Source organism: Canis lupus, chromosome 19, assembly GCF_048164855.1.
Source record: "Canis lupus baileyi chromosome 19, mCanLup2.hap1, whole genome shotgun sequence".
Classification (NCBI taxonomy): Eukaryota; Metazoa; Chordata; class Mammalia; order Carnivora; family Canidae; genus Canis; species Canis lupus.
Genome location: NC_132856.1, coordinates 26,814,596 through 27,729,375, shown reverse-complemented (window position 1 = coordinate 27,729,375; position 914,780 = coordinate 26,814,596). Strand labels below are relative to the sequence as shown.

At 40.8% G+C, this 914,780-nt stretch overlaps 2 protein-coding genes, 1 long non-coding RNA gene and 1 pseudogene across 20 annotated transcripts; all 4 read right to left on the bottom strand.

The window, feature by feature from the left end:
• Positions 1-188,301: 188,301 nt before the first annotated feature.
• On the bottom strand, positions 188,302-830,204 carry MAGI1 (membrane associated guanylate kinase, WW and PDZ domain containing 1). 18 transcript variants are annotated; one of them, XM_072785502.1, is made up of 25 exons: positions 829,195-830,202; positions 440,935-441,051; positions 317,868-317,987; positions 303,414-303,620; positions 294,990-295,191; positions 288,052-288,134; positions 283,074-283,112; positions 277,297-277,354; positions 274,635-274,762; positions 271,985-272,077; positions 266,892-267,074; positions 265,724-266,344; positions 233,904-233,935; positions 223,294-223,510; positions 219,365-219,448; positions 216,401-216,492; positions 214,650-214,842; positions 211,470-211,763; positions 208,266-208,469; positions 200,468-200,561; positions 200,268-200,328; positions 199,178-199,321; positions 196,051-196,189; positions 193,926-194,014; positions 191,791-191,995 (listed from the first exon to the last, which is right to left on the bottom strand). In XM_072785502.1, the coding sequence occupies exons 1-25, from the start codon at positions 829,502-829,504 to the stop codon at positions 191,933-191,935; spliced, it is 3,867 nt and encodes a 1,288-aa protein (XP_072641603.1). In that variant the 5' UTR covers positions 829,505-830,202; the 3' UTR covers positions 191,791-191,932. The 18 variants fall into 18 exon arrangements, with proteins under 18 accessions (XP_072641591.1, XP_072641594.1, XP_072641595.1 ...); XM_072785503.1 differs by having other exon boundaries at positions 283,074-283,109; XM_072785504.1 differs by having other exon boundaries at positions 208,266-208,466; positions 283,074-283,109.
• On the bottom strand, positions 488,090-488,345 carry LOC140610032 (NADH dehydrogenase [ubiquinone] 1 beta subcomplex subunit 1 pseudogene; annotated as a pseudogene).
• Positions 582,997-584,463, bottom strand: LOC140610031 (dnaJ homolog subfamily A member 1). The gene has a single exon (XM_072785510.1). The coding sequence runs from the start codon at positions 584,345-584,347 to the stop codon at positions 583,154-583,156; it is 1,194 nt and encodes a 397-aa protein (XP_072641611.1). The 5' UTR covers positions 584,348-584,463; the 3' UTR covers positions 582,997-583,153.
• LOC140610033 (uncharacterized) lies at positions 674,284-675,777 on the bottom strand. The gene is made up of 2 exons (XR_012011812.1): positions 675,340-675,777; positions 674,284-674,564 (listed from the first exon to the last, which is right to left on the bottom strand). It is a non-coding gene; the product is annotated as an uncharacterized lncRNA (long non-coding RNA).
• Positions 830,205-914,780: the final 84,576 nt, after the last annotated feature.

The following is a 914,780-nucleotide window of genomic DNA, read 5'->3' as shown; positions in this document are numbered from 1 at the left end:
CAAGAATTTTGACTAGAGAATCCAACAGGAACGCCCCGATACCAAAGTGGGGCAAAATGAAAACACTCTAATCACTGTATATCTTTGAAGTCCATAAACAAGGGATAAGAACACTTTCTCCCCTTCTTCTAAGAAGAATCAATTCCAAAGGCTGCAGCAAGGATAATTTCTGTACATGCTGTTAAAATCCTAATTAGAAATTTCAACTTGCAGATTCCAATAGTTCTTTGCTCTCGTTTTATCTGAACTAACATTTTAGACAGTTGGTTTGTGATCTTCCAGAAAACCTTGTTTCAAGATAAGCCCTTTCATCTTTTAAATGGCTTTGGGGCATCCTTCTCAGTGCCAGGAACACAGCCATCCATTTCACAAATGAGGCCAAATGATGACATTACTTGGCCTTCTTTCACAAACATCCTTCCTATCCACAGCAAAGCAGTGAATGTTGCAATGGCATCCGGAGCCTACAAATTGTCTCTGTAAATCTCTACACACAAGGAAACCAATAGATGTTTTTAGAAACTCAGAGTTCCCCTATATACTAATAAGCAGAACACACTGGGGAACAGAATGTGCTGGAGGACTCCACTTCTGTGAAGAGTCTTATTATGATCCCTTGGGCTTTTTTTTAGTTCAAAGACTGAATCCTGAGAAAAGACAATTTTCCTCTGAAACAGGCAAGGTAATCCTTGGCCAATATGACCTTGAACAAATCACCGAAGCCTTATTTGCTTCCATTCTTTATATACAAATAGAATAATAATAGTACCCAGCCCAAAGGATTGCTGAGGCATAGGTTTATTTAAAGCGCCCTACCCCTGTGCTGGCTCCTAATCAACACCCAATAATTGGTAGCTCTGATGATGACAAGAATTGATGACTGGTAAGGAAGAGGACACTGACCACTAGCTGATATTGAAACTTAGCTCAGAAAGTGCCTCTTCTGTTGCTCATCTCCTTTCACTCTCCCTTGCAATGTTTCCTTCCTCAGCACTCAAAGAGTTCACATCTCCCAGAAAGAAAGAGAATCAACAATTTAATAAGTCTAAATGTCAGCAATTGAAAGAAGACTAGAAGAAATAATGAACAAATTACTCAATAGAGAGAATCCAGGTGCTGGAACATCTATGTGGAGCCACTTTTTGTGGGTAGCCAGAGAAGGAAGGAAGGAAAGAGAGCAAGTAAAAAGCAGAAGAAACAGCCCAATGGGAAGCCTACCTGGATAGCTGGTCTTTGTAAAGTCGATTCATAGGCATCACTACAATGTGCACCTTTGTCAGAAGACTGAGCCATAGAACCTTCCCTAGTGTTGTGTAATTACACTATGACACAAAGCAACATAATGCAGTTCTCCCTTCCAAGCCCCCAGCACTCCTCCTCTTAATTTTGCAGACTGATTACTCAGTTTTCGATTAACTAAAAAATTTCTTCCCTGTGCAGAGGTTCATCTATTTATTAATGATAATACAACTCCTCTGAAAAATAAAGAGAAGCATTTAATTCTAATTCATAAGAGAAAGTACATTTATAGCTATTGTAAAGAAAAGTAAGATCTAAGTTTCTAACACTTAAATTCCAAGGTTTTCTTGACAGAGTGGGAAAGAGTTTTTGTTTCTGTTTAATTTCAAAGATGTTGATGTTAACGATTAAAACTATTTTTTCTGGTTAACGTAAGGAAGAGAAGTAACAAACAGGAGTAATCATATAGAAGTGGAAGCCCAAAGACTTGGATTCAAATTCTACCTCTGCTTGAATGAGCTGTGCTAGGGTAAGGAAGTCATTCAACTTCTCCATGCTCAGTTCCAGAAAATGAGAGCGCTTAATAACGTATTTTATTTTGTCCACATGTATTTTAAAATCTTTATACCTGCTTATCATTAAAAAACACAGGTGTATGTTGAGGTAACACCAAAAGCCCCTGCCAACTCATTACTGACAAATCTCACTACTCAGAGGTAACTGCAAAGAACAGTTCCTATGGACTCATATATATAAGATAAAGACATATATTTCACCAGAAAAAAAATGATTCTACTATATGGACTAATATGCAATTGCTTTTTTATTCCTAACAATATTAAATAAGTTCCATTTCAATGAGTCCAGGTAAATGAACGTTATACTTTTTAAATCATATATAACATTACATTGTGCATGGTTTATTTAACTTTTCAATGATTTGGAAATTTAGGTTGTTTCTTTTTTTTTAGCAGATACAAATATGGCAGCAATGAACATTCTTGGACAAATATTTGTGTGCACTAGGCTCTTATGCCTGTTGACAATGGGTATTTTAGAATGCTTCTCCAAGAATAATTCTTTTCTTCATTCCTGAACATATTTTTTTCTTTTGGTCTAAAAACATGTTGTAGAGAGCATTATCAAGTGATTCTGAATGACCTCTCTCTCTCTCTTAAAGAAATAAAGATGCAAATATAATGACATTTTACTGAAAATCTGACAGAAACCCTAAAGACAAATTTTCGGACTGTGTTGTTTAATATAATCAATAATGGGATACAGTTTAACCTGTCAAGCCCCTCAGAATTTTAAAGAAATATTTGGGACTTGATGAATGAGAATAATAACAAAGTAATGGCATATGGGGGGTGGATATTAATTACCTAAAGAAAACCATACAGAGCTCAGCTGAGAAGACAAATCTCTTTTCTGACTGACAAAGAGTGAAGAGAATAATTTAACTTCAAAGCCAGAAAAAAAAATTCACTACTCACCATAATTTAGGAGTAAAGATTGACAGTTTGCCACAATAGTTAATCTCCTGACTCACATTCAAGGCATTGACTAAATAGAATACCATCACTTATAGCATGGCCTAAAACTAAAGAAATTTGCTATTGGAGATTTTACAACTTCCTGTGTTTAAGAAAAAAGATCCCTAAAAAAAATGAGATGTCATTTTAGTTGTTCAAGTCCCTTTCAAGTTAAATACTGCATATTACACCAAGTCAACAAAATATGGTGATTAAAACCAGTAAAATTTACTACAAAGGAAATAGAAGATATGATGGATGGCATGTTTACCCATTTCTGAAGGTGAAGCATCAAGTGGAAGAAGGGTAAGTCAAATAAGAATGGCATGCCCACCATCTTGTTTTCTTCCAACACTGCATTTATCCAACATCTTTTTATCTTTCACGTGCTTTATTTTTGTTGGGAATATCCATATTAGAATGAGAAGCATTTTTCTACATGTGAGGGAAGATTTTCAAATTAATAAGTTACCAATGCATCAAAATTTTCGGAAAGGAATAAGAAGAGTACAACAAGAAAATTATCAAACCCAAATCTTTGAATAGACACAATATATATTTTTCGGTTTTTATGGAACCTTCTTGAAAGGTGGTGAAGTGAGTCCAAGAATCATTCTTGTTGAGCCAATTAGTCACCCCAGCTAGTGTTTTTTTCTCTGTAGCTGCATCACTAAGAAATTTCCAAATGTGGTCTATTCAAAGAGCCTAAGGCTGATAGTTTCACAAAAATTACAGTCTTTATGGCTCTGAAATTATTTATATTAATGCACTCTGAAGAAAATATTGAGTCTATTATAAGGCCATATAACAAATAACTGAATTGGAAGTCTTTATGATTTCATAATATTCAACCCATGCTTTCTCAGTATTATGTATACTTGTGAAACAAAAGTATTCTACAAGTTTCTAATATTTTAAGTGTTTCAGAACTATTCCTATTAGTGTGAAATTTCCAGCACAGATAAAGAGATAGGTTTCTATAAATCTCACAGAAATGCTTATCTTAGACACTAATGTTCCACTTAGAAATATGTCAAAAAAAAAAAAAGAAAGAAAGAAAGAAAGAAAGAAAGAAAGAAAGAAAGAAAGAAAGAAAGAAAGAAAGAAAGAAACATGTCTTTGAGGCATCTGGGTGGATTAGTCAGTTAGACGTCCAGTTCTTGGTTTCAGCTCAGGTCATGATCTCAGGGTCATGAGATTGAGCCCAAGTAGTGTTCTGTGCTCAGCGCACAGTCTGTGTGAGATTCTCTCTCTCTCCCTCTGCCCCGCCTATTGCTCACTCTCTCTCTCCATCCCTACCTTTAAAAGGAATAAATAGGGGCCAATTAAGTATCAGACTCTTGTTTTCAGCTCAGTTCGTGAGCTCAGGGTCATGGGATAGACCCTGTTTTCCCAGGGTCCCAGTTAGCTATCCCTCTCCTTCTCCCTCTGCCCTCTTCCCCATTGGTACTTGCATACTCTCTCTCTAAAATAAATTAAATCTTTAAAATAAAGATATATATATATATATATCTTTATAGAAGCTTGGATTTTATACAGTGCCCGCTTTCAAGACAACTCTCTTCTGATGTTTTCTGTTATTACCTGCCTGACTTCCATTCACTCATCTTTTGCATCCTCATTTTCCCTGTACCATGCTTTCCATCATCTCAGCAGGGTGATGTCCATCATCTCCATAGCTCCAGGAGAGGACAAATGATTCAAGTGTGACCAATCATGGCATCATATCCCTGGGAATATAGTGATTCGTTCAAGGGTGAACAAAGTTCAATCCAGGCTGCTTAGAGCCAGTGAGCTTCAATGTCAGGATTCCATTTTGGAAGAGAGACTTTTTGTGTTCCATGGGGGTTGCTTTTAATTGATGCCTACCTTCTCAAGCAAGCCTTTCCTTATTGAGCTTTTGGCTACCTTCTCAATTTGCTAGGAGCTCTTGGAAAATTAAATCATCTTTAATCTATTCTGCTCTTTTTAATTGCTTTGATTATTTCCACTCCCTTCAGGTTCTTTTCTTTTCTTTTTTTTTTTTTTTTTTTTTTTTCAAATTTTACTCTGGCCAGCTGTCTCCATGTCTTAGTCTTTAGAACTACAGTCCAAGAATCAACAGAGAACAGAAATTTTTTTTTTTTTTTTTGCTTCACAAGGATCAGGATCTAGGCACCACGTGGCATTTAGTTGGAGAATATTTACATGTTCTTTTTTTTTAAGATTATTTATTTATGATAGAGAGAGAGAGAGAGAGAGAGAGAGAGAGGCAGAGACACAGGAGGAGGGAGAAGCAGGCTCCATGCCGGGAGCCTGACGTGGGACTCGATCCCGGGACTCCAGGATTGCGCCCTGGGCCAAAGGCAGGCGCTAAACCGCCGAGCCACCCAGGGGTCCCCGTATTTGCATGTTCTTTACAAAAACAACAAAACAAAAAATAAATGAAACAACTATAATCAAAAAGCAGCCAATCCAGCACTTCTTTTCTTTTTTCTTGAAGCTTAGCTTCACATTCTGCAAAACAAAGCAATTTAATGGCAAAGTGAAGCTCCTGTGTCAGTTACAACTCTTTCTCTTGCATGGGGATAAAAACTCAACTTGAACTGACTAAAATTTTTTTAAAAAGAGAAGTTACTGACCTCTTTTTCAGAAATGCCCAGGATAGAGGTTGGCTTTGGGCATAACTAGATTCCAGGCAAAAGATATTATTAAGACAAATTGTCATTTCCATCCTGTTGGCTATATGGTCAGAATACTCATGGTGACACTAAAAAATTAGAGTTCAAGTACCCCTTGTGGAGAGAAGAAAAGAAAGCACAGGCAATCCATTCATTCATTTATCTATCCCTCTTTCTCTCCACACGGTTGTTTCCTGGTTATAAATACATGTCAGATCCTGGTGCCCCAGTCATGGAGGCTTCAGATCACAAGTCTATGTGACTTTCCAATTCATCTCTCCAAAGTTAACTAATCCAATCATTATGCCTGATTGCAAAAACCCTTAAGAGAGGCTCTCAGGGGGACCATCTGTGTCTACCTGTTATTTGGTCAGAGGAGCCATGAAAACGACTTCTTCTGGGCTGTAAGGCAGAGAGTCTCAGAAAGCTGAAGGGCAAAAGAGAAAACCATAGACCTCTCAAGCATAACACAGTCCCCACCACAATACCTAAACACACTTCAAAGTCACTGAGGGTCTTGCTATTATGCCAACCCATTCTCCCATGTAGTTAGGGATGGAAATGAAGTTGGACAACTTTCTCCTTTCAGGCTAGTCAGAATTCTGACTTCCAGCCTCTCCTACATATTCCTAACGTGCAAACTTGCTCACAGCCCACTGAAGCAGGGACAGGAAATCTCTCAGAACACTCTAAACACAGATGAGTCCAGTACAATCCCTGGCCAATTCCAGCTGATATTCTAACAAGTACCAGATATGCCAGATACAATGAGTTCAAATGCGGACTCCGTCATTACTGGCTAGGTTGTCCTGGGCAAGTCACTCAACTTCTCCTTGTCACATTTTCTTTGCCTAAAATGTAACTTTCATGGGGATGCCTGGGTGGCTCAATGGTTGAGTGTCTGCCTTCAGCTCAGGGTGTGATCTGGGGTCTGGGGATTGAGTCCTGCATCAGGCTCCCTGCGAGTATCCTCCTTCTCCCTCTGCCTATGTCTCTGCCTCTCTATGTGTGTCTCTCACAAATAGAATTTAAAAAAAAAAAAAAATGTAACCTTCATGGTCTTTGTGGTCTCTCCTCTATAATATTCTGCAGTGATTTCCACAGTGGGCCCACTGTGCTCTAAATTTTATGCTGTTAATGCTCTAAATTTTCTACTACCAAGGATAACCCAAATTATTATGTGTACCAAAAAAAGAGCATCAGTGTGGAAATACAAATCTGAGTTCTCAACCCAGCCTCAACCCCAGTCATTGTGTCACCTTAAGAAGACACTAAACTTTAGCCCCCAGTCGTCACATTTAAAATGAGGGAATTAGAGTAATTGTCTCCATGTTTCCTTCCAGCATTATTCTAAGAATACTCCTTAAGTGAAACAACTATTTTAAGACTGGATATGAGGCAATTTAAATGTTATCGTCATGGAAAGATTAAGATGTCTTTGTTAAATAAAGGAAGTACCAGGATGCTGTCAAATATGGAATTCTCTTGTATACATGTGGCTAGAGAAAAAATTTAAGACAGCAACTTCTTAGCAACACTTCCGATCAGCTCTCTGAGGTACTATCCTGAGAGAATATAGTTCCTCATTAAGATTTCCAGGCCCAGTACAGAAGAGAATATGCAGAACATTTTCCCTTGGCATATGTTGGTGTGGTGTCTTTTGTGGGTCGGTATTTTTACCCTCTTGATTCCACTTACTGGTTAACTACTAATTGGTTCTTTGGCCTAGTAGTAAGCCCCATTTGTGATTTAGAAGGCCGATTCCAAAGCAATCTTTGTTTTGTTGGAGGCAGAGAAATTGGCTTCCTGAATCATTTGGCCTTTTGGGTTCTGGAGGAGGCTTAACCTGAGCAGAATATTATATGTCTGAGTAAGGAACCGAGCAGTCCCTGGGCTGCCACAACCATATATCTATGGTATACCAGGAAATATGCTTTTGCTCAAGAATCATTTTCAAGTCACTGCCCAGGCCTTTCCACAGAAGCAAGTGCCACTCTGTCATTATTTTCTCCCTGCCCTGTACTCCAGCACAAATACATTTCCCTACAGCATCAAACACTCTTCTGCAGAGACTCCATCCTGACACCATCCCATCAAAATAACGAACAGAGGACATCTAACTTCAAAGCAAGGACTAATTTTGAGTGTGTGCCCTATTTTGTGAGCCTAATCACATCTTCTGTGTAAAAGGCAAGAAACCAATTAGAAATGCAAAATGCATAGATGGGTATGAATGAGGATGACACATGACACTATAGAGAAATCTGGAGCGCAGGAAAACCATTTGTTAAGCACAGACTACTGGATGAGCTTTAAATGCATCATCAAATTAAATCTGAATAAGAATTTTGGCTAAGAGGTCGCCCAGAATTTCCTCTTTCCTTTTTTTTTTTTCCTTTTTTCCAGGGTTTCAAAGCAACTTGCCCAAGGCTGATTAGAAAGTAAGTAGCTGAGCTCTGATCCGAACCCAGGTCCATCTCACTTCAAAGCCTATCTATGCTTTTTGCCTTAGCCTCAAAATGCCCCAATGCCATTTGATATAATTGGGAGAGCATGGGCCTCGTTTCCTAATTCAGATTCACACTAATGCATATTGCAGAACGTTTCCTATATAAGGACCAGTGCTTCTTTCTACAGCATTTCCAGAATGCCCCCGGAAAGTGAAATGAAATTGTCCTGCAAAAAGAAACTCTGAGGGGCCATTTCCATTTTCATACCTTGCTTGCTTGCTTGCTTGAAAAGGCAGATTACACTGTGCATTCAAAACAAAATAGCTCCCCCTACAGTTTTCGCTGCACCCAAGGTCCGAGGCTTTGGCAAAGAAGGAGGGAACCCACGGGTCAGATACTAGGCTGAGCTGCGCGTTCGCTCCTTATCACCAGTCCGTCCGCTTAGAGAGGACCAGCAGGAGACGATGTCCCTTTCGCATTTTTCTGTTTCAGCAGAATAAATCCCTGCCTGCTCAGAGCCTTGCGCTGGTTCTGAGTGGCTCCGGGCTGCAGTGAGCGTGCTTCCTAGAGGCCGACCTCCCCCTGACTTGCAGTGCGTCGCTGGCAAAGGCGTCTGTCCGCCTTCCAAAGCCTGAGATTCCTCCGTGACATCACGAGGCCCAGCTTTGCCCCGCGCCCGCGGCCTCCCTCCCCGGCCCTATTTGGACCAGGGCTCAGCCGTGCGTCAGCATCACCCCGGGACGCGGCCCGCGCGTTCCCACGGGGCTGCAGCGCCCGGGAGCACCGCGGGTCATGCCACCCGACGGGAGCTCCCCTGGAGCGTCCTGGGGGGCTGGGGGGGGGGCTGGGAATGTCACGAATGTGAAGTAGCCTGATGCCATTTGCTCTCATCATCATGCCTTCTGACGACAGCTGTCTCCCCCGTCTGATTCCCTCGCCTGGAGCATTTCCTAGGGAAAATGGGTGGGAATGGTGGGGACAGGGGGACCCTTCAGATGTGCCCATGTGGAACCCACCTAAGTGGATAAATGAAGTAGGTGGGTAATAGTCGGGGCCTCCCGTCCTCCCTCCATTGATGATGTTAAGGATAATCAAATGAGAAAATGCAGCTAAAGGGGGCCCTGTAAAAATTTTAAAACATAGAAATAGTAATAGCTGCTACATCATGAGTTCTTCCCACAGGCTAACAACTTTACATGTAACATGTAACAACTTTACATGTAACATTTCATTTAATTCTCAAAACAGGGGATCCCTGGGTGGCGCAGCGGTTTAGCACCTGCCTTCCGCCCAGGTGTGATCCTGGAGACCCAGGATCGAATCCCACATCAGGCTCCCTGCATGGAGCCTGCTTCTCCCTCTTCTCTCTCTCTCTCTCTCTCTCTCTCTCTCTCTCTCTCTCTCTCGGTGTTTCTCATGAATAAATAAATAAAATCTTTTAAAAAAAAATCTCAAAACAGGCTTATGAGGTCAGTTCTACTAGACCCATTTTGCAGAGGAGGAAACTAAGATTCAAAGAAGTCAAGTAATTTCACCAAGGTTTTACAGGTATCTAAGAGCAGAGTATAAAATTGAACCTATATCTGTCTGACTCCAAAATCTATGCTCCTAGCGCTCTGCAGTACTGCTTCCCCAAAACAGAAATGCCAGTTAAGTAACAACTTACATTAGAAAGCACAATCGGATAAAAATCTTTAAAAAAAAAAAAAAAAAAGGAAGAAAGAAAGAAAAGAAAGCACAATCAGACTCCAGAAATGACCATCAAATACTCAGATACTTAAGACAATTGCAATTTTGAAATGAGCTTGCTTTCCTCATAAGGGTTCCTGTGCATCAAAAATTGTTCTCTCACTTTGTTGAAGGGACGTGACAGTTAATGTATACAGAATGATCTGTGACCTTTTGAGCATTTCCATGCATGCCATTGGATTAGCTTACCTCCAGGAATCTGTGAGAAACAGAGGGCTGGCATTATTATTATTCCCACTATCTAGACGAAGCAACCGGCTTAAGGCAATTAAGTGACATGGCCAACGTCCCAGAGTTTAAAAACAATGCCTCCCGATTCAGTTCACAGCTTTTTCTAGTCCCCAGAGATGCCTGACTTGGGAACAGAGGGTCACTCCAATCCTTCTACCTTGAGCTCAGCCAAACCAGTGCTCTCCCAGACCCACTCTCCTCCATCTCAGTTAAAGACATAACTGTCTTTTCACCCAGACACCTCCATCTGGGGCCAAGATTAAGTCACTTATTTGTGCTAGTCCTCCCTGCCTACCCACATCTGACAAGTGGCTTCTTCAGAAAATTCCCCAAGTGTTCAGACCAGCTGAAAGTGATGAGCAATGGAGAAAATCACAAGGCAGGAGGGATGGATGGGAGTGTGGCAGACTAAACATCTGGGGATGATACTGCCTAAATTGGTGAACTTATTTTAAACAAGGAGCTTAGTTCAAGCCATGATTACCTCTCCCATGTCAATGGTATCAATGCAATGACCTCCTCAGATTTCCTGTGGCACCCAGTCTGGCCACTCAGGTCCATTTTTACAGTGAAGCGGTGTAATCTTGCAAAAATGCAAGTCCCTTTCCAGCTTTCAGCTTTCTGAATGCTTCCTCCAGCTTTTAGGCTTGAGACACCAAATCTTTAGAATAGTATCTGACCCCAGATATTGGTCCAAATTCTTACATCGCTCCCCCAATGTGGTGCCTTTCCACTCTGGTATTCATCTTACTCTCTTTACCCAGTATACGAAAATTCTCTTTACAACTTCCCTGACAATAACCCCCAACCTAGGCTTGGGCATCTCCACGAACAGCCTGGGAAGACAATCATCCCCTTGATAAGTACACCAAATCATCATTCATGAGCTGAATCCCAGTCAGCTCCTGGAGTCATAGAAATCTGGGTCCAAATACCATTCTATGGCACACTTGGCTGTGTGAGCTCTGTCTCAGAGGCTCGGTTTCCTCATCTGAGAGGTGAGCAACCTCATAAAGCAACTGTAGCAAGTAAAAGAGAACATGTGTAGAGTGATTCTAAGTGCCTTCTTATACACAGTAAGTGTTCAATAAATATTAGTCATCATTGTCATCATCAGCATCATCTCTTTCCCCATGTTCCTTCCAATCACTTGGCTACACACTCCAAGTGTCTTTAACCAACATCCTCCTGCCAAGTTTGTGAGAATCTTACTGACCAGGACCACAGGTCATGCCCAACTTCCTTCCACTAACCCATGCCCACACCTCATACCCATGCACACAGACCAAAGAGTAAGTTAATTTCCCGGTTCAGTTGCTTTTAGAAATGGATTTCTAACTCAACCTAAGTTTCTACTACATCAACCCTATAGGTGTATAGGGAATTAAAGAGAAGGTAGATGACAAGCTAAGGCCAAGGACAGCTACATAAGAACTTTCTTTTTAACAGAAGTTTGGAGAAATAAATAACAAAAAACCTGATGCGGTACTCTCATTTGTGTTTCAGATTCACAGCAAAAAAAAAAAAAAAATCAATATGGTCTCTGTCTTTTCTTTCAAGATCCCAAATGCTTCCTACTTCAAAGCATATCATCTGCTTAGTTACTGCCTTTCACAAAGACACAAAGCGAGACATTAATTTGTGTGGCATGAACTGAATTTCCAAAAGGAATATATGGGGAGTGTATATGAGGAGAGTCTGTGGATACCGATGCAGTAAAGCACACCACCTTGCCTGGATGATGTGAGTAATCTTGCTCAGCGGATGTAGGTAGATTCTAGCACTATTTCATCACACTCAAGTCGACAGCACAAACACCATACCAGATGCATCATGAAGGAGCACCATATTTGCTTTGTACCCACAGCTGCTTCTAACCATAAAGAAGTGGTTAAAACAAACTGATAAAACTGTGGGCCTGTCTATATTGTTTTACCCAAAAACAGCATAGCAACCACAGTGATGAAACAGACAAGAGAGGGAAAAGAAATCAATCTTTAGGGCATACATTTAGGTAGTTCAAAATCACCGTCCAAAGAACCCAGTTCGTTTTGCCTTATCACCTCAGGAATACAGCCAACTCAGGGCAAAGAGAAGAAATTAATTTCTCAGCTCCTACTCACATTACCATTGCCTCTCTCTCCTCATCCCATCAGGCTCCCCATCAGGTTTTGCTCTACGCAAATGAAGCTCACCAGAAAGTTTACTGGAACACCCTTTATCTCCATCTTCATGGCCTCTCATCCTAACCATTTACACCTTTATGTCCTCAAGGCACTAAGCACATTGCTAGATAAATGGCTGGTACTCTGTTGATTACAAATGACAGAAAGTAAACTTAAATTGGTTACATTACACTGGAACATTTGGGTCCAGTAATGGGGAAGTCCAGGGTTAAACTGGCCTCAGAGGGAGCTCAGTAACATAGACAACGTGATTACATCTTACCATCCCCTTACATCTCCCAACTCTGAGTCTATCCTCCTTTACTATAGATTGGCTGCTTCTTAGTAGCCAGGCTCAGTGATTGGAATGATAAAGAATGTGGAAAACCTCCAGGTTTCTATCCTCTCAGCTTAGTCACTCCAGAGCATCTCTCTATATAAAATTTCAGGAAAGGACTCTGATTGGCCCGAACTAGGTCATGCATTCATTTCTGCAGCGATGGAAACAGCTAACTAGGATTGGCCAGGCCTACTTGTGGGCTCATACCTGCAGCCACAGGGCTAGGTCTTGTGATTGGCAACTCCTCACAACCAGAACAGTTCCCACAAAAAAGAGGTGTGTTTGGTGTTCCCAAAAGGTGGGTGGGAAGACAAAAATAGCATCTCTTCACCAGCTTATCTCATTAAGGCTTTGTTTCCGGGATAGTCACAAACTCTGACCCTCTTGCACTTTAATTGATGACTTTTGTTTCCCATTAAATATTCCCTGTTATAACCCTTATAAAGACAGACTTTTTGGACCACATCTTAAAGCCTCACTTTACCTCATTTTCATATTTAAAGAAATTCATCCTAGCAACCACAAGTAAATAAAAACAAATTAAATGTTCACTACATTTTGATATGGAAAAATACCAATTCAAGAATCACTCTTGTAACTCCCAGAAAAATATTCTTTCTGAACATTCCCTCTTTCTCAAATTCCAAGATACATGAAGGTGGATCTCAAGGTCAGGCACCTGCCCTGCTCTAACACCAACAATTGCTCTCCTAATCTGCCCCACTTTTCATTTTCCCCTTAATATATCTATTATTTTCCTCCTACTATCTGTTCTTTGTCCTTTCTAGAATCTCCAGATCTCCAGGTCTCACCATTGGAAGTGAAGTATAATAAAATCAAGAAGCCAGGGATCATGACAGAAATCTACTTGGTACAATAGGAGAAGTACTGGAACCAAGCTGGCAAAGTCAGGTTTTTCTTCAGCAGGTGATGGAGGGATAGGTCTGTGAATGTTTGCATGTTGATCGATTCTACACTCTTCACTTCAAGTCCAGCCACTCATTTCAGCAACTCACTCAGAACCTGGAAGTTATACAAAGCATGTAACATAGACTATATTCTCATGAAATGTTACACAATAATAAAAGGCTTTATAGCTAAATAAATTTGGAAAATGTTTAATATTATATCCCTTTACTTGAGATGTATGCTGCATCTTAAAGACTGTGACAAGTTCTACAATAATAGAAGATGTTTAACTTATTTTGCTTGGCATTTCAAAAACTAATTTATTGATAAAATTCTTCAAGGTAACACCTATTAACAGTCTTTAGGTTGTACTTTAAGCATTGTAATGCTAAGAGATTTGTGGATAATAATGCCATCTCGGGAGAGCTTCCGTGTTTTTGGAAGGCTCACTCAAGAAGCAAAGCTCTAATGGTGAAGATGTTAGGCACATAGCTGGCCAGCATTCCATACTTGGAAACAGGATCCTCTGATAACTAGTGATCATCACCCCTATTTGTCTTAAAATGAAACAATATCTCCATATGAAATTGTGGAGATATTGGGCACCATGGGTAGGAGGGAAATAACTGTGAGCCCACTGCAAGGCCTCCTTCCCATCAAACTAGTTTAGGCTTTCACAGCTCCTATTGCACCTTGGGCTTGTTAACAGTTTCCTACAAAAATGACCAAGTTTTGTTTATTGGTATTTCAGGAAACTTCTCCCAGCTCCTCCCTTTTTTTTAGTCCTCTTAAAAATGCATGTCCTCTATCTTGCCATGTCTGGTTGAGAACGCGTGGCTTTGGACTGGGTTTCTATGTCTCTGCCTAGCCCATAAAATGTAATGTTCTGTTTCAGAGGTCTAGCTCCAACGCCAGATCTAGCCTCACACCCTGAAACTATACGTCAACTTCACCCTCTTAAACTCAGATTCCAGAACCCCAGCTCAAGGATGAACTTCTAACCTACCACTGGTCTGCAAAGGAAATATACAAATTCTTCTTTAAAACACCTTATACATTTTACCTGGTTCTTTTGTCAGACTCAATGCTTTCTACTTGCACTACAGTTATACATAATATACATGACCTAAATCTCTATGCCACTTCCTCTGAGATCTCAAGCTTCTTGAGGACAAACATGTCTTTTATTTTTTTCACATCTTTCATAATGCCAAGATAAAGCCGATTGCATACAGTAAGTATTCAATGAATGTTTATGGAATCCACAAATAGGAGAATGAATGATCTTTTATAAAACATATGGAATGTTGCTTTTGAGGACCAAGAGAAAAGATAACAGATTTATAAAAGCTATAGATAAAAAGTAAGATAACACATCTTGTTAATTTAGGATTCCCTAATTCAAAAGCTGTGTTAATTCCCATAGGGTGGTGATTTTGCCTGCCTCTCTGCACCCCCAGATCCATCTGGTAATGTCTAGAAATATACCTCATTGCCACATCAGGGGTGAGGGGAACAGAACTTTGGCATCTAGTAAGTAGAAGCCCAGAATGCCACTAAATATCTTACAATGCACAGGACAGCCCCCCACAACAAAGAATCCTGACCCCAAATATCAAGTACCAGTACTAAGAAATCCTGCCTTACAGATCAGGCAAAAAAAAAAAAAAAAAAAAAAGCCCTTCTTTTCATCGCCCAACAGCAAAAGCTTTTTAAAGTAATTAATAGCCTAAAAAGATCGCAAATAGAATTTAAGCTTTTTCAAGTGCAGAAAGTCACCTGATTTACTTTCCTCAAAGAGTGGTCTTCATTATTATTATGACTATTCCACTCTGTAATCACCCAGAATGCTTTGCTCATGCTATGTGTTTGACCAATTGCTAAATTGGATTGCTTAAATGCTTTTTCTTCTTAGTGTTGCTTTTGTCTATGTTACAGGGTAGGAACCAAATTTAATTCCCCAGTCATAGGACAAATATTTACCACAAACAATAGCATTCCAACGGTTTGAATCTCTAACTGCCAGAATGGCTTCTAGAAAAGAAATTGTAAGCACAAATGCTCAGTTAGTATTTAAAGATCCAATTGCTCATAAGCCAGACAGTACATGCACAAATTACTGCTTTCTTCACTTGACAACTGCTGTTTTTATCTTGACACATCCACTTAAAAATTATTTCTGACAAGAATCTTAACAGCTTTAAATAAGTCTAATTAAAAGTAATACATTTTTGCTAGAAAAGTGTTTGAAATTATACAGTATTGCACAGTTGACTTTTCAAATCAAGTTACTGAGTGCACTAGTAAAATGCCAAAAACACCTCCACTGACATATGGCCTCCTATCAAAGGAAAACATTTCTAATATGTGTATGGAAGTTGCTAACTGCAAAGTTATAGGTGGTAAAAAATGCTTAGAACTTTCCTGTGGTGTATCATCACCATGTCCTCAAACATTACTTTATTTAAATGTGGTAGGCAGCTTCTGATAACGATCACTGGGGTTTCCTATGAGCCCCACCTCCTGGTGCCCACATCTGTGTGTAACCCCTTTGTGTCAGTGTATATCAGACCTTGTGACTTACTCCTAGCAAAATACATATATATATGTATTTAGCACAGGTGATGGGATGTCATTTCCATGATGGAGTTACAAGAGAGTCTAACTTCCATCTTACTGGCTTTCTCTCTGCTGCTGGTATTTTCTCTCACCTTTTGTGTCCTTACTACCATGTTGTCAGTTGCCCTATGGAGAAGCCCACATGGCAAGGAACCGAGGGTGGTCCACTGCACAGAAGAAGCTAAAACTCAGTCCAAAGACCCAAAAGGAACTGAACCCTCTCAAAAGAAAGTGAATGAGCTTAGAAGTGAATCCCTCCTAGATAAGCCTTGAGATGACTGCAGCCCCATGATAGACCCAAAGTCAGAGGGCCTTGCTAAGTTCTCCTGGACTCGTGTCCCACAGAAGCTGTGAAATAAATATATTGTTATTTTCAGCTGCTAAGTTTGTGGCAATTTGTCGTAGAGCCATAGGTAACTAATACACAATATAATATGACCTCTAAATCTTTCTCATTCTTTTAAAATCTTTTCATACATGAAAGGTCCACATCTCCTGTTCCTTGATGGATATTTTTTATGGTTCCATCATAAAAAAAAAAAAAAAAAACTCTTTATGCTCTTAAACTAAACTGTTCTCATCCTTACCTCCACACCAGTATTTTGTCCTGATGTCTATATTTTTCAAAAGCTTGCTTCTTTACACTCTTTTCTCCTCTACTCCAAAGCCCAAATGAATGGAACAACACATGCAATCTTGGCCGTCTGTGTTGAGAGCATTGGTGTCATCATTAACTTTTCCATTTTCTTCATTGACAATCCTACACACAGCTGTGATGCCCTCAAACTGTGCCTCTTTTCTCCACAAAGGCTCTCACATCCCTCCTTCCTTTATTATTTCCTTATGTTAGAACTGTTATAATTGTCCAAAATAGACTTCTTCTCCAATTCACTTTGTACATACAAAACCAGATTACACCCCCTAAAAATACCACTTTTTTCATTTTACCTGAAGCTTTTGCTGAAAAATCATGAGAAGACATGTTCATGTTTGGAGAAGTACCTTTGACCATGACATTCAATCTCAAAGTGCCCCTGGCATGCCCATTTCTATCCCTTTTGTGATCAAGGCCTCATGAAAACTGGACTTTCAAGGCTCAGTTTTGTCTATGTCTTAGGGTCAAATAAAACAGCACAGCCATTTTGATATAACATATCCATCAAAGCTGCTGTTACAAGTCAGGGTCCCAGGAAGTGGACTGCAAGGTGGAGATAATTACTAGGAGAGAAGATTATTAGGGAGTCCCTCAAGATTGATGGTGGTGGGGAACAGGACTGTGCAGAAGGAGACACTGGGTGACCATGTAATCACTACAAAAGCCTCAGCCTTATTCAGATTAGCTTCTTTAATCACAGAAGCCTAAAGCCTGGGAACAATCCAAAATTGTCCATCAACAAAATCAATTATGGTATATTCAGATGAAGAATACTATGCAGCTAAAAAACAAAAAGGACAACAAAAAAACTACTGTTTATTCAACAATGTGGATCACTTTTTACAGACATGGCATTAATCAAAAGAAATCAGACACCAACGGGTAATTACTGTATGATTCCAATTCTATGAAGTTCAAATTCAACAAGTTATGAAACTAACCTACTGTGATAGAGATCGAAACAGTGGTTTCATTTTAAGGGAGAGGGAGTTACAGACTGAGAAGGTTTAGGACCAAATCTTGGAGCTGTGGGGGTGCTCAGAACGTTCTGTCTCAATCTTGGTAGTTGTTAAATAAACATAGATAGATGATGGATAGATAGATAGATAGATAGATAGATAGATAGATAGATAAGAATTCGTCAAAGTATGCACTGAGTATTTGCATACTATAATGTGTTCATGGGTTTTTTATTTTTTATTTATTTACTTGAGAGAAAGAGCACGAGCCAGGGGGAGAGGCAGAGAGACAAGCAGACTCCCCACTGAGCAGGAAGCCTGCCGCAGAGCTTGATCCCAGGACCCTGAGATTGTGACATGAGCCAAAGGCAGACACTTAACTGACTGAGTAACCCAGGTGCCCTGTAGGCACATTTTAAAGGAGAAAAATCAGTATCAGCCAAAACAAAATAACAATTATCTCAGGTGAATATGTCTATCTTCCTCAGCTGCTGCAGTCAACTTTTAAAATAAATTTTCAGAACTATAGGGCTATATGTATACCTCTACACATAAAGTATAGGATACCTGTGCCAATACTAAGGAAAGACACTTGTATAATGACAATAGTCATCTCTGGCCACCTCAATTGCATGTAATCTTCATTTCCTCATTTTACCTCTTCTACTGAAAAAAAACGAATATCAATTGTTTTTTATGTTAAGGGAATGAGTGATGATTCTTTTAAAATGCATTATAATTTACTGACTGATGAGCTAAACAAGAAAGGCAAAGCTGAAAGTGAGGTTATAAACACCGTAATCACTTAGAGTGTGTGTTAAACAGCAAAGGTGAAAGAGATTATCTTTTTCAGGACATGAGACTAGAGATCAGTATCGAATGCCAATGGTGAAAAGGTGCCATGTTAAAAACCAGCTGAAAATACCCAAGCTGAAATGATCACATCACAGCCTAAGGGCTGACAAGCAGTTAGGGATTTCTGGCAAGCAGCAGGCAGAGACAGAGGGGCTGTCCCCACACACAACAGGGCTCTGAGCTCCCAGAAGCCCAAGAGAGAACCCAGTCCTCTGACAGTGACAGGCTCTTGCCCTGCTGGCAGCCTCAGATGCTGCACAGAGGACAGGCAAGACAGATGCAAAGCAAGAAAGCCTGTTAGTCATTTTCAGATGTAAGAGTAACAGGGACGTCAGCCCTGTTTTCTGGGAATACCCCAAGTAAGCCACAGTGACAGGTAAATAAAAAGGGGTGTGAATTTGTCAGATTCCAAAGGCTTCCAGTCACTCTGACTCAGTGCCTACTGAAATCATTTCACAAAGATCAGACTATTCCCAGATCCCTTTACGTGGAAGCAACACGTTTTCTGCCAGCACAACTCAGGATCCCGAATCCCCAGGGACGGCCAAAGGAACACAAACATTTCAGCGCAGAGTTCTTATAATAAATAGGAGGGAAAGGGTTCTTTCTCTCACAAAGAACATTGAAAGCTCACAAAAAGAAAAAAGCTTAAAGTTCTTCACCTTTATTTCTAGTAGAACTAAAATACTAATAAAAATAATAACTTGTGGTTTTAGATTAGGGAAGGGACGGGATCCCTGGGTGGCTCAGCGGTTTAGCGCCTGCCTTCAGCCCAGGCAGTGATCCTTGAGTCCCCCACTGGGCTCCCTGCAGGGAGCCTGCTTCTTCTCCCTCTACCTGTGTCTCTGCCTCTGTGTGTGTGCGTGTGTCATGAATAAATAAATAAAATCCTAAAAATAAAAAATTTTTAAAAAATGATTAGGGAAGGAGAGAGAGTGGTGACTACAAAAGAAGCCATTTGCCTTTGTGGAAGCAAAAAATAACCTCGTGGTTAAAAGGACTAGCACTGGCTGTAGGGCCTTGGCCAATTTAGCTCATGAATCAGCTTCTTCCTACATAAAGTAGGGAGAATGATAGCATCCATCTCATAGATTATTGTGAAGAATGAAGGAAATAATGTATGTCGTGTACACTGAGTACAATGCCTAGCACTTAGCAAGCACTTGTTAACAACATATATTAGATGGTATGTGCTACTGCCATGGGTATAGACCGTTCTCACTCTGGCTTCTTTCGACATTTCACTCTAGCTTTATTCCTAGTGTAAACTTTTCTTCCATGCCTCTTATTTTATCGTGTCTTCCTAAAATAGACTCTAGCCTTATGAAAAGAACACATGGCAAGAGCTAGCCCAAACCAACTGGCACAAGGTGATGGTAAATACAAGTTCCGTAGCCATTGCCAACCCTAAGAGATAGAAGCCTAGTGAAGACAATTATAAAAAGTCAGCTTACCTGGTTTTTCCCATTGGAGAGTCATTGGAATCCTGACTCATAAGATCTTGTACGATCCATTTGCCCAAGTATCTACATATTCACGAATACACATCTGTTTTTTAGTCACAAATCAGAGAGGCTCATAGACAATGATGGACTCCGTATTCTATAAGGAAACCTACATTCTATAAAATTGGCAATAAAAGACGGTCTCTGACCACCCCTCACTAAGGAATTGATGACTCTAAAAATAGAGTTGAGGAAACAGTTCCCATTCTATGTCTGGTAACAGAAACTTTCTACTTCCGTTTAGGTATTTGCATAGTATCATAGTTAAAAGGGTGGACTTGGCATCGCACTGCCTACGATCCTAAACCCAGTGCTTGTACTTGTTAGAGGTGTGACTTGGGAGTGTTATTAACATCTTTGTGCCTCAGTTTTGTCAATAGCAAATGAAGTTAAGAATAGCACCTGTCTCAGTAGATAATTATAAAGCAGTAAATAAACTTATCTACAAAAAGAGAAAGTGATTAGTGCCTGGCACGCAGCAGGTAATCTTCAGCTATTTTTTTATTAATTAATTTGTTTAAATGATTCTTCCTACTACTTTTTAAATTTATATTCAGCTTAGAAATTTCAAGGTAAATTAAAAGGGAGAATATTAAAAATCATCTGCTATCCAACCTCCCAAGATAACCAGTTACCATTTTGAAATTTTTTTCTTCCAATTTGCTTTTTTAAACAGACAATTTTAACTAAAGCTAAAGTGTACAGGGTATCTTGTAACCTAATTTGCTTCCACTTAAGTACCGATTTTTGAAATGTCATATTTTTCACTTAATTGTACTTTGTAGAAAAAAATTCTTGTCATTAAATATTCCCCTACAACATTATTGTGCCTAATGCAAGATATTACCTTGCCTCAGATTATTTATTTAATCGTGCTGCTATTACTGGATATTTAGGTTTCCAAATTTTTACTGTTTAAAAAAAAAAAATCATTGAACACCCTTGGAGCTAAGTGCTTATGCAGATCTCTGATGTTTTCCTTAAGGTAAATTCCTAGGAATGGAATTTTCAACGTCCAAGGGGAATAAATGTTATTAAAGCTTTTGGTATATTCAATAGATATCTATTATAATGCATTGTTTTTTTCCAAAATTCTCTTTAAAATTCTGGCTGGAAATCATGCTGCTACAGTTCTTTGTTTCTCTAAGCAACAGGATCCTTTTTCAGTTCTATTGTAAGATCTACATTCTCTTCTGTGTGGCAATAGAAAGAGCTTTTTTTTAAGGCCATCTTGGTTTACGTTTTTAATAGGAAAGGCTTTTAAAGCTCTAATAGAAAAAAGAATCCTTTCCTGTTGCCCTTAAGCTGGAAATGAATTATGCAAAAATATGATACCCTCAATACTTATTGTGCAACCTCTGGCAAGAACATCCCTAGACCTTCTCTTTTTACTACTTGAAGCTCAGGATTTTGTACAATTCTCTGTTCACCAGTTCGATGCTCAGCAACAGTGAAGAGCTTCAAACTCCTCTTGATGATCTCTCCACTTTCCTTTTTCATTTTCTAAATGAGAATGTTACTTTTTTGTAGGCCAAAAAAATTTTTTCACATGAAATGCCCAAAATTCAATACATTTACAAACCCATGCACATGCCTAATTTCCTCTAGTGGTTTCTCATTGGAATTAGAATAAATCTCAACCCCTCACACTGACATGCAAAACCCACAAAAGACAGCTCCTGGCTATTTCTCCAACTGCTCTGTTGCCTCTCTTTCTCTCACACCTACCAAACTTGAGTCACATCAAACCTTTTTTTCAAGTCCTTTGACACTCCAAGAACCTTTGGGGCACCTGGGTGGCTCAGTCAGTTGAGCAGCTGCCATGGACTCAGGTTATGATCCCTGGGACCTGGGATTGAGCCCCATGTTGGGCTCCTTGCTCAGTGAAGAGTCTGCTTCTCCCTCTGCCCCTCCCCCTGCTCATGCGCTGGCTTGCGCGCGCTCTCTCTCTCTCTCTCTCTCCCTTAAATAAATAAATGAAATCTTAAAATCACAACAATAATAACATTCCAATCACCTTCTTAAAGACACTAGGCCCTATGCAGGAGCTGTTCCTTCTGGTTGGAATGCTTTTTTGCTTCTTCTTCTCATTAGATCATAGCTCAAATGACATCTCCCCACAGACCTTCCCTGGCCATTTAACCTCAAGATGCCTCTCATTCACTCTTACATTATCTAGTTTAAATCTCTGCAGTATGCTTGTCATTTTCTGATCTTAAATAATATCAAGGACTTTAACTATTTTGATTTCTGTTCTATCCTTAGGAATTAGTGCCTGGCACACAGTAGCTACTCAACAAATATCTGTTGGGAAGTGTTGTTGAATTGATTTTGAAAAAATTTGCTTGTCCTATCCTTTTTTGAAACTTCCAGCAAAAGTTGAAGGGAATGTTGTAATAAGAATAAGGTGAATCTCTATAAGAGGACCATCTATTCTTAAAAAAAAAAATATATATATATATATATAATTATATATATATATATAATTTATTTATTCATGACAAACAAGGAGAGAGAGGCAGAAACATAGGCACAGGGAGAAGCAGACTCTCTGCGGTGAGTCTGATGCAGGACTCAATCCCAGGACCCCAGGATCACACCCTGAGCCAAAGGAAGATGCTCAACCACTGAGCCACTCAGGCATCTTGAGGAGTATCTATTCTACAAGTAGCCTTAGGAAACCACTTGCAAGTAGATCTGTAGCATAGAAAAGTTTAGAGGCTTTAAAAGGCACAGAAACCTCCTATTTGTCAAAAAGGGATGGAAGGGGGATCCCTGGGTGGCGCAGTGGTTTAGCGCCTGCCTTTGGCCCAGGGCGTGATCCTGGAGACCTGGGATCGAGTCCCACGTCGGGCTCCCGGTGCATGGAGCCTGCTTCTCCCTCTGCCTATGTCTCTGCCTCTGTGTGTGTGTGTGTGTGTGTGTGTGTGACTATCATAAATAAATAAAAATTTAAAAAAAAAGGATGGAAGGAGAGAGGGAATAGGGGCTGGAGTAGAAGAGAGGAAGGAAAGGAAGAGGAGAGATGGGAAAAGAGAAAGGAGGAAGGAGGGAAAGAAAGTCAATTCAAAGTGGATCTTCGAAATAAACATGTGGCACATATCTTTTTGAATTAGTGTTTTTGAATTCTTTGGATAAATACCCAGGAGTGGAATTACTGTAGCATGTGGTAATTCTATTTTTAATTTTTTGAGGAACCTCCATACTGTTTTCCACAGTGGTTATAAACAGTTTGCATTCCCACCAACAGTTCCTTTTTCTCCACATTCTCACCAATACTTGTTGACTGTCTCTTTTTTTTTTTTTTTTTAATTTTAGCCATTCTGACAGGTGAAAGGTATCTCATTGTGGTTTTGGTTTTCATTTCCCTGATGATTAGTGATGTTGAACATCTCTCCATGTGTCTATTGGCCATCTGTAGGTCTTCTTTAGAAAATGTCTATGGAATTTACTCAGCCATAAAAAGAATTTCACATATTGCCATTTGTGAAACATGGATGGACCTAGAGGATATAACACTAAATGAAATAAATCGGTCAGATAAAGACAAATGCCATATGACCTCACTCATATGTGGAATTTAAGAAACAAGCAAATGAGTAAACAAAAGGGGGGAAAAGAGAGAAAAAACTCAAAAACCCAGACTCTTAAATACAGAGAACAAGCTGGTGGTTGCCTTAGGGGAGGTTGGTAGGAAGATGGGTGAAATAAAGAGAATTAAGAGAATACTTATTGGGATCCCTGGGTGGCGCAGCGGTTTAGCGCCTGCCTTTGGCCCAGGGCGCGATCCTGGAGACCCGGGATCGAATCCCACGTCGGGCTCCCGGTGCATGGAGCCTGCTTCTCCCTCCGCCTACGTCTCTGCCTCTCTCTCTCTCTCTCTCTGTGTGACTATCACAAATAAATAAAAATTAAAAAAAAAAGAGCATACTTATCATGATGAGCACTGAAAAATACATAGAATTGTTGAATAACTGCACTGTACACCTGAAACTAATATAACACTACATGTTAATTATACTTAAAAAAAAGAAAAAAACAAAACAAAATAAGTGGGTCTTTGAAATGCTCTGTGGTTGAGTTCTTACTGAGGCACAGGCCATATGTAATAGCCCAGAGAAAACAAGAATGGTATAGGGCCAGGCTACTAAGGAGAGTTTCAAGGAGGAATTTGAACTGAGCTTATAGAATTAGGAAAGTTTTTTTTCTAATAGAGATGAAAAAGGAGAAGAAAATCACAGCAGACTGAACAAAAGCAAGTAAAATTAAAAGTGCATGACTGGGGGGATCCCTGGGTGGATCAGTGGTTTAGAGCCTGCCTTCGGCCCAGGACGTGATCCTGGAGTCCTGGGATCAAGTCCCACATCCAGCTCCCTGCAAGGACCCTGCTTCCCCCCGCCTGTGTCTCTGCCTCTGTGTGTGTGTGTGTGTGTGTGTGTCTTGTGAATAAATAAATAAAATCTTTTTTAAAAAAGTACATGACTGGTTCTAAGAAATAGAGGTCATTTTGTGGAGCTGGTATGTGAGGTGCAGAGTGAACCCCAACTGCTAGCTTGTATGTCGTAAGCACCTTCATTCCCCATGAGCAGTTGCAAGGCCTGGCCAATTCTGACACGTAGCAAGAAGAGAGGCCAGTTCATGTAGTTCACGTTCTTACTGGTTTCCTCTCTTATTTTTGTTCTTTTTCTTGACATCTTTATTGAAATGAAATACACATGCCACCTAATTCACCCATTTAAGTGCACAAGTCAGTGGCTTTTAGTATGTTCACTGACTTGTGCAACCATCATCACTGTCTAGCTCCAGAACAACTTCATCAACCCAGCAATAAACCTCATAGTCATCAGAAGCCAATTCTCACCCTACCCTCCATCCTGGGACAAACATGAATCCCTTTCCATCTCTGTGGACTTGCCTATGCTGAACATTTCATATAAAAGGAATCTTATGATATACAGTCTGTTCTGACTGGCTCATTTTACTTAACATAATGTTTTCAAGATTCATCCTTACTATATTAGTACTTCATTCTTTTAAATGGCTGAATAATATTGCATTGGGCAGATATACCACATTTTATATACCCATTCATCAGCTGATGGTCATTTGGACTATTTCTACTTTTTGGCTATCGTGGGTAATGCTGCTATTAATATTTATGTACAAATATTTCTGTGGACACATATTTTCATTTGTCTTAAGTATATTGGTTGTAACAGAATTGTTGGGTCACATGGTCAACTCTACATTTAGCATTCTGAAGATTTGCCTGTTTTCCAAAGAGGCCACACTGCTTTACGTTCCCACCAGCAATATATGAAGTACTAATGCTCTACCTCCTTGCCAACATTATATCCTTCATTTTTTTTAATATATCCTTCATTTTGATTACAGTCTTCCCAGTGAATGAGAAATGCTCTCTCATACTTTTTATTTGCATTTCCCTAATGACTAATGATATTAAGGAACTCTTATTGTGTTTATTGGCTATTTTATTCTCCTCAATCTATTCCCTACACAGTAGGGAAAATGATCATCGTTCACCTATACAAGGTCTCAATATCTCTTTGACTAGAACATTAAAAAGCTACCCCATTATCCTTAAACTAAAATTCAAATCCTTCCCACAATATACTAGGTCCTGCATGATGTTACAACTTGCAAATATTGTATTAATGCCCATGTTTCATTTTTGGGTGTGTGTCAGTCTTCCCAATTCGGAAGAGCAGAAATCATGTCTGCCTGTCCTCCATGAATCCCCATGCCTAGAACAATCACTAGCACATGGTAAAACAAACGCTCACCAAATGTATGAATAACTGGGAAACTAAAAGAATAAATGACTCCCCCCAAAATAAAGCTAGATAATGCACAGTACTCTGTGGATGAAAAGTGATATAAATGTGTGTCCTTCATTTGCTCAGATGGAATAATAATGGTATATTAATGTCTTTCATAAAAAAATATGTACTAGCCCTTCTAGAAGTAGAGAATGTAATGAAAGTAGACATACTTTTTATAGTCAATCCAATTCAATCACGGTCCCTACAGACTGTTGTCTGCTGTTGTGATATTTTCAAACAGCATAACTCATATGCACGTGCTGTACATTTGTCACTCAGCAATATAAAAAAAGAGAGAGAATAAATTAGTCAGGCAACAAGCCTATTACCATTATGCAGATTTATAATGCAGGCTTTATTGCACAGACCGGTACTGATGTATTTATTCTGAATCAGTTAACAATGAATGTGTAACAGCCAAATGAAAGTGTCAGCCGTTCCATTGTGAGTCTGTGTCTTAACACATTCCATGGGTATTGTGATTCTCCCAAAAGTCAGCCTTTGTTCAATAAAACATAAAAGTCATTTTGAACTATGCTACAAGGTTCAAGTTTCTTTGGGATTTTGAGGTTGCTATTGCCACACCCTGAGAAATTAGTTTAAGGTAATTGGAAGTTAATAGACAAAGAAATTATTCATGCCATAAAATTATTCATTTTATGTTACATAAAATGAAAAACCATCAGTTTGATGGCTTGTGATCTTTGATGTGGAAAGCAACTTTTTTCCTTTGCCTGTCTAAATACATGATTTTGAGAATTAAAAAGAAAACAAAAAAGTAGTTCTCACCTAAGCCTCACTGACCTATTCCTTCTTGGAGCTTACCTTTCTATAATTTGTTCCCAAGAACTCATCCTGTACTCTAGTTTTATCTCCTCCATAAAGATTCTGATCAGTCCACTGCATCTCCTAAACCATCCACTTCTTGCTACTTTCTCAGTCACCACCCGGGTTTAAGCTACTCTTACTTCTTTACTTGTCTCCTCTGTCTCCTTCACTCATGACCCCTCCAGCCACCCTCCACCTACCCAGGCAGGCCATGTCACTCTCCACCATTATTGAATGAATGAACCAATAGATGAAAGACTAGCCCATAGGGGGAGAAGTGACAATTCTATAATAATCTCCTCATGTTCATAAAATATTTGTTCATATCCTCAAATCAGCACGTTGATGAGGATGGGTAGGAATATGATCCTAATTTCCATTTCACAACTGAGACCGCGCACCTAGAGTTATACACCTGGTTTGGGGGCAGAGAGAGCCAAGACTTTAACTTGAAATTCTGAATTCTCTGTTCTATATTCTTTCCACAGCCCTGTGTTTTATATGCTTTCCTGGACACCCTACCACACACACGCACACACACACACACACACACACACACACACCATTTCAGGTGAAATCTAGGGTGCCTAATCTGTTTTAAAATAAATCTAAAAGCTATTTATGTTTTTCTGCCTTCAGACCAAGAAAAGTTATTGCTGGAACATCTGTGATGGCAGAAATATACAAGTGGGAGATTATTTCATTTCCCAGATAGAGCCAATCATGCTGTCCCCAGAACTGCCCAAGAAGAAACTCCCAATAACAGAACATGCACGCAACTGAAATTATCACAAAAGCCATTGAGATAAGAAAGCCATCATCTCCTTTCTAAAGAGATACCTCAAATTAATGTTCAGCTGAGTGTATCTAGAAAATGGGAAAGATTAAAATGCTCCTTGATACTTTTCTTCCTTTCAAGCAAGTTATTAAATGAGACAGAACTCTTTATGAGGCCTATTTTTCTTGTAGTTCACAGAAGCAACTTATAAGATGAGGAAAGGGTACTGATTATGTAGGGCAAAGGACACTGAAGCCAAGAAAGGAGAATGGGAAAATTTTAACAAAAAATAGGAAGGGGAGAATGTGTGATTCTCTCCTACCAAAATACATGTTAGAACAGAAGGCAGGCAGGGTACACAATACCACAAAGACTGTCATCGCGGTATCTTATTTTTTTATGAACCTCTTAACCTTCTTTCTCATCAAGGGCAAGAATGACACCTACATCTTCTGGATAATGTGGTGAGGTAAGCACAAGGGAGAAAACACTTGCATGGGGGACTTGAAGGAGTTGGTTACCATCTGGCACGTCTTCTATAACCCTGGTCCTAAAGTAACCTCAAGAACTAATGGGAACTAAAGGAAGATAAAGTAAAATTATCCCAGACCAAGGAGCCGAGTGTGAAAAACAAAAGGGATGAATCAGAGCTTGAGTCAGGATACAGATGAAGTTCAAATCTCTTCCTCTAGACCACTCTCCTTGCTTCCACCAGTGTGTAGTTACAATTTCTGCCTCATGGGCACCACACCCCTCCCATCCAGTTCCTCATTTTACCCTTGGGTTCTAAGAATGGGAAGTTGTTTTAAAAAAAAAACAAAAACAAAAAAACATTTAAGAGGCCTAGGTAAATGGCTTCAGTGAAGCCCTGATGGCCAGGAACCATGTCTCCACCCATTTCTGTCACACTATACCCCTCTGTTTTCACCAGATGGAAGGACATCCCTTTCTCTCGTTTCTTCAAAAAAAATGTTTATTTCCTCCTCCTGGAATGTTTTTTTTTTGTTTTGTTTTGTGTTGTTTTGTTTTTAGTTCTTATCCCTCCTTGGGTGCCTGCCTTGACCCTGTCCCCACTCCTCCTCCCCACCAGACCTTGTTAGTTCGTTCACTTCATCTTATGTTTATGATATTTATCACAGACACAAAAATAATTAATGAGGTAATTCTAATTATTTGTTGTTTGTCTTCCCTGTGAGACTAGGCATTCTAAAAGGGCAGGAACATGATCTAATTTTCCTTACTACAAAAACCCAGTGCTTAACTCATTGCTTGGCATATTGTTAAGTCCCTTGGTAAGAAAATGTGTTGTTTCTTTTGCTACCTGTCACCTTTCAAAGTCTCCCCACCACACCATCTTTCTCAAGTTGTAGCCAGTATATACCGACTTGGAGATGAAACACAGAAGACCAGAAAAAGGTTGTTAAACACTAATGACCAAGAGGCAGTAGGGTGGTCCCTCTTCCAAAATAATCTATCTTGTTAATATTTACCATCACCCTCTGGGGCATAGCCGGAAATCTAGGAATCATTCCTGATGCCTGTCTCTCCCTCACCCTCACATCTAACCCATCACCTAGGACTGTCATTTTTATCTTCTCTACTGCTCTGCCAACCACTCTCCAAGTCCCCTACAGGGCCCGAGTCCAAGCCACCATTCTTTCCCAAGAGCAACTTTCTCTTAGCTGGTCTCACTGCTTCCCTGCTGCTCCTCTGCCTCCACTTAGCAGCCAAAGTGTCTCAGTGTCATATGAAATATCTACCCCACTACAGCCCTACTTCAGTGACATCCACTGTTCTTAGGACAAAGAACAAAAGCCTTAATTGGTCTACGGTGCCCTGGTATAGCCACTGTGCACCTGACCCACTTTATTTAGAGCCACTTCCCAATGTGCTCGGCCAGCTCCAGATCATCTTCCCGTCCTGTGGCCACACCAAGCCCTTGGTGTCACACGACCTTGTACAAATGCCCCCTCAAGCCACAGTACTCTCTCACCCCCTACTGTCCCATTAACTCCTGCTCATTCCTCAGATTCCAGCTCAACTGCTCCACTGGGGACAGCCTTCACTGACCACATCCCCTTCCTGTGTCCAGAGGCAGTTTCTTTCCTTTTCAGGGTTCAGATACGTTTCTAAATGTTTCTAATTATGTACTCATATTTGAGTGCATATTGAGTAATGCCTGTCTTTTGTACAGACTCGAGTTCTTGGACAGCAGAGACTTGATATTTCATGTTCACCATTACATCCTCAACATGTACACAGGGCCTAGCAAACAGAAGGTACTAAGTAAAGTTTTGTGATGGATGGATGGATGGTTGGATGGATGGATGGATAAATGAATAAACGATGGGAGGTGCCATTTGTCTATTGTCTAGGCCGAGCATCACAAAACCCCTGCAGAAGCCAAGCAGATAACATAAATATGTGAATTAAGCTGGGGGTTAGTAAAATGGAGTGTTGGAGGATGCATCGAAATTTAAAATTTTCTTGAAACCCTAGGTTGACCAAATATTTTTTGGCAACTTTTAATGTGGGCCATTTAGGAGACTGTTCCAGGAAGCTCCTCCTTCAAGTCCCACCTATTTACCCTCACAGAGGAAAAAGGGCTTTGTTGCTGACAGGTTACACTCACAGTCTCCGCCCCCATGACCCCTGCTTTCAGAAAGCAAGCTATTAAGGCTATCCATAAGCCCAACTCAGAGAAGAAGGCTCTCCCATGCGCTAAAAGCCAGACACTGGGGTTCCCACATCCACTTTTTCTGATTCATTTCATGAAGTTTACATGACTAAAAGAGGCTTCAAATTTAAACATGTGGTATAAGCCCAGCAATTCATTTTAAAAAGAAAAAAGTTAAACTTTGTAACAATAGCATGAATGCAAAAACATTTCCTGGGAGCAAAAAAATGTGGCTTTGAAATTCTGCCTTTTATCTTCATGGGAAAAGCAAGTGCTTACAAACTGGAAAAAGTAAGTTTCTTCTTGGTGAACTCATAGGACCTTGGCTCTTGCTTCTTCACAACCTCAACTGTTTTACCAATCTATGTCTTGACCACATAGAAATGTTGGACTGAAAAATCAAGGCCATTTCCCCTTATCTTTCTTATTTTTTTTTTCTGTGAAGAAGATCCAATATATTCTAGGTTTACATATGATTTTGGAAAAATTTTGCCATTACAAGTCTGTTTTCCTTTAACTGCAAACCACCCGATTCTGATTTTCCCTTGCCATAAATCTGAATTTTACTACATTTTATCTGAGATTCACAACAGATGGGCTATGAACCAAGAAAAATACAATGGGGAGGGGGGAGAAAAAAATGCAGTGTTGGGTCAAAAGCCACACAGAAGACAGAACAACTAACTCTCAGGTAAGAGATTATGGGGATGGAAGAGGTAGTCCCAAGAAAACAAAAAATGATCTGACAAGTAACTCTAAATGATGAAGAATATTTTCTTAATAAATCTATAGGAACATCTGCATTACCTTTAGTGTTATTGTAACCCAGAAAGAGAGAAGAGAAAGAGATACTTTGGCATTATTTCAACCATATTTTATGTCCTGCCATCAAGGATTTCTGTTCTCTGTATACTTTTTTGGTCATAAAAGAAGGCAATGATTTTCAGTGATGTTAAATCCACCAACTCCCTGCATTGGACTCAACCCTGCATTTTCCCTGAAATGTAAATCACTTGACAAATTTTTAACCAGCCTTGCAAAAAAAAATGTCATGGAAACCAATGTCCACTCAAACTCAAATCTACCCATCTAAGCCATCTAGGACAAGTGAGAGCAGAGTGAAGTGACCAAAGGAGTATTATAAGGTTATGCTAAAATTCATGATTAAATGCAGGAGAGCAATTTATACTATGATACAAAATATCTAAAGAAGTAAAGTTGAATTCATCATATATATATATATATACTATGCCTGCATGATGCCAAAAATTGTACTTGAAAGTCAGACATTAAAACAGCTGTCTTCACATTAGCAACTTGCAATCTCTGTAGGGTCCTCAGCCTATGAAACTTCTCCGATGTACACTACTACCTTATTTTTTTAATCCCTGAGTAGAAATTCAAGAATTGCTTTTATCTGATGAAAGGATCCCACCTTTCATGAGAAAAACTACTAATAAAACTTGACTTTCGGTCAAAACCAAAACTTCATTTCCAAAAATCTCTAGAACACAGTCTCCTGCAAACTTAGCAAAACATTCAGCTAATGCTTTTGTTGTTGTTGATAGTGTTGTCCTCAATTTCTAGAAAGATGTATCCCTTCTGTGTTAAAAGCTCGTTTTGGTCACAAGTAGCAATAATTCCTTGAATGTTGCTGTGAGTTGAGTTGAACAAAAATATATTGTGGAACTCAAGTGCAGGAAATAGTTAAGGGAGGATGGGACACAAGAACTAAACAGCCATTTGCTGGATCTCTTCCTCTCACTGCATGATGTTCTGTATTTCTGTATAGTCGACTTCATTCTGTCTCTGTAAAGCAGCTTTCTCTGTCACTCTAGGCATGTGATAGAAACTGGCCACTCCCACAACTCACAAGTTTGCAGGTTCCAATCCAAGTGATGAGAAAGACTACCTTTCCTGACTCACTTTTCAAATGGAATCTAACTACCAATCAGCTTTCAGCGAGGGGCAAATTTTCATTGTAGAGCAATCTGAAAGTACTCAGATAAATTACATATATGCATTTCTTGTGACCTAGAAATTCTACTCCAAGGAAAATTTCACCCAGGTTCATAAGAAGACATTAATAAGGATGTTTTTTGTACACTGTTTATAGAGGCAAGGCATTGGATGTCCACTACTGGGAGAGGAGATTAAGTAAAATTTAATGGATCCAAATCACAGAGTACTATGCAGCAGTTACAAGCAAAGGACCACACACGGGCAGACAGGAGATCTTTGTTGAGTGCAGGTGCTCTCACATACACTGTAGGCCTCATAGGGACACAGTAGAAGTCCCAGAGGGAAGAGCTGCAGAAAGGTGTTAGACACAGTTTCCCTTTATCACAGTATCTCATGTTGAAATGTTCCTGGGCCAGAGCACAGCCAGATGTATCACAGGTTATGCTCCAGGAGGGAGATCTCTCCCTTTTTACAGGGCTTTGAAAGCTGCTTTGCATGCAGGCAAAAGAAGGCAAAGCAACCCATGTATAGGCGCTGGTTTAGCATGGGAGTTGCATGCCCATGCTAATGGTATCTGGTGAACCTTTTGTGAAAATGAGGGTGGCTGCAACCTATCCCACTAAGGGACAGGAGAGGAGCACCCAGCCCCAGCCAGCTCTTTTTCAGTTAACAGGAAGAAAACACTGGATCCTGAAGTTGACATCAAATCTTAAATGCACAATGCTTCGTGATAAAGGTAGAAAATAGATTATTCCTAAAATCACAAAAAGTACCATTTGCATAAAAGGGAGTGAGCATGTATAAATGAAATGGAGTGAGTGATGAACAAATAAAACAGAAGATCTTTCACAGAACAATGATGATAATGTGGCACCAACTGCTGAGTACAATTAACTGAAGCCTTTCTGCTGGAGGCCCAAAATAACAAACAATTTTTTTAAATAAATAAGTAAAAGACTTACACAGCTGCAGTTTTAGAAGGGCCAGGGGTCCTGGGCTGAGAAGAAAGACCTGTCACTAATCATTTGTACAGACATTAAATACTGATTCTGAACCAGAAATGAAGGTTGTTTTACAGAAAAACTGGAATGACCTTTTAATAACAGCCTATCTTTGTCACTGGGATATTTTTCACTTACCAGTAGAATGCTAGGAAATAAGATTAACTCTCCTTTTCTTTGAAGGTGGTAGTGATGGTGAAATCAAATATCCTCTTGACCTCAAAAATCATATAAATAACAGCTCAGCAATGTAATGCTTCATTGTTGTCAAGGAAAATCTTGTCCATGAGCAGTTAAGCATTTGTCGAGAAAGAGGAACAAGAAAATATCTGGCAAATGTTTTAATCAATCACTACAGCTTGGAAATGTGTCTGAAGGCACATGGCATAAATTGATTTTTAGATTTCTGATCTTAAACTCTTGAGTATGCTCAATATCTGCAAGAACATATCTATTTCAATGCTCATCATTTTTTTTTTTAAATCAAGTTGAAAAAAAAAATCAAGTTGAAATGAGTCAAAGGTAGCCTAATGTCAAAGAGTATACTTGACTAACATGGGACAAGTCAAATTTCCCATGTGGGAAGACAATGACACACTGGATTTTCAGGTATGAATTTTGAATTATACACCAACTTGTATTTCCGACTTTTGCCTTATAGCAACAGACCAGGATTGACAAAGAAAAGGTTTCAGAGTGGGGGGCATGCTGAGTAGAGCCAAGCTGGGGTTGGAAGAGCACTTGAAAACAGGACTGCTTTTTTCCTGGAACCTCTTAGGCTCACAGAGAACAGCTGATTGGATCTGTAGGAGAGAGTCCCCTGGCCACTAGGAGGCAGGCAGAAGGTCACTAGTTTAAAGACATACACAATGTCATGGTGACCCCTCCCTTGGGTCTCAGGCTCTACAATTTATAGTTTGGTTGTTTTGTGACCCAGAGGAGTTTATTGAAAACCATTAGTTCTCATTAAAAGACTTTTTTTTAGCTCCAAGTTTTTTATGGTTCATCTCTAGAATTTTTATAAAGGGCACTATGTTTATAAGACATCTCAACACCCAGGAACGTGGCTGAACCAAGGCAACTTTGGGAAGTAGGTAACATCTGTTTTTCTATACCAAATCTATCATTCCAGTGCTGCTCTATTATTAAACCCTTCCCTCCCCAACTAGATAGCCCATTCCCACACCCTGTATTCTTCGTCCTCAAATACTTTTTACTGCCTCCTCCCCTCTTTGGTTTTTGCTAAGAGACCACTGATAATAGAATGAATTCAGTGTAAAAGAGTCAGTAGATGCCAGTCTCCCCATATCCAGGTTCTCAAAGTTAGGGGTATCCCAATGAGTGGACCTGGTATTAAATAGCATCTGCTCTGACAGTTTAGTGTCCATGCCATATTGGTTGTTGAATACTTTACCACCTCGCTGCGTGTGGAGCTTCTGCAAGCTCCACGTGCCATTCCTTCTCTTCTCTCCAGTCTCTCTGCTTAGGTACCCCTACCCAAGATTCTATCTCAGTAACCAATGCCAAAGTGAATCACTGTGACCAATGAAAAAATGTGTGGCAACCTGCAGGTGTTTTGATTCAGAAGAAAATATCCAAGAACCAGAGCCTAAATTGGTATTGCAATGGTTCTCAAGCCTGGTTGCAGATTAAAAAATTGTGTGAAAAACTTTTTTTTTTTTTTTTTTTTTTTACAAATACTGATGCCCAGTTCTACCCTATGGCAATTAAATTATATTTCTCATGGATATTGAATGGCATAAATATAAAGGCTCTCCAGGTAATTCTAATATGCAGCCAAGGTTGATAACTACTGGGTTGCTGTTTTCAAGTGGAATACCATATCAGTGCTTCAGGGTCTACAATGCTTGAACCCAAAAGAAAATTTTACAAAGGAATTCAGGTACTCTAGCTTAGTGGAAGAAATATTTTGGATGAGTTTGGATATCACATGATGTAATCAGTTTCTTCTATCTAGGCATGAGATGCCAGCATTTTATCTTAAATTCTCATTGTATTTAACCAACAGGGAAATCAGACTGGCTGAAGACACCGGTGAGAGGTAGTCTAGTACTTGCTGGGGTGTGTCTGATGAAAGCCTTCTCCAGACAGGCAGTTATGTTCATGCAAGGAAAAGCAAACTCTATGGTACTGTGCTGTTGAGCATTGAAATTAAAAAAAAAAAAAAAAAAAAAAGCAAAATCTATACCCTTAAGACAATCTACTTCTTCATGCTTGATTTACTCTACTTAAGTTTAGTTCATGCTGGCATTTCTATATTAAATTGTTTTTCCTGCTGTCTTATATTTTAAAGCCCTTTGAAAAGTCCGACATTAAATTGGCCACACAATAGTAAAATTGGGAGAGGCAGACTCCCTCCCACCCTCTTTTGTTAGCATGATTGTTTTTGATTAAGTCAAGTCCAAAATGAAAACCACAGGGGCCTTCCATCACAGACATCTATCATAAGCCATATTGAAGGCATTCTCAAAATCCTATTAGAAGCCCTACCCATGTGGATGCAGAGAAATCTGCTTGGAAATTCTGATATCTCAGAAAAATTTCTAGGGAGTAAGGTTGGGGATGGGGGTACAGGCCAGGATCATTAAATTAAATGGTTCAAGATAAAAGAAATGCTTCCTTAAAATAGCACTTCTTTTTCAATTAAAGTTTTTCCAAAATATCACCACAGAATCCAAGTGATTGTTTAATTTTTTATGGGTGCAGTGTTTCTTCTTTCAGTTGCTTTTGTTTATAATTGTATTTCTATCTTGATTTCAATGCCTCCATGCCAAAGATCATATACCATACATAAAGCAAAGTTTTTCCCCAGAGGGCATAGCGGTCAAGGGATCTTTATGTGACACAGAAACTGCCATATATTTTCCTAATCACCAACAATAAAAATAAGAAATGCAGCAATCACTCGGTCTGCTTAGCACAGATGCTTACTGGCAGCGCCTTGTTACCAGGTTTGGCTTATGGAGTCTAGCTCAAGCTTCTTTATAAAACAACCACTCATCGAGTCTTACTAGGTACTAGGCATGGTTCTCTGTGTATTCTATCCATTTTCTTGTTTAATTCTCACCGCAGATATTATTCCCTTCATTTTACAAATGAAGAAACTGAGTTCCCAGTAGTCAAGCATACTTGCTCAAGGCCAATATAGATAGTATGCAGCAGACTCAGAGAGGAGAACCCAATTTTCTCCACTAAAAAAAAAAGCCTATTCATTCTCAGGATCAACTCAGTATTCCCTGCGGGACAGAGATTATTAAACAGAATCTTAAAGCAAAAGCAAGTGCATGGATATCTTCTGTCCTGAATCCTCCCAGGGCCACCTTAGAAGATACTGCGGTGAAGGAGACTGGTTTGGGGGGTGGGGATTAAATCATCCATGTCAAGCAGGGTTTCTCTACCTCTTACTATAGAAGTTTTGGGCTGGAAAATTCTTTGTTGTGGGGACTGTCCTATGCTTCATAGGATGTTTAGCATCCCTGTCCTCTGCACACTAGATATCAGGAGCACTCCCCTCCCAGTTGTGATCATCTAAAAAGACTCTAGACATTGTAAAATGTCTTCTGGGACAAAATCAACCCTGGCCAAGAATGACTGTCATAGACTAAACTGAGAATGGTGGGCTTTGGAGTTGGACCAGGAGAGCAGCCCGGCTCCATCCTATCCATTAACAAGAGGCTTTAAATGAGAAGTGGAACCCAAATAGACAGGAGTCAAATCAAAGGTGAATGGGATGCTACTGGGAACAGAAGGGTTTGATTCTCGTCTAAAGCATTCGTGTGCCCAGCAGATTGACTGGATTGGAGTCTGCACTTTCCCCCAAGTCAGTGAGTCATCACTTTACAGATAGCCTCTGTTCACATTCTTCTAGGAGCTGTCCAGTCGATGTCACCTTGCTATGTCTGGTTTATGTTGCATCCTGATAGATTGATTATCTGCTCTGTACTGTGGTATATGTTTCCCATATCTCAAAAGGAGAACAGAGGGGCACCTGGGTGGCTCAGGGGTTGAGCATCTGCTTTGGGCTCAGGGCCTGATCCTGGGTTCTGGGATCAAATTCCACATCAGGCTCCATGCAGGGAGCCTGCTTCTCTTTCTGCCTATGTCTCTGCCTCTCTATCTCATGAATGAATAAATAAAATTTTTAAAAACTTTTTTAAAAATGGAGAACAGAAAGATGAATGGATAAAGAAGATGTGGTATATGTATACAATAGAATATTATTCAGCCATTAGAAACGACAAATACCCACCATTTGCTTCGACGTGGTTGGAACTGGAGGGTGTTATGCTGAGTAAAGTAAGTAAATCGGAGAAGGACAAACATTATATGTCTCATTCATTTGGGGAATATAAAAAATAGTGAAAGGGAATGGAGGGGAAAGGAGAAAAAATGAGTGGGAAATATCAGAAAGGGAGACAGAACATGAGAGACTCCTAACTCTGGGAAACAAACTAGGAGTGGTAGAAAGGGAGGTGGGCGGGGGGGTGGGGGTGACTGAGTGACAGGCACTGAGGGGGGGCACTTGATGGGATGAGCACTGGGTGTTATTCTATATGTTGGCAAATTGAACACCAATAAAAAATAAATTAAAAAAATAAAAAAAATGGAGAACAGAAAAGAAAGAAGTAATAGACTCAGCAGAGGTAAAGTGTATAAAATCTTGTTCCTAGTCTGGTTTCCTTCACGGCACAGATTATTCTTATTCTATAAAACATCTGCATATCTGGATTCCTAGGACTTTAACCTAGCATTATGCAAAGTACTGAGCTCCCCACCTAAGGAAAAATAGGCAAAATAAGTCACAAAAGTCAGTTCTTTACATCTTGGGATGTTAAGCCTTCAGTTAGAATGAAGACCCTGACAAGCTCCACATAAGGAATTTTAACCTGAGCACCGGGCCGTGTTTAACTGAGCACCGAGTTAACATGACATGTATTTAATTTATTTGTTGGTCTTGGTGCCCTGATTGTCTTTATCTCCCCAAATGTTGGTTCTGGTGGAACTGCAGATACTTTTCAACTCCAGTTCAACACGATACCCGGGATGAATGCAAGCCATTGCATTAACAGCTGATAACAAGCAAAGGAGGGGGCATAGGAATGTTCTTAGATTCCAACGGCATTTTTTCCAGAGCGGCTCTTTCACAAATCCATCTGCAATTTGTTTTCTGTTTCTAATAGGCTCAAGACATCAGGCTCTGCAATATTACACACAACATTGGAAAGCTTTACAGCTTGGTCTTTCCAGGGTCCTTTTGCCTCCTGCCATCCCTGGATGTCACAGGAGGTGTGTTCGCTTCATTGTCATGCAACAGGATGCTACTAAGTTGGCTACCAGCCACTGGAGCCTGGAAATGATATTCACACCACACGAATACTTCTCCCTTGGCACTCTGAGGCCCAAATTGAACCAATGAAATTGTGTGCCTGCTAGAAATAATTCCAGAGGTTTCCCTCAAGTGAACTGAAGCCTGGACCCAAGTGTGGCCTCAAAAAATCTTCCTGCCATTGAACTGAGCCAACAGAATGAGTTATTTCAGGCAGAAGAACCTCCTTTGAGCTCAGGACCTCTCTGCCATTGCCAGATGACTCAGAGGATGAATCTGATTTTTCCTCCTTTCTGCTAATCTTCTTTCTGATGTTCAGGCCATATGCGTGTCTCGCAAACATTTTTATAAGTTGGATGGCAGGGAAAGAAACAAAGCAGCCCATTCTCCCATTCCACCCCTTTAGATATCTTCTGTGAAATAAGCCTCAACTAAGAAATCATTGGCTGAAATAGCCACATTGTGACTTTTCCCTATTCAGGATCATGCCATCCTTTAGTTTTATCAATAACTGTGGGTTACCAAGTTCTTACATCCCACCCACACACCCAACCTGGTGCTCGGCATAGAGGCAGATACATTGGGAGTGCTTGAGGCACATGTAAACCAGAAAAATCCTGCAGTTTGCTATGGCCAGCCAGACTTTACAGAATGGCAGTCAAAGAAGTACGGCCCAGAAATCAAAAGGGAATTCAAGTACATGAATCCTTTACTTAGTCACCCAAAGAAATGTCAACTAGGAGCCCCCTAACTGGTCTCTCTGTTTCCTCCCTTACTGTCCTGCAGTCCAATTTCCATAAATCATCAAATGGAAATTGGGCCATGTTACCCTTCAGTGTAGAATCATAAAATCCAAAGTTTTATCATGGCCACCTCACACTTCTCATCTCCTCCCTTCACATTCTCAGTGACTCTGACCCAGACCTCTGGTTGTCTTTCTTTTCTTTAAATGTACAGAGCAAGTTCCTCTCCTTACCTGGTTCAGATATCCACTGATCAGGGAGGCCTTTGCTGACTGGCCAGCCAATAAGGTCCTCTTCTAGCCTCTCATCCAGATTTTTCTGTCTCCTTTATCCTTACTTTTTTTTCTTGTTATATTAAATATTAAATGTCCATCGGTTTATTTGCCATCCTCCATAAAAGGTCAATTCTGAGAAAGCAGAGACTTTGTAGGGTGACCAAGGAAAGCTTCTCTGAGGAGGTGACATTTGAGCTGAGACTTTAATGACCCTCAAATGACACAAGGGATCAAGCTAGCAGAAAAGAGCTCCCATCAGGACATAAACAAAAGATTCTGAGATAGGACTGGGTTTGGCAATTCTGAGAAACAACAGGGAAAAAATATTTAACAATTTTATAATAATTTATTATTGCTGGCTTCTTTTCTTTCTGGAAACAAAAAATGCACTTCTCTTTCTAATGATGTTCATTGTATTTTATAAAACTAGACAAAAGCTTTGTGTTCTTATGGATTTACAAATTCTCTCTTATGAGCATAAACATTCTCTGTAGTAAGAAATGTGGAGCCAATTGGTATTTTATGAAAGACAGTATGTCTGAGGAAAAGAAAGCCTCAACTGCTAATCCATCCCTCTTCTAGCCCCCAGGAAGATTTTTACCTGGACCTTTTAAATGCTTTCTCCCAGTCTAAGTTTGTCTCTAACCCTTTGAGAAAATAGGAATTAAGCAAATGAAGTGTCATCTTGACCAATATCGAAAAGCCTGCCTTACAGGAGCAAAGAAGTGAAGGCCTAATTCTCTAGAAGAATTAAAAAAGACAGCCTAGAGGCTTTTCCTCAGAGAGACTAAATGCTAATTCATGGTTACTCTAAGTCTCAGCATTACTGGATTCATTTCCTTTTATTAGAGAGAGATAGTATTAAAGAATCTTTAAAAATGTGCATGAGGGGCAGCCCGGGTGGCTCAGCGGTTTAGCGCCGTCTTCAGCCCAGGGCCTGATCCTCGAGACCCAGGATCGAGTCCCGCATCGGGCTCCCTGCATGGAGTCTGCTTCTCCCTCTGCCTGTGTCTCTGCCTCTCTTTCTCTCTCTCTTTCTCTGTCTCTCATGAATAAAAAAAAAATCTTTTAAAAAATGTGCATGAGTTACACATATCAAAGCTTAGTTTAGAGTAAGGAATTCCCTGTCAGGCAATACCTTTTGTATAGATGAGAGAATTCAGGCCACATGTTTGTCATTTGATTATGCCAAAAGATCTGGGTTGGTCATGTTTTTAAGGTGATTTGACCTCTTTATGTTCCTCTGAATAAGGAGCCATAGGGGAAACCATGCCCATCTATCACCCAACATACAGAAAGGACCATATAAAATCTTTCACCTCAAGTTGATGGCAACTTATCTGCTGTCTCTCCCACACGTTTGCATTACAATTTCATTTTGCTAAAAATATTATTAAGCATCTGCTATGAACAAGGCTTACTAGTCACCGATTAAAATTGACTTGTTTCAGTGACTCTTAATAGGATGAAGCTATTAGAAGTAGGCTGGATGGGGGCGTGTCATAAGTAGTTTGAAAAAAGAATATGGGTAATAACCCTATTACTTTCATGGTATAAACTAAAGAAATTAAAGCTCAACCAAAATCTTCTTGCTTAGAGGCCTTGTGCCTGTTGACCCTAAACCCTGAAGCTCAGTAATTCTACCTCTTTTCCTTGTCCTTCCCCGCTAGAGGATATTCAAGCTTCCTATAGCAGCTGTCTGGTTGTCAACTCCTATGGGCTTCTCAGCCTCTCTTGCATCACCCATATAACCAATTCTCTGCCTTAGATCCCCTTGATTTTAAATATTACCTAGAGTGTCCTGTTTTTCTGGTTGGATCCTAAGTGATACATAGACCATATGTAACATGTCCATGGTCATAGTCAAAAGAGGTAAGACTGGGACTGAAATTCAAGTCTGTGTACCTCCAATAACCACATTCTTTCTACCACTTCTTGCTGCTTGGATAAACTAATTCATTCACCAATATTTAAAAAATAAATAAATAAATAAATAAATAAATAAATAAATAAATAAATAAATAAATTCACCAATATTTATTGAGCACTCACTCTCTGATGGGCACTGTACTAGGAAGTAGATAAATAAGATTCTGAAAAAAAAAAAGAGAAAAAAAAATAAGATTCTGAAAGCAAGGCTTATGGCTGACAAAGATCTCAGAGGTGGCCCTAGTTTGGACTCTCTGTTTATAGACAAAAGGCATTAAGAGGATTCCCTTTCTAAGGGTCAGCCTGGTTCATCGTTCTCCCTGCATTTATGGCCACATACTCCATAGGAGAACTTCAGTCCTGAGGGGATGCTTCACAGACTTCAATGTCTAAGAACAAATCACAAGAATATCCTAACTTTAGGAAATGACAATATTTATTTACTTCAACTTCAGAAGAGGCGCGTATACTCAGAGGCAGTCAGAAAGTATCTGAACCTAATTCTCACCATCCCCCGATTCACAGATACATCCTGCCTGAGCCCACAGGTGTGTTCTCCTGTTTGATTGGGTCCTCACCCTACCTCCCCAATGGAGATACACCAGTAAAAGTCTAGCCTCAGCACTACGAGGTTATGTAATTCAAATTTTGACTGCTCCCATAGAAGGTAACCCCCAGATGATATCATGAAACCTTGCTTTTCTTCCTCTTCCTATATCCTACCAGTAGAGGAATGGGATAATCATAAAGTCCATCTTACATGCCCCATCTCTTCCTATATCTTATCAGCAGAGGGAGAGTGGAAACATATGGCAGTGACACAGAGGTAGTGGGGAATTACTGAGAAGCCGAGCACATCCATTTTCATGTTTATGGGGCTTAGGCACATCTAGAAGGACTTTGGTAAGATGCATATATAGGAGGGCTTTTGTTTTGTATGTGTGAAGCTGAGTGCCTGGTTTTAAGGCTTATGGGTTTTAGATATGAGTTCCTGAATGTATTATACTCCATGCCCAATGTAGCCAAACAAAGAAGATAAAGCAAAGATGACATAACTTGTGTAAAGTCACAATCTAAACTCTTGCAAAAAGAGTTGATAAGGCCAGCCATTAAAGTTTTTCTCAGACAGTAAAGGATATCTGCTTCATTTGGTTTTGCTAATAAAACATTTTAAACCATTTATTTACACATACAGACACATACACACACAATTGTATATTTAGAAAGTCTCTGGAGATATGCTATAAATAATGGCATGAAAGAAGATTAGGCAAACTTAGAAAGCAAAAAATTCAGTTCAACAATTCAGAATATCTTTTCTCAATAAAAATGCTGATTTACCCAAGAAAACAAGCCCCTAAAGATATTTAAGAGCTTCTGTATGCACAGGAAACACAATGGTCTCTAAATGACCAAGCACACTGCCCTCCCTTCAGTGTGAGGATCACTGAAGTCAATAAATTTTTTAAAAGCACACACACATACTTGGATGTGCATGAATTTTCATTAATTTTTTTAAAGCACACACACATGGATGTGTATGAATTTTCATTACTTTTTTTAAGATTTTATTTATTTATTCATGAGAGGCACAGAGAGAGAGAGAGGCAGAGACACAGGCAGAGGGAGAAACAGGCTCCATGCAGGGAGCCTGAGTGGGACTCGATTCCGGGTCTCCAGGATCACACCCTAGGCCAAAGGCAGGCACTAAACTGCTGAGCCACCCAGGGATTCCCCCTGAATTTTCATTATTAAATCATATGTTTCTTTGGGATTTGCAGTACTGATTAAGAAAATAAATGTAATTTTTTCTACTCTAGAAATTAAAAACCTCAGTCCTTGGATTGATTGAGTGACTTTATCACCTTCCTCTGTCAAACACACTTAGGTCTCAGCCAACTCTTGACCTCACCTGGGAATAACTCATAATAAGTATTGACTCAGACAAATAAAAACTATGTTTTAAAATTTGCATGTGATGGCATAAAAATGTGTCCACAAATTATTTGATGCTCCTCTCATTAAGAATATAATCTCTTTTTTTAAAATTAATTATTTATTTATTCATAGAGACACAGGCAGTGGGAGAAGCAGGCTCCATGCAGGGAGCCCGACGTGGGACTCTCCAGGATCACACCCAGGGCCATAGGCGGCACTAAACTGCTGCGCCACCGGAGCTGCCCAAGAATATAATCTCATTCCACTCCCCTTTGAACATGACTCCCTTCTAAGGAAGAGAAGACACTGGACTTCTGTGTGACCTCTGGAGCTGGATCCATAAAATGCACCTGGCTCTCTCTCTCTCCTCTTGGAGAGACATAGACTCCTCTTTCCTCTCTTCTTAGACATAGACTTCTAGAACCCCAAACCATCATGCAAGAGTCTGGTTACCTTATAACCGCCATACTGGAGACACTATATATATATACATATATATATATATATATATATATATATATATATATATATAGAGAGAGAGAGAGAGAGAGAGAGAGAGAGAGAGAGGGAGAGAGAGAGATGAGCAAGAAATTCCAGCTGTTTGAGTCTTCCAAGCCCAGACACCAAATATATGAGTGATGATGCCTTTAAATGACCCCAGGTTAGCCACCATCTGTTGTAACTGCTTTAATGACCCCAAGTGGGAAATATCTAGTTCATCCCTATCATCCCACAGGACTGTGAAAGACATAATATAAATGATTATTAATGTTCTATGCCATCAAATTGGGATGATTTATTTTATAGCAATAAATATCCATAACATTCTGAGAAATAAATTGTTATCTTTCTACATGGTGGCTCTCTGGTATTTTTTAGCTGCCTGGTATTTTTTTCCCTTTTAGGAACTCTTCCCATCCCCAATTCCATGTGATTTTTCTGGAATTGTCTACCAGGTGACTTGGAGTTCTCAGCCCCAGGGACAGATAGTAGCCCGATCTGGCCAATCAGAGTAGCCCACCTTGCAGATAGTGATCAGTCCAAGCCAGGAGATGTGTGACCCTGCAGAGCCAATCAGAGACCCATGGGGGAATCAATGAAGACTCTAGAAGAAAGAGATGTTGCCTTTTCTCTGGATTCTCTGTGGGATGACATTTTTGCAGACAGGAAGAAGAGAGCTGTCCTAGAAATAAAGATAGGACAAGAGAATACAGAGTACAGAGATAGAGGTGTGGAATGTAGAGAGTTTGAGGCAAGGAAACAGAGAGAGCAACTGAGTCATGAGGCCTGAAAAACCTTGCGTCTAGTCATAATGAAGCCAGGTTCTAGTTGCTTAGACTTTTCACACATGGGAATTAATAAACCCTAATTTATGATTAAGCTAGCTTAAGTTTGGTTTCTGACACTTGCAAAAAAAAAACCACTGTTTAATTAAGTATGCTTTTAGAAAGAAGGGGTCAGGAAAGAACTAAAGAGACAGATACAATTTTAGCAGACATTAATTACAATTATAATTATTCATACAAATGTTACATGCCAATGTTGAAAAACAAAATATGCAATTCATTTTTAATAGACATTAACATACTAAATCCAAGTGAAAATAAAGGAATAAAACTACAAAACTGAAGAGTCAGGATAAAGATTGGAATTTGACTTAATAATTATTTTACTTTAGGATACAAATGTTACTTTAAGATCCAAAACTTAGTAGTTGAAAACATTTATTACCTCACAGTTTCTATGAGTCAGTTATCCAGGAGCAGCTCAGCTGGGTCTTTTGTCTCAGTATTTCTTAGTCTACAATCAAAGTGTCATCCAGAGCTGAGGTCTCATCTGAAGGCTCAAGTGGGGAAGGATCCACTTCCAACCTCACCTATATAAGTTCTAGTACGATTTATATCCTCATGGGCTATGGGCTGAGAGTCTCAGTTCCTTACTGGATATTGGCAATAGGACACTCTCAGTTCTTTGCCACATGAATGTATCTGAAGGGCAGCTCACAACATGGTAGCTGGCTATTATCAGGATAACCAAATTAGAAAGAAGAGAGTAAGGGCAAGACAGGAGTTATAGTCTTTTAAAAGCTAATCCCATAAATGACTCATAAGCAGTCAGCCTTATTCTACTCTAAAAAGTATGTCACTAGGTTCAGGCCAGTCTTACATGAGGACATGAATACCAGGAGGCAGGGAGCATTGAGAGCATTTTAGGAGCTAAATATACCTACAGGGAAACTCTCACTCCAAACTGAGAGGCCAAACTTAAAGCCACACATGTCTTATGATAGAGTTGGTACAGAAATTGATGGTGGTCAAAAAATCCTTTTAGGAAATTGAAGGGAAGGATTTTCTAAAAACTAGACCAATTCAGAATTTCCATATATTATAGGATTCTGGTCAACAGTAGTGTCAGAAAGTGAAAATTAGGTTGGTCTCCTTTCCTTGTAGTTTATTGGTAAATGGTTGAAGAGTAGGAATGGTGGGTGGTGTTTATGATGGTACTAGATCTTCCCCAAGCCTCAGGTATGCCAACATCAAAAAGTTCTTGGTCTGAAGGAAGATTGGCTTTGGACCATTACTTTCTCATCTGTGCCAGAAGAGTTTCTATTATCTGGTCCCACTACTTAAGAATACAGGTATGATTTGGGTCTGCAGGAATGGTAGCTATAGTGCAGAGTAGATGAATCTGATGGAATTAAAAGCTATCTGCTTTTAATCATAAGCTATCTGCTTATCAGAAACACTTGAGTCCCGCCCATTTCAAAAAATATTTCTTCCTTCTTCTTTCTAGCCACTAATTACTCCATAAAATCCTGTTTAGCTATTGTAAATATGTTCCTCCAGCTAAATGAATCTGTAAAACCAAAATGACACCAGTAGAACAGCTTTTGCTAAGCTTTTAAAAGGGACTATCATTACACATATTTTACACAAGGAAAACAATGTAATAATTTGATAAAAATCATTAAATATATAATTTTAAAAGAAGCTTTAGACTCTAGGGTGCTTTAGTCTAAAAATAGTTATACTTTTTTTTAGAGAAGCATCTATAAATGGAATTATTCATCATTTAGTTACTTTTTCCTCCACAGAGAGAGGGATATTCTAGATTTTGCATGTTTGCTACTTATTCTTGAATAAGTGCCTCCAATTTTCTAACCTATATAAAGACAATATTAGATTGCCTCTGAAGAACAATGGGCACTAGCTGGTAGCCTGCAGATCTCTCTTGCAAGCATATTTTCTGTGTGGGAAGGCCAAAGTTGAGGTAAAGAGTAAAGCAACAACAGAGAATTTTCTCAGCTTGGTTCAAGTTGTGTACATGTCAAATTCATTCAAGAACACAAAAAATAACCTGCCATCTACCTATTAAACCAAGATATGTGATCTACAGAGAAATACCATATGTCAGCAGAAAGCTTTGCTATGAAAGTGCTTCCATCATCAAAATACCAATATAATAATTGATACTTTACAGTTGGTTCTGACCTTCAAAATTATAATCAACCCTCCTGATGTTCCTTTCCAAGGTGGGTTTGAACAATTTAAGCACAAAGACTAAGACTTGGAGTTTTCTGTGAGAAGTAGTTTGGACGTTCCTCTCTTTTCCTACGACCTTTAGCTCAAAGAATGCAAGGAAGGTCAGAAAGTGGAGACAGTCTCCACTCTGTGGTCTCACTCAGTGTGTCCATAAAAGGCACCTCACGTGGGCAGGAGGCTACACTGGTTAGAAAAGCTGTCTGGGCTTGTAGCTAGATAAGTAACACCATAGGCACCCAACTCCAGGAACTCCAAAGTGGAAATGGTCCTTGAAGCCATTTTGAAGTGGCCTGTTTGAATATACAATTCCACTGGATGCAACTGTGACCAGGAACATGATAACCAAATGCTTGGCTTATTGGTCTTCATTCTTAGATCCTCCAATTTGGATGGAAGAGTCCTATCCTTTCCACCTACCTTTGGGAACACCATGCTTGTCATTTCTATATTCTAGCTCTCCACCTTGTAGGAGGTTCTTAGTTATGAACTACTAAGAACTTCCTATCCAGTTTTAAATTATTTTTAGCAATTTTATCTAAAGCCCCATATTACACATTATGGTTATCTCCAAATATTCATTTCATTTCTCCCCCACTGGGAAGCAGACATACAGTTTGCAAAAATGTACCACATTCCCAAAACCTCTTTCAGGTTAGTTGTGCTGACATCTTTCACTTCCCACAGGAGAGAGGCTGATGGTAAAAATACAGGCTATGGTGTCAGAAAACCTGAGTTCTCAACTAGTTCTGCGTCTTACTATCTCTGGTCTTAATTTTCTTCATCTTATCACGTTGAGGATAATCATGGTATCCACATTGCAAGCATGTTGCAATGATTAGATGAGATCATCTCAAAATGATCAAAATATAGCATAATACTAGAATATAGTAGGGCTTGATATAAGGCAGTAGGTACCAACATTATATTGGCTATACCAAGGTCATGGGAAGTGAGTCTCTACTTTCAGAAACAAAAAAACCTCAGAAGGGGGATCCCTGGGTGGCCCAGCGGTTTGGCCCAGGGCACGATCCTGGAGTCCTGGGATCGAATACCACTTCAGGCTCCCTGTATGGAGCCTGCTTCTCCCTCCTCCTGTGTCTCTGCCTCTCTCTCTCTCTCTCTCTCTCTCTCTCTCTATGTCTATCATAAATAAATAGATAAATAAATAAATAAATAAATAAATAAATAAATAAATCTTAAAAAAAAAAAAGGCCCAGAATGCAATACTCTGGGGATACCATTAAAAAATAATAATAGTAATAATTAAAACCTCCGAAGGTAACAAAGCATTAGATTTCAAATTAGACTATACAAGTTGAGTGAGAAAGAGCTTGAATGGGCCTGTAGCTGGGCAATTGCCTTGTGGGTCCTGTGGTGAGAGTAATGGATGAACAAAGAAAACACCAGCTCCTGTGCCTTTGGAGCTATTCTTCCCCCAACCTCTAGGAGTCAATAAGAAAAAAGTCCTATTCCTAAGGCCAAAGAACCTTTGGAGTATTAAATACAATCCCCTAAGTTTACAGATGATGAAATGGAAGTCCAGCAAGGCAAAATAACTTGTCCACAGTCATGCAACTGGTTTGTGATAGATGTAGTGATGCAATAAGATCTCCTGACAGCCAGGCCAATATTTTTTACCCACCAGCCAGGAATCTAATTAGCTTTTTTTAATTTTTTAAAAAAGATCTTATTTATTTATTTGAGACAAAGAGAAAAATCAAGAGAGAATGAGGAAGAAAGAGCATGAGCACGGTGAGGGACAGAGGGAGAAGCAGGCTCTCTGCTGAGCTGGAATCCCAATGTGGGGCTCAATCCTGGGACCCTGGGATCATGACTTGAGCCAAAGGCAGTTATCAACCAACAGTCACCCAGGTGCCCTAATTACCTTTGGTTGCAATGGTCTCATGAAAGTGTTCAAGATGTCACAAACTGCAAATCAACTTGATGTATCAACAAACCACAAGAAGTAAAAAGAGAAATGTGGACCACAAGTTTATTCCCATAAGTGAGGACAGAAAATAAATACACTAAAATTTCCAAACAATTGAATCATTAAATAGAATGTGTACTTAAACTAGGGCATCAGTCTATATATAAGACAGACTAAACCACAGAACACAAACTGGATATTGGCAGAATGGGGAAAGGTGGGATGTTAACAAAAATGGTCCAAGTTGGGGCGCTTGGATGGTGCCATCAGTTAAGCATCCAACTCTTGATTTTGGCTCAGGTTATGATCTCAAGGTTATGAGATCGAGCCCCATATCAGGTTCCATGCTGGACATGAAGCCTGCTTAGGATTCTCTCTCTCCCTCTCCCTCTACCCTCACCCCCCATTCTCATGCATGCTCTCTCCCTCACTCTCTCTCTCTCTAAAAGTAAGGAAAGAAGGAAGGGAAGGGAAGGGAAGGGAAGGGAAGGGAAGGGAAGGGAAGGGAAGGGAAGGGAAGGGAAGGGAAGGGAAGGGAAGGGAAGGGAGGAAGGAAGGAAGGAAGGAAGGAAGGAAGGAAGGAAGGAAGGAAGGAAAAAAAGAAAAAAAGGAAAGAAAAGAAAAGAAAGAAAAGAAAAGAAAAGAAAAGAAAAGAAAAGAAAAGAAAAGAAAAGAAAAGAAAAGAAAGAAGGAAAATGATCCAAGTTAAAGCAGAATTAAAAGGTACTCTCATCTACCCCAAATTTACCACTTTGACCCTTAAAATTGCCACAAGATTTGGGACACAAAGACCTGAATTTCAACTTTCTTCTACTTACTAGCTATGTAACTGGAGCTAGTTACTTAAACTCTCAGAGCTCCAGATTCTGCTTCTATAAACAGGAGATAATAACATCTGACTCACAAGGTTGTTTTCATTAAGCATTAGAGAAAAATTGTTGATGATGTCTAGCATGGTGCCTAGCCTATGGTGTTTGGCACTGCTTCTTTCAAACCAGGTATATCCAAAGATATTCATTTTCTGGAAAAGCAGTAATTATCTGTTATGGAGCAGGTCTTTCCTAATTGGGATCTTGTTTTGTTTTGTTTTAATGATTTTTCCAAATTAAATAGAGAGCAAGGAACTTGTTTAGATTACAAGGTCACCACAAAATAGCTGTGACTGTAGATATGACCTATTTTCAAGCTGCCACAACATAATTGAGAATATTTTCTTTGTCTTGGAAAGAAACCAAAGCTAGAAGCCTCCTCTACTCTGTTTTGTGGGTCATACCAACCAAAGTAGCCACTTTTGACCACTATGAGGCTGTAGCCCATGCCTCATGCCTGGGATCCCCCTCTAGAAATCTTGCTTATTGACCAGCATTACTGAAGCTTCCTCTAGTTATAATTAAAGCTCCAATAAATGTGATCATAAATGCATTTGTGATGCTATTGATGCAAACTAATGCCATCTGTTGGTGATAGGTAGAGTTGTTACACTTCTGGTCCAGTACATGGCTTTGTTGAATTGTACAACAATTTGTGGTAGATTGTCTCCAAAACTGGTCACTAACTCATCTTATCAGAAATACTAAAGGAGGTCCATTAGGCTGAAAGAAAGTATTCCCAGATAATAATTAGAATCCATACACAAGGGATGCCTAGGTGGCTCAGTGGTTGAATGTCTGCCTTCAGCCCGGGGCATGATCCTGGAGTCCCAGGATCGAGTCCCACATTGGGCTCCCTGAATGCAGTCTGTTTCTCTCTCTGCCTATGTCTCTGCCTCTCTCTCTCTCTGTCTCTCATGAATAAATAAATAAAATCTTTATTAAAAAAATGAATCCATACACAAAAGAGCAAAAGATATCCCAGCAAAGATAATAATGTAGTTATAAAAGATTGCATGAATAATTATTTCTTTTACTTTCTTCTCTTAGCTAATTTAAAAATCAGCTACACAAAAAATGTGCATATGCTTTATAGTTAGGCCTGTAACACATAGAAGTGTAAGTGTAGAAGATTAGACATATCACAAAGGTGGTGGGTCGGAGTCAAGCTGTACTGGAATAAGCAAATCATACCAGATGATAATTTGAATTCACAGAAATGAAAAGAACTACAAAATGGTAATAGAAAGGTTAATCTAACAAACTCTATAAATATTTTTTCATCTCCTTTCCCTCTCAAGTTTGTTTACAGACGTAAAATTACATAAAGTAATGATTATGACAATGTATAGCTGGGTTTATAAAATGTATAGATGTTATATGTATAATGATAATAGCACAAGTGGGAAGAGGGAACAGAGCTACATAAGAATAATGTCTGTATCTCACTGAAATTACATTTATAACAAATATAGAATAGGCATCTAGGCGGCTCAGTGGGTTAAGCATCCACCTTCAGCTCAGGTCATCATCCTGGGGTCCTTGGATCGAGCCCTATATCAGGCTCCCTGCTCAGTGGAGATCCTGCTTCTCCCCCTCCTCTTGTTCATGCTTGCTGTCTCTTGTGTGCTCTGTCTGTCTGTCGGTCTCTCTCTTTGAGAGAGTCTCAAGTAAATAAATAAATAAAATCTTTAAAAATATAGAGAAATAAATTCTGATAAATTCAGATGTATGTAGTAAGCCCTAAAGCAACACCAAGAAAACAACCCAAAATACAACCCAAAAATAGTGAAAAGATTATTAAAGGAATTAAAATATTTCACTAGAAAATATTCACTTAAAGCAAAAGAAAGAATAGAGGGACCAGGAAAACATGCATTATGTAGAAAATAGAAAGTAAAGTGACACCCATAAATCCCACTATGTGGTAATAACATTAAATGTGAATGGATTAAGCAACCCAATTAAAAGGTAGAGATTGTCAGACTCATACAAGAACAAGACCCAATTGCCTATAGGAGACACACTTTAAATTCAAAGGAGATACAACAGTTATAAACATCTATGCACCTAACAACAGAGCCCTAAAATACAAGAAGCGAAACTGACAGAATTGTAGGAGAAATAGACAATTCAACAACAATAGCTGGCGGTTTCAGTGGTTTACCTTCAATAATGGACATAATATGATATCAACAAGAAAAGAGAAGACTTTAATAACAGGATAAATGAAGTAGACCAACAAAAAACAGAGAAGGTACATTCTTCTCAAGAACACAAAAAAATTCTCCAGAATAGATCATATGGTAGGCTACAAAACAAGCCTCAATAAATTCAAAAGAATTGAAATAATACATGGCTTGTTGTCTGACTACAATTGAATGAAATTATAAATCAGTCAATGAAAGAAATTTTGGAAATTCACAAATATGTAGAATTTAAATAACCCTCTCCAAAATAACCGATGGATTAAAGAAGAAATCACAAGTGAAAGGAAATACTTTGTGTTGAATGAAAGTGAAGACATAACACACCCAAACTCATGGTACACAGCTAAGCAGTGTTTAAAGAGAAACTTATAGCTGCAAATGACTATATTTAAAATAAAAAAGAGGGATCCCTGGGTGGCGGAGCGGTTTGGCGCCTGCCTTTGGCCCAGTGCACGATCCTGGAGACCGAGGATCGAATCCCACATCAGGCTCCCGGTGCATGGAGCCTGCTTCTCCCTCTGCCTGTGTCTCTGCCTCTCTCTCTCTCTCTGTGACTATCATAAATAAATAAAAATTTTAAAAAAATAAATAAATAAAATAAAAAAGATCTGAAACTAACAGCATAGCTTTCTACCTTAAGACATGGGCAGGGGGAGTAAACTAACCCCAAAACAAGTAGAAAGTAGGTAGTAATAAGGATTAGAGTAGAAATTAATGAAATAGAGAATAGAAAATTAGTAAAGAAAATCAGTGAAACTAAAAACAAGCCAATAATTTCTCCATCCCTGCATGTACACATAACTCCTCCCATCAACAGGTGGAAGTCTACTTATCCTCCATTTAAACCTGGACTTTCAGGACACCTGGGTAGCTCAGCAGGTAAGCGTCTGCCTTTGGCTCAGGGCATGATCCTGGGTCCAGGATCAAGTCCTGCATTAGGTGCCCCGCAGGAAGTCTGCTTCTCCCTCTGCCTATGACTCTGCCTCTCTCTCTGTGTGTCTCTCATGAATAAATAAATAAAATCTTTTTAAAGAAATAAATAAATAAACTTGGACTTTCATTGCAACTTATACTGACCATATATGACATAAATGACAGTTAAAGAGGCCACCATGCTACATAAGTCTAGGCTAGCCTGCTGTGAGAAAGATCTCATGTAGAGGCCATGGAGGATAAGAAAACACAAGGTAAAGAATCAAGACTCCCTAACCCTCTGCCAGCACCAAGACCACACACATGAGACAGGGCTTCTGGAGACTTACATCCCAGGCTAGTCATTAGTTGAGTGAAACTTCATGAGATATCTGAGCCAATACCATGTGGAGCAAAATATCACTTGGCCAACCAACCAAAAAAAATAAATATAAATATAAATATAAATATAAATATAAATATAAATAAAAAATAAGAAATAACACATTGTTGTATTAAGCCACTAAGCAATATAGACTGAATATAGTTTTTAGGTTGAAAGCTTATACGTAGAACTTCTAGTACAGTAAATGTTGACTAAATCTCAATCCCATTCCTTTATACTATTGAAGACAAAAGATACATGGTCTTCTGTTTCAGTGGTCTTCACACTTCCACAGATCAAACTAGTTGAAAGGTAAATTTCTCTGGTTGAAGTAAAGATGGCAGTGGAAAGCCACTTAGAAACCACCCATTTGCCCTCTCTAATTACCCCTCAGAGTTTCTCACCACTAGAATCTTGGAATAAGCAAATCTTATAACATCATATGAAGACTCATGATTTCGACTGATAGTATCATTTTATAGATGAGGCGCAGGAGGATAAAGGGAGCTACTCAAGTCATATACAAAGCTACTGGCTGGGGATCCCTAGGTGGCTCAGCAGTTTAGCACCTGCCTTTGGCCCAGAGCGAGATCCTGGAGTCCCGAGATCGAGTCCCACGTCGGGCTCCCTGCATGGAGCCTGCTTCTCCCTCTGCCTGTGCCTCTGCCTCTGTGTGTGTGTGTGTGTGTCTCTCATGAATAAATAAATAAAATCTTTTTTTTAAAAAAAAAGGTTACTGGCTGACTTGCAATCAAAGTCTGGTCTCGTAAGTTTAATTCAGCACTTCATCCTCGACAGCAGGGTTTTCCTGAAAACTATATTATTTTGTGCTCACTTTGGGGCCATTTCTCATTGCCACAGGCCAGATAGAGTGTAGTAATTTAAGACAAAGACTTTGGAGCTTTATTCCCTTATTAGCTGTGTGACCTTAACCTCTCCTAACCTTTCCCAGCAGTAGAGACCAAAACTGAGAAGTCCACTTCTCTGGGTGATCTGCCAGTTACCTAGTGGCAGGTTGATTACATTGGACTGCCTCTATCATAGAAGGGGCAACATTTTGTTTTTAGTGGCATAGACATTTATTCTAGATGTGGATTTGTCTTCCTTGCATTCAATGCTTCTGCCAAAACTATCATCTGTGGACTTAAAAAATGCCTTAACCACATGTATACTATCCCACACAGCAGTTCTTCTGATCATGGAACTCACTTCACATCAAATGAAGTGTAAATGGGCCCACACTTACGGAATTTAGTGGGCTTCCCATGCTCCTCACTCTTCTGAATTGGCAAGCTTGTCAGACTGGTGGAATGACCTTTCAAAAATTCAACTACAGTGCCAACTTGCAGAGCTGAGACAAGGTTCACCAGAAGACTATGCTCTGAATTAGCATCTAATATATGGTGCTCTTTCTTCCATAGCCAAGATTTATTGGTCCAGAAATCAAGGGGTAATCCAATAGCAAATATCCGTAGTGATTCCTAGGAAATTTGGGGCTTCCTGTCCCTGAAATCTTATCCTCTGTGGAGCTAGAGGCCTTAGTTTCAGCGGGAGGAATGCTTTCACCAGAAAACACAATAATTCCATTAATTGGAAGTTAAGACTGCTACCCAGCCACTTTGGGCTCCTCATGCCTCCAAATTAACAAGGAAGAAGGGAGTTAGAATGGTGGCTAGGGTGACTGATTCTGATAACCAAAGGAAAACTGGACCTCAACTCTACATGGAGGTAAGGAAGGGTATGTCTGAATATAGGAGATCCTTTAGAGTGTCCCATAGTACTACCTTGCTCTGTGGCTTAAGTCAATGGAAAACTATAACAAAGTCAAGCAGGACTGCTAATGGCCTAGTCCCTACAAGAATAAAGGTTTGGGTCATCACACTAAGTGAAGAACCGGAACCAGCTGAATGCTTGATGAGGACAAAGGGAATATGGAATGGATAGTGGTGGAAGATGGTTAAAAATACCAGTTATGACCATAAGACCAGTCAAATAAATAGAAACCATAATTGTCATTAGAAACAATAAAATTGTCATTTTATTACAAATGCAAGCCTACATTGTAAACAAATATCTTTTTCTTCCGCTTCTCATTCCCTTATCATATATTCTAAGATATTTTAACTTCACAATATAGTACTTAAGTATTATTAACTCTAAATCATAGTATTTAAGTCACATATCAAGAAGAAGAGGGAACATCACCCTAAGGCTCATGCTTTTTGGATACAAGAAACATAGGTATATTACATTAGACAAGTGTATATCCTTATTATTGCCTTTATTTGGAAGTTAAATTTAGTTTAAGGAAATGTGTCTAGGTGCCAAGTTGACAAGGGGTGGATTGTAATGGTTAATTTTATGTGTCAACTTGGCTATACCATGGTGCCCAGTTTTTGGTCAAACACTAGATGTTGTTGTGAAGGTATTTTTTTACATGTGATTAGCAACTAAATCAGTAGACTGAGTAAAGCAGATTACTGTCCCTAATGTGGGCCTCATCCAATCAGTTGAAGACCTTAGGAGAATAAGACTGGAGTCTCCAAAGGAAGAAGAAATTCTGCTACTAGACAGACTTGAGTTGCAAACACCAACTTTTCCCTGAGTCTCTAGCCTGCCAGCCTGCTCTGCAGACTTGGGGCTTGCCAGCCTCCAAAATCTTGCCAGCTGTTTCCTTAAATCCATCTCTCTCTTTCTTTCTCTTTCTCTCTCTCACTCTCTCTCTTACTTTCCCTCCCTCCCTCCTTCCTTCTCCCTTCTAATAGAAGATGATAGATAGATAGATAGATAGATAGATAGATAGATAGATAGATAGATAGAAAGACAAATAGACATTCTCCTATTGTTTCTGTTTCTCTGAAGAAACCTAATATAAACACTACATAAGCATGTGTTATTATATTATTACAATATACTTGATTATTTTACGTATCTTTGTATGGCATCTCAAATTTCCTTTAGACTATAATATCAATTTTTGTCCATGGAATTCTTCAAATCACAGTATAGGTATCAATTTCTCTTTACTAAAGTTTAACACCTTGGGAACAAAAACTTTGGTATTCATCTTTATATTCCTGTAGCAAACAGTAGATGATCAATAAATACTTTTGAATAAATACATGAAAGAATGGATGGAGAAATTCTTCCTTATAACAGACACAGAAGTCCACTTACTCTTAGCTCGTGTCACACAGGTTCGATCGATTCTGTCAATGTAACTGATGGCTACATGTTGGTTATGCTAAAGGACAAAAAGATTGAAAGCAGCTATTTCAGTGATGAATCACTTACCATAGAATCCATAACTGCCTTGACATTCTTTAGCTAACATCTATTAGCTAAAATTTCCCAAAAGATCTTAATCATAACACAAAAGAAATCTATTCAGGGTTCCAAAGTCAGTTACTACAGTATAAGCTGTCTTCAGGTTGAGGGTGCTTAAGAACTATGAGGGCATGCTTTGAAGAAATGTGAGCAGCTCTCAAGACTTCATGACTTCTCAAAACCAAAGAACCAGAGCCCAATAATCCTTGTGCATCATCCTTCTTTAACTTAATGTGGTGGAATCAACATGGCACGTGCTTAACTTACTGCAGCCAGGCTACCTTTCTTTTTTTTTTTTTTTTTAATTTATTTATGATAGTCACAGAGAGAGAGAGAGAGAGAGAGGCAGAGACACAGGCAGAGGGAGAAGCAGGCTCCATGCACCGGGAGCCCGATGTGGGATTCGATCCCGGGTCTCCAGGATCGTGCCCTGGGCCAAAGGCAGGTGCCAAACCGCTGCGCCACCCAGGGATCCCCAGGCTACCTTTCATAGTAGCTTGCTCTATCTTTTAATTTTAGCATTTGCTACATTGGTGCAAAACAGAAGACAAGAAGGATATCCAGAACAATGAGCATGTACTTCCATGAGTTAATGGAAGTCAATTGCTGGAATCTGAATAGAAACAGTCTTGTAATTATCATTGTAAAAATTGGTAATAATAATGATAAATGATTTTCTAACCAGCAAGGGTGAAATCACTCAACATTCAAAACTGACACATCTTCTCAGCCAGGATTAGAGGCTCAACTTTTTAGCTGTTTTGGAATCTGACAATTCTCCTGCCATTTTAAATAAATGAGCTTGAGGATTGAAGAAATTTAGCTCATGATGAGTTGTAGAATCCCAGACTCTCAGAAGGTCAAAGCTATAAAAATAATCTACATTCAATCTCTGTAGAGAGTTTGATATGGATCGACATAGAGATATGTTCAAGATAAATTGTCAAGTTGAAAACAATTAGTTGTAAGACAATACATATAGTATCCATTTTTCATAAACAACTGCAAAAATAAAAACAAATAGAAAATACATTTTCTGGAAAATACGTATTCTCCAAAATAAAATAAATAGAAGATATGTGTTCTGAGTAAATCTAGAAGAAAGAACCTCAAGATATTAACAGTGATTATTTCTGAGAGACTACAGGTATATATAGTGATTATAAAAACAGCATCTATTATTCCCCATTCCTGTTTGTATGCTGCTTGTAATGTGATTTTACAACTCCTCCCATCAAAATGTGGTATCAGTTTTTCCTCCCCTTGAATCTTGCCTGGCCATGTGACTTGCTTTAGCCAACAGAAGCAACAGGAGTAACGTTGTGACAGTTACAAACCTTGACCTCAAAAGGCTTCCATTTGTCCTTTTAAGGTCCTGCTCAACCACTATGAGAACAAGCCCCAGACCAGCCTGTTGTGTGATAAAAGAGATAGAACCCAAACATCCCATTGCTCTACCTGAAAGCCAGCCCCCCAGATTTGCAAATAGGTCTATCCCAGACCAGTCAGCCCCAGCTGGTATAAACCATAGACACATAGACAGGTGAGCAACCTCCAGTGTGATCTCCTAAGCTTGGACCAGATCAGCAAAACTAACTAAACATTTGGAGTCATGAGCAATAAAAACACTTATTATTTCAAGTCACTGGATTTCAGTACAATTAGTTATGTAACAACAGTTAACTAATAAATTTGGACACAACCTAATAATATTCTTATAATGTAAGAATTTTACAATGAGCATCTATTACTTTTTTTCACGTATTTTTTTAATCAAATGGTGAAATAAAGTTTTTGTTTTCTTTTAAAAGTCTAGCCCTTTATTTTTCTTTAAAGGTTTTATTTATTTATGAGACACACACACACAGAGGCAGAGACACAGGCAGAGGGAGAAGCAGGTTCCATGCAGGGAGCCCAACCTGGGACTTGATCCCCGATCTCCAGGATCACACCCTGGGCTGAAGGCAGCGCTAAACCGCTGAGGCACCTGGGCTGCCCATGTCTAGCCCTTTACGGAGAAGAAAGCTGAAGTCCTGTAGGGGAATAGCCCAGTACGGTAGGAACTCTGGATGCAAGGTATAAAAACATAATTCAGAGCTTAAACAAATCAACTAACATACTGACCCTGAGGCCCTGAGTGGGATATTTCTGGTTTCAGTAATGTTTGAGTCTAGGTAATCAAATCCTATTTATCTAGGATATGTTTTTCTCTTCTTGTACACCTTTTCTCTTTTGGTTTGGCTTCATTCTGAGGCAAGTGATCCACAGAGTGAGAAGACAGCCATTCATAGATTTAGTACCTTCCCATGTAAAAGAGAATTCTTCTTCCCTAAAACCTTCTTCCCTAAAGTCTCAAGGATTCACTCTAATCAGCCAAGTTTGGGTCACAGGCCATCTCTCACTCAATTCCTGTTGTTCTTATTACTCAAGGGTATTCATATCCCACCTCTCAATCAGGGATGCACACTGACAGGAGAAGGGGCAGTTACTCATAAAAATGGGAGTGCTATTATGCTAAGAAGGGGAAAGTGTGTGTTTGGTAGGGGAAAAAAAAACAAAGGCTCACAACACCCAAGGACACACAACTACTAAGCCAAGTTCCAACTACCAACCCCCAGGTCTTCCAAATCCCAGCACCGCACTGGAAAAATCCACTCTCCATCCTGGCATTATACGGTATATATGCATCTGTACGCTCACACGCTCCCTCCATCTGGCAAGCAGTCTAAAAACACTACGAAATGTTCTGCTGTTTGAGACCTTGTGACAAAATCCTGTGCTTTTACAAATTAAAGTGAAGTAACTAAAGCCCACTATTGGGAAGCAACACAACTTGTTCATACCTTCAATAACCATCCTGTCACCACCACTATCTGCCTGTGTCTCTTATCAGCATATAAATGAAAAGCAATACAGACACCCTAAAGGAGGGTTAAATTTAATTATCATCCCACAACCTATTTGGCAACCTTCCCAAGCAGAGTGGAAAAGATGCCTTATCACAGCAGACCCAAGGTGGGGGGGGGGGGGCGGTATTATTTGAAATGTGGGATGAACTGAGTTCCTGAAAATAAAAGCTCTAAAAGGGTTTTTACTCAGTAACTGTCATGCCTTTCTCCTATTGTTTCAAAATATTTACATACCGTCACATTTGCCACAACCTCTTGTAGCAAAGCCTCCTGACTCACTTTCAAGTAAAAGAAAATTAAGACCCAGAGAGAGAAACCAACATGCTCAGGGTCACTGTTTAAGTAGACATGTGTCAGCTCTGACCATCCAGGAGTGGAAAGAAATCTGACCTACAAAGTAGGAGGTAAAGACATTTTTCTTCCACATATTTTGACATCACATAGACAAAGTTGGTAAATATTGGAAAATATGTGATGTTCTCGCCATCCCAAAATAAAATGCCCTCCTCCTCTGATTCATTTGATAATTAATCACGGACTGCCTTCTGGCATTTCTTCTTTGGTTATTTTGAACTGAGAATTAATCTTTATACTTTACTTTTCTCGTGTTTGCCATGTCTCCCAATTAGATTCAGTGCCTTAGGGGCGAGGACTTTATATTAAGCCAGCAAAGATGAGTAGATTGCTCCCTGTGTGCCATCTCCAATCAACTGCTCGTAGCTAGTGGGATGTTGGGACGTTTGGTGCCAGGGATCTGTGGCAAAGACAGCTGAGGTTGTTGGTAATGCCTGCAATGGGTTTCATACAGTGGGGTGGGGGGTGACTCCAAGTCACCCAGATACTTGTTACCTTGCAATCCCAGGCCTCAGCTCCTTTCTCATTGTACCTCAAAGCTCCGTATCTTTCATAAAACATTGATCTGTATTCTTTATCTAAGATTTAACCTTTGTGTAGGTATGGAGAAATAAATGTTAGGTAAGTATCCAATGTATACACAGATAGTTTTAAAAAAAATCTGTTTCTGATCAGAAAGTTATTATGGACTTTGCACAGTAAATTTAGAAAATAAAGGGGAAATTACAATAAATATAACAAGATTAAAACTACTATCATGCTATCCAGAGATAACCACTTATAATATTTTGGAGTGCTCTTTACCAGCTAATTTATGTTTCAACTTGGATTCTTCCCTGTGATATTGTGATTTATAATAAAGAAATACAGGGATGCCTGGGTGGCTCAGTGATTGGGTGCCTGCCTTTGGCTCAGGTCGTGATCCCAGGATCTGGGATGGAGTCCCGTGTCGGGCTCCCTGTGAGGAGCCTCCTTCTCCCTCTGCCTGTGTCTCTGCCTCTCTCTCTGTGTCTCTCATAAATAAATAAATAAATAAATAAATAAATAAATAAATAAATCTTTAAATATATATATAGTCCCCCTTATGTGCAGGGAATATATTATAAGACCCCCAGTGGATGTCTGAAACCACAGATGGCCCAAACTCTACATATACTATGTATATACACACTTACCTATGCATAAAGTTTAATTTATGAATTAGGCACAGTAAGAGACTCACAATAAGGACTAAAGGAAACAATTATAACAATACACTGTCGCAAAAAATCATGTGGTCTTTCTTGAAACATCTAATTGCACTATACTCACCCTCCTCCTGACCAAATGAGAAGATAAAATGCCCACATGAGGAGATAAAGGGAAGTGAATGATGTAGACATGGCAACAGATGTAAGTAACAGTAGGCTTCCATTGACCTTCTGATGGTTCCTCAGAAGGAGGATCACATTAGGCTTCTATTGACCTTCTGACCAGATTCATCAGAAAGAGAACTGTCTGCTTCCAGATTGCTGTTCACCTCAGGTAACTAAAACTGTGGAAAGCAAAACCACGGATAAGGTAGGGGAGACTATACATATATATTTGGTCTCTGTCCTATTTCTGGCACCACTTCCGAAGTCCTTGAAATTTCCTGTGATAAGAGCCATAGCTGTGTTTTTGTTATGTTAATAAAGTGACTTTTGGAAAGGTAACTCACAGGCCTGGGCTGGCTGCCTGGGAATCAACCTTATGAGTAGAGGGTTGAAACTTTCCCATCTCATCCCCTGACTTTTGGGAAGCGGAGAGTAACTGGAGATTTGATCAATAACCAATAGCCAATGATCCGATCATGCCTATGTAATGAAGCCTCCATAAAAAAGCCAAAAGGATGGGGTTTAAAGAGCTTCCAAGTGACCAAACACAGAGAGGCGGTGGAAGAGTGGTATGTCCAAAAAGGGCATGGAAGCTCCCCATTTTTCCTGGGCCTTGTCCTATCCATCTCTTCCATCTGGCTGTTCCTGAATTATATCTTTGTGTAAGAAACTGGTGATCTAGTAAATAAAATTTTTCTTTGAGTTCTGTGAGCCATTCTAGAAGACTAATCAAACCTGAGGAGAAGGTCATGGGAACCTCCCATCTGTAGCAGCTCTGTCAGAAGCAGAGGTGACAACCTAGGCTTGTGATTGGCATCTGAAGGGAGAGGAGGAGGTCTGTAGGACTGAACTCTTACACTGTGGGATCTGATGTTATCTCTCTAGGTAGACACTGTCAGAATTGAATTGAACTGTAGGACACCCAGTTGATGTCAATAGCATTGCATGTTGTCGGTTTGAGGAAGGCCCCTTGCCCCTCCACACACACACACACACACACACACACACACACACTGGAATTGGATTTAGGAACCAAAAAGATTCCCAAATGTGGTTCAGGCCAGTATATATTTTTAAATTGATTTCATCACTTAGCATTGAATCTTGGACATTTTAAATGTAATCATTCTTCCAAAAATTTTTGTTTACTCCAAATATTCCTTTACATGGATTTCCATGTGTTGATCTCTAATTTATTTTTTTTGATCTCCAATTTATTTAAGGTTCTATTTGTATTAAAGTATATTGGTTTTGATGATTTAAATAACTATTTATAACTTTCCCCATAACAATAGGACTTCTCCCTGCATTATTACATTAAAGGAAACATTTTCAGGAGTTCATCTTCTGAACCGGAAAACATCCTGAATTCAAACCCAGCAAAGATAAGAGTATGGCTTGCATATACTGTTGGAAAAAACAAATGATTTTATAAGAAGAGGAGAATAATAGGTTAATGTGTGTCTATTTACATATAGCCTAGAAGCAAATTATGCTTTTTCTTTAACTGAATTAAGAATGTGCATTAAAGCCATCTAGCTATCTTTCCTCACCACCCCCCTTATCTGTCTTCAGAATCCTCACATCCTTTTTTAGAATGTTTTTAATTGAAATAGAGTTGGCATATTAGTTTCAAATGAATAACAAACTGATATAACATTTATATACATTATGAAATGCTCACCACAATCAATGTAGTGACAATCTCTCAACACACAAAGTTATTGCAATATTATTGACTATATTCCCTATACTGTACTTTTCATCCCTATGACCTATTTATTATTGATCATAAAAATTGGAAGCTTTTACCTCTTAACCCCCTTCACCTATTTCCTCTATTCCCTCCATCCCCTCTCTCCTGGCAGCCACTAGTTTGTTCTCTGTATTTATGAAAATGTTTCTTTTTTCTTATTATTGTTTGTTCATTGGTTTTGTTTTCTCAGATTCCATATATAAGTGAAATCATAAGCTATTTGTCTTTCTCTGTCTCATATTTCACTTAGCACAATGCCCTGTAGGTTCACCCATGTTGTCATGAATGGCAAGATTTTTATTTTTGTGGCTGAGTATATATATATTCCATTCTGTGTATATGTGTGTGTATGTATCACATCTTCTTTACCCATTCGTTTATCGATAGGCACTTAAGTCATTTCCATATCTTAGCTATTATAAATAACTTTACAATAAATATAGGAGACTGATTATATCTTTCTGAATTAATGTTTGGGTTTTTTTTTTTTTTTTCAGGTAAACACCCAGAAGTGGAATTACTGGATCGCATGGTATTTCTACTTTTAGCTTTTTGAGGAACTTCATACTGTTTTCCAGAGTAGCTACACCCTTTCACATTCCTATTGAGAGTGCACAAAGATTCCCTTTTCTCCACATCTTCTCTAACCCTTGTTGTTTCTTGTCATTTTGATACTAACCATTCTTTAGAGTCTCCACATCCTTGAAGCCAGAGGGAAAAGAGTCATACCGTTAGCAGAGAACTTCATTAATCTCATGGCAGGTAACACAGTCTTCACATTTCATTTAGAGACTGTTCCACAGAAGTTGTCTTTGAGGATAAGATTAAGGAGAAAGAAGAGCCAGCAAGGACTGGAAGATTCTAGCAATTATCCAAGGTAGGTCACTTGTAGGCTTCTTTACTTTTTCATTGACCTAAAAATAAGCTTTAGACCTAACAACTATTTTTTAAGTTACCTAATTTTGATCTACATTAGCAGTTCCTAAATTTAACTGTGCATAATAATTACCTGGGGGCTCATTAAAATTCACATTCCCAGGCCTTACCCCAGACCTTCTATATCAGAATTTGGGGGTGAAGAAAAGGTGAAGAATCTGTAATATAAAAGTTCCCCTAGGTGGTTCTGATGCAACCTATGGGAAACCACTGTTTCAAAACAAACAAGTGGAATTGAAAATCTCAGCCAATAACTTGCTATTCAGTCTACTTGATTTGATGTCAAACAAAGTGAATAACTTATCTTGATGAAATAGGCTTCCCCAACCCTCAAGCCAAATAATATATATTAAACATTAACATTGTGTTCATCTATGTCCTTGGCCAAAGGTTTGCAATTCTTTCACTATCACACTATTGGGCTCTGATCATTGGTCCTCCACACACATCCAGAAATTTCTATAACATCCTCAGAAGCCAATGGGCACTTCTAAGAAACAAGAAATAACTAAGATTATCAATCTGTTTATATAGATCCAGTCAAGGACAAAGAACACTGATATTTTAGTGACCCTAACTGCTTCTAGGAAGGGAAAAATATACCATGTCTGGTTGACATTTTGAAATACTAAAAATAGGTCAAGGATCTTCATCCACTACTTTCTACTTATGAATCCCTAGCTGGGTTTTTGTTTTGAGGAGATATTTTTTAATGGGAAAGAAACATATAAGGCATATCCTTACTTAAGAAAATTACAATGTGATGAGGAAAAGTGAATTGATTCCAAATAATATGAAAGGAAGAGTATAAGACATCACATAATCAAGGGCTAAAGCTCCAGTACCAGAGGACTTTGGTGAAGAGAAAAACTATGTGAGATTTGGTCTATATAATTACATTAGCCTTGCAGATGGCACCTTGCCTGCAATTGTAGTTTCCTACGATGTCTATTTTTAAATGTCTCATTATAATACCATCTCTGGAGCCTGGATGTGTTAACCATTTGTGTCTGCAGATATATTTGGAGAACTTTTTTGAAAGCCTAATTTCAACCATAAATCAATTAGTTAGAACTCTCAACATAAAATCCATTTAAAGAAGCAATTATAATTCCCCCTCTCCTTCTAGCTATACTAAGATAATTTTTCACCCCAGCAATCCAATTCTGAATTGTCCAAAAGACAGCATTTTCAGAAGAGCTGGGCACAAATAATAGAGAGCGGACTTTGATCAGTTGCAGTCAATTCACTGTCATTTCAGAAGAAAACTTCTGTTTTAATGTAATAGAAATGTGAGCATTTAGAAAACAAACACTACTGAGTAGTGCTATATATAGATACAAATATATTTTAATACTAAATATAACTGCAGAATATTTTTATTACAGAAAAGGGATTTTATGCCTATAGTTTCACCCACCAGAAAGAAGCACTGTTAACACCTTGATACATAACTTTCCAAATTTTTTCCTGGTATATATCACATACACACACACACACACACACACAGATATGTATATTACAAATATGATAAAATTAAAATATTATAAAATTACATATATTTTTGTAAATAAGAGATCATCTTATACATATTGTAATTTGCTTTTCTTACTCTACACACGAACCTACTTTTCCTACATAAAAAATCTTCATCTATAATATTTTTAGGGATAAGTTGAATTCTATTATATGGATCTGTGATCATTTCAACCAATTCTTCATTATAACACATTTAGACATTTTTCATAAATTGTTTGCTATTACACAAAACATAATAATGAACATCACAAAGGAAATATTTTCGGGCACCTGGATGGCTCAGCAGTTGAGCATCTGCCTTTGGCTCAGGTCGTGATCCTGGGGTCCTGGGATGGAGTCCTACATGGGGCCCCCCCGCAGGGAGCCTGCTTCTCCCTCTGCCTATGTCTCTGCCTCTCTCTTTGTGTCTCTCATGAATAAATAAAACCTTTAAAAATAAAAAAGAAAATATTTTCACTAGTATTGGTTATATTCTCAGGACAAATTTCTTACGTGGAATTTGAGGGCCAAATGTGTGCTTGTGATACATATAATACCAAGTATTCCCTAGCCCCAGTCCAGACCTATTTGCCTGAGTTCTGTGCATGAGAAGGGAGTAATTATACCACAAGCCAATCTTTTCTAAATAATATAGATCTCCTCTTCTAACATACATTACAGTGTTAACAGCTGAAAGAACTCTTTCCTATCACAAGTGAGGTTGAGAAGGTCAGTGGGGTGAAAAGGGGGAGAATCCCCACCAGACACATTCCATTCATTCATTCCAAAAGCACATATTAATCATCTACTTTGTGCCAGGCACAGTGTATGGTAGTGGGAATTCAAAGTTTACTGACCAATATTTTGAACAGAGATAATCACAGATTCTCACAGATAACCCTGGAATGATGTGATATATGCTATATGAGAGTATGCAGGATGCCCAGAAAACACAAAGGTCAAGGTGACAGGCTCTACCTGAGAGGTCAGAGTCACAGGTTATAAAGAAGTTTCTTATTCTGATCCTAAGGGAATAAGAGTTTTCCAGGGGAAAGAATAGGGGAGGAACATTGCAGTCAGAGGGAACAGACTCACAAAGACTCAGAGGCCTGTGTGAGAACGGCACATTCTGGGAAATGACCAAAAATGGTGGCTATGGTAAGGGAACACAGATCCTAGCTATAGATAGGACATGAGGATGGAAATGTGGCCTGGGTCAGACCCGAAAGTTTCCTAAATGTCATGCTAGGGACCAAGGACATCAAAAGTCTTTTGAGAAGTCTTTTATTCTGAGAAAAAAAGTCTTTGAGAAAAAGAATTTTTATCTTTACAGACATGATCTCCTTTGATCAGACAATGAATAGTTCAACATAAGGTTTTGGAGTCATACTTAGCTGGAGATAGTATCTACCTCACAGGATTGTAGAGATGATTAAATAAGTTGAAATTTGTAAAAATCTCAGCACAATGCCTAAGCTATACCCTGCACTCAATAGATAGTAGATGCTGTAATAATGAGCATAATACATTGTTATCAACCCCCCACCCGGCAACCATTTGAAGGATGCATGAGGGGGAAAGAGAGCTCAAAAGGACTAAGTGACTTGCCTAAATTCCAATAGGTGGAGAAGCTTGAGTTCCACATCAAATTATCTGACTCGAAAACCAGTGCTCCCTTTTTAATATCACAGTGGATAGCCTCCAGAACCGACCAGTACAGTTTTCCCTGACATTCGGCCCAGATGGAGGGAGGAAAGAAAAATAAAACAGCACATCTCCCTCTCCAACCTCTCCAGGAAAGCCAAACTAAAAGAAAAGCCAAAGTTGGGCTATTAGTCTCGTTTAAAATCATGTCAATAATAAGATTAACACAGCAGTAATAGCAGCAGCATTACCAACCACTACCTTTCACTGAGAATTCATTAGGTGCCAGGACCCACATTTTACATACATTATGCCATGTAACAACCCCCCCCCCCAATTAAGTACTATTCTGCAGATGAACAAACTGTAGACCAGAGAGGTTTAATTTGCCCAAAGCTACAAAAATAGTAAGCAGAAGAGTCAAACATGAGCTACATCATTCCTAAGTTAGTATTTTTATCCCCTGTAAATCTTTTGTTCAAACAAGGCAGAAAGCTCACCCTTTTAACAAAAAGGAATATTCCACATTTTGACAGGAGCCATAACCAGCTTTGAGACAGGCTTTTTTTTTTTTTTTCCCCAGAGCTGATACTTACATATTGGGCTCAGGATTCACTAAGCTCTTAGGCCACAGATTGACCATGGCATGCTGCATGACCCTTGGAGAAGGATGACCTCCCTTTGGAAGGGCCACTTCAGGGAAAGGCTCTTCGCTACTGTAACAGGCTGATAGGAACATCTGCAACTGAGTTTCACTGCCTGGCAGTGTGTCTAAGGCTGGTGATGAATGGAGGGCAAGAGTGACATTTACTAAATCAGGTTGTATCCTCCATACAGAGGAGTGAAAAACTCCGGTAAGCAGGAGTGATTCACTGAACCTGCTTTGGCAATCTGTGAAGACTTTATTCCAGACTCACAGCAGGGAAAAACATACTTAAATCTTGCCCACGGAGCTCTCCCAGAATGAAATCTATCATATCTCTGTAGGGAAAAAGAGAGGAAATCAGCCCTGCAATTGTGGGCTGTATCCAGCGATCAGTCACTGCTGTCAGTATTCAAAGATCCCCCCTAGATGTGTGATGAGGTGCTACCCACCATGTCTGTGCACGCAACACAAAACTGGCTTTTGGGCAGGAAGGCTCCACTGGGCAGTGACCTGCTTTGATGCAGTGGAAACAGTCTCAGTGCCCAGAGGATGAGAGAAGAACTTGGTTTAAAGGCTATAAACTGTCAGGACAAATAAAAGCTGGATTCTAAAAGAGAGAACACACTGCATCCATTTCACCTCGTGGTCTGCCATTGTCTCCTGAAGCTGAGCATGTGCTTGCTGGGAGATCCAGGCTCCTGTGCAGTGGAAGCAGGTCAAATACGTGGTGGTACTCATGGGTAGGGAGAGGCAGGAGAGCTTAAACAACTCCTTATCACCCCATCCCCTTCTCTAACCTTATTCTTATATGATAATATGAGTCCTAGTAGTTGCTGAGCCCTCACTATGTACCAGAAATCATGCAAGTTCTTCAATTCTAATTCTATTTCTAATTCAATTCTAATTAACTTTGTGAAACAACCCTATAAAATGGGACTATTATTATCCCCACCCTACAGAGGAGGTCATGAGTGCCTTTGCCAGGGTTTATACAAAGCTTTATAACCTGACCATGAGGCTTTATCACTTCAAGTGCCTACACTTGGTTCTCCTTTCAAAGATCATTTCTAAATTATTATTTGTCCGGAAGGAGTGATTCTGTACCACTATAGATTTCCCAACTCATTTCCTTCAGAATATTTATTGTCCTGTCGACATATCTTATTTCTTCTTTGTATACTTATTATTATCCTGTTATCTCCAATAAGCTGTAAGCTCCAAGAAAGCAGGGATTGTGTCATGTTCGACAACCACTCACCAGCATTTAAAACCATGCCTTACAGGTACAGGGCTTTCACGACATATTTGTTGAGGGAAGGGTGTGCCATCAATACTCTTGGTTTAAGTAGGTACATGTGTCATGAGCTTCTCAGAGGTAGGGTCCTGAGATGCCATTCATCTTTGTGCTTTACAGTCTATCTCAGGGCCCGTAATGAGCATATAATTAATGCTCACTGCCATATGGTATAGTCTTAAAAGCAGGGATTTGGTTTTTTTGAGCAGAGAGACCTGAGCTCAATTAATCATAAATTGTGTGACTTTGAGAAAATTAAACAGTCTTCTACCACCATCACAACATGTATAAAATGACAGGATTATGCAGAGACTTATATGATTAAAATCCTGGCATCTAGTCACATCTGAACATTAGTAGTTTAGTTCTTTGTCTTCTGTGTCTGGGGTAATGTCAAGCATATAGCAGACACTTAAAAATGGAGAATGACTGAAGCCCCATTCTAGAAATTAAAAATCAGTGATTGAGAGATGGGGCTCCTGAGAGCTCCAGTTCATGTGGCCAAGAACACCCAACGCAGGGCTGTGGTTAGTTTAGCCCACTGTAGTTGGCTGAATGATGGGTCTCCTCTCTCCCAAATTCATGTCCACCCAAAACTTTAGACTATGACCTATCTGAAAATAGGATCTTTGCAGATGTAATTAAGACTATCAAGATAAAAACCTGGGTTTATGGTGGCCCTTCTTCCTTTTAAGAAAAGGAAAGAACACAGAGTAACAGAGAGCAGAACACAAGTCCAAGAAGAGGCAGGGATTACAGTTTTACTGCCAAAGCCATGGAGTATCAAGAGCCATCAGAAACTGGAAGAGGGAAAGACTTTTTCCTCTAGAGCCATTGTAGGAAGTGTAGCTCTGCTGACACCTTGATCTAGACTGCTGGTCTCCCAGAACTATGGTAGAACACATTTTAACCTATGTAGTTTATAATGATTTGTTATGGCAGCCCTAGAAAACTCATACAGTGGTGAATGTAGATACTATTTGAGAACATAGCTTCACTTAAAATGAATAAATAGGAAGACAGATAAATAAAAATAGAAGCCATTCAGGTACTCTCTTCTGGGAGCAAGCTTAATGAATGAAAGTCTTAATACATAGACAAGATAAATTAGAGAGTAAGGACCTCCTCGAATTGATTCATCACAGGGTCTCCTTAAAAAACAAGATTCAATTTAGCAAAATGTGTTTACCCACAAATTTTCATCTCACATTTAGTGAGCAAATAAGATATAATTATAAAATCCATTGCCCTTGAATCAATTACAATCCTTTTCCTCACCTAGTAAAAAAAAGATGACCTGTGTATTTATCAGGCATCTCTCTTTGTGACATTTTTTATGTAAGCAAATTATTTCTATAAAGCATAACATACATACAGGAAAGTACCCCACATATATGTGTATAGCTCCATGAATTTTTCAAAATTATTTACCTTCATGTAATTGGGCAAGAAAAAGGATGTAACCAACATTCTAGAAGCTTCCCTCCTGCCCTCTCCCAGTTACTACTGCTTCCCCATGAGAAGTAGCCACTATCTTGACCTCTAATGCTTTTGATCAGTTTGGGCAATTTTGACTATATATAATGCATATATATTATGCAGTATTTGCTCTATGTCTGCTTGTTCATCCCACATTATATCTCTGGGACTCATCCATGTTGTATGCCTAGTGGTTTGGGTTTTTTGGATTTCCGTGTAAATGTAATGCAATGTTTTAATCCATTCTAGTGTTGAACAAATTTGGCTTCATTCTAATTTTGCAGCTATTAAACATAGTGCTTCTATGAACATTCTTATATCTGCCTTTACATGTACAATGTACATGTAAATACATTTCTTTGGGATATTCAACACATTTAGGGTAAAATTACTGAGTCATCATACATACATACATATATGCATTCAGTTTTCCGACATGCAGTCACTTTTAGCCATTTTGGTGGATTTGTAGTGGTATTTCCCTGTAATTTTAATTTGCATTTCTATGGTAATGAATGATGCTGGGCACTTTTCAAATACTTTCAAAGAGTGACCCTCCATTTGGTCATCCTCTTTTGTGAAGTGCCTTACACATCTAGCCATCTAACAAAAAAAATTAGGTTGCCATCTCTAACACATTTTTTTAAAGATTTTGTATTTACTTATTCATAAGAGACACACAGAGAGGCAGAGATATGGGTAGAGGTAGAAGCAGGCTCACTGTAGGGAGCCTGATGCAGGACTCAATCCCAGGACCCGAGGATCACAACCTGAGCCAAAGGCAGATGCTCAACCACTGAGCCACCCAGGTGCCCCTCTAACACATTTTTAGTTTCAGGTTTTCCACATAAGTATTTTGCAAAGATCACATGATAAAAGTCTTAGCTGGCCTACTGTAAACAAGAGGCCGACAACAGGAATTCTATTTTGCTATGTGATTAGACCACCTCTCTTTGTTGCTGGACAGATCAGAACCTTAAACAAACACAAATCAGCTGAGTGTTGAGGCTAGAGGTCCATTTTGGCCACAAAACTGGAGACTACTACTACAAACATGTTATGGAATTCCCCCAATAACCATTGGAGAAGATTTTAAACCCTTAATTTCCAAGTCAGCAGCAATGTCGCTCTCCTTTCTCATAAGTAATTTAAATGCAGCACAAATGATCTGAGGTCCTTATAACCAAATTGATTGAGGACCTCCACAATGCTCATCTTTTTCTCAGCTTGTGGGAAACTCATTCATCAGTGATCACGTTATCTTGATAGAGGTGAGGTTTTTCCAATGGTAAGCCTCACAATGTTCCTCCATGTCCTTTCTTTTCTGAATAAAGAGAATTGATTGTCTTTATAATTTTCACTTTGCTTTTAAAGAAAATAGTTTGTTATAAGTGTGATTAGTTGGCTTAGATCTGGCTTCTGTCCTTACCGATGCTCTATTAATCACTAGAATGACCAATTTGAACTAGTTTGTCTTTGTTGATGGTAAAATGATACAATCTTCCAAAATTTGGACTGTGCAAATGTATCTAAAATAGTAGTTTGAGTTCTCTTGAAGGGTGAAGAAACTTTTGTACTCAATAGAGAGATCACAGTTCCTATTGGCATTTCAGACCTTGAACCCAAAGGCAGCTATGCAGAAAACCCTGGGGGAAAAATCTGCAGAATTGAAAATGCAGTCCTTGGGCATTTTTATTAGGTGAGTTTCCCAAATACCATTTTGAAATGTTACCTGTGAGACACCTCAGAGCAGACTGAGTCTCAGGGAAAACTAGCTATAAATCAGGAAGGGCACATTCTCACCACTTAGCAAGTCATTTCCTGCAATGACAGCAGTAAGTTTCTACCTGGGGTTTCTACCCTGAATCTAGTGCTAGAGGTAACCAAAGAGGGTGATAAATGGCTTTGTTGGTTCTGCTTGCAAAATATATCCTAGTAAAATAACAAAAGATATGCACAAAGATTTGCAGGTGAGGATAGTCATATGAATATTATTTATCATAGTAACATATTGCCAACTACCCAAATACTGAACAATAAAATATTGGAGTTATAGGTTTTCCTTACTTTTGCTTATACATACTTCTATTTTTCCATAATAGCATATATTTCTTATTTAATTAAAATATGTTTAAAAATCAGTGATATTAAAAATTAAGTGAGATAAAGAAAAGAATATAGGAGAGCAATTGCAAAGAGGTATTTCATAATCTTTAATATAAAGCTTTAGGTTGGTGCTGGATGGACCTGAGTTTCCAATTTAAAGTGATTTGCTTTAGAAAAGGAGGATAATGGGTGGGGGGCACTTGGGTGGCTCAGTTGGTTGGGCATCCAACTCTTGATTTTGGCTCAGGTCATGATTTCAGGTGGTAAGACTGAGCCAGCGCAAGGCTCCCAGCTCAGTAGAGAGTCTGCCTGTCTCCCTCTGTTCCTCCCCCTGTCCTCACTCATGCACTGTCTCTCCCTCTCTCTCTCTCTCTTTCTCTCTCTCAAATAAATAAATAAAAACTTTTAAAAAAATGAATGAGATCATGAGATAACAGCTAAGGCAGCTGGTTTCTACAGGGGCTCTTATTTGATAGAAAATAATAATAATGGACTTGTCCTCAGGTCTAGTGATGGTGACCATTTAAGTGATGTCAGTCCATGTGCCACACCTGATAGTTATTTGTATCACTCAGGCAAAGATGTAAAGCAAGCATGTTCTGTGATCAACACCTCCATCTTTCCTGCAACTCCATCCTTCCTACCTACACTATTTCCCCCCACTCCCAGCCTTCTGAGTTGGGGGTTGAATGCCACCATGCTGCCCTCCTATTCACAAGAATTATTACTTCATCTCTGCTAGTCAGCTGGAGCATTATGGACCTTCTTTCCTGCTTCCCAGTCATGTTATATACAGCAAAGTCATCCTTCCTTCCTTCTACCCCTCCTTCCCTCCTTCCCTTCCATCCCTTCCTCCTTCCCTCCATCCATCCATCCTTCCCTTCCTCTTTCACAGCAGCTTACTTGCCTTACTGGAGTCAAGTTCCAACCCAGGCAGGCCAACTCCAAAGTCATGCTCTTCACTTAATCTGCTTTATTATCTTTGGCACACACAAAAGCTTTGATCTATACAGACACGGGTTCAAATCTTTGGGCTGCCAACTTCTAGCTGGATGAGGCCTTGGGCAAATCACTGACCTCCCTATACCATGCTGCCATTATATGTAAACATGAGTTTACTGATAGCAACTGTTTCATAGGCTTAATGTGGGGGCTCAATTAGGACAGTAAAATCTCTTGCATAAAACCTAGCATTCATACAATTCAGTTGGATTGATTATAATCAAACTAAAATATTAGCCCATCAAATCGGGTTTCTGAAAGAAAAATTTATTAAGTGTTAATTGCAGCATTTGGAAAGTGTCTGAAAACAAACCACATAAAGGGAGTCATTTGGTATGTATATAAACAGAGTTTCTGTTGAGGTCAATTTGTCCCCAGTCATCCCAAATTATTATTTTATAAAGACCTAATTGAGGGCCTTCTGTTCTGGAAAGTAAGCAATTCCTCTAGCAAATTTTTCTCTGAACTTCCTCTCTCTCTGGAGTATAATCTTCTGTCTCCTTGATTCCTCCCAGTAAGATTTAAAACGGGATATTATAACATCATACTAAAAAACTTGGCACAGTATTTGATAGAAGGACCCTCTGAGATCATCCCTCCTGGTGCTTCTCAATCTTTAATGTACACACCAATCACCTGGGGTTGTTGTTAAAAATGAATCTTTTCATTCAGCAGATTTGGTCTGGGCCTGAGATGCTGCATTTCTAAGAATGCATAGATGCTATGCTGCTGGTCTAAGGCTCATACCTTGAGTAGCACAGCAACAGAGTTCTCACATGTCCCCACAGAGCTGAGATATCATGGAGCTCTTAAAAAACTGATACCTGGTTTTTACCCCCAAAAATTCTGATTGCCCTAATAATGCCTGAAGCCTGGGCAGTGGGTGCTTTTACTGTTAGTGCCCCTACCTACAAGATTCTTAGGTGGAATGGCAGCACATTTATATTGAAGCATTCACAGAAGTGCACAGAATGTACTATGATCTCCAGAAACAATGGAGTAGATGTTTACTCATATGACACAGACTGCTTTCTGCCAGGTGAAATCCCCACTCCAGGGCAGCCCAGGTGGCTCAGCGGTTTAGCGCCGCCTTCAGCCCAGGGCATGGTCCTGGAGACCTGGGATCAAGTCCCACGTGGAGCTCCCTGCATGGAGCCTGCTTCTCCCTCTGCCTGTGTCTCTGCCTCTCTCTCTCTCTCTCTCTCTGTGTCTCTCATGAATAAATAAATAAAATCTTTAAAAAAAAAATCCCCACTCCAGGATAACTGCCCCTTCCTCAGTATTTACTACACTACCAACTACTTTGGTAGAAGGCACATCTATTTCATTTTACTGTAAGCCAGCCTTCTGGGGCAGATATATCCATTTCACATATGGCTTTCAAAAAATTAAGCAATTTCCCAGGCTAATGTTAATAGTGAGAGGCAAAGCTGAGATTAAAAACTAAGTCTGTCTGATTGAAAGTTTTGGCACTCTGCGTTTTTTTATATTTTTAACAGCTTTATTGAACAATAACGGACGTATAATAAACTGCATACTTAAAGGATATGATTCAATGAGTTTTGAAGTGTGTCTACATCTGTGAAATCATGGCCACAATCAAGAAAATGATTTTGTCCTTAAAACCTTTCCCATACTTTTTGTCATTCCTCTCTCCCTGAACCCACCCCACCCTGGGGAAACCACCGATCTTTCTGTCCCTACACTCTAGAGTTTTATGTAAATGCAATCATAAACTGTGTATCCTTTTTGGCTGCTTTCTTTTACTCAGCAAATTGATGTTGAGATTCATCCTTGTCATTGGGTTTATCAATGGTTCACTTCTTTTTATTGCTGAGTAATCATCCATGGTATGGTTATACCACTATTTGTTTATCAGTTCATCTGTGGATGAACATATGGATTATTTCCAGTTTGAGATTATTACAAGTAGCACTGCTATGAGCATTCCTGCAGTATCTTTGTGTGAAAATATGCTTTTATTTCTCTGGGATAAGTACCTGAGAGTGGAGTGGCTGGGTCATATATTAACTGTATTTAACTTTTTTTTTTTTTTGCATTTTTATTATTTATTTATTTATTTCATTGGAGTTCAATTTGCCAACATATAGCATAACACTCAGTGCTCATCCCGCCAAGTGCCCATCACCCAGTCACCCCAACCCCCTGCCCACTTCCCCTTTCACTACCCCTTGATCATTTCCCAGAGTTAGGTGTCTCTCATGTTCTATCACCCTCATTGATATTTTCACTCATTTTCTCTCCTTTCCCTTTATTCCCTTTCACTAATTTTTATATTTCCCAAATGAATGAGATCATATAATGTTTGTCCTTCTCTGATTGACTTATTTCACTCAGCACAATACCCTCCAGTTCCATCCATGTTGAAGCAAATGGTGGGTATTTGTTGTTTCTAATGGCTGAGTAATATTCCATTGTGTACATAGACCACATCTTCTTTATCCATTCATCTTTCGATGGACACCGAGGCTCCTTCCACAGTTTGGCTATTGTGGACATTGCTGCTAGAAACATCGGGGTGCAGGTGTCCCGGCGTTTCACTGCATCTGTACCTTTGGGGTAAATCCCCAGCAGTGCAATTGCTGGGTCGTAGGGCAGATCTATTTTTAACTCTTTGAGGAACCTCCACACAGTTTTCCAGAGTGGCTGTACCAGGTCACATTCTCACCCACAGTGCAAGAGGGTTCCCCTTTCTCCACATCCTCTCCAATATTGTTGTTTTCTGTCTTGTTAATTTTCCCCATTCTCACTGGTGTGAGGTGGTATCTCACTGTGGCTTTGATTTGTATTTCCCTGATGGCCAGTGATGGGGAGCATTTTCTCATGTGCATGTTGGCCATGTCTATGTCTTCGTCTGTGAGATTTCTGTTCATGTCTTTTGCCCATTTCATGATGTATTTAACTTTTTGAGGAACTGCCAGATTGCTTTCCAGAGTGGCTGCTCCATTCTCCCTTCTCACCAGTAGGGCATGAGAGGCCTAGTTGCTCCGCATTCTCACCAACACTTGGTATAGGTTAGGCCTTTTAATTGTAACAGCCCTGATGGACATGAGGTGATACCATGTTGTAGTTTTAATCTGTATCTCCCCAATAATTAATGATATTAAGCATCTTTCCATATGCAAGCTTTTACATTCAACAGCACTGTTTCTCAAACAAATACAAAATGGGTCATTTTAAATGTAAAGATAAAGTCAGACCCATCTCCAAACTTTAGTTAAATAACGTTTATAGTAATAATTATTTTTATTATAATATTAACAAAATACCAGGACAAAACCAGGCAAACATTTCTTTTACTTATAAATTTCCTATGATGATAAAAAATTTAAATCCAAACAAAACTGGGGATCCCTGGGTGGCTCGGCAGTTCAGCACCTGCCTTTGGCCCAGGACATGATCCTGGAGTCCTGGGATCGAGTCCTGCGTCGGGCTCCCGGCATGGAGCCTGCTTCTCCCTCTGCCTGTGTCTCTGCCTCTCTCTCTCTGTGTGTCTATCATGAATAAATAAATAAAATCTTTAAAAGTTAAAAAAAATCCAAACAAAACTAAAAATTTACACTAATATAAACAATAATATGAGAGGTGAAGACTCTGCTGACCCAAAATCCCCACTTGTAAATTCACTTAGTTGTCCATACAGTACTCCATGATATTATGTAGCCTTTTCTGGGCAGGAATTTATAATTTATGGGTAAAGTCTGCCTTTGCTTTTTAGCCTGGGACAATCAAAGTAGTTCTTCTTGGGCTCTGACACAGTCATAAACACCAATGCAAATGTGGGCACTGGCACTACATGGCAATACTTGTTTATAAGGAGAACCAGATGACTTAGAACACACTTATATTGTTTTGTTAGATTTTCATCAAAAGGAAAACCACAATATTGAAATACCCTCATAGGAAACAAGTCATCCCCTAACGATAGGGCTATGAATTGCAGGCTTTGGTACACACCCCAGCTAGAAAAGCCCCACACAGTGATATGGTCCCTTGTGCTGTCTTGACTTCACCACACACTCCCTTGTACCCTTGTGCACAAGGAATATTGGGAGTACAATACACTGGGAGAACATTGGGAGTATACTGTCCCACAGTGCTACTGACTCTTCCAACAAAGTATATTCCATTGGGTCACTTTCATTTCTGCTCTCCCACCACTGAAACCCTGCAAGGAAGGCAGAGCATCACCCCAGACTGTCCATGAGGAAAATGAGGCCAACAACTCTAGGTGAGTCTTCCCATATCCACAAAGCAGAACCTGGTGGGGTCATGACTAAAGCCCGTTCTTCCAAGTCTAAATTATATACTTTTTCCTACATCCCATGACTTCGCTGGCATTATTACTAGGAAGAAACATTCTGGAGAACATACAAACCTGGGACTTTTTAAATAGCTCTTCTTATGATCAAACAACCAAATGTTTTCCACCCATTTCATCTCCACTAATCCACAACAGACTCAGTCCTCTTTTCCCTATAATTCATGTCTATTTTTCTTCAATTGTCTCTTTGTCCTCTTCAATAGAAAACACAAAGTCTCAGGCACACAACTGGGTATGACACAATCCAGCTGCCACCCACCATGCAGCTACTGCCCATCATGTAAAAACAGGGATCCCTTCCTCCCTCATTCCTACAAGCAAGACCCTGGTGTCTTGTTTATAATCATGCCAGCTTTCATTACCATCAGGACATTCACAAATGTCATTAAGGATGCCACATTTCGTTTCCAGGTGCAACTTTTCAAATAAAACTCTCAAAACAATTGCAACAAAACCATGACAACTGCCACCCATTGTTTCATGTCAAGCGTTATGCTAAAAGCTCACACGTGCCTCATCTCCACACCCTGCTCCTAGGAGGCAGATACTATCTTACTCCCATTTTGGAGACAGTGAAATGAGTTTAAAGAGTGCCAAGGGTGCACAGCTAATAACTACTGGAGCCAAAATCAAATCCTACTTTTTAAGTGCCAGTAACACATGCATTGCATCATTATGCTAATAGTATATTCGAAAACTCATTCCCAATTTCTCCTAGCTGTAGGGAATAGTTCCTTCAGCTGGACATTCATAGGCTTTCAACTGCCTCTCTTACCCTACTTAGCACTTCTAGCCTCGCACTGTCTTGATTTGTGAGTTGGCCTCACTGTCATTGGGAGTCTCAGACATGGCTCAGCACATTACTATAGCTACAATACACTTTAAGTAAATATCTGCTCATTTGTTTGGCTAGCTGGCTGCACGGGTAGGTTGGTGGATGGAGAGGACCTAGTTGATTTCATCTGCTTACCATCCTTACTTCTGGAACTGACACCCACTGCCATCACCACATATTCCACCTGTGGTCAACCATGTTGCCCACTCCCTCCCTGTTCACAAGAACAAAATTACTCCAGAATTTCTCTGCAACAGCAATGGACCCAAAAGGGGCAGGTGATCCAAGCAGATGTCTTCCCTGTGCTCATCTATGGACACAAGGGGGGAGAAGTCCCTCTTCCTTCTGGGATGACTTAACTGAGACAGTATAACTTTGACATGGTCAAAGCTCAATTTTTCCTTACCTTGAGGGGAGAGCCTGCACATAGGATGAGGGAAACATCATTTGAACCCCTGGATTCAACTAGCCATTGCTCTAACATGACCGTCCACCATGCTTACAGTTAAGTGAGCCATGTTTGGCTTGTACTCATTTTAAGTACTGGCCAATTTCAAGTATCCTAAAAGATATAAAAAATCAAATGCCTAGATAAAGATAGTTTTATTTATACAAATTATAACTCTTTGTATTATCACAAAATTGGTGGTGGTAGATGAGAAAGATAGACATGATACACAAGTATTATTTAGTCTGTCATCATCCACAAGTCAAATATCATTTAACATACCTTAGGAATCACGGTACTCACAGGAGTTTTCTCCTCTAGTCTCTTACCTATATTTTTATACATTTTTTAAAAAGCAATTTATTTTCTCACCTACTTGAAAAGTCCAGAGGTAAAGCTGATCTTGGAGTAGACTCAAAAACTACCATCAAGGACCTGGTGCCTTCCTATATCTTTGGTTTGGTTCCTCCCTTTATGCTCAGGCTTTACCCTCAGGCTTCACATGTTAGGCCTTGGTGGTTCCCAGCTGTCCCTTCATGGATGCAAAATGGCTGCAGCAGTTCCAGCATCACCTCCTCATTCTATATGATCCAGAGAAGGAAGAAGAGACTATTCCTAAAGCCCTTACAAGGGAGTTTGGAAGAAGTCAAGCTATCAATCTCCTACAATCATGTAATCCCATGATTAAAAAATGGAAAATTGATTTTTCCCAAAGCAAAACTCATGTATTTTATCATGATGAGAGGGCAAGACATACAGACACACATACATATGCAGAGAGCCCTAGACTAACAGACAAAGACACAAAGAGAAAAACATAAGTATGCCAACAATTAACCATTGTTAAATCTAGAAATGAAAGGTATTTGGACCACTCCAGGATATAATTTGTCAATAACTATATGTGTCTGTAATTTCCACGATAAAAAGTTGATGGGGAAAAAAGAAGGTATTAAGGCCATTAGTTCTGTCCACCAAGTATTTTTAGCTTTCTGCCTTCAAGTTACATGGTGACTTTATGCTTCCTGGTTCCTTTGAATTTAGATATGGACAAGTGACTTGCTTCGGCCTATGAAAAGTGAGTGAGCATCACCTGAAGAAGCTTTGTAGAGCTATACCGGATTCTCTTTGTTTCATTCCCACAGCTGCAGTAACTAAGGAAGCATATATTGAGATGAAATCTCCCCTAACCAGGGTCTCTGAGAGAATGTCTGAGAACAACCTTTCCAGACAAACCACAGTAGACATGCATCTAAGCAAGAAATAAACCTTTCTTGTTATGCATTACTAAGATATTGGGTTCTGTGCTATAAAAGCAACATCTAGATCATCCTGAGGGATAAAAAATAGATGCTGTGCAGGAAAAAAAATACTCTATCCTTTAAATAGCAGAGAGCTTTAAACATAAAGTTTTAACTCCTAGGCCATTCTTAAATAGGAACTCTCAAGCACACAATCAGAGCCAACTAAAAATACTGATTTTGTTGTTTCAAATGATCAATTAAATTGGTGGCCCAACACCAAACACAGTGTGCTCACTCTTTTAAGATATCTGTGTTGTCAAAGAATATTGGGAAAATGATTCCAATTGCCATATTCCCTTCTTTCCTATCCACCAAGCAGTATCCCAGTGTCAAAACAGCTGGCAAGAACCTTTGTAAAAGGCTAAAATCCATCCTATTAGCAGATTGTTTGTGACTCAGCAGGCGGGATGCAAGCAGCCAGCACATTATAAGGCAGATCACTGCCCATTAATCTAACTGAGACAAAGGAAGGGAACAAATGTACCTGGCTTTCAGGAAGTTTCCAAGGAGAAGTTCTAATAGGCAAGTAGATTCAGCAATACGAACCAGGGAAGTAAATGACTTCTCTTTCCTACTTAGGGGAAATCTTTCTTAACTACTCAAAACCCTTTGCACCAATTCCACAAGCATTACCTGTTGTGGCAAGTGGCACTTGGTAAGTCATATTGGATTTTTTTTTTTAAGGAGCTCAAGTGACTACTCCAAAGAGAAACCACCTAAAAGTGGAGAAGTCACCTAGAATCCAAACTATTTGGAAAAAAAGACTCTCTGAGAACAGAGGAAGAATAAGTAAATGGGTTGATGGATAGGTCTGTATTTTTTAGAAGGAAATGATCATAGAATTTTTGGTTAATGACAGTGCCATGTTAGCTGCAACACGGAAGTGGCCCTCACCCACCTTTAAGAGCCCATACCTTGTGCTACCTCTCGGCAACTCCTTTAGCAGCAGCATCTGAAGCCTTCACATTTGTCTATGTTACTTTAGCAGCCATATGATTTGGAGCAAGTTGTTCAAAATTTCTGAGCCTTAATTTCTCATCTATAAAACAGGAATAAGACTGTTGAAAGATTAAATGAAATCACAAGGTAAAGTGTTTAGCAAGGCCTGGTGCATAGTAAGAGTTCAATAAATGTTTAGTGGCTATAATTACAATGTTTATGTCTTCCTTGGAAGGAACTTGTGTGTCCTTTCTGTGTGTTGGCTAGCCTTTTACTTTCTAACTCTTCAAGGACTTACATCATTATTTTCTTCCCTCTTTAATTCAAGGACATTGAACTATGTGCCAGGCTCTGTCCTCATAAGTTAGTGACAATGATGAATGAGACAGATTTCCTTGTCCTCAATAGACAATACACAGAAAGTAATGTGACCAGAATCTAATGCAAAATGTGGCACCATGGAGGTGGGGCACTGAGTTGGCCTGAGTTCCCATAGTCCCAGCCTGAATAGGTGATGTGTGAATGGTATCCTCTCTGTAGGTCCAGCTCCATTCCCAACAGGACCTGCAAACGCCATTCTACAGATGCTAGGAAACAAGTAAAATGCCCCATCCAGCTTTCAGGGCTATGAAAATTGGCCTGAAGAAAAGAGGTTCAGGAGGCATGGACCCTAGACTCTAAGAGGCATTGGGACAAGATACTTGAGGCAGGCATGGTTTTCTTGCTTGTATTGAAGATATTCATACTAAAAACCATAAGGATAGATCTTCTATTCCAATGACATTGGGGAAAGAATTCCAATTGCTGTGTTTCCTTCTCTCTGCAATTTCTGCACTAGACATTTCTCACTGCATGTTCGTGTTATAAAGCTTCATTGGACAGTCTCCCTACATTTCAAATCTGAATTTATTGCTTCAGCAAAACCTGTACATTATATTAACATGACCATACATCTTGATTTGGCTAGGATAGTTCTACGTTATGCCTGTTATTCCAGTGTAATTATTAAAGAATTACCTTTTCCTTTCATAGGCATCCCAGCTTGAATGATAAATTAGCAATTACACAATCAACCTAATTTTAGTAAATCTCTCTAAATTTTTTAAAAATTGTGTATTTTCATGTTGAAAATACCTTAAAATTGCAAAAGAAGTTGAGCTCATTTTTTAACATCATGTATATCACAGATTGAAAGAATCATAGCAATAATAAAATTACTTACCATTTATTAAAAAGCAAATGTGCTAGTCATTATGCTAAGGACTTCCCTCATTTTATTTCATATGTAAGACTTATAGTTTCATTATGACCAGTTTCTACAGGTGTAGAAATGAAGCACACAACAAGGAAAATAGTTTTTGAGGAATCATCAAGGGGTAGGTGGAAATACCCTGCCAAGGGAAAACAAAGTCATGGTAACCAGAGGGAAGGGGGAAGATGCTAGAAGATGAGGCAAGCCAATAGAGACAAAGTCCAAACACTGAAAACAGTTTGATTCAAGGCCAATCATGCTCCTTGACTAGCACCTTGCAGAACTTGAAACACTGACATGCCTCAGCTTTAGAGCTGAATCAGACATTCAGCTGGTCAGATGCCTAAGGAAAGCCCTGAAGTCCACTGACACTGAGATACAAACCTTTGCAATAATTAAGTTTCTTCTCAATTATCTCCCAGACCCCATCTCCAGCTTTTTCTTGGCCTTGCACAATCTCTCTAGAGCCCTCTAGAACATTATCAAATTCCAAATATAAGTATGACTTTTAAAATACAAAGGCCATTAAGAACAGATTCAAGGTGTCATGGCCTGCAATATACCTGATACAGCTTGGTGCTGAGGACTAATTTCTCATCTCTTCCCAGCTTTGTCTTTTGGCTAAATGAAGTATGGTCCATGGATCTGAGCCCTGGAAGATGGGTTCTGATCTTGTCTTTTGCATTATTCACATTCTTACAGCCACTAGCTCAGGATTCTCATTTCCAGCATCATGATTAATCTAATCCCTTCAGGTTTCCACAAGGAATCACATCTTCATGAAGTTTAATTTAATGTAATTTAACGTAACACTGCCCCCTTGTGCCTCACCACATGAGGGGCCTTTTTGGGGGGAAATTATTTTTAATTAAAAATAAAACATATAATTTCAGCACTTTATTAACCATTATGCTGAGGAGGGAAGGGTGTATTTCTTGTTTACCTCCATTCATCATTTAGCCAAGGCTCTTGTTACATTGGTTTCCATCATTGTTAACTGCTGGCCAAGGAAATCAGCTCTAAGGGGCAGACTTCAACATAAATCCACATGTGATTATTTTAAAGTAGCATATGGACGGAAATAGCAAACAATAATCCAGGCTGCCCAGGAATGAGGAGTGCAGGAGAAACTGAGTAAGAAATCAGGAAATGAAAAGAAAGTTATTAAATAGACTTGCCACAGCTGGCTTAGTGATTTCAATAGACTTGGTTAATGGGAAAAACAATCAGAGAGAGCTCTTTAATTGCTTTTCTGCTGAGTTCCTTTCCACATCTCCATGTTTGCAGAGATTAATTAGGAGTTCCAATCACAGCCTAAAACTAAACTCAATAAGACAGATCAGAAAATTAAAAAAAAAATGGTGGCATGCTCTGGAGATTTCTGAGCAGTGTGTCTCATAAAATTGATGGTCAGTGCTTCTGGTTTGCAAAAGATTACTTGTAAAGAATAAGTAATGTAAGGGCAGAACCTAATACCAAATAACATACAAATCACCACTTTGTGAGTCTTACTCCTAGCTCAAAAATCGAGATTTGGTATTTTTCTCTTGATTAGCCACAACTCAGCTCTCTGGGCAAGATATGGATAGGAAAGTGATCCGGAAAACTTTGGATGTTCTATAAATCATCGAAGCAGAGAGGAGGCAGCCAAGCCAACCTCTGAGATAAGGTGATACAGATAGAGACTGCATAAAGTAGCCTCTGAAAGTATAATCGTCACTCTTCCAGGGACACAGCTTCTGAGAACTGTTCCATTTCCATTTGGTTTTCAAACTCCAGCACCATCTCTGTGATTATCTCAGAAGATGGACACATTGGCCTGTGATAGATGTCTGAGGACTGAGTACATAGAAGGGATTCCTAAAAAACTAGTCCATATGCATTACCCACCCTTAACTCATCCCCTCCTAGGCCAGACTATGCTTTCTGATGAGCTCTTTTTACCAAGTTCAGAAGCTCAGAAGCTTTGGCTTTGCGGAGGGCTGTGGACATTCCCCATGTCTGGAACTCCCAGAAGCCCCATTTCCATTTATCTTTTATTCCTGAGTTTTGTTTTTGTTTTTAATACTTTGTTTTAAGTGTGCCCCCTGCTGGTCCATGGTTTCACACAGAACCCCATCAGGGTTCTATGACCAACAAACAAAAGTGTTTGGACAGGTTATGATCAGCTCATCTTACTTAGTTTAGCAGGTAGGGACCCGTTTCCCTGAAGAGCTCTCACTCTCCCTGAGGAATCAGACCTTGATGGTGGTAGGGGAGGAGACCAGGGGAAGGAGAGGAGAATCATTTCCAGTGGGAGGCACAGCAAAGGTGAAAATCAGAATAGAAGAAGGAGTTCAATGTGTTGGGTAGATTTTAAAACATAGTTAAAATCAAATAAGCCGGGAGGAGACTGTCACTAGATGAGACTGGGAAGATCCATCTTGTGACTTTTTCAGGAGAGACTAAGAACTTTTCTCACCTATGTATTAGCAGGCTCCCCGTTCTTGATCCTTGGCATCTCCTTTCCCAAGGCACACAAAGTTCTGCACCCAGCAGCTCCCTCCACCCATCAAGTAACATCTCTACCATGCAGCTGATCAAAACGTGTCACACGGAGAAGTGACTACAAAAGCTGATGAGCCACGTAGTTTCTGAAGTCTTTGTAGACTACCGAGCCCATAAACTCTATAGATGGTCTTGAGTTCAAATTCAGAGTCTCACCCTGATTTGTAAAGCTTTCCTCACCAGGCTTTTATGAGAATTTAACAACACCGTGAAAGTTCCCAGAATGCCTAGAGTGTCATAGCAAGATAGCTTTCTCTATCTAGCATTTGCATTTTGATCATGACATAAAGCTTTAGGGTGAAGGAACAAATCCTGGTAGCATTTTAAGTAAAAGGGATTATGCATTTTGTTCACCTCGGAATCACATGCAGATCTCCAGCTTGGCACACCAAAAAGCCAAGTTTACTATCTCATGAAGTAAACTGAGACACACTTCATAAATCAAGTAGCCTGCCTTGGACAGAAATGACAGTATTTATCTTGGAGGGGGCACTGAATGTGTGGGGTTCCTTTGTCTTTTCTAAGTGGCTTATATTTATTTTTGTTAATGAACATGAAAGGCTTTTGCAATTTAAAAAAACATTTTTTTAAATTTAAACTTAAAAATTCATTGAAGGATTCTTCAGTGAATTTTTTAGGACTTGGATATTTGCGATTTTTCTTTACTTGCAAATTTTGAATGTTAAAATTATTTCACTCCCTTTATCATATACTATGCACATTTTTCCTTTGCAGCAGCATTTATTACTATTATATGTAGAGTAATGATCACATTTGCCAAAGAAATCATTAGCTATTACGTATATATAGCACTGAAAGAGACCATATACATGTGGTGGAGTAGGAGAAACAATAGGAAAGGGGCACAGACTGATAAGATCCAGAGTTTTAAATCCAGAAGGAGAGAAGAGTCATATTCTTAGATAACAACTGCACAAGGGGAGAAAGAAGAAGTACCATCCAAGAGATAGAGACCAGTGGCTCTTAGCCATCAACGTGCCTCAGAATCACTTGGAGAGTTTCTAAAAATATGCAGATGCCTCTGTTCACCTCTAGAGATCCTGATTCCATGTGTCAGAGACAAATCCCTATATTTGTGATTTTGTAAAGGACCCACAAATGATTCTGATGTGTATCCAAGGTTGAGAACTACTACAATAGCTAGACAGGTATGGAGGTTCAGAAAAGTATGAGGTTATTCGTTCTTGTAGAGAGTGAGAGTGTGGATTCATGGAAGAGATGACATTTTACATGTACATGGTTTTAAATGAATGTGGGCATAACATATGTGATGTCATCCATATAGCCAGCTCCAGATAAGCATATAAGTATTGGTCATCCTTAACTGAAGAAACCAGGTAAACATGGTAATTACCCCACATAGGATATTAGAGATATTCAAAGACAACAACCAAACACAAATGTGCAAGAAGGCACCAGATAGTCTACCAAGCAAGAGTAAAGCACTGTTTGATGGACGACGGAAAGGGCTGAAAATACTGTTGCAAGCTTAGAACTCATACAATCCTGTAGTTCTAGAACTATAAAATGACAAAATGGAAAAGCATATCCCATTGTTATTGGAAATGCTACTTTCAGCTGAAAAGAGGGCAGATGAATGATGTGAACATGACGCAACACTGACTACACCATTGTCTTCCTTGACTATCCCAAACTGAAAGAGGATGGGTGCTCTGTCTCCCTAGCCTTCTGCCTTTTTGGGAACATGAGGCAATGCTCCGAACTCTACCATTAAACACTCTATGTTTCTATTTCTTTCCATTTAGCTTCCATCACATTTCTGCTTTTATTTGAAGTACTGGAATAACAATGAGCATCTTTGGAATAGTACTAAATTTGGAGATATGTCTAATTTTGTTTTAGTGAATTGTATTTATGTGGTTCAAAGTCATTTCCATGTAGTAATGTGAAGGTACTGAGCCAGAGGTCATATGTCAATATAAACTTTTCCTATAGTAAACTACACCACAAATATGTGAAAAAGAAAAAAAATTAAAATATTTAGAACCAGAAGCTTATATGTAGAAGATTCTTTCTATAGTTATAGCTTATATACAAAAGTAATACAGATAGAAGTTTGCCCGAATTTGACAATAATTTTTAAAACAATTTTTTTTTAAATTTTTATTTATTTATGATAGTCACAGAGAGAGAGAGAGAGGCAGAGACAAGGCAGAGGGAGAAGCAGGCTCCATGCACCGGGAGCCTGACGTGGGACTCGATCCCGGGTCTCCAGGATCACGCCCTGGGCCAAAGGCAGGCGCCAAACCGCTGCGCCACCCAGGGATCCCCTAAAACAATTTTTAAATGTATGCTATTGCCACATGTGAAGCTGAAACTAACTTTTATAAACCACAAATAATAAAAATTAAATTTTGGTCAAATATGCCAGAAAAAAATGAATTATCCTTGTATCCTCTCCTTAAAAATAATATGATAAAAGTATCATATGAAAAGTACCAACACCCTTTTTGAACTTGGCCACAGCAATTTCTTGCAAGATATATCCATGAAGGCAAGAGAAACAAAAGCAAAAATGAATTATTGGGACTTCATCAAGATAAAAAGCTTCTCCACAACAAAAGAAACAGTCAACAAAACTAACAGACAACCTACGGAATGGGAGAAGGTATTTGCAAATGACCTATCAGATAAAGGGCTAGTATCCAAGATCTATAAAGAACTTATTAAACTAAACAGCAAAGAAACAAACAATCCAATCATGAAATGGGCAAAAGACATGAACAGAAATCTCACAGACGAAGACATAGACATGGCCAACATGCACATGAGAAAATGCTCTGCATCACTGGCCATCAGGGAAATACAAATCAAAACCACAATGAGATACCACCTCACACCAGTGAGAATGGTGAACATTAACAAGACAGGAAACAACAAATGTTGGAGAGGATGTGGAGAAAGGGGAACCCTCTTGCACTGTGGGTGGGAATGTGAACTGGTGCAGCCACTCTGGAAAACTGTATGGAGGTTCCTCAAAGAGTTAAAAATAGACCTGCCCTACGACCCAGCAATTGCACTGCTGGGGATTTACCCCAAAGATACAGATGCAGTGAAATGCCGGCACATCTGCACCCCGATGTTTCTAGCAGCAATGGCCACGATAGCCAAACTGTGGAAGGAGCCTCGGTGTCCATCGAAAGATAAATAGATAAAGAAGATGTGGTTTATGTATACAATGGAATATTACTCAGCCATCAGAAACAACAAATACCCACCATTTGCTTCAACGTGGATGGAACTGGAGGGTATTGTGCTGAGTGAAATAAGTCAATCAGAGAAGGACAAACATTATATGATCTCATTCATTTGGGAAATATAAAAATTAGTGAAAGGGAATAAAGGGAAAGGAGAGAAAATGAGTGAAAATATCAGTGAGGGTGACAAAACATGAGAGACACCTAACTCTAGGAAATGAACAAAGGGTAGTGGAAGGGGAGGTGGGCAAGGGGTTGGGGTGACTGGGTGATTGGCACTGAGGGGGGCACTTGGGATGAGCACTTGGTATTATGCTATATGTTGGCAAATTGAACTCCAATAAATAAAATTTTTTAAATAAAAGTACCAGGGTTTAATATGCAAAAATAGAAAAGTACCTTAACTATAGAGATGCATCAGGCAGTTAACCAATAAAAGTACATTGCTTTTTCTGGATTCCGTGTGATATTTGGGGTATTTATCAGCTTTTTGAAATGTATAATGTGTTGTGATTTTTTTCTCATTAAAAAAATCTGTGTTCACATCACTATGAGTTTTGCCTCTCCTGTAATTCACAACCAAAGAAGCATCAAGCCTTCTAAATGTTGCATCTAGTCCCTAATCAGAGGATGGAAAGAAATACTATGTTTTTTATTTATCAAATCAAATTGTCTAATTCCCAGTGGTCAGCTTGTCATGAGATCAGGAAATTCTCAATCACTATTGGGGCTTCTGGCTACCAGAAACACCAAAGTCCCAGGGTCTTATCCAGCCCCAAGCAAGGAGAGTGATGTGACGCTCTGTTCATCTGCTATGCCATCTATGGCACACAACTCCAAGTAGAGATTCTATTACTGCCCTGTTTTGCTGTGTGTATAGCAATCTTAGACTAGTTTTAGAGCCTTGGAGCTTATGGTCCTTTTCCTAGGTTCCCTGTGTAGACATCACTCTTTCCCAACCCAGGAACATAGCATTAGATGGATCTGCCAATCTCAGTCCCCAGTGAGCTTTATCATGTTTAGGAAGTCCAAATTCCTAGAAATACTCCCTTATTCTCTATCCTTGACCTCAGTCTTCCTCTGCCCTACAAACTCGGACCCTTAGTCTCATCTCTTCTACAAACTTTTTGAAAATGCAAGAAGAGTATTGTCTTCAGGCAGCATTGGCTCTCAATCTAGGAGCTAAAAAAAACAAAGTCAAAGGAAATATCAAAGACCTGGTGACTTTTTGGAACAGAGAAAAATGGAAAATATAGGGAGAACACTGAGAAAAAAAATATATTTATATATTCAATTGGTATCTTAAATTGAAAAAATAAATCTGACCACACCACTCCCTAAACTGTATCTTTTCAGTGGCTTGCCATCCCTTATTAAATAAAGCATCTATCTATTGCTGACAAGACCACTTATATTTTGCCCTGCCCAATAAACTCCATAGAAGTGCTTTACAAATTATGGCATGCATCTAATTACCTGAGGGTCTTGATAAATTGTAGATTCTAATTCAGAGGGTCTAGAGTGGGATCTGTGATTCTGCAGTTCTAACAAGTCCAAGTGATGCCCAGGCTCTGACCTCAAGGACCACACTTCAAGTAGCAAGACATCACTGCTTTTTCTTCTGAGCATCCTACGTGTAATACTCTCCCACCACATCACACAACATCATTGTTTCCTAGTGGATATACAATTACCTGCCTTAGAATACCTGGGGCCTTTTCTCAAAGGGCTGGCTTCCTAGATCTCACCCCAGATTTACTGGTTCAGAATCTCTATGATGGGTTCTATCAAGGGCTTTTAACAAGCCCCTTGTTACCCTTCATAGTGTTTAGCAGTCATTGCTCTGACTTCACTCATGATTAACTGCTCAAAGTATTGCTAAGGTACCTTTCACATTCCTGACCCCAGGCCTTCGCAGACACCGTAGCCTTCAGTGTCCTTATCCAGTATCACTTTTCACCTGCAGTCTGTACATTTTACCTGCATTATTTCCACTAAGCCTTCAGAAGTCTTCTTGGTCCCCAGCCAATCTAGAGTGAGTACACTCCTGTGCTGCTTTCAAGCCTTCTGTGAAGACTTTGATACCAGTATTATGGCTACTTCCTCATCTCTCTCACAGCCTGTGAGCTACTTGAGGGCAGGATGTTATATATATATATATATATATATATATATATATATATATTCTAGACCTGGCCTCTAAACTGTCCTGCTTGATCCTCCACATTCTTTCTCTTTCTCTATCTGCAGGCTAGGTCATGCTAGGGTGCTTCCAAAGCCATGTTCAAGATGGCAGAGCTACAGCATAGATGAAGCCAAGGTCCTTGGATGTGATAGAAGTATCCATTTTCATAGAATCTTTACATGAATGAACAGTAATATTGCACTGTGTTAAGCCACCAAGATCTCAAGACTACTTTGGTATAGCATGTTATAGACTGACTTCCCCAAATTTGTATGTTGAAATCTAGTACTCAAAGTGGTGGTACTTGGAGGTGGTACCTTGTGGAAGTGATTAGGTCATGATGGTGGAGCCCTCATGAATGGGATTAATGTCCTAGTAGAAGAGATCAGAGAGCTAGCCCTCTCTCTTGCCACCATGTAAGGATACAAGTTCAGTAGTCTGCAACCCAGAAGAGGGTCCTCAACAAAATTTGACCACACAAGTACCCTAATCTTGCACTTCCAATCTCTATAAGGGTAAAAAGTAAATTTCTGTGGTTTTCAAGCCCCGGATCTATGGTATTTTGTTATAGCAGTGCATGTAGATTAAGAGATAACACATGGCATCACTTAAACTGATAAAACAACTAAATTCCTTGAGTGCTGAATCAACCAACCCTGAAGTCCATCTATCTGTAGACTTCCTTTTTTAAGCAAACTTTTTAAATCTTTAAGTCCATTTGAAGTAAGAACTTTTGTTACTTTCATTGTAAAAAAGAAATTCATATCTCTACAGCTCCTACTTTTGTATTTGTATAAACAAACCCATCAAGATGTTCACAGAACCAAGGCTAGGACCCACTCTGTTAAATAAGTATAGAAGTATAGAAGGATTTTTTTTTTTTTCACTCCCCAGGGATGGTCTACTTTCAAAACCTCACTTGTGATTTTTCTGCCCCCTATTGGCAAAACCTACATCTGTGGATATTTTTGTTTGATGGGTTCAGTGAATTCTCCTAACCAGCATCCTTTCCCAATCAACCAAGGAGCTAAAGCAATGTGGGATTTAACAGTAGGCATTCTGAAATACTTCTCCAGATAAATCGATTGATCAGAGCTCCTTGAGAAGTCCCCTCAGATCTAAAAAAAACTAGATTTTCTCTTGAGTCTTATCTTCTGTGTTCTTGGTTTAGTGGTCTCCTTTAGGAGGAAAGCCTTTGTGACACTACTCTTCATTCCTTTGTGACACACTTTTATCTGGCCCTAGACAAAGGGCCACAAGCTTGGCCTGTCTCCCACTGCAAGTAATTCCATTATTCTCAGCCTTATGGCTCCCGTGTCCCACCTAGGATTGATGCATTAGAGGATCCACCCACACTCCAAAGGCTACCAGACTACCTCAGTTAATTTTCCTGCAGACACAGCACATGTAGAGAGAAAATGTATAGGGTTTACAAGGCTATCGATATGTATAGCATTCATCTACATATCCTCCCTTCTCATGGTATTTTCCTTTATGAAATTAAATATTTTTTCTGAGCTTCAATGCATTTCCTAAAACATGTCCTCCTTACTGCCTTCCCACATTAAAGTTCACTACTAACTCTTTTATGAATTCTATTATGGTATCTACTGTCCTTTGACATTGTTCATCAATGCAGCAGGGTCTAGGGGGTCCAAGGGGACCTTGGAGCCAGACTGCCTTGGCTTATTTCTTGGTTCTATCACTTACTAGCTTTGTAACCTTGGACAAAGTAACCTTTCAGGGACTTGATCTCCTCTTCTGTAGAAGGGGATAATAAAATTGACTTCATCAGGTAGTAGTGAACATTAATTGAGGAAGTTCACTTAAAAGAATGCCCAGAACAGAGGCACAGGGGTGGCTCCCTTGGTTAAGCATCCAACTCTTGGTTTCAGTTCAGGTCATGATCCCAGGGTTGTGAGATCAAGCCCTGTGTCTAGCTCTGTGCTGGGTATGGAGTCTGCTTATGGTTCTCTCCCTTTGCCTCTCCCCATTCCTCACCCACACTACGCTCTCCTCTCTTTCCCTCTCTAAAATAAGAGTGCCCAGAACAGTCTAACAGTGTAAGTGCTCAATAAATACCCATGTAGCTATTTGTAAATCTCTCTCAGCTCTTTTTAGGGATAATAAGCCCTTGAGGTGTAGAACAAAATCTTAGCCATCTTGTAATCAGTGGGAGGCCCTACATAATGTTCTGTATGTGTTGATTGATTGAATGAATGAATGGGAAGTAAGTAATTGAAGGAGTTTCTGGGTATGTCTATGGCTAATAAGCAATTATTTAAAGATTCTTCCCACTGAAAATCTTAGCTTTATAGCCAGGGAATTCCAGTCTTTGTGTCATCTGCTATAACCCAAGACAGGTTGGTTTAGTTTTCTCCATACCAGTGAGTTTTCTGATGCCTTTCCTGCTCCTACCTCCATCCCTAACACCTGCACCCTGCTGCCTGGTAGGGGTGAAAACATTCCACCTGTCCAACCCAAAGAAATGGTTAAGTCAGTCGAATCATACTATGAGGTCACTAAAAAGATGGGTTAGATACCTTATCCTTCTATAGAAAGATGTTTGTAATTAACTATTAAATGATAAAATCATGTTATAAAACTGTATTATAGAGCACTCATTTTGGTAAAAATATATTTTATATATTATATGGCCAGACCTGTGATTTTCACCTACATATCAGACCTTTAAAAATGATCCTTGCCCAAGCCCACTCTAGACCACTTGACCACCTCTCCAGGTGAGGTACAGCCATTAGTATTCCTTAAAAGCTCCCCAAGTGATTCTAACGATATAAACTGATATCTTATCAGTGGCTGTCTCTGCCTGGCAGGGCTTTTGGTGTTTTTATTTTCTTCCCTTTGCTTATCTTTTTTTTTTCCTCCTATAAACATGTATTGCTTCTGTGATAAGAAAAAAAAAAACATACACAATCAAAGTGAAGGGGAGGAGGGTAGAAGAACAGAGGCAACTTTTAATATAGGCTAGCCCCTTACTGAAAGGGAGGGAGCTGTAACACTTGCATACTGTACTGTTTAAACTGCCATTCCACAGGAACTCATAGGAGGGGCTGGGGGGCAAAAACACACCACCGTACTACAGATCAATGCCAAGCAGTGGAGAGATAATTAAATGATAAGCTGGCAGCTCTAAAACACTGGACTCATTTTTGAAGTTTATTAACCTTCTTGTTGGGTAAAGCCCAGCTTTAACTGTCAATTGTCATCAGAACTTGACTGAAACTTGAAAGAAGGAATGCACAGGAGTCCCCTGACAGTCCTCAAGACTGTCTGACAATAAAGCAGATGCCAATGGCTACTATATGAACAGATAAATCCAATCCTTTCTGAGGCCCGGAATTTGAAATTAATCTCTGAGTTTCTCTGTTACTGTTAAATAAAAGGAGAATGAAGAGACACGGCAACCAAATGTAACATGTAGTCCTGTTCATGACTAGTTCATTCCACTAGAAAAAAGCATTATCTTCTTTTGACTCCTCTTTTTAAACTACTCATGTTCCTGAAGGGGATTAACACATTCTATTATCTATGATTCATTCATTCATTTATTTGACAAAAATTTTACCCATATATTTAAGAAATATTTTAGCACCTATTATACCTCAGGGACTCTGCTAAACAATAGGGATATGTTGGCAAAAAAAAAATTTTTTTGTCTTGCTCCTAGCCCTTCTAGGCTTTTGATCTAGTAAAAAAAAAAAAAAAAAAAAAAACACAAATAAATCCAAAAGCAAATAACTATAAAATTCAAATTGTAATAAGTATTGCAAAGAAGAGTTGCTTAGGGGCTTAAGTGTCTCATGTTGGCTCAGGTCATGATCTCTGGGTCCTGGAATTGAACCCCACGTTAGGTCCCTGCTCAGTGGGGAGTCTGCTTCTCCCTCCCCTTCCCCCCATTCATACTGGTTCACCCCCTCTCTCTCTTACATAGATAGGTAGGTAGGTAGGTAGGTAGGTAGGTAGATAGATAGATAGATAGATAGATAGATAGATAGATAGATAATATCACAAAGAAATAGATAATGTCACAAAAAATATATAATAGAGGAACTGACTTTGGGGCCAGTGCAGATAAAAGGATAAATAGATAGACTTACTCAGAATGTAAGAAAGGAAAGACATACAAAATAACTTTATTATGGTGTGTTAAGTCCAATAAGAGAAATGTGAAAAAAAATACATTGGGAGATCAAAGGAGGATTTGATCTTAATATAAAAATCAGGATATAAAATAATTGCCACCTGATCAAAATTTTTAAAAATGAGTAGGCAAGGAAGTGTATCCATATCCAAGAGATTCATACAAGTAAAGGCAGTGGTGGTATTAGGATTAGCGGGACAAAGTCTTGTTAGGAAAGAGGTAAATGAGAGGAGGAGGGGCAAGATCATGGAAGAGTAGGGTCCCCAAATCACCTGTCCCCACCAAATTACCAAGATAACCTTCAAATCATCCTGAAAATCTATGAATTCGGCCTGAGATTTAAAGAGAGACTAGCTGGAACGCTACAGTGAGAAGAGTTCGCGCTTCTATCAAGGTAGGAAGACGGGGAAAAAGAAATAAAGAAACCAAAGGCCTCCAAGGGGGAGGGGCCCCGCGAGGAGCCGGGCTGAGGCCGGGGCAAGTGTCCCCAGGACAGGAGAGCCCCGTCCCGGAGACGCAGGAGCTGCACCGACCTTCCCGGGGGAAAGGGGCTCCCAGGGAGTTGGAGCAGGACCCCAGGAGGGCGGGGATGCCCTCGGGCTTCCGGGGACACTAACAGACACCTGCGCCCCAGGGAGAGCCCCACACCCCGCGGCCGAGCTCCCTAAGGGCTGCAGCGCGCACGGCGGGACCCGGAGCAGCTCGGAGGGGCTCGGGCGTCGGCTCCGCAGAGGGGGCTGCGGGCGGGAGCAGCTTGGAGGGGTTCGGGCGGCGGCTCTGCAGAGGGGCTGCGGGGCCGGGAGCAAGAATCCAACAGCGCAGACTGGGAGCACAGGGCGCCGGGACACAGCCCAGAATCCGGCCTCCCCCGGGACAGGCAGAGGCCGGGAGGGCCCAGGACAGCGAGGACGCTCCTGCCCCAGCTGAGCAGATCAGCGGCCCCGCCCCGGACCATCCAGGCCCTGCAGACGGAGAGCTCCGGAGTTACTGCGGGGGCTGACTCCAGGGCTCCAGAGCTGGCCGCAGCCACTGCGGTTGTTCCCCCTGGGGCCTCACGGGGTAAACACCCCCCACTGAGCCCTGCACCAGGCAGGGGGCAGAGCAGCTCCCCCAAGTGCTAACACCTGAAAATCAGCACAAGAGGCCCCTCCCCCAGAAGACCAGCTAGACGGACAAGTTCCAGGGAACTCAGGGGACTTGAAGTATACAGAATCAGAAGATACTCCCCCGTGGTTTTTTTGTTTTTGTTTTTGTTTTTGTTTTGCTTTTTGATTTGTTCGCTTCCCCCACCCCTTTTTTCCATTCTTTCTTTTTCTTCTTCTTTTTTCTTTTTTCTTCCCTTTTTCTTTTTTCTTTTTCTCTTTTCTTTCCTTCTTCCTCTCCTCTCTTTTTCTCCTTTTCCCAATACAACTTGTTTTTGGCCACTCTGCACTGAGCAAAATGACTAGAAGGAAAACCTCACCTCAAAAGAAACAATCAGAAACAGTCCTCTCTCCCATAGAGTTACAAAATCTGGATTACAATTCAATGTCAGAAAGCCAATTCAGAAGCACTATTATACAGCTACTGGTGGCTCTAGAAAAAAGCATAAAGGACTCAAGAGACGTCATGACTGCAGAATTTAGATCCAATCAGGCAGAAATTAAAAATCAATTGAATGAGATGCAATCCAAAATAGAAATCCTAACGATGAGGGTTAACGAGGTGGAAGAACGAGTGAGTGACATAGAAGACAAGTTGATGGCAAAGAGGGAAACTGAGGAAAAAAGAGACAGACAATTAAAAGACCATGAAGACAGATTAAGGGAAATAAACGACAGCCTGAGGAAGAAAAATCTATCTTTAATTGGGGTTCCCGAGGGTGCCGAAGGGCCAGAGGGCCAGAATATGTATTTGAACAAATCATAGCTGAAAACTTTCCTAATCTGGGAAGGGAAACAGGCATTCAGATCCAGGAAATAGAGAGATCTCCCCCTAAAATCAATAAAAACCGTTCAACACTTCGACATTTAATAGTGAAGCTTGCAAATTCCAAAGATAAAGAGAATATATTTAAAGCAGCAAGAGACAAGAAATCCCTGACTTTATGAGGAGGAATATTAGGGTGACAGCAGACCTCTCCACAGAGACCTGGCAAGCCAGAAAGGGCTGGCAGGAAATATTCAGGGTCCTAAATGAGAAGAACATGCAACCAAGAATACTTTATCCAGCAAGGCTCTCATTCAAAATGGAAGGAGAGATAAAGAGCTTCCAAGACAGGCAGGAACTGAAAGAATATGTGACCTCCAAACCAGCTCTGCAAGAAATTTTAAGGGGGACTCTTAAAATTCCCCTTTAAGAAGAAGTTCAGTGGAACATTCCACAAAAACAAGGACTGAATAGATATCATGATGACACTAAACTCATATCTCTCAATAGTAACTCTGAATGTGAACGGGCTTAATGACCCCATCAAAAGGCGCAGGGTTTCAGACTGGATAAAAAAGCAGGACCCATCTATTTGCTGTCTACAAGAGACTCATTTTAGACAGAAGGACACCTACAGCCTGAAAATAAAAGGTGAACCATTTACCATTCGAATGGTCCTCAAAAGAAAGCAGGGGTAGCCATCCTTATATCAGATAAACTAAAATTTACTCCGAAGACTGTAGTGAGAGATGAAGAGGGACACTATATCATACTTAAAGGATCTATCCAACAAGAGGACCTAACAATCCTCAATATATATGCCCCCAATGTGGGAGCTGCCAAATATATCCATCAATTAATAACCAAAGTTAAGACATACTTAGATAATAATACACTTATACTTGGTGACTTCAATCTAGCACTTTCTACACTCAATAGGTCTCCTAAACACAACATCTCCAAAGAAACGAGAGCTTTAAATGATACACTGGACCAGATGGATTTCACAGATATCTACAGAACTTTACATCCAAACTCAACTGAATACACATTCTTCTCAAGTGCACATGGAACTTTCTCCAGAATAGATCACATACTGGGTCACAAATCGGGTCTGAACTGATACCAAAAGATTGGGATCGTCCCCTGCATATTCTCAGACCATAATGCCTTGAAATTAGAACTAAATCACAACAAGAAGTTTGGAAGCACCTCAAACATGTGCAGGTTAAGGACCATCCTGCTAAAAGATGAAAGGGTCAACCAGGAAATTAAGGAAGAATTAAAAAGATTCATGGAAACTAATGAGAATGAAGATACGACCGTTCAAAATCTTTGGGATGCAGCAAAAGCAGTCCTAAGGGGGAAATACATCGCAATACAAGCATCCATCCAAAAACTGGAAAGAACTCAAATACAAAAGCTAACCTTACACATAAAGGAGCTAGAGAAAAAACAGCAAATAGATCCTACACCCAGCAGAAGAAGAGTTAATAAAGATTCGAGCAGAACTCAACGAAATCGAGACCAGAAGAACTGTGGAACAGATCAACAAAACCAGGAGTTGGTTTTTTGAAAGAATTAATAAGATAGATAAACCATTACACAGCCTTATTTAAAAGAAGAGAGAGAAGACTCAAATTAATAAAATCATGAATGAGAAAGGAGAGATCACTACCAACACCAAGGAAATACAAACGATTTTAAAAACATATTATGAACAGCTATACGCCAATAACTTAGGCAATCTAGAAGAAATGGATGCATTCCTGGAAAGCCACAAACTATCAAAACTGGAACAGGAAGAAATAGAAAACGTGAACAGGCCAATAACCAGGGAGGAAATTGAAGCAGTCATCAAAAACCTCCCAAGACACAAAAGTCCAGGGCCAGATGGCTTCCCAGGGGAATTCTATCAAACGTTTAAAGAAGAAACCATACCTATTCTACTAAAGCTGTTTGGAAAGATAGAAAGAGATGGAGTACTTCCAAAATCATTCTATGAGGCCAGCATCACCTTAATTCCAAAACCAGACAAAGACCCCACCAAAAAGGAGAATTACAGACCAATATCCCTGATGAACATGGATGCAAAAATTCTCAACAAGATACTGGCCAATAGGATCCAACAATACATTAAGAAAATTACTCACCATGACCAAGTAGGATTTATCCCCGGGACACCAGGCTGGTTCAACACTTGTGAAACAATCAATGGGATTCATCATATCAGCAAGAGAAAAACCAAGAACCATATAATCCTCTCATTAGATGCAGAGAAAGCATTTGACAAAATACAGCATCCATTCCTGATCAAAACTCTTCAGAGTGTAGGGATAGAGGGAACATTCCTCAACATCTTAAAAGCCATCTACGAAAAGCCCACAGCAAATATCATTCTCAAATGGGGAAGCTCTGGGAGCCTTTCCCCTAAGATCAGGAACAAGACAGGGATGTCCACTCTCACCACTGCTATTCAACATAGTACTGGAAGTCCTAGCCTCAGCAATCAGACAACAAAAAGACATTAAAGGCATTCAAATTGGCAAAGAAGAAGTCAAACTCTCCCTCTTCGCTGATGACATGATACTCTACATAGAAAACCCAAAAGCCTCCACCCCAAGATTGCTAGAACTCATACAGCAATTCGGTAGCGTGGCAGGATACAAAATCAATGCCCAGAAATCAGTGGCATTTCTATACACTAACAATGAGACTGAAGAAAGAGAAATTAAGGAGTCAATCCCATTTACAATTGCACCCAAAAGCATAAGATACCTAGGAATAAACCAAACCAAAGAGGTAAAGAATCTATACCCAAAAACTATAGAACACTTCTGAAAGAAATTGAGGAAGACACAAAGAGATGGAAAAATATTCCATGCTCATGGATTGGCAGAATTAATATTGTGAAAATGTCAATGTTACCCAGGGCAATATACACGTTTAATGCAATCCCTATCAAAATACCATGGACTTTCTTCAGAGAGTTAGAACAAATTATTTTAAGATTTGTGTGGAATCAGAAAAGACCCCGAATAGCCAGGGGAATTTTAAAAAAGAAAACCATATCTTGGGGCATCACAACGCCAGATTTCAGGTTGTACTACAAAGCTGTGGTCATCAAGACAGTGTGGTACTGGCACAAAAACAGACACATAGATCAATGGAACAGAATATAGAACCCAGAAGTGGACCCTGAACTTTATGGTCAACTAATATTCGATAAAGGAGGAAAGACTATCCATTGGAAGAAAGACAGTCTCTTCAATAAATGGTGCTGGGAAAATTGGACATCCACATGCAGAAGAATGAAACTAGACCACTCTCTTTCACCATACACAAAGATAAACTCAAAATGGATGGAAGATCTAAATGTGAGACAAGATTCCATCAAAATCCTAGAGGAGAACACAGGCAACACCCTTTTTGAACTCGGCCACAGTAACTTCTTGCAAGATACATCCATGAAGGCAAAAGAAACAAAAGCAAAAATGAACTATTGGGACTTCTTCAAGAAAAGAAGATTTGCACAGCAAAGGATACAGTCAACAAAACTAAAAGACAACCTACAGAATGGGAGAGGATATTTGCAAATGACGTATCAGATAAAGGGCTAGTTTCCAAGATCTATAAAGAACCTCTTAAACTCAACACCAAAGAAACAAACAATCCAATCATGAATGGGCAAAAGACATGAACAGAAATCTCACAGAGGAAGACATAGACATGGCCAACATGCATATGAGAAAATGCTCTGCATCACTTGCCATCAGGGAAATACAAATCAAAACCACAATGAGATACCACCTCACACCAGTGAGAATGGGGAAAATTAACAAGGCAGGAAACCACAAATATTGGAGAGGATGCAGAGAAAAGGGAACCGTCTTACACTGGGAATGTGGGAATGTGAACTGCTGCAGCCACTCTGGAAAACTGTGTGGAGGTTCCTCAAAGAGTTAAAAATAGATCTGCCCTACGACCCAGCAATTGCACTGCTGGGGATTTACCCCAAAGATACAGATGCAGTGAAACGCCGGGACACCTGCACCCCGATGTTTCTAGCAGCAATGTCCACAATAGCCAAAATGTGGAAGGAGCCTCGGTGTCCATCGAAAGATGAATGGATAAAGAAGATGTGGTTTATGTATACAATGGAATATTACTCAGCTATTAGAAACGACAAATACCCACCATTTGCTTCAACGTGGATGGAACTGGAGGGTATTATGCTGAGTGAAGTAAGTCAATTGAAGAAGGACAAACATTATATGTTCTCATTCATTTGGGGAATATAAATAATAGTGAAAGGGAATATAAGGGAAGGGAGAAGAAATGTGCAGGAAATATCAGAAAGGGAGACAGAACATAAAGACTCCTAACTCTGGGAAATGAACTAGGGGTGGTGGAAGGGGAGGAGGGCGGGGGGTGGGGGTGAATGGGTGACGGGCACTGAGGGGGGCACTTGACGGGATGAGCACTGGGTGTTATTCTGTATGTTGGTAAATTGAACACCAATAAAAAATAAATTTATTAAAAAAATAAAAAGTAAATAAAATAAAATAAAATAAAATAAAAAAATGTTAACAAAAAAAAAAAAGAAGAAAGAGGTAAATGAGGGCACCTGGGTGGCATCTGCCTTTGGCTCAGGGTGTGATCCCAGGGTCCTGAGATCGAGTCCCACATGAGGCTCCCCATGGAAGCCTACTTCTCCCTCTGCCTGCATCTCAATCTCTGTGTGTCTCTCATGAATAAATAAATAAAAGCTTAAAAAAAAAAAGATGTAAATGATGTGATGTGATGAGCCCTGGATGTTATTATATGCAACTGATGAATTACTGAACTCTACAGCTGAAACTAATGATGTACTATATGTTTGTTAATTTAATTCAAATCTTTGTAAAAGAAAGAGGAAAATGTCACAATATGCATGCTATACAGGCTCCTGAGAAACGATAGTAGGAGTTATGGCTTCAGGGACGGATTAGAAGTGGATTGAAAAGGACCAAAAATGTGGAGCTATTAAAAGCTTGTGAACAGTAGAGTTGAATAGCTACTTCTTTGTCTGAAAGGTAATCACAGTCATCTAGAGAACTGAGATTCCAAAATGCAGAAGGAATAAATGAATAAATAATCAAGTCCTACCCCTACAAGGGTAACTGTTAAAGACTCCCAAGAAAAGTCCAAGACAGAATCGAATGTTTATTGCTGAGGTGGCCACCATAGTTTTAAATGACACAAACTCATTGACCCAATAGCCACCCCACTCTCAGAAAGGGCTGAACTGTCCAGACTCCCACCCACAAGGAGCTCCAATTTATGTCTAAAGTGAGCCTCTTGGCATCCCTCTCACAGACCTTTTACCACATGAAATGTGGATTGCTGAGGCACCTGGGTAGATCAGTTGGTTAGGCGTCTACCTTTGAATCAGGTCATGATCCCCAGTTTCTGAGATTGAATTCCATATCTGGCTCCATGCTAAGCGGGGAGCCTGCTCCTCCCTCTCCCTCTCCCTCTGTCTCTCTCCCTCTCTCTTTCTCTCTCTCTCTGTTAAATTAATTAATTAATTAATAGCTTTACAAAAAATAAGAAATGTGAATTGCTGTGAAATGCTGCAATCTCTATGGTCATTTTATAGAGATACTTTCTAACTATAAATACAGGAGGAGGCACCTCAAAATATATTAATTCACATGCTTATGAGTCAGAACACTATACTGCAAATGACAGAAATTCAACCATAACTAGTCTAAGCAAAAGGGAATTTATAGGATAATATAACCAGGGAATCCAAAGGTTCAGACTCTGGCATTGTTTGAACCAGAGGTTCAAGCAAAATCAAAGAAATCTGTATCACCTTCCATTTCTCAGATCTTCCTGAATCTGTTTGGCTTAGCTGCATTTTCAGATACATCATCTCTTTATGGCAAACCATCATTCGTGGCTTCACATTCATGTCCTGCGTGTTTAGAATTTCCAGTAGTGGAAACAAGCTTTTTTTCACAGCCTAGCAGAGGAGACTTGGAGAAGACTCTTACAGAACTGAAATGGATCGAGTATGCATCTAAAACCAATCATAGTGCCTAGAGAGGTGGGTTCATCTAATTGGCCAATTTGGATCAGTGTCTACCATTGAGTAAATTGTTCCACACAGAAAAAAATTAAAAGAAGTTGTGTTTCCATTAGAAACAGGATGATACAGTACCAAGCAAACAGAAACAACAAACATGATTGATTTTGCAAATTGGCTCATGGTTTTCTGCTCCAACCCCCTTGTAGCCTGCCCTACTGGATGCTAGAGGCGGGAAAGCTAAAACACCCATCCCAGACTCCCTTACAGCTCAGATGTGCACAGGGCAGCTTCTGCCAGCAGACATACTCATGCAAAATTTAGCAGCTTATGTTGTTTATTCTGGCAAGTGAATTCATGGAGGCATTTTGGTGAAATAATTATAGATGGTCCCCAGCTTCATAGGTAGCAAGAGAAAGAATTCAGGGCAAATAATTTGCTAGAAGAGGTCACAATCGAGACAATTCTTTCTCGGAGTCCACAGCAGTGGTACAACTGTCTAATCATTGCAGAGGTTGTAGCTCCCTTGGAAAAGCACTTCTGTAATGTAGTTTTGGAGAACTTCCATGAAAGCTGAGCCCCACAGCCTATCCCTTCAGCCCTTCTGAGGATTTTGTAAGCCCCTACATCTTTGTATATTCAATCCCTTTCTTTTTTTTAATATATTTATTTGACAGAGATTTTGACATAAGCAGAGTGAGCAACAGAAGGAGAGGGAGAAGCAGATTCCCCATGCAGAGGGAGCCTGATGTGGGGACTCAATCTCAGGACTCTGGGATCATGCCCTGAGCTGAAGGCTTAACCAACTGAGTCACCCAAGTACCCCTCAAACTCTTTCTATTTAAATCAGTTATATTTTATTATCTACAGCTGGACCCTGGCTAATGAATGCAGTAATCCACCATAATTTCTGAATAGTGTTCTATAAGAACTCTTGTTCTGTATTCTTAACATAAATGATGAAATCATGGAATCAAGTTCAGTTATCCAGTTATTATATACCTCTCATGAGCTCATTCCACTACTGATGGGCCTCAGTGGTTTGAGATATACATTTTTATTCTGACATCTTACCACTTACTAATGCTCTCTTCATCCACACCTAACTAGTTAAACTCATCTCTTAAGATGTTAATTTTAATTACTATGGTTTTCAATTCCTGTGTTTGTATTTGATTCTTTTCTTTTTAAAATCTATTGTGTCATTTTCCCAGTCTCCTGACAAGATTTTTAACATTTCAAGCATAGCTAGTTTAAAATGTGTTTGAAGGATGCCTTGTGGTACAGTTGTTGAGCATCTGCCTTTGGTTCATGGCGTGATACCATGGTCCTGGGATTGAGTCCCACGTTGGGCTCCCCGCAGGGAGCCTGCTTCTCCCTCTGCCTATGTCTCTGCCTCTCTCTGTGTCTCTAATGAGAAAATAAATAATTTTTTAAATTTAAATAAATAAATAAATAAAATGTGTTTGATCTTTCCAACATCCAGGCAGGACCTATCTTTATTGTGTCTACTGCTCTGTTTGTATTTAGTCGTGGGTAGGGTAGTCTCTTATATGTGTGATTATCTGTGGCTTTAAATACAATTGCCTATAAATATCAAAGGTGTCCTCAGAAATAGTTTGAGAACTCAAATCTTGTTACTTTCTTCTAAAGAGGATCTTTATTTTACTCTTGTCAGTCAACTAGAGGCAGTAGAAATCTAGGATCACCTCTCAGGAACCACCCAGATCATGCAAAGATGAGCCGTGGACTCATCAAGAGGCCAGGTTTCCTGGTTCACATTTTTCTTCTTCTTCTTCTTTTTTTTTTTTTTATTAAGATTTTACTTATTTATTTGAGAGTGAGTGAGTGAGTAGGTAAGAGAGAGAGAGAGAGAGAAGGAGCAGGGGGAGGGGCAGAAGAAGAAGCAGACTCCTGGCTGAGCAGGGAGCCTAATGTGGGGGCTGGATCCCGGGACACTGGGATCATGACCTAAGCCAAAGGCAGATCCTTGACCGACTAAGCCACCAAGGCACCTCAAGATCATTTTTAATGGAATGTCCACATTTTATAAAACAAATGTAGTAAGGTGCCTCAGAATGTTTTGGTTCACATTTTTCTAATTGCAGAATAGCTCTTTACGTTTCCAACACAAACCATAGTGTTTTTACTCTTCCCCTACCCTTGGAGGGTCCTGAACTCTAGCTTTGGTCTTTCTGGCCCCATGAGACTGCCAGTACACAAGCCCCCAGGTACACCGTTTAGAGCCAGCAAGGGCATCCAGGTAAAAGCAGTCAAAAATGCTGGTCTCACTCTCTAGAGTGCTTCTATCTCCTATATCTTGGCCCCAAAATTTCTCATAACCTAGTTAACTCTCCTAAGTCCTCAAACATATTATTCTATATATATAATATTTTCTCCAGATTTCTGGCTGTCGTCAGCAAAAGGATTGTTCCAAACTACTATATCTGCCATAATCCAGGGACATATTACTTTTCTGGAATCTAGAGGTAGCTTTTCAAACTCAGTCTAATTCAGGCTATATGGAAACTCAACAGAAAATGAGAAACTTATATAGAACATTCCAACTCTTTCACCCTAAGTGGTAGAAAATCAGCCAGGTCCACTTAAGGAATGAACCAACCATTTTGAGGAAGTTAATGGCTAAGAACTTTTGTCTTTCCTCAGACAAACTCTCCTATCAAGGAGTGTTCTTTTTATGGGAAGACAGGCAGTTTTCACACGTGAGGCAGCTGCTAGAAATGACTTCGTTACAACAACTGCTCTGCTTTCTCCTCACTCTTAACAACCTGAGAGGTTCTGGAATGGTTCTCCCAGGAAGCCTGTGTTTTTTTTTTTTTTCACCTGTCATATTTCATTTTTAGTCGTCAGGGCAGAAAAGATGTGTTTTGGGTGAAAACAATTTTCTCTCAATGAGTAACAAAAAAAATAAGAAGGGGGTTCAACTCAAACATGTCTTACAGAGAAATTAAATTTTAAAGGAAAAAGAAACTTAGTCATGTTTTATCTGTCTTGTTTTGGGATTTTGCAAACAAACATACAAACAAACAAGCAGAAAACACTCCTCCAGAGGAGCTTATGCCTACTTTTAATACAAAAATCTGACCTGGTCTAAGCCCAGGTCTCTTCATAGTCACTTGAGAAATTATTTGCTTCTGTCATGACACTGAAGGATGATGATCACAGAGCTTAAAGCCATTTGAGCAGTGAAAAATCATGAAATAGCACTGAGGGAAGCCCCAGATTTTCTGGTTTAGTGTTATGGGGAAATTTTTTTTTCATTCTATTCTATAAGAAATAGTGTCCCCCCAGCCTGTTCCTTTGGCGGACAGATTCATCATTGCTGAGGGGTCAGAGAGAGGCTCCCATGGAAGAGTAGGGGCTGTAGTGTTGATTGTATTTATTAAGCAACCAAGGATAAAATATTGGTTGCAATGTCGCAGAGACCACACAAAATGATCCGTGAAAGGCTGTAACTTTTAACATGTTGGGGGGAGGGCGAGAGACACTGGTCATCAGAATTGCCCAGAAGAAAGAGTTATTATTTGTTGTTAATGAGAGGCCCTATAAATTACTGACATAAAAGTGATATATAGAGCAATGAAACAGTCCAAGGATTAAGAAATTAAAAGTCAAATAAAATGAAAGTTAGGTAACATAAATATCTAGACCTTTGAAAGTCAGTTTTTCCATATGAGTGTATGTAATAAAAAAAAATTTTTTTTCCCCAACAAAAGTAGAGTAAAAGTGAGCTCAATGCCCAGCTTTGTCACTCACTAGTGGTATGAGTTTGGACACATTTCACAGTCTTTCTGCACCTCAGTTTGCTCATCTCTAAAATGGAGTTAATGGTGGTTGCATGGAGTAAGCCACCGATATCACTATTGTTGATACTACCACATTATTATTAAGTTAGCTTGCCATGAAATCCAAAATACAAATGACAAAAGGAAGTGGCCCCTGTCAAACTGATATTAGCCAAGGAGGAAGAAAGGAGAAAGTACAGTGTTTCAAAGCATTCTGATAAAACATTTTAAAATCAAAATCCACTACTTCAGATCCAGTAGTGTTAAGGACAGTGTCTAACATTTCATTTTGAACTGCCGGTTTCAAAAAGAAATATTTTAAACAAATAAAATAGTAGAAAGCAGATTATATAGACTGAATATGACTAACTTCCAGAGAAACAGAAGTCTGTGTGCCTAGTCAGTTATGCAAAGGTGACTTTGTTCTCAGATTCTTAAGAGAATAAAGAACATGTTGCCTTGGCAGAGAGCTCTTTACACAAGCAACTGTGTATGTTCTCCACCCATTTCTCTTGACATTTCCATCCTCACATTCTTGGCAAAGTCAACATCCACATGCCTCTTGATCTGCATTGTTTGCAAGAATTCTGGTAGCTTAGTCTGCTGGATGAGATGCAGTATTGGTTCTCTTCACATGAACATGGCAAGACCTCTTCTTGATTGGAATGAAACTGGAAAGGGGTATTATTGTCTGTGTAATTCAAAAAGCCAAGATGTCTATGGGCATCAGCACCGTGGAATTCAGATGCTCAGATGACATCCATTAGGAATTAGTTTTTGTCATGTCTGAACTCTGTTTTCCAAGGTGGTGGCTGGCTCTACTCACATTAGCAAGTTGACCACCAGATGCTGATCTACTAGGTAAGAGAAGCAGAAAGAGAGAAAGTTCCTTTTTTTAATATGTCCATCATATATCTTAAGGCTAATTTTTACTGGATTGACTGAGGTCCAAGACCATGACTGAACCAGTCACTGTACCAAAGGGGAAAAAATATTTAGCCACACCTCAATTACATGCTCATCCCAGATAACAGGGAGTGGGTGTAAATTGTATTCAGACTACCAGTCTAACTGTGGGTACAGCAACCCAAAAGAAAGAGATGTATGCTAGCAGAAGGGATACTGTACATACAGAATAACAATTATTGCATGTACCAGGTTTCCCTGGCTTGGACCCACTCTCTTCTCACACTCCTCTGGACACTCCCTTCCAGTGAAGCCCAGGAGCTATCCTTTCTCACCTCCATCACTCATAAAGGTAATCTTCACTCATCCTGTAAGACTGCTCAATGATTACTTCCATTAAGAAGTCTTCCCTGACTATTCATATCACCATAGTTCCAGGCTGGATTAGGAGATCCCAATGATCATATAATTCCCTTTGCTTCTATCACAGTACTTACACACTTACATGCCTCTACTCCTTGACCTCTTGAGCACAGAGACTATCTAACTCACTGTCATATCACCTGAAGCATTTCAAATATAGTAGGCACTCAGTCCATGCTGAGTGAATAAATCAATGAAAGAAATTTTAACATAAGGTCAGATGCCGAATAATTTTACACATACAAACACAAATGCAAAATACACAGATGGTCTTCAAAATAGCTAACAACCCATAAATTCACAAACCAATCATAAAGGATGCTGGCTCCAGGATTGGGGCAGTGGAAGGGATGCACCTTCCATGACCCAAGTGTTACCACTTCAGCTGCTGGATCATGGTGGAATCAAAGGTTCCAGGGGTGGCAAGCGGAGCACTCAAAGGCATCAGCTATTTACCAAGTGCTATGCAAATATTTGAATATTTCATCAGCCAGTAGAATTGTGCCTATTGGTAATTACCAGCCATCTATGTATATAAGTGTATTTATACGTACAATAGCTAATACATGTGTGTAGGTATGAAATATAAATTTGCATTTTATACATTCTCAGAGCCTAAAATTTCCAGGGGTATTACGGCAGTTATCCAGACTCTGAGAGATGTACCTTCGCCTGTAAAGACACTATAACTCTCCTTTCCATTATACTTCCCACCAAAGAAGCACCTGCTCTGACTTCAGCTCCCAAAGCAACAGGCCCCCAATGATCACTTAGAGATGGCTCAGGCATGATCCCAGTCTCAGTGACACCTGCTCATCTCATAATCAATCCAGTCATTCTTACAGCCTTCCCTCAAACTTACATTCATTTCCTAAAAGAGTTTAAAACCTTCCCCTAAAAAGATGGAACAAACATTAGGAGCCTTAAGTGATCCAAAGGTGACCAGGTCTGGGAAAACCTTCAGGAAAGCTCATTTTGCATTCACAACGGAGGCAGCAGTGGTCAGGTTCTGCTGGTGGGTGAATTTACAACATATAATTCTTTCAGAATGAGATATGCAAATTAAATCAATTAAATCCTGGCTGTGCTTGGCCATTCTAATGCACACACTCATCGCCACATTAATTGAAATGGCGCTGAAGGAGCCTTAAATTCAGGGTAATAAGTTGTGTCTGAGATAATCAACAGGCGATGCATTCATATTAGGGCTGAATAGGAAAAGCTGATTCTAAATCATTCAGGAATCCAGCACTGCATGTGAGAGAGGCTAGTCATGTGGCACTGATAACCAAAAAGGAGCTCCATTTTTCAATTCTACTGGCAAGAGACACAATTTGTTCAGGAGAGGCACTATTTTCCCCCACTCTGGACTCTGAGCAGTCATGAGGGTGAGAAAGAGCAGTGAATGAGACTTTGCTACATAAGAACTCGAGGGAATGAAATTTCAGAATAAAACCAGACCAATAGCTAGAAGTCAAGCAAGAAAATGACTCTATACATGCAATACCACTTGTAGCTCAAGACAGAAAGCTGAGTGTGACTCTGGATTTCTCCCATTCTAACTACCCCTTCCCATGAGCTAATCCATTAGTAGACCCCCTTTTTACTGTCTTCTCATTATAGCCCTAGACCATCAGCCTCTCCTGACCTCCACTGGCACCACCACCACAGACCATGCATTACAGTGCTTCCCCTAAACTTTTGTAATTGGTCTCTCATTGGTTTGCTTGACTTCAATCTCTTCTTCTATAGAATCCATATGGGCTTTTATAAGTAAAAATCTGATTCTGTTACCCCTTGCTTTAAAACCCTTCAATGGTTTCCTGTTGTACTTTGAATGAGATCCAAATTTTGCATCATGGTCCAGTTGGCCAAGCATAATAGGCCCCTTCCTGCTTTTCTGACTCTGTCTGGATGCCCAATCTTCCCACTGCCCCCTCCCACAGTCATCCCCCACTCGTGCATTTTCACCATACTAGCCACCTTTCAGTTGCTTAAACATACTAAATTCTTTCTTCTCAATGCCATTTTCTCTGCCTGAGACATTGTTTCCTACTCCTCCCAGCCTCATCCTGACTTCTTTGTATGGCTGGATCTTGCTGGTCTCACCTTAAAGATGACTTCCTCCGTGAGCCTTTCTCTGACTACCTTATCCCAAGAACATTCCTGTTCTGCTTCAAGCCCAGTGCCATGCAATATCATCTCCCCAAAAAGACACTTTGACACCTTCTTCTAGGGATTGTATGTTATCTCCTTTAGCTTGTCTCAAGAAACTGAGAAACAGAAACCCCAATTTTTTACCCTGGCTGTCTCAAGGCTGTAGATGCTGCTACAGTAGCAGTGAGAGATTAAATACTTGGAGATATGCTCCTGCTGGGATCCATTTCCTCTATCAACAGGCCCACTCCAAAAGGAATAGCATTTGGATGGCGGGGGACCCACTTGAGCTGATTTGCCTTCAATCCAGTCAACAAGGCAAGGCAATTTAGTCTCACATTTAGTACCACTTACTTTGCTAAGTACATTCTAACAGTTTTAATGACCTAACCTAGGGAGCACTCTGTCTACATACAAGTTGATTGGTTGAGAACTTTGATTTTCCCACTGGAGACTTCACTATTAATCCATGATTTATTAAGCCATTAGTCAAAGATTTCAACACCCCAAACATGCTGTCATTAATACTTAAGCTACCCTCCTATGTCTTGCCCTTCTGTACCACATCTTGGAATGACTTCTGGGAGTTGCTGCCTCTAGATATCTGCCCCTAGAAACAGTGGCATCCCCATCTCACCTCATATTCTGCACACAGCTTCAGTCTCGAACTGTGAATTATCTGTCCTCAGAGCCCTTGGCAGAATTGCCACCATAGACTTAACCAACCTCTAGACTTTTTCATCTGATGCTACCCATCTTGGCCCTGTAAGAGCTTTTAATATGCCCTGTGGCAGCTTCCCATTTTTCTCAACTAATTATGAGACTTGATCAGATTCATCTTCTACAAACTCACTCATTTTTGCAAATATGCTTGAGGATATGATGCAAAAGAGGTGACTATATGATGGGTGCCACTTCTCTGCCAAATATGATCCATCAAATTTTTCATTTCTATAGTTGCTTTTAAGTGTATTTTTAAGACAGAATTTTACCTCTTTTTTTATCATCTTCCTCAGGTTAAAAAAGTGAAGTCTGGGGGAAAAATTAAAATCAATTCATTATTACCACTGCCATATCCTGTTAAAAAGATATTTCATCATACTAATACGAGTAGAGGTAATAAGCATTACTCTAGAACCCAGTTTTCCTACTTCCCTCTTTCTCTTTTTGCCATTTATACCCTATATCAATCAGAATTCCTAGTGCCAGAAACCAAAACCAACTCCCGACGTCTAGAAGTAAAATGGAATTTATTGGATGGAAATTGGAAACTCGCAGAATCAACCAGAGATCCAAAGAAAAAGGATTGGAAAATGTTAAGGACCATGAAACACTGGGAAGCTGGGTTTGGGGAATATTTGGGCAGTTACTACTGCCACAAAACTTAAAAGATAGCTACTTTTACTGCTGCTGCTGCCACCTAAGTGAATGCTAATGGACCTTTATTCTTTCCATCCTCAGCTCAAGATGTAAAATCTTTGGTGCAAGAATATGACAGGCTGAGCTAGCTCACGTGCACATGCCCTGGAAGTCAGGCAATATGGAGAGAGGAAAACTACCCCCAAGAATGAATGCTATGGTGCATTACGAGCTCCTCTCTTCACAACCCAGGCCTTCATCCCCCAGCAGCTGGGGATGTTGTGCAGATGGCTCTCAGATGAATCCTTCCTAAGTAATCACCCTCCACTGGGAGGAGCTACCTCACCCAAAGTATATTCTCGACAGGGGACATCCTGTATTCAATGGCTGGTGGATATAGGAACACAAAGTCCTGGTCCCTGTGCCTCAGTTTGTGACATTTCTGAAGGGCCATCCCAGACTCAGAGCTCTGCACAGAGTTGGCTAACGTGTCAATGCAAACTATATCATTGTTCAACTACATCCTCTCCTGGTCTGTTTTCATCACCCCATTAAAGGTGTGGTTCCTAATAATGCTCCTACAAGCAAATAACTATTTCAGGGTCTGTCTTCAACTTATGACAGCCTCCCTCAGCTTCCCAAAAAGAACTACACTTAATAGGAAAGTCTGTCATAAATAAGACAGGGCATGGATATTAGGTAACCAAAGCAAATGACATATGTTCATGTCATGCCCAAGTATTTTTCATGTCCAGATCAGACACTGCCATTAGTAAGTAGTTTACCTTTATAGTTCTGTTTTTTAAATCCTAGAAAACTCCTATGAAATCCAGCAAGTTTCCTCACCCTCACTCATCCTTTCCCTTCCCCATGCTCCCTTGTACATGTCACTCCTTCCGGTATCTATAGCTATATATTTTTACATTTCTTTCAGGGAGAAAGGTAAAGGGAGAGAGAAGAAAGGGGATGGGGGTGGGGGAGAAGGAAGGAGAGATATAAGATATGATCTTACTTCTGTTTATCCTCATGCTCTTCTCCCTTCGTATCTCTACCAGTATAAAATCTACCTATTCTGATTTATAAAGCCAATCCCCCACATATGAAAACCACTTGAATGGTTCAAAGTGCTTTAACCGATCTGATCTACAAAACTACCACAAAGCAAGCAGTACACCTATTGTTACTCCCATATTACCAATGGTGAGACTTGTCTTGGATATGAGAGTTCATCCAGATTCATCCCTCCATCATTTCCTTTGAGAATCTTCCAACCCACATTGACCTTTCTCTAAACTATTGCAGTGACTGGTTTGTACACCAAACTCCATTCACAGTGTCAGGTATCATTCTCCTGGTATTCCTTGCATGGACATGTTTGGTTCCTGCCTGGCATTCTCATTCTCCAATCTACCCTACTCTGCCCCAGGCTAGAGATAAGTTTCCAGAGGGTCAGGGTCCCATCTTGAGGCCTACCAGCACTGGTAAAAGGCTAGAGACCCAGGACCCAGTCCTGGCTTTGGCACTTCCTTGACAGTTGACCTTGAACAAGTTGTTTAACTCTTATGAGCCTTAGATTCCTCATCTATGAAAGGATGGGCACCTACTTTTTTAAATTATTGTGAGATTAAATGTACCATTTGAGAAAACTATCATCAGTCACACAATAGCCACTTAATAAGGGATCGTTTTTCTTTCATTTTCACTTGCACAGTACTAGGCACACCATGGGCATTTCATGAATATTTATTAATATACTATTAAAAAACATGATGAGGGGCATCTGGCTGGCTCAGTCAGGAGAGCATGCAACTCTTGATCTCAGGGTTGTGAGTTCAAGCCCCATATGCGACATAGAGCTTACTTTAAAAAAAATACAACAAAAGAAATGATGGACATAAAGTATGTAAGGAAATAGACAGTGGTCTTGAAAACATTTAAAATTGCGTTTAGGGCAGCCCGGGTGGCTCAGCAGTTTAGCGTCACCTTCAGTCCAGGGCGTGATCCTGGAGACCCGGGATCGAGTCCCACTCAGGCTCCCTGTATGGAGCCTGCTTCTCCCTCTGCCTGTGTCTCTGCCTCTCTTTCTCTCTCTCTCTCTTTCTCTCTCTCTTTCTGTGTGTGTGTGTGTGTCTCATGAATAAATAATAAAATCTTTAAAAAATAAAATAAAATTGTGTTTAGTGTTTACTGCATGCCATACCTAATATATATTTCAGTCTCATCATCTATTACGTAGCACCAAGTAATCCCTCTGCTTTTCCATCAACCATGCAGCCAAAAAAAATGGCAGTCTGTATGTCTGTTATTGTACAAACCATCACAGCCTGTTAATACATACTGCAATGTACATTTTATTCAAACACAGTATTTTATAAACCAGGAACATGTCTCATCATGAGGATGTGTTAACTTCAGCCCAGAGAATAAGTGATTGTTCAAAGTCACACAGTCAAAAAATAGCAGAATAGGAGCTAAAATCCAGATTTGGTGAGTCCAGAACCAATATTTTTTCCTCCAGTTCACAAATGGACAGTGTTATTTCATAATCAGCTCACCTTTCTCTCAAATCCATGGGGGAAACTCTGGGTTATGCACCAATACCATAGGAGATTAATGTTAATTTTACTTGAGAGAACATTTAGAGTCATTCGGTTGCCAGAAATGGAAACCCACTCAGACTATCTTAAATAAAAGGAGTTGGGTTTTTTTTTGTGTTGTGTTTTGTTTGTTTGTTCAAGACCTTACAAAATCTCAAGGCTGCTAAGAAACCAAGAACCAAAAAAACTAGCCCAAATCGAGGAAGCCATGTTATCTGTTTGCTTTTCTCCACTCTTCACCACCACATTATCTCCTGGTGTCTCAACTCCCTAGTGTGCACGTTCTTCTCAAAGCCATTATTCTCTGCTTCTTTGTAACTGAAGACTGAAACATGACTACCTGAACTTCTTTCTTGCTTCCCACTTCCAACAGCACAAACCAGCTCACTATCATCCTTGTGTCCCAATTCCAAATTCCCAGGTGAGAACATCTGATTGGCTGAGCCCAACCAAGGGGAGGACTCTCTTTACTTGGGTGACTATCCTCATCCAATCTGCTTGGAGTCATGAAGGAGTTTAATTATGTAACATAATGAACTGCAATGAGTTGTGTCTTTGTGTGTGGAGAGGAACACATTACCAGGGAAGGAATAGCCCAGAAGTAGCACTGGAATAACTTTGGATGTTTATATTAATCATCTGGCTTCTCCCAAACATCTCAATGATGGATATCTCCAAGTATGCACTATGACCATCAACCACAGAGAGATGTGGACTCAAACAATGCTGCAGTCATAGGGCTGCACCACTCAAATCTCCTTTCAAGAGAGGCACTGGCATCTCAAAGAGATTTCCACTCTTGTGTTCATCACATTTTTCACAATAGTCACCAGGTGTAATCAACCTAAATATCCATCAAGAGACAAATGAATGAAAAATGTGCTATATACATACAGTGAAATATTAGCCTGAAAAAAACCATGAAATTCTTACACATGCTACAACCTGGATGAACCTTCAGGACATTATGCTAAGTAAATTAAGTCAGTCATAAAAAAGATAAATATTGCATGATTCCACTTATATGATATATCTACAGTAGTCAAACTCTTAGAAACAAAAAATTGAATGGCGATTGCCAGAGGGTATGGAGGGGTGGGATTTGTTCAATGGATATCAAGTTTCTATTTTGCAAGATAAAAAAGTTTTAGAGATCCACCGTAAAACAGTGTGCACATAGTTAACATTACTGTAGACTTAAAAATGGTGAAGATGCTGGGGCACCTGGGTGGCTCAGTCAGTTAAGCATCTGACTCTTGATTTCAGCTCAGGCCCTGATCTCAGGGTTGTGAGATCGAGCCCTGGGTGGAGCCTGCCCAGGATTCTCTCCCTCTCCCTCTGCCTCTGCCCCTCCCCCCTCACTCATGCATGCTCAATCTCTCAAAAAAAAAAAAAAAAAAGATGAAGATGGTAATTTTATGTTCCATGTTTTTTTTGCCACAATAGAGAAAGAGAGAGAGGCACATGGAGTGCAGTTAACTGTGAGTCTCCTATGAGTGTCTTCAGAATTGGCTTCAGTTTTCAGCTCCTCAGACATACCCCAGTCAATGACAAGGCACAAGAATGTCACAGGACTCACCAACACTGGATGCCTCTACAGGTAAGCCTTGTACCGATGCTCTGTTTGGGCTAGCCAAGATTCTCAGAGCTGTCCTACATTCTCACGCTCCCCTACTTTCCTTCCCCCTCACCTTTCATAGATGTCAGCTCTCCTTCATGGTCTGAATGCTTTTCCTGACTATTCTTCCTTCCTTTCACTTGTCTTTCATTGATATTATACCCAATAAATCACTTACATTTCTACCTCTACCTTAGCATCTACTTCCCAAAGAAGCTGCCTGTCATAGATGACTAAAATGTCATACCAAGCTCTTTCACACTCCCATGAGAGAAAAGGGAGTGCACATACGTGCATATCCACTATTAAGGAAGCCCCTCTGAAAGCTAACCTGACACCCCAGACAGTTTTAGCTCTTCTCTGTTTCCACTGCATCTTTCATATCTCCATCACATATTACACTCATAGTTGTGTACAGGTCCAGGACCCCACTACAATCTGCTCTTTGAAGGCTACAGGCACACACATCGATTTATTTCAGTATCCCCAGCACCTGTCAGGGTACCTGGCAGATAGGACATGTTCAGGAAATATTTGAGGAAGGAAAGAAGAAAAGGCAGGATGGGACAGTACCAGAAGGGTTAAAGGACAGGAACCATTCTTGGTGTATCTCAGCACACAGCTGATGCTCAAAAATGCTCATCCATGAGCTGTACACAGTTGTCTGCCCCTTCCTGTCATCCAACAACAGTTAATAAATATGTATTGAGTGCTTACTGTGTGCCAGATGGAGAGCGAATGTCTCCACACGCCTTTGGCATGTGGTCTCTGTCCTGAGCTTTGAAACACAGGGATATTCGATTCTCCTGTTGTCAGCTGGTATCCATGCTTTCCCCAACTCTGTTTGGCCAACCAAACATCCTGGACACACTGGATTCTGGCAGAAGTGAGGATGGGTAGAGTCACTGCTCAAGAATATGGACATTGATGTCACTGAAAGTTCTCCCAGGTGATAAAGAGGAACATTCTATTTAATGACCCATTGGTTATTTTCACATACAGCCTGAGCTTTCTCGTCACTAGTTATGTTGACCTTTCTTGAAGCAAAGATTTACACTGTGAGTATATTACCTGTTTCAAATAATCTGTTTATAAATGAAACAGTGCCTTGGTGCGTAGAGAGGTTTGCAGACATGGTGACCTGAACCTTCCTTCTATTTGAAGATTTTACCACATTTATGTCATGTAAAGCTTTTAGAACAATTATCCCAAACATTACAAAATCTTGGGACTTTCTTCAAGAACAAATACTACTAAATATAGCCTGATTTCAGCTCGATCTTTAAAAATTTGTTTTGCTGACTCATCCTTGCTCTGGGTGAATTTCTGAGCCCCAGAGTGGAGTGACCAGTAAGTGATGGAGATTACTTCAGTTCAGTGTCCCTTAGCAACCATAATTTCACTTTCCTGTTGCCATAACAACCATAGCATGAATATCAAGGTCATCAAGCCCACTGAGCCTCTCTCAGGAAGCTGACTCCTTCACACTCTCCAGGCTTCTCTTCTCTGTTTGTTCTCACAGGAGATGTTTTATGGGAAATGACATTTGCTTGTCCCTTCCTCCATTCCACATTACTTTAGAAAGCAATCTATTTAAGTAAACAAGATACTTCATAATAAAGGAGATGTAAAGACTTTGCCTCAAAGATGGATAGAGCCACTGTAATCTGATATGCAAACTGTGCTATATCTTCAAATGGTTCTGTTAGTTTTTGGTTTTTATTAATGGAGAGACAATATAGCAGGGGCGGGGAAGGTTTTGAAATTCTGAAAGTCTTGGGTTCTAGCATGACATTTGTCACAATCTCTATATTCAGGTAGGTTCTCTAGCTTGTAGTTTTTTGGGGGAAAAAGGAGGTAGGCTGATTGATGATTTCCAAGGTCCCTTTCAGTTCTTGAATTTGTGAATTCACATCTCAGTGCATCCCATTTTGAAAAAGTTTGCTTTTAAGTGGTAAACTGAAGCTAGTCAAGTGGATTGCTCCCATAAAACAATCAGCTTTGTGAAACAAAGGCAAAAGGACCCTCTCAGTATGAGTTTTCGTGCTCATTCCTACATGCGCGTGGTAGAGTTGGCACTCCAGAAATGTTGAATCACCACGAATAATTATGCGGCAATGAAACTTTCCCTTTTTTGTGTTCTCTTAAGAATTATAAATAGTTGACATTAAAAATGGCTCTTCGCCTCAGCTCTCACCCCAAAATCAGAGAAATTAGCTGGATATTAGCACTTGGAGATAGTATAATTTCATAGTTCTATTACAGCGCACAAATAAATCTCCCAGCAAAACTGATTTTACTTTTGGGAAAAGAAGGGTCTACTTGGGCCCTTATAAGAACAAGTGATTCTTAGCACATTCCAGATAAACTCTACTTGCCACGCTTTCCTAGTCATTATTGTTAATTGCAACCATCTTCTGAAATTCTGTACTGCTCGTCACGCGATGTTTCAGTGTTCATCAAATAAACTTGATTTCAGGACATATGCACTATACTGAACCAAAGATCTCACCTTTTCCCCTTATTTTTTGTTGATAGTTGGAAAAAACATTCCATTAGTTGTGGATAGTTCTTATTCTAGTGTGGCTTTTTCTATCTGCCAAAGTGTTTATGGTATCATTATATGCTTTTCCTTCTCTTTTTTCCCCCCAAAAGCAGTGCTAGCTGGGGCTGATGTTTGAAATGATCATCTGACCCTTTGCTGGTTCTGCCAATCCTTACCCACATCAAAGTCTTAAAGCTTGCTAATCATGGCCTTGGCCCACCACCCCTGCAGCCGGTGTGGACAACTTGAGAAGCTGCTGGGGATAATATGGCACCAAGAAAACCACTCATGTACTTGAAATTTTCTCTCCAGGGAAAAGAAAGGGCACTGCAAGATAGAAGGGCTGCTTCCTTTTGCCCTTGTTTCATCAGTTCTTTCTCTCGGGAGGAGAAAAAAAAATGATTCTTGGCAAAGGAGGCAAGACACCTGGAAACTAGTCAATGATTTCCTCCTGGAGGCACAGAGATCTGAATAGTGTGTTCAGTAGAATTGGAAGAGGATGACAGACACAACACAAATAATAAATTCCTTATAAAAAATGCTAATTAGAAACCTGTCCCTGGCACATAGTGGGCACTTAATAAATATCTCCAGGTTGCATACGTGAATCCCAATGTCAGTAATGAGCATGTGCTAAGTGCAGGCAGAAAAAAAGTTGCAACACTGAAGAATTAAATCAAAGTCATACACTCATGGATAAGTCATATAATTATATCACACGTTTATCATTAAATGGCAGTTTTGCCATTTCACACACTCTCACTGGCACTCAGAATATCCCTACGAGCAGAGGACTTGTCTATTCCCATTTTATAGGAAAAGAAACTGAGATGGAAATTAGGCAACTTGGTGAAAATCACATAGCTCGATGCCTATGGAATTGGTGCTTAAATTTAGTTGTCCTGACTCTCGTGGCTTTACCTGAGGGTAGAAGCTTTTCTACCAAGTGGATGAATTTGGAATTAGAATTCTTTACCTATAAAATACAGTTAAAGCAAAAAAAAATTTTTTTTAAACAAAGGCATCAGTTAGGATTCCTGCCTACAGGCAAGATAAACCAACTGTGACTACCTTCAATGCAGAAGGATGTAAATGGCTCAGGATCAATGGGTGACTGGAAAGGGTCATTTGGGAATGCCAAAGGTTCTGAGAACTGATTTGCTGGAAGCAAGAAGTACAACAACTCTCTTCAGAAAGAGTCTGGTCAGATCACTGTGGGTGACAGCACTTGTAGTGATTCCACTGCCACCAATGGCCATGAAAATCCTTTCAAACACTTTCTTTATGCTTATATCACTACTTCAAAAATAAAGTCCCAGGAGACAATGTCTGATTGGCTAAGCTCAAGCCACACATCCAACTCCTGGCTCTCCCAGAAAGCAGGTAGAAGGGGGGATATGCTTTCCTTCCCAACACCCTCCCCAATTTTTGTAGCAGGACAGTGGTACATGGGAAGCCCACATCCAACAGAGGAGGAGTAATTCTCCAGGAAAAAAAAAAAAGCTGATAGTATTAGGAATATGAACGAACTCTGTGCCAAAATGAAAGTCAAGTGCTTGCAATTCCCTGTTATAAATGCCAACCAAAGAATTTTACTGGGACGCCTGGGTGGCTCAGTCAGTTAAAAGTGTCTGCCTTTGGCTCAGGTCATGATCCCAGGGTCCTGGACTCAAGCCCTGCATCAGGCTCCCTGCTGAGCAGGGAGCTTGCTTCCCCCTTTCCTCCCCACTTGTGCTATCTCCGTTGCTATCTCTGTCTCTCTCTCAAATAAAAAAAATAAAATCGTTTAAAAAAGAGGGGAGGTGATGCCTGGGTGGCTTAGCAGTTTTCCTCCTGCCTTCGGCTCAGGACATGATCCTAGAGTCTTGGGATCAAGCTCTACATCAGGATCCCTGCATGGAGCCTGTTTCTCCCTCTGCCTATGTCTCTGCCTCTGTGTGTGTGTGTGTGTGTGTGTGTGTGTGTGTGTGTGTGTCTCATGAATAAAGAAATAAAATCTTTAATAAATAAACAAATAATTTTTTTAAGAAGAAGAATTTTACTAGGAAGTTAAATCATAAACATATAAGACTGGGCCACTTCCCATCACTTGGACACTTCTTGGGGTCCCAGGATAACATAGCAAAAACACAGCTAGTAGGATACATAGAATCCTACTGTGTGAGATGTGCTGGCATCAGGGAAGGACTCAGATTAACTCATGCTTAAGGAAGCAAGATGCCACAAAGCCTTGCACTGGGTAAGCCCTACTCTGAGCTGTACTGCCTTTCCTAATGCCTTCCTAGCTCCAGGTGCTCTCCTTCACTATTATAAATCTCAGCTCTTAACTATTAGACTTAGAGGTCTGTTGGCAACACACTGAAAAAAATGTGACTTTTGCTTGTCCAGCACCCTTTCATCTTCTTTCCAGAAGTAGCATCTGGGTTCTGGTAGGAGACACAATATCTCCTCCACACTCAGATCGCATCATGCTGGTGGGGCTGCCCACATTCTGCTGATCCTGGGATGGGCATGACCAAAGCCTGGACAACTCAAACAATCCTCCCTCCTGGCAGCAGTGATTGGTTCAGGACATGGGCATGTTAACCAAATTGGGCTGATAATTCTCAAGTCTGGGACTTCTGATGGAAAAATTGAGAAAAAGTAGCTTTTCTATACAGATGACTCAGTGGTGAAGATACCATCCACAATTGGTGGCAGTCTGTTCCCCATAATGTTAATAGATAGCCTATACATGAAGAGAACAGAAACCAAGCTGAGAGAGGGAAAAAACAGATTCTGATCCACACTGTTTGAAATTTGGAGGCAATCAGTCTTGTATCCATTCCCGAAGCTACACCTGGATTTGCAATATTGTGAGTCACTAATTCCCTATTCGTGACTTAGTCCATTGGAGTTGTATTTCTCTCCATGCTTGTCCTCCACAAATACAAGAACAATAAATCCATCCATTCATTCAGCAAATATTTATTGAGTGCCAGGCACTCTGCTAGGTACTGAGGATACTGTAATGTGCAAAACAGACACGGACTCTACAGTCTGGGGGACACATTAGTCAAGTAAATACACAGATATAAATATGTTTTGAAAAACTGATGAGTGCTAAAAAGGAAAATATAGAGCACTTTGAGACAGTAAAGAAGGCCAATCTGGCTACTTCCTGGACATGAAAGGGATTAGAAATGTTGACCTGTAAAAAAAGGGGGGGGTGGATATCAACCTGTAAAAGAGGATGCTGCTGTCAGATAGCAATAGAGGGTCCTCTTCTGGAGACACTAAGGGAAGTGAGAAGATCAAATGAGCGAGGTAAAACAGTTTGTACCCAATTGTATTTGAGCATCCCTCCTTTTTTTTAATTGTTAAGAACACATAACATGAGCTCTACTGTCTTAAATTTTTAAGTGCACAATGCCATATGATTAACCACAGGCACAATGTTGTACAACAGATCTCTAGAACTTGCTCATCTTGCTTGACTGAATGCTTGTACCTACCGAAGAGCAAGTCTCCATTTCCCCTTCCCTCAGCCCCAGCAACTATCATTCTACTCTCTGCTTCTATGCATTTGACTCGTTTAGATTCCTCACACAGAGCAATGGTGCAGTGTTTGTCCTTCTGTAACTAACTTATTTCACTTAGTGAAATGTCCTCTAATTCATCTGTCATGTATGGTTGGATTTCCCTTTTTTAAGAGCTGAATAACTTTCCATTGTATGTATATAACACAGTTTCTTTATCCATTCATCCATGAGGAGCAGTCAGGCTGTTTCCACTTTGGACAATTGTGAATAATATTGCAATAAATGCAGGAGTGCAGATATCTCTTTAAGATCTTGATTTCAACTCTTTTGGGACCTTTTAAGGCTTCCCAACATAGGCCATGGACATAGAGCTAAGAATAAGAAAATGTAAGTGTTCCAGAGCAGGGAATACAATCTAAACTCCAAAAGAAGAAATTTGAGAGAGAAAATTATAAATGAACCCAAAATTGGTCAGTTTGTTTCCAACAAAAGACTGTGGGCATTTGTCCAGAATATCTTATTTTACCAGTTTTGGGCTAGACCTTGAGGGAGGCCAAAGGAGAACCATAAAACGCCCTCATTGTCCTTAAAATGCTCAGTGTGTTTGTACAGAAGAAAGAATAAGAGTACTCAGTTTATCCAAGGGCACAGTGGTGTGAAACCATGTTCAAGGACAGTGATTTTCAGCAGAGAGGAAGGAGATGCTTGATATTTGAAAAAGCATTCAACATCGCACAGACATAAAGCTTATTAAAATGTTTATGGCTGGTGCAGATCCACAGAAGATAGTGAAAAGTACTGGGGGAATATGTGTTTTTTAAAAGTTCTAGAAATTCTTCTTCTAAAGGAGAGATTCAGGGCAGGTCAGGAAAAGATGGATGGTAGCACTTGTTAGTTATGAGAGCTTGTAGGTCAGATGATCCAGGGTTCAAGTCACAGCACTGCCTCTCATCAGCTATAACAAATGAGACTCTGGCCATAGGACTTCACTTTTTTGGGTACCAGACACCTCTTTTAAACAAAAGAGATAGCAGTACTGCCACTCTAGGGAGTAGTTGTGATGAGATGGGATAGTTACTGGAAAGGAATTTTGTGTTTTTTGGTACACAGTAAATATTCGATAACTTTTAGCTATTATCATTACTATCATTGTTCTGGGCATGGATGGATGGGGAAGGTGTTGAAAGATTTGGCTCTTAAAGACTAGCATTGTCCTAATTGCTAATAATAATAACTAACTCATACAGAGTATTGATTACATGCCAGACAATTATGTTGAGCTCTTGCCATGTTAATCCTCACTCACCACACAATGGAGAGGACGACATCTAATGGACAACAGCACTGAAGTACAAGAGAAGTTACTGATCTAGGCTCACACAGCTAAGAAGTAGCAAAGCAGAGTTTAATCGTCTTAGGCTGACTCAAAATCCCCTGGCTTTACAACTATGCAGTCATGCTCAAGGTAGGTTCTTGAGGCTATCTAATCCTCAAATCCTGCATGGATTTTTCCAAAGATTTTATCTCAGAAGCCTCAACCAAGTCTCCTATTCAACAACTTGTGGTGGGCCTATGAATCAGTATATTTAAAGTTCTCCCATGGGGGTTCTGAAGCTCGAAGGAATTTAGAAACCCTAGCTTTAGAGGACCATGATCCTGATGACCCTACCTGGCAGTGGCAGCTATGCCCCAACCACCACCAAAGTCTTCAGAATAGACAGTGCTGCGTCTTCCACCAATTTCAGAGACTTTTTTTTCCTGAAGTACTAACTCATTTGGGACCACATATAACTCAGCAAGCAGGGATCATTCCAGGTGCCAGTTCCCTGCATCAAAGTCAAGACCTTCCTTTGCCCAGACTTAAGGGCCACTTAAATATTAATTTCAGTTCCTTATAAATCACAAGCTGTAGCTCATGCCCACAGTCCTTTAAAATATTTTGAGTTTCCTCAACTGATCAAGTCTGTGACCCCAACTCTCCCTCAATTTAACCCACTCCCTCCTAAAATGTTATACTATCCATTAATGACCACCCTGATCCCCCAGATCATGGTTGAGCACCAGCCTCTCAATTATTGTCAAGGAGATAGTGAACACTCTTTATGTGATTCGGAGCCAAAAATCCCCACCATGATTCTCTGGGCAGGCTCAGAGCAGAGGAGTTAACTGCTTAAGTGGTCTTGTTATGTGCTTGGTACAGACTCACTCCAACAAGTAAAAGCTCTACTTGATTTTCTGGAAACATTGAGAGTGAACTTTGTCCCCAGTGGGCCATCTATCCCAAACTGGAAGTTGTTACCCATATTCCGTAAAAAGCACCAGAGCTCAGGGCTGTATATATGTGCCTGCCAGCTCAGTCCAAAGCTATCACTTTCAGTATGTGACCTCAACAAGTCATCAAAGCGTGTGGAACCTATACCCACAGATTAATAACTCAGGCAAATATACTCAACAGCACTCAACGTCAATGCAAACCCAGTAAATGTTTAATCCAGGCCAGGCATTTATATGCAGTGGAACCATTCAGCTGCTAAACTCTTTCCCCTGTGCTGCTATGATATCCCAGCAGTCATTGCTGCCGCCCGCAGCAGCAATAAACCTTGTTTAGACAAGTGTTTGAAGCACATTGTTCGCACAACAATGGAAAGAGAGACACTGAGCAAAAGCTCCAAGCTTTGACTGATGTGTGATACAGCCTAAGGTGACATATTATAAAATATTTAGTTGAAACAATGCACATAGCTGGAGCTCTTATGCAAATATAAACATAGCATCTTCCTAGCAATTTCCTCATTTTCTGCTGGTGGTTTTTCTGCAATATTGCCTTGACTCCATCCTTCTTGATGGTGTACTTTTGGGGACTTCCTCCACTGTCATTGATGTATTTTCAGTACAGATTTTTAATTCTATTAAAGACAGACCTTAAACTCTAAATCTAGAAGTGATGTCCTTTGAAATACAAGAACACCTTATTTTCTGCCCAAGGGAAGGCACAAGGGTAAGCAATGCTATTTTGTGGCAATTGACTTCACTCTGTGAAAGGGGTCTCTTCAGGATGTATATGGACAAGTGGAAAAGTGAGCGCCCTTCCAGCCCCCCACACTTGCACCGCCTGCCCTGGAATATGTATTTATTTTTATTTTGTTAAGATTTTATTTTTAAAATAATCTCCACACCCAACATGGGGCTCAAACTCACAACCCTGAGTTCAAGAGTTGCAAGTCCTACTGACTGAGCCAGCCAGGTATCCCTGGAATATGTATTTAAAACAAATTCTCAGCCTATTAAACGCCTCATCCTTGAATTACATACGAAAGGGCAAACAAGGAAATTGAATAGAAGTGGGTAAAACATGGAGAATGTCTAAGATTTTTCTATCCTTATTTGTGATTTCTCTCCGTAAATGTGTACGGAGAGAAAAATATAACTGTGCTGTTATTTATGTGTCCTGAAACTTAGACTTTTGTGCCATCACGGAAAATTATTCTCTTCTGATAAGACTTGTTTCCACATTTTTACAATCTATTCCTTGCCCCTATTTTTATTATGTTTTTTGTTTTTGTCTTGTTGTTGTTAATGGCACCTTCAGGATTCACCATGTACAGCTGATTTAATTCTCAATATCATAGTGATTAAACACATTTACTGACAAACATGAGTTGAGCATATCCTCTGTGATGAGGACACAGTCTTTACTCACAAAAAAAATTAAGTAAAAATAAAAAGGCATTCAGCTCCACCTGCCCTCATCCATCCACAGGAGCAGCATGCCCTTCATGGCAGTCACCAAATCATCACCTGTGGATCACTACTTTCTAAGATGTCATAGCAACCTCCTAGTTTCTGTTGTTTATCTCTTTGGGCTACCTAAAGCCAACAACAATCCTTGAGTTGAAAGCACAGTGGGCCATGGGATCTAAAACCAGAATAAGCAAGATAGAAAAAGGAAAATAAAGCTTAACTAACAGTGGGTGGAAGCTTGCCCTACTTCCTCTTTCGTTTCTCAACAGCCTTCCATGTGCATTTGGAGACCCACATGGTACTGGGAAGCTAAGTGCACCCCACATTCTAGCAGGGAGCTTGTGACCTCAGCTAAGCCAACCTACACATTCCATCCTCCAAATCAGTGATTGGTTCAGGAAGAAGGAGATGTTTAAAAAAGGACGTGACTATGAATGGGACAGAGATCCACAATTAACAGTGGCTTACATAAGATCAAGGCTTATTTCTCTCTCACATAAAATTCAAGCTGGCGTAAATACTCTGCTCTGTGCATGCATCAGGGGCACAAGTTCCTTCTATCTCGTAGCTCTTCTATTTCGAGACTTCTGCTCTTGTCTGCATGGGCCCGAGACTGCTTGCAACAAGGAAAGCACCCATGTTTTCTATACGTTAGGACAAAATGCCAAAACTGCACACAATGCTTTCGCTTACATTTCATTGGCTAGAACTCAGTAACGAGGCCACACTAGCAGCAAAGGGAGGTGGAAAATATGGTTTTCTTCAGGCATAGATGTGCCTAGCTAATATTCTATTACGAGGAAAGAAGGGGAGGATGGAAAGTAGAAGTCAACCAGTAGCCTCTACCTGGCATGTGACCTGAACTATTCCAGATCCTCATGTTTTGGCTTGGAATTCAGGAAAACAGGTGCATATTCTCCCTCTGGACACATGAATGACAGAAGTAATTTTTACAATGGTAAGAAAACCAATATCAGAATGAAGCTGATGCACAGAAGAGTGCAGAATCAAACAAATCCCAGGGGAAAATATCTAGGTATCTGGTGACATCAGAAAATTCTGGATCAAACCACATCTGAAGCTCTATCTCCAGATTTTCACTTACATCAGCCAGTAAATTCTTCATATTTTCTGAAAAAGCTTGAATTGAGATGTTCTTGTTTGTAATCCAAACATCCTAAGGCTCAGAGAAGGGGACACAGAAGGAGATGAGGATAAAGACTGTGAGGTAAATGGTGAAAGAAGCCAGATGGCCACAAACACAACACCTGGACAAAGGACTTTCAGAAATATGACAAGTACAACTATTTAAAACAGAAGAACTGAATATTAGCAAAAGCAGGGAATGACACAAATGTTATGAAAACTTGTTAGAATGAAGGATAGATGACAAAGCATAGCTCATATTGAGAAGTCAAGAAGTATATTTTAAATAATTCTTTCCCAAACTGCTCTTGTGGATGTGACTGCACCATCACATCACACTCTAATCCGCTCTCTTGCACAGAAAAGCCTGTTGGGTGAGATCATGTCTTGAATATAAAAACCTCACTAGGGAGGCACCTGGGTGGCTCAGTGGTTGAAAATCTGCCTTTGGCTCAGGCCATGATCCTGTGGTCCTGGGATGAGTCCTGGATCAGGATCCCCGCAGGGAGCCTGCTTCTCCCTCTGCCTATGTCTCCGCCTCTCTCTGTGTGTCTCTGATGAATAAACAAATAAACTCTTTTAAAAAACAACAACAAAAACACCTCACTGGGTTAGCAGTTATTATTCCAGGTCAAAGCCTTGGGTAGATGCCCCTGGCCTTGAATCTTCCACAGATTCTATTGTGGTGGTCAATGTGAGGCCTTGAAAATGAATTCTGTAAATCTTCCAAGTACCTACTTTCAGGCTCCTTTAATTCATGGCCCTGGCGATAAGAGCAAGCAATTATGAGCCTTTTGGCCTCTATCTTCCCCTAAGATCATCATCAAGTTATTAAGCAAAACTTAACAACATAAATGACGATGAAATAGACACAATTTTTAGAAAACTATGCAAGGAGTTTGTTTTTCCTAGCAGAGAACTCCAAGTGGAATAAGACATGTTTTGAATAAAAAGGGAATTTAAATGTTGAGAAAAAATAAGAAGGAAGTTATTGTGTTCTTCACAGTCAGAAGTAAATTAGAGGCAGAGTTGGAATTGCAATTCAGATCTACTCACTGGAATAGACATTCCACCCAAAATGCCTTCCATTTTATTGATTTCTAGACTGAGAAGACATATATACTAGGGGTAAGCACTGACAGACATATGCCCTAAAATTGGTATTCTCCTCCTGCAAAAGGTCATTCAGATTCAAAAACAAAGCCAGACACTCCAGTAAATATTTTCATATATAATTTTGCATATGAGACAAGTAGGAGATGAAGCAAGGCTGTTAAGAGTGGAGATTATGGAGGACACTCATCCAGTCATTCCACAAATATTAATTTCTCCTACTGTGTGCCACAAACTACCCTGGGTGCTCAGGATATAGCAGTCAATAAAACAGATAACAGAATCCTGTCCTGAAAGCCCTTAGGTGGGGCTTATAGCTAAAAAGAAAACCATATAAGGGAGCTGAGAAGATCTATGATAGCAGGGGAGGAGGGTTCCTTTTAAGCAGAGTCATCAGGGGAAGACTTTCCAGAAGATGACTGTGTTGGTTGTCTCTTGCTCTATCAAAAATTGCCCCCCACACTTTACATCTTAAAATTACAAACTTAGTTTCTATGGATTAGGCATCTGAGAGCAGCTTAGGTGGGTGGTTTTGACTCAGGGTCTGTCATGAGGAGGCTATTAACTGGGGCCACAGGCATGTGAGCCTTGCCTGAACTGGAGAACCTGCTTCCATCCTTGTTGGAGGCCTCAATTCGCTACACTAACTTCTCTGTGTGCTTCTGAAAGCCTTTCACAACATGGCAGTTGGCTTCCCCCAGAGCAAAGGATGAGAGACAGAGAGACAGAGAGAGAGAACCCAAAAAGAAAGCCCAAGTCTTTATAACCAGATCCCAGGAGTGACATGCCAGTCCTTCTCCTGCATCTTCCTGGTCTCAGGGATTCAACCTGAAGCATTGTGGGAGGTCACTCACAAAGGAGTGAGGAACAGGAGGCCAGCTCACAGGGGACCTTTCTGGAGGCTGGCAAACCCTGACACGGAGTAAATATCTGAAAGAGGTGAGTTGAAATTCACAGAACTTACAGAATAACCCCCAGTGCCCGTCATTAGTAAATTGAACACCAATAAAAAATAAATTAAAAAAAAAAAAAGAAAACAAATGGTGGCATGGAAATTAAAAGTAATGGAAGAGGAAAAAAAAAAAAGAAAGAAATTCACAGAACTTCAGACAAGTCACTTAACTTTTACAAATTTAGCTTTCTCATCTACATACTAGAAATTTTCAAAATATCTGTATTGTAGTCATGTTGAGAAGTCTAAGATGAAGCAAGTAAATTTCTTTAACTCGGTGCCTGGCATTCCATAAATGGGCAATACCCGTTAGCTATGATTATCTTTATCATTACTATTAATGATTGTCATGATCATCTTCATCTTAGAAATAAAGAACTGAGGCTTTAAGATTTAAATACTCACTGATGCTCATGCCCCTGAAACAGATGATAATCACATTCAAGCTTTCCCAAATCCAGTAGCTTCTTTTCTTCACTGAGATGCCTCACCAATACCCAGAAGGAAGCATATGAGTTTTGAAGACTAATCTGAAGCAAGAATTAGAAAATTGGAATTACGTGAGGAAAGAAAGACAAAAGAAGCCTCAAAATGTACCCCACTGACAAGAACCAAAGGGGACCATCAGGAGTGCTTTTAGCTTAAGTGGAAAACCCAGTTCTCTGTGTCTTAAACAAAAAGTATGACAGTAGATAATTGCTAGCTTTGATTATGGCAGTTACCTCTTGGCTTTTTGTCTTTGTGCTTGTTGCCCCGTAGTTACAAGATGAGTGTTGTGGCTTCTGGCATCACGACCACAGTTCAGGAAAGGAGAAGGAGGTAGCACCAGCTCTGTTTCCCAAGATGCCTCAGCTGACTTGCACTTTCACCTAATTGTCTAGAGCTGCGTCAACAGCTATTAATGCAAGGTTAGGCGGCAAAGGCATAGCGTGAACCAATCACAATTCACTCCCAGACCTAGACACATTACTACCCAAATAAACAAATAAAATCTGGGCTCTGTTTTAAGGAAGAAGAAATGTCTTTCTTAGGCAACTGAGATTTTCTGCCAGTCAAGTGGATTCCCTCGTGAAGAAGCAACCATCACACATGGGTTGTTTGCTCTGCACTTACCAGGTTAAATCCATCCAGAGTAAAATACGTCGATGATAACTGAGAAGTGTTTCCATAATTTGCTTGCGTCTACATCAGAGATATGAAAATTGCAGATGAGCCCCTGGGCAAACACCCACCTGAATACTGGAAGCACTCAACCTTGTTTATGTGGTCTCTCTCACAGGCAGAGAAGAGAAACCTTAGTGAAAGCTCTTAAAGGGCACCAAGCAATAAAACCACCTTGCAACTCAACCAACTATACCCTGACTGCCCTGCCTACTTCTGACCTAACTCCTCCCACCCCCTATGATCATGCTGCCCACTATGTCCCTCCTTGCTAATTCAGGGTACTACTTATCACCCTCAGTAGGTGGCAACAAATGTTCTCACAATTCTAAACCACAGATATCATACACATCCTCATCTAGCATAGAATAAATCGTTCCTTAAATTATTTTTAAAGTTTGATGTTTTTTGTAACTGTTTTCCATTTTCTGGGGGCCAGAGGGACCCCAGACACATTCTACAGTGTACAAGTTCTCAAAAACTAACAAACATAACAGACTTGATGAAAAGTAGGACCTTCTCAGATGAGGAAATGAAAGCACAACACAGAAGAATTTTTAAATTAATTCGGAGAAAGCAGAGGATTTTTTTAAAAAATCTCCTTACACTTGAAGTCATGAGGTGATGTGGCAATGTTAGGAAGAACAAAGAAAATCAGAATTTCTGAATTATAAGCCATGTTTGTCTAGCAAAAAGCTCTGAGGCATGAAGAAATGCATCTATGCTAAGGCTGAGATATTTTCGGCCAACACCCTAAGTTTGGGTGATGGGCATGGGATTGACCAAAAAATATGGTGTTTTGTGTGGAAGCACTTTCTAGGTAGCTACGTTGTATTGTGTGGTAAGTCTGTGGAAGATGCTACATTGTGCTCTTCACCTCATTTGAGTGCAATCTACCTAGTAGATAATGATGCCGCGATTTTACAGTTGGGGAACTTGGGGATAAGAAGAGAGAAAGTGAAAAAAAAAAAAAAAAGAAGAAGAGCTAAAGTGTCTTTGTGTTGTGTGTTGATTATATAAATAAAAAATAATTGAACTAAGATTCAGGTTTGGGTCTGTATGGCTCTTTCCACCATGAGATTATTGTTTCCAGTTCAGAATCACACAAACACGTGCACTTAATTGCAGTGTCTATATTTATATTCTCTAGCTTGCCTGCTTTTCAAAATATCTCATTGTCTGTCAAATCTGCCCAAAATAATATTTTAGAATCTTTATTTTTCTTAAGATTTTTAAAAAGATTTTATTTATTTATTCATGAGAGACACAGAGAGAGAGAGAGAGGCAGAGACACAGGCAGAGGGAGAAGCAGGCTCCACACAGGGAGCCTGATGTGGGACTCAATCCCGGGACTCCAGGATCACACCCCAGGGCAAAGGCAGGTGCTAAACCACTTAGCCACCCAGGGATCCCCAAGAGTTTATTTTTTTAAGTCATCTCTACACCCAACGTGGAGCTTGACTAACAACCCCAAGATCAAGAGTCACATGCTCTACCCACTGATCCAGCCAGGTTCCTCAATATTTTAGACTCTTTAAACAAAACTCAACAACCTACTCCAGTATCTCTATCTTCCTCCGACAAATTCATTATTTTAGAAAGACACACCTGCTCACACACACGTATATACAGGAATGCAGACCATTTGGGATCTTATTGTTTGGAGTGAATAAAGTGGCTGAAACAGAATACATTGAAAAAAATGAAAAGAGCAAAACTGCTGAAGCTACAAAACTTTTAGAAGCCAATAATCTTGGGACAGAGAAGCTTACTGACGTTTTGGATAGATATGGAAAATCAAAGAGGTTGGAATTATGATGAGAAAATGATTCTGCCTTTTCAAAATGAGAAGAAGGAGAGAAAAGAGCAGCATAAGCCAGGGAAGTAATTATACTAAGATACATTTAGTCGCAGGAAAAGTTCTTTGATAACCAGAAAATACCACATTATAAAGTGAGAGATTTAATACCCCTAAGTCTATTTCAGATAGAATCTTTCCCATGCTGGTAATAATTGAAAAACAGAGTCATGCCATTGACCACTTTATGGCTTCTTTGATTTCTCCAGGCTGTTTGAAGAGTTGAATTCTGGAAAGGATTTGAAAACTGTGCATACCAACCCTGACCAGCTAATTGCCAATGAAGAAGAATGAATGACTCTGCAATTATATTAAAGGTGAAAGAGGTCCCAGGGAACAATTCTAACCAAAAAAAAAAAAAAATCGACTGACAGAGGATAAAAGCTTGATTGGTGACAGCCATGACTATTAAGATGTTGAGCCTGAGTTCAAAGTGAGGACAAGAGCAACTTTATGTTTGACAATCTGTAGACAAGGTCATCACCCTCTACCAAGTACATACTGACTTACTCAGATATGATATTCCATTTCATATATCCTTTCTTCAACCCCCAAAGTTTTATAAATGCTATCAGATCTGTTTACCATGATATGTACCTGAATTTGGCCTTAAGGTTTTGCATTCAAGCCATTAGTTTGGCCATTGTCAAGGTACAGATAGATTTATGACAGAGGAGCACAGATAGACTTACTCTTCTGAAGTTGTAGGTGGTTAGTCACCTTATGGAACTCATTAATCCCCAAAGCTGATAGAGCTCGAAAATAGAGATAGATTGCAAGCAGGTTTTGATAATTCTTGGATGACAGATCATAATGGGTTATTTAAAAAAAAAAAAGTCAAACAATTATCTACTGAGCCTCTATGAAAGTTGCCACATAAAATACAGAACACTCAAATGGGAGTTTCAGATAAAGAATGAGCAATATTGTCATATAAGTATGTCCTATGAAGTATTTGAGACATAGAGTAAAAAAGGTATATATGTAAAATTTAAATGTGACTGATTATCCTAATTTGTTTGTTTGTTGCTTGTTTGTTTGCTTGTTGTCACTAAATCTGGTAACTCTAATCTCTATTGGTGTCAAGTCCCAATCTCATGTGGGATTGGTTTCTTAATTGTTAAGGGGCAAAAAAAAATGCCTGTCCTAAGAATCATTATGGAAAATCTCTTAAGTCACTCAAAGTAAAAAATACTGGATTTTATATCATGGTACTATTGCTCGGTGATACCAAAACAGACCATTTTCCCTCAGTGTTGTAAAGTTCTCTAAGTACAAGTTGTTAATATTTCCCAAATGCTTCAACATCCCTGCCACATTCCAATGAATAATATTTTCCATTTACTCAAATGCATCAGTTCCATTTTTTTCTCCCTCAAACCCCTTTCTCCTAGAGCTTTCCACCCACTCCACTCCATTCTGGACCTCCTGGTATTCAGCTGACATCCTGGGTCTTTTCCTTTGCAATTCTCCTATTTTGGTACTCCTGAATTCCATATTTGCTTTTGTTGTTGTTGTTCACCCAATTGTTTATAAGAACACGCCCTCCAGAATCTTCCTGGGGAAAGCTGCCCTAAAAGTAAATATGTTGAGTCCTTGCAAATATGACAATGCCATCTGTCCATTTTTCTTTGAAGAACTGAATAGAATCCTAGCTCAAAAATCATTTTCATGGGCGCCTGGGTGGCACAGTTGGTTAAGCATCCAGCTCTTGGTTTCAAGAGAATCTTGAAATCTTGGGGTCGTGTGATCAAGCCCCACATCGGGCTCTGCTCTGTGTGGAGTCTGCTTGAGATTTTTCTCTCCCTCTCCCAGCCTTTCCCACTTGTGTGCTCTCTCTCTCTCTCTCTCTCTCTCTCTAATAAATAAATAAATAAATCTGGGATGCCTGGGTGGCTCAACAATTGAGCATCTGCCTTTGGCTCAGGGCGTAATCCTTAATCCGGGGATCAAGACCCACATTGGGCTTCCCAAAGGGAGCCTGCTTCTCCCTCTGCCTATGTCTCTGCCTCTCTCTGTGTGTCTCTCATGAATAAATAAATAAATAAATAAATAAATAAATAAATAAATAATCTTTTAAAAATAAAATATATATTTAAAACAAAAGAAAATCATTTTCACTCAGAATTTGGTTGCTCCATTGCCTCAGGTTTTCAGTGTTACTAATGATGAGAAATCTTATGCCATCCTGACTCCTACTACTCTACACATGACTTATTTTTTCCCTCTTGAAGCTTTTGGTACTCACTATTCAATCTTTGGGTTCTGAAACCTAGAAATGGTATACTTTTATATGGGTCAGATCTCAGCCCGAGGGCTGGGGACTTCTATGAGTTTCCCAGGGCTGCCGTGACAAAATACTGTGAGCTGGTGGCTTAAAGCAACAGAAATTTCACCTCTGACAGTTCTGGAGGTTAAAAGTTTGAAATAAAAGTGTCAGCAAACTTGGTTTTTCTGGAGGCTCTGAAGGAGAATCTGCTCCATTCCTTTCTTCCAACTTCTAGTGGCTTCTGGAAATCTTTGCTCTTCCTTGGCTTATAACTTAATCACCTCAATTTATGTCTCTGTAGTCACATGGCCTTCTTCTCTGTGTATCTCCTCTATCTCTCCATGTGGCCTTCTTATAAGAACACCGCAGTCATTGGATTTAGGACACACTGTAAACCAGTATGCCCACATCTTAGCTTAACTAATCACATCCTTTTTTTTTTTTTTTTTAAGATTCATTTATTTATTTGAGAGAAAGCGGAGGCACAGAGGAAGAGGACGGAGAGAATCTCGAGCGGACTCCCTACTGAGCACAGAGCCTGCCATGGGGCTCAATCTCACAATGCTGAGATCCTGACATGAGCCGAAATCAAGAGTTGGACTCTCACCTGGCTGTGCCACCCAGGTGCTCCTTAATTAATTATATCTTTAATGACTGCTTTTCCAAATGAGGGCACATCCTAGGGTTCCAGATGAACATAAACTTGGGGTGTATGCTATTTAACACAAATAGGGTTCATGGGTCCCTTTTATTCTAGAACTCTCCTTCACTTCCAGATGTTTTTCTTAATTAATTGATGTCTTCCCTCTCTTTTCTCTGGTTTTGCTCTCTGAAATTTTTGTGACTTGTATCTTGGGCCTAGCACAATCATCCTCTACTTTTCTCATCTTTGCTGGCCCTTTTCTTTATTTTTTGTTATATCCTCCTATGCACTTTTAATTTCAGCTCTGTTTCCATTTCATTTCAGCATTGAATCTCCAAACATTCTTTCTCTTCCGGAGATTTTCCCCCTTTTTAATAGCCTCTCATTCTCATCCCGTGGATGCAATATCTTCTAAAAATCCCTGAGGATATTAACTAGTGGCTGCTGTTGCTGCTGTTAATGTTATGGTTTTTAAACTTTCCTTGGTTCTTGCTTTGTTTCTTTTTTTCCCAGGAAGATGAAAACATCTCTTCAGCAAGCCGAAGGCTTTCCACAAAGATGTAGCATTTCTCTGTTGCCCCTACTAAAAAGTGAGATGCTGTAAAAGGAAATTGAGGTCCCTATGTGTAGGGATGGGTTGGTTTGGGAGGAGCTGCAGTGCAGGGTGATGACAAAATAAACCACTTCTCACATTCAATTTCTACAGAAAATACATGCTCGGCCTCTTGTCAGGGGTCGTCGCCAACAGAGCAGGGAATCTGACCTCTTGTAGCACCATATAATTTTTTTTCAACCAATTTCCCCTTTTATTCACCCCTGCCCTTGATAATAGCTTGTTGGATGAATTTAGAATTAAAAAAAAAAGTAGTTACTATTTTTTAGGGCTTAGTGTGTATCTGGCATGTTAGCCAACTTAACTTCCATTTCTATTTGAGACCACCACCAACCAAATGTTCCCCTCAAATACTGTTTTTGGAATGATGATAAGAATGACTCAAAGTGTCCTGTCTCATACGATATGAAAAGGAAGAGACAGCATTGGCTGATCGTCTGTCAAAGCTACCTTGGAGAATTCTAGAACACATATGGGGCGGAAATACAGTAATAATGGGAGTTGAGAAACCCGTAAATGTCCAGGAATGGAATGCGGGCTGGGAAATAATACTGGTGCTGGACTCCAAGTAGCAGGTTGCACAGGATGGGGAGATCTGAATTTGAGGCCTAGCTCGTGTGTCTTCCCATCAGTTCTGGCTCCATTTCTGTCTCATGTGGTTGCTCTGAATCTCTCCCTTACTTGTGATTTTCTGGAGAATGTCACATCACATTAGATACAACCCCAGTGCCTTCACATCACAAAGTGCCTCAGACCAAAGATAATATGTGAGCTCCTCTCCAGATGGTTTAGAAAAGAGTGAGGGGGGAGTGGTGGGCAAGTGGGTTCTCCCAGCATCTTTAGAAATTGACTAGATTGGACTTGGGCCATCACAGCTTTGGGGGTTGTTTGTTTGTTTCTTTCTTTTAAACCCTCTGCCCCTGCCACTGGCCGCATAAGTAATTTGCTGGCTAGCTTTCTCTCTTCCAGAGCCCCCTCTGCCTCTTTTTCCATGGTGGCTCCTGAAGGCTCTCAGATTCATACTGTGTTATGAGCAGAATTTACTTCTCTTTGTCTAATTTCTTACCTTAAGGACCTGTACAGGGACCACCATTTTACTGATAAATAACCTATTTATATATTTTGCTAAGCAAAAGGTCAGCCGATCTGGGGCACTTGGGTGGCTCAGTCAGTTGAATGGCCAACTCTTAATTTCAGCTCAGGTCATGATCTCAGTGTCCTGGGATCCAACCCGCATTGGGCTCCATGCCTAGCATGGATTCTCTCCCTCTGCCCCTCTCTATTCTCTCTCTCTTAAAAAAGAGAGAGAAGAAAGAAAGAAAGAAAGAAAGAAAGAAAGAAAGAAAGAAAGAAAGAAGAAAGAAAGAAAGAAAGAAAGAAAGAAAGAAAGAAAGAAAGAAAGAAAGAAAGAAAGGAGAAAGAGAAGAAAGAAAGAAAGAAAGAAAGAAAGAAAGAAAGAAAGAAAGAAAGAAACTTTAACTGATCTTCAACAAAGAAATGTTACCACTCCTTAAAGAGACAGATATTACTGTCCATGTTTGACCTGTAAAAACAAGTTTCATCTTTCTCATATCTCTATAGCGTGGTTTGTGGAGATGGATGTGTGTGCACATACACATGCAAACACTTTGCATGTATATGCATATGTGTGTTAGAAATATATATTATACGCACAAACTTGCATGCATATACATAGAGAGGAGGAGAAATTTGGAATGGTATTTACCAAAACTCTTAATGAAGGAGAATAGAAGCTCTCTCTGAAAGGTGTCATTAAAGAAGAGCTTTGGTTTTCCACATTTTTATAGGGATGTATTACCCAAATAATGAGAAAATAAAAGCAAAAACATCTCCATTTAGAAAACAAGTAAAATGTGTATGTGCCAGATGAGTAATAAACATAAAAAATCTAAATGGGGCCACAGAGAATTTTTTTTAAAAGAACAAACAGATATTTATAATGGAGAGAAAGTCATAGGCTTAAAAAATGTATTAAACAGAGAATAATACATCTAAGGTAACATTCCAAAAATAACAAAACAGAGTTCCTAAGTGCATTTCCTGAAGCATGAAAAAATAGAGCTAAAGGTTAACGAAAAGCCAAGGTGAAGGAAGTTAGCTGTTAAAACCTGCAAAATCCATGTAATCTGGAATTGCATTCATTTTAAGGAAGTGGGCGGTTCATACTTCCCCTCCTAATTTACTTCTTCATGGTATCTCTGGTTTCTCCACTGGATTACTCCAGCGCAGATCAGTTTCTTTCTGGAAACATGTTAAATAAATTAAGTAAATTAGGCAATTTGGTCGATTTTATGGAGACACGGTGATTATGTATGCAATCCCACATCTAGTATAGACAAAAGTAAAAGTCCAAATTTCACTGCAGTAGTTGCCATATGCTCACTTCATTTCCCCTTAGCACTCTCAAGTTGGTGATACCATTAGAAAAAAAATATGACCCTCAAGAAGTCAGAAATGATCTCGAATGTTTTAAAAAGAAAGAAAAATAATAGGGCATAAGTCAAATAAATGAGAGATAAGTTCCTGAATGTCTCATGGTGGGTTTTTTTTTTTTTTTCTGACTATAAGAGAAAAAAGTAATTAAAGATGATTCTTTAAAACAGTGATGAGGTCACAATGACAGCCAGGTTATCTGGACAAGTTCTCCCACTGAAAATGGCTGAAATGGCAGCATTAAACATTTGAAATTATTTTATTTTTTAAATTTTTTAAAGATTTCTTTATTTACTTATTCATGGGAGACAGAGAGAGAGAGGCAGAGAAACAGGCTCCACGCTGGGAGCCTGACGCGAGACCTAATCCCAAGACCGGAATCATACCCTGAGCCAAAGGCAGACGCTCAACCACTGAGCCACCCAGGCGTCCCAAACATTTGAAATTATTTTAACAGCATCTAGGAGCTAACAGAATAGAAAGGGAACACCAAATAAGCACTAATGTAAGAAAGGTGAATGGAAAAGTTCAGAGCTGCGTTCGCTCTGAAGCCATTTGCCAATGTGTGCTTTGGATGGCCTTGTGGGATGGAGGTACAAGAGCTAAATTATGGGGCCTGCTCCACACTGTGTGTCTGGTGAACCACCTCACATGCACATTAAGCTGAGATCTCAAAGAGCCAGGCTTCAGGGAAAGATAACCAGTCTATCCACCTACCTCCTTGCACCCTGGCAGTTTTCAGGGAGAGTATGGCACTTTGGCACTGAGCAGAGCCTGAGAAAAGAAAGGGAGGAGAAAACAGAAATAATTGTCCGTGAAAGTGTGTCAACCATGGATAGGCTTTCTCAAAGATTTATAGCCCTGATTTTGCAGCACCTGACATCCAAAAATATATAAACAATGATTTCAACTTAAAATAGTTTTTCAGGGGTGCCAGTGAAATGTCGAACTCTTGATTTCAGCTCAGCTCATGATCTCTGGGTTGTGAGACAGAGCCCCGAGTCAGGCTCCACGTTCAGTCCAGAGTCTGCTTGAATTTCTCTTTCTCTTCTCCCTCTGCCTCTGCCCCCACTCACAATCTCTCTCTCGCTCTCTCTCTTCCTCCCTCTCTCTCTCTCTCTCTAAAATCTGGCCAATGAGGTATTAGCTCTGCTGCCACATGAAGTTCCCCACAAGCTCCTTCAGCCTTTGCACTTCCATCTCCTTCCTGCCTGGAATGCAGATATAACTCCTGAATGTGTGGCAGCCTCCTTCTGAGCGCGAAAAGAAAGCCACACCAAAAGGCAAAAAAGGAGCATAGAGGAAGCCTGAGTCTTTGTTCACTGGACTGCCATGTTAACTTAGTACTACCTACTCTCGGAACAGAGTAGGTACTCCTGTGAGACAAATAGACCTCTCACTAATTTAAGTTTTATAGATTTTTTTCATTATAAACTATATTAGTCAGGGTTCTCTAGAGAAAAAGAACCAACAGGATGTACAGAGAGAGAGAGAGATGTGTTATAATGGATTGGCTTGCATGGTTATGGAGGCTGAGAAAATACAAGTTCAGCAGTTGGCCAGCTGGAAACTGAGGAGGGTTAATTCCAGTCCAACGCCAAATGCCTAAGAACCAGCAGAGCTGATCGTGTAAACTCCAGTCCAAAAGCTGGCAGTCTTGAGACTTAAGAAGAGCCAGTATTTTAATTCAAGTCTAAAGTAGGAAAAGATCTGTCCCAGCTCAACCAGTCAGGCAGAAGGAGTTCCCCTTTCATCACAGGAAGGTCAACCTTTTTGTTCCATTCATATCTTCAGTTGATTGGATTAGGGTCACCCACATTAGGGAGGGCAATCTGCTTTACTTAGTTTACTGATTCAAATAATCATCCTATCCAAAACACACTCAAAGACACACTCAGCATAATGTCTGATCAAATATCTGAGCACCCTGTGGCCCAATCTGGTTGACACATAAAATTAACCATCACACAACCAGTCAGAGGCAATCCTTAAACCCTGGTCTGGACCATCTCATAGATACCTATAAATAAAACCCACGGTCTCATTTAAGATTATACTTTTTTATGAGGTGTCCCTACATCTTATAATTTTACATTTAGAATAGTGAATAGTGAAGAAAATTGGCTACTGTGGCTTAAAATGTTGGCTAATCCTCAAAGGATAGCTATAGCAAAACTCTTGGAATAGGTAGAGAAAACACTGCCAGTCCCTTCCCAAGCAATCCTTCATAATTGCTCCCCAAAGAACTCTGAAATCTCCAGCATTCAACCTGGAAAATGAGACATGAGCCACAGATCCCAGCACTGGCCCCAAGAGAGAGAGCAGAACCATGTACCTCATCAGCACTACAAAAGCTTTTATGATGTGAAATTACGTTCTTTTTTGATCATTTTCCCTGATAACTTTTGATTTTGTGTGTAATGAGTATGTAAAGCACAAGCTTACTTGTATATTAGAAATGGTTTCATGTGCCCAAAAGAAAGATCCTAATTTACATGGGACACTTATTTATTTACTTGTTGGATAAATTACTGAGTGCATTCTAAGTGTTAGGCTTTGAGGACACAAAGCCAGGAACCTTGTAAAACATTTAAAGGGTCAGCTCTGTCCTCTAAGAGTTAATAATCCAATATTAACCCTGATATATATGTAAATACCTCATGGCACAGGATAAAATAATTAATCCAGAACACTCTCAGACAGAGAAGTATTTATGTCACATACAAATTAGCTTAGCATTGAAGTTAACATTTGCAAATAAGAGTAATTGAAAATGTAATGAAATGAATTTCTACATAACCTTCCAATTCCAGTACAGCTAAGTGACCCTCAGCAAGTTCCAGAGCCTCTGTGAGCCTTTCTCCCCAAGAAAAACAAAGATAATATCTAACATTGCAGATTCTTTAATGATTAAATAACAGCTTTTAAAATATGTAGCACAGTGCCCAGCACAGATTAAGCAGAAAATGTTCACAGCTGCTTCTACAATTATGACAATTGCCTGAACAATACAAATCTCATTAGAAAAGTCAAGGTTTTGCATACTGCATGTATATTTAAATTTCAGAGACTTACCTTTCTCCCAACAGAGTCAGGGTCCCTAAATTGTCCCTAATGACTCAGTTCTCATCAAGGCAAAATGTTTTATTTAAGCAAATAGTATGGAGGCTGAAAGTATAGAAAAAAAATTAAGTGATTCTTCAAATCCTTTTTCCAGTCACTAATTAGTTATATATCTGCTTTGTGTTTTCAACTGCCAGTCTTATAAAACCCAATATTCACTTCATCTTCTCTTTAAAATAAGTAATTCTAAAGAAAAAGTTACTGAGAAAATCATAAGGAAGAAAGAATACATTTACAGTACTGTATGGTATTTATCAAAAAAAATCCACAGATAAGTGGACCTACATATGCCCAAGAGTCCATTGTGTAATTCTTCAAATATGATTACATGCAATACCCCACTCTCTAATCTTTTCTGTTCCAAAAGCTAACAGTAAGCTTCTGAAATGAGATTGTCACTTACCTATTCAAAATTCTTCAAAAACTTAATAAAATAAAATTCTTCAGCACAACCGAAAATGCCCTTAAAATAGTCTTAATGCTCTAAAGTAAGTAAAATAAAATAAAATAAAATAAAATAAAATAAAATAAAATAAAATAAAATAAAATAAACAATCATGGTCAATATAGTTGATGGCATTGTAATAGCATTGTATGGTGACAGATGGTAGCCACACTTGCGGAGAGCATAGCAAGATGTTTAGACTTGGTCAATTACTACATAGCATTGTATGTCAACTATACCTGAACTTAAAAAAAAAAAAAAACGTAAAAAATACTTCTATAGTACTCAGCATTATTTTCTAGGTTCTTCTTTAAACACTTTCATATTTCCATTTAACATAACACTGCTTTTATTAATTTATCCACTCATTCAAAAAATACATGGTGTTAGCACCTACTATGAGCCAGGCAGTGGTCTGAATTAAACATGTTTAATAATATCACCAAAAAGGGCACCTGGGTGGCTCAGTGGTTGAGCATCTGCCTTTGACTCATGTCATGATCCTGGTCCTGGGATCGAGTTCTGCATCTGGCTCCCCACAGGAAGTCTGCTTCTCCCTCTGTCTAGGTCTCTGCCTCTCTCTGTGTGTCTCTCATACATACATACATACATACATACATACATACATACATAAAATCACCAACATACACATAGTTTCTAAGCCCATGACCCTAGGTCAAGGCTGTTACTCCACCCACGGCCCACGATGTCTTCCAGACCTTCTCATGTCATGCACTTTCCTAGCCAATGCTAAAGCCCCATTCCTTAAAGACAGCCCATAACATGAGTATCCACTAAACTCCCATCTTTAGTGATAGATTATGGTTCATCAAGATTTTTTTTTTTACTTCTGCTTCCATTCTTTAATCCACAATCTCTCGGGATCCCTGGGTGACGCAGCGGTTTGGCGCCTGCCTTTGGCCCAGGGCATGATCCTAGAGACCCGGGATCGAATCCCACGTCGGGCTCCCGGAGCATGGAGCCTGCTTCTCCCTCTGCCTGTGTCTTTGCCTCTCTCTCTCTCTTTCTCTGTGTGACTATCATAATAATAATAATAATAATAATAATAATAATAATAATCCACAGTGTCTCAAGTTAGTGGGTCTCAGGACAGACAGAAGTATTGATGCTTAATTTTGGTGGCTAGAAAACTCTCCATGTCAAAGTGTGATTGAACGATAAGTCATTCCTCTGATACAAATGAGGTCTGGGGGCAATGTGCTGATGACACATGAAAAGGGGGCTTTCCAGTAAATTCTTTAGAATTTTCATCAACTCAGCAGGTAGGAAAGCTTGAAGATCTGCTCAAAGCCCATGTTTATCAGGGACATATGCGCTAGGATGTGAGCTATCATTTTTCCAAGCAAGATTTTAAATTCCAAGTACTTTCATGTTACAGGACATGAAAGGCTCTGAGCATTCACTGCATGAATTACAGCCGGCCTCTGCATGGGGAACCGGTGGGTAATTCTCTGTACATCAAAGATGTTGCCACCAAGTTCTCCATCTCTTTCTCGACGTTAATGCTGGCCCTGGCTGATCCCCCAGGAGAGACTAGCATAATGTGTTTTTAAACGACCTTTTTTTGCCTTATGTAACATTCACGGATCAGGTATTCAGAAAAACCTTAGCAAATTTCTGGGAAGAGTTGAAAGCATGTATTGTTTCAGATGTTCATCCTCTCTTTCTCGGAGAGAGGAAATAAACACATTTCCAAAACTTTTTCAGAAGTTCCACAAAACTCTCAGAAAGCTGAGAAATATTGATTCTTCCCAGGCCAGCAGCAGCGTCCCACACGACTGTTTAATGAATAGTGGCACAGGGTCTATATTGATGTCCTTTCCAGGTCGTCTAATTCATACCCAGGAAGGAACTCGCCCAGTGGGGACTTGCCTCTCTGTTTAATCAACCTCCAGCGTCCTCACAACCCAGGTGTGATGATAAAGCACATTGCTGGTGTCCCGGGATGGTCAGCAGGTAGGGGTGCCCTGGGTACTCCCAGACTTGGGGATTCTCTGCCTCTCGCTCTACCTGTCTCATTCTCATCTGTCCTTCTCCAAAACAATCTGCCTGATTGAGTGTCTCAGTGTCTCTCTCTCACTCTTCCTTCCTTCTAACTTAATTTCTTTATCACTCTGTGTCTCTGTTTCTGCCTCTTCCTTTTTTAAAAAAAGATTTTATTTATTTATTCATGAGAGACACAGAGAAGCAGAGACATAAGCAGAGGAAGAAGCAGGCTCCCCGCATAGAACCTGATGCAGGACTCGATCCCAGGACCTAGAATCATGCCCTGAGCTAAAGGCAGATGCTCAACCACTGAGCCATCCAGGCATCTCTTTCTCTGCCTCTTCCTGTTCACAGGTCTCTCTCACTCTCTTGATGTTCTTCTCTCCATGGAGCTTTCCATCCCTCTGTCTTTCTCTGTCCCTCTCTATTTCTCCGTCTGTCTCTTTCTCTCTCATCCATGGGCATGCATACACAGACAGCCAATGGCATTATCATCCTGTCTTTGTTTTTAACCCCAATAGATAGAGTGTTACATGTCCCCCAGACAATTACAATGAAAAACAAGTTTCTATACAGAGAAATGCCATACATTAGAAAACAAAATTCCAATATAAACAAAAGGGCAGTTCTTCATTATCCTCTGCATCCAAGATTTGACATAAGGACCCAAAGATGTAATGAAGTCTCCTTCTTGTCACTTAATAATTCAAAATATCCCTAGAGAAACCCTCATATCCATAGGTACATCTATCGTTGGGTGTAGATTGAATAGGTTATATAATTTATGTTTGAATTTACTATTTTTTTCAAATCTGTATAATTCAAATATATGTCATGAACCCCTGAAACTGTAAGCAATTTTCTGCCTATTAGCATTTTTCCAGAAAAAAGTCCATCGCTTTCAACAAGATTTTCAAAGGAGTTCTCATGACAAAAAGAAGGAAAAAGAAATTTAATCACCAATGTGGTTGTCATTTTCAAAAATTATAATTTTGTTAAAGATTTTATTTATTTATTCATGGGACACACACAGAGAGAGGCAGAGACATAAGCAGAGGGAGAAGCAGGCTCCCTGCAGGAGCCTGATGCGGGACTGGACCTCAGGACTCCAAATCACGAACTGAGCCGAAGGCAGACAGACACTCAACCACTGAGCCACCCAGGCATCCCCCAAAATTATAATTTTTTGTAAAGATTTTACTTCTTGTCAATATATACCTTATTAACCAAGAGATGCTAGTAGGCATACACCCACCATCTTATGGAAGTTCACAAAACATTTTAGCAATTAAAACAGTGCAAATAACTGTTTTAGAGGCTCATAAATTCCGCCTACAGGGAACTTTTTCACTTGGAACTGCTGTGATTTTTCAATCTTTTCTGTAACACTCAAGAACTATTTATGACAGAGTCCAAATGAGCTCCATCTCCATAAATTTTTACCTTCCTATTTCCACAAGACTCTTTTCTAGCATAGCTCCTTAACGAGACACTCAGAAGAGAGGTTAAAGACATGATGCATTTAGCAAGTGGTACATTCTATTCTCTACAATTAGTCCCACAGAGGAGGTGTATTAGAGAAAAGGTTGGGAGGTTATCTATTGTCTTGCCTCTCAACGCAGGATGAGTTTGTGTGTTTGGTTTCAAGTCCCAAAATAATGAAACTATAGAAAATGGGCAAGGTGAATTCAATGTAGATACTTCACTTTACATGCAATTGTCATTTCATTTCTAAAACACTCCTAAAAAGAAACAATTGCTCGGGAAATGAGTATCTGAGCAGAGAATTGAAAACAAAAATGGGATTCTAAGCAAGGAAGCCAGGAAGTAACAGGAGACCACAGAAGACAATATTCTTTACAATGTAAAAGAAGTTTTACAATGCCAAAAGGGCAAACCTCTCACCGTGGACTTCAAGGCTCCCCAGAATGTGGCACTAATATCTCCAATATTTTTCAGCAGCCAGTTTAATCTCTTCCTCTCTCTTGAACCCATGGGAGATTTAAGAACTCTCCATGTCTTTGCTACTGTGGCAAATAGGCTACAAGGTGGTCCTCATGATCTCAGTGTGACTGGTATTCACATCTTTGCATCATTCTATCCCTTTCAGTGTGTGCTTCAAACCAACAAAATAGGACAAAGGGATGAGATGTTACTGTCATGATTTGTTATGGTATGTAGGACTCCATATTGCCAGCAGATTCATTCTGAAACACTTCTTTCTCTGTCTGTCTGTCTCTGTCTGTCTGTCTCTCTCTCTGTCTGTCTCCATTGTTGACTCAAAAGAAGCAACTTGCCATGAATCCTACAGCCTCAAGGAAGTGAAATCTGCCAACCTCTTAATAAAACCCAGAAGTGGACTGTTTCCCAGTTGATCCTCTGGTGAGAACCCAGCTCTGGTCAAACCTTGACTGCAGCCTTATGAGATCCTGAGCAGAGAACTGGGCAATCTATGCTCAAATTCCTGACCCACAGAAACTGTGAGATAGTAATCGTGTGTTGTTTTAAGCTGATAAGTTTGTTACACAGCAGAGAAAACTAGTGCAGAAAGTACTGTGCTCTCTTTCTAGAATGTTCTCCCTCCTTCTTTGAATCCTGTCCGTTTGTCAAGAATCAGATCTAAAATGTCTTATTCTTTCATTCCTCACCTAAAAGCTGACAATTTATCCCAGGGTATCCTTAGTTTGATTTGTAGCCTCTTCTTAATATCCCTTTCCTACACGGTCTCATTGTCTTGCAGGGACTTCTCTATATGCTTCCATGTAGATCACCATGACTTCACACAAGCATCTATATAACCCACTCCCTATGTCTGAGGAGTTCGTTATGGTTTTTGTAGTCCCACTTCCCTGGGCCCATCGCTCCTCCTACCACTCAATTCTCTTCCTCTTCCCACAAGAAAAGCAATTTCTAGCATCTCTCTGAACTTCAATGACACCCCAGCTTTAGACTTGTGGTTTGGTTTCTTCTCAGCTCTGAACCCAAGCTGATTTCCCCAGATAACCAAACACTCTCTCACAAGCTCCGGAGTGTCCAGGCTTGATTATGGATCTTCCCATCAGCCGGCACAACTCTGTAATCAATTCAACAAGGCTTTTCCCATTGGCAAACTGGAGCAAACAGCTCTCAGACCAGAGTCTCATCAGGCACCTGGCCATCTTTTTAAACACTCAATACTTGAATGCAGGAAAAGATGAGCCAGGTTTGAGTCTGCATCTAGGTCACAACAGATCTACCTCACTTTATTCCACCTGTACCCACTAAACGTCAGGTGAGTGTACAGTTGGCCTCTAGTGCCCACAGGATATTATCCAGTGCACATTAGGATAGATGGGAGTATAAATTGGGAAAGCCTTTTTTTCAGGGAAAATTGGATTATCTATCAAAATATAAGAGTTTATACCCTTTGACCAAGCAATTCCACTCTAAATAATGTCGTAGAAAAATACCCTCACAGGTACATATATATATATATACATATATATTTGTACCTGTGAGGGTACAAATGGCCATATATATATACATACATATATATGGCCATTCAATAGAGCATGGTGTTTAGAGTAAAAATTTGGAAAACTGTTGAAGATGGACGAAAGCATTTTTTCCCATACATTCACACTGTGGGGATAAAAGGAGTCCTGAGAATTCCCTATTCATCCTGTTAGTACAACCAAGAATCCTAGACATTATATATAAAACAAACATAAGGAAATGCTCAAAGGAAGGAAAAGGACAGACCAAGACCAACTAGAAATCTAAAATCAAAGGACATGGTGGTCATTGCCCTGGGCTTGCCTTTTACCTTGTACATCCCCAAATTGGAGCTGAAGAAGTCAACACCCAACTTGAATATGAATGTTTACAACATTCCTAGTAGCCAAAAACTGGGAACAACCAAGATGCCCTTCAATGGGTGAGAAAGTTAAACTATGGTACATCCATATGTGAAATATTACTCAGTGATGAAAAGGAACTATCACTACACACAACTGAATGAACATCCAGAGACTTCCACTGAGGGAAATGAGTCAACCCAGAAAGGTTACATGCTATACTATCCCATTTCTGTAACATTCTTAAAGTCATAAAACTACAGAAATAGAGAGCAGATAAGTAGTTGCAAGGTTTAAGGAGGGGGCAGGGGCAGGAAGGAAGCAGGAGCAGCTATAACAGGGCAACATGAGGGGTCCTCAGGGCAGTGGGAATGCCTGGACCTTGACTGCATCCATGACACCTTTTTGGTTTTTATGACACTTCAGTGTTACAAGACATTACCATCAGATGACACTGATAAAGGGTACACAAGATCTCTACGTGTGATTTTTTTCTGCATGTGAATCTATACTATCTTGAAATTAAAAGTTTAACTTTTTAAAAAAGGGAATAGTGTCTCTAAGCTCTCCAACATGTATTGCTCAAAATTGTAAGTGTAGAACATTACCTGCAATATAACCTCATTTATATTAACAATATATATTTACAAAGATTTTATTTATTTACTCATGAGAGACACAGGCAGAGACACAGGCAGAGGAGAAGCAGGCTCTCCGTGGGGAGCCCGAATCAGGACTTGATCCCAGGACCCTGGGATCATGACCTGAGCCAAAGGTAGATGCTCAACCACTGAGCCACCCGGTGCCCCTGTATTGGCAATATTAACTAACTTTTATAGAGAGAACCTGGCTGACAGGCACTGTTCCAAGCCCTTCACTAGCATTTATTTGCTCACACTTCAGTATAAGCTTATGAGGTAGGCATTGCTGTTACCTACATTCTACAGAGAAGGAAGCCAAGCCTCAGAGAAGTTAAAGAGTCCATCCAAGGTCATTTAACATAGGATAAAGCCAAGATTGGAACTCCAGCCACCTAACTGTAGGGTTCATCCCCTATACCACTTACTGCATGTTTCTAGTTATCAGCCTGAAATGGATTTCTAAATGAAAATGAATAGAAATACATATGACCTGTTGTGTCCTCCTAAGCAAGCTTTATGGGGCGGGTGGGGGATGCTGGCTCTAATGTGTAGCCTTTGCCAGCTTCCATGGTGCAAATAAATAAAGCTTCCATTTAAAGCTACTAATGTGATGTCTCTGAAGACAAAGTTTTTAGGGGCCAGCTTGAGCATATATCACTGTCGTGCCCTGTGTGTCATACAGCAAATCAAAATTATGGGGCCCTCAGGAGAAGGGGAATGAAGGGTAAAAAAAATAGAGTGATTTATACTTTGTATTAATTAACTGTTTACAATGAGATTACACACACTGCTCATGCATTTTAAAAAATACAAAATAAGAACAATTTAAGGGTGTATCCTGTTGTCTTAGAATATAAAATCCTTTACGGCCAAAACTACTTCCAACATATTCCATTGTTCAGAGTATATCAGGACACCTTTACCCCAAGGAAACTCTCTATGTCCCCTTCTCAGGACATAATGTCTTTTTAGGAGTTTGGCCTTGGCCTGGTTCCTGCTGCAACACCAGTCTCTCATCCCACAAACACTTCAGCCTCAAACTGCTTGCTGTGCATGGTCACATCACTCCATCTTTGTTCATGCTGCTTTGCATTCTGGGGGTGCCTTTTGCATATCACTTCCATACTGATGCTCCAGAGTGGACATGAAAACTCCCACTAGACTGTACTCTTTGTGATAGGAAGGGTCGTTTCTTACCCATCTTTTTCTCATTTAGTTCTCAGAGCAACACTACATGAGAGGTTCATTTATCATCTACATTTTACAAGTAAGAAAACTCTGATTTAAGAACTCATTTGATGGCTAAAACCAACAACACAAGAAACAACAGGTGTTGGCAGGAATACAGAGAAAGGGGAACCCTCTTACACTATTGGTAGGAATGCAAACTGGTGCAGCTACTCTGGAGAATGTATGGAGGCTCTTTAAAAAATTAAAAATAGAGGGGAGCCCCAGTGGCTCAGCAGTCTGGCGTCGCCTTTGGTCCAGGGCATGATCCTAGAGACCCGGGATTGGGTCCCGCATTGGGCTCCTGGCTTGGAGCCTGCTTCTCCTTCTGCCTGTGTCTCTGCCTCTCTCTCTCTCTCTCTTCTGTGTCTCTCATGAATAAATAAATAAAATCTTTTTAAAAAGTAAAAATAGAGCTACCCTATAGTCCAGCAATTGCATTAAGAGATATTTACCCAAAGGATACAAAAATACAGATTTGAAGGGGGACATGCACTCCAATGTTTATAGCAGCATTATCAACAATAGCCAAACTATGGAACAATCCCAAGTGTCCATCAACTGATGAATGGATAAAGAATGGAATATTCTTTATCCACACACAATAGAATATTACTCAGACATTAAAAAATAATGAAATCTTGCCATTTGCAGCAATGTGGATAGAGCTAGAGTGTATATACTAAGCAAAATAAGTTAATCAGAGAAAGACAATTATCATATGATCTCACTCATACATGGAATTTAGGAAAGAACACTGATGAACATATGGGAAGGGTTTAAAACAAAAAAGGAGAGAGGGAAATGAGCCATAAGTGACTCTTAGCAATAGAGAACAAACTGAGGGCTGATGGAAGGAGGTGGGTAGGGGATGAGCTAGATGCATGATGGGTGCTAAGGAGGTCACTTGTTGTGATGAGCACTGGGTATTGTATGTAAGTGATGAATCATTGAATTCTACTCCAGAAACCAACATCACAAGAACTAATAAAACTTAAGCAAATAAAGAATTCATTTGAGATGTATTAGTTCTCTATTGCTACATTAAATTAAAAAAAAAAAACTACCTCAAAAGTTAGTAGCTTAAAACAATATTTACTGTTCATGGTTTCCGTGGGTCAGAAAGCTGAGCACCACTGGATCTCTGGCTCACTTCTTTCGAGGCTATAATAAAGAGTCACTAGGGCTGCAGTCCCATCTCAAAGTTGCGCTGGGAAAGGGGCCACTTCCAAGCTCACTCGTGCTGTTGGCAGAACAAGGTTCCTGCAGGCTGTGGGACTGAGGCTCACCCCTTCCTTGCTGACTGTCTCACCTGCTCCTTTGCCACATGGGCCTCCCTATCGGGCCGCTCACAACCTGGCAGCTTGTTGCACCAGAGGGAGCAGGTGAGAGGAAGCAAGGAGAAAAAGTACAAGCAAAAGAAGAAGCCCATCTTTCAAAATCTAATGTTGAAAGTGCTATGCCATCACTTTTGCCACATTTTATTCATGAAAGCAAGTCACTAGGCCCAACCTTCACTCAAGGGAAAGAATTACATGAGAGCATTGAAACCAGGAGGTGGGGATGGTGGGGAGCCATTTAGAAGCTGCCTATATCCAAGGGTGCACAGCTGCAAAGGGACAGACACAGATACGCATAACATTTCCAGTATTTCTACACGAATACACAGCATATGGTAGCCGCCTATGTACATGGCTGCTGTCCTCAGTCTTGCCATATGCATCCTTTTGATAAATACGTATTGGAAGCCTATGATGTGGTAGACAGTGTCCCGGAAGCTGCGGAACCAGCAGCTAGCAAACAGACAAAATGAAAAGTGTAAATGATATCAGATGACAAGGTAAGAGTACAGAGAGACGGTGAGAGAGGGAATGGTCGAAGAAGACCTCTCTGAGAGCGGCCATGAGGAAGTGAGGCAGGAATCCATGTGGGAAAGAGAGTTCCAAGCAGAGGGAACAGCAAGTGCAAAGGCCCTGAGGAGGACAAAGCCTGATGCTCAAGGAAGAAAAAGGAGGACAGTTCAGCATGAGGGAAGTGAATAAAACGGAGAGGAAATCAGAGAGGTTGGCAAGGTCTTGCAGACCATCATAAGAAACTTCGGTGTGTCAGGAAGCCATTGGAGGGCTAAAGGATTTCTTTTTAAGACTCAGTCATGTAGGAAGAGACCAAAGTTTTTTTGAGCCCCTTTCTGACCCTCACCATTGTCCTGACTTTGACAGATTTTTTTCATCTGTTTCAAAGGAAGGAGAATTTATAAATCATCAGCATGTGACACACTCACACGGCAGGGTTCACCACCACGAACCTAGTCTCCTTGCGTTGAAGCCTCTGCTCATTTTCTCCTCTTGGCTTCATTTGGGAGTTCAGCAGACGTTGCCAACAAAGGGATATTTTTTCCTCATTCTTTTTCTAAGCAGACGTCCTCATTTTTCCGTGAACAAACGCCACCCAGTTTGACTAAGAACACACAAACACTAGCCAGAATGAAGTCCAAAGCCCTGTCAGATGAAAACAAAGATGAGCCATCTGAGCACCTGTGTAAGCAAACATTCCCCCCACCATCCAGTACACACACAGGGAGTCCTTACAGTTTCAGGAGGCTTTGTGCCATATATGTCTTTCTAAAGCTATGCTTCTTGCTTCATCCTCTTCTTTGGATTTGAAGTAAGTAGAGCCACAGGTCTGTTGTTCTACAGTGTAAGTAGAAAGCTGGGTTTCTCAGCTGTGGCAGTCAATACTTTGGCCTATACAACTCTTTGCTGTGGGGACTGTCCTGTGACTGGATGTTTAATAGCATCCCTGGCCTCTGCTCACCAGCTGCCAGTAGCACCTCCCCAGTGTGACAGTCAAAAGTGTCTCCAGACATTGCTAAATGTACCCTGGAAGGCAAAATTGTCCCAGTTGAGGACACTTTCTACAAAGGCTCAGGTATATGCCCTGGGGAAGCTACTGATACTCTTTGGCCTTCAGTTGTTTACCTGGAGAGTGGGATGCTATTTGCATGCCTTAGGAGAGGAAATCAGATGATATGATTCTCTGAGATCTCTGCCCAAGATTCATGCTTATGTGCATCTGTGATGCTTAATGAAGCCATTAGATTAGATTGAGAACATCTCTATGAAACCCTGAGCACTTGAGGAACAGAATGGAATCTTACACAACTCTTTGTACCCATGTCTAGCCTAGCATGTGACATGGAATAGGTCCCCAAGAAATACTAGGTTAATGATAATTACATATTACCCACACTGTTCTTCTCATATTTGACACCACTAGACTTCTCATATTCAGCACACAGTAGGTATGTGTATGGCCATACCATAACATAATGGTGTTATGTAATATGGTGAGTTTAAAATTAGGTTCTTTGTTAATTCGAAGACGTTTAAGTTTACCAACTTTATTGGTCACTTACAGTGATCCAAGCACTAGACAGATGGATACGCATGGGACACGGGTTATAGTTGCTTATATTTTATAGAAATTAAGTCATTTCTTGCTTAGAGCTCTTCATGAGATGGGTTATACATTTTCCCACCTTCCTGACTGAATCATATGAATAAGTGAATCCAGTGATGGTTTCATCTTGATTGCCAACTTGGACACATACTGGCTTCCAGGAGAACTAAGCTAGGAATGATTCCAAGGCCACATTCAAGCTCATGCTTAATGTCTTCCATAGACCCAGTCTGAAGAAATGGCAGCTGACCATGTCTGATTCAATGTCTTCTTCTAAGTCAAGATTACACTGTAAATATGACCCACCATCTCAGTATACAATAGCTCCATCATTGCCTTTGCTTGGGCCAAATCCTTGGAAGCATACTGGACTTGTCTTTTGCTCTCACAGGTCACATCCCAATGGTCAGCAAATGCTAATGGCCCTACTAGCAACATACAGCCACTTTCATGGCTTCTATCCTCATGTAAGTCATCATCATCTGTTTCCATCTCTTGGAATGGATGCTCACCCAACTCCTGTTCCTCAAACCTGCCAGAAACCCTCCCAACTCAGAACTTTGAGCCTAGTGCCCCTTATTAGCATGCTTTTCTACCAAGTAAACTCAGCTTTACCCCTCACCTCCTTCGCCTTCTCAATGAGGCCTCCCTCTGCCTTCCTATTTACAATTGCAGCTGTCACATCTTTTCCTTCTTCTGATCCCTTTTCCTTGACTTACACATGTAATTCATCATCAGTTGACATCCTATATATTTGTATTTCTTATTTATTTAATGGCTACATCCCTCCACTGAACATCCTGCATGAAGACAAAGATTTCTCTCCATTCTGTTCACTGTTATACCCCCAGCACTGAAAACAGTGCAAGCACTTAGTAACTGCTTATAAATATTCATCAGATGAAGAGTAGATAAACAAATAGATGATCAGGGCTATAATTCAATGATATCCAGTGATTGTTGGTATTTGAAGAGCTACTTTATCTCTACACTAAATGACCCTATACTATAACGCTTTGGTTTACTTCACTGTAGTCAATTAGTCTGTTCAGAGCTGTACTAATATCAGCCACATGTAACTTTTTACATTTAAATCTACACTAATGAAAAATAAATGAAAAATTTAGTTCCTCAGTCACATTAGCCATGTTTCAAGATTCAATAGCCCCATGTGGCTGGCAGCTGCCATATTGAATAACACAGGTGCAGAACATTCTCATCATTACAGAAAGTTCTATTGACCAGCACTAGTCTAGAACACCCACTCTGGCTCCCCAAAAGTAAATACTGTAATTAATCTACTGATCTGAGAGGCCAAGAAAATCAGCATACTAAAACTATATACAACAAGAGCAAACTATATGTCAGTCAAGGTCTGAAGAATTCTCCCAGGAGACTGAGAGTCTGGACTTCCTGACCCCCAAGGATCTTTTCTTCCTTCATCTTGGCTTTTTGTTGTTGTTTCAAAGCAATGAGTTTGCCAGGTAAATGGCCTACAGATAAGTGAGTTCCTACAGTATCACCTCTACCATATAAAAATTGCCTCCTTAACTCAGAATTCCATTTTGCCAGTCTTTGAAGATAAAGGACACAAGATGCAACTATCAGAAATGAAGCTAGCGTTGGGATAGAGTCTCTTTGTGGCTGGGATTGGAGGAGGGTAAGTGGATGGAAAGAAAGGAAATAGAAATAGACCAATGAGGAAGGTAGGGGGACAGAACGTTACAACATCAGTAGTAGATGACATCCAAAGTGTGGGATAAACAACTAAGAGAAACCTGGTGCAGACTTATTATTTACAGTTTGAGATTCCTGGCAACTCAGCGAGAAGAGGCATGTGAATGTGAATGGCTGCCATCAGCTTTTATCTCAGTGGGTCATGAAACCCATGAACTGCTTCATCACTGATACCTCTTGTGCTCTTTAAATAATCCAGCAAGCCACCTGCAGGCATCAGGGTAGGCCAACCTCCCTGGAAAGGAAGTTCCCCTGCCTACCTTCACTGTGTCTTTCCAGAGGACAAACAGATCTGTCCCTGCTGAGGGAAGTCTGCACTTCAACACTTGTAATGTCCCCTTTACGAACAACCTCAGTCTCTCTCCCTCTTTTTGCTTAATTATAAACTGCTTTCAGATCCTCTAAGGAACTGAGCCTATCCCTAATTGACAATGAGCCTTGAGATCCCTCAGGGCGAAGATCTGAGGTTGAGTTCAAACGAACTACCAGTTCAACCTGACCTAATTTTAACCTTGCTAAATAATGATAGGGGAAAAATTAAGCAAACTTTTTAAAAAAATGCTCAAGATGTCTTTTAATTTGCAATTAAAAGTTATATATTTTGAAAAAAGTTATATGTTTTGAAAAACAGACCATGTTTATTCCTCTTCTTTTTCTAGTCTGGAGAATAGCTTTGGTATTTCACAGTCAAACTGTCCCTATTGTTTTCTGAAGACCAAATGTTTAACATGGTGACTTTTTACTGCTTAACGTGTGTTTCATGAATAATACAACCATGTCCTAATCTCATTCATGATTAATTGGTTCTTCCCTTACCTGTGCCTCCGTTCCATATCTCAGGAAGCTGGCCAGTGGATCTTTGAGGATTCTGCATAAGTCTCGTTCACCTTTTGTGTTCCATGCAGTGCCTCATAAAGAATCTGATTGTGAACAAGCATGCAATTCTTCAATGAATGAATGAATGAATGGGAATGAATGAATGATGACAGAGTAACTAGGTGAAGGGTCATCACAGGTGTCTGTGGAATGGCCAGGCTTCGCCTGTGTGTCTTCATTTCAAGAATGCCCTCAGGTTCTGCAGCTGGAAACACACTTACCAATGGGACTTGCTTAGTGTATAGGATAACATGACTTGCCCCCAGCTCAGGGGTAATTAGGAACGGACGAAAGAAAGGTACTATGAGAACACCGCAGGGTGGTGTGCAATATAGCTTTCAGACAATGATAAGGACCCAGACAAATGCCATGTCCTTGAAAGGGAAAAAAAAAAAAATACTAACATTAAAAAGTGTGGACTTTGGGACTTTACCCACTTTTTTTCAGGCAAAAAGCATTTGGATTAATCAAACATACCAGGAAACAAAGACAAGGAGGGAATGCTCCCTTTTAAACCACACGTTAGCACTCAGATAAACTTGACTCAAATGGTTCTCATTACTCTTGTGATTTCTAGGTAGCACAGTGAAATGCAGTCTGGCCTCTAACTTAACAGGCCACCAAGCAAATGTAAATGCCAAAATGGCTAATATTGGAGACTCTGCAAAGGTAGAGCAGTGGCAGGGAACCAGTATGATTTTTAAAGTCATACTCCTCGCTCTGCCACGTATTGGACCAGACATGGCCGTGAAACCCAGCCAAGTCACCCAACACATTCTGTGCTTCAGTTTTCTCATATGCAAATGGGGATAATAATAGTATCTATCTTGTGCCGTTGCTATTCAGATGGAACAAATTGACCAATGGAAAGCACTGAGAAGAGTGCCAGTCATGTAGTGAGTCATTAAAAAGTGATTGGAGAGTGTGATGAGAATGACAATGATGGTGATGTTGGAGAAAGTGTACTCTAGTTATAGATTCCAACCTGGGACATAGCTGGTAATATGGATGGATCTGGATTGTGTTTTTATGTCTTATTACACACTACAGATCAAGGTGTTCCACTGTATTTCCACATAGGCATCCACATGTGAGATGATTCCACAGGACAGATGTTTGGTCCATCACCACAAAAGTGGGAGGCAGCAAAATATAGCGTCTTTGAGTCAGATTGGCATGAGCTCTATCAGTTATTATTCATGCAGTGTGGACAAATTAGTCACCTTCATACCGTTTCCTCTTCCACAAAACAGAAATAAAAGCAGTGCTTATTTCTTAGTACTGAGGAGAAGATAAAACAAAATAACACATGTCCACATTTTAGTCTTCGGTGCAGAAAAAGTGTTCAGTAGAAGCTAGCTAGATAATTCACCCTTCTGGTTAAGACGCTGATGGGGAACATCAACCTGCTTCTGTGACTCTATCAAAGGACTTTGATTCAAAGAATCATCAACTCTCTGAGCTGGAAGAGGCCTCCAGGATCATTTACCCATGCTCCTTTCTCTACAGAAGAGAAAATCTGAGGCCCAGAGAGAACAAGTCACTTGTCCAAGTTTACCCATTTAGTAAAGGCCAAACTGGGATTAGAAAGTAGTTCTCCAGGGGCACCTGGTGGCTCAGTCAGTTAAGCATCTACCTTCAGCTCAGGTCATGATCTCAGGGTCCTGGGAGCACCCTCCACCCATCCACTGAGTTCCCTGCTCAGTGAGGAGTCTGCCTCTCCCTCTCTGTATACCCCTCCGCACTCATGCTCTTTCTCATGTAAATAAAATCTTTTAAAATAAATGGAAGGAAGGAAGGAAGGAAGGAAGGAAGGAAGGAAGGAAGGAAGGAAAGAAAGAAGGAAGGAAGAGGATAGTTCTCCATATTTCCTGGTCTAGGGTTCTTCTAACAACATCTGAACTCACCCGCCATGAACACAGCCCTCCTCATCCTCAGACACCGTTGCTTGGCTGCATCTCACTGTAGCAGATGCTCTCACTGCCCCTGCATCCCTCAGCATTGTTGCTCAGCCACGGCTTCACTTCTGGTGGGACATCTCTGGGGTAGGCTGTACAGTGTGCCCCAGGGATTCCCCCGAGACTGAGGCCCAGCAGCCCCCACAGGTAGCCTCCTCACTGATGTACTTCATGTCAGCCTTCTTCTTTTCCTTGTCTCACTTCCTCATCACCTTCCCGGTGCTTCCTGGGGTTACCCTACCAATAAACTACTTGCCCTGCATGGTGGGCTTCTGGAGGAATGCAGCCTGAAACACTCACAAATATGATGACTATTTTAGGAGAGGGGAAATGGAGGGGTGTCTCGGTGGCTTAGTTGGTTAAGTGTCTGCCTTCCACTCAGGCCTCAGGTCATGATCTCAGGGTCCCAGGATGGAGCCCAGGATGGAGCCAGACTTCCTGCTCATCAGGGAGTCTGCTTCTCCCTCTGTCCCTCCCCCCACTCGTGTGCTCTCTTGCGCTCTCTCTCATGTGTTCAGTGGCTCTCAAACAAATAAAATCTTAAAAAAAAAGCAAAAAGACAGGGCAAATGGAGAACTAAAACAACGTTTAAAAAGTACAAAATAAACACATTGTTTGGAGAGTACACACATACAATCCAGGCATCGCAAAGACTAGAATTGGAAAGTACAAACTGGTCATGGGAGCTCCACAGACTAGAGAAACTCAAGTTTAAGGGCTCTGACACGTCTCTGGGCTGCTGCTTCAGTCAATGTCAAAGCGCTGCACCACAGCACAACACAGAACCTCTCTCCATCAACAAGTACCTCTAGCTCTGCCAACTCAAAATATCCTGCCTGTTTTCCTTTTGCCCTATAGGTTTCCCCTCCTCCCTCTGTGTATTCTTCAAACATAAATTCCCAACCTCAGGAAACTCAATCCCCCATTTGGCTTCCCAACACACACATGGTGAGGAAAGTCCTTCCGAGTGTTTCTGCGCTGAAGTTGCAGAGCCGGGAAAGCTGCTTCAACTTCAGGTTTCCATACCCCGATGAAACAGGACAAGCTACTTCACCACTAGGACCTTAGGTTTTCTCACCCATAAAATGGGAGATTAATACTTGCCTCAAAGAAAGTCATGATGATCAAACAATACAATGTCTGTAAAGCGCACAGAATTGCTCAACAAGCAGCAGCAGTCATGAAGCTATGCTGTTGTTGCTGTTGTTGTTATTATGGGAGGAGGTGGCAGTGCTGGGGGTGCTGGGGGTGTGTTGTAACTGGTGTTGGTGGGGTGGTGGGGGAGTTGGTGTTCTTGGTATGGGTGGGGTTGGTGTTCTTGTTCCTGCTGCTGTTGTTATGTAATGAACTCACTCATTCCCTCTAAAGACTCCTTCCTACCTGAGAGGCAGACTCTCTTCAGTGAAGGATTTCAGAAGCAAGACTTCCTCCCCTTTCATCATGAAAGACTCATTTAGGGTCTTTCTTGGAACAACTGAGGGAGGAGGGAAACAGAAGTTCCTCTAAAAATAGAAACAGCATGCTAACAAACCTGAAGGGAAGAGGCCTTCGAAACAAAACCAAGGACCATGGAAAATTAAAAAAAAAAAAAAAAAAAAAGCTATTGTGACAAAATTTAAAGCTTCCTGCAAAAATGACGCATGGTTCTCTGTTTCTAATTTAAGTTTCAGTGAAGCTTGCTGGAGATCTTGAAGAAATGACGTCATTTCTCCTTAGTCGTCTTTGTAGTCAGGACAAGTCAAACTCACACAGGAAAATTCAACAGGGAGCTGAACAGCATGATACCTGTTTCAAAATATGACTACTGTGGAGTCAGAATTCCTCTGTTGTGCACTGAGAGAAGGAAGTATTATTTGTAACCCTACAAAAGCCCATCTAATAGAATGAACATGGTGGAGCAAAAGAAACTAACAAATAACTTCTGTTTGGGGGTAAGTTAAGGCTGTCACAAATAGACCTAAAATGTGGAGTAGCACAACACAATAGAGGCTTAATTTGTGCTGTGTAACAGTTCTGGGTAGGGAAACCAAGTGGCAGGAGGTCCTTCCTATTCAGTCATTTAGGGACCCAGGCTTGTAGAGACTCTACCATCTTCAGTAAGGAATTTCCATGGATGCCTGGGAATTGTCTCCAATTGATCCAGCTGACAGGGAAAAGAGCCTGGAGAAATGTGTGCAGGAGCCTTTTGGGCCAGGGCTGAAGGGACAGCATAGCTTCTACCAACAGCCCATTGGCTAGAACTTGATTTCATGATCTCGTGGTACTTGAAAAGAAGGTAAGAATTTTGGTGCTTAGTCAACAGTTTTCTCCATGGAACTGATCTTGATCCAGATTTTGATTCAAAATCCATGACTTCAGGGGCAGCCCCGGTGGCGCAGCGGTTTGGCGCCGCCTGCAGCCCAGGGCATGATCCTGGAGACCCTGGATCGAGTCCCACATCAGGCTCTCTGTATGATGCCTGCTTCTCCCTCTGCCTGTGTCTCTGCCTCTCTATCTCTCTCTCTCATGAATGAATAAATAAAAAAATCTTTAAAAAAAAAAAAAAAAAAAAAAAAAAAGAAAAAAAAAAAGAACTGTTTTAAAAAAAAAAAAAAAAAAAAAAAAAACAAAATCCATGACTTCAAACCCTAGTGGCTAGCTGTGACAAAGTAACTCAAAGCCTCTGAGTCAAAATGAGAGACTTGGGATGTTTCTATAACACAGTTGGAGAGTTTGTGAGAGTCTCCTGAGTGACTTCTCAAGCCACACAGTGAGATTCCAGGATGGCTTCTCTGGCCTTTCCCACCAAGTAAGATTCCAACATGGCTGCACAGGAGTGAGTCATTGGTTGAGAATCACTGGATTTGGGCTCTTGGCATGGACGGCAGTGTGTGACATCTCAAGTTGCTTGAGGTGGACACAATCTGGCAATAGCAGACCCTTAGGATTGTTTCAGTTCTTCCAACAATTAATAGTCATGCATACAAAAACAATGGGGCAGTTGTTTTCACTAACAAGAATCGGTTGCTGTAGAGGAGAATAGAAACTATAGTCTCTGCTTATCCAGCTCGTCCTTCTCTCACTCTTCTGGTCACAGAACACAAATCTCTGAAACCAACACTGAATGCAAACAGAACCTAAGGAGAGAGGGGATAGATGTCTGATGACATACTTGAAATCTTCAAATATTCCTGAAGGCAGCAAATATCTAGATTTCCCAGGACCATAAGCCACTAAGGTTGTTTTTTTGTTTAACTTGTACAATCTGGAATTGGATTTCTGTCATCAGCAACCAAGAGCACCAACGAATACAAATTCTTCAATTATAAATAAACTAGGACAAACAAAAGCTTAGCTTGAACATAAAATACATTTTTTGGAAGGATCTTAGGGTAAAACACAAAAGCAAAGGAAGAACAGAACAACTGGAGAAGCTTAAAGACAGCAATGCCAGGTACACATTCACCTTTTTTTCTGGGATATTGCCAAAAATATACTTGGGTCCAGAGGCCTTCCGACTGCAAGAACCACCATTTGAGTCTTCAAATGCCTCAGAGAAAAAATTCTCATTGGCCTTACTTGGGTAAGAAATCATCCTTAAACAAGCATTTCTCAACCTTGGAAGTCCTAATATTTGGTCTGGATAATTCCTTGCTACAGGGATCTGTCTTGTGCATTGTAGGGTATTTATCAGCATCTCAGACTCTACCTACTAAATACCAGTAGCTCCTGCTCCAGACATTGCCCAATGTCCCCTGTATAGCAAAATCATCTCTGCCTGAGAATTACTGCCTTAGAACAATTAGCTAGGACCAGGGGCAGGTAACCAACAAGGCCATTAGGAAATTTGAGGTGAACTGTGCAGCCATCCTAGTTTGTATCTACTAACAAGATTTCTCCCTTGCACTTCAAATTCTTTCTCTCAGGGGCATCTGGCAGGCTTAGTTGGTAGAGCATGTGACTTGATTTGGGGGTTGTGAGTTCAAGCCCCATGCTGGGCATAGAGCTTACTTAAAAATAAAAACAAAGTCTTACTCTCAGATACCTTCTGGACATCCCCAACTAGATATCATAAAACCCAAACCAAATGTGGTATTTCCTTTTGAGCCTCCTTCCCCTCTTGTTTTTGCTATCTTGATGAACAGTAAAACCATCTGCCCACTCTCCCCAAGCCAGAGGATGCGTATCACCTCAGCTTCTTCATCTCTCCCACCTGACTTCTGTATCAACAAACTCTATTCAGCGTGTCTCAACATTTTCTTCTGTTTGCATGCTAGTTTCCGTAGTTGTAGATCTGGCCCATATCATTGCTGGACTTTGATAATCACCTGCTCACTGGGCTCTCTGCCCGCGCTCCTCTTTACAGTCTTCCAGACAACAGAATGATCTCCCAAAATTGAGAGCCAAAATTGGGTCTCATCCTGGCACTTCCCTGCTCAAAACATTTTGTACTTCTATGTCTTTAAGTGGTCAATCTAACTTTCTAAATTGGTCTACAATCTGTCTTCCCTCCAATTCTTTTTCTCCATTTGATTTTCCTTTCTTCTTTCTTCCCTATTCTTTGTGTTTAAACCACACCAAAAAAAAAAAAAAAAAAAAAAAGGTATTTAAAAAGATATGCTATGCTTTTCGCTCCCTATCTCTCTCTCTCTCAAAAAAAAAAAAAAAAAAAAAAAAAAAACAAGGTATGCTACACTTTTGCCATGCCTTTATAGCTACTATTGTTCTTCCTTGGAACATACTTTGCTTCTCCTCCAAATAAATTTCTCTTCTTCAAATGTTTCTGGAACAGTCCCTGATACTCTCAGAGTTACTTGTTCCCTTCTCTGCATTCTTGCATGCTTTGTGATCCATCTACTGTAATACCTCATTTACAGAGTTGGGCTGAACTTGATTGTCTGTTTTCCAGATAAATTCATAGCTTCTCCAGGCAGTGGTGACAACCGCCCAACACGTAATAGAGTACTGGGCACCTAGCACACACATAGGAAAGTTTTGCTGGATAGATTTGTCCACTGAAAGTTTAGGTCTCCATTGAAAGGGTAGCATAAAATCAGTAATCATATAGGCCCTGAAATAAAAAAGAGCCAAGTTCCAATCTGGGTCTTCCACACACCTGCCATGTGCTACTGGATAAGTCCCCTTCCTGCCTATGTCAGTTTCTTCATTTGTCACATAGGGATAGACACACCAAGTTCTGTACAGGGCTGTTAGAAAGTTCATTAGATGAGGATTCAATCGGTCACCTCTGTTAAGCACTTACCCCAGTGCCTTTGCAAACCCTGAATAAATATTAGGTGCTATTATTCTCACCATTGTCACCATTATTATCCATTCATACTCTGCCAAAAGGCATTAAGGCCCTCAGTTGAAAAACCATTACTAACTGTAAGTTGGAAGAGAGCCAGGAAAAACGACACAGATTTGAAGGGATGTGTCTTGCTGACATTATCCAATATAAGCCGTGCAGGCAGTGCTTTAATGAGGCCGAGAGTCAGCAGAATGTCAGACCACTCAGAGGTTCAGGACAACAGACCCCTCATACTGTAGTGGGGCAGCCCATGGGGGATGAGAAATCTGGCTTTAATCCTCTACCCAGCCACCCTTGAGTAAACTGATTCCAGGCCTGTTTCCTCGTGTATAAAATGGGCTCAAAATGATCATATATAGCTCTCAAGGCTATGGGGAATTATAAATGAGACATTTTATTTTCACATTACTTTGCAAATGCAAAGGTGGGGACTATTGTCTTTCAAAGTCAGTTGTAATTGCTCTTCATTGGGTTTCCAGCAGAACAGGCTGGCCTGAGGCAATGCAGTGCATGTGCAGGACCAGAGTGCTCAGAATCAGGCTAGACACTTGGTCTACCACTCAAATAATTGAGTGCACACAAGGCCACAAGACCGACAGGATCTAAATTAGTGCACACACCGAAAGGGCACCTGAGATTCCTCAAAGAGTGGCATCTCAGAACCCAGGGAGGGGACACTTAGGATTCAAGGTCACAAGGTAGGTATTAGAAGAAAGCTGATAGAACCCAATCACATGGGATGTCTAGGTGGCTCAGCATTTGGGTGTCTGCCTTTGGCTTAGGGCAGGATCCTGGGTCCAGGGATGGAGTCCCACATTCGGCTCCCCTGAAGGAGCCTGCTTCTCCCCCTATGTCTCTGTGTCTCTCATGAATAAATAAAATCTTAAAAAAATAAAAAAAAAGAACCAATCATGTTGTCTCTACATGCAAACATAGATACTGGGGCTTTCACAGAAAACAAATACCCCATAGTTGAGATTTTAAGTAAAACTAAAAAGTTCCTACTATGTGTGACTTTATTAGGCACTATACATACTTTATTCTTCATCTTTTCCCAAACTCCAAAATGGTAGGTAGTATAAATCCCATTCTCTGAGGGAAATTAAAGCCCAGAGAGGTTCAGTGATTTAGCCTGAGTCCCCAGCTCAAACACAGCAGAATAAAATTTGAACCAATGCCTTCCTCTGGAGTTCGAATTCTTTCCACTCTATGACAGCCTGCCTCATGTTCAATATATACTACCTCCTTGAAACATTAATTGCCTTAGTCACTTTCTCCTGGGCTTGGCTAATTTAAATTTTGCAGCCAACACAACAGCTGCTCGAATGTGATTCAAAGAGCTTCAGGGCTTCTCTCAAGTTGAAGACCTCAGAAGGATTATGGAGAGGGAACAAATGCAGCTTGTCTCCTAAGAAAGAGGTAATTCAGACTAAGGGAGGCAGGAATCAGATGAGTCTGCTAGCTATTTCCCCAACCAGAGCCACAAGAGGTCAAGGTTGACAGGAAATCCCAAAAGAGAAACTGAAGTGCTCAGCTACACACTAAGAGGGTTGCCAAGAAATTAATTCATTAAGGACCAGGCTTCAGTGCCATGAGAAGCACAGGGCTCTTGATAAGGGCGGAACATCTGGGATCCTCCATCCTAGAAGGAAGTGGCATCCTCCATTTCCCAACCTCAGTAGTGTCCAGCTGGGGGCTCCCATTCACATCCAGCATCCTCAGGTCTCGATCCTTTCCATGGTAACAGCGGCTATTTTACTCAGCATCAGAAATGAGTAGTCAGTGAGTGTGCGCGCGCGTGAGTGGGCACGTTTGCCTGCAGGTGGACTCAGGTGCTGAGCTGAAATCAGGGAAAATCCAGAGAAATGGGCAAAGGCCAAGAGAAAATGTCCAATATTAAAAAACAGAAATGCTAAGTTCTTTGAAAAATACAAATTTGAAGTTATTTTAAGGTACAGAAAAATCCAGAAGGGAAACAAATGACTTTTTTCCAAAAAAAAAGCTCATGCTTTTGTGAAAACAAAGGACACCATTTTGTGTTCATAAAAAAGAGCCAGGAATCCATGCTGTCTTTAAATTAGGATAATCATTTCAAGTCTTCCTCTATTATTGCCAAGTTGATGCCAAAGGAGACTGGTAATTTTGTCTGGGAGGGAAAAGCTACAGAGGACTGGGGGTTAAGCAAGCAATTAATCCAATACTGACAATGGGGTTTGCTGATAGATGGACTGGTCATGTGTGAGCTGGCTCCCAACTGCCTCACACTTCCACCTAACTTGTATTAGCCATTTTCAGATTAAGAAGAGAAATCAGGAACGTACAAGAAATAAGCATTTGTAAGGGGTCAGAGGATCTGGGTTTTAATGGATCTAGAATTTCTACATATGAGAGGATTACAGTAGAGCATGGGGAGAGTGTGGAAATTGGAAAAGGAAAGCTGAGAAAATTGTTTTAAAGCTCCATTTGCCTAAAAAGCACAAAGCTGTCCTTGGATTGTATGCATCTGTGTAGTAGCTTAAAGGGGCTAATAGACACATGGGCACATTTGCTCCTTGCTCGCCATTTATGACATTGGAGAAGTTAGCTAACCTCTCCAAACCTCAGAGATCTATCATTTATCGGAGACCTACTATATGCCAGGAATTATCCTAGATAATGAAGAACCAGTGGTAAACCAGACAAAGCTCCTGCCCTAGGGAGCTTACATATAAGTGGGGATGATATACAAGAAACAAGAAACATAAATATATGTTTTCTTTTTGATGAACTGAGGGGCATCTAAGGGCTCAGTTGGCTAAACATTTGACCCTTGATCTCAGCTCAGGTCATGATCTCAGGGTCCTGGAATCTAGCCCCATGTCCAGCTCTGCACTGAAATTGGAGTCTGCTTAAGATTCTCTCCCTCCCTCCCCCTCTGCCTCTCAACCCCTGCTCACATACTCTTTCTTTCCCTAAATTTTTTTTTAAGTTTTCTCTAAGGAGGAAACAAATGAGCAAAGATTTGAGTGGGCTGGGTTTCTCTAGCACTGCTAACATTGGGGGTCAGATAACTACATGTCATAGGGATGACCTATGTATGTAGGATGTTCAGCACCATCCCTGGCTTCTACCCATTGGATGCCAGTAGCAACCTCCTCCACTGTGACAGACAAATACGTCTCTGGACATTTGCCAAATGTCCTCTGTGGGGCAAAACTGCCCTCAGGTCAGAACTCCTGGAGCAGGGTAAGGGAGAGAACAGTGAGGTTGTCCAGGGCCAGATCTTCCAGGCCAAAGGAAGAGCAAGTGCAAAGGCACTGAAGAGGTGGGATAAGCCAGTGGTGTGGAAGAAAAGGAAGAAGTCCAGAGGGCTAGCCAGTTGAAGGCTGAAGGCCAAGTCAGAGAAATGACAAGGGGAGATGTCATGTGTGTTCTTAGAGATGACACTGAGAGGTTTGGAATTTGAGGAGCAAGAGAAGCCACTGGTTTGAGCTGGGAAAGGATTTGACCTGATTTAAATCTTGAAAAGATCTCTCTGGCTGCTGTGGGGAGCACTGATCCTAGAGGGTAGAATGGAAGCAACAGATGCTCATCACATATAGATGCTCAGGCAATGAGGGGAGATTGCTGGTGCCAGAGACTGTGTTGATGGTGATGGCGCTAGGGATATGCAGAAGTTGTCAGATATTGGTTATATTTCGATGGAAAGAATTCCAGAATTCAATGATGGATTGGATGGAGAAATAAGGGGAAGAGAAACCAAAGAAGTGCTTAGTTAGGGGTGCACTTAGTGGGGCTGCTGCCATTATACTGTGCTGGGGAGGACTGGGTACAACAGGTTTGGGTGGAGCAGTCGACAGTGTCACCTTGCACCTGTTGATCTCGACATGCTTCTCCAGCATCCAATGTGGGAGGGGGCTTGCACAATGCGTGACATATAGCAGGAGTTCAGCCCATGGGCAAGAAGGAGAGGGGGAAAGCAGACGCACCTGGGCGATCACAGTATAGAATTATCTACCTTACAGAGGCTTAGGAACTGTTCCTTTATTTTTTATTTTTTTTTTTTTTTTATTATTTTTTTTTTTATTATTTTTTTTTATTGGTGTTCAATTTACTAACATACAGAATAACACCCAGTGCCCGTCACCCATTCACTCCCACCCCCCACCCTCCTCCCCTTCTACCACCCCTAGTTCGTTTCCCAGAGTTAGCAGTCTTTACGTTCTGTCTCCCTTTCTGATATTTCCCACCCATTTCTTCTCCCTTCCCTTATTTTCCCTTTCACTATTATTTATATTCCCCAAATGAATGAGAACATATAATGTTTGTCCTTCTCCGACTGACTTACTTCACTCAGCATAATACCCTCCAGTTCCATCCACGTTGAAGCAAATGGTGGGTATTTGTCATTTCTAATAGCTGAGTAATATTCCATTGTATACATAGACCACATCTTCTTTATCCATTCATCTTTCGTTGGACACCGAGGCTCCTTCCACAGTTTGGCTATAGTGGCCATTGCTGCTATAAACATCGGGGTGCAGGTGTCCCGGCGTTTCATTGCATTTGTATCTTTGGGGTAAATCCCCAACAGTGCAATTGCTGGGTCATAGGGCAGGTATATTTTTAACTGTTTGAGGAACCTCCACACAGTTTTCCAGAGTGGCTGCACCAGTTCACATTCCCACCAACAGTGTAAGAGGGTTCCCTTTTCTCCGCATCCTCTCCAACATTTGTTGTTTCCTGCCTTGTTAATTTTCCCCATTCTCACTGGTGTGAGGTGGTATCTCATTGTGGTTTTGATTTGTATTTCCCTGATGGCAAGTGATGCAGAGCATTTTCTCATGTGCATGTTGGCCATGTCTATGTCTTCCTCTGTGAGATTTCTGTTCATGTCTTTTGCCCATTTCATGATTGGATTGTTTGTTTCTTTGGTGTTGAGTTTAATAAGTTCTTTATAGATCTTGGAAACTAGCCCTTTATCTGATATGTCATTTGCAAATATCTTCTCCCATTCTGTAGGTTGTCTTTGAGTTTTGTTGACTGTATCCTTTGCTGTGCAAAAGCTTCTTATCTTGATGAAGTCCCAATAGTTCATTTTTGCTTTTGTTTCTTTTGCCTTCGTGGATGTATCTTGCAAGAAGTTACTATGGCCGAGTTCAAAAAGGGTGTTGCCTGTGTTCTTCTCTAGGATTTTGATGGAATCTTGTCTCACATTTAGATCTTTCATCCATTTTGAGTTTATCTTTGTGTATGGTGAAAGAGAGTGGTCTAGTTTCATTCTTCTGCATGTGGATGTCCAATTTTCCCAGCACCATTTATTGAAGAGACTGTCTTTCTTCCAATGGATAGTCTTTCCTCCTTTATCGAATATTAGTTGCCCATAAAGTTCAGGGTCCACTTCTGGATTCTCTATTCTGTTCCACTGATCTATGTGTCTGTTTTTGTGCCAGTACCACACTGTCTTGATGACCACAGCTTTGTAGTACAACCTGAAATCTGGCATTGTGATGCCCCCAGATATGGTTTTCTTTTTTAAAATTCCCCTGGCTATTCGGGGTCTTTTCTGATTCCACACAAATCTTAAAATAACTTGTTCTAACTCTCTGAAGAAAGTCCATGGTATTTTGATAGGGATTGCATTAAACGTGTATATTGCTCTGGGTAACATTGACATTTTCACAATATTAATTCTGCCAATCCATGAGCATGGAATATTTTTCCATCTCTTTGTGTCTTCCTCAATTTCTTTCAGAAGTGTTCTATAGTTTTGAGGGTATAGATCCTTTACATCTTTGGTGAGGTTTATTCCTAGGTATCTTATGCTTTTGGGTGCAATTGTAAATGGGATTGACTCCTTAATTTCTCTTTCTTCAGTCTCATTGTTTGTGTATAGAAATGCCACTGACTTCTGGGCATTGATTTTGTATCCTGCCACGCTACCGAATTGCTGTATGAGTTCTAGCAATCTTGGGGTGGAGACTTTTGGGTTTTCTATGTAGAGTATCATGTCATCGGCGAAGAGGGAGAGTTTGACTTCTTCTTTGCCAATTTGAATGCCTTTAATGTCTTTTTGTTGTCTGATTGCTGAGGCTAGGACTTCCAGTACTATGTTGAATAGCAGTGGTGAGAGTGGACATCCCTGTCTTGTTCCTGATCTTAGGGGAAAGGCTCCCAGTGCTTCCCCATTGAGAATGATATTTGCTGTGGGCTTTTCATAGATGGCTTTTAAGATGTCGAGGAATGTTCCCTCTATCCCTACACTCTGAAGAGTTTTGATCAGGAATGGATGCTGTATTTTGTCAAATGCTTTCTCTGCATCCAATGAGAGGATCATATGGTTCTTGGTTTTTCTCTTGCTGATATGATGAATCACATTGATTGTTTTACGGGTGTTGAACCAGCCTTGTGTCCCAGGGATAAATCCTACTTGGTCATGGTGAATAATTTTCTTAATGTACTGTTGGATCCTATTGGCCAGTATCTTGTTGAGAATTTTTGCATCCATGTTCATCAGGGATATTGGTCTGTAATTCTCCTTTTTGGTGGGGTCTTTGTCTGGCTTTGGAATTAAGGTGATGCTGGCTTCATAGAACGAATTTGGAAGTACTCCATCTCTTTCTATCTTTCCAAACAGCTTTAGGAGAATAGGTATGATTTCTTCTTTAAACGTTTGATAAAATTCCCCTGGGAAGCCATCTGGCCCTGGACTCTTGTGTCTTGGGAGGTTTTTGATGACTGCTTCAATTTCCTCCCTGGTTATTGGCCTGTTCAGGTTTTCTATTTCTTCCTGTTCCAGTTTTGGTAGTTTGTGGCTTTCCAGGAATGCGTCCATTTCTTCTAGATTGCCTAATTTATTGGCGTATAGCTGTTCATAATATGTTTTTAAAATCGTTTGTATTTCCTTGGTGTTGGTAGTGATCTCTCCTTTCTCATTCATGATTTTATTAATTTGAGTCTTCTCTCTCTTCTTTTTAATAAGGCTGGCTAATGGTTTATCTATCTTATTAATTCTTTCAAAGAACCAACTCCTGGTTCTGTTGATCTGTTCCACAGTTCTTCTGGTCTCGATTTCGTTGAGTTCTGCTCGAATCTTTATTAACTCCCTTCTTCTCTTGGGTGTAGGATCTATTTGCTGTTTTTTCTCTAGCTCCTTTATGTGTAAGGTTAGCTTTTGTATGTGAGTTCTTTCCAGTTTTTGAATGGATGCTTGTATTGCGATGTATTTCCCCCTTAGGACTGCTTTTGCTGCATCCCAAAGATTTTGAACGGTTGTATCTTCATTCTCATTAGTTTCCATGAATCTTTTTAATTCTTCCTTAATTTCCTGGTTGACCCTTTTATCTTTTAGCAGGATGGTCCTTAACCTCCATGTGTTTGAGGTCCTTCCAAACTTCTTGTTGTGATTTAGTTCTAATTTCAAGGCATTATGGTCCGAGAAGATGCAGGGGACAATCCCAATCTTTTGGTATCGGTTCAGACCCGATTTGTGACCCAATATGTGGTCTATTCTGGAGAAAGTTCCATGTGCGCTTGAGAAGAATGTGTATTCAGTTGAGTTTGGATGTAAAGTTCTGTAGATATCTGTGAAATCCATCTGGTCCAGTGTATCATTTAAAGCTCTCGTTTCTTTGGAGATGTTGTGCTTAGAAGACCTATCGAGTATAGAAAGAGCTACATTGAAGTCACCAAGTATAAGTGTATTATTATCTAAGTATTTCTTCACTTTGGTTAATAATTGATTTATATATTTGGCAGCTCCCACATTCGGAGCATATATATTGAGGATTGTTAAGTCCTCTTGTTGAATAGATCCTTTAAGTATGATATAGTGTCCCTCTTCATCTCTCACTACAGTCTTTGGGGTAAATTTTAGTTTATCTGATATAAGGATGGCTACCCCTGCTTTCTTTTGAGGACCATTCGAATGGTAAATGGTTCTCCAACCTTTTATTTTCAGGCCGTAGGTGTCCTTCTGTCTAAAATGAGTCTCTTGTAGACAGCAAATAGATGGGTCCTGCTTTTTTATCCAGTCTGAAACCCTGCGCCTTTTGATGGGGTCATTAAGCCCGTTCACATTCAGAGTTACTATTGAGAGATATGAGTTTAGTGTCATCATGATATCTATTCAGTCTTTGTTTTTGTGGACTGTTCCACTGAACTTCTTCTTAAAGGGGAATTTTAAGAGTCCCCCTTAAAATTTCTTGCAGAGCTGGTTTGGAGGTCACATATTCTTTCAGTTGCTGCCTGTCTTGGAAGCTCTTTATCTCTCCTTCCATTTTGAATGAGAGCCTTGCTGGATAAAGTATTCTTGGTTGCATGTTCTTCTCATTTAGGACCCTGAATATATCCTGCCAGCCCTTTCTGGCCTGCCAGGTCTCTGTGGAGAGGTCTGCTGTTACCCTAATACTCCTCCCCATAAAAGTCAGGGATTTCTTGTCTCTTGCTGCTTTAAGGATCTTCTCTTTATCTTTGGAATTTGCAAGCTTCACAATTAAATGTCGAGGTGTTGAACGGTTTTTATTGATTTTAGGGGGGGATCTCTCTATTTCCTGGATCTGAATGCCTGTTTCCCTTCCCAGATTAGGAAAGTTTTCAGCTAGAATTTGTTCAAATACATATTCTGGCCCTCTGTCCCTTTCGGCGCCCTCGGGAACCCCAATTAAACGTAGGTTTTTCTTCCTCAGGCTGTCGTTTATTTCCCTTAATCTATCTTCATGGTCTTTTAATTGTTTGTCTCTTTTTTCCTCAGTTTCCCTCTTTGCTATCAACTTGTCTTCTAGGTCACTCACTCGTTCTTCCACCTCGTTAACCCTCGTCGTTAGGACTTCTAGTTTGGATTGCATCTCATTCAATTGATTTTTAATTTCTGCCTGATTAGCTCTAAATTCTGCAGTCATGAAGTCTCTTGAGTCCTTTATACTTTTTTCTAGAGCCACCAGTAGCTGTATAATAGTGCTTCTGAATTGGCTTTCTGACATTGAATTGTAATCCAGATTTTGTAACTCTGTGGGAGAGAGGACTGTTTCTGATTCTTTCTTTTGAGGTGATGTTTTCCTTCTAGTCATTTTGCTCAGTGCAGAGTGGCCAAAAGCAAGTTGTATTGGGAAAAAGAGAAAAAGAGAGGAGAGAAAGAAGGAAAGAAAAGAGAAAGAGAAAAAAAGGGGAAGAAAAAGAAAAAAAAAACGAAAAAAAAAAAAGAAGAAAAAGAGAAAGAAAAAGAAAGGAGAAAAAAAGGGGGTGGGGGAAGGAAACAAATCAAAAAGCAAAACAAAACAAAAACAAAAACAAAAACAAACAAAAAAAAGAACCACCGGGGAGTATCTTCTGATTCTGTGTACTTTAAGTCCCTTGGCTTCTCCTGGAAGTTGTCCGTCCAGCTGGTCTTCTGGGGGAGGGGCCTGTTGTGCTGATTTTCAGGTGTTAGCAGTTGGGGGAGCTGCTGTGCCCCTGCCTGGTGCAGGGCTCAGTGGGGGTTGTTTACCCCGTGAGGCCGCAGGAGGAACAGCCCCAGTGGCGGGGCAGCTCTGGAAACCCGGATTCAGCTCTGGCAGGAACCACGGAGCTCTCCGTCTGCAGGGCCCGGAGGCTCCGGGGCGGGGCCGCTGATCTGCTCAGCTGGGGCAGGAGCGTCCTTGCTGTCCTGGGCCCTCCCGGCCTCTGCCTGTCCCGGGGGAGGCCGGATCCTGGGCTGTGTCCCGGCGCCCTGTGCTCCGGAGCCTGCGCTGTTGGATTCGCGCTCCCGGGCCGCGCAGCCCCCTCCGCGGAGCCGCCGCCCGAGCCCCCCGAGCTGCTCCTGGAACCGCGCAGCCCCCTCCGCACGGAGCCTCTTCCTCTGCCCGAGCCCCTCCGAGCTGTTCCCAGGGCCGCGCAGCCCCCTCCGCGGAGCCGCCGCCCGAGCCCCTTCAGCTGCTCCGGGTCCCGCCGGGTCCCGCCGTGCGCGCTGCAGCCCTTAGGGAGCTCGGCGCACTCTCCGGGGCGCGCAGTTGCTCTGTTACTGTCCCCGGGAGCCCGAGGGCATCCCCGCCCTCCTGGGTCCTGCTCCACCTCCCTGTGAGCCCCTTTCCTCCCGGGAAGGTCGGTGCAGCTCCTGCTCCTCCGGGACGGGGCTCTCCTGTCCTGGGGACACTCGCCCCGGCCTCAGCCCGGCTCCTCGCGGGGCCCCTCCCCCTTGGAGGCCTTTGTTCCTTTATTTCTTTTTCCCCGTCTTCCTACCTTGATAGATGCGCGAACTCTTCTCACTGTAGCATTCCAGCTGGTCTCTCTTTAAATCTCAGGCCGAATTCATAGATTTTCAGGATAATTTGAAGGTTTTCTAGGTAGTTTGGTGGAGACAGGTGATTTGGAGACCCTACTCTTCCGCCATCTTGCTCCTCCCTATCGGAACTGTTCCTTTAGATTATGTATTTCCCTCATACATTCCAATTAGGAAAAACTTAAAGAGAACATTTTATCCATGTCATTTACCCATACCTTTTCATCCTCAACATTTTCATGATAAAATGGGTTAAGAGAAGGAATTACTTGAGTATCTGGGATCCATCACCTGTGAGAAGCCAGGTTAAATCCTCATAACTGTCCCTCTATTTATTCGTTAGACAGTAAATCAGTAGTAGAGTTAGTTGGAATCAATCTCTTGACAATCTTTTTCTCTATCGTTTCTTATATTCCAAAAAAACATTGCACTCCGGAGAGCAGGATCACAGACTCTGAGATGTTGACTACAGAGAAAAGTGGTTTTCAAGGAGCTTAAGGATGATGCTTATATTTAGAACAAGCTGGGCTCCCTGTTGTTGAGAAGAGAAATTGCTATTGGTCATTAATTAAATAAACCCCTGCTGCTTCCCTCCATGGCGCAGGCTGCATGCATGTGTGCATGTGCAAAGCACCTCCACCCAAGTGGGTGGCTGCTATTTGGAGCATATACCTCTGCAACTGCAGAGTTTTGCCTCTTATTTGAAAACTTTTTTTCTCTGCCCTTGCAGTCTTAGTCCATATGGCACATCTCTTCCCATTATTAGCCACATGGAACCTTAGTTTTAGATTCTTTGGAGCAGGGTTGGCAAACTTTTTCTATAAAGGGCCACATGGTATATATTTTAGACTTCGCAGGCCCTACAGTCTCTGTTGAAATGTTACAACCCCACCACTGTGGCACAAAAGCAACCATAAATAACATGCAAACAAATGAGTGTGATATGTCCCCCCCCCCCAAAATTTTATTTACAAAAACTGACCAGAGCTATCAAGCTCTGCTCTGCAGAATTAATCTTTTTCAGATGACACCAAGTCATCTGTAGAGTGACTTTCATGTATACCCTATAGCCCATACTGAGGCATTCATTTAGAATATATCCTCCAAATCTGTTGATAATTTATAGTAACAGGTAGATGGAACTGTAGTATCTTCTCAAGTTTTATATTATAGACTTAAGGATTTGTAATTCCAGTAGAAGAAACATTTGGTAGCATACCAGCTAGATCTATTACTACAATGAGACTACATAACAAATCTCCCCAAAACTTAGTAGCTTAACACAACAACAGCAGTGTATCATTTCTTCAGAGTCACCTGGATGGCTCTGCTAATTGGGCCTGGTTTGCTGATCTTGCCAGGGCTGCTCATGTGTCTGCAGTCAGCTGGGGGTTGGCTGGGGCTGTCCGGTCTCCCATAGCCTCGATGAGGAAAAGTTGGTTCTGCCCCACGTGGTCTCTCATCTTTCAAAGCACTAGCCAGGGCTGGTTCTCTTGGCACGGCTGGAGTCCAAAAGTAAGCAAGACCAATTATGCAAGAAAACAAGTGATATATGCAAAGCCTCTTGAAACTGAGGCTCTGAACTGTTGTGCCATCATGTCCACTACATTCATTTGGCTGAGACAAGTCACCGAGCTGACCCAGAATCATACTGAAATGGAACTATAAGGTTTCAGAGCAAAAGAGATGAATCAGAGAGACCAATGCAGCCTCTCTACCACTGTGGACCCTCCAATACCATGTTACTAGTGGCATACTTTCTCAGGACTGGAACACCTCATGGTATCACTTAAGCAGGGGAAGAAGAGTAGGAGAAATCAACTGATTGATTCAAATTCTTTGAAAACTTATGTTCCAATATATCAATTTTTTATGATTTATTTTTTAAAGATTAAAAAAAAATGTTTAAGTAATTTCTACACCCAACATGAAGCTCAACCTCACAACTCCAAGATCAAGAGTCATGTACTCTACCAACTGAGCCAGCCAGGCATCCCCCATTGTATCAAATTTCTGGAATAGCCAAAAGATGGCATTGCTTCTTTCCTCTGTTTAACCATGCTTGTGAGAAGTAATTTCTAATTTCAAGGGTGATCACCATAGGACACACTTTTTCTTAAATTTAGGATTTACCAGAGACAAGAAGTCATAAGAAGTTAAATGCTAAAAATAAAAAAAATAAATAAAAATAAATTAAATGCTGTCAAAATACTCTATCTGGGTAGGCAAATAAAAGAGGAAAAAATTCGAAAAATGAAAAGGCTATCATCCGGAAACAGAAACACAAAGCATTGTGCTCCTCACCATCATCCAGATGGCCCTCCTAGGGGCATTGGATGCTTAATTTAGCCACATGAGTGATCTGGACAAAAATCTTCCACCTGGAAACTAAATCAAAGACATTTACCTTCCTTGGTAGCAAGCTCCATGGAAACTGTTTTCATTCTACCCCTTTGGTGGCAAATACCAGAAATCAACTTGAGCTGTGTAAGGCTTTAAAAACAACACAGCACTATAAGGATGCAGGGTGCTAATCAAAACCCAGGGACAGAGATGCAGCCAGGCTTCAGGAGGAGGCTATAGAAGAGCCCAGAACCAAGATAGTCTTCTGTCTCTTTCACCTCTGCCTCCTTGATAGTCTCTCTCTTCAGACTCGCATCTCCTGTCACCTAGCTCATGTGTTTAAGAGATACGGGCTGGAAAATGGCTGTCCTGTTATTGCTGTGTTTTCTCTTTCTTAATTCAGACTGAACTAGAATGATGAAGCCCTAAGTCCACATTCCTGAGAGTGGATTTTATTGGTCCAATTGGAGTCAGAGGGCCCTCAGATCCAATTGTCTGTGACTAGGGTGAGAGACTATAAACACAGAGCCCAGGGGGTACTCATGCTGCGGCTAAAAGGAGCACTTAAGCTTGCAGGGAGTTACAGACATATCCCCCAAATGCTTATGATAGAAATCCTCCCCAGTGGCACCTGGCTGGCTCAGTCGGTGAAGCATGCAACTCTTGATATCTAGGTAGTAAGTCAGAACCCCACATTCGGCATAGAGATTACTTTAAAAAAAAAAAAAAAAAGGAAAGAAAAAAGAAATTCTCCCCAGCTTTCAGTGAGTTCCACTGAGGAGGAGGAAATAGGTTGACCTTGAGATATTATAAAAAGACAGTGATTCAAACTCTCTTGATTCTGTGCAGTCCTTCAATTTTTATGTTCTCTTACTCCTCATGCACTAATAGCTATTAATGACCTAAGCCACCGAGAAAAGATTACTAAGAGTTCACTACTGTCTTAATTTGGCAATCCCCAGCAATAGACCCCGAATCAAGGATTCCAGGGCAAATAGCTTACTTGGGAGGTGATCCCAGATGAAGAAAATAGAGGAGTGAGAAAATGAGACAGAGACCCGAAAGAACCAATGATCTGTTCTGTAGTAGTCACCATATGGTCATTTGCTTAAGTTCCTATTTAATCCTGCTGGGAACTCTAAGAAACAGTGTAGGTTATATACCAAAGGCTTATAACGCATTGGTTGGAGGTCTCTAGGGTTGGGACCTTTAATTCCCTGGTATTTGCCAGACTGTTGCTCACAGTAAGAACAGGCCCCTCCTGGCCAAATAAAGCTCACAGGCACCAAAGGAAGTCCAGCTGCTGTGTGCTGCAGTCACCTGCCATACCCAGTGATGGGTGCAGTGGGTGCAATGAAGTAGGGAGAGACCACTAGGCGGGTCAGTAGGTCTGACCTACTTCTAGAAAGGCCCACACTAGAAGGAGAGCAAGTGTAGGAGCAGGGAGACCAATTAGAAATCTACTACATTAGTCCGGGCTCAAGACATTGGTATGTGGAAAGAGCAGCAGTGGTAAGGATGAAGCGAAGTGGTCAACATGGGTTAGGATTATTCATGGGTTAGAAAGTGACAAGGATGGCGCTAAGATGCCTTTGTTCTGTTTGTTTTTGTTGTTAGGAAGGGGAAGGTATTGTAGGTCAAGCAGCAGCCAAGGCACGCATAGGCACGTGCAAGGACATGATGTCTTTTGGACTGGGTGCTTCGGAGCTCTGGGGGATGGGGGGTGGGGTTGCAGCTGCTGGAAAGTGAGGTGGGGGTCTGGTCCTGAGGGGTGCACCCCACCCTGTCTTTGACATTGAGTGGCCATTGGAAGCTTTCACAGGGAAGAGTGACAAGAGCACAACTGTGTTGTATAAGGTCATTTTGGAAATCACGGAAAGATGATCAGAGGAAGAGTATAGAGGCAAGGGGTCAGGGTACAAAGCAAACATAATAACCCCGAAGGCAAGCGAGGACAGGAGCATTGACAGAGAAGTGAGAAGGAAAGATCTGAGAAGCATTTCAGGCTGGCAGAGCAAGAGTCAAAAGAGCCGTGACTGGATGTGGTGCCGAAAGAGAAAGAACTGGTCAACGAAGGCTCTGGGGACGCAGCCAGAGAGGCAAGTCAAAGACAGGTCATTTTCTCTTCCATTGAATTTCCAGATAAAATGCAGCAGGCCCAGTTATGGTTGAATTTCAGGTAAATAACAAATAATTGAAGGGGACAAGTATGTCCCATGCAATACTTAGAACCTGTTTCTACCAAAAAGTTATTCATTGTTTATCTGAAATACGAATGTAATGGAGCCTTCCACATTTTTACTTGCAACATTTGAGGACCCTATTCTTTGAACTGGAGGTGTCCGTGGACATACATCTCAGCTGGAGGGGAGAGGTGGCGGTTAGAAGCGCGTGCCAGAGAATCACATAGAGAGAATGATTCACACCTCTGGTTCTCACACTTGGCTGCAATTTGAAATTACCCAGAGAGCTTTAAAAAAACACAAAACACTGATGATTAGAGATTCTGATCTAATGAGTCTATGGTGCCATCTGGGCACTGGGATGTTTTAAGCTCCCCCAGGTGATTTTGATATGCAGCAAAGTTTAGGAACCGTCGATTTAAGCCATGGAAATAGATGAAATCACCAAAGTAGAAAAGAACGTGCAAGATGGTCTCCTGGGGAGACCTTGGTGTCTGAAAGGTGTACAGGGACAGGAGACAACAAAGACAGGTGGTGCTCAAGTCGGAGAGGAGGAAGGAAACATCAAAGGCAAAGGTAGAGAGCCCAGGAGGGAGCGGTCAGCTGTGTGAATTCAGGGCCTCAAAAAGGGAAGAGATGAAAAGCAGGATAGGGCACTAGACTCATCTGTTAGGACAGGTGGCCTTTTTGGGCTCAAGGTCACAAGGGGTCAATGTGAAAACCCAGTGGTAGGAGCTGAGGACGGAGCGTATGAGAGACAGGAAAGCGGATTCACCAATAGACTTGGTGTTCCTAGGCAAACTCGTTCTCTCTTGTCTCTTTATCCGAAGAGCAGAGGCAATGCCACCTTTCCTGCTAGACTCCCAGGAGGACAAAAGCCGATGAAAAAAAAAGAGTACAAGGAAATTTCCTTAAGCTTGAGGTTCTGGGAAGAATACAACATTGACTTTGAAGCAATCAGTCCTAACATTGTTGCTTCCCAGTTCTGTGTCCACGGTGAGGAGAGCAGCCTCTGTGGGCCTCAGTTACTGCATCTGTAAATTGGGGCTAATCATACCTATCTCGATGGCCGTTGCGAGGATTAGATGGGGCGTGAAGCCCCCAGGACAGTGCCTGTCCTATCTTGGCTTCAATTTTTTTTTTCCAGACTACAGAGGTTATGCAAATATAAGATGAAGGTGACAATGACAGCTGTTACAAGGGAAGAACGAAGCCAACTCCAAAAGGGTTAAAAGAGTCTATACAGAACGTGAGCATTTCATAACCCAGGCTGTGGTTTGCTTGGGAGATTTTTAGCAGAGCCTGAGAAGGATGCTTTCCTCCTGCCAAGGGGTGGGGGGACGTGTCATAGCAGGGAGAGGGGAACACTCAGAATGGATGAATATGAATGAGGAAACACACCATCTCCCTTATTGGTGTTTCAGAGGTAATACTTTCAAGTCTTCCAACACTACTAAGGAATTTTAATTTCCCTTGGGGATGTTTCTCTCCTCCTCTTACCACTAAAAGAGAATCTGAAAATAGCCATCACAAATGAGCTTTGCATCTTTGCACTGTGGACCACCACTGCTTATTCCAATATAAGGGCTCTGGCGAGTGAGAAGGCAGGCAGGATCAAAGCCACCAGTAATGGCTAAACTGTGCCTAATTTGCCTACTTGTGATAGTTAGAGCTCAAAGCGGATATATATATATTTTTTATCTCTAGAGCACCTTACAAAAGTTAACTAATTAGTCCTCATAATGCCTTTCGAAGCAAGTATTATCACTTAACTCAAGGTGAAGCTTCAGTGGGGGGCTGAAATTTAAATCAAGACCACTTGGGATCCCTGGGTGGCGCAGCGGTTTGGCGCCTGCCTTTGGCCCGGGGCGCGATCCTGGAGACCCGGGATCGAATCCCACGTCGGGCTCCCGGTGCATGGAGCCTGCTTCTCCCTCTGCCTATGTCCCTGCCTCTCTCTCTCTCTGTAACTGTCATAAATAAATAAAAATGTTCAAAAAAAAAAATAAAATAAATCAAGACCACTTGATAATGAGAAGTAATCCCACTGAATATGTAACTGAACCCAGGTTGGCTGTGGAAGGCATGAACCATTCCCCAAGAATCCTGGACGCCTAAAAAATGGAACAGACCACTTCAGCTGTCACCTGAAAACCATGAAAGGAAACAGTTTACTGACATACTCACCATTTCAAAGAAACATTCAAATTAGCAATTTTGGAGGAGTGCACGCTTACCTAAGAACTACATCTTGGGCCAAACAAAGATGTCGATATTCTTTGAAGTTATCTCTCCAGCTGCAGGACCCCAGCAAATCTTATCCTTTGGCTTAGAGCAGCTTTTCTCAAACCTGACACTACTGATGCTTCGGGCTAGATACGTTTTTAATGTGTTTCTTTCTTTTAATGAATTAATTTCGTCGAAAAGTAAACTGCCAACCCAACACACTGCTTGAACTCCCAAACCCAAGATCAAGAGTCAAATGCTCTACCCAATGAGCCAGCCAGGAAGCCCTGGGCTAGTGTTTCTTTGTCGAGGGCTCTGTGTTGTGCATAGCAGAATGTTCAGCAGCAGCCCTGGCACCCACTAGATGCCAGTAGCACTCCACACCCCTCCCCCAGCTGTGACCCTCAAAATGTCTCCAGACATCGCTTACTGTGCCCTGGGGGGGGGCAGGCCAGCTGCTGGGTGAGAACCAGTGGCTTAGAAAAGAGGTCAGAGTATTTCTTTCCAGTACGGCACACATCCAGAGGGCCCTTGTAGATTTAACCAGGAAGGATAACTTGACCTAAATGGACAAAGAAGTCCATAGCATAAGGGGACTTGGGTGTACGTGCACACACAGGGTTCCTAAATGGTGTGCTGAATGGGGAGTGTTGCTTCTTGGCAACTGGAGGCAAAGCCCCCAGGAGAGCTTTGTGGGGGGTGGGGTGGCTGGAACCTGAGCTGGGGGTGTCTCTGCCTGCGGCCTGGAGCATTTTTAGTTTCCCAGGCATCTCCCTGGCAATGCTAATTTTCAGGGAAGTCTTGCAGCCCACACAGGACATTTCTGGCCTTGCTTGCCTCCTCCAACTCTGCACCCTCAAATGCCAGCTTCTCCCACTTTCTTAGCAGGGAGAGAAGCAGCTGAAAACTCCGTGGGCTTGTGAGAATGAGTAATTGGATATCAGCCGTTTAGAAATCAATCTCTCACTTCCCTATCCTCCCCCCTCTCCATGAACCTCTCCCAGCCTTCCCACAGGCCCCAGAGGCAAAGAAAAATTTTGGTATGGTTTAAACCGAGGGGACAAAATCATGCACTTGAGAGAAGATGTAAAGGAATATATCCTATGGCAGATCAAGTGAAAGCGATTAAATAACGGGTAGTCAGTGCATCCCCGTTATGTTACGGAGTCAACTGTGTACCCCCACTGTTCATGTGTTAAAGCCCGAACCCCGGTGTGGCTGTAATTTAGAGCTAGGGCCATTAGAAAGGTAAAGGTGAGTGAGGTCATAAAATCAGATAAGACTGCTGTCCTCATATAAGAAGAGGAAGAGCCCCCAGGAGTGTGTATGTGCAAGGGGAAGACATGTGAGGACACCCCGAGAAGGCGGCCGACTGCAAGCCGGGAACAGAGCTCTCACCAGACGCCCATCCTGGCACCTTGAGGCCAGCCTTCTAGCCTCCACAACAACGAGAACATAAGTTGCTGGTGTTTAAGCCACCAGGTCTGTGGTGTTCTGTTATGACGACCTGAGCAGATTCAGATACTATAGAATCGTTTTCAGTGGTTTAAGAAAAAAAAGAAAGAAAAAAAAGTTATGAGAATTCTCACTGACCTGGTAATAGCTACAAGATGTATTATGTATTAAGTGGGAGAAAACAACACTGCCAAACAATATGTACATTATCAGGCACTTGTTATTCTAGATAAAAACTATGGATACAGGCTTTCAGGCATTGGCACACGTTCTGTGATGTGTCTGGGAGAAGAGCCCCTAACCGGCAGCTAGCTCTGAGAGGAGACGAGATTGGAGATCTCGAGAAGAGATCTGGATCTAGGAGAAGAGGATTGGAGATGGGTGTGGTGAACAGGGGCTTTTCTCTTATACTATCAGGATCTTTTCAACAAAGCTAGTGTAGTGTGTATCACTTGTGTCGTAAAACAAATAAAAAATTAAGGATTTTTGTCTCATCTACTTTTCTGGTCTTTTCAAAGTCTGAGTCATGTTCTCAGTGATGCCCACTGCTAACCCCTCCTAAAAGGGGCCTAAGATGGTAGAGAATATGGAATTATTTCTGGTCTGACTTCTATAAATGGACCAGACCACTTCCTAACATTTGAGTATAACCTTCCACAGTGTTGTGGAGGAGGCACACAGGGGAACACCACCTTCCTCAAAATCCAAATCAAAGTTCATTAATAGGAAGGACAGTAAAGACATTTTCATTCTCTAGGCATGCGCGTTTGGGATTTCTCATTCAATTCACTTCATTGGAATTCGGGAAGAGAGAGAAAACAAATGCTTAATAAAAATGAAGAGGGGAACACAAACAATCCAGATGAAATATACCAGAGAAATAAAAATAAACCCCCATGAAAGAGATTGTTAAAATAAAACTGAAAAGGGTTGAGGGGAAAAGACGTTAGAAGCCAGACTGGTGATTTCATGGGGTTCATGACTGCTCAATAATTTTGTTCATCTATCTGCAGGAAATGTTTTCCTGTGTTACAAGTTTCCAATAACACCTGTCCGTTAGCACAAAGTGACTGGCAGCGGAAGTCTTCCCAGCCCAAGCATGCTTTCTAAACCCCAAGTGCTGGCTTTTGAAGGAAGAATAAGGAAAATGCCTGCTCCTTTGTGAAAAGGAGACCAATATGTGACTTTTTTTCCCCCTTCACATATTTGTATGTTATTCTAGTGGGTTTTAGGATTGTAGAAATGTTGAATGTGGGCCATTTTCACTGTTTTTCGTAGTGGGAAATAATTTAGCAATGGGGGAGACGTAACTTGGTCTTCTATAAAGTGCTCCTCTGTCTCTCTTTTCTCTCCCATTGGGAAAAGGCAGTGGGTCTCTGTCTCTAAGGCTCACAGACCCCTGCCAGGTTTTGCTTCTAGCTCTTCCTTACTTTCCTAGATCGCTAGTCCTGTGGGTCTCGACCCCACTCCTGGAATAAAGCTCCACTCCCTTTGCGAGGAGGCCTTTGCTCAGTCTGGGAGAGCCTTTCAGCCCCTTGCCTTCTTTGCACCATTCAGACCAAGTCCCCTTCTTTAAAGACCCTCATGGGCACCACATACACCTCCACAAGCTTTTATGACAATTTAACGCAATTATTTAATGTCTGTCTGGCTCCATTCTACACTTCAGGAAGTTTGAGGTTTTGTTATATTTGCTTGACTGCCGAGTGCCCAGCACCATGCCTGGAAAATAGTCCTCAGCACATTATCTGCTAACAGACTGCTTTGAACTAAACTGTATTTTCAGGAGGTAATGGAAGGAGTTAAGATCTGACCGAGATATAATCTCCAAGGATAAGTTGAGCATCTGCCTCATAAAATTCCTTCTAGAAGAAGTGGTTATAGGGAAGATTGTCAAATTGATGGGTTGGAGAGACATGACATTTTTACTGGTCTTGCCACATTCCACAGCCAATGAAGAAGGATATTACCTAGTTCTAGATTTCATGACTATTTCAAATACATTTTTAAGTTTCCCCCTGGTCCTGAGTGAGGGTTAGGCATATCAGTGGGGCTGGATCAGTGTTAGATTCTCTTATTGAAGCACTAATACCAGAGCTTCTAGGTGGATTGCAGTAAGTCCTAGCAGTATTTTCCCCAAGTTGTTGTTCCCCTTAAATTTTGAGGCATGTATGTTGTTTTGGTCATAGGAATGTCCCAGTCCACTTGTTCAGTCATCACACAATTACTCTTCAGCTCCAAAGTTGTCTGCCAAAAGTAGTTGTGTGTGTGTTGGGGGTGGGAGGAACATCATAAATACTTTGGAAGAATTTCTGAGAAAACAATCTTTTGTCCTTACGAATGCTAATCCTTAATTATTCAATATTTTCTCTCTTTCTCATTAGATTTTCACATTGAATGTCCAATTTAATAAGAGCATTAAAATAATTCTCAGATGAATTTAAGTGAAAGTACTCTGGCCACATCTTGGTTTGCAGGACGATGCTCTGATCTCATTGAGAATGTAGAAGTCTCTCAATTATCCTTACTAATGAACAAGTTTAGTGGCAACAGCAATATTGAATAGAACTCACAATCAGTACATATATGTCTATTATTCATATGTCTGGCTAATAATTTCCCAAAATAATGTCCATTATTCATATGTCTGGCTAATAATTTCCCAAAAATAATGTCCATTATTCATATGTCTGGCTAATAATTTCCCAAAAGCTTCTTAGTTTACTTTGGGAAGAGATTCCCTAGCCATCCTTCCTTAAAGCTGCTGTTATATTATTGCAAACTAAAGAAGGCTACCAGTGGAAGCTATGAAGGAGAGAGAAGCAAAGCAGACCCGTTCCATCCCACACATCTGTTAATGCAGATGAAGAATGTTCTGGCTTCCTGTCAGGAATACCCAAGGATTTTTAAAAAGCCAGGCCACATCCCTGACTAGTTACCTGACAACCCTGAGGGTGGGTCCAGGTTTCAGCATCTCAAAAGCTCCCAGGTGATTCCAGCGTGTGGTCAAAGCTATCCACAGTTGGCTTGGTGGTTACGCTGTGCGTAGTAACTCTCATGGGACGAGAAAGAGGTCTGGAGCCTGCAAGCACTTTGCTAAAAACAGCTGTTTCCAATGAAAGCATGCAAAGTTTCAATAATATCAATGTCACCAGAAATAAAAAAGAACCACCACTATGTATTCCTTCCAAGAGTATTTAAACTGAACCACCCAAGGGTACCAAGTTTTACAAATAAGGTGGCTCACTGCCTCACTGCTGCATGTATTTTTTTTTTTTAATTCATAGGGACTATGAGATTAAATGGAGGTCAACTTCAGAATGTGAAACTACTAAGAGAGAGCAGAATACTTCTACTTCCTGAGCACCTACTATGTGCACCTACTACAGATATGATCCCGTTCCAGGACCTGGGAATTCATCAGAGTTCAGGACAAACACCCTCATCTCATGAAGCTTACGTTCAAGACAAGGCCAGCTATGTAATTTGCAAGACCCAGTACAAATGGAAAATGTGGCTCTCCCTGTGCAGAAATTACTGAAAATTTAAGATGGTGATGGTGGAACATTACACCAAGCACAGGGCCCTCCTAAGTGCAGGGCCCTGTGGAACCAAAGCACAGGTTCCACGTCCACAAAACCAGCCCAGATTCTAGAGGCAGGAAACAGGTGATAAACCAGAAAGATAATAAGTAAGTACTTAAATTATACAAGCTGTTAGATGTAGAAGTGCTTTGGAGGAGGTAAAAAGGAGAGGGGAAATCCAGGGGCAGTTTACATAGAGAAGCCAGCCATGAATATTTGGGCAAGAGCTTTCCAGGCACATGCTACGGGGATTCGCTAGAGCAAAGGTCCTAGGAAGTGTGGAGTGTGGCTGGAGGGGAACGGTGAGGAAGGGTCACCCAGAAAGGAGATGCTGGACCTCATAGGCTTCGAATGTAGCCTGTTGTCAGGACTTGGACCTTTCGCTTGATGTTTTAAAGGAATCACTCTAGCTGCTGGGTGGAAGAGTCTTAGGTATGCAAGGATAAAGGGAGTGAGAAAAGTAAGAATGTTGCAGTATTCCACGAGAAGGGAAAGGGGACTGACTGACAGGAATAGAATAAATGAGGTCTTTGAGATTTTTTATATATTCATATTCTATATTCTGCATGTATATACACACTCATATATATTCTAACATGGAAAACTGTCCACAATATAGAAGATAAAGGTACAGTGCCTAAAATTGTATGTACCTACTGGTCCATTTTTTTTTGTACAAAAATAAAAGCCCAAACTATAAAAACATATACATATTTATATATAAATAGAAAAAGATCATAAATGTCATGAATCAAGCCGTTCGTAATAGTTACTTCTTTGGACTGGGATTGACACATGGGAAGGAAGGAAGTTGCATTTTATTTTGGCTATTATAGGAATGGTTCCTTTCTCAACACTCAAATGCAGGGAATGTCTGGCAAAAACTGTATAATACTTAATTGGGCTCTGTGGCTTGAGAAAAATGTGGTGATTTTTTAAAAATTGTATTTATTTATTCATGAGCGACAGAGAGAGAGAGAGAGAGAGAGGCAGAGACACAGGCAGAGGGAGAAGCAGGTTCCATGTAGCGAGCCCGATGTGGGACTCGATCCCGGGACTCCAACATCAGGCCCTGGGAGGAAGGCAGGTGCTCAACCGCTGAGCTACCCAGGGATCCCAAATGTGGTGATTCTAAAAAAAAAAAAAAAAAAAGGAAAGAAAGGAAAGAAAGAAAGAAAGAAAGAAAGAAAGAAAGAAAGAAAGAAAGAAAGCAGCAAAAACGAGATGACAAGGTTTCAAGGCAGGGTCTGAAGAAAAAAGACGTAGAGAGGTGGGAATCTGTAAACTCAGAAAACCAGGTGGGACGTGAATGATCGCCTTTACGAGAAGAATCGGTTACAGAGTGTTCTGCAGGTATTTACAAAGGTTTAGAGAAAAGGGGGTAGAAGGATTTAGGTTGGAAAGAAAATGAATTCTTGTAATAGGATGATAAACACGGGCCCGGGGGCTTTTCGGCTCTGAGAAATCCTGCCTTATCTGGAATGGTTTTGCAGGATAGGAGCTGCTGCCCGGACCGTGCTAGAGCCTCCGGGCGTCACTGCCACCCTTCCTAGACCACTGTCCCTGCTGCTAAGATCCCTCCTGCAGCTCAAGCCTAAGCTGGTCGCTCCCACCCCAGTTCCGCAGCACAGGCCGCTCACCAGGAGCTCTGTTGTTCTTCAAAGGCCCCTTGTTGCTCTTAAGTCTAAAATTCGGATCAAACCTGCCCAGCCCCTCAAGGTGCAGCTCCTTCCCTTTTGAACCACACTTCCCTCCCCTGCCTCAGACTATACTCTCTCCCTCTTCCGCCAGTTAACTCCTTCTCCTCCTTCCCTAATTACACATAACCTTCCTGGATTTGGCTACATCCCCTATCAATTACTCTCATAGGTCCTGCACTTCTGCTTGCTGTGTGGTTTATTTGCATTTCTTTGCCTTTCCCACTCAGCTATCAACTCTGGGGACCAGGATGCAGGTAGTTCTAGCTTCACCGAGCACCGGGCCCAGAGCTGGTCCTCCGGACGTGTCGGAGGAATAAATGAGTGATAAGCCTTGCTTATTATACAGGTGAGAATTAGCAGCCTGTCTGAGCTATTTTCTCTTCAGCCCTATGATCCTTGGAGATCAGACTTTATTCCCTGAGGGATGAATATATTTAAAAGGACAGTGCTTCTTGGTGTGCAGAGTGCCAGGCCGTGCAGATCAAGTTGTTTCCTCAAGGGATGTGACAGTGAAGACTTTCCAGTTAGGCAGAGCAGTGATATAGTGGAGGGTAGCAGTCACGTGGGACACCTATTTACTATTGATGCCACCTTGCTTCAAGGCATGTGCTTTCAGGGCACCTGGGTGGCTCAGTGGTTGAGCGTCTCCCTTCGGCTCAGGGCGTGATCCCAGGGCCCTGGGATCAAGACCCACATCGGGTTCCCTGCAGGGAGCCTGCTTCTTTCTCTGCCTGTGTCTCTGCCTCTCTCTGTGTCTCTCATTAATAAATAAATATATATATTTTTAAAAGGCATGTTTTCAAAAAGATCTTTGTATTTTTGATCCAGCATTCCTCTAATACTTGTACTAGAGAAGAAAAACCATACTATCAGCTCCAGATGAGGAGCACAAGGTATAAACACATCAATGGGTGGAACTAGTCAAAATTTCCCGCAGGAGGACTGCTCCTGTAAAAAACACCCCAAATAATTGTGTTGGAAAGAGTCCAGTTTTGTCATTTGCTTTCTTCGGAGCTTGTAATGATGCATATTTCAAAAGCCCTAGAATCTGATGGTGCTGAACACCCACAATGCTGATGATGTTGCCTGATTATAAGAAAAATCCCCTTGAGGAACTTGAAAGGGCTCTTCCTTTCAGGATTCATGCAGACCATCAAAAGTGCTCTTGTGTTGCCTGTTGGCAGGAAGAGTCCAGCTATATTGTCCAGCTCTAATTGAGTCACGGCACATGCTTTTTAGTGTGACTATGGCAGGCAAAGAACTTGTGGGACATACAGACTTTACAAATAGCTTCCATTATCAGGTAAGCCAGGGACCTGTTTTAGGTGCCATCTTGAACAATAGAGATCCTGGGGGAAGTGAACAGTGTCTGTAATTACCATGCTGGTGACAAAATAAAACAAAATACAGCAAAAGGGATGTACTGTAGTAGGCAGGGCTATTATTAAACACAATACCTTTGGATGCCCAGAAACTTAGGTTGTATAGGAAAACCCTAACTACTCAGTCATACTACAGCCACAATCCAAAAACTGGGTGAAGGAAGTTGGAAAGTCATCGGAAATGACATGATCAACCAGGACATGTGGTAAACCACTCCCTAACTGGTTAATCTTTTCATCAGATAGGACTAGTTAAGCACGTCTAACTCCACGTACATCTCTGTAAATTATGCTTTGAGACTATTTTCATCTTAACTGTCACAACACAGCATCTAGGTTTTATATTTCAAAACACCTGCAATTAGGCTAGTGCAGTAGCATGAGCCACACCGTTTGTCAACTTTATAATTAAAACAGGTGGCCTTTTCCCCCCATTTTTATAGAGAATATATTTCTTCATTTCCACTGGAAAACAAACTGGAACAATGAAAGAGAACATCCATTGCCAGGCAAAAACATCTTCCTCCTCAAAAAAAAAAAAAAAAAAAAAAATAATTTTTTTTTTATTTATTTTTTTATTTTTTTAGTGTCATCTACTGAGGATTGTTGATTGCCAGAGGTGTGCTAAGCACTTTGCACTTTATTCTTACCAAATCTGAGATGTGTTTAAGGAGGAGGAAAGTGAGGCCTATAAAGAGGTTAAGGAACTTGCTCAAGATCACACAGGAAGTGATGAAGCATGTAGCTTAGCAGGTCTTGCTTTTTACCAGGGTTCCTTGACACACTATACTGTGCTGTTCAAACTTCAGGCGCATTTGAATTAGCTGGAGATCTTATTAAATGCACATTCTGATGTAGTAGGTCTAGGCTGCGCCTGGGATTCTGCATTTCTAATACCCTTGCTGGTGATGATGAGGCGGGTGGTCCACGGACCACACTTCGAGCAGCAAGGCACTGTACTACTGCTGCAAAGGCATAGTTCCTTATCTTTTGACAGACTGGCATGATGTTGCATTGAGTTGGAGCCAGACACCCTCACTTGATTACTTGACCCGGATACATTTGAGAAAACGCAGAGACAAGAAAGATATAAATCCGGAAGCAATAGTGGTTATGGAATGCATACATTTCCATGTATTTTTACAGTAAAAATGCATTAAAAAATCTTTCACAAAAGAAACTTAAAAAATACAAGTAGGGTGTTGAGTTCTCCCCCCAACATTCGCTCAGGCATCAACTGTGTAATGGGTGGGAGGGGATTTCTTCAATGGTTTGATTTAATCATACAAAATACTCATCCATCATCTCTCATCAAGACATTTACATGAAGTGGGGGATTAGGGAAAGTAGGCTCACAAGAATCAGTCTCCAATTTAAGGTTACAGTAGTTCAGAGAAAACTATCTTTCTGCTTAATGCATAGTCCCTGTACAGTACAATATTTCCAAAGCAAATGTGATGCGTGGAACTCCGAGTAAACCGCCACATCAAGTCTTCACAGACTGATGGTGGGTAGCACAGAGATTTTAAAATGTCAAATACCACCTCTGACAACAAGAAAGACATTAAGATGTTAACTTCACGATGTACTCCAAGAATCCACCTTGATTTCACTTATTTAAAACTCTGGACCACAAGTGAGAGCATCGATCATTTAACATCACAGATTTTGCTAGAAATAGCGAGAAAACTCCTAGCAGTGGAGCCTGGGGAATAAAATCCCCAAATTGGCTCCTAGGAAACTGATGAAAACGAACGTCATTATTCAGTTGTGTTCTCCCTCAGCCTTACTACCACAGCTTAATGTGTGTGTGGAAAACTCTGGCAATAAAAGTAGCAGTCACAGACCCTCTTCCTCCTTTTCAGCTACCGAATGAACATTGTCTCTCTGTTCCAGGAAAGGAACTGGTTTTGTGCAGGTCCACACAACTACAGGAACTCAGTCTATGTTATGTATCAACCCAGAAGTCAAATAAAGCTATGAACAATGTAATATTTATATATGCATAGTGTTTTATAAAAAGATTGGCCCACATACTGCTTTTCATCAATACAGAAAGAGCATTAAGTCCATAGCACACTGCAAGAAATGAGTGAGGAACAGAGAATGCGAACAAGTGCTTACTAATTCACAAGCAGGCTCACCATGGAGGAAGTGATGATATTCAAACCCAACTAAAGCTTTAGAGAATTACTTATATAGTCTCCCATTTTAAAACAGCTTTACATACCTGATTTAGTTTACATTAAAATATATCCCAATGAATCAATTTGTTCCATATTCAGAAATATAAACACATATCACATTCCTCACAGCTAAATTTTTTTTGTCATAAATTCTCTTTTATACAAGAAAAAAGGCAACAGTTGTTTTTTTTTTAATTTTTAAAACAGGCTCTATTAATTACAATTTTTAACTCTGTACAGACAATGATTGGCTGGTTTTCTCCATTTTTTTTCCTTTTTCCTTTTTTTTTTTTTTTTTAAACAGTACCATGAGAATAACAGTGATTGACTTGCAAAGTTTTGTGTCTGTTAATGGAAAATGCAAAACAGTACTACAGAAATACACAATGCATCGTAAGCAGCGGTTTGCTGTAGTGGTCCAACAGGTACAAGCAAACGTTTGGCTCAGCTAGGCAGTAATCCATTTCGACCACATCCCGGGGCTACAAGCCGACCCAACCACACACCTCCTGAGGGACTGCAAAAGAATGGGTCGTTTGAAAAAGAAAAATTGTTATGCTTTGTTCTGCTGTCCAAAGACTCAAAGGACACGATCATGAGGGCAAAGGTTTGCCAACTCGATCTAGAACCACTGGGACTGTGACTTTCCCTTTCAACCATCCTGGAGACCTTTATTATGGTTTCGAAGGGAAATGGCACTTCTAGGAATAAGCACCCCCAACCCTCACTTCTTTAAGTATCAACAGAGAGGTAACTTCCACCAAGGCTCACTCCCTAGTCCCCAGTTCAGCGAAGGGCAACCTTGGGCTTATGCTACAAAAGGAGGAACACACTTTCTGTACTGGGGATTCTCCTGGCTCTCTTGCACGGGGCACATCGTTCCCCATTCCGTCCACTATTCAGCCTCACATCAGACAAGACAACACAGAAGGTGGTCGCTGTCCGTTCCCTCCAGTAGTTGAGCAAAGCTGTGACGGCGCTGCCTTAATGAGATCTTATTAGACGGTGGCGATGCTAATGAACCTGACCCATCTGCGCTTGGGCTACAGTTTGGGTAAACGGCGGCCCACCTCTCCTCTCCGCGCCTTTCTATAGCCAGGGAGAGTCCAAACTGTTTTCTGAACCAACTATGACTCCAGAAGGGCACATTTCCTTGTGCTGTGTAGTTTAGCTATAAATATCCTTCATTTGCAATAGTAGTCTCTTCATACAGTTTCATCTTAGGATCAAGGGCAATCCTAATCCATCCCAAAGAGTCCTCAGCTTTTACACATATAACTTTTTGCCTTTTGCTCTTTTTTTTTTTTCCTTTTTTAAAGAAAGATTCCTGACTACAGCACTACATCACTACGTAACAATCTACATCAAATCAACTGAATCAAGAATTTCCCTTAGAGAAAATGATCGACAGCCCTATTTAAACCAGGAGAGAGAAAGATTGCCCTGCCCTCCCCCCACCAAAAAAAAAAAAAGGGAGGGGGGGAACAATTCCGGACAACTCTACAGTTTAACGTAGAAACAAAACTTGTATCCCTCCGGGGCAGCATTTGGCAAATAAATTTCCAAAAAAAAAAAAAAAAAAAAAGTATGCATTTAAAAATACTTTCTTTTAATATTATACATCAGGCACAACACTTTTCATATATATATATGTATATATATACTTTTTTTTTCTTCTTCTTATAAGATTTCAAATGCATAAAATGTTTGTTGCTATATTCGTCGGATCGTCGGGTGTGAGCCGCGTCCCCAGGTGCGTAAACGAGGATGCTCTCAGGTTCGCGACCTCGCTCCCTGGGACACACACGGTCCATCCGGGCTGGCGGGGCGGCGCGCGGCGGCTCAGATGCTGAGGTCGGTGCTGCATTCCTTGTAGGGCCGCCTCCTCGGCTCGGGGGCGGCGGCGGGGGCGGGCTTGGGCCCCGGCTCGGCCCGCCCCCGGGCGCCCCCTCGCTGCAGCTCCTCGCGGTCCCGGTCCCGGTCCCGGTCCCGGTCCCGGTCCCGCTTCTCCAGGGAGCGCTCGCGCCTGCGCTCGGGGGAGCGCGCGCGCCTGCGCTCGGTGGACTTGGCCCTGCGCTCGGGCGAGCTCCCCATCCCCCTCCTGCGCTCGGCGGGGCGCGTCTGCTCCAGGAGCCTCTCCAGGGACCTCCTCCGCGGCCCGGGCGAGCCGTCCCTCCTGCGGCCGGGCGAGCGCTCGCGCCTCCGCTCGGGCTTCTCCCTCCGCTCCAGGGTGGTGTCCGCGCTGCGGGTGCCTTCCCGGCGCTGCTTCTCCGGGGACCTCCTCTTGGGGCCGTTGGGCACCAGCCGCTCCGGGGGCGCCTCTCTCCGCCCCTCGGGTGCCCGGTCCTTGGGTCGGCAAGCCCCGCCGTCGGGTCTCCTAGAAGTGCCGTTCCAGGTGTGATGCTCGTTGGGTTGCCTGCTGGACTCTCTGCTGCTGCCTTTTGGGTCTCTCCCGTGTGCCCGCTTTTCCCCATGCTGCGATGATTGGTGAAGGTCGGGTGGGTAACTGGACTCCAATGACGGATGCGGTCGGCGGTCCGGGGGCGCGGCCCTCACTTCCGGAACACCTTGGGGCCCGGCGGCGGCGGCGGGGCCGTGCCGGTCGCTGCTGGGGTCTGCCAAGGCAAAGGAACGAGAGCCACGGTTTGGTATCGGGGGCCTCGGGCTGCTGTCCCCGCGCCCGCGCCTGGGGTCTCATTAGACTCACAAACAAACAACCGTCAAAGCGCTCAGAACCCAAGCCCACTGGGCCTCGGACTAGTGAAGGCCCAAGCAAAGGTGGCATCTGGCTGCTGCCCGCGGCTGCCCTCGAGACCTAGGTCACTGAGGAGCCACAGCCGGGGCCACGATTCTAGTCTTTAAACGCACAAGGCAGACAGCGTATCTAGAAACAGCACAAAGTCCCCACCTTAACTACCTCTTGCTGTTCCCTCCTCACCCACCCCCATCCATCCTCCCCTGCCCACCCTTCTTCCCCGCCCAGCCCCCACCAAAGAAAACATTCTTTTAAGAATACTTATTTTAATTCGCTTAAAAATTATTAAGGTTATTGACCTAGAGGGGGGGATGAGGGAACTTTCTGGGGGAATGGATAGAGTCTGTATTTTGATCTGGGTAATTAAAGTGGGTGTTTATACGGAGATTAAAAAAAAAAAAAAAAAAAAGCCTGAGCTGCACACTCAGGCTTTAAGCATTTAATGCAAAGTATACTTCTATTTTAAAACACTTTTCTTTAAAAAATAAAAATAAAAAAGATTCCAGGGTGGTGGGCAAAGGGCTGTTTAGAGAGGCCACATGGCCAGATGTTGATGACTGGCAGATGGGACGTGCGTGTGAGGGTCCATTGAACAGCCTCTCTACCTTTGTCAATTTTTTTTAACACTTTGCTCTAAGTTTGCATAGGTTTAAGAAACTGCTCCCAAAATGTGGAGTTGCCTGACAAAAGGGAGTGGAAGAAAGGTTATCAGGTGCACGTTTGACGTTAGATGGGGTTTAGAGAAAACCTTTCAGAGGCAGTTTTCCTTATGCTACGCCAGGTATCCCTAACTGCATCCAGGAGCTGAGGACTCACTGCGATGCTTCTTACGACATTAAGATATCTATAGATTTAAAAGCAGAGAAGCCCATGGGCGCTCCTATTTATTATTAAACTATTTGAAATGACACGGCCAATGTTTTAGGTAGCATCCCGATATTATGAGAGCTCTTTTGAAAGCAGGGATGCTCTGCTGCAACCCAACTCAAGAAGTCATACACTATTTCTGGCAAGACACCTGAAATGATGTGCTGCCGAGTGGAGGGCAAATGAGGGTGACAGTCCCAGAGACGAAGGAATCACAGGAACTCTTTAAGGATCTTTCATGAGGCATCAAGGTCAACATTGAACAATCTGTTCCATGAATGATCTCCCAAAACCTAGGGTGGGTTTTAACAAAAAATAGGCATATAGCCTAGAGCAGCATTTGTGAATTTTCAGAGAGTAAATATTTTTGGTTGGCTTTGCCAGCTGCAAAGTTTGTGATAACTACTTAACTGCGACTATAGTGTAAAAGCAGCCCTAGACAATTTATTAAAGAAATGGGCGTGGCTATGTGCCAATAAAACTTTACTTAGAAAAACAGCTTGTCAACAAGCTTTGGCCTGTGGGCTGCAGTTTCCCAAGGGATAGCTGGCTGAGCAGGAAATGTCACTTTTCTGTCCAACAAAGCCTTACCGACCTAGGGCAGGGCTCTGTGATATGAGGTTTGGCTCTTTCTGAATGCTGGGGCCTAGAATTAACACAAAGAGGGGCCTACAGAGTCATTTTAAGCTTTGGGTAAGGATAGGTGCTTAGATCACGCACATGAATCTAACCTTGGGGCTTGTCACACCTACTTTTAAGATAAGGGAGAGTAAGACTTCAGTAGGGTCCGTGGTGTACTTACAATTCAAAGAACGCAGGGTGCTCAGAATGAATTGCCAAACATATCAAAATAGAGCTAAGCAGAAGCAATGAGGAAATTAGGCCACAGCACAGAAACACCTAGTATTGATTGAGCTACAAACCGTAGTTTGATTATGGCCCATAAGGTAGAAGCAAGCCTCCCCGAGCTTTTCATTTCTCATACATGCAGCGATATTAGGAGGTATCATCGCTGTAGAAGGGAGGGCCCAGCACCAAGAACAGTCAGAGAGAAAGAGAAAGAGAGAAAGAGAAAAAGTTGAACATTTAGATTCCCTATAACAAAGAAGAAAGAAAAAAAATCTGCATTTGTTAACATAGGGCAAAGAGAGTTTATTTGTCCAGTCAGACAGTCTAAGGCAACACTCAAATAAGGCTGCAGAGACCGCAATCAGAACAGTGACATTTTTTAGACAGCCATATAAGGTGACTCAAGAACCCAGACAATGGATGCATCCTTTTTTCTTTTTTTTTTTTCAAACAACTGGAACAATGACAAGCTGGCATAGGAGAGCATTAACAATAAACAACAAAAGAACAAAGTTCCCTCCCTCCCCCACCCAAAGACCGCGGCAGTTAAATTAAGTACAAAAAACTCATTACAAAAATAGCCTCACAGAGAAGCAGGTTCCAATCAAGTCAGAAAAATATTGGAACTTAACATATTATAACCCATTTGTGACTCTAATTGATAGAATTAGAGAGATTTAGTCCAAATGACACATGGAGACATTACAGCAGCACAACTCTGGCATGTTCAACCCTTCTTGGAAAAATGAGTATTTAAAGGATCTTTATTTTTAGCCCAAAGAACATTTGTTAGTGTTGGATTTTCATCCTCAGTGCAACAGACATAGGTTTTGAGAAGGTACACAGGTTACTGACGATGATTCTCAAATGAAATATCACATCCAACAGAAGCATAGGGGAGACAGAAAAGGGAGACAATGTTACACAGTTTCAGTGGCATTGATACACCTACGGTCAGAGGTTTAGTATAGTGCACAGCTGTGGCATCCTAACATCAAAATACCTCCCCTGTGGTTGGCCATGTCTAAAGGGGCCTCATCTGATTTGTCCCATCCCCCCAACTTGGGCCCTTGGTTTTACACCTGTATGTGTGTCCAACACCTGGGAAGGCTGTCCTTCAAATGAGTTATCCTTCTCTTTGAGCTGCATCTTAATTAAGGAGATCTCATCAAGTCCAAAATGCAACTGGGAATTGTGCAGAATGACTTTCAGAAAGGAGGGTGATACAGATTAATCCCTAATAAAGGGGACCAACGTATATGGGGACCATTCAATCACAGTTTCTATAGAAACTTCTGTAGACCTTTGGTTGGGAAGAAAAGCCCTACATCTAGGGCATAGCTTTTTTTTTTTTTTTTTTTTTTTTTTAATTTTAAACAAGACTCTCAAATAAATAGGACATAATCATTATAATATACAATATTTTGCCATCAGAACACTAAGCTATGTAAAGATCATTGCTGTTTACTCAAATCATGTCTACACATATGACAAAGGAACTCTACGTATAACCTGGCTTTCCCCATAGGAAAGGTATTAGTAACATGTTTCCCTCATGATGAGCACTGGGAATTGTATTTCATCCTTTTTCATCTAAAAACATATGGCTAATATATCAACAGTTTTGTTTGTTTTATAGTAGTGGGCTCAGGTGGTCTGACTGGGGGTAGGGACCAACAAGTGGGATGAGGAAGTGTCATATACAGAGCATAGGGGGTGAGCAAGGCCCCCAAGTCATCTCTAAAATTTCACGCCTCTTAAGTAAAAACATCAAGTAATCAAAAAAGAAAAGATAAAGGAGAATTGTGCCTCAACATATCACTCAGGAAACCTGCTTTCCTGCTTCTGAAAAGGAGTATAGTCATTTTGTGCTAACAATTGGATCTGAGAAACAGTTTGGCACAGTTCAAGCAAACATTCCTTCGCTCTTGGTTGGACTAGACAAAATGTTCTCTCTGATTATCAGAAAGAGGGCTATAAAGATCTTGTCTTAGGCCAAGCCCCAGTCCACATAAGCAAGCAAAAGGATGAAATGTGTAGAGATTTCAGAACAAGCGAGGCAAATAATCACATGGTGCGAAAGGCTGGTAAGACACTGGTGAATAGGGGAAAACAAAAAGACTTTCCTGCTGCAGTTCTGGAGACAAATTCATGGAGTCATGCCAGGGAAGGAAGGAATGTTTTCATAGTTTGACCCACCATATTCTGGTACCGAGCCGTCTCCCCGCTTCAGAAACAGACGCACCCTGCGGCCACCATTCTTAATTAGTTCTATAGCCCGGGAATGCTTCATGTTTTTGGTGGTCTCACCATTGATCTCTAAAATTTCATCACCAATCTGCCAAAGCAAGAGATAGACAAAGTGAGAATATCACCGAGGGTTTGACCAGCTACCAAGGTGCCTTATGATTTCAAATTCTTTCATTTATTGATTTGCTAAATATTCGTTGAGTATATTCCCAGAAAATAAGTTGCTTAGGATCCAGCAGTGAAAGAAACAAAATCCCTGCCCTCATGGAGACGACATTCTAATGGAAGGCAATTAATAAGAAAATTAAAGAAATGCACGTATGTTAGAAAGTGTTATGTGCTAAGGGATAAAAAAAAAAATAAAGCAGTAAGGGTAATATTAATTGTTGAGGAAAAGAAGATGTGGTAGGCAGTTTCTAGGATGGCACCCCACCCCCCATCTTCTCCTCCTGTATTCATATCCTGTGTAATCTCCTTCCCTTCATGTGTGCGCTGGAATCAGTGACCTGCTTCTAATAAACAGAGTATGGCAAATGTGATGCAATGTCAATCCAAAGATAAGGTTACAGCTGAGTGAAGTAAGTCAGTCGGAGAAGGACAAACATTATATGTTCTCACTCATTTGGGGAATATAAATAATAGTGAAAGGGAATATAAGGGAAGAGAGAAGAAATGTGTGGGAAATATCAGAAAGGGAGACAGAACGTAAAGACTGCTAACTCTGGGAAACGAACTAGGGGTGGTAGAAGGGGAGGAGGGCGGGGGGTGGGAGTGAATGGGTGACGGGCACTGGGGGTTATTCTGTATGTTAGTAAATTGAACACCAATAAAAAATAAATTTAAAAAACAAAACAAAACAAAACAAAAAAAACAAAGATAAGGTTACAAAGTAATTTTGGCTTCTATGTGCCCCTCTTTTGTTGTCTCACTTGTTGCACACAGTGAATTGCCCTACAGAGTCCATGATGAGGAAATGAAGGAGAGCTAGGCTTCCCCAGGTGAGCTTTCTGATGAGACCACAACCCTGGCTGATACACTGATGTGGCATTTACTTTGTCAGCTACTATTCTAGGCACTAGAGATAAAGGAGTGAACAAGACAGGTAAGATCCTTGCTCTAATGGAGCTCATTTTCCAGAAGGCAGAAGAGGAAAAGCACTGGCTTTGGAGATTAAAGTTTTGAATTTGAGTCCTATCACTTATTAGCTAACTGAACTTGCTCAAACCCTTTAACTTCACGGAACTTACTTTCTCATCTGTAGAAGGAAATGTTAACAACCCATCCCTACCAAAGTAGGAGGACCAAATTGGATAATACATGTAAATATGTCTTGTGAACTATACAGCATAATACAAAATACCATGCTAATGACAGTTCATTCAATCAGAAACATTTTTCAGTATGCAAAGACATGGGAAAGCATACGCCATGTGTTTGAAATTTAAACAAAAGGAATACACAGTGTCTCGATTCCTTTGTGCACAAATTGTGCTTAAATGCATAAGATTCAAGAAAGTGGTAATACAGCTTGATTTTGGAAACTGTATGCTAATATGTACCACTTTCCACTACCTTTTTATAACCATATTCATGGTCTATTTTCTCCATTAAAAAAGAAAACACTCATTAAAAATTCAGTCTGGGGATGCCTGGGTGGCTCAATCGATTAAGCATTTGACTCTTGATTTCAGCTCAGATCAGAGTTGATCCCAGGGTTAGGAGATCGAGCTCTGGGTCCAGCTCTGTGCTCAGCAGGGAGTCTGCTTGAGATGCTCTCCCTCTCCCTCTGCCCTTCCCTAGTTCTTTCTTAATCAATCAATCTTCTGAAAAATTTAATCTGAAGAAACTTAAAAAATCAACATTATGCCTTAAGTACAAATATGAAGTCCCCTACTCTAGGTCACTGTTTTTTCCTTTTAGCTCTGGACTGAATTCATGCACTTTTTTTTTTCCTTTCTTGACCTGGCTGTCTTGATTTCTTTTCATTTGTTGCAAATTGCTCCCCACGTATACACCTCAGTCTAAGTGACTGATCTATAATGACAAGATGATTTTTTTTTTAAACCACCTAATCTCTGCCGGAAAGTGACATATGCATACACAGTAATAGATATTAGATATCTATCTAATATAGAACAGAGTGATCTTTTGGAACTTGCTTTTTTTTTTTTTTTTTTTTTTTGAAGATTTTATTTATTTATGAGAAACAGAGAGAGAGAGAGAGAGGCAGAGACACAGGCAGAGGGAGAAGCAGGCTCCATGTAGGGAGCCCAATGTGGAACTCAATCCCAGCACTCCAGGATCATGCCCTGGGCTGAAGGCGGCACTAAACCGCTGAGCCACCCAGGCTGCCCAATGTTTTGGCATTTGTATATTTGAAATTTGCAGCTTTGACTCCTATAGACCAACCATGAATATCCATGCCAAAGAGATGCTGGTCCTTTACTGAAGCAGTGTTGACCTGCTCCTGAGGCTAGGTGACAGCTGGAGAGTGAATGGAGCTCACCACCCAGAACCTACATGACTACATGCCTTTCCTACTCCGTAAGCATTCTGGTATACCCAGGATTTCCTGTGATATGCCTGCCTTATGAGATTAAGTATAAGAACTATGGGAATGGGGGGCACCTGGGTGGCTCAGTGGTTGACTGTCTTCCTTTGGCTCAGGTCGGGATCCAGGGGTCCTAGGATCTAGTTTCACATCAGGCTCCCCACAGGGAGCCTGCTTCTCCCTCTGCCTATGTTTCTGCCTCTCTCTGTGTCTCTCTCATGAACAAAAAAGAAAAAAAAAAAAAAGAACTATGGGAATAAGATTGAGAAAGTATTTACTTCAATAAATTTATAAGTAATTTCAATCTTTCATTCAACACTGAAGAGTTAGAAAAGCTCACCTAACTTGAACAGTTACCACCAACCATGCTTGAGGGAGACATTTACATTAGGGTGGGAATCATGCATTTAGAGTGTCCTGAAAACAGGAGAAAATGCAGTTCTCGAGAATAAGAAGGTTCTAGCCACATAATGTCAAAAAGTCACTGCAGATGACTTATTTGCCCAGACTCCTCTTCCTACTTACCCTCATCTTTCCACATCTTTCTGCTGGACCATCCTCTGCTAAGCGCAGAACATAGAGGTCCATGTTATATTCTCGGCCTCCTCGAAGACTAAAGCCAAATCCCTTGGCTCCTCTTTCCAGTTCCACAGTATAAAAATCTTGCTCCTGTTTAAAAAAACAAAATGCTATCATTCAGGGAGAGCATATACGCACACGTATTTCTTCCCACCTCTTCCCAAATATTCTGTCATGGTGATTTGACAAAAAGGCATAGTCTTTACCCTTCTCTTGGTGATTCTCAATTGTTTATATATTCATTCATCTTAGAAGTTTGCAGATGCAGAATTTGAAAACATTCATGAGTGTGCCTGTAGACTGCACACTAACATGCATATATTAAAATTTAATCAGTGAGGCCACAAATTGTATTTATAGCAGGAAGTCATTACACGATACCATTCTGCACAGTGCGGGATGTTCAGCCTCCCTGCCCCAAGCCTGAAAAATGGCAGCAGTGTCCATCACCAGGACACCAACAACGACCTCCTCATACCTGGGGAGTGGCTCCCACCCTGGCTGAAGAGAAGCGTGAATGGATTGCTGAGAGCTCTGAGAAGGCCCAGTCAAAATGAACTGGTTTAACCATCCCCCGTCTTTCCCAAATTTGCTTCACCTGAATGTTTGTGCATCCCCCTACTACAACCTTGTGGGACAGGTGACCAGTCACCTGTCTGGCTCTACAGGTCTCACCTGAAATTCACAAGTCACCGTAGCAAAAAAAGACATTTTCTTAGCATAAACACAGTTATGAATACCATGAGTAGATATTAGTGACTTTGCTCTTTCTCTGATTGTCAGTTGTTGAGACAATTATGGTTTTTTGTTTTTTCCCACCTAGAAAAGGGTATCTAGGAATATTTTTCAAAGGTAGTAAAATAAAATGTCATTTCCTAGATAACTAAATGTGAGTACAAACTTAGTATATCCTCTCACAAAGAGGTTATTTATTTTAATTGAGGGTATCTTATAAAAGACATCTCATAAAAATAGCTTTGGAAAATTGGGAGGAAATGTGCAAAGCAAACAGAGAATAAAGAAGAATGCCCCTCACCTGTGCTGCCTGGGGTGCTTTGAACTCAAACTGAGATTCCGGCTTTGGTTTGGTGGTATTCCTGCCAAAATGAGAGAAATAAATGTAAAAAAACCATGGAGAAACTGAAAAAAAAAATTAAGGACAAGTAATCATCAGGCCAGGAGTTAGTTTTTTGCCCTTAAACCTAACAAAATCAACTAAAGAAAGCTATGTCTAACCTGGTCTCCTGGGTCCCTTGCTGAGAAGGGGTGTGTGTGGTGGTGATGGTGGCAATCTTCTCTGCATTGGTCAGCAGAGTGGCATTTGAAGACTCTGTAGGGAGAGACAGAGCATAACAGAATGAGGGCCCCAGAGAAGAGATCATCAAACCATGCAAGATGTAGAAGTCCCATATCTGAATGACAAGTCTGGTTTCTCTGTCACTGTTTGAAGCAGTTCTGACTTGAATTTCTAAAAAATTAGGACTTTAAAGAATCATTCTAAGCTCTTCTGTAATATGAGGCATGTATGTCCTTATTATCTTCCTCTCAACTGATATCCCCACAAATGAATAAAGAGTTTGCCCCAGAAAATGCTACTCTAAAATTGTAGCCAAGGTAGGTGTCTTTCCCTGCCTTCCTGATACTTAAAAATGGCAGTCCCATCAAGACACTGCACCACACCAATAGTGCTTCTCCCCAGAATTTTACAGGCTGATAGTAAATGTCTCTACTAATGTTTCCTACAATTTATCAGCAATATTTAGTGAGTCTGCTTGGTTTCCTCATGTGAATATTAAAATCTGAAGTATGCTAACATCTTGTTAACTATACATACATACACAATCTCTACCTTCTTCCCCTTTGCTTTTAATGAAGCACAACTGAAAATATAGAGTTCTTCACAGATCTCATCTAGTATCACTGATGAAAAATTAATTTCCAAACTTGGCATTAGTTAGAGCCAGAGTTTGTAAATATAAGTTGTATAAATCATGAAGCCACCCTAAGTAATGAATATGATTACATTCTTATGTAAATTGACTTTCTTCTCCACTAACCACATTCATAAGCAACTTCATTAATCTCTAGAAGTTTGGAGATCCAGAACTTGAAAATGCTCATGAGAATGCCCTATAGACTGCATACCAACATGCATATATTAAAATTTAATCACTTATATAGTAATGGCTATATATTCTTTTACTAATTATTTCTCCATTAAGATCAAGACAGTTAGCAAGCAACTATATATATGTGCAAGGTGCACTTTTAATATTTATTTTTAGGTTGACTACTTGGAACTTGGCATAATTTTTCTCATCAAATAAGTACTAAATGTGGTCGTTAGGTTCTAAGATTAGCCCATGAATGCCAATTTAATTCATAGTATGCAATGGAGTCTACAAATTTCTAGGAGCCCTGAGGTTCGTAGTAGGCATTCTAATGCTTACAGAATACATATATCCACCTATAATGTGTAAGAAAGCTTCAATTGGGAAAATGTTTCCATGGGAACTTAAACTCTCTGCAAAATGAAAAGGCTGAATTATGATTTTAACAGTTTATATTCCACCTATAAAGCCCATGAGGCTGATAGCTAAGGCACAAGTTTAATAAGAAAATCAAATACACTAGATCAAGTACACCATAAAGTGAATCCAATTCATGTTACAGGACAAGTTTTCCATGGTCTGTTTTAACCACTGTTTCTACAGATTCTGAGGGAAAGGAACCTGTGGCCAACTGAAGATGAAAAACAATAGGTGAAACAGAGGGCATATTTTGTTTTTCTTTTTTTTTTTTTTTTTTTTAATTTTTATTTCTTTATGATAGTCACAGAGAGAGAGAGAGGCAGAGACACAGGCAGAGGGAGAAGCAGGCTCCATGCACCGGTAGCCCGACGTGGGATTCGATCCCGGGTCTCCAGGATCGCGCCCTGGGCCAAAGGCAGGCGCCAAACCGCTGCGCCACCCAGGGATCCCCTATTTTGTTTTTCCTCTGAGCATCCTCAGAGCCTTTACTATGCCAATATACCCTGAACTGGGGAGGTGGTGTTTCTCAGGTTTCTTTAGCATAATGGTTAAAAGGTCAGATTCCAGACTCAGATTGTCTGGCTGTGTGTACCCCTAGCTCTGTAATTTACTGGTTGGGACTTATGGAAAATCACTTAAACTTTCTAAAACTGAAAGCCCCGGTTTTCTCTTGTACATATAGGATAACACAAATATCTAAGAAAACTTATGTAAAGATTATCTGAAAAGCACAGTGTATGGGATAGTGCCTGGCACATAAAAACCATACAAAAGATGATTAGCACATTTTTTTTAAATTGGGAGCATGTATTTACTACTGTTATCACAATATTAAAGCCATATTATTGGTACATTTTTATGATTGCAGTTACCTAGCACAACCAAGGTGGTAAATCTATGTGATTTCTCATAAAGTATACCCACTGTGTCAGAACAATGGACTAAGAGATTGGACTGCCTATCAATATAATTCACTAGAAGTTTCATCAACCCATGTATTGGTCCTTTAAAAAAATTCACATTGCTTATCATAATTAATTTTATGGAGACTCTCTGGGAAATCACAAGATTGTTCGGGCCATGGGGAAATCATAATCAGGATACGAAAAAGAACGTTTCCTTGTAATTAAAGTGATTATAATTACTGAACTGTGCAGGAGTTCCCCTTTTGAGTTCTTGTGTGTTTTTGGTAGCCAGGGCTTCTCTAGGCAGATCAGATCCCATTCTGAAACAGTTTCTTTATTTCTGCGCCTTCATGATTTGATATGACAGATAATCACTCAATACACATATAAATAGAATTCTTTTATTAATCTTCCGCCTATCCTCCATTTCTATTTTCTGCATATTTATATGCAAATCTGTTTTGGATTGAAGATTAACTTTAAGCATTTAACAAATTAACATTTATATGCAAATGATTATTTGAGCTCACTGAATTTTCCTCCTATTGCTATGTTTCTTAATCTATGAAAAACTACCATTTCTTGGGACTCCTGGGTGTTGCAGTAGTTGAGAATCTGCCTTTGGCTCAGGTAGCGATCCTGGGGTCCTGGGATAGAGTGCTACAAAGGGCTCCCTGTGGGGAGCCTGCCTCTCTCTCTGTGTCTCTCATGAATAAATAAAATCTTTAAAAAAACCAACCATTTCTTGATCATTTACAACGTGCCAAGCTTTGTGCTAAGTGCATTTCCACATGCACTATTTCATTTAATTCTTAAAACTCAATGAAACTGGTGCAATCATTACCCCACTTTACAGATGGAGACACTTAGGCTTAGAAAAGGTAGGTAACATGTCCAAAGTCATCCAGAGTCTTATTTCCATTTACAAGGGAATTCTGTGTTGGTATCAAGGAAATCGTATCTAATTGGTGTGTTCCTTTCAAATAACCAGTGTGTCTTTATTGTACTGCATAAATACCACCAACTATCACAGGAGAATTAAAAAACAAAATACCCTGCTTTGATTCTAGATTTCATGAGCCATCTTCCAAGTACTTAAAATAATTTTTAGCATACCCTGATTTCCAGGATGCTTTTAAAATATCAATAAAGTTATACCTATTTTATTAAACTTTTAGGTCTTCATTTAGAATTAAACTGAGGCTTTAGGTGTTGAAATTCTTTCTAGCTTTTTAAAACACAGAGATGAAGCCCATTCTCACAAATCTATAGCTCCATCCCAAAGTAAAACTTGCCCTTGATTAAAAAAAAAAAAAGAAAAAAAAAAAAAGTCTACTCCAGCACCGTGTATGAATGGATGCCAATGTATTTGACTTTTAAAGCTCAAAAGACAGATGGACTATTTGGCTATTATGATAAATTCCAGTAAGTATCCTATTCCTTTATTAATCAGTGTTTACACCTACTTTAGCCCTTTAGAGGAATAAAAATGGATATTACTACACTTTCCAGTGGAAATCATGTCTCAAGCAAAGCATATCTTAGCTCTCAAGGCACTGTCACGGTATTGTGCTAAATCAGGGCACTAAACTTCTGACAGGAGCTTCTATCTTGGGTTTCAATATATCTCCATGGCAAGTGATTACAATTCCAACCTAGCCCCCATGTTAATACCTTTAGCCTCCCTTATGGAATCCATACTACAAAGCCAAATAAATCAACAAAGGATACAATCATTTCTTTCATAAATATTTTAGTGCATAAATACACTTATAATAAATATCTAAAGGAAGTATTTCAAAGTTTTAATTCTATAAATATTTGAAGTTTTGGGAGACTCAAAAAAACGTGTTATGGTTGGAACCCTGTTCCTTTCACCCTATCCCTTGGCTAGCTATCATATCCACAGAGCCTTCTATTAAGATATTTATACTATCCTATGCCTTGGCCCAGGAAATAGCAATGTCTGGGTTGCCATGCCCTTGCCTACTCTGTAACAAATACTTGGAATCAGGATGATCTGAAGTACAAATTTAAGACCTAATATAAGTAACTGATTTTTAAGCTTATAAATACTTTCATTATCTAGAACTCGATTCATACTGATGGTTCTCTGTCAGTCTGAATAAACCAAGGGTCGGCCCTGTCTGATTATAGTCTCATTCCCACCCAGATTTCACAGAGTTTTCTACAGAAGGCAAGTGGTAAGGAAACGTGTGTGGTTTGACTTGTCAATTTCAAGTTCAGATTCAGTATGGTCAGCTCTTCCCTGGGCCTTTCTGTGCTACCCTTTCATATTTATTAGGCCTGGCCCACATCTCATAGGAGAAAATGTTCTGCCCCTACTTGCACCTCCCACTCTGGTCCCAAAGACAGTAAAAGCAGAGATGGGGAGGACCCCCGATCTAGGCCTGTCCATGGTCTGTGAAGATGGGCCTTCTAGGAGATAACAAGCCAAATAAAGGAAAGTCATGTTTCTGAGTCATCATTGAAGAGGGCTGGTGGGGGGCTAGGGAGGACCCAGAGAAATGGGAGAAGCAAGTGAGAGAAAGTACAGACAGACATAAGTAAGTTGGAGAAAGTACCAGGTAAACAATGACACGATGAAAGAATCAGGCAGCAGGAGCTAGGGAAAGAAGTGGATCCCGAGTGGGTTCTAAGCACCGCCAAAAGGAGAGCACACTTTCCCACGCTCTCAAAGTGCCTCCTGGGGTGTCTGACAACAGTATTCTGGATAACGTGGGTTTCTAAGAACTTCAGTCTCTTCGCAAGGACCACAACACAAACTGTCTTTGGGCTACTTGATGAATTAAACATTAGTGCGAAAGGTATGAAGGAGAGCAGAGGTCCCTGACACACACTCCCCCTTTTATTCTACAGTCTTCCACGTCTAACACACCCTCCCGAGCGAGAGGAAGTGATCTGCCATGTGTTTCTCTTCATCAGACCTTCATTAATGGAAGCTCTGTCTTCTAGGTGTTTGCAAACTTCTCCTGGATTGTTCCAGCATCTCTCCAGAAATCGGACTCCCCTGCCTCAATTTTAATTTCCGAGATGGCCATTTTTGGCTCCATTAAAAGATGAGCATCACAAATCCACCCTCTGTCAGACCCGATTTCCTTTCCCTGGCTTCTGAAATTTACAAAGTAAATGATGGAAGAGTTTTTTGTTTTGTTTTGTTTTTGTTTTTTTAAATCATGGCAAGGACTTGCTGCAGTATCTTGGGATGAAATCACATCCTGGGCAGCACATTGGTCCTCAACTACATTGTATCAGCATTAATGTTTACTTTCTTCTAGCCAAGAAAGTATGTGATGTGCCTACCTGAATTTTATATTTTTTAAGTACTGAAGTTTAAAAAAATGTCTTTATTGACAACTGCTTCTGGATAATTCACCTTGCCCTGTATTTTTTGGTGTTCCAAAACTTTTCCACTGCACTTCATTAATACCTAGTATGTGCACAGTAGTATACTTTGCTTCTGCATATTTATAGCTTTCCTGATTTCAAGCTCTTTTTCTAAGCCCTTCCCTCAAGGAGTACATTCTTTCCTTCCTTCCTTTTTTGGACATTATCCTTCCCACATTAAGACTGACCAATATAGACACAGCAAGTCAATGCCTGTGTTGAGTTCTTCTGGATTAGTGTTTTGAAATCTCTGTAGGGCATGCAGATAGATGTGCCTAAATTTATATACTACATTTGGCTCTCTCAACCACTTCTCAATTTTTCTGGCTTCCTTCATCTTTTCCATTAGGAACCTATGTCCTATCATCCTGTGATCACATTCCTAAATTTTAATTGCCTTCCAGAGTGGTGAACTGGTGGAACGGACTTCAGACCACATGGTAAATTACTAACCATGCATCTGAGGCAGGGTGAAGTAGATCAGCAATCAAGGAGCTATTTTTTCCTCCACATTTGGTATGGGGTATTTTTGGCTCCGAGAAAATTCTGTTCTTAGAACCAACAATTTTCAAATATTTATTGTTTGGTTTACAATTTATTTTGTTCTGAAAGGCACCGTTTACAACCCCTTGAATTTTAAACTAATAGGGATCACTTTCTAACAATTATAAAAATATTCATTTGGTCAATTACTTTCAGATATATCTCTGATTTTCTTATCTTACAGATCAAGGGCACAGAACTGTTAATCACATTATCTCCTTAAACCACATTTTCTTCTTGAAAAATACTGACTTTCAGAATATATGTTTTAGAACATGTATAGTAATAAAAACAACAAAAAGACACTGAAACATTTGAGACAAGTATCACTTTCCACCCAAAGGCAAAGTCTGCTTAGAATGAAGTCAGTATTCAGGACTTAATTCTCTAAAGATTCTATACTTAGTGACATTAGAGCATCAACTTCATTTTTATTAAATATGAATGAGTGGGGTGCCTGGGTGGTTCAGTCAGTTAAGCACCAGCTCTTGATTTTGGCTCAGGTTATGATCTCAGGATCCTGAGACTGAACCCTGTGTGTCAGCTCTGTGCTCAGAGCAATTCATTTGAGATTCTCTCTCCCTCTCCCCTCTGCCCACCGTTCCCCCTCCCCCGACTGGTGGACTCTTGTACTCTCTCCCTCTAAAATACATAAATCAATCTTTAAAAAGATATGAATAATGTGTATTGGTATTTTCTGCTGTATAATTTTATATTGTGGGGGGCTATCCTATATACTGCAAGATGTTTAGAAGCATCCCTGGCCTTTACCCACTAAATGTCATTAGCACCACTCCAGACAATGCCAAATGTCTCCTAGGGAAAGAAATACCAGTGGTGTAAAAGAAACAAGATTTGAATTTAACCAATAAAAGAATCAAGCAAACAAACAAGAATAGGCCTAGTTTAATGCAAGTATAACGTATCAAAGGGAGGTTTTATTCTTTCTTCATCCACGTGTAAAAATTAGAGACAAACCCATTAAGCACAAACCCCCGAGAATCTCTCATTCAACAAAAACCTTTCATATATTCACTTATTCTGGAAAAAAAAAGTACTGGCTCTAAATTGTCATTATGTAGGTTTTGTGATGTCACTGTATCATACAGTTAAATTTTACTTTAAAAAAAAATTAATTAATTAAATTTAATTTTAAGTAGGCTCCACACCCAAAGTGGGGCTTGAACTCATGACCCTGAGATCAAGATACACATGCTTTACTGCCTGAGCCAGCCAGGTGCCCCTCATACAGTTAAAGTTTAGGGGTTTTTTCTTTTTTCTAAATCTTTAATCATTTCCAGATAGAACATCAGAGGATCTTTACTGCCTGTTTTCAAACTATTCTATCATTTTAAGGACATGGGGACCAAAACCAAAATAAAATGGAGAAAGTTAAGATTTTCTGCAATGTCTGCATGTGCAGTAAGACAGGGTCACAGGGCAAGATGATTAAGTAAAGGGAGGGGGGAGGGGAGGTTAATGATGGCTTACACTTATATGATGGGTATGCTCAGTTAGGGACGGGTAATGCTGCCTCTAAATCAACACTACTCAATTACATGGATCCTAATGAGAGAGACAGACAGAAGAGAAAGAGAGGTACAGAAAGCTCGAGAGAGAACGAGAGACACAAGAGGTATACTTTACCATCCCCAGGAATGATGCGGAGGGTAACTGTGTTTCCCGCTTCCTTGATTAGGTTGACAATGTCTGAATGGGACTTGTTGGTGATGGAACATCCATTCACTGCCAGGATCCGATCTCCCACTTTCAGCTTGCCACATCGGTCAGCAGGACTCCCCTCAATAATCCGACCTATTTTGTGAGGCATAGCCACACATGCATTGCCTGCTTTGATATTGAGTTTTTATTTTTTTTTTAAGTTACGTGGGAATATAGCAAAGGGAGGAGAAAAAGGGTTGAAAAGGGAAAGAGAAGGTTAAGTGTTAATTAATTAAAGCATTAAGCAAATGTTATTAAAGGAGAGCTCTGTGCCGATGGTCAAAACATTGGCAATACTCAGCGCCTGTGTAGGAGGAGCTGCCACCGTGCGGTGACTGCTCCTAGCTGCGCTCCCTGCCCCAGCCCAAATGTGGGGGAAACCCCAGCTTCCCTTCTTCGATCAATGACAAAATCTGTGATATTTAGCAGCTTCAGAGATTCTCAAGAGCCCCAAAATAACTCGCTGTTGGCTTATTTTGGGTCTGCAAATGTGAAACCCAGAGCTGGGATGGATGCTTTTACACATTCTGTGTTCGTGTCACTTCATTTTTGCCAGCTGCTGTTTCAGCTTCTGCCAATGTTTTGTTCTTTCTCCATTTAGAAAAAATAATCACTAGGCGTCTGGTGAGGCATGAGAGTCTGCTACCACCAAAACTCCCTCTGCAAACACCTAATGGACAAACACTTAGTCTTTCTGCCTTCCCTCCAGAATGATGAAAGCTTTAGGAAAAAGGCATAATTACAAGACATGAGCCAATAAAGCACCCTACCCTGACACCTATTTTCCCTTCTGTGACCTCTGTTCCAGGTAGGGCCCAAATGGCTCATTAGATCTGATATCCAACTCTTTTTCTCCCAAAAATCCCCTTAAAGGACTCTGAAAACCTGGTATCTGCTCAGGCTAAGGACAGTGATCCAAAGCCAGGTTCAAATCCTTCCTCAACCCTTTCCTTTGATCATTTCCTTTCTCATGATCACTTATTGCACATCTACAATGTAAAAGCCAGGAAAAGTGCACTTGAAGAGGGAGGTTTTTTAATGCACTTTGAGGCACCCCATGTCACAACCACGAGCACTGCTAACTTCTCAAGAGGGGTGGGGAATTGGCTTTGAGTCCTGACAGAGGGTCTGCAGTGAAGTGTGTATTTACCTATTGTGGGAATTCATCTTTCTGAGGACTGTGAAGCAGTTATGCAGGTGAGTCACCTTTTGGAATGGTGATAAAATGAACATGGGAGTCACCGTAACTAACCGAGTAAGTGCTTCTGTTATCATTTGGACCTTGAGGATAAAATGTGAGGGGAAAGGCATTATAATTTCTTTGAATTTTGACATATTTGCCCAAGTGCGTATCATTGCACATGAGGTCAAGGCCACAGAATTGTAAGGAAGCAAACAGCCCTCTGGAATCCAAAAGGCAAGTCTGGTATACTCTATCTCCATACTCAAATTCAAGGTCCAGATTAAGTTTAGCCTATCTCCATGGACAACTCACATGAGAAAGGTATCAAACAGCAGGTATGAGGAAAGCTCTGCACGGTTTGAAACAGAAGTCTCATGCAAGGTATTAGGGAAAGCTGAATTTGTTTATTGTAAGTGCCAGAGGAAAACAATCAAAGACCAAATTGTGAAAATACATTCAATATTCATTAAATAACACATAGCCTCCCACCTGACAGATCTATTTCACTGTAAAAATGAAACCAAGAATTCTGAAATCCTGAGACTATCGGGGGTACATGGGAACAATCAAACTGAAGATCTGAAGAAAGCAAAGGGATTTCTTTCCCCCCTCTGCCTTTCTTTATATTGTTAAGTTAAGCAGAAAAGTCCCCCAAATCAATTTACAAACAAAACCCAAAAAACCTTGCCTTGACGTCCAGTCATCCATTCATGACATGCTGTGACTTGATTAATGTAGCTCACAAAAGCATGGTTAGTAACGGGTGTTTGTTACTGCAGCCACACATGCATAGACCTGACTGACTCAGTCTCCTAATGAACAGACCTCAGGGGAAATGGCTTTAGCAGGAAGCAACTTCTAGAGACTAAATGAAGATAAAGGGAGTTCTACTGGATCAGGAAGCTGAAGGTATGGAGCACCTCGCCTGATCTTGGGTGGCAGTGACATGGGCCCCTGGTCATCAGACTCTTGTGGACAAGTCATTTGGGGATAGAACTGAGTAAACTTCAAAGCCTGCATAGCCCTGCCTGCCTCCCCATCCTATTCCGTATTAATGAACACATGTGCTTGGGGGATTAACAGATGATTTTTTTATCTAATAAAGAAGATGGATCATTTCTGGAGTACATTTTTAGAATCCATTCTAACAGGAAATAGATTCACAGATTATGACATTCTTAGAATCATGAGGGTCCTGTCTTTGCTAGTACACCCCATCAGTTAGCCTTCTAAAAGGGTGACAAGTGGATTTCTCCACACTCTGCTGAAACCCCCAACATCCGGATGAGATGGGAAAATCAGCCCTGCTGGAATTCAAGGGCAGTGAAGACACACGGCTCTTCACTTGCAGGTGAGTCCCCTCAAAGACTTAACTAGATTCTTAAGCAGAAAACGGTAAAAGTTATTATCGAACATTTACAAATTTCAGATGGGGACAGAGAAAGGACGCAGATAAGGTGCACCGGGCACTTCCTGTAATTACCTTTACTCCTTACACCTGTGTTGTTCCCTAGGCATTTTTACAACCATAAGCTTATTCCCAAAACTCTCTGACCCGCTGAGCCTTCCGCTATTAATGATTTCCTAACTGGGGACCTCACAACGGCATTCTTCGCCACGGGATTTCTCACTCAGCCTGCACTGCCAAGGGGCTGCTCTTCACGGGTCATGCCAATTTCGGTTACGCCGGAGGTTGTGTGCCTGTGAACACGCATCCTGCGTGGAAGCTGCAAGGTTCCAGCCCTCGGGAGGGGAGAAGCTACCGAACACACTCTCCATCCCCAATTAAGGCTTTGATTACCTGAAGCGGAAAGCATGAAGGCATTCCTGTTCATGAGACCTTGGCCATCTTTCGCTCGCACCCTGCACCCTGCACCCCGGGGCGCTGGGGGCGGGGCGGGGCGGGGGTGCAGGGGCGAGGGGGTGCGGCCGGGACACTCACTCACCGAAGGTCGTGCCGGCCTCGGGCCTGCTCACCGAAGACACGATGACGAAGCCGAAGCCCTCGTTCTCGCCGCGCCGGATCTCCACGTCGTAGGGCTGCACGGCCGCGCTCACCACGCCGCTGCCGCCGCCGCCGCCGCTGCCGATGCCGCTGGTGCTGCCGCTGCCCGAGCTCACCGTGTTCAGCGAGTTCTGGCTGCCCTGCGGGGTGCGCTTCTCCTCCGTCAGCGACGCCGGCTGGTTGCTGCTGTGATGGGAGGAGGCCGGCGACGGCACCTCGTTCTCCGCTTTGGGGGCTGCGTGTGAGCGCAAGGGAGAGAGGGGGAGGGGGCGGGGGGAGGGGAGGAGAGGGGGAAGGGGAGGAGGGGGAAGGGGGAGGGGGAAGGGGGGAGGAGAGAAGAGGGAGGGGGAGGAGGAGAGGGAAGAGGGAGGGAAAGGGTGGAGGAGAGGGAAGAGGGAGGAGGGGGGAGGGGGAGGAGAGAAGAGGGAGGGGGAGGAGGAGAGGGAAGAGGGAGGGAAAGGGCGGAGGAGAGGGAGGAGGGGGAAGGGGGAGGGGGAGGAGAGAAGAGGGAGGGGGAGGAGAGAAGGGGAGGGGAAGAGAGGAGGGAGGGGAGAGGAAGGGAGGAGGTAAGAGGGAGGGGAGGGAGAGGAGGGGAGAGGGAGGGGAAGGGGAAGGAGGGGGAGGAGGAAAGGGAGAGGAAGAGAAGGAGGGGTGGGGGAAGGGAGGAGGGGGAGGGGAGGGAGCAAGAGGGAGGGGAGGGGAGGAGGGGAGGTGGAAAGGGAGGAGGACGAGGAAGAGAGGGGGCAGGGGGTAGAGGAGGGGGAGGGAGGCGCAGAGAGGGGGCACACAGGGAAGGGGAGGGGAGAGGGAGGAGAGAGGGAGGAGAGAGAGAGGCCCGGCTGAGCCAGCCCCTGCTCCGCCCACAGGCCCCCCAGTGTGCAGGGGGACAGCGACGAGGAGGGAGCCCCAGCTCCTTCTCCCGGGCAGCAGCTGGGGACAGGAGCCCGGGTGCAAACCCCGCAAGAGCACAGCAGCAGCCTGACTGTCAGCACCGGCTCTCGGGCTCATCGTGGCTGCCAGAGGCGCCCACTCGGAACTAGATCCCGGGGCATGGCCCACAGGACCGCGAGGAGCAGGGCAGGTGTGGCTGCACGGTGAGGACCCCCACCTCCACTAAGGAGCCTCTGGCGCAGGTTCACCTTCTCCTCACCCTCCAGGTCACCCTTCTGCTCAGCTCTCCAAACCGCTTTGCTTTCCGCTTTTCTATCAGGCAGAGAGGGCTGTGCATGTGGACTTTACCGTTCAAATCACCATATTGTGGGATTCTTGACAACACCCGGCAGAGGTATACTTAGTTTCTCTTCCTACCTTCCAGATGTCGTTGTCTACTCTGATCACACTCCTGGGTACATTAGCCTTCCTCAGAATGCCAGTTTTACTGCCTCATCAGGTGACATAAAGCACACCAAAATAGCCAAAATAATAAGCAGGAATGACCCACATTTGACGCTACAAACAAAATGTGTGTTCAAGTTTTGGGTTAAGATACTTACTCTTGAAGCTTCTCCCTTCATATACTTTTTTATTGTGGTAAAATATATGTAACATAAAATTGACCATCTTAACCATTTTTAAGTTTATAGCTCAGTGGCATTAAGCACAGTGACAGTGCTGTGCAACCATCACCACCATCCATCTTCAGAACTTTTTCATCTTCCAAAATTGAAGCTCTGTACCCATTAAACACTAATGAACCATTATGCCCTCCCCAACCGCTGGCAACCACCATTCAGCTTCCTGTTTCTATGAATTTGACTACTCTCGGTCTGTTATATAAGCGGATTCATACAGTCTTTGTCCTTTTGTGAGTGGCTTACCGCACTTAGTCTAATGTCTCCTTATAGATTTAACATGCCTTTGACCCAAAGCTAAAAATCCCAAATATTTAATATTTAAAAAATAAATCTGAAACAAAAATGCCATTGCTCTATTATTGGGGGGGGAGGGTGTCAGTAACATCGAAACTTTTCATCCCATCTCAAAAGCCACTTCTAACAGACTGCTACAGACTGTGTGGAATATTCTGAGGCCATAAGTGAGCTCTATGGGTATAATCCATGACTGATTAATACCGTTTTCCACGGTTTCAGTACGGTAGGACTCTCCTATTGGAATCTGATATCTTAATTCTATACTTAATTATATGCCACTTAAATGAGTTATACAATTTTTTTTTAAACAAGGGGCCAGTTTATTTTATTTGGTAAGTATCTGTTTTACTAACATTAAAGTTCTGAAGAAATGATAATATTTCATGTCATATTTCTTCAGTAATTCAAGTGATACAACAATCTGCTTTTTCTGCACTCTTTCTTGACTATTTCGAGGCGGGGGCTGGAGACACACAGTAAACCACCAATGTGGGTGCTTTCAAGACGGTGGGTGAATGGGAAGGAGATACTTACACAATGAGCTGTCTCAAAATGGCAGATCCTGATACAAAAGTAAACCATGATTCACAAAAATGGCAAGGAAGGAATGCCAAAATTGGAAGGCAGTTGGAAGAAGGAGGGAATTTCTGAGGGTTCCACGGAGAAGGTTTTATTTGAGTTGAGCTGGAAAGGGTTTGTATGTTTTGATAACTCAAGTACTTTAAAGCTTGTAGACAGGAGGAACGAGTCAAGGATGGCCTAGAACTGGCCAGTTCTACCACCTTCTTACAGGGGAAACAAATTCTGGCTTATTACATATGAAAGGCAACAAAAGAATAAGGTATCACTGACTTTTTTATGAGCTTATTTGGTGGCACAAAACTGATTGTTGTAACTTGAAGCAACAGTTTTCCTGTCTTTTATAATGACCTCTTTTGTTGAGAATTAACATCAGATGAAGAAGGTGGCTAAGTTCTGGTTGGCAGAGAGAGAAGGAGAGGTAGGGGTATATTCAACTGGTCCTCTTCTAGAAGATTTTGCTGAGCGTGTCTGAATGGCACATTAAAGTACTTTTGAATGACAGTAGTTTTGCTGGATTTAAGAGAAGCAAACCATCTGGAAATTCTGAGCTTAATCACATTTGCAAAGATTTGCTAAAATAGATGCTTGAGGAGGCAGACACAGGAAGGGGGCCCTTTCTGTACATAAAGTGACAATGAACTGTCTAAAGGAATAAATGAAAAACATACCTGCAAACACCACTTTACGCCGCACTGTGAGGTTGACGTGGCCTTGCTTGGCAGCTTGTTGCATAAGCTGGACCACCAGCTGGTGTGATTTTCCAATTACTGGTGTCCCATCCACACAGATTAATTCATCCCCAGACCTCAGGCGGCCGTCCGTATCAGCAGCACCCAGCGGTACGATGTGACCGATATAAATCTGTTGAGTAATTGGATGATGGATGAAACGTTGACCTTTTGGTTTACTATTATACTGATGGCCTTCACATTTCTGAGAACAATTCAATTCATTCATTCATGCCTGTATCCATGCCATAAACATTTATTGAGCACCCATTATGTACCAGGCCATTTTGACAGTTCTACAATTCTTAATTGATGGAAAAGTAATGATTTCTTTTTTTTTCTCTTAAGTTTGTTTTTTTTTAGTAATCTTTACACCCAATGTAGGGCTCTAACTCAATACCCCAAGATCAACAGTTGCATGCTCTTTGGACTGACCCAGTGAGGCGTCCCAAAAGTAACCACCTCTTGTTTGGTTCCTTCGGCTTCATCTGGAGTCTGGTGAGGACTCACTCTTTTTCTCCTTTGCAGAAATAAATCACTTTACTCCTTTGTTTGCAAATCTTTTCTCCTTCTCTGTTTACCTCAGAACCCTCCTTCAGGAAACTCTGGAAATTATAATAGTAATACTACTTTTCTTTAAAGGTACAGCATTCTGCCTTGCATTAGGGAATGCAAATAAATACTGAATCAAGTAAAGTCTGGTTTGACATTCCATTTCTGTACTTTTAGCACGTGCATGCAGAGCAGTCTTTATATGTAATGTCTTGTTACATTTGCCATTTATTAAACCTGAGCAAAAATATTTGTGCTCTCCTTGCCTTCTCACTAGATGATAATGCTGTAACTACCTTTACGTAGTTTATAATTTATAAAGAGCTTTGACAAAGGAGTGATTAAGCATGTGGACTCTGAAATCGGACCCATTCCAGTCCTTCCACTTATGAATGCTATGATCTTGGGCAAGTGGATTAACCCTTCTAAGTCTTTATTTGATCTTTTGAAACACAGGAATAAATTCCTGGATTTGATGGAGAAGTGAGAAAATGTAGGTTAAAAGCCACTAGCATCGGGTCTGGCACTTAGGAAGTGCTCAATAGATAACAGTTATTTTTATTATGAGGAAATTAACAGTATTTATCTTTAGTTCTTTCTTCTCCTTTCAAAACATTCCTGCAGTGTTATACTAAGTTTGTTCTAAAGATGAGGGAACTGAGGACCAGGGAGGTTAAAGGTCTCCTGACTATTGTTCAGGTTTCTTCTTCTACTTTGGTCAAGACAGTGGTCCTACTCTTCTGATCTTTCATGTCTTGTCAAGTGCTCTATATGCACTAGCTACTGATTCACAAAGACCACTCCCTGCTGGCCAATTTAACAAATTTGGCCAGAAGGATCTGGCCCTCATTTTATTAGTTGATGCCTATTATTTTGCTTTTTGTTTTTCATTTCCTTTGATGGAGAGTTCCAGATGCTTTTTATGCACATGAATACAACCTTTAAAGAAAGGCACTAGTCTCTTCTTCTTCAAGACAAAAAGAGCTCCCCAGAACTCAATGAATAACCCACACTATTTGAGATGAAACAGTCTGAGTTGCACCTAGCTGGACTCAAATCTTGGCGATTTGCTACTGCTGCCAATTTGCTTTGACATTGTAGAAAACAGCCTTGGGGGAAGAGGTAGACAAGAGACTCACAGGTTCTCCTGGTTCATTTCCACCCAGAATCCTAAATCCAAATCCGGTCTCTTTTCTCCAGAGGAAGATGTCCTGTTCTTGGCAGTCTGGAACTGCAGAGAAACAAAGAAGGAACAGTAAGGTGATTTCTCTCAGAAAAGGAATTAAGGTGAACACATAGGAACAATCCTGATGGTGCCTGAGCAGATGACAGCTTTCCACCATGGAAAGAAGCAGAATTATCCGGATGGATGACAAAACAGAGGACGCAAGGTGGAAACAAACAGTGGGACCGGTCATTGAGCCCTAGGTTTCTTCAAAGAACTAATCACTGTTTGATAACTCCTAATCAGGCCCAAGCCATTATCCTGGACTAAACCAGAAGTCAGTGTTGACCACTGTCCTTGGTAATGTTGCCAGAGAAATTAAGGAAATTAAAACCATTGTGTGTCAGACTATAAAGTGGGTGCCCACCTCTGAGGAAAGAGCTGATGCTGAGTCACAGTGACCGTGGAAACAGAAGCTCACTCTGAGAAATTAGAAGCCCTGATCCCTGGTCAGTCATCTGATGTTATACCAAGTAGAGTATGAAAGAAAATAGCTTGACTTACAAGAGTTTTCAGTTTTTTAAAAAACGGCACTTTGTTCTCCCTTAATCAAGATCAGCAACCTAATAATTTGATTTTGTTAGATCATTTTTTGCCAAAAGTTACTCTTGATCATCCCAATATTTCCTAATATTAAAAACTTTTACAAAGTTTATTGTGATCTCAATGGCATTACCAAAAAGGAGCCAGCCTTCCATATTCTCAACATGAATGGTGATCTGATCTATAAAAATGTTCAACATCAATTTTCCATATTTTCTTATTTTATTCCTGGAATGACTGCTTTGCTCCAAAATTTGCCTATAATATCTTAAAATTGTAAGTATTAACTTATTATCCAATCACTTAATATTGTACTCTTAAAACTCAGTAATGGTCCATGCTTTAAAATAAAAATCTCATTTATTAAAAGAAAAGTAATTTCTGTAAGACAGTGCTCACTGTACCTGAAACTGTTCTAGGTACCACTCTGTTACTTAGTTAATAAAAATTTTATTTCTATTTAATTCTTCTTTGTTTTAATGTATACAAGTGTGTTTTATGGTCTTCAAAATGACACATCTTTTATTTAAAGGAAAAAATGTTTTAGTGGCAGTGAATCCTAAAGGAGATTCTCAAATACTGTTCTACATCCTTTCTAGTTTATTTAATTAGTTGGGCTCCAGATTGAAGGAGTGTGTAGGCCTGAGAGCTTAATTCACATCTTCTTCAATTTTGTATAGTGGGGTCGGGAAGAAGAAGGCGGCTGTTTAGGTTTCAAATTGGCAAGAGTGACTCACCCACTACCTTCAAATGTACAGTGTATGAATAATATACCGAGAGACAAGAAACTAAATGAACAGGTAAGTACAAGTGAGAGAAGTTTGAATCCAATATTTTTGCCTGAGCTATCTTAATGCCGCGAGCTTTAAATGCTGCTTTATGCTCAATGCTTTTTTATTATAATTGCGGAGGCTAAGCTGCAAGACTCCATGGAACAAGCAGTTAGCTACATCATAGGACTCCCATAAACACAATTTGAGAATGATATTTTCTTGAGCACGCTAAGGTAACAATATTTTCTTTCTTTTCGAGTAGCTGCTAAAGGGTATTTGCTCTAATAGCCTCACTGAAACAACAAATTAAATCAAGTTGGGTCTCTGTCTTGAGTTCACTCAAGCAGGAAGATTATTTCCAAAATAGACCACGGGTGCTTTCTGGCCGGCTCTGGGTTCCTGGCAGAGTCTGCCTTAAGTTTGCTGAGCCCTTTGCAAACAAGAGAAGGATCTCAGCAGAGACGTCCAGCCTATACCCATTTTTCTCAGCATCATTTAACACAAGAACACGTGCCCTTTCTACAGTGACACCAAATGTAGCAAGTTTCTGCCTTCGTTCGCTCATTTAGGTGTCAGCTGTCATGGTACGGGCAATTGTGGCCAAGACTTAGGCTTATCATACAGTTTAGTCCATAGGAAAAAAGCGTTTGTGTCTCTCTGAAAATCAATGGGAAAATTTATTTTAAATAAATGGCAAATTTATTTAAAGAGCTTCCTGTTGAAAAGGAAGGTGCCCAAGGACACTGAGGGTGTGGAAGATGCCAATGACGAGCTAGGAAAACACGGACACAAATATGATACACCAACCCAAACATGTTACAAAGAAAGTCTTTTGGCACTTTGACTTTGGCATTTTAACCATTATCTTTCCACCAAACAAATTCCATGTACTCAAAAATGTAACTTGGATGATAAGTCAATAGTGAACCGTGTTACAGAATTATAGAATTTCTCTCTTGTGTTCTCTGCTGCCACTTCTTCCCAGGGGCCACTGAAGTTTCTAAACCAGTCCCCCCACCAAATGGTTTATTCTCTTCTTTATTTCAGGCAGATTTTACAAGAATTGAATTTTTTAGGAGGCAGCAGGGGAGAATTATCTTTCTGATATTAATATCACTTATTTTTGGAGACTGAATCAAAATGAACTAAGAAAACTTTGTCCAGTTTCCTTCCTTTTTAAGCCTTTGCATGGGGGCAATGTCAGCAGTTACCTCCTTTGGTAATGCCAGCGATAATTCAATAAAACTGTCAAAAGACTTCCTTTGATAATTACAGAGAATGGAATCACCAGGTTTGCAGAAAAACCTCCTGGTGTCTCCATTACTACAGACACAAATGCCCAGACTTAGATAAAATGTGCCCATCACTTTTTATTTCATCCTGTCTTTGGTCTATGCTTGGTCAACAGGAGCGCCATAACACTCCTGTTCATGGCAGTTCTCTTTCTTCCCTCCCTTTTCTGACTTTCTCCCCAGCCCCCCCCCCCCCCCCCCAGGGACCAATGACAACATCAAACAGTATGAATAATAATGGAGGAATAAAAGTTTTCAGCGGATCCTTACTCTGACATTCTCCAAAACTCGTAGAATTGATCTCTCTTTCTCTCTCTCCCTTGCTCAATCCCGATGCAGGCGAAGGTGACATAGCTGGAATATTAATTTCACAATTTTGCAAACCTTAATGTATGTGCTTTCTCTTACTTCATTTTAATTTAGTTTTGATTGATAAGGAATGTGCAGTTAAGCTTTCACAGTAAAGGTCATGGCTGCTGTGGGTTTTAAAAGACTACAGTTTGATTCTAGCTTTTTTTTTCATGGTGCTTTTTTTGTCAAAAAGCTGGTATTTACAGTTGTTCCACTGAGAGTTCCATACAACTACCATTACCATCTTAGATTCTTCATATTTATACCCTAAAGTACACATTTTCGTATGACCTTGTTTTAATCATGTCATGAACTTTGGGTTTGTCTAAATTCTGATTTCCTTTTGAAAAAAAAAAAAAAAGTATACTTTTGTTACTGCCACACTATTTATTTCAAAATGTATCAGATTCCCAATAGAATTCATTCTTGTACTAAGAGCTGTTCAGGTGAATTCTTGGCAATTCAGTCCTTTTTTTCTTTTTTTTAAAGATAGGGAGAGGGAGAGTGGGGGAATGGGCAGAGGGAGAGGAAGAGAGAGAATCTCATGCAGGCTCTGAGACACTCTGCTCAGATCCTAATGCAGGACTCGATCTCATGACCCAGGCCAAAATCAAGAGTCAGATGCTTAACCAACTGAGCCATCCAAGCACCTCTGGAGTAGTCTTTTATTTAGAGACATAAATCATTAGATCTGGCCAAGATCTGAACAAAACACAAATAAGAACTGTCATATAACAGCTCTTAACATCTAGAAGCAACCAAGCTCCTTAAACTCACTATTATAAAGGATCCAATTGACAATTTCAAATGTGTGAGCATGTTTCTCCTGAATAGGACAGGTTTACAATGTTGGTACAACAGCTTTGACTTTTTTCTTTCCAAATTATTTTGTCAACAGGCACTGTTTCAACCGCATACTTTATTTAGACTTTTTGTAGTACACACTGGTGGATACTAGTTGGTCTCCCTGAACATTTACTAATAAGATCATATCAGGGTCATTTTTAAAGACATGTTAGCAAATTGATATGTTGCTAGAGAAAAGACAACACAGGCAACATGGCTTTTAAAGGTCTTCCATGCTTGCTTTTAATTATAAATTAAAGCCCTTCAAGGGAACTTATTAACACATCTGCAATTAAGATTGATTCATTTTGATACTGGTGTTTTGACAAATGGCCCTATCAAGAATATGGTATTTTGCCCAGCATTTGGACCATGTGAAGGAATCTGATCAGAGATTGTGTTTATCTTCACAATGCCCTTTAAAGTAAAATGAAATATAAGAAAAATGTTTTCAAAATAAAAAGAGGATAACATGGGTCCAATTAAGTATTATTCCTGACTTCAACTTCCTTGTTTCTCCTGGAGTATTTTGTTCATTTTTAATATGTCTTGGGGGAGGGGCAGGGAATCGCATCTAACAAGGCTACATGCTCTATTTCCCACCCACTCACCCTCTACCCTCCAACCACCCCACCCCAGGGCAAGATGAGATTAAAAACCACCTAAGGTAATGGGAGAAACGGACCTGGGATAAAGCAAAATACTGCTTAAGACAAGATTGATGTAGGTTTGTTTGCGGTACTGTGAAAAGAAAATCTGTGACAGAGACCAAATAATTACCACTGGAGGGAGGAGGGAACGTCTCATCATTATGCTCATTGAGTGATGAGAGAGAAATCCATGTGAATCTTAACATCAATTAGGTTGCTACGATCACTCAATTATGGAGCCTCCAATCACCAAAAAGAAATTGATTCTCATTTGTATTGTTAGACCCTGTTCCTTAGATGTTATAGAAAGTGAAGACAAAACTGGCCCCAGTCCACATATTTCAGTCTGATAGTCACTTGAACAATTTAGGTGCTTAAATAAGCATCTGGCTGTGTCGTAAGAGTACACATTTTACTTCTTTTCTTTCTGGCAAAAAGTTTTTGGAAAATTTGATTAAATACCAAATTCTTAAGGAATTTTGCTTCCATCAAGGCGCAAATGGTATTTGAGCTGGAGTCTCCTGTTAAATGGATGTGTTAGAATTGTCTGTCAATCTGATGCCCCACCAGCACTTCAGAACATGACTTACTTTATCACAAAAAGATTCACACATGGGAAAGTCATAAATGTATACTGTATTGAGAAAAGCAGGAGCTTGGTCAATAAAGCAATATCTCAGCATCAATTGAAGTTGGGCCATTGATTGGAGAAGCCACACGGTTAGAGAGAAATGTGAAAAGAATGTGAAAATATACCTCTGTGGAAAGCATTTGTTCAATGAAACCACTACAATTAGTTAGAAGTCACAGTGAGAACAGACCCCATGTTCATACTTAGCAACTAATGCTTACGAGGGATGTTCTAAATGGAACTTCATCTCCTCTGACCTGGCCTCAGGCATACTCTAGGGGTCTTCTGAGACCGGGAACTAAATAAATTCCTTCTCAAATTATCTGGCTTTTGTGAGCATAGTCAACCCTTAGCCAAAAGAGCTTATTTAATTCCCCACACTGTTACAGTAAGGGGCAAGGATATTTCTCCCTGGAGGAGGAAAAGGATGGAGGGACTCCTGCGTGACTTCAAAAGTTTTATAATCATCATGACTCCAGACTTGCCTTGTGCCCCTTAAGTGCTGAATTTCACCCAGTAATGTGACCAGTTGTTTTCCTCAGGTAGGGATGCTGGCCTCACTCCCCTGTTTTGCTTGGGTCACAGAGCAGTTGTCCCAGCCAGCAAAGCAAAGGCTTCATAGTCAAGGCTGAGTGGGTGGGCAAGAGGGTGAAGCCAAGGGGGTTTTGCCTGAGAAACAACCACAGCTGTGGCTATAAAGAAAACTTGTGCTGGGGCTGGGGCTGCCATAAGGAGGATGAGCAGAATGATTCTCTTCTTCCTTCCAATATTCATCAGACCCTTCACCAGACTAGGCCTTCTCCCTCATTAAACATTCTCTCCAATCCCATGCCCCAAAGAGAAAATGAAGTGCATGTTCTTCCTCCAAAGTGGCTTCATCCTGACCAATCATACTCATGAGAAAATGTCAGCAATAGCAACTGCCAAAAAAGGGAGTTAGCCTGCATCCCCTAAGATGAAAGCACCTTGGGAGCTTTCATTGATAATGGTATAGGATAAACGATTATTATTTATCCTGAACAGTCCTTAGAATCATTTCATAACAAAAGGTAAGAAATAAAACATGAAGGCAATATCAGGTTTATAAGGGCCAAAAAATTAGGATGTATGCTATCACTAGTTCATATTTATCGAAATATTGAAGCCAAAGGAACACACTTAACCACAGCATAAATAATTAAAGCACAAATCACTCACTGCTTTCTTTCTCTTTTTTCGTATTAAGGGGAATGTTTAAAAAGACAGATAACAGTAAAAAAAAAAAAATTACCAGTAGTCTCAAAAACTAGGAGACCAACGAGAAAGCATTTAATTTCTTCTTATTGCTCCTACAATCTAAACCAATCATATTTATGTTCTATTGTACATCAGAGCTGTTTCACGAGAACATGCCACAATCTCTACACGGGGAGGAAGAATTAATGAGACAGCAGCTCTTATCTGCCACTTCTTTGAACTGAAGGGAAAAATAAATCCATTTTAATACAGACCCTTTATTTGACCACCATCCACATCTAGTCCACCCCAAACTGAACACATAATGGATCCTCCAGGAACATCCAGCAGATTCTATCACTATTCTGAGAAGCTTTCACCTCTCAACACTGTGTTTCACCTCTACCCCGTTTCATATACTGAAAGTCTATTTTCAAGAAGCCTCAAAAGACAGCTGGAGCCTTGGGCAGGGGTCTCGGGAAGATAGAAGCCAGGGTGCTACTCACGTCGGTTTTCATACATGCTCCTGGACTGGGCCCAGATTTTAAAAGGATCTGGTTTTTTCTGCCCAGAGCTGTCGGTTTGATCTGGAGCTGGGGCCTCTGCAGGTGGGTACTCGGGGAGCACCTGTGTGCTGTGGCTTGGGGAGGCCGTGTGCAGGCTCCGGTGGCTGGAAACGCTGTGCTGAGAACTATTCTGGCTGTCTTTTCTTTCCAGTGGTTGCTGAAAGCAAGCGAGTGAGAGAAGCAAGAAGAAAAGAATGTTATTGGTTCTCTGAGTGGGTGTTTCCATCAGCTTGTTTTTGTTCAGCATGTCTACGCACACATACATAAATACATCAACAACATTTTGGCTTCCATCTTTCTCCAGCTAATGCTGCATGCAGATAAATCCCCAGGTGATTGGCAGACAGAGACAGGGGCGGGCCAGATGGAAAGACATAATCACAAACCATATTGCTCTCTGGTCTGTAGCGGAAAACAAATCCAATTTTCATCATAGGTTCCCAGCTAAGACACCGGGTGCGTGTATTACAAGATGTATCAATTTAGCAACCTTATTTTTGTCACTGATATTGTTTTCAAAGGTCCTAGAGCAAGGGTGAAAGTGGGGAGACCTTAGAAGATTATTGTGATTATTTAGGTGAGAGAGGATGATGGCTTGGCCCAGGGTAATGTGGCAGAGATGGAGACAAGCGGTCAGATTCTGGACATATCCCTGAAGGTCGAGCCTTAACCAAGGGATTTGTTAACAGGTTGTGTGGAAGGTGTAAGAAAAAGGAATCAAGGATGGCTTCAAAGTGGGGGCTGCTGATCCAACCGGAAGACTGAAGTCACCTTCTATTGATACGACAGAGATAAAGGGGATGATTATTTGGGCCTTTGCAGTTGGAAGAGTTCAGTTCTGGGCTTATAAATTTGAGCTATTAGACATCCATCTGGAGATGTCCAATAAGTAACTGGGTACATTGAGTTTGAAGTTCAGGAAAGAGATACAACATGTATCAATCACTTCAACATCCTCATATTTTTTGGGCAAAATATGTTGAGGCAAAAAACCAGGGGTGATTTAAATGTAAAAGGCTATCACATCCAAAAGAAGTATGATCAAGGCTGAAAATATTTCTGGGGAGTTCTCACTTTCTATCTTTCAGTAATAAAATGCCCAACTTTCACCTAAAGGTTTGTTTAGGTTCTTCTATACCATAAAGTTCTTCTATACCATAAAGAAAACGGATCAGACCTTTCAAAAAATCATGCCTAGCATTCTATGTGCACTGGTACTTATAAGCATATAAGTAATTATCATATGAAGAGCTTCCATAATTCTTGGCTAATCAATTTTACAGGCATTGCACTTCACCTCTTGATCTCCCGACACTGCTGTTGCTTAAAAACCAAGATCAAACTTTATATATGGGTTGACCTCAAGAGGTCAGCCTTGTTAGATTTGCAACCCGTCCAAAGTCCAAGCAATATTCAAAGGGAAAGAGTTTCATTAAATTTCAATAGAATAAGCAGATTCCTGTCCTTAAAATCTGCTCAGCAAAAGACCCTTCCTATTTTATGAAACAGTCTTTGTTTGGATGTTGATCGAATGGAAAGCAAAATCTAGCGGAAGGAAAATACCTGGTGGGATATGAAATAACTTCAGTTCTTATTTTCTTGAATAGAAGATGGTGGTAAATCCAGATGTTTAGTTTCCCCCATTCAAAATAAAACCTCTGGAATCCTGACTCTTACTTAATAGATGCTCTGTCCCTATACTTACCTGCTTAAGAGCATCATAAAAGGGACAAGAATTGCTCCATTCTCTATTACAGAATCTATATGCAATGCTATTTAAGTGGTTTATAAGATCTTTGACCCACAGCATTTCAGTCCCTTAAAGTTGTGGATAGCATCAAAATCTCTCCTTGGTCTTATAATCGGTCCTATCAGAATCATTCCTTGCTGTCTCTCCAGAATGTATGTATCCTTCATCTTTCACTCCCCATCTCCACGGAAATTTTCAAGGTCCCTTTCATTTAAATCTCAGGCTCCTTGACTCCCTCCTCTTCCAATCTTTGCTTTGAAGAAGTGTCTGAAGAGAGCCCAAGGAGGACAAAAGCTTCATTTACGCTTGACTATTACAGATTTGAATATAGATTTTGGCAAGGTTTCAAAGTTGAGGAATATCGGGGATGTACTTACTGAAGGCAAGTAGACTGCTTAAAATTGTATTTGGTGTGATGGCAGGAGAAATTTGAGGCCCATATTCTAAACTAGCAAAGAGGTCTTGGTAAAACTATGAGAGGTTTAGTTCACTCAGATGCAAGGGGACAATATACTCTGGTGTTGATGCCAGGAACACACACTGAGGTTTGGGCAGGGACAACCACCATCCCTCATGTCACCACTGTTCCCTTTGCAGGATGAAGTGCTCATTTCAGACCAGGATGGGTCAGAATTCCAAAGGCTTGGAATAGAACCTGGTCCTGCCAACTTTCAACAGTCCTCTCCAACAGCAAACTTGGCTCTGGGGGCCAGCTATCCAACTTCTGCCCCAAGAAGCTCAATAGCTGCCTTCTTGCTTCCCCTGGAGTCATGCTCAGGACTTTACGAGTCAAAAAATGTTAATGACAGATACATTTCCCGCTCTCTTTTGCATGTGGGTGGAAATTTGTGTTTCTCTTCACTGTGGTCTTTACAAGGGTCTTGATTATAAATAAGCATGCGCAGCACCAGCCCATTTTTGGTGTGCACACACACTAGCATAGAAAGAAAAAAAATGGGATTCAGGGTGCCTTTCTAACCCCCTTACACTTCCCTGTATTGCCTACTTCTTATAACATAAAGATAATGCTTGTTATAATCAAGACAGAATTTAAAGCCCTCTCTGTTTTGAAATAAACTTTAGTAATAAGGAATATTCATGGAGACTTACTTTCTATTTTTTACATTTTTTTAAAGATTTTATTTTTAAGTGGTCTCTACACCCAATGTGGGGCTTGAACTCACAACCCCGAGACCAAGAGTTGCATGCTCCACTGGCTGAGCCAGCCAGGTGCCCTTCTTTTTCACATTTTGGTCCTGTTTTGTTTTTGTTCTCCTCTCAGGAAAGGAGGAAAAAGGTATTTTAAGTATGAAAGCAAATAATTCAACAGATTAAGGACCTCTGAGTTCACTCAGAGAATTGTATCCCTCCATTCGAATACCCACATTGGTTCTTCAAGATGAGTAGCAAATGCCAGATTGTGGGATTGGTCCACAGACACTATATTCATGGCACAGTTAGTATCGACCTCTGCAGCTTCAGGCTCCTTCGTGTTGAGACCACCCTTCATGAAACCTCACTGGGACCCAGAGTGTGCTGCACAGCAGGGTTATCTATGCAGGTAATGTCATACTCTTCTTTCCCGGGGTTACCCTGTCGTCCCCGGAAACCTAGCTATAACCTGTGCCACTCACCCCCTCTTCCTGAATTGGAGAATAGCTTCTCTCTGGCAACCTTGCTCCACTGACAGAATCTGATAACGGGCTAGACTTTCCTCCTGCAGAGAATGCACATGTGCTTTTACATACAAGTCCATAAATGCATATGCACAGATTCTGTTGTCACCTCATGGCTTCCCAAGACTCTTCGATGGTTGTCCCACTGTAACAAATCTCTGACATGGAGGACCTGGGAATCTTGGGTTTAACGGAAAGGAATGGCGTGGCCATTACCAGGGTGTGCAAATGAAGTCTACCAGAAATGGCTTGGGCCACTTTTCAAATTTTAACACCCTTTCTCACCTCCCAATAAATGAATCACTTTGGTCCAATTTAACACAAAACGACAGAATGTGGAATGAGTCTGTAAAACTGTCTCTGAAACTGTATTTCTGCAGCCCATTTAAATGCCATCTAAACTTTGTTCCTAAATTTGGAAAATAAAAGTAAAGCAGCATCCTGAGAATATGCTCGAAAAACGATGCCGCCACTAAAACTGTCACTAAATGACATATTCTAACCCACACTAATGGGCTAATGCACAATAATCTGGAAGCCATTTGGATTTTCCCCTGATAAGATTTAACCTCACTTTGTTTCTTCTCAAGTTCAATTATGAAAAGTACTCATTTTGAAGATGCATTCTATTTTTAATATCTTGTACTCTAAGTTTTTTGAAGCTATGCGCTGTGTCTGTGCAAAAGTTCAAAATGCCTTTCAATTTCTGTGAGAATACTAATTAGCTATGATGTTACAGCCCAGAACTGTCCAGGAGAAAAGTCATGCTTATGTACCTCTCAAATTAAAGTCAATTTGTCCCCTTTCCTGGATTACCTCTCAGGGAAGATCTGGGGCATGGGGCATGACGACAAATTCAATTCTCAACTAGTTATAGCACAGGATCAGATTTGCATCTTTCTCCTCATTTTTCTAGGTGAGAAACTGGCCCAAAGAAAAGTATCTGTAGTTAAAGATACATTTTCAAGTCTGTTGCTCTATGCATACCAGTACCGTGTGTAAGCACATAGCACACAAATGATAGAACATCCAGACAAGGCTCCCTTAAGCAACTACCCACATTGCATTTACTCACTCATCCAATAAATACATACTGATCATTTCCTATGAGCCAGATTATCAGGGATACAATGTATAAGAAAGAAAGATGATACTTAAACTTAGAGAATTTATACTTGCGTATTTAGGGGTGTGTGGGTGATGGATATTAATCAAATAATCATAACAGTTTGATAACAACATATTGCAATGTCCTTTAGATAGGTGGTAGGGAGAGGCTTCTAGAAGAACAGGCCATTAATGGAAGCAGCGTGTGCTAAGTCTTCAAGCAAAAATGAGTTTGGAGTGTCTGAAGAACACAGAGAAAGAAGGTAGTGTGACACAGCAAGGGAGTAGAGTGGTGTGAGATGAGCTCAGAGATCAGATACTACAAGGGCTTTATGAGCTACTTTAAGGAGTCTGGGACTCATTCTTCATTCAGAGGAGAAGAAATTCACTAATGAATTCAAAGCAGAGATATGCTTGGAGCCAAGTGGCTTCCAGAAAGTTTGGTCTGATTATTGAGAGGTGAAGAGATTAGTGTGGACAGTAGTTAAAGCAGAGAGCCAGTCAGGAGGCTACTGCACAGTCTATGTGGACCTGAGGTGGTTTACACTAGGGAAGAGCTGTGGTGAAGGGAAGGGACGAGCGAAAGCAAAGACATTTGGGTTCAGATTCAACAGGCATTGCTGAATGACTGAGTGGAGGGCAGGGAAGAGGAGGAGGAGGGGGAGGACCTCTTGGAAACATGGATACCCACCTCCCAGCTCTCCAGCTCGAGCGACTAGTTGGAAAGATGTGCCACATATTGAGATGGGTATTTCCAATGCTAGCTCTTATCACTATTTTGATCTTTTTGAAGGGAGATTTTTATTTTTATGTATCAAGGGGTGCCTGGGTGGCTCAGTGGCTGAGTGTCATGATTGGCTCGTGATTCTGGGGTCCTGGGATCGAGTCCTGCATTAGGCTTTTGGGAGGTAGCCTGTTTCTCTCCCTGCCTATGTCTCTGCTTCTGTGTATCTTTCATGAATAAATAAAATCTTTAAAAAATAAACAGATAAATATCAAATCAGTTGACCAGTAAGAAAGAAATGGGCTCAATTTTCAAAACTTCATTAAAGTCCTTGGCCACACAGTAGCCATAAACTCATGTCATAAGACCTTTTGATTTAAACTGCACTAATTTCCCAGCATGAAAGATTTCTTAACTATTGACAGGCCAAGGAAATTGGGAAAATGCAATGGTTTTTATAAATGGAAATGGGGGAAAAGAAGTCAACTCATTGGTATTTCACAGAATGATTTCAAAATGAAGGTACTTATAAAGTGAGCTGAAAATATTTGCTCGGAAGAGCAAATGAATACAGACAGCACTTAGGAGCTTAAATGATGAAAAGAATTCATGTGGCTTAAAAATGACAAATCGATCCATTTTAAAGCAAAATTATTTACAGTTCACTTATCTGCCAAGACTGAAGGCCACTGCAGTGATTTACATGGACAACAGGAAAAACTCCAAGTGCTGATGAGATATTAGGCCAATGTCATTAAAGGTTGTGCAAAAATCAGAGACTCAACTCCAAACCAAAGCAGAGGACAGTCCTTGTCTCTTTTATCATTTATAGGTGTTAGGTCAAATAATCTCTTCTAAAAGAGATGAGAGGATTTAATGGAGAAGAAAAGGAAGGCATCGGCTGGATATGAAAATTAATGTGGGTTCACACGGAATGTTTTAAAAAAATCTAATACAAAAGCAAAGTCTATTTTCTAGATTCCAAGGGATTGAGGGTATGAGTCGCTGTGAGAAGTTGAGGAGCAATAAGATATACCTAAGCAATTCTAATCCTCCTTCCCTCTACTACTCCCTGCTTCTCCTCAGAGCCTGCAGGAGCTCTGATGAATTGTACTATTGCCAGGTTGTGGACAAAGGGCTCTGAGGTGCTAAGACAACCACAAGAGTCTGAGAAAACAGAATACATAAAACTGGGTGATTCAGGCTGGGGCCACTTGCTGGGCACATTACCAGAGAGATCTCTCTCACACATCTCTTTTAACAACTGGTTGTCAGCAATGTCCTTAGGATCCCTCCTAGCAGAAGGGAACTGAGGACAATGTAACAGAAACCTGTCCCTTTCAGCTTGCTGCACTGGTAAAGAGAACAGGCTTCCTTGGTTTTTCCAATATTTGGTGTGAGTTTTTTTAGTTAACTGGGAAAATTTTGTCTCCTTTATGAATATGGTATGCTTTCTTTGATCTAACAATAAGAGCAAAGTAGATATGGTTTCCTACATTGCTCAGGCTGCTGGGGAACTTGGAACAATTCCATGGCTCCATCATGGCAACCTTATGTCTTTCCTATGGCTTTGTAGGACTACATAATTTATGTTGTTGTAATTAAGAGCTGAATGATTTTCATTATGTTTGTCCTTGGTTCTACATTATCTTTCTGCTTTTTATTTTTATTTTTTTAAGTAGGCTCCATGCCCAGCATGGAGCCCAACGTGGGGCTTGAACTCACAACCCTGAGGTCAAGACCTGACCTGAGATCAAGAGTCAGATGCTTAACTGACTGAGCCACCCAAGTGCCCCAATCTTTCTGCTTTTTGAACTTTTGAAGCTTTCAGACTTTATGCCCCACAAAGAGGATCCATATACATCTGCCTGTTTATATGGCTATTGTTTCTTTCTCTTCAGCTGCATGAAGGCAGGAATGTTTTGTTTTCTATCCTGCTGTATACTGGCACTGGATCCGGCATATAAAAGATACTCAATAAATACATGTCATTGATATAAGTGGGCAAATTTTTTTCACAAATTGAGATGATAAGTCCTTGTTTTGACAGAAGCAATCAAAACATCATTTGTTTGTAAGCTCCACGAAGAAAGGCACCAACCAACTTATTTATCACAGTATTTCCAGTGCCTCACACCAAGCCTGACACTAGATTTTTGATACTAATTGCTAAATAAATGGATGGATGGATGGATGGATGGATGGTTGGGTAGATGAAGGAAGGGAGTAAGGGAGGTAACAGTTTGGAAATGAACTAGTGAGAAAACAAAAGTGAATACAGACTTAAAATTTGGGGTTTGATGTATGTTTAGATTTTTAAATTCTTTTTTAAAATTTATTATTATTATTAGTAATCTCTACACCCAACATGGGGCTTGAACTCACAACCCCAGCATCAGAAGTTGCACTCTCTACTAACTGAGCCTTCCAGGTGCCCCTAGAGTTTTTAAATTCTCATTTACAAAATTCTCGTGTGTGATTCAGAACTAGAGTCTCAGTTAAGTAAGTTTCCGTCAGGATGATTAAACTGGGCCTCAGAATCCGTTTCCAAGTGAGGTCTAAAACCTGACAGCAAATATGTCTTATTTTTGTCTCTGCTATTTGGCAGAAAAATTCCTAATGTTATGGCTGTCCAGGTATTAAATTAATAGCATTTTATTAAGATACTGCCATTGTTCCCAATGAGTACGGAACCCATAAAATCAACATTTAAACTAAATCTAGTAGGTGAAACTGCTTATTAAGAGTAAGCTATAGAGGCTGCCCAGGAGGGGAAATGAGATCAAAAAGTCCTTTTGTTCTAATAAAAACCCAGCTACTTAATTATTGAAAACACTAAAAAGAAAAAAAAAAAAAAGTATGAGGGCAAAAGAAAGCTGTCAGTCACACGAGCAAGCCAACAATGTCAGGAGCCTCTCAAAGAAGAGAAGAAACATGGTCCCAGGTTAAGACAGCAAATTCACAGAGCGAATGGTCAATCTCAACATATCACAACCCAGGCACGATCTGCATGCATTCATTACGTAGCCTGCACAACGGACCCTATCTGCCATTATGTGACTGGCTTTCTGGAACCATGACATCCAGCGTCCCCGTGGATTCCCCCCCACCCCAGCCCCACCATAGAAATCCCATCCTCAGCTGTCTTTCTGGCAGGACATCATCAAAATTCAAACTGGGGAAGGGAACCAGCTTTCAACCCACCTGTACGGAGCTCCCACGGATCACAGATGTTAGCAATGCTCTACTGGCAACAGCAGACCTTGGCTGAGAGTTCCCAAATTTTGTACAGCAGCTGCCAGAGTGTGCCAGCAATGCTGTGAAACCCATCATCCCTGTCCTGGCACAGAAATCAGGGAGAGATGAGCCCCAGGCTGGGGGCTTGTTCTTTTCTAACCCGGCAACAGACCAGTCTCTTAGCTTGTGGTAATTAAGAGCCAGCAGACTGTGGGCAAAGCAGTTAAGAACGCTTTTTTCCTAGGAATGCAGACGGAGTAATTGGCTTGCCGCTTGCTAATGACACAGCTTCTACAAAAATAAACTGTCATAGGGAATTCTCTTAACTGACTTGGTGAATACAGGCTCTATACCTGTTTGATATCCTTGGAGCTCAGCAGTGAATCCCAAAACACTTTGGTGAAGAAAAGATCCAAATGAAATCCACAAAAATCCTTCTGCAAAGTAAGTTTAAAGGGGATGCAAAACAACAAAAAAAAAGAACACCTTGCTACTTGAGGTCATGCTCCCTGTGAAAAACCGCTCTATCTCCCCCAGTCTGCTCCTTGTTAAGACTCCATTCCTGTGTGGTGTGTAAAATCAGTCCGCGCATCACACAGCAAGCATGCTTGAGGGTGCAGAAGAAAAAAATGCTGGCTAACTGAAGCTCATGTGACACATCTTCCAGATTGGCTTCTATTTTTCTGAAGGCTGAACAGGTTTCTGACTATGACCCAGGGAGGAGGACACACATGTGCCATGTGCGTATGTGCATGCACACACACACACACACACACGCACGCACTCGCGCACGATGGCATCTCTGGTTCCGATGTGGACACCTACCAGCACTTTTCAGCTTAAACATGAACACAAACTGACAAGGGAAGCAGCCCTGAAGTCACATGCTCCAGTCGCCACAGCACTGTGCCACTGGAATCACATCAATTATTGCAGGTTTTTCTCTTTGGACAACTTAGGAGTGGCGCTTAAGAATGCAGGCAGCTCCCTCTCTCATCTCCTTAATAAACTTCTGCCTCTCGCCGCCAGGCTTGGAGACAGGTGGAAAAGAATCCAGCTGCAGCCCCTGTGAGCTGCAAAGTTTGAAAGGTTCTCCTTTCCTGGATGGCGGCAAGCTGTAGATTTTTCCCTCCCCCAAATATTCTAAGCCACGTGGAAGTACCCCTCTTTATCCCAATGATAATGAATTGGGAAGCTTCTTTCTCCCGGATCAATTTCACAGGCATTGTAGTTCCAGATCTTGAGTTTTTAAGTAGCATTTTAATTTGTTGTCAGTGCCCTGGGAGCAGAAGCTCACACCACCAAGCAAAACACCATAGCCTCTAAGCTATTAGCTAACATGTCAACTAGGTAATGCATCTTCAGGGAAACCAGATTACAAAGGACAGCAAAACATTGATTTTTTTTTTTTTTAAAGAATCCTATACCTGCAGCATAATGCTGCTAAAGCTAGCAAAACAACAAAGGACATTTCGACAGCAAGGAAATGTCTTATTCTCAGTGCTGGGGCAGTGAACATTGTTCCATGTGAGCATGGATATATATACAGGGCAAAGCAATTCTTCTTTAAACCTGCAGGCTTTTTAATTTTGTAAATAATTCATCATCCAATGCATAAGAAAGCTCAGGGAAAGAATCTCCCCAAGTGAATGGATGGAAACACCAGTTAAGAGCAACCCTACTTAGGAAGCAGGTGGAGCTTCCCCCCCCCCCCACCCCAAGGAAACAATAGCATTTGTATCAAGTTAAAACACCTAAGAAACTCCTCCATTTAATGAGAGTTGTCATGCATTTATACAGAGAAGATTCCAAACATGCATTCTTTAACCTGGCTCCTGCAGCCTGCCCACAAATCACTAGACAGTTAAAGATAAACCCAATACCTTCTCTATCAAACAGACCCCCAGAACTTAATAAAATGAGCCCAAGCTACTGTTTCCCCCACTGACTCTAAAACACATTTCATGAAGTCAAGCCAGACAGCGTCTCTTTCTACCACCAGGACGCCCCCCGCCCCCCCCCCCAAACAAGAACCAAGTAACTGATAAGTCCTTACCGACTTTGGGCTCTTCTTGGGAACTGGCAACCCTGGAAAAAATGCAACAAGGAGGGAAGAGGGGAAGAAATCATTAGCATATAAATGTTACCTTTTTCCTTAAAGAACAATCCCCAGGTGTTTCATGGCAACCTAGCCATCTGCAGAGTTATGTCAGATTTCTCCCCAGCATCGGAGTTACCAGGCTGTTCATATCGAATCAAAGCAGAGGGAGGAGGAGAGCGAGAGGCAGGAGATCTATCTGCATTAGCTATGCTGGCTTGTACTGCAGCAGCCTGGAGGCTGGGAAAAGAAATTCACAGACCTCAGCGGCCTGGGAAATTGAACACTTGGACAGAATCTCAAATGCTCTTCTGGATTAAGAGAGACTTAACTTACAATTAAGTCCAGGATATTTCCTTTCCACACGATCCACTTGTCAATTGAAGCGGACCAATCAGGACAGAGGAAGGGGTGTATATTTAGTTGCAGAGGAGTACATGGTTAAAATTAAATTTTTCTTTCCTTTTTTTTTTTTTTGGTCGTTTCTTTCCCTTTTTTCCCCCCTCTGCTTTTCAGGAGAGGAAATGCCTTCTTTATTTGGATGAGCTGAACACCAAAAAAAAAAAAAAAGACGGATGCTCTTTTGCCAGCAGGGAACACAATTTGAACTTGGTGTAGGACCCCTTCCAGATCATGGGCACACCTCTCCGTGCATGTCAATCACCCAAGCACACTCCTATTTAGCTTGCTGGAAAGGAAGCTAGCTGGGGTCAGATCTTTAAGGGGAAAGCAGATTGGTGGAGAGTGAATGAGAAATTTCATGGAGCTGAGTGAAGATGAGAAAGGCAGAGGAGAGAAAGGTATTCACTGATCCTAGCTGGCTCTTCCAGAACCCTCTCCTTCGTGGGAGGGTGAAAGCTGGAAGGGGCTGGTGATTGCCTCACACTTCTCGAAAAGTCAGCAGCGATTAGGGGCAGACGTATGGGAAATCTGCCAACAGGGGAGTGCAGCAAAAGAGGGCTAGAAAGGAAAATAAAAGCACATAATGGTGTTTCAAAGGTAATCATTTCTGCAAGCTGCCCTCTCATTCTTTATTTATTTCTTATTTTTGGTTTGAGCAAGGGTTAGAATGCAAGATGTAGATTCCATCTGCGCTGGGTACAAAAGATATACTTGGGATCGGATGATTTTGCGCCGGCAACTTCAACCTTTTTTAGAAAACGATCCCTATGTAGTGTGATGATTTCAATGCTTTGGGAAGTGACTTGTCAAACCATGAGCTGTGCTAAGTTCAGCACAAGTGAACATGAGGCAACGGAAGTGGATGAGTAGGAGGAAGCCACCAGAGGAGCACTGCTAGTGTGCCCACTGCAAGTGAGGCATGACTTGTCATGGATTCCTCGTCCCCAAAGACCCTGGAGACACATTCTGGCAAGGCACATCACATCACCACAACGGGGTCACCATGGTCTGGCCAAGTGGCTCTCGGACTTCTGAGCACATCCGGAGAACATGAAGAACTGTTATAAAGCCAGAATCCCAGGCCTGACCCTGAGAGGGGCCCAGGAATCTGCAGTATGATAAAATCTTCTGGGAGATTCTGACACAGGAGGTCTGAGGACCACATTTAAGGAGACTATGATGCAGTAGAAAGAATATGACTCTTTCAGGTCAGATGAACTCAGGTAGCCTTCAGTGGGTTGCTTCAGTGCCTCAGTTTATGAAATGGAGATAATCAGACTTACTTCACAGGATTAGGACAATTAAATAGACAACACATTCTGGAAGCCTCATACCCAGCACAGAGTGGACCCCTCAAATGTCAGTCATTTCACCTTACTTTGTGAATTTACACCATTCAGAAAGGCAGTGGTTATGGTCACCTTCCTCTAACTAGGGAAAGTCACTTGCCTAACACGGTAACATATAGAAAACACTGCAGGGGACATATTTTACCTATAGGTGAGAATAACTGTGTTGAACAATTTAGTTGTGTCATTATTCTTTAAAAATTATTAGGTGCTTTTGTGTATTCATTAATGTGATTCCCTTAGGGAATTTTATTAAGTTATATCAGCTTTGGTCACTGTATGCACTTCAAAATTGTTTAATACTACATCTTTGAATTCAAAGGTTTTCCTAATTCAGACTGACCTTCTTAACTAACTAAAGGAAATCCCGTTTCACTGTAGTTACCTTTTACCAGACTTGACCTCACTTCACCCAGCGACCCTCTATAAAAATGTGTCAAGAATCCCCAATTAGGTAGGAAGAGTCCAAGAAAATGGCTTTGATCTGTATTCTGCTTATCACTTTTGAAACTGAGCATCTTAGGGGCACCTGGATGGCACAGTTGGTTTTTTGTCCGACTCTTAATTTTGGCTCAGGTCATGATCTCAGGGTTGTGAGATCAAGCCCCACATCAGAGTCGGTGCTCAGCGCGGAGTCCACATGGGATTCTCTCTTCCTCTCCCTCTGCTCCTCCCCACCTCCCTCTCTCTCTGTCTCTCTCAAATGAATACATAAATCTTTAAAAAAAACCTCAAAAACCTTGACCATCTTAAATTTCCTCTTAAGATTTCATGTACAAAATAAAGGGTACTTTTCTTTCTCTATCATAGAGAAACACTTGCCCATTGAAAGGTGCAGGTACAAGGATGCTCACTGCAGTATTGTTGGTAGAAAGGAGACCTGGAAAGGACCAGAGGTTCTAAATAAACTGTGGAATAGCCAACCTATAATGCAGTCTGCAGAGATTAAAAGGAACGAGCTCTATGTGTAACATGTATGGTCTCCAAAACACAAGGGTGAATGCAAGCAGCAGGTTGCAGAACAGCAGGGACAGGACGAGACAGGTGTTAAATACAAACACACGCACTGGGTCCACTCTCCATGACTGTCCACACCAAATGGATAACTGGGCTGTTTCTGGTAGACAAGGAGGGGCAGGGATTGGAGAGATGAGTTTAAGCAGACATGGTCTTAATCTAGAATTCTTTACCAAGAACATATATTCATATCTTTCTGAGGTAATGAAATATTTATCTAAAAATAAACATTAATTAACGACTCTTCCACTAATTGTACAAAACCAGCCAGTCGACAGCATACTGGGATCACAGTTATAGTCTGCTTCTTCTGAGGAGGTAGTTCATACAACATTCCAAAAGATCCCAGCTCAATCGACAGCACAAGTATTTTACAAAAAAAGAAATTTAATTTAGAGAGATATTTGTTTCTCTTTGCTATCTTCTTTTTAAAAAGCCACCTCTTTTACAAGAACCAAAACTGGCCACAAATTAGTATTCAAAATGTCCAAACTCGAGAGCCTCTACTTGAGTGCTTTTTAAAAAAGAAATCAAGGATATGCTTTAAGTCCACATAGTCATTAAATCTTAAAATCTAATGAATATGAATGCGGGAACAAAGCTCCTGATTACAATTTATAATGTATTTTAGCCAAAACTACTCAGATGGTTTGAAAACAGCTGGGAGACCTAATGGAAAATACTCAGAAAAGGTCACCATTTATCAGATTTTTCCAAGACCTAGCACTGGATGGGTGATAGAAAGCAGCATGATCCCACACTTCATAGCATGATAATGGTCTTCCCAGGACAGATCACACTTTATGTTCGCAGGGGCAGCAGGAAACTTGTGTTGCATACCTTGTGTCACATACTACATACTAGGCATATGCGAAGAAACAACACCTGTCTTAATGGGTTCACCTGTTCCCTTCACGGAAAGGAAAGGAAATTCCGAGAAGAGGCAGAAGAAAAAGTCTATGGATGGTACCATCTGCTCTTAGAGCCTAGAAAATAGCAAATGCTATTTCAAAGGGTTCCCGGAAAACTTTTAGGGGAAGGTACAAAGTGTGGATCTAAGCGTGATTTATGGAAGTCAGAAATGTTGGGACCTGAATTTCCAAAGTTCCGTATGAAAAAAATATCCTTTTGGAGAAAACAAATGGCAAATTCTCTGCTACTGACTGGAATCTAACCAAATAACATGAAGAGAACTCTTCCCTTTTAAATATCAAGACCATAAACTATGCTACTGAACATGTTCTCATAGAACTAAATGGCAAATGATATTCTTGTTGAAATTTTATAATGGTTGTATGCAACAATTTATATGAAAAAGTAAAAATATAATGGAATATATATGCATTTGGAAGCAAAGTCTGGAACCAAACACTGTTCTTTAGCTCATGGCATCATGGATGGGTTTTATTACCTATTGTAGTAATTTCTACAACAAGAAAAGCTTTATTTATGACCATACACATAGACACAGATAGATACCACAAAAAAACAAAAGCCTATACTGAGTTTTGCTTAAGATGAATGCAGCAAATTTTAGAACATTTAACTGCACTTTTAAATCTCAAGAGCCATCAGTAACCTCTGCATCCTCCAAATTTGCTAACTTTTCTCTCAAAAGAATGTATACATACAATTTACTTAAGTATCCCTGTTGAGATTAAGACTTGTGTTTATTCTGCTGACTAAATGGACATAGGGTAGACATGGATAGCTCAGCTACGCTACAGGGAGGGGGTGGGGAGCACTGCCTTTTCAGCACTGAGATGAACAAGCCTGAGTTGTGGAAAAGAGATCAGACTTCTTTGGACCTAACTTCCTGCAGGTTAAAGGAATTTTCAACTTCAACTGAAGAATGAAGAAAAATCATGCGAAAGTCTTTGAACAGGTAAATTCTAAAGTTACTACCATAAGCAGAGTGGATCTACAATAATAAAAATGTACCATGCCAACAATTCACATTTTTTCAATGTGATATTCATTTCTGCTTTGTACTTGATCCGTAGGCTTGAACATTTCAATGGAAACATTTTGGCTTCTTCCTTAGCATTCTAACACATGCTATGTCACTAATCCACATGCCATTGGAACACATGGGATTCTTTAGCATTTTGCATTGCAAAATGTTTGATTAAAAACAGCACTGGTGTTGAAATTGGTAATGCAATGTTCAAGGAGCAGAGAACAGTTACATATATTGAGAGAGAGAGAGAGAGACAAAGAGATAGAGAGACTGATGGATCCACTGATCGATTGAGGCAATCAGGTAGATAGTTTATGGACATCACTGAAAGCCACAAAAAGAAGACTGAGAACTTGGTCTGGGGCTACTCATAGATAGATTCCAAACTATGAGTAGAATAAGACTACTCCTGAGCACATGTTCATTTCAGACCCCACTAACTTTCTTATTCTAAAATACATCAATACATAACCCTAAGTGCTGGACTCGAAAATTATAGCTGATTTTAATCCAATAAACTCATCATTAAGAGTTTGTATTCGGGGCGTCTGGGTGGCCCAGTCAGGTAAGCGTCTGCCTTCAGCTCAGGTCATGATTTCAGAGTCCCAGGACCAAGCCCCACCCCTGCCCCTTGGGCTCACAGCTCAGCGGGGAGTCTGTTTCTCCCTCTGATCCTCCCCTGTCTAGTGCACTCTCTCTCTCCCACGCCCTCTAATAAGTAAATACAATCTTTTTAAAAAAAGAATTTTTTAAAAAGTTTGTATTCAGGAAATAATCAGAGAGGTTGATAAAGATTTATGTAAAAAGATGTTCAACACAGTATTATTTAAAGAAGATAAAAACTGGAAACAATCTGAGCTTTTAAGAACAGAAAGCTGAGTAAACATATTGTTATAGCAACAGGATGAAAAATTATGAATCCATAGAAATAGTGAAGAACATTTAGTGATAGATATAAGATGTGTAAAAGAGGGATAGACCTGTACATAGAACATAAGCTCATTGTTAAAAAAAAACAGGTATATGTATCACCCACATATATCACACACCTAAAGACTAGAAGAACATGTATTAAAATATTATTTCTAAATGCTAGGATTAATAAGTGATTTACATACAACTATGATTATAAACAGAGAAGCATTACTCATTGTGCTTGGACAATGATATGTATTTATTAGCTTTAGTGCAGTACTAGATTAAAACATAACTGGAGTTTGTTCTAGCTCTCTCTTAGCTCAATGACTACCATTTCTACTCGAGTGTCTGTGCTATAAATTACCAGGCCATGGCCTTGATTGAAAATAGGATAAAAAAATGTTGTTAGAGCCTCTCTCAAGCAAGGCTGCGTAGAAGCACACAATTTCACATATAATTTTAAGCAGTCTCTGAAACCTTGACCAGTAACTCTGAGAAGCCAATTCTACTAAGGTCTATGAACCTCAGATTAAATCTCAACCAAGCACACGGCTGTGGTGTTAGATGCAACTCCTAGGGCAAGGTTGACTTCCACTAAGTGTGCGCCTGTAATAAGGACAGTGCATATAAAATACTTCATCTGCAAATAGAGAGGATGATGAGAAGGATCAAGCAGAAAGAGAAAAGTTTCGTTGTTTGCTTCTTCTTTCCTGGGAAGATGTAAAGGGCACATCTAAAAATTTTTTGAGGAGGGAAACTGCATTAAAGAACTTTGCAAAAAAAAAAAAAAGGACTTTGCAGAACACTGATATCTATAAGCAAAAATGCTGCTGCATGAAAGAATTATGTACCTAGTAGGGTAAAGCTTTTATTGGTGGGGGGCAATATGAGGGTGGATCAAAATACAAGAAATGTATGAAGTACAGATGTGGAGGGGTGCAGGAAAGCCCACGCAGAATTGATGATTACTTCACGCAAACCAGTGACTTAAAACAACTAACATTAATGGCCAGAATCCCTTCTTTAAAAAGCTACCTGCATCATATCTACCAATTAGTTTTTTTATTTGTTTGGTTTGTTTAATACAAAACATATAAATCATGATTAAATTTAAACTGTATTTGACAAACTGATAAAATGCTAAGGACAGTCCAGAAACCCGAAAGAAGGTAGGTACACTTAGCCCTAACATTTTCCATTGGGGACAGGAAGGAAATTAGGGAAATTTCACTGCCTCATTTAACGAAACTGTGCTAAGGGCCTGCTATGTGCCAAGAGCTGGCATGAATTAAAGTAATGAATAAGATCTACAAGGACCTATTTTCACAGTACTCACATTCTGTGGGAAAACAGAGAATATACACCTTCGCAAATAATTTCAGAGGGATAGCTTTGGTGAAGAAGATGAAGCAGGATAATGGCACAGGCTGTGCCTGGGATGCACAGCTACTTTATCCTGGGTGGTCAAGCACATCTTTCTTGAAGAGCCAGTATCTGAGCTAAGACCTGAATCATGAGAAGGCACCATCCATGTAACTACTCACCCATATAAGATTTATTGAGCTCTGTCATATGCCTGCTGAACCATTACTGAAGAGATAAAGGTAAATCAGACATGGCCCTGACCTGGATGAGTTCATAGCCTGTCTTAAAAAAAAAAAATTAAAAAAAAGCAATAGTATAATTGAGCGTGGTCAGTGCTAAGCACCATGATAAAAAGAAACACTTTGGCTCCTGGGAGCATGAGAAAAGAAAGCTAATCCAATGTGAAGAAGAGGGCGGAGAGGGATGAGCTTAATACTGAAGGAGGGCTGGCATTTAAGCACAGGGTCAGGAGTTGGGAGCAACATGGCATGACTGATGCCTGATGATGAGCTTAAGTTGTTTTTTTTTTTTTTTTTTAAAGCTAAATCAGTGTGCCAGCATAAACTCAAGGCCAAGTTTCAACTAGAATACATTGTCACTGAGGGACCTTACAAATGCTATATATAACAAAATTGAATCCATAAAACAAAATTTTTAAAAATGGCCCTCGTTTAAACATGTTTGCTTTTTTTTCTTCTTCTTCTTCCTCTGGTCAAATACCATGCTCAGCCCTATGGCATAATATTTCAATGCAAATATGATACCAACTGCCAAGAACAAGAGCATCAGACTCATGTCTCCAAAAAGATGAAGACACTCTTTCCTTTGGGGGACCTAATAATGGTCACTATGAAATATTGGCCATCATAATTTAGAGAGATGATTGGGTCTCAAATCTATGGAATGAGTAGCTCCCGATGTGTGTGTCAGTTGGCATTTGGTAAGAAGAACAGAGTCATACAGCTTTATGGCGACAGAAAAGTCAGCTTCAATTACACAGGACATACAGCTTAATAAATATGTCCCAGGGAGAAATAAATAGCTATAATCTGCTGGCTGTTAATAGTTTACAGGACCTTTCACCTCAAAGTCATAAGCCTTGAACTGGCACAGGTGAGGAGAGACCCAAAGTCATTAAGATTTTGAGCTACTCAAAAGTACTGTCATCGTACAATTGCTGTGAGAGATAAATGGCCACTTCAGAAATGTTGTCAATGAAACAACACAGATAGTGCTTTTGTTGTCGACTCCCCAAAACATGTGAAATACACCATAAAGGGTCAACAACTTGGCTTCTCTTCTCATTTGTATAGTACAAGGGGTAGGGTCTTTAAAAGCTAGAGCTGAAAGTAAAATTAACAAGAACTGAGAGCTTGCCTTTGGTGACGTACACTTACTCTTCCTAACTGCTATCTGAGTTAAGTACTAGCATCATCCCTATTTTACAGATGAGAAAACTGGGACACTGATGATTCAGTAACATGGCCATGGTCACACAGTCAGGTGAGCAGCGGAGAGGAGCAGTGGCCTAATGCCAAGATTGTGCTTTTTAACATTGAACTATACAGTCTCCTTCAGAGATGCTTCATCCATGTTGGATCACAGCCCATTCATTATGAAGGGGTGTTTATACATAAAAAAAATGCATTCATAAAAATTTTGCCTACAGCTTCATGAATATCATCCTATAGGCCAACAGTCCATGCTATCTTGAACCCATAATTGTGATGTGGGTTTAGGACAAGAGTTCTCTTTTTAGAGATAGCATGGGAGTCTAGGGATAGCCAATCAGGTTCTTAACATGGTCTCTGATATTTTACCCTAAGTCACTAAGTCACCCTAAGTACTAAGTCATTGACCATTCAGGGCTATGCATACTAAAAAAATAACAAAATGTGTCTCTGAATTGGGGGCAATGAAGCAAGTCTTCAGAGCTATACAAGTAACAGTTTGGCTGACCACCAAGTCCTATGAAGTACAGTTTCCAGAGTGGGGGGAGCTTTCTCTACCTTGCAAATGTAGTCCAACACTACTTAATAACACGATTTTTTAAAAAATTGGGTGCAAGAAATATGGAATGAGTCAGAAGTAGAGTGAGTTATGGTGTCTTCTTTCCAGAAGGGGAAAGAAAAAGAACTTGTCAACTGAAAAAGACCACTAATTTGTCATGATGTACTATGAGGCCAATCTTTCTTCTCCAGAGAATATTCCTACCCAGATCTACTTTTTAAAGGTGGAAGGAAGCCAGTTTCTCAAGTGGTTCCAGGGAAGCTCTCTAACTCTCTAACTCTATGTTAGTTGGAAATATTTGTCATTTGGGTGTGTAGGCATAGGGTCTTATCTTAGTCTACAAATGCTCCAACCTCTGAGGAAGACTACCTGCCAGGCTGAGAGCCTAACTTTCCTACCACCTGTATTTCAAATTTAATTGCTTTGTGTGTAGATGCTTAATTTAAGGACTGCGCCTGTTACTCATTGCTTTTCTCTCTCTTGCTCACTGAGGTCTCCCCAGGATAGGAAATACTACTTGTAGCTTGGATGCTCTAAGGCAGTTCCTCTAACGTTGAAAGTTTGACTTCTAGCTGCTTAGGATGTGTAGGGCACATTATGAAAGAAGAGCTTAAAATAGCTCATTGAAAAACCAATAAGGATTCCTTTTCTGGGCTGGAAACTCAGAATGCTGCGCAGGCCCTTATTTTAAGGCCACTGGCCCCAAAGGGAAAGTTATCACTGTAATTGGTGTTGAGAAGTTCTAGGTTAAAAAAAAATACATGCCAGGATCCTTTTCTTTGGCTTACTGACTTTTAGGATGATTTTTAACCCAGCTGCTTTATTTTTAGCAATGTAAGTAAGGCACAGGACCAATAAAAAGATCCAGGAGAGTATCCTGAATTGTTTTAACCTTACAGGACACTAACCCCTGAAATTTAAGGCCCTTTCTAAGGCTTATCTTTTCTACCACATAGGTTTCCAGAATGTATCCTGAACCCAAACATGTTAGTCCATCTTCACTGTCACCAGCTTTTCTTGCCTAGATGACTGTAAGAACCTAAGAATTGGTCTCTGCTTTATTCTTCATCCCCTTTAATCCATTATCCACACAGAGGCCAGAAACATCTTTCTACAGCATAAATCAGATTATATGGTCTGCAGGATACATGTTCTGTGGCTTCCTAACACAGTTTCAATGAAGTACAAGCTGCCCTGCATCCCACAAAGCCTTCCTCAATCTGAGCCAGCCTGCCCTTGTGATTTCATTTCCTACTACTCGTCCCCTTGTCTATGCTCCAGCCAGACCAGCACTCTTCACTTCTGGACTAATTCCTTTCAGTCCCCTGGCTATTTTCACTGGTTGTGCATCCTGCCTGGAACACTGTGCCTGTAGACCTATAGACCTACATTATGTGGCTTCTCATCACTCAAGGCTCTTTTCAGATGTCACTACATCTGAGGAGCACTCCAGGGATCCATGCCATCAGCAGATCCACAGTGAGCCTTCTTTTTTCTTTCAAGATTTTATTTTTAAGCAATCCCTACACCCAACGTGGGGCTCGAACTCGCAACCCCGAGATCAAGAGTCGCATGCTCTACCAACTAAGCCAGTCAGGTGCCCCTCCAAGTGAGCCTTCTTACCACATTTTATTCACAAAGCCCAGTTTCTTTGTTTTCATAGACCCTGTGATTCTCTGAGATTATTCTGTTTACTTGTTTATTGTGTATATTGTTAACTGTTATCATTGTCTTACTTATTGTCTCCATTTCAGGGAACTGGTCTAACTGACTCTAGGGCTCATCGCCAGTCCTAAAACAGTATCTGGTCCCCAGTTCGGCAAATACCTTGGGAATGAATGTGTGAATGTGCAGAGCTTATGAAATGCATTTGTATCTTGAGGGCTGCAGGGAGGGCTGATGAGGCAAAGGAGAGGGGCCGCCTGGTCCTTCTGATCCTCATCATCCCTGCTGTGACTACTTAACAGCTCCTGAAGCTTGGGCTGCTCCTTGATTTACTGGTGAGCTGCCAGCTCAGCTCAACTCGTGGCTGCCTCCCTCCGTGCGGAGAGCAAGGTTCCGCTGTGCCACCTTGTGTTCTAAATTCCCATCACAACGGATGGCTCCGGTCTCAGAATTCACTGAAGACTCACAAAGAAACCCCAAACCCCACAGCTCTCAGCTGCAGCAAATGGATATGTTCTCAGGGACTCTTCTAGAGTCTCAGTAATTCTTCAGTGAAGGATATCTCCACGTCTTTCCTTAGAAAAGCAACTTTTATGCCCACATGGAGTTTAAAGGCTCCAAATGCCTCCCCCTTCACTACAACAAACAAACAAACACGGATGAAAAAGAACATGCCAGGTCTCTTCCTTGAGCTAAATGCATGAATCTCTTGAGCAGTTTTAACAGCCTTATTGGTGTGACAATCACTTTTCGGTCACAGTGTACTTTTGCAAAATAGGAGGGAAATTTTCCCATTTGCTCCGTGAGGGTGTCTATAATTTGGTCATTTCAACTAACTTTATTACCAGACTGCTTAATTGTGACTGAAGCCACCCGGCACCATATCAAACTTTACTTCAATCTTTTAAATTTAGGAAACCATATTAGCTTTAGAAAAGACAGGTCATGGCTAACAATGCCAAGGCGATCCAACTTGGGAGTCCTGCAGCACTGCATTATTCAAACTGTCTGGAAGTCAGGCCTAAAGAGCCATTTACTGAAGGGTCAGGTTTTTCCAAAAGCAAAGGACATGTGATGAACAGCCCCATTCATCTCCCATGGCGATATTAGATGTCTTTAAAATCCTCTTACTGAAACAATATCTGAACTGGTCTAAGTGATTATGTGAATTTCAAAGAAAAAAAGCTGTTTGCTCGACTTCGTCAATTTCTAATGAATTGCTGCCCCATATAGCTATGGGAAGTAGTGGAAATTGAGGCTTTGCTCAACTCTTAGATTTCAGGTTTCAGTGCGTCAGTCCTCATTTTGCCAACTGCATTTGCTTAAAGGCAGAATATGGGAATCTGCTTCACCCCCACACACACCTCAACACACATCCTGTCCCACTCAAGATGAATCTCAATTAGAAATAATTTTTATAGGTCAAGTACAGGGAAAATTCAAGAATTGCAAGGCTATTTAATGAAATATTCTATCTGGGAACAAGATGTATCACAGGGCACTGCCTTGGAGGAGTACTTTACATTTATGGGAGGGAAGGGTAAGTAACAGAAATTCACACTGGAGATAAAATACATCCTCACTCAGGCAGTATTTTCAGGGAGGAAGATATTCAACAAATTTCTCACAGTGGAGACTGAATACCAGCATCCTTTGCTTCCTCTCCTGTCTGATTTTGGCTGGTTCCTATTGCTCTAATAAGGCTTGGTGTCAACTCACATGGAGAACTTAATGCAAGCAAACGCATTAGCAACAGATTTTTTTAGAGCTATCATAAAGTTTCTGAGACTGCTTTCTTACCACAAGAAATCGGCCATGGATATTTGGCGGGGGGGGGGGCATGCATGGGTTCACCCTATTTTTCTCTTGCTGCTGGGGTTAACATTCTCAGGACAAAAGATAATCATCGAGGAGCATGACGGATAAAGCAGTAATATGTAAAGGCAAGCCCAAGTAGAGTTGTGAATCTATCGTTGGTCTTGAACCCAAAGCTAGCTTCCACCTAAAGTAAGAGGCCATGTAAGCAATGGTCTGAGGAGGGGGAAAGTGCCTACTGCCTCTCCTCTGGTTTGGATTCCAGACCCCGCACTCACACATCACTTGAGAGCATGCTCCCTTCTCTCCTGTCTTCCCAGCCTCCTGAGGGATTCCTTCCCAGCATCAGTGATTCCTAGATTTGAGATTTTATGAACCACCAAATTTTTGTAAAATAGATGTGAGCAAATGACCACAATTTGCCAATTTCTTACTTTGCAAACTAAGAATATTAAAAATGGGGGTCAAATAATGATCAAATACCATTCCTAAGTAAAAGTAAATTTCAGCAGGAGGAAAAAAAAAAAAAAAAAAAACACCCAGGAAGGACATGATCTCTATGGGAGACTACTGCTTTGTACTCTGGAAAAACTTCGTGACTTGTACCGTTGTCCTGATTTCACAGTTTCTGTCTCATTTCACTGTTTACCGATCATGTCATCACCAATCAGAAGGAACATATCCCGAGCTACTTTTTCCCTTGAGGTTCCTCCTTTTTGCCTTTTTTTTTTTTTTTTTTTTTTTACCTCTTCTCTATCCCAGAAAATTATGCCAAAAGTATTGTGAAGCATGACCATCTGAGTAACTCCTCCACCTCCTTGCTCTTAAATTCTATCTAATGTGAAGGACCAAGAATACCCTCCATCAGGACGGGGCAGCACTGTAGTTACTATACGCCCTCTTCTTGTTCCATTCACACAATAGTGCTGAGGAAGGTACAATTAAATGGCAATGCAGAGGCCCAAGGACAGTGCCCATGGCTGGCCCAGGATGAACTGCTAGCTAGTGGCAGAGAAGAGGATAGGAGTGTGATTCTGACAACTGGCCAAGCTGCTACTTCCATTACTGAGCAGAAGCAATAACTGAGAAGAAATGGGGAATTCTCATATGAAATTTCTTCCATCCAAGTGCAATGAAAAGTAACCCTAAACTGATTTCATTTGCACTGTAAAAAAAAAAAAAAAAAAAAAAAGAGTATAGCATTTCCAATAGCAAAAACAAGATGGGTGCCAAAGGGATGAAAGGAAGTGCTTCCCAAACAAAGTCGATGTTCCTCTTCAGGGGACACTGGCCAAGACTGAAGACACTGTTGGATATTACCATGAGGGAGGAGACGGTGCTACTGGCATCAAGTGGGTACAGACCAGGGATGCTGCCAAGAACCCTACGATGCACAGGAAAGAATTATCCAGTCCTTGATCTCAATAGTACAAAGTTTAAGAAATTTTCTTATTAAAAAAAAAAAATTCTAGGGAGCTTGGGTGGCTCAATCAGTTAAGTGTCCGACTCTTGGTTTCAGCTCAGGTCATGATCTCAGGGTTGTGAGATTGAGCCCTGAGTCAGGCTCTGTGGGGAGCCTGCTTGAGATTTTCTCTCCCCCACCCTCTCCTCCTCCCCACCTGCTTGCATGTGCTCTCTCTCTCTCTCTCTCTCTAAAATAAATACATAAATCTTAAAAAAAAAAAACAAGTTTCTTCCTTTCAATAGCCACATCTAAGTGAAAGTTGCTCTGCAGGGGGGCAAACTACAAAGAAACCCATTAATCAATGGGCAGTTCTGTGATTTTTTTAATGCAATCATTTCCCCCTTTGGTACATGGTATCTGTGGCAAAAGTAATCACAGAGAACATTTAAAAAATTAGAGCCAACATACATATCTATCTAAGGGAGCACTGACCTAATTCCAGCTATCTCCAAATGATTTAAAGAACTGATTAGTGTTTATGCAACTATACAAAAGCTTTTTAAAACACAGCTTTTTAGATGAATACAGCATGTCAGAGCCCTTGAACATATCAACTGCCAAAATAAAAGTTTAATAAAAACTGAGGTTTGCTGGGCAGCCCAGGTGGCTCAGTGGTTTAGCGCTGCCTTCAGCCTAGGGTGTGATCCTGGAGACCCAGGATCGAGTCCCACATCAGGCTCCCTGCATGGAGCCTCCTTCTCCATCTGCCTGTGTCTCTGCCTCTCTCTCTCTCTCTGTGTCTCTCATGAATGAATGAATGAATGAATGAATGAATGAATGAATAAATCTATCTTAAAACAAACTGAGGTTGTTGAATTAGATGAGTTGATAGCCAACACAAGGGACAGACAGGGATTCCCTCCGTGATGGAATCTTTTAACTGGTCCATGTTGCAGTTTCCTTGCTATTACAGCTGCTACTCTATGATATAGGGCAAACAACTTTGTCACAAACATTAAAATCACAAAAAAGATATATTAGCATTTTACATGACAAAGGTAATTTATCCAATTAGATTTCTAGAAAAAGAATTAACCATGAGAAAATGGGGAGGGTGTGGCTAACCACAGTGTATTTTAAATGTTTACTTGCATGTCATTCTCTATAATGAGAGATTAGCACAGTGCTAAAGTTCACTGAATGGAAGGAAGAATGAACAGCATTTACTGCATATGGTGAGAAACAAAAAAACGTTGAGAACATTTGAAACACATAAGAACATGAGTATGAAATAAACCCAAGTAACAACCTGGCACAAAAAAAGACATGTTCCAAGTTGCCAGTAGAAACACAAGATTCCTAAAGACCCAGTGCTATTTTCAAAGACATTAAGATGTTACGAAGATTTCTGAACCCAATAGGATTATGTTCCCAGATAGGGGATGTGATTAATATATCTGAGCAGGGGAAACACCAGGTAAGGGATATATGAGGGAACATTTTTAAAACTGCAGGTGGCAATGCAAAGACAGGCTCAATCAAAACTATGTCAACTACTTAACTCCAGATGGTGGTAAAGAACGTGTGATTTAATTTGAGGAAAATGAAGGAAGGTGGAAAAAATATTACACAGAGTAAACACTGCCTCAGATCACAGTTTTGGAAATGTTCAGAGCTAAAAAATGCTTAGTGCAGAGGCTATGAAGATACCTCTTGCAATAAAGAGAAACTCGATGCAGTGAGGTCACAAAACTATTATCAGAGAAGAGAGAAGCTACCATAATAACATCTCTCACAGCAGAGACTATCCCAAGGAGGTGGTAACTAATAAATTAATTTTCACATGCAACCAAAATAAGATAGTAAGAAAATTAACTCTAAAGTTAAGAAAAGGGCAGCCCGTGTGGCTCAGTGGTTTGGTGCCACCTTCGGCCCAGGGCGTGATGTGATCCTGGAGACCAGGGATCGAGTCCTACGTCAGGCTCCCTGCATGGGGCCTGCTTCTCCCTTGCCTGTGTCTCTGCCTCTCTCTGTGTCTCTCTCATGAATAAATAAATAAAATCTTTAAAAAAAAATAAAGTTAAAATAAAGTTAAGAAAAAAACAGTCTGAAAATACCTTATTTCTTTTGTTGGAAAAAAAAAAAGTATTAATTAAACCAAAAAGAAAGGAAAGCTAGCCACTTCCTAGAATTTTGAGATGATGACAGTAAAAAGCAATTTCTAACAAATGTGTCCATGGTAAGCCTGTGCACCTTCATAACTGCCTTCATGCACGCTGTATTTGGGTCTCAAACTCAGCTGCCCATGGGCAACGTGCAGGCGCGTGCGAGAGTGTGCCAGTGTGCCAGGCTGGATAGGAGACAAAAAGAAATGGGAGGACTGTGGCAAGGTGGAATTGTTGGTGCCAAGTAAATGCATTCAAATTTTTAAAAATTTTAAAAGAGACTACTGAAAAATATATGAGTGGGTCAGACTGAGTATTGATTGCCTGTGGACTACTAGTTCACAACTCCAAACACTTATTATACTTCTGAGCTCTAATCTAGTAGTTCTTGTACAGGGCAAATTTGTCTTCTACATAGACATTTGTCAATATGTAGAAACATTTTTTGTTGTCATAATTTGGGGGAGTGGTGGGGTGTTGGAGGGTATGCTGTTGGCATCTATGAGGTAGACACAAGAGATGCTGTTACACATCCTTACAATGGCAGGATGGACTCCGACAACATAGAATTATCCGGCCCAAAAGTTTAATGGTGCTGAAGCTGAGACACTGCTCTAGCCTCGTATCATGTCTCCTCCACCCTAAGTCACCTGTTACCCACATCTGTGCCACAGATTCAGACTACATGCTACTGTTGGTAAAATTCATGTGTTAATCTTGTCTCCCTAATTACAGTGCGAGTACCCTTGTTTTCTCTCTTCTTATCTTAGAGCTTGCACAAAGGATGTGCTCAATTCCTGATTAAGACTAGGAATGAATCAGCTGGGAAGCAGCTTGTCACAAGTATTATTTGAACTATGAAATTCAACAGAGAAGAAAAACAGCTACACACAGCTCACACTCTGAAGCACACTCACTGATATGACAAATGGCTCATAAATGGAGTTTTTCTGCCCTAACTTCGCAATAACTGAACCCCAGACTCCAGAAAATTGCTCGTGAAGAAAAATAATCAATTTTACCTTGATCCCAGAAGCACTATCCCTAGGGTGATGGCTCTGGACATAGACAAAGAAATGGAATCACAATAGATACTAAGATACTATTTTGTTCTGTATTACACAATCATAGTAAGTTAAATAGTTAAATGCTATTTACTTTTCAGCTCATTTGGAGGTCACATGGGTATCCCACAATTAACATGTCTGAGAAGAAGCCCTGGATTCCTGAGTTCAAGGCCTACCCACTCTTCCTTCAGTAGCCAAATCCTAGCAAATGGCTCATCTATCTATCCAAGTGCCCAGGCTAAAACCCAGGGGTCGTTTTGGCTCCCTTTCCCTTCCTTCTTCAGGAGAGGTTGGCTTGTGGACTAAACATTACTTTTCTTGGACACAAGTGGTCCATTTGCTTATGTGTCATCTGCTACAGAGACAGAGTAGAGTGGCAGTGACAGAGCGTAGAGCCCATGAAGCTACAGTATTTACCATCTGGCTTTTTATAGGAGAAGTCTGTGGACCTCTATTCTGCAGCCCCCTCTCAAGTTCTGTTGACTCTCCTAAAGCCATCCTAAATCCCCTGCTCCCTCTGTCACCACTGGTGTCACTCTGGTCCAAGCTGCCAACATCCTTCTCAAACCACTGCAGTGGCCCTGAGAGGTCTCCCTCCTCCACACCTGTTCTTCTAGAATATGTTCTATACATATATGCTGAGGGACTGTAAAAAACTGTCAATGAGAGCGTATCCCTTCCCTGCTTCACTGACACTGGCCCTTACACTGAAAATAAAATTTGAACTTCTGGTCCCGGTCTGCAAGGCCATCTCAACTCCCCTCGTTAACCTTCCAGCAGCCGCCCTAGCCTCCATTCTATTTCTTCCTTAGGACCTTTACACTAACTGGCCCCTCTTCCTGGAATGGCTGTTCCCTTTGCACTGTGGTTTCCTTGCCTCAAATTTTCTTTCTGTGGTTGCTCAAATTTTCTCACCTAATCAAAAGGACCCCTTTCATTTGGACCCCACCACTTCTGCTCACTACACCTGGTTTTATTTTATTATCTCTGTCTGATAGTTTCCTGTTCATCTGTTTATTTCTGCCCTATCTCTCCTTCCTCTAGAATAAAAGCTTCATGAAATCAGAAGCCTGTTTGTTGGGCTCTATTCCCAGTGCCTAGCAATGTCCCCCTCAGAAGAGAAAACAAAGCAATTGTTTCTCATTCAAATTCATCCTGATTCATCAGTAGAAGTACAGACTGATAATTCTACAGTCTGCTAACTATGCCAAGAATTCTAACTTGAATTTCCTATACTCTTCAAGAAAGCAGAGGGGATGTCCTGACTCCTTAATGAGAATTATAAATCAAATACACATTTGTGATAAATAATGCACAAAAGCAAATAACTCAGTGTATTGAGTTTACCTTCAAGGAGGATGAGACATTCCTTTACCAAAAAAAAAAAAAAAAAAAAGGGCAAAAGGTTAGGTGTATCTACCACTGTGCATTATAAGTGTAACAGGAATAAAATGGAAACCATCTAATCAAATCTAAAACTGTATAAATGTGAGAGCAAATAAGTGAAGACTGTTTAGGCTTAAAAATTATAAGACCAAAATTCTGTTAAAAATTTTTAAGTCCAAATACACAGTTCCTTAAGATGCTGAAAGTGGGGCAACCCAGGTGGCTCAGTGGTTTAGCACTGTCTTCAGCCCAGGGCATGATCCTGGAGACCCAGGATCAAGTCCCACATTGGGCTCTCTGCATGGAGCCTGCTTCTCCCTCTGCTTTTGTCTCTGCCTCTCTCTCTCTCTCTGTCGTTCATGAATAAATAAAATCTTAAAAAAAAAAAAGATGCTGAAATTGGGAGGTAATTTTTACGCATCGTATAATGAAAGACCAAACCAAAACAGAGACACTTTTTTATATTTATCTGATCTCTTGCTACATCATCTGGAATATAAATGTGACCTGAATTCTCAAAATATTTGATAACTTTAAACCATAGCAATAAACCAAAAGAACAACTTAAAACTGCATTAGTAATAAAGACCAGAAGGCTCCTTAATCACAAACGTGAATGCCCTCCTGTTCAGTACTGTGGAAGGGCTAGGAAGTTTGCTAATTTTAACATGAACAACTTTTAGCAGCTAGGAAGAAATGAGGCAGAGTGCTGGATCTGATAAGAAGACTCAACTTCTGTGGCACCTAGGTGGCTCAGTGGTTGAGCATCTGCCTTCAGCTCAAGGTGTGATCCCGGGGTCCTGGGATTGAGTCCTTCATTGGGCTCGGTGCAGGGAGCCTGCTTCTCCCTCTGCCTATGTCTTTGCCTCCCTCTCTGTGTCTTTCATGAATAAATAAATAAAATCTTAAAAAAAAAAAGAGGACTCGACTTCCAAAACTATGGGAGAAACTAAGCATCATGGTAAGCAAGGAGGTCAATTACTTTGAGATACTGAATCAAAAACAAGGAGACATCAATATCTTCCCTTTCAAACAATTTTGCCAAACTGTGAAGTTGCTGATAGCTATGTGGCAGATTATACATTTATATATATATATATATAAGAGTTTAAGGTGAATTTCCCCATGTTTTAAAGTTTCTTCCCCTTTTTGGATTAAGGATACTTTACATTATGAAACAATTTAAAATAAGTTCCTTAGACAATGTCAGTCTACTATTCAAAGATGAGACACTTCTTGGCTAAGTGGAGGCCCCGTAATTCCTCTTAAGCCTTGATGAGGCTGTCTCACTGGGACAGAGCAGGATTTAATAAATAGTACCTATTATTACTATTATCTGTATAAAAAATATCCATTCCTGGGGCACCTGGGTGGCTCAGTCAGTTAAACATCCAACTCTTCAGTTTCAGCTCAGGTCATGATCTCAGGGTCGTGAGATTAAGCCCCATATCAGGCTCCATGCTCAGCATGGAGTCTGCTTGGGACTTCTTTCTCTCTCCATCTCCCCTTGCTCACATACACACACTCTCTTCCTCTCTCTAAAATAAATAAAATCTTAAAAAAAAAAAAAAAGATATCTATTCCCTATGAACTTGCCTTCAGTTCTATATATTTTTTTCCATTTAAAGGTATAACAATAAAAGAAAGGGCAAAATAAAGCATATTGAACATCCTCTTTTAAGGGTAAAATAAAGCTTGTAGAGCAGAGCTGACCAATGGCACTTTCTGTGAGGATAAAAATGTTCCATAACTGTGCATGTAGCTACTGAGCTCATGAAATGTGGCCAGTTGGGGAAGAACTGAATTTAACATTGTATTTAATTTTAATTAAATAGCCACATGTGGCTAGTAACTAGTGAACTGGATGCTAGAGAATAGGCTTAACTGGACCAATATGACTCACTGAAATGATGTTCTAGGATCTTGGCTATGGACATGCCAATCAATGCATTTTCTTGTCATTTAGAGCAGCCGGTGACACAGACTTTTATAGGCAAATAGACTTGGATTGGGATTCAAGCTCTGTCATCTTTTTGCTATGTGGTTACGAGGTGGTGAAACTCCCACTGCCTATCTCCTTAACTGTAATAATATAGTACTCAATACAATAACAACAACAAAAAATAAAAGGCATCCAAAATGGTAAAGAAGAAGTAAAACTTTCACTATTTGCAGAGGACATCATACTATATGCAAAAAAATCTGAAAGACTCCATCAAAAAATAGCTAGAACTGATAAAGTGATTCAGTAAAGTTGCAAGATACAAAATCAATTGACAGAATTCTATTTCATTTCTATACACTAATAATGAAGCAACAGAAACAGAAATCAAGAAAACAATCCCATTTACAATTATACCAAAAACAATTAGCTACCTAGGAATAAAGCTAACCAAAGAGGTAAAGACCTATATTCTGAAAACTATAAAACTATAAAACACTGATGAAAGATGCTGAAAATAACATAACAAAATGGAAAGCATTCCATACTCATGGATCAGAAGAACAAATAAGGTTAAAATGTCTATACGGGGATCCCTGGGTGGCGCAGCGGTTTGGCGCCTGCCTTTGGCCCAGGGCGCGATCCTGGAGACCCGGGATCGAGTCCCACATCGGGCTTCCGGTGCATGGAGCCTGCTTCTCCCTCTGCCTGTGTCTCTGCCTCTCTCTCTTTCTCTCTCTGTGACTATCATAAATAAATAAAAAAAAAATTAAAAAAAAAAAAGATTAAAAAATGTCTATACGACCCAAAGCAATCTACACATTTATTGTAGTCCTTATCACAAAATCAAAGCATTTTTCATAGAACTAGAAAAATAATTCTAAAACATATATGGAACCACAAAAGACCCTGAATAACCAAAGCAATCTTGAAAAAGAAAAGCAAAGCTGGCGGCATGATTCCAGACTTCAAGCTACATTACAAAGCTGTAGTGATCAGGACAGAATGGTATTGACACAAAAATAGACACAATGGAACAGAAGAGAAAACCTGGAAATGGACTAACAATTATGTGGTCAGCTCATCTTCGACAAAGCAGGAAAAAATATCCACTGGGAAAAATACAGCTTCTTCAACAAATGCTGTTGGGAATACTGGACAGCAATATGCAAAAGAATGAAACTGGAACACTTTCTTACAACATACACAAAAATAAATTCAAAATGGATGAAAGACCTAAATGTGAGAACCATAAAAATCCCAGAAGAGAGCATGGGCAGTAACCTCTTTGACATCAGTTGTCACAAGTTTTCTCTAGTTATGTCTCCTGAGGCAAGGGAAACAAAAGCAAAAATAAACATTAGGACTATATATCAAGATAAAAAGCTTCTGCACAGAGAAGGAAAGAATCAACAAAACTAAAAGGAAACCTACAGAATGGGTGAAGGTATTTGCAAATGACATATGTGATAAAGGGCTAGTATCCAAAATATATAAACTTATAAAACTCAAACCCAAAAAACAAATAATCCAATTAAAAAATGGGCAGAAAACATGAACAGACATTTCACCAAAGAAGACATACAGATGGCTAACAGACACATGAAAATATGCTCAACATCACTCATTGTCAGGGAAATGCAAATCAAAACTACAATGAGATATGGCTAAAATAAAAAAAAAAAACACAAGAAACAAGTGCTGTAGAAGATGTGGAGAAAAAGAACCCTCTTATACTGTTGGTGGGAATGCTAACTGGTACAGGCACAGTGGTAAACAGTATGGAGGCTCCTCAAAAAGTTAAAAATAGATCTACCCTATGATCCAACAATCACACTACTGGGTATTTACCCAAAGAATACAAAAAACACTAATTCAAGGAGATACATACACCCCTATGTTTATAGCAACATTATCTACAATAGTTAAGATATAGAAGCAGCCCGAGCATGCATCATCTGATGAATGGATAAAAAAAGATGTGGTATCTATATATAGTGGTGCATTATTCAGCCATAAAAAATGAAAGTTGGGCAGCCTGGATGGCTCAGCGGTTTTGCACTGCCTTCAGCCCAAGGTGTGATCCTGAAGACCCGGGATCAAGTCCCACATCGGGCTCCCTGCATGGAGCCTGCTTCTCCCTCTACCTGTGTCTCTGCCTCTCTATCTCTGTGGTTCTCTCATGAATAAATAATATAATCTAAAAAAAAAAAAAAAAAAGAATGAAAGCTTGCCATTTGAAATGATACAGATGGAGCTAGAAAGAATAATGCTAAGTGAAATAAGTTAGAGAAAGACAAATAGAATATGATTTCACTCATAGGTGGAATTTAAGATGAGCAAAGGGAAAAAGAGAGACAAATTAAGAAACAGCTTCTTAACTAAGAGAACAAAATGATGGTTACACAAAGGGGAGGTGCGTGGGGTTGGGTTAAACAGGTGATGGGGAATAAGGAGTACACTTGCAATGAGCACCAGGTAATGTAAGGAAGTGTTGAATCACTATATTGTACACTTGAAACTAATATAACACTGTCCATTAACTGGAATTAAAATAAAAACTTAAAAAGTCTTATAAAATTTAAAAAACACAGTGCTCACCTCAGAGAGTTCTCTTGAGGATTAGCATTTACAAAATTGAAGGGCCAGATATGAATTTATATTTTTTCATTTAACATATATGACCTTCTGTACACACACAATGCGCCAGACATGATCTCAGGTGGCATGGATGAGGTAGTGAGTGAGACCAAGTCTCTGCTCTCATGGAGGTCACAAGAAAGTGTGAGTGCCATGAGGGAGAATCACAGAGCAGAGAGAGATGGTAGGGTTCGATGTTATTTCCTACAGGGAGGGGACAGCAGGCTTCTTGGAGGATAGAACCTCTGAGCCGAAGCCTGAAGGGTTTGAGAGAGCCCTGTGGCCCCCTTGAAGAAGAGACATTCAGACTGAGGGAAGGGCAAGTGCTAGGGCGTTGGCACAGGACCTTGGAGCCGACCTGGGATGACGAGAAGTCATTTTGACACGAGGACTGCTGGGATTCAATTGACTTGCAATCACTCTAGTAGGAGAATGGACCCTAGGAAGCTCTCAGATGGGCTGCAAGGCCATAGCCAGGCCAGGCACCATATGATGGATGGCAGAGGCCAGGGACAAAGTGGGAAGTCGACGGAGCTGGGGCTTTTGAGAGGGAGAAGTGACGGAACTTGCTGATGCGAATACACTGAATTCTATCACTATTAGGATATCACTCTGCAACCAACCTGGATTCCCCTTTTCAGAGGCCCTGCAGCTCAATCTGAAAGATTCTTGCAGTCAAACATTTAAGTGGTGCAATTTGCCATTCATTCTCCAGTCCAAGACCAGAGGGCAAAGAGAAGAGCGGCACCTGATCATCTGGGTTTAACTCGGGCACACAGCTCACTGCAGTTCTAATTATGATGGTTTAGCATCGCTTCAGAAGGAAAAAAAGTACACACAAAGATCTAATGTTAATGATGTGCTCAGATGATGAGATTAGATATTGCTTTTCCTATATGGATCAATGATGATTTAATGAACTAAATATCATCAGTAAATTTTGATGAAAAATTAAGTGGCATCTATTTGCCTGCAGACTTCAGACCTTATTCATTACTTTATATGTAAGATATACTCCTTAATAGTTATGGTATTGAAGTCTCTCATCTATAAGCCAAGATGCTGCTTAGCATAGTGGTGAAGAGCCCAGTCTCTAGAATCTAAACTTCTGGGTTCACATCCTGGCTTTGCCACTAACCAGATGTGTGATTCTGGGAAATCACTGTCCTCTCTCCAGAGCTTTGTATCCTCTGCTCCTAAATGGAGCTAAGATTTTACTTCCCTCATGGGGCTCTTTTAAATTATGATATATAAAATGTTTAGAGCCAACTTTGCCTGGCACATGGTGGAAGTGTTCACTGTTTTACTATAAGTGGTTTAAACAAGGAAGAGTCTTATACGTATTTTTCCAACCAAATCAGAAATCTCCCCTTTACTTTATATGAAGCAAATTTAGCTGCGGCATTTCAACACTGAAAGCAAAAATAATTTCTTCATTTGTTTTCCTAGTGGAGGGGCTAACAATCACTGCCTTCGTTTCCCTGAGGACCCTGCTCAGAATCACAATGCAAATTAAGGCAGGGCAATGCAGTCACAACAACAGGGTGCAGTGAGGTTTTATTTAAGTGTGTGTCTACGTATTGCCTGTACCATGGTAACAAGCCTGACACATGCGAGCACTCAATCGACGAGAGCAGGAACATGGTCATTACCATCACCACCACCACTTCCATATCTAATTTTTGGCTTTCAATGTCTCTGTGTCATGCTTGTCAAGGTATGAGGCATGACTACGAAGCTGACTACGAATGAGATGGACCTTAGGGAAGATCGAGCAACCTGCTTCTTATACAGTCGACTTGAAAAGGAGAATATTATTCAGAAATGAAAATAATTGTTTAGTTTTTTTTTTTTTTTAATTTTTATTTATTTACTTATGATAGTCAGAGAGAGAGAGAGAGAGAGGCAGAGACACAGGCAGAGGGAGAAGCAGGCTCCATGCATCGGGAGCCTGATATGGGATTCGATCCCGGGTCTCCAGGATCACGCCCTGGGCCAAAGGCAGGCGCCAAACCGCTGCGCCACCCAGGGATCCCAATTGTTTAGTTTTATAACCCAATTTTCCAAGTGAGATGTCACAGAACCTAAATGGATAAGGTCCATGAGGGTAGGAGCCTCAGAGTGGTTGCCACTCTAGTTGTACATCAGAATCACCTGTGGAGGGACACCCAGGTGGCTTAGCCGCTGAGCGTCTGCCTTCAACTCAGGTCGTGATCCCCAGGTCCTGGGACCCAGTCCCATATCAGGCTCCAGGAAGGGAGCCTGCTTCTCCCTCTGCCTATGTCTCTGCCTCTCTCTCTTTCTCTGTTTCTCTCATGAATAAATAAATAAAATCTTAAAAAAAAAATTTTGCCCATGGAGCTTCTACAAAAAAACAGAATGCCTGGCAGTCATACCCTGAGATTAGTATACCGTACATCTGGATAGAGCTTTTTTTTTTAAGATTTTATTTTATCTTTTGAGAGAGAGAGAGAGTGTGTGTGCGAGCTGGAGCGGTGGGTAGAGGGAGAGGGAGAAGGAGAGTAGGGAACCAGACTCCTCCCACTGAGGATTGAGCCTGACATGGGGCTTGATTCCCTGTGATCATGACCTGAGTCGAAATCAAGAGTCAGACATTTACCCAACTTGGCCACCCAGGCACCACCCTCTTTTTTCTTAAATAAAAAGCCAGCCCTAATTGCTTCTGATATTGGTAACAGCAGTAAAACACTACTGATTTATTGTGATTACTTCTATGCCAGCAATTAGCACAAATGCTATATGATTTTATCTCCATCAGGCACATGCAAATTAAGTACTATTATTCCCATTTTTTCAGATGACTTGCCTAAGGTCATAAAGCAAATAAAACTAGAAGCTGTGATTTAAATTTCCATCATCTGGCTCTAGAATCTTATGCCCTTTTCTTTACATATTTGTTTAAACCAGCTTGTTCAAAGGGTAAAAACAGGAATTACCACGTAGGCACTCATGATTCAAGATTAGCTTCCTTTGGGAGACCACTGATCCCCTGGCTAGTAGTAAATGCCCTCATGCTATGATTAGGACTCTCCTTAACTCTTCAAGATCTTATAGAATCTGCTACTAAAGCAATAGCTGCCCAACAAAAATTCCTAGACTCTCTGGCCAAAGTTGTTCTTGGTAATAGAATAGCTTTTGATTATCTTTTAGCTAACGAAGGTGTCTGTACTATGGCCAGTATCACTTGCTGCACCTGGATTAACACTTCTGCATTAGCTGAAATTCAGCTATGTAAGATCACCAAAAAAAGCCAGTTGCCCTAATAAAATGACTTCTTCACTGGGGTCTTGACTTATTTGATTCTGACTGGTTTGGGTCTTAGGGACCATGATTCCAAAGTACATTCCAGACATTGCTAATTATCCTGTTTATAATAATCCTAACAGTCTCCCTGGTGCATTATATTCTCTCAGAAGCTTTCTTTCTTTTTTTTTTTTTCTCTCAGAAGCTTTAAATGCATGTTTGCAACTGCTAAGCACCAAGCAAATAATCCTCCAGTACCGGATCATCAGAAAAGCAACAAAGAGAATGACCAGCTTAAAAAACGTGAACCTGAATTTGTGACCTGTGAATACCACACAGAGATTTAACAAAAAGATGTCACGACCTGTGTGTACCATCACAGAAGATTAGCGAAAACTGTGAGAACTTCAGAACAGTCATTAGGAGTAGGGCTAATGCCTTAAACTTTGGTCACATCTCTTAGGCTGGGAATCTGATTAAAAGGAGGGAATTGTTAAAAATGAAACTCCAGGCCCAAAATGGAGCCATTTATGCTAAGCACCGTATCACCAAACTGAGACTTAAATCTTAGCTACAGTTTTGGCCTCTCCTAGGAATGTAATCTTCAATCACTCCACCTGGAGTTACCTAGTAATTCAGCACTAATAAGGTAACATGCCTGATAGATGCCTGCTTTCCCTTAAAGAAAGGTAACCTTGGGGCGCTCAGTGGTTAAGCGTCTGTCTTGGGTTCAGGTAATGATCCCAGGATCCTGGGATCAAGATTGGGCTCCACATCGGGCTCCCTGCTCAGTCAGGAGCCTGCTTCTCCCTCTGCCTTCTTCCCCCTGCTTATGTTCTGCTCTTTGTCAAAGAAATGAACAAAATCTTAAAATAAATAAACAAATAAGATAGTTATAACCAACCTGCTTTTGGTAGTATAACTCCCATGTCCCACTCTTTTCTGCATTAAAAAGGCCTTCCATTTTGTACAGCTCCTCAGAGTTCCTTTCCTTCTGCTACGTGGGATGCCCGATTCATGAATCACCGAAGAAAGCCAATAAAGCCTTTAACATTTACTCAGTTGAATTTTGTTTTTCAACATATTAATGACATCATTTTGTGCATAAAGGTAGAGCCAAAAAGGGTCACTCTGAAGATGATCTAGTTCAAAACATCCATTTTGTTGATAAAGAAATGAGTCTCAGGACAGGAGCAGTAACCTGGACAGACATGCAGAGCAGCTAAGAGTGGAGGTGCACCTACGGGGATCCACTTGACACCCCAGTTCAGCTTTCTTTTCAACACACACTATTTCTCAAAAGCAAAACATGTGTTCCCCACTTCCTTAAAGTTTTGCCAAATCTTGAAACAGAATATTCTGACTCAATACAATATTATATCCTAAAGATATCCCAACTACCAACTGGTGTGAATTAGCCAAATACACCAAATATACTCTGAGGCACAGGTAATTCCGTTACATATAATATCCACCCCCCCCCTTTTTTTTTTACGAAAAGCAAGACAAAACAAACAAAAACCTTTATGGGACAAATGATCTTTTGTCAATAAAAAAAACAGTATTGAAAAAAATAGTAATCACCTTCTAGCATAATTTTCCAACACCTCAAAAAAGGCCTCTAGATTCACCCCAGTGTCACGCAACAGGCATCTGAATGCAAATACTATGTAAAAGTAAAATAAATAAAAAGCATTCTTTTGACTGCACAGCAGAGGGAGGAGGAGGAAAGGAAGCACCACGGGAAGATGGGGAGCTGACCCTAGGAAGAAGGTAGTGCCCCATGAAGAACATGACTGACGAACCAGTAGGCAGGGACGTGTTTACAGAGAAGAGACTTGTAAATAAGTCAGTAATGGTCCCAGCTGCCAGGGCATGTGGATGGACAACCCCACCCACCAACTCCATGCCTGATCCAGGAAACTGTCTAATCCCAGAAATTTACAAATGATATTTTAACTTCTGCTTGATTTCCAGTTTGGGAAAAAAAATACCAAAAATCAAAATGTCCCCGATCTTGACAAGAACAGGTATCAAAAATGAGAAGATTAAGAATTAAAACAAAATATCGCTGTAGCTGGTTCTGTCCCACAGTAGAAAAGGCCAGTTCTTTAAAGTACAGAAAGCCTCATCCTCGAGATTTGAATCCCAAGACTCACAAGAATCATGAGTTTATCAATCTGCTTACCAGGAGTTTTGACAGAAATGAGATTCATTAGAAAGAATCTGAGAAGTGGCCATTTACTTTCTCATTCAACCTAGATGCTGTCTTTGTTGCTTCACTAAACCTTCTCATTTACACCCCCACCATACAGGAGTGATGATTAAAATGTCAGCCCTAGTTCCAATAGCTAATATATGGCGGAAACAAATATATTTATATGCTTTCTAGAAAGATTAATAGTAGCTGGTGCTAGCCTGCCAAATGCAGATGTACAAACTTTCTATCCAATACATAAATCAAACACAAGGCATATGGTGTATTTTAAAGACTGCTGATGTTAGAGTGATTTTAAATTACTCAGGTTCTGGAATAAACTATGTAGATGTTGACTAATGTGGCAATATATTCTGGGTCTTTCCATATTAATTTAAGTTTATAAAATGTAATGGCCTTAACAAAAAGGTCTTAGAAATTAAGAAGAGAGAATGCAAACATATTTGAAATCAAGGGGTATGTTTCTATAAACAGTTGTATGGTAGTTTGGGCATATTCATTACAATATGGTTCCAGTAACTGTGGTAGTTAGTATGTTGTAATGAGACTTTATTTTTTGGTCTCCTTAAAGTGAACCTAATAGAATGAAATGACAAACGAAATGAAGGAGCAAATAAATCAGGTAGGAGAGCAGGGTGGTTTGTGGCCATCAAATGAGCAGTGGCTAAATCAGAAAGGGCCCTGATGGACCAAGAACCATTTAAGTTTTCAAGTTGCTGGCTATAGAAATCAGCGATTATGCAAAAACTAGTGTTATTGAGAAGTTGGGCAGAGCACTGAACAGATTTGAGCTTTACTTCACAGTCATATTTTGGGTTGGCACCTTCCAACCTTTCAAGGACATGGTAAAAGTGAGATAAGAGCATATGCCAATATGAAAGGTGCTTTGTAAATTGCCAGCTTATCCATAAGCATCACTTATTGTCCTTGTCGTCATCATCATCACCACCAGCTACTACTATCATCACCACCACCAGCCACTACCATCATCATTACCACCACCACCACCACCTTCATCATTCTGAAGCTCAAGTCACTTTCTACTACATCTCAGTCACTGCTGAAAAAACAATGACCTATGCAGTCAAGTGATCCAGGTACAAGAAGATTTTTCAAAATGGCATCATAGAAGATAACAGGTTAAAAAATTAAATCCGCACAATGGCTTTTACAACTATTTTAGAAGGGTTGGCTGAGCATTTCAGTTCACACAGATAGTTGCTCTGAATTTTGGATTTCCTTCCAATGACCTGAATCATTTTGACTACAGAACACACAACTTCATGAGAGCATGAGAACACAGTTGCTGTAACACACATGAACTCCTCTGTTGCAATGGAACCATGAGGAAATAAAAGTCTAGTTTCTGATCTCTTTTCAGATGGTCAGAGTATGTTGTGCATGAAACAAATTGTGTTGGGAAAAACTGACTGAACAAGATCAATCAAGACCAGTCACAAACACATATCCAGGAGCAAAGCATTTCAACAGTGTGGAAAGTATTTCTCAGTGTGAGATAGTGGGAGTTCTGGTGAGGCAGAAGTAAGCAGTGCAGGCTTCGGAAAGAAGAAAATCTAACGTCTCAAGATTAAGAATCCCTAACTTCTCTGAGATCCTTCACCACTTCATTAAAATGTGGGTATGTTGACATATGTTTCTCATATAATTGGTGGAGAGCTGTTGCTCCTACCAAGTATAAATAATTGCATACTCATACATTATCTTTTCATTCATGAATGCCTAGCAGGAGTCAGGTATTATGTTAAGTGCGGGGATCCAATGTCAGCAGGTAGACGTGGGCCCTGCCTACTTTATGAATCTTTTATCTAGTAAAAAAAGAGCAACAAAGAAATAAACACACAAAACAATGACTTGCAATGATAATAATAATGATGTGATAAAGGCAATGAAAAATGGGGGTGCTGCAGTAAAGACTACAAGGAAGTAGGGGACTACTTTATTTTTACTTATTTTTTAAAAGATTTTTTTTTTTAAATTTCTTTGAGAAAGAGGCAGAGAGAGCACAAGCTGGGGGAGGGTCAGAGAAAGAAAGAGACAAGCAGACTCCCTCTTGAGCAGGAAACCTGATGTGGGGCTTGATCCCAGGACCCTGAGACCATGATCTGAGCTGAAGTCAGATGCTTAACCAACTGAGCCACCCAGGCACCCTGGGGAACTACTTTAAATAAGTAATCAGACAAACCATCACACAGGAGGAGACTTGAATGAGATTTGAGCCAGCCAAGTGAACAGCTGGGGAAAGAACATTCCAAGAAGAGGGAACAGGAAATGCAAAGGCCCTGAGACAACCAGGGCTTGGAGCACTAAAGGCATTTCCAAAAAGAAATCAGGTGGCTGGAGCATAGTGACAAGTGGAGAAGGGTGTGAGATGAAGCTAGAAGAGTGGCACAGAGCCACATTTTGCATGCACATTATGTAGGGCAGATTCAGGAGAATAAGTATAGAGATTTAAAAATATTAATGGTTTTTTACGTTTTTTAAATATTTTATTTATTTATTTGACAGAGAGAGAGAGCACAACCAGGGGAGCTACAGGCAGAGGGAGAGGAAGAAGCAGGCTTCCAGCTAAGCAGGGAGCCTGATGCAGGGCTCATTCCTAGGACCTTGGGATCATGTCCGAAGCTGAAGGCAGAGGCTTAACTGACTGAACCACTTAGGTGCCCTTATTAATGTTTTTTTTTTTTTTTTTTTTTTTATTAATGGTTTTTTAAAAGCACAATGTGATTTACATTCAAAAGTATCACTCTGGGGGGATGCCTTGGTGGCTCAGTGGTTGAGCACCTGCCTTTGGCCCAGGGCGTCATCCTGGAGTTTCAGGATCGAGTCCCACATTGTGCTCCCTGAGTGGAGCCTGCTTCTCTCTCTGCCTGTGTCTCTGCCTCTCTTTGTGTCTCTCATGAATAAATAAAATCTTAAAAAAAAAAAAAAAGTATCACTCTAGCTGCATGTGTATAACCTAACATATAAACATAACCTTTATCCTACAGAACCTACCATTTGGCAAAAATAGAAGGAATTTTGAATAGTTTCCAAATATTTAAATAAAAATGATCCTGAAGAGTAGACTAAAAAAAGCCTCCCAAAGCCACCTGAAGTCTGGTAAATTAAACAACAGATTCTGGGTTAAAAAAAAAAAAAAATCACAGAACACAAGAAAGCTACAACATACCTCCTCGTTGCACCAACAATGTCACCTCACTTCCCTTTGGACATTCGATCAGCATATCCACAACTTGGTTGTGGGTCAGAGCCTGCACGTTCTTTTTATTAACTTCCACTATAAGATCCCCTTCTTTCAGGCCACGGCACCTTGGACTGTCCACAATCTGTTTCACTCTTTGGCCGCCGCCACCGGGACTGTCTGCAATAGTAAACCCAAAGCCCATTGGCCCTTTGACTATATGAACAGTTATGAGTTCCGGCTGAGTGGCTATGGAGGAAGCCAAAGAGACAGTGTCATTGGGGTAACCATGGGAACCGTTTGAAGCCACGTCAGCAGGGCTGCTTGGCCTGGCATCCTTCATGCCATTGACTTTGCCTGTTTTACTGCTGTGACTAGCTGGCGAATCATAGGTCTCTTGCCCATTCACAATAATTGGTTCTTTATCCAAAATGGCCACCGAGGTCACTAAACTCGTATTGGGGTCATCTGGGTCAAAAGGCAATGGGTAACCCCGGCAGAGTTCAAGGTCCACGCTGGCACCAATGGGAATGGACTGAAAGATTTTCACAACTTGTGCATGCGTGTGTCCCAAAACACAGGTGTCGTTCACGCTGACAATGACATCTCCTGCAAAAGATAAGAGTTTGGGGTTAAAAAGGAAAACCAACAGTAGCCAAAAAAAAATTCTAACAACATGATACTGTAAAATCCTACCAACAGAATGTGAACTGAAACTGGATTTGGGGGTAGTATCACAGGGCCCAAAGAGACTACTTCTATTACTTATTTTAACTGCTAATAAGGCATTCTTTAGTGTCTAGTGTCTTCCCTGCCTTCCCTGCTAATGAGAATATAATGATCATTGAAAGAACATTGAGATTTCTTCAAAAAAAAATTCTCGCTGCAGAAATCCAAGTTTAGAATTCTTCTATTCAGACAGATCTAAGTTTTTAGTAAATTACTGCTTTATGGGTATTCAATAGCATCCTAACAGTAAAATGGCTCCAAAGTTCTAAATTTTTACCAGGGAATGCCTTGATAGAGTGGAGGAATCTGGTTAATGCACAGATTAAAAGCCATTTAGAAAGTCATGCACCCCTGATGCCGTCTGCTCTTGTCCAGGGGCTGAGTGGCAGGAAATGCGGGGGCCACCACGTGGCAGCATCATCTCTACCTGTCTCCATCTTGCCATCCAGTGCGGCAGGACCATCCAAGACCAAGCTCTTGATCTGCAGAAACTCGTCCGGTTCATCCCCTCCAACAACAGTGAAGCCAAAGCCACGACTGCTCTTCCGCAGCTTTGTGTGAATGAACTTGCCTTTCAACTCAGAAGGATTTCGTGTAAAAAAGGGTTTGCCTGGACGATAACAAGAAAAGCATAAGGAGAGTCCCTGTGAGAGTGAGAAGGTGAGTCAAATAAGAAATGACACAATTTATGGATAACTTCTCCAAGCTCTTGTACTTAAGGTTTTTAGGAAATTTCCTCTCTTGGTTGCACTAATAAGGTTCATCCCTTTGTTTAAGAAGGGGGAGATGGTATCTATTTAGTGTGTTTCAGCATGAAGATCCAAGAGAAGGTAGAAGAGAAAAATGGAACTGCTGTCCATCATCTGAAACACTTTTGGTTTCAGATCACATAGTTTGGCAGCAATGGAGCTGTCCTGAGACCCTTCACAGAAGATGAAGTGGGTCTTTGCTTTGTGTCTTCTGTTTTGCTATAGTTTATACTTTGCAATACAACATCCAATGTGTTGCCTTGGGCTTGGCTTCCACTTGCAAAACCAACAGAGCAAAAACTTGTTTCTAATCAAACAGAAAACATATTCTGAAAATACACTGAGGGACAATTGGATGCTCAGCAGTTGAGCGTCTGCCTTTGGCTTAGGTCATGATCCTGGGGTCCAGGATCGAGTCCCCCATCAGGCTCTCTGTGGGGAGCCTGCTTCTCCCTCTGCCTATGTCTCTGTCTTCTCTCTGTATCTCTCATGAATAAAGAAAATACATAGAAAATACTAGGAAACATATGGTCACAAAGAATAATTTGATAAAAATGTAGAATCACTACTTTCAAAATTAGAAGTCATTACTTTGAATTGAATTCTAAATTTATGTCATTTTTCCTATTAATTTTCATCTTTTAACTATTTGTAAAATAGCCCAGACATGTCCACTACTAAAATTTATTGTCTAAAAAAGTTTAGGACATGTGGTTTAGAATATTTTAAATCCAAAACATCGAGGGACCCGGGTGGCTCAGTTAATTGTCTGCCTTTGGCTCAGGTCATGATCCCGGGGTCCTGGAATTAAGCCCCACATGGAGCTCCCTGCTCAGTGAGGAGCTTGCTTCTCCCTGTCCCTCTACCTACCACTGCCCCTGCCTATTCCCTCTCTTATAAATAAATAAAATCTTTAAAAAAATCCAATACATCTAAACTAAATGAAAAAGTTACTAATAAGCCATATAGCTCCAAATTCAGTTGCCTTATTTAAAATAAATTAATAGCTATAGAGCTAAATAATTTCCAAACATACTACCTCTGAATTTTCACTGAATTTTCTTAATGATATCCACAATAACATTTTGTGCACAAACCAAACATTTTATTTGTGGTTTTGTTAGGCATTTCTCTATAATTGAGACTTACTAGAATTTCTCTGGCTATCCCAAACAGTGGACCTAATTTCACGTTTAGACTTTTTAAACTCTCCTAATTATACTTCCTAACTCCTGCTCTTTTTGCCATGGCTTCCCCACCTTCCCTATTTCTTTTCTATCAAAAGTGTTAATCAAAATAAAAACACCCAGGAGAAAAAGTCTCCATGTACCCCTGCACCAGAGCCTGGCACCCAGGAAGAAAAGTTATTTTTGGTTAACTGTAGCTAAAAGGCCTTTTTAAAAAAGGTCTCTGGGCACACATACAATTTTTAATTGCATATTTCAAAAGTTTCCGGGTCTTAAAAAGGCTCTTTTAAATTGCCCAGACTCTCAGTTCTGCTCACGAGCCTCCCTCTTGCCCGGGCAGTCCCAGGGCTGGTTGGAAGCTTGACAAACTACAGCCCTGTCACTGTGGCTAAAGAAAGGCAAGACTTTGAAGCATTCACCACGCAAGGTTGTCTGCCAAGACATCAGTAAGGTGGTGTCAAGTGCACTCAGGGCTTGTTGGGAGACAGCTGCCACGGCAATTATCAGATGGAAAATTGAGGACAGGAGTGAATAGCCTACATCCTTAAGGCAGGGGCAGCTAGGAAATTCGGAGAGCGTGAGGGGAAACACAGTTGAGTTCTGCAGAGACAGCACCAGCCATCATCTTCACAATGAGGCTTACTCAGAGCATCTGATTAAAACTCGCCATACCTCCTCCATCACCCCCCACCCCCCGCCCTTTCCTGCTTTATTTCTGTCCCTAGCATTTATCACCATGCAACACAGCATAGGTTGTATGTATTGCTTCAGTAATGTGTCTCCTTCCTGCCCATCCCCGTGCACGGGGGCACCGCATGTGAACACGTGCACAAGCACAGTGATGTAAGCTCCAGAGGATTTCTGCTTGTAGACCTGGTGTGTAGAATTCTACCTGTTTCACTTGATGTGCTCCAAATATTTGTGCTGAATAAATGAGCGAAGGAACAACAGCTCAAAGAAATGAGATTTAACGTGTCTTTGAGAGGGCGGGAAGAGGTGGTTGGGTGTTTAAGCTTCTCACCCTTATTATAGGCAAAGTTAGAAAATGTGAAAATGTGCCTGGCAGTTTAACTGAATGAATTTTTTCAAAGCCATTAGCATACTGTGAACTTAGAATGTTTTCAGCTTAATAGAGACACGAGCAGAGCTTTGAAATGACACCGCTGACTTCCTTTTTTAACGCTTAACTAGGGTGGGAAGATCACAGGGTTTCACATTCATGCACGTTTTATTATGTTTTATGTATGAGTGGTCATCAGTTAATGGAGCTTTGGAAAAGAAGTGCTTTTCTACCTTCAAGCAGTGGCATTTGGAGCTCTCTGCTGCAGCCCTGTGGTACATGTTATTTTCTAAGAGATCCTAGTCTGTGGACAAGTCACCAGTTGTACAATCTTGTTATGTAGGAGAATCGCCTGATCAGCTCTTTTTTATTAAAGGTACTCATGTGTAGGGCTACTCTAGACTCGTTCAGGGTCCTTTGGGTTCTTACCTAAAATTCTGCTCTTGAATGACCCTTAGGGGCTTGCTTCTTTGCCAGGCTGGCACTGTTCTTGGCACCAGTGTTTGAATACCGTGGACCAGTGATGTCCAGTAGCACGTTCTATGACAAAGACGGTGCTCCATATGTGCACTGTCCAAAATGGCAGTCACTAGTCACATGTAGCTCCTGAGCCCTTGATATGTGGCTAGTGGAACTGAAGAACTGAATTTTTAATTTTTTAACTGTAATGAATTTAAATGGCAGCATGTAGCTAGTGGCATCTGTACCGAACAGCACAGGTTTACACTATGCAATGAGGTGTTTCCCCCCAACACAAAGAAAGACAAAAAAGCAAATGAACAAAAAGGGTTTTAGCCAGAAACTTAACTGTTCCTAATGACAATCAGGATTCAGATTGGGTACTCTACTACCTACTGGCTGTGTGGCCTTGGGCAAGTCACTAAAGCTCTCTCTGCCTGAGTGTTACATGTGTAAATAGAGGTAATGATGATACCAACCTCACTATTTAGGAGAGTTGTAAGGAATACTCGTGGCAGATAATATAGGTAAAGTGCTTTGCAGGTGTCTGGTAAATAAAAACAGCCCAATAAATGTGTGTTGTTATTTTAGAAGATGGTCATGGTAGTGGAGGGATGGCCACAGAAATCTCTTAAGCACCAGGTGGAACTGGAGAGTTTTCCTAAGAGCAACTCTCTTGAACATTATCATTTGCTGGAATTGGAAGTGCACTCTTGATCAAAGGAAAGTTTCACTGAGCATTGAACATAGTAAAGTTAATACCAAACAGTCTAACCAACTTAGCTACTCCACTTCTTCCTGAGAGTACTATAGGATGGTGGATCAGCAGCAGGCAGAGAAGCCAGACAGCATGAGGTTGCAGAAGGAATTTTATACTTAAAAAATACAGAGGAGGCTACAATTATATTGTTATTAATGTTATTATCTGCTATGTTTTATCTTTATTAAAACCATTAGCACCATAAAAATGTGCACCCAAGCCAGGAGAAATTATTTTATATAAACTGGTCATATCACCAATCTCATGATATTATCAGTGAGGAAACAACTTCTTTCTCATGAAAATTGTCATGTAAGAATGAAAATTAGATGAAAGAGTTTTTCTACTTTTTATATCTAATACAATAATACTTCTTTAAAAATGTACAGAGGACAAAGATAAATTTTAGTCTTTTTAATGGGTCTGTACCACAAACATTCCCCAATTCTATCATATATAACACCCGTTCTATTTTTTCTTATTTAAAAGGAAAACAATAAGCAAAAAACCCTCCCAAATCTTCTCCATCATTTAAGAGTAATGAGGCCTGAAAGTAGCAAGATTCCGGAGATACCAATTTTCAAAAGTGAACCTCTTTGGGGCTCCTACCATTTGTGAATGTAAATGAGCAAGGCCCTATGAAACACTGTAAAACATGCAAAAATGCCAAACTACAGCAAGAAGAGGAGATGAGTATTTAGAATATAAAAATATCAAATAATTTTGTATCTAAACAAAATCTTAGTCAAAACCAAATATGTTGACAAGGATCTTGAAATATCTCGAGGTGCCTTTTCAAATTATCTTATTTGAGCCCAATACTAAACATCTGTAGTGTCTAAATCAGTGATTTACAACTCTGGGGTACCCCCCCCCCCCCACCGGGGCATTGGGCAATGACTGGCACATTTTTAGTGGTCACAACAGGGGAAGGCTGCTACTGGCACCCAGTGTACAGAAGTAAACGATGCTGCTAAACATCTATTGCACAGGACAGGTTCCACACGACAGAGAATTATCTAGCCCAAAATGCCAACTGTGCTGAAGCTGAGAAACCATAATGGCAATTAGTTATCATTTTCAGAGCATTACAATTAGCTGAAGAAATTTACACAAAAAAAAAGCTTTCAATTTTCTTGACAAGTTTGATTAACAATATATTTAAAAGTTCTAACATTATGGTTTTCACTATCAAAGGAATGACTTGGGAGCTATGAGTTCCTTAAAACAAAACAAAACAAAACAAAACAAAAAAAACAACTAAATTTTTGAGCTAAACCCCTGGTCATTATAAAAACACTTTACCCTGAAGTGGAGCTTCTCTGGCTGGCTCCGGATTGCTTGGAGGGTGGTTTGGAATAACAGGAGGCACAAGCGATGAATGATCTTCTGTCCATTCTATAAGAAAAAGAAACAATTTACTGTTTTCCCTCCAAGCTGCAGGTCAGCTCACTCAGGATCCACCTTCTTAATTATACAATGACCCAAACCAATAAAACCAGGCACAGAGAACTTAGATCGAAAAAAAAATTGGTATCTGATCCCAGTCTTTATTAAGGACATCATGATTCCCTGTGTGTCTATCTGTCTCTCTCTCTCTCTCTTAAGGCCTTTGATTGTCTCTTTCCTAAGACCTTTGACTGTCTGTCTCTACCTCCCAAGACCTTTGAAGAAAGAGATATTGTGATATAAACAATAAAAACTTCAATTTTCTCTGGCTAGAGAGTCCTTAAGTGAGACCAAGTAAAAAATATCAGGAAAGGTAATACAATCAATTGATGCCAGCCCAGTAAGGGCATAAACTTCTCTCATGCAGTTGAGACACAGGCTGAGCTGCTGAAGCCTGCTTGTCTGAGGTGGTAAAGGTGATTTCAGCAGTTTGCTTACGTGCTATCCCCTACCATCTCTCAAACCCGAATGGGACCTATCACCAATACTGCTGTGTCCTAACTGTACTCATACTCAACTTGGAAGCTCAGAAATAACTCACTGTGAGTGGCCCTTGAGATTTACAGTCACTTTCCAGCTAAGCTAATATATTCAACCGTACACCTCCATTCCCCAAACAGCACTTTCTAACACAATAGTTTCACCAGCTTGGAAAAAATATTTTAAGATATCTTTTTTAAATAGAAAAGAGATGAAGGTAGAAAGGAGAATTTTTCCAGAGGTGCACACACATACACACACACACACACAGATACACACATACACACTCTATCTGAAATACAGTCTAGGGGGTGCCTGGCTGGCTTAGTTGGTAGAGCCTACAAGTTTTGAACTTAGGATCATGAGTTCTAGCCCCACGTTGGGTGTAGAATTTACTTAAAAAACAAACGAACAAACCAAACAAAAAGCACAACAGTAAAATACAATCTATGGCAGTGATTGGCTACCTTTGGTTTATAGGCTGAATTTGGCCTTAGTGTCCATTTTTATACAGCTTTTTAAAAAAATATTTTATCTATTTATTCATGAGAGAAACAGAGAGAGAGAGAGAGAGAGAGAGAGGCAGAGACATAGGCAGAGGGAGAAATAGGCTCTATGCAGGGAGCCCGATGCAGAACTTGATCCTGGAACTCCGGGTTCATGCCCTGAGCCAAAGACAAATGCTTAACCACTGAGCCACCCAGGCCCTTTATACAACTTTTGAGACAAGGATGGCTTTTCTATTTTCTAATTACCACAAAAAATTAAAATGGGAAATAATTTGTAATACATGACAATTACATGAAATTCAAATTTCAGTGTTCATAAAAAATGTTCTATTGGAACACAGCTGCACTTATTAACTTTATATCTTAACTTAATATCTTATTAACAGATATTAATATATATCTCCTTTCAATATGTTAAGAGCAGAGATGAACAGGTGTAATAGGGACTTTATGAATAGCAAAACCTAAAATATCCACTCACTGGCCATTTACAGAAAGGGTTTCCCAACTTCTACTCAATAGTCTATATTTATTATATTCAATATTACAATAAGGAAAGTATTATATTTGATTTTCATATGTTTGCTATTTGCATATTATGTTGAAGGGGTATTAAGCCTATCATTTTAAAAGGCTGCAATGAAAAACTAGAAAAACTATTAATAAAGAGATGGTTATTAACAAACAGATCTATTAATTAAAAAGGTGGCTAAATGAAGTAGAGATTCACAAAATGGAAAATTATGCACTTCTTAAAAATAATTGAGTAAATCTATATCAATCAGCTTTGAAATATGTAAGAAATAAACTTAAATGAGAAAATGAAGTCACAAAGCTAATATATGTGTATAATATATATACACACACACATGCACACATACATAAAAGTTATGATCTGATTTTTGTTAGAATATGTATCTACGTACAATCCTAGAAAGATTCTGCACAGTGTTTATCATTGAGAATGGGACAGGGGCCAGCAGAGGAGAACTTAATGTTCTCTATTCTTGAGCTGTTCATATTTTTATAAAGAGCATGAATTAACTTATAGTTTTTAAAAAGCATTCAAAATTACCAGCTCTTTTTGATTCTTACATGTCATGTTCCTAAAATTAGAACTCCTAATTTTTCCTCCTAGTGGGGGAAAGTTAGAATTATGCAGGAACTCCTCTTAAAGTGCTCAAAGCCGTTTCGATTTAGACACCAGTTGGTATGTAAACATGCTGGGGCAACAGAAAGTCCTCCAGTCTGATGACAGCCTCTTTCTAAATTACAGTGGAGAGTGGGGGGCTTGGGATTGCCCTCCCTCCCCCTCTCCACGCCAGCCCCCCCCCCCCCCCCCCCAGCTGATGTCTAGGTTCTGGGCACGGATCTCCAACAGAAGCTCTGCCATCCACCTCCTGCAGGACATCAGGTCTATAGGATGGCAGGAGGATGTGAATACAGAGGCCAGTTCTGACCACACGGGGGTGTCAGCACCCCAAGCTCCTCTGCCCACACATCAAGGGAAAGCCAACCTTCTGGTGGCTGCTGCTGCTGTTGCTGCTGCTGCTGCTGCTGCTGGGGCTGCTGCTGCTGCTCAAGCTGTTTCTTCCGTTTGGCTTCTAGAACTGGGTTCTCATATTGTGTCTTCCGGTTGATGTGGCTGGAGCAGGAAGCAGACAGTATTCAGTTAGGAAACATTTCATCCCACAAGCAAAATGCCAGTCTGGCCAAGGCCCTTGGCCAGGTAGGTGGTCTAAAACTCTAACTATCACATGTCACCATATGCAGTTAGGACGAGGGAAAAGAAATGAATACTTTCCACATACTGACTGCTTAGATGCTACCAGTTTTTCATGCATTTTATTTTAAAATCTTCAGTAAGGGCCAGGAGGTAGGTCCCATTTTAATTCACATTTTGTGTAAGGGAAATAAATTTCTGAGCAGTTAATAACTCACTTAACATAAAATAGCTAGTAAATAATAAAGAGGCATGCAAGCTCAGGTCTGTCTGCTTTCAAATCCCAGGATTTTAACCACTGACTCTTCTAAATGTCCAAGAAAGCACCCTACGGGGAGAGGTACTTTAATCCCACAGAAAGTAGACTGCAGAATTCTTTAAAAATGAGATTAAAGTGGAGATACAATGTTGTGTGTAACAGGTAATGCCAGACTGCTGCATGACTTCCTACAGCAGTTCACAGAAGCATAAGCACTCACCCAAAGTTCAAAGAAGGGCTCTACCAACATCTGTCAACTATTTTGATCAACAGACATGGAGTCAGGATTAAAAGCATAAGCCTTAGGCAAAAAAACTCCAAATGCAGCTAACCTAAGCAAATGTGATGGTTCAAAGTGACAAAGACCTAGATACTTCAGAAGGCTCTAAAACTAAGAAGCCCATGGCAAATCAAAAATACACATGCACACATATGAATACCTGTACATACATGGCTTTTTGCCATGGCCTTAGTGTACATGCACATATGTTACACAAACATACATACATTTTTCCCCCCACCAAAATCATACTTCATTAGAGGTTCAGGAACATACCTATTATGTGATTACAGTATTCAGAATTCAAAATATTTCTTAAAGGTGGGCTTGTCAAATAGGGTGGATAGACGAATTTCCTTTAATTCCTATGACTAGTTGCTTATTTGTTAATTCTTTTAGGCAATTTCATGCTAAGAAATGGTCTAACATAACAGGCATGTGGAGCTGATAAGACACAGTGAGGAGGACCAGATAGTAAAAGTAAGGTAACACAAAATTCTCCCCTCAAAACGGGTCTCTTTATCCTACAAAGCTGCAATCTCTTCTTCCTTTTCTCTCAACGCACAAATTAGTTGAGGGAGACCTCAAAATGAACCCTGAATAGACAGGAACCCCACTAAACATGTGAAGGAAAGATGATCTGCTGGGCACACAATGGAATTTTATTTTATGAGTGTCAGAGAAGCAATGGAGCTTGCTTTTCTAATGTCTCAAATCACCAAATCCTTCTTGTTAGGTACAGAGGTAGCAATGTGAATACTGGCCAATGACACTTGCTATATTGAACTCATAATTTTTTGTAATAAGATGCTGAGCATTTTACAATTTGCATCATATGTTCTGATTGCCAGGCATTATACTTTTCATTACTAGTAGAGCAAGGGATAGAAAGCTTGCTAGTTATCTTCACTGCACCAGGTAAGATTATGATGATAGAATATTTATATAGCATTTGTTTCTTTCTTTTCTTAAAAAAAAAAAAAAAGATTTTATTTATTTGACACAGAGAGAGTGCACGAGCACGAGCCAGGGGAGTAGGAGAGGGAGAAGCAGGCTGTCTGCTGAGCAGGGAAGCCCATGCAGGGCTCAATCCCAGGACCCTGGGATCATGAGCTGAGCCAAAGGCAGAAACTTAACTGACTGAGCCACCCAGGCACCCCTGTTTTTTTCAAAGAATCTTTTATTAGTTATTTATCATCTTTCTCAGAGGAAGTGAATAGAGCATATCTGCTTCAATGTTCAATATCTTGGGTTTCTCTTCTTTCAGTATCATCCTAACAACAGATGGTTCTAATGGATGGATAAAGTGCCCCATACTAGAATAAGGTACATAACTACAGAGGTCATGAGGATGATTTAAGAGTCTTAAAAATGGAAAATAGGAGTTACATGGATGGTCCTCAGGCAAGGGAGGCAAAGAAGCATACGAGGTCTTGAGCTTGGCCCAGTTACCTTCTTAATTCTGGTGACATTTCATACATTACTAAAATGTGTCTGGCCCTTTTAGAAAGTCTGAAAAGTTCAGACCTGGCTGGGGCAAAAAGTAGGCAAACAGGCTCTTCTTCAGAAGACAATCCCTACTCATCTGTTTTGCTTTTTTCATTCATTCATTTATTCAACTAATACTTAGTGAGTAGCTGCCATATGCCAGGGCTGTGTTGGGTCCTGGTAAGCTAGTGGTAAACATAAGGCTTAGATCTTGCCCTCATGAATTTTATAATATAATTTACGGTCTTCAGAATTGTTGAATATTTTCTCATTCATTGAAATATGCATATATATTTTCATTATAAAATTATGATGTTGCTATTATTAGCATTATAAGTTTGTACCTTATAATGATGACAAACTCTGTTCACCATAAAGTACATAATGGTAGAGAAGTACAAACTAAAACATGGATTAATAACCACTTACTCTACATAGTAGATACCATAGACAGGGTCTTCAATCTTTTCCCAACCAGCAGGCAGTTCTGAAAAATAAAAGAATATTTAGAGCAAGGAAAGCATATTCTTCAAGAACCTAAGGATTTTCAACAACCAAGGCAAAAAGAGAAAGGCTCATAAAAATGCCTTAAATCCAATTAAAACTATGGATCCTAAAAACAACAAACTAAAAGGCAGTCTTTTATTTATTGGTGTATTTTTCTACATGAGGAACAATGCTTTACAGATATTTTGCACAAGCTAATAAAACTTAATAAAATGTAGTCCCTGATGCCTTTGTTCCAAATCAACTATTAAATTAGATTTTAATGGCAATAATATAGTTAAAATTCGCCTTGAATGCCTAGTCTATACCTTAAATATTTACAGTTTTCTCATTTTATTTCTGCCTGCTTTACCACACACACAAAAATGGATGAAAATTAATGTTTCTTTTCATTTTCAATACAATAGTGCTGGTTTTGCTCTCCCTGGAATAAAACAAAATTTGCATCTTATTTCCTCCTGGTTTCTAATTAAAATGTGAGTAAGTAAAAGATGGAGTTGGGCTTTCAAACTGAATGCACCTATCCCTCAAGGGCAAGATTCAACCAGGCCCACCTTCAGTAACACTTTGCTTGTGAAAGCAGAAACACAGGTCCTGCCATCCGGGAACTCACTAGTTAAGGGGGAAGACTTTATTCCTTTTTTGTGGTGATGTAAACTGGCATTGTGGAATTTGTGTGCCTTTCTGAAAATCTAACCTCGCTCTACTGGACTTCACTTTGCAAGGTTTCCTACAAAGGCTGGAATTTTATTAACTAGCTAATAGTGAGTGCAGCCACAACAAGAATCTACTGTGAGAAAGCCCAGTGCGCCAGATAATTTGACTTGGTGAAAGCAGAAACCAGGTTGTGTTTTGTGTCATTAAACAATTCTTTCAAGCAGAGCAGCAATTCCTCCGCTTAATTTCAAAGCCATGTGGATACATACACGGTTTCGGCAAGCTTGAATAATGTCATACTCCAAAGTGAATCATTATTCCTAGAAGTCAGCTACTAAGACCAATATGAACGGAATAATACAAACATTTGAAATATCACTTATTTTGAAATACTAGATTTTTTTTTTTTTAATTTGAGGAATCCTAGGGTCACCATTGTCAAAGAATGATTCTTTCATCAAGGCATAGGGCTTACACGTGGCACAAACAGTCCAGTACTGAAACGGACTCGTGCATGTGTACCCAAACACACACAGGCTAATTACTCAAAGTTTATATTTTGCTCAGATTTGGCTGCATATCAAGAGACATTAATTTCATGGTTTTTGCTCCACATGTTATCTATTTGCAAACAAAGAGACAGGTTTTCCCATTTTTCTTCTATTTTTTTTTAAACACTTAGCAGGTTTTAAAGAAGTCTTGAATTCCAGGAGACATAAGCTACTAAAATGCAAGACAGGTCCAATTTGCAGATGTTGATACAACTTGGCATTTTTATCCGCCAAGTCTTACGAACTGATGCAAATCAAATGCCCGGGAAATGGTTTCCCCTTACAAAGCTGGAAATTACCATTTAAATGAAAATGAACCAAGAAAATATTTCCAAGGAGAAATCGAAGATTAAAAAAATGCAAATTGGGGCACGGTCCACCTGTTTGTTCAGGCATGGGGTGGAAGAGTGGGTAAGTATGTGTAAGGGCACCACTCTCTGTTTAATTGAACCAAATCTTTTCCAAAACTTGCAACCTTGAATATTTGGTCTATCTTTAGATAAAATGGGCACTATAAAGAATTCAACTCATCTGTACACTTATCATGATGAGTACTGAGTAATGTACAGCATTTTTGTTTTTTTTTTTTATTTTTTTAATTTTTTTATTTATTTATGATAGAGAGAGAGAGAGAGAGAGAGAGAGAGAGGCAGTGACATAGGCAGAGGGAGAAGCAGGCTCCATGCACCGGGAGCCCGACGTGGGATTTGATCCTGGGTCTCCAGGATCGCGCCCTAGGCCAAAGGCAGGCGCTAAACCACTGCGCCACCCAGGGATCCCTGTACAGCATTTTTGAATCACTATATTATACACTTGAAACTAATAGAACACTGGATGCTAACTCATTCAATCATTGATATGTCAAACATTTAGAGTGTCTACTGTCTGTCTGAGGGTGTGGTAGATATCAGGGACACAAAGATAATTACAAGTACACAACTAAGCAGACAGTTCAAACACCATACAGTTAGTGCTTTGAGAGAGGTCCGAAGAGGGTAGAGAAAAAGACGCCACCTAGACTCTTGTCCTGTTGTCTAGTTGACAACTTTATACTCTAGAGTTGAAAAATATGGCAGATCAATTGATATTTCTGGACGTTTGTAAATTTAAACATATCTTCTGGGACAGATTAGCAAACTCCAGAAATTTTCCAAGCTAAAAGTCATTTTCAGTTGAAAAGACAGATTTCCCGCTTCCAATGTGGTGATTAGCTTAATAATAGGAATTAGTCTCTTAATGCTTAAAATAGAAATGGGTCATCGATTTAAAAAAAGATGTTTATCCTCGAATTTGTCTTTTTGTTCTAAAAAGCTGAGAATGACAGAAAATGCCAGAGCCCAGAAAATAACGGCATTACAATTTTTTTTTTTCACTAAACACTTTGATGTTGTCTGAAAGGTCAGCTCCTATGTCTAACAACTGCTGGACATCAGACCAGAATATACTACCTGTCACAGCTATTATAGCTGAGACCCTTTTGGGGTTGCCCAGACTGGGAACTGAACCTTCACTCTACCACTTCATAGATCTGATGTCGGACTAGTTACTTAGTATCTTGCAACCACATTCTTCACCTGGGTTTACTTCAAGGGTCAACTGTAGATTAAATGAGGATGCCTATAAAACATTTTGCACAGCACCTGGCATATAGGCTCAACAAATGGCAATGTTCTAAGAAAGCAGAAAAGGAACAAGATTTATATGGCTTGCTTGCTAGCCAACTCTGCCTTTAAAAATCTCATACTTACTGTCAACACAGAAGCAAATATGAAGTAGTCAAATGTTCTAAGTTCTTTCCAGAAGAGATGTGTTAGCCCATGATTGAGACATGTTCACAATCACAGATAGATTTCAAAACTGTGACTTAGCCTTGGTGGGGAGGGAACCCCCATTTTCCTCGTCTCTACCTCTCCAAGCTGGTGGGAGAACCTAAACACCCTACAGTTCCAAAAGGGAGTACTTTCCAATGCTGGGAAGATGCCTGCAGAGCATACGAGAAATTCTGCAAACCAAAAGTGCATAATGCAGCTATTGACCCAGCTCAAAAAACAGAGTTCAGAAATGACAACTCTATAATCAAATGATCTGTGCCAACTGCCTCACCTCTGAGAGAGAGGCAGATTACAGACAAGGTTTCCTTGTCACATCTGGAGTTTCATTGTTTTCTGAAAACCTGACAGTTGCTGTTGTTTGAAATTAGGACCCTCTTGTTAAGAAAATGGGCAGTGAGCTTGTCAATAGAATCTGGAATGAATGCAAGAGAAAATTGTGTGTGTGTGTGTGTGTGTGTGTGTGTGTGTATATACACTACTCTTTACACAGTGGGTATGTGTGGACAAAAACCGAGAGTCCTATCTACATATACATTCTTCTCTAGACCCATATTAAAGGCAAAAAAGTACCACAAGGAGTATTAAAAAGTTCAACAAGATGGAATTAGCTAATAAATAATAAAACTACTAGAAACATCAATATATGCTGATCACAGGGACAAATAATAAGACACATTTTCATTAAGCTTCCTCACAAATGCTATGGGAGCTCCTCTTTCAGCCTCTCTTGATAAAGAAAGGGAAGCTAAGAGAAGGTGAATGTCTTGCCCAAGACACAGAGCCAGTAAACGGGAGAGCCCAGACAAGAAGCCAGGAAGCCTGATCTGACCCTAGAGACAGTTCTACCATGTCACCAAACCATCTCCCAGAATCACCACTATGACCATGAGAAATAATATAAGGAGTCAGTAATGCTTTTTTTTTTTCAATCTTCAACAGCATAGGAAAGTTCCTACAATATTATAGTTATAGGGAGAAAAATATGGAAACTTTTTTCCTAAAAATGTCAACATTCAAACTTCCATAGAAGTTCCCTGTACACGTATATTATCTCTAAGAGTCATCCACAGATAGCAGTGGTCATTCAAACATTTCAATCACCTAGCAAGAGTGATTTAAATTGGTTCAGTAGGGATACCTGGGTTTAGCAGTTTAGCTCCTGCCTTCAGCCCAGGATCCCTGGAGTCCTGGGATCGAGTCCCACATCGGGCTCCCTGCATGGAGCCTGCTTCTCTCTCTCTGCCTGTGTCTCTGCCTCTCCGTGTGTGTTTGTGTGTGTGTGTTTGTGTGTGTCTCATGAATAAATAAAATCTTTAAAAAAATAAAAATAAAAAAATAAATTGGTTCAGTAAGTGATTAAGGCACTCATTGTGTGTCTCAAAAACCTAGTTGGCTTTTTCAATTACTTTATCAAGTATTACCAATTAATTTTTTTGATAAAATAAATTTCAAATTATTCTATGCACAGGATGAATCTCAAGTCCTTCTTACCACAATGACAAGGACAACTTATAAATACCTTTAAAAAATAAGCACCATTTAATAGTTATTGACCAATGTTGGCATATCCATCAGTTACAACAGGATACATCCCAAACAGCAAGAACAGAGCTAAATTCCATTACATCATGACTCCAATCAATCATGATTGATTAGTAAATAAAACAAAATCAAATGAAAACAATAATCTATTATTAAGCATTTATGTTTTTAGTTTTTAAGGCTATCTCAAAAAAGTTAGGTTGATTCAATAATCTCAGGACAGTTCTACTCATATTGATGTTAAACAATCTTCTATCTCAAAAATAAATGATGGTCAATGTTCAATAAGCCAAGACTTTTATATGAAATTTAGCTTGAAAAACTGTGTTTTCCAATCTATCCTTCAGTAAATGCATCAGATGGAATGCAAACTGATTTTAATATTGTTCAAAGCTAAAAGTAAAACTTAGCATAGAACATAATTCAATATATCCCAACAGCAAAGATAAAAGCATTTGGCATTATCTGCAAATATAAATTATTTCTAACTGCAACAATTAGACTTGATTTACATGGATACACACACGCCAAGGAAAATGTTACATATAAGCTCCACATCTGGTTTTCAAGCCATTCACTACATTTACAAAGTCATCATGTGGCTGGTGACTTAATAACACAAGTCTAAGACTTACTAACTATTCAGTTGATCAGGAGAATTACTGTATTGCTATTACTTCTACAAAGATCCTTAAGAGTTTGGAGGGTTTTTATTTTTGTTTTGCTTTGCTTTTCTGTATGACCCCTATAGATAACCACCTGCACCAAATGAAGAAATGAGGTGGAGGTTATACGAGAGACGAAGGCACACAGAAAGCATCTATCCTCTCAAGTCTTTTCCTCAATCTTCAATTCACAAGACTACCTAGCACGAATTTGCTAACCCTCATTCTAGTCTCAATTCACTCATTTTCTTTGTAGACACAATTTAGTACAACTCTGCATGGTGGCTGCAAGTCAGACACAAGGGTTATAAGATTGACCTTTCATGGATAAGCCGAAATGAAAATCATCATTGAAGAAGTGCAAACTAAAGAAATTGAAGGATTAAGCAATTCGATGGAGACAAAAGCATTCAGGGTGAGTCATGCAGAGGCAGCAGGCTGGGAGGGTTTACCTAGTTCACTGTCCAGCTCCTCGGTGTGGACCCCTTCTTCTCCAAAGGAATAGCACAAATGAGACAGAAAAGAAAGAGAAAAATTCAGACACCAACACCAAGAAAGAAAACTCCCCTCAGAAAAACAGCAGCAAACACATCACTCTGTTTTGTCCTTACCTGCATTGTGGCCTGTCTCACTGGCTTGGCTAGTAAACCAGAGACCTCAGTGTAAATCACAAAACGGTAAGAGCTGATATTGGCAACATAATTATATGGCTCATTTCCTTGCACATCAGAATAGGGTTTGATTGGTTGTAGAAGATGACAAATACCTTTGTGGTTTCAATGTTCTTAAGTGGGAAGTCACTTATTACAGACCTTATTTCGGGCAAACAAAGCTGTTACACCTTTCAATAGGAGACCTTTTAATCCTGCAATAATCCTCTAGTCAGCAAGGCAATTATGCTCACAATTAAAGCATTACTTAACTTATAAGTAATACTGCTGCCTGAAAAATGGAAGGTGAGGTCAAACTGAGAATGCAGATTGTAAAATGTGCTACACTCCAGGGTCTTACAGAGGGAGTTAGAGAGGAATTATGTCAGCAAGTTAGGGAAGCAGGCTTGAAGGCTGCCCTGAAATGAGTATGGGGAGCCATCGTTTAGTTTGTATAGGACTTCTAAGTCAAACAGCTCAGAAATATTAGAATGAAAATGCTCTCGTAAGTCAGAGGGCAAAAACCAATCAAGATACTTTCCATTCTTGACCTCCTCCTGCTGTAAGTAAAACATTGTATTATAACAGAACGTGGGACAACACATAACAAATCACTGCATGTGTAAAGTCTCTCCAGCTACAGAGCAAGTGGCTGTTCCCTCTGCTGTATGCTCCATGAACACAGAGAATGAAACTGTTTTCACTACTGTAAAATGCTCAGTGCTGAGGAGTTTTTGGCACATGGTAAGTTCTAAATATTTCTAAATGGATCGATGGATGTCTTGATTATTGACTTTAGCAATCAACATGTCTTGATTTAAAAACGATTCAACTGCCAACAATAAGTTTTGGTGTTGGCATTCTCTCTTAAAAACGGAATCTTATTTACATAAAATCTTTCAAGAAAATACCCATTTAGATATTATCAAATAATGTTGGGGGGTGCATGTATTCGTTTCTCCAAAAAGTATTTAATGAGAGAGACCTACTATGGACCAGTCACTGTGCAAAGTGACAGACCAAGTATCCTTATGGGGGAGGAGACAAACCTCAAACTCCCATAAATAAAACTATAATTTAAACTGTGATTATTTCTCTAAAGTAACACATATCACAGGGTGACCTAATCGTATCTGGGGGCAAGGTCATGGAAAAAGTCCTTGAGCTGTAACCTAAAGGATATGAACAATTTAACAAAGAACTGAAGGTGAAAAATAACTGGAATTTAAGCTTTATGACAGCAGGGAATTTTTGACTGCTGTGTTCATTGATACATCTGAGGTTCTTAGGACACACTTGAATATAGAAGGCAATCAATAACTGTTTGTGAAATGTAAGAATATTCTAAGAGAGAACCAGTGGGGCTGAAGGGCAGAGTGGAGAGAAACAAGAGTGAGAAAAGTCAGGGGTCAAACCACTTAGGGCTTGGGGACCAGCTAGGGGGAGGGCTGAGTATTAATGGTGCAGACAGATGACCAGTGAATAGGGCTTGAGGGAGTGGTCAGTGATAACGCAATCACACTGACATTTTAAGACTGCTCTGGGTACACTGTAAAGAGAGTGGGAAAGCGTATGGGTAAGAGATGAGTGTGACCTCAACTATGATGTGACAAGTGGTGAAGAAGATATTGAATGGATTCCAGAGGTATCTGGGAGGCAAAACAAATTCAGAGGGTAGATGGGTGGACATGAATGTCTAGGTAAGTAGTAGATCAAGGGGGACTGAGGTATGCATGGATTTTACCCTGGAACAAGGTAGGGAACACCTACAGAGGACCAGGTTTTGTGGGAAAAGAGATCATTAGTCGGGTTTTAAGTGGACTGAGTTTGAAGTCTCTTTCAGACAAAACGCATTATCAACCAGGCAGATTAAAATAGTGGCCTGGAGCCCAAAGGCAAGGTGAAAGATCAAAATCCCAGTTCATCACTTTTTTTGAGTTAGGAAACAGAATATATAGAATTTTTACAATAAGAACGATGCTATATTGTTACATTCCATGTGTCTATGACTTCCAGAAAACAGAAAGACAGAAGCAAGACTGTGACCAACATTATTCTTCTTCGCATCATGACGTAAACAACACAAGGCAGATTTGTGTTAACAGGCAAAAGAAAATGCAGGTGTGGGGACTGATAAATGACAGAGTGGTAACATCTGGTTATATATTTATACTGTTGGTGTATACAGACACACAGACATGCATATAATTTCTAGAAAAAAGGATATGTGAATCCTTTTTTTTTTTTTTTTAAAGATTTTATTTAGTTATTTGAGAGAAAAAGACAGAGACAGCAATAAAGATAGAGAGCATATAAGCAGGAAGCCTGATGTGGGACTCAATTCCAGGACTCTGGGATTATGACCTGAGGCAAAGGCAGATGCTTAACCTACTGAGCCACCCAGGTGCCCCAAGGATATGTGAACCCTAACACTGAAGGGATAATTAATAAACCAGCAGTATTTGGTATGAATACATACTTGTTCCAGAGATACTGTCATTAACACCAATGACAAGAATTCTAAGAATTAAAAATAAGAGTTGACCCTTAAACAATACAAGGGCTAGGTGGTGCTGACTCTCTGCAGTCAAAAATCTGTGTATAACTTTGGACACCCTCCCGCCCCCAGAACTTAACTACAAATAGTCTATTGTTGAAGACCTTAGAAATAGCATAGTTGATTAACACATATTTTGTACACTGTAAGTACTATATACTGTATTCTTACAACAATACTTAATCTTTCTTAATATTTTTGGCTCTTCACAAAGATATAAGATTCATTTGCAGGCTTCTCAAATAGTCAGAAACCTCCCAAAATTTTTCTAATATATTTATTGAAAAAAAATCCACATAAAAGTGGACCAGTATGGGCAACCCCGGTGGCACAGCAGTTTAGCACCACCTGCAGCCCAGGATGTGATCCTGGAGACCTGGGATTGAGTCCCATGTCGGGCTTCCTGCATGGAGCGTGCTTCTCCCTCTGCCTGTGTCTCTGCCTCTCTCTCTCTCTGAATGAATAAATAAATAAATCTTTAAAAAAAAAAAAAAGTGGACCAGTACAGTTCAAAGCTCTGTTGTTCAAGGGTCAACTTTACTAGATTTGGTAACAAAAGCATTCAGTAACTCTACTCAACATTTACTCAATAAAGTTTCTCTTGGTAAAAGCTACTGGGAGTCTTCTACCATCTAGAAAATACATTAATAGGCATTTTCATATGTTCCAGTGTAATTATAATGGAGACCGACACTGAAGATCCTATAGTAATAAGTCTAAAATGCCTTCACAATCATCAAGCATCAAATAAAGATTAAATTTTGTTCCCTGAAATCTTATGGTTGAATGTTTTTATGTTCTGATCTTTGAAAATTGGTCACTTTTATATTACATGTTAAATATAATATTTGAATAGCAGGACAGTTTCTTATCCCTTAAGCATGCAAAATAATGAAGCTGACCACACATTTTCAATTCCTTCTTCAGGAATGAGACTAAGCAACCAAAATAAAATGAGCATTTCAGTCATGCCTCCTTAGTCAGAAGGATTTATATTTGCATTTGGAGTCAGATAAATACGAACACATAATTCTATGCTCATTTCATGGTATCTGCAATCCATGTACAGCAGAAGGATATAGGAGGACAAGGTTTTGGCAGTATTACAGTTTACCGACTGATATTTTCAGACAAACCTCAAGTTTATATATACGACAATTCTGTCCCATAGGACAAATTAATAAAATTTCATTATCTTACAGTAAAATGCATATTCCATAATTATACCACTAATTCAAATGCCAGAGATGAATAATGAGTAGCAAAACAAACCATTTCCCTTTTAATTCGTCCATGTCAAAAAAGTAATTTTGGTAGAACTTGGGATAGACTTCGGTGTACTGAAAAGAAACATATTTCTTCTAATTTTTTTTTTCATTTTGGAAAAGTAATTAGAAATCCTAAAACCCTGAAATGAAATCTTCAAAATAGTAACTCTTATAGCCAATTGATTCTTTTTTGAGATTAACAGGGAAAGTTGGGCTAAGGGTAACACCTCAGGCTCTTTCTTAGAAAAATGTACTTTTCAGATAATTAGGATATATTCTAAATTACACAGAAATTCCCAAAGAAGTCACAATCTGCTTTCCCTGTGTCAAGTTATGAAACATGTAGAATTCAATAAAAGGTCTTGATTTTTTCCTTTGAGACTTTGTAATATAGGATTAGGATCCAATAGGTAAGTAACCAGAGCATCTTTTTTTCTCTATTCCCAGAGATTTTTCTAGAGTTTTTTTTCCATGGTCCTGAAGGTAGAGGTTACATCTTCATCGAAACAGTTTGTCTTATTATTATTTTTTTTAAAGATTTATTTATTTATGATAGACATAGAGAGAGAGAGAGGCAGAGGGAGGGAGAAGCAGGCTCCATGCCAGGAGCCTGATGCGGGACCCGATCCCCGGGCTCCAGGATCGCACCCTGGGCCAAAGGCAGGCGCCAAACCGCTGAGCTACCCAGGGATCCCCCGAAACAGTTTGTCTTAAAGTGACTTCTAATGGAGATACTAGCATGAATCTGTATTCATGTGTAAACAAATCATTCCTTTAAAAACAATTCTGATTCCCCTGCTGCTTTTGGAAACTACAGTTCATTTACTAGAAATTGGATTACCTTTTAAAAACTCAATTGTTAAAACCTGGTTGCTCTTGCTCTAAAACCTTAAAATTTACACCTATGAATGAGCCCCCAACTCACTTGAACCAAGACCTCTTCCTAGCCCCTTACCATCATCTTCACACTCTTCCAGAGGCTTCTGCTGCTTGTTCAGGCACCGAGGGTCTAACCAAGATGTTGTTTTTGTATTATGGCTGAAATCGAGAAACAAAAACAAATACATTTGAAAAGGAAAAAAAAAAAAAAAGCAAAAAGCTCAACGGCAAAAGAATTACACATTCTTGAACATTTCCCCTCAACTAGAGCAAAGCTATTTTCCAACAGCAAAACCAACCCAGAAGAGAGCCCAAGTTTAGAGTTAGAAAAGGCTCGGGAAGGGCCTTAGGTAGACTTTTTAACTCATCTAAGGTATAACCATTCCATTACAGAAAGCTTAAAATGTGACACCAGTTTTATTTCTGAAAAATGAGTTTCAAATGATACTCTTTGTCTATACGGTCTCTCCTTGTCCAGACTTATTTTATGTCTTCACCTTTGCAGAAGAGCAAACTCCAATTTGCTTTAAATTTGTCTCTGACTTAAACCTTGGATGCTGGAATTCACAAAGAAGGCTGCTATTTCACTCATTATATTACATAAGATTTCCCCTGACACTGCGAAACTACCTCAATTCATGCAATTGGCTCACAGCTGCTAATACCTATCATTAATCACAGCATACTGAATTACGTTGCACACAGAGTGAAGGCAACTTGAAATTACCTATCATAAATAGGACTTGGGCCAAAAAACCTCACAAAGCTTGAAGCAGCTGAACTGTCTACTTTCTGGAGGGCACAGCCCAACTCCAGATGAAGTGTTTCAACGGATGCTGAGCCAGGCCTTGACGGTCTGAAATTGTACAGCAGTATTCCCAAGATTACTGCCCAGCAACCATGTTAGAAGCATCATGAGAACATCTGGAGGAACTGCCCAGAAAAAGCTCAGTACCCTGGGACAAAGTTCTCCATGACTCCCAGGCCACTCTGTGCAAGTTCAAAGAAGGCCAGTAGTAGTTCAAGTTACAACCAGAAATGAAAATAAGAAATTAAAAAAAAAAATTTTTTTTTTTGAGGTTTAGGTAGTAACCTTAATTGTTTTGGGACATCTGAAGTTTAGGTTGTAAACGCTGAAAAACATTGCCACAATTATTTGAGATTCAAATCTTATTGTCAAAAACACTAATGGTTTCAGTGAAAAACAATATGCAAATGCACATACAAATCACCTCAACTGTATAAAAAGGGGGAAAAAAACTAATGAAAGGTAAAACAGTAACAACTATCATCACTGATGTTACTTCTTTGTTCACTTACAACTAGCAGAATCTGTTCTTTTACACGTATGTCACAATTTACAAGCCATCACAATAACCCTATGAGGGAAGTATTAATATATTCTAAGATGAGAAAAATGAGGACAGAGGTGAGGAAATTTGTACCAGGCTACTTAGTTGATACCTAGCAACATTGGCAATCAAAACCAGGAGTCCAACACCAAGACCCATGGTCTGCACTATTCCTAAACCAGCAAGATAGTAAAAATAGTCATTGCTGGGAAGAAGATTATTTATGATTTAAAAAAAATACTTTTGATGAGATGAGCACTGGGTGTTACATGTTGACAAACTGAATTTAAATAGAATATTTTTAATTTTTATTTTATTTTTATTTTTTCAATTTTTTTTAAAGATTTTATTTACATATTCATGAGAGACAGAGAGAGAGAGAGAGAGAGAGAGAGAGAGAGAGGGGCAGAGACACAGGCAGAGGGAGAAGCACGCTCCATGCAGGGAGCCCAATGTGGGGTTCGATCCTCGGACTTCAGGATCATGCCCTGGGCCGAAGGCAGGCGCTAAACTGCTGAGCCATCCAGGGATCCCCTAAATAAAATATATTTTAAAAAGAAGAGAATTAAAAAAAATACTTTTGTATTTTAAGATATTGTAGTTGTAAAAAAGAACATAAGAGGGACTCCTGGGTGGCTCAGCGGTTGAATATCTGCCTTAGGCTCAGGGCATGATCCTGGAGTCCCGGGATCAAGTCCCACATAGGGCTCCCTGCATGGAGCCTGCTTCTCCCTCTGCCTGGGTCTGTGCCTCTCTCTCTGTGTCTCTCGTGAATAAATAAAATCTGTAAAATGAAAAACAACAACAACAACAACAACAAAAGAGTGATCCCACCTGCCCTGTACCCAGATTCCCCCAATGGTAATATCCTACAAAACTAAAGTACAATGTCACAACTGGGATACTGATCTGCATATGGTCAAGATACAAAACATTTTCATCATCATAAAGATCCTCATGTTACCCTTTTATAGCCACACCTGGTTTTCTTCCAATCCCTGCCCCCCAAAACCCTTTTTAAATCCCTAGCAATCACTAACCGATGTTCACCATTTCTATGGTTTTTTCATTGCAAAAATGTTCTGTGGAATCAAACATACATAATCTTTGGGGTCTGCTCCTATCTTTCATTCAGCAGAATTCCCATCAAGGTTATTGCATATAATGATAATTAGTTCTTTTTATTCCAAGTAGTATTTCATGGCATGAATGTACCAGAGTTTATCTACTGAAGGATATGTAGGTTGTTTCCAGATTTTGGCTATTTGGAATAAATCTACTATAAACATTCATGTCCAGTTTTTTGTGTGAATGTTAAGTGTTCACTTCTCTGGCCAAATGTGCAACTGGTGGGTTATATGGTAGTTGCATGTTTAGTTTTATAAGAAACTCCCCAACTGTTTTCCAGAATGCCATACAATTTTACATACCCACCAGCAATGATCTAGTTTGCATCTTTGCCATCGTTTACTGTTATTACTATTTTTTTATTTTAACCATCTTAATAGGCATGTAATGATATCTTTGTAATTTTAACTTGCATTTCCCTAATGGCTAATGATGGTGAACATTTTTTCATGTGCTTATTTGCCATCTGTATATCGGCTTCAGTGAAATGTCTGTGGTTCACTTTCTAATTGAATTTTTTTAATATTACTGTTGAGTTTTGAGAGCTCTTTATATACTCTAGATAACAATCCATTTTCAGATATGGGGTTTGCAAATATTTTCTTCCAGTCTGTAGTTTGCATTTCATCCTCTTATTGGGGTCTTTCCTGAAGCAAATGTTTTTCATTTTGATGACATCGTATTTATCAATGATTACTTATAGGGTTTGTGTTTTTGATATCAAGTCTAAAAACAAAAGTCCTTGAGCACCCCAAACATTTATTCCCAAAAAGTATAACTGCATTATGCTTTACATTTAAGTCTGTGATGATCTATTGTGAGTTAACTTTTTGTATAAAGGTGTGACGTTGAGGTTGAGGTTAATTTATTTACTTCTGGCTAAATGCTTAATCTGGTACCACTTCCTTGAAATGGCTATCTTCCCTGAATTAAAGTGTTTTGGCATCTTTGTTGAAAATCATTTGCATATATCTGTAGATCTGTTTCTGGGTTTTGTTGACCTACGTGCCCATTTCTTCACCAATACCACACAGCCTTTGTTACTAAGGTTCTAGAAGTCTTGATATCCAGTATACTGATTACTCTAACTTTATTCTTTCCTTTCAAAACTGTTCTAGGAACACCTGCGTGGCTCAGTTGGTTAACTGTCTGACTCTTGATCTCAGCTCAGGTTCTCATCTCAGGGTTGTGGGTTAAAACAAAACCAAACCAAACCACAAAGTTTTCTAGCTATCCTAGTTCTTTTGCCCCTCTACATAAATTTTAAAATAAACTTATCTATGTTAACAAAAAACCTCACTGAGATTTTGACAGGATTTGCATTAAACCTGTATATTCATTTTGGGAGAGGTGACATCTTTACTATACAATTGAGTCTTTCAATCCATGAATAGGGGACACTTTTCAATTTGTTTAGATTTTCTTTGATTTCTTTCACCAATATTTTGTAGTTTGTAGCATACAACATCCTGTCCATGTTTTGTTAGATTTACATATAAATGGTGTTTTTCTGCAAGTAAATGTGAATTTTATTTTGAATTTTGTTGTCCACATGTTCATATAGATACACATGTGTGCTTATCTTTTGTCTTGTGATCTTGCTGAACTCACTTCTTTTAAAACTTTTTTGAACACTTTTTGTGATTTTGTACATTTCTTATGTACACTCATGTAATCTGCATAGAGGGATAGTTTTATTCCTTCTTTTTCAATCTGTAGGTCTTTTATTTCCTTTTCGTGATTTATTATCCTGGCTAGAACTTCCAAGATCATGTTGATTAAGAATGGTGGGAGGTGGGATGCCCAGGTAGCTTAGTTGGTTAAGTGACTGACTCTTGGTTTCAGCTCAGGTTATGATCTCAGGGTTGTAAGATCAAGTCCTAAGTGGGGCTCCAATCTCAGTGTGGAGTCTGCTTGTCCCTCTCCCTCTGGCTTCTCCCCACCTCTAATAAATAAATAAAACCTTAAAAAAAAAAAAAAAGGAGTGGTGAGAGCTAATATCCTTGGCTAGTCCCCAATCTTGCAGGGGAAGGTTTTTTTTTATAATCATTAATGGTTTTTTTTTTTTTTTGTATTTTACCACTAAGTATAATGTTATTTTTGGTAGATATTATAAAGTCAAGAAAATTTCCCTCTGCTATTTTTATCATGAATGAGTGCTGAATTTTGTCAAGCACTTTTACTGCATTGATGAATGTGATCATGTGATTTTTTTCCTTACTATCTTAATACGGTAGATTATATTTATGAATGTTTCACATAGTGAACCAATTTTGTATCCCCGGGATAATTCCCACTTGGTCATAGTGTAGAGTTCTTTTTCTTTTCTTTTCTTTTTAAAATTGTATGTATTTATTTATTGTGAGAAGATGCCAGTGGGAGAAGGCAAAAGTAAAGAATTTCAAGCAGACTCTGAGATGAGCATGGAGTCCAATGCAGGGCTTGATCCTAGGACCCTGAGATCATGACCTGAGCAGAAATGGAGTCAGATGCTCACCCACTCAGCCGCCCCTGTGCTACAACTCTGTAGTTTCCTTTTTTCTTAGAGTATCTTCGTTTTTGGTAACAAGGTAACAATAGCTTCATACACATATATGCTAAGTGTTCCTTCCTCCACTTCTATTTTCAGAAGGAGACTGTAGAAGTTTTATTCTTTGAGCCCTTCTCCAGTGAAACCATCTGGGCCTGGAGATTTCTTTTTCACGAGTTTTTAAATGACAAATTCATTTTCCTTAATAGTTATAGAGCTAGTTAAATTATCTATTTCATATTGGATGGGTTGTGGTAGTTCATGCTTCTCACGAAATTGGGCCATTTTATCTAAGTTGTCAAATTTATGTGTGTAGATTTGCTGGCAGCACTTTCTGATTACCTTTTAATGTCTTCAGGGTCTGCAGTGATTCCCTGTTTAAGTCCTAATGCTAGTAATTTGTGTCTTTTTAATTTTTTTTTCTTTGTCAGTTTTGTCTTGTTATTGTTCACTGAACAGCAGACTTTCAATCTATTTGAGTATAACAGATTTACGTATATTTTAATTTATTTTATAGTTTAATTGGCCATTCTGTTTTCCTTTTTTAGTGGTACATAAAAAAAAACCATGGTAAATCTTAACAGAGAATTTTGATAATAAAGCCAAAGAGCAGCATTTTAAAAATTGACTATTACTCATTAAAAAGTTATATTATCTTAGAGTTTTTAGAATGGTTACAACTGTGTATTTTTCAATTTTTAGTAAAGGTTATTTACTAAATGTTTACCTTTAACAATGTGCATTATATATGTAAATATACACACACAAATAAGATACATATATAGGTTTTTTAATTTTGAAAGACTTTCCATATCTATATACTGTAGTCCCCCTTTATCCACAGGAGCTCAGTTCTAAGACCTCTAGTAGATGCCTGAAACTATAGACAGTACTGAATCCTAAGTATACTATGTCTTCCCCTATACATGCATACCTATGATGAATTTAATTTATAAATCAGGCACAGAGATTAACAACAATAACTAATAGTAAAATAAAACAATTATAATAATATAGTATAAAAAAGGTTATATGAATGTAGGCTTTCTCTCTCTCTCAAAATACCTTAGTGCACTCTATTCACCTTTCTTCTTATAATGATGTGAATGATAAAATGTCTATGTGGTGAGATGAAGTGAGGTGAATGATAAAAACATTGTAATGCAGCATTAGGCTAGTACTGATCTTTTGACAATATATCAGGAAGATCCTCTGTTTCCAGAACACAGCTGACCACGAGTAACTAAAACCATGGAAAGTGAGACTGCAGATAAGGGTGGGTGTGGGGGGTGGTCCTGTATTCTCAAATTTTAATCTATGTACTTGCACCATGGGGGGAAAGAAAAAAGACTCAAAATGGATCAGAGACCTAAATGTAAAATGTAAACCATAAAATTTCTAGAACAAAGATAGCAGAAAATGACAGCTTTATAACTTTGATTTAAGCAAAAATTTCTCAGCCAGCACACTAAAAGCACAGCCCCCAAAAGAAAAACACTGATAAATCAGACTTCCTCAGAATTAAGAACTTCAGGCTTTTCAAAAGACATAGTCAAGACAATGATAAGAAAACTCAGGCTTGGGGAGAATGTTGACAAACCACAGAGGATAAAGGAATTATATCCAGAATGTAAGAAGAACTCTTAGAACACAACCAAACAATAAAAAACAAAAATTCCTGCCATCCAATTAAGAAAGAATAAGCAGAGGATTTAGCTCTTCCTAATGGCTCCATATATTTTATATACTATGCCATTATAGGGATAATGGGATATTTAGGGGAATTATTAACCTTATGCTTCTTCAAGCTCCTCAGATCCAATGATTAAGATGCTATGCTAATTGCTTTTTTGGACAAAGCTGGTTAAATTGCCTAAAAGAATACCATCAAGCAGGTGGTGGGTCCTTTTAGATGTAATTTACCAGTGCGGCCACTAGGGAGCAGGAAGGAAGGGGAGATGACAGAAAAGAAGTACTTCAGGGAGGAGGAATGGTATACTTTACTCTATAAAATAGACTTCTCCATTTTCGGTGTAGGCCATCTCCCAGTTCTCAGGTAGAGGACCTAAATTATCCTCTGCACAAAGAGGTAGGTATTGAGGGAACTTCTGAGAAGCGTCCGTGATGGGAGCAGCGACGATGCTACTATTCACAGGCGGTAGTGCTGCTTCTTGGAGAGTGTGTTCTTCTTGGTCACCAGAATCGGCTGTTAAATTGCAGGGAGATAGAGAAAAGAAATTCATCAATCATATCCCAAGCCAAGGAGTTCACTACTGTTTGTGTCTGTATTCTTAAAAGCCCTCACTCTTTCTTAATTGCTCACCATCAACTCTATTCTGTTTTATTTAGATGGAAATTCTTTCAATAGAAATCAAAATGACATACCACATTTATTAGACCTAAAAAGAAAGAAGAGATAGACATGCTCAAATAATGCATTGCTCAAAATCTTGGAAAAGCCAAAGAACAAATTCATGACTCAAAACCTCAAGTCTCTTGTATTAATAAGGCCATCAAAACACAGAATGAGCCATACTCTTGCTCTTAGGTATCATTTGGCTTCATGATTCAGACGTCCCTGGAGAGCAAGAAGAAAGTCCATGCTGCAAACACAGGTATAGTGGCATCATTATCCATTTTTGTATCAATTATTTAAAACATTTTTGGTAGACAATGGCAAAGATCAAAGACTGGCATATCAAACTGGAAAGTATACAGAACTTTAGAATATAGACACAGCTATACCAATGAGTCAGAGTCGAGCCTCTTTTGGAAAAGTGAGGGGAATGTTCCTGTGAAAACCAAGACAGTTACCCCCAGAACAGGATCATGTGGGTGGACTAACTTGACTTGGGCCTTAAAAGAAGACTCTAAGTACATGAATCTCCTTGCCTCCTTATTAACTAGAAACATCAAGAGCTGATGTCATCAAAGTATCCACAAATGGCACTGTTGACATTCTGGCTGAATTTTTATAGAGGCCAAGAATATTAAACATCAGTCTCCATGGGGCTTTAAAACATAATAATCAAGGGTTGTAGTTATTTTCTATCTCCCACAGTAATTCTCCTGTAGACATTTCTGATTTCTGAAAGCAGACTGAGGAATAATAAAAGGCTGTTTTCAAATCTTTCTCCAATGAGTAGCGCTCAATGACACACATAAGAATGAGGGTAATTCAAAGTTTGGATGGAGGACATGTTAAGCCTATTAAGCACCTCCACCAAAAATCCATCACCATTGCAGGCTGCCATGCATCTCTCTCATCTTTTCCTAGAATCACCTCTCAGACCTCCCTTTAGAAATCCATCCATTCAAAGTCCTCGTGGTCCAGGTGGGGGCTCACTTAAACCCATTCCTAGCCCATGTGGTGGGCCTAAGTGGCACTATCACTTTTGTCTGTGATCAGATAAGGAACATAATCCAAACCAAACCAGGCATTGAAATTGCCTGCAATTACCCTCCTGATGCTGAAATTATGAAGCTGACAGACTCTCATGCCACAGGTGCTGGTGGCCATCTTGACAAGCTTGGCAAGACCTGCCTTAGAATTGAGGCTCCACAGAGGAAAGCAGAAATGAGAGGTAAAGTCACCTCATGCCTTTGATTGAGCCATTGATTCTATGTGCTCCCAGCCTCTTCAATTGCTTGATCCCCTAAATTCTTGCTTAAGCCAGTTTGAGTTGGTTTTACAATATGTATCCATGACTGGAGATTAAGAAAGCAACTGGAGGGACAACCTGGGTGGCTCAGTGGTTGAGCCTCTACCTTTGGCTCAGGCCGTGATCCTGGAGTTCCAGGATCAAGTCCCACACCTGGATCCCTGCATAAAGCCTGCTTCTTCCTCTGCCTATGTCTCTGCCTCTCTCTCTCTCTCTCTCTCTCTCTGTCTCTCATGAATAAATAAAATCTTAAAAAAAAAAAAAGCAACTGGGATTTTGAAGTAGAAAAAAGGAAATGAGGCCAACATGGAAGAAATATTTCGAAATTACTATCAATAAAAAATAAATTCAAAACTTGGCAAGATTTAAGAGAGTCGCCCTTAGTCTCTAGGAGCCAACATTTAATCATTTCTGATATTTTTAGAATGTACACATCTCACATGGATACATAACAATCACCTGGAAAGACTGCTAAAATGCAGATTCTGACTCCTTACTACAAAGATTTGGGAGAAGATTCCAAAAAGTGCATTTTTAAAGCACCTAGTGATGAAGATTCAAGTACCAGAATCATATTTTCAGGAAAGAGATAAAGAATTTTCTAGTGACTCTGTCAGCTTCTAGGAGGGGTTTTGTCCTATTGCCAAGGGGCCAGAGTAGGAGACAAACTCCTCGGTCTGCCAGAGGCACAAATGATACATTTAGAAGGGGTACTAGAGAGAGAGTGCAGCCTGTCTGAAGGGAGCAAGGAACTCAGTGCCAGGTAATTAGCATCCTTTTTTTTTTTTTTTAAGATTATTTATTTATTTATTCATAGAGACAGAGAGACAGAGAGAGAGGCAGAGACATAGGCAGAGGGAGAAGCAGGCTCCATGCTGGGAGCCCGATGTGGGACTTGATCCAGGGTCTCCAGGATCACGCCCTAGGCTGCAGGCAGCGCTAAACTGCTGCACCACTGGGGCTGCCCGGTAATTAGCATCCTGAGGAAAAGTGGACTCAGTATCTCTAGATCTCTGGCTTTTTAAGAGAAGGTGGGAATCTGTGTATTTAGGTAAACACTCCAAATATTTCAATCACAATTCCTTAAAGAAAAATAATAATAAAGCAATATCGCACAACCAAAAAAGAAAAAAAGAGAGAGAAAAAAAAAGAGAGATTACTGATTATAAGCACTGACTCAGGATCCAGACTGCTTGACTTTGAAGCCTGGCCTCACCCCTTATTAATGTGGGCAACACAATTAACTTCTATATGCTTTGGTTTCCTCATCTATAAAATGGAGATCATCATATCAAGTCCACAGGATTATGGGGAGGACTACATGAGTAAAGAAGCCAGGACAGTGTCTAGCATATGGTTAACAGCATTTGTCAGCTGCCATCATCATCGGTTTCTTCTTCATCAAAGTTATTATGAGTAACCTTTTCTCCAGGTCACATCTGGCCTTTAGGAAACTGGCAGAAAAATGATGAATGTGATATCAGACTACAATCATAGGTTTGCCTATTTCTAGCTGTGTGACTTTGGAACCTTTCTAAGCATCTGTTTCCTCATCTGTAAAGTGGGAACAATGCACATGCCATGAGAACTGAAGGACTAAGGACAAGTAAAATGCTTACCAAAGTGCCTGGCCTTCAGTGTGGGCGTCATGGCTACTCAGGACTGGAACCTACTACTGGAAATGCCAATATACTAGAGCCAGTGATCATCTCTTAACACGACATTTAAGAGCTAGAGAAGTACCAGGACAATGGATGACATTCAATAATTTTACTAAAGAATTTTAATTAACCCATTTTAATAGAAACTGGGTGTAACAGGAAAAAGGCATGGCAATCGGTGGGACATAAATGTGAAATGATGTGGCTTCACACTGAGGATGTATAGTTAAAAAAAAAAAAAAAGGGGGGGCCTGCCAGGGTTCCAAAGCTTCAACTATGGGGAGGGAATATTAGCAGACTGGCAAGATATCTAAGTAACTGTAATTTCCTAAAGACAAATGAAAATCTTTCTAGCAACTGGATCTTATTTTGTATTATCCAAATATTTTGTATGTTATATATTTTGTCTTCTTTTAAAAAAATGCTTTATTGAGGTATGATTGACATACTAAAAGCCATGATATTTTTTATCAAAAGAATTTTTTTAGCTTCACTGACGTATAACTGACAAAATGGTAAGATACTTAAAGTATACATCATGATGATGATTTGATATGGGTATATATACATTGTCAAAGGATTCCTCCCATCTAATTGATTAACCAAAAAACAAAAACAAAAACAAAAAAAGCCATAGATATTTAATGTAAACAATTCGACATGTTTGGCTTTCTGTGTCTTCTTTCCAGTTCAACAGAACCTTAAACCATCTTTCTCTCAAAGAAAATAGGAATTCCAACAATGAGATGCTGGGACAAAATACGGACTTAAAAATTCATAGCCCTAATCATGGCTTTGACTTTGACATATACTCTGATTTCAGAAAATTTTTCATTTGATTTCATAAAATCTTTCATGTGATTTACCAAACATTTAAGAGTACTGCCATAACTTTCTTAGAACGGTTGCTAATGGATCCAAACAGGATAGGTAGAATGGATTACTGGAATACAGAATGGATGAGGGAACAAGGAAGCCTGGTTCTCCCACTGTCTAGTAGGGGAGTACACACCATTCCTCGGTGTTCTCACCAGCAAAATGGAGAAGTTAATGCCTAGGTTGCTTAGCTCTCAACATTTCCAGGTGGTTTCTAGGATCTGTGTGAAATTGACTTGTAAACCATAAATGAACATAAATTACTTTTTCACTTAAAGGAAATAAGAAGCTCCCAAGCATTTACATATACATACACATACTTGGGGGCTTCCGAAGGGGACTTTGAGAATATAAGGTCATGTCAAAAATACGTTTCTAGAGCCTGTATTATAGGATATCTACTTTTAGATTTAGGTGCATTTCTGACTGCATACAGAGCTAATAAACTCTGTATTTAAAACACAAAGAGCACTGGATAAGCATGCAGGCTCTGAAGTTAGCTTTTGGGGTTTGACACTCACTGGCTTTGTGATCTTGGGCAAGCTATTAGAGCTCTCTAGTATATGTGTAAAAAGCTTTACAAAGTGCCGGAGAAACATTAGCTCTTATAGTAATATCATCTCTTCACATTCCAAAGCAATGCTTTATCATTGCCTGCTAATGGAAAAGAAACATCAGCAACCTCATGTTCAAAAATAGGGGAGGCTGCTGAGAGAAAAAAAGGAAAAGCCTCAAAATACAATTAAATAACATTTGGTGTCTCTTAGAGGGAGTTAAAGGATGGTGGTTTGTTACAGATTTTCCAAGCTGTCTAAAACAAGGTACTTATACCAATGCTTTCATTTGGTATAAATAACTGTGTGCTTTGGTCAGTGGTATGCTTTGGTCAGTGGTCATGAAGCATGCATGAAGAGTGTTCATTCTCAAAGGCTCGTTTAGGCCAATAATTTGGGCACAGTTTGTAAAAGACTGGCCTATTGCTTTGTGCTCAACAGTCAGTACCACAGGGAGTATCTGGGATGACTCTTCATTGCTCAGCTCTTGCCTCAGTCACTGATGACAGAAAAGAATTGAGGCTGTCCCCTGGATGCTTCTTGCCACAGTCTCTTGCTCTTTTGCCTATAAACATTCCCAATATTATTCACACACTTTGTACCTCCTTCAAAAGACTAAAGCAGAAGTCACCTAAGATAGTAGCAACAGCATGTTAATTAAAATATCTCAGTAAATATTTTTATTTTTAAAAATTTTTTAAGATTTTATTTATTTATTCATGAGAGACATCGAGAGAGAGAGAAAAAGAGAGAGAGAGAGAGAGAGAGGCAGAGACACAGGCAGAGAGAGAAGCAGGCTCCATGCAGGGAGCCCAGTGCAGGACTCAATATCAGGACTCCAGGATCACGCCCTGGGCCGAAGGCAGACGCTCAACTGCTGAGCCACCCAGGCGTCCCTCTCAGTAAATATTTTTAATAGCTTCATCATGTTTCTATATGTGGATACAACACTCATTCCTTTATCATAACTCTCCCAACCAGGAACCAAGACCTCATTATGTTATTGTCACTCTATGCACCAAGTAGCTGGTGGATTGCTACTTAAAGTGGTTCAGAGAGCAAAATGCTTTGACATAGCTAGTTTGATACACATATCATAGGCTGGGTAGTGTCAATTATTTGAAAGAATTTATATGAGTTAGGGTATGACAGGTTGTCAACTGTCATAGTCATAGCATGGTAAGTGAGGAGGCATTTACTCAACATACTGAGGATGCCCATCACATGTGTATCTGAAGATAATTTCTCTCTGCATCCTATCAGCTTTCTTGGTGTTAAGGACAGGAAGCGAAAGAAGATAGTCAGCTACCACTTGACTTTTGTGTGGGTGTATGGAGAGCAAATGATCAAACTGATTCTAGCAATGATGACCTGGGCCCCAAAGTTTTTCTCTGATGCCAGAATTTCAAGTGAGCTTCTAATGGAGTCAGTTTCTGAGGCAAGCCTTCTAGAGATCAAGATTTATGGTAGCTAGAAACAGGAAGAGCAGTAAAACCTAGAGTCAATAAATCCTACTTTGTTCTTGCTTTATACCAAGAAATCTACTTAATAAAGAGGATAAGTAAGGGATACACATTTCTTGGGGACCATCCAGTCCACATGGCAGAGCTATTTCAGTGCACATCATTCCGAAGGTCTTATTTCTGTGCCCACAACTATGCTTTGGGTTATATTATCATTTGCTATCCTTACTTATTGGAAGATCAAGACATTATAATGTTAGCTACTTTTTAAAAGAAGTATTAGCTCTTTTTCTTCATAATCTGCTTCTCTATCAGCAAGGACTACTATACATGAATCATGTATTTCTAAGTAAGTGAAATGAGCTGATCTCAACAAATGCATATGTAAAAGATGGTAAATTTCTTCTAGCTATTATGACTATGGGTCAGCCCGTGGCCTAACCATTCTAACCAGAAAATGGAGATTTTCATGGAATCAGATTCTAGAGCTGAAAGGGAGAACTTAGATATGATTTAACCTTACCCATGAACCAAGAAGCTAGGATAACAAACTAGATCTCCCTTTACTCAATGCTTCTTGCAGAAAGATTGGGTTACTATTATAGCAATAAAACCATCAGAAATTATTTTAATTGTCACCTTGAAGAATTTAAGGCTTCTGAGCTTAATGAATTAGAAAACTTCAGGAGGCAGCCCGGGTGGGTCAGCAATTTAGCGCCACTTTCAGCCCAGGGCCTGATCCTGGAGACCTGGGATGGAGTCCCATGTCAGGTTTCCTGCATGAAGCCTGCTTCTCCCTCTGCCTGTGTCTCTGCCTCTTTCTCTGTCTTTCATGAATAAATAAATAAAATCTTTTAAAAAAAAGAAAGAAAACTTCAGAGAGGCTTATATGGGTTCTAGGAAGCATTCAACTAATACAAGTATTTCCCTAAATATTCTATTAGATTTGCTAATGCAAGGAGGAAAATACAAGCTTAATTCCCCCTTTATTGGAATTTAGTCTAATCAAGTAATAACAGAAGTATGGTGATGTCAGGAAAGTTCACTAAGAGAGAGGAAGTTCTCATATACTGCAAATAGAGAATTCCCCCAGAGTGATACACTAAATATTGAGGAAACTACTAAAGTAGAAGAAAAATAGAAGAAACAAGCTGTTCTTCAAAGTCACAATACTATAAACTGGAGTGACTCCTGTCTTGCGCAGTTGTGAGTCCCTATATAAGGTCAAACCTTCATATAGTGAAAAATATCTTTGAACAGTTCTGGGTCACTACACTAACCCAAGAAATATACACCATAGTCTCTATGAATGGTACCCCTAGGAATTGTGCAATACTCAACCTGTATAGTCTTACTCAGAGGCATTGTCCTTGAAGATCCCCTCATAAAATATGGTATACCTAAGCTTGGGCATAGATGCCCCTGAATGCATATTTAAACGCATAATGCAAGGAGTATTATATGCTATGTAATATAGGGATCCCTGGGTGGCTCAGTGGTTTAGTGCCTGCCCTCGGCCCAGGGCGTGATTCCAGAGTCCGGGGAATCAAGTCCTGCATCAGGATCCCTGCATGGAGCTGGCTTTCCCTCTGCCTGTGTCTCTGCCTCTCTCTGTGTCTTCATGAATAAATAAAATATTTTTTAAAAAGATATAATCAAGTATCCATTATGTTTCCATCTTTCTCCAGTTAGGGGATATAGAAAAATTGAACAAGTTAACTGAACACTATACAATTCCACTGTAATCTCTATTTACAAAGGTGGAAGATAAAAGGATGCTACCAGCCTTCCATACAGCATCAAAGGATATTAAACTGTGAAGCAAGTCCTCATATTTCTCTTTATAAGCCACGAGGCATAATTACAGAACAGTGTCAAGACCAAGAAATAAATGAACAAAACACAAATATTCTTAATACATACCATTTTGAAGTGAAGGAAACAATGCTGATTCTTCTTGATTCCCTTCTATAGACATTTCCCTCTAGCATTTTTAAGATATTTGGGAGAAGTTAAAATATTCTTGCAAAGAATCATGGAGATAGATCATGGAAAAGACCACCCCTTCCTCAAGCTTTGCATGGTCAGTTTGAATTTTGTCAACCCTTCCGAACAGTTCTTGAGAAGAGATACCTTTTCTTCGCTCTCTGCAAAACCCTCTCACCACCCCTTATCCCAAGTCCATCAAGGGGGAAGGTGGTCTGGTCTTTACCTGTAAAGCTACTGTTCATTTCAGGAACGTCATCCTCCTCCTCATTCTCCGCATGGACTATGCCAGCATTTTGCATATCATTGTAGGATTTGGTTCGCTTTGGGGTCGACTGCTTGGAGCCAGACTGAAGGCTTTGCAAGGCATCCGTTGTGATCACTTTCCCACTGACTGGCTGGCTAGGAGGTTTGGGTGTCCCATAATAGTTTCCTAGGTGATGGAGAGACACATTTGCATGTTTTAGAAAGAATACTTTGTGTTTTTTTTCAAGGCTTCACATCTGAATCTCTCAGCACATTGGGGAAAAAAAAATTTTTTTTAACTAGAAAACCAGAACACACTGTATTTCATTTCTGGAATAGGTTACAAGAGATGTGGTTCCTACCAAGGTAGACATGGTGATTTCAGAAGTCAGGAGGAAAGCTGCATTGTTTAGTTGCAAAGAACCTACTAGTAGTAAAAACAAAGCTGGCTGTAATGAATAGCAAAACTTCCTCCTCATTACATTTGAAATTCAATTGGTCACTTTTTTATATATATGCACCAGAATAATGCTAAACCCAATTTAGAGTTAGCTTCACAGAAAATAAAAAATTCATTACTGCCAGCACCTTTACGTGCCTACAAAGTCAAGGTCACCTTCCCTTAATAAGGGGACTCCTTAAGAGGAAACCAGGGCACTATTTAAAAAGGAAGCCTGTGAATACCACGTGGCACCTCTTTAACTGAATGGCAGGCTTGACTCTCAGGGTCATGTGGGGTGGGAGCAAACCCTTGCCAAGTTTTAACAGAAAACTGTGTCAATGGTGGCACGCTGGTCACTCTTTTAGGAAATATCCATTTCACTTTGAGCCACTTTCTCCCCACATTTGACTCAATGTTCTAAGTGATTCTAAATAGTACCTGGGGGGATCCCTGGGTGGCACAGCGGTTTGGCGCCTGCCTTTGGCCCAGGGCGCGATCCTGGAGACCCGGGATCGAATCCCACATCAGGCTCCCAGTGCATGGAGCCTGCTTCTCCCTCTGCCTGTGTCTCTGCCTCTCTCTCTCTCTCTGTGACTATCATAAATAAATAAAAATTAAAAAAAAAGAATCTTTAAAAATAAATATATAAATAAATAGTACCTGGATGGATTTTTACATTTTATTATTTTAATAAATGTGTATATTTTTAATGTGGATTTAAAAATGTAGCTACGAAGTCATGGTTTTAATATAAAGTTTACTTTTCAAATTAAGTGAAAAAGCAATACTTTTTAAAAGTGACTTTCTTGTTTTAAAAGTCAGCTATATATAATAAAAAATAAGTAACTGAATAAATAATAGTAATGGCAGTGATTAGAGTTTCCTTTTGAAAACTTAAGTTAAAAAAATAAGTTATTTTAAAGAATATTCCAAGTAAATAATAGATATTATGCTCAGATATGGACAAAACCATAAAGGTGATTCATGAACAGCCAAAGTTTGAAAAATACAGCTCAATAATATGTAGTGACTACATGATAAAAAAAATAGCACTAGAATGCCACTAATCCAATCCCCATCACACATCTTCTAAAGGAAGGCCAGGAAGATAAATTACACTGAGTCCTTCAATAAATCCTAAGCAATGTTTGTAATTCTTTGCTTGGTAAAGCAGAATTTATACATAATAACAAATCTCGTACACACTGTTTCTTCCCCAGGATTCATCCCACTGTCTAACTTCAGTACATAATTACATAAAGTAGACATTTTATTACACAAGTACAAAAGCAAAAGGAGACAGTAACATATTGCTGTGCATGAGACACACAGGTGGTCAAGGACTGGCTTCCATTGAGCCTTTATTTTATAATTAAAATCTTTTTATTAATATCATTTTTAAAAAATATTTGTCAAACCACACTTACAAATATGCACAACCACTTTCTTTGACAGTGGTGTGACAGTGCAAGTCAGCAGGGAAACTAACCACACAAGTTAAAACCTATAGTAGACTAATGGGTACCATGTTTGAGTTAGAAGGACACCAGAGTAAAACCTGAAAGACATTTTGGAGGTTTGTACTCCACTCAATCATCATAGTTCTTTCACAGAAGATGACGGTATCAGTTTCTTCAAAAAACTTGTCAAGTTTCCAACATAATGGTCTGGGATGGGATATAACCAACCTGAAGAAAGCCATCCCATATATGTTTTTAGAGGCATTTCCATAGAGCTTACATCTAAGGACATCCCACGTCTTTGCTGAAGTTGAAAGCAGGCCATAGTGCTGAGTTTTTCATGGACTGAGGACTGTTAATGCAGTTTAGGCAAGTAAAACAGCTATTTAAAAATTCATCTTCACAGGGAAAAAAAAGAGAGACGAACTCTAATGAATTTAATTCTAATTCCCTCTGACCACTATTACACCAAAGTATCATGTGCATTTTTGAGTTGCAAGTGAAACAAAGACCAATGTCTACATAAGACGACTTCACCAAAAATATGGAACCAAAGGATGGGTCCTTTTATTTATAATTTTATCATTTTACAAACATTATCATTCACTTTCAGGGCCATTAAACCAAAGCAACATTCAGGAAATTGTTGTGACTTAAAAAAAAATCAACGAAAATGTAGATACCCTCAGTTTAGGACAAAAATAAATATCGGGAAAAGAAAAGTTCTCCATACATTTGACAACTACGTGTGGATTTTCCTCAGTTTTCAAGTTCAGAATCTTTCTTAATAAATGATGAGCAGATTTCTTAATGCAACTATAAACTCCCTAAAACAATCCACTTACTCGTAGTTGTTTACTGTTTCTGAAAATTAGTTTAAGATTGACTGGAGACCAAAAAAAAAAAAAAAAAAAAAACATATTATTAGGCTGAACCACATGCAATGGCTGTTGTAGAAGACAAGCTGTTGTGTAGCAGTAATCTCATCAGGTTAATCTAAGGTACAGGCATGTAGGTGGTGAAGAGACAGTCTGGGCTTCAAATCCTAGCTTCACCACTAACTGGCTCCATAATCATAGGCATCTAACCATTCAACAAACAAACAAACAAGAAAAAAAAAAAACCTCTTTGTCCTCTTCTATAAAACTAGGATTCTATGAATACCTAGTTACTATCTAGAGCACCGGTTTTGAGGATAAAATGCAATGGTCCATTGAAAGCCTTTAATCCACACTAAAGTCGGCCACTACACTGAGCCTTGATAAATGCTACTTAATGTTGATAGTTTCTCTTTCTAATCTTTCAAATGAGCTCATTTCACCATGTTGGAAGGATTAATGAGACAATGTGTCTGAGGTGCCTCCCACAAGATAACTGAATATTATTCCTTTACTCTTGTAAGGGAACAAGCAGCAAAACTTGCCAATGACCAAATAACCTTGGGCAAGTTTTTTTTTTTTTTAACCCTCAGTCTAATACTTCTCCCATCTGACAGAAATGACAGCCCCAGCCTGACTGACTTCACAGGATTATAACTTTCTAGAAGGTATCCTGTAAACTCTAAGGAGTTATAAATGGAAAATGGTGTAATTATTCAAATCCCTCCAGCATTTCTTATCTTCCATATTGCCTACAAACTTTAAGGAGAAGTTTATTTCTAGTAGTTCTCTAACTATAGAGGGTTCAACTTGCCTTCAAAGACATTGTCCACCTCTCCCCCCTCCACACACACACCGATTTAAAAAAGATAACTTGAATTAGTCACTAACATATAAAAATGGAATGCTTCTGATTAAAATCTGGATATACTGAGAAGTGCTGCTTGACAAACTGTAAGTTCTGGTTCCTTAGATTCCGTCTCTCCCAGACAGTGTTGATGACATGTGTGTGACCACAGCCAATTTACCTGGAACACACTACATTCATTGAATTAAGGGTTTTTTTTTTTTTTTTAAAGATTTTATTTATTTATTTGACAAAGAGAGAGAGCACAAGCAGAGGGATGGGAAGAAGCAGGCTCCTTGCCGACCATAGAGCCTGACATGGATTCTGGGAACATGGCTTGAGCCGAAGGCAGACGCTTAACCAGTTGAGCCACCCAGGTGCCCCTGCATTAAGGATTTCTGCAGAGAACTTGTTCTCCCACCTTTGGTGTGTCCCTGTCCTTGCTAGATGAATATCTTGGCCCCAGTCAAGAAGAGCTTTGCTAAGGCTGCTGTAATGCAAAGGCATGGGCATACAAAGGGGCTTAGACACAGAAGGGAGGGAAGAAAACCTAAAACTTCAAAAATGGCCTCAATAACTCGAAGACTGGTCTTAGTGATTTGATTCTGGGTAAATGTGGTTTTGGTCCCTTGGACTCCGGGTGGATGGAGTTATGCTGAAATCCCATGTTGTCTTCACCAAGGAAGGATGGGCAGGATGAGTGGTGCATTTGCTATGGGCCAGGCACCATGGGTTCACTGTTTCGACCTGCCCTCTTCACTTTCCGCATCTAGCTGCCTGGCCCCTGGGCATGTCCCTTACAACTGGCCTCTGCCAGCAAACTCTCTGTCTTATCAAGCTTCCACGCTGGTCATCATCAGGCCAAGCCTGGCCATGGTAGAGTGCAAACTTACAGACAGTATGCGCAACAGACTTCCTGTGAGGAATACATGGATCACTTGACGGTATTAAATAAAAATCAGATGAAGAATTAGAAGCGATTAAAAAATTAATTGGGTTATCACCTGGCAGCCTTTACAGTTTCTAGGAGACCTGAGTCTAACTGTCCTACACTCCCCACGTTAGCTAACACACACTTCCTGAGGTGGCTGGCTCCCTCTCAAGTGGGAATGTGTGTGTCTCTGCAGCTATTTTCAAAACTGGCTCTACAATAAAACTTAACAGGGATGGTGGCTGGGGAGGGAAGAGAGGGCAAGGGAAGACAGAAGAGGAAGCCACTGCTGGCCTTAATTAACAGGCACAATCTTTGGCCATGACCAAGCCAAAGAAAATATTTTCTGACATGCATTTAAAAATTAATGGGGACTGCAAATCAATTTTTAGAGCTTGATAAAATATTTAAGGAGGACCATAACCCTGAGTTTTAAGCCAGAATGAATCAAATCTACACAGCCTTTCACTCTACAAGTTTAGTATTCATTTATCTCACTACAGAGCTTTTTTTTAATTTCTGCCAGCCACTATGCCAGACACTAGAAATAAAATGTAAAAAAGGGGATGAAAACATGATCTTCATAAATGCTCTTGTGTGGCACACATCAGTTTTCTTATTTTAAAGATTTTATTTATTTATTTATTTATTTGAGAGCAAGCGAGAGAACATGAGCAGGAGAGAGGGGAAGAGAGAGAAGCAGACTCCTCACTGAGCAGGGAGCCCGACTGGGGTCTCGATACCGAGGACCCCGGGGATCACAACCTGAGCTGAAGGTAGACGCTTAACCCACCGAGCCACCCAGGCGCCCTTACCTCAGTTTTCTTAAATGTCGTGCAAACAATAAAGTTCTGTTGGCATGGAGATTCTGACTGAGTGGGTCAGGGTAGGGCCCAAGATTCTGAATTTCTAACAAGTACTCATGGTGCACTAGATCACCATTGCTCTTTAGGAGATGAGGAACACAGAGGCCAAGGCCAGTAGAAATGCCTGCCTTATGAGTCACTGGCTGGTCCAGGTTAAATAAGCACTCAGGCTCTTTGTCCTCCAGTTTATAATTCTATGCAGGAGGTGGGTGGGAGCCGGGGACACTTGTCTGTCCACTTCCTATAGAACAAGCTTCTGAAACTAAGAACAAGATGGTAGTGACTACCAATAGCTGGGAATCTATAGTATATGTCTTCAATGGGGCAATATGACCCCCAAGGGGGCAAAAGTCGGTTTGGGGTGTGGCAGGGTATAAAAGTCTTACTCTTTTTATGTGTAAAGCACAGATATATATATATATAGTATCTAAGGCCAAAGACATCCAGGATCTCTGTTTTTGCTAGCCTCACAGTCATGCCATTATCATCCACTTGTCCTCAGAGACTATTTCTGACCCCCACCCCCAATTAGATCAAAACTACCCTTAAATGTCCTCAGGGAACCATGTACCTCTCCTTCCCAATGCCTGTTGTTGTAATCATCATATGGTTTAACTGACCAGTATCAGTCTTTACCTCTAGACCACAAGCACCATGAGAGCAGGGACAGTCTCTGCTTTTGTACACTACTGCATCTCCAGGCCTAATGCAGTGCCAGCCCATAGAATTAGGAATTCTCTGAGAATGAGGAAATAAACAAGTAGAGACAGCACACAGGAATTCCAGCCAGGGATGCTCCTCCATACCTCTATTGTGGATCTGGTTTTTTAATAGCATGACTCATGGCAGTTTCTTCCCAGTCCATCAATCACATCTCAGTGACCTCAGATCTGCACTACTTCACTTTCCACTTGCTTGCTCAGCACATGATGGTATCAGTCCTAAAACACCCATCGCTTTCTTTTTACTCTTCCCTTTCTTACCTGCTCCACCCTACAGAAACATGATTTGCACGCAAAGGACAATAAGCCACTGTCCTATAATAAGATGTTTGTTCTTGCCACTGCCATTTGGCTTTGAACAGAAGAGGGTAATATAACTTAATAGCTTTGTGACCCTGAGCAAGGTAAGGGACCTCTCTCTTTGTGGCCTCAGTTCTCATGGTATAAAGATAAGAAAAGTACTCATCTAGCAGGTTTTTTTGTGTAGATGAAATTAGACACTGTGTACAAAGAACTCACCATTGCGTTTGGAACAATGTTAGCATGTAATGAACCCTAGCAGTCTTAAGTGGCACCTACTGTTGTAGACCAATAAAAGCTCTAAAATACAGAAGAGGGTGTTGTTATCAAATGTATATTTAAAGAACAATATTAATCAAAATTTACCTTTATTGTGTACCTCTCATGTCACTACCCATACATTCACTTACTATAATCTTCATTAATACTCCTATGGAAAAAGAGACATCAGTATTCCCAGATGACAATGAGATTCACACAATGTGTAAATGGGGACTAGCGCTGACATGTCCCCAACACTTATGTTGTCAACTCCAGGAATCTCTGTGGATCTCTAAGCAGGGAATTAAGCGAAACTACCCTGGCACCAGCCTCTTCATCTTCATATGCAGAGGAACAGCCTATTGCAGCACAGATTCCCTTTGGTTATTCTCATTATCAACAGAGAACATTCCATGGTGGAGTTTGCCAACAGAGCTTATCACAACAGACGGCTTCCAAGGCCTGCCAAAGAACAGGACTCCAGACTGTCTCGTTTTCCTCAATGACAAACAAGAACTCTCTTCACCCCTGCTTTATCTCTGTGTCCCCAAAAAGTATACCCTTGGCAGCTGCTTTTTTTGTAGACCTTCTAGGAAGCAAAAACAATAACATTATTGAATGCAGACATCCCTCTCCTTAATTAACATGCAGAAATATGCAACCCATAACTCGAATTTAAAATGTCACACTGGCACTGCACTTCCATGCTGAGGGAAAACCTTTGCAATGCTCAAAGTGTATAATCAGCCTCTTCTACCCAGAGGCATTTGTAAAACAGGCATGTTTGGAACCACCCCCACTGAATAGTTCATCCCTTGTAAACTCTCTCCTAGAGAAGTCCCAAGGGCTGGCTGAGGCAGCAACCTGTCTCACTGAGTGAAAATGTCAACAAGAAAAAAAAAAAAAAAAAGAAAGAAAGAAAGAAAGAAAAGCAAGGCAAAGAGAGATGGTGCAGCTGATTTATTTTAAGCACCGTATCAAATAAATTTGTTCAGTGCCACAATTAGGAATTTGAGCCAAGGAGGAAAGACACATTTATTTCTGTTTTCTTTGCCTTGATGTCAAATCTATCTAATGACAGGAGGAGGCGTTGGTTCAAATTGCAAAGCAGAGATCAATGATGAGCTCCACAAATAGCTTCTATGCTTTGTGAGGGACAATAGTTAGGCTCTTAATGTAGACAGGTAGAGCCACTAACTGGTGGAGTGAATGCAACTCTCAGCATTATAGCTGCTGGGGCACAGGAAGTTTCATTATGCAGCCCCTAGCCCCACCACCAAACCTGGTCCTTTCCCAAGTTCCTTATCTCAGCAAATGGTACCAGCATCCATCTAATTATGTAAGACAGAAACTAGGAGTCATAAAGAAGGACCACGATCACTTGCATCTTCTACCTCCTTCTTATAACTGCTACATTTACCAAGTCCAGCTTTTTACATTCACATTAATATCTCAAGATGTAGTCATCTCACCACCGCCACCACCACCACAGTGCAAAGCTGACTCCATCTAGGGTTGCCAGATAAAACACAAAACCAGATGTTCTCTATTTTTATTTGTTAAATCTAGCAATCTCACTTCTAGAGTGATTCACTTCAATGATTACTTCTATAGGAAAGCTTTTCCCAACTCCAGAGAGATCAAATCTCCTCAACCTAAAGTCTCCTCTAGGGATGCCTGGGTGGCGCAGTGGTTTGGCGCCTGCCTTTGGCCCAGGGCGTGATCCTGGAGACCCGGGATCGAATCCCACGTCGGGCTCCCGGTGCCTGGAGCCTGCTTCTCCCTCTGCCTGTATCTCTGCCTCTCTCTCTCTCTCTCTCTGTGACTATCATAAATAAATAAATTTTTTAAAAAATTAAAAAAAAATAAAGTCTCCTCTATAGACTCTTGCACACTCACAACTGTACACTTATTTCTGTGACTATTTGAATACTGTGCCTTGTGCACTGTAAGACCCAGGAGGACACTGACCATATCTGGTTTTGCTCAGCATTTTATGTTTAAAGAAACAACTGAGGAAACCAACTAGTCATACAGTCTACAAAGGAGGTGTCCATTTCCAGGGAGCAGAATGGGAAATATAAGGATTGCAGTCCTGCCTGTGACGTAGCTTGGGCGATGCGCTTTTGTGCAGGCTTTCTCCCAATTCTCTCTAGTGTCTTAGACTAGTCTCTCCCTGAATCTCAGTTCTGTCTTCTGAAGAAATGACTCTACTGCATTTCCAGCTTTAAAATCCTATAACCGGGATCCCTGGGTGGCGCAGCGGTTTAGCGCCTGCCTTTGGCCCAGGGCGCGATCCTGGAGACCCGGGATCGAATCCCACATTGGGCTCCCGGTGCATGGAGCCTGCTTCTCCCTCTGCCTATGTCTCTGCCTCTCTCTCTCTTTCTCTCTGTGACTATCATAAATAAACTTAAAAAAATAAAAAATAAAATAAAATAAAATAAAATCCCATAACCCTGCAACCCTACACTCCATACATATACTGACCCTTAAGGACTTTGCCTATGGTTACCCCACCTGAGGTTTTATTGCTTCACTCTACTTGTCCACCTTTTCACATGTCATTGATGTGCCCACAAAAGATCACCACTCACTACTCTGCAGTAACACACTCTTTGAGGGGATTCAAAATTATCCTGTTTTAAAGGAGCTTAACTCTTAAGCATGTGCTTAGCTCTCTACAGTCAGCTGAGAGGGGAGGGCCCATCTGGAGTAGGTGCTCACCATTCCCTGTAGCAGCTTTCATTCTCGAGCTGTGCTGTCAAATGTGGCAGCCACCAGATACCTGTGACTATGCAATGTAAAATCAGTTTCAATTAAACTAAATGTAAAATTCAGTTGCTTAGTCACAATAATTACATGCGGCTAGTGGCTGCCATGTTGGACGGCCCAGAATGCTGAACAGTTCCATCACCAAAGGAAGTTTTGTTGGCCTTCATTGGTTCTCAAGCAAGGCATAGTTCTTTGTCCCTCCTTCTCTAGGACTCATGTTCTGACCTTCTCTTGGTTTATCCCACTTGCTATCCCTGGAATCAGGCCTCAATACTAGTACTGACTTCCAAACTGAAATCCTATTCCTCAGTCGTTCATTTGAACCCCTGAGGTCCTCTGACAAGCTTCAGTTCAACTGTCACATCCACAAGGGGGTCTACTCTAATGTGAGATGAGATGCAGTACCCTTGCCGTATGCTTCTGGAGCACCCCGGTCTCCATTCTCAGAACACATGTGGCTTCTCTTGAAATTGTTTAATTTGCCTCATAATATTGAGGGGCTGCAGAGTACAAACCCTGGAGCCAGGCTGCGTGAGTTTGGATCCCAGCTCTATTCCCAGTTCACCATGTGAACTTAGAAAAATAACTGGCCTCTCTGGACCTCATGCTCTTCTTCCATAAAATGGGGAATCAACTGTACCTACCTCATAGGATCGGTGAGTAATTAAGTGAGTGGGTGCATGCAACATACTTTGAAGAACATCCAGCACATAGGATATGCTGGACAGTGTTGGCAAAAATAAAAAACGAAAACCATAAGCATCTTTAAAGGCAGAGCTGCTTGGTTTTCCGTCCTTTACATAACACCTTTGCCACAGAATAACATCTGATGCAGGAGCCCCTAGGTGGCTCAGCCAGTTAAGGTCTGCCTTTGGCTCAGGTCATGATCCCCGGGTCCTGGGATCAAGTCTTGCATTGGGTTCCCTGCTCAGGGGGAACCTGCTTCTCCTTCTCGCTCTGACACTCCCCCTTCTTGTATTCTCTCTCACTCTCTCAAATAAATAAAATCTTAAAAAAAGAAAAATCTAATGCAAAGCAAATGGTCAATAAATACTTACTGAATTGAACTGTGTATGTCCCAACGGGCTTGCTCTAATACTGCACTGCCGGAAACTTCCTGTATAGTCCTATTCAGAGCACTGTAGTGAGGTATTGGTGCAGGGATGCTCACTGCAGCCATGTTTACAAGACACCAAAAATGGGGGAGGGGTGGGAACATCCTGAATGTCCACCTGCAGAGGACTGGTCAGCATACATTGGGATACTTCGTAGCATTTTCAAAGACTGAGATAGAACTGTATGGGGTAATGCGGAAAAATTTCCAAGATAAGTGAAGTCGGAAGGCTAAGAATAGGGTGAGATAAACATGAGTATGTAGGTACATGCCCTCTGTGTCCCCAAACTTGCCCTGTGTGCAAGTTTTCTGAATCTCTACACTAGATCCTTTAACGGTGGCTCCCTATGGGGAGGAAGAGAAGCAAAATGGACTTACATAGGTTTATGTTCTTCACTATAGTATTTCGTCAAGTACATTTATTCCTTTTACTTAAAATGATCAAAGTGGCTTGCCTTAAAGAGTGTGTTGTGGGGGCACTTGCCTGGCTCAGTAGGAAGAGCATGCAACGCTTCACCTCAAGGTCATGAGTTTGAGCCCCACACTGGGTGTAGAGAATATAAAAAAGATAAATAAATAAGCTTAAAAATAAAAAAAAAATAAAAAAAAATAAAAAGTGTTTTTATGCCAGACTTTTCCTCTCTGGAACAAGGACAGGCAAAAAAAAAAAAAAAAACCTGAGCAGAAAATAAGATGGTGAGTACCTGGCAAGTAAATAAAGACATTTTACTGGCAACCACACTGGTTTACTGACTAGCAGAAGGGGGAGGGAATCCACCAGGGTGGCAATTTCGGACCAGTCGTGTGTGTAAATATAAGAGCTAATGCTGATTGAGAGCTTACATGTGTCAGACACTATGCTCAGCCCTTTCCAATTATTGTCTCATTTAATCCTACCTATGAGGAAGCACTATTATTATCCTCATTTTACCAAAGGGAAAATGGAGACACGGAGCATTAAGCAACTTGCCGGAGGGCACACAGCTCGACAGCAGAGGGGCTGAGATTCCATCTCAGGCAGGGCAGCCGCCCAGCCTGCACGCCCAGCCTGCATGCTCGTTAGTGTCCGACAGACAGCCACCGTCGGGGCCAGTCCAAGGGAGGCAAGGACAGAGGAAGTTCTCTCAAGATCTACCCAGCTCTATTCCTGTGACAGTATCTGGCATTTAATAAAAATTCCATTTTGCTTCCAGCTTATAAGAGTCAACATAATACACTTCAGTTAGTCCCAAAAAAGTATGAGCTGTCTCATATGGTAGGGAAATTATACAGCTAAAAGGTCAAAGGCTGACAAACACTGAACAGTCAAACGGCTGAAAAATGGAATGTATTAACGCTGGGCCTAAGAAAATTTCAACTCCGAAACAACAGAGCAACAGTCACAGAACGACAGTTTTACATGAGGCGATTGGACACTCTGAAAAACATTTCCCTGTTGCTACCCACCATGGAGTTAGGTTCACGTATGGACGAGTTATTTCTAAGACTTTTTAGTTACATTCAGGATGTTCTTCTTGGGGTTTTCAGGTAAGAATGTGTGAGATCTGAAAGTCCAACTGAGCTGGGTTTGGTTCCAGGCTCCTGCATTTTAGCACCAGCTATACAACCTCGAAAATGTTCCTAAATGCTAGGTCTCAGCAAACCCATCTAAAAATTCAGTGATAAGAGTTACCTCTGTCAATGCAATATAATTAAAAAGGAAACAAAATAACTCCATCTACAAATCATTTGTAATATAAACAACTGGAGAAAATGAGTTTATCTTCCTTGTTTCCCAGACAAGTTGTTGTCTACACCACATGCTTTTCTTTTCCAATCCAACACTCTTTGGCATTGCACAACTACTCTCCCCTTCATCCTTTCCAAAAATGCAAATGGTTGTTTTTTATATTAGGGGATTTAAGCTCCCCAGATGGGCATAATAACTGATTTCAAATAAGGACAATCCACTTTCTGCTAATGAAAGAGGATTCACATTTGCCCTCTTCTGGGCCAACTGAATTTTTAGCTAGATTCACATTTGCAAGACAACCTTGAAGACGTTCCTGGTACATCCACTTAGCCCCCTCCCTTCCCTCACCTCACTCCTAGGCCTTAGTTACTAATCCTTTGGATCCCCTCCCACTTCCCCAAACACCAATCGTATCGCAACACTTCACAGAAATGGAGACAACCGATAATTAGCAATACTAGAGGGAAATATTCTTGAATTCACAATCAGAAATTTGATTAACATCTAAACACAGCCCAGGGTATATTCCCAATTTGGAAATGAGCAGAAGGCACAAAGATGATGCTCTTCCTTTTCTCTCACCAAAGAATATCAAACCATAATCCATATACCTAAGATCCATGACCATTACCTAACTGTTAGCCACTGCCTGTAACAGGGACTGTTATCATATCAAAGCTTTAATATCCCTAATAAAAGTCTTCTTGGTGTGTACGTTTTGTTTTTAAGTCTACTCTTGAAAAATGCCCCTGTGGTCACCAAATAAATCCAAGTTTTATTTATTTATTTTTAAAGATTTCATTTATTCATTCATGAGACACACACACACACACACACACACACACACACACACACAGAGGCAGAGACACAGGCAGAGGTAGAAGCAGGCTCCATGCTGGGAGCCCAACGTGGGACTCAGTCCCAGGACTCCAGGATCACGTCCCGGGGCAAAAGGCAGGTGCTAAACCACTGAGCCACCCAGGGATCCCCTAAATCCAAATTTTAAAAGATCACAAAGACATGCACATAATAATTTGGACAAATCTGACCTAGTTAATAGTATCATATTATGCTCTTCTGTCTCAAGTAATAACACTCAGAAGAGCAATCTAGCTACAATATTGATTTTAGAAAATGTATGCTGAATTTTTTTCCCTACCTTTGTCTTTGACCTTGACATCCTATTTGTGGAATCTTGTCCTATAGACATATTTTCACTTCTACAAAATGATTTATGTCCATGTTATTCAATGAAGTAGTGTTTTAAAATATTAAAAATATTTATCCAAAGGGAACTAGTTAAATCACAGCTATACTGATACCAAGAGATTACACAGCCTTGTAAAAGACAAAACAGTAATTTCTATTACTGAAATTGCAAAGAACTGTAAGACAGTGTTAAATAAAAGACCAAGGTACCAAAAAGCATGTATTGTATACTACTTTTCAAAAAAAAAATAGGGAAGAAATAAGAACATATGCAAAGAACACACATGCACATGTGTCCCTGTAATTACATTAAGAAATTGCAGAAGGAAAATGAAAAAGTAAATGGCACTGGATATAATTTTGAGAGACAGGAGAATTTGAAATTAGGCAGATAAGGATAGGTATACGAAAGAAATTTCTTACTACTTTTGAAATATTCTGCTCCCTGAAGCATATACATGTATTATCTACTAAAAAAATACATTAAAAATCAATTAGTCATAAAAAAAAATGACACTTCATTGTTTCAAGATAAAAAAAAACACCGTAAGGTCACATTTTGTGATTGACCATGATTCTTTTCCCTCTTTTTTCTAATACCATGAAAGCCCATACTAAAACACACACACACACACACACACATACAAACACACACACACACTAACACACACACTCTTCAATTAATAAAGGAGAAAACTCTTGGGGGGGAGGACATTTTAAAAGAGCTCCACAAAGCCTTACTCCATATATTTTATCAATCATATTAAGGTGAACTGCAATCTCTTATCATTGATTAGACTTCTCTAGTTCACAAAACCCTTTTGCCTCGATCATTCCGGATCCTCTGAAGTGTCCAGGAGAGAGGCATCCTCACCTCTGTCACATAGACACACTCACCTTCATAGGTGCCGACTTCCAGAAGGGTCCCGCTCTGCTCGAGGTCCAAGAACTCCTTCACAGTCAGAAAGTTATAGTCCACGCCAGGTACTTCTCCTTCTCTGGGAGATCGGGTTGTGCCTACAGCCGACAAGACAAATGCACAGTCGATGAAAACAGAATGCTCCCCATTCAGTCGTAATTAGAATAACCTGTTCTGTAGGCTGGAGTTAGGACCTAAAGCTGCCCACCCATCTGCCCAAACAGAGACCCAGCAGAGACAACTTGTTTCTAACAGCACAGCATCCTCACTTCCACCCTCTAGTGCTGGGAACCTTCAAATGGGAGAAAGAACACAAACCAAGTCCAGCTGGATAGCCTGGGGTGAGTTTTTTATCATTTCTTAAAGTGCACTGAATGAAAAAGGCAAACTGGATTTTATATGGACAACATTCACAACTGGCAGCTTTTAGGACTCCAGTAAATACTAAAAAGTTATCCACCTTAAGCTCACAGCCTAAGGGGCTTATATTTTTTAACACAGGCCTCAAAAATTCTTGTGTTCCAAAGTACATCCGGCAAGTTCCAATGTAATAAGCCCTTTGAAGAAAATGACACCCACTACATAAACACATCACTAGAGAAATGCAATTGCCCAAGATCGGTGGTTGGATATCTCCCAGGGATTAAAATGCCGCCGCTCTACCCGTGTAATTAATATGTTTGATGAAAAGAGGCCACCCATAAGTTCTGATGGGAAAGAAGGAGCACTGAATTGCCTAGAAAGTTCTCCCCTTGAGTTAATATGGTCATTCTCCTAATGACTAATAAATACAACAATTCTTCTTATGAATAATGTAGGGCCTCTGGAGTATGTATGTAAGTCACCCAGCTCAGGGGCTAGGCGGTAGACAAGTTATTTTAGCCTAATCTCTACCAAAAGCATGGAAGCAATGTAGAAGGAATGTGAATTACACACAAACCAAGAAAACAAACCAAGAAGCAATTATGATAGTGTGTAAGAAGATAGATCTTCTGTTAAATATTATAAAAGAGCAAAAAAGAGCAAAATACATGATTTCTGCTCTTACATTCAAGTTAGGTGATACGATCAACGTAAGTCATTTTGTAAGGTGCCATTACCTGTGGTGCTTTAAGGTCGATGTTTTCCTACATGATAAACAGGGATTTTTCCATATTCCTAGGAACTTAATAAGCAAGGATTTCCCCCCTAATCCTAGAAACTTTAAAGCAATTCAATAACCAACTCTATGTACCTTGTGGCTCTAATGTTCTCTCATCATTTGCCTACATGAATGGTCATGTCCACACACCTACTGTGGCCATCCAGAATTCTTTAAAGTCAAAAACTCAACACTTGTTGCATATTTACTTCAGGAAAATATATTTTTTAAATTGAGCCTGGTTTTTCTAATATCTGAAATCTGAGTGGGTTTTTTTTTTTTTTTTAATACCAGGTCTGACTGTAGAGTCAGACTACTTTAAAAAAAAAAAAAAAGATTTATTTGACAGAGACAGAGAGAGCACAAGAAGGGGGAGAGGCACCCAGAGGGAGAGGGAGAAGCAGACTCCCCACTGAGCAGAGAACCGGATGTAGGGCTCGATCCCAAGACCCTGTGCCAAGACCCTGAGCCAAATGCAGACGCTTAACCGACTGAACCACCCAGACGCCCCTAAATCTGAGTGTCATAAATAGCTGCAAACTGTATGGTTTTATGCAATACAGCATGGTTGTATTGCATACGTTTGCTTATCAGGTCCCACATGCTGGAGTTTTCCAGTAAAGAAGCCTGCTTATGTCCACAAGTCTACTCTTGTACTGTTTCTTGATCTGTTCCCATTTTGGGCTACCCTGGCAGATGATGACAAGTCCTTTCAGGTTAGCTTACAATTTTAAATTGAGATCTCCAATGTCAATCTAAAACAGTTCAAGGCTTGCCTCCCAACAAATTGTGGTCTTGGGCATGTTCCTTAGCTTCTGTTATTACTTGGTTTCCTCATCTGTGAAACAGGGATAATAATGGTACCTACCTACCTACACTATAGATTTGTTGTGTGTGAATGAATGAAATAAACCATTGAGAAGATTTAGCTCAATAATCATCATCACATATTATAGTTTATGTCATGGGTAGAATGAAATGAGTTGATAGAACACTATAATTCGGGGATTCCTGGGTGGCTCAGTGGTTTGGCGCCTGCCTTTGGCCCAGGGTGTGATCCTGGAGTCCCAGGATTGAGTCCCGCATCGGGCTCCCGGCATGGAGCCTGCTTCTCCCTCCTCCTGTGTTGTCTCTGCCTCTCTCTCTCTCTCTCTCTCTCTCTATCATAAATAAATAAATCTTAAAAAAACCCACTATAATTCAAATGTTATGTATCTATTTATATGTGTGTATATATTATAGATCTCATTACATCTATCACTATGTTTGATTTTTTTTTTTGATAAATATTTATTGAGGTCTCAATTCATGCCAGGTACTAGTTCAGGCACCAGAGAAACTAGCAAACAAGACAAAGCCTCTACCCTAGTGAAATGTATATTTTACTATGAAAGACAGAAAACAAATGTGTATGTGAAGATAACATATAATTTCAGGTGGAAATAATCTTCCATAGGAAACATAGATTAAAATGCCTACGAGAAATGTAGGCTAAAGGGTTTAAAAGTATCTTGGAAGAAGGAACCACGCCCTGAGAGGAGGAAAGCTATTTTAGATGGGGATTAGGGAAAGCCTGGTTAAGGAGGTGCCACCCAAATGGAGAGGGCTGCCAAAGTGATGGGAAAGCATTCCAGGCAGGCGGAAAGGCCAAAAACTTTGATGCAGGAATAGACTTGGGATATGAGAAGTGCAAAAAGGCCGGAGAACTGTGACAGGGGAACAGGGAAGAGGTTAGTTAGGAAAGCTACAGCAAACACTTTATATTTTATTCTAAGGAAGAAGAGAAAGCTACTGCTAAGATTTCAGCAGGGTGGTGCTAGGATTCATTTTACAAAGATAGTGGAGCTTGACAGAGAAGAGGTTTTGGGCAGAGTAATAAGGGGAGACTGGCATGAACAGAAGCAATGAGACCAGGGAGGTGCTTATTATAGGGTCCATGTGAGAGAAAATCAGGTCATGGACAAGAAGAGTAGGACGGAGGCAGTGAGAAGCAATCAGATTTCTATTATACGTTGTGAATATTTCAAATAGCTGTGACACAGTCCACAGCACAGACATATTAAACTCATCAAGCCACATGAAGTCTATATTTTGAAGACAGAGCTTGCTGATGGGAGTGGATGGAGTGTGTAAGAAAAACAGAGGGATAAAGACTGACAGCCCATTCTTTGCCCTGGGCGAATGGCCTTGTGTCCTTTACAGAGATCAAGAAGGGGGGGGAGGGTTGGTGGTGGTTCTCAGGGGAAAAACATTAAGAGTTCATCCTGGGACGTGTAAAGTTTGAGTTGCCTGTTAGACACCTAGATGTGGAGGGCTCTGGACGACTCACCAGGTAAGCCTGAAGAACACAGTGGAGACTGGGAAATAAAATTGAGAGTGATCAATAAACCACTGGCATCTGAAGGCAAGAGAGAGATAATCTTGGGGGAGAGGGGAGTGTACAATAAGATGCCAAAAGGTTTGGGTTGAACACTAAAACTCTGTAATTTCTAGAACTGAGAAAACAAGGCAGATCCTCAAAGGAGACTAAGAGGTAGCCCGTCAGCAAGGCAGGAGCAAAGGAAGAGGGTATGATGTCTTGGAACCAAGTGAAAAAAAAACTATTTAGCCTGCTACTGGGAAAACACAGTCTATAGCATATTGCGAAATCTAAGCGTGGGGCAAGGATAGAAACTCTTTGAAACTTGCTGCAAAGGGATCTGTCCTAAATGCATTCTATATGGCAACTCTTAGCCTCCACGCCAAAATTCCATTAACTTCATCTATCCCCATATCCTATCCCCATCCCCTCAAAAAAGATGAGGATAAATAAAACCAGTGCAAAATGTGTTGGGGTTTTCAGAGTCTTCCTTGAAACCAGACAATGGTGGGATTTTTCCCCCCACTTCTTGAGCCACCTCTTCCTCCCTGAGTCTTTCAACCATGTTTTGAGAACCAATCTGTCAGAGTCACTCTAAAGGCAACAGTCACCCCTGAGTCTTAATTTCCTGAAAGGATCCAAAATTATGAAGCACTTCCAAAAAAAATGCTACATTTTAGAGGAAAGATGGAACCAGTGGATACGATTTTGCCATGTAAATAAATATGTTTGGTGGCCTTTGAGCTGCAGGGGAAGGAGGTGGGGGGCGGGCTAGTCTCCACCCACAAAACCTTCAGGGTTTATTACCCAGACAAAACCTTCCTACTCTGCAGGCAGGCAGGAGGTTTACTCCCAGTTACCCTCTAAGCAACCCGCCCTGGGTCTGGGCCAACATGACCAGGCTCCATTCAGTGACGCTGGGAGAAAAGGGCAGGGGAGGGGACCCCGCCTCCTCTTTTCTTCTAGCAGAATGACAGGCTGCCGGCTGGACACACGCCTGGCAGATGGCATTTCAAAGGGTTTTCAGGAGCCATCTGGGGTGGGTACAATTATTACAAACCACGCTTCTAACAAAGCCAGAAGGGTTACTTCCTGGCAGAAGAGAAGTAAAACAAATTCTATCATGTTCCTCAGGGACAGCATATTAAAAAAAAAAATAATAATCACCAGGCTGACAAACTGGGGTTTTCTGCAGCCTACAACACTGCCTTTCTGCTTGCCTAGCCAGAAATCGGGCCAACAATATCTGCCAGTTATTAGCTTTAAGCAAATATGCACAGTGCTCACCTCCTTGCCTTCAAAAAACAAACACACAAACAAAAAAAACAGGAGTGAGAGATGATCAAACAGTAGGAAAGGAGTAACAGCAACCATCTACTGGATACTTAATTATGTCCCAGGCAAGGTGTTAAGCACTAAAGCAGTACTACTGTATTTAATTGTTATAAGAAATGTAAAAGTAAGGACTATAATTATACTTATTTTATTGATGGAGGAAGCTGAGAGTCAGAGAAGGAAAAGTAACTACCCAAGGTCACATAACAAGTAAGCGGGGCAGAGCTTCCGTCTCTTAGAAAAAAAATATCTTTAGATATTTGCGGCAGCAGGGTTTTTAGCAAAAACAAAACAAAAAGAACAAAACAAAAGCAGTCCTCCAAAATTAAAAACGGACTGCCCATACATATGGGAATGATTGAGTGAAATATGGTAGATTCACCCTCAGGAAAATTTTTTCACTATGTTAAAAACAGTGAGATCTACACACAGTTACCAGAAGGAATGTCTATGATGTTCAGCTGAGGGATACAAACAAGTAAGTTACAGAATCATATGTAAAATATGGCTGCATTTTATTGAAAAACGGTAAAGGAAGCCCTATGGATGCTGCATATTTTTTGAGTTAATAAACCGTTCAGTGACTGGAATAATACTAAATCCTTAGCAGTGGTAACCTTCGGAGGGTGGGTTTAGAAATGGGAAGAGACAAAATGATAGTCTTTAAACACCTCTCAGACTTTGAATCATACCAATGGGCATGTAGCTGTTATGGCATTTTATAAATTGAATAAAATGATTATTTCAGGAATCTTGAACAATTTGATTCTCAGGTATCCTATTCAAATATCTTCCGTATTAACTTAGTCCTTGCAAAAACACGCAAAGGAATATAGACTCCAAGGGAATCAAACAATATGTTCCAAGGTTTCCCAGGTCATAGAAATCCAGCAGCAGTGTCAACACCACTTGCCTTTGGCTAATGAATAGAAATAAACTACGTATCAGGGCACCTGGGTGCCTCCATCAGCTAAGCATCCAACTCTTGATTTTAGTTCAAGTCATGATCTTAGGGTCCTGGGATCAAGTCCCATGTTGGAGCGAGGAGTCTACCTGAGGACTCCTCTCTCTATCTCTCTTCTCTCGTCTTCTGCCCCTCCCCCTGCTCACACACACTCTAAAATAATCTTTTTTTTTTTTTTAAAAGAAATATACTACATATAAAGTTGAAAAGGTGATACTATTTTTCTGCCTGACTTTGTTTTTTAAACCTCAATGTGGGGCACCTGGGTGGCTCACTTGGTTAAGCAGCCGACTCTTGATGTAGGCTCAGGTCACCATTTCAAGAGTTCTGGGATTGAGTCCTGCATCATGCTCTGGGTTCAGCAGCGTGTCTCCTTGAGGATTCTCTCTCTCCCTGTCTCTCTCCCTCTGCCCCTCCACTGTTCATGCACTCTCTTTCTTGCTCTCTCAAATAAATAAATAAATACATCTTTATTAAAAACAAAACAAAAAACACCTGGAATGCCTGGGTGGCTCAGCGGTTGAAAGCCTGCCTTCGGCCGAAGGTGTGATCCTGGAGTCCCAGGATCGAGTCCCACATCGGGCTCCCTGCATGGAGCCTGCTTCTCCCTCTGCCTGTGGCTCTGCCTCTCTCTCTCTCTGTGTCTCTCATGAATAAATAAAATCTTTAAAAAAAAAAAAAAACCCTCAATCTGTTCATCATTTTAACAGTCCTTTTCAAGTGTTAAGATGCCTATAAGATTTCACCAGGTATAGTCAATACTATCAACCCTTTCTACCACCAGATCGTAACTTAACAAATTAATTTGAGCTACGCCCTACTGAATGTCTCAGTATGAATTAGCAATGCCCCCAAAAGTTCGCCTTTTAAAGCTTGAGTGGCTGCTTGCTTCCTATGCACATTTTATGGTTCATAAACTTTTAGTATACCTGGCTTGAGTTGACCCTTGCTGAGGGAAATCAGAAAGTGACCTTCCTTTATCAACTCAGCTCTATAAACCATGGCTATAGGAAGAGAAGTAGATTCAGAGCTCATTAGCTCTCTCTTCTTAATCTGAAAAACTCTTGTGAAATATCCAATTGAGGCAGCAAACAAAATCTTAGGGATGGAACACGATATGCCAGTTCTTCCTGCTATGTGTTCCCAGTACCATCAGGCATTCGGGCAAGCTGTCACTCAGCACCTGTCCAAAAGGTATCAAGGCCAGATTGCTAATAGAAGAATCATTACCCTACTAAGATTAAATTGTTAATAGTCGATGGTTTCACCTGCTGTTAAATTAATCTGGGTCGTGCTAATCAAAATCTAATAATGAGACTTCAAAAAATTATAGTCCCTTCAACTATCTCCAATGTTAAGGAAGAATCATTCTATATAATAAAGCAATTATGTGCATTGCTTGAAATTTGTTAGATATCCAGGACAGCCTCATGCTGTTCATTTTTTCAGCTGAGCTGATGGAGATGGAGCACAGTTGAATGTATTGTTCCTACAAATTCTCTTGGTCACCTACCCACATAAGTTTTGCCATATTTCAGGACGTGCAGTACTATTTACTCAACCTTTTCCTTCAAATCAAACTTTAAAAAAAAAATGCAACTATATTCATGTAACAAAGAAATGCTTAACTGCTACACAATTACTAGAATAGTTTATAAAAATCGTACAATATCAAAAGCTGGCAAAAGTATGGAGTAACTAGAACTTTCATACATTGTTGTAGGGCTGCAAAATGGTATAGCCACCGGGAAAAGAATTTTGGCATTTTGTTACAAAAGTAAACATAAATTCGCCATATGATCCAACAATCATGGAAAGGAGACAGACTAATATACCCTTGAGAAGGGTATGAATCTTTTCATGCCCAAAACGGATTTAGAAACAACATATCCATGAATGCAGACCATAGCCTTCCATGTTTTAAGGCTTCAAATACAAGTAATTTTTCTATGGTGCCTCAAATGTGGCAATAGGCACCCAAATGTATCTTTAGAATGCGTATTCCATGTTATCTTCCTGGATTTTTCAATAAAAACCACTCACTTTTACTGAAGCTTTTGTATCACCAACACTGCTAGTTAACATGAAGTATCCAAAAAAGTCCTGGAGACAGAAGTCAAACTGATCTTTTCTCATGAAAGAATGTGCATACGTTTAAAAGGAGTCCACCTGGCTTCATCCTTGTGTTCTCTCAAATCTACATTTCTTGGGAAGAGACTGAGGAAGCATACTAAAGCTAGGTCATAGGTTAGGACCACTGAAAGTAGCTCCTAATTAAGGAATAAAGAACACAAATATCAATGGCTGCTATTTATTGAGCACTTACTGTGTGCCAGGGAATTGCTAAGTATGTGCATCACTGAGGAGAGTATCCTGATGCTTGGATAAGAGCAAAGTTTGTTAGAGCTGCTCCCCCACCACTGTACCAGGCCAGCACTTTCTAATGCATGCTTGCAGGCTTTCATTCTCCTAACAATTATTTTTAAAGCACTGGATAATCTGTCAGGTGATAGGAATGAGCAAGACCCTGAGAAAGCTTAAAGTTTGTGGGGGAAAAAACAATAAATGATATGAAGGAGAAACTGAAGGTGGTTCAGAGTCCTTCTACCAAAGGGACCTACCCAAAGGGGGGGGGGGCGGCCTAAAAATGAGAACATCCAGAGATGAAAGGTAGAAGAGTATGTTAAAGAATAGGAAAAAATTACAATGTGACAGGAGGAGAACATTTGTATGAGGTAGTCACAGAGCCTTGGGAAATACTGCAAGTATTCTGTGGCTCTTACTGGGTGTATGAGCCTGAAAGGGAGGGGAGGCGGGGAGGAGGGGTAGAAGGAGAGGATAAAGACCCAAAATACTGATGGTCTCAGATATGACAGCTCAGCACACTCAGAAATGGAATGGTCAAGGAATGAAACTGTCAGCTAGTAGCAGTGAGCAACACAGACACACGTACACACACAGCAGCTGTGCTGTGTCTTCAGCAGAACAAAGTTGGCTTCAAAGAGCCCAGCATCTGATTGGCCCTGTGTCCAATCCAACTCGATGTCTCCTTATAAACAACTAAAAGGGACCTGACTGGTAACATCCCTGTAGGATATTATAAATTAAGAAATAAAAAACCTAATAATCCTAGGAGGACAGGGACCAAAATTTTGAAGCTGCTGATGCATTATTTAATGCTCTACAAGTTGCCACTCACTCCTTCACTTCAAAGGAAGCCTTAGTGAGGAAAGAAGGTCATACACACTGTATGATGGCTGTTTTTACGTGTCAACCTGACTGGGTTACAAAATGCCTGCTTACCTAGCAGAACACTATTTCTGGCTGTGTCTGTGAGAGTGTTTCCTAAAGAGAGTAGCATGAAGAAGACTACTGTCACCAAGTGTAGGTGGGCACCATCCAATCTACTGGGGCTCTAAGTAGAACAAGAAGGCAGAAGAAGGGCAAATTTACTCTGCTTGAGCTGAGACATCCATCTTCTCCTGCGTTCAGACTATGGGGTGGGTAGGGTTCTGGTTTCTGAGCTTTCTGAGTCAGACCAAGACTTACAGCTTTGGCTACTCTGGTTCATCAGACCTTAGCACTCAGCACTCACACTACAAATTTTCCTGATTCTCCAGTATACAAAGGGCAGACTGTAAGGACTTCTAGTCCTCCATAATTGCATGCCTGAGCCAATTCCTATAATAAAGATCATTCTCCCTCTCTCCACATACTCTCCTCCTCCCTTATCCCCACCTCTTCTGGTTCTCTGGAGAACCTTAATACACAGGTCAATGCAAATTGATCCTTTCGAGAAGCACCATTTTGACTAATTGGGCATTCCCTCCCTCTAAATCTTTCAACCATCATAACAAAGGTCAGAAATAATACCCTCATCTTTCTATCCTGATCATAACAAAGAATACTCAGTAATTATGTCTTGAATGGAATACTGCCAAGCTGCACAACAGTAGGTGTGTAAAGACAATCATTGTCATGCCATGAACAACTCACAGGCTCGGTATCAGAAGATCCTTTCAGGTTCCATCTTGCATTTAGGAACACCATGTGATGGGGGCACAAGAATCTCATTTAAGAATCACACCTAAAACACTGCGAATAAATAAGGACTTGGCATTTGTTCCACTCTGCTGATGATTTGAAAAAGTGGCCTAGATACCAGAGATGGGAAGCATCTGATCTGGTTTTTGTGATCTTACTTCTAGCTTTACTCTCTACAACTGTGACTTAGATGAAAAGAAACAGGTTTTGAGTGTCTGATCCAGGTGAATCACCAAGATGAAGACAGCTTAACAGCAACTGCTCAAATTGCCCATGCATCCTCTTCCTAGAGGCCAGGTCCTCTGTTATCAGAAGTCTGAACAGGTCACCTCTCAAGGAGATCCACACAACATCAAGGATGAATGTGGACCCCGCAGACTGCTGAGTACATCACATTACAATACAGAAAAAGGATATAGATTTGCCTATGGAAGCTTCTGGCAAGCAACAGACTCCCAATAATAAACAAAGGCAGCAATTTTTCAAAAGGAAGGAACTTGGTACAAGAATCGGGTTCTAGTTCCAGCTCTGCCACTAAAGTAAAATTTGTAACTGACCTTCAAAAAATCCCTTTTAAGGCAGCCAATGTCCTTACCTATAAAACAAGGAGGATAACTATTGCCAGACTACATGTTACAGGATTTGTGTCCTCTTAATGCCTGTGGTTCTTGGTCAGGCCACTTCGAAGAATGAAGAGAGAGACAACATGAAAAGTAGTGGGCTGCAAAGCAGGTAAGTAAGTACCATTATCATCCCCACCACACAGATAAGAAAACTTACACAGAGAGATTTGGTGACTTGCCAAAAATAACATAGCTGGTAAATGGCAGAGGCAAGGTTTGAACCCATGATCTTATGGCCACAGAGCAGTGGAAGCTCCTAAATGCAAGGAAGATACTGGGGTGAGGAAACAAACTGGTAGGGGGAGACAGGTGACTCTTAATAGCTCTCTACCTGGGGATGAATAAATCATTACCTGTCCTCATCGAAGAAAGCTACGGGGCTGATGGCGTTCAGTGTGGGGGGAGAGTGCTTCTCCCTCATGACTTCTTTGATCCCAAACCAGAGTTCTCTGAAACTATGTCTTACTACTTTTAACTAGAATAATGAGGTAAATTAGGCCACAATCCAGTGAACAGGGAAATCAGGTAATAACTTGAAAAGAGATATTAACCATTCTTCCTCTTTTACGCGGGGGAGGGAACTCTGTAACTATAAATTCATGGAAACCCTGCATTCATTAAAAACAGTAAAGTGAAAATTCTCAAGCTGTCAGTGATTCACTTTAAACATTCAGCATTCAGGAAATAAAGGACAAGAATCTCCAATACTAGATGCACGCTTATCAAAAATCAACTTTTGAGGATTATCTCGAGGCATTTTTGTTCAGAAAGGAATTCTGCAAATCAGTAATGCTATATCTTAGTACTAAAGGTTGTCTGTGATAAAAGGGGATTACATCAGACAGACTTTCTCCATTATGACAGGTAATACTTTTTACTTTCTCTGAATTAATGACAGCAATTGTCTGTATGAGACGGAATGAACGAATTCCAACAATCTCCACCAGATAATTTCAAAAGCAAATGTGAAAGAAAATTATTATTTTGTTGAAAAGCTCTAATTAATTAAGAATATCAAGTTTCCAGAAATTAGATGACTTTGTAAGTCCACGGCTGAATGTTTCTAATATGTGGCAGCTTCCTTTCTTTTGCTTAAAACAACATCAAGAGTGACTGCTAATGGGCATGTGGTTTCTTTTTGGAAGTAAATGAGAATATTCTAAAATATTCTAAAATCAGACAGTTACATTGGTTGCACAATTTTAGGAACACAATAAAAATGCTGAATTGTGTACTTTAAAGGATGAATTAAAAAAAATAAAGGATGAATTTTATGGAAACAGCACTGTGTATCAATAAAGCTGTTAAAATTGCCCTACAGAGATACAAAATAGTCTCTGTCCTCAAGGACATTACAATTTAATACAGGAGTTGTTATATTTCCATGAACAATATGTGCATTCTGTAACAATTTAACAGCTGCTTCCAGGAGTCCTCCCAAGATATGAACCAAGAGCAAGTGTGAGATCAGAAATTTCTGACCATGTTATGTCATTTTCCTAAAAACTGCAGGCATCTAAAGTTCACCCAGAACAACAGAAAGAAACTCTTATAAGAACTAAAATCAGACTTGTCGAGTTCAAATTCCAGCTCTAATATTTACAAACTGTGCAACCATAACCAAGTGAAATATTTTTGGCCTTGGTGTCCTCATCTCTAAAATGGGAGGAATAATAATACCTGCCTAATAAGGATGTGTAAGGATTATAGAAGACAACACATAAAAAATGGTTAGCTGGTTGTAATATGAATTCAACAAACACTGGCCATCACGAGAGAAGCGTCATCACTGTCAACACCATAACACACTCTGCTTATAAAGGGAAATAGCTGTGAAAGAAAGAAAAGAAATGAACTTTTGATCATTCATTACACTGCTAACATGGAACTCAGGTTTTCTATATATAATGTCAGATGCATTTCTCCCCAGAGAGGCGTTTTCCCCCTACTTTCACAAAACTTTCTGTCCTTAATCACCATCTTTTAAAACCTCTCATATGAATGTACATAATTTCCAACTGCAACTTGTTGGAATATCTTTTGATAAGAAATCACAAAGTGGAGGTGCCCGGGTGGCTCAGTGGGTTAAGCAGCTGCCTTCAACTAAGGTCATGATCCTGGGGTCCTGGGATACAACCCACAACAGGCATCCTGCTCAGCAGAAAATTGGCTTCTCCCCCCGCCCTCCATACCCAGCTCATCCTCTCTCTCACTCTCAAATAAATAGAATCTTAAAAAAAAAGAGAGAGAAAGAAATCACAAAGTCAACACTTTTGTAAATATCATAAATTTCATTAATCATTTATCACTAAATACCAGCATCTCCCTGTGAGAAAATGCCTATTTACTGGAAGACAGTGTTGGAATTGGAGGAGCTCAAGTCCTCTAATTCCAAGTTATCATGTAATTGCTCAGATGATTAACTGCTTCTATTTGGAAAGATGTAATATTTACTTATGGAACAAATACTACATGGCTGAATATAAAGAGAGAAATCAATTGATACTTAGTACCAAAACAGAGCAATTATAAAAGCAACTCAAGATGGATATAATAAAAGAGAGGTTTGCATTGACTTAATAAATACATTGGTTCTCAGTTGACATAGGCATGATAGTTCTCAAAGTCTTTACAAATTGTCAGCCAACTAGTCCTTACCATGTATGTTTTACTTTGGCTCCCATCAAGTATACAAACTGCTATGTCAAAGCAAACAAAGGGAATATTGTGTAGTGTGGGATATGACATGCTAAAAGAAAAAACAGGAGTTAGTTATCATATTAAGTCTGTACCAAAGATACTCTTTTTCTGATCTCATACTTGCTCTTGGTTCATATCTTGGGAGGACTCCTGGAAGCAGCTGTTAAATTGTTACAGAATGCACATATTGTTCATGGAAATATAACAACTCCTGTACTAAATTGTAATATCCTTGAGGACAGAGACCACTTTGTATCTCTGTATCTCAGTAGGGTAATTTTAACAGCTTTATTGATACACAGTGCTGTTTCCATAAAATTCATCCCTTTAAAGTGCACAATTCAGCATTTTTATTGTGTTCCTAAAACTGCAACCAATGTAACTGTCTGATTTTAGAATATTTTAGAATATTCTCATTTACTTATGTTTTCCTTACCAAAACGCACAAGAGTACAGCCTTTACAGTATAAAGGAAATCATAGTGGGAACAGTACAATTTCTAGGATATTTCAGCACAGTATTGAAGGGTTACTGAGCAGAGAACATAAAAACTGGTGATTTCTTTCTATTTTTTAACACGTGCCTCCCCCCAGCCTGTTTTTAATACCAGCATTCATCTTGTAAGGGCTTTGCTGACAGCCAAAACTCCTAACACTCAGAGATTGCCTTGAGTAAAGACTAAAAACACGAGCTTGTGAACATCACTCAAGGGTGGGTTCCCAGGCAGCTGAATTCACTCTTGGGATGCTGCTACTGTTCATAAGACACTTATGCTGCTCCCTCATTAATGATGACATCAGCAGATTCCCAGAAAACTGAATTACTGCTTTGACTTCTTCCCAGCCTGGGACTATCCATTACTTTATCTAATGCTTGCCAATTATCTCCATAACTATAAGTCACCATCCAAAAAAAAAAAAAAAATAGACTTGGAGCAACTGCAAAATGATCTAGAGCCAGCTGATTAACTGTTATTGCCCTCATTTTGATTAGTTCACTTCTCAATGAGCAATTATATCCTCATATTATGTAGTGCCTCCTTACCACAACTCTGCTTCATTTTATGTTACAGACTACACTTCCTAGATAGTTGAGTCATATAAATTATTGTTCACTCTTAAGCCAAATTAGGTACCTTGCAGAGGTGAAATTAAAAACAAGTATTAATACTGCTAAACATTTGCTTGGAAAATGTAGACAGCAATGAATGTATGCCTGTGCTGATGGGCTAAATTGAAAAATCCCGTCTTCGCCCATACTTACTTTAAAAAGAATTATTTCATTATACTACTTTGTGAGGTATCAAAGGTATTCTTAGAAAAATGGCCAGTTTGGGAATGCCTAAGTGCCTCAGTGGTTGAACAGCTGCCTTAGGCTCAGGGCGTGATCCCAGAGTTCCAGGATACAGTCGCACACTGGGCTCCCCTCGAGGAGCCTGCTTCTCCCTTCTGCCTATATCTCTGCCTCTTTCTCTGTGTCTCTCATGAATAAATAAATACAATCTTAAAAAAAAGAAAAAGAAAAGAAAAATGGCCAATTTTTAAAAAGTAAAATCAAGTAGAAATCTTCATGATTATAAGTTACTTAGAATAATTACTACATAAAACAATATTCTATGCTTTCTAATAGAAATTGGCTCTTTTCAAACATCTTTATTTCAGAGATGTCAGGTGTGTGAGTGGGCTGCCTTCTAAGATGGCTACATCATTTTAAGCCTACATGATTCTCCTTAACCCAAGAATGCAAATTATGCCCTTGTCAGCTATTCAACTGAACCCACTGTGAGTCCAGATCAAATCAAATCAAGGATCAAATCAATGACTTTTATCAGAGACAGAAATTTTAAAATCAATTCATGACAAGTTAATGACATCTTAGTTGTGACATATGAACAATCTCTTAGAAAAAATGGAGTTGTATTACTTGTTTATGTTTTATTTTACACATAGTAATTAAATGGCGTATCACACGATGCTTACTGGTCCTCACCCTTGGGTTTCATCTAATTCGTCATCCCTGTCAAGAGAGCCTGCTGATCAAGGGCAAAGCGAGGGTAGAGGCAATCTTTATTTCCTTCAGTTGGCAGCAGGGTATAACTGCCATTAGCTTCCTGTCAGCAGGTGAAGACCTGGTGATGTGATAGATGATCCTGGAGCTCTTACAAGCAGTTTTCACCACACACTTGCCTCTTAACCTATTTACCCAGAAGTTATACTCTCATCTTATGGGAAAACCACATTTTTGCCCAGAGGGAACAAAGAGTCAAAGTCTTTAATAAATCCAGAAGCTACCGCCATGGCCTTCCACAGCCCTGGCTTCTCAAAACCAAACCAAAAAAAAAAAAAAAAAAAAAAAAAAAATTAAAGGGTATTTAATTGAGCCACCTGGGAAATCCAGAAAGCTGCTTCTACCCTCAACTTGTAATACATGTTATATCTGAAAAGAGTAATAAGAGATTAAAGCTCTTCATTTTAAAAGACTTTTACAACATTTTGTACAAGAAGATTTTTGTTTTATGCAGGTAAAACAGGAAATGAGGCACTTAAAAGACTGATTTTCTACATCTTTCAGTGAATACCAACTAAAGTCAGTTAATGACATTTACCCAAAATAAATGGAAATGGAAGAGAGAAGATTCACAGAATAGGTCTTGATCAAATTTTGAGTAGAAGTGGCTAACTTTAAAATTAATAACTGTCAATACCTTATTTCTCTCTTTAGACATAAAAAGTATCTACTATAAAAATTCTAGAACCCATAAAGGAGCACAGAGAAGAAAACAAGCATCCCATAATCCAGATATGAATACCATTAGTAGTGAAGGACCCCAAGCCCCTAGTCACCACTGCAGTCCCAGGGATGGAGGCCTGGAATCGTGAGGGACATTCTCTGTCCTGAACCACTGCAGGCGTCACTACAATCTACACTCAACAACCACAGGCTAGTACTGCACAAGAACACAGTGGTAGCTTTCTACAACCATATTTGGATACCTGCCACCCACGTGCTGCAGGTCACACAAATCCTGAAAACGAGAGTGACACAACAAAATTTATTGGAGAAAGTAGTACTGATTGATGCAAAATTCAGAAATCTTTACATGGGGTCAAGGGACTGGAACTACAAAACTTCCAAAATTTATCAAAAGCAAGAGAAGGAGAAGCAACAGTAATAGCAAGTAACAGATCTATTGTTATCACTGCCACAACTGAATATTTATTCAGCACTTACCATATGTCAGGCACTGCCCAAGTACTTTACATTCTTTGCCCCTCAAATCTCAACATAATCATGAGCAGAGTATTAAGATCCCCACCTCTGAAATCCGGAAACAGGAAAGGGTGTGTTTACTTGCCTAAGATCATCACACAGAGAGGGGGCTTTTGCCCTCTTAATTCAGGGATTAAAACCCCAGATTTTCTGAATCTGGAGCCTAATCTCTTAAATTTAATACCACATGCTTCATGGCATACTCTGTATCTCCTTATTCTTAGAAAACACCAGGCAGGATCCTGCCTCAGGGCCTTTGCACTTATTATAACTCATTCCCATCCCATCGCTACCACACTTTTGTCCCAGCGGCCACCTTCACCAGAGAGCCTCATCGTTGCCCTCAAACCTCCTTCAAGCATATGGTCAAATATCACTGCTATGGACTGAACTGCATCCCCCTCAAACTCATACGGTAAAGCCCTAAACCCCAGTGGGATGGTATTTGCAGGTGGGGACTCTAGGAAGCAATTAAGTTTAGATGGGATCATGAGTGTCGAGCCCTCGTGATATTATTGCCTTAATAGGACAAGACACCTGTAAGAACTCTTGTTCTCTTTCTCTCTCAGGTTCTCTCTCCCACCACCACCCCTTCTCAAGTTTTCCCCAAGTCTCACATCCCCCTGCCCCAGATTTCAGCCTAAAGGCCACTTTGTAACTTAATCTTTCCCTGGCTCTAAAGTAGATTCTCCTTAATTCTCCTTCACAGACCACTGCATATTTCCTTCATGGCACTATCCACAATCTGTAACAACTTATGTTAGCTGTACACGGATTTGTTGTCTGTTTGACCACAGTATCAAACACTTAAAGGACTAGGGTCACATCTGTGTCACCCTATCCTCAGTGCTCAGCACACCTCGGCATGCAGTAGCGGCAGTTATTCGTTGAAAGAAAGGTACACTGAGGCTTAACTAACATCACACGATATAAGTCCTTTGAATGATTCTGAAAAAGGAAAAGTAGAAGGAGATGGGAATTAGTGACCTCAGTGAAATCCTGTATCCTGGGGCTCTTCAATGTGACTTGGGAGTCCCAAACAGCTGTTTGTTAAACCAGATTTAATCCCATAGCATTACGAAGCATTAAGTTATATTCACAAGTTAAAATACATCATAAACATCAATACCATGAAAATTGAAACAGGAGGGATCCCTGGGTGGCGCAGCGGTTTGGCGCCTGCCTTTGGCCCAGGGCGCGATCCTGGAGACCCGGGATCGAATCCCACATCAGGCTCCCGGTGCATGGAGCCTGCTTCTCCCTCTGCCTGTGTCTCTGCCTCTCTCTCTCTCTCTCTCTCTCTCTTTGTGTGACTATCATTAAAAAAAAAAAAAAAAAAAGAAAATTGAAACAGGAGTTGAAATCAAACTCCTCTGTGTCTTCAACAAATACTTACTAGACATCTACTATGTGCCAAGTATTATTCGAGATATGAGGATACAGCAAAAAATAAACCAGTCTCTGTCCTCATGGAGTTTATACCCTAATGAGTAGAGATACACGGTAATTAAGCTGATAAATACGAAGTACCTCATTCAGCGTAAGTGAGGAAAAAGTATAAGAATGGTAAGAAATCCTGGGTGGTATAAGTGGAGTTACAACTTTCTGTGGTTTGGGAATGCCTCACTGAGAAGGTTCATGTGCAGAGGTGTACAGGAAGTGAGGGCAGGAGTGATACGGAAAACCCAGAGTGTTCCAGGCACACAGCTCGTAACAGTAAATAGAAATAACCTGAGGCAGTAATGTACCTGGTCTCTATATTACAGTATGGAGCAGAGACAGTGAAACGTTGGATCAGAGATATGAGGAAGACTTGGCAACAAGCAGATGCTGGTCACCATAAAGACTCTGGCTGTTACTCTGAATGAATGGGATACCATAGGAGGTTTTACACCAGCAGTGTCATGAGACTTCACAGACTTCACTTTTATAGAGATCACTCTGCCTACTGAGTTGAGAACAAACTCCATGATGGACTAGAAGAGAAAGAGGAACAATAGATAAGAGGGTATTATCGGAACTTAAGTAATAGATTGTGATTGGGTGAAAGAGCCACTAATCCCTCCCATTCAAACATGGAATCCAATTCTCCCCTCGAATGTGAATCTGCTTAGTGACTTGCTGGGCCAGGGGAATACAGAAGGGATGCTGTGTTATGCCTGCAGCTTCTGATTTAGTTTCTCAGAATATGGCAGCTTGGGCCAGCCGTAAGGGAATAGCTCTGTTCCTAAGCATTTATTTGCGAGACATTATATTAATATGGTTAAGAACCTGAGCTTTGGAGTCAGAAATATTTGTATTTGAACTCAGCTATATCACTTAACAGGTGACCGCAGGCAAAGAGCTTGATTTTTCCGAATCTCAGTTCTCTCATCTGCAAATGGGATTAATAACAGGGCCTCCTTCCTTGACGTATTGTTAGGTTATGCTGAGATAATGCATGTAAAATACTTGGCCAGTGCTTGCCACATAATAAGTACTCCTTAAAAAAAAAAAAAAAAAAAGGTACTCCTAAACAAAACTAAGCTAGCAAAAGGATTGATTTGTCACTTTTTTTTTTTTTTTTTTTTTAAAGGCAGGGTACCATTGAACATTCTGGAAATGGAAACTTCTGTGGCAGGACTCCCTGATTTCCATTACATTAAAAGCCCAGATGCAAAAGGAATTAGTCTCAAGGGAATAAACAACCACAGTTGACTACCCATCTTGTAAGAATGAACAGTGTCTATGAAGACGTCATATGATTATCTGCCAGGTTGCTTTTCAGGAGAGTCTCATGACCGGTAAAGCATGGCAGTAATGGAATGACCCTACTAAATAGAACTGACTCTCAGCATAAGAGCTTTCCCAAATTTTAAGACCATCACATCTATTCTTTTTTTTTTTTTTTTTTAATTTTTATTTATTTACTTATGATAGAGAGTGAGAGAGAGAGAGGCAGAGACACAGGCAGAGGGAGAAGCAGGCTCCATGCATCGGGAGCCTGATATGGGATTCGATCCCGGGTCTCCAGGATCACGCCCTGGGCCAAAGGCAGGCGCCAAACCGCTGCGCCACCCAGGGATCCCTCATCACATCTATTTGGGCAGAGAGTTCAGCCAACTCAGTGGATGGCAAACTATTATAACATCAATTTATGAGAACCTGTAAATTTATGAAAAAAAGATGATTTTATTATTGTATCCAAAATCATGCTGCTGATAATGGGTGCAAATTCTATGATAAAACCCTAGACGGGAGATGTAAGATCTACCACAGAGTGGAAGGACTCCAAACACAGAAATCACTTTACCACTTTATGAACTTGGGCTTGATAACAGATCGCTGTTTGAGATACATTCTATTTCCATTTTATTACAGAGATTACACTGAATAGAGAGCTGATTTTAAGAGTAAAACTCTTTCTGTGGCATTGAGCCAGAAGCAATAAAATTCTGACCTAACAGCTATAACAAAACAGAGAAACCTACTGCCATATATCTCTATATTAAAAAAGCAGCCAGCAAGATACATCCCTGGATGGACACTGGAAAGGAATGTTGCTTAAAAAAATATCAATATGCCACAATTTAGGAGAAAGTACAACAGATGTTTAGAACTGGTTTAATAAATATTTAAATGTGCATGCCGACATGCCATTAGTTTGTGAAATATAGGTTTTGGAAAATATTGACTTGAGGCCTGTATTACTTACAGAGTAAATACAAAGTACAATGAATATTCATGAACAATGAGAATTCACTGTTTTAATGTAAATATGCATACCTGAGTTCTGGAGTGATTAGCTTCCTATTTGGTGGTTGCTGGATTATGATAAATGTTATACCCCTTACCATATGTTAATGAGTAATTTAAAGCACAAGAGCTTTTATGAAGAGCTAAGTTCTATTTCAAACTGCAAAATGTTGAAATGCATTAGAAAGTCATTACTGCCTAAGAGTCATAAACATCATTTTTACCAAGAAGCCACCATTTATCTACAGAAGCATAAACCAAAGGTTTTTTTTTTTTTTTTTTTTAATTAAAACTGGTAATGGCTCTCAATCTAACTGCTTTTTTCAATAGGATGGAATGTCTCTGGGATGTGTTACTCTATCAATAATTTCCACTGTTCTTTACAGTGACACAAGCTTAAGGCGGCAATGGGTATAGACAGGTAGCAATAAGGAGACCTACTATGACAGAGGAAGAAAAGACCCTTTTTCACTGTCAAATGGTCTTCTTCAAGAACAGTGCTTTCTCCCCCCAGGGTAGCCTCCAAATGTTAACAAAATAGCAAAGAAGAGATCTAAGTCAAATAAATTTGGAAGGCAACTGGGTTTCAACCAATTGAGAAGAATTCTTTCTGCAAGACTCCTTTAAAGTCTTTAATATGCTCATACTCTTTGTTGAGTTTCCAGAAAGGATAAACTATGCTGTGTTTACCCAGTTCTTTCTTCATTGGGCATTTCACAGGACTCATGCTCCTTGGTGCACACTTTGAAAAACACCTACACAGGCTGGTGAGATTTGAGTACCATTTTCTTAATCTCCTAGGCAGCTTACTCATGGTTACTCATTATCAATAAAAGATCCAGGTTCTTTTTTGTTTGTTTGTTTTTCTCTTCCACATAGAGCCAAGTTTCAGATGAAATCTCACAATGACTTAAGAGACAAGACACAACTTCTGGACCCAGGAAACAACAGCAGCAAATTGAAATCTAATTATATCAGCCACCTGTTTGAAGTACTGCAATGGCTTTCCAAAGTCTACAAGATAAAATCCTTTTTTTAAAAAAAAAGATTTTATTTATTTATTCATGAGAGACACAGAGAGAGGCAGAGACATAGGCAGAGGGAGAAGAAGCAGGCTCCATGCAGGAGCCCGATGTGGGACTTGATCCCGGAACTCTGGGATCACGTCCTGAGCTGAAGGCACACGCTCAACCGCTGAGCCACCCAGGCGACCAGATAAAAATCCAATTTTTGAAAGAGTTCTTGGTAGTTTTTCCATGACCTACTTCTGCTGTCCTCTCTGGTCATTCCTGTCACCACTCAGGATCTCGGTTTTGGTACTCTCATTTCCCTGCAACTCCCCCCTAAGGAAATGATCTAAAGGCAGAGAGCTCTCGGCTAATTTAGCTGAAGGTGGTACCTACCATGACTGTCTACACTTGGAGACCTGACTCCACCCTGTTATTCCTCTATCAGAAAACACATATGCCACCAGTTCCTGCTAGACTCCCTCATGTTCTCCTGGTTTTAGGCTCAGCTTAGACATCACTTCTTCTGGGAAACCTTGCCTGATACACAAAGGCTGGCCTGGGTATCATTACTATGGTTTCTCATAGCATCCACCCCATCCCCACAACACAGGCCTTACCATTCTCCATTAAAATGACTTGTTTACTTGTTTTCTCAACCAGCCTATCTATTCCCTGGGGACTGATGACAGGGTCTGGGCGCACATATATCATATCTAGTAAAGAATTTTTTTAGACCATAATCAATCAATAAAGTATATGTAGCCACTCAGAATGTATGATAGTGCACAGTGGTAATGACCAAATTGTTGATGAACCAATGCATACCCATCACTTAAGAGGCCGGGCGTGTTTAATGAGACAACACTCTGGGTTAGACCACTGTGGACATCCAAGAGAGAATTAGAGTGTAGTCATGATAAACACATTAAATAGAAGTAAATGTAATGAGTGAAAAAAAGTGAAGGAAGGAAAAGGAAAAAACACAGAAAGAAGCAAGATTAAAAAGTGTCATTGTTTCTCCATTTAAATGAACTTTTGGGGGCACCTGGGTGGCTCAGTGGTTGAGGATATGCCTTTGGCTCAGGTAGTGATCCTGGGGCCCTAGAATCAAGTTCTGCATCTGGCTCCCTGTACGGAGCCTGCTTCTCCCTCTGCCTATGTCTCTGCCTCTCTGTGTGTGTGTATCTCTCCTGAATGAATAAATAAATAATCTTTAGAAAAAAAAGACTATTAAAAAAATAAAGAAACAATGAAGAAAGGGGAGAAAAAGAAGAAAAGGAAAGTTGACTTTGGTCTTTGGGATAGTTCTGTTATTCTATAACAACCTTTGCAACTAAAATTGTAATCCATACTCTCAAACCACAAAGCTCGGAATACAAAGGAAACCAATAATATTGCCCACTGGAAATATCTGATGTATTCTACATGGAGACAATGGGGTCTCTTACACATTTCATAAGAAGAAAAACAAGGTGCCACAATGAGGCAAATGGGCTTTATCTAATCAGCACCTCATGAAACTGTCCTGAGAATTCTTAGAGATAACAAATAGCAAATTTTTTGTGCAAGGGGCGTGGCACTTCACAGGACTTAATGAACCTTATGCACAAAGTTCTATTACTTTGTTTCTGCTTACAGAAAAGCGATAGGCACGCAGCTGTATTTTGTCCTATTTCCAGAGTAAAAGCTGAGGCATTTCAGAGCATGGTTCAGTCCATGGCCTTGCTAGAATGGAATGGGGTCAGGTTAAAGAGGGTCACTGAAAAAGTGAGCAAATTCCGTGTGCTCCATAGTGTCAACGCATCTTGGTCTGCTGTGTGGATGTGAAAGCCACGGCTAGTATCATGTCAATGTGTAGTTCTTACTGTAGAACTAAGTTGAGCCAAACAACAGATCATGGCAAGTGGATATTTGGAAAGTTAGGCCATACAGAATTCCTTGTGGTCACCCTCAGTCTAACTGTTTCAGTAACGTGGGGCTGTCTCTGGAGGTCCGAGCTTAGCTATGAGGTTTTGGCTGTGATCCAGAAAAATGTAATAGGACAAGTGGCAGTGTTCCCAGCCCTGCCCATTAATAATCTGCAAACTGTGCCCTTCAGATCAAGCACTCAGGACCACAGGTCAGGGAGGTACAGCCTCACATATGTCTTCCAGAAACAATTACTTTAAAATAGAGGTTCATTTGTGCTGCTCATGAGAAATGTTTATCCTTTCCCTCAGCCCCACCTCTCTCAGATGTAATTATAAACACCTACTTGGAGCTGCATGTCCACCAAAATTTGAAGATTCTCCTCTCCCTACAAGGAGTCCATGTTCCCTTTCCAGCTTACAGCTATCAATCACAAGTTCCCCAGATGTGGCCATCCCTTTACTCTGACATCAAAGCTGCCTCATTTGTGAACACCTTCCTGGGAAAATCCCAACATGTGCTGCTGAACAGAGTATCTTCCTCGAATTGGCAACTCCAATCACAAACTTCATCAACTCTCAATAGGATTTCCCTCCCTTTTCTCTTAAAGTATTTTAGAACAAAGGGTAGTATCTGCTATAGTGAGATAATCTACAGACAACGGGCTTACCCCTGGAATACTTTTAAAATTTGCAGAACTAAGCTAAATACAGGATACCCAAAGATTCTGTTTCTACTAAAGGATCAACAGTAATCTGATAAAGAGAAATACTGAGTACAGAATACTGAGTTTTCAAGTCCATTAAAGTAGCTAGTACAGAGACAAGTAACACAACATCTTAACTTACAACATTCTCTACTGTCTAAAATAAGTCTATGTGTTCCACTATATTATCTTTTGCGACTAGTATCATGGAATATTCCAATCACAGATACAAAGAATCTCTAATGTGTAAAAATGTATGAAAAAGCAAAAGAACAAAACAATGATCTTGTCACTAACAGCAGAATGTGCCTACTTCTTAACATCCTCAGGTTCAATGATGTGAATCCAACTCCACATTAAACAAACATTCACTGAGCACCTACTATGTTCAATCACTATGCTCAGTGTAAGTGAAGCAAACAGTCTCCTGTCCTCCACATGCTCACTCCCCTGGGGGCCCCAGTGACTTTACTGAATCACAGTGAGGAGCGGGGGTGAGAGGGGGGAGGAGATGCAGGAGGAGAGGACAGTTTTTTAAAAAATATGTACAGAAAAAAGGCTTCCTAATCTTTGCAAAAGCAACAAAGATTCTTTTGTTGCATATAATTAATTTCCCCCAAAATTATTCTTACATTCTCCATTTTCATCATAATTTATATTATCCTAATTAATTAGACTTGCAAGTTAGTAATATCTATTGTGCTTTTCCACTTCAGTGACAGAATGGGAGATTTGATTCCTTTTTTTTTTTTTTTTTGCCCTGCCCTCCTTGATGTTCATTCAGTTCACTGTGAAGGTGTTGTTGACATCATTGCCATCTTTTGTCAAGATAGCTGCCCAAATTAAGGTAACTTGGGAAGTGATTGCCTGTAAAACAAATGGGGCATCACCGAAATGGCTACTTCTTGCTTCTATATCATCTGAAACTCAACAAAGCCAGGGAGATGGGTCCCTGGAGCATATCTCTAGTAAAAGCTCCAGCTCTTACTAGCAACAGACGTCATGCAGTAATTATGCTACCAAGCTGTCCAGAATTTCTTATCTGCATGCAAATTAGTTCATATGCGGTACAGCTGCTATGATGACAGTATTAAAACAAGAATCTGATAATGACACTATCCTCTTCATGGAAACACGGTTCAATCACTCTAATAACCCACTGTATATACCTAAAATCGCTCACCAACCAAAGAGCCTAATTGAGAGCTGATCCAGGACCCTGTACTGACCCAATCCACATTGCTTTAAATAAATACAAGAGTAGCCAAGAGGGGACTTTCGGGCTACCTTTTACAGACCTGACACTTGCAGTGCAGAGATGGAAGTGCTCACTCAACTGACAACATGGGTAATTGGGTGATTAAATATTCCCACAATCCTCTAAAGGTTAAAAAATTAAATGGCCATCAAACCCACAGCTCTTGGCTCCTCGCTTTGCCATCAATGATTAACATTAAGTCCTGGGACTTGCAAAGGCTACCAGCAGGCAGGAGTGCGAAAAGAGAAAAAAAAATTTGAGCCCTTAATTCCAGGCCTAAAACACATGCATAAAGCCAAGACTGTAAGCTTTAAACCACTTAGAATGGTCATTATATTTCAGGAAGGCTAATCTTCACACATATTCTCTTCTTCCTCTGGTATTTTCTAGATTTCACCAACAGTCATGCTAAATCACCACTCTGGAGCTGAAGCTGCAAAGGGAAAGTACCCACTCCCTGAACATCCCAGCAGCTCCTTTCAGGGAAACCCAAAGTCCCAGCCAGGGGTCCTAGGCACTTGCACAGCCTGCTGTGCTTGGGTTGTTACCATAAAGACACCAAACAGTGTCTTACTTGTCGATGTTTACAATATTGTTTTCATAGTTAATTCTATTTCAAAGAGCTTATAAATATCAACTGGAAATTTTATAAAAAGTGATGTTCACATAAAATAATTTTTAGGGGACCTGGATGGTTTAGTAGGTTAAGCCTCCAAATCTTAATTTTGGCTCAGGTCATGAGATCAAGCCTGGCGTGAAGTCTCCTTGAGATTCTCTTTCTCTTCCTTTCCCTCTGCCCCTCTTCCTGCTCACGTGCACTCTTTCTCCCTCTCTTTAAAAAAAATAAAATCTTTAAAAGATTTTTTATTAAATTTAAAATATCATTTTTATAGGCTGCCTTTCTTTTGTTAGCTAAAAGGATACAGAGACTTTATAGGAGGACCATATAAGTCTTAATTCAAAACTGCTTATTAATTCCTCCTTGCTCCTCTTCTACCATTTAACATCAATGAAAAACTGAAACACCTTGAGAATGTGAATTTTTGGAAACTTAGATGGTTTTATTTTTTTTTCTTAGATGCTTTTAAACTAAACAATCTAAACTTAGATTCTCTTTTAAACATAAATACCATAACTTCCCCTTACTTTTACTCCATATCAATGGATATAGGTTCACCAAATAGCACAAAATTCATGTTTCTTCACAAATGATTACTTCAAAGTGGTGTCATTGCCATTATACACAGTGCTACTTTACATAGCGAGAATTTTTCATCCACTCGTTGACCAGATGTAAGACATCATGGTGGGGCCAGGCCCCGAGGTCATCAAAGGTGAGTAAGAAGAAGGGGGCTGGGCACTCAGAGACACTACACCTCTCTGTGATGCACTAGACAGGTTACACAACCATCTCACCTCAATTTCTGAATCAACAACATGGAGAAAACCCCCCTCATGACACAGGGCTGTTGCCATTATTTAAATTTGGTAAGGAGTTAAGCACTTCACACAGGGCCTGGAGGAGGGCAAATGCTCAGCAAATGTCAACTCCCATTTCCTTTCCCACTTTCCAATGTATAAATGTAACCACTGCGCCAATATGTTACTTTTGGCTATTCAAAAACTGCCATTACTTAATGTCTAATTAGAATGCATTATTTTCCAGGAAAAAATCCTGGCATTTCTGTTCCCATTTTAAAAGTAAAAGGTTTTAAGTGTTTGTGTGTGTGTACATACATACACATATATTTTATAGCGGGCAAAATATACATAAAATTGACCAACTGAACCATTTTAAACCGTACAATTCAGAGGTGTTTACATTACAATGCTACAATCATCACCACCATGTAGTTCTAAAACATCTCCATCACCCCAAACAAACTCTGTATCCATTAAGCTTGCACGTCCTGTTCCCCCCTGGTCCCAGCTCCTGGCAACTGATGGATTTGCCTCTTCTGGGTATTTCATATAAACGGAACCATTTGATATGGGGCTCTTTGTGTTTGGCCTCTTTAACTTAATGTAGTGTTCTCAAGCCTCATTTGTGTAGAGTATATCAATATTTCATTCCTTTTCATACCAAATAATATTTCAATTTTATGGATATACCATTTGGTTTATCCATTTCATCAGTTGATGGACATCTGGGATGTCTCCACCTCTGGGCTACTGTGAATAGTGTGCTGCCATAAACATTCATGTACAAATTTTTGGACATCTGTTTTCAATCATTTTGAGTATCTATATCTAAGAGTGGAATAGGTTTTGAGGATTTTGAACATATGTACACACATATGTATTATAGATACATAAAACACACATATACACATGTATAGTACATACATAGTACACAGATATAATCAACAAGTGGCTGCACTAAACACACAGACACACAGCAAATAAGCTTTTGTTATATACCTTTCTGATCGAGGTCTTTCTTTCTCCATCGTTAGCTGATCTTGACCCTTCCTACCTTCACATTTGAAATCTATTAAACAACTTTACATCCTCTTCATATCCCACCCACTTATGTATTATCTCTATATGCATGAGAGTGCCAACACTTAGGTGTTAAGTGCTAGCTGAAAAAAACGAGTATATGAAGCTATACCTTGCATACAGTGAGCATCTGAGGGACATCTGCTCCTTAATCACATCCAAGGTTAAAACAAAGAAGGGCATACTCCATGTTCAGAGTGCAACCTTAAATGTTCAGGGTGCTATCTATTCAAAGTGAATACCTGCTACCGATGTCATTCATATTGTCGAATTACCTTTTCATCACAAACTCTACAATGGTACAGCACAGTAGTTAAAAATATAGGCTTGGAGGCAGACCAGCAGTGGATTCTCCGCTTGCCATGATGAGAACTGTTTGCCGTTCTCATCAGCTTCTATTTGCCCCTCTAATAAAACAAGGAGAAAAGTCCCTAAGGCTTCAAGTTGCCAAGAGAACTGAATGACAAAATCCATGTAAAATACTTAAGGTGTCTGGCACTTCAAAGGGATTGCAATTTAAGATAGTGCAAAGAAGGGTACCTCTTACCATTAATTAAGTAGGTTCCAAATAGGAACTAAATCCCTCTTCTTACCCTAAACTCTCTTAGGGCATACCAAAATTTCTGGGAAAACCAATTCCAGATGATCCAATCCAGACCCATGGCTTTACACGTACATACAGATGAATCTCAAATTTATAGCTAGAGTTGCAGTGTGAGATACAGACTTGCCTTTTATCCAACTGCCTATGTGAAATCTCCACTTAGATCTCTCAGAGACAGCTTAGAACCAATGTAGCATGCTTAAGGTATTACTGGGATAGGCATATAACGGGAACATTCTATACTATACATGCAACTTTATATGAGCCTTAAACTAGTTCAGAATTTAAAGTTACTAGCATAATGTGAAAATTAACATGGCCCAAACTCAACCATTGCAGATTCGCTCTCCAGCCCCAATCTCCCTTACCATGTCCGTAAATGGACTGTGGTGGACTCAACACTCAGATGAAGCACTTAGGCATCACCCTCTTGTGGTACAGAGCAGCACTGGGAGCTAAAGTGCCAATTTTAGATCATGGCTTCTCCTATTTCTATCCCAGTGAGTTTGGGCAAGTTACTTGACCTTCCCATATTTCAGTTTCCTTATCCATAAAGTGAGAATAAATAGCACCCGTGACATGGAGCTACTATGAAGGTCGAACGAGTGAGTCAGTACACTGAAGTGCATCAAATGCTGCACAAGTTTCCAGTAAGTCATTACCTATTATTGTTATTACTTTCCCTTTGCCTTACACCCACCCTCGACATGTAGACTAAACCTGACCTCCTCTTGCTCTCTCTCCACTGCCAACAACTCTAGCATAACTCACCACCATCAATTCCCATAAATCTGCATATGGCCCTATAACTTGTCTGCTCACATTCTTGCTCTCCGACAGTTCATTTTCCATAGCAGTCAGAGTAAAACTCTCTAAAACCTACATCAAATCACCTTCTCTTCTACTCCAATGATTTCCATTCAGAGCTGCAATGACTTCCCATTGAGAGCAAAATTAAAAGAAACCAAATCCTCACGATGACCTAAAACGTCCTATGTGAACCCACTCCTGCTTTCCTCTCTGACCCAGCTGCCTGTACTCTTTCTACTAGCTGCCAGCCACAGTGGCTTTGAATATATCAGAGCTTTTGCACTTACTAATTGTAGCAGGGATTGCTACTTGGCCCTCAATATCCATTCTCCCATTCTTCCTTAGTGTTAGAACTCCCAATTTCTCATGACTACATGATGTCCTAATACAGAGATGACATTTCCAGCCTGCCTTGGTGGGGGGTGGGGGGTGGGGGAGTGGCGAGAATAGCTAAGGGAATACATTTTACCAACAAAATCAAAGCAAAAATATCGGGGCACTTGGGTGTCTCAGTCAGTTAAGTGTCTGCCTTCAGCTCAGGTTGTGATCCCAGGGTCTTAGGATGGAGCCCTACATTGGACTTCTTGCTCAGCAGAGAGCCTGCTTCTCCTTTTTCCTCTGCCTGCCGTTCCCCCTGCTTGTGCTATCAAATAAATAAAATCTTTAACAAACAAAAACAAAGCAAAAATATGATGTGCAAAATTCAAGAAAAGTCCTGAAAAGGCATATCCCTCTTCAGCAATTCCTTGGTCAGCCAACATGGTGGCTGAGGCTTAGAAAGTCATTCTGAAGCACAAGTTTGGAAAAGCAACAAGACACAAAGAGCCAAAAGCTGTAGTGGGCAAAGCAAAATATAGAAGCAATCTGGGTCCAGGTGATCATCAAGCTCTAGGTTACTAACCTCTGTGTTACTAACATGAGAGAGAAACAGACAATATACTCCTACTTTGTTTAAGCTACTTTAATGAGTTCTCTCCTCATTTCTTTATAGACTGATTTCCTCCACAGATCCCTACATGGCTGTCATTTCTTATCAGTCCAGTGTCCCCTCCAATGGCACCATCTCAGGAAGCCTTCCTTGACCACCCTGGTTCAGGAGGACCCTTTCCCTCTCCCAGTGTCTCCTGCCGCACAGCTCTATGCTTTCTTCTTTGTAGCACCCAACAGCACAAGGATTTATTTCCTTCCTTATTGTCTATCTCTCCTTCCACCAATGGTAATCCTTTGGGGCTCTTCTCTACCCTCTCTCCCCAGCATTTAGAATGGCTCCTGGCTCCAAAAGGAATGAAATACATATCTGACGTACAAATGTGTGAATGGCTTGGTTTTGTGTTTCTTCCAAATACTGTGACTTTCTTTCTCAACTCAAATTAGTGAATTCAATTACACATTTATCGAGCACCTACTTTGATGGAGACATTGGGGTAGACACTGGAGAGACAAAAATAAATGAGGCAGTGTCACTGCCCCCAGGGGCTTCAGAGGGTGACAATAATGAATTCCACATATCTTAACATACCATTAGATATTCAAGGAATAAAAAGGAAGTTGATGGCAGCTTTGCTTTGTATATATTTAGAAGCTAAGACTTTACCCATTATTTTCATTTTTGGAGCCAATTTTGAAACACAATGCAATCATTACTTCAGTGTTTAGGCTATCACAAAATATGGACACTTTCCAAAAGAGCTTCAAAATGTCACTAAACACCCAGTTATTGACAATTCTGTCATTGTACCATCCTCCCTTCAAAATCACTTTCTAGAATTCAGAAACTTTGAGGACCCCCTCGCCCCCGGAACAATAACAAGTAGGGGTCTATCAAGTCCTTGTAGCAAGACCAAGCACTCCCACAGGGGCGGGGGGAACTTCTAACAGATCTCCTCCATGAAAACATTTTCTGTGCCCTTGAATACGGACTTACCCACATGGTTACAACAGTTTCTCAGCCTAATTCTATTTAAGGTGGGAGCCTTGGAAATTAAACATGCAAAGTGCTGTGAAACCACCCAAGAATTATGTCCATCCAATCCAAAATTCTCCACTACTATCCAAGACCTCATGTGAAGCTCAGACTTGGACTGTTCTATAAAAAGCAGAATCACTAAATGATATAGAATATAATTTAAAAGCAGATCATATTTTAGAGTTCAAAGGCAGTATTGTTAAGAGCATGGGATTGAGAAAGAGAAAGTCCAGGGTATGAAGACTGACTGGCCCAAGGCACGTGACTTGGGCAGGTGTCTTAATAACCAACCAGCCCAAGCCTGTTCCCTGAGAGCTGATGTGACAAACAAATAGCATCAGAATGGAAATCGCAGTGCCTGGCATAAATGCTCACTACGATGCCAGCAAGAACAATGACGATGATGGCAAGAGTGAGCCAGGATTTGAACCCAGGTCTGACAGTCTCCCAAACTCAATCTCATTTCACTAGTTAAGTTTTCTCATTCTTGGTCACCAATTGAGAGCATCTACAGGAGCCTCCAGCTCTGATTTTTAAGGCATAGTAGCTACAGAGCCTCTGGGGGGTGAGTTTGTTCAACCCCATCACCATGGCAGGTAATTTGTGCAGCAGAAAGAACAGAGACTGAATGGAGAGGAAGTGCCAACTCTCCATGTGGGGGACAAGGCACCATATGGCCCTGCAATTAGGGAGGAAGAAGACTGCCAAGGGCAAAAATAACCCTGGCAAAATCCACTGTGGCTTGTAGGAAATGTCAGCCCAGGTCAGTTTCTTCTTGGTGTCATTCCTTACCATGAATTTGAAAAGGATTTCAAAGATGAGAAGGAAGTCTTACAACAGTGGGTATTTCTAAGGCCAGGTCATTAAAACAATGTTCCCCTTTCCTAAGAGCCTGGTACGTGAGCAACTCTTCAAAGGGAAGATCTGCTTCCAGAGAAGATCATGGTTCACTTTGAGGAAGCTTAACAACCTCCTTCTCCCTTCCTGTAAAAGAAGGCAGGTGAACTAGATGAGAGGCGTTGTCTCCTGCAGCTCTGAAACAAGCCTGGGAGTGCAGTCCGGGTGCTGCAAACAACAACAGAGAGATGAGGAAGGAGGCTAATGGTCTCATCCTACCAGTACCTGTGCTGAAGTTTACATTCAAAGGTAAGAGGCAGGCAGCACTGAAATAGCATCAGGTTGTATTAACACCTGTATTTCTCTTATACACGGGTTAATTTCCAGGACAGCAAAGAACACGGTCACCCTTTCCAACCAGAAAGTAACACAAATGTTCACTCTCTCTCTTTTAACGGAGTAAAATAATCAGTGACGTTCAAATACCATCATTCATTCCGCTGAAAGCTATTTTATACACTTGCCTGCAAGGGTTGATTCAAAGAAAAACGGCTGAGGCCTGTATTTGGCAAAGTGAAAATTAATATTTCTTAAAATAGAGATCAGTTAGGTAATCTCTATCTTCATTATGACACCTCAGTATTTTTTTCCTGACAGCTTGTAGTCAAAATCACCCTTGATTGCTGCTTCTCTGGTTAAATAGCAGCTGAGGAAGCTGGCTTGGATTCAAGGACCATGTGGAATTTTTAAAAAATACATAACAAGCACTCGAATCACACCCACGTGGTGAGCTGCTCACACCAAGAGGGGCACATGGAAACTAGAAACAAATGAAAAAGGGCAATGCATGCCTCAGCTCCTCCTCACCCAGATCTCACTCCCACTGTGAGGAATGGCATGGACTACATAATTTATAGGCTTTCCTATATATATAAATATCTGTTGTTTTCCTATATTAATATTACTCACTTTGTGTTTGATATATACTCATTTCTTTGCTATACATCATTATTTTTGTTCTCATCTTATCTCCCCCACTGAGCTCTAAGTCTTGTGAAGCCAGGATACATCTTGGTATCATAACCGTGGGCACACTGTAGGTTTTTAGCTTCTGGTGCTTTCTACAGAGAAGGTTCTCAGGAACCTTGCACTGGAGAATGTAAGTGGGGAAAAAAGTGACAGGCTAGTAAAATAGTTTTGTTTTTTTTTTTTAATATATATAAAAAACCTGAAAATATTGCTACAACTTTCCCTTCCTAGGAGTATCTACAAAAAGGATGATGAGCTTCCTGGCTGGCCCTTATGAAGGTAAAATGAATCAAAAAGGAATCTAGCATCTTCTCAAAGGAGTTACTCCTTTTAACAGGAGAGAGTGAAATTTATGCTGGAAATGTACTATTTTGGTTGATCTGGTCTCCATTTCTCACTTTTAAAAAATATTTGTTTTATTTATTTGACACAGAGAGAGAGAAAATAAGCACAAGCAGTTGAAGTGGCAGAGGGAGAAGCAGGCTTCCCAAGGAGCAGGGAGCCCACTGCGGGGCTCAATCTCAGGACCCTCGGATCATGACCTGAGCTAAAGGTAGATGTTTTAACTGACTGCACACAGGCACCTCCATTCCTCATTTTGTGGTAACCAGCTACCAGCTCCAGGAGTCAGCATGGTCTGGTTATGCTCTAGCCAAAGTGATCAGGGATGGTCATATGACCCAGGTTCATCCAGACTGGACTCAATCTCGGGATGCTGGCTGTTGCTGCTAAGAAAAAAGAAGATCACTTTTCCTTTTTTTCTTTTTAAAGACTATTTATTTATTCATGAGAGACACAGACACAGGCAGAGCGAGAAGCAGGCTCCATGCAGGGAGCCCAAAGTGGGACTCAATCCCAGGACTCTAGGATCATGCCCTGGGCCGAAGGCAGTGCTAAACTGCTGAGCCACCCAGGCTGCCCAAAAGATAACTTTTCATGGATGTTGCTATAAACTGCAAAGATGGGAGTTTAAAGATGCTAGGGATGGTCCCATGCCCACCAGAGCTGAGTCTGTGAATAAAACCAACAAAGCAAAAGGCAGAGCTGAGGTACAGGGACAGGTTCACAACAACCTTTGGATACCTGGATCCACTCATGCCAGGCTCTCTTTGGAATTTTTCATATGTAAACCAATAAATTCTTTCTTCCGTGTGAGGCAGTTTTGAATTCAGATTCTGACTACCGTAATGAAAAGAGTTCTAAGTGAAGTATGGTGTTACTGAGGATCAACACAGGTTTGCCAGATTCTGATCCTTCAGGGTATATCCCCAACTCCCCATCATCTGCCATCATCTCCCATTCATTCCATGAAATTCTAGAGGCACTCCACTAAATACTATCATGCACATTTATAGACCATGTACATTTATTCCAACAAGCCTTTGCTCCTATTACTCCTTCCCTAGGAGATCCTTCCTTCGTCTGCCTGACAAACTATTGATACTTACAAGACCCATTCCCTGGTGGTAGCCATTCCCAACACTCACAAGCAGAAACAACCATATCCTTCACTGTGTTCCCCCTTGAATTTTTCCCATGATTGATAGCATCTTATGGCATTTGCCACATTGGATTACTGTTATTAGTTTGTTTCCCCCATGCTCGAACATCCCTACTCAATAACTTCTCTGTCTTTGTCTCCTCAGAGCTTAACATCCAATAAACGATTATGGAAAGGAGGAAGGAACAAAAGGGGACACAGAGAAGAGGGGTGTTTTCTGAATGCAAGTTTCCAGGACCTGATTATATCTTGTAATAAAAGCAAGAATTTAAACTAGAATTAGTTATTTCCAAAATAACCTCCCAACCTTTTACCTTACGTTGAAACATCACTACATTATTAAATGAATTCAAAGAAACAAACCCTGTTAAACAGTCAAATTAGGATTCCAGGTTCTCCTTAAAACCCTTGAAAGAAAGGTAAACATTTAAAGACAGAATGAAGTTGCTGATCTTTCAAATGTGATCACAACTGTTCTCTCCCTTTGCCATTTTCCCTAATCTACAGGTTGGCACATAAAGATGAAGTCAGAAATCAGAATTATGGGAATCAAGAAAGCAATGGCCTCAAGACTTCCACATTCTCAATACAGTCAATAAAAAGGCTTTAACTAGGACAGGCTCAATGGGAAACTCCTTGGGCAGACTCAAAGTACACACCACGCTTTCAGTGGAGCGATAAAGCACTATCTTTCTTTCTCTCTCTCTCATCCAAAAATATTTGTCTTGTGTATTATATTTTCTGAAAGAAATATATCTAGAAATCGCCTACATGTAGAGTCATACCAAGTTAGACTGGGTTTAACTGCAATTATGAAAGCTCTTCGATACCTGGAAAATAAAGTACTAGGGCTATTTAATTACAGCCTGAATGTCATTATCTTCCACTGCTAAGATCTGCTAGATGCTGGACTACCATCTAACTCTCATAAAGCAAGATTCATATCAGAACCAGAGGGATGTGTGAAGGGCAGCAGTCCAACCCATAGTGGCCACTTTCTCTCCATTTGGTCCTCAGTATTTTTCTTTTATGAAACAAGACACACGCACTAACTACCGTCCAACAGAAAACCTTCTTCCCAACAATATTGCCAAGGGGACAGCTGAAATGGATATCCCCACTCTCTAGAGAACAAGAAAAACAATTAAAAAAAAAAAAAAAGGATGCCTGTGTCCTTTTAACCTGTATCCACATTTGTGATCGTGGGCCAAAGCATATGTGCTCAATAACAGGGGTGTAAGGAAACATATGTTAAATAACTCGCTACAGCACCACTCAGATCAAAAGCAGAGCAAGTCTTTCCAGGCTATTCCTAGACACAAAGGGAGCGGGCTTCCTTTGCACTTAGGCAGACTTGTACAACTAGTTAGCATATGAAGAGAGCCCCGTGCCTGTACCCACTTTCTGGAAACAAAAGCCGTCTGTCATCAATATACAGAGTTTACATACCAATGGTTTCTAATTAACCTTTCACCAGGAGTTTTGACCACAAGTGCCTTTTCCTTCTTAACCTCAGCAACCTAAGGACCAACTCTAGACTTCTTAGTCTTGGCCACTGATGGCTGACAAGGGGCTTTACACAAAGTTTGGATGTGGGAATCAGCTCTGCTACTGAGGAGCTGTGTGAACTTAGTATAGTAACTTAACCTCTCCCGCCCCCTGTATGCTTACTTCCACAGCAAAGGCAGAAGAGCTCTCCCATGGGAGCAATGGAAATATTAGATTAAATAACATATGGAGGGACACCTGGGTGGCTCAGCAGTTAAGTGTCTGCCTTTGGTTCAGGGCATGATCCCAGGTTCCCGGGATCGAGTCCCAAATTGGGCTCCTTGCATGGAACCTGCTTCTCCCTCTGCCTGTGTCTCTGCCTACCTCTGTGTTTCTCATGAATAAATAAATAAAATCTATTAAAACATATAAAAAAATAACATATGGAAAATCTCTGTCACCGAGATGGGCTCAAAGGGAGCATCACAAACCACACACAGTGACAACCAGTAGTTAGATGTGCAGGAACATCTAAACTATGATGAATATTCTGGATCAACCATCACACCCAATAAATAGGAGATAAACTGCTCCTTAATTTATATTTGTCTTCCTGGACCATTCTATCCAAAGTAACTACAAACCCCACCCCCACCCCACCGTCTCCTCGCCCTGCTTTATTATTTTCCATCAAAGCATATATCATCACTCCCTGGCATTTTACATTTTTTCCCCTCGTATCCTCACGCCATGATGTAAGCTTGGTTGAGCTCATTGCTAGACCTCCAGTGCCCATAACAACACTGCCTGGCAAAAAAGAGCCCCCGGATAAATATTTGCAGGATGATAGGATGAAAATAAGCAAAACAAACACAAAATTTAATTTTTTTTAAAAAGCCAGAAAAAAAATAAGCGTTCTACATTTTTATATTTGTTTGGGGGAGACAGCTGTATTTTTAAAACTGCAAGTTGCTTTAAATCTGAAACAGGATTATCATGGATCTCGGCAACGCACATTCACCGGATGGCACATTTAAGGAAGCTGCCTGAGAGGTGCTGAGGGGGAGGCAAGCTTCTGCCCATACAGAGGTTTTAGGAGAATGAGGTGCACCCATGCACAATAATTTCTGCTCTGCAAACTGTTCCTGTCCCTTCCTCCACCTGGTGACAGCCAACGCAGCCATGTCGGTAAAATGTAACAGGGAAGAAGAAAACAGATGTGCTGAGTGGGGCATGGCTGGGCGGACTTCAGGGCTCCCTGCAGTGCTGCCAGCCCTGGTTCCCAACTGCTCCCTGAGTCTGGATGGTTATTAATACCAACAGTATTTTTTGAGAAATAATCAGGCTAAACATATTAAAGAACTTTTTGCAAGTATATACTTTTTTCTAGGGTAAAACGACAACAGAAATTGGAACCTGTGTTAAAACATGAAGATGTTTATCACAGCTCCTTAAAAAGGAAAAACTCATCATTTTACAGAGGATTATTAATGAGCAACTTTCTACTCTCGTGTCACAAGATATTATTTAATAATAAAAATATGTATTTGAGGAAAATCAGATTTTTTTAAAACATTTTGTTTATGTATTGAGAGGCACAGAGAGAGGCAGACACACGGGCAGAGGGAGAAGCAGGCTCCATGCAGGGAGCCTGATGCAGCACCCAATCCCGGGACCGTGGGATCATGCCCTGAGCTGAAGGCAGACGTTCAACTGCTGAGCCGACCAGGCGTTCCGTGGAAAATCAGATTTATATGTGGATATATTTATGATCACAGGGTAAGTGAAAAAAAGCAGGAGAAAAACTACATAAACAAGATAATCCTGGGGGTGCCTGGATGGCTCAGTCAATTTGGTGTCTGACTCTTGATTTCGGCTTGGGTCATGATATCAGGGGTTTGTGAGACTGAGCCCAAGTCAGGCTCTGCGGTGGTCACGGAGTCCCCTTAGGATTCTCTCTCTCCCTCTTACTCACTCGTGCTCTCTCTCTCCAATAAATAAATAAATAAATAAATAAATAAAAGATAAGATAATCCCGATGATCTTCAGGGTATGTGTTTTCTCTATAAAACAAAATGTATTATATACACACAGAAAGATGACAACAGAAGTAGATGTAACAATAGATATATACAGGTACTATGTCAGAATGTTTACAATGACTATTTCTGGGTTATGAAATTAGAATTTTCCTTTTATTCTTTTTTTTTTTTAAGATTTTATTTATTTATGCATGAGAGACATAGAGGCAGAGACACTGGCAGAGGGAGAAGCAGGCTCCATGCAGGGAGCCCGATGCGGGACTCGATCCCAGGTCTCCAGGACCACACCCCAGGCTGCAGGCGGTGCTAAACCGCTGAGCCACCCGGGCTGCCCAATTTTCCTTTTATTCTTAATACCTTTTTATACTTTCCAGATTGTCTATAATCACTATTTTAAAACTAAAATACTGTATGTTATTTTAAAATATTACTCAAAGACTGATGAAAATTCTCATTTGTAAGCAACTAAATATAATATGAAGCATTTTATATTTAGTTGCTTACAAATTTGTAATTGAATGAGTTGGTATGTTAATCATTACACTGATAGAATGTACACCATGGGGAACATGGGAGTGGCTCAGTATGAGGGTATTGCAAGGAACTTTTAATAGGAATTGGGCATGAATCAGGGGACTACAGGTGAGGGAAGGCTCAAGAAAGCAGAGCTCCCTTCTGGACTTGATGCTGTTTGGAAGCGGTGGTAGTTCTATCCTTGCCAAGAGCTAATAAATCTTACCTCAAATGCAGGAGGAACAAAGCAACACTATACTAGAATGGCAGAAATAACGCAGCACCAGTCAGTTGTATTAAGAGGAAAGGAAAGTATTGGGTCATTTTTGTGGTCTGGACAATGTTTATGTTTTTGTCTGAGCTAAGATATGATTACAAGTGGTCTTGTCCTGATCCCTGACTGAGGCCAAACTGATAGTAGCAGGCCAGCTCCAAAATGTCAAGGAATATATATGGTGTCAGGAACACGAAGGAAAAAACCCACAATTAGTGTTATCTCTAATGATAACCACAATGCAAACCTGATGAGGTTATTTTATAAGTAACACATGTAAGTGTGACGTACAAGTTACAAACTGCCATGCATGTGAATATGTGGGTAACGTCTTCACCACCACTGTCCACTATATCAGTCTCTTCCAGGTCATAAGAGTTAGTATCGTGGGACGCCTGGGTGGCTCAATCAGAAGTGCATGAGACTCTTGATCTCAGGATTGTGAGTTCGAGCTCCATGTGGGGTATAGAAATTTCTTAAATAAATAAAACTTAAAAAATAAAAATAAAACTTAAAAAAAAAAAAGAGTTGGTATCTTTTTGGAGGCCTGCCACAGAAACTAGTGCACTAAGTTTTAATTACCCAAGATGTCAAGGATGATAGAAAGAGACCCAGATCTTAGGAATGGACACATACTAAAACTTCTACACACAAATTTTAATTACAGAGTTCTTATAAATTCTAACTTTGTCATTCTTTAAAAATCCACTTAAAAACTTGTAACATCTACCCCAAAACATAGTAACTTAAAAAAAAACTTATACATTGAAAAGTAGGCAAGGAAAAAGTAGGCAAAGGTAAAGTGGCATAAAGTGAACAACTAACTTTCAGTGATTCAGCCAAAACACAACAAAAGACAAAGCAAATTCCATGTACGATTAACATCTGGGATCTATAGGATATGAAAAAGATAACATTTTAAAAATGTATCGACAGAGAATTCCTAGTAGCTTCTTCCTCTTTCTCATGAACCATCTTGCAGTTTGGAGACTACCTGCCTTATGGACCTATACGAGAGGTCAGAATTCTGGAAGGGTGTGTAATATGCTTCTCCGAGTCTAGGAAGTACCCACCTCAAAGCAAAAATTGCTTACTTTGAGACATGGCCTTATTGCTACAAAATTATAAATTCTTAGATGACTCACACTGTACCCATCCATGCATTTAAAAATATCTAGGGAGCTCCTGAGAGGGAACTCTGTCCAGGGCATGGGAGGTCCATAAAGACTACTCCAATGGATGACAACAGGGTCTTCCTAATGAACAATGTCATAGGCAGGAGGATACACCACTTATTATACAGAAATTCCATCTAGTTGACACTCTCCTCCTTTCCAAAATGAATTTATACTCATCACCATATCGAAGGGTTGCAGGTATTTTAACAAGACAAAGAAATTCAACAGCCAGTAGTAAAGGGTTAAGGGGGAGGCTGAGTGACATATAATAAATTTTAAATCCAAACTCAGGTAAATCAGGTCCTCTAGGCTTTTTTGTTTTTAATATTTTTTAAAGATTTTATGTATTTATTTGTGAGAGAACATGCATGAGCAGGGAGGAGGGGCAGAGAGGAGCAGACTCCCTGCTGAGCCAGGAGCCCTACTGGGAGGAGCAGGGGGCTGGATCCCCAAACCCTGGGATCATCACCTGAGACAAAGGCAGGCGCTTAACTTCCTGAGCCACTCAGGGGCCCCTAAACGTTTTTATTCTTATTTAGTACATGCACATAGTGGGGTATGGAACAACAACAACAAAATCACCCAACCAACCAACCTACCCACCCACTCAAAACCCCCTCCTAACCCCAGACTTCCCATTTCTCCCCAGAGATAGCCATTGCTTTCTATACACGTGCACATACACATATTCATTCATTTAAAAACATGCAGAGCACTGAACTATAGATTCTGTCCAATACCTTTGTCTGACTAAACAGTATTCATTCATGCAATTATTTATTGAGCAACTATTAAGTACCAGGCACAGGGATCCCTGGGTGGCGCAGCGGTTTGGCGCCTGCCTTTGGCCCAGGGCGCGATCCTGGAGACCCGGGATCGAGTCCCACATCGGGCTCCTGGTGCATGGAGCCTGCTTCTCCCTCTGCCTGTGTCTCTGCGCCTCTCTCTCTCTCTCTGTGACTATCATAAAAAAAAAAAAAAAAAAAGTACCAGGCACAGTTCTAAGAGATTCTGAAAGATGAGGAAAAGTGACGAAGTCCTTGCCTTCATGGAGTTGATATCTCCATGCATATCAGCATATAAACACCACCTCATTATTTCAGGAACTATACATTCATCCTATCCTAAATAAATGCAGTAATTTATTTCTTTCTTTTTCTTTTTTGCAGTAATTTCTTTCATTGCTCTTTTATTGATGGGCATTTAGGTATGTGTCCAGTTAACAAATTCTTTTTTTAATATAAACACTGGGCTTACAGCATCCTTTTCATTTATAAACAAATATTTTGGCCAAACTAAACAGCTGTTTAAAACACGCTAATCCATGTCAACATTGTATTTTGAAAATGTTTCATTCAGTGACTTCTTTCCACTTACCAACCTCTATAAAACCATACTGAAGAAGATATTCATTTTATAATTGTTTAACTAAATTAAGATTCCAGGCAATTGTTCATAACAGTTTAACAAAATATGTTACAGTTTTTTTAAAGCCTATGAAGAAAGTAAATGTCACAGTCAATCCATTTTATTCCTGTTGCAACTGTTAGGTGTAGTGCTAATTCTTCCAGCTGGTTTTCAGACAGTTTTAAAATTATATGTGAAGTTTCCCTAACCCTTAAAAGTCAGTGACTGCTTTGCCAAGAGAAACAGGACTCTTCCCAAACAATTCACTAAGTTCTTATCATGTCAAATGTAGATTGGATGAGCTACATGTATGGGGCGGGGGACGGAGGAGGGTTGGGTTGCAGGTAGGTAAGCACATGCACTCATGAACATGAGTGTGGGTATACAAGTGTGCAATCTCTAAGCTAAGATTTGCAGAAGATTTATGATGCACTACAGCCTAAGGGAGAATGCTGAACCATACTAATTCAAGATACTACAAAATAAAAACAAACCCAATACAGGAGCCTGTATCGATCTACAAAGAAGCCCAGCAGGAACATTTCCTGAACTCTGTGTGTGCCAGCCCATGTGCTATTTTAAGTACATTTAAGTACATTTCTCATTTGGTTGCAGAACAACCCACATTATAGATGTGAAAACTGAGACTTATAGAGGTCCAGGTATTTTGTCAACTTCATTCAGCCCCTAATGGCTAAAGTTGACCACGAATGCAGACAGCCTCTGTTATGCCACTATGCTCTTGCAACTCCAAAATACATCTACTAAAAGCTATTTGTAAATTATGTGCTAGGCATTTTATATTCATTACTATGTAGCGTACCATTTAGGATTTATACATATACACTCACAAATTCTGTAGATGCCGGTTCCAAGATTCAACCCAAATCTATCTGACTCCACAGTGAATGTTCTTCTTCTATCCACCTCCTGGTGCCCCAGGAACGGTATCATGGAGAAGTTTTACCGCCCACCTTCTGCCAAAAGGCAAGGTATGAACGGCTCTGGAGGGATATTGCCTAGATCACATCCCACCACCGCCTTGTGGTTGCTGTGGACACTGGGCAAATTAACCTTCCTGTGCTTGTTTATGTTAAATGGGGTCTCTTGGTGGCTCTATGTACTGAAGAATCCAATACACGAAAACAGCTGAGAACAGGCATCTGGCCAGGTGCTTGGACACTCCTTGCACCTCACTGTTATAGGCATGCTGCCCATTACTCATTCTATCGCGGCTATCTTCACATGTTCTATTCTATATACAAACCACAAGCCCAACTCAGGGCACAGCCTCAGGTCAAAACACACCACATGGGGTAGAAAAGGCCACCTACGAAGCTTCATTATTAGGAAAAAACTAAGGACAGCACTCAACTGAAGAGTAAGAGGAATAAATGAGCAACTCCCACTCTTACTCCTGAGCATCTCAAGCAACGTCTCCAACAAACCCTCCCACCCCCACCCCCACCCCAGGCTACAATCCCTACAGCCCACAGATGCAGATCCGCTGTGGTCCGTTGTAAGAAACTGCTCTGGCAGACAGGCATGATTGCCAAGACTTGCATTTCCTGTGCGCGGGCAGGGAAGCCATGGAAACTGGAGGCTTGGGGCATCTGGGGGCATCCCAGGTGAAATGGAGCCCTCCCCTCTGCCGAGCAACCTTTTGCTCACAGATGAGGGATCCCAGCAGGGGAGAGGAGGGGGAGGCAGCTGACAAACGGCAGGCCGAGGAGATCTGGGGTGCCCTACTACCCCTCCTTCTGCGCGGGGGGCCTCCAACAGGCTAGGGGTGGGGGCAGGAAGACGGCTCCACGATGGGGCGCTACACAAAAGGGCCTCCTCTTCAGTCCCTCCCCGTGTTCTCCAGCTGAGCCCAGTTTTCTGCAAACACCGCTCGGAACGAAGCTCGAAATCCAGGCTACCGGAGGGATGGGGGATTGGGGGGTGGGGGGGGGCACAGTTCATTAAGTGGCAGCAGGCCAGTGAAGTGGGGACGGCGGGAATGCAGGCGGGGAGGGGGGGAGGGGGAGGGCCCCGCCCTGAGGCCGGCGGGAGCGCCCCACGGCATCCCCTGCCCCCATCCCCGCCCTCCCAGCGAGCGGGCCGCGGGCCTCCGGCCACCTGCCCCCGCGCGCGCGGGCCTCGCAGCTGAGCTGTGCGCGCGGGGATGCGGGCGCGGAAAACATGGCTGGCGGGAGCACCAGGGGGTGCATCGGCGGGAGCACGGGAGGGAGCACCAGCGGGAGCTCGGGCGGGTGCACCGGAGGGAGCACGGCGTGGGGGGGGAGCATCTGCGGGTGCATCTGCGGGAGCATCGGCGGGTGCATCAGCGGGAGCACCGGAGGGAGCACGGGGGTGGAGCATCGGCGGGAGCAGCAGCGGGCGCCTCTCGGGGGATGCGGCCGCGGAACTTGGACGCCAGGCCCGGGGCACGTGCAGCGCGTTCCCGCCGCTCCCCCGCGCGCTGCCGCCGCCCGCCCCGGGCCTGCCCTCTCCCGCCGCTTCCCCGCGTCCCCGCTGCCCTCGTCCTCCTCGCCGCGCCGCCTCCTTCCAGCCTCCCGGACCCCCCGCCATCCCCCCATCCCCGCTGCTGTCACTTGCAAGCCCAAGGACAAACCCCGCCCGCCGTCCTGCCGGCGCGCGGTTACCTGCGGGCCCGGGCGGCCCCGAGCGGCCCCGAGCGGCCCCGAGGTCCGCCTCGGTCACTGGCGGCGCCCAAGCGCGCGCTCGGCCGCCGCCCGCCGCATCCCCGCGCGTCTGAGCGGCCCCGCGGCAGCTGCTCCTTTTATGGGGCGGGCGGCGGAGGCTGCGCGGCGTCCCCGGCCCCTGGCTCCGGCCGCCGGCGTCAATGCGCTCTATTCACTCCCGGGGGCCCTCCCGGAGTGCGCGGCCTCCCGCCCGCCCGGGTCCACCGGGCCCGGGGGGGGGGGGGAGTGGAGGCTGAACTCGGCGCGCAGGGCCCCCCCCAAGCGGGGCAGGGTCACGTGGTCCGACCCCGGGTCCCCTGGGGGTTGCAACCACCCCGGCAAAGGATGCGCGGATGCAGGTCCAACGGGAGAGTCGCATTTACTTTAAAACCCAGCAGGAGTGGAGATGAACTTTCCATCATCATTCCCGTCACCATCATTATTATTTTACTTATAATGACAATTATTCAATAGCACCTGCCGTTTGACTAAGTGATTATTAGGCGCCAAATTATGCTCTGCTACCATCCCCACCTTGGGTAACACAAACCCAATCATATCTTCACGCCCCTGGAAATCTATATTGGTGCTAATCCCTAGACTAAACCGCTAACCACCTTGGCTTAGCATTCAAGGTTCCTTAAAAAATCTATCCTGGCCCTACCCTTCAGTCCAAAAGCTGGTGCATGTCACCCTCATGCAACCCTAGAAAGGCGGAACTATGTGTCTCCCCTTGGAAAGATGAGAAAGACCTGGCTCAGAGATGTTAAGCCACTGCCAAAGGTCACTCAGCTAAGAAGTGCTTGGGGCGATGTGCCAAGCCAATCCAAGTGCAAAGTCCTAGATCTTGGTCTCCTCATGCTATTGCCTTTTAAGGCCAGGAGGGCATGCTTTTTTAATTTTGGAAGATACTTCATTTCTTCTTTGGCAAGGATAGAATTTAAAAAAAAAAAAAAATTGGAACACCCCCCCCCCTTGGCCAAAAAAAAAAAAAAAAAATCCTGTAGAGCCCCCTTTGAACCTGTCACCTCAGGCCACCTCCTCCTTTTGATTCATCTAAAATTTTAGTTCTAATTTCAGGCGGACCATGCAATAGTGAATGGGGCATTAATAAAAAACAATCAATTTAACTACCTTGGGACTGGCCCCCAGTGTGCTGACATCACTGCCTGGGATAGCAAATCATCCCCCAGAGAAGCAGCCAAAAAGCAATTATATGATATACTTTACATAATATCAAAGTGATTTTTCCATATGAATTATAGAGGCAGAGGACAATAAAATCCACAATGTAGGTCTGAAGCAGACCTCAAGGGTGTGGAAATGCATTAGGCAAATGAGCAAGTAATGTTACATTTGCTAGTGTCTTTTTTTTTCTTTTTAAAGCAACCAAGGGGTGGGGGGGTGGAATTTAAAATGAGGGGTTCCCCAAAGCTAAGCTGGTACAATTTCCTTATGCAGAGCTTATCAGAGAACTAGATAAGCCTGATTCTGATAAGATGCCGAAAAGAAATGTCTAGGTTAGTAGCTCCGAAAAGGTGGGAGTGGCGGGGGTGGTTGATATACTCCTGTTGAAGTCAAAGTTATTTTCAATTCTGAATAATTATATTAGGTCATTCAATGTGTGGAATGGAGTGTCTGTAGTACACGGTGTTCCTGCTGAGAGGGTTCTCAAAGGCTCTGTGTTACGAGGCAGAAAGCCTGTAATTAGAAGCGATGAAGCACCCACCTCTCCATGAAGAGGACTGGAGTACAGCTTGCCCAGGTAATAGGGCTCTGAGGTGCACACAGCAGCATGCCTGACTGCCTGCATGTCCCTACTTCCCAACATTACCACTTAACTATGCCAAGTTTTATGAGCTTCAAAGGAGATGGGGGAAAAAAGAATTAAAAGCAAAAGGAAACAAACAAACAAAAAAGCCACTTGATAGGACTCTAAAAAATGTGATTTACAGAAAGAAATATTTGAACCCACATCCAAAAGAAGTTTGCCTCGAACATGGGGGTGGAGACATGGCTTATCCTTTGAAGCAGCCAGCAAAATTCCTAACCACGCTCAGATTCTGAGCCACACAACTTTTCATTTCCTTTGCACTCATGGTAGATTTTCTTAGAAGCCCTCTCAATGCTGCCGGTAAATGCCACTGGGAACAAGAAAATGAGGACATGGTGGTGAGGTCACCATCCTTTTGTCTATCTCCACTCGTATATATGAAAATGGGCTTCTTTAGAGGCAGTCTAGCCTTTGAGTCCTGATCCTCTGAATTGCTTACTTTGGTAAGGGCCTGTGAAAACTGAAATTTGCATTTGCCTATAGAGGTAGTATGGCACATTGAAATCAATTCTGTAGCTACTCTTAAATCTCAACCAGATGCACATGTCAGGCCTTGGTAAGGATTATGAATTGATTGTGTATTAATAGTTTTGTGTAATATGCTGACCAATTTAAGATTCTTGTTTACAGATGGTAAATGAGAAATTTCTTAGAGACAGGAAACTACATCTTCATACGATTTGGGGTTTTGCTCATCCATTCAGTACAACAATACGTCTCAGGTAAGTTTAGTCCTTGCCTTAGACATAAACAAGCGGTTCTTGATACTCAATTGGAAGAAAAAAGAAAAGGGAAGAAAAGAAATACTTTCATTATATTTCACTCAACTGCACCATCACCATTCCACCTCAAACAATAATACTAGGTATTGGGTTTTTTTTTTTTTTCCGAGACCCTCAAAATGGATGACAAAATTGAGTCTGATTTAATCTCTCTACCTGCTATGCCTGCTTTAACAATATTAAGTCATACATTTAGGGCTTGAGTAGCTAGAGGCAGTTTCTACATTAAACTCAACTGGCCACCCAGAACACATTTTCTCCGTAGTAGGTATCAGCCTTGTCCTACATTTTGTGTGGTTGGTATTTATTTTTTTAAGTGCAAACATCATGGCTCTAACAACAAACAGAATTAATTCATTTTGGCTTTGAAATCTTTTTCTTGAAATACAACATCTTTTTCTCTTTTATTCATTCAACACACATTTTTAGAGTGCTTCCTGGTGTTGTATTCATTATTCTGGGCACTGGAAATGCAATAGTAAATAGACAAAAGGCCCTGTCTTCATGTGGTTTTTTACCTGTACCTGACTAGAATCCTAACATTCAGTATTGAAAACCTATTGAGAGCTGACCCACAATTAATAACCCTAATAATGAGATACTGTATCAGGAAACTCCAATGAATGAATAAACCCAGAAGAGTTTTCCCTGGCTTTAGGATAGGCTATGTATTTGTTCCTCTTGACTTTCTAATTGGTTTTTAATATAAGGCTACACATTGACAGAGATGTTCACTGTTTAGATCTTGGACTTTGAAGTTTACCCATCCTGTGTTGGTTATCCGCAGTCATCACTGTAACCATGGGCAAGTCACTCAATCCCACTAACTCTCGGTTAATTCATTTGGACTTTTTAATGGGGACAATAAGATAGGAATAATAAAATTAAATGAGATAATATAGGAAAATCATTTGGTCTAGAACAGTGTTTCTCAAACTTTTTTCATTATTGTTCCCACCAATGAGCCTTTTTAAGACTTTTTTCTCCCCCTAATCAACTACCCTTCCCTTGAAATTTAAATTCTACAGATATCCTGTATGTCTGTTTATGTATAAAGTACAGATAAGCCCTACAATACCTAAAAGGAGTAAGATCCACACCCTGCCCAGAACCAGTGTTTGCCCTTTAGAGGTATCGGTCCTCATTGGGAAAGCATGGCCTAAGGTCTGACATGTAGCTCTTGTTAAATATTAGCAAATAGAAAAGTCATAGTAAGAAAAATAAAATCAACATAAGACCCTGTATCTCCAAACTAGAGAAGGATGTAAAGTCTGGTAAAATGATGGTATGAGGCACATCAATTCTGGCACCTGGGAAGCTAGAGCCTGAGCATCTGGAGGCTGGGGTTGGACCTGCATCAAGAAGTCCAGCTTGCTACTGGGAGAAAGGTAAGACCAGCAGCAAGACAGCTGGACACAGAGTGACGACAGCTCTTAATAGTCAGCTAAGGGTACCCATCACTTGCAAAAGCAAAGAAGACCCAAGACAACACCCAAGTGCTTCCAGATCGACATATTTGCACACAGGTCTCCTTGCCTGAGAAGTCTTCTCTTCTGTCCCTCTGGGTCTCACTGTTCCACCAAGCCTACGAAAAGCTGATCTTCCTTCCTGAAGTCTTTAGCAGCCCTCAGTCACCAGACAAACATAAACGGAAGTACAGTCTACAAAATAACTGTCCACAGTTCTTCAAAAGTGTCAAGTTCAGGGGCACCTGGGTGGCTCAGTTAGTTAAGCGTCTGTCTTTGGCTCAGGTCAAGATCCCAGGGTCCTGCTCAGTGGGGAGTTTGCTTCTACCTCTCCCCTGCTCACGCGTGCTCTCTCTCTCTCTCTCTCTAGCACTCGCTCTCTAATAAATAAATAAAACCTTTTAGGGCAGCCCGGGTGGCTCAGTGGTTTGGTGCCACCTTCAGCCCAGGGCATGATCCTGGAGTCCCAGGATCGAGTCCCACATCAGGCTTCCTGCATGAAGCCTGCTTCTCCCTCTGCCTGTGTCTCTGCCTCTCTCTCTCTCTCTCTCTCTCTCTCTCTCTCTCTCTGTGTCTCTCATGAATAATTAAATACAATCTTTAAAAGAAAAAAAAACTAAAAAAAAAAAAAGTATCAAGTTCATAAAGGACAAGGAGAGACTGAAGAACCATCCCAAATTGGGGGATACATGACAACTAAATACAATGTAGGATCCTAGACTGGATCATGAAAGAGAAAAATACATTAGTAGGGGGAAAAAGAGTGAAATCCAAATAGTCCTGAGTTTAGTTAACAGTGTTGACCCAATATTAATTTCTTGCCTTGATCACTATACCATGGTTATGTAACATGTTAACATTAGTGGAAGCTGGATGGAGGATATATGGGAATACTCCCCATACTGTTTTTTTGCAACTATTCTCCAAGTCTAAATTATTTCAAAACAAAAAGTTAAAAAATAAAACTGTTTTGTTCATTCATTTTTGTAATACGTGTATCCTGAGGGCCAACCCCCATGCTAGGCCCTTCTAATGGCTTAGATGTTAGCAATGAACCAAACAAGACAAAAATCCCTAACATCATAGATAACATTATCTTCTAGGTATTTCTCTCCTCCTCAGAATACCTATGGACCTTATCTTGTCTACTACTGTCATGCCACATTCATGTCCCCCAGGGTGGGAGTATAAATTGTTCATGGTCTGGGTATAGGTCTTTCACCCAGGGGAGAGGATGGGAGAGGAGAGCTCCTAAGTCTGTTGCCTGGCTCATAAACATGCCTGTCATGCTGGGTACCCAGATCTTTGACAGGTGAGAGTAGGTGCCATTTTTTAAAATATGGAAGCCCTGACATAGAGCTTAGAACAAAGCAGGTGTTCAATCAACATATTTATTGTCTACAATACAAGAGTGGTCAGCTCTTGGTCCCTTTAGACTCTCAAATGCTTTAACTTTCTGATAGGTCATACTTAATTCTTCGACAAATAAAAGTACATGGTATATGTGTGTTTGTGTGCATAAGAAAGATTGTGTGAGACTTTGTTAATGAATTAGTTTTGGAGGTAGTGGAAAGGAGGAATACAGACCAAAACCAATACATCCTCACACTTCAAAAACTAATTAAGCTGGGATTTAAAAGATTTCAACAACTTGCTCTAGAAGACAAGAATAATAATCAAAAGAGAAACACCAAGAATTCCCTGTCATACTTTGCTAGACTGTAGCTATTCACACTAAATTAAAACAAAAAACAAAACCTGTCATATGGTCCTAAAAATGCTTTTGGGAATCAGAGTGGAACTACCTTTTTCTTGGCAAGGACTTCCCAGTGACATACTTCCTCACTGCATGCAATGATATCTCTAAGTTTAAGGTCATTTTTGTCATGTATTCCATGTACCTAGTCCTCTTCCAGGGATCACTCTATTAGTGAATGTCACCTCCGTACATCCCATTCTAGAGGCTAGAACCTCAGCAATTATCCCGAATAACCCCTTTACTGCATCTCTAAGTTCTGACAAATTTTCTTCCTAATACATTTCATGTCCATCTACTATTATCCCTACTGCCCAATGTTCTCATCCACCACGACCTTTAGCCTGGACAACTATAATAGCTTCTGAACTGGCTTCCCTGCCTATAATCCATTCTGCTCACAGCAGGAAGAGAGATCTTCAAAGAGGGGAGGGGAGGAGAAGGAAATCTGATTATGTCTTTCACCTGCTTATGTCTCTGAAGAACAAATCCTTTAATTTGACCTAAAAAGACATGTATGGTTTGGTCCCTGCCAACTTCTTCAGCATTATCATTTAGCTTAGGATCCCCAGCTCTTCCACTCTATCCACGCTGGCCATCATTCACTGTTTTAAAATATACCATGCTCGGGGATCCCTGGGTGGCTCAGAGGCTTAGCGCCTGCCTTTGACCCAGAGCGTGATCCTGGAGACCTGGGATCGAGTCCCACATCAGGGTCCCTGCGTGGAGCCTGCTTCTCCTTCTGCCTGTGTCTCTGCCTCTCTCTCTCTCTCTCTCTCTGTGTCTATCATGAATAAATAAATAAAATCTTTACACACACACACACACACACACACACCATGGTCTGGGATGCCTGGGTGGCTCAGCGGTTGAGCCTCTCTCTTGGGCGCAGGGCATGATCCCGGGTCCTGGGGTGAGTCTCATCTGGCTCCCTGTGGGGAGCCTGTTTCTCCCTTTGCCTATGTCTCTGTCTCCCTCTGTCATGAATAATCTTTTTTTTTTAAAACACTTTTTTTTTTTAATTTTTATTTATTTACTTATGATAGTCACAGAGAGAGAGGCAGAGACACAGGCAGAGGGAGAAGCAGGCTCCATGCACCGGGAGCCCAATGTGGGATTCGATCCCGGGTCTCCAGATTCGCACCCTGGGCCAAAGGCAGGTGCTAAACCGCTGCGCCACCGAGGGATCCCATGTCATGAATAATCTTTAAAAAACAAAAATAAAAAATAAATAAAAATAAAAAATAAATAAGTAAATAAATAAATAAAATCTTTAAAACAAAAAGGATCCAAAAGGAACAAATTATACACATACAATACACTAGATAGCTTAAATCCTTTCCATAATAGATGAAGGTTAAAAAAAAAAAAAAGTCACGTAACAATAAAAATAACAATACTCTCCTTGGGGTTCACTGTCTTTAGGGAACTCACAAATAAGGAACCAACTTTAATATCTCCTCGAAAATATCTCCTCCAGAAATTGAGCATTTGAGGAAATGGCCAGAAAAGTTTTCTATGTCACTTACCATTATAAAATACAGTGTTCCAAAGTAAAGGACTGCATATTCTTTACATGTTTCTTTGCCATTGTTTCTTATCAGGGTTCATGATGAAGAAGCTATTTTTGACCTCTACTTCCAGCCTACTTTATACAAACCTACTTGAAATTTTGAGGGATACTTCTATGCGATTGGCTGATTTTGCATTACTTTCAGTTTTCAAAATGCAAATGATCTACATGAAAATCTTTATCTACATACAACCTTAAATTCATTTGTACATCAATTTCTTTTCCCTTTTGTTTCTGTTGCATTGTTTTTATCCCTAAGATTCCTATGGTGCTTGCTTAGTGTATGTCTGGTGCTGTGATTTAATCCAGGGCTTCTTTTAATCTGCCCCAAAACCCCACAAAAGAGGGATTTTTTTCTTCATTTTCATAGATCAGAAAATGGAGGCTTAGAGAGTATACAACACTTGTCCAAGTTCACATGGCTCATGGGCAATGAAGCAAGATTTAAATCAAATCTGAATGTTTCAGCAATCTCATTCCTGGGTATATATATCCAAAGGAAATGAAATCAGTATCTCAAAATGATATCTGCACACCCATGTTCATCGTAGCATTATACATAACAGCCAAGATATGGAAACAACTTAAGTACCCACCATGGATGAATCAATAAAGAAAATGTGGCATGTGTGTATACAATTATATAGCAGGATTTCCTTCTTTCTATGACTGAATAATATTCCATAATAGGATATTTCAGTACTCTGTATGTGATGACATGGATGAACCTGGAGAACATTATGCTATGTGAAATAACCCAGACGGCAAAATACAAATATCATATTATCTCCTCTGCATGTGGAATCTAAAATAGTCACTCACATAGAACCAGAGAGTAGAAGAGGGCTGGGAGGTGGGGCAGAGGGAGAGGGAGACGGAGACTCTTAAGCAAATTCCATGCCCAACGCAGAGCCCACGTTAGGGCTCACAAAACTGAGATCAGGACCTGAGCTGAAATCAAGAGTCAAGGCTTAACCACCTGAGCCATTCAGGTGGCACAACTGCTAGACCAAGTTCTAAAGATAGTTTCGGATGCTAAAGGAGCCAGCCACCTGCAATTAATTCAATAGGATTAAAGGAAATGTGAACTCTGTCCTACCCCTACATTACCAGGCACAGAAAAATGGGTCCCTGCAAGAAACAGTACCACAAAGGAAACATTAAAGCCACCAAATGAAACCTATCTCATACAAAGCCAGAATGATGAGGCTTGCCTATGTGGGGCAGTTTCCCACTATGGCACCCGCTCAAGACAGAGATATATGTAGCAAATCTCCAAGCACTCAGGAAGTCCGGGATGCTGGGTGATTAATCCAGACAGAAACTACAGAAGTCACTGATTTGAACATCAAAGTAGGTGACTCACAGAGTTACATTTTTTCATCGGTACAAATGAAGCCCACGTTGTGAAAATATTCTAGCCAGTGCATCCTTCCTGTAGTAATTCTCATTGACACAAGTATGGCAGATATGTAGAGAAAAGGTAAAAACAAGCTATTCAGGACACTTCAATGTTAGACCTGGTGCTTTCCCTATTTCATTAATGGACTCTATATCTGAGGGTCTTATTAAGACTTTATACCTCCAAGTAGAAAAAGCTTTTATAAATCTTCAAACACTACTAAGAAAACTTGGAAACTATAACAATGATTTTTTTTTTTCCTATCAACAACTCTCCCCTATTTGGCAGAGCTTTGAGTTATACAGAAGAGATCATTTTGTTAAAGCATTTTGAGAGCTTTTTCCCCCTCCGTATTTGTATTCAAATCTCTTATCTTCAGTACCAGGGCACTCAGATTATCTATGACTAGGGCAAGTGAAAAGCAGAGACTCCAGCCATACCAAAGTGGAGGGTACTAGTAATGGTTTGAGCCTTAAGAAAGAATCTATGAACTCAGAAAAATTCAAAAAGTTCTACTTTACATACGTATTTTTACAAAGAAAAAAAAACCACCAGACAGAAAAATCCAAACTCAAAAAGCAAAATACAAGGATGTGCTTAGCATAGCTTGAGGCCAAAGGACTGTCAAGTGTTTAGGAACTGGTTCTGGAGGATCCACTAACCCCATAAAATCACAGGCAAACTATGGGAATATGGCCTCCTGGGCACTCTTTGTTGGAGAAGGATGATAGATTTCATTGTACTATAAAAGACATGGGACATCCCCCAACAAAAAAGAATGAAGTTCTGGTTTCCTCTAGAACAGACTCAGAATCTTGAATGCTCCAGATACCTGGGTGGCTCAGTTGGTTAAGCAACAACTCTTGATTTCAGCTCAGGTCATGATCTCAGGGTCATGAGATCCAGCCCTGTGCTGGGCTCAGTGAAGAGTCTGCTGGAGATTCCTTCCTCTCCTACTCCCCACTACCCCCGACTTGAGCTCCCACTCTCTCTCTCTTTAGATAGATAGATAGATAGATAGATAGATAGATAGATAGATAGATAGATAGATAGTCTTAAAAAACAAAGAATCAGGATGTTCAAGCTAACAGGGCCTTTAGATATAATTTTTGTCAAGTAGCTCATTTTACACACACCCAAACTGAGACACACAGATGGGATGTTTACTACCTTCACTCTTTAAGATGAGTTTTCCACTTTTTAAATCAAGCCACTGCTTTACAAAACTTGATTAATATATTTAGACAGACTCCACTGGCCAAACCATAGCTGAACAGATACACCTACCTCAGTTCTAACAAGCAATCACATGCATTTAACATACTTCTTAGAAAATAAAATCATAAAACATACCAAGTTTAATCAAATTTAAGGTACCAATTGTAATTTACAAAGCAATAAGGCAGAAAAAAATACTGCCAATTAAATCACAACATGCTACTGATGGTAGAATGCATTTCAATTTCTGAGATGTTAAAACGTGAAAAACTATGCACTTTAGAGCTGATGAAAAACAATACTGCCAAAAAGTAATGCTTTGATTTATACACCTCGTGAGGGTGCCTGGGTGGCTCAGTCAGTTAAGCGTCTAACTCTGGCTGAGGTCATAAATCCAGGGTCCTGGGATCAAGCCCCACAACGGGCTTCCTGCTCAGCGGAGAGTCTGTTTCTTTCTCTCAAATAAATAAATAAAATATTTTAAAAATATATATATGGCTCTTGAAGGAACAGAATGTAGTAAACTTTTTTTGTAATAATTAACAGGTAAGAAAGAGCCCATGGAACATCTCCTACATGAAAAGCCCTCTTTCCAACATGTCTGAAACTGGCAAATGATGAGTTAATCCAGAGTTGCACAAAAGAAGAAATCATGCAAAATTATTCATACATACTTAAAGTATCTTATTGTAACACAACAGTGTTCATTTTTCCATCTATCTTTTAAAGTAGATTGAGAAAAAATTTTTTAAGTCTATGTTCCTGGTCTAGGATCCTACAGGATCTTTCTTGGTATAAACTATACTTATCATTTAGCATCTATGATTTTCAATTTAGGTTCATTTGAAATGGAGTGATAATGTAAAGATACTCGCAAAGCAATTTGAACGCTTTAGTTTTTTTTATGACTTCTCTTTAAATTTTATAGTCCTTACCTACACCTAATTTAACAGCAGCTTTTGAGCAACCAAACTTCATTGAGTCTTTCTAAAGGATTCACAAAAGTTCTCAAGGAAATAGCAACTCTCTTTTTCCACATTTATATGTCATTGGTTTAAGTAATATTTACTTAAATTATTATTATCAACAGTAACAACATAGAACAGGCATAAGCAGGTTTAGGAATAAACAACAGACAGCTGGAACATCACACGTAGCAAGGGAAGTATCAAATACACCCCAGCTTCCATGGTGGCACCCACTGATGCGGTCTCCAGGTATTCAAGCTCCTGTGTAGTTCCCTCCCACGTGGCATAGGACTGATGGGATACTGCAGTAATGGAGGGTGATTTCTGAGGATAGGTGGTAAAAGATACTCCAACTTCCCACTTTTTCTCTTCTTGGTTTCCTATTCATGGGAAGCTGGCTACCATGTCATGAGTTCACTCAAGGAACCCTATGGAGAAATGCACATGGCCCTTGTGCCAACAACAAGTATGAAATAACCAGGCATGTGAGTGAGACACCAGGGAAGTGGATCATCCAGCCCCAAGCAAGCCTTTTAGAAGACAATGGCAACCTAGGCTGACGTCTCTATTGCAATCTCATGAGGGACCACAGCCCATCACCACCCAGCTAAGCTACTTCCAGATTCCTGATACACAGAGACTATATGAGGTAACACATGCTTATTAATTTGGGATAGTTTGTCACATATTCAAATATAGCAGCCTACAAGCTGATGTGGGCAGTAAGCAGGACGAGGTTACTTTTTCAGAATGAACAAGTTGGTTAAGTGGAGGTTCCTTCATAGAAGTTATCTGGATTTCTACACTACTGGAGGTTACCAAATATCCCTTTGTATGTAAGGTTGTTGCCATTCCTAATTCCCCAATTAGGTACTAAACCAAAGATGGGTAATGAATTAAGAGAGTGAGTTAATGGCACCAGCCAGCAACAGGGCTATCAGCAACAAACTATCAGTGCTTACCCAACAGGGTTGGGTAAAAGATGAATAAGCTCCATACACAAATGGAAGTTCAGAAGAAAAAGGGACAGGGTAAGACCAAACACACCGTTGTACACACAGTCTTCATGAGGACAAGCCAGGACCTCCAGCCAGACATCCCATTTCAACACCTGCTGTGGATTCCAGCCCAGAACCTTAGTCCCATCTGCTTTCCTACCTTCTTCTACTGCATCAATGGTCTACATCAAGGAGTGATCAGCCTTTGGAATTGTCAGCTCCAAACGGTAGTTCTCAGAGGCCCACATGAAATCTGTTTCAGAACCAAACAAAACTGGGGCAGAAGAAACATGAGAAGAAGGATCCAGAAACTACATACACTGCAAAATATTCAATCCAGTCCATCTTTGTATGTTAAAAAAAAAAAATCAGGGATCCCTGGGTGGCTCAGCGGTTTAGTGCCTGCCTTTGGCCCAGGGCGTGATCCTGCAGTCCCGGGATCGAGTCCCATGTCAGGCTCCCGGCATGGAGCCTGTTTCTCCCTCCTCCTGTGTCTCTGCCTCTCTCTCTATGTCTATCATAAATAAATAAATAAATAAATCTTTAAAATAAATAAATAAATAAATAAATAAATAAATAAATAAATAAATAAATAAATAAGCAGAAACTACTGACATTCTATTTAAGTCCCATGGCCAAGACTTAGCTAAATAAATCCATTCTGTGAAATTTAACAGTAGGCTAATGTATTTTATGAGCATGTATTAGGTGAAACAGGTTTTTAAGACCTCAAAATTCATAAAAGGGCAAGGCTGGGTATTTGGTTGACAGTAACAAAAACAGAAGCCATGGTTTTCATGCGTCCTGAATATACTGTATTTCTTACCTAAATGAGCAATTTCTTACCTTACAAAGGCAATATTATCATACCAGTTTTACAGACCAGGAAACAGCTCATGAAGATTAAGAATTTAAGGAAAATTGTATAGCCAGCCTATCTTTGGTGCACCCATTTTTTTTCTACTATATACTAAGAAGGGGTACCTGATGCATGGATGATTTCTCTTTATCTTTTCTCTCTTGATGGTACTGGTCAGAGCAGGGGATTTCAAGTGGCTCACTCTCTAAGATGGTTATATTCCCTCTAACTGTCTGCTAACTTCAGGTGAAAGGAGGCCAGAGAGGTTGCAGGGAGAAGGGAAGAGGGAAATCAGAGCTAAACTCCAGCTCAAAATTAGAAGCCTAATTTTGGTAAAAACACAGATAATTGACTCTTCAGTCCCTCACCCTCCAAGACTGGAATCATTAGGACACCAGAGAGGGTAGTATTAGGAACTCAAACCTCAACCTCACCTCCTACAAGTTGTGTGATCCTAGCTAAGTCAGACAAGAATGACATTACCCAGTTGTCACAAAGATTAAATGAGATGGTCTATAAAGTAGTTGCAAACAGCAAAGCACTCATTACACAAATGGTACTGATCACTAAAACTGTCAGTGCTTATGTGTGTAAGTTTTGCCATCATTCCAACTTGGGTTTGAACCCAGACTTTGCTACTTACTAGCTGGGTGGCCTTTGGTGAGGTATGCCACACTAAGACTCAACGATTTCATCAGTAAAATGGGGTTGACAATTGTGCCAACTCACTGAGCCGTCATCTGGAGTTGTTATGAATTCAATACAACCATTGCCAACTAAAGGTATTGAATACTTACTTCTATCAGACCACTACGCCAAGCTTTATATTCATATTATCATAGTTGTAAGCCTTCACAGTTATCTTCTTACTCTCAAAGGTAGGTACTGATGCATGGTCCTTAAGTACTTAGTAAATGCAGCTTCTAGCAACAGCACATATAAGCAAGCACTACCGCAACTATAGGCTGAGCTCCTGGGGAACATGACCCTGGCCCCACTAGCCAAAGGGACCACCCAACATCCTGCTTTTACCCTTTGCCATTCCTTCCCTCTTATCAAAGCCACTCTCCTGACGAGGTCATTAAAAATCAAATGAAATGGAATGCAGGGCTGGCAAGTGACCTCAAGAATCCTGGGCCAGCTTCCTCGCCTCTAGGCAAGGCTACAAAAATAGATAACAAATCTTTTAAGGGGACAAAAAAAAAAAAAAAAAAAAAAAAGGCAGAACAAATCTATTTTAAAGACTCTTTCCTTCCTTTTACAATCACAATGTGCTTCGTAAGTGCCCTGATTTTGTATTTCCACTGCCATAGTCTGCCCCTGCATCTGGCCGCCTTCCACATCTAATTCTGATTTTTCTTGTTCGCTGAATAGATCTAGCCAAGGCAAAGAGACAATTAGATGGCATAAGAATGAATGAGATTTAAAAAAAAAAAAGATTCCTTATAAATAACTCCCTGTAAAAATCTTGAAATAACCGTGGAGAAGAACTGTCATCCTATCTACAAAACTAACAACATGAAGACCACCCCCATTCCAAAAAAAAAAAGAGTGGACCATGTAATGGCTATCCTAGAATCCCCTGGGAAATTCAAAAACAGGAACAATCTCAATCTCATGTTCAATAATAATTTAAAGATTTGTTTAATATTTTGATGATTGAACAGTATTCTAACCTGTAGCCAGTCTTTAGCAGAGGGACTACTTGTCAAAAATGCTCTTAAAGTGCATCACTAATGTTTTATCATCATTAAATGCCTATGAGAGAATAAGTTTACCGGTCCCTCACTGCCATCCACCTCATCAATGGCAGAAGCACATGCATTTCCAAAGATTCCTGACCAAGTGAAACGACTAATAAAGACAGATGAGCCAGTAGGCTACATATCCAGAGTACTGGTTCCCCAGAGAACATAAGAACAACAGACCTTCATTGAAGGCCAGCTCAACTGCCAAGATATTGTGGAAATTATCCATTCCTCCCAAATCTGGATACTTACCAACAGGTACCAACACAAACCCATATGCACATGTACAAATATGCATGTACAGACACACACCTACAGGACAAGCAATTCACTAAACACTTAAGCACATCTCCAGTGACAGATGAGAAAGGAAAAAGTGCGTGATTTAAGACAGTTTTTCCTTTTTTCTTTTTTTAAAAATATTTCATTTATTTATTTATGAGAGACACACAGAGAGAGGCAGAGACACAGGCAGAGGGAGAAGCAGGCTCCATGCAGGGTGTCTGACGCGGGACTCGATCCTGGGACTCCAGGATCACACCCTGGGCCAAAGGCAGGCGCTCAACCGCTGAGCCACCCAGGTGTCCCTTTCCCTTTTTTCTAATTAACAGATGCTGTGTCCTATATCAGATGCAGGCAAACTCTATTAGAAGATAAATATTTTTATCAATAGCCTATCATATTCCTTGCTGTTAACACATAATTAAGTAGCTAAATCTTGCATGCAGTATTAATGAGAAACTATGTAGGAATGTGCATGGACAACCAATATTTCACAAGGCAGTAGGAATAGTTTAAAAAAGAAAACCATGTAGTGGCCATTTGGGTTCATGGCTGTAGGTCAACGTGTTTGGGCTGACTTAGTATCTCGGATCCTCACTTTGTTTGGCTTAACAATGTGGTTCAGTCTGGACAATGCTATTCTCATTAAGAAACATTTATGGAACAATCTACATGCCCATAGTGGGGCATGCAGAAGTTAAGTGAAAACCTATCACACAACAGATTCAGAGGGAGCCCATAGCAATTATTTGGCCATTACAGGTACTGGGAGAGAAAAATGTCATGACATTTTAAGTAGAATAAAAGGACAAAAAGCAATTTGGTTAATGTAGCTATACATGTTACATATCTACATGCATCATCTCTATGCTCACAGAAAAAAGACAGGAGGGGATCCCTGGGTGGCTCAGACGTTTAGCATCTACCTTCAGCCCAGGGTGTGATCCTAGAGTCCCAGGATCAAGGCCTGTATAGGCTCCCTGCATGGAGCCTGCTTCTCCCTCTGCCTGTGTCTCTGCCTCTCTCTCTCTCTCTCTCTCTGTGTGTGTCACTCATGAATAAATAAATAAAATCTTTAAGAAAAAAAAGACAGGAAAGATACTAACATCAGATCATTAACAGTGACTAAGTAGTGGGTTTCAAGGTGATTCCCACCCCCATTTTGCATATCTCTATTTTTTCCCCCACATTAACACAATGGATCTCTGTGATAGTTACATTAACTGCAAATGGTAGCAAAGGGAGAAAGTACACACTTCATAATAACCTGGGGGAAATTGTTTTCAAAGTCACTTGAGGCTTTAGCTAATTTGGCTGGTTAACACAGAGGTCAGTTTTCCCAAGTCAGTTACTGAGTATTGTTTGTCTGGGGATCGTATGCTTGTGCCCAAGAATTTACACATTTGGCAAAAAGCTGCCCAAGTATGATACAACAGCCTTAATTAGCAGTGCTTCTCCTAGAGCATGCAAAATTGACAGGGTTTCTGAGATGTCAAAAGAGGCCCAGGAGGCTGATGATTTTTAAGGCTTCTAGTACAAAATTTCCAGGCGTGGTTACAAAAAAAATTGTGGTTTATCTTTAGATATATTATATAAAATCTTGTGAAGATACCTATATGGCTCTATGTCACCTTTCATTTGTAGATAGTCAAAGGTCTAAATTGGAGGCCATTTTTTTGCTCCACAACCACCCTGATGCTGTGGAAATGTGTAATATGTTACCCTGCCCCTCTCAAATAAAAAGTGCCTCTATAGGACAGCTACTAAAATTTAAGACAATTTTTAAAAAACTTCTGAAATGCTCTACTCCTAAAAGCATTTGGTGGAAAGCCCTGCAACTGTGTCCTTTACCATTTCATCAAATCTAATTGACTAATTAAAGAGAAGAAGAGAAGGAGGGGAAGCAATAGACTGCTGAAATATATCCCACTGCCATGTGATATTGACATTTATTTTATTTTATTAAATTTTTACTTATTTATTATTATTTTTAAAGACTTTATTTATTTGAGAGAGAGAGAGAGAGAGAAAGAGAGAGCACAAGAAGAGGAAGGGGCAAAGGGAGAGGGAGAAGCAAACTCCCCGCTGAACAGGGAGCCCGATGTGGGGCTTGATCCCAGGACCCTGAGATCTGTGACCTAAGCCAAAAGCAGATGCCTAACCGACTGAGCCACCTAGGTGCCCCAACATTTAATTTACACTGAACATGGATTCTAGCAAATCTCTTTAGGAATGGAATGTTTCCTTCAAAAGGATGCCAGGATAGAAGCCCTGATATCAGCATCCATGTCAATACCAACAGAGAGACATTTAAAAGCTATGTCCTGGGTAGCCCAGGTGGCCCAGAGAGTTAGCGCCACCTTTGGCCCAGGGTGTGATCCTGGAGACCTGGGATCTAGTCCCACGTCGGGTTCCCAGCATGGAGCCTGCTTCTCCCTCTGCCTGTGTCTCTGCCTCTCTCTCTCTTTCTCTGTGTGTGTGTGTGTGTCTGTCATGAATAAATAAATAAAATCTTTAAAATAAATAAATAAATAAATAAATAAATAAATAAATAAATAAATAAATAAAAGTATCGTCTTGTGGGAAACTATTTACCAGGGAAAGGGGACACTAGAGGGGTAATTAAGATGAAAGACTGGAAGTGCTCAACACCCACACTGAGACCAACTTCAGAAATTCTCACACAGGGCAGCCCTGGTGGCACAGAGGTTTAGCGCTGCCTGCAAGCCGGGGTGTGATCCTGGAGACTCGGGATCGGGTCCCACGTTGGGCTCCCTGCATGGAGCCTGCTTCTCCCTCTGCCTTTGTCTTTACCTCTCTCTGTCTCTCATGAATAAATAAATAAAATCCCTTAAAAAAAAAAAAAGGGAATTCTCACACATCTGAGTAGAGCAGACACTACAGTTGAGGGTACTCTAGAGGAATCATTCCCCCACCTACAGCCCATCTCTTCCCCAGTTCACATTCCAAGCTTTGTGGTAATAAAAACAATATAATCTTTGACTAGGCAAACATGCATTTTCCCCTCTTTTTGGTTGTTCACAGGAGCTTAGAGAGCCCCTGTTATATCCATTTGAACAATCTGGGTGATATGCTATTATGGTTTGTCAGGTAAACCCTTTTTTGTAATCAAAAAAGGCACAGAATGGAGTCATCTTTGTGAGACGCCAAGTCAGGCAGCCACTGCAGAGGAGCAGGGGGCTCTGACTCCATTACACCCAGGCTCCACTCATGTAGGCTGGCTTGCCATTAGATTTAATTCCAACGGCAGTGTGCTGGATAAAAAGGAATGCCCAACTCAGGACTTAAATGTATTCATTCATTCTACACCTACTGGGCTCCTTCCTTGAGCAAAGCTCTGTGCTATACATTGGATCCCAAGGGAGGAGGACTGCTGCCAACTTTGCTTTAAGAACTGAACCACACTGAGTATGAAATATAAGTGCAAGGTGTCTTGAAAAGTCTCTGATAATGCTCCATAAATTTCACTTACAGAATTAGCCAAGCCTTTAAGTAGAAAGAGGCCTGTCCCATTAGGGTGATTTCCAGGATTACTTTATCCTCTGCACTTCAAGGTTTCTATGACCTAGAGCAATGAGTTAATAATAATGTCAATGCGTAATTTTATTACCCATATAGTGCCACTGACACAAAATGGCAGCCCATGTGCTAAAACAACCAGCTGGGAATTTTTTTTGTCTAGCTCACACACTACTTTCAGTGCTTTTAAAAAAATTGGTTGCCAAGCAACCCAAGTATCTTTCCATGGATGAATGGATAAACAAAATGTTGAATACACATATAATGGAGTATTATTTAGCCTTAAAGAAGAGGGAAATTCTGACACATGCTACAGGATGCTTGAACCTTGAGGACATTTTGCTAAGTAAAATAAACTGGTTATAAAAAGATGAATTTTACATGATTCCATTTATCTGAGATACCCAGAATACTCAAATTCATACAGACAAAAAGTAGAATAGTGGTTGTCATTTGGTTAGGGTAGAGGTGGGGAGATAGGGAGAGAGTTTAATGTTTAATAGGTAGAGAGTTTGGGTTTTGCAAGATGAAAAGAGTTCTGGAGATTGTACAACCATGTAAATGTACTTCACAATACTGTACATCTAGTGTAAATATGATGTGACTGGATTGTACACTAAATGGATTAAGATGGCAAATTTTATGTCCTATGTGTTTGAGCACAATTGAAAACAAGTAATTACCATGATGTAAAAATGGGGACAATTCACAGAAAACAAATACAGATTTCCAGTTTATCTCAAAAAATGGAGAAGACCTGATAACACAGGGCCTGCCCCACTGCCTGGCATAGACGGCTAGAACAGAGAGCAGTGATATTCCCTCTGTGTGCTCCAGTTCTCCCAAGTCCCTGCCATCCGTGTCGTCAATCTACACAGTGCATTTCATTTATTTCTGTCCAGAGTTCCCAACAAGGGTATGGAGAGTGCTCATGGTATGAATTATGACTCATAGTCCCAGTCCTAGCCATAGCAACTTAGCAATAGGCATTAGAGCTGGGTGTGGCAAGAGAAAGACACCACGTCCTATCCTGGTCAGTATATTAGGGATGCCTGATTTCTGAATACATGAAGCCTAAAACTAGATGGATGGAAGTAAGAGAGGCACTATGTACCACAACTAGAATAAGACCAATATACTGAGACTCAATAGTGATGAAAAGCCATCAGCTTGCACAGCTCAATACAGTCCATCTCACTGCAGGAGTGAATGCAACCCTCCACTCTCCCAACACTGGAATGGCCAGTCTCTGAGTAGAGGTTCTGGACCTCATGCTGTCCAGAGCCCTCATCTCAGAGTCAGTTCACAGAGATGGTCCTGGGAGCCACAAGCAATTCGAAGATCCTTCTCCTCCATGGTGACTAATGGAACTGTAGGCACACACCTAGAGATAATGTCCATTTCATTTCATGTTGTAGCATCTTTTGTTATACTGAATAATTCTGTAATACCAGAAGTCATATGAAAAGATTACTTCTGGGCAGTTTCCATTTATTTTATGTCTAATCGTGGAGAGTGAATATAAAATGTTCTGTAGGGATCCCTGGGTGGCTCAGCGGTTTAGCGCCTGCCTTTGGTCCAGGGCGTGATCCTGTTGTCCTGGGACTGAGTCCCACATCAGGCTCCCTGCATGGAGCTTGCTACTCCCTCTGCCTGTATCTCTGCGCCTCTGTGTGTGTGTGTGTGTGTGTCTGTGTCTCTCATGAATAAATAAATGAAATCTTAAAAAAAATAAAATGTTCTGTAGGTCTTAGACACTTAAGATTTTTTTAAAAAAAGGATTTTATTTACTTATTCATGAGAAACACACGGGGAGGGGGGGAGGCAGAGACATAGGCAAAGGGAGAAGTAGGCTCCATCGCAGGGAGCCCAACGTGGGACTCGATCTTGGGTCTCCAGGATCAGGCCCTGGGCTGAAGGTGGCGCTAAACTGCTGAGCCACAGGGGCTGCCCGACACTTAAGATTTAACGGAAGGGTAATGCTCAACCTTCACCGCAACCAGGAAGCTTGGAGAAAATGTGTGGATATGATTTTGGCTGTCACATAATGAGGACTGGGTGCGCTACCACCATTTAATGTATAAAGGCAGGAATGTTAACGGATCTCTGATACCTGGGATAATGTCCCACAATGGAACCATCTCACTCAGATGGTCAATAAAGTCCTCAATTTAAAGAAAAAACACTGGGGGGCGCCTGGGTGGTTCAGTGGGTTAAGCATCTACCTTCGGCTCAGATCAGGATCTCAGGGTCCTGAGATGGAGCCCGGGGTTGAGCTCCCTCCTCAGTGGGGAATCTGCTTCTCCCTCTGCCCCCTGCTCCAACCCCACCCCCAGTCATGCATTCATGAGTTCTCTCTCTCTCACTTGTAAATAAATTAACAAAGCAAAACATACAGCAGTATGTTAGCTACCTGCCACCTACAGGCCATTCAGCATGTGACCCAGGATACAGAACTCATGCACCAATGTCATAATACCAGAGCTGGAGTTCCAAGGCCTGGCTGCAAACATGAATACTTTATATTCACCTGCAAGCCTGTAACATTTTTGAATCACAGTTTTCACATCTGTAAGGTGAGGCCAGTGACTCTTGTCCACTTGTAAAGTTTTCTGGAGATTCAAAGATAAAACATGGATATCAAAGAGGTATTTTTTAATTATGAAGGAAAGGACACATTTGAAGGGTTATTTTTAAAAAAACCTTATGAAAATTACCCAAATGTCCATCAATGGATGAATGGATTAAAATATCAGATTTTATATATAATGAGAACATTATTCAGCCTTTAAAAGCAAGGAAATTCTGATATATGTTAACAATGAAACTTGAAGGCGTTTTGCTTAGCGAAATAAGCCAAATACAAAGGACAAATAGATAATTCCACTTAAATGAGGTACCTTGCAGAGTCAAAGTCACAGAGACAGAAAGAAGACACATGGTGACCTGCGTCTGAGGGTGAGGGAAACAGGGAAGTATTGTTTAATGAATGTAACAGTTTCAGTTTGAGAAGATGAGAAAATTTTGGAGACAATGGTTGCACAACAGCAGGAATGCACTTCATGCAACTAAATTGTACATTTAAAAATGGTTAAAATGGTAAATTTTGACATATATTATTTTACCAAAATAAAAGTTAAAAAAAGAAACATTCTTCTTTATAAAAATGAATATGTGCATTGTGGAAATCAGAATTCTAAGGCAGATAAGTAAAAGAAAATATAAAGCCATTTGTAACAGAAATAACCACACTCATTATTTTGGTTTATATCCTCCCAGGATATTTTCTTTTAAAGATCCTTTACGATGAAAAATGTTCAAGAAAACATTATCTGGCGAATGTTGACTCAACACTATTTTTTACAAAATACTGAGTTGTTGGTGGGGGGCACCTAAGGGAGTGCTGTCGGTAAAGTATGCTACTCTTGATCTCAGGGGTTGTAAGTTTAAGCCCCACACTGGGTGCAGAGATTACTTAAAAATAAAACCTTTGGAAAAAATAAAAACAGAAAACACAATAAGGAATGAATAGAGACTAAACAACTATTTTTCCCATTATCCCACTCTTTTTCTGGCTGTCTAGTTGTTTGGGATTTCTTTTAGACTCCATGGTTCAAAGAACTACTTAAAAAAAGCAAGCAAACCAAGCTGTCAACTACTGAATAACAAGTTCAATTTTGCCAATGATATCTGTAGAAAAGTGGATTTCAGTGTTTTTAAAACTCAGATGCATTTACTAATTTGTTACCTCAAAGAGAACAAAGAAAGGTCATCTCTTTTTCCAGAAACCTATGAACCAGTTTGCTTTTTATTGTTTTTCATTAAAATTTTAAACATGAAATATGTTCTTGCAAATGAAAAACCCAAATGCACCTGCCCACATTAGGGATTAATTGCTTGGAAAATTCTATTTTAAAAATCACCGTGGTTGAAACTAAGGAGCATTCCATCCCACCCTTTACTCAAGTGTATGCAAATTACTTCAAATAATTTTCTACCAAGGCAATATAAAATATACAACAGGAATTTATTCTCAAATTTTGAATTCAGTGAAAGGTAGAAGAAAATGAGTTTTTAAAATGGTTTTGAAAATCATGAATGCATATACTGAAGGCCTATCACTCAAAGAAAAGTACATAGTGTTATTTATAAAAGCATCCAAATGATCTTCAATTGAATCTATAGCTAAAACTTCAGAAGAATGGGGCTCCTGGTTGCCTCAGTTGGTTGACCATGTGACTCTTGATCTCAGGGTTGTGAGTTCAAGCCCTATGTGGGGTGTAGAGATTACTTAAAAAAATTTCAGGGGAATCCCTGGGTGGCTCAGTGGTTTGGCGCCTGCCTTTGGCCCAGGGTGTGATCCTGAAGTCCTAGGATTGAGTCCCACATCGGGCTCTGGGCATGGTGCCTGCTTCTCCCTCCTTCTGTGTCTCTGCCTCTCTCTCTGTCTGTGTCTGTCATAAATAAATAAATATCTTTTTTTTTTAAAGATTTTATTTATTTATTCATAGATACAGAGAGAGAGAGAGGCAGAGACACAGGCAGAGGGAGAAGCAGGCATCATACAGAGAGCCTGACGTGGGACTCGATCCAGGGTCTCCAGGATCACGCCCTGGGTTGCAGGCGGCGCTAAACCGCTGCGCCACCGGGGCTGCCCTGTCATAAATAAATAAATAAATCTTAAAAAAATTTTTCAGAAGACCTTGTTAAAGCAGACCTTTCTACTTGACAAATACTAAATGTACCCTTCAAAAGCACATAATGATTACTAGGATATTCCATGTAAAAAAAAAAAAACATTACCAATGTTATTCTTGAGACTCTTCATTACATATCATAGGTCAAAAAATAGAGCAAAAGGTATCTGGATTTCAAAATACATTTGGTAGGATTTCCCCGAAAAGATCCTCGAAAAAAGAGGACCCATGGGTGACTGGACAACCATAATGACTGATGTATCAATTTTTAAAAATGTCACCAGTCTCTGTATTGGACTCTGTCTCCTTTAGTGATGTTGGCATATCTTCAATGAAAATACAAATGGCATGCTGATCAAAAACACTTCTAAGATAGTGCTAGTAATTTGATGCATACAGTGAAGATTTAAAATAATTTTGTTGGGCAGCCCGGGTGGCTCAGCGGTTTAGCGCCTGCCTTTGGCCCAGGGTGTGATCCTGGAGTCCTGGGATCAAGTCCCACGTCGGGCTCCCTGCATTGAGCCTGCTTCTCCCTCTGCCTGTGTCTCTGCCTCTCTCTCTCTCCCTGTGTCTCTCATGAATAAATTAAATGTTTAAAAAAAATAAAAATAAAAATAAAATAAAATAAAATAATTTTGTCTATTTAGACAATTATACCCAACTTCACAAGAAAAGATTAAAAAACACAAGTCCTAGGAATGCCTGGGTGGCTCAGCGTTTTAGCCTCTGCCTTTGGCTCAGGGCGTGATCTCAAATTACCCGGTTAGAGTCCCACATCGGATTCCTTGCATGGAGCCTGCTTCTCCTCCCTCTGCCTGTGTATCTGCCTATTTTTGTGTCTCTCATGAATAAATAAATAAAATATTTTAAAAAATAAAATTAAAAGAAAAAATACAAGTCCTATTTTTTTGGGTGGGTAAAAAGAAAAAATATAGCATCTATGCACAAGTGGGGGAAAAACATTTAAAAGAAAGCAATAGGGAGGAATTATCCTTTAACAGATAAGTGGTATAAAAAACATGTTAACAAATTAATTTTATTTAGCTTTGATTAACAAGAGTGAGGCAGATCCAGTTTAGAGTACTGAACACTTATTATTTGCCAGGCACCATTTTCAACACTTTACAAGTAATAAGCTTATCAATGTCAGTCTATAAGGAGGGTACCATTATTATCTCTCTCTCTTTTTTAAAGATTTTATTTATTTATTCATGAAAGACACACAGAAAGGCAGAAACACAGGCAGAGAGAGAAGCAGGCTCTCGATGTGGGACTCGATCCCAGATCACAACCTGAGCTGAAGGCAGATGCTCAACTGCTGAGCCACCCAGGCATCCCCATTATCTTACTTTTATGGGTAAGTAAATTAAGACACAAAGCAGTTAAAGAATGGTCCAAGTCACATGACTTTAAGTGATGAGAGTGAGATTTGCATACTGGGCTAAGAGAACCCGTAATACAAATGTAACAAGCTAAGAATAAGCTAACATGTTCTAGAGGGACAGAGAGAAAGCTGACATTGCTAGTGTGTAATACGTGGTACAAAATAAAGGGACGCTAGACAAATAGCTGGAGAGTTTTTGCTAACCACTCCAGGGGAAGAGTAGAAGACTAAACAAGGTCATGAATGCCTGTCCTTCAAAGTGACTAAGCAGAAGTAAGAAATGACTTGTCAAAGATGAAGACAGGACTTAGACATTGAGTGTAAAAGTAAACTAGATATCTCAAGTTTCTTTGATCCTATAAATAGTACCAGCAGGAGCAGTGGTAGTAGAGATTACCATTTACTGAAAATGTTCTATATTCTAGTTTCCTTACATTAGCCTTTATCCTTATAACAAAATTGTCCAGTCCATTAAAACACAGAAAAGTTAAAGACCCATACTAAGACAGTAACAGGACCAGGATTCCAAGACAGATCTGTCTAGTTACAAAAACCTATGCCTACTACACTACTTTCCTTTCCAACCTTCAGCAACCTGACCATAGGAACATTTGATCTGTTCAACAGGTTTTAGGAAGGATCAAACTCTTGCCAAAAAAGACTGTTTCTCTCCAACTTACGCAGTTCCCAGAAGTGTAGCCTACCCATGAATTTAACTGTAGGCTTATACATTTTTTTTCACAGTTAAAAAAAAAAAAAAGCAAACGTTGCAGATACATGAAGGCAAACTTATTCTTTCCCTATCCCCCCAAGCCATGTCTAAAATAACAATGTAAATACCCCAGTTTTTATATTTACTCCTTTCATATAAAACTATATAAATGTAAGTGTATACACATATATAAGGGTATATTTCTATTCATCAAAGTAGAATCAAACTATATATTGTTGAATATCTCACATGAACATTGATATAAAAATTCTAAATAAAATATAAACAAATCAAATCCAATAACAAGAAGAATAATATGTCATGACTAAGTAGGGCTTATCCTAGTAATACAAGATTGGTCTAATAGAAAATCAAAATAATTTGCCATAGTTAAATTTAAAAAGAAAAACTATATGATCACCTCAATAGACATAGAGAAAGCATTTGACAAATTCTAACATCAATTCCTAATAAAAATCCTTGGCTAACTATAAATAAGCAGGAACTTCTTCAACCTTATAAAGGGGATCTGTAAAAAAAAATAAAATAAAATAAAGGGGATCTGTGAGAAATCTACAACATCATACTTAATGGTGAAAGAACCATCAAGATAAGAAGAGATGCTCTACCCATTTCTATTCAACATTTTAACTAAATGTGCTAGTCAGCACTATAAAGCAAGGAAAGGAAATAAAAGGCATCCAGATTGGAAAAGGACAATGTAAAACTATTTTTTCTCAGACGGCATGATTAGTCAAATCGGGGAATGGCAAGCTGCAACAGTTTTTTGTAAATTAAGTTTTATTGGAACACGGCCACACTCATTCACTTATATACTATCTATGGTTGCTTTCCCCTACATTGGGGAAAAGTTGAGAAACTGCCAAACCATACGACTCACAAGCCTAAAATATACTATCTGGCTTCTTAAGAAAAAGTCTTCTGACTCCTGATCTATGTAGAAAGTCTGATAAAATCTACAATGAACCTATGAGAACAGGCAAGTTTAGAGGCGTTGCCTCTTTGAATACAAAAATAACAGGTCAAATGAATTATATTTCGATATACTTGTAATTTATAGCCAAAGAAAAAATTCTAAATACCATTTTTAATAGCACCAAAAAAAAGAGAAATACTCAGAGATGCATCTAACTAGAAGATGTGAATGAACTTTATAAAATCTATATAAGTGTATTGTGAGAAATTTTTAAAGATTCATGGTCAATACCTGTATATGATCAAAACATTTTAAATATCAATCCTTCCCAAACTAATCTATATCTATATATTCAATGCAATCACAGTTGGAATCCCACCATACAGTTTTGCAGAAATAAACAAACTCTTCCATCAAAAAAATGTAACAATCATTAAACCCATTAAATGATACCTTTTAAGCATCCTAACACTGGTTATCTGGAAATTGAGCTCCAGGGCACTGGGATAATCAACATAGCAACACCAATTATCCTGATCACTGTAACACACCAGCATGAAACCAGTGATGATCTATGAAAATTCCATACAGACATTGCTAATCAATCATAGTATTCCTCCTCTCTGAGTCGGGATAAAGGGCTTCCAGTCCTAGTACCCTGGCTAAAAAGTCAACACTGTTTGCCATTCTGGAAGTTTATTGGATGCTGCTGACTGAAGTAGATATATTTTCATATCTTCATCTTTTTGCCTGGCTTTCTCTGTGCCATTTTACTGCTTTGCCCAAATCACAGAAAACGTGTCTTGTATTGTTGTCTACCCTTAGTCTTGCACTTGAATATGTTTACAATGTTCTCCTTTAAGAACCAATATAGGGGAGGCACCTGGGTGGCTGAGTCAGTTAAGCATCTGCCTTCAGCTCAGGGTCCTGGGATAGAGCCCCAGTAAGGCTCCATGCTCAGCAGGGAAACTTCAGCTTCTCCCTCTCCCCACCTCAGCTTGTGTTCTCTCTCTTAAATAAATAAATAAAATCTTAAAAAAAAAAAAAAAGACAATATAAGGCTAATGTATTCTAGAAAGCTTCCTATTGACTAAGCCCATGTCATGATACGTTTGACTTTCTCTGAGTCCTTTCAACATTAGATTCCGTGCTAGACAATGTTGCATTTTGTCATCTGCTGCTAGGGTTATTCTCTGAGCCCCACTTTGCTCCCTGGTAAAACGGTATAACTGCTACCTATATTGCAGAGTTGTTGTGGGGGACAAAGAAGATGTCTGGTTACCACTGGGAAGTAAGCTCTGGAAATCCTGGGATTTTCTCTAATTTGTACATCACTGTAACCCTGGCACCTAGAATCCTCCCAAGTGCATACTAAGTGTTCAATAAATAGCTATTTAATAAATATATAAAGTCTTTCATATAACATGGCACATTAAAAAGGGGTTCAATTTGTTCACACAGTTACTCTTCTATAAGAATTGAGCTTCTGGAAGACTGTCCCCTGAGTGCTCTTTTGTCTCCTGGAATCCTATTTCATTCAAGGTTTCTGAAGTTATAAATTAAAGGAAATATCAAAACTGGAGCTGAACTATGGATGAAGCAGATGAGGTACAATCCTAAGGAAGTGCCAAAAACAAAACAAACAAACAAACAAAAGCCTCAGTAATCAAGAGAAATAGTATTTTCACACCATATTTTCAAAAGCCAAATTTAATGCAAAAAAAACCCCATGATGGACAAAATATCAGTTTCACTTTGTTTTGTTTTTGTAGTGTCAAGGTTTTATTTAAATTCCAGTTAGTTAACATTCAGTGTAATATTAGTTTCAGGTGTTGAATTAGTGATTTATCATTTAGGAACACACCCAGTGCACATCACAAGTGTCCTCCTTAATCCCCATCATCCTCCACTCACCGCCCTCCAGCAACCCTCAGTTTGTTCTCTATAGTTAAGAGTTTGTTTTCTGGTTTGCCTCTCTTCCCCCCCCCCCCCCATATATTCATCTGTTTTGTTTCTTAAATTCCACATATAAGTGAGATCATATGGTATTTGCCTTTCTCTGACTTATTTCACTTAGCACAATACTCTCCAGCTCCAACTATGTTATTGCAAATAGCAGGATTTCATTCTTTTTTATGGCTTAGTAATCTTCTAGTGTGTGTGTGTGTGTGTGTGTGTCTGTATCTCACAACTTCTTCATCCAAAAACATCAGTTTTCAATAAAGACAACTTCAATTACCAGTGCCATACTAAGCCATATTAAAGCTTGAGGCAAAAAAAAAAAAAAAAAAAAAAAAAAAACAACACCACCACCACCACCACCACCACCACCAACACCCCCCAATCCTATCTTTATTTAAAATGATTTTAATCTTTTAAAAGATACACATTAAAATATTATTTCTCTTGATTACTACATTGTTTAGCACCTTCTTAAATTCTGTACCCCAGGAGAGTCCCTCACTTGCTTCACCTAACGCCGGCCCTGCAGGACAGCTAACATTGCCTTTGAAAAAAATCCCACGGATTGTCCACATAAAACAATATTCTCCTCTCAATAAATTCAACTCAGTCCGTTTGTCTTCAGTGTTCGAACAGCTCCCTGTTTCTTCAGATGAGCCCTGGATGAAGAAGTCATAGGAGCCGTGCTATACACAATATGTGCCTTCAAGAAGCAGAGTCTCACGCTCAGTTCAGGGGGGGCGCTGAGGCTGTGGGAGGTTCTCTCCCAGGAAGAGAGGACAACAGATTCATGTGTCCCATGTCACCAGGACTCCAGGCACAGCTGGTGGGCCTAACTGCACTATTTCGTCTATGCTTATTCTTGTTTGTGGTCTCTCTCTCTCTCTCCCTGTCTCTCTATCTCTTGGTCTCTCTGTCTCTCTCTCTTACACACACATTTGACTTGTGCAATTTGAATGCATAAGTAATGAGATTCTTCTGGAAATGCATTACTGCCTGCCCCATGGCTCTCGCCAGCACGCCTGCCTGTTGACCAACTGTCTATCCCCAGGAGCCTCAGCTCCCACAAATCACTAGTGACTTCCTCCAGCCGCCAAGACAAAGGCGACTCTGGCAGCCAGGCTATGTATTTCTTTTGCTTTCCCTAAGTACCCATACCATGTTGCTTTCCACAAATTCACAGTTTTATCCCAAGATGAAATCGCACAACTTCTGCCAGGAATCGCACGCAGAAACATGGTTCTGTTTTGTTTCTGGACATACTGTATTTGATAAAATTAGAAGGAAGTCACCATATCAACATTTTCACACAAGAAGAAAGGAGAAAAAAAAAGAGGAAAGTAAAACTCAACCAGCTATGAGATCCAGTACAGAGAAGATACAAAAAGACATCTCTTGAAGGTTCCAAATCTTGAGGTGCAAAATAGCCTCTTCTATTCTTTATTCCTATTTGTGGCACCTAGCCAGTCACCAACTAATATGAGAGCTGGATGCCAATTCCATTAAACATATTTAAGCTTAGATGGAGAAACAGTCATGGAGGGAAAATGAAATCTCCCTGGGCCAAGTCTCTCAGTAAGAACAGACATTTCCTGCAAGCTCTCTGAAATCAGCTCTATTTTTTGGGTCACTGATACAAAATATGGACTTGGCACTAGGACTCTCATGGCAAAAGGGAGGCTGGATAATTACATTCATGTAAATATTCACGAGGTGAACATACCTGAAATTTAAATCAGACATTGTTTAACACCACCAAAGCCTGCGTAAATTCTGGAGTCACTGCATTTTAGGCTCCACCAGTTCAGCCCTGGTATTTTCCAGATGAGGTAACAGAGACTTAGCAAAACCAGGTGACGTGTCTTAGATAATACTGACAGCAGGTGTGATCCCCCACCACCCCGCCCCACACCAAAGTTTCTGCCAAGGAACCATGATGACCATGATGTTTTCTGCTGCCCTGTGGGAGGACCGTTGAAGCCCAAGGTTAGCACATGTTCAGGCCCTATATAGTCCCTCCTCCTGGTGAGGATATACTATAAGCACATTCCCCAAGTGGCTACAGAAATAGAGCAAGGAGTCACATCATCACAAATGCCCACTCTTCTGAGCCTCTATTAGGGAGAAACATGGATGGAGAGGGATTCATAAAAACCTCACTTAGTACAAGTGCATTAAAAAAACCCAATGAAGCTGGACAAGTTGACTTGCATTCTTTCTTCATTAATTAAATTATCGTCTTTCCTAATTATAACTTGATAACGATCTCACAAGGCTATTAGCTCAAAGCTGCAAAGTCTCTTCTGTCGTGTTCATTAGTCTACCCCCGTCCAAGTCTAAATCCAACACTGAGTAAACATTTTTTGATAAATGAAAAAATAAAAAAAGAAAAATGGATTTGTTCATAAATCCCAAAAACATGGTAAAATGTTTTAAATACAGCAAAATTCTCCCATGATTTCATAACATAGAGATGGTGGCTTTTAGGTTCTGGGATATTCTGTTCAGAAAGTATTCCATACGTGTACATACAAGTTTTCAATCTAATTTGAGATTAAACCATATATAGAATTTTGTATCCTAGCTTTTTGCCAACTAACATCATATCTTGTTAATTTTAGCCTTCCCTTCCGTTCTCTCTTCTGCAACTCAAGTGCGCTGGCAGCTAAAGACACCAGAAGTGAGTAAAACGATACACAGTGATCCAAAGTCAAACATCAAGAGTTCTTCCTGGAGTTTAAAATTTTGGTGGAATAAAAAGAATCCTTCTGAACCAGTTCATCCTTGCACTTAACATAGGTCATTGTTTTAAATCAATAAATAAAGCAAATACCAGGATCATTATAGTAGTATTAAACTTTGTGTGTTTTCTGCACAGAAAGGATATTTATCTTTCCACCAAAGAACGGATAAGGAAACGAATTAAATGACAATAAAAATGATGTGGCTGAGAACAATCTTCAGTATCAGATTACTCAAGCACCTCTGAATTCTAAAGGTTGACAAGACGTTTCCGTAAGAATCACAGATTTTTTCCCAACTGTTCCAAAATGTGCACATTGATTTCTTTCTTTTTTTTTTTTTTAAGATTTTATTTATTTATTCATGAGGAACATAGAGAGAGGCAGAGACACAGGCAGAGGGAGAAGCAAGCTCCATGCAGGGAGCCCGACACGGGACTCGATCCCAGGACCCCAGGATCACACCCTGAGCCAAAGGCAGACGCTCAACCACTGAGCCACCCAGGTATCCCTGCACACTGGTTTCTAAACATTCATTGTGCATTTCAATTCAGCAGACTTGCCCACCGATATCTCTGCTTAGGTAGCTAGTAGGCAGTGAGACCCAAAATATCCAAAGCTGAATTACAATCTTCCTCATCAAACCTGCAACCTGCCTCATCTCAGTAAATGAGGACTCCAGCTTTCCTTGTGGCTCTGGGCAAAAACCATGATGTCATCCTTCTCTCTTCTCTTCCTCTCACACCTCCTATCAAACCTCAGCCTTCAGAATAGACCCAGAATCCGACCATTTCCTGCACATCCCGGGCAAGCTTCCATCACCGCTCACCTCGATAGCGGCATGAGCCTGCCAACTGGTCTTCTGGCATCCAAGCCTGCCTCCCTGTAGTCTAATACCCACAGAGCATCTAGAAATGTCCTGTGAAATGTTAAGTCAACAAAGGGGCAGCATGAGGGAGGTTTTTGGAATGACTGACTCTGTATCTTGACTGTGATGGTTACAAGACTGTGTGCCTTTGTTAAGGCTCAAATAACTGTCCGCCAATCAGGGAGATTTTTACTGTGTATTTAAAAAAATGTTCAACGAAAAATATAAGTCAGACCACAGAAGATCTCTGCTCTAAACCCTGTATTATAAAAATGAAGTTCCCACAGGGCATCTGGTGGCTCAGTCCCTTAAGCATCTGACTCTTGATTTCAGCTCAGGTCATGATCTCAGAGTCCCAGGATCAAGTCCTGCATTGGGCTCCACACTCAGCAGGGAGTCCTGCTTGAGGATTCTTTCCCTCTCCCTCTGCCCCTCCCCTCGTTTCACGCGCTCTCTCTCTCTCTACTTCTCTCTCGCTCTCCAAAATAAAATAAATCTGGGATCCCTGGGAGGCTCAGTTGTTTAGTGCCTGCCTTCGGTCCAGGGCATGATCCTGGAGACCTGGGATTGAGTCCCACATCGGGCTCCCCACAGGGAGCCTGCTTCTCCCTCTGCCTGTGTCTCTGCCTCTCTCTCTCTGTGTGTCTCTCATGAATAAATAAATAAAATCTTTAAAAAAATAAGTAAATAAAAATAAAATAAATCTGAAAAAATAAAATAAAAATGATGTTTATGTTCCCACAACATCCAATTCCTTATTACCTCTTTGACTTAATCTTCTGATAGTCTTTCTTCCCCTTTATACACTTTGGTCCAACCACACTGGATCCCCTTGCTGCTGTTTAAGCAAGTTAGGCATGCTCCTGACTTAGTGACTTTGCACTGGCTGTTCCCTTTACCTGGAATGTTTCCCACCCCCACCCCCCACCCCTTCCCACCACAGATACTCGCAATATTTCCAATACCTCTTACCTGGCTTTACTTGTCTTTTTCCTTTCTTAGTTCTTATCCATTTCAGATATATACTGTATCACAAACTTCTATTTCACGGCCATTGTCTGACTCTGCATTACTTACCCCCAGATGGAATCTAAGCTCTTTAAGAATGGCAATCTTCCCTCTGTGGGGGAATATATACTAATATATCCCCAACACTTAGAAAAGTGCCTGGAACACAGTAGGTCTTTAATAAATATCTGTTGAATAAATGATACACAATTGATTCCTACCATATATAAGGCATTGCACTAGCCCCTATGGTACGTTCAACACATAATAGGATAGTTATTCTGTTAAATAAGTAGGTTGAGCTACAAAATCTCAGGTCTCCCTGTGGCTCACAAATTCATTCCAGATGAGTGTTTTAAATTATATTACAGGTTCTAAGAGAATGTAAACTCCTTAAAGACCGGGATTTTAAGCCGTTTTCTTGCTGCTCTATCCCTGGCTGTAGAACTGTATGTGGCACATAGTAAGCACTCACTATTTGGTGAGTGAGCAAGCTCTCTGTGGACAAGAAATCTAGGTCTTATTTATTCTGAGTTTCTGATTATACCCAGCACATAGAAGGAACACCAGGCAGATGAGAGTTTCAGCCTGTTCTCACAGTCAGATTAAAAAAAAAAAAAAAAAATCATAGTTGGCCATATTACACACAAGCCTCCCTCAAAATTCTTGGGAATATTAGCTAAAAGGATGATTTTAAATATGTCACAGAAGCACTTAACTTCAGGTGGCAGCCTTTTGGAATTCCTATTAAGTGTATCACATCAGAGGCTCACCAACGTTGACATACATGAGGATTCTGAGCGTGAAAATGAGGTCAAATCAAACTTTTGAAGAAGGCAAGCTTCTCCAGAAAAACTGCTGGGGTTTTCCCTCGCTATCTGACCTTGTTACCTCATTTCTCTATCCTGAACTTCCCACCAAGGCCACCGTGAGCCCAATTACCCAGACAAGAAACCCCAGCCATCATGTACCCTAAGCCCCTCCTCTGATCTGCCCCTAACTCCCCCCAGGCTTTGCTGTACAAACGAGAATTTTCCAAACATGGATACACCTCTTTTGCAAGTGACCACAAGACAGGAATTCAGCTTCCACAACCTTTGGGATCATGGTTCCTTTGTCACACTCAGTCTTTGAGTGCTAATAGAGACATGATGTGAACCACACATGGAATTTTTTTTTTTTTTTTAATTTATGATAGTTACAGAGAGAGAGAGAGGCAGAGACACAGGCAGAGGGAGAAGCAGGCTCCATGCACCGGGAGCCCGATGTGGGATTCGATCCCGGGTCTCCGGGATCGCGCCCTGGGCCAAAGGCAGGCGCCAAACCGCTGCGCCACCCAGGGATCCCCACACATGGAATTTTATTTATCTTTTTTTTTTAAAGATTTTATTTATTTATTCATGAGAGACACCAAGAGAGAGGCAGAGACAGAGGCAGAGGGAGAAGCAGGCCCCATGCTGGGAGCCCGATGTGGGACTTGATCCTGGGACTCCAGGATCACACGCTGCGCCCAAGGCAGACGTTCAACTGCTGAGCCACCAGGCATCCCCTACACACGTAATTTTAAATCACATATGTTGACACGGAAGCAAGTAGAAAGAAACAAGACAAAGTAATTTCATAAGATATCTGTTCTACCTTATGAAATATGGTAGCATGCATTTCATATGGTATGAAATATGAAATAAACATATCAAACTACTATAATTTCAATATGCAATCAATAAAAAGTTATTAAGATATCTCACCTTCTTTTTTTTGTACTAAACCTTCAAAAATGTGGTGTATACTTTACTTCAGCAGCATGTCTCCATCCAGACTGGCCACATTAGAGATGCCCTAGGGAGCACGCGTGGTTGGTGGCCGCCGTCCCGAGAGCAGAAGGCTCAATCTTAAGCTCTGTCTCCTTCGGGATGCCATTGTTGCTCTCAGACCAACACCACTGAAAGATCTTGTAACCAATGTTAAAATGTCTTCTAACCTATCATGACATCACTTTCATTATTCTCAGCTCCAAAGCATGATTCTTGCAAGGCAGTTCAATGAGGCGATGTCACGGTGAGAATGGGCTGCCAAGTATGAGAGAGCTGGCCTGCCTCTGTTAGTCGGAAATAATAGGTGTGTGTGTCTCTGACCTCTCACTAGGGCCTGTTTTGTTGAATTCCACGGACTTTCTTAAGTGTGTTATAGGGGTGTTTCTTATGACAGGGCAAGTGTGTCCTGACTGCAATGTCTGTTTGAAATAGCTATGCCAACAACAACTTCCAAAACAATTACAAACTGCACAGCAACAGAAAGGACGCTGGGAGCGGGAGAAAGTTCAAGGGCATTTACCTTCTCATTAGAAGTGTGCCCTGCAGGTCAGCTCTTCGTGTTCGAATAGGTATAACCAAGATGAGGTTTAAGAAGAACCAGCCTCTGTAAGAACTCAAAGGAATATTCGAACTGAGTTTTGAACGATGAAGAAGAACTAAAAACACATTCAGGTTGGGTAGTAATTCACCAGGTAAGAGAGTTTCTTTGAAAATCCGTAACCGGGATCCCTGGGTGGCGCAGCGGTTTGGCGCCTGCCTTTGGCCCAGGGCACGATCCTGGAGACCCAGGATCGAATCCCACATCAGGCTCCCGGTGCATGGAGCCTGCTTCTCCCTCTGCCTGTGTCTCTGCCTCTCTCTCTCTCTCTCTCTGTGACTATCATAAATAAATAAAAAAATAAAAAAAAATAAAAAAAATAAAATAAAATAAAAAAAAAAAAGAAAATCCGTAACCAAGAGCTTTGTCATTTTCTCCCTGAGGATGAAATTATTGCTTCTACTAGCCTCTCAAAGGTGAAATGGATTACCAGAATATGAAAGGCAATTCAATTTGGAGAACTTTCCACAGTGACAGTGGTGTAAAGTTCCTACCTAGATGGAACATGAAATAATTAACACATCACAGAGCACCTAGACTCTGACATTCTCAACTCCTATTTCCATTTTGATGGCCTCAAAAAGCTGCTTTTGCAAAAGAAGGCAAAGTGGCTTAAAGTTAACTTTCTCCCTTTCAGGAGAGGGTTGGTTTCAAGTATCGCTCAGCCTACAGAAAGAGACGTTCTGACCCAGTTCTAAGAGCTGACTCAGCAGAGTCCAGCTGGAACAGTGCTTTCAGGAGACCAGTCCTGGAATTGGTGAGGTTCTGAGAGCACCCCGCCAAAGTCAGCGATTTCTTCAAATTGGGGTCAGGTCATAGGAGCCCAGATGCTGTATCTACAGGCCCTCTTTCTTGAAGAAAGGCAAGACCAGCCTGTAATACACCCACAATCCTAACACCAGCCAAGAAATAATTGGCAGCAACCTCCAGTCGAACAGGGTTTGTTTGGCAGAGCTGAGACGCCAATGATTTACTCTGCAATTACTTACAGATATCACACTCAAGTGGAAGAGAAACCTAAAAATGAGTCATGGTTCACAGCCCTTTTGGCCTTTAAAAAAAGAATATACAAAAGCAGAAAGAAAAAAAAGGAAAATATACATCATCCCAAATCCTTACACCCTCTGGCCTCCCTAAAAATAAATTTGAAGTGTGTAGATAAAAAGTTATCAATAACTACAGTACTAAAATAAATGGGAAATATAACTAAGGTACAATTCAACAAATACTTCTAGATTCAGGGCAGTGGATCACAAAACTCTTTTGGTAATATTCTTGGCAGGTCAACCATAAATACTATATGCATGCTTTCCTTCATTCATGTATTCATTCATTCATGCAACAGTTCATTCAAGCCTTTCACGCACTGGGTACTATAGACACTGAGGTTAAAAAGGTAAATGAATGTAACAAGGAACTGCCTACATAAATTTACCTGAATCAGTAATACTGACAATATTTGTGATAAGATTTATCATTTAGTGAATGCCTACCATGTGTTAGGTTCTATGCAAGGCACGCATTTAATCACAACTATCAACAGTTAGGCATTAAGACCATTTTATATATGAAGTAACCGAGTTTTACAGAAGTCAAATGACTTGCCAAAATGACCCAGACAGTCAATGACAAGAGCCAAGCTGTCCCAGATTTGTCTGACTCCTACCATAAGCTTGATGTTTAAAACAAGAGGTTTACAAATAACGTTCGAAAACACCACCTTGGTTTTTTTCTTTCGTTTGGTATTTTTTTTAAAATCAGGCAAACCAATAGTGAAGAGTGCTGCGTGATACTTTGTTTGTTTCATTAACATTTATGACTGAAAAAAATCCCCCATTTCAAAAACGGATGGAGGACAGTTCACCAAAGATGACACACGGATGTCAAAAAAGCACACAAAAACATGTTCCAAAAAAAAAAAACCATGTTCCACATTCTTAATCATTCGGAAAATGCAAGTTAAAATCACAATGAAATACCACCACAGGGATCCCTGGATGGCTCAGTGGTTTGGCACCTGCCTTCGGCCTGGGGCGTGGTCCTGGAGTCCTGAGTCCCACATCGGGCTCCCTGCATGGGAGCCTGCTTCTCCCTCTGCCTCTGTCTCTGCCTCTGTCTCTCTCTGTGTCTTTCATGAATGAATAAATAAAATCTTTTAAAAAATAAAGAAAAGAAAAAGAAATACCACCGCACTATTAGAAAGTCTAGAGTCTAAAAAATTCTTTTTTTTTTTTTATTTTTTTATTTGACAATAACAAATACTGGTGAAGGTGCAGAGCAACTGAAATACTTACACACTGCCAAGGGAGAACACAAAATGGTATAGCTTTCTGGGAAGGAGTTTGACAGTTTCTTACAAAGTTAAACATACTCCTCACATAACCCAGAGAAGCTCCCTCTTGGCTATGACTCAAGCAAAATGGAAATCTATGTTTACTCAAAACCTCTCCACTACACATCTGATTCTCTGGGATGCTCAGCCTATTGTCTTCCCCTCTTGGAAAGTTCCTTTAGTGACTTTATTCATAATCCCCCCCAAACTGGAAATAATCTGACTGCCCTATGACTAATGAAGGAATAAATATAGTGTGGTACATGTATACAATGGAATTCTATGCAGCAAATACAAAAGAATAAATCAACGATACAAGCAACAACCTAGATGAATCTGAAATCCATTTAGTTAAGTAAAAAAAGCTAAATCCAAAAGATTCACTACGTGATTCCGTTTTGATGACATTCGGAAAACCAAAAGTATCAGGAACAGAAGATATATGTGATTGCCTGAGGGCTGGGAAAGGGGTTGAAAACAACATGGCTATAGAAAAGAATTTGAGGGGGTGGTGACAAAACTATTCTGTATCTTGAATGGCCTGGTGGGTCACATGGTTGTACGTATTTGTTAAAACTCAGAGAAATGTATAGCAAAGAGTGAATTTTATTGTAAGGTCAAATGTGAATAAAACTCACTTCAAAAAATTGTGATTTAAATATGTGAAATTAGACACCTCTGACACATACATTAAAATACTTGAAATTTATCTAGATTAAAGCCACCTCAATCTACAAGAAGCTTTCTTAATGACAAAATGTTGGAACATACATATTTTCAAACTGGCAAGTAACAGACTTTTTTTTTTTAACACCTTCTCTCTGGTTGGCAAGCAGAACATTTCGCTCCAACACCTTCATTCTGCGTGCTGGAAAATGCAAACATGGTGCAGGGAAGCTTCTGGGATGGGGGATGCAGGTTTCTCCTCAGCCTGCAATAAGTCACAAAATCTGCTGTAGCTAATGTGTGTCTTTATAGAGGAGAAACTGCCCAGAAGCTGTGATTTTCCAAAGGCTTGCTGGCTTCCCATTAAGGAAGACACACCATAAGAATAACGTGGTCAATTGCCCTGGGAGCAATTGACCACCCAATCTACCCACCCAATCTACCGCTGGGTAAGTGCTCTGCTATCAAAATCATGGCTTATGTCCTCTGACATCCTTTGTCATTCCCCAAGAAGAGATCCTGGAGCCCCAAATCCCTCTTTACCTTGCTGGGTTTTTTTTTTTTTTTTTTTTTTTTTTTTTACTATCAATGGAATATTACCGTGCCCTCGATTCCGCTTCTTTGTGTCACATTTATAACACGAAGAAACCAAACAGAAGCACTCAATCAGTGAGTAATTTTACAAAGTGTCTGGCAAGCCAGAGAGAAACTCACCTTGGCAATGTTGGGGGAGCAATGCTCCTCGATCTTAATTCTCCCGCACACACTTGGTTCTCTCCCTGGGGCTCATTCTCTTGCCTGCCTGAGACACTCCTTCCGTGAACAGCCCCCAGACTCTCGCTCATCTGCCTACCAAAGATTTGCTAAAAACCCCTATTACAAGCAATTCAAAGCATGAAATGAAAATTGATGCTTTCAACTCCTGTAAAGTTGAAAACGGAAAGCTGCCAAAGACTCTGTGTCCCTTCATTTTCCCTGTCAGTTTTCACGAATACAGATAGCGGTTATGAGAAAAGAACGTGGACAGTGGCAAAGCATTCCTCCCTAAATTTGACCCCACTAAGGCAGAGCTTTTGCAGTAAAAGCCAGGTCTGGTAAGGTTACATTAATAGCAAAAAGAAAAACTTCAGAATTGATGCTCACCAAAGTAAAGATGGCAAGCAACTCTCTGCATTTAAAAGTGCATTAGAACAATGAATTACTATGCTCTTGAATGGGAATCAAATCACATTGTTCCAACCTGGACAACACAAATGAAAGCCTCCCCTCTCCACTGGTGAGATGAGCAGTTCAAGTTCTATCTCTATGCAGTTTAGATACCTGTAAAATAAGCCAATGGAGCAGGAATAAAATCCCAGAGTTCTCTTGCAATATTATGCTCCAGGGTTGCAGGAATTAGAAAATTAGGGCAACGTTCTGTCTGTCTTCCTCTATTAAAATATAACTTCCATGAGGGCAATCATTGCATCCTTGGTCCCTGGAAAAGTGTCTGGCATATACAAAGTGCTCAATTAAACGTTAGTTGAGGGCAGCCCCGGTAGCTCAAGCGGTTTAGTGCTGCCTTCAGCCCGGGGCGTGATCCTGGAGACCCGGGATCGAGTCCCATGTCAGGCTCCATGCATGGAGCCTGCTTCTCCCTCTGCCTGTGTCTCTGCCTCTCTCTCTCTCTATCATGAATAAATAAATGAAATCTTTAAAAAAAAAAGAAAAAAGAAAAAATTAATGTTAGTTGAATGACTGAATGACATTAGAGGCAGGGTAAGTTTCCTCTGCTCTATCATTTGACTATCAGGTTCTGTAACTAAGAAAATAAATTGTGTACACCTCATTTGTGATTTCACGGTAGACCTAGTAGGCACACAAAACTGTATGAGATACTGGACTTATCTGTGAACTTACCTTCTACAGAAGGAAAGAAATGTGTACTTGAGAAAAGAACCACAGAGGCAATAAAGCCTTTCCACTGACGCTATACAACGGTGCAGAGTACACAGCTTGTAGTCTAGGGAAGGCTTCTTGAAGTATGGGCACATGAAGCCAAATCTTGACTGGTCAAGAAAGATTAAAAACAATAGAGATGGACACTCATTTCCAGAACAGGGTAGTAGATGGGGCAGAGGGATAAGGGGTTTCCCAACTTTTACATATTAACAAAATACTATGAAAACTGGTACAAGCTTGCCAGGTTGAACACACATCTATGCCACTCCCTGGCTCATTTATCCCACATTGTCCTGGGCATCTCCACTTAGATGTCCCTTTTGACCTTCCAGTCTCCCTGGTCACTCATTGCAAGACCCCACCTACCACCTGGGATGCCATCTCTCCCTTTCATCCACCCCCCCCACCCCCCCACCCCCCGATCCATCACTCATCACTGTCCTGAGTACCCCTTGGGTCTCTCCCCTCCTCCTTTCCCTTAACTTCAACTTTTCCTTAGACCACAGCTTTCCTCTTGGCCCCTCTGCATTAATTTCATCCCCTAAATCAAGGATTGACAAACTTTTTCAGCAAAGGGACAGAGAGTAATAGTTTAGGCTTTGGAGGCCACAGAATCTCTGTCTCGGGACATCCGGCTGGCTCAGCCGTTGAGTGTCTGCCTTCAGCTCAGGTCATGATCCCAGTCTGGGGATCAAGTCCTACATTGGGTTCCCCTCAGGGAGCCTGCTTCTCCCTCTGCCTGTGTCTCTACCTCTCTCTCTCTCTCTGTGTCTCTCATGAATAAATAAATAAAATATTAAAAAAATAAAAAGGACCTCTGTCTCAATTATTCAATATGCCGTCGTAGCAGAAAAGCAGCCACAAACAATACCTAAACAAAGGTCTGTGTCCCAATAAAACTTTTTAAATAAAAACAGGCAGTGGTCTGGGGACCATAGTTTAACGACCCCTGCCTTAGAAGGTTACTAGAATGGTTTTTGACAAATACAAAAAGACCATGTTATGATCCTGCCTAAGCTCTTCTACTCCCACCGCCCTCAGGACAAATTCCAGGTTCCATGGCAGGACAAGCAAGGGCCTCTATGTGTCTCCCCCTGCCTGTCCCTCCCAACTCTTCCCTGACCTAAATCCTGGATAAAGCAGGCCTATGTCTCTGTGCCCCAATCTTTACAAATTTCTTTAATCCACATGATGCTGGACTATCCCTGGCCATCTGTGTGTCTCCCACCATTGCCAATGGACCCTCTATGAGAGTAAAGGCTGTGTTCTGTAACTCTTTGCATCCTCCGGACCTAACATACAGGACATAGCTGGGTCACAGCAACTATTTGTTTGATTTTTAGTAAAAAAGAAAAAAACAAACCAAAAATTCCAACTTGGTGCTCATTTGACATTGTATAACTTTGAAGAAATTGGAATACACTCAATGTTCTAACTACCTAGCTTCTGCCAATGATCTTAATTCAACACGTGCTATTAAAAGGTGTCCAAATGTCAGAAGGAATTGTTCTTTCTCAGGGTGATATAATTCAAAATTTCCCCTTTTAAAGGAGATGTACTTTAAAACTGCTACTTAGCTGTCTCCCCATTAGTCTTTAATTAGCTGCTTGAACAATGCTGAGTATGTTACATCCTCTCGCAGGGAGCTAAGTCCTCAAGCAATTAGTTTGTCTTACCAAACATGACCTGCATCACACTGTACCCACAATGGGCAAAACAACAGAAAACTCTTATGTCTTCTAGAAGCTGGATGGACTCTGAGGCCAGAAGACATATGAGCTTGAAGGAAAAGCTGTCATCGATGAAACTGGCAAAACTTAAAAAGACTATTTTCAGTTTTTATAAAGAAGAAGAGAAACGGATACTCTTGCATACGCTGATGGAAATGTAAATTATACCATTGTGGGATAGGGGGTAGAGTAATGTGGAAGTATTTCTGAGCTAAAATGCACATATTCTTAAATTCGGGTCATCTGGGTGGCTCAGTGGTTAAATGTCTGCCTTCGGCTCAGGTCATGATCCTGGAGTCCTGGGATCGAGTCCCGCATTGGGTTTCCCTGTGTGGAGCCTGCTTCTCCCTCTGCCTGTGTCTCTGCTTCTCTCTGTGTCTCTCATGAATAAATAAATAAAATCTCTTAAAAATAAATAAATGAATGAATGAATGAATGATTCAGTGAGGCCACCTTTAGGAGTTTAACTCCTGGAAAGATGCACAATTGGATACCTACGTATATGTGCAAGGATGCTTCTGTCGGCATCATCTCTAGCATTCTCAAACTGAGGAAGAAAGATGAAATTCATGGTACAGCCATGACCTCCCACAATCTATGCCATGCCCACTGCCTTCCTGACAACCTGCTTCCATGTCTAGGAGACAACTCAAACTTAATCAAGAATGAATCACCAGGGCAGCCTGGGTGGCTCAGTGGTTTAGCGCTGCCTTTAGCCCAGGGTGTGATCCTGGAGACCCGGGATTGAGTCCCACGTTGGGATCCCTGCATGGAGCCTGCTTCTCCCTCTGCCTGTGTCTCTGCCTCTCTCTCTCTCTCTCTCTGTGTGTGTGTGTGTGTGTGAGTGTGTGTTTCTCATGAATAAATAAATAAAATCTTAAAAAAAAAAAAAGAATGAATCAGCAATCTTAAACCATAAGAGGTCACAGGCCCAGCTTCCTCCATGCACCAAAGGGCAGCACCTGTTGGGGTTTTATAAAAGCTTGGGTGTCATTCTCAACTCCTCTCTTTCTCACATCCCTCATCTAATCCATCAGACAATTCTTCTGCGTAAACTTCCAGAATATATCCAACCACACCTGGTCTGGCCACCATCAACTAGTACTAGGATTTCCAGTAACAGCTTCCTAACTGTGCTCTCTGCTTCCACCCCTCCATTTGCCCTTAAAACATTACCTAAAGAAAGACTTTTCAGGGGATCCCTGGTGGCTCAGCGGTTTAGCGTCTGCCTTTGGCCCAGGGTGTGATCCTGGAGTTCCGGGATCAAGTCTCATGTCAGGCTCCCTGCATGGGGCCTGCTTCTCCCTCTGCCTGTGTCTCTGCCTCTCTCTCTCTCTCTCTCTCTGTCTCACATGAATAAATAAATAAAATATTTAAAAAAAAAGAAAGACTTTTCAAATGCTGAGGTGTGTCATCATCTCAAACAAGACGCTGCAATGACTCCCATTTCACTAGGAGTAAAAGGGTTAAAATGGTCTAAAATGCTTGGCATGATCTGTCTGGGTTCCTTGACACTCTTACACTCTCCCTTCCTCTCCCTTCCAGAGTTCTAGCCATTGCACTCCTGATTCCTTCCAATCACTCTGAACTCCTTGCTGTTCTTCAGACAAAGCAGGTACCACTTTTGCCACAGGGCCTTTGCACGGGTCCTTTGTAATTCAACCACAGGGCCCTTCTACTTGACTGAGTGACACACTCATTCAAGTTTCTGCTTAAATACTACTTCCCCAGTGATATCTTCTCTGATGACCCTATTTAAAATTGCAATGTACCCCATGACTCCATAGTCCTGACCACATTTCTTGTTTGGCTCCCCTCCAGTATCACTTACCATCTTCTAATACACAAAATAATATACTTGTTTAGTACATCTACTATCTAGTGTCTCCTTGACTAGAACATAAACCCCATGAGGGATCTTTACCTGTTTTGGTCAATAATATCCCAAGCACCTGAAACAGCCCCTAGCACATAAAGGTTGCTAAATAAATATTTGCTGAGTGAATAAACAGGTCTTGGAGTTTTGTGAGAACAAAATGAGCAAGCCTTAGCAAATAGCCACCTAATCAATAGGTTCTAGTTCTTATTACAAAAAAAATGAAGTGGGTATACACATACTGATGTGGAAAGCTGCCAACTGGGAGACCAATAAGAATGAATCTAGTCTACTTACTATATGAAGAGAGCTGGGATGTGTGCATATATATTAACGTAGAGAGGTTTGGAGAAAACCAAATTAAATCTATATATAATACTTTTGAAAAGTGGGACTGAGGAGTGAATGAGGGCTGGTGTGCAATTCTCTACCGTATTGTTCCACTGGGCTGGACTTTTATGCAAGCAATCAAGCAAACTTCAATTTTGCCAACCACAGGCATTTTTAGGAACAAACTCCTCGCAGATGAAAGGACTCATTTTAACTAATTATTTCAACCTTATTCCCTAATTGCTGAACTTATTAGGACTAAATTAACATGGATTCGAATACAAGCTCCAGGAGGGTAAGGTACGTTTACGCTGTTCACTGAGCTATCCCTGATACACAGAAAGTGCCCGGTACACGGCAGGCATTCAGATATTTATAAAGTAACTTCTACCAATATGAGATCACCTCCAGGTAAGAATGTAAGTAGTCAATCAGAAGGCCCAGAAAGCTACAAAAAGAAATAGCAAAGGCCTCCATTAACTGGAGTATTAAGCCTCATTAAAAAGAGTTCAACATTTTAGACTTTTTTTGCTTTCCTTTTTGGTCTCTATTTACAATCATTATGTATTTCTAAAACAACTGTCTTTGGCACTGCTCCACAATTAATTAGAAAATTATGGCACTTACTATCTTATAGGCAAGTTATTTCATATAGCTGTTGTCAAATTTGTAGATTCCCACTGATCTAATCTTGATTGCAGCAAAAAATATATATATATATAGACCCAGTGCAATAATTCAGACCCACAGCCCACTAAGGGGGAAAGGTAGTGGAAAAACGACATTCCTTAATCAAGAGAATGACATCAACTTTTAAGATCAATTAAACTGGGTGTCTGGGTGGCTCAGTTGGTTAAGCACTGACTTTTGGTTTCAGCTCAGTCCATGATCTCGGGATTGTGAGATGGAGCCCTAAATTGGGCTCTGCACTGGGCACAGAGCCTAAGCTTAAAATTCTCTTGTCTTCTTCCCTTTCCCCCTCACCCTCTCTAAAACAAACAAACAAAAACAAAAAAACACTGTGATAAAAATCTAGATGCTTTTTTAAGTTCATGAGAACTACAGGATACATTATCTGGTTTGTGTAAAAGAATGTGTGTGTGTGTTTTTTTTTTTAAGATTTTATTTATTTATTCATGAGAGACACAGAGAGAGAGAATGAGAGAGAGGCAGAGACACAGGCAGAGGGAGAAGCAGGCTCCATGCAGGGAGCCTGATGTGGGACTTGATCCCGGGACTCAGGATCACGCCCTGAGTCAAAGGCAGGTGCTAAACCACTGAGCCACCCAGGGATTCCCGGGTTTTGTTTTGTTTTGTTTTTTTAAGATTTTATTTATTTATTCAGGAGAGACACGGAGAGAGAGGCAGAGACATAGGCAGAGAGAGAAGCAGGCTCCCCTCAAGGAGCCCGATGTGGGACTGGATCCCTGATCCTGGGATCACACTCTGAGCTGAAGGCAGACGCCCAACCGCTGAGCCACCCAGGCGTCCTTAAGAATATGTGTTATTAAATACAAGAAGAAAATGTGTTTCCTTTTTTCACTTTTAAAATGATTTTTCAAAGGAGTGCCTGGGTGGCTCACCCAGTTAAGCATCAACTCTTGATTTTGGCTCAGGTCATGATCTCAGGATCCTGAGATCCAGCACAGTGTCAGGCTCTGCACTCAGAGGAGAATCTACTTCTCTCCTTCTCCCTCTGCCTTCCCTCCTCCACGCTTTCTCTCTCTCTCTCTCTGTCTCTCAATATATAAATATTTTTTAAAAATGATTTTTCATGGAGCTGTACTTTTTGTTCTATTTTGGTAATGGCAACTTGACTATAGTGAAATAGCTCAATTTTTTTAATGGCCAAAAAGTAATGGCCAAAGTTTTTGTTGTATCCACACATTCAAGTATGTACTGAACAACATAATTATGTGCTACCAAGCACTGTACTTGGAACTGGGATATAGGAGAAATAGCAAAACACAGAGTAAATGCATTACACTGGCTGCACTTTAAAAGGTCAGATAACCTCAAATGCTAAAACTTTAAAATTCTTTTCATTTAAGAACGTTCAGCCTAGTGATTCATTTTCAAGCTCAATCCCTCTCCTTTGCTCTAATGCTTAAGATCTTCTTAACATCTTAGTAAAAGTTAGGTAATATTTTCCCCAATTCCCCAATTCTGTTTTTTCACTTGAATCTGACATCCAATTGAAACTTTAAGGGATATCATCACCTCATTGGAAAAAGGAGTAAAAATCAGCAAAGACAGGGGTACCTGGGTGGCAGAGTCAGTTGAGTGAGTGGACTCTTGACTTCTGCTCAGGTCATGATCTCTGGGTCTGAGGATAGACCCCTCCATGGGGCCTCTGTTTGTCCCTCTCCCTCTGCCCCCCCCCCCAAAAAAATAAATCTTTTAAAAAATATATCAGCAAAGACAGTTCAAGGCTTGTATGGGGGAAAAAAAACAAACAGATACCTAGATAGTATTCATTTATCAACTCACTAGACTACAGGGGAATGAATGGATTTAATGCCTTTATTTTTGTTGTTATTGTTGTTTTTGTCTTTTAAGTGAGATCTTCACCCAATGTGGGGCTTGCACTCAGGACCCAGAGATTAGGAGTCCCAGGCTCCACCAACTGAGCCCACCAGGCACCCCAATTTAGTGCTATCGTTATCAATATGGAACTGTATGTCAGAGAGGTTTACCTATTTGAAGGCACATAATTTGCCAAGCTACGAGGATCCTAAATTAATCACGGAGATGTGCCAGAAGCCAACAATGGCAGAAACTTGTCAAGACCTGGTAAGCAAGGGAAGGCAAGCAAGATCTTTGTACTTGGGGTCTGTAATACTTTAAAAGCCTAAAAGTCAGCCAGGGCAAGCCTGCTGACAGACACAACCATCAGCAGAGTTACTGAATTAATGGTTGGCATTGCTGTCTTTTCTTCCCACTAGATTTCTCAAAAATTGCTATGACAGTTTTTCTGGTGCCAGAGGGTGTCAGTATGACTGCAAGGGATGTGCTTACATTCAAATATTTGGGGTCTGATTATCAACATAAGACTTTCTAAAAAAAAAAGAAAAGAAAAAGAAAAAGAAAAGAAAGAAAGAAAGAAAAAAGGAAAAAAAATACAAACATGCTGAGAAAATGGCGCTTACCCAACTATATGGTTTGTGCATGAGACGGCAATGGCAAAGAAAAAAAAATAATTTGGAGAGGGGCGCCTGACTGGCTTAGTCCTAAAGCGTGTGACTCTTGATCTCAGGATCCTGAGTTCAAGCCCCAGTTAGGTGTAGAGGTTATTTAAAAACATTTTTAAGTAACATCAGGGGCACCTGGGTGGCTCAATGGTTGAGTGTCTTCCTTTGGCTCAGGTCATGATCTCTGGGTGTGGGATCAAGTCCTGCATTAGGCTCTCCGCAGGGAGCCTGCTTCTCCCTCTGCCTTATGTCTCTGCCTCTCTCTGTGTGTCTCTCATGAATAAATAAATAAAATCTTAAAAAAAAAAAAAGACATTTTTAAACATCTTTGGAGTATTTTGCTTGGGGGGGGGTCTTTTTATTTCAGTTTTCCTAGTACTATTGTTTCTACTTTAACTGTATTAATCCTTTCCCCTTTAGCTACAGATCCCAAATTCTTTGTCCTACAGCAATTCTGGTAAGTCAACATTAGCAAAATCCATGGGTTTACATACTTATTGGGATCATTAAATCAGCAATCTCAGTTGGTATCACACTATCTGCTTTATATGCAGGGCATAGGGTCAAACAAATTAATAAGGATAAGTTTTCAGTAACGGTGTTAGTTAATGGCAGTGGTTAGCTCTTTTGTGAGTATGCAGATCTCATTCTCTCCTCTTTCTCCTCCCTTCTACCCACATCCATATGCCAAGAGTAAATGGAAAACAAGGGGGAGAAGAGTGTCTCATCAGAAGCCTCCGGTAAATGTGTCTTAATAATATAGCAAGTATAAGTCATTGCTTCAATGGTGCCTTTAGTGCATGGGCATAGTTTCTCTTCTTATCATGAGAGTGTCAAACACCTACGGTTGTTTGTCTCAAAACAGTCCCAGGTATCAGAAGAAAATACAGTGGCTCAAACAGGTCCTTGCTATTAATGAAAAGCTGTTACCTGCAAGTTTTTCAAGAACCTGGGTTCGATGGGTTGATACAACTAGCAGACACACCATGGACTGCATTACATACTTGCCTCTTCTGGCCAGTTAACTTAAGAGGGAGTGAGGCTCTGGTCACCCCTGGGGTAGGTCCTGTAATAAACACAACTGCCCATGCTTTGGCTCCTCAAGGACCAGCAGGTAAGCCTCAAGTCTAAATGTAATAACAGACCCATTTGATAGCCATAATTAAGTGAAATGAACCACAGATTGAGCCCACATCTCTTTATTACAAGAACAGCAAGATCCAAATATTTTTTTTTAATGCTGCTACAGAAGTACACATTGAAATATGCAGCTTTAAAAAGAAACTACATAGGACTATAAACAAGTAGCCTTCAGTGTTGAACTAGGCAGGGTTGGGTAGGGTGGGTGTCAGGGATTAGAGAGGAGTGTCCTCAGCAGGGAATTTTCTTCTTGGCCCAGCCCCTTCTCCTAAAACCAGATGGGGAAAGGCTTCCGGAGCCAAGAGCGGGCAGCTTCTGTTTGCTCAGTTGAGAAATGGAAGAATCAAGTCCCTGTTGATACCATTAATCGGCTAAAGCTTTCAACAGCACTAAAATTCATTGGCAAGTGATGAGCAGCGTCTTGTTGATGAGATACAGTGCAAGTTAAATCACAAAAAGAACCTAAGAGCATATCCAATCAATACTTGAGGGCTTCCAAAGTTATCATAAAACACCAATTTCAGGCTGAAATAGCCTTACAGATGACAAAAGGCAAGCTTTTCTCAACTAACAGATGCATTTATTTTCCCGAACCAGAAAGACAATATGTTATTCTGCGGGTTACCAAGTGCATATACACCGGTTTAGGTGCACTGTGTACATACACACACTTAAATACCTGTCATACAGAAAAGTCATCGTGACCTCATGCAAAAGCTTCCAGTTTTACCTGAACCCCAACAAATACATCCGAACCTCTTGAAAGCACTCAACACTTCCTCAAGAGAAGTAGTAAAACAAGCAAACGGACAACAACAAAACCCAGCAAGGGTTATAGTATAGTGTCCTGCCTGATTCTCAATAGACAGAGCCCTGGACCGAGTGTACTCCAGGAAAGAGAAAAGGACACTACATACCTAATTGTCGTAAATATGCTACAGATGCCCTGGAATAATTTGACTCAGGCACAGGTCCACTCCCTTTGTGCAGGAGACAAAGTCTATGTACCAACAGCACAGACATGCAGCTTCCTTGCATCCAGGTACCCTGTTCAGTTAGATTCAAGACTTGGGAAGAGGAAGAGAGGGAGGGACAGGCTTCCTGCCTCTTTAAAAATCCCTCAGCCTTCCTGGCTTGGCCCATTCACTGACAAGAACCAGAGAGTGAGACCAGCCTCCCTGCTCCCAAGCACTCAGCACGCCAGACTCTAGATTCCGCTTTCTATTTTCTGGATGCCCACAGACATGCATATCTTACCTAGATGAGACAGTGCTCTGACACACACATGTTAATTTCCAGGAAGCAAACTTAAAAAGCCTTCTGCAGGTACATTCTTTCCTTTAAAAATGGGGTGTGGGGGGAGCTGGAGTTGGGGGGGGGCGGGTGGAAATCACAGCTTTTTCCTCCTTTATTTTCCCGGGAGCTTGCAAAACCCTCCAAAGTGCAAAGGCATGCGCCCACCGCGCAGGGGGAGAAGCAGCTCGCTCTCTCCCCCCGCCCTCCTCCGCCAGGGCGCCGGAACAATGCAGCAACATACATTTACCAACACCTGCTGGAGCCTATTAATATGCACGGGGACGTATTGATTTCCCCCCCTCCTCCCTTCCCCTGCCCTGCACACTGAGCAGGCTTTCATCTCCTCCTTTACCATCCATCAGGAACTCATTTCGCCGGCCCCCTCCCCCTCCCACCCCCAGTCCCCATTCAGCCGAGCCCCTCGCTCTGCAAGCCCAGGCTGACGAGCACACTTTGGAATGCACTTCATTAAAATTTAGCTGCCCGATTCCAACCTGCAATGCGGAGGAGGCAATACAAAGCGCGCGCCACACTTCCTCCAGCATCCCCTTCAAAAGCCCCATTGTTCGCCAGGCATCTGCTCCGGAGCCCTGCCTCTCCCTACCCACTGACCCCTGATTTTTCTGCTCTCCCCTCCCCCGCCCACCCTGCCCGGCCAAACGGGCCTGCCCGGTGAATTAAACCGCAGCCGCAGCCATCTGGCCCTCCCGGGCTGGCCCGCTTTCTCCCCGCCCCTCCTCCCCGGTCCACACACCACACACACGGCATCTTCACCTCCATGGATGTTCCCACAACCCAAGCGCAAACCTGGGGCGCGGGGCGCCTCCCGCCGCCTGCCTGGCCCCAGGCTTCCTCCAGCGGCGGGCGTTCGAATCCAGGGGTGGGCTGGGGGCGTTGAGGAGGCGATCGGGGGCCACTTGTACTTGCCTGCAAACCCCAGCCCAATCGTCAAGATTAATCCTTCCCTTTGTGAGCCTGAAAGAGCCTCCCACCACGCTGGTCCTCAGCTCTGCAGCGGCTGTAAAGAGAGGCGGGGGTGTGTGTGTGGGGGGGTGGGATCCGAACCCCTTCCTAGGCGAGCTGGGGGCGCCTCGGCCACCTGACCACAGAGCGATTTTGCGAGGGAAGAAGGCGCTGGCGGCAGGAGCAGCAGCTGACGGTGCGAGAAGCGAGAGAAGATGCCCAAGCTTGCGCCTTTTATATTACTGGCGACATTTCTAACACATGACAACAATTTCCATCTGTATTTAAGCCGGGAGTGTGAAAAAAGAGCATTACATCACAGAGCCCTGGTTCCTAGAGGCTGCCGGATAACTAGGCCAGGAAGATTAGGGCCGCACCTGCGGCGCGGGCGGGAGCCCAGCCAGGCGGGCACTGCCTCTCCCACCAGGCGGGTCAGGTCCCCGTGGCCCGCGCCTGCTGGTCCTGGGGGGAGCCCCGGGCCACGGAAAGGCGGGAAGTGGGGCCGATCCGCTTGCAAACCGCAGGAGGCTGAGTAGATGGGTGAGTGAGTGAGGGGGAAGGAAGGTGGGGGACTCCCGCCGCTAGGGATGCAACCCTGACTTCCCAAGAGCAAAGGGCACAAGGCTTCCAAGCACCTTCCGGGGGGACCCCATGGCTGCCCGTGGGCCTCTTCCCCAACTGGCGAGGGGACTGCAAAGACAATAACTCTCATGTTTAAAACAATAGCTTTCCTTGGAGGGAGAGGCTTAGAATATCAATTTGAAGGATCCACTTTCAAGGAACAGACACTTGAAGAATCAAGGGTAGAATCTGGTTCGGAATCAAGCGCCTTCCTTACCGCTTATCTCTGTGTCATTCAAACTCACGCTTTAAAACCCAGTGGTATTCTCTCTACTCTGTTTCTGATAACGCATCCCTCCTCTGCGCCTTCCGCCCTCCTTCGTGAGAAAACTTTGGAGGGACCCTTGGCTTTGCAGAGGCGAGCTCTCTGGCACCCTCAGTCCTTGGCAACTGATGAACCCACTCCTGTCCTACAGCATTCTGCCCACAGACTATCAGGGAGAGAGTCAGGCCGCCGCCTGCCTTTCCCCACCCCAGGTGTGACTTAGCCACCTGCAACCTTTCTCCAAGGAGTCCTTACTGCTATTTGGGCAGCAGGAGATGGCGGGGCTGGAGCATGTGCGGACATGAAGAATGACGAGAAAACAGGGAAGGGGGTGGGAGGAAGGAAGCAAGGGTCATTTCTCTTCCTGGAGTAGGTGGGGAGGAGAAGGATGATGTAGAACCTAGACCGAAAAATGGGTGGATGACCAGACTTCCAGGGGTGGCAAGGCAGCTTTTTTTTTTTTTAATGAGTTTATTTATTTATTCATGAGAGACAGAGACAGAGAGAGAGGCAGAGACACAGGCAGAGGGAGAAGCAGGCTCCCCACAGCGAGCCCCAGACTCGATCCCTGGACTCTAGGATCCCACCCTGGGCGGAAGGCAGACGCTCAACCGCTGAGCCACCCAGGCGGCCCTACAGCAAGGCAGCCTTAAGGAGAGAGAGGAAAAGGTGATAAAGCAGCAGAAGCATTCAAATAACAACGCAAAATAGATCTTTCCCTCAAAGCATTCTCAGCTGGATTTCACAGCAGAGGAGAAAACAAAATCTGTTCCTTCACATTTGCTCCTCAGTAAACGTTTGGTTGTTGTGCGCATGTATGTCTGACGGTCTGTTCCCCGCACAATCCACGGCGTGGAAGGACTGCGTTTCAGGTGCTCCTTGTCCTCCTTTCTGGTCACTCACAAGGGCCAAAAGACACAACTCGGAAGTCAGACTCTCAGTTCTAGCGCTATCTTTCCACTTTCCTGCTGTGTGACTGGGTAAGCTACTTGTCAACGCTGTGTGGTTTCTCCACGTCTAAAACGATGGGACAAAAACTACCCACTTGTTGTGAGGCTAATATATATACCAGGTGCCAGGCCCAGTTCACCATACGTAAAAGGGGCTCACCAATTGTCACCTATCCTGACTACCATTATTATTATGATGACTTTTTTTTTTCAAAGATTTTATTTATTTTATTTATTTATTCATGAGAGACAGAGAGAGAGATAGAGAGAGAGGCAGAGACAAAGGCAAAGGCTCCATGCAGGGAGCCCGATGTGGGACTCGATCCCGGGACCCCAGGATCACGCCCTGGGCCGAAGGCAGGCGCTAAACCACTGAGCCACCCAGGGATCCCCTATTATTATGACTTTATCTCTGTGTAAAGTGTCTCCACAAAATGAAAGCCTCCATCTTCTACTTCAGCTGGGACCTGCAAACTGGAACGGCTCCCAGGGCTTCAGTTAGCAGAACGCACAGAGCAGTGCCTGCCCCTGGACATCACACGACAGGTCAGAAAAGGTGAATGAGGGCGCCTGGGTGGCTCAGTCAGTTGAGCATCCCTTCAGCTCAGGTCATGATCCCGGGGTCCTGGGATCGAGCCCCACTTCTGGCACCCTGCTCTGCAGAGAGTCTGCTTCTCCCTCTCCCTCTTCCTGCCATTTGCCCTGCTTGTGCTTTCTGTCAGATAAGTAAATAAAATCTTTAAAACAAAGAAAAAGTGAATGAGATGCCTTGAAAGAAAAACAGATTCTCTTGCTTCTTTCTTGTTTCACATCTACTTCTAGGAACGTAAAAAAGCCTTGAGAGGGGACTGTGAAATATTAGCTTACGTTTTCAGTTTTAGAGAAACAATGAACTTTAGGGAACAGATTCTTTATCAACCTTGTACATAATATGTGTGAAACATTACATCATTTCCCCTCCTCATCATCATCAAAAAACAGAAAAGGGAAAAAAGAAAAGCAGATTCTACATAAAACTTTCAAAAGCCGTTAGCCACAACCTCATGTGAAAAAAAAAATGGAATTTGTATTTTATTAGTTTTCCACAAGAAAATGATTGTGCGGTACAAATTAAACTGCTCTTTCACAAGGAAACTGCACAGAGACTGCATCGAAGGAACAAGAAATACAAAAGGCATTCTCTTTATGAAAGAAAGAAAAGAACTTTTATTCACTAAGTATTCAAGGATATAGCTTTCCAATCTTCAATGGGGGAGAAAAATAGCCCTCATTTGGTTTGGAAATACCCCTTAACAATAACAAATTATTTTCAATCAGAGCTCCAAAGAGCAGGTTTCTCTCTATATAGATGAAGGACAAGGAGAAGATTCCATGAAAACCCACTTGGTTTTTATCTGAGTACACACTTGATCTAAAAAAAATGAAGCCCTCTGAGCTTGTGTGGTCTCCAGCAGAAGCCAGAAAAGATGTTTCATTGCATTTCTTCTAAATTTTCTTTTGAGGGATGCCTGGATGGCTCACTGGTTTGAGCATCTGCCTTTGGCTCAGGTCATGATCCTGGGATCCTGGGATTGAGTCCTGCATTGGGCTCCCCGCAGGGAGCCTGCTTCTCCCACTGCCTACATCTCTGCCTCTCCCTCTCTGTCTCTCATGAATAAATAAGTAAATAATCTAAAAAAATAAAAAAATTAAAAATTCTCTTTTGTCACACACAACAAATTAAAACCCACAGGTCCTGGCTAGCAAGCCTTCCTTCATGGGCATGTGACTTCAAACTTTCACTTCAAGCTATTCAGTGTCTTAAGGGCACAGTTTAGAATGGCAATGAGGGGCAAACACTTCATTACTTGCAATTTTTAACAACTGAGAAGAGAGCCAATAATTTTCTTCACTGATTATATTCAAAGCAATCAGAGAAATGATTAGGAGTGGGAGAAATAAATGCCATGGAAAAGTGACCATGTGGGAGGGCATGGAAGGTTATGGTAAGGAGAGTGGGGTCTGGGGCCAGACTAGCTGGGTTCAAAACCCACTTCTAGCTTTTCCTTGGTGTGAATCATTGGGTAATAGATTTTACATTGCAATATCTCTACTTTCTCACTCTAAAATGGAAATAGAGAGTTCCTGACTTTTAGGATTGTTAGAAAGATTAAGTGAGTACTTACCAGGCAAGGCACAGAGGAAAGTGGTCAGTAAGTGTTGGCTGTGACCACCACATCAACCACATCTAAAACTTAGGTGTGGATTTCCTCTAAAAAGCCTGCTCTGCCTATGTCTTCCCACAAATATCTACTGAGCACATACCAAGTACAGAACACTGCTGGATGTCATAAAGAGGCATAATAATACATTTAAAGGGTTGAAAAAAAGGTTTTATGGTTATTTTTTAATAGAAATGCCCTTCGGATAAAATTATATTGAACTGACATCACACAGGCCACATTCATTGAGTAAAATGCAATAAAAATTGAAATTGATAGAAAAAAGAAGGCAAAACTTAGCAACAATAATAATAATAAAATAAAATCTGTGGGAAGGGCCCAAATTCCTACACGAAAGAAAATTATAGCCTTCAATGCATTTATTAGAGAATAAGAGACAGAAAATAAGTGAATTATGCTTTCTACTCATGAAGCTATAGAAAAAAAATGAAATAAGCTAAAACTAAAAGAAAGGTAGGAAATTCAACAAATGGTGCTGGGACAATTATCCACATAAAAATAAACTGGGTTGGAAACCTACTTGCTATCGTGTACAAAAATCAACTCAAATTGATTATAAACCTAAATTTAAAATCTAAAACTATGAAACTCTTAGAAGAAAACATAGAAATGATACTGAAAGCACAAGCAACAAAAGAATAGATAAGTTATACTGCATCAAAATTTTTAAAAAATTGTGATAAAAACAATACTAAAAAAAAAAAAAAACAATACTAACCAGTAAAGGTTATAAATACTATAAATACTAACCATATTACCAAATGATAATCCACAAAATGGGAGAGAATATTTGTGAATCACATAACTGATAAAGGCTTATATCTATTGGACGCCTGGGTGACTCAGCGGTTAAGCGTCTACCTTCAGCTCAGGGCGTGATCCTGGAGCGCCGGGAACAAGTGCCACATTGGACTCCTTGCATGGATCCTGCTTCTCCCTCTGCCTATGTCTCTGCCTCTCTTTATCTGTGTCTCTCATGAATAAATAAATAAAATCTTAAAAAAAAAAAAGGCTTGTATCTAGACTATAAAAAGAACCCCTTCACAATAAAAGCACAAATAATCCCATTCAAGATGGGCAAAAGACTTGAATAGACATTTCTCCAAACACAGATGGACAATAAGCATTTGAGAAGATGTACACAATCGCTACCCATTTGTGAAATCCAAATCCAAACCAAAATAATATTCACTAGGGCAACGATCATTATAAAGTCAAGGACTAGTGAGGACCCAGCAGCAACTCTACTCCTAGGTATATCGCCAGGAGAATTGAAAAGATACGTCTACACAAAACCCTATACCTGAATGTTCCTCAAAGTGTTATTCATAGTAGGAAAAGGTTAGAAATAACCCAAATGTCTATCAACAAACAAATGAATCAACAAATGTGCTGTATTCATATAGCAGAATACTATTTGGCAATAAAAAAGAAACGAAGTATTGATAAGCATTAGGACATGAATGTACCTCGAAAGCATTATGCTAAGTTAAAGAAGCCAGACACAAAGTGCTATACACTGCATGATTCTACTGTTGTGAAGTGACTAAAACAGGCAAATTCATAGATAGAAAGTAAATTACCAGCTACCTAGGGCTATGGAAGTTTACACAAAGTGAGGCATCAGTGTTCAAGGGTGCAGGATTCCTTCTGGAGTGATAAAGACAGTCTAAAATTAGGTTGTGGTGACAGTTGTACAAACTTGTGAATATACTAAAAAACAGTGAATTGTTAAAAATGGGCTAATGTATGTGAATTATATTACCATAAAGTTGCATTAAAAATGTAGAAAGAAAAAAATATAGAAAGAAGAAATAATGAAATTAAAGTAAAAATATAGATAGAAACCTGTAGGCAATAAAGAAAAAAGAAAATCAAGAGAAGAGATGTTTCAATGAAAGGACTAATAAAATAGAAAAACCTTGGGGTGCCTGGGTGGCTCAGTTGTTTAAATGTCCGACTTTTGGTTTGGGCTCAGGTTGAGATCTCAGGGTTATGAGATCAAGCCCCAAGTTTGACTCCACACTGGGCATGAAGTCTGCTTATGATTCTCTCTCTCTCTCTCCCTCTGCACTCCTGCCCCCTGCTCATGCTCTCTCTTTCTGAAAGAAAGAAAGAAAGAAAGAAAGAAAGAAAGAAAGAAAGAAAGAAAGAAAGAAAGAAAGAAAGAAAATGAAAAGCCTCTGGCAAATATGAACATGTGGCAGAGAAGTCACAGATACTCAACTTTAGAATAAAAAAAGGAGGCATTACAAATATATAAGAGATTTATTTTCATGCATCAGAGATGCATTAGAAAATACCATGTACAGTTTCATACCAGTTAATTTAAAAATCTGGAAAGAATGGATCATTTTCTAGGGTAATAAATTAAGGAAACTGCCTATGGAAACTACCTAAAGAAGTAGTAGGAATCCTGAGTAGAGCAATGATTGTAACTAAAATGAATTGAAGATAAAGGATTACCTCCTTCCTCCTTTTCCTAGTTTCTATGAAGAAAAAAAGTCTCAGCCCAGGATATTTTATGGATGGATTTTACCAAGTCTTTAAGAAGAATGTGGCACCCTTTATGTTAATCTAAACATATATTCTCTCTCTACTACATACTATTGATTTTCTATGGGTTCATACATATTTATGAATGATTAGAAGAAGATCTCAGAGGAATATTTTTAAGCGATGATTTACGGATACCTTTGGGGAAGACAAAAGAAAACAGCATGAGCATAGGATGGTCAAAGAGGACAATGGAATTCATTGTAAGGCTTTTGTTTTTAACAAATGATTGATATGTATTGCTTACATAAGAGAAAAATTAATTTGACAATTATTTGGCATGAAAAAAATCAGGTATTCACTAGAGACTTGTATTAAATTTTCTGTCTGGTTCACTGAAGCATGGAGGGTAGGTTAGAGGAAAGCAGTACTACCACCTAACAGCAGTGATCCTAATTGTAGGCTGAACCCTTAAGGTAGTCTTTCTCTCTCTCTCTTTCTCTCTCTTTTTTTTTTTTTTTTTTTTTCTTAAGAGGGAGGAGGAAGGGAAGGACATAAGTAGAGGGAGACAGAGAGTCTTAAGCAAGCTCTGTGCTCAATGCAGAGCCAGACTCCAGGCTTGATCTCAGGACCCTGTGATCCTGACCTGAGCCGAAATCAAGAGTCAGATACTTAACTCTTAATTGACTGAGGCGCCCAGGTGCCCTGGAACTACAGACTCCTAAATGATGGACTCAAAAGCCTAAATATAAAGATAAAACACAAGTAACAAATAGAAATAGCCTTATAATTATTATAATACCAAAACAACCTTAGCTCGAAGTTATCATCAATAATAAGGTAGATCTTTGAATTAACAGCCCTTCAGGGGGAAAAAAAAAAACTACCATATTAAATATGTACATTTATGTTCAACAATACCCAAATGCAGAGACATATTTAGATTCATATGTATACTTATCTAAGAATCAAGAAATAATGGTGTTATATGACCACAAGAGACCATGATAAAAATGAAAAACACTCTTCAAATTCAATGCATTTTAAGGTGCATTGTTTAGATTCCGCAGCAACGTTCTGCCCGGGAAATGATGTTTGGTTACACTGACATTAGTTTTTAAAGATTATTGAAGAAATAACAAAAGGTTTTTGGTTATTAAAGAAAATACTGTGTGTTAGGAAGGAAAACAAAAGTGCCTCAATATATTTGATGCTTTTGAAATTAATCAAGGGGCCTGAATATAAGATCAACATGTAACAGAAGAATGATATCGCAGTTCCTACTGGTGATATTTCTTTGTGGCTTATCAAATATGACAATTTGCATATATCAGAGATGAATGATAAATTGCTTCTCTTTGGGTAAATAAATCTCTTTGGGTATTTTCCTTATAATAACCCTTGACTTCTACCATTAAAAAAACAAAAACAAACCAAAAAACAGACCAGCTTGAGATGCTGTTTTCCAGCTGGATTTTAATTTTTTTTTAAAAGATTTTATTTATTTATTCATGAGAGACAGAGACACAGACAGAGGGAGAAGCAGGCTCCATACTTGGAGCTGGATGTGAGACTTGATCCTGGGTCTCCAGGATCATGCCCTGGGCTGAAGGCAGGCTCCAAACCTCTGAGCCACCCGGGCTGCCCACTGGATTTTAATTTGAATTGCCATGGCAGTGTGAGGAATCTCCCCTTTATGAAGAAACAACTCCGATGACAATTCTCTGGCTTTTGTTAGTCAACTGGGGAACCAAAAAGCAAATGGGAAATAAATAGAATTCGTCTGACTGTAAATTTCAACAAGAAATGGAAATTCAGCACACATGGAACATTCTTACAGAGTCGCTTTTCTAGCATTACTTCTCTTCAAGGTGTGAAAGATGACCATCTTCTTGGATAAGACCCAAGTGAGCTTTTTTACAGGTTTTCCAAGAAAATGAAAAAAAGCAAGCTTCCAGTGGTTACGCCTAAAAATGGCTCATGCAATGAAAACATGCAACTTAAGAGAGCTAATGAGACAAAAAATGGTGTGCAACGGTACCATCAAAGATGGAAGTTCCAGGAACTTCAAACTCTTATTGCAAAAGAGGTGCTGTCAAAAATCGGCTCTTTAAATTTGTATGACTTGATCTCTCTTCAAATGATCTGTTTTATGAGACCACATCTCTCTGTCCTGAAAACTGTGGCTTACAATGAACCTATGGGATCATCCTTTGTCTTTGACTTTCACTGGCTGCAGGACACAAATGAGGACTCCCAAGTATATTCATCCATGTGCATGATAGAACTTTTCACTACACTCATATACCAGCCAAATAAGCTGCTGAGTAAATCTGTCACAATGATTAAACAAAGGAGGCATGAAATACAGATCTGATACTTGCCAGGGAGTGTGATGTGAAAGGTAATGGTGCTTCTTGGGGCCATGTACCACCATAGGGAGTGCTCATCTTCCTGCAGCTATACAAAGACTCAGTGATGGATAGCCCTAAAAGTGGCAATAAGGCAAAACTTGCAGGACAACTAAAATCCATTCTAGGGTGCCTGTCCCACCTTTAGAGCATGCTGCAGGGCTTTTAGCAGATCACAGTTAATGAAGAGGAAAGAACAAATAAGTCTACACTATTACCATTTGAATGTGCCCATCAGTGTGCCTTATGTTGGTCAATTATAATTGTCCAACACAGCCTAGATGGGGGGTTAGTTATACAGCAGATATAGCTGAACTGTAATTACTCTCATAAATATCAAGCATTTTGGTGGTGGAGTTAGAGACAAGTTGCAATAAAACCCATTTTTACCCACAACACAGTGATGAGGCCTAGCAAGTCCTACTGTGTGGCAGGGAGAACCCTTCCTCCTCCTCTGTACCATGCCACTCTGCTCAATATAGTTGTCATAGAAAGGGACACAGAGTGTGCATCTCTACTCATCAGACACATGGTTATACTTCCATAGCTGAACCACCTACTATGTGTGGGGCCTCCCTTGGTGCTACTTATGTATTATGTCACTTACCTCTTACCACAATTCTATGGGGATGATATTCATGTTCTAATTTTATAAACCAGGGGGATCCCTGGGTGGCTCAGCGGTTTAGAGCCTGCCTTTGGCCCAGGGCCTGATCCTGGAGACCAGGGATCGAGTCCCACATCAGGCTCCCTGCATGGAGCCTGTTTCTCCCTCTGCCTGTGTCTCTGCCTCTCTCTCTCTCTCTCTTTCTCTCTCTCTCTGTCTCTCAAGAATAAATAAATAAAATCTTTAAAAAAAATTTTAAAAAATAATAATTTTATAAACCAGGAAACTGCAGGGAAGTAACTTATCCAAGATCATGAAGCCACAGAACACAGAGGCTAGGAGTCAAACCCAGTTCTCTATATACCCCCAAGCCTGTGTTTACACAGCAAGCAGAACACAGTGTCTTTCAGTGCCCTGAGAGCTGAAAGAGGATGCCTCTTTCTGGCAATTCTCTGGAAACCCAGGTTCTGGACAATGCCATTATGGATGCTTAGGGCAAGTTCCAGTGATGGCCCGTGACACTCTGATTTATTTTCCACCTGATTTCCATGTATTTCAGAGATACATTCAATCATGGTAATAAAACTCATTGTAATATGGCTTGGGCTGTCCAGTTCATCCCCAACATATAGGAATCCAGTATCCAATTCATCCCCAACATACAGGAATCCAGTGTACAAATGGACATCCTACACTGGTTCTCCCAAAGCAGAGCATTCTTTGCACCTTTCTTATTTCCCTTTCATGCTATAGGTCACACTACTTACTCCTTGACATTGACATTGCCTCTGCCCCCTGAAGCAAGCTTTTCACTAGGGCTGGCAATATTATCTGTTAACAGAAGTGGCATATTCAGCATTTTCAGGATTCTCACCATCACCACCAGCACTATCACTATGACCATGATCCATTCCAGCACCCTTCACATGTAAAGTGCTTCCACAAGACTGAGGCTGTGCTAGGCTTCACAACAACTTTATAAAGGAGGTTCAAGATACCTATTCTGCAAAATGGGGAAACTAAGTCTCCGAAAAGTTAACTGACAAGAGAGGAAGAAGAAATAAAAGATATACTCCCCACTAGTACCCAGGGCATATAGATTTCTATCATTGGGTCTATCTCTACATTTTATCTTAACTCTCACCTTTTCAGAAACTCTCTTCTGGTTCTCATTTTTTCCTAGATGCAAGGACAAAATCCTTAGGAGAACAGATATGACCTCTAGTTTTCCTTTGTAAAAGATGAGTCACTTCGGCCTACTGTGTATTACACACATGGCCAACGTTTTTCTTTTTGTACTACAAGTATAAAAAAGAGAAGAGGACACAGGAAAAGTGAAGGAAGAAAAAATATTAGAATATCTTAATGGGCTAGTCATGATAATGAGAATTGACAGGACACCCCCCACACACACACCCCATTTAGATACTAGTCACTCATGTCCTCTCTGTGCTTGGAACTATATGCTTAGTGATTAACATACATTTCCTTCTGTCAATGTATAAAGAGGTATTACTGGCTCCGTCCTATAGAGGAAGCTTAGAAAGGTCAGGCAACCTATCCAAGCACAGCTAATAAGCAGCTGAGTTGGATTTTTAAAACCCAGCTCTTTCTACGAATCAGCAAGAAAAAGACAAACAACCCAATTAAAAAGAAAAATGGTAAAATACTTGAGTAGGAACTTCACAAAAAAGGATATCCTACTAGACAGCATGCATTTGAAAAGGTGCTCAGTATTATTCTACATCAGGAAAATGCAAATTAGAATCACAATGACATACTGATGCACATCCACCAGGACCAGGAAAAATCAAGAAGACTAACAATAGTAAATGTTGGCGAGGATGAGGAGCAATTGGAACCCTCACACATGTGGAATGCAAATTGATACAAACACTTTGGAAACTATTTGGCAATATCTGTTGCAGCTCAACATATGCCTACATCCTGATCCAGCAATTTCGTTCCTAGGTGGGAATTGAGTACATATGTCCACTGGTGTAAGAATGTTCCCACAGCAGTAGCTAAAAACTGGAGACAATTCAAATTCACAGAAGAATGGATAAATAGATCAGGGTATATTCACACAATGCAAGACTACACAGCAATAAAAAAAAAAAAATCGAAGTGCAGACAATATGGATGAATCTCACAGAAGGAATGCTAGCAAAAAGAATAAGAACAAAAGAATACATGTTGTATGATCCCATTTACATGATGTTCAAGAGCAGGTAAAATTAATCTGGGGTAATAAGTCAGAATTACAGTTACCTTTGGGAGGGAGGACGAGTATTCAATGGGAGGCACCAGGAGGGAGCCTGGTGGAATGCTTAACAGGTTCTATATATTGTTTTGGGTAATGGTTACATGGATACGTGTGTGTGTGTGTGTGTGTGTGTGTGTGTGCAGGTGGGTGCACGTCTGTGTGTGTGTGTGTTTCTGCACAAAATCATCAAGCTTAGTTAGTTAAGCGTTTGCCTTCAGCTCAGGTCATGATCCGGGGTCCTGGAATTAAGCCCTGCATCAGGCTTTTTGCTCTGTGGGCAGTGTGCTTCTCCCTCTCCCTCTGCCTACTGTTCCCCCTCTTGTGCTCTCTGTCAAATAAATAAATAAATAAATAAATAAAATCTTCAAAAAAAAAAAAAAAACCCCATCAAGCTATACACTTAAAGTTTATATCACATTGTATGTATTTTTATTTTATTTTATTTTATTTTTTTAGAGTTGGGGGAGGAGCAGGGGGGAGAGTGAGAATCCCAAGTAGGCTCCATGACCAGCACAGAGCCTGACACAGGGCTTAATCTCACAACCTCGAGATGGTGACCTGAGCTGAAACCAAGAGTCAGACCCTTAGCTGACCGAGCCACTCAGGCACCCCTTAATATTTTTTTAAAAAAGGTCTCTGATAGAACCCAAATATGCTGCCTGTAATAACTGTCAAAACTGTCATGCCGTAATGCCAGGATCTAAACAAGTAGAAGAAATGGATCTGTTTGTGGTGGAAAAAAAGGACATGGAAGGTGGGAAGGAAACAAAGAACAGACGGAGGGAGAGAGAAGGTTTACAGGCTATGCCAGGCCAGGCCGCTACAGCGTGTAATAGGAATTCAGAACAAAACAGCAAGTATTAAATCGACAAGTTTTTTTTAACTACTCAATATTAGCAATATGATATTTTTTAGTTATATCTGATAGTTTGTTTCTCAATGTTTAACTGATCCACATCTACAGTGACCTGAGAAGGTACAAAATCCCTCCACAGGCCTCCCAACTACAATGGGTTTGCATGGAATGCCCAACTCCAGCACAATGAAGGAGGCTGAGGCCCACCTTTCCACAGGTGGCCTATGGGGGGACTAGGCCAGGCAGCAAACATGAAACTCAGTCAAATCTCTATTGGCTACAAACCGTTCTATCCACTAGGAGGAAACACGTGAGATTCCTGGAATTAGCTATAACCCTCCAAGCAATACTGCCATAACTTAGGCTGAATTTCCCTCCACTTGGTAGTTTATATGATGTCTCATTTTCGAGTTATATTATACATTTAAAGAGTATTTTATCTATAGCTCAGGCAACATTTTTTTCTAAAATGCCACTGAAAAGATGTGGTGTGGCCCTTCCCCCAACAAAATCACTAGTTAAGGGAAATTGAGACTACAAAACCATTTAGAGATGGAAAGAAGAAACCTGCATCCCTCAAATCAATTAATGGTGCAAACTAGCTCCTAATAATCCTGTAAGATCTGTTTGTAATGATCTCATCTCATGAGATGGGAAATGAGAAAAATGTCAAGTTCATTTAAGCATAACAACTACACTGATTTTACTTCTAGTGTAACCAAATTTTGTCTCACTTTTCAATGCAAAACACTTAAGACAATAATAAGGCCTCACTTCTAGTAGGCAGGTCATGAGGGTAGAGAAGCCCCAACCAGAGATATGGCAACCTCAGAAGAAATGGTCCAAAGAATAAAGAGTTTTCCTCTGAATGATTGAAGCTGAAGAGAAATACAATGATAAGGCTGTACCCTGATAAAACTGAGGTTCTGGTAGGACCCATCCTGTTTGCTTAGATAGTCCCTATATGAAGTCACTTACTCTGCTTAGACTTTTTCCATTAACAAACAATAGGAAGCTGTATCTGAAACAGCCAAGCCTTCATCCAAAGGCATCATCCCTTAGCCTTCCATACCTATCAAAGTTGCCAAGGAATGGAAAAGCTAAATCATTTGCCCTAAGACTCCATAAGGGACCTCGAATCTAGACTTCTGTTCTCTTCAAATAAAGTTATGTCTATAGTTGTAAAGATACACTAAAAGGAATGAGAGAGGGGCAGCCCGGGTGGCTCAGCGGTTTAGCGCCTCCTTCAGCCCAGGGTGTGATCCTAGGGACCCGGGATCGAGTCCCATGTCGGGCTCCCTGCATGGAGCCTGCTTCTCCCTCTGCCTCTCTCTGTGTGTCTCTCGTGAATAAATAAAATCTTTAAAAAAAAAAAAAAAAAAGGAATGAGAGATATTTAAATATAGTGTTTATTACCATACTACACTGTCCTTAGTGTACCTGGAGTTAATATTTTATGCATCTTGCAATTAGTGAATAGCACAATTATACCACATTGCTATGTGGATGATAAAAGCATTAATTAAGTACAAACATTAAAACCATGTCCTAACTTTTGCTGGAGTATTGTTTTTTGTTGGTGGTGGTATTGTTTTTAAATATTTTAGAAGTCAAAAATATACATGGTCTTTCAATCCTTAAGAGGTTCTAAGGAGGGATGCCTGGGTGGCTCAGTGGTTGAGCATCTGCCTTTGGTTCAGGGCATGATCCAGGACTCCCAGGATCGAGTCCCACAACAGGCTCCCTGCATGGAGTCTGCTTCTCCCTCTGCTTCTGCCTCTCTCTCTCTCTCTCTCTCTCATGAATAAATAAATAGAATCTTTAAAAAAAAAAAAAAGAGGTTCTAAGGAGCAAGCATGTCCAAAAAAGACCACATTACCTTAGGACTGGGCTTGGGAGATTAGGATGGTTAATTTGTCTATTTCATTCCTAATAAACAGATTCCTTTTAAAATGAGGAATTAGAGCAGCCCCAGTGGCTCAGAGGTTTAGCACCTGCCTTCAGCCCAGAGTGTGATCCTGGAGACCCGGGATCGAGTCCCACGTCAGGCTCCCTGCATGGAGCCTGCTTCTCCCTCTGCCTGTGTCTCTGCCTCTCTCTCTCAATCTCTCTCTCTCAGTCTCTAATAAATAAATAAAATCTTTAAAAAATGAGGAATTAAGCTTAGAGATGTTAAGTAGAGTCACTTGACCACAGTCACACAAGTAGATGCTTCCTGATTCTCCCTGGAAAAATGGATGCTCTGCTTTTTCTTCTGCTTCTCCCTTGGTATTTACCTCAGTTCCTCATCACACCCACTCATTGGTGTCCTGGTGTCCATTCTTCCATGTCATATTGTCCTAGGCTTACTAAACCAAGGGATTTACCTTATTCTATTACAGCTGCCTCTTGTTTGTCTTCCCCACTATACTATAAACTCTCTTAGAACAGGAAATGTAACCAGTTTACTCCTAACTGCTGAACACCTAACAATGTGACCTGCTCATGATGGCATTCGATACATGTTTGTTGAATGGACAGAGAAGTGGAGTAAGTGGAAGTTGGTTGGTTGAGTAGATGGATCACTGGATTGATGGAAAGGAAAATTAAAGAAATAATAGCTACTATCCAATAAGATCCAATTCTAATACTGTCTCCATCCTTCAATCAGCCGAATTAAAAATGAAGAGACTGTGTAACTGGATTGGATTAGGTTTCTGGCATTAAAGTATCCAGTGGATATTTTCCTCACTGGAGTAACCATATTAGCAAAGCATGGTTGGGACATGTACCTCCCAGATGAATGGCAATTTGATCTTTCAGGCTTTATGTCTCCCTGAGTATCTACTACTGGTACTTAGCCAGTGCATAAAGCACGTACGCAGAATGCTTCCCACCACTGAGGGCCCCATTCACATAGATTGCAAACTGAATAGTGCCCCCTGGAATCAATATAATGGGGTGCTTTTTATTTGCTTTTTTTTTTTAAGATTTTATTTATTCATGAGAGACACAGAGAGAGAGAGGCAGAGACATAGGCAGAGGGAGAAGCAGGCTCCCTGCGGGGGGCCTGATGTGGGACTCAATCCCAGGACCGCAGGATCACGACCTGAGCCAAAGGCAGATGTTCAACCACTGAGCCACCCAGGCACCCTAATGTGGTGCTTTGATGGGATCCCACCTCACCAAGAAAAGGAATATGCTTAATTACTGATTCTCTCTCCTCTTATTTTTTTTTTAAACTTTATTTATTTATTTATGAGAGACTCAGAGAGAGAGAGAGAGAGGCAGAGACATAGGCAGAGGGAGAAGCAGGCTCCATGCAGGAAGCCCGATGTGGGCCTCAATCCTGAGACTCTGGGATCACACCCTGAGCCAATAGCAGACAGTCAACCGCTGAGCCCCCTCTAATTTTTTTTAAAACATTCTGTAGTGCTATAAGTAACAGGCAATATAAGCCACTGGTTAGGAGTGAAACTTCTAGAAAAACACAGCACAGCTTTACCACTTATTAGCTGTGACATCTTGAGAAGTTATTTCACTTTGAAGAAAGAATAACACCTCACCCATGGCAAGTGTTCAATATATGTCCATAATAATAATAATTTCATTATACTTTTATATTGATCCAGAATCTCATTAGCAGGTATTTAGAATCCATTTAAAATAATTTTCTAAATATGCTCAGTGGGTGTATATGTATCTAGGCATGTAGATGTACACATACATAGTCTGAGCAAAGAAAACATGATGATTGCTAGTGGGACTTGGAGTATTCATCTTTACAGCCTGAGTTCCAGTCTCTTCACAAATGGAAGGCAAGACACTTAATCTTAGTAAGCCTCAGTTTTCTCATCTGTAAAGAAAATTGCGGTGCCTGGGTGGCTCAGTCAGGTAAGTATCAGACACTTGATTTTGACTCAGGTCATGATCTCTGGATCATGGGATCCAGCCTCACAAACGGCTCTGTGTCAGGCATTGAGCCTCCTTAAGATTCTCTCTCTCTCCTTCTGCCGCTTTCCCCACCCACCCCCACCATCCTCCTGCATGCATACACAATCTCTTTCTCTCTCCCTCAAAAAAAAAAAAAAAAAATCTGTAAAGGAGAATAATAGTAGTACATCCTTCCTAGGACCTCCACAAAGATTAAATGAGAAACTATAAAGAAAGCACATAGCATATACTTGGCATTCCAGAAGTGTTAAATTTTTGTCTTAATACATATGTGCACAATGTCTTCCAGGTTAGTCTCTATATACTGCAATACACAAGGTCTAACAAAGTACTAACAGATTCTCAATTCTGGGGTAAAAACACTGACATTTATAAGGAGAAAAAACAACCCAAAACATAACATTCATATATAATCAGTTCCCTTTTCCCAACTATATTGGTTGCTTTTTTAACTTCTTGAGGGCCATGGGTCTATTTTAAAAATACTTTATTTGGGAATTATTTCAAATTTAAAGAAAGTTACAAGAATAAGAATAATACAAAGAACACTGTATACCCTTTACTCAGTCTATTATTAATATTTATAGTTTTAAATGTTGTGTACCCATTTGAGATTAAGGTACATTCACTATGGCCCCCTACCCCTAAATACGTTAGACTGTACTTCCTAAAAATAGGGACATATAATTTATTAATTTTATTTTATTTATTTCTTAAAAGATTTATTTATTTATTCATAATAGACATAGAGAGAGAGAGAGAGAGAGGCAGAGACACAGGCAGAAGGAGAAGCAGGCTCCATGCAAGGACGTGGGACTCGATCCGGGGTCTCCAGGATTGTGCCCCAGGCCAAAGGCAGGCGCCAAACCGCTGAGCCATCCAGGGATCCCCAATTTATTAATTTTAAATACAAGAGGAAAATATGTCCCTGAGCAGTTAATAAGTCTAGTTTATTCATATTATGGTTGAAATGATACAAGTGACATTTTCTTGTTTAAATTTAAGGTCATCATTTTGGGTAGGTCATTTAGATAAGCCCATCAGGGCATAACTGGTTAAGTATCCTCACTTGGACCTTGGCGTAAATGCACATAATCCATTACAGAAGCTGGAATATTTATTTGTACATATTTTTACTAACATGTCTGATACAAGGAGGTTTCTTTAAAAATATATGTACTTCATTCTCTTGACCCATGATTCTTGGGAAGCGTAAATTTGATAAAACCTTCTCTTAAAATAATAAATGGTAAAAATAATGTGAAAACTTCCATGTCCCTACATAAATTGCTGTGGAAATTGCTTTATAATTGCAACACATCTTGATGAAAAATCTCAGCCAGAATTATAAAGCAATTAAATAAATTAACATGTCTGCCAAATAGATATATTAGTATCCTACACCCAGCCAAGGACTAATCCATATGGTATTAAGAGAAGACTCTTTCAAATCCAATAGGTTAATTTAAAATGTGGTTTTTAAGGTGATGCACCCAGAAAATAAACCAAGAACTTGGACTCTTGGGAGCAGTTGGAACTGGAATGAATCTGGGTTCCATCATTATTAAACTGCATCCTTGAATGCTTGAGTCACTTACCTAAGCTCTCCACACCTCAACTGCCACACTCACAATACAAAGATGAAAAATCATACTTGTCAGGGTTTGGAGAGGGCTAAAAGAAACAATACTTGTAAATCACTGAGCACAGTGACTGGTACATATAGTAACACTGGATTAATGATAGAGATTATTAATAAGCAGTAAGGCTGGCCTAACATATTTTCATAAGAAGATTATCAATAATATCAACTCTAATTAAACTTAAATCTAAACTCCTGTGGTTTTCCTTTTTCCTACACCCTTGAGAACCTTACAATAAAGAACATGAGTCATGCCATGTTTATATGAGGCTATCAATGGACACGTATAAATCAAGTCCAGTGTGAGGAGCCTTTAAGTTTGTAGTTTCTCTTTCCTTTTTTTCATCCAATAGGACTCCATCCACATGGCAAATATATGATGGTGATTAGGGTTAACAACACATAATAAGAAATACAGAGAAAGAGGGATCCCTGGGTGGAGCAGAGGTTTGGCGCCTGCCTTTGGCCCAGGGCACGATCCTGGAGACCCGGGATCGAATCCCACATCGGGCTCCCGGTGCATGGAGCCTGCTTCTCCCTCTGCCTATGTCTCTGCCTCTCTCTCTTTCTCTCTCTGTGACTATCATAAATAAATAAAAATTTAAAAAAATTAAAAAAAAAAAAGAAAAAAGAAATACAGAGAAAGAAAACACTGGGGAATTAGCTGATGTTGGGAATGTGCAGAGAATGCTGTTTCAAGCATGCCTATTATTGGCTAAATCATCCAATTATTAATCTTCAGTATGTTTTCGTCTAGCATTCAGTGTTGGGTTGTTACTCAACCAATGTCAGAAAATCTTTTTTTTTTAATTTTTTTTAATATTTTATTTATTTATTCATGAGAGACACAGAGAGAGAGGCAGAGACACAGGCAGAGGGAGAAGCAGGCTCCATACAGGGAGCCTGACGTGGGACTCTATCCCGGGTCTCCAGGATCACACTCTAGGCTGCAGGCAGCACTAAACCGCTGTGCCACTGGGGCTGCCCAATCTTTTTTTTTTTTTTTTTTTTTTTAAAGGTTTTAAGTACTCTTTATGCCCAGTGTGGAGCTCAAACTTACAATCCCAAGATCAAGAGCTACATGCTCTACTGACTGAACCAGCCAGGCACCCCTGGAAATTTATTTTTGAAAACTTAGCTTGTGTTCTCCAGTAAAGAATTCCATAAGTTATCACAATTGTTTAAAAAGATAATCATAGGGATTCCTGGGTGGCGCAGGGGTTGGGCGCCTGCCTTTGGCCCAGGGCGCGATCCTGGAGACCTGGGATCGAATCCCACGTCGGGCTCCCGGTGCATGGAGTCTGCTTCTCCCTCTACCTGTGTCTCTGCCTCTCTCTCTCTCTGTGTGACTATCATAAATAAATAAAAATTTTAAAAAAGATAATCATATAAACAAGACCCAAAGCTTAATAAGAACCTGCAAAGAGGGCAGCTCAGGTGGCTCAGTGGTTTAGCGCCGCTTTCATCCCAGGGCGTGAGATCCTGGAGTCCCAGGATCCAGGGACTCGGGCTCCCTGCAATGGAGCCTGCTTCTCCCTCTGCCTGTGTCTCTGCCTCTCTCTCTCTCTGTCTCTCATGAATAAATAAATAAAATCTTAAAAATAAAAAAGAACCTGCAAAGAAAAAAGGGAGAATGCTGGACTGGACAAGTCATGTTAAAAATGAGAAGGAAAGGGTATGAGAGAAAGAAGCTTGTCCCCAACAGAGGATTTCTGGCGGACCTCTGAAGTGTCATAGACACTGCTGGGTGTTCAGGTACTTCTCATAAATACCAAAAAAGGTAGTGAGAGGGGTGCCTGGGTGGCTCAGTCGGTTAAAGTATCTGCTTCAGCTCAGGTCATGATCCCAAGGTCCTAGGATTGAACCCCACATCAGGCTTCCTGCTCAGCAGAGAGCCTGCTCCTTCTTCTCCCTCTCCCTCTGCCATTCCCCTTGCTTGTGCTCCTTCTCTGTCATATAAATAAATAAAAATCTTTAAAAAAAAAAAAAAAATGTAGCGAGAAAGTGGAGCTCCAGAAAGCCTGGGTAACCTGCCCAGGTTGACGAAAGTGTTAAGTTGTAGAGCCTGCCAGCCTCTCCAGGCCACCATTCCAGCAAGCCCCCTCATACCTGAATGTCCTAACCCCGAGGAGAAGAGAACTGTCCTATTCATGAATGACCAGGCCCTTCTCATGAATTTGCTGATGGAACAGCTCTCCTCTCCTGTGGTAAGGAGAAGCAGAATAGATGCCACACTAGTGGTTTCAATGCTCCTTGAGGGGCACTCCAGGAATGAGAAGTGGTGTTTTGTTTTGGGTTGTCACAAACCTGTGGTGTGCACCTGGCTTTTATCAGACAGGTGTTATCAAAGTAACAAAGAACATATCCACTTCCCTCACAGCTCTTCAACTCCCCACCAGACATTCATGTTGATGAAAATTTGTTTATAATTACCTGAACCTAGATTCTTTTTTTTTTTTGAACCTAGATTCTAACTCCAAATTACATCTAAACAAAAGTATGTTTTCTAGTCCCATTCTCTTTTTAATTTGCCATAGCGCTCTTTGCCTAGACTATAGCATTACTTTGTTAAATACAAATCCTATCCCAGCTTATACTTGGTAGAATTGAACTATATATGAGAAGTGATACAGCAGCAAGCACGGGGGATAGGTCCCTTGATACAATCTTGTGTTTAAAGTGTTTTCTGTGCATAGAACACTGTGTTAACCACTATAAAAAGTACAAAAACACATCAAAAGCATAAGAATCCATCCCTACTCATGAACCGGCTTTGTCTGGTCTGCTTTGCCAGACTTCCCATTTTATAGGCTATTTCTAGCAGCACTACATTTTAAAGTCACCTGCTAAAAGATACATAATATGGAAGATAGAGGACCCTATGCCACAATATGAATGATTCACTTCTTCATTCTTATTCTTGGCTTCTTTGAGGACAACCCAATAGTTAATCAATGTAGAACAAATAAGTTTTTTTGTTTTTTTTTTTTACTTTAAGTTTTATTAAATGTGGTTGATTTTTTTCAAGCAAGCTCTATACCCAACAGGAAGCTTAAACTCACGACCCCTCATGAATTCTCATAACTTATGAGATCAAGAGTCCTACATTCCACTGACTGAGCCGGCCTGGCACAAATAAGTTGGTGTTTAAAAAGAAGATTTATTTACTGTTTTAGAGAGAGAGAGAGAGAGACCATGGGAGCAGGGGGCAGAGGGAAAGGAAGAGAGAATCTCAGCAGACTCCCTCTGCTGAGCACAGAGCCTGACACAGGGCTTGATCTCACACTACCGAAATCATGACCTGCGCTGAAACCAAGGTCATGGTTGGCTCAACTGACTGAGCCAACTAGGTATCCCTGGAACAAATTAGTTTTGACAGAGGTGGAAGGAAAGGTCGAGTGCAGGCTGTACCGGGATAGTCAATGAGTGGGAGGGGTCCCCAGACTGCAGACCAGCTGGGAATACATGGTAAAATACAATACCAATGAGTAAAAGGTAAGGAAGGGGGAAAGACTTGATAAGTGATGGAGAAGAGATGAGGGCAGATACTGATTGCATATAGCCAGCAAACCTTTCCAAACAAATAGAAAAGAGGCAAGGTTTACCAGTCCGATGGGCTTGAGTTCAGATGACTACATTCTGTGTGTCCTCAATGAGGCCAGCATAAGAGACAACACATACACGAGCACCACGGCAGAGCACCTTACACACAGCAGGAGTCCACCAACAAGGGAGCTGCTATGGGTGTTAGTTACCAGCCACATTTCCACAAGAGATCAGGCTTAGTAAAGCCTGAAACAATCCTTTTTTATTTGAGACAGCACTTACTTTGGTTATAGAACAAGGGCAATAACCACGGTGAGAAAGTTTCCCGTGACTCTTACCAGAACAGTCCCGGAGATGCTTCCAAAACTATCTGGTTCATGAATTATGACCTGAAGCATTCCACTTGTGTCAAACAAAACCTGAACACAGAGATGCACATTCCAGGAGAGAAGGAATTCTTCAACACTCAGATCTTTGTCCTGGCTTCTTGCGGATAAATTGTTCTAGTTAATATCATCAGCTTAAATTGCAGAATGATGGGGCAGCCCGGGGGGTCAGCGGTTTAGCACCACCTTAGCCCAGGACGTGATCCTGGAGACCCGGGATCGAGTCCCACGTCGGGCTCCCTGCATGGAGCCTGCTTCTCCCTCTGCCTGTGTCTCTGCCTCTCTCTCTCTCTCGCTCTCTGTCTCTCATGAATAAATAAATAAAATCTTTTTAAAAAATTGCAGAATGGTTTGATTCTGGGCAAGAAGTAATGCAGATGGCTGTGCTTAAGAGACACTCATAGGTTCAAAGAATCTATGATGTCGCAGTCTCATTTGAGATAACAACGATGCCAACTGTTAACAGATGCTAAGGTGCCTGTTTAAATATGGCACCTCTACAAAGAAAGACCGGGGTCATCTATGTTTACCACATCAAATTTAAAGTGTCTTATAGATCAAACAGTTTTAATCTCTTTGTAAACTTCTTTAAGTCACTGATCAATGCCTCTTACACAAGATACAATGGTTTTGGTATCAGTGAGAGCCTTGATCAACAGTGTTAAGGTACAGGGGCACCTGGATGGCTCACAGTCAGTTTGAGCATCTGACTCTTGATTTTGGCTCAGGCCATGATCTCAAGGTCCTGGGATCAGGCTCCATGCTCAGCAGAGAGTCTGTTTGACATTCTGTCTCCCTCGCCCTCTTCCCCTCCCAGAGATTTCTCTCTCTCTCTCTTTCTCTCTCTCTCAAAAGTAAATAATAAATCTTTCTTTAAAAGATACACAAAGTGTTAAAGTACAGAACAAAACTATTTCAGGACATCTGGGTGTCTCAGTGGTTGAGCATCTGCCTTTGGCTCAGGGTGCGATCCCGGGGTCCTGGGATTGAGTCCCACGTCAGGCTCCTGCGTGGAGCCTGCTTCTCCCTCTGCCTGTGTCTCTGCCTCTCTCTCTGTGAGTCTCTCATGAATAAATAAATAAAATCTTCAAAAAGCTCCCCCCCCCCAAAAAAAAACAAAACTATTTCATTCCTCTTTCAGATGACCTTTGCTTGAAAAGAAAGATGAATCCCTTATGATTGAACCCAGAAAAGGGAGACAGAATGGGAGGGGTAGTGTTCAGCATTCCACGGAACCAGTACTACTGGATGAGTTGTATCTCGCTTTGACAGCAGCAGTATAGTAAATGACAAGCCCTGTCAGGTAACACATTTATCTTGACTGGAAAAGCGGCTATGCCAAAGCAAGAATCTCAGATGTTGTCACATCAGCCAGGGCAAGAAGTCATAAAGCAGAAGGCTATCAATGCGGGAGGGACACTGTTATCTAGACTGTAATTAGGAGGAGCTGGGAATGGGTACTCCAGCTCCAAGCGCGTAGGAGCCTTGACTCTTTCCTCTGGGTCTGGATTACCAGCCAAGTAATCAGTGGAGTCCTTATCAGCCATCTCGGGGCTCAAGTCTCTGAGCAGCCTTTTATTCTGAAAGCTTTATGGCAAAAGCAGCTCCGCTTTTTCTGCTAAACGTTAAGTAGGTGAGAAAAAAAATAAAACCAGAAAAATAAAGAGCAACTTCATCCATTTCTTCATTTGTTCATTCATTCAAGCATTTATTCTATGGTCCAGGCCCTAAGCTAGGTGTGGGCTGGTCACTGAGGAAAATACAGTCTCTGACTTTGCAACAGTCAGATTCTAATAGGACAGGCAGGCACTGCAAGCGGGCACAGGTGCTAGAAGCGGGTCACGGCCGGTAGCCGTGGCAGTAGTGAAGAGGGCAAAAGGCCCAATCTGTGGAGGAGGTGGCATCTGGGTTAGAGTTTAAAAGAAGTCTGTGTGCTGGTCAAATGGCAAGGTAGGGTGAGAGGAGGGAACAGTATGCACCCACTTAGGAGAAGGCAACAGGTATGTCTGGGGAAATAGATGAAATTTGCATGACTGAAGCATCAAAGGGCACTGGGCATGTATAAGAATTTGAGGGGCAGGAGACAAGACCATCATGCAGATGGTTCTAAGGAATGAGAGAAGTGAGCAACACAGATGATGTGTACCTAGATTTCAAATCCATTTATTTAGAGCTGGTTTTCCACAGGTATATTAAGAAGAGATTCAGTGAAGAGTAAGATAAACCAAGATATCCCAAAAAATCCTATAATGTTTTATTGAAAGCTGAGTTACCATTAAAGAATTATGAAAATTCTATGGCACCTATCAGTGAATTACTTGAAAATCAGAGAGAAGATACTTATCTTTAAGGTATGGTGCATTACATAGCCCCCGCTGCCATTAAGACCCCCTGATTTACATAGCTACAACTATAAAACTCAGCAATGAGAAACCTTTTTTGCTTCCTTCCCTCTCAATGGTCCATGTCATACTGCTCTAATCACACCACTATTAATGATGCCCGGCACAGGAGTCAGAACTGGTTTAACTCTGACCGTGCTACCTGTTAACCTGTGTGACCCTCAGCAAACTATTAACCTCTCTGAGCCCCTGTTTCCTCTAACAGACCCATCTCTTAGGGACACTGTTGGCATTTGGTGAGACAAGCTTGAAATAGGTCTTTCTATTTCCATTTTAACAAAGAGTAAACGAGGGATGCCTGGGTGGCTCCAGTTAAGCACCTGCCTTCAGCTTGGGGTGTGATCCTGGAGTCCTAGGACCAAGCTCCACATCAGGTTCCCCTCAGGGAGCCTGCTTCTCCCTCTGCCTATGTCTCTTCCTGAATAAATAAATAAAATCTTTTTCTTAAAAAAAAAAAAAAAAAAAAAAGAGTAAACGGGACTCAGAGAGGTTACATGACTTGCACCAGACCACACAGCTAGAGAAAAGCCCTCAGACCTCACACCGGGGCTTCTGACTCACTCTGCAATCCAGTTCTCTTTCTGTCACAATTATGGTTTGGGTTTTTTAATTTTGTTTTTTTTTTGGTGATGATTTTCAATGGTAAATATAATTAAATTTCAACTCTGATGACCTTTTTCACACTGTGGAAATAATAAAAGTTTTTGAATAAAGACAAAATAAAAGGGGAGTGAAGCATAATAAGAACTGTAGCAAAAATAGCACTGGATGAACACTTTGGGTGGATTGCATGGTGTGTGAATTGTATCTCAATAAAGCTGTTAAAAATAAGAAAAATTAAAATAGTACTGGGTGAGAAGTGAAGTGAGCAATGCGGCATTTAGGAGCGGTAGGATTTTGAGGAAGTCACATTTGCTGCTCCATTTCCTTACCTGTAAAATCGAGGTACTATTACCTGCACAGTCTGTGCCAAGGAATTAACGTAAGATGGGATCTTAAATGATAAAATACATTGTGATGCTATGATGACACTGAAAAATAACTTGAGGGGGGAAGGGAGGGGAAAAAATAACTTGAGGGGTGCTTGGGTGGGTGGCTCAGTCTGTTAGGCATTTGCTTTGGACACAGGTCATGATCCCGGGATCCTGGGATTGAGCCCTGTCTCAGGTTCCCTGCTCAGCAGGGAGTCTGCATCACCCTCTCCCTCTCCCTCTCCCCCTCCCCCGTGCTTGTGCTTGCTCTCTTTGTCAAATAAATAAAATCTCAGAAAAAAGAACTTGAAATAAAATTTTAAAAAAAGAACTCGAGAACAAAGGGGCTTTATTTATTAATTTCCAGTGACACATGAACCTCCTAAAATGTATAAGAAAAGGCGTCTACCCCAACTCTCAAACACCTGTTCATGAGGTCATCCCTTCTCAAAATACTGAAAGTCACTAAAATACCAGCAGCAGGAAGTTCTGGAAAACACAGATTACATGAGCTTGCTTCCCTGTGGCACCGTTACAACATAATCAGAAGGATGTATTTTCCAAATGAAGGGCTTCCTAATCTGTTGGCACAAGAGGTCGGGAGAAAGTTCTGCTTTACCAATCACATGGGCTGAAGAATCAAAATAAACACAAGCATAGCTTGAGTTGTCCCAAGCCTATATCAGAATCCCAAGTCACCCCTGGTCTGCTCATGTTCAAAGGTACCCACGCTGCGCCAGACTCAGAAACAGACCTCTTCTGAAATTCCCTTCCCATTTTATGAAGGAAATGTAAAATGAAATGTTACTTGTTTTCTCTTTCAGGAGAAAGACCATTTCTACTTTCTCAATTCCTGACTTAGGGTTTCATAGAAATGAAACATTAATACCAAGGGCTTTATACATGCAAAGACAAAACATGATTTTCCACTGTTTTTAAAAGGCTGAGGTCATTTTTGCCCCAATTCCTATATAGTGGTAAGCTTAAAATCAAGCCATTTAGCTCACAGTCAGGTCCTATAAATCAGTGGAAAAAATAAATGGGAAAGCATGCCAAAACGTAACCATAGTAACACCACAGATGCGTCAAGAAATGGTGTGCTCATTTGCTTCATTCCCCATTTCTTAAATTGGAATCTAAGTAGGGGAAAAATTACACAGAGAACACTCATGATTCTGCAAGTACCAAATTCTGCACAACTACATTCAAACTGCCATCCCAGAACTTCAGAACAGCTATGATACAGCTACAGGAGCAGCCCTGGATGGGGAGAGTCCAGAAGACCCAGATCTGAGTTATCAGTGACTTGATGTCCCCATGACTTGTTTCCCCATTTGTAAATTGGGTATGAAAAATCCCAACCTCAAAGAGTTATTCAAAGAGTATATCAGAGTCAGAACAACGGTGGACTCAGGAGACCACAAGTCCTGGTCACCTTCAGACTTGCTTTTTACTGGCTTACCTTGGTGCCTTGGGTTCTTGATCCATAAAAAGAATGGTAATCCCTTCACAATCCATGCGATTTACATGAAGAATTATTATTAATCCAAGTGTAAAGAATTATTAGTAGGATATAAGGCTACAGTGTTGGATTCCAATGCTGAAAGACTAAAAGAACTGAGGCCCAGAGATTCACATGAATGCATTTATCACAACATTTTCTCGTTCAAATGTAGCTCTGCCTCTCAGCAGAAAGAGACAACCTTGGGGCATCGTCCCAAGTTCCTTACCCTCTAGAGCCTTGGTTTTATTAATAAGTAAAATGAAGAGCAAGGGGCTGTTCTAAAAGCTTATCTTTAAAAGTCCCAGCCTAGACTTCTGGCCTAAGTCCCTGAAGATCTATGGTGCCTTACGTTAAGTTCTGTTTATCATTCTGCAGTAGTATCAGGAAATATTAGCACTCCAGCACACCATTAGCACCATTTTTTAAAAATACTTAAAAAAAAAAAAGAAAAAGAAAGCCATTATAGCAAACAAATCACAGTAATAAGCAGGGTACCTTCAACTCCAAATGATTCCTCTCATTTTTGCTAGTTAAAAGATGTTATTGCTAAAAAAATAAAATTTCAAGTTTTGAAGGAAGCGGTAATAAAAGTAAAATGCCAAGTACTAAAACCAAAACCATCCTTTCTTCTTAATTTTAAATAAAATGAAATAATTGTAAGTCCCCACCCCCAGGTTTCCTTATATTTAGCTGTGTAGGGATGTAGCTTGATAAAGCACGGTAATCTTTCCCTGCAATTTTACCGGCCCCATAGACTGACTTCCTCCTTCTCTTCCTCCTTTCATCCTTCCTTCCCTCAATATAAAAACCTTGCTTTCACAGTCCCTGTTCTATGTCTCACTTTCTCAGATTTGGTCTGATCTAATGGGTTTGTGAGATTTGACTTTTTAATTGGTGGAAACCATTTCCTCAAATGAAATTGTGCATGAAATCCAGATCTATGAATTGGGTCATGTTGGGGAAGAAGAGAGGGTCCACTGAGGCATCCACTCTGCCGAGAGGCCACAAAGAACTAACTCCCTGATCTCTGCAGAAGTCAATCTGAAAGCTTCTGGCCTGGTCCACCCCATTAATAACAGTGATAGTTAACATTTACGCAGGCTTACACCATGCCCATGCTTTGCAAAATGCACTTACGTGCTTCATCCCATGGGCTCCTCCTAGCAGTCCTATTGAATTAGTAACATTCAGACATCCTTTCCACTGATGTGAAAACCGGCCCTTACAAAGGACAACTAATTTACCTGGCATTATAAGCAAGTGGCAGAGCCAGAACCCAAAAGTCAAGTAATTTACCTTGTGCTATGTTATATGTCCCATGGTCATTTATGATTCCCTGGACTTAGGGAGTCACTAATGTGATCAAGCCGAACAGTGTTCCAGAACCAGCTTGTGAGCTCTTCTGGCTCCCCCAACTTTGCACACATCCACCCACCAGTTAGATGCCCTGAACTGGCTACTTACAAGGCACAGCATGGCGGTAAAGGTTATCCCTTATGGTCTGCTGGAGCTCATGATCAGGAGACCCTTTCTGGAATCGCTGATTGAGAAAATGTCGCAGATCCTTGTTCAGCTTTCCTCCTGTAAGCAATATATAAAATAGAAAGAACACATCAACATTTGGGCTTCTGAGAGACTGAGCAGCTGGAGAGCTGTGTGTAGGAATGCCACCTGAAGCCATTCTAGCCAGTCCACCTCAGTCAATAGGAGAACTCCAGGTTTTCCTGAACACTAGAAAGCTCAAATAACAAAGAATTTAATCTTGGCTATTACATTTAAAATGCATGCTGCAGACACTTGCAAACACTTAATAAAGAGAGAGTAGGGGCACTCGGGTGTTTCAGTGGTTGAGCGTCTTCCTTTGACTCAACTCAGGTCATGATCCCGGGGTCCTGAGATTGGGTCCCAACACCAGGCTCCCAGTAGGGAGCCTGCTTCTCCCTCTGCCTATGTCTCTCATGTATAAAGAAATAAACTCTTTTTTAAAATAAAATAAAATAAAATAAAATAAAATAAAATAAAATAAAATAAAATAAAATAAAATAAAATAAAATAAAATAAAAATAAAATAAAATAAAATAAAGAGAGTAAATGGCTGAAATCTTAAAGAAAACAATGTATACAATGTTCTTTGACCAGGGATCCAATTGTAGAAGGGTACCCTATGAATATACTTGCAAAAATCTGCAACATCTCCAGTATTGCTAATTGCAGCATTTTTATAACAGCAAATAAACAAACAAACAAAAAACCTGGAAAAAACCATGAGGGATCAACTAAGTAAAGCACAGTTCATTCATATCGTAACTACTCCAAGAAAGCTAGACCTGCATGTGTTGGTGTCAAAGGAAAATATGCAGAGTAGTGCAGACTGTCTGATTCCTTTTGTGTAAAAAGGAATAAAGAAAAGGAGAGACACTGCATTGATGTAAGGAATCATCACAGAGTTTTAACATCAGTTTCCTCTGGGTAGAAGGACATAGCTTGGGAAGTAAGGGTGAAGATAGCCCTCTTCATTCTATAGACAGAGATACAGAGATTTTACTATGCTGTGTTGGTTTCCAAACACTAGGCTTTTTCCTTGTTGTTGTACAAGCAACAGTTACCTGAGTGAGTCTGTGTATTTCTTTGTAATTCTCTACATTAACAAAACAACAGCTAAAAATATTACTGTTACAGAAATAATGTCACAGAAAGGAGAAGGTAACCAAATGTTCTTTTTCAATTACAAACACAAATTATAGTCTACAGGATCAACAGAAGGCTTGTAGATCAACTTAGCTCACATTTATTCTTAATGGAGAAAGATGGTTCAGTGACAGCTAAAAATAACCAGGCTAAACTCGTCCTTCCATTTTTAGACCAGATAAAAATTAGGTAAGCGCATTTCTAGCCTTAGAGAAACAATGTAGCAATGCAGTATCTATGTGAGCCACAAAAATTCATGTCTTCAGATGATAACTTCCCCATGGTCAAAAAGAGTCAATCATGAGGATGACAGTGATGGTTAAGATGATGATATGTCCCATGCAGGGCAGGAAACTACCAATCTTTATTTAAATATCATGTTCAAAACAAGATTCCCTATTACAGATGATCATTTTAGAAGAGACTAACAAAACCAAAAAGAAAACAAATATATTTGAGCCAACTTTAGGTCACTTAATAAATATTCAATTACTCATCAAATATTTGTCGAATAAAAAAGACAAACATCCATCTATTCACTGACCACCCTTCCCCCCAATGGGCACAAGATCTGAACAACTTACAAAATAATATATTTGAGTGACCGTTAACCACATGAAAAGATAGTCAATATCATTAATTATCAGAGAAAGGCAAATAAAAGCCACAGTGCAATCCTACTATATAACTACTAGAATGACAAAAATTTAAAAGACTGACAGTATCAACTGTTAGCAAGATGTAGAAAAAAAAGGAATTCGTACACACTGTCAGTGGGTGTATACAACAGTTCATTCTCAGGGTGCCTGAGTGGCTCAGTCAGTTAAGTGTCTGCCTTTGGCTCAGGTCATGATTTCAGCGTCCTGGGATTGAGTCCCATGTTGGGCTCCCTACTCAGTGGGGAGCCTGCTTCTCCCTCTGACCCTCCCCCTGCTTGTGCACGTGCACGTTCTTTCCCTCTCTCTCTCTCTCTCTCCCTCCCTCTCAAATAAATAAATAAAATCTTTTTTAAAAATGTTTTAAATGGTTCATTCTCTTGGGAATTTAGCAGACTCTTACAATGCTAAACCTTCACTAACAAAATGACCCAGCATTTCAACTCTTATTTATGCAAAAAAAAAAAAAATTAAAATAAGTGCACACACATACACACACACAAAGCTTGTGGATGAATCTTCCAGCAACTTCATTCACTATATAATAGTCTAAACTTAGAAAAAATGCAAATGTCCATCAACAGATAAACAGGTAAGCAAACTACTATATTCAAATAGGATGTTACACAACAATTAATGGAAACAAATTACTAACACATACAGTAATATTCATGCATCTAAAACACAGAATACTGAGCAAAAGAAGCTAGACACAAAAGGCAACATTCTGTATGATTCCATTTACATAAAAAGTTTAGAACAATCTAAACTATAGTGACAAAAAAGTTAGTGGTTACCTGAGGCTGAAGGCAGGCAGAGACAGACTGCAAAGGTACACAGGGGAGTAAGATTTGGGAATCCACCAATGTCAATTTTCTGCCTTTGCAACGGCACTATACTTATGTAACAGGTTATCAATGAGAGGAAACTGAGTGAAGGGTACAGGGGATCTCTATACTATTTTTTATACCTTCCTGAGAGCCTAGAGATAAAAAGATTTTTTAAAGATGGAACACAAGGGAAGTTACTTTTTTTAAAGATTTTATTTATTTATTCATGAGAGACACACAAGAGAGAAAGAGGTAGAGGCACAGGCAGAGGGAGAAGCAGGCTCCACTCAGGGAGCCCAACGTGGGACTTGATCCCGGGTCCCCAGGATCACACCCCAGGCTGCAGGTGGCACTAAACCGCTGTGCCACCAGGGCTGCCCACAAGGGAAGTTTCTGAAGTAGATGCCAATACAGAAAATCTGAATTGGGACAGTGATAATATGGGTTTATACATTTATCAAAACTTAGGGAACTGTGTGTGTGTGTGTGTGTGTGTGTGTGTGATTTATAGTATGTATATGACACTATTATAAAACGGACTTCAAATGTCCAAAAATACATAATTACAGAATGACTATGTCTTAGGCATTGTTTTATTATTTTTTTAAAGACTATTTATTTATTTACTCAGGAGAGACACAGAGAGAGAGGAAGAGACATAGACAGAGGGAGAAGCAGGTTCCCCATGGCGAGCCTGATGTGGGACTCGATTCCAGGATCCCAGGACCTTGGATCAGGATCTGAGCCAAAGGCAGAGGCTCAACCACTGAGCCACCCAGGCATCCCATAGGCACTGTTTTAAATGCTTAATTATCAATTTCCCACTGGAGAGATGAACTAAAAGAAAAATAGAGTAAATCTTGGTAGCAGTTAAGACTAAAGCTTGGGTTTAAAGTCTGGCTCCACTATTTATTAGCTAGTGAATCCACGCACATTGATTCATATCTGAATCTCATCTGCAAAAGTAGAGCACTGATAAAACAGTAGCTTTTTTTTTTTAAGATTTTTATTTATTTATTCATGAGAGACAGAGAGAGAGAGAGAGACAGACAGACAGACAGACAGGCAGAGGGAGAAGCAGGCTCCACGCAGGGAGTCCGCCACTGTACTGGATCCTGGGTCTCCAGGATCATGCCCTGGGCTAAAGGCAGTGCTAAACCACTGAGCCACCAGGGTTACCCAAAGCAGTAGCTTTGCTACAAAATTGTCACGAGGATTAAATGAGGTTCCAGTGGTGCCTGCAAAGAAAAAGCACTCAATCACTCAATGAAAGATGGAAATTGTCATGACAATGTAGAGTGGACAACTGTTGAGGTGAGGAGGGATAGACCTGAAGTTAGTTCAAAGATGGGCTCTACTCTTTTTGAAAATGCATATAAGCGTAAAATCCATTCTATTACTTAGAAAAAGCTGTACACAAAATGCGGGCATAGGGAAATTTGGATTAAAAGATATTTCTAGAGTTTCTGGAAGGGAATAAAACTCTGCTTCTGCTAAAATTGTCTAGACATATGTAAATTGGTTAGCATTTAGTGCATACTTATTTTTGGCACTGTGCTGGAGTTGAAATGAACCTAACTGGTAAATCATTGATATTTAATAGTCACACCTATCACCTCTATCTCTAGGTATAAGGTACCCTGGAATTTGACCAAAAGAATAACAATGTTTACCAGCAAAATCTTCCTTGTTTAGGACCTAGAGTTTATACTCCCCTTAGGAGGCCCAAGTTGTATACATTAGAAAGACACTGAGCCATGAGTAAAAAGATGTTATGGGATCCAAATATACTGCTTGAGTCAAAAGCAACATCTCAAAGAAGATTCTGGATACAGTATCTCTTTACCCTATATAGAATACAGGTTTACACATTCTTATGGATTACAAGCAGGTACCTATCAAGATAAACCAGGAGCTTATAGATTAGAAGGCATTCTCAAGACACAGGCACTCTTGGTTTACACTTGAGCTTTACGTTAAAACTAGCTAAGCTAGCTAAAGTTTATGATCATCAAACTGAAACTCCTCTCTACTGCAGATGTGCAAAAGGGCAGGGTTAACTATGCTGCCGGTTAACATTTACTCTGTGTTCTGTGACATTTGTAAGCGAAAAGCCTCAACCTTCCCATTACATTAAGAATACTGTACTTTTTGGCATCTAATCTCAAATTAATTGCCAATTATTCCAGGGTTATGTCTATAAATCTTCTCCTAATTGTCAAGGCAGTGAGCCAATGAAATAATAAATTGCTAGAGAAAGAGTTTGTCATAGCATCTTCACTTTCTTTGAAATACAAGATTCGTTTTTGCAAATGGAAAAGAAAACATAGGTCACAAATATATGGAACTTTTTCTAAGGAAAGGATTCAGAGCTTATTTTAGGACAATTTTATAATTTCATTGACAGTAATGAAGCTTACTCTCTGTCCTGGATTTGCCATTATTTTCTATTTTCATATCAATGTATCTGAAATTCTGTCTCTTAAATTTACAACAATAATTGCTGCTTTTCCCATTCACATTAGTTTATAGAAACTTAACCATATCAACTGATGTAATTTTTGCTAATTATTTTAAATGTTGTATAATATTCCACTTAAAAAAAAATTTATCGGGCAGCCCCAGTGGCTCAGCGGTTTAGCGTTGCTTTCACCCGGGTGTGATCCTGGAGACCCGGGATCGAGTCCCAAGTCGGGCTCCCTGCATGGAGCCTGCTTCTCCCTCTGCCTGTGTCTCTGCCTCTCTGTGTCTCTCATGAATTAATAAAATAAAATCTTAAAATAAAAATTTATCCCTTGTAGGGAATTAGGCTATTTTCAATGTTGTTGTCAATACAGTAATGCTATAATAAATGTCACTGTAATTTTTTTCTTTTCAAATGTGTGTATATACAGGAAAAAACATAGTATATATACATGGGTCAATACTACTCACAAAAAAAAAAAAAAATACTACTCACAGTTGTAGGCATCACTAGGGGTCTTGGAATATATCCCCCACAGATAAGGGGAGACAACAGTGTTAGTGACAACTGAGCATTCTATCATACACACACACACACATATATTTATTTCATGTATGTCTCATATACTATATTTTTTCTTTTACATTTCTTCTTCTGTAACCTGCCTATTCATATTCATATATTCATTGTGCATTTTTCTAATGGGCCATCCTGTTACTTTTGGTAAGATGTTCGTTATACATTCTGGATATGATTCCTTTATCAGTTACTTAAATTGCAAATTTTGCTTATTACTGCTTAAACATCAAGTGATCCCTTAAACATAACTGTGTAGTTTTTCCAAACTTTCTACTCACATGCTAGATAGCTTTCTGCCAAATCAACTAGAAGCATCATTTTCAAAGTGATGGATTATGAGGGGACTCTGCTTGGTCTCATCTCTATCTCCTAGAGTACAGATCCCAAGGGAAAATACTAGTCAATAGAAATAATCTTCACAGTCAAGAAATTAGGTGTCCAGAGCTATTACTTTTGAGTTCTCTTGATTCATGCATTTCTATCCAACCAAGGAGGCAAAACATAACTCTCTCTGTGTCGTATAAGCTCCAGAACATCTACCTCGAGAAGGTCAAAGAACAGCATTTCATTACAACTAGAATTTCGACTTTAATACATTTCAAATTTTCATTGCCCAGGAAAACTTGTGTAAGGATATTAAATTAATCGCACTTTCAGGTGATAATGGTTAGCACACAATTTCTTCAAGGAATGATTATAGTTGTAGGGAAGATGTATTTATTAAAGCAACACAAATGGTTTGTATTGCAGTGAGTTATTACAGGAAAAAAAATCTGTGTCAGTTTAGCAGTTTTACATTTATAAAGGATAGGGCTTTTTATAAAAAAAAAAACACCAAAATTATAAATTGAAATACATATCAGCTAGTTTTATTGTCACTTAAACTTACAATCTGAAATACACTTAATGAGTTTTGTCTGAAAAAGATTTTGCTATGCGTTTCTAATACATTTTTCCTAACACTTTTCTTACTGTACAAAAAATATGAATTACGGGGGAGTTAATATTTAATGGGTCCAGAGTTTCAGCTGAAGATGAAAAAGTTCTGTAGGTGGATGGTAGTGAGGGTTGCACAACAGTGTGAATGTACTTAATGCCACTGAACTGCCTACTTCACATGCTGAAAATGATAAATTTTGTTATATATATTTTACCACAATAAAAAGGTAAAATAGATTAATTATGAAAATACACAAAAGTATGACAAAGAAAGTTAAAAATCAACTGAACTTCGTTTCTATCACCATTCATGCTAGTACTGAATGCCCTGTGTACGTACACATAAACATACACACAGATAAACTTATAATACACTCACACATTTGAGGAGATTCATTCACTCATTCAATAAATATTTAGTAAGTGCCTACAGCCAGAAAAATCTGTGGGCCTGACAACACAGAGAAGGGACTGACACACGTGTTTTAGGAAAACTGCACAGGGTGGCCTCTAGGCAGAGGACATTGTTAAGATGAGAAGTAAAAGGAAGATAGGAAGCAAGTTAGCTCTGCCAATTGTGGGGTAACCAGTGCTCTAGGCAGAAGACACCGCATGTGCAAATGTCCAGAAATAGAAAAGAGGCTGGCATGTTAGAGAAAGAGTATGGAACTTGGACAGGGATGGCACACACTGAGGTTAAAAAGAGAAGCTGGGGCAGATCATTCCGTGCCTCACAGGCCATGATAAGGAGTTTGCATTTTATTCCAAACTCAGTAGGAATGCACTGAAGTGATGTCATTCAGGGAGCTAAGGAAGGCCTGGTCTGAATTCTGAGATCCCTCTTGCAGCTGGGTAGTAGTAGGTCAGGCAGAGAGGGAGGTGACAGGGTGCAGCCAATGTTGCTGATGACACAAGACTGGAAGTGGCCTAGACAAAGGAAATGGATGAGAAGACGGAGGGCAGGAGGGCACAGAGAGGAGATGTCATTTCAGGCTGGAACTGAAGGTTTGTTCAAGTGATGAGGGAAGATAACAAATGCAAGAGAGGATTCAAAAGTGACTCCAGTGTCTGAGCTTAACTGTTGATGACCATGTGGGAATAGAATACAAAGTTCCATCAGATACCTACTAAATAGATGCGGGGGCACCTGGGTGGCTCAGGCAGTTAAGCATCTGCCTTTGGCTCAGGTCATAATCCCGGGATCCTGGGATGGAGACCCAAGTCGGGCACTCTGCTCAGCAGGGGGTCTGCTTCTCCCTTTCCCCATTGTTTGTGGCCGTGCTTTCTCTCTCCCAAAAAGATAAATAAAATCTTTAAAAAAAATAATGAGATGCAGAGGATCATGCCCTATATGTGGATTTATATCTAAATGTTCTAACAAATAATTCACAAACATTTCCAACCTACTAGCAGTGCTCAAAAAAAGTTTTAATAATTCATAGTATTTCATCATCTCATTCCATCACAATCTATTAACTATTACCAATTAGTAAGCAAATGAATTGTTTCTACTGTGATTATCTTCCTTGGATAAATCTATCTGTATTTATTTTCTCACAATCCTTGCAATGGAAATACTAGGACAAAAAGCATACAAATGATACAAATTCTCCCCCAAAATACTATATCAGTTTCCCCTTATCCAGTTTGATTTTAAATGGCCCCAAAATAGTAATGTGGAATCATCATCATATTATCAGTTTTATGTTATCAGACATTTTGATGTCTTTCCTTTAAAAAAATTATTTTAAACAATGCTGTAATGGAAAAACCTTGAATATGTATGTTTGCTGCAATCTACTGGAAGTGGAATTACTAGAATAATGAGAATGAATATTATTTTATAGATTCTTAGTAACATATTAACAAACTGCTTCCCAGAAAAACTTCTACTAAAGTCTAGAACAAGTAACATATCACTAATCTGACAATTCCAGTGTCAAAATGAGGATCATTTTTCCCCTTCTAAGTATGCATTTTTGTTTTGTTTTTAAAATAATCTCCACACCCTACATGGGGCTCAAATTTACAACCCTGAGATCAAGAGCTGCACTTGATGGGATGAGCACTGGGTGTTATACTATATGTAGGAAAATTGAATTTAAATTTTTTAAAAATGTAGGATGCCTGGGTGACTCAGCGGTTGAATGTCTGTCTTCGGCTCAGGAAGTGATCCCGGGGTCCTGGGATCAAGTCCCACATCAGGCTCCTGCATGAAGGCTGTTTCTTCTCCCTCTGCCTATGTCTTTGCCTCTCTCTGCATCTCTCATGAATAAATAAATAAAGTCTTAAAAAAAATAAATATAAATAAATTTTAAAAAATGTAAAAGAAGCATTAAAAAAGCCAAAAAAAAAAAAAAGAATGAAAGAGCCACATGCTCTAGCAACTGAGCGAGCCACACATCCTTAAGTATGCATTTTTAAAAATTTTCCACCAATAATTCAAACATGCCAACATCATATTATACAAGCAACATGGATGGTAAAAATATGTTTCTTTTCATTTTGAGAAACTGCTGGTTGCAATGAGAAAATTTATGTGGAGAATGGCCTGTGGCAAAATAATGGATGAATTCCATTATCATATGTATTTAAGTAAAATGAAGAAACAAACAAAACCCTTTGCTTCTACACACACACAGATTGAGAACACTCAGTGTGCCAGTTCTTTCAGAATTACTTCCAAACCTGCTTCTTCCAAATGACATGCAAGCATTGGTTACAATGAAGGATCAGCAAAATTTTTCTATAAAGTGGCAAGGCTCAGAAAGCACTTATTTTCCACCTTTGGAAGCACCTGTGGACTCTGTCCAACTATAAAGTTTGCTTTTATAGTATGAAAGCAGCCATAGATTATATGTAAAGAAGGTTTTTTCCAATAAAACTTTATTTACCAAAAAGGGCAGCAGATTTGGCAGATTTGGCCCTTCGACCAGTCTGCTAACTCCTCACCTAGATGCTGGTCCAGGTGAGCTACTCTTCTTATATAATTCTTAGGGTAGAGGGCATTGATTGTCTCCAAGGGTAGCCGTTGCAGGATAACCCAGAAACCTGCATTTCTGGGCTCCACCCAAAACTTACTGAATTAGAAATTCTTAGGGTCCAGTTCAGCAATCCATGTTTTAATAAACCTTCCAGATGATTCTAAGACATGCTGAAATTTGTGACCAATGGTCACTAAACCAAAGCAAAGCTCCCCTAACAAAGTGTTGGGAACCAGGCTCTGAAAATGGGCCTATTTCCCTATTTGTCACCAATGGTCTCCATCTCTCGGCAAACCACAAGTGCTGTTAGTCCTCTCAGGCTAATAATAACACTTCACAATAACAAGCACAACACAAATGACTCCAGGAAGGTGGGATGTCATCAAATGTGCAGAGATTGAGTCCATTCCCCTAGTGGCACAAAGACAGTTGTTATTTCAGTCCTGTTTCTGTAAAACTTAAGAAGAAGAAGATGAAGAAGATGATGAAGGAGGAGGAGGAGGAGGAAAAGAAGAAGAAAGAAAAGAGAAGAGAAAGGGAAGGGGAAGGGAAGGAAAAGGAAGGAAAATAAAAACGAAAGGAAAGAAAGAAAGGAAAGGAAAGGAAAGGAAAGGAAAGGAAAGGAAAGGAAAGGAAAGGAAAGGAAAGGAAAGGAAAGGAAAAAAGATTTGTGAATGTGGATAAACTACTATTTACATTTAACTCCCCACATGGATGAGCACAAAACATTTTGCTGGCACTTCAGGACATCCACTTTATTATTATTTCCTGCCTGTATTCTCTCTTTTTCTCCTGGTGAATCTTTTTATAACAAATTTCATCCCACAGTGAGAAAACGCTTGAATTAAGCATGAAAAGAAAAGTACAGTTTAAATTCCATCATCTCTATTTTTTTCATTATTTCCAGCCTTTTGTGCTTCTTATATTTATTTCAGTTAAACTGGTGTAGTAGAATAACATCTGTTCAGAAAAAAAAATAAAAGATTTACATATGGAAAGGCAAAAGACAATGTTGCTCTGTTGGCAAAGTAATATAGCTGACATGAGCTAATCAACAGCAAGGCTGAAGTCAGATGTTTCCACGCTCAGAACCTTGAGTGGAATCTGAAGACATTTGTGCGTTCTTCAAGAAGACACTTTATTCTTTTTTTTAAAGACTTTATTTTTTTTAAGATTTTAAAAAATTTATTCATAAGAGACCGAGAAAGAGAGAGAGGCAGGGACACAGGCAGAGGGAGAAGCAGGCTCCATGCAGGGAGCCCGATGCAGGACTCAATCCCAGGACCCCGGGATCACAACCTGGGCGAAATGCAGATGCTCAACCACTGACCCAGCCAGACGTCCCTTAAGACTTTATTTTTAAGTAATCTCTACACTCAATGTGAGGATTGAACTTCTGACTCCAGATCAGGAGTCACACGTGCTCTTTGGACTGGTGTGCCAAGAAGACACTAAATTCTTAAAAAGATACTTCATTGGGATCTAACTGTATCTGCTCAGGTGACCTGCTGGACTCAAGTGATGCCAGTGAACATTAAGTGAGCACTTTCGACAGGCCAAATACAGTGCTAAACCATAACTTTACAATCCTCATCCCAACCCGGTGAGGTTGGTTCTATTTCCAATCCCATTTTACAGAAGAATAAACTGAGGTTCACAGACAGCCCCACCACTCAGATAATTGGGCACAAATTGCCCCTATGTGCATCTCAATATAAAAACCAAGATTGGGGCACCTGGGTGGCTCAGCGGTTGAGCATCCACCTTCGGTTCAGGGCATGATCCCAGAGTCCTGGGATTGAGTCTTGCATTGGGCTCCTCTTGGGGAGCCTGCTCCTCCCTCTGCTTATGGTCTCTTCCTCTCTCTGTGTCTCTCATCAATAAATAAATAAAATCTTTAAATAAGTAAATAAGTCAGTCCAAAGACTGACTTCCCATCTAAACAATCACACAGTTGTTCCAACATCCTCTCGACATTCAACATTATGTAGAAACCAAGAAAGTGACATCTGAGCAGCACTGACTTCCAAAGAACATTCAGCCAGGGAGTCCAAGCAAAGTTTCTTTCCAGGAACTAGAACCTGTCCTCTTGGCTCTTAGGACACTGTTGATTAGTAAGGTATTTTAAATGCTTTTATGCAAATGCAAACTGAGATCCCTTCAGCATCCCAAGGCTTGGAACATCCATAGTAATTAGCATAACTCTGCCCCCTACCCTGTGAGACTTTGAGCCTTCGCCCAATTTAGTCTCAGACAGGAATGGATAATCTGGGTCACAAACTATATCCTAATGTGGTCTGCTATCATTCACGCACCAATAGGCTGGGGCCAGAGTTCCAGGGGCTCTGACCTATATTAAGAAATCTCATACAAAACAGGGTTACAGCTGAGCATGCCACTCCAATTTCTGCTGGATCAGGAGGACAGAGACCACCAGCAACATCCCATCATTTCATGGGTCTGAAAAAGGTGAGACCGTTTCCCATAAGCCACGCATCCCTATGAGTGTTCTTTGCACAGCACCCCTCTTTAAATATTTTTCAAAGCTGGAGACAGGTTTTCCTTGTAATGTCTGGGTGGCTCAGCAATTGAGCAACTGCCTTTGGCTCGGGGCATGATCCCTGGGTTCTGGGATCAAGTCCCACATCGGGCTCCCTGTGAGGAGCCTGCTGCTCCCTCTGCCTGTGTCTCTGCTTCTCCCTGTGTGTGTCTCTCATGAATAAATAAATAAATCTTTAAAAAAAAAAAAAAAAAAAAAGCTAGGGACAAAAGAGAGAATCACAAGTATATGGTCCGAGACAGGTGAGAATGGAAAGGAAAACATGTCAGGCTGCCAGGCATCAGTAGGATTCTAGAATATACGTAGGCAAAACTTTTCCATGAGGTCATACAGTAAATTCCTTAGGCTTTGCAGATTGTAAGGCCTATGCACCAATTCCTCTGCTTTTTTTAGCAGGAAAAGACACCAAGTAATGACTGCATAGCTGTGTTCTTATAAAACTTCATCACAAAAACAAGCAGCAGGCTAGATTTGGCCCTAAGCTGTAGTTTGTCACTCCCTATTCTAGAGGATTATGTCTCTCTCATAAAACATGTTACACTTTCCTAAGACTGGAAGAGGTGTGTGGATTTATGTACCTGTGCCTGTCGAGGTAACTCTGGGTATGTGAACCGTTCCCTCAGAAATGGAGTAGGAAGGGAAGCCATGGGTCTGTGCAGATGGGGCTGTCACAAAAATGCTCAACAGGTGAAAGCTACCCATCCCACATCCTCTATAAAGTAGAATAATTTCACATATTTAAAGACCTGGCTAGCCTTCAGAGAAAGTTATCAAATGACTCCTAGAATAAAATCTGTTACTTGGGGATCCCTGGGTGGCTCAGTGGTTTAGCGCCTGCCTTCAGCCCAGGGCATAATCCTGGAGTCCTGGGATCGAGTCCCACATCAGGCTCCCTGCATGGAGCCTGCTTCTCCCTCTGCCTGTGTCTCTGCCTCTCTCTTTCTCTGTGTCTCTCATGAATAAATAAATAAAATCTTTAAAAAAATACAGAATAGGAAAAATGCATAGATTATAAACATAGATTTCCTTTTGATTATTGTAAATTTCATGCTTTTTCATAAATTATCTTTCTGATCATTACCTCACTCAATCCTTATACAACCTGGGGTGGTGGTGGAGGCGGGGGGGAGATGGCATCATCCCCACTTTAAAACACATGGGAAAGACTCCTGGTGCACGGCTAGAACCAGATGTTCTAATGCCAAAGTTCTACGCTTTCCTGTCTCCACCTTTGTGACTCCAAATGAGGTACTCATTCACTCATCCAAAGAGTGAAACTTTGTTTTATTAGAACTGTATACTGAGAAGCACCTGAGTGACTGCGTCACTTAAGCCTCTGATTCTTGATTTTGGCTCAGGTGATGATCTTGGGGTCCTGAGATGGAGCCCTGCATTGGCTCTGTGCTCAGCAGGGAGTCTGCTTGCTCTTCTCCCTCTGTGCCTCCCACTGCATGCTTTCTCTCTCTCTTTCTCTCTCTCAAATCAATCAATAAGATCTTAAAAAAAAAAAAAAAGTCTGTATACTTATATTCTTCACAACTGTAAATGTCATGGAAAAAACAAGGGAAAATTAAGACCTGGTACAGACTAGAGGAGTCTGAGACATGGAGGCTAAATGTAACATAGTATCCTACATGGGACTCAGAGTCATAAAGGACGCTAGTGGGGAAAAAGAAAAACGGGGAGATCTGAATTAAGATTGGAGGTAATGTTCCAATGGAACAAATGGATCGTGGTTATATGAGATGTTAGCATTAGGGAAAATTTCACGAGGTTCAGGAACTCTCCGTACTGTCTTTGCAAACATTTTATGTATCTCAAATATTCCAAAATGGAGTTTATTTCTAAAAAAATATATACAGCGTACCATTATATGGAATATGACTGTGTACATGGCTCTTGGCTATTTTATATGTTGCAAATCTATTCAGGTAAGAATTCTTAAGAGATTTCCCTTTCTGGGTTGACCACAGCTCCCATTTTCAGAATGCAGTAGTAGTAGACCTGGTTAAAAAAATATTTGGAAGCGTTCATTCTTACTTCATGGGCTGGTCACCAGAGATTTTTAATCTCCATAATTCTGTAAGCAATGAGCACTTTCACACTCAACTATTTTCATTCCATCTCACTGCAGTCTTTCGGCTGTTATTCAACAGTGATTATAAATAATAGGGCTATAAAAGCCATTCAATAATTAGGACACTCACTGGCCATATGCCCACCTCAACAATGGAAGGTGATTTATGTAAGGCAACCCCATCACATCTGCCAGCCTCTGACAGGCTCTCTAGTTGCACATTAACATTGCTCTTAATGGCCATCTTTTTCTTGACTAGAAAACAGACTGACAAGCCAAAGTTTTCAAGCTTTTGAAGTTTTATATACAAAGAAAGAAAAACAAACTCAACAAACCATTTCCTGCCTTGGGATTTCACGTACCCAGAGAATGGTGGTGCTGGTGGGGGGGGAGTATAGAACGTAAACTCCGTCAGGTCCAAGTCTTGCCCATTTTCACATAATGGGAAAGACCTAATGAAATCCAAGAACAAAAGACTTAGCCAACCAAATCTCATCCACTCAACTCATGAGACTTCACTATAGTACACAAGCATAAGCCTATTTAGAATTCATCAAATGTTTCTGAACAGTAGTACCACTAGCACTGTGGGCAAGACAATTTGTTGTTGCTGGGGTTTACCCTCTGGACATCAGCATCCCTGTTCTTGGCAGTTCGCAGATAAAATCTGAAATTTTCCCCAGTCACTATACCAACCCAGGCAGGACAGTCCCATCCCAGAGAGACAAGTAAATGAATATCAATCAGAGACAGTTCATGTTTAACTATAGAATTTTTTTTCCATTTAGATCCAAGAGCATATTAGAAAAGAAAAATGCAAAAAGGACCATGTTGGGGATGGTTCCAAACTGCTAAGATTATATGTGTGATACGGTCATGCGTACATAAGCATACATGTCTTCTAGGGTAGGGCTGCTCACCAAGTGGCAGCAGAGCTCAGAACTAAAATCAGAGGTTTGAGCTCATCTTCACATGACTCAGCAGAGGCCCTCCCTCTCTGACAAGTATCACTACAGAGGCCCTCCGTCAGCATGTCTCCCATTGCTTTGCCTTATTGCATCCATAGCCATATCATTCTTTGAAACGATTTATTTTCCTTTTTCTTTATTAACGGTTACCTCACCACCATGAGATTCTAGGAGAGCTGAACCCATCTCTGCATAGAGGAGGAGCTATCATAGACTTAGCAAACCTTTTGAGACACAGTAACTAACTCAATTAAATTAAGAAATGAAGGATAATACTAGTTAAAATTACACAAGTGGTAGCTAAACCAGAACCAGGGAGACAGGGACACCTGGGTGGCTCAGTGGTTGAGCATCTGCCTTTGGCTCAGGTTCCTGGGACAGTCACCTGCATCAGGTTCCCCACGGGGAGCCTGCGTCTCCCTCTGCCTGTGTGTCTGCCTCTCTATCTCTGTGTGTGTCTCTCATGAATAAACAAAATCTTTAAAAACATTTTAAAAAGAACCAAGCAGACAGATGCTCCCATTTTGACTTTGACATTAGTTACCTCTATGTTCTTGGGCAATTTCCTAAATAACTCAATCTCAGTTTCCTCATCAAGAAAGTGAGTATAGGGGTGCCTACATGGCTCAGTTGGTTGAGTGGCTGCCTCCTAGGGTCATGGGATTGAGCCCCACATCAGGTTCCCTGCTCAGTGGAGAGCCTGCTTCTCCCTCTTCTACCCCTCAGCTTGTGCTCTCTCTCCCCCAATCAAATAAATATTTTTAAAAATTAAAAAAAGAAAGGAAGAGAAAGCTCTGATGTGTCTTCCTCTAGAGAGAAAGAAAGAAAGAAAGAAAGAAAGAAAGAAAGAAAGAAAGAAAGAAAAGAAAAGAAAAGATAATGAGAGCACCTAATCCAAATAGGATTGTCCTGAGGAACACATGAGCACATGCAATGTAATGCTCGATAAACGGTAGCTACCCCTCCCATCATCATCTGGCTTGAAAGAAACATTATTTCAAAAATACCTTTCATGGAATTCTGTTTGTTCTTGAGAAGTGCAATTTTTTTTAAGATTCATGATTACAACTAAATGTATAAAACAAACAAGTGAAACAAGCCAGCCTTCCCATCTTGCTAGACTGCAAACTAATTAAAACCTATGTGTTATCCCCAGATTGCTTGCACACTCCTACTTCTGTACATAGCACATTGTATGGCTGAAGGTGTGTGAGCAAAGGACAGGATTTCCAGGGTGGTATGAATGACAACAGTACAAAGTACCAAACAACTACCTTCCACCCTGAAGCTCAGCACCAGACATCAGAGAATCTGGTGTTCGTTTTTTATCTCTCCATTTCTTTTTTTGTAAGATTTTATTTATTTATTCATGAGAGACACAGAGAGAGAGAGGCAGAGACATAGGCAGAGGGAGAAGCAGGCTCCATGCAGGGACTCGACCCCAGACTCAGGATCACTCCCTGAGCCAAAGGCAGCTGCTCAACCGCTGAGCCACCCAGGCGTCCCAGTCTCAACCTTTCTAATCTAGAAACACCTTCTCCCTTGGTTGTCTTCCTCCAAAATTAATCTGGCTGAGCCTCTCAGAAACAGTGACCAAACATCCTCCAGGCTAATCAACTCAGCAGTAATTCTAACAGGCGCCTGCTACACACAAACCTGTTACAGCTTGTCTGCCTCACTGTGTGGAGGCAACGGTAACAGAGTTAAAACAGTTCAAAGTTGAGGGTTTACTCACAATAGGGATTTTAGCTGCGGAATTCTCTGTTTCTCCTATAAACACATCACTAACAGACATGCTCGCCCCACTTCTAAGATAAACATTTTTAACACTGCAACAAAGATGCCAAATGAGCCAATAAACCCAATTACTGACTGCCATTCTCAGGCAAGCAAACTCCTGACACTCCACAGTTACCAAAACATTGAAGAGGATCCAACATGTGTCAGACCGACAAACTGAACCATCCCAACACCTCAGCCTTTTGGAAACCTCTGACACCTTCCTTTTCATTGCTTGATTTTAGTCCTGTCCTTAGGAGAGGGAAATTTATCTTTAGAAATTAAGATGACTTTGGGCATCCCCGGTGGCCCAGCAGTTTGGCACCTGCTTTCGGCCCAGGGCATAATCCTGGAGTCCTGGGATCGAGTCCCACGTCGGGACTCCTTCCATGCAGGGAGTCTGCTTCTCCCTCTGCCTGTGTCTCTGCCTCTCTCCCCCACCCCTCTCTCTCTGTCTCTCATGAATAAATAAATAAAGTCTTAAAAAAAAAAAGAAATTAAGATGACTTTAAGTAAATATTGCCATGCCTTTTCAAACTCCCCTATACCCTAGAGGGATGCCAAATCACAACTGAGAATTCTAGCTTGGTAGTAGGCCTGTATTGAAATTAGGTAATGATGGGGACACCTGGGTGGTTCATTGATTGAGCATCTGCCTTTGGGTCAGGGTATGATCCTGCGGTCCTGGGCTCGAGTCCTCATTGGGCTCCCCACAGGGAGCCTGCTTCTCCCTCTACCTATGACTCTGCCTCTCTCTGTGTATCTCTCATGAATAAATAAATGAAATCTAAATGAATGAATGAATGAATGAATGAATGAATGAATGAATATTAGGTGATGCTGATTGGGAGTTATAGTGAGAACCCAAAGGAATTCAGTTTGCTGGCCTTCCCTCACAAGGCCCTAACAGCAAAAGCAGAGAGCTACATTCTCTTTGGGTTGTCGAATGTTCTTCAATAACAGGCAACCAGCCAGGAGTATTCAGAATTTAAGTGGTAGCTGAGCATTCTCTCAAAAGGACCCGAACCTTGCTGAATGTCAGAATCACTTGCAGACACATCTGAAATAATTCTGGTGCTTCAGCCTCCACATCAGACAAATTAAGTGTCTAGAGGGAGGGACTAGGCATTGCTATTCACTTTTCACTCCCCCCTCACCCCTCACCCCACCCCGTCTCAGGGATCCCAATGTGTAGCCAGGGTTCGAAGTCCAACCCAGTTCTCTGATCCTGAATCTTCAGGGGACTCACCAATTGTGAGACTATCTATGCAGAACCTTCTGTTTATAGAGCATCCTCTAGGATCTCCTAAGATGAAGTACTTTGAGCTTCAAAGTAGAAATGTAAGACTCTGAACCAGTAGCAGGGTGGGATGGGCTGGAGGAATGAACATCAAGGAGAAAGGGAGGTTAAAAAAAAAAAAAAAACAAAAAACAAAAAAAAAAAAAAACAAACCCTCTCACACCCTCTTAAAGTCACAGCTCTGGGAATTTAAACTGCATTTCTGCCTGCCCTGACTGAGGAAGCAAACTCAAATTAGCTGGGTAGAAAATTCATCTCAAAGGATCAGGGGACTCCGGGTGACCCGTACTTTGATGTCTCTCACTGCAGCTCAGTACACTTTTCGCTTTCACACCTATTCTTGAGAGAAGTCATGAGTTACTTATATTTAGTTTGAAGAACATACATCAAATAGCAAGGGTGGGATAGGGGCTAGGGGCACCAAGGTTTCTGCCCAGCTGTGATGGATGACAAAGAGCAAGGTGAGAAAGGGCGTGCTCATGGCACAAATGCAGGGCTTTCCCACACTGAAATGAAAACACTGATGTCTTCAAAGTGGCACAGGAGGACTCCTGAAGTGGGATAAAGCACCAACACACTTAGAAAGATCTAGAGAAGATGAAAGAACAAAGAGAAGGCTCCCCCAAATTAAACACAACTCAAATGTGACTGCTGTGAACCAGGTAATTATTCTGTTGATGGGATTCCACACTCACATGAACACTGAACCACACCCTCCCTTCAAAGGTTTCCTCAAGCTCCAGCACCAATTGATACTTTGAGTCACTTTCATTTCCATATCAAGCCCTTTACTGCTCATGGGAACAATCAATTTCATTTAATGAGATATATTCCACCACTGGTCAAGGATACAGGAGCTACTACGATCATGCCCTCTCTCCAAAAGACTCCCAGGAAATGAGTGAAAAGGCTTCAAAAATGTTCCATCACCAAACTAAAAATAATAAAGGCCAGCAGAAAACCCTGTCTTCAGGGTCATCCAGATACCAGAATATTCCATAAAGTGCTTCTAGACTAGCTTATCTTGACATCTACCCTATCTATCACCTTGATATGTAGGCTTTATTTATATATACTGAAATCACACTGTTATCTTTAAAGTTCAAGCTAAATCAAATTACAAAAGTAAAGCAATAACACTTTCCTTCCTTTTTCTTGTTAAAAGATGACTAGCTTAACATTTGCTTTTCTCCCCATAATTAGAAAGATTCTGGAAAGAGAAAATGTAGTCAAACAGGTTTGAGCAAAAAGTAGCTTTAAAAGTCTGATATAGGAAAGAGAAGCAATGAATAAAAGCTCCATTCTCACTTGATAGGTATTACCTGCCTGAAAATTAAAACACACTTGGTGCTATCTCTAGAGAAGACCTTCTGTTCCAAAATGAGGGTCTAATGTTTGAATTGTGCAAGCCAAATCAGCTTGAAAAAACAGAAGGCTCTGCTAAGCTTTAGCAGAACAAGCCTTAACAGAATATGCCAAGGAATACGTTTGACAAAACAGAAGTAGAAAAATATTTTCAAAATCAGTTCTTGGCTTAAATATAGCATTTGGCACCTCAAGTAAACACAGAAAAAAACTAACTGGGTGGTGCCATGTGACTCTCTGAACTACAGCAGGCCAGATGGTGGGGTAGGTTATTCATTTCTCAGCTCCTCACACTCTTTGCCTGCCCATTAGTGACTTCACAGTTCAGGGTCCCTTAGAAGAGCTGAAAAGAGAAGAATTGGATAAAGGTGTATCATCAGTTTTGTTAGTGACTATTACCCCCTTTAAAATCATGCTGATGGCAAACGTCTTATGCCAATTCAACAGCTCTCATTATTAAATGTTCTGGATCATAGAGCCAAGTCAATGTCTCACCTGCTGAGACATAAAAAGTAAAGGGGTTAACACTTACTCTGGGAAGATGGGGCAGATGTACGTTTCCCTATTCCTCCCACTAAGTACAACAACAGACCTTGGATGTCATCTAGAAAACAAATAAGAAGTCTCTGAAATGTAAAGGAAGAGGAAGGCCAGACCAGCCAGGAACCTTAGGACAGACCTTTGCATGGAAATGAGTTCCATGAGTTCCTATGCCTCATATATCCCAGAATTGGAGCTGAAGAAGCCAACAACCAGTAAATGATGATAGGTACAAACAAGAAAAGTCCAACAAAAGCCTACCCTCTCTAGCTGAAGAACTGGGAAAGAAGTAGTCAAGCAAGACAGAAAACTGTTAGACAATAACTGCTCTAGCTCAAACATCAGAGGGGAAACCAAACAAAATAAAAACCTAGGGTCCCAGCAACACGCAATCCAGAAATGACCAAAGTTGAAACCCTAGACTTCTACCTTCCCTACTCTATGACGGTAGACCCCAATCTTTTCTCCCCATGCCAGGATGATGCCAGAGAACACTGAGTAGATAGAGAGAATTTTCAACCCCTCTGGGCTAAAATGAATCCTTTCTCCACCCTACTCTGTCCCTTCCCCATATGTGGAAACCCCACATAAACCAAAACTCCTGTCCCACACAGCAGTAATAAAAAGCCGCTGCCCAAATCAAGTGTCAGTGGAAGAATACAGACCCTTGATGTCTACCTGGCTGCAGCCACAACAAGGTATCATCCATAATTCCCATGCCAAAGCAGTGTCAAACCAAACTAAGTAGAAGAAAAAATTTAAATAAGATTCTGAGTCTGATAACAAAATATCCAAAATGTCCAGATTTTTTTAAAAGTTTTTTTTTTATTCGTTCATTAGAGACACACAGAGAGAGAGGCAAAGACACAGGCAGAGGGAGAAGCACCTCCATGCAGGGAGGCCAACGTGGGACTTGATCCCAGGTCTCCAGGATCATACCGGGGCTGAAGGCAGGCACTAAACCGCTGAGCTACCCAGGGATCCCCGCAAAATGTCCAGATTTTAATTGAAAATCACTTATATCAAGCACCCAACAAAATCTCAGTAAGAATAAAAAAGATAATAAATACAGCAACACTGAAATGACAGAGATGTGAGAATCCTCTGACAAGAATTTGAAAGCATGCATTGTAAAAATAATTCAAAAGCCAATTACAAACACACCTGAGTCAAATGAAAAACCATAAAATCTCAACAAAATGGTGAAGTATAGAAAGGTAAAACAAATAAAAATTTTAGAAGTATAAATTACAATCAGTGAATAGACTCAACAGCATAATGGAGGAGGGATAGAAGAAATAATTAATCAACTTGAAGGTAAAGCATTAGAAATTATCCATTCTGGAAAAGAGAGAAAATGACTAGAAAAACATAAACAGAACCTTGGGAACCTACAGGACTCTAACAAGAAATCTAATGTTTGCAATACTGGAGTCCTGAAAGAAAAGAGAAAGGGCAGCAATAAAAACTTACTTAAGAAATCATGACTGAAAAAAAAAAAGGAAAGAAAAGAAAGAAATCATGACTGAAAACCTCAATTTAGCAAAACATATAAATGTACAGACTCAAGAAACTGAGCAAATCCAAAAACAGAATAAAGTTTGAAAAATCCACACCAGGGACACCCAGGGGCTCAGCTAAAGTGCTGAGCCACCTGGGCTTCCCTGAAACTTAAACTTAAAAGAAAGAAAGAAAGAAACAAACAAACACACCAAAACACTTCATAATTAAATTTTTAAATACTAAAGGAAAAGCAAAATATTAAAATAAGTTAATGAAATAACACCTTACGTAGAGGAGAAGAATAATTGGAATGATGTGATTTTTCCATCAGAAACTATAGAAAGTAGAAAGAGGTAGATCATTTTTCAAGTGCTGAGAAAAAAAAAACAACTCAAAATTCTTTATCAGGTAAAACATGTTTCACAAATGAAGTACAAATCAAGACATTCTCAGATAAAGGAAAAGAGACTGTTCATAGCTACAAGTTTTCTATACAGAAAAAAAGTTATAAAGGAGAAATTTTTTTTAAAGATTTTATTTATTTATTCATGAGAGACAGAGAGAGAGAGAGAGAGGCAGAGACACAGGCAGAGGGAGAAGCAGGCTCCATGCAGGGAGCCCGATGCAGGACTCGATCCCCAGTCCCCAGGATCACACCCCGGGCCGAAGGTGGCGTTAAACCACTAAGCCACTGGGGCTGCCCATAAAGGAGAAATTTTAGTGTAGGAGTAAAGAAGAAAAGACAATGGAAAGAACAAAAAGATGGATGAATAAAATATATAGTTTAGTTCCCTTGAGTTTTCTAAAAAAAGTATAAAACTGTCTTGATGTGGGTCTAAGTGTACAAGGAGGAAATATTTAAGACAAATGATATTATTACAAAGAATGTAATCGGAGGCAAAGTTGCAACAATTTCACTCACTTGAATGGTAAAATGACAACAATAGATTGTGATTAAACATATATAATATAGGGGCACCTGGGTGGCTCAGTGGCTGAGCATCTGCCTTCAGCTCGGGTTGTGATCCTGGGGTTCTGGGATGGAGTCCCGTATTGGGCTCCCCGCAGGGAGCCTGTTTCTCCTTCTGCCTATGTCTCTGCCTCTCTCTCTGTGTCCCATGAATGAATAAATAAAATCTTTTTAAAAATAAATAAATATATAATATAAATGAAAATATATATAACTACATGTATATGTGTATGTATATATACAGCAACCAAAGTCTATAAAAAGAGATAACAAAAACATTAGAGATAAATCAAAACAAAATGCTTTTAAAATGTTCAAATAGCCCTCATGAAAGCAGGAATAAGAAAACAAATCAGACAGAGAGACCAAATATAAAATTTTTAAGAAGTCATACTTAAACTCTAAAATGTCAGTAATTACATTAAATGTAAACGGTCCAACTATATCAATTAAAAGACAGACATTAGCAGACTAGATGAACAAACATAACCTATATTCTATCTATAAGAAACTCACTTCAAATACAATAACATGGGTATGTAAAAAGGATGTAAAAGAATGGAAAAAATATATATCATGCAAACATTAATCAAAAGAAAGTAGAGTTGTTATATAAATATCAGATAAAGTAGAACTGAGAGCAAAGAAAGTTAACACAGAGAAAAATATGTTATGACAAAAGGGTCAAACCACCATGACAATCCTAAAAGTACATGTACCAAACAAGAGTTTTAGGATACATAAAGCAAAAATTGATAGGGCTGAGAGGAGAAAGAAACAAAAGCACAATTATAGTTGGAGACTTCAACATTACTCTCTCAACAGAAGAATTAGACAGAAAATCAGCAAAATGAAGAAAAACTCGCCTTCAAACACAGGATCATTTGGCATTTACAGAACATCTTACAACAGCAGGATGCACATTCTTTTCAAATATACATGGAACACATACCATGGCAGGCCATTGTGTAGATGATAAAACAAACCGCAACACATTTTAAATAATTGAAATCATACAGGGTATTCTCTAACCACAATGGAATCAAATTTGAAATCAACAAAAGAAAGATCAAGGAAAAGCTCTAAACATTGAAAACTAAAAATACACTTCTTTTTTTAAGTAGGTTCCATGCTGGGGTCTGAACCCATGATCCTGAGCTAAAGAGTGGCATGCTTAACCAACTGAGCTACCCACAGGCCCCTAACAATACACTTCTCAAAAAACAAGAACAAAACAAAACAAAACAAAACAAAAAACATGGGTCAAAGAGAAATATCTCAAGGGAAATGAAATACATTAAACTGATCATAAATAAAAATAGAATATATCAAAATTTGGGGACATAGCTAAAGCAGTGCTGAGATGAAAATTTACAGCAGTAAAGGATTGTATTAGAAAAAAGTTTCAAATCAAAATCTGTTATTACGGGATGCCTGAGTGGCTCAGTGGTTGAGCGTCTGCCTTCAACTCAGGGCATGATCCTGGAGTCCTGGATCGAGTCCCACATTGGGCTCCCTGCGTGGAGCCTGCTTCTCCCTCTGCCTGTGTCTCTGCCTCTCTCTTTCTGTATGTCTCTCATGAATAAATAAATAAAATATTTTTTAAAAATCTACTACCTCAAGCATCTAAAAAAAGAAATCAAAAATAAATCCAAGAGAAGGAAAAACATAAATAACAGCAATCAATGGAATTAAAAACAGAAAAACAACAAAGAAAAATCAATGAAACAAAGAGCTACTTCTTTGAAAAGAACTGACACATCTCTAACAAGATTCACCCCTGCTACGCAAAAAAGGGTCATGAATTGTCAATAACAAGAAATAAACAGAAGATATCTCTAATGACCTTTCATACATCTAGAGGACACGAGAATACTATGAACAGCTCTATAGAGGTATAAATGGCAATTTAGATTACATGAACAAATATCTTGAAAAATGGAAACTACCACAACTCACCCAATATGAAATACATAATTTGGATTACCCTGTAACTATTATAGAAATTGAATTTGCAAACTAAAAACCCAAGATGGTGGGCAGCCTGGGTGGCTCAGCAGTTTAACGCCACCTTCAGGCCAGGGCATAATCCTGGAGGCCCGGGATCGAGTCCCAAGTCAGGCTCCCTGCATGGAGCCTGCTTCTCCCTCTGCCTGTGTCTCTGCCTCTCTCTCTCTGTGACTCTCATGAATAAATAAATAAAACCTTTAAAAATAAAAATAAAAACCCAAGATGGAAATCTCCTAGCCCACGCTGTTTTGCTGGAGAATCCTACCAAATGTTCAAAGAATTAATATCAATTCTACAGTCTCTTCCAGAAAACTAAAAAGAGAGAAACATTTCCCAATTTATTTTATGAAGCTAGTATTATTCTGATATCAAAACAAAACAAAGGCAACGTACCAACAAAGACCAATATCTCTCATAAACAAGACAAAATAATAGTTCAGAAGTTCTCATCTGAAGAGGAACCAAAGCAGCTCAGTTGCACTGTGGAGATAAGGTCAAGTAGCCAGTATAGTCAATCTCCTTTCACATCCTGATCTATGGGTCCTCATTTGTGCCGGGATACAGATCTGGCAGTTAGGACCCAGTGCCCACTGGAAATGCTCAGAGCTCTGCTTATGATAGTGGTTAGCGGGTTCCCTGGACGCTGTAGCCTATGTACTTGCACATTAAGCCCACTTTTTTGGCCACAAAGGATAAGCAATACCAGACAATGAAATCATTTGCTCATCAGTGAGTCGACTCTTAAATTCTTTGCTTCTTCCTTTTTCTCTCTGCAGGCAGACATCCCAGGCATGCCATCCTTGTAAATGGCACCAAGAAAACACAACCAGATTTTCAATGACTCCGAGACAATCTTTTTCACATATTTGAAAGCAACAATATGCTTCACTCAACCTCAAAGTTAATTCTCCAAATGATTTATACTAAAAGCCAACTTCCCCTCCCCCCCATTTGAAAATGACATTTTAGATGAAGTTTTCAGCCTATCTTTAGAGAATGTACTGCTCCAGTTCAAACGTGTTCTGGGAATATTTATATGTAAACATCTAACAACCTATCTTCTTTAACTATTACAGTGGTGGTGAGAGAAAACAAACGTTTTAATTAAAGAGAGAATGCCAAGTTGGCTGAACAATATCTACTTCCAAACTTCAACAATTATTTATATACATGCCATCCAAAGTTAAAACTAAATGAGTCTTATTATTGTTTCTATACTAGTCAAACTCATGCTGTGAAGTCATCATTTAAATATCTTAAAAATTCTAATTATCAAAGGGTAGATACATATTTATACTCTTCTAAGAGGAGTGGCTCAGTGGGTTAAGCATCTGCCTTTGGTTCAGGTCATGATCCTGGGGTCCTGGGATCAAGTTCAGCAGGGAGCCTGCTTCTCCCTCCTCTGCTTCCCATGCTTGTGCACTCTCTATGTCAAATAAATAAAATATTTACAAAAAAAATCTTCTAAGAAATTTTTTTACTTCTAAATATGAAGTCACCTGCCATTACTTAAAGATTTCAAAAAGAAAGTAGGATGCATAGTCATTCAAGGGAATAACAGAGGAGAGAAATAAAATCATAACACCTGGAAAAAATAAAATATTACTTTAATTCAGGGCTCTCAACCTTATCACGATTGATGTATGGAACCAGATTTTTTTGTTGTTGTTAGGAGCAGGGGGCTGTGTTGTGTACTGTAAGACGTTTAGCAGTATCCCTGGTCTCTATCAACTAGAAGCAAGGTGCCAATACTCATTTCTTGCCAGCTGTGAAAACAGAAAAACATTTCCAGACATTGTCAAATGTCACCTGGGAAATAAAGTATCCTCAGTTGAGAAGCACTGCTTTAACGTAAGCATTCAGCAGCCTCATTGAATCCTGAGAATAGCTGAACTCTCTCTTCACCTCTGTGGGTTCAGTGTCTTGCTAACCCAACAGAATGATTGCCACCATTCTGCTTCTTGACCCCATTTTAGGAATCATCTAAGTCTTAGCATATCCATACAAGGCCATACATGAAGAGCTCCAGCTTTAGAGGGACTGAAATAATAGTGGTAACTGGTCACTGGTTTTCTAGAGAATGAAGATATACTTCTGAAGTCTGAAGCCCATGACTAGAATTACTATGAAGTGTAACTAAAGAAGTCACTATGTCTACAAATGTGGCAAGTAGGCTATAGTCCTGGCCTATGTTACCATAAAAAATATGAACCGCCATTAATCTAAATTGCTGGAATACAGGAAATGTGAGTAGAAATCCACCAGGTGAGTTAACTCACCCAACAAGCATCCAAAGGTCACCAGTGTTTTCAAAATAATATCAGAGGTATACAATCCCGGACATCAATATTTTTTTTAAATTTTGTTTTTTTATTTCTTTTCTTCTCTTTTCTTTTCTTCCCAATGGAAATTTGCATGAAACTCACAAGTTGGGGAGGAAGACAAAGTACCTTTTTGTACCTCAAAGTCATCTTTGTCTCCCTCTATCTTTACTACCTCACATCACACCAATCAATTCCATGCCTCATGGTTCTGGAACAGGCCCACTTCTTCCCACCACACCTCTCCTTGCTGGACTATTACAGACAAACGCCTTCTAGCCAGTCACCCACCTTTCAGTTTTGGCCTCTTCCATAGGACATAAAGCAATCTTTCTTTTTTTATTTTATTTTATTTATGATAGGCACACAGTGAGAGAGAGAGGCAGAGACACAGGCAGAGGGAGAAGCAGGCTCCATGCACCGGGAGCCAACGTGGGATTCGATCCCAGGACTCCAGGATCACGCCCTGGGCCAAAGGCAGGCACTAAACCGCTGCGCCACCCAGGGATCCCTAAAGCAATCTTTCAAAACCACAAGTCTAATTACCTTTCTCTGGCTTGTATTCCTTCATGGGCTTCCTAATGTGCTTAAATGAAATTCAAGTGCTTTCAGGTCTCAGTGTTATCTGGGCCATGATTTAAGGTTAGATGAGGGGAAGGGAGAGACACGTAAAACAATGTCATGTGTAATGAAATCATATCTTATTCCGGGCTTAGTACTAAAAGCGTCAAAGAAGCCAGACCACTGATACTCCAAACTATATATAAAACTCCTCCTAAACTGCCAGGGTCTGGATTTTTGGAAGTTGAAAGGCCAAGCCTCAACCTTTCTAGTTTCTCTCTGAATGTCTATGTGCCTTTCCTTTCCCTGAAACAGTGAGAGCGAACTAAGCCAGGGCTAGTATAAATCTGGCAGGAGTAGAGATTGGGAAGTTACTTTATTTACACTGTGACTCCATTATATAAAACATAGCTCCAACTGTGTTCAAAATATACATACACATACTCATTATATTTCCATGGGGTGGCAGGAGAAGGAGGGGTTGTTATACACAGAGTTATACAAGGCGAATGAACTAGAAAGAAATAGTCATACGGTAACAGCAATATCTCTGGATAGTGAGATTAGAAATGATTAATTGGGTTCTTAATACTTCCATGTGGTTTCTGCCATCAATAATGCAATAAGAAAAATAAATAAAAACTCTAAAAGTTTACTTCTTTTTTAAAAAGATTTTATTTATTTATTTGAGATAGAGAGTGAGAGGGAGAAGCAGGCTCCCCACTGAGCAGGGAGCCTGACACAGGGCTTGATCCCAGGACTTGAGCTGAAGGCAGACATTTAACCAACTGAGCCATCCAGATGCCCCTAAAAGGATACTTCTTTAAAAAATTATATATACGTGCCTAGATATAGAACAGATGGCAAAGGTAGCATCAAATTGTTTTGGAATGGAAAGGTTTACCATTTGTCCTTTTCTTCTAAGGCTATAGATCTTTGTGAGCACAGAATGGAAATTGTTGTTATTTGGTGCTTTCACAAATTATCTCCCCAAATCAATCATCTCTAAGGTTTTTAACATACAGAAAGAAAAATACACAAAACTGAGGGCTCAGAAATGTACAGTAAAATCCCTAACTGGGGGAAGCCTGGGTGGCTCAGTGGTTGAGTGTCTGCCTTTGGCTCAGGTTGTGATCCTGGGGTACTGGAATCGAGTCCTGCATCGGGCTCTCTTAAGGGAGCCTGCTTCTCCCTCTGCCTCTGTCTCTGCCTCTCTCATGAATAAATAAATAAAACCTTTTTTAAAAAATCCTTAACTGGTTGCAGTAGACAGTCAGCATATGTTAAAGGCGTAGAGAGCTCTGTATAATGCTAACCCAGCCTGAATGTAAACAAAGGGAGAAGTATAATTTTGAAGTGTGGCCACCATATAATATTCAATGGAAAGGTTTTCCTGTCACTTTCTTTTTTTTTTTTTAATTTTTATTTATTTATGATAGTCACACAGAGAGAGAGAGAGAGAGAGGCAGAGACACAGGCAGAGGGAGAAGCAGGCTCCATGCACCGGAAGCCCGACGTGGGATTCGATCCCAGATCTCCAGGATCGTGCCCTGGGCCAAAGGCAGGCGCTAAACCGCTGCGCCACCCAGGGATCCCTTCCTGCCACTTTCAAATCAAACATTCCATGAATAGTAAAAGTTTCAAATTCACAGGTTCATTCAACACATACTACTGAATTCCATTCTCTGTGCTAGTAAAACAGAAGCAGTGACTGCCTACTTCATGCACTAAAGAAGGTCTTTTTCACCTTTCATAGGTGTAGTTAAATACTAAGTTGCTAAATCTATCTACTCTTACCTCTATTTACCCAAAAGCCACAGTATGAGTCTTGGTTAGGGTATGAAACGAACATCACTGTAGGGACCACGGATTGCTCCGTCTCCTGCCCACTGCATTTCTATTCCTAAATTTTTGAGTGTTGGATCTCAAATATTAAGAATATAAGCTACATTGACTTTATTGGACAGTTATTTTAGAAATGTGAAATCTTAAGTGTAGATTGCTCACAGAGTATATACATTTTGCAATTGTCAAATAACTTACAATTAAACATGAAAATGCCTCTTGCTATCACCCCATTTCTTTCATATCAATTTCGAGAGATGAAAATTGTCTCCTGCCTTGGAACAGCAAACCCAGTTCCAATCATCACAGGGGCCTTTAAAAGCGCCCTCTATTACCCATAATATATTTCTAACCAGCATGAAGGCCAGTGGTGGGGAGTGGAGGGTGCAGGAGGCGGGGATGTGGGGGGTCTCATTCTATTACCTGGCACTCTAGCACTGTGCCTGGGAACACAGACACAGGGAGGAGAGAAGAGGAGACAACATTTCACTGCCTGCAGTTCCAGATAGCAATGGAAGACACTTCACGGAGAATCCAGAAAGGCTTAAAAAACACAGACAGTGATGCACTAGTTAAAAGGAAACAAAATCTATATTCAGCTGCATGAAGCGTGGTACAGATTATTCCATACGCAACCAACTGTGACTTCAGAAACAGAACCGGTTCAAACACCAGCAACACAGATAAGAAAACAGAGCTTTTCTGTTCCTCCTTCTACTGAAGGCACAAAGGAATTCACACAGATTTATTAATTCAAAGAGTTTTTCCAGTTTGCTCACTCGGACACATGGAGGAGAACTCTGACTTTTTGTCATCCATCACATGGTGACCACAATTTATTATGGGACTGTGCTAGGCGCTGGCACACATTATTTAGTTCAATCCTCACCATGATAATGATAATGAGAATTATCATTATCTCTGGTCTAGAAACGAGAAAACGATGCAAGACAAGTTGAGAAATTTGTCCAAGTTCATACAAGCTTAGTAAGAGGCAGAAATCGGACTGGAACGTGGGCAGCTGAATTCCACTGTCTGGCGCTGCTGCATTCTCTGAGAAAAGTCTTCTTATTGAACAAAGAAATAATTTTCCTCGGTTTTTTGTTTTATGTTTTGAGTCTCTTTTCAAAGCTCTTGGTTCTACCTGGAGTTCAACACAGAAAGCTCTGTGTCAAAGACTTGAGAGCTGTCTGGGCATAACAGTGTGGGTCCCCTCTGGAACCATTCCATATTGTTCTATATGTTATGTTATGCTCAACAGTAAGTATAATCTTTTCTTTCCAGATTTCAGTTGTGTAATAGAAATACAATCCTCTAATGTCACCAAGTCTGCATCAGGGAAAGAGAAATGAAGTTTCATGACTAGTTTAAAAAAATATCCCTCAGTATCAGCAAGGAAATTTCACGCCATATATTGACAAAATTCTTTCTTCTTTTTTTTTAAAGATTTTATCTCTTTACTTGAGAGAGAAACGGAGTGAGAGAAAGAGATGAGTGGGGGAAAAGGGAAGGGGAGAGGGAGAGACAGACCCCCCACTGAGCAGGGCATCCAACGTGGATCTCGATCCCAGGACCCGGGGATTATAACCTGAGCTGAAGGTAGATGCTTGACCAACTGAGCCACCCAAGTGCCCCAAAATCCCTTCTTCTTAATCAAAAGTTAGAAAATGTTGCATCCATCTCAGAGCCCATGTGCCTTGATGCATTTTATGGTCCTTTAAGCCTACATGTGACACTGAACACAGCAAGGGTCTGTTCTGCTTGGGTCTTCCAGTTGGCTTCCCAGGAGGCTTCATATTGGAAATTAGGTAAAATCCTGGTGTCAATATTCAAAGTATATCTCAGATCCAAAGGGAGTCAATTCCATATGCCAAACCATCATTAAATACAAAAAAACATATCTTTAAAGCATGCAGCTATGTAGAGATTTTCATAGAAACCAAAGGTCAACCAGGCTGTTGAAATAGGGTAGGTTTCAAGTCAAGGCCATTCCCCAACTGCAAGCCCTCTTTAACAAAGATGTTTCCTTTAACAGAGGTGTTTATTTGAGGAAAAAGTACAGTTTGCTCTTTAAATAAACTAGTTGCATGCAACTTTCCACATTCCTTGCTCCTGTATATACAAGACAGAAGGCTCTTTCCCTCACTATTCTTAATCCAAAGGCATACCTTCTATTTGTTCTATCTGGGAGGCAGTAGTAGCACAGGCTCTAGAGTTTGAATCCCAGCCACACACTCACACTACACCTTGGGCAAGATACTTAGTCTGCCTCTGGCTGGGTTTCCTTCTCTTTAAGTTGGTGATAACAACAGTATTTACCTCCTAGAGATGGTGTGGGGTTTGAAGGTGGAGATCTATAAAGTTCTTATCACACCACTCAACAGGGGGTATGTATTCCAAAACACAAGCTATTGATATCACTATCCTTAGCTTCATTATCATCATATTTGTAACTGTGCTTCTTGTTTGGTATCCCCAGACAGATCCTGTGCTTGCAGTAGAACATAATAGATATTGTTTCATTTATCCCCATCTTTTGTTAGATAGCCCCTCTTCGTTTTTCCCCTGGAATAAAGAAGTTTGTACTAGAAGATTCCAGTGTCCTTTTACCTTTAGTGGTGACCTTAACCTATAAGCCTCTTTTCTATTTCATAACATTTGATATGCATAAGATTTGGAATTGAACACTGCTTAAAAATATTATTCTATATTTAATGATAGTTTGGTTTCAAACTGAACTTTGAAAATGTATTTGCCTTCTCTTTCCTCTAATACTGTCTGTAAGCCCCAAGATTCCAGCTTGCTAGCACCAAATCAAAGTACTAAACAAATGAATTATTTGGGAACACTCTTCTCAAATGTTAATGTGTCTCTCAATCATCTATAGAGCCTGGGTGAAAATGCTGATTCTGGTTCCCGAAGACTGAAGTAAGCCCTGAAGATCTGCATTTCTTTTTTTTTTTTTTTTTTTAAGATCTGCATTTCTAACAAGCTCCCAGGTGATGCCAGTGCTGCTGGTCCATGGGCCACACTTTGAGTAGCAAAGCTAGAAGACACAAGTTATCCAACATTCTCTCTCTCTTTTTTAAAAATCCAACTTTGATTTTTTTTTTTTTAAATCAGCTCATAAACCACTTTTCACCTGCCTACTCAGAGGAAATTTCTGTCCAAAGCCAAAACTAAATAAAATGCTAACAAAGCACAAAAATGTGCTGGGTCTAAATCTAAGGGCTTTCTCGCCGGGTGCTTTGATATGACTCCATCAGGCTGAAGACAAAATGATACTAGAAATCAACCAGCACTTATAACCACATCTCCTTTCTTTAAGGATTAATGATAGTTGCTCCATTTTTATGTGTTTCATGCCAGTCCTTTATATTCCCCTGATCCCAACCATCACCAGGTAGGTCCTATTCTTATTCCTATTTTGTAGAAAAGCAAAGTAAGGCTCAGCCAGATTATGTAACTTGACTAATATCACCCAGATAGGAATTACAGACTCTGCCTGACTTCTAAGCCCATGCTTGTAACTACTCTGCTATGATGTACAATTATTCCAGAACTTCTAGTTCTGCTTATGGAGAAAAACAGCACCAAACTACTCCCTGTGCCAGAGATGCCAGCCTCCGGCCCCACATATCCCAGCCCCAAATCTACACAGGAGTAGACAGTGAAGGAAGCAGGTGCCCAGGGTTTGCTGTAGTCTCTCCACATGTGAGATCCTGCTTGCAGTCTACAGCCTGCCCACAACAATACTGAAAAGACACAAATTATAAGTTGGCCACACCGAAATCACTCAGCTCTCCAATTTAACTGGTACTTATAAAATGACTCCTCTATGCTGTGTTGTGGGGTAAACACAAGAAAGAGACAGTGTAGTTTCAACCTACAATGGAACTCAGTATTTTCAGTGATGCAAGACTTCATTGATTTTATTCATTTATTCCACAAATATTCACTCAGTGACCGCCCCCTGTTACCCACTCTGTAGAGTACTAGGGGTGTGAAGGGGAACATGGGGAACAAGGCTTCACCCTCTCTGACTTCACAGTCAAGCAGTGGAGACATACATTAAATGTGCAATTACACAAATATTCACAACTGTGATGAATGCAATAAGGATCATGGACAAGATGCTCCAAGAGACTTGGCTTAGTCTATGGGCATGGGAATAACTTCCTAGAAAACTTAGACAAGGTTAGGATAAATACTCAAACACCCACATTTATTAATGTTTTGGGGAGGGACTGGCTACACAAAGCAACTATCCCTAGACAGCTCTGCTATCAACACATTCCTTGGGAACAAAGAACATTATTGTCTTTTGCAAAAAGCTTCCAGATCTCATTAGGGGAAAATGGGCCAGATTTCTACTCTTATCATATGATTACTTCAAGCCATGCTTAAAATCACAGAAAGCTGGAGTGTCAGAAAGTTTCCTGACATCTGTCTTCTAATGATTCTTTCCACTTTCAGATTAAACAAATTTGGCTATAATGAAACAAGATGAACAGGGAACATCATCTTGATGGGAGGCCATGATGTCTCGTCTTCCATAATAAGCTATTACAACACGTTGGAATCATCCATATGATGCCAAAGGACCAATTATTACTAGAATTTAATTCTGGGAATAAGATTGGTGGGGAGAAAAGCATCAAGTTCAAACAAAAATACACTCATCAAACTGGCACCTCGTAGGCACTTCATACAGAACACTGAACTACACCCCAGGATTCCAGCATGAATACTCATTTTCTGAAGTAAATGAGGCACCCTTCAGGACATGGAGTCATCTTTCCTGACATTATTTTAGAGCTCTAGAAAGCAAAAAACAAATTGAAAAGCCCAAACGCATACCCTTATGCACATTTGCTCACAGGATGGTTTGCAACTAGATTAATTGTGAGTATATATCCCCCCAGGGGGTAAAACCAGCCTTCTTCCATCCCTCGTCTAGAATCTCCAATGAGTGAGAAGCAAAGCAAATGTCAAACAACACCTCCATTATCATATGTAAATTACAGAAGAAATGATTTCCTGTCAACAAAATGAATGCTGTATGTTGTTTTGGAAGTGGCATCTTATTAAACACACAATTCATTTTCATATTTAAACAAGAACAAATTCAGTGGAAATCAGCCATTTAAAATGACATCATGGTTTTTCAAGAAAAAAAGCTTGGAAATTAACATTCTAAAATATATAGCGCAACACAAACCACAGTAACACATTGATGACCAGTAGGCCCTGTTGCAAAAAACTGGTATCAAAACTGGGCTCAGGTCAAGACATTTGAGTTGGAATCCCCACCCTGCTCCTTTTAAGATGGAAGATCTTGGACAGTGGAACAATGGATGTAATGTGAAGCGCATAAAGTTCATGGTATGGCACCTGGCACTAGTAGTTGTTACCTGTTATCACCATCCTTATAATAATCTTTTGTGTATATCTTTAGTGCTGCTACCAAGAAAGAAGGCCACTGACATTCTAAAAAAAAAAAAAAAAAAAAAAAAGGCAGGAATTACCAAGAACTCTACTATCAAATTCAGGATAAAGGCTCAATAAGAACAAGCCAAAAGGTGAATTATAAGAGAAAAAAAAATAAAAATAATCAGAAAACTGGATCCACTCCCTCTCCACCAATCCATGAAGCCAAATTGTTTATAACTGACATGCAAATGGGTAGCCCAGACTGGTTTCACCTGAAAAAGTACTTGTCTAAATCAGGGATTAACAAACATTTTCTGTAAAAGACCAGACTGTAATTATTTTAGGCTTTGCAGACCATTCGGACTCTGTAGCAACTCTCAAATCAGCTGTTCAGCGTGAAAGCAGCCACGGACAACGAGTAGATGAATAAGCATGGATATATTCCAATTAAACTTCACTGAAACAGGTAGTGTACCCATTCCTGATCTAAACAGAAGTTTGAGAAGTCAGTATGGTAGGTTTTTGTAAACTCTACACCCAACATGGGGCTCGAACTCACGACCCCAAGATCGAGTCACCTCGAAATCATTCCACCAAATGAGCTGGCCAGGCACCCCAATGATAGGTTTGGTTTTGTTTGTTGTTTTTCTAGCAGATGGTTTTCTGTCCACTTCCTGAAATTCCCTGACAACTGAGGGCAGGGAATGAACAGCAGAGCAGAGGGGTAGGGTACAGGGCCGGGTTCTGAAGAACCTGTTCCAAAGAGCACCAACCTATGCTGAGCACATAGTGGGAGCTCAATACATATTTCTGAGATGCTTTATTTCTTTTAAAAAGAGCCAGGCACCTGGATGACTCAGTCGGTTAAGCATTTTCAGCTCAGGTCACAATCTCAGAGTCCCGAGATGGAGCCCTTGGAGGGCTCCCAGCATGGAGCTTGCTTAAGATTCTTTCTCTCTCTCTCCATCTGCTCCCCTCTCTCTCCCACTGTACTAAAAAATAAATAAATAAGAGGCAAGGTGACAGAATGAGATTGAAACAGGTGCAAATACAAATGACTTTAAGATAGCAATGTCAACATCTGTGAAATCTGGGAAGTGGCAGTCTTGAGTTGGTTATCTGTGCTTCTCAGAGTACTGGAGGTAAAGGACCAGGGCCTTTAACTTCCACATCGCTGCAGACTGATACTTTTATTTTTTTTTTTTTAAATTTTTATTTATTTATGATAGAGAGAGACGGAGAGAGGCAGAGACATAGGCAGAGGGAGAAGCAGGCTCCATGCACCGGGAGCCCGACGTGGGATTCGATCCTGGGTCTCCAGGATCGCACCCTGGGCCAAAGGCAGGCGCTAAACCACTGCGCCACCCAGGGATCCCTGATACTTTTATATATAAAACAAAGACCACAGCATTGGGCAATTGCTATAAAAGTGTCTCAACTCTTACTCCCATTTTCTCTGTGGGCCTCCTTCTGGACTGATAACAGTTTGCAGACTGGTACCTGTCCTCAGACCACACTTTGAGCCCTGGGGATACTATTTTCTGGGGGGGGGTAACTTCCCCCTTGTTTTTGAAATATGGCACAACTGAAAATTTTAAAACAATAAAATCAGGAAGGAAGAGATGAACTGAAGACTGAATCTGAACATTTGGAGGCAATGAAGCCAATCTGCTGACATGCCAACCAAACAGGGGAGGCATGTGAAGCTTCTTTCATTCAAGAGGTATCTGCTATGGGCCAGGTAAGTACCTGTTCCTGGGCCAAGGCTCAGGAGTATAAGTCACAGTGCCTGCTGCCTTCAGGGAGCTTTCAGTTTGGTTGAGGGTTTTTCACACTGACATTGCTGACATTTTCAGCTGGACAGTTCTTTGCTGTGCGCAGCCATCCTGTCCTATGCTGTGTAGTATGCTTAGCAGCCTCCTGGCTTCTATCTACTACATGCCAGTTACACCTTCTCCAGTTGAGAAAACCTAAAAAGCCCTCTAGACATTGCCAGATGCCCCCTGAGCATCAAAATGACTTCCACTGTGAACCACTGGCCCAAAGTAAAGACTAATTACAGTGAACAAGAACTATAATATGCCAAACAGTGCAGGAAGGGGTCTGTGAAAAAACAAAAATTCCAACTATGTGGTAGCAATGACTGTCAGGAAAACGGTGGACTACATTTATCCTGCTCCATGACATTCCCACAGTTCCCAATTGTGTTGGGTTTTAGAACTGACTAGATGCCATCACCTGTGGTATGTCATGGAAGGTTCACAATAGCCCTGCCAAGGAATTACTGCATTTTGCCCTACATGGAAGAGAAAACAAAGATAATATCATTATCACCACCAATAACACAAAAGGTAACATTTACTGAGTACATATATACATAATCTATTATTCTAAGACCATTTTCACATTTAATGCTCATTATGCTCCTATTAGGGAACATCTAATATTGCCACATTGTACAGACAAAAAAACTGAGGTTAAGAGATATTAAATAACATGTCCAAGGTCACAGCACCATTAAGCAAAAGAGGGATTTAAATTTTACCACACTATAGTGGCTCCCCAATCAAGCTTCATACGTAGACACACAGTCGATCCTCATTATTCATGGAGTATGCATTTACAAACTTACTTCTCCTCTGCAATGTATTTGTTTTTTTTTTTTTAAGATTTTATTTACTTATTCATGAGACACACACACACAGAGAGAGAGAGAGAGAGAGAGAGAGAGAGGCAGAGACACAGGCAGAGGGAGAAGCAGACTCCATACAGGAAGCCCGACGTGGGACTTGATCCCTAGTCTCCAGGATCATACCCCAGGCTGAAGGCAGTGCTAAACCACTGAGCCACCTGGGCTGCCCCTGCAATGTATTTGTAAACTGAAAGTTAACACTCGCCACACTTCTGCAGACATGTATTTGCAGACATGCATAGACTGGTGAGACATTCTGGTCACCCAATGTGCATGTTATCAGAAGGGACCAAATAGGGTGATGCTCGACCTCATCTTTCACTTTTTTTTTTTTAAAGGTTATTTATTTATTCATAGAGACACAGGCAGAGGGAGAAGCAGGCTCCATGCAGAGAGCTCGACGTGGGACTTGATCCAGGGTCTCCAGGATCATGCCCTGGGCCGCAGGCGGCGCTAAACCACTGCGCCACTGTGCTGCCCTCATCTTTCACTATTGATGTATAAACAAGTGCCCTTTTCATGGTCTATTTACTGCCATATTTTCACATGTTTGTGTTTGGGTGATTTCTCTATTTTAGATGACCAACAAGCACAAAAGTGCTGTCTAGTATTCCTATGTGCAAGAGGGCTGTGTTTTCCTTACATAGAAAACACACAAAAGATAAGCTTTGTTCAGGCATACATTAAAGCGCTGTTGGCCAAGACATCAATGTAAATAAACCAACAGGATGGTACACCCAGAAAAAGGAAGAGAAAATTCATCAATCTATACATGTGGCCAATCCATAAAGTGCTAAAGATCACACATTGGATGAAGGATGAAGCTATGGGGAAAAAAATCAGAAAAGTGGCTGAATATGTGGATTCTTGAGATGACAACCAAATATATATATATATATATATATATATATATATAATCACAGTGGTCCCTGTTCTTTTGTGACTAAAAGCCAAAGACATTTATAGTCACATTACCCGGGTCAGGAAAATGTTAAATCTTTCTCATTCACTCTTTTATTTTAAAGATATACTACATATATGATTTGCAAAGAAATAGATATTAAATAACGTATCTGAAATAGAACCACAATAAAACAAGATTATGTACTGAGTGAATGATGAAAATGTTATGCCCCTATTACCCCTTGGAACAATGGCTCAGAATGTGCTAATTCAGCATGCATGACAACTCTACAGTGTGAATAAAGACATTGTACCTGGATTACTCTTAGAAATCCCGTATTTCTGTGTTTCACTTCATAGCTCCTGAATTAAACTTTTCAGCAGTGGAACGTAGAAAACAATGTTTTAAAGCTCTTCATCCATAAACCTGTGTTTAATTAATCATTGAGATACATGATATTCTCTCACAAAACTTAACTATCCATCACCTCAAATTTGATTTGTATGGCATGGAGAGGGGCTCACAGTCCTACAGGGCTCGTGCTGTACAATAATTTGGTTTATATTTTTGCTTATAGGCAACAATTTCCCTAAACCATTAGACAAAAAAAATTTCCAATCACCCTTCATATGGTTATTCAAAAAGTAACCTCACACATATTCTAGCCAGAAGTCTACCCACGGAGGCAGAAGCCTTTCTATAACTAACTATAGTGACAGTAATTGTGCTGATCAATACACAGAAGGGGTTTGTCACTGACTCTCTATCACTGTTCTTAAATTTTAATTTCCCATGTCTTTGAAACTTTCTATTTGTGTGTATGTTTACCACAGACTATCACATTGCTAACCAGAGCAATGTTTTAGCATTGAGTATCTAGAAAAATGTTTAGCAATGAAAGATAATCAGAGGGGTACTTGGGTGGCTCAGTGGTTGAGCACCTGCTCAGGTCGTGGTCAAAGTCCTGGGATCAAGTCCTGCATCAGACTCCCCACAGGAAGCCTGCTTCTCTCACTGTGTGTCTCATGAATAAATAAATAAAATATTAAAAAAAAAAAAAAGAAAAGAAGGATAATCAGAGACACTCACATGACTATGAATAGTGAGTTGGAAATAGAATTTCTTAAGAGAACAAAGACTGGCTCCAGGTGGGATCTTAGGGTCATCCCCAAACGTCCAACAATGTGTATCTCTAATATAGAATTCCCAGAGGCTACTCAGCTGAACACAGGTCACATAAAATGCTTTAAAAAAGAATTCTATGGCAGGTGAGTCTGGAAAAGACTGGATAAAACTTTGTAGACATTCAATCACATATTACTGTAATAAAAACTCTGAGAAACCCGGAAGGGAAGAGAGGAATGAAACATGTCTAAAATACGTTTCAGTGAGCAGTTCCCTGACCGAGTTGACGATGGATTTCTTTTAAACGCCTATAAATTCCAGGGAACAATGTTGAGAAATGTTTGAATATCTTGGTGGCCGAGGCCACAGGGAAAGATAAAACAATCCAGCACTACGTTTCTTCAGTGACAGATCCTCACTCTCGCTTCTTCAGTATGAGGGGGCATTCCAGATCAATCACCACACAGCTTTTGCCCCCGCCACTGGAAATTCAAAAACTGCACCATTTGCTGCATGACCACAAGTAAGAGCCATCTTTAGGAGGAGATGCACACTGGGCCTCATGAAACACTTCTGCATGACAATATCCATCCCAAACTAGACCAGAGGACCCAGTTAAGCCTTTCAGAATCACCTACAATTATCCCATTGAAAGGGACAAGCAGAGATCCCTGGGTGGCGCAGCGGTTTGGCGCCTGCCTTTGGCCCGGGGCACGATCCTGGAGACCCGGGATCGAATCCCACGTCGGGCTCCCAGTGCATGGAGCCTGCTTCTCCCTCTGCCTGTGTCACTGCCTCTCTCTCTCTCTCTGTGACTATCATAAATAAATAAAAAAAAAAAGTTAAAAAAAAAAAAAAAAAAGAAAGGGACAAGCATGAGAAAAGAATGTTCTCATCCAATAAAAATAGCTGTGTCCTGTTTGTTCACAGTGAGTAAAAATGGCTTCCTTCTCCCTACAAGAAAAGTAGGAGAAAAAAGTAGGAGAAGAGAGGAGAAAAGTCTTCAAATTGTGACATTTTCATTTTCAAAAGTCCTTTATCTCAATTATTTGGTGACATTAGAAGGGCCTCTAGGAAGAAGGGAGCATGGAGCTAGACTTCAGGTATCAATTCAAAAATGGATTAAGTGAGACCAGGGTATGCAGGTATATGTGCTGGCTGGGCTGACACGAGGGGCATGCTTCGATGTAGTTTGAAGAAAATGAACAAATGTAACAGGGAGAAGAGTCTGATTCATCAGAATTCCACGGTGGCCGATTCCTGTGAGAAACGCAGCCAGAAGATAAAACTTAATTATACTTTCTGAGGCCACTGGAGACATTCTTGCAGGAGGAGTGTGATGCAGGGGAGGGAAAGACTGCAAGTGTGGGAGAAGAGAGAGAGCCAGGAGGAAGGAGTGAATTTTCAGAAGTAATTTCAGGGGGACACCCGGGAGGCTCAGTCGGTGAGGCATTTGCCTTCAGCTCAGGTCATGATCCTGGGGCCCTGGGATGGAACCCCACATCGGGCTCCCTGCTCAGCAAGGAGTCTGCTTCTCCCTCTGCCTCTGTCCTCCACCCCGCCGCCTTACCCTCCTTGCCAGCCGGCTTGTGCTGTCTCTCTCTAGCTCTGCTCTCTCTCAAATAAGTAAATAAAATCTTTAAAAAAGGGGGGGGGGGTAATGTTGGACACTCATGGAAAATTTTAATTAGTAACAGAGATTTTAAAGTAATAATGCTATAATGTTGAAAGACAATATGAATTCTGATCCCAGGTTGCCTGGATCCCCATCCCAACTCTCCCATTCACTCAGTGTGACCTGGGCTGCTTGCTTAAATTCTCTGTGCCGCAGGTTTTTCATGTGCAAAATGGAGATGTTAATAGTACATCTACCTCCAAAGGGTTGACATGAAATTTAAATGAGCATTTAAAGCACTTACCACTTGGCACAGTACCTGGCACACGCAAGCACTATTAAGCAGTCATGTTGCCAGAGCTGGCTCATACTGTCTCATGAGATCCAAATCCTTCCCAATTCCATCTTCACTGATATCAGCCATTGTTCACCAAAGCCACAGGCAGTTGTTAAACATTCATTGAGAGTCAGTTGTTAAAAATTTATGACATATCACACACATACACACACACACACACACGTGCTTAAGTGTGTACATATATATGTGTATACGGGCAGGCATATATACAAATGTGTTTGCCATCATTATTATCATTACTACGATTTTTTTAAGTGTGACTCAACCAGAGACTGAATCTTTTTTTTTTTTTTTTAAGTAAACTCTACACCCAACATGGGGCTCAAATTCATGGCCCCTAGATCAAGAGTTGCATGTTCTAGTGACTGAGCCAGCCCGGTGCCCCCAAAGAGACTGAATCTTGAATTCCTGGCTTTGATATAGATTACATGAAAAATCTGAGGTTGCTCCAAATTGCAAATGCTTATGGGGTGCCAGCAACAAGTATGACACAGGTGTTGTCACTGGGGCTACAGAAAAAACATGGTGAAGGGCCTTGCCCGCCTAAGGAGCATACAACCTAGCTATTTTTTGCAAAAATAATACCTGAAGTAAGACCCAAACTCACCCCATTTCACCTGCACCATTACCTCTTACTCATTTCCCACAGGAAAGGAAGAACAAGTAGGAATCTGGCACCAAATAGTTAGTGGGCACTGCTTTCCTTGGAGCCACTAGAGCTTGTCTGATCTTACTCCCTGCGCCCAGAAATCTCAGCTAATGTGGACAAATACAGCCATTGCCCTGAAGCTGTATTTGCTGTTCATCTCTCCTACTACACATACACAAAAAACCCAAGCCACACCTACATTTACATTTTTTCAAATTAATTAAAATCAACAAACATGTATCAGCCCTTAGAACGTGTCAAAGTGCTTTTAGTAACTTTCTACCTTTGGAAGCTATTCATTCACTGTTTTTAGCCACATCTTATCATACATCAAAACTGAAAAAGTCAGGGGCTCCTGGGTGGCTCAGTTGGTTAAGAGTCTGCCTTTCAGCTCAGGTCATGATCTCAGAGTCCTGGGATTGAGTCCCATGTTAGGATTCCTGCTCAGTGGGGAGTCTGTTTCTCCCTCCCTCCTCTGCCCTTCCCCTCTGCTAGTGCTCAGACTCTCTCTCTCTCTCTCTCTCTTTCTCAAAATAAATAAATAAAATCTTTAAGAAAAAACTGAAAGTCAGACTGTAATGAGAGTTAATTATAACACCTAATGTTTATTGAGAATTAACCATCAGCCATGCACATTCCTCTAAGTACTTTCCAATACTCCATTACACTTAACTCCTCATAACCCTGTGACATATCCTGTTAATATTCCCATTTTACAGACGTGAAGACTAAGCTTTAAAAGATTATACAACTTGCCTAGGGTCACAGAGCTGGAGTGAACTAAAATTTGATCTGGAGTATGAGAAACTCTGGGACTCTAAGTCAGGTGCTTCTCCATCTCTGCACCACTGGCATTTGGGGCTAGGTAATTCCCTGCTCTGCAATGCTATGTGTTACATATGTTTAACATATCTCTGGCCTCTACCAAGTAGGTATCAGGAGCAAGTCCCATTTTTTTAAAAAAAGATTTCTTTAATTATGTGAGAGAAAGAGAGAACATGGGGAGAAATGGGCAGAGGGAGAGGGAGAAAGAGAGGATGTCAAACAGACACTGTGTTGAGCACAAAGCCTGATGCAGGGCTCCTACAGAGCCTGAATCTTAAGGTCACAACCTGAGCTGAAATCCAGAATCAGATGCCTAAGTGACTGAGCCACTCAGGCGCCCTAGCAATTCCCATTTGTAACAATTAAGTGTCTCCAGTAAGAAGCAAACTCATTCACATGAGTTTGCCAAAATCCCCTCTGGACCAAAAATCATCCCTGGTTGAGAATTACTTCTATAAAAATTAAGAGAAATAGAGTAGAGGAATTCCAAAATCTGGCTATATATTAGAAATGCCTAAAGGATACATTCAAAAATAAGATTAAAAATGCAGATGCCAGGCTCTACCACTGATTCAGAAAATCAGAATTTATAGGGGCCCACGATAATAGTCCTGGAAAAACTATTAGGGGAAACAGCTGAACACCAATTAGTCACGTCATCTTGGGAAATTACTCGCCTTTTCTGTGCCTCAAATCCCTTATCTATAAATTGAATGGACAAGGCTAGACTATATGTAAGACCTCTCCACGGCTGGCTAACAATCCATTTTGTGAAATCACGTGACACCCATCGCTTTTCTCCTTGACAGGCTTCCATTCCACACTGCACACAGCAGCCCAAATCCTCAAAGGAAGAAGTATGTACAACTCCAATCTTTATATGACTATGCAACAATCTTGCCAAGGACAGATCCTTGACAGAAATACAATCTATTCCTTGTAGACACAATCCAGTGCAGAATCACTGCTAGGAAAAGGCTGATTTCCACTTCACATTGAAGAGACTAAAAACTTAATCCCAAATGAGAAATGGGATTAGGCAAAATGTTTGCTGCATCCATGAGAAAAAAAAAACTCCCAAACCAGGATCACCATAATGTGTATTCACAAGTCAAATCTATGACTTGAAGTGACACCAGAAAATGTGTTCATGCTTTCAGATTCATGAACTGCATTTGTGTTATTTATGTAATAAAATGTAAAAGAAAAACGTGGAAATTTTCTATACCCTAGATATGCAGGCTTTCATCTGAAAATCCCACATCCAATTCCCAACTGGACAGAATTCATTCCATGACAAGTAAGAACTTTAGAGAATCAAACCATCATTGCAATACCTGTATATACTAGTTAAGCCCAAAATGAGAAAATTGCTGATGACCCAAACCAACAGTTTAAAAGAAGACATTTTCCTTTGCTTTTACCAATTTGTGAATAATCTGCAGGTTACATCAGTTCAGGTCACTTCTACTTTACATGCCTGTTTGTAAAAATGAAATGAAAATGGTTACATTGGAAAGTGTCTGGAGTTGTTTAAGCAAAAATGAGAATAACTATTCTTCAAGAAGGAGAGGGAAAAAATTCCTTACAAGAATGTTGAACAGAAGGGCGTCGTAGGGGACAGCGGGAAATTTCCTGGATTAGGAGTTCATGATATAGCCTTCCGCCCAGAAATTGTATGTTATCAATTAAATGAGAGATGACCTGATAACCACTAAATCAACTTATGAGAAACTGATCACGCAGTAAACAGATCTATAGCTGTAATTTCAAATCACCCTTTTAAATATTTACTACCAGCACACTCTAGGAAGGGCAGGGCTACTTAAGATTAAAGTGTTAACAAAATTATTCCAACTTTCTGGGTGAGTATGGAATTACAGAAGAAGGGAATCTATTGATCTTAAATGAGATACCACTAGGCTATGATCAAGAATGAAAAATTGTTTTCTTCTATCCCAGCTTCTCATTTGATGTGTTAGATAGGTTCTGAGAAGTCTGGTGCTAAAGAATACTTGTGTCCAAGCCCAATAGGGCATCACCTAGATGACTCCTACCGCCATCTGTTGGTGGCAGGCAGGACTGAACTTTTACTTAGGCTTGCAGGATTCTTTGTTCACATTGGATCAAAGTTCCTTAATTGAGTATCTATGTTTTCATGTGTCTGTTAGTCATGTAGATGTGTTATTTGGAAAAGTATCTATTCATTTCTTCTGCCCATTTCTTAACTGGGTTATTTGTTTTTATGGGTGTTGAGTTTGATAAGTTCTTTACAGAGACTAACCCTTTATCAGATACATCGTTTGCAAATATCTTCTCCCATTCCATAGGCTGCCTTTTAGTTTTTTTGGTTGTTTCCTTTGCTGTGCAGAAGCGTTTTATCTTGATGAAGTCCCAATAGTTCATTTTTGCTTTTGCTTCCCTTGTTTGTGGTGATGTGTCTAGTAAGAAGTTGCTATGGCTGAGGTCAAAGAGGCTTCTGCCTGTGTTCTCCTCTAGGATTTTGATGGTCTCATGTCTCACATTTAGGACTTTCATCCATCAGGGAAATACAAATCAAAACCATGATGACATACGAACTCACACCTGTCAGAATGTTTAAAATTAACAACACAAAAAACCATAGGTGTTGGCAAGGATGTGGAGAAAGGGGAATCCTTATGCACTGTGGGTAGGAATGTAAACTGGTACAGCCACTCTGAAGAACAGTTTGGAGGTTCCTCAAAAGTTGAAAAAATACTACTTTATGATCTAGCAATTGCACTACTAGGTAGTTAACCACACACACACACACACACACACACACGACTATTACTCTGCCATCAAAAAGAATGAAATCCTGCCATTTGCAACAACATGGATGGAACTAGAGGGCATTATGCTAAGTGAAAGAAGTCTGTCAGAGAAAGAAATACCATATGTAGAATTTAAGAAAGAAAACAGATGAGCATATGGGAAAGGGGAAAAGAAAAAAAAAGGAGAGAGAAGCCACAAGTGGCTCTTAACGATAGAGAACAAACTGAGGGCTGATAGAGGGAGGTTGGGGGGGATGAGTTAGATGGGTGATGGGTACTAAAGAGGGCACTTGATGTGATGAGCACTGGGTGTTGTATGTAAGTAAATTCTTGTATGTAAGTGAATGTAAGTTTGTAAGTCACTGAATTCTACTCCAGAAATCAATATTGCACTATATGTTAACTAAAATTTAAATTAAAAAAAAAAAACCCAAAGTTCCTTAATTGGATTTTACAAATGGAAGAACATCTTTAGACCATTCTTAATGGTATATTGCAGATATTCTGAAATATTTCTCATGTTTTTATCCCTTATATGACCAGACAATAAATGAATTCTCTGAAGGGATCTGGAGGTAAAACCTAAAATAATTGCCTCAAATTTCCTGATGCCTCATATTTTATCTTAAAATTTCGTATGACTTTGCATGGTACACTAGAGTAATCCATGTCTGGTTCTATGTAAAAATGTTTAAAGAGTGTGTATACTTTGACCGCTTACGTTTTACCACCAAATATTCAGGCTAAATTGAGGATTCATTTGAGAACACCATAGTTAGCTAGCCCAGCAACTGGCTTCAGGTTATCCTGGATATTTACAATCTCCAGAAATATTCTTGCCCCATTTTAAGAAAAACAAGCATGGGGGATCCCTGGGTAGCTCAGCGGCTTAACGCCTGCCTTGGGCCCAGGGCGTGATCCTGGAGTCCGGGGATCGAGTCCTACATCGGGCTCCCTGCATGGAGCCTGCTTCTCCCTCTGCCTGTGTCTGTGTCTCTGCCTCTGTGTGTGTGTGTGTGTGTGTGTGTGTGTGTCTAATGAATAAAAAAATCTTTTAAAAAAAGAAAAATAAGCATGAATTCAAGTCTGCCTCTGCCACAGTCTGCTCTGTGCCTACACTGAGCCTCATTTTCCTTATGTGTAATGTAAGGATATTGAACAGGAACTCTTGGGGTGCTTCCAGCGCTGGTCACCTCTGCAACAACGGCCATCAGACCTGCAAAGGCAAGCTCTACTCTTCTCCCTGCTAGTGAGCGACAGGTGCACACTGTTAAAAAAAAAATGGGATTTAAAAAAAAAAATTAATGTGCTTTTATTTCTCTCCTAACTTTTAAAATGTGAACATTCTGTAATTTAGTCACGGCCTTTACTTCCAGGTGACTTCTTCATTGGGTCTCAGTTCCCTTCTAAACAACAAACTTTTATTCCGGAAGGCAGTTAGCTTTTCATCATTCTTTCTGTCTACGTAACATCCAAGGACAAACCCCATAGGCACAAGTATATGTACCCAATGGTCACCAACAATCTGAATTACGTTCATCTTAAGTGCCGGAGCCTGGGTAACTCCAACGACCCCGTGACCAAGGTCAGAAAAATGAAATAATTCTAATATTTTATATAATATAAAATTTAATTAATAAAACATTGTAAATAGGCATTCCCTATCTCGTATATATTCCTAAAGGCTTTTTATTCAAGCTGGCAAAATACAAGCTCCCCCCACCCATTCTTCTCATTAGCAAAATGGGGAAATGCTTTACATGTGGGGTCACCTCATATCTACACACATTGTAACTCAATAAGGATAGACTTAGAAGGGCATCTGGCTAGCTCACTGGGAAGAGTGTGCAACTTTTGAGGTCAGGGTGGTGAGTTTGAGCCCCATGTTGGGTTGTGCAGAGATTACTAAAAAAATTTATTTTTTTTAAAGATTTTATTTTTTTATTCATGAGAGACACAGAGAGAGAGAGAGAGAAAGGTAGAGACACAGGCAGAGGGAGAAGCAGGCTCCACGCAGGGAGCCCGATGCAGGACTTGATCCCGGGACTCCAGGATCACACCCTGGGCTGAAGGCAGGCACCAAACTGCTGAGCCACCCAGGGATCCCCAAACAAAATTTTTTATTTTTTTTTTAATTTTTTTTAAATTTTTATTTATTTATGATAGTCACACAGAGAGAGAGAGAGAGAGAGAGAGAGGCAGAGACATAGGCAGAGGGAGAAGCAGGCTCCATGCACCGGGAGCCCGACGTGGGATTTGATCCCGGGGCTCCAGGATCGCGCCCTGGGCCAAAGGCAGGCGCTAAACCGCTGCGCCACCCAGGGATTCCCCCTTAAAAAAAATTTTTTTTTAAAGGATAGACTTAAGAGCTCAAGAGTGGAGCAAAAGTTGATGCTGAAGACTCAAGCAATGATCACATCAAAAGAGGTCTCAAAGAAAGAATTCTAAAAACTCAATAAGAAAACAACCCAATTAACAATGGACCAAACACCTTAACAAACACATCAGAAGCCAAATAAGCAAATGAAAAGGTGCTCCACATCATGTGTTGTCATGGAAATGCAAATCAAAACAAGAAGACACCTGTTAGAATGGTCACAGTCTAGAACACTGACAAGTTCAACTGCTGGCAAGGATGTGAAACAGCAGGAATTCGTTTTTTGTTTTGTTTTGTTTTAAGATTTTATTTACTTATTCATGAGAGGTACAAAGGCAGAGAAAGAGAGAGAGAGAGATGCAGAGGCAGAAGGCTCCATGATGCAAGGAGCCCAATATGGGACTCAATCCTGGAATCCCAGGATCACGCCCTGAGCTGAAGGCAGATGCTCAACCACTGGGCCACCCAGGCGTCCGGCAACAGGAACTCTTATTCATTGCTCATAGGAATGAAAAGCAGTATACCCAGTTTGGAAGACAGTTTGGAGGTTTCTTGCAAAACTAAACATACTGTTACCATAGTATCAGCAATCACACTCCTTGGTATTCACCCGAAGGAGGTGAAAAATTATGTCCACACAAAACTCTGCACAGATGTTTATGGCAGCTTTATTTGTAGCCACCACATCATGGAAGGAACCAAGATGTCCTTCAGTAGATAAATGGATAAATAACCTGTGGTACCTCCAGACAGTAGAATATTATTCAGTGTAAAAAGGAATGTGCCATCAAACAACTAACCGAAAAGAAGGAATGAGCTATCGAGCCATGAAAAAATATGGAGGAACCTCAAACGCGTAGGACTACGTGAAAGAAATCAATCTGAAAGGTTACATCCTCTATGATTCCAACTATAAGACATTCTGGAAAACACAAAACTAGGGAGACAAAGGATCAGTGGTTGTCAGGGGTTGGGGTTGAGGGGAAGTATAAACAGGCAGAGCACACAGGATTTCTAGGGCAGTGAAGACACTCTAAACGCTCCTACAATGATGCATGCATGTCATCACACATTTGTCTGACCCACAGAATGTACAGCACCAAGAGCGAGCCCCAACATACACTACGGACTCTGGGTGGTAAGGACATGTCCATGCAGGCTCACCGACTGTAACAGGTGTCCCACCCTGGTAGGGGATGCTGAGGGTGGCGGAGGCCTTTTTACATGAGGGGGTGGGGAAGATACAGGAACTCTCTATCTTCCTCTCAATTTTGCTGTGAACCCAAAACTGTTCAAAAAAAGAAACTCTTCACAAAATGGGTGTGTATGTAAAGAAGATAGATTGTTCAGCAGCTTCGGTTTTCCCACGTGGTGGCCTGTGGATTCTTCACACTCTGACAAGCCCAACAAGATAATGCGCCGGCACAGAGAAGCCTGATGAGCATGAGCCTTCCGCTAATATTCTGGCAAACCCTGAAGAATGCAAGCCTTCAAATGTATTCTCTTTTTCTTTTTCTTTTCTTTTCTTTTTTTTTTTTTTTTTGTAAAGACTTTATCTATTCATTTATGAGAGACACACAGAGAGAGAGGCAGAGACACAGGCAGAGGGAGAAGCAGGCTCCATGCAGGGAGCCCGATGCAGGACTCGATCCCGGGACTCCAGGATCACACCCTGAGCTGAAAGCTGACGCTCAACTGTTGAGCTACCCAGGCGTCCCTCAAATGTATTTTCAAGAACAAAACGAGTCACTGTATTTCTCCCCTCTGATCACAGACATTCCCAGTCCCTCAAGGTGCCAATGAAACTCTACATATGGCAACTCTGTTTTCAGGAAAAATTGCAACGTGTAAGAAGAGACTGTGTATCACCAGCCTAATCCCTTCTGTCCCGCTTTCATAGACACAATTCAGCCTCCCCTCGTTCTACAGCAGCTATTTCCAGACAAGCTCCAACACCACCTTTCCCCTCAAGTGACCACCAGAAAACCCCGAAAACACAAACCAGAATCCCAGTGTGCCTTTCACCTGTTCGGTATTCCCTCTCCAGCCCTGCTCCAGGTGTTCTGCAGTTAGAAGGTGGCCCCCCGCGCACCCTGCTGTATAATTCACACTCTGGTACACTTCCCAGTCAGATCAGTAGTCTAAATTTGCACTACCACAAAAGCTTCAAGCGATTAATCAGTTGCAAATCAAATATTAAAAATGAGGATTAATCTCATCACTGCAGCCTGACAGATGCATTTAGTGTTAATAAATAAACTTCAAACTTCCTGCAGACCCTGTAAAGTGCATTCCCAATTTGCTCTCGCTCCTGGTTCCTAATAAGGAGGAGGGGGAGAGCTCCATTGATATTCTACGGCTGCACTACACAAGTATTAAAGCAGCCGGCTCGGCTGTATCGCGGAAGAGGAAAGAATCAGAAATTAGAGGGGGCGAACATTCTGACTTGATGCTCTCTGATCCCCCTAACGAACCTTCAACCGCACCATCAGTCTCGATCACATCATGTGGGCAGGGAGATTCATGAGGCCAAATAAAAATACGATTATGATATTCAGGGACATGTGCAATCGAAGGATAGATGAAAAACCCCATATGTTTGGAGTTTGCAGTATAATTTAAAACAGCAACATACTGGCCTTAAAAATGAAACCCCCATGGCCTCCACACTTCAAGGATCATGGAAAGACGCTTGGTAAGAATAAACCAATTCAGAAAACTTGCCGTCATCAGTTTCAAAGTAACTTCTGCCAAAGTGCAAATGGCGATTTAAAAACAGGGGCTAGGGGATCCCTGGGTGGCGCAGCGGTTTGGCGCCTGCCTTTGGCCCAGGGCGTGATCCTGGAGTCCCGGGATCAAGTCCCACGTGGGGCTCCCTGCATGGAGCCTGCTTCTCCCTATGCCTGTGTCTCTGCCTCTCTCTCTGTGTCTCTCATGAATAAATAAATAAAATCTTTAAAAAAAAAAAAAAAAAAACAGGGGCTAAAGTGCCAGAAAAATACATGAACGTTTAGCAAGAACACATTAGAGCACACATAAGAAAGTTACATACTGTACACCTGAAACTCATCATAGGATATTATGCGTCAATTATACTTCAAATTTTTTTTAAAGTTATGTGTTGTGGAATGTGTAAAAAATAAGCAGAGGTGAACTCAAGTGAACGCATATAGCATTGCAGCACAGCAACGCATTAGTGTATTAGAAACAAAACAAAAATCAAACCCACCAGGGACCAAGTATTACTTAATCCCAAAAGTGAAGAAAAGTACAGTAAAAAGATCTGCTGGGGTCTGAACAAGACATATTCCTGCTGCACTTTCAGTATAGCATGACGACATTTACAGCATTATATTTAATAGTGAATTGTGGGAACTGCGTGACAGCAGCTGTAATTACAAAATGATGCTACATCTATACAAAGAAATTCTACATAACCGTTAGAAAGGACAAGACCTACACACAATAATGAGAGGAAAATTGTAATGGACAGGATGGAAGCTATCGTCACATTTTTATAAAATGTATACATGTACATGTATGTATTTGTCTATATTTAAAGTAAGAAGCACGGGAGAAAGACATACAGCAACCAATTACAGGTGGTTAGCTCTGAGGAAAGAAACTGGAGCAGAGGTTCCATTTTTTACTCTATAAATTTCTGAAATCTCAGATTTTTTAAATGAACATATTTTCTTTGTAATTATATATATAATATATATCCTTCCTATTCCATTTTTACTCTATAAAATTTCTGAAATCTGATTTTTTAAATGAACATATTTTCTTTGTAATTATATATATAATATATATCCTCCATATTCCATTTTTACTCTACAAATTTCTGAAATCTCAGATTTTTTAAATGAACATATTTTCTTTGTAATTATACATATAATTACAAAGAATGGGCGCTTATATATATATATATAAGAAGAATAAAGGGGGGAAAATCTGAATTAAAAACACAGAATGGGAACCAGCGCAGAGAGGTCATCCAGGGGAGGCTATGGCCATCACCTCCATCAAAGACAACGCTCCTTTTTCTGAAGACTCTGGGGAACACGGCAGAGCTCCTGGATAATCTAGTCAATTGCTAAACAACCTCATCGGTGAACAGGCCTTTTATCTACGTCCCTCTCCTCATTCTCAGCTCAGGGCCAATCCTTTTCTACTTTCCTCAGGAGCTACAGAAAACAGATGGTCACATCATCCTTTGAATTTATCAATGAATTACACAAAACCAACAGCATTTTTCCGGAGGGACAGTATTGTGTTTGACAATACAGAGTGACATATCCCAGCTCGCTCTTCACATGGAAACTCACCAGACTTCATTACTAATGAGCTAGTCAAAGGCGCTCTATCAGATATATTTAATTTAATAAAAACAAGTATTAATTCAGTGTCTCCCGTGCACTTGGTATTTTATTATGAGTTGTGGAGGGTCCTTTAGAAATGTAAAATTTCATGGTTGGGAGGAAGAAAATGATAACAAGGGGATAAATAATTCAGAGTACTTTATGATTAATTAGGAGAATGGGGCAGCCTGGGTGGGTGGCTCAGCGGTTTAGCGCCGCCTTCCGCCCAGGGCGTGATCCTGGAGTCCCAGGATCGAGTCCCATGTCGGGTTCCTTGCATGGAGCCTGCTTCTCCCTCTGCCTGTGTCTCTGCTCTCTCTCTATCTCATGAATAAATAAAATCTTAAAAAAAATAATTAGGAGAATGTACTCATTTTTACTACTAGTAGTACTACTATTAGTATTATCTTTTTTTAAATTTTATTTAAAAATAATACTTTATTCATGAGAATAAATATTTTATTTATTCATTCATGAGAATAAATAAATATTTTATTTATTTATTCATGAGAGACACAGAGGGAGAGACACAGGCAGAGGGAGAAGCAGGCTCCATGCAGGGAGCTTGACATGGGACAGGATCCTGTGTCTCCAGGATCACGCCCCGGGCTGAAGGCAGTGCTAAACTGCTGAGCCACCCGGGCTGCCCTACTATTAGTATTATCAAAGTATGAGCAAGATGTTTAGAGTTGAGCCTTGGATAAACAGGGTGCAGAGAACTTTCAGGACTTTTTCAAAATTTACCGTTTTGTTTTGCCTTTCTTTTTAAAATCTTTATTTTTTTAAGATTTTATTTGTTTATTCATGAGAGACACAGAGAGAGAGGGAGGCAGAGATACAGGCAGAGGGAGAAGGAGGCTCTACGCAGGGAGCTGGACATGGGACTCAATCCCGGGTCTCCAGGGTCACGCCCTGGGCTGAAGGCAGGCACTAAACCGTTGCACCACCCAGGGATCCCCCCTTTTTAAAATCTTTTGATATTTACCATCTGCCAGCAAAGGTCCAGCAAGCTTTGAAAAGAAGAGCCTGGGAAGTGGGCTTGGGTGAACAGTAAGTCTAAGAAATTTCTGCAGTCATTGAGGCACCCTGCAGAAAAGCTGGGCTGGGGGCAGTGGCCCAGATGTATCTATGAAGATCTGACCTGGTTTGAAGACAGACCAAAAAGGTTTGGGTTTCCACGACAAAAGGTCATGTTTTGGTCCATTACAGAAACAGAGAAGGAAAATGTTAGATTAGAGAAGGTTGCTTAAGGTAATGGAGAAGAAACCATGTCAAGAAGAGCAAACAGGAAGGCAGTTTAAAAATGCAAAATGGGTCTCAGGTACCTGGGTGGTTGAGTTGGCGAAGTGGCCAACTCTTGATTTAGGCTCGGGTCATGATCTCAGGGTCATGGGATTGAGCCCTACATGAGGCTCCGTGTTCAGTGAAGAGTCTGCTTCAGATTCTCTCTCTCTCCTTCTCCCTCTGTTCCTCCCCCTGCTAGCTCACTCCCTCTCTCTCTCCCTCATATAAATAAATCTTTAAAAAATTTCAAAATGGAGGGAGCCAGGCTCATTCAGTTGGTAAAGCATGCTACTTGATCTCAGGGTCATGAGTTCAAGCCCCACATTGGGTACTGAGCTTATTTTTTTATTTTTTTGGAAGATTTTATTTATTTATTTATTCATGAGAAACACACAGAGAGAGGCAGAGACACAGGTAGAGAGAGAAGCAGGCTCCTTGTGGGGAGCCTGATGCAGGACTCAATCCCAGGACCCCAGGATCATGACCTGAGCCAAAGGCAGATGCTCAACCACTGAGCCGTGCAGATGCCAAGAGTATTGAGTTTAAAAAAAAAAAAAAAAAAAAAAAAGTCAAATGGGATGCAGATTTATCCCTCGGGAGAGGGAATCACAACTGAGTGTTGACTCTTCCCTTTCTACACCTTACAGCTTTCTGCAGTTAGTGTCAAAGTGTGGGTGGAGGGTGACTTCTCTACTTCTCTCACTCATTCCTATCTCTCACTCTTTGTACCCACGTCAAAAGGTACAACCCTTCAAATGCCAAGTGACCCATTTCTGCCTAATCCAAATCTGCAAAGGTGTGAACTACAGAACAAAACATCAGAGAACATGTCACTTGTCAGAACAAAAGCTCAAAATTCTATGAACTGTTGGTAGGCTATGTGTGTTCCCCTCCTATTAAAAACATTAGTTACTCATACTGCAAAGTGAGAGTATTTTTGTGTTTTAAGGAACCACTGTGTGGACCAAGAAATGAAATCAAAGTCTTCCTTGCTAACAAAATAAAAGTGTTACATGAGCTCAAATAACAACATAATGGGATTAAGGGAAACATACAGAGGTCCTCTGGTCCTAAGTAGAGGGAGTGGATAATCCACATGTCCTTGTGTCCACTCTATGTTCTTGGACTTTAAAAAGACTCTGGGAAGCACAGGCATATTGGGTTACACTGTCACTGACCTACGGCTTGCTTTGCTATGTTGGCAGCTCAGGACCATCTTGTTTTTTTTTTTTTTCCTTCTTTTGCTCCCAGTGCTGTTTTGTTTTCCAGATTTTCATTAGCCTCTTGTGCTAACACTGTGAACAAGAAAACTGTCAAGTGGTGTAGTATCTCTTTCCTACCCTGAAACTCAACAGGCCTCTGAAAATCTGCAAAATTCCACACATACTTATTCTGTGAATTTTGAGAATTTCTTCAACTTGTCCCTTTTACTTCTAAGATAGCTATTTTCTATCCTCATTGACACCCAAATGAATAATTAAGAGCCATCCAATCTTCCACAGTGCATAATGGCCTAAGTGGTGACAGGACTCTTTTTTTATCTCCATGTTTCACTTGCTCTGGTTTTCCTCTGCAATCACGTTGCCTAATTTCTCATTAGCTAAGCATATCTGTGGACAAACAAAACAGTTTTTCCCTAGACCATGTCATTCCCGCAGTGAAGGCTTTCCATTTACCCTGCCAACCCCTTTAGCTCAAAGATATGAACGTGGTATACTCAACTGTCTCCAATATTCTGCACTTGCATTGTGTTTGACACACAAATTACACAGAATGAGCCAGGTCTTAAAATCTAACTTGCAGGGATGACTTCATCGTAGGACCATCCCTGTGCAGGCATCCAAGGTGATAAGAGCTGTAGAGTTCATGTTTCCCTGGAGATTCTTTGATAAATCTTACTATTTCTTTAAGACCATTCCCACAGCTTAACGAAAGTCTTCCTTGGACTAATCAGAAAACTCATAAAAATGAAAAGAGAACAAGAGTTCCTGGGTGGCTCAGTCAGTTAAGTATTCGACTCTTGATTTTGGCTCAGATCGTGATCTTGGGGTGGTGGGGTCAAGCCTCACGTCAGGCTCAGTGCAGAGTCTGCTTGAGATTATCTTTCTCCTTCACCTTCTGCCCCTTCCCTGGCTTGCACACATTCTCCCTCTTGTTCCCTCCCTCCCTCTCTCTCTGTCTGTCTCAAATAAATACATTCATACATACATAAAAAGAAAAAGAAAAGAGAACAAACCCAAAGCACAGCCCCAGACATCCTTCAGACGGTTGCACATTACCTACCTGTACAGGTGACACAAGGCTCACAACCAGGTAACATCTCTATTTTTGGCCAGCAGTTCTCAAACCCCACTGACTATCCACAAGGGATGGAGGGGGAATGTCACAGGAAACTAAATCACCGAGTGTTCAGGTTTGCAAATTATTTTCTACTTTTCCTATAAAGTAGAATGAATTGGGGGCATTCTTATTAAAAAGGCCCACGCAGATCTGTGTTCTAATAGGTCTTCTTGAGTTCAATGAGAAATGTGTGAATTTATAACTAAAATGTCAAGTGTTCCACAGAGTCCTTATTTATGTTGGAACCCACAGTAACAAACAGACACTAATGAAATTTTTTAAGACCTCAATTTAATTTTCTTCTAAAATGAATTTTACATAAATTGCTGATATCATTACTTACATGCTTAAAAAAATACTGCTAAAAATTTTAGAGCTTACAATGGTGATGTTACTCTAATTTTTGCCATGGAAAGGTATCATCATGTCACACATTCTTTAGAGGCAGAAGAATGACCAGGCCCCAGGATGACTGATCAAGAGCAAGAGATAGGTGTAGCTTTAAAGAAAATCCTTCATTGCTCCCTCTTCCCTCTACCCACCAGAAAGAAAAGTACTGTAATGGTTGGAGACGAGGAAGAGCATGTTAGTGGTCTCCAGACCAGGTGGTGTTTCATTCTGTTGTCTGAGTCCGGGGCTGTGGAATCTTTCTGATCTCCATAGTTTCAAAGAGATTCTTGAGCCATAGCAGAGTTAAGGCTGTTATAGGACAAGGGCAGGCCCAGATGACATGGATATTATGGCCTTCTTTCTTCTCCTGAGAAGTGGGATGAAAGGCAGACAGAGCCTAGTTCCCATCCTGATCCCAAAGTGTTCTCCCCTTTAAATATGGGTAAGAAAGGTAGAATGGCATCCTAGAGAAAAAGGCCTTACACCTCAACATTTTTCTTTATATGCTTTCTATTCTCTCATGAAATTAGGTAGGATAAGCTATGAAGTATCTCCCTTGGATACCTCAAACTCCCCTTGGCCAAGACAGACCAGTGGACAGTTGCCTAAGGTAGCTCTCCACCAACCATTTTTTTTAAAAGATTTTATTTATTTACTCATGAGAGACACAGAATGAGAGAGAGAGGCAGAGACACAGGCAGAGGGAGAAGTAGGTTCCATGCAGGGAGCCTGATGTGGGACTCGATCCCGGGTCTCCAAGATCACGCCCTGGGCTGAAGGCGGCGCTAAACCGCTAAACCACCGGGGCTGCCCTCCACCAACCATTTAGGCAAACTTATGCTGTTACTCATTCCTTCTTTTGGATTTGTCTCTGAGTGTGCTAAGACTATAGTTACCAAATAATTTACCATCCAAGCAGGACAATTCTTGAGGGCCCAAGGGAGTATTTTAATAATTATAGTGAGGGATATACACTAGAATTGTCCCAGGCACACCAGGAAATTATGGTATGAGTTTTCTCATAACAGATTGGAAAGATTAGATATTCAAGTTTGAACTTTGGGAAGGATAAAGGATTGGTTTTGGCCTACATTGGTTTTTAAGAGTTTTGGTTCATTGACAGGGCTCACGAAAGGAGTCCTCCATAAGTCCATAGGTCCAGATGTGCTTAATCAAAATCTGTGGTGAGGTCTGGGACAAAGCATCTATACTTTGATTCATCATTCTGCACACATGTCTCAGGAACTTTGAGAACAGAACTTAGGTGTTCCTTAGCTTATAGGCTAAAACACCATTAAAGACACTTAAGGACATCCACTCCATTATTTATGACATTAAGAATAATTCTAAATCACTGTCTCTGAATTTATTCCTTCTCTTTTCCAAAGGCTTTGTTCTTACTCATAACCCACAATCTAGAAGCATCTATCCCAAACAAGCCATTCCCACAGAATTCCTTGAAAGTAACAAAGGACCTATACGACTCTGAAAGATAAAATCATTATTTTACCCTGCCCATATTTTTGAATGTGAGTTAGAGAGTTTTCACTGTAAATGAACAACCCAAACATTTTTAAGAAAAAGACTCTTCATATGTTTATATACCCAACTGGGACAGACATTACAATTTACACTATCATTTTGCTGTCACAGTGTTTGGAAACATTTTCTGAAGAAGATAACTCCAAAAAACTTTCTGTTTAAATAAGCACCGCAGACCCTCTGCACTTATATTTATGCTCAAGTTCACTAAGACTCCAATGCAAAGCCATCCTGCTTTTGAACAGAACACTGGTAAATGGCCAGTGAGTAATTTCCATCCCTTGTCCCCCATCCACAATCATGTAGATTAATCTGAACAAAACAGAAAGAATTTAAAGATTAGATGATGCCCATGTGAGTACATGATGTAAAAGTAGAACAAGTCCATGGCAAGGTATTATGAGTTTGGCAGGGTTAGGTGGACATAAATACAATCATACACATCTACAATTTTAATTTTTAGGGAACTCAGAGAAAAAAGAAAGAAAGAAAGATAAACCCCCTGGGAAGAGAAAATGTTCCCTTAGTAAATGTTAAAAAGAAAACCACGAGCCCCATTAGAATGGCATTCCTTAGGCTGAGTCCAAAAACCCGGGCTTGATGCCTAATCTAACTGCAGTTTCAACCTCTCCTCCAAAATGTGGTCTTAACAGCCCAATCAGGAATCTTCACATCCAATGAATCTGCCCCACAGGCTTTCTTCATCCCCAAAATAAGATGAAGTAATCTATATGACAGACTTCTTGCTCTTTTCCCTAAGGGAAAGCCACCAGAGCAATCATTTCCTTTTGCTAAAAGCTTTTTTTGCCCCACCTTCTTTCCTATTAAAACCTTCCATTTTGTACAACTCCTCAGCACTCCCTTCTCCTTGCTAGATGGGATGCTGCCCAATTCATGAATCCTTTAATAAAGAAAATTAGATCTTCAAATTTACTCAATCGAATTTTGTTCTTTAACAGTAAAACAAAATATTCTCTTGGAGGGATACTTGGATAATGAGTCCAGGATTGAAAATGAATGCAAAACCAGAAAAGAAGATCCAACCACAGCAAGGAGTCTGGCCCTAGCCTGACAAAAACAATCCTGCCAAAGAATAAAGAGTGAGGGATCACTCTACCCAGTATTAAGGCTTATTACACAGCTCCAATAATCAAGACAGTGTGGTAGTGGCAGAGGGATAGACACATAAATCAATGGAACAGAATACAGAACAGAGAAATTGACCTCACAAACATGCCTGATTTTTGACAAAGTTGCAAAAAGCAGTCAATGGAGGAAGGACAGGCTTTTCAACAAATGGTGCTGGAAGAAGTGGGCATCCATATGCAAAAGAAAAAAATGAATATTGACCTAAACGTCATACCTCTTACAAAAATCTTATTCAAAACAGACCATGATGAGCACTTGGTGGCATAGCTGGTTAAGTGTCTGCCTTCTGGCTCAGGTCAGGATCTGCTTTGGGCTCCCTGCTCAGTGGGTAGTCTGCTGCTCCCTTGCCCCTCCCTGGGCTTGTGCCTATGTGCTCTCTCTCTCCCCACTTCTCTCTTCTGGGGGGAAAAAAAGGAAATAAATAAAATCTTAAAAAAAAAAAAACATACCATGAACTTAAATGGAGAATGTAAAACTATAAAACTTTAAGGGATTCAAAAAAAAAAAAAAAAACAAAACAAAATTTTGTAGGATCGAGGGCTAATGTTATCAGAGTTATCATGCTTGACATTAAAGGCATGATACACAGAAGGAAAACTTGATCATTTGAACCTTGTCAAATTAAAAATTTCTGCTCAATGAAAGCCCATCTAGAGAGAATGAGAAAAACAACATCCAGCCTGGGAGATGAGATCTGCAAATCACATGTGACAAAGGACTACTATCCAGAACATATAAAAAAAACTCTCAAACCTCAAGATTTTGAAAAATCCAATTAGAATATGGGCAAAAAATGGGCACCTGGCTGGCTCAGTTGGAGGAGTGTGCAACTCTCAATCTTGAGGTTGTGAGTTTAAGTCCCTCATAGGGTAGGGAGATTACCTAAAAATAAAATCTTAAAAAAAAAAACAAAAAAGGAGGGGAGGGGCAAAAGACCTGAACAGACATCTGACTGAAAAGGATGTGCAGATGGCAAGTACACAAAAAAATGCTCAACATTATTATTACGTATGCATGTATTATTTTGTATCAACATTATTGCATTCAGAAAAAGCAAATTTAAACGACAGTGAGATCACTTCACACCTATCAGAACGAAGAAAATGAAAATAGTGACAACACCATATGCTAGTGAGGATATGAAAAAACTGGATTATGCTTCTATATTGCTGGTGAGAATATAAAATGGTATAGCCACTCTGGAAAACAATTTGTCAGTTTTTTATAAAACTAAACATTTGACCAGCAATTATACTCCTGTGAATTTATCCCCCCCCAAAAAAGGGAAAATCTTTATTCAGAAAGGGGAAAAAAAAACACTAGAAACCCATTTGCGAATATTCATAGCAGCTTTATTTGTAATAGCCAAAAACCTAATTCAGCCAAGACACCATTCAACAGGTGAATAGTTATGTGGTGTGTGTGTGTGTGTGTGTGTGTGTGTGTGTGTGTGTGTGTGATGACACACCCAACTCAGCAATGAAAAAGGGACAGACCATTGATACTGGCAACAACTTGGATAAATCTCCAGAGTCAATCCCAATTCCAAAGGGTTAACAGGTATTATTACTCCATTAACATCAAACTTTTGAATGACAAAATTTTAGAAATTCAGAACAGATTGCCAAGGAGGCAAGAAAGAGGTAGGTGTGACTGTAAAAAGACAGTCACAGTGACACTTTGTAATGTGGAAACTGTTCAGGATCTGGAGCTTGGAGGTGGATAAACTTATGCAGGTGATAACAGTGCCCAGAAGTAAACACATACACCCATACAAATGAGTACAAGTAAAATCAGAGAAATCCAAATAAGACAAACTATATCAATTTCAATATCCTGGATGCAATATTATACTATAGTTTTGTAAAATGTTACCTTGCGAGGAAACCGGCAAAGGGTACAAGGGATCTCACTGATGCTGCAAAATTGCATGCGAATATACAGTTACCTAGTATATTGTTGAAATAGGAAACATCATAACAAGGTATACTTTCTAATTTTAAGTAAAAACACTAGCACACAAAACTAGTGAAACTATTCTAATTTTGTTAAAATGTAAGCATGTGCTTATGTATTTCTACATTTAAAAACAGACTGGAGGGGCGCCTGGCTGGCTCAGTGGGTTGCGAGGCCAACTCATGGTTTCAGCTCGGGTCATGGTCTCAGGCCCGTGTTGGACTCTGTGCTGAGCATGGAGTGCTTGTCCCTCTGCCTCTGCTCTTCCTCTGCTTCCTCTCTCTTTCTCTCTCTACCTCCCTCCCTCAAATAAATAAATAAAATCTTTTTTAAAAATTACTTGTATTTTCTTCTAATACTTGTCATTTCTAGGTGCTGGTTTTACAGATAGTTATTTACTTTTCAACTAGGGTAAGGAGTTTTCAACTTTTTTCTCAAGTTTTTAATTTATTTTTCAAGTGGTCTATAACAAACATATCATTTTTATGCTCCAGTAGTATTAAAAATACTTGATATCAAAAGGAGAAAAAAAATCACCCATATCGTATATATTTCTTACCAAACAGTATCAAAGCACACAGCTTCTCTGAGGGTTAAAATATTTTAAGTTAAGCGATTCTAGGTGGGAATGTTGAATTTAGAAATGATTATCCCTGGACTAGAAATGCCTCTTGTGATATAATTAATGAAACATATTCATATTTTCTACGTACTCATATTTTTACTCAGCCAATCCCATCTTCTCTTAGAGAGGCTTTCAGTAGAACTATAAAATGCCAAGGGAGAGGATTATGCAGTCCTGAAAAACAGCTCTCTTACTTTCTGGTGTCAGAAGAAGTCTGACCAGACTGACACTCGAAATACAGGACCACTGGGAAAGGTAGAAGCAGCTGGAAAAACAATTGAGCCTGTGGTTACTAGTGTTAAAAAGGAGCAAGAGACCCAATGGAGTCACATGTGTGAAACCTCACGTCAGCAAACTAAGACTTCATCCCTAACACAGTTGCAACTTTAACCTCTCCCAGGAACTAGTCACCTTTAACCAGTCAACATGGACTTACCTGATCAGCACGGTGAGGTCATTCCCAATGGGAACCCTTCCACCTGCACAGAGAGGTTACCTAAGCCAGAAACAATCCACTCTCTGCTTATAAGCTTCTTTTTCCCATCTCCTCCCTGTCTTTAAAAACCTTCCCTTTCCTGTAGCTCTTGGGAGTTCCTTTCTATCGATGCTGCCCGATTCGTGAATCACTGAATAAAGCCAATTTGATCTTTAAATTTACTCAGTGGAATTTCTGTGGGTTTTTTTTTTTTTCACGGTAGGAAGTTAGACTCACTTATTTTTTTTTGTCCCCAAAACTCTCTCCATTTGCTTCAGATTCTTCCCCGGCCTGCATTTAACACTCTCTCTCAACACAGTACAAAACAAATCTGTCTGCTGCAAATATGGCCCTAGCAACTTTTTCCCCAATTACTAGGGTAACAAAGTGAACAGCAGAGAAAACACCTCCAAAAAGAATGTGCCACACTGCTGTCACGTGCTGTGCAATGACTGTGACTATTTCCTTTGAGCCCTGGTTTGTAGGACAGCTTGCCTAAAGAAACTTTAGAGTCGAAACACACCTATGAACCCCCCTGTGACCTCTTCCCATTTGTTGGTCTCTGGGTTCAGAAGTTCTCAACAGATGGTACCTCCTCCCGGCAGGATATATCTGGGGGTGTTTTCTGAATACAGAGACAAAGGGAGCTGTCACAGCAATTGAAAGGCAAAACCGGGACTCAGTGGGCAAGGGGTCTCCAAGTTTTGTGTTATGGCATATGTAACTGAGGACTGCCCCAGTGGTCAGCAAATGGAATGCCAAGCATCTAAGCCGAGAACCTTCCTTTGGTTCACATAAATGCAAAGCATTCTTTAATGTATTTTTAATATAAGCCGCACGCAAAATTCTGCAGAATGAGAAGAAAATGCTACTTTGGTTTGTTGGGAACTTTGCTAAGGATTGTTAACCATTTCAGGAAGCTGCATCACCGGCAGCAATGCTACTTCTAATTTTCAATAGCCCATTCAATCCGTCTGTAGCAGTGAGTTTTATAGCTGAAGCATTCACAGGGGTTCCGCGTAGAAGGGCAAGCACCTGATAGTTCCTTGTGTCCTCTAGAGCCTTGCTATTCAAAGTGGGGTCTAAGACCAGTAGTACTGACTTCAATGGGGAGTTTGCTAGAAATGCAGTATCTCAAGTCTCCCAGCAGAGCTGTCAACTGGAATCTGCATTTAACAAGACTCCCAACAGAAGCAAGGCTCTAGTGAACTCACGTCCAAGAGTATATTATACGTATGGCAATAAGCATCATTTATTAGAAATTCTTTCCTTTGATTTTTATTTTCTGTAGTTAGTTAGGTCACTACAGGACTTAGAGAATTGGATATATTAAAGGATGCATTAGGGCAGCCTGGGTGGCTTAGCGGTTTAGCGCCGCCTGTGGCCCGGGACGTGATCCTGGAGACCTGGGACAGAGTCCCACATCGGGCTCCTTGCACAGAGCCTGCTTCTCCCTCTGCCTGTGTCTCTGCCTCTCTGTCTCTCTCATGAATAAATAAATAAAATGTTTTTTTTTAAAGATGCATTATCCATTAACTTCATTTGAGGATAATAAGGAGAACACTAAAAATATTTATTATCAAACAAGGAGTCACTGAGTTGAAAAGCCCGAAGTAAGAAATAAGTTACACACTGCCAGTTCTGTTTGTTGTCAGGTTTTTCTACATTAACTCCAGCTCCAGAAAAAAAAATAGTCAAATTGCAGCTGACTACAAAGGAAACAAATATGATTTTCCTGGACTGATCTTTGTGCCCCAAACTGTCCTTATAGAGGCAATGTGGTGCTATGTCACCAAAATGTGGCATCAAGTGCAATTTGCCATTCACAAATGTAAACATGTGGAAACATATATTCCCTCTGAGGCCCAGACATCAATGCCTTTAAGGGAAAAACAAATAATCTTTGAACCCTTCTCCTGAACAGTCTTATTACTTGATAAATAAGTCCACACCTAGTGCTCTCATAGGGAAATATCTCTATGCTTTTATCACAGAAATGTCTGTTTTGAACTGAAGTAAAAACAAGATTGGATGGTCCCAGAATACTGTCAAAGGGACCTGAGCTCCATGTTCCCAAACTGCCAAATTGTCCCACAAGCAGCTCAAATGAGCATTTGACTTTCAAAATCATACTCAAATATCTTCACCTCAACCTGTTTTTTCTTTTGCTCTGTTCCTTCAGTAATGACACTGCCCCCTCCCCCAAAAGTAAACCGACCCAAGCTCTTGGTTCTACAATAATGAAAAAGAAATCATTGAGGGCGCACCTGGGTGGCTCAGTGGTTGAGCATCTGCCTTTGGCTCAAGTCGTGATCCCAAGGTCCAGGGATAGAGTCCCACATTGGGCTCCCTACAGGGAGCCTGCTTCTCCCTCTGCCTATATCTCTGTGTCTCTCATAAATAAATAAATAAAATCTTAAAAAAAGAAAAAAGAAAAAAAATCACTGAGAATTCACTATGTGCCAGGCCCTGGTGACAACAAGACAAAAGACAGATAGTCTCCCCGGTAGAGAAGCTCATGAACAAGGAAATCCACAATGTGTAAAGCAATCCTTGAATCCTGCCTCTTACTAGCTTCCCACCTTGACTGAACTGTCAGGACCTGTTCATTTTATTTTTCAGGCATCTCTTCCATTTTTTTTACTCCATCAGCAGCTAATTATCTAACAAACGTAATCAGTTGCAGCTTCACTAAATAGAAGCTCAATTAACTGAAATCTTTTTCGTCCAAATTACAGGAAAAGAGGTTTCCATAAACCAATAAGCTAAAGGCAGGCGAATGGCATATCCATTATTTTTACATGCCAGGCATACATTCTGCTTCTTTGGGTCACAGCACTGTCATTTTCTTCTAGGAATGCATATCCCATGGCCCTTCTCTGGCTCAGTTCCTGTGGTTTCCACTGGGTTGACCCTATTCCCTGGCATAAGAAAAGCACACCATCTAGCTTTGCCTGTCACAGGTCTAAGAGAAGGTGGGAAGAAGGGAATCACAGGACCCAAATCAAAACACTGAGTTTTAAATCTGGAACTTTGTTGGAAGAATGGCAAGAAGTCCAATTTCTACTGCTAATGCTAAGTGAGTAGACCTATTGGAGTCCATTTGCTCACTCAGGCAAAGATCTTCCTTGAGAGTCAAATGACTGGTGAGGAAAAGGGAATCCAGCTGACAGAGCAGGTCTGAATCCTGTTGACACATTCTTAGTAAATCCTTCTCCAGATACTTTTGCCCTGTTTTTTGCCAAAGGTGACTGGAGTTAGCTTTCTGACAATTGCAACAAAAAATACAAATGCTTCAAGTTTTATTTCATTTCATTTATTTTTCTTTAGTTTTATTTCATTTTAATTGCCAAATTTAGTTAAAAAAAAAAAAAAGACTTCCAACCAAATCTATAAAACTTTAACCACTATAAGGGCCTATGTTAAAAATGGATCCTTGTTAGGACACCTGTGAAATCCCATGATACAATACTAGGGTATGGAAGAGATGAAATTTTGATAAGTATACCCTCCCCCCTTTACAAAAACAGCAACACATGTGAACTAACTTTGGACTGTCCAGAAAGACCATTCTCAAAGAGTGTTTCTCAAGACACCAGTCCCTTAAGAAAAAGAGTTTGGGGGCAAATGTGTGTGCTAGCCTGCCTACTATGTTCACTACTTAGAAATCAGGGTGTCTAATTAGCCTTTTAAGGGCACTGGAACTTACGTATTTAAGAAACCTGCTTCCCAGTGTTCTCTGACCTCCTAAATTTCTAATTTCTTTTATTATTATAACTTTAATTTATTTATTTTTAGCAACAGCCAGTAACATTTCACTAGGAAGTCACTGCACTCCAGGATCTACTAGCACTGTCACTATTCCTGCTCTTGCCAGGTTGCTGTTGTATGGGTACAATGTAAGAACCTTGATTTTCAAAACCTAACAGAATGTAAATCTCACTCTCTCAGCATATCTCACGATAATACATTTCCAGAAGTTATGCTGTCAGCACTGTGTTACAGTTATTAATCTTGTATTTGGAGCTGTTGGGGCTATTTGTGCTCGTGTGTAAGCAAAAAGAAAGGTATGTGTAACTGAAATCACCCCAGAAAATAAGTGTTTAAACCAATCCCAACTTAATTACTTTCTCAAAGAAGCTAAGACTGCTTTCTATGACAAATTGTACTTGATTTAATAATCAAAGTCAAAGTGTTACATTTCTGAACAGAATAAAGTTCAGGTTATAGCTAATTACTCCAGAGTTGAAATTTAAAATTCTGTATTTGTGATTTAATCACATGACCCTAACACTATTTGAGCTGAAGCAAGTAGATAAGTCTAGGCAGAGAAGATTTATTTTTTAATGTAATCTGGGTATTCCTGGATCAGATATGCCTACTCAGAAATAGTGAAAAATAGAGCTCAAAGAATAAACTCAATGTTAGAACATGTGATACAAATGCATGTTTTAAATGTTTCAATGGTCAACAAAGTATGGTATCATTCATTCATACTTGTATGCATATTCATTTATTTAATAGATTGCTAATGGCCTATCCTGGGCTGAGTGCTATGTTAGGTGATAGGAAGAGAGTGGTGAGCAAAATCAGACTTTTCTTTCTCTCAGGTTACTGGCTGAATTGTGCTCCCACATCCAACCCTGTAAATGCATATGTTGAAGTCCTAACCCTCAGTTTCTCAGAATGTGACTGTATTCGGAGACAGGGTCTTTAAATAAGTAAGTTAAAATGAGGTCATCAGGGTAAGCCTCACTCCAATACGCCTGGTGTCCTTCCTTATAAGAAGAGAAAATTAGAACATAGACATTCACAAAGGCAAGACCATGTGGAGACTCAGAAAACAGTCATCTACAAGCCAAGAAAGGGAGTCTCAGAAGGAACCAACCTGCTGATACCTTGATCTTGGAGTTATAGCCTCCAGAATTGTGAGAAAATAAATTTCCGTTGGTTAAGCCACTTAATCTGTGATACCTTGTCATGACAGCCCTAATAAATTAATACATTTATAAAGATTAAATTCTGGGCTCAAATTGTGGCTTAGTAGGTTGGGCATCCAACTCTTGGCTTTGGCTCAAGTCATGATCTTAGGATTGTGAGATCAAGCCCCAAGTGGGACTCTGCACTCAGAGGGGAATCTGCTTGGGATGCTCTCTTTCTCTTTCTGCCCCTACCCATGCTCCCACATACTCTTTCTCTAAAATAAATAAATACATATTTTTAAAAAGTAAAGCTTAAACTCTATCTGAAGAGCCAGACTTTTTTTTTTTTAAGATTTTGTTTATTTATTCATGATAGACACAGAAAGAGGGAGAGACACAGGCAGGGGGAAAAGCAGGCTCCATGCAGGGAGCCCGACATGGAACTCGATCCTGGGTCTCCAAGATCACACCCTGGGCTGAAGGCGGCACTAAACTGCTGGGCCACCCAGGCTGCCCCTGGAGAGCCAGACTTGGATCAAGTAATCACACAAATAAACCCAGACCTGTAGCTCTGTCTTGGTGCAGTGTGACCCAACAAAAGGAGCTGTAAGAGAAGAGAATGACCTAGTAGGGAAGACCAAGAAGGCCTTCCTTCCCCAAGAAAGCATACCTGAACTGAGATGGAAAGGAGAGTAGGTAACAAGGTGAGAAGGGACAGGACATACCTTCTAGGCAGAAAAACCAGGATGTGCAAAGGCCCTGTGGAATATATGTGGGACCAATGGCAAGCAGAAAGGTGAAGGAGCAGAAAGCAAGGAAGTGCCATAGGAGATATGTTGCTGGCAGATAGTAAAAGGCCAAGCCACATTGTTCAAGATAAGGAAGGAGTTACTGGGATGCCTCGATGGCTCAGCAGTTGAGAATCTGCCTTTGGCTCAGGATGTGGTCCTGGAGTCCTGGGATTGAGTCCCACATCGGGCTCCCTGCATGGAGCCTGCTTCTCCCTCTGCCTATGTCTGTCTGTCTATCTGTCTCTGTCTCTCCTGAATAAATAAATATTTTTTTAAAAAAGGAAGGAGTTATTATTACAATCATATTCCAAGGGTCTATGAATCTAGATGGAAAAAGCTACATTCTGATTTTCACTAACTGTTAACTAAAACTCAGCATTTCCATCTACTATGAATCTTGATAACAGATTTTGAAAATATTATAGCAATATCTGCAACTTTTTCACCAATAGAAATTAGAAGTATTTTCAGATCATGTTAGGGTTTTTGCAGACACCTTGAAATGTATTTGTGTTCATTACTATTTTGAAATTATTAAGTTATTATGCTTTGTTACATAACCCATTTAAAGAAGCTCATATGTTACTCCTATGATCCATGTAGCACATATTTATTTAAAAATATTTGGCTAACTGTATGTGAATATAATTGTTTCCTTTGTTATGTTATTTCATGCAGCTAAAAATAGTATTCTGAGAAGGTCTCATAGGCTTTACCAGACTGTCAGGAGGGTCCAGGCACAGAAATTTAGGACCTCTTAAGGTTCCTGTTTTGTTTTTATTCGAAAATGAATTACTAGTGTGTCACTTAGGTAAGTTTTTTAACACCTCTAAGCCTTGGTTCTCTCATTAGTGAAATGGGGATTGATAATATTCTCTCTATCCAGTACAGCGGATCAAATGAGTTGATACATACAAAATGTTTAAATGGTGCTCGGACTTAGGAATGCTTAATAAATAGCAGATACTGTTTTATTATTGATGAAAATGCATTGCGGTGTTTTAAGTTGAGGGAGTGATGATGGTCAAGTTTACGCTTTGAAGATCATTCTGGCTCTAACACAGAATACTTGAAAGGGGTCAGGGTGGTGACCAAAATAGAGGATAGCAAGAGCAGTGCCACATTTGAAGAATATCCTAACCTAATATGAAACTTTTTAGTAGAGGAAACCATTTTTCAAATCAGATCTTAAGTAGAAGGCAGATACATAAATCATAGAAGCAGAACCACTCCTACTGAAGCTGGGTGTGGAGTCCAGAATCACATTAGCTCAGCATTTCTCTTTCCTCCCAATCAATTTGGACACACTTATAAGAAACTCCTAAATCTACAGAGACCATAATTTGAAAACTGGTCATGGTTATTTTCTTACAGGGTACTCCTGTTATTCTGTGTTGTCAAAACCACTAACTAACCCCAGGTTCTCACAAACTGTAGGATCATCCATTTCTCAATTTCCCTACAGGTTAAGTTTCACTTCATTTATTCAAAAGTATGTGTTCAGTGTTCAGTGTGTGCCAGGCACGGTTTTAGACAGTGAGGACACAGCTGTACTTATAGCATTAAACAAAAAAATATTGGGAGCTGAGGAGAGTAGACAGAAAATTAACAAAATAAAAAAACAGTACTTAGAGATGATCATGATATAGATTAACATTTATAAGGCTATGAAATAGTAGCTGATAACAAGCATATCTTACTTCTTGGCATCCCAGCCTAATGTTCAGAATATTCTAAGCCAGCTTCCTGAGTGTATCATAACATTCATTGCTTTTTTTTTCATAAAAGGACATCACTATTTGCTTATCCTATTTTTTTTTAAGATTTTATTTATTTATTCATGATAGACACAGAGAGAGAGAGAGGCAGAGACACAGGCAGAGGGAGAAGCAGGCTCCATGCTGGGAACCCAATGCGGGACTCAATCCCGGGACCCCAGGATTGCACACTAAACCACTGAGCCACCCAGGGATCCTGCTTATCCTATCTTTATATTATTTATTTTTTAAAAAAGATTTAGTTGAGAGAGAGAGAAAGAGAGCAGTGGGAAGGCGCAGAGGCAGAGGGAGAGAGAGAGAATCCTGAGTAGACTCCCTGCCGAGCTCAGAGGCCCTATAAGGGATCATGACCTGAGCTGAAATCAAGAGCCAGATGCTCAACCGACTGAGCCACCCAGGCTCAGAGCTGGAGACCGAGTTGGAGACTGAGGAGAAAACTAGATATTGAGGGAAAAGTAGAACACATAGAAAATGAAGTATACTATTTGAGAAAAAAATAAAAGCCTACAGTGGTCTTGACTTCAGCAACATAATTTTATATAGTCCATATAACCCTATGAGTATCATCATCATCATCATCATCATCATCATCATCATCATCGTTGTCGTCATCATCACTGTGCTCACTTTGGAGATATGGGGGTTAAGAATCTAAAAATGTTGAGACTTGCCTAAGATCATGCAATCTTTAAATACAGAAATAAGATGTGGACCCTGGAACATGAAAAAAAGCACACAGGTTGGCCATGCTTTCAAGGAAGCCAAGCAAGATTCTGAAGACACGGATAATTAGAAGAAGAGTGAGAGAATGCTCATCATCATAATTTCTGGAGGATTTGCAGAATTTTCTTAAAAATATTTTATTTATTTATTCATGAGACAGAGAGAAAGAGAGAGAGAGGCAGAGACACAGGCAAAGGGAGAAGCAGGCTCCATGCAGGGGGCCCGATGTAGGACTCGATCCCAGGGCCCTGGGATCACACCCTAGGCCAAACAACCACTGAGCCACCCCACCCAGGTGCCCAGATTTGTTGAATTATTCAAAATGTTGACTCCCTGACATCAAAGGGGAATCAAGGTGAGTCTTCCTGGAAGACCCAAAGAAGACCTGATCCAAGAAGACCAACAGGTATTGATTGTGCTTTGACAGGAGGTCCATATTCAGAGCATTTACAGGATGGAAAAATGGGTTAAAAGTTTTTAACAGAACTTTTTCATCATCAGAAAACCATAAAGACATAAATTAGTGTTGTGAAATGGAGCCAGATAACTAAGCAAACAGAAAACAAGAGATATTAAGAATCTTATCTCCTATACTCTAATATATTCAAACTATCTTTATTTTTTTATTATTTAAACAGTAGCAACTGCAGTTATTCTGCTGATATAAACACTTAATGTGTGTCCAGCAGCACACTAAGTGGCATGTTCTTGGGCAGCCCATCTTCCCATGTCATGGTTTCCTCAACAGGAAGAAGAGGACAGAAGTGTCTATCTCACCATCTATGGTGAGAATTAAATGAAAGGGCATGTAAACAGTGCTTCCAGAAAATGCCTGGCATATAGTAAGTGCTCAAAGTATGAACTGTTCCATCACCACTACCCTGGGTTCATCCTCAAAGTGAAAGGTAGGTTTAACCAAATCATTTCACAGACACATAAATCAAAGCTTGCTGAGCTATCCTCAGGAGTTGGAGGGCGAAAAGGACTCACTGTCAAGACACTTGATTAACACAGATGCTGACAACATCAGTTGATTCTGGCTGAGTCTTCTGCTCTTGCCCACCCTAGAAACTCTTCTGCTGCAAATACAGCTGCCCTATCACGTCGCCCCATCTCAGCTCCTGGGACTAACCCTCAGCTGCACTTCTCAAAGCAAGGCCTTCTAATGGGCAATAAAACAAGTGTGGGCAAAAGCAGAAATCTATTATTTACAACCAAAGACTTGCATGACAAAATACTGCAATTACTACTCACTACTATGGCCGGATGATTCTCTGAAGAGATAAAATAATTGGTTTCCTTTATATTTTATTTTTTCCTATTGAGTGATTTTTTTCTGTGTGTACATTTTAGAAACCACTATATCAGGATTCCAAATGAGAAATTTCTGTTATATATAAGGTTGCCTGTGCTCAAAGAGAAATTCAGCAAATTAGGTAGATATTTATTACAAAAAAAATAATTATGGAAGAAAAGAGGGAAGGGGGAAGGTCCCCAAACTAATAAGCTTACATAATAGATACATAATTGCCATATGAAATCCATTCTAAAATATTCCCCTAGATAATCCTCTTTAAAAAGGTAACAGGTGGCTAAGAGATAACTGCCTTAGAGAAAGGAAGACAAGATGGAATGAGTACAGGAGAAGGGGGGTATTTAGGGTCGGAGGATGTTAAGAGAGCCCAGAACTAGTTCCAGCATCACTCCCATCAAGCAACATGGAGACTTGCCAATGGTGTCATAGGGAGAGCACTGCAGAGCTCACACTCCGCAAGGACTGTAAAAGATGTGTGAACCAAGACAAGACAGGAAATGTGCCCTGGACACACTCCCTGCAGGGACTTTGTACCACTGTCCCTCTGCTTGGAATGCCTTGCCCCATTACTGAAATGGCCAACTCCTCATTTTTCAGGTCTCAATCACATCATTTTTCTTCACAGCCCTTATGATCTGACACTATCAAGTTCATTTACTCATAGACTTTTTGTTTGCCTCACAGTACACAATATAAATTGTGGATAACTGAATGAATCTGGAGCAGATTCCCAGACCTCTTGTAAGGATAGATAAGGCTGGGATCTCATTTCACATGCAGCGTCGTACAGCTCAGTTCTGGCTGCACACTGTGTTGGGAGGTCATCCCAGTCAATAGTCAGACCTGTGGGAAGGGGCTCTGTAATCTATTTATGAGGTCTGCCACGAGTATGGCAACATTTATGTGCAGGTTTCACTCACCCATGCATGGCTCATCCTACATGACCTAGGACCCTTTCCTGGTTTCCACTCTATTTAAGCAGTTAGAATGTCCCTCCTTCTGAAAGCAAGGCAAGTCCCATGACTGCACTTCTTAAAACCCTACAATGACACTCCTTCTCACTTGGAATCAAATCAAGCAGCCATTCATCATCCACCTCCTCTTTTACCCAATGGGTTCCAACTGAACTGGCCTCCTTGCCTGTTCTTCACAATGCAACCAGGACTCTCCTGCCTCCCTGTCACAAAAGCATTTTTCCTCCATCAGAAAGATGCTCTTCCCTCAATACCCCGGAGCAGAGATCTCTTACTTCCTGTGGGTTGAATTTTCACTCTATCCAAGAGCCCACCCTTGCTCACTCTGTGTAAAATAGCCCTTCCTCATTATCACTTTCCATAATTTCACCCAGCTTTATTCTTCTTTAGAACATGACATGTAGGGATCCCTAGGTGGCGCAGCGGTTTGGCGCCTGCCTTTGGCCTAGGGCACGATCCTGGAGACCCGGGATCGAATCCCACATCGGGTTCCCGGTGCATGGAGCCTGCTTCTCCCTCTGCCTGTGTCTCTGCCTCTCTCTCTCTCTGTGACTATCATAAATAAATAAAAATTAAAAAAAAAAAAAAGAACATGACATGTACAAGGAACGCTTGCTTAAACAGCAGAGGGGACAGAAGCACCGACCCAAACATGCACAAAAGTCCACGTATTAACTTTGACTCCCCCAAAACTTTACTGCCTACCGTCGACTGGAAGTCCTACCAATAACATAGACAGTTGATTAACAACGTGTATTTTATATGTTATATGCATTACATACTAAATTCTTACAATAAAGTAAGCTAGAGAAAAGAAAATATTATTAAGAAAATCATAAGGAAGAGAAAATACATTTACAATACTATATATCATATTTATTGAAAAAAAAAAATCCAGGGATCAGTGGACCTGTGCAGTTCAAGCCTGTGTTGTTCAAGGGCCAACTTTACTTATTCATTGTCCATTTCCTCCCTCCACTCATTACCATGTCTCATCCTTTACCTAAACCCTGTGTGTGTGTGTTGGGGAGAGGGGTGAACATCCTGACCCCTCAGGGTCCTTCTGGCTGGACTAAGACTCCAATTGACATTAAACAGATGAACAGGAGAAAATATTTAATAGCATACCTGCAAGGAATCCACACAGACATGGAAATTCCAAAAACAGGCAAAATGAGGTATACATGTCATTCTGACCTAAGGACAGGGTGGTGGGCCTGGGACGTTAGAGGAAAGGAATGCAAGTCACAGGAAGATGAAAACAGAGTAAATATTTCCTAAACAAATGTTTGGTGGGCTACTCAGAAATAATGGGACAAAGAAAGGACTTCAATTAATCAGGCCTTGTTAGGTTCGCCCCTAGACATACCACAACTAGTCCATATCATAATGTCATTATCTATGATGATAGCTCTCTTCCTGAAGTAGGCTCTCTATTCAAATTTTTTTTCAGGAGTTGATGGGGGAAGTAAAAAGTTTTTCTTGAATCTGCTGAGTGGATTGCTTTTTAACTCAAAGTCATCTTCAGGCCAAAGTGGTCCATCTTGGAGTGGCCTGCTCATGGCCCCTACAATCCTAGCACAGAAGGAATTTCGTCCTATTTATTTATGGAGCATCCACTAAGAACAAAACTTGGTACATAAGGAGTCCCCCATAAAATATGTGTTGAATGAATGACTGAATTAATTTCCAGGGGTGATTTAAATGATTAACGCTTATTTTCATCTAAAGAACAACTTACCTACCCAATAAAACGTGTCCATATGAGCCTCCTATCTTGCTACCCTCCTGCCAGGTAGGAGGGCACTCAAGTTCAATCTCCCAATTTGAAACAACTGTGGTGGGGGATCCCTGGGTGGTGCAGCGGTTTGGCGCCTGCCTTTGGCCCAGGGCGCGATCCTGGAGACCCGGGATCGAATCCCACGTCGGGCTCCCTGTGCATGGAGCCTGCTTCTCCCTCTGCCTGTGTCTCTGCCTCTCTCTCTCTCTCTCTCTGTATGACTATCATAAATAAATAAAAAAAAAAAAAAAAAAAAAGAAACAACTGTGGTGAAAAGCCAAAGAGAAATACACACTTGGATTCTCAGCAAAGAGCAATGTATCTCATCATGAAATACACGTAATAAAGAAACAAGAGGGGGGGAAAACTCTCCTGCAGGCCCTTTGCAAATCTTCCCTAAAGTAGTGGTTCTCATAATGTGATTCATGAACTCAGCACCAGAATGCCACCAGCTCTTGCTAGAAATGCAAATGCTTGGGTGCCACCCTAGATCCTCTGAAGCAAACACTTTGAAGGTGAGGACCCACAAATCTGTGTTTTTACAAGCCTTCCAAAGGACTGATGCTCATTAGAGTTTGAGAACTACTGCCCTGAACAAAGACATGATATTTTAGAAATTTATATAAATGTCTGTGTGTGTGTGCTTAAATATTTTATTTATTTCACAGAGAGAGAGGGTACGCATGCACAAGCAGAGGGAGCAGAAAAGGGAGAAGCAGACTCTCCACAGAGCAGGAGCCTGATACGGGCCTCAATCCCAAGGTCCTGAGATCATGACCTGAACTGAAGGCAGAGGCTTAGCCAACTGAGCCACCCAGGTGCCCCTAAATATATTTTTTATTTTTTAAATCAAGCTTTGTATTCCAGGGCTGCCCTGAACTACTTATACATAAAACTGAACAACCACATCTGATTTCATCCTAATGTTGTAATTGTTTTAGGGAGCAGTTCCGATTATCACCAGGAATCTGCAAATTTAAAAAAATGACAGGAAAATGCCCTATAAGAAACCCTCGAAGGATAGAAAATGTGAATGTGTAACAGCTCTACATCCAGAAATTTCACAAAATGCCTTTACCTGAAGCTGTTTCTTTAATTGCTTCTAATGAAGTCGATGCATGTGTTAATTAACTATTAAATGCAAATGTGAGTACTTATAAGATGCATCATAGCTCTTCAGAGCACCAAAGAACTCGGTCACTCCCCAAGTCTAGAGAACATGGAGGGCTGGGTTCCCAAGTCATTAAGTCAACATCCTCTTCTTAATGCTCACAGGCACTTATTACCATATTTTGGAGTTGAAAACTATGCACATATGGCTCAAGGACAGTTCATATAAACAAATTAGCAATATTAATTGCTGGGTTTGTGCTGTTACATACATATTGTTTTATTTTTACAATAGCCCTAGGAAGTTTCGATCTATCCCCAGTTATAAGAAACTGAGGTCCCAAAAGACAAAGTAACTTATCTAAAATTGCACAATTCATAAGAATAAAGCCTGAACTGAATCCAAGTAGCTTTCAATGCAAGCCTTACTTTTTTTATTTTTTTCCTACCACACATATGGCTCCCTTGAGCTTCCAAGATAGGCTCCAAATAAAGGCACTTTTACTATAAGACTGAGAAAGATATGCCTAGGAAGGCCTTGAACACAAACTTCATTTACCAAGAAATGGTCTCTGGTGGATCCAGATTTTCCCCTTTTTCCTTCATGGATGCTCTGAATCACAGCTGTAACTTTCTAACAAAAAGATATGTGAATCACAGAAAGTCAATATGAGCAAAAGGATTCCAAAAAAGGGGGGGAAATATTAAGAAATGTCTGCACTGGTAGCCATGATAAAATTTTAATTTGAACATTTTCTAAGACCAGATTTCGGCTTATCAAGCACTATGCAAATCATATGCAGAGTTCACACAATGCCTGCATATATTCCCCCAGCCTGTCTGTTTTCCTCCCCCCTCTCCCGAGGATGTGGCCCTTGGGAAATCCAAGCAGAAACAACAGAGCTCTGATAGCCCTCTTGGCTCAGCGCTCTGGATGGAACATTTACTGTAGTGGAGATGACAAATCCGAGGCAAGTTTCTGATCAGTATTCGGTACAGATGTTCACAGGCGAGCCTACTGGTCTCTTACAAAGGCAGCATTAAATCCAAACATCAAGAAGAATTTGTATACAAATATTTTTTAAGTGTCAGATTAAAAACCCTCAGTCCAGTTAGAGTCAGAGGCAGACTCTTGCCACCCTGCCTCTTTAAAAATCAACACACACACACTCCCCAAACCATCTCTTTGGATGCACTCATTAGATAGAAATGGTTTTCACAATTGAACTCAGTGCCTTTGAAATGAGGATATAATGGAAACCAAAGAAAGCCCAATGCCACCATAGCCTTCTGGGCCACTGCTATAATTTGTCACAGAGCAATCTACAGGCTATCCCAAGAGACATTTCACCCATGAAGCTCCTCTCATTTCCAAGGATTACCAAGGTCTCTCCTGCCTGGCCTTTTCATTTATTCTTTCATCACTCTTGGTTTTCCTACATTTATCCCCTTTCCATTCTTCAAGATTCAGCTTAAATTTAAGTCACCCACTCTGAAAGGCCTTCCCTAGATCAAGACCACCCCATCATTTGCTAGAAAAATACTTCAACCACCTATAATTATTTTATTTCTCTTATCCATCTCTTCCAGAATCTCAACTCCTTAAAAGCAGGGACCTTGTTTGTCCTGGCACAGAGGGTATCTTCAAAGCCTTGGTCTTTAACTGCATGCTTGCCAAAGAAATGAATAAATAAGCACTTCCCTTTTGTACGTCCATTCCTAAAAGCTTGGGCTCTACATATACTGGAAAAACTTTATTCCTTAGATCCCCAAACCACAGGGCTTCCTCACTCTTAACAATGATGGAAGGCACTTACCTTCTAGAATGCTTCCAAGCAGAATCTGGAGCAGAGACTCTGGGGCGAGGGGCAAGAGAGGCAGCCCATGCTCCAAATTTAGGAACTCCACAGCACACTTGCCAATCTGTCTCAAGCCTCTAGATATGATGTGCTTCCCCCTACCATGCAGGCAGAGGGGGTCTAGCCTTCAGTCTTTGTTGCGGTGCATGTTGGATGACTAGGAAACCAGAAGATGAGCAAATCTGACAGCTGCTCCAGTGCTAAGTGAGCCCTCCACCAGGAGGGCCTTTGCTGAACCCAGGAGTGGGCGTGGGTAAGGACCTATGACTGGCGAGTCAATTATCTATCCAAAGGCTAGCAAGACTGACCCGGACAACTTTTCTGACTGATTAGAATAAAGACCCAATAAAAACTTGTCCAAGAAAATTTAAATACACACTTGGTGCCCTTTTTCATTTCATTAGATACAGTGTCCTTAGGCAGTTCTATCCAAACCCAGGGCTTCAATTAATATCTTGATGCCGAGGAGTCCTCCAGGCTGGACTTTTCTTCTAAGCTTCCCCACCTACAAACACACCATATAGCCAACCAACCCCTGGACACTGCTACTTGGATATCTTGCAGGCTTCTCAAACTCAAAACATGCAAAACTTGTCTACGGTCGTACTGATAGAAAGTGACAGGTTGATTTCAGGTTTCTATGACACCAAAGAATACACATAGTCTTTTCCCCTTGTTGACGGGGATACCTGTAGGAAGGTGGAAGGGAAGGTATGACTGTACTGATTTGCTTGGGTCAATGGACCTCAGATAAATGAGTTCTAGAGCAGACATGGTGAAGACTGCCAATAAAATGCCACCCAACTTCCCATCAACCTGGGAATCATTAACTTCAGTGTTAGCTATGGATTTCCTAGACAATGATGGGCTTAGAGTCATTTCAAGACATTTAACTGACTACGTTTTGGTGAGTTTGGGGAGAAGTTGGTACCACGTGCACAGCTCTTTAATGCTCACTTTGTTTTGTAAGAGTCTCAGTCAACGAAGGATCTTCCAGCACAGAGGATGAGGAGGGATAGAAGAAGCAAGGGGGCTGCCAGTCCACTGTTTTCTTTTACTCATCCTCATAGGAAAATACCACGTCTCAAGCAACGTTGTCCAAGTCTAGCTGGCTATATGTTTTACCTCATCTCATTTAGTTCACCAACACAAATAGGTTTTGTTAGCCCCATCCCTGAACAGAACTCTGTTGTCCTTAGGAGACACACTTCATTTGCAGTTTGTTTGCAAGCTTCAAATCTTTCTCATTTTCTTAGACACAGTTGCCACCAAACAAGCAAGCACCGGCCCAGGTATCAACTCAGTCCATTTGCCCAGGGACACTCATCCATCCTCAGCAGTAGGAGGCTCCAACCAGAAGGGCTGTCCCTAAAATGCCTCATTTCAGCACAGTTCCTCGGGATGTTCCGGACATTAACCCTTGTCAAGTTTCTCCCGCCCTTGATCTTCTCAGGTTCTAATTCTCTTTGTCCAGGCAGGTTATTCTGAATTGGGCTTTTTTTTTTTCCTTATCTAACTTGGCACCAAGAATTTGCACATTTGACAAAAGAGTCAATGGGGTTTATGTGGTTTTTAAATTTAGGAATGCTATTCTAGGTCAGTTTTCTTTTTTCTATAGTCATCTTCATCTGTTCCTGGGAATTCCTGTGCATTGCAATGCATTACTCTGCAGAGATCCATTTTTTAATGGTACAAGGAGCATCAGTGTTAACACTTTGTAGAAATGTGCCTGTATGGTGAGCTAAATATTTCTCCTCCACGTGAGTTGTACGCTAGACCCCATCTCATTCCATTCTGCAGACGTGTACTGTGGGCTATTTCTCATATTTACCTGCCTTTTCCAATCCTCCCTCTTTTCCTTTTAGACTCAAAACAAGGCTTTTTAAAGCTGTACAAACTCCATTGTGGCTTTCTCAAATCCCCAATCAATTAAAAATGGCTCTGCCTGGCTGAATTTTCGGAGACCTCTGCTGAGGTTAAGGATCAGCCACAACTCATCTCATATTACTTGCACACAAATACTGGGTAGGACACTGATGCAGAGAATTTCAGGAGATTTTATAAAAACTCTCATTCTCATGGTATTAAGTCAAGCTACGTTCTTATCAAGGTCTATGTGAAGAGATGATTTCTAAGCTTACATTTGGATAATAAAGTGTTATTTTAAGTAATTCAATTTTTTTAGAGTGTGTTAAGTGAATATTTTTTTCTGCCCCATGAAATGTCACAAAGTGATTGGCATTCAGTGGCACACCAAGGCCAGCTAGGAAGTATTTTTCCAATTTACCAAAATTCTAACTTAAGGGAAAGGGGTCTTGGTAAACTGCGAAGATGAGTCATACTAATGACACCTAATCCCTTAAGATGCAATTGTGTGTATACACTGAATTGGATTTAAATAATTTTATGTTATGTGAATTTTTGCTCGATTTTTAAAAATCACAAATGTGCAACTTACAAAGTCTAAACAAACTGATGATGATGCTGTTTTATTCACATGTGGATCAGCCTATGACTATCACAATCAATCACAGAACCTGCATGTATAGCTTTGAATCATGCTCCCAACCTAAATCGTAACAGATCTGAAACACCTTCACACTCTCTCAATGATTAGATCTTAACTTGTCTCATCCCAAATACTATTTGTATGTGGAAAGAGGATTTCAAAATCAAATGACTACTGAACTTTAAGCTAACTAATGCAGAATGAACCTTCACATTTCTTATTCAGACAGGGCTAACATACAGATTTAGAACTATCTATCTTCTCAATACAGGATCTAATAGGGGGTTAGCATTGTTATTCTTATTGATTAACAAAGAAAAATTCTTGGGATTTTTGTGGTGGAGAGTATCTGCAGTATATTTCTGTGGATGAATTGTAGTTTTAGCATAAAACCTTATCCTGAGTCCATGAGTTAACAAATTCTTCACTAAAAATACAAACTCTGACTATGTTTGTAACAATATGCCTTTCATCGTTTTCTATTTAACAATTCAAGAGGTCCAAACTGAGTTCCTCAAACAAATGTTTTTCTGATGGATGTCATGAAAATATTAGCACTTTTGCTATGTTTTGTCAAGGAAACCATTAATAGATGGTACATAGGAAGCTTACATTCCTCCTTGCTTTGCAGATGGGATTTAAAACAATATAGTATTTATCAAATTGATGGCTCTGTCTGAAAAGACCAAAATTTATGTTGGTTTGTTGTGTGTGTGTGTGTTTTTTTTAATGCTCTGAAATAGCAAACCATGGCAACTGCTGACATGAATGAGCAAAATCTAAGCAGCATTTTTTAAAGCCTCACTGGACTATTTAGCTACTGTTCCAGAAAGAATAAGGAGCCATACTAAAGCCTCTGTCTTCCATGTAATTATCCAAGCTCCATTTGCTGATTAAAAAATTGTGTACTGAGCACCTCTTAGGTGCCAAGCATAGTGCTACAAATGGAGAAGCTGTCAAATATGAGCCAAGGTCCCCTGTTTCCACAAGCTGGGAAACAGACAGCATTACAGTAGAATCTGCCAAGTGATGAGAGCCAAGAGAAGCTTGGGGTATTAGGAAGAAACCTGGTATAGCCTTGCATGGCCCAGAGAAGCTTGGGGTATTAGGAAGAAGCCTGGTATAGCCTTGCATGGCCAAGAGAAGCTTGAGGTATTAGGAAGAAACCTGGTATAGCCTTGCATGAAGTGAAAGATGATGAGGATCCAGGAATGAGAGGAAAAGGGGAGATTCTAGATGGAGAAATGGAAATGCAAAGATCCTACAACAAAGTAGGTCAGACAGCTCTACTGCCTTTCTATTGCTTACAGTAGAATGGATGGGTGGGTTGGAAAAGCAGGATCTGGTGGAACTGAAAAAGCAGGAAAGGGCCGAGTACCACAGGGCCCTAGTGACCATGATAATGAGTTTCTGCATTTTATTTTCATTTCAACATGAAGACACTGAAGGCCCTTATTCAGGATGTTCAATTTGCTTTAAATCCAGTCCTATAATTCCATCTTCACTAGATGTAAACAAAAATACCCAAAGGATTGCCCTCTCTCTCCTCCAAAAAAAACTTCCCTACCAAAACCACCTGTGGGTTTCATTCATCATTCCAAGTGAACCACTGTCTCAGCATGGCAGCAGGATAAACTGAAAGCTTGCCAAAGGATTTGAGGAGTTGACAGCTCATTGATCAAACATGAAATATTTTCCATAGTTACTGTACATGGCATAGGAAGACCTATCCCAAAAGTATGACCAAACCTAAGATGTAGGAAACTTTTTTTCACTGCTGATTGGCAGGGCTCCCAAGGCATAACTTTCAAACTGAACCTTCCATTTCACACCTTCCAAATTAAATATTTCATTACTCATATGCTTTGGGGTTGATGCTGTGCCACATGGAAGCACTTTGTAAATAACCAAAATAAGCACTCAAGATGGCAAAGGGATCCCTGGAGAAGAGAGAGTTATTAAAGTCATAAAGATAAAAGATATTTCACTAGCCATGGATTTCAAATTTCCCTCTCAAGTTCCTCTCTCAGTAAAGCCTTTAAAACTCCATCAATAGCTGAACCAGAGGAAATCAAGCCAATAAAATATTGACAATTAGAAGGCCTATAAAAACCCAAAGCTGCGGCCATGCAAATCCAACATGAAGCTTGTTTGTGATTGTGTGAAAAATAAAGAAACCAATAGGTACAAAGAATCAAGCAACATTTCACAAAGTATCAGTGGACACATAAAAAAGGATTTCATCATCAAAGAGTACAAAATTGGACGCATTTTACATATAGTCTAATTATCAAAATATCAACCCTGTAAATGTAACGGACTTTCTATAAATTGAAAAATAATCTTTCGAACCAGTCTGACAAAACCAATGCTCTCTTAGAATTAAATATTCTCCAACCTGAGGTTCAAGAATGCTCCAACCATTAACAGATGAGAGTCAATCTGGCTTTTCCTCCCTCTAAAATAAAAAAGAATTTTAAAAATCCCACTTAAAATATGAAAATTGAAAAAAAAAAAAGTAGGTGAAGATAGTGAGGGTCAGAAGAGGAGGAAGGTCAGCTTTTACTGAAATAAGTATCATCTGGCTACTTGCATGTCAATGTGAGGAGGCTGGGCAGAGCCCCTCTATCCCCATGGGAAGAGAGATAATGTGGTCAGAGGAGCAGCCATGGGTGTTCACTGATGGAGGAAAAGAGTCACCTCATACGTGGAGTAAAAGCAGACTGGCCAAGAGATGCCAGTCTCTCATTAATTCAGAAAAGCTTCATCTTCTTAAATTTGTGAAAAAGTGTTCAATCAATTATTTCCTCTAATTAGGGCTTAAGTAAACAGTGAGGCTGGTAAGTGGATTATTTGTAGTGCAGAGAAGAGAAAAAAGTAGAAGGAAGATAACTCCAGAGAAGAAGGGAGGGGAGAAGAGTAGAAGGATGGGAGTAGGGAAGAAGGAAGGGAAGAAATAAGAGAAAAGAGAGAAAGAGAAGAGAAAGCAAAGAGGAGAAACAGCCAGAAAATAGCATTCCATTCCTTCTGGCAGCTTCTAAAGAGACCTTGCCATTCATGTCAATTAGCCCTTCCTTTATACTCTCTTCTTCCCCACTAAACACCAAGGTATCTGAAAAATATGAGCAGTGGGGAAGGAGGGGAGATCCAGCACAAGGAAAGAGAGTAATTTCCAACCCACTGGCCTTGTCTGTCAAAGCTCTACAGAATCTGTGGCCTTACAGAGGAAAATCTGCAGTTTCGTAAGAATTAACAAATTGTTTTAATTTAACTAAACCCCAGAAGATGAAACACACACACACACAAAACACACACATAACACACACACAAACACATCTCAACTTTTGCAAGACAGAAATTAAGTTTAAAACTAGTCAGTCATTTTCAAATAAAGAGAGAGAGAGAGAGATTATACATAATAGATCTCTGTCCTTTTTGTGGGAGAAGAATGTGCTCTGCATTCACATCACTATCTCTCCGTTTTTTTTTTCCAAGTATGAAAAGGGATGAGAAAAAGAATATGCAGCCTGACACATTTCTTAAACCAATCTCTGAGGCAGAGGCGGTTAGTGACATGCCAAAAATGAAAACCTTCTATCTCTTTGTTTCCAGTCTAATGCTTAGCGCACTGGATTACAGAGTTCTCAAAAGTTTCAAGAAAACTCATCCTTGAAGCTGTGTCTTTTGCCAAGTCTCTGTCTCTAAAAGTGAGATGATTGATCCACCTCTATCTCTTCCTCCTTCTGAGGTCTCTTTCCATCTGTAAGAGCTACTGGAAAAACAAACAAACAGATGGGAGGACAAAATATTTAACCCTCTTTTAGGAACACCAGAGGTGAGTTCTGTGAAAACAAGTCTTCTTACCATATTTCCTTGCCAATATGTACTTTTAGCAAGACCAGCTGCAAGTAATATCTTCCTTTGGATATTGTATCCATCAGATACGCACATGAGCATGCTGATACCCAATTTTGCCACTTCGATCAGCAAATCAGAACGGTGCTTATTTCAGGTGTTGCATGTAACAGGTTAAAAATTCACCACATGCTTTTGGCAAGCAATATGAGAAGAATATGAAAGGCTCCAATTTACTTACGGCATTAGCTTCCATATTAATTGAGACACTAATTGTAATTGGTGTATTATCAGAGCATACTTGATACACTCCCACCTAGGAATACCTGGTGTACTTTAAGCTATGAGGAATAGCTGTGTCCGAAACCAGTAACCTTATGATCAAAGCTACTCCCAGGGATCCCTGGGTGGCGCAGCGGTTTGGCGCCTGCCTTTGGCCCAGGGCGCGATCCTGGAGACCTGGGATCGAATCCCACGTCAGGCTCCCGGTGCATGGAGCCTGCTTCTCCCTCTGCCTGTGTCTCTGCCTCTCTCTCTCTCTCTCTGTGACTATCCTAAATAAAATATAAAAAAAAAAAAAAAAAAAAGCTACTCCCAAAAGCCTGCTTGATGAGGAAATAGGAAACTGCGGCACATAAAAGCCTAAGTTTCGCCTTTTGAAAGTTCTCTTTTGTAAATCACTTTGTCATTAAAGAAAGTATGCTAAGAACTCACTGCCCAAGATTTCATAAGCTTTCTGAGGCTTGGTTTAGAAAAGCAAAATGCTACAGAAAGAAGACCTGTAAGGTGTAACTGAAAAGATGAAGGCTTAAAGCAGGGAGGTTTAGAAGATCCTTTTTTTTTTCCACTTAAGATTTTTAGAGAGACTAGGTTACCCAAGGTCATATAATGAATTAAGTGTAGCAGCAAAACTTGAACCAATGTCTTCTAATTTCCAGTCAGGCACTCCTTTCAACCACAGGCTTCCTGACCAACAGCTCCATCCTGATTATGTTCTTTCTGGACATCCACAGACACAGCCCTTCTTGGAATCCTACCTCCCTGCCATCTCTCTGACTGTTGCTTTTTTTCCTTGCTCACTCTCCTAGCTCTATCCCCTAAATATGGTGTGATGATTAATTTTATGTGTCAACTTGACTGGGCAAAGGGATGCTCAGAGAGCTGGGAAAACATTACTTCTGAGTGTGTCAACAAGGGTGTTTCCACAAAAAAAAAAAAAAAATAGTATTTGATTCAGTAGACTGAGTAAAAAAGATGTGTCCTTGCCAATGTAGGTGGGCATCATCCAATCTGTTGAGAGTCTGAATAGAACAAAAAAAGGCACATTCGTTTTCTCTCGTCCTGAGCCAGGATGTCCATCTGCTCTTGCCCTTGGGCATCCACACTCCTGGTTCTTGGGCCTTTGGACTCCAGGACTTACCCCAGTGGATGCCCTAGTTCTTAGATCTTCAGACTCAGGCTGCATTACACCATTTGTTTCCTAGTTCTCCAACTTGCAGACAACAGATCAAGCAAGTTCTCAGCCTCCATAGCTACATGAGACAACTGCTATAATAAATGTCCATTTTCATGACCTCTATGTAGATAATTTTCAAGTGACTGAACTTCCAGCACCACATTCACTCAACAGATATTCGCCAAATGCCAACTTTGTTCTTATCACGGTATTAGGTTTCAGGGAACGATAAGAGAAATTAGAGAAGACAAGTCCCCGCCCTCATGAAACCTGCAGTCTTATAGGGGAGAAACAATTACTATAAACTCCATAATGTCATGGTCTTGGAACGAACAGATTCTTTATGAGTATATAGCCAGAATCAATCTGAAAATGACTTCCAGGGCAGCCCCGGTGGCGCAGAGGTTTAGCGCCGCCTGCAGCCTGGGGTGTGATCCTGGAGTCCCGGGATCAAGTCCCACATCGGGCTCCCTGCATGGAGCCTGCTTCTCCCTCTGCCTGTGTCTCTGCCTCTCTGCCTGCTTCTCTCTCTCTCTCTCTCTGCCTCTGAATAAATAAAAAAAATAAATAAAAATTTGAAAATTACTTCCAGAGGAAAAGAGGTTGGAAGCTAGATATCTCTGAATATACTTTACATTGGAGGTTTTACTTGGAGACCATGTAAACATCTATTTAAATGTAAAACAAAACTGAATTAAAAGGCAGCCCCTAAAATAAAGAGTATCCCAAACAATCTAAAACTTGGCAATTTGAGTTTATATCCATAGCAAGGTAATTCAACAGAAAAAAGCTCTATAATAAATACTTTAAATATTCATATCCCTAGTATGAGGTTGTGTCGCTCTAAGATTCTTTTGCTGAAGTCCTAACTCCCAGTACCTCAGAATACCACTGGACTGGGAGACGGGGCCTGTAAGGAGGAGGCAAGGTAAAATGAAGTCATATGAGTGGCTTGTAATCCAATATGACTGGTGTCCTTATGTAAAGAAAAGATTAGGATATAGAAGGTCATGCACAGAGAACAGACCATGTGAGGACACCCAGGGACAAAGCAGTCACTTGCAAGCCAAGGAGAGGTCTCAGAAGAAACCAAATCTACTGATACCTTGACCTTGAACTGCTATCCTCTAGAACTGTGAAAAAACAAATCTGTGTTATTTAAGCCACCCAGGCCATGGTATTTTGTTATGGCAGCCCAAGCAAACTAATACCATCCCTGTACTTAAGACTCTCAGAGCACACCCCCTTCGTGGCCTTGTCATATTGCAATTGACCTTTAGTGGTGTGATTTTCGATCCCCCAGTCTATACACTCCATGATGACAGAAAGAGGGTAGAACTGGCAGCTGTAGTGACTTATAAATGCAACGTGAAAATTCACTCACCCTCCTTCCCATGTTATTAGGGCCTATGTCCCTCGCCTTCACTGCGGGCTTTTGGACAACATGACCACCAGGAACCAGGACACGGCAGATGCGATGCTGTGTTGGTTTGCAGGCTGAGGGCTTACGAGACTTCTAGTTCCTGTCTCCTGGATACCCGCTTTTGGACCCTAGCCACCATGCAGAGAGAAAAGCAGGCCATGTGGAGAGGCCACGAGCATGCGTTCCGGCTGACAAGCCCAGCCGAAGGCCCAGCTCATCGCCAGCAGCCAACGCCAGCCCTGCGAGTTAGGAATCCTGCGGGATGGAACCAGGGGCGGCCACCACCTGACCTGCGACCACATGATAGACCATTAGCCACAGCAGCCCTGGAATATGAGAGATAATAATAAAACTGCCATTTTAAGACACTATGTTTGGGGATGGTTTGTTATGCAGCAATGGGTCACCTGAACAGCACCCTCTAAATACGTGCTCGATGGAATTCTTTCTGGGCTATTTCTACAAATGTCCGTAAGTGCTTTGGGATGTCTCTGGGACCCTGAGCAGGTGAGCACTGTTCACCTAATGGTAAGCTCTTCAATGAAATGTCCGTTTGTGAAAGTCAGAATTAGACAAATAACCCTACTGACACTTGACCCCAAAGAGAGCCAAGTCACTCAAAAATGCAAGAATGAGAGAAGTTGTACAGACAAAAACAGCATTTCAGGACCCATTTCTTCGGCTTCTGAGTAAGGTTCTGTCCACGGTCATTGGCTGCAGACAGTGTTCACAAAGATTTTGATAATGTTGTGATGCAGCATCACCCTGCCTTCTGCTCCCTCTCCCAGTCACCCCAACCCTATGAAAGCTGCAACTATCACCATGGAAACGAGCCTGGGAAGAAGCTCAACATTCTTGGTCAAACCCTCTATGCCGTCAGCCACAGGGAATGCTGGAAGGAGAGGCTTGTATTTAAGTAAAAACAGTTTTTTCTGATTCTGAGAGACACTCATTCCCTTCTTCCATTATTTTCTCCCTACTAGGATACAAGAGAGATTGAAAAGAAAGAAAGAAAGAAAGAAAGAAAGAAAGAAAGAAAGAAAGAAAGAAAGAAAGAAAGAAAGAAAGAAAGAAAGAAAGGAAGGAAGGAAGGAAGGAAGGAAGGAAGGAAGGAAGGAAGGAAGGAAGGAAGGAAGGAAGGAGAGAGAAGGAAGGAAGGAAGGAAGGAAGGAAGGAAGGAAGGAAGGAAGGAAGGAAGGAAGGAAGGAAGGAAATGAAATGAAATTTTCATTTCTAACTGACTTCCAAAATAATATTGAGGACCTACCTTGTGGGGACTATGAAACAAGCCATAGAGAACCCTAAGCCACAAGGATTTTTGAGCACTGGGCTGATTCCACCACCAGTGAAGGATAGCAATTAATATAAGCTAAATTAATATAAGTTAAAAATAAATTAATATAATTAAATATAAGCTTTCAGACAGACCTCAGTTCAAGTCCTGATCCCATTACTCAGCAGCTGAGAAAATCCATTCATTTATTTATCTATTCATTCAACGAAAGTATTTTGTGTGCCTTAATATTAGCTCATGGATGTTTTGCTAAACACTGAGAAAACCTTAAGGTGCAAAATAGACAGGGTCCTGGAATATGTACTTCATGCCTACCACATACCATCAGGCATTGACCTAGCTGCTGGGAAAACAAAGGTGAACAAAATCAACTCCTTGGCTTTTTTTTTTTTAATTTTATTTATTTATGATAGTCACACAGAGAGAGAGAGAGAGGCAGAGACACAGGCAGAGGGAGAAGCAGGCTCCATGCACCGGGAGCCCGATGTGGGACTCGATCCCGGGTCTCCAGGATCGCGCCCTGGGCCAAAGGCAGGCGCCAAACCGCTGCGCCACCCAGGGATCCCAACTCCTTGGCTTTAAAGAGCTTTCATTTTAAAAAAAAATAAAAAAATAAAAAAAATAAAAAAATAAAAAAATAAAGAGCTTTCATTTTAGCAGGGGAGACACAGTAAAAAAAAAATTTTTTTAATTTTTTGACATATTGTTATAAGAGCCATGAAAGAGAAACATGGGAGGCTAAAACAGAAAAAAAAAATTTTGAGTCTTTTGTAAAATTATTTATTCATGAGAGACACACAGAGAGAGAGGCAGAGACACAGTCAGAGGAAGAAGCAGGCTCCATGCAGAAGCCCGATGTGGGACTCCAGGATCATGACCTGAGCCAAAGGCAGACGCTTAACCAGTGAGCCACCCAGGTGTCCCAAAAATTGAGTCTTGAAAAGAGACAGAGAGTGAGAGAGAGGCAAACCCAAGAAGCTGACTCTTAATGATAAAGAACTGCTGGTTACCAGAGGAGAGGTGGGTAGGAGCGATGGGGATGAAGGTGGGTGCTTATGATGAGCACCAGCTGATGTATGGAAGTGTTGAATCACTACATCATACACGAGAAACTAATATTACACTGTATGTTAACTGGAATTAATTAAAACTTTAAAAAAAAAAAAGGAAGCAAGAAAGAAATAAGAATCTTACTTTAAGGGCAGTAGTCAGAGCAGGAAATCGTGTTTAAATTCTTTAAGTCATCTTAGGTTCCCTGTCTGGAAACAGGGAACTGGTTTGTTGCAAATGACCCCATGCAAAGCATGTGTATCACACTTGCCATGCCGGGATGTTCAGTAAACAGCAGCCAGTGTTGTCATTACTATCATCTATGAAAGCACACTGGGTGATCCCAGAGAGTGCAACCCACCATGGGTCCTGAGCCCGCTTGTCCCTAGTAAGCGTGCTAAGCCCTGACTGCTCTTTCCCCCAGCCATCGCTGAGCAATCTTTGGGGGATGATAAAATCACATCTCCCCACAGGGCAAAGAGGTTTGCCACAAAGTAAGCAGGTTCCCCAAACTCAGGGTTCCTCAACTTCGATGGAATTCCAGGATCCAGAGTATCCAGATTTCCCTTGAAATCTACCCCTTGGGATTTGGGGAGCTTGGAGAATACTGACACAAACATAATGCTCATGCTGTTTGCTGTGCCAGGAGTGCTGAAGCCCTTCACCGCAGACCCAAGAGTCACATGATTTTTGCCAGCATGCACAAAGTGGTAATTAACAGGCAAATGTATTAGCTGGTAAGAAGGGTAAAATCCCAAACCCTGACAGTGTCTCCCTAAGAATCACCAGTGACCTTTAACTTTGTTTAAAACAGGCAAGTCTTCAGTAACTTCACCCTTGACACGGTAGTTTCTTTTGATGACAGTTCTTAGGTACCATCATGAAACACACTCATGTAGACAGACACACAACACAACACCAATCCAAATCATTCCAAATTTCTGTAACCACTACCACTGAGCCTGGTAGTTTCTTTCGTTCTTCATCACTGGAGAACTATTACAGGTACTTATGTGTTCTCCCAGAAAGTCAGAAAGAGGAAGGGCAACAAAAAGAACCTTTAAAATCAGCATACAAGACAAAGGATGGTAACAAAGATGCAAGATGCAAAAAAAGAAAGAGAAAAAAAAGAGATGGCTAAGAGATCATAAAGCAAAGAAGGTGGCCGATTTGCAAATATTATATAGTATATAGATTTGCTCTCAAAATGGAGACCTATCTAGGAAGAAAAATGATCTCATATTAAGTAAGCTTTAATCAGCAATGCTTTGCACAAAGGCATTCTGTCAAGGGCACACCACTTTTAGCAGATGATAAAAATGGTGTGTAATAATCTTCCGTATCCCAAGTAAAACTAAAAAATGCACGGGCGGCAGTTATCATTTCAGCAGGGTCACAAAGGTTTTCTTGGTCCCCTTAAAGCACTTTCTTCCTTCTCTCCAGGCCAATTTATTTTAAAAGCCAAGATGTAAGTTGAATTTGCTAACTCTCGTTATGTATGGCAAAAGCTCAGAATCTGAAATGCATTTTTAATTGAGTATACTGCTGAGAGTTTGGAAATTCCGACTGAACCAGCATTTGTCTATTTCCTATTAAATGAAAAAAAGCAACATGGCCTTCCTTCCTCATTATCACTTACTCCTAGGAGTCATATGCACATTCCAGGGAATGAAACAGCAGGTACAAAGACATGCGTACACATACAAACCACAGTTTCAGACCCACATCTTGTTTGTTTAAAATAAGAAATCACTTGGGGGAAAGGAAGCAGATTTATCACTTCACCAAGGCACTAGCCATGCTGTGGAATTATTTCATGTCAAGGATAATCGCATCAATGAAATATTTATGTATACTCATTATAAGAAAACACTCTGTTTTATAACCAAGATTTTGTGCTGCTTAAGTAAAAAAAAAGCAGGAAGAGTTTAGGTTGCAGAATTCATTGTGGCCTGGATTTAAAAATTTAGTAAACCAAAGCCAGGACAATTCCCATATCAATGGAGATGTCCTCTGAGCAACCAGAGGTGCTGGAAGCAGTTTGTTGGAATGTTCAAAAGTTCTGTGTTACAATTAAAGGCACCGGAGACTGAGGTCTCTCTCTTCTCTAAGGCCTCTGAAAACAAAGCAAAATAAAAAATGGATTCCATGAGACCATTTTCTAAACTAAATCACTCATGCTTTCTTGCATTGTTTTAAATTAAAAGCATCCTCCGGTCCTCATCTCTGGGGCTGCCAGGTCAGATACCATCTTCCCAGGAGTGATGCACTGCATCAGATGCAGGACCAGCCTGCAAATCGGGGAGAGTCTCTTAGGACACAGAAGGCATCACAGGGACTGCCAGATACGCTACGGGCCAGTGAATTGTAATCCAAAGAGATTTGTGTAATCTCCCAGTTAGAAAACCTGCACACTCCAGAATACACAAGGCTAAGAACATGATATATTGTATCTTGAGAAACTGCGCTGAGAGGGAAAATAAAAAGAATATATTCTTCTCTACCCAGGATTGATTTATCAGTCACTTACCTCAATGTGCAACGCCCAAAAAACAAAGGGAAGAAAGAGCACAGCAATTAGGCCAACACAAAGACAGACTATCTTATTTCACAGAGTGGTAGGAACAGTGGGGAGCTGCTGTTCCTTCCTTGCTACCTGATTCTAAAATCCCCAGCTCTTTAAAATCACTTAATTGCTTCTCTTTGCAGGGAATGTTTACTTCTTTTCTCTGCATTCTCTTTCTCAGAGTCCTGCTTAACAATTCATGTGGTAGAGTCTCTAAAAACTCTTCTTCGTGGGACCCACGACAAATGGAAAGGATAAACCTATATGCCTTGAGTCCATGTGGAGGCTTGTGTTAGGGAATGGGGAGTTAAATTAAAAAAAAAAGGGGGGGGATTCTATTAACCATAGTATGATTGAGAAGAGGTTTTGCATACTAGGTCTCAAATCCTTTACGGATAACTCTTGATTGTAAGAGTTGAATGACTTGAAACAAGACTTCAAAGTCAAGTCGTGTTAGTTCGACCAAAACAGAAATTGATCAGTGAATGTGGTAGGTAGAAAAATGGCCTCCCCAAAGATGTCCATGTCATATCCCCAAACTCATTCATATGTCACCTTACATGGCAAAAGGCATTCTACAGATGTGGTTAAGTGAAGGCCCTTGAAATGGAGAGGTTACTTTGGACTATTTTGAGGAGCCAATCTAGTCACATGGATTTCTTTTTTTTTTTTTTTTTTGAGATTTGTTTATTTATTCCTGAGAGACACAGAGAGAGAGGCAGAGACACAGGCAGAGGGAGAAGCAGGCTCCATGCAGGGAGCCCGACATGGGACTCAATCCTAGGACCCCGGGACCACGCCCTGAGCCAAAGGCAGCCACTCAACTGCTGAACCACCCAGGTGTCCTGATTTTTTTGTTTTTGTGTATACATCTATTCTCCAACACCACACAATATTAGTTTCAATGTACTACATAGCGACTCAACTTCTCTATATACGATGCTATGCTCACAAGTGTAGCTACCATCTGCCACCATAAACACTATTACAATATCCCTGACAATATTCCCTATGCTGTGCCCTTTATTCCCATGACTTCATTCCATAATTTGAAGTCTGTATTTCCCATTCCCCTTTACCCATTTTGCCAATCCCCCTGCTCCCCTCTGACAACCCTCAGTTTGTTCTATTTAGAGATCTGATTCTTCTTTCTGTTTCTTCATTTGTTTTATTTTTTAGATTCCACATATAAGTGAAATCATATGTATTTTCTTTCTCTGTCTGACTTATTTCACTTAGCATAATACCTTCTAGGTCTACCCAGGTTATTGCAAATGCCAAGAACTCATCTTTTTATGGCTGCATAATATTCCATTACACACATATTCACTACATCTTCTTGATCCATTCATATATTGATAGACGAGTTATTTTCATATTTTGGCCACTGTAAATAATTTGATAAACACAGAAGTGCATATTATTTTTCGGAACTAGTGTTTTCATTTTGAGTAAGTACACTGCAGTAGAATCACTGGATCATGTGGCATCACTATTTTTAATTTTTTTGAGAAACCTCCACAATATATTCCACAATGGCTGTACCAATTTACTTTCCCATCAACAGTGCACAAGAGTTCCTTTTTCTCCACATCCTTAGCAAAACTTGTTGCTTCTTTTCTTATTTTAACCATACTGATAGGTGTGAGGTAATAACTCACTGTGGCTTTGATTTGTATTTTCCTGATGACTAGTGAGGTTGAGCATTTTTTCATGTGTCTCTTGGTCATTTGTACGCCTTCTTTGAGAAAATGTCTATATTGGATCCTCTACTCATTTTTCAATCTAATTGTTCAGTTTTGGGGGTGTTGAATTATATAACTTCTTCATATATTTTGGATATTAGCCCCCTATTGGATGTATCATTTGCAAATATCTTCTTCCATTCAGCAGGTTGCCTTTTTGTTTTGTTGACTGTTTCCTTTGTTGTGCAAAAGCTTTTCATTTTGAAACAGTCCCAACAGTTTAATTTTACTTTTATTTCCCCTGAGCTAGGAGACATAACTAGAAATATGTTTCTACAACTGAGGTAAGAGAAATTATAGCCTATGTTCTCTTTTAGATGGTTTCAGGTCTCATATTTAGGTCCCTAATCTATCTTGAGTTTATTTTTATGCATGGTGTTGAAAAGTGGTCCACTTTCAATCTTTTGCATGAAGTTCTCCAGTTTTCCCAAAACCATTTGTTGAAGTGACTGTCTTTTCTCCCATTACATTTCTTGCCTCCTTTGTCATAGATTAATTGACTATAGAAGCATGGGTTTATTTCTGGGCTCTCTATTTTGTCCCATTGATCTGTGTGTCTATTTTTTAAATTAATTTATTTTACAGAGAGAGAGAGAGCACAAGCAGGAGGGAGTGATCAGAGACAGAGGGAAACAGACTCCCCACTGAGCAGGGAGACCAACATGTAAAGCTCCATCCCAGGACCCTGAGATCATGACCTGAGCCAAAATCAAGAATTAGACACTTAACTGACTAGGCCGCTGAGGTGCTTTAATCTATGTATCCATTTTTGTGCCAGTACCATACTATTTAGATTACTACAGCTCTGTACTACATCTTGAAATCTGGAATTGTGATACCTGCAGCTTTGTTCTGTTTCAAGATTGCTTTGGCTACTTAGGGTCTTTTGTGGTTCTATACAAATTGTAGTACTATTTGCTCTACTTCTGTGAAAAATGCTGTTGGTAAACTGATAGAAATTGCATTGAATCTGTACTATGTACTGTACTATTGCTTTGGGTACTATGGACATTTTAACAATGTTAATTCTTCCAATCTGTGATCATGGAGTATCGCTCCATTTGTTTGAGTGATCTTCAACTTCTTTCATTGAAATACTCTAGTTTTTAGAGTATAGGTCTTTCACCTCTTTGGTTAAATTTATTCCTGGGTATTTTACTCTTTTTTGGTGCAATTGTAAATGAAATTGTTTTCTTAATTTTTCCTCTTGTTTCACTATTAGTATAAGATGCTATTGATTTCTGGGTATTAATTTTGTATCCTGCAACCTCAATGAATTCATTACTTTTAATAATTTTTTGATGGAGTCTTCATGGTTTTCTACATAGAGGATCATGTCATCTACAAATAGTGACAGCTTAATTTCTTCCTTACCAATATGCATGCCTTTTATTTCTTTTCCTTGTCTGATTGCTTTGGCTAGAAATTTCAGCACTATGTTAAACAAAAGTGAAAGTGGCTATTTGTCTTGCTCCTGATATCAGAGGAAAGGCTCTCCATTTTCATCACTGAGGATGTTATTAGCTTTGAGTTTTTCATATAGAGCCCTTCTTAGGTTGAGGTATGTTCCCTCTAAACCCACATCATTGAGAGTTTTTATCATCAATGATGTTGAATTTTGTCAAATACTTTTTCTGCATCTACTGAGACGATCATAAGTTTTTTTCCTTTGTTTTGTTGATATGATGTATCATGGTGATTAATTTACAACTAGTAAACCATCCTTATGTCTGGGGAATATATCTACTTGATCATGGGAAATGGTCCTTTTAATGTATTTTTGAATGTGGTACTCACATGAGTCCTTAAAAGAGGAAAAGTTTTCCTTTCATAAAGATATAACAATAGAAGCAGGTCAAACAGACAGCAGCAATAGAAAACTAATAAACTACAAATAATTAAACAGCTAGAGTTGACTTCAAATCCAGTGAGACCTAGTTGCTTAACCACTAGTTCTCAGCTGAAAACAAGGTTGTCCCTCAGAGGACATTGGTAATACCTAGAAATTTGTCTGGTTATTATAACTGGGGAGTTGAGGATGGTGCTACTGGCATCTACAAAGTAGAGGCTGCTTAATATCTTACGTTACACAAGACAGTGTCCCACAACAAAGAATTATCCATCCCAAAATGTCAATAGTTCTCGGTCTTCAACACCTTTTGTCTTTATATCTTGGCTTGGCTTGGCTTTATTCTCAGGTAAGATCTCCTCACATGGTAACAACATGGCTGCAAACAGCTTCAAGCATACAACTTTCAATCTCAGAAATCCCTTCTTTAATAGATCTGGCAAAAGTCCTTGGATTAATTCTGACTGACTCAGCTAGGATCACTCCCTGACTCCTAAACTAATCAGTTATCCTTAGGATGGAATACTAGCCTGATTGGCTAAGCTTGGTCACATGCCCTCTCCTGAGGGCCAAAGAGGCTGAATCAGCTTCAGCTCCACACAAATCATAAGCCAAAAGCAGAGGGTGGTTACCAGAAGGAAACAATGTAAGAGAGTTGGGGTTTTTTTAAGTGTCTGTTACTGCAGTAGACCATCTGACCAAAAGAACAATGAGTTCTTATGGAAGGTTTTGTGAATACTTAAAATAACAACTATCTTCCATACACAGGTCTCTGTACCTCCAACACTCCTCTTGGGACTCTTGAATTGACTAATCTATGACTCTAACTATTCAAGGTGTTTTTCAAGAGATCACAATGACACACAACTGATAGACTCTGCTATCTGAGGTTAATATGACATGAGTTCGGTCTATACAAAGTGTTTCTAAGAATGCTATGACCAAGCACTTATTTCTATAATGGTAGAAATAAGCTCTAATGAATTGCCAAAAGCATTATACCTGGATCCAAAAAAAAGCGTCCTAAAATGATTGAAAAAAAAGATTACTGTGAGAAGCTGATGCAATTCCCTTCATGGTACATGTTTCTAGAACCGATCTTTGATCAGTCATATCAATAGACAGAAGAAAGAGAAATGACCTCAATGCCTCAATCCAAGCCCTGGAATGTTGAGCCTTTGCTTTATCTTTTTACATCTACTTTTCCTATTACCCGTTCTCTGCAAAGCAGAGGCAGGTCACTTTAGTTAAGCACTAGTGATGTGCCATGCCTTCAAATTTTTTCACATTTTCAAAACTGTGGTATAAATAGTCAAAGTGACCTGTGATCAAGAATGATGTAAGTTTCTGAACACATACTGAAGTCAAATTCCTGCAGGTTTCACGGACAAACATGATAGATGATCACAGAAATTGATATCACACTAAGAAGGACAACATAAAAAGTAAAATGAATAAAATCCTCTTTTTTTCATATCAATCTCCCAGAAACAATGTATTTGTCATGTTTGTATTCAAGTTTCCCAAGTCAGATATCACTAGGCATCCTTTACAAATTTACATCTCTTCCTTCAAACCAGGACGCGGTATTTTTCCTTCCTTTCTTTGCTTCTCCTTCTTTCCTTCTTCCAAAAACCACCAAGAAATATTTTAATTCCTTCTCCCTGCCCTTTCTCTGCTCCTCACTCCACCCTTCATGCTGGCTTTCAGAATAGTCACCAAGTAGCATACAACTCTGCAAAGAAAAGGTCATAGAGCAAGTGCACTAAATTGCTAGATACTGAAAATGGTTTTCTAAAAATCATTTGAAAAATAACTTTTAAAACAAAATATTATATATTAAGAAAGAAAAAACAGAAGACACAGATAAATACAAAGAATTCCACAAATAGTACTCTACTTACATAAAGATACCCAGTATAAACATATTGCTATAGGTTAGTTTTAACTGTATATCATACATGTACACATATATGTGTATAAGATATAATCAGTACATACACATACATAAATGGACTTACTATATCTAATTCCACTTTTGTAAAGCAGAGAAAGCATACTACATTTAATTTACGTACGTACGTATTAAATTTAAAAATCAGTGGAATATTATGTTTTGTAACTTGCTCCATACAACTTAACACTACACATCATGAACACTGTTCTATACCAATGAATATTCATCTATGACATCATTGTTAATATTTAGTATTTTATTAAAGATGTACCATAATTTACCTATTCAGTCCTTTATTCTTATACACTTAGGTTTTTGCTAATTTTATAATTTTAGCATCAAAAATTTTTTTTAAGATTTTATTTATTTATTCATGAGAGACACACGAGAGAGGCAGAGAAACAGGCTGAGGGAGAAGCAGGCTCCATGCAGAGTGCCTGATGCAGGACCCCAGGATCATGCCCTGAGCTGAAGGCAGACATTCAACCACTGAGCTACCCAGGCGTCCCTGTAGCATCAAATTTTAAAATGCTACTATTGAGACAGACAAAACTAAATGCAGCTTCCTAACTTTCCATAGTTTATTTAGCCGACCTGACGAATTCTCCTCCTCACCTGTAGCTGAATAGTATTAATGTACTGTTAACAGTACTCCAATTTTTCCAGTGTAAATGTAGTCCTTGGGTAAAGGCATCAGAATGTGAACTCCACGAAGGCAGAGATTTTGGTCACTTTTACCTACTGCTGCATCCACAAGGATATAGAGCAGGTTCTGGGACATGATGAACAAATAATAAATATATCTTCAATGCAAGGATCCATCTCCCTCATGAGAATGCCTACTCCACCCTTCCTTTTCTCCCCATCCCTGCTAACCTCCAAGCCAATAGGCAGGTATACAGGAGGCTTACACAATCCCATGGCACTGGGGAGTGGGGACCTGTGCTGGCCACTGAGTCCTCTGCCCCATGCTGTGAAGCACCTTACCTACCAGCTTACTCAATGTTCCATGGGTACTGGACACTGAGGCTGGCCCTGGGTGACTATTCTCCGTTCTCTAAGCTCAGACTGAGCCCGCATCTTCCTTTCTTAGGGCCTTCCTGCCTGAACTCCTTCATATTCTGATGAACCATCTGGGCCTTGGTCCTATCCTCCAACCAATCCCTGTCTCGGCCTATCTGGCCTGTACCCTCCCCCCGAGATGGTACAGGCCACTGTACCTCAGGCTCACTAAGGCATCCCCCATAGCAAATTGGCTGGTTCTCTACTCAGATATGTATCCATCCCTCTGAGGAATGTGTCACAACTTTCCTTTCACAGGAGGTGGGAGGTCAAGAAGCTCAGGATTGATAGGATCTCTCAGCCTCTCTCTCTCTCTGCCTGAGCCCAGTGTATTGCTTTTCTTATTATGATACTGCCAACCTGTCTTGCATGGGTGAACCCTGTATTATAGCCTTCCCAGGGTTCTAGGCATTGTGAGGCTAAAAAACCCTGCTGCTGTCAGCTAAGATGTCCAATAAAACCCCAAATACACCATCATTGGAATTCTGATTTGGAGAAAGGATGACACAGATAGATACGCTGACTGCCCTCCCCTCCCATCTTCTTCTCCTTTCGCACACTCTACTATGCCTTGAAGGGCTGGGCTCATCTTAGTCCACCTCCTCTGTAGCAGGGATTGACCTTCCCTATAATGTATCATCCAAACCAGAACGCATCGGAGAGTGAATAATTAGGCCAGGACAATGGACGTGAACTGGAACTGTCCCAGGCAAGCTAGTAAGTGTGGTCACCCTAGTTATACTAAACCCGACACTCAAACCCAATGGACCTAGTTCTTGATATGCTAATGGAGGCTTAAGGGATTTAGAAAATCTTATTTGGTAGACAAAAAGTTGAACACTGATTTTTCCTGCCTTCCTGCTTCAAAAATACTAATCTCCTGAAGCAAACAGTTGCCTCTGGGTGACAGGGAAGGTGGACACACACATACACATACACACACACACACACACAAATATAAAACAGAAAAGCATATTAATGAACCCAAAATGATTCACCCTCTTATTTATGGTATATTAAACAATGTAGCAAGGAACATCCATGTACACTTGCTCGTTGAATTTCTTACTTTTTGGTTCTGTTGGTTTTTGTTATCATGTTTAAAGGAAGTGGGATTACAAAAGACTTGAAAATTACTGAAGAGGCCTGAGGTAAAATAAAGCCTACACTGAAGCCTACTAAACAACTTGTTAATTTCCCACCAGCCATGGTGTTTCTCAACTCTGGGCTTTTGCTCATGCTGTGTCTGCTTCCTGAAACGCCCTCACTGAAACCATCTCACTCTGCCCTAAAAGTTCCTGCCCTCCGCCCTCTCCCCCGATCTCCCCACTCACAGTCGGTGTTCCCTCCATAGGACTCGTCTGCTTAGTGCCTAATGAAAGCACTTTCCACAAGTTGAGAACTATGTCAATCAGTTTGTACAATGATCTTGAGAAGGAAATAGAGTAGCCTTATTTTGCAAATTAGGAAACTGAATTTAGTAAGCTGTGGTACATGCATTCTAACCTAGGTGTCCTCATCAGAGTCCACCCTACCTTGTCCTTTCTGAGGTGCCTGTTTGATTATTTTTAAGGGTTAAATGCCATACTGAATATAACAACTCTTGCAAACATTTGTGGGGCTGGATGAATGCAACAAACTACCTTGGACCCATTTTCCTTCTATCTGGATGCTAAACTCTCTGATAATGAAGACTAGATTTTATCTAAATTCCAAAATGTTAGCATGACATGAAAAGCCTCAAGAAATTCTTACTAAATGCTAGCAGAAGTCTCACATGGACAAACACAATTCAGCCCTCCAGATGGTCACATTTCTGGAAAGGAACAGGGACCATCACCATGTAAGTTTCCAAGCCTCTTCTGTTTCTAGAATTGGATACCTATTGGGGCGGCGGGGGTGGGGTGACACTTGAATAGTATCTTTGACTTTATAGATGCAGGGAGAAGGTATCCACTGTTATAAAAGGGGTTTTAAAAGAGAGTTTGGAACTCAGAGATGTCTGAACAGGCACAATGACAGTAGGACATCCCTGATGGAATGGTGTTGTCTGGAATGCGGGCACTGGTCAGTTGAAGATGTCAGGGAGGACACCAAGGCTAAAACTACCTTCGAGTCTACACTAGTGACCAGTCCTCAGCAAAACCTAGATGGATTGAGAGGCGGGACAATTCGGGACAGAATCTACTTAGTTGTGAACTCCCTTATAGCACTACAGATATAACAAGGAGAGAAACTGTGTGAGTGTGGGTGGGTATGTGCGAGGAAAAAAAAAGCTACATTACCAAAAGCTTTAATATTGGATGGTTCGTGCAGAACATCCAACATCCAATGTTCCTCCAACCCAAGGTGGCTTCAAAGGAAAGCTCAGAATCTCCAGATGGCAGAAACAGGAGGGGTCCTATCTTGGCACATCTGAATGTTCTCAAAGTTTCTGGATCCCTTTACACTCTTCAAAATTAGTCTCCCAAGCCCTTTTCCATGCTCACAGAGTTTCTCATGAAGGGAACCGGATTCTGTAGATGCCATACTTACAAGTAGTAACATACCAGTAACTTCAGCCATCATAGGTAATAAATACTGGGATCTCTAGCTCTTCAACACATATCTCCTCTTTAAGGAAGGCTTTCTCATTAATGTTGGGAAGCTGACAACAACAACAACAAAAGGATGACAAAACTAGTGATTTTGACATGAGAAATGCACATCATAATCGCAGTTTGGGTGAAGAACTTAGGCTAAAGTGAGAACAACGAAATCTTAATCACATAGGAGGGCCTCATTAGAACCTCGAGGATTTCATCTTCCGAGATGCACTGTGAATGTCAGCGAACTTTGTGTGCAAAATTAGCATGTTTTTGGATTAGGAAAAGTGAGAATTAGCTAGATGTATCTGTGAACGTATCTATTATAAAAATCCCATCTTTTGCAGACATGCCATCATTCCAAACACAGCAATTTGATCCTCCAAGTGAAGCATCAACAATTAGAAGCCTGCACAGACAGGTTTAATTAACCTGAACGCTGTGTATCTTTGAAAAGACAATACACATATTTAGAGCTTTCTTCCACCCTGACCAGGCTTTATAAAAGCACATGTGTTTGTACATAAACTCACTCACATTGTCCTGTCAAAATTATGATGTAGTGGTGGAGAGGGATGCTAAGAGAAGTGGTTACCATAGCAACAAAAATCGCCACCACACTGGAGACGTCGGAGTGATTCTATCTCATCTCTCAGGTTCTTGCCAGAATGACTTGCTCAAGTTATCCATCAGCCATCCAGAACGAAATCCTTCAGGCAAAGGACTCCGATTGTTCTCAATCACCTGAGTACAGCCCTAACTGCCAAGTCTTTGGGTAATGAATTTTGCTGCTTCTCTGGCTCAGATCAATCAGGACTGCCCACTAGACTGGATGCTATCTGAGAGGAGGGTTTTTTCCCCTGTCTTCTTCTTTGTTGAATCTCCATTGCCTAGGATAATTCCCGGCATATAATAGGCACTCAATAAATATTTGTTAAATAAACAAATGAATGATCACTATAAAACACACAGCACTTATGAAACAGCTCAAATCTCTATACTTTATTTTTTTACAAGATTCACTTTATTTTATTTTAATTAATTCATTTTGTTTAGGTTAGCTCTATATCCAATGTGGAGCTTGAACTCAAGACCCTAAGATCAAGAGTCACAGGTTCTACCCACTGAGCCAGCCAGGCGCCCCTCCATACTTTATTTAAGGTCACAAGACTGAGGACCGGTCAGAAAAAATTTACCTCTTCTCTCTGCTTTGAAGAACTCCAAATAAGATTCCTATGCAACACGGGTTGATTCTTTCTCCCTTCTGGTTATCATTAGGTCATTACATTGAGACAGGACAGTGCAATAGTTAAGTGTGTAGACTCTGAAAACAACAAGCCTAGGTTTGAACCCTGGTTCTATCATGGCATGACTTTAAGGGGACCACTTCATCTCTGTGTCCTCAGTGTCTCCATCTGAAAAGTTGAGTAACAGCACCTACCTTGAATGTTAGCTGTTGTAACTGGGTGCACCCTATAGATAAAAGGGCAAATAGCTACCAGTTCTTATGACTGCACAGAAGGCAAAATGACAATCATCAGATACACTTCTACTGTCTGAACTATGCAAAAGCTGGTATACATTTTCCTACAGTTAGGAAGTGGGTTTAGAAACTCTACCAAATTCTTGCAGATCACACCACAATAAATAGATTTACACCTCCATCAGCTATTCAAAAACTAAGGCTGGAAAGCAAACAGGCAGGCTAGCTTTCTGAACTTCCTCAGAAAAGAAGAAATACAAGGGATGTCACTGAGACAAAGTTAAGGGGGCTGAAAACCAGGAATTAGCAAATCTTCTCCTTCATGTTCTGCCCAGATTCCAGAATGAATGGCAGTACACTTCATTCCATCCAACTGAAAAAATGGAAGCAGGGCAGACAGGGTGGCTCAATGGTTTAGCACCGCTTTCAGCCCCGGGCCTGATCCTGGAGACCTGGGATCAAGACCCACGTCAGTCTCCCTGCATGGAGCCTGCTTCTCCCTCTACCTGTGTCTCTGCCTCTCTCTCTCTCTGTCTCTCATGAATAAATAAATAATCCTTAAAAAAAAAAAAAGAAAAGAAAAAAGAAAAAATGGAAGCAGTACAAGTCAATGATCACAGACAAAAGATCAGGAAGTGAGGAGTCTGAGACTCTCCAAGCTGGATGCTCTGATACTAGAAAAGTCTGTGCACTGTAAAAAAAAAAAAAAAATGTGGAAACTCAACCTCTCAGAAAACTTGACACAGGAAATTTAATTAGCAATAAAAATAATGGTAAGAAAAGGAAAAAAGAAACTTATTCAAAGGGTTAATACTCTAGTTGCTTTTCAGATACTTTCCAAAGTCACTTTAGCAGGGGAAAAGTGATTATATGAACATATTCTTGGCAAAAAGAGTATAGTAGAAGAATATAAAGTTATGTAAAAACTTGTTGAGATTAAATGAATTACTGCTGCATATAAATCAGTCTTTTTTAAAGAAGCTACACAGTATAAAATAGACATAGTCTCATAGTTGATTAGATTTACACTTCCATCTTATTTAAACTGTGCCACCTGGAGAATAAAATAATTCAATGCTTTTTATATAAAACACCCTGGCTTAATATTTCACAATGAAAAACCTTACTTTTGAACTAAATTATGCTGAAATGGGAGTCTAGGATAATAGAATATTCAGTGTCTGGGATGCTAGCCATTCAATCTGGAAAAAAATGCTGAGTCTCTGACATTGGTTAACTAGTGCAATGAACATTTTCCTACTGTTGGGAAGTGGATTTAGAAACTCTACCAAGCTTTGATAATCATGCCATAAAGCAGGCATATACTGCCATGTTTTCTTGTCAGAGCACCAAGTTTCTGCCACATTCAGAAAGCCCAGATATCTTTGAATAATGCCATTCTCTGTTCACAGATGATATCTCAAAAAGAGCCAGAGAGAATTACAGTCTTCTATACACACTGATCTGAAAGGAAACCATAATTCTCTAGACTATCATCCATAAATGGGCATGAATGAGAAATGAGAAGCACAGCTTCTCAATCAGTGTTCCTAGAGAGACTAATGCCCTTGGCCCCCAGAGCCCTGGGTGGGGACATGGGCAACTGTTACCCAGGATGATCTCATCCTACATGCATCTTGTCACGTCTCTAAATTGCCTCCAAAGGGCCATGCAAATATCACCATTGTCCATTTCAGCCATGACTGGAAAAGATGGGAGACAAATGGAGAGGACAGAGTTTTGCACAACATTAAGAAGAATTTGGATGAAAGCAAAACACATGGGGATGGAGAAGAGTCTGTGGCCTGAAAGTATAGTAATAGTGAGACAAATAAGAGGTTTCTCCACCTCAAAAAAAATTATTTAATATATTCATGGAATATGCTAAAGGAAGATGATATTGCTGTATTTCAATATATTTGACAGCACACTCATTTTAACGGAGTTTCGGGGGATTACAAATGTGTAGAATCCAGTTTGGGAATGACTGCTTTAAGCATTTGACTTCTGTCACCTGATGAAGGGTCTTCAGGAGACATTTGAGTTGCATCTGAATTATTTTTATTTTTTAAATTTTATTTATTTATTTAAAGAGACAGAGTGTGTGTGAGCAGGGCAGGGATGAAGAGAGAAAGAGAGAGAGAATCCCAAAAAGACTCTATGCAGAGCAGAGCCTGACTTGGGGCCTTATCTCACAACCCTGAGATCATGACCTGAAACGAAATCAAGAGTCGGATGTTTAATCAACTAAGCCACCCAGGCTCCCCACATCTGAATTATTTTTTAAAAATAACTTAAAAAGAAAGGGGGAATTATTCCAGATGGAGTTCCTAATAAGGTAGGTACTTCAGGAAAAAAAGGACTGTACGTGATCTAGGAGAAGGGAATAATGATATATTTGGATGACATAAATCCTGCCATTTGACTTCTAAAATATTCCAGTTGTATTTGTACACTGTGTATTTCTTTTCATTTCATTTCATTCGAGGAACTTATAGTGACTACTATGTACTCTAGGCACTGAGGAATCCAGTTCCCCTTAGAGAGACAGACAAGACAGATGAACAAGGTAGGCAACATCCAACTTCCATCTTCTTAAAGAGAGACAGATTAAAAGCAATATTGATATAAAAAATAAATTCAGGGACGCCTGGGTGTCTCAGTGGTTAAGCGTCTGCCTTCAGCTCGGGGTGTGATCCTGGGGTCCTAGGATCGAGTCCCACATTGGGCTCCCTGTATGGAGCCTGCTTCTCCCTCTGCCTGTGTCTCTGCATCTCTCTCTTTCTGTGTCTCTCAGGAATAAATAAATAAAATCTTTAAAAAAAATTCAGAAGTGAAATTATGTTATACTTATAAGTGTGGTATGTCAACCTATGTAATGTGACAAAGACTGGGGGTGGCTACTCTTAGGAGGTGACAAAGGAACTGAGTCTGGGACTATGAGAAGTCAGACAAGCAAAGACCTGGGAAAACAGATTTCATCACCAGCCAAATGACAGGTACAAATGCTTTGTGACAGCCCTGAACTGTTGTGGGGTGGTGGTGGCACACAACTCCAAACCATAGCAGCTAGAGTGCCTTTTGAGAGAAATGGTGGCAAAGAATGAGTCTGCAAACACAGGAGTGAACAGATCACATGGACCACGGAGCCCATTGATTGTAAAGAATGTGGATGTTCACCTAAAGGAAGTAGCTTTTAGCAGAAAAATGCCACAATAGGATTTCTGTTGTTAAAAAGGGGAGCTGCTCTGCGGAAAACACTGAAGACTAAAGAAAAGCCCAAAGAAGTGGAGCAGAGTAGTTCACACCAAAACACAGTAGTTACCTCCTCAAACCTCAGGGCCCCACATTCCAAATGCTGAAGGAATGAGTCAAACTTGATGTTCACCAAGCTAAGGACTAAACAGATGTTCTGTCTCAGGGAGACACTTTTACCTTTCAAATGAAAGTGTTAAAAGAGTTACAGTCATCCCAAAGAAATGATGCAAAGAAAAAACATATTTGCTTCAACATTATTTCATTTACGGCAACATTATTCTTAATGACCTTCTTTGAAACTTGAAGGAAAAAAAAACTTGGAAGATAAAAGTTTTTAACTACATACGCATATTCTTCTGGCAGAACTCAAGTGTATATTGAAGCCAATTATTTTTAAAAATAGGTAAGGCTTTACCTTGATTCTTAATCAATATCCCGTGACATCTGCAAACAAAATGATAACTTACCATGTTTACAAACTCTTGAAATGAAAAAGAAATGACATACAATAAAACCTGATTCTGACCTTATTAAATCATATTTTGTGAAAATGTGGACCTGGGTAACCTGAATCTGTATCCTGCTTTACCCCATTAAAAAAAAAAATCTGTTTTACAAATCAGTAATTAACAAGACGGGGGGGACGGGCAGTATTCAATCTGAAAGGAACAAACAAAATAGAAATATATTTATACAAAACCACAACACCGGGGCAGCCCTGGTGGCTCAGCGGTTTAGCACCGCCTTCGGCCTGGGCATGATTCTGGAGACCCAGGAACGAGTCCCACGTCGGGCTCCCTGCATGGAGCCTGCTTCTCCCTCAGCCTGTGTCTCTGCCTCTCTCTCTCTCTCTCTCTCTGTCTCTCATGAATAAATAAATAAAATCTTTAAAAAAAAAAAAAAAACAACACCAATTACAAATTGCTTATCTACTCATTATAGCAAGCCAGCTAGAGATCTCCACTACATTTTTAGCCTCCTTGGAGGTTAACTGCACCTATATCTTAACAAATAAATGTATTCATTGAAAAATACTTCCTAGTTCAAAGCTTCCAGTAATTCCAGCTAACGTTATAATAGAAATTAGTATAAAAGTTTGAGGTGGACTAGACTCACGTGAAATCAGAGTGCTTTCACATTCTGGATATATAACACTATGTACAGGTGATAATACTAAATGGACGTCTTTTCTCCAGTCATTATAGATTTAGTTTTATCTGAATTTAAAAGTAGATCTACCTCCAGTCATCTGGGTTTAGAAATGACGCTGAATCCAACTCAGAGAGGAGTTATTGCTAATTCTGCTTTATTTAAACAAAACAACTGTCCAGCAAGGCCAAATTCCTTGAGCAAACCTGCATTTGCTCTCCCTGGAACTCATCTTTCAGGGCCCCATCACCAACAAAAGTGAACTCTACCTCCTGACCTTTTCAGCTGCTCCGGGAATGTAGCCATAACCAGAGTCTCCTGGGAGAAGCTCTAAAGAAGTCTACTGTAAATACAGTACCGCAGTCTAAGCAGTGGACTGGACTAGATTTTAAAACAACGGTTAGCAACAAAAGACAGCAACACTAAAATCACCATGTAATGCAATCCTGCCAGCTCTGCTCTTTGGCTATACAGTAGTACAGTATGACTTAATTAAATAAGAAATGCTGCATTATTTTCTTTCTGTTACCAAACACTTTGGGGCCTCGTGTTCAATTAAAAATTAAAACTTGGCCACGTATACCAAGAGTCTAATTACATTTCTCAACATCTGTCTTTCATTCTAGGCCAAAAGCAAATAATATTTACAGAAGAACAGATTGAGACAAAATATACTGCTGCCTTTTCATCTGGTTGAATTGATGAACATCTCCATTACATAATTTGCCTTTTAGGTGGTTTATCAGTTAGGAATGCTTCTGGCTGCAAATAAGAGAATACCAAGTAACGGTGACTTAAATAATTACTGGTTTACTTTTCTCATAGAAATGGAGGGCGGTGGTCCCAGAGATCCATTCTGCCATTCAACAATGCTATCCAAGACACAGTTCTCTCCTTCTATTCCACCGTCCTCTCAGCATGTTTTCCAGACTGTCACCTCATTATTACAAGATGGCTGCTGTACTTCTAAGCAATATATCCTCACTCAAAGCAGGGAGCAAGACAGAGGCAAAAGGATTTATCTTCATGGGTGACTTGTCATTTTTATTCAGGAAGGGAATCACTCCCACTTCTAAAAATTCCTCATTGGCCAGAATTGGCTCACATGTACAACTCCAGACCAATCAGTGCTGAATGGGCTGACCAGACCAGCTGATACCAATCACAATTCATCAAGCGTGACTCTGGACAGGCCTGCTTTGCCCAAGGTCCAGTAACTGTATCGGCTAAACACAAAAATCAGGGTTCTGTTAGTAAGAACAGGGGAGACAGCTGCTGAAAGGCCACGTTTCACAAAATGGAAATATCTATGAAGAAACAAACAAATGGCCATTAAAAAAGAAAAGCAATAAATAGCATATATTGTTTTCTCCAAAGCCTAAATATTGTGGGAAGCTGAAGTGTTGCCAGAGCTGGAGCATAGAATGAGTGATTATGTAACTATACTCCTTGGATTGTTTGGTCTTTATTTTTAATATGAAAGGTGGTCATCTCCAAACCGAGTTTTCCTATATCCACTAAAAGGAAGCAAGGTGACTCAAGTCACTTCTGGAAATATCTTCCAGCCACAAAATTCAGTGATTGGATAACTCAAAAAGCAACCACAGGGTAACGGGATATTTCATCCAGTTTCCCTGGAAGGTGATTTAAATGTTCTTTTTTTTTTTTTTAAAGATTTTATTTATTTATTCATGAGAGACAGAGAGAGAGAGAGAGAGAGAGAGGCGGAAACACAGGCAGAGGGAGAAGCAGGCTCCATGCAGGGAGCCCTATGTGGGACTTGATCCCGAGACTCCAGGATCATGCCCTGGGCTGAAGGCGGCGCTAAACCACTGAGCCACCCAGGGATCCCCTTAAATGTCCATTTTAAATGTTTAACATATACCCCAATGATATAATGGGTAGTATATAAAGAAAAGGTAAAACTTAAAAATATTCTCATGAAAGAAATTTGTCCTCAGAGTGTGACTGCTCCAAAGAAAATATCAAGATGTTTGTTTGCCAAGTCAGACACACATACAAGTAATTTCCATGTTATAGCTAAAAACACCATTGCACAGCCAACCTTAACATTTGCCTGCAGTCTGGCTAAAATTGAATTCTAGCAGCATATAAAGAAGTTTACATTATCATGCATAAATTAGCAATTTTTAGTGCTTTAAATAGTAAATGGCACTTCTTAAAACTCAGCCAATAAGCAAACCGTGCATATTTATGCCCAGGAACTAAGAACTGACATGGAGATGAATGTTAAATGTTGACAATAGGCAAAAATGTTACATAAGGTGTAATCTCCATTCTTGCTAAGTTTACAAGCACAGGGCAAAAGGAGTCTCCAAATTTTAGAAACTGCCAAATGCAATACTGTTGGCAATGATTATTCAGGGTTCAAATATAATGTTAAGATGATAATTAAATGTCACAATTAGGGGCACCTGGGTGGCTCACTTGGTTAAACATCCAACTCTTGGTTTTAGCTTAGGTCATGATCTCAGGATCATGAGATCGATCCCTGCCTCTGGCTTCTCACTCAGCTTGGAGTCTACTTGTCCCTCTCCCTCTTTTCCTCTTCCACCCCATGGCTCCTGTGTGCCTCTCTCTCTCAGATAAATAAATAAATAAATAAATAAATAAAATCTTTTTTTGAAGTCACAATTAGGAATGCCTGAGGGGCTCAGCGATTGAGCGGCTGCCTTTAGCTCAGGGCGTGATCCCGCAGTCCCAGGATGGGGTTCTGCATTCAGGTTCCCCACAGGGAGCTGGCTTCTCTCTCTCTGTCTCTGCCTCTCTTTCTGTGTGTCTCTCATGAATAAATAAATAAAATCTTAAAAAAATAAAATAAAAAGTCACAATTTAACCAATTCCATAATGAGTCTCGTGAAAAATCCTACCCTTTTAAATTATATTGCTTCCTGGTAGGAAATAACCATGTAAAACAATTAAACAAATTAGTTCTTGCTAACCTACTGAGGAATTAAATGAAGCCACAAACCTAAGAGAGACAACAGAATCAAGAAAGGTAAAGCTCTGGCCTCTCTTTCAGTATCTCTAGGTTAGGATTACAGACCAGTGGGTTTGGCAGGCAAACAAAACACATGTGCAGGTGTATTTGGCTACTTCGTTACAAAAGACCCCCAAACCTGCAAATACTTCTACTCACACACTTCTTATTTGATGGATTCCAAGGAAGACTAATAAACAATGTCCAACAGAGAATAATACTTCCATCCCTAAATCCATCACAGGATTTGCCATGAAAGAAATCAGGAAGAAGCAGAGGTTTTTAAATTTTTCCAAACCAGCATCCTTGTCTCAGATTCAAACATCAGGCTGCTCTCTATTGCCCTCTAGAGGATCTCAGTCTTACAGCAGGAAAAGAAAAAAGTCAGGTGGCTAAACTTCCATGTCATCACACACTTCTTCACATATTTCTGATGATTTAGAAAACAAGGGTGTAAGATTGATTTAAAATGAGGAATTATTGTATATAATACTCAGAACTCTTTAGAGACTTATGTTTCTACATTTCGACTATCATCAAAAACCACGCAAAATCTTGCCACAGACTATACATCTCAACTAAGAATAACTAATCCATCCCCCAGAGCCCCCAGGTCTGGTCTACTTTCTGGAGTTTACATGTCCATTAACTGAAGGGCTAGACGATATGTCTCTAAGTTTAAAAAACAATGACTTGATGATTTTCAAATTTATTGATTAGAAACCCAAATGAGTGAAATAAGCTATGTTAGTATAATGCATTAGGGAATGGTGAAGACTGTAGCAAACTGGAGATCTCACATCCGCTAAGGGGGTAAAGATTTACTTAGTTCTTGGTGACTATGTGGAATCAAGGTTGCAAAATCAACTAATTTTTTTTTAAAAAAGAAAAGTCCAAAAACAGTTTTATGAAAAATCTCCATATTAGATATTTCAATTACTTCAAAACACTTTACTGGGAAAAGGAAATCATGACAATAGATAGCAGTTAGCCCACCATAGCAGATATCTCTGCTAGGAGATCATCTGTTGATGGCACCTGCAAACCAACAAGAAGAAAAAAAAAAAGAGAGAAGGAAAATTCATCCATCTCTCCTACAATGAGATTCATCCTATCAAAAAACCATCTGGTTAATAGGGACAGATGTAGCAGATGTGGTAATTTGAAGACTGCTTAAATCTTTAGCCAGTCCCTTCCTTGGGTGTTTCATCTTAATTTGGAAACAAAATGGCTTTATATGGCATATTAAAGTATAAATACATCATTCCAATAGTCTGGGCTATTTTTTCCCCTCATGACTCAGTCCAAAAACTCAGAAGACAGATGGACAGTCCCAAGGAAGAAACAGATACAACGGAATAGCCTTCATATTTGTAGGAGACATATCACTATTGCTGTTAGGAATCCTCTCCCAGCAAGGAGCAGTACAAGTCTGGTTAAACAGAAAAGTTACAGCCTTAATTCCCACAGTTACTTTACCCCATCTTGGGTCAAACTTAAATTCTTTAAAATCCACTCTTCTATCAGAATCATGGCCCTTCTTCCTTATATCCATTTATCTTTTTCAAAAATAAAAACAAACTCCCCATCCATTTTCTCCATAGCTGGCAGACCAAAGGATGTAGAACAGATCCAGTAAATGAGGATTAGCTGGCAAGATGCCAACTCATTTTCATTTGCAGGTTAAATACATTGTCTTATCTATATAACCTTTGCTATCATTAGTCAAATCTCTATTTCAGCAGCATTAAAAACTCCTTAGTGACTCTTCCCAACTCAAGTATATGACCTTTGAAAATTCCTGAAGGGAGCAGAGTTCCTAAAATCTAATTAAAAGGACCCAATCCCTTTGAATATTTTTAGGCATTTATTTGAGATTCCCAGGGGCTAAACTGAGTATCATATCTGGATTTACAGCTCTGGAAAAGAGAGAGACTAAAAGAGCAAGAGAGTGAGAGAGAACAAATCCTAAAATTATTCTACCGATCACTACAATTCACATGAGAGTTCTTCTCTATATATTAAAGAATGTATGTCCCTGTGCATATAATTTACTTGAAAACCTGGCCAAATCATTATTGATTATTTAATAATAAATTATTCCTGAAGGAGATACAAAGTTACATTTAAAGACCGTGGATGTCATTTAACCTCCCAAGATTTCCTCAGATCCCTATGGAATGGCGCTATATTCCTAGCATTTAATTTCTTCCTTGAAAATGAATGAATGACAGCCCTGTAGACTGCTTTGTTTAAAATTTTCTATCGATTGCTGTCTGCAAGCATTCTAATAATAGGCAAACGGAAGCAGAATTTATGTACTGTTTTGGTCTCTCATTTTAAAAGTAGATAAAACCCATTTAAGGAGGGAGGAGGTCTATAGAAAATATAAATATTTGAAGTGGTACCTAAGGTTATATAAAACAGTAAGAAGTAGCACAGGGGCCAATAAAAAGTATAGGATCAGTGGGGTTCCATGGACTGCCATATTGTGTGTACATTATGAGTGATAGTCATTGGTAATGCTGCCCAAAGGTCAAGGGCAATCTGAAGACTCAGCTGATGCTCAGACAGAGCACAATGTGGTTATCCACAGCTCTTGTTAAGGATCATTCCAACCCAGGGAAACTTCCTGAGCTGGAGTGAAAACACAACCCCCAATCCCCAGAACAGTAAATCAATGATGATTATTATCAACAGCCTACCAAAGACTTTAAAAAAAAAAAAAAAGGGATCCCTGGGTGGCGCAGCGGTTTGGCGCCTGCCTTTGGCCCAGGGCGCGATCCTGGAGACCCGGGATCGAATCCCACGTCGGGCTCCCGGTGCATGGAGCCTGCTTCTCCCTCTGCCTGTGTCTCTGCCTCTCTCTCTCTCTGAGAGAGAAATAAACAAATAACAAATAAATAAATAAACAAAAATAAATTTAAAAAAAAAAAAAAAAAAGGCAACACATGATGATCACAGAAGCTCCACAATTAAAAAAAATCTCTACTAATCCTCACTTCAACAAAAGAAATTAGACATTTTCATACAAATAGTTTAATAACGAGAACTGCCATCATCCATTCAGTGTTAAGAATGTGCCAGCACTTTACAGGCATGATGCCCACAGGATGTCTTGGTGAGACTGCTGCTCTTAAACCCACAGTCAGATTTCATAATGCCCATAAAGGTGGCCCAATCAAGGTCATACCACTAGTGGATACTCAAGTTGTAAGTGAACCCCACATCTTTACCCGCAAAGCCATTATTGTGTGTTTTTTTTTTAATATTTTTATTTATTGATTCATGAGTGAGAGAGGGAGAGATACAGGCCGAGGGAGAAGCAGGCTCCATGCAGGGAGCCTGATGAGGGACTCAATCCCGGGTCTCCAGGATCACACCCTGGGCTGAAGGCGGCACTAAACCGCTGCGCCACCAGGGCTGCCCTTGTGTTTGTTTGTTTGTTTTTTTAAAAAGATTATTTATTTATTTAATAGAGAGCAAGTGCAGGAGAGAGAGCTCAAGTGAGGTGAGGAGCATAGGTGAGGAGCATAGAGCGAAGCAGACTCCCCACTGAGCAGGAAGCCTGATATAAGACTCAATCCCAGGACTCCCAGATTATGACCTGAGCAGAATATAGATGCTTAACTGAGCCACCCAGATGCCCCCAAAGTCATTATTCTTACCTAAAATTCTCCATCAATTATTTTTCTTTACTTTTTTTTATTTATTCATGAGACACAGAGAGACAGAGAGGCAGGCTCCAGGCAGGGAGCCCGACCTGGGACTCGATCCCAGGTCTCCAGGGTCACGCCCTGGGGCGAAGGCAGGCACCAAACTGCTGAGCCGCCCAGGCTGCCCTCACCATCAATTAAAATGCCCAGATAACAAATTTTCAGGAATCACATCTTTTAACATGAATTCAAAGAGGAAATGGTTGGTCATCTACCCCTCATTCTCTGTTCCTATCATTTGACTCTTCTATGGTTTTACATGGGTCTTAACCACAAGAGGACTTTCATCCTATGGTTCTATTTCAAATCTAAAAGAAAAGTTACCAGAAACATCAGAAGTCTCACCTATCTGGGATTTGCTGGGGATGGTTTTTAATCAACAGGGCTGATTACCTTGCTACCTCATGTGTTTTCACCCTTTTAATGAATCCATTGTACACAAATTCTCCTAAGATTCGTTGCCTGATATCCCTTAGATTCTGATGAGCTGATGAATTTCTCTATCTCCACAACTACAAAATCCTATAGCATTTGCCCTCCAATCAGAATGCAGAAAACAGACTGAAGAATCTGCCATTAATTGAAGAAACCTGCTGATTGACACTATGTCTGGGTGATGTTTGCAAACAAACTGAAACATCTGCCCACATAAAAGTTTGCAAACAGATATGAAAATTAGCTTTTAAAGAGAGGGGGTAAAATGGGAAGTATGGCGAAGTAGGCACTATTTTACCCACCATTGAAAAAACAATCCTATATCCTTTCTATATACAAAGGTATCCCCACATATTCCTGGCTGCTCCATACATACAGGCATGATTCACACCACCCTCCTATTAACACTTCAATTTTCTTCAGATCATGTATTAAAACAAAAAATATGTCTTTATTTCTGTGGTAAAAATATTCATATCCAAAACCTACTCATTTATGCATCTGCAAATCAAGATTCTACTATGTAGCTGGTATACAAGAAGGAGACAGTCTGGAAGATTCCTAGAGTTTGTCCATCCAGGGCTTCATTTTCCATCATCCCCCTTGCAAGTCAAGCAAGAAAAATGTTTCTGAAGCAATCATAGTCTCTGACAGTATTTATAAAGTCTAAAACACATTTCCACTAGTCTCATTTGTTAAAATCAGGGCTTTTTTGTATCTAGGATATACTTAGTATATACTTTTTTATGTTTTGTTCTCAAATCTTGAGTAGGATACATTTTAATACAAGAAAAGAAAGTCTGAGGAGAACTAATTTACACATCAAAAAGGCATATTCACCAAGACACCGTTATTGTACCTGGGCTTTGTCCTTCTACTTCTTAAAAAATGAGACTTCAGGCTCCTTTATCAGAATTCTGGTAAGGAGATGCACTTGAGTTGGTTGTTGTTTTTTTTTTTTACAACTCTTTCAAATTGTTCATTACAGAAACAATATAGGTTTGAGCTGAGCAGGTCCACTTATACATGGTTTGTTCATTTTTTCTAGAGTACATTACTGGAAATGTGGTTCTCCTTCTTATGATTTTCTTTTTTTTTTTTTTTTTTTTCTTATGATTTTCTAATAACATTTTCTTTTCTCAAATTAATATTAAGAATATAGTATATAATGCATATAACATACAAAACAGTATTAATCAACCACTTATGGTACCTTTATGGCTTCTGGTTAACAGCAGGCTATTACTAAGTTCTGGGGAAGTCAAAGGTTAGATTCACAATTTTGACTGGAGGAGAAAGAGGGTCATGCACCCCTAACCCCCAATGTTCAAGAGTCAACTGGATTAAAAATCAGTTTTTAGGAGAGGTAAAAAACATCTTGAGTATTGACTGACAGAAATGAAAGAGCTGACTTTGGAAAAGGTTTACAATATTTTGTTGATGGCCAGGTTACCTTCAGATTGCTTTCAGGTGTCAGGCTTGAATGTCCTATATCAGAGAATGCTGGGACTCAACGAATGGTCTAGAATCAGAGATCATCATGCAGCCCAGTGTTTCCCAAAATACACCCCTCCAGAACCAGCTTGCACAGATCAGGTGATGTGACTCTACTCCACAAGCCCCATGACTGGCTTCCGCTCCCTCAGAGGGCCCAGAAGCATCACTGGTGCATAGTGAGTGCTCAAGAATTAGGAAATGGAGATGTCAGTGTAAACAGGAGCAGGCTGAGAAAGATCACAATGGTTCTCGGTCTTTAATGGATGTTATCTGATTAGAATGAAATCTTATGCAGCTGACAGTGTTGATGGAACGGTACCAATGGGATGGGAAATGTATGCATGGAAGAAGGTTGATCAAAACCTTTAAGATGGAAAAAAAAAAAAAAAAAAACCTTTAAGATGCAGAGTTTGCTATACTCTATCTCCTTCACTTCCTAATGAGAAAGACCATCAAGAAATTTTAAAACATTTTACTAAAGTGAGGAAAATGTGCCCACATATTAAGAGTGAAATCTCTAAAGAATGGGATTATGGCTGATTTCTTTTTAAAATTTTTTTTAAATTGTAGTTCTATATATATATAGTAACCATTTTAATCATTTTTAAGTATATAATTGGGTGGCATTTCCAATGTCATATAACCAGCACCACCATCTATTTCCAAAACTCTTTTAATTATATCTCAATAAAACCCAGAGGGAAAAAACATTTCCATCACCTCAAACAGAAATTCTATAATTATTAAGCAACAGTTTTACATTCTGTTCCTCTTCCAAACCCTGGTGACCTCTAGTTCACTTTCTGTGTCTATGAATTTGTACATTCTAGAGATTTCATGTAAGTGGAATCCTAGAAGCCTGGGTAGCTCAGCGGTTTGGCACCTGCCTTCGGCCCCGGACGTGATCCTGGAGTTCCGGGGTCGGGTCCCACGTCTGCCTCCACTGCTTCTCCCTCTGCCTGTGTCTCTGCCTCTCTCTCTCTCTCACGAATAAATAAATAAATAAAATCTTTTAAAAAGTGGAATCCTATAACATTGGTCCCTTTATGTCTGGCTTAATTAATTAGTATAATATTTTCAAGGTTCATTTACAGGATTTTTAAAATATATTTTTGTACATTTGATTCTTTTTTTATATAATGGAAATGTTATATATAGGAAATCATTAGGCTTTGTGTTTTAAGTAATGAGAGAGGTAAAGTGAACAGAAGAGAAAAGGAAGTCATCCAAAGTGGGAAGAACAGGGCAGGCAAAGGTGCAGAGGGCAGATGATACATGGTGCAGCGTCTCCACAACAGCGTCTCCACAGCGCTGTGTGCAGCGGTGCTAATGATCAGTGGTCAGTAAGTCTGAATGCTCCTGTGAAATCAGCCTAACAGAGAATATATATAAAACCCAAAGTATCTTGCAAAGCTCTCACCACAAGATCCGCTCCACCGGCAAAAGCACAAAGCATATTACTTACAATTGAAGCCCTAATACTGCAGGCAAGCATATTTTGCATGATTTGTCAGGTTACAAACGAACACAAGAAGACAGCATCTGTCAAGTTCCATAGGAAACCAGGCAGAACCAAATGTTATTCCTTACCTGAAAAACATAAACACATAACACATATTAAAATTCAATTGGCATAATTTTATATCTTTCTTAGTAGTTTAAGCCACATGTTTAATCAATTATTCATTCTTCTCATGGCAGGCTGGCAACAGCAACTGGATATTGAATTCTTAATTCAATGCACATTTTCCCCACTAATTCAAGATTGTTTTGATGTAAACACTCCCATCTCAGATGTACGTTTGGTAATGCTCCTAATGCAAGTATATGAAATCACTGTATCAAACATAACCTAGAGTTGACAGCAATTATTAACAGTGCAATTAGTCATTTTCAGGACACAATAATTACATAATCAAATGGACTCTCAACTCCCACTTGAAATCCTATCCAGCCCCTGCATCCGTCTATTTGCTGGTTGAATATCCATCCATTCACTCAGCACGACATGTAATGAGCACAAACTATGTCTGTTGATGATACACATAGAAAAAGCAGGATTCCAGTCTAATGCAGAAATAAATTATGTCCAAGCTTCTTCTCTCCTTATTAGTAAACTCCTGAGAAAAAAATTACATCAGTTTCTACTTCTTCTGCTCAGTCATTAATTCAATAAGTATATCCATAACATCTGTGCTGGGGATACACCATGCAACAGAGAACAGAGCTCTACTTCCTGCCCTCAGGGAACTTCCAGTCTAGTAGCAAATACATTACAAGTGTGCACGGTTGGAGAGTAGAACACAGAGATGTAGTCTGAGGTGAAAGAAGGCCTTCTTGATGACACACATCTAAACTAAAACCTCAAGAATGAGCAGTTGTTAAAGGAAGTATCACTTTGGTAAATAGAAGTAGTATTCAAAGTGTGGCCAGGGAACCCCTGAGGACTCCTGATCCTCCCAGAGGATCCGCAAATTCAAACGATTTCCATGTAACACCAGCACAAACATGCCTTTTTACCCTCATTTCATTTTCTTCTGAATATACAGTGGTATTTCCCAGAGACTATGTGACTAGTGGCACCACAACAGATTGAAGGCAGAAGCAATTATGAGAATCCAGCTGCCTTCTATTAAACTAGATCATAAAGAAATTGGCAAAATTGTGAAGAAATGCTATTAATAGTTTTTAATTTCTCAGTTTTAAATTCTAGAAAAATAAATACACATGAAACAAAAGCCCTTTAGTGTTCTCCAATATATTTACAATTGTAAAGGCATAACCTCTGAAGTTTAGATAAATAACACATTGATAGTGGTTAGTCAATTGTAACAAATGTACATACTAACACAAGATCACTGCAGAATGAGTGAAGAAAAACATATGTGGGAACTCTATGTGTCTTCTGTGCATTTTTTTTCTGTAAACTTAACATTGCTCTAGGACACCTGGCTGGCTCGCCCAATAGAACATGTGACTCTTAATTTCAGGGACATAAGTTTGAGCCCCAGGTTGGGCATGGAGCCTACTTAAAATTTAAAAACAAATAAACTGTTCTAAAAACCAAAGTCTATTTAAAAAGAGAGAGTATAAAAGAGCCAAAAAGTTTGAGAACCACTGGCCTATAGAAAAGCAAAACTGAAGCTCATGAGAGAGATGCAGAGAGAAACCAGTGAGTAGAGCACCAGGTGAGAAAGTAAGAGGTAATGGTAACTAGAACAAAGGTGTAGCTCTAAAGAAAACTGTTACCAAGATAATGCTCACAGCATGCCTGCCGAAAAAAGACTCTTTCTCCTATTATGATAGCCAAAAGGAACCAAGAAAACGTAAAAGTCTCAAAGACCAGCAAGCTGCAACCAAGACCTGCATGCCTCTTAGTAGAATTTAGACATGAAGGGTTTTCAGGTTTCCTCTTAAAGATTAAAATTGAGATTCTGCTGTTATTTTAACACACACCAGGTAACTCAAAAAGTGTCCTCAAACAGTCACTGAGCAGAATTGCACGAAGTCAGCGCGTGTTTACAAAAGTTACTTCTCCTGTGGCAAAGAGAAGGAACCGAAGCTATGGGTGCAGACATTCCATTCTCAAGTTCAAGCCTTCTGCAGATGATTAATGCAAGACCCAGATAAGGTATGAGCCTTTGGAACTTCTGATTCTCTTCTGGGTTAGGGTTTTTAAAAACTGAGCAGTGCAGGATATAAGGGAAATGCAATTATGTATCTTTTCAGACACAGGATGATACATATTTATAGCTACTGCCCAGTACTGGTTCATAGTAAAAGACCTGCCAGGTTTCCCTATCCATTCATTCTTACAACTGACATTATAGCTACTGCCTCCCAAAACTGGTATCAAGGGCCTGGTGATCAAGGTGGAGGAACCAAGACAAAAAAGACCACAGTTATAGAGTTTGATATATGTTACGAGAGAGAGAAAGGAAGAATGCCATAAATGCCCAAAGGACGGACCTGAGGATGGGGATGCTATCCAAATTGAGGCCTGATTGACAAGCATGGTTTGGGCAAGTGAAGAGTAGAGAATAGAACGCTAAAAAAAAAAAATAAAAATAAATAAAAATAAAAATAAAAATAAAAAATAAAAAAAATAAAAAAAAGAGAGAATAGAACGCATAACATTGTTGAGACCAAGGGGACCACATGTGGCCAAGGGCAGAAGCAACACAGGATCCCAAAGCATCCCTGGGAAGAGGGACTACATTAGAAGCAGGAGAATAGACAGGATGGACTATGGCAGTCCAGATGGCATCCCTAACTAGGCCAGCAGCAGGGTGAGAGGAGACAGGTTCCCAGGTATTTCGAAATTGCGCTGATGGAGCTCTGGTGACACCTGGATGCATGGGATGAAAGAGAGGAGCACAGCATGAACAACCAATGTTCTATGTGGAAGAGCTGACAGGCTTCTAAGACTCAGTCACCTAAGAGGGGAAGGTGCCAGCAAATCCTAGTGGCCACGATTAAATAAAAGAATCCTCAGTATCTCTAAGTGCCTGAAAAATGCGATTTGTAAAAGTTGTTGTTAGTCACTATTATCATAGCTGTCCTTACTACTGAGCATCAGGCCAAATCAATCAGATGAATTGGATTCTATTCTATGTAAAACGTGACCAAAATCAGCTGTAAAACTGCACGGTTGGCCAATCCTCTATTATGCGAGTGGGGGTGAAGGTTATATCCAGGAAGAGCTATTACTGAACCAAATGGTGGCCTCCACTTACGTTCTATAATCCTGATTTCAAAATGCAAGTTCTGTTTTAATGTCCTCAGGCAAAGTTCAGGTGATACAAACAGAGCACACTCTTTCCACCTGCTCCGTAACCTTAGGGTGAGCATTTCAAGTCCAGACAGTGATGCAGTGGAGACGGGCTGAGGAAGACTGTACCACAATGAGGAAAATCCAGCCTCCCGAGGCCAAGGCTCTGTTAAGGGCAGGCAGAAAATGAAGGGGTCCAACGGTTGCCACTACAGTGGGATACATGCCCCAGATTCCAATCAGAAGGCTAGGGGATCCCTGGGTGGCTCGGCGGTTTGGTGCCTGCCTTCAGCCCAGGGCGTGGTCCTGGGGACCCGGGATCGGGTCCCACACCAGGCTCCCTGCATGGAGCCTGCTTCTCCCTCTGCCTGTGTCTCTGCCTTTCTGTCTCTCTGTGTGTGTCTCTCAAGAATAAATAAATAAAATATTTAAAAAAAAAAAGAAAAAGAAGAAGGTTAAAGCCTGCACACAAACACCAAACAAGATGAGTGGCTATCTGCAAAATGATGATTGGGGATAGTAGATCAACAGCCTGTGATACTGCAAAGTGTGCTTATGGAGGCAGGGACAGAAATCTGAAGATCCTGAAGGGCATTCAGAGGCAAGGTGCATATGTACCAAAGAGGCTGCACCCAGGTGCCTGGGTGGCTCAGTCAGCTGGGCGTCTGCCTTTGGCTCAGGTCATAATCTCAGGGTCCTGGAATCCAGCTCCCCCACCCACTGAGAGCTCCCTGCTCAGCAAGGAGTCTGCTTCTCCCTCTCCATCTACCCCTCCCCCCTGCTCCTTCTCTCTCTCTCTCTCTCAAAAATAAATAGTATTTTTTTAAAAAATAGGCTAGGAAAATACTTTTTTTCCTTAATATTTATTTATTTGCTTACTTGAGAGGGACAGAGAGCAACAGAGATCGTGAGAGAGAGCATAAGCAGGAAGAAAGGGGGAAAGAGTCTCCCCGCTGAGCAGGGAGCCCCAGGCAGGACTCAATCCCAGGACATCATGACCTGAGCCAAAGGCAGATGCTTAACTGACTGAGCTACACTGGTGCCTCATCCTTTTATTTTATAATTCAGATTTTATTTTTTTTTAAGTTTTTATTTATTCACTCATAAGAGAGAGAGAGAGAGAGAGAGAGAGAGAGAGAGAGAGAGAGGCAGAGATACAGGCAGAGGGAGAAGCAGGCTCCACGCAGAGAGCCCGATATGGGACTCGATCCCGGGTGTCCAGGATCAGGCCCTGGGCTGAAGGCGGCACCAAACTGCTGAGCCACCCGGGCTGCCCTAGAATTCAGATTTTATTGTTAATTAGTCTCTACACTCAATGTAGGGCTCAAATTTACAAGCATGAGATCAAGAGTCACATGCTCTCCCGACTGTGCCAGCCAGGTGCCCAAAAATAGGCTTTTCAAAAAGGGATTGAGGAACTGGATTTATGACTAGGGAGGTAAGAGAGGGACCTTTACTATGCCTTCTCATGTAGAGCTGCAGCTCCCTCCAACACAAAATCTGGTATTAAAAATCAATTAACAAACTAGATGAATGACAGAATGAGTCATAAAGTTTATAAAAGACCTGACAGCATGGGTCCCCTAAACTGTGATTTATTTAACAACTGCTGGTTTATACACATCATAGAAATCTACACAACATAGTCAGTGACTTTGAGAAGCATAATCAGTTCAAAATTTGCTAGGCAGATCAGAATTTCACCAAGTGGGGGTCAATGGACAGCCTCCATCTCTCTCCCTTGAGGTATTTGAGAGAAACACACACTTTTTAAGGCTCAAATTAAGACCCCTCCCATTAGAATCTTTGGGTCATAGGTATGGGAAATTTTCACAAGCCTCCTGCACAGTATTTTACATAAAACGCAATTTGAAAACCACCAGGGGAGAAAGCAAGGAGATCTTAAAAGAAGGACTCTTCTTACGTACTCAACTGCTCTCAGTACAAGAGATAAAATGCTCGACTACTTGGAATTTTACTAAGCCAAAGAATTTTACAATAGGAAGTATCATTGGACATTAAAATGAGTTTCCAAGAAGCTTATAAAAATCTCTGAAACTTCCTTTACACAAGATGCAACGCTCATATTATTTAACCTCTCTGAGTCTCAGTTTCCACATCCTTAAAACTGGGATTAAAAGTAACGTCATACATTTACTTTGAGGACTGACCTTGCTAACATGTTTACTAGGCACAGTGCCAGGCGCATAGAAAGTGCCTGATGAGTATAAGCTATAATTATTTGGTTACAACATCTGTTTTTTTTTTTTTTGCAACATCCGATTAAAATGGTATAAACAGTCCTGCATTCAAAAGAGGTGAACAGCACTGATTACCCTTTGGCCCTTAAATTTGCCCTAAACTCGCTCAGTCTCCAAAGTCAAAGCAAGGCTTCGGTTGGTTGGCATCTCAAGAAACAAACTGTCCTGCCCCCTGCTGGCCAAGGAAGGATTCACAGAGGGAGGGAGAAGGGAGCCAGTTGCAGCATCAGAGCCAGGCCAGAGTGGGTTCATCGTGTGGCAGGGTCAGCTCCACAGAACAAACAGTGTCTCTGTTTGTCTAGTTTGATGTCTCTTTTCAATCTAAGATTATGATGTCGCACTGACCTCCAGAGAAAAGGGCACTGTTCTACACGGCTCTGATAAGCTGCCTTCAGAAAAAAAACACTTTCTAGAGGCTAGTAGTCCTTCTTACGAAGAGGACAAGACAATGATCATGCCATTGAATAGTGGCTGTAGGAAAGAGACAGAGATGACAAAGGCAGTTTCCAAATGTCACATGTGGACAGCATGTGTGGAAGGATGTGTGTGTGTGTTTGTATATGCATGCGTATATTAGACTTATTTTTTCCCTAATTGAAATACATACAAATTCTATTAAGTTTATGCAACCCTTTTATAGTTTAGAAGATGTATAATATTTAGAGTCAAAAGACTTGATCACCAACCAGTTGTTTTTAATATTTCTTTGTTCTGTTCAGCCTTTTACAAATACAGAATTCTTTATGGAAGGATACTTTTTTTAAGGATTTAGCGTTAAAGATACTTAAAGGTAATCTTTAAGACCTGGATTCAAAACCCAAGTTTTACCATTTTCTTTCATACAGTGTTAGGCAAGTCGCTTAACCTCTGAATTCAATTTTCTCCTATTAAGATAGGAAATGCCTTCTCAGATTTCTTATGAGGAGTAAATGAATTATGTACAGAAAAGTGCTTTACAAATGGCAGCAAATCACATAAATATAATTTAAAGGCTAAATTAATCATGGAATTAGTCCAAAGTAACGGTTGCTCTCCACAAAATTTTAGAAATGATCTTACAAAGTTATAATTCCAGGGACACCTGGGTGGCTCATAGTTGAGCGTCTGCCTTCAGCTCAGGCCCTGATCCTGGGATCAGGGATTGAGTCCCACATCAGGCTCCCCATGGGGAGCCTGCTTCTCCCTCTGCCTATGTCTCTGCCTTTCTCTGTGTCTCTCATGAGTAAATAAATAAAATCTTTTTTAAAAAAAGTTACAATTACAAGCCCCAAACGTAGGATTCCTAAGCACACAGAACCATGCTACTGTGGGGATGCATCTTGCAAGCATCCATCTTTGGTTGGGAACAAGCACCTATTTTTGGATGTATCCCTGTGTGTTGACAAAGGTGCTCTCCTTCATTAAATGTCTGCTAGGCTCCTCAGAGCCTTCTTTTGGACTAGACCTCCAACTTGGTCCCCGTCTTATCTTTGGCCTGCCCAGTGCCGTTCTGGCAAAGAATCCCTAGGTCGCTCACCACCCTTGATACTTGATTGCCTTGACCTGCCTTCAGCCAGAGTCCTATTGATTCAGCAAGAATCTCCCTACTCTTGATGTTCTTTCTCTCTTAGGAATTTTCAATCCACTGTTCCCCCTACTCTGCTCATTGGTTATATAAATTCCCACTTGTCCTTCCTGTAGTTGGAGTTGAGCCCAATCTCTCACCCCTACTGAAAACACATACTGTAATCGTCTTGAACAAAGTCTTCTTCAAGTTTTTAACAAGTGTCAGCATCATTTTTTTTTTCTTTAACAATATGTCACAGGGAAATAAGGAGAGAAAGCATGAGCTGATGCCATAGGGCGGTGACAAGGATGGCATAAACAGACATAAGAACATCAGGAAAAGCCACCATATACTGAAGGGGAATGAGTGCCTGAGAACTACAGGGGAGCAGCTTTTCTCACAAACAAACATACACACATACACACACACACACACGCATGCACGCATACACATACACACACACACACTCTCTCTCTCTCTCTCTCTCTCTCTCTCAGTGGAGTCAAGAGGCCTAAACTGTCCAGGCTCATTGGAATTTGCAGCAGCCCAGACACACTGCCAATGAGAAAAAAACAAGAGAAAGCACTAATAGGAAGCATGCTTACGTGAATTATCGGAGTCATCCCAGAAAACCTAACTTGGTGTTGTGTTAAACAAAGAGGCCAGCAGACTGAGGTGCCCATAAAGCCTTCAGCTCCATAAGCTACCTAAAACCTAAGTCTGCAATGCCTCAAGGTTCAGAAACTGAAACCAAGGGACAACCAATCACACACAGCCCACCAGGCTTTCCTCAACAAGACAAGTGCTTAAGTTACAGCCAATCAAACAACTTCCTTGTTTTGCTCCTGTCCCTTCTTTGGAAAAGCATCTCCTATAGCTCCCAATGGAGTGTTCATAAGCACATCCAGATTGGCTATGACCAAATCAAATCGATTTTTGTTCAAATAAACTCTTAAAAAATTGTAATGTGCTTCAGTTTATCCTTTAACATAAGTATGATCACTACCCCCATTTTATTTCTGAAATAACTAACAATTACAAAAGTAATCTTTTTTTTTCTTTTAAAGATTTTATTTATTTGTTCATGAGAGACACAGAGAGAGAGGGGCAGAGACACTGGCAGAGGGAGAGGGAGAAGCAGGCTCCATGCAGGGAGCCCGACGTGGGACTCGATCCTGGGTCTCCAGGATCAGGCCCTGGGCTGAAGGCAGCGCCAAACTGCTGAGCCACCCGGGCTGCCCACAAAAGTAATCTATACCAAGTTACAGAGCTCAAAAATGGCAGAGCCTGGAATGGAACCCAGGCAGTTGGATTCCCAAGCCTATTCTTACCACCACTACACAAAGGTGACTTCCTGGGAGCAATATTCAGGAGGAAGGAGGAAAAGGAAATCTGCAATTCTAGGAGAAGCAGGGAGGACCCAGCACTAGAGAACCCCCATCCCAACAGCACAGGCATAAGAACCGCCCCCATGAACCTGGGCAATCTTTGAATAGACAACGTCTAACAGAATGTATTAGTTTGCCCTTCATACTACTTACAACCACACATCTTTCTCATATTCTCTTTTGAATTGAATATTTCCCTGAGAGAATCTTCTTCCCCTCCCTAATGCCATTCACTGTTCACTTGAAATCTAGCACAAAATAGCTACTGCTATAATACAGTAACTTTTTACTAATTATTTTAAAGCCTAAAAGCAAAACCCAAATTCCCTATGTATCATTAAGAAACAGAACCTTGATCACCACCACAAAGACTGAGCCAAGCAAGTATGCCAGGATCTAATGTAAAAACAACGGCACATGAAAAATTCATTCCTATTCCCATTCAAGTGACAGTTGCAAGAGGGGGAAAAAAAGAGCTAATTAGTGACAAAATGAAAAAATTAAGTATTTAAAACATCTCTCAAAGACTTATTAATATTCAGGGTAGATGAAAACACATTCACCCCATTTTATGCTCACTCACTGGTTCTGGTTCTCAGATTTTTACCCTCATCATCATTTTTCAAGAGCAAGAACGTAATTTCACAAGCTCCCCAAACAGCATTTTGTTAGATGTATTTCACAATGTACTTGTTGATAACGGTGAGTTTATCATTCTATCAGCACCACTATAAAAGGCAGGGCTTTAAGAAAAACAGTTTTGTATAAAGTGGTTGTTCCCCCTCAAAGATAGTATGAATTCCAGGCAGGTGGAAGGAAACAAAATGTTGAAGAAGCTCCATTAGGTTGTAAATTCTTTATTCCCATTATTTGAAACCAAATGTGCCTAGTTACAGATAAACACATGGCAAATTACCAGTCAACCAATTTGGAAGCTCAACTTGGAGTACGGATCAGTTGACTACTATTTTCCAAGATAATTATCCATTTAAAAGGCGGTGGTGGGGGGCCATTTAAACACCTATTACACCTCCAAGACACAGGGTATTCACATTATCTCAAATTTTTTCACCCATTTTCCCCTCCCCTCCCCTCCCCTCCCCCTCCTCTTTCTAGCAACCTATTGTATATACTGTTTCTAAGAGTACAGTTTTTAAATTTCACATATAAGCATGATCATACAGGATTTGTCTTTCTCTATTTCACATGGCATCACACCCTCAAAGCCCACCCATGTTGTCAAAAATGGCAGGATTTTCTTGTGTTTATGGCTGAGTAGTATTCCATGGTGTGTGTGTGTGTGTGTGTGTGTGTGTGTGTGTGTGTATCACATTTCTTTATCATTTCATCCATCCATGATGAACACTTAGGTTGCTTCCATGTCTTGGCTATTGTAAATGCTGCTGCATGAGCACGGCAGTGAATAAGTCTTTTCGAGACAATGGCTTCATTCTTGTTGGACAAATACCCAGACACAAAAGTCAGACTGCTGGATCATACAGCAGTTCTATTTTTAGTTTCTTGGAAGATTTCCACAGTATTTTCCACAGTAGCTTCATCAATTTACACATTAACTCAATTAATGTTGTAACAATTCACCCAAGGAGGTAGTTATGCCCTTTCGACAATTAAAGAAAAAGAGCTTTGAAAAGTTAATTAAAAAAAAAAAAAAAAAGTTAATTTGACTGGGTTCATGGTCATTTCTGCCCAGGTCCAGCCTTACTCTTTGCCCTATACCTGTGGTCTCTGATATTAGCATATTTGCACAAACAGGTGTTTATCCTAAATTTCAAAACTACGATTTTGTGTTGTCATGCAGGAGGCAGAAAATGAGTGTGGGCGGTATTAGAATTTTGTTCTTCCATATAGTCTGTGATAGGATCCAGCATGAGGTGACAGAAATTTACATACAGGCATATAAAATGAATGTCTTCTAAGAAAATGTAAATGAGACCCAAAGATACAACTATATATATTTATGGCCTTCGGGAAGGTTAATGTAATGCTTTAATATTTTCTCATGTGAATAATGAAATTAACTTCCCACAATCAAGTTAGTCTAAAAAAATTAAGGCAACAGCTATTCTGCAAAGTTACCATAATTATTAAAATAAAATCTCATTAACCCTCTGCCAACTTATTTCAGACAGGACCAATTCGAGAAAACCATTACCCCAGAGGCAACTTCATGCATTATTATGCTATAATACAAGTAATGAATAATCTGAACCTGGATAATTCAAAATCTGTCATTTCTGATGTCTTACATGTTAAATTCGTATAGTGTTACCATTATCACTTTTCCACCTGTGATTAAGCTCTGCCCTTAACTCTTTAAACTACTTTCAGATTTCACAATGAGAGACTCCAAAGATATTTTAAACCTAGGAACATCTACGCAATATTCATGTGGTTAAAAAACATTAACATGGGCAGTACAGGGGATGCTCGTGGAGTTCTTCCTCTGTCCTTCCAACTGAGTTTCCTCTCTACCCCCACCTGCTGAAAAGGAAAATGACAATCTGTAGTCTTTCTCCATTGGATACTGGAGGGAAAGAAGGAGTTAGAATGGAGGCTGCATTCCACTGGGGGAACGTGATCCATGGGGAAGAAATGGTGCAGGCTTTTGTGCAGCACAGCTCAGGAACTGAAAGGGCAGGACATGATGGTATGAATGACAGCAAGGTTGTCAAGCGTTGTGGAGTAAATAGAAGCCAGAAGATTTCAGTAAGAGTAGTCACGGAGGTGGTGATTTGGGACCACCTACAGTATCTCATAAAAATACACGTAGAGGTCAAAATTCTTGGTGGGAGCGTGGAGCTGCTGGTTGGTTCAGTTGGTAGAACGGGAGGCTCTTCATCTCAGGGGTGTGGGTTTGAGCCTCACGTTTTGTGCAGAGATTACTCAAAAATAAAATCTTAAAAAAATTATTGTTGGGACCATGCTTCTTTAAATGCAATGCTACTTAAAGACTGGACAGCAAGAGCATGGCCTTATAAATATTACATGTCTGTCCCAACCTCCGGCACCTGCTGTCAACCCTTTCATAAGTATCTATGTTCATCCTGAGATATGTCCTTTGCCCACTCTACATGTTCTGAGGTAAATTATGGTGGCTACTCTCTCTCTGTAAACTACATTTCTGAAAAATTATGGTCATATTCCCAAATGACACATTCTGAGGTCACTGGTAGATATTCTTATCTTCAACACAGAATACTCGGAGAACAGCAGTAAAATGAAAGCTATGCACAGTGCCTACACTTCAATCTTAACTAAAAATAATATACACAAACATAATCATCATACAAATCAGAGACAGAACTCTATTATCAACCCTTGATGGAAAATAGAATTTATTTGATAATAAGGAACTTACATCTGAATCTGCACACAGAAGGCCAAATTTGAAGGCATTTCAGTTTTAAGAAAAAAACAAACAAACCCTCTAAAACCATAATGAATAATGAAATAATTCTATTTCAGGCGCTTAAAGAGATACACTTCAGAATCTCATAATGTATCATAGCTTTGGGTGGTTACCTTTATGAATGCAAAGTTTTAAAAAATCACTTAAAACCCCTTCTCCAATTATGTAGCTTTCCATTTGCTATTTTTTAGCAGTAACTTGGAGAGAAAAACCTATTTGATTGTGTCTCTTTTAATCTCCACTAAGCTTGAGCTCACAACAAGCCCTGATTTATAACCGCTCTGAAGCTGGGGGTTGGGGGGATGGAGAAAGATTACAGAAAAGAGACCTTCTGAAACATAAAAGTAAAGAGACTCCACTACATCCACATAAACCTGTTGATTTTTTTTAATGTAGTGTAAATTATATTTCTATAAATAAAACTCTACCCTCCTAGTGACTGAACCATCTTCTCATTATACAGGACCAACTCACTACTTCAGTTTTAGGTTTCTCTGCCACCTGATCCATAATGAACTCCAGAATGAATTATTTCAGAAATTATAAGGGCGGGGTGGGGGGGACGGGACGGACTCATTTCTAGTCCCTCTAGTTTAGAAACTGTGATTTTCATCTCTGAAACAGAAAGCAAAATACACTTGACTTTTAACTAAATGAATCACCTAATTTCCTTTGAACAAAAGAGATAGGCATTCTGTTCCAGGGAGATACTTCAGAGCAGTTCTTCTCTTGCCAGAAACTTCTCTCGGGAAGAGCTGGCTTGAGAGGCCTGTTGTGTGATGTCTCAGCACCCTGCACACGCAGAGCTGGAAGGCACTTGAACCCCTAGAGCCTGGATAAGTGGGTTCTAACCAAAAAAAGGACACTTGCTGACTTCAAGAGTGCACGGACTCTCGAGAAGATCAATCTTCCCATCCTAGTTGACTCTCTTAGGCAAATAAGGACCATGTAAAATGGAATTGTTGAACCAATCACCTTCCATGTTAAGACAACATTGCAGAGGGGCACCTGGGTGGCTCAGATGGTTAAGCATCTGCCTTTGGCTCAGGTCCTGATCTCAGGGTCCTGGAATAGAACCCTAAGTCAGGTTCCCTGCTCAGTGGGGATTCGTCTTCTCTCTCTCCCTCTGCTTCCGCCCCTCCCATTAGTGCTCTTTCTCTCTCTTAAATAAAATCAAAGAAAGAAAGAAAGAAAGAAGAAAGAAAGAAAGAAAGAAAGAAAGAAAGAAAGAAAGAAAGAAAGAAAGAAAGAAAGAAAGAAAGAAAGAGAGAGGAGGGGGAGGGGAGGGGAGGGAGCAGAATAAGACTTATAAATAAAACAAAGGGATGGGGGAAAAAGGTTATTTATCCTTTCCAAAGATGCTTCTTCCTATTGGTTTTCTTATATTCCAAACTTTCCAAACATGAGACAGCCAGTCTATCTTACTTCATTTTTCTTCCGATCACATGAAGCTCATTCCCAAGAAAGGCACTCTTGAAATGCATGGGGGTGGGGGGTGGACAAAAGAAAACAATCTCCTCTGTCTTCAGTGAGCCAGATTTTGCAAACTATCCACATGGGTCCATGATCACATTTTATCCAGTCGGTGGTATATGTCTTTTTATTTATTTATTTTTTTCTTGATATATGTCTTTTTAAATGATTTAGTTACCAACATATAATCCCAGAACAATGCTTCTCAACAGGGTGGTATTGCTCCCCAAAGGACATGTGGCAAGGTCTGGAGACATTTTTTGCTGTCACAACTTGGGGGATGCTGCTGGCATCTAATGGATAGAGGTCAAGGATATTGCTAAACATTCTACAATGCACAAACCCACCATGACAACAAGTCCCTGGCCTTTATGTCCACAGGGTCCAGGTTGAGAAACACTACACTAGAGAAATCAATGACCATATTTGTGCTGCCATTACTCACTGAGAGCAACGTTTCTCAAAAGGGTAAACTTTCCTGTGTCTCTGCCTCTGTGTGTGTGTGTGTCTCTCATGAATAAATAAATTAAATCTTTTTAAAAAAAATTCTTCAATGACTCCAACATACCCTGACAAGAAGTCTGAAAAATAGGCAAATATTTACTTAATACCTCCATTTAAAAAATAATACACTCAGTGAATAGATACACATGTGAATGTAAGAATTCACACTTTATGTTTTTTTAAGAATTTTATTTATTTGACAGAGAGAGAGAGAGAGAGAGAGAGAGAACAAGCAGAGGGAGAGGCAGAGGGAGAAGCAGACTGCCTGCTAAGCAAGAAACCCAATGCAATGCAGGGGCTCGGGGACTTGACCCCAGGACCATGATCTGAGCCGAAGGCAGATGCTTAAATGACTGAACCACTGAGGCACCTCCATAAATCCATTTTAAGTCTATCTAATATTGGCAAGTGTTCTTATATGTTACCTTGTATCTTATATACAGAAACCTTACTGCAGCCCCCCAAAAGAACATCATGCCCACCATGGAGAAAGGAAGCTGAGCATGAAGGAAGTAAAGCCATTTGTCTGGATTCTCCCAGCACATACCCAGGAAAACAGAGCTCAGTCTCTTCTCTAACCTTGCTGTCCTTCCTCCTACTACAATGATGTTCCCTTCCAGGATGGTTTTATAAATACCAAACTGAGCTGTTAAGACTGTAACCACCAATGTCAAACATTCACAGATGTTACTTAGCCTGTGCAAGCCTCAGTTTCCTTACCTGAAAAATGGGGATGTATTGAGAGGAATACATGAGATAAGGCTCCTCTGGTCCATACTTAGTACCAGAGGAACTCTCAAGAACAAGCAGCTGCTGTGGTTATTCTTACTGTGAGCCCCCAAGCCAGTATGTGTAATAATAGCAGAATCATATTTGAACAAGCAACCAAAATGTTGAGAAAGCTCAGCCAACACAAGAAAAAAATTTTAAGAGTTTATTAATTTGAGAGGTGAGGGAGAGAGAACTAGCAGGGGAGGGACAGTGGGAGAGAGAATCCCAAGCAGACTCCCTGCTGAGCCCAGAACCTGACTCAAGGCTCAATCTCATGACCCTGAGATCATGACTTGAGCCAAAATCAAGAGTGGGGAGATGAACCCACTGAGACACCCAGGCACCCCCAACATAAGAAGTATTTATTAAAAAATACTATCCAAGCAAGCAGAAGAACACAGGGAGTAGGAAAGCTGCTCTCAGGTGATAATGGGTACACTGTCAAATAGAAGTCTTTGGCATTCATTGGTATTTCCTTTTCTGCCATTAAAGACACAAAGCCATGGGGCAAAGTTATGGCTAACATATTTGTGGAGATCTCTAGTCCAGAAAAACTAAGTCCAAATCCCCTTACTTAAAGGAAGAGCAAGTAGGTGAAACAGGCTCAAAATGGAGGTCATTTTGATGTGAGTGCCATGGCACTGAAAAAAAACCTCCGGTCCTAGAAACAGACAGCCTGGATTCAGATCTTGCCTCACCCATTTACTAGCTCTGACCAGTAGAACATTACGTAACACTGCTAACCTTGCACTTCTTTGGTAAACATGGATATTACCAGAGTACCTCCTTTCATAGCACTGTTTAGAAATTCAAGTGATATAGGACCCTGGGTGGCTCAGTGGTTGAGGGTCTGCCTTTGGCTCAGGGCGTGATCCTGGTGTCCTGGGATCGGGTTCTGTGTCAGGCTCCCTCTGGGGAGCTTCTCCCTCTGTCTATGTCTCTGCATCTCTCTGTGTGTCTCTCATGAATAAATAAATAAAATATTAAAAACAAAAAGAAATTAAAGTGATATAATACATGCCAAACTCTTAAAAGAGGGTCCCATGTACTGAATACATAGACTAATGCCCATCATCATGACTCTTGTTGTTGCGGTTATCAACACCAGCAGCAACATCTGTAATGCCCAGCTCTATACTTTGCTCACAGAAGGCTCACAATAAATGTCTGATTAACAATTGCAAACTTTTGGGATCCCTGGGTGGTGCAGTGGTTTGGCGCCTGCCTTTGGCCCAGGGCGTGATCCTGGAGACCCGGGATCGAATCCCACATCGGGCTCCCGGTGCATGGAGCCTGCTTCTCCCTCTGCCTGTGTCTCTGCCTCTCTCTCTCTCTCTCTCTCTCTCTCTGTGTGTGACTATCATAAATAAATAAAGAAAAAAAATAATTAAAAAAAAAAACAATTGCAAACTTTTAAGAATTGTTTACTGTCTACCAGACAACGCTCTATCAGCTAGTTGCTATTATTGCCCTCTACTTTAAAGAAGGAAGAAACTGGACACCAGAGAGGTTAAGAAACTTGCCCAAGGTCACACAGCTAGCAAGTAGCAGAGCTGAGATAGGAGCCCAGGATTGAGCCTCAGAGCTTGCATCCTTAGCTACCATACAACACGGCTTTTTAACCCTGGAAAAGTAAAAGTGGGATTGAGAAATTTCTTGAAATCAGGGATCCCAGTCACTGAAAAAGATATTTAAGGATGAAAGGATGGAGTGTTTCCACATGATAGATGCAGCAAAATAACATAGGAGACTTGAAACCCTCAACTCATCCAGACTCTTATGGGGCAAGTCCAATTTCCAGAGTGTCCCTGAGATGTAGAAGGGAAAAGATGGTATGTTTTGGCAGGGGGAACAGCTTTCAGGTATTACAACTCCATAGCCATACAACTTCACTGTCTGATCACAAACTAAATTCAGAGACGTGATTATTTGATACAAAATCGTAGGGGTGCCTGGGTGGCTCAGCGGTTGAGCATCTGCCTTTGGCTCAGGTCATGAACCCGGGATCAGGAATCGAGTCCCGCATCAGGCTTCCCACGGGGAGCCTGCTTCTCCCTCTGCAGGTGCCTCTGCCTCCTCTCTCTCTGTGTCTCTCTTGAATAAATAAATAAAATCTTTTTTAAAAAAATCATAACAGGAGACTCTTATACAGCTAGAGAAGGTAAATGGAGTCAAGTTAAGAACACTGCTCAACATTTTTATGAAGACTAAATCATATTTCTAATAGGCCTAGGAGTAGTCTTGTCCTAAGGACTCTACAGAACTAGAGCAAAATATCCAGTCCCAACCTCGTTAAGCCATTTCCTATAGTAATTACATGAGGTTTCATTTCTAACCACTCAAAACGCTTTTATGTTTGTCTCTTTTCTAGTGGCAAAGGCAGAGAGGTTAAGAGGAGAGAGCCATTTTGTTTCAAACAAGCCACAAAGCGAATACGGAATGCCACAAAAGAAGTCTTTATTCTGTCAGCCAGCCTGCTCCTCATTAACCAGCCGAGAATGAGCCTGGAATGCACAATTTCGTGGTAATCACAGAAAACAGATGCCCATGATGGCTGCAGGTAAAAACCAATTGTTTCTGCCTCTCAGTACCACTTGGTAGGAATGTGATCTGTCTCAACTGCACTCATTCCTTCCAGGGTTGCTGGTCTTCCAAGTGTTTGTGAAAATAAGTCAGGTGGTGGTGGGAGGAGGGCCTGGGGGGAGGGGGGCTGGCGGGTGGGACCAGTGCTACGGGAAATGAAAAATGATCTTGACATGATAAAGAGCTGCATTTTCCATCTTGTTCTAAATGGGCCTAGACAGACAACAGGAAGGCTATTTAACCCTTCAGGGTCCACACCTCAATAGAGCAGACTGGCAGGTGAACCCAGAAGGTTTTAGGAGGTCACCAGGACAGTGGTGGTGGAGGGGGGGGGTGGATGTCCCCTTTTCCTTTACAGAAACTATCCTTTATCCAGTGCTCCTATAATACCCAGAACGTTTGCATTTCAAAAGGTACAAACCACTTCAAATACCCAGGTCCTTTCAGGCAGGCAGTTCAGGAAGGATCACAGCTCAAATGGTTCCCCTTTTTCTCTCTGCAACAAAAGCCACACCTGTCCTGAGAGGGGGTTTCCATTGGCAGCTCCTTGACCTTCCACTTCTCTCTTCTCCAAATCAGAAATTCTGGACAGCGGTTGCAGACCTCTGATGATGGAAAAAGGACACATGCGGCGGAGTGGACTCTGGGGCACCTATTCATTCCCCAAAAACTGGCCTCTCCGAGCAATCTCATTATGGCACAGCAGATGGACAAGTAAGGTAGAGAGAGAGGGAGGGGGAAATAACACAGGAAGCAAAAATGCACAGCTCTCAGAAGGACACCATTATTTTACTTTATAATAATCCCAAGAAAAGAGTGCACCACTCATTGCTCATTTATTCCTTCACTGGAGAATCCGGAACAGGGCTCTGGGGAAACAAGAATGTTATCAGTCCCTCTTTCCTGCATTTAGAAAAAGAGATAGAGCAGCATTCTCTGTATGGTATTAATGTATGTATCACTCTACCACCTCCATAATGTGGTCTAAATGCAGGTATAAATGTACATACAAGAGATTCATTGCGGCACAATTTGGAATGGGAAAATGGAAACAACATCTATTCCCCAAAGTAGGCGTGGTTCGATAAATGATGCAAGAGCCATACAATGGAATATACGCAGTCCTTTCAAAGAAAAATGCAGAGCTAAGCGAGGTGATGGTGACAATATTTGTACCGTACTCACTGCTCATTAGTCACTTGTCATGTATTAGTTCATTTGAGCATCATAACAACCCCAGAAAACTGGTGAGCAAAGAAACAGAGTTACCTGCCCAATCACACAGTTATGAAGTGCAATAGCTGGGGTTCCAATCCAGGCCTGCCTGGCTTCCAACTCTATGCTCCTAAGCATTATTCCACAGTAATGGTAAAAACAAACAAACAAACAAACCAAAAAACAGCACAGTTTCCTTGTTGGGCATGTATGCATATTCCATGTTATATTTTATTTTATTTTAAGATTTTATTTATTCAGGAGAGACAGAGACAGAGAGAGAGAGGCAAAGACAGAGGCAGAGGGAAAAGCGGGCTCTGTGCAGGGATCCCCTTGTGGGACTCGATCCTGGGATCACGGATCACACCCTGAGCCAAAGGCAGACACTCAACCACTGAGCCACCCAGGCGTCCCTCCATGTTATATTTTAAAACAGGTATTTCTTAAGAAAAAAAAATCTCCTGATTATTAACAATGGTTATAATTGGGTATTAATAAGATCTTCCTCTTCTTTTTTATAAGGAGCATGAAATAGTTATATATGCTTAGCAGAATTTCTAGCTCCCTCCCCCTAAAAAATGTCAGAGATGTCCAAATGGTACTGAATTTTCAAGAGAGTCTCAGGTAAACATTTAATGCAAGCCAGTATAATACTACTTATTAGTGTAATTCATTCTCTCTCTGCTTCTTCCCCACCACCTTTCTCCCTCCCCTCACTAATCAAAAAGGAAAGGAAAATCTGAATGTCTAGCTTTGACCTTGCAATGGTTGCCGATGTTCTATTTTACTAAATTTGCTGTATTTCCAAAACAACGAACACTTTAAAAGAAGAGAGGAAATGTCAGTTTTATTTAACTTGGTTCTTCACTTTTTACTCTAAGTTCAATTTGCCCTAAAGTTTTGAAGAAGGCCTAACAACAGACACCTTTTAGAAAGATCACTTAACTTGATAGAGTTGCTTAGAGGAAAAATGTATCAAAAGCCCTACATTTTGCAGACAGCAGACATCTACTATAATCAGCTGAAAGAAAGAAAGAAAGAAAGAAAGAAAGAAAGAAAGAAAGAAAGAAAGAAAGAAAGAAAGAAAGAAAGAAAAAGAGCATCATCTTTAGGATATAGTGAGGAAAAAGTGTCATTGAATATAACTTTTGAAAGGAATTTAGAAATTAATTTGTTTCTGGGGTAAGCATACATGTGCACACACAGCTTCTGTATATGCCTTGGCCTGCTGATTTCTTCTTGACAGCTAAAAACAGTACTTCTTGATTTGTCTATTTTCACGTCCTTTTTATTTGCCTCACAAAGTGACATGGCAACAGACTCTGTACTATTTCCTTAGAGTTTCACCAGTGAGCCAAGAATATGGCAGAAAAACGGGCACTTATTCTTCAAAAGCATTATAGGTACTAAATTAAGTCAACCAAACAGTGAGGTGGATTTCATAAAAGGTACACAATGTACACATTCTATTGTAGAGGTCAACAGATAGCCCCCAATGTGGTGTCCTTAGTCCAACATACTAAGCAACTAACAACCGACTTGCCTGTTCCTTTTAAAAAGTATAATATATGAGAACAATTCCTGTAAAATGAATCTCTTTGGGTGCCTATATCCCATTTATAGTTCTGGTGTTAGAGAATGGACTAATACTAAGTGTAAAGACTATCCAACCAATAACAGGATTGCAAATTAGGTGGCCCTGATTTTTATTTAGCATAGTGCCACATATGGCTCTATCTCAACAATTGGTGGTAGTGATGGTGGTGGTGGTGGTGGTGGTGGTGGTGGTGGTGGTGGTGGTGGTGGTGAAACTATAGACTTAGTAATATTTGAGTGCTTATTAAGCACAAAAAATAGATTGCAGTAGTTTGTATTCGAACTATGGCCCATTAGTGCTCTTAACCTTAGAAAGTGTATATTACTAACTCTTATTTTGTATAATAAAGAAAAACTTAATTTTAAGATATTTAGGGTGTCTACCCAAAGTCATTCAGCTGGAAAGTTGCAAGAGTCGGGATTCAAGCCCAAGACAGCTTAATACCAAATCCATTAAGCTATTGTGTTTGTCCATCCCCAAAAAGTTGTCTGGAAAAGTTTTGAGATGGTCTTTAGAAATATCCAACTAGAGGCTACATAGCCTTTTGGTATTAATTGTGTAGAGAATTTAATCACTGGCTGGGGAATGCCAGTGATTCCTTCCCTATGAAATCAATTCAGGTTTTCCATATGCAAGTCAATGGACAATCCTCAACATGGGTGGACATTCAGATTTTCTGTCCTGCTCTACTGCACTTCTAAGCAGGGCAATGATCCTTCCTGTACAATAATCACATTTCTGCAAAACCTGCCTAAATGGTTAATATGTGCATGACCCTGATCATATAACCAAAATATTTGCTCCCCTTAACTAAATAATTTAATTTGACCATTTCAACCCTCAGTCCCATCTGTGGCTTTCTTCTTGCTACTTTATTAAATTGAGATGAATAGGCAGGGCTGAACTATGCCTAACATTTTCCTGCTTGTTTAATTAACAGCTATGGATATTTGCATTTGCCTTCCTAACATATTTAGTACTAATTAAACTCACAGATTCAGCACAGCTTTTTCTACAAGGCATAGCACAAGTTAACAAATTAATCCTCAGAACACTTCCTTTGGGTACTAGGGGATACCTGCTCCAACTCAGGTTGTGCTCTTAATGACCTTTGGTTGCATTTAATGTAGTATATTCTCTAGAAGAAGGGAGTAGGAGTCCTGCTCTGCTGGCCAATAGTTAGAATACATTCAAACTACTGCAATCCATTTTGGGTGTCCAATTTTAAGAGGAACATAAAATGAATTGTGTCCAAATGTGATACGAATGACAGAGATTTGAAACCAGATTAAAAGGAAGTCTACAGTTGCTTCAAGCACCACACACACACACATATACACACATACACATACTCAAACAGTGTTCCTTAAATTAGCTCAAGATGGGAGTTTAATGGGATACACCAAAAGAAAAAGGTATGGGGGGAGGGGGTCTCATAGTCAAATAGTTGGAATTGATATGTTACATTTACCTTCCTCTTACAGTTTTTTTTTTTTTTTAAAGATCTTATTTATTTATCTGAGAGGGAGAGAGACTGACAGTGAGCACATGAGTGGGGGAGGGAGAAGCCAACTCCCCGGTGAGGAGGGAGCCTGACATGGGGCTTGATCCAAGGACCCTGGGATCATGACCTGAGCCAAAGGTAGACGCTTAACCCACTGAGCCACCCAGGTGCCTCCCTCTTGGAGTTTAAACAGATATTCACATTCTAATAAGTATGTTTAGGGAATAGATGCTCAAGTTTCTTCACAGGGTCTAAACATCAATGATCTATCATTTTCACCATGGTTGGCAACCAATCACCAGCAAGAGCTTTAGAGACAGAAGAAAATAACAAACTGGAGATCTCTTGGTAAAATAGAGAATATGGGGAATATGGCCTGCTGATATTAAAAAAAAGAAAAGAAAAATCTTCATCATGGCCATTACACTGGTGGAGTAACACAAAACACACTAGCCTGAGGGTAAAGATGCTTGGGCTCTAGTCCAACCTGGTTGGTAACAGACCACCATCTTGGGTAAGTCAGATCCTCCACTTCTATGAGTATTTGGTCTAGATTATCCAGCCAGAATGGCAGAATGATGGTGTGTAAAATCACCAGCACACATATTCTGTTTGGCCAGCATGCACTCCAGATCCCCACAGCTTGTTACCTCCAGCTTACCAAATAATCACCTATTCACAAACTTAGCATTCCTGTCTGACCCATGTGTGATCCCTAAGTCATAGAATATTTCTTCCAGATCCAAAAATAATCATGCTTTCTCTTTCTGAGTCACCCACAGTTTGGGTTATTTTTTAATACTTTCCTCAAACTATTTTGAAGATCCTTGTTATCCTAAATTGGAGAGTATTTTTACAGCATTAGAAAGCACAAAGCCATCCACTTCCTCCACCAAGGAAAGTACCCCCCAGAATGAAGCTCTGACAACAGAACACCAAGCATCCTCTTCCTACTGGAAATCCTTTAGACAAACTGCAGAAAAAAAGTATTTAAGGATGCTGGTTTCACAGTATCAAACCCAAGAACTGGTAAAACAAAGGTCACTTGCTCAATCAGGTTTTTTAATCTTTTTGGTTTTGGGTTGGTTTTGGTTTGTTTGTTTGTTTGTTTTTGCTTTACTATAGCATGTACACACACACACACACACACACACACACACACAGCTACTGGGGGAAAAAAACCATTGAAATCAAACAGCATAAAGTTAGAATATTTCCTGAAAAACTAATCACTCCTGCAGGGTTCACATAATAAAGCCAGCTGTGGGACAGAATGCCTTTACTCATACCTATTAAATAAATGACAAAGACGAAATGCAGCAAAAAAACGGAGGCCCATTTTTTTTCCAGTTAAGGTAGAGCACACAGAAGTGTGGGTTTGAACCTTCTTAGAGTTTAATTTTTAACATCTCTGCTTTAGACAACTCTACAGTGGCATTACTTAAAAGAAATCATTATCTTTTGGAAAATGTGAGAAACATGTTTTAAAAAGATAAAAACTGTGCCACACAGAGAATAATACTTTCCCCTTTCAACTCCAGGGACAAGGCGAATTTTCCAGTGCCATCTTACTGTAGCCTACTGGGATCCTGAAAAAGCAGATCTATCCAAAATCAGTGCTAAGAACTCCTTGAAACTTAAAACCAGCACATAACCTCTTGGTGACTTAAATCGATGTATTTCAGTTTTAAAGCCAACGGCTCCTTAACAAGAAGCAGTGCCTTGAAATTAAATTTGCAAAACGCAAACTCAATATTTGCTTTTTTCATTGAAGAAAAGAAATAGGAAAACACTCTTTAAAAGTTGTGAATCTGGGGGCGCCTGGCTGGCTTAGCTGGTAGAGCATGGCATTCTTGATCTTGGTGTTGTGAGTTCAAGCCTCACGTTGAGTGGAGAGCTCTCTTAAAAATAAAATGTTGACACACACACAACATAAATAGATAAAATGAAATAAATTATTTAAAAAACAAAGTTGTCCATCTTTTATTCTGATGACAAAAGGTCAAATAATTACTTATGTGTACCTAATCCTAAACATGTATATATAGAGATGACTTTGTTTCCTTTTGATCTTTTTACAAAAATGGGTTCACCCTGGAGATGCCCTTGGTTTAGCTGCTCAAAGTGCATCAGCATCACATGGAGCTTATTAAAAATACACAATCTCAGGCCCCACCCCAGGAACAAGTTTCATTTTAAGGATATTTGGGGCAGGAGTGCGGGGTTGTAAAAAAATGAAAGTCAGAGAAGCCCTAGGCGGTAAAATGGTTAATAAAACACCAATCCCTATTCTTCAGTCAGAAGGTCCAGATCCAGAGTGGGTAATACACATCTCTGGACAACAACAAAAATATGCAGGTGCCTTGTTTTAAACTTGTAAAATGTCTATATAACAATGTCTTAAAAAACGGTGTGCTCTGCTTTATTGAGAGCACATCCACAGACAATAACATGTCTTATTTACCTCTGAACTGCTGTGAAAAGAGAAGCACAATAAAAAAAAAAAAAAAAAAAAAAAAAAACCTAGTGCCAAATCACAGTAAGCAATTATTTGATTTTACTATCCATCTCATTTAATCTTGGTGCAATAAATTCCATACCCCTAAAAAAATAAAATAAATAAATTCCATACCCCTGTTTGACCTGTGAGGAAACAGAAGCATAGTGAGGTTAAAAGCCCTCTTTCAGGGCGGTGCAGGATGGTGGGGAACAGCTTGGCCATGTTGCATTACTTGTCCAATAAAGTGCCTCAAACATCTCCAATGAGATGGCCTTTCCTGTCACAAACTCTAATGAAAGTCACTGTATCCAACAGGGACCTTGGGCAACGATGTTCATGTCCAAAATTCGCCATCAAAGTCTCAACTTGCAGATTTATGTGCCACTTGGGAGACTGCCACCCTGGGCCCTTGACACTATTATAGCTTTCATGCACCCTATTATTGAGAATGTAAGGAAGGTGAGGGAAGCTGAAGAAAATACATCACTGGGCAAACTGCTCCCTCTCTCTTCCACAAGCTTGTTCTAATCTCCTGCCTGCAGAAATACAACCCCCAGGACAAGACCTCTGAAGCCATCACCATTTTCTGGAGATTGTATAGTTGCTGCCAGTTCCCAAGAAGAGTGCCTCTGAGAAAACTAGAATTGGGATTCCCAGTCCCTATAAGGAATGTGCTCAAGCACTATTAGTGTGGGTAAAATGCTAACATGCATTCATCTCTGCCCTTTTCGTTACCCTGGGACAGTACCTGGTGAATTTAATCTCCGATCCATCTTGCCGGGTGTAAAAAAGAAATAGAACTGAGAGAAAGCCCGCTGGTCAGCCCTTGTTCTGATCCTGCCCAGTAGCCCCAGACAGGGCAAGTCACAGCCTATGCCTCAGGTTACTCTTATGTAAAAGACATAGATTCCTCAATTATTTCTCAAAGTGGGGTACACTTCACACAGAGGGTCAGGGGAAGGGGTAAGAGAGATGCTTTTTTTTTTTTTTTTTTTTTTTTTTTGAGCTTTTATATTTGAGTTTATTCTTCATTTAACTTTTAAAACACTACTATAGTTGAATATTAAAACAAAAACAATAGCAAGTAGTGAGCTATGATTATAGTCCTTCACTCATCCACTACTGCATATAAAATGCCAGCAGCAGTGTTATTCACCGGCCCCATTAAGAAGTCTGACACTGAACACCACCCCTAGGATGATGTTCATCATCCTCATATGCTTCCCCATTGTAATGGCGCCGTCTCTCCTGATTGGGATCAAAGTCCACAAGTTCTACCTGGTCCATTTCATCAGTCTCTTCTACTTCCTTCCTCTCAGGTAGGAGTTTTTCCAGCAAAGAAAGTTTATCAGGAGAGAGAAAGCCATTCTCGGGGAAGTTTACCTTAAATTCGATGATTAGGCGACCCTTCTCATATGGTCTACGATAAATTGGCATGCCTTCATTTAGCACACACTTGATATCCCCATGCTTGACAATCTGACCTGGATGAGAGGTGATGACGATGGTTCGGTTGTCAAGAGTAGATATTGGCTTTTGAAAGCCACACAGGGCTTCAACCAGCTGTATATCCATACACATGAAAAGATCTTCTCCTCGTCGAGTAAAAACAGCATGGTCCTTCTGATCTAAAACAATGATAATATCTCCTGGTTCCAGTCCTGGTTCTTGGTCTCCCTCACCATGGAATGTTATCTTCTGGCCATCTTTCATGCCTTTGTCAATATGCACCTCTAGAATCTTCTTCTCTCGAACGATCTTCCTTCCGTTGCAGCTTTTACATCTATCTTTAGGACTGATCCGTTCCCCATGGCCCTGGCACTCCATGCACACAGATTGAATTTGCTGAACCATTCCAGGTCCTATCTGATGAATTCTTATTTGCATTCCAGTACCTCGGCAATTGGGACAACATTCGACTGCTCCTTTCTTACCACCTCGGCCTTCACATTTATCGCAAATCACATTCTTTTGCAGAGCTAGTTTTCTTGTTGCGCCATTATAGAGATCTTCTAAGGTTACTGAGAGCTGATGTACAACATTTTTACCTCTCCGTTCTCTCTGCATCCTGCCTCCTCCTCCAAAAAACATATCAAAGATGTCCATGGGGGAGCCAAAACCACCACCAGCTCCACCTTCTTTAATTGCCTGTTCTCCTCCTTTGTCATATAATTCCCTTTTCTTTGCATCAGAGAGCACTTCATAAGCTTGAGAAATCTGTTTAAACTTCTCTCCTTCATTTGGATTCTTATCAGGGTGGTACTTCAAGGCCAGTTTTCTGTAAGCCTTTTTCAATTCCTCCTGGGTGGCATTGGGTTTGACCCCCAAAACATCATAGTAAGTGGTTTCTTTCACCATTTTCTACAGCCGGTGAGAGGGCCGAAGCCGGTGTGGGGGAGCGGGAAGGGGCGCGTTGCTGGGCGCAGCTCGGGCAGCCGCCGCTCCTCCGCGTCTCACCGAGCGTTCTGGAAAGTTCCCAAGAGAGATGCTTTTGATAGGTAATGAGCATCAGGAAAAACACTGGTGGTTTGTATATAGGTCTGTTTTCTTTTTTTAATAAACTGTTTACTTTTTAAGAAAGTCAACTGAAGGAATACTATTCAGCAAATATCAGCTCGTGATATATAAATAGGGGAAAAGAAACACTAAAGGTGGTCCTCAAACTTCTCAGGTGGCAGAGCACCTGGAGATGAGCATTTTATTCAAAGAACATGGAGAAATATGGAGATATTCCATTACATCCTAAATAGGAAGAAAATCTGGTAACTAATATAAAATCAGAACTATCAGATTCCATATCTGCAATTAGGAAAAAATAGCGGCTACCAAAAAAAGGTAGACCAGCCTTTTTCAAATGTGGTAAATGATTTACTATTAGCTCATAATGTTTCTTTTTCTGCTGTAAGTAAGTAAGCTAGAGTAAACACCAAAATGTTAAGGCACATTGATAAAAGGGAAAGCTTAATGGATGTGATTATTTTTTACATTGTTTTATACTAGTTCAGCCCAAGTCATGAATCCCCAAGGCTGGCTGGAATGTGCCATGAGAAAACCAGGAACCAGATGGCATCTGAAGTCCATTTTATGATTCTCTATCATGTAAGATCTTAATTTATGGTTGTGAATATCTAGAAAGAATCTAACTCAAAAAAAAAAAAAATCTAACTCACTGGGCCTGACTCCTTCCCTGCAGGGATCAATTTTTTCTTTCCTTACCAAAATAGGCTCTATGATTCTATGCTCAAAGGTCTACCCATTACTACTGACAGACTGAGGAAGCTTATTCCCTCTTCATCTCCTCCGCCCAGACTTCCTGAGACTCTGGCAGAAGTGTCCATCTCAAAATCCTGCCATTCCTGCCACTAATCAACCATGAGATAAGCAGAGTACCCAACTGTGCCAACTGAGGTTTATTCAGAGAATGATAAGGATGCTGGTAGGGAGGGGTACCTCCTTCCTCATGATCTTCGGGTATGAGAATTAAACCAGGAGCTGTCACCTGGAGAACACTTTCCTGGGATTAAAACAAACAGAGAGGGGGCAACTGGGTGGCTCAGTGGTTGAGCTGCTGCCTTCTGTTGAGGGCTTGATCCCAGGTTCCTGGGATTAAGTTCCACATCAGGGTCCCCGCAGGGAGCCTGCTTCTCCCTCTCCCTATGTCTCTGCCTCTCTCTCTGTGTCTCTCATGAATGAATAAATAAAATCTTTAAAAATAAAATAATAATAAATAATACAATAATAATAAAAATTAAATAAAACAAACAGGGAAAGTACACAGGAACAGAGACAAGATTACTGATGAGTCCTGAGTAAAACCTTCCAAACCAGGAAGCTAGCAAACCTCAGAGAAACCAGGGGTGGTATTTGGAAATCAGTCTGTATGGGACAAGACATGTTTTCTGGGACCTGATTTTATGACCCACTTCCTGATTAATGAACAGGATGGTAGGGATTTCTTATCTTGCAGGATGACAGAAAAGATGAACAAAAAGCAGTAAACAATGTGAGAATTTAGGAAGAGGAAACAATGTGCGATGGTAGGAATTGGAAGGTCATGAGATATGCAGAACCTGGTTAAGATCCAAACTGTTTGGATACCAACCATTGCCTCCTTTACTCATACCATACCATTGCCTCCTTCACTCAAAAAACAAACAAACAAAAAAACCCTATTGGATCTTTTAAGACTTAGTTTCCTCATGCGTTAAAAGGGAAAAGTCTACCTGCCTGGCAGGGCTAGTGTAAGAAATAAATGAAATCATATGTAGGAAGTTTTCAGAAAAGTTTCTGGCACAGAGTAGTTCTCCATAAATGTTAGCTGTTATTACTTTACTCCCATAAAATGTAAAGTTGAAGAGAAAATATGAACTCTCAAGTTCTCACCGACCCTGAATCACTAGGACCACGGAACAACATATTAAAACAACAGCCAACCCCTCGAAGAGATGAGTCACCTAAAAGGGTGGAGGGTGGATCACCGGCAAACAAACTTCAAATATTCTGGCACCAGATGGACCAACGTCATTGTGATGGTTTAAAGTCAGCCACCCTATTGGAAAGTTCCACAAGCAGTGATGCTGGTAGGCTGGTAGACAAGCCTTGGAATTCTGAGTTGTGCTCACCTCTGAATTTGCTCTATGATCTAGAAGTTCACAAGACTGCCTTCTGGAGAATACGGAGAATTCGGGGGGGGAAATATAACCATACCCTAATTTGCCATTCTCGGGTCTCTGCCTTGACTAGGCTGGTTATGCCTTAATTACACTGAAGTCATTAATTTTAACGACATTTTTATAATTAGATACAAAGATTAGAATTTTTTATATCCCTTTGTACTTTCCTTTTAATATGAATTCCTTGTGGTTGCTGAACGAGTTACAAATTAGAATAATTTCTTCCAAAGAACAAAGAAGAGGAAGAGTTCACAGGAAGAGAGAAAATACCAAAGGACAAATAGCTCTGTTGCAGAAATTACACACTACAGAATCCGCAAATGTAACCAACCCAATCATTAAGTGGCACATGGACATTTGTTTCCATAGCCCCAGATTTTCTAGCTAATAAACAAAAGTAAAAAATCAGTATATAATAACATTTTTTTCATATTGGATGAAACTTTCACTGCTACGAATTTCTATTTACAACATAAAATTCCAGCTGAACCAAAATTCTGTTTTTTAACAAAACAGGAGTTCTAAGCAGGGTCAAATGGTAGTAATCATTTTTGATGTGGCTTTCGAAGGCACAGAAGATATTTATCATGATAGCAATGTTTCTTCTATCACCTCCCTCTGACTGTTTTCACCCATGAATTAACGGAAGATGTGTCTAAAATGTGCACAATCTTTGGGCCATAATGCTTCTGGGATAATTAGTTTCTGACATCCAAATTTGTTCTACATTTAAAATCTTCTTGGGGTGAAGGATTCCTTCTTATTTTGAACAACCAGGTTTTGATGGAACAGGATACAGTATCAGTACTCACATACGTAATCCCAGAATGCCCCTGACATGTATTCCCTACAAACTCAAGAGTCTGTGGAGCTATTCTTGACCTTGACATTCATCTGCCCCTGCTTATAAAGGAAAGAGCACTTTTAATATATTTTCCCCATTCTGTAATGAACAATTACATGGAATTTAAAGATCACCAGTGACATTCTGTAAGGGACAGAAGAAATTCAACCAAAGGGCCAACTGGTGTTGAGCATACATTCTGTATCTAAGAAAGGTGCCAGGACTCCAGTCAACTTGGGCAAGCAGGGAGACAGTACCAAGAAGTCAGCCTTTGGAACCAGATAGGCCAGAGTTTCACCGCTGTCTCTCATACTGATTAACTATAGGAATCAATTACTTAGCCTTCCTAAGTTTCAGTTTCCTGGTTTATAAAGTTGGGATAATAATATTCGCATCAGCATAAGTGAAAATATAAACAAACAATTCTACAACGAAGTTCATGGTACCTGGCATACAGTAAGAGCTCAACAATAGTAACTATAATTTCATTACCATTATCATTCTTCTTATCCAAAGGAGCCATATTAATGTAACATACAGATTTATTTTATTTTTTAAAAGGTTTTATTTATTTGTTTATTTGAGAGAGAGAGCAGAGGGAAGAGCAGACGGAGAGGAACAAGCAGACTCCATGCTGAGCACAGAGTTCAACACGGAGCTCAATCTTACGACCCTGAGATCATGACCTGAGCTGATATCTAGAGTCAGATGCCTAACCAACTGAGCTACTCAGGCACCCCAGATCTATTCATCTTAAATGCATTTTTTTTTTCATTTTCTGGGATCTTGTGATATAACACAAAATATATCCCTTTCCCCACTACCTGCAAAAGTACTGATGCTTACTTTCATGAACAATGATAAATATTACAACAGATAGCATCTTATAACAGAGGAAACAAGGGTGCCTGGGTGGCTCAGTCAGTTAGGTGCTGCCTTCGGCTCAGGTCATGATCCTGGAGCCCCAGGATCGAGCCCATCAGGCTTCGTGTTTGATAGGGAGCCTGCTTTTCCCTTTCTCCCTGCTTGTGCTCTTTTTCTCTCTCTTATACTCTTTCTCTCAAATAAATAAACAAAACTTTTTAGAAAATAATAATAGATATAACATATCTGTATGTGAATGGATACTCTGTAATAATCTACACCAAAGTGTTCACTGTGGTTATAAGGAGTGGTTTGACTACAGATCTTTCTAGCAGCATGTACTAGTTGTTGTTTGATGAACTCTGAAATAAATTGAACAAACTTTGCTCCCATAAAAGAAATAAAACATGAACCACCAACTTACAGCATGTCCAAAATCTCATGGACTACATTATGTGAATGCATTTTGATTTGAACGCCCTTACCATCTATCTACAGTTTCAATTTTTACCAGTTCCTTGAAATATAAATACTAATTTGCCTGTCTTCCCCACAGGTGGTACAGAAAGAATAAAAGAAATCAATGCAGCTTTCTTTACTACATGCAGCATGACACACGACTGGCAGTAGACAGCTGTGTTTTTCATGGCTTCTGAATGTCTTACCTTCCATTAATTAAATCCTACTCTCAACATTTTTTTTATGAAAAGCCACACAAACATTAACGTCAACAAAAGTAATGAAGCGAAAGAAGGTAAGATGTATTTCCAAAAATTTTTTCAAGGTCCCGGAATCCCAGAAAACACAATTTTTTAAATGGTTATGCTTATTTAAACACACACACACACACACACACACACACACACAATCTCCTTGTCAAACATATTAAATTATAAATTGGACATCAGTTTTGTAAAGACTGACTTCTAAATTATAATAGAACACATCTGGGGTGATTTTTGACTCTCTTCGAATATTTGGTTTTCTTGGCAGCTGCAGGAAATCTCTGGGCAGACACACCACTACAATAATTAATGCCAGCTTTCAGGCATCATAATGAAAAAAAATTCATGACAGCAACAAAAAAATGGTACCCCTCCCCCCCAAAAAATAACCACGGATTTAATGTAAAACATGAATCCATGAGGCCTCTAGCCTAGAGCAGCTGAAAGACATTTGTGTGATTCATGAACAAAGAATCATTCAAACTCTTCCATTAGACCTTTTCTGCATTTCAGCTACATTTATGTCCATCGTTTGCTGTTTCATTCATACCCTGGTTATATCTGTGCCCAACTTTACTCCTGACTTGTACCTCTGGTTCCAGTAAGACCTTTACGTTCTCCTGGCTTTTAATTTTCCTACAATCCCTGAAGGACATGCCTGAGCCTAGCACAGTGCCTGGGACACAGCAGATGTTCAACAAAAAGCTATGGGTCGACAGAGTGGATGATGAGTTAAGTGTGAATAGATAAAAAAAAATGTAGAAACTGAGCAAACATCAAAAATTGGAAGACTTTTCTGATTCTAAAATTACTTCATATATTAAAGCAAATATTCTACTTTTTTCTTCCATTTTTCCCAGTTTTATTGAAATATAATTGACACACAAGAGCATATAAGTTTAAGTTGGTTAGTGTAACAGTCTGCATTACACATATTATAAAGTTATGACTGCAATAAACTTAGTGAGCACCCATCATCTCATATAGATATAATAAAAAGGAAAAAATAATTTTCCTTGTGATGAGAACTCTTGGGATATACTCTCTTACTCTTTATAAATATCATACAGCAGTGTTACGTATAGTTACCATATTGTACATTCCATCCCTAATAGTTATTTATCTTATAACTGGAAGTTTGTACCTTTTGATCCCTTTCATCCAATCTGCCCTTCCCCGACCCTCCAACTCTGGTAGCCACATATCTAATCCCTTTACCTACAAGTTGTTTTTATTTTTAAAAGTAAGTAAGATGATATAGTATTTCTTTTTCTGTCTAACTTATTTCACTTAGCATAATCCATTCTAGGTCCATCCATGATGTTGTAAATGGCAATTTCAGCATTTTTATGGCTGAGTAATATTCCATTCATTTGCCAATTGCCACTTGAGTTGTTTCCATTATTATAAGTTAGTGTTTTCATTTCCTTTAAATATATGCCCAGAAGTGGAATTAATAGATCACATGGTAGTTCTATTTTCAAGCTTTTGAGGATCTCTATATTCTATCATTTAGAAGTAACCATGAATAGATAATATGCTCCATTCTTGTACGACCTGAGGGAAATTCCTTAGCCTCTAGACTTCATTTCCTCATTGGTAAACTAGACAAGAGTTATATTATAATATCTGCCTCAGGAAGGTGTTATGGGGGCTAACTTGTTACTGCTTATAAAGTACTTAGCAGAGTAAATGAAACAGAATAAATGCTGCAAGGCAAGGACAGGGAATAAGAAAGAGCCAATGAGCATTATCACTATTTTATTAAAACACAGGGGTCAAAAAAAACCCCACAGGGGTCACACTTAGCATAAATACCAAGTAGATTTGAAAACCATGTTCAATCTTGGGGCGCCATGGTGCCACAGTCAGCTGGGAGGCCAACTCTTGGTTTCCACTCAGGTCATGATCTCAGGGTTGTGGGATCAAGCCCCCTCTACACTTAGCAGGGAGTCTGTTTGTCCCTCTCCCTCTCCATTTGTCCCTCCCCCACCACATTCTGTGCATGCAAGCTCTCTCTCAAATAAATAAAATATTTTTTTTAAAAAAAGAAATGTATGATCAGTCTCCTAACAGATGAAGAACAAATGTACACACCTGGCTTCAAATCCTGCCTGTTTGATTGGTGTGTTGTATAATCTCTGGGCCTCTGTGTAAACAATATTTAAATGCAGACGATAATAATAATTCCCAGCTTATAAATTTTTTTCTAAAGATTGGTAACATCTATAAAGAACTTAGCAAGATGCCTGACAGTTAATTATACATACATTTTAACTAACACTACCATTGCTATATTAAATAGCAATTTAATGGTCTGGTAACATCATAACAAGTAGGTACTGTATAATAATTTGTATGTTGCATATCATTTATTCATGTATTAATACTTATTGGAAAAAATACTTATTAAGCACTTATATGACATTAGGGAATTCTAGATGGCATATTCTGCAAAGCCCCACAACAGCCATGTAGAACACAGTCTATGGAGGTACCTGGGGGGCACAGTCAGCCGAGTGTCAGACTCTTGGTTTCCACTCAGGTTATGATCTCTTGGTCCTGGGACTGAGGCCTGCATCAGGCTCTGCACTCAATCTGTTTGAGATTTTCTCTCCCTTCTTCTATCTACCCCTCTCACTCATGCTCTCGCTCTCTCTCTCTCTCTCTCTCTCTCAAATAAATAAATCTCTCTTAAAAATTAAAAGAAAAGCTCTTGAGAAGTGTAGGAGGGATAAAAGAAAGGTAACATTTGTTGAATATCCAGCATATTTCATGTCTCATAGACAGCCCTGTACATATACGTCCTGATTTCATCCGCATTACTATATACCAAGAAAATTAAGATGATCACATTACCTGCACAAGTCAGGAAAGCAGCAGTTAAACTCTTACCAAAACCACACAGGTTACAAAGCCACAATTCAAACTCTGATCTACCTGGCCTTATGCCTATCTCTCTAAAATTTGCTTAACCAGAAAAGACAAAAATGAATAAAGCCAGCCAAAATGTATCTTCATTTTTAGCAATTTTTAAAAAGACAACTCTCAGCTCCTCTCAGGCAGCTATTAACAAATACTCCAAGATTCCAGTGTATTCAAAACATTCTCTATTGGTGGTATTTTTTTTTTCTATTGGTGTTATTTATGCCCCAAGGGAACACCGTCAATGTGCAGAGACATTAATAGTCATCACAAGCAGAGAGCTGCTGCTGGGGTCTAAAGGTAGAGGCCAGCAATGCAGCTAAATATGCTACAAAACAAAGAACAGCCCTCCACAACAATGGATTATCCAGTCCAAAACTCCCAACAGTGGTGAGGTTTAAAAAAAAAAAAAAAAAAATCCTGTATTAACCAATAAAATGAGAATTTTCTGAGTTTCCAAAACATGGTCCTGTGTTTGGTCATATTCTAGAATTCCACAAGAATAGTCACTGAGCATGCTCACTTTTTTCTTCTGTGTGAAGGTCAGGCTTCAACACACATCACTGCCTACATGATCCCTCCATCACTCCTCTGCTGGGCTCAGTCAACATTCATGCCGGTGGCCCTCTTCTCCATGGAGAAGTGAACAAAAGGACCAATGCTGGTCTCCAGTTGACACAGAAGGATCCTATTAGCTTCTGGAAGGGCTCAGTCAAGGAAAGAAGAGTCAAGAGCAGCTCTTACAGATGTCATAAAGCATCACACTCGAGATTTTTCCTAATGTAAGACATCTTCAACCCACGCAATGAGCTCTCCTTTACCTGTGCTTTCTGACATAAGGAACTGGAAAATCATTTAAAATTAAACTTTGAAAAGGTGAAACTGAATCTCCTTTCTAAGAACAGAAACTGTATAGTCATCTGATAGATTTATCTCTTAATTTGATACACTCTGCCCCTTCCCCAAAATATTCCATTTAAATTTATGGGTCTACTTAATGAATGTTCTCCTGTGGGAACACAAGCCTTTTTTTTTTAAAGTCACAGTCTAATGAACTTTACTCACACCACAGGGGGAAAGGTCTTGATTCCTTAAGATCTCCAAAAAAGATCTATCTTTTGAAATGACAAGTATGTTGTTAAGCCAAGGCAGTAGCAACTCTTACCTTTTTCTTACTTGTGAGATGATCTGTTACTGATTACCTGTGAAGGGGTGTTGAACTATCAAGCAAACAAAGCAGTTAAGGGTGGGGAAAATGACAACTGTGACACATTTGACTAATCTGAAAAGGTGGAGGTGCCGTTTGAGATCATGCTGTCAACTTAATGTGTCTCATGAAGATTCCAGAAGAAGGAAAGGCGGTTTACTCAAAGGTATCACCAAATACACAGGCGGGAGGGCAATAATACTTCCCCTCTAAACACACTGATGTATTTAAACCCGTACTTAATTCTAAAATTACAAACTTGTCCTAAAGACATGCAAAAGTGAAGATTTTAAAAAAATTTTTTTAATTTTATTTGAGAGAGCACAAGTTGGGGGGGGGAGCAGAGGAAGAGAGAGAGAGAAGCAGAATACACATCAAGCAGGGAGCCCGATGTGGGGCTCGATCTCAGGAACACAGGATCATGACCTGAGCAGAAGGCAAACGCTTAACCCACCCAGCCAACTCAGGTGCCTCACAAAACCAAAGATTGAAAGTAAGCATTCTATAACCACAATACCGAGGAGATTGAAAAGGGTAAGCAACCAGATCTCAACCTATTGAAAAGAAGAGTCTTGGAGGGCTCATCTGTGCCTTTAGTCGCAGAAAGTTTTAATACTCAGACTCAAGAGGACACATGGTAAGAAACTTAAAAGCTGAATTACAGTTTCCTCTTTGAGGGAAGAATCTAGTTTTTTAAAAAGATTCTAACATTTAAAATAAATCTTTAAGTGGATCACTTGGATGAATAAACCCAGTGCATATTTTAAAAGCATGTGTGGATTTGTTTATAAGAATTTAGAAAAATTCAGGAAGGATGGAAACCAACTTATTACAAGTGGCTCACAGAAGGGGGCTGATGAGAGAGAAAACGAATGTAGCCCACCTGGGGCACAAGGAGGTATTAGCACTGCTAGTACTTTTTAAGAAGTATGACTATGGCTGACTTTTACTTTTTTTTTTTTTTTAAGTCTTTTTCAGTTTTTATGTTTCAGTACTTCCGTATTTTGTTTTTCTAAGTTTAGAAGAAAATCGGAACAGTACCTGCTAATAGCATCCTCAAAAACAAATACTGGTACACCATAAGATATTTCATAGCACTCATTAAGCACTTCTACGTGCCAGCCACCAAGGCTAAGGACTTCATTTAATCCTCTGGGCATTTGATGGTTTCATCTTCCTGATGGCCTTATCTCCCAGATCAGGGAATAGACTAGTATGTGGGTTGTTGGGTTTTTTTTTTTTTCCTAACTGAATAGTTTGTTTCACAGAAATAGGTTCATTAAAAGAATTATTATACAAATTATATAGCAACTGCAGCTTTTCAAAGACCAAGGATATAATGAAATTGACTTGACATTAAACTCATATTATAGATAATTCAGTTGCATCTCATGACTGAGAGGCTGTTACAGAATCATAACTGCTCCGGGGCCGATTTTGGCAATATTTGTAATAACAACAGTGAGCAAGAAAGCGACTTGCTAACACTGCTAGCTCAATTCTGATTCATCTCCATCCCCCTGCCCCTCCTTCTGAGGCTTCAAAAACATGGTTGAGGTGGCTTTCCTGGAGTCCCAGTGCCAGTGGGAGGCAAACCATCCTACTGAAGAGCCTCTTCAATGCAAATATAAGACTGTTCTGTAAAAACAGACACATGGGGAAAGAGCATTTTTCTGGGCAGACAGGTAGATTTCACTGTCTCATGGAGTTGGAATGGGATGCGTTTCACATCGGTGCAACACATGTCTCAAATCCAGAATCCAAGGCTATCCAAGTGAAATACTCCATAGTCACAGTTGGCAGAAATTATACTGTTATTCTGCTCCCCCTCCACAAAGATGTCTACATGCTATTCCTCAGAACCCTATGAATATGCTACATGGCAATGGAGAATTAAGGATGCTAATTACAAGTACATTAAAATAGTGAGATTATCCTGGGTGATCCATGTGAACCAAATCTGCACCCCAAGGGCCCTTAAAAATGGAAGACAAAGCAACAAGAAGAACCAGAGGGGGATGTGGCTAGGGAAGAAAGGCAGACAAAGACGCCACATTTCTGGCTTTAATGATATAAGAAAGGAGCCTCTAGAAGTTGGAAACATCATTGAAGCAAATTTTCCCGCACAGCCTCTAGGAATGAACAGAGCACAGTCAACAATTTGATTTTAGCCCAGTGAGATCCAACAGACTTCTAACCCGCAGAACTGTAATAAATAATACATTTGTATGTTTTAAGATAGTTTGTGATAATTTTTTATAGCAGTAAAAAGAAGACTAGTACAGGGAGTAACTACTGAGTTTTTTCAAAACCAGAAGATTAAAAAGAATTACATGGATTTTTTTTTAACATCACAAGTTAGGTGAAAGAGGTTCACCTTCACTGATATATGACAGATAAACTGGACTACATCAAAATTGAAAACTTGTGTTATGAGGGCTACTATCAAAAAAGTGAAAAGACAGACTACAGAATGGGGGAAATATTTGCAAAAGCAACTGTTTGAAAAGCATCTATTATCCAGAATACATATTTTTTAAAGTTCTTACAACTCAACAATAAAAAGACAGCCCAATTACAAACAGATCAAGAATTTTAGTAGGTATTTTTTTAAAGAAGATATACACAAGAGGCCAATAAGCACATGAGAAGATGTTCAACATCATCACTCATTAGGGAAATACGAATCAAAACCACAATGAGATACCACCTCACACCCACTAGGATAGCATAAATAAAATAGCACAATAACATGTTTGGGTGGGGATGTGGAGAAATTGGAACATCCATGGATCAGCCATTTTGAAGAACAGTCTGGTAATTCTTCAAAAAGTTAACCGTAAAGTCACCATATGACCCAGCAATTCCACTCCTTGATATACACACAGGGGAAATGAAAACACAGGTACATAGGGAAACTTGTATATAAATGTTCAAAGCAGCCTTATTCTTAAGAGTCAAAAGTGTAAATAACTCAAGTGTCCATCAACAGATGAATGCATAAAAAAAGTGGTACATCCATACAATTAAATATTATTTGGCAATAGAAAGGAATAAAGTATGGATAATCTTAAAACATGGATGAATCTGAAAACAAGAAAAGTGACTGGTAGCCAGTCACAAAAGACCACATGTTCTCAGAGTCCATTCATATGAAATGTCCCAAATAGGCAAATTGATACATACAGAAAGTAGATGAGTGATTTCCTAGGACTTGGAGGTACAGGGAAGGATGGAGCAGGGAGTGACTACTGTTGGGTACAGAATTCGTCTTGGAAGGGACAAAAAATGTCTAAAATTATATTGTGGCAATTCTGGGAACTATTACAAACACTGAATTCTACATGGCATATGAATGACTTGTATGGCATATTAACTACATATCAATAAAGCTGTTTCCAGTGTGATTTAACCTCTACATTCACATGCATTCACGAATTGCTACAGTTTTTATATGAGGAAGCAGGTATTTTGAGAAATAATTGTAAACCGACCATGGTCAACCACAAGAGGGCGCGCTGCTCACAGCTACAGAACCAGGAGACTACCTGAGTACTATTTATCAGTTTGATTTTATTCTCTCTTTTTAGTTGGGGCAGGCAGCAGGGGGCAGGGGCAGGGAATTAGTATGTTTCGCCTCATCCATTTAAGCCAACAGTGTGACCAAAATTGACAACAGGCTGAGAAAGTCATGACAAACACAGATAAAAAGTAAATGTTTAAACTTCAATAATACAGAAACTACAGAAGACACTGCATTGCACTCATTTTCTTTCCCTTCTTGTCACACAACGGATTATACAAAGTTATTTATTTAGCATAAAATTCAGCCAGATAAGAGAAATCATTACACAACGTGAAATGTGTTATAAATACTTGGTCTCTGGTTCTTTGCTCTCCATGTCCAGCCCCAGAACAAAGCCTCATATAAATGTTACTCAATAAACATTTATTAAAAGAAACAGATAAATGAATAGACAAGTTCATTCTACACTTCTTAAATTTCAGGAAAAAAAATGTTTATCTACTATGCTTTGGAAACCAGATCAAAATATTTCCCTTGATCCATAACACAAATGAATAAAACATTACACAGTCATGTCACTGAATAAATATCTCCCAAACGAGTTCTGTGGTGTCAAGGATAATTCCTCTGGCCAAGGGATCCTTTAATATTGACAGACACAGCTCTCCTAATGCATCATTTTTGGTCTTCCTATTTAAAGTTCTTTAATCAATGCACCTCTCTTAATAAACCACAAGCACAGAACATTTCATTAGAAGAAACCACATTCTACTCCATCCATCTCATATTTCAAATGATCTGACAGCAGAATAGCATCTGTAATAGTAATAATACCAGCTATCTATCCTCTCCAGAAGCCATATACAGTTGCAAAAATTCTATAGCACTCTTAGCTCAGTCACAATAAAATTATACATGATTTTTAGACAGATTTTTCATTTGGGGTTAACAAATGGGTGAAGAATGTGCTGCTGCACACACAGGCCATAATCATCTTTAAGGCACCTTGAGTTTATCAGGCACTGGAGCATTTTCATAGCAACACACTCTACAAGAAACCGGATCACCAAACGATAAACTCAACTTGAAAAGTCCTCCTCTGCCATTTTTTAGCGCATAGTCTACTGTCAAAACAAAGATGTTATGCTTAGCCAGTTCTAGGCAGCCCAGAAACTTTAAATAGAAAACCAAAACACGTTGTACTTGAGCGACAAGGGAACCAACTCTCACACATCATTCATTTATATACCTAAAAATTATTCCATGTAACTAACTAGAGACTATATGAGGTGCCTGGAAATACGACAGCAAACAGGGCACATTCCTTGTCCTCTAAGAGATCAGGGCCTGGTAGACCAGATGGACAGATAGATACAAATGGCACTAACAAAAAAGAGTGGAATGTCAGGGGTAAGCACATGGTGTTATGGGAATGCAGGGGTTCAACACCTAATTTAAATTTGGGTGGTTAGTAATAGCTATAAATGGATGTGATAATACAGCTGAAGCTTATGAGCAGGAGGTAGCCAATGAAGTAAATAAAAAAGCAGCACCCCAAATAGAAGGAAAAGCCTGTGTAAAGGTCTGGAAGCAGGAGAGCTTAGGAAATTCAAGAAACAAGACAGAGTTCAATACAGTAGAAGCAGAGTACGGAACAAAGAGGGGTTAAGGAGGCAAAGGCAGGCCAATCATGAAAGATGCTCATTTAGGCTAGATCCTTAGGGAGCCATCTCTGCAATGGCCTGCAAGTCTGGAGGCTGCATTCCCACTCCACACACACACATTCTAGTCTCTCTTAAATTTCCTAGAGGTCAAACCAGAAACGCTAAAAAGTGATTAACCCACATTGTCACTCAACTGTGCCCAAGCAAGTTCACAGGAAACAAGTGGGAGAACTTTTCCAAAAGTGCATTTGAGCAAGATTCACAAGTCAGGTGTAGGTTAAAAGCATATTAAAGTTTTACAAAGAGTTTTCAGAGGTAGGTGTTCTCATCTTAAACTTACAAATAATATGGCTGAGATTCAAAAACGAGAATGGACTAGCCAAGACTATGAACTCGGCAACAAGACTTGGACAGGAACCCTGGTTCTCTTATTGGTTGTTTGTTTGCTACTATAACAGCTGCTTCCCTCTGTGAACAAGTTGCTAGCACGTACATAAGTTATGACCACTCTTCCCTAAGCATTTCCAGTGATAAAATTCCAAGCTATTTTAGGGAGCTGCTTTTTCAGTTTGCTGTACCTGGATTCACTCCTCATAGGCCCTAGTACCAGCTGCGTGTAGGGGTTAATGGTCTACGGACCACTAAGACAGAGTTTCAGGGTTGGCGTGCATTCAAGACCCTCTGTTGTAAGAAAATCAACTCTACATGAATTCTCTCTAAATGAGTTCTGGGGTGCCTGGCTGGCTCAGTCAGAGGAGAGTATGACTCTTGATCTCAGGGTTGCAGCTTCAAGCCTCACACTGGTTTTGGAGATTACTTTAAAGAAAATAAAATATTCTTTACAAATGAGCTCTACTTTGCATTTTTCTTTGTATCGCTACTCTCACTAAACTGAAGCATCTCAGAAAGTAAATCAATATTCAGAGAAATGGGGTAACCTCAAAGGAAAATCACATTCATCTCAGATGTCTTATACAATGACGTGTGTGGGTTGCTCAGTGAGAATAAAAGGAAAATTTTTAAAGGTTGTTTTATTTCCCAAGCACCAAACCAACTGAAAATTAAGAAAGAAGGAAAGAAGGAAAGAAGGAAGGAAGGAAGGAAGGAAGGAAGGAAGGAAGGAAGGAAGGAAAGGAAGGAAGGAAGGGAAGGAAGGAAGGAAGGAAGGAAGAAAAGAAGAAAAAAAAGAAAAAAGAAAAGAAAAGAAAAGAAAAGAAAAGAAAAGAAAAGAAAAGAAAAGAAAAGAAAAAACAACCATAACAAAACAATTATTAAAAACCCCCTGTCAGTGGGCAAGGAAAGACACCAGTGAGGCTGTACTGGCCCTGTGGCGATCTTCCCTCACCCCTGTTCTAGAAGGGGTGCTTCTAGAAGGGGATGCTTCATCATCCTCAATTTTTGAGCTCCCGCAGGCTAACCAAAGCCCTCTGAAGTCAGACTGCAGCCAAGAGATTGGCACAGATGCTAAAATACCTTCCTGTATAGTCACAAGTCACAGAATATTTTGCTTAGCTGTAAGACTCCCTGGTTCCACAAAATATTGAGTATTATTTAATCCTTCGTCCAAACCTAAGAGGTGTTATTAACTCATTCCCACTTTACCCCTGAAGCAAATTAAAATCAGTGAAGTCGGGTAACTTAAAGTCAACTAGTCAGTCTGAGGAAAATTCAGAAATCAAACCCAAATCTCTGAGTCCTAACAGTCACTTTTATCATTTTGCATACAAGGTACTTCCATACTTCAATCTCTCAGGTCACTATGGAGAGGATCACAAAGTTTACTGTTAAAAAAAGTCCTTGAATAATATATAGTCTCAATAATTTCATCAAATTTTCCTGTCTTTGTCCTATTTTCCCCAAAAAGGAAGCGTCATGCACACAAAGGAAAATCTTCAAGTCCTCAAGATGATGTTCTTTCCAGAACACTCTGAACAAGAAATATTATTATTAGAAGCATAATCATATGTAGTCCTTCTTAATGTAATAAATATGTTGCATGCCTTCCATTTCAGAACTTGCTGGGTCAAGATGAACTAAAAGAAAGATTATTCTTTTTAAAAAGCAAATAAGTATCTGGGAAGCAAACTAGTTCTAATGTTCCTAAGAGCCAAAACAAACTTATGCTTCCCCTCAATTTCACCAAACCCAACATTTAAAATTCAAGATGTGTTATCATGATGAGCACTGAGTAATGTACAGAATTGCTGAATCACTATATCCTATACCTAAACTAATACAACACTGTATGTTAGCTATACTGCAATTAAAATTTTTAAATTTAGGGATTGCTGGGTGGCTCAGTAGTTTAACGCCTGCCTTTTGGCCCAGGGCGCAATCCTGGAGTCCTGGGATCGAGTCCACGTCGGGCTCCCGGCATGGAGCCTGTTTCTCCCTCTGCCTGTGTCTCTGCCTCTGTGTGTGTGTGTGTGTCTATCATGAATAAATAAAAAACAAAAAATAAAATCTTTAAAAAAATTTTTTAATTTAAAATACTAAAAATAAAAATGCAGCATTCAAAATTAAGAACAACAAGGCAACTGCACCATAATAAGGAAAAAGAAAAACAAAACAGGTTTTGTTTGACCTTTTGGTCTTACTGCCTTCTTAATTACAACAGTTCACATAATTGGGGACAAATAAAGGAAAAAGACAAGGAAGCCCATTGAGGCCTCCTTGGAAAATATGTCCTCAGCACAGCTCTGCCTAAATTAGTCTTTTATTAACACAGGCTCAGCAAGTTTCTTTTCTTTTTTTTTTTTTTTTTAAAGATTTTATTTATTTATTCATGAGACACAGAGAGAGAGAGAGAGAGAGAGAGAGAGAGAGAGAGAGAGAGAGGCAGAGACACAGGCAGAAGGAGAAGCAGGCTCCATGCCCGGAGTCTGACGTGGGACTCAATCCCAGCTCTCTGGGATCACAGCCGCAGGCCGAAGGCGGCACTAAACCTCTGGGCCACTGGGGCTGCCCGGCTCAGCAAGTTTCTAATCCAACCCTATGATGTCTAGTAATGGTCCTCCTTTGGACTAAAAGCCAAAATGGGTAGCCATTCTAAAGGTTAAGCAGAAGATATGAAAGTCAGACAAAAACATACCCTATTTTTTGCCAAAATACATAAAGTTAGATCTCAACTGATTAACATCTGACCTGCCCTGTTAAATGGACTACAAGATAAAAATTGTTAAGCGTAAGCTAATACAGTAGGAAACGGTAACCTGGACGCAAACCATCATGATGCTTCAACCTAAAAATCTCAGCCTCCCGGGGGAAGACGGAAGAACCATTCAATTCTATGATGATAAGAAGTATCATAAAACAGTGTTCGAATCCACATGCTAACATGCGATCCTCTTGCAACAGACAGCCTCACTGGGTTGGCCATTCGTTCCTCCATGACTGTCAACTTCTCACACCAAGCCCCTGAAGACTGAGCCAGCCTTCTGTGAAGAACATGGGATCTACCCATCACAGCTGACTGACTCAAGTGGAGCCCATCAGTCTGTCCCCCACTATTCAGAATTGAGACATAAATTCTAGGTATTTGGTATGGCCCTGTTGCTGAAACATCCCATAAAGCCAGCCTGCCATGGCCATTTTTCCATGTACATGTGATAATAAAGAAAGCCATTTGCAGGGGAAGAAAAATAAAGTGGATACAAAAAGAAAACCTTGGCTATGCCTCATGAGTTTGATTATTCATTATACACAGAAGCTGAAGTGATTATTTGCTGGTGATTTTTGAACTTCAGGGAAAAAAATTTAAACCCTCCATCTCAGAGATACAAACCAAGCCTAATTAGAACGGACAATACAAGCCATTACACAGCTTCAATGGTCTCTCAAGTTTTCAAAAGAAAGAGTGGAGATAGATAAACACTGTAGCACAGACAACACTAAAAAAAATTTAAAAATTAAAAATCCCTTAGGAAAGCTTTAATAGGGACAAGGTGCCTTGAGAGAATCTAGGATTAACAGCATTATTCTAGAAAAGCTTTTTAATTACTCTGATAAATGCCTGGCAATTGCTGCTTCTGATTAAACAGATTTAAAATAAAAACAAAACAGAAACCTGGTTTCTGTAAATATTAATATTTTAACTGGTATTTTTTTACATTTTCAACTTTGAAACATCTGGTTTCACATTTTAGTCGGAATAGAGACACAGGTAAAACAACAAGTGTCTACTGGAGTTCATTCAGTATGTTGGAAAATTGCGCAGCACCATGGCCAAGTGCATCCTTGAACTGGGAGAACCTATAATGGTTTGTGGACAGTATATATACCTCTTGAGCTACAGCTGCTGAAAGAGGTAGAACACAGCTGAATTTCTAGAACACATCTTCAACTCCTCGCCTTATAAACAGAGCCCCAGACGCTTTGAACAAGGACCTCACCACTCTTCCCTGCCCTTCTACCTCACAGGAAACCTAAGTCACGAGAACCCATGGGGCAGACATCATTCTGAAACACACATCAAAGATGCCACTCTGAACTCCCAAAGAAAGACTTCAGCAGTAGGACTCACATTAAGATGGGTGTACAGCTCTGCAGTTCCTGCCTCTCTATCTTGGCTTTGGAAGAACGCCTTGGGTTTCTTTAAACTCTACAGACTCATGCTGATTGCAGTCAAAATAAATATTCCCAAGATCTAAGGCAACCCTCATTGCGAACTGAGGTCTCCTTTAATTAAAGGAATTTCCAGGAATGCTACGGCTACATTAAAAGGGCAGTTCACAAGTCAGTGGACTATAGTTTTAAATGGATATTAACACGCATAGTTATATGTTGTTTAAAAGTAGATTCTTTTGGCCAGGGCTTCAAGAGTCTTTGGAAATGCTGTAGCATATTATACATTTTCCCCTAGATTATTAATAGTACCCAATGCTTTACATCTAAATGGTCTAGTAGTTAAAAAAAAAAAAAACTGTATTATCTGGATGCACAAGTAACACACTGTTCAAAAATAATTGCATAACCATCTTTCCCAGTTTTTTGATACTCTGAATGAAGATGCAGGCTTCTTAATGCCAGGTCTACCACTTAACTGTGTGATCTTAGGTATGTTACTTGATCTTCCGATGCTTCAGTTTCCTTATTTGTAAATATAGATACTAATGATGCCTGTCCCAATTAGGGTTCTAGGGGAGAACAGATGACTACATCATGGAAAGCAGAGAGAACAATGCCCAGCACACAGTAAGCCCTTCATAAGTGTTCATCATCATCATCATTAATTTTCACTCTTCACAATGAAAGGCACCATAGTTGTTCAATGTCAGAGTACATAAAATCAGGAGGGTAGAGTGTTAAATACAATCAATGCTTCATTACCACAGGGTCACTTAAAACTGAAGAGTATTCTTTGGTAATTCTGAATTTCTTCTTATCCCCAGGAGATAGAGGGAAATCTCGCAAGAGACCATTCCTCGGGTGTCAACTAGTCCAAAACACCACTATCACAGTCTTATCATCCAGCCTGCAGCCTAGTGAACAGGAGCTCGATGAGGCAAAGCAGAATAGCCCAAAAAGATCTGAAATGCATCCACTATAATAGGTACTCCCATCATGGGAAATGTTTTTTAATTAAGGAGAAAAAACTGTCATACAAGAAACTGCCATCTTGGCAATACATCCCATATTGTCTCTGGGAGGAGCAATATTAATAAAAACCTTAAATAAAAAAATAAAAAATAAAAACGTATCCATTCCTATGGTTTCCAAGTATTCTGATGTTCTTAGATTCTCCCAGGAACTAATTGGCATTTTACTCTTGTATTTACTTCCTTTGTCTCAAAACAAATTTGTTACAAAGCTCTTTGTCTTTTCTTAGAGGCAAGAGGGTATATAACCCCAGGTATATCTCTCTGGAAGTTCTTATTTAATTCTTCTTCTTGGTCACCTTTTCTTTGCACACTGCCAAATAACACTGGTTTCTATTTCAGATGTTTATGAAAAAGAGAGATAAAGAACAACTCTGGGTAAACTTCTCCTAGGCTTACACTGTGAATCTAAGGTTTCCAGTGGAATATTCATTTCTGAAATGGCAAGAAAAAAAAAAAAAACACACAGAAAGTCAGGGGGAGAAATGAGATTTCAAAAACAGCAGGCATTTAGAATTCAGTTATACAAAAACACTGATGCAATCAGTACCAATGGCTTGAGTATTTCTAGATCTAACAAATGTACCTTCATAGTTAAAAACAACAACAAATATCTAAAGCTTTGAACTGGTAAAAGTAGCTAGGTCTTGAGATTAGATACAAAGTCATAAGGTTCTAGATAAATGCCAGATCTTAGTGCCCATCAAGATGACTACCAAATTTGTGGGAGGAAATCTCTTCACTTGGATCACTAAGCAGACATAGCATCTTAGGCTACGTGGCAGGAGAAAGCTCCACATTATCAAGGTACATGTCTGGTGTCTGTCCCCCCGGCAGCCCACCTCATTTTCTAACAACTCCCACCTACCACTCATCCTACACTCCAGTCTAATTACTCCCAACTTTTCCAAATACGTAAATAGGTTTTAAAGTATACTGGAACCTAACGTGATAGTAATTACAAGAAGAGGAAGAAGAGGAGGAAGAAGAGGAAAAAGAGGAAGAGGAAAGTAGGAGGAGGAGGAGGAAGAAGAAGAAACATATCAACCAAAATTGAGAAGAAATTCACTAAAAGACTTATGCTATTAACCTCCAAAGCATCTGTATTCATTTAAAAATAGTCAATTCATTAAAATCTATTTGAGTCTTACTCTGTGCTAGGCAGTGTTTGCAGAACTGGAGATACAAATTGTGCCCTAGAAAACTTTCTCTTCTGCTTCTCTTTTACTCCCTCTCAGACAAGGTCTGAACAAAATGGTTCCTCCTGATAGGGCAAGTCTAAATCCTCTTTGGTTGAGGGAAGGAGAGAAGATAAGGAGATGGAGGCAAGTCTTCCTTTCTCATTGGGGTTTTAATTTTTGACCTTATGAATGCATTCATGAATTACTCATGTAACTAAAAATAACAGGAAGAGGGTGGGTGAAGCATTTGTTTAAGAGATGTCTAGGAAAATCTAAAAGTCCTCTGCAGTTACCTTAAGACCTCCTAAGAATATTAGATACTACACAACCCCACATTGCACATGGGGATCAGAAACCACAGACTCTACCCAATTGTTCATAACAATGAGAATTAGTAAAATGATGCCAATCCTTAGGCAAGCACCATCTTTCTCTTGTCCATCCCTGTAACCTCAAGTACAAAATACCCGGCAGTCAACCAACACTCAAATGAGTAATTATTCAAATGCTGACTGAGAGAATGGGGGCCCCGAGAAAATGGTGTCTCCTGTCTCAAGTATAATGCCTGGTCATTTTGTCTTCTGTGGTGACTCCAGTGTATTCTCCAAGACTCCCCTAAAAGGATCACCTTGTGTGTGTGTGTGTTGTGTGCTTCACTGACATCTAACTTACCCATAGTGAAAAGCATAGGTTTCAACTCTACACCTGGATATTGTCTGCTGATGTTTACACCCACATAACCATCAAGCAGATGAAAGTAAAAAAGGTTCCAGTACCCCAACAGACTCCTTCAATACCACCTCTTTTCATTCTTTTAACCACAACTTCACTCACTTTTTGTTTTGTTTCTTTATTTTTCTATTTGCAAAGTGAAAGAGGTTCTGAATAAGACAACAGCTAAGAAGTTCATTTTTTTACTTAGAGAAACCAAAAATCTCTAATCTAATAAAGTGATATAGACAAAAAGTAGTATTAGAAATCTAGCAGTATTCTATAAGAAAATGAAAATTTAACACTGAACTAAAATGATTTTGGTGACATTTATTGTAAGGTGCATTAAGGATATGAAAATATATTAAAGGTTTCTAACTGAAATACCTTTATTCTCAATACTCGATGCTTAAATAATTTTAATTTACAGGTTTACTGACTATAAATAAAAGATTCACCCAAGAAATAGATGTGACACGATATGACACAATGTGCCCCTCAAAATTCTCATCTTATAATTGTTCCCTTCTTGAAACCTTGTTCCATCCATCTTTTGAGAATGTCATAAGGCAAAATAATTTGTTAAATAAATTTTGCCAAGGACAAAATACCTCAGACCTTTTCTTACACAGGAAACATGAGAGCTTCCAAAGGAAAAAAAAAAAAAAAGTCACCAAGGTCCATAGAGACTTCTTAAACCTTTAAGGCAATAATGATAAATTAACAAGAATCTAGCACAAACTATTTGGGGCATCTCTAAAATCCACTCTCCATCTCTCTCTGGGACAACTCCAAGAACATTCAAGTCCCATTTATAACATTCAAGAACTATGAAAAACAAACACTTGTCTTATCAATGTAGAAGCCCAGAGAAGTATCACACCATTAGCTCCTCAACACAGCCTGGCACAGACTCTGCTTGGCACAGAACACAAATAAGAAAAACAGAAAGTTCCAGAGAATTCATCATTTTGCAAAACAGAATTTTTCAGATAGCTTAGTAAAAGGGACACGGTAATGCCAGAACTTTAAAAGAGAGGAACGATTTCTAGATGACATCACTGACGGGTGTGGACAATTTATTTATATCAAGGTTTTGTAACCTTGACACCATTAATACTTGGGACCAGCTATTTCTCTTTTATGAGGGGCTATTCTGGGCATTGCAGGATATATAGCAGCATCCCTGATCACTGCCCAGTAGATGCCAGTAGCATATCCTCTTGTAGTCACAACCAAAAACAAACACAAAACAAAAAAACTCCAGACATTGCCAACGTCCCCTGGGAGGTGAAATAACCTCTGGCTGAGAACCACTGATTTATAATGATGACACTGATGATGATGGTGATGGTAGTGGTGATGGTAAAAATTATAGCAATAATAATAATAAAGCAACCTCTACCTGTTCACAGCATTCTATATTGGCTGTTGCACTGAGAATTTTATACATGCTTCATTCTATACAGCAACCCTGAGATAAGTACTATAGTTTTTTACATTTTACAGATAACAGAACTGAGGTTCAGAAAAGTTAACTGTCCTCTTACAGGTCACACAATAAGAGGTTGACCCGAGGTTTACATCTAAGCCTAACTTTTAAATTTATAATATCAACCAGGGTACTATATATTGCCATCTCCACATAGAATTATGAGAGTGCTCTTTGAACAGAGTACCAGGCTATTCCAAACAAGTAAATGTACAACATGGTAGCCAAAGGATACAGACCATGTCCAGTGTCATGAGAAAGCAGGCCGCCAATGGACAGCAAAATCTCACGTGGCTTCTTTCGGTAACATATGCTTTATATAGGATCTCAATACTCAGAGCAATCTCTCAAGATAGATACCAGTATTCCCATGTTATAGGTAAGAAAACTAAGTACCAAGAGATTGAGTAAATGATCCATGGTCAAATAGTTGGCTTTCCAGATGGAGTCATGGTTTAAAGTAAGATTGGTCTCATGGCTGAACCTCAATTGCTTGGAGCACAATGATTTTATGGGTTGAGCAACAATAATAAAGAGCCAGCATGCCAACATACTATTAGCAGTAACTGACACGGGCTAAATGCTCTTGGGTCCCACTGCATGTTGAGACTTTCATAAGACCAAGTGAACTCTACCCTCATGCTCCAATCACTTCGCAAACTGGAAATTCTTCCTGTGTCCTATCACTCTGGATCTACTTATATCCTATATGGGTCTTGGCTCTTGGCTTTTTATATCTTATTTTAGTAGATCCAGATTTTTTTTATTTTGGTAAGTGAATTCTCCCTTCACAAAAATATTGAATTCACAGCTGAAGCTCAGCTGGGAATGTGAGGTGCTTGGACAATGTGTCTCATGGATAATCCAAAGGGGAAAGGAAAGAAACAAAAGGAGATTTATGGTGGGAAAATGAGAGCAATACCCAAAGTGGGAATAATCTAAAGTACAGATATTTAATCTGAGAGAAATATTTGGATACTGGGAATTCCAAAAGAGAACTGAGACCATGATTATGGTCCAGAAGGACCTATGGGCTGTTATTAAGAAATGCATTTACATTGAAATACAATGCTATATACACACACGCATACACCAGAGCGGTGTAAAAATACTATTTGAGGTTTCACACAGCACTCCCATCACAGACAGTGATGATATGCTCTAATAGCTGGGATAATTGACCACGCTGGGACCCTAAGCTTGTTTCTGGACACTTCAGCAGCTCACATGGAAAAGATAAATTTAAATGTAAGGCCATTAGGACACAGGAACAATTGTCACCATCTCCAAGGGGAGGTTAAATAAGTAGGTGAGAGAATTTTGTACAAACGTTTACCAGGATCACAGAAATACAGTTCTCAGATGTCATCCATTTTATGTTCCCTTGCAATATGGAAATAATAGGGCTCAGGCAAATCAAACAAGTGGAGGCAATAAAGGTGGCAGAGAGAGACATCAATGGACACTAAAGAGACATCATTAAATTAAAGAACAATTCAAATCAGAGGTCTTTCAGAAACACTTTGCACTGGGCTGTTCACTTTGTTCTACTTAGTCCCATCATCCAGTAGAAATCGTGAACAATCCAAAAGCCCTTTTAGTTATGATGGCAAACCCAACTCTAGCTAAAAACGGGATGCTCTTGTTTTCTGACCTACTCACACACCTAGCCTTGGAGCCTGGAAACGAATGAAAAGGCCAGCATTTGCCTGGAGGAAAATGGAGGAAAAGTGGTAACTGGTGACCAGGGCAATGGAGAATGGATGCCATGCAGGCAAGAACAGATGTGCGGGCATTCACGTCAGTCTTGTTGTGCATATATAATGACGAACATGTCCCACTTCCTCTTTCTAGAAAAGTTCAGTCAGGTTTCAAAGCTTACCCAGGTCCCTTTCTTCTCTCCTGCCCTACTATGCACTCATTTCTTGAAGTTTCCCTCCCCTCCTCACCCACACACATTCCTCTCTATTCTCTCATTTGCAATCATTTCAGGATCTCCTCTTTTCCCAAGTACTTCTGATTTCATCTATAGCAGAAACCCGAGCCAGTACATGATTTCATTCATCAAAAGATGCCACCAGCATCATCCTTGCCTGTGACACCCCATGTTAGGGAAAAACATCACAACTTGAAGGCACGGATGCTATCAATAAAACGGCAGATACTGTGGCACTTTCGGGGATACCAAGAGGACTTTTCTTCCTCATGGCCTTGAAATCATGCCACAGAGATAGAGAAGGCCTCTGACATCTACCCTGCAGGAGACTGGCTCTCTTTTATCTAATTTTTACCCCATTCACCTAAAAGGCCAATTAGTGTGCCAGTGATGCCTCTACTTGGAAAAGTAATACTTCCAAAAGGTTATTTCAAGACAGACTGTTAAATGAAACATGAGTAATTCCATTAGAGTGTTGATTAGGAACACAAGTCAGAAACTGCTCCAGACAAGAAACTAGTAACTACAACAACAAATGGAAAATGAACTCCAACTTGGCTCCCCAGAGAGAATCAAATGAACTGTCGGGTATTTGCCTTCTCTAATTTCCGAGGATCCAGCGAAGGTTCCCTCTCTGTCAGTGATATTAAAGAGTTGGTCTCGGGGGAAGAGGAAGGCAGCCCTCTGTTGGAGTTCTTGCATTCCTCCATCAGCCAAAGGGGGGATAGGCCAATCTCAACATATGGAAAGGAACGGATTTCTCTCCACTTTATCTCCAGGAAATACAAGTTCAAATCCTTCTCCTCGGCTACTTACACAACATAAACACATACACCCACAAGTTCAACAACATACAACCACGCATTGAGTCAAACTGCAGGATACCTCACAAATACTGTTACCCATGGAAGGACATATCAGCTTTCTTAGGAAATACTTGTTCAAGTTCTTTTCTTGTGTTTATTTTTTTTTTAATTTTTATTTATTTATGATAGTCACAGAGAGAGAGAGAGAGAGGCACAGAGACATAGGCAGAGGGAGAAGCAGGCTCCATGCAACGGGAGCCTGATGTGGGATTTGATCCCGGGTCTCCAGGATCGCGCCCTGGGCCAAAGGCAGGCGCCAAACCGCTGCGCCACCCAGGGATCCCTCAAGTTCTTTTCTTATAGCTTACAGATTTTTTTAAGGTCAACCATGACATCTGTCTTCAAGTTTCAGTGGTATCTCCCACACCCCAAAATTCTCTCAATCCACACCTCTGAATTTGGTGACAAAACACTTCACATGCTTTAGACGAAACTCAAACCTCTGGCATGGAGACTTTCTATTGACACATTTCAGTAGACTGGAATGGTCACAGATTTCCTCTGCGTGGCTTCCTCCTTCAAGAGAAATATAGATGCTGCCTCTGCTGTGACCCCACAGACCCCTATACCTCTCATTCCCAGAGACACCTGTCTATTGCCGTACCTGTCTTATATTCCAAAATGGGCTATGATGCATTTGGGAAAAAATTAAAACTCACCATTTACCAGGCCCTCATGACATCGGCTCACTTGCACCACAATCTGCCTTGCCCATTGTAAGCCGGCAATGCAACACTGCCTTTCTCTCTACCTGGAAAGGTCTTTGTCCAGTTCTTTCCATTCTTGTAGTCTCAGTTCCAAGTGTCATTTTGTCAGAGAGGTCTTTCTCATGGCCTAGAAAAACTACTATGGAAAATAGTCCTATTGCCTCCTCAGTTCCACTGACTGTAAACTACAACCCATTTATGGCCTTTGTGGCACCTACATACCTGGTAATTGTGTTTGCTTTGCTATTTGCATATGCATTCAGTCTCCCTCCCCTTTCTCTTCCAAGAAACTGTGTATTTCAGGATGGCACCAGGCAATACCCTTATCACCTTGTAAATACCTAGTATACAAGTAAGCAACTGTTTGGGGAATTAACCTACTGGTTTAAAACATGGGATTGATAAATAACTTAATGAGCAGCTACCTATTGTCTTAGACAGCTGTAGTTGTCATAATAAAATACCATAGAATGGATGACTTAAACAAGAGAAATTTCTCATGGTTCCAAAGGCTGAGAAGTCCAAGGTCAAGGTGTCAACTAACTCAGTTCCTGGTAAGAGCTGTCCTCCTAGCTTTCAGATGGGGGCCTTATCACAGTGTCCTTACATGGTGAAGACAGAGAGAAGGCTCTGGTTTCTCTTTCTCTTCTTATGAGGACACTAATCCCATTAAGGGGATTCCATGCTCATGACCTCATCTAAACCAAATCACCTCCCAAAGGCTCCTCCTCCAAAAACCATCACATTAGGAGTTAAGGTTTCAACACATAAATCTGGAGGGACAGAAACATTCAGTCCATAACACATATGGACAAAGGAAAGAAAGATTTTTCTTCTCAACGGATAACTGATGTTTAGCTACTAGAAACTAACTGCAGAAAATACATATTTATATGGGAAAACAAAACACTGCCACACATTCATTATTTATCACTTGTATTTCACAAAAGAATCACAACCTCATAATATTTGTTGAGCATTTATTGTTATGGGAACTTTTTTCATCTTATTCAGCCCCCACAGACATGACCAAATGATTAAATCTACATTTGCTAACATTTTCCGGTTAGAGTCTAGGAGATTAATGTCTAAATCCTGGGTTGCTTTTTTCTTATTATATTGGACATCTTTTGGATTGTCTGCCAAGCCCAGAAGCCAACCGTCTTCTTGGGAAGCTTCCTGCCAGATCTCCATGGGGGGCCCTAGGCAGCCACAATTGGGCTAGGAGTCCAAGCTCCACTCATTGGCCAAGGGCAGTCATGTGACCCAAGCTTGGCAAAGCAGACTCTTTCCAGGGAATGTGGAACTGTGACTGAGAGCCAGCTAGCCAGCCTCTGTGGGTGGCTGTAGGAGTGAGGGGTTATTCATGTTTTATTCCACATGAAAGCTGCTCTGCAAAGAAAGAGAGAATGTAGCAAAGAACAAAAAAGCAGAAACAAAGGGAAAAATAAAGTGCTGATGGCTTTCCAGGTCCCGATTCCAGCCCATTCCCAAGTACCAGCTCATTCCTGACCCTGAAAGTAAAAAGAGATCCCTATATCATAAAGACTCCCCCTTTTTCTTCTTTTTACTTAAGTCAGCTTCGATGCTAGTTACCTCGTGTACTGTAATCTCATATGTATGCTGTAATTCACTGAGAATATGAAAATCTTCTGTATATTTGCATATGCCCATGTGTGAGCAGGCATATACGCAGCTATAAACACCAAACTATTTCTCCCGCAGAAACTCTGGGGGAAGAGAGGTAATCTCATGATCTCTGAATTAATCCACCCTGAAACTGATCTGCGTATCCTTACAACTCAAAGCCAAGCTATCCAAAGAGCTTTCAGGAAACATATTCCTAATCAAATGATAACTTAAGTGGAGAGGGAAAAATAATAATGTGTCCCAAGCTGGCTATTCTTATCACATCTCTGACTCAGTTTAAGTACAATGAAAAAGTTGGCACAGTGGTGACTGGGTAGCTAAGTCAGTTAAGCATCTGATTCTTGATTTCGGCTTAGGTCACAATCTCAGGATTGGGAGATGAAGCCCTGCGTGGGGCTCCATGCTCAGTCTGGGGTCTGCTTGGGATTCTCTCTCTCCTTCTCTCTTTGCCCCTCTCCCTGCTCTCTAAAATAAATAAATAAAATATTTTAAAAAAGAAAAAAGTTGGCACCAAGTGGGTGTTCCAGAAATGTTCATTGCTGTTATTGCTGCTATGATTATCACTTACTTCCTTCTGACCCAGTGTTCCCGAGTGGAACTGGCAAGGGGAGGTCCCACACATTTGCTGGGACCCTAAAAACATCTTCCCTGAGCAAGGAATGATTAAAATTGCAGAATAACTATAAGAGTTAGCAATGAAATGTGGCACTCTATGTTCCAAAGGAATTCAAGATGATGAAAAATTAATAACATAAGTGACTGGCTAGTATTGGTTTACATTTTTTATTTATTTTTTAAGAAGATATTACTTATTTATTCCTGAGAGACACAGAGAGAGAGAGAGGCAGAGACATAGGCAGAGGGAGAAGCAGGCTCCCTGCAGGGAACCTGATGTAGGACTCAATCTCACAATCCTAAGATCATGACCTGAGACAAAAGCAGATGCTTAACCACTGAGCAACCTGGGTATCCTTGGTTTACATTTTTTAAAAGAAAACTTTGTAAATGTGTATCTATTAAAAACAATACAAAAAACATACAGTCACATTGGCATTTGAGAAAATGAAAGCATCTTCTTTCTTTGGCAAGAATCCAGAAGGAACAAGACATCGGGATGGCATTTGCACACGCACTGAGACCTCTTTTCAAGCTGCCTTCTCTGAATCTCACCAAGTCTCACACTCACATTCCTTCCAGCACCTTCATGGATCTAGCATGGGCTGAGTGAGACCTGTAACAGCTGAGGGTCCTTTGAGTGTTCACTATCCACCTGCTCCATGAAACCCTACTGCAAAACATGACTACCCTCAAACAAAAGCAGACGTAGGGCCAAGGAGGGGAACAAAGGGAAAAAGGAAAGTGATAAGATTTCATGATCCCCTGCACTAACAGCTAAACAAATCAAATTGAAACAATGAGATTCTTTTGAGACCTATGGGATTGGCAATTGCTCAGAAAAATATATATACTACATAGTGATGGTGAGGATGTACAAGAAGAGCCAACCCAGACTTGACTGGTGGGAAGATACCTTGTTTCAACCTATCAGAGGGAGTGTTGGCCAATTCCCATGTCTTTCAAAAACATGTGGTCTTTGACCTAGTAATCCCACTGTTAGAAACGTATCCCACAGAAATAATCAGAAAGATGCAGAGTGCATAGGGTACACAGGTGTTCTGAACAAAGAAGATGAAAAAAATGAGCTTCTACTAGAGAAAAAATGTCATCAATCTGAAGGTTCCATAATAATGGAGTGGTTGTCTGAAGACAGAACATACATTTAGGGATGCCTGGGTGGCTCAGCGGTTTAGTGCCTGCCTTCCACCCAGGGAGTGATCCTGAAGTCCTGGGATCGAGTCCCACATCCAGCTCCCTTCATGGAGCCTGCTTCTCCCTCTGCCTGTGTCTCTGCCTCAGTCTCATGTCTCATTCTCACTCTCTCTCTGTCATGAATGAATAAATAAAATCTTTAAAAAAAAAAAAAAAAAAGAACATAGATTTAAGTCCAGGGTTCTTCAAATCTTGTTCTGAAAAGCTCCAGGAGTGCTCACATATTTAAAGGTCCCCCTAGGTAATTTAAATAAAGAATTTACCTAGTAAATTCCTAGGAATTTCAGTGGCTGGGTTTCTTCCCGGTTCATCCCAAATTTAATCTGCATTACACACAGTACACATCCTCCTAAAATGATGTGTCATGAAATGGTTCTACCACTTAAGAAACAAAAAGAATGGCTGGACAATAAGGACTAATACACAACCATTACAAATCAAGTTATATATAAATATATCCAAGCTAAGAAGGGTAATTAGGTCCCAAGTACCTAGGACATTCCAGCGAAGGTTGAGTCTTTAACACCTACTACTTGGAGGCACAGACTGTCCTGCCACGCACCATACATATAAATTCTTAATAATGGTGTAACCTTCTTTTAATTACATCTGCATGAGGCAGTAATGATAAAATCTCAGGTTTTTAAAAATATTTTGTTTATTCATGAAAGACAGAGAGAGAGAAGCTGAGACATAGGCAGAGGGAGAAGCTGGCTCCCTGTGGGGAGCCTAATGCGGGACTTGATCCTGGGACCCCGGGATCACACCCTGAGCCGAAGGCAGATGCTCAACCACTTAGCCACCCAGACGTCCCTAAAATCTCGTTCTTAAGATGGTGATGAAATTTAATTGAGAAGATGCATTTAAAAGTGTTTCACTTCCATGCCTAGTACAAGATATTCCATGATGGAAGTTCTTTTGATATGCATCAGCCTAAAGCTTAGAAGTTCACATGGAGCCAGGATTTAGCCCTACTTCCAATTCATGCAGGACTCGAAACCATCACCAGGTCAGAACTCCTAGAAGGCATCCATAAAACCAAATCTTTTAGCTGGTAAAAGATGACTGCTTCCACAAAGGACTCCAGTCTTTGAACTGTACAGTTTCGGGGGGCAGGGGGTTGCAGCTAAGGAAGTAAGCACTTCATTTCTTAAGCAATTGCATAACCCTAATTACAACCCCAACAGGACACTCCCGTTTCCCACAACCACAGTACTACTCAAAGAACACTCAGAGCAACACTGAAACCTTTTATGGAGAAGAGTATGACTGTCGTGTTTTTATGACTTTGAGAAATGGTGCTAATTCAGGTCTCATTTCTGTAGTGATTTGATTTGATCATTTTAAAATACAGACATAAAATGGCTCATTTATATAACCACTTGCTAAGAGCTTTGGCATTTTAATAGGTGCCTTAAGAAAACATACCTTTTGAAAGAAAAACTAATGTCTACAGAGAGGAAAAGGATGAATGAAGTTCATAAAATATAACTGCATTTAGTTTCGATTTGGGAAAACTGCAAGATCATCCACTTGGGAAACAACCCACAGATCCACTGACATACTGCTAAGTCCTCAGACAGCTGCTGCCCTTATCTCAAGGGTTCCAGGAGCCAACAGCTTAGCACAGACTTGGTATCTGCCCCTCGCTCACAACCTCCCCTTCGAAACTTGTGGTGGTCTCAGTGACTCAAGGAACTAGACAGAGTTTCCCATAAGACTACTGCACACAGTGGTCTTGGAATGAGATGATCTGGCCTCCACCAGGTCTTGGAATTAGATGATCTGGCCTCCTCCTGTTGATTGCTCTGAAGAAGGGAGCTACCACAAGCCCTGCTCATTTCTCAAGACAGAACACCTGCTAAGAGCATTCAAATTCAATCCTGCTTAGCATTTTGTATATATCTCCCCAAATTTTGCCATAAAATGATATGCTTTTTTAAAAGCCTCATATTATTTGAGCTTTGCATATCAGATGTTAACATATTTTATATCTGAATTTAATTTAATTTAGAAATGCTTTGCAGTAAATTATACTTAGCTAATTGCAAGTGCGAATGCCTCCATAGTTTGAAGTGATTTATCATGTTTTGAAGGGCACGTGCAAAAAGGAAACATCATCTGTGGCTCTACATTTACCTTTTTAATACCATAATGGTAAAGCCTGGGCATGGTACCAATTGGGGGAAAAAAATAAAGCTTTGTCTGGTAAATTAAATTGTCTGTTGATAGAAACCAAAACACTAATTGATATACTTCTCAGTAACCCAGGTCTATATTTGAACTTGTATTTTCCAAAATGAAGCTAGGTTAACAACTGAGGAGCTCTGTGAAAAGAGACAAAGCAAGTGATCAATGACACTGAAAATGCGTCACATGTGCTCAGTGCTTTGAGGACACAATTCTTCCGGATTGTTCCTATTCTATTCTCTATTATCTAAGTAATAAGTACTGTTCTGGCCTTAGTAAATTCGATTTTTATGACAGTAATGAAAAGGAGGAGTCTGCCCATGTTTTCAGGCTAATGACACAGCAAATGTAATAGGACAAGACACAACGGTCTAATAAAAAAGAAAAACAAATCTTAAAAGAAATTTGGACTATGATAATGGCCTAAAATAGCCATTTGCAATGCAAACGACCACACTATCTCTTAATTGTTCCTTTCTAGTTACATGGCGAAAGCCAAAAGATGGAACACATTAACTGCAAAGAATAACTAAGTGAAATTAGGAGTCTCTCTTCCCTTTTCCAAATAGAATTTAAAAGACTTGCAGTCTTTTCTTTTTTTTTTTTAACACAATATTCTATACTACTCAAACACTGCCCTGGTCTTGAAAATAATTGGTTAATTAATCCCCCATGGGTTATACATTTTTCTATCTAACCATGCACTGTATGATTTTGTACTTGTACTTCTATCTCCACATTTCATTCAACAAGGATTTATTGAGGTTCCATTGCTGAGCACCATACCAGATGCTGAATATCTGACAATGAACATGGTTAAGTTTAGTGGTCCAACGGGACAATATATAGATTTACAGCTGAATAAAGTGATGATAAGTGCTGATCAGTACACAGAGCTATCAATACAACAGGCAGAAGGAGTATCCAGCCTAGACATGGGTGTGGGAAAAGGTTTTCCAGAAGAAAGGACCTGAAGAATGAGTCCAAACTGGCCAACAGAAGCAGCAGAGAAGCAGAGGGTAGGGAAAGTTGGGCCAGTGCATGGCTGGCCCAAGAAATAACAGGAACAACAGTTGAGTGGGAGGCACAGCACTGCAATGAAGGAGATGCCAGGGTTTAGTAAACTCAGGGGGAGGGGAATGGGTTCAAGACAGGGCGGGGGGGGCGGGTACCTGAGTGGTACAGTTGGTTGAGCATCCGTCTCTTGGTTTCATCTCAGGTTGTGACCTCAGGGCCCTGGGATCCAGCCCCAGGTTGGGCTCTGCGCTTAGCACAAGTCTGCTTAAGATTCTCTTTCCCTGGGGATCCCTGGGTGGCTCAGCAGTTTAGCGCCACCTTTGGCCAGGGGCATGATCCTGGGGGCCCGGGATCGAGTCCCATGTCGGGCTCCTGGCATGGAGCCTGCTTCTCCCTCTGCCTGTGTCTCTGCCTCTCTCTCTCTCTCTCTCTCTCTCTCTCTATCATAAATAAATAAATATTTGAAAAAAAAAAAAAAAGATTCTCTTTCCCTGTTCCCTGCCCCTTCCCCTCCCTCTCTTTCTGGCTCTCTCTCTCTCTCTCTCTCTCTCTAATAAATAAATAAACCTTTAAAAAAAAAAAGATGAGGCCAGAAAATGAGCCAGAGGTAACCACCAAAGGGTTTATACATCTTGTTAAGGAGTTTCACCTTTTATCCTGACAGCAAGTGGAGCCTGATCCCAGTTTCATTCAACAAACATCGTGAGCCTTGGAGAGAAGATATTGGAATTTGAAGGAAGGCAGAATGCAGGAGCCTCCCCAAGCAGATGGCCTCCCCGGATGCAGTTTAACAGGCCTCAATGCAAGATCAATAACGCTGATTCAATTTAATTCACGCTGGAAAACATATCCATTTGCCCATTCACTCAGAAAAAAAATGTTTCTATCATTCTTTACTAATAATGTATATGTTCCCCAACACAAGAATATGGGATTTGAGCTTTTATTACTGCATTAGCTTGTCCTGATTTGTATGCATTCCATCTCCCTTCCACCAGCCTCACATTGGTCGTCCTAAAGATCAATGGACTCAACTACACAGTGGAAGATCAGAGTTAGAGATACACGGATCTTCCCCTGAAGTCAACTCATTTTTAGAACATGTGATTCCATCACATGGAGTGATAGACTCCACCCCAGCATTAATACAATAAAAAACAAAGGTCAAGAATAAGGACAGCATGGGTAGACAGCTTACCCACTGAGAAACTGTTGGACAGAATTATGTATCTGCACATTAAGCAAATACACTGCTTTCCACAGGTACATATCCCAAGAAACTTCCCAATGGACAACAGTGGGCATCAGTATGGCAGTTTATCAATCACCTGACTGACCTTTAAACAGACTTACTAGACTATCCAACAATCAACACCTTAAACAGAAAGAAATCTTTACCGCTGTGCAAGCAAGTATTTCAAAGTAAGGGGGGGAAAACCCACCATACTTGAAGATTGTGTTACCATAGCAATTTTTTTTCTGCCTTTCAACTTCTATTATATACAATTACCCTTTCCTGAGAGATTCTCAGAGATGATTCTCTAGTGCTTTTGTCACAAAAGAAGAGTTTTTTTTTTTTTTTTAAAGATTTATTTATTCATAAGAGACTGAGAGAGAGAGACAGAGACATAGGCAGAGGAAGGAACAGGCTCCCTGTAGAGAGCCCCATGTGGGACTCGATCCCAGGACTGCAGGACCACAATCTGAGCCAAAGGCAGATGCTCAACAACTGAGCCATCCAGGTACCTCAAAGAAGAGTTTAGGAAGCCTCCTCATTATTATTTGAGATTTCTCCAGCATCTTCTTGCTGTTTACAGCCAATCTGTGATCACTTGCCGTCCCAGTTACATCTGCGGTGTCCTCTTCCATGTCAAGGGGCCCATGTGTAGCAGGAAAGTGATGGGAGAGTGATCTCATCTGCTTCCATTAAGGAATACAACTTCCACTCTAATTCAGAAACACATTCTTCAGGGGTCCCTAACCTTTGGGGTCACGACTCCCTCAAATCACAACATCTTGAATGTAACTTGTGAAGTTCATTCACAGACCCCCAAATACATCTAGACCAGTAAGGATTCTTTGGGTTCCAAGAAACAGGAAATCTAAGTCACAGGAATTCAAGCCACCCAACCTTCCAGGATCTATTGTCTTGCAGAAATAATGCTTAAGGTGTTACTGAATAACATGGCAAAACTGGAATCAGAAAGTACAGTCTGTATCATCAAGACTGTTTCTTTCATCTCTGTGGGCTTCGTTCTTAGGATCCATGTAACAGTGACATAAGTGGCCAGCAGCTGGCCAACTGCATCACCAGTTCAAGTGTGAAGGACAGGCGATGGTACTCTTTTTCCTACCACATCAATACTCACAGTATCAGTTCTACTGATTTCTGATCAGGTCACATGCCCATCTGTGAATCAACCACCATAGCCAGGAAGATGGGATTTTTTGATTGCTCACTCTTGTGCTACAATGCCACCAATCCCAGGAGAAATAGGCAGAGGAAATGGTGGTGGTGGTGGTGGTGGTGGTGGTAGTAGTTAAAAGAAAATCTAAAAGGCTTTTGCTGGAAGACAGGGAAGTGGGTGCTAATTATAAACTCCTGATCTACACCCTGAATTTAAGTAGACTTATCTTTTGCATTAGAATCAGAGAATCACAGAATCTCAGAACTCAAGGAAACAAACATAGTGAACTAGAACAGTAGTTCTCAAAGTATGGACATGGACTCCTGGGGATAGCCCTGGGGTCCTTCTCTAGACATGCCAGGACTGGTTCATTTCCCTGTACTGTTCAGGCACTGAGGGTTCCTGTACTTCAGCCACAGGGTATATAGTTATAGGACTAGTATCTTGCCCAAGACTATAAGCTTCATGTAGGCAACTCCCACATTGGTACCATTCCCCACTGTTGCACATCTAGCACACTTCCTGAAGTTAATAAGTGTTTCTTGAATGAGAAATTAAATAAATAGCAACATAACTAAAACAACTAAATACTTTCTTGGATCTTTACCTGCAAATGCTCTTTCTTACCAATGAACCACTAAAGAAATTCTCAATCCAACCTTCTCAGCAAAGATATTACATAATAAGGGACCCAATTCTTATTCGCCCACATGGAGCACAGACAGATATCAAAATAATGAATAAAAATCGTTCACAACCTACAGCAAATGCCAAACCAAAAAGAAGCAACATAATCACAATACAATCTGTCATTATTTGCTTGGGAAAGGGTTTTCTCTGTGCCCCTGTGACTTAACATATTTAGACTGGCACAATTTAAGGACAAGCCCCTAAAACCCACCAGAGGGCAAAGTTAGAAGATACTTAACAATGAGGAAACAGCTCCTATTAAGGCATGTTCCAGGGGAACAATGGCTTACATAAACTTAATAAACCTTGAGACAGATATTCTTTTGTAGAATTTCTTTTGTAGAATTTCAAGGCAACCATTTCCATCTGACCAAATCACTACTTTTCATTCACACAAAGAAAGAAGATATCAAGTTTCTATATGCACCTACCAACTTAAAGGAAATACAGAAAGCAGAGGAACATGTAAACACATAAAAAGACACAACAAGAATGGAATCAGCTAATCCACACTATGAGAAACTATAGGACAATCCAATTTCTTCAAAAATAAATTAGAGAGAGGGGGAAGGAATGGGGTGGGGATGCAGGATGGAGCAGTGGGAATAGAGAAGAAACTAAACAGATAGAAAGAAACAAAAGATAGGGAGCTTATTTGGCTCAGTCAGTAGAGCATATAACTTGATCTCAGGGCTGTGAGTTAAAACCATGTTGGAGGGCAGCCCCAGTGGCGCAGCGGTTTAGCGCCACCTGCAGCCCAGGGTTTGATCCTGGGGACCCTGGATCAAGTCCCACGTCGGGCTCCCTGCATGGAGCCTGCTTCTCCCTCTGCCTGTGCCTCTGCTCCTCTCTCTCTGTGTCTCTATGAATAAATAAATAAAATTTTTTTAAAAATAATAATAAAACCATGTTGCGCATGGAGCCTACTTAAAAAAAAAGATGAATCAAGCAGTCAAATTACATCAATAAATGTCTCAATACATGGACTTTGATTAATTGATTAATTAATTTATATTTAGAGTGCGCATGAGTGGGGGGAGGAGGAGAGAGAATCTCAAGCAGGCTCCACACTCAGCACGCAGCCCCTCTGCGGGGGCTCCATCTCATGACCCTGAGATCATGACCTGAGCTGAAATCAAGAGGCAGACACTTAACTAACTGAGGCACCCACATGCCCCACCTGGACCTTATTTAGATTCTTATACCATCGAAGAGAAAAAAGATTTTGTGGCATTTGATCATTAGTAATATGAATATTGACTAGATATTTGATGACTAAGGTATTACTATTGTTTTAACTTAAAAATTTTTAATTACTTTAAAAAATCTCTCTCCAGCATATATTGATTACATATATACCAAGTGATAGAACATCTATGAATTCCTTCAAAATAAAACAGGAAAGAGGAAAGGATTGAAAGTATATAGTGGCATACTGGGCTTCCTTATATTTTGGTCTGTTCTTTCTATGTTCCATTTTAGTCTCTGGAAACAAGAGGGGAAAACAGGTTTCACAAAAGCATGGGTCTTAACCATCTTGTAGGTCCTGTTCCCAGGCCCAAGCACAGTTCCTGATTTTAAAAAAAGGGGTTCAATCAGTGAAGTGCAACTGAGAAGGGAAAAAAAAAGGCTCCATAAGTATCTGTTGAAGGAAGGAGAGGACACTCCCACTACATCCAGTCCATTTAGTTCCTATTATTCATTTCACTAATCTAAAGGTAGAAGGAGCAATGTAGAGTACCATCTAAGGCTCAATAAAACCTTCCCCAGGCTGCTTCTGCTAACATCACACACACTGCTGTGCTCAGCAGGAGCTTCACCTCCTCCTCCTCTCTGTCACTACTGTTAAACCTCTAGGTGGCTTCTCCTGTGGTGCTGACAGCTCAGGACCCACATAATTGCCATTTTTATGGGAATGGAATAAAAGTGAGAAAATAAACCCTATCCAAAGCAACCTGCTTATTTATTTTTAAAACGGTGGATACTTACTGGGCCTGCACTATGTGCCAGAACTGATCTAAGTACTGGGGATGCTTCCTGCACTCACACTTCTAGTGGTGGACACCTGCCTAGCACACCCTTCTCCAATCTCACCACATGAGAGACAGCAGGGTACACTGAGCTCTAGAATTTACAAGACCAGGTATGAATCCTGGTACTACCACTTCCCAGACACTGGACATCACAGGCATTAGTTGAACTCTCTTCACCTCAGTGTCCTCACTGATAAACTGGAGAACAAGAAAAAATCTACTTCTTAGGGTTGCTGTTGGTACTAAATCAAGTGCTTATCACAATGCCCAGTATTGAACACTCATTAAAATTACTGAATGCTGCATCAAATTTTTTTCCTTAGGAAAAAAATTTAAATTAATTTGTTTTAATTAAAAGAGGATTAGAAGTTGTTTGGCCAAGGCACCATATGTCCCTACTACCCTTGCAAAAGTAGATGCAGACATGATTTGAGGAATACCTGTCTTGCCTTTTCCCTAAGCCTTTGTGGGATCTTGGAGGAGAGAAGTAATTCACTGCCAGAGGTGCAGATGTACAAATAGTGGCACTTATTTGCACATCACATCTGGAAACCTTTCCAACTCCTTGGCGGCCAAGAACATTTCAGGAGTTTCAAAGCAATAGGTCTTATCTGTGCCCTTGCTGCACAAGGGAAATGAATACATCCCACTGCAGGGATGGAAGAAAGCAAAAGGCCCAGTGGGGTCTAGAGGCCCTAGGTAAGTTTCCAAACTCCAAGGTGTTAAAAAACAAACAAACAAAAACAAACAAACAAAAAACATATGACTAGTGATGGAGACCTTAAGAAAGCTGCACAGAAAAGCCAAATGGGTTTTTGGAAGGGTTTCGCGTAAGGTCCATTATCTTAAAAAATAAATCAGTCCTTTGCTCTCAGCTGACCGATCCTTTTTCCACCATTAATGGATTCATGAACAAAGAAACGGACATAACCACCTTCCACTTCCTCCTGAAAGTAGCCACCTAAATACCTTTCACCTCTTATGTAGCATTTTGGGCTTCGGTTTTTATTCAGGAAGGCAGTAATACTAGAAGCCATGGTTTTTCTCTTGTCTATCAATAATTTAAACTCCTAGTAAGTTACAGGCAATATCTGCTTGCTGCAAAATGGCATGTTTTTCTCCACCCAAATATCTTTTGCTACTCAACACCAACAAATTTGTGGAAATATTTAAAAATTTAAAAATTAAATGGACACTAAACACTTACAGGTGCTTCCAGACAGGAGCAAGACCTGTACTCCCTAAGCCCACACCACCAGACATACACACACAGATGGCTTAAGAAAAAGAGGAGACAGTACCATCTTCAAACAGCACCAAGGCACATTAGCCACTTTAAAGAGAATATAGGTTTAAGATCTTTAAAAGATAATCTTTGAAAAATCAAAGCCTGAGGTTAGTTTTGGAAAAAGTGAGAGAAGAGATAAATAGGAAAGAGTTTATAGCTGGTCAATTTAATATTTTGGCCAAGGGCACATATTTTTTTTAACCCCCAAACTGAGGGGGGCTCTTATCATGTTTAGAATCTGTGTAGCATTTAAACAAAGAAGTAGCTTTAAAGTCAATTGTTAAAACTTTCACCTTAGCAGAGGGGTGCCAAGGCTGGCTAGTACTGGCTCAGAAGAACATCTCTTCCCAAATCCTTGTTCAATGACTTCATTTTGGTAGCCTGGGTTCAGCCATGGTGGGTATATTTACATGGTAGAAATCTGAGGAAATGCTAAAAATCAGTGAACCTGTTAAATACTTATTAGCACACTACTGAAGTTAAATGTCCCTCAAAAAGGGAGGGGTTAAATAAATTACTACACAATTGTACAATGCTTTCCAAAACACCTTGGAAGCTAGGATGTATAGAACGATATATTTATTAATGAGTAAAGATTTCCACAGCACTTTTAAGTTAAAATTACATTTAATTGGGTGGTTCAGCAGTTTAGGGCCTGGCTTCGGCCCAGGGCGTGATCCTGGAGTCCCCGGGATGGAGTCCCACATCGGGCTCCCTGCATGGAGCCTGCTTCTCCCTCTGCCTGTGTCTCTGCCTCTCTCTCTCTCTCTCTCTCTCTCTCTCTCTCTCTGTTTCTCATGAATAAATAACTAAAAATCTTTAAAAAAAAAAAAGGATTTTAAGTTATTTATTCATGAGAGACACACACAGAGAGGCAGAGACACAGGCAGAGGGAAAAGCAGGCTCCATGCAGGGAGCGTGACGTGGGACTCCATCCCGGGTCTCCAGGATCAGGCCCTGGGCTGAAGGCAGCACTAAACCTCTGAGCCACCTGGGCTGCCCAAATAAAATCTTTTTTAAAAAATTACATTTAATTTAAAAGTTACATACATATATACAAACACATGTATTTTATATGTATGATGCCATTTCAATAAAATATATTTATGTACCTGTACACATGTATAGGAAAAAATCTAGAAACATACACATCAAAATGATAGAAACACATTATTAATGGATGGTAGGATTATGAGTAAGTTCTAACTTGTTGATCTTTCCTAAAGTGTCCAAAGTTTTTAGAATAAATAGCTATGATTTCATAATGGGAAGGGGATCACAACAAAACCTAAATAAAAAGAAATTATTATACTAACATGGGCATATGCATTTCAATGCTAGCATGATGAGCTACTTCTAGATGAAGATGCTTAGGATAAGATGTAGAGGGGAGTATTATTTTTAAAATGTGCTGAAATGAATTAGTTAGCAGAGTTCTATGTAAATTCTCAAAAGTTGTTCTTGCCTAAATGAGCCTTCTGCTTGTGGGCTAATTACATATGGCCACCCAGTCTGATGAAACTTTGAAAAATAAATTAATATATAATTAAGAAGACTATCTTTCTTAGTGACCCTTCCTATCATTACACACATTGGTCTACGTCATTCATTTTATTTTATTTTATTTTTATGATAGTCACAGAGAGAGAGAGAGAGAGAGAGAGAGGCAGAGACACAGGCAGAGGGAGAAGCAGGCTCCATGCACCGGGAGCCCGATGTGGGATTCGATCCCGGGTCTCCAGGATCGCGCCCTGGGCCAAAGGCAGGCACTAAAGCGCTGCGCCACCCAGGGATCCCTGGTCTACGTCATTCAACACTTGGTACATTTTGTGCCCAATCCAAAAGACCAGACCAACCTGACATCTATCAGTAGGAATTTTTTTTTTTAATTATCTCTCTAATTATACTCCGGGCATTGTTTTGAGATGTCAACACTTTTGCCATTGGGAAGCTCTAATAATCTCAGATCCTCCAGAATTCCTTTGCAGTAGGTTTTAAAGATGGAAAACATGACCAACTTCCCATTTCAAATTTTGAGGTTTTTCCCAGCACCCTTCAAACATGTTATCAACGATAACATTAGTGAGAGGAATAAGAAAGTCTTTAAAAAGGAGTAAGAGGAAATTAATCCATTCTATTAGCCCTGCCCTTAGTGTTACAGGATTTGTGTCCTATTAATGCCCATGGTTATTGGTCATGCCGTTTGGAAGAATGAAAAGGTAGACCAGACGAAGAGTAGTGGGCAGCAAAGCAGAGTTTACTGAGCAAGAGCATAAAGGTCCGGGAGACGGACAGGGCCCGAGAGGGCTACCCCTGGAGATTATAACTTTAGGAGTTTTTATTAGCTCCTTTGCAGGAGGATCTTAAACAATCCAGGTGTGCTGAGTCATGCCCATCAGGGCTTTGGTCACCTGTCTACCTATTAGGTTAATGTCTCTGTGTTGATGGTCTTTTCTTGGTGACATCTGGGGGCTTATGTCTTAGCTATTTCTTGCCCATGATATTGACATACACTTTGTGATTAACTGTCTTATGTTAGGACCTTTTACAGGAGTCATTTCTGCAAGGGTTACAAAGCAGAATGTTCGTGTGTTCCTGTCTAAGCTACAGAACGAGATGTTACTGCAGCTTTATTTTAGCTCTCCTAACTCCGTATTTTCTTGTTGGGGACCCTGGCCCCAGCTACCTATTAGCACCATCTCCCATATTGGGGTTCACTTGCCATATTCCTGGGGAACCATCTGACTAAAGGCTTCAAAATTAGGTTTTGCTTATTCTTATTCAAGTTTTTCAGATTTGTCCAGTTTTTCATGACTTTGAGAGTTCTGAGGAGTACAAGTCAGGTATTTTATTAAAAACAAAATAAAACAAAGAAACAAAAAAGCCACACAAATAAAAAAACCCACAATTTGGGTTTGTCTGATGTTTTCTCAAAAATACCAAAGGATAAGATGCCCTTCTGGTTGCATCATGTTAGGCATACATGATGTCAACATGGCTAATTACTGATGATGTTGACCTTGAATTACTTAGTTAAGGTTGTATCTGTCAGGTCTTCTCCACTATATAGTCGTTATTATTTTCCATTCTCCATTCCTTGGAAAGGAGTCACTAAACCAACTCCACACTTCAGAGGAAGCAAATTAAGCCCCGCCTTCTGGAGGTAAAAGTATCAGTACAGGAGTACTTGGAATTCAGTAAAGAAGATTTGAGTCTTCTTCCTACTTACCTATCTATTTCGTCATTTAACTATTATTAATCATTTTCTTCTTTGGGCCATAATCCAGTACTATTCTTTATTTTGTTGCTTTTTCTATTTTCAGCCTACACCGAAATATGAGAAATTGAGATCTAGGATTTTCTCATGCATTCAAAGTGCACGTTCAACTATGTTAGAAATATTTCATTTCTCTCAAATTTATAGGTTCTCAGCTTCAATGGTTGCCTCATAGTTCTAGGATTCTAAAATTTGCTACACAAATGTCTGCATTTCCAGGGTCACCACACTATAGAGCGCCAGGGGGTACTAATCACAAAACAATTTTTAAAAAATTAAGGATTTCCTTCCTCTAGTCCCAAGGAACCTGCTACTGATTGTAAACCTCAGTCTTTACCACTAACTATTCGGTAGCTCTCTTTGTTGACCCTTCTTCTCCCTTATACAGGCAAAACAGCAGTATTCATGACCAAGAGCCTAAGAGACTTACCAGACTTTAGAAAGTTAATGCTGAGTTGGAAAATAAGACAGCTAGTGGGGAAGACATGAAGAAGACAAGTATTTCCATTTATCAATTGATTTACCGTATGTCAGGCACAGAACAAAGAATATTAATTTTTTTACGTATCTCTCAAAGCGCAAAACTCCCTTCAGGAGACAATATTATCTATCATATGGAATTATTCAGCAAAATGAGATAATGCCAAAGTCACAAACAACTGGTTAGTTAGCCATGGACTAAAATCACCCTGTTCCAAAGCCCTTTCTCTTGTGCATTAGACTTTTCTGCTTCCAAGGAGGCCTGGTCTTAACCTTAAAATGCCTTTGACCTAGGATGGTTGAGTCCAGGTAGTCACATGTAGACTTGTCAGATGCAGTTTTACTTCTAGTACTACTCATCTGCACTCCCTCCACCACAGGCTACATTTCTAACTCCCAAGTTACACACTCTTGGCATGGAGAAAGTTATATAAGATCACTGACATAATTATTTCAGAGAAGGGATAAGCTTTCTCCTGTCTCATTTCAGCACTCAGAAGTACAGTTCTACTCTACTTACATTGATGCCAACATGTAAGTTATTTTATCACCAAATACTTTCGCCTGCCTGCAGTACAATTTTTTAAAAAAGAGTCATGTATAAAAATAAATAGCATCTTTTCATCTATCATGACAATGGTGATCCAAAAATTTCCCTGAGTATTCCCTTCCAGATAAACCAGTAACCACTCACTTATACAAAGTGCACGTTCAACTAGAGTTGGCTTCATAATATATTAATTAACATAGCTTCATTCTGCAGTGACAAGAGCCCATCTGCTTTCTTGGCACCAAAGAAGAGATGGATTGCAAGTCAGCTTCAGGGAGACCAGAGCCTGGAATATTTCTATGTGCACATCAATCTGGAAAGTTCTTATCTAGCCCTATTTTTTACTGTTAGCTCAAAGCATCCTAACAGATCTCTTCAGCAGGCCAGAGGAAGACTGCTTATTCATCAAGTTCTATCACAAACAGGGTGAACAGCAAGCACCCAGCATCACAGTCTAACTCTGGAGTTCAACATTTATAAGAGAGAGGAAGCCAATCCCACAACAAAATTTTCACCATCAAATCTTTTTTTAAAAAACATGTATTTATTGGGGATACTTGGATGGCTCAGCAGTTTAGTGACTGCCTTTGGCCGAGGGCACGATCCTGGAGACCCAGGATTGAGTCTCGCATCGGGCTCCCTGCATGGAGCCTGCTTCTCCCTCTGCCTGTGTCTCTGCCTGTGTGTGTGTGTGTGTGTCTCATGAATAAATAAATAAAATTTAAAAAAAACCCACATGTATTTATTCATTCATTCATTAGGAGGGGGAGAGAAGAGGGAGGAGCAAAATGCCAAGCAGATTCTGTGCTAAGCATGGAGCTTAATGCAAGGCTCAACCTCACACCCCTGAGATCATGACCCGAGAGGAAACCAAGAGTCAGACACTCAATGGAATGAGTCACCCAGGTGCCCCACCATCAAATCTTAATGTAAACACTTCTCTAGACCTAAAACAAGCTTATGTGTTGTTGTTGTTCTTTGGGGTAGTATGATCTATAATCTATGACTACATCTCTTTAGATAGAACCTCTTGAAAGAGTAAGCACTAAGATGGGGCACTAAAAGAAATTGGGTAAGTACCATGCATGTGGATGCCTAGTTAATGATTAATGGTGCACTCTCCAAACTACAAGGGCAGGAATCTAAGCCCATTAATATGATTTTGAATTTAAAATCAGAGTGGATAGTCTGTGGTAGGCAGAATCATGGTCCCCAAAAGATGTCCACATTCTGACTCCCAGTGAATACCCCACAAAAGGACTTTGCAGATACGACCAAGGATATGGACCTTGATATGTGGAGATTATCCTGAATTACTGCATAAACCTATTCTAGTCACTTGAGTCCTTAAGAACTGAGAAACTTTCCTGTCAGAGCAATGGAACTTTCTTCAGAGAGATGAGACAGAAGGAGGAGAGATTCTAATAGTGGCAAATACTCAACCCATTGCTGCTGGCTTTAAAGATGGAAATGATGGCCACTAACTAAGGAATATGGGTGGCCTCTAGAAGCCTAGAACAGCTCTCAGTAAGAAAATGGAGATCTCCCTATTATAATCACAACAAACTGAATTTTGCCAACAACCCAAATGAACAAGGAAACAGATCTTCCCCTAGAGCCTCCAGAAAGGAATGCAGCCCTGCCAATACCTTGATTCTAGCCCCGAAAGACCTGTGTCAGACTTCTGACCTGCAAAAACAAAATAAATTTGTGTTAAGACACTAAGTTTGTGGCGACCTGTTACAGCAGCAATAGAAAATTAACATATAGGCTCAAGCAAAATAAACCCCATTTCTGAACATCCTGGCTCTCATTCTTAAAACCAAAAGGAACTAATTACAGAGTTCACTGTTTACAAATGTGCTTTAGGAAGAGTTGCTGCAGAATCACATTTGCAACCCCACAGACAGCTGTTGGTGTTGGGCAAAGTCTCCAAGAGATTATTACCAAATATATATATATATATATATTTTTTTTACCAAATATATTAAATCATCCCAGTCTATTCTAAAAGGCAAAGATAATTAACTTTGATCAATAATTCCAAGCTTAAAAAAATAATCCCAAGCTTTTTTTCAAGTATAAGCTTATAAAATGGCAAAAAAAAAAAAAAAAAAAAAAATTGGCACAGACCTCCTACATGAACAGTTGTTTTTTCAGTAAGTGTGGAATGATAAACTACATAATCCCCAAATCTACTCTGAATTCAATATCTACATACAGGTGAAAAATTGTATTCCAGATACACGTGAGACAATCAAATATGGGTCCAGACATCCTTCTGGACCCTGACCACCAGCACTGCCTAGACCCATAATATGGAAACCAGTGTCATACTAAGGAAACCATTAGGATCTTGGCACACACTGTCACTGTACCTTTGCTTGGGACATCACAGTTTTTCTACTTTCTATCTTAAGGATGAGTATGAACATATTTTTAACATTGCAAGGATTTTTAAACCTTTTAATTTTAAAGATTTTTTTAATAATCACAAATCCACCAGAGGCTACTTATGCATTGCTAAAGACACACTACTAAAAAACAATACTGTAAAAGAATGACTATCAAAAAGAGCTTCTTCCCCCCTCAAAAGCCTACAGTAGTAGCTATAGTTGCCATGGTTCAGATTATCACCAACACATGACACTGAACCATGACTCCAGTGGAAGTTTACAAGGAAAATATAAAAGAAATTTTAAAAGGGAAATGGATTCAATCATTTTTCAAAATATTAAACCACAGAGGCACTTCGGTGGCTCAGTGGGTTGAGCATCTGACTCTTGGTCTCAGCTCAGGTCCTGATCTCAGAGTTGTTAGTTTAAGCCCCACATTGGGTTCCATGCTGGGTGTGGAGCCTACTAAAAAAAAAATAAATTAAAAAATTAAATAAATACTAAACCACAAAAAAACAGTACTTGGGAGAATATGCTGCCAATCACATTTTCTCTCGGTAGAAATGACTTCCCCCAGACTACCATGCTAGGCTTTGTATCAGACTCTTTATCAATTCAGTCTCCTACGGGCTACAGCCAAATGATTCAAGGCTGTCCTAGATTGTTGATCAATTGCCAATATGGTTTATAATTAACAGTATTATATTATGCAATCCTTTAAAAATAATCAAGTGTCCATATGACTAAACATTGGAACACTTACCCAAAGCTTATCAAGGTTCAATATTAGGGGGTAATTAAAATACAGAGATGACAATACTTCCATTGTTTATCATGAATCCTACATGTGACAAGTAATGATGATAAATGAAAAGGTTTCTATTATTGAACTGAAGCAAATAAGCCTGTAAAATGGGGAGTGGGGGTGACATTTGATGGTTTTAGAAAGCTACGTGGTATCTTTAAAAGCTAAACACTAGACTAGCATTTAGATTCTATGAATAATCGGCTGTGCATCTTTAGGCAAGTAATTGGACCTCTCTGAGCTGAAGTGATTTCCCCTCTCATTTGTGAAATGAGGGAGCTGGTCTGCATTTAACTCTACATTCTAAATTCATGAATGCTATGTGGACTAGCATTGCCCAAATTTGACCTTTAGTTCCTTACTTCTGACACCGAGCTAGAAGTCAGCACACTGCTTTAATCTTGCCCCTGATTTAATTAACAACCTCTAGCAAGTATGTTCCCCAAGAAGCTTCAGTTTTTCCTTTGCTAAACGCTTCCTATTCTAAATGTAAGGTAAAACAAAGCCACTTGGGGAGATATTTCTATATAACCAAGTAGCATTACTGTTTATAAAAACTAAAACAAGCATAAAATAAAGCTCAAAGCCAGTGAGTTCAATTTCCTTTATATTTTTAAGAAGGGGGGGATGTGTGGAGGGGAAAAGAATAAAGATAAAACATCTCATTGTAACCAAGTACACTGTTGAACTTGACATTCTTCTTCCAAAGTACACAAAATGGAACACTTAATCCATAAAATAGATTTGAAGAATGGCTTCTGACCCTTGACAGTTGGCATGGAACCATAATAAAGAATGCCAAGTTTTTTGAACAAAAAAAAAAAAAAAGAGAGAAGCAAAGAACTAAATGACTCCTGGTCTTTGGATTCAGGCAGGAAAGCCAAAACAAAACAAAACAAAATTCCACAAAGATTTTTGGCAAGCAAGAATTTAAAAAGCACCTACTGGAGAAAACCTACTCACATGAATATGTGTCAGATAATATGCCACACTGAACTACACTGACTTAAAAACAAGAAGGGAAAGGTGGCAGGTATTCAAAGTCTTTACTGCAGATAATGAAACTGAAAAAGGTAAATCCAAAACATGCCCCCACATATGTGAGACACAAGGTTACAGTGAGGAGAATACCATCAGTATTCTAATGAACATACTTTATCCACGCCTAGACTTACTGAATTGTGAGGCGTAATTGTGGAGGACTTACTTTTAATATCGTGCCAATGTTCCCTTGCAAGATTCCATTCTGTCATTTATCAAGAGGTCTTTACCATTTTGTTGTCATCACTCCCAGTGCCATTTGGTCTCTGATGTTCCCAACCATCCCCCTTCTCAAGAGCACCTCTCTTGTCTGCCCATGGACGGATGTTTAAGCATGGCTAGAAAGAGAACAATTGTAGAGCCTTCGGCACACGCCATATGGCAGATCCATTAACCACCACATTTAATTGGCAGAATTGACATCTTCCAACTCAGTGCCTGCAAAAGCAGCTGGTTCTGTATTGTCCTTGTGCCTTATAAGTTGGTTAAGCCCTTTAAAACTTATGCCGAGGGAGAAGCTGAGAAAGATTCTTCAAAACAATAGTGAAAGACTTTCACTGTGCTTTTAGCACATATAATAAAACTAAACACATTGAAAATAAAACTCTCATGGATTGGGAAATCACACACAAAAAAAAGCTTACAGGCAATTCTTTATAACCCAAATGCTATCAACTCTCTGAATGGGTGTTCCATGCTCATCTGTCTTGTAGGTTGCCTCTACCAGATTCCTCCATCCTTATCAGGTGAAGAGTCACTCATCCTTCGAGACTCTTGGATAAAGCTACAGCTCCTTTATCCATGCCACAAAAGTGCCCATAGCTTTTGTTCCAGCAATTTCCATGTCCTTTGTAGTTGTTCCTTTTTTTTTTTTTCTTTCTGGCCATCTCTCACAGAAGACCTGAGCTTCCTGTTCATTTCTTCCCCTCCACAGCCTAGTCCCATCTGAGACACACAAGAGATACTTAATATTCACTTCCATGACCATCAAGTTATTAAGCAAGTCATCTGCCTTACATGTAGCCACTAGGGTCTCTATCCACTTTGGTGAAAATGGCACACCATTACGGATACTGCTGGGTATGTAAGTCTGGTTATTTCTATGCAATGTGGGCAAGGCTTGAGCCCTCCTCACCGCTTTCACGCAGTATATGACTGTGTCAAGGGAACAGCTAACATGTGTGTTATTATTATTGTTGTGGTCCTTAAAATCCTCCCAACGAGGCTACAGCTGTGCTGTTCTCATTCCCATTCTTAGGGAGTAGATACTAGGGCCTGGGAGGGTGAATGATTTTTCCAATGTCTCCTAATAAGAAAATCTGTGTCAGAGCAAGGACTGGAACCCAGATCTGCCCAACTTCTAAAACTCTTACTTTACAAACCTCCAAGCTACCCAACAGCATATGCACATCTCCAACTGATAACAGAAAGACCAAAAAAGTTGAGGATGACCTTTCACATAATGCACCTGTATATATTCAGGTGTCTACTTATGAGCACAACCACTACTGGTAACCGTTTACCTATTTGCAAGTTTTTGCTATGCTGTATGACATAAAGAATCTTTATTCTTAAATTCCAGACTGAAGTGAGACTTTTACTTCATCATTACAATGAGCTTTAGGGAACTCACAAGCTTTTTCCACAAGTTAAGCCTGCAGGCTTCTGAAAGCTTTTGAGCACGTTCAACCTATTTCGATCCAAGATCCCACAAGAGTTCCCATACTTGGGTAAACAAATATATGAAACCAAAGGTTAGCTAAACAGAAAAAGGGTAGTTCTTTTTCTGTCATTGGCATGCAGGAAAGAGCTTGCTTACTAACTTTCACAAGTTCCCTGGTGGCTTTCTGCAGTAGTGAGAATATCCTTAGATAACTAGCACATGTGGCTAGCTAGGTGATAGAAATCTACAATCCATTCAACAAATTCTTACTCAGCATCATCTGTCCTAAGGCCTGGGGAAACTGTGATGAACTCAAAACACGTTATTCTTGCCTGTCTGGAGCTCATTATTCTTGTGTGTAACAGTGACTCGTGAATAAACAAACAAATAAAAAGCAACTTCAGATATTGAGGACTCAGAAGAAAATAATAGGGTGATACAAAATTTGAGGAGTGGAGAAGACAGAAAGATGGTAACAAGAAGAAGCCATGTGGAGGTTACTTTAGTTAGGTAATTACAGAAGTTTCTGAGCTGCTGTTGAATTCAGAGCTCAGAAGGAATAGCCAGGAAAAAAATCTGATGGAAGACCATTCTAGACAGAAACCACACAAAGTCTAAATGGGCTTAATATGTTCAAGAACAATAGAGGAAGCCCAGGAGTATGGAGCCATCTTTCTCTTCATGATCTCTGTTTTGATTCCAGGGTCGTTGAAGATCATATCCTGTATGATTTCAAATCTTTCAGATTTAGTGAGGCTGGTTTTGTGGTTCAGGATATGGGCTTCTGTGACATATAATCTATGGGTGCTTGAAAAGAAACGGTGTATTCTCCTTTTGTTGGGTAGGGTATTCTATAAATGTCAATTAGATCATAATGATTGATAGTGTTGCTGAGTTCTTTTATATCTTTGCTGTTCTGCTCTCTAGTTGTTCTCTCAACTGCTGAGAGAGGGGTGTTAAATTTGAACTATGGATTTGTCTCTTTCTCCTTTCCTCTCTACCAGTTTTTCTTTCACACAGTACACAGCTCTGCTGTTTGGTGCACAGATATTTAGAATCATCAACTTGGTGGAAATGACCCTTTCATGATTATAAAATGTGTCCCCCTCCCCAGTTACTTATCTGCTCTGAAGTCAACTTTCTCTGATATTAATATATCCACTTTTTCTTTCTTTTGGTTAATCTTCCAGGATATACCTTGCTCCATCCATCCTTTTACCTTTTATCCTTGAACCAACCTACATCATTTTATTTAAAGTCAGTTTCTTGAAGACAGTGAATAGATGAGTTGTGTTTTCATTCCACTATGCCAGCCTTCAAACTGGTGACCTTAGACCATCAGCATTTAATGAAATCATTGATGTGCTATGGCTCAAGTATACCATATTATTTTTTGGGTGTTCCCTTTGTTCCCTATTTTCTTTCCTCCCTTTTCTTTTTCTTGCCTTCATGTGGTTTCCCTGAACACTTTTTACAATTCCATTTCAATTTGTCTATAGTGTTTTGGGGTGTATCGCTTTGGTACAATATTTATTTTATTTTTGTTCAGGGACTTAGGTGCAAAATACAATGTAACTACTCACTTCAAGGAAATAAGAGAATACAGTTATATCATAAAGATATTTAAAAATTCATTGGTTCTGATGTATCTGGCAGGAAGAGAAAACAGTGTCAGAAGGGACTCTTAATAGCAATGACAAATGTATCAGCAAGTAATTTCTATCATTATATCAAGCAATTGGAGAAAAGATCCCCTTTAAGCCCAAAGCCAATGCATTATCTATTTCCATGAATCTGCACTTCCTGAGTATCTGATTCTTACCACTTTAACAAACAGAACTCATAAGTATGATAAGGGCCATTCATGGTAAGCCAATATTTGAAAATGGATGACTGTGTATAAGAAATTAATAACTCTGTCTGGTGTATTTACTCTCATTGCCAAACAACATTTGCATCAATATTACATTTTTTTATAGTGAAATCTGAGAAATCCAAACTATTTAAATGTAAATAAGAACGTTCTTATTTTACACTAAGTATTTATAAGCCATTATCTGGCAGATTTAATGACTTACATTTATAATTTTAGCACCCACTGCACCATATATAGACTCTTCTGCCCTGTGCTTGCAACCAGAATGCAGCCCTTCTGTTCAGCCACCCTGTTTCTCCCTTACAGATTACATTAGGCTTCTTGTTTTCCTGCTCTAATTATAAGACTGGTGCCTCATGTAGACGAGAGTAGAACTAAAGTCCCCATCACTGCAAACAATCTGGGTGCGGCCTGCTCCATCCTAGGACCCAGCATCAGGACAGGCTCATTTGCTGGCTTTTGCCATGCTTCTCCCTCTGCCTGGTGTCTCTGCCTTCTCTCTGTGCCTCTCGTGAATAAATAAATAAAATCTTTAAAAATTAAAAAAAAAAAGGAGGTAAAAAGTACGGCATATAACACGACGAAGTTGAGGAAAGACAATCTTTTCACTAGCACTTCCCCACAAATACATGCAAGATGGCTATCAGGAGAGTGAACAGCTCTATCCACTGAAAAACTGAGTGGTAACAAAGAAAGTCATCTAATTCTGCGGGCATAGGGTAATGCCCCTGGAGTTTTTCTAGTTTCATAAAGGATCCCTTCAACAAAGCATCTCCTTGCCTCCGCTGGCTTAGTGACAGGGACAGCAACGAAAGGTCAAAGAGAAGGAAGTTCAAAATGAAGACTGGGGGATGGGGGTGCCTGAGTGGCTCAGACGGTTAAACGTCTGCCTTCAGCTCAGGTCATGATCTCAGAGTCCTGGGATCGAACCCTGCGTCAGGCTCCCCGCTTCTCCCTCTGCCTCTGCTGCTCCCCCTGCTTGTGCTCTCTTGCTCTCGCTCTCTTGCTCTCTCAAATAAATAAATAAAATCTTAAAAGGTGGGGGGCACTTGGGTGGCTCAGTGGTTGAGCATCTGCCTTCAGTTCAGGGCATGATTCCAAGGCCCTGGATGAGTTCTGCATCAGGCTCCCCACAGGGAGCCTGCTTCTCCCTCTGCCTAGGTCTCTGCCTCTCTCTGCGTATCTTTCATGAATAAATAAACAAAATCTTTAAAAAAAAAGATGATGACTGAATCACATCGGTTTCCTTGTGAAGCACTAAGATACTTCAGGTCCAAAGAGAACAGGCAGGATAGGAGAGCCAATTGGGGCCACAAATAATCGCAGGCAAAAGGTAGTTTCAAAGCAGATGTGTGCCTCCCTAGCCTTGCCACCTCCATCCTGAGCCCTCTGTAGTCTCTGCGGCAGCTGGCTGAACAGCCCCTCAGGTCAGCGCCAGCTGGAGCTTCCACGCCTGCTAAGGGTAAGAAGATAGGGCACAACCATGAAATGGGAAGGGCTGGGGGTTCAGGGGAGTACAATGGCTTTCCAGAGGTAGGACAGGGCTCCTGGATGTCTCCCGGAGGCCACATTCTCTGATGCCCATGCACCTGCAGGGTCAGACCCCCATTCTATCTATCCCTCCAGCTCACCACAAGGGAATCCCACAACTAGTATATGCTTTCGTCCTTTGCTTATATAAAATATCCAGCCAGTGCAACCAGCTGCTCACCCAAACTCCAGCCAAACTCCTGCTGCTTGGTAACAGTGAGCATTTTACCTATGATAAAAAACCACATATGAATATAAAGCACAAAGCAACTCTGATTGGTTTTCTTGTGCTTATGCTATACTTTTTTCCCTTCTAGCTTCACAGGAATTTTTTTTAAAAGATTTTATTTATGGGGCAGCCCTGGTGGTGCAGCGGTTTAGTGCTGCGTGCAGCCCAGGGTGTAATCCTGGAGATCCGGGATCGAGTCCCACATCGGGATCCCTGCATGGAGCCTGCTTCTCCCTCTGCCTGTGTCTCTGCCATTCCCCTCTGTGTGTGTCTTCCGTGAATAAATAAATAAAATCTTTTATTTAATTTTTTAAAAAGATTTTATTTATTTATTCATGAGAGACACAGAGAGAGAGAGAGGCAGAGACACAGGCAGAGGGAGAAGCAGGTTCCATGCAGGGAGCCCGACGTGGGACTCGATCCCCGGTCTCCAGGATCACATCCTGGGCTGAAGGCGGCGCTAAAGCACTGAGCCACCCAGACTGCCCAGGAATGGTTTTTGTCAGCATTCTACTCTATGTTGATCTTCTGTGCCTCCTATTATGTCTGGTTCTGTAAAGGCATAACCCCAAATCTCGCACTTTGTTTGGGTTTTTCAAACTCAGGCCACTGACATTTGGGGCTGGGTAATTCTTTATTGTGATGGGCTATGCTGTGCATGTTTAATGGCATCCCTGGCCTCTAAGGTAGCACCTTCCACCACCACCAATTGTGACCATCAAAACTTCCTCCAGACTTGATAAAATATGCTCCCTCGGGGGCAGGGGTTGTTTTCACATTTGTGGAACAAATGACCCCTATTACTACTGGCCTGAAATGAGTCAACTCAAAACGCCTGAGGGACAGGTTCATTATCTAGTTTAAGAATAAAGACACACAAAAAAGCCAATCCCAGTAATGAAATATTTAGATAGCTAAATATTTAAATATCAGTGTGAGCATTTTTATCATTCCACCTTTCCATTTCCTGTTCCAGACCTCTCCCCATAGCAGGGTTTTGCTTCAATCAAATTTTTATTGCCATTTCTCTAACATCAAAACAGATGTCACAGCCCTGAGTTATAGAGCTGTTTCCTTTAGAGCAGGAAGCAGCTGATTTTCCCTCCTGGGTGTCTTAAGAGATAGCAAATAAACAATAGCACCTTTTTGCAACACCACAATTTATACTCCAGTAAGGGAGGAGGTATAAAAGGTTATTTAATCAAGTAAACAAATTCACACCTGTTTTCTCTCGCTCTCTTTCTGGTGCTCTCTAGAATTTTATAAATGTGTAGTTTGAACCTAATATTGTTTCCTGCCAAAAGAAGTATTTGGACTACAGCAAAATGCCTCTCTGTAATTCCTTCCTTCCTTCTAACGAGGTTCAGAGCCTACAGGGATTCCCAGGGGCAAAATCATGGAGACCAACTGTTCCTGATTTACTTCCTTATGCACCTTACTTTTCCCTGTTTACTCCTGGACCACGAAATATGATGTTCACAGGGGGAGGTGGGAGCTTTTTTGTGAAACTGTCCTCTGTCTCCTTACCACAGCTGAAAAATTGAAAGATGTCTTCTCTATCAGGAAAACTCTATCCAAGGACCTTATATTACTGGGCTAAGTAGCCTTCCAATGGCTCTCAGTGATCATCACACCCTCCTGGTGCTCATGCCCTTAAATAATCCTTTTCCTATGAGTGTGAGACATTATGGCTCATTTCTAACTAAAGGAAATGGGCAGAAGTGATGAGATACCATTTCAAAGGTAAGGTTTAAAACGACTATGTCTTGTGTCTTAAGTTCTCTCTCTCTCTTACCTCTGGGATCCTTTACTCTGGGAGAGGCCAAGTGCCATATTGTGTAGCCACTGTGTGAAGAGGTCTCTGTGGTGAGGGACCACGGCTTGCCAACCATGAAAGTGATCTTGGAAGAAGAGCACCCCCACCAGCCCAGTCAAACCTCAGATGAGCCAGCAATCCCACCTGACACTATGACTACAACCTCCTCAGAAATCTTGAGCCAAAGTTCCCAAGATAAGCTGTGCTCAGATTACTGACCCACAGAAACTGAAAAGCAGATATTTACTGTTGTAAGCTGAAAAAAGTGGAGGTAACTTGTTACACTACCATGGATACCTAATATACCTTCTCAGCTGGACATATCTACAGCCAACAAAATACATAATCAATGGTCATTTAGCTCATTCATGTACAAAGAGCATGTGATTTCAGAGGATCCCCTGCTCCAGTTATCCTCATTAGGTGAATGAAATAAGTCATCACCATGACTTCGACTGTGTGGAATGTTTTTCATGTTGAAGCAATCAAACTGAAGTGAAAGAGATAGTAAGGTTGAGATTTTTGGTCAGTGGTTTTTTTCTTTTTTCTTTCTCTCTCTCTCTCTCTCTCTCTCTCTCTCTCTCTCTTTTTAGAGTTTATTTATCTATTGACTTAGAGCTCACAAGGAGGGGGGAGGGCACAGGGAGAAGGAGAGAGAACCTCAAGCAGTCTCCACACTCAGTGTGGAGCCCAATGAGGGGCTTGATCCCATGACCCTGAGATCATGATCTGAGAAGTCAGGTCTTTAACCAACTGAGCTACTCAGGTGCCCCTTTGGTAAGATTTGAATGTTAGCCACAGAGAAGTTCTGAGAAAAGAGATACTCAGAGTAAAAAGTGTTTAAGAACGCAAGCTCTACCCTCCTTCTTGGAAAATCTGAAGATTTCTTAGCCTATTAAAAGCTATGAGAAATCCCGCAACAAAACTCTGCTTCAATTCAATCTTCTATTAAGATCCTACTGAAGTAACATTCTGAATGACATACTATGGAGAACAAGGGTCCAGAACACCAGTTCTCAAAGTGCAGCTTGAAATGGAAGTGAAAACCCAATTCACACAAGCCTTGAGTCTTATTTTACAGTGTGTTTCCCAATGCAAATCAGATCCTTCTCTAAAAGCATGAAAATCCAATTTCTAATGAAGTAATTTTGATTATGATTTACCAATCTTCCTCCAAAGTACAGGCCAGGGCAACATGAGATCACGATCAGTTCAGATTTAAAGGTTAGGGAGACCTCCACATTCTTTTTTTTTTACCTGCCAAGTGGAATTTTGAAGGATAAACAGCATAGTAGTTAAGATGATGAGTCCTGGAGTAACTCTGAACTTGATTTCTGGCTCCATTACTTACAACACATGTCAATTAACCTTGCTGAGCTTCACTATCTTTATCTGTAAAATAGGGATAAAAATACCTAGCTCGTTGGATGACAGGAGAGAATTTATGTTTAGTTTTGGCACAGTTTCTGGCACGGAATAGGCACCCAATAAATGCCACCTACTGCTACTGTGATCACCATCCAATGCATCAGATCTTAAAATAACCAATATAAGTTTCTAACAGACTCCCATCATCTCAACACATCTCAACCACATCATTCACAACTGCACAGATTTCTTGTCCTTGTTATGCCTTTGCATTGCCAGGATAAAGAATCTGAGGTTTTCACTTCACTCTCAAGGGACGATTCTTAGCTCTTCACCCCCACCTGCTTCAACCACATCTGTCACAACCTTCTCAGGTTCCAAACTGCAGACAGTGTCACAACCACCACCTCAATTCTAGAAGTGGCACTGTCACCTACTAAAAGGTAAGCTTTGCTGTTTTGCTTCCATCAAAGATGAAAAGTAGGCAGATGACCAGGCTAAAAAAAAGCTTAAATCTTCCTTTCATAAAATTTGGGCATCAGAGCTACAAACCAGTAGGAACACTGCCACATTTAGTACTTGAGATGGTCAGTTTGGAACCCAGGGAAATGGACCTGGCATGTGGGCACGCACACCAAGCAAGGGGAGGGGAGATAAGGCAGCTATAAATGCAGCATCCGCCAGCCCCATCCTCACACTCACAAGGCAGCGGTTATGCAAAAGTGCTAATTTCAAGATGCTCACTAGAATCTCTAACTTCGACTAGAAGCTGCTTGAAAACTAGTGTCATTCTGGGATACAAGACCTAATGTGATGTAGTCTCAGGGAAATAATAGCTGGAGAGGGAAATGTCACCTCAGACTCTCACACTGCAGCTCTACAGCAACGTTTAAGTCGCTGGAAGCCCCTGGGCCTTTGAGTGACCTTAACAAGGCATTTAACCTCCCCAAGCAACATTTCCTCATTTGCAAAATGGAATCTTGGTCTGGATCTTCTAGGCTGTTAAGAGGTCAACGATGCTTTGCCACCAAGGGCACAGTAGGGCAGTGAATTTGGGATGGGTCCTCCAGCTCCAGGAGAGGCCTTTAATCAATCCTAAGTAGCCAACTGGCTCAAAGTACTGATATTCATGGTGACCAATATGTTTTGAGCATTTAGTCTGTAAAAAATATGTGTTTTTTGTTTCTAGCCTCATAACAACCCCAAAGTAGGTTCTGTTATTATCCCCACGACAGATGGGATAACTGTAGGGCTGAGAGACTAAGCAAGACAGCCAGGAAATGCTGGTGCTAGGATTCAAATCCAGGCAGTCTGACTGCAGGGCCTCAGGCCGTCGCCATTATACCACATTGCCTCCCCGAGGAAGCATTTAATACATATTTGTGAAAGGATGGATGGGTTGACAAATACAATTATCTTGCATTTTCACCCTCTGGGACTTTCTTTCTCCCCTTCCAAACCAAAGGGAAAACACTGATTTGTCCTCCCTTCAGATCCCAGGAGTAGAAGCGTCTTCCTAAAAACCAAGCTAATTTGTTTATACTGATTTTAAGACGATTATTTCCTGACCCAAATTTTTACTACCCTGAGGGTGAGTACTTATTTAAACACTACCACATAATGAAATAACAGTGCAAAAAACAACAGCTCTTCACAACAGGCAATTTTTTTTTCTTTGTAAATACAAAAATCCTATAGGCCAAAAAAGTGTAGCATGACAAATCACAAATCAGAGACAGAGGCTTCTACAAGAGGATTTAGAGCTCAAGAATTTCAATGTACTTAATAACATTACATCTGAGGCAGATGGCTGAATGGCTTAAGAAATCCCAATTGCTAAGGGTATCCCGGATGGGATGGAGATTCCCTAGCTGGGTTTGTATTTCTCTTCTCTAGATTAGAAAATGGCTGGCACCACCTGGTGGTTCTTTTTTCCCTCTCAAGTCCCCTTGAACCATAAAACTAAGATCTAGATGATATTCTTGTTGTCAAAGTTAACCACGTAAGAAAGCAGGCAAACTTTGCTGTCTTATTCGTATTATTTCAACTAAAATGCTGAACAAATTTAGTATTTCTCCATATGGAGAAATTCTCATCTCTAGGGTATTCTCTTAAATATAGAAGTTATAAGGAAATATAGGAATTCACAATCCCCAAGACTCATACCTAGTTCCATTTGAGCAACCCTGCCTGACCTTATACAACATAGAGAACAATCCATATCATTCATTCATTCATTCACTCATTCACTCATTCATTCAGGCTGAGGATAAAGAGATGATTGTGTATAAGTTAAATGTGCTTTTGATGATATAACTCCAATAGATACTGGGCTCTTCACCATTTTACACGTGAGGACACCAAGGCTCAGTCTAAATTAGGAACATGTCCCCGAACTAGGAAATTACAGACATGGGATTTCTAAATGCAGTTTTATCTGTTCTCATAGTCCTCACTGTACCACCATTTGTTTTGCCATGACTAGATGATGCTGATTAATCCTAACACATTTACATGAAAATGGAAAAGCCCCATTTTGAAACCTCATTAAACTGATATAAGTTATGCTGAAATTTTCCTTTGCTGGAAATCCTACCAAGTCAAGATGCAGTTGTACTGAACACATAACAAGTGCTCAAACGTTTGCTAATTAGTTTTCAAGTTCAGTTGACCCTGGGTAGCTCTGAAGCATTAAATGTCTTTCACAGACAGAAGCACAAAGGAGACAGCCAGAGGGTCAGAATTACCCAAAGGATAGGATGGGCATTTGTCAAACTTGCAGCCAGCATCAAGGAGAAGAAACAGGTCAGAAGGAATTCACTTATCCCACCATGTGTCTCTAGGCTCCTAGAAGTATGTACAATGGCTATGGGACCTGTGTGTTATCTTGGATGAAATTCCAGGTAGAGAAAACCAAATGGGAAGCACATGGGAGAGTTAAAAAGGTGAGCAAACAGGGGGGAATCCCTGGGTGGCTCAGCGGTTAGTGCCTGCCTTCCGCCCAGGGCGTGATCCTGGAGTCCCGTGATCGAGTCCCAGGATCAAGTCCCACATCGGGCTCCCTGCACGGAGCCTGCTTCTCCCTCTGCCTGTGTCTCTCTGCCCCTCTCTCTCTCTCTCATGAATAAATAAATAAAATCTTTAAAAAAAAAAAAAAGTTAGCAAACAGAAGCCACATGACCTGGAATGCTTCATGTCCCATGTTAGTTCTGGACAATTTTAATAAGATGCTCACTCTGACCTCCTATGGACTGGGAATCCACAACAGCACTGCAATACATTTACTCCTAGCCCCATGGACCCATTATTGCTCAGCTTTCGATAATTCGACACTTAAAACAGCTGACAGGCAATCCTTAATTAAAATGAACTGAAAATAACTTGAGGCAAGTGTGGACATAGAAAATAACTGTTTTTTTTTGGTAGTTACCCAACTTACCCAATTTTCTGTGTATGTGTTTTCCTTCTAGGTGCAGTTTTTATTGAAGGGGAAAAAGTGACCTCAGAATTTATTGAGATGAAAATCTATCGTGAAGAGAGGAAGGATGGCAGCAGTAGTAAATGAAATAATGCTGTTAAGATGCCCATAAGTATTCAGTGAATGATTGATTTTTTTTTTTTTTTTGTAAGAAACAAGTATTTCTTCTAGACAGGTAGAAAATGATTAAACAGTACTCCAGGAGTACTTTGGAGATATTTTTTTTTCTTTACACCTAATAAGGAACTTAACTGAAATATATATCAATAAAAAATCTTTTTCTTTTTTCCAAGGTTACACTAAAGATCTGATGTTGGTATTTGGGAACCTAAAGAAATTTAACTCCAAAAAACCAGCTCTCCCTTTGAGATTCAACTTCAAACTACAAAATTTCTCTGCAATGCAGGTATATAAGCTACTTTATGGTAGAGCACAAAGCATGAATATAAGTCAATTTATCAATTATGCACCACTGTGGTTCACAGTCACATCATATTTTTCATCTAAATAACTGATGTGAGAAGTGAAATAAAATATCAGCAGCCAAAACCATTTGGACACCCTGTTTCTTTATAAAAATAATGCTAACTTAAAGGTAACCATGTGGGAAATGTTCTAAGAATTTCAACCAGTGTGCTTGTGTCATGCTATACTTTTCAGTGCATTCCCAGTATATGATCTAAGATGACCAACTAGTCCCATTTTGCCTAAGACTTTCCCAATTTTAGCACCAAAACTCCTGTAAACCCAGGAAAGTACTCGGTCCCAGGCCAACCTAGACAGTCTACAACTGTCTTAGTTCTAAGAACATTCCCCATCCCCAGGAGTACTCTCAATCCAGGACAAACGAGGATGGCTGGTCACCCTAATACAGAGACATCCTGAAGTGTCAAATAAGCAAGACAAATCTTCCTGCAGTATAAAGATACAGGGGGTACTTTACATCACCTAAAAGAGTTTGGTATTAAAACAAAGATATATAATAGAATACTACATATACTGCAGATGAATTTTCAGGAAAAAAATACGAGCAATCCAGGTAATGTTGAACCTTCTGTCCTGTTTTCACAGGGGTACACAGGTGGAAATCATATCTAATATCAAACTTTTTTTTAAATATGAAACTCTTACATGATGTAAAGAGTCATCCTCAAACAGGCTTGAGTGATGGAATGGAGATATACGACACCACCCACCTGGCTGAAACACACAGGCCCATCAAGCGACCCACCGGAAATATCCAGAGCCCTAACTGACCAAGAGACTACATACAACTAGGTACCATTACCAAGAAAGGGAGGAGTCTATATATTGTCATGCCTCCTCACCTTCCCACTTTAAAAAAGGCCCCCACCCACTGACTCTGGCCAACAGACTCTCCTCCATTGTCCAACTGCCACTCCCTGGAGGTGCATTCCATAGACTGCTATCACCTTTGTTCTGTCTCAGGGGAATCCTTTCACCTGATCCATGCCCCACATCTGGGGACCCCATCTGATCGGCAGACACCCCCTGTAGGCACCACAGAAAGGATGGACTGATGAGTAAGAATGGAGGGAAAAAGCCACTGACCTAAAAACACCTGGGGACAAAGTTCATTTCCCTACCTCTACTTGCTACAAGCAAGTCTTCTGTGTCCCAGTCACGTTTCCTTTATTTCAAAACACTGCCCCTAGAAGGCAGGGACTTTGCTTTGCTCACTACTATGCGTCTCGTACCTAGAACTATACCTGACACACAACATCACACGATAGGTTTTATTAAATGGGTTTTCTCTAAGCCAGGCATGAAACTAATGTCCATGTTAGCAGATCACAGAAGTGGAAGTGCTTGCAAATTTTTTTTTAACACTGTCTTTTTTCCTTAATATTTTACTTTTAAGGGACGCCTGAGTGGCTCAGTGGTTGAGCATCTGCCTTGGGCTCAGGTTGTGATCCTGGGTCCAGGGATCGAGTCCCATATCGGGCTCCCTGTAGGGAGTCTGTTTCTCCCTCTGACTGTCTCTGCTCATCTATCTGTGTCTCTCACGAATAAATAAATAAAATCTTAAAAAAAAAAAAAAAAAGATTTTACTTTTAAGTCATCTCTACACCCAACATGGGGCTGAAACTCACAATCCTGAGATCAAGAGTTGCACACTCCACTGAGCCAGCCAGCGCCCCTACAAAGCTCTTTATTACCTTATTTTCTTCCATTCGGTGAGCTATGGATATTATGTTGTTGCCTTATTTGGATTTTGATGGTTAGTGGTGATATATTTGTAAACTTGAGTGGGGGAAAAATCTGTTAGGCTAAATTTTATGTATCAGTGTATATGTGCATGGGTAGACAAATAACACACATAGATGGCCACATATAATTGGGAATATTTTCTAAAATATATCGACAGAAATCAAATATTTACACTAGGGATCCCTGGGTGGCGCAGCAGTTTGGCACCTGCCTTTGGCCCAGGGCGCGATCCTGGAGACCCGGGATCGAATCCCACGTCGGGCTCCCGGTGCATGGAGCCTGCTTCTCCCTCTGCTTGTGTCTCTGCCTCTCTCTCTCTCTCTCTCTCTCTCTCTGTGACTATCATAAATAAATAAAAATTAAAAAAAAAAATATTTACACTCACTAAGGTAAAACCAAAGTTAGGGACACTTGCGTGGCTCAGGGGTTGAGTCCCTGCCTTTGGCTCAGGTCAGGGTCCTGGGATGGAGTCTCACATCAAGCTCCCTGCAGGGACCCTACTTCTCCCTCTGCCTATGTCTCTGCCTCCCTCTGGTGTCTCTCATGAATAAATGAAATCTTTAAAAAAAATAATTAAAAAATAAAAATAAAATAAAACCAAGTTTAATCAAAAAAGTTTGAAGACATAAGCATCATAAGGAGGAAGAGACTACAATTCTCATCTCCAAGAAGAAAAGGAACAGCGCAAGAATTTGAGAGAAACGTGGATGATAGCCAAATGTGAGACTTGAGACTATATGGGGAAGGTCTTTAAGTGGGGATAACAGAATTCACTGAGCCAGGAGAGGAGGGCTCCAGAGCACTAGGGCCCAAGGCAAGCCTGGCATTCTTCTACCTGGTGGGGGTGGGACTAGCCTACACACCAAGTGTCTGTGGGACAACACTGCCTATATCCGCATCTTTTCGGGCATATCCTATGGAAGAAATCCTGGCCAAGGTTATTCTGGTGACTTCCACAAGGTGATATCGCATCTAGTAACTCGAACAGCCTACTGTCTGAGGAGCTCTCTGCCCCTGGCCACCAACAGATTTGCACCTACCCACAAAAGGAAGAGGATAGCAAACAAACATTTTGAACTTTTTACCACTGCCCAACTTCATGTTTAGGATGATGGATCAAAATGTAAACCTCTACCTAATAGGTTTTTAAAAAATTAGACATGTATGTATACACAAACATCCATTACTATAAAAAAAAATGTTAGAAGACATGTCTGACAACCACCACCAGCATCCTTTATTGATTCATAATTCGAGATTTAAAAGGGAGTCTTGTGGTGTTTATGACACTCTCTAAATAGCCCAACTCAACACAGAGGTAGTAAACAGATCAATGGAAATTGTAAACACTGCCTTGCTTTGTGATATGAATAGTTTTATAAGTGCATATTTATTGTATTGATAAGTGAGTTCCTCACAGGGTGAAGTCTTCCCTCACTCTTCAGTACTACCCTGTGCTGATAAATTTTTTTTTTTTTTTTTTTTTTTATTTACGATAGTCACAGAGAGAGAGAGAGAGAGAGGCAGAGACACAGGCAGAGAGAGAAGCAGGCTCCATGCACCGAGAGCCCGACATGGGATTCGATCCCGGGTCTCCAGGATCGCGCCCTGAGCCAAAGGCAGGCGCCAAACCGCTGCGCCACCCAGGGATCCCCTGATAAAATTTTTAACACAAGTTCCATCCCTCAAATGCTGCGGTATCAAAAGTCAAAAACACCACACTCCCTCTCCACTGCTGGGAAGTTCTGATAGATCAAACCCTTAACTCATTTCTCTGCTCAACCCACACAGTTTCCCCATCAACATAATCTTACAGAAACATACAGTGAACTTCTAGATCAATAATAAACCTTAAGATGTTTCCAAAGAGGGCAACCAGATGACAAGGAATCAAAAGCAGTCTCTGTCTACACAAGACCACATTTTATTAAATTATTTTAAAATGCTCTCTGCCTGATGCATTTTGTTGCTAACACTGAAAGTGGCAAGAGAAAATGGTCTCCTGGAGCAAGAACCCTCAGAAATAGACAACAAAACAGAATGGTTATGTAAAAATTCTAAAATTTTATTAAAAATAATTATTTACGGGTGCCTGGGTGGCTCAGTCAATTAAGCGACTGCCTTTGGCTCAGGTCATGATCCCTGGGTCCTGGGATCGAGCCCCATATCAGCTCCCTGCTCGGCGGCGAGGAGTCTGCTTCTCCCTCTGTCCATCCCCCTGCTCACTCTCCCTCTCAAATAAATAAATAAAATCTTTATTAAAAATTTTAAAAATAATTATTTAAGCAGATAGAAACAAACATAAGCAAATGCAACATACTTTCTCTTTTTTTCACTTTAGTGTTTTGCCATGCCGGTAACTTGGGCAGTACTTTGCGTATACAAAAAAAATTGACCTTTGAGTAAATGACTGAATGATGACCACTCTCAGAAAGCTTAGAATCCTTACAGCAGCAGCTCCACAATCACCATCTCTATACGTTTTGTATGAAGAGCACACCAAATAAACAAAAGTGGTTCCAAAGCCCAGAGTTAGAAAAACCATCCTTTCTGCAAAATTGGTCACTTGCAAATATATTCATTAAAAAAGCTCAAAGCTCGTCTTACAAATACCACTCCAGGGCCTTGTTGGGAGGCATGTGCACAAAATGTCCCACTAGCAGAGCTCAGCCATGTAGGTTATGCTTAGGAGACACACCCTGGCTCTAGCGTCTGCCAGCTACACGGGCTGCTCCGTCTCCAGGCTCATCTGGTCCCCACTGTAACCCACAGTTACCACACAACTCCCAGGTGACAAGCCATGACAAATGATCACACCACTGAAAAAGGAAATACCTAAGAGCCCGCAACTGAGGGAGAGGTAGGGCACCTTGGAGATGCGAACATCCTCCTCTGATGAGGGCCTGGAGACGCAAACGTCTACAGGGACCAGGAAGTAACATAAATAAGCACATCTGTCGGGGATTGTATAAGAGAGGATAGTGCTGACTGTCGCTAGAGAGGGTATGTCAGACCTCAAGGACAAAAATGAGTAGTTATGCTCTGTGTCAGTAAAAGAAAACCTGCCCAAATTCATGGGGGATGAGTTCACAACCTCTAAAACGGATATATAGATATGCAGTGGTGCCAGGCTGCCAGGTGCCCATCCAGTGCTCACTCTTCTCCTTGTGCTGGTGGGTGGCAGCCCAATTTCAACGCAGGGCAGTGTGTCCAGCCCAAAAACCACAGGTCCTAGCCTCCCTTGCAGGGAGGTCCAGCCAGTCAGGTGCCAGTAGAGCACGTGTAACTTCCAGAACAGTTTTTTGTTTTCTTTAAAGATTTTATTTATTTATTCATGAGAAACACAGAGAGGAGAGGGAGAGAAGCAGAGACAGGCAGAGCGACAAGCAGGCTCCATGCAGGGAGCCTGTCGTAGGTCTCGATTCTGGGTCTCCGGGATCATGCCCTGGGCTGAAGGCGGCGCTAAACCGCTGGGCCACCGGGGCTGCCCTCCAAAACAGTTTCTTAAAAGAAGACAGACAGCTGTCATTTGATCTTATCCCCTTTCTCTCCCTCTCACTTCTTCCCACCTGGAACTCTATCTAAAAGCCCTACTGGAGGGGAGGACAAACAGCCTGATCTAGGATGGAGAAGAGAGAAAACTTGTGATGTTGCCATAGGCTTTAGGTGCACTGGACTATCTTCTCCCAAACTTTTCATTTCCTGGGAGAAAAATCAATGTGGCTTAGGCTACAATTTTAGGGTCTCTGCATTATCATTCCAGTGCAATTCCTAAATGATACATAGGCCTACATGCTTCTTCTTTTTTTTTTTTTTTTTAAGATTTTATTTATTTATTCATGAGAGACACAGAGAGAGAGAGGCAGAGACATAGGCAGAGGTAGAAGCAGGCTCCAATGCAGGGATCCCAATGTGGGACTCAATCCCAGGACTCCAGGATCACGCCCTGGGCTGCAGGCAGGTGCTTTAGCTGCCAAGCCAACCAGGGATCCTGGCCTATATGCTTCTAAGATCAATCAGAATATTGATAGAAATGAAAGCAATGAAGGCACAGTGAAAGGCAGACCAGCCTGGTGGCTTTGGAATCTTGGATACAGATATGACCAACCAATGGCTCTGCCATGTTCTAGGGAGCTGGCCCACCTGGGGCAAGCTTCTTAACCTGGCAGGCCTCAGCTGTGCCATGGAGGCTCTAGTAGTAACCACCTCCCAAGAGGAACCCAAGGATTACATTGAACTATTTACCTGAGGCACTCAGCACCCTAGCCAGCATACAGGACGGGCTCAGTAAAAGATGGCCTTAGGAGGAGGAACCCATATGAGTCCACAAGATGGAAAATGGTTTGTGAAACGTTTGCTCTGAGACCTGTAGGCAGGAGGAGCCCAAGGGCACTAAAGAACTGGGAGAAGCATAATCAAATACAGGAAGCCAGAAGGGGGTAGATGGCACATGTAAACTTTTAAGAACCAAGCCTAAAGAGCCATTACCCCCAGCAGGTTCATCAACTTAGGCCAGGAGATGTAGGACAGGTTAAGCCTAGCACATGTGGAGTGACATCCCTTCCCTCATTTACTCACGTATATGCACTCAATAATTCTTGCACTTTGTTCATGTAAGGGACAGTCACTGGGAGCTTCTCAGGGGCAAGCAGCCCTCGTTCAGCACTGAACATTTGATAGTGAGCAGGTACATGTGCTGGAAAAGGCTATTGTGATACAAGAATTAGGGTTTTCTTACTGATTTTTTTTTTTTTTTTTTTTTTTTGAGAGAGAGAGAGAGCAGAGGAGCGGCAGAGGCAAAGGGAGAGAATTCCAAGCAGACTCCACGCCCAGCCTGAACAACATGGGGCTCGATCCCATGACGCTGAGATCATGATCTGAGCTGAAATCAAGAGTCTGACGCTCAACCAAATGAGCCACTCAGGCACCCCTACTGTAGTTAATTTTAATTAACTTTTATGTCCCATTAAATAGCCATACGTAGCTAATGGTTACCACACTGGATGGTGCAGGTCTAGGCATGTCTGAGATGCAGCCCTCAGGTTTGGAAGAAGACAAGGACAAGCAAGGAAAATGTAAGACGATGGAGGAATGGACTGCCAGACTTAGCTCAATACTCCCCTATATACTCATAACTCTCTGGGCCAATTAAATATAGCTCATGTCTCAAGCCTCTCCATTCCTACCTCCCCCAATCCTGTAACATGCATGCCCTCCCAGGTGGCAGAAGTTAAAAATGAATGGCAGAGGGACACCTGGGTGGCTCAGCGGTTGAGTGTCTGCCCTCAGCTCAGGGTGTGATCTCCAGATCCTGGGATGGAATTCCCCATCAGGTACCCCACAGGGAGCCTGCTTCTCCCTCTGCATGTGTCTCTGCCTCTCTCTCTCTCTCTCATGAATAAATAAATATTTTTTTTAAAAAAGATGAATGGCAGATTGTTATGAACACTGGAGGTCCTACTCATTCAAGTGTCATGCCACAGCACTGAGTCAATGAACTCAGCTACCCAAGCCAATTCGATCCAGACTGCATGCTGCCTGGTACTGTTTCCTTCCCATGCATGATGGCACAGAGAATGACATGGTCACCTTGCATCAGGTGAAAAAATGCTGCAGTACCACAGAAAACAAGGAATCTAAGAGAACACCAGGATTTACCCGTCTCCATTCTAACAGATCTCAGATGAGTACGGATGTCATGTGCTAAACATTTGTGTCAACAGCACTTTTTCGAGAGGTCATAATGTCCTCATTACGTGACACCTGGGCCACAGAAGCTGGGAGCTGATAATCTCCCTCCCAATTGTAAAGCTGGACTGGCTCTCACTGCAGTCAGCAGCATGAAGGAAAAGTACCTTCTTTTTCCAGGGGAGTTTTGGAGCAGCCTCAAAATCTACAAGACATCTAATGGAGGGGAACTCAAATCGCCCCTGGGGCTGCACTTCTTTTTCTCTCAACTGAGTGACATATTAGAAGGTGTCAACCAGCTACCAGAAACTCAGCAATCACGTGTAAACCAGGATAACCTGACTGCCCTGTTCACTGGACAGGATTCAGCCAGCCCAAAGAGGTAATGGGGCTTAGCGGGGCTTGTGGCCACTGTACACACACGCACTACACCTGACAGATAGGAAGTCTGGTTTCTCAATGGGAGTTGGCCTTTCTTCAGAGGGTCGGTTGATAAAGTCATGGTCAGCGGCATTCAGAATAGAAAACAGCTAGTCGGGCATCCCCGGTGGCCCAGCGGTTTGGCGCCGCCTTCACTCCAGGGTGTGATCCTGGAGACCCGGGATCGAGGCCCGCGTGGGATTGAGTCCCGCGTTGGGCTCCCCATGGGGAGCTTGCTTCTCCCTCTGCCTGTGTGTGTATGTGTGTGTGTCTATGAATGAATAAATACAATCTTTTAGAAAAACAAAAGAGCTAGTCTGAGGACTGGCAAGTGGTCTCCTGGAAGGAGGTAACACAAGAGCACTTACAAACTCAAGGCTTAAGGCTGTTTTAGATTTGGGGCTCCTGGCTGGCTCCCTCTGCCTCTGCCTATCCCCCCTGCTCGGGCTATCTCTCTGTCTCTGTCTCAAATGAATAAAATCTTTTAAAAAAATAAAATAAAAATAAGGCTGTTGACGCACCTGGGTGGATCAGTCAATTAAGCATCCACCTCTTGGTTTTGTCCTAGGGTCCTGGGATCTAGCCCCGGGTAGGGCTCCAGGCTCAGTGGGGAGTCTCCTGGAGATTCTTTCCCTCTTTCTCCTCCTCCCTCTGCCCCTCCCACCACACAAGAGGGCTCTCTCTCTCTCTCTCTAATAAATAAATGTTTAAAAAAAATAAAACTTTGTTAGACTTTATGAACAAAACACAAAACAATGTCACATAATCTATGATTTTGGATATATCCTATTTTTCACATTTTAACAACTTAAAAATGAATGCAATTGTGTAATTATCACCCTACGGTTGTTTGCAAATCAGTACCCTTTCTGGGCTATCTCTAATTTACACCTGTTAATCCTCTCATTGCTCTGAGCACAGCAGATATCACCATCCCCAATTCATATGGGAGGAAACAAGAATCAAGGGTCAAGGCAAGTCCCAGGAGCTATGACTTCCCACGAGGGATATTTGCTTCATCACACTGCAGGGAGTTGGTCAGCAAGACTGTGGTTTTTGGCTTTTTTCCTGAGTATTTCTTCCAGAAAAGAATCTACAGGGGAGCAGTTTGTAACACCCCCAAACACTCCTCTGGCAAAGGATTATCCTGAGCAGATTATTTTTAAGAAATAGCAGATAAAAAGTTCTGAAAACTAAGTGGAAGTCACTCTTTTGTAAGGGATATTTACATTTATAAGGGAAATCTCTATTCAGAGATATGTCTTCCTCTCTGTACCAGGAAGCGAGGAATGGCTAAGTCTCTAGAAATTCTAATCAAGGTAGAAGGCCTGGGACTTAAATCTGCATAACAATGTTATCCTTGTTTACGGCGTTCCTCCTCCGGGTACCTCCCACAACTGGCTTCCCCTTCCCCCAACATCTTTCTTTTGTCTTTAGCTGGAGAGGGTATTTAAGGTGCTGGCTTGCATTTTAGGGAGTTATTTCGTTTTCCTGGGTCTCCTCTTTGTAAACAGAATACATACGTGCTATTCTTTGTTTTTCTCCTGTTAATCTGTCCTTTATTGTAGGAGATTTTAGCCAAGAACCTAGAAGGGAAGAGGAAAAATTATTTTTATCCCCCACAAACCTAAACTGGTATAAATCGGGGACACTCCTTTCAGGAAATCCTGACTACTGCTCTGCACTAGGAAGCTAGTTAGGTGGTGCCATAGTCAGCCACCCACATAGATGAGACAGATTGAGACAGTTCCTGCTTCACCGGTTTGCCATTCTTTTTTGGGGGGTGGGGCACAAACCTGAAAACACCCTTAGGCATTTTAAAAGGAGATAGAAAGGAAAGGCAGGAGGGAATTGGCCTCAGGACAACATTTCAGTGACTAATAAAGATCCCTGTGTGGTGCCTGGCTGGCTGGCTCAGTCCCTACTGCACGTGAGTCTGAATCTCCAGGTCCTGAGTACAGGTCCCATATTGGGTGTTGAAAAAAAAAAATCATCAAACTCTACTGTTTTCAACAATACTAATTCTAAAATGGGGATAACAAACACCATGTTTCAATAATGGCTTAAGCATAAATATGATCCTTACTATAGAACAAAAATTCATGACACAGAAGCTTCCAGATGACTTCAGAAAGAACTCACTGCTCCATGTTGACATGATATGAAGCGATGTTATAATTTACAGAGCTCAACAGTGTGATTAGGAAAAAGTTCTGTGACTCACATCTAGAACACAGGCCAGCTGTTACAGAGAGAATAATACATCAATGGGTCTCTGCTGCATTCAACTAATTTTTAATCTTATAGATTTGTGGGAATGCTTGGCTGGGTAATGCTATTAAAATTTTCGAAAAGATGAGAACCAGGATTTACAAAGTTCTAATAAGAGAAAACTAAATCACTGCTTCCTCCCAGCAGGAACTGAAAATTCCTTTACCTTGAATTCCTTTGTACTCTTTATCTCTTCCTGGGATATAACTGTAACTATCTCTGTCCTCTGGGAAGAGGAAAGGGGAAGGAGGACTGCATTGTGACCCTAAACCTCTGCTTTTTAAAACCACTAAGGGCGTGCTCTTCTTATTTCTGCAAGAAACTCCTCATCTGTGATAACATGGCATGAGATGATGTGCAATTTTCAAGAATTATTTTATGCAAATATATCATCTCCAACTGCATATGAATTAAAATAGCAATAAATCAAAGCCTATTTTCTCATTGACTTATATTATTATTTCCGAGTTAATACATGTTCACTTGTGAATCAGCTAACACCAAATTTCTCTGCATCCCCCATGAATACAGCTGGAGTCTTCTGACTTACACAGCAAGAAATTCTTACCACAGGCAGGAGGATATCAACTATATACTGGATGCTGGCTATGTGCCAGGTGGTTTGTTCTCTGGCTTAAATATGGCACTTTATTTAGTTCTTATTCCAGAAATTGTAGGCACATACTGACAGAACCACCTTTCCCTCCCTCCACACTAATTCAAATGAGGGAGAAGTCCTCGGGGGAGGCCACAGGGATCTCTGGGTACTAATCTTTTAACAGGAGCCAAGAGTATTTGCCATGGTAATGGCATCTTCAGCCAGGTGCCACAGGGAAGGTCCCTCTAGGATCCTGTCACAAGTTTGCCCTCCCTAAGGGCAGCTAGGGCCACTGAAGGGAAGTCCTCTTGGGCTAAAAGCAGGATGTGTACTATGGTAGACTTACAGGGAAAACTGTTCCCTCTTCTTCCCTTTTGGTCAACTCCTTTAAGAAATGAAACTGTCCTTTCTAGGTTGGTATGACAAATATACTCTTTGAGCCATTTCAAAGTAGCAAACAATCATTACTTTCCCTTCATTTCTCATTTCCTCTAAAGTAACACAGAATTCAAATAAATGTGACACACGTTGTCCTTTTAATGACGGTTGGCATGTCTGAGGATGTGACACGGTCACAGCATGCCCTGTGACCATCGGGCTGGTGTCACCTTTATTTTAAAAGCAACAGGAAGCAAGCTCCCCTTACTATAGTTTTTTCAGCTACAGAGAAAGACCTGACTACAATCTCTCTATGCTGCTCCTTGTTTTCAAAGATTTCTCCAATAAGCTATATTCCTTATCACAAGTCACATAGGACAAACCCGGAGAATGAACATACTCCTTGTAAATATATTACCTGCCAATACCATGTTTTTCAGGGCTTTTTTTTTTTTAAAGATTTGTTTGTTTTTAAGACTTTATTTATTTATTCATGAGAGAAACCAAGAAAGAGACACAAAGACATAGGCAGAGGAAGAAGTAGGCTCCCTGCGGGCAGCCCGATGGGGAACTCAATCCCAGGACCACGGGATCATGACCTGGGCCAAAGGCAGATGCTCAACCACTGAGCCACCCAAGTGCCCTTATTTATTTATTTTAGAGAGGGAGGGAGGAAGAGAGAGAGAGAGAGAGAGAGAGAATGTAGAGGGGAAGGGGAGAGGGAGAGAGAATCTCCAAGCGGACTCCATGCTGAGCACAGAGCCCCATGCATGGCTCAATCTCAAGACTCTGAGATCACAACTGATGTAGGACAAGAAAGAATTAAAAAAAAAATTTTTTTTTTTTTTTTTTAAAGGACAAGAAAGAATTCTTGAGACGTCTTTGTTACAAAAAGGTGATTTTATTAAAGTGCAAGGACAGGACCCTTGGGCAGAAAGAGTTGCACTGGGGTCATGAGTGTCCCATTATATACTTTCAAGTTGGAAGGGGTTAGGGATAGTTTAAGTCTCTAACGAATTTTGGAAGCAAAGTATCCAGGACCTTGAGGGGGCTAACTATTCTTAGGAAAAGATCATTTATTACTGTCTAATAAAACCTGAGTCATGAGACCCTTCAAATGTTTATCAGTGGGTCATATGCTTGGGGGATGATTGCCAACATGTATCTTGGGGGATAGAAATAAAAGAAGTTTTCAAAGGAATATATGTTAAAGTAGACTTACAAGGTCCTGGGGGTTGGACCAAGATTGCTTTTGCCCTTAGCAAAGTATCAACATGGAGGAAATTGAGTCCCTAAAGGAATGTCACTCTGCCTGCTTCAAGGATTTGTCAGTGGGCTATAAGTAGTAAGGAAACTTAATAATTTCTTTTCTGCCTTTGTTTGCCACATCAACGACCTGAGCTAAAACAAAGAGTCAGTTGCCCAACCAACTATGCCACCCAAGTGTCCCAGTTTTTTTGTTTTTATCCTGAGTATTTCATAGACCAGGTATGTACTCTCTGTGCAGCCACCACCCCACCAGTTCTCTCAGCCAGATCAGTGTCACTCTTATATCACCTCCCTGTGTTTGCCACCCCCATTTTGTATGTTCAAATATAAAAATAACAAAACAACACAAAAATTATATCACCTCTATTCTAACCCCTCTGGTATAAAACCCCCAGAAACAAGATGATAATACCTTAATAGGGGAAACAGACTCTAGAATAGTTCATCATAAATAAATAGCATTAACCATACAGCATGAACAAAGAGGGAAAATGAATTCTGCCCAAAGAATTTACAGAAAATTTCAAAGTGAGGGGCCATCTGCTCTCAGCCTGGAAGGTGAGTGGGAGCTTGTAGAGGGGAGACAAAACATTCACACAAGGACAAACCTACATGAGTCAAGGCCTAAGTCACAGGGACTGTGCCCACCTAAACTGTGTATCTAACTTTACTTTAACAACCAGTACAGAGCAACCAATAAAAACTATTATGAAGCATTTATCAAGATGTTAACAGGAATGTGCAAACCACATGCTAAATCAGGGCCAGGCACTGGGAGAGGGCCCAAACGTCACACATGAGATACTGTGTCTAGAGAAACTGGCACCACTAGGCTCCCAAGTCTGACACATGATTCATCTCTTATTCCTCTCTTTTCCTTAGTCTAATGAGGTGCTGGCCACCTCATTTCAGACACGGCTCCTTTATTCCCTCCCACATTTCCAGAAAGGGATGCCTCACGAGAGTCTGCTCACAGTGGTTAAATCCTGGACCTTCCCATCCTCAGCAAGTTACACCTCAGCTCAGGTTTTTCTCCTGGAAAATGAGGAGATATCTCCCAGGGCTGATGCTTCTGAAGCACTTAACACCTCCTGTCACAGAGGGAGCACTCAGTAAAGCCTAACCTGAATTACTCATGCCTTCACCCTGCTCCCCTTTCCCTCCCTGTCTCTGGGCTCCCCCTCCTCTAGATCATTCTTAATATCATCACCACCACAACTCACTTGTCTAAAATAGCAACGTAGCAGGGTCAGCTATGCGGATTCTCTTTATCACGGGCAACACATCTAGACTTCATTCTGCAGGTGCCCCCGAGCAGCTTGGTGGGGCCAGTAAACTGAATTCTAGCTAATAAATTTGTGCAGAGTGAAAGAAAGCCATTTCTCAGCCTGACGTATAAAAAAAATTTCATGATACTCCATGTTCTCTCCTCTTCCATCAGCTTATTGCAGATATGTAAAGTGACTTGGAAGCCACATGTTGAAAATGGCAGAGGAAAAAAATTAGACGGACCTAGGGCCCTGAATCACTATTTGGAAGAGAGTCACCTGTCAGTTAGAAACAATCCTTCTAGACATTTGTGAAGAAGAAATTAGCTTCTGTTACATGAAGATACAGAGGCTTCGGAGTTCATCAGTTCAGCAGCTAACATTACCCTGACATAATAAAATTTGTGACTACTCTCTCCCCATCATGCACAACATGAAACCTGACTTTAAAGAATGGGATCAGGGTCTCCCCAGTCCAACCCCAAAATACTCTCCAAGCCCATATCCCACAAAAAGCCAATAATGTGCCCACTACTTTCTGTAAGTACCAGGCATCACCAGACCTCCTCAATCCTTGACATCTGTACCCTTAGAATTCCTTCTATCAGACAGTCCCAAATTCTTTATTTGACAAAATTCTGATTAGCTTTCAAGGATGAGTTCATCCACCACCTCCTTTGAGAAGCCCATGTGGAGCTGGTCACCATGTACTCTGGCTCCAAGAAAAACAAGAACAGACTAGGTTCACTCCTTCAGTATAGGAATACTATTTATTATATAGCAAATTACCTCGGCATGTCCACATCTCCTATGTGCTTCTGGAGAATAGAGGCTAAGAGCTCTTCAACTTCACATTCTCAACCCTTAACACACTAGCTGGCATAAGTAGGGACTCAGTGTCATATGAGTAAATTCATAAATGCAAAAAGTAACAAAGGCATATTCTATGGATCAGTTGGTAGTATGCCCCAGTGCACCTGTTTGGTCTCAATATCCCAAAAGGGTAGCCACTTCCGTAGTGTAATTCCTTGGCAGGTCAGTTACCTTTGTGTATATATAGCCCAGCCTAATGTTTGCAGATTTAGAACACTGAATACACCTCTCTCGAAAAAAATAAATAAATAAATAAAAACTTAACAAACAAACAAACAAACAAAACCACTGAAGACCAGGGAGCCATACAAGAAGGCTGGTAAACTCAGGCAAATCCACTCCACTGCTACACCAGAAGCTCAAATCCTCAAATCCAGCCATCAAAATGAGTGAAATGAATGAAAACTCAGCAATAATCTAAATGTTCTCTTTGACCTCAATAAAACTGGGGGAAAAATTAGCGCCCCAAATAATTTGTTACATAATGTATAACATATCCACAAATGGAATATTCTAGAACTATAAAAACAGATACAGACCCCCTTTTCCCATTGCAATTCAACCTCTACATTGTAGTCCTCAGAATACCACAGTGGTAAACCCTATTCTTGGGGATCAGGACCCCTCTGCTGTACTCAATTAACTTTCCTTTGGTGTTCTGTCACGTTCACTGGTATGATTTTTTTATTACAGTCTGTATCTCCCACAAGTACTAAGTGAATGACAGTGGAAAAAATGTCTTTTTCAATTTTTAAACAAGTTACCAAAGATGAATGAATCAATGAATGAACTTTCAACAAATACTGACATGAAAAAATAATGTGCAGGCACCTAGGTGGCTCAGTTGGTAGGGCATCTGCCTTCACCTTGGGTCATGATCCTGGGGCCCTGGGCTCCAGCCCAGGCTCCCTGCTCAGCAGGGAGTCTTCTTCTCCCTGTCCACCCCACTTGTGTTCTGTCACTATCTGTCTCTCAAATAAAATCTTTAATAAGAAAAAAAGAATGTGGATTTTAAAAAAAGATTACATAATTGCATGTTCAGCATAATCCTATTTTATGAAGGAAAAATGTTATACTCAGCTGCACATGTCCACACACACATACACACATACACACACACACACAGGAATCTGGAAGGTGCTTCACCAAGATGTCAAAATATGAATTTTCTAGCAAAGGTTAAAAGATCTGTGTGGGGTGATGCTGACTTCATTCTGAAGACTCTAGGCTCTTCTTTCTCTTTGGTGTTGTTCAGGGTAGTTTGCCCCTGAGTAATGGTCAGAATGGACAGCTTCCGTGAGCAGGAGGAGGAGGTAGCCTGCTTCTCTACCTTGTTCACCAACTATGAAAGCAACAGCTGTGATAGGAAAGTGAAGATGGACCATTCCAGCCACCATCAGCCACAGCGAGATGTCAGAGCCCAGGGCACATGCAGAGTGCTAGACCAGCCACATCTGGCACTGCAGAGCGAGCTGCATATCAGAATTGAGAAAAATAGGGCTTTTCATTCTAGTTTCCCAGCTTAAGCCGATTCACCATGGAGAGGAGAAGATGAAGAATGAAGGAGGCAAAAATACTCTGCGTCCTTACCCTGTCATGTCCCTGCAGAATGTCTGGGGGAGAACCAGGTGGCTTTTCATGGTGATTTACTGGAAATACTGGACTAATGTGAAAGTCCCACTTACTCAGTCACTGTTCAAACTACAGGCTCAATATGGATATTTTACTAAAGCTGCAAAAAATAGGAAAATAACGTTTTTTTTTTATTTGGAAGGCTGGCAGGGATTAAGGAATACATACAAATGTTCACCATTATCATAATGGTAGACATAAGCAGCACTTCCCTTCAATACTTTGGATAAGTACACCTGTAATTTTGTCATACACATATATAGAAAAGGATATGTATGGTAATGTTTATTAAAAAATCAAAAGCAGGACAAACTGAGCCAGTATAGGCTTATATTCTTTGCCCTTTGATGGAACCATTCTCTCCTTGAAAATATATCAAATAAATCATTTAGGATATATGCCAATATGAAAATCTGGAAATATCCTACACTGTGACTAAGGAACTAATGGTACACCAAAAAGCAGAGCACTCTAAGTTTTTAAAACCACAAATGCAGCTGTGAATGTAGAAAGATGTTCATGATACAATATTAAGAGAGAAACAAGTTTTGAAACACTATTATTTAATTAAATTTTTAGAACACAATCATATACTTTAATATAAAGGTAATGTGAATATATTAAAATATAGATTTTATATTTATTTATATAAAATATATTTTATAACATTAATGAAAGTATAATACAAATGGAAAGAAGTTGTGGTTAGGAGGGATTATTGATGTGGCTGTCTTCCATCTTTTTTTAATTTTCTATTTTTTTCTTTAAAAATGTGATGAACAATTTTTTATAAAGATTCATTTATTTATGTGAGAGGTAGACAGAGAGCACCCACCCCATGTGGGTGGAGCAGAGGGCGAGGGAGAAAGAATCTAAAGCCAAAACTCTACTGAGTGTGGAACCCAATGCAGGGGTCAATCCCACAACCACGAGATCTCAATCTGAGCTGAAACCAAGAGTCAAACGCTTAACCAACTGAGCTACCCAGGAGCACAGAAATGAACAATTCTTTTAAATTTTAAAAAGGGCAGGAACCAGAGCACCAGCTGGTTCAGTCAGTAGAGCGTGCAATTCTTGATCTCAGGGAAGTAGGTTCAAGCTCCACGTTTGGTATAGAGATTACTTAGAAATAAAATCTTTATTTGTTTTAAAGATTTTATTTATTTATTCATGAGACACACAGAGAAAGAGGCAGAGACACAGGCAGAGGGAGAAGCAGGCTTCCTGCAAGGAGTCCAATGTGGGACTCAATTCGGGATCCCGGGATCACGGCCTGAACCAAAGGCAGATGCTCAACCACTGAGCCATTGAGGTGTCCTGAAATAAAATCTTAAAAAAAAAAAAAAAAAAAGGGTGGTAAGGAAGAAAGGAAACTATAAAGGGAAAAGGGAGTAAGAACCCTAAGCTGGGATTTAGAAGAGCCAGCTGAGAAACCAGGTCCCATCAGAATAACCTGTGTAATTTGGGCTCAGAACCCAAGGAACATAAAGAGATACTGGGTATGGTTTGCATGTTCACAGAGCCAAGACAGTGTTTGCACCCTGGGCATCCCCTCTAAACCTTTCCCCTCAGGACGCCTGGATGGCTCAGCAATTGAGTGTCTTGCACTTCCTTGGTAAAAGTGGAGATTACCAGAGTACCTCCTTTCATAGCATTGTGTAGAAATTCAAGTGCTATAGGACCCTGGGTGGCTCAGTGGTTGAGCATCTGCTTTTGGCTCAGGGCGTGATCCCGGGGTCTGGGATCAAGTCCCACATCTGGCTCCCCACAGGGAGCCTGCTTCTCCCTCTGCCTCTGTCTCTGCCTGTCCATCTCTCATGAATAAATAAAATCTTAAAAAAAAAAAAAAAAAAAAAAGGAAAGGAAAACATGATGTCAAGTGAGAGAAGCTGAATAGAAAGACCACATAGGGATCCCTGGGTGGCTCAGCAGTTTGGTGCCTGCCTTTGGCCCAGGGCGTGGTTGTGGGGTCCCAGGATCGAGTCCCACGTTGGGCTCATGGCACGGAGCCTCCTTCTCCCTCTGCCTGTGTCTCTGCCTCTTTCTCTCTCTATCATGAATAAATTTTTTAATTTTTTTAAAAAGAAAAGACGACATATTCTACGTTTCCATCTATATGAAATGCTCAGAATAGGCAAATCCATAGAGAGAGGAAATGAATTAGTGCCTCTTAGGAGGCAAGGAGTTGAGGGGATCAGGAGAAGTGCCATGAATGGTTATGGGATTTCCTTTTGTGGGGAGGAAATTGTTCTAGACCTAAAGAATCGTGTTGGTTGCACAACGGAATGTACTAAATGTCACTGAATTGTATACATTAAAATGATTAAAATGGTGAATTTTATGTTGTCTAAATTTTACCTGAATTTAAAAAAATACTCTGACAGCATTAAAAAACTGTGATTATACTATAATTATATAGAATGTGCTGGAGTAGACAACATAATGTAGAAAGCAAAAGAATTAACTATTCCATGAAAACCAGTGCTCGGTACAGCCCCTTGCTGCAGAGCATCGACTTTCATAACTGGCAGCTCTAGAACCAAAGCCTTGCGTGTCACATCACGGTTACATATCCTTAGGTAAGTTTTATACCCTGCCTGAGACGCACTGTCCTCATTCATAAACTGCGTATTACTGCCATTGGCATGGTGAAATGCTTTTTCTATTAGTTGTCACTTAGTGTAAAAGTGATGATGAGGAGGATGAATGCATACTTCCTCCTCTCTTTCCTTCGTATCTGTACTGAGTGTTGCTAACCTACCTGGTGATCATTACATTAAAAGCAAAATGACCAGGGCCCTTGGGTGGCTCAGTGGTTGAGCATCATGATTCTGGGGTCGTGGGAAGGAGTCTCACATTAGGATCCCCATGGGGAGCCTGCTTCTCCCTCAGCCTAAGTCTCTGCCTCTCTCTGTGTCTCTCATGAATAAATAAATAAACAAACAACAATAAAAAAACCCTTTCCCCTCTACAAGTGCCCCTCCCTGCCTCTCCATTCCCTCCAGGTGTGTGTACATTACTTCTTTCCTAAGGTTGGCTGTTTTCTAAGGGTGGAGTGCTACCATGTTCATCAAATAAACTAGAAAAATGACCTAACTTGGGGTTGCTTACCAATTGTGGAAGAGGCTAGGTAGTCAGCACAACAGGTGAGAGGGTAAGACATTATGGAACAGTCCATGATGGGGATTGTGGCCAACCAACAGGATGGGCAGCGAGCCACTCAAGGGCTCCTAGCTCTCACCAGGCAGGACCGAAGACCAGGAGTGTCTACCCATCTTCAGATCTTTTCAAGGAACAACTGAAAACTCAGATTTCTGGGATGTTTGATGTGGCCATTACTAAACGGGTGCACCCTTGGGTGAGTTATTTAGGTAACTTGTGGGTTGTTGTGATAGTTAAATGGCAATCTGTACAAAGTGCTTAGAAAGTTCCCCAGCCCAGGCACCTGGGTGGCTCAGTGGTTGAGCATCTGCTTTTGGCTCAGGTCATGATCCCGGGGTCCTGGGATCAAGTCGCACATCAGGTTCCCTCTATCATGAATAAATAAAATATTTTTAAAAACAAAGAATGAAAGTTACCCAGCCCAAGGTGAGGCCTGAGTGTTAATCCTTATCCAATCAACACCCCCCCCCACCGGCTATCCTGAACGACCACTACCTGATGGTGACAAAGCTCCCTGAGGACAGGGCCTATGACGCCACTAGCTTTGTCTGCCTGGCCACAGGCATGACAGTGGATAGCAGGAGGCACACTGCTGGCACCAGTGTTTCCTGAATGCATGAATCAATCAGGGAATAATTCCTAAATAGTTAGGATCCACCAAGTCCTGTTTGCATCACCAGCCCAGACCCACCCAGCATCAAGGGCATGAATAAGCTCCACAGGAAGCAGCTCCTGGTCAGGCTGCCCTGCAGGCGGCCCCCAGAGCCTCTGCCTTTTACTTGCACTTTTGGAATTCTGTTCTGGTTGGAGACTTGGGATATGGCAAGTGTGGGCAAGAGGAAAACAGATGGCTATCCCAGGGGTGACTCCATGTAACTGCTGATCTATCAAGAGTCTAGAAGCCACTCCTCCCTGCCCTGTCATTTGTTTATGAATCTTCCTGCTGAGAAAAATCACCATAGGTTTTTTTGGTCCATATGCTGTTCTGGAAAGTTGGCCCTGTGTCAGAAGAAGTGGGAAATGCCAGTGGCTTCCTACCACAGGCATCTCACCTGGCCCAGGCCTGGGAGTCTTTGTGCAAAGAATTGTTACCTCAGCCATCAGGCCCATAAGCCCTACCTTGAGGCCAAACCTCAAATCATCCCACAGACCAGGATATACAATAGCAACCACTGGTAGGACGTGTGTCAGACTCCACACTCCACAATGTTCACCATCCTTATACCAACCCAACAACAAGCCGTTCGGCTTAATATTCCCATTTTACCGAGGAGGAAAGCACATCTCCAAGAAGTGAAGGAACACACCAAACATCGAATGGTAGCACTCAAATTCCAAAGGGAATTTGACCCCAAAGACAAGGCCCTTAATCACTTCTTCATTTAACTTCCCAGAGACAGTCTCCGTACTGTGGGAAAACCTGTCAGGCTGTCCATGTATCAGCCACAGGGCCCCCACACACAGTGCACTTAGCATCTATCACTTAGAGAGCATTCGGGGACATCCAGTCTTTCCTCCTCCGAACGCCACTGGAAATCGGTCCACACCATTCACTTGAGCAGTTAATCATTTCCTGAGGACTGAGCTCCCTCAAAAAAAATTACGAACCAAAAAAAAAAAAAACTACGAACCATCAAGGGGCCTGGGTGACAGGATGGACCATCCTGCCATCACCCAGCTTGACAAAGACTCGTTGAGTTCTTAAACCCTTTTAGCTAGATTATAGGACAGAATGGCCTTTTAAATATTTTTGCATGTTTTACTGAATTCTTGACTTCTCCATGAGCCCACTCTGACTATCCCACTTAATACTATAATCTACTAGGGCACCCAGGTGGCTAAGTTGGTGAAGAATCTGCCTTCATGGGGGCAGGCCCGGGTGGCTCAACGGTTTAGCACCACCTTCAGCCCAAGGCATGATCCTGGAGTCCTGGGATCAAGTACCACGTCGGGCTCCCTGCCTGGAGCCTGCTTCTCCCTCTGCCTGTGTCTCTGCCTCTCTCTCTTTCTCATGATCTGGTCCTGAGATCAAGCCCTCTGCTCAGTGGGGAGCCTGCTTCTCCCTCTCCCTCTGCCTGCCACTCCCCCTTACTTGCTCTCTCTGGCAAATAAATGAAATCTTTAAAATAAAAATTAAATACTATAATCTACTACACTCCGGGCATTTGCAATGCTCTGACCCTACTCTTTTTCCAGAACCCTTATCAATTTCTAATATACTTCATAATTACCAATTGATAGCTTACCAACTGTCTTACCCTACCTGCTTACCCTTGCTAGACTACAGTATCCAAAGGCAAGACTATTTGTCTGTTTCTTTAACCAATATACTCTTAGGGCTGCAACAGAGCCTGGCATGGAGAAGCATTCAATATATATCTCTAACCGTGCTGAGCCGAAATGAAGGTTCTCACTGTTTGATACCTCAAATTCCTCCTCTTCAATTTAGCAGTTCTAGTACTGCCGGCTCCATGCACTGTCATGAGAAAGCAAGGGCGAGAGACATATGCGGAGCTTTGGTATAAGGCCTGGCACACAGTGAGCATTCGGTACCTCTTGCCTATTCTTTAACCCATAAAATGAAATCTGTGCTGTATTCTGTACCAGGCTTCATAGACTGAGCCACTAACTGCTATTCTTGCCATGAGTCAAGCCATTTCTGAGGTTGGGAGAGGCATTCTTCATTACGTACAATGCCTCTTAGAGCTATTTATTCTATCAAGGATGCTGAGCATTTATTTCTTTATACTATAGACAGAAGTCTATAATGTTGACAAATGTCTGTAATGATCGGTAAACAAATATGGAAAGGAGGGACTGGATGGAATTTAATAGGCTGCCTGAACCCTGAAATAAATAAATATATATTATATATAATACATAATATTATAATTATTATATAATTATATAATTTTTTATATATATATAAATTTCCAGGGCTCAAGGTCAATTCAACACTGGGGTAGACACTCTGGGCCTCCACTGATTCCTCAATTTCAATCCAAGTGAATGAGGGGGACTATCCAAGTAATAAAGAAAAACTCTGTAACAATCAAGTGCAAGCATATTCCTATTACTGGCTTTGCAGCTCTGCATTTTTAGAAATGGAAGGTTTGCAGCAACGCTGCATGAGGCAAGTCTATGGGTGACATTTTTCCAACAGCCACTCCCTCCCTTCGTGTCACCTGTGTCATATTTCTGTAATTTCTTGCATATTTCAAACTTCATTATTATTATATTTGTTATGGTGACGTGTGATCAATGATTATGATTCATTGAAAACTCAGGTGGTTACACTTTTTAGCAATAAAGTGTTTTTTAATTAAGGTCTTTACATTGTTTTTTTAGACATAATGCTATTGCACACTCAGTAGATTACAGTATAGTATACACCTAACTTTTATATGCACTGGGAAACCAAGAAAAAACTTACATTCGACTTGCTCTATTATGATACTTACTTTATTGGAGTGATCCGGAACTGAACACACAATATGTCTAATGAACATGCAATGTGTCAAACGTATGCTTGTATTCACATTCTGATCTTCCCACAAGACCCTGATCTTCCAGAGGGTAAGGGCAATATCTCAATGCATCTTTATACCTCCTGGCCCCAGCAAGATGACTGGACTGAAGCAGCCCTGAGGTGGCGGTGCAGGGGGGAAGGGGAGGGAAGAAAGGGAGAGAGTAAGGATGTCTAGGGAGGACAGGTGGGAAAGAAGGTGGAAAGGTGACAGGAAGGAGGAGGAGGAGGAGGAAAGGAAGGGAAGAACAGGATTGTGTGCATAAGGGAGACTGCCATTTTAGTAAAAAAATAAAGAAATAAAAAGTCTGTGGTCTTTATGCTTTTATACCTTCCTATAGGTGTGAACTGATGATCATCCTGGTAACACTGGATGCCTGGGGTGGGACTCACAAGGTTTGAGACTGGAGGGGGAGAGAATGCCAGAACTTTTTCTTCAAGCACTTGTGTCATGCCTGACTGGCTCTGCTATGGGGACTGTGTGACACGGAGGATCCATCCCGCTGAGAGCACAGCACTGAGAGAAAAGAACATGGCAACTGCAGCAGGGAAAGGGGACAAAATAATTAGGGGATCCTGGTACTTCCCAGTAGGCAAGTACTTGATCTCGGGGGGGGAACAAGTGGCCACCAGCCAAACCAGCACAGCCTGAAAGAAATATGGCAGGTGGAGTAAGGTGCAGAGAGGAATAAGGAAGACCCTTTCACCTGGGACCAGACTCATGAACAGGACAGGACAAAGGACTTCAGACATTAGTGGTGGATCTGGGCTACTCAGCACCACCTCAATGCGAAATTTTCTAGTGAATGCCGGGAAAGAAACTCAAAGCCTTGCCTTGAAGACAAAGCTATATATATGGGAAGGGATTGCCACCCTTCCTTTTTCCTTCACCCCAGTGAATCAGTGATCCTTCTTGAACTATTCCAGAAAATCCTGGATGAATCACTCTTGCATATGTGATCCAGCCATATCCACTGCAGTTCCCACGTGTTTATGTCTATAAGCAAGAATATTCTCTTTCATGTCAGGTCTGCCTCCCAGTCTCTGCAATCAACACGCTGCAATCACAGTTCTCAGTCTACTTACTAACTTACCAGCTGGGGGACCTGGGGGGCCCCTGGAACCTGGTCTCTTCAGACCTCCAGCTTCCTAACTGGGAAAACTGGGAAAGTGACAGTACAGAGCTCATGGGTTGCTATCAGCATTAAATTAGTTAATTCCATTGGCACAGTGATTAGTACATAGGAAGCTCTTGATAAAAAGTTGTTTCTTTTAGGCAGTGCTTCATATACTGCTCACAATCACCCTATGATCCAAGTGTTTATATTATTAGTTCCATTTTACAAAAACGTGTCTCAGGAGTGAAGTAAATTTCCCAAAGCTAAATCGCTAGGACGTAAATGGCAGAGCCAGAGTTTTGAATCCAGATTGAAAACTCATGTTCCCAATTCATAATTATATTCTCTCCAGGTCTTCCCACTTCTTTCACTATCTTCCTTTAATATATTTTACCCCATACCTCTATTCCTTTATTCCTCTATCGATTCCTCTTCTACTGTCCTCTTTCTGGCCTACACATATCTAAGGATGCAAACACACACTCTGAGCCAAAGAGCTCAAACATGAGATGTAAAAAGGAAAAGATCAAAAATCAGACTCCATTTGGCTGTGTCTTCTACCAACCATCCAACCCAATTTTTCCACACCTATGTAAATACACAAAAGAAATGAGCGTTTGTGTCTACTAAAACACTCCGACAAGAATAAATACAGAATTTTTATTGAAAATAAACCCACACTACAAACTACCCAGATGCCTTTGAATAGAAGAATGAATAAATCTACTATGGTATTTGCATACAATAGAATATTACACAAGCAATAGTAAATGACTATGAGACATACAACAAAAAGGATATATCTCACAAATATTCTGTTAAACAAGTTAAACCAGTCATAAAAGAATATACAGTATACAGTTTTTGCTTATTTGAAACTCAAGAGCAGGCAAAAAAATGTATGGTAATAGAAGCCAGCACGGCAGTGACCTCTTTAGAGAGAGCACCAAGTAGAAAGAAGCACCAAGGAACCTATGGGGGTACTTCTAGATCTCAATCTGGGGGATGGCTTCAGGTTCAAAGGTCACGGAGCTGTATTTAATATTACTGCACTTTCTATATCTTGTGTATTCTAGTGTTCAATAAAAAAGTTTTAAAAGAACAAAAGGTAATAAAAATATCTGAATTCATTTCATGGCCGAAGTCTCCAGGGTTCTGAGGCAGCAGCCAACATGGTGGGCTTTGGTGCTATTCAAAGAGAAGTGCTGACTTGCCTCTTAGCTGAGACCTGAGACAACCTTATTTGTGGAAATGAGAATGGTGTAGATCAGGGCACATCCAACGGGGTCACAGCCAAATTCATCTGCTGTTCTCTGCATCTCTTGGCCCCGATGCAAGCTCTCAGGCTTGCAGAGATCTGCAGCAAAAACTGAAACACAGCTCATCCACAGCTGGCTTGTTTATGCTTATTCTACAACATGTTCTTTTGCTAACCCTCAAAATTAATTCCTATTTCACATTTCCTGGCACATTTGATGGATTTTTGTTGGTATATTATGATACTCTGGTTCTCTATCTCCCCCTTATTTGACCTGGAATGCATTCTTGCAAGATATTGATTCCCTTGGACAACAAAAGTTTCAGACAAAAGGGGTTGTTGGAACCATTCATTTTATTATCAGGCACAGTATTCCATCAGTCACCTACATTTTGTAGGAAGTAAGGACAGCATGACAGTATGTCAAAATTCTTCTAGATTTGGTTTTCGACAATGGTACCAAGACAATTAAATGGGAAAAAAAAGAGTCTTCTCAAGAAATGGTGCTGGGACAATTTTATATATACATGCAAAAAGGACAAAGTTGGAACCTTTCCTGACACTACACACAAAGTTAGCTCAAAATGTATCACAGATGTGAATATAAGACTTAAAACCATAAAACTCTTGGGGTACCTGGCTGACTCAGAAGAGCATGCGACTCTTGATCTCAGGGTTTTCATATACCCCATATTAGGGGTAGAGATTACTTAAATAAATAAAACTTGTGACACCTGGGTAACTCAAGGTTTGAGTGTCTGCCTTTAGCTCAGGGCGTAATCCCAGGATCCAAGATCGAGTCCCACATCCGGCTCCCTGCAAGGAGCCTGCTTCTTCCTCTGCCTATGTCTCTCATGAATAAATAAATAAATCTTTAAGAATAAATAAATAAATAAAACTCTTTTAAAAACTATAAAATTCTTAGAGTAGTAAATCTTCACAGCTGTTGTGTTGGGCAAAGCGTTCTTAAACATGAACCTAAAGCACAAACACAAACGAAAAGTTAGAGAGTTTTGTACTATGAATGAGACCATCTCAAGAATTAAAATATGCCTCCACAGAATGGGAGAAGATATTTGCAAATTAAAAACCAATAAGGGACTTGTGTCCATAACACCAAAAGAACTGTTACGACTCAATAACAGAAATAACACAGTTTAAAATTAGGGAAAGCATCTGACTAGATATTTCTCCAAAAAAGATACACAAATGGCCAATAAGCCCGGGAAGATGCTCAAGATCATTAACTACCAGGGAAATACAAACGAAAACCACAGTGAGATACCACTTCATACACTTGAGATCAGTGTACTTCATACACTTGAAGTAATAATACATGTTGGCGGTGATGTGACAAAATTGGATCCTTCATACACTGCTGGTGAGAATGTAAAATAGTGCAGCTGCTCTGGAAAGCAGTCTGGCAATTCCTCCAAAAGTTAAACATAGAGTTTCCATATGAACCAGCAATTCCACTCTCAGGTATATCCTCCCCATCAAAAAAATTAAAACATATGTCCACTCAAAACTTTATACATAAATATTCATAGCAACAGTATTCATAATAGCCCCAAAGTAGATACAACCAAAATGTCCACCAACTGGTGGAATGGATAAACAAAATGTATATCTACATTATGAAATACTGTTCAGCCATAAAAAGGAATGGAGTGCTGATAAATGCCACAACATGGATGAATTGCATAAACATTATGCTAAGTAAAAGAAGCATTCACAGAGGACCTCATATTGTAAGTTCCATTTATATGAAATATCCAAAACAAGCAAATCTATACAGACAGTGTTGATTTGTAGTTGCCTAGGGCTGAGGTTTAGGAGAGTCATCATGAACAGGTACAGGCTTTATCTGGAGATGATGAAAATGTTAAATTAGATTTGGCTGATGGGGGGCAGCCCGGGTGGCTCAGCGGTTTAGCACCGCCTTAGGCCCAGGGCGTGATCCTGGAGACCCGGGATCGAGTCCCACGTTGGGCTCCCTGCATGGAGCCTGCTTCTACCTCTGCCTGTGTCTCTGCCTCTCTCTCTCTTTAAGAATAAATGAATAAATCTTTAAAAAAAAAAAAAAAAGATTTGGCTGATGGTTACATAATTCTGTGACTATATTAGAACTAGTGAACTATAAACTTTAAGTGGGTAAATAGTATGGTATATGAACTATATCTCCATAGAGCTGTTATATATTTTGTAAAAGAAAGAAATGAGGAAAAGGGAGAAGAAATGGCTATGACATTAAATAATAAAAAACAAAATAAAAAACCTCACAAGCCACTGAAGCTTTATGAGCAGAAGACTACGACTTCAGTTAGTGGTGCAAAGACCTAGGGCTGACTCTCCTCTGATCTAACCAGCCCTGTGACTTTGGGAAAGGCACATCTCCTCTGGATCTCCTTGTGAAATGAAGGGTTATGTCTCACTTCTCCTCTACCTCTATTCTTTCCTGATTCTTAAAAATGCATTACAGATCCTCAGATAACATGATAAGGAAGAGGAAAAAGATAAAGAGTAACTAAAACTGATCAAGCTTTTACTTCATGATACTGCCTTACAATTATTAGCCCATTCAATTCTTCCAATTTTAGTATATGTTTCTATATAAGGAGCACCATTCAATTCTCCCAGGAATCTTGTGGAATACATAATACTCTCCCCATTCCACAGAAGAGTCCAGAGGGGAAGGCATAGGACACTTTGCCTTTCAAAGATATTATGAAGGGAAATTCTAGGATGACAACTGTGGAAAGGACATAGACAGGACCCAGTCTGACTTAGAGCAGGAAAACAATAGTAGAGGACTTCAATAATTATTTTTTTAAAAGGAACTGATGGATTCTTTGAGTGGTCTGGCTATGTTGGCAGCATTTTTCAGTTCTTCTTGAAAGTCTGAGGACACTTTGGAGATGGCCACAAAAACAAAAACCTTAAAGCAACAGAAAAGCAAAGTCTGGTATCATTAGTGTTCAATAGAAAGCAATATGATTATAGTATACTATGTGGCTCAACTATGAATGTTAATCCAAAAATGCTGATATGCTGACACTGATATGTAGATATTAAGAAGACAGAAGAAAGAAAACAAGTTTTAATTGGAGTGAGAAAATTAAGTAACTTCCTTACTAGGGAAAAGGATCGGTAATGATAGATAATACCCACATTTGAAACTGCAAGAAGTAGGAACACAAACATGATTTCTAAATCTGGAAGGAAGTATGAGAAGAAACAGCTTATAGAGTCAAGTATGGTTCCTCTCCGGGGTCCTATCGAAAGGTGGGGAGGGTGATGCTGGGAACACCTATGGTTTTTATCAATCAAAGTACTTTTTGAGCGTCTTAAAATTATCTAATGTATGACTTTAGAGTCTTTAATAAAAATTAAAACCAAATGAAAATCTTATTCAAGTTTGAGCTGGGATTCAAACGTTGGTGGAAGTCCAAAATCCAAGTAACGACCAACATATTCTGTGATCTCACCTATGGGACTTTGCTCCCATGGAATTTATATAAAATGCTCTTGACAAGGTCTTAGAAAACACCTTTATATATTAAGACATTTTTTACATAGTCACTAATATAAGTTCATTCATTCCAGAAAAGAGATGGAGCCCTCAGCTCAACTCCTACCAACATTTAACTGGGATGAGTAACACCAGTCATTAAGGCAGAGCCAGAAACACTGGCAGTGTCCCTGCAAGTATGAGCAGCTCTCAAAAGCCTGCAGATATTTTAATGTGTTTTTCTCTCCTTCCACCCATGGGGACAGGTTCCCCAGAGACTACCTCTGCTTGTATCTAGCTGCAGAGAGCACATCTCATCCTTGAAGAAAGTGCCTTAGGTTTCAGGCATGGAATTAATAAGGTGGATAAATACTTTCACCTGAAACAGCCACCAACACAGTCACCTGGATTTTTCAGTTAACCAATCTTTAAATGCTTTCTGGTCATCAGGAAAAAAAAAATAAACAAACAAACAAACAAAAACAATGATAACTTTCAAGAATAGCACAGCCCACAACAAAACAGGACCATGGTATATCACACAAAACCACTCTGGCTTTTTTTTTTTTTTTTTTTAAAGATTTTATTTAGTCATGAGAGACACACAGAGAGAGATATGCAGAGACACAGGCAGAGGGAGAAGCAGGCTCCATGCAGGGAGCCCGATGCGGGACTTGATCCGAGGACTCCAGGCTCACGCCCTGAGCCGAAGGCAGACGCTTAACCACTGAGCCACCCAGGCGCCCCCACTCTGGCTTTTGACAAAATCTTTAACCTAACAGAAACTTCAGGCTTCATGTCAACAGTTTGGATACACAAATGTAGGTCCATTCTTTAGCTGTCCAAAATAAAGAGAAAAATCATCATTCTCTCCAGTTCTAAAGTAAGTGTTTATTATACCCCAAAATTAAAAGGAAGAAATTAAAGGACAAATCAAAGAGACAAAATGGATAGGTTTCCTCCCATCGTGGCATATTACATTTGTGACAGTTTAAATATTATACTTCGCTTTAAGGCTGTCAGCTTATTTACAAATAGCTCAGAGCCCAGCTCCTCATCACAGCCCCAAGGCAGGCTGCCTGGATTGATTTAATGACCAGCTCTGACCAGAACTTGCCTCCAATTTATCTATGTAACAGGTGGGCAGGTGAGGGAGGAGCAGGGGGTGGGAATGTTTTTTCCATAGGAGAGGTTCCTCCTCTAAGCTTCATCATTCACCCTATCTGAGCAGTCTTCACCTGCCACTGTGGCTAGGGCTCTTCCAATTAGATGCTGGAGTGATCAAGGTCTATGCAGGTCTGGCTTTGGCATGGCTTCCATGCCATCAAACCACCTTAAAAAAAAAAAAAAGCTCCTCAGTAAACAAGAGTATCCCCACCAGGCAGACCCACAGCCTAATTGGGGGTGAGTCAGCTCATCAATGCACTGGAGATTTTGGCTGAAACCTTACTGAACATTTCTCAACTTGTTGATGTTAAGCCAGAAATTAAGATGGAACCACAGGAAGAATAGAAGTAATTTAAGTTCACTGAGAGTTCCAGGCTCCGCAGCTAAACTCCCCAAAAGTGATCATTCTGCATTTGCTTTGAAGGACTGTGGAAGAGCGAACCCACCTCCAGCTGCAGCACACAGAATTTCAAGATAGGAGTCAAGGCTTTTTGCAGGGAGAAGTTATGGCCACCTGCATTACGGAAGAAGCAGGTCCCCTTTGTGAGTAAAACCAGCTTGTGATCATGTTATTACAGTCTGAATAAATATTACAATGTACGAAGGGACATGATGCACCAAGCTTCACATGTTCTAATAGCCCTAGGCAACCAGACTGCCTGTGTTCCCATCCAAGTTCCCCTCCATGCAGACTATGTGTCCACAGGCAAATTTCTTAACCTCTCTGTGCTCAGTCATCTGTGATTTGGAAATAATCATGATTCCTACAACTTAGAGGGGAGTTAAAATGTTGGAAGGAGATAATCTGGGTAAAACCTACTACATATAAAAGACTGAGATTGTAGTAATAGAAGAAATGGTTGTTTTTCTGCAAATGCTCTATCCTTGAGCTATAGTTGCTTGAAATAGTTGCTTTTCTTTTTACTTTCTGTTTTTTTAAAGACTTTGAGAAAGTGAGAGAGAGAGAGAGAGAGCACATAAATGGGAGGAAGGGCAGAGAGGGAGAAGAAGACTCCCTGCTGATCAGGGAGCCAAACATGGGGCTCAAACCCTGGACCCCAGGATCATGACCTGAGGTGAAGGCAGACACTTAACCAACTGAGCCACCCAGGCACCCAAAATGGTTGTTTTTCTTATTGTTGGCATCACCCTAGTAGTAAGCAGTCAGTGACCTATGGTGTGCCATTGTGGGCTGTGTATATTCAACACCTCACACTTCCTGTTAGGAGAGACTCCCCATGTCAAAATTAAGCAAAAACATCAGAAATTTCGAAGTGGAAGCATAGAAAGAGAGCTATGTATTGGCAGGACAGTTGTTAACAAGAAATAAGGTTGAACAGTCCCAAAACAAGGGCCCTTAATACAGACAGGGCGGAAGGACCAGCATATCAAATGGCCGTGTCATATAATAAGCATCACACACTTCACTTTTGAGGAGCTGATGAACAGTGGACAACCGTGGACCAGAGAGCCGGTCCTTGCTAACACACCAGAGCGTTAAAGGCAGGGAAGAAATGGCCTTGATTTTTCTCCATTAGAGAAAATCATAGCAAAGTCACTGCACTGAGGGTAAAATTCAAAGAAAGAGTTGTAACCTCCTGGATTTAAAAAAAAGGGGGGGTTGAGACAGTACTCTCGGCCAGGGACACATTTTAACAAAGCCACATCACTTTCAACTTTTACATTTTTATGGCAAATAAAATGACTTTGGGACTGATTTTAGCTCTTGTTTTGCACCCTAATCGCCATAACAGCAAGGATCGAGTCTTATTCATGGCTATACACTCAGTATGTAGAACAATGCCTGGCACATAATAGGTAGATAATAAATATTTGCTGAATGCATAAATCATTTATCTAAATCTCTTAACGGGCAAACACTAAGGACTCAGTAAATAAACGGATGCCTGATTATCACTACTATTTTTCTCTACAGAAAGATCAATCTATTTCTTTGGATCCCCAGAATTTGCAAGTCTTAAATGCAAAGTTCATACTCAGTAAGTACTTCATGAATAAACAAAGAAAAAAATATTTGCCACAATTTCCCAAACAGATGCCTACCGTCATAGTATTTTTTTTTATTTTTTTAATTTTTATTTATTTATGATAGGCACACAGTGAGAGAGAGAGGGGCAGAGGGAGAAGCAGGCTCCATGCACCCGGAGCCCGACGTGGGATTCGATCCCGGGTCTCCAGGATCGTGCCCTGGGCCAAAGGCAGGCACTAAACTGCTGCACCACCCAGGGATCCCGATGCCTACTGTCATAAATGAGGAATTAAATGAAACTAAAATCATACATACACAGGCAGAAACACAAACTCTGCAATTTTCTGTATATATATTGAACATTTCTTTCCCAGAGAAGACAAAAGAATCCACATAATAGAAAAGGTAATTAACCAGTGACTTTTTTTTTTTTTTTTTTTTTTTTTTAATATTACAACCTGGAAGCTCATCACTGGTATTCCTCTTTTCCACCCAAAAAGCAAACTCCTTGAGGGTAAAAACTGGAGAAGAGATTAAATCCAAGATTGCTATTTCCAGTAGGCCAGGGGAAAAAAAAAAAAAAACAGATGAATGCTAAGGATGAGATTTTAGAGTTAATTACAGACTTCTTTTGAGGATGGCTAATAAAATTTTAACAAAAAGGAGATGGTTCTCCCTTGCCAATTTTTTCACCCATGCTCCTGTCTTCATTTAAAAAATTGACAGAACTGGGGGGTCCCTGGGTGGCTCAGCAGTTTAGTGCCTGCCTTCAGCCCAGGGCATGATTCTGGAGACCCGGGATTGAGTCCCATGTCGGGCTCCCTGCATGGAGCCTGCTTCTTCCTCTGCTGCTGTCTCTGCCTCTCTCTCTGTGTGTGTCTCTCATGAATAAATAAATAAAACCTTTAAAAAAATTGACAGAACTTCATAACTAAACAATATCAAAGATTATCTACTGTCCCAATGTCACATTTTAGCAATGGAGTAAAAGCAGAGGTGTGGCAATTTCATGAGAAAACAAAATTACGTTGTCATATTCACTGTTCTCAGAACATAACATAATTAACACAAACTGACCTTAGATCTGGACAAGCCATTACTACCCTGTATATATGTGCAATTTTGCTTTACTGCTTTTTTATACCCTTAAATTCTATCTTCCCTGTAACTTGACATCTCTCATAGGAATTCATGTACAAGAAGGTCTTTCAGCAGGTACAAGTGAACCAGGATTCCCAAATCCACATGGAGGAAGTGGTAAAGACCTAAGCCATGAGATCTAGATCAATGGGTAAAACATGGTTTCCTGCCATCACTATTCCCCCAAATCAAGTAGGTCCAGCCCAATCTGATGAAGTCCTGGCTTCTATGCCTGGAGTGATCCAACGAGAGCTCAAGCATTTGTGGCTACACCACATGCTCTATGATATAAGCACATATCTCATCTATTTTATTTTTTTAAGTAAGCTCCATGCCCAGTGTGGGGCTTGAACTCATGACCCTGAGATCAAGAATTGTGTGTTCTAGTGACTAAGCCAGCCAGGTGTTCCCTCATCTATTAAACTAAAGCCAGATAGACCCTAAAACATGTTCTCAGTCAACAGGCCACAGAGAGGACAATAATATCTCCCTAATTCCTCAGTGACATTTTCCCTGGTTCCTAGAAAGAAAGGAAACAACACAAAATTACATTTTTCACATGAATGAGTGATCAAGAACAAAGTGGCATCCATAGAATTTTAGATTTTTAGGGAAGAGTCATTCAAGTCATATGCACTTTTCTGTGACACATAAACTCATGTCCAGAGCAGTGAGCAATATCCCAGAGACAGGAGCCAATTCAGATCTCCCAGTTCCCAATCCTACGATGTTTCTACTACCCTGACTGAAGAGATAGTTATATGAGTGCTCCAGAGCTGCGGAAACATAGCCATGATTTGTCACGCCTGCCACCTTCCCTGCCATACTAAATCAGTTTGTCTTTCAAGGCCAAATTAAATGTAACCTCCTCTGTGGGGTCTACCTTATCTTCCTCCTGCCCAGATGAGATCAATCACTTCTTATTCTATGTCAACAATTCAGCCCTTTCCTTGACCTGTCGGTTACCTTTGGTTCACTCGATCCTGTAATAAATTTTATCACTCACCTCCCTTCTCTTTCTCTGGACTGGAAGCTCCCTGATGGCTGGGTTCATCTTTCTAGTCTCCCATTCTCTCCCCTTCATCCCCAGTCTCCTACACCCTGCACATTTCTACATAGTCATTAAAATGTTAATTTACCCAACAAATATTTACCAAGCTCCTACTTCACATGCTGAGGATGTAACAATGACAAAGACAGAAACTGAACTTCCACCAATGCAGTCTTCACTCTTAAAAGGGAAAAGTCACATCAAAGAATTATTCAAATACTGATGGGTGGTATGCAATCATAAGGTGAAATATGTATTTAAGTGAGGAGAAATGCTTGCAGTAAGCAAGAAGGGTAACGCCCCTTGAAAGAGGTTCTCCATATGGTCATGCACATTTGGGAATGTTTTAAATGTTTTGGATCAGCAGTACAATGTATTCAATCCAACCAGTTCAATGGTTGACTCCACCAACAAGAAAAGTATGTTTGGGGAAGTACAGTCAACAGCAATGATTCAAAGTCAAGCTTTGACCTTTAGTGACCAAAAGAAGGAGGGAAAACTGGAATAAGATTTTGGAGGAGACTTTTAAAGAACACAACCAAAGTCAAATGAGGAAGGATTAGAGTAGTGAATGTGCAAAGTGTTCCCCAAGGAAGAGTTTTACGCTGAGATCTCTGAGATCTAAACTATGACTATGACTCAGATAGGTGGGTTGAAGAGGATGTGAGCCAGAAAAGATGTAGATCCTCTCAGGAGTAAGGAACAGCAGATTTATGTCAAACCTGGAGTCAAGATTATGAATAACGAGCACACTGTAGGCGTCTAATAGTTGTGAAAGAAACCAATTTTTAGTTTCCTTCACCCCTTCTTCTTTCACCACTACGCTCCACATATAGCAGCCTGATCCTGCCTGGCAGATGTGTCAATTCCTCCCAAATACCATTCCAAACAGTCTCCCAGGAAGCAACACACATAAATTTAAAATCACTCTCTTATCTTAAAGGACAAGATGATCTCAGCGTAAAAATTGCACAGAAGGATTTAGGGAACTTGTGTTTTAATGCCAGTTTTGTTGTTAATTTACCAGGTGGCCTTTGACAAGTTGATAAACGACCTTATGTCTTCACTTCTCTGTCTATAAAATGATTATCCAGAATGACCCTGTTTCTTAAAGACACTGGAGTTTTATGAGATCTGAAAGGATGTACCAGTGAATCTGCTTGAAAGTGATTCAGCAATATACTCAACTAAAAAAATTGTTTAGGGACACCTGAGTGGCTCAGTCAGTTAAGCATCTGCCTTTGGCTCAGGTCATGATCCCAGGGTCCTAGGATTAAGCCCCACGTCAGGCTCCCTGCTGAACAGGGAGTCTGTCTCTCCCTCTCCATCTATCTCTCCTACATCTCATGCTCTCTCTCTCGTCTCTCAAATAAAAACTGTTTAAAAAGTTGTTTTAAAGTACCTAAAATTTGCTTGATTTGTTGATGTAGAGGAATTTTATTCCAAAAGATCATGTCTTTTTTTTAATCTAAGTAGTTTAAAATCTCTGCTAGAGCATTTACCCTAATTGGAAAAATAATAATGGTCCAATTCTCAAGACATGCAACAACTGAAAACTTGAAAGTAACGCACTACTGGCCCAATGATCATGACCCCATGCTTTAGAACTCCAGAGTACAATGGTAACAAGAGTTGCACAGAGCTATGCTTTGAAAATGGAAGGTGGCATTCAGGATCTATCGTCCACCACCTTACCAGCTAAGTAGCATGACTGTGGGCCTTAACCATTCCAACACATACCATGTAGAAAATGGAGCTCAAGACTGCAGACAATTCCATGATATATAAACAAAGCTTAGCATAGTATATGGCTCATTCCAGATGTTCAAAAAGTGGTAATCACCTTAACCTTAGAAATGAAAACAAGATAGGCTGCTTTGAGGACCCATGACCATTGATTCAGCACCCATCATAGGCATAGATCTCACTGGGCCAGGAAACGGAGTCAAAAGTAAGAATAATATTCAAAATCCCCAACATATATTAACTCACTGGATTCTCCCAATATCCATATGAGTACTATTACTGTCTCCCATTTTATAAGTGAAGAAATTATTGACAGGGTCATTTACTTGAAGGAACATCTGGCCAACCCAGGCAGTCAAAAGCCCAGAGCCTACAGTCTTGATCACTATGCTACAATGGCCCCTCCATAGAAAAAAAGGAGTCCCTCTAATACTGTTGAGCATGAGAATACTAAATCAAAGTAATTTCTTGGGAAAATTATTTTGATCCTATTAACAAAACTCCTTAAAAGGAGGAGACTAAAATCATAGAAACCAGGTAAACCCCATAGAGAAATTCACAAGAAAGGGTAAGTAACAGCATGAGTAGTACCAACCTTTCGTAACACTTACCAGATTCAAACACATAATGTAAAACATCTGGGGAAATCAAGTCTAGCTATTTTCTGGGAAAACTGGGTCCTTTGACCAACTTGTAATCAAGAGTGTTATTATCAGGCTTCCACCAAGAACTTGAAAGAAGTGGAGGGGGAGGCAGAGAATAAAACTGTTCTTCTTGGCCAATGGCTGTGAAAAGCCATTTAATAGTAGGAACATGAGATTGTCTCTAATGTGTACTGAAGAATTCAGAAGCACTCAAAATCTAATCCAGGTGGTCTGATTGTGATCCTAGGAAGACAGAATCAGCATGTAATAAGCTCATCTCACATTTGCAGTAAAGTTCATTAAATGATTGTACTTAGCCTTAAGAAAGTCTAGGTATACAGGAAGTGTTCTCAAATTTATGGTGGAGGGCCTCAGCTCCTGGCATCTGAATTCACCTAGGGACTTTTTCTAATAAGTCAGGTAGGTGACAGAGGAAGCTCAGAATTCTTTCCCTCACCTAAGCAGACAGTGGTCAAGAAGTCATGAGGGCCTCTGGAAATTAAGCAAAGGAAGTGCCAGAGGTTAGTACCCATCAAGGCACTGCCAAAAGGAGATCATGTTTCAATCATGGGTCATACAACCAATTTACCCCATTCACCAAGTAACCATTCTGTTTGAGAAAATTGTGACTTCCTACATTGGCTTGCGAAGAAAAAACGAATGCATTAAAATGCTACAATAAGCATTCTACTCCAATGGTTACGATTTGTTTATTTTTTAAAAAATAAATCCATAAGATGATCATTCTAATTTGCATGTCATTCTCTGTGAGGTTTAATGAGTTTGATCCTGGCACTTGGGTAAATACCCTTGGGAAGCCATATGGCTGCTATACAAGTTTCCCTTAACCATATGAGGTATACATTTCAGATAGGCTTTTTGTTAGCAACAGAAACCAACTCAAGCTAACTTGAAAGAAAAAAGAAAGGGGCACCAAACCACTGAGCCTCCCAGGGATCCCCAATAAATAATATCTTAAAAAAAAAAAAAAAAAGAAGTGTATTATGTAGCCACAAAGTAAAGGAAAAACAGAAGCCTCAGAAAGGACAAGAACCAAAGTAACTCTCTAAAGATCAAGGCACCAGGAGCTACCAGTCTTTTCTTACCTCTAAGCAAACAGTTCAGACATCACTCTGTTCCATATTCAACTTCAGGAAGAGTGTGTCTGATTGATTGGCTTAAATTACATGTTCTCTTATTGCTAGACAGAGAACCTTGGTTGACCATCCCATTAAGATTGAAATATTTATTTTTTGGATATTAACTCCTTTTTGGATGTAAGATTTGTAAATATCTTCTCCCACTGAATAGGCTGCCTTTTTGTTCTGTTGATGGTTTCCTTCACAGGTAAAACCTTTTCTAGTTTGATGTAATCCCATTTGTTTAGCTCAGTGCAATATTATTTACAAAAGCCAAGATTTGGAAGCAATCTATGAATGGAAAAATCTATGTTAGGAAACAACAAATGAGGGGCAGCCCTGGTGGCGCAGCGGTTTAGCGCCGCCTGCAGCCCAGGGTGTGATCCTGGAGACCTGGGATCGAGTCCCACGTCGGGCTCCCGGCATGGAGCCTGCTTCTCCCTCTGCCTGTGTCTCTGCCTCTCTCTCTAGCTGTGTCCCTATGAATAAATAAATAAAATATTAAAAAAAAAAATAAAGGAAACAACAAATGAATGGATAAAGATGATGTGGTGTATATATACACACAATGGAGTATTGCTCAACCATATAAAGGAATGAAATCTTGCCATTTGTGACAACATGGATGATCCATGCTATGTGAAATAAGTCAGGCAGAGAAAGACAAATGACATCTGATTTCATTTACATGAGGAATCTAACAAGGAACAGACAAAATAAAACTCATAAATAACACGGAACAGAGGGGAGGGGTATGAGGTAGGCAAAAAATGGTAAGAAGACTAAAAGATACAAACTCACAGTTATAAAATAAGTTATGAGGATATAATGTAGAGCATAGGGAATATAGCCAATAACATTGTAATAACTTTGTATGGTGACAGATGGTAACTAGACTTTTATGGAGATCATTCTGTAATGTAGAAAAATATTAAATCACTATGATATACACCTGAAACTAATAGAATATTGTAAGACAATTATCCTCAATTAAAAAAAAAAAAGACAGATAATTTCCCCAATTGGGAGAGTAAGGGGGGGGTGGCATTGGAAGGAAAAAGAGGGGAAGGAAAGAAAGAAAACAAGAAAAGAAAATATGTGCTGAAAAATACACTGGTGCATCTCACAAGCAATTCAGTAGCCTACAACAGCAAATTACAAAACTGTTTCTCTTCCCAATTTCTTTAACATCCCAATCACTTAGTGGGTCGAAAACCCAAGAAAAAAGTTGACATGCAGGCTAGTCAACCCTCATGAAAAGAGCACAATTAAAACACATGTATTAAATAAAAATGAATTGAAAAGTCTGCAAAAACCATTTAAAAGAAAAGATTTCAAGTATTTCATTACACAATCTTTATGGTACTTGCATTATGTGTTACCTAAACAAGTCACAGTGTTTCAAAAAACATATGCATGTAAAAGATGCACTAGAAACCTTTTGCCTAAAAAAAGTAAAATCAAGTAATTGTGAAGTGTGGCCCTCAAGAATGGAGAGTATCTCTTACAAGTGGGTTGGGTCATAGCAAAGAACTTAATCCTTGTTAGACAAATAATTCTTTGCAACATTTATAACAAAGACTTCATTTTGGAATTCCACCGAAACTGGCAATTTGCTCTAAGATTCTATTTCTGAAAGACCACCCAGTTTACGTGGAATGTGTCAATTACTGAATAACCAATATTCACACTTTTCAAAAGATATTCTTTGAGAGTTGTTGCTTTAAACGTTAGCATCAGAATATTCAGTGGTGAGACAACAAGATACATTCCAGAACTGCCACTGCTCTAACCTCCTCCCTGTCTCCCACTCTCAGAACAAGAAAGGACACCTGCCACAATACCAAGGGTTTACTTTGGGTTTTGTATATACATGAATTGCCCATGGGCATTTGGTAAATTGTGACTCCCCCAAATAAACTGGTGGGGCCAATATATTTCCTGTTCATCAGAAAGAAATAAGCTTTTCAGTCTTAATTCCTCAGTCTACCAAAAAGAAAAAAGAAAAGAATTCTTTCAGAATTGTGCCCTAAATAGGCAAAGAGGGAGATAGAGAGAGAGAGAGAGAAAGAGAGAGATTCTAGGAGAAAAGTAAGATAGAGAAAAGAACGAGGATGAAAAAGAGAGGACAGAGAAAAGACACCAACCAAACATTAAAGAGCTCTAAAGGTGATGGTCAATTAATGCAATTCTGAATTCACAATGCAACAGAAAAAAATACACCCACATAGTCTACCATCCTCCTCTCCCCACCACCCTGCCATCTGCTGCCTATCCTTAGATACAAAAGGGAGCTAATGACCCAACATACAGAATATGAGGTATCTAAGTACAGACTTACTACTAAATGAATGAATAAGTTATACCACATGGGGTGGAAAAAGAGAGAACTTGTCTACACTACCACATAGGATCACACAAAATAGGTATAAACAATGAACAAAAGTACTTTCCTCAAAGGATTAAAGGACATAGCTCCAAAGTTTGGAATACAAAATTTTTTAAAAATTTATTTATTTAGTTAGTTAGTTGAGAAAGAGAGTCCAGGGATAGGGGCAGAGAAGGAGAGGGAGAGAGAAACTCAACAGACTCCACAATGAGTGCAGAGCCAACACAGGGCTCAATCCCATGACCTTGAGATCACAATCTGAGCCAAAACCAAGAATTGGGTACTCAACCAACTATGACACCCAGGAGCCCCAGGATAAAATTTAAAGAGAGAAAATTTAAGACAACTTGAATCAATTCCCTGACTGATAAAATACTGATCAAACAACTAATCTTGTTACCCAATTAACAAATATTTAAGTAAAAGATAAAACTCCCGAGATATGCAGAATATAATGAAATTTGTATTAACACGATGTGTAACAAAAAACTTTAAAATAGTGTAAATCCCATCGTCAAGCAATTCTGCATGCAAAAATATTTGTCTCAGGAAATATTCAAATAGATAACATCATATATACACAAAGATATTCATCACAGCATTATTTATAAAAGCAGAAGTTCAGACACAACCTAAATATTCAACAACAGAACTTATTAACTCAGATAAAACATCTATAAAATGAGTATCGGGATAGTGGGTACAAAATGGTATTCAGAGGTATTATAAACATCATTCCCTATTAAATCTACATCATGTGAGAAAAAAATTCAGGCTATAACTTAAAATCTATGGGATAAATGCTCATGAACTGTAGGTGCCATATGTAGGTGTGTGTGTGTATATATATATATATATATATATACACACACACATACACACACACACACACACATACATACATCCATTCATATATATATAATGCTATTTAAAAATCAAGTGTATGGGACGCCTGGGTAGCTCAGTGGTTGAACATCTGCCTTGGGCTCAGGACATGATTCCAGCGTCCCAGGATGGAGTCTCCTATAGGGCTCCCAGCGGGGGGGCTGCTTCTCCCTCTGCCTATGTCTCTGCCTCTGTTTCTGTGTCCCTCATGAATAAATTAAAAAATAAAATCTTTTTTTAAAAATCAAGTGTATGGTATTATAGCTTTATATAGATTTTCTAACTACAGCAAACAAGTTAGATAAGTTAAAGCAAAAACAACAAGGATAATGTGCTATACTTACAAAAAGGTTAGAACTGTAATGGGTCAACCTTTCATTAGATTGAGAAATGAACTATTATATTCTAAATCTATTTTTACAAAATTCCATTACCAAATAAAATCTTGCTTCACACCTGTTCTGCAGAATATTCATATGTAAAGGACCCATTATTAGCAAAATCATGATATAGTTTTGGTCAAACTACATAAATCAATAAAAGTAAGGAAAATATTTAAATGGAAAACTACTCTTTTTAACTTGAATTTGGTACATCAATGGGATTCTCACTTCATCTCAAATAAGCATTTATGTCCCAAGCTTCCTTTTAAGCAAAATGAGAGTCATACCCTTCACTAAAGACTGAATTGCCTCCTAAAATGCATCTTCCCCTTCCTCCAAATTCTCAGCTGAGCATATGGTGGCCCTGATTACAGCACTACATCTGGTTATGACCATATGAATGAGGTCTGGCTAATGAGATGTGAGCAGAAGTGAAGTGTGTAATTTCCAAGACTTGTCTGTAAAGACAACAGACCTCCCCTTGTCCCTTTCCCACTGACAGGAATGCCAAGGAAAACGGCATAATGGCAGAGCAATAAATAGAATGGAACACAAGTTCCCATCCCCACAGAACCACATTAGCCCTGGACTCTTCTAGGGCTGGACTGTCATGTAAGACAGAAATGAACACGAAGGATAGATAGTGAAGCCACTGTGATCTGGTGGCTTCTGTTAAGGTACTTTGGCTGATACACAGAAAACATGAATACAGTTGAACCATTCAAGTCTCCAACCTGATCTTCTACACCTCTTCTCCCAAAACCATTTCACAATGGGACTCTGCCACTTGTCACTCCTTAATCGCTTAAGAAAACAGAGTACCTAGTTAATATCAAGGGCTTCTGTGTAAATATACAGAGTACCAGGTGTAGTTACAATAAAATGTTGACAAAGGATAATCTAATTCAAGGATGCCTGGGTGGCCCAGCAATTGAGCCTCTGCCTTTGGCTCAGGGCCTGATCCTCAAGTCCCAGGATGGAGTCCCACATCAGGCTCCCTGCATGGGGCCTGCTTCTCTCTCTGCCTATATCTCTGCCTCTCTCTGTGTCTCTCATGAATAACTAAATAAAATCTTAAAAAAAAAAAAAAGGATAATCTAATTCAAATGCAAGATTTTCAGACAGAAGTAAAATAAGCCTAGATATCCACCATCTAGATAAAAAATAATAATAATCCAAATATCATATGCATGTTTTATATTGTGGAAAATTTGAAAAAATACATCTCAAATTGGCTACCTCTGAGGGATTGGAATTTGGGTTAGGGGCAGAGGCAGATCACAAAAATAATGTAGTTTTCTTTCCATTCTTGATTTCAGCTCAGGTCATCATCTCAGGGTGGTGGGATGGAGCCCAATGGGCTCCATGCTCAATGGGGAGTCTGCTTCTCCCCCCACCTCAGTCCCCTCTCCCTGTTCGTACAGGTGTGTGCACAAGCGCATACACACTCTCTCTCTCTCAAAAAAGAGAAATAAGTAAAATAAAATAAAAACTACAAAAATAAAGGACATATTAGAACACTGTGACACTGGAACAAAAAAAGGCAAGGGCAGGGAGAGGCACTGGAATCGCCATCTATGAATAAAACCTCAGTCTTCTGAATAAAAGTTACTAAAACTAACTTTTACTACATAGAAAAAACTATAGCACACCCCAAAACTTAAGTCTATCTCTTGACCTTCCTTGCCTTTAAAGGATAACACAATATTCTCTTAGAAACAGTAAACAGAAAAAGGAAAATTAATGCAAAATTAAGGAGACAGAAGAATAAACATTCTAGGTCTGGTTAAGACATTAATAATCACGGGCCACCACTGGCATCTGAGGCACAACATTTTCCAACTGGATGTTCAGTCAGTTCATCTGTGTGCCTCAGTCAATGCCTGAAGGCTACCAAGACCTCCCAAGGACATGGTGGGGAGCCCATGACCCAACTTGGGCATTGATAACATCATTCACTGCAAAGTACTTATTCCTACCTCAGAACAGCACAGCTACACTACACTGAATGATAATGCCCATCACACAGTAATGTCACATATACTGAATGTTAGCATATACTAGAGCCTGTATAATACAGTGGCAGTAACTGACTATATCATTCAGGCCACAAGTAATTCAGCATCTTGTATTTTATGGAGAACCTGCCATCAAACAAGTACTTCTTTAGATCAGCAACACCCAATTTTTATAAAAGGTACCCAGATAATTAGATAAATCACATTTTCATTACTGCAAAAACAATTCTCACTACCCAGTCTCATGGTAAAAGAATAGCCACCTGTGTATGAAACAATCAACAATAAGTTTCCTCAGGAAAAAAGTACTCCTAATCTTTATGGGACTTATAATCTAAGGAGCTATATTACGCGTCTAGAAGCCATCTCAACAACTTTACAAAAATCCAAAGGCTTGTTTGAACAGTGGTGGAGAAAGAAAAAAAGTTTATCTTTTGTCTCCACAGTCAGAACCAAGGGAAGTGTTGAGCATACAGCAGAAACTAGGTAAATGTCTAGTGCTGGCAAGAAAATTGTTCGAGACCCAATGTAACCCTCGAGGTCCAAATGAGGGGCACCTGGGTGGCTCAGTGATTGAGCATCTGCCTTTGGCACAGGGTGTGATCCTCAGGTCCTGGGATCTAGTCCCACATCAGTCTCCCCACAAGGAGTCTGCTTCTCCCTCTGCCTCTCTCTGTGTCTCTCATGAATAAATAAATAAAATCTTTAAAAGAAAATAAAAAAGGTCCAAATGAACTCCTATGAGGCTAAGTTGAGAAGAAAGAAAAACCAAGTGTATCTTGTGAATTACTATGGGCAGAAATTAAGAAAATAAAATTATTCAAGTAGTAAATAGGAAAATGAAGCCTGTGAAATCAGTTTTAGAAACCACAAACCAGAAAACCAATTCACAACAGTCTTAAATGCATACACACACGCAGATAATAAATTTTAAAACACTAAAACAATATTCTTGATGATTAAAAAAACCTCAAAAATTATATACTGATTATAAAGAACTAAAAGCCTTTAATCACCCCATCTAAAAGAAACAAGAAAACATAAAGACTGCCCAAGATGCTCAAGATATTCCAATCTAATGCTCCCCATAAGCTGTCGGTCACAAAATCTGATAGAAAACAGTTATTCCTAGGCATATGGGATTCTATTTGAACATCCAAGAATTATTTGTATACTAAAAAAATAATGTGATTACAATGTAGATATTAGACATACATATACACACACTTAACATAGAAATGGCATTACCGGATTCATAGCTGTTTTCCAAAACAAACAGATCCTGAAAGTACAAGTAATATTAACTAATCCTGAGTGTCTGAAATTTTTTGAAATACAGACTCTGCAGGAACCCTTATCCTGAGTGGTCTTTCAGCTGACCTAGATAATACAGCGCCTGAGAGATGGAAACAGTGATTAAATTAGCCCTAGGACAGAGTAAGATGTCTGTATTAACTTACCAATGGCCACAATCATCTAATATGTATTGGAAAATGTGTGAAAGGAGAAGAGAAAGATCAATTTAAAAACGCAAGAATTCTCTTTTACTGCTACTGTTTTTAGAGGTTCAGTTGGTGCTGCCAGTTTGGAATCAGCATAGAGAGACTTTCCTCTTCTGGGCTTTGCAATATACTCATTACTTTCAGGCCAGGGTGTTAATTCTTTGTCCTCTCAGCTCTTCAACTATCCAATGAGTCATGGTGATGACCACTCTTGCATACTATTAGTGACTTCCAACAAATTCTAAACTTATGCCAAACAACTTTTAAATACATGCGATGCAGAGGCGTAAGAAAATGAGCCAAGAAAAACCACTGATGGACTCTCCATTTTGTTAATGTTTGCCCTGGAATTCACAGAACAGGCAACATTCTATTTCCCATATGATGAAAGAGCATATTATTCAAAAGTCACTCCACAACAAATATTGGAATACCACTTTTCTGAATTTCATCTTGCTTAAGCTAGTATATGAAACACGGTTGTGAATAATCTAACCAGTGGGAGAGCCAGATATCAAAAACAAAAATTATCAATGAGCTAGGAAAGATAATTTTCTCTGAGAAAGGTGATGAAACAGCAACATGCTTTCAGCGCTAGCACACACGTAATTACAGTCACTAGAAATAAGAAATTAAGATTTGCACTGCAAAGTTGTTCACAGACATTCTTGAAAACCTAGATTTTCAACAATAGAGGACTGTTTGAATAACGAATGAAGTAAGCCACAGAATAAAGTCCCACATGACTATAAAAACTATGTTGTAGAAGATCATATATTGACAGGAAAGATGGTCAGGAATCATAAAATAAAAAAGGGAGATGGAACAGTACCTAAGGAATGAATTTGTTTTTGTTTAAAAATAAATGAACCTGTTATAATGGGTGCTTATTACACATAGATTTTAAAACACCAAAAAGAAACGTAGTGCCATACCAGCATTTCTCAAAGTCAACTCCAGGGAATACTAGTTCCCTGGCACTTTAATAAAGGCTAAAATGGGGGAAAGAGACGGGGCTAGGAGTCTCCTGGAGGTCGGATGCTAGCTAATGTGTATTCAGGCTTTCTAGAATACATGCAGCATTTTCGAAAACTGTTCACCAACAGAATTCTTTTTTTTTTTTTTCAACAGAATTCTTCTAAAGAACATCTTGATAGGATAATAATCAAGGGCATGCTTTCTTTTTTTTTTTTTAAGATTTTATTTATTTATTCATGAGAGACACAGAGAGAGAGAAAGAGAGGCAGAGACACAGGCAGAGGGAGAAGCAGGCTCCATGCAGGGAGCCCAATAAGGGCATGCTTTCTTAAACGCTGAAACAACGTGTTCACAGTGATCTTCACTGAGCAATAAAATATGAGATAATTGTAGTTTTATCAATCAACTTCTATCACATTTGAAATAAGAAAAAAAGGCATATTATTTTTTTAAATGACTACAAAAACTTCTGAATCATCACTCAAAACAGAATTGTAAGACTGGTTAATTTCTAACTGGCAATAAAACTTTACTTGAAGACTGAACAAAAATGTGTGAAGAGTTAATAACCTCACACTGGAATTAAAGAATCTTTTATTACCCATTTTCCTAATGAGACATTGTCAATAAAATAATAGGGTTTTTTTTAAGATTTTATTATTAATGAGAGGCACAGAGAGAGAAAGGCAGAGGCAGAGGCAGAGGGAGAAGCAGGCTCCCTGCAGGGAGCCCAATGTGGGACAATCCCGGGACCACGGGATCATGCCCTACGCTGAAGGCAGATGCTCAACCACTGAGCCACCCAGGTGTCCCAAAATGATACCGTTATTCAAACTATCTCATTCACATTTCTTCCTTTTTTTTTTTTTAAGATTTATTTATTTATCTCAGAAAGACAGACAGAAAGAGAGAGAGTATACACAGGGGACGGGGTGCAGATGGAGGCAGAGAAGGAGACTCCTCGCTGAGCAGGGAGGCTGATGTATGGCTTGATCCCAGGACCCTGGGATCATGACAGGAGCCCAAGTCCGGCACTTAACTGACAGCCACCCAGGTGCCCCTCCCATTTATATTTCTTAATAACTTAGTGGAAGAGTATGAGAAATGCCTCCCTGAGTTTCACATAAGTTGAGGAAAAGAACATCAGAAAAACAGCAACCTCATGATGAAATATCTATATTCTGAATAGATTTTGTAATATGTAAGAGAAGGAGTAGAAGGTGAAGTCGGACATGAAGATTAGCTCCTAGTTAACAATCCTTAAATCCATCCCTCTATGATATGTCATGTGGGGATATAAATATGCAGGAAGACACATCTACTCTCAAAGAACTCATGGTCTTTGAATAAGTGGGGGTGGGAGAAGGAGATATACTTTAATAAAGATATGTGTGGTGCACAACTGAAGCACAGAAAGGGCGTCAAACGTAGGGGGAAAAGGGATGCAGGAGGATTTGGAACAAGTTGTCAGGTAAGGCTTCCTACAGGAGGTGCCAGCTAGGCTGACATCAAAAGCCTGAGCAGAATGTGAATTTCCTGGCATCTGTCCACAAGGGATATGTATGGGGATGTTCACACATGTATATGAATGTTCACTGCAGTGCTCCTTATGAAAGACAAATGTAGAAGCAGCTTTATAGCCTTCACCAGGTTGCAATCCTAATGCCCATTCACGCTGTTCATAGAAAAAAAGAGTCATGAAATTTGGCGACATTAGGTCAGGTCCCAGCCCTCACTGACATTTAAAACTCACTGTATGCCCTCTGATGCACACAGACACACAGACACATACAGACACACAAACACATATGCACTCACACACAAACATCATGCCAGAAGTGCAGCCTGTGACTCAAGTTCACCAAATTTACATCTGAACAAGACCCAACAGAGATCCAAGGACCAATATTTGAGAACCAACTTCCTAAAAGACCAAAGGACTTGCAAACATTCAAACTTCAACACTATATGCAACCCAAACAGGAGGTAAAGCAGAATCACCTAGCCAAGAACTGTAATTTGAAATAAACACAAGACAGTGGCCACCCACTTCTAAATGTTCACATTGAAGGCCACTGAAGTTGAGGAATTTGCCCAAGGCCATTCATAAGGCTGCAACTGCAACCTCTCAGTTTCAGAACTACCCCAGCAAGCTACACCAACTGACCTCCTCCCACTATATTTGTTAACAATTAGTTGAAACACTACAAATAAACTAAGAAAGAAAACAGAATGAAATTTATCACTTCGACTGTTTAAACAACAAAATCTCTTATAATACATTTATAATTTTTAAACATTGATTTGTTCTTTAAAAACAATAAGGCAGGGATCCCTGGGTGGCGCAGCGGTTTGGCGCCTGCCTTTGGCTCAGGGCGCGATCCTGGAGACCCAGGATCGAATCCCACGTCGGGCTCCCGGTGCATGGAGCCTGCTTCTCCCTCTGCCTATGTCTCTGCGCCTCTCTCTCTCTCTCTCTCTGTGTGTAACTATCATAAATAAATAAAAATTAAAAAAAAAAAAACAATAAGGCAGACAATTATAATGACAAATAATTTATTGAGCTCATATCCTAAATCTGGCTATATAACAGGCCCTAGCATCCACTATTAGCCAACCATTGAACTAGGCCATAGGGGAGTATAATCAATAGCACCATTAAAGCTCAAATTTTAGGGCAGCCCTGGTGGCTTAGTGGTTTAGCACCACCTTCCGCCTTCCGCCCAGGGCCTGATCCTGGAGACCCAGAATCAAGTCCAACATCAGGTTCCCTGCAGGGAGTCTACTTCTCACTCTGCCTATATCTCTGCTTCTCTCTGTGTGTCTCTCATGAATAAATAAATAAAATCTTTAAAAAAAAAAAAGCTCAAATTTTAAAACTATAGAAAGATGAAGTAAAATAAACCTAAGACAAGCCTAGGCAACTAGAGCATTAAGATCCAGTAAACTAAAATATTAAATTAAGAGACAGAAGTATTCATTGCTTTATAATGATATATATATACACACACAATATATATATACAATATTATATATAACATATATATACAATATAATATATAAAATATATAATGATTTATATTATATATACAATATTATATATAATGATATATATACAATATTATATATAACATCAGGGTTACTTTTCCTCATTATGTAGCAGAAGACAATGTGATGCACAATGTAACCAATGATGACAAACCCAACCATAAGTCAAAGTACTCAGCAACACACAGTCCTGGGTAGTTGGCTTTTTTTTTTTTTTTAAGATTATTTATTTATTATTTATTCATGAGAGACACAGAGAGAGAAAGGCAGAGACATAGGTAGAGAGAAGCAGGCTCCCTGTGGGGACCCTGATGTGGGACTCCATCCCAGGACCCGGGGATCATGACCTGAGCATAAGGCAGACACTCAACCACTGAGCTACCCAGGTGTCCCAAGTCCTGGGAAGTTCTAAGACTAATATAAACCCATGTTGTTGTAGTTGAAATTTGTGACAAATAACTAGTTATAACAAGATTATGGCAAACAATGAGATACACACACACAAACACAGTGATGTAAACAGATTCTTTATATAGAAAACTTCATTATAAGTTATTCATTATATAGAAAACACACTGTCTTTAATTAGAGTCACTAACATAGTTATTCTCAATCTAATTATCATATAACATACAACATGAAGACTCCCAGTCACAGCCGGATGGGTAGCCAGTGGGTAAACTCCCTCCAGATTCAGTGACCCTAACTACAAAGCTATTTTTCTTTAATTAGCTTACAGGAAAAAAAAATCTCAATCCGTGTTGCTGCTGAGCCTCAAAAGGCTTGGGTAGTTGAGAGGAAACTCATTAACTTGCTTACAACAGTCCATGCCCCAAAAAAGAAAGGAAAAAGCATAACTTAATGAAAAATAATGAGATTAAAATAAAAGGAGAAACAGATTTTATTTAACTGGCTTATCAACATTTATACACACTCCCTGGTTTCTTTTTCCAGGAATCGTTAGAGAACTACAGAAATAAACTTACAGAGCATAACTTAAAAGAGCATACCTAAACATTACAATAAATATAAATACTATACTAACTTTTTTTAAGTCTTTTTTTTTTTTTGAAGATTTTATTTTTATTTATTTGACAGAGCATAAGCAGGGGGAGCAGTAGACAGAGGGAGAGGGAGAAGCAGCAGGCTCCCCAGTAAGCAGGGAGCCCGATGGGGGGCTCGATCCCAGAACCCCAGGGGCCTCTTAAGTCTTAACTAATAGGCTTTACATGCCTCTTCTTACTGTCTCCCAGAGAAGTCTAATCATAAGACATATCTGGGGTACTTAAAAATCACAGAAACCCTGGAAATACAGATTCTGTCACTCTGGGATGGGGCCCAATATTTCAACAAATGCTTTAGGGGGATTCTTATAATCAGGCAAGTTTGGGAAATAGTGGGTTATTCCATGAAATCCTCCTAAGAACCCTAGGAAGTCAGACCACCCATTTGATAACTACCTTCATTTAATCATTTGACAAGAGAAGAAAAAAAGGCATAGAGGTCACCAAGCTACTGGAAGGGAGAGGCAAGAAACAAACACAAATGTGAGCTCAGACACTAGCTTATAGCCTCAAAGTAAAACTGCCTAAGGCCAACTTCCTCTCTCCCCAAGTAAAGCAACAGAGAAGGATATACACAAACCCCCCTTCAGTGACAGCAAAGACTTAGTAACTCACCATTAGTTCCTTCATATCTGCCTCAGAGTATCTAAGTCAAAGACATTGGTAAAAAGCCTGTAGTGCAGCTCCTGGTATGCAATATGAATGAAGTAAGATTTCCTTCCTACCTCCCATTCTTCAAACACCCTTTCTCTACTGACGTTCTCTATTAGAATATTTATGCCTACTTCCATCAATGGAAGCCAAAAGTTCCTGGACATATACAATCTTGGTAAAATATATAAAATAGGGGCACCTGGGTGACTCAGTCAATTAAGCATATGGCTCAGGTCCTGATATCAGGGTCCTGGGATGAGCCCACGTAGAGCCACACCTGGGGCTCTTTGCTCAGTGGGTAGCCTGCTTCTTCCTCTCCCTCTGGCCCTCCTCCCTGTTCTTGCGCTCTCTCTCTCTCTCTCTCTCTCTCATAAATCAATCAATCAGTCAATAAAATCTTCTTAAAAATATGTGTATTTATGTAAAATAAATGTCTGGCAAATAGTAGATAACAAATTTATTTTTAATTTTTTTATTTATTTCATGAAAATCACATTCAAACATTGACATCCAAAAGCCCCACCAGTTTCTTGCCTAGAGAAAGGTACTTACACAAAATTTATTTCATTTATTCACTTAAAAATCATAATACAATGAACATAAGTCTCTCCATACATCCTCAGTTTCCAACAATATAAGTTAAAAGAAAATGATGACAACTAACATTTACAGAGTACCTCACAAGTATTAAATCACTGTTTCTCATAATAATAAGTTTAAGAGGGAGGTACTATAGGCCCCATTTAAAGTTAAGAGTGAAAAAAAAAAAACACAGAGAAGTTAAATATCTTGCCCAAGTTCACATAGCCATCAAGCCTAGAAAGATATTACTGTTTCATTTGAACCTCATAATAAACTTGTTATGCTTATCTACTGCTACATAACAAATGATCCCAAAATATCATGGCTTAAGATAAACAACAACACTAGATTTTAAAAGTTCTCATAACAGGAAAAAAAAATTCAACCATCTATAGTGATGTATGTTAACTAGACTTTATGTGGTAATGGTCTCACAATATACACAAACAGGAAATCATTACACTGTCCATCTGAAACTAAAACAATGTTCTATGTCAGTGACATGTCACTAGAAAAAAGACGATAATGTGGCTGGCTCAGGCACAGAGCATGCAACTCTTAATCTCAAGGTTTTGAGTTCAAGCCCCTCATTGAGCATAGTTCACTTAAAAAAAGAAAAGAAAAAAGACAACAATAATTCTATCTTTCACAATTTCTGTGAGTCAAGATTTTATATAGAACACAATGGAAATGTCTTGTCTCTGTTTCTTGACTTCTGGAGCTTCATCTGGGTAAATGAAGGTAACACCACAGTTAGGGGCTAGAATCATCTGGGACCTCAGTTGAGGCTCTCCACTGCAACACCCACAAACACTTGACGTTCATGGTAGCTGCCTGAGTTTCTCACAGCCTATCAGCTGGTTTCCAAAATCACATCCCAAGACAAGCACATGGAAGCTCTATCATTTTTGATGACCACATCTTGGCATTTCCACAGTACCACTTCCACCCTAAGCACAAAGTGATGCAAAGAGAAGGTACGCCGACACAAAACCCCCTACCTCCCAAAGGAAGAAGGGTCCAAGTCACAATCTAAGAAGAATATGGGAGGTAACACTGCAATTTCTCCCGCAATCCCTAATACACATGAATATTAAGATTTCTAACAGTGAAAAAAATAGAGTTTTAGAAAGGTTATGTGAATTGCCCAAAGTCATACAATTAATACCAAATGGTACAAAGAGGTTAAAACAGGCCTATGTGACTTCCATAAGTTGTGATTTCCATTATACCATACTAGTGAAACATGCCATTAATACTGTGCTGTTCTTTGGTGAAAGCTGGGACCCATATATATTTTATAAGTTTTTTTTTTTTTAAATAATCTCTACACCCAACATGAGGGCTTGAACTTGTGATCAGAATCAAGAGTCAGACCAAGAATTGCAAACTCTTCAGGCTGAGCTAGCCAGGTGCCCCTTTGTTTGCTTGCTTGCTTTAAAGAAAGAAATCATCCCATGAAAATTTTGGCAAAACAGTATCCAAACACGAATTAAATTTCAGATTTTGGAAAGGGAGCAATCTTGATTGGAAATCCTATTGTAAAGTATTCTTAGCCTCAGCAATGATGTTGAATGCCGTGGTTTGTTTTGGGGGGGATTTTGTTTTGTTTGTTTTTTAGTTGAGGATTAGTATAAGAAAAAAAAATGAACATATTCTGCAAAGAGATTCCTTGAGAAGAGGAACCGCCTAGGTCAGTGGTGTAAACCATCCAATAAAGCCAAAGTAAGACATAGCCAAACAACACAGAACCCAACAAGCCACAAACTCCATCTGATGTCAAGTCCAAAAGGAGAGTTTTGTCACCATCATCAATGGCCTTGAAAGTGCCAATCCCAGCTATGAGTGTCTTGTCTGGCATGAGAAATTTCACAACATATCTTTATTGCAGGCTGAGCCTGCTTGCATCATCTAGATTTATTGCCTTATGAAAACCTGCCATGTGAATGTTTACTGTTGTCATGGAACCTTCACATGAGACCAAAATAACACACACCCATCACTGTGACATGTCCAAACAGGACTGAACAATAACAAGGACTGGAAATGGTGACACTTAATAATGTTATTAATTGAAAAAAAAAATCAAGACATCTCATTTTTAGCTATTTGTATCATCATGGAAGACTTAGCAATATGTACATGATCTTGTCAAACTTGACAATAAATCCATTAGTCCTTCATTTCATGATGGGGTTGAGTAAAATGCCAGGTGTAAAAGATACCATACCTCTTCCACAGATGTGTCTTGTAAGTGGGCAGTGCCAGCAGCACTTACTCCGTAGATGGGTTCATAGCTAGTACAATAGGCAGAATGCCTTATTGAAAACTTCAGTACCTTGGGGCACCTGGACAGCTCAGTTGGTTAAGCATCGGATGCTTGGTTTCAGCTCAGGTCATGATCTCCTGGGTCAGGGATAGAGCCCCCATTGGACTCTGCACTCAGCCTGACTGGTACAGTCAGTTGAGCCTCCAACTCTTGGTGTTGGCTGAGGCTGTGATCTCAGGGTCATGAGCTCAAGCCCAGTATCGGGTTCAATGCTCAGCAAGAGTCTGCTTAGGATTCTCCCTCCCACTCCCTCTGCCCCTCCCACTGGTTCTTGCGTGCACATGCTCTTGCATACAATCCCTCTCTCACATACACAAATACATTTTTTAAATCTTTAAAATAAAAAATGAAATAAAAATATAGAAAAATTCAGTACCTCTTTGTCAATCCCTTTTCTCTGTGCTGGATGTTTTAACTGAGACATTAAAGAACAAAGTGTGAGGGCACCAGGCTGGCTCAGTCACTGGAGCACCCGACTCTTGATCTCAGAGTCATGAGTTCAAGCTTGCATTGGATACTGAGATTTAAAAAAAAATAAATAAATAAAAGCCAACATGATATATGCATAGGATTTGCTGATCTGGGTTTGCATAAGTGGTATCTTGAGGGTTCAGAATCAAACGGCCACCTCAGAGTCAGAGGCCAGAATTCTCAAAATTACTATCATTCATTCCAGAAGGCAAAGCACAGCAGCCACTACCTTTGTCTGCACACAGTAATCAAATTTTTTCTTTCCAAACCCCTACAAAGAATCTTGATATGATTAATGACCACTTATCCTGCAGCTTCTTTTTTTTAAAGGGATAAGTTGAGCTAAATTAATTACAGTTTAAAGTGCCAAGTGCATGGTTAATGGCTAAAATCAAAGTCATCTAGATGGTGAAGCCTCATCCAAAATTAAGCCAAATTACCCTCCATATTAATATTGAAAAACAATGCGAATCAATGCCATCGATACACTTCTAAACATCTTTATCCTCTAAAAAAACTTCTCAATAATCAAACTATGTTTGGCATTAAGCTCAAAAGAATATCCAACCATAGCAATTAATATCTCCCTAGAACCAATTAATTATTCAGCATTTACCTAGCTGCCTCAGAAGCTGGTTGCTTTGCAATGGAAGCACTTACTTTTGCGCTCCTCCAGTGTGGAGAGGAACACTGACTCACTACTAGTGCATGCATGCATGCAACACTCAGAAGGGATAATCCAAGAGGATCAGATCAGTAACACCCAGGAGCCCAGCTGAGGAAGCCCCAGCCAGATCACATTTGTACCAGCTGTGATATTTTTCGCCCTAAAGGCAATGGCCAATGGCCATAGGCCAATGTTGCAACAGATCTCAAAATCAGGCACAAGTAAAAGACGTGGATAAGGAAAAAAACGGAGTCCTCGTCAAAACTAAAACCACCAGAATGTCAACTAATAATCATAATAACAATAAGCAGCAACAGTAGTCACAACAATAAAAGCACAACCATGCCCAGAGCTGATGGGAAGCTCTCAACAGAGGACACTTTGGTTAAATGCGATTTCAAAAAACAAAACCTTAGAAAAACCTTGGATTCAGCATTCCACATTTGGGAAGCACTTCCAGGAAAATCATTAATCATGCGGGCAAAGATTTGGCTACAAGGATGTTCATCACAGAGTTGTTTAAAGCACAAAAAACTGGAAATAACCAAGATAACTGGAAATAAGTTAAAAGTTACATTAATAATGTCATATAATGCAATACTAAGCAAACCTTTTTTTTAAGATTTATTTATTTATTTATTTATGAATGATAGACAGAGAGAGAGAGAGAGAGAGAGAGAGAGACAGGAGGAGGGAGAAGCAGGCTCATGCTGGGAGCCTGATGTGGGACTCGATCCCGGGACTCCAGGATCGCGCCCTGGGCCAAAGGCAGGCCACTAAACCGCTGAGCCACCCAGGGATCCCTCTAAGCAAACCTATAAAACTGTGGGCTTGTGTTTTCTTGACAAGACAATACATTCATGACTTATTAGGAAGTAAAAATTCAAGTAGCAAAGTATATTACAATTCAATATAAATTTTAACTTTACCTACATATGCACAATGTATCTAGAATAACATATCCTTTTTTTAAAATTTTTTTTAATTTATTTATGAGAGTCATACACACACAGAGAGAGAGAGAGAGGCAGAGACATAGGCAGAGGGAGAAGCAGGCTCCATGCACCGGGAGCCTGATGTGGGACTCGATCCCGGGTCTCCAGGATCGCACCCTGGGCCAAAGGCAGGCGCTAAACCACTGCGCCACCCAGGGATCCCTAGAATAACATATCCTAAAAGGATACTATTGGTTATATTTGTCTGGTGGGATTATATGCAATTGTGGGAGGTCTGTTCATTCTAATATTTCCGTAATAAACATGTATCACTCTTGCATTAGAAAATTAATGAATAGCATTTAAGCACTTCCCCAACATTCTACCACGAGCCACTTTTAAAGGCATACTGTTTTCAGAAAAGACAAATATTTGCTCCCTAAATTAACTTGTAGCCTAAATCCAAATATTTAATTCAAGATATACCCATAAATAGCTCTTACTCTCTGTAGAATACTTTAGAATAAATGCTTGAGGTAAGATAAACGTCTTGCAGAAACAGAAAATGCATTCACACTGTGAAATCCACAGCAAGAGGATCTGGCTCCATGAAAGTAGCCATCAGAGGTAGGAAATCCACAATTATGGAGTTCCATTTCCTCTCCATAATTCTTTCTGATAACACGTACCATTATGGTCATTCATCTGAAGAAAATCAGGCTTACCCTGACATGAAAACGGGTCACAGAAACACAGAAGAATGTCAACCTCAGGAAAAAACGAGATCTATTTGGGAGTGTTGATGGATAGTGGAACTGACCCATGCCAAAAACTACCATCCCTTTTGACATGACTGCATTAAAACCTCTTATAGACAACAGTAGAGGAATAAAATGAAGAGGGCTGGAAACAGAAGGAACAATTACAAGCTCCCCTCTTTTTTTTTTTTTTTTTTTTTTTTTTTTGCAGGCTCCATGCACTGGGAGCCCGATGTGGGATTCGATCCCGGGTCTCCAGGATCACGCCCTGGGCCAAAGGCAGGCGCCAAACCGCTGCACCACCCAGGGATCCCTCCCCTCATTTTTTATGCTAGAAAATTAATTTATAGCAAGGACCTTGGCATCAGTGTTAATTCTGCATACGTACACGAAAGACCCCACAGAGATTTTTAATATAATTTCTAATACACTTCGGGTAACTTGCTTACATTTTGAATTAGACTTGCAAAGGGGGATTAAAATTAAAAATGGATTAAGGAATGCAAATTAAAACAAACTCTCCCTGATGCATTAAATTTTCCAGATACCATAGAAGTCTTCGTCAAGTCCAAAATGAGAGTGCTAAAATGGCCTTATATCCGTGGAAATCCACATCTTGTTCCCAAAGAAAAACAGAAATGAATGTTTATCACATATCTTGGAGTTAATCACATGTACACTTAGATCAAAGAGAATAATTAAGGTTGAAAAAAGAATTTCAGATCTCAGCTTTCACATTATCATGTGCCCCATGATTATAATCACCTGGACCAACAATATAATGAGTTTTCCATCTTACTGGGAAATTTTGCTCTGCATGTCTTTGGGACAAGGGATGAGCAGTATGTACCCAGTCATTATACCTTGGATATTACTGTAAAAAGACATGCATTTCTTACTCTAATCTTTCATATGTCAGGCTTCATTGAATTCATTAGCATTTTAAATCACCCCAAACAGGACACAAAAGGTTTAACTCAAACATTACTAATCAACCTTCTTTTTTTTTTTTCTTTACTAACCAACCTTCAAAATATTCACACTCACTACAATGAACATAATGAGTGAGAGGTAGACAGAAAACAGGTTGTAACTGGGAAGAGGAAATGAAGGTGTAGATAAAAATAAAATGAGGCATGTATTAGTCGTCTAGTATTAGACTAGAAATAGGATTTAGCATACCGTAGGCACTCAATAAATACTCACTAATAGTATACTGGACACAATTACTTTGCTGTATCTGGCTGTCCAACACCATGCATATAAATACTCATCACAATTTGACTAGGTTCTCTTGAAGCTGGAGTTGAGATGGGGAGAGTTAATAAGGGGTCCAACAAACAAGCAAAATATCCAACTGTGGAGAACACAACTGGGTTCCCTGGCAAATACTCTGTGCCCCCCCTACACACTTATCTAGCCATTGTCTCACTCCAATCTATTGGTTAAAACAGACACGCTTCCAGCCACCATATTTGCATGAAACTCCATTGCATTGGCCCCAGTTTATTGACCCAGACCCTTATGAACCAATCATGGTCCTTCTCCCTGAAATGTACAACAAGGACCAAGAGATTCCAACCCTGGTCTGCCTGAGCCTGGGAGAGGAAGAAATATATGCAGAGAGTTGTGGGTGGAGACTTGTGGGTAGACAGTCTCTTGCTCAGGAAGGTAGATCAGTCTATTTTAAGAGAAGAATAGAAAAATGAATCAATGGCACATGGGGGGGGGTGGTAAGGGGGGAAGAAAGACATCTACAGAGAAACCTGACGAAGTTCAAAGTCCTGCGTGCCAGGGTGTTTCTGAGGCTTGACGAAATCCCTTAACTTGGGTACTCTCAGGTCCCTTATACCCTTAAAGCATACTCCTTCTTCTTATTTTTTTTCTTATTATTATTTTTGCTCACGAGCACTTACTACTTGCAACTCCGTATCCGACATCAAAGACTCGGTAACGAAAATAATCAACAGACAAGAAAGAAAAAGATAAGGCCACAGACAGCGAGGGGCACGTAAGCCAGGGTGGCGCTTGCACAGATGAAGAGTCACCGTGCAGGGCCAGCTCGCAGGGCCAGCTCGGAGACGGGGGAGCTGGGAGAAAGCGCATGGATTTCAGTGCTGCTCAGCCTCTGTGGAATGGAGAGCGAAGCACAGGGACTAAATTAGCTAGAGATATCAGCGTTGTTTTCACAGTGTTTTAGTATCTGTGAACACCACATTCTTTTCCTTTCTTGTACAGGCTTGTTTGAAACTCTGGCAAAATGCTGCACAGGGGAAGCAATTGAAAGTTGGCTGAGATGAAGTTCTGTGATTTCAATTAAAAACATTCTCTCACTCGCTGCTTGCCACCACTGTGGAAAATAAAGAACTGCGATGGCAAGAGGCTTTTTTTTTTTTTTTCCTATTGAAAAATATTTCTGTTAAGCTTCAGAATGGTGCAAATCGTTTATCTACATACACAAATAACTTCTGTTCGAGCTATACCAGGGCTCCGGTCCAATCCCCCATTACTGGGAAAACAGCAAATTTTGTATAGACTAATTCTCCTGTTCTCATTTCTTAAACGACCTCCACGATTTTGCATTTATGTATCCAAGAATGCCTAAAAATTCCCATAAATGCCTGCTATCCCACCGAGTTCCAATAATTATCGCTTTTGCCAGTGTTCATTCTGCTTCAGAAGCTACCCACCAGGGCTCAAAATTCATTATTTTTAAAAAGCACCATTTTCACCATACAAAAAGAACTACCAAGACTTTCTCCCCTAAAGGACAGCACACTTGTTAATTTTTCCCCATGATACTAAACACTAAAGAATGCAATCATAAAATCTCTTTGTGAAAGCCCTCTGATATGAATTAATGATAACTTTTAATATAGCAATACAGAGCATAAGGATCTGGATTTACTTCTGCTTGCTGAAAAGTCCTACAGGATGGTATAAGTTAGTCCCGTACAAACAGAAGGAAGGCAAAGGAGGAAAGTCGAAGGAGAGGGAACTCTCCTACATCTCTCTGAGCCTTGTCTTCACAGAGAACTTGGTCTCTGGAACACCACTCCTACCTCCAGAGTCTCCAACAAGGACAGAAGCCACAGACTGCCACCCATCTAAATGGAAGTCTAGCTTCAAAGAGTAGAATAGAAGCAAAAGAGCCAAGATAGCTCCTTTACAATGAAATTCCAAGCAATACAAGAAGAGAGAGCCCACAGAGGCTGACTTCAGAAAGCAGAGGACAGCTCTGGCCCCCTGAAGATGTCACAAGTCAACCCCCACATGGAGACATTCACTCCTGCAGGAAGCACCCATGGCCCTGCTGTAGTCACAAGCAGAAGGGCTGAGTTTTAGCTGTGAAGAAACACAGCTTGGGTTCTCTTACCTGTACCAGCCTGCGGCTCCCTCCCCCTTATTCCAATTTGGGAGACACAGCCAGGGCTCTCCCAGTAACTCTGCAAATGGGGCGGGACTGCCTGAGTTTCTGCTTGCACCTGAGTGCAGGAAACTGCGCATGCTCCCCACCAGGGAGAAGCACTGGGCAGGCACGCACGCTCTCAGCTCAAACAAGAGAGTAAGACCAGTCCAGCAGCACTGACCTTCCAACATTGCTATTAACCTCAGGAAACAGAAGAGAAAATTAAAATTGCCCTAAGGAGCTTTAAGAGAATCAGAAATTAAAGATGAAACGAAGAGAACAAAAGGGAGGCCATGGGCATCTGGAAATGGCTGAAACAAGGCCACAGGGTCAATTGGGTTAAAAAAAAAAAAAGGCAATGATGTTTATCCACATTTAGCAAGAGATCCTTAGCTTGAAGTCTTGAGGTGTTGGAGGAGCAAATGAGTAAGAAAGAGCTAAGGGATGGGACTGGGTTCGCGTGCCCATGATGCCATTTCCTACCTGGGTGTGACCTTGGGCAAGTCATTTCTCCTCTTTAGGGTGCAGTTTCCACATCTACAAAACAGGCATAATTGTAGTTCCCACCCCATTGGGTGGAGTGAGCATGGGATTCCTAGCACACAGAAAGTACTCATGAAATGTCATGATTAAGCGTCATACAAACTGAGAGACTTTACACACACAAATATGCACCCTTTCCCCAGAGATCAGTTTCCTCAAGAGAGAGAAAAGAAGGTATTTCCTGAAAGGTTTTTGCTGTAACCTTTGTATTCCTTGTCAGTTGGTTTGCTTTAATCAAAGTTCCTAAGTGGGCCATTTCTTATAAATGGCCCAATTTTCAATTTGCCTATAATCGAGCACAGAAAATCATTTTAAATTCCTTGAAACCACGGAAATCTCAGGAGTTAGAAAGGAGCACAGAAAACTTCATCTTTGGGGAAGTCATCTGGACTGCACAACTTTTTGATTCAGCTCATACCTTTCCAACTAACACCAGACAGAGCAGCAACACCACACATTGGTGGCAGATACTGCTATAAACTATGGAGCTGGCATGAAGGACAGCTGGCAAGGGCCAGAGTGGCTGGAACTACCTCATTTTCTGTTTTGCCTGCTTCACCCAAAATCAGATTCTCAGGAGGAAAAGGCAAAATGTGGCCACCCAATCTCAAGGCCCTTCTCACCTACCACATCTCAGTCTCTGAAATGTCAAAGTGGTGATGGGAAGCCCACTGCCTGTTTAAAACCCCAGAATGAAGAAAAAATAAATAAATAAAAATAAAACCCCAGAATGGAGGCACCTGGGTGGCTCAATGGTTAAGTGTCTATTTTTGGCTTAGGTGGTGATCCCGGGGTTCTGGAATCGAGTCCCACATCAGGATCCTCTCAGGGAGCCTGCTCCTCCCTCTGCCTAGGTCTCTGCCTCTCTGTGTCTCTCATGAATAAATAAAATCTTAAAACAAAACAAAACAAAAAAAACAGGATAGCCTGCGTGGCTCAGAGGTTTAGCATTTGCCTTCAGCCCAGGGTGTGATCCTGGAGACCAGGGACCAAGTCCCACGTCTGGCTCTTTGCATGGAGCCTGCTTCTCCCTCAGCCTGTGTCTCTGCCTCTGTGTGTGTGTGTCTCTCTCATGAATAAATAAATAAAATCTTTAAAAAAAATAAATAAAAAACACAGAATCTCACAACAGCTGGCCACTGCCCTTGTAATAAAATCCAAACCTCTTAGCATGGCCTTCAGGGGTTTTAGAAGCACTGGATGCCCCTCCCAGTCCACTTCCCACCACTCTCCTTGAGCCCACCCTCATCCAATTTTCCAAATCCCACCCACTTCTAGGACTTCATTTCCACCATCCTTAAGCCCAGAATGTCCTTTCTCTGTTATTCCAACATCTAGCTCCTTGTCATTCTCTTAGACCACCTGCCCTAATACAAGTCCCCTAAGCATTCAGTCTACAGCCTGTTCTACAGCCAGTGACCTCACCCTACTAAACTGGAAGCTCAGTGAGGACAGGCCCATGTGCTGATATCTATGAATAGAAAGCACCTGGCACCCGCAAAGGGTGGAAGATAATGCTCAAACTTAACTCCCCATTACTACAAACACAGGGGCTTTAAAAAAAATACTTTAGAAAGAGAAAAATACACTAATATGCAGTATGACCCTGAGCATGGGCATTTCTTTAAAAACTCCACCATGTCAGTCTCTTGTGCAGTCAGGGTTGAAAAGCACCACTTTATTTTTTTCTTTTTTAAGATTTTATTTATTCATTTATTTGAGAGAGAGAGAGAGAGAAAGCGAGAGCAGGGAGGAGGAGTAGAGGGAGAGGGAGAAGCAGACTCCTCACTGAGCAGAGAGCCCAATGTGGGGCTCAATCCCAAGAACCTGGGATCATGACCTGAGCTGAAAGCAGACACTTAACTAACTGAGCCACACAGGTACCCAAAAACCACCGCTTTAGAGCATTGCTCTTCATACCATTTGTGGGGAAGCACCATTTGTTTCTTATTTCCAAAAGTATCAAAAATACAAGTAAAAATAAATTACTAGAAAAATAAAGGGAAAACACATAATACAAGCCTCAAATTTTGTTTTATTATTAAACTTGACAGAAGTACAACTGCTCTGTGAAATTATTCAATTTCTAAATGCTTACCCTCAATTTCTGCATTTACACCCATAATGCACTAGTAACAAAAACAGTTTGCACCTCCATTGGTCTACATTGGACATTCAGGATATCAATGCCCAGAGAGTGCAGAAAAAGGACAAAATACAGTCTAAGAACTTAGTTGGGGAACCGCACACCATTCAAATTATACTACACAGCAGTAAACAATTACATATCCAAACAAAGGAGCATGCCATAAGGATCGGGACAGACTTGTCACCTAACAGATTTTGTGCTGCTTCTGGGCACAGGGAAAGAATTTTCTCAGAGTTTAAAGAATGTTGGAAGAATGGAATTTCTGGGATGTTTTATGCACAATTAAAATATCCTTTTCTTAAAAATATAACCTGCTTTTGTTCACTTGGGGTTTTGGGGGTTTTGTTGGGGGGGTAACATTTCTGTATCTGAACATGTGTTTTGCATTACCTAAGAATGTTGAGGTGTGTCATCTTTCCCCCAAAACAACACTGTTATCATGATGGCACACACTGAAAATGACAGCATTTAAAAATAAAGAGAATTTATCACTTGCAGTAGGACTAAACTAAGAAGGGGCGACTCACTGCATATAAGCTATTCAAGGGGAGAAGAGATCCAGGTGGGTCAGAAGAGCAGGTGAATGAAACACTTCAGGTAGAAGGAAGCACTGGGGTGGGACTTAAGGGGCGTTAGGGTTAGATGAAGAGATTGAGGAAAGAGGGACTGCAGCACAAAGATGGCCAGTTGTAGCACAAGGTCCATTCTTTCCTGCCCTTTTTTTCTTTTTTAAGATTTATTTTTTATTTGAGAGAGAGAGAAAAGGAGGAGAAGCTGGGATCCCTTGGTGGCTCGGTGGTTTAGAGCCTACCTTTGGCCCAGGGCGTGATCCTGGACTCCCAGGATCGAATCCCACATCAGGCTCCCTACATGGAGCTTGCTTCTCCCTCTGCCTGTGTCTCCGCCTGCCTCTCTCTCTGTGTGTCTCTCATGAATAAGTGAATAAAATCTTAAGGAAAAAAAAAAAAAAAGGAGAAGCAGACCCCCCACTGAGGAGGAAGCCCCACGTGGGGCTCGACCCCATGATCCTAAGATCATGCCCTAAGCCTAAAGCAGACACTTAACCGACTAAGCCACCCAGGTGCCCCCCTTCCTGCCATGAGTGTCCATCAAAGCCAATGCTTCTACTAAACTCTCAAGGGAAATACCAACGACAAAGAAAAACTTTAATATGATCTAAGCCAAAGTCCACGGTCTTCCTAGTAAGTCTTTATACAGAATTTGATAATGTACTTCTGCACCTGAAGAATGATGGGGAAAAAATGAGATTTCCAATGCCTCTAGCATTGATGCACAAATTCAGTGAGACTCTTGCCTCTTAAAAAAAAAAAAAAAAAAAAGGAAAGAAAACCCACCCAGAAGCTCCTCTTAATAAAAGTTAAGGATTTTTAAAAAGAAATAGCTTCATTACAAAAATAAAATTAGCTCTGCTCTACTGACTAAAGACAGCCCTCAATTAGATTCTTCAAGTGGCCAAGAATATTATTTCGTAGGTCCTTTTGGTTGCAAATATGACATGATATGTAATATTAATAACAATGAACAGTTTATGTCATTCACATTGATCCCTCAGATAATACTAACAGTTGGGTGGTATCATCTTTCTACAGACTGAGACCTAATGAGTTGACATTACCTCAGGTTGTCAGTGACAAAACTAAGGTTCAAACTCACATCTCTGGTGCCAGGTCCTTTGAAGGTCATCACTTGGGAAATGCTTTCACTCCTGCTTCCTCTCTAGATCCTCAACCAGTCAAGCTCTGGCTATTGCAATGTAAGTAAATTTGAAAAAAGAGGACCCATTAAAAGCAGAAGCAGCTATTATTTTTAAATCTGAAATATTCTGCTCTTTGGAAATGACTAATCAAAAATTTCAACATTTTTCAGGGTGAAGAGATCAGAGGACCTGGTGTTTCACATTGCCCAGCCCTGAATGCTCATTTAGAATCACCATTAATCCTTCGAGGTAACTTCACTTCAACGTCCTTGGAGCAGGTTTCAAGTTATTCCTTTCCACCCCAATTACCTTCCTCAAACCTCCAGGGCTTTTTCAGACTTGTTCCTGTTTCTGGGACTTGACTCTTGCCATGCCCTCTGCAGGGAACACTCTGCCCCAAATCCATATGCCTGGCTTGACCCTGTATTTTGTGTCTCAATTCAAACATCACCACCTCCAGAAGGCCCATCACATGTCCCCCACCCACCCACCCTCTCTCCCTCTCTGGGCTTCCCCAGTTTTACCCTCTTGCTGGGGCTCTTCGCTGAGATTCTTATTCATTCGACACGCAAACTCCACATGAGCACAGCTCAAAAAGAGAAAAAGAATCAACATTAACACAGAAAAAATAAACCAGATGCCACACATATCATAAACAAACACACCCTGAGGGGAAGTTCCTAGTAAATAAATTCAAAATAAGGAGACTAAATATTGACTATTTTGCTAGCTCACATACAGCACATAGTAAGAAACATTTAAACGTGGTACTCATAGGAAATGTTCACCAAACAACAGAACTCCAACCTCTTCCTCCTGCTATTCAACACTCTTCCCTCCACCAACCTTGTCCACAATGATCCTTGACATTTCTAAAATGAACAACTTTTTAAACTGTGGCTACAAATTATCTCCTGGACCACACCCTCTTGGAACCAGTTAGTTTCTAGAAATCAGTGAAGGAAAAAGTGATAACTAAGCTGTGCAACAGAAAATATATAAAGTCTCCCTAGGCAGCTTCCCCTCCGGAAAGCTTGGATCGGTCTTTCCAACAGACCCAACCGGGCCACGTTCCAGTGGCCTTATCATGGCAGGATTCTCTTGGTCATTAACCATAAACCATCATGGGTCCCTCGTTTCCCTCTGCAACCCGGTAGGGCTGGGACTCAGAAGCTGGTTCACTCCCAGCATGTTATGCTGATGCAAAACACTTTTTTAATAAAAGTGGTAAGTTTATGATTTATTTTTTTTTTTTAAGTTTATGATTTAAAAATATAGAGGATGACTTCCAGCTGTGATAAAACAGTCCATTTTCTAGGCCTTTTAGAATGCCAACCCCACGCACAAATGGGAGTCAAGTTAAAGTGTGCCTATTTCCAAGGAGAGTATATGAATTCTTATTATGGGATGCTTTCTTCTCACAGTTCCTCCCCTCTCAAGAATCCCTTCAAGTTGTATTCACACATACAAAATCTCTCTTCCTGCACTGACACCATCAACAAAGGGCCTGTGTCACAACTATTTCCTACAACCCACTTCTTCTCAAAGTAGCTGCTGTCAGCTTTATTTCAGGGGTTTGGGGATCCCTAGTGAGATAAGCAAACCCAGATTAAATCTACACAATGCTGGTTCATAACCATATGTCTGTGTTTGGATCCAGTTATACTGAATAACTCAATGTAAAACAATATTGTTTGTAGTTTTGCTATTAAACTAAAGACTTAATGGAGTAGCTTTGTTAAGAGACAGGTGTAACTGGAAAACTCAAATCTGGGGATGCCTTCATCCCCATGAAAAGAATACACCAGTTATTTCAAAGCAAATACATGGAAAATGACAATAAATACCATATACTGAAAACACACAATTTCTCAAACGCATATTCCAAGGAAAAATAAACACGCTTCAAAATGAATCAGTAAAAAACAATAAAATATGTCACCACTTGTATCTTTTTTAATATATTAAAGCAGTTCCTTGGCAGGCCAATGCTAAAAATTAATATGATCAGGGACGTGGAGTGTGATATAGCTGGGAAGAATGATAAAAACTAATCTAAGAGTCACTACTACTTTTTAAGGAGTTACTTATTTAGGATATCTCATTGTAAAAAAAAAAAAAACAGAAGTAACCCTCAACCTCCACCAAAATCCTACAATGGCTTCCCATTACCCTTTGGACACAATCTCAAACTATTCCCCCAACTTTACTTCCCAGCATCCTCCTGGCACAAAGGCCTTGATCTAGTCAAATCTCTGCTTATCATCCAACCAACAGTACGGATGGATTTCTACCTCCAGGTTTCTCCTACATGGTGGACTTTTGTCATTGCATCTACTTCCCCTGCCCTCAGAAGAAGCAATTCTGTTTTGCTGAAGACAAGAGCTCCTTCTTCACTGGCTATGATTTATTGGTATCACCAGTCAAGGTACTCTGTGTGGGCATTTCTCCAAACTGAGGCATTTGTTTGTGAAATTGTTGTTGTTTTAAGTAATCTCTATGCCCAACATAGGGATCAAACTCACAACTCTGAGATCAAGAGCGGCACGCTGCACTGACTGAACCCAGGCTCCCCAAACTGGGCCATCTGGACATTTGTTCACAGAATTTGAATCTAAAAAGAAAAAGATTGAAAATGGTTGATTCAGCCTCCAGGGGGCACTCAACAAAGGTAGTTCATCAGTACCCTCCATCCAACAGTCCTGGAGCTGATGAGTATTCACCCTTCTGACTCAATTTTTCAGGTGTCCCTCAGATTCTATAAGCTACCCCATGTCTCTGCTCTTTGTTTTTAATGAATTTACTTTCTACTTCAGGTAGATTCAGGATAGACTTTCTGCTTCTTGCAACCCAAGTATCCTAACTCATATGCTTACCAAGGTCATTCCTGTACCTTGGTACCAAATCCACTCTATGATTATTTTCAAGACCCTCAAAATCACCACTCCAACACCATGACCATCTCTCCTCAAAGCTTTTATAAGTCCTATCATAGACTCTTATTTTTCACTTGCCATGCTTCTCCAAATAAAATATAAAATCATGGGACACCTGGGTGGCTCAGTGGTTGGGCATCTGCCTTCAGCTCAGAGCATGATCCTGTAATGCCTGAATCGAGTCCCACATCAGGCTCCCTGCATGGAGCCTGCTTCTCCCTCTCCCCATGTCTCTACCTCTATCTCTGTCTCTCATGAATAAATAAATAAATCTTTAAAAAATACAAATATAAAATCATAATTTTGTATGCCATTGACATGTGATTTTCCAGCATCAAATCTACCACCTGGAAGGTGACAAAATTCGTTACCTACTATTACTAAGTGCTTTCCTATGTATATGGCACTGTGCTAAGGGACTTCCCATTCATTACTGAATTTAATCCCCACAAATCACAGCAATCCTCCTCATCTGTGGTTTCACTTTCCAGTTTCAGTTACTCATGGTCAACAGAGGTCCAGAAGTCCAGAATAGATGATCCTCCTTCTGCTGAATCATGACAAATTCAAAAGTAGCTTAATACTACGTCACAATGCCTACGTCATTAACCTCACCTCACCTCATCATGCAGGCATTTTATCATCTTACAACATTACAAGAAGTGTCAGTACAGTAAGATATGAGAGAGAGACCATATTCATATAACTTCTATTACAGTAGTGTTATAATTGCTCTATTTAATTATTAGTTCTTATTGTTAACCTCTTACTGTGCCTAATTTATAAATTACATTTTATCATAAGTGTGTAGTTATAGCAAAAAACATAGGGTTTGCCACTAGCCACAGTTTCAGACGTCCACCAGGAGTACACAAGGGGGTTAGTTTTGGGAATGAAGACCTGCCACTAGAAAACCTAATCCACTAAATTAACTCACCAGGAGACCCTGAACAAGAGACTGACTCTCTTAGAAAGTTTCCTTAATAAAATGGGGAAATACATTTTTTTTGTATTTATCTCACAAGATCATTATGCAAATCAAAGAAATCATTTCTGTGGAAAAGATTTACCACTGTAACAAGATATTAACAAATATACCCAGAGGAGGCAGAGCAGGCCAAGCATCTGAGTCTATAGTTAGACACGTTTGTCCAACAAGCTATAAATTGCAGCATCAGCTACAAGTCACCAAAATAGAAAGAAACACGGTCCCTGTATTCCCAAGCAACCCACCAGACATCATGAAGAATGACATCAACTCATATTTATTCTCGATCATTTTAAATACTACCAACCCATGAAATTGAATTCTTCATTAATCGTTGTTTCATATTTGACTGGCGCTTCACAAAATAAAGCCATTTCAGTGGAACTGGGATTAAGCGCCCCCACCTTCCCACAAATAGTCAAAAACATAAGGTTCCATGTTTTTACACAATTTCAACAGAGTGGCAAACTCAAAGTATATTCTGTAGATACCTAAAAGGTTTTGGAAGATAGAAATAAGACATACAGAAACAGGTTCTAGAGGGGGTTCTGTGGTCAACTAAGTTTGGGCAACACTGTGTTAGGCAAAACAAAATATGTTCCTTCAGTACTGATTGGAATTTTTAACAAGTTATGTAATTCAGATCCCTACAAAGGTGTTGGAATATGAAGCATTTCTGAAGCTTACTTGTACAGAGCATCCTATGGGCAAGTGTTCCATGGGATACACACTGAAAACACGGCAGGAGACATTTAATGACAGAAATACAGGGGTACCTGGATGGCTCAGTCGTTTAAGGTGCCAACTGTTGGTTTCAGCCCTGGTCATGATCTCAGGGTCGTGGGATTGAGCCCTGTGTGGGGCTCCACACTCAGCAGGGAGTCTGTTTGAGATCCTCTCCCTCTGCCCTCCTCCCTCCACTCTTTCTTTCACTCAAATAAATAAATCTTAAAAAAAAAAAAAAAAAGACATACATGTCATAGGAATTCCTTCAGAGCATACTGCATTTTGAGAAGCAATGTACACAAATAGTTGTGTGCAGGAATTCCACCACTGATCTAGTGCCTTATGTTCTCTGGTTATTAGTCAAGGAGTCCTAAATCTCTTGAATATTTCTGATAATCTAGAAGACACTCACCTGGGGCCAGAAGGTCATTTGTCCACAGCTGAAGAGTCAATTAGTAAAGAAGGAATGAGGGAGGGAAGGAAGAGAAGAATCATTGGAGTCTCCTTTAATACTAATGTTGAATAACAACTAACTTGCTTTCATTTTTTTTTCAATAGAGTTCATGTAATTTTTTTACCGTTTTATCTTTTTTAAGTTAGTTATTTGAGAGAGAGCAGGGGGAGGAGTAGAGCGAGAGGGATAAGCAGGCTCCCCACTGAGCATGGAGAATGATTTGGGGCTTGATTTCATGACCTCTGAGATCACGACCTAAGCTGAAATCAAGATTCGCACGCTCATCCAAAACTGAGCCATCCAGGCACACCTAAGATTTTCTTCTTAAGTTAACTCTACACCAAGTGTGGGACTCAATCTCAAGACTCTGAAAACATGACCTGAGCCGAAATCAAGAGTTGCATACTCCACAGGCTCATTCAGGCAGGCGCCCCAGATTTCCACATAAGATAAAAATTGCCTCGGGATACTATTAACCTCAACCAAAGATAAGTCTTCAGAAGATAAACCATATGACTCTATCCACAAGTCAGCAGACATACATTCAGCAAACACAAATGAGGTAGGGAATTCTACTAACAAAGGCGCTTCTGTGAAAAATGTTAAAAGTGAATTGGTAATAAAGCCAACCCACTGTTTTATACTGAGCAGTGTAAACACCAGCAATGTTTACCTCAGGGCAAAAATCGATATGTTGTTAATTAATCTGCACCCCCAAAAGAACACATCCTCACTGGGATACTTCCTGGTTTAATGGTTTCTGGAAGCACAAATTCAAATGCCATCATGGGCCATGTAGAAAACTTTAATGAGTGAAGCAGGCAGAGCCTAAGAAATTAGGGAGTTAAGGGAACTAAGAGGCAATCTGAGAATACAAGCCAAACTCAAGACATTTGTGCTCGGTTCAATTAAAACACAGCACTGGCGCCCCTCCCTCCCCTCAACCCAACAAAACAAAACAGGTGCAGTCCAAATTCAGTTCACAGGCTGCCAGTTTGAGACCTTTGGGAGAGCCACCAACCTTAAGAGGATCTGAACCTGGACTTCGACAAATGCCTGATGAGCACTTAAAATTTACAAATCACCAATTTGAGAATATCATCAACCCAGATGTGTCAAATAAATTTGCTTATACTGGATGAATATTCGCAGGTGTATGTACAAATGTAATACACTTTCAATACTGTACAACTGAGCTGAATGTCTTACAAGTAAAGTAACCCACTGAGTGACCTTGGGCAAGGTATGCCACCTCTCTGGGCCTCAGTCTCTCACATGTATAAAATGAAGATGATAATACCAGCCCCTTTTGGTAATGAAGGTTATACAAGAATAATACATTTATAACACTCTCAGCATATAGCAGGCGCTTGATTAAATGGTAGTTAACTTTTATTACCATGTATATTTTGGTAACTATCCTAAGTGGTGTTTAGAACAATTTATGTAAGGACAGAGTGAATTTCATAGGCAAGCTGTCATGTAAATGATGCTGATCAGGCCTTGGAAAATGCTCCAATTGGGTGACCCATCTCAGCCACCTTCCAGAAGCCACATAAAGATCCTGGAGCCATCTCATGGAAATGCTCAGAGCCCAGGAGACAACAACAACAACAACAACAACAAACGTACTGGTATTCAAATTTGAACAACAGCTTGAACACATTTAGCATTAATTCTGTTAAATATTTTTAAACACTCAAAAGAGCAAATCCAAACACACAAGATGCTGATACACAGCTCCCTGCCAAACACCTTGCAATGTACATAGTCATTTGCCCTCCACAATTCACACCCATTAATGTGACTATTCTTGCCTCCTCTTCAAGCAGATGATCTTCATACTTGCCCTTTTTTCAGCACTGAACGCTCTCCCCTACAAAAAATTTAAATTCCAACTTGTTGGGTCGTTTTTCTTCTTTTTTTAATCCCTGAAGAAACTGGATGGGGAAGAGGAAAAATGATGAAGTAATAACACGCAGGTGCTTCCTACCTAATTAAATGAGAAGTTTACAGCTGCACTGGTAGTGAATCATCCCTGTGGGTTATCCACGTGTATCCTTCAAGTGGCACGTAGCTCCATCAAGAGCCATATTCCATATGCTTTCCTGAAAACTGCCTTCTCCTAGCTTGGTAAAATGATGACTATCAGGTAACTAATGGTATTTTCTGCTTCCTGGTTTTCCTCCCCATGGACATCCCAGTCCATTTGTATTTCCTTAATTCTAAAAATAATTAAGTAACCTTCAAGCAAGAGGCTCAAAGCTTAGTAAATCATGCTTTGAGTTATATTGAATCAAAGTATACTGTCAGTAGAGAAAAAGCTAGATGCAAACTTGTGTCCAGTGTACCATTTGGATCATATATATGCATCCATGTATTTCACATACTCACTCCCTGTCACTGCCTCTAGGAAAGTCCATGATGCAGGTGAAGGGAAGCCAGCTCAAATACTCATTATAGAATCTTTTTATCTTTTGAATACTGTGCACCTAATGAATATAGTAATGGCCCTAAAAATGTACCTTTGGGTTTTTTAATTTATCTGGACTGCCAAGTGTTTTCTTACATTTCAAATTACTCATGTCAAAAGTGTTTAATCTGTTTGTATTTTTTTTATTTTGAGAGAGAGAGTGCATGTGAACACATGTGAGCAGAAGAAGGGGAGAGGGAGAGAGAAAATCTTAAAAGGCTTCACACCCAGCGCAGAGCCCAATGCAGGGCTCAATCTCACGAGCTCATATCCTGAGCCAAAATTAAGAATTGGACACTTAACCACGGATTTTTCTTTGTTTTGTTTGTATGTTTGGGGGGTTTTGGGGGGGGGGGTTGGTTGGGATTTGTTTTTTGTTTTTTTTTTGTTTTTTTTTTGCATATGAACTGAAAAATATCTACATCAGACCATTAACTCTAAGGATGTGTTACCTGGAGCTAGAAGTTTTGCTTTTTTCTCTACACTTCTGCAATAATATTCCTTTTCAAATGAAAAAATAAAAAACTTCAAAGAAAAACAACATTGAGACACCACTGCATATCCATTAGCATGGTCAAAATCCAGAACACTGATAGCACCAGATGCTAGTGAGGATGCAGAACAGGAGCTCTCCCTCATTCTGCTGGGAAAAGAAAATGGTACAACCTCCTTGGAAGACAGTTTGGCAGTTTCTTACAAAATTAAACATAGTCTTACCATACAAACACACTCCCTAGTATAAATCCACACAAAAACCCACACACAGTTTATTCACAATTCCAGAGACATAGAAGCAACCAAGATGTTCTTCAGTAGATAAATGGATAAACTGTGGTCCATCCAGACCATGGACTATCATTCAGCACTACAAAGGAATGAGCTATCAATCCATGAAAAAAACATGGAGGAACCTTAATTGCACAGGAAGTCAATCTGAAAAAGCTATATACTATGTAATTCCAACTATACAGCACTCTAGAAAAGGCAAAATTATGGAGAAAGTAAAAAGATCAGTGGTTGCCAGGGGCTAGGGAGAGGGAGGGATGAATAAGAAGAACACAGAATCACTGAGTCAGTGACAATACTCTGTATGATGCTCAAATGATGGTTTTATATCATCCATTTAACACAAACCAATAGAACGTCCAACATCAAGAATGAACTCCATGTAAACTATGGACTCTGATGATAATAATGTGATAGGGTCATCACATGTATGATATATATGATAATAATAATAAAGGGTCATCATTTGTAACAAATGTACCACTCTGGTAGGGGATGCTGATAACTAAGGAGGCTGTGCGTGCATGCGGGCAAGGTCTACCAGAAACCTCTATACTTTACTCACAATTTTGCTGTGTACCTAAAACTGCTATAAAAACTACAATCTACTTTTAAAAAGCTACACAGAATAAGACTGGATTATTTTTATGATGACAAAGAGAGGGGGTTATATACTGAGGTTGAGTCAGAATCATTACAAATAAATTCCTATCCTTAAGCATTTTTATTAAATGCCCAGAAGGAGACTTGTAATTTTAAAAAGAATTTTAATAATTATAACTGGTTAACTTTCTGGACTCTTTATCTTTGTTGATCTTGATTACAAATCTGGAATTGAAAATGTTCACCTGCACATTGCACTCTTTTTAGGATCTATGGAAATATCAAGCTCCATAATATTCAACTGATTTCTCTTACTAAAAAATGAGTTATTTCATCCTATTGTTTGGTGGCTAAACATGTCAAGTTAAAATTAATTTTACCTTAAAATCAGAATATTTAAAATATTCTTCTCTTTTTCAAATGTCCCACTAATGAGGTACCTGGGTGGCTCTGTCAGTTGAGCATCCAACTCTTGGTTTTGGCTCAAGTTGCAGTCTCAGGGTCCTAGGATTGAGTTTGCTTCTCCCCCTCCCTCTCCCTTTCTCTTTCTCCCCTCTGCTCCTCCCTTGCTCATGTGCATCATACTCTCTTTCTTTCTCTCTAAAATAAATAGATAAATCTTTAAAAAAATAAAAATAAAAAACAAATTGTCACACTAATAAACAAAATGCAAGGTAAGGAGAATGATTATAGAAAGTGCTTAAGCATTAAACTGCATCCCAGGGATGCCTGGGTGGTGCAGTCGGCTAGGTGTCCAACTCTTGGTTTAGGCTCAGGTAGTGATCTTAGGGTCATGAGATCTAGCCCCACAGTGGGCAGTGAGTGCAGAGTCTGCATGATATTCTCTCTCCCACTCATGCTCTCTCTCTTTAAAATAAATAAATCTTTAAGGCAAAAAAAAAAAAAAAAAGAGTTAAACTGCACCCCAAAGACACCCATTTTTTATTAAAGGAGGCTAATAATCTTCATTTTCCAAAAAAAAAAAAATAAAACAACCAAAGCAAAATGAGAACTAGCTGCAAAGGTATAAGATTTGACTCCCTTATTATTCTGGCAGACAATAGTGTGTCTACTGGGGTGCACATGGCACATGGAATCAGGCAATATAGTAAACATTGATTAGAGACTGTCTTCATGACTTGCTCAACAGAATTTTGTCAGCTTTTCCTTTGGAGAAGAGTGAATTAATGCCACTGAATTTGAGATTTTTCTTTCCATCCAGGAGATAAAATGCTGACTTCTCATTCTGAAACTATATATGTAAGAACAACTTGATTTTCCATTCCTTAACCTTGCTTACACAAGAGGTGTCCAGGATGGAACTTGGATATATTCTCATTCATACTCTTTCTCTCTCTCCACATTTCAATCTCTCTTAGATCTCCATGCCCTCAACCCTCTCATTATGCCAAATTAGAAAAAGGTGATTTTCTTCCATCTGAGGCTTTGTTAACAATGAACACTAAGTACTACTCATTTTCCTCATATACACTCTTAGCTTCTCCCTAATAACCAGCTAGTACTTTGTATATCAAACTCTATTTTTAGCCAAATATCCCAGACCTTCAATCATCTCGTCCCTTTCAATTTTTCAATCATAACCCACTGGCTATTAACTCAGGATTCCTGGAAATTCAGAAATGAAAGAGATCTCAGGTCCAACCTCTCATCCAACATGAATCAAATCACAACTTCTGTTTGGTACAACCAACCCTAGGCTTGGAGAGAACACATATGTCAATGAATGGAACATCTTTCTAGGTGGCCACATCTTATTTTAGGGAGCTTCACATGTCACCAATTGCTCCCATAGCTCTGTTCACATCTCTTTGGGCCACAGAAAACAAAGAGAGCTTCAATTCCACTTAGCCTTCCATCCACTTATAGGGATGGTCTCCACATCCATTCTGCTGTTTTAATTTATTTCAACTAAATACCCCAGACCGTGTCCTCATTTTCACTAAGATCTTTGTAATTGTCATTAAAGACACAATGATATTCAAGAACAAGTGGCTTTAAAATTACCTTCCTTTTAGTTTTAAGCAGTGTGGAACAGAACATATTGGATCTTCAATCAAATTCTGTCACATACAAACGCTGTATGAATTTCTAATCCTGAACCATGTCTTTTTAAGGCTGCAGTACATGGTAAAGGTCAGGTAAAACCTAATCTCTCCTCTCTTGGAATCAATCAACTTAAGGCATTCCATATTTATAAACTTCTTTCTCTCCTGGGACTTAAAAAATATTTTTTAAAACAATTACAGTATAATTAAATTTAGCCCATTTTGTCCTTTCTCAGAGAGATTCTCAACATTTATTCCATTTCACATCTCAGAAGAAAATGAAAATTAACTAAATTGAATTATCCCTCATGATTATTTATACATGGGTTTTAATTTATATTACAACATTTACATTTGCTAAGTACAAAATGGAACTAGGTTGCAATTTTACACTTATAATCTACTCCACTGCCAAATAAGTTCAGCTCAAATTATAATTGCATAGAAAATGCAAACATATGATTTTGACTTTTATTACCATTTCAACTCACTACGGAAATTATTTAACATGGTTTTGCCAAGTTGGAAGAACCCTACCACACAATATTTGTTCAAGCCAATGTGCAATCAAAAAAAAAAAAAAAAGAAAGAAAAACCTGATTTGAAAATAAGTTTTTTTTAAGATTTTATTTATTTATTCATGAGAGACACACAGAGAGAGACATAGGCAGAGGCAGAGGGAGAAGCAGGCTCCCTGCAGGGATCCTGATGCAGGACTAGATCCCAGGATACCGGGATCATGACCTGAGACAAAGGCAGATGCTCAACCACTGAGCCACCCAGGCGCCCCTGAAAAGAATTTTCTTAATGCACTTTGTTTTAGCATTGACTTACATGTTTCTTAAGAACTTTACCAATAAAAAAAAAAAAAAAAAAAAAAGAACTTTACCAATATATTGGAGTAATCATCAATTAATACAAAGGCTTTTATCTCTCTTGTAACCCAGTCCTCCTCAAGGAGTGATCATTCTGTCCAAGAAAAATCAATCAAAATGACTGATCATTAGCTATAAATGCATAATAAAAATTAAGGAAGCACACCCCCCCTCCCAAAAAAAAAAAATTAAATTAAAGCACCAAAGAAAATCAGAATCGATTTGGAATTCAGACAGATTTTTAGGTTCATGGTAGGTATGAAGGAAAGAAATAATAATGAGTGCATTAAATACTTTTACCATGTGCAGGCTAGGTTTTACACAGTTTATCTGCATCGTTTCATTTAATCCTGAAAACCTCCTAAAACACAGATACTGTAACTAGCCCCCTTTTAAAGAAAATGAGACTCTAAGAGATGACATGACATGCACAAGATCACACAAAGAACAATGGAGCATAGACCTAACTCACAGACTAGTAGCCTATGAGTTGAACCTTCATGTACTGGGTTAAAGGGTGTCCCCATTCCCCCAAAACTCACATCCACCTGAGCCTCAGGTGACCTCATTTAGAGACTGAACCTTTGCAGGTATTATTATTTAAGATGAGGTCATACTGGCCTATATCCAGTAGAACTAGTGTCCTTGAAAGAAAAGAGAGGACACGCAGATACACAAGCAAAGACAACCATGTGAAGAAGGAGGCTAGGAATCAGGGAATTCCAAGGAATGCCAGCAACCAAGGAAGAGATAAGAAAGAGTTCTTCCCCACAGCCTTCAAAGGAAGCATAGCTCTGCAGACAGATCTTAGACTTCTGGCTTCTAGAACTATGGGAGACTGCATTTCTCTTGTTATAAGCCTCCCACTTTATGGTAGTTTGTTATGGTAGCCCTTGGAAACCAATACACCTGGGAAGAGAATGTAATGATTCAATGCAGTGTTGCATCCCAAAGAAAATCTGTGAACAGAGAAACAGTAATGGAAACCAGCAGGTCAGAAGATCACCAGGTTAGGATCAAATAATACCCACTGGTGTATTCCTAGCCCCTCCCAATGGTCACTGGAAGCTCCAGCTTGCAGCTATGTCTATTATGAGCTCTGATAGCATTCCACATAATGGGGAAACATAACATTTTTTCTTGATAGCAGGAACATCTGGTTATCCAAACACAAGAGACTCACAACAGAGATTTGCAAAATATAGCCTCCCTAAAGGCTGAGAAGTGCTTAGATAAAACTTGATTATTCCATATCAACTTGGAAGTTTGATTCTAAGACCCCAGGTTCATGTGCCCTAGCAAAATATTTCTGATTCTTCCATGTAAGATCTAAGCTTGCTTTTTCCTTCCATTTGTAGTCATCCACCCACCCATGCATGACAACTGTGAAGCCTGCATTCAAAGAACATCATAAGGGGCAGCACGGGTGGCTCAGCAGTTTAGCACTGCCTTTGGCCCAGGGCCTGATCCTGGAGACCCAGGATCGAGTCCCACGTCAGGCTCCCTGCATGGAGCCTGCTTCTCCCTCTAAAAAAGAAAAACAAAAACAAAGAACATCATAAACAACAAACATCATAAAGAGCCTACTAGGTACCTGACATTTTGCTCATTCTTAGAGATACTATAGTAAATATGACAAATACAGGCCCATCCCTTAGGGATTTTATCCTTTAGCGAGAATAGGAGACATTCAACAAGTCATTTTAAGTGGGAGGAGGGATCCCTGGGTGGCGCAGCGGTTTGGCGCTTGCCTTTGGCCCAGGGCGCGATCCTGGAGACCCGGGATCGAATCCCACGTCGGGCTCCCGGTGCATGGGGCCTGCTTCTCCCTCTGCCTGTGTCTCTGCCTCTCTCTCTCTCTCTCTGTGACTATCATAAATAAATAAAAATTTAGAAAAAAAAAAAAAAAGAATTTAAGTGGGAGGAGAGTCACCAAGAAGACATGAAGGATGTTATAGGAAATATGAAATTAGGGGGGGTCAGGCATGTGCAACTGTTCAAGCTGTGCACTGCACAAGGGCACCTGGCCAAGGAACATGCAGGGGCTAAAATACATTCCTTTCCATATGTACAATCTAACTAGAAGAGTGTTATTATCTTATTAGCACAAAAAAGCCATTTGAACTAGGATTGGCCCTGAAGCTGTAAAGGACAAGGGTCAGATCTCATAGGCAATATTAATGAATTTGTATTTTATATTAAAAGTAATGGGAAATAACTGTAGAGTTTTTAAAATATTAGAATCAGCTGTCTAGGGGAGCAGAGGCAGTAATTTATCCAACATGATTTCATCACTTGTGTAATACTGAAATAATTCAAAGAAATATATAAATAATTGAAACTAAGACCATCTGTAAAAATGCCACTTTGGCTCTTTACCAATTGATGTGCATTTAAAGCCATGATGAAAAATGTAAGTTTTTTTTTTTTCATTCTTTTAACTTCGGGAAGATTTCAATGGTTTATTAATGCTCTTTCACTCGACTAAAGTGGGATCACAGGCTCCATTCAAACCTGTCTTGCCTTTCCACCTACCAAGTTCTTGCCTTCCAGAGAACCTAGTAAAATGCTCAAATGACAAAGGGTCTGTCTGTAGAAAGGAGATCTGTTCTCCCCATCCATGAGACTGTGATGTCGGATAATTAAACCCGCCACTTCAAGATAGATGAGTTTCCATCTCAAGAATTTCTAGTATCACATCAAGCGAGACTATCACAGGGAGACAAATCTATATAACATGGGGATTCTCAGAGAAGCCATCATTTCCCGAACAGAAACCAGAGTGAGGCCATCCTACCTCCGCAATTATTGACCTATGAGTCAGTTTGCTCAGAGCGTAGGAACAAGTTCCCACTGGCCCAATCACGCAAGGCACATCTCAAAACCAATCTCTGTTTGGATGAGTTTATGGAACCCCACAAACTACACCTCAAGCTTCAATGTCCTCATATATCAAATGAGAATGAATAGACATGGGGACCGTTCCAAGGATTTACAAGTTGAAACATGGAAAAAGTGCTCAGAACTGTATCAGGCACATAGTAAGTGCACATAAACATGAACTGCTACTATTATTTTCATTTTTAGGGCATCATAATAGATTTCCATACATAAAACCCACTGAGAAGACATGCAGATAGATAAATCTGTTCACCTTTATGGATTTGTCTTTCCCAAACTTATCTGGCCACTGGATCCTTTTATCTCCCCATAAAACCTCTTCTATCACTAGGGGAGCTGAAGCCCTACATAGCTCATCACAGGATATGGTGCTCTGAGCCACGTGTCTCTGCCTTATTTATTTCCATTGCTCATCCAGTAATCCTGAAGGAGACTTTATTTATAATTTAACCATGAGATGGCAAAAGAAGAAAAGGCAGACACATAGTGAAGCCACCTTTGCATTTCTGGTCCCTCAATCAGTGAATTGTCCTTGATACTTCCTTTGGAATTTAATTACAAAGTAATAAAAGGCCTCAGTCCAGGTGGTGTTTTTATGTGTTATTTATACATAAGAAATTGGCTGAAAGGTCAAGTGAAATGACAATAAAGGGCACCTTGCCCGGACTTAGTGCAAAAAAGTCCACCTTGACCCCACACAAGGACAATTATAAACAACCCAGGCCATTGAAAACATGATGCCCCAATGTAGTGCTGGGAGAAAAATGACCACAACACGGCTTATTTATCCCTTTTTCTAGGGACATAACCTAGAACGTTAAATAACACTTCTTTAACAACCAGAAACACATTTGTTAGACCGATAGTGACGAAGAACCTTGATGTCTTAAAAAAATAAAAATAGCTCACACTTACACAGGTGGAACTATCCTTTATGTATTAACACAATTACCCTTTGAGGTAAAATACTTTAAAAAAAAAAAAAAAGATTTTATTTTTAAGTCATCTCTACACCCAACGTGGAGCTCAAACTCGCAACCTAGAGATCAAGAGTCACACACTCCACCAACTGAGCCAGTTGGGCACCTCAATACTTTTATTAAGTAAGCTCTATGCCCAACATGGGGTTCAAATTCACAACCCGAAGATCAAGAGTTGCATGCTCTATAGACCAAGCCACCAGGTACCCCAAGGTAAATACTTTTATACCCATTTTTTCAGATGAGCAAATTAAAGCATTAAGCATAAAGTATCTTACCCAAGACCACACAACTAGGAAAAGAGGGATTCAAATCAAGAGTCTGGTTCCAGAGGTCATGCTCTGATGAGGTATTTTTTTTAAGTTTTAAAAATCTGTTGCTTATTTTATGACCTGGGCTGTTAAAAGGATTTACAGCTACTTCTGACCCTGCGAATTTATTTAGATAAATATTAAACAAACTCAGACATTGAAGAGCCACCTTCATAATGTGTCACACTTGAAAAACACCTGTTATTTATTTTATATGTCTTTATTAAATAAACACATTTTTAACATCCCTAGATGACAAGTGAAAGGAAATTTTATTTCATTATTATAAGAGGAAAACAAGTATCATCTACTCCAAGCAAAAGGGAGCCCTAAAGAGATATATATCAGTAAAAGAATGTTATTAATTTCTAGCTTAAAAATGTCATGTACAGAGGGTTCAAGATTTTATTTTTTTTTAATTTTTATTTGTTTATGATAGTCACAGAGAGAGAGAGAGAGAGAGAGAGAGAGAGAGAGGCAGACACAGGCAGAGGGAGAAGCAGGCTCCATGCACCGGGAGCCCGACGTGGGATTTGATCCCGGATCTCCAAGATCGCGCCCTGGGCCAAAGGCAGGCGCCAAACCGCTGAGCCACCCAGGGATCCCTGTACAGAGGGTTCAAGACTTAAGTTCTTTCTCTTTCTCTTTTCTGAAAAGGTAGATCAGCAACTGCTAAAAGATAGCAAAGACTCAAGGGCAACAAAATGAGACCGCCTCTCAAGACAGTCAGATCCACTGAGGGGGAGTGACCATCTTACCTTAATATTCATGGCTAATCCTCTCATGGATCAAGGGTGGTCCCAAATTCTGAAAAAAAAAACTGCTTCAAAGAGCATTAAGAACTAGAGATGTCACAAATACAGATTTATTTGACAATAAATCAAGTTGCCCCTATGAGTTTTCTACATAATGAGAAACCACAGAGATAAATGTAAAGTACTGCTTCTAGATTCAATCCATCAGTGGTAAAATGATATGCTGAGGGAAACCTGGCTCGGCTGACAGGTGTTCCTGCAGAAAGGGACCTGTGGTTTAGACATGACCACAAGAGCAACCCCAGCCAGGAATGTGACATGGGTCCAAGTAGAGGGAAGGGCTTCAGGCTGCGATTCTAACTTGTTAGAGACCAAATCAAGGGAAGAAAGGAAGCCAAGTCTGTGCTGTGAGCCACACCAGGCCACAGGAAATGCGACTGAACACAGCAGGTCCTTTCCACAACAGGCAGTCAGTAGTGGTAAAAGGTCTGAAAATGAAGTCATTTGAGGAATCTTACCAACCTATTTAAAACTGTAACAAAGTTCCTTCCAGTATACATAACACCCCCTACTCTGTTTTACTTTTTCATAGCATTTTTACCTCCTAACATACAACGATCATTGCTTTTATATGAATTTATTGTCTATCTCTCTACATGAGAATGAAGATATTTGACTGTTTTGACGCTTACTGCCTAGGCCAGTGCCCGACGCATAACAGATGCTCAGTAACCTGAATGAATTACTCAATTATTTCATAAGAATTGTGGATGCTTACAACCAGAAAGGAGAAAGCTTGGATGAAACACAATGCAGTTTTTAAACATTTCAATAATTATTTAGATCTCACAGTAATTAAAAATGCAGACCCTGGAAAGAATGACACAGGTTTGAATCTCAGACCTGCTGCATATAAGCAATACACTCTGAGTATGGGGATGACCTCAATTTTCAGAGATACCTAAAGAGATTGAGAACCCAGACACTTGAGAATAGAGATTATATTCAAATGGGAGGGTAACAGCATTTATTTCCCAAGATTACTGGAGTAGTGAAGCAAGATAATGTGTATAAAAGAGCGTTTAAAACTCCAGATCTCAATGAACCATTATCTATCCTCATTTTTTTTTTTTTAAGATTTTATTTATTTATTCATAAGAGACACACACACACAGAGAGAGAGAGAGAGAGAGAGGCAGAGACACAGGCAGAGGGAGAAGCAGGCTCCATGCCGGGAGCCCGACGTGGGACTTGATCCCAGGACTCCAGGATCACGCCCTGGGCCAAAGGCAGGCACCAAACCGCTGAGCCACCCAGGGATCCCTTATGGTTTTTATTAGTAGTCATGACACCTCACTGCGTATGGAGCTCCATGATGGCAGGAGCTACTGGTATGCACACCAAAAAGCCAGCTGTGTGGAATCCCTCCCAAGTTTGTGTTCAGTGCCTTGACATTAGTCACTTATTATTGGCCTTGGTGGGAATATTTACAAAAGGGAAATTGGCAAACTACAAATTAATGTTCCCTCCCCAGAGCAAGTTAACCATTAACCAGCACAACACTGATTACACTTGAGAAAAGAGTTAAGAGCAACAGCAATGTAAGGACAAACCTACAGGTGAGAGAGTTCTTCACATTGGAACCATAAGCATGTTTAAACAGAAACTGGACATCACCCGTCAGGAGTCCATGACATGTAATTAATGCCCCTTTTTTCCCACTGGACTCTAAGGACAGGGAACCTGAATTGCCTACAACTCCCCTTTCCCAAACTGCTGCTGTAGCAAGCATGATGCATACAGTGGCTGGATTCTATTATTCCCTTCTACCCTCATGACTCTTAAACTCTATAACACATGTTATACTACACGAGGCCTAATTTCCATGGTTCTGATTACTAGAGAAAATGGGTCAATGCCTTCTCTTAAGTATGAAAGGTGAGCTACTCCTTCTAAAATCTACCTTTCAAATAAAAATGCAACAATGGGAGCTATCACATAAAGACAACCACACTTTAGAGTGTGTTCTTATCATTCCAGCCTCCAAGCAAAACAATGAAATCATTTTGTTCTTCAAAAGGATCCTGAAAATGACTGAAACAGCTTTAATTAATGATGTCATTAGCATGAGTTTCCAGAGATACCAAGATAATGAGTGGATGGGACATGAGTTATCATTGATGCCTTTCAATGTATTCAATGAAAAAAAAGCCTGACAGTCAATCTGTTTGTGGAGCATTGTCCTTCAACCTATCCATACTTCGTTCACCTTTCTCCTCAATGTAACCAACAATTCATTTCATACAGAATCCACTCCCCAACTGACAAAAACCCAGCCACCACACAGAGAACATAGATGAAATAAAAATATTTATATCAAGAATTCAATGTAATCTATATAGGATACTGGATAATTCTACCTCAAGTAACTGACGGCTTTCTATGTTACAAATATAAAGGTGAAAAATTAAAACAAATCCCCACACACAATATACCACAAACCAGGAAGCCTCAGAGCAAACCATCTCAGAGTAATAATTCAGGGGGAGAAGCTGGACGCACCAAAAGGTTGTAGAATAGGAAGAGAGTTTGGTCAGAAATCCCACATTCTAGTCCATTCTTTGAGGTACTAATGAATAGCTATTGACTTTGGCCAAGCAATTAGGCAAGCGGTGGTTTCCTTCAATCAACAGAAGAGGAAAATACTTTCCTTGTGTATCTTACACCTACCCTAGAAGAGCAAATCACTTAAAATATGACAACGTAAGTTCTTTAAAAACAAACTCTGAATAACAAAAAAGTATATGGTACTGGTATCTAACATAGTCATCAGTTTTTTCCAACTGCATTTTGGTCTTCACTATTAGCTTCTCTGAGCCACACAGACTCAGAGTATTTATCAAAAAGACTGCTTGCATTTTTATGCTCTTTGACTTCTTTTCAAGTTATATTAAAGTGTAAAAAACGGGTTATGCATTTTTACCCAGGACATATAAAAATCTGCCATTACATGTAGATTTGAACCCAATTCTGCATTGGATACAGTGAAAATCCCCCACTTAAGCTTTCTTACAATTGATATTTCATTGCACTATAACTAGAGTTAAGTACATACTCTCATAAAAAACTTTTGACATAGGACGCTTGGGTGGCTCAGGGTCTGTCTTTGGCTCAGGGCATAATCCCAGGACTCTGGGATGGAGTCCCACATCAGGCTTCCTGCATGAAGCCTGCTTCTCCCTCTGCCTATGTCTCCGTCTCTCTCTCTCTCTCTCTCTCTCATGAATAAATAAATAAGTCTTAAAAAAAAAAAAAAACTTTGACAGTAATTAAATTGTATTTTAAAAGACATTCTCATTGGAATACCACCACATATAAGAATATTTCATTAAAACTTGAAGTATCCAAATATTCTAGAAAATAAACAAGAGAAATCAAGAGATTGAGAAGTCAAGCATTTTGGAATAGAAAGAAACCTCATTAAATTATCTTTTTTGTGGGCACAAACTGTTATAAACAGGTTAAAATAATCCCACTAACTTTTTTTTCAGCTAAGGATGCCTCCAACTTTTAATCTGATTGGTACCTCATTTTTGTTTGTGTGTTCTCATTTTCTCTTCCTTTTTTCTTAAAACAACTAAAAACCCTTGTTGGACACCTGTGGATTACACTCTTTCCAATTACTTCATTATACTGTTCAAGGAGGAAGTATTTCAGACATCCTGACCCTAAAAGTTGTATGTGGTAAATAAAGACATCAGAATTGCCACTTGTATTCAGCCCAAATTCAAAGACAATGCTTGAGTTTACACTGACCAGAAGATGGACATTTGCTCTGACTCCCTGTAGTTTTTCAAATGCATATGTACAGGTGATGATTTGGAATAGACATAAACAATGACTTTCTTTATAGATGTCATACAAATACTATAGAGGCCAAGAACAAGCTGCCTCAAGATGGGTCAGCATGGCATGAAGACTGAGTTAAAAGAAACAATCGAACCCAGCAGATTCAGGAAAAGCTCTTTACCTCCCCTCTCCACTGCCTAAAAAAGAATTTAAATAATCTGCTCTAGGAAGAGAGCTCTCAGCACCTTACTATGAACTAGGTATGGTAGACAGGGAGGAAGCACGCAAGGCCTGTTTGATCAAAGTCCTCTAAGTCCCATTGTTTCTGAGTGGCCCAACAAACATCTGCTTACCAAACATTTACTCTTTTCCATCTTCCTGTGAATTGCATTCCTTCCCTTTGAAGTTCCAGACCCCTAGCCCCTTCTTCTTAGGTCAGAATGACATTTATACCGCATTATGCCTGTCTTTGGGGTTTCCACATCGGTGTGGATTCTCCATACGTACACACACTATTAAATTTTATTTTCTCCTGTTAATCTGTCTCATGTCAATTCGATTCTCAGTCCAGCTAGTAGAACCTCGAGGCATAGGATATTCTTGCTGACAGTACATTACCAAGATAGTGTCTGAATTTGCCTTTTAGGATGTATACTAAGGCACTACGTTACCCAAAAACACTAAAGCTCTTGATAGTAAAATTTGTAAGTCAGGATCTAAGTGGGGAATAACAGAGAAGAGGAAAAATCACATTCATAGTTTTATCATCAATTGCTGCTTTGTGGAACAACGGGTTCAGAATTTGCTGCCTCATAAAGCTAAGATAATACGTTATGTTCTCTAAAACTGGTTCTCTCTTTGGTAGCACACGCCCTTAAAGTATCTGTTTCGTGGGTTCCTCCTTTTGAACCTGATCTTCCCCTTCAGGATATTCCCCTCTGCAAACATAGACCACCAAGAGGACTGTGCTCCTGGCAACCCTGGAGTCCCTCCCAACTGGCGATAGCTGATTTGCCCAGGAATGGGTGGCGGAGTGAGGCTCTACCAATTGAATTCTCTCTTTGGAGGGAACTGCAACAAAGAACCTCTGTGTGACTCAAATTGCATGCTGATAAATTAGGGGGCTATAGGGCTCCCAAATACCACCTTGTCGGTGGAAAATCAGAAAAAGATTATCTGGAAAGAAAGACATTCAGACCAAAGAAGAGATGAAGTCCTTGCAAGTATCTATTCCAGCTCCAGACATTTCCTGAGGCCCCATTCCCATCTTACCCTGGGATTTCAGGAGACATTCCTTTTTCCAATAGAATAAATTCTCCTTCCTGCTATGCTACCTGTTACTTGCAACCAAGTAACCGGATCCAAAATTAAGTATAGGCAAAGCACTGGGCCATATTATTCTATACCAGGCATCACTTAGTTAACATTTCTATCTTTTCAAAATTTTGATCTTATGAGGTATGGATGATACGAAAACGATACAATCACATCTGCCTCTGAGTAGCACCTAACCAAAAATTCCACTGAAAACTAGACAGCCAGCAAAGGCTATATTTACACATCTCTCAGTACAAGTTACACTGTGTAAATATGTATGACTGGAAGGGTGTCCATCAGGGGTAAACTCAGTCAGTGCACTTAAAAACTCCATGTTCATTTCTTGGGAGTCCCAAGAAAATGTAAAATGGTTAATATGGAAGTTCTCTATTTCTGTGTAACAAATAACTCCCATGTGTAAGAGCTTCAAACAGTAAGAATTTATTATCTTACACAGTTTCTGCAGGTCAGGAATTTGGAAGCAGTTTAGCAAGGTGGTTCTTGCACTCAGGATGTTGGCCAGGGCTACAAGCTTGATCAAGTCTAGAGGATCTGCTATGGCTGTTGGCAGGAGATCTAGGTTCCCCACCATGTGGCCCATTCCAGAAGGCTGCTTGCATATCCTAACAGGGCAGCTGGATTATCCCAGAGCAAGTAATCAAAAAAGGCAAAGTGAGGGCATCTGGGTGGCTCACTCAGTTAACCATCCAACCCAAACTGATTTCAGCTCAGGTCTTGATTCCAGGGTGGTGAGTTCAAGCCCCACTCCACCCCCAAAAAAGGCAAAGCAGAAACAGAAGCCCCTATGTCTTTTAAGACCTACCTTTGGGAGTGACACCTTGTCACTTCTATGAAATCATATTGGCCCAAATATCAGTCCTACTTAGTGTGAGAGGGCACTATTATAAGGGCATGAATAAAAGGAGGTGAGAATTGTGGAGGTAGGGAGGGCATCTTGGAGTAGAGCTACCATAACAGGCTATAGCAGAATATATTCCCCTTTGAAACTCTAAACACCAAATATAGTGCTTAGAAGAAAAAAAAAAAAAAAAGGAGGAAGACATCTTGGATAAGCCAATGTTTATTGGTTATTTATGATAGTGAAGAAAATCAATTGGGTATAAAACATGCTCCTACTCCTTCCAAGAGTTGAGTCTAGGCAAGAAACTGAGACCTACATGTGGAATAATTAATTAGAAAGCAACTAGGTTGACAATCTGATTCTGAATGCAGTACAGGTTCAGAAAAATAAGGAATAATAGGGTGGATGAATAAGGGAAGGTCTTTGTCCATGCTTTACAAAGGCTTAGCTTCAGTTAGTATCTTTCTTTTTTAAAAAAAAAAAAAAAGATAGCACGCATGTGCATGCAAACAAGGGGCCGGGGGAAGCAGAGGGAGAGAGAATATCTTAACAGGCTTTACAACCAGCATGGCGTCCAAAGGGGGCTCAATCCCTGGACCTTGAGGTCACAAACTGAGACAAAATCAAGAGTCTGTGCTTAACCACCTGAGCCTCCCAGGCACCCTTAAGTTAACACGTTAGCCACCTACTTTATATAATACAGGTAGAAATTCTTTCAAATGTTTGCTTGATGTTAATTTAAGCAAGTGATTTACCAGGTCTAATGGATCAGTTAGTCTAAGAAAAAGGCTGGCAACCTTTTTCAGAGTTGAGCTTCTGACTTGATCGCCACTCAGGTCGTGATCTCAGTGTCAAGGGATTGAGCCCCCACCCCTGCTCTGCACTCAGCAGAGTTGGCCTATCCCCCTTCCTTTGCTCCTCATCTGCTCCTGTGCACTAGAGCTCTTCTCTCTCAAATAAATGAAATATTTAAAAAAAAAAAAAAAAAAGGCTTGCAACCTAATTATAACCAAGTCCCTCTTCTTTTGAGCTTTTTATTTTAAAGATTTTATTAATTTATTTGAGAGAGTGGGCAAGGGTGATGGGCAGAGGGAGAAGCAGACTTCCTGCTGAGCAGGGAGCCCTACAGCGGGGCAATCCCAGACCCCAAGATCATGACCTGAGCTGAAGGCAGACACTTAACCAACGGAGCCAGTCAGGCGCCCTTTGGGCTACTTTCTTGATGCTAGATTGCTGGGCTGACAGAAAAGACTTTTTTTTTTTCCAAAGATTTTATTTATTTACTCATGAGAGACAGAGAGAGAGAGGCAGAGACACAGGCAGAAGGAGAAGCAGGCTCCATGCAGGGAGCCCGATGTGGGACTCGATCCTAGGACCCCAGGGTCACGCCCTGGGCAAAGGCAGACACGCTTAACTGCTGAGCCACCCAGGCGTCCCACAGAAAAGATTTTTCACAAAAAGGAAGACAAGGGGTATTCCAAAGGGGAACATCAAAATTATCTTGTGAGCAAACTCCAATAAGGAATCTGCACCAATTTGATCTTCGTTCTACAAGTGTTTATGTAACACCAGCTATTATAAGCCACTCACTGTACTGGGTACTAGACACACAGTGAGAATAAGACAGCTACCAGTCCTGCCACCTACAGTTTTTCAGTTTCTATTAGGCAAGCCCCCCCCCCAAAAAAAGAATTTTTTTTTAATTCTCATAAAGGAATGATGAGTGCTACTATGACAAGGAAAACAAAGGGAACAATTAGATCACAGAGGAGAAATGATATTTCCCTAAATCTAGGATATGGGCAAAGAAGGACAATCTGATTAAATGACAATGAAGCTAAAATCTGAAGTCTGTGTAGGAGTTGGGGGGGGGGGGGATGATATAGGCAAGAAGGAATATTCTAGGTAGAGATAAATACATGTTTTCAGGCCAAAAACTAGAGAACAAGATGAATTTAAGGAATTGAAAGAAGTTTAGTGACTAGAATATACAGTGAATGGGGGTAAGTGGAAATAGGAGAGAGGAATATTTTTGGCTGATTGAATTCTGCAACAAATCCCAGAAAGAAGTGGAGTCTGTCTTCTTGCCTTTGAATGCTAGCTGGCTTGGCAACTTGCTTTGACCAATTAAATGTGCTGACAGTGGCACTGTGTGACCTCTACAGCTCGGGCATCAAGAGACCTTGCCTGCCCACCTTCCCTCTATTGAAATGCCATTCCTAAAACCACCAGGTACAGAAGCCAGTCTAGCCTGATGGAGGACAGGAACCCATGTGGAAGAGAACCAATATGCCCCCACTGCCCAAACACATAAGGGAGACCACCTTGGCCCTTCAAACCCATTCTCCCTTCCAGTTGGACACAAGACATGAGTGAGCCCATGTGAAAGCAGCCCAAGAATTATCTAGCTAACCCAAAACATCATGAGAAATAACAGATTATTGGAGTTGTGGGTTTTGTGTTTTTTTTTTTTCTTGAAGCCACTAAACTGTGGCAGTTTTGTCAGGCAGCAAATAGAAATAGGCCAAGTCATATGGCTCCAGGTTAAGGACACTGCTCTTTATCCTGAGATCAATGGAGAGCCATGGTAGGGTTTTATGAATGGAATAACATAAGCCTAATCCATTAATACCACAGACACAGTACCTAGGCCAAAAAGCTCTCCAAAAGCCTAAAAAAATCTCATAAACAAGGTGGCTGGAAGGGGATGGTTTAAGAAACACAAAACAAAAATGACTGAATCAGAATGCACTCATGTTTTACTAGATGACTGCAATCCATAGCAAGTCAACTGCAAACCAATTCCTGTGTAGTAACATATATTCTTTTTCATCTGGAAATATTGAATTCAAGTGTTTGAATTAAAAATCAGACATTTTTATTTGTTTGATTAGCCATGGAGAGGGGACTCTCCCTATCTTTAAAAGGCAAAGATGGAAACAGAAGAGCTCAGGGACGCCTGGATGGCTCAGCAGTTTAGGGCTGCCTTCAGCCCAAGGCGTGATCCTGGAGACCTGGGATCGAGTCCCACGTCGGGCTCCCAGTATGGAGCCTGCTTCTGATTGTGTCTCTGCCTCTCTCTCTGCTCTGTGTGTCTCTCATAAATAAGTAAATAAAATCTTAAAAAAAAAAAAAAAAAAAAAAGCTCAGAAGTGAGTAGCAAGAAACAGACAAAAAGACTCACTGCAGCAGTAGGTTGATCTATCGGTACAGCAAAGAAGAAAGTATATTTGCCTTGTAAGCCAAAAATATAATAAAGAAAATTCAGCAAAATTTCAGTGTAACTACTTTTTTAAAAAGTCTCAAAAAAAAAAGTCTCTATCTAATTTTCTCTAGACAATATCTTTCATCCTGATGATGGGCAAGTTTATACAGCTTCCCCAAAATCAAACCCTATACCAGTGTGGCTATAGCAGCGAGAAAATCTCATTAGGAAAGTCAACTGGCAAAAAGAGGAAGATTTATATTCTGAAATCTAAATTATAATAGCCAGGGGCACCTGGGTGGCTCAGATGGTTAAGCGTCTGCCTTCAATTTAGGTCAAGTTCCTGGGGTCCAGAGATAGAGCCCAGAATTATCAGGCTCTGCTCAGGGGGGAGCCTGCTTCTCCCTCTCCCTCTGCCTCTCCCCTGCTTGTGCTCTGTTTCTCTCTCAAATGAATAAACAAAATCTTCAAAACTTAAATAAATAAATAAATTCTAATAACCAGTTTTACTACTGTTTGAGATTTCCAAGAGCTGTCAAGAGAATGGCAAGCCAGACAAACGCCTTGAAAATGTTTTCAACCAATTTGGAGACCCCAGCCTGCCCCTCCTTGTCACATCTCCCTTGCCCTTTTCCCTCAAATTACTAAGACTTGCTGGCTTTGTCTGTTTTGAATGGCAGTGCACAGTGTCCAACTAAGGAAATCCCCTCCTTCCCCAGCTGGCTCACCAGGAAATTGTTTGGAAGTCAGCTTTTTCCTGGAGGTAGCCGACTGCCCACAGGGAGAGAGGGAGGATGTCTCTGCAGCTGGGAGCACTCCCCTGGCTAGCCAATTCAAGGACAATTCATGTGGTCTGACCACATGGCCACAGGCAGTCTTTGTAGCATGGGCACCTGAGTACACTGTGTGCTTGCTATGTGGCTTGCTTTGGACAAGCATAAACCACAGCTCACTATCCCTCACCTGCAAGCAGAATTTTTTAGGCCACACCTTTTGTTTTATTTTATTATTTACTTCTAAACTTCTGACAAATGGGAGAGCTACTGCAAAAGGTGATGTTTTATTCTAAGAAAGGAGAAGAGACTTAAAGGGAGAAAATAATTAAACTACCTCAAAATTAAATAAGATTTTTACCTAAAGGACACTCTTCTGATTACTTTAGCCCAAAGAGTTATAAATAGGCTCAGTCAGGCTATCAATCAATTCAAGGAAACAAAAAAAAATAGCAATTCTTCTTTGTTTTACTTTATTTAATGTATTCAGCATTTTGGTTTTTCCATTTTGTTTTATTTTTTACAAAAAGAGCAGCTGTCAGAAGCAAAAGAATACAGACACAGTAATATTCTTCCAAGGACGAAATATTTAACCACATACCCTGACCTCAAGAAGTATATTCCATATTTTGTTTAAAAAAAGAAGTATATTCCATATTAAATGTCAGTATCATCACCCTTCCTCTCAAGTTCAAATACGTACAAGGAAAACAAACTTCTGGCCACTGAGGATTTTTTTCAACTATCCAAGTTACAAATAAAAATAGAGTTGCCATGAGAAAAAATGAACTATTCCTTTCAATTTAGCTTAGTTCACTTACGTCTGACTCAGAGGGGAAATTCTGAAGCACGCTTCTTTAACAAAGGCTCTGTTCTCAACTGATTCAGGTACTAACTACACAGAGGCTGGGAGTGGACAAGATGACCAGCCTCTGGATGTCCCTTTCAGTCTTTTGATGACATCGTTCACCTGACAACCTCCCCACTATTCACATTCACTGACACCTTTCCCTTTTCTGCATTTAGACAGGACAATTTGAAGCCCAGAAAGACAGAAATCAAAAGTCACAAGTATGCATCCCGTGAATGCAGATGACTTCTAATGAATATAGGTGGACATCCTAATTATCTAGGGCCTGGAGATGTACTTGTTCCTTGATGTCACAGTGACATAAGATTTATTTATAGTTTTCCAAAGACTCATGAAACATTTCCTGAAATGAGACCATGTCACTGAAATCATTTTACCGTGGGAGGCAGGGAGAGCAGGGGGTGGGGGAAACCAGTCCTCAAAGGCAGGAACAAAGTTCTGCCTACTGTCTTTGTAGCAGAGGGCTGGGCATGTTTTTTTACTGAGGATGCAATCATGTAGGTAAACAGCAAAAACCCTCTTCTGATGTTATATCCTGTCCTGTTTAACTCATTAATTTAAGAGACCCTAAGTCACTAGAGTAAACACTAGCATTAGTAATTCTTTTGTGACCGCCCCTCAAATCATTTCATTATGGCTATGTAGCTAGAAAGAAAAATGCAAACCAGTCTGCTAATATGTTAAACTAACACAGATCACACATCCAGTGGTGTACTCAGATCATCAATGAAATACACTCTTTTGAACTTGCGGCCTCACAGCTGGACATGAAGAGTCTTTTTATTTATTTCCCTTTTTTTTAATTGCCTTTTCCAAGTCCTGCAGATTTCCACATGTCTATTATTATGGGCAGGAAAACCAATCTCATAGCAAATTGTATAATCTTTATTATTTAAAAACATACAAATTATGTTTTACCACCAAGCTCATTATTTCATACTCTTTCATGTTCACACTGGGGGGTTGAGGGGGGGGAATATCAACAACCAAACAGATCACCAATGCTAATTCTGGACAAATTCTAAAAAGTTAAATGTAGACAGCTACAAATGATATTGAATTACTCACAGACAGACTTGATAACAAAAAGGTATCCCAAAGAAACAACTGTCAAGTGGTCGTGAAGATGGTTCATTTTCTAACTTCAGAGAAAATATTTCAATGATGAATGTTGAATTATGAGCCCACCTGAATTATGTCAGTAGGAGTGACACAGACTACATGAAATACCATCTCCTACATCCCCATCACTCAGACCATGTCTTATCTTCCCTAGACTGTGTCCTCTGCACCTAAGACCCTATGAGAAATAAAAGGGTGATTGATTTGGGGAGTGAAAGACAAGCAAGCACGGGATCAAGTAGTTTGGAGATAATGAGGATTTGGAAACAAAACTGACATTCCTTATATTCTTTGCACCTAAGTAAGCAGATCATGGCCACTTGATAAATGGTCATTCATGATATTACTAAGTTTCTGGATCATTTTATAGTCTCTGGGGATAAAGGAAGGATAAAATGAGAAAGAAGAATCTTAAGAGACAAAAATGAAAAGATCAGGGGAGAATCTTGAAGTATCCAGGTGGTAGAGGCTGCAAGTTATCTAAATGTTGTCTATTCTACATCTCTGTCCCTAAGTAAGAGACCTTCCAAATCACTGGCAACCAGATGGGAGGACTTAGGTTAGGCAAACAGCAGGGAGGGAAGGTCTGAAAGCACCAGAATACATTCAGAAAGTTCCCCAAACCTCACTTCTCTTTATCACAAGCAAAGCAGAGCTCACAAAGAAAGTAACTTAGGAATGGCCAAACAATGTATTATTTAAGCCATGCTTCAACAAGAAATTAGAGAAGTTACTATACTGAGATCCTTTCCCCATCTTTAAAAAGGTGACATTTTTATTTTACTGTATATTATGAATAAGCAAAACAATACATGTGAACCATTTGTTGGTTACACTGCCCAACCCAGAGACAACCTGAGACATACTAACCATGATTTAGTTTGTTCACAGCATGTTTCTCTGGAAGAGCTTCTGACACCTCGCAAACTCCAAAGCCCCCTCTTACTCCAAAATTCAACAGTTCAGGAAAATCTAAGTACCACAGTTCTTCTGGTAACAGACACCATCTTTTGCCTCTTGTCTCTACTCCAGCTTCCCCATAAAACATCTGTAATGTTTTCATGAGAAATGTGGTCATGAGAAGAGATCTGAGAGAAATAATGTTAATGGAATCAAGTCACAAAGAACTCAAAATCTACTGCCCTTAGTTTAAACCAAGATGGCTGAGGGACGGACAGTTGTACCAAATGGCTCCAAAGCAGGCTTGCTCAACCTTGGCAGGGTTCACATTTGTGGGTAATTTTTTTGTGGGGGCAACTGTGCTGTATGTTATAGGACGTTTAAGCAGTATCCCTCACCTCTCCACTCTACATGTCAATAGCGCCCTCCCAGTTGTGACAACCAAAAATGCATCCAGACATTGCCAGATGTCCCCAAGGGATGATGCTAACCCTACTGAGAACCACACTACACTAAAACCACTGAAATGAGAACCACAGCTTTGAAGTCTGAAGCCCTTGGGTGTGGCTGCTCTCATAAGTGAATAAAATAACCTCTTCAGAAATAAAAATGGTTTCCCAGTGGCTCTGGGGGAATTAAAGGAAGATGATTAACTTTCTTAGAAAATACCACTTTATAGGGGAGAGAAAAACCTTTCCTTCTACCCTTCATGGTTCTTGGCTGGTGCTCTGTAACAAAACATAAACAACAGAAACACATTCAGACTTATTTAATATAACTTTTGCGTGACCACCCATAGTCTTCATAAGGAAATAAGACCCAAGAAGTGGTTAAACCTGAGTATTTCTTACACTGGCCTTGATGAAGAGTGGAAAGTTATAGGCAAACATGACAGGATATGAGCTAAGTGTGGTAAACTGGCGGAAACTTAGGAAGGCCTGTTAATTTGAATTTCTCTTATGTCTTAGGAAATAAGGGTGATCCTTTCTTCTAGGTATAAGAAGGGCATCTGTCATATGAATGTCATATCAACTGTATCAGGGCAAAGTCACAGCATCCCTCCTGCACTTGCCATTTCTCAAACTCCTTAAACTTAAAATATGCACTATGCCAAGGTGTCATATTTTGGGGAAGTGGGTCTTGAAACCAACCCATCACCTTCCACACCTGTGGTTGGGAGCCTCACCACTCAGCATGTTGCTAGATACACAGTACAGTCTGTGACAAGTGTTACTTTTACAAACGGTTTATACCATCTGTAGGAAAGATAAAAGAAAACCAGCAAAAGGAGTAATCCTGACACTAGAGAAATGCCCACTTATAAAACAAAAATATTCCTTTTAGTGGATGATTTGCCATTACACGCAGTGGCCAGATGCCATAAATGAGCAAATAATATCTGAAGACATTTTATCCATGTTCCAGAGAACTGTTATTTTTTAAAAGCCCTCAAACAGACAGATGATCCTTCTAGGATCTGAACATAATTTGATTTGTCCCCAAGCCCCATTGCCATGGGGCCAGAAAGAACATTTGGCATGATCCTAACTCTAATATAATATGGTTGGCTTCTCTTCCCCTTTTGGTCTTTAATTACCATTATTAAATGTGAGGTCAAAGTTATGTATATGAATTATTACTGTCACTTTCTGATTTTACAGTTAACTTACTATAAAGAATGCTAGCAAGTACTTTACTTTCCCATCCATAAAATGGGGATAATCAGAGCACATATACCTGCAGGGTTGTTATGAGGTTCATATTTGTAAAACGATCACAGTGTTGGCACATATTAAGTACTAATATGTTCTTGTTACATAAAATTAATATTGCTCTGTTATTTGAACAAGAAATAATGTTAATGTTTTCATTCTTCATATTAAATTGACTGTGCTTTTGTGCCATTTTGGTTTTCTTTTAGTGGGAGGAGACACACAAAGAATCTTGTGAAATGTACCCTTCTGGGTATCTAGGTGGCTTGGTGGCTTGAGTGTCCAACTCTTGATTTCAACTCGGGTCATGGTCTTGGTGTCTTGGGATAGTACCCAGAGTTGGGATCCCTGCACAGCAGGGAATCTGCTTGAGATTCTCCCTTTGCTCCTGGCCCCACTCTCCTACACTCCACACCCGCCTCTCCCCACACACACTCTCTCATGCTCTGAAATAAATAAATAAATCATAAAAAAAGAAACGAAGTGTAGCCATCTGTCTCTGGGATCTCAGAACACACACACAATTTAAAAACAAGTTTTACAGGAAACACAAATCGTGTTTTTATGTATATGTAATATATGTAAATTCTGGTCATACACTAATTCCATGACCCAAACCATGAATTTTGTACTATTGGTTTGAAAAACACTACTTTAGGCGAGTATTCCTCAGAGACTGTTCTGGAGAAAAATTTCAAGAGATATTAAGGAAAGGATTCTGAGTTAAAATTAATTGGGGAAACAGTTTATTTTGTATATTCAAATAACAAGGCTTAAGAAATGTATTAATTATGTAGAACTCAAAAGGCCCCAAACTTACATGGGAACTGGGATCTTCCTTACTTCTGTTGTAAAAGATGAGTGTCACGTAGTGTGAGGAATCATAGCTAATTTTTGTATTTCTCAAGGGCAGCCCGGGTAGCTCAGCGGTTTAGGGCTGCCTTCAGCCCAGGGCATGATCCTCGAGATCTGGGACCAAGTCCCACAACGGGCTCCCTGCATGGAGCCTGCTTCTCCCTCTGCCTGTGTCTCTGCCTCTCTGTGTGTGTGTGTCTCTCACGAATATATAAATAAAATCTTTTTTAAAATTTTTTTTTTTATTTCTCAAATGAAAGGGGAAAAAAACTTCCTAGGGAGAAACATTCTTCTTGCCTTCTTACCTAGCTCTCCAGCCTAACTCAAAGGAAGTAATTAGGAATCCTTGGTCATCCCCAGTAAGTAGTTTTGCAATTTCTTTAGTAATATTTAATGAAATGTGATCTGGAATGGTTTTTCCTTAAAAAGGAATTTACTAGGTAAGCAAGTAAGACAGCAGAGATTGAAAGTGCTATATAAATGCTAATAGCTTCCAAAACTCTTTTTATTTTTTGTCTCATTCACCCATTTATCCAGTCATCTATTAAATATTTATTGACCATCTACTCCACACCAGACACTGTACTAAGGTGCCAGAAATATTCTGGGGGGGGGGGGGGCGTATTTTCCCTTGTTTTACTGAAGCATCACTGACACGTAAGATTGAATTCATTTAAGATGTACAACATAATGATTATATGTACATATGGCAAAACGATCACCACAATACATAATCACAATACACCATCACCATACATAGTTCACAAATTTTTTAATAAATAAAGTTGGGGTGGCTGGGCAGCTTAGTTGGTTAGGGGGTGGACCTTGATTTTGGCTCAGATCTCAGGGTCCTGGGATTGAGCCCCACATTGAGCTATCTGCTCAGTGTGGAGTCTGCTTCTTCCTCTTCCCTACTCTCAGCCTGCACATACGTTGTCTCTCAAATAAATAAGTAAAACCTTTTTAAAAATAAATAAAGCCTTATAAATAAATAGCAATTTTAAAGCCATGAAGGGAACCCTTTAGATCTTGTTATCTCCTCTCTGCTAGAAACTTCTAGAAAGAAACCCCAACTCACAGAAAGAATAGCTATACATGACTAAATGTCTCACTGCAGCATTAAAGAATAATGAGGTGGGGGAGGAGGACTCCAACAAGAGGGAAATAGTTAGGTATACGGTGCATTTCAATTTTGTCAGATAACATTAAAGTGTATTGTATAACTGGATGGGGGTGCCTGGCTAGCTCAGTCAGTAAACCTTGCCACACTTGACACCGGGGTTGTGAGTTCAAGCCCCACATTGGGTGTGGAGCCTACTGGAAAAAGGAAAAAGGAAAAAGGAAAGGAAAGGAAAAAGGGAAGGGAAGGGGATGGGGAAGGGGAAAGGGAAAGGGAATGGAAAGGGAAAGGGAAGGGAAAGGGAAAGGGAAATGGAAAAGGAAAAAGGAAAGGAAAGAAGGAGGAGGAGGAGGAGAAGAAGAAGGAGGAGGAGGAAGAGGAGGAGGAGGAGGAGGAGGAGGAGGAGGAGGAGGAGGAGGAGAAGAAGAAGAAGAAGAAGAAGAAGAAGAAGAAGAAGAAGAAGAAGAAGAAGAAGAAGAAGAAGAAGAAAGAAGAAGCAGTGAATCAAGAAAAAAAATTAATGTAAAACTGGGCAAATATATGTTATGTAATACTGCTATGGTGAGGTGAGGAGTATAGATGGCTAGGCTAGGAGAACTGAACCTAAAATTTTCCTGTACAATGTATATGAAAAGCAACAAGGAAAGTGGAAATCCTTAGTGTGTTAGCACAGCAGTTATCAAATTTTAGGGCACACAGAAATCTGCTGGAGAAGCCTGTTTTAAAATGCAGATTCTGGGGATCCCTGGGTGGCTCAGCGGTTTAGCGCCTGTCTTTGGCCCAGGGTGCAATCCTGGAGTCCCGGAATCGAGTTCCGCGTCGGGCTCCCTGTATGGAGCCTGCTTCTCCCTCTGCCTGTGTCTCTGCCTCTCTCTCTCTCTCTCTATCATGAATAAATAATAAATAAAATATTTTTAAAAAATAAAATAAAATGCAGGTTCTCCTGCCTCTCTCCTAGACATTCTGATTCTGAAGGCCCAAAGAGTGCCTGAGAGCTTGCATTTGTAATGACCACCCAAGAGCTTCCAAAGCCTGTGGTCTATGGACCATATATGTACCTGCATTCAATGAAAATTTACTGGCTACCTATATGCCAAATCCTGCTCTAGGTGCTAAATCCGAGCAGTAAATAAAACCACACTTGAGGAACAGCCATTTGGATAGTAGTAATTTTTTTTTAATTGTTTACATTTAAAATGACATTTCTCAAAAGAATTTGAAAAAATAATTCAACTGCCAAAATTTCCCCGCCTAATTTATTTTTTACATAAGAGGAAAAACATATGAGACAGCTCTGACCTTCAGGTCAGCCTCTGGCATGGACACTGGAAGGGAGTGGTATTAGCTGGCCACACAGGGCTAGCCACCACCTGGAGAGGGGCTCCACAAATGAGGCCCTTAGCATTTCCTGCCATTCCTGTACGCCCTTCCCAGAGAATGAAGGGAGATTGCTGGAAACCAGAAATGGTGGTGGCAGAGAAAAAAAAAAAAGAATGTGTTACCTCATTTCTTAAGAAACACAAATTAAGGAACTTTTAGAAATTCCAATTCTTCTCTGCCTCCTTCAAGATTTTGATGCTGACCTCTGAACTCTGTGCCAGGTAGAATGTGCTCCCTGCCTTCTCTGCATTTTATCATTGATTTCCTCATCTGGCGTATTTAAACTTCACTACATCCTGTTTTGGTCTCCTCCGCCCCCCGCCTTTGGGTACAAATTTCAGCAAGTTTCTCCAGGTTACAGGAAGGCAGAGCCAAGGGTGGAATGAAATTTAGCATGGGTGGGGGCAGCCACCAATGGGGACAAGTCAATCCTATTTGTCTTGGCAAGGCATTCAGTAAGCTGTCGGTTATGTCATTTGCCCACAAGTGGGCAGGCCTCGCTGTTTTGCAGTCATCCATTTCCCAAAAATGGTATCCTGACCACACATAAACACAAGGACACGGACACAGACACACACAGAGACATATACAGCAGCACACTGCACCCCTAGCCAGCTTTGGCTCCAGAATAAGTAGGACCATGTACAAAGGAATGAAAAACAGAAAAGATACAATCCATGTGGAAAAAGAAAAAAACATGTAAGAATTTTAAATACTAAAATATTTGTTCACCTACAGAGTGTGAAAGTAGAATAAAAAGTGGATAGCCGGAAAATTTTATCTAGCAAAAGAGGTTATACAACACAGTTTTTTTGTTTTTTTTTGTTTTTTGTTTTTTTTGTTTTTTTTAATGATAGTCACACACACAGAGAGAGAGAGGCAGAGACACAGGCAGAGGGAGAAGCAGGCTCCATGCACCGGGAGCCTGACGTGGGACTAGATCCCGGGTCTCCAGGACCGCGTCCTGGGCCAAAGGCAGGCGCCAAACCGTTGCGCCACCCAGGGATCCCCCTACAACACAGTTTTGAAGTTAAAACGACAAAACCATGAAAGCTAAGCACTACCCCAAATTCCACTGCAAAAGTGTTTCATCTCAGGTATTTTATATGAATTAATTTTAATTTACAGCTAAATGTCAAGGAAAATTGGTTTGTTTTCTATATTGTGTTATGTTTGGTGCCCTAAGGCCTTTAGGCCCCAAGTAACTTATAAATAAATAACACTTTATCCCGATTGTTATGTAAAATAATTCCCCAGTTTATGCTTCCTACATTCCCTAAAGAAAACTCCAATCCTGGTGTTGCAAGGGAATTAGATCTGTAAACCCTAGCAAACAGTTCCTGAAAGCAGACTAAAAAATTGGTAAGATAACAGGCCTGTGTCCTTTTATATTTCTTGTTTTATTTATACGAACTTTGGGATTCAAACTTGTAAACAGAACATGCAATGGCATAAATATCTCCTAAATACAATTAAGGACACGGAAAAATCATATGATTGACCTAAGATGGGGGGTTGGGTAGAATAAACAACAGCAATTCTCTTAGTTCTGGCATCAAATAACTTGTGAGGGTTAAAAGCCCCATGTTTATATCTTAAAATCATCAAATGACTACATTGAGATAGTTACCATGAAATCATTATGCTCAAATTACACTAATTATAAATTGCACATTTCTGATTAACTGTTGAAGCTTTTAAGTGAAAGCTTTAATCAGCAATAGCCTTTTAAAAATACTTCCAATGCGTGTTCTGACAATGTTGAACTTTATCTGAGCCCCATGCTCAAGGGAAAGAGCCCCGTTCACGGCACACTACCCCCCTTTTGTGACCCTTCTGTGTTCAGAGCAAAGACTCCATGCAAAGGACCACTGTGTCCTGGAATATGCTGGGATGAGACCCACCTCCCATTTTCTTTAATGATTCCCTTGTTTTATAAAACCCTAAGTTTTCTCTCTCTACTTTGAGACTTTCCTCACTAATGCAAGTTCTCTCTATTGCAACAGTCTGAATAAAATGCCAGGTACATTGGCTCTTTCATTATAATAGAGTCCAACTTGCCCAAGTGGGGTTCATGGTAACTGACATGGGAAACAAAGGCAAAGGAAAAAAATTAAATTTCCTTACTATTTACACTCCATAAACAAGTCCTCGAGACAGGCAGAGTGACATTTCCTCCAGGAACTCAGCTGCCTTGATGTTAATACTTTGCTAAGGGCAAAAGCCAATCATAGCCCGACCCCCCAGGATCCAGTAAGTCTATTCCAACATATAAAAATTATTTTGGAAATTTTCTTTATCACTAAAATCCCACCCCACCCCCGCAAGATACATGTTCGCAACCATCCCTTAAGCGTATGATCCATTGACATATATCCAAAGGGTCTCATGACAAGGTTTCATTAGACAGCAATAAATGACCCTTTCCCCAACAATAACTAGCCCTCTCAAGGTCCTGGAAACCTTGTTTACAAAATTCCTTAAAGATTTATGCTACCCCTAACACCCTCCTAACTTGAAAATATATAATCACCACCCCTCACAACCCTATTGCAGCTCTTTCTGTCATGGGTCCTGTCCCCATGCTTTAATAAAAACCACCAAAGATGTCTCAAGAATTCTTTCTTGGCCATTGGCTATGGACCCCCACATCTCTCCTACATCAGTAACTTTGAGACTAAAATGATTTGGTCAGCCTCACTCTCTCTTAGCAGTCATCGAGAAAACAAAGCCTACTCAGTATGAGGATGATGGTACAGATACACTGCCCATGTTCATGCAGCTCAAAAGCAAAATGACCGCACTGAATCATTCACACTCCTCCAACTGCCCACTCATGATCTGAGAAGATGACTAGAGCTGACTGAATGAAGCCCAGAGAGAACCATATGTAAAGAAAGCAACTGTCACTCCTTCAAGTTTGTCCTCAGCAGACCTATCATTTGGTATTCTTCAAAGCATTTATCACTTCCTGCGCATACTTCCATTGCAGCCGTGATGACATTCAGCTATAAATTTTTATTCACTCAACTCATTAAAATGCAAGTGTGCATGTGTCACATCAGACACATTCCCAACACCTGCATAATAAACCCAAGCACACTCTGGGCCCGTTGTGTTGGCTGCTCTATTCTAGGATAGCGCTTGACACATAGTAAGCACCCACTAAACCTTGGCTGAATGAATCAATAAATGCCAACTGCTATTTCTGTTGTTATCACTACTACTTGGCAGGAAATGACTACGTTTCTGTTTGGTATAGAATTTTTAAAACCAAAACAGAATCCACTGACAAATGTACCTTCCCCATCTCAATCAACCATTAGACATGTCCAAGCTTATGGCTTCATTTGACCAATCTACAACTTTTCAAGAGCAGGAAATGCACATTGTATGCTCCTTCAGAAGGCTGAGCACAGTATAATATTGAACATTCAGGCCCAGGGTTCAGCTGAGGTATGAGACAGACAGGCTTCCAAGTTTCTAAGATCCCAAACAGTTCAACATTCTATCCAAAGTGCCAAACGCATCAGGAAGTCACTCATTTGCAGAATTCACTTACTGATGACAGTAGCTGATGGCCCTTTCGTATCTACTAAACCCCCAAATAATTCAACTTTTCTCTCGGAAACAGTAAATTAGATCAGGCCTGGTCACTATGTTGGTTCATAATTTTTTTTTTCCAGAACTTAACAATTTCCAGCAAATGAAACGAAAAAGCCACATCCGGTATCAAAAATGAGACATGCACGTGAGGATATGAAAGTACAGCAAGACCGCCCAAGTACATAGCTTAGAGTTGGCTGCAACTACCTAGCTTAACTTCAGACATCCACTCCTGGAAGGGAAAAGATCTAACAACAGTAGCCAGCAGTGGGAACCATGTAGCCCGGCTCAACTCTGCGGTAAAGGTACTCCACATGGATCTGCACCTTCTCTCAAGGATCCAGAAAACTAAAAACCACCAGAGTTGCGCCTGTCCTAGCAAGGGAATAACAGCCTGAGAAGGTAAACTGTGAATCCAGGAAGCAGGGGCTAAGATAAAAGATTAAATTGATTCCGGCAAGACACCACAGGAGGGGGAAAAATACAAACAGCTACTAAAAATCCAAATGTAAATTAAATCCCATTGTTAGGCCAAAGAATTGCTCAAGGGGAAAAAAATTAGACTCTTTTTCTCTCCCAGAATTTGTAAATCCCCCTTTAACAGGCTGGAATGGAAATTACAAAATTCCACCCCCAGGGGATCTACAAAAGTCACCACTGAAATGGAAATGCCTCTTGTAAATCACACAAAGCCCCAGCCAGAGCTCTGCTTTCAGTGTTGTCACTAAGGACAGGTGGAGGGATGAGGAGAACCTCAAGGAAAGAGGGTCTCAAACCAGGATTTGAGTCACTAAACAAAGTAATAGAAGAGCAAATGCTATCCTAATGAAATCTTCCCTAGTGCCCTATTCATGTTTCTCCCTCTCAAGGTTCTGTGTCCAGCCAGATTGGAGCTGGGCTGCCTGGCACAGGGTGGCAGTGTGACGGAGTTTCTCCTTCATTGATTGCAACTAAAATGACAATGTCGTTAATGGAAACATTTTCATTGTATTCCGACCTGAGTCTACTTTTCCAACAAAATCCTGTTAAACGTATACAGAGATCAAGTATTTCCAATGAAATCGCAGTATCCAAAGTGATCTAAGAGCAAAATATACACCTAATTTCAAAGATGGGATGAAGAAAAAAATGTAAAATATCTCATTAGTAACTTGATATTGACTACCTACCTGTTGAAATGATAGTATTTTGAACAGAGTTCATTAAATAGATCACAATTTGATTAATTACAATTGAATTTTTATTTATTACAATAAGATTACATTGTTCTATATGTTGGCTAACAATTTAAATAAAGTATTTCCTTTTTAACAAATAATAAATAAAATAAGATTATACTATTAATACACACTAAGCTTGTTCCATTTTATTCCTTTTATAGTAGCTACTAGAAAAATTTAAATCACATGCGGTTCACATTATATTTAGACTGGATAGCTCTGGAGTTTCAAATCAGTTTGTATGTTCAGCTTTAAACTCCCTCTTCATCTTTTTTCGTGCCTGGCCTCCTCTGGCAGTCAGATGAAGTCTACAGGCCCTTCTGAGAATGATGGAATGATGTTTATAAATGAGTAAAATAAAATGTGCAAGAGGACGCAGGAAATCAATTATGCTGAAACATACTAACAGAATACTGTAAAAATACATTTAGGTTTTTTTTTTCTTAATGAAGGCACTGAATAGGAAATAAATAGTGGTGAGTCCAATAACTACTGTAATTTCTCCATAATGATACACATAAATGAAACCAGAATGCCATATCAAAATATCTGAGATTTCTACTGATGACAAAGCCATGGGTACCATTCTGCTGCTGTGTGTCATTGCCCACAGGGTAACCGGAGGAAATGCTTTACATTCAGTTAGTGGTAAGGAGGGAAAATGTAGATGTGATCTTTAGTCTACCAAAGGTGTACCGGTCCCTGACTTCTATCCAGAGATTCCAGGTTAAGAACGCTGTTTTAATACCTGATGAATTCCTGAGTCTGTTTGCCAAAGACGATCCCATTCTAGGATGTCATTTCACCTTGGCTCATTCCTGTTAATTTGGAGTTCATGACTCACAATTCCTGTTTTGACTACGACCAAACCAATATTATAAGGAAGCGCTTGCACTTGTTTTTTTCCGATACTTTTGCTCTCCAAAGGGAACAGGAAAAGCAGAAAAGGAATATATACTTAAAAGGGGGGGGGGGGATCTTAACTATGTACCAAAAAAACCCCAATTCTTTTAAGTTAATGATTCATTTCTGTGTGTCAGAATATTCAGCAACCAGAAAGATCACATAAATTTCAGCGACACTTCATATAAATGTACTCCATATCTCCCAGTCTGTTTTTATTTACAACACTTACTGTGTCCTATGTACTGTTCAAAGGACTACAGATATTAACTCCTTAATCCTTAATACAATCCTATGAGTTGAGTGCCATTAGTATTATACTCTTTTTACATATGAGAAAACTGAGCCTTGGAGGTTAAGTAACTTGCCCAAGGTCACACAGCTGGGCTTCTGACAGAGACCAACTGTCTATGATGTCTATGACAAGGTAACGGAACCCCAAGACTCTAGTCACTGCAAGTGAACAAAGGTCATCACCTTACCACCTTCATTCCCGGCTTCCAAATCACTCACTGAAAAATCAAAGCTAGATGAGGTAAGGAAGACCACTATATATCTTCCGGCCTACTCACAAGCAGTTTTCAAAATTAAAACAAATGGCTTTCTTTGTGAGGGAAAACAAAGCTCCTCAGTATCTTAGGGCAATGAATGCTACTAGGCCTGGCATTTTTTCCACTCTTATCTAAACTATGTTCCAGGAGAATCTAGGCCTAGCGATAAGCCAAGTTTCGACTTCACCACATCAGCTTAACAGCGATTACACACACACTCGAGTCTTCACCAGCAAGAGAAGGACACAGAAACCTAGGGACCTCGGGGTCCAGTCACTGTTGACACTCCGTTGCCAGAGCAAGGTAAACTCAAGAGCTCAGCGGTGAAACCAGCCCTACAGGTGTATCCAGGGAGGCAGGTTTACAGAGCCACATTCTTGCCTTCTGTGAACAAATGAAGGATTGTCTCCACGCTGTGCTGGGCTCAACAGGGCCAGATAAGCCTCCCTCACACAATAATCTCAATACAGAAACATGTCAGCTGGCTGCCACTCTGTAACAGCTAAGGTAAAAGGGCTCTGAATGCCTACCAGGAAAAGAAAGAGGAAAGTAATGTTACAGAAACATTTATTTAGAAAAACAATGCTCATTTGGTAAAGCTTCCCTACAGCAAGAATCTTTAGGGTAGATACAATCAGTAAACATTTATGGCTACAAAACCGTATGCTAGGTGAGTGGGTGACGGGCACTGAGGGGGACACTTGACGGGATGAGCACTGGGTGTTATTCTGTATGTTGGTAAATTGAACACCAATGAAAAATTATTTTATTAAAAAAAAAAAAAGTATGCTACCTTTTAAAAGGTCTCCTGGACCAATTTAAAAGCCTCATCTCGGCTGTGTGAACTGCCATCCCCTTTCTGAAATGATAAGAGTCCCAGTGGTCGCTATAATATTAAATAAAATGACCTCATTTCCTCCAGAGAAATATTTTTACCTCAACCCCCACACTCTGGCACTCAAATACACAGGACTCTAATATCAAGGGGCAAAAAGTCAGACCTAATAGGCCTGGATCGTTCTCAGATTAACAACCTTGGGGGAATAATCCTATAAGAAAATATTTTCAAGATTTGGGGTAATAACATTTTTGGACCAGATGAAATTTGTTAGAGTTTGCACTTTTGTTTCTAAAAACTTCTGAAGTCATTTGTTTCCCACAGTTTTTCTCAGAAGCTACTTTGTGGGAAAGAAAGCCAGTTCCTAGGCAGCAAGCCAGCTCAAACCGGGTTGCTCTGAAAGAAAGCCAGCCCCCGCTGAGGCTGGGCTAAATGGCCAGCTCTCACCAAGGTGGTTAATTTTTGACCTAGGTAGAGCCATAGGTATGGACATGGAAAACACTTATAACACAGCATATTGTGCCACAGGCAAGACACACAGAGAGAGTGGATTGCAGGATCCCAGTCCTCTCGCTTCAAATTACATATGAAGAGTTATGCCAAACTGCAAAAACCAGTTATCTATAGAGAGAAAAATGAGGGGTGGGGTGCGTGGTTTGGAGGAACAGTGGGAAAATGGCCATCCAGGGATTAAGGACACAGAACCTGGAACTACACTGCCTCCTGTCCAAACCCCAACCCTGCCACTAATTACCTGAGTAATCTACAACAGTCGCATCACTTAAACACTCTCTGCCTCAGTGTCTTCATCTGTACATGGGAGCACACACCCCAGAGGCTGCTGTAAGGACTAACGAATGGACTTAGGCCAGGCACTTGGGCGCAATCTTCACGTTTTATTTCACAACACTTGTCATTTTTAATATAACCCTCGTAATGAATGCTAGGACTGCTGCCTCCGTGGAGAGAGGAAAGAAGTGAGTCTTGGAGAATTGAAGGAACTTGCTCCAAATTGGACAACTAAAAAGAAACTATAGGGGTGTCTGGGTGGCTCGGTCAGGAGGGCCTACAACTCTGGGTCTCAGGGTCATGAGCTCCAGCCTCACACTGGGCATAGAGAATTAGTTTAAAAAGGTTTTTAAAAGTACTTAAAAATATATAACTAAAAAGAAACTACGTACAAGGATGCACACCTTTCTGTGAACACAAGAGCCCCGCCGTGTTAATCTCCCTCTCTTGTCTGGCTCTTCTTTGCTTACTTTCTCCTTCAAAAAAAAGGGGGGTAGGAAAATTCAAGAAAATATGTATATACTTCGTTTAACAAATGGAAGGGACTTCAATGACAAAATTCAAGTCAAACTCCGGGAAGCTGTGTGCTAAGGGGCTCCCCAGCCCCTACCCTCCTGGCCTGGCTCATTCTCCTCATTCTCCATTAGGCTGGAGAAGAGTCTGGCCGAGCAGGGCACATGACACAGATTGAAGCCATGCTCACAGCAAAGCCACCAACAAATCCACCAGGGAGGAAGCTCCTCAGGCCTTAGTGGTGTCTCGTGAGGCCCAGGAGGGGTGGCATGAGAAATCTGGGTGCCCTTGGGGATGGGGGGGGGTGCAAACAGCCATCATTCCCCTCCATTTCTTCCTTCTTGAAATGCTCAAAACTTCCCTTAAAAGAAACACTGATTTTGTGGTTCGTCACTTTCTGCACATTGCTTTTTCATTTCTGGGACTGCGCCGGCGCTCTTTCACATATCAGAATGACGGCCACTGGTCTTTTAAAATGCCACCCTCGGTCACCCTGCGTGGCGGAAAAGGAAACATCACTGGCTGGCTGGCTGCCATCACAATATTTACCATTGCTGGAGTGTTTTGTTTGTTTTTGGTGGAGGATGCAGAGGGTTGACAAAGGAAAAACAAAACTCCTCTGTGTCAAAACCCAAGCTGAGGATGATTTCCTTCTCCGGCTGCCCTCGTGTCAACTGCTCACAAATCCAGAGCAGCCCTAGGCTGGAGGAGTGTTTATGGCCCTGCTGAGCAGTAAACATGCCATCCTTCAAAACAACACACGGAGCCACCCGCACATGAAACCAACCAGGTGGTTCCAGAAGGGATATATTAGGTTTTGACGTCGAACGCTCAGAGTGAAATAACTTTGTTTCCCCTAAAAGAAGATAAACAAAAATAAATATAGGAGTGTTCCAAAGCAATGCAGCCAGCCACTTCTTCCTATGACTCACAGCAACCTCATAACTTCTTTTGTTATGTCAACTATGGGCCGGGAACCATGTGCTTTTTGGTGGATTGATTCATACATTCTTGAGAGCAGCTCTGGGAGGAATTTAAAATTACTCCCATTTTGCAGATGAAAAGACTGAGACTCACAGAGGTGAGCCACTGGCTCTGAGACCCTGGTTGTCAGGTTCTGGAGACTAAGTCAGGTCCAAGACGCCGGCCCCACATTCAGTTAAGGCTTCAAGAGGTCACCCTGTAGCCCTTCACTCAGGATCGAAGCTAAATGCTGTTGAAGCTTTTCAACAAAACACCCAGATGCCATAATGATCAACTTAAAACATTTAAAGCAGGCATATTCTAAATGTCTGAAATTAAAAGACTGCTAATACCAAGAGCTGCTGAGAGTGTTAAGCAAAGGAAATTCATATACTGCTGTTCAAAATGTAAACTGGAGCAAGCACCTTGCAGTGCTACCTGGAACCATCTAGTGGAACAAGATAAATGCATAGTCTATGCCTCAATCCTGCATTTCCACTCCAGCTACCCCCCAGAGAAATGCAAGTACATTCCATGTATACCAAAAGACATGAATGGCCATAATGACAGTAACATTATTCATAATAATCCCAAATTATAAGCAACACAAATGTCATAAAAAGTGGAATACATGGGATGCCTGAGTGGCTCAGAGGTTGAGCGACTGCCTTCGGCTCAGGGTGTGATCCCGGGATCTGGGATTGAGTCCCTCACTGGGCTGCTCGCCTGGAGCCTGCTTCTTCCTCTGCCTGTATCTCTGCCTCTCTCTGTGTCTCTCATGAATAAATAAATAAAAATCTTAAAAAAAAATGGAAGTGGAATACATGTTGGTATCTTCAAGCTACATATAATGCTATACAAAAATGCAAATGAATGAACTACTGATATATGCAACATGGACAAAGCCGAAGCATAGCATGGAAGAAGAGATGAGGCCAGGTACAAAGACTAAAAATGCTGAACGAACCCACAACGTCCCCAAAACAGTAAGACTCATCAGTGGGACACAGGTCAGGACAGTGAGGTTCCCTTTGGGGAGGAGACAGTGAACCCAAAAGGTGGCTTCTTGGTTGCCAAAGTCTTCTAGATCCGGACTGGGCTGGATTACTTGGGTGTGTTGAGTTTTTAATATCTCATCTATTATATACTTAGGATTTATGAAATTTTTAGATTTCCTCCTTCTCCCTCCTTTCCAAAACACAAAAAAAAAATCCGTAAAACCCTGAAATCTAAACCAGGCTTTTAAGACATGCACAGGAAAAAACAGGTACAACAGAAGACATTCTAAACCTAACTCAATATTCTTAACATTTAGGAGCAACACCATGGGAAAATCACCTCAGCAGTATTTTAAACTGTTTATATTCAATAAAGACCTGCTCATTGTGGCATCAAAGAGACACATGTACAACCCATCTCAAAAAGAGGCACAGAGGGTGGCTCTATGGTTGAGCATCTGCCTTTGGCCCAGGGTGTGATCCTGGAGTCCCAGGATCGAGTCCCACATCAGGCTCCCTCCATGGAGCCTGCTTCTCCCTCTGCCTGTGTCTCTGCCTCTCTCTGTGTCTCTCATGAATAAATAAATAAACTCTTCAAAAAAAATTAAAAACAGAAGAAAAAAAAAGAGGCATAGACATACAATGCCTAGCATTTGAAAGTAGAACTCTCTTGTTGCAATGATAAAGTCATTTACTCTTTTGGCATAAAATACTCTGAGGTAGGGTAAAAACTGAACATCCTCTGCAGTGGTTACTTAGGGCAACAGGGGCTAGCTTGTCCTTAAATGTCCTCCTCCATGGGGATAAATGGACGTCCAACAGTCCTACAGAAGACAACAGGACTCTACATAATATGACTGAGATATGTGAGGTAAAAAGCCAACACCCATGGTCCTAGGGAACAAAAATACACATTCTGTCCCTTGGCCAGCGTGCAAAGAATTCTAGTGCCTCTCACATCTGCCAAAGCACAAATAAAGTTTCAAACTCTCCAGATGCCTCTGAGGGAAGGCACAGTAGCTCCAAAGACATACAACCTGGGACTCTCCAGTCCCTTCTTTTGGATACCTCCTAAAAATATTCCAGACGTGGGGTGCCTGGGTGGCTCAGTAGGTTAAGTATCCGAGGCTTGGTTTCAGCTCAGGTTGTGATCTTGGGGTCGTGGGATTGAGCCCCGTGTTGAGCTCCACACTTGGCAAAGAGTCTGCTTGAGATTCTTTTCCTCTCCCTCCCCCCTCATCTCTCTCTCTCTCTCTAATAAATAAATAAAATCTTTTTTAAAAATATTCTAGACTCACTTCAAGCACATGGCTTCTAAGCTTCTCCTGACCTCCACTGTGTTGGAGTTGAGTTGAGTCCCTTCATTTTCTCCCTTAGAATGCTATTTCTTATTCAAACTTATCTTATCGGGATCCCTGGGTGGCGCAGCAGTTTGGCGCCTGCCTTTGGCCCAGGGCGCGATCCTGGAGACCCGGGATCGAACCCCACGTCGGGCTCCCGGTGCATGGAGCCTGCTTCTCCCTCTGCCCGTGTCTCTGCCTCTCTCTCTCTCTCTCTGTGACTATCATAAATAAATAAAAATTAAAAAAAAAAAAAGATTAAAAAAAAAAAAAACTTATCTTATCTGCACAATTATTTCATTTACCACAAAGAACATCACTTTTCTGCCCATCTGCAATTCCCCAGGGCTAACCAAGACATCTGCAGATAGCAGGTACTTAATAACATCTTAACACACAAACGTATAAATTCTTTCTCAATACCAACAATAACAACATAAGCAAATATGTTTGTGTTCTCAAACCAGCAACGCCAGCCTGGTGCGTTTCAGGAGTGATCTAAATTCACCCCAGATGGGCTTTTAGACAGTCAAGCTGGTTTTTCTTTGAGCCTGGATTCCCCATGTGGAAAAGCTCCCAGAAAGGCTTGCCTAGATACAGAGAAAGTGATGTCTACACAATTCTGCTTCAGCCTTCTGCTGGGAAAACCTCCAGCTATTTCACTGAACTTCATATAACCAAGTCATAGTTCACATTTCACAGATTCCTCATGAGGGTTCTGACATCTTTGGAGAGGAGAGCTGGGGGAAGGGTGGGCAGACATCTGTCTTTAGAGTGGTTTCTAACAAACCGATAAGTACAAACAATTCTAAGAAGACTAGGATGTCACTGGTCCCTGTGGTCACCAAACAAAAAGGAGGTCTGTCCTATGGAATGACTCCAAAGAAGTGAAAAAGTACCTAATCGTGATTTAATTACAATATTTTACCCTGGAATCACAGAGGAGAAAATCACCCAGGTTTGAAGCTGGAATTACAGGTCTCATTGTCCACACAAATACATACAAGGTTGCCCTTGAGAAGAACTATGTAGAGATGGTGTCTGGGTAGCCTTCACCCATTTCAATTCTCCCACTTCTCAATATAACTTCCCCCATCTTGGTTTCCATTTAATTTTCCATCCTTCCTCCTATGTGGCTGCAAGGGAAAATATTCTGAGAAAGAAGTTTAAATCTGCCAGTTACATGCACTCCTTCCTTGTCTATTAATAACCCACCACTCTTACTGACTTTCCCTACCTTGTCTCTAAGCTATAAGCTCTTAGCAGACAGGGACTCTTCTTTTCTTTTTTAAAGATTTTATTTATTTATTCATGAGAGACACGGGGGAAGCAGAGACACAGGCAGAGGGAGAAGCAGGCTCCCCACAGGGAGCCCAATGAGAGACTCGATCCCGGAACCCGGGATCACAACCTGAGCCAAAGGCAGATGCTCAACCGCTGAGCCACCCAGGTGTCCTGGAACTCATCTTTTCCATGCTATAGGTAGCACAGAGCATAGGCCAGCCCAACATGGCACACGTACAAATAATGGGAGACCAAATGGGTGAATAAGTGAATCAGGTTCCTCTTATACTTTGCAATAACATGAAATCCCAGAATAACCTTTTGAGATTCCAAGACACTATGCTTCCAGACGAGGAGAGGCAGGGATATTTTTGTTTCCCTCTGATATATCCCTACATCAGCCTATTTCCACTGGCTGAGATCAGTCAGAAGCAGGACAAACAAACAGGAAATGAACTGGTCTCTGTACAGTCAAAAAAAAAAAATATTCAACACAAATCTACAGAAATCCAAGTCACCTTGACCTTGGTACTACTTACCCAGCGTGCACTTACCCTTTCCTCTTTGAATTCCTTCAGGGATTCAACCCATTCCTTCCTAATAGTTTCTACGGTTATCTTTAACTCAAGTTCTCTAAGCAACACACGTGCGTAAGTGAACTATGCACTGTCAGGACAGAATAAGTGTCATGAATCTTGAAGATTCCTTACGTAAATTAACAAAAAAATTAATAAATAATAAAACCAAAAAAATCCTTTGAATATTTTGTGCATTCTACATGGCTGGCTAACACGGCAGAAATACCTTTGGATACAAGCGACCCTCGCTATCTCGGGAAATAGTATTAAGATGGAACCCTTTTGTAAACACCAACGAGATAAGGGAGGTCTGGTGCATAGACAGTGCCTCCAAAGGCACTCTACAGAGAACAGGTATCCTCATTACCAACACAGTCAGAAGCCAAACTGAGAGTACAGAACTGTATCTGTTCATGTCACTCTACGTGTTTCAAAAAACAAGCTTTCCTACAAAGACAGCCTCCATTCCTCTTGCCCCCAATCTTCCTGTCAGGCTTCCCTTAATAAAGTTTCTGCCTGATAAACATCATGAATGTTCTATTGTACTAAGAAGAAAGAAGCTTACATCAAATTGCCTGGTTGGAGCTGAACGCTTGGGAACCACCTGAGCAATCAGCTAAATTATTTGGAAAAGATTATTTCTCCAAGTGGGACAGTTTCCATGATTTGAATTGGCATAATACTCATCAAGAGGTTGTTTTTCTTTTACTAATTCTCTCATATCAGTAGTTTCAGGATAAGAAGTAAGCATATTTAAAGCATGTTTGTTCTCATGGACATTGAACTGCATCAGTCAAGTGTATTCAAGTTTTCCCAGGGGTTTTACACACACACATACACACACACACAATGTACTTTCCAACTCAGTTGTTGAAGAAGAGAGCTTTATTACATCAAAACATTGATTAAAAAGTCACTATATAATCAGGGCGCCTGGGTGGCTCAGTGGATTAAGCATCTGCCTTCAGCTCAGGTCATGGTCTCGGGGTCCAGGGATCAAGTCCTGCTCAGAGGGGAGGAGTCTGCTTCTCCCTCTCCCTCTGACCCCCTCCACTGCTGTGCACACTCTTTCTCTCTTTCAAATAAAAAAAATTTTAACTCTTTTTTTAAAATGTCATGACATAATGGGCAGAGAAATTAAATTTCATCTCATGAGTGAGCTAAAAAAAGAACACTCAAAGAATATCATGGTTTTTTTAAAAAAATACTGTGTATAAAATAATGAAGTAGTTTGTTCCCAGAGTTAAATAATGACAACCCAATGTATGTCCAATGAATAGGCATTTCATAACTTTTCCATAATAATTATCTTATAATTTTAAGAAGAGTCTATGCCAAGCTTTCTTTCATAGACTATTTTATTTAAATCTCACAATCCTAAAATGGGGGAAGGGGAGATAATTCCCTAAGGGCAGAGAGCTTAGCTTGTTTTTTTCATCTGTTTATCTCAAGATAGAGCACAGCACCAGGCATACAGTAAGTATTTAAGAGAATCTCTTGATGGAAAAAAAAAAAAAAAAAGAAATGAAAAGAAAAGAAAATCTCTTGATGGAAGGTTAACATTTTTTCATGTGCTAGACAAATGTAGCTCATAAAACTCAAGCAACTTGTCCCAGACCACAGGTTGGTAAGTGAATAAGCCACAGTTCCACTGAAGGGCTGTGGGATTTCCAAAACCTGACATGTAACCACTCTGTGAGTCCAGTCCTTCTAAGGGGGTTAACATTAATCCTTAGCACATCACATCCCTACAAGGCAGCCACGAGATCCCATCTTGCAGATTGAGAAACAGATACAATTTTCACACATTAACCCAGTACTGTCCCTGCCCATGTCTTTCCCTATCCTTTCTGTCTCTTTCCCAGTGTCCCTCTGCCCCCAGGCATTACCTTAGGGTCACAGATCCAAGGGGAAATGGATCTAAATGGGGAAATGGTCTAAAAACCATCAGAACTTGAAAGAAGCCAACCCTTGCTGGCTGATACCTCAGCCCCTAACTGCTAGAGGAAGTTATTTCCATTCTTTTATCAAAATCAGACACTAGCAGCAGAAACAACGGGATGAAAAAGGGAAGATAGGCTCATCTTGATATTCCAACAGGGCCTAATATCCCTGTGTCAGGGAGTGAATCAAAGGGAACTCTTCATAAAGCAGGAGCTTGAATCACTGGCTCCTCTCTTACCAAGAGATATGAAGAAAGGAGTTATCCTTTAGACTCCTACACATCTCCCAGTTTCCCCCAGCTCCCAAACACACTCAATCATTTGCTCCTATTCTCAGGGCTCCATGAATCACCAACGAGCTCTACCTGAGGACCTACCTGGTTCTCTTTCCAAGGTAAGGATCTTGTCCTTACCTTTCCTCCTTTCCAAACTTAAGGTTATTTAGCGCTAACTCAGCTCAGAGAGATCTTTTGAGCAGATGCACACCTATATCTCCTTAAACAGAATCCCTTAGGATCATGCAGATCTTCAGGCTTACCCTGAATTCACTTTTAGGCACTCCCTAAGGATGCCCCTTTGTGATGCTCCTGACTTCTGAAGCCACTCTAAGTCTAAAAGATATATGGTACCCATTTCTTGGATATCTGACCACAATTTAAAAAAAAAAAAAAAAAACAGCATTTCAATGAGAGGTTGGAAATAGTCTGCATTCAACTCACCTATTCTGGGTGCTGATGATACCAAGGATGGTTGCACGAAAACAAACAAGTTTGGCCAAAGCCCCAAGGCATAATTAGTCTTGCTCTAAACCCTTCCAAGGAAGCCAGGACCTACAGAATCTATTTTTCTTAGCCAAGAAACAGATGCGGGGTGTACATGATTTTCCAAGCATCTTCAACACAGATACAACTACCCGATACCTGTTCCCTCTGCCCAGAGCATCCACTGTTGGTGGGGGCTAGACGGACAGCCCTGAGAATCATTTGGTGTTTTAAAAAGGCTCTATTGAGGAGCGCCTGGGTGGGTCAGTCAGTTGAGCATCCAGCTCTTGATTTGGGCTCAGGTCATGGTCTCCGGGGTGGAGCCTCACATCAGGCTCAGCAGGCAGGGAGGATTCGCTTTCTTCCTCTGCCTCTGCTCTTCCCCCTACTCTCCATGCACACTCTCTAATAGATACATCTTTTTAGAGACAAAAAGTCTCTATCATTTCCATCCCATCATTATGACTTCTACAACATCTGAGAACCATCCACTGTACAATTCCATTTTAGCTTTTTTTTAAAGCAGTTCTTCTGCATATAATTAAATGTATTTTAAATGGAAACTTTCTATCACTCCCGTAAGTAGACATATAGAATCAGCTGCCAGAAGAATCAGATTAACTCCAAAAGCAAATACAATGAAAGCAAAATGATGACATTAAAAACTATGGCCTCTCAATCAGAAAGGAAGGTTAGCGAATATGCAGGGCGGATTGTGCTTTCATGGAAAGGGGGAAAGGACTGAATCAGAATTGAGGCAGGAGCTCCAGTGAGAAAAGCTGAGGGATTTATTTCCACCTCTTTTTTGCTGCCTGAGGTCCACACAGTAGACAGCTTCCTAAAGACTGTTTCTCAGGTACAGATGCTATCAGGGTGACAACTTTCAACGTCACATGACCAACTGAGGAAAGGCTTCCTCTCCAAACACCCGGCTCCACGGGAGAGTCGGGAGTCATACTGATTTCCACTTTCTGCCCTTCTTTTCACAAACCATTTTGAATAGCAGACCAGGGGAAAGAAACTTCTAGCGTCTGAGATGTTTAAGAGTTGATAAATGACGACAAGGGCAGAAAACCCCAAGGTAATTCCTACACAAGCAAGGTCACCCAGAACTCCAGATAGCAAGAGGACCCAGAATTGGAAATGCTAATGGCAAGGAAAGTATTTCAACAAGATACAAAAAATAGCAGGGTATTCTTTCTTCTGCATGACTGACCTTTGACAGCTCAAGGTCATACCAAAGTGATAAATGATAAAAGCTTAGGTACTGGTACCTGTTTTCTAAGTTGAGATGATGGTATTTTTTCCTGACCATGGAAATTTCTGCCAACTTCTACAATCCTGGAATTCATCTTGTGATTAAAAGAAAAAGGGCAGGGGCACCTGGGGGGCTCAGTCATGTGAGTATCAGACTCTTAATTTCAGCTTAGGTCATGATCTCAGGGTCTTCACTTGATCTTAGCCAAAAGGCCGAGAAACGATATGATCTCAGGGTCTTGGAATCGAGCCCAGAATCGGGCTACTTGCTCAGCTTGAGAATTCTCTCTCCCTCCCCATCTGCCCCTTCCCCTCATATACTCTAAAATAAATAAATAAATCTTTAAAAGAGAGAGAGAGCAAAGCCAGAAGGTTATGACCACTGAAGTACAATAGATTTGTGATTAAATTCCATTGCTGCCACATACAAAGCCTCAGTTTACTCATCTGCAAATGGGAATAATCTCCTTAGGTTGTTCTGAGAATCAAATGAGGCAATATACATAAACTGCCTGGCACATACCAGACACAGTTGCTCCTCCCTAAACTTCATGAAATCTATTACTTTTAAAGATAAAAATATTTTTAAAAATCCATGAAATTGAAAAGGATTTATGTACCAAATGCTTAATATCTTGTAGCCATACTGGTGTAAATGCTGTAGATGTACCGATTCATTTAATCCCACAAAAGCTCATGAAGGCACCACTACTATTATTTCCATCTTATAGATGAGTTCACTGAGGCAAAGAGAGGCTTAGTAGCTTGCCCAAGGTCACAGGGTTAGTCAACAGCAGTGCCAGGCTTGCAGTCCAGGCAGTCTGGCTCCACAGATCACACTCCTAACAAGCCGTGCTGCCTCTGAAGTGCCAGAGAGAGATCATGAAACAAGCCCCAAACTATGAATACAGGGACAGCTATGCAATAAATCAAATACAGTAAAATGTTTATGGCAGAATCAATTAGTGGGCATACAGGTGTTCGTGATAAAATTCTTTCAGTTGTGCTGTGTGTTTAAAATTTTTATAATAAAATGTTGGGAGGAGAGCAAGGAAGAGCCCAGAATGTCATTTCCTGCTCAAAAATAGAAGAGCACTAGAGAGGATTTGCCAACAATGCCACGGTGAAAGGATTTTTTTTTTTTTAAGTGTCCCAGTTAAACTCCACAGAACAGAGAATCAAGTTACAGGTGACCCCAACTGGGGTCAAAGGCTGGGAAAGATACAGGAGCAAGTGGGATGAAAACCTGGGTCCCCTGCCAGAGTAGCTAGAGAAACCATCTCCCGGTTGAAAGCGTTAATGGAAATGCCAGACTAAAGCAGTCATCTGGAAACCGTTGCTTGACACTGTACATGCAAACAGATACCACATCTTCTGAAATGGCAAGAATGCAAGGGTCCAGCCATGCCTATCTTTAAGTACTGGCAAGCACCCAAGACAAGTGAACAGATACCGACTTCTCAGGCGCTACAGATGAGGACCAGCTCTTAAAAGCCTCCCAGGGAATGAAGGATGGAAAGGACGAGAAAGGGGAACTCCCCAGGACGAGGCTGAGCCATCACCTAAGGGGTGGGGGAAGGGGGAACTGGTATCCAGCACTGCAAACCCCCACCAGGGAGGAAATTCTCAGTGCTCACAAAGAGGGCAGGTTTATATCTTTCAAGAATGCTCCTGCAATTTGTGTTCTACATACTTGGATGTGAGCCCTTCCACTGAAGGCGTCCCAACTGCTAGACTGGGTCTGGGGGTAGGAAGGGAAGTTGGAGAGAGAAATGAAAAGGAAAGGATGGTGAGGGAAGAAGGGGATGGAATTTTAGGCATGTCCATATGCAGCTGGGAAAAATAGAAAATGGTGCATCTTTTTGGAAGGGCAATTTGGCAATATATAACAAAACATAAAATGCGTCTACCTTTTGAACCAGAAAACTATTGGGATTTTATTTTACAAATACAATTATATGTACATAAAGATCAAGGTACAAGGAAGGATATCTTACTCACTGCAGCATGATTTGTAAAAACAAAAGGCTGGAAAGAACCTTAATGTTCATCAGCAGGGGACCAGTTAAATAAATTATGTATGGAACACTGACAAGAAGGCAAACTCCAAGTCGCTGAAAAGCATGAAACCAATCTCAGCACTAATATAAAAAGAACTCCAAAAGAGAGGTGCAAATATTAGTTGTAAGTAACAAGGAACAGAAGCTGGTATGTACAAATCACCAAAAAATACATCAGTGTGTACATGTGTATATGTACACAAAGACACCATATATTATAAATACATTATATATATATACACACATGCACACACTCTTTTCTATATATATTTTCTTGCACATATCTTTTTCAAAAGGAAGGAGGGCAATGGAAGAGGAAAAGGAATATGCTTATATAGTATAAACAATTTCTAGAACAAGATACCATTGGGGAACCCGGGTGGCTCAGTCGGTTGAGCATCCAACTCTTGATTTCCACTGGGATCACGATCTCGGGGTCTTGAGATCAAGCCCTGCATTTAGGCTCTGACACAGCATGGAGTCAGCCTGAGATTCTCTCCTTTCCCTTCCATCCCTCCCCAACTCGCTCTGGGAGAAATGGAGGAGTCAGGAGATCAGAGACTTTTCACTCTCTACCCTTTCTACTGTTTGAATTTTTTATTCATCTCTATTCTTTTTCCACTCTAAATGAAAGGAAATAAATATGAATTTTTTAAGGAAACATTTTATTATTTTATTTCTTTAAACATATTGGTTTCATAGCCACCATGGATATTCTTTTTTTTTTATTTTAATTTTATTTATTTATTCATGAGAGACACACAGAGAGAGGAATAGACACAAGCAGAGGGAGAAGCAGGCTCCTCACAGGGAGCCCAGTGTGGGACTTGATCCCGGGACCAGGATCATGCCCTGAGCCAAAGGCAGACGCTCAACCGCTGAGCCACCCAGGTATCCCAACCATGGATATTCTAAACCAGACCACCAAAATGACATTTTTTTTTAATGATTTCACAGTACATTTATTGTGTTGTTTGTAAATTCGTACTGAATTATTTCCTAGGGGACATGATAATTAGTAGTCTATCCTAAAATGCTTTACATAAATTTATGTTGGATTTTAAAATTCTTATTGGTATGCATTAATTCTTCATGATTAAAATCTCCAAGACAAGGAGGTATCACTCCCATTGACATTCTTCAAGGATTTCTTGAGTGATAAAATCAAAGACTTGAGCTATCTTGATTTTTAGAAATCATGCAATTCATACAGTTTGCAAGTGATTAAAAGTTACTCTCCTTTAAAATCACAGGCCCTCTGAGGATACATGGAGGGCTTTCAGTCCCTACAGGTGATGCAGTGCAGAAAACCCTCAGATGCTGCCTCTGCATGCTGAGATAAGATTTTGAAAAGGCCAGTGCGCCTGGGTGATGCAGTCGGTTGAGTGGCCCATGCTTGGTTTAGGCTCAAGTCATGATCTCCAGGACCTGAGACTGAGGCCCCCGCCAGGCTCCCGCCAGGCTCCACAATCAGGACAGAGTCTCCCATAAGACTTTTCTCCCTCTGCTCCCCCACCAGCCCAGGGCACAAGCACGTGCTCTCTCTTTCTCAAATAAATAAATAAAATCTTTTAAAAAAAAAAAGATTTTGGAGAGGCATTTTACTGAAGCCTTTTTTACTGAAGCCCTTTTTACTGAAGCCCTTTGGTATCCACCAACAACATACAGGACTATCACCAGTCACAAGACCACCAGTAAAATATGATGAGGCTCCACTGCTTGTTTGAAATATTTGATTTCACAGGAAATGTACAGTTTATTTGAAGTTGAATCCCCATACCTCTGCTTGCTGGCAGGACATGACATTCTGAGTATGTGATGGACATTTCATCGGACTGCTTTGAACATAATACCCAGTTTACACAGGATATAAGAAAAAGAACTAAAAGAAGAAATTGCTGAATAACTCGCTGTATTATGAACATCTCAAAATAATTCAAGTGAAAGAGTAAAGTTTTATAATACTGAGGTCCTTTCTCAAAAGGCAAGCAAAGGGAAAAGGCTGGTCTCAGGCACACAGGAACAGGAGACTGGACCCACATCAGAATCTCTCCCTCTCTGTACATTTTCCCTCATTGCACACCAGCTTCTTCTGAATGCTGGAGGTGAAAGCTCTCAGTCCCCAGCACTTATCTGTAACCAATTTACCAGGAGCAGGAACACATCTCAAATTTCCAATCATTAGTGTTTGAGACCATATAGTTCTTTGTTTGCACGGCCCTGTGCATTGCAGAATATTTAGTAGCATCCCCAGCCTTGACCCACTAGATGAGATGCCAGTAACACCTCCCTCTCTCCCAAGCTGTGACAATCAAAATACCTCCAGACATTGTCAAATGCCTCCTAGAGGTAAAAGTGCCACTGACCTAGAAAAACTCAATCAATTGTTCAACTTACCCTCCCTAAGTGTTGAGAAACAGCACTGATTAGCTGGCTTGTTGCGCAAACATGGACAAATAGACTATGGCAAACTTGCACTCACAAGGTGACCCCTTCCTAGTCTTGCGGTTTAAGAGAGGTTTCCAGAAAGAGAAAGTTGTCAATCACAATCACTGCTACTATACTCTATGTACTACACCACCTATACTCTCTAAGTCAGTGCCGTCTGATACAATAGTCAACAGCCACAGGTGGTGACCTGAAATGCAGCTACTGCAACTGAAGAACTGCAGTTTTCATTTTTATTTCACTTTAAGTTCTATTTAAACAGCCACGTGTAACTATTGGCTACCAAACAGGGCAGCATAATTCTAAGTATTGAGAGATTTCGGGTTCCTTTACAACAGCCCCTGGCACATAGTAGGTGCTTAACAAGTATTTATTGAATTAATGAATAAATGAATGGACAAGGTTGGCCCCAGGATCTGATGTGAAAAAGATTATTAGACAAAGTCAGATTGCTCCAACCATATGAAAAATGAAAAACACAACAATAAAGAATCAGGGAAGTAGAAATAACCCAAGTATCCATTAATGGATGAATAGATAAATGAAATGGGGAGGGGGTGTATGTGTGTGTGTATAAAATGGAATATATTATTCAACCCTAAAAAGGTAAGAAATTTTGACACATGCTCCAACAGGGATCAATCTTGAAGACATTATGCTAAGTCAAATTAGCCAGTTACAAGAGGATAACTATTGCACAGTTCTACTTAAAGAGATACCTAAGGTAGTCAAATTCATAGACACACAGAGTAGAAAGGCAGTCCAGGGGAGGGGGAAGAGGGAGTAAGTGTTTACTGAGTACAGAGTTTCAGTTTAGAAAGCTGAAAAAATTCCAGGGGTGGATAATGGGGATAGCTGGATCACAATGTGCATGTAATTAATGGCACAGAAAGAAATGGTAGAAATGGCAATTTTTACATTATATATATTTTATTATGAAAGAGAGCAGAGCAGAGAAGGAAAGGAGAGAGAGGAAGCAAGGGAAACATGGAGGGAGAGAGGGAAGAACCAGGAAAGCTTAATACAGTATGGTAGACTGAATCATTGCTCATGACGCATGTTGTCTCTGTATTAAAATTATATGTCCATGCTCTTTGCCATGTAACTTTGCAGTTTCTTCCAATATGGATAGAGCATACTTGCCTGCACCATTAATGTAAAGTTTGGCCATACAATCTGCTTTGGCCAGGTGTAATATGATACAAGCAGAGGCTTCAACTATGCTTTTGCAGTGTGTCTTGGCCTCTTAAACTCTGGCGATTCGCCATTGTAAGAATATGTCAGAGTAGCTGCTAGTCAGAGAAGAAAGAGGAAATAAATAAACCCAACCTCAACCCCATTCTCCAGAGACAAGACCAACCACCCCACAGCCTGACATAAAGCCACTGTATAAACCTGTGATTGAGAGAAGGGCAACCTTGTTGGAGGCTGCAAGTTTTGGGGGCAGTTTGTCACACAGCACATTAATAGCAAGCGGTACCTGACACAATGAGTTTCAATGGTCATGGCTTTTTCCACCACGAGAATCATCAAAGCATAATGAATATTGTAGTGGAAGCCAAAAAAGTGCTCCAGGATCAGCTGCCTTCTAGAATTATAGATACATCAGTTCTGTTAAATATAATGCCCTAACTATGAACTGTTAGGAATCATTATTTAAAAGGCCCACTAGGCATCAGAACCTGGAAGAAGGTGAGTCTAATGTGGAATTCTGCTACATTCCTTAAAGGCCTGTGGCTTATGGTTTTAAATGGTGTAGAATCTGAGGAAAACAAATCTTGGCACCTCTCATAACTCATCATCATCCCAGAAGACCATCTCATTTCAAAAGGATCCAACTTGAAACGCTCCCTGAAGCACTTCAGGCCTCACTCGGCCTTCTCCTTCTAAAATTTCTACTTTCCGCAGTCCCTGGCAGTCATTTTGAGAGAGCGGCCAATATACTCTACTATCTGAGACCCTTCACCCAGGGAGGAAATAAAATTTGCATCCAAGTTAAGCACATGTTTTTATGCAATTCAAAGGAACTAAACTATGAACAATCAGACAACTCACAGAAGCCCTGTCATCATTGACAAAGATTCATGAAGAAGACTCAGGCACACCATCTCTTCTGAAAGACATGGATGCCTTCCTGCACCCTGCTGAAAGGAAGCCATCCCAGCTTCTTGCCTGATGTGTTTCCTTGGGCTTTAACAGGCTGCATGCTCTTCTCTGGCATCCCTTCACCCCTACATCAAATGACCAAAGATGGGGAGTGGTTTGGAGTTCTTTTTCCTCCAGAGCAAACGTCTTACCCTGTTATGTCCCAAGCTCAATGTAGTTTCCTCTGGGCACATTCAATCGTGATGCCACATCCAGCAGGAATGAGAAGGAATCCAAGGGCAAATGGGAAAAGACTATCCAGGGGATGAGAGGGATAGCAGCCAGGAAAAGACTGATTTTAGGGGAAGAGAGGGAACTTATTTGAGGCTTTCTGAGGCTCAAGTGCTCTATCTGTATTGCCTAACCAATCCCTAATTCTGCATATCACACACCAAAGCAGTTCCCATTGCTCATCTGAAAAAGTGACAAGGGCATAAGGCAGCAGATTAGGATGAGCACACAGACCCGCAGCAAAGAAGTATAAGAGAAAAGATCGTTAAAAGAAAGATTTATGACATACGCCATTGTTTTAAATTCAAAGTATTAACAAATGCCAAAACCACAGGGAATATAAATACTTGAGAAAGAAATTCACCAACCGATGAAATTTTGCTGGCAATTTTAAACATGTTCTGCTGCAGTAACATTCCATTACCCTATGTGTGTGTCGTATGCATTTGATGTACACATTTGTTGCTCCTTTTAGTTAACTCCTTATAAAGAGTTAATTAAGTAGGTATTCCTTTTCACTCAGTTTCTATTATGTAACTTCCCAGGCTGTCAACACCACTTGACCTTCACTTGGCTAGAATCATTTCTGTTCCCTAATCTTTATTTAAAGTTTCTGGTCAGCCTGAAATCTCATGTTTTCTTGCTAAAATAATTATGAAACCTCTGAAAGGTTCAGAGTGGATGACAAAGGCTCCCAATGATGATGGCAATGATGAAGAGGAAAGGGAAAAAAAAAAAATCAAGAAAAGCGACCCAACAGTCAACATTTATTAAGTATGTGAATACAGTTTTCTGAAGAAGAAAAAAAAAAAATGTAAGAGACTTGTCCTCTCCCCAGGAGATATTAGTCCACTCATCTCTGCTCTTTATCCTAGCAGTGATAGAAATATAATGAGAGGAAGTAAATCTTCAGGAGACCTCTAATCTAGTAGATTCTCTCTTTCCCCATGCCACCCCCAAATTTAGCACCTTTATGAAGGAAGAACCAGAAAGTTCTTTTGGGTTGCACAGGAATTGATAAGATACCCCATCTAAAGTTCTGACTGTAAGTAAGTAGGTAGGTAGGTAGGTAGGTAGACAGACAGACAAATAGTTCTGACTGTTGCAGTCCCCATGATATTTTAATACAAATTTGGCCAAACCTTGATTTTTTTTTTTCAGATTTTATTTATTTATTCATGAGAGACACAGAGAGAGAGAGAGAGAGACAGGCAGAGACACAGGCAGAGGGAGAAGCACGCTCCATGCAGGGAGCCCAACATGGGATTCGATCCCGAGTCTCCAGGATCAGACCCTGGGCTGAAGGCGGTGCTAAACCACTGAGCCACCAGGGCTGCCCCAAACCTTGCTTTAAAGGTCTCTGTTGATAGATACATCGCAAACATTATAACTGAGTGTATCCTGGAAAAACTATAAACTCCTGAAACATGCAGCATGGTACTGTCTATCAATACACAAGCATATGTACATTTAAGTATGGCACAATAAGATCTTAAGATCTGGGTTTGAAACTCACCTTCAACCTTTATGGACTTTTGGATTTTTGTACTAATTAACTGTTCTAAACCTTAGTTTCATTACCCCTAAAAAAAGGATAATAGTAATAATTCTATGTGAGTAATAGAAGAAATGTACATAAATTGCTTACCACAGAAGCTGCACAGAGAAGGCATTCTATCAATATTAGTATTTGCTATTATGTATTGATTTGGCTCAAATCAGATTTTCTTTCTTGAATTGCTTAGAACTTTTTTTATTTATGGAACAATTCACATAATGAGGGAAAAAATATATACAATGAATGTGAGGAATCCATGCAAAGCATTATACAACTTATAAATACTGATGCCATAAAACGCATTTTGCATTAATTTCATCTAAAATCCATTTTTATAGTGTAAACCAAATGTGATTTAAATTGATGCTTATTGTTCCCTGTTCTGAATTAGCATAAAGAACACTAAAAAAAGAGATACAGAAAAATAATAAGTTTCTTTAAATGTTTACTTTTAAAACTCACATTTAAAAACTAAATAGGGATCCCTGGGTGGCGCAGTGGTTTAGCGCCTGCCTTTGGTCCAGGGCGTGATCCTGGAGACCCGGAACCGAATCCCACGCCGGGCTCCCGGTGCATGGAGCCTGCTTCTCCCTCTGCCTGTGTCTCTGCCTCTCTCTCTCTGTGTGACTATCATAAGTAAAAATAAATAAATAAATAAATACATACATACATACATACATACATACATACTAAATAAAATAGGGCAGGCCGGGTGGCTCAGCGGTTTAGCACCGCCTTCAGCCCAGGGCATGATCCTGGGGACCCAGGACTGAGTCCCAGGTCAGGCTCCCTGCATGGAGCCTGCTTCTCCCTCTGCCTGTGTCTCTGCCTCTCTCTCTCTCTCTCTCTGTCTCTCATGAATAAATAAATAAAATCTTTAATTAATAAAGAAATAAATAAACAAACTCACTCAAATTTAATCCTAAGGAAGTGGCAAGGTAGCATTCAACTATAGTTTTGCTAGAGAAAACAAGGTATTCTGTTCCTTGAAAACATGAATTGTGGCATTCATCTTAGCATCCTCATCACCAGCACAGTGCCTAGGACAGAACAGGGCTCAAACATCTGTTGAAAGCATAAAGAGTGGGATGGATGGATGGATGGATGGATGGATAAAGTGGGTGGATAGGTGCATAACTAGGCAGGTGAATGGGTGGGTAGGTGGATGGACGGGTAGATGAATGGGTGCATTCGTTAGCCAATTTAACGTTATCAGTTTGTATTAGTTACCTACTGCTATGTAACAAATGCCCCAAACTTACTGACTTCAAACAACATACATTTATTATCTCACAGTTAGTGGGTTAGATAACTGCAGTCATCTGCAGCATGACAATGTCTGAAGGATACTCTTCCAAGTTCACTCACATGGCTATGGCAAGGGGCTCAGTTCCTTACCGCATGGGTCTCTCTGTAGGTCTGCTTACAGTGGATTTCCCCAGAATGAGGAATCCAACAGAGAGGGAAAGAGAAAGAACGCCAGGATGGAAGGTAAACTTTTATAATCTAATCTTGGAAGTGATAGACCATCACAGACCAACCCTGACAGTGCAGAAGAAAACGGGGTAAGAGTGTAGATACCGGGAATCATTACATCATGGAGATGGTAAACTCTGAAATCATCAAATTTTGTAAATCCTGCAGCCAAGCTCAGACAGTGACAAATTAACACAGCAACATAGGCAGGTATTTTTGCACATTTGTAAAAATATACAAATCATTCAGGTTGTGTTGCTAGGGTAAAAAGGGATGTATCTATAAATAAGAAAAGGTAACTAACTATGAGAAATATCAATGCTGATTTTCTTCTTGATCCAAAAATGATTGAAATACTCTTGCTGCCTAACTTTCAACTCATAGCTATCGTGATTTTCATTCTAAAAATTCAGAACTTGACTCAGCAAACACATCAGTGCCCAGAAGGCAGATTTCCAAAATCCCATCTCTCCCTTTCTGGAGCACATGCTGGTTCTAAATGAAAAAGAAGTTCAGACCACAAAATGGTCTCTCATCTCCAGCCCTCACACAAACACGTTGCATTTTTCATACAGCATCAAATAGAATCAAACACTTCTCTAGAATGCCTTATTATCCAAGTCTGATTTGGAAGGCTGATTTTTACATCACCAAAAGCTTTGTGTTGATTTCTGTTTCTGCATCTGTTATCAAATGTCACTCAAACTTGGACTTTAATTAAGTCATAACTGACAGATGTTGACTCTCCTGAGTCTGAGCTCTTCCGTGACTGAATCAAGTCCTTGGATATCCATATTTGGCACATTCTTCCTCGTTTTAAACGTTTCCAGAGGATGGTGGCAGCGGCCAGCATGTATTAATATAAAGAACTTCCAATTATGTTTTTAGGCTGGAATGAAGGAGAAACAAGTGCCAGGCTGAACTCAGGAACTGCTGGATGATGGAGAGGATCTCTATCCCCAAGAGCAGTCTTTATTTATGGCTGCTTCCTATCCCGGTGTGTTCACAATTACCCTTTGCAAAGGCTTCCACTCCAAGTGCTATGAAGCCAAGAACATTTGGTAAACTCAGTAGTGTCTCTGTATGGGTTGTCACTCCAGGCTGCTCCTCCGAGTCAGCCCATATGTGACACTAGATGATACTGTGAGAGCTGCTGAGTCACAAGATACTCGCAACGAAAGTAAATCATCATCAACACCATCAACGATAGAATTTATTGTGTGTGACTACTTTTTAAACAGTGGGGGGGGGGCAGGGGTGTCATGCAAAATTTATGTAAAAGACCTTTCTCGTCAGGGATTTATCGCTGGTAAAAAAATTTTGACCATGTTCTAGAGTTAATTACTCTTGCATTTGACTTTGCTATTCTATTGAACTAAACTCAATTACATACAAAAATCAATCAAAACTTACGTAGCTCGGAGGACGGGTAAACCACTGATGATGCATTACAAGCTATGCAGCGAGATCCTCACTTAGTAGAAGCTTTATTCCCTGCCCTAATTCAAATTACACATTTTTACACTTGCTTTGTTTGAAAGAAACAAGGGCGGGGAGGCTTCCTCAAACACCACCTTCATTCTCAGTGGTATCCCTCACAGGTATTTTGAAGCAGAAATCCGTTTGACTATTTCAAGTTAACAAGAAATGGAAACCACTCCAGGAAGCAATCTTTCAAGTTCTAATTCCAGGAAACCAAAATGTCAATTAAAGTGCTTAACCTTGGGCCTCATAGTGATGCTCAATACCTGTTTGGCAGTGATGGTGGCATTATAGGGCTTCCTTTCATTTAATTTGTGCATCTCAGCATGGGAAAGGAGATCAGAGGTTCTTCATAGAGTCTGACCCTTGGCCCCCCAAAACTCGCCCCCACAAATGGCATACTCGGACGGCTATCAACATTACTTCCAGGGACATCGTCACCCTCAACATGCAGGCATTCCACTTGACATAATCCTGAGAGCACACACAGGTAGAGAGGATCCAGAATGGCTTTTTATTTTTTTAAAAAAGATTTTATTTTTATTTATTCATGAGTATACACAGAGAGGAGAGAAAGAGAGGCAGAGAGACAGGCAGAGGGAGAAGCAGGCTCCATGCAGGGAGCCCGACGTGGGACTCGATCCTGGGTCTCCAGGATCACACTCTGGGCTGAAGGCGGCGCTAAACCTCTGAGCCACCCAGGGATCCCCTAGAGTGGCTTTTTAAAACCACACTGTATCACTGTTCAGTTGAAGACTCACTATCTTTACAATAAAATCCAAGTTCACCTGTAAGGTCTACAAAACTCTACATTATCTGGCCTCTGGCTGGTCTTCAAGCCACCATCCATCAGTGTGCCACTGGAGCCAGCTCTCCTCAAACTCACTAAAGGTCTTCTCCACCCCAGGGGCTTCACTGGCTCCCTCTGCCCCCAAATCATCTTGAAGCAGACTCCTCGGGATCCAGACCCCATCTCAAAGATCAAGTTCTACAGGAGGCCTTCTTGACCAGCCTATCTAATGTTGCATCCCATAATCCAATGTTGCTCTTCCAGTTATTTTTGTCTGCATTCATTAACATGTCTATCACCTGACATATGGGTGCACATAAGAATATAAGGTCCATAGTAATAGTAGTTCATAAAAATTAGGGCTTATAATGTGTATTAAACTTATTAAGGCCAGGCATATTTCTAAGTACCTTTGTTCTCACAGGTACAGTATTATCCTCATCTTATAAATGTGAACACTAAAGCACAGAAAGGTTAAATAATTCACCCAAGACACACAGCTACTCAGTGGTAAAGCCAGGATTCAAATTCAGAAGTGTGTGGCTCTAGAATCCATGCTCTTAATCATCACACCCTGCTGCCTTCCCGTCAGAAGAGGGACCCTCTCTGCTCTACTGAGTGCTGAATCTCCCAGAGCCTGGAATGCTTAACAAAGAGAGCTAGAAAGGGGCTCCTGGGTGGCTCCCTTAGGTATCTGCCTTCTGCTCAAATCATGATCCTAGGATCCTAAGATTGAGCCCAGCATCAGGCTCCCTGCTCAGCGGAGAGTCTGCTTCGCCCTGTCCCTCCCCATGCTCATAGTCATGTGCACACTCTCTCTCTCTGAAATGAATGAATGAATGAATGAATCTTAGAGAGAGAGCTAGAAGAGGAGAGCTAACTCACTGCCTACTCCAGATCATCTGCCTTTTCTCCTATCACCTCCAAATCCTTCTAAGTCAGGGATCCTATCCTCCACCCCACCAATGTACTCAGTTTCTTCACTCCAAGTGTGATGTGAAAACATACAACACGAGCGGCTCTGCTGTACACTTCTTCATTCACAAGGCAATGATTTTAAGAATCCAGGAAACAGGTCAGCCCTGGTGGCTCAGTGGTTTAGCACCGCCTTCAGCCCAGGGCCTGATCCTGGGGTCCCAGAATCGAGTCCCCCGTTGGGCTCCCTGCATGGAGCCTGCTTCTCCCTCTGCCTGTATCTCTGCCCCTCTCTCTCTCTCTCTCTCTCTCTCTCATGAATAAATAAAATCTTAAAAAAAAAAAAAAAGAATCCAGGAAACAGCTTTCTTCATTCAGAGCCCAAATATCCATTTGACTCACTCAATTCTTTTTTTTAAATTCCAGAAAAAGGAGTCAAGTTAGAACAGCCAATTTTATGCCACAGAGATCTCGAGATCTCTGTGACAATAAATAAGAATTGAACATTAAACCCAATTTATTTTTTTCACAACAATTTATTAAACAAGGCAAACCTCAGCCTACAAGCCTTTGTGGCTACCCCCAGCTTCTATTAGGGCCATAGTATTTCTATCTTTAAGACATCACATTCCTAGATCTGGGAAGTAGCCTGTTGCTTCATCAAAACACTATCCAACAAAAACCTTCCTAGCGGTTAGGTTTAGTTTCCTTCAGGAGCAGTTGGCTGAGAGCTCACTGGGACACGTGGTTTCAACTCTTTTTCCTCAAAGCAAGGTAGCCCAGCAACCCAAAGGAAACTTGACTAACTTCTGTGGGGATGTGCTTGTACAACTCCTGGCTCTCTGCACCTCTCTTTGACTACAGCCTTCACATACCCAGAGAAATCAGGCCAAAAACGGATGTCTCTTCTGTAATATTCTTTCTCTTCCCCATTCCTCATTTTGTTTTCAGAGTACAAGTCAGCATTAGGAACTGGGAACTATACCTCACCTGCCTAAAGAGCTCAACTGATAAATTTGATACAGGGCCCAAAGGAGTTCTTCGTAAGTCAACAGCTTATATGTTATGAAGACATGCCAATGACTCCAATGTCTGGCACTGCATAGCTCAGACAGTTCAAGCACCAGGCCATGAGACCAAGGATATACAATTAGCCTCTTTACAAACGGTGAGCTCAGCAATATCCCAGGATCCAGCTGCACCCCTGGCCCCAGAGAGTCATCCTGAAAGTATGCGCTGGTGACTGAAGAGGAACTGGTCAGCACAAACTGATGGCCATTCCTAAAAAAGCTGCCAAGCCCATGGCCCTGGTGACCTGAGTGACTAGCTACCAGGACTGGGATTAGAGCAAGAGCAGTGAGGTGGGGCTCACTGCAGTGAGCAGTGAGCAGTGAGGTACAGAGTTGGCTCCTGGGTTAAAGAGTTGATATTTTGAAAAACAAAATTAAATAAAGTTGAGGGGTGTCTGGGTGGCTCAGTCAGTTAACCATCTGCTTTCAGCTCAGGTCATGGTCTTGGGGTCCTGGGATCGAGCCCCACACTGGGCCCCCTACTCAGCGGGGAGTCTGCTCCTCCCTCTCCCTCTGCCCCTCCCCTGTGCTTGTGTACTCACACTTCTCTCTCTCTCTCTCTCTCCCCTTCTCTCTAGGTCTCAAATAAGTGAAATCTTTTAAAAAATAAAAATTTAAAGAATAAGGTTGATATTCTCCATCATGAATTCTTTTCACGAATTTTCACTTCCTAAAATATTGCGTTAAACTGTTTTTTACCTTGATTACTGAGGCTGTTACTGCCCTTAAATTTTGTGCTCAAGGCAAGTGCCTCACCTGCCTCTCCCTTGTCTCTGCCCTGACATCCCGCCTCTATGGAGTCACTGCTTACATCTTAAGCTTCGTGTGCCAATTGATTTACTCATCTCTGCTGTGTCATTTGATTTAATCCTCATAAACTTTATAAGAGAGGCACTGCTATTGTCTCCATCTTACTCAGGGTTCTAATGCACAAGACAGCTTGCAAAACTGGCCCAAGGTGCACACCAGTAATAGCAGAGTCCAAGGACACGGTTCCCAAAGCAGCCGCAGTGGAATATGTAGCCACACTTGGTATTCCAGGACAGGTAAACTTAAAACCCCCTCCTTGATTAAACCCCTTCACTTAAAAGCAAAGGCAGCTGATGAATACAACATAATCCTCAAAGTATCAGCCCCAAAACAGCTTGAAAAAAGAAATAGCTTGTTGGACAATTCTTGCTAAACGTAAGAAATGTGACGCTTATCCTTAGAAGAATATTCAAACAAGCTTCTAAGGTTCCAAATGATGTTTGAAATGTGATTAATGAACCACAGGAGAAAACAATCTCAGTTTCCCACCTGAGCCAGAACCAAACTTGCTGCAATTCTGGTAAGGTAGGCACACACAGACGAAAAAAGAAATCAAGTGCATTAAAGGTGAAAGGACCAGGGATGGGTGCACTTGCACCTGGGGAACATTAAAGCAAGAGCTAATTTTAGGACTGGCTGGCCGGTTCGAATCCCTTTACCTTAATTACATACTTCTGCTAACAGAACTTAGAGATTGGCCCTGATTCAGATCCGAGAGACAAATTCAGGTGCACACCCCCACCTCATCTATGGATAAAATTAGTATAGGTTGTAAATGTATTTATAGAATCTATTTCTTCAGCTGCACCTAAGGATCTCTGCAAATATTAACTCTTTTAAAGATAAGGCAATCATTTGTTTTTAAGTTAACTGAATACAGGTAAGATCTGGACCACATCAATAGAAAAAACAATGTCCTATATGATGAATAGTAAACAGGTTTCATTTCATGTGCCAATTCCAATACATTACGAACAATTTTGCAGGGACAGCTGGGTGGTTGGGCATTTGTCTTTGGCTTAGGTCATGATCCCCAGGTCCTGGGATCGAGTCCCACATCAGACTCCTCGCAGGGAGCCTGCTTCTCCCTCTGCCTATGTCTCTGCCTCTCTCTGTGTGTCTATAAACAAATATTTTTAAAAACAATAATTTTGCAAACCAATATCTTTGGTGGGAAAATGTGCCATGATTGCTTAGCTCTAACCGCTGTGGGCATGGGGAGGCAATGACCAATGATAGCTATCAAACTTGCTCCACATATCCTAAATGCTTGTCCTTGAATTGATTATCTAAAAGCCAAGAGGGGCACCTCGGTGGCTCAGTCAGTTGAGCCTCAACTCTTAATTTTGGCTCAGGCAATGATCTAAGAGTCGTGGGATGGAGCCCTGCATCAGGTTCTCCACTCAACAGAGTCGGCTTCTCTCCTCCTCCCTCTCCCTTTGCCCTTCCCCTGCTTTCTCTCTAAAATAAGTGAGTAAATCTTAAACACACATACACACACACACAGAAATTAAAAGTCAATGGAGGATAAGAATCTATGAACTAGGGTAGACATCTTTGCATTTAATACATTCTTGACTAACAGCTCTAGACTAAGTCATGGAGCATGTCCAAAATGGGCTCTATTTTAATTTTTACTTTTATTGTTTCAATTTTCCATTTCCAGTTCTCCTAAATCTTCTGCAATGCAGCTTTCCTTTTCACCTGCATTCAGAGATGCAAAAACTTTGAGCCAAAGTGGGTGGATCCTAACTCACTGGCGTAACTCCCCACCCTCTTGTGACCACAGACCCCATTGTTCTGGGACAAAATGATATTTCCTTCAAATAGGTAGTAAACAAACAATCAAATACTGGAAATGAAGTTTATTTTAGCCTCCCAAAGTACAAGGGGTAAAAAAGCAAGGGATTCCTGAGATAGTTTATTAGTCTTATAGTCCAAAAACTTTTGATTCCATTGAATCCTTTGTTTTTGTTTTTGTTTTAAGATTTATTTATTCATGAGACACAGAGAGAGAGAGGCAGAGACATAGGCAGAGGGAGAAGCAAGCTCCTCACAGGAAGACCGATGTGGGACTCAACCCAGGATCCGGGGATCATGCCTAAGCCAAAGGCAGATGCTCACTGCTGAGCCACTCAGGTGTCCCTCCATCGAATCCTCTGTAATGTGATAACTATAGAAATTTTTAGGGAGGCGTGGGACAGACACACACTTCCACCTTTTCCTGATTGCTTATTACATACATTTCCAACAAAAAGGAGCCTATATACACATCACTTAGCTCCAACCAGCTATTGAGACTATACCTGCATATGACCAAAATAGGCTACCAAATTGGCCACTGTGGTCATTTTGGCCATTCATGAACAAGATCTCAACTTAAATGCTATCTCCTACAGGAAACCCTCCTTGACCTGCCACCTCCTTATCAAATGATATAAAGAACAACCCAACATATGTTCCTGAAACACTCTAAACTCCATCCAATAGGCAGCATGCTTCTAGTTACATGCGCAGGATGAGAGCATGGCTATCTAATTCATCATGGAACTCGACAGGCTAGCAGAGCCTTTTGAAAGTCACACATGCTCAACAAATGAGGACATGATGGGATGGCCATCACCACTAAAAGTGGGGTTAAAAGGGCTACTGCAGAGAATAGGACTCGCAGTTAAAATGCCTGGGGTCTCAACTTCACTGGAAACCATGAGCAAGAATTTAAACTCTGTCCTCAGGTTGCTCTATCTGCAAACGAAGGTAAGGCCTCTCCTCTACTCTAGGATACCACATTAATCTGAGAAAAAGAATTATATTTTGAACACAAAACTATTCTAAAATATTTTTTAAGGAAAAGACGGGTATAAACAAGCAAACTGGCCATCAGTTTCATTAAGCACCCTCTACCTCCTCCCCGTAGGAAAGAGGTTTTTAACAATATGTAAATACTAGGGGTGCCTGGCTGGCTCAGTCAGGAGAACATGTGACTCTCGATCTAGGGGTCATGAGTTCGAGCCCCATGTTGGGTGTAGAGATTACTAAAACGAAACAACAACAAAAAAAAGATAAGTAAACTTCAACAACAACAAAAAAAGAAAGTAAATGCTAAGTTTAAAGGTCCATGAACACAAAACCACATCTTTGTGTTAACCACTAGGTCCTCAGTAGCTGGCACACTCCTTTTGAAGAAGGCATTCGATATTTGATGAGTCAGGGAGCAAGTGAATGAAAGGATGATAAAATTAATAACAAAGAAGTAATAATGACAACGTACAGACGACACCCTGCCTGCCAGGTACTTCTCAAAGTACTTTTATGCATTAACTTTTCAACCTTCTCACCAACCTATAAACTATACCTAGGGTACTTACCTTCTGGGGCTAGCGCCATCACTACTCCCCTTTTACCAATCCCAAGAACTAAGAGAGAGGTTATATGATCTGGCAAAGTTAAGCTACATAGGAAATGCACCTAACTAACACTCTATCCATTCTCAGAGTGTTGGGTGAGGCATGAAAGAAGAAGAGGATGGTTGGGTAAGAGGGGGGACCAAGAAATGGCCACCAAACCCTTCCATGTGATTTAACAGACACAATATTCATCTAAAAAAAAAAAAGGTATTTACAGAAAAGCCTCCAAATTTGGAATCACACCGTCTAACCGTGTTTTCTGTTCAGATTCTTTTAACCCAGATGATGTGAGCAAATTTTAAGAGATGAAAAATGCCTGAAGTGCAATGCTCACCAGTAGTTTTAAAGGCATTTTGCAGAGACCTCAGAGAAGCGCACGGCACTCAACATTATTTGGAGACACGGACTTTAATTTTCACAACTTCAAAGGGGAGCACAAGTAAACACGGTTCACAGATCATAACTACTGAAGCAGAAAACGAGACAAGGGAAGTAAGTAGTAAGTCCACATAATAAAGAAAAGCGAAGCAAATGTTTATGCCAGAGAGCAAACAAGTTTTTCTTTATGATATATCCCGGATTCTTCCTCTTTTCTAAGAAACTCCATGCATAAGAATATCTATGTTCTTTGCTACTAAAACTTTCTTTTTTTAAGTTTTTATGAGACAAAAATTGAACTCTCAGGGCCTATCAAGAGGGCTTCTGAGAGCTTTCAGCCCCGGGGCATGTGAGTCACAGAAAGCTTCAGGTTCCTGGCACTGTCTCATGCTGAGCTTAGACACACGGGGACTATGCTCTATGGATTGGATTGAAATTACTCTGCAGTCATTACAACTTTACACATAAGCCCCATTACCAGACCACACATCCTCCAAGACATGGACAGTATTTTTTACACACCCATAATTATGTAATGATGGTGTTCACTCCACACGGCATAGTATATATACATTAAAAGCACTAAATGAGGAACGCCTGCGTGGCTCAGCGGTTGAGCATCTGCCTTGGGCTCAGGTTGTGATCCCGGAGTCCCCAGGATCGAGTCCCACAACGAGTCCCACATCGAGCTCCTTTGCTCCTTTTGAGGAGCTTGCTTCTTCCTCTGCCTATGTCTCTGCTTCCCTCTGTGTCTCTCATGGATAAATAAATAAAATCTTGGGGGAAAAAAACACGAATTGATTAGGCATAAATATTTAAAATATAACAATTTTTATAACCACGTTTTGGCATTTCTTCCTATTGTGAATGGACCATGGACGTTGCCCCAGTGTCTCTCAACTTCTGCACATGACAAAGTATGAGGCATCTCATTGGCAGGGAGGAGAAAGGTCACCAAGGGATATGTTGTTTTTTTTTAAGATGCACCTTGCATATGAAGATCTAGCACAAGACAAGGAGCATGCGGCTCACCCAAATTTAGCCCTAGATGAAAGCAGAGGGTCAAAGTTAAATTCCAGGCCAGTCTGACGCTGAAGTGATCATGGAAACCTTCTCCCTAAGTCAAGATCTCCTCCCAAAGCCTTTAGGGAAAGGGCAAGATGCCCAGGAGACTGGGCCAAGAGATGCAGGCACTTGTCTTCAGATTAAATCTACCTCCAGCCAAAACCGTACTGCAGGAAAAATATCCCTTTGTTTGCTTTTTTTAATATTTTATTTATTTATCCATGAGAGACACAGAGAGAGGCAGAGACATAGGCAGAGGGAGAAGCAGGCTCCCCTGGGGAGCCTGATGCAGGACTCCATCCCAGGACCCCTGGGATCAGGACCTGAGCCAACGGTAGTTCAACCACTGAGGCACCCAGGTGCCCCTGTTTGTTTATTTTAAATTACATAATTAAGGTCTCCACTCCAGCAAGTACAGAACAGGACTGCACTGTAGGGGTGCTTGAACAGCGGGCAGGCTCTGAAGGCAGCCAGAGGCCCCCACTTATGAAACCAGGGCCAAGTGCTAAGTTATTCATAAAACACATGTATACCATCTCCGGAGTAACTTAGTACACACCATATCTCATGTAATATTTACAAATATGTAGGGGGCTTTCATGATCCCAGTCTTATGGATGATCAAACTGAAGCTCAAAGAGGCTAAGCAGTTTGTCAAAGGTCCGTCGGATTAGCCAAGATGATAACAGGAAGTCAGCATTATTCTCAGATCATCCTCTTAAAGGCCCTGTTTTACCAACCCCTCCCCCAAAGGCAAACTACGCGCTGTCAGGTTCACCCACCTGCTAGAGCGACATTGTCCAATAGCACTTTCAGGGATGACTGAAATGTTCCATAGCGATGCTATCCAATATGGCAGACACCTGCCATGGGTAGCTACCGAGCTCTTAAAATGTGGCTAATGTGACTATGGAAGTAAATTTGTATTTTTATTTTACTGTAATTCATTTGCTTGTAATTATCTACATTTAAATAGCATAAACATAAGGCAGGGTAAGCTCTAGAGACCATGATCCATAGAGGGCTGGCACTGGTAACTGAGCACTGAGTGGCACTCAGGCCAGAGCTCTTTCCACATTATCAAACATCAGGAGTCCTGTGTACCAACTAGTTCTCTGACCCACACTCATCATTTAACCAGCCTGAACCTCAACTACTAATTAGCAACTCTGTGCTAATTCATAACAATTTCCACATGTTACCCTATTCGTCTTCATATACCCTATATTATTAGAATCCATGAAAATGTGGCACAGAGAGGCTAAGCAATTTGCCCTTGGGACACAGCTAATAAACGGCAGGAGCCAGGATTCAAGACACTTGCCTTCTGACACCCATCCTACAGCTGGCCCTTCACCTGCCAGCACCATTTACTCATGTCCAATAAAGAAAATTCCTTTCCCAACTACCTCATAGTGTTATAAAGGTAAAATGAGATCATGGAACTGAAAATGTACTGAAGATATAAGACAGGTGTAAGTTATTATCTACATACTGTTTGAAGTTTGAAAAACAAAACCAAAAACTTCTCAACTTTTCAGATTAGTGGGGACTTAGAACATTCCAATCAAGTAAGAAACCTAAATCAGTAAGTAAGAGAAATATTCAGGAAACTCTCCAAATCACTCAAATCTACACTCGTCCTGAAATTCAAGGTAATCATTTAGGTCTATGAGATTCCTTTTTTGTTTTTTTCAGCCTAGAATTCCCAGAAGCCAGAGTGGCCGGCTATTTTCGAGATGAAGGCTAAATCAGGCATAATTGTGTTCTTGACAATGTCAGCAACTAACTGCCATAAAGGAGAAATCCAGACCACACCCCTAAATTCAGTGGGAGATGGAGAGGGTGGATGTCTCTCTTCACCCATGTAACTCCATCTGAACTGTCAGCATCTGCTGTAAAGCAAGATCTCTACCAATAATGTGGAAATATTCAAGTTCCAAGGACACTACCCATAAGTAAGGGCAAATCCAGAGCAAACTCACTGTGGCAAAAACAAAACAAATACAATGAGATACAGTGAAAGGGAGTCTAACCTCTAGGCACCATAATCAGACCAGCTTGTGTTTTTTGTTTTAGTTGTAATTAGCAGTCACTGTTCAGTTCAAGCATTAAGACAAGCCCAGCTGTCCCATTCTGAGAATTATGAGCAGTCCAAGAGTGAAGAAAATATGGGGTAGATTCTATAATTATAATTACCAAGAAGTTGTTTTTTTAAATCACCACCAATAGGGGCACCTGGGTCGCTCAGTGGGCTAATAAGCATCTGCCGTCAGCTCAGGTCGTGATCCCAGGATCCTGGAATTGAGTCCTGTGTGGGGCTCAGTAATCAGTGGGGGAAGCCTGCTTCTCCCTCTGGCTCTGCAGTTCCCCCTGCTTGTGCTGTATGTCAAATAAATGAACTTAAAAAGTAAAAAAAAAAAAAAAAAAGACAAAGGCAGGAAAATATATATACATTTGTATTTTACCATATTCTAGGCTCAGTGTTTTTCAGTTTCAGCTATACATTAGACACATCTGAGAAACTCTTCAAAAAAAAACTCTCTATACTTATATTCCCCCAAAATTTTGGCTTAATTGGTGAATCTTGTAACATTGCTTTTTGAAAACACCTTCCCCCATGAATCTAATGTAATGCTTTAGCTAAGAACCACCGCTGTAGGTCAAAGGTACCAATAACATATGGGCAAGGAATGCTAAGTGAAATGATATTGTCATACCATGCACAATTTTTTTTTAATTTCTTCATGAGAGAGAAAAAAAGACATAGGCAGAGGAAGAAGCAGGCTCCCTATAGGGGACCCTGGGATCTCAGGACCCTGGGATCACAACCTGAGCCAAAGGCAGACATTTGAACACCAAACCACCTAGATGCCCCACAAAAAAAAATTTTTAAGATTTTATTCATTCAGTTGAGAGAGAGAATGCAGAAGCAGGGGAAGGGGCAGAAGGAGAAGTAGCCTTCCTGCTGAGCAGGGAGCCCAAAGCGGGGCTCAATACCAGGACTCTAGGAATACATCCCAAGCTGAAGGCAGACGCTTAAAAACCAAGCCACCCAGATGCCCCATATACAATTTTTTTAAAAATGTTAACCGTTGTATGTTCATTTTAATAAGTATTTAGAAAAGGTTAGCTGTCATATAAACCTGATGATTTTACATATTTTTACACTAAAGTTTAAAAAGCTTGTGACTGAGGGACGCCTGGGTGGTTTAGCAGTTGAGTGTCTGCCTTCGGCTCAGGGCATGATCCCAGGATCCGGGATCGAGTCCCACATCAGGCTCCCTGCATAGAGCCTGCTTCTCCCTCTGCCTGTCTCTCTCTCTCTCTCTCTCTCTCTCATGAACGAATAAATAAACTCTTTAAAAATTAAAATTAAAAGCTTGTGATTGAAAGAAAAATATAAGTAAAGATACAGGTGGTACACAGGAATAAATTACAAAAGTAGTTCCAGAATGACCAAAGTCTAGATATCTGATGATAAAAGCTGAGGAAGATCTTGGGAGGGGGTGAGGAGGAAGAGGAAGGCATAGGAGAAGGAACTGCCAGGATCTGTGGAGTGAGCTGAGGTGGGAAGAGGAAGAGTTAACAAAAGTCAACCATGACTAAGTGCAAAATAATGAAGTCAAGTTCTCTATCTTGCTCCAAGTACTATACATACCTGATAGGTGTTCAGTAAACATTCCACCATGGGCAGAAATGGAAAAGGTCAAGATTAAGGAGGTTACTAATGAAACACCAACCTTTAAATCAAGAGCTCCAGCTTCTTCCCTTAGACAGATCGACCAAAAAAAAAAAAGATCTACAAGTTCCTAGAGGATGATACTGCCTAACACGGCTACCTGCCGAACACTGGCCCCATGGTAAAGGAGACTCTCCCTAGCCAATGCTTCTTTTTAAAAATTTTAAGATTTTATTTATCTATTTGAGAGACAGACGGAGAGAAGGGGAGGTTGGGAAGAGCAGAAGGAGAGGGAGAGGCAGGCTCTCTGTGAAGCAGAGAGCCTCACGCAGGGCTCAATCCTGGGACTCCAGGATCATGACCTGAGCCAAAGGCAGAAGCTTAAGCCACTGAGCCACCCAGGTGCCCTTCACCAACTTCTAAAACCACATGAGCATAGCTGCCAGGCCATTCTCCAGCACACGCTTCAAGTTTCATTCTTTAAATTCAGTTCCTGCTATGGCCCTATGTTCTTTGAGCCAGTTTCCCTCCTAACTGATTACTATGAACTCAATACAACATGTTTCTGAAGCCCACGTGTGGTAAACTGGACCATGTATTCTCAAAACAGAACTCCCAACTATACTTATTTATCTTCACTCATATTTGCCAAAGTGCAGAAGAAGAATATAGATGGTATACAGGAAAAGAAATAATAATGAATCACATTTTGAGAGACTTATTTCCTTTCTTATTCTTTCTACCCTTCAGATTTTGGATCTCAGAAGGTCACAGTTTGGAACTACTGGAGGTTTTTCCACCTAACAGTAGTTAATTGCACTCTTAATGAAAGGACAACAGGACTCGGGTTCATAAGCTTGTATTTATGAATAGAGCACTATTTCCACTTTTTGTGATATAAAATTTGCTCTAAAAATACAACTTTTTAAAAGTGAAATAGCTATTGGAGGAAAGGCCAATGGTCCAGTAATAATATGTGAATATGGCAAAAAGCATGATTTTGCCACCTTTGAGGACTACTGCTTCAGATCCCGTGTTTGTTTTTTCTTTAAAGATTTTATTTATTTGACGGAGAGAAAGCACACGCACAGGTAGACAGCGGCAGACAGAGAGAGAAGCAGATTTCCCACGAAGCAGGAAGCCCGAAACGGTGACCTGAGCCGAAAGCAGACGCTTAACTGACTGAGCCACCCAGGTGCCCCCCAGATCCCATGTTTTAGTCATCTTCTTCAATAGCATTCTAAAAGTGTTTCTCTACTGCTTCAGTGTATTTGCAAAATGTAGGTGTTGGAAATGCAGAACTAGACATTACTTTTTCTCATTCCCAGGAAACTGCAGAAATAACTTGGATGAGCTAATCCTAGCAGAATGTCTCCTAGCCTGCTTCTGGTGCAATGAAATTCAAATATTTACCAACCATACCTGCACTTAAGACTTTGCTCTGAGTGACCAAATAGAAGTCCTGGTGTAGACTGTTTATTGCTTCAATTCTTCCTTAAGTGGTATGTTGACATCAGTTTAAAAAAAACATAGCCCAGGATCCCTGGGTGGCGCAGTGGTTTAGCGCCTGCCTTTGGCCCAGGGCGCGATCCTGGAGACCCGGGATCGAATCCCACGTCGGGCTCCCGGTGCATGGAGCCTGCTTCTCCCTCTGCCTATGTCTCTGCCTGTCTCTCTCTCTCTCTCTCTGTGACTATCATAAAAAATAAATATAAATAAATAAATAAAACTTTAAAAAAAAAAAAAAAACATAGCCCAATGCCATGGCAGGGTGTTTGGCACAGAAGGATTTAGATGCCAGAGCAATGTGAAGTTTGATCGTGGGCAAGTTAATTAACCTCATCAAACCTCTAGTAAGTTCTAAGTTCTAAGAGGAGTAAATGAAATAATGCACAGAAGACACCTCGCACTGACATAAAATAGACACTTCATAATGTCCACTCTCATTCCCTCTCTTGAGGGAGTTATGCAGCTAAGGAAATAGCACCTCACCAATATACCGACAAAGACACTCACTCCGTTAATAATTTAGGACAAGTATTTACTCTCCTTCCCCAGGTCCTTCATTCTCTATAATGAAATAACAGGGATTGAGTGCAGTTTGTCCTGAAGAAAACTGAGCAAAAACGGAGAACAGCTTTGCGATCAGGTTCACTTTACAGCAGTAGTAATTGTGTCTTGTCCGTCCAAAAGTGGTCCCTTCTCTTTCAGCCCCCAGCTTTGCCTTCCCTTCAACACCAGCACCATCTAAATCAAACTTTCCAGGGACCCTCCCAAGCACGGGTTTAACGTGCCAAGGCACCACCTGGGGATCTTGTTAAAATGCAGATTCTCATCCAATAGGTGTGGGAAGAAAACTGAGATTCCGTACTTAATAAGCTCTCAGGAGACGCTGAAGCTGCTGTTTGGTCCACGGAAAGCATTTTAAGTGGCAAAACCCTAAAAGACACCAACACCTTCCAGATCCAGCAAGGAGAACAAAGGAAGGAAGGGCATAGACATTAGGAGGACTTCGCAGATTCCCTCCTCTTTCCAAGAGTCTGGCCAACATTCCAGCTTTATTTCCAGATGTTCCAGGCAGGGAACGAAATGTCTAACAGAACATCCCAACATCCCATTTAAGGGAGAACCACTGTGACAGGCCTCATGAAGTTGGTTATCATGACACGTTACTAATTTGCTTACTTCTCATGATTTTACCAGCAACCCATCTGATGCTTTCCCCACTGACGCTTTAAACTGACAGGTCTGCCATTACCCTGCATAGTGTGGCCCTACGTCAGCAGAAGAACAAGAAACCATGGAGCTAGAGACTGGTGAGTGGCCATAGGAATCCACAGGCAGTTAGGAGAACCAGGGAGCCCTTACTGAACACCTAATGATCAAGAGGAACTCCCATCCTATTAGATTTCACGCTTACTCACGCAGCAAATGCTTGCAAGGCGCTAGAGTGCAAGAACTGTGGGCCAAGCACTGTTCTAGGTTCCATGGACTGAACTTAAAAACTTGTTCACCACGATAGCCTTTTCACTTTTGACACACTTCATTTTTTTTTCATTGAATTGAATGAAATTTGATCACAACAGGCCTGTGAGTTAGGCACTTGAAATAATATCGCACCAGACCCTGTGCTACATCATTCATCATCTTAATTTTCAGACTCCAAGGTAAACATCCATAGTTAAGAGATCATATACACATACACACACGCTCTCCGGCTGTACTTAAGTAAACTCCCAAGTAACACAGCTAGTAATCGCCAACACCTTGGAAATGTAACAAAATCCCACCTGACTGCAAGATCCATGCTCTTAATCTACAGCCTGTGTTCCCTCCTCATAGGAGAAAAGCAATTCCCTACCTGCCCTCAAGTTTATCATCTCATAAAAAACAGAGAACAACCCACAGCTGGGAGGCAGTTAAACAAACATAAAAGGACCAATGGTAAGCCTAAGTGAACGCTCACAACACAAAATGCTCTAGAACTCAGCACCCAGTAGGAAGCCAACTGTCCTTCCCAAATATTTTTAACTTGGAAACATTTCTTAAGTATCTTTTTTCCCAAAGCATGTGGGTGGCTCAATTAAGTGGCCAGCCGACTCTTGGTTTCGGCTCAGGTCATGGTCTTGGGGTCCTGGAATGGAGCTCATGTCAGGCTCCGTGCTCAGTGGAGAGTCTACTCAAGGATTCTGTCCCTCTCACTCTGCCCCTTCTCTTGCTCTCTAAAATAAATCTTTAAAAATATATATATATATCTTTCTTCCAACCCATATACTAAGCTCCTTGAGATAGACTATCCCAGTGATGGATTCACGGTTGATGTTACATATCTCCTGAATGCATTTGTTTCAATTACCCATTTTATACTAAACTACCCAGAGCTTAGTGGCTTAGAAGAAACAACCATTTCATTATTTCTCACCATTCTGTGAATTCAGAATCTGAACAGCAAACAGCAGGATCTTGGCTTTCTGTGGTATCTGCTGAGGCTAGAGCACCCAAGACACCTTCCACACTCACCAGTCTGGGGTCCCAGCAAGAATGGCTGAGGCAGCTGAGTCTGATAGACAGGCTTAGAAAGGGGTAGTCAGGTGCTAAATGTAAGGGCCAAAGAGTCCTCAGACAAGAAGCTCCTTCACCAACGTATAAGTTTTAGGGAGCAAGAAGACGGTCTTGCTCCCCACTAACCCCCAATGCTCATGCACTACAATCCCCAAACACGTTAAGGAACTGTGACCCTCTAACGAGTCCCTTAGCTTCAACATCTCTCTGGTGCAGGCAGTAGAAAGACATTTCCATAAAGGTGCTGAGATAAGCAGCAATGTAAAAAACAAATGCAATACTGTCTCAGGATGGATGTGCTACTGGACAGAAGGTGCCAGTCCAGAGGGGTTTGGCCATAGTCAATAATTACAGTAAGTCATTAGTAGGTATGTGGCTTGAGTCCCAACACAGGGAGCCGAGAAATAATATTAAGACAGACTTGGTTCCACTGCAAGCTCAAGTTTATTAGAAATTGAAAATATTTTTTAAACACTACAGCTGAAAGAAACAAGGGACACACGCTTTGCGCCCATTTTCCCTGCAGAGATTCACAACTCCCTTAAAGGTTTATTTCAGGGGTCCTGGGAGGCTTAGTTGGTTAAACACCTGCCTTCAGCTCAGGTCATGGTCCTGGAGTCTTTGGATTGAGCCCCATATCAGGCTCCCTACTCAGTGGGGAGTCTGCTTCTCCCTTTCCCTGTGCCTCTCCCCCCACTCTTTCTCTCTCGCTCTCAAATAAAATCTTAAAAAAAAAAAAAAAAAAAAGGTTTATCCTAGATAGGGGTCAGATCTAAAGTGAGTCACAGGCTCCAAACAATGAATTCAAATCCTACTCCAGCTATAGTCAGGGAAGGAGAGGAAATGAAGGAGCCAGCAAGCACATTCCTAAACTGGCCAATTTAACAACCTGCCATAATCTCTTCCAGCTGAGAGTGCACGGCTCTGCTGACCCTTTATTCCCATTAGTAAGTACTTAGGTGCATGCGTTTCCATAGTACTCAACATCTATCTAAATCCACACTCTGGGAATCCTGGGAATAGATACCGACACAGGCTTGTGCAATGATTCAAAAGGCTCTTTTTCTGCTTTCTAAATAAATAAATAAATAAACCAGTTCTAAGAATTTGGGACCCAGACCATACAAGTGTGGAATGGAATCTAGCACCTACCACTCACTGGGCCACTACTGAACTTCTCTGAGCCTCTGTTTCCTCACCTGTAATATGGAAATAATAATAGCACCCATCTCATAGGATGTTGAGAATTAAAAAAAAAAGAAAAACATAAAAATGTATCATGTCAGTCAAGCACTTTGCCCAGGACATGGGACCCCCTAAGCTTTCAATAATTGATAGCTACTATTATAGCTTGTCTTTTTATACCGCACCTAACCCTAAATTAACAGACACTTCATTTTTTTTAAGTCTCATAATTCCACCCCATTCAAGTCTAACTGAATTTAAAATATACACCAAAAACTAAAAAAGAGATACAGACGCAGCTGCCAAATGGCAAGTAAAAAGCCGTAATTTTCCATCATTGGAATATATTTAGTGATAACTATAAATGAAAAACTAAGAAAAAAAAATCCCAACTTAACGTCACCCTCCCAGTCTGACAGTCTGAAAACCAAAAATGAAGTTCCGCTAGCTTCCTGTAGCCTTGCTCCTTTCCACTCCCGCCTGCCAGGGCCGGGTGAAGTCCCACATTTCCTGCGCTGAACAGGGAATGTTCTGCCAGGTAAAGCGAGAGACACTCAGGCTCCTGCTGGACAGCTGGGACAAGGAATTAGGAACTCAGGAAGCTTGATGCCATTCCTTCTCCTTTCTCCCAATGACATTGGTGCCCAGAACTGTGAGGGGACCCCAGCTAGCACGGGTAAAAGGCTCAACCACCCAACGATTCACAAGCCTGCATCTTAAGCACCTGCTATACACGGTATCAAATGACATCATCTCCAAAACACACCTTGTTGGGTGTCCTGCTCCCAATTTCTCACACCTGAAAGGGAACTCCCCTGCTGACTCAATTTGCTTAGGTGGAACTGGAAATTTAATTGGGATATATAGTTTTTTAGATTTTCTTCAGGTTACACTGCCACCAGCACTTTACACTTCCTAGAATAGTTTGGGCTCTAAGGAGTACTTACAAATGTGTATTTGTACGCACCTCTGGTTTGAAGGACACGGTCTGCCAGCACACTTCCTCACTTACACTTGCCAGCATACGTGAAACTTCATACAAGATCCAAACCACTAAAACCTCTACCAACTTATCCACAGACCAAAGTTCAGATGTGCCAAGATTTATAAAACTATAGCAATGTCATACTTAGAGTATCAGCCCGAGAGAACCCAATAAAAATGACAAAATATAGGGACGCCTGGGTGGCTCAGTGGTTGAGTGTCTGCCTTCGGCCCAGGACATGATCCTGGAGTCCTGGGATCCAGTCCCACATGGGGCTCCCTGCAGGGAGCCTGCTTCTCCCTCTGCCTGTGTCTGTGCCTCTCTCTCTCTCTCTCTCTCTCTCTCTCTCTCGAATAAATAAATAAATAAAATCTTTAAAAAAAAAAAAGACAAAATATAGATGCTACATTTCAAGCAGTCATTCTACATTACCCTACCCACTATCTGAAATTATTTTAACTCTTTGTGTTTATGATCTTTTCCATCCACCTCCACCCCCAGAACAAGAATGTAAGACCCATGGGAGCTAGGCCTTCATCAGTCTTGTTCACCAGAGTAACTCTAGTCGCACAAGGCAGAGCAATTGGTAACTGTGGTGGATTTCATTGTTTTTTGGCAAATATTCTCTCCCTCCTCCTCCTCCTCCAACCTACATGGGAGTAATTTACACCATTAATGTGCATTGGGTATGTGCTGCAATGACAGGGTCATGTCAGTTCAAAAACCAGGCTCGTCTCTGCTTGTTCCTGCTTGCCCCTCTAGGAACTTTGATTTTTGCCATAAAAAGAACCTGCCCCCAGGGGTGCCTGGATGACTCAGTCAGTTAATATCTAACTCTTGATTTCAACTCCCATCATGATTTCAGGGTCATGAGATCAAGCTCTACATCAGGCTCTGCACTCAGCACAGAGTCTGCTGGAGATTCTCACTCTCCCTCTACTCTGCCCCTCTCTCTGCTCTGCTCTGCTGGTGCTCTCCCTTTCTATGAATGAATGAATGAATTAATTAATCCCACCCCCAGATAACCACTGCCCCCTCCAGCTTGGGCCCCAGAATGAGACATCTAGAACAGAACTCCCCAAACAACTTGCAGACCTGAGAGTATGAAAATAAATATGTCAAAAGACACGGACTTTTGGGTGACTTGTTACACAGCATTCTTGTGCCAACAGATGACTGATATAGCAAGGCTATCAATATATATTAAATTATTAAATGAAAAACTTTCACTATACTTATTACTTTCAAAGATTCATTAATTGTGACAATTCTGCAAGACCTCAAGTTTTAAGCCTGATTTTTGCTTTGAAATGTACTCCTTTGTGTAATAAGGAATATATATTCAGATATTGGGACTTAGGAGACCAAGACTAATGTTTTAGGCCCTCCTTATTTAACCAGAGCCAAAAGATAATGAACACTTCTTCCATTTGTAGATTGTACTCTGAAACCACTGATGGGATTTTTTTACCCTCTCCTGTCCTGATACCGTGGTGAAAGCTTCAAGCTCACAAGACACCAATTTTTATAGGGTAGTATTCCTTTCATCTAGTGCAAAAAGCCTTGAAGCTCATAAAATTGAGGCTGTAAACTTTTAAGGCATATAGCTTCATAGGGTTACTATTGATGTATTTCCATTACTTTAAACATTTAATGTAAGTAGTTTTACAATTCACTTAAATATTGTATTTACAATTACTTCCTTTCTTAACAGAGAAAAGAATCACATCTAAATGGGGGTGAAACCATGTCACATAAGTACTTTTTCATTCTGACCCTTTATCACTCAAGCCAATGGCTATAAAAGAAATCTCTTTTTAATGAAATTACAATTTCAAGAGAGGGTGGAGAACAGACAGGAGACAGGACCAATAAAATATGAAACCAATATGTTCCCCATCTATGGTATTGATATGCTTAATTTGAATGTGCCAAGCATATGAAATGACAAAATTTCATATGTGCAGATGGTTATAATCTATCAATGCCTTCCCCCACCCCCTCCAAGTGTGAAAAAATATGGGAGAAGCACCTAACAGAGTATCCAGGCCTTATGGTGAATATATGGTGAAATATTCAGTGGAAAAAAAAAAAGTCTATTTTTAACATGTATTTTAATGACCTAAAATTCTGATAAATCCAAAATGCATTCCAGGCCCCTTTGGGAAGTCCACCTTCTATGTCAGAAAGCTCAAATCACTTTTTGATACATGGCAGTAATGCTGATTCACTCCTTTCTTTTTAACAAGTTTCTAATTTCCTTTTTAAGCACTGATAGGATAGACTAGTGGTCCACAATCCTTTTGCTGTCGAGATCTATGTGCATCATGTTTCACAAATACAGCCCAATCATGAGAAGTCTGTGCTCCCCCACTGCACATATGAACTAATAATGAGTAACTTATCTGCCCTCAGGATAGCCAGTGTAACCAACAGAGTTGAGCCAGTTCCATCAAAAAGCAACAAAACTTGACATTTTAGTTAACTCCTGTAACCATATCTTTAAAAAAACGTACTCTTCTTGTCCAGTAGGTTTTATTCTCTTTTAATACTGAAAAGCACTTGAGATTCCCTCCTCAAAGACCTTTTAAGGACTTTAAAAGAGACTTAAGAAACTGGGTTGGGATCCAGTGTCGAGTTTTAATCCTGATTTCCCCTTTCTCTTTTTTCCATCCCAATTACATTTCCTTACTGAAATAAAAGTAGGTTTAAAAAACAATAAGACTGAGACAAAAATACTCCCAGTACACTCACTGTGATGCTTCTAGCCTAGTTATTTACCAACTGTCAATAATGCACATGATGGGCCTTGTGGGGAATGAAACCTAAAGCCATCTAAAAGCACCAGACAAGGGCAGCCCAGGTGGTTCAGCAGTTTAGCACCGCCTTCAGTGCAGGGCATGATCCTGGAGACCTGGGATGGAGTCCCACGTTGGGCTCCCTGCATGGAGCCTGCTTCTCCCTCTGCCTGTGTCTCTGCCTCTCTCTCTCTCTCTCTCTCTCTCTCTGTGTGTGTCTCTCATGAATAAATAAATAAAATATTTCAAAAATAAAAAGCACCAGACAAGATGAAAGGTGTTCCAAATCAGAGTATCTGAATAATGATGCAGGCGGGCTGAGAACACGTTTTAACCCTCATGCATCCTCTGGAGAGGAAGGACTTTGCACAAGGGGCTAAACCCAAACTAGGTCCTTAATGAAGGTTTACTCCCTGTCAGCAAGATAGCAATTCCCTGTATCATAGGCTAAATCTTTTATAGCAGGCTTTTATAAAAAGACAGCAATTATTTATTCACCCAGTACACCCATGTGAAGGAGTATCCACTGCAGGCTAAGTCCTATCTAAAGTGCTTCATACCCCATTATTTCATTTGATCATCCCAAGGATCCAGTGAGCAAGAAAGAAATTAAAGGTCCAAGAGTTGCAGTCAGCATGTGGTAAGACAGTAATGAAGATACCTTGTCCTGACACCGGGGATGATAAAGTGAAAAAAAATAGGATTATTTCCTTCAAGGGTCCTGCTATCATACAGAGGTCCCAAAAAGGTTTTCAGGCAATAAATGAAAGTAGTTAAGAACTGAGAATCAAGTGAAGGGTGTCTAGAGGAGGTCCCTAGGCTGGTACTGGGGGTAGAGGTTCCCAAGCCCTGGGTATTTGAGCTCAGTCTTGAAGAACAAATAAGGGTTGGTTTGATTGGGATGGGACGGGGGGTAGCAGAGACAAGGAGGGATGAAGACCTTCCAGGAAGAAAGAAATCATCTCCATGGGGCTTTCAACAAAGATTTTGAAATCAACTTTGAATATTCAAGGAACGTATAGAACAGCTCAAGACCATCGTGATTATGTGCCAGGCATTGTCATAAATGCCTGACGGGCAGGGTCTCTCTGAACCCTCATAATTGAAGGAGGTAGATTCTCTCATTATTCCTACTTTATAGAAGGGAAAATGGAGGCTCAGAAAGCTTAAATAACATGGCAAGTAAGTGATTAGACTTCATTTTTACAGATTGCAGAAACTTCCATCGTCAGGCCCTTAAAGATTGCTCCTATCTGCCCTTCAGGTTTTGCCTCCTGTCCAGTTCCTAAAAATGCACCTGCCAAATCAAAAACAAGCAGTCTGAAGACAAATGGAAAATTTTGGCCATCTGTGCCAATTTTAATGAAATAATTGCTTGCCCATAGGCCAAGCTGTGAAAGCCGTTAGAAAAAGCTGGACATTGAAAGCTTTCATGTATACAGAACAAAAAGCTCCCAGTACAATGACTGTCAAGGTCCAAATCTTCCCCCTGGCCTAGGTACTTGTTCCCAAAAGAAAGCTGAGGTTTGAGAAACCACTTCCCACCCCATATCTCACAGGTCCCTGTGTGTCAGAGCCTCTGAGGCCATTTCACATGGATTGCTGCGTCCCCTTCACAGAGTGAGGCTCGTAAACAAAAACCAATGGCCAGCCCAGAAAGCTCTTGCCAGTAAAGGGACCTCTCCGTTCTCCTCAGACAAAACATTAACTTCAATAAGTAGCTTAGAAAGAAAGCATTTTTAATTGGCATTTTTGTAAACAAAGGGCAAATCTGCAGAAGAGAGAAAATATGTCTGGCTGGGGAAGTAAGAACTGACTACATTAGACATCTCTACAATAAAGAATTCCCTAAGCTACCAATTTTCATCACTTGACATTTTGTTTCCTCTTCACGTGAGCAGACGGGAGACAACACTATAGCTCCAATGTTTTTTTTTGTTGTTGTTTTGTTTTGTTTTGTTTTGTTTTGGTAAAGGATGCAAGTTCAAGGCTAGAATAACAGCCCAGGTTAAAGACACTGTGGAGAGAGGAAGAAGATGTGTGTCTTCTCCCAAGACTCACCTGTCCCATGGGGACTGTTTTTCAAAAGCACTGTTGCTCATGCTCTGCACTTCAAAGTTAGCCTCCCCTGTTTTCAGGTACAGGAGACATGGGAAGGCTCACTTGCCCTGGCAGGTAAATGACATCTAATGGCAGACACTACCAGGAGACTTGGTACAGGGCTGCAATTGACAGGAAACTGCTGTGGCTCAGCAGTTTAGCGCCGCCTTCGGCCCGGGGTGTGATCCTGGAGACCCCAGATCAAGTCCCACGTCGGGCTCCCTGCAGGGAGCCTGCTTCTCCCTCTGCCTGTGTCTCTGCCTCTCTCTCTCTCTCTCTCTCTCTCTCTCTGTCTCTCACGAATAAATAAATAAAATCTTTAAATAAATAAACAAACAAACAAACAAATGGAAACACACACATACACACACAGAGAAGATATTGGATCAGGATTCATAGATTAGGCAAAATGTTCCTCGAGCTCCTTTGACCTGTCTGCCGCGAACATACGAAAGGAGAAATGGTAACTCTGATGATGTCTGCAAAACTGTAAAGACCAACAGGACGGTCGGTGGCAAACTGTAAGGCCCTCTCCCCCTCGAACGGCAACATCACAGAGGGCCATAAAGTCTAATCCAAACTCTCCTTTTTTCCGCCTTTGTCTCTTTCCTCGCCAGCCATTCCCACTGTGTACGAAGACCAGGACAGACTGCGGCAGTGGTGGTCCAGCCACAGGGCAAGTGTTGATATGCCTGTCAATTCCTTTTTTTTTTTTTTTTTTTAATTTATTTATGATAGTCACACAGAGAGAGAGAGAGAGGCAGAGACACAGGCAGAGGGAGAAGCAGGCTCCATGCACCGGGAGCCCGACGTGGGATTCGATCCCGGGTCTCCAGGATCGCGCCCTGGGCCAAAGGCAGGCGCTAAACCGCTGCGCCACCCAGGGATCCCCTGCCTGTCAATTCCTAAGGCTCAAAGGGGGCAGACACAAAAGAACACAATTCCTATATTGGAGAAAAGGGGAAATCGACCGTCATATCATTTGTTACCATCGTTTATAGACAAATACAATTTTCTTTTTTTTTTTCTTTTAAGAAAATACAATTTTCTTTTTGGTTTTTTCTTTTAAGATTTTATTTATTCCAAAAGGAGAAAGATGGGGGATCCCTGGGTGGCTCAGCAGTTTGGCACCTGCCTTCGGCCTGGGGCATATCCTAAAGACCTGGGATCAAGTCCCAGGTTGGGCTCCCTGCATGAAGCCTGCTTCTCCCTCTGCCTCTCTCTCTCTCTCTCTCTCTCTCTCTCTCTCTCTGTCTGTCTTATGAATAAATAAAATCTTTGTAAAAAATAACAAAAAGGAGAAAGAAAGAGAGCATGAGCAGGGAGAGGGATGGAGGGAGGAGTGGGAGAGAGAGAGAATCTCAAGCAGACTCCACACTGAGCCCAGAACCTGGATGCAGGCTCAATCTATGACCCTGAGATCATGACCTGAGCGGAAACCAAGAGTCAGACACTTAATCAACTGAGAAGCCCTGACAGATACAATTTTCTAAACCTGTTCATTCATTCCTGTACTAGGAAAGAAAGGAACACATTCATCCCCATACATCTCCTATGAATGCAAAGATCCTTCATGGACACAACATCCAGCTTCAGGCCACTTCCACTTGAAGGAGAGCGTGGTGTTCCGGAAAGAGCACTGGACTGAGAGCCCTGAGACCAGAAGGCCAGTCTCTGCTCTCCCACATCCCAGCTACATGACATCAGCTAAGTCACTTCTCTCGATGCATCGGTACCTTTCTGTCACAGAAAATTAACAGATGAGGTAAGTACGAAGGTCCCTCGTAGTCCCAAGACTCTTGACCAGAAAATGTTCTACTACCAAATATTTGTCAAATCTTGTTTAGAACAATTATCTTCATAGGAAGATAGTAACTTGAAACCAGGAACACAACCGGTCCTCTGGGATGTCAGTAAACCAAATGCTTTCAAGGCCCAAGCTAGGGAGAAGCCTCACCTGTTCTGAAGACTAACCTGGTAACTTCCTGGAGCAGATGCTCACTTTTTGTTTGTTTCTAAAAAAGAACAGTATCAAGAGAAGGTGAGTACATCCCAGTAATCTACCTCCACCTTCTTTTAAATGTGACCATGCTTTATACTTGGGGGGTGGGAGGCAACCTAAAACAATTTATAAGGTGATGCTTTATGCTCCCAAAAAAGAAATGTGTGTGTGGGGGGGGGGGGGGAATCCTATTCACATATCGTTTGAAGGGAATGCCTTTTTCCAATCTCCTCTCCCTAGTTACTAATGCTCCTTCAGAACAAACCACCCCCAAACAATCATTTTATTATGCCCACAGATTCTGGGGGTCAGGCATTCAGGTGGGGGCACCATGGAACTGGTAGGATACCACAATTCCTGGGGCCTCAGCGGGAGGTGACCTGACAGCTGGGGTCTAGGATGTCTGGAGCCATCTTCGCTCACGTGTCTGGAGGCGGACATCGGCTGTCAGCTGGGAACTCCTACACAAGGTCCCTCCTGTAGTCTCCCTACAGAGGCTAGTTCGGGTTTCCTCACAGCATGGTGGCTGCATCCCAAGAGCAAGCACCCCAAGAGTGGGAGGCAAGATCACACAGCATTTTTAGTCTTGCCTCAAAAATCACAGGAGTGTGACTTCCATTGTGCTCTGTTGGAGGAGATGGTCACAAAGGTCTGGCCAGGTTCAAGAGGAGAAGATATGGATGCCCCCTCCATACTCTGTGGCAAAGTCAAGGTCTTCTAAGATGAGCATGTGGGATAGGAAATAGTTTTGCAGCCATCTGTGGACAGTGCAATCTGCTACACTGAAAAAAAAAAAAAATCCCACGAACAGAAAATAAAAAATCTGGGTCTTGGGCATCTTTGACCATTGGAGTTTTAAAGCAAACACTTTGATAGGCAAAAGATCATAGCCAAGAGCTAGAGGAATGGGATTTTAGCCACAGAAGCCCCCGAAGCTCCCTGTAAAGCCATTGACTACAAACACTAATCCCGGTAACAATTAGAAGTGTCCTCAAGACATACTGTACACCTTTGCTGTTTTATATCCCGTTGACATTTGATTTAAATGTTCAAAAGTATTAAAACATCTGCTGAATTACAATTCCAAAGTTCAGATGACATTGAGATGAAATCTATGAAACTACGAATTCGCCATGTTAAATAGGTTTTTTATTTTTAATGGAATACAGACAGCCGCTGTTTCTAAAGCAGCCACATACGTAAAGCCGTGGGTTGGGTTTAATTTGGAGCTGATGTGACCTATGGATCTTTGGACATGTTGCAAGGGAGACCTCAGCCTTCAATAATGCAGCATCTCGTAGCAGTCCTGTTCTCTGGGACGGCAGGGGAGGGTAGGCAGAGATGATTGACCATGAATATTATATAGCTCGATTTTCAGTATCTTGTACTTCCCCTTCTTAAATCTAAAAACCAGACTCCAGCCTCTTCTTCTGTTTTAAGGATGTAATAGGCCCACCTCCTAGGTTTTTCATTCCATCATTAACCAGGACCACCATCACTATCAGGTATTTTACCAGTAACAGTCCCACCTCGGTTGTTCGGTAATCATTATTCAGAGCCTCTCTGCCTCTCCTCACCCACTAAGAGAAGCTTTGGCATTGCCCATTAGGTGCTAACCCCATTCCTAAATCATCCACCCTGTCCCCTTGTCTTAATATTATGAGAGACACAGAGAGAGAGAGTCAGAGACACAGGCAGAGGGAGAAGCAGGCTCCATGCAGGGAGCCCGACGTGGGACTCGATCCGGGACTCCAGGATCATGCCCTGAGCCTAAGGCAGATGCTTAACCGCTGAGCCACCCAGGCTTCCCCATCTACATGCCATTTTTAAACAAAGAAACCATTTGGTTTAGCCTCAAGAGTTAGGCTCTCATAATAAATTTAAAAAAACCTTTTTTAAAAAATGGCATGTAGCAAATGCTTAAGATACAGTGCTAAGCCCTCACCTCACCTTTATTATTTCTTAAGGTCATCACAATAATTCTATGGAGTGGTTACCACTATCAACCCCATTTTACAGTGAGCTGCAGAGAGGATGCAAGGCTTTTCGGGCACGAAGTGTGAGCCCAGGTTCTAAGCAGGCTTCCATGACCCCTCAGGGCTCCCAAATGGGAATTAACCTTGTAAGCAATAAGTTGGCAATTCACAAAGGGCTCCCTCACTCACCGGGAAGCTCCTCTGAAGCCTGGGACTCTTGGCACGGTATTCACTGATCCTCAGCAAGGCCTACTGCACTCAAATTCAGGCCCCCAAGTAAAAGCTTGAATGAAGGAAACTGTCCGCTTAAAGAATCTGGCCCTCAAAATCAAGTGAATGGTAAGAAAGGCTAAAACAGGTGTACTTCCCAGGAGTTAAAGTCTTTCTAGTGAAGAGAGGACTCCATCCCAGGACCCTGGGATCATGCCCTGAGCTGAAGGCAGATGCTCAATGACTGAGCCACCCAGGTGCCCCTAGTTGCTACCTTCTAATCTCCCTTTGCTTTCCTGCCCTCCATTCATATACACTGATTGTCTCATATTAAGACATAATAAATCAAGAGTTGATCTGCACATAAGGGTAGAACAACAGCAGTATATGAGAGGCTTCCTTGGGCTTGGCTAGATTCCAGTGCCCTTAGTACACCTACCTACCTGAAAATCCCTAAAGACTCAGTTTTGATATAAAACGTAACTCCTGGTTCTAAATTTCCTATTTGGGGGATTTGGAGGAATTGCATAATCCCTGCTTTATTTCAACCATGAACTGAACTGCTTTATTTTCCAAAATTTTTGCACACCACACTCACTACCAGCTTGGTATTTACAAAGCACCTTTGCCCTCCGGATTTCCAAACAGTGATAAAAGCACAGAGGAAATATTTTATGGCTGGTCCTATTCTATTCTAGTGCTGTAGGGGGTGTGCAGAATGCCAGCCAGCTGTAAGCAAAGGTCCAGGGCCTAAAAGCTCTCTCGGCGGAAGCCAAGTGTTACACGTGGTATTTAAATGGTAAGGGGCCTGTTGAGTCAAATGCTTCCCCGGGGACTTGGAGAGACACCAATTTGCTCAAATTCACCCCTGGCTGGGAACATAATAGAGGGCTAGAGTTCAGGCTTCTGTTCTGGCTGATGATTCATTTAGGACAAATGATTTTACCTTTCCTTTCAACCCCCTGTGACAAAAGGTATGTTGGAGAAAGCCAATTCAGCAGACTTCAAGGGTGTCCCCACACTGCAGCAGACGTAAAGCCACATGGAAAACGAAAGGGACTGCCAAAGGTATTCTTTTCTATGGCAACTAACATTGTAACAGTCATAGAGCAGCAAAACTGTGGGTTTGGGAACTAGTCACACGTGATTTCAAATCCAAACGCATCCACTTCCCAGATGTGTGTTGTTGGTCAAGATACTGAAAAAGTGGCACTTATTAAATTAGTACACACACACTCACCTGCACTCCATGCTCATATACAGTGCACACTGTGCTAGACCTCCCTCCAGAATCCCTCTGCAGTGCTTGTCTTGACTACAGAGAGCCACCTTCCCCAAAGTCACATCCCCTTTCCAGAAGAGCCGCTTCCAATGGCCACTGGACATGGGGATGTTGACTGGGGGGAACAACTCTGTCTTCTAACTCAAGACAATGCTGCAAAACCATCTCAACTTTGGAGCTTCCTGTGGGCCAGCTGGGGCGTTCACTAAGCATTAATGACTCACAACCTAACTTTGCCTTCAGCCATCCCACCATAGGAATAGACCCCTAGAGCGGCGCCTGGGTGGCTCAGTCAATTGGGCACCTGCCTTTGTCTCAGGTCATGATCCCAGGGTCCCGGATGGAGGCTCAGCAGGAAGTCTGCTTTTCCCTCTCCCTGTCCTACTCCCCCTGCATGTGCTTGCTCTCTGTCAAATAAATAAATAAAATCTTTTTAAAAAGGGGGGGGGGGGAGTGGACCCCTAGAGTATTTCCTAACATGAGTCCTGGGTGGTAATTTCTGTCCAACTAGGAGAACAGACCGTGAACTATGACCAGTTCACAGTACTATACTATTTGGTTTGTCATTTTTACAAAGTTAAGTGAAATGCAAATATGAAAAAAAAAAACCACCCTTTCTAAAGCTAACTTTTCTAAAAGGCTAATATGATACTAAACAGACCCTCAACATTCCCTTTTGCCTTAGTCCTGACTCCCCCTACATCACACAAACTGGTCCACATCAGATTTGCTTTTGTCATTTTAATTAAGATAAAGAGCAAAGTGGAAATTTGAAAGTTATATCTTTTAAAAAAAAAAAAAAGACTATTTTTTCATGAGAGACACAGAGGCAGAGACATTGGCAGAGGGAGAAGCAGGCTCCCTGCGGGGAGCCTGACATCGGACTCAATACCAGGACCCCGGGATCATGACCTGAGCCAGAGGCAGACGCTCAACCGCTGAGCCACCCAGGTGTTCCAGTTATATCCTTTCAATCAAAAAAGAATGACAGGGACTGACACAATCTATAGTCAGCTAACCTGAAACAGTGAACTCTAAAATGTAGACCAGCTTTAATCTGTCAAAACTTAGACAAAATTTCTCATGGATAAGTAATCCATTAATAGCTTAGAAATATTTTTTTTAACAGAGGGTAAGATAGAAGAAATTACACTGCGATCCGTAACAGTTTGCTAGATAAAATATAATTTATACTATTAAACATTCGTTCCAAGTTTTTCTTATGAATATAAATATGAGAAGAGATAGTATTAAAAGTTGCCTCTCACCAGCCTTGCCTGGAAACACAAAGACACTGAGGTTCAGTAAAAAACAGGTAATTACAAAGAGCAGAAGTGGAAATGGATGAGAGAGAAGACTAGATGGCAAGACCTTGTTAACTCACTTTAAGAGGATTTCCCAAAAATGAGCCATTAACTGGCTGAGCAACAGCCTGTACAGTCTTTAAGAAGAAACGCATGGCACGAAGGGGCCTGGGTGGTGCAGTCAGTTAAGCATCCGACTCTGATTTCAGCTCAGGTCATGATCTCAGAGTCATGAGATCGAGCTTTGTGTCAGGCTCCATCCAGGACATCTGACCCGCTTAGGATTCCCCCCTCCTTCTACCTCTGTACCCCCGTACCCCCCACCACCACCAAAAGGAAAAAAAAATGCGTGGCATAAAAGCCAAATATCACTGGAATAATTTCACAGCATGCTCTAAGTAGCATTTTTTTAAAAACCTCTTACTGTGAATGGAGTCACGCAGAATTCATTAATATGAGCCTTCATGGTCAGAGCACATCCCTGATCGAGCAGGCAAAGAGAAACAGAGGATGAGTGAGATTGATAAACTAAGAAATGTTATGCTAGTTCAATATTTTCAGCATTTCCACTAGAGGCATCATTAACCAGTATGATTCTCAACTACTTGTTCCTGATTCCCCAGGTTATAAACAATAATAGCATGTGAAGAAAATGTCACCTGTCAAGTAGGAGAGCCTCTACCTTGGCTTGCGCCACTTCTTAACTTTTGAGTTGTCTGAATTCTATGATGTTCTTCGATTTTGGTGTATACTCATTCTCAACCTGGATCTATTCTGCCCTCCAAGGAACTTTTAGCAATATCTAAAGGATATTCTTTGGTAATTACAACAGGGGGTGAGGGGCTCATAATCACCTAATGAGTAGAGAGGCCAAGAATGTTACATAAACATCTTAAAACACCCACCAGAGCCTTGAACAGCAAAGAGCTAACCAGCACAAAATGTCAACAGCACCAAGGTTAAGAAACTCCAGGGGACTGGACGGCACACTGATACCGCAAACCAAAGGTCAAAGCCCCAGTTTGAGTCCCATGTACCTTGGTCAGGTACTTACTAGCCCTTCTCAGCCTCAATTTCCATGTGTATTAAATGGGCTGATAATACTCTGGAAGAGTTTGGGTGAAAAATAAATGAGAGAACAGATGAGGAATGACCTAGCACAGTGCTTGGCACATCAAAGGTGCCTGTGACGTCTGGTAAATGTGAATCACTGCTCTGTTTCAACTCTAGCGATTTCCCACCCATCCCCATTTCCTCTAGGATCTTATGGGGAAGCAAAGAAAAGAGGAGCCCAGCCAACTCTAAAGCCCACTCTAGGTCAATAGTTTACATGGAGCTCCTTTAATAATTTTGACTTCTATTGTGTCTAAATTTATGTTTGAGGAACCTGGGGGTGGGGAAGCCTGCAACTTTTACATTTTTTTAAAAGGTGTGTTGTTTTTCCAAAGGAGGATTTCAATTCAATAGCCTAGGAGCCAAATCAAAGAAGGAAATGCAAAAATCCCCAGTAGGTCTCGGAAAAGCTTGTTAGTGGCATATGTTAATTAATGCACACTTTCCTCAGGCCATGAATACTTTCACGGAGTTATCTGGAGACCTATAGAAGTAAAACCAAGTAAATGCTCAGATCTGATGAAATGAAAAAAAGATAATGTCTTCCTTGGTAATGACCCTGCTTGGTGGCTCAGCTGTAAACCACTACCTAATGTATGAAGGCGGTAATCCTCAATTTACCTTATGAAAACAATACCTGCCTGCTGTAAGCAATGCCAAGTCACTTACGTAAGAGGTAGCTTCTTGTTGCTCTTACCCCACTTCCAATCCTCAGAGGAAGGTTAGGGTAACTTACAATTCATTGTCCAAGCCAGGACACTGAAGACTGAAAGAGGGTACTATTAATAATTACACCAGGACAACAGGTACAGACCAGGTATTTCTCAAGCACCCTGGGACATACGACCACCACTCTGGTAGCCTTAGGTTCTATGTGGTTCCAGACATTCTTACTTTTAACGCACAAACACACCCACTCAGGTCAGCTATAAACAAGTCATACAAACGGGGTGATCCTATACATACTGTTGTATCTCTTGCATTTTTTATTTAACGGATTCTGGTGTGTTTACATGTCAGAGCACAGAGAGCCACTTCCGTTTTTTCAACTGACTACATACAGAATATGCCACTTGGAGGTGGTGCCATAATTTTTCAATCACCCACAACACCTAGAGGTCAACCTCAGATTTTTGTCATTATGTGCAGAGGGCTAGAGAATAGAACTTCTATGAGTTTGAGTATTCCCAGAGAATGGGCTTCAAGCGGTGAGGAAGCTAGGTCCAAATGTTGCCCCTTATGATGGGCTCTTCCCCAACACTCTCCGCAAAGTCTTTATCAAGTCGTATCAAGACCAACAGTTAATGAACACTTTTGAATTTCTGCCAGGCTTGATAAAGGGAGCATGCTAGCTCATTCCATTCTTGCCTTGCATGTTCTCTTAACTCCAGACAGTCTGGGCCGTGGGCGTACTTGGAAATTTCCTGCTCTAGGCCTTTGCTCCTGCTGTTCCCTCCACTTACAATAACATTCCACACCATCGCTATAAATATCCTACGCATGACAAATACAACCTCCTCCTCAGGCCTGTCCCAAGCCGGACTACAGACTGTCTCCACATCATCCCTTCCTCCTGGGGATGCCCATATAACACTGTTTATTCCCCCCGCTGCACCCCACCCCATAATCTGAATCAAGTCCACAGTCACTCCTAAATCATGGGGACACATCGTGGGGACTTAGACACAAGTGGTTATAGGCATGCGCAGGCACAAAATCACACAGACATAGCCTGACCCAATTTCCAGGCCTTAATTTCCTTATCTGTAAAACGGGGATTTTAAAATAGAACCTACCCCAAATATATAACTTATATTGTTATATGATGTTGAAAATTATGTGAGAAAATGTATAGAAAGCCATTAACATAGAGGAGACGATAAGGGAATGCTAACAGTGTATTACTGTGTTCATAGGACTGATCCTTTGAGGGCATATTTCATTCAGGCAAATCCAGCACATTAATTTGTACAAAGAAATCACAGAATACATGTGTTTGTTGAATGCAGTGTTTAATCACAGCTGCTCACTGGATCAAATCATAATAATAATGGAAGTTACTATGTATTAAGTGTTTACTATATACTAAGTATTCTTTAGAATAATGTCTCATGCATAATCTCCTTTGAGCCTCACAAATAATTCTAGGAGGTAGAAACTAAATAAGAAAACTGAGGTGTGAAGAGGTTACAAATCTTACCCAAGGCCAGAGGGGACAGGAGGTTCAGACCCACAGCTCCCTCACTCCAGAGTCCTACCCTTAACACATTCTGGAATCTGTGCCCCTAAGCTGTACCCCATGCTGATCAAGCATCATGTTCGTGAGAGAAGTAGTAACAGAGTTCTAAAAACTCCCACTCTTTTTCACAAACAAAATCTTTCGTAGAATATAAATACCTTTTATAGGCGTGGGCCTGGGGGGATCCCTGGGTGGTTCAGTGGTTTGGTGCCTGCCTTTGCTCTAGGGCGTGATCCTGGAGTCCCGGGGTGGAGTCCCTCTGCCTGTGTCCCTGTCTCTTTCTCTCTCTGTGTCTCTCATGAATAAATGAATAAAATCTTTAAAAAAAAATATATATATATATATATAGGCATGGGCCTGGATTTTCAAAGGGGGTTAAACCCTGCTGCTTAGTGCAATTACTACCCTTATTCATCCAGCCCTCTACTATATCTCTCTTCCAAATCTTTACTTTAAAAATAAAATGAGCACAGAGGGCAGAGACAGATAAAACAATCTAACAGAGGAAGAATGCCAGGTCTCTAAGGCAAGGCCCAGTGAAGGCTTCTTCTGGATCCTGCATCCTGGACCCACATGGAAGCCTTCAGATCCAAGCAAAGTGTCCTACTGCAAAGTGCTGTTCTGAACAGGAAACATGACTAGGCACTGCGGCAGTTGGGACAATTCAAAAGTGAGCCTTGCACACAAGCACCAGGTCAGAAACTTCATGCCCCACAGTGGATTACTGCATATTCTCAGCCCACAGGGCCACTATTATTGGCACTGAAGGAGCAGAGAGACCATGTCCTCATGACAGCCCGCTTGCGCTTGGTAGACACGCAATTCATAAATGTTCACTGAGTGGTGCCCAGATGGCTCAGTCAGAAGAGCATCCAAATCTCAAGTTTAGAGTCATGAGTTTGAGCCCCCTCTTGGGTGCAGAGATTACTTAAATAAATATTTTTTTAAATCTTTAAAAAATTAAAATTAAAAAAATAAATGTTCACCGAATTCTAGGGGTTGGCCTTCACATGTGTAAATACAGCACTCCGCTCTTTCTACAGGTGAAGAAACTGAGGCATAAGCATTATAAAGCAAGAGTCCTGAATGATTAGAAAGAAGAAATAGGGCAGCCCAGGTGGCTCAGCGGTTTAGCGCCGCCTTCAGCCCAGGGCCTGATCCTGGAGACAGGGGATCGAGTCCCACATTGGGCTCCCTGCATGGAGCCTGCTTCTCCCTCTGCCTGTGTCTCTGTCTCTGTCTCTGTCTCTCTCTCTCTCTCTCTCATGAATAAATAAATAAAATCTTTTAAAAAAAGAAAGAAGAAATAAAGTGAGACAGCCAGGAAGTACAATGTTTTCCTGACAAAGCCACACCAATTTGTGGCACCATTTGCCGGGCTTCCCCTAACTGCCCCTGTCATATGTCCATGGTCTTTCTTGATAGGGAAAAATGTGAAAGAAAAGACATCATATACGTGTACTAACTGACAAATGGAGGTAGCTGTGGTCAATCAAAATCAGCTCAGGTAGCTGTGGTCAATCAAAATCAGCTCAGGAGGGGCTTGTGCCCTAAGTTCAGGTCACTATCCCAGGGTCCTAGGATGGAGCCCCACGTGGGGCTCCCTGCTCAGTGGGGAATCTGCTTTTCCCTCTCCCTTTGCTACTCCCCCTGCTTGTGCTTGCTTGCTCTCTCCCTGTCTCTATCAAAAAAATAAATAAGAATCTTAAAGAAAAAAAATCAGTTCAGAATGTAGCATAAAAGACCTAGATATAAACAGCTCAGACCTTAGGCCCTGCAAAAGACCTAGATATAAACGGCTCAGACCTTAGGCCCTGCAAGCAACCACCTCCCAGTGCAGTAAGAGCATCCATCATTCCTGACCCGAGAACCTGGTCTATATCCTAGCTCTGCCTTTAACAGCAGCGCCAGAGAACATCTCGACTTCTCTGCACATCAATGTCTTCTTCTGTAAAATGGGAATGAGTACAGCACCTACACTTCATGGAGTCCTTTGAGGAGTAAATGAGTTAATAGACAGCCCTTACAGCAACGCATAGCACACAATAAGGGCTTTTAAGGACTAAAGGAGATAAAATTATACAAAAATTTCTATAAGCAAAAATGTCTAGTGCCTCCCCTTTGATAGAATTCACACCTGGAATAATCAACAGATAGGAAAACTGAACAAACCAGGCAATTGCCCTGGTATAAAGTTTACTGGAAAGTGCCTGTATGCATTTGCTATCCTTCTACTGTTATACCAATCATTCTAGAATTCTAAAGATCCAGGAATCATGTAATTGCTCTATAATAATTTGTAGCTTCCTACAGAGTGGTGACTAAATCCTACTTTAAGCAAGAAATCTAAGGGAAATAACATGAAGACATAAAGAGTATAGAATGTGTTTCCATCAAAGCTGCTCCATATAATTTGGTCCAACAAATTCAGCTCCATAAAATCTAAGAGGAGGTGGTAGTGCCAAGAAAGAAGATTAAAACCCAGAGTGTTAAACAGAAGTGTTTTGAGTCAATTACGCAGTCAATTCGGCGCCTCCGCAAACCTAAAATCAAAAGTTATCAGATTCAAAAGAGGAAAACTGACAAACTTAATGTAATAATAACTACCGTTTATCCAGCGTTGCCTTTGCTCTATGTTTCATGCTGAGAGCTTCGCTGCCACATTGCCCGTCATCCTTGCAACAACCAGACAAGGTGTAAAATCATGTACCCAAGGCCATGGAGCAAGTAAGCAGAGAAACTGGATTTGAACCGGCCCATTTGAAATGCAAAGCCTGTGAGCCTGGAGCATAAGGCCTCCAACCCAGAAAGGTGGGAAGCTGGCCAGAGCAGGCCTGCTGGTGGGACTGACGCCCCTAAGGCTGGACGACCAGCACGCATACCCTTCGCAGAATGCTCTATGTGCCACAGAGATGACGAGGACACATTCTGGCAAAACTCCATCAAGGCAACATAGTTCCCATCCTCAGAGCTGGAGAAGACTGGCCAGTGGTACTCCTGACAGCCCCGGGAAGGGTCAGGCCAGGCTGTGGCAGGGGATGAACGCAGAAGGGAGGAAGCCAAAGGCCTCAAGAAGTCCTAACTGCACTTGCTTCTGAAGGCAGTAGGAAGACGGTCAGGTGGAAACAACCCCCAAGCGTTCGCTGATGGATGAAAGGATAAAACAAAACGGGGTCTGTCCACATGATGGAATATTACTCAGCCTGTAGGAGGAAGGAGGTTCTGACATGTGCTAGAACATGAACAAACCCTGAGGGCACCACGTTGTGTGAAACAGGCTCATCACAAAAGGACAAATACCATAATGGTTCCACTTACCTGAAGCACCTAGAGTGGTCGGATTTATCAGGATGAAAGTCGAATGGTGGTTGCCAGGGGCTGGGGGAAAGGGGAAGGGCCAATCACTGCTCAGTGGGAACAAGGTTTCAACAGAAGAAGAAAAAGTTCTAGAGATGGATGCCGGTTGCACAACAGGGTAAATGTGTGTAATGCCACTGAGCCAGACGTTTAAAAACTGGCTAAGATGGCAAATCGTATGTGACGTCTATGTTACCACAATCTTTGCTAGGTTGAATACAACTGTGCTAGGTCTGTAAGCATGCCCAGAACTTAGGGGCTGTGTCGGAGGAGAAAGTTGTGTTGATCGGTGCCGGAAGGTACAGGCACTTAAGTCTGGACCTGCACACGGTGCATCCACAGACAGACAAATGGAGAAGCTCGCAGCTGGGGGCACCTGGGTGGCTCAGAGGTTGAACGTGTGCCTTTGGCTCTGGTTGTGAACCCAGGGTCCTGGGATTGAGTCCCGCATCAGGCTCCCCGTGGGGAACCTGCTTCTCCTCCCTCTGCCTAGGTCTCTGCCTCTCTCTCTCTCTCTCTCTCTCTCTCTCATGAATAAATAAATAAAATCTTTAAAAAAGAAAAAAAGAGAAAGAAGCTCACGGCTGCAACGGGCCAGCCTTGCTGCAAGCCCCCTGCCCTCAGGGCATAGAGACTGCAGCCTGCCCAGGTGCCAGGATGAGGCCCCAGCTTCCAGCTTTCCTCAGACCACGCTCCAGCAAGTTCCACGCTCCAAATTCACACAACGGAGCAGTAGAGTCTAAAGGGACTCCCATCACAAGCTACAAAGGCGCTAATGCAGCATCCTAGGGAGAGCCTGGAGCATTGCCAAGCATGAGGAAGCTCCTCACTGTCACTTCATCCGCTCAGTAACCTGGCACTAGCAACAACTTCTAAAGCTTCAGTGCCCTCACCTGTAAAATGGGAGGCTGGAACACCACTTCACAGCTCGCCCCAAGGATTAAAGACCATGCACATGTGGCCTTTAGAGCATAGCATGACCTGACAAGCACTCATCTGCTATTGTTGGCATCATGGGTTTTAGTCTTCTTTCCCTGGTTTTCACTTCCATCCTTGGAGCCCAACAGGCAGAGCATATGACAAGTGGGGAGGTGAGGGCTCAAGCCACAGGGATCAATCAGTTTAGGGACTGTGACTCAGCATACAGCATGTGGCATTCCTCTAGGTCTCTATTTGGCTGTAAGTAAGCAGGAATGTGACCCCCTTTTGCCAGTCACCCATCAGCAGAGTCCATTGTAAGGCCAAAGCCTGTACAATTAGGAGAGCAGCCCTGAAGAGATCAAGTCTGTGCCTTACAATATCTAGGTCCTGTCTTCATATAACCCACACTCACCTCTCCAGGCCATTCTGGAATGGTGTCTGCCCAAAAGAGATTATTTTCTAGTTTGAACAAAGTCACAATATGGGCTAGTGGCAGCTCTGAAGCAAATGAGGGAAACAGGACCCATGCCCTGATCAAACCATACCTGAAGCTCCTACCTTCATCTGAAATTCTTAAATTATATGCATCAGCTAATCCCCTTTATTGCTTAAGCCATCTGAGTTGTTTTTTATTACTTATAACCAAAAGCATCAAGGTGATAAAATGGTTTCTGCCATCCCAGGGTAACTCAGAGTCTCCCTCTCTGGATAAAATACTCAAATTGAAATGATTTGTTCAACCATCCCAATATAGAAGGTACTGGAGACAGAGCAGCCCACAGAAAAAACATCATCCCCAGCCTCAAAGAATATAATCTGTTCCATATAAAGTACTTTAAGAGAATTAGCACATTGCCATAAACTGAGGCTCTTTACAAAAAAAAAAAATGTCATCAGGGCACCTTGGTGGCTCAGTCGGTTAAGCATCTGCCTTTGGCTCAGGTCATGATCCCCAAGTCCCAGGATCAAGCCCCACGTTGGGCTCTCTGCTCAGAAGTAAATCTACTTCTCCCTCTCCCCCTCACCCCACTCATGCTCCTTCTCTCTCATTCACTCTCTCAAATAAATAAATAAAATCTTTTTTTAAAATGTCATCAGGGATCCCCGGGTGACTCAGCAGTTAAGCCTCTGCCTTTGGCTCAGGGTGTGATCCAAGTCCAGGGATTAAGTCCCACATCAGGCTTCCTGCGAGGAGCCTGCTTCTCCCTCTGTCTCTCTGTCTCTCATGAATAAATAAATAAAATCTTTTTCTTAAAAAATCTCATTGGTAAACACAGTGACCCAAATCATCAAAGTACACTTCAAAACTACTTATCCCAAGTTTCCACATTTAACAAGCATCAAGCCAAAGTGTCACTCTGGCCTCTTCCTCTTGGAGCAAGTCGATGTGACACCAAAGCACCATGACTATCGTCACCATTTGTAAGGGTATCGTCCCCTGCGCTGTTCAATCTGGTAGATACTAGCCACATGTGACCACTTAGAGTTGCATTTTATTTAATTGTAATTAATTTAAATCTAAGTTTTCATTTTCACCATATGGCTAGTGACAGGGAGCCACACTCACCGCATTACAAGCATACAGTCTCCACAAGTGGCAGGTGGATACTACACTGGGTATCGTTGATAAACAACATTTTTGTCACTGCACACATTTCTGCTGGAGAGTGCCATCTTTCCTCCAGAGCTCCCTTTCTATTTTAACATGGTAACTGCAGTGTTGGGGAAGAGGTCTCTCTCAATTATCTGACTGATGCTGGAATCCTGAAGCAAGAAAATGACTTTCCACAAACACATATACACACAGCCAGTGGTTGCCACCTTAGAAGAACTTTCAGTTCAAATAACTCAATTAGTCTTTCTATTCTTGATTCCCTTCCCTAGTCAACGTTCATTCGAGAGTAGAATCGGGTCTGTTACCAACATGTATTAGGCAACTGGAATTGAAAAGGTCAGTGTTTTAGAGCCACGAGCCTCCAACTTTGAACTTCCCAAAACCAGCCAGAATTTGTATAAATGCTGTGGATTCACAGGGCCCACCCCCCAGGATTCTGAATGCAGAGGTAATCCCCACATTAAATAAACACCTGGATGTTTCTTAATCAGTGGCAGTCCTGTGGACCATTCTTCACAGTTGGGGCATCCAGACTCCACTGGGCAGGAAGACATGACTCAGAATCACTAATGAAGTCAACCCCAGATGTCCAAAGCTTGAAACTCTCCCAGGTAATTCTGATGCATTTTCCATTCACCCAAACCCAATTTATGGGCCACTGTTGCCAAAGCTGATCATTTTCCCCAAGCAGCTCTGCCTGCAATCTGTTAGCAGCCATCAGGTGAATAGAAGTGCCTGGTAACAGGTGCAAAGGGCTGTAAATTACACTTCTGCACCCCCGGCCCCCCACAGACTTTTTCTTGATGTCTCTTTTCCCTCAGGAATTCAGGCAATAGGGGGACTCACCAGGTTTTATTAAATCCCTGGAATAGGCTCCCTCTACCAAAAAAAGACTCCAAGAGTAAAAACACAACTTATCATTACCATTAATGCCCTCTTCCCACAAAGGTCTTCCTTAGAGATAATTATTTCACATGGAAGAGCTTAAGCTTACTTTTTTTTATTTCTTTTAAGTAACCTCTACCCCCAACATGGAGCTCAAACTCATGACCCAGGGACCGAGGTTCACATGCTCTACTGACTAAGCCAGCCTTAGTCCACTGAGCTTATATTTTGCAGCCTTAGTCCACTGAGCTTATATTTTTAGGTAAAAAGTATCAGAAACTGACTCACATTGCTTATGAAAGCCAGGGCCTTTCTTCCTTATGGTAGTATTTCCCACAGACTTAGAAATAGACAATGGCTATGTGAATTTTTCCTTTGCTGGGCATCCTGTCTCTCTGACTTTTCTTATAAATAATGCCATAACACAGGTAATATATCAATATTGAGATAACACTGTACTTTCAATCTACACTATGGAGGTACCCAACTAAGACTGTGCACTATGGTATCATCCAATATGGCTAGAGACTCTCCTTCACTTTACCAAAGACTCAGGAATCTTGTCAAGGATTACCCAGCCTAAAACATCATGGAATATAAGCTTTTCCAGCCACATCTTAACGTTGAACATTTTAAAGTAGAAAGGAGAAGCAGCTCGGTGGCTCAGGGGAACCTGGGTGGCTCAGTCATTTAAGCATCTGCCTTTGGCTAAGGTCATAAGTCTGGGATGGAGCCCCTAATTGGGCTCCTTGCTCAGCAAGGAGTCTGCTTCTCCCTCTCCCTCTGCTGCTTCCCTTATGCTTATGCTCCTTCTCTCTCTCTCTCTCTCTCTATATATATATATATATACATATATATATATGTATATGTATATATATATCTCATAATAATAAATAAAATCTTTAAAAATAAATAGAGTATAAAGGAACCCAAATTTCATGCCAATTTGGGAGAATTCTGGATGCCCCCAAAAGTACCATAACGCAGGAAGTGGATCAGTGCTTATAGTAGTCTCAAGATGAAAACTCTCCTTAATTCTCTCTCCCATCCCAAGTCCTGGATGACATAGAGAATAACATAAGATTTGAATCCTAGGCAAGCTATTAGAATGTTCTTATTATGAATCAGTTATGGAGAGAAGGAAGGGGACAAGGGAAGGAGAGAAAAAACACAGTCCAAATCCAAACCTAGCAAAATCTGAACTCCATCTTGGGCTTTTGCTGCCAACGTTATAGTTTTCGTTTTATAGAGGTCTTCCCTTGCTTTGCTCTTTGACAGAAAAACTGCATTGACCGAAGTTGTAACCTGAATTACCTAACTAATTACCCCTTCCCCATCCTTGCACAGCAAACCTGGTGCCTGACATGAATTATGCAATGCAGAACAATCCATTATGCAGGCAGAAAAGCAAGAAGGGCTGCCTTTGTTTTCAAAAAACAAAATTCTACCATATAACCCTGGCCCTGAAGAACGGATACCCACTGGTCTTAGAGGTTAATCGTATTCTAAAAGCATCTACTCTTGGAATAAAGGGCAAGGTCCTAATTTATCTGTAGAATGTCCCAGAAAGTTGTGGTATTGAGGACTTTCCTGCTATATTTAAAACCTAGAGGAATACATGATTCATTCGTTTTTTTATTTGTAAGGCCACACATTTCACAGTAAGGTCATCTCAGAGTAGAGCACATATACCATTCCCAGTACATACTCATATAAATGTCATCGTCAAGGGGCACCTGGGTGGCTCAGTGGTTGGAGCATCTGCCTTTGGCTCAGGACAAGATCCCGGGGTCCTGGGATCAGTCCTGCATCAGGCTCCCCGCATGGAGCCTACTTCTCCCTCTGCCTCTATGTCTGCCTCCCTCTCTCTATGTCTCTCATGAATAAATAATGTTTTTTTAAATGTCATCGTCAAGAGGCCATTTTGCACCCAGTTCAAAGACTCAGCAAACCGGGACCCTGAGACAAAATACTCCAAAAATTATGATCAGCTGTCAAAATATACCCTCTCCCCAGCTCCTCACAACTGGAAGGGGGGAGCTGTCACCAGCTGAGCCTCCAACAAACACAAGCAGACCACAGTGACAAACTGGACCACTTCTGGAACTTATTATTCACTTCAACACATACTTATTGACCCTTACTGTGAATTGGTCACTATCCTGGGCCCCGAAAATACAGACAGGAGTAAGAAATGAGATTATGGCTCTTAAACAAATAAAGTGTGAAAGACATCAAGTGAGAGAAACAAACACATAAACATGGGGCTGCAACCTCAACGCCCCTACCAAATATGGCTCCCAGATGTGTTTTGTTTGGTTCATCCATGCTTTTGGAAGAGCTCTGAACCAACAGTTTTAGACTGTTGAAGTGCATTTTTTAACAATTCAAGCTTCTGGAGTCTCTTGAAAATTTGAAAAATCTGGCATCACTAGCCAATGCTCCCAACATGTCAGCAATAGGCTGAAGCTAAGTCACAACCGCTCCCTCTGAACAAATTGTGCCCTTCTAGTTTACCCCAGTCCTCAGCCGTCCCTAATGCCCTCTGAAATACCCACTCAGCATTTGCATTTGTGAGTACTATTATTCAAAAATAATAAGAGTCCCAGTGCTAGGTAGTATGTGTTATAACTGAGGTAAGTGAAGAAATACAGGACTCCCACATACTGGCACCAGGGATACAACAAGTCGATATGCTCTCTGAGTCTTAAGAAGATAAAATTCAAGGGTGCCTAGGTGGCTTAGTCAGTTAGGCGTCCAACTCTTGTTTCAGCTTAGATCATGATCTTGAAGTCCTAAGATTGAGCCCCAAGTCAAGCTCCACACTCAGTGCAGAGTCTGCTTGAGATTCTCTCTCCCTCTCCCTCTGCCCCTCCTCCTGCTCGCTCTCTCTCTCAAATAAATATTTTTAATATTATTTTATTTTAATATTTTTAATATTATTTAATATTTTTAATATTATTAATATTTTTAATAAATAAATAAGAGGATAAAATTCATGTGAGCCAAGAGTTCTAGGCATCTATGCAAGGAAAAGATCCGAAGTAGTTCACCAAAATGTTAAGTATAAGGATATTCATCAATGTGTTGTGTAAAACAGGAAGGGAAAGCAACCTAAATGTTCAATGTTTATCCTCAGAGCATGGTTTAATATAGCACAACCTGAAATTATTCTACAGCCACTGAAATGACAAAACAGATATATTTGTAGTACAGAAAAAACATCTATGATATACTGTTAGGCGCACACACACACAAAAATCCACAAACAGCATATGCTGTATTAGCCAATTTTTATAAGAAAAAGACCCTCCTGGGCAGCCCAGGTGGCTCAGAGGTTTAGTGCCACCTTCAGTCCAGGGCATGATCCCGGGGACCCAGGATCGAGTCCTACATCAGGCTCCCTGTGTGTTGCCTGCTTCTCCCTCTGCCTGAGACTCTGCCTCTCTCTCTCTCTCTCTCTCTCTCATGAATAAATAAATAAAATCTTAAAAAAAAAAAAAGACCCTCCTAAAAAACCTACCAAAAAACTGTGTGTGTGTGTGTGTGTGTGTGTGTGTGTGTGTGTGTGTTTGGATAAAAATAGAGTATGAACACAGATCCCTGGGTGGCTCAGCAGTGTAGCGCCTGCCTTCTGCCCAGGGCATGATCCTGGAGACCCGGTTTCGAATCCTGCATCGGGCTCCCTGCATGGAGCCTGCTTCTCCCTCTGCCTGTGTCTCTGCTTCTCTCTGTGTGTGTCTCTCATGAATAAATAAAATATTTTTTAAAAAATAAGAGTATGAACATGTGTATTTCTCTGAGTGGGATTACAGACCATGTAGATACATTTTCCTTTCATATTCACATCTTTCTGAATTATACACATTGTTTAAATGAGGAAAAAATAAATTTCACAGGGGAAAAAAACATAAGCTGTGGAAGCACACACTAACTATAAATAGTGATTGACAGTTCTACAAGGTTACAATAATATTTGAGTTTTTAAAAGATTAGAAACCAAGATCTAGATGCCAATGCTTGGTTTAAAAAAAAAAACCCCACATGCTCGAACACCAAGGAAAGTTCTTTTTTAACAACTTGATCTGGAGTTTTGAATTCTTAACCAAGTCACACAGACTTAAACAGGCTGATAGTTGGAGGAGGAAATGAGCATGCTCTCTCCCTATCAGATGTAAATTCTAACGTTTGGCCAAGAGTCCAGGTGGTAAAATACTGACTCTATTTAAATCAAGCCAAAGTGATGCCTTCCGTGGCCACATTACATAAGCAACAGGCACAATCACTGCACACATCTGGTCAGAATACAGGCCCTCTAAGACCTTCAACACAATTAATTCAATATTTTCTCTACAGTTCAAAATGCTACAACAACTGGCAGAGAACCATCTTAAATCATCACGGAAAAATCAGACATATGGCTAAGTATATTTAATATGCCTTAAAAATAAGCCACGGATTTTCTAGCCAACAAGATCTTAGGCAAGACTTTTCTTTATTTATTTAAAAGTTATGCTTACTCGTTACCCTCAAAAGATTTCAATTGAACAGATATTTCTTGAGCACCTACAGAGGGCAGAGATTACAAACAGAGAGAAAATAGGGACGCTGCCTTCAAGAATTCAAGACACATGCAATCCAGTATGAGAGACAGACAGGCAAATCTACAATTACAAGACACTATTGTCTTGAAATTATGATGTATGTAGGGGAAAAAAAGAGGGCACGGAGGAGGAAGGATTGAATCAACGGTGTTGGGGGAGGGAGAACAGGGCAAACAGAGGAAGGAGAATGAGAAGAGCTTAACAATATGGAGCGGTAGGTTCTGTTCTGGCCCATTCACACTTTGGGAATCCATTTCTATTCCTAGGCCAATTGCCAGCAGGGTCACTAAGCATACTGTACACTCTCAGGCAGCAATGGTACAGCCTAAAAGAGGTGCATCCACAGTGATCCCCCCTCCCCCAGTGAAAGGGCAGAGGGGCTCCTGGCTACAAAGTCAACACATTTCTAGTGTGTTAAACCTAGGATAAGAATTTTGGAAGCACGCAGACCTGACCTTGAATCTCACCTGCATCAGGTGCCTGGGGGTGAGGGTAAATTACTTGACCTCTCCAGCTAATTTTCTCATGGCGAAAATGAGAATGACATCATCTACCCAGGCAAAACCCTAACCTGGGTCTCAGCTACCTATCAGAAGATCAATAAGTAACAGTTATGATTAGTTTATTCCTCCTAATTCAGATGCCCAGTCTCTACCCTGAAGTTATACATTAGAGCAGAGTTTCTCAACCTCAGCCCTATGGCCATTTGGGGCTGGATAATTCTCTCTTGATTGGGGGGTGGGGGGTACTGTAATGTACACTGTAGGATGTTCAGCAGCCTCTCTGACCTCTACTCCCTAAGGGCCAGTAGCACTTCTCCATCCTGAGTCGTAACAACCAAATATGTTCCCAGGCACTGCCAAATGTCCCCCAAGGGGGCAAAACCACCCTCAGTTTTAAATCACCTCTATAGAGGAACTCACCAACAGGTGTCCATTTCGCAACTGAAAATCATCACACAGCTGCTATTATGTAGGTATTTGGTAAGCCCTGCCTATGGGACCAAGCAGAGGATTGTGTTCTGGGTACATTTTCCCATTTAATCCTCACAACCAGCCAATGTGGTAGGTATTATTCTCATTTCCAACTGGGAAAAATGAAGCGGCAGTGCCTGGATTTGAACCCAATCAGCCTGACTCCAAACCCTTATAATTCCAAATCCCACTGCTTCCCTTGCCATTCGTGATTGGAGAATCCAGATACAGTGCTAGGAAGATCAGAGGACCTCAGGGTCAAGTTCTCAAGGATCATTCTGCCTGGGACCTCCAGGAAATAGAGAGATGACTTCCCCTTCCTCTATACCTTCATGCAACATGGGACCTAATGACAATAATTAGAATCAATACGTCACCACCAGTGTGACAAGGTGAGAGAAGTTCTACCAACAGACGGTGACGTCCAGAGTTCCCTTCTCACTTGTCAGAACTAATCCAACCACAGCCTTTTCAAAAAAGTGGCATCTGAAACATGCAGAAAAATGAGGCCTTTTTCTAGACTTTAAAAAGCTCTCCAGGAAACTATCCCACAATTTTTATCTCTCAAGAGATTCTTTCTTCTCTCTGGACTGCTTTCAAATGAGGAACATTAAAAAAATAACAGAAGCCAACATATATTGAGCACTCACTATGTGCCAGGCCCTATGCCATGTGGTTTCCTAAAACCTCCTCATTTTGTTCTGCCATCAACTCTAGAAAGGAGGTATCATTATTATCCCCATTTTCAGATGGGGAAGCCCTGACACAAAGAGGTGAAGTGCCTTGCCCTGAGTCACCTGGCTAGTAACTTTAAAAATCTGGCTTCTGGGATCCCTGGGTGGCGCAGCGGTTTGGCGCCTGCCTTTGGCCCAGGGCGCGATCCTGGAGACCCGGGATCGAATCCCACGTCGGGCTCCCGGTGCATGGAGCCTGCTTCTCCCTCTGCCTGTGTCTCTGCCTCTCTCTCTCTCTCTCTGTGTGTGTGACTATCATAAATAAATAAAAAATTAAAAAAAAAAATAAATAAAAAATAAAAAAATAAAAAATAAATAAAAATCTGGCTTCTAAATCCAGGCCGGCTTAAATCCAAAACCTATACATCTATTATACATCAATAAATTGATATCTTCAGGTTCTCTTACAAGCACCACTATCATCCTGTTAACACTGTATATAGCAATAATTCTGAAATATGGCTTATAACCAGGGCATAATCGCCTTTTAATTGCCCCATCATGCCACTGTCCATAAAGAGAGCTTAGAGTCTTGTCTCATGACAAGCTCAAAGATTAGCCTTATTACGAAAAACATAACTGTGTCCCATTAAAGGTGCACACAAATGCCTCCGATGGCAATAATGGTGGGGTTGACACTTGAGCCGTGAGAATGTAATTCTCTTCTGTAATTCTTTCTCATGACACTGGAGGTGGTAACAGAAAAAGTCTATTCACACAGAGGGCAGTGCCCAGAAGAACTTCTCACAGTCCATTTGGGGGTGAGAAGAGTTTGCAAAGTTCCCTGACATTCTCAGGTGCTGCCCGAAACCCCGTCACATGAAACTGGCTGCCGATGCTGCCTTCAGGAATATTCCTCCATCAATCAGCTAAGCTCTACTCAGCCACACTCGCAGACTGCAAAATGACAAACCCTCATCAAGGTTAATGTGATCCATCATGAATTACCCACAGTTTCAGAGACTTTCAAATATGGGAATTTTCAGAGGCAAATGAGCTCAGGAGAGATTTCTCATTCTCAATTTGACAGCAGACGTTCAACAAATACTTGAGCAACGACTATGTACCAGGCACTACTCTCAGTACTTGGAGATGCAGCAGCAAACAGATCAACAACATCCCTGCCCTCTCGGAGCTTCTATTCTAGGAGAGACAAAATAAAGATTTTACTTATTTTGAAATGATCTATCTGAAATGGAGTGGAAATAAAGCAGAGAAAGGTTACAGGGGATGACAAATGACAGTGGAGTTACAGCTTTCAATAATGAAGTCAAAGAAGGTGTCACTGAGAAGGTGACATTTGGGAAAGACTTGAAGTTCATGAGGGAGCAGGCCTTCTAGCTGTCGAGGTGGGGAGTGGCAGGCCATGGATGGGGAAAGTAAAGAACTTCAATGGGCCAGATGGGATGGGGGGGGGCGGGCTTGTGAGTTACTGTGAGGATGTCAGTTTTTCACTGTGAGATAAGGACCAAAGAAATGATTATAAGTAATGGATTACATCATTCTTTAATTACTTAGCCATAAAAAGAGAAGAGAATTATTTAATCGTAAAAAACACTGTTCAAATTCCCTCTTCTAATTTTGCGACGAGCCTTCAAGAAAGGTTAGCATCCAGAATACACTGGACACTCCCTAGGACACTTTACTATAGTCAAGCAGCCATCAATATGATAGGCATGGCCTTGAGATTGTGGGAGTTCAGCTGTGGAAACACCAAAACAAATTCACAAGAAATACTATATTGATGCAGACATCCATAGGGGTGCAGTACAGCAAAGCTCTAGTGTTTACGAGGGATTTTTCAAGGTTATAGATCTCACATAGAAGCTGCATAAAGACAGGCAAGAATGCAGTAACCTACTTTTTTAGGATGTGAATGTCAGCCCTTAACGAATTTGACAGCCCTTATTCTCAGTGTATACAAAATCAGTATATCCTGTTACACATATATACAAACTCAAGGAAGAGACCACTAACATCAGAGACCGGTGTTTTGCATTAAATAACCATCGTTTATAAAGCAACATCCTTCATGTAAACCCTTGTGGTAAGGAGATGTCAGAATGTTTTCTCTTATAAACCACTTAATTCCCCTTGGTGGATATCATCAATTCTGCTATCCTAAACTAGCTGGGTAATGAATGCCAACAAATGTAGTAAGCCAACAGTATGCCATTGCATCATAAGGTCAAGTTAATCTGTTTTTAAATAACACAGCCATTGGCGAAGGGTGGCCACTGGAAACAATGGACAAGTTGGGTTGCCTGTCCTTGCATTATTTTTTTCTAAAAGCTGTGGAATGTTCCACAGTGTAACCTAAAAATATCCTTCGGAAAGTGGTCTCTTAGCATGAAGAATAAAAAGATTGATTTTGAAAGTTTAAGTCAAAGAAAAAAAGACAAATAAACACAAAGCACAATTTAAGAGCAAGAGAGGACAAAAATCAGACTGTTTTCTGAAGCAAAGACCTGATTTGCTGCTGGCTGAAAAAACCATACAGAGGGACAGTGCTACAAGAAAACAGAGGTAAGGCGTCATTCTTACGGATGCTGACATAGAACAGATCGCACATCAACAGAAAACAGAAAAGCACCCCCCACCATCCCGCCTGCTCAGCATCTGAAATTTCCCTTCTTCAACTCCAGTAAGAGTCAACAGGCAGAAATATTTCAATATAATTCATTAAGCCTTGTCGGTCATTTATTTATTTATAGATCAGTATAAATTATTAGACACGAGGAATCAGCTGATTGGAAGATCTGGCGAAGGGAAAATGAACATATGAGGATCCTATATCAGGAGAAATAAAAGACGAATAGGGAGGAAAGGGGGAAGGATGTAGTTGGCCTGGTCTGCACTTATCTTAGGAATGAGAAGCAACAAAGTAAAATTCATTCATCTGTCTGGCAAATAATGAGTACCAAGGTTTTGCCAGGTACTGTTTTATTTTATTTTTTTGAATATTTATCTATTTGAGAGAGAACAGAGCACGCGAGAGAAAGAGCGAGTACACACAAGCAAGGGGGAGGGGTAAAGGGAGAGGGAGAAGCAGGCTCCCCGCTGAGCAGGGAGCCCAATGCGGTACTTGATCCAGGGACCCTGGGATTGGGACTTGAACCGTGACCTGAACCGAAGGCAAAAACTTAGCAGACTGAGCCAGGCAGGCGCCCTGCTGGTACTATTTTAGGCCAGAGGAAATGTGAACAAGTGAGAAAAGCTTCTTGTTTTCACAGACCTTTTATTTTCAGGGGAGGAAAGACAGACAAAAAAGAAGAAACAAGGGGCCCCGGGCTGGCTCAGTGGGTACAATATGCGCCTCTTGATCCCAAGGTGTCAGGAGTTCGAATCTCATGCTGGGTGTAGAGATGACTTCAAAAAGATTAACTAACTTGAGGCACCTGGGTGGCTCAGTGGTTGAGCGTCTGCCGTCCTCTCAGGGTGTGATCCCAGGGTCCTGGGATCAAGTCCCACATCGGGCTGCCCACAGGGAGCCTGCTTCTCCCTCTGCTTGTGTCTCTGCCTCTCTGTGTTTCTCATAAGTAATAAAGTCTTTAAAAATAAAATTAATTTAAAAAAGAAGAAATGGGGCAGCCCGGGTACCCAAGCGGTTTAGCGCCGCCTTCAGCTCAGGGCATGATCCTGGAGACCCGGAATGGAGTCCCAAGTCAGGCTCCCTGCATGGGGCCTGCTTCTCTCTCTGCCTGTGTCTCTGCCTCTCTCTCTCTCTCTTCTCCCTCTCTCTCTCTCTCTGTGTGTCTCTCATGAATAAATAAAATCTTTAAAAAAAAAAAAGAAGAAGAAGAAGAAATGGTGACAAGACCATGAAGTCACAAAGCAGGATGAAGGGACAGCATACGACTCAGGAGTTGTCTTACAGGGGGTCAGTGGCGTGCAGGGACTAGCTCACACTGGCTCTTCCCCACTCCAGATACACTACAGATCCACAGGGGGCCTCCACCAGAGCCAGTTGTTAACCATTTAGCAGTACACTACCTGATGACCTTCTCTCTGAAGGGACACTAGAGAAAAGAATCAATCTTGTGGCCATCTGGGGAGAAGAATAAGCAAACCCAGAGGCCCTGAAGCAGAATTCAAGGGATGCCAAGAAAGACAAGGCCCTGTTTTTTTTGTTTGTTTTTAAGATTTTATTTATTCATGGGAGACACAGAAGGCAGAGACATACGCAGAGGGAGAAGCAGACTCCCTGCAGGGAGACCGATGTGGGACTCGATCCCAGGATGCCGGGATCACACCCTGAGAGGAAGGCAGACGCTCAACTGCTGAGCCACCCAGGGGTCCCTTCCTTCCTCCTCCCTCCCTCCCTCCCTTCCTTCCTTCTCTTTCCTTCCTTCCTTTCTTTCTCTTTCCTACCAATAGAAAGATGGTCAATGTACAGTATTTGCTAAGACTGCCTTATCTACCATTCCTGGAATTCACTCACCTGTTCCCAAGGCCCTGTGTTTTAAAGTGAGAACTGCTTTGTTACAGAGCTGTCATAGTATATTTCAATTGGTCAAAATAAACCCCCAACATCACAACAAAACACAAAAAAGCACAAAGAACTATATTCCATTGTATATGGTCATAATTCCCTCATTACGGTGAGGGAAAGGGTCTGGTGGTGGTGGTGTGATTTCTAAGTTGTGTCTTATTTATTTCCCCGGTTCTGTCAAACGGGGACAGTTTCGGCTTCCAGGTAATTTGCAAATCCACAGACTTCACCTACAAAAATCTGTAAGCATGACCTACAATATTACCACTCTGGGAAACTACAGTCACACCATTTTCAACTTTTGGAGTCGGGGTTACTCATGGAATTGCAGCATTTTATGAGTGCAAAGGACCGAAAGGGCACACCCATTTTATTTCTGGCATGAACAAATGGAGAGACATTGGCCCAAAGAGGGTGACTTGCCAGGGAGAACAGCACTAGCCGACAAAGCTTGCTCTAGAAACCCATGTGGCCTGTGTCATGGGTCATATTCTCAATGTGTCTATACCTTAGGGCAGTGATTCTCAAGACCGAGCACAGGCCTTAGAATCACCTGAGGGCTTGTTTAAAAATGCTCCACAGGCTTCACCTCTAAAGTTTCAGAGTTTTGGAATCAGGAGGGCTGGGGTGAGGTCGAGGAATGTACATGTCTAACCAGTTCCCAGGTGACTATGGCCACTGGTCTTTGGGTCCTACTCTGAGACACGCTGACCCAGGAAACAGGAGCAGGGGCTTTTGGAATGCAACACCACTGACTTCCAGCTAGACTTCCACCACTTGCATGACTCTTGGAAAGAGTACTCAAACTCTGAGGACCTCAGTTTCTGACATCTGCATCCAGCTGCGAGAAATAAAAAACAAAATGTCCATAAAGTACTAGCTTCGCCAAGGGCCTGGCACATTCTGAAGCAAGCGCTTAGCTTATATCCTATAGCAAAGTTTCCTTAATTACTTTTTTCTTTTTCCACATATACTAAGATGGCTACCATCCAAACAGCAGAAAAGATAAAAGACTGGCAAAAATGTGGAGCAAGTGGAATATTTTTGGCACCTATATTCATAGTAGCGAAAAACAGTAAATAGTCCAAATATCCACTGACGAGCAAAAATATTTAAAAACTGATATGTAGGGGGCAGCCCGGGTGGCTCAGTGGTTTAGTACTGCCTTCAGCCCAGGGCGTGATCCTGGAGACCCAGGATCGAATCCCACATCAGGCTCCCTGCATGGAGCCTGCTTCTCCCTCTGCCTGTGTCTCTGTCTCTCTCTCTTTCTCTCTGTGTGTGTTCTCATGAATAAATAAATAAAATATTTTAAAAATATAAAAATAAAAAAGTAAAAACTGATATGTATACCTACAATGGAATATTACTCAACACTAAAAAAGAACAATGAGGGACGCCTGGGTGGCTCAGCGGTTTAGCGCCTGCCTTCTGTCCAGGGTGTGATCTTGGGGTCCCGGGATCGAGTCCCACGTCAGGCTCCCCACATGGAGCCTGCTCCTCTCTCTGCCTGTCTCTGTGTCTCTCATGAATAAATAAATAAGATCTTTTTTTTTTTATTTTTTTATTTATGATAGTCACAGAGAGAGAGAGGCGCAGAGACACAGGCAGAGGGAGAAGCAGGCTCCATGCACGGGAAGCCCAACGTGGGATTCGATCCCGGGTCTCCAGGATCGTGCCCTGGGCCAAAGGCAGGCGCCAAATGGCTGCGCCACCCAGGGATCCCAAATAAGATCTTTAAAAACCTAAAATAAAATAAAAAAGAACAATGAGGAGTGCCCAGCTGGCTCAGTCGGTAGAGTATGTGACTCTATAAGCTGGAGCCCCACAACGGGTAGAGAGATGACTTAAAAATAAAATATATAGGGGATCCCTGGGTGGCGCAGCAGTTTGGCGCTGCCTTTGGCCCAGGGCGTGATCCTGGAGACCTGGGATCAAATCCCACTTCGGGCTCCCAGTGCATGGAGCCTGCTTCTCCCTCTGCTTGTGTCTCTGCCTCTCTCTCTCTCTATCAATCATAAATAAATAAATAATTAAAAAAAATATATATATATATATAAACTAAAAAAGAACAGTGACACAATATGAAATTCCAAAATAATTTGTTGAGTGAAAAAAGCCAGACACAAATGAGTACATACGGCATTATTTCAATTATACAAACTTCAGTAATAGACAAAATTAATCCTCGGTGAAAGAAATCAGACAGCCTTTGCCTCTGCAGGATGGGTGGGGAACTGACTGGAAAGGGACAGGAGGGAAATTTCTAAAGTAATGGAAACATTCTATATCTTGATTGGAGTGAAGATAAAATGAACATATACATTTGTCAAAACTTATCAAACTATATAGTGAAGATCCGAGCTTTTACTACAAGTAAATATATACTTACAAAGTATAAAGTATGTTATGTTATATAGGCAAAATAACATTTTATGTAACATACATATGTATCTGTAGTTTTTTTTAGGCACTTTGTGACAAAAGACTGTCTTCTCCATCTAAAATGAACCAAGTCTGATCTGATAGATCCATTTAGCTTGGTTCCTTCACAATCTAGTCCTGCTTCATATAATACCATTTGCTACAGACTATTTTAGTCTGTGCATCTTCCCAGGGAGCTGCCATGAAATAGAAACAGCAGAATCTTCTCCCACAAGAAGACCGTGACATTTCCATACAGACGGCACCCAAAGTGCCCTGTGTCCCTGGGAGTGGCCAGCTCAGGGTGCAGATAACACAAACGTAACATTTTCCTTTACCACGTACCAAGGATGAGCCTATCTAATATGATTCAAACACAGTAATGAAGACATAGTAACAGCAATTGTCATATAATTTAAATCATATTCTTGCTATGAAGAGAAGACTAGTGAAATGCTTTCTAGTGCCATGTTTCTAAAATGAAGATGTTGGAAGAACTGTGCCCATGTAATTATTACATAAAATAGTAGCTTTCACACTGCGGTGGATTCCATCCACATCTTTATGCTATTCTGAGTAGATCAAGTAGATTTACACACACACACACACACACATACACAAATGCACCTGCTGGGAACAATCCTGTGCAGTACACAGAATGGTTCTGGATAAAGGGAAATAACACTTTGGAGACACTACAGTTTCCTTTCCATCCAGGAGTGTCTGATTCCAAACACACTTGATTATCTGACCCACCCTTCCTCGGTTCCATGATGAGGCAGCCCTGGCACAATGCCTCTTGGACCTTCGCTTATTGGTGGATAGAAGAGTTTCAGCAACAGACAGTATATCACACATTAAGAACAGGACTATACAGGACCCACTAAGCAGATAATAGATGGATAGGTACCCCTGCCTGTCCCTCCGCCAACCCTTTCTCCAAAACGCCCCTGCGCTGAAACCTGTGGGTGCTCCCATCAAATGCCTTGACAGAGTGTTTCCTCTACAGTTCTATCAAGTCCTAACAATCCAGGTACTGGCATTGAATTCATAATCCAGGTTCCTAAACACTAAAATCTAGGCTTAGAAATAAATCACCAGTCAAATTCAATTAACCATAATAACAGCTCATCTTTATTGGGCATTTACTATATGGCAGGCCCTGTTCTGCACACTTTCCAGTTACTAGCTTATGTAATACCCAAATGAAAGCCAGGTTACAGATGAGGACACACTCTCAGGTGAAGGTGTTAGACCTCAAGCAAAGCCTGAGGAGATAAACAATGAATAAGGCACAGTCTCTCTTCAATAAGCTTACCACCTTGTATGGAAATGAGAGGAGGGACATAACTCATAGCTCAGAATAAGTTAAAAAAAAAAACTACAAAGTACACACACTGAGGGGAGCCCAAAAGAAGAAAGGTTTGTTCAGCGTGGTGGGATGTTGGAGGGCTTCCTGGAAGAGGTGTCCGACTGGAAGATGACATAAATAGTGGGAGCTTTTCATAACTGTCGGTCCATTGCTCCCCAAACTGCCAGAAGGCCTGACCGCTCCTTCTGCCCCCTCCAGTTTCATCTGGAACAGGCCTGTTTCCAAGGACCTGCTCAGCCCAGCCCAGCCCTCCTTTCCTTTAACACATTCCTCCAGCTGCTGCTAGCCCTTCTAAGCCCTCAGGCACATATGGGAACTTTTCACCACGCTCAACTCTGCGACCCCCCTTGGTGCTTTCATGGGGGAGAACCAGTGTCGTGGCACTTGGTGGTACAAGTGATCCTTTACTGGAATCAAGTCCTCTGTTGGACTGATCTGGGGACAGCCCCTTGCCTGCACCAAACCGAGACTGGAGGGACTCCCCACCACACCAGCAGTCATCAGAGCGGTGGGCACTCCTCTACAGGCTTCTAAGAGAGGAATCTGCCTTCATTCCTTCCCAGAAATCAAGCCCTCCAGTTCAGGAGGGTCATCCCACCCACCTCCACCCCCCCACACACACACTCACCTCTTCCCACCGGGCTTGCATTAAGGACTCAAACCCTCGCTTTTGGATATCTGTGTGATCTTGGGCAAGTAACTTATCCAATGTCAGTCCCAGTTTCCTCACCTGTAACCCGGGGTTTTACAAATTCACCTCGCTCTCAGAACTGTCAATCAGAACAAAACAGCCAAGGAAAGCCTGCCACACAGAGCCCGGCACGCGGTGAGCCAACAGTGAAGAGTAGCTACCACTGTCATTATCAACGATAAGGATGATAGTGGTGCTGGAGGCAGCGTGAACTTGGGCTTGATTCGCGCTGACCGAAAATACTCCTTCTTTCCCTCCCCCCACGCCTGGGGCTGGGCCACACGACCGAGACACATGCGTCATCCAGCTCTGGGGTGAATGCAGGATCTTCAGGCGGCGGGGCGTGCACAGGAACCGCAGGGCGGTCATGCCCCAACCCACCTGGAGGGATGCCGGGTGAAGCCGGTTCCTCGTCCGTAACCACAGACCCCTCGTTCATACCCATTCTCGGGGTCTGGAAACGGAGAAGTGGCCCAAGAACGCAGCGGCTGCGCCGGCTGCATCGCTCCCCAGGGGAGCCCCGGAGCCCGTCCACTTTCACCCCTGCCTCAGTTTCCCAACTCCCGCAGGCGAAGCTGCGCCTCACTTGGTGGCTGGGATAACAGGTTGGCAAGCAAGCCAGGCCTGGGGAAAGTCTCCCCGCTTGCGGGCGCAAACCCAACCCCCCCCAACACCACCACCACCTCTTTCCAACGCAGGTGGGCACACGACCCACAATCTCTCAACAACTTTGCTTATTTCACCACCGCAGGGCGCACGGCCCCAACTTCCCCTCCCAGCTGCGCCCGCAGGAGGAACGCGGGAAATCGAGATGCGGCGGCTGGGGCTGGGGCGGGGGGGTGGGGGGACCCCGCAGGCCGCTCCCGGGTTTGCAGGCACCTCCCGGAGGCGCGTCCCGTCTTACCTTGTCTGACGGCTTTGAAGGTGACGGCCTCCTTGCAGCTGTCGATGACTCCCAGCACGTCGTAGCGGGGCAAGCCGGACACCCGGATCCCCTGCACCTCCAGGAGCAGCTCCCCCTCGCCCAGCCGAGGGCCCTCGCCGCCGCCGGGAAGCCCCTTCGGAGCTTCGGCCACCGCTCCGACGTACGGAAACTCCCCATTCTCCGCGCCCCCCAGCACCGTCACCCCCAGCTCACCCTGGGGTCCCCGCCTCACGGTGCATTCGTGAATCTTGCTAGTCCAGTGGTTCTTCTTCTGGATCACCCTCGACATGATGGGTTACACCTCTCCTTACCACCACCACCACCCCCCAACACACACACACACAAATAATAATAATGCAATGAGAGACAGGTGCCCCCCACCGCACAAGCCCCCAGGCCCCCGCTGGTTCATGGGAGAGACATCTCCCCCAAAATAACGCCACGGGAGAGAGAAACTTGGCAGCCTCGCTCCCCTGCACACACTCGCGCACTCAAGCCATCATAAAACAAACTTTCTGGGCTCCCCCGCGAGCCCTGCACAGGCGCCCGCGAGCTTTGTTTGCATTCCGGGGCTCCTCGGTCCACGCTCCGGCGCCCGAACGTTCTCCCCGGGACCAGAGTCCACTCTGCGCCGCTTGGGTGTTGTTTTTTTTTTTTTTTCTTTTTTCCTTTTTTTTTTTTTTTTTCTTTCCTCCTCCCTTCCTTCCTTTCTTGCCTCTTGGAAATGCGGTGTCTCCTCTCCGCCTCCCGCCTGGCTCGCCTGTCCTCGCTGGCGGGCTGTTCCTGAGGGCGAGGGCAGCCCTTGCAGCCAGTTGCTGGGAGCCCTGGAGACGCGGTTGCAGAGCGGGGGTGGGGGGGGCCCGGGAGGGAAGCGCCTGCGGCCCCTTTAAGCAGATACAAAGGCTCGGCTTGTTTTGTTACAGTTCATTCTATTCCGCGCCGCCGAGCGCAGCGGCCGGCGAGAGGAGACGCGCGCGCATGCGCCCCGCGGCCTCCTGCCGGCCGGCCCGGCCCCGCCTCCCCCTCCCGGAGGGAGAGATTCCAGTGTGCTTCCCGCTGGGTCCTAAAGCCGACCCGCCCGAAGGCGACTTCGCCCCCCGCCCCCTTCCACGCACCCGTCTTACTCCTCCTTTTCTTTCCTGGCCCTAGAGCCAGCGTATCCCTTGGGGATGCGGGGATGCGTACGTGCTTTTTTTTTTTTTTTTCCTCCCACTCTTTGCAACTTTTGAAATAGGGGCGACCCCGGCTTTGGCGTTGTAAAACCCTTTCCAACAGGTGGGGGTTGGGGAGCTCACACTCACACCCTCACCCTCGCGCTCGCAGTCACGCACACACGCACGCGCTCACGCCGGCCTCGGCCTCTCACCGCCCTCGGCCAGTGGCTGGCCACGCTGTCGGTCACCCCGCCCCCAGCCCCCGCCGCACTTCCCTGCAGCACCCGGAGCTCGACCCGACCCGCCCCGACCCGCCCCGACCCGGAGGCGCGCGCCTGCCCTTCGCCAGCCTGCGCGCACCGGTGTGGGTCCCGGATCCGGGACTGCCAGCATCTCTGCAGACCCTGGGTCCCCTGGTACACCCCCCCCCCCAACCTGGGATCCCTGGGAACTTTGAGATCCCCTTAAACTTTGGAGCCAACTTTTTAAGACACGAGGGAAAACTATAGGCACAGGAAAGAAGCCAAATGGCTGGAGGGGGGCTCAGGTCGTCAACCTAAAAGGGACCTAGCTTTTTCACTGCCTTTTAACAGCAAAGACTCCTCCTGGAGCCAGTCATCTGCCCCAGGCTCAAGTTCCTGGCTGAGCCCAGAATCCTTCCTTCCGACCCGCCCTGGGGCCAGGAGATGAGGATCACCCACCGGTCTTGGATCTGCACGCGCGCCCAGGCGCCCGCGGGGTGGGGGCGGGGGCGCGGGCTAAGCAGCCACATCCCGGAATTCACGCCCCCGGGATCAGGGCCGCCCTGGGGTGCGGGCCGAGCGAGGGCCTGTCCCCGCTAGGTTTGGGAGTGAGCTCTCAGGGGCCTCCAACAGAAAGAATACCCTGCACGGGGAAGGCTGTCCTACCCAAATAACACCCAAATCGAGAGTCTCCTAAGCCATCTCTTTTTCTCAGTGATTTATAACATATATGTTCATCTTGGGTCACAGAAGAGATTCCAAGGGCAAAGCAAGGGAGGGGGACGCAGAAAGGATGGGATGCTGCAGAAGTCGAGGTTGAAAGCCAGGCTATGGTGTTTAGGTTCCCACGGGTCCAGTCTCTCCGTGACCTTGAGCAAGCCCCAAGACCCCTCAGAGCCTTCCTCTCTCCCCTGTTAAGTCTAACAATACCTTGCAAGGTTCTTGGGAGTATTATTACATGGGAGAACACTTGTAAAGTGCCCAGCTTGTAAAGCGAATACTTGTAAAGTCGCATGTAATAAAAACTTGTATTAGTAGTAGTACTATTGGGGAAAACAATTAGGAAATCATTTGGGGGGTCTCAAGTAAGATGAGGATGATGATTCCTCCTCTTCTTTCTATAGCTTAAAAATACATAGGCACACACTTAAATGTTTTGGAAACACTCTTTGTAGGTCACTCTTCTAAGCTATTAAAAATAAGGGAAGAATGTTGATGCTTCTCTCCTGAGTATCAGAACTGAAAATCCCAGTGTCCAGTATTTGTGGAAGAAGCAAGTGGCCAATTTTTCCTGGCTCTTCTTAATGAGGGAAACTTCATCTCCACTCTCTTTACAAAGAAGCAGTTTGTCTCAAACTTAACTGGATCAGAATGAGTGGGAGCTTCAAAACTTTATTCCCAAACCCAGACACAGATCCACCTAATCAGAATCTTAGGAATGGGCTCTTGCCTCTAGACTTTTAAAAAAGACTGCCCCCGCCCCCCAAGTGGTGCTGGTACACAACACTGAGGACTACAAGTCTAGCATCTTGGTTCCTGAGCATTTTTAAAACACAACCTTTTGGATAAAAAATACTAGGGTCCACACCATCCTCTAGAGTGTAACCTCCAGGAGGGCCTGGAACTTTGGCAGTTTGGTTTGCTAACATGTCCCCAGTTCCCAGCATGTATTGTACCTAGTTAATTCTCAAAGGATTCCTTGAATGAATCTCCCCACAAAAATGCACGTTTTTGCATACCACCTTAAAGTGGAGTCACAGATGCCCCTACAAATCACTGGTAAGCTTGACCTTGTGTTTCCCCCTCCTCCCTACTCCATATTTTAGTAGTCTGATCTCTTGCCAAGAATGCCCCACCTGCCTGGAATCAATGACTCCTACCTCCCCATTCAACTCTCACTCCCACCTGGAGCCTTCTAAAGGAAGGCTGAGACCAAGTGGTCTGCAGGTCCTCCCAGTGCAACAATATCATCTTCCCTCTCTAGGATTCCAGGTATCTCTGCCGCCAAGAGGGGAAAGGACCAGGAATTTAGCATCCCTCAGATTTCAGATGTGGAATAAACCCCAGAAAAGAAGAGATACCTGATAGTACAGAGGGCAGAATGGAGAGAGGTATAGAAAGACACATTATAGGGCAGCCCTGGTGGTTCAGTGGTTTAGCGCCGCCTTCGGCCCAGGGCGTGATCCTGGAGACCTGGGATCGAGTAGTGCGTCGGGCTCCCTGCATGGAGCCTGCTTCTCTCTCTGCTTTGTGTCTCTGCCTCTCTCTCTCTCTGTGTGTGTGTCTCTCATGAATAAATAAATAAAATATAAAAAAAAAAGAAAGACACATTATAAATCCAGGAACATAAGTAACTTGAACCTCCAAAGCAGCTAAAACCACCAATTTCCAGGTACTAAAACCACCAATTTCCAGGTACTAAAACCACCAATTTCCAGGTACTAAGTTTATGATGTTCCCAAACTTTCTGCTCCTCATATGACCTTTTATATCTCTGCCGTTACATCTGGTCCAGTTCCAATGTCCCAGTCTGGAAGCAGGGCAGAAATCAGATCTATCCTATCCAAACTTTGAGTCCTCAGCATGTAAACCCATGCCTTACTTGGAGTGTACCCCATACACACTTGCTGAATGAGTACACGAATGCATGGATAAAGTATGACATTAACCTGGGGTACCTGGCTGGCTCAGTCAGTAGAGCATATGACTCTTGATCTTAGGGTGTGGGTTGGAGCTCCACAATGGGTGTAGAGATTGCTTAAAAAAAAAAAAGTGTGACATTAAACTATAAGTATGTGTGTGACCTTTGACACAAAACCCATTTAGTTTTGGTAGCTAGAATTAAGTTATTTATAGATTGCTTTCTTGAAAAAGCTTATAGTTATCTTGAAGTAGATTTTTCTTGAATAGAGGTTCAAGAAACCTCTATTCTTTCTTGGCTTCTTTCACTTATGCTATGACTTTGGCAATATATTCCAATGGAGAAAATAATATCATAAAATATCTAAACTTTGAGACTTACCATATGTGCCAGGATCTTTCTGTTTTTTTTTTTTTTTTTTTTTTTAATCATCACAACTGTGTGAGGGAGATATGACTTGGATTTTACATGAATGACCTTGACTTTACAATTGGGGAACAAAACAACTAAAGAAACCTGCTCCCAAGCATGGAAGTGACAAAGCTAGGATATGAGTCCAGGGGCATAACCCAAAGTCCATACACAGAACCACCACACTGTGAGAGTGTAGGATGTGGCCATCTGCCATTTAGCATATTTAAGTAATAGCATTTTTTTTGGCTCCTGAATTTGCCACATAGTGTGTGCACCCTAATTAAGTCACCCTCCTATCTTTTCCCTGTAATCTGATGGAATATGGTGTTCCACTCTGGAATCCAACCCCCGGTTCCCCATCCATGGACTCAAACTGAATAATACACTGGGATGTAAAGAGGATTAATTTGCAAACATTTCTAAATTGTTTGGAGATCTGTGGGCTGTGGTACAGGTGACGTGCCAAACATCCTTTTACTGCTATTGCACAAGCATTTTAACAATGAAATCTTAATAAACACAATATATTCAGATGGGAAGTAAACTGTAACACGATAAACTCTATGCAAATTAAGATCTTATTTTCATATAACTGATTCCACTAAAGGGAAAGAAGAAAAAAACCCCACAAAGATAATATGTGCATCTCTTTTCTCTCTCCCAAATACGTTTCTTCCCAAAGAAATTTATCATAGCAGTCTAAAGTGGCATTTTACTTCATTTTTCTGATAATGTGAGGATGGAAAATGAGTTGGTCAAGCTCTGGGGCAAAGGAGGACATATAAATCAGTTATCTTTTAATTTCTGAAGAATGCCATCAAGAGGCATAAATTAGAGATATCAAGATAAATACTCTGTATTCAATAAGGTAACTGACTCCACACGGGTGATTTAGAGCAGAGGATCAGCAGAGGAGGTTGAAGCCATTAGTTGAGAAAGAAGGGAAATGGCAATGAGAGCCATTTTCTTAGTCATCTGTGGGAGGCACTTTTATGATATACTTGATAACTTGTTCTTTTCCTCATGGGGAGGCAGATGGGTGGTCTTCTCTGATCCTAGTATTCTTTCCTTCAGTACTTCCAGATGGGCAAGAGTAAATAAAATTAATTCTTAGGCTCTTTCAAAATATCACACATGAACTGTTCTTTTTTTTTTTTAATTATTTATTTATTTATGATACTCACACAGAGAGAGAGAGACATAGGCAGAGGGAGAAGCAGGCTCCAGGCACCGGGAGCCTGACGTGGGATTCGATCCCGGGTCTCCAGGATCGCGCCCTGGGCCAAAGGCAGGCGCCAAACCGCTGCGCCAACCAGGGATCCCTGAACTATTCTTTTAATACCCCAAAAGAAATCCTGGAAGAAGGTCTAATCTTGGCTACTGTTGCAGTTTGTTTCCATGTGAAAAATAACTGATAACTACAAAATTTGAAATATGATGTTGGGTTTGAGGAACCCAGAGAAACCCAAAAATGTGTCATGAGACTCTCTCCTGAAATTTCACAAATGGTTCCACTATATAAAACACAAAGTATCATCCTACCTAATTCCCCTGACAACACACCTGATGGTATTGTTAATTTTCTTGGGAACAGGATATTTGCATTCTTTGATAAGAGACGTTTTATCTCCTTTCTATTTCCCACCGACTCTGAAAATATAGTCATTTGAATATGGTAGATGCTTAAATAATACAGGATTTTGTTATTGAAGTTGTTTGCGCTCTATATTTCTTGTTTTAGATCTTTAACAATTTACTGTGCTAAAACAGAACTGAGAGAAGAGGAAAACATACTTTGAAACCTAGGGTAGGATGCCCATATTTTTTTGTAAACTAATGTTTCTGTCTTTTGACATCACTTTGTTTTTAAGACTTATTTATTATTTTTGGGACGCCTGGGTGGCTCAGCAGTTGATCCTGGAGACCCGGGATTGAATCCCACGTTGGGCTCCTGGTGCATGGAGCCTGCTTCTCCCTCTGCCTGTGTCTCTGCCTCTCTCTCTCTCTCTCTGTGTGACTATCATAAATAAATAAATAAATAAATAAATAAATAAATAAATAAATAAATAAATATAAAATATTAACTCTTGGGAACACGATTTCAAATGACTTAATTTAATTCTGCCTTTTTAATATTTTTAAAATTGTTCTGCAAAAACAAATATTACTGGAGTATTTTTAAAAAACATGGGCATCCCATGGGGTGGGCACCTGGGTGGCTTAGTCAGTTGAGCATCCCACTCTTGGTTTCAGTTCAGGTCATGAGATCAAGCCTTGTGTTGGGCTATATGCTTACTGCAGAGTCAGCTTAGATTCTCTCCCTCTGGGCAGCCCAGGTGACTCAGAGGTTTAGCACTGCCTTCAGCCCAGGGCATGATCCTGGAGACCTGGAATCGAGTCCCACGTCAGCTGCCTACATGGAGCCTGCTTCTCCCTCTGCCTATGTCTCTGCCTCTCTGTGTGTGTGTGACTCTCATGAATAAATAAATAAAATCTTAGAAAAAAAAAAAAGATTCTCTCCCTCTGCCCCTCTCTCCCCCTCATGCTTATGCACTCACACATATGCTATAAATAAATAAATAAATAAATAAATAAATAAATAAATAAATAGGGACACCTGGGTGGTTCAGTTGGTTGAGCATTTACCTTCTGCTCAGGTCATGATCCCAGGGTCCTGAGATTGAGCCCCACCTCAGGTTTCCTGTTCAGGGGGAGTCTGATTCTCCCTCTCCCTCTGCCTTTCTCCACCTCCCCCCATGCTTTCTCTCTCAAATAAACACTCTTTAAAAATAATAAATAAGTCTCTTTTTCTTAAAGATTTTATTTATTCATTCATGAGAGACTGAGAGAGAGAGAGAGAGGCAGAGACAGAGGAAGAGGGAGAAGCAGGCTCCACGCAGGAAGCCTGATATGGGAGTTGATCCTGGGATTCCAGGATCACACCCTGAGCCGAAGGCAGACGTTCAACACTGACCCACCCAGGTGCCCCAGAGTCTACCCTCTTAGGTTCTCTCTCTTTCCACTCAGAATTTATAATTATTTTATGGAATAAAGTAATCCTTTTTATGCCTTTTCACTCAGCAATATGCTGTCAATTTCCTATTTGTAAACATAAACCCATAGTTACCACTTTAGTAGCTCAACAATATTTATTTATTTTTCAATATTTTATACGTTCAGTGTTCCAAAAGGTATTTAACCAATGCCCTGTTACTGATCCTTTAAGATTCTGAGTGGGGCTAAAGTCATCATTTGTATTAGAATGTCTCGGTTGCCAGTGGCAGAAACCCAGTTGAACTAGCTCAAGCAAAAACTGTAAGTGAATTAGCCCATGTAACTTGCAAGACCAGAGGTGAAACTAGTTTTCAGCACAGCCAGCTGAAGAGGCTGGAAGCCATGCTCTTGGCATTCTCTCCCTCGGTCTCTTGGCTCTGCTTTCCTCCATTGCCTTCAGCCTCTCCAACCACATCCAGATTGGCCTTCTCCAGACAGCCAGGAAACAGCTTTCACTATGCAAACTTAGCAATCCCAGAAGAAAGGAGATTTTCAGTAACAGATGGAAAAAGCAATCAGGGAAATTTCAGTTTGTATTAAAGCTTTCAGTTTCAATTGTTCAAAGTACAGGTAAAGTCTACCTCCCTTGCAGTGGCTTTGGCAATAAACACAAGTCCATCACAAACATCATTAGCTGCCTGTCAAGCCTGGCCAGGGTCTGTGTTTAGACCTTGGGACTAAAGAAATCCCATCAAGTTGGGTTCCTCTGTAGACTGCTATCATGATCCCCTTTTCTAGTGACCTCAGACATCCAAGAATTCGAATAGTCGTAGGAATTTTATTCCAACCCAACTGCAGTGGTTGGTCCTGAAGCTGGCAACAGTGCAGGATGGAACCCTTTGCAAAGGAAGCCTGTCGGATGTAAGACTTGTTTAATATAGATGAATTGTTAAACTACCGAACATCAGTTTCAAATGCTCTGAAATGAGTTTTTCTGGGGCAAAACTAAAAAAAGAATTATATATTCCAAGATGGCCATGACGGTTCATTCATTCATTCATTCATTCATTCAACAAATGTTGATTGATTAAATACTTATTTTGTCAACCCTTCTAGGCACTAATGATACAAAACTAAATGATACACTTTTTTTTTTTTTTTTTTTCCCCTTAGAGGAAGCTTGCCTCCTAACTGGATACTAGAACAAGAAAACAGACAAGGGGCACCTGGCTGACTCAGTAGGTAGAGCCTACATCTCTCGATCTTAGGGGCTGTGAATTCAAGCCCCATACTGGTATAGAATTTACTTTGAAAAGAAAATTAAAAGAGAAGAGCAAAGAAAAAAGAGAAAAGAAAAGAAACAAACCAGTTCAATAGTGTTTGGTAAGTTTAGTTACAGGGAGCTCAGGGTGATCCTGAAGGACATTTTTTTTTTCTTTTTTTAAGTGAGGGGGCAGTGGGAGGGAATGAAGGAGAGAGAGGGAGAGAGAGAGAGAGAGAGAGAGAGAGAGAGAGAATCCTAAGCAGGCTCCACACGCAGCACAGGCTGGAGCCTAGTGCATTACTTGATCCTACAACTCTGAGATCACGACCTGAGCAGAAACCAAGATTTGGGGATTTAACCAACTGAGCAACCCAGGCGCCCCCTGAAGGAGATTTTAAAAGGGAGGATTGTGATTTGTAAATATGGCTTTGGAAATTAAAGGTGCCATTGTTAGGAGAACTTGCCTCCTCCCCCTCTAATTTATTTTAATGGTATTTTAAGAACTGAAAGACAAAGTCCAGTTTTATGATCACATTATGGTATGTGAAGGTGTATTTTATGGAGCCATTCATAGAGTTCTCAGATAGCTACAGTCGCCCACAATGCGAATATATAGTTCTATAAAGCACAACTCTGTCTTGCCACAAAGCTGATCCAGCAAACACTAGGTGGGGTTTCAGAAGATGACTCAGGATAATGAAGCAATCTGGCATCTGAGCAACCTTGCTCCTTGAACTGTGCCATCTTTGGAAAATTGTTCCCCAGGAAATCTTGTAGCCAGATGAATGAAGACCCAAAAAATGTTATTATTCCCGTTCCAAATTTAGCACGTTCCTAGAATTTTAAACTCATTTTTATGGACTGTTGCCCAGGTAAGGGGAGCCTTAGCCAAATCCAGAGTGGTTATGAGCAACACCCCCCTCCCCAGGGAGTCAGTGCCCAAATTTGGAGTCTTTGCATCCAGAACATTTCTAGCATTAACTGGCTGAGAAATTCAGCATGCCTGAGTTTGGGTACCCCAAGGATTTTACATGCAGCAGTGAACTGCTGAATTAAGCTAAGTGTTGGAAGACACTGGAGTTTTAATTATTAAGTTAGCCCTCTGCTTTAGCGAATGCACAAGCTGGCATATGCTTGGGAATGTTTCCCCTTCCAAACTCACAGCATCTGCATTTTTCAGATATTTGACCTTGATCTTGTGACCTTTCCTTTAGAATCCTGAGAGTTCTGGGAACATTCACAGAGCTGAGTGATGGGAGCAGAAACTAGACAGCAAATCATTTTTTGTTTTCTTTTTTTTTCCCCACTTAAATCCTGTGTTACCCCATTTCACAGTAGACCCAATTTCCCCTTCAGTTATTAATTTTATGTTAACCTATCACCTCAAGCTGACTTTACTTTTTTAATTGACATCACTAAAGCCCAAAACTATTAAAGCTATACGATCCACTTGCTAAGGCAAGCTGGCATTTCCTGATGCTTCTCTAGGCTAGGGTTTTCGAACTTTTTAAAATGTTGTTCAAATAAGAAATGCATTTTGTTTCTCTATCTAGCACACATACACATGTATACATATGATTGAAACAAAAGTTTCACAAAACTGTATTTCTCCCTACTGTATTGGATGCCCTATGTAAGGGGAATATGGCCCACAGCCAGATCTACCCTTTAACCTTTCCCTGCATCACCAATGAGCTAAAGACGGTCTTACATGTATAAATGACTGAAAAACAAATGAAAAGAATAACATCTATATTGAGGCATATTTACAGAATGTCATGAACCCTTAATCTTTGCATTTATTATCTCATTACATCTTTATACTAATTTGTCTTTGTGCTAATCAAAATCATGACCATAATAGAAATGGTTAACATAATAGAAATTAGTTAACAGTTTTTGAGTTTTGAGTGTGCTGGGCATTTTGGTAAATCTATTTTTATTTATTTTTTAAAAGATTTTAGTTATTTGACAGAGAGAGAGAGAGCAGAATGGCAGAATGGCAGGAAGAGGGAGAGAGAGAGAGAAGCAGGCCCTCCTCTGAGCAGTGAGCCCAATGCAGGGCTTGATTCCAGGACCTCAGGATCATGACCTGAGCCAAACGCAGACACTTAACCGACTGAGCCACCCAGGTGCCCTGGTAAATGCTTTAGATGATGCATTTATTTAATCTTCTCTACTCTATGAGGCAGGGAGCATTAGTATTCCCATTCTACAGATGAAGAAACCGAGGCTTAACCAGGCTAGGTAACTTGCACAGGTTCACACAACTAGGAGGTGTCAGTTAGGATTTGATCTTAGGCTTCTCTGCTTCCAGATCTGTGGTTTTTACTGCTCTTGGTGTTTGCGGCTCCTAACCACAACTTGACACATAGGATGGGCCCGACACATATTTGAAGAATGAATGAATACACACATGAATGGATGAAGGATACAGGGATAGAATGATGATTTCTTATGATTCTAACCAACTATGGGGACACAGATAAATTAAGTGATTCCTCTGTGCTTTAAAAAGCAAGCAAACAGGGCACCTGGGAGGCTTAGTTGGTTAAGCATCTGACTTCCACTCAAGTCATGATCTCAGGGTCCTAAGATCAAGCCCTTAGTCAGGCTCCACTCTCTCTGTCTCTCTCTCTCTCTCTCTCTTCCTCTGCCCTTCCCCCTGCTTGCACGCACACGCACACGCGCGCACACACACACACACACACTCCCTCTCTAAAAATAAAATAAATAAACAAGCAAAGTAAATGTCTCATTTATTGAGTGCCAAAAAGTGCATGTAAGTGCTTTCAATACCCTTTCTCATTTGACCCTCATAATGACACTAGGAAGCAGGTGCTATCCCTATTTTGCAGAAGAGACTGAGGTTCGGAGAGGTTAAGTACCTTGCTAAGATAAAACAGCCAGTATTCACGGGACGCCTGTGTGGCTCAGCGGTTGAGGGTCTGCCTTTGGCTCAGGGTGTGATCCTGGGGTCCTGGAATCAAGTCCCATATCTGCCTTCCTGGATAGAGCCTGCTTCTCTCTCTGCCTGTGTCTGTGTGTTTCATGAATAAATAAATGAAACCTTTAAAATAAAGCACCAGTATTCAGACCTGATGTGACAAACATCGTATTTTTATTTTTTCAAACATCATATTTTTAATCACAATGCCATGTGCCTCTATTTATTAATTTCTTGGGTTTTTTTAAGTGTATTTGTTTAAGTAATCTCTACAGCCAACATGGGGCTTGAATTCCAACACAGCCAGCTAGGCACTCCCATTTATTATTATTTTTTTAAAGATCTTATTTATTCATAGAGACACAGAGAGAGAGAGAGGCAGAGACACAGGCAGAGGGAGGAGAAGCAGGCATCATACAGAGAGCCTGACCTGGGACTCGATCCAGGGCCTCCAGGATCACGCCCTGGGCTGCAGGCGGCACTAAACCACTGCGCCACCGGGGTTGCCCCCATTTATTAATTTTTAACGCCACTGTAATACCCCATGGTTTTTCAGGCAAAATAAACAATGCATCACAGGCTTCATTAATAACTGTAATGTTTTATAATCACATATTTCTCTATCAAAAAATTCAAAACCCAAAGTGGAAGAAGCAGAGGAAGTATAGAGATGTCTTTTAGTACATTTGATATAAAGATTGTGTTATTAAAATGTTGTTGCATAATCTTTGCAAATTTTCTATATATCTAAAATTATTCTAAAATTAACAGTTTGAAAAAATTTAAATTAAATTAACAGGTTTGAGGTGCCTGGGTAGCTCAGTAAGTAGGTTAAGCATCTGACTTAGGCTCAGGTCATGGTCTCAGGGTCCTGGGAGTGAGCCCCACCTCAGGTTCCCATTCAGCAAGGAGTCTGTTTGTCCCTCTGCCTCTACCCCAGCTCGTTCTCTCTCTTTCTTTCTCTCTCACTTTCTTTCAAATAAACAAACCTTTTACAAAAAAATAAAATTAAATTAACAGTTTATTTTTAAAAAACCACTGAGGCACATGAAAAATGTTTAATTCATCATTAGGAAAATGCAAACCAAAACCGCAATGAGGGATACCTGGGTGGCTCAGAGGTTTAGTGCCACCTTCGGCCCAGGGTGTGATCCTGAGTGCCGGGATTGAGTCCCACATCGGGCTCCCTGTGAGGAGCCTGCTTCTCCCTCTGCGTATCTCTGCCTCTCTCTGGGTCTGTCATGAATAAATAAAAATCTTAAAAAAACAAAACAAAACAAACCCACAATGAGACAGATACTATCATACACCCACCAGGATGGGTATAGTTGTGTTTTTTTGTTTTTTTGTTTTTTTGGTTCTTTTTTTTAATTGAAAATAACAAATGAAGATATGTGGAAATCCGAACACTTATACGTTGCTGGTGGGACTCTCAATGATGTAGACACTGTGCAAAAACGGTTTAATGGTTCCCTCAGTAAGTTAAACAGAGTTACCATATGACTCAACAATTCCACTCGTAGGTATATATGACCCAAAAGAATTGAAAATAAATGTACAAACAAAAACTTGTACATGAATGTTCATAGCAGCATTCACAATATCCAAAGGTGGAAACCACCCAAATGTCTGTCGACAGATGAATGGATAAACATAATGTGGTCATCCATACAATATAATACTATGCAGCTATAAAGAGAAACAAAATACTGATACATGCTATAACATGGAAGAACCTTGAAAACTTGATGTCAAGGGATGGCTGGGTGGCTCAATGGTTGAGCACTTGCCCTCAGCTCAGGTCGTGATCCCAGGGTTCTAGGACCAAGTCCTGCATCAGGCAGGGAGCCTACTTCTCCCACTGTCTATGTCTCTGCCTTTCTCTGTGTGTGTCTCATGAATAAATAAATAAAATCTTTAAAACAACAAAAAAGAAAACATGATGTCAAGTGAGAGAAGCTGAATAGAAAAGACCACATATTCTATGTTTCCATCTATATGAAATGCCCAGAATAGGCAAATCCATAGAGAGAGGAAATGAATTAGTGGTTCTTAGAAGGCAAGGAGTTGAGGGGATCAGGAGAAGTGCCATGAATGGTTATGGGATTTCCTTTTGTGGGGAGGAAAATGTTCTAGACCTAAATAGTCGTGTTGGTTGCACAACGGAATTTACTAAATGTCACTGAATTATATACATTAAAATGATTAAAATGGTGAATTTTATGTTGTCTAAATTTTACCTAAATTAAAAAAAAATACTCTGACAGCATTAAAAACTGTGATTATACTATAATTATATAGAATGTGCTGGAGTAGACAACATAATGTAGAAAGCAAAAGAATTAACTATTCCATGAAAACCAGTGCTCGGTACAGCACCTTGCTGCAGAGCATGGACTTTCATAATTGGCAGCTCTAGAACTAAAGCCTTGCGTTTGCGTGTCACATCACGGTTACATATCCTTTTTTTTTTTAAGATTTTATTTATTTATTCATGATAGAGAGAGAGAGAGAGAGGCCCCACGCCGGGAGCCCGACTCAGGACTCCATCCTGGGACTCCAGGACCGCACCCTGGGCCAAAGGCAGGCGCCAAACCGCTGCGCCACCCAGGGATCCCCACGGTTACATATCCTTAGGTAAGTTTTATACCCTGCCTGAGACTCACTGTCCTCATTCATAAACTGTGTATTAGTGCCGTTGGCATGGTGAAATGCTTTTTCTATTAGTTGTCACTTAGCGTAAAAGTGATAATGATGAGGAGGTTGAATGCATATTTCCTCTTTTTCATTTGTATCTGTTCTGAGTGTTGCTAACCTACCTGGTGATCATTACATTAAAAGCAAAATGATCTGGTTTTGGGGAGATAACAATCACATTTTTATATCTACATGTGGCTTTCTACATCCTAGGATAAGTATCCTGTGAACAGGTCTTTATAAAGTAGTTTCCAAAGAAGAATAGCAAACCACTATAACTATTATTTGGGGCTATGTTGAAATTTAGGCTAAATATTGCTATTACTAAAATTTCTAGAGTGGTCCCAACCTATTATTAAGTAAGAATTATCATGTTATCTAGGAATTGATGGAAAAGACTCTATGAAGAAAAAAGATATCTACTTTTCCTTCCCTTCCCCTTGAGGATAACTAAGCTGTCACTGTGAATATCAAGACTGCTATTTCTTCTTCTATTTGCATATGGCATCCTCCCAGGTAATTTATGGAGCAAATCTTGACACAGCTCCTGCAGAAAGCCTATAGCTCCTTAAGTGTCACCAGTAACAGAAAGGCCAAAACATTTAAAGAGGCAGAGGGAATTCATCTCCCAAAAGGTTCAAACACAAGACTCTCTGCCCTCCACCATACATAATTCTTCCACCCACACAACTCAGCCTTGTAAGGAAGACAATGACACTTCTAGAACCCTGCCCTCTAGCCTCTGCTCCTTTTCCTCTCTGGCTCTCCAGGGAGTTGAGGAATGCTGGAAAGAGCTGCAGGGTTTGGCTCTCAGTTGGTCAACCTCGATGCTGATTTCTCTATGGGACATTTTCAATCTCCGTTCTTGGCGTTGAGCTGCAGCAAGACAAGAGCTGCCAGCTGAGTGAATATTCATCCAAGGTCTGGAGGAGGGGTGGGAGGTGGGGGAGTCAGATGGATATCTGACGAGGGAAGGATTGAGCAGAGTTCCCATCCCTGCTCACACATCCTGGTCTTCCTAACAACGGTAATGAAGTTTGACTGCCCTACCTGATTAAAACCATCAAAATAGCTGAACCCCTCTTTCTTATTCTGTATTCTTTATCTGACTCCTCCAACAAGGTGGAATGTCCTGTGTTCATTTTAGTGGCACCTATACTTTTTTCAGGCATTTGTTCCTTCCAAAATATTTCCTGAGTGCCTACTATGGACCGACAATTTGCTAAGTGCTGGGTACTGATTCAGCTTTTATTCAAGAAATATTGATTGTGCGCCTAACACACATCAGGCATTTGACCTACGAGGGAAGAAGTGAGCAAGTAAATGGACAGAGGCTCCATCCTCATGGAGCTTACATTTTAGTGGAGTGATATAAAAATGAGAATATAGTCTGTGAGTAGCATAGGTGCTATGCAATGTGGGAAGAGGCGACCGTGAGGCCCCGGTCGGGGATTGCTCTTATGTATAAGGGAGTCCGGGAGGCCTCCTGGCTAAATTTATATTTGAGCAGAATCCTGACAGAATGAGACACAGGACCAAGAGGATGGCCTGGAGACAGTGTTCCAGACAGAGGGAACAGCAGGGGCAGAGCCCCGAGTTGGGAGGGTGCTTGGTGTGGCAGGGAAATACAATAGACCATGCTTTTACCTTCATGGAATGTAGGGCATAGGAATCAAATATTCCTTTGTCTAAATCCGAGGGGACCTATGTGCCAAGAAGAATACACAGATGGGGCTGGAAGATCCTACAAAGACACCTGATCAAAGTTGAGGGAAGGATTGCTTTAGGGAATATAGTTTCTTTTTTTGTTTGTTTTTAAGATTTTATTTATTTATTGATTGATTGATGAGAGACACAGAGAGAGAGGCAGAGACACAGGCAGGGGGAGAAGCAGGCCATCAGCGTCTAGGACTCGATTCCGGGACCACAGGATCATGACCTGAGCCGAAGGCAGACACTTAACTGCTGAGCCACCCAGGTGTCCCCAACAATGTGGTTTAAACTGAAATGCAAAGAAGGAGACGTTAACTTAATGAAGAGGACTAAGACTCTGGGGTGTTAGGGAGGGTATTTCCCGTACAGGGAGCAGTGAGTATTCAAAGGGGTGGAAGGGAACAGGGCTAGTTCAAAGAAATAAAATATCCAGGGGTCTGCCTTGCAGAGAATGAAGAGGAACGCATCCTTGATAAGCTGGAAGATGTGAGTGGGGGACAAATCAGCCAGGTTCTCTACAGTTTGTAATTACTTAGTCGTTGAAGGAACTATGCTTACTGTCTGCCTTCCCTGCTGGAGCAAGTTCCAGAGGGCTGGGACCCTGTCTTGTTCACTACTGGGTCCCCAGCTCAGGCCCAGGATGTGGCCCACAGCACGGGTTTGTATTTGCTGACTGGCTGGCCTGCTTGCTGACATCTCCAGCCATCTAACAACAAACCAGCCTCAAGAGTGAAACTGCAGCCTACATTTTGTGCACAGCTGGCTCTGCCAGATTCAGGGTTTAGAAAAGGCCAAGCCAACTCGGCAGTATTCAGAGCTGTGATTTCTGTTTCAAAATCATAGATAGAAACTGACCATGACATTGTTTTTTTTTTTTTTTGACCATGACATTGGACAACTCCTCCCACTGAGAAGGAAAATCCAAATGTGGCACTTTAAAAAAAAAAAAAAGAAAGAAGGATTTTATTTATTCATTTGAGAGTGAGAGAGAGAGAGCAAGCACGAGGAGGGGGAGGGGCAGAGGGAGAAGGAGAAGCAGACTCCTCACTGAGCAGAGACCCTGACATGGGGCTCAATCCAAGGACCCTGGGATCATGACCTGAGCTGAGGGCAGATGCTTAACCAACTGAGCCACCCAGGTGCCCCTAAATGGCACTTTTCTACCTTAGCCATACTGAGGTGGGGCAGAGATTTCATCTCGACTTGGCCATCATCCTCTTCTCGGATGGATGCTCATTTGCACAGTGTTAAAGAGTACAAGTGTCGGATATGAAAACAATACTGTTCTTTTATTTCGGGATCATGTGTGGTATTACTTAAGCTACCTGAAACCCACCCGGTAGACTGATTGCCAAGACATCTTCACTGTGAGGGAATAAAAAGTGTAACAACTCTGTGGGACAAGGTGCAGAGATTTAGCCAAGCCCTCATTGTGTAAGCCTGAAGATTAACCTTTTGAGGACCATTCCTCATACCTGTCTCTTCAGCCTCCATTTCTCCCTCACCTCCTTCCCAGAAGCCCTCAACTTCCATTTCAGCAGAGCTGTGGTTCTGAGGGAGTGAATGCCATCCTCCCTAGGGCAGGCGCAGGTAACCCAGGTACAGCCTATAGGTCCACTTGGCTCACCCGGCTACGGTTGCTGGTACAGGGCTTCACACGGGCCCCCAGGCCTTGCATATGCAACGTGGGGACAGACGTTCCCTTCCGTCTGAGCTGTGTGGTGGCGTTGCAGATACCAGGCCTGGAACAGCAGTGCACGTTTTTGCACCAACCTGCTGTGCCCCTCTGGGGCCCGCACTCATTCAGAGGAGGCCAGAGGTGACACGTTGAAAGGAAAGAGCAGTGCAGCCCCAAAACACTGTGGACCTTGCAATCAAATCACATCTGAATTCTGTCCTGTTTTTGGACTCTTCCATTAGGTAAATCCATACATTCTGTTTACTGTTTAAACTGAGACTTCGGGCAGCCCTGGTGGCTCAGCGGTTTAGCGCCGCCTTCAGCCCAGGGCCTGGTCTTGGAGACCCAGGATCGAGTCCCATATCAGGCTCCCTGCATGGAGCCTGCTTCTCCCTCTGCCTGTGTCTCTGCCTCTCTCTCTGTCTCATAAATAAATAAAATCTTTAAAAAATAAAAAAAATAAACTGAGATTTCTGTAATCGGTGGCTCATTGTAGATGATAAAGGTGATGAAAATCCAGAAACAATTTTCTGCCCTCTAAAAATATGGCTGCCTGGAAGAAATCAGAATATGGTGGAACTTCTGCAAATCCATCTCTTAATTTTTTTTGGTGAGATCTTCCAAGAGTTAATGCCTTAAATATGTTTATGAAATTTTGAATAAGTAAAAATGCATGTATTTTCTTTTAAAATGCCAGTAGTAGGGCACCTGGGTGGCTCAGTCGGTTAAGCATCTGCTTTCACTCAGGTCATGATCTCGGGGTCCTGGGATTGCTCAGCGGGGATTCTGCTTCTCCCTCTCCCTCTGCCCTTCCCGCCACACCCCCACCCCACTCATGCTCTCCTTCTCTCTCTCTCTCTCTCAAATAGACAAAATCTTTTAAGAAAATGCCAACAGTATGAAAGGTATACAGTGAAAGGAGAGTCTCCATCCTCCCATCTCAGCTCCCCTCCCCAAAGGAAACATTTTAACTACACTTTTTAACTTACTGTGTATACTTCCTAAGAGATTCTGTACATAGAGCTCCCTTTTTGTTTACAAAATGGTGTTTTGTGCTGTCAGCCTTTGGCTTAGAAACATATCTCAGAGTTTGTTCCCTATCAGAAAATATTTCAGCTGCTTCTTATATAAGGCAACATGGCAAAGAATTTTTGGTTCATTTCATTGTCACCTGCAAACAGGGAGTACTTAAGCTTGTTTAATCAGCATAGTGAAGCAATAATAGCAAACACCTTCACAGGCTTCTGAGGAAATCCATTTAAAATTATTAAACAGCGCCAAACTATCCCATGTTTCGGTTTTGTAACTTATTAAACCAATCTCCTATAGAGAGTCATTTAGGTTGTAACCTTTAGCTGTCAACAAATGTTATGTATGCTCCTTTGTTGGAAAACTGCATAAAATGTCCTAAACAACAGTCTGTATAAATAGACGCTGTTGAACCAAAAGTTTTTTTTTTAACTTTTATTTTTGTATTTATTTATGATAGTCACACAGAGAGAGAGAGAGAGAGAGAGAGAGAGGCAGAGACACAGGCAGAGGGAGGAGCAGGCTCTATGCACCGGGAGCCCGATGTGGGATTCGATCCGGGGTCTCCAGGATCGCGCCCTGGGCCAAAGGCAGGCGCCAAACCGCTGCGCCACCCAGGGATCCCTGAACCAAAAGTTTTAAACTTAAGACCCTGAACAAAAGAATTCAAAATCTGGTTTTGTTGGGCTTTTTTTTTTTTTTTTGGCATTTAACCCTCCCCCCCTACAAATAGATGGACTGCTTTTTCTCATTCATTCACTTATTCAACAAATATTTATTAAGTACTCACTCCTTGCCAGGGAATATTTTGGGTTCTTACCTCAAAGGCTGAACAACTAACATATGTTCATTTGAGAAGAAGGGAGGAAAGTCCAATGAATATACAGTCCTCTGTGGTCATTTAGATATTCTAATATCTAAGGGATTTTTGGTTTTAACAGCTTCACACTTAACTTCAGTACAAACCAACTCAGTCTTGGGGGCATCTGGGTGGCTCAGTCGGTTAAGCATCTGCCTTTGGCTCAGGTCATGATGCCAGAGTCCCCAGACAGAGGCTGGCATTGGGCTACCTGGTCAGTGGGGAGTCTGCCTCTCTCTCTCTGCCCCTCACCTTGCTCGTGCTCTCTCACTCTCTGTCTCAAATAAATAGAACATTAAAAACAAAATAAAACAAAGTAACTCAGTCTTGGACCTGAAGGGGTCATTTCTGTGCTAGATAATTTTTTAAAGATTTTATTTATTCATTCATTCATTCATTCATTCATTCGAGACACAGAGGGAGAAGTAGGCTCCTCACAGGGAGTCTGACGCGGGACTCGATCCCCAGACTCAGGATCACACACTGAGCCGAAGGCAGATGCTCAACCACTGAGCCATTCAGGCGTCCCAGTGCTGGATAATTTCTAAGTGAGAAAAGCAAGGAACCAATAGTGCCTTCTAAAGAGAACCTTTCACAAGATCCTTTACTTCAAGAAACGGCTCCAGGCCATTTGTTGGCTCTTGCTTTCCCCACCAAGCCTGATTGGATCAGGGGAAGACATGGACTTAAAGGCAGCCACTTTATAAGTTGACTGGTGGCCTATGAGCTGGCCTGGCTCTAGAGCTTTGCCCAAAAGGAATGATGGTAACAACATTGCACCAATCAGATTCTCTCTTTGAGTTGAGCTGCAGAGAAAACAGAATAAATGTTTAGCTAAGGAAGCACAACCCAAAAGAGAGTAGTGGCTGAGTCATGTAACTGTTGGGGTCTTGTAGTCAATGTTTTCAAACCCTATGGTTTCAAAGCCTGTGGTTACCCAGAGCTAACCAAGTCAAGTATTTACCTTAATTTTAGGGCAACCGTTCTCAAACTTGAGCAGGCAATCCTTGCCTCTGGACTATTTCATTAAGTAAGGCCATATGTCCTGTTTATTGTTTACATTGAAACTTCTGTTATTGGTTAACACATAATCATCCTACATGGTAGGGTCCATGGAAATTCATAAATAGTTTTCTGTCCTCACCTGGAGGGCCTGTGAAAACACAGAAGATTGTTCCACCACCAGAATCTCTCATTCAGTGGATCTAGGGGTTGGTGCCAAGAATTTACATTTCCAACAAATTGCTAGTTGGTGCTGATGGTGGGATTCCAAGGACCACAATTTGAGAACCACTACTCTAGAGAAATCTTCTACCCATTCAAGTCTCTATGAAGCATAAGGGACCTGTTCTTTTTTTTTTTTTTTTTTTAAGGGTCCTGTTCTTACTGTTAGGCTGGAGTGTTCCATTTTCTGAATCCCTGTGATACCATTGTACCACAAAGCTGGTATTCCTGATTGCCTTATAACATCTCCACATTATTTGAGCTAATACGAATGAATCCTTACCACAATATGAGCCTAACAACTAGAATACAGTCACAGCTATCTTATATTGAGCCCTTATTCTGTACAGATAGAAATCATTCAATAAATGATAACTAGATGTTCTCTCAGGAATCGCAATGAATCTTACAAATATTCTATCCCTAAATTTGTTATTGCAATATTATTTTGTATTTTTCTTTAAAAAATGTTTAATTTCCTCTTGATTCTTACCATCAAGTATATAAGAAGCAATTTTGTCTCAGCATTTGCAATTTTCTCTACAGGTGCAATGTTCCATTCCATCATATCCTCAAACATACTAAAACTCAGAGAAAATAAGGAGCATTGCTCACAAAATCAGACTGAATTCTTCCTGTGACCTAGATATACTGTTTCTGACCAATTAGTATGTTATTAAAATGTCTTACCTATGAGGAAATCTGAGATCACATTTATTACAAATGGAAGTAGGAAGACCTGTTAGAAGTTAGTGTATATAAGGCCTTATCCTTATAATCTCCGGTCTCATTCTTTACTTTCTATTTATGTCTTTTGTCAAACTTTAAAAGGAAATATTTATTTTATGATTACTAGACTCTGAACTTCATGAGATCGGCAAGCCGATCCATTTGCCCATCAATTTTTCCTCAATGCCTAAAAGACATAACAGGTGTGCAGTAAATATTGGTGGATGTTTTGGACTTGATGTTTGTATTCCCTCAAAATCCTGTCCCCAACGTGATGGAATTCAGAGGTGGAGACTTTGGGAGCTAATTAGGTCATGGGGTAGAGCCCCCATGAATGTAATTGGCATCCTGATAAGAAGAGGCTTGATTGCTCCCTTGCCCACTTACCGCCATGTGAGGATACAATGGGAAGAGGGCAGTTTATGGCCCAGAAGGGGGCGCTCATCAGAACCCGACCGTTGCTGGCACCCTGGTCTTGAACACCCAGCTTCCACGACTGTGAGAAATAAATTTCTGTTATTTATAAGCCACCCAATTTATGGTACTTTGGTTCAGTAGCCCAAGCAAGACCAAGGCTGGAATTGAATTCATCAGGCCATATATCCATTATTAAAATGTACTAAGTCAAGAGTAGTTTATATAACAAAACTAAACTAAAAACATGGACATAAAGTAAAATAATATATTGAAAATACAAAAGCTCATTTCGTAATCCAGTGCAAAGGAAGGAGAAGCAACATGGCTAGGAATTTCTTTATTCATTCTACTGATAGGAATACTACCTGTGGCCAAGGGCAAGTCATTTAGTCTGTTTCATCGGTGAAGTGAGGCAACCACCTTCACAGACTTCTGAGGAAACAATCCATTTAAAATGATTGTGTTCTACATACTGTAAAAGAAATATAAGAGAACCCATAATAAAAACGACAGTCTGATACACCAAAATGGCTCCTTTCATCTCAAGACCTTGAGGCATTTTGCAAATGATAATTATCTCTTACATCATCCCCTCTGAGGTAAGAATTATTTTCCCCATTTATAACTGAGCCTACATAAAATTATTTCTCCCAGAGTCCCAAGTCATGACGGCTCTTTGAATCCCTCACCTCCTGAGATGCGTGTAAGTTAGCACATAAATCACGTTGTTAAAGAAAACTTTACATCAGGGCAGAGTTAATGTTTGAGCTATCAGGAGACTAAGCTCATTAGAGATTTTAGATTTCAAGTAGAAATTCCCCAGTGATGAGCGGAAATGGGAACTGACTGGCAGATTTTCAAGACAAAAATCGTCTCAGTTCTACTTCATATTTTAATGACATTTTCAATATTTGAATGGCCTAAGAGATGAATTGACTTCAGAACACATTCTGAAAATGTAGGTGACCTGGAGCCAAAATAAAGAATATCTGACCAAGTATACATTCTCAAAGGAATGATAATAAAATCCTAGACTGGGAGAATGTTCCATTTTATTGCCCAAATCCATAGAAATTCACCATGGCGGATCAAACTTTTAATATCTGGTCACAACAGGACATCATTCTTAATGATACCCAGCTGCAGAGAGTATGTGCTTGGAATTTTCATCCTTACCTTTGTGCTGTGACAGATCTTACATTTAGACGTACAAAATTTTAAACTTTATTCGCAAAGAGTTACAGGTAACAAGAAGAAGTCATAGGATGTACAAAATACTGCATATATCCCTTACCTAGATTCACCAATTGTTAATGTTTTGCCCATTTACTTGTCATTCTCATATGTAAAATTTTCTCCCTAGCCATCTGTAGCTAAGTTGCATTCATCATGTTGCCTTATCCTTAAATTCCTCAATGTGTATTTCCTAGGAACTAGGGCATTCTCTTACATAACCACACTAGAGTTCCCACCTTCAGGTAATTAAACATTGATCAACATTTTTATTTAATCCACTGTTCATATTCCAATTTTGTTGACCCGTCCATTTTAAGGACCTTTATTGCATTTTTCTCCGGTACAGCATTCAGACCAAAATTGCATATGACATTTTGTTACTGTCTCCTTTAATTTCGATCAGTTCTTCAGCCTTTCTTAACTTTCATGACAATGACATTTTTTTGTTTTAAAGATTTTATTTACTCATGAGAAAGAGAGAGAGAGAGAGAGAGGCAGAGATGTAGGCAGAGGGAGAAGCAGGCTCCATGCAGGGATCCTGACGCGGGACTCGATCCAGGGTCTCTAGGATCACGCCCTGGGCCGAAGGTGGCGCTAAACCGCTGAGCCACCTGGGCTGCCCAACATTGACATTTTTGAAGAACACAAGTCCATTTTTAAATAGATTACAAAGAAACAAATTTTTGAGAAATGTAGTTTTTGTGGTTCTTGTTACTGTCATCTTTGTTCACTCCTTCTCTTTACACTAAATTTAGGATGCTCAAAACTCATTAACTTACATTCTGCTAAGTTGAAATTTGTGAAGTTTTTGAAATGCTCTCTGTCAGCTGAACTTGCTAAGCAATTCTTAAAAGCTGAAGGGTTGTAAGGATGGCCATTTAGCTTACTTAAGGAAATCAATAGTGCCCTGCTTAGGTACTGTTTACAAACAAGGGAGGAGTTCATTGCAAATAGCAATATACGTAGTATTTCGTAGTTACCAAATGTAGGGATCAAATGGGGGGTGGGGGGGACTGTGTTTCTGTTTTCTTGTACACACAGCCATGTTTCAACTGGAGACAAGATGATTGATGCTCATAGAGAAGGAATTAGCCTACAAGTCACACAGCTAGTAAGCAGCCTAGCAGGGGTTTGAATACGTCTCTAAATCCCACCCTGCTAGGCCTACTGTGTGCCAGATTGGTTTGCATGGTGTGCGTCCTAACAGTGCTGGATTTCTAGTAGGCAAATTATATGTGCTCACACACAAGCAAAGTGACCTCACTAAAAAAAGATTGTTTATGAATTAAAAACTGCTATTTTAAGGAGATCAACAATGAAGTATTGTGGGAAAAGTAGAATTTTGGTCTTCTTTTCACTTGTCTTAAGGTGGTTTTTTATTTTGAAAGTAGTAGGTGGGGTGTGGGAAGTAATCATCATAATCTTTCCAATGCTCAGAGCCTCGTAAAGTTCTAAATCCAGGTTTGGGTCCTTTAAAAGTAATAAAACATCATTTTACTTAAAAATATTCTTTTTATTATTTTACAGAAAGCTTCCCCCACACTGAGTTAATGAATTTTTCCTGCAAAATACAGTCGTGAGAGACTTTGCTTTAGAATTCCCTGACTCAGAGCACTTATGGAACAATTAGAACAGCTCCAGAGATAAAGAGAATTGCCTGATAGAAAAATATACGTTTCTGTTAAGAGAAAGTTACAGTGGAGTTTGCAGGATAGCCTCCCTTTCTGATTTGTCATTGTTTTTCTTTGGTCAGCTAAGGATTAAATTCTTTCTTCATATTCAGATAAAGTGCCCATCTGGACACTTAATAGCCCACTCTACTTATAGTTGATTTTTATTTCTTTAAGTATTTGTTGGTTTGTTTTTTACTGAGGTCCATAGAGGGATACATTTTGGGGAGAGTCTGTTAAGAGTATGAAAGGAATTATATTGTCTTAAGGAAGGATCATGAAATAGTCCAGCGACTCATACTTTAAACACTCCTTTTTTATTTTTTATTTTTTTATAAAGATTGTATTTATTTATTCATGAGAGACACAGAAAGAGAGGCAGAGACACAGGCAGAGGGAGAGGCAGGCTCCATGCAGCAAGCCCGATGTGGGATTCGATCCCGGGAATCTAGGATCAGGCCCTGAGCCAGAGGCAGACGCTCAACCGCTGAGCCACCCAGGCGTCTCTATATGTGTGATTTAAGTATCCATAAGTATGATTGATTTTATTTAAGTTATATGAATTCTCTCCTAATTGTCCTGGCCTCAAAAATTATGGGAACGAAAAGAAGACATAAACCTCCTTTTGCACTTTATCTATATAAACAGATGAATGAGTGTGGTATAATAAACATGTGCATGTTTACAATAACTGGCATGATGCTGTCCTGAGCGGCTGGTGGACAGGCCAGGTGGTGGTGGTAAGTGCCCCTAGTAACTACTGAGCAGTTGCTATTTGCAGGCATAGAGGGAAGCAATTCACTTTCATTTAATCCTCACCTAAAACCTCAGAGGCAGTGATTGTTACGATCAATTTTGTAAAAACATGTATCTATTTATTTCTTTAAGAAAGCTCTTTGCCCTATGTCGGGCTTAAACTTCCAGCCCTGAGATCAAGAGTTGCATGCTGTATGGACTGAGCCAACCAACGCCCCTGTTATAATCAGTTTTACAGATGAAGACAGTGAGGCTCAGAAAGGCTGAGAAAGTGAAAGCTCCACAGCAAATGTTTCCCTTTACTGTGTCTCTAGAGGCTGCACAGATCTCACTGGCAGTCATCAGGAGGGTGAATTGGAAGGGGATTGAATGGTTCTGCAAACTAGGGAAGGACCTATTGCAGTAGTCCGGGTAAGAGGTAATGACAACGGGAACTGGAATTTTTTAATTCCTTTTTTTTTAAATCCATTCTCCCACCCTCCACCCCCTACCACTGGCAACCACTATTCTCTTCTCCGTATTTATGAGCATGGTGTTTGTGTGTGGGGTGTGTGTCTTAGACTCCATATATAAAAGATATCATATAGTATTTGTCTTTCTCTGCCTGACTTATTTCACTTGCCATGATATCCTTGAGGTCCATCCACATTCTTGCAAAGGTCACGATTTCATTCTTCTTTATGGATGAATAATATTCCATTGTATAAACATATCCTGTCTTCTTTATCCATTCATCCTGTCATGGTCACGTAGGTTGTTTCTATGTCCGGGTATCATAAATAACTGCAATGAACATGGGGGTGCAAAAATTTTTTTGGTGGTGTGTTTTATTTCTTTGGATAAATATTTCTTTGGTGTGTTTTATTTCTTTGGATAAATATTTCTTTGGATAAATAAATGAAAGTGCTGGATCATATGGTAGTTATACTTTTAATTTTTTGAGAAACTTCTATAGTATTTTCCAGAGTGGATACACTGATTTACATTCCCACCAATACTGCACAAAGATCCCCTTTTCTCCACATCCTCACCAACACTTGTTATTTCTCGCCTTTCTGTTACTAGCTATTCTCAAGAGATGTGAGGTGATATCTCATTGCGGTTGTGATTTGTATTTTCCTGATGATTAGTGATGTTGAGTACTTTTTCATGTACGTATTGGCCACCTGTAAGTCTTTTTTAGAAAAATGTCTATTCAGATCATCTACTCATTTGTCAATCAGATAATTTGCTTTTTGCTATTGATATTTGTGAGTTCTTTATATATTTTGGATATTAAACCCTTAACAGATATCTGATTTGCAAATATTTTCTCCCATTCATTTTTTTATTTTATTTTTTTATTTTCTCCCATTCAGTAGGTTGCCTTTTTATTTTATTGGTCTCCTTTGTTGTTGTTGTTGTTTTTAAAAACCTCAGCTTAGGGATCCCTGGGTGGCGCAGCGGTTTGGCGCCTGCCTTTGGCCCAGGGCGCGATCCTGGAGACCCGGGATCGAATCCCACATCGGGCTCCCTGCATGGAGCCTGCTTCTCCCTCTGCCTATGTCTCTGCCTCTCTCTCTCTCTGTGTGTGACTATCATGAATAAATAAATAAAATCTTTAAAAAAAAAAAAAAAAAAAACCTCAGCTTAAAATAAATAAATAAAATAAATAAATAAATAAAAACCTCAGCTTAGTGTTTTTTTTTTTTTAAGATTTTATTTATTTATGAGAGACACAGAGAGAGAGAGAGAGAGAAAGAGAGAGAGAGAGAGGCAGAGACACAGGCAGAGGGAGAAGCAGGCTCCATGCAGGGAGCCTCACGTGGGACTCCATCCCAGGTCTCCAGGATCATAGGTGCTGCTAAACTGCTGAGCCACCCGGGCTGCCCTGGCCTCCTTTGTTGAGCAGAAATTTTTCTGTATGATGTAGTACATTTATTCATTTTTGCTTTTGTTGCTTTTGCTTTTACTTTGTTGTTGTTGCTCTTTTTGTTGTTTTTTGTTGCTTTTGCTTTTAGTGTCAGATTGAAAAAATCATTGCTGAGACCTATGTCAAGGAGTTTACTGCCTATGTTTTCTTTCAGGAGTTTTATAGTTTCAGGTCTTACATTCAAGTCTATAATCCATTTTGAGATAATTTTTGTGTATGGTGTAAGATAGGGGCCCAGTTTTATTCTTTTGCAAATGGATTCCAGTTTTCCCAGCACTATTCATTGAAGAGACTGTCCTTTCCTCTTTGTATAGTCTTGGATCCATTGTAAATTAATTGATCATATACACATGGGTTTATTTCTCTATTTTGATCCAGTGATCTACATTTCTGTTTTTATGCCAATAAAATACTTTTTCAAAATTACTGTGGGCTTTATAATATAGTTTGAAATCAGGAAGAACAATGTCTCCATTTTGTTCTTCTTTCTCAAGATTCCTTTGGCTATTTGGGGTCTTTAGTGGTTCCATAGAAATTTTAAGATTATTTATTCTATTTTCTTGACAAATACCATTGGAATTAAAAAAATTTATTTACTTATTCATGAGACACACACAGAAAGAGAGAGAGAGAGAGAGAGAGAGAGAGGCAGAGACACAGGCAGAGGGAGAAGCAGGCTCCATGCAGGGAGCCCGACGTGGGACTCAATCCCGGGACTCCAGGATCAGGCCCTGGGCTGAAGGCGGTGCTAAACTGCTGAGCCACCCCGGCTGCCCCCACTGGAATTTGGTTAGGGATTGCATTGAATCTATAGATTGCTTTGGGTAGTATGAAGATTTTAACAATATTCCTTCAATTCATGAGTACAGAATATATTTCCATTAATTTGTGTCTTCAATTTCTTTCATGAATATCTTAAGCTTTTTAATGCATAAATCTTTCACTTCTTTGGTTAAATTTATTCCTATTCCTATTTTTGATGCAATTTTAAAGGAGATTGTTTTAATTTCTCTTTCTGGTGATTCATTATTAGAGCAGAGAAATGCAACTGATTTTGTGTATTGGTGTTGTATCCTGCAACTTCACTGAATTCATTTATTAGTTCTAGGGGTTTTTTGATGGGGTCTTTAGAGTTTTGTATACATAATGTCACGTCATCTGCAAATAGTCAGTTTTACTTCTTTCTTTTCAGTTCAGATGCTTTTTATTTCTTTTTCTTGCCTAATTGCTCTGGTTAGGATTCCCAACATCCTGTTGAATAAAAGTGATGAGAGTAGGCACCATTGTCTTGTTCCTGATCTTAGAGGAAAAGCTTTCAGCTTTTCACCATTGAGTATGATGTTAGCTGTGGGCTTGTCATATACGGCCTTTATTATGTTAAAGTATGTTCCCTTCCATATGCACTTTGTGAAAATTTTTACACAAATGGATGTTATGGACTAGAATTTTGAGGGTGAGTGGATGGAGATGCTCAGGTCTTTTTTTTTTTTTAAGATTTTATTTATTTATTAATGAGAGATACAGAGAGAGAGAGAGAGCGAGAGAGAGCGGCAGAGACACAGGCAGAGGGAGAAGCAGGCTCCATGCAGGAAGCCTGACGTGGGACTCAATCCCGGGTCTCCAGGATCAGGCCCTGGGCTGAAGGCGGCGCTAAACCGCTGAGCCACCGGGGCTGCCCAGATGCTCAGGTCTTTTTTTTTTTTTTTTTTTTTTTGATGCTCAGGTCTTAATGATGGATTTGATAGGTACATGTGGGAGAGGGTAGTAATGAGGATAAACCCTGAATTTTTCCCTGGCATGGTATGAAATATAATTTGGTCTTTGTCCCTGTTTCTGGCACAATATAATTTGGTCTTTGTCCCTGTTTCTGCTAAAACCTTTGGAATTTCCAAAGTGATGAGAGCAAACAAAGATGTCTTTTATTATATTGAAGTGATGATTTTTGGATCCACCTAAGGATGAGGGCTGGTTGTCCGGGGAGGCGACCATGTGATTAGAGGGTTGAAACTTTCAGTCCCATCCCCTGACCTCTGGGGAGGGAAGAGGTTGAATCGTATGCCTATGTAGTAGAACCACCATGAAACCCCAGAAGGATGGGGTTCAGAGAGCTTCTGGGTTAAGGAACACATGGAGGTGCTGAGAGACTGACTGACCTGGAACGGGCCTGAAAGCTCCCCATCCTTTCTCCAAGCCTTGCCCTATGCATCTCTTCCATCTGGCTGTTCCTGAGTTACATCCTTTTATAATAAGCCTGCAGCCTAGTAAGTAAAATGTTTCTCTGACTTCTGTGGACATCTCTAACAAATCAATCTAACCCAAGAAGGAGATCACAGGAACCTCTGGTTTGTAGCCAGTTGGGGACAACCTGGACTTTGATTGGCATCTTGAGTTGGAGGGTGACATTAGAACCTACACTGTGTAACTGGTCAGTCAGAAGCACAGGTTTGTGGCTGGCATAGGAAGTGGAAGAGAGGTTCGCGGTCTTGTGGGAATGAATCCTTAACTTGTGGAATATGATGCTGTCTCCTGGTAGAGAGTGTTGAATTTGAGACTTGAGTTGAATTGAGTTGAATTTTAAGGCACCCAGTTAATGTCCAAGAATTGCTTAGTAATGTGGGTGGACCCTCCCCTCTACATACACACTCATACATTGGAATTGAGTCCAGGAACCCAAAAACACATGGCAAGAGTAGATGGTAGTGGAGGAGCTCTGAAGGAAAAGATCTGTCAAACCCTAGTCATCTGATTCCTTGTCGGAGGAAAGCCGGTCAGAATTAGCAGAAGGTCAGAATGATGAAATATTTTAAAGGAAACAATTTCGTCATTTTGAGGAAGAGGAACCAGGCTATAGAATTTTCCCCTTGTCTGCACCAGGCACTTGTTTAATAAATTAGAAGTAAGGACACCTGGGTGGCTCAGCGGTTGAGCATCTGCCTTCGGCTCGGCGTGATCCCAGGATCCTGAGATCGAGTCTGGCGCCTGGCTTCCCGCAGGGAGCCTGCTTCTCCCTCTGCCTGTGTCTCTGCCTCTGTGTTTCTGCCTCTCTCTGTGTGTGTATGTTTCTCCTTAATAAATAAATAAATAAAATCTTTTAAAAAAAGAATTAGAAATAGTTTGTAATTCACAAACTGGCTGGACTGCAAGTGGTGCTTCTCAAGTGTTTGAAGGTGATTAAAGGCAGTTTTTTTTTTTAATTTTTATTTATTTATGATAGTCACACAGAGAGAGAGAGAGAGGCAGAGACACAGGCAGAGGGAGAAGCAGGCTCCATGCACCGGGAGCCTGATGTGGGATTCGATCCCGGGTCTCCAGGATCGCGCCCTGGGCCAAAGGCAGGCGCCAAACCGCTGCGCCACCCAGGGATCCCCAGTTTGTTTTTCTAAGGAGTTTAAATATTCCCTCTGGAAATCTTGTTAAACTCTTCATTTGCTTTCCAAACTCTTTCTCTTTAAAAAGAGGAAAACATAAACTTCCATTGAGCCTTTGTCCCAATTAATGATGCTTTACACAATTTTGAGTAAATATTGACCTGCTGCATTAGCCTTCGTCTTCCTCCATGATCAATAGAGGCACTTTACACCAAGCGCTCAAAGCTATCTGGTTGCTATCAGTGATTATTTTAACGACTGTTCCAGGGAGTATTTTGCATTTTGTGGAATAGACTGGTCAGTGTGGGGTTGGGGTAGGACGCAGAGTCTCATAGCCTGCCTTGCCTGCGAACCAAGCACCAGATCATGGGACTAGGTAGTGGTAGAACTGTTTTCTCTCATCTCTGTTGAACACCTGCACATGCCAGATTTCTGCATACACTATCTTCTTTAGTCCTCACAACTACCGGACATGGAATATTTTATTCTGTCCATTTTGCAGGTGAGAGAACCAAAACTTTACATCTAACAGTCTGCTGACCATCTTTCTCCAGATATCCTTCAAGCAACGAGCCAAATATTATGTTCTTGACCTCTTCCTTTTATTTATTTATTTTTTTTAAAGATTTTATTTATCTATTCATGAGAGACGCAGAGAGAGAGAGAGAGAGAGAGAGAGAGGCTGAGACACAGGCAGAGGGAGGAGCAGGCTCCACGCAGGGAGCCCAATGTGGGACTCGATCCTGTGTCTCCAGGATCACGCCCTGGACTGAAGGCAGCGCTAAACTGCTGAGCCACCGGGGCTGCCCAACCTCATCCTTTTAATTGACATCAATGGCATCCATCTATGATTAGAAATCTAAGCTCATTCTGATACCTTCTTCCCCCCTCTCTTTTTTTATTTTACTTTGTACATTCTGTTACTTGCCACAGTGTAATGGTTTCACTTCTACATATTTCTGTATTCATTTTTTATACAATTTTTAAAAATTTTTAAGTAATCCCTACACCCCACGTGGGGCTCAAACTTACAACCCTGACATCAAGAGTCCCATGCTCTACCAACTGAACCAGCCAGGTGCATCTGTATTCATTTTTTTTAATCCTCTATATTAGTTTCTTATGGCTGCTGTAGCAGATCATACACACACAAAAAAAGTAGTGGCTTAAAACCACACAAATGTATTCTCTTACAATTTTGGAGACCAGAAATCTGAAATGAGTCTTCTAGATCTAAAATCAAGGTGCCAGGGGTGCCTGGCTGGCTCAGTCTGTGGAGCACGTACCTTGATTTCAGGGTTGTAAGTTCGAGTCCCATGTTGGATGTAGAGATTACTTACAAATAAAATCCTTAATTTTTTTTTTTTTTTTTTTTTAAATCAAGGTGCCAGTAGGGCTGGTTGCTTCTGGAAGCCCTAGGACAGAAATCATTTCCCTGTCTTTTCCAGTTTCAGGAAGACAGCAGCATTACTTGGTTTATGGCTGATTTCTCCAAACATATCATCTTTTCCCTCCCTGCATCATAGGTGGTCTTCTTTCTCTTCTGCAGTTAGAGACAGAGACACAGGCAGAGGGAGAAGCAGGCTCCCTGCAGGGAGCCGGATGTGGGACTCCATCCTGGGTCTTCAGGATCACACCCTGGACTGAAGGCGGCGCTAAACTGCTGAGCCACCCGGGCTGCCCAAGATCTGTAATCACACCGGCAGAGTCCTTTCCACCATGTCAGGTAACACTCACAGGTTCAAGGAATTAGGATGTGGAAATCTTAGGAGGCTGTCTTTCAGTTCACCTCACCTCCTAGGCTGGCTCCCTCGGCCTCATCTCTCATCCAACCGATCTCTCCACCTTTAGTATATTCCATTCTTCTTCCCTGCCATCCATGACTTAAAGCACTGGTTCCCAAAGCAGGTAAATTGAACCTCAGGAAAGCTGTTAAAAATACAGAGGCCTGGGGATCCCTGGGTGGTGCAGCGGTTTGGCGCCTGCCTTTGGCCCAGGGTGTGATCCTGGAGACCCGGGATCGAATCCAACGTCGGGTTCCCGGTGCATGGACCCTGACTTCTCCCTCTGCCTGTGTCTCTGCCTCTCTCTCTCTCTCGCTGTGACTATCATAAAAAAAAAAAAAAAATACAGATGCCTGAAGTGCCTGGGTGGCTCAATTGATTAGGTGTCTGGCTCTTGATTTAGCTGAGGTCATGATCTTGGTTGGTGGGATCGAGCCCTGTGTTGGGCTCCACTCTCAGCAGACTGCTTGAGATCTTTTCTCCCCATTTCTATCCGTGCTCTCATTCTCTCTCTCTCAAATAAATAAATAAATAAATAAATAAATAAATAAATAAATCTTTTTAAAAAAATACAGATGCCTGAGCATTACTTCTGGAGATTCTGAATCAGAACAAGGATCTATATTTTATAAATGCACCACCATACTGATTTAAATAAGTAGATGAACAAAGACTCCTATTTTGATGACAGCTCTAAAATTTCTAAATTGGGAAAACTCAGGAGTTGGTTTGTGGGAGTGACCCCCCGGGAGATTTCCCTGAGCATGTGTTTGCACAGCAAATGTGATGCTTTTGAATTGATTGCATGTTACAGATCAATGAAAATAGCAGAATTTCTAAAGATGTTTTTTATGCAGCTATTACATTGGATTTTTTAAAACTCTTTTTTTAAAAATCGTTTTTACATTAGAAGTGCCTTTGTGAGAGGCTTTATGATGGAGGTTATAGCATAGGGGAGTAATGCTGAAATCTTTCTTGTTTATGCCTTACCTTATCACCCTATAGTTTCCAGGTCATTCTGATGCCCAGTGAGTTTAGGAACCTCTGATTCTGACCATAAACTTCATAAAAGCAAGGACTATCTTGTTCTGTATTTGATCCCCATCTCCTGGGACACTGGCACAGAGTTGCATGCAATTCACGTATACTAAATAAATGATTCAGTGAATGAATAATGGAATAAATGCTAGTACAAAAGAGTTTGTTGAGGAGCCCCTGGGTGGCTCTTGATTTTGGCTCAGGTCATAATCTCAGGGTTATGAGATCAAGTACCATATCTGGCTCCATGCTGGGCAGGGATTCTGCTTAGGATTCTCTCTCCCTCTGCCCCTGTCCCTACTCCCTGACTCTGTTCACGCCCATGCACATGTACTCCCTCTCTAAAAAAAGAAAAAGAAAGAAAACAAGAGTTTGATGAGTCATGACTACCAGATAACCTACTTCCATGAGAAACTGAAGCGAGGGATTAAACAAGGAGCACAAAGAACCAGGTTGTTCAGAAGTCAAGGTGAGCATCACTTGCTCTTGAAGAGCACTACCAGTGCTGGTTGTTGGTGTATGTTTAGAGTGCACACAAGCACTTCTGGGAAGTGAAAAGGCCAGCAGAGTATGTTATTTGTATCTGTCTGGATAGAAGGGATAATAGCTACCATCTACATGGCACTTACTATGGGCCAGGCCCTGTATATATATCAGCACATATGTGTATCATCTCATTTAACTTTCACAAGAACCCATTTGTGAGCTAATAGTTGATAAATCTTTGGATGTTTTCCAGCTTTTTGCTCTTATGAATAATGTTGCTATGAACATTCATGTACAAGGTTTTGTGTGGACATATGTTTTCACTTCTCTTGGGCACATGCCTAGAAATGTAATTGCTCCATTGTATGGTAACTTTATTTAATTTTGCTTATGTTTAATTTTTAAGAAACTATGGCCTGATGTTTAAGCCAAGATCAGACAGCTTGGAAAAGAAAGAACCTAAGGAGAGGGAAGGGACAGTGTTCTAAGCCATGGGGAAAGCACTAGTTTCTTTGTTCCATATGTGGCACCTATAAAGTAACAATTATTGTATTTTGTATCTTAAACCCAAGGCTAAATAGTGTTATCAAAGGGAAACTGTCAGTTTCTCAAAGGTGATAAATGTGCCTACATCATAGCAAAGTTGCTGCTTCTCAGTTTTTTTTTATTTTTTAAAACATTATTTATTTATTTATTCATGAGAGACAGAGAGAGAGAGAGAGAGAGAGAGGCAGAGACACTGGCAGAGGGAGAAGCAGGCTCCATGCAGGGAGCCTGATGAAGGACTTGAACCCGGGACCCCAGGATAATGCTCTGGGCTGAAGGCGGCGCTAAACCGCTGAGCCACCCAGGCTGCCCATCTCAGTTTTTTTTTTTTTTTAAGATTTTATTTATTTATTCATGAGAGACACACAGAGAGAAAGAGGCACAGACACAGGCAGAGGGAGAAGCAGGTTACATGCAGGGAGCCCAACATGGGACTTAATCCCAGGTCTCCAGGATCACGCCCTGGGCCAAAGGCAGGCACTAAACCGCTGAGCCACCCAGGGATCCTCAGTTTTTTAAAAAAGACATTTTATTTTAATTACAATCTACCTCCAACATGAGGCCTGAACACATGACCCCAAGATCAAGAAATGCATGCTCTACCTACCGAGCCAGCCAGGCACCCCTCAGTTTGAATTGAACTATTCTTAAGAAATCACACACACACACACACACACACACACTCAAACAAACAAACAAGGCAAACACCATAACTAAAAACAAACCAACCAAAGAAACAAAAAGCCAAACTCTGGCTCTGATAACCTGGTATGAGAAGGGCATCGGCCAGCAGAAAGTATCTATGCCATTCCTTATATTCTGTCTTTTTCTATGTTTCAGCAAGTTAATCTCTTCCCAGGCACAGCAATAATATTTGCAGAGTCTGAAAGTCACAGCTCTGTTTGCACTGCTTCCCAGAAGACAAATGGTGTTCAGCAAAATGCAGGAAAATAATCATACTCGAGCCATATTTCTCCAATATGCTTTTCTCCTTTTTGTCAGATTTAGTCAAAGTTGTTTTGAGTGAGTGTGTGTTTTCCCTGTCTGTGTTTTTCAGTGCAAGACACAGCAAGTATTCATGACTCCAGTTCAGCCAATCAGAAGAACACACGATAGATACATCGGTTAATCCAAGGTGACCTGCTGGTTTCAACTTTGTTTGCAAAGGCAGCTGCAGCACGACCATGGAGGCAATTACGACATTACAAACCATAGACATAAAGTTGGAGAGATGATTTCTAAAAGGCCCAAAGAGGGTTTTTACTTCTTAGGCTTATGACCAGAAGTTCATGGCACATTAAGTTTTCCATTTGAAAGCAAAGAGAATCCCTTGCCACAACTTCTAATTTCTAAAAGGGATTGGAGAGAGAAAATGTCAGGATTTCTCTGGGTGAAAAGTATTCTCCAAGTGTAGTGATAGAACACCAGCTTTTCTCTGTCCTTTAGGATTGAGGAGGAGGTAGGGATTGGTAGTCTACCTGGACAGAGGTCATTAGTGACCCTTTTTCCCATCATCTACCTAACATTCTTGCTCATAACTTTTGCAAATAACACCTTGATTTTCTTTTGTGAAACAATGCCATTCTTAGGTTCATGTACTTTGGTCGATCTGACACCATTTCTCTTTCCCAGGGATAGGCACATGATCCAGACGTGGCCAAGGGAGCAGTGCACATCCCTGATCAGTGATTGGTTCAGGAATGGGCCTGTGACCCAGCTGGGGATAATGAGAAGCCTGGAGTTTTTGCTGAGACAGTCAGGAAAGATGTGCCCTCTTTCATCTGGGTTGTTAGGCTGGGAGAATTTGAGTCTAGAGCTGTTGCTGAATCTCTTCTCTGGCTGCAAGGAGGGCTCCTATCTATAATAACAGACAATGTAGTCAGTAGAGAAGAAAGTAGAACCCAGAAATGGAGGAAGACAAGTTACCATGGCATCATCCCAGCACCCAGAGCTCGCTATGCTGAAGCCTATACAGACCCCCAACTAGTCCACTGTATGAACCATTATGTTCTTTTGTGTGTCTTCAGATGGAAGGAGGGTTTTGCTTCATGTAATCAAAACAAATTTTTTGACTGATTTAGGGGTCATCCAAAGCTGTGTTTAGTACTGGAAGAAAAGAGTTTTTTTTCTCCCTTTAACACGACTCAGAATCAACATGGGAATTTGAAAATAGTCTCAGCATGTGAAGATGGTTTTAGCATAATTGCTTTATCTGTACAAGGGTGCCATACATGGAAATCTCAGCAAATTAAAATTGGAAGAAACTTGAAATGTTTGTGACCTAAAAAGGTGAAGTGACCATCCCAGGACCATATGTTGTGGTACAATTGAAGTGCCGTGGTGTCAGAGCCTTCTACTCTTTTTCATTATCTTTTAGTGAAATGAATTTAAAAATTTAAGATCCTACACGTAAGTAGATTGTAATATCAACTTACTGGGTAGAGGTCAGCTTTTTTTTTTTTTAAAGATTTTATTTATTTCTTCATGAGAGACACAGAAAGAGAGAGGCAGAGACACAGGCAGAGGGAGAAGCAGACTCCCTGCAGGGAGCCCGATGCAGAATTTGATCCCAGGACCCCAGGACCATGACCTGAGCTGAAGGCAGACGCTCAACCACCGAGCCACCCAGGTGTCCTTAGAGATCAGCTTTTTAGAATAAGTGAAATAGAGTAAATAACTTCAGAATATATCATGTATATGAAGAGCAAGTTATATTTCGTAAAGTCTTACTTCAGTTGTATATAAAAATAAATATATATCCATATATATAAAATCAATATGATGAGTCTGACATGAACTATGTACTGTCAGTGTGGTTCTTGGTCAGAGTTTGAAAGCCTCTTTACTGCATGCTTAGATTTCTTTTGAGCACGTTCACATGTGAAAGTAGGAAGGAAAGTGTTTTTTTTTATAACAGGAAAGTGTCACCAGGCATCCCACTCAAGCTAGCTAGCCCCTTCTGGATGGCATAGATTCTAACGAAGGTTCTGAGGCTGAGTTACAAGCACATTTTCCCTGTTTGTCTTCCACATCACTGAGCTACCAGTAACAAGAGCATTCTTTTGGAACGCTTTGGAATTCTTTGGGGGATGAAAGTGCTGCATAAAATCAAGCCTGGTCTGTTTATGGATGTAATTCCCTGTGCCCGGAGATCAGGACAAGCACTGCGGTCTGAATTACACTGCATCTGATTCTCATTAACTGCCCGTGATTTCCCCCCTGGATCTGGCTTCTCTGCCCTCTCTGAATTACTGCGCACATGGCTGGCTTCCGCAGATTGCTCAGCCCCGGTCATCTGCAATCGAGTCCGCTGCTCTGTTGTAACCCACGCTGCAATTTGAGCGGGCCCATATCAGGAGTCTTCTAGACATAAAAATTCTGTCTAGTGATTAGAGAAACTCCCTGAGCCGAATGCTGCTGACTTTACAGAGTTTATTACCAAAGACTGTGGTGAAGGGGTAGATTTGATTTCTTAGTCTTCGAGAAAGAAAACTGGACAATAAATGTTTATTACCCAAACTTGGCCAGCAAGCAAGGCCTATCTTGATCCCTTTTTAATACTAGATGAGTGTGGCACACATTTTCTCAACCTAATAAATACTGATGTCGTGCCTACTATATGCCAGGCATGTCCCCAGTGCTTAACGATTATTAGCTCATGCAAACTTTGTAATAACTGTTTGTCAGGGTGAGCAAAGTTGTGCTGCAGTAATAAACAGCTCTCAGATCTCAGCATTTACAACTACAGGTGTTTATTTCTTCCTTTCACTCAGGTCTCCCTGGGGTTGGTGCGTGTATAGGTGGAGGTTCTCTGCTCCATGTTGTCCTCTCAGGTGCCCTGACTGCACCTGGCGAATCGCAGGCCACTGTGGTAGGGAAACAAGGCAGGCAGGAGTTGTTTGTTTTGTTCCTGTTTTTTTTTTTTTGTTTTTTTTTAATTTTTAAAATTTCCCCAATTGTCTCCACTTGATTATAAATAATGCATCAGTTCTTTACCAGTTTCTTTTTTGTTCTTTTAAGATTTTATTTATTTATTCATGAGAGACACAGAGAGAGAGAGAGGCAGAGAACCAGGCAGAGGGAGAAGCAGGCTCCCCACCAGGAGCCTGATGTGGGACTCGGTCCTGGAACTCCAGGATCATGCCCCAGGCCAAAGGCAGACGCTCAAACACTGAGCCACCCAGGGATCCCAGTGCACCAGTTCTTAAAGGATTCTACCTGGAAATGGTACATTTCTTCTGCTCACATTTTCATTGACTAAACCAAGTGGGAGGCCTCACTTAACTTGAGAAGGACAAGGAAGTGCTATCCCGTCATGTTTCTGGAAGAAAGGGAAGCAGAATTATTTATTGAAAAATAAAAATGACCATTGTGGGGTTCCTGGCTGGCTCAGTCTATAGAGCATGTGACTCATGATCTCTGATATGTGAGTTCAAGCCCCATGTTGGGCATAGAGCTTGCTTAAAAAGTAAATAAATACGTAGATTTTTTTTTTTAAATGACTGTTGCAACTATTCTCTGAAGAATGTACTTTTACAATTCCTTTTTTATGGATGAGAAAACTGAAACACAGAGAGTTTCCAAAACTTGTCCTAAGTCACAAAACTAGTAAATGGAGTAGGGTTACCAGGTTTTTGTTTTTGTTTTTTTAAGATTTTATTTATTTATTCATTAGAGACACAGAGAGAGAGAGAGGCAGAGACACAGGCAGAGGCAGAAGCAGGCTCCATGCGGGGAGCCCAATGTGGGACTCCATCCCAGGTCTCCAGGATCACACCCTGTGCTGAAGGCGGCGCTAAACCGCTGAGCCACCCAGGGATCCCCAAGGGTTACCAGGGTTAGCAGAGAAAACCACAGGATGCTCAGTCACATTTGAATTTCAGACACACACATAATTTGTAGTATAAATACATCTGATATGCAGATTTGGAACATATTTTTGCAAAAAAAAATATATTTGTTGTGCATCTGAAATTTAAATTTAGCCAGGTGTCCTATATTTTATCAGGCTACCCTAAAATGGAGCAGTCAGGATTTGAACCCAAGTATTCTGGCTCCAGAGATGAATATTCTATTCAGTGCCAATCTCCTGCTTCTATGACTCTCTGTTGTTCCTCTGCCAGGGTTAATTTTTTTCTCCTTAACCATATGAATAAGGCTGAAAGCTAACTTGAAGACTTCTCTATCAAAGAAAAAACAGCATTCTAGAAACGTTATTTCCCTGGTAGTTTCTACTAGAGTCCTAGGAGTTGTGGGGGCCTGGAGGGTGAGGGTGACAGAGACAGAAGGGGGTGAGGTGTAGGAGAATAGGAGGGAATGAGAATCTGTCCACTTTCAGACATATCTAGTGATCTGCCCCCTGATGTTCTTAGCTAATGGAAGAAAATGTGGGACAGATAATCAAAATGACAGCTATTCCCTAAAACTTTCCTGATGACTTTGAAATGTGGCATATTGCCTTTTTAATTATGAAGCACTTAGGCTGATAATGAAATTAGTTTGCATTCTCCAACCACAATAATTGAGGATACAGGCTTGAAGAGTCGGATTCACATGAGTGGTAGGCAGCAGGCTTATGATTGTGCATGTGGGCGGGTGTAGGCTTGAAAGAGGAGTATAAGCCAGACTACAACTCCAGAGTTTTCAACATATTCCCAGGAGGTGGATAGTTGGTATGCAAATAATTAAGTGTGGATCAAAATCCTAGCTGATACATGATTGACTTTTAATAAATACTTATTCATTGCCTGACATATAATGAAAATAGATGTCTGTTGAATCAATAAATGATTGGCACCCTATAAAAAAAGATGCCTTTATTTGCCCTATTTTAGAAATGAGGAGCTGGAAGTTTACTTTTTATGTTATGTTATTTATTTATTTATTTATTAAAGATTTTATTTATTCCTGAGAGACAGAGAGAGGCAGAGACACAGGCAGAGGCAGAAGCAGTTTCCCTGTGGGGATCCCAATGTGGCACTTGTTCCCAGGACCCAAGGATCATGACCTGAGCCAAAGGTGGATGCCCAACCACTGAGTCACCCAGGTGCCCCAGGAACTGGAAGTTTAAAGAGGCTAAATGACCATCTATTAACGTCAGGCTAACTTGGGAAGAGCGTTTGGTCTAGGCAAGAACTTGGATTTATGGAAAGGATAGTTTTGCAAAGTGCTGCATTACTATTCAATTTCTTTTGGCCTTCTAAGGCCTTGCCATAAGCAGGCAAACCTGATGACTCATCACCCCTATTAGCAGTAATAACAAACAAACAATTAGGAAGTATTGATGATAGTGCCTGAGCCCTTGGATTAAAAAAAAAAAAAAAGCAAGTACAGACGATGAGCATTTCCTTTCTGGTAAGTGGTCTGAGTTTCCCCTCTCCTAATCCCTTGCAAAAGGAGACCAAATCTGTCCCAAGACAGTTTTATTTATTTATTTTTAACATTTAAAAACATTTATTCATGAGAGACAGAGAGGCAGAGACACAGGCAGAGGGAGAAGCAGGCTCCACGGAGGGAGCCTGATGTAGGACTCGATCCTGGGTCTCCAGGATCACACCCTGGGCCAAAGGCAGCACTAAACTGCTGAGCCACCCAGGCTGCCTCCCAAGACAGTTTTTTTTTTTTTTAAGATTTACTTATTTATTTATTTATTCATTCATTCATTCATTCATTCATTCATTCATTCTTGAGAGACACACAGAGAGAGAGAGAGAAAGAGAGGCAGAGACACAGGCAAAGGGAGAAGCAGGCTCCATGCAGGGAGCCCAATGTGGGACTCGATCCCAGGACTCCAGGATCATGACCTGGGCCAAAGGGAGGTGCACAACTGCTGAGCCACCCAGGCGTCCCTCAAGACAGTTTTTTTTTTTTTTTTTTTTTAAATTTATTTATGATAGGCACACAGTGAGAGAGAGAGAGGCAGAGACACAGGCAGAGGGAGAAGCAGGCTCCATGCACCGGGAGCCCGACGTGGGATTCGATCCCGGGTCTCCAGGATCGCGCCCTGGGCCAAAGGCAGGCGCCAAACCGCTGCGCCGCCCAGGGATCCCTCAAGACAGTTTTAAAGCAAAGGATTTCTTGTGGTTTGATGATCCCCCCAACTGATCTACCTTTCTATAAATCTTGCCTTGGGAAAACACAACCTGAGTGATCCTTGTTCTAAGAATAACTGCAGCATGCAAGAGCACCATGCTTTGTTTTAGTCTTGCTACCTTGCTTACAGCTCAAAGAAACTACCTTCTCAGTGAGGCCTATATAGGCTAATTTCAGTTCTGAGCAATGTGGAGACCCCTTAGTAGCTTCTCATTCTGTGCCTTGGTGCAAGAGCCAGGGGAAAGAAAAGTAACGGCAAGTCTGAAGAAGTGGTTCTTTATCAGAAAACCATTCAACATTGATGTGTGACCTGGGCTATTTAATACCATTTGGCCAGGCACTAGAGGTGTATCAGTAAGCTGGACACACGTACCTTAAAGACTTTGCCAGAGTAACAGAAAAATAACACTCAACATTAATTTCTATTGAGAACACTGACTTTTGTCATTACTATATCCCAGGTCCTGTCCTATGTTCTTTATCATGATCGTATTTTATAACCCTCAAAGCAGTCTTAAGGACTATTCTAACACCGCCAGTGGGGTATACTGCTTGGTAAGCCCCTTTAGAAAACTAGTGCTCTCCCAAGGTGAATACGTGCAAGCCCTGCGACCCAGCAATTGTACTCCTCAGTAAGTACCCAATGGAGATGTGTCCAGGTGCTTACCAAAAGACATGTCTAGAATGCTCACGGTAGCATGGTTAATGACAGTTCCAAGGAAGGAACTACCCAAAGGCCCATCAGCTTCTTGATGGGTAAATTAATTGTGGCATATTCACACTTGCAGCTGTGCAAATGGACATCTGCAACCACATACAGGAGTGTATTTCAGAAACATAATGTTGAGCAGAAGCAGCCAGACACAAGAGGCATACCGTATGATTCTATTTTTATGGAGTTCAAAAATAGGTAAAACTCCTCCGTTAGACAGCAGTTAGTGGTTACCTATAGGGGATGGTGATATGGGAAACAAAGGGAGAAGAAAAATTATTGAATTTCCTTACTACCTACAGCCTTTGACAAGGCAGAGTGACATTGCTCTAGGGACTCAACCGCCTGGATGTTGACCACTTTGCTAAGGGCAAAAGGCAATCTTAGCCCAACCCCCAGAATCCTGTACGTGTACTTTAACATACAAAAATTCCTTTGGAGACTTCCTTTATCTCTATGGCTCCCCCCCTCCAAGATAAATGTTAGCAGTCATCCCCTAAGCATATGATCCATTAACACACATCTGAAGGGTCTCATGACTAAGGCTTTATTAGACAGTTATAAATAACCTTTCCTAACAATAGCTAGTAGCCCCCTCTATGTCCTGGAAACCTTGCTTCCAGAATTCCTTAGAGACTATGCACTCCCTAATCCCCTCCCAACTTGAAAATATATAATGGGCCACTCCCTATGACCTCAGGGCAGCTTTTTCTGCCCACAAGTCCTGTCCCCATGCCTTAATAAAACCACCTTTTTGTGAGGCATCTGGGTGGCTCAGTGGTTGAGCATCTGCTTCTGGCTCAGTAAGTGATCCCAGAGTCCTGGGATTGACTCCGCATCAGGCTCCCTGGGGGGAGCCTGCTTCTCCCTCTGCCTGTGTCTCTGCCTCTGTCTCTGTGTCTCTAATAAATAAATAAATAAATAAATAAATAAATAAATAAATAAATAAAATCTTTTTAAAAAATCACCTTTTTGTTCCAAAGATGTCTCAAGAATTCTTTCCTGGCCGTGGGCTCCAGACCTCACCAACATTCCAAAAGTCCTTCATTTGGCAACGACAGAGGGACCCCTTTCACTCTTAGAGAGCTTTCTTTCCGTTTTCACCTTGACTTAATAAACTATCACTCTATCCTTTTGTGTCCATGAGATTCCTTCTTCGACTCCACAGGACAAGAACCCTGCAACCCTGCAACAAAGGTGTGGTGGACAGAATCCTAAGGTAGCCACATTATCTCTGCCAGTGGGTGTTCCTCCCTTGTATAATCCCTGGCCCCTGAATACAAGTGGAACCTGTGATTTGATAGAGTAGCCCGGCTGTAATTCAGATCTCTAATCACTTAGATTGTCCTGGATGGGCCTGACCTAATCAGATAGGCTCTTAAAAGGGCATTTAGAGGTCAGAGACAGAAGTCAGAGAGCCATGCTATGGCCGGCCTGGAAGGAAGCAACAGTCTGAACTGCCAAGGAGGCAGGAGAAACGGAGACTGTTATCTGGCCAACAAGTAACCAAAAGTGGCGACCTCAGTTGTACAGTCGTGGGGAACTGATCCTGCCAACATCCTGAATGAGCTCAAGCCTCAGATGAGACACAAGTCCTGGCTGACACCTTGATGACCACTTTGTGAGATCTGAGCAGAGGATCTAGCTAAGCCATGATCAGACCCACGACTTCTGGACACTGAGACAATGAATCCATGTTGTTTTAATCCACTAAATCTGTTTGTGACATAGCAATAGAGAACTAATACAGACAGAATGTAGGGAGTGGAAGGCAACTACTGAGGCACTGAGGGGGCTCTGTTTCCTGATCTAGGTGATGCCATATTTCTAATTTGTGAAGATTCATTGTCCTTTACACTTAGGATATGTATGATTTTTCTCTATGTTTAGGATGCTTGATACAAAATATCAATACAATATCATGGGGTATTCATAAAATGATACAATCTTGTGAAGTAAAGATTTATTTATTTAGGCAGAGAGCTCCTGTCTGCATGGAGCCAGACACAGGACTTGATCCCAGGGCCCTGAGATCATGACCTGAGTGGAAATCAAGAGTCAGATGCTTAATTGACTGAGCCATTCAGGTGCCCCTATATATTTTTTAAAGTGGGCTCCATGCCCAGCGTGGAGCCCAACACGGGGCCAAAACTCATGACATTGAGATCAAGAACTGAGCTGAGATCAAGAGTTGGAGGCTCAATCGACTAAGCCACCCAGGTGAGCCCTAAAGTAAGTTGCATATTATGATTTCTTTTTTAAAAAAGTATTTTATTTATTTATTCATGAAAGACAGAGAGAGAGAGAGAGAGAGAGAGAGAGAGAGAGGCAGAGACACAGGCAGAGGGAGAAGCAGGCTCCATGCAGGTAACCTGACGTGGGACTCGATCTTGGGTCTCCAGGGTCAGGCCCTGGGCTGAAGGCGGTGCTAAACTGCTGAGCCCCCAGGCTGCCCTGATTTCTATTTTACAGGTGAGGAAATGGAAGCCCAGAGACACACACATACCTAAGCGTACCTGATTACTTTGTGCTATGATGTCCATACTGTAGCCTGTCCTTCTTGTTGATGGGTAGGCAATACAAATATCCCCTTGGTGGTGCTGCTGCAAAAATGGGGTTGGGGGGCACCTGGGTGGCTCAGCTGGTTAAGGATTGGACTCGTGATTTTGGCTCAGGTCATGATCAGGCTCCATGCTCAGTGGGGACTCTGCTTGAGAGTCAGTGCTCCTCTCCCTTTGCCCCTCCCCCACCGACTCTCTCTCTTTCAAATAAATAATTTTTTTTAAAATGGGGCCGGGGGTGGGCAGAGGAGCAATAACTCTTCAGAATTTGTCACGCCTTTGAGATATGTCATTTTATTATTCAGAGAAGCTTGCTAGTAATTCCAGTCATACATTTCTGATAAGTGTGGGCTTTTATTGCCAGCTCACTGCTGCTCCTTTTTCCAGGGACAAGCAAAATTGTAGCTACTGGAGATTCTGACTTTTGACCCCTCCTGTCAACAGTGGAGAATGAAAGATAAGGATGAGAGGTGAGAGTTCACTCATGGTGTGCTTGTTCAGGAAAAGACACCCATTTTTTATAGTATTTTATTTTATTTTATTATTTTATTTTTAAAGTAGGCTTCATGCCCAATATGGGGCTTGAACTCAAGACTCTGAGATTAGGAGTTGTATGCTCTAACAACTGAGCTAGCCAGGTGCCCCAAAAAGGTATCTCTTAAAGCAGGGATTTCTTGAAACAAACCAAACCCCACAACAATAGCCTTTTAAAGTTTACTGATACAACACACAATCATTGTTACAGAATCAAACAACTTTAAAAATTAAAAACCTATGAATTAAAGACTGTCTTCCCCAGAATAACCATTGTTAACTTTTGGGCATGTCTTTCCTTTGTTTGGGTTTTTGTTGTTGTTGCTGTTGTTGTTTCATGATTTAAGGATCTGTCTGAACTGAAAAAGCAAGTGGAAAGTTATCCCAAAACAGAACTGACTTTCCTATTATTATGCAGAAAGATGGCACATGGATATCTAACACCACAATGTCCAGTATATTTAGTCACAAGCCATACTGAGATGTGCTACGGAAAATATATGGAGGATTTCAAAGACTTAGGGGAAAAAAAGATTATAAATATCTTAGTGGTATTATATTTATTATATGTTAAAATTATAATCTTTTGTATATATTTGGTTAAGGAAAATACATCATTTCTAGAATTTTTTTCCTTTTTTTTTGTTTGAATATAATTGAATACTAAAATAAAATTTTATCTGTGGCTTGTATTCTATTTCCATTGGATAGGCTAATCTAGCATATTGTAGGTTCCCACAAAAGAGAACCCCCGCGGGGAGCCTGCTTCTCCCTCTGCCTCTGTCTCTGCCTCTCTCTGTGTGTCTCTCATGAATAAATAAATAAAAATCTTTTTAAAAAATTAAGTTTATTTAATTTGAAGTAATCTCTTCACCCAACCCAAATTTATGACCCAGAGATCAAGAGTTGCATGCTTTTCCAGCCAGGAACCCCTATTCATTTCTTAATAATCTTTTTTTCTGATTATAAAGACAGCATAATATAGTTTTTTAAAAAGTCAGAAATACAGACAAGAATGAATTAGAAAGCAAAAGCTCTCTCATAATCTGAATCATCATTTTTGTTAATATTATGAACTATTGGGCAGCCTGGGTGGTTTAGCACCACCTTCAGCCCAGGGTGATCCTGGGGACCCAGGATTGAGTCCCACTTTGGGCTCCCTGCATGGAGCTTGCTTCTCCCTCTGCCTGTGTCTCTGCCTCTGTGTGTGTGTGTGTGTGTGTGTGTGTGTGTGTCTCATGAATAAATAAATAAAATCTTAAAAAAAATTATGAACTACTATACACATACAAACTGTAGTCTGTTTTATAAACATTTTTTCACTAAATCTATCATTGATTTCTTTCTATTATAATATACAGGTAGATATTTCATTATATGAAAAATTAATGTTCGATATGATATATACATATATATTTAATATATTTAAATTTTTTATTTATTTATCTGACAGAGAGAGAGATCATGCAAGTAGGCAAAGCGGCAGGCAGAGGGAGAGGGAGAAGCAGGCTCCCCACTGAGCAGGGAGCCCAATGCAGAACTTGATTCCAGGACCCTGAGATCGTGACCTGAGCTGAAGACAGATGCTTAAGTGACTGAGGCACTCAGGCACCCCTATGATACATTTTTTTTTTCTTTTTTTTTTATGAGGAAAAAATTACACTATCATCTACTAGAATTCTTTTTTTTATCTACTAGAATTCTAATACTACTTTTATCATTAATTCATAGCAATTTTAGGATGTAAACTCTTTTTTAAAAAAGATTTTATTTATTTATTTGAGAGAGAGAGAGAAAGAGAGAGCATGAGTAAGGGGAGAGGCAAAGGGAGGGGGGAAGCAGATTCCCTGCTGAGCAGGGAGCCTGACACAGAGCTTGATCCTGAGACTCCAGGATCCCGACCTGAAGGCAGGTGCCCAACTGACTGAGCCACCCAGGCACCCCTGGATGTTAACTCTTTAATGAGAGCCTGGAAATTAGTTGGTGTTCGGCTGCTGTTATTAACTGGATTGGAAGAAACATTCAGTGCCATCTACATAACTTTATACTAGTAGGATTAGCATGGTTTTATTAGAAATATAAAGCCATTCTGTATTCAGGAATCATGCTTTGATATATAAATATATACTTCTAGGGACTTAAGACACATAAATTAACATTCTATAGTATACACTTCTTTATGAGGTTTGAAAAAAAGGGGATCCCTGGGTGGCACAGCGGTTTGGCGCCTGCCTTTGGCCCAGGGCGCGATCCTGGAGACCCGGGATCGAATCCCACATCGGGCTCCCCACATGGAGCCTGCTTCTCCCTCTGCCTGTGTCTCTGCCTCTCTCTCTCTCTCTCTCGTGTGTGACTATCATAAATAAATAAAAATTAAAAAAAAAAAAAAAGGGCAAAGTGTTACCTACTGGAGCACAGTGAAAATGTTCTTAGAAGGGCTTGACTTCCAGTTTCTCCCGGAGTTTGGGGAGCCTAGAACCTGACTTACATGGAAAGCCTACAGTAAAGGTGAGAGGCTAAGAGACCATCTTTTCTGGGGAAGCATAGATGAGCCAAGAGTGTGGATGCCCCAAGTAAACTTATTTGAATCTCCTTAAAGAATCCCACCCTGAAGAAGAGAGTGGCTGAAGTGACATGATGGGCTGTGCCACCAGAACACGCCAGGCGGGGACACATAAGCTGTGAGTGACTCAGTAAATAGGACACTATCATCAGTCCCTAGTTTTGGGGTGGGGAGGGTGGAAGTGAGCTTTTAAAGACCTTAAAACAGCCCCATAAGGGAAGGAGCTGGTGTTTGGGATTTTATGTCACCAGTTCCGTAAGGGCATATTGTTCCCTTCCATAAACTCTTCTCTCTGTCCTGGTCCCAGCTCTGTAGAGTTCAGAAGTATCCGAGAGTGGTGACAATTGGAGGCAGCACAGAGAGAAACAATAAATCATTCTGATTTCCCCATCTGGGGTTAGGGCTGAGCCTCTTGGGGAGAAAAGTTTGAATTGTATGAGAAACTGAAGTTTTGATATTAAAACTATATTAGACATCTTAAAACCCAAAATAAGATTTTTTTTTCATGCTTGGATGTTCCTAAACAAGCCATAGAATCTGCCCTAGATAATGACCTGAGGTAGGGGAGGAAAAAAAAATGTAGAGAAGATGGGAAGATAGCAAAACGAATTTGCTTCCGTCTTTATCTTACCAAATCCAATTCATTGACTTAGTCGGTTTTCACCCTAAATCTTCATGCTTGTGTAAGCTGTATCTCAGTTTCTAACAACCAGAGATAACCTGATTGATTGACACAATGGTCATATGTGACTTGTTAGTTGGGGCTCCGGTGAAGATTCTCCACTAGAACCAGATGGTTGTCTTTTGACTAAACCGAGGACTGATCCACGGGTCAGCAGCACCAGTGTCACCTGGGAGCTGTTAGAAACGCAGAATCGGAGGCTCCCTCTCAGACCTACATAACATGAACCTGTCTTTTAATAAGATCCCCAGGTGATTCATATGCACATTATAGTTTGAGAAGCATTGATTAGCAAACTCAGTATGTTTTGGATTATGTACTAGACAGGGAATTGCTTATTTTGATCTCAGGGTTGTGGGATAACGAGTTAGAAGGAGCTTAGAATTAGGAGAGCTGGCCCTGGCTCTGTTACCCTGGGCAAATCTTTTCTAGGACTTTCCTGCTTTCTCATAGTTGTTTGATCAGACATACTGTAAGGTCCCATCTGGCTCTGACATTCTGTAATTCTAAGAGATTTCAGTTGAAGCCAAAGAAAAAATAAAACCCAGTTGAAATTTAATAAACATTGTAATAAATTGATGAAAGAGCCACTGAGGCTTTACCATGTCGGTGTGTAACAGTGATGGAGTGTATTGTCCACACATCTGAGCTCATCACAAAGTCCTTTGTGCTAGCCCACATGAGAAGTAATTTCCTGTTTAATAACAATTATCCCTTCTTCACTGAGGAGGAAGCATATTTGATGGGAAAAGAAGATTATTGCTAAAACAAAATGATATTTAGAGTGGCAGGCTGCCAGGAGCTTCTGAATCATTTGTATTGGAGTGATTAGTAAATTCTTTATTTGAAAAACAGAGCTAACGAGGATCATTTTGGTATGGAAGGGTTTCTTTTGAAGAATAGTTCTGTTGAAAAAACCATGCTTGCACACGCACACACACAAAACAAGCTCGTACTTGACCTTCTGAGTGCAAGTCATGTTGGTGTAGATGAAGGACAATACCAGGGTTCAGGACTTAGGAATGTGGTTGAGGTCCACCATCCATTCACTGCGAGACTGTGGTAATCTCCCTCCCCTTCTGTGGTTCAGTCCTGTTATCTGAAATGTGATCGGATTGGACTATTCCATTCTGCCCGTTGCTGCTCCTTTTTTTTTTTCCCTAAAGATTTTATTTATTTATTCATGAGAGACACAGAGAGAGGCAGAGACAGGCAGAGGGAGAAGCAGGCTCCATGTGGGGAGCCCGATGCGGGACTCGATCCCAGGACCCCAGGATCAGAGCCGAAGGCAGACGCTCAACCACTGAGCCACCCAGCTGCCTCTCATTGCTCCTCTTTAACAGAGTCACCTGGAACTTTCAGCTGAGAAGTACAGCAAAACCTCAGGCAACCACACAGGGTAAGAGTTGGGCAATTAGTAATGTCTGCTCTGGGCAAGGCAACGGGAAGGGACATAGTTCTGTTTGTTTGCAAATTCCTTGGCTAGTGGCTCTTGGAGGAATACTGACAGCTTTAACTATTTCCTCCTGGAAACATTTATAAAAGGGTCTTATTACAGGATAAAACAAAAGAGAAATAGACTGACTAGGTTTGCTATGGCTATTTTGGAATCTTTTTGTTTGTTTCTTTAAATATTTTATTTATTTATGAGAGACACAGAGAGAGGCAGAGACAAGGGCAGAAGGAGAAGCAGACTCTCAGTAGGGAGCCTGATGCAGGACTCGAACCCTGGACCGCAGGACCAAGACCTGGAGACAGATGCCCAACCACCAAGCCACCCAGGTGCCCCTATTTTGGACTCTTTTAAAAGCCTGGAGTGTATGTGTGTTCTTCTGCTTCTGATAGCAATGTGGAGGACAAGCTCTGAGGAAAAGAAAAATGGGCCTGGATTTGAAAGAAATTCGGTGTGAGATATCTGATAGGTTGAAAATGATTTATGCAACAGCCTTCTGTTTTGTTAGAACATGGATTGTTGTTCCATTCAGGGTCCTTTATATGAAACAGATGCCCAATCTATAAATCAGGCACCCTGGAGTAGGGAGATGGCATTTTTGTATAAATTATTGTGGATCTGGGAAGTATAAGTGTGAATGAACAAATTTTTATTGGTTTCTTGGCCTAGAAGTAATTTTATCAGTCATCTGACTGGGGTGATTCCCCCCCACCCCATTCTTCCAGGGGGTTGGTGGTGAAGAAAGAGTTGAAAGTTCTGGGGAGAAACGTGTTCTTTGCCCTAACAGGTTTGACACAATGGGGTAGCTAAGCGCCTCCTTCCCAGCCTGCAGAGAGAACTTTGCTGTTTTATTTGGCTTTTAGTTGCAAATGTAAATCCTCCCAAGGAACCTGGATCAAAGTATGCCATCAAGTTCAGAGAAGGAATACATATATAGTCCTTTCCCCCTTCCCCCCTCTTAGGTCACTGAGCTCTTCCTTCAGTGGTCTACTTTCTACTTCCCATTTTTACAATGAAAATTTCATTATTTTCCTGTCACCCTTGTTCCTTTGATAGTTTTAGATAGAGTCAGTTAGTGATCATTCTTTCCATACTTGAAAGCAGCAAGCTCATCCATTTATTAATGGGTTCAGTAAAAACTAGGCATTTAAGTCCCTGTCTGAGGGTCTGACACCTGGCCACCTAGTGACAGTGTTGCCGAAGACCTGGCCTATCCTCAAGGTCACAATCCAGCATGGGGCCATAAATACATTTAAGATGACAGAGAATTCAGATATGGGTTCTCTCACTGATTTTGGAATTGCTTATTCATTTTAGAAGATGTTAAGGATTTTCTTTCTTTTCTTTCTTTCTTTCTTTCAGATTTTATTTATTTATTCATGAGAGACAGAGAGAGAAGCAGAGACACAGGAAGAGGGAGAAGCAGGCTCCCCACGAGGAATCTGATTTGGGACTCAATCCTGGGTCTGAAGGCAGATGCTCAACCATTGAGCCACCCAGGTGCCCCTTTATTTTATTATTTTTTAAATATTTTACTTATTTATTTGAGGGAGAGAGGGGGGTGGTGGGGATGGGAGAGGGAGATGCGGACTCCCCACTGAGCAGGGATCCCAACATAGGGCTCAGGACCCCAGGATCATGACCCGAGCCAAAGGCATGTTGAGAACCCAATCAACTGAGCCACCCAGGAGCCCCCATTTTCTTTATTTTGATTATATTCTTTGAGTTGGTCCTAGCTACACATGGCTCAAAAATAAAACTGAAATCAAAAGAAGTCTTGTTCTAACTCCCAACCCCACCCACCCACTTCCCCACCTTCACCCTTCTATTAAAAAAAAAAAAAAATTATTTATTTATTCATGAGAGACACAGGCAGAGGGAGGAGAAGCAGGCTCCATGCAAGATCCTGATGCGGGACTCGATCCCAGAACTCCAGGATCACGTCCTGAGCCAAAGGCAGACACTCAACCTCTGAGCCACCCAGGCGTTCCATCCTCTACCCTTCTATGTGTAACCACTTTGACTAGTTTCTTATTGAACCTGTTGGTGTTCATTTTCGGGCAAATATAAACAACTATAAATTATCATCTTATTTCTCTCCTTTTTACAATGAAATTAGGATACTGACCATGTGGATTATTTTGCATTCTGCCTTTTTCACTGAGCAGTTTCCCTGAGGCTGGGCCGGAGAGTTGCATTCTCTTTTTCACAGCTGTGTAATATTGTGTCTCGAAGTGCCGTGGTTGATTTACCCGCTCCTCTCAAGACGCACACTTGGGTATTTGCAGCCTCTTCCTCATGCATGCACACAGCTCCGCAATCAATAATGGGGTTAGTCTGTCACTTTACTTCATGCTGGCTTAAGTGTAGCAGTAAAGCTAATTCTCAGGAGTGAAATTGCCGAGTAAGAAAGTAAATGCATTTATAATTTTGATAGAGATTGCCAATGAGCTCCCCCAAGGGTTGTACCATGTTGCGTTCTTGCCAGCGTTGTAGGAGAGTGCCTAATTCCACTATTTATTACAGAACGTGTTGTAAAATTTTTGAATTGGATCTTTGCCAACTCGATAGGTGAAAAATGATATCCTTGTACAGTTTTGACTTGCATTTTTCTTATTACAAGTGAGGTCAAACATCTTCTCATATGGGAAAGAGCCATTTGTATTTATTTTTCTGTGACCTCTTTGTGGATGTTTCTTGCTCCTATTTCTCTTGCCCTGTTGATGTTTTTCTTCCACAATTTCTAATTGGAAACTTTATTCTTATTCACAAATAACTATCCTAAGGATTTGAGCTAACTCCTCTTTATAAGTATACTCATTTAATCTTTATAGCAAGCCTGGGAGTCTGGTATTACCATCCCATCTTCAGAATAAGGAAACTGGGCTTTGGAACCACCAGTAAGAGGCAAAATTCATGTTCAGATCTGAGTTCCTCTTACTCTGAAACCCTTTCCTCTTCATCACCCAGTGTTACTATTTTCCTCAGGCAGAGACCACAGTTATCTAATGCAAACTGACTTTCTTTTCCCAAGCACACAAGATGACAGAGTAGGGTTTGGCTGAGATCGTGCGGAGTGGCATGTCATAGCCCAGCTGGGATTATAGACATGCCCTGCGTTGTCCACCCAGTGAATAATCCATAGAGAGATTGATTGTACACCACCTTCCCTGCCTTCCCACAAAGCCTTGTTGTGATGCCTCTGAAGCCAAGAGGAACCAGAAATGACAAGTGGCTGAAATTACCCAGGAAAAGGATCACATCAAGTCAGGCATCAAAGATTATGTGTGGCCACTGTGACCTAAGCACAGAAATCACACTTTTAAAAAACTTTGGTTAAATTTAAAAAAAAATTTTTTTTAAGGATTTTATTTATCCATTTGAAAGAGAGAGAGAGAGAGAGAGAGAACAAGCAGGGGGAAAGGGCAGGGAGAGGGAGAAGCAGATTCCCCATTGCCTGACCCCAGAGACCCTGAGATACGGACCTGCACCAAGAGTAGACATCTAACCAACTGAGCCACCCAGGTGCCTCAGAAACATACTTAATGAAGAAAGGCTTCCTATTAGGAACCTAGAAAATGTGAAGTATCATAGCTTCTTCTGCCTCTGCTGTTCAAGAGGTGGCTTCAGGGAACCTTGGGTTACAGGCTGTCTGGAGCCCCTCACCTAGTTCTTTCTAAAATACCTGGGCCAGCACCTGGAGTCCTGGACTTCTCTGGAAGGACCTGTCCTTTTCTGTTGAAAGTTGCTGGTGCCGTGGATGGACACTAGAGCTGGCCCCAAAAGATAATCAGAGATAGAACTGCGGTTCACCTTTGACATTTGACAAATCTGCAAGATTCACTGAAAGCGCATTACCAAATGATTAAAATCCCGGGTTCTGCCCCCTGAGAATACATGTGTGAGGACATTACATTTACTCGTTGAATAATGTAATCACCGCATTTGCCTGCCAGTTCAAGAATATAGCCAAGATGCTCTTTTTCACTCTATTTACCAATTGCATTCTAAAAGCCATCCTCTTCATGGCAAGTTTCCCCATTTTCATTCACTTTAGTTTATTGTGACTTGATAAAACTTGAATCCGCTGGATTTAAACTTAATTAAAGCTACGGTCCTGTTTTTCAGCAAAGCAGCAGGCATGCATGAAGGCGTGCACTAACAAGGTTCAGGAGATGCCTCCTGGAACACAGACTGATCACTCACACACAGGAGGGGAGTGCAAACCGGTTTGGATGTGCCTGAGCCTTGTTTTTCTTCTTTTTAAAATTTGAGTATAGTTGCCATGCAATGTTGCATTAGTTTCTGGTGTACAACATAGTGATTCAACAAGTTTATACATTCTGTGGTTTCGCTGAGCATTTAATTCAAGTTTTTATTGCTATACAGAGGTGCTGGGGTGCCTGGGTGGCTCAGTCATGATCCCAGGATTCTGGGATGGAGTCCCCATGGTGGGCTCCCTGCTCAGTGGGGAGTCTGCTTCTCTCTCCCTCTGCCTTCCCCATGCCCCCCACACCTTCGTGCAAGTGCATGCTCTCTCTCAGATAAATAAATAAAATATATATTAAAAAAAGGATACAGAAGTCCAGCATTTCCACTGAATGTGTATGTTCAGAAGTAGAAAAAATCCTGGAAATGGATTTTTTTGTGTTCCTTCCTGATGTTTCACCTTTGAGGTCGTAGGAGAGCTGGTGTCGTTTAACAAAGAAGATATCTGAATGGTAGCCATGCCATAGAGCGGAGTTTAGCAAACTTTTCTGCAAAGGGCCAGATAGTAAATATTCCAGGGTTTTAATGTCTCTGTCACAACTACTCACCTTTGCCATTGAAATGCAGAAGCAGCCATAACTAACACAGAAATGAATGGAGTGGCTTTGTGCTAATAAAACTTTATTTTTTAAAAAAAGCAGACAGTGGGCAGAACTTGGCTTTAAAACCATACTTAAGGGCAGCCCTGGTGGCTCAGCGGTTTAGCGCCACCTTCAGCCCAGGGCGTGATTCTGGAGACCTGGAATCAAGTCCCACGTCAGGCTCCTTGCATGGAGCCTGCTTCTCCCTCTGCCTGTGTCTCTGCCTCTCTCTCTCTCTCTCTATGTCTCTCATGAATGAATGAATGAATGAATGAATGAATAAATAAATAAATAAATAAATAAGTAAAATCTTAAAAAATCAAATAAAATAAAACCATACTTAAGCTTGCATAGAGCTAAGCATAAGTGCACTTTCTTCCCTAATTAGGAATCCTACATAGGGGAGTGCTTTCAAGTTATAAGAATTTACAAATATGATTGCCTCTAGCCACAAATTAGAACTAGACACTACTAAGAAGACCATGGAGGTGGATCATCCACCAATTCTTTATTTTCATCATTCTTCTTGTTCTTGTACCCCTTTATGTATGAATCACTTATTTATCAGAGCTTCCTGTCATATGTGCCTCTGTCTTTCCTGTTTATCTACTTCCCCCTGACCCTGGAGAAAGTTTGAGGGAGGGGTTGGGAGTTTGGGCTCAGGCTGGCTCATGCCTGGGTTTAAATCTTGGCTGTCGTGTTTTTTGGAAGGTGCTTGACTACTGGGTTTGCTTGTTTGTCTTTTGAATGAGACTTCAGATAGATAATCCATAAAGCTACTGTGATGTTCATAAATGAGTATGAATGAAGCTTCACAAATTAATCCTTGAAGAGTGCTTTTAAAATAAATATGTAAAGGAAGTCTAAATTTTTACGAGTTCATAGTCTCTGCCATTTTCCTTGTAGTCTCTATTCATTCTCTCTTATATGAATTAAGTCCTGAATTTCTTCCAGACTTGCATATTTGATAAGATTGAAAGCAGAGATGTCCTCAGAAGAGAGTAAGTGTGTTGGTTACTATTAAGCTTGGATGTCAGTGTCACAAAAACTCAAAATACCAGTGGCTACGCAAGACCAGCTGGTGCAGCATGACACTAGGATCCAGGCCCCTTCTCGCTTGCTCACCCCACATGTTTGCTATTATCCAACGTGGCAGCTCTGGCTTGGTTGGCAGTTCATCAGTCAGAAAGGTCAGGGCAAAAAGGGCAAGGAGCAGGAGGCTTTGCAAAACCCATCCCGGGTTCCTCAGATACTCTGCATCACATACACCTGCTTTACTTTCTCCACTAACTCTAAACATCTAATGTCTTTGTGTCTTCATTGTTTATTGTCTGTTTGTCCTAATAGAATATAAGCTTCAGGAGTTTGGGGACTTTGTTTTATTTGCCTGTGCTTCCCCCATACCTGATACAATGGCTGGCATTTGGAGATGCACATTAAATGTTTTTAGGATGAATTCCAGAATAAAATTATTTCATTTTGACATGCTGAAAGGATTAATCTTTGTATGCCTCAGAGTGCTTTATGCATAACAGGTCCTCCATACAAATACCTGGAGTGAACACCTGAACAATAAACAGAGTATCAGTCAGCTTGGATTAATGCCAGATAATAATAGTTAACTATGATTATATACTGAAAAATATGCAAAGCGTTTTACATGCTTCACCTCATTTACTACCTCTTCTAAACCCAAGGGTAATGGGTGGTGGTGGTGGTCTCATTTTAATGATAAGGAAATGAGATTTCACGGAAGTTAAGTAACTTGTTCAAGGTCATGCCACTGACAACAATAAAGCCAGGAGTTGACCCTGGTGTAATGGGATTTGACCATCTATAGACTTAAGCACCAGATCACATTGGCCCCAGAAGAGAGAGCTAATCTACAAGGATAGATTGAGATGACTTTTGGATTCCTGGATTAATTGGAATAAGAGATCTTTGAGGTGCCATAGACCCATCTCTAATAAGTACAGCAAAGAGATACAAAGAAAGCACTTCATGAAGGAATTACTTAGTCATTGTCCATTGACTTGACAGTGAGCCTGTCTGAACTTGCTTTATTATTTTATTATGATTAGTGAACAGCAATAAATTTAAATTCAAGAGAAAGTTAATGAAGTCCAAAAGTTATCAAAAGGAGAAAAATGCATCAAGCTGATGAAAAGCTCAGGACTTTGAAGGACTTCTTCCAAACCTTTGAAGTCACATTTCTTCATAAAGGGCTAAGTGGCCCAACTTTTCTTTAATTGGGCTTTGTGTGTGTGTGTGTGTGTGTGTGTATGTGTGTGCAGCTAAAAATCATGATTACCTATAGGCTTCAACAACTATACCTATAGAATGAGATGGAATTCATTTTTCAAAGATGTAAGTCCAAATTGTTCTGTTTGAGGCAGTCCAGGACTTAGAAGCAAACACATGTGGCTTTGAAATGTTGGCTTTGCCAGTTTCTACCTGGTTTTCCAGTTTGGGCTGGTTGTGAAGAAAGCTGCTATGGTCCTTCTCCTGCATGTCCATGCACATCTCTCTCTTGGAATTCCTAGGAGTGAAATTGCAAAAGGCCATAGGATAAGTTTTGTTTTAGAAGATACTGTCAAACAGTATCTCAAGTGTTTGTACCAATTTATACTCCTACCTACCAGTAATGTGTGAATTTCCAGTTGCTCCACAGCCGTATAGCGCTTGATACTGTCAGCCTTTTAAGTTTCCTTAAAAGTAAAGAAAGAAAAAAGAAAAACTTGCATGACATAAATTCTTCTTCTTGAGCCTCAGGAGAAATTTCTGAAGTGTGGAATACCCTAGAAGAAAGAAAGAAAGGATGAAAGGAAGAAAGAGAAAAAGAAAGAAAGAAAGATGAAAGAAAGAAAGATGAAAGAAAGAAAGATGAAAGAAAGAAAGAAAGAAAGAAAGAAAAGAAAAGAAGAAAAGTCACATTTCCAACACACCTAACAAGTTATTCATGGCAGTGGTGAATAATTCAGTTCAATAGAAAAGTATAAGAAACAACTACTGGTCTAGATTCAGTGTAGCTGACAATTTGTTGCCTACTCAAAAGCCAAGTCTTCTCTTCCTCCACACTCACAGTGCTTCAATTGTGCTCAGCACCCATCCTTCAGGAAGGCAAACCTATCTCCAGCTCAAGAGGGAATCCTGATTGATCAGTCTAAGCTAATCAAAGTTTTTCTTCTTCCTGTCTTGAGTAATTAGCTGAAGAATGAGGATGTGACACTGGTCTGGCCAATGAGAAATGGGGAAAGATATGTGGGGCAAAAGGATAGCTCCTAGGAAAGGTTTCTTACTATTAAGAAAGAGATTTCAAAAGAAATTGTCCTTCTGCATGTGGTATATCTGGATGGATATGGAACTGCAACAACCACCTGACTGCCAGGATAACGATGAAGCATACACATGAAAGAATTACAGGAAATGGAGGTGGAGCCTATGTTCTGGAAATTGCTCTAAGTTTATGTATAGTAATAAACACATTTATTGTTTAAGATCGTTTTGGCTGGGTTTTTCTGGTACTGGCCACTGTCACCAAAAACTCTGAGGCTGGACTGTGTTCAAATAACAAAGGGGGAAATTGAGCTCTTACTCATCCCTTGTAAATATAAACCTCCTCTTTGCTCAATCTTTAGAGTACATTAGGCTCACCTGGCAGGCTTATTAAAATGGGCTACTAGGGGACGCCTGGGTGGCTCAGCGGTTGAGCATCTATCTGCCTTTGGCTCAGGGCCTGATCCCGGGGTCTGGGATTGGGTCCCGCATCGGGCTCCCTGCAGGGAGCCTGCTTCTCCCTCTGCCTATGTCTTTGCCTCACTCTCTGTGTCTCTCAAAAATAAATAAGTAAAATCTTTCAAAAAATAAAAAATAAAATGGGCTACTGGGATCCACTACAAAAGTTTCTGATTCAGTAGGTCTGGGGTAAGGTTAGGAATTTGCATTTTCCCAAATGATGCTGATACAGCTGGTCCAGGGCCCACACTTTGAGAACCACTGTTCTAGAATATAGATACCATCTTCATGTATTTAGAGACATGCTTTTAAAAAACTCACATCTTTCATGGACTTCTTTTTCATGATAAGGATTACAAATCTTTTTTCATCACTTTGAGTGACTACCTAGTATTATATTGTGTGGATATACCAGGATTTGTAAAACCACATTACTAATCATCTGTTATTTGGGGGTTTTATGATATCATGTTAACACAAACAATCCTGCCATAAACATCACTTTATAGTAATCCTGACTAACCATTTAGTAATGTCCTTAAGGTAAATTCCTAGAAGTAATATTGCTGAACAAAGGGAGATGTCTGACTTTTTTTCCTTCTCAGAATATGTTCACAATCCTTGTAATCTCTTCTTCCAGACACATTGTCCTTAGGTTTAGGAATTTTGCTGGAGGACTTTTGGTTGATCCTGCCTCAGCAGGCTGAGACCTTAGCCATTGGCCTTCCAGTGGTCTTTCTTTTATGTTAAAGGTGTTGAACAGAAAAGGCCATGGTATTGCCAGACACAAGCTATTATATTCCTAGGGGTTAATTTGCTAATTTTTACTAGGAGAAGTAAATGGAAGCCTGAGAGCTTCTTAAGTCTGTCTTTCTATATATCATGCTTTTTATCTTTTCACCGCTCAATGCTCCACAGATCGATGCTTGTATTTGAATGTCATCTGTCAATCTTCTTAGACATAAAAAAAAAAAAAAAGGTCACCCTAAGAGGGGAAAACCTGGGCCCAGGTTTTGGCTCTGATGCCTGGCCATGGAAGCATGTATTTTTATTTTTTTAAAATATATTATTTATTTATTCATGAGAGACACAGAGAGAGAGAGAAAGAGAGAGAGGCAGAGAGAGAAGCAGGCTCCATGCAGGGAGCCCAATGTAGGACTCGATCCCAGGACTTCAGGATCATGCCCTGGGCTGAAGGCAGGCGCCAAACTGCTGAGCCACCCAGGGATCCCGAAGCATGTATTTTCAGATGTAAACGCCTTCCTAAATCAGAGTAGCACCTTTATAGTTCATCCAGGTTGTGTAGTATAATTCAAGGGAAGAGGGCTCACCAGAGGTAGCTGGCAAACAAAATGCAGATAATACCTGATTAGTACTGGTCTCGGCTTAAGTTCTTTAGAAAGTAGAGCCTAAAGCAAAGATTGAAGCATGCAACATATTTTCATTTTAAGTATAGGAGTTTATTTCTTTCTCACTTAAAAACTCAGTGTTGGGGATGCCTGGATGGCTTGGTTGGTTGAGCATCTTACTTTGGCTCAGGTTGTCATCTTAGTGTCCTGGGATCCTGCCCTGCTCGGGTCCCTGCTCAGTGGGGAGTCTGCTTCTCCCTCTTCCTCTGCCCCTCCCCATTTGTGCTTTCTGTCTCTCAAATACATAGATAAAATCTTTTTTTAAAAAGATTTTATTTATTCATAAAAGAGAGAGAGAGACAGAGACATAGCAGAGGGAAAAGCAGGCTCCCTCCAGAAAGCCCGATGTGGGACTCGATCCCAGGGCTCCGGGATCATCACCTGAGCCAAAGGCAGATGCTCAACCACTGAGCCACCCAGGTGCCCCAAATAGATAAAATCTTAAAAAAAAAAAACCCTCAGTGTAAGATGGTTCTATACTGGCATCGTAGCTCAAGCAATCATTGATTTGTAGCCTCCAAGACTGCTCTAGTTATTGCTGCTTCCAGGGTGGTAGAGGGAAGGATGATGGAGACAGAGAGAAAGGTGGGAGGAAAGGAAGTGTGTATTCAGTTGTTTTAAGGGCAAGACTTGAAGTTTGCATAAACCACTTCAGCTCACATCCCATTGGCAAGGAGTTAGCTGGCACCCAGCTGCGAAGGTTTGGTCTCCAGCTGTGTAGCCATGGGAAAGGCACTGAAACTGATTTGGGAGGTTCAAACCTAGGGAAGGAAGGGTGAGGAAAAAATGAAGCCCCACAAAGAAAGATGTGGAACCCTGTGATGCTATATCTTATGAGCCAGTCATAAGGAGACACGTGGACTATGCATCAGGCTCAATTGCTTTGCTCACAGTACTCTTCTGCTAGGATTTCAAGGAGGAAGTACACCTGGAAGTAGCCCATGGAAGAGAGAAAGGAAGGGGAATTTATCTTTCCCTCTCCCTCCCAACTTCCATTTCCTATTGGTCAAGGCTTACCCTTCTGGGGAACTAATTCTCTTCTCTTTCTGTTGTACAATCCAACCGCTTGGCAACTGCTTGGGAAGCAGATTCCTTGCCCCAGAAGTAGAAGGTTGATCCCATGTGAATGAGGCACTGCCCAGATAGGGAAAAAGTCAGTTAGGAGAATCTGACAGTATGTATAAGATCTGTGTTCTAGCATATTACTTATGGTCATTTGGAGTAGAAAGTAAAGGGGACTTTGTTGAAAACTTTTCTAACTGAAGTCCATTGAAGTTCTGAGCCTGTTGGTCAGTGCCTTATACGATGAACTTATTGGTCAGAGGCTGGTAGGGAGAAGGTAGTCTCTTTTCATTATTTATTTATTTATTTATTTATTTATTTATTTATTTATTTATTTGAGAGAGAGAGAGTGTGTGAGCGCACAAGCAGGGGGAACAGCAGGCAGAGAGAGAGAGAGAGATGCAGCCTCCTCACTGGGTGCAGAGCCTGATGTAGGGCTTGATCTCATGACTGTGAAATTGTGATCTGAGCCAAAATTAAGAGTCGGACACCAAACCAACTGAGCCCCCCAGGTGCCCCTATCTTGGACATACTTAGAATACTTAGACTCTTAGTTTTATTTTCTGTACATGGGGGAATTATAACAGCATCTAGTATTCTAACAGCATCTGTTACTACACTACTATCCACCTTACAGGGCCATCATGAGAGCTAAATGAGACAAGACATGCCAAGCTCCTGGCCCATAATGCGCTCTCAATAAATGGCAGAAGCTATCACAGTCATCATCATCACCATTTTATTTTGTGGGTCACTATTGCTCCATCTGCTGACAAATTGTTCTGTCTTCTTTTAACATTTGAGGGGTTTTAGTGATCCTTTACCTCAGTAAAGGGATAATGGCAGTTGTCGTAAGGCATCGAGTCATGCAAAGGTGGTGCCTCAGTGTCAATCCTTTAATTGTTGGTTTGTGGCAGATTGTACAGCCATCATGTTAAACTTCCTTTTAAAGATATTTTAACTCTTACATTAAAGCTCAAGTTTATCTCCCATTATTTTTTTTTTTTTAAGATTTTATTTATTCATGAGAGACACAGAGAGAGGGAGAGGCAGAGACATGGGCAGAGGGAGAAGCAGGCTCCATGCAGGGAGCCCGATGCGGGACCTGATCCCGGGTCGCCAGAATCACGTCCTGGGCCAAAGGCAGGCGCTAAACCGCTGAGCCACCCAGGGATCCCCTATCTCCCATTGTTTTGGTGTGAAGTCTTATAAATAGTGCTTAGGATTGTTGAAAATCTTGTGGCAATTCCCCATCTCACCTGCCCATGGAAAGATTTTCCTTGTCCTTGGAAGCTTTCTGATGCTCTGGTTCTAAAGGATCATATGTAACTTTCAAATTCTACTCTTTATCTAACTTAAAAAACAAAACAAATAAAAAAGCCTCGTACCTCACGTTAACAGAGTTTGTTAGGGGAATAATCCTGTGGACTTGCTAATTGCTAGCAGGCGTCATTAATCAATTTGTTTACACTTGGCTTACTATGATTTGGCACTTATAAAATCTATTCATTGGTTTCTCACAGAAACCAAGGGCTTATCCCAAAAATTCAGCAGCTGTGTAACTAAGAACATTAGGGCTCCCTCTTCATATTTTGGAGCATGTATCAGCATGGGGGCCCCATACGCCCTCCACCTCAAGATAGATGTATTATTGATGGAATGTATGTCCCATAAAGTGTCAGATTTTCTTTAAAAAAAATAAAAGATTTGGGATCCCTGGGTGGCGCAGCGGTTTGGCGCCTACCTTTGGCCCAGGGTGCGATCCTGGAGACCCGGGATCGAATCCCACGTTGGGCTCCCGGTGCATGGAGCCTGCTTCTCCCTCTGCCTATGTCTCTGCCTCTCTCTCTCTCTGTGTGACTATCATAAATAAATAAAAATTTTAAAAGAAAGAAATTAAAAAAATTTATTTATTTATGAGAGACACAGCAGAGAGAGAGAGAGAGAGAGAGAGAGAGAGAGAGAGAGGCAGAGACACAAGGAGAGGGAGAAGCAGGTTCCCTACAGGGAGCCCGATGTGGGACTCAATCCCCAGACCCCGGGACCATGCTGAGCCACCCAGGCGTCCCAAAGTGTCATATTTTCTTGACTCAGCAATTCTTAGCTGCAAAGACAATAATTTATCTGGTCAACGCCAGCCTCCAAATGAGAAGGAAGAAAAGAAAGAGAATTAGGAAGATTCATCCATCATAGACTCTCTCATATTAACTCTCCAACAAGCTTTGGGTTTTTTTTTGTTTGTTTGTTAGTTTTTTTAATGATTTCACTTATTTATTCACAAGAGACACACGGAACGAGGCAGAGACATAGGCAGAGGGAGAAGCAGGTTCCCAGCAGGGCACCCCTCTCCAACAAGCTTTGGATCTGACCTTTCTAGTTCTTGACCCTCAAAGAAGACAAAAATGAAACCAGAGTGAGTCATGGGGAAAGGATCCTGGGGAAGATGAGGTTTGAGATGGAGACCGCTGTGGACAAATGAACAAGCTTCTACTTAACTCTGATCACTCCTCCAGGCTCAGTTCCTCCCCCTCCCTCCAGTCCACGCACTCTGATCTCCTTATGATTCCTCAAATATGCAAGTTCTTCCATGATTCTGAGTGTCAGAATAGGAAGAAATGTCAGACATAGTCAAGTGATTTATTTTTTTTGGACCAGGCTTTCTGGAGTCCTGGGATTTTCTTGGAGGCCCCCTTGGAGTCTCACGGCAGTAGAGGACAATAGTGAGGAAAAGGAGGCTGAAAAGACAGGAATTGGGAACTTCCTCCTCTAATTCAGTCAGATCAGCTCCATCTTGTGCTTTCTATAGTTTCAGAACCAAGTTACCTATTGCTCAATATTCATATCCACTTCTCCCTTCCTACCCCCTGATTTTGTGTGCAGTGGCAATGGGCCTGACTCCAAGCTGTGGAGTATGATGAAAGTTATTCACAATAATCCTGTCCCTCAATTCCTCAGTCTTGTTGGCAGCTGTGGCTTGGCATAGGACCCAGTGTTGGCCCATGACACATGAGAAGTCCCTGATGCTCAAAGTTTTGGGAAACTTTGACCTCCTTATTAAAAATGGACCTACATGGCTGGTACTGACCTTCCCTTCTTCCTTCTTCCTCCTTTCAATGCCAATGTCATGTCTACCATTACATCAGAAGCCTGTGACCATGAGTATGATAGGAATGCCTGAAATTACGGAAACATTGAACCTGACTTCAGTGAGCCACTGAACCAATTCCAGCAACCATCTAGCTCCAGAATTCTTGCCACATGAAGAAAGGAACCCACTATTGCCTAAGCTACTTCAATTGGGCTTTTGTCACTTGCATCCCCCCAAAAAAGTGTTGTTGGCAGATATATACAATTTTTGCTTCTAGATAATATTTTGTTTAGATCAAGGATTTTGAGGCTAAAAATAATTTGTGATATGATCTTGTTCCATCATCTAGTTTTCAAGAAAATAGTAACAGTTTTGATTGGGTATAAATAATTACCTCAGAACAGTGGTTTTGGGATCCCTGGGTGGCGCAGCGGTTTGGCACCTGCCTTTGGCCCAGGGCACGATCCTGGAGACCCGGGATCGAATCCCATGTCAGGCTCCCGGTGCATGGAGCCTGCTTCTCCCTCTGCCTGTGTCTCTGCCTCTCTCTCTCTCTCTCTGTGACTATCATAAATAAATAAAATCTTTAAAAAAAAAAAAAAAAGAACAGTGGTTTGGGGCACTGGGGTGGCTCAGTCTGTTGGGCATCTGCCTTTGGCTCAGGTCATGATCTTGGGGTCCCGGGATCAAGCCCCATGTTGGGCTTTGTGCTTAGTGAGAAATCTGATTTTGCCTTTGCCTCTGCCTCTGCCTCTCCCCACACCTTGTGCTCTCTCTCATTCTCCCTCTTAAATAAATAAATCTTAAAAAAAAAAAAAAGTAATGGCTTAAAACTATAGGCCTTTTGTTATTTCTTCCCAGTTCTGTGAGTGGCCTCAGCTTAGCTGGGCAGTTCTTCTGTGGCTTGTGATATCCCCTGGTGCTAGAGTTATCTGGGAGTTCAATAGGCTCACTTGCCTAATGCCTCACAGGAATAGCTGGAAGGCTGGGCTCAGCTGAGGCACTTGGCCTTTCTGTCTGTCTCTCTCTCTTTAATTTCAGAGCATCTGAAATTGTCCATACGTCCTTTCCATGTAGCCTGTCAATTTGGGTTCCTTAGCCAGATAGCTGACTTCACTTCTTACATGGCATCTCAGAGCTGCCCAAAGTACATAAGCAGAAGCCACCAGGCTCTCCTAAGGCACAATGTCACATTTGTGCATTCCACTGGTTCAAGTGAGTCATGGGGCTATTTAGATTCAAGAGTGGAGGACTACATGAGGGTGTGAATACCCGGAGGCGTGTTTTATTGGGGACAATCTTTGCAGATTAGCTACTACAGAAACTGAGACCCACACTGTGAAAGCTGGTTGTCTAAGCTGCTAGAGCCATAACTATTTAATTTAGAAGATCATTGAAGGGATGAGACACCCACATAGGATGGGGCCAGGGGAGGATGGGGAGAGAAAGTATTTAGCGCTAGCCTAGAATTTTTTACTCTTAGCATCCTTGTCATTGGGGGCCAGATAATTCTTTGTTGTGGGGGTGCTGTCCTGTGCATTGTAGGGTGTTTAGCAGAATTGCTGGCCTCTACCTACCAGACACTAGTAGCACCCCTCCCAGGTTGTGACAATCAAAAATGTGTGCAGACATTGCCAAATTTATCTCCAAATTTACCCCTGGAGATAAAAGAGCCATAGTTGACAACAACTATGGCCCTAACCTTATTTAAAGGTTCTGTTACTTCACAGAAATCCAGCTGGGCTGGAGACCCTGATCTTACATGTGGGCCAATGGAGCATATTTATATTCTTAAAATTTTCCAGTGGGAAATGTCTCTATGTAATAGAAAAAAATAGCATAATCAATTTCACACTTTGGGTCACTTGTTCTATGTAGAGACTTTACTTTGGATAAAGGCTTTTTAATTTTAGCTATAAATTCACCAAGGAGTATTTTAAAGATTATACCCCCAGGAGAAATCTGAACTAGTATCCTCCTCCACTGCCAGTACACAGTACTAAGCAATTCCCCTGCTATTTTTCCTTTTGCTTTTGCCAAGAGCTGTCCACAAATAGGTAGGTCTTAAAACCATGGACAATGGGGCGCCTGAGTAGCTCAGTCAGTTGAGCATCTGACATTGGCTCAGGTCATGATCTCTAAGTTCTGGGATCAAGCCCTGTGTTGGACTCTGCACTCAGTGGGGAATCCGATTCTCCCTCTTCCTCTGCCCCTCCCCCCACGTGTTCTCCCACCTGTGCGCATGCTCTCTCAAATAAATAAATAAGATCTTAAAAACAAAAACGACCACAGGACAGGATGAGATCAGCTGGAGAAGGAGGTAGATGAAAAAAGAAAAGGTGGTGGTCTAGGCCAGGATCCACCCCCACCCTGAGTCCCTTCAACATTCTGAAGTAGACAGAAAAGGAAGAAAAACAGGAAAATGTTACACATACACCCACATCTACAAATATACAACTGGGCGGGAAGGGGTTGCGCCTGGCTGGTTCAGTCCGTAGAACATGCAACTCTTCATCTCGGGGTCGTGAGTTCAAGCCCTACATTGGGTGTAGAGCTTACTTCAAACAAATACATAAATATAATTTAAAACACACACAAATATACAACTAGCGACCACCCTTATAGCTCAAACTCCAAGAAATTATTCAAACTTGGCAATCCTAAACTATTTGCCCTGCCCTGCCCTGCTGTCCCTGCAGAAACTGCTTGTAAAACCTCTGACCTAGATTTTTTCCTTCTTCCCGTCTCCTTCCCCTGACCAAAGCCTGGTGCTCCTCACATGGCCCTGTGTAGCCTGTCATGCATCCTGCTTCTAGGATCTGTGAGTATATCAAACCTTGTTTTTCTGAGGGTTTCCTGTGCCTCTTCTTGCGGCCACACCTGACCCCCCATCACATAAAAGAACACAGATCATGGGTACATTCTGATGGTACAGCCAACAAGATTTCCTGGTGGATAGGGTATGAAAATTGACACAAAGAGAGGGGGCAAGGTTTTTGGCCAGAGCAACTGGACAGAAGAAGTTGAAACTTGCTGAGATACAGGAGAGTGCATGTAGAACAAGCCACTGTGGCATGGAGGAACATGAGTCATTTAAAAAAATATATTTTATTTATTTATTTTTAGAGAGAGAGAGAGTGTGCAAGGGATAGGGGCAGAGGGAGAGGGAGAGAGTCTTAAACAGACTGTGCCAAGGGCAGAGCCCCACACAGGACTCAATCTCATGACCCTGAGATCATGATCTGAGCCAAAACCAAGAGTTGAATGCTTAACCAACTGAGCCACCCAGGCGCCCCTGAGGTTTAGCCATGTTAATGTAACATTTCCCCTAGACATCCAAGAGGAGACATGGAATAGGTGGTTGAATGAGTAGGTCTGGAGTTCAGGAGAAGTCTGGGCTAGAGACAGGATTTGGGAATTATTACTGTAGAGAGATGTATAAATCCATAGGACTGAAAGAAATTACCATGGGGGTGCCTGGCTGGCTCAGTCAGCAGAGCAGGTAACTCTTGATCTCAGAGTCATGAATTCAAGCCCCATGTTGGTTGCAGAGATTACTTAAAAAAAAAAAAAATTTACCAGGGCAGTGAGCAGGAAAGAGCAGAGAATCAAAATCTGAGCCCTGGGACCCTCAAACTTGAAAGTAAAAAATTGGTGTCAATGTTGTTGTGTGTGGGTGTGTTTAAATACATACATACATATAGATATATATTTAAATATATATATTTGAGAATAAATATATATTTAAATATATATTTGAGAATAAATATATATGTAAATATATATATTTAAATATATATAAAAATATATATATTTGAGAGGAAGAGCTAGTGGGGAGAGAGAGCAGAGGGTGAGAGAGAATCTCAAGCAGACACCCCGCTGAGCAGTGAGCCAACCCAGGACTCGATCTCAGGACACTGAAATCATGACCTCAGCTGAAACCAAGAGTGGGATGCTTAACCAACTGAGCCACGGAGGTGACCTGGTCCCAGTGGCTCATCTGCACTGGCTAATTCTGTGATCTTCATGGGGCTGCTAAGTTTCTTAGTCTTTCCCAAATCTACAAATTCAATGTAATTATTCATCATTAATTAATTATTCATCATTCGAATCAAATCGTTACGGTTCTAATCGTCTATGCTGCATAACAAACTTCACTGAAACACAGAGCCATAAAACACCATCTTATTATAGTTCATGATTTGTGGGTACAGAGTATGGGCTGGGCTGTGTGATTCTTCCAAGGCTTTTGGAGTAGCTGGAGGTCTATCGGTGGTATAGAGCTGCTGGATAAACTAATACAGTTGCCCCTTGGACTACATGGGGGGTGAGGGATTAGTCGAAAATCCATGTATGAATTTCGACTCCTCTAAAACTTAACTACTAATGGCCTACTCTTGACCGGAATCTTTACAGATGACAAAAAAAAAAAAACAAAAACCGATTAGCACAAATTTTGTTTGTTACACATGTTATACACTGTATTCTTACAATAAAGTAGAGAAAAGAATATGTTACGGGAAACCATAAGGAAAATACATTTATATTACTGCAGTGTATTTATTGAAAATAACCCATGCGTAAGTGGACCCGAGCCATTCCAACCCGTGTCGTTTGAGGGTCAACTGTGTATTTAGTGAGGAGGGATGTGAACTGAATCTTGCAGCCAAGCGTTTAGAGCAGATGGAAGAAGTTACGCTGTGTTGTTCAGGAAGAGAGGGTTGGGTATTCCTGGAGAGCAGCCTTCAGCCTTCTCGGCTCCCCCAGGCTGTTGGAGAAGTTGGAGGGAAATGGCCAGAAGTTTGGTAAATTGCAGCATAAATAAGAAGAGACAATGTTACTAGTGTACAGAGGAAACAGAATCCCATCGGAGTGTGGGCTTTCCTCTCCCTCATGGCTCTCATTTCATCTAAAACTTGAGCCTTGACCTCCTGAGCTACGGATCCTCGTGCTGGAAGCTGCTGTTCTACACGCTTCTCTGGGAATGTTTTCCAGACTTTCACAGGCACAAGTGCTTCTTTCGTCTGCTGTGTCCCTGCCATGTTGTGTACCCACAGGAGGTACAAGGAAAACTTGCACAGAGATAAAGACCGCAGACAAGGAGCAACTTGAGTGCATAATGTGGATATGTGCTCTGGGCGAGGACAGGCTTCACAAGAAATGACCTTGGAAGAAAGTGAAAACATTTAAAAAGTGGGAAAAGAAATCCTTTCTTAATAGAATGTTGCCATTGCAACTATACTCAAGAGGCACAGAAGGAATCAAGTGTTGAAAGCTTCATAAGTAAAACTTTATGATAAACAGCACGAGAAGTCATCTTTTAGTCAGGCATCAATCACTCTTCTGACCTAAGAAAAGAAAGATCTGGTTTTCATTTATATATACACACCTGTTGTGTGCATGTGTGTGTGTATAATGTTCTGAAGGTTCCGTATTTAAAATTTTTATGATCCATTATATCCTTACAGGAAAGTGTACAACTCATATGTGTGCTGTTCAATGAATCTTCATTTTCATAAATTGTTCATATCCAGTGGTCGGCACCTACCTCTGCAAACAGAACATTATTGGCACCTGGATATTCCTCTCTTGCCCAAATCCAGTTATTATCCACCTATTCCCCAAGTAGTAACTCTCCCGACTTCTAGCAGCATGGATGGGTTTTGATTGTTCTTGAACTTCCCTGCAAATGGAATTACATTTTGATTCTCGTTTCTTTTTTTCCATAATATGTCAGTGAGATTAGTGTTCGTTGTTGCTTGTGTTGGCTATTCATCCTCATTGGGGTGTATTCCATACTACGTTCATGCTACAATTTATCCATTTCGCTATTGATGGATATTTGGGAAGTTTCCAGTTTGAGGCTCTTAGGAACAGCATTACTATGAACATTCTAGCATGAGTTCTGGCACACATGTATATGTATTCCTGTTGGGTCATGATGTGGCTCTTGTTTGTGAATCTGTGGACTTGGTCATATTTGTTCAAAATTGATGTTGCAAAAGCATTTTGCACATTGTTGGGAGTCACACATGTTGGTTTTCTTTTTATTTTATTTAATTTTCTTTATTTACTTGAAAGAGAGAGAGAGCACGGGGGGGGGGGGGGGGGGAGTAGATTTCCCACCGAGGAAGGACTCTAACTTGGGACTGGATCCCAGGATCCCTGGGATCATGACCTGAGTTGAAGGCAGACTTAACCGACTGAGCCACCCAGGTGCCCCCACATGTTGGATTTCATTGATACTTGATATACTTTCTAAAAGAGTATACAATGATTCAGCATTAAAATGAAAAGTCATTATATCCACAAGTTCTTGGGGATACAGAAACAGAGTAGCAGGGTACAAATGGTTTTATTGAAACAGATATTCATCTAGGGAGGGATACATCAATTCTCCTAAATGTTTGTGGAAGGAACCTAAGAAGACAGACACTCTCAAGGAGATGAAGCTGCCAATTATTCTTGACTTCGTGTTCTTTTTCAGACCCGCGCAAGAGCATTTCCTATCACAACACCAAGCCACGCAGCTGAAGGTGGGAGAAACCGCCAAATTCCTTGAAACAGATGAAAGAAATTTCAGAGCGTGAGAAGCTGATATGTCTTTTTCTTTTTAAGATTTTATTTATTTATTCATGAGAGACACACAGAGAGAGAGGCAGAGACACAGGCAGAGGGAGAAGCAGGCTCCATGCAGGGAGCCCAACATGGGACTTGATCCCGGGTCTCCAGGATCACGCCCTGGGCCAAAGGCAGGTGCTAAACTGCTGAGCCACCCAGGGATCCCCCTGATATGTCTTTTTCACGTGTCATGCAGGACTGTCCTTAAGGCCTGGTGTCATAGTGTAATTGGCAGCATTAAAAATTTTTTTCCTTGGAGGTAGAGAAGTAACAATGCATTGCAAACAGTAGTGTCTTCTATTTGATGAAATACGGTAATTAGAATGCTAATATTAAAGCTGTAATTTATTGGCCCAAGCCTTGCACTCAGCAATGCACTAACATGCTCTCATTTAATTTGGTCTTCGCAGCAGCCCTACTCAGTAGATCATATTTTTAGCCCTGGAGAAATTAGGCCCCTTTAGCAGGAAGCCGTGGGCCGGGGCCCAGCCCCAGGTGTGCAAACGCGGAGTGCTGAGTGTGCCCAGGGCTGGGGAGGAGGAGGTTTTCCAGCTCTCTCCTTGGAGGATAGATTCATCCGAGGTGAAGAGGGGCAGGAAGCGCATTTTGGCACCGCGTCTAGGCTCTGCTCCGGCTTTAACCACAGCTGCGGCTGGGATGCAAGCGCTCCCGGTCATCTATTACCTGCGTCCCCTGGAAGCATTGCTGCGTCTTCCCGCTTCAACGTTATCCCCGCTGCAATCTGTCCTCCATGCAGCCGCTGGAGCAAGCACTGAAAACCTAAGTCCGAACGTGTCATGGGGCGCCTGGGTGGCTCAGGGGTTGAGCACCTGCCTTTGGCTCAGGTTGTGATCCCAGAGTCCTGGGATCGAGTCCCACATCAGGTTCCCAATAGGGAGCCTGCTTCTCCCTCTGCCTACCTCTCTGTCTCTCTCTGTGTGTCTTTCATGAATGAATACATAAAATCTTAAAAGAAAAAAAAAAGAACCTGTCACTCCTCCACCGCAAACCCTCACCTGGGGTAAGAGATGAAATCGCCGGCATCCCCCCAGGCTTGGGGCTGAGGGACCTGTCACCATCTGACTCCATCCCTGACCGCTTCTCCCACCTCAGCTCCAGCGGGGTTGGACTCCTGACTCTCCTTTCTCAGCTCCCGTCCCCCCAGGAGTAGACTTGGGGTTGAAGATCTGTGTGTCAATCATTTATCTGGAATGTGAAGGAAATACCCCTAGTTCATTGAGGAGGGAACACAGGAAGAAATGGGGGGCTCTTTTCTTCTTTTTAAATTTTTTTAGGGGCACCTAGGTGACTCAGCTGTTGAGCATCTGTCTTCAGCCCAGGGTGTGATCCTGGAGTCCCTGGATCCAGTCCTGCATCAGACTCCCTGCATGGAGCCTGCTTCTCCCTCTGCCTGTGTCTCTGCTTCTCTGTGTGTCTCTCATGAATAAATAAATAAAATCTTTAAAAGAAAAATATTTTATTTGTTTGAGAGAGAGAGAGGGTGTGCACGAGCAGGGGGTTGGTGCAGAGGGATGCGGAGAAGCAGGTGCCCAGCTAGCAGGTACTCCCACCCAGGGCCTCTCCCAGGACCCTGCGATCACCACCCTAGCTGAAGGCACACGTTTAATGGACTGAGCGACCTAGGGAGGCTCCTAATAAAAGTGTGCTACTAAGCCAGCTACCACTCTGAGCCAGATACCAATTTCACTGGCAAAATCTGGGAGCCAGTGTAGAATAGGCACCTCAGCGTTGGCCCTCCAGACAGGCTCGGGCCTGGGGTGTTCATCCAGCAGCTCTCTCCTGCCCCCAGTCCTCCTTAACCTCACCACTACCAGCCAGCTGCCTGTGTGAGCAGAGCAGGCTTCAGCAGCCCAGAGAAAGCCCACAGGCAAAAAAGATGCGGATGCTGGTAATTTGACACTTGACATCGGGTTGGCACTGAGATGGTAAAGCCTAAGACACGTGTAGTGTCCACTACAGGCCCATGCATTTGCTGATTCCACTGTCTGGGCCATTTAGTCCCTCTGATACTCGCAGGTGACTCTTTCAGGTCTACGCTCAGATAATCCCGCAGGGAGGCCTTTTCAGATCACCTTCTTTTGTTTTTAAGATTTTATTTATTTATTTGGGAGAGAGTGAGCAATGAGAGAGAGAGAGAGAGAGAGAGAAAGAGGGAGAGAGAAAACAAACAAGGGGAGGGGCAGAGAGAGAGGGACAGTCTCCTGACATGGGGCTCGATCCCAGGGCTCTGGGATCATGACCTGAGCCAAAGGCAGACAATCAACTGAACCACCTAGGTGCCCCCATCGCCTTCTTTGAATTGTTCCCCCAACTTCTTCTTTTTTTTTTGTTCCCCCAACTTGTAATATGCATTTGTTTTTCTTTTCCCTCACCATATAAAGGCATCAGGAGGGCAGGGATTTGGGTCTATTATGCCTGCTGATTTATCCCCGACACCCAGCGTGGTGTCTGGTACATGGTAGGAGTTTAAGAAATATTAAGTGGATGAATGAAGGGTCATTTAAAAAAAAATCTCTGGATGCCTGGGTTGCTCAGTCAATTGAGCATCTGACTCTTGGCTTCAGCTCAGATCATGATCCCAGGGCTGAAAGTTAGATCCCCATGCAGTACTCTGCTCAGCAGGGAGTCTGCTCAAAATTCTCTCTCTCCCTCTGACCCTCCCCCTGCTCTTATTCACCCTCTCTCTCCTTCTCAAAATAAATAAGTAAATCTTCCAAAAAAATCTCTATTTGTCTCCTGTGTTTGTTTGTCAATTGACTTACAATCCCCAGGGTTGAGAACTATGATTAATTGGCATCTCCAAAGGCCAACATACACCTATTAGGACCTGTTACGAATGGCTTTAAATGACCTGCCTTCTCTCTTTCATAAATGTCCAACATCTACCATTTGCCAGGCACCGTTCAAAGCACTGAGAGCACTGCTATATATCGCTAGGAATGACTTTTGGCAGGAAGTGACTGAAACATCAAAAGCAATGGCTTATACCAAGTAAGGGTTTTATTTTTCCCACATAATTAGAAGTCTAGACATAGGCAGTGTAGTGCTCGTTCCTACAGTGGCTCCAAGAGGCCATCAGGGACCCTGTCTGCTTCCACCTTCTTATGGTCCCAAGCTTGCTGCTCCCATTTTAGCAGTGTCTGCATTCCAGGCAGGGAGCAGGGAATGACAGAGGGGAAAAATGTGTGTTCCCGAGGACTCCTCACCTGATGATCATACTTTGCCAAAAAGCTCCACTCAGCAATTCCTGTTTCTATCTCCCTACCCACATCTTGGCTGTCTAGCAGCAAGGGAGCTAAGAAATGTAACATTTTTTGTTTGTTTGCTTTGTTTTCTTTGGTGTGCCACTTGCTTCTGGAAAACAAAATCAGGAAGAAGGGCAAAATTAAATGCATCCTTGAGTCAGCGACTAGCAATACCTGCTGCCACGAGACCAAAAAGGACCATGCTCTTGGGGTGTCATTGTAGTGCATGCAAACAGAACACCAGGGTGCAAACATGCACCTGCTCTACATACATCCCCACTTGGAAAAAATGACAAAAAGCCGAGAGAGCTGTGAAAAGTAGTAAAATAAGGGGAAGAGTTAGTGACTCGGATTCTACATTATACCAAGAAGTCCGGGAAGCAGCTCTCCCAGAGAGGTAGCATTGCAGCTGAACTCTGTATGACCAAACAGAGGCCATCTTGCCAAGATCAATTGCAATTTTACTGATTCTTTGTCAGTTATAATTTAATCTGGGACAAGAAAGAAATGTAATCATGTCTGCCCAGTTCTATAAAATCCAGTTTTCAAAAAAAAAAAAAAATCCAGTTTTCGAGATGTGGGATAAATCTTATTCTTCCTAAATGTTCTCTCAAAGTTGTGATGGAGGTCTTTTCTCCCTCTGTGCTTCTGTTTTTTTATCTTCTGGCCTCTCCTCTCCCTCACACATGGCAAAAGTTGACATTGTTCCTTGGTTATAAGGGTAAGTGATCACGGGAGGCAGACATGGGTGAGAGTGTTTGGATTTTTTTAAAGACTGCCAAAGCCTAATGGCAATAAAATAAATAAATAAAATAAAATAAAATAAAATAAAATAAAATAAAATAAAATAAAATAATAAAATAAAATAATCAGCAAAATAAGCCAGATGTGGGCAATTTATAAAAGGGAGGATAATTCTAGAGAAATTACCTTCAACCCATAAGCCAATCTTTAATAACCGTAGGTGTTATTAAAGAAGATGCATTTTGAGAGCTCCATATTTAGACTTCCAGAGGCTATCTGTGGTGATGGGCAAAACTCTGTGCAGCTACATTCTAATTCACACATGGCCTTAGAAGATCTCCCTTGTGCTCATATGTTATGAATCAGTTGTTACATACGAATGTGATTTCTACATCTAGAAGGTTTCCTGGTCACAAGGAGGGATTCAGATGTTACCGGATTTATTTTTTCTTGCGACTCTGCTGATGTATGGTCTCTTGCTGAATTCTTTCCCCCCAGTACCTTTAGCTTTAATTAGCTATCCTTTATCTAATATGTGCTACAGACAGAAAGACCTTTGTGCAAACTGACAACTATGGCTCCCAAAAATCTGGCTAGCCCCAAGTCAGCAGGTGAATACAAGCCCACTTTCAAGAGAATCAATAGGGAGGAGGTTAGGAAAATGTCAGTGAACATTGTGGATACAAAGTGGATATAACGTACTATCTTACACTACATTTATGAATAACCTTTCATGTTCAATGTAGAAATGGTTAAAACATCTTCCATCCCATGTCATTTTTAGGCTGTGGTGTTTTGTTTTTCCTCTTTTACTTTGAAGATAAAGTTCTCTTTCACCCCAGATATTACCAAGACCACACCAACGATTCAGCACTTCCACAATACTGTCACATCCAGGTGATATTTCATTCTTTGTATGGATACTTCAGTACTAAGTAAATGCTGCCTAAATGGAAAACCCTTTCCTTGTAATTGTAAGAAATCTGTATTATAATAGATTAAACATGAACATCTTTTTTTTTTTTTTAAAGATTTTATTTATTTATTCATGAGAGACACACAAAGAAAGGTAGAGACACAGGCAGAGGGAGAAGCAGGCTCCATGCAGGGAGCCTGATGCGGGACTCGATCCCAGGACCCTGGGATCATGACCTGAGCCAAAGGCAGACACTCAACCATTGAGCCACACAGGTGCCCCGTGAACATACTTATTACATACATTTTTTTGGTGATGAACATCCCTTTATGGGATGTCCCTGTTGCTTACACTGTTGCCCTTGCAACTGTTGGTAATAAAATCCTATGTTCTTTACTTCTGAATTTTACAGCTTGTTCATGTAAGAATTCCACATATGGAATAAACATGTAGTATGAAAGATTCTGATAACCAAAATTGTTTTAAAATGTTACTTGAGGGTCGCCTGGGTGTCCTAGTCAATTAAATGTCTGACTCTTGGTTTCGGCTCAGGTTGTAATCTCAGGGTCATGAGATTGAGCCCTGCATCATGAGCATGGAGCCCGCTGAAGACTTTCTCTTCCTCTCCTTTTGCAACCCCCCCCCATAAATCTTAAAAAAAAAAAAAGTCATTTGAATGGTTTAAATAAACTAGTATGTCAATATAAGGGAATCATTTGCAATGATCAGCAGGCATGTTCTTAAAATAGTTATAAGAAATGATGTTAATATCATTATTCATTACCATCATGAATAAAAATAAGAATATAGAATAATGTAATTCCTGGATGATTCCAATTTTGTTAAATTGCATTAAAAAACTGGAAAACAGAAGTGCCTGGTTGGCTCAGTCGGCTAGGCATCTGGCTGTTGATTTTGGCTCAGGTCATGATCTCAGGATCGTAGGATCAAGCCCTGGGTCTAACTCCCTTCTCAGTGTGGACTCTGGTTCTCCTTCTCCCTTGCCCTCTGTACCTCCCTACTCTGTTTTGCTCTCCCTTTCCCTCTCAGATAAATAAATAAAATCTTAAAAACAAACAAACCTAGAAAACGACGTATCTAAGGATTACTCACTATGTGATAGGAAATTGAGTAGTTTTTACATTCTTATTTTGCATTTTTTTGTACAGTTTGAATTATTTTTACAACAAACCTGTAAAATCAACCTTAAAAGCAATACAAAATTATTTTTCAGTTAGGAGGCAATGCATGAGGGACATCAGCTTAGGAGTGAATAGATGTGGGTACTAATCCAACTGACCATTTATTACATTCACAACCTACACCTCTTTAAGCTTCAGTGTCTTTCTTTTCTAAGTGAAAGATGAAGAGAGGGATAAATGGTTCTCCAAAGCCATGCCACTTTCCAAATAAAGATGAAGGGTTGAAATGATGGTTGTTAGGGGTGCCTGGCTGTATTGGTCAGTAGAGCATGTGACTTTGATCCCGGGGGTTGTAAGTTCGAGCCCCACATTGGGTGTAGAGATTACTTAAAAACAAAATCTTTTTTTTTTTTAAAGAAAAAAATGGCGGTTGTTAGAATCATGATGAGAGGTGTTGAGGGCATCTATGAGAAAGCACATCAAGAGATGAGAGGCACAGAGAAGATGGTGAAAGTGAAGCCTTCCTGACGTCCATATTTCCTAAACGCCATGAACACAGGCTAGCCAGCCCTGTTTTCAACAGCCCTTAGAACCTTGATACCCTCCTTTGATAAGTCAGGAATGAAAATGCCTACTATGTACAGATCAAGAGAGGATGCCAGTAAAATATTAACACTTTGTAGGCACTCAAATGGAATAGTTACACTCTCACATTGGCCTCTGTCACTCAGAATTAGAAGGAAAGAAGCACCAGAATGTTACATTTACTGTCTGTGCCCAGATTACAGCTTGGTATTTAGAAGTCTAGTTCAGCAGACTTCCCTCCAGTTGGAAAACAAAACAGGGATAACTGGCTTGACTTTGTCTCTTTATCTCTTTCCATTTAAACACAGATATCCTGTTGTGATAGCCTTTGACACTTTATTACATGGCTATGGTAAATAACAACTGCCCCATTTTGTAATGTCATTCTGGTTAAACGGTGCCATTAATTACTGAACATAAAAGTTGAAGTTTTTGTGAATAGAAGGAAATGTCATTTGGATTCCTTTGCTTTGTTCACTAAATTTATTTGAGGGCTTGGGTGGTTTAAATAGCTAAGAGACAAGCTTTCAGTTGTTGGTCTGTCACTGAGAACTGCCCCTATTCTGACAATAAGAACCAACTAACTTGGGGGCAGTGGGGAAGTGTCAAAAGACTTTCAGAGCTTCATTGGAAATCTGAGTTCACAATGGCTTTAAAAAATTGAATGTGATTAAGAAATCAGCTTCTAAATACTCACAAACTACTTTATTTGTTTGGAAAATACACCTTGAATTTCCTTTTTTATTGTCTAAAATGACACTCTCTGTTACTGAACTGGTGTTTCAGAACTTGCGAAGAAACAAGTTAAAAATCATGTAGGTCTCTTTCAAGAAAATCTTAGGAATTATTTTATCACAAATTTCTGTATTGATCAGGACATTGAGTTAGAAATTTGTTGTCTTTCATGTTTGTCAGTGTCCTTCTCTGTTACTTTCTTAAATAGGGAATAAGCCTGTGATTATATAATCCAAATTTTACTGAAATTTGTTTTAATTTTTTCTATTATTAACTCTTTTTTTTTCTTAACTTACATTTTCATTTCAGAAATTATTTTTATTTCAGGTTGATTTCCAATTTCTTCCTAATCTTTTTGAAACTTGGCTTTAGTAAAATATGAATAAACATTGTAATCTGCTAGATAATAGAATACTAAAATTTTAGAATTGGAAGGAGCCTTCTCTGTTCCATCTTTGTCATGAATGAGATGATTAACACTGGGGATATTTTATCTTATTTTATTATTTTATTTTTATTTTATTATATTTTATTTTTTGAAGATTTTATTTATTTATTCATGAGAGACACACAGAGAGAGAGAGAGAGAGAGGCAGAGACACAGGCAGAGGGAGAAGCAGTCTCCATGCAGGGAGCCCGACATGGGACTCGATCCCAGGTCTCCAGGATCAGGCCCTGGACTGAAGGCGGCGCTAAACTGCTGAGCCACCTGGGCTGCCCTATTTTATCTTATTTTAAAGATTATTTAGGAGAGAGAGAGAGAGACAGAGACAGAGAGACAGAGAGAGACAGAGAGAGAGAGATACTGAGATTGAGCACACACACCAACAAGGAGAGGGACAGAGGGAGAGGGCAAATCCCAAGCAGACTCCATGCTGAGCGCAGATCCTGACTCGGGATCAATCTCACAACCCTGAGGTCATGACCTAAGCTGAAATCAAGAGTTGGATGCTTAACTGACTGAGTCACCCAGATGCCCAACACTAGTGATATTTTAAATGAAAACATTTTTTTTCTACTTGGTTTATTTTGTATCATAAATATGCTATTTTATTTTTATTTTATTTATTTATTTTTAATTTTTTTTAAATATGCTATTTTAAACAATGGTGTTCACTTCTGCAAATCAGGTCTTGACCTAGTGTAAGGAAAAATTTAAGACTTTGAAATAAACAAAGGGATGAATGGATATTCTTTCAGTGGAATACTGAAGTTACTGGATATCATGTAATCTTACAGGAATACACATCTTTGTCTTTGACTATATATAAGTCTGTTGAGATAAAAGTTAACTTGAAAACTCTTTTGGGATAAATTTCTGCATTAACCAGAATAATTCAGAAGTTGATGAGAAAGCTGTAATAATGCAAATAATTCTTGTCCATAGACATGCAAAGAAATTTTGTCCTGTGGATCGCCAGTTGATTTTCCTCTTCTGTTTGTAAATTTACTTTGGCCTTCCCATCTATGTGTCTCTCTGTTCTTTGACTTCTCCTTTTTTTATTTCTATTTATTTATTTATTTATTTATTTATTTATTTATTTATTTATTTTAATTTTTATTTATTTATGATAGTCACAGAGAGAGAGAGAGACAGAGAGAGAGGCAGAGACATAGGCAGAGGGAGAAGCAGGCTCCATGCACCGGGAGCCCGACGTGGGATTCGATCCCGGGTCTCCAGGATCGCGCCCTGGGCCAAAGGCAGGCGCCAAACCCCTGCACCACCCAGGGATCCCTGACTTCTCCTTTTTAAGAAACATTTTATTTTTATGTAATCTCTACACCCCACATGGGGCTTGAACTTACAACCCTGAATTCAAGAGTCACATGTTCTACTGACTGACCCAGCCAGATGCTCTGAGTTTTCCTTTGAAAGAACTGTGACATTTCACTGATTCTCCCTGGTAATGAGTTACATGAAATATTCACCAGGTATTCGTTTTATATTTATATGAGTCATGATTTTACCTTTTGGGAGAAATTATCCTTTAACCTAAGGTTGTTTTTTTTTTTTTAAGATTTTTAAAGATTCTTTTAACGATTTTATTTATTTATTCATGAGAGAGAGAGAGAGAGAGAGAGAGAGGCAGAGACACAGGCAGAGGGAGAAGCAGGCTCCATGTAGGGAGCCTGACATGGGACTCGATCCCAGGTCTCCAGGATCACACCCTGGGCCAAAGGCAGGACTAAACTGCTGAGCCACCCAGGGATCCCCATAACCTAAGGTATTATGCAAATGACTATTGCATACTGGAAAACCACTCATCCCTCTCCCTAGGCTTATAGATGAAGGCATTGAAGCTCAGAAAAACTCAGGGTATATTATGTAATAAACTGCTGAGCTGGATTTGAATTCATGTCCATTTGGTTCCTAAACTGATGATTAAGGGAAACAAACTCCTTACATTGTCTCCTCATTGAGAAAAATATTTTTATTCTTTTTTTTTTTAAAGATTTATGTATTTGAGAGGAAGAGAGAGAGCAGGAGAGGGAGAGACTCTCAAGCAGACTCCCCACTGAACATGGAGCTGGACACAGGGTTTAATCCCATGACCCTGAGATCATGACCTAAGCCAACAATCAAGAGTTGGACACTCAACCCACTGAGCCATCCAGGTGCCCCTACATTTTTTTAAAATTTGTTTTTCATGTTTCAGTTGATGCTGATATTTCAAAGTAATTACTTGTTATCAAAAACAAAACAAAACAAAACAAACTAGCATCCTCCCATGATTTTGAGATTCATGGTTGCAAAATTAGATTTATATTGTCTTTGACCTCAGCCTTGTCCTTCTAACTGCTAGGTTCCCCTGTTCTGCTTCAGCTGGAGTATTTTTCTTGGTTTTGCATCAAATAATCATATTTCTCAAAGCCTTGATTGGTATTATTTGAGATATTCACTAAATTGCACACAAATTTCATCCCTCCTTTGAGTCCCCCTTCAGACCTTCTGATTATGTGAAGAAGACCTCAGTGAGGTGATAGTTTGTCTTTAACATCTTTCTTATACTTGCTACTCTGCTTTTTTTTTTTTTTTTGATTTTTAAAATGTATTTATTTGAGAGAGATAGCATGAGTGAGTGAGCACAAGTGGGGGTAGGGCAGAGGGACAAGCAGACTTCCTGCTGAGCACAGAGCCCAATGCTAGGCTTGATCCCAGGATCCCAAGATCATGACCTGAGCCAATGTCAAATGCTTAACTGACTGAGCCACCCAGGCACCCTGCTACTCTGCTTTTTTTTTTTTTTTTTGGAATTCAATTTGCCAACATATAGCATAATACCCAGTGCTCATCCAGCCATCTACTCTGCTTTTTTTTTTTTTTTCTCTGCTTTTTATAACAAAGAGCTTCAGAGCCTTCCCAGCAAAGTCAGAATATATGTATATTTTTGTTTTTGCCGTGCTAATTCAATGCTTATCTTTTATTTATGCAAAATAATTTTGTTTTGCATTTACATTAGTAGTATAAAGCTGCTTTTAAGATAAATTTCAGTTGGGTTTCCTGGCTGGCTCATTTGGGAGAGCATGCAATTTTTGACCTCGGGGTCATGAGTTTGAGCCCCATGTTGGGTGTAGAGATTACTAAAAAAGTAAGTAAATAAACTTTAAAAAAAGATAAATTTCAGTTAAAAATAGGTGGGCCTAAAGAAAAGATTGATTAAATATCTCAGATAATAGTTATGAGCTAGCAGATGGCAAAAATTATGACTCTTAGGATGACTCAAATTTGGGAAGGAGGGGAATCTTTGGAAGTGAAAATCCAGAGCTATTCCAGTCAGCCATGTAATAGTTACGTGGCTCTGGGGCACTTACCGATAGGAACTTAATGGTCAAACTGAAGATAATACTATGTATCTCAGAGTCATCCAACAATACAAGTCACTGGACGGACAATAAGGAAATAAGGTGATATAGGTGACTCTAAGCTTCCTGAGGTCATGGAGTATATGTAGCTTATCGTTTTATCCTTAGTTTCTCAGATGGTCCTTAGCACATGGGATTCATAACAGCTCACTTCCTGTAGTGCTACTTAGTGTGGCCACATGAACTCTTCCTATGGTATTATAAAGCAGAGGATATTATATGTAAATACGCAAAGTATGTATAAGCATTTACAACCTTTAAATTTCTCCTGTGATTATCAAAGCCATATACATTAGGTATATACATTGCATACAGCACACGCATTCAAAACATAGAAATATATGATAAAGTGTGAAGCAGGAGTGCCTGGCTGGCTCCATCAGTAGTGCCTGTGACTCTTGATCTCTGGGTCATACATTGGAGCTCCACGTTGCGGGTAGAGCTTACTTAAAAAAAAAAAGCCTGGAAACAAAAGCTTTATATACTCGAGATACTACTGTATATGCAATTTTCTAACCTATTATTTTCGATTACCAGTAGATCATAAACCTTTCTCCTTAGCATTCAAAACTCTTTCATTTGGCATGATGTTTTATGTTTGACCCTCATTTGGGGCCTTCCTTCCTTTCTCATCTGTTGTGGAATCTGCCAACAAGAACATCACCCTGTAAACTCTTTGGTAAAATGTTCCCCAATAATTAGGCAATTTGGGTAGAGGGAGCATGCTGTTGGAGAGCAGATAGGAAAAAAGAAGCAGGTGAAGAAGGGAGGTGAGTAGGGAAAGAAGCACTGGAGACAGTCACCTTCACAAACTGCATAGGGAAGTCTTGAATAGGGAGGTGGTTCCCTTTGGCAGAACCTGGAACCCACCCATTAATCTTGCACTCCCTCTGCTGGTTTCTCAGAACACATCCACAGTGTCATTAATGAGAGCAGTGGCGACACAGGAGCTGAGGCGTTGTGAAAGTCATCCGTGATGGACAGATAAGAGAAACAGCATCCTTTAGACAATTTTTGTATGATCAGAGTTTAGATCAACGTTGATGGTTGTGCTTCTGAAACAATGTAGAATCCAAGGCCTGCCTTCCCTTCCCCGGTCCCATTCTTTTTCTCTGCCCCAGGAGACTGAGATTCTAAGGGTCTCAGCTTTTCTTTTCTTTTTAAAAATTTTATTTATTTATTTATTCACGAGAAACACACAGAAAGTGGCAGAGACATAGGCAGAGGGAGAAGCAGGCTCCCTCCGGGGAGCCTGATGTGGAACTCGATCTCAGGACCTGGGGATGACCACCTGAGCCGAAGGCAGATGCTCAACCACTGAGCCACCCAGGTGCCCCTCAGCTTTCCTTTTTTTCTTTTTTTCCCCTCAGCTTTTCTATTCAAGATTCTTCTTAGTCTCCTGACAGGGCTCTGGTGATCTCTTTGGTTGTTTCTCTTAACTGTATTTTGCTGTGGCTTTCTCTCCTTTTTCAGTCTCTGCCACTCCCTGCTTCCTGGCTGTTGTCATTTATGAATGAAACACTAATGGTAAAACCCTGCCTTTACCTTGCAAAGCAGTGCTCTGTTAGCTCCTCTGATTATGCAGCCTCTTATTTCTCCATTTGTGCTTAATTCACAGCTGTAAAAAGCTTTTCAAAATAGGTGTGTGCTCTACTTGACAGTTGTGATAAAACAATGCCTCCAATAAAGAGAAAGCAAGACACATTGGCAATTTCCTCTTCCATAATTTATAGTCATTTAGCTTCTCCCCCTCCCCCCCAAGAGATAAGAATTTCTTTGGGAACAGTTTTCTTTTAATAGCACCATCTGAAGCAGCAAACATTTCTTGTGCAGTCATTAGCGCTCCTAGCCTACAAAACAGTGACTGAAGATTAAATTAGAATTTAGAGAAGAAGCTGCTTGCATCACATAAATAAACAATGAAGGCCTCTGCTATTTTATCACAGAACTTAAATAAGCAGTACAGATGGTCAGTGCTGTGTTGCACACGCATAACCTATTTAAAAGAGCACATTATAGGGTCAGAGGCATTCATGTACTCACAGCCATTCATTTACTCTACTTGAGTTACTTCTTTTACACCAAGTGCCAAAGCCATGCGTCAAGCAAATTACTGCAAGCAGTAATGCAGACAATGAGAAGATAAGAAAATTGTTGAATGATGAGAGGACAAATAATAAATTCGTTTAAGGATTTATGGCCCCAAGTGTAACCTAATATATGTTACTTGCCACTAATCCTTCTCACTGAGGTCCAAGTAACAAAAACAAACAATAAACAAACAAAAAAGGAAACCAAAAACCCTCAGATTCCTTTAGGCACACACAAAATGTAATTTGTTATCTTACCGCTTCATGTCATTGAGAAGTTCAGAGCTTCTAGTATAGCTGGTTCAAGATGCTCGGGTAGGAATGTCAGGTCTTCTCTCTTTCATGTTGGCTTCATTTGCAGCATGCTGGCACTGCTGGTGTTCACTGATTCTCTCTGTGTGCATAATAATCCCTTCAATTCCAATGGAAAAATACTCTGTCCTAATTGTTCTGGCAAAAGATCAGGGATTACATCTCTTTGGCCAGTTTTGAGTATGTGCATTTTCTGAACTGATCATTGTGTCCATAGGGATGTGGATTAAGTCATGGGCTCATCCTGTGAGCCATGAGTGTGTGTAGGGGTTGGGGGGAGGTGGTGGGCTTGTGGATAGCACCACCAAAACAACTCTCCAGGAGGGGAGATGAGCAGCTCCCCAAAGGAAAATCTACATGCCAATAATAGAAGATGGTGGAATGGATGCTAAGTAGGCAAAAATGAGATGTCTAATCCTTCAACCACACCATTTAGAAAAAGAGCATTCACTAGAATCTAGAATGAACTAGAATCTTCAAATGAACTCAATTAACACATACAATAGATCCTACAGTAAACCCTGAAAATGTCTTTAACATCTATTATTCCCCCGAAGTTCCAGTTCCCATTATGTATTAGGGGGCTGAACTGACAAATGTTCTTCGTAAGTTAGAACAATCTTATTGGCACCTTTTTCATGCTATCAGTCGATGCTTGCCAACTTTTACGTTTCCCTTTTTTCCTCAAATGGCAGAAGAAAGTCTTACTGTATCACATCCCTCAAATTGTGGAATGGAACAAAACGTATGG

Coding starts and splice junctions, on each gene's coding strand:
- LOC140610031 (XM_072785510.1), bottom strand. CDS start 584,347: ATGGTGAAAGAAACCACTTACTATGATGTTTTGGGGGTCAAACCCAAT.
- MAGI1 (XM_072785490.1), bottom strand. CDS start 829,504: ATGTCGAGGGTGATCCAGAAGAAGAACCACTGGACTAGCAAGATTCAC. Junction 441,052..829,194: donor CTTCAAAGCCGTCAGACAAG/GTAAGACGGGAC, acceptor TATTGCTTACAG/GAGGAAAGCTGAACAAGGAT. Junction 214,843..216,400: donor GAAATGAACCAGGAGAACCT/GTGAGTCTCTTG, acceptor ATTACTCAACAG/ATTTATATCGGTCACATCGT.